The sequence below is a fragment of the Neopsephotus bourkii genome, unplaced genomic scaffold, assembly GCF_033783945.1.
Source record: "Neopsephotus bourkii isolate Nb327-2 ecotype Australia unplaced genomic scaffold, CSIRO-AGI_Nbou_v1 NB_1526, whole genome shotgun sequence".
Lineage (NCBI taxonomy): Eukaryota > Metazoa > Chordata > Aves > Psittaciformes > Psittacidae > Neopsephotus > Neopsephotus bourkii.
In genome coordinates this window covers 390647-1272018 of record NW_026902002.1, presented here as the reverse complement: position 1 = coordinate 1272018, position 881372 = coordinate 390647, and the positions used below count along the sequence as shown (strand labels likewise).

At 42.5% G+C, this 881372-nt stretch overlaps 8 protein-coding genes and 2 long non-coding RNA genes across 38 annotated transcripts; 4 read left to right on the top strand and 6 right to left on the bottom strand.

Moving 5' to 3' along the window:
• Positions 1-3753: 3753 nt before the first annotated feature.
• KALRN (kalirin RhoGEF kinase) lies at positions 3754-517128 on the top strand. Of its 13 annotated transcripts, XM_061370039.1 has the most exons (62): positions 3754-3770; positions 4133-4237; positions 166099-166173; positions 183970-184084; positions 210282-210474; positions 215277-215789; positions 237508-237630; positions 246151-246342; positions 253325-253456; positions 259747-259977; positions 284708-284830; positions 306955-307146; positions 321384-321553; positions 329296-329470; positions 340885-341080; positions 346323-346489; positions 352386-352505; positions 355516-355734; positions 358882-359031; positions 359981-360095; positions 362472-362587; positions 363197-363319; positions 365944-366126; positions 366663-366781; positions 368006-368072; positions 368978-369087; positions 370526-370595; positions 372284-372373; positions 377232-377324; positions 378688-378799; positions 380564-380754; positions 381170-381271; positions 381943-382085; positions 383444-383546; positions 418732-418761; positions 420317-420563; positions 460967-461250; positions 462113-462217; positions 466095-466190; positions 467842-467972; positions 471515-471581; positions 472783-472886; positions 475443-475512; positions 476080-476166; positions 476953-477045; positions 478058-478108; positions 478438-478515; positions 479416-479601; positions 483101-483272; positions 487456-487694; positions 488554-488801; positions 492048-492171; positions 493553-493612; positions 503193-503220; positions 503684-503855; positions 506011-506132; positions 507626-507757; positions 509505-509669; positions 510554-510632; positions 511830-512030; positions 512954-513092; positions 515347-517128. In XM_061370039.1, exons 2-62 carry the CDS (start codon positions 4165-4167, stop codon positions 515890-515892), a joined length of 8952 nt encoding a protein of 2983 aa, XP_061226023.1. In that variant the 5' UTR covers positions 3754-3770; positions 4133-4164; the 3' UTR covers positions 515893-517128. The 13 variants fall into 13 exon arrangements, with proteins under 13 accessions (XP_061226023.1, XP_061226036.1, XP_061226035.1 ...); XM_061370040.1 differs by lacking the exon at positions 3754-3770 and having other exon boundaries at positions 3955-4237; positions 462116-462217; XM_061370041.1 differs by lacking the exon at positions 3754-3770 and having other exon boundaries at positions 3956-4237; positions 355543-355734.
• Positions 517129-521595: 4467 nt separating this feature from the next.
• UMPS (uridine monophosphate synthetase) lies at positions 521596-527302 on the top strand. Its single transcript, XM_061370032.1, has 6 exons — positions 521596-521765; positions 522017-522170; positions 523615-524283; positions 524959-525134; positions 525712-525826; positions 526611-527302. The coding sequence occupies exons 1-6, from the start codon at positions 521622-521624 to the stop codon at positions 526790-526792; spliced, it is 1440 nt and encodes a 479-aa protein (XP_061226016.1). The 5' UTR covers positions 521596-521621; the 3' UTR covers positions 526793-527302.
• Positions 527303-539935: 12633 nt separating this feature from the next.
• Positions 539936-600250, bottom strand: ITGB5 (integrin subunit beta 5). Of its 2 annotated transcripts, XM_061370030.1 has the most exons (15): positions 600103-600250; positions 595908-595993; positions 588048-588252; positions 582837-583086; positions 578609-578777; positions 572454-572615; positions 570999-571094; positions 569841-569930; positions 566793-566927; positions 563148-563577; positions 545355-545577; positions 544545-544648; positions 542382-542498; positions 541067-541233; positions 539936-540519 (listed from the first exon to the last, which is right to left on the bottom strand). In XM_061370030.1, exons 1-15 carry the CDS (start codon positions 600206-600208, stop codon positions 540424-540426), a joined length of 2436 nt encoding a protein of 811 aa, XP_061226014.1. In that variant the 5' UTR covers positions 600209-600250; the 3' UTR covers positions 539936-540423. The 2 variants fall into 2 exon arrangements, with proteins under 2 accessions (XP_061226014.1, XP_061226015.1); XM_061370031.1 differs by lacking the exons at positions 595908-595993; positions 600103-600250 and adding an exon at positions 583545-583587 and having other exon boundaries at positions 588048-588133.
• An 11613-nt stretch (positions 600251-611863) lies between these two features.
• On the bottom strand, positions 611864-626307 carry MUC13 (mucin 13, cell surface associated). The gene is made up of 11 exons (XM_061369958.1): positions 626301-626307; positions 625332-625502; positions 624310-624416; positions 622594-622652; positions 621891-622039; positions 620457-620582; positions 619052-619163; positions 617429-617466; positions 615995-616082; positions 614726-614918; positions 611864-612980 (listed from the first exon to the last, which is right to left on the bottom strand). The coding sequence occupies exons 1-11, from the start codon at positions 626305-626307 to the stop codon at positions 612930-612932; spliced, it is 1101 nt and encodes a 366-aa protein (XP_061225942.1). The 3' UTR covers positions 611864-612929.
• Positions 626308-648611: 22304 nt separating this feature from the next.
• HEG1 (heart development protein with EGF like domains 1) lies at positions 648612-700034 on the bottom strand. Of its 6 annotated transcripts, XM_061370014.1 has the most exons (23): positions 699598-700029; positions 679936-680214; positions 678476-678697; positions 677811-678101; positions 676962-677159; positions 676173-676469; positions 675453-675755; positions 674037-674369; positions 672824-673132; positions 671782-672111; positions 670749-671054; positions 669917-670246; positions 667578-668939; positions 664471-664590; positions 662796-662890; positions 661425-661483; positions 660783-660943; positions 658330-658464; positions 652970-653012; positions 652825-652862; positions 652138-652225; positions 650519-650693; positions 648612-649026 (listed from the first exon to the last, which is right to left on the bottom strand). In XM_061370014.1, exons 1-23 carry the CDS (start codon positions 699761-699763, stop codon positions 648877-648879), a joined length of 5790 nt encoding a protein of 1929 aa, XP_061225998.1. In that variant the 5' UTR covers positions 699764-700029; the 3' UTR covers positions 648612-648876. The 6 variants fall into 6 exon arrangements, 5 of the variants coding, with proteins under 5 accessions (XP_061225998.1, XP_061226000.1, XP_061225999.1 ...); XM_061370016.1 differs by lacking the exon at positions 672824-673132 and having other exon boundaries at positions 699598-700030; XM_061370015.1 differs by lacking the exon at positions 678476-678697 and having other exon boundaries at positions 699598-700028.
• Positions 700035-708989: 8955 nt separating this feature from the next.
• SLC12A8 (solute carrier family 12 member 8) lies at positions 708990-767506 on the bottom strand. Of its 5 annotated transcripts, none has more exons than XM_061370009.1 (14): positions 766712-767506; positions 757665-757883; positions 756734-756880; positions 753724-753915; positions 751265-751496; positions 734713-734826; positions 726794-726881; positions 725253-725340; positions 721997-722143; positions 718577-719252; positions 717531-717628; positions 714785-714902; positions 712547-712607; positions 708990-710394 (listed from the first exon to the last, which is right to left on the bottom strand). In XM_061370009.1, exons 2-14 carry the CDS (start codon positions 757734-757736, stop codon positions 710229-710231), a joined length of 2199 nt encoding a protein of 732 aa, XP_061225993.1. In that variant the 5' UTR covers positions 757737-757883; positions 766712-767506; the 3' UTR covers positions 708990-710228. The 5 variants fall into 5 exon arrangements, with proteins under 5 accessions (XP_061225993.1, XP_061225992.1, XP_061225995.1 ...); XM_061370008.1 differs by lacking the exon at positions 766712-767506 and adding an exon at positions 762237-762334; XM_061370011.1 differs by lacking the exons at positions 721997-722143; positions 766712-767506 and having other exon boundaries at positions 757665-758522.
• A 6799-nt stretch (positions 767507-774305) lies between these two features.
• Positions 774306-812941, bottom strand: ZNF148 (zinc finger protein 148). 6 transcript variants are annotated; one of them, XM_061370002.1, is made up of 7 exons: positions 812622-812941; positions 789704-790046; positions 788352-788477; positions 785204-785327; positions 784457-784540; positions 778406-778524; positions 774306-778059 (listed from the first exon to the last, which is right to left on the bottom strand). In XM_061370002.1, exons 2-7 carry the CDS (start codon positions 790028-790030, stop codon positions 776467-776469), a joined length of 2373 nt encoding a protein of 790 aa, XP_061225986.1. In that variant the 5' UTR covers positions 790031-790046; positions 812622-812941; the 3' UTR covers positions 774306-776466. The 6 variants fall into 6 exon arrangements, with proteins under 6 accessions (XP_061225986.1, XP_061225987.1, XP_061225988.1 ...); XM_061370003.1 differs by lacking the exon at positions 812622-812941 and adding an exon at positions 812050-812188; XM_061370004.1 differs by lacking the exon at positions 812622-812941 and adding an exon at positions 812041-812111.
• A 98-nt stretch (positions 812942-813039) lies between these two features.
• LOC133221279 (uncharacterized) lies at positions 813040-820772 on the top strand. Its single transcript, XR_009727953.1, has 2 exons — positions 813040-813146; positions 820321-820772. It is a non-coding gene; the product is annotated as an uncharacterized LOC133221279 (long non-coding RNA).
• A 15801-nt stretch (positions 820773-836573) lies between these two features.
• On the bottom strand, positions 836574-873071 carry SNX4 (sorting nexin 4). Of its 2 annotated transcripts, XM_061370000.1 has the most exons (14): positions 872880-873071; positions 871741-871856; positions 861228-861366; positions 860998-861147; positions 859866-859913; positions 855680-855735; positions 850897-850969; positions 849309-849370; positions 847742-847807; positions 843448-843537; positions 841401-841500; positions 840441-840586; positions 838919-839033; positions 836574-838506 (listed from the first exon to the last, which is right to left on the bottom strand). In XM_061370000.1, exons 1-14 carry the CDS (start codon positions 872976-872978, stop codon positions 838459-838461), a joined length of 1308 nt encoding a protein of 435 aa, XP_061225984.1. In that variant the 5' UTR covers positions 872979-873071; the 3' UTR covers positions 836574-838458. The 2 variants fall into 2 exon arrangements, with proteins under 2 accessions (XP_061225984.1, XP_061225985.1); XM_061370001.1 differs by lacking the exon at positions 860998-861147.
• Positions 853923-855464, top strand: LOC133221277 (uncharacterized). The gene is made up of 2 exons (XR_009727952.1): positions 853923-854028; positions 855151-855464. It is a non-coding gene; the product is annotated as an uncharacterized LOC133221277 (long non-coding RNA).
• Positions 873072-881372: the final 8301 nt, after the last annotated feature.

Genomic DNA, 881372 nt, shown 5'->3' with positions numbered 1-881372 from the left:
ACATTTCTCCTGACTTGGAAAGATGAATTTTACTGATTTCTTGTTCAAATTCTTCTCACTCCTCCCATCCCATAGTTTGCAAGCTTGTGAGAGCTAGCTAGAAAACGTTTCATCTCAGATGCCACCTATTCCACCCCATTGGAAAACCTGACTGTAGCAGAAGCCTTAAATCAAAAGCCTGTGTGGCAGTTTCTGATCTTTGAGCAACTTTAGGAGCTGTCATAAAGAAAAAATTTTGTACCTAGTTAAACCAAGTTGCTTGGTATGGATTGAGGCATTTGTCAAGGAGAGCCATACAAAAGATGAAAGCAGTGTCTGTCAGTGAAACTAGTGTATTTTGGCTAATGTAATTCTACGGGGGTTTTTTGTGTTTTGTTTTTCAAGGAAGCGGTAGGTGCCTTCAGCATCTTATCTAAAAAGTGAATTATACATTGCAGAAAGCATTTCATTCTAAATTTAACAGCTCTTCTTTGAACAACAGAAAATGTAAACTTGTTGCTGATACTTGAACTGAAGTCATGGTGGTTCCTAGTTGTTACTGATATTTTACAGTGACAGCCCTGTTCTGCTTACAATGTTAATAAAAATAGTAGCTCACTTAACATCTGAGGTTGCACTAAAATTTACTGATATGTAAATGTGCTGCTCCCCATCCTGCATTGCCATGGTGTGTGCATATGAGAGGTGTGTATAAAATGTAATAGCAAGACTGTTACTGCAATGATAATGCCATGCAAACAGTGAATTTATTGTGCAGGGCTTCCCTGGCCAGTGGAGCTGCAAGCACAGAAGAACAAACTTGCTGTGCCTCGCACAGCACAGATGGGCAACAGAAATTGTCTTGATACACTTTAATGAAACTGGATTAAAAAACTCCAAACACTTAAAAAAGTGGAAGCTCCCATTTGTTTCGAAGTATGAGAGACCTGGGACCATTCTTGTTTTAATTAAGTTATTCTGCAAAAAAAAAACACCACCAACCAACAAATAAACAAACAAAAAACACCAAAAAACCAACCTCCCCCCCCCATTTGTTTTCAGAAGATATCAGTGTTTTATATGGTTAAATATAAGTGTCTTAACTGGTTTAATCATTAACTAGGATTCCATGTAGGTATCAGGACGGCAGGTCAGCTACATGAATGTCTTTCCCTCAGCATTTTCTAATGCATTTGCTCACGTGTTACACAGACAAAAATGTCTTCTGTAGCCTATATAATTTCTACAAGTGCTGCTGTAGGCCATGCCAGGGGAATATAAATTTATCTGTCACTGGCAACACTGATTTCCTTCGGATTATATTAAACCTTCCCTGCGTATGGGTAACTCCTGTCTGGCTTGTAAGGATGCTCCTGAAGGAGGAATCCTTTGACTTTAAGAACCACCAGATTATACCAAATCCTGAGTGGATTCAAAGTGCTTCATCAGGAAGCCACATTCTCCCCATCTACCAGGACTTTAGCCCACACTCACAAATCAACCTGTGTGTTAACAGTCTGGGGCTAATGAGGGTTAAGGAGGGAATGTGGATTGTGGGTAGTGAGTATTCAGAGACGATCTTGAGACAGAATCTGAAATGTTGCAGCTTGCTTAAGTCTGTAAGATGGAAGGCTTTTCTACATCGTGGTGTGATGTGGAAAAAGGGATGAATGGTCACTGAAGAAAGTCTGGGGCTTGAAAGACTGTTATCAATCAGGTGCTTGGACTGTGGTAATGCCCCACTGCTGGCTTTCCTGCAGCGATCCTGGCATCCTGGTTGTCCTAAGGAGCTAGGCTCAGAGGCAACACAGAGGTCTACAATGAGCTTCGGCAGCCTGCGCATGGCTTTTGTGTTGGTATTTTCTGCAGACAGTTGTGAAATGACCCTTTTTACCCATAAACATAACAAGCTAAATGGCTTCAGTTAAAGCTGGCATCAGGCTTGGGAAATGGGCATTAGATTGGAGATCAGAAGAGAGGGAATAAGGCAATCAGAGGGAACCTAATGCTAGATAGAGCTCAATCAGGTATTTGCCCTTATTTCTGCAGTCTCCGGGCATGACATACGATTTGCTTCTCAATTCTGTTTCAATTCCAGTAGCAAACAGCAAGGTCAGAGAAGATGTGACTGGGATCTCTGTGCTCACCCTGTCTGGTCAATGCCAGTTTGACAGTTAAGTTTCTGCAGGGAAATTTTCAGCCTTTTTATCAAGTGCAATATATCTAGTCAGTGAGCACATATCCAAATCCAGACTTCCTCTATGCACTCTTGAGAAGAGATCAGATGGAGGAAATCCATGTTCTTCTGTTGTCTAAAATATTCAGGGCTGAAACAGGAAAGGTTCTGCCAGCCTCAGCTGCTAACCTACCTGACAGATTGAGATCTGATCCAAACAGTGACACTTACTACCAGCTGGCTCATAGATTCCTGCTATTAAGAGTTATTTTTTTTTCTGGAGATGCATTGGACTAATACTTAGCTCTTATGAAGTGCTCCAGCCCCTCTGTGGTGACCAGGTTCCCAGAGATGTTTTGTCCTCATCTTCTATAGCTGATTTCCGCCTGTGCATCTATACAGTCCCTTAAGCATAATAGTTTTTTTCAGTGGCTAAGGACTGGTGATTGGGCATTACCCCTACAGGGTAATGGCCCTGAGGGCACGGGAACAAGGTGGCTGAAAGACTTTTCTTCTTGAGAGTGGAAGATATGATTTTGAAGCAAGGATGGATTATCCAACTGTGCTATCCAACCATGCTATCCAACCAGTCAGTGTTATCCAACTTACTGATAATGCAGTCAGAGGGGTGATAATTCCAACAGTTGTTTTTTCTTTCTTACTATAAGGTAGCAAGGACGAGCAATTGTGAGGTGTGAAAATAGCACTCCTGTTTTACAGCAGTGTTTTGAATAGGTGGAACAGCAACATTTCTCCTCAAGTAGGCTGCTAGTTTTAGAGCTGTTACGCGATTATAGAAGAATGAGGAGCTGGTAAGGCTTCAAATAGGTGAACAGAAGAAAAGAAAGTGCCCAAATGGCAAACATCTACCTTTCTGTCTATCTTTGCTTGTCTGTACTTGAAATCCTGATAGCTGGGCTCACAGAGTAATATTTGACTAAGCTGCTAAAAAACTACAAACAAGTACTCACAGGACTCCTTTTGAGACACCAATTATTGTCCCAAATCACAAATATTGGAGCTACAGCAAAGAAATCAAAATCACTGAGCTAGCTGAATCCGTGTCTGAGCCGGGACCAGTGTCTTGGCTTTTCAGACTCCTTTTTGGCTCTCCAGTCGCCTAGGACTGTAGAGAATAAAACATGAAGGCTTACCTGCAACAACACGCAGTTTCACTGATCCTTTCCAAAACAATCGTGCCCCACAGCTCATGAATTAACAGAACCAATCCCCAGACCAGCCCCCCAAGCCCGAACCTATGACCAAACCCCGGAACAAAGCAAAGATTTTTATTTTTTTCGCGTGTAACACACCAGCGTTCAATGTGGGGACCGAGTACCTGCCCAGCTGACAGCCGAGCGCTGCGCCGTGCCCCCGCTGCTGTTCATCAGAGGGGAGACATGGCAGCGGTGCAGGCGGGTGATGCACAGCGATACGGCTGCGGACCGCCCAGGGGTAGGAAATAACACCCCCCGCGCCGGGGCGCCCGTGCTCGCACCTGTGCCCGGCCCGCCCCAGCCGGCAGCGCTGGACCCAGCCCTCGCCCCTCCGAGCGCCTGCCCCAGCGGCGGGGGGCGCGCAGCCGGCTCGGCCCGGCCCGCCTCAGGAAGTGCCGGTAGGGAGGCGGTGGGGGCCGGGCCGGGCCGGGCTGGGCTGTCAGCGCGGCAAGGGGCAGCGGCGGCGGCGGGCGGGGAGCGGAGCGGAGCAGGTCGGAACAATAGCGGGTGGAGGGGAGGGGGCTGGCGGCGGCTGGGCTCGGCACCGGCACCCCGCCCCAGGCCGTGCCGCCCAGCGCAGCCCAGGGTCAACGCAGCCCAGCCCCGGGGCAGCCGCCCCGCAGGCACCGCGGAAGGGATGATCCGGGCGGCGCTCTGTTGGGCTCGCTGCTAAACGCGCCTCCATCCCTCCCTCTCCTCCTCCCTCCCTCTTTTTCTCTCTCTCGGCTTTCCTCCTCCCTAACTCACTGGATATTGCCAGCCGCCGGGCTCGCCACTACCTCTCCCCCAGCCATGAATCCCGCCGAAGGAGCGGCAGAAGAAGGCGCTGTCCCCGACTCTGAGGTGGATGCTTTCTTCCGAACAGGTAGGGGAGCCGCAGGGGAAGGGGTCGGGGCAGCGCCGGGCCCTATCTCCACCGTGGGATGCGGGGCTTGCGGCGACGCGAGCACCGCCGGCAGTGGAGCTGCGGGAAGGGGAGAGGAGAAGGGCACGGAATAGAGGGGTCCCCAAGCCCGCCTCCTTGCTTTGTCCGCCGCAGACCATCGGCGCGTCCGTGTCCCGCTCCCCCTCCCGCCTCCGGGAGGATGCTACCGCAGGGTTACGCGCCTGCCGCCGACCTCTTCGGGAGGGGAGTCACCCCGGACACGCACAAAAGCCTCGCGGGGATGCTCGGGGGAAGCAGCTGCGTTGCCGCTCCCGCGGGAGGCTGCGCCGGCTGGGCCCTATAGGGCCCCCGCCCCGGGCAGCGGCGGCGGCCGCCTGGGTACCGGCCGGTATTTGGAAGCGCAGCCGGCGAAGAGCCGGGAGCTCCTCCTGCCGCCCTCGGGTGGGTAGCGAGGGCAGAGGCACTCTGGGCACTGGTTGCCTGCAGCCCTGCTGCCGGCTGGGGACGCTGACCTCGCGGGGACGGGCTAGCAGAGTGTTTCAGGGCTGCATGAGGAGAGCTCTGTGTTTCGCTCTCCCGTTTCGGAGGATGCTGAAGTGGAGCAGAAGTGTAGCTGGGCTGCAGTAGAACGTGGTGGGGGGCCTTCGCTAATGATACAGTGGTTAATTAAATTCTCTGGGCAGTGGGTACGTGCTGTGGTCCCCACTGCACCACCTGTTTGTGAAGTGGTGGTTGTGTGGGAGCCCCCAGCTCTGAAACGTGGCTTTGCACCGTATCAGCATCTCAACTGAAGCAACTTGTGGTCTGTGTTGTGTCCCTGTGTCGTCGTCTCTTCTCCCTCTCCTCCCCCAACAAGATCTTGAGGAAGTATTATAGGTTTCTTGGTAGATTTTTAATTAAAAAATGTAAAGGATTAAATGCTTATTTCATAAGGGGATTGACCCTTTTAGGCTAGGCTGACACTTATTGCCACAGCTGCTTGTCAACACTTTGCTTTTCAGCTGTTTTCCTCCTTCTACCTGCTCATTAGCTACACACAGTGCTTTGAGCCCCAGCTGCAAGAAACCAATTATGTAATCACCAAAACTTTAAAGTAGTAAAATCCTGAAGGCCTGCAGCAGCTCCCTGCTATGGTAGACTGCACCCCACTTATGTGAAAACCCTTTGATCTAGAGTATAACTATAATAAGGTCTGGCTGTGCATATCTTGTGATCCACAAGCCATTAAGCCATAGGATATTTGCTTGTTGATAGCCTACCTGGTTACAAGCTATTTTCCAAACTCTCAACAATGACAGATGTGTTTAAAAACTAAGAAACACCCCCCCCAACCCAACAAACCAAAACCCGAGGAAAAATAGAAACTCGCCAATTTTCCTTTTAAAAGGACCCTGTTAATTAATGTTCTCTCAATTTTTCCCCCTCTCTCCCCTCCTTCACCCAAAGCTGAATCATTTCTCTGTGACACTGCCTCCTGAACATAAGCACGTTAGCAGAATTGAATTTGGACAGTCAAGTCTGTCAAGCTTACATGAAAAAAGTATTCCTAAATGAGGCAAAAAGCATAGGAACCATGTGACTGGACATTTCTCCCAGTCTGCCTCCTTCACCTGGAATTTCACCTGTAGGTCCAGGAATACATTTGTCACCTAGAGAGCTCTGGAAGTCTTCTAAAATCTCTGCATCTGGAGGAAACAAATTCACAGGAACCTGGGTTTGGAGGAGGTGCCTAGGCCATGTCCTGGCACTGAAGCATAGGCCATCACAGAAGGTTGTCTCATCTACCTTAAGCTTCATGGAAGGAGATGTCAAAATCCTTCTTTCTGTGCTGTTATGGAGCATCCTGTGTCCGAAAAGATGACATGAAGAAAAACCCCAACCTAACCCTATTAGTAATTAATTTTGGTTGTCAACTGTCACACTGGCCAGGCAACATCACTGGGAAATGGGGAAAAGCTTGAGAGCAGGCATGACTCACATGAAATTGCACTGCTGGTTTCCCGTTTGTTTGTGCCCTATTCACTTCTGGGGTGTGTACTGCTGATGTGCCTGGCTGAAGTTGGTTTTACCGAGTGGCAGAGAGGACAGCTGGTGTGGGATTTAGGGAAACAACTGCAGGTAGAACACAACTGACTCTTCCACTCCTGTTTTTGGCTGTCAGTGGTAATCTTGCCTGAGTAAGGACTGTGAGATAGGGTCTGATTTATAAATAGCTGCAGAGGCCTGCATTAACTTAGCACCATTTTCCCCTTGATGTTAGCTTTTTTTTTACTATTCTTTCTGTCCTGACTTGTGTTCTGAATTTGTAAAGCATAACCATTGTCGCTTAAAAGCCCTCATATATTCACATCAAATAAAAAATGAATCTATCTGGTTTATTAGCTGCTCCAATAGCGCAGTTGTACACTAAACTGCCTAAACTCTTCCCAAATTCACAGCTACTACATGGAAAAGCATGAACTTGTTATTCTTGGGAAAAAAAATACAAAAAAATTGAACAACTAGTATCCTCCTGTGAGGCTTTTGGCAACTGGCTGGGCTTTGCACTGTGCTGAGAGGATGCCTAGGCTGCTCCCTGGTATCAGCAGAATAGCCTGATGCTGTGAATGGCGCCATGCGCAGAGTGTTTCCCCCAGCAGCACCCAAACACTTGGGGGTAGTAGTCCCTTATCAGCCATGACAACTGAGATAGTAGCTCTCTGAGCTGGATCTGGAAAGTTAAACTGAAGGAATTAACACAAGGTAATAAAGGATGGTCTGTTCTGGTGCTTACTCTGAGGAAAACTAGGAGTGACTTTTTTAAAAAGGCTGGGTTTAACACCTGTGTGGTTGATGCTGGCAGTCAGTCAAACCTCCCTGGAGACAGGCAGGGCTGGGACTAGTCCGATTTTCACCATCAGATATATGCAGGCAGTAATTTAGCCTTTTAGAGAATCACTCCCATGCAAGTGGGATAAAAATTAACAGGCAGGGGGACCTTAAGGGCAGAAATGACTATTGCAATTTCCAACTCTGATTTCTGGGATAACAGTGGCTGCTGAATTGAGGCAGCAATTTCTGCATGATGTCTATCGCTTCTGTTTGCACTTACATTTCAGTAAGAAACCAAATCTATGTCTAGGTATGCCTTATTAAGTTTCTAACATTTATTTTGGTGACAGATAAAATATGAGCAAGTTCTCTGGAACTCTCAGTCTATATTAAATGTGTACTAAGGCTTTTATATTGCATGGAACTGAATACAACTACTTGTTTCAAAGATAAAGGAAGTCACTTTATAAAGCATACAAATGACAGATATCCTTTGGATAGAGATACAGAAGAAAAGCTTTACCTTCATGCCTAAGCTGCAGGGACTTCTGCAGTGTGTTTTGGAAGCAGGGGCGAAACATACAAGGAAGTCCTTTACAAAAAATATTTATAGAGGTCAGTGGGAACAATTTAGCAAACTACCAATTACTGGCAAGGGTAATCATCAATAAGAAATATCCACTAGAAGGCACAGTTTTATTTTCTAATTTATTTTCCTGGCACTTAAGTTAACATTGATTATATCTGATAGGAAAATGCTGACTTTGTCATCAGTACTTCCTGTGAGTTGAAAATTGATATTGTTCCATCTCCTTTGACTGTGATGAATTATTCTGTTTGCTTTCTGCTTTCCACTAGCTGGTTATACTTCCAATGTTCATTTGTGCATGAGTGACTGGGAGTTCCGCTATTAAATAACTTTACAATGATTGGCAGTGGCCAGGCTGTTTGATCAATAGATATGCTTGAAACGATGTCTGCAGAGAAGTGCTCCTTGAGGTTGATGGAATCAAGTGTCTTCTAAAGCACATAAATTGATTCAGTTAAGTTGTTACTGGGGGTGAGGTGTTCGCATGACTCCTGGCTTCCTCATGTTCAGGCTTTGTAATTTATAAGGCCTGGTATAGGCCTTATAAATTAAGGCCTAAAAATATAAGGCTTAGTAATATGTCCTGTAAAGGAGATTGTTGTAGAAAAGACTGTCAGGTTGTGCCTACCACTTGGAAAGCTCCTGTGTTCTTTAAGGTGATGCTGCTAATTAAAACCTGTACTGTTCTCTGGAGGCTTTGACCTCTGGCCCTGTCAGGAATATGAGTCTTGTTCCTTTCTTTACTTACTGTCTAATATAGGTTTTTTCATATGATTGACATGGGGAGAAGTACAGTTATGTCACTACATGTGGAGACCCAGCTCGTCCCAAGCCTCTGTCACTGGATGCCCATTGCGTAGGGAAGGCTGCATGGCTCTGCTCTGCTGTTGTCCCATCTCTGCCTCCTCCTCAGGACTCTCGGAGGAAGCTTTGCTAGTCTGGAAATTGGCATGTAGATGTGGCAAAAGACATAGAGGTGATTGAGAGGTCTTGGTAGGTATGTGACTAAAGGGACGGATCGCTTTCTATCTTTTCCTGGAAGGAAGCAATTTTAAGTGGTGATTTATGTTTAGAAAAGCATTTCTTTCCTGTACCTCTTCCTTCCTCCACCCTCAGAAGTACATACAGGGCAACAGAGGTAACATCTGATAGTCATCTACAATGTCTGTCTTCTGGATGAGATTGCATTGTGTTATAGGCCAGTAGGAAGACATTTATTCTATTTGATATTAATTCAATTTATATTGAACAGAATTACTTCCAGAGGAAGTGGCCCTTCACACCTAGCTTATGTTTAGAGCTTGTATGTACTGAAGTTCACAATCCTTGATGTCCAAGACAGGGTGCAATCAGGTATAATATGTATAAGCTTACAGCACAGACATTAGTAAACTGTACATGCAATACCGTAAGCTTTATATGGCACCTACAGAAGCTACTGGGGGGAAACATGTAGCCTACACTGCATTTTGGGGTTGAAACTCTGAAAGAAGAAATGTGTTATCCCAAAGGCATCAAAGAGGAGTCCTGTATGACACCCTTAAGTACCTGTATAGACCATTTTGCATGTGGCCTTAGGTGGCTGTGTGTGTCTTGGGATGATGAGCTGCACGGGTACAAGAGAGCATCTGACTTGGCTAGGCAAATGTAACTACTGCTGTTTTCTACCACCTGCCTCCAATAGTGTGATTTATCAAGTCCCATAATAATAGCCTGCTGAGAAAAAAAAAAAAAAAGGATTTAAAAATGGGAGCAACTTTGATGGGTTTGGTGGGGGTTTCTTTTTGGTTTTTATTTTCAAGCACACCCTCATGTTAAGAGCCCACTAGGGAGTCTTCTGGCTGGACAGGTGCTCTGGGCCTCTTGAAGGTTGGGGCATGAAGTATTCTGTTGTTTCAGCTGCTGTGACCTTATGGTCCCTAGGAAGGTTGATTATGGATGTACAGCAACTTTACTGCTCCACGGTGACATGTACCATACAGTACCCAGTGGTATTTTAAGTACTTCATAGTTATATCAAAGAAAATACTTATGGAGTATTAGGCCTTATAAACCCATAGTGCTGTGCATTTTATGGCTGGAACTTAGAGTAAGCCATGAAAAAACTTAGAGGTATTTGTCCTTTTGTTTGATTTGGACTGGTGTCCTGCTTTTAATATTTCTTTGGATAAACAACTCCTGTTTTACAGCCTTGCATGGCACATGCACCCTGTGTTTAACAGAAAGAACTTTGCCACTTGAGGTATTTTGACTAGTGAGTCTAGCAAGAATAACAACAAATATTACAGTATATGTGTTGCAAAAGAAAGCTGGATCCAAAAAAGAAGTCAGATACGATTGTCTGGATAGAGAATCCTGAAGTGTGGAGTGCTGTAGAAGAAAAGTCACAATATTTTTCATTTTTTTTCAATCAGTTCTGGGACAGATTGTGTTACTGTCATGCAGATCCAGAGCACTTAGGAGGAATTGTCTGGGAGTTTTCATGGATGTAACTGAAAATAGACCTTGGCCTAGGCACTGCAATGGCAATCATAAATCTAGTCACCTGTGTGATACGAGGTCTGCAGTGTGTTAAAATGGGATTTACAGCATTTTGTGCTAAGAATAGAGTAATATTTCAGTAAAATATTTGTTTTCATGTTGTAATTCAGATTTGGTTCAGAATAAGTCCACTGTTTGAATCTATGGCAGACGTTATTGTAGTCATTGTGAAAGTTGTTACGTATGGGGTTACTGTGGAATAACATCAGTTTCAGTTGCCTTTTAGTTACATTATGTTGAACTATTTAGTGAAGATTCAAAGTGGTATATTAAAATTATGTATGTTGAGTACTGGAGTGTGAAATATCATGTAAAACATGTATTGAAGTTTAAGTAATCCCTGTATCCTAATCAAGGGCTTAGGAGATAATTCTGTTTCAACTTTAAACTATAAATATTCTTTTTTCTTTTTTGCTCATTTTTTATTAACTAGTGCCTAGAACAAATTGTGGTTTATCAGGGTTCTTTCTCTCTTATCAACACGTGTGGCTTTGTTACTAAAATCTAGGGTTGTTTTCTGTTTCTTCTAAATTATACAATATGATGACTGGGAACATTCAGGTACATAGGCCTAATTTGTCACACTCCCACTTCAAGGCAACAAATTGCCTTTAAAATTAAAAACAAAATTCCTTTTTTTTGTAACCTTAATTGTATGAACCAGCATTTCAGCTTCACTGATGAAACGAAACTACCATAATTAGGCAGACTGTAGTTTTTAGCGTAAGGTCACATCATGCTTTGCTGAGAATAATAAGAGGAAATGATCCTCAATTTAACATCCTGGTGACTGGCAGACAGCTGCTGTGGTCATTTCTCTTAGCGAAGTGGCCTTGGGAAAAAGTGTGTGTTGTTTGTGAGAGAAATTAAATTTACCTTGCTGCATAATTGGTATCCATATAGACTTAGTGGACTTAACTGGTTTTTTTTTAAACTGTTTCGGTATGTGTGTGTGGAGTAAGCGCTGCTGAAGTGGCAGAAGACATGCCTTACCTTTAAATCATTACAAGGAAAGGTTTGACTCCTGGGGATTGTGAGCCTTTCTTTGCAAGGTGAGTGCTTGGTAAAGCACAGTTAAGGCATAGGTCAGGTGTGCTGCTACACAGCCAGGTTATCAACAGTGGTAGTTGGCCCAGGTTGGTTAATTACCTGAAATTAGATTATATATAGTGAAAAGAGCTTTATATAGGCTCCCTGGTAATACTGGCACTGCTGGCATGGTTCCTGACTCCTGGAGTGTACCCTCATGCTCCCGCTGTTTTAATGGCAACTGGCAGCCTACATTGGGAGCAGCATCGTCAGCTGTAAACAATAGTGTCTGATTCTTGTTTGTCAGCTGGGACAATAGCCCTGCTGATGGGCTGTGGTGGAGGAGAGGGGGCTTCCTTTGTATGGCAGTGCAGGCATGGCAGATGGCTAATTGGACATGATAAACCACCGGGGCAATGGGGGAGAAAAAGATCTGCAGGGATTATCAGCTTGTATCCCCCATGTTAGGGGGTGGGAAAAAAAATAGTATTTTAAAGATGTTGTCAACTTTAGTTCTTGCCATGAATATATTATTTAATAACAAAGAAGGGGACACCCTGACTAAGTACTTCCCTTAGCTGATGTGAAGTCCATTTTATTAGCTAATAGCAAATCACATTACTGTATGGGAAGGTAGGTGAATGCATGGCCCCCAGAGATGCTGGCATAGCACTTAGGAAAATTAGCAGTGCATCTTTTTCACCAGTCTTGTAGGTGAATGTCAAACTGTTGTGCTGAGCAGCATCCAAGCTGAAAACAAAAAAGCTTTGGAGCAGTGGTTTTCAGGAGTGGAAAGTTACACTCTGCCATAGTTTGTTTTGTTACAGATAGACATTCATAGGTGTTGGAGCACTAAAAAGCTAAGCTGATTGACAAAGAATTTATTTATTTAAATGTATTTTATTAGACTTAATAGAGTATACATTATGAAGCTGAAACCTGAGGCCCTTGTACAAACTCTTGCTTATTTTAAAACAGGCTGGTGAAAAATGGAATGAGAGCTTCAAGTTTAGGACCACAAAAGTAATCAGGGATGGAATGAACACCTTTCCTATGAGGAAAAGCTGAGAGACTTGGGGTTGTTCAGCCTGGAAAAGAGAAGGCTGTGGGGAAAACTTTCAGTACTTAAAGGGGCATTATAGGAAAGTTCGATAGGGTGTGTAGCAATAGGACAAGAGGTAATGGTTTTAAACTAAAAGAGGTTAGATTCAGCTAAAGATAAGGAAGAAACTTTTTACAGTGAGGGTGCTGAAATGCTGGAACAGGTTGCCCAGAGAGGTGGTGGATGCCCCATCACTGGAAGCATTCAAGGTCAGGGTGGATGGGAATCTGAGAACTTGTTCTATTTGCAGATGTCCCTGCATGGGGTTGAAAAGTCCTTTTCAACCCAAATAATTACGTGATTCTAAGGTATGTGGCAATCCTAGGTAGTTTTCAGTATGAGATGTGCAGGCTTAGCTGGGGGCTTTGGTGACTGCAGGACGTGCGCCCAAGGCTGTGCAGCTGCTGGCAGCAGCAGGCAGAAGTTTGTTCCATTGGATGCATTTTAATCCCAACCCTGTCCCCCCATTTGTGAAACTGAGTAATTACACAATTTTTATTCATCATCCCTCTGTCAACAGAGGATGTATAAGGAGTAAGCTGAAAGGGGGTTATGTATTAGTGGCTGCTGCAGTGATCTGCAGTCATCGCTAGCTTTAATTCCCTGTTCTGTAAAATAGTACCAAACGCCTAGAATACTTTGCTGTTTTAGTGTCTTTCATAATAATAATGTTATGGCATATAGCAGATACATTTAAATTGTAGTAAAAATAAATCTGCAAGAGGTTAAAAATAATAGCTAGAAAGAAATATGCAGTACTCTGTAGAAGCAGATTTACTTTCTGTGGAAATGTCTGGACTGTGTTTCTCTTCCACTGTTTACTACTGTCTTTTCCCATGGGACAAGTTTAGTGGAAACTCCAGCTGAAAAGTTTCAGCACACTGCCTTCGGTTTCAGCAGGCCCTTCAAGTGCTGTACCTGTCATTCTGTGTAGCTTTTAAAGCTATAGGTGCAGGAGGCCATTCCAGGGACTGTGAGGAGATGCAGTATAACTTCCAGCAGGGCTATACTCCTATAGGGCCTGCAATATTCTCTTTATGTTACAGTGGTTCTCTACCACAGCTTATTATTCGTGTTACTGTCTCAGTCACTGATTAGTTCCTTCTGAAGCAGATGCTGCATGAACACTGAACAGAAAGGTGATTCTCTGCCATCAAGTGCTTATGATAACAACCATCAAGTGGATTGTGAATTCACTTAACCAAAGGCTTGTTTTCTCCTTTGGTTTGCCTGTCCTGAAGGACAAGCCGGAGGAGTTACAGAGTCTAGCACTGGGTGTGTTGCAGAGGGTATGGCTGAGAATAAGGTACAAGCAGAAGAATAGGGAAGAAATGAGAAAACTGTAGGGAAACCTAAAAAAACCAACCCAGGGAACAAAGCTATCTGGCAGAGCACTTTAGCGCTGGAGGGCAGTTGGCTGAGAGAGGGATTTCAGCGTGCATGCCTGTGTTCTCTGTGGAAGGGGAATGGGTAATGTCAGAAGCCAAATGAAATGGGAAGGTCAGAAGCAAAATGAAGGGAAATGGGAAGGTCAGAAGCAAAATGAAATCACAGAAACGAGACAAAAAGAGGTTTGATTAGAGTTGGGATGGAAACCCAAAGGTAGGTTTCCTGACACATGAGAGAAAAAAATTGGCAGACTTTGGCTGGGTACATAGTGAAAGGAGGGAACAGGCAAAGCTTATGCATGTACTTGTGCTCAGAATGGGAAAGGCAGCCGCCATAGGAGGTACTGCGAAGCACAGGAAAAATAGCAAGGTTTCGTCTTCTATAGGAGATGCTGCTCATCATCCAAGACCATTATTATCACACTGCAGTCTTTTAATGGTGACTGTACCAAATGCCTGTCTTGCTTTAATGCTGTGGAGAGAAGGCATTTCTCTACGAAGTGAAGACACGGAGCTAAAACTGTTGGGTGTTCTGCTTCACATTTAATGCCTGTTGTTCACAGAAATACGTCGCGAAGAGCCGGCCTCCTTGGATATGACTGCCACTGTGTTCACAGCAATTTTACTTCCCTTGCTCTGCTTTTCTGTACTAAGGCAAAGAGTTCAGGAGTGGTGCTAATAGAGTATGTCTGAAGCATTCAGATAAATTTAGTCTGAAGGTGCAAGTCAGGCCTACCGGGTAAATAGTAATGATCTTGCAAGCTTCAAGGACTTAATATCTACAGTGTGTGAATCTCCTGTTGGCAGCTTCCTCCTGTTCAACTCAATCCTGCTCAAAAGTTAGCTGGAGTGTTAAATAGGTTAGCTATCTATTACAGATTCCCGTTAGTCTGTAATCTGTCTGCTGCTTCAGGTTATTTATCAAATTCCTAATGAGATGGTCTTGAACTCTTTGAGGCCAGGGGAAAGCTGTTAACACTGGATTGGCTTAAAGCACCTCTGCTGATAAAACTGAACTCATCTAACCTTGTTGGTTAGATGAGTTCAGATCAATTAAAACTGATCTGTGTTGTCATGGGAATTTGTAAAAATGACATGTCCCAGCATGTAAGCCCTTATCCTGGGGAAAGATTTATTTATTTTTTATTTAAAGAGCTGCTTGTCTTCATCACTGAGTTGTGTGGTAAGCTGTAACTGGCAGCTTGGGCCTGTTTGCTGTGAGAGAGCTTGATTGCAGTGCTTGATCCAGCTTCAGCTGTCATGATGTTTGTGCTTAGGAGCCTTATGATGCTTGTGTGCAATAGCTCAAAATCAATAGCTGTTAGGTTTTTACTTGGGTAGTCAAAGGACAGGTTTCTGCAACATCCAGCTCTGAAGTCAAGCAGTGCACAAGATGTGCAGGATGAATGATAGTTGCTGTGCCTGGCTCAGCCATCCTCATCCTTGGTGTGCAGTAGTAATGGAGATAATAGTAATTAGAAATAATACACAGAATTAGTACAGCATTTCAGAACACTTATAGAGTCACAGTCTTTGTGTAGAATAGGGAAGTCTCATCAAACCCATTTATAAAAAAAGGGGATAATCAGGCACAAAGCTGTAGTAAGTGGTTTTCTTGAGGTTTTACGGACTTTGTGCATGTGTTCCTCAAAAACCCATGTCACGGTGGAGGAGCAAACCCCGGCAAAGTGCTGCATGGCTTTACCTTTGGTCAGCAGGGCATGGGCCAGGAAAAGCACACCAATCCTTTTTTTACTGTAGGATTCTCAAAAGTCACAGCTGAGGTGACAGGTGAAATCAGAGAGATGTGCAAACACTTGGCTCTTCTTAAACGACTTGATAGGTGTGCCTATATATGGATGCAGGTGACCTACTTCAGACAGGTTGTATGCCTTGGCCTTAGTCATGGAAATGGGATTAACACACCTTGCCTATGTCCACACCAACCAGTCAAATGGTTTTAAGATTTTATTACACTGACCCTATTTTTAATATACGTAGGTCAGAGCCACATCTGGTATGAAAAATGGCCCAATGCCAGTGACAGCAGAGGAGCTACAGTGATTTACGCAGAAATTTTGGCCTCTGTTCACCTGACAGACTTGTGTGGGGATGTGGCCAAAGAGAACTGGTAGCAGAATAAAAGATACTTCTAATTTAATGTGTTAAGACATCCAGATAATTTTGTTCGTCACTGTGCTACCTGAACGCTGACAAAATGAGGCACTTGGGCTCTGAGTCTGTTATGCTCGCTATTTGGTCTGGTCCCCTGTGCCTTTTTGTAATGAGCGTGCTGCTGTGAAAGTTATATCTATTAAACATTAAATGTAAGAGAGATTTAATGACATGCTATTAAAAAGTTCCACCTACCTAAAAATGCTTTGCTTTCCAGCCCAGGTTTGCTAATATATTCCATATTTCACAGAGAACTCCTCATGAAAAGAATGCTGTCAGGAGCCATTTACAGCTCTGATCCTGCTTTTGTTGTCTTTTGCAAGTGCCAGGTTCCCTTTCACTGCAAAGCCAACCACTGCCACAAAGTTTGTGCTGTGGATGTCTCCCGTGGGCACATTAGTTACTTGGGGCATGAGAAGAAACCTCCTGACTGGTTCCATACAGCAGATTTTAACAGAGCTATAACTGTAGTATATGATTTCCTTTTCTTGGTTTCATTTTTCCTTATACTTTTTCCTCTTGGAAATATATCTAGCAACTGTAAAACCTGTGTGTCGCTACTTCAAATTCATCTGTTTGCTTAATGTGTCTTTGTCCAGGGTAGAATAAATACTGACGGCCTTCTGAAGAGCACTGAATTGATTGCACACACCACTTCTATTTACAAGTAACATTCCCCATGTATCCTGTAAATGAGAGAACTGCAGAGAGTTGTAATTAAGTGCTTTTCCAAAGAGTAATACTCACACTGACAAGAAATAGAAAGTCTGTTGCATCTACCTGTGAGAATATATAGGCAAAGGAAAGTTTCCTCTTTGGAAGCTGTCTTTCTGTTTCTTGTCTTTAAAGACAGAAGCTGTGGGAGGTATATCACAGGCAGTGGTCACTGGTCTGTAGACTGCAGAGACTGGTATGGGAACCCTCTTCCCCTGTAAATGCCTGTGGTGGGTTGACTTTGGCTGGACATGAGGTACCCAACAGGCTGCTCTATTGCTCCCCTCCTCAGCAGGTTTGAGGAGAGGGGCTGGAGGGAGGAAGAAAATAAGATGGAAAAAACCCATCGTTGGTCAAGATAAAGGCAGTTTAATAAAGTAAAAGCAAAGATCATGTACAGAAGAAAGGAAAACAAAGGGTTTTATTCTCTACTTTCCGTCAGCAGGCGATGTCCAGCCACTTCTGTGAAGCAGGGCTTCAGTTTGTGTTGTGTAGCTGTTGCTTTGGAAGACAAATGTCATAAATAATGAATGCTTCCCCTTCCTCCTTTCTCTTAGCTTTTATTGCTGAGCAGATGGCACATGGTATGAAATATCCCTTTGGTCAGTTTGGGTCAACTGGTCCTGGCTGTATCTCCTCTCAGGATCTTGCCAACCCCTAGTCTACTGGTGAGGGGGACTGTTGGAGAGACTTGATGCTGAGTAAGCACTGCTCAGCAGTGGCCAAAAACCCTGGTGTGTTATCAACACCTTTCTAGCCACTAATGCAAAGCACAGCACTGAGGGCTGCTATAGGGAAAATTAGCTCCATCTCAGCCAGACCCAATACAATGTCACTGCACCTTCACTGCTCCCCAGTCCAGTGCACAGCCTTTTTTTGCTGGCTACAGCTTCCAAGCAATGGCTTCCTTTGGCGCATTCTATGTATACCTGTAAGATTTAAGGAGGAGCAAACCTGCTCCCTGGCTCTGTTACCCATGTGGCCCCAATCCAAACAGGCCTCTGTCATGTTGAACTGAGCAAGGGAGCTCTGTGGGGGGAGTCCGTGACTCCTTTTCCTCTTGTCCTGCTCCTGGGGTGTGCAGTGACCTCTGTCTGCATGCCAAAAAACTGAATGTCAATTGGGTAAGACAGATAATTTATGCAAATTAAAGAGAAAATCTTGAAACGAGTAGGAGGGTGCAGAAGGCAGACTTCAGGGTGCCTAACAGGCATGCAAAATGCATGGGCAAACAAATTGGGACTAAGTTCCCATCTCCCCCTTTTTTTTTTCCTTTATTGTTTTTTTCTTCATCTGACATGTAGCTACATTAACAGCTTCAGGTAATGACTTCTGAAGGGATCTCCTCTCCTGGCTCGCTCTTTGCTCTTTCAATCTATGTATGTATTTTCTTGAAGAGCTGTTCCAGGAACTGAGTTAAAACCTCTGTAGTCATTACTTTTCCTTTTGGTGTGTGGACACGCTGCAGGCTGTGGGGGGAGCAGCAGCCTGAAGCAGTTCGGAGGAAGCCAACTATAGCAATCTATTTTTAAAAGGTTATTTTCATGAATTGGATGTTATGGCCTGATTTGAACTGGCTTGGGCACCCATGTTTTGCATTGGTGCAGCCTGAGCTCACAGGAGTGTCACTGTTTGCTGTTTTGCCATTGCAATCCTAGTCTGTATCAGACAGCAACACATTACACTCTCTCCATCCTCAATCCTTCCTGTCCAGTGTGTTTATAGTGGAGAGTTACAGGTCTTCTGCTGGGGAAGACAAAGCTATGCTTCACATACTGCAGTTTCTTGAGTGTCCTGTTTCCCTTCAAGTGGTGAGAGTCTGGATTTGGGGCTGTCATCTTCTGTGAAACACTATTACACATGTATTTTGACTATCTGTAAAAAGTTATGTTAAAATTCTCCATGACCAGTGACTTTAAGCAGGAGTTGGCGTAAGTTTCATCTTTAGCTTTGCTGCAGAGTTACAGATATAGGTGCAATGAAAGACCTTAAAACACTGGAGTTAAAAATACCCACACCTCTTGGCTACAGTAAAATAAACTTGAACAACCTTGATTGAGGAAGCCACAGGCTATTGCAGTATCAGTCCCCGATGTCTTGTCTGGACACATCCTTGCACAGTTCCTGATAACATCAGTGGGACAGGAGCTTTACAGTGGGACTTTGGCAAGCACTGGCCTGGGCTTGTACCTCATAGGAGGCATTCAGCATGTAAAATAGTGAATATAAATCTTCTATTCAGTGTCTTGAAACTGTTACAATATTTCTATTGTGTAATCCTACACAATGTTTGTGTTGTGCTGAATTAAGTGGAGTTTATTCTCCATCCAGAAACAAATGGGAAAGCTGTAATAGATGGCTTTGAATTATGCATTGATGCTCTAGAAGGCTGTCTGAGTGTCACACTTTTACACATGGATAAATAAATGAATGTATTAGTTTGGAAGTTTAGAAATTGCCATGGAGGTGTCCATCATACTGTAGTCCTGCTGGGACTTTGTAGATAAATGGGATTTTTAGACAGAAAGCTTCCATGCATGAGTAGATGCAGATGGCTCTACTGTTGGCACCCATCCATTTGAGCCCCTAAATATTAAAACTGCACCTTTTTTTGAAGTTAAGACTTGAGCACCATGGTTTTGAAGCTATTGGTGCAACTAAGGAACCCCCTGAGCAATTTCTGGAAAAGAAGGCTGCATTTCTAATATCCCGGCCAGATTCCTCCTGGGGTTGCTGTATTCTCCTCTTGCTTTTCTGCATTTCAGCTCTGAGGTTATACTTTGCAGTGTCGGTGTGCATGAACAGTTGCTGAATTTGATTCTATCAGTTGCTGCATTTTAGTGTTGAAAGGTAATTTGTATCTGTGACTCTTCCATAGGGCTTCAGGGTAAAGGTCCTGTTATTCTTAGCACCTCCGCAGTCTTTGCATAATCTCTCTCGCTGTAGGCAAGGTAAAACTGTAAACAGAGTCCCTGGCAGCTGTCAGGAACAGCACGTGCAGACACCGCATCCAGGCACCCCATCCTTCCCGGCTGCTACCAGAGCCGTCCGGGAACACACGGGCTTCCCCTGCGTCACGCCTCAGGCTGTGTGCCTGAAGTAAACCAACTCGTATCTTCAGCTCTTCCTGTCTGGCTGCATACGGCTCCAGCACGTCACAGCTCGCTGTTCAAGGTGGCAAAGTGTGTTGCAGTCCTGCAGCATGAGAAGGGATGCAAAATGTGATGTTATTGGTAAAGAAATTTATAAGCTGTTAAAGACCATGTGCTGGTCAGGCAGAGCTTTCCTATTTCTGCTGCTTGGTAAGAGGCTTGTTGAGCCAATGCCTGTTGTACGCACAGAAAGGGAAAGGCAGGCTCTGATTGTCTCCAGTGTCTGAGATCAGTGGGTGCTTTATCTGGTGCTGTCTGCAGCCAAGTTCCCAGCATCTTGTCCCTCTGCTGCTTTTTGGTATGTAACATTCATATAGTGTTAAATGCAGAAACTGAATTGCAAGCTTTTCTGACAGGAGCTCTGGAGCTTCTGCATCCATAATTTACCTGAGGCTGCCGTAGGTAAAGCCTGGCATGCTTTATCTCAGACAGCTCAAATAAGATTTCTAATGGCTTTCTTTGCTGGTGTCGGTGCATCTAGGTGCATCTGGAAACTTTCATTCTAAAGTTGTAGGTATCCCCAAGTTATATTTACAGGCGGCAATGTCGCAGTGTTGCTGCCTTGGCAGCAAGGCTGTATGATACAGGAGTAAGTGTTGCATCCTCATACGATGAAGCAGTTATGCCTTTTTGGGTAGGAGCAATAACTTGGATACATAAATCTTATGTGCTAATATGGTAACTTTTACTGGGCTTTTAATTTTATGCCTCTTTTCTGCTCAAGGTTCCTTAGAACTATTTCTGTTCATCTTAAATACCAATTATCCCCTTGCTGTGAAAACTGATCCAGGGCAGAGCAAGGATTTGGTGGTGTGGTTTGGTTGTTTTTTTTGCATTGGAATAATCCTAAGGGAAGGCTGCTGCTGTGAAAAGCAGTCTTGTTCTGTGCTCCTCTTGTCATCATTACAGCTTCTCATGTAGGACTGTGAGCAGCCCACATCACCAGCTTTTGCTGCTGCTGGAGCCTGCAGTGAGTCCATAATCCTGTGTTTACCATCACAGTGTCTTCCCATACAGTGTGATTCTACAAATCTAACATTGTGGTTTCTCTGCAGGAACAAGAGCAAGAATAGGATAGGCTGCAGATAGCAATATTAGCACAAGTAAGCAGATATCCCATTTTTTGACAGTGCTGGACAACCAGCAAGCAGATTTTCACCTTGTAGTGTCAAGGTTGTAGATAAGTTTGGTGGACAGTGTGAAATTCTGGAGATGCAGGTCCTGTTGCTGGATGGATGATGTTAATGGATGATGTTAAGCAATTACCGTTGCTTTGTACCTCAGTGTCCCTCTAAGAATTTGGTAATTGGCTATGGATGAAAAGACCTATAAAATAATAACACTTAAAGCAGTGCATATAACAGTTACTAACACAGAATGCTGTCATCATCTCCACTTTATAAATGTGAGGAACTGAGGCAGAAAATGGTTTGCCAAAAGCTATTGTAGTCGGGGCAAGAGTCCTCATTAGACCTCTGGGGCTGGCGGCTGCCTGACCAGCCTGCAGGCTTCATGCTGCTCATCACTGTCCTGCCCCTGGCTTTGAGTACCACAGAACTGGTTAAATGTAGAGGACTTTGATGTGGAGAACTGATTTAGGCTCATTCCTTTCACTGTTCCTGTTGAGTGAATTGGAAAAGTAATAAACAAAATGGTTTTTATCTAGGAAAGAGGTTTTAGAGCCCGCAGTTATTAACAAGCATATGTTAATAGTACAAAGTATATGGGACAGCATTGTCCTAATTAGTTTTCTGTTGAAATTAACAACCCTTGTGTTCAATAGGAACAGATTTAGGCCAACACAGTGTCTTTGAAAAATTCACAGGACTTTTTGTCCTGTGGTTTTGAGTGTGAACTGAAGCTTCAGCATCATGGAACCTCCTCTGAGCAGAGCCTTACTCTTCACTTAAAATGTTCTCCCTCTTTAAAAGCCAGGTTCTTGGTGTAATTTGAATCCATCTTATTTTAGGGTATATATTTAGTATCCAGCTGATTCTTTCCCCTAAAGTTCTTGGATAGTAAGCCCATTAAGGAATCTCGGTGTTGCCAAACCAGTTTAAGACATTTGGAACTTCAATTACCTGCTGAACCCTTAAAAAGTAATTTGGTAATGAAAGCAGTGAATGCATTCTGCAGTGTTTAAGGATTGCTTACAGAGATAAAATGGTTTTGGCTGGATATCAGATAAATACTTTTATGCTGAAGCATATGTGCAACCAGTTTTTCTACTATTTTTTTAAAAACGCATCTGAAGAGTCTAATTCTTCAGATTCATTCAGATCTCCCCCAGAATTCTGGTTACTAGAGCCTGTGTTCTTAAATGAAGATGACTGGTTAGGGTTTTGCACCTAAGGAACATCTTTCATCTCTGGATCTTGATGTGTTTTACTAAACCAGATATGTTCAGTCTAACCAAACTTCTGTGAAACAAGAGAATACCATTTCCCACTTTACAGCTATGTTAGTCTGCAGGAGGACATGTTCTGGCTCTCATGTTAGGCTGGTAGCAGAGGTTGCTCGAATGAGATATGGTATGGCATGTCTAGGTAAGAAAGTTGGGGGGCAGATTCTTGGAGTATTGCTATTTTTGACACTGACTTGAATGGGATCTTGGACACGGGTCTGATGCCTCTTTGCAGGTGAATAAAAGAAGGGTGGAAAAAACTGTTTCCCTCTCACTCTGAATTGCAGATTACGTTTGCATGGGTCCCTTGGTGAGCTCTGCTTGTGGCTGGGGAAGCCAAACAAGGGCTCTGGTGTGCAAGACACTGGCTAGCGTAGGGGGAGAGAAAGAGCTGAACTGTGCAGGTAACAGATGTCATATTGCTTATGGGAGAGAAGCTTCTCAGCTCTTCCAGTGTGCTTCCATTTTAAAATTAATCTTTCTTGAGTTAGGTTGGCTAAAACAAATACAAACTTAACTCCAGTTCAGGAGGTGACTGAAGCCATGCCCTGTACTATGAGATGTATATCTCTCTGTGTGGCTGTGTAGTATTAAGAAGCCAATGCTAGTTACCCTAAAATAAAGAATTTAGTGGAAAATGAAAACCATTAGTACCACCATTGTTTGGTGGTTGTTTTTTTTTTTTAATTGCAGTAATGGAATATTTCAGTAGGCTGAAGCTGAGTGGTGTTTCCTGTTAATCATACACTAACATTTTACATGCCATAGTTTGTCTGTGACACTGAATGAAACTTCATATGCCTTTTTTTTTTTCTGAACAGTATCTGCAGCTGTGGCCAGATGTGCTGTTTGGCTTTCAGCTGAGCTGGGTTAAAAGGCTTTAACCTGAACCAGGCTCAAAGTGGCTGGGCACTGTCCCCAGTGCTGCAGGATTGATATCTGCAGGCATAGCTGCACGTGCAGTCGTTCTCTAACCCAAATCAGTCAAAATTATCTGGGTTAAAGAAAACCCTTCATACTTTTAAATAGTAAGCCAACCTGGATCATTTTGACACAACCGGGTTAGGGAGTGACTGTGTACAGATACAGCGACAGATTGGAGGGGGTGGTAACCCAGCTCTGCTGCAGCCAAGCTGAGTTGGACCACAGGCTGAATAGTGCTAATTGTGGTGGTGAGTTCACTAAGCTGCCCAACTTTTGCTCTATACAATAGCTTTGTTTTATAGGAAGTAATGAAATAGTTTAAGGGCTAGGCTAGAGATGCACATGGTGATTTCCAAGTTTGACCTCTGATTTTCTGTCTATAGTCTGATGCTTTCTATAGTAGATGTACATTCTTGTCCAGAGGCCTGGTAGTGGCTGTTTCCCCCCCCCTTACAGGCAACTGAGAACAACTTCAACGTTGCTTTAAACTGCACTTGCTTTCGTGGGCTGTAAGGAAGCTGCTACCCTGGCAGTATTTTCTGGATAACAGCAGTGATTTTCAGATGTTTATGCACGTGACTGACACACATGTAGTGTTGACATGAAAGGTGCTCTGTGGGTTTTCGCAGCCTTTTAACATGCTGATGAGGGGCAGATATAGCAAGACTTTCTGCAAAAACTGAGTGGAAACATTCAAGATTTTAGTTCACAAAAGGTGGTATAAAAACTCCTGTAATGCTTTCTTGGGCAAGTTTGTGTAAGTATGCATGTTTGACACTAGACTTGACAGTGATCTCATTGATTTCTCTGTGCTGAAACTCAATTACCCTGGTTCAGCATTAGCACGCATGAGAGCAGAGTCAGGCCTGTTGAAAGGATGGATACTCTTTCTTTTCCCTTGGGGAACCTGTTGGAAGTGGTTGTGCAAGTCATGTCTACATACTGTGACCTGTCTGCACAAAAAGCCATGACTGTGCCGCTTGCCAGGAGATATTTCCAAGATATCCTCAGCTACAAAAGAGCATCTTCTCACCCCACCTCCCCTCCTCAAGAGATATGATCCTCTTATTCCAATAGCACACACACTGGGTGCTATAATCCAGCACCTCAAAATATTCTTGCCAACATGGGACCTGTTTCAGTTTCTGGTGGAGGTAGTGGTAAGGGAATCCTATTTTAGTGTATATGCTCATTCAGAATAGTTGAGCATCCATATGGAGGAAGCCCTGCTGCAGTGAGGTGTGTGATGCGAGATCATGAGGTGCCTGGGCCATTGGACAGTGTGCTCCCTGAACACTGGGGCCCATCTCATTGCCTTCAGTAGTCCCATCTAGTGCATGTTGCAGGTGTGTTGATGATAGAATCATAGAATAGTTAGGGCTGGAAAGGACCTTAAGATCATCAAGCTCCAACCCCCCTGCCATGGGCAGGGACACCTTGCTCTAAACCATATTACCCAAGGCCTCGTCCAACCTAGCCTTGAACACTGCCAGCGATGGAGCATTCACAACCTCCTTGGGCAACCTATTCCAGTGCCTCACTACCCTAACAGGAAAGAATTTCCTCCTTATATCCAATCTAAACTTCCCCTGTTTAAGTTTTAACCCATTACCCCTTGTCCTACCACTACAGTCCCTAATGAAGAGTCCCTCCCCAGCATCCCTATAGGCCCCCTTCAGATACTGGAAGGTTGCTATGAGGTCTCCACGCAGCTTTCTCTTCTCCAGGCTGAACAGCCCCAACTTTCTCAGCCGATCTTCATATGGGAGGTGCTCCAGTCCCCTGATCATTCTCGTGGCCCTCATGTAACAGCTTCATGTCTTCTAGCCTTCAAGCTGATGACAACCAAAGAGAAATGACTTTCCTCTCTTGGTGTTTATTTCCAAATACATCACTGTGCAACTCGATTCTTCTGGCTGAGGTGAAGACTTGACCTCTCCTTCTTTCAATCCTCTTGACATTTACTTGTGATGAACAGACAGAGACGTTGGAGTATGTTGTTCTGGGTCATCGAATGTGTTATATGTTTGTCCTTCACAGAAGGTTTACAGTATCTTTCATCTCAGGCCATCAGCTTCTTTTCGTTGGTTTTAATTTTGTTGTAGTCATTTAAACCCAGTCATTTTGTCAATAAGCATTATTCACATGGGGAGCAATGCATTGATTCCCATATGCACTCCCTTATGCACACACACAGGGCTGTAACACCAGGCAACATCCACAAGTCCAACTCAGAGGGCTGGCTCTGCTGCTGGGGAATCTGTGGGGTTATTTACGCATGTGGGGCCAGGATGCAGAATCCTATGGCAGTACTCAGACACCAGTGGGGCTGAGCAGTCTCAGAGCAGAGTCTGACCTTAGCTGGTTGCATTTGTCAAATTTACAATTTCTCCTGTGCTACAGGCATGTGTTTCCAGTCCAGGTCCTCCTGCTTGCTGAGCTATATGCAGAAACAAGTCTATACACAGCCTAGAGGCTGTCCTCAACATTTTGGAAGCTTCTGTGCATGAATGGTTTATCTGCATTTCTGGAGATGAGCATGATTGACACAAAAAACACAGGAAAAGCTGCATCCCAGATGCCTTTGGTATGGTTTCATTGTGTTTTCTGTGAATACTTGGCATTTATAGTGCTGTCTGGTCTCCTTCAAATCATATACCTGCCTGGAGGCCAGTACTCTCTGAGCTTGTGGCTTGAGCTGGAATTGCTACCTTTAACCTTAAACACTACTTTTCTGTAACAGCTGTCTCTTGTAGAATTTCAGTCCAATTTCATGGTATTGAGGCCGTTCACTTACCATTTCTCATGCTTTTTTCATGCTATCTCTGCATCCCAGTAGTGCAATTGTCCCCATATGATGTCATCTTGAAAATTTTGGTGGTAGCAATAGAAATGTCCATGTTTATTGACAGTTTCAGGAGAAACCTCTTGGGCTTTCAAATGAAAAGGAAAACAGGTAATTTGGTATGTTTGGACAAAAGCACTAATAACTGAAAAAAAAATTTTTGAAAACTTCCCAGAAAAATAGAATAGAAATTGTTAGTTTGTGAGCAGTTTATATTTTCCAACAAAAATATATTTCAGAGTGAAGAGAAAGTTTTGCTGGAAACTCCTTTTTCAGCCCTGTTCTTCCAACTAGTTGATCGGCATCACCTAAAAAGCCATTCTTCTTGTTTCACCAGTAATCACCAGGCTTTCATATTTATGTTCAAAATGAGACTGTGAATTAATAAAACACTAGAAAACAAACAAGCAACCAAGCCTGTAACCTGCATGTGCTAGGCGTAAATGTCAGTAAATGGAGCTCTCCGCAATGTTTATGCCATAGTGATTGATGGGTGCTCTGATGGAGTGGCCTCTTCTCTCTGTCTCTGTCTTGTCTGCATGTTAATGCCTCCACCCACTGAATAATGATGCACTTTAGTACAGATTTGTCTTATTTTTGTTTCTGATTGCTGGCAGGGCTGGGTCATGTCTGTGTTTCTCTGAAGCACCCAGTGTGCTTCTGGTCAGTTGGAATAATTAATCAGGAAGAGTTTTACCTGAAGATGAATATGGCCGTGCCTTATGGGAGCACCAACCAGTGACACTAGTTGCCATGTTGTGTTTCAGTGAATCTCCAGATTTGGTACTAGGGGTAGATGAGGTCCGTATCTCAGAGCACATGATTGCATGGATGTGTGTGGGTGTGCCTGGGATTTTGGCGTGGTTTCAGTGTGATGAAGGTATAGATTAGAGGGTACGAGGAGCATGCAAAGGGCTGTTGGTGTGCTTCTTGCAGGAGTTTCCCGAGACAGCTCTCAGGGAGCACCATGTAGACAGCAAACACACAGAGCTATGTCTGTGTTGTACTTGTGTCTGCTTTTGAGTGAACTTCTGAGGACTGATGTGGGTACAACCGGTGGAGTTGTAAGTGATTCCCTTGTGAATATGCTGGCAGAGTTATGCCTTACATGTTGGATGCACTTGTGTCTTATGCTTTATGTATGGGCATCTCAAGCTCATGTAAACATTCAGAAGCAAAGTTTCTCACTACGGACATGATTCTGTGTGGAAAGATGTTCATAATGCCTTCAAAAGAACCCAGAGCTTTTCCTTGACACAAAGATGCCCCAGATGGCTATTAATTCACTTACCTATGGGGTATGGGAAGATGGTTTCCCTTATGCAATGTGTCTCCAGTTTGTCTTACTTGATCTGACTGTTTTTAATAGAGTTCTTGATGGTAGGGCCAGCTCAGCACGTTGTTAAATTTACAAGCCCTTGGTCACATAATTAGTAAGAATAGTAGTTTAAAAGGCAGGAGCAGTTTGCAGCTCCTGGGTTAGGAGTAGTAATTTAAGCAGCAAAGGCAACTGGTACTCTGGATAGCAAATACAAAGACTAGAGATGTAACAATGTGGAAAGGGGACTTCAAAGACCTGTGCAACCACTCTGTACAGGATAGTTTCAGAGAGTTCAGAAAGAGTGTAAGATACTTAGATGAACTATTGCCTCTATGATTACAATGTATGAGCAGGGTATATAAGAAGTAGAAGGAAAAGCAAGATTCTTACTAACAAACCATAGTTGGTTCCCTGCATCTTTATTATATTTATTATATAAAATTATTTATATAATTGGGGGGGGGGGGAGTCTGGAGATCCTGGGGCTGCTGTCTGTAGGATACTTGTAAATGAGTAGACCTGAGGATAAGTAATTCTTTCAAGATGGCAGTCCCCTCTCATCCCCAACTTGTTTACTTCAAAGATAAAGTCTTGAAATGAAAGAAAATCTCCTGCTCCCATTGACAAATATTGTAGAATAGAGCATGAATATAAAGTGTGTGTGAGTGGGAAAGTGCCATTTACCACGTAGCTGCAGTCTTTCTTGCTATTTGGAAGCTGTAAAGTATCATGGTTCCAGAAGGACAACAGAAGCTGCAGTTTGCAACTCCACTCTCTCCTGCTCTCCTGCAGTATTTATTCACCAGGCTGTGCCAAGTTAGCCATCAAGGCAGTTTGGGATTTATCTCCCTTGCTTGCTTTGTTTCACTAAGGGGTATGGAGCTTTCATCCCTTCATCAGCCTACTCTGGAGAGTGTTAGTGTTGCAAATATGCCAGTGCATGGTACAGCTGTCATATTCCTGCTGCTCAAGCAGAAATTTATGGCAAGGAAAGACAGATACATGTGGTGTTGGGTTATGAGACTGACAGATTTGCTGTCATGTCTCATAGCAGTTTAGGTACGACAAAGCTGGTTTTTATTTGTTTTATTTTGTCGTGGAGTGCAGAACTTGAGCAGAAATAAAGGATGTTTAACAAGTAAACGGAGCCTGATTTTCCTACGTATTGAAGTAAATTTGGAATTTCTGCACTGGCTACAGATGATTAAAAATTCAAGCGCACCTAAGTGACTCAGAGTAAGGAGGCACAAGGTACTAGGCTGTGATAAGCACAACCTCCAGCATGCTGCGGATGGCATTCCTCCCCTCACCTGGGATGTGAGCAGCACCAATCTGCACTGGGGTTATCACAACTTTATTGAAATTGTTTTCACGTGTGAATTGTTGTCTTTCTTCCGGTAGCTGTCAAAATCCTGCCTTGGGTAACAACTCAGAGCAGTCTGATCCTGCTGCAGGAAGCCGCCTGAGCCTGGTTCCCCCGAGGGTGTGTTACACACGGCTGACCGCATGAAAAGGTGTGCTATGCCACATTGAAATGAAGCAGTTAGGGAAAAACCTGGAAATTGTGTTTTAAGCCAAGATTTGGAACAGTTGTTACCAACTTCTTAAATTTTCTCAGGCCCACTGGTAGTTCGCAGAAGGGCATTTAGAAGCTGGTGCTAGTCCATGCTGTAGGATCATACCATCTTTTGTGGTGATTTTTGGTTAGAATTCATGTTCTCAGGCCTTACATGTGACTGTTCATGTAAGAAGCTCTTGCCTTAAGCAGACCAAATAGTGAAATAAAGGTCAGAACTTCCTTCTCCTCATCTGTACTTTCACAGTAGATTCATATGCCCATAATCTGTCTACTGAATATGATTTAGGATGTCTAAGAGGAAGAGGATATTTTTCCTGTATATATGAGTGATTTTTTTTTTCCTCTGAAGTAAAATGTGAAGAATTAACAGGAAAAAAAATACATTCATTATGCAATTTCCTCTCCCACTTACTGTGTTTGCTTTGAAAAATGTAATCCCTATGGCACTTGGATATTACAGTGAATTTGTTTTAAAAATCTTACAGGTGATTCCAAATACTTACTACTTCCTTAGTGGAAAATCAGTTTCTAGAGACTTCTTGGCAAATGTTGTTTGTTTTTTGGTTTTTTGGTCTTCTGTTGTTTTATTTTTACCCTTTTTTCCCTACATCATGGTCACACTTTCTTGTCTAATCTATTGTCCAGCTCCTCAGAAAAATAAATGAGTCTGGAAAGGCTGGGTTTATTTGCTCTGCACCTGGTTTGGGTATCATTCAGCCTTGCTCCTGTTTGGATAGTTCCAGCTTTTTAACTTGTCTTCACGTCCTGTTTGTTTCTAGGGGTGGATTCTGTTACGCTCCTCAGTGCTGCTTCATGTGTTTCAGTGTTCACACAGCAGGGCTAGTCTGGATAGCACAGCATGAAAGGGTGGACAGTTGCTGCCCTTGTCCTGGGAGGGTGAACAGAAAGAATGAAGAGAAATACTGGAAATTGTGCTCTGGAAAAGCAACAGTCTGGAGTAAGAGAACAGTGATATCTACATTTGTATGCCTTGCAGAAGATGCGGAATAGAAATCTGATTTGTTCTAGGACGTTTAGTTTTTCAGGATTTTTTGGCTTGTCACACTGGCATGACCAGGGCCATAGAGAGAACATTGAAGTGGTTGTGGCTTAAAGCATCAGAAAATGTCCTCCAGCCTTCAGGCTGGGATGATTCCTTTGAGATTACTTAGAAGAGCTGGCCATAGTTACAGCCCCGTCTACCCTGGACATGATTTACATGTGCACATTGGTGTGCCTTGGCATGAGTGGAGATTCTGCATTTATCACATTGCCAGGGAGGCAGGATGTATTGCTATGAGCTGTGTTTTGTAACACTTCACTCTGTAGGACTTCTGCTGAAAGTATTTTTTTTTTTTTCCTTTTGTCTTATATGTGTCTCTGTATCCTAATGGAAAAGCTGTTCTGTGGTTAGATCTTAAATAATAGTGCTTTTCTGATACAGATACTCAGCCCTCTGAAGAGGACATTACTTTCTTTTGGTCCAAGATGTTGTCCTAAAGAGGGGAAAAAATACAACCTTCATGGTTGCTTTGAAAATCATGACATTCATTGCCATTTTTTAGTGAATGGATTTCTTAGATGCCTTTCCCTATAGAGGAATGAGAAATTGAATGTCTGCAGTATTTACTTCTTTTCATTAGGTGTATTCTGGTGTTGGGGAAAAAGAAGTCTGAGACTTTTTTTTTCCTGCTCACCTCTGAAGTTGTCAAGCTTTGTTTAAAACCTGATATTGGAGTATGTTGAAATTTCCTGTGCCTTTGGTTGTGACTTGGCAACAATTTGTACTGTGCCTTGTGTGCAGCGTTTTGTTCTTCCCTTTCTGAAGGTTAATTTCTGCTTTACCTGGAGTATTCCCTCAGCTATTGTAGCAGTTCATGGTTATCTGTCCTTTTTCCTTTAGACCAAAAGGAATTGTTGACATCTGAACATCTTTAAGTAAAATATTAAACCTCATTGCTTCATTCACTAGGCTGCTGAAGTGTACATATGCTAGCAAATTACTGTATTGCTGGGAGCCTTTACTAACATAGTGTGTATCACCACCTCATTGAACAAAACCACAAACAAGCAAGCAAAAACCTCAGACTAGCCCTGTTGAGTACCTGAAGTAACCCAGTTGTTATAAGTACCAAATACTGCAATTTTTAAGCAACACATAAAGGTCTCCTCCCTCACTGTCAAAATGAGTTTTGATACCAGAGACTTATGGATGCTTGGGCTAGAATATTTGGATTGCAGTTCCTAGTATTAGTCATATAAGTGCATTTTGGACTTGTATGTGAGGTGAGACTGCGTTTTGGAAATGAACAGCAACACAGCTCTCTCTGGCTTCTGCAGATGAAGTCACTTGTTCAAGAATGTGAGAGGTGTCCAATGTCAAGTAGCCAAGATACTGGTTGTAGCTTTCAGGGTGTATGAGATGCAGAGTGATGTATACTGGTGGTTAGGTGAAGCATCCCTTCGCCCAGTGTGGAGGCAGGACTTGTGAAGAGCAGTGTGTGGTGGGGGGCTGAGTGCTCATGCAGCACAAATGATGAGGTAGTTTTGTCTGTTCAGAACAAGCCGAGAGACAGAAATACTTCTGGTCTGATTCATTAATAGTGTCATGTTTGAGCTTACACACCAAATAAGGCTGTAGTAGCAACAAAAGGTCAATTTTCTGTGACTTTTGCTATCCATGGTTGCTGTTACTGCTTAGTTTAGTGATCAGGTGCTGTGATAAAGGGGCTCACTTAATGTCTTAGACATGCAGCCTAGAGCCTGGTGCAGAGAAAATTTAAGAAGGAAAAATACGTTTTCTCTAAACAGTGCAATTAGGACCTTTGAATGACAAATGCAGCTCTGACAGGTATTAAACAGTGTGTCTCAGACACTTTTCTGCCCCAGTTTCCTCTTCATGGGGTGATTTCATAACCAGCTAAAATGTCAATGTTGTGGAAGGTTAATACCCTTTAAAGAAGCAAGAATCAAGGCCTTTGTAGGTTATTAAATGTTAGAATCTGGGTTCCTAACACATCTAGTGTAGCTGTTTTCAGTAATCCTCCTTCCAGTGAAGTCAATGAGAGCTTTGCCACTGCCTTCAGTAAGGTTAGATCATTCTGCAGCAGAGAGGCACAGAAAGAGCAGTAATTTACTGAGCCAGCCAGGTTTGCTTCAAACACCAAAAATTCTATTTCCTGTAATTGCCCCATCCTTTCTTTCATTGCTCATCTAGCAGAGATTAAAAGCAGTAGAGTAGCAGTGATATTGGAGGCTTGCTCAAGTTCACATCTGTCTGCTGATGTATCAAAGACTGTCTGCCCTGGTATCTGCAAGCTTTCCCCAAATTATAAAGTGTGCACATACAGAGAGGTTTCCCTTCATCTCTCCCCAGCGCCATCTGGGCTTTGTTTATCTGTGTGTGAAGTGGGATTTTTATGTGGGCTCCTTGTGGGTAGCCTAGTGAAAGAAGTTGCTTTTTCATTCTGTGTTGGAGGTGCTAGAGATCATGATATCTTGCCTTTATTATTATTATTATTTTACTTTATTTTTCCCCTTGAGCTTTCTTTGACTGTGACCCAAGGAAGCATAGCCTCCTGGAGAAGCAAGGCCTTCAGCTGCAGTGGATCAGAATGTAATCTGGGATGAAACCTGAGTGCCCAGGCTCGGTGTCCCTTGTTGCTGGGCCATCCTAGTGCATGTGGACTCAGCTCACTGACACATGAAATAACCTGGGTGTTGTGATCATGTCACAACCCTTCAGCACTGAGGCTTTCACTAGGAAGGTAAGGCTTAGCATGTGCCTGCTGGGTTTGGCTCTGTCCAGGACCAGTACCAGCCTCAGCTGGCACTGAGCCGGCCTCCAGACTTGGATCTTTCCAATCTTGAAGATGCACTATGAATGGTTTGGGGACTGTTGGGAAGGCAGCTGAAATGTTCGAGCATTTGTCTGGCGTTTTGTTTTCTGGTGAGTCTAGGTATGCTCAGCCTTTTTTCCAGATCTGTCCATTGCAGTTTATTGAAGTAGTTGTCCCCCTACAAAATAGCCTATGACAGTTTATACAAGCTGAAGAATTGCTTCTGTCTGTAACTTTGACTTTGCACCGTGTCACGCAGTGCTTTTTAAACCGGTTGAAGACCAAAAAATAGAACAGACTGTTACAAGACGCCATTCTTGTGTGAAAAAAGGGGCTGCCTGTCTAGCCCTCTCATTGTGTCTATAGTGTTGCCCACCCTTCTGAGTGCCAGGGCTGAAAAAGTGTGTTCTTGCTCTGCAGTGGTTACTCTTTCTGTGGCTCTATGCTGCAATGGGAAGCTGCAGTAGGAAAGTTAGAATTGAAACCTTAAATCACATTTCTACAAGGTGATGATACGGAAATATGGAAAGTGAATTGTATTTATGCAGTGATTGTTATTTGTTGACTGTCTCTTCTATGGTTTTTGTTCGTTTGTTTGCAATAAATCCAACTGCAGTTTTTCCAAATTCTTGACTCTCCAGTCACGATTTCTGTGAAGCAGCGTATGACCCAAACTCGACTGCAAAGTCTGTTCTAGCAAAAGCTGCAAGGAAACTACGTGTGGTCACAAACCTGGTCTTACTTGAGATCATTTGAGAGCTCACTTTACCCCACACCATTCTGTCTGTCAGACTTCCATTACAGATGATAAGAGAAATTAATTTCACTTGATTTCCTGCTTTGAAAGGAGCTATGTGTTCTGGTGACATGGTTTGATTTTGTTGAAATGGTGACAGATGCTGGACCTTTCCCAGCGTCCCCAGTGTGGAGCCAGCAAGCTCTGCGAGCCACTGTGGAGCATGCAGTTCCTTCTTGGAGGGTGTGTGGTGCCAGGGCAGCCAGGCATGCAAAACTGCTGTGGGCCTGAGGATCCTGGCATCACAGCATCTGTAGCTCAGGAGCAGGCTGCCAGGCCACTAAGGCCCCATTTTTCTTCTGGAAGAAACCCAGGATTTTAAATACTCAAATCCTGCATTAAGCAGCAGTCTTTCTCTTCCCAGCTCTACTTATTCCTGACCCAGATGAAAGAGGACCATCCAAATCCTGTTCTCTAAAGAGTTAACTATTCCTTTGTTGTTTCCCAGTTATGTATTTGTTTAATGTACTCCTTTAAATCCCAACAGGAGATACATCCCAGACAGTGTGAGAGAAGTCCGTTCAGTCTGAGACAAAGTGTATGAAAACTTCTCTTGGTTATTCCATTAAAAAGTTCCATGAAAGTACTGTTACCGTTTCTTTTTTTTTAGAATATGCTATGGTTATAAAACTGTTGCTGTCTTCTATCTAGGAAGCTGGGTGAAATATACAATATAAACTTGCAGTTTATGTGTGCAGGCTTATCTGGTACAACTGAAGGATGAAGGCTTTGGGCTGGCATAATCATGACTGTTTAATACCAGTCCAACAGGAGACATAACTGGAATCAGCAGTAGGTAGCAATACAGCAACACTCATTAAAACAGGGTGCAAATTTTATATTGATTAGAAGTTTTGCCATATCCAAGAATGTGGCAGATGGTTGATTTATAAGTTGGGAAAGGTTATTTGCTTTATCTATTTCAGCCATTAAAGCACACTCAGTTGCAAGACCTGGAGAATGTGTGGTAATTAATAAGCTGACAAAGAAAAGTGGTGATGTTGTGTATGTCCAGTTAGCTCCTGTCACCAGCAGCAAAACACTGCTGAGCCCTGGTGAGTTAATTCATAGAACAGCTGTGAGATGTGGGGGATTATTAGCATCTCTGGTTTACAGATGGCACTAAAGCATAGAGAGGTGGATGAAATGCTGGGATTTGACAGTGGTGGGGCAGCAGAAATGGATCCGATTTTCTCATGCTTAACTGCAGGACCTCTTTTCTCTCACCACAGCCTCTTGTAATAAAAATTAGAGCCTGGCTCTGACATGGTCCAAATTTTGCTTGAGCATTTTATCTGATGCTGTGAGTTAATAGTAAAGGAGGGCGGGGGAAGGCTTTCATGGAGCTGGAGCTCAAGCCTGAGGGGGACTACTCTCTTGTTAATAGGTTGGATTACAACCAAGAAACCAGTGAGAGACTGGCTGACCTGCCCCTCTTAAACTTCCTCCTCCTCTTGCCCCAAGCAAGCAGAAAGCTGCTGGCTGTGTTAGGTGAAGTAACCACACAGTCACCTATGACAGGCTCTGGTAGAGTAATGGTCAGAAAATCTATATGCATTTGATGAAAGTGAGAGCTGAAGGGAACGTCTATGTCTATTTTGGCAGCCTTACATGCACATTTCCAACAGAATGAGGATTTCTCCTTTGTGATACACTGATGCAGGTCATAATATCCTGAGCCTGTTTTGTTTTATTTCAAGGAGAGGAACAGAAACACTACAGTAATAATAGCTACCTTTATGAGCATCTGCCAGGCTGTCAAGAAAGCCAGCACCAAGCCTTCACACTGCTCCGTTACTCTATGTGCACTGCGTAGACTCCTCCATGAGCTTACTTGTCTCTTTTTCTGTAAAAGAAGGCAGAAGTCCTTGGGAGCTTCACTGATGGTGAAACCATTATGCTTGTGCTTTAATGGCAAGCAACTTGATTTATTTATTTATGGCACATAATTTGGGGCCCCAGTCACCTGTCTTTGTTGGTCATTCAGGTGATATGTGACAGTCTGTGCCAGTAAGTGTTGAGCTCACCAAATGCATGAGATGGGAGAGATGAAGGTGAGCTATTCAGATGAGTATGGAGGGAGGAGAAGTTGGGGGGAACAGTCATGGATCCATGAAATGGTGTACATACTGGTTGTCTACATGAATGACAACTTTTAGGTAACGGTGATTAAAAAATCTCATCATCTCTGGGAATGCATGGTTTATTCCACAAGTTTATGTGACTGCCTGGCATCACTGTGATAAGCTATGCTCTGTGGTTTTGTCTTTTTTTTATGTCACCACTTTTTGGATGGTGCCCATGTTTTCTTAGTGCTGGCATTAGCAAAACATGGTTCTAAACAGTCATTGTGTAAATAGGAGTCAGTGATCTCCAGAGATACTTGCCTTAAGAAATAATAACTTTTATGGAATAACATGTTGGCTGTCCCTCTAAGCTTGTCTGACTGCAGCATTTGGCATGTATGAGTGGAGATCTGAGATTCCACTTAAGTCCATTTTCTTCACCCATTCCTCAAGATTGGGACCCCTGGGATTCTACTCTCTTTCCTTTTCTTCGTTGTTGTGTAGTGAGTTTCTTTGTATACTGGGCGTATCTGGCCTTTCTACCACTGACAGTTTTGGAAGGTGACTTTTGACCGCTGAGGATCATCTTCATGTCTGAGGAGCTGGTGGATTAAGAGTTTTTGACAATCTTTTAAAAGGGCTGTGATTCCCCAACTCTAGTTTCAGATTTCTCTTTTAGACAGTGATGGATGAGATTTCTTGTTCACCATGTGCTGGTGCATAATTCTAAAAACAAGGTGATGGAGGTACGCACTTAGCTGTTTTTCTCTGTGTATGATAAACTTAATCCCCAGTTTGTGAGCTCCCAGCTTCAATTTTACAATTTGGAAATAGTCATAGTGCAGTTTGTTCAGCACCTTCATTAGGTATGTACACTTGTAACTGCTGATTTAAACAGATTCAGCTTGCAAAGGGCCTCAGAAATCTTCAAAGAGTATTTACCAAAGGCCCAAGACAACAAAGTTGTTCTGATTATATCCTAAATTCAGTAGGGATATTATGCTAATGGTTTAATGCTAAAAATATTATTTGTATTCAGCAAGTGAGACACTTCCAATTTGCACATATATTGTTTCTTACAGAGCACAGTTGTTTTCTCAGGGTATTTCTTACCTTCGCACTAATAAATAAATAAATAAACAAGCAAACATATCTTGTAAAACGGGCTGAGAAATAAAATTTCTCTAAAAAATACAGGGAATGCCAAGCCAGCTTGTGTGTGGGCTAGATGCAAATAGTGGGTGGTGTAGAGGACTAAATGGTAGTGTAACAGATCCTTTAAAACAAAACTACTCTTCTGATCATAATTTTGGAGAGATTATACTGCCCAGAGTGTAAATTCTATAGCACTGCTTTAGTGATTGCTTTTGTCTGTCCTTGAATTCATATAAAACAGCTTATTCACCTTGAGGCATTGCTACAAGAAGTACAAAAGCAATTTTGAATGCACGTCTTCATTTGTTTTGTTGGAAAGTATAAAGGTCAAGTTAACCAAGTGATGTCATAAGATGATACAGAAAAGATAAGGTAAGAGAAAAGAATTGAAAGCAAATATCCAATTACTTGTTCCCATCCGCTTCGTAAGTGGTAAGAGAGGGATGAAGTAATGTCATTAGTGCACAGTCACTGTAGCTGTGAATGAGATACTTCCGTATGCTGTTATGTTGAAGTATGCAGGTTAAAAACCAAACCAACAGAAACCCACAAAACACCAACTTTGCAGCTAGGTAAAGCAGATTAATTTGTAGTAAGTGTTTGGGAATTACAGGTTTTAGCAACTGGAAGTCCTTACTGTGCTGCCTTTTCCTTATTTTGGTGTTACAAGTGAAAATAGATGTTACGTAGCCCACAAGAAAGACATAACAGAATCCCCAGGCTGATTTGCAAATGTAGAGCTGCTTATCAAGACTTTCATCTTCTGAGCTGAGTCTTCGTCATGTCCCAGTGAACACCTCGGAGATGCTGGCTTCACCCAGCAGTGATTTAAACCAGAGAGTGGATACTGTGACGAATTATCTTGAACATGAGAATTTTCCCTCTTTTTACTGGGAAAGCTCAGCAAGCACTTACTGACTCTCTAGTGCCATTTGAAGGCAACCATCAGGGTGGTATCTGCCCTGGAAAAAAAACAAGGGGAGTTTCAGGGGGTGGCATGTGTCTTAGGGAAAACAAAGCAGCATCTGAAGTGCATTGCTTGACGAGGTCTTTGGCATACTGCATGCTTGACAGGTCCCAATAGGCATCTTCTGAAAATTGGTCCTTTCAGTAGTTATTTTGTGTAAAGGTATAAACAGGGTTTGCTTGTTGGGCTTTTACATGTGTTTCTCATAAACTCTGCATCCAGGTATCTAAGGAACAGTTTACAACTTAGCAATATGTGAGAATGGAAAATATTATTTTTGTTGTAAGTATTATTGGCTGGGTGACTGAAGTTTCTCATAAAGCATCCAGTGCTTCTGAGGTGCCTGTGTCCCTAAGGAGCCTCCATGCTCGGAAATGGATGTAACTTGTGGCTCAGGACACAGCATCACACATTCGGTAGGAATTTGAAATTTCCATAGGAACTGAAAGACTTTATGTCATTCAAGCTAGACATTTTTTTGCCTTTTGAAAGTTTTCAGTGCACACAAGCTGGGTCTGATCCTGCTCTCATTAAGGCTAATGGGAGCTTTGCCATCAACTTAACAGGAGTAGGAAAGAATCTGTCACAAGCTCTGCCTATCCAAGCCATGGATTATTTTGTAAAAGCCAAGATCTTTGCTTTAGTCGCTCTTTTTCATTGCTAGTTTTATCATTAGTATTTGTATTCCAAGTGTACCTAGAGACCCTGATTGAGCTATGCTGTGCTGTGCACTGTACAAACAGGTACTTGGAGGGGGAACTGCCCCTGAGAGCTTGTAATGTAAATAGGAAGATAAGGGAAAGCTGGGAGGCAGAGGAAGAGGGGGATGTGTTTTGCAGAAGGCACGTAGCTCACTTGGAGTGAGAAGCAAGAATGAGCACTACAGCCAAGTGTCTTCGGACCAGGTTCAGTGCTCCCAAGTACACTGCTCTGTTCTGTGCTGGGCTAGTTTTGGATCTATTTTGATGGAATTGAGGAAGTTTTCAAACTGATTTCAGCTGGAGCACTATCTGGCTTTTACTATCTGAGGGCAGCAGGAGAAGGGGCAGACTCTTGTCGAATGGAGTATTACAGTGCATGTAATCACTGGGAACAGAATCCACTTAGATCTTTTGTCTTTGGCATATCTGGTCCTTTGAGTAACCATTTGCCTTCTCAGGCAAGTTGTCCTGATGCTAAATGGCTCAGTGTGGTGTGGGGGAGAGTGCCAATAAGATCAACGTAAACTGAAGTTTCTTCTATTGGCTTTTCAGAAATGCCAAATAACCTTGTTACAAGAGGAGGGCAGTAGGGCTCCTGGAAACAAAACAGAGCATTAACATTAGTCTTAAATGTTTTGAAGGTGGCTGTGGTTTAGGTTTCTTTATTCTTTATCTTTTGAAGGAGAGAAGGAAATGTATATTTTAGTTTGGTTAGTTATTAGTGAAAGTTCCTAAAATTCATCAACTGCTGTGAAGTTTATTAGTTTTATTCCTGTACTTGCTTTTTGTTTTCTGTTGTTTCACAGGGGCTGGTACATTCTCTGGACTGGTCTTCACTTGTGGGAGAAATGTATTAGGAAAGTTTAACTAATTCTGGGCTTGCCTTGACTAATTCATTTAGTCTCTTCAGGGCAATATCTCAGGTGTTTTCTGGCTGTATGGCAAACCTGGTATCTGTTTAGCACAGGAGAATACAGATTCCAACTGTGAGCATGACTACATTGCCTGCACAGGTATATTTATTTTAGATATGTTGGTACTGAACTTTATGCTGGGATGAAAATCACTTTCTGCTTTTGAAAGTTTAGAAACTGCTGAAAATTCACTGCCCAAGTTGGTATTGGGGTACATTTTTTGGGCTAAATTTTAAATTCATTCTTGCAATAAGAAAGATTACAAACCAGTCTGCTACCTCCCTGTATGTAGCAGAAGTCGCCAACATGTACAACATGACAAATTGGTTATTGCTGTTAGCTTTCTTCTGTATGTGATACTATTTGAGAAATGTAATGCTATGGTGTATTTAAAGGCTGTGTTGTAAAATGCATATGCACAGGGGGTAAAATTAAGGTTGCCTGAGCAACCTTAATTCTGGCATTTCCTGATTTTTTGAATGCTATTTTGTGCAACCTTCTCGTTGCCTCAGAGTGGTTCTTGCACTGTGTTCTATTTACATGCACATGGTATAAACTAAAATAAGTATTTTGTAACGTTAGTGTCGGATTTCAGGTAGTTAATTGTTCTTCGTTTCATGCTGGAATTGTTTTGTCTTTTGGATTTGGTTTGAACGTTTTTAACAGTTAATATTCAAAGGCAAGTGTTATCGATTTTGTCCTTCTTGTACTGAAGATATGTCTTTTCAGTTGAACCTGGCTGTGCAGGGTAAATCAGGAAAGAATTTCGCTCAAGTGATTTCTATTTCCTTTGGTATTTTTCTCCCTGTTTTGCAGTAGTTCTGTATGCAGCAGTGTGAGCAGTATGTTTCTCCTACAGTTTCACTTTACTAGAGAGATCAGGATGGAAAACATAACATCCAATCAGTGATGTAATCTCCTAGGGAAAAGTTTCTTCAGCCTGCTATAAGTAGAAATTACATCTGTTTTTTAGCAGATCTCCTGGATCAGTCTGTTTAGGGCTTCTATAAGGGAGGCAGTGCATCCAAATGGATTTTGTCCAAAGTAAAATGTTCCTTTTTTTTTTTTTGGCTGTGCTTTTAATAGAAGAAGTTATTTTAGCCGTCATTAATTTCTAATAAGTCAGAACAGTGAAGTTCACTGAATCATCTGTAAATGTAGCTGATAAGTAGTCTTAAAAGTCAAATAGAGGAAACAGGGACTGCAGCGTAACCTGTGATGTTTGGGGAACTCATGGAAGCAAAGATGAATGAAATGAATTTTATTGGAGGTGGGAGCAGCAAGGAAGCAGGTGGGTATAGCTAGCTCTAAATCAGATAGTTGTAAATATGGTCCAGCTTATTTTAAATGCTGTGCCACTGTTTCTTCTAATGTTGGGGAAAATATTTTGACTTCCTGAGCCCCAGTGACTGAGCAATGAAACAAATGTTGTTTGCAGCCCTGACTGATGGTGAATTCAGCCTTGCCAGATAACTAAGGGAAGAATCAGGTCATTTATTAATCCATCTTGACTACCAAGTTCAGTAAATCTCATTGCCCTCTTGAACATAAGGTGTGAGGGTGGGTAAAACCTTCCCAAAGGTGTAGAGGTGTGCAGTGTGGGGGTAGCACCACCATCCATGAGTTCATGGCTTTCAGCAGCCCTGTGTCCAACCCACTAGACATGACCTCCTTCTAGAAATGTTTGCTTGTACTGTGATTTAAAATTAGCATTACACCCCAGCACATCATATGATTTTCTAGCAGGGGTAGAGTGAATAAGAGTGTTCAGGACACTCCTAGTATCAGCTGTTTTAATCTAAGTATAACTAAGGAGGGGTTCGATGTTCTTCAGACCTGCTTTCTAGGCTGGAACATTCTGTTCCTTTCTCCCATCCTGGGCTTTACAATATACTTTGGGCCAGTTGAAGTAAACAGCCAGAGTACCATTTGAGTTTACACAATCCCAGACAGGTCTTCCTCCCCATGGGGGCTGGGGGAGGGTAGGGAGTATTGTAACATAACTTCCCCAATTCTAAGCACTGAAAGCACAGGGAGTGTGGAGTTAAGGAGACATTTAAAATAAATCACTATGATATTACCAAAAAAAAAAAAAAAGCACAATTAACTCAGTCAAATAATCTATACTAACGCCCTGAAATAATGCTAAATATGTGATTAAGGCATTTTAGTGATTGTGGTTCTAGAATAGATGCAACTGATTATAAGGCACATTTGAGTTATTTCTTCATCTCCTTGTGGTGTCTTGTAAGGCAGAAACATTTCCTGCACGACAGAGGAATTGAATCCTTGATTCAATTTGCAAGATGAAATTCAGCCTAAATACTGATTTTCTTGGAGTACTGTCATAGTAAGATGGTGCAGTGACTTGCAGCATTTTGTGACAGCTTCTGTTTCCATCAAGATCACTGCGAACTTTGTCACTGACTTTCTTGGGAGCTGCTCTGGGCTGTCTGCATGTACTTGTAGTGCTAGCACTCCTACTTACCAGGGCCTGAAGGCAAGCTGGTCTTGGAGGTTACAGTTCATTGCTTAGAAAGCAAGCAGGAGAGATGCAGATTTTTTGCCATGAGGTTTTCAATCACATCTTGGACCAGTTGTAACCTCAATGCTATGTGGTTGTCACCACTGAGTGAACCTGTGTCCATCACAGCTCTTCTGGCTAAAGCTCCTTGCACAGATGCACCTCTACCAGCACAGCTGCCCTCATCCTGCCCTGAAAACGATTAGAATAAATGTGACAAGTAATTCTACCTTTTTTACTTATAAATGTTGCCCCCACAGCAACATCAGCACAGTTTTCCTGGTTTAATTAAATTGACTTGAAACTTTTGTAGTGGCACAACTCTGTGACATGGAGCAAAGACCTTGGCACATCCCTGACAGACACAGTGTGCAGGCGAAAATATATATTTTGATGACTCCTTTGTGCTGTTCTGCCTGCTCTTTCCTGTTTTATTTTCTCCAGACCATGATATCCTCAGTGATTAAAATACAATTCTTTGCGAAGAAATGGCATAAGCTGGTCTTGTTCTGAAGATTTGCTCACTGTATACAGTGGAACTCAAGTCTTTGTTACCCTGCTCTGCAGACTGACTAGAACTCTGACCTAAAAGCCTGAAACGTTTCCTAGTTTATACACTACCAGAACTAGTTATCTGCATTCATATTGCAAAGCCACCTTTATAAACTCATTGTCTTCAAATTTACAAACTCATTGTCCTCAAATAATGCTCCCAGTGACACGTGTGCAACCCCAAAGAAGGAAATGGAGTTGGCCAGATGACACAGGCGGCATAATTCACGAGTACTGGATTTACGCAGCACTGGACCTGAAGGGATTTGTATGATTACCAATGATGCATGAGCCAGAAAAAATTTAACTTGACTTCCAACTCAAGGTGAAGTTTTCAGCAGTGTTGTTTTACTTTCAATCTCAGCATCTTGCTGTGGTGGCTCTTAATAGCTGTGAATCTGCGTAAACCCATTGTACAGAGTCACAGCACGGGGCTGAATGACACCTCACAGGAAGACAGCAACTCTGAGCTAAAGGAAAGCTCTTCCTAAAGACACAACAGTCCTCTGGTGAGGAAAACAAAACCTCTTTTTTTTTTTTTTTCCCCGACTCCATGGAAATATATGATGGAATCTGAAAGTCAGGAATTCTTTCCATCTCCTAATTCACAACTTTCAGATCAACATCAGGGAATGTCATTGTTTGGAAAATTAATAGCTTCAAGCTGAGTTTTGTCACAACATTCAGAAATTCTCTTTTGCAAAAGCACAGAGTGCTGGTTAAGTTGCTCTCTTAGTCAAGTCTTCTGGTTTATTTACTTCAGCATTGTTCGGTTACTAAATGTGATTTGGGGCCTAAATTTTCACTGTTAACACTTGGGTTTACTCTGTTACAATTCATTTGAAGCCAGTGATGTTATATAGTCATAAGAATGAAGTAAAAGAAATCTCTCACTTCAATCTAAAGTTATCGGGTGCTAGCAGTTATGAGGAGAAAGGACCAATATTTTCAAGGCAGCATCCTAAAAACTGTAGAGATTTAAATCCATAGAGGGACATCCCATTAACACGTCTGCTTTCAGACATATTGAATCTCTGCAGCCCTTGTTGACATAAATGGAAATCAAGAGTTTTGTTGCTTATGCTCATGTAAGGCTTTGGGTCTGCTTTACACATGTGCATGTCTGGTACTTGAGCATCCAGGACTTTGAGGCAGATGTTGAGTTCCCAGCTGGGTGAGCTTGCCATGCTCTCTTCCTTTTTGATGGAATTCCTATACCAGCCCTCAAAATCTGTGAGCAAATAAACCAGCTTGAAAGCACAGAAGTCCATGACAAGGCTTTCTTAAAATCTCGTCAGTGCTTTTCCTTCTCATCTAGTTTCTAGCTCCCAGGCCATAACATTGGGGCCAACGTAGGCTATTGCTGAACAAGATGAGATATACCCTTTTGTGTAATAAGCTGCTTCTATTGCCTTTTGATTGCTCTCAGCCTTGGGAGCAGCAGACAAGGACCATTATTTAGATGTGGCTTTGCACAGGGATGTGGTCACAAAGCTTCCAGGCTGGCTACAAGTTGGTTCAGTTGAGCAATTTTATACAATGCCAATGCAGTTACTCTTTTTCTTTTCTTCTTTTGCTTGTAAGAGAAGAAAAAAATCAGGTTCTTTGAGCTTGAGTGGAAAAAAAAATGATCCTCTACTACTGGCTTTACCAAACTGCTATGTAATCCAAATAAGTCTAGATGTGACTGAATTCCTATAAGAGGCTTAGTGCTATCAGAGCCATTGTTTTAACTTAATGCTGTCTGATGGGTTGATTATACCTAGTGCTGCAATGCTCAGAGGTTTGTTTTGTTTGTTGCATTGTGGATGATGAAGTTCATTTGAAGATGAGGTCCCTTTCGTCTCTTTTAGCAATAGAACAAGTCCAGTAATTGTTCATTTAAGGAGTAACAGCTTGTGGCATGTCTCACTGTATCGGCTTTTCAGTTTGCTTTCCAAATTTGCATTTGTGTCAAGGATCAACCTGTGTGTGTAAGGCATGATGGTCTTTTGATGTTTCAGTTCTTTGTTGCAAATGCCTCTCAATGGGCATCAAATTCCTCACTTCCACTGCTGCAAACTTACTGTAAAAATTATCCAGTATAAAAACTTCCTTACTTTCTTCTTGTAATGGATGAGGTTCACTGGCATAATGTTCTTTGTTTGTGTGTGTTACGTGCTATGATTTGATGAATAATTACCTGTAGCTGCCAGATCTGAATTATGTCTTCTTACACCTTGTGAGGATAAAAACGTGACAAAATATTAATCAGAATGTCGGCTCTGAAGCTGTTGTTAGTAAACTGAAACTGTCAAAGGACATATTACTAAAGGCAGAAGAATAACTCTGTGTAGATCTTCTATCTTACAGTAAAGAAATTTTCCTGAAGAACTTTGCCATCAACTATTGGCAGGTGTCAGGAGAGTATTATAAATTGGCATCATTTTGTTTGATGTAAACAACCAGAGCAAATTCACAGCAGAGTGACAGAATTATTAAACACTGAACCAGATTGTGTCCTAGTTATTGCCATCCTGAACATGTTTTTATGAAGTGGGTATACTAGGACATGCGTCCTTCTGGTTGTGTGGTGGGAAAGGCATGTACCTCATGCCTGTGCTGGGCTCCCAGCATCCTGTCTCCCAATGCCAGGCTTGTCCTTGAAGTGTTGGGTAGGAAAGAGAGAGTTTTGCATTATGAGGGCTTTGAAATCACAGGGTGTTTAATTATAACATCATCTGGCCAATAGGGAGTTGATACCAGTGCGACGCGTGCAACTGAAAACCAGATTGAGCCTGAAGAATGAGGCAAATTGATTCCCCTTCCTGTGCAGGTACCTTGTCTGGTATTTCAGTGACATTTACAGAGATTAAATACATACAGAGGATCTGTAAACCTGTGATCTAAGGTTTTTAAAAAAATATTTTTAAAAAAGGTCATTGGGCATTTGGAAGAAAGTCTTTATGATCTCTTTAGTTATCAGAAGGAGAAGACTTCATACTACACCAGCTTATGAGAGACTGGCCTCATGGCGTCTCTTCCTGAAGAAGTAACTGTTAGCTATCTCAGACATAGTTTGAACTAACCAAAAAAGAACTGCACACTGGGGAACTGCTCTTTCGAGTCTCACTTCTTTCTGTCATTTGTATGAATAATGCCATATTATGTGTTAGCATAATATACTCCCCATGTTCTTGCCATATTTTGAAGCATCAGCGTGATCTTTCTTTCCCCTCTCCTACATGGTTTCAGTGCTGTTGCATTCCTGGTGTTTCAGATAGATCCCATATGAGCTAGTGACAGCAGGCAAAGTTGTAGTTCTGATAATTTTATTTATTTATTATTTGGTGAAACCAAAAGCCTTGTGGAGGGTCTGAGGTCTTTCCCAGGTCCCATACAGGTGCCTGCTGCCTGGCTTCCAGATTTGAAAATGTGTTGAAGCACCTTTTTCTTTAGGCTCCTAGGTCCCTATGGGAATGAGTAAGAATTTAGGGTCCATATTCATCAGACTATGTAAACTTTTATTTTAAACTGATTTCAGCAATTTGAGTCTTTATATGTAAATGCTTACTAAGTCAGGCTGTGAATATGAAGTAGGTTGTATGGATGCAGGTTATGGAGTGAGCAGTATATCCTCATAAGTATTTTGATAACAGTCCATAAGTAAACTCTTAATTAAGGAGTCACATGTCAAAATATCTTTTGAAATCTGTGCTTTGCTTGCATTAACTGCTTCAGCTGAGGCACACGATCCTCTCCATGTGGCCTGGAAGCACAGGGGACAGGACAGCATGCTGAGTTGATTAGGTACCTCCAGAAGTGGCAGGTCTTTCCTTGCCATAGCCTCTACACCTGGACACTAGTGCTGTTATCATTCCAACAGAAACATATGGAGCTAGTTTTCCAATTGGCAACAGCAGCTTATTTTTTATTTGATGGTACTTGAGTCCTAAGCGGGGAATATGCTATTATTAATAACTTACTGAAAATATTTTGTAGCAAATTTATCATTAATGCAAAATGGACTTTTTTTTTTTTTCGAGTAGTTTCTCTGATTGCTTGCTGCATACTGATGAACATGGGGCAATGGCCTATGTAGAAACTTGGATTCATGGTACCAATTTCTTCTCTGTGATTACACTGGAAATGTATTGCTTTCATTTTGTCATTATCATTGATGTAAATCTGATCTGTAGCTTCTAGTTATTCACCAAATGCTTCTCATAAGTAGTGTAGTCAGTATCTAAATTTGGTAGGGAGAGGGTCCTATCGAAGTCCCACAGACAACAGTGAGGTAAAGATCATGTTGTCACACACGTGTATATTGATGGTATTATGATATATATGAGCAGCCACATTCAGAGCCCTGTTACATTAGCGGCTGCTCATTCATGCCTGGGATAAAAGTTGTAACCCTCACCTACTGGGAGGAACTTTATGTCTTAAAAAAAGGCATACAAAGTATAGGGAAGAGGGACTGTATTATAAAGCCCTAAAAGCTGTCAGGTGACACTCCCACTGGCTGTACCTCTCTGAAGCATTTTGTTTAAGACTTAAGTGTGATTTCAGGATACGATCAGGTCCAGCTAATCTTTGAGGGGCAGAAAAAACCCTCGAAGGATAAAGTGCTTATTTCCCATGTGCTGTACATCTGCATGCTGCTTCTCAGCAGGTTTTTAAGAGGGGAACATATGTTATCTCTCTGCCCCTGCCTGAATTGATTCCTTTAAATTTGTCTTGCCACAGTCTTGGAGTTGCTGCCCCAATTTCTGTGACATCAGAGTCAGGGCAGCATAGCATATTGTGCGGATGGGTAACCGTGCCTCACCAGCTGTGGCTGCCCTCGGATGGGCTTCATGAAGGCCCTGTGACCCATGTTATGTGGCACAGATGCTCACCAGGATTTGGAAGACATTTGTTACCCATTTCCCTTTATTTCCAGGAAGCTCTCAATGCTGTTTTACCTTCCCTTGCTCACTTTGCAATTTTGCCAAGTCCTTTCTAAGCTGGATAGAGGAGGTGTGCCCTGCAGACAAAACCAATGTTTCATATTGTCAAGCCCAATATTGTTCATACTGGGCTGAGGTGCAGACTGAAATAAGAAAATGTAACAAAACTCCATTGATGTTTTTTAGTCCTAATAAACACTTTTAATGTTCTCTCAGGCTACTGGAGGAAGGCACTGAGATGATCTAGTGTACAGTCTTACACCTTTGAAGGGAAATAAGTAACTGTGCCCAATGAAGTAGACTGATACCCAAATGCAGTCAGTTCAGCGGTTGAGAAGTGCTGTTTTGTTACATATTGAACCTCTTCTGTGCTCTGAGGTGCAAATTCATCAGCTCTTAATTAGGTTCCTGTGCCATTAGGTGCCTCTCAAAGCCTAGTTTTGATGTCATCACAGCAGAGCAGTGGTAACCACACCAACAGCAGATATCTGGAGCAGCCTCTTCAAAAACAGCCTCAAAACATACAACCCATTCATGCTGGCAAGAGAAAAAAGGACTTAGGTCCTTCATCACTCCTGCAAGCAATAAAATTAGAGGGTCCCTGTGTCATTACAAATAGGTTTGTTGTTTCAGGCAAAAGTCATTCTGGAGACCTCCCCTTTCCACAGACTAACATTTTTCATTAATATCGAAGAGACTGTTTGTGCTTCTCGACCCGAACATGGGGCCAAAGTGATAACTGCTCTTATGCTTACAAAATACTTCAACCAGAAAGAGGAAATGTCTGAATTTGTATAGTCCCGCTTTGAAAAAACATTTTTCTTTATAAGAAGAAAGATTTTGTGTCGAAGGAGAAATGAAAAACATTCCCAGGCCTGGGTAAGGCTCTTACATAAGCCATTCTTCTTTTCAGATGCCCAGCAGTAAATGATGCAGATGAAAAAGATACAGTGTGGGGAGTACTATTTCAGTGTGATCTTCCACCTCAGAACTGATGCCTGAATGGTTTTATTATAAGAACAACACGGTTTGGGACACAGTGTCAGAAAGTCAGCCCTTGCCTGGAGCACACATTTGAATGTCTGTAACCCCTCTTTTGCCAGTTGTCCAGAGAAATCCCATTTCTTTTATCTTTTAAAACTTTTTCTCTCTCTTTTTATGCTGAGATCTACCACTGGATTTCAAACACAAACCCGCTGAAAAGGGAAATGCCCTCCTGTGGACTGGCTTTAAGTGGCATCACTAAACAGGTTGTAACATGCGTGAATTACTTCTTGTTAATGTACAATAGTACTATATGTCAGTGTTTGTAGTGTGACTAGGTCTTACCAGGTTGTGACCAAAAGGTTTTGCCATTGTCACTTGCTTCATAAAAAGCCTGCAGGTTCTCTCTGGGAGGGTGCTATGTTAGGGAGAAGTGGATAAGGTGGGCTAGAACCATGGTTTCTGGCACTGCAGGCGTGAGGTGGCGAAAAGGTACTGCAAAGGTGGCTGGGATTCAGCCTTACCCTAAGAGGGGTTTTTACTTCAGAGAAGTGTGTGCTGTGTCGATACTGCAGGAACAGTTTGCCTACTTCAGGGAGAAAATACAATCCCAGAGATCATGTGGCACGATGAATGAGCAGGTAAATCTCAGTGAGATTTACCTTATCTAAGCATATACAAGGCAAACTGTCATTGTTCTCTAGTTTGTGTTGTCCTGTGGAGGCTATGCCAAAACCTGTTTGTTCTGGGATAAGGACTTCCCATCTTGACCCACATGTGCCAGCCATATTGAGGTATATAATTAATTTTTAGCATGTGGTCAGTCCGTAACATATCTTACCTTGAGGCCAGTGCAGAAGTGCTGTGCTTGTGTTACAGCCTCCTACAGGGAGTTCCAAATGGGTGTAACTCATAGAAATAATAACTTTCCCAGGACAGCATGGGCCTGTTCACCTGCAGCAACTTGGGTTGCCCCATACTGCTCCCTGTTCAGGACATGGAGATGCTGACCTGAATTCTCTCAGTCGTTGCTTGTGATCTTATTTCAGATGTTAAGCTCTCTGGAGCAGAAACTGTCTTTACTGGTTGTACGGTGGCCAGCTCAGTTCTGGTGTTCCTGCTCGTGGCTCTTTGTGCATATTGTCCAAATAGAGCTTTAAAAGACAACATTATTTTCTTAACTCATTATATGGGTATTATTTGGCAAATTGTTTTAAGCAGCAGAACATTTGAGAAAGTTAGCAAGGTTTTGTTTGCGTAATCTGTAAACATAATTAGAGGTTTAACTTGGGAAGCAAATTAGTTGTTCTGTTGCTTTTGCTGATCTCTGATTTTAGACCAGGTAGTACTGTTTTTGTAGCTGATATTGCTAATGTACCTTTTTACATGTCATCATGCCTTATTGAGCCTTATATGTTACCTGTGCTAATGTAAGAAGTCAGTGTGTTTGGGGTTTTTTTGTACCAAGCATGGGAAAATACTGATGTATAAACATCTTGCAATCTTGATTTCCTTTACAGCTTCTTTAAGTGCTTAACAACTGTAAAAACCCAACTTCAAACACTTCCTGCAACTACTTAGGGATTAATTTGAATTAAGATAATTCAAGTGTTGGCATATAAATATGAGTCAGGCTTAAAAAAAAAGATCTTTGCAAAATGAAAGGATTCAATTTTTTGCCTAATAAAAACAAACATCTGTGTCTCCCATATGGTATTCTCTTGTAAAATATTTACATTTGAAAGGCGCCCAGGCTCCTTGCAGTAGAGTACAGTTTAAACAATGAGTAAGTGAAAAAAAAATATCTATTGTGGTCAGCTCTGATCACGAAGGATTTTAGCATGCACCTTCCCCCTTCTGACCCGTCTGCCCTCAGCATTAGTCCGTTGCCTTACTGTTCGAAGATTTTCCTTGTTGAGTAACTCAGTGTTTTTCGTTCTGAAGAAATAATAATTTTCATCAAGTCTTAACCTGGTGTAGGTCAAACAGTGTGTGTGAGAAGAAGGACATTGCAAAAGACCTGGGGGGGAGGAACATGACCAAATAAAAACAATAAAAGATGGGAATGAGCTATTAGTACATCGAGTTTTGTAGTGGTTCCCTACTCTGAACTGCAGAAAAGTTGGCTGTAGGAGAGTCTCTCTGGAAGCACCATCGCCCCTTGGTTAGTGGAAGCAGTTTCCTTGGTTGCGTGGCTGCCAGAGTCTGTCTTTTTTTGCCTACTGCAAGGATGAATGTTAACTTTCCAGCTGGAATTGCTCTGTTTGCTTTCACAGTGAAAACAGAACTAACAATTCTGGTAATGTTATTAAAAAATATTTGTCATGTCAAAAAGTCTTGCTGCCTGTAATTATGTTTAAACATCCCAAACTGAATAGCAACATTCAAACTCATCTACAGTATTTGATTAGGCTCAGTTAATAGTTGCTAATGGGTGTGCAGCTTTTATAACTTGAGGGAGAGAATGGGGAAGTCAATGGCAAGCCTATTTGGAAGGCTGTGAATGACTGGAGAGCTACAAGGTCTTGAACCTCATACTGTCCTGTGCTTGGGGGATTGAGGGAGATTAGCGGCAGGCCTCATTTGTAAAGCAAAGGGTCTGATTTTCCCAGATTAAGGCAAGATCTTAGTAGAAAACAAAACAGTTTTCACATGTGATGAGCGTGAGGGTGATGGGAGCTTTCTTTCTTTTTCTTTTTTTTTTTTTTTCCTCTTTTTTTTAATTTCAAAAAAGTTTCTGTTTCATCTCAAGCCCACAGCAGTCTCTTTGCTGGCTGTGTTTGCTGTTGACGTTATCCTCTGCAGAGCAATGGGGACCTCAGTCTGTAGTATTTCAGCAACAAATTATGATTACAAGCTCTTTCATGGTGTGGGACACATCATCTCCTGAGTTTGCCAGATACCCACAGTGGTTTACTAACGCGTTGTCTCTTGAGGAACTGTATTACTATTAATACCACCAGTGCTACTAAGGTAATACATCATTGCTTAATGTAACCATTTTTGGATAGCTAAAAGTGCTTTTTACAAAAAGGGCTGTTCCCCAGGACAAGTTCTACCTGTATGAACAGAGGTGAGCACTGCAATCATCCAGTGATGCCCGCATCAGAGCTTACACTGGGCCAATGTATCTATTGGTATAAAATCACATCCCTGGTCAGCAGTCACACATGGAGGAAAACTGCGTGCAAACCTGGCTTTGGTAATTAGAGAAAACTGTGTTGTTTTACTTTTCATTTTATGCCATTCTTGTTTACTAAGGCCCCTTGGTGTAAGCTTCAGTAAGCTCCTCTGCAGTCCGTGATGTATAAGTGTATTATGAAGGAAGCTTTTTACCTATGCGATGTCATTATGACATCTCAAAGAATTAGTTTCGAGCACAGCTTTGTCCTTTCTCCTGTTTTTCCTGTTCTTCCCCTTCTGAGTGAATGCTTTCCTAGTTGTAGTAAAAGAGTATATCCCTTTCGAATTATTTATCTGCTCCATCAAGATCATGTTATTCTTCAGGAGTAAATATGAACTCCTGATAGGAAGATAGTTTTATGCTTTTTGGCAATAAGCCACAAGATGGTCCAAAAAAGCTGCATCTTTTATTATACGCAGTGTTTGGACTTTGGGAATAGTTTATATTCGGAAATAATATATTGCTAGTGCTTGGAGAAAAGCCATGAGACTAAAGAATGCTTGGGTTTTTTTGCTCAAAAAAGATTGTAAGGATAATGTTTATAACACATCTGATGTTTGAGATGAATTTGTGTTTGGGGTGTGAAGCAGCATGCTGGTTTACTTGCTGTTTTGAATGGAGGAATTCAAAGTTCTGGGTTTATAAATGCTTGCCTTTTTTTTTTTTTTTTTTCCTTAAATGAAGAAGAGAATATCAAGAAGACAGAGTACACGAGCAGGTAATCTGCATGCTAAACTGATGGTGTCTGAGTAAGTCTGGAATGATGCGTTTCTGACACGAGTGCTAGAAACTAAGTGACCATTTGAAAAGAAACACAGGAAAGGCACAGTTATGTCAACGCTGGAAAGGAAAGCACCTGGCATGTTCTCTTTTATTTCAGAGGCCTACGTCACCCTCTGTGTTTTTGGACGGGTCTGGAGGAGATGGTAGGAAGATAATAGCGAGCTCAAAGAGTGCTGCTTACAGCAAAAAAATCCCAAAGCATCTTTTTTAACCCCTTGCTGGCTGCTGCTTTTCTCTTTTGCCATGTGTTGCCCTGGAACAGCTGTCAGCAGCTCTGAGCACACCAGGCTTAATGCACACAAAGGCTCAACCACACAGAGGTTATGACCTAATGTTAATAGTGCTGCCATTTATTGTGTGGCAGCCATGGGACTTCCCCTTCTTTATCTAAGATCCTGCCTAACCTAATAATTCCCTTTAAAAGGCTTCCTTGCACAAGGAAGAATTATGAAATCAAACTTTCACTTTTATTACAGGAGCTTGTGTTTACTCTTGATGTGCTTGCTCAGAAAAGGTATTTTTGTCACTGCTGGGGAAAGGAGAGTAGGTTCCTGTGCATCCTGTTTAAGCAGAGTTTCAAATGGTTGTTTTCTAGGGGACCAAAAAAAGGAAAAAGGAAGATCAGCAGTCAAGGGATCTTTTTATGTGGCTGTTGATGGTTTTTATTCTGCAGGAGTCATAATCCAGATGAGAGGCAAAAATACTTGGGGAAGGATCTCTGGCTCTGTAGAGTAAAAATGTTAAGCGTTGTTGCAAGGCTGAAAGCCTTTTTCACTTGAGGGCTTCAGTGTATTGTAGTGGTATAATTTTTCACCATAGGTTTTTGCCTTCAAAGTTGCCTGTTGGAATTAGTGTGTAAAGTCTATTTTAGAGCTGGTTGGTTGTTGCTTCCTACCAATCAGATGGTGAGAAGCATATATTTATTACATGCTTGGGAGGTGTGTCTTATATTCCTGTAACAATAATGTGCATAAATACAGCAGATCAGCTATGGTTAATGGTGATGATGATATAGAAATATTAAAAAAAAGGTCCTTACATATCTAGAAGATACCTAACTTCTATGTAAATAAGCCTAATTCCAAAAGAGCACAAGAATGGAGCATTGTTCTGTGGTTCCAAAAGCACAAGCTCTTTGCTAGTAACATCTGTTCAAATTTGTCTGCAATTATTAATTTATAGTTGACCTGTAATACATGTTTGGGCAGTCCTTTTTGATATAGTGAAGGGCAGTAGTGCATATACATGCTGTCCAATTCATTATAATTAGTTTTTCAAATTGGGAAAACTAGAAGAGCAAAGGTTGATTAAACACAGGATAATTGGAGCTGCAGAATTTGGTAAAATACTATTAGGTTTTTATCGTGCCCAAGGGATACCTAGGGAAGCAGATTATAGATACATCATGATAGAGACAATGGGATACAGACCTGTCCAGAATTCTTCCCAATGTTTTTATGCTACTGTGTAGTTAAACTTGGCCTCCTATTAGATTTAATTTGAGATAGAAGTGCTAGAATGAGTAATGCGTATTTCAGGTTCTTGTACCTGTTGTCTCTAGCCGGTGCTTAAAACTGAGTAACTATGTACTTGTTAAAATTTTTGTCAGTGTTTCATTCAGAAAATAAATGGATGGGCTGGAACAGGAAACGTTTAAGTTCTATGAACATGAAAGCCTCATGTGGCAGTAGAAGCAGGATTTTTGCCAGATGCTGAGGACAGATGCGGGGCCCTGCACACCCCCACAAACTTGTGATGCCAGTGCTCAGCCACATGGTGAAATTTTAGCTCTCCAACTTTGTTTCATTACTTGGAGAATATGTTTCAACTTTACTTCTAAAAAAAACCCCAAGCCCCAACATATTAAATATGGCTCATTACCAAGCTTAAAGGGTATCTGTAATGGATATTTCTCAGACTTTCAGGTAATGGAGGCTACCCTTTGGAGAGTTACCTAAAATGACCCTTTGCATGCTTAAACCATTTGCTTACCATCACTGCAAAATGAATTGTAAGGGTATTTTAAAGGAAACATATATTTATTAAAAGACTTCTGGGATGCTTTAGCTGTGGTTCAAGATTTGTCACAACGATGATGCTGTCAGGTGTCTGATGTTTCATAATTGAATGTAGCATAGGGGGACACTCATGTTTGATGTCACCAGAGGTATACGCAAGCCACTGGTGTGGCCTACTGTTCAGCATCAACATATCACCTTTTGAAATAAGAAAACCAAGGATGCTGTGAATGATTGAAGAGCTACAAAGGTCTTGAACCTTGTCCTGACCTATGTATGGTGTGTGTGTGTAATGCAAAAAATACGGACCTCAAGTGATTGTCCAGTCTATTCCCTACTTGATGGTGGGGATAGTGACTCATCTGGCAGCGTCAGCAATGAGATTGCCACAGTCCTTGCAGTGGGGTCTGTTTCAGTACTTAACTATGCTCTGTGATTTCAGATGTTTTCCTAAAACTTTGTCATTTGCAGAAATCTAAACAGGAATTTGAAAGTTTGAAGCTGTCCTTTCATGAATTTGTTTGAAAACCCTTAGTGTGTCTTTTGTAGTCCTCTGTGATGAAGCAACCCCACCTCTTTCAATTTTTCCCAGGAGTTCGTGTGCTTTAGACCGTCACACATATGCACTCTTTTCTTCTGGCCTCTCTCCAATACATCCATATCTCTGTGTGGGGTTTTTTGTTTGTTTTTGAGTTTGGTTATTTTTGTGAGTGGGGAAATTACACATTGTTTGCAAACAGTTGATTGGGTAAAATAGAAGGCAAAACTGAAGAATTAACATTTCATTATTCAGTAAATTCAGCTTGTTCCAAGTGGCCCAGTGCCAATTTAATGAATTTCTTGTAATTCTGAAGCAAGTGATTGGGAATCCCTTCATTTCCTAAATATTGTAATTAATTCTCTTTATTCTCTCCTGCTTCATTCTATAGTATTTACTTGCTGCTAGTTTTCAGTGGGATTTTTGAGTAACTGAGAATGGAACAAAGAAATCCAGCCCAAGAAAGTGGAAATTTACTGCCTGCTGTGTTCCATCCCATCCGCATGTGATTTATCTCTATCTCAATCTGTAAACCAGCTGCCCTCTCTGCTTTCTAACTTTGATTCAGTCATCCTTGCTATTGTCACAGTAGTCTGGGACATAAGAAAACTTCTCTTGTGTTTCCTTGCTGTCCTAAGACTGTTGAGGTTATATCATATCTTTTTCTTTGTGTCCAAAAATAAAAATTTTAGCCACAGAAATAACGTGAACTTCATTTTCCTGTGTTTTGTGAATGTAAACCTTGGATAGCTGTTTGCTGAGACCAGCTATCCTTTTGGCTACAAATGAGAACAGAATATGGTCCTACTTGTTTATAGAAAAAAAGAAAACCCGCATGGTTTGGGCTTTCAGTAATGTTATCTTTTGGTTGCTGATCTGTCCAATAGTTTTCAAATTATAATTTTTAAGAAGTTACTCATAAGGCATCTGCTGAAGGATTTTTGGCCTAAGCAGTCTGTTAAAGTGCTGATTTTATGGGATCTGTATCTACGTTCTTTACTGTTACTGCTTCTACCGGCTTATCATTTCTATACTGATTTGCAGCTCTGAGTTGTGGTTACCTGTGGTAATAACTTTGGCCCTTTCCACTGAACAAATAGACTGGATTCAGAAGTAACGTTTCAGAGAGGCTGCAAATCAGGGCCACATGTATGGACTTAATATTTGCAGGAGTATGGATTATAAGTGCATTTATGTCAGGGGAAACATGCCAAATGGGACAGAATCTCATGGAAGCCAAAAGCTTGGTTCTGCAGTGGAAATGCTTCAGTTGCAATGATGCTGAGGTGACTTGGAAGAATGGCTCTTACATATATTGGCAACAAGATCATGTTAAAAACATCTCAAAGAGTGTAGCCCTTTAGGAGAGGAAGGCAGCAGCTCTTATAGTTGTGCAGGCCTTTGAAACAACCTCCTGTGGTGGCTTCATGTCTTCATCAAGTATTCTTGCTTTTGTAACAAAATGTGAGAAGTTTTCATTAGTACTGTAGAACAAATTGCTGTCATATCTGTGTGCAGAAAAAAAGAACCAAAAGCACTGAACTTCCCCAAAACCTCAGTGTCTTGGAATGATGAAATGGATGATGGAAACCTGTGCAGGACTGTTTCTTCTTCTGCGAGTTTTGTAGCCACAGGGTGCAATGTGGTGGTGACAGGCATTTCCTGGCTGGGCCTGTAATTCTTAGTGTATTTTTGATGGCTAGAATAAGATATGATTTGAATGTCCCCCTTTTATAGCTGAAGAAAACCATCTATCTGACCAATCATTTTGTTCACTTACTAGTTGTGCTCAGCACTTTCCAATCCACTATCAATTAGATGATACAGAATAGATAGATCAGACTTTTAGTCTTGAAAAAGGCAGTTTGTGAAAGGGACCAGATGCTGTTTCTGCTTTTGTTGCTTAGGACACTCAGAAATGGTGAGGAATCCCCAACTGGTACATGCTGCTGCATGTATGGCAGCAAATAGTATGAAAAGGAGTGAATCTGCACTGAGAAGGCTAGCGTGGAGGAGCCAGTGTTTGCACATTGTGGATTTCAGCTCTTGCTTTGGACTAGCTGTATGGTTGCTCAGACCACCCATTTGTGGTGTATGTGCATCAGCCACTTGAGTGTCACCCAAAAGGATGCGCTTTGTGTGCCCATAAGACCCCTTGGCAGCACAAATCAAAAGCACAGTAAGAGGAAGCGGTTGGGAATTTTCTTCAAAAGTGCATTTCGGTCCTGCACTGTGTTGCTAAAGCAGCTGCACCTACTCTCACCCTTATGAAGTGAGGGACCGCTGCCTGCATGGCGAAGTTACCACTTCTGTTCCTTTAGCCATCAATAATTATTACTGTGGCTATGAGGGATGAATGTACTTCCAAAACTCTCTTCCTTTATGTTCCTCTTCCCCAGTGTAACATGTTTGCCTCTGGCATCATCTGTAAAGCTCTACCTTGCAGTGCAGCCCTTGCCATCCACCACATAGGCTGAGCTCTGCCCACTCAGACAAGCAAAGAGCAGTCATCCAGCTTCCCCTGCCCAGCCCCTCCACCTCCATCTCTCCCAGGGACATCCATGCACACATCAGCACAGCTCCCACTCAAGTGGTTGCTATTTTGGAAAAGAGCAGAGAGGATATCAGCCCCTGTGTAGAGCATTTACTGGAAGTGCCTCACTGACTCACAGCAATTACTGGGGTATCTGAGGTTAAGGGAGTGATGAGTAATTGAGGTATTTTTCACTTCAGGGATGCCAGATCTTGTCTCCTCCTGCATCCTATGGACAGATGTAATTTGAAAGCCTTAAGTAAAGGATTTATAATAGGTGAATGTCCTCTCTTCTTTCCTCCCCCTCCCCTCCCAAGACTAGCAGTGTCTTTAAAATGTCCCTTTGCATTGGCTGGAGGTGTTAGCAAGGGCAGTGAGGGTTACACACTGCATCTTCCAGTAGAGGAGTGCAGGGCTGTGGTCTTCACCAGACCTGGAAAAATTGTCCCGAGACCTGACCTTTTCCTGCGTAACATTTTTGAATCACATACAACACAGGGTCATGCCCAAAATTTACCTCTAGATCTGCATCTATGGAGCAAGAGCCCAGTGAAACTAGGGAGGATCAGATTCTTGCTGCTCATCTTCCAAGAGTGCCGTGTGCCTCTTTATCAACTGGTGTGCCACATCCTCAGCAGACTAACAACTGATGCCTGATAGCAGACGTTCCTGGGAATACAAATCCCCATGCTGCTGTGTTATGCATTCATAAGGCAATTATCAAAATGGAGGTGATCTTGCTGAGCGTATAATTTGGATGCTGAATAATCTCACTCAAATGTAGTATCAGTGCAGAGTGAGGGAGGTGGTTTTCATGCCTGAATTTGTATATCTTACAAAATAAAGAGAACGCAGCCTGGCAGATCTGGTAGCTAAAGCTTGTTGGTACTGTGCACACACAGTCAGAATCTGTTGACTGCAATTGTCTCACCCATTCTTCCTGAAGCAGATTCTGTTGTTGTAATGCTTATCAATTTATTTGACACTATATATTCATATGGATTATTGACTCCTGCATGCAGTTCCATCAAACGTACCAGATGGTTGCTTCTCCTTTTCTTTTTAGACTCAACATGGTTTTACTTTGGGCTTTTCTGTGTGTCTAAAATTCAGAGCAAGTTTGGTTGTTATTAGTCTCTTGTCTGTCTTCCGTCACCAGCTTGCCTTCCCTTTGTCGTGATGCCTGCTGTGCCATCTCCTCCTGGAGGATGCCTGCCACAAGGGACTGGAGCTGCAGCCCATACACATTTAATTCTTGAACTAAAAATACATAGATGTCATTCTAGTCACTTTTACCCTGAGGGCAGACAGGCTTGTGGGGGTTTTTATCATGTAATGAAATGCTTCCAGTGACACAGTCTAAATGAAGAATAATATCTTATGCATCTTGCAGAAATAAATTCAAAACTGAAATGTAATTAAGATTGCTTTTAAGGAAGGACAGATCAAGCTGAACAAAAAATATGGAAAACTTCTTTTTAAACACACCCTTTTCTGAAGAATGTTGGGTTTTGGTCTGATTCATTGAAGTAATGAGAGGCTTTCAGTGATCAGTGTTTGTCTAAAAAATACTGACTTCCAGTTACATAGACCACATGCAACTGAGTGGATGAAACCTTTCACTGAAGAACAAGTCTTGGTTTCACTATTTAAAAGTAAGTCAAGCAAAGAAAGCTTTGGTTGAGTATATCCTTCATCCTAAACTCTGGGCAGAGTAGAATTAGGACTGAACAGTGGCTTGTAGGGTTGCAGGTTCATCCTTTCTTCTTCTTGGGATCAAGACACAGTGTGCTGTGGCAGCTCCTGTTTTTTGCTGCTTTACAGAGATGTATATAGTGGGTTCACAAGGCAAACCTCCCCTGGCATCACACTTTCCAAAAGTTTCTGAACTTGGAGAATCACACTTACGAAGTTTGAGATCTAAACCCAGAAATGAGCCAAACCAAAGTATTTTAGTTTTTCTTAGTGCTGCTAAGACCTGGTTATACAGGATTTTCTGGCTCTAATTTTGTGGGCTTAAACCAGGGGCCCACCCTTGGGCTTCCACCATACTGAGCAGGGCTCAGGGGCGCTGACCCTGGGCAGACACAGCTTTCTGCACCACTGCCCATTCAGCCGCAGCCTGGTAATTGTGCAGCCAATTAGTCTTTGTTATGAGCATCTGTGACAAAATACACTTTGTTTTAATAACAATCATTATTTGAAAGCCACTAAAAATTAAACCAGATGCAGCCATTATGTAGCTGCTTACATTTGCGTGGCTCTACCCGCTTGCTTCAGTCAAGAGTGAAATTGTAGCTTGTTCAGGGAATATGACAGACCCTTAAATATGGTGATCAGGCAAAATATTTTCACCCGGCTGCCTTCACACAGAGGAGCTCACACACGCCTGTGCTCCCAGTGGCTCAGGGTGAGACAGTGAGTTGACAGATTTCTGAATTCAAAATAAATTCAAGTCAGCCTCAAAGGCAGTGATGGGAGGGAAGCCTGCCTCTCTCTCTCCCCCTCTTCCTTTGTGTGAGTGTTAGGTCTTGGTAAAGCTCCAAGTTAAAATATGCATGTTATATTTGTGTGAGTATTTTTGTTCTTTTCAGAAATATCCTCTCAGGAGCTCAATTAAAATAAAAGATAATCTTACCTCCACCTGTAATTGTGGGAATGTGCTTTCTGGTAATAACAGCACCAGCATTTATCATTATTACACTGTTCAGAGACCATCTGTTATTTTCAAGGGAAGAATGAGTAAGAAAAAAAAAAAAGCATCAGCTGAACTCTTTCTTATAAAGCAGTATGAGAAATACTGTTTGAAAATGTCTAAGTCATGATTAAGAAGAGAGCAGGGTCAGCTCAAAGCCAGTGATTATATTCTCTCTTAATGTCCTCATTATCAGATAATGCTGCTGTACATCATATAAGGAGCACTTCTATCTGCTATGAGAAGCAATGGGGACTTGACTGCTTTCAGTATATCCTTGTCTGGAGAATATGAGACCAGGAGAGGACTTACATGAGGGAGTTTGTCTTGCTTTAGTATGACCCACACTTGCTTTTTCCATGTTGGCCATTATTTTCCCAAAGTTCTTTTTCTTTTTGCATGCAGTCCATGCTGTGAGCTCCTACAAACAGAAAGGTATAGAGACCTTCATTTGCTAAGCAGAAAAATAATGGTATTCTTTTTCTAACCTTCATCGTTCCTGTCAGATCCTTCTTCAGAAATCTCTCTTCCTTATCCTTGTTGCCTCTCTTTTCCTGACTGTTCCCTGAAGTTACAATTCTCATTAACAACCATTAGTTACAGACACACGGCATCACAGGGAACACCAGGATAGGTAAAGAGAAGCATAGATCATGATCTTTAGTTGTTCCCCTTCATAATTCTTTTCTTGTTATTTCCTGCTGTGTCATGTGCCCAGTAGTGTCCAGTTAAACCAGTACCTGAGCATTACTGTTAAAATCAGTGAGATGGGTGGTATCAGCAAGAACTAGTCACCTAAAGGAGATCTAAAGCATTACACTGGAACTGCAAGTTACATTTCCTTAGACCTATTGTCTTTTATTTCTGTTTCCTTAAATTTGTAAGGTATAATAAATGCTGGTGATATCAGGGAAATGAATTGAGGAGATAAAACTGCTGAGCAAATGTGAGCACAGAATCTGTGATGTCTGACACCAAAAGACAGAGGTGATATGATGGAGTTGGTACTGGGTCTGTGCCACAGTCTGCCTGGACGGGCTGTCAGCCACGAGCCTGTATCTCCTAACGGTGCTGCTCCTGTTCGGGTGTTACCAGTCTTTTGTGCAGAATCTTTGCAGTGGGCAAGAAGCTTCTTCAGTGTTGTTCATCAGGATCATAGAATCACAAAATGATCAGGTTTAGAGGGGGGCCTTAGAGATCATCTAATTCAAGACCTTCTACTGTGGGCAGGGACACCTTCCACTAGACCAGGTTGCTCAAAGCGCTGTCCAACCTGGCCTTGAATGCTTCCAGGTATGGGGCAGCCACAGCTTCTGTGGGCAACCTGTTCCAGTGCCTCACCACCCCCATACTAAATAATTTCTTACTGATATCTAATCTAAATCTACTCGCATGTCAGTGCTTAAAAGGTCTTTATTTTTATTAAACAAAAATCCAATAGAGTAAGCAATGCATACACAGAGAGCATAACTTTGGAAAGTTGATCAGGGACAGTAGAAAATCTGTTATATTAGGAGACCTTAAATCACAAAGACCTTTAAATAAATAATTGGTCTTAACCTTAGTTTTGTAGAGGAAGTTGCTGAGTAGAAACTTTTTTCACATTTTTCATGTGATAATCTGGGATGCAGTCATGTTAATGGACTCGTCCAAAACGCAGCCAGACAGTTTCAGAAGGAGATTAACAGAACAGGAATTCCTGGCTCTTGGCCCTGTGTTCAGACTGCTTGCCCTAACGGAGAAGAGGAAACCACAACACACCAGGCACTTGGAGTATGCTCCATTAAAGTGAATATGAGACTTTAAAATTAGGCCCTATTTCAGCAAGGTGCTTTCAGCGTGCACTTAATGTGTGATTTATTCAATGACTTCAAATGCTTTCCATGGGGTTACTCACACTTAATGTTATTTGTTTGCTAAATCAGGGCCTAAATCAGATCTTTTTTTAAAACTTCCTAGTTAATTAGTGATCTCATATTATCTTGTGCCCAGAGCAGTTTCCAAACTGGCATTTTGGAGCCTGTGGGTAAAGTTAGCTTAAAGTAATCAAGGTAGATGTTAGATTTGAAATGCTAGTCCTATCCATTTTGCATGTTAACTGAAAATACTGTTTGGGTAAGCGCTATTGAATGCAAATAATATTAAAGAACTGAATTGGCCCATGAGTACAATTCAAGAGATGTTAAAAATCTGGAAAAGGAGGGAATAAACAAGAGAGCTATTGACGTATTAAAGAATAAACCACTTATTTCTGTCAGATTTTTGACACAAGGTTTTCTAGTAACTAGGGACCAGTTCTCCAACTGTTGTAACTTGGCTTAAGGTTAATTTGTCAGTTAAAGTAGAGGTGTAAGATGATGAAGGAAGAATGGTAATGTGTTTGTACTATGTGACAGAAAGTCTGGGTTCAGTTGTTCTCCTTGTCATAAAAGTCCTGTTGGACCATGTACAAATCTCTTAAGCTTTACGTGCCTCAGCTCTCTGGCTTCTGCTTCATTTTTTATTTATCCTGTGGTTGCATATCCAGAGTTTGGGCTTTCCAGAAGAGAGCTCAGTGTGTGTATACAATTTTAGCATAATGGGCACTATATCAGGTTAATATATGTAGGTGTTTCTGAAGTAGAAATAATAACATTCAATTTACAGTAGTCAGACCCTAAAATGGTATAAACTACAATGTTCTGCCATTTTTATTTTTTTGGAAAAAATAAACATTACTCTCTCAGCCTCATTGCTTCTGTGATAGTGTTATTCTACAAGAAGCAATGTTGTTTCCCTAAGAGATCTGTTGAAGTTCTCCCAGCCCATCCCTGTTACTACTAAGATGACCTGCTCTATTCAGGGCAGCAGTCTCAGACACAGTGCTCCATTGTTTTACTTCAACATAAGCCTAGATCAGAGCCCAAACTGTATGTTTGGTTTAAAAGTATGTGGTGTAATCAGTACATAATTTTGTCTTGTTCAAAATGCTTTTAAACATTAAGTGCCACTTTTATTTAAGGTGAATATTACATTGTAGAAGTAATTACTATTGTGTGTGAAACTGTGAAACAGATGATTTTTCCTTTGTGTATGCTTTGGACAGCATCTTAACATTCCTAAAAGTTCTGCCTTTAGGGAAGATTTGTTCTTAGGACTCACTGTTATCCATTGCCATAGTTCTTTATGTCTAAAAATAAGCTTGTTTAGATGGAAAATATGTTTAGATCTTGGGATATAGAAATACCAGGAGCAGTGTTAAAACTTTTTCAGCTTCAATAAAACCTACATCTGCAAGAACCAATGGCACTGATTTTCTGTAGGACATTTGACTTAATTCCTCCCAGTCCCTGCATAGCAGGATTGAACCAGTGTACAGTTGTTTGGTCTTACCTTTAAATGGAGAGAAAAATGTCCCCTTGTCATTTGTAAGATTGCCCATCATCTCTATTTTCTTTCAAATTGGTTGCTTGAAGGAGACCTATCCTTTGAAACTAAATAATCCCAATTACACTTCAGAAGCACCACAGAGTAAGTTCAGGTGAAATGGTTAAAGAATGAATGCCATCTTGTCATCATTTTAATATTTTTGATAAAATAATAAGATTGTATTTGCTGCTTGGCATTGGTGCAGACAATACTGTTGTGCATTAACTCTAAAAGCATGAGGATGCATTTAAAGTTCATCTTTATTGCACAGGGTTTCAATTTCAGTGTGATACAGCTTCCAAATCAATTAGGAAGTATGGAAAAATTTACTCACTGAGTTGAATTTGTCTTAATTTGAACTGCAACAGAAGTCTGTGTAGTTGCTTTTAATCTTCATGTTACCAGTGGAGTATGGTGATGTTTTATGATCTGCCAAAGTTGTTTGCATTTTTGACACGGACAGGTAGCATTGCTAAGGTTAAGTGAAATGAACCTGAGGGATTGGAATCTGGAAAAAAAAAGTAAATACAGGAGGCAGAGAGAAAAAATGTTCTTCGTAGATGTAAAATGACAGCCACACATCACTGATAGTCAGAAACTGCAATAGATGGACTTCTTCTTTTTTCCTAGAGTTCTTGCAAAAGAGCCTTGCAACTTTCCCAGACTATTCAGGAAATCTCTTTATGGCAAGAAGTACCAAATGTATTGCTAATCTTGCACCGCTTTTCAAGTTGTCATGTTAAGAATTTCTAAGCTATAGAGAAGGAATTTCCAAATATCCTCATTGTCAGCCTACCTCAGCCTCTCTGACTGTTGGAAGTTTTACCAATTATATCTGTAAGGAAGCCTCACCAACAAAGAGATTCGAATGCTTACTGTTCATCTTATATGTTCAACCTATAGATGATCCCAGTGCTGTTGGGTCATGAATATGTATTCAGACATGGCAATACACACCAAAAAGCATTGCATAATGCATAATGCTCCCAATCAGTAGAACTCTTAAATGCCAGTTTAAGCACCAAATTTCTTTTCTTTTTTTTTTTTTTTTTGGTATATGAATATACATTTACAGGGCTTGCAATATTCAGGCTGTAGTTATTTGGCCAGCAGTTATTAGAGCAGACCTGCTCTAATGCAGAGTCTAAAGCATGATTTGCAGAATTGGAAAAATGAATCTGTGGCTCTTATATCTGTATATTAATCTGAGACATGTAAATACCTCATTTGTAGGTTTGGTACGATCCAAAGACAGCTAAATAATGTTTGCAGGTGTAAAAAGGTACTTAAAGATATTCCAGGAAAATACAGGAATAAAACAGATGACTAACTAATACAGCTTGAAATTGTAAGTCTTCAAGGTTTACTTGACAGTCCATTGAACTTAATGGAGGGATTCGCATTGCATTATCTAAGTCTTGAATTTAAATGTGAGTGTATGCCAGTATTTTAAAAGTGTAAAATACGAATCATTGTCAAAGCAGCACATGCAAATACAGCAAACAGTATAAAAAGCTGGTGAACAAGTAATGATAAGGGGGTCCTCTAAAGATTCTCTGTTTTGTGTTACAGTGTTGGGAGTTTGGAGTTAATAGTAGGTTAGGTATAATTAAAAGGCTTTTCAATTTAATGCTCCATATTTTGAGGTCTGCGTGGTAGATTATCAATCACTTAGCCCAAATTTTACTGCATGCCTTATGTAGCTCAGCAGCTTCTGGGGAATACTAATTTAAATGCTTTAGGGTGTAACAATGCAGTATTGGTTTCATGTATATCCTATCCAGTTTGAAGATGGAGAGCAACCTTAGTGTCTGGTCTTTTTCCAGGGCTCCTGTTGCCAGCACATGAGGCAGTCATTGAAATCAGTGAAGTTTCATGGGCAAAACAAGTGCAGGGTCCGCAGTGCTGCTCCCCAAGGCTCTTTCTGGCTTTCAGCAGACTGATGCTCTGTTCTGCCATTTCATAGAATCATAGAATAGTTAGTGTTGGAAAGGACCTTAAGATCATCAAGTTCCAACCCCCCTGCCAGGGGCAGGGACACCTCACACTAAACCATGCCACCCAAGGCTCTGTCCAACCTGGCCGTGAACACCACCAGGGACGGAGCATTCACAACTTCCCTGGGCAACCCATTCCCGTGCCTCACCACCCTTACAGTAAAGAATTTCTTACTTATATCCAAACTAAACTTCCACTGCTTAAGTTTTAACTCATTACCCTTTGTTCTGTCACTGCAGTCCCTAATGAAGTCCCTTCCCAGCATCCCTATAGCCCCCCTTCAGATACTTGGAAGGCTGCTATGAGGTCTCCACGCAGCCTTCTCTTCTCCAGGCTGAACAGCCCCAACTTTCTCAGCCTGTCTTCATACAGAGGTTCTCCAGTCCCCTGATCATCCTTATGGCCCACCTCTGGACTTGTTCCACCAGTTCCATGTCCTTTTTACGTTGAGGACACCAGAACTGCACACAGTACTCCAAGTGAGGTCTCACAAGAGCAGAGTAGAGGGGCAGGAACACCTCCTTGGACCTGCTGGTCACACTCCTTTTGATGCAGCCCAGGATATGGTTGGCTTTCTGGGCTGTGAGTGCACACTGAAGCTGGCTCATGTTCATTTTCTCATCAGCCAACACCCCCAAGTCCTTCTCCGCAGGGCTGCTCTGAATCTCTTCTCTGCCCAACCTGTAGCTGTGCCTGGGATTTCTCTGACCCAGGTGTAGGACCTTGCACTTGGCATGGTTAAACTTCATAAGGCTGGCATCAGCCCACCTCACAAGCATGTCAAGGTCCCTCTGGATGGCATTCCTTCCCTTCAGCGTCTCAACCGAGTCACACAGCTTGGTATCATCGGCAAACTTGCTGAGGGCGCACTCAATCCCACTGTCCATGTCAGTGACAAAGATGTTGAACAAGACTGGTCCCAACACTGATCCCTGAGGGACACCACTCGTTACTGGTCTCCAGCTGGACATTGAGCCATTGACCACAACTCTGCGTGCGGCCATCCAGCCAGTTCTTTATCCACCGAGTGGTCCATTCATCAAATTGATGTCTCTCCAATTTAGAGACAAGGATGTCGTGTGGGACAGTGTCGAATGCTTTGTACAAGTCCAGGTAGATGGCATCAACTGCTCTAGCCCTGTTCATCAGTTCTGTAGCCCTATCATAGAAGACCACCAAATTGGTCAGGCAGGATTTCCCCTTAGTGAAGCCATGCTGGCTGTCACCAAGCACCTTGTTGTTTTTCATGTGCCTTAGCATGCCTTCCAGGAGAATCTGCTCCAAGATTTTGCCAGGCACAGTGGTGAGACTGACTGGTCTGTAATTCCCTGGGTCATCCATTTACCCCTTCTTGAAAATGGGGGTTATATTTCCCTTTTTCTGGTTGTTGGGAACTTCACCTGACTGCCGTGATTTTTCAAATATGATGGCCAGTGGCTTAGCAACATCATTTGCCAGCTCCTTCAGGACCTGCGGATGGATTTCATCCGGACCCATGGACTTGTGTATTTTAAGGTTTTTAAGACGGTCTTGAACCAGATCCTCTCCTACAGTGGGCCTAGGGTCTTCATTCTCATAGTCCCTGCGAATAGTCCCTTGAATAAAGACATAACAATTGAGGAGAAAACTCTTCTAAGTTTAACATGTGTAAACTAATCGATATCAGTCAGTCTAAGTGAGATTTAACTGCAGGTAGCACTTGTCAAAAATGGGAAAATTACATGGGAAATAATAAGTTTTGAGCTGGGGAATAACTGATCATGCCTTGTGAGTTTTGATTGGTAATTTTCATTAATCAGTCTCCTTTTTCTGCTTTCTAAAGGTTGGTTATGATAACTTGTACATTTCTTGTTATTTTGGTTGGTGCAAAAGATTTCTTCCTTCAACTGTGGGGTTTTTTGTTTGTTTTGATTTTGGGGGTTTTTTTGTTGGTAGTTTTTTGTGTTTCTTGTTCTCTTTTTTTTAAACCACGTTGCAAACGTTCCCTGCAAGGGTAAGTGGTAGTGTCCAAATACACTCAGCATGGATTTTTGGGCAGTCATTGAACTGTGTGTAGTGGGGATGCTCCCTCGTGCAGAGAATGTTCAGAGGCCAGTGCAGTTGTGCAGGTGTGAAAGATATATCTGTGCTATGTAAGTGGCTCAAAACAGCCATTCTTCGATAAAATATTTACAGATCCTTCTTTTGCGTTTAGTGCCATATCGTATCACTAAGGAGATGCAAAAGGTTGTTGCCTGCAGTTACAAGGGCACTAATGCTCATGGGACTGAGATGGTAAGTGTTGACTAAAGTGAGTAAATGGACTAGATAGTGAAGGGCTTCTCTGTATTTCTCTGTGAGGTCTACAATAATAATCTGCATTTTCTTTTTACTTTGAGAGAAACCTCCAGTTCCTGAGCAAGTGCCATTACTGGCATCGGTCTTCTCATGACAGAGTGCGATTTTCAGCATTCCCCTTAAAGAAGAAGGGGTTCGAGAAACTCTAGGTCTTTGCAAGCAGCATTTCATGCTGCCTTGCAGCTTGCATATGAGCGCTCAAAGTAGACTATGGCAAATCAACAGGCTTAGTGTGAAATATTGTTTAATTTGCATGAAATCAGGTACGGGAGGCCTTGAGCAAAGAGTTAGTGTTGAATAACAGAGAAGGCTGTGGGAAATGCAGCCAAACAGCTTTAAGGTGTTTTAGGGGAATGAAGGAGGTTGTCAGTAATTGAAGGAGTTGGGAGGTTTTAATAATTTAGAAATGTGGGTGGGACTGTCATCACCAGCCACCACTGACCATAAAAGCCCATTCCTTCAGCCCTTAGGCGAGGTTTTCCTTGCCTGAAGCAGTTGTATAATCACACCTAAAAGGTCCCATCAGTGTTGATGTCTGGCAGGTCTTTTCACAAAGTAGCTTTTGGTTATTACGTAAGCATCTTTGAGCTGCCAATATCTAAACATTATTATTAGCTGGTGGTTAGGAGCTTATATCTTGTGTTGCCTGTCCACAGACAGACTGAATGTATTTACATTTCAGCGCAGAGTCAAATTATATTGGGGCGCTTTGGTAAGCATTTATACATAGGCTAACAGCTCCCATACCATCAAGAACCACATAAGAAGGCTGTTTTTTTACATGGCCCACACAGTTACATCTGATGAACTAAATTTTTTTTTGTATGGAGAGACCTTGCAATGTTTTGTCTAGTTGTCACAAAATACTGATGGTATATCCAAATTGCTGATGTTTTCCAAAATACAGCAGTAATAACGAAGAAGGAACCAAATTGTTCCAGAATCTTGCAGAATGATGTAATATGTTTAAATATGTAAGCTGTGTTAAGTGGCTCTCTGAATGATTTGAAGGAAGCCTATAAAAAGAAATCTAATGTTACCCTTGTTTTCCCCTCAGCAAGGGTCCTGCTCAGCATTTTGGTATGCTTGGAGTGGTCACCTGTACCCGTGTGATCTCTCTGGCTGGTGCGTAGCGCTCTGCTCTCTGTCTCAGAGGTTACATTGATGCGGAGACCATGCCAGCTGATGTCTTTTCAGTGTCCATCATCCACAGGCTGGCTGAGATGGTGATTTGTGTTGTTAAATGTTAGTGCTGGTGAAAGCTCTGGAGGCTGAAGTAATTTATTTATTCATGAAGCCATCCTGCATATAGTAGTGCTGCATCTGGCCCCCCTTGAGGGAGCACCCAAGGCGGCCTGCATGGGACACAGAAGTCCTAGGTGTCCTGATGACTCTGACGTGGACATGTGCCCAGAGGATCTGGCCAAAGGTGACTACTAGCACTTCTGCCATCCACCTGCGGTTCCCAGGCTGAGCTGGGAGGATGCTTGATGGTGATCCCTTTGGATGGGTGACTCACACAGCCTGGATCCACAAGCATACTTCCAGCTGCTAAAGGGCATGTAGGGTGGCTGCAGAAGCACTGGAGTTTTCCAGTGGCTGGAGTGGGCATGTACATGAATGGCATGGGAGGTGTCCCCAAATAACAGCAAAAAGTAAGGGAATTTGGGAAAGTCTGGAAAACATGGATGTTATAGTACAACCTTAAGGCAGCATAGGGATTTTGCTCCTGAAAGACCTGAGATAGACTTGAACCAGTAGCCTGGAACTGACTGCTCACTGATCCCAATGCCGTGAATTGTCCACTGCACCTGAGGAATTGCTGTAATATATATTGGTATTTGTCATAACTGCTGGTAAACATTTTCCTAAGTCAGGGACAGACAGGAAGTATAGTTAATTCAGGGGTTGCTTTTTTAGTTTGTCCCATCCATATTCCATTTCTCACTGGAAACAAAGATGTTTACAGTCAGGCTGGATTACCAAACTGCCACTGATGTTATCAGGAGTGATGACTTAGCATTTATTTATACCCACCCATTACAAAGAGAGATGGACAGTGATGCTTCTGGCAATCCTCACCCACTATTATTTAAAGGAGCCAGTCACAATTTCATGCAATCGTGGCTTCTTGTTATTGTCTCAAAAAGCAATTAAAGGTTTAATTAAAATCAGCACTGACTTTATTGGCTACAACTGTAAATATCCTAAAATGATCAGACATGTGTCTGCAGCCTTTGGAATTGTGAATAGTGAACAGTTGCCAAACGCTGAAATGAAGGAAAGTGTTGGCATGCATTTAAAACCCATATAAATGCTAAATTAAATCTTTTAGATTGGATAATAATCTCCATATTTTTAAAAAACTATTTTAAGTATATCTGTCTCAAAATAAAGCAAGGAGGCAAAGGGAACAACATATACTTTAGACAGAACAACATTACTCATCAGACTTTTAACTTTAATGATCGCAAGGCTTTTAAAAGAGTCTCTGTGCAATACTGTAATGTAGACCATATTTTCAGCTGAATATTTAGCACAAACAGAGTCAGTTGCTACAAGGCAGAATTAAGCCTCCGAGTATAAGCTTTTTGAGAGGCCCTGGGACGGCACCACAGTGGGGAGAAGCTGGTTACTTCTCATATAAGTTATCTTCTCCACCCCATTACACTGGAATCCTGACTTATCTAGTTCAGTAGATTACAAAGACAATTACTTTTTAAAACTGTTAATAGATCTTGTTGAATTCATATTCTATTTTAATTTATGTCTTTAACTTATGGAGGTTTTGATGTACATCATAGACAAAGTCTTGCTCAGGACAAACATTGGTTTGAGAAGGAAAACTCCACCAGCGTGGCCTGGGTCTAAGTGAGTGCAGATGTATAGATTTAAACTAATGTGGATATACATCAGAAAACTTCGTCTGTCCTGCTCATTCAAGGTTAAATCACAGGTTCAGTAGCTAACCTCTCCTTGATTTGCATTCATGAGGTGCCAGGCTGTTAGCGAAGTGGAGGAAAGAATCAAAACAGTATCAAAACAAAAATTATTTTCTTAATGTCTCTCCTGTTTTGCATCCTTGAGTCTGGCAGTGTCACCAGGCCTGCAGAAGAGGAGTCTCCTCCACTTCAAAACAGCATCTCGGTGTTACACAACCGATCTCACCCAGGATGTTGTAAAAGCCGTTATGGTCCATGTTGTGGGATTTAAAGCTGCAGGATGCTTGAGTGTTTGCCTTGCTTGTTGTGGGTTGTTTTTCTTGTGTTTTTTTTTTTTTTTTCATGCAAAATGGAAACCTCAGAAGTGTGCATAATTACTAATATTAAACAGTCAGTGTGTGGTAAAAATAACATTAGAACTTGGTGGAGTTACAGCCACAGAGCTGTACTTGCTGGTAACAGCCGCATGCTCAGCCGCTCCACCAGATTATGTCTGCCAAGAGCCCAACTATTCTGCAGTCTATATGTACATAGAGACTGTTGCTGTGGACAGAGCTGTTATTAAAAAAGCACAGAAATAATGCTTTCTCTTTTTTTCCATCCTATCCTGAAACTGCCCTCCCAAGTGCCCACTGCAGGAATTGGTTGGTTGAGAAGTCAGAGGCACAGAGGGGAAAGAGTCTGGATTTTCTTTTCTGTACATAGGTGCCCTGCTCAGGCTAGTGGTTGATTGCAGCAAGATAGTGCTGTTTTCTCTATATTAGAAAGTGGTGGGTTGTGGTTTTTTTTCTTTTCATTAAATACATGACTTGCTAACTGAGAAGGTGCCATTGCTGAGGCAAGCATTCTTCAAGTATTAGCCCCATTCTACTGGCCTGATTTTGTTAATCATTGTCATAAAAATTCCTAAATGGGCTCAAAACCTTATCTCTCAGAAATGAGAAATTATCAAGTTCTTTTGGTCAGCGATGCATAGGAAGAAACATGAACAAAAATCTTGAAATTTGGGAAATGTAGAGGTGTGTGTTTTGACACGTGCATATTATATATACAGAGAGCAAAAGAAAAACTGATTTTTAAAGGAATTCAAGATCTAAATATTAGTTTTGCAGTTTGGGCTCTGGGCTAGAGAAGTTTACTCCCAGAGTGGACTTCAGGCAATAAGTTTGGCTTAGCATAAACTTGATAAGCATCAATACTGTCTTGGTACCAGGATAAAAGCAGTAACAGAATAAGATATCCAATAAATGAAACACTTGAAAAATATCTTAAGAGTTCCATGCTTATAGTTATAAACGTATCTAAATTGAACCTCTATTTCTCATCCTCTTATCAGTCAAAAAAGATCAGAGTGCTGTTTAGATGTGTAACGTTTCACCTAGCTTTCTGGCACATGGTAGGGATCATTCAATAATTGTAGTTAGCTGGAAGCCTCATCCAGTATTGTGAACTTCAGGCTTTCAAAATTGTGGGTTGGGTTCACCAATGCCTCAAAAATGAGATTTGCACACAGTATACGTTTTGCTTCATTTTTGTGTATGTATTCTGGACTATAAAGCCTCTAGGATCTATCTTTTTAAAGCTTCCACAGATAACCACGTTTCCAGGAAAGTTTCAGGAGGCTTGTGGTAAAATCAGGAGCAATTAAATCTCTGTTTTATGGTGTGGTAACTCCAGTATGGGTAGTAATACAGAACTAAAGTTTTGAATAATTTTCTCTTTTAAGTAATATATGCACTTCCAGATGAAACACAAGTGGGACTTGTTGGTATTCATCCAACACAATGCATTGATCATAATTTAAACGTATGCAGTAATATTTCACAGATTTTATTGAGATAGAATTTTGGAGTTTGGAAACAAATTAGTCTGGCTTATTTGAACACATTCAGATAGACACTTTGGGAACCTGCAGAGCTCCGGGTGGTTTCCATTTCTTGTAAAATCTCCAAGGCAAATTAGAGCAGAATGCATCATTAGAAGAGCATACAACTGCCCCAACTGTCTCTCACCAACTTGTAATTACAGAGTTTCCACTGATATACTTCACTGACCTCCAGTGAAGACAAATGAGCATTTATTTGGCACTGGGTTGCAAATTGTTCTGTGTGGTTCCTGTTGTACATTTAACTTTTTATTTTTTTTCTGCTTGTTTTATTTTTATTTTTTTGGGGGGTGGGGGTGGGATTTTCATGCTGTGTTTGTCTAAAAGTTTTAAAACCAGAAGAAAGAAAAATACCAAACTGAAGAGGGAATGTGTTGGCAGAAAAAATCCATTTGAAGCCACTGGGAATTCCTACTGTCACTTGAAATGGCTGCTGTGGGGAGAGTAATACAAGGACCTGGGTTTTTAACTGTGATTAAGATAAACATGCAGCGTTTCTTATCCTTGAGCTGGTTACAATCTAAGCCAAGCAGCTCAGTGAAAAAGTGCATTTTTGGCCTTAATTGATATTTTTAATAATAGTGCACAGTCTGGAGCGTTCACATTTTGCTTTGACAGCATGAAGCATTGCGTGAGTTTTTATCCGTACCACTGAACTATAAACATTGCCTTAGCAACCCACCAGAGCTTGAACATTTGAACTGGGAGCCGGCTTGCCGTGAGAGCGTGAAGGGGCTATTTTTCTTGCCGAGAGCAGAGTTGTCAATGGTGGTTTGAGGGAACATCAGTGGGGCTGCTTGCAAGAGTTTTAGATTATATAGGTTTGATTCCATAAACTGCCAGGCTCTGAGCATTCAGGGCAGCAGAATTTAGTTGTGTCTGTGTGAAAGCCAGGTAGGCTTAGGCCCTGAGAGAGTTTAACTGCCTGTTTGTGGTGCAATTTCAGTATTAGCTGTGAAGCAATTCTTTAAGTACCGATGGGTGTTAAAGCTCCTGCCCAATACCTATCACAGTATATCTTCCTTTAAAAGCGTCAAGTCCATCTTAGTTCTTTTTAAGTCTGAGGCTGAGGTTTTGATGGAATCCCCGTATAAGACCATTGCCTCCACTACTGGTGCGTTATTCCTCCTGTCTCTGGGGCATGTTCACCTCCAGGTGACCCAAGCAGGACTCTTGCCAGGGGGTGCTCTTACTCAGGACCACCCTACTCTTTTTTTCTGCAAATGCTGCCAATCAAGGTTTTGTCTTGCTTGTTGCTGTCCCCAGGGTGTAGGGAGCAGAATGCAACAACATCAAAAAAAAACCCAACAAATCAGGAAGGGAAGATAAGGTAATTTTCTGTTTGGTTTTGAATTTAAAAAAAATATCAAAATTTCATAATGCTGCACAACTGTGTCAGTTTTATCTTATTTAACCCAGTTTGGGGTTTTTTGGTAGAAAAAGCTTTCCCTTGTATTCACTTAAACTGACTGTTTTTTAATTATTATTGTTTTGGTGTACTAGTGTTTTTATGGGGCTACAGGATAATGTCTGTGACAGCCAAGCACCATATGCAAACGCTGCAGGCTCCCCACACCAGCATTCAGTCAGGGCCAGGCTCTAACCCATTTAGGACAATTATAACTCCCACTGAAATAATTTATGCCATCCAGTACCTTCCACTTATACTGTTTTTCCTTTAAATCTATTTGCAGCATGCCTGAATTTGTCCTTTTAAAACGAATTTCTTAGTACTTCTCTTTGTTTTCAGAAGCATGAGATCATTGTATTTGATCATTAAGAGTTTCAAAAGAAACAAAGCATGCTAATTTGCTTCATGTAGTTTGTTTAAAGAACTGCTTCATCTGAAATCCGTGTATCTCTTTTACAGACTTTGGTGGCCTAAAATTATAAATCACAATTTGAAGTTATTCTGCCTGTGGGAAAAGAAAGCTTGGGATGAGCTGGGATGAGCTGGCTGTGCAATCTTCAAGCCAAACCTACAGCATCAAGTGACAGGTCTTAGAGCAAACACTGATGAGCAGAAAGGGCACAAATGAGCCACCATTGGGGTGGGAAGGCACGAAGCAGGTTAATCTTTAAAGCTGCTGTTCATGAGAGTAAATGGGAAATAAGATGTGGAAGTGCCATACCTCTGTGTCTGTATGAATGCAAAAGCAGTTTGTCTCAATCCTAACATCTCACATTGACTTAACAACACATCCACACAACATCCAAGGCTGGTCTGTGCAGGGGAGAGCACTGGCCTATTGCCAGCTTTTTTCCTTGCATCCTTTGCTGCTTCCGTGAGAGGAGGGGGGCTGTGTTCCTGGTTAGTCCCATCACAAGAAAACTTGTCTAAGCAGTGCTGAGCTAGCTAGGATCTTAAGAAAAGGAATAGCTTAGATACATGTATTTGCATCAAAGAGCTCATACTGTGCATGTTCCCCTTTTGCCTTCCTCTGTAAAGCACAGGGTGTCTGGGCTTCTTGGTTCATCACTCCCAGTGTACAAGTGTTTTGATTCATTAAAAATAAAAAGTCAGAAATCCCCCTGGATGAGTTCTTCCTTGCTCAGTTATGTATATGGTAAAACAAGGAAAAATGGTACTACCATGTGAAATGCTGCTCACTGTCTCTGTGCTGACTCTGCATCACAGCCAGCTGGCTAGTCAAGAATAATTTTAGTCCCCTTTGAAACCTGTGAAACACTTCACACAGCCTCAGTACCCAGATCTTGCCAAGGTTGGCTGGGATCCATACCACCTTGCACGTGTGTAGTTCAGTGTGCCATACTCCTGAACTGTGTATTTGGAGCTGGTCGATGATTGTGTATTTACCAAACAAGCCTTGTCTGATTATAGTAATCCACATCCTCTTTGTGTGTCACTATCAAATGTCAAATTAACCGCTCCTTAGTTTCCATGACAGCAATCTGCTCTGGGATGGGGAGCGCAGACATCTGTACACAAACTCAAGGTCTGCTGTCCAGCTAAAAACTGTCTCTTACAAAATCTTCCCATGTCTGTCTTGCTTAATTCCATGCTAATGAAAATCCCTTTCTGCTGTCTGGTTAAGTCCGTACTGATCCAGGGGTCAGTGGGAATATGAGCATGATTTTGACTGCACAAGACACCTAATGCATTGTACCAGATCCTGATTTATTTCTTTGAAATTTTCTGATCATCAGTGAGGATTGGTTCCTGCATATACCCTTTACGACATGGCTTTCCAGAGGGCAAAAAAGCCTGGGCAGTCATCTGGGCAGAAGCTACCCCTGTATTCCCCCCAGTTCCTGCTATCAAGACATTGCTGCGCAAATGCAATACCTGTGTACTAGAGAGGAAATAAAAAATACTATTACTTCTCTTCTGGGATAGCTAGGGACAATTTGGGACTCCAAGCTGTGCACAGTATCCCAGCCCAGGGATCTTCAAGAAAATCAGAAAGCTCTAACCAAAATGTAATTCACAGCCCTAACACAGTTATGACATTTTGGCTATTCAACCTCTGGTATTTGCACTCTGCAGTTTCTTGTAGTCATTCTCTTAATCCTGGATTTAATCTCTCAGAGGCAGGGCCAGGCTCTGCACACTTCATCTCACCAAATGGATATTGAATGGCTTTTTTGGAAGTAGGAGTTCACATAAATATTCAAGACATCCTCTCTGGCAGCAGAAAAAGCTCAATTATATATACTTACCTGGCAAGGTAGGAAAGGATTTCAGTTTGGCTCACTGACGTCTTCTGTCTCCAAAGCACAGAGGCAAGGTGTTCTGAATCTGCCAGCATTTAAGAAGTCAGGCCCCCCAACAAGATCACCAGAAGTTCTATTTTAGAAATGGTCTGGTTTTGACTTCTGCAAAGATAAGAGTTTGAAATCATTCAGAAAGAAACATGCATCTTCTTGGGCCCATAACTCAAACTTGATGAGACTTTTGAGATGAATTTTGCAACTGGTGTCCTCATTCTTTCCATTCCACTTACAGGTGAATGGAGCGCTACGAGGTATTAACAGCAGGGCTTCTTTCCAGTCTTTTAAAAACATATATTGCACAGAGGCCTCACAGCTATCTATCAAAAGTGAACTTAGAACTCCATCCAAACTGGCCTATATATCCCTCAGTATTCCTTCCAGAAACTGAACATGGAAACACTAAGCTTACAAGACATTTGGGTACAGTGGACTTTCTACAGACGCGGATTTTAGATCTACTCTGCTTTTTGCACCTTCTGCAAAAATAATAATAATTAAGAAGTGCCTATCTGTATCAGCATAATGTAAACGAAGACCAGCTCAACTTGCATTTTGGAGAAATCCTCTTCACCAGGCAACTTGTGACACATGCAGAGCTCTGCACAGGTTGCTTAGAGGACCAACACTTCCCAGGGTGTGTTCTAATCCAAGGGTGCTCATGACTTGGAAGCCCTTGGTCTGTCTGCAGTGGGTTGTTAGAAATCCCTGAGCTAATGTGGATACCAAAACAGTTACCACTGCAGCAGGCTGGAGTTGCCAACAGGCTCATTTCTCAGAGTGTATTCTGAGTAGTCTCAGCTTTAGTGGTTCTGGTACTCATACTATCTCATTTGCGCTGCAGAAATGTTCTGAGACTTCTTTGGGCTGGATACAAGTTCATAAGAATCAGGCACAGAAGCAAATGCAATCCATGAGCCATAGCGAGTGTGTGGGTAAATAAGTGTTTAGATTTACTTTGGTAAATTATCATTTAGTCATTTTCTGTTTGTGGAGAGCATGAGTCATAACTGAGCTGATCTAAATTATTCACTAGTATGTTGAAATGTCCTTTCTCTGATCTACATATAGATCATGGTACTGAAATTGTCCCAGAATAAAATTTATTTCAAGTTGTTCATTCCTCAGTTGTCCTCTTCTGCTGGCAGCTGCACAGAAAAGAAGACAAGAATTGGTAGAAGTTAAAATACATACTTGTGATGGTTCAAATTGACCCTTAGTTATGAGTTTGTGGGTGGGTTGGGGTAGGTATTTTCTTTTTACTCAAGCAATCTATCATAAAAGCATGCTTGCTTAGTGCATTTCGACTATAATCTGTGATAAAAATGAAGGTTGTTTTCTTGACTCAGGATCAGCTGTGGTAAACTTCAGCAGTGTGTGTGTATGTGCATGAGAAAGTGAAAGAAAAAGGAAATTTTGAGAAAAAGACGTAATGAGTGGAAAGCTGTGAGCTGTTGGTTTCAATACAGTAGCGCTTTCACTTCAGACAGAAGTGATAGAGACTGGTGAAGGGCAGTTGGTTGAAGAAAAAGACCCTGAAGTTATTGAAGACATCCAGCACCAGTGGGTAAGTTCTTTATTCATGGGGATGCATTTCCCTAAACCAGTTTGCTTAGTTGTCTGCTAACAACTTCCTTTGTTGTTTGAATGAGAAATGGGAATATTTAATTTGTGTCATCAGAGGTTAGATAATGCTAAATCAAGGCGACTGTACTGACAGATGGGATGCTTAGTCACAACCAGCTGCTCCTGGAGGCTCTAAGTCTGTGATCTATCAGTACAAGTGCATTTGTTTTCTTACAAATGATAAGGGAACAAGAGACCTCTACAGAAGCATTGATTAGATATTATTTTCTCTCCTAGTGCCTTAAAGTTCATCTGATCCTTTATAAGAATGTGTGTCTACTTATCCTATTTAATTCAATTTAAGCCATTCAAGTTATCCGCAGGTAGTGCAGAAGGACTGATAAAGAGCTGATATAAGTGTCTCTTTTAAGCAGCAGAATTTTTCTATTTTATTGAGGCTTGGAAGAGAAATAGATGCTGACACTGAGAGGAAACCCCGCTGGTATGTTGCATGCATTCATGGCAATTAGTCAAGGAGCTATCAGCAGGAATTCTTACATTTCTTTTGTCTGTGGCATCTTGAGAATATACTTTCTCAAAGTACAATAGAATTCAGGAGGGAAAGAATGCTACAAGGAAATTCTAGATACGAAATATAGTGTTCCTTCAGTGCTATGATTTGGGCTGCTGGAGACTGCAATGCTAGATTAGACCAGTAATCACTTCAGCGCAAATTTCTGTTTCTGGGTTTGGTTGTTGTTTTTTTTTTTTTTTTTTCCTGTGCCTTTATTCTTTTGCTTTTTCTGGGTCTTTTTTATTTATTTCATCCCTGCTTATTAAGGAGGAAGTGCATATAAAACATGCTACTAAAGGAAGTGCTGTTCTATTTCAGGGTGCTTAAATTTGGCATATAATTATCAATCTGTTTGTTGAAACTGCTTCATAGCATGCTTGCTTTGCAGCAGCTATTGAAAAATTGAGGTTTCTGTCAGGTTATGTGTCTACTTCTTTTCCTTAGTGATTGCAGTCTTCTGCCATTAAAATTCATTGTAAAGCTAAGTTAATCTTAGTGGAAGCAGGATTTCACCTAATGTGTGTATGCAGAAAGATCTAATCATCTCCTGATAAGACACACAATAAATACATTGACACAAGGTTAGGATTCATAAGGAAAGTCTCATAAAGGCATTGTCAACTTGGGTCAGAATTCGAACAATTTGAACTTTTTTGAACTGACATCCTCCCTCCCAAAAGCCGCAAGAAAGTTTTCAAGGCCAAATGATTTGTCATGAAAAACTGCATCTGACTGCAGTCTCGGCTTCCATGAGCCAGGACTGCTTAGGTGGCCACAGAAGCAAAAAGATGATCTCCTCCATTGTTGGACATTTTTAGAGGAGCAGGAGTGGAAGGGAATTTGTCTCTGGAGAGGAAGAATTTTCTGGAGAAGAGAGAAAGGGAACAAATGAATTAATTACCAGAGGAAAGAAGGGTTAATCTGTGGGCTTGTGGTCTCCTTTGTTGATGCATTCAGGGGTTTGCTACTGTAAAAGCTGTGATGGGCACCTGAGCGCCCCTTGGCATATATACAGGTTGTGGTTTAGCACTGTATCCAGATGCTCCAAGAGCAAAGAACTTGTCCTTCATTACTGTCCTCTGAAGGCTTTGCTGCTGACTGAAATGGAATTTGGGTTCATTCCTCAGCGTACTCTTTTGCGACCTCAATTAAGAAAAAATTCAAGCAAAAGCTGTGTACGCAACCGCATGAAAAAGCCACTGTGGCCTTGAATCTTCCTTCCCTCTTCAGATGTTGCTAGGGATGCATTCTTTCAAACACTGATATTGTGTTGCTTCCAGACTGAGCCATTTTAGGATTGTGGTTAAATACCATATTGTTGAAATTACTGCTGTTGATATTAAATTGGCTGAATGGTGACTCTTGCTTGGGGTTAGCACAAGAATGAATTCCTTCTCTAGCGATTGCTTTCAGGTTCAGTGCCACTAACATTGTGCAGCAAATCTGTTCTGAATGTGCTTAACTAAACCTCTTGGCATTAACAGATGTGTTGCTTCCACTGGTGTACACAAAACAGATCTCGCAGAATTTCTTTGTTTTGGGAAATCTGGGGTCTTGAAATCAGAGGGCTGAACCGAACGTTTAAAATAGATTTATAGATGTTTTAATTCTTGCCCTGTGGAAATACTGTCTCTTAGATGAGATACTTGCAGATTTACATCCAGTAGTGTTGACAAGATGTCTCTTAAAATTTGACATCTCACTACAGTGCCACATACTATTTCAATGTGAAATATTTTTCACTCATTTTATATTCATTTAAAACTTGCTAGTGCCAGCAAAGAACCCCTAAAAAGTAGTACTCTGCCAAAGTAAGCTTGGAGATACACAGGGGATACAGCATGAGAAATGCAGTGCTCTGTTCTACCATTTCTCATTTGCTTATTAGAAGTATTTCTATCTTCGTTTTTCTGTTTGGGTTGTCTGATGGATGTGGATGTTGCTGTGTATTTATTAAGCACTTGTAATTTTCAGAACATTGTATGAGATGCAAATATCTGAATAATCCCTTCCTCAGGGATTTCACAGCCTAGAAAACAGAAAAACAACATAAGCACCCAAGTCGGTTCATATATAAGTTGCCCAAATCTAACTCAAGGGGAGAGAGCAGTCCTATAGAAAACTTACATGTATAGGTCAAATGAATGTTCTGATCTTGGAAAAGAAACAAGCCTTTTGGAGAGGTCAGTATAAATGGGGAACATGAACTCTCTGTACCAGTGTTTGGGTGAGGGGGGAACTGCTGATTTTTTTTCTTGGTAGTAGCAGAGCATGAGGCAGGGATGCAGACTGGGATAGGAGAGGTGGACCCTGTATGTGCTTCAGTTTCTCAAGCACATGAAGTGAAAGCAAAGATGGTAGGTAGGTAATCAACCCACAGTAGGTGGGCTGTGGGGTTAGCCTCTTGTGATGCACAAGGGTGAGCTGTCCTTGAGATGATGGGTAGTGGGGAGGCCATGACTCAGCATGAGGGCAGGATGACCTTGGTCAGGATTGGATGTCTGCGCTAAGCAGCATCTTAGCCATTATTGTTTATCTCAAAGTTCCCTTGAGGTAATTTGCAGCCTTGTACCTTCTAGCAAGGCTCTGTCTTCTGAACAGAGAAGGGCTGGATGGGAGAGGATCATAAAGCAGACAGTGATTTGTTTTGATGATGACTTTGACTGCTGCTTACACAGTCATAAACTGTGATACATAAACTCTTTCCTATCTTCTCTTTTTTGTACCATCTACAATCTGCAGCATCCAAGTGACACTGGTTATGGCTGTTTAAACAAACTTTTATATTCTGCCCCTCTTACAGCTTGTTTCAAGTCTGTCTTTTCTTATGTGAGATAGTACTAGTCTGACCCCAAAGGGGAAATAATCTCTAGAATTATTCTTGGTGTCTGTAGGGACAATGTTGGAGTCACTGTCTTAAAAGACCCTTCTGGAGACTTAACAAAAAGCAATTGCTTAACTAAGAGGGAATAAACATGTATGCTATGCACAGAGAATGATTTTGGGGTGTTCTCCTAGTAGGAGAGATTGCTTCATGACAAAGGCAGGCTCTGCTATATGAGTTCACTGTGCATTAAAAATGATCAGATTTTTATTTATAATGTGAAACTGAGTAATTTGCTTCTTTTATTTAACCTGTAAAAGTGCAGTTGCCAGAGGTCTAACAAAATCAGCAGAGCTGAGGCCTCCCTAATCATTATAATCAGTTTCAAGCTTTAACTTATAAATAAGAAACGTGATAGTTTTATGTGTAAACCCATTATTAACTGCAAAAATCTTTGTGATTAATTTTCTGCCTTCTCCTAACACTCTCTTTGCCTTGGTCATTTGCATGATAAATCTTTCCTGCTATGCCATGGGTTTAAATCTTTAAAATTGAATGTAATTAACATATACGTAAGTCCTTTTGTGTTGTACACAACGCTGGGAATCCTGACTGAATAACTAAACAGATCTTTTAATTCCTCTGTTGTTACTGGACTACCAAACCCTGTCAAGAATTTTAACACCATCATCCCCAGAGATGGAACTGATGTAAATTGCTAGCCAAAAGTCTCCTTAAAGCCTAAGTTTTCAGTTGTGTATATAGTCCTAGTTAGCTATTCACAAAGCCTAATCAGTTCAGATAAACGTCTGGCATGTTCAGAAGTACCTGGGATGTGCAAACTCTGACATCTCTATACAGAGCAGGAGAAGATGCAGAAAAGGCTATGCAAAATATGTTGATAAGCAACTGAACAAATCCAATTTCTTTCTTAGACCAATTTCTGAAAGACCAATGCCATTGTGGTGGTTGAGATATACTGCCAGTTCTGAATAAAATTTTTTGGGCCCACTGGGAAAAGGCTGGGTATGAATTGAGTTATGTCATTATTAGACTGCAGAGAAGCCCTATTGTAAATGGTGGTTCTGAAAGCCTGAGCTGTAGAGAAGGCATTGGATCAAAATGTGTCTTACACCCCAGGGAAGCCCTCCACAAGACAGAAACCCCTAAGAAATGGGTGTTGTTAATACTAGTGTTGGTTGTATTTAATTAGAACATGAGGCTGGGAAGCAGTACATCTGTTTGTTGGCTTTGTTTTTTCCCTAACTCTGATCTTGACTTTCTTCAACTCTTTCAGAAATTTCTTTTTACCCATTTGGATAATCTTTAAAAGGATTAAAAAGTTTTGCTGTCTGTCCTACTTGTGATAACATCATGCTTTATGCAGAGAAATGGCATTTAGCCTTTGTGTCATCCAGACCCCCTTTTTCAGTACTATGACTGTGATATTCTCATAAATGAGGATGTTCCTGGTTGCTGTCTTGTTTAGCCAAATGAGAAGAGCAGCATTGCTGAACTTGGGTACTTACAACTTATTTCACCCTCCAGAAAGTTTGATCTAGCATTAGGCCCTTTCAGAGGTTGGAAGGGCCAAAAAATGCTCTTTTGTAATATCATATTATTTCTAGGGAAGCACAAACACTAAGTGACTGTTAAGGTTAGGGTGAAACTTCTGAGACAATGGAAGCTTTGCCAATTGCTTTGGTAAACCCAATCTTTTAAGATACTGATTAATTAATGAGACAAAATCCTCACAAGGAAACTCAAGAAGCACATCTGGTACCTTGAAAGATCAAACTCAGTTTACACTTTGATGAAAACCAGAGAATGTTAAAAAAAGTTTGGAAATACCCACTGGAAATCAACAAACCATAAGCTCTTGCTGATTGTGCTTTTCATCTATACATACGGCTGTTAACCTAATAGGAGCTCATTGATAAGAGCATTACAAACCTATTGATAAATTGATGAGAGAAGTTGTGAAAACCAAACAGGCCTGGGAAGTCTCTCTTCCCAGCTGCATATCAATCTGAAGATAGTTTCCAGCCTTCCGAGCAACCAATCTGGAAAGCCATTTACTGTCAGACATTTCAGGATGGAGTTCTAGCAGCTGGAGCTGAGTGAATAATTACTTCAATTAAAATACATTCAGCAAGAGGTCAGTGAGTATTTGGTGTAACAACATATATAGTACTTAGCAGCTCAAATGTGTGCAGATTTTTCAGCTATGTATATATACAAAGTGTCACTTTGGGCCAGTTGTGAGCAGCTCAGGATAGCGGCCAGGAAGTCTGGTTTGTATGGCTGTGCTGGTGGTTGCGGCAGGGGCCAGCAGCCACAGGTGAGGTACTGCACTCCCTGGGACAGGGCTAAGAGAAAACTCAATCGCATGTCTTGGGGTTAGACTGCAGACTTAGTGACACACGAGACATTCTATATGTATACAGAGCACGCAGCTGGGTTGCCCTCTGTTCTTATTATGCAATAACTGCACAAAAATGCTATTAAGCTGCACATGAAATTAATTGAAGATAATATGGAACAGACCTATGAGCTGTTTCCATAGTCTGTCTGAGACACCATGGTCTGGTGTCCACAAATACGGATTTATTTCTAGGTCTTATAACCCATTTTAGTTGTGCCAGATAGTTAAGGCACCTGACAGGGTGCTCAGGGAATAGAATGTCCTACCCTTGGTGGCCCACTTGTCCTATTTGTGAACTGGAGATATCAATAAAGACCATGAATACTTTATTTAGATGGAAAATATTTTTAATTTGAAAGCATTTTCCTTTCCTCTTTTTTTAGCCTTTCACTATGAGTATTCTTGTCCCTCTTTTTGTCTTTCAAATTGAATGGTTCAAATTCAGTGAGTCTGCAGCAACTGAAGGGCAGAAGGGTGGTGCCTAGGTAAGGGGCCCAGACCTGAATTGCAGCAAGTGCACCCAGTTCCCATTAAGTCATTGAGGAGTCAGTCTCTTGTGCGATGAATTGAGGATCCCACCATTATGTGCTGGATTAAGTAGGAGGCTGTGGGTCAGAATGCATCTCTTGACTTTCATGCTGATTGAACAGCTTTTTAAAGGAACAGATTTTGTTCCTCATGGCCCCTCAGTCAGGATCATTAAAGATCGGAGCCTTAGCAATTCACTTGGCTTTTTTTTTTTTTTTTTCCTGGAACACGTTCCCATTTAATATAAAGATAGTGAGAACTCACTGAAGAATTGACTTAGGTCTTCCTGTAGTCAATCCTATGGCAAATCATGCTCCTTCTAATCAGAATTTTTCTTCTAAGGGTGGTAGTTAGACCCTGTAATGCAGTCAGATGTTTTATTGCTGGTAAACTGTAAACTAAGCTTTTCAAAGTCTCAATTGAAGATCTCTTTGTATATGTATGTATATACCTTCTTCTTTTTTTCTTTTTTTTTTTTAACGGCAGTTTTCTGCATCTGCCCCAAAACTGTAATCTCAGTTATCACTGTAGCAATACTGATTATAATCTGCAGTAGTTTTCCAGTTCTTCTTCCAGTTCTCCTTTTGAAGTCCTGTTTGCAGATCCCTTTTGTAGCATCACTGAACAAAGGACTTGGGTGCAGCTGCTGTAGCACATTAACCTAAATTCCTTCAGAGCTGCTGCCTTCCAGGGACAAGTCTCACTTTCCTGCACACATTGTTTCTTGATTAACTTTTCACCTTGCTTTGTAAAAATATATGGGTTTTGGAATGGATTCCCAAGAACCCAGATAGCTGCTGTTGGGTTATTAGACTGTCCTTCTTTCATCACCACTTGCTGCTTTACGAGGCTCTGTATCAAGCAGGTATTAAATCAGCAGCAGAGTTACTTTTACCTCCTGAACACTGATGAAAATGTTCAGTGGCTTTGACAGTAATCATAATTCCTGAGAAACCTCAGCAAACACCCATCCTTCGTGTGATTCCCCACTGATAAATATTTTTGAGATCTGTCAGTTAGCAAGGTCTGAATTCATTTATTGCACACTTTATTCTTACTCTGTCATGCTGACTTTTAATACAAGCGTTGCACCACACTGAATCAAACAGTTAATAAAAAGGTAAGTGCACTATATGAATACAACAACACTAGGGCAACCAAACTTGCAACCTCATTAAAGAATGAAGTCAGGTTTGTTTGACAAGGTATTTTGCTGATTGAAGTATGCTCTGATGTATTGACCATATTCATCTTTATCAATTGTGTTTTGTATTAACTTGTACATTCATCTGCCTGAGGTTGATGTCAGATTCTGTAACTTATATTGCCTGCATTAATTGCCTGCATTAATTCTTTGCTAAAGAGTTTTCCCTAGAGTAATTTATAGAGAGGGCCTACATAATTGCTGGGATTTTAGTTGTGGGGGTTTCTTTTTCTATAGAAATGTATATCAAAATTCAAAGTACAGAAATACAGCTGAGGAAAAATAATTTACCATAGGAAATAGATGAACACTCTGTTATTACAGAGTACTCATATCTAAAATGAAAGTTCAACTTGGCTTCTGGAGCAGCATGCTGAGTAGTTTTTCGTTTAAAGACTTTTCCTTCTTTTGCAGTGAAACCTCTTCATGTAGGGATTTGCTTCCTTGAGAAGGTCTCATGCTGCTTAATGTCAGTAGATACACCCACAACTAGTCAAGAGGTAGATGTCAGAAAGGCATCCTGCCAGGTCTGGATTCCCAAGGCAAGCCTGGTGCCCTGCTCAAGGAAAGGAAAGAACCCGAATTCTGCCTTATGCATCAACCAGTAATTTTCTCTGGTTAAAATGAAGCTTACTGCCTTAACCCTAAGCCTGCTTGAAATACTTCTTTTGTTTAAAAGACATCTATCACTATTGTTTCAACTGCTTGTGCATGGCATAAACTGAAGCAATGCACTTATTCGTTATAAAGACGTACATTATTGTGACTTGTATTTGCTTTTTGCTGTTTGAACTTTTAGTCTTTGATGTTATTATGATCTGTAACAGCATAGCCAGTAATTCATGTTTCCTTCTATCCTATCCAACATTTGTATACTGTGCTCATCATATCCAGAGTTAACTGTCTTCCAAGTGGTGCATTAGGCAATCTGAAGAAGAGCTGAAACACATGAAAGCTTAAGGAATTACTATGGTTTAATGAATAACTGACTACTACAAATACACAGTACTTCCAACCTCAATATAAGATGCTGTCAATGAAATACATGCAGAAGCCTGGACATTTCTATTCAAGAAAGGTGCTAAGAAGGGCTTCTAGGATGATCAGAAAACTGGAGAAGATGCATATGAGAATCTCACTGAAAACGTACTAACGATGTGGCTTGTTTGTTTATGTAGAAAATTGAAGACTGAGGGTAGGTAAGGTTTGTTTTCCTGTAAATACAGGAGGAGATAATCTATTATTCCACCACTAAAAGAAATTGAACTCCATATTTTTATCTAATCCAGATTTTCCCAGGATATTAGGTCAAGTTAGATTGGGTTAGTAGCTGGTCTTTGAACTTTGCTATGAGTTTTCTAGGAAACAGGAAGCTTGAACTTGGTCGTTATTTGTAGGAATGTTGTGAAGCTTTTCAAAGGTCCAGATACATCCTTTCAGATCATATCCAGTGTCTAGTGGGCTCTAATCAGATATCTTGGGGTAACTTCATTTCCTGTGGCTTGCAAGCATTCTTTAAATACTTTTAAAGATAGACAAAAGCAGAAGATGGAGGGTCCTGTGACCTACTAGGTACATGTACTGTATGGCTTAAGTGGTGCATGGACGTGACTTGTTTCAGTCAGCATGTACAGAAAGTGGAGACTATGGAAACCATAGGTGGTTATTACCTAAGAGAGAAGCAAATCTTGGGCTTTGGCCTAGTAACCCTAGACCCAGGAGCTCTTGTCTTCAGAGAGTGTGGCTGTTGTTGCTTGGCAAAGGTTGCAGTTATGGTTGATCCTCCTGTACTCCCTAAACCCCTACACCTCTTCTCACTGCTGGGATCACATAAAAGCCAGCCACAATAGTTTCAGTGAGAGCAGCTTTACAGGGCTTTCAATTGTCATCCAGTTGGTCATCTGCCTTCCCTGTCAATGTTTTCTGACTGATCAGTAATTTGACAGATTCAGGATGATCCTGGAAGTACACTTGGAAGACTTTTCTGCTTTTTGTTTTGTTCGAAGAGAAATAATTAATTTCCCTCCTGCTGAATTAAATTCTGTTGCAACTTAGATTTTATGCCTCATCTTACCACTTGACAGGCAAATATGTTTGTGTAAGAACTACTTATTAAAGTGGGATAGCCCAGTAAACCAGAATTAAAGCCATTGAATCCCAGTAATATCCTTGCCTCACAAAAGCCAAATCCCATGCAAGTGTCGTTTTTTGTTCCAGATTACATAAAAGTTGTGCCAGCCAGTGATGTGAAATAAACTCTTATTTTTCTTCTGATATTTGAGTTTGTGAATAAAGGGAAAGAGGAAATATTCAGCTCTTTGAACAGGAATGCCAACACTGAGGTAGAAGCCAGATGTCTGGATGCTGTCTCTGTGCCTATCCTGGAGGTCTGTGGGAGTGTAATTTCAGGGCAGAGACGATTGAAACCGTTGGGCGCCACATAGCTGGATACTGACCACAAATATTCAGTCACATTTGGATGACCAGTGTTTGTATTATTCCGGAGGAAGGTGTTTCTTTTTGTCCTTTCCTACTGTCAGCGCTTTGCCTTCTTATGAACATCCCCCTATGGTGAGAGGGAGGCAGTTGTTGAATGCATCAGGCCAGCAGCAATGCCATCATTTGGAGTAGTCTCAAGCTGTTTGGAGAGAATAACCTTCCTTTCTCCTTATTAAATGCTAATACTACATTGGCTTTTGAAAACCTTGCTTTGCTTGGGTATTTGGCTGGCATCTGCGAATCCTGGTATTGTATGGAGGCAGACTGAATATTTCAGTAGCTGCAGAGTACTGTGTTCCCATAGCAATGAAAAAACCTTATTACCTTGCACAGGCACTTGGATGATTCATAGTAAGGAAAAGAAATTGAGGGAAAACAGTGGTAAATCCTTCAGAGCCCTAGTTGTTTGGGCCAGTTCATGTATCTGTTCCTTGCTGAGGGGGAAATACTGACGTGGTACTTGATGAGTTGATCAAGTCAAGCTGAAAAGACAGCTGATACGATTTCACATACCGGGGTGACAGTGGTCACCTGGATACATAGTATTGTGGCTGTTCTGTCCACAGGTGACAAAGAGGCAGGGTTGTCCCATTTGTACCTGATCTCCACACCTTGACTGCGAAGGAATTGGGGGGCAGCATTTTCTCCATAGTGCCATTCTCCGTTCAACCTTCCTTTTAATCAATGCAGAATAAATAAACTATGCATTGCAAATACTTACGCATTGAACTGTTAAGCAAGCAGCTGCACAATTACTGTTTTGCCAGTTTACAGCAGCAGCCAAATTTGGGAGAGGGTCTGACAAAATGAATTGAGACAGAGAAGTAGCCAAGTATATTTTCTGTAAAATAATCTATTATTTTTATAGTTTCTTTGCTTTGATAAAACACAGAATCAGAGAAGTAGGGAGAAAGGGAATCTGGATTGTATAGCCAGATCATCTTATGAAAAGTGGATCTTAACAGATAACCCTGAGCAAGCTGGAGAGCCACCAAGGCTTCTCCGTTAATAGACTCTCTCTGTCCTTGGGAATGGAAGTTACAGCTGTATCACCTTGGTAGCAAAAGGGTTTGCTCAAGCAAGGACATCAAGGAGTGGATGCTATCCAGTACTTGAAAGCAGGTTAGGGTAATTTGTGCCCTAAAAGGAATGCAGTGGGGTTGTGCCAGGATGCGTTCCTCTGGCTTGCCAGACAAAAGCAACCAAGGCTTTGCATGTGTGATTGTGCAAGAAGGAGCTTCAACGGTGTCTGGAAGACATGACCCTTGAGACCACTGCTATAGTGACTTTCAAGATCTCTGAAAAGAAGGCTCTGAAATGACCCATGAATACTTAAATTATATGATACTGAAGAGTCGTTTAATTAGCAGGAATGGGCATATTGAGATCCTGTCTCTGGAAGCAGAAGTCAGATAAATTGAAACAGGAAAAGATGGGTAACACTTCAGGAAACAGGGTTATAGTGTCTGCAGTAGCTCATCAGCAGATGTAGGAAGTTCTTAATAACCTGGAATATTTCAATAAAGCTTAAATATCTTTCTGAAGTAAATAATCTAATGTGACCACAGCATGTAGCTTCATTTCTCAAGAACCGCTAGGAAGTTTCTGCAACTTGTTTGAAATGGCAGATCTAAATTCCTGTGCTTGTGATAGTCTCTTCTTGCTTCAGGACATAGCTATCTATGCTTTGATTATTTCTGCAGATATCCAAGTATTAAAATTAAAGGGGTTGATAAGGCAATTGATAGATACCATTTTCTGGACTTCATACTTTCAGACCTAAAGAATTCTCAGGATGAGTTTCAAAACATTTTTTGACTCAGGCATATTTATTATATATGTTTTACTGATGAAAAGAAAACGTGCTGAAATAAGGTGCCTTGCTTAAGGTAACACAAGATCCGTGGCATTACTGAGACTGGAAACCTATCTTGATTTTTTGTATATATTTTTTTTAGCACTGAGGAATGGCTATAGCACTGTACTGCTGCATTCTGTCCAGTTAAATTAGTTCAGTAATACTTGATGTGGTGGTTTAGAGACTGAGAGTCCTCTGCCTACTGCTAAGAAATAATGGAGAAAAAAATCAAGACACATTCATTTAGCAAGTCTGATTCATTTTGCATCCTATTCCTAAGCTGAAAGAAGGGTTAGGTTGTGAATTTAAATCATTCTGACCAATACTCTTAGCTGGCTGGCTCAATGTACCTTAACAGAAGTTGTAGCAAAAGCAGATGAGAGACGTTCAATGTTTTTTGTCTACATATAACTGTTGACCATCTGTGCAGGTTTACGGATAGATTCTGTCAAAGGCAAACCAACAGAATCATCATGTGCTTGAGATTTTTTGTATTTAATAATATGATATTTTCTCTATCAAATCATCAGAGGTGAAGTTTGAAGCTCTTTCACTGGCTGCTGATTGTGTTGCTAAACAAAAACGCACAATCGTTGCTTTTTGCTATGTTAATAAACAGCGACACAATGGGAATACATATAGTGCCTTTTTGAGTTTCAACTTTGCAGTACTTAAAAAAGTAGATAACCTAAATTCATTCAGAGGGAGAAAAATAAAGGTGAGAACCACGAAACTGAGTGAATCAAATACTGCTGCAGATGACAAGAAAGTTCTTCAAGTTCAGCTCTGCTTACAAGTCATTGTCAACTACCAGTAATCAAACCATTCAGTCATTACTGGTAGCTTTTGCTTTATGATGTGATTAATGACAATGGAATGCATGACTTGAGCTTATTTTCAGAGTTTGAGCAATAAACTATTTTAAAAGCAAGTCTTCTTAAATGTCTCTCAACATCACCTCCCATTTTAAAATATTCAGGCCTGTTTTCATGTAAGTGTTGTTGGTCTCTTTGCTTTCTCAGGAAAATAACATGCACGTTGGGGCTGATTTCATTCTGAGAAAAGCCAAGCTATCATAATCATTCTCTCTAGGTGAAAGAACATGTTGTTAACTGAGCTATCACAGGGATGAGGTTTAGGTTTTTAAAGAACTTAATATAAATCTTGAAACATATAAAAGACCACCATGAATTAGCAGTACTTATCTACAGCCTTCTCAAAGTTCCCCTTTAGTGTTCACTCTACTGAACTTCTGCTTCTGAAAGTATTTGAGTAGTCTGAGAAATCACATTCTCTTTTTACAGAAACCTCCCTTGATTTAGCCCATGAGCAACAGCTGTAAAGATCAATAGTCTACTGGTGTCAAGGAATAAATTACACTGGCAGGGTTTTTTTAGCAAGAAGGGAAAAAAAATGGTTTTAGAATGAAACTAGAAGGTTGATAATGCATTTCTGCTGCACTAACAAGATTTCCTAAGAGCTTCTGCATATATATGTACAGATAGATTGGTGTAATTCTTAGCCCAAGTGAATATTAGAATAAATATTTAATCAAACCACTTATAATATGAGTCATAGAGTGAAACATAAATCTCATGTACAAACTTCCTATTTCTTGCTCTGAATTTTGATGCAATATTTATTGACTAGGATCAAGTTAAATCATTTTGGCTAGCATGGCTGGATTTCCAAGACTTACGTGTACTCTGCTTATCATTTACCCAGCAATCCATGTATGGACATAACTTGTTTGGTGTTTTTCCTTCAGGAACAAATGAAATAATAAATCTCCCAGTATTTTTTATTTCTGCATCATGAACTTAACAATGAGTAAAACTAAAAGTAGAGACAGTGTCAATAGGTTGTTTAGTAACAAAAGGGAAAAAATGAAACCCAGCTGTAATTAATTGACATAATATTTGTCTCAAGTATCTCTTCAACAGGTTGATTCTGGTTTTATAGGCTGGTTATGCTACCTGCATTCTTACTAGACCAAAGGGACTTTTAAAATGAGTGTTTCAGGAGACTGGGCTCTCCTTAAGTCATCTGTTAGAGAAGGTAAGACATTTTGAGCATCTGTTGATGTGGTCGACTCTAAACTCTTGGTTTCATAAATCCGTAGGCAAGTGCCTTTTCTTCCTTCTAGCTCTTTGATACCTGAAGATATTTCTGTGGCCTGGTGCCTTAGGTCTCTTTTTGGGCATATAAAGTTCCCAGTCGTCTGCTGGCTTTCTGGCAATATAGCATCATGGGGTTTTGTGTTTGTTTGGGTTCGGGGGTGGTGGGTGGGGTTGATGTTGTTTTTTGTTTGTTTGTTTGTTTTGTATTATTAATGTCTGTCACTTAAGACTTAAGCAATTGTCTGTAGTCAGTTTCTTCTAGAGGTGTTCTGATCTATGTCCAAAGTACTTCTGGTTTGGTCCCTCACTCGTAACAAGGCAGATGGTCCAACTACTGCGAGGATATAGTTACTTTCCTGATGTGCTGTTCACAAATAAACATTTTTTGCTGCTTCTAAATGGAACCCTGAGACTTCCCTGTGCTTCCTGTAGTGCTGTCACCCTACCACTATAGGAGAAAGGGTGAAACTGGATTTTTGGTGTGAGGAACTGAACCTGTGTAGAAGGCTTCTGAGTGATCTGGTGAGTGTGTTTGAGTGTGTTTTTTTCTGTAAGCTGCCCTGGCTCCTTTGCTATTCAGATACTTTATTGATAAGCATAGCATAAGCATTAGGATCAAGAAGTTAGACAGAAAAGAAAAAGAAGCTGAAGAATTAATTTTGACCACTGTGGATAAAGAAAGAGCTTTTAAGTGATTAAAAAAATAATTGGTTTTGAGCATAGGGATCTGTATTGGGTTTGAGTTGCAAGGTTTTGGTAACAGGAAAGGGACCAATACTGGAAGAGGTCGTGAAGAACTGCAGCCTGTGGGAAGGAGCCATGTTGGAGTCCTTTGTGGAGGACTGTATTCTGTGGGAGGGACCCCCCACTGGAGCAGGGGAAGAGTGTGAGGACTTGTCCTCCGAGGAGGAAGGAGCAGCAGAGGCAGCATGTGATGAAGTGATCGCAACCCAATTCCCTGTCCCCTGCACCACTATGGGGGAGGAGGTAAAGAAAATGGGGAGCAAAGTTAAGCCTGGGAAGAAAGGAGGGGTAGGAGGAAGGTGGTTTAAGATTCGGACTTTTGTCATCATCCTACTCTTGATTTTGATTGGTAGTAAATTGAGTCCATTTTGCCAGGGATGGTAATTATTGAGTGATCTCTCCTTGCCTTTTTCTTGATCTCCAAGCCTTTCGTTGAATCCCCCCCCCCCCCCCATCCAGTTGAGGAGGGGAGTGATAGAGTGGCTTTGGTGGGTTCCTGGTGTCCAGCCAGGGTCAACCCACCACAGGGTCTTAGATACCAGATTTTGATTGTCAAAGTAAATCTGCGCTTTATGCAGCGCAAACATACAGAGCAGCAGTGACCAAACGAAAATGAAACCTCTCTCTTGTCATTGAATCATAAATAATCTAACATGTGCATGTAACCACAACCAGGATTACATATGTACAGCAAGCCAAGGGAGAGCTGTAACATCTATGCTTAAAGAACCAGCAACATCTTCTCTGTTCTGTAGGGATAACATAACAGCATGCTCATTTTACAGATATGTTTGTGGTCTTAATATGCCAGTTCCTGTTCCTATTGGTTTACTATTGTCTTACCTCTCTTCTTGACAGATGTTTGACCTGGAGATCCTTAGTTACATTGTCTGCAGGACCTGGAAAACTCAGGATATAGATGAAGGGCTAACATTCAAAGCTATGTTGCCCTCAAATGTCATGTGTGTACTGCTGAACTAAATACTGACTGTGGCAAGGACTGATCAAGTGAAAAATTAGGAGAGAAGGAAACTTGCTGACAATGTAACCAAAATGGTAGCAAGTCTGTGATTAGTTTTGTAAGTGGTTTCTTCACTTGTGACCAAATTACTGCATAGTTCACACAATCATAGGATGGCTTGGGTTGGAAGCTCATCTAATTCCAACACCCCAGCCATTGGCAGGAACACCTTACATTAGACTAGGTTGCTCAGAGTTCCATCCAACCCATCCTATTCACTGTTATTAAAATGGTAACAAGGGTACCACTCTTACATCTCTACTATTGGTGTGTCTGATGTAGTGAAGAAAATCTAGCTGCCCAATGGAGAGACAAGGAATGTCTCATTTAACAGCAACTGAGCTTCTCATTGCACGTATTATTGCTGACACTTATCCCTTAAAAGCCACGTATATATTGCTTGTTTAAGCATGCAGGGAAAGTCTACTGGTTTTCTTTGCTGCCTCTTGGAATAGAAGAATTAATTTAGCACTTAGCTGCTATTAGGAGAGGTGGCCAGCTTGAAACTCTTCCTTATACAAAGGTCCGTCCCTGGACTACTTCATGAGTCCAAATACATCCTGCTGGAGAAGCATCTTGCTCTCCTTGTTGTCCTGCACCACTCGACAACACTCCTGGTGTGAGCTGCTGGTCAAGGAACACAACAGCAGCACAAAGGAGCATGAGAAAGGATGGAGCCTCCTATTCCTGTTGATTTAGAACACTGCTCAGATTCTTGCATAATTTAACTCATGAGTATTTTTGCACCAAACCCACTAATGTTTGCAGTTGTAATTTTTGAATATCAGGTACTTGTTTGCATTTCTGATCATGATCATGCAAAACAGGAAAAAAACCCAATTACCTTAATTTTCCTACCAGGATAAGGTAGGCAGTTTTCCCCTGCAGCTTAGCTGTAACTCCTTAGGGACTAATAAAAATTATAATACTGTATCTTATTTAAATCATTAAGTAACTTTATCCAGTTTTGTAGCAGAAAATATTGTCAGATTATCTGTCTGCTTTGATGTAGAAACTTTTCCTTGGGTAAAGCTTTTTCCATTGAAATCTTATTCATGTAACTTTTATTATTTTATTGTTTTCACATGTGGACCCTGTTATCAGCTTAGGGATGAAATGGTGCTTCTGTATTTCTTTAAATAGAGAGTTCAATGAAAATATTATTAATCTTTCTGAGATATTTACCCGGCATTATGAGTAGCATATCTGTGGCGTCAGTATTAATGATTTTATGTAGGAAGGAATGACATCTCTCTGTTGACCCTAAAGCACTGTGGGTTTGCCAAATACTGTTTTGCAGTGCAGACATCTACTACTGATTACTGTGGTTCCATGAAAGGGTGTATGAGCATTGATTTTTCTTGTGCTTTTACCAGATAGAAAAAAATGTGTTTGCTGCAATTAATTTGAAGGGCTATCAAGTTATTTGCATTCCCCTATACTCAGATGACAGGAAAGTTTGGGTCTTGCCTTCCGAGGTGATACAAAGGTGGTAGCACAAGAAAAGATAGATTTCACTGAGTGAAACTTACTAGGCCTTTGCTGCCTCATTCTATGGGTACTGGGGTGGAAAAGAAAAAGTTGGCCTTCCCCAAGAAAAAGTAAAAGCCAGGATCTGAACTGGAGGGGAGATAGTGTGAGCTGATGTGGCTGCCTGGCCAAGACCTGATCGCTGTCCAGAGTGGAGGATGCCAGAGAAATAATTACAGGTATGCGTGTCCTCTGAGCAGATCAATTCTTGAAGCTGTAGGAGGCATGATGGGCCCCTAGTGCTGCAGTTTGACTCTTTTCATGCCATCAGGCCTGGATCTGTCTCCCAAGTTTATTTTTAGAAGTGATTTGACAGAGAAGTGCAGAGACTTGCCCTTTCTCTGTGGAGTGGATCTCTGATTATCCCTTTAGCTGTGGCATTCTTGTTTGGCTGTCTCTAATCTACCTCTGGAGGCATTCCTATACTGCACTCATTATGGTGGTATGTGAGCACTTTGTGCAGTGAGTTGAAGAGCCAAGTGAAAACCAGAAATGCCCCGGGCAGGATGGGCAGGATCCTGCGCTGTGCTCTGCTTCTCTGTTTTTCAGGAGGTGATATGTGTGGGACTGTTAAGTTTGCCATACACTTTCTGTACCTTCTATATCTGGCCCCAGGGTGGTTATTGCTTGATGTGTTTCCTGTCCCACCACCATGTGCCAGAGGACTTATATGGGGCTTTCCACCAGGACCTATAGGTCTACCATGCCATAATGACATTGACTGATGGGGCTACGACAGCTCTGCCCTAATAGTACCCTTGAGTTGCAAACCAACACTATTCCCCTTTAGCAGCAGCATGTTTACTCCTTTGGACCTTTTCAGAGTGATGTGGTTTTTAGATTCTTTATTTCCTGGGCTTTGAACTGCTGATTCACCCTCCTTCTCCAACTTGGACAGCAGTGTAGCTTCTCGTGACTTGTGACATTTCCCTTACAAACAGGTCTGTATCTCTTCCGCCTTGTGAACCTGTATGATCCTTTAATTATAATGCAGTCTGCCCATGCTAGATTTTAGTCATGAGACTGAGTGTGTATTTGCTTTGTATGTTTAATACCTGGAGGAGAGTGGGTTTTCTGCTATTCCTTGGAGCAGAGGTGAAATGCTGCCAGGTATGAGGAGTGGCGAAGGTCATGCATAGAAAAGTAGAAACACAGCCAGCCACACTTGGTGGCAGGTTGGCATGTTAGGCACACATTATAAAGTGTTAGGGGGGAAAAAAAGAGAGGCTGAATAGCTCCAGTTTGGCTTGGAGCCTAGGTCTCCATAAGATGAAGTTCACTATGGTATCAACCCCTTGTTCTTTCTTGGTGCAGCTGAGGTACCTGTTGTCTTCTCAGCTCCATCTCCTCGTGCAACATTGCAAAGAAAACATACTTGTCTGTGATGGTTCAAATGCTCTGGTAACTGCTGAGGTGTTTATTTTTTATTCCTTTTGGCAAGGGATCCCTTTGAGGTGGAAATCTTCTGTTTTCAGCAGTGATGGAGAGAACAAGAGGTACTCGTTCTCCATCTGCTGAGCTCCACTTAAATTGTTACTCTTTCATGCTTTCTCCACACTTCAAAACGTAAAATTGGCAGAAACAAATGAAGCTGTAAAATAACACCTTTGAATTAATAAAGCTTAATTATGCCAAGTGCTGTTAAAAAGAGCATTGCCCTCAGTATGCTCTTAACACTTCAGCTGTTACAGCTGCTGGGAAGAGAGGAAAGTTGTTCATTTCTACTTGTCAGGATACTGTGGGGTTAATAGACCCCATGCTATGTCTGCCAGCGTTAAAGTTGTTGTCTGGAACAAGTGGAAATCCTGTGGAAGCAGCTATGAATACAGTTGAGCAGCACCAGCTAATAGCCTGGCTGTTAATACCTGGATCTGTGGGACTGCCGGTGGAAATACCCAGAAATGGGTGGGACTGCTTAAATGAAAAACCTAGTAGGAGCATGCACAGTGCTGCTGGGAAAGGGATGGGATTTTTGTTTGAGTCATCAAAGGCTGATGTGTGTGCCATGTCTTTTGGGCGAGACTAACTGAGCAGTGTAATGCTGATCTATTATAAACATTCATTTTAAAGTCTTCCAGGAGACTAACCCAAGGCCAGGCAGGGGTCCCAGTGCTTTAGCAGACTGTCAAGTAAAATTGCTTTGTATTACGAGGCAGGTAGCAGCGTGTCTGAAAATCTGCCAGATTTTCTATTTAATTATCTGTGAGGGCTGTTTCCCCATTAGGGCTGTTTCCTATTTTGCATTCTCTTCGGAAGCACAGGAACAGGCAGTGACAGCGATGCCCATGAAAAGTGGCTTTGCTTGAGCTGCAACTGTTAGGAATAGTCAGAAAAACTGACAAGAGTCCACGTGCTGTGGATTGAAGCTGAAATGTTTTGCAATAACATACTGATCTCATGGATGTTTTCTAAAGGAAGGGTTTGGGAAACAATGTGGACCTTGATTGCTTCTGTAAAGAAGAAGGAAGCTCTCCATTAAACCTCTCACCTTTTCTACCTTGAAACAGGTATTTTGACTGTACTGGTTTTCCTGTAAAATTTAAAAAGGTTTTCAGTCCTGTGATGAACTCAAACAAAAGGAAAGAAATTATCCCCTGTTTGTCTCTAGGTTGTGTTAGGGCAAGGAGATTCACAGGCCAGCACATCTGAGAAGCAAAAGCCCGTCTTTGTTTTTCATCAGTAAGAGAATGCATACACTGTGAAGTACGGGCTGAAAAATCTCGTTGAAGACCCATGCTGATTTTCACTGAGGCTAATGTGGTGGGGTTTTTTTGTTTTCCTTTGCTTGTTAATCATTGGTTTTCTCTGAGGTAAGGGAAACTGGTAAGGGAAACACGGAGCAATAATCTCAAGCCTGTGCCTGTCAGATAAAGTTATGTGATTAATTGGCTGGAACAAGAAGGGTGTCTCATTTAGATTATTAATTTGGTGATACTGTCATGGGGCTACAGGTGACATACCTGACTAGCTAAGTATAGCCACCTAAAGATCCTGTAGCAAGACTGTTGCTTATAGGTAGCAACAGGTCTTAGAGCTGCACTGCGCTTCTCTTTGCCAGTCAGGTCTGTGCACTAAAATTATTTGGAACCTCGTGAAAATATTAGACAATAGAATAAAATGAACAGATCTATTTGCCAATGTTCTGCGTTATTTAAAAATTCAAATTAGAGGTCGTTAGAGTGCAGTGCTCCCAAGAAGCAGTAGCATACAGGGGAATAAATCAAAAAGAGCTGAGCTCAGATTCCTGCTCTACCACTGACAGTGGATAATGGTGGGAAAGTTATTTTCCTTAACATTTTTCAAAGGTGGTTGCTTGCATTGGGTGCAGAAGCTAATGTGCTGTGTGCTTGGTTTTCAATTCCAGAGCCAGAAACTGCAGGAGCCAGGAACCAGGGCAAATGCTTAAGCCTCACCAGTTATTAGAATTTGCCATGGCCATTCTCATATTTGATGAGAGGACATTAGATTGCTCAGAGTCATGGATACCTTATGAAAACTCTGGTGATGGGCATGTGTAGAACTTGGGTGGCAGTACATGCTTCAGCGTCTTTCAATCCCTTATACAAGTACTGAGGAAAATGGCAGATTAAATGGAGAAAATGGCAGAAAGGTTTTTGGTACTGTAAAGCAAGTAGAAAGATGAAATTTGTAGAATTTACAGTGGTTAAGCCTTGAAAGCCTTTGGAAGCAAAGGTAATACAAGCAAAGGAAATACAAAATTTAGTTACTTATTCAGGCAAACCAAGTTCCTGGTGTACTCTTTCCTTCAATAGGATGTTAGTCAGTGAGTCTTGGTTCAAGAAATATATCTTAAGAATGAATTTTTCAAGTCAGAAAGGAAAAAATAAAAAAGGTTTATGGACATTCATGGAAACTTAGGCTGAGAGCAGGTCAAGATACAAAGGAGTCACTACTCCTTCCCTGCAACTTCATACTAATTGTTGGAAAAATACATTAGCAGATTCTGCACTTTTCTAAGGAGAGTGAAAGATTCAATAATTAAGAGAGGGCTGATGTATTATTTAAGAGTAATTTGCAATTAGTGTTCGTAAGTGCTGTGCTATGTTATTAGTTACGTCTCTCTGTCTTGATCAAATGCAGTTGGATAATCTGCGAATTAAAAGTGATGGAAAAATCACTATGAGTACAGCTCTGGTCCTCTGGACTGAAAATTGCTCAAAGAGAAATTGCAGTTTGCTGCTCTGGTTGTAGACACTGGGGCACCATCAACGTGAAGACTCTTAAAAGAAGGTGGTGTCTGGGACTTTTCGGCTAGTCCAGAGGTGGCAGGACTGTGAGGGAGGGGATTTGTGCAAAGCTCCTGTGGGACTGCATTTCTGCAAACACTTCCTAAGGGTATAATCTCTGCACAGCAAAAGCAGCAGAGCTTTGCTGTCCGATCTTCTGGGTGTTTTCTGGAAGAGAAACTCACCTGGCCCCAGGTCTCTCTTCCCTGCCTGTGCATTCTTGCCTGCACCTGACTATCTCCTGCACCTTCTCTCCTGCACCTGACTATCCCTGTGAATTCATTGGAAAAGGTCATGATTATGCTTCAAATGCCCAGTGATAATTAGGCAAATGCCAATGGCTTACTTATTTTCCTTAAGGTTATTGGTGTTGAAAAAAAAGAAGTATCTCTTCCAGTGCCTGTGCTTCTCCACTTACATACTTTAAGACCACAGAAAAGTTTTCTAAAGTCTGTTGGAAGCTCTTTCTCTGTATAGACAGGAGGCAGCACATGTTGCCACTGTCACATAATGCCAAATAAACAAGTCTCTTAAGCTCTTTGTTACCTTCTTGCACTGTTACATTTTCTTTTCCTTTGGCAGATTTATCCTTGCAGTAGCTATGGCTGAGAGTGATCAAATATAATTGATTATTTCAGTCTGTTCCCCACTGTTTGTGGCTTTAATAATGTGATAGGAATATAAAGTGTTCAACCTGGAATGTCAGAGCAAGAAATTAAATATTTATCATATGTATGGTATTCCAGGCAGTGATTCAGAAATTATTAACATGTAGATTTGCATACAGGAGCATTAAGAAACCCCACAAAGTGGACCATTGATTTCTAAGAATGTATGCAGAAATTTGTTGTATTTCCAAATTTTCAGATATTTCTGTTTAAAAGATACCTAAAGAATTGTGATTGACACGATCCTATAATTCTACTGTCTTCAATGTACGATTACGCTGTGTATCCCATAGGGCAGTTTGGGTGTGTCTATGACTGTCAGTCTCGACCATTTCTTTCTGAATTATCAGCAGGTTTAGTTTGAACTGGTGTCACTGTGAGCACCTAGTCTTTCAGCTAACAGAGAAATAGTTAATTTACATGGCTGGAAGCAGTCAAGTAGCTGTGGCTTAACAAATTCTAGTTTATCAGTCAAAATATGCTAATCTACTGTTAATGTGCTCTTAGCTTGCTCCAGTCACTGATGTGGTGGGTTTAAACCTCCATGAAACAGCTGCAGATATCCCCTGAAGTACGTTTTCAGCAAATGTATTTTATTTCAATACTGAGGTGGGCTTAAAGTGCACACACAGTTACTGCAACTCAGTGGATGGGCAGTAAATTGCTGCTCTGTAGCATCTCAGTCATTTTTGGTTATGGGAATGTACCTACACATTTTAGTTTTATTAAGAGTTTGATTTTTTGTTACAGGCCAAATTTGACTTGGCAGTGGCAAGCTGGAAATGCTTCTGATTCTTTTTCAAAATCAAGCAGAACTTCACTAGCAATATTTTAAAGTGTTTTATATTTGTTGTCACTCGTGCTACCTGGCTATATAAGCAGAGCCTTCTAGGAGCTCATTTCTTCCATCTGAGCAAGTGAGCTTACTACCCAAAATAGAAAACCAGGAGGATTTTAAACCCCTTTTCACACGAAGGATATTTCAGTCTCGCTTGTGTTTAGGCTTGCAGTGAGTGAGATACAGACCCAAGAGCTAAAGACCTGTTTTTGTTTTTTTTCTCTAAGCTGGGTCTATTAGTGCATTTGATACTGGCCTTGTAGAGCTTGCTTTGAATCCTGCTGTAAACCTGGCAGTTCTTTTGCAGAGACCATGTCCCACTGTCCTGTTGGAGGTTACAGCCCATGAAACTTGTGTCAGTTCTGTAGCTCTCAATTATCTGTCCCTCTCTGGAAAGATAGGAAGAGCTGTCTTTGATTCCACAAAGCCCTACAGATACTACAGTGAAATACAGAATAGAAATAACTTACAGATATTACAGTATCTACCTTGCCATCAAATTTTAACAGAAAACTGTGGCTTTGAAAAAGCCTTTTACATTTAATGGAAGTGAAGAACTGCAACTGGAGTCCCCCCATCATAGCTTTAATCCTAATAATAACCATTTCCATCGTGTTTGTAACAGTCCGTGTGGTTTGAGACCTTTAAGAATCATAACTAGCCAAAATTGCCATAATCTCTTTTACCTAGTATTCCCTCCATTTCAAGTTTCTCATCTGGGGGAAGAGTGAGTACCTACCAGTGCCCAGAGGCCCAGAGATGCACCTCACATTACCTTATTTCCTGTCTTATGAGCAGTATTGATTCTACACAGTGGCTTCTTTCTTTCTGAAATCTGATTTCCCCAACAGTTATGAGGTTTATTCATTGCAATATGATGATACATAAATGTTTCTGCTTTCTTTTGTCTTCTAAGTGTTCAGAGCACCAAAGTGATATGATGCTGAGAGTTTGGTTATTAATGATATAGTGATGCTATTCTGAGGATTAAATTAGATTCAAGGTAGAGCCAACAATGCCCATTCAGTTTCTGATTTTCTTACAAAAATTCAGACTAATGAGGAATGAACCTGATAGAGAATTATCATCTGTATGTCGTACTTTGAGCATGATGGGGTAGCATGTTGCTGAATCAGCTATTTTTAGAGCTGAAATTCTATTAAAGGAAAAATAAAAGAAATGGAAAAGAATAAAAACATGAACTGAGAGTTGAAATGTTTTATGAAACACATGCTAAATCTCCCTCCTGTAGGACTAGTGGCCTACAATGGAGCAGAGCACTGGGCCAAAAAGAATAAATCTTACTGTAAATGACTGAGACAATTTTACTCACAGCATGAATTTAGAGAGGGGAAGAAGGGAGGAGGCCACAAGACCAAGACAAAGCTTACTAGGAACAGAAAGAGTTAGAATATGTCTGCAAGAGAATTTAGTCATAAAAGGAAAGAAAAATTGACACGATATGAACAAAATAAGATGAACTCACTTTTTTTTTTCTACAGCACTTTGTCTTCCATGTCAAAGCCTATTACACCATTACATCATTCGTGTGCTGAGTACTAAGCTGTGATTTCATTGGGTCATATGTTGTTCCCAGGAACTTTACTACCAATTCAGATCACCTCGAGGCTTGATTTTGCATTATGTTGATGACACTGGGGTTAGTCTTGATTTATATTGCTCTAATCATTAAAAATCCACACTTTATTGGTAACATTTAGCATTTCTTTAGAGGTTATCATTCATTGATCTCAGAGCACTCTGTGGCAGTAAATAATGATCATTTCCAACATGTGGCAGATGATTAAAGAAAAAAAGGAAAGCACAGAGCACTTGCATGTTTTGCCTGTGATCACATGGCATGGCGGGGAACACAACCCAGATCTCCTGATGCCTTGCCTATGAGATCATGCTGCCTCCCTAAATAAATTAAAATGGAGTTCTGCAGTAAAAAGGAATGACTCTGCTCTGATACTAGTCTTAGTGAGATCAACAGTGGGCCTCTAGTTAATAACAGCACATTTCTGCTGGGTTCACCGGCAGCATTATATTAGACTCCCTCAATAACTGGAGAAGAAAGTGCCTGAGCTTTGTTTATCATCGGTACACAAAATGCTGTAACACGCTGCAGGAGGAGCAGTTCAGCAGGTGAAAAAATGTTGGTCACCTCACAGTTTACATGGCAAAACAAGTATTTGCTATAATTCAATTTATATCATAGCCCCCTCCCACCCCCCCCCCCAAAAAAAAAAAATCTACTGATTTTTTGTTTTGGGGTTTTTTTTGGTTTTTTTTTTTTTTTTTTGGTTGGTTGGTTGTTTTTTTTTTTCATTAAGGTGGCAGTGCCCCCATATTTACCTGTGACTTTCTAAGGCTCAGCTGTCTCTAGTGGGATGCATGTGTATCCCACTACCTCTGTCCCTCTCTTTCTACCCCATTCTGCTTGGAAAATGTGTTTTTAATACCATGAAACAGAGGTTGTGCTTCCATGCTACCAGTACCACAGCAAATTTAGCCCTTACTGTTAACAGAAAAAGTGATTTCAGGTGGAAGGAAGTGCAGCGTGCACAGGAGCTGGTGTGGTATCCCACCATGGGGATGCGAGGATGTTGGAGTTGGGCAACAATGGCCATTGGCAAAGGCTTTAGCCATATGGAAAATACACTGTAACAGAGGAAAAAAAAAGCAAGAATCATATAATACCAGGTTGGAAGGGACCTCAAGATTCATCTGGTCCAACCTTTGTTGGCAAAGCATGATCTCGACTACATAGCCCAGCGCCCTGTCCAGCTGGATCTTAAAGGTGTCCAGTGTTGCGGACTCCACCACTCCCCTGGGGAGATTATTCCAACGGCTCACTGTTCTCATTGCGAAAAATTTTCCTCTTGTGTCTAGTCAGAATCTCCCTGGGAGTAACTTGTGCCCCTTACCCCTCCTCTTTTCCATGTGACTCCTTGTAAAAAGGAGTCTCTGCCTTCTTTGTAGCTACCCTTTAAACTCTGGATCATGGTGATAAGAACAGAGATCAGGATGGACGTAGAATCATAGAATAGTTAGGTTTGGATAGGATCTTAAGATCATCTAGTTCCAACCCCCCTGCCATGGGCAGGGACACCTCACACTAAACCATGTCACCCAAGGCTCTGTCCAACCTGGCTTTGAGCACTACCAGGGATGGAGTATTTACCACTTCTTTGGGCAACCCATTCCAGTGCCTCACCACCCTCACAATAAAGAATTTCTTCCTTATATCTAACCTGAATCTCCCCTGTTTAAGTTTTAACCTGTTACCCCTTGTCCTATCATGAGCATCACGGTTCTCATGAAGCAGCTAGGATGGCTGCTTACGCCAGTCCTAGTCAGTCTGCTCAGCTGCCACAATGTTGCTGCTGTATGGTAATGCTTCATGGACAAACAGAGGTGCCAGAGTCATGTTGCTGAAGGACACTGAGTTTGTAAATTGGTTCTTGGCACTCCAGGGTGTGAATGATGCATCCGGTAGACAAGACTATTTATGACAGTGTTTCCCATAGAGAAAAAGAGATTTCCTAGAGAGAGAAAAAGAGGTTACTGTAGGGCTACCATTTCTCTGGTTTTCCCTGCAAATATTCTCTTTTTCCCTCATTTTTTTCCTTTTTTTTTTTTTTTTTTTGGTGGTTTTTTGATGTTGTGGTTTGGTTTTTTGTTGTTTTTTTTGGAGGGTTTTTTTGAGGGTTTTTTTTGTTTGGTTTTTTTTTTTTTTTTCCCAGGAAATGCATTACCTCAAAAGGTCTGGACAAATGGTCCTAGCAGATGTTTAGGCGATCTTGGTGCGCATCTGTTTATTTGTATTGCACCTGTTGGACTCTGTGTGGTGTGTGAGACCATGGATCCTGCTCACCCTAAGCAGAAAAGTTTTACTTACAGAGAGCAGTCTCTGCTCCACAATGCAGGCAGGACTCTGGTTCTGCTCACCTTTTCCGTGTACGTAATCTATGGCTAATTGTAGAGGCTTGAAAGGGCTCGAGGTTTGTGTCAAGCAGCCTGACCCCCAGTTATCTGCTGAGGACTTCTGCAGTAAAGCTGCCTGGTGTCAATGCAAATGGAAGGGTACCCTTAATTAAGATGTAATTTTCTGGGAAATAATAAACTTAGGGGCAGTGGAGCCTATGTACGTGAACTTTGTCTGTGACAGAAGGCAGGGCAAAGGCATAGGGCTGGTCACTGAAATGGACTGTCTCTTTTTATACCTTTAGAAAATACAACAGATTCATCCTTGTGGGTTAAGGTTTGTGATCCAGAGAGGAACATGGAGGAATCTGACCATGAAATATCTTAATATTGCAAAATTGACCTGTAATACTGAATTCCTGTGGTGGCATGAAGTGATCTTTGCACTTGCACATGCTTCTTCATGTGTGTGTTTGGGTCTCTCTTGAGATATCACTTTTGTGATGACCTGTTCAATGTGTGGCAAACTGCATCTGCAGTGGTGCTTTGCAATGACTGACCATGAGGGCTGTGTTTACTTAAAGGGTTGTAAAAAACACATTTAATATGTTTGCTTGATGGCAGCAAAATATTTTAATTGTTTTAAAACATTGTAATAGGTACACAGAGCAACTCTGAAGTTGTTTCCTCTGCAAAGTTTATACAGAAAAGAAATACAGGTTGCCCTGGAAACTGCTTTTTCACAGGTTTGTCCTGTATAACATGCTGTAGATCTTTCTTATGTGTTAGATGGACAAAGAAAAGATGAGGTAAAAATCTGTATTCAGAGTTAAATGGATGGAAAGGTACGTGTCAAGTGTGGGCACCTGGAAGTAATTCAAGCAGTGTGGAGCACACAAACTGCCAATCTATGTGTGTATCTCTTTCTCTACTGTAATTTATATTCCTCTCTTGGGAATACCTGCTTCATCAGGTTGCCTGTATTCGTAGGCCATTCAGTAGAACTGAAATTGTGATGTTATGGCTCTGTTATGTGGCTCATGGTTTTCTTAATAAGCATTGTACCCATCTATTTATTAGTGGGATTTGCACAAAGCAGACTGATAAACAGTGTTTGTGATAACCTCTGTGGGAAATCATTACTGCCTTGCAAGGCAGTTAGTGTCCCATAAATCAGTAAGATTACAACTCCTGTGCTGTCCACAAAATGCAGCTCCTGCTTCCTCTGTTGCCCTGCTAGGCAAAGTAAGAGGCTTCTGAGTGAAAAAATATGAACTAGTTTATTGACATTTGTCCCAGATTTTGATGACATCCTGGGAGCTTACAGAGGAGTATGGAAAAAAGCAGTCCTTGGTCACACACTGTTGTGGTGCTTTTGCAGGCATTTCAGTACCTGACAGTCATGAGTTTCTCTAGCTCACCTCATCTTTTTGCTGTTTTTCCTTTGTGAGAAGTGTATTCATGGTGAAATACAGCATGGGAGACAGTACACTAAAACATGAATAACTGGAAACATAGTGCATTTCTCTGCAACAGGTAGATAAAAAACAACCCAGGACCTCCAATAAAAGCCTGGCTTTATGCTCCTTTTCTATTTTTACTGGTGGCATGAAAGCTTAATGAGTGCCTTGATAGAAAGCAAACACATGTAGCTGTTCAGTTTTGTCTCTTATTTAACAAATACTTAAAGGCACTTTTGCTAGAACTCTGAATTCTTGATCTATGCTTCAGTGGTTTGGTGTAAAGATATCTGACAGCTGAAATACTGATTTCAGAGGGTGTCCCATCTTCCTCTGGTGGTCTGCACAGCACTACAGGACCACAGTAGTTGTCACTAGTGAGATTCTTTTTGCCAGGCAATAAACTGAGCTGAGGAAATTACCCACATATTATAAGTGTTGTAGTGGATTGTAAAGATCGGTATTGTTTTCAGTTATCCTGGACCTAGGGAGCACCTCAGAAGAAAACTAAGTTTCAGACTCATTGAAGGAAAAAAGTTGGACAGTGTCTGATTTTGTTTGCATTGATTTCTTTATCCATTAAGCTTACATACAGGAAAGCTTTTATGAATGATTATCAGGCTGTAGGTAGGCAGCACAAAATCTGCTAGCAGGATGCTTTGCATATTACCAGACATGCTATGGATGGCGGCATCAATTGCCAGGAAAGTATTGAACAGTGAGACAAATGGCTGACCTTGTAATGGGCAGTGTTAGGGACTTGTTATGGACCATTTCCTCCATGAGTCAGGCACTTTGGCACCAGTCTGATCCCCCGCTGACACTGAAACAAAAGTGCCTGAGAACCAGAGCTGACCTTGCTGCTGGGCTCTTCCTGGCATAGGGCAGGGTCACTTGCTGAGATTGTTTGGAAGCTTCTGTGTGTACAAAGCAGTTGTACACACAGACCCCTTCACCAGACCCCAAAAGTTTTATCCTTAAATAAGGGTGATGAATATTAATAATTAAAAAGTAATCATAATGTGCATTATAAAGGATAAGGTTGCCAAATGGTAGAGCAGAGGTGGTTGTGTCATTGAAGACCTTTAAAAAACTTCCTTGGTGCTTCGTTTTTTCAAGTTTCTATGAGTCTGGAGTCCCAAATGATTTAATTGGCACCGAAGCATGCAGGGTGTGCTGCAGTTCTGGTCATTCAGTGTGTTGGAGCATAACTTGGGTTTCCTGAGTTACCAAGGTTTTCCTCCAGTTGAAAATGGGACCTGGAGAGGAGACAGTGGGACTTAGCACTTGCCCTGACATTAAGTTGGGATGTGGCCAGAGTATACATCCAGAGGAGCTGGGAAAATTTCCCAGACACCACAGTTTAGAATTGCCCATGTAAACACTGTCTGCTTTTCCTGATTTATTTGACAGTGTCACCTGGAGAAACTTCTACAACGCTAGGCGGTACCTCTGAAACTCAATCTCAAATAGGGAATACTCACATCCCAATTGTAGGCATTTTATTTGAGTACTTCAATCATCAACTTAGGTGATCTGTATAAACTCACTGGAGTCTCCAGAGGCAATTCCGAACCTCTGAGCATCAAAATAGAAACCACTTCTAAAGGGTAGGGGTTTTGTACGTGCCTGTTTCTAAATCTTAAACAGTGTAATAATGTTCTTTAGCTGAATTGTAGGAGTCTTACAAGAACTCACTCAGTGACAGTTATGAGAGACCTGGGACAAAAATATAAAAACCATCTTCGCTCCTACCACAGCTGACTGTATTGCAGCCAAGTGGAGGATAATTCCAATTAACTATGTCTCAACAAGAAGAGCATTAGGTTCCTAGTTGGTTTGATGTTAGAAGGAGTAAAGCACAAGGTGAAATTAGTATCAGAGATGTTGATGATGTTAACTTTGAACATGTGCAACAGAATAGAGATGGTAATTTTCTTGCAGTTGCATAAAGCTTTGTTAGAAGTGAGACCTTCTGTCTGGTTGACATCACTCAGTTTCTGCATTAAGAGATGAAATCTTATGCAACTTCTGACCAGCTTGAAAGGTTTCTAGAAGCACTGAATATCTTTTCAATCTGGGTCTCATGTGAAATCTTCATCTGGAAAGGCATCTTGTGTTATCACTGCATGCAGTTCATGCGCTTCTTGGCTAAAATGTCGTGGGTTTGTTCACATTTGATTGAACTTCATGTAGAAGTTCCAGATGCATCCATGATTTTGTTAGTAAGGGAACTAAAACCAGTTTATGAACAGAAGGCATCCTCTCCTCCTGTCATGATTATTTTTAATACATCAATAAAAGACGATATAAAGTTTTTCTAGAAAACATGTTTTTCATTCACTGAAGCTCACTCTAAAAGTCATTTCTTCAAAAGAAAAAAAAAGTACTTTGGTTTTGCTGGGTGTAATCATCAAATCATTACCATAAAAAGGATAAAGCAGCAGTGAAATGGAAATCATTTAAATGAAACGTTTAAAGATTTATCTTGTATCTGACTTACGACTGTTTATCTGCCTCTTTCTAACTGAAATCTATTGCAGATTGCAAAAAAATTGAAAGCTATTCTTCTTTCTTCACTTTCTAGAAGTCTGTATGGTAGGCAAAACTTATAGGTGGTACATGCACAAATTGTTAATGATTTAGCATGCTGTTTGATTTTAAACACTCCATCAGGAGACAAACCAGAAATAGTCAATCATGAAATCATGGTTTTATATGTAAATTACCTACCAGATTCCCTCAAAAAAAGGCTTAGTCCCAATGAAAATTACATCCACATATCCTCATATATCCAAAGCACATAACATAACCTTTCCTTTAAAACTTTGTAGTGGTCTAATATTAGGTCATTGTATTTTTTTGAAGCATCTTTAATTGATTGAAATTACGGAAGTATGACAGTGATTCCTCTTTTAGGAAAGTATGTTGTTTTGTGCTAATCATACTTGGTTGCAGGGAGAAGAGTGGGTGTGACTTTTCAAATTAAGCAGCCACAGAGAAAAGCACTTAGTGATTTTCTTCAAGTAAGTTAATGTTTTGAGAATTCTTTTCATTTGAAAGCAAACAGTCTTGAGATCTGGGTTGGAGATGGAGGAGCGATGTTTTATTTTTATTCTCGTTTAGTGTTCCAGCCTCCTCTTTGCCATTTTTGTTTCACTGAAAAAATTAATTAACTTAATTGAGTTCTTTTGGAAATAGTAACAGAAGGATGACAGACGCGTTTGTTGCTCCTCTTCCTAATGAGGAAACATTGTCTCATTCAATGACTGTCCAGTGCTGTGCACAAATGGAAGGAGTACAGTGGTGGTCCCACTCCCTCTGCCTTTTAATGAACAGAAAACATCCCCCCTCTTCATCGACAGTCTGTAAATAAAAGCTGCAAAGATGGTCCTGCTGGTCCCCCACTGGGGGTGGCAAGGACCGTCTCTCTGGTGCCTGTTCTCTACTCGTCCAGATTGAACAACTTTTAATAGGACAACATTCACTGGGAAAAATAACTGAGATGAAAAAATAAAAAGGGGCGAGGGGGATGTTTCCATCTGGAGGCAGGACGTGGATGCCTCAGTCCTCCTGTGCCCCCACCATCTTTGAGCAGCAGGCAGTTGGCGTCACTGCTGCAGGCCCCCTCCAGTCGTGCCTTTTTTAGCTGTGTGTATTTACAGTTGCAAGCTCTTTGTTGGGCTTTTACTGTGTCTTTACACAGTAATGTGCGTGTTGGCTCCTGATTTGTCTGGGCCTCCATGTACAACTGGTCTGTGAATAGTAATTCTGTACACCTGAGTAAAAAGGATCACTTGGAATAGGCGGTTCACTGGAGGGATCCATCCAGTGAGCTTTTACTTTGTGCTCTGACCCCAGACAGAATCTGTCAGGCATTTAGTCTTTTTACTTACATGGAGCATCCTTTTAAAAAAAATAAGTAATTTTTCAGTTAATCTCAAAGCTGAAACCGAGGTCACTTTTTTTGCTCTCCCTGTCTAATCACAGACATTCAAGAAGACAACCCAGAAGTTGAGAATTGGTGCAGGGGAGTTCTTTGTGACACATCACCACCCAGGGGTTCAGGCATACCACTTGTCATCCTCCTTATTCTCCTCCTCCTCCTCCTGATTGCACTTGAATGGTTCAGTTGCCTACATTGGGAGGGCAGTGCAGGCTTGGCCGAAGGAAACTATTCTCCTCCATTAAGCCTCATACGAACCTCCACGGGTTCAAGTTTGTCTCATCATTTATAGTTTCAGCCTGGATGTTGAAAACATCTGTTGACCTGTCCACAGGCATGAAAAAAAGCCCAGAAGGATTTATGTATTTTAGTCAACTTGATTTAAAGGGGTAAGTTATTGTGAGACAAGAAGGCATCAGCTGTTCTTCCTTGCAGAGGGAGAACCACCACATGGCCACAGTAGACTGGTTTTGGCAAGCAGTGCTGAAGTAAAGTAATGTGCGTGTTTTCTATGAAACATGGGGGATCAGCCATGAAAAATGCCAAGCAGCTCTGCAAGGGCAAGACACGCTTGACTTTCCTCACTGCTGAGCCCCATATCCCCAGGGTGCTTCAGCTTCTGAGACTTTGGTTTACCACACCAACCCTGTGCAGCAAAGCACAGACACACATGCTTGATGTTAAACCTACTCCTAAGTCTTATATAACTCATTAAATACAAGCATATGCGTTTAAGTACTCTCCTGAGTGACACCCTCACAGCACATGCCAGCAAGCACGTATTTAATTTCATGCATTTGACGAAATGTTGATTTTGTTTTATTTATTTTTGTGCCTGGTGAGAAGGAAAAGGGGTGGTTTTTTTATTCACATTTTCTGCAACTTTCTGTGTAGGGAGTGTTGAAAAAGGGACTGCACCATCAGTTAGAAGTTTTGCTACTTACTAAATCTAATTACTTCCCCCTGCGGTTTTTGAAAATCAGTGGTGATTTCTAAATGAGCATAGTATGTAATAAATTAGGTTATTTTCATGACAGCTTGTATCTTTAATATCTGGCTACAAAATAAGAGGTGTTAATGACTGGGCATGACATGTAAAAGAAGACGCATCGTTCCCAGTGCCCAGTATACCTTTGGCAATGAGTTACATTTATGCATTAGAGAAGGAACATGTATTCTTGCAAACAAGATGCTACCATACAGTCTCAGCTCAGCAGGAAACATCCTGGCTTTTCTCAAGTGTTGCATGAGCATGGTTTTACTGGAGCAGGGGAGGATTTTGAGATTTCTCACATGCTTTTCTTCCCAGTTAACACCAGCTTCCCCCTTGCACGAGGTGTGTAGTTTCCCTATTTAGATTGGGTTGATCATTACAGGCTTAGTTCAGCAAGGCTTTTAAGCATATTTTTAACTTTAGTGTGAATGTGTTTTGATGCTTGTGGATTCATTGCTGTGCTACCTGCCCCTCTAATTTGAAGCAAGATAAAACTATTGCTGAAGCAGGACAACTACCATGCTTCAGATGTGTCTGGGTCTGACATTCCAGGGAGTGTGTGTGGACCTGCTCAGCATCTGCTGCCCAGTTGTGCTGCATGTGAGTGGTAAATTCGGTATGTTCAAAACACCTCCCGATAGCTTTCTGTCCTGGAAATCCCATGCAGGAGTGTTAGGTGCATGATACTCAGCTGTTGAAATCTCTGATCTGCAAATGAATGGCAGTAGGTGCTGTAAGAGTTGAGTGGAAAGCATGGTGTGTTAGATCTCACTGCTGGTAGGTCCTCTTTCATATTTATATCAGTGGCAGAGGAAGGAAACTTTGGCCTAATTGCTGGATGCTAGGTATGAGCTGGCAGCATGCCTGTCACTGGGAGTAAATGTGTTAAATTTACATCATGAACAGTTTTAACGAGAATCATAGTGTTAGTCATCCGGCAGCTGAAAAAGGCCACTAACCAAAGTCCGTATAGCCTTTAACAAATGTTAGAAACATCACTGTAAAGCATCCAACCCTTCTACTGGGATTCTTGCCTGCAGAGCTGATGGTATTTTATAAAGGGTGTCAGTGTGATATGTGAATGCGTCAGGTCTGGTCCTTTAAATATTCTCTGTAACATACATCTGAGATAGCTTCAAAACAAGTCAGTGCAGGTGAAACTTGTGTGAGGGAAAGATTGGGCCACCAGCGAAGGATTCAGAGGAGCCTGCAAGGGCTTGAGTATATGTGGTTTGGGACCTGTGGGACTCCAATATGCAAGATCACATGAGAGGGTGCCCATTCATCTGGGACACTCAGGGAGAGGTTCGGGTTTATCATGTACCTGAAAATTCTGGGTTTGAGGTCTCTGCCAGAGCTTCGGTGTTAATCTAACATAAAATATTTTCCTTAAAGTAGCATACTGATATCTAGAAAAGATAGGAAGAACAACAAAGGAAAAGCAAGAACTGTTTTTGACAGTATCACAGTGATAAGAGATCTTAAATTAATACAAATGGGCCAGTTTGTATCAGCAGTAGTTTTAGCCTTGGGTCTCCATGGGGAAAGATGAAATGCTTCTACTTCCTAAAAGTTACATTACTGGATTAGTGAGATTGTTGCCTTTATCTTAAATCATGTCTTCCAGATCTGGAAAGGAGCCCCCCTTTCATCGTTTGGTATGAACGTGCAAGGTGCTTGGTGAACCATGATGGGACCTCATTGAAAGTGCTCTTTCTCTAGAAAGGTTTCTGAGGACTGTGGAATACCAGACAACATAATTGTTGCTAATTTTTAAATGGTTAATAGATGAACTGGAAAACTGTAGGCTAGTTTACTTAGCATCTGCTGTTAGGACAGGAAACTTCTTGAAAGCTTTCTCAAATGATGTGGTAAGAAAACACCTGGAAAAGTATAGTTTCATTGTGGACAAGCAGGATGAGTGCTGGCTAGGGGAGGTCAGGCTCAGCCAGCTTTATTGAGACACTAAGATTTAGTGGCCAGAGGAGAGAACATTTTGTAGAAGAGCTGTACATAGGCCTAATGGTGGTGGGGGAAGGAAGAAAGCAGGTTTTGGAAAAAGATCTGCACAGATGAGCAGTAGCAGAGGAGCAGCTGCTGGAAACTGGCCTCACGCCAGTAAAGATCATTGTAGATGGAAAATTCAGATTTGAGAGGGGTCAATGGCATGGAGCCTTATGGAACAGCGCTGCTCATCCTCACCAGCTGGTGAGGCAGCAGGATGTGGTAGGATGTGTAGCAGGGCTACCAGCCCCCCAGACCTCCAGCAGCTATGCCTCTGATGGCCCTACAGCTGGGAGTCCATCATGCACATGGGACTGGCCATGCCTCCCCCGGGCTATGTGATCGGTACTGAAAAGTACACTCGGTGGCAGTATGAGTGAGAAGTTCTCTCCAGGTATCATTGCCTTTATTAAAACAGTGTAAATAGTCAAGATTCTGTTTATTTATTTCTTTAGTTTGTTTTAGGGGCAGGGGGTGCAAAGCTTCAAATCGAAGCAGCGTTAAAAATCTCCTATTTATTTTTGCCATTCCACAATGAGAAATATAAGGTGACTGTGATGTCTTACACTTAAAATCTATACTGGTACAAATGCATGCAATTGCAGATATTCATCTCTTTTGGACACAGGGGGAAACTTGTCTTGCTAATCTTTAAAGGTCATTCTCCATATTCTGACTAATAAGAAAATATTAATTAGGGTAACTCGTATAATCCTCTTTTACCCCTGAGAGTCTTAAGCCTGCAGAACCTTGCAGACTTACTGCCAAATTCTAGTGAGTGCAAAAGATGCCTTGAATCTGTGGTCGTGATCATTTCTTGTGCTGGAAGAGAATGAAATTATCAAAATGCACAAGCAGCATCTGACACTAATTGCCTGAAATACAGTTCTACTGAGAATTAAACAGAAGAGAAATTCACTGCTGGAGACTCCTCGTCTTTAAGATTGATGGTACGTGGGACAACAGTCTTAAAGTTCATTATTTAAAGTTCACTGGAGGCTGCTAACAGGGGAGGCCATCTCGATGAAATGTACTCTTCACGTGGGATTTCCAGGTTTCCCAAATGGGGCTTGGGCTTTATAGAAGAGTGTGTCAATAGAAGGTAGATCTTTTGGGTTTCCTGTATGTTCTCTGTAAAGCCTAGCAAATCTGTGCTGCTGCCTCATGTTCTCAGATTCAGAAATGAGGTCATGCAGGTATAGACAGGTGCTTAATGCACTCTATTTAAAATATGACATTTCCATTCCTGTTTGGAAGCAAAAGCACTGTGAAGCTTATTAGTGCTCAATTAACATAATGTATTGCAGTTGTTATGCTCAGAATATTACCAGACATCCCCCCTTGGAGGGGGTAAATTGGATCCTGATAACTGGCATTTAAACAAAACTGGAAATCAGAACCTAATAATGGGCAGTAAAAATACAGAATATCATTGTTCCTCTTCTGAATTCAGTCAGGTCTGATTGCAAGTGAAGAATAAACCCCAGACTTCCATCTTTTTTTATGAAAAAGTAAAAAAACCCAAAGAAAACCTTAGGATGAAATAACCATTATACTTCTTAATGTGGTTTGCTGTCAGTACGGAGTTTAGAGAGAAGGGGGAAGGTCTTACAGTCCTCAGCTTAGCACTTGATGGACGTTTATGGACTTTATCAGGCATTACTTCCCAGGCCCTGCTTTCGTTTTCTTATAAGACAAGGATAATAATTTTTCAGTCTGCTACAGTCTCCTAGACCTCTTAATATGATCCTTTACTGCTAACACAGGAAAAAAAGGTGTTTGAGCTAAAGCTTAAGGCAGAAACCTCTGTGTCCTCTGCAGCATGATGAGGGAAAAGTCCAGTGTTATATTAGTGCCTCAGAATGCAAAAATCTAATGGCTGCTATATTGTCCACAAGTCATTATGATTTTCAGGCTTCTGGACAGAGCTTGGAAATATTTTGGTCATGTAATGAATAGTTGAAGTAAAGATATTTATTTATTTTTTTTTTTTTAACGTTATCCCCAATCACATTTTTTAAAATCAAATCATTTTTACAAATACAGGAAATTTTAAGGTATTAAAGTGAATTGCATTTAATTGGTTCTTCCTTATACCTAAAAGAGAGGTTGCCATGGCAAGATGCCAAAGCTGTGTATGTAGAATGGTGTGTACTGTAGGCCTAGCTAACTGCAGCAAGAACTCAGGTTGAGAACGACCTGTTGCTTCCATTAGAGAACAGTTTTCTGTTTTCTCCTTGCTTCAGCAGTGCCTCTCAAGTAAGAGTATTAGACATAGAAAATTTTGGAGAACTATCCTAGATTTAAAATTTAGTCCTTTCTAGAAAATGTCAACTGGAAAAACTGTCAGTTGGAAAACTGGAAACTATACAGGGAAAGAAAGCTCAGTTGCAAGACCTGTTAAAGATGTGGGGATTTATGAAACAGGAAAAATCGTAATGGGTCTGAGCGCGTTTAGTTATTTTCATCACACATAAAACACAACTAAAATAACTTTTATTAGGTTATTTCATGTCTAACCTGAAGTAATTATGACAAATAGGAGGCAGGGAGGAGCTGCCTTCACGGGCCAGCAATGACCACACTCTCCTGTGTACCACGCTTTTCGCACATCCTTGCCCACCACACATTCACATTCAGCAAGATGCTTGAGGCCATGCTTATGTCCATTAAATCCCACTTAAGCATATAATTCAGAATTTTATTTAATAGAACCTTTTGCCATATTGAGGCAGTTGGTACCAGTCAGCCTTCAGTCTAATTTGCTGCCGTCCAGCACATCCTCAAGGCTGTGTGCCCTCGGCAGAGCCGATCCCTTTTGCTGTGCAGAAGCATCACAGGGTGTTGAAGGCTTGATTAGTGTTTGTGAAATGGTCTGAAATCTGTGGAAGGAAGTTGTTGCAGGAAGGCAAAATATTACAGAATATGTCTGTTGTGGTGTACTTGTTAATAGGTTCGGGGATCCCTTGGAGATGGAAAGTGTTACATAAATGTGAAATTTTAATTATTTCATGTAGCATTACTCATGCAAAGGTGCTGCAGACCTACTTCTATCCAATTAACATCTGTGCTGTTTAATTTCAAATATGTTTAAATATTGTTATTGGACAAATTGAAACTACAGACAAATCCTAATTTGTTGTTTTATATTGGTGGTAAAACACCGTTTTTATTTTTATGTAACTTAATAAAGATTATGTCTGTGTATTAATTATGAATAAAACTGTACAATAGAGTGGGTCATAAGTGTCCACTATTTCAGCAATTAAAATAACAAAGCGCAGTGGAAAGAAACATAAATAAATTGAGACCCATTTTAATTAATATCAGCCTCTTTTGGAACATGTCAAGCAGGTCTAAGAGTGGTGCTGCTGATGTCCATTGCAGTTTAATAGCCTCCTTTGTGTGGTTCCAATTTGCATGAGATTTACTTGGGAATTGATTCTTCTCCAGCCCTGCTAGCTGCTATTTTGGGAAGACAAAAGGGACCAAGTATGGTGCTATAGCTCAAGCAAAGGGCAGGATTTCAAGAGCTGAACCCCAACAGGCTTTGTATGGCTGTCAGGCTTTGTTTTTCTGAGCTGCTCTGGTCCGAATGCTGAGTTTGTGAGCTTTCTGTCTTACAGAACAGTAATAATAATATTTCAATTAGTATTTCTAAGAAGAGAAGTAAGAGAAAGTCCAATTTTCATTGGATCCCAGGCATTTAATAATCTTTTAATGCTTTCTGCAAGTTCTGAAGGTGGAGAATTGCAGCTTCTTTAGAGCATGTAAAGCACAAATAGGTGTCTATAAGCTCTTTACTCCTGCCCTAGCAGCTCTGTTCCCAGTGCAAGGCAATGGGCAGTGGTTGAACCCTGCTGGGGTGCTTCTTTCCCTACTTGGGAGCCCAGCTGCCTCCTCAGGGTTCTGCAGAAAGGTTTTGAAGTGTGTTGGATAGAAAGCAAGGGCATATAAGGGACATGGATTTAGTAAGGAAGGTGTGACTGTGTATTTGGCATGCCGCAGTGTGACCATAGCCCACAGGGCAGGCTAGAGGAAAGGCTGTAACACTGAGAAATCGACAATGAATTATGCTCATGGCCTTTCCAGCTCCAGGGTTTTGTGATCTGGAGTGAGAAGGAGGGCATTGAGCCACCCAAGGCTCCTCTGCCCCATTGGCTGTTTGCTTTGTGATGCAGGTCCTAGCATTGCCTTATTGAAGGGGTTCTTCATGGGCAGCTCAATGAATTTTATTTCCATGGGAACTGCAGTTTTCTGGGTGTTTAGCATTATCACTGGCTGAAACTAACCTCTTATGTAGGTGTGAACATGGCTGTGTGTGCATGTAACACCAATGTAACATGTCTGCGAAGGGGTGCAGGTACAGTACCAGTAACGTCAGGGGCACCACTGAACAGAAGATCAAAGGTGGGAAATGTAGTTTACACCATAGCCCTTGGCATCTCTGTTGAGATCGGAAAGGTGCCAAGCAGTTTTGATGGTAAAGTGATTTTTGTGATAAAAAAAGTCTATTTAGCAGCATCAGCACAAAAAGATTGCAAATTTGAAATGACTGAAGAGGTAAAATCTAAATAAACAGAAAGAGAACTCAGCTGAAAAATTGAGGGTGCTGTGATAGGGTCTCTCTTCAAATTAGAAACATAACAGGCATCATCTGAGTCTGTAGGAGAGGCCAATCCTGCATGGTCCAGATTCTTGTAGGAAGCAGAGCGTTGGTGGGAACTGAGATGACAGAGCTTCTGGCAGGATGAGACCAGGAGCTGGCATGTTTCACAAGTGGCTCTTTTTGCTGTTAGCAACCAGCTCTTCCTTGATGAGTAGCAAAATGAAATGAGTGATGTGCTTTTTTGGTTCAAAAAATGTAATGGAGGGCTGCCAGGATAGGAGCAGCACTCCTCCCTTGCTTTGCTTTTGATGTGCAGTGAAGGTGAAGGCATTGCCTTCAAATAGTCTCCTGTACTGGGCAAACAGGAGATGAAAGGGAAAAAAAAGTGAGAAAACAGTCCCGGTTTATACCATGGCGAAAGCAGTGTACAGAATAGCCTCTGTAAAATGTGTCATGATAGGAAATCAATTTTGAATTACACTATGTGATGCATACTGTATTTTCCATCCTTCAGTATAATGAGCAAGAACACCCTTACATAATGATGGCTTTTTAAGAGATTGCCTTTGGCTGAATTTATTGCCAGACTGATCTATCCCATGGCATTTAAACTTCATAATGCTACAAAATGTGCAAGCTGGCTGAAGTGGTGGAAGGATGCTTGTAAAACTTCATGCCAGTGAGGCCATCTTTCTTTTGCTCTTGTGACTTATTGATTTCTTGCAATAGGTGAACGCCAGCACAAATTGATGCCACAGATCTCTTGTAGGAGCTCTTCCACCTCTTTTGTACTGCAGCAGCAGCTATGCTGCTGTAACAGGAAAATGGGCTTGAAGTCCAGTGTTCATGTAGCATGTACTGCATGTCTGTAGAAGTGAAGGCTGAATAGCTTGCATGGCTGAACATGCAAAGATGGTGACAACTGTTAAAATAAGTCTTTGCGCAACATTGGTAGTTCATGCTATCTGTGTGGAAATCCTGAATGATTTAGAAATGTCTTACTGAAAGTTGTTGGCATGCAATGCCCGCAATTCTACATTCCTCCTGAAGACATTTGGGCACACCTTCCAGTGTCAACCCTATTTTGAGGCTCGGTAGTGGCTGAGTTGGGAGCAAACAAAGGGGGAGACATGCTCATCTACCAGGTATATATGCTTCCTTAGCTGAGGATGCCAGGGAAGAATCAGATTGTAATAGTGGCTTTTAGCATGTGGACATCTGTCCCTTCCAAAGACATGGATGGATGGACAGAAGAATAAATAGATGGATATAATTTCATGGAAGCCAGATATTGCATGTGGATACTAACTTTCACAGGCTGGATTTGAACTAGGCCACTGAGGAGTGACACGGTAGAGGTGGTTGGTTGCTGCCTTCCAGCAGCCAAGCAAATGTACTTTTTAGTTGAAATTGCACTGAATTGTCCTCATTGTTTTAGCGTGTATTCATAATGGAGAAGACAGAGGAGATTGTCACATTTTCCTTGTGTTTTTTTTACCAACTTTCTGTCTCGAATACTGTAGTGAAATCTCTTCTCTATTCTTTTCTTTCTAGAAACTGAAGTAATATTTAATGAGTACGAGCTCCCATTCAGCTTGAGTGACATTTCAAGCAATGCCCAAAATGAAGCTCAGTGATCTATTTACTTCTGGAAATTTTAGCTGGGAATTGCTAACCATCCAGAATTCACCCTGGAATGTCAGAATACTTCTCACTGAGTTGTTTTATAACCCCACTTGGCTGCATGAGATACTGGTTTCCTAAAAAGAGAAAAACTGAGGACCCAAATCCTGGCTTTATACAGTGAGTTGAAAAGATAAACTAGAAATAGTTTTGAGTTTCCATATTGGAATCTAACCTAGACTGGAATTATTCACTGTTTTTGCAAATTGCTTGACAAATGCTGGTGTTTGTTCTACACTTGTTCATTGAAATGAGGAGGATCTCCTGGGTCTGAGATGGAGGAGAGGTCCCTAGTGTGGAGCCTTGTCCTGAAAGGCATGCAGGAAACCTTCAAGGTAAATATCTTCTGCAGTCCTTCCTCACTGGCTCTTTAAGGGTTACTTCCCTCATGTTGAGAAGGTCAAAACGCCAGAAGGAAATTAAACATAACTTCTTGACATTTGAGATCGTGAATTTTCCTCGTGAATAAGAGCAGTAAATTTGCAAGTTAGTAAGAATAAAACTCCTAAACCCTTCAGATGTTCAGACAGTTTGGGGGGGAGGCTCTAATTAAATCCTCCAGGTTGAACAGTCCTTGCTCATCTGGTTTGATTTTGGTGAGCTGCTTGAGCTGCTGTTTACAGAAGTGTGCCACTGTTCGTTTTGTTTCCCAAAGTACAACTGTTACGAATCCCCCAGCTACAATAGAGGACTTGGACATGCTCAGCTGTGGCAGGTTGATCATCTCAGCTTGTCCATGTGCTACCCTCTGAGTCACTGGCTGTTTGCTTAGCACATAGGGATGGATATGCATCACTCTATCTTTCAGAACTGTGATGAGCTGCAGCTCAGCAGCAGTAGACTCGGGGATGCTGAAGTGCAGATTTGGTTTGCACCTGAACTTTTCATGTCATCCTCCCTGTCCTCTCTGTGCCTTTGCCTTGTCTCAGCTAGTCCAAATGGCTGTGCAGTTTGTGTTTTTGTTAAGTGATGGGGGCAGGACTTTGGCTTACTCAGCAAAATGTTGTGCAGTCTGTGCAAGGCTGCTCTCTCCATCCTAACGTAGACAGGTTTATATGCCTGAACTCTCAATGAGGAAGGAAAGCCACCACCAGAAACCAGTATCCCTCTGTGCATGCTTATATGAGGTGAGGCGGGCAGGGTGACCAGAGCTGTCTGAAGAGAAGCATGAGACCAGGGCTTCCACCAGTCTGACTGGGATCAAAAAGTGCTGTGCCAATGCCGAATAGCTTGGCTATTTTATTAGAATTTTCCCAGGGAAACATGGAGCAATCAGTGAGGGTGTCTGGAAGCAGAAATGGGCTCTGTTTGATCCGCTTGTATAAACAAGTGGTAAATCTAAAGCCAAATTCAGACTTGGTTTGCAACACATAATCCCCTTTGGCTTAACTAATGCTAATGAGGTCTAAACCTGGCCTGGTAAGGGTCTTTGAGAGGTTCCTTCTTGTATCTGTAACAGACCACAGATTCTGCCTTGCTCACTGATAATTATTTTAACGACAGTGCTGGGTCCAGAGCCAGGATATCTGTTTCTTCTACATAATAGAACAACTTCCCAATTTATGTATGCTACTTTTGTTAATACTGGACTTACCCAATCAGTCTCTTACAGTTCCGATTTCTATAGGTATTTGCTGTACAACTGTATTGCAGATACAAATATGGCAACATTTCTCATACGTGTACTGTCTCCTATATGGGGTTTCCTCAGTCTTTTGCGTGAGTTTTGTTATCCCTTCCTATACAGGGTATGTTCTAGCTGACAGTCATCACTTCATCTCCGTAGCTCTTAAAGGATCTTTGGTCTGTATCTAAGCAAAGCAGAGTGTCTTCTTGGCCCGTGGTCCAATGTGGGAGCCTAGGAATATTAGGCACCTAAATGGGACAAATATTAAGTTATATATTTTCTAAGAACTAGTTCTGTCTGCTTTCCTTTATAGTGTCACATCTACCAAGATTTTAACAACTTTTTGTTGGGGTTTTTTTTCAAAGACAAATGTTCCATTTCATTTTACATACTTCATGAAGCTTTTTAGAGACATATAGGTGAGTTTGAGACACCAGCTGTTTCCTTTCAAAATCTCTTTGAAGGTCCCTGGGCTATGTACTTCTTACTCAGCTCCCGCATAGCTGCGGGGTCCACGCTCCAAGGCGACTGCAAGGGAACAGTTTCCAGACTCTGCCTCACCCAAGGGTACCTGCGGCTGCCTTGTCTCTGGCTTGTGACAATGTAGTCATCCTGGTTCCACCGTGGTGGGAGCAAGTAACGTGTATATGGCTGTCATTGATAAAAATTCCTGTTTCTCCTGCCTTGTTAGATGTGTCTTCATGTTTCAGAGCAGCAAGGCAAAACATTTACTGACAGTGAGAAAATGCATTCCCATGCAATTTGCAGTCAGAATTTGGATAAAAATTGTATAGGAAAACTGGATATTATCATGACTGGCCTGTCCTAAAGAATGAAGGGCTACAGCAGATAAAATGTGCTTAGCCTTCAAAAAGTCTAAAGACACCTGCTGAGAGCAGCCATTGAGGAACTACATTGAGGAACTATAGATTTGATAACACCAGACTTGCTCCTGGAAACATCCTTTCACATGGGAAGACTATAAATGGTTGTCAAGATAATGCCCTGACTGGCCTCTGGCATATTTCTGGGCATGCTGTGCATTTGGGGTCATTAGTGGGATGCTGGAGTTTCCCCCATGAGAAGTACTTCCACTCCCATGACAAAGATGTGTCTGATGTCCCCAGTGCATTGGCACTGCCTTTTTGCCTGGACACAGCCCACCATCCTGGGATGATTGTTGCTGTAGGGGTGACCATCTGACCCTACCAGCTCAGTACCAAAATCTTACAGACAAAAGTCTTGAGATGTCTTTGAAGCTGGGAAAAGGCAGACTGCAACTTAGGCTTTTCATGAAAGGGTGGCATTGCATTGGCAGGTCATGGTGTCCCTGGCTATGCTGTGAATATTGGCCTCCACAGTCCCACCTAATTTCTCCCTTGGTCCCACAGAGAAGATTTGAGGTGCTCTGGCTACCTCTGTCCAGATGCAGCTCTGCAACTTAGCCACTAATGCCGTTTTGGCACCTGACCTCTCTCTGAAGTTTGCAGCCACCACAGGGGCATGGGTTGGCTGTGTCCTTGATGGTATACCTGTCACCATGCAGTGCAGGGAGCTGTCCCCTGAATAATGATCATTATTAAGAATATTAGCACCAGGTGTAACTATTAAAGCATAGTTAGGAAATAGTTGTTCTAATGATGAATTTATAGCATTGCTTTTTTTTTTTTTTTGCTCTCAACAATGGTAATGGTTTGGGTTTCTGGAAAGCCCTGCAGCTAAGAGATAACCATGGCCTTTCCACTGCAGATATGCCTATGGGTAACTTTTTATGCATATGCAGCCTCATTAAGCCATCTGTAAAAAATTAGACTGTTTACTGCATAATTGTTTGCAGGAATAGGAACTGGGTTCATCGCCTTTCTAACAAAAAATGTCTATCTGTCTAGAGACTGATGACTTTATTTTAATTTGCATCAAGGCCATGGTAATGAAGTAGGCTTGATGAAAATGAAAAGCAGACTATGAGAACCTGGCATCAGTAGTGAACTACTGATAACATGGTCACATTTTCAGTTCATCTGAGCCTGGGCTGTGCTAGTGGTGGGAAAATGTCAGCTCCTTCCTTGTATCCCAAGAACATTAGTCTTCTAAAGATCTGTATACCAATACTGATACTGAGTTCTCACTACTTATACTCTTTATAGAAGTACTTCCTTTTTAAAGAAAACATTTATTAGAATGTTAGGGTTTTGGTTTTTTTTTTCTTTTGGAAAGACAGTACTTTACTTGAATAGTTGACTGTATTGCATCGAGATGGTTTAATTCCCAGCTTTTAACCTGCCTGATACTGCAGTTTGCTCATGGCATAAATAGGTTTGTGCTTCTTCCATTCTCCTACTCTGTGTGTATTTTCTTTAGAGATTGTCTTGTCCCTGGGAAGTGTTAACTCCTCAGGTTCCCATCTAACACAGGCAGGGGATGCTAAAGGAGGGGCTAGCATGTCCCACATGGCCAGACCCTCATCACAAGTGTAGCATGGCTTTTCTCACCTGCGAACAAACCTCTAGATGTGAGGCTGCTGGAAAGCAGAGCTTGTTGGCGACCACACTGTCAGGCAGTGTGCAGTATGCTTGATTGTCTACTGTGTGGTAGACACCCAAAGTTTTCCCGCTTATGTTAGCCAGAGGAAAGGTTTCAAATATATGGACAGTCATTACACCATCAGCTTTTGCCTAAACTGGTGAAAAATTTTCCTTAATGCCATAAAAACCTGTGCTGTTTTCCAGTCTTCACCTCTAAATCAGCATGTGTTGTGCTATTTGGCCTAAATATGTTGGTTTGCTACTAATAGCCAAACTTTAGGCAGAGGAAACTCAAAGACACCTGAACAGTTCAGCTCTGAAGGTGCTGTAGGTGGGATTGATGGATCCTACTTCAGAAGTTTACAGCATTTACACCTGCATCTGGGCTAATCAGGAATCTCTTTGTTGTTAATTACGAGATGTAGTCACTCTTAGAGAGTGATGCATCCAATTTTTTTAGATGTCATCTTCAAATAAGATGAATTGCCCCCTGTATCACCATATTTCTCTGTTGTCTCTTTTGATTCTGTTGTAAGCCATTGGCAGCTGATGAAGGAAGACCACCCAATGCTGGCCTTTCCAGTTGTCTTTCAACACCCTGCTGCAAAGGGAGAGCTTGCACCTTCCAGGGCCTTATGCAAAGTGAAGACTCAGCAGGAGCTCAGGAGTTAGGAGCACTCCAGAGTGTTCTTAACTGAAAAAACCATGATTGAAACCCACAACTCAAAGCGTTCCCGAGCCTGTGCAGTATCGTAGGGCTTTACTGCTTCTGTGCAGTGCATCTTTGCAACCTACTGTGTTTCCCTCACTTACTTTTCTTCTGATTTACTTGATCAAGGAGCATCTTTAATTTGGAAGGAGGCAGTGAGAGACCACAATCTTCCACTCTATGTGCTATTTGCAGCTGCAAGGGAAAAGAAAGCTTCTTGAGGTGGAAACTTCCTAGCTTGCATTTTACCACAGCACACAGCCATATATTACAGTCAGGAAAGCAGATACTGCAAATGTGGTGCTGATTTATTTTACACCATGCTCTTGTGAGGCAACCGTGGACTGAAGTGGAAGCACACAAATAATCCAGTGCCATTAGAGTGCCTTAATAAATATTAATACAAGCACATACTTTCCTGCTAAGAAAGTGACTGGTGAGCACAGTGCACACTGGCAGCTGTGCAAATAAAGCTTGAGCTTAATTTGCTAATTTGCTGAGCTCATGCGTAGACATAGAATTACACAGGGAGAGGACATGCACCAAAGTGGGCAGAGGAACTCTTAACATCATGACTGAGTGGTGCATCTAGTCTCTATAATTAACAAGAAGTATCTGTGTTTTTCATTTTTTCTTTTTGATCCTTTTATGATTGAGGCTTGGTTTGATATTATTTAGTAAACTTTAGAACATGATGATTTGCCCAAGTACATAGTTTACACCAAATCTGGCAGGTTTTTCCAGCCAAGAGAACACATTATACACAAATGTAAGTAATTATATAGCTTCAAATTTCTTTTTAATGTTTTCAATGTTGAGGCTTTAATTGCTTAGAAAATAATGAGAAACTTTATTTTCGTTTATCAACTTTTCATTCATGATTTCTAACAAACTTGCTAAGGATGCAAACTGGATTTCAGTTAAAATGCAGAAAACCTGCACTGTAAAACTGCTTTAGTATTAGTTAATTAAAACTATTTTACTTGTGCTGGATGAAAGAGTTTGGGTTGTTTGGTTTATATTTTTTTACTAATCTAAGTATACTTGTATTTTAAAACATTTACAAATATTGTTTGCAAGTAATAAACTAGGCTGCTTATTTTTGGTCAGCTGTCCTTCTGAATTATTAGATCCCAGTTTTCCAACCCCCCTTTTTTTTTATGTATCAGATGGGGAAAACCCATCTTCCTGTTGTTTCTAGTACTCAGTACTCAGTCCTTGCCGTAATCTGGGTGAACTGGTTATACTGACCTTATTGAACTAAATTAACCTAAACTAAATGGATCAATTGAGGCAGTAAATTTTTGCAAGGGTGGCAGAATCTGGCCCTAGTGATAGATAAAGCCTTATCGAAAGGAAATAGATTTTAACATTTCCAGCACTTGATGATTATTTTCCAAACCTTGAAATGTTACAGTTTTCTGTAAAATTATTTAACTGAATGCATAACTCAGTCGTTCCTGGGTCCCTAATGATCAATTGTGTGTTATTTGTTATTGATTCCCAGTGCTACTTTTGATCTAAAATGGACAAGAATTCATTTTAGAATGATACGCAGCACTTTTAAATTATGTGAAAGTTTTATTATGTGCAGAAACACTCAGAGATCCAGCCTAAGTGAATAACCGTCATATGATTTCAGACCTGGATGTAAGTATAAACTGAGAGACTTCTTATTGCTCGCAAAGATAGCAGTTGATTTTTAAACAGAATTCCATTTATTTACCTTTAACATTTGTAAAGCTATGAAGTGTTTATACATTGAAAGTCAAATAAGAGATAAGTGTTTTGTATGCAAAAGTAAAGAATACATGTAAATATATTGGATTTAGTTGAGAGAGGTTATTAAATTATTCAGTTCTTCTTGTGATACTTATATAAATAAAGTCTCATTTTCCACTATGCAGCTGATCTCATTAAAGGGGGGAAAAGCGTCTTTAATGTTTAAACCATCCACTAATTCTGAGCAAATCCGTAAGAATGTTCTAAGGAGAGAGAATTCTTAAATCTCTGGATTTTGTATCCTAATTAAATCTCTTGACAACTCTCTGCATTATGTGGCTCAGTGCAATACAGGAGGTGGAGTTCAGCTTTTCATAATTCTCCTTTTTTGCAAAATAAGGCTTATATTTCCTTTTTATTCTCGTACTTAGGAGCCCCATTTCTGAGTGATCCAAATGCAGTTACTCCTTGGAGGTGTATGTCTGCTGATTTTTTTTCTGTCCAAAGGAGGGGTGGATGTTGCTAGTAGCGCAACAAATTAGGAGGAGGAGTGGATCCATTTTTGAAGTTGTCTTAAGAATGAAGTATGGGGTTTGACTGATAGATTTTTAACTATAAATGGATTAATCAGAGTGTGACTAAGGTCATGTATGAAAAAGGAGTAAGCTAATTAAGTCTGAGCAGTACTGCAAATGCCTGTTGTACTGATGACTGGAGATCAAAGGCTAGAGCAAGTTTTTAAAGATTATATTTCTTTAAATGAATAAATGAGCCTTACTAAGAGTGGACAGGGCATTCTTTTCAGAGAAGAACAGACAATCCAGGCATGTTTCTTACCTGGCTGATATGCTTAAAAGGTCTGGTTTTTAATTGATGCTTGGCTATTCAGATATATTATGCTCCCATGTATTACAGCAGAAGAGATTAATATTTTTGCATTTTCATACTTTAATGAAGGGATTTTTCTCCTGTGCCTGGGGCTCAATTGTCAGAGATTCTGGAAATTGTGTTTATAATGGGTAGACTGTGTTTATTATGGTTAGACTCTAGCTGCACCAGACCAGGAGTTGCATATGCCTGCAAGACTCATTCATCCTACCTGCTTTCAAAGGATCCAGTTAGGTATTCGCCTATACTCTGTCCCACTTCTCTGCTGCGTGCTCTTCTTTCTGCTGCTACATGGAAGATGGCTATAGAGACAAACCCAGATTTGAGGTTTGTAGAAGTTTACTGGGGCTGAGTTATAGTCAACTTGTATCTCTTTGTGATGTCATTTAGGAAAAAACTACACCCATGCCTTTTTGTTTTGCACTGGGCCTTTGAAGGCTCATGGATTCAAGGCAATAGTAATGCACAATAAAATGCATCTCCTGTTATGTGCTGAATGCCTGTAATCAGTACTGAAGTCAAGGGAAACTAAAGACACTCAGCTCAATACAAAGAAGCGCTGAATGTTGGTCAGGATTAGGAACCTAAGTGCCACATGTGTGTTTTTTTTTTAAATTCCATTACTGCAGTTTAAATAGAAATGATGATTTCCTTGAGCAGAACAAGCCAAAGCCAGATATAATCTTGTGAAAGTCAAGAGCTGGTAGCAAGGCAGGTTTGGGCAGGGGGTACTTGTATACCTCGCTGAAAACTGCTTCCCTCAGTCAACAGTCACAACAAGCCCATTTATTATAGTTTTCATACATTGTGTTTGGAGATGTTTTTGCACAGTTATTTCTCATATTTTGACCTGATACAGCATGGTACTTACATGTTAACTTTGGCATTTGCACACACACGTGACGTTGATGTAAGTTTTCTGTGAAGCTGAGGGTATTTTTTTCTTCTTGACAAGGAAAAGGAGAGGAGCAGGCTGCAAATTTTTGACAACTCCATTCTGAAATGAGAGCTATTTCCATTTGGATTTTTAAGTGAAAAGAATAGGGGTTTTGCCACTTGTGGGGGTGGCATAGACCAAATGATGTCTTGAGGTTTGATTTTGCTATGTCTTATAAGTGACCTGACCATTCACACTATTAAATTCATGAGATTCATCCTTTTTCTGTCCTGTTGCTCAGTTGCCAAAATTTAAAGGATCATTTAGGACGGTGAGAGTCACTGGCTGATGCCCAGGTGGAAATGCAGTCTCCTGCTGAGGGTGTTGAAAAGCTGGACAGCAGATGAGGTTATAAGATATTGCTCCTGGCAATCTCATCGGTCAGATTTAGTCTGATGTGAATGGGATTGGAGGAGGATTTATTGTCCTCCTGCCCTGGATGGCCTGAGGTGGAGTGCTGTTCTCCAGTCTGCGGATAGTTTGCAACAGCCCTGTTGCTTCCCATACATCAGAGCACAAACTGCATCAGTCTGTAATGCTCTTAGAGAAATATAACCTTATGATGACAGTAAACATCACTTGATGGATACTCCAGAAGAGATTTTATTGACCTTTGTGTCTTTTTATATTTTCTGATTTGTTTCTTTTTTTGGAAAGTCGTGGTTGGGAAAATCCATTGTAGAACTGTATAGTTTCAGAAATGAAAATAGCTGCTAGCTGGAGGCTTGAAAGCATCTCCTATTGCCAGATTTGACCAGCTACACGGGAAAACAGGAAATAGCTGGTTCCTCAGCTTTTTCTTCCTGCGTGCAGAATGAGTTCATGTTTGATGTCTTTCAGTTCTCGGCACTGGTTTAAGCCAAGGAGAGCTTCCATCTCAGTGGAATTTGGACACTGGTGAGCCCATAGCAGAGCCTTTGGGATGGTGTTTGTAAACATGATCAATAGCAGAGAGGCCCTTTTAGTATTCACATCAATAGCAGAAATCCTAGACGTGAAAAAAATCCTAAATACATCTAAGGACTGGTCTGTGTACATAGAAGTGTAAACATTACCTCGTGTGTCTCGCCAAAGCCACTTAAACAGCTTTCCTATATCTGGAAGCAGTTTCTGTTTGGAAGACAGATGAGTATCAGCCAGTGCTCAAGCCATATCTGCCTTTCTCAGAGCCTAATTAAATGAGATGATGCCTCACAAGCATTTTTATTTCCAAATAAAAACTGCTAGAAAGCATATTATGGACAAAGGAAGAATTCTTTGGAGAGGCAGAAGGGGTATTATGCCTGTTCATAGAAATTTAAACTCAGTATTCAGAGGGCCACAGCATGCATACAACTGCCTGTATTATGGAACATTATTACTGTATGTAATAGAAACAAATTCAAGTGCTATTAGGTAAAAACATGATCATATCTGTTATTCTAAGACCAATGGCCATTTTTCCCAGTTCAGGTGCTCTGAAACAGTGCTGGAGCCACTCCAAGTGGCAAAAAGCTATTGCTCAATTGCTTGTCACATACTGAGAAGCAAGTCTACAGTAAGGTCTTATGTTCAGGTACATAGCGTGAGCAAATCTGTTATAAAATTGGGATAGTATTTCCATTCTTTGCAGAGATGTTAAGTGACTTTGAATTCATCAGGAGTTGCAGTGGAAAGGACAAATAATTTCTATGGAAGAATACACTATTACTCAGCCCTTGGAACGAACCATGTCACTCACAAAATCTTAATCAGCTGGCAGCTGAAGAGTCATGCCCTGGATGAAGCCTGCTGCTGGACATACGGCACATGCATCTGGAGAGCCAGAGCAGCTCACAGTGAGTCTATGTCCTGTGGAAAACTAGATAACTCACAGATATGGACGGCAAAGCAAAAGGGGCAGGAGCATGTCCAAAACTTGTCTCAAACAACTCCTAGCAGAGTTGCACTTCTTTTATATAGGCTGGTAATCTGACATGTTTATGCCATGGATACCTATACCTATGTGTGTGTACATATATACACTTACATATAGTTATTCATATTCATGGTTTAAACACACGTATATACACACAGTTTTCTCTGGCTGGCTTTTACAACTCTTGACTTCTGCAAGTGCACTGTTCACTACATTTACAATTCAAGTTACGTTCTTTCATATTTTTTTGTTTTTATCTAGATGAGTTTCTGAGCTGTGCTTTCACTGACTTCTCTGAGCTGTGCCGGTGACTAGGAGTTTGCTTTAAGAAGATACGGGCAGAAACTTGAGTTTGATCTATGTAGCAAATAGTCAAAGCAATTTGAAATTATTGCATGGAAGAGGTGATGTTTAATGGAGAGCACTTTGGAAGCCCTGACCTTTTCTTGTGATTTTGAGCCTCCTAAATGAATTTAGGGTGCAGCATATTCTCTAGGTCTTTGATTTGCAGCCACACAGAAGCAGAAAGAAACACGAATATTCAGCCTGGCTCTTTCTTCTCAAATGCTGGCTTACATATTGGGCTGCCCTAGTTATGCAGGAAGTAATAATACACCTGCAAAAGGCAGTCCTCATTTGAAATCTAGCCCTGTATGAAATGCAAGATGGAAAGGAAATCTGTTTTTTTTTCAGTGAATTTGACAATGTAAAACTTAAGTCAGAGCAACTGCTCTTACGTGTGCTGCTGCTGTTTGTCTTTCACAGGAATAAAATTTAATATGAATATGTTTATTACCACCTCATAAAGCCAAGCATCATTTTAGAGTGGAGTAAGTGAGTACCTTTGATGGATTGCTTTCCCCCATTGGAATGAAATCCCAGTGAAAACAATAACATGTTTAAGGAGTCCTTTGGGAGGCAGAGGATGACAGGGCTGGAAAGCATTCTGCTGTTTCACACCAGCCTGTAAAAAGGGGAAGTTTTCCAGCTAAGAGCTGGAAGCATAGGAAGGTGGCTCTTGCTCTCAAGGCATGCAGGAGGGAGGGAACCTCTCTGCACTTCCACCTCTGTGCTTTGCTCACAGTGAGGTGGTTGTGGGTTTTGTTTTATTTTTCTGATGACAAAACCCCAGTGACGGTACTTCTCTATCTCTCTGCTTGTAAAACTTAAGCATGGATACAGATCACTTTGAAGGTATGAATGGTAACTTCACTGACTTCTAATGGACACTGGCTCTTCACCATTCTTGTTCTCTTCAAAACATTTTGATATCTTCAAATGAAAAGTGCTAAAAAGGTGAACAGAATTTTCTCTCCTGTGCCTACTAGAATGAACTTGGTTTTGTTCGTGATTTGAAGAGTTGTTTCTGTACCATTTGGTAGATTCATCATCACAATCTGTTCCTATCTATACAGAAATATAGGTAATTTGATTAAAACCCCCCAACAAACAAAAATAACCTTCACTGGTAGTCATCAAAGGTGTTAACAAATAGAGCACATAAATACTGCATTAACTGTCTCAAATATTGCAACTCCCACAAGATAAGCTTCATTATAAGAATTGACCTGTCTGGCTGTGTGTTGAAATTTTTATGGAATTATAGCAATGTCCTGATCAAGGATTACATAGGGAAAACAGCTTAAATTACCTGGAGATTTAAAGATCCGCGGGGGGGGGGCCCCAAAAAAAAAAACACAACCAACCAACCAAAACCAACCAACCACCCAAACCCCCCAAACGAAACCAATGAAACAACCCAACCCAAAACTCAACAAAAAAAACCCAACAATCAAACCCCCAAATCGATTGCTGCAAGATTCATGGTGTTGGTAACTTTGTAACAGGAGGAAATTTAATTAAAAGATTGGGCTTGGAGGCAGCAGCTGGATCTGATTTGTAGTCTGAAGATCTAGAACACCCCTGCATCTCTTCAGTCTGGACCTCTTACCTGTTATGTGTTAGGAAAGGGATTTTTGTGCAACAAACAACAATAAACACCAAAGAAATACCCGAAAACCAGTGTAGGGTGGTGAGCTATCTTGCCCTGGCTCTTGCTGACGGTCAGCTTTGGTTATGATGTTTTCATTCATATCTCCTGCATTCCCGCATGAGATCACTTTTCTGTTCAGCCTCTGAGAGATGTCCCTTTCTTCAGCAAATCTCTGTAGTGTAGAAGTTAAAAATGACAATCTAGGTGGTCTTGTCCTCCATCTGTTCCTTGCAGAGGTATAGTTGTAATTTGCTGCTTCATTGTTAAAACTGCAGAAGTGGACACACTGCTGGAGATGAAAGTAATTTGAAAGTGCTGTCATTCAAGGTGTTGAGTCCTTATGGCCGTTAAAGTCAGTGGGAGTTGATAGCACTTAGCACCTCATAGGAGGAATTTAACATCCCTGAGGGTTTGAGTTGTACATTACAAAGCCCCTCAGGGAGGGATTCTGTCATGATTTATTTATCTTTGAATCTCCCAAGTACCCCATGGTGCTATATAAATAACAACATGCTTCTGGAAATGCCATTCACAGCCTTGCTTAGATGACCCACTTATCTTAAACATCTTAAACTTCTTTGCAGCTGTTAGGCTTGAGGGTGCAGTGTTTGTGCTCTCAGGATGCTGAGCAGGGTGGTGCTGCTGGAGATCTGAGGCACCCAGCCCAGCAGCCACTCCTTTAGCATCACCCTACAAAGTGTCATAGGCCCAGGGGCTTCGCCTGCCACAGAGCATGCAAGTGCCTCATTCATCGTTAGAAGTTTAGCTGGAAACTAGTTTATCAAAGAGGTGACCTGCAAACACTGAAGAACAAAGGATTTAGGACAGTGTTTCTTCTGCTTGCAGTCTATGGTGGGGTGTCACTGTCACTAAGTGATTATGTCGGCTTTGCACTGAGAGGTTGGGTAGCCTCTGATGATCTGCACAAGGTGCATCACTGCTCATTTCTGTGAGCCTGAACAAGCAGGCATGTGCCCAGGTGGGAGCACGTGAGACCCACTGTCTAGACTTGGAGGAGGAAAAAAAAAAAAAGACAAATCTGGCATCTATCTGTCCTGTGTCAGATGCCCCCCTTATCCTGCTGCTCAGCACATTGACTGAATTACAGATCTACTGCAGAGAATGCAGGTTCCCTTTAACACAGCTCGATCGAGGCAGATTTAGAGGGCTAATTTGCTAGCTCCTCCAGGCAGAAAGGTCAAATATTCCTTTGTTCATAGCAATTGAGTCCTCAGTGAGCACAGAAACCCTCAGAGCAGCGCTGGTATCACACAGGGTGGTGAGGCAGGACAGTGGCCCTGTAGGAACTGGTGTGTGTCTGTGGAATTGCGTGTGATGCATTTTTAGGTTTTGCGTTTTTGTATTGACTGCAGTTTGTACTGACTGCAGGGGCAGGATTTCAGGCTCAGGTCTCTGCAGGTTGAGGTGACTGTAAGCTTTCAGTTAAGCATGGTAGTTTATGTATTGCAACCCAGGCAGATTTAGTAATGTCATTAGAGTAAACTTGGTTGCTGCTTGCTCACTCTTCAGCTCAAGTCGGGGCTACCTTGTGGCTTGCAGCACAGCAGTGAATGCAGCTGCTCAGGAAGCACTTGTTTTGCACTTTTTTTTTTGACATTTTTCATTCCCCAGTTTGAGATTTCCTGGCCCTTTGTTAATTCAGTTTTTTTTTTTTTTTTATTTTATACTCTGCTGGTTTGTACTCCAGGGCTGTGTGGAGGCTGAGCAGAAGTGCTGTTTTCTCCCAGCCATACCAGCTCCACCATTTCAGCAATGGTGGGAACTCCATAAAAGCTTTTATGTGGAGATTACAGGAGGATTGCTCCATACTAAAGTGCTTTCTGATCAATTACTATCAAGGTCAGCTATTACTCCATAGAAGCTTCAAATCTGCATGTTAAATGAGAAAATATTTTAGGCATGCAACTGTAGAAGTGCTGTGGATCGGGTGTGTACAGTCCTCTGGTGGAAAAAGCTTCCAATCTAATTCAGAAATACATCTGGTTTTCAGTTGTTTTGCAGCTTGTTGTTTTTTTTTTCTTTTTTTTGCATATTCATCGCCATGAGAATCTAAAATCCAAAGGTCACTCCTGTGGTCAAATGATTTTTTTTGTCTCACATGAAACAGTTTTGCTGCTAAATGCGTTATCTGCTGTGGGAGACAGAGCTGACAGGCTCTGGGCTGGGAGTTTGACTGTTAAATCCCACCGACAAGGCTGTTGATGACTTTGACAGATAGCATGGCTTTTATGTTATGGCTCAGCTTCACATTCAGATTTTCTTAACCTCATAATATTGAAATCTTCTCACAAGGAGATGCTTTGACAAGCTGAAATATTATTTCAGTGATTGTCTGTCACACACACCTGCTTATCGATAATAAATCCTTTTGGCTTTCTCTCTAATTATGCAGTTGGACAGGGAGGCCCAAAAGCTGCATGGGACATCAGAAGTTGATGAGCAAGCCTCTTGCTGAGGGGTTTTTTGAGGCTTGACTTTGACGTTATTCTGGGAGGGGAGTCAGGACCACACAGATCCTGTGGGTGATGTGATACCCAATGTGTAAGTGCAGAAAAAGGGCATGGGGTTCACCCATTATGGGTTGTATACCTACCCCTCCATGCTGAAGAGCCCTGAATAGCAAGAACTTTTCATTATGCACAGGGATGGGTTCATCCATGGATTTTGGAGACACTTATCTCCCCAGGCAGCCATCCCTTGCACAACCCTTCTGCTCCTCCAATGGCCATTTCAGTTCCATGGCTGGTGGCTCTCACCCTCAGCCCTGAGCATCCTGCAAATGCCCTCTTTGCTGCAGCATATGCACTGCCACACACAGGGGTAGGTGGTCTTCCAAGGGTCTGAATGGTACATATTGGAAAAGCAACACAATGAGACCCAGGGAAAACCACCAAAGTGTGGGGACTGTTCCATGAAAATATCTGAGAGAGGTGTCATGATGGCTGTCCAGGCCAGTCTTGCACAAAGTACCTTGAAGTTCATCTCTGCCTGTGCCATTACTTCCCAAGTAGCTCACAGCCTCCTCTGGTTATTGCTTTGTGTTGGATTTTGGCAAAAAGTAAAAAGGCTGCTTTTTCTGTTCTTTTTTCTGTGTAGGGGATTCAAGTCTGTAAAACGCTGAGTTTTATTTAGGACTCACTTGTGCCAGCGAATGAATTAGAGAGTGGTGGTAATGAAGTTGATTTATATGCATTGGATGCTGTAATGTAGAAAAATGCATAATATTATTCAGAGCAAAGACTGGTGCTTCAAAGTCTAAAAGGATCCCATGTAGGGGTTTATGTCCTCACCCAAATGCGGTGCAGGGTTGCACAGTCAGGTAGCAGCTCAGTGGTCTTTCCTTCCTTTCCTCCCTCTAAAGTGTCAGCCCCTTGTGCTGCAAAGCCAGATGGCAGACTCTATGGCTCCACAGCCTTGCTCTCCAGTGAAGCTGTTTCCTTTCTGATGTGATCTCTCTTGTACTATGGGCCAGATCCTCAGCTGGGACAAATCATAACAGCTCTCTGGATTTCACTGGAGTGATGTGAAATTGCAGCTGCTGACTCCAGCTGCTAAGGATCCAGCTGATACCAAAGAGCCCAGTGAAAACCTTAGCTCATGGAGATGGCTACAGAAATTCTGATAAATAGCAGTAGCTCCAAAAGCAAATCCGGCTGTGATGTCATTATTCACCATCATACCAGTGCTTTAAAACCTGATGTTGTGATAAATGCAGTGGAAGTGCTGACTATGCCTGTGCAAAAACCTGTCCAAACCCAGGGCCTCACAAGTCTGTACAGACATACGTGGACCCAAAATCTAGCGTTTGGCTTTTCACCTCATGGCTTCCTTTGGCAGGCATCAGCTGGCACTTTGCCTTTTGCCCGAGTTGGTTTTGGTGAGCAACACTTTACCTCCATGCTGTAGGTGGACAGCCGGTTATGATGTGTTTATTCCTGTTGAACGGGTGAAACACTCAATTGGGAGAAAAGTCTGCCAGTCAATTTGGTTGGAATGGCACTGTTTCTCATGTTGTGCCATTCCTGATGTAAAATCCGCGAGTACTCTCACACCTGCAGGAGAGACCCTGGGAAACAGCTTCGTGGAGGTTTTTGGAAGATGCCCACTGAGCTGCAAATGAAGGGCTCCAGTGGATTTTAGCATGACTTTGGTCTCAAAGCATCCAGGGTTTCTGGCAGCAGGCTTCTTCCAGCATCACACTTTATATATATACATAAATATATATATTGGATCTCACTTAGTCGTAAGTGTTTTTCTTTTACAGGAAGGAGGAGATGCACAGAAAGGAAATGTAATGGCTGCACATAGGAAAAATGTTACTTTCTTTGGCTTTAAGAGTTTAGTTCATACTAACCTCAGGAATATTCATCCTCCCACAGGGAGAGTCAGGTTTTGTCTGGGTATCATGTCGTCTGTCCACATTTATTTTGGATCCAGAAGAAATTATTAAAAGTGATTGAAAAATCAGGCTTTTGAAACAGTTGGTATAGAAGTGTAAGGCCTGTCTATCACCTTCCATCAAGGAAGTCTTGGCACCTCTCTCTCCATCTGACAGTTCCCCTCATCCTGCTTCTGTGAAACAGACATGCTGGCTGCTTTGGTTGGGGAGCACAACCTAGTTGATACTGGCAGACATGCCGTGCTCACCATGTGACCTGTTGGCAAGTACCCTCCTTAGAAAGTTAATCCTTTTAAAAGAGAATTACAGAGGCTGGAGGCTACCACTGTGCCCTGCAAAACATATTTGTCTCTGTGTTGTCTGTTCTTCATCACTGGCCTGTTTTTTGGTTGTTTCTGTTTTTTTGGTTTGGTTTGGTTTTGTTTTATTCTTGTTGGGGTTTTTTTGTTGTTGTTGTTGTTGTTTTGGTTTGGTTGGTTTTGGTTGGTTTTGGGGTTTTTTTTGTCACCAGTAATGCTTTCTTGGTCAGAATCCTGCACTGTCATCAAGGTATCTGGGTTTAGCTCTTTCAGCTATTTGTTTTCTGGCATTATCCCCCACACACTTCTGTTCTTAAAAGTGAGCGACTCACCTATTTTCTTGTTTCTTCATGTCTCTGCATCTGGTCTTCCCCTGTGTTGTTATTAGCGTGCTGAAGTGTCACTTGCTAATCTAGGAAAACAGCCCTGTCCCAGAGAGGCATAACCGTATATCTGAGTGTCTTTTCGAGTTTAGACCTGAATCCATGGCCTTCTCCTGCTGTCCCTTGCCAAGAGAGAGCTGTTTCCAAACTAGTACTCCAGTCACAAACCCAGGGCCACTGCAGGATCAGTATGCAGCGAGTTTGGCAGCCTCAAGCTGCGATTAGGTTAGAGACTGGGATTCAAAGCTGTTAACTATGCTGTTAAACAGCTCATAGGCAGCTGAATGGCTGCAACATGGGAGCAAGAACTTGGGCTTGGTGCTGACACAGCCTTTCAATAACCAGATGTCCTGGGCACAGAACACCTCTGTATACAAGAATACATATACAGCTTCATATACGGAGACGAAAATTAGACCACAAAAGTTACTTTCCCCCTACCTGATAAGTTACCATATATCTACACTGTCTGCTTCACTTGCTGTCATTGATTATAAAGATGCCTGCTGAAAACCAAGTCAGCGTGATCGGTTTGTTCATCCTGGGTCTGTCTTCATTGTCACCTCCCTGTAGGATAAAAAGTAAGTCTGTCCACCTTGTCATCCTTCCTGTGCATGTGTGGCGCTCTTTATTCAAGTTAGTGCTGGTAACTTTTCCCAGTGCTAAGGCCAGGCTCAGGGAGCCTGTTGTTTCCCACTCTCTGTCTTAAGCCTGAGCTTGCCTAATCTCTCATCTGTTCTTTATGGGGGTTAAAGTGCTTCCACCATACAAGTCTTCCTCAGACTATTGCTCCTGCCTTGCTGATCCTCCTGACCCTTCCAGAGCATCGTCTGATTTTAATTGTTCACTTGACATACTTGAGTGTTGCCTAGCATTTCGTTAATTTTTCATTTTCTGCCCCCAGGAAATTTCTCTCCATTTTTGGCATGTTTCCCTCATTCTCCCTGCAGAACACTGAGTCAAAGAAATCATTTAGTTTCCTAGCAATATCCGCCTCATCTGTCATCGAGAGATAAAATTACTAAAACAATGAACAAAAGGTTAAAAAAAAATGTTGGATGTCTCCAACTGCCAGATTGTAGGTCCCTGCAGTCAAATACTGGCTCAGTATTTTCCCTGTATGCCTTCACATTTGCCTCCTGCCCGCTCCCTCTCCTGTTCTGAAACAGCTTGGTTTGATCCAGTCCATCTTTCTTGTCTAGAGAACAGGGTGGAAACCTTGCCTGAAAGCGTCATTTAGCTGATGGGACAGCTGGGGGGTTTTGGGAGGATGTCTCTTCGTTGACTGTCATTAAAAGGAAGTATGGAGGGTTTTGCAGCACTAGAAGTTTTATTGGGATGCTTCTGAGTAGGAATGGGCAGCACCTTTGCCTTCTCTAAGCATGCAGGTAATGCTGAAAACGTTGGGCAGATGAAGTCAAAAGTAAGGAGCAACAAGAACTGGGTCTGCTTAGTGGAAAAAGAGGAAGTTCTTACTTTGTTCGTATTCAAACTGTAAAGGAAGGTGTTTTTCTTGGCCAGCAGATTATACACAACATAGTTATTATTGGTGCTGAGTGCAAGGATTTGCAAGTGGATATACCTGCTGTGTGTGGGTACAGAAACTCCTTTGGATGGCAGTGGTTTACACAGGCTTGATGTATGTAGTGAATGATTGATGGCTTCCTCTGGTTTATCTTCTGGATCTTGAGGAAGTAGTTTTTAGATGTGCTGTGGCGCAGGTCCTTGTGGAACTGGGCATGGGATAAGTGCGCCAGGTCTGGGCTCTGTCCTCTGTTAGGTAGGTGCAAACCCACAGGTTTTGGGGCAGTTACACTGGATTGCAAAAGATGTGCTATCTTCTAACTGGGAATCTTTCAATCTTCAGAGATGTTCAGGTCTCTGAAAATGAACTTGCAGGTTTTTCACAAGCAGATGTTGTGTCTTAAGTTAGTAAATTTGAACAAAAAACTTGTCTAAGTCATGTAAAATCTGTGCTGGGGAGACCTTGTTCGAGAGAATGACACTATCCAGTATGTTTCAAACAGCTGCCAAGCCCAGCCTTGCTCTTATCCCAGAAGCGGGAATTTCCAGCAGTATTTTAAACTGGATTGTTCATTTTCAGAGCTGTATGAAATTCTTTCCTGCTACTGCTATTGAAGGAAACAAATAAAGATAAGGCTCGGGGTTGTGTGTGTGTTTGCAGGTCATCTGCTTCCCTAGAGTGATTGTAGAATAAAGCTTCTGACAAAGCCAGACTGTGCAAGTCAGATGATTTTTTTTTTGACTCTGTGCAGTCAGATTTCCTTTATTGTTGCATATGATAAAAGAAATAAAGGGGAAACCCCTCTAATTTTGTGTCAGTTTTGAGAGTTCTGCTTTGAACTTCTGGTAGTTCTGGTGCTTACTTCAAAGTCTGAATCCAAAAACTGTAGAAGTGTGCGATGGCTTTGTGGCATGTTAGTGCCAGCCAAAGCCACCAAGACACCCTATCAAATGGAGAAAGTGTATTTCTCAGGGCTTCACATCAAATGTCTTCGTGGTTTGTGTTTGAGCTGTGGTTCAGTTTGCATTCTTTGAAGATCTTCTCTGTGCTCCTCTGGATTTCTATTTTCTCTTTTTATGTTACCAGGAACTTTTCCTGATTGAGAAAAGGTCACGACGATATCCTTACAGTCCATGCCTTTCTGTATTGTTTAAGCATATTTGTTATTGTTAAGTTAAATAACCTTATGGAGCAGAGAAATATTACTAAATTATGACCTTAATTTACAGACTAAGTAAACATTGGTATCTTGAAGTCAGATAAAAGACTTCTGTCCAGTCACTGATTGTCCAGAAAGCATGTGTGTGGTCTAGCCTTTACAGCTCATGGCTCTACTCTTATGAATTTGCCAGAAGAATCAGTCTTTTTAAAAAAGCATATTTTTCCAAACTGCTATGGGAGCAGTCCTAGACCACTTTCTATCCCATAACTCAGGTTAGTAAAACACTGTGAGTTTGCTTTTCTCATTTTTAGCTTGATGACCTGTGATGAACAAAAATTGAGCAAGATATTCCCGTTTATTTCCCATGTGCATTTTAATTCTGCATCTAATGCAGGTTACTCCATCAAATTATATTTTTATTAAAACAAGAGTTGCTACTTAATTTTTACAGGTATTTCATCTGTTTGAAGTTAGTTCTTTCAAATGCCCACTAAAGCATTAGAATGACAGCTAGTCAACATTTAGAAGCCTGACTTATGGAAAATTCTGACATTACCAAATTTGTTTTCTTTCAAAATTAGAATAAAACAAACCTTGTGTGAATTTCCATTTGGAACAGAATTTGTAAAGCTAGAGGTGAAATACCACTCCTTCCACCAGATTTAAAACTGGCAGAAGGCTGAAAAAGCCTATGGGAATCAAAACCCATTTATTGGCAGCACAGAGGGTACTCTGCTGCATTCTAGGTGAGGGAGGCAGAGGAATTGACCAAGAGGCTTGAATTTTAAATTCATCTCCATGGTATGTGGTCATTATTGCTATTGCTTTGTTGCATTTAGCTTCAGTGTCCATCAAAGCCTACTCCCTGTCCCCCCAGTCATGGCAGATGGGGACAGAGACCTCTTTCTCTCCCCCTCTTTTTATTATGTTTAAAGAGACAACTCCAGTGAGCTGTAGTGTGCATCACCAGAAAAAAAATATATGACTCCTTTTATGTTTTTATTCAAAGGAATTGAGATTCTAAGGTGACATTCCTGGCAGTCTCTAATGAGCAGGTTTATAACATGCAATAGCATATGTATCCTCTAGTATAAAACCTCTACATCATGCTGGGCCCCACATGACTTCACACTGTAAATGTCATTAGTGCCTTTTATGTTAACAACCGTAATTGTTTTCAGTGATGCGTTGTGAACTGTTAACTGAGGACACTAGCTCTTAACGGGAGAAGTTGCATTAATTACCCAGTTTTCTCAGATTGGCTAAAATCTGTTGGCCTTTTGAAGTTTTTGTGTGTGTATATAGTCTTTCGTTAATGGTGTGTAGATCAATAATAGGGCATTCAGCTGTGCTAGCATCCTGTAACAGGGGCTACAGACCTTAGTGGTTACTACCAGTGAGTTCCTGGGAAGAGATAGCCAGATGATAGTGACTCTGGCTACACTCTATGTTCAGAATCTCCAGTAAAAAGATGACACCACAAGATCTCACAGTGTGTGAACCCTTGTTAGCTTTGTATTATTTGGGATCTGATTTCTTGGAATCTGGTATCCCATTATACAAACACACTTCAGCCGTATATAATTTTTGCAGATTTGTAGAAGTGGTTACAAAAACCAGTGCTCTGAAGTGGTGAAAGACCTTCTTTGGTCCTTTAAATGATGTCTCAGTTATCTTCAGCTAGTGAAATCCAGCTATAAAAAGTCTTCTCTTAAGAAAAGCAAATTCTATTGTAAACAATTTTGGCATCTGTAAAGCAATCTAGAATAGCAGACATCTTTAAAGTAATGTGACTCACAAATTTCTGGTTACTTGCAGCTCTTTCTTCTTTTCTTCTCAGAGATACGGCATGCAGAAAGCCAAAATAACTTGCTGCTGATCTGACCCTGCAAGATGCATTTTTGCAGTTTCAGGATGAGGGTCATGACAAAAAAGCTATTTCAGCATGACTCTGAGCTTCACCTCAGTGTTTGCTGGCTGTGGTGGCTTCAAGTTTATGTCATAGTTGGGTGCTATTGTACGTGTGTGTTTGTTTTCACTTATGTCATTGTTCAGGTTATCGCTGTTGCCTTTCACATGTTTTTTGAGGGGGAGGAATTGCATGCTTTGGGGTCTCATATAGCAGAATATGTTGATCCCTCTAAAGAGCGCTCACTATTATCAAACAGTTTCTGAGAGCTGGTGGTAATTAACAAAGCCTCTGTCTATTCATATCAGTTCTTTGAAGTTATTACTGCAGGTTTTAGGTAGGTAGGATTAAAAACCAGATGGAAATGTTTGTGAGATACACTGATGAAGTGTGAACATTTGTCCTTGTATCACAGAATTTCTGCCTAGGAAGATGATCCAGGATGGTAGAGCCATTAACAGGTAAAACATGATGGCCAGTTCTCATTTCTCAAATACAGCTGGTAGGGGATTTTCTAATCTTTGGCTCCATAGGTTGTGCCATTACTCTGGACATGTCAGTGTAAGGTTGCCATAAGAATAAGGGTAATTTTGGCCAGAAGAGCAGGAAAAACAACTTAGGGGACAGTACATATTTCTCTTGTTGAGCACCTCCTAGAGGGAATCCCTCTACTGCCAGGTTCAGCATTTCCCCACCCTATGGTAATTTTGTCCTGCCATATTTAACATGGACATAAGGTCCCCTGAGCCGGGCTTGTAATGATGATTTCACTGTTCTCAGCGTCACTCCATGCTGCTCTGCGGTGACAAATAGCAAAGCTGGCAGGAGATGCCTGGACCCAGGGAGAGCCCTTCTCAAGCAGCCATCCTGGGGTCAAGGGCTGCTGGAGGCTGGGGCAGGATCACAGAAAGATGCCCAGCACACAGGCATGTTCTGCTGGGCAGCAGTCTTCAAACAGCAGCCTGATGGTTGCAGGCAGAAAACAAGCCAGGGTTCAAGGGACTCTTCTGTTTTTAAAGTAATAGGGAAAAACCCAGTTCTTTTTTTGGCAGAAAATTGGGTTATACTCAGTTTCCATCAGCCTGTGTTAAAAGATCAATTGTGACTCCCTCGTACATGTTGCACAGATTTATTTTTTTTTTCCACAGAAGCCAAAACTTAATGGATTCTGAAAGTGTAAAGACTTTGCACTGCTTGTGTTTTGATTTGTGGCTTCTCATGGTGAAGGAAGTAATGCTGCATGTATAGACTTTTTGGAGATCAGAAAAAGTTCTAGGGAAAGGGAAAGTGGGGGAACAGGAGGCCACTAAAGAAATTTGTCTGAAGAGGCACCTGGAATGACTCCTGTTTCCCTGCGGAGGGCTGGGATAAAGTGTGTAGTACTGAAATGCAACAACACAAGTCCCAGATGTGTGTTCAGCAATGCAGAAAGAGGAGGCAGAAATGGAGAGCATAAATGTTGTTAAAGAGGGGGGAAAGGGGGATGTTGGGTTTTCTGGGGAGAGAGGATTTTTTTGGGGGTGTGTGTTATGTTCTGGTGCTCTTTCAGAGGTGGGAATTATGAGGCTGCCTGGTACCACAGCAAGTCTATTGAGGACTCCAGTCTGAACCAGTACTTTAGCATTCATGATACATAGACAGAACTGCTGACAGTCCATTCAGGAGGGCAAGTGAAAAGGACAAAACTGCCCTGTGTTCTGCTCAGCTGCACTGCTCCCTGTTTTGGACTAACAGGAAAATTCCCCTCCAACAATAAAAGGAAACTAACATCACAGTGTAAAGCCTGATTCTCACTAGCAGTGGACTCAGTGAGCCTCTGATATTCCAGCTGCTGAAGTGTGGGATAAGATGCCAGAATGTTATGATTTCAGAATTGCAGGTTGAAAGAGTTTGTCATTCTGTAATACAATCTGGATGATAGTCTTTAATCTCTTTTCCTAGTGGAATCATTAATACACAGGAATGTTTGGCAGAGAAATGATGGATTATGATGTATCTTATTTTGGGAACTGACTTTCCTCTTTAATAACAATTTCCACCCATCACTTTTGTGACTGACACAGAAGATGTAGTAAAACTCCTGTTCAGAAGCATTAGGTCAATGTGCAGCCTTTCGTATGTACACAAACAGGTAACAGCGTTGTCTGGATAAACTCCTCAGATTTACCGCCAAGTGCTTGTCCGAACTTCCTAAGCATGCCGAAAGATTGATTTTAGTGGGAACAGGACCTGCTTGCAGCACTGACAAAAACACCTGTTTGCTTTAGTGGGAGCAGGAGGAGGATGCAAAGGGGATCAGATACAGGAGGCCGTGACTGATGCAACACTGGGAATGAGATTTTACCAGTGGAAGCAGACTTTTTGAGGGTTTATATTTTTAAGTTACCCTACTGGAGCCTCCTAACAAGAGGCTAGGTTTGTTGCTTTTCTTCTTGAAATCTGTACTCTTTAAGAGGTTTCTTGCAGTTGCTAAGAAACTAGGTTCCCCAAATGGACATCCTTTTGAAAATCTTGGGCTATTACCAGAAGCATTCACAGTATTTCAAAACAGCCACAAAATGCTCAGCAGTGCTTTTTGTTATTTTTGGTTTGCTGCTATAGGCAAGAACAAAAAGAACCATCTTTTCTCATCGAGATACCTGACAGATGAGAAAATTGGCAGAGGAAAGGATGCTGAGCTTAGGAGGATGTTGTTTCATAATACAAGTAAATCAGTCCATGTACACAGAGCCAACATAACACAGTCCCACCTCAGGCCTCTTTTCCAAGCCTAATTGGTTAGTACAGCTGAGGTGGGAGTATGGGGACAGAGCAAGGAGCATCTTCATCTTGAAGCTATATCCAGCCATTGCTGCTCAAGCTCTACTTTGTCACTGCCCTGAGTATCTGTTCCAGACCCAAACGCCTACAGCAAACAGGCTCAAGGAATTATTTCTGGATGGTAGAACTGTTCTTGTGGCTACAGTGGCAAAATGAACAAGAGGTTGGCTCAAATGGGGTTAACTTGATCACTAGTGATACAGCAGGCTGGGTCAGTCATTTCCTTTGCCTAGAAGATGGGAAATGAGTCTGCCAAGCTTTTTAATGTGGTAGTCTCTCAAGTGCACTTATAGCTGCTTGATTATCTGCTTGCTGTTTGACGTGAAGACATGCTTATGTGAAGTGTCCCCAAAACTCTTCTCTGCTTCTTCACTCTGCACTCACAGAAGTGGAAAGGCATCACTACCCTTTGCACTAATGTGGTTTTGTGTTCTTCCCTGAGAAAACAGCTGTTGTTTGAGCCTGTCACCAGTCTCTAGCTTGCTCTGTTTTATTTTGTTTAAAGCCATGTTATGTTCAAAGCTACAAATGAAGGGACAACTTCTCTGATTTATACACTCCATGCTACCACCTGGACCTGAATCTATAATCATTCCATGTCAAGACTTCCCATCTCCTTCAGAGGGTGTTTCATGCATGGATTGTATGAATTGAGTTTCCCTTGTAATTATATGTTTGCTTGCAGTATGTTATTTAGCTGCTAGTTATCTTTGCATATTGTAGAGAAATTCAGACAAGATTTGCTACTTGGTAAGCAAGAAGGCAGGGTAGGAACCAAAGCCTTTTCATTAATGTCAAATCCTGTAGGTTTTTTCTTCAATACCTTCTATTTCAAAAAACAGTGTGTGACAGGAGTAAAATGGGAGCAAAGTGATCCTGAATTTTCAGATTGGGCAAAAAATTGCATACTGCTTTTATTCCAGAATCTGGATTTGAATAGTATCTTGTCAGGAAAAGTTTGGTGAGGTTTCACTGCCAAATATCAGCATGTTCTTATCAACCCCACACCCTGTCTTCTGATCACCATGGAAAAATGAATCAGTCAGGCCTGTTTTGTGTCCGAAAAGGCAGTTTATAACTTGAGCAAGTTAGCCTGGAATAAAGAATTACGGCTTGGATGTATGGCTTCGTCATCTGCATGAATTTACAACTTCCATTTGAAGTGGCACTGATTTATAGTCTTTAAAATTGCACAGGGCATTTAACTGAAGAGGACTGACAATATGCAAAGGATAATAGGCTGTGAAAGGAATAATCAGTTATGAGGTTACATTTCTAGAGGTTTTCTTTTTACTCGTAATTTGCCTTTGAGCCTAAGTTAAATTTCCTTTTCTGTTCATGTAAGATAAGCAGTAATTACTGGTCTTATTTGAAATGATTTCTTGATTTCATTAAGGATACAAATCATCATTCCAGAAAAAGAGAGGTACAGGCACTTTGCACAAGTCACACTGTGCCAGGACTATTGAACTGTAACATTCCTTCAGCCCCAGACTCATGGATTCATTCCTTGGTTTTCAGATTTCCTTGCTATACTGGTTCCTTCTCTTAAATTCCCACCCATCCCATCCCTTCCCCAAAGAATACTTTCCACTGTAATATCATCCTAACATGCCCATTGGCTGTTGGGTGTCTCTCATACAAATATGTCATAGGTCCTATCCATGCATCTTGCGAAAGTGAGCTATGAATAGTTTTCAGTGAGTTGGATACTGGGGCAAAGCTGTAGATGGTGACCCAAGTAACCAAGAAATAAGTTACTAGTTGCTCTGTAAGCAGAGAGAAAGGGGAAGAAACTGAAAGGGCAGTTGTGTTTAACAAATTATTTGGAAGTTTTTTTGCATCATCTTAACTGTTGATTCTTTACAATTTCCTTCCATAAGTAATTATGAAGGAGAAAAGTCGTAAATTATAACTTAATTTGCCCCAATTAATGTTGAATGATCTGTGAAGTTTGCAGAATTGAGTGATTCAGCTGCACTAATGGATTGTGGTTCAAATGGGTTTCTGTCACATTATATAATGCCCTGTTATTGTCTTTAGCTCAGCTCATGAGATGCTAGAAAATCTCTTGTTTGTGCTTGCTTGGAAGCTAGAGTCTCTCTAAGTTTGCCAAACAAATTATGTGGGTTTTCTCCTCAATGCTGTTACCAGGAATCCTGACAAAGTCCAAACCAGGAAATGGCTGGATTTCTTATTCAAGGGTTATCTTTATGACAAAAAAACCAGTATGAACTCATTACAGATAAGTGCATTTGCTATATCCTTCTCTAAGATCATGTTCTTACATATTAATTTCCAGGACTCCCAGTTTCCCAACTGTTTGACTGAGATCTGCAAAAGCCATTGATAAGAGTTTATTTCCTGTTATGGGACTAGACTCTGTTTCCAATTATCGTCCTACAGTTTTAAGTGCAGCAGATCACTGACTATTTAGAAGGCAGAAGAATAAAAAATCTGTATAAAAATGTAATTCTTTTAAGTTGTGCCGCACTCACATTTTCTTCTTTTGATTTTTAATTGTGCAGTTATCAGGCTAATATTTTTGTAAAAAAGTGTGAGAGCCTTCCTTTCTCACTTTCTCTTTTCTTGACTCCTTGTCCTTATTTTCACGGATGAACTGTGTGTTTTCACCACATTGCACTTTCAGCTGGAAAGGCCTGGCAGTTCTGAGCTATTACACAATCTTGTTCTTATAGGAAAGTTCTATATATTCCATTAAATTCCTGTAAATTCCAATTGGGTTAAAGGAAGAACATGGGGTAGTTGGATTACTCTGTTTCCAAGCAATAATGTGTATCTGTGGCTTGAATAAAAAAGTATGAAGCCTGAATAAATGATAAGCATTGTCTCCTAGATGACACAAGTTCTCTAACAGGAATCCCCTATAAGCAGACATGGCTCCAGCCTGGAGAGTTTGGAGATGAGCATGTCTCTTTATGACTTGCTGACTGGCTTTCAGTATGAGTCCCCTCACAATAAAATCCAGGTCTTGGCCTAGAAAGCCCTTGGAACAGCCTTGGAATTTGGCCTTCTGTGCCAGAAGAGGATGTTGCTGGGACTCGTTGTGGTGGAGATGCATCTGAGATTTCGGATACTTCTCCTGTCTGGAAAAACAGATTTGACTCACAGCTACAAATCCTGTATGAGACCTGGTTTTCCTCACAGGAAAGACAAAGGTCTAGTATCCTTATATAACATTTCTCTGCTGCCCATTGCCATTTTCCCCCTGCTTTTGGTATAAATTTCTTTTGAATTTCTTCAGCCACATTATGGGTTAGCTGACCCAATTTAAAATCACAGACTCCATCAAGCCCAGTATTTCCGGAGTAGGAAGCTATCGTGCTTGTGATGAGTCTCCTCTTCAGCAATACTGGTTTTGGTCTAGACGTGAAACTCTCAGACTGGAAGAAAAGGAGCAGGGTGAGTCTTTCTTTTCTGAAGCCATCTTTGGTTTTTACCCAGATGCCAAACATTGCTGACTTCCAGCTTCCTCTCCATGCCCTGCTTAGCATCTCGTATGCAGCCATATGGGACAAGCAGTTTAAATGAGAGGTAATTTGGTGTCAGTGCTGTCTCACCTGAGTAGAGATCAACAGCTGATGGCTCCAGATATCACTGTGTAGGTTTTCCTATTGAGGACCAAATCTTCATCCTCATTCCACTGAAAATCCCACAGAAAGTTGTGGCATATGTCTTAAAATATGTCTTGAAATTTATAGTTTTGGTGACTAAATACTCTTGCTTCTGTAGAAAAGATTTTACAAAAGACTTCTGCTTGTTGCCCCACACTGCATCTCTTTTCTGCAACAGTGGTGGCAGCTTTCAGGCTTGTAGGTAAAGAAATTATATGCTCCAGTACTGAGGTGATCAAGTATGTGGTTTTATGTTATGTTTTCAAATCTGCCAACTTTTGGACCTGTTATTGCTCAGAAATTTGGTGCAGTCCTTGTCAGATGTAAGGAAGGCTTCAAGAAGAAGAGATCTGGGCACTGCACTTAAATGCCTTTTCCACCACCCAGACTCCATACCTTCTGAAGATCACTCCTTGCTGTGGTGGGAATTTCAGATCTAATGAAATGTTTGAAAGCTCAGAAGTTTGAGAATGTGTACACAGACTCCTGAGACAAGCACCTCTTTAAAGTGTTTAGTAAAAACGCCAGTACACATCTGGAGTGTGAAGGGTAAGCAACTGACTGATTCAGTCCTGGTCTTTGTCAGGGGCAGCAGTGTGGTGCATGGTACAGGGCTGTTGTGCAAGGGGTGAGGGGCTTATCTTGATAACCCTATGCATGACCTCTGTGAGGGACTTGGCTTTCCCATGCTGTTGTACATTCACCACACAATAGATGCACTTTGTCTCCAAGCACACCCTTCTTCATGGTGGCTGCTCTGGGATACAAGTGAACCTGCTTAAAGATACACATGTTGGAAGCGCAGAGATGACTCAGACAAGCTGGTTTGCTTTCTGAATGCAGTATTCTCCACTTTTATTTCTCATTTACTCCACCAAAATTTGGTAGGTTGCACCTGAAGGTCTTCACTGGGTCAAAACAGTCCAGTGAGGGAACTGAGAATAGCTCTCTGTGCTGGAAATGTCCTGTGGTGTGGACTGATGGTAAATTAGATTACACTCAGTATAGTTCAAGCAATCATCAGACTAATTGCTTAAGGCTGTACTTGGCAGCAGTGCTAAATGTGTAGCACTTGAATACTTTCTCAGTTTTCTATAGATGGGCATGTTTTCTTTCAAGAATAGTATTACATCTTTTCTTTCTGCTTCTTAATTTCCCTTTGAGCAAACCGTACAAAGAAAACACCCACTTACCACTGATGGTAACAAATTTTCTTGGCCAGTGAAAAGAGACGATGCTGCTTCCAGGCTCTGCGGCTGCTGTCAGGAGGTAAGGAAACACACTGTCCCCAGCAGATGGATGAACCGAGATGCAGGAAGAGTGGACGATTTGCGTGCAATCGTACATTATGTCTATGGATAGGATTCAAAAGCAAATGTTTCAGGCTAACCCCAGTAACCATTATTCTTATCTTGGGTCCATCAAGGAAAATGTCAGAACTTCCTGGAGACCAGAGCTGGCACAGGAAGACCCCAGGCAGAGCTGTATGGAGCTGCGGAAGGGTCTCACATGTTGGGCCATCTGCATCTTTTATTATCTTTGCTATGACATGAGTTGCTTCCTTCACAGGCATTCAGAGAGGGTACACCAAGGAAGAGAGGGCTGTTCCCTTTCAAGGAATAAAAAGCAAGTGTTCAGTGTTAATTTCTGGAGAGCTCTCTTAAGCCACAAAAAGGGGTTGGGACCTTCACTGATGTCTGGTTTTTTTCACCGTCTCCTATTTTTGCAGGAAAATAGGTAAATGAAAGGTTAAAAACATCCCGTGTTTATGAGACAGTAACTGCTTCCTGGGCTAAATTAATTTATAAGCAACTTTTGAGTAAGTTATACAACCTGAGGCTTTAAACCAAGAGATTGCCCATGATGGCTTTATTGCCAGATTAATGTGGTATAACTCCATGTTACTCTTAGCAGACAGATATGTGGTCTCCTTTTTCTCATCCTAAAATAATTTAATAAGGGAAAGATAGAAAATGAAATGGGCTTTCAGTGTCAATTTAATCTGCAGCTATCAGTAGTACTGCATACTAGCCATAACTTTGCGCTTGTTCTCTGGCTCTCTGCAATGTTCTTAGTATGCTTTAACACTGATTTCCATACCTTAGCTGTCTTGGTTTGCTTTTAGATTTAACTCGGCTCTGAATTCTCCCACAAAAGGCTACTTTTGCTTTCAGATATCTGAATTTACTCAGCCTAAACTCCAATTTAATTTTATTTTTCTTGGGAATCCAAGTAGTGAGCTTTCAGGGCTGAATCAGTAGTAGTGCAGTGTCCTGTGTTGTAAATGGCAAGGCAAATCTGTTTCTTCTTATAAGGAATTAAAATAATTCACAGAGAGGAAAGTCATACAAAAGCGTGGAACTGAAGGATGGTTTCAGCAGTGTAAATCTACAGTTCTCTGAAAACCGGGTAGAGCTGCTCCTCTCTGCATTGGCATGACTAAGGAGAGGGTTTAATCCAAAGTCTAAAGCTATTAGTATTGATAGGACTGCATTTTCCCTGCAGCACAAAGCATTTAATTACTACCATCCCATCCATACAAAGCCCTTTCCCCCCAACATCGAACAGCCCCTCGCTCTCCAGGACTCTGCTCTGCTTGAAGCATCATGAGGGAAGCAGAGTTCTAAGCCTGCAAACAGAAATGCTATACTACAGGTTGGGAACTGTTTGCATTCTCAGATGAGCATGACTCAAATAGCACGATCTGTGACTACATGTGAGTAAAATACCATCCGGAGGACGGAGTGAGCCACAAATACACCCATTCCTTCTCACAGTGGTTGTTTCAAGAGTCTCCCTGACATCTTACAAAGGCAAGTCAGCAGTGGCTTGTTTGCAGGAGCAGCAATCTTGTGTTGCATGACTAAAATCTCCAGGCAGATTTCATAATCATGGGCAAGACCTTGACTGGGGCTGGAGTGGGAAAGGATTGGCAATTGCCTCGCACTAAATAGCTGTGTGATTGAAGGGGCCCTGGAAGGAGCTCCCTGGGACTGAATATGTCCCAAGCACAGTGATTAGCATTTGAGGCTGCACTTTCCTTCACTTTACACCTGAATACATAAAGAGAGACAGAGAGCAAAAATACATCTCTCGGTGCCGTAACTGCTGTAATTGGCTGATGTTACATTGATCACAGTGCTCCTTAATGATGAAAGCAAGGCACAATGCCTTCCAAATCAACATTTTTACACTTAGCTAAAAATGCTAACATTTGTATTTAATTAAGCATCCTTGCTAGTCCTTGTTGGAGGGGAATAGGAAAGGGAGGAGAGGCACAGCAAAGCTACAAGTATGGCCTGGTGGAACTGACCCTGCAAGCAGGCACTTCCAGCTTGGGAAGCCAGTGTGAAAGGCTGGCTGTGTAAAACTGGCTAATATTTTGGAAAGTTCCTTCAAACTTATTAACTCAGTACATCTGTAAATGCTGGCCATATTCCCAGCCTGTATTTTCAGGCCGCTTATCCTGTAAGCATTAATGTAGTATCTCTTTGGTTGTCATCAGACATTGTCATTAACTCCCTAAGGTGCAAGGCAGGAGGAGGCAAAGCCCAGATCCAGATGGGGTGCTCAGCATTAATATGGCTGTACCATGGGGCATGGAGGAATGCTTTGTGATAATTGGTTAACGAGGCAAACATTCCCTTAGATTACCCTCAATAATCTGTGTTTCTCATACAGCTGTTACCTAAGGGTCCTTCAAATCCCTTGCAAGGCTCAAGACAATCATCATACTGGGGTCCAGAGAGCAGTACTGGTGATATATGTTTGACCAGTGGCATCCAAAACCATTTGGCACAGGAGCACAGAAGGAAAGAGCGGGACACGTTGGGGGCGGGTGGTGAAATGGGGGGAAGCAAAGGTGTGGCTGCATAGTGGAGGTTTTGCTGTAGGGAACTCATACGGGGCATGACAAAGGGTCGGAGGATCTGTGTGTCAACATGGTAGGAAGCTAATCCATAGTAAAAAACAGGTTTCAGGGGTTTCTCTGCCCCTAGAACAGCTTTGTTTCTTTCATGTACATGATAGTGGGGTTCAGAATCTTGTTTGTGACCTATAGGAGCTGCCATGAGGGAAACCCGCTATCCCCTACAGCACTGAGGTTTTACAGGCAGACAGCTGGGGAATGCTTAGGTCACGTGTATGCACGTGTCTGTGTAAGCAAGTTGGTGATGCCTGTGATGCAATAATTTGCAGCTGTCAAAGAGTTAACATAGCTTGTGGACTCATAAATTTTTCTTTAACATGCGATTCTGCTCCAACAAGTGTCTATATAAAAATAGCACCTTCCTACTGAAGTGATCTGCTATCTATGTGTGATCACATGCAAATCTGATTAATTTGCTGACTAAATTAAGGGGAATGGTTTTGAAAAATGGATGCCTTAAGTTAGGTACTTATTATTTAGGTACCTAAATATTCAGTAAGACTTTAAGTGGTACTTAAGTCTTGTCACTTCGAGTTGCCCTTGGAGTAGCTTTTAAAATCAGGTTACCTTTCTGGAGCCCTGAAGCACAGAATTAGATAAGTGGGACTGAAAATATTGTCTTCACTTTTATTGCTTGTTATCTCTGTTGAAGCTGGAAATATGCAGCCACTCCGGGAGTGGGCGAGCAGAATTCTTTTTCGTTCCTTTTGCAGTCATACAAGCCAAAAAGATGACAAATTAACTTCTAGATCACAGCATGAGTTTGTAGACCTGGTAGCTGGAAAAACAAACCAAACATAATTTTTACTTGTAAACTGACTGCGTTTGATCTGGAAATCATTGAGATGCAATAAACATGAACTCCATGATCCTGTTTTTATGGAGTCAATTTTCCGAATAGAACCACACTTAACAAAGCAATCATTATAATTGAGTAGCAGTGCTTGAGAAAAGGGCTGGATTGAAAATACTGACGACAGGAGCCTTCTGTTTATCCCTGGAAGAGCAGTGACAGTGGTAGTGTAAGCTACAACACACTATTCTGCAAACAGTTGACACCCAAGGGACTAACTGGTTACAGCTTCAAGTGCACTCTTTTGACAGATACCTGTTTTCTGGCAGTGGTGAGGGCACCTGAGTTAACAGTAGTGAGTGGTAGCATAGCCATATTGCTGAGCAGGTAGCAGTGACTTAGGGCACTTCACATTACTGGCACTTATGTAGTTCCACGATTGCTAAATAGTGTTTGGAAGCAAAGGGGTGAGGAGGTAGCTCAGTTGCTATTGCTTATGTGGTCTCCACACACAGGCTTACTACTGTCCTATCAATTACTGCTGGCTGTGCAGAGCTTGGGCTTTTTTTTCCTCCTTGATCTTTTTATGCTGACATCTGTCTGTTGGACATCAAAGTGCCGTTTTTCAAAGCCACAAAGTCATATGACTTACTGAACATTTAAGTGATGATCTATACAAATGCAGACAAGCTTGCTCCTGGAAAAGGCATTCTTCTGTCATGATGCGTTAAAACATCTCTTTGTATTTGGGCAATAACAAAGATTCATTTGAAAGTATTAGCTATCATCAGGGCGTGACCTCTTCAGAAAGTATCCTTTGGCAAAGGTTTTACAGTGGATTTGGAAAGACAATTATTCTTGTCCTTGAGTAGAATCCGGGCAATTTATGTGCTCAGCTGACCTGCCATTTTGGCTTCAATGGATATTTATTCCCGTAACGTAGGATTTCTGTGCATGGTTGTGTTGCATTGGCTGAGGATGGTGGTAATGGGCAGATTAAATGTGTGCAGAGAGAGATGATGCTCAGGGTGACACATTCTTAATTGTCAGTAGTCTTACAGCAGGCAGTGTGCTCTGTACTGTAGCTCTTCAGTGAAGGGGAAGAAGAGAGTATTTATCTCTTTGTTTTTCTCTCTGTGTGTAAGTTCACAGAACTTTTCCAAAGAAGCATCTCATGGCCATGAAAAGGTTGTTTGTATCATTTAAGCCAGTATACCACTTGGAAAATTTAATTTTGTACCTGTCCTGCATGGTAACTTTCTTTCCATATTATTTCAGCATGCATTTTTTATTCACAAGCATGTAATTACTGCTTTATCCTTCATTAGTACTCAGCGTCATGTATCTTGACTTTCTGGAATTAATGTACACCTTGCTATAAATGGATATTGCAACATTTGATAGGGCTTCCCAGGAAAGTGGTAGAGAGGGTAGCTGTATTTCCACAGGCTGCTTTTTTATCAGATCACAACATTTAAGCAGGCAATACCAAGGGGATATTTTTCTGGCACTCTCCCTCCCATGTAATTCCCTGAACACTGCTGGTGGTCACTGGGTCAGATCCTGCAGTGGGATCCATTGGATGGGGTATAAAACAGAGATCAGCGGACTGATGAGCATTTCCCCCCCCCGCCCCATATTGGAACTAGACAATCTTTAAGGTCGCTTCCATCCCAAACCATTCTATGAGTCTATGTTTGACAGGAACATTTCTTCTGGCTAGAAAGTCATAGCTGCTTTTTCAGTTTAAGTTTGTAAATGGCAGGTTTATAAATGTCCTGCCTGGCCTTGACACCTGAGCTCCACCATCACTCAGTTGCCATGAAATACAGGAAATGCCATTATGTGTTTGATTGCCTCCAACCATAGTTGTCTCTGGCTATTTTAGACACTTTAAAAAATGCTCTCCCTGATGTGTTTGTTCAGTCCTGTACCAGTGATGCTGACTGGACCCCATAACAAAGCAGGCTGGAGGCAGGCCTGGATGCAGACGGAAGATGGATGGTGAGGGGCATCAGCACAACTACTATGTCTGATGACTGACACATGCATGTTGCACCAGCTGGTAGTGGCAGAGGGGTGGAAACAGATCTTCTTAATGTGCACCTGCTAATATAAATTAATTATTATAATAATGGAACCAGAGTGTGATGAATCTGTTCTTTCCAGCCCGCCTTTCGTTCTGCCTTTGCTTTGGAAGCAGGCAGAAAATTATCACTGCATTTCTTTCTTTTCCTTTGTGCAGTTGATTTGCCATTTTTGTTTTGTCATCGCTCCTAATGGTTCATCGACTTCTGACTGTGACTTGTCATTTATTCAAAGATGTATTAGCATGGTAGTGCCTAAGAGTTATTGACCAACTAACATAATGGGCAAGTCATTCCAGCAGCAGAGCTGGAGATTTCAGAAAAAGGTCATGGAAACCCTGGGCTGAGTTGTAGGCTGGGAACATGGACACATTTTTGTCCTTTCGTCATCAAAGCTAGAACTAGAATACAGGAAGGTGCATGTGGCTGCACTTGTGTTGGAGAGCAGGGATGCCTTGCATGAGATGTGTATGCAGGATGGATTCACGAGTGGGGAAAAAGATTAAAATGGATTATTACAACTGTTGCAGCCAGAAGAGTGAAATCTCATCTGCAGTAGGAGATGTGGAAGAAAGGAGAAGCTGTTTTTTCCCCTCATCTCTAGTTTACTGAAGCTAATAAATGTTTTTTTTGGTCTACTTAGCTGGTTTAGATTAGGGTCTGCTTCACAGTATTATTAAAATGAGGTTCTGCGCTGCCTGTGGCAGCATCCTGGTAAGGCACAACAGGCTGCAATAGGGCACCTGCGATCAAGGTGTAATTTCATTATCTTTCAGAGGCCTTTCTAATGAACTTTTGGACTTTTACTGGCTCTTTGCATGTGACAGCTCCCTCATGCCTGGAGCTGCTGGTTTTTGCAGAGCGTGTGGTCAGTGAAACTGAAATGAGGGAAACCACCAATCAGTAAAATCCCTTCAGAAGAAGGGAAGATGTGATGGGGAAAGGATTTTATAACGCAAGCTGCAAAATTAAAAAAAAAAATCACCAATATATTGTACTTCTGCCACTTTTGTTGAAATAAGAAAATAAGGAGACAAGGTCTGTGGCTTCTGCATTTGCAACCTGGCAGCGGGCTGGAAAGAGGGGCCCCAGACTACATCCCTGTGTTTTAAGGATGAGTTGGATTGTCATTTCACTCCAGCTGTCAGGGATCTATAGAGCAGCAGCTTGCACCCTCTGGAGATCAGTCAGATCTCATTAACCTGTAGCCAGTGACTTGTGCAGCTTTGACCTCCCCCTGAGTAAAAAAGAAGCCAATTCACTGAGTTTAGGTGATAATCTTGTTAGACCTATTTTAGCCCCTTCCATAAAGAAAAGTATGTTTGCGATAAAGAACTTATTTCCGGTAAGTCTGGTGTCCAGTCTCAGTCTAACGGAATATGCAAAATGAAATTAATGTGTATCCTTTGTGTTTGAAGGCTGTCCAGTGACTTTGTGTAACTGCCTTCTGGTGGGTGTCATTTCAGCAAATTTAAGGACTGCTTGTCCAGGAAGAGATCCAGATAGTTACTGAGGCTTTAATCCTAGTTATCTCTTTATATGTGTCCTTAGCTGGAACAAACTAAAGGAAAGCTGCATTTTCAGCCCACTGGTGATCCTTTTCTATTCAATGTTGCAATAATATTGCAGGGTGTTTACCACAAAAATGTCAAGCTTCTTACAGCAGTAAGTCTTAGGGCTATAAACATTTATACTAGCATGCTAAAGAGATTTGGGCATAGGGGCTGTAGGCTAACATTAGATTAAACAGAGGCAATTTAATTGGCATTTATACATTGAGAGAAGAAAAAAATAGCAAATGCAGCCAGGAAGCTTTTAGAAATCAGGGACGTAATTTGCTTTCCAAAATGATTCACAGCATCTCATGTTAGCTAATTAACAAAACAGCAGGTTTCTGCATTTAACAGCAGCAGGGTTAGGACTCGGTGGGGTTGGTTCTCATCTATGTTTTTGTTAGGGTCTGTTCAGCCCCCTCAGTGCTTTTCCTCTGCTCTTTGGCATCAGAGTTACAAGTGGCTGCACTCTGCAATAGGACCCAGATGAGGGTGAAAGTGGCAGGTGGAGAGGCAGGAGATTATGCATTGACTGGCATGATTCAGTCATCCATAAAATGATTTTCATTAATGTTTAATGTGTGTCAAGAATGTCAGCATCCGTACGAGAAGCAGATAAATTATTTAGTCCTATGAGTGTCTTGTCTCCCCCCTCCCGCTGATGTATGTAAAATGTCTGCCCTGGTTTTGTTTAGATTTAGGATGCTGTTGCGGAAGTTAAACCAACCACTGTTACACCCAGGGCATTCCCTTGCGAGACCCTTGGAGGAGCTACTGCTGCTGCTTTCCAGGTCGGCGGTTAGAGAGGTCTGGACAATCTGAAGTCAGCTGCAAGTGGGTTAAGCACAGTCCCTGTTGGTGTGCTGAGGTTCATTTTAGATTGGTTTGCAGAGGAGTAGACCCTGGGAAACTGAAATAAGGACAGAAGAGTAGGGTGTGAAAGGAGGTCCTGCTCTCCTTTGGGGATCTGCTGTCAGAGCAGCCCAGCATCACAGTGTAGGCCATGAGCCTTTCCTGCACCCCTGCAGGGATGTGCTGCACCTGATGTTAACTGGCATGCTTTCTCCTGCCATTCTTGCTACCTTGGTGTTGCTAGTTTTGTCTGGAGGTGCATCACTCAGAGACCTGCGACTACCTAGTTTGGATGAACTGTGTCATCACCCTCAGCGGTGGGCGCAGCCTCTGTGATCTCAGCAGGACTTCATACCCCTCTGCAGGGCTGGTTTCTACTTGCCTGCCCCATTTCAAGAGTTTAGGACATGGACCTTGCTTTATCCCTAAGTGGAGAATTTGTGCTTAGGAAGGGAAAACCCCCTTTGAGTTGCAGGTTTGGGGTTTCACTTTGTTAAATTTTTTAAATTAGCTTCACAGGATGACACAGTAGTTGCAAGCTGAAATCATAAGTCCTAGCAGAAAGAGGGACCAAAGGGGATGAGCAAAGGAATAAATGAATCTGATCAGATGGGTTTTGAGGGGAGGTGAGACATGGAAATATAAGCCTAATTAATAGCGAGGATGTAGTTTCTGAATATTGGATGAACCCCAATCAAAAATTACTAATTTAAAACCCACTCTGACACTCACACTAGACACAACCATCCTTCCTGTGCAGGGATTTTTCTGAAGGCAGTGGGCACTTTGTCAGCCTGTGTGTCTGCTTGGCTGAGGCATGTTGAACCCTGTCAGAAAAATGAAAAAGAGAGCTCTGCATTAAAGAGAAAGCGTACGGATTGTTTTTAAACACAGGGGGAAATGCTATTGCTTTGTTTGATTGGGATTTATTTATTTATTTATTTATTTATTCTTTTAGGGAAGTCACAGGCCTTGGGACAAGGATCTCAATGGGCCTCTAATTAAAGTTGCTTTCTTACTGTCTGGCATGAAATCCCCCTGAGAGGCAGATGTTTGCAAAGCACACTTGAGGCACTGGCATATGGTTCCTTTGTAAGGCTGGCGTTTCAGCAAAGTGCCTCCTGAATGTTGTACATAATTAGATATTTTATTTTATTTCTTTGTCCTGGACACGTTACTGGCGGCTGGGGACCTCCAGGGTCCAGGAGGGAGGCTTTCTGAGAGACACATGGGAAACCCTAAGCACGTCACTGATATGTGACAGGTGCAGGCAGAAGCCCTGGTGCAGCTCTGTGAAAAAAGCCTGTTGACTAAACCATTGCCAGTTAAAGGTAATTATTCAAACCTACAGAATTTAATAAAGGATGAGACCCTGGGTATCCTGTCTCTGGAACCTGACAGAAGGCTTGCATCCTTCTTACAGGAACCCTTTAACAGGTCTAAACGTTTTACAGGATTACAAGCTTTTGAGGAATGTTTCCATAAGGAACCCAATTGTAATTAAGAGGGGACTGAAATTAATAGAAAATATTCTTGCACACTGGGCTTGGGTAGAAACCATGGCCATACTTAGAAAGTGGCCTGTAGCTCTTTATTAACACCATAAAAGACTGTTGCATCTGGACTGTCACTGATGTGTAGTGCAATCTACAAGACACTTAATGACTAAAAGCTCAAGGTGCTGAATACTCATCTCCCTCTGAGGCAGCACATCCATTTAGAAATAAAGCACATCCATTGAGAAATAAAACACCAGATTTTGTCTCAGATGACCTAATTTTCCCAATTCTTTTACCATCTCCTTTTCCTTCCCAAAAAATTCTGTGATCACCAGAGCAAGTCTTTCGTACTGTCGATGCTTCATTTTTGCCTGTCTATAAAAGCACACTGCAACAGTTCCCTGCCTCAGAAAGGCTTTTTGAGACAAAATTAATTCATGTACATAAGGTGCTTTTGAGGTCTGTGGAGCTGACTGTGCTTTACTAATGTGGGCAGTCATTATTTTCATTCTCTAGAGAAGAAAACCAAGATCTAGCACAGTTAAAACAGCTTGTTCAGGATCACAAGGCAATTTAGGAGCTGAACCACAAATAGAGCCAAGTCTTTTGACTAGCAATCAGATGTTCTATCCACAGGGCTACCTATAATGTCTAATTATTTTTCTAAGGGTAAGAACTGAAAGATCTCAGCCTGATTCCAAAGTCCTGATGGAAATAGAAAGCAAATGCATAAAAGATTGACTCACAGTTGTTGCATTCTCTTAGCATCTCTATTAGTGTATGTTTAAAATGGAACAAATAAAATTCCCCATGGATGGAGATGAGGCAGAGCCTTTGCCGCAGATTGTGCATTAATTTGGTATCCTTCTGAGGCTTTGAACGGTTTTATGGCATGTGTAAAAAGGCAAAGCCTGGCTGCTGGCTTAGGTGGGATGCACAGGATGCAGTGTTTTAGGCTTCAGATGCTGAACACAGCTTTTTCGAGGCCACATGTGCACAGAGGCTAATGAATTCTCGTGCTTGCTGCAAGGGGCTGTATCTTTGTTGAAGCCTTGCCTATTTTTTTGGCATGCTTTCAAGTTGAGGCTACTGTTTAAATGTGTGGACATTCAAAGGCTGCGCTGGGAGGCTTGATGCTGCCAAGTACCTCGTGGAAGGAATAACAATCTCAGCAATTAGCAAGCTCCCCCAAAACCCAGCCCTTCCTTTCTGTATTACAGGCAGGAGAGGGAAGTGGGCTGTGCAGGGCTTCAAGCAGTGGGAAATCAGAGGGACCGACCTGTCCATGTAAAATGCAGTTGAAAAGGAGTTGGACCTCTGACTAGCACTGGCAAAAGCTGTAAGTGGAGGTAGCCTGTAGTAATGCCACCCAATAGCTGTGGCCAGAAAGACGTTGCAGCAAGCAGTAGTGGTGTATAATGAATAAAAGGAAGGACAGAATAAGGAAACACAGAGAAAATAGTATTAGTCCTGGACTGACCCTAAGTAGTACACATATAATATTACACATATAATATAATATGTTGCACATATAATACAACAACATTCGTCTTTTCATTTTAGAATAAATGCAGCAATGTAATGAATATAACTTTTGTCTCAGCTGGGATAAAGTGCTAGGCATGTGGTGCTGTGCAGACCATCTATTCAGTGTCCATGATTCTTGCAACTTTTGAGGCCATGGCATGGGTCTGTAATTCATATTAAGAAGAATAATAACCTTTGTTAGTTAAGCATATAGCTCTGGGTTAATCTTCAGTAATAGCTGGTAATGAAATTTACAGATTAATTTTCTATTTTTTTCTGGCAGGTGCTGCCTTTAGATTCAGTTCAATGCAATCCTTCCTTCCTTAGTCTGTGAATTCAGAACTGGCTCTTCTGTTGCCTGCAGCGGGGAAGTGTGACAGGACAGCCTTACAGGCTCCTGGGAGGCTCAGGGCATTAAAGTCTTCTTTGTATCAGGGATCACTCTGTTGTCCGCAGAGGAGCGATCAGCAGATGCAGAGTGTCCAGCCCCATTTATCTCTGCCAGATGGTGCTAAAATACTAGTCCGGAACACATGTTGCTTCTGTTCTACCAAATGCTCATGCCATGCTGTGGCCTCTCTGCCTTTGAATCAATGAGCCTCAGCCAGCAAAATCCCAGCAGCAAAGGCCCCGGCAGCCCTTGGCTAAGCCCCTCTCCATTGCTTGTAGAAAATCAGAGAAATCTATCTAGGAAATCTCACAGCCCTGCAGGGACAGATAGTAGTGTGCAGGAGGGGGAGGAAGGGGTTAAAGAGTGTTCAGCACACACACAGAGTAAATATTTGAGGCAGAAATGCACAAAGAAAGAATAATGGGGAGAGAAGGGCAGGCGGAGGAAGCAAAAAGTGTAAAGAGAAGAAAACAGAGGATTATATTCTGCCAGAAGACAAAGGGATGGTTGTATGTGAGAAGCACTGGGAAAGCATTGGGAAAATGAGGGTCCAGCTCTGCACAAACGTTCTGTCTGACACTGGACAAGTCAATCTTTCTGTGACTCAGTTTGCAAAGGCTACAATGGGAATAATAAAGTTTCCTTTGTTCTGCCTTTCTCTGCTCACATCAGATGTCCCTTCTGTTTGTATGTTGTAGAAGCCAAGATGCACTTGGCTTTCACTGCAAACACAAATAAAATCCACTGAGAATTTGAGAGGAAAAAGAAGAGGTAGGAAGCCAAGAAGGCTATGGTAAACCTAGAAGATAACTGCTCCAAAAACTGGGGAGGCAGAGGAGTACAAGAGAGGCCTTAACTGAGGGAGGAAGAAAGAATATGGACCAGATTAATGCTACTGTTGCCTCCTGGACTCCAGTACAGTTCCTTGAGGAGGGGTAGGTTTAGCCCAAGGAGTTCAGTTTTGTTTGGTTAAAGAAACTTCATGCTGGAGTTCTTAAATAGTCAAAGCTGTTCTGAGAGCTAAGAGAATGTGGGCTGCCTTTCCTGAAACATTGCATGGGACTTGGGATGAACAAATCCTGCTGAAGGCATCAGGAGCCAAGTGATTAAGCCCCATGCAGTGCTCTGACAGGAGGCCTTCTTCTTGCCTACGCATACTTTTTTAAGTATAGAAAGTATTTCCATATTTCCAGCAGCTGATCTTTATTTGAAGCCAAGAGCTGCATTTTTTTGTATTAGAACTGAAGCTTTTCTAGGAAAAGCCACTCTGGAGAAGACCATTGGTTCATCTAGCCTAAGACAGTGTCTCCAACAGAGGCCCCGCTCTCTGCTTAGTGAAAGAAATCCTAAAGCCCACAGGACTCTCTCCAGGGATAATTTCTGTTTCACTCCAAGAGTTATAGTTTGGCTTTCAGTTCAAACTCTGTAGGCTGATATTCTTTCCACAACTCTTGCTTATTTTATTAATCTTTACAGTTCCCCGGAGCTGTTTGCTGTTTGCAGGTCTATAACCTGCTCGGGAAGCCCCTTAAGCTGCTGACCTCCACATCAGCAGCAGTTAGCTCCCTAGGCTACTTGGGGCATTTGTGTGGGGAAAAAGGAATTTTCTCAGCTCCAGGTTTGCTGCATTCAACATGGACACATGCCTTAAGCTTCCCTTTTCACCCAGCTGGCTTCTCATTACAGCATCTCACCTAAAACTGTGAGTTGCTTTTGCCATGCAGGGAATCCCTGCTGGGAGACAGGCTGTGCATGTGTGACACTGCTCTGCCCTGAAACGTGACTCAGCCATGCTGGAGATCCACTGTTTTAATATTTCAGTGCTTCCAAGTTCACAGGAGTACATTATTCTGTCAACTGCTCCAGCAGGCTTGGTGTGTTTTTCTTGTGTCACTGGAGTAATAAGTTTGTGGATAGTCATAGCATTCTGGTAGGTGGATAGCACATTAAGCCAGGGCATGATAAAGGTGTGAGGGGCTGCAGGGTAACTGAGACGTGGAACCACGTCAGCAATTACAGTGCTCAAGCTTCTTTGAAGACCATGGTGAGACTTGCAGGTAGAAGGGCAAGAGGGGCACTGTTGGGTAGTCCCATGCTTCTGACAGTGGTGAGGCAGAAATCAAGTGCATGGACAGTGGGCAGCGTGGCTCAGTGTCCATTCCGCCCTTCCTTCATCCACCTTTTCTGTCTATTCCTACTGCAGAAGGGCTCATGTCTTACAGGGGCAAGAGAGAGGTGTAGGGCAGAATACAAAGCACAGCCTTTGTCATCATCTAGTAACAAACTGGCTAGGTGGTTGTATACCCAGGGCTCTGCAACAAAAATTACATAGTGCTATGCAGACATGGCTTTGGGTCCAGCACACAAACAAGCAAAACAAATGTATTAGAAACAGCTGGGGAATAGGATGAAAATGAGCATTATTGGGATATGCTTATAATAACTTATGAACTGGGGAATGCATCATTGCTGCTCTGTGTCCTCCTGGAGACAGATTTGATGTTGCTTTTGGAGCCCTCATTAAAGCCATTGCTTTTCCATTTACACATCCCTTCCCTGAGCCTTTGCTGGAAAATCTGAGAGCATGCTCTGAGATGTAGCTGCTAGCGTGAAGATTCTATCAGGAGCTGGAGTGACCTCTGAAAGAAGTGGTCATGGCCTCAGCTCTGGGTCGTAAGCTGCTACTTGTGTGAGCACATACATTACCCAGGGCAAGGGTGTCACTTTAAGCACTGACCTACCTTCAGGAGTTTCCTCCCTCATCCTGAGGGAAGTTTTGCATCACTCGTCAATTTTTGTTGATTTCCTGGCCCTGGGATGGCCTCACAACTTTCTGATGTGTTCGTCATTTTGCAGTGTATCTGGCCTGTCCTGGAGGATAATAAGGAAAGCAAAAAAACCTGCTGGCAGCACTGCCCCCATTTGTATCTTCCCTTGCCTTTCCTGTGCAAGCCCTTTGCCTGCATCCTGTCCTGCTGCAGCTCAGGAGGCGACGCTCCTTAAAAGTCATACATTTTTCTCCTGGTCTCCATGCATATTACCTTGGTGAGATGCAGTTCTTCCTTGTGGGAGAGCATCTGAAATTGTCTTTCAGCCCTCAGTACAGTGCTGCTTGCTAAGAAGTCCTTACTGTGTGGTTTACATATACATATACCAAAACCACTAATTTTTTTTGGGTTTTGTTGACTAGACTTCAGTTGTACAATGTCTGCTGCATAGTTAAGTGCCTAAGAATTGACTTTGCTGTTTCCCTGACAAATTTAACAAATATTGGACAAAACTCAGCTTGCACCGACACTGCCAATCTTGCAGCTGGAGAAATTTGGCCCAGTGCTCCACTTCAGTGTCTTGGAGCCATTGTGATGTGTCTAGCACGCTGGCTGTTCTTGTTTGCTTCATGGTTGGATGAGATGCTTATATACAAAGCTTCTTAAATTCCAAACGTTGCCTGTGGCTGAATGGTTCCTCCGTTTGATGTGAAAGCTATCCGCAGCCTGGGATCTGAGACATTATTCTTGTTAAGAGGATAGGTTAATAGCGAAGTCTCATATATTTAATACAGAGTGCCAGAAGTCCTGGTTACTTTAACACAGAAGGGGTTCAGCAACCAGGACTAGTTTCCCTGGTCCTCAAACACTTTACTGACACAAAGCACTCTTTAGGGATCTCTCAGGACTGCGCTCCAGTGCCTGTTCAAATTGTAGTTACATTGGTCTTGGCTTTGAATTGAATTACTTCACTCCTTTCTATGCTGATTTTAATGACTGTAGGCTTAGCTGATGAGTTTGCTCATCTTCTGGAGCTGAGTGTTGCAGAGGTGACACAGGCTCAGTTGCAGGTGAAAATGGCTGTTATGGTCTTCATCCCATCTGCTCCATACGTGTGCATGCATCATAGAATCATAGAATAGTTTGGTTTGGAAGAGACTTTAAAATTCCAACCCCCCTGCCATAGGCAGGGACACCTTCCACTAGACCAGGCGTTCAAAGCCCTGTCCAGCCTGGCTTGAGCAATTCCAGGGATGAGACACCCACAGCTTCTCTGAGCTAACTGTTCCAGAATCTCACAACCCTAATAGTAAAGAATTCCTTCATAATGTCTATCTAAATCTACCCTTTTCAGCATAAAGCCATTCTCCCTTGTCCTATTGCTACGTGCCCTTTTGAAAAGTTCCTCTTCAGCGATCAAATCACTGTGCCTTTAAAGGCTGCATGAGGCAAGAAATATCTGACAATATATAGGTAGTGCTTTTATTTCCATTCCCATTTTCAGACCCAGATGATCAGGTGTCATCTGCTGTGTTCATCAAGAAAGACATGGTGGCCAGAACAACATTGTCGTGTTTCTAGCCAGTCAAGAAAGCTGCTTAGTGAGCAGACTGTCTTGCCCTGGTACCATCCTTGAAGAACGGTGGTTACTGCCTTCCTGTGAAAGGTAGAAAGTAAAAACAAGGGGTTTCAAATATGTTTGATTCTTTGATAAGCTGGAGTAGATGTAAGACCATATTGAAGATCATTTGTCATGATGGGTATTCACTACCCAGTGATGGATGAGTTATTTTTCAGAGCAATTCAAAGATGTTCTTCAAATCCACCTTTTGTTTTGTAATAGTGCTGATGGAATAGCAGTGTCTGGCTTGTTGAGGAGTGATCCGTTACTGCTGGTCTTTTGCAAAGCAGAAAGATGCTGCTGGTGGCTGAAACCACTGGTAGTTCTTTTCCTAAGGCTTCCAGGAGACTAAAAGTCTGGGATTTCTTTGGTGAACTTTCAAGAGACATGAAATAATGTGGCACTGCAGGGAAGGCAAATGGCCTGTGCAGGTATATTTAACATGTAATCGAACAGCATGTATTACATCGTGATGTGCTGTGGCTTCAAAACACCCCTTACCCAGAGGAGAGTGTTGTCCCCACCTTGAGACCTTCGATTTCCTGCTGTGCTGTGTAAAGAGGAAAGGAAGGGGAAAAGCCTTTGTTAAGCCAGCCCCTGTGCAAATCTGCCTCAAGAGCTGATGTTAAATGGGTATGCACGTGCTGTAACATTCCCCGCAATTTTGCCTGGACTGTGTTCAAAACAGTGAAGGGAGAAGGCTCTTGACTGCGTCTGCAGGCTGGGCATCTCCCAGGCTTCATAGTATGGTCTGTGAAACAGGCAGTGGGGCTAAACCTGCTTACTTGGTGGGAAATTTGTTAACCTTTCAGAACTTCTGAAAGATAAAGTGATGAGCTGATTCTCTGTATTTTCTTTCTACAAACATGAATATTTATGCTAATACTGCTTGTGCATCAGACATTGGAGTCTGTTTCTTCGTGCTTTTCTGTCATTTGTAGGCTTCCTCCAGCCTGATTTTGAGAAACATGGAGTGTCCATGAAGCTGGGAACAAGAATATGCTCTCACCTAATGTGGCTTTCCTATTTTCTTGTTTTGTAGGTTCTTTTCGAAATGATGGTTTAAAAGCTGCCGATGTTCTTCCTATACTGAAGGAGAAAGTGGCCTTCGTGTCAGGTGAGGACATCTTTGCTGGATCCCTGCAGCCTAACATGAGCACCATCTACTATGTCCTGGTTCCTACAGTGCTTCAGAGTCACAGGGGAACAGTTTTGTGTTTGGACTTGGTATACTTAAATTAGCTCTTCTGTTAAGAAAAGGGCTGTATGTGGAACAGGGCTATCCAGTAAGACTCACAGTGTTGGAAACTAGCCCATATTGATTTTCTTCAGATTTTGAGAAACAGGTAAATGGGCAGCATGAGTGGGATGAAATGCAGCTTCTTAGCTCCCGCCCAGACCTGTGCTGCCTCAGCTTTCAGAACAGTTCAGGGATCCTGCTTTGGGTTCAAGGTCAGTGAATATCAGTAGTTCCTGTTTGTAGGAAGTGCTCAGACCTGTAAAACACTGGTGTTTCATTTGCAGTCCCAATCAACTTGCAGTTAAAAGTTCCATTCAGTTGCATTTACATAATAACTCAGATGCTCAAAGATCTGCCATCCTGTACAAAGATTTACAGCCTTCATTTAGGAGACAAATCTCAAGGACCTGGGGGTGGATGAGGACTAGACAATATGGAAATGTCTTTGAGAATGGTTTGGATGATATTGTTTCTGGTGTGAATTACAACTTGTCAGGGAGAGGGGGAAGAGAAAGTCTGAAGTGATTCTGATCTTCAATGAAGTCACTCAAATTGACAGCATAAAACCAGGGTATTATAAAACCAGGGCAGCATAAAACTGGGGTATTATAAAACCACAGACACACAGGACCAGTGTTTCTGATGATTGCAAACCATTAAGGCTGCTTTTGGTGATCTTTCCTGTTGCAATGAGAAAATCTGAATCAGTAATAGCTGCCTTTCTTGTTCACAGTCTTTGCTTTTTGTTTCCTTCATCTTCTCAGTAATGCTGACTGCACAGGGGAGTAGCAGTGAGGCTGTTAGGTGCTTGGACTCTTCCTCCCAGATGCTGGCTTGTGAGGATGAGACTTGCTACCCTCCTGAGCCATGGAGATGTCTTGCCAGGCAGGAAAAGCTTTCGCCTTCACTAATGGTTGGTGTGTGATGTCTTCCCATGTAGCAACAGTTAAATGGTCCAGGGATCACGAGTCCTGCAGTGACTTGAGCAAACTATTTGTGGCTCTAATAAACCCTATACTTTCTGACTCATGATGTGAAGATCCAGGACTTTGAGGGAAGTTTGTAAGAGGCCAAAAGCCTAATGTGAAAACCCAAGACTATCCCAACTGTACTTGCATGCAGGACTACTTTATCTCACACTGATTTTTCATTCTGAATGCCCTGAAATGTTTTACATGGTTTTTGGCTTTCAGTGCTCCAAAGATGGGAATGTATTCATAAAAATACAGTGTACCTGCAGAGTAGTTTACAACACAGAGACTGTGCTGAAATTTGGTTCTTGGCTCTTGCTGTCTCCCCATGGCAATGACTGCAGGATCATTTGGTAGTTCATGGAATATTTAATCAGGTCAGCCTGTCTGGATCGTTTACATAGCCCCTTCCACTGATGGTGCCTGCATTCAGCTCTGAGCCAGAGGGTCTCGCACCAAATCATCAGCTCATTAGACGCTGTCCTGGGCCAAGCTTGTGTTGCAGCAGGGGGCCGGGGGTGGTGGTGGTGGTGTGCGTGTGTGTGGGAGGGGGTTGGTGGCATTAAACAGGAAACACCAACATGATCCCCTGGGGTTTCACACCATGAGCAAGGGACAGCTCTCTCCATGTAGACTCACCAGCCTCCAGCCTTGTAACTGCTCAAAATGTGCCTGTAACTGACATAGCTAGCTAGCTAGGCATCATAGGATTTACACCTGCTCTTCGCTGTTGCAACAACTATGGGCAGCAATTGTCAGGAGCCTTTGCAGATAAAATGCTCTGAGCTGCTAGTGTCTTACTGCAATAGCCCAGCATCACCCTCCAGCCCAGAGTTTTAAGTCAGAGTTTACTGCTCAGTCTTCCCCTGGCATGTAGTAAAGCAGACTAAGAAAGGGATTTGAGCACTTCAGCCGATGGCTAGCTTCTTTTTAATTAAAATGGAATAACTTCCTAGAGTATGCTTTGAGCCCAGAAGATAAAATTTTTTGCCAAAATAGAAAAATCAAATAGCTGGACTTTGCAAGATAAAAAAAAAACCTGTTCTGTAGCTAGCACAGGCTGTGGGAGCACATTGTGTTTGTAATCAGGGTCCCTTGAAGAAAGGGAGAGTTTTATTGAGTCCTCTTCAGAGTTTAATACTACAGTTAATTTTAACAATGACAGTACAGTAATGATGTCAAGGGGGGTTCTCCATCATCATGGCTTGACTTCACGAACGAAGATTTGGGAAGGGCTTTTACCCACGCTTACTACAAGCGCGCTGATGACTAAGAAGGCCAATGTGGGATAGGCAAATCCGGCTACAAAAAGCACAGCAGAAGGTCTCCTTGGGTGGAACAGGTGGGACACGATTCTTCCTGTGTTGTCTTTTCTCCTCGAGACTAGTTCTTCGTGAGCTCTCAAAGGAGTCAGCGGCATTATGTATGGTGTGCCTCCAAGTCTCCCGATTGGAGGCCAAGGTGGACCACTGATGGTAGTCAGTATGGCCAAGGCTAAGGTATTGTTTCAGGGAGTCCTTATATCTCTTCTTTGGGGCACCTCTCTTGCGGCTACCGGTGGCAAGTTCACCATAAAACACGATCTTGGGGAGGCGGTGATCCTTCATTCTAGAGACGTGCCCTGCCCAGCGCAGCTGCAGTTTCAGCAATGTGGCCTCGATGCTGGTGACCCCTGCCTGTTCGAGGACAGTGACATTAGACACATAGTCAGTCCAATGGATGTTTAGAATTGTACGGAGGCAGCGCTGATGAAAGCGTTCCAGGAGTCGCAGGTGATGACGGTAGATGACCCATGATTCAGACCCATATAAAAGAGTAGACAATACAATGGCTCTATAGACACTGATCTTTGTACTTTTCTTCAGGTGTTTATTACACCAGACTCTTTTATGGAGTTTTCCAAAGGCTCTATATGCCTTTGCTATTCTGTTGTCTATCTCTTTGTCGATCGTGGCATCCGAGGAAATGATGCTTCCCAGATAGCTGAACTGCTGAACTGTCTTAAGGTCTGACTCGCCGATGGTAATATGGGGATGGCGATGATCTTCTTGGGGTGCAGGTTGGTAGAGGACTACTGTCTTATTCAAGCTGACTTCCAGCCCAAAAACCTCGGCCGCCTCCGCAAAGCAAGATGTTAAACGCTGCAGAGCTGCTTCTGTGTGGGCAACAAGGGCGGCATCATCAGCAAAGAGCAGTTCACGGACAAGATGGTTTAGGGTCTTAGTGTGGACCTTCAGTCGCCTTAGATTGAATAGGCTACCATCGGTACGAAATCGAATATAAATGCTGTCTTGTTCGTCGAGGTCTGCTGTAGCCCTTTGGAGCATCATGCTGAAGAAGATTGTGAATAAGGTCGGTGCGAGAACGCAACCTTGTTTCACACCATTGGTTATTGGGAAAGGCTCAGAGACTGCATCACCATACCTGACTTGGCCTTGCTGATCCTCATGTAACAGAATAATCATTTTGAGGAACTTGGGGGGGACAACCTAATCATTCTAAGATCAGCCACAAGCCTTTCCTGCTCACAGTGTCAAAAGCTTTGGTGAGGTCAACGAAAGTTACGTATAACCCCTGATTCTGTTCTCTACACTTTTCTTGCAATTGTCTGAGAACAAATACCATGTCTGTGGTACTTCTATTAGCCCTGAAACCACACTGACTTTCAGGTAGAAGTTCTTCTGCGATAGCAGGTACTAGTCTGTTCAATAGTATTCTTGCAAGAATTTTACCAGCAATGGAGAGCAGAGTTATACCACGGTAGTTTGAGCAGTCTGACTTGGCACCTTTTTTCTTATACAGAGTGACGATGATTGCGTCACGAAAGTCTGACAGTATTTTGCCTTGTTCCCAACAGCACACAACTAGCTCATGAAATTTAGCGTGAAGTGCTTGGCCTCCATGCTTCCATATTTCAGGTGGGACTCCGTCAACCCCAGCTGCCTTGCCAGTTTTCACGTGCTGTATGGCCTTAAGAGTCTCTCCCATGGTAGGGGCTAAATCCCATTCGTTTTTCACCGGATGTTGCGGAATGTGCTGGATTTCTTCGCCTTGGACTACACGATTAGCACTAAAGAGGGTTTGAAAATGTTCAGACCAACAATTCAGGATGGAGATTTTATCTGTGAGAAGCGTTTGGCCATCTGCACCAAGTAAGGGGCTTTGAACCTGGAATGTGGGTCCATACACTGCCTTCAGAGCCTCATAGAATCTTCTGTGGTCACCCAAATCTGCACATAGTTGAGTCTTTGGTTCTTTGGTTCTCCATACACCAGCAGAATTTATCAGCATGCACAAAATCTCAGCTGAACATCTCATTGTTTGCTTCTTCTCTTATCTGTTGTGGCTCACCAACTTGGTTTTTAGTCCATGATTGTCGTGTATAACACGAATCACTGCTGCTACCACCAATAATAATAATGATAAAGGAAAGAACAAGGGAAGAGAATACAGTACCTCAGCACCAGCGGACCGATAACTCACCCCCCCAGCCCAACCAAGCACCGACCAATACCTCCTCCAACCCTACAGTTCCCTAGCCCTTCCGGGTAACTCCCAGTTACCTCCTGGGCATGACGTGCTGTGGTATGGAATACTTCTTTGGTCACTTCGGGTCAGCTGTCCTGTCTCTGCTGCCTCTCAGCTTCCCCTCCTCCCTGGCAGAGCATGAGGCTCACAAAGTCCTTGGCCAAACCAAAACATCAGTGTTATCAGCTCTATTCCCAGCCTGAAAGTCAAAACACAGCACTGCACCAGCTACCAAGAGAAAAATGACTGCTACTGCTGAACCCAGGACAATGATTCAAGAGGAAAGCTGCAGGGAACAAACAAGCTCCTTCAATCAGGGACTATGCCGTGTATTGTGTTTCAGTGTTGTGGATGTTCCGCACCTGGACCCTTCAGAAGAGCAGGGCAGAAGAGCAGGGAAGTGACACTGCTGCCTGCTCCAGAGCAGGGACAACAGGACCTGCCTGCAGAGCTGTGTGATCTCAGAGGAGCACTCAAGCTTTCAGAAGTGCACTTAATTTCAGAGTTGAAATATAGCTCTAACTAGCTGGGCATGGATTCATCCAGCCTAAATACCGTCTGGGATTCTGTGCCTGGCGCTTCCCCTTGGCTGGCTCAGCTGGCAAGCGAGCAGCAGGCGCAGGGCTCTGCATCCACACTGCGCTGCAGGAGAGTTGAGGAATGGATAATGTTGAGATTTTTTTCCTGGAACTGGTTCTTGATTTCTTCCAGTGATCTCACATACAAGCTAGACTGAACCCGAGCAAAGTTCATGTGTATGTGTGTCTTAAACAGCACCTGAAAATCCCATTCCAGCACTCATAGGCAGAGAGATGGCCTGAGCAGTTGTGTGCACGGTGCATCCTGGCCATCACCATCTGATTGCTTCCATTGCTGACCCTGTGGAGTCAGATTAAGCAGGGAGTTGGCAGGGGGGAGGTTTTGGCCACCTACTTGCTGCCTAAATCCTAATAAAATCTTGGCTTTGCCTGGGTGGTTCACTGTGTTGCTTCCAGCAATGGAATGGCTTTGGGAACCATTAGGTAGTGAGCTACAGGCCAGAGGCTGATTTTTTATATTCTGAGGAGATGAGTGCAGAATAGAGGAAATAAAACAGGTTGTAGATTATTTTAGGTGGAATTTTTTTTTCAGTGAGAGGTGATGAAATATTTTGGAAGCTGGCTTATAGTCTTTCCTAGGAAATACAGATGCTGTTTTAGAAGAGTGGTTTAACTTGGGATGCTGTTAAGCTGCTTGATTATTTTTATAAAGATTTCCTATTGATTTGTGCAATATGGGAGAAAGTATATGAGACTCTCAGGAGAGAGAGAGGATAGTCACTTGGTCCCTTCCCATGCATGGACCTTTTCATTCAGTTAAGCTGTGGAAAGCTTGTTAGTTGACTAATGCAGTGGGTCTCAGTGAAAGCATTTCCCCTTTCCCTGCGTCCCACCCAGAAGAGTTTCCCAGAATCCTTCCCAGTAATTCCCAATCCCTGGTGTGCTCAGACGAGCAGCAGCACATGGGCTCCTGCACTTCTGCCTGTCACCCAGGTAGTGTCTGCTCTCCGCCGAGGCAGGACTACAAAGGAGGAGGCTGAACTGGTTTTTAAGAGTGGTTGAGCATGGAGGAATCTACAGCAAAAGGTTAAGAATTTAGTAAGCTGCTGCAGCCGGAGAGCTCCCAACACACATTCAGCAAAGTGGGAGTTTTTTCTATGGACTTTGGCCAAAAAAAGGCATGGGGCAGAGAGGTGGATGTGGTAACAGTGTGGCCATCTTCATCCTTCAAAAGCCCACCGTCCCCAACCTCCTGTGTCTCAGGAGCAGCCTCGTGAGCTGGGTCACAGCGACATCTGAGCCTGGTTGAGAAGCTGAAGGGAAATCAGACATTTGCCAAAAGGTCTTTTAGAGGAGGCATTTCAGGGTAAGTAGATCAGAAGAAAGGACAACTTTGCAATTAGATTTCATTGCATTTAGGACAGCAGGATGAATCAAAGAGGAATGCTCAGAGGGGGAGACAGTGACCTTCCCAAAGGTCACAGGTCACTCACTGCCACAGGTACATGAGACCACATGTGCAGGGGCATTTTTTATATTTTTTTGGGATGGATGCACTTCACTCTTCAATGAAGGGGTTGAAATGAAACCCCAGGACCCTCTGGGCACTGGAAGAGTTCAGATCCAGGTTACAGGGAGTCTTAAACACTGATTTGTAGACACTGGAATTTGTATTGGGTTGGGAATAGAACTAATAAAAATACTTAATTTTTGAATGATGTAAACGCTTTGTATTTGCACAAAAAGTTTTGATTTAAATTAAAAGTTTCCATTCTCTTTTTCCTCTGAAATGAAAACTTGAAATGAAGCATCAACAATTCTTCAGTATTTTGTTACAGAAAAATGTCTTTCATTTTGTACTATTCCCTGATGTAGTTTGAAATCAGTAGAAATTCCAAAAAGAGGAAATAGGCTATTAGAAAAACACAACATTGCTTGACTATTGAATTTTCCTAGTGCTTTTGAGCGATTATGCTTTCATCTGAAATTTGCTGCTGCATTGATTCGGTTTTTTCTTTGAAGAAGAAAATTAGGAAGTTTAGACTGTGAAGTTTCCAGGTCTTTTGATGGCATCTGGGCCTGCTGGGTTTGTTTTTTCTTTCTTTTCTTTTTTCCTAATTGTTTGTTTTTTTTCCTTTTGTTTTACTCGAGTGTTCTGTTTTTGAGGCCAGAGAAGAGCCTTTACCTATAGGGGTGTTTAGATCCTCACTGGGACTCCAAAGTTAAAGCAGAAATCAAAATTTTTCTTGGGATTTCTGATTTAATTTACTGCAACGTGCAGAACCAGTTGCTGTATTTCTTTCCGTATGTTCGCCTGTAGCCATGGACTAAATTAAACAATTTCAGTGGAGAATGTCTAGTCACTGCCAGCACTTACTGTCCTGGCGCTTGGACACAGCAGCTTGCCAAAATCCACCAATATCTCCTTAGAGCAGGGAGATTTCTCCTTTATGTGCTTCCTTAATTAGCATGTGTGAGTAGTAATGCAACCTGTGCTGCTTTATGGAAAAGCAGAATGGTTCTAGTGCCTAACAAAACTGGGGAAAAAAAATCAACCCAATCAAAATCTCTGTCCAAAAAAAATCCACAAAACTTGTGGGATCACAAGTCATTGATTGTGTTTCATCCAAACACACTGCACTCTGACCGCCTCCTGGTTGATGGGTCCCTACATCCTGTCACATAGGTATAGCTTTTCAATTAAGGATAGGGACTTCCAAGACAACAATAAGAGGAAGGAACTGTGCCTGTGAAGCAAGAAGGTCTACATACATCCTGTCCTGTTCCAGCGGACAGGGTTTTCTCCTCCTTAAAGATACAGTGAGATCCATATGTATCTCAGCAAAAGTCTTGTTTTCATTTATGCAGACAGCAGAAAGTTGTCCATATATAGAAATCAGGGCTGGGAGCTTATAAATGAAGACAAGGACCCAGGTAGGTGACTGTAGCATCTGAGATAATTAATCTGATAAAATCAACCATCTTGGTCATTGTGCAATAAGGTGTGTTCTTTTGTCCCACTAATGAAACTCATCACCTCTGAAAGCTTCTTCATTTCTGTGAAAGCACTTTGGTTCTTTGGCTTATGTTTGGTTGTTTTTGTAAGGAATCAATTTTAAGTGACAAGAAGCACAGAAATTCACAACTGGCCATCCTCTGTATAAGCAATGGTTGGAGTCTTTTAATACTTTTTTTTGGGGGGGGCGGGGAAATATAAGCTATTTGAAATGGAAATACTTTGATGGAATGTGCAATTTCAGGGATATTTTCATCTGCCATTGTTTTCAGTCAGCTGAATTTATTCTTAAAACCAGAGGGGGAAAAGACTTCCTAATAGCAATTATGTAAGTCCAATAGCTTGAACTCTCCTCTGAACTTTCATTAGTTTGAAGGATCATAGAATCATAGAATGGCTTGACTTGGAAAGGACCTTTAGATCATCTGATTTCCAACCCCCCTGCCATGGGAAGGGATGCCTCACGCTACACTATGTGGCCCGAGGCTCTGTCCAGTCTGGCCTTAAATGCTGCCAGGGATGGGGCATTTGCCACTTACTTGGGCAACCTGTTCCAGTGCCTCACCATCCTCTGCTTGGCTGTAGCTGTCAAGCTCTACTTAGCTCAGCTGTAAGTCTACTTGACTTACCTGCTGGAAATGTGGCAAACCTGAACAGCCAGTCATATTAAGTCAGTTTATCACATATTTCACTTGGGTGATGAACATCGGAAACTCTGATGTTGCCATTTTCTCTGTGTTTATCCCAAATGAAGAAGACAAATAATATGTGATCAGGGTGAATATGGCCTCTCTTTGTTTCTCCTTATTCTGTACAGCTTCTAACATTATGCCCAGTGGTATGAGTTTGGAATGCTTGTCAGTGCTGCCATCAGCAGCGTGACTGGCGTCTCCATGTGCTGTTTTGATCCCTTCCCTTCACCATGGGTGTCCTGGTTGCAGAGTGAGCAAGTCCTGTGTGGTACTTAGTTGCCAATTGGGGTTAAACCATGACAAGGAGCAAAAAGGCTTGCAGTGGGGTGTTCTGTTTTAGAAGATTTGGGGTTTATTTTGTTCTGTCTATTGTTTTATAAATATATACAGCTATTCCCATACTTCTGCAATGGAGGAGGTGAGATCAAATCTAAATTGCAGCTGCAGCAAAAGGCAGCAAGGTTTGCATAGATGTGCGTAAGGGTCAGCGTTAAAGAAGAGGGTATTGGTGCTTCCTTGGTATTTCACAGCAAAATGGCTTCTTCCAGAGGAAAAAACAGACAACTGTGGACTCTTGTCTGCAAGTCTTGCTTTCTGCACAAGTAAGCTCTCCCTTCATTTTAATGAGTTTCACTTGTCCTTGGTTTTGCTTTGCTGGGGTAGCGGCAAGTAAACATTCAAAATTAAAGAAGTACCCCAAAATACTTGCATAAATCTGTGAAGATGTATTGCAAGCCACAATAAGTTGTCTCTTCAAATCCATGCAGTGGCTCTGGGTGATTGCAGAACAAATCTACCTGGTGGGAAATGGGATCCTTAGTAGCTATGTTGAGCATCTCCTCTACAGCCTCTGATCTGCTCTGCCAAGGGATCTTCTGATGGGAGCATACAGCCTTGGTTTTGGAGTCATTAACCATAAGTGTAACACTGCAAATGTTGGCCATTCAGATTTGACTCAAGCAGTTGACTATGGGTTGCTGCAAAGAGCTACGCACTGGAGGATCAGGCCTTGGTGCCCACGTTGCAGCTCTGTAACTTGCAGGTGGACTTGTGGGAGCTTAAATTTCCATCACTGTTGCACTGGAATCACCTGCTTTGGAACCAGTTGAATTTGAAGGTGGTCACACAGTCCTATATATGACCCTTGCAACATATTATTTCCTCTTGAAGTTGGAGGATTTTTAGTATAGAGGTCTGTTCACATGAGGTTTGGTAGCCAGCAGACTCTCACACTTCAGCTGTGGAAGAGAAAGGAAGATAATTTTAAGACTCTGGATACCAATTCCTTGATACTTTGCTTTCCTAGGAAGTCTGTCAATTAGATTTAGAAATCCAGAGCATATTGTTTATCAATTTATTGAGGTGCCTGACATCATCTGAGCTCATTCTGTCTCCTAGTTCTCCTCATTATCATTCATTTTTTCACTTTTTTTTGGACTGGAATACCTTTTGAGAAGTATTTCAGTTCCTCTGGAAACTCACTTATGGTCTCAGCACAGTCTGCAGCATCAAGATAGATCAGCTTATGATCTGCAGGGGTCAGATGAAGCAGCATATTCATTTGAACTGCAGTAGACAATCTGAATGGAGGCCAGAGACACTGTGTACTATTCCTGTCTCCACTGCTGATGTGTTGCAGGACCTTAGGCAAGGTATTTGAGAGCCTTTACATGTGTGGATATTTGCCTGTGTCTATGGTTAGTCCTTGTGAATTTATGCTTATAACGTGCAGCAGGAAGCAGGGGGCTTGAATCCCTTAAATACAGATATATGTAAGCAGGCAACTATCATGGTAGAATGGCTGATAGAACTGGAGAGATGCTGCTTGAAAACAGAGCTCAATAAAGTCATTGTTGTATACAAGAAGTATGCTTTAAAGGAAACTCATAATTTCCTGTCCTAAACAGGATGACACAAAGCTGGAATTTCAGCTTTTTGCTTATTATGAGGGATGGATGTGCCTCAGGATTTGAAATTGGGAAAGCCTGTACACACAGCTCACATTAATACTACTCTGGGTTGGCCAACATCTTAATATACTTGTGGGCAGTTGGAGCCATCATTTGCACCCACCACTGGGAGGATTAAGATGCCAGTTCAGGCATCAGATCCCTGTCCCTGCCAGGAGAGGGATCCTGTGGCTAGAATCTCTTTCCTCTTCATTTCAAGCTTGAACAGAAAAGTGGTCATCAGAAGGTCATTGCTGCCTGCTTCCATGCATGCTTTCTGAGGGTTTCTTTAATGTTTTCTTTTAATGTGGTATATGTCATGTTGCCTTGTGCCATCATTGCAGTACCCCCTATATGATTACTGGAAGAAAAATCATAGAATCATAGAATAGTTAGAGGATCATAGAATCATAGAATAGTTAATAGGACCTTAAGATCATCTAGTTCCAACCCCCTGCCATGGGCAGGGACACCTCACACCAAACCATGCCACCTAAGGCTCTGTCCAACCCAGCCTTGAACACCGCCAAGGATGGAGCATTCACAACTTCCTTGGGCAACCCATTCCAGTGCCTCACCACCCTTACAGTAAAGAACTTCTTCCTTATGTCCGATCTAAAGTTCCCCTGTTTAAGTTTTAACCCTTTACCCCTTGTCCTATCACTGCTGTTTCTAATGGTCCCTCCCCAGCATCCCTATAGGCCCCCTTCAGATACTGGAAGGCTGCTATAAGGTCTCTATGCAGCATTCTCTTCTCCAACCTGAACAGCCCCAACTTTCTCAGCCTATCTTCATACAGGAGGTGCTCCAGTCCCCTGATCATTCTTGTGGCCCTCCTCTGGACTTGTTCCAACAGTTCCATGTCCTTTTTATGTTGAGGACATCAGAACTGCACACAATACTCCAGGTGAGGTCTCACAAGAGCAGAGTAGAGGGGCAGGAACACCTCTTTGGACCTGCTGTTCATGCTCCTTTTGATGCAGCCCAGGATACAGTTGGCTTTATGGGCTGCGAGCACACACTGAAGCTGGCTCATGTTCATTTTCTCATCAAGCAACACCTCCAAGTCTTTCTCTGCAGGGCTCCTCTGAATCTCTTCTCTGGCCAGCCTGTAGCTGTGCCTGGGATTGCTCTGACCCAGGTGTAGGACCTTGCACTTGGCATGGTTAAACTTCATGAGGTTGGCATCAGCCCACCTCACGAGCATGTCAAGGTCCCTCTGGATGGCATTCCTTCCCTCCAGCGTATCAACCAAATCACACAGCTTGGTGCCGTCAGCAAACTTTCTAAGGGCGCACTCAATCCCACTGTCCATGTCAAGGACAAAGATGTTGAACAAGACCGGTCCCAACACGAATCCCTGAGGGACACCACTCGTTACTGGTTTCCAGCTGGACATTGAGTCATTGACCACAACTCTTTGTGTGTGGCCATCCAGCCAGTTCTTTATCCACCGAGTGGTCCACCTATCAGATTGATGTCTCTCCAATTCAGACACAAGGATGTTGTGCAGGACAGTGTCAAATGCTTTGCACAAGTCCAGGTAGATGACATCAGCTGCTCTACCCCTGTCCATCAGTTCTGTAGCCCCATCATAGAAGGCCACCAAATTGGTCAGGCAGCATTTCCCCTTACTAAAGCCGTGCTGGCTGTCACCAAGCACCTTGTTGTTTTTCATGTGCCTTAGCATGCCTTCCAGGAGAATCTGCTCCAAGATTTTGCCAGGCACAGAGGTGAGACTCACTGCTCTGTAGTTCAAATAAAATAATGTAATCCTATTTCTGAGAGCAAATGCTGAATTTAGCGATGGTTTCTGTACAGGCTAGAAGAAAAGGAGATGGGAAGAACCACCAAGCAAGCCACTGATAGGAAAGGCCATCAACAAAGGATTTTTGAAGGAGCGATGCAAGACCTATACATCTAAATATTTGTTCTCTGTGCTCTGAAGAACACGTGTTTTTCTGACTCCTTTTTCCAGAGCTCTAATAACTAGACCATCTGCTTGCCTCTCCAAATCAGAGCAAAGCCTATGGAAACCCACCTTGAAAAACAATTAGAAATTATCAGCTGTTTGTTTTAACATTTAATAACTGTAATTAACAAACATAATGACATGTTTGATTATTGCATCCCATGTCTGTGAGCTCAGTGGGAGGCAAGAGATGGGACCTATTGATTAGAGCAATTGAGACTCTTTAATTCCATTTTTTTTAATTTTCTTTCAAAACAATATGCTGGATAGTTCTCTAAAGACACTGCATGTAAAATTGATGTTGAGATCGTGGATGACCTGGGGCTAAATTAGTCTCCTTGAGGTAATTACTAACAACTAGAGGCAGAGTTTCTGTATTCTTTTCAGTTGCTAACTTTTAGCACTATGAAGCTCTAACGCAGTAGACTAAGAGAAAAACTCATTTCTGTTCCTGGGTCTTCAAGTGACTTTCTGTGGGATCTGGGCTGAATTTCTTCCCCTCTCTGTACCTCACTATTCTCCTCAGTAAAAAAGGAGATAATAAAGAGGGGGAGTGGCATAGACTCCCTATACAGCCAATGCCAAAAGATTTTCTTCTTTTTTAGTGGCTGTTTCTACCTGTCTGAAGAAGGGATGAAAGTCCAAATATAGGCATATTAGGTGTCTAAAATTCAGTGGTGATATTATCTCATTTGGTCTGCCTAGAACAGCTGAGATTTTTGGTTAGAAAGTGCAGTGGAAAAGGTACATACTATTAGTATTTAGTTACTGAACTCTGGAAAAGTCTTACGGTGAATTGAACATACCGTGGTTTGTTCTGGAAGAAATTTGATGTTACTCCATATAGGCTCTTCATAAAACTGTAAATTATGCAGGCATTCATAAAAAGCAGGGATCGCTCAGTAATTTGGGTTGAATTTAATAATTTGGAAACAGGCAAAGGATTTTAATTTGTACAATGCACTTGTAATAATAATTTCACCCTATTCCTCACAGCATAGAGCAGTACTTTTATCACAAATGAGAAACATTTGTTTCTAAACCTCATATTTCTTGAGATTTGCCCCATGTCTCCTTGTTCTTCCGTGCGATAGGACTAGAAGGAGTCGGTCCAGGCATTTATTTATCGTTCCATCATCCAGAAACCTCCAACTGGGTCATCCTGTAACCTTCCTCCTTAAACAAGAATTAACCCATTTTCTCTGGTCTGGCCCGGTAACTTCTGACTCTGCACTACAGCCTCATTTATTCTGCTTCCCTGTGGACGTTTTAGATGAATTATTGAGGGATGATTTTTACCCTGAAGGAGAGACAGGACAGGAATGTTCTGGATCCTGTTTCCTTTCCTGTAGCTGAAATCCGAAATCCTTGTGCTATTGTTAGTAATAGGGTCAAGAAATTTCTGATTTAACTTTTTTTAGCCTACCAGAATTTAGTTTGTTTGCGGGAAGGGGGGGGGGAGGGGGGGCGGTGTTGGGGCATTTTGTTGGTGGTGGTGATTTGGGGTTTTTTTGGGGGGTGGTGGTGAGAGGGGGTCCAGAGCTCACTGTGGAACTGTAGGTGGGAAAGGGGTCCCTGGCCAGAAACAGTTTTTGGTTTACTGAGCTGAGGCAAATTGGCAGCATGAGAGTGATCAGGGCTGTGTGAAACTCATGGCCCTTCCCAGGTGTTTCATATACTGGCAGAGGATTTTAACTCTGGGTTTGGATGCCTACTGATCTCATCTCTTAGTGCTTTTCCACCTTGTAGAGATATTTAAATACTTGAGAATGGATGAGGAGAGGAAGCCCGACTGAATAGTGGGTAGCATGTTCTTCTGGGATGCAATTCAAGTTCAGGTCTCTGCGTCAGTGAATATCTGGAAGCTTTTGAAAGCCTTGGTTACATCGTGATATGATGGGAGATTTTTCAAAACCTTGAAAAGCTTTCTGTGTTGAAAAAATATTTCCCTCCAGCTTCATTTGCTACTTCGGTTTGCCATTCTATAGGCTGGCTTGCTTTTCTGTTGGACACATCCCACATGATATAATGGTTTTGGCATTGTTACGGTGCGTGAAATAATCTCAACAAAGGGAGAATGTGCTTAAAATGAGGACTTTTTTTTTTTTATAGGTCTGAAAATAAAAATTAGCCTATTTCCTTGTAAGTTGAATCCTTGTTAAATTACCCTCCCCTCCCCCATTCTCATGCTATGTGGTAGAGGAATAGATCAGCCAAGGTGACACCGAATTCCCATGGACATTCTCACCTTCAAGGTGTGAAGGCAAAGGCAAACATCAGACACAGAGATTTGGGTGGAGATTAGGCAGGACAGGTATTGTACTCGATATGTACCCCTGGCTGTAAGAGGGTTCAGAATAAAGATGACATCTCCTGTTTGCCTCTCTGTTGTTACCCCTGGACAAATCAGACATAACTTGGCTCCAATGAAGAGTTGCCTAGTATTGCCTTTAAGGTATACAGCATCCATTGAAAACTGCAGGAATTTCAGTGTTGATGTACTGAAATGCAGGGTAACACTGGCAGCTCTATCCATATAGATGAAGTTTATGTAATGGACTTTGACCTGTACAGTCTCCAGTGATGTAGAAAGCTCTGTAGAATCACAGAATAGTTAGGGTTGGAAAGGACCTTAAGATCATGTAGTTCCAACCCCCTGGCATAGGCAGGGACACCTCACACTAAACATGTCACCCAAAGCTCTCTGCAACCTGGCCTTGACCACTGCCAGGGATGGAGCATTCACAACTTCCTTGGGCAACCCATTCCAGTCCCTCACCACCCTCACAGTAAAGAACTTCTTCCTTATATCCAATGTAAATTTCCCCTGTTTACGTTTTAACCCATTACCCCTTGTCCTGTCACTACAGTCTCTTCATTAAAGAGTGCCTCCCCAGCGTCCTTGTAGGCCCCCTTCAGATACTGGAAGGCTGCTATGAGGTCTCCACGCAGCCTTCTCTTCTCCAGGCTGAACAGCCCCAACTTTCTCAGCCTGTCCTCATTTGGGAGGTGCTCCCGTCCCCTGATCATCCTCATGGCCCTCCTCTGGACTTGTTCCAACAGTTCCATGTCCTTTTTATGTTGAGGACACCAGAATTGCACACAATACTCCAGGTGAGCAGAGCAGAGGGGCAGGATCACCTACTCTTCACGCTCCTTTTGATGCAGCCCAGGATACAGTTGGCTTTCTGGGCTACGAGCGCACACTGAAGCTGGCTCATGTTCATTTTCTCATCAACCAGCACCCCCAAGTCCTTCTCCACAGGGCTGCTCTGAATTTCTTCTCTGCCCAACCTGTAGCTGTGCCTGGATGTAGACAAGATGTAGAAAAAAAAAAAAAATACATATGGTAATAGCTTTGCTACTTTTAGCTGCTTCTGTGTAAGTCTGGTCCTGCAGAGACACAGACGGTTTGTGCTAGAAGGTGAGCTTCTACCTATCATGGCATCAACTGAATGGACAGTTTCAGGAGAAAATGGACAAAGGGGTATGTTGTCAGATGGGAGCTGAATCTACAAGTGGTGTCTTTGTTCTGCAAGCAGGGGCAGCTGGAAACCTGTGCCTTGGGGTACGTGCTTGTATCTCTTCGCTTTGGTTTCTGGCTTGTCCACCTGCAGGAACTCCTGCCATATGAGCAGTTCCTTGACTCCTGATCTAAATTCTGCCTAGAGCAATTCTTTGTCCTGTGGTGATCCAGGATACTGTTTTTCCAAGTACACTTGTGCTCTCACATTGATCCAGCTGTTACAGCAGAGTCTCTTAGGACTCTTCATACTGAATGAGGCTTTTGCTTTTTAGGACCCCTACAGAAGTCATGCCCCAGAGAGCATGGGCATCCTGTGTTCTGCATGATAAAGTGCAGTATGGATCAGTACTGGAGATGTGTATGTCCCTGTGTAGCTTTTTCTTCTTGTTGGACAGGTTAATTAGTTCAGAGAAGCACACTGTTTTCCATTCTCAGAAGTGATTATTTCTGTTAAAGGAATTATGGTTTCCATTGGAAAACATAAACTCATCCGCATTTTTACACCTAATTTGCAAGGACCTTGCAGTTCTGTGCTAGCTTTTTGAACTGTAGTTTTGCTGTGACTTTTTCCTAGATAACAATACAAACGTGTATCTAACAACACACAGTTCCTGAAAAAATCCTGTGCTAGTATGAGAAGAAAGAACTAAACGTTAAGTGAGGCACTGGATTCCTGTTTCAAGCTTATTAAACTTTATTCATAACCCAGAATAAAATAAGGTGCTGTAGAATAGATTGTATTCATGCCTGTATTTGTGATTGTATAATTGAGGATGGAGTCATTTGTTTATGGTTGAGCCTTTTGCTGTAAAAGATGAAGTGCCAGACACTGGCAGTTTAAAAGGAGTAAATTTTAAGACAGGAAGGCTACAGGGAAAAAAGAACAACAACCCAAACAAACCAAAAGACATTCTAATTGCCAACAACACTCTAAATAGAAAACACAGGGGGCATGAACTCCTAATCAAATTTTCAATTCCTAATGAATTGCCAGATAGATTAGAACATCTTACAGCATCAACATTACCGGGATATATGACTGCTGACTGGCAGGACATTGTAAATTATGTCAATGAGCAATGCAGTATGCTGAGTAACAGTGAAAATACTGTCACTTTCTTGGTGTTGACTAGTTTCAAACTATCCCCACGGTAGGATTTCATTAACATTGCATGCTTGGATTGGCAGTTGTACTGGATTTGATGGGATTAGACAAAAGTCAGAAGAAATGCTACTAGCAATTCTCCTTTTCTATTCTTGGGTCTTTTTTGTTTGCTTTGGTTTTTAATCTTTTAATTTCCCCCCCCTTCTGAGCTCCAGCAAATGCAAGCATGTCTTCCTCAATGAGTCAAGCCTGAAAGCTACAGAGAGTGCATGGGCTCTTGAACGTGCTGTAATTTCTGTTTATCAATTCAGTGCACATAGTTTTTTTGACATGAGCTTCCCGCCTGATTTTCTAACAATCCTTTATTTTCCGCAGGTGGCCGTGATAAACGAGGTGGTCCCGTCTTGACCTTCCCAGCCCGCAGCAATCACGACAGAATAAGGCAGGAAGACCTTCGGAAACTTGTGACTTATTTGGCCAGCGTGCCAAGGTAAAGCTAGAAAGAAAACACTTCAAAGCTTAGGGTGGACCAGTGGGTGGGGAACTTGTTCTTGGCAGTTGCTGATTTCCAAGTATTAACATTTAGTACCTTCAGTTCTTGTGACGGAGGAACAAAAGTGTTCCCTTCCTCCTCCTGTGTATGCTCTCATGCAGCGAGGCAGGAGCCCCAGAGCGGAGGCAGTGTGAGCAAACCCAGGCTTCAGGCTCATGACAGCAAGGAGGAGCAGCTCTCGTTCCCCATGTGGCTGTTCTAAAGGAGTGGAAAGGGAGGAGAGTGCTTAGAGGCCTGCAGTTAAATATAGCTGGAGCTATATTTAAGCTGGAGAAATATTAAGCTATATATTAAGCTAGAGAAAGCGTGCTGTGTGCTGTTGCCTTTTAATGCCTTGTGGGAGGCTCAGGAGAGCTGGGGTAGGGGACTGTAGTGGCTGGCAAGGAGAGCTTGCCCCATGTGAAGAGGACGATCTTCCTGCTCCAGCACTTCCCAGAGCTCTCTCAAGGCTTAGGAAGGAACATGGGTGGATTAAGGGGGAGGATTTCAAAGGAAAGCATTTCAAATTTTTCTCCATGTAAACCAGCACCTTTTCCTGCAGCATTAGTCCCCATGTCACTTATCCCTATCCCTTTCCCAGGGGTGCTGGAGGAGAAGCTAGTTGCCAGTGCACATTTAGCTTTGTGAGGCAGTTGATAGGGCTCAGTGCCCAGGTAGGTATTTCTGTGCCACTGTTTAATGCCTCTGAGAGTACAAGACTGTGTATGTCCACATCCAGCTTCCTTTCCCTGTTTTCAAGCTTGCCAAATATCCTTACACAGTAACCACTGCACCGGTAACTTACCCCAGGTAACTTACCCCAGGGCAAGTGAGGGGCTGCGAAGGGATGTTTGGGGTTGCAATAACATATCCTGCGTCACCCAGGAGTTCCTTATTTTTTAAACCCAGGGTGTTACCAGTTAAACAGTGCTCATATTTTTGCAAAGAGTGTGAAGTTGGCACCTGAAGGGCAAAGGGATTGGCTGCATCTGGAAGTCAGGAGTTAAGGGTCTTGGAACACACTCGATTCCTTAAACATGCACTGTGCAGAGAACACAGGTCTCGTGTTTGGTATGGATGAGGGCTGTTTGAAGACTTATCACTTGGCTGCAGAGAGCAAGGGGCAAACACAGCTGCATGTGCCAAATCTGCCAGTGCTTCTTTCCTGTATGCCACAAGTCCTCTGGCAATGCATTTTTTGCTGTGTTAGACTTTTGCTCATCAAGATTTTACTAATAAGCTGTATTGGTTTGGTTTTCCCATCACTCCCCTTTTTTCCCCTCTAGCCACCTCTATTTTCAACCATATTGTGAGAGAGATTACAGGCATGCTGTGGGGCTGAGAGAGCAGTAGGTCACTCCCTGGGAGTGTATGTCCTAGGGCTTTGCAGTCCCGTCAGGCTGCTGCAGTAATGAAACTGCTCCCTTCTATCTTGTCTTTATTTTGCATGGTGACAAATACAAAGACATACCAGTGGTTGGGGTTGCAAGCAGTTACAAGAATTACCTTCTAACGTGTCAGCCTTTTCTATTAATTGCTCTTCCCTCATGGAGGTGGCAGCAATTGCAAGAAAAAGCCCTTCTGTTCCCCACCTTCACACAAATAAACTGATTAGCTCAATCTTTGATGCTGCTTTTAGTTGCCTCATTCTGAATCAGTCCAGCAATGATTTTCTTTGATGATGCAGAAACTGTGGCACAGAGGAGCATGCTGAAGGAGCTAATGCAAGACCCACTTGCTTGTCTCTCTAGAAACACTAGAAAAAATTCCTCCCCCCTAGTCCCCACTGCAAAGCCTTGTTCTGTCCTGATGTTTGAAGCTTTTGATGGGCATCTCTGGTTATATCAGAGAACATTCCTTCCTCTACAGCACAACCTTCCATCATGAAAATATGCCAAACACTTGAGACTGGGTACTCATGAAGCACTTCCACCAGTTTCTCAAGGCTCCTTGCAGATCGGTTCTGTGGAGACATTAACCAGAGTACTGTCTCCTGTTCGGGATACTACACATGGTGTGTGGAGCAGAAAGCATCAAGAGTGAACAGAAGCCTAGAAAAAGCACCCTATAAAGGAAGGATTAAAAGAGTAGAGGTGTCTCAGCCTAGAGAAGAGAGTGACAAAGGTCTTTGAAAGCATTTTGTGTTGCTGCAAAAAGATTCGTAGAGCTGGGACAAGAAATAAAAATGTTACACCAACGCAAGGGAAGCTTAGGCTGGACATGAGGAAAATATTTCTGATGTACTCATGGTAGTCCTATAGTAAGTCATCCGGTTTCTTCTTAAATTCCTCCGTAACTCTATAGGCAAACCTCTGGCACAGGTATAAATGTTACTGAGAGGGGATAATGAATCAGGAGGTGACCTCTTTAGGTTCCTCCAAGTCCTGCTTTGTGTGGTACCAGAGCTGTGAACCCACTGCTGTAGGAGGGAAACATGACCACAGGCTTTGTGGGTTTGGCATGTGAGATTGTGTGACCTGTGCAGTGTAAGAAAATACTGAGAACTCATTTTCCCTAAACATTTTGTTCGCTTCAACAAGGGCAACTGGCAGCGCTTTCAAACCCATTTACTTTTTGGAAACAAATATATGGAAGGAACGGTTTGAATTCCCCAGTTGGCTCCTCATTCATGCTTGTTCCAAGATGAGTGCTGTGCTGAGTAGCTACATCAGCCATACACCCAAATAAACAGTTTCATTAGCAGAGACTCTGAATAAGTTGTTAGGAGAAACTGCTCTGATGTTCAGAGTGTTGAAAGGGGAGAGTTTTCTGTGCTAGTTAAAAAACTAGAAATTCTTCCTTAGGAAAAAAGGGACTGTAATTTATCATATTGACACCAGTATAGTAATTCTCTCTTTATTCCCAGTGCAATGGTTCCTGAGTGAGACAGATTGCTATCCATACTGATACTATCTATCACTTAACCCTTGTTTTATATCTTAATGGAAGTGGCAGAGGTGGCGTATTGCTGGGGAGCTTTGAGCAGATGCAAGATTGGTGATGAAATATGATGATAGATTAGTGTGAGTGAAACCAGTGTCTTGCTAGCAGTTTTAAAAGTTTCTGATCTGACTTTCTGCAATTCCTTTTCCAAAACTTGAATAATAATGTGGGTTTTCTGAAAGCAGCAATGTGTGTTTGAGTTAGAGCAGAACAGTGAGTGCTTTCATGCAGCTGAGAGTTACGGTCAGGCAGGTGCCTGCAGTCAGTGGGGTTTCCTATATAGCTGAGGATTCCCACCTGGTGGTTAAGATATCAGATCTAGGAATGTGGTTTATTCATATCCCAAAATGGTAACCTTGCAGTCCATACTACCTGAGGTGATGTAGGGCTCCTGGAAGATTGAAAAGCCCGGTCCTGCAGTCCTGGGTTCTAGGGGAAGGTTGCAAGTGGGTGTCTGACAGTGTGGACAAATGTGGTCCTGGTTCAGTGCTGTGCACTGGTTCTTCCAGGCATATCACAGGGTCCTTTTCTTCAAACAGTTCCACTGTAATTAGTTACTAAGAAATGAAGATGCTATTCATTAAAGATAATTGCCACAGATGCCAGGTTCCTACCACTTTGTCATTTTCTGCTTGTTTTACATTTACGCTAATGCTTTCTGGATAGGCGAAGCTGTATTTCTTGTAAATCAGGATAGCTCCTATTTACATGCAAATTTAAATAGGCAGTGATGTTTAGAAATTTGGAGGGCGTAACTGAATCTAGGATAACATGGTGTTTATCATCAAGGAAGCTGAGGGGGAATTTTCTGGCCTCACTAAGGATGTTATTTTTTAACACCAGTGCAGTACCATCTATTCCGATAGACTTGAGTTTTGATTTATATGTGTGTAAATGAAACTAACACCAGGCCTATCTCCTCTGTGAGCCCTTTGCAATTAAGAATTAAGTTATGCGTAGGCTATATGAGGATAAAAAGGAGACAGAATATTATTAGCCTGAGTTATCTCCTTGCATGGTGAAGCGATACAATGAAGGAAATGTTCTCTGTCAGCTATAGTGAATCTTCTGGCTGAATACATCAATCTGTTTTGCAGCCAAGATAAGCAGTCTTCTGTGCTCGCTCCAGAGGCGGAAACCTGAGATGCCTTGGAGGCCTGTATTTTTAAAGACATCTACTTTTTATTTGTCCTCTGTTTAAAAACCTGCCCAAATAATTCCCTGTTCTGGGGAACATCCAGGGCCCATAACAGCAGTAAAATGTTTCCAAGGGACAGCCCTGTTTGTTTGAACAGCTATTCAGAGCTGCCTGATTTCAATGAAAGGTGTAAGGATCTGTAAAACAACTTCAGTGTCTCTCATAATTGCTTCAGTAATTGGAGCTTTATAAAACTAGAAGAACAATACAGGGGATGGCAAAATGTAGCAATACCCACCCACTCTTGGATTTATTTTAAGCTCCTCTCTGATGACCTGTGGTATTGTGTATATTAGCTTCTCTGGACAGGAGTAGTGTGAAACTCATTTTGCTGATTGATAGGAATTAAACCCTAGGGCTCCACCTTCTCTTACATGATCCTAGCACAAAAAGAAAAAAAGCTTTTGAAGATCTTTTTTTTATTTTCCAGAGGCTATTGTAGATCTGCAAAAATAACTATGTGTTTTAAAAAGAACACCAGGGACTTCATACTATTTTTAATAACTAAATATCTAGTGCCATCTATAAGATAATTATTCCATCATACACTTGTATGAAAATGCTGCAGTTAAAATGAAGCGAAGCTGGTGAGGCTAATGGGGGATTAGTATTTTTTTTCAGATATTTCTTTTTTTTAAATGAAAAGTGCCTTTTGGAGGAAACAGCTCAGGAGTATATAACTCACATGAATGCTAGCGAATTTAAGAGCCCTTTACCACTCAATAGACAGTTCAGATCCAGCCACCATTTTACGTGGTATTAGTATATGATGTTATTATCGACAGCTGTTAAGGATTGGGGGAGTTATGTAGAAATAGTTGGTGGTTTCACCTGGTCCTGCTAAAAACTGTCTGACCACATCACATGCTTACTGTGTGTCCCTTTACTGAACACCTCAGGACCAAGTTATGTGTTTACCTCTTGTGGAGATCAGCTCTTCAAAAGAGGGTCTCTGATTTTCCTCCAGCTGTGATAACAATCTGGTAACAATCTGTTGAGGCATTTCATTCCTAGATAAGTGGACAGTAGCTGTTACTGACTTTGAAATTCTGCAGGAAGTGTCTACAGCTGCCAACCCAGCAAGCTCCTGTTTACCAGAAGCTGCTAGAAAATGTGGACTTCCTAGAAGTACAGAGGGAGCAGAGAGAGCCATCAGAGCCTTGGGAGCAGGAGTCATGAGAAAAGATTGATGGTGTTGGGGATGCTTATGTTAAGACAGGAAAAGAAAAAGTTACATGATTACAATCCAGTATCCAAGACTGAGCTGAAGGAAGCAAGTCGGTCTCAGTGTACATGGCAAACGGGACTAAAAGAAAAGGCTTGAAATCATAAAGTGAAAAAATGAAGCAGGTTTCTGTAGCATTTCCATCTTGGAGATGCTGTTAGGAGGTGTATAAGGAATGAGTCAGGTATTGTCGCATTTGTCTTGCAGCAGACGGCTGAAAGCAAGAGTCTCCATCTCTTGCAGCACAGTTTTGTATAAATCTGTGTTTGGTTTGTTTGGGTCTTTTTTTCAATAGGTGCAAGATTTTCATTTCTCATGCTTGTTTATTTTTAATTCCTGGATTTTCATTTTTAATTTTTTTTTTAAATTAGCCCAAACCTGAGGTAAATGGGGGCTTTCCAGTTTCCCAAGTACTTCCTGCTTTCGTTCCCTGTTGCTCTTTTCCTGGATAGTGTATGGACCAATGTTACACAGCTCTGGACCTAAAGCAAATGACCTCTAGTCCTCTCCCCTCCAAAGGAGCTGTGAGCTCTCTCAGACTGGTTCCAGTTGAGTTGGCTGCTGTTCTGCCTTCCAGCTGGATAACAGTACAAGTGTTTTCGACTGGTTTTGTGATGAACAACACAAATAGCATGATACAACTTTGTAGTTAATGGACTGTGAATTGTACAGCTCATGTAGCCTTTTTCTTCTAAAGACTAATAAAAGGCAGGGTAAGCTGGGCTCTGCACATCAACTCTACTAGTGATCATCAATATATTTTACTTGGTCTAGCAGAAGTATCCCTCATCTCTCTATTGTAAAATGGAGGCAAATGAGAGTAACATAATGTCAATATCGAGACAAACTCATACGCAGATTTGATTGTCTTGTTTCAGAACCTGAGTTCAGGGACTCAAATAAACAAATGAAATGAAGGTTGATGTTATTTCAAGGCTGAATTCTTTATTTGAAAGAAATTTCTTAAAGGACATAAAATACTTTGCAGATCCCTTTGTAGGTTGTCTGTCTTATATCAAAAAATATCTGCACCATTTTTGGAAGACCTGAAAATCTGTTACTGGTTGTTGTTTTTTTTTTCACACTGACTTCTTCAATATTTCTATATTCTTAAGTAGCAGCTTGCTCCATTTTATTATCTATTAATTGTATTTCAATAAATAAGTGAAATTACTGATTGCCTCATGCGGAGACACTATGATTTCAACTTGCCATTGTGTTTTTAAGCATTCTATTCAACACTCAATATCTGCTTAATTTTAGAATATAAATCTGCAGTTGAAAATGGTTAATGTGAAGGAATCCCTCATTTATTGTGTCTGAATTGTTTCCAAGGCAATTGTTCCTTTCTACAGAGAAGAGGAGGCAGTCCAGTTTTCTCTTACTGCCAACCATGCAGGCTCATGCTAAGATTTCAAAGTCATATTGGGTTCTTTTTAGTTCATCTAACGTGTTTAATATAAAGATTCTAAAGTGGGTTACTCATTTGAAGATTTAGGATTGCAGAGGTAGCCCTACTGGCCAAGTTTTATGCACAAAGAAAATGCACAGGTCTGGAAGAGAAGCTCCTTTTTCCAGTACTGTGCTGCATTTCCAGCCCAGTGAGAGCTCAGTCATGCCTTCTTCAGTGGAGTCAGCGGAAAGGGCCCAACAGGGAGGACAGATGCCATGAAATAAAAGGTCACTGTTTTACTTTGTGTTCTTCCCACCCAGCAAATCAAGTGTCTGTACCCAGTTCATGTCCAGTGCCTTTTGGTTCTGCTGGTTTGGCCTTTCTTGCTCCAGCCCTGCCCTACCCTACCAGCTGCAGGCTGTTCTTCCTCATCACAGGGAGTGCAGTCAGGCTGCAAGTTCAGAGCAGCCAGAAGGATAGCAGCAAGTGGAGTCTCTCTCCACAGCCCCCATTTTCCTAGGTACACTACACAGAAAATAGACAACAGGCTACTGCTGTTGGGCCATAGTTTCACAGCATCACTGCACTTGACTTCTCTCTTTTTCAGTAAGACAGGAGGGACCAGAGGGCTCCTAAAACCCTCTGAGCAGAGGTAGAGATGCCTGTGTCAGTGCTTCCCAGCAAAGGCATGGTCAAGGGGGCTGACCTGGAAATAGCAACCTCCTTTAGGTATGGTGACCCCATGCAGCGGCATCACCTGAGCCACCTCAAGGTGTCCTGTGGTGTTGATGGCACAGGGGTCTGCTCTTTGCTGAGTCACTGAGAAAAACCCAGCTGTCTTAACGAGGGAGCCTCAGCTGCTGCTTGGCTCCCTGGGACAAGCTAGGTGATGCTGATCCCTGGCTTTCCCACATAGGATGAGTGCTTGTCCTGTGCAGCCACTCCCTGGGTCATTGTATTTCTGTTAGCAACGTTGTGGGTAGTGTCTGACTGCATTTCCAACAGAGGGCTTGGGCTTGGAGAGATTCTGCTCGGATTTCTCCAAATCTGGAGCAAACAGCAAAACATGCCCCCTTCCCATGCACATCACCACTGTGAGAATGCAGGAGCCACTGTGACCAAATGACACCCGATGGCGCCAGCAGGGTCTGGAGCCTGATCCCATCCCCTGACCTGTCTCACGTAGAGCTGCACTGCTGCATTCTGCTTTTTGAGCTCTGTCCAAACCCTCAATCTGGGGATTAGATCAGCATTGTTCCTCCTTGCTAAATAGCTTTTACATGTTGATTGTACCAGCATCTGCTGCCTGGGAGAAGGAGGTGAGGTGATGGAGAAAAGGCAAAAACTTGTAAACTAGGATATATCCTGTACCCGTTCAGTGGTGAGGGAGCTAGTAGGCACCACAGTCTGCTGTAAATTTTATGCAGAGCATCATTTTCTCCATCCTCTTCCTCAGTGGCTCTCTGACAAGTGGTTTGTGAGTCTCTGCAGCACACTTTGCTGTTCTGCCCTCTCAGGCCTTTTCTATGCTTGTGCTGATTAAAGCTGCTGCATGCTCCTCGTGGGCTTTTTAACCATCAGATCTGTCACTCCACAGTACTCCAAGAGGTCCAGCAGTGACTGGAGACTTCCGTGGAGAAGGCAGGTTGGCACTAATGTCAGTGGTAATTCAGAAGAGCTAAAATCAGCAAACAGAGACCTTTTGTGGGAGCAGTGCACTGGCAGCAGAGCTGGCACCAGCCACGTGCGGTTCCCTCCTGAAGCTGTCAGCAGCTGTCAGCAGAGTATGCAGTGGTTCAGCCAATCCTAACTTTTATTTTTGGTGATCTCTTTCCTACAGTTTTTGCAGAGGCTGTAAAATGTTTTTTGTCTCATTCCAGCAAGGGTGCTTGTGTTCCTCATCAGTAACTCCAGTACGTGCTACATCCTTTTCACTCTTAGATATTATTATAATTTGGAAACATCTTATGCCACCATCTTCATGGATGTCATTAGAAGCAGGAAAACAACTGCTGTGCTTTGCAGTCTGCTTTGTAATGGGAATATTGTCAAAGGTATCATAATGGCAGTGGAAAGCTATTTTAAGCTCCCGTGGAGAATGGATGAGACTTTTACTGTGTGGCAGTGTAGAGCAAATAATAGGAGGCACAGAAGTGGAGTCATCTCAGTCTAGACTGCTTGGTCCCTATCCTCACTAGATGCATGCAGGTGTTGTAAATGCTGCTTCAAAGTCTGGATTTGCCAGTGCACAGCTTGGGTAAGACTGAAGATGTGTTTTCGGGAATATAGTTCTAGCCTTGTCTCCAAATGATAAAAATCTTACACAACTGTTCTGTCAGTCACTGTTTAAACCCAATCTGTCAGAGAAGACTCTCAAGAATATTAAAATACTACAAATTTAATGAGAATAGATAGCTGTGTCAAGATGTGTCTGCAGAGAGGGAAAGGTGGTCCTTCTTAGAGACTAGAGGTAGAGGTGATATCTCCAGAGCATATAAGAGGCAATTTCTTTATTAGAGAATCAATGTGCAAACTACTACCAAGGGTTTGGCAGTTCCCATGCTCATAAAAGTGCATGATAGTTTATGGTATTAGAGAATTGGATCATACTAAAATAGAACAATGACCAATTCATGGTAACATATGGTATTGAGAAAGCTGATGCTCTCATAGTATGGAAAGTATGGGTTGAGACTGGCAAGATTTGTCATAGAGGTTGGGATGCTCAATTCTGTGCTGTTTGCAAAGGGGATTGGTATCCAAGTTTGGTAAGCAGTTGTAAATCTCATCAATGATTTCTCCTCATTTTCCACAAGGTGATCCTAACCAAGTCAGTCTGTGGTATTTTATGTTTTCCTTGTGGATCCTGGCACTGCTGCAGAGCCCCTGTGGATCCTGTAACACTGTGCAGCAAAATATAACTGTAACTATGAGGCTGTTGGGCTACTTAGAGTACAGGAGAGAGAGAGAGATACCTTAGCACAAAATAAAATCATAAATAAGAAAAGTATATCTAGAATCTCTCCTTCCCTCCCCCCTCCCCTCCCCTCCAAGAAAAGGCAAAAAAGTGTAACTGAAGCATGCTTTTGGCTCAGCAGATACTGTCTGGTCTGCAACGTGTGCCACAGTGTACTTTTCTACTATTAACAAGAGAGCATTGATTTCCCTGCCTGTGTACACAGGACTTTATGTCTAAGTTTGAAGAGAAACCTTAGTCTCTGAAGAACTTTCCAGTGATGTAATATTTGCGAAAATTCCTTTGTGGTACCTCACCAAAAAGCCAAAGCCCTAAAAGCTTTCCCTTGCCTTGTAACTACATTCCGAGAAATATCCTGCACCTCTTCCACATAGCCCTGCCACAGTGCAAACAAGAGAAAGTAGGAACTTGCTGCAGGCTCACTGCAGTATTTACAATGGACATCTTTGCTGAATGGTCCTTTTGGTTAAAGTCATTGAATAGAAATTGTAGTAAAACATTGGCTTTGTAAAATAATTGCCCCTCTCTCTAAAAACTGTAACAGCAGCAGCAGTTCAGCCAAATTCAGACTGCTTTCATATGCCTTTTCTGTGCACTACTCAGTGGGGGTGTGATGTTCATATGATGTAGCTCTCCTCTATCACCCTGTTTCGCATGGAAAAACAAGAAGAAATGACAATCTCTAATATCTATGCAGTGATATTAGCACTTAGTCTTTCATTAGAGGTATGAGTTAAGTTTGATTGCTTCTTTATTTGAGCATCTGGAAAGCCAGGTGCTTCTGCTATTGATGTTGTCATTGAGTATCAAATAAATATCACTTTTTGAAATTTAGTTTGAAAGAATTATTCATTAAAAAATTTTGGTTGGTAAAATTCAACACTTCTTCCTCCCTCAGTCCTAAACCAGGGTCCAGCATCCAAGCAATTATTAAACATATCTTCTGGGACTCAGCAGTTGACCACCCTAGAGTCCAAAGTCCTCTGTTAAGGCAGCTATGCAAATTTTGCTTTCCATTGTTTTTCTGTTGTGAGTCAGTCCTAATTGAGGACTAAAATTCTGTTTACTTTTTAGCTGCCTCAGCTGCTTGACTTAGACCACCAAATAAGGACTACGTTTATTAGCAGCTCTGTTTGTGTCTTTTCTGATCTCTGTAGATGGAACCTAAAGTTTAATTTAGGTCACATTTGCACTAAGGTAGGTGCCATTCTGGAACATCAGGGAAGACACACAGTCAGAGATTCCTGAATTTTGGTTCTAGACACAACACTGAGTTCTCTTCTCTCTTGGTTTAACTGTATAACCTGAATTTACCAGTCCATACAGAAGACACCTCACAAAGGTTTGGGAAACCAAATTAGCTGATCTTTTTCATTTTGAAGATAGAATACCCTACCTGGTTTTAGTATAGTTATGCTGCATGAAGCTGAAATACAGGCTCCTTTAATTAGGGATTAGATTAGATTAGATTAGATTAGACCTTTTATTTCAGGGAAACAAGGTCCTTAAAGTTGCATTTCCCAATACTGAATTAAGAGCACTGGGTAAGAAATCGGCCATGTGCCACCATGACACTTTCTGTCACCTCTTTAGAAAATGCACTTTACAAAAGTATCTCACCATTTTGCCATGCAGTGAATCTAGGAATGAGAAGAATTTATAGAAGAATTGTAATTCCAAAACACAATCTAAATAAAAAGCAGGTACTCATTAAAATAGTGGGTGATCTTACGCATAGGAAGAATGATTGAAAATGCTGCCTTGTTACTAAACTTAATCTAAGAATCAGATAGGTGATATGTTTGTTTTCCCTTAAACCTCTTTTTCCTCCATTCTCTGGACAGAACTAAACTCTTACAACACTGATTAATCACATCCAATCTTGTGGTTATGTCCCCTTATTTCCCCATTCTTCTATTCCTACAACATTTGTAATTTAGTTCAGAAACTGCATTTGCAGAAGCAAACATCTCTGGGAGCATAGATTAGTTTAGATTTTGCTTCCCACTGGAGATCTGTGGGTAGGAGCTGTGATTCCATTCCAAAATCTAATTAAAAAGCAGGTACATAGCAAAGTAGCAGACAATCTTACCCATAGGAAGAATGTCTGGAAGCTCTGCTTCGTTAATGAACTGTTAGACTAGGAATCAAATATGCAAGCAATATGTGTGGGATTTTTAGGGTTTCTTTCTTCTCCACTAACAAAGCAGAGCTCAACTATTATATCATTCCACACTTACCAGGCTTACTGGAAATCTCCATTTCTCCTTAATTTCCAGAGCAGCCACCCGAGTGATTTTGCAGTGTCAGATGGTATATGGTAGGTGACAGGAAAATAGGGTCAGCTTAAAAGCCTAAACCTTTCTAGGTTTCCTGGGATTTTCATTTAGAAATGAATTCTGTAGAACACTTCATCTCTGTAGTTTTACGGACTGTTAAATTGCATCTGTGGTATATTAGCATCGGCAGCATTTTCCTGGTGACTTGTGGAGCACTATTAATTATATGAAAAAGGCATACAATTTTGTTAGGTAAAATCAGTTCAGTACCTTTGAGAAAGAAGCCACATGAGGGTCTGCCTGCTCTAACTTTGACACTAGGTGAACAAATTTTTGCCTTAGCGAATAAGATGCTAATCGTCCTCATGTTAAAATATATATTTCATACATTCCCAGTGGCACTTGGGAAATTGAAGTAGACATGTTTGAATAAAGCACAGAAAGTGGAGCACTGTAAATCAAATAAATGTATCAGATACAGTACTAGTGCAAAGGTATTTTGATCTCCACTTCTGGGATTTTAAAATTGGTGACAAATCAGTATAACCAGAAGCCAAAGTCCATCTTGTCAATATTGTGCCCACTTTACCCACTTAGAAGTAATTGACTTATAATTGTTTTTACAAATGAAAACACATTTTTGCCTTTTTTTGTGGGAGGACACAAATGCATAGAACTTTAACTGTGTTCGTGCTGCCTTGAAAAGATGCCAAAAATTAGATGTGTAATTAGGGATTCTGTTAAAAGTTTAATTCCTGCACCTGTGAACATTTTTTGGCATGAAGCTTTTTAAGTCCTTGCTTTTCTTCTCATATTTCTCATTTTCTTGTCCAAGAATTTAGTTCCTTTTCAAAGGAAATTGTCAAAGATCTTCTGGGGTGTATTTTGTTCTTTGTCTAAGTCCTATACAAAAAGGCAGATCCCTCTGCTTTTGTTGTTGAGTGAAATACTCTAAAGCATAATATTAAACCTTGTTTTATATAACACCTGGTTATTCATAGCAACGCTCTTTAAGATCCTTCAGGATGAAAGATGATACAACTAGTTATGACAGCATTCTTACAACATAGGATTGTTCTTCCAATGCTAAAATTAATGTAAGACACCCTTTATGTTTTACAGCATATAGGTTAAAATATTGGTCAAATTCTAGTAAAGCTAATGATAAACTATTTTAGTTACATGGGCAGAGAGAAAAACAAAGAAGTCATTATCTCCAGATAATGTAACAGAAATCTTTTTGTTGGATTGTAAAGTAGTTGGAAACAAATGAATATATCTGGTAATTTTATGAGTGGGTCTGGATTGATTTATCAAACCATTGATTCTTCCTGACTTTGACAGGCACCTCCTGTGTAAATCACAGGATTAATCTGTTGGTTCTTCCAGGCTACAGAGTCTGGAACATACTGGAAATAAATATCTGCTCTGCAAACAGAATCAAGCAAGAAATGTATCTCAAATTAACAGGCTACAGAGGATCTGTCTCGGCAGCTATTCACCAAGCCTAGGACTTTTCCACAACTCTCTAACATCTTATGGCACAACAAAGATATTTCATTGTGTGAATTGGGAGGGGTGTAATGAGGAAATCATCAAGGTTGAAACATGCATTCACTAATTATCTGCTCTTACTCGTAAATCAAAGGAGGATATCAATACTTTTTTAGGCTAACACATTAATTTGCTAAAATAAACGTGGAAATTCATGTAAGAAGGCAACTGAAGTAGTAAAAGCCCTGCCTGGCCTGCAGGCTTCTACTTCCCATGTCCTTTTCTTAATTCTTGTTTAAGTACTGTTATCCTCCTCCAGAAAAACAGTCAAGTGCATACATATGTTCATCTATGTCCAGCAAGTGTAAACATGCACCGTCATAATTGCTTAATCAAGCTCCCTATATTGTGAGGCACAGATGGAAGATATTTTTATCAGACAGACATTAGAATTAAAGAAGCATGGTCATTGAATATTGCTGTTCTTTAAAAACCCATCAGGATATGACTGCATCTGCGCAGCATCCCTGCAGTGTGATAATTTGGGCAGCAACTGGTGTCATTAACTCAGACTCAATCTTACCTCTGTTTTCAGATATCAACAGCCTGTGTGAGCTTGCTTGATGGAAACACATTGCTAATGATTTTAGGAGAGGGTTGAAATGGTTTTTCATGTTTGGAATCAGTAGTTACAAAAAATGCAGGAATAGTCAGTTCTTTTTAGCCACTAGTTTTGTGGGTGATTTTAGCATTGAAGTACCATGCATCAGTAAGTACAGCATCATTCTCATCAGAGACCAGTGTAGTACTGTTATTATTTCCAAGAAGTAGGAAACAGTCAAAGACTTATTTAAGCTATGTTTTCTATGCTGGTTATGAAGCATGTCATAGCAACAGAGTTTTTAATCTATTTTCCTTGGTTTCATATTATAAAGCACATAAAATTATGGATTAGGCTAGTGCTCCTGTGGGTTCTGCATCAAATCCAAAATGATTGTGGTTTTACAATCTCTTCCACTATAAGTTTCTAGTACTAGTTGTCTGATTATGCTTTTATCAACGCTTTTACTCCACACATTAAAAAAAAAAAAAGGAGCAAAAGCCATGATTATAATCAAAGGCATATGTATTTGGCCTGGTACTTGCCTGGTCATAACTGACTGCCTGAATAGTACAGCATGATCATCAAAATGGGAAGAGCTTATGTGAATAATTCAGGGCATGACAAACATCTTATCTGCAGGTTTGTTGGCAAAATTAAGAGCAACGAAACAGTTAAGAACTGTGGTATTTAAGCAGTCAGAATTGGCTTTTTAGTTAACACCCCCATAAGATGGAGGGTGCAAGTTCACCATTCTACTGGTCTCATTGTTTCTTTCCACTGGCTGCAGACTCAGCAAGACAAATGTGCATTAGTTTATATTGTCAAGGCTATCTTTGCAAGCAGATGGGCTGGAAATCTAATTAAAGAAAACCAAAAGCTTTGATTCTGGGAAAAAATAGCAAAATCTGTGGGACAACCCTAAATCCTCTGAATAAAGTGGATGTTCTATGTCAATGTGGTTCTATTGTTCCACTTTATAAATAAAATATGAAGGGCTCTACATTCACATGGACCCATAAATGTGCCCATTTATGAGTTTAATAAAGCATGTGTATTCAGTACAATTAGATAAGCATATGTATAGAGCAGTAAATGCTCCCCATATAAAATCAGCGGACGTGTAACAGCGAATATAGCCTAGCATTGATAAATAATCACATGCTTAGATTATTAAGTATTCTCTCTTAAACGTTTGTGAATTAACCATGAAGCAGCTGTGACAATTTGCAGTTTGTAGTTCTCCCACAATTATGTATCCTACCTGTGTCTGAAAATAAGGTAAATATATTTATTGGAGGAATACATTAGCCTCAGTAGGAAAAGTACAGTAACACTCATTTTAAACATGTTAGAAAATGGAGCTGGAGTTGAACTGTAACACAGGAACACAAGAAGAAGGCAAGTGACCCAACTAGGTTCACCTGACTTTCAGTCTCATCCCCTGGACTGCAGTGCTCCAGTCAGATGTACAAAAGGAATACATTGTGAAACTATAATTGAAAGGAAAACACATTTATTTGTGTTATCTCGGTGTCAGGGAGATATACTTAGTAGGCTTTTCTTATGCTGCTGGGTGACGTGTCTTGTGTGAGGCTAGAACTTTACAGAGCGGCTGTGAAATGCTTTCTGTTTCTCACCAGTTGTTGTCTAGGGGTGGGTTGACTGTGCTGGTTCAACCTGTGCCAGAAGCCCACTGCTTTAGGCCCTTTTCTACACAGGATGTGATACTACATTACTTTAACTCACTCCATGAATCTGCTCTGTGATTTTTATTACCATGGGCTGGCTGATATCTACAATAAATTTTAAGAGTTTTCTGACTAGCAGATTCCTGTCACTCCTGTCATACATTAATTTATCAATATAATTTTCAGGTTTGGCAGCAGGAAAAGCACCACCTGGGGTATGCGGTCCCTGAGATGAATAGCATGATGCGTGTTCAGATGTAGCACTTGTAGGTGAACTTGCGTGTGAAGTCTTACTGTGCTTTTGATAGACAAGCAATATAACTAATAGGGGAAAGGTATTGAAACGAGGCAATTATTTTTCAGAGCATTTATCTGAACCTGCAGGTCCTTGATGAAACAGTTGCTCTGGGTTTTTCCTGTTAGTGGTGACTGATGGGAAGAGGTACTGATGGAGAGCTAAAATTACTGGTGGTGAATGAATTGTGATGAAAATTCAGGGTCATAAGAAACCTTAAAACTGTGTTGGCATGACAGCAATATATGAGTTCCTATCAGTATGGGAAAGTGCCTTGGCATGATGGACTTTAAAACTGAGGGGATGGCACACAGGCATCTAACATTCTCAGACTCCTGCAGAAGTACCTCAAGTGCTTTTAGGAAGACAGACTGTTGCATTCATCTGTGTTTTCCAGAAGGTTTTTTGGGTCCAGCTTTCTCACTCTGGGCATCAACAGTGTCTTTTGGGTCTTCTATTCCGTTTGAAATACCAAGTTATTGTCTTGTTTGTGCTCTGTCAGCATCAGTGATTTTGATCTATACAGCTTTATGTCTCCATACAGATATAAGGGATACCTTGTGTGCAGCAGCTTCATTGACAAGGCTAAGTCCCTCTTGCTAGAGAGAGTGGGAGAATCTGAACACAGGAGACAGACTGAAAGAAAATCACACATGAGCTAGATGTTTTGAATATGGATTGTGAATAGCACATCAGTATCCACTGTCTCTTGAGGACTCAGTAAAAAGGACTTTTTCTCCCCTCAGTGGCATCAGGGTAGTTATTTGAAAGAACTAGTAAAGTCTGATGCGTAAAGGAATACAGAAAATTGATTTTAAGATTGTATCTTACAACATAGGTTGATTCTGTAGCTTCAGAGCAATCCCGAATGTAGTGCCACAAGCAGTCTTCACCCATCCTCACATGGGAGGAAGTATCTATCTGATAAGTGAACTATTTTGGGTAGATCATTGTGCCTAAAAAACCCGCTTTGTTTATGTATGGGTGGAGCTCAAAAAAAACCAAGTGCCACTGATTTATTAGTCATGGTCAGCCCTCCTTGCCCAACCTGGGGAATACTAAGGCGTCAGCTTTTAAGTTGTATACTTCTAAAGAGAGCTCAAATTCTCAGTAAAGTCTCATTCTTAGCAAAACAGACTCATTGCAGGGACCACAGAGTGCTTCTGGGATGTAGCACTCAACTTCTCCCCCTAAACAGATGCACGTAAACCCAATGTGTGCTCTTACATAGAATCATAGAATCACAGAATAGTTAGGGTTGGAAAGGACCTTAAGATCATCTAGTTGCAACCCCCCTGCCATGGACAGGGACACCTCACACTAAACCATGTGTGGACTCTGTCCAAAACCTTTAAGCCTCAAATAATGGTTATATCACTTCTGCTTAGGAGATGAGAAGTGCAAAGCAAATCTGATGTTGAACTCTGCACTGCAGATGGGCAGAAGCTAAGTTACTTATTTGTGGAAGAATCTGCTATTTTGAAGTGCAGATTTTTAAATGAGAAAAAAATCCAAAAGCATTAGAAATTTTTCACAAAAAAATACCTCTAAAATATTAGGCCAATCACTATATTTTGTTTTGATGAAATTCAAAGTTTTGGGGGTTTTTATGTTGCTTGGTTAAAAAAAAAAAGAAAAGAACAAAAACCCCAAGAAACAAACAAACCAACAAACAAACAAGAAAAAAAACCCAAAACAAACAAAAAAAACCCCAAAAAAACCCAAGAAGAAATGAAAAAAGACATTTCATCTGAAAAGGCTTAAACGGAATATTTTGCTGCTGTAAAAGCCTTTTCTTTTAAGTTTTAATTCAGTACACACTCTCATGGGAACCTGCACTTATTATGAAACATCTTATTTTGAATTAATACGTAATTTCTCATCTTCTCTCCTTAGTTCCTTATTTTGATAACAGCTTCTCTGTAAATGTATGTACCTTGCTCTTCCCTACTGCCAGTGCTTACTGCAAGCAATGTCAATGCTACTCTGAAAACGTGATTTTAGCATCTTTGAAGACTGTTTTTTCCTATGCTCATCTGTGAGCCAAACAGCCCTGCATCAGATGTGCCAGTCCCAGAGTGCTTATGCCTGCTTACATCAGGACTGGATTTGGCATGGTGTCTGCCTCTGGTCATATATTGGATTTCACCAGGTGCTGCTGTCTACTGTCTAAATTTATATTAATCATTCTTTGCATGAGCTGAACATGTTTGCATGTTTATTTATGCTATAAAATGTCTTTCCACTATGGGTGACTCTGTCTCTCACAACGCATTTCAATGAAATGTATGTATTTGCAGTCTGGAAACTTTCCATTCTGGGGTGACACTGTTTTACTATGATGACTGGAATTCCAGGAACTGTTCACTCTGCTCCACTCCCTCACTTGTTAAGTCACTGATGCCTTGAACTGATAAATCAGGATCCCAGGTCTAAGAGCCCCAGGCAGTCATTGCCCAGTTGAAGTATCCTTTTCCTTATGTGAAAATCTGTCAGTGTTGACTGTAGACTAAACTTTGTAGTGACTGAATGTAAAATGGACTTCATGGTCTCCTTGCTCGAACTACCAAAAAATGCTTAATGTGCAGGCAAAAAGATATCTTTATTTTTTTTGATCCTACTAGTTTGACTGTGCTAAGCACAATGGTCTATATTTTTTCTCACCTGGAATCCAATGGATTTGAATCTCCAAATAAATGCTCAATAACCTCTGCTCATCCAAACTTTTTTCCATAATGGTGTGTTTATATTTCAGCACAACTCTAATATTTATTTTTTCCACCAAATGTCAATAACATATAATTTTCATTTAGTAAAGCCTTTTTGGTTTTGTTTTTGCTAAATCATCTCAAATAGAAGACTTTAAATGCTCAAGAGAGAGTTGAATGGTGCTTACTGTTCAAATGTTTCTTTGTTGTAGTCACAAATTTTTAAATGTAGCCCTGCTCCCACAAAAACAAAGCCCTGATTAGTTTCATATTTATCTCAACAGCTGTGTGAAGAAAGACCTGCCAGATATTGATCCAAATATAGTATACGTGCAACAATAAAAGGGGAAGAGGGCAAATGGGTTTATATGAAGACATCATTTACCAGCAGAAACTTAATAGGAATGTGAAAAATTATAATATTCACTCTGCAGATTGGCTTTAACAGCTGCAATCATGCATTCTTGGACACAGCTGTGTTTTATATCTTTGCTATTTGAATGAAGACAGGAAACTTCTCAAATAGTGTTTATTTGCTCAATTAAATAGGAGAGTGAATGCCTGCAGAGCTTTGGGTCCCATTTCTGGCCTGGAGTGTAATGATGTCGATCAGGATTTTTACCGAGGTACAAGACAGCACAGCACAACTCTGCTCTATCCTGACAGTGATACCATATGGGACTTACACCTCTCACAACTCTCAGGAGTTCACAGGATCACAGTTACATATTAGGAAAAGGTTCTTACACATAGCTGATGTCTGAGTTCTTCCTAGCTTACATCACTTTACAGCAGAATTGCTTTGACTTCAGAGCCATTTTTCTTAGGAGTAAAAATTGAATACCAAAATAGGTTACTTGCTTGAGAACAGCAGAAGCACCAGTTCTGGCACCAGTTAGATTCTGTGAAGATGTTTGGGTTTTTTTCTCTCTTTCTCTTCCCTCCTGTTGACATGGGGCCAGGGGCAGGGTTTGAATGTGGACATTGTGCAGCCCACACATCTGCATTCTTGTGCCATTTGCAATCACACCTCTTGTCCCCTAAGAGCAGTGGCTGGAAACCAGAGACAGGAGGTTTGTCTCTGTCCAGACCTCGCTGGCTCCAAGCCTTTTTACAACGTCACCGAATTTTCTCTATTGCTGCTTTATGTCCAGATCCAGCCAATGTGAAACTGGCTTTGATTTCTTACTTTCTTTTTCTTTCTTAAAAATAGAAGTGAGAATGAGTGATTCATTTTCAGTGCTGAAAGAGAAGAAACAAATTTAGGTCACAGTAAGGAAGACAGGATTAATTGGAAATGGAGGCTGGGTGACTGTTTCTCCTCTAATTACGAAAAAGCATTGTGAAACCAAGTTAGAAAATGTAAGAAGGAAAATTCAGGATGAAGTCTGTCTACTTACAGTCTTTAAGTAGCTGAAGCTTTCTGGTGGGAACTTTCTGTGAATTGCTATTCCAGAGTAATGGTGCTCTCGGGATGTGAATCACTAACTTCATCCTCTGGTCACTGGTATACCAGCGCGTAAGGGAGATATGAGGATGAGCAGTCACAAGTGTCCTAGGATCTTCGAGAAGACAAACTGCCTCCTCATGCTTAACATTCACAGTTGCTAGTGAACGTGGGTGACAACTCAGAGTGACGGTGTCAAAGTTGAGGGACACACCTGGTAACTGATAATAAGCAGAGTACATACTGCTGAGAAGTATTAAATGGAGTAAAATATTTTATCAAATAATGCTGATTGAGGAGGGCTTGACAAGCGTGCTAGAATGGACTTTATCTGGTCCTCTAAATGCATTGGAGTGTATATTAGGAATGTAGATGGCTATTTCTATTGACAAGGTGATCTTCAGGCTCAACATGGGAACCAAAATGTGTCAGTCAGTAAATGCTGATTGTAAATCTCCATGTCTAGCTTCATTTTCAAGCTGAGTAAACAAACCACAGACAAGATAAATAAAAAAATTGCAACTGATCAAAAATATTAACACGGAAGTTACTGAAGTGAGCTTTGGCACACCTTGATATGGAAACTAGGCAGCTGAGTTAGTTTAGTCTCAGTATGAAGTGAAGCCTTTGAGATAAGAGTCTGCGCTTGGAGGCTTTCACATACCCATTTTTCTCCTCTGCCTTTTCCACCATCAGCTTGTGAATCAGCTGGCTGACTCCAGCCACATTTGTCAAAGGAATGGTGATCTCAAAAATAATGAAGTTCCTGCATATTTTGTGCTTAGAGACTGATGGTCGTAGAGCTACTTGTTATGCTGAGTGTGTCTCCTGGCAAGGTTATGCTGACCTGCCATAAATGAGATCTTGCTCTCACTGTTAATAAATCATATTTTAAATGAGATGCTGTACATATCAGATCTGTGATTTTAGTGGTGCAACAGGTATGCTAAACGTGCTTCTTTGTCATTGACTCATGAATACAAAATGGGAGTGGAATTGTGTTATTTAAGCTAATCAAGTGTTAAAGCTTCTAAATGCCAGAAGCTTTGGCCAGACCATAAGGTTGAAAAATACACATAATCAATGATAGGTATTTGAAAGATTAATCAGAAAGCATGAAGTCCTTAAACTCATTTGGTACCCAGCAAGCCAGCCTTTGCCAAAGAAAATACAATTTAGAATGTGCCTGAATTAAAGAGGAAATTTGAGAAAATAAGGCTATGAAAGTATCCTAGAAACCAAAATAGAGGCATTTATTTTGATAAAATTATCACATCTGTTTCTGAGTTTTGATTTTATGCTTCTTTAAAAAAGTCCACATTGTAAGTATTGTTTTCACAAATATTCTCGGTATTTCTATCGAAGTTAGAAGCTGGTCTTTGTCTTTGCTTAAAAGCAGTGTAGCAAGTGAAATGACATACCACCTAAGAAAAATTTTGTGCTCACCATTGCAAATTTAGTCCAGATGAGCACAGCCAAAAGGCTGATGGGTTATCTAAATACCTTGCTCTGAGTGTTTTCTCCAATTTCTGATCAAATATCAATACCGGAAAAAATTAAGTACCGCAATCATCATTAATTGACATTCTAAATGATTACTTTTGTGTAATAGATACTTGGATTGATGTAGGGTCTGGGGAGCCAGGGACAAGGCATGACTTGCCTGGAAAGTGTGGAGGAAGCTTGATTGCTACTGATGCTTTTCCTGATCAGTTGCTAAACTGGGAAGGGTTTGAGTTGTTGCGTTTAAACGGTACATTTAATAAGCGTGGCTAGATTATTCAAAAGGAACCTAGGGTCATTCCTCAGTACATGTTGAGGTAACTGAGGAACAATGACTGACTGTCAAAGATGACAGATCTTCACAGATTGCTCTGACTCACCAGTTTAAGGGTGCTTCATTATGTGTACATACAGCCAACTTTTTTAGGACCCTATCAATAGCTGTGACATTTAGATATTACAACTTAAACTTGCAGCTTTTTTAGTTGTATTTTTGTTTTCTTTGGGTTTTGGGGTTTTTTTGAACTAAATTGCCTGTGAGTTGTCCCCACATTTTTGTAAGCTTTTCATGCTTCCATAGATGTGTTCAGCTTTGCAGACTGTTACTGCTCGTTATTTTAAATTCTTTGGATTTTCACCTATAATTTCCTGAAGAGTATTGTGTGTGTGTGTGTGTGTGTGTGTGTGTTTGTTCTAAAGAGCTGAATACTGTAGTATGAATGTAGGTACCTGGAGACCTCCACCAAGGCAGGCTCCTTAGACAAATGCAGCATGGCAGATGGTCCCTGCCCTGAAGAGCTTAAAATCTAAATAATTGTCTTCTCACTCTCTTCTTTCTCTGAGGTATTAGTACCTGATTAGTATCCAGCTGCCTGCTTGTACAGTATAAGTGCTCTCAAAGTCACTCCACAGCATGCTCAGCAACTGAAAGCAGAAATAATGAGTAGACAGTTTTCTGGCCTGCCACAGTTTAAACACTGTTAAATAGTAGTTTTCAACAGGCAGGTTTAGAAATCAGGTGTTAATTTTCTGCAAAGAGTCAGAGAAGGATGTGTGGAATTACTACTGTGACAGCAAGATCATATTCTGTAGGTGAGACTACAGACCCACAGGTCTTGTTACAGGTTAGTACCATCATCTCATTAAAAACAACAAATTGCAAGCAGAGCCATTTCTGCAAGATTGTGAGCAAGGTTCTTGAAACAGAGCTAGAATTGCTCAAAATGATAAATACCATCCATTTTTACCTTACTGTCACTATAATTGAAAAGGGGTACTCATCAATACACTTGTGTCATACAGAAACTTACATGCCTATGTGACCAGTCAAGTAGGGAAATCTCTGTAATTAAGAGCATTGTATTGAGTTTTGTATTATTAGTGAAATAGTTGTTACTTGTTGATGTGTTTTGAGCCTAAGAAATCTATGATTATTCTCCTTTCTTTTCTCCTCCTCCATCCCTGCATCCTGTCAGTTTCATACTTGAAAGTAATATATTTTTTGAAAATTTGGTCTAGTTACAAGGAGGGTGGATAGTGCTGGTGGGGAATGACTGCTTATTGCCTCTTCCAGGACAAGAATCAGGAAGCATCTTGACCCCTACCCATGGGCTTTTGTCCCAGCCTGGCCTGCAGGGTCAATGGCTGTTCTGTGTCCTCAGAAAAAGCTGAGGAGTCATTACCCTTACTTCTTCCACTGAAAACACACTGTGAAGTCTCCAAAAACCTGAAAGCAGGGTTTAGGGTGTTGTAGAACACTTTTTCACGCAGGCATGCTTAGGCTTGGTGTGCTGATGGGAACAGGCGGCAGTACTGTCTGCTCCCTCCAGTGCTTCTGTGCACCTCCAGGGTCCAGAGAAGCAGATTGGTCCAGTCATGGTGGTATATAATTGTGGGTATCAAAATGATATCCCACTGTCTATACTCCAAAGCTGGGGCTGCAGCAAAGTCTGATTTTGAGACTGTCTGGGTCTAGAACTTTAGTTCAGGTTCATGAATGGAAGACTTCAGTCCATCAGGACATACCTGTTCTGTTTACCGAAGCAGGTTTTTCTGCTATTCATCAGTAACCATTAAACCAACTTGTTGTTTTAGATCAGATTTGGTAAGTTGTCAGGTTGGCAGCAGCTGTGGGGAGTTGGAATAACAGTGATTGGTGACTTGGCAGAAGTTACTGAAGATCCTATAAAGCTCTCAAGGAAAAAAAAAAAAAAAAAAAAACCAAACCACAAATCCCCTTCTTTTCATCCCTTTCTGATTTGATGCTTTGTCTCAGCTCTTATTCCAAATAGCAAGAGGCAGTAGCACCACCAACAAAGTTGTTTTTACAGCCTTTTTTGGCATTAGTTATGGAAGGATCAGATGTCTGACCTTTCAGCAGTAGGTAAAAATTGAATAAGAAGATCTATATTCCTGACAGTGTCTGGAAGTGCCTGGTCTCCTTATTTTTGTTCTGCACTGACTGTTGTATGTAGTGTGCTATAGATGTGCCAATAACGTTAAGGCATAGGACCAAGGTTGTTGGCTTTAACTGCTCCTTCCTGGCACTAAGTTGAGACTGTTCAAGTTAGTGAACTGTCTTCATGTGGCAAAACATGCTTTGCTATGGGGTAGTCTATCTGTGCACAGATCTTTCTAGATACTGCTAAGGTCACCGAGGACTTTAATTTTTAAGTTATGTATGTTAATCCAGTGTGCCTTCTATGAAGGATATTCCTGTCCATGTTCCATCCCAGAAACCTAGTTGTGAGCTTTAATGAGTTGTTTTTAGTGAGAGATGTCGGAGCTGGATCTTATTAGCAAACAAAGTGCTTCAAGATTTTAGAGAGGTAGAGTGTAGTGAAAATCATCTTGTCTTTCTGTGCACTGAGAGTATGTGTGTGACGGCTGAACAGACTCTTACAGTCTCTGCATTATACCCATACATAATTATGTCTGTCCTCAGTGTATTTCAGATTCATTCCAATGATATCAACACTTGCTATTTTAAATAACACTACATATGAGTTTATGTACACATTATTAAACCTATTTATGTGTTGATATGTTGGTCAGTTTTCAGAAAAGTTGAAGGTACTGTATTCATGCATAAGAGTTTCTTGTTCTGTGCCTCAGTGTTACATCTGTTATATTCATTATGCAAACACGCATTCTGCCATGTTTCTCCTCTTTCTGAACTGTTCTGTTTTCATCTTTCTTTCTTCTTTCCTTTCTTCCAACAGCTTCTCCTTCTGTGAAAAAGGCTGTGGCTTCCATTCCACCTTAAAAAAGAATAAAATAAAATAAAATAGATCAGTAGGTAAACCATTCTGATCATTCTGGCATTTTTTGTGCATCACTAAAGAATTTTACTTATTTACCATGCCAGTAATATTACTGGTGATGGCAAATTTCACATTTTGAGCAAGTGCTTGAGGCATAAGCAGGCACCATAGCTCTCAAGACTTCAACGTAGTGCATGGGAGATATATTAGCTGTTCAGTTAGAGGAGCAGACGCTCCCTAAATCTCATCTAATGTTGGATGCTGTAGATGGAGGATGACAGTTCTGAACCATACCTTTTGTTCTGAGGAGACATACTATGTCCCTGTAAAAGCAGTGATGAAAGCTGCCCAGATTTGACTTGTATCACCATGTCATTATGTTCTTTCTTTTCTCTTCCCCTGAGGAAAAAGGGAAGATGGGTTTGCAAGACAAATGCTCTGGTGTTTTGGGGCCCCATGCATTGGCATTGACCAAGCCAGATAACTGTCTTGACCTATTGAGAAGGGAAGAGCACAGGGTAGCACAAAAGTATGACTGCAGATTGAAAAAGATCCTGCAACATTTGGAAGATCAGTCAGGAGGGAAAAGAGCCCCAAATTTAACAGTCCACATACTGAGTCACAAGAGCCTTCCTTGCAGGGAATAATTGCCAGGCACTTTTCTGAAAATTACAGTTTTCAAAAAGCCCTTAAAGGCGCCTCTAAAATGAAGACACACGAACTTACAAGTACCCAGTAACATTAAGGTACAGGACCTTTCTTGATGGCTTGAATTCAATACAGTGAAAGCAGAACCTGCTGCCTGTACACATAAATAGCTTCTATTTATAAGGTATATTTGATTCTGATTTCAATTGTGTGAAATTATGTATGTTTTCCGTGAAAATTTGAATTACATGTATTTGGGAAATTAGAGCTTAAACCGTAATATATACACTTAAATTTCATGTAAATTAGATTATGGTAAACTTAATGTAGCCTTTCAGGTAGCCTTTATGCTGTATCATCTTTTAGCTATTATTTTGAAGTATATCATTCCTTGCTTTGCTCTGAAGCCCTGCAGACTAGCAAAAAAAAATTACATTTCAGACTGACTGTCCACAACATTAATTATCTTAATATGCTTTTATTCTTACAGTGAAGATGTTTGTAAACGAGGATTCACTGTTATTATCGATATGCGGGGATCCAAATGGGATTTGATCAAGCCTCTCCTCAAGACCCTTCAGGAAGCCTTTCCTGCTGAGATTCATGTCGCCCTGATTATAAAACCTGATAATTTCTGGCAGAAGCAGAAAACAAACTTTGGCAGTTCCAAGTTCATCTTTGAGGTGAGAGCCACATGAGAGGTGTATGGTAAGGCATTAGCTCTGTTGAGACTTCTTCTTGAGGGAAAACAAAAAAATTCCTAAGCCCTGTGGCAAAGAGGAAAAAAAAAGACATTTGAGGCCTGTTTGAAGGAGCAGGCTGATGCCCTGGCATCAGGTTGCCTCCTGAGAACACTGGTGGAACAGGATGCATGTTTCATTCCAGAGGCTCACATACAGCAAACTTTGGTGACGGGTTTTTTGTGCCATTTATTGTTGGTAGTGTGGCATTCAGCCTTTCCTTTGTTTCTCTTAGAAAAAGAGCCCGACCAAATCAGTCAATACGCTAAAGATGAAGCTTCCTAGATGTTACAGTGTGTGTTTATTAGTTGACCTCTACCCACTTCAGGAAGTGGCATTTTTTTATAAAAGACAATTATACTAAACTCAACTGTGTATTGTGACTGCTTTAATTGAGATTTACAGTTCAGGGGTGACATTAACAACTTGGGTTAGTGATAAGGTGCCTCAAGCAGGTTCTTTGAGAAGTAACCAATATACAACTGCATAATAAAAGAGAATTTTACTAACTTTGTCATTGGTGAAGACAGTCTGGCTGTGTTTTCTTAGTGCACTTTAGTTTTCTGTAAATTTCACATTCTTATCCAAAGAGAAGCAAAGCTCAGGGCATGAAGTGCTCATACATCAATCCTGCCCAGCCATGAATTAGTCATGTGCTGTTTTTTCTTAATTTGCTGGGAAACAATTCTATCATTGACTGTCTTATTTACCAGTCCGTTAATTCAGAGATTTTTACATCCCTGGAACTCAGAAGAGAATTTGGCTACAGTTCTTATTGTTGACTGCAATGGAAGACTATATTTAATTATGCATTTAAGATATGTTGCAGTCAGTGTGTGATATAAATATGTTATTGTTTTCAATTTCTTCTTAAAAGCACTCTGGAATTGCAGTGGGCAACTAGGTTGGTGTTAAGCATTAACACACTCTTACTTACCACAGTTTAAGTATTTGTGCATTTTTTTCCCTTCTGTCTCACAATAAAACCAATGAATTCATAAATGTTGGTATTTAATAGGGTCTTTACCTTCCTTGGCTACCTATGAGAGCTTAGGCATCAAAATAGCCCCCACTTGCTATCCCTTGTGTGCCTTTAAAAGCAAGGCTGCCTTCAGTATAGCTTTATGTCACCTCCAGAGATTTCTCATGCTTACTAAAATCTCCGGCCCTGGCAGAAGTGGCTGCCATTACAGTGTAATGAGATTGGCAATGCTGCCTGTTTGGAATGAGTGGAATCAGCAGTGGGAAGGAGAAAGGAAATGCACAGGTACAGAACAGAAGAACATGGCAGGGGGGTTGGAACGATCTTAAGGTCCTTTCCAACCCTAACTATTCTATGATTCTATTGTAAGGGTGGTGAGGCACTGGAATGGGTTGCCCAGGGAAGTTGTGAATGCTCCATCCCTGGTGGTGTTCAAGACCAGGTTGGACAGAGCCTTGGGTAACATGGTTTAGTGTGAGGTGTCCCTACCCATGGCAGAGGGTTGGAACTAGATGCTTAAGGTCCTTTCCAACCCTAACTATTCTATGATTCTATGAAGCAGGAGAGAGCCTGTGCATAGACCAGAATAGCATATGGGGATGTGGAGCTTCTATTTAAAATACATACAGGCACTAAGGGGTAGTACCAGGAAAGCCCAAGAAAAGACAGATTATGCTGTCCATCCAACACTGGATTTCAATCCTTCAGAGCTTTAATAAGCATAAGTAATGTCTTCCTAAAGCTTTAAGACCCAGAAGTAAAGTAACAGAGCTCAAATATATATATTTTTAGAACATCTGTTTGTTTTTAAAATTAAATTTTCTGGAGTCTTGGTTTATATCTTTTTATTGTGTGGAGTTGGTGTCATGACAGTGAAGAGTAAACTGTGATCAAGCTATTCTTCATAGTTACTTCTCTGGGTCTGTATTGTGTTAAAAACTCTGGACTCATTTGTTGTACATGCTGGCAGATACTAAGGGTATTTTCAATTTTGTGTGTGCATCTTTGATCCTTGGTCTGTCTTCTGAGCTGTTCACATGGGTGTTTGTGATGGTTCACAAATATTTAGGCCAGAGAAAGAGAGTCAGTGCTTTTGTTGTCTATTCGGCCACTTGCAGACAGCCAGAACTGACGAGTCTTTCAGTTCTATGATTTTAATGGGGTTTATTAAGCTGTCGTCCACTTCACAGTAGATGACTTGCAATATAGACACCACAATCCAGGAACAGAATTTGAAACAGAATTTAAAACAGAATGTTTTAAAGGTTTCTTGTGGATGCTGCTGTGTATCTGCTAAGAAGGCTCAAGCTCTGGGGCAGCTCATGTTCTCTCATACGAATTCTGAATATCAAATAAGCATCGCAGGTCAATATGACTCACATTGATTTGATTTATGTAGGGCAGCACACAGCTACCCTCTCTGCACTGAACTATCACAGTGATTTCCCACAGTTGTGAACAAACACAAGGTTCTTGGCAGGAACAGACTGCAGTGGAAGACAATGGAAGTCTCTGTTGAATTACCCCATCTACAAACTCAGCACTAACCAGCATCAGTTTTAAGGCCAGATTCTGCTTTTAAGCTTAGTGGAAGCATTATGCATGTGCCAGGATAGTGTAGGACTCTTAGTGGAGGCTAATGATCTGGGGTTTGTATTCTGAGACTCTGGAAGAATGATTCTGTGTCACAGTCCAGGGTGAAGCATACCCTCAGATCATCACACAAAGAAAAGAGAAAAAAAAATTGTTTAGTTGACATACGTGGACTCCAAACCTTCCTGTCATTTTGAGGAATGGACCAGGCAGCTTAGTTAGCATTAATTCAGAGGTGCCTTCAAGATTTTCTTTCTTCTGCCAAAAATGTTCAAATAGTGGGCAATGCTTTTCAAAGTGATTTCTAAAAGAAAGATGGGTGATGCCTGACAGGCAGTTACTCTGTTTTACCACCTACCTGCCTAACTATGGTTGTTTTCATGAGTTTCAAGAACTTTGAGAAGGCTCCATAGAGACCTCATAGCAGCCTTCCAGTATCTGAAGCGGGCCTACAAGGATGCTGGGGAGGGTTTCTTCATTAGGGACTGTAGTGTTAGGAGAAGGGTAACGGGTTAAAACTTAAACTGGGGAAGTTTAGGTGAGATATAAGGAAGAAGTTTTTTACTATGAGGGTGGTGAGGCACAGGAATGAGTTGCCCAGGGAAGCTGTGAATGCTCCATTCCTGGCAGTGTTCAAGGCCAGGCTGGACAGAGCCTTGGGTAACATGGTTTAGAGCGAGGTGTCCCTGCCCATGGCAGGGGGGTTGGAAATTGATGATCTTAAGGTCCTTTCCAACCCTAACTATTGGATTATTCTATGATTCTAACTCCTTAAAGAAATAAGTCTGAATAAATAAATTTGCTGCAGAATTCATGAAATTAAAAGCCTTTCTGCTCTACCACATCAAATTCTGTTCTTGATAAGAGGAGTGCTTGCATTAGCTTGACACACTGCAGCGGGCATGCCTAGGTACTAGCTATGAAGAGAAGTCTCTTCCTGCCAGTTTAACTCTAAATTGGATTATCTTCAAGGGGTTAATATCCAATTCAAGAGGTTTAGAAATTTGAAATTACTTTCCTATGTGTTTGTTGTCTCTGTCCTTGCCCTTCCCCAAATCATTGAATGTTCCAGTAAAGTTTTGAAATAATCTTCCCACTGATCATTAGTTCAATCCAGTACCAATTTTCATATGTTGCAGAATTCTTGATATTTTTAGATGGATGCAATTGGAAGAAAAGCCTATTATTAACTTTAAGCCAGTGGACAGCCTGCTATTTTGGGCAAAATTCAGGATAATGGACAGTACTTGAGGTTTCTTTGTAATGACTTTTAAAAGATTGCTGTGATTATTGGGTGTATCCACTTCTGAAAAGCACAAACTGACATTCTTTAGAGGCCTGATCTTTAGGGGATAGATCTGCAGTTGCTAATGAATATCACAAGCCTCTAAGGGCTGCCAACTTGGGTGTTAACGTGACAACACTGACAATCTCTAGTAACTCTAGAAATACGAAACCCTATGCTCATATTTCAGGGAAAAATATTTTTACTAAAATAAATGGGAACAGCCATCAGTCGTTGCATCCTTAAGATATAATCTGCTTTCCAGGCACCCAGTGCATTTCTTGATCACTGATTACTGAGTCTGAATGAATTAAAACCATCTCTCATTGATTGTGTATGATTCATGACCAGTACTTCCTATTAGCAATAAATTCTAATTGTTAATATTCCAATGACATTTCACATTTACATTGATTTTGGCTTAATTACATTAGAAATTACTAATGTGAAAGAGGTCTGCCTGTGGGAAAAGCCAGATAGAATAATCTGGAAGAAAAAAACAGCATATTCTGTGTTTTGGTAGGTCACAATACCTGCTTCAGTTCATATGCCTATAACTTTTGCTGCTCTTTAGCCACTAGCCTGGGTGTAACACAAGTAGTAGGATCCCTGTAATACCATGTACCTGTTTATTGAACAGTCATGTCCAGATATCCAAGAGGTGCACTAAGAAGTCTTCAGTGTCCAACTGGCTTAAAGTAATCTATGACAGAAACATTCTCATCATATGATTTTGATAGTCAGGTCAGTCCTCAGCATCTTTCACAGAATTCATTCAGTTATGTATTGATGAGGAAAATAATCTCTTCATGCTATTTATGGATTGCACTGTTGTTTCTGATTAGAGAGTCACTGATTCAAATTCTGTTATTTTCCCTTCCTTAGACAAGTATGGTATCAGTGGAAGGCCTGGCAAAACTCGTAGATCCTTCTCAACTGACAGATGAATTTGAAGGATCCTTGGATTACAACCACGATGAATGGATAGAGTTGCGTGTCTCCTTGGAAGAGTTTTTCAACAGTGCCGTCCATTTATTATCAAGGCTGGAGGATCTCCAGGAAATGTTGGCTAGGAAGGAGTTTCCAGTTGATGTTGAGGGCTCAAGAAGGCTGATTGATGAGCACACGCAGCTTAAGAAAAAAGTGATTAAAGCTCCTGTAGAAGAACTGGATCGTGAGGGTCAGAGGTTATTACAATGCATAAGATGCAGTGATGGTTTTTCTGGTAGGAACTGCATTCCTGGAAGTGCAGATTTTCAAAGTCTTGTGCCAAAGATCACCAGCCTTTTAGACAAGTTACATTCTACCCGGCAACACTTACATCAGATGTGGCATGTCCGCAAGTTGAAACTGGACCAGTGCTTTCAACTTCGACTTTTTGAGCAAGATGCTGAGAAGGTAGGGAATAATCTGTTGCTTTCATACTTTAACCAAGACTTTATCTAAAGGACACTGTGACCAATTAGCACTATGAGGTATTCATCACAGGTGTCAATCTCATGTTGCTAGCAGATGTACTTATGTGACTCTCAAACCAAATTCAATGATCTAAAATTGTTGGATGTAGCAGGCATAACGATATCCAAGAATAACTTGTCTGTGTCACTTCTGATAAAAGTTAATCTGCATTTTTGTGTCACAATGGGTACGTTTGGTAGACATTAGCACGAGAATCAGCCTTTTTTCTTTTTTCTAAGTTTCTTTTACTAAGCTTATGAATATATTTGTCTACATATCACAGCACTTAAAGAAGAATGATTTTAGGGTTTGATTCACTATATTATTGTTTGCACTTCTTGTGATTATATGGGAAATTTGTAGTTTAAGTCCTACAAATTGTTATCTCAAACAACATTTTCAGTTTCCCTTTCATAGGAAATTGGAACAGGATTTGCAGCTGGTAGAATCTTTGGTAATGGCTTTGTACAAGGACATGGACACTTAGTTCTCACAGTGTGAGATCTGAGGATGTGTTTATATACATATATATAAATATATATGTATATTTATATACATATAAATAGACCAAGAGAAAGTATTCTGAAATGACAGCAGCATGTAAAACCCAGTGTGACTAGTTTGCATTAAACAGCACTTAAGGGTGGCAGTTGAATTCATACCTGACACTGGGTGAGCAGCCAAGATTCCTGTTCACCAGCAAAGACCTTATTTGAGAAATATTTAACATGAAGTTATTCCGTAGAGATTGCATTGCAACTTCTTATTTCTTAGACCTTTGTAATGTGGTGTATCAGCCTGAAAACCAGATAGGGTACTTAGCGTGGTTGAAGCAGGGGTATATAACAGCTTTAGGAAACTGCAGTTTCAAAGGTGTGCAGTACCATTGAAGTGTTACCTTGCCATACCCTCCCTCTTCAGAAGATACTCATTCAGGAACCTGTTGATAAGGAAGTCCCCTGCAAGCAAAGCATAGCAGTTTGTCATATTTGTTGAAAAGACTGGCTAAAAACCCACCTGAGTTCCCTAACCAGGTCTCGCACCCACCACCACTTACAAATTTCAGTCATACACCATAAAGCAGGCTTTGTACTACTTCTAGTATTTGTCTGCTCTTTGCGTCTGGAAGTGTATGAAGGCACTGATTTCGGTGAGTTTATTTTAGAAAACTGTGTTGAGCTAGAGTCTTGGCAGTCTCACTTCCGTAACGCAGAAGTACTTGACATCTTGTTACGTGGTTTTGTGAGAAGTCGTTGCTGCGAATTTTAAATTCGAGGCCACGGAAGTAGGGTATTCTCAGTGGAAGGTAATGAGCTGTCAAACCCATGTTTATCTAGTCTGTATATCCGTCAAAAGTACTGATCTCTGAATCTTCTTCACTTAATGTGTGATGCAGTCGTTTCACTAATGTGTCTGACTGGACCCAGGAGGAATAGTAAAAGAAATGCAGGTGTCATCTGCAGGGGAATCTCACTGAAGATGATTTTTTTAAAATTATTGCAAATTAATATTATTATTAAAACATCAGGGAGAAGCACTTCACTGAAAGAAATATAATCCTCAGTAGCACGGAGCAAGACACAAGACATTGGTTTTCAATACATGTACTAAATATCCCTAAGGGATGCAATGACTAAAAAGTCTTCAAAATTGTATAATCAAGCCTCCTGTTGGGAGAACCTTGAATTCTGATGAGTCTCTCTAAAATGAGAGTCACTGCAGTATCACTCTAGATTGCATAAGAGCAGAGTGTGTCTTCGAAATGCTACAATTTCTTCTTCTTCTCCCTTTCCTTTGTGTGTCACATGCTATAACGAGATCGCTCACTGCTGTCCTGCCCATCGGTGGCTGTATTTCAGTCAGTGCTTTGCTCTGGATCTTCATTTTCTTTAGGATTGTTCAGATGACCAATGCTTACGAACATAAATTTTCCTTTCCTTGACTACTACATTTTCATAAAGAATAGAAAATATTTGGTTGTTTTATACTCTCAAATTAATGGTTTTAACCTTTTCAGTTTGAGAGTCCTTATAATTCTTCCAGGGAAGGTTGCAGACCCTTTTACTTCACTTTTCACACATGTAGAGTGATATAAAAGATTGATGTTCTTACTCTCCTTAGCTGCCTTTTGCAGATCTGTTTGAAACAGTCTGACTACTTCAGTACTGCAGTACTCAGAGTGGAAAGTACTTGTCTCATAAAATGTTCAGAGGTAAATTCAGTCTGAACACTGTCTCCACTGTGTAAATAGCCACCACAGTGTGTCTGTGTATTGAATTTTAAAGTTTCCTGGTACCTCCATTTGCTCAGTTGCACTCTACCCTCTACAATTAGTTATGGTAGCAGAGCCAAAATAGTCTTCATCTCCTGGGGAAAGGCACAACTCTTTCCATATAACCTGGATATGTCATTTAGTGCTAATCAAATGTCAACTCTAATAACCTGTGAAAGCTCAAACTCTAACATAAAATTCTGAATATAAATAAGGTTTTAGGGCCTTTTAAAATATCTCTGTATACTCATTGGGTGATATTTTAGGAAACATGTTCTAATAAGGAGAAAACGGTCAAGGACGTAGATTTTCTGGACATCTCAGATTTTAAAAAAATTCCCGTGTCCTTATTGCATGAAAAGTTCTTAAAGATAGGGTAAAAAAAAAAAAGGGGGGGGGACACGACACAAGAAGGGAAACCTCATAGTATTTTAAAGTAGGTTAATTTTTAAATCCTTGGTATTAAAATACCCTAGATACTCAAAGCAAATCCATTTACTTTTTTCCCTCCTGTAGATCCCTTCTATCAGAACATTTATAAACTACAGTTACTACCTGGACACAGGAATTATTCTTATTTCAGGTATTGCAACTTACAGAAGGTCTCTGTAGTTGTTGCTGAGCAACTCATACTATTGGCAAAATAAAAGGGGGGTGGCAGTCACACTCTGGGCTTCTCCCACTCAAATCAGTGGGAGAGAGCAGAGCTGTCTGTGGAGAAACTTTGTCTCCAGGTCAGGCCTTTAGGGTTTTATTTTCCTGTGTGGAGCCGAGGGAGATGAAAAGTTGGGCTACCACATGGGCAACAAGCAGTGCAGTGAGATTGAATCCCCAGATGGGGACTGGATGCTCCTTGAAGCTCAAGTCAGCAGGCGGGTCAGCCATGTGGGGAGCTTTGGCAGGGTGGTGTGAGGAAGTTCACATGCTGTGCAGTGCTGACTGTAATGATCTGCTGATAAATAACACATTTCAGCTGCTGGTGTAGCCCTGACCCTCACTGTTCAACAAATTTATTCCTTACCAAGTAATATATACGTATGTATGTACATATATATACATAATTTTGAAACTGGAACTGAGGCTTCACTGTGTTTTTGCTGGGTAACAGGGAAGATATTTTTAGCCATCAGTAACATGAAAAAATGCAGTCTAGTCTAAACTGAATATTGTTTAAAACAAAACCCCCACAATCAGCATAGATCCAAATATTAGAACTATCTGAGAAATGTTAATTGGTTGGTTGAAATCTGGATAGGGAGATGAATTCAGGCAAGAGTCCACATGTTTTGCACTTGAATAAATCCCCCAAAAGACAAAAAAAAGTATCCTGATACTCTGCACTTTCCAGCTCTTCTGGAAGTAATTTGTAACTGGCACCCAACTTGACTTTCGTAGGAATTTCCCCATCATTTTGGGCTTGTTACATATCAATTTTACTACCCTGGCATGTGAGTGAATGAAAAACAGCTATCATGATGTAATCAGTGTTGTCCATGTTATGTATAAACAATGTAGTCATCAGCTGGACTGAACTAAGTATCTCTACTGCTAACTTGTAAAAGACAGAGCAAAGAAAAGGACAGGCTGCTGTAATATGATAGGGGTCAGCCTCTAATGGGAAGCAAAGTAGACTTTCCATGTTCTCTTTGTCCTCACTTCCCCTTTTCCATCCTGACTTTTCTGGAGTCCACCACACAAAGGCAAACTCCAGAAGATGGCAATGGTAGTTAGAAAATGCCACGAGTGAATTTCACTGGAAGTTGGTAGTGGGAGAAGGTGGGAGAAGCATTTTATTTGGGTAAGTCCTGCTTTATAGAAAGTCTAGTGGCAAGCCACAGACCACATCTACTCTTTAAGGACCCATGAAGTAGTGGGCTTGCAGTCAAAACTATCTGCTTCATCCATACAAAAGCTTCCCTTTGAAAAACACAGCTCTGCCTGTGATTTTTCCCTGTGGAGCAGGCTATGGGAAGCTGTGCTGTCTGCTGAAGGCTGCCATGGTAGTGCTGTTCTGCAGGGGGCTGCAGCTCCTACCACACAGCAGCTGTTGCTCCTTTTTCTCAGGTGATGTGATCAGCCTGGAATGACAGAAGAATTTCAGTGAGTACAAGAGTGATTGGAATGTGATAATAATACAAAATTCATATGATAGAAGATGAGTTTGGAGAGCCTGGAGTAAGCAAAATGGTTGAGAGGGAATAGGGTGGAATAACAGTTGCTGCAATTCTCCTGTATCCCACTTCCTATGCAAGTGTGGGCAGTGAGACTGTGGTACCAAGAGCACACACTGCATCCCTCCCTCCTCTCACACAGCACTGCTTAGGCCTCTTCCTTGGTCTCCTTAAATAAAGGAACTGATAAGGTTTCTGAAGAGGGAAAATCACAGGTACACCGTCTGTACTAGCCTCCTGTCCTATAAGCCTCCAGTGTCCTATTCCCATTTCTAATGTAAGTATTGGGAAGACTCCTATTGATTTTCAGCAGAAGCACAATATACATTAGTGCTTATTCTGAAGTGCCAGATTAAATTTAGGAGTTCCTGGTTTAGGATCTAACTTAACACCAGACAGAGTCTAGAAAAATACAGAGAAGCTCTAGCTCCACAGCAAAGTCAGTGGGAGACAAGATTATCCAAGAAGTACACAATCTGAGTACCTGAACCATGCTCATGGCATCACTGGAGTATACCTGCTAAAGGTTTATGTTCCTCAAATGCAAGGAATGCTCTGCAAGCTATTTTTTGTCTAAAAAGATGCAAGATTACTTTGATGGGATAATAGAATGCAAAATGTGGAAATATACCCTGTGGTTTAGCCAGAGGGGCAGAAGATGGCTTTAAGAAACATCGATGTCTTGGTGTTTAAGAAAGGGGAAAATATCAGTGAGTTTGTGATTGTATGATGCATATCCACTTCAACGGCTTCAAAATTTACTTCCCCTTGCACTGCACTTAAAAATTCTGATGCTATATGCTCTGTAGTAAAATGCATTACAAATCTGATGATACGCCTCTTGTGCTAATAGGAGGTAGTTTATTTTATTACAGTCCATTAGGTAGAGCAATTGTAGTTGCTTCTTTGGTCAAGTGATGCTGTGTGGGGAAGCATTTCCTAGAAACAGGTGACTTTTTCGAAAAGCAGCTTAAAAAAGGTTAAAAGGATCAGCAACATCTTCAGTTTCTTCTTTGTTTCCCATCACTTCTACGTTTTCTTCTAGCAGTGGCAAAAGACCCTGGACGTTTTACATAAGCAGGTGATAGTTTGCCTATTTAAAACATGTCACATTAACCCTTAAGTTTTTGTGTAATGCCAGAAGACATGGCATCTGGGACAGACAAATGACTGAGATAAAATCCACTTTGTGAAGGACCATTTTCCATCTTCTATCTCATTTGTGCGAGTGCTCAGTTTCTTTGATCTGTTCTGTGTGCCATATATACAATTACCTCCAAGATTTTGTGTGAAATGTAATTTCTAATTTTGGCTTAGAAATTATTGTAAGGAGGATGTGACCCAGGGAATGAGACTGGGAAATGAATGAGGACAATACTGAGAAGCTGATGGAGGGACTTGTGAAATAAATACAAAGCAAATGAGTACTGAGGAGGTGTATAATTAGAACTGGGGAGGAGGCAGGAAGCATATTAAGAAGGGAAAGAACCAGAATCAGGATTAATAAAGAAAGCACATCCTTAGTGTTTTGTACCAATGAGAAATATATATGCCTTCTATGCTCTTCCACTGCAAAAGGATTTGTTACTGAATGAATGGTATTAACAGTTAACAGTAATAATCATACAGGCATAATAAGCATGGATTAGACATGGATTTTTGGATAGGATTTAGATTTCATTTAAGTTACATGGACCCCGCATTGGTGTACAGAACTCAGCATGCCCTGGATTTTTCATCTAAGTACTTACACTATGGATATCACAACAGCACAGTAAGTGAGCATCATGGTAAGGAGCTTTCCTGGAGATTCTGAACACAGGGAGTGTTTTTAGACCTGAGGTAAGCTCCATAAGACTTCTGCAGTAAAAGGAGTCAATGAGCTTAGTGTCTTCTGCAGAGGCATTTGACTGAGTATCTAAGAAAGGCTCATTTAAGCATGTTGCTTTCATCCTTAGCCCATTCCAAATGTCTGTGCAGATAAAGCACAGATGCCTTGGGGTGCAGATACTGACTGGGAAAGGCACTGAACTGGGGGCTGTGTCTGTGAACATGCACGTGTTTGCAGAGAGCTTTATAAGAAGGGTGATCAAGAATGTACTGCTAAGCACGAATGGAAATCCCTTATCCACAGTCCTAGAAAAAAGAGTTCTCAGAGGTCACAAGGGCTCAATTTGCTTTTGGTACCTACGTGTTTCAGCCCAAAGCTACTTCTGTCTTCATAGAGTGAAACAATTTCAGGCTAGTTTTAGCTGCATCCCCTGACCTGATGGCATTTTGGTGCTTGAGGTCCCCTTGAATTTTCTACTAAAAAGACAGAGGCCTGGTCCTGTAAAGCAGGGACAGTTTCAGCTTCTACTGACAACAGTGGAAGACTCATGCCCATTGTAAGAGTTCCCACTGAAAATGTTCAGTGAGCCATAGCTGTTAGAGCCCTACATCCAGAAGCTGTGCATCTACCCTTTCTAGCTACTGTCTTTGGCTCCAGGCTTACTGATGGCAGGGTTAGCAACTTTGCCATCCACTTACAGAAATGGAACTTTATTTCCAGTTGTTTGTGCTGGTGTCTCCCCACAGTATTACAATTATGTCAGTACACATTACAACATTATGGGCAGCCTGATTTGCCAGGGTTTGCAATAGTCCTAATATAAGAAAAACAAGCTTTGAAAAAGTTCCTGACACAATTGGTCCTTATTTTTAAGCTATAGAAGAAATTGACATATCTCTGTATTTATAGATCTGGGATAGACATTGCTCAAGAGCAAAAAGTATTTTAAGTTGACTTAGCATACTTTTCTCTGTCTTTTCTCATGCATAAAGACAGAGTGTCTGTTCTCTCCTGAAACTTTTTTTCCGTATCTGGTGTCTACTCTCTCATACTGCCAGTGAAAAAGTGCTTTCTTTTATCATCTGAAGTTACCCTTAACATATGGTGCCTTCTTTGGTACAGAGATTCTCACTGGATGTCTGTTCTTCCCCATTGATAAAATAAGACTTGGGAAGCAAGTTACCAGTCCAAATAAGCTGCCATGTGAGTAGGAGATCATCACCTTATGCCATCCTTTCTACCCACTCTGAAACTAAAACAACAGAGAGAACAAGCCCTGTGTTCAACATGAAGTTTTTGGTCTGACACAGAATTTCTAATACCAGGCCAAACACAGAAAATAGGTTCCTAAATTGTTGAATTGACAGGAAATATCTTACAAAATTAGATAAACAATTGTTAAGTGCATGTTCATATGGCAGATAGCGCATTAGGGTACTGAATCTGGATTCAGTATTGTCTGTTTCCAGCAAAGAAATGCAGATTTGCATTTGAAAATCCCCGTGGAGATGTAAGGGTTTGGAAACATTCCTACTGCATACTGTGTATCCTCACAGGATTTGGGTCACTTTAGTATAGTACTGGGAATATTCTGCTTCACTTAGGATGTTTTGTGGAAGACCTTTCTAATAGCATCAATTAAGGACAAAGGATCAACATTGGAAATTCATATCAAAGGGAGAAAGTGTATATCCATTTCTTAAAAATCTGTGTATTTCCCTCAATGAACTTATGCAAGCTCTAATCACATTGATTTAATTACTTGACACATCTTAGAACAAAAGAGGCTCTAATAAAGCAGGTGAGAATTGACAGCCTGTAGCAATAACTATTGTAACAGTAGTTTTCAATTAATTTTCAGTGTTTATTCAAATGTGTTCTCTATCATGGTTTTTTTTCATTAGAAGAAAATAATTGAACTCTTGCTACTGAGTACAGCTCCTGCTTTGTCTTGAAGCACAATAGTGCTCTCTGTCATGGATAAACCACTCGGAGGTGTTCTAATGCAGCTGGATAAACAGTGTGATGCTCTGAATGCATCTTTACTGATTTTTTTTTCTGAAGCTCGGTGGTAGCAGACCAGGGATTAGGCTCATGGGTTCTCCAAACCACTGGGTTTACCTGATCTCAGAGTAATTTCTTTCTTTTTTTTTTTCTTTCTTTCTCTCTCTCTTTTTTTCTTTTTTTTTAACAAATAGAAGAGCAAACTTTGCCAAGAAGCCGAAAAGAGAACAAGGGCAGAGGGTAGTTGTGCATACAGTGTGAGTTGACAGTTCCTGTGGTGCTGTAAGCATAGATGTCATGCTAAAGAGACTTAAGAGTGGGATTAGCACCCTCCACTTTGGAAGCTCTGAGAGTGGCAGCTAAACTGAGTCAAATCTGCAATCCCCCCTCACCTAGTCATGGACACAAAAGAATTCTTGGTAAACAGTGGGATAAATCCTCTTCAGCATCTGTAAGGGTAAAGGGCATGCAAAACCCTTCATCTTTAACAGGAAGGTGAATCATGCATTAGCCTGTATCTCTCCCTGCATACTGGGACTCACTGTCTTTGCAATAGCTTTTAAAAAATTAAAGATGCAGCTACCTGACATACACTCTGTTTAATATGAAGTAGGCTTCTGACAGTTGCTAACGCTGTCCACAATTTGTTGTCCCCCAGTCTAAAGTGAAGAGTTGTCAGAGTGGGAAGAAATCATGGGGTGCTCCGGGAGAACTGTTCATTACTTTGACCACTGGTGGTCACACTTAATAAGAACCTGTTCTTGGTATCTATAGGAAAGAACAGATTTTTGCAAGACCAGGAGATCATTATAAAGTTTTTTAACTCAAAGCACAAACAGAGCTCATTTCTACTAATTGGATTGTAAAATAGAAATATCTTCATTATTACTGATAATATGATTATTATTTTCCAAAGGAGCTTGCAGCTTTTACAGTGTCAAGCTCGTATCCTGTTACTTTCTTACCTATCAGTCAAGGCCACAGGGAGTCTTCCCCTATGTGCCAGTAGCTTCGTGAAGATTCACTTTTCTGCCTTTCCATCTACCAGTAGAAAGCTTGGGGACAGATCTAGTAACAACAGGACAAATTAACCAGTACACACCAACTGCTTTATGCTGCCCCTACAACTGAAAGCAGCTACAAACCCAGTTTTGCCATCTGGTTTGAGGAACCGTGGGATTGCCTTGCCTGCTGAGCAGAGCAGTACAGGGAACTGGATAAATATATATAAGAATCCTCTCCCTGGTGGACGATGCTCTAGCAGTGAATGTCACTTACCTTATTGTAAACATCATTTCTTTCCCTGTGGAGGAGGGGGCAGGACTCCTTTTGAAGCCTACCATTGACATTTCCGTTTCCACTGTAATGAGTCTGTTGGTGCTTTGACAGCTCTGAGTGTGCAAACTTTCTCCTGTAACTCTTCTATGACAGGAGTTCAGACTCCACAAGCAAAACACATAAGACTCTTTTGAAGGCATTTGTGGTGCTGATTTTTCCGATATGGACAGCTGTCCCTCAAGAAGGACATTTATCTGCCAGAGGTAATTGCTGTTGAGCTGGATTTGCTTTGAAGCAGTAAAACAAGAGTACGAAGGATGCAAAGTTCAAAGCTAAAAATTGGGAATTAAAAACCACAGGGGTTAACTTCACTGCCTTCTGTCACACAGGAAGCCCGATCTGCAGTGGGAGCCCTGATCTGATGTGTTAAATAGGTATCTCAGTGATTCCCATCTTTCTTTATCATACATTCTGCGCTGTGCTGCCAATCTGCTTTTTTTTATTTATTTAGGCAGTTAAATATGCTGCCTCCACAGCCCTTGGAATTGAACCTGATCTGTTTGATGGGAATGTAAAAAACAATAACAATGCCTCACTCTGCTGCTACGGCTAGGGATGAGGAAGACTTGCGCATTTCCTTTGTGATAAGTGTGCTCTATAGCATAGTTACAGCAGTCTGGGGGCACTTTCTGTCCTGTTTGCATGGGATCATGCAACACGCTTGTGACCTTTCAGTGCAAGAGGGCAGAACATTATGTGAGTGATGGCATGGTTCCTGCTTTATGTTTCCAGACTCTGGCAGCAGTTGGCTTACAGTCCGTCCACTCCTGACTGTACGGAAACTGCTCTGAAGCCTGCTACTGCTGAAACTGGAACATGGTGTGCTGTGCTATTTGTAGTTTCCTGCTGCCGACACTGGATACGCAGTTACTATTCCTCTTGCTTCCTCCATGAACATTAGAATGGATCCAAAAATAATTGAAGGCAGTATGTTCTGATGAAATATTTTTGCATTTGCACAAATTTCCTCCTTATTTTGCTTGCCAATTTTGATAGGGAGCATTTTGAGGCTGTTTCAGCGTCTTCAACTTGGCACTGCTGGGAGGCACAGGAATGCTCCCCTGATCAGTAAGGCAAAAGAAGGTGTTCTGGCATCTGAATCCAGGCTTAAAACACATTTTTAAGAATTAATATAGCATATGATAAATGGGAAGTTCTGCTTTAACTAATGAAGACAAGAAGACCTAAAGGCTCTAATGGACAACAAAGCCCACACATCTAGAAAAGGAGAAGAAAGAGGCCCACACATACATAAAAAGAAAAGAAAGCTGCTTTAAAAAAAAAAAAAATTATTTATTGCTTTGATCCTCAAGAAGGTTAGGTGATAAGAGCCTAGCTGTCAGGAAATAAAGTAATTAAACTGTGCATGAGGTTCACAGACTTACTGTGCAGCATGTTTCAGATGTAGCTATGTGATTATTTCTAAATGAATGTCTACACTTGTCTTGGGGTCTTAAAAGTATATCTTAAATTAACCTTCATATCTATTTATAGGGAACATGTAAGGGTGGGTGTGCAGTTAAGAGGTTGCCTCCTCAGGAGCTGGTGATAGTTTAAAAGGTAAAACAGGGAGCATGGTCTGTGGATAATTTCCAGGAGTATCAGTGTCATTTTAAACTGAGTCACTCTGTCTTTTCTTTTTACATATCATGAACATTCTATAAACTAATTAAGAAATGCTTTCCTGAACTTTTCTGTGTTGCAAAGTCCTTCCATATTACTTGGCATTGATATCCTGGATACCTTACATCCTACACAGTGCTGAAAAGGGTTAAAAAAAAAATCCAGTCTCCAGGTGAGGAATTTTGCTCTATTTATTGCTAATCAACACAAATTTCTGATCTCAGTTTGGGTGTTGAGAGGGAAAAGTTTGCCTTTTTTTTTTTATTTATTGCCATAAACAACTATTCTTCCCAGAATGTGTTTCCCTGATTTTTGTCATGGTTTATACCCAGTCTATCACAACTCATCTGGTGGGGTGAAAGGCAGTGGGGGGTGTCAAGGATAAGGAGTCTCTACAGCTGTTACAGCTGCTCCAGCATGAGACACTTTTCATCTCTTGTGGGGGTGTCCCTGCCCCTTTGCCATGGAGGACCCCACAGAGTGTCTCCAGCCCTCAGCAGCACCGTATTCTTGTATCCAGGCACTTCTCTGGCTGACTGATGTTTTGGTGCCATGACCAGGCCCTAGTGTGTGGGGCCCCCTCAGTGCCAGAGCTGGTAGGAACTGGCTGGGACCAGCTTGGGATGGCTGCCCCACTTCTGCACAACCCATCAGTTGTGCCTGTTGCACAGGGAGATGCACATTCACCCCTACACCCAGCCAAATCAGCTCTTACAATCCTTTAAGCAATGGGGAACCAGAAGGCCCTGTGAGGGGTGAGTTGGATGTTGAGGTTTTTACCAATGAGCCTGTTCACTGAGGGGGGCTTTAAGGCAGTGCCACAGAAAGCAGGGATGCTGGCAAGGAAACGGTGAGGTCCAGTGCCACCTGTGGAGCGTGTGTCCCCAGGTGGAGACAGGAGACCCTGTCGGCCCTCCTAGCTTCCCAGGATTGCCATCATTAAGGGAAAACATTGAACATGTTGATTCATGGGATGAGGAAAGAACCAAGACACAGGGGTATGGGGTGTTGGACACCCCAAAATCCAGCAGAAAGCTGATATCCTTGATTTTGCATCTGTGTAGAGATCCCAGCTCAGGCACCAACATGTCATATCGGGAATTTAAAGCTATAATTACAACAGAGCTGTATCTCTGAGCCTCAGACACGGGTGATTTTGGTAGGGGAAATGCTACGCTTCTGATACAAAGCAGAAAACATCTGTCTGGCTGTTTTGTTTTTAATGGCAGCTATTTGGAGACACAGGAATGTCACACATTAGGCTAGGAATAGAACCAGGGCCTGTAATAATCACCAAACTCATACAGCATTTTCAACTGACTAAAGTTGTATCTGTCTCAGATTCTGCACACTGAAAGGAAGACCCCTCATCTGGGAACCCACTCTGATCTTTTCATAACTTACACTATTTTTTCTATTTGTGAGACTGTTGTCTATATATCTCTTTTAGTATTACCTTCCCTATCCAGCCAATTAATTGATTTGCACTTGGACAGCAAGCAGTTCTCTGTAGATGATCTGTGCCCAGGAAAGGCCATTTCCATTTTAAGGAACAGAAAATCCTTTCCATGAATTCCTGAGTGTTTGGTGTCACTACATTTGGTGGAAAGGTACAATATTTCAAAAAGCAAGCAAAAAATGCAGATGCATAAAATACGCCCAGGTATCATTAGTCATATTTATGTGCTCAGGATCTGTAATTTTCTCCCACTTTCAACAATAAAATTATTGCTTCTCTGTTCGGCATTATAGAAATCACATGCCTTACTTCGTGCGTGGCTGTGGCTTGATATCTGTCAGGAAGAAAACCACAGATCTCTTACTCTGGCATTTAGTAGGAGCATTCAGCATGAGGATGTTGGAAAGGGTGCTCTGATATTAATACAAAGCCATTTGTCACATCACACATCTAGCTAATTTTCTAGTGGGTTGACAGTTGGGCCCATTGTCTGGAATAATTTAATGTACTGTAGCTTAAACTTACTGTACTCTATGAATCATATACACAGATATTTATAATGGAAAATCTGTGTTCATGCAGCACTGAGGTTACACAAATACAGCTGTGGGTCTGAACTTTCAGCTGGTGTAAATTGGCCTCATTGGAACGACACCAGTATATCCTGGCTGTAGATGGTGCTGAACACATGTGAAAGGGAAAGATCTGGCAGAAGTATCGCCTTGTCCGTCATTGTCTGTAAACAAGAGACAAACACAAAACCAAACACAACTTTGTGTTTAGGCTCTGGCTTAGCAAAGCATTTAAATGTACACTGAGTTCTATTTTAAACCTACAAGTACTTTGATTTAATTAAGGCTGTATTTATAGAGTGGTGTAGAGTGGTGATAGGAATTACAGCCAATTGGGATTTTTTTCTGTTGAAGCAGTTTTCATCAAATTTTGTGATTCATGACAAAAATGAAATGTGCTATCAAAGTTTTCTTGAAGTCCAAAATTTATCTTGGGGCCAGTATACTCCTGTCAAGAACAGCCTTTTTCCTAGTGACCCTTCATGTAGCTAGCCCAGCGTCAGGCCCTCATGGGTGCTCATGGTCCTGACCAGCTTCACCTGCAGCTTCCCCATTCCCGCCTATGGGCCAGGAGCCCCATTGCAGCTCCGCTATGTATGTCAGCCTCCAGCCTTGATATGGCGCTGCCCTGGCTATGGGCTCTGATGAGTTGGACACTGATCCACTGACTGATTTTCATGCATTACCTGGGACCTGCCCCGGACCCGTGTTGTGATCATGGGGTTATGTCTGAGCCTAGTTATGTGCACTGGACCTGATGCTGAACAGCTGATTGACTTCATAGCATAATCTTGGACATGTCTTGTCACCCACAACTTGCTGATAGTCTTTTGATTAAGCCTGTTTGCTGTCAGACCTCAGGGGCTGTAGTACAGGCTCTGACTAAGGCCCCTGTCTTGCCTGTTGGGCCTTTGTTTCTGGCTCTTTATTCAATAGGGGGAAGCTAGCCTGAACAGCCAGCTCCAGCCCTCTCACAGGCTTGAGTGGAAGGATTTTTCCATATTCCAGGTAAACGAGTCTTCAGACTGCTGGCTCTTTTCACATATTGCTTTGTGGAGATGTTGCTCTTCTGTCGGCCTTTTCCAGATGCACAGGTGACTTAGATATGGCTGGTTCCAACTAAACTGTAGTTATGACTCTCATCTGGAGGTATGAGGAGATGTTCTTGATAGATTGCCTTTTATAAATGTAGCTCACATGCAAATCTTTCCAGGATCAGGCCCTTGCATATCAGTTAGTACTATGTATGTGACACAAGTCTGTTGCATAGTGTTCTTTTGGAATTTTTTGTTGGTTTTTGGGGTGGTTTTTTTTTTTGTTTTGTTTTGTTTTGTTTTATGTTTTTGTTCAAATACTGGTAAGTTCAACTACAAGAGATTTAAGGAACATGGCTTAATTTATCTTTGAGTTGTTTGGAATAGTTGCACTCAATGAGATAGGTATAGACCTTGTAGCTGGAAACTTAGTAAACCTCAAGAGAGGGACTCTGGCAGGTACTGTTCTGAGTGTATTACAGTAGAATCATAGAATTGTTAGTGTTGGAAAGGACCTTAATAACCATCTCGTTCCAAATCCCTGCCATGGGTAGGGACACTTCACACTAAACCATGTCACCCAAGGCTCTGTCCAACCTGGCCGTGAACACTGCCAGGGATGGAGCATTCACAACTTCCTTGGGCAACCCTGTTCCAATGCCTCACACCCCTCACAGTAAAGAACATCTTCTTTATATCCAATCTAAACTTCCCCTGTTTAAGTTTTAACCCATTACCCCTTGTCCTAACACTACAGTCCCTAATGAAGAGTCCATCCCCAGCATCCTTATAGGCCCCTTCAGATACCGGAAGGCTGCTATGAGGTCTCCATGCAGCCTTCTCCAGGCTGAACAGCCCCAACTTTCTCAGCCTGTCTTCATACAGGAGGTGCTCCAGTCCCCTGATCATCCTCATGGCCCTCCTCTGGACTTTTTCCAACAGATCCATGTCCTTTTTATGTTTAGGACACCAGAACTGCACACAATACTCTAAGTGAGGTCTCATGAGAGAAGAGTAGAGGGGCAGGATCACCTCCTTGGACCTGCTGGTCACGCTCCTTTTGATGCAGCCCAGGATATGGTTGGCTTTCTGGGCTGCAGGTGCACACTGAAGCCAACTCATGTTCATTTTCTCATCGACCAACACCAACACATCGACCTTCTCTGCAGGACTGCTCTGAATCTCTTCTCTGGCCAGCCTGTAGCTGTGCCTGGGATTGCTCTGACCCAGGTGTAGGACCTTGCACTTGGCATGGTTAAACTTCATGAGGTTGGCATCAGCCCACCTCACAAGCGTGTCAGGGTCCCTCTGGATGGCATTCCTTCCCTCCAGCATATCAACCAAACCACACAGCTTGGTGTCATTGGCAAACTTGTTGAGGGCGCACTCAATCCCACTGTCCATGTCAGTGACAAAGATGTTGAACAAGACCGGTTCCAACACTGATCCCTGAGGGACACCACTCGTTACTGGTTTCTAGCCGGACACTGAGCCATTGACCACAACTCTTTGTGTGCGGCCATCAAGCCAGTTCTTTATCCACCAAGTGGTCCATCCATCAAATTGATGTCTCTCTAGTTCAGGGAGACAGTGAACCCTCCCTGACCACAGTGGAAAGGTTTAAATACCTGAGAGGAAAATTTTTTCAACTTAAGGGACAGTGTTGACCTAAAATCAAATATGTATAAGCTGGCTATGAATCTGATTTAGGTCAGAGAGTATGTGAAGTCTTCCTTAACAGGAGTAGAAAGTTTCTGGAACTGCTTCTCATAGGAAGAACTGAATTGTGGCACTTGTTTTCAGGTGGAGCTTCTTCCTTTTATTGAAGGAAGTTTTATACTGTGGTTAGCTGCCAAAAGCAGTGATTGGACTTGACCTGAATGTCTCTTTGTGACCATTATCTTGATATGTATTCTATGTTGTTCTTCAAGACTGTGTGGTTATAATGGTTATCATTCTGACCTTACCCATATGAGCTTGATATTTATGGATCAGAAATTGCAGAAAAGATGATTTGCTACAAGCAGGTTCATAATTAATTTCAGTCCTGATATAATATTAGCTAGATTTGGGTTTTATTATTTTTAGCATGTATAAACAATTTCATTAATGAATATATTCAGTTCACTAGCTGCCAAACCCATGAAGGCTGAAATCTTCTCATCAGTATTGCTTGGTATAGGGTGTACTGCCAGCTGTGTAATGGGAACATCATCCTGTGCTGCTCTCCACCACTGTTTCAGGATCCAGTGCTAATGCTCCTCAGTGAGCTCTGATAAAAGCTGGAGAGCAGAGGTTATTTGAAATGATGTTATAAATCTCATTTTATCTGAGGTGGGGTTGGACTGCCCACAGCCTGCGTACATGCTGTTCCATATCCATGTGTTTCTTCTCTGTTGTCAAACGGCTGTTCTCTCCCTGTACTCACTAGCCTGCCAGATGTTACAAATCCAGGGAAAGTATGGACTCACATTCTTCCGCCTTCGGACTTACTCATGACCAGCTTGAGACCTGCTGTATGGTCTAACACTTAACCTGGATTTTCTAGTAACTCGTCATCTATGCTGACAATGCAAGAGATTAAGAACTCATTGTTGCCAGTACAACTGGTATTTGGGACATGATCTGATGCTCTAACTCTCGAGTAAAGTGGCCTCGAGACAACATGTGTAATAATTACTGGCACATGAACGATCATTAATGTTGTTAGGTTAGATGCTTTAGCAAAGTGTTGGGCAGAGACTCTTTAGATCATTTTCAGTTCTTCTGACTCTTTCATAGGAGACTAATTTTCTTAATTAAATGTAGTACTTACCATTTTTCAGCATATGCATTCACCGTCCTTTATGTTTTCTTAGAAATGGGGACTACAAGAGATAATAGCATTAAAAGTTTGTCTTCTGTTTTAAGTATGTTTAACCCCTTTCCCCAGCTACTCAGCCACTGGAAAACTCTTTAACTACTTAATTGGTCTCCAGTTTATCTACAGCAATGTGGAGAAATGCCAGTCTGGGAGACACTGAGGACAGTCAGTTCATGTGTTTTAAGTACTGTAATAGCCAATCTTAGTTATTCTGCGTTCCAGTTTAGTGTGAATTTGTGACTGCAGGAACGATTAGCAGACTTAAGAGAATTAACTCATTGGCAGTCAGCATGACTCCAGCAAAGAAATAAGTCAAAGGAACAATTAAAGGTCCATTAATTTTATGATAATCACTAGGCTGGGTCTGGTAGGGCAGTCTTTTTCATGAATGGTGCGAGATCAATTCGTGCAGTGCTATATAGCAATGTTGTAATGACAGGGAAAATCTCAGCTGAGACACTGTGGATCTGGTTTAAGCTGATCTCATAGTGCACATTCTCCAGAGTCTGATATTTACTGTATTAAATATTCATTCCCTTTCATAAGTTAGTTTCCCTGTCGGTGATGTTGAGCATTTTTTCCAGGAGCCCAAGTTAGCTTATTGAAACTGGGGAGGCCCTCACAGGATTGAGTAAAATAGCAACTGTTGTTGGGTTATTGCCGTGCTCACATCCTTAATGGTGTGCTTTAATTAAGCCAGCTGGGCAGCACACTCACTTCAGGAACACAGGAAGCATCAACATTTCTCATGTGGAAAACAAACTTGAAAGCTTTCAGGAAATATTACTAGTAATATGGGTCAGGCCAGACAATGTACACAGACCTTCATATTGAACCCTCTGGCCACACAGTGCAGACTCACAGCCTCATCCACCATCTGGTATTTTCAGAGCCTCAACTTCCAATCATCTTATTATGAGAAAATTGTGTCAGTCCGCTTTAGACTTTGTGGTCAAAGGAAAAAGTTTGAAAACACAATCCATTAGATCTCTAAAGCAAATAAGAACTTGCTTGTATGTATTTATATAAATCCCATGACTGTTGAGCAAATCTCATGATCTGTGGAACTGTGCGATAGTTTTCATGCATCCTTGATTAGGAGGGTGAAAATACAAGGTTTTCCATGATTCCAGACCTGTGCAGTAGAGAAAACCCCGTACTCTCTTCTGGGTGCATGGGGAAAATGTCTACAGTTAAGTAAGCATTAAACAGAAATGCTTGAGCAGTTTCTGAAGGAACCAGCTGTGGAAATGAGCCATGTAGACAAATCCAAGCGGTACTGTGCTGTTTTGAGGGTCAGTTAGTACTCCACATAGCACTGGACTGCGCTATGCAGAGGTACCACTTCATCTGGAGCTTATTTAAGTATGCCCCCTGGCAGTGTTCAAGACCAGGTTGGATTTCAACCTCATCTAGTTGAAAGTGTCCCTGCCTGTGGCAGGAGTGCTGGAACTAGGTGATCTCCAAGGAGCTTTTCAGCTTGGAAATCATTCTGTGATTCTGTGATATCAGATACAGTAATGCATTGCATAAAGTAGATGTGTCTGCAGTCTTGCTGAGCCCTGGTCACTGTGTGAAATTAGCGATTATAAATACTTCTTATTATTCATTAAGATTAGAACAGTGAAAGTTTTTATAGAGCAAAGTGCATCATTAACCCTACTTCAGGCCATAGTGAATCTGCATCTTTTGACTGCACTCATTCCTAGGCATCTTGTTTTATTTTCTCCCTGCTCCAAACCATATGAAAGTCAAACATCTTCATTCTCTGGGCATTCAAGTGAGACTTCAGAACATCAGGGATAGACTTCAGACCATAATGATAATTTGCTACAGGTACAGGCCAGCTGAAACCAACGTATTTTTTAATGAAGAGTTATCATAGAGAGATTTAAAGACTAAACTGAAATTGAATCTCTTCTAAAATCTGCTATTGTCTATTAATAGAAGTTTTAAAAACATATTGTTTTGGAAGGTGGTGCAGATCTCATCATTAAGGTCTGTTCAGTATTCCTCATAATTCTTGAAGGTTCAACTGCTATTGTGTATTTCAATTTATTAAAGAAGACAAAAGGCTAATCATATCTTAAATGTCCTTTTTTCTTTCTTTCTTTGATAGTTTATTACTATATTTTAAAAGGCAGAAGCATGGTTTAACTTAACCTAGGTTCTCATCCAATCGTATATGTATAGATTAGATGGAGGAAATGTTCCCTATCCACAGAATAATAGATTACTTCTTAAATTACTTGTCTTAAAAAGATCCTGATTTGGCTTTGCTGAGCATAAAATATTAGATTTACTGTTTATTTTTAGTGGATTGCTGCCAGTTTTCTTCTCCCTGAATGTCTTTACATTGTTTAAAACATTAAAAAATGTTCACAACATGTATCTACTTACAAGAAGTCTGTGTTGCCCTCTCAGCAGAGATGTAAAAGCTTGTTGTTGGGACATGAACTTTGCTGTCATGGAATTTTTCTTTCCCTATTGGCTTTATAGCTTTTTTTGGTTTTTAAGCCCACAACTGTGGCAAATTATTTTGTGCTAATGCTGCTTATTAAATCTTAATAAAGTGAGAAAAGGAAATCCAGTGAGAAAGCTTTAGGTATCTCTTTAGGTTATAGTATGTTGTTTCATTCTGCTTAATTGTCAGTAATATTTGAAACCTCCCATCCTTGCAAAATCTTTTTATTTGTACTTTTGGCAGAAATGGTGGTAGGCCTGATCTTGGTCACCTCTATGAGTACAAATAGAAAGTAACTGTGTCAATGACATTACTTTGGACTCGCATCATTGTAACTTGAACCAAATTTGGCCTTTAAGACTATTCACCAACAAAAAATACAAGCTACTATAGGCTCTGTAGTTGTAAGTGTATTTTCATAAATAAAAGATTAATAAGTCAGGTGTAAGCGACGGATTTTTTGGGGCCTAGGTCAGTGTAGTGTGTCTGGTGACACTGGAGCACTTGCAGTGTTTATTTGATTTTCAGTGAACGGGATACTCAGTGCTATTTCTGCAAATCCCCTGCACAAAGCAGTGCATTCCCATGCTGAATTGAGTGCTTAGCATGAAATGCTGAGTTTATGGAAGGATTCCTAGGTGACCTACACAGGGCCTTTACTGTAAGAGCACTGTCTCTACTGGGAGCAGGTAACTGACCCTGAGAATCTATAGCAACATACAGTGCCTGAGCAGTGAATTCTGAGGATTCTTAAGCTGTCACAAGTCAAAAATTATCATTCATTGCTAAACAACAAAACAGCTCTTGACTGGAGAACGTGTGTTATAACAAAGATCTTGACTGATCCGTTGACTGTAAGGTTGTTGGTTAGAAGCTGCATTTTCACCCTTTTTCTAACACCAGGAGCTGACCTGACCTGACCTCCACTGCCCCTCTACTTAGTTTTTTTGTTTGGTTGGTTTTGGTTTGGTGGTTTTTTTTTTATTATAATGAATTAAGTTAGGTTGAGTTTTTCTGTCTTGAAAGAGTCCTTATTAATGTACCCAGCTTGCTGGGATGGAGATGAGGGAACATGGTTTGAAGGGACTTAGTAGCAGAAATGGCAGTGGAAAAGAAGCAATTGGAGAATGTAACGCCCACAGAGCCGTAGGCAGGAGTAAAGAATGAAAGTTTCTCACTTTGAATGCGTTTAGTCTCTAACATAACATGGAACAAGCCAAAACACACTATCTTCTGAGTTGTGACTGCTTACAATGATTGAATGTGCTGCAGATTGAAATATCACATTAACGTGCTGCAAAATAATGAGTTTCATCAACTTTATTGAATGTATTTCCTTCTGTATCTGAAGCACTGTACTACACCTTTTGCTTGGAAATACACGTGGAAGTGGAAGAAGTTGTAATGTGTACTCTTTATGGTTATTAATAATATTTTATTTTTTTGTCTCCATCCCTAAAAGAAGTGGAAGATAGACTGGGTTCTGGCTTTGGAATTACAAATATCTAGGAAATACAAGTGTAGGAAGTCAACTGGCTACTTGAATGAAACATTTGAAAACTTAACATATAAATGAAAAAGAAAGGGGGAGCGAGAAAACAGCATCAGTAATATTTACAGGGGTTTGGATCCATTTCTGGAAAAGGGCACATTATGAACTGCTAGGTTTTCAGTCAATGAAGCAACCCTTGATTTTTAAGTCCCTTTGCTGCTATATTTCTATGCATGAAATTCCCATTACTGATAGGAAAAGACTATGGGATCAGCTTACTGAGGAGCATGCTTTATGAATTATGTTTCCTGACCTATTATTCTGTTAATAATGAAATATGGTGATAACTTAAATGCTTCCTTTGCTCAACAACATCTTATTTTTATGAGAAAACATAGAGGAGGGTTGTTGGGTTTTTTTGTTCATGTTCCATATACATCTGCCTTGAAACTCTTGAGTTTTTACATTTTGCACTGTCTCTGGGTTTTTTTCATCCCTAACACTTTTTTCCTCTGTCCCGTACAAATACTTCTAGATGTTCGACTGGATCAGCCACAACAAAGAATTGTTCCTGCAGAGTCACACGGAGATTGGTGTGAGCTACCAGCATGCCCTTGACCTACAGACGCAGCACAATCACTTTGCCATGAATTCCATGGTGAGTTGAGGGCAAAATGTGAACAGTGGGTCTGTGTACATGAGTGAGGAAAGGGCTGGCACATGTGGCCACCTCCGATTCAGAGATGCCTATCGATATGTGAGAGGTGAAGTGAGAAGAGTCAGGCTGGGCTGTGAGAGCAGCCCTCTTTCTGGAAAAGTGTTGCTCTGTCCACCCAGACACTGATATATGAATATTTCCTTGAGTTAACAGTAGAGCAGTCCTGTGGAGCTTGTTTACACTTTGGAGAGCAAATACAGTATTTTTAAAAGTTGTTGACATTTCTTTGACTAGGAATTAATGAGAGCTGTAGGTGGTAACTTAATAATTCCTGCTTCTCCCCCCCCCACACCCTGCTAAGGTACTTTTCAAAGTCTTGAAAAAGACAGTACTCAAGTTGTCAGTTGTGACCACAGTGGGATTTTGGCTTTTTCAGTAGTGAATTGGTCAGTCTTTCTGTATGCAACTCATTTACCTTAGTGTTTTTAAAGAGGAAAATAAAAAAAAAAAAAGCATCATTATAATTTATAAGTCTTTTGCTCACTTATTCTTTCCAGGTATAAGGTGTTTGTTCTGGAAACTGCTCTGCTTTCAGCACAGAAATGAGGACAGAATGTATTGATGTTTTAATTATTTCACTGGGTTAGAAAGATGTGTGCATACCCCTGCTGCAACTGCACAGTACAGAGATGACCCCTCTCTGAATGCTCTCTGTCAACTACCCAAAAGCTTACCCTGAGTAAACCAACTCCTATGGGTGTATCTTGTCATGCTGTGCATGGTCAGACTAAAGCTGCACTGGGGCTGAGACCTCAAAAGTGGTGGTTGATGTTTAAGTTGGTGATGTAAGTCACTAGACCCTCACCATACTATGACACTAAAGGACAAGGTACTTGAGAGCAGCACTCTGAAATGTAAAAAAGAAGCCTTGACTACCTGAGGTCGTTAAAGACTGCACACTGCTTTCATAAGATTGCAGGTGTTAACCCTGGTAGTCTGGCCCAATTCCAGACCAAGTAATTAACTTCTCTGACCTAAATTCCACACACTATTTCCACCTACCTAGTTATTCCTCACTTAAGCACTGTGGTTCACTAGGGCATTGCTTAACAGTGGAAGGTGGGAAATGTTTATAATGTCTATTAATGTATCCATTGTGATCATAATTCAGAGGAATACTGAAAAACAGGCTGTAGGCACCTGAATCTTTAAGCTTGCCATTGCAATGCCATCCAACAAAATACAGCATAGCACCGCCTCCATAGAACACTGCTACTTGGAGGAGCAAATAAGCATGTCCTGGAGGTTAGTGCATTAAAATCATTTGGCTTATGAAAGATGCAAAGTTGGTCATAATTCTTCAGAAAACACTATTAGAAGAGGCAGGCTGGAGGACCTCCCCTTACCTTTTTTTTCTGTTGCTGTCTAATATTATTTTCTTAAAATAACTGGGAGCTAAACTTGGAGAGAGAGAATTGTTGTTAATAGAAAATTAAGGAGTGACAGGGAGGGTCTAACTAATGGAAAAATTCTTTTCCTCCATTATTCCTCCCTCTGTCCCTAAGTGAACTTTTTTGGGGGAATTGGAGGAATGCAAGGAAGTGAGACATTTCCAAACATCTTGGAAGAAGTTCTTGCAACAGAGACCTCTTGGTGGCTGCACTGTGGCCTGTAGCTGCGCCATCTCACCATCTCAGTGGTGTCAAGCTTCTCTCTAATAGAGCTGTTCAGGAGAGAGACCTTTTCAGCTGTGGGGAAAGTGCAGCAGATTATGAGCCTCCCTTTTTGTGCTGTCTCCAAGTATAATCCACACATATAGAAGCCCATACAGTCAGCATGAATCAATCTGCAAAGAAGATTGGCTCCTCCATCTCTTTAGCATAGAGGATCTATGTGGAAAGGCATTAATGCTAGTACCTTTAGCTTTCAACCTATAAATACAGTGAGAGATGGTACTCAGTTCTGCTCTAATTGATTGGACTAAAATATATGACTCTGTGTAAGAGTCCTACAATGTAACAAATATGCCAATAACAATATATATGTTCTCAGATTATCCTCCTTACGGGATTATAACTCAAAGAGAGTAGTACATCTGCATGTTATTTTTCGTATTCTACTTTTCTTTAGGCCTTAGTTGAATTTTAGACCTAGAATCACCTCTGATGATGGGGTGATGCCCTCCTTTTGTTTTGGATCAACACTGATTCATGCAGCAAGCAGGCAAAGTTAATTCAGCTTGGATTTCTATTTTAAACAATTCTTGTGATATGCTCTCTCAGTAGGAGCTTTTTAAAAAAACTCTTCAACAGATTTTGGTTGTCAGAGGTTGTGTAAGGAACTGTGGTATTGCTGTCAGCAGTAGGGCAAAGTCAGGCTAAAAAAGACTGGCTTTTGGGGATTGTTTTGTTTTGTTAATACATTAAAATCAGTATTGAGAGAAGATACAGAGAAGGGCAATGTAGCTGAGGATGGCTGCATGTTTTACAGAGAAAACCCTTACAAACTTCAATGGAAACTGGGTCAGATCTTGCATCTCTAAGGTGTTTTGCTTTGATTGTTTCTATTTCTTTTATTTTATTTTTCTTTTTTACCTTTAAGCCAGGCATAACTAATAACAATTAAAATATTTCCTTCAGTTCCTCTAGAAAATACACTCTTCAAATGTTTATTGGGTCATGCCTTTTGCACATGCCCTTCCTATACTTCTCCATAGGCATGCTGTGACCACAGCTCCTTCTTGGGAAAACAATTTATTGCTCTGTTTTTTACAATAATAATTCTTTTTTTAAAATGAACAGTGTGGGATGTGGAGAAGTCATGTGCTTGAGGTAGTAAATTGTAGCAGGGTGTTTTTGTTTCAAATAAAGACCATAGGTTTTTTGAGATTTTTATTTTTTTTTCTGTGACTCAAGGCAGTGCCTGTTTTCACTTCAGTTTCAAAATAAATTATGTTAGTCTTTATCACTGTGTTGTTGTACAGTGTTTATACTGAAACTTCGCACAAAGACAAATCTTCAGCTCCAATGCTTCAAGTAATCTCAATCTAGTAAATTCACTAGAGAAAAAAAACCCTGTTTCAATAGGACACAAAGCATACTGGTAGTTCTGCACTTGGATGCTTGGTATATGTGTCATTTGGTCTGACTGAAATTATTTGTATTTTCTTTCTTGGAATTTTTTATGCCTGGATCCATTAACCTCCTTAAAGAATGAGTTATTACTTTCCGTGGGATGTATCACAGTATCACAGTATCACAGTATGTTAGAGATTGGAAGGGACCTCAAAAGATCATCTAGTCCAATCCCCCTGCCGGAGCAGGAACACCTAGATAAGGTTACACAGGAACGTGTCCAGGTGGGTTTTGAATGTCTCCAGAGAAGGAGACTCCACAACCTCCCTGGGCAGCCTGTTCCAGTGTTCCGTCACCCTCACTGAGAACAAGTTTCTTCTCAAGTTTAAGTGGAACCTCTTGTGTTCCAGTTTGTACCCATTTCCCCTTGTCCTATCATTGTTTGCCACTGAGAAGAGCCTGGCTCCATCCTCGTGACACTCCCCCTTTATATATTTATATACACTAATAAGGTCACCCCTCAATCTTCTCTTCTCCAAACTATAGAGACCCAGCTCCCTCAGTCTTTCCTCATAAGGGAGATGCTCCACTCCCTTAGTCATCTTAGTTGCCCTGCACTGGACTCTCTCCAGCAGGTCCCTGTCCTTCTTAAACTGAGGAGCCCAGAACTGGACACAATATTCCAGATGGGGTCTCACCAGGGCTGAGTAGAGGGGAAGGAGGACCTCTCTCAACCTACTAACCACCCCCCTTCTAATACAACCCAGGATGCCAGTGGCCTTCTTGGCCACAAGGGCACAGTGTCAGCTCATGGTCACCCTGTCGTCCGCCAGGACCCCCGGGTCCCTCTCCCCTACACTGCTCTCTTAACAGGTCGTTCCCCAACCTATACTGGAACCTGGGATTGTTCCTGCCCAGATTCAGGACTCTACACTTTCCCTTGTTATATTCCATCAAGTTATTCCCCGCCCAACTCTCCAGCCTGTCCAGGTCTCTCTGGATGGCAGCACAGCCTTCTGGCGTGTCGGCCACCCCTCCCAGCTTAGTGTCATCAGCAAACTTGCTGATAGTACACTCAATTCCCTCATCTAAATCATTGATGAATATATTAAATAATACTGGTCCCAGTACCACCCTGAGGCACTCCACTAGATACAGGCCTCCAACTAGACTCCGCCCCATAGACTACAACTCTCTGGCTTCTCTCCTTCAGCCAGTTCACAGTCCACCTCACTACCCGATCATCCAGACCACACTTCCTCAATTTAGCTGCAAAACTGTGTGTAAAAATGGCAGTGTTCAGTGGTGGCATTGCTGCCTATCCTATCTGCTGTCCCAGAGTTAGCTGTCTGACACTAGATGGAGGTGCATGTTATCCTAAGAAAGTCATAATAAATTTCAAGAACATTACAATTATTGTGTAAAGGCTAATGATGTCTATTGAAAAGTCCCGACATTTATCTTGTATTAACAGTATTTTTCTGAATGTAGGCTGAGTTAAAATGCCATCCAATATTTTTTGCAACAGGCTATATATAATTGGTCTTCTTATAAAAACTTAAAGGTCTTAAAGATCTCATGAGTTTATTTTGTCACTTAAAACCTTCTGCTTTGGATTTACGCATTAGGTTCATTTCACAGATGGTTTCTAAACTCACAGTAACAGAGTGCAAGCTGGTTATTTTTTATTTTATTTCAAAGAAAAACTCTCCAACAATCAAATTTCACCTTTAATCAATCTGCAAATCCCTTCCTTTGCAGCCCACCTTCACTGCTTGCCATCACAGTATCTCAACTAGTTCTCTAGGAAATTGAATGAACACAAGCGAATTCCTGGTAGTTTCAATGCTTCTCACTGCTCATTTTTCTTTTGTGAGTGTAAGGTATTCTTTTTTATGCATATATCAGAAGGAAATATTGTTCCAGCTACAGTTGGAGAGTTTAATTAAGATGGAAGGTCTTGCAGCATGCCCTCTAGATGATCAGGACTGAATTAGTGTATTTTCCTGTGGGAAATCATTCCACAATTGGAACTCCACAACTGTCAATGCGTATCGCTGAGACTGAGGACTGTTATTAGGGAACTTGGCAGTGACTGCTTACAATAGAAGGAACGCCTGTGTTATAGACACTGATGATCAGAATTAAGGCCTTGTTTAGGTGACAGAGACAGACAAAGAGGGGTATGTGCACTTGCAAGGCGTTACACATCTTTCCTAAACTGTAGAAGAAACTCTTGTGATGCTGATGTACATGTTGGGAATTTTTTCCTTTTTTTCTAGTCAAATGATGTTTAGGAGGCAAAAACCCTGGGTTACGACTCAAGTTGCAAAGTTGAAATAAAGTCAGTGAAAAATTACCTCTAACATGGAAAGTAATTTTGTAAAGTCAGCTAACATATGTAGATGAAAGGTTTATCAATGATAAAGAATATATATTAGCCAAAAATTGGTTGTATCCTAGTGTCACAACAACAGAATGTCGACTGAAATGCTTTTAACTTTGCTTCTAGACATTAATATATTGTTTTCTCATTGTTTGACCTATTGTAGTCCTGTACAGCCATAGATCAGTCCTCTTTGGGGATGCCTCTCAGTTTTGAGAAAAAAAGATGAGGCCTTAGGTTATAGTTAAAGTGAGACTTTCTATGAACCTGCTTGTCTTTTCCATGTGACTCAGTGTAAAAAAGGGAGTCTCCATTTTCTTTTTAGCCACCCTTTATATACTGGAACACGGTGATAAGGTCTCCCCTGAGATGCCTTTTATCAAGGCTGAACAAGCCCAGGTCTCTCAGCCTTTCCTCATACAGTAGGCTTCCCAGTCCTTTGATCATCTTTGTGTGCCTTCTCTAGAGCCCCTCCAGCCTGTATACATCTTTTTGGTATAGCAGGAACCAAAACTAAACACAGTATTTGAGGTGTGGCCTGACAAGCACTGAGTGGGATAACGACTTCATTATTTCTGCTGGTGATGCCCTTGTTAATGCAACCCAGAGACACTGGACAGTCTTATGTGTGGAAGCTCCACTTCACTCTGCTTCGCTGAGGTGGGACAGATAAAGCAGGGGTATAGAGTGCATGTATTGGAAGTAGGCAGTATGTCCACTGCACTACCTGGTGGAGTTATACAGAAGAGCACATCATATGTGATACTGCACTTGAATCCATTTTTTCCTCAGAAGGCAACAGGGGAAGCTCGGGAATCTCCTGAGCCAGTTCCACTTGATGCTGTAAGAATGGATGTGTGAACAGGTAACTCCCAAGCTGATCCTTGCTTTCTGCTGGAAAAGCTATGGAGTTAGTGGGTTGGCTGCAGTGGGTTGGTACTCTTCCATGCGAAATTCTCATCTACAAAGGTGAAATTTCATCCATAAAAATCCTTATCTCTGTATAAGAATATAACAGACAGAACAACATATAAATCTCTTTAGCTTAAAAACCAGAACATCTGCTGCATTTCAATTATTCTTACTTTTACCTTTCTACTAGTTTACACATCTATATACTGTAGCTATAGGGAACTAAGTTGTTTTTCTCCATGCTCATTGTGTTGCAATGGCTGAGATAATTCTGCAGGGGGTGGGGGAATAAATAAATAAAAGCAAGATGAAAGCAATAAATTTTTGCATGCAATTAATACTTCTCCAGCAACTTTTCCTTCAAACACAGCAAAGTTTCAGGTCTTCATTTGGCACAGCTCATCCAAGCTTTAACAACTGTAGTGATGCTGCTACACTACTTTCAGGTCAGAAGAATGGGCCTGAAATGTTGCACGTGATCTTGCCTGAGGCTCAGTCATAAGGATTTTCTGGGAGAAAGGCTTAAATATTTAGTCTAAGTTCTAGTTTCTGACCTAGAGGGACACAAAGAAATGTTTGACTGTGGGTTGTGGTCAAATTTCCAATCCTTAAACTCCACAACAATTTTGGTTAGTTTCTGTAATTGTACTGGAAAAAAGAAATTCTTTAAAATAAATCTGACAATTTAGAGCCAAATCCATTTTTAAGAAAAGGATATGTAATAAGGGGGGAGGGAGGGAGTGGGGAAAGAAACCCAAAACTGAAGACTGGGTATTGCTATAGGTCTGTGTTATTTCTGTGGCATCTGTTGCAGTCATGGTTCTATCAGGGGAGCAGAGTGGCTCTAAGGGCTGTGGCCCCATCTTGTTTTCCTTTAGCATGTACAGATATGATGAGTGTACTTCGTAGTTATGCCACACACTTTGCCTGACACACTTGCCCAACATACTTAGTTTGAACTTGTGCTTGCCTTGGCAGTTCTCTGTTGTGTTTCGTGTTTGGATTGGCAGATACTTTTCCACATTGTGCTCCCACTCGCTATGATGAGATCCTGCTCCAGTGAACATTTCCACCTCTGATTTATTATTTGCCCATGAGTAATACTGTTAAAATCATCAGGGCTGTGTCTGTCCGTGTTCATCAGCATCTTACAGATTCTACTCTCTGAAATTCCTAAAGCCCTTTTGAAATATTTTTGTGAGACAAGAAAGTGGTGAGTCAACATTAATAAAACATCTCAAACAATGGGATGCTCCTTTCCTCTCGCAAGGAGGAAAGAGAAAGAAGAGTTTGCATCAAATGATGTTCCAGATATCTGCAAGACAGCCGTCATCTGTCTTTGATGCTGCATCTTTGTAAGACATTGCCATGATGGCTATTTATGTTTAGGTTTATGTTCCAGTGTGGAATGGGGATATTGTAATACAGTTACATTGCTGTCAACAGTTCAGTTGGAAAAGAAAATCCTATCTTTCCACTACTTTAAGGCTGAATAAAAACCATTGTGGAAAACTCTTATGAAAGAACCTTTTTTCAAAAAGTAGACTTTTTGAATCCTTCTAAATTCAGAATGTAGTTAAATGGTATCTCTGCTGGAGAACAGCTTAGAATAACCTGCAGAAAAGATAACATTTTAACTGAAGAATATAATTTAATAGGCATTTCTGTTGAAAATCTTATGTTTCTATAGAACATCCTTATGAGCTCTTTTAAATTCTATAAGGCTTTTCCATTTGTTGACACTACATGGCTATAAGGGATTGTCAGGTTCTCAAAGGACAGAAAGCAAATATTTCATTTACAAATATGTGGATATAGCATCCAGAAATATGAAGTAATGAAAGAGAAATATCAAGATATAAGCGAGTAGACCTTAACAGGTGAGTAAATAGCAAAAGTATGACAAATTAATTCTACATAAATATATTAAAGGGGAGAGGGGGAGATAACAGTGGTAGATAATGGCATAGACGTGCAAAAAGATTCCCCAGGGGTGTGTTATGCCTGCTATTGACGCATATTTAAGCAGGTATTTGATTGCTCTTGTTGAACTGCTCGCTTCACTCCAGCGGATGGTGTTTGTAATGAAGGCAGAGGGTGGTCACAATTCTTTCCTGTCTTTATTTACGTGTGCTTTTTAATTTTCAGAATGCCTATGTCAACATCAATCGGATCATGTCTGTTGCAACAAGGCTTTCCGAGGCAGGCCATTATGCTTCCCAGCAAATCAAACAAATATCTAGCCAGCTGGATCAAGAGTGGAAGAGTTTTGCTGCAGCTCTGGATGAGCGCAGCACTATCTTAGCCATGTCTGCTGTCTTTCACCAAAAAGCTGAACAGGTGAGCTGCTTTCGTGAGTGACAAAGTGATCCTCTGCTACTTCAGTAATGATGATGCTTCATTTAAAACCTGATGGCTTTTGGCGTATATGCAGTGAGGTTAAGAGCCTTGTTACTAGTGGATCAGTGTCTCGAAAACAAATAGTAATGCTCGCCCTTCTCTCCTGATAATTGTCATATGTTCTACGAGTGGGTAAGAAAATATGTTTATGTTATAATGATGAGAGAGGATAACTGAAGTGCACTAGTAGAGTAACATGCTGCTTTATTTCTGTTGCCTAATATTTCATCAATGCTGTGGTTAAATTCAGGATTACTGTGGTCAGAGAAACAGTGTGCATCTGCACTTACATGTATATGTGGTACGTATGCAGGAATATTCATACATATGACACAGACCCATACAAGCAGACAACTTCTAGGAGTTAGAGCACATTACTGTTAATGAAACTTACAGAATTCATTCCACTATCTACTCCTGCAGCGCTTTCCATAGGCCCAAACTTTGTTAGACCTCACAAAGTATATATTTCAGAGACAGCTAAGAACATCCAAGAAAATTTTCCATGTCCCAGAACTCTGGTTTATGTCTTTAGCAACTACCAGAATGGTTCCATAGTTTCATAGCTACAAAAGATTTAAAGTATGTCAATTAATAAAACTTATGCATTTTTACACCTAATGGTGATTGTTCAACTCTGACTATATGTTGATTAGGCTCGTTTTCCAGTGACAAACACTGCTTTGAGGCTCTCTTCAGTATTGTTATGTTGTTTTTCCAAGTAGTTAATATCACAGATACTAAGCGTGCTTGGTGTTTATAAAATGACCCATACTTCAGGTGACTGAAGACTGAAGAAGTAGTTATAACTAATAAGCCAGAAATTGTGCCTCACAATTCAGAATAGATGTATGGAAAAGTTTAGCTCAAAGAGTAAAGATTTGCATTATTGTTTGTTTCTGACTGTAGAATTGTAGTGGATTTTTCCTTATTTTGTGTTTCCTACTGACAACAGGCCATAGCATAGAGCAATCACTCACCCTACTGGGCACTTACTCACGTAAGCATGCTCAGTGGCTTTGATGGGACTGATACACTAGAATGATGCCCAGTACAAGAACTTTCACTGAGTATGATGGGCACTGTAGTGTTTAGGTATTATCTTAATGTTAATAATTGTCAGTCATCATATGTTCATAAAGAAAAATGAAGAAAAGAACGGCTATACAGTCTGTACTCACAATCAGAATGTTTAAAGTTTATTAATGAATTAAGTCTTGTTTGTTTGGGGTTTGGGGGTTTTTGCCCTTTTTTAATGAGCAATCCCCTATTTTTCTGAAGTGTCAGTCTTGTTTGCAATTTATGAGGAGTTGCTGAGGTATTGTTTAGCATCAAAGTCAATGAAACAGAAAGCTGTATTGAACTGACTGCGAAGCTAGAAGTGAGTATTGTTTTTCCCCTGCCTTCTGAACTGTCAAAGCGGGTATTTTGCCTCAGCCATAACTTCAAAAAAAAAGTTACACTAATGTCACTTTCAACTTTCGGTCTTTTTTCTTCACAATTGTATGCATGGGTCTGAAAAACCCAGTCCTGCTTTGGCATAAGGTCTCCTCTTCATAAGGAACTTAAGAAATTCATACTGTGTGACAGAAGACAGTCTTACATTACTAACAAACAGGAGAATTTGCTAATTATGAACAGCAATTGATCCTCACTTGCAATAAGAAAAAATTCAGTGGAAGATAAGTGCTGATGTGAAAGCTGTAAACTTTGGTGGAAAAAAAAAAAAAAGTAAAAATGTGGGAGCCAGTGTGTATCCAGTAGCCAGAACTAAAATTTCAGCTTTGATTTAGTAACTCTGGCAGGTAAACCAATGACTTGAGTGCTAATAATTTGGTCATTTGACCTCTGTATGGTATAAGGGGACATATTTGGGATTAGGTCTATAACTTATTCTGTTGCCTATCAAGCATTCAGTGTAAATGTGGCTATTTGGCATCACCCAGGGTTTTTTAAAGTCAAATCAGGGCTTCATTATTTTGTAATAAATAAGGCTTAAATTCTCTGAAGCAAAGATGTAGATAAACTCACTATTTCCTCTGTCACAGATCAAATCTCTTTTCACTCCCTTTGTTCTGTCAGTAAAGGTAATCTTGATGTGGATTCAACCATATCTCCCACACTGTACCCCTGCTTCCCTCATACGGATCAGATACACAGATTTTCTTTCCTTCTCCAGAGTGATAAGCTGCTACAGTCTCTTTGTTCATTCCTTCCTATTGATTGAAGCTCTATGTGATGCCAACAGGAAGCAAGTCTTTTAGGACGGTAATCTTTCAGCCTTTGTCACACCCCAGACTGCAAGGAAGTTGTTGGCTTGGGTCAGAGATTTATGAAAAGCTCTATGATCTCTATAATGCACAAGCTGAGCAGGAAGCAACTTGTTTTTCAAGGTCTCTTCCTAAAGACCCCACACAGAAAATTGCACAGAATACAATTTGTCTGGCTTGGAAGGATAAAAGGCTGAGTCAACCCTGCTGAGAATTGAACCTCACATCTGTCTTCATGTGCCTCAGAATCACGTTGCTTTCCTGGCTCTTATTGCAAGATACATGTGGCTTGTTGAATGGGACGTAGCTGAATGAGTTCCTGGATCAAAGCGCTTTTGTTTTGCCTTCTTTTTTTTTTCTTTTTTTTTCTTCTTTTTTTTTTTTTTTGTACACATGTGTGTCTTCCTTGAATTTAAATACAATTTGTATATACTAAACCATCATCAAGAAGAGAAAGGACAAATCTTGCTAACTTAGCTTAAAGCCAGGCTTCCTTCAGCACATGTATTTGATCAAAAGCCAGTAAACTAAACCCCAAACAACGATTATGTCCAGATCAAGGTGCAACTCAGGATATTCAATGGAGGTGCTTTCCAAATATCCCTCAGTTCCACCTGCTACAAATCTATTGGTTGGTTGGTTGTTTTGGTTTTTTTTTTTTTTTTACTTCTTTTTTCTCTTCACTCCCTTACCCACATGCTCACATGGAGATATCCTAGTGCAAAAGACAATCTGCTTCTGTATCTTTAGGTATGTCTGAGGCTATTCAAAGTCGTAAGAGAACGTAGGAGAACATGCCTTATCTCATTGTGAACTCTGCTTATTTACTCCGGGTGAGATTCCAGCCCACTAACTGCCAGATGGGGAAAGCAGACATACCAGGTGTCCTCCCTTTCTTGGATGCAATCTCTGAAAGTGTGCTAAAGTGTTCATAAGATGCTCACTCTACAGATTCTGTCAGAATGAACAAATTAATGTCTTCAAGCAACCAAGAGACCTCAACCAATTAATTCTAGGTCAGGGTCTACTCTCAGACATGCAAGAGCAGTAATACTATTTAAAGTAGTAGGTGATAGGTGCACAGGCTAGACATTTATGCTGATTCTCTGAAAAATGACCCCTGACCATTTGTTTCATATTACCCTACTCCCCAACCAGGAAGACTATGATTCTCATCTCTCATCTCTGCCTGGATTCTCTAAGCACATCCTGAACTCTTGTATTTGAGGAACGGAAATGTGAAAGGCTCGGGGGGAAGAGGGCAAAAGAAGAGGAAGAATTTGAAGAACGGGAGGAAAGGAAAAGTCAGTTGATATCTGGAAGATGCAGGGCTAAGGCCACAATAACTTCTGCATTAAATGGGAAAATTCCAGAAACAACAATAGGAAACATACAGGTGGCCTCATACAAAATATTCAGGGCACAAGATATTATAGTTCACTGAGGGAAGTGGTATCATGGCCTTCCTTCCGTATTTCCCCATAGGCATTCTGGAGCATGAAAGTTTGGTTTTAATTTGTCTGTGGCCTATACTACCCTGCTTATCCTGCAGCTTCCACACAGAGGCCTAGCAAGCAGTAAGCAAAGACTGCAAAAAATGTGGAGAAATGTGGACTATAAAATGTCTGAGCTGTGTTTTGGAGTAACCAGGTAATACAGCATAGCAGTCCCTGAATAAAGTTACTAAGAAGTGCTCTTGAGAATACATTATTACCTGGCCTAATACAGAACTTGCAACTTAGGTGAATAGGTTGTAACTCAGGAGTAAGCATAGTGATTTTGTGATATGAATATGTTTCTAGCATGAATGCTTACATTTAGTCTTTCTCTGTGTTTGCCACAATGTGTGACAAATAATAAAAATTAACATAGAATCATAGAATAGTTCAGGTTAGAAGGGCCCTTAAAGGTCACCCAGTTCCAGCCCCCTGCCGTGGGCAGGGTCACCTTCCAGTAGACCAAGTTGCTCAAAGCCCCATCTGTCCTGGCTTTGAACACTGCCAGGGGTAGGGCAGGCAAAACATCTTGGGGTAACATGTTCCAGTACCTCATCATCCTCACAATAAAGAATTTCGTGCTTATATCTAATCTACCCTCTTTCAGTTTAAAGCCATTCGCCCTTGTCCTGTCCCTCCATATATCTTGTAGGCACCCTTTAGGTACTGGAAGACTGCACTAAGGTCTCCCAGGAGCCTTCTCATCTCCAGGCTGAACAAGTCCAACTTTCTTGGCCTGTCTTTATGGGAGAGGTGCTCCAACCCCATGATCATCTTTGTGGCCCTCCTCTGGACTTGCTCCAACCAGTCCATGTCCTTCTTATGTTGGGCACCCCAGAGCTGAACACAGTCTGCAAGTGGGGTCTCACAGGAGTGGACTAGGAGAGAATCACCTCCCCTGATTTCTGAGCACACTTATTTTTATGCAGCCCTGAATAGGATTGGTTTTCTGGGACATGTAACTGCTTTTTTTCAAAATGCCCTAATCAATAGTCCTATGGTATCAACTAAGACTTTACAAAAATCATTAAAAAACCCCATTTGGTCTTCCTATGTGAATCTATACACACACCACAGACCACTATATGCTGTCTTAGGGTATTGAGTAAAACACTGACAGGTTGCATTTCTTAAACCTTTCAAAACAGATGATGTCAACCGCTCCTGCTAGTGGCAGAAGTGAAATTACCGATGTAACTGTTGATGTGGCATTGTCTATATACAATAGATATACAAAAGAAAGATAGATGTCAGACAACAAGGTGGAAATGTGGTTATGTGCATAGGATCTTCTTGAGACTTCTCTCACCTACTGAGCAAATCACAGCCTGAGCATATGGCAATATATAAGTGAGAAGACTATAAGAGCTTGTACTAAAAATTGGTAGAATTCAGCAGTTTTGATAAGAGCAGTAACAGTGTGATTCCAGCAGCAGGAGCAGTGGTCCATGACCTGTAAAGGTCTTTTGTTCATTCTTTTGACCAAGAGGTTCATATAAAAGTGAGAGAAGGGATTGGTCTCATCTCTATGCTCTTAAAACTGTGTAGGAAATGATGTGAATTCCACTACTTTGGCACAAAATATGATGATTTCAGCTTTATGCAAGGTGTTTGCAGATCTCATCTGAAGACATTCAACAGATCAGGAGTCAAACCAGCACAAGAGAGCTTGCCATCCTTGCTTCTAGTGTTCTAGAAGTCAGTTTTCACTGTTAGATTTGTACTTTGTAGATGTGAAAGTTTAGGAATTCATCTTTGTCACTGAATCTTTGTGCACTGAAAAGCATTTACAATGTAAACACTTTATAGGCTTGATTACACAGCAACATAGTGAATAGCTTTAAACTGCTAATAAAAAAGGATGCTGATGGCAGAGTCAGAGCTGAATTGAAATTCTTTGCTTTGAATCTCGCAGCCCCTCATGCTGCGAGTGCCTTACTAGCAAGCCACAGGTGAACACTTCATGAGTGCATAAAGCTGTGATCCTAGGGGTGGGTTTGTGACATTCTGTGTTCACCCTACAGGGCACTGCATCTGTTGTATAATTGGCTGTTCTTTTTTTATAAATAGCCACAAAGTACAGCAGGCTGGTTTAACAGAAATGTGGAGGAAGAAAAAATATTAATGAGAAGTAATGAGGTGGCATTAGGCAGTTAGTATGGTCAAAATATGAACATATGAGCTGTGTCATTGAACTAAGTCCTGCATAAAAGCAAAGCAGGATGGGAACCTTAGAGACTAAATTCCTCTTTTCTTTTACAGAACAAGCAGCACCCAAGAGAGCTTCCCTAATTTGTTCTGCCAAAGTGCATCAGCACTGCCCTGGAGGCCTTTAAGAGTGGAAAAATATTTTTTTCCATCCCCCTTCTCCCCAAAGCCATTCAGTTTCTGGCTGTCTGTTAAAGCTTCCAACCAAGGTGCTAACCCATATCAATTGCAATGGCAATGAATTTTTTCTCCCTGTTCATGGATGTCTGCCCACCAGGAACTGGACTGAGACCAGCAGCTCATTTGGCATTGGCTGCTTAGCAGCCATCAGATGGTAACGATATCTGATCACTGCTGACCTAGGCCAGAATCAAATGTGTAAGCGAGGGCTTTAAAGCCTTGGTATCCTATTAGCAATCATACTGAACTGGCCCTGGGTTGGAAACTGCTCAAATACAGACTATCTGCCTTTCATGATTGAAATGATGTTAGCATTTATTTTAATGAGAGTTTTTGTTTGCTTAAATTAATAGTGTAAAGGACAGGTAAGCAGCTGAAAGAAGATTGACAGCTGGAGACAATGCCAAATACAGCTGTAACCATGTCTTCTGTGTTTCATGATGGTCTTTTTTTTTTTTTTTCTAAATATGTTGCAGCCTCCCTTTTAGGAATGCAGTGCTGTAGCTTTCTTGTGTGGTAGGCAGAGATTCCTGGAATGAGTGTTTTCTGAGCCTGGCGCATTTGTTTTTAATCCAGAAGAAACAGAAAACGTTCCTTTGGATCTTGGTGTTCTTCAGGTACTGAGGAATACACTGTTCTAGGGTACCCAAAAGGACTCTTTTATAACTTCCTTTCCTTAGCCCTTGTGGCGGTCATGTGTGGCAGTGTATAAACCAATTGTTTCTAATGTTGATGAGATGTTGCTCATTGTTCCTGGAATTTTTCCAGTTCCTTTCAGGTGTGGATGCCTGGTGCAAAATGTGCAGTGAAGGAGGCCTCCCCTCAGAAATGCAAGACCTGGAGCTGGCCATCCATCATCATCAGACCCTGTATGAACAAGTAACACAGGCCTACACAGAGGTATGTGCTTCCCAGAGAAGAATGTGAGTATCTGTTAAGTGATAACAGATATTTGACTGCATTTTGGAGCTTAGCTTTTCTAAATGGGATAGGTTCTGCTTCCCATTTCTGTGATTGTTTCAAGGGAGTCAGATCTAATTTCAGGCTGTAGGAGGTGATTCCCAGCAATGTGCTTGTAAGGGCATGATGGGAGAAATCTGAGGGACAAATCACATACAGAATTAAAATCTAGAGCTAGTGTTGGCACGCCAAAGAAGAGCTGCTTAACTGCCTTTGCTGAACAGGGAATCTTTAAGCCACCAATAGCTTTAGCCCTTTTACTTCTGTGGATGAGTCCTGGCTCTAACACAGGTATGCTAATGGGAACAGAGGGTGCCAAAACCTTTTTCCTTCAGTATACAAAACCACAGAGATGTCAGGTCACCATTACAATAAATGCTGAAAAAAAACTGTGCTTTAGAATCATTTAGGTTGGAAAAGATCACTGAGTCCAACCATTAACCTGACACTACCAAGTCCACAACTAAACCATGTCCCTAAGCAACATCAGCTATATTTGTGTATACTGTTGTCAAATATCTCAGGCTTAAATAGGGTATGTGGTTTTTGTTTTCCTTTGAAAGAGGGTGCCAAGGATGCTAAGACTAAACCATATTCTCCAGCATTTTGTCAAAAAAAAAACATAAAATTCTTCTCTTGCTTTTTCCTCTATTAAGGCTTTAGCATGCAATAAAAGCTACTGAAAAACAGCCAATGTTCAGTACATCTGACTGTACAGAACAGGGTCTGTGTTTAGTCCACTTTATTTTGCAAAGGGGCTGCAGGACCTCTCTGGCATCTGGGAGTACTCTTCTAGGAATAAGTCTAGTCTATCTGTTTACCCTAGGCATGGGCCAACCTGAAAATTACCCTGGATTGGGAAGACATGTATGTTATCTGTTCTATACTGTTATCTGTGTCCCCAGGACTCAAGCTTGTTGGAAAGTAATTTACAGATCACTGAATGCTTGGGTTTAGTTGTTTTTTTCATTTCCCTGCACTGTGATGTGTTTTGACTGTTTTTCTTCATACCAAGCGATTCTGCTCCTTCCAGGATTTTCCAAGCTGGACTGTAGTGCTCACTACACTTAGTAAATTACCAAGTGAAGAGTCCAGAACACAATATAACAACCTCCTCCATGCTCAGATGTTACTCTAGTCAAGATGTTCTTGGAAAAATCTATAATATAAATATAAGAGAAAAGAATTTGCTAACCTAGCCTTGGTGGTAGGCACTCATACATGTTCAGTGAAATTGTGCAGATATCTTGATGATGAATGTAAGGCATCTCAGATAGAAATCTCTATTTTCCAAACACCTGCAAGAATTTGGGAGTTAGTCAATTAGAATGAGCAGGCCCAGGCTGCAGTCACAAAGAGCAATTCCTTATTTGATACTGAAATTTCTCAGGAACAGATTGTGTGAGCAAATACAGAACAGTCCTGTTGACCTCCAGTTGCAACTGAATTTTATACATGTGCCTAGTCAGGTGAATATAAGTTTTTTCATTGCATTTAAAAATTATTTCTGAAAATTGAATGATGATTAAATAAAAAGAAGTTTGAAACTTTTTATCAGTCTTAGTTTTTGTGAAATTAAAATTCTTTTAAAACTCACAGCCAAAAGCAGACACTGACATGGATATTGCTTTTGCTGATGCTCCGTCAGAAAGCTATAACTCATCGCAAACACATCTGCTCAAAACATTTCTATATCATTTTACGAGTAAGTACATTTTTAAATAGTACGTAGAAATGCCAGAAAGGTTATAGTCTGTTATTTTGGAAAGGTTCATTCCTTTTCCCACAGCTACGTGGTGAGCTGAAAGGCCTTAGGAGTCCTGCCTCTTATCCACATGCCTGTTTCTTCAATCTAGATAATGCCCCTTGCCCATAGAAAATAATGTTACTTCCCTCAGAGGTCGCTATGGTGGGATGAAAATTGTAGCTTTTTCTTTCCTTTCTTGTCCTTCTGAGTCTTTGAAAATCTGTTTCTATTTGTATAATTCTAAGAAATTTGCAATAAATGGATAACCATTTCATATGGGTATTTAGTAGGATATTAATTAACATTACTAGGATATATGGGCCTATTGTCTTAGTCACAGAGTATAATAAAGCAGTTCAGATTCACAGCAGGAACCTAAGAGATGCCCAGAGAATCTTAGGGAGACTCTGTTTTTCTACCTTGTCATGGTTGTAGTCATAATTGTCTTGTTTCCTTTATTGCACTTGAGTGAATCTCAGAAATAGCAGATACAGAGACCACAGACCTGATATGCGATCCACAGCTAAGCAATCCTTTTCTGCACTAAGCCAGGCTGCTGGCAGAACAGGCATTCTTCCTTCCAAGAATCAAGTGGTGCTCTTGTTTTCACTTTGGGTAGAACAGTGCTGGAGGGAGGAGATGCACATGAGACCTGTATCTTTGGCAAATTCCTCTCTTACATGAAGAGTTCTAGATGGCTCTATCCAGAGTGTGCTTATAGTGCTCCACCAGTGTTTCTAGTGGACTAACAGCACGAGACAAACTTGGAACACCCTTACTGAGAACTGTACTGATTTGATAAAGGTAAGGAGGGAGGAAGAGAGAGAAAGGTTTTCTCCAGTCAGGCTTGAGCCTGGCTGATTATAACAGCGTCCTGTTCATTGCAGTATGGTTAACCATACTTTATTCTCTGTTCCTAGAGGCATGATATATTTGCTCTGAAGACCAATTTTTTTCCCTAGTGCAAATTGTAACTGTTTCACAGACGGCACTCTTAGTCCAGTCACTTGCAAAGGCTCTGGAGGTCTTTCTGACCCAGTATATAGGGTATCTGCAGATTTTAACTTATTCCCTAAATACATATATGCAGCATCCATGGAGATTATTCCTCTAGCACAACAAAATCTTTATTTTGGTTCACCTAAGATCACATAACTTACAGTAGCATTTGCATGCTGCCCATCATAGCCCTTCTCTTAGCGTGAAAACAAAATGCAGGAATATCACCATATGACTGGAGTGTATGTCTGTTGTGCTAGGTGGCAAGTTAAACCTTCACAGAGAGTCTAGCAACAATTACTTTTCAAAATAAGTGAGAAATGGTCAAATTTGCATTCACAAATGCAGCTCTGGGACTTACACCTTACAGAGACTGCAAGTCATGCTGGGTGCAGGTCTGTTAAATTTAAGAATTTTGCAATACTTCTTAAAAACACAATGTGAGATGTAAGTGAAGTGATGCAGCTAAACCAGGTTGGTGATGCTTGCCTGGTCTTTGAGAAATTCAGATTTGAACAGATTTGGTGATTTACTTTTGCAGTTATAAGGAGAACAGGGGTATTACTGAAAGAGCAAGTAGGTAGGTTCTCGATTTATGAAGCTGTTGCCTTCCTTTCTGAAATCTGTTCATCTATGAACTCTGACAGCACAAACCCACAAACCTGTGCCCATTGATTGGGAATGCAGTAACGTTCAGAACAAAAATACTTTCAGAAAAGAAAACTTTTAAGCCAAAGAACTTCAGAGCTGCAGAAGATACAAAATCCTGGAATATATATGTATGTAATCATTGCAAATACTGAGTACCTCTGGTTACCCATTTGCCACTGTGTTCCTTGCCATATAGTTACTCCAGCATGATGGGACAAGCATGTAATTTGGAAAGCAGTAGAGCACCTCTAACAGCCTCTGATTTGCGTAATTATTATTAGCAGGACAACACAAGCACTTCAGGTCTGGCATTTACCTCTGGCTGTGCAGAGAATAACTGGAAGGCTATGCCCATCAGGGAAAAATCATAACTTCTAATCTCTGAGGCTTTTTAGACAACAGGAACAAATTATAATGCAATAGATGAAAACCTAAATCCTATAGAAGAAAAAGGAGTAAGAGAGAATGCAGAAGTATACTCACTCTTTCCCTTATACTGCAAATATGGGAGAACATTGTCCAGTTTCAGCTTTGGATGAAGTAGGGACATACAAGCTATTGCCTTTGGAACAACCATTTTGTTCTGCACCACTGCTGCCACTGAGAGTTTTCATTGTAAAGGCCTTGCGGTCATATTCACCCACTAGGCAGCTCTGGAAAAGCACTTTTCCATAAGATGAATGAATTTTGCCTGGTGTTTTGATCAGTTATGATTAGTATACCAAAGGATCTGCACCTTTAAAATGGAAGAATTTAAGGTTTATACCTCCAGGAGGCAAAAAACTGACATGCAGGATTTGCACTTGGGAGATGGTGTAGGTATGAGTAGGTCTGTTATCACAGAGGTTCCAGGAAACTAGTCCTGAGTAAAGCATGTCCGTCATATTGTCTGTGCAGTCATGTGTCTTCTACTGATAAACTTTTAAACCTTTATTGTTAGTTGTGATTCTATCAGTGTAAATCAGCAGCGACTATACTAAAAGCATGTAACATAATACATGGACAGGTTCCGACCAACTCTAAGCCCAAAGGCCATTAACAAGAACATACTGAATTCACACAGTGAATTTAAGCCAGTGCAAAGAGTGAGTTTCTGCTTCCAAGTGTGTGCATAGCCTTGGTTTTCTGTTTCCCTGGTTAAAGTGTGGCTGATTATCTTCCCACAGATAAAATAGAGTATAGCATGCCTTGTCTCCTTTCCTGTCTAGAAGCTGCTGTTCGCTGCCCAGCAGCTATTGCCACCTCCATAATGTTGCCAACTTAACACCTGTGCTTCAGAGTTTCTGCCTAAAATCCTCCCTCATATCACCACCATCCACTGCTGTTGACGAGTGCAATCGTTCCCTCTGTGACCCCAGAAGGCTCCAGCATGTGCAAATTGTTCCAGCTGGTCTTCAGCTGCAGCTGAATTTGAGTATGGAAAGCCACTCCCTATGGATTCTCCAGTTATTTCCTGACCTAATTCCAAATTGCCCTGAATATTTAAAAAATCTCCAAGGATCTGCCTAAGCCCACCTAATAGTCAAATGTGATGAGATTTGACTCCTACTTTTTCCAGTATAAATCTCAAAGGCTCTCTTGATTTCTCTGAAAGGGCACCATATATATACTCCTACAGAAGACTTGGACATAGCATGTCTTGGCAAAGGACACAGGTTTGGTTATTAAAGGATTGAACATGCTACATTTGAACGCGCAACTTATAATACAGAATTAAATGAGACTTGCACATCCTTGAGATGTGTTTTAACTTTGACTAATAAAGTTAAAAATTAAAACTGGATGAAAAACATTCATAAAGCCATTCTCTGGCAAGATTTGGGATTGTGATTGCATAGAAATAAAAACACTTTTCAGGAAATCTTGTCATTTTCACTGCATTTTGTTTCAGAGGGAAAAGCGAGTTGGGAAAAGGAGAGGGATTCCAATCATGTTCTCATTTACCATTTCTATTGAAAAAAAATATTTTAACTTTGCAATCTCCAACTGAAAAATAATTCAGAAAGCCATTTTTAGAGAACCAGCGCATGCACACACTTGTTAATAGCAGTTTGGGGTTTATCGTTCCGTTTTTCATTTTCCCCTGCAATATGAAAATGCTCCAGGAATGTTCCAGGAAAAAATCTGGCATTAAAAAATCTGGCGTTCTGTGTTTTTTTTAATGCCCAAATGCCTTTGCATCTGCAAGTGTGTTTCAGTATGCTCAGAAAAGATTGCACATGTGCAGAGGGTTTTGCATCTGTCAGCAAACCTTGTAGCCCATTGACTATGGAGACTGTAAGTCCCTCTGAGCTGTTCCTGGGGAAGAAAAGAATCGCTATCATATATTAATTTATTTTTCACTGCCACTAAATGAAATACAGAATTGGAATGTCACAGGTCCCAATGTATATATATACTTAGTAATCTGATGATGAAAGGACTCTCCCTTATCATACAGAATATGAATGACTCTGCCATCTGTGGTTTTCTAAAAATGCCACCTCCTCAGAAAAATAGGCATGCTATTGCAAATGCTACCTGTCATCAGCTAGTGTATGTTAAGAATTTTCAGTGCCCCAGTGTCAGATTGTAATATAGTCTCGGGTTTTCTGTATTCAGTCTGAGCAGTACAGTGTATGTGCTCCTGCTGAGTTACACAGCAGGCCCACTAGGAAGTGAAGGCAAGTGCTGAATGTGTAAGTACAAGTCAAAAAGAGATATTATGAGGTCTTTCTTCCTTTTTGACTAAAATAAGGAAAACACAAGGGAAAAAAGTCAGCTAGACTATTCTCTGGTAGCTATTGGATGTTTAAGTACCAGTGCAATGAAGTAGACCTATTTCTTCCTTCAGGTGAGCCAGGATGGAAAAGCCTTGCTGGATGTCCTGCAGCGTCCCTTGAGCCCTGGGAATTCTGAATCCCTCACTGCTACTGCAAACTACTCAAAGGCTGTTCACCAGGTGTTGGATGTGGTACATGAAGTCCTGCATCACCAGCGGCGCCTAGAGAGCATCTGGCAACACAGAAAGGTCCGGCTACACCAAAGGCTGCAGCTCTGTGTTTTCCAGCAGGATGTTCAACAGGTAATATCATTACTAAAGGAGATAAAGAATGGTCCTTTCTTTGCGGCCATAAAGATTGTTTGCTGACTCATCTAAAGGATATTGCCATAACCAAGATTTCACGTGCAGCTATATCTACGCTAAAATCCTAATGCACATTTTGGTACCTCTTGGTTTCACGTTGGAAATCATCAGTCAGTCTGTTAATTATTGATCAGTCCATTCTCCCTGAGAATATTGACACTCTTTTCAGTGGTTAATTCTTCACAAGTGAGCAATTAGCAGTAGGTACTCTACTGTTCTTGAGAAAGTGATGTTGAATAGAAAAAAAAATCAAGTGTAAAAAGCAATCAAACTGTGGTATATTTCACCTTCCTAAGTAGAAACAGTACAGATACAGACTTTTTAGTGGTGGTGTTTAGATGATCTTTGCATTATTACCACTTATGGAGTCTATGTACCTGTGCAATGAATGTGCTGGCTCACATGTATCACACACTCCAAAGTGCAGAGCCCACTTCACAGAAATACAGTTTATACAGTACAGGCTCATCTCTGAGAGCTTAGGCTCCAGGTGAATAACTGTTCTCTCCCAAAGGAATCCATTTGAATAGCAGCACGACAGTGTAACTGACAGTAACGTATGAGATGCCCCATTAGTAGCTGCAAAATAATGCAAGCACAATCAACAGATGTTATGGAACTCTGCTCATTCAGGATGGTGTGGTTTGTTTAAGGGCCCCATTATGGCCTGAAGCAGATGTTGGTAGCAATATGGTACATGCTTTAAATAAAGAGGCTGAATGCTCTAATCACGTTTATGGAGCATTCTAATGTCCCTGGGGTTCTCTATGCCATTGCCTTCCTCCAAGTGAAAAATGAGGTGGAGATGGAATGACAAAGCTGTCACATGCAAAATAGATATGAACTAGCAAGGACAGGAGACAGGCAACTTTTATTCAACATGAAAATTTGTGGACCTGTTAGTGCCATAGTTGAAGTACACCAGCAGAACTTCAGCTATAGATATCCTTTGCAAATATGTATGAGCATTTCTTTGTCAGTCTTGAAAAGTTTGCCAGAATTTCTAGCTGCTCAATTTTTCCTGTAAAACCACACAAACATTTATGCCATATATATAACTAAAACTGGGACTTAATGTAACAGATCCTTAATTTAAGCAATTTCACTTATGTGTCAGCAATCATACTGCATGGTAATGAAATTCATAAGCTATATATCAAATAGAGCATGTACTTGGAACTCAGTTAGAATACTCCCTGCAAACTGTATGAAGTTCATACAATTCCGGGATTAAAATCTCAAATATCAAGGATTGTAAATTGTGATGGTGTTGTCCTTTTTCCAGTTGTGGAATATAATGTCAATAGGAATCCATGTTATCCTAGGTATTCTTCAATCTTTTCAACCCAAAACTTTCTCTCTTACATCTTCTGAAGTCAGCAGAATTGTATATGAATTTTCTTTATGAAAACCATTCAGACTTCTACTTCCCATATAAAGGCAATGAGGCTGTGTCACTGGTTTTCAAAAGGAACAGGCCTTTTGCACATACTGTGACTTTTAGTGAGAGAAAAAGAAACAAGCAACGATAGTTATGGAGTACAGTCACTTTAGAGAGCATTACTCTGTGTGAGTTCTGTTGGTAGCAATCTTCCAAATTTTTTCTGTTAATGGGTAGTTATTATCTGGGAAGCAACAACTTAATGACAGACATGATTCTGTCCTAGCACACACTGGAGGCATCTCTTTGTCCTACTTAGCAAGCAGAGAGGAAGAGATGAATCATTCTGTTCACGAAACATCTGTACTATTCAAGATAAATGCTTTGTAAGTCGTAAATGAAATTATCAGCTACATAGAAATATGAAGTGTAGATTCCATGAGGAGGAGGAAGATATCCGAGTATGTTGATGTTGGTTTGGTTTTGGTTTGGTGGTGTTGTTTGGTGTTTTTTTTTAGATAATCACCTCCTATATATCTGTCATGCAATTCCTATTATGCTTATTTTGTTAAATGCCCATCAGTTGGCAGGTGAAGCTGTCTACCTGTATTGTTGTCACTAATCATAAATAACATTTATCTTTAACAATTTGTTGTCTTGTCAAAACTTAATAACCTTTACTGAGTTCTTCCTGGTTTAAGGCTAGAAAATAAAGATGTGGAAGAACAAATCTTGACAGGAGAGCCTTAAGTTTATTAGACTTTGCTGTCTTCTAGATAAGTAATAATACAGTGTAGTTTCTGTAAGGAAGATGCTCCTTTTCCCTTTTCACCAGCTCAAAACTAAGGGTGTTCTCACAGATGCAGTTTTCTTGGTCAGAATGTCCTGTGGCTCACCCTCTGCAGCCAGTGTAGTAGAAATTATGGTGAAACATGAGCTCCATGTCAGAATTTATACTCTCTCACTTGTTCGTCTATACATTTCATGTCAGCTGTTCTGTATCAATCTTGTCTTAAAAGCAGATGTGCATAGGGACAGGTTTTGTTATGCTGCATGTTCTTACTACCGTCTCCAGAAGTATTCTGCATCCTCTCCACCTGCCATTAACGGCATTAATAGCTGCTTGCAGAGACACATTTCCAAGAAGAGATTCTTATGAATCTTGAGAGATCAATAATTCCTCACCTAACTACTCTAGTTAGTCTTGCCAGAGGGATCAAGTATTTAGGCACAGAATATCAAGTGTTCATAAAGAGCTCTTGAAAAACTGGTTAGTGGTTAGCTGGATGAGGGCTCTTCAGTAGGCCAGTTGTATGCCTTATGAGTGGATTTTACGGGTTGAAAAGGGCTAATTCATATAATTCCTGATGTATTTTTCACCATATGCAAGTGCAACTGCATGCTGTATTCATTACTTGCAGGTCAGGGCTGTGTTCTCATACACTTTCACACTGTCAAGGAAATAATTTCTATTCTAGCTGGGTTTGAACTGCACAAAACCTGAAAACATTAAAAATGATGGATTAAAAGAAATAAAAGTATTTTTTATTCTAAGATAGAAAGTCAGTCATCCTTAGTCATGTCATAACCAAACTGCAAGTTGTGCAGTAGGAAAAAAAAAAACAAGTTTAAACACTGTGGATTGCTAAGTTACAATGTCAGTGTAAGAAATGTTCTGCTATAAAACATCATTAAAAGTAATCACTACCTCACACCATTAGACATTTTACAAGATTATTTGCTGTTACATCTATGTATTAATGCAATTATATCAATTTGCACATGTGAACCAAGGTAAATAATGATGTGCTAAGGAAAATGAGTTATGTATATGTAGCATTTTAAAGAAGGAAAGAGAATAAATTGTGTGAAACTGCATTTGCAGCCTTCACAGGAAATGGAGCACCACTCACACAAAAGGAATAGCAGTTAAAACCATTTGTGAGCTGTTACAAGGCTCTATGCAGGCAGGAGCTGATAAGGAACTCTTAACACCAGAAATATTTAGGATCATTATTAAAATGTTGAGTTACCAAGTGTGTACAATACTTCATTGCTTCATTTAGTTTTTAGAAGCTCTCTGTCATTCCAGATAGCGAAGAGGTGCATTGTTAGATCATTTTAGAATACAGCTGAGGGAGGAGATACTGAGATTCTGGCCTGCAGGAGAGGAGAAAAAATCCCTTTGTCATTCATACAGATATTCTGTCATTGCTGCAAATGCTTCAGCCCATTTTTGGTAGCTTTTCCTTTTTGTCCCTCTCTGCTCTGGGTCTTCCCTTTCTGCAGACTATTTAGCAACAAAATAACACCATTTCCATTTCTGGGGAGATTGGAAATTGTTCTCATGTTGTCTCGAATTTCCACTGCTTTCTGCTGTTGCATTCTGCTTTACCATGGCCTTACTCATGCCTCTGCATGCATCTCTCCACCCTGATACGGTTTTTTGCCCCCTTGAACAACAACACTGTGAAACATGAAGGGTAGCATAAGGGTTGTACCATGCACAGATGTTACCAAGCAGCCTTAGAAATAGCTGAAGTTATTTTATAATGCTGTTCTTAACCCCATTGCCTCCCTCATTTCCTTTGTTTCATATAGGCAGGAATTTTGTCTGAATTCTTTCACTTCATAAACGCGTTCAAGTAAAGCTGTAAAGGCCTGAAGTGTACCTATTAAAGCAAAAGGAAAATAGAGACCCATCAATTCATTATTGAAATGGTCTGTACAAGCCTTGAACTCCGTATTCTAAAGCACTTTTGTGGCAGAACAGTCAAACTGCTATTCTTATTCTTCAGGCTTCATTCCTTCTTGCAGGAGTTCTCAGTCATCTCCATACATACACACAAACACTTAGCCAGACACAGGCAACCATTTTCTCCACAGATGCATATGATTCTTTTGAGGTCACTGCTGGTGCTGCTTCCTTCTTGCTTGACTTTGGTTGTGACGGTTGCCTCTAAAGGGAAAGCTTGAAAATAGGTGAATATGGTGGAAGTTTCTTGACTACATACAAAGTCTTGAGTCAGCTGTGATGGTTCTGCGTGGCAAAATGGAACAGGCCCCTCATGTCAGATGAAGACCAGTTGTAAACAGCTAGATGACACTAACAAACGCTTACTGGCAAGAGGGTAAGTATGTACTAAGAAGGCTGGGACTGTTGCCATACCAGCTGTAATGATGCATCAAATCCTCTTGGTTATTGAAAAGGTCAAGCTAGACCAGTGTCAGATTCACCTGGATTTTTCTGAAGTTGTGGATTGTGTTCTGTTGGCTTCATGCCCAGGTACATTAATGGACATAGCTCTGGTTTCCTTGTGCAGTTATCTGCTTCTGGTGATACATTAAAAGGCCATGCAGGCATACCGATATCATTACATTTACCAGCTGCCATTGTTGTGGGAAACTGCAAAGTATTGCAGAGGAAAGGCTGTCTGTTCATAACCAAACACTTTAACTTGTAATGTGTCTGGCTTTTACTGGCAAAAAAAACAGATCAGGGCATCATCCTGACATCGCTTATATGGAAAAATGTCCTGCCAACATCTGTCTGTCTCCATACACTCTCTGAGAATGCTGAACACTTCGTGTGATGCATGTGGTCTACGTAAGTCCATTTGTAGAAAAATGGTAGGATATTTGAGGCAGTTCATGATTCATTTAGCTCTCGCACAAGAGGATTAGGTCTGGACACACACCCCCATATGTATGCATACACTCAGTTCTTTTGATCACTTCAAGCAATGAAGAGTTCTTCAACATTCTGTAGTTTTCCGACTTATCACAGTTTTTTTCAAAGACAGAAGAAACAAGGCTGTATATCACTTTTTATGCTTTGTTTACAATAATACCTTCACTGAGTCTTGTAAAACAAGATATCTATTTGTAAACAATTGCTAAGAAAAAAGAACATCATAATCAAGTCAAGATTATATTTACTACCATATGACTTCAGCCACAGCACCCTGCAAAAGTACGCCACATGGTCTGTGTTACATCTAAGCAGATTTAGCCTATAAATACCTACCACTGGCAAACCATTAATTAAAACATTACAATTCAAAGCATCCTAGAGAATTGTCACAGCCCCTTGGGTAAATTTACCAAGTAATGAGATGCACTTAATGTTTGTCACTTATATGTTTACATTTTCAAAGTATTACTGCTGTACTTTTTCTGAGCTTAGAAGGTATATGTGACCTTAAGCCATATGATTGAAATATTACTAGACAAAGGGTAGAGGTTCTAACTATGGTTGTCTTGACCCTAAATATAATGAAAAAGGAATTCAGGAGTCAATACTCTTAACACTACTTGGCATCCTTCTCCCATTAGGATATAAAAGGAGAGAAAACAACAACCTCTTGTTATCTGTGATTGAAAGACAAATACCTCTATTTTCACTAACCCTTCCCTTCCAATAGCTGTTGAGGCCAGTGTCCCCACCTGGTTTATTATCTAATATAAATATCTCACCACACAGTTCTGGTAGATCACCATACAACTTTTACCTACATAGCTCTAAAGGACTGATTTAATAATATGTACACGTCCGAACCCATGTTATGTCTCTTAACAGCCTCTTATTTAGTGCTTGTCTGCTTTATTATTTATGCAGTAAAGGATCATATGTTTGGAGTAAAAAAAAATAAAAACTGTTTGTTTCCATCCACTCCTCATCACAGACCATGCAATAAAACATCTTGGCAACTGCTTCTTTAGAGCAATTTTAATTCCATTCCTTTTGGTCCTGCCAAAGGAACTGGCATGTTTTCAGGCAATGTGAGTGCAAATCTAAGCAGTGAAAAGATTTGTATCCCCACTCATATTCTGAAGTGGACTAAGAAGTAACTGAACACTGGTTTGAAAGTAAAGTGGTGGTATATATATGCCGATTAGTATCCTGCAGGTATTATGAAATAAGTTAATAATGACATGGCCATTTAAATAACACAGGAGTTGCTGAGCAAGTTAGTTAGTTATTTTGAACTGTTAAATAATGACTGTCATTCCTTAATTTGAATCCACAGGGGCATGGAATTGTGCAGGAGTTGCAGATGATTTCTTCTTTCTACATACGTGTCTCTAAGTGCTGGTGGCAGCAGAGAGGGCAGTACAATAAGAAATAAGAACACTCTGCACAGCTATACAATTCGTATTACTCAATGACCAGATTGTGTTAATTTGCTGCACAAGGCAGCCATACTAGGAAGGAGAATATAGCCCACATATTTTTTCAGTTTCTGGTGATTTCATACGGATGTTTCTGTAGTTTCTTTAGCTTGCAAAGACATGGGGCATTTATAGACAGTGTGCTCAGGGTTGTCCAACCAAAACAGGACAGGGTTCTTGGAAAAAAAATGAAAGAAGAAACACTCATTTTTCGTCTTTACCAGTAATTATGGCATAGAAATCTGTCCTTCAGAGGGCTACAGGAAGATATGTGTCCCAAGTGAGGAGTGCTAACGCTGATACTTCAGCATGTTCAGACAATTGCTGTTGGTGTACAGCTAGGCTCTGTGTTTCTGTCCAGGCAGTCACATTTGCACCCTGTAACCAGTGATCAGTGTATGGTATGGGAACACCTCAGAGATATCTCAGGCTATCAGCCTAAGAAGCTAATTGGTGTAAGTACTTCAAACTCGTCAGAGAGAGAGCTGTGTTCTGAGCGTCTGACAATTCTCTTTAAATATAGATCGATATTAGCTGGTAATTTTTGTGCCAAAACTCTTCACAAAGAACTGTAGGTTTAAATTACTACATTTTCATTTAACGATATTTATTCTGGAAATTCCTTAAGGGTTGCTGATAAACAATACTCTATCCTCATCATAATTCGATTGAATGTGTAAACTGAAGTTGTCTGCAAACCTTTGTGTCTTTCTTCCTTTATATAATTATTAAACCAAGCAGACAATTGTTCTTTGTGCTTTTAATGTCACTGATTAAAAAATAATAATGATCGTGTTTTAATTTAGACACAGATCAGCAGTGCTAGGGATATCAAACTTCAGGGGCCAGCTTCAGTTACCAACTAAAGTTTACTTAGCATTGATGTACAAGCAGTGTGAGAACACTTTGATGAGCTCCACAGCTGTCTTGGGAAATAGGATCTGAAGAAATTTGAATCAGACAGCTTGATCTATGAACCTACTGAAGGGAGAAGAGGAACTGAAAAAAAAAACCCAAAATCCTCTGTGCCCCAGAAAGTGTTTTTCTTGTTTAGAGCACTGTCTGTCCTTCAAGGTTCAAGGCCTGGTCCTTTCAGGTGGTCTGTTTTGCTATGTCTTGAACTGCAAATGTTTGGATTCTTACTGAGAGTTTAGGAATCTTGAAGAAGGCCTTCTGAAAACTTTCTGAAATCTAACTGACTTGATGAGGTTTTGAATCTGCCTCATAGTGGATGAAGAAGACATAATTCAAAGTATGAATAAATAAGGAAATTGATGTAGAGGTGGTTCTGTGTAGGTAGATGCAACTGTGCATGGTCTGGATTTATCCTGCCTGTCTTTAGGAGTGTAACTGAATCATCCAAGTCAGAAGCCTAATGCATAGATTCCTTTTATAGTCAATGAAAAGAAGCTGGCATCTTCAGAGAATGACTCTGTCTAGGATCTCAGTTGTACCCTCGATACTTCCCACTCTTACTGTTGACTGTCAGGGAAATAAAAAGGCAGGCTCTTCAGACAAGACCTTCATTTTATTACCTAATTTTGGGTGAGATGTATTAAGATGCAAGAACCCAATCCTGTGTGGTTCAGAGCACTTCTAGCCGTCATGCAAGGCTGCTCAGTGCCTTTCTGATCCAGGATTTGCTTTGTAGCAAACTGCAAGTCAGTCCTAGGGGGACTGCTAAAATTTGCTGTTACACCGAGGCAGAATCATCCTCCTTGTATATCATATCCTCGTTGCCTATTTCAATCGCAGGATTGTCTGCATGTCAGTGTCCCTGAAAATACGATGTGTAGTTTATTGTTTCTGAAAACGCATCGTTGGCTCTCGTTGTCATAGCAAAGGAGGAGAAAGAATCAGACTTGTCTGTTACTGATTACCCCTACAAAAATAGTAGGGCTGCAGTGGTGCAGGAAGAGAAATAAAGTAGTTTTCTCCAGAAATACGTATACTTTTTGAAAGCAGTTACTAGATTGGGTAGTCATCACCAAGGACATGGAGAAAAATAAGGTCTTTGAATAAATGGACTAGACTGCCAGAAGACTTTCCCCCCTGTATCTTTCAGAAGCAACAATAATAAGTAGTACCTCTTACTTATGGTTACTTTCATCTCAGGATTATGGGTTTTTCTAAAAGGCTGATTTTGAGTGAGTTGCAAAAGGTCACTGAAAGCCTCTTGACTAGAACTCTACATGTCAGGATGTCTGATTCATGAACTCCTGCTTAGTCATTGGACTCCACTTTTACCCCTTATGAAAAAGTGTTACGGCATTTACTGGGACTATCTAAAAATGAAATAAGTCTGTTATGCTGAGAAATAAATATGCTATTTTAGGCATTGGTTTAGGAGTCCAAAACAGTCATTCTTTTCTAATCCATTTGTTTCTCTTGATCTTTCCTGCTAATTATCTTCTCACATGTCCTCCCAGCTTTTTCATGATCCTTCCTGTCACTTGGAGTGCTCAATCCATATTGTGTTTGAATGATGGCAAACAAAAGGTATTTCCATTGAAGTGAGAAAAAACCTAAGCACACAGCAAAGAGGATAATGATAGCTAGTTCCTATAGCATAACTATAGGAATTTCACTGTGTTTTCCTCCACAGAGCAGCTGCTCAGACAGCTGGTCACTTTACCTGTCTGGTAATGAATTGTACTCATGATTTGAGATTATTGTGGCTTGCTGTGTAGCAAGGTCCAAGTTACGTTGAGCTGATCTGGCATCATGACCTGTTTCTTGTAGCTGCTACTCTCCATGCTAGTCATTTACACTAATAAATTTTTCCTCCTTCTAGTAGCTCTACCTTACTCCATGCCACAAACTACTTTTTCTGGCTTTGCCCTGTATGGCTGTGCTCTGCAGCAGTTCTTTGCTCTATTAGCTTCTCCTGTTGGCTGTGCCTTGTTTCAGTAGCTGCCTTACCTAACCAACTAGGATTTCTGTCCTTGGAAGAGAAGCTGCACATTATTTGGGACTAAACACAGTGGTTTAGCTCACAGGAGACTTTTAAGGAACTTCTTTTGTTTCATATTCCTCATAGGGAACTCTTACACAAAGTTTCTTGCTTGCTTTTTAAAGTTGTAATATTTGGATTGTACTTCTGGAAGCTATTGCCTAGGCTGGGGTGACCCTTCAGGCACATTTAGACAGAGCTGGTTGGCTCAAACTCCTGTATACTATTACAGCCATAAACTTTCTTTTATGTTACACTATGGTTTGTTTTAACAAAAATGTCTTTCAAATGTGGAAACATACAAAACAAACATATTTAAAGCCTGCCCATTGGTCTTTTACCTTTCTCCTCCCTTTGTTTTGATAGTTCTTTACTTGTTTCTTTCCTCTTTTGGATGAGATGTGTTGAGAGACGGAGAAAATTATTTTTGGCTTCAGCAATGTACCAAACGCTCTGACCTTGAGACAGTTCCCTTCCCAAATAAGGAGGAAAAGTTGGAGGGGAACCACAAAATAATTTTTTTTTTCTTTCCCCTCCAGCAAAAAGTAACTTTAAATGTTAAACTTTAAATCAGAATGTATTTTGGGGTATTGTTTCTGCTTGCTTACCTACTCAGGTTTTCAATGTGTGTGTGGTGTCAGGAAACCAGAAGAGAAGAAAGTTCAGGAAGAGGGGATGCCATATTCTGGGAGCCACCAAGCTAGGAAAAAAACATAAGAAAGAAAGCATTTTTTCACAGAAAACCTGAGGTTTTGGGAAATGGAAGGTGCTCTCAGGAGAAGTCCAAAATCACTTCTGCCCCTTATTCTGCTCATGACTCTCATACTTGGAGTGTTTTAGGTACCTCTTATCTCTTGAACAGCTCAAGGTTCTTTCTTTCTGAAAGGGCTTTTCTTGTCCTGCTTGCTTGCACATCTGTCCTAGTTTATCACTGCATTACCAGCCTGCCAGGGGACTCGGCATCCGTTTGTTTGCTTCCCCACAAAGAGATTCCCACTGCCATTATACGTGACCTCCTTTGGTGTGTCTGTAAGGCTATTGGCCTTTCACCCTTGAAAACCCCCACAGGATCCATTTCGCTACAACATGCAGAAGAAATCAGCCATACAGATATGGGTAGAGTACAGAGTGATGCAAACATCCTGGGGTTTTTATTTCAGCTCGGCTGCATCTCACTTATTGAGTGCCTAGCTTAGGAGTCTGTGTGCTATATGTGAAGTTTCTCACACACCACGGTAACAGCCCTTTACTCATTTGCAGTCCTGAGATACGACTTCTCTGCCCTCGGACGCCATGTGTCAAACGTGCTGGTTTACTTGAGCAGTGACTGACAGACAGGCAGTGCAAGCAGAAGAGATGTTGCAGTGGCCCTACAGCAAGAGAAATGCTGTGATGCAGCTCTGAATACCTGAGCTGTAACAAGTGGCAGAGGAGCCCTGCCAGGAGATCAAACACAGCTTTGCACCTGCATTCCATTCTCCTTGTTCACAGCCTGACACAGAAGAATATCTTAAACTGGGAGAGAAAATATTGGAGACATCAGGCTATCTATTTAAAAGACAAAGAAGAGATCCTAGAAAAGTCCCTGATGGAGAATAGCCACTCTTGGCATTCTGGGCATTTGTTTCATCCTTGTTTTCATACTTCTCCTTCGCCACATGGTTTGCACTTTCATGTCTTGCCTCTAATCTCAAATTAGATCAGAGGCCCAAGTGTGAGAAAACTTGTTTTCCCAGCTGAGAAAGTTGGGGCTGTTCAGTCTGGAGAAGAGAAGGCTGCGTGGTGACCTCATAGCATCCTTCCACTATCCGAAGGAGGCCTACAAGGATGCTGGAGAGGAACTCTTTTTCAGGACTGTAGTGATAGGACAAGGGGTAATGGGTTCAAACTTAAAAAGGGGAAGCTTAGGGTTAGATAAAAGGAAGAAGTTCTTTACTGTGAGGGGGGTGAGGCACTGGAACAGGCTGCCCAAAGAAGTGGTAAATGCTCCATCTCTGGCACTGTTCACAGCCAGGTTGGACAGAGCCTTGGGTGACATGGTGTCAGGCATCCCTGCCCATGGCAGGGGGGTTGGAACTACATGATCTTAAGGTCCCTTTCAGTCCTATATTCTGCGATTCTGTAGTTCTATGTTGGCATAATGCTCAGCCCCAAAAGGTTCTGACCTGGCAGGAGTGGTTAGGATTACTGCAGCATTGTGCCACCCTGATAAGTTTCCGTATTACTGAAATAAGATTATATACCAAACCCCATTTTTCCCAGATGGAATTTGTTCTCTTATTAAACCTGTCTTTGCTGTGTGCTGTGACTTTAAGCCTTGTTAAACCAAGATGACTAAATCACTGCTCCCACCAGCAACCTAAAGCAGTGCTTTATTTTATATCCTGGTCAATCATCAGTTTTCTCTGTGGTGAAGCGGAGAACTTGAGCTCAGTCAGGAGTGTCTGTAGGGGTCTGGAGCATAGTGCTTGTATTAGAGTACTCTGTTGTAAAGCTCATCCTTGCTTTATCAGCCTTTTCTAACTGTTAATTGCCTTGTTTGAACTAGTTGTTTAAACTAGTACTAGTTTAGGTAGGTTGATACTATCAAATTATAGGTAGTAATGTCTAAATTACGAGTGCAGTACAGTGGCAGCAGTTCCACACAGTGACCCAGAGCACTGAAATTAGGAGCCAGTCAGGTAGTTCTCTTTTCCTACTGAGTAGACAAGAAGTGTATTTCCCAAGGTAGGTGCCTACCTAACTTGCCATTATACTATTATATTTCTGCCTACACTAACACAATTATGCACTAGTTACAGCTGGAGCTGAAAAAAAAAACACCATACAGTAAATGTGTTTAGGGTTTTAATTTGTGGTTTGTTGTGGGTCCCCCCCCCCCCCCCAGAATGTTTAGTGGCTACAACTGAACATTTAGTAGTAGCAGAAGTTATATAATTATCTTAGTCTAACATTATCAGTGGGTTTCTTTCTTTGTTTTACAGACAGGGAAGCTGAGGCACTGAATGGGGCCATAAAGCAGATCAGGGTTAGAATTATGAAGAAGCGTCCTTTTTTTTTCTGAATCTTTATCCACTCTGCATTAGTTTTCTTTTGTTTCTTGAAGCCTGTAGGCACATCTGTCACTTTCAGAGTTAAATCTAATTGCTCTATTTACATATTTGAGGATAATGTACTTTTCTAAAGAGTTCACATAGCTCCTTCTTTTCCTCCTGTGTACTCACTGTATTTCTTGGGGACCTTTTACATTTTGGGCAGTCCACTGAGGAAAAAAAACAAAGCAAACATATTAAAGGAAAATACTTTGCAAGTCACAAAGGGCTCTATAGGATCAGAATTCCTTTCCTCGCAAACATGAAAATCAGGACTGTGCTGGTGTGTTCATGAACATGAAAATTAGCTGTGATGATAGCTGTCGTTAGTAACAACCACTTGGAGATCAACACCTTGGAAGTCTAAATCAGAGCTTTCAATCAGAAATCTAAATCAGCTGGGTCCTGCAGTTGTCTCTACTTACTAATCAGGTCTGCAAATGCTGCTGTTGTGCTGTTGGTGTGATGCCAGAGAAGAAAAACAGTTACTAGAGGTAGGAGGAAACGTAAGATATTAAATAATTATTAGAATTTAGGAATTATTGGAATTTAGGAATTAAAAAATCCCAAACAACTAACTATTATACATGGTCATGGCATAGTCTGAGCATTGTTAACTCAGCATGCAAGAGGTTTCTAATAATTAGGATATTGTTTCACCTGTTGGTACTGAAGAGATATAGAGAACCTCTGCTTCAATGCACAAGAGGAAGAAGCTGTGCTAGACAATGAGTATGTTCAGGCATTTCTTCTCCTAGGAGCTCAAGACCATAAACGGCATGGTGGAAATAACCATAAAGGAAAATGAAAGGGAGGTCTGCTTGAGCAAAAAATTAAGAGCTTTTCAGGTTGCCTTTGGTTCAGTGCCCACTCTGCCTGGAACAGATATTTTTTCCCATTCCCTGGAGCTGTGAGAGATCTGGGATATTCCTCCAGAAAGCTCTGATTATGTGCCAGCAAATCACCCAGACTGTGGGGGACAGTCCTAAGACTAGGACCAGCCTCAGCCCTGACCAGTCCAACAGTTGTGCCATGTAAAGCTGATCTGGAAGGATGAACATGCAACAAGAAGTAGAGACCTGGGGAAGGTATATTAGCCTCAGAAGGAGCAATATCACTATTCTTACTAGTGCTTTGGATAGCAACAACCAGAGTTTTCTATATGGCCTAGGTATTAAAATATTTCTGTATTTATGAATATTACTTTTGGTAAGGGGGTGACAGATCTGATTAGTTTTATTGCTAATACATCACACTACAGTTAGTTGTCAGGTACGATTCCTTAGCATTGGACAACAGACACAAACAGCAACACCAGCAGCATAACTGCAAAAGAAATAATTACCTGCCAGCCTTGAAAAGCCTCATGCAGAGCACAGCAGCATCTTTCTATGCTGATGCAGAGCACATTTTCTGTGTCTTGTACAGAAGGAACATGCACGAATATGGTTATTTATAGCTTCTCCACCCACACAGGGCTTTGAAATTTGGCTCTAAAAGAAGTTCAGCATTTAAAGAATACAACAAGTGTTTAACCTGAAGATATATTTTTTCATTATTTCCTTAAAAACAATATTCTGGGAACATTAGTAACAATCCAGGCATTAAGGAAGAAATATTAGTTCTTCATTTGTCTGTCTATTGTTCTCTTACTTGGAATGTTATTGGAGAGTCAGTTGCCAAATTTTATCAAGTAAAATATGTAATCAAGAATATGAAAGATAAGTGGGACCCATTTGATGAATGGGAACTTTACCAAAGGAAAGCAATGTTTAGTTGAAAGAAATTCTTTCTCAGGCTAAGAGAGGCATGTGTTTTCCTACTCCGTTTGGTGAGCTTGCATCCTAGATGACATTTAGTGAAGGAGCAGGCTGGGGCTGTGTGACCTCAGGCAATGCTCAGAGGAAATGGGCAAGTACTGCTCTCAAAATGCCCAACCTACACCCAGTCAGCTCTGCCAGAACCCTGAATTGAACGTGCTGTTCCCAAGAGAGACATGACTAAATCTTGCATCTCACGAATTACTAGGACTGGGATTAGCTTTTTACATAGAGTGAAGGTGGATGGGGCCAGAACACACCACATTCTCCATTGTAAAATGTTTATAGATGTGAAGAACTGTACAAGTACATAATAGCCATCTGCAGAAAGCAGACTCGGGGTTATTTTTGCCATATAAGCCTGTGAAAAGGTAAGCAGTTAAGCTGAAGCAGCTGTGTGGCAGACTGTGCACACATCATTGCATGGTGTAAGCCTCCAGTCTACAGTAATGTGAAAGCTCTTGGAGTGGGGTGAGGAATGGAAGAGCAACACTACTTCAAGTTAAGGCCTGAATCAGCAAGTCATCATGAACTTCTGAGATTCTGCTAGAAAAGCTGAGAATAGTCTTGTTGGTGCTCAGGCCATTGCTGTGGAAGATATTTAGGATATCTTTGCTTAGTCATACCATTCACTTTAGAGACCTTTCACAACTGGTTTTGCATGCTTCAGCAAAAGAAGCTGCTAAGAATGGGTTAGCCAGGGGGAGCTTTTACTCCATAGTGATTTCCACTGCAGAAGCTGTTGATGAGCAAGGATCCTATTGCAGGGACTGTCTTGCCTGGATGAACTGCTACAGTCCTGTTTCCAGATGGGCTTGTAGGATATCTATGGGTGCTAGAAGCAGGGAGGAGTCTTGAGAAGGCTATGTGCTTTCTGCATATTCAGCACTTTTCTGACACACTTCTAAATTGATAGACCCACATGTCTCAGCAGTTGTGTAATTTACTTGGATGTGTTCGCTATTATCATCTGTGTTTTGCAAGGCTGTCCCCACTGAAAGGAGCAGAACATGGATGTTCTGCTTTTGGCAAATTAGCAGTATTTTTAACAACAGAGGTTAGATTTTTGTTGTTAAAATGAGAAATTGTGCAGAGGTGAAGCTTTCACATAATGTGCAGGAAGCTTATAAAAACACCTAGAATCTGATTTCATGGAGACTTTTTGGTTGAATGTAGATAAGGGAATAAAGAAGGTTTTTTAAATGTTGTAATTGGCTCTGCATTTAATTCCCCTCGTTAATGTAGTTGCACTACACAGCAAAATACTGATAGGTCTGAAAGGTTACTTTTCCCTCCAAGGGCAAACAGGACTGTGTGCTTTTTTTCTTTTGAAAAAAACTCTTTAATTATTTGCTGGTATTTGGAATAACTACAATTAGACAGGAAAAGCAGGGAGTGCTTAAAAAAATCGTATTTAATAGCAGCTGCATTAGTTCTCCGGCTTTTGAAAGAGACCCGGGCACAGTTGGGTACATACATACCACACAAAGGAATTGTGGTGAAAAGGAAAGGCAAAATGGAGGTGGTAAATTTCTGAGTGATGGCAGGAAAGGTTGTCTGTTGTAGCATTTTAAGGAAGATCTTCCATGAGAAAGGATTGAAGTATGAAAACCCACCTTTCTCACCCAGTCCTCAGACTGTTAATGAGTGTAGCTCTGTTCACTCAGTTCCACCTGTTCTTTAAAAAAAAAAAAAAAAAAAAAAACAACAAAAAACCCAGAAATCCATGAAACCTCAGATTGCTTGCCTGGTGATAGTGGGATACACTGATTAGGTCTCAAACCAATTTGAAAGTGACTCTTATGATTGAGTGTTTGAGCTGAATTAAATACAGAAGAACCCACTTGACTGGCTATATTGTTTTCTGAAAATTAATTAGTCTTTGCCACACAGACAGGTCAAGCTATGGAATGTCAGGATTTATAGCTATATCCTCAGAAGTTAGGCATTTTTGCCCTGTGAATTTAGAGCAGCTTCCACCTAATTTTAAAGCCCCACCTTTGAATGGTTTGCCTGCTCACTTTCGTACAGCTGCCATGATGTTTATTATATTAGTATGTGTCTGCATAGGAAAAGATTCCTAGAATCCCAAAATTTGGAGCCACATACTGGTAGAAGCTGCAAAAACTTGAAGGCAGATTTCACTCCAAACACTTTGTCAGCCTTGCTTGTTTTGACTGCAAGTGTGGTTCATGTCATTTTAGAAATGGGAATGGAGGCAGGGAAGTTGAGTCATTTGCTGAACTGCAGTGCTGGGGATTGAACCAAATCACTTGAATTCCAGTCTACTTTTGATATGAAAGCCTTCTTGCTTTTGCTTATTTTTTAGAATGCCTGTATAGTTTGATGTGCTTAACCAAAGAGAGTGAACAGAGTGAGGCACAGTTCCCTTACACTGTTACTGCACTGCATTAACAGAGCTGTATCTGTACATTAGGAGTGCACTTATCTGCATGTACCTATGCAGCTTGTACCATGCTATCATTTGAACTACGTTTGTTCAGAAGTTGCTAAATGACAACTAGAACATGATGTTCAAGCATGTGTCTGGAGGCTCGGATTCTGCTGGATGCATAACTAGGCTGCTTATTACCTTTATACGCACGGGGGGGTTGGTCTATGTTTACTGAAGTCAGTTGAAACTTTGCTGTGGATTTTGGTGAGAACAAGACATGAGTTTTAGAATCAGGCATAGATGTCTCTGAAATTAAAAATAATCTCATGGGAGCCAAAGATGATGTTTGTGCTTTAAACATGAGGTGTGATCCCCTTCTTAAAATGTGGGGTTTTTTTTAAATACTGTGCCACCAACTTTTAAATTTAATGAAGAAAGAAGTGAAAAAGGGAGCTCAGTTTTTATTAGGAGGTAAAAACCACAAATAAGAATGGTTAAGTTTTGTTTTGGTTTCTATTATAAACCATTAATAATAGCAGGAAAAGCCAGAGGATAAGTTCCTTTGTATTTTGGTGTATTTTCTCAGCTAGACCTTTATTTGACATTACCCTGCTGTGACTGGACCAGGGATAGGAGGGAAAAGAAATCTATTTTCAGCAATGATTTCGAATGCAACAAAGAACTACATTTTAATTTAAGTCAGACTTGATGTGCATTTTATTCGTTAGAGAGGATTAGGATTTAGTAAGTCTCTTTGACTTGTGCGTTTGGGGGGCTCTTTAGTTTTGTTTTTATTCTGATTCTCGGTGTTTGTTTTGTCTTCCTTGGTGCTGTTGCTGCCACCAAATTCTCCTGAAGGGCCTGGTAGCTGGCCAGGGCTGAGGCTGGCCGTGGCAGCCTGCACAGAATAATGTGCCCCAGCAGAGGTAATTCCAATGGAGAGAAGTTGCCAATCCCCAACTGGCTGCTGCCTCCGCCCAGAGATTGCTGCCTCTCTGGCAAATGTACTCTCTTCATGGCATAGAGGCCCTTTTACCTCTCAAGAAGGGAGTGCCTACTTTGAGTTATGTTGCTCATAAATGCATGTATGATGTGTAGCTTCTAGTTTGCCTATTGTAAGGAAATGAATTATCTTCTGTTAAAAATTGTGTGTCTTGTACTTGCAAATTTTAGTTCAGCCAGTGTTACCAACTAGGCTTGTACAGTTTTGAAGGGCTTTGACAGAAAAGTTTGGATTTTGTTGCTGTGCAGTATAACAAAACATTTAAAACAAGTTTTGGATGTGAAGTACCTGTGAAAGCATGATCTGAAACATGAACCTTTTAACTACACTTCTTGGTTGCAAAAAGCATCGCTAGCAAATGCAGAGTTTGTGGAATAGAGTTTCAGACATGCAAAGCCTTGGAAATAATGGAAATCTATAATAACAGCTACAGAAAAGGTAGAGATGCGGTTTGATTCTTGTGAAAATGGTGATGAGGCTGCAAGCCCACAAGTTTTAAAGTGTCACATGAATTCCTGGTATCACACCAGAACTCTAGTTAGCCCATAGTATCTCGAGAGCAAGCCATAAAGTGCATATAGTAGCAACTTGATCCTGTTTGGCTTCCTTTCACTGGCGTAAACCTAACGGACTTTGGAGGCTATACCCATGTGTTTGAAGTTAGGCAATGCTTATGCACCTATTTGAAATGGGGCCTCATTTAAAACAGAATAAATTGGGTGTGCTTCACTGGAATTGCTCTGGAATTTATTACAACTCTGCTGGAGTTACCAAAGAGTTAATCTAACCCCTTTGAGTTATGCCAGATTTGTACTATTTTGCGATCAAGATCTGACTCTTAGCTGCTTAAAGTGTAAAACAGTATAATTTATTTTCAGTTTTCAAAGGAACCTAGTTTTAGGAGTCACTATGGCAACAACAGTGGGTCTTAGAGTAACAAAGATTAATGATTCCCTCAGCCAAGGCTCTTCAGTGGGTCATCTCGCTCAGGAGCAATGAAACTGTTCAACATGGGCCTGGGTCAAATGCAAAAGTCAGAGTGCCCTGTCACTGCTAGCACAGCATGTTTCATCAGAGTAATGATGGTTTAATCACCAGCTTACAGTTCTCATCTCCTTCATGTAGGATTCAGTGATTGGTATATTTAGGCAAGCCTCTGTGTTCAGGCTGCCAGTGAAGTGGTGGAGTCACCATACATGGAGGCATTTAAAAGCCACGTAGTGCTTAGTGACCTAGTTTAGTGGTAGACTTAGCAGTCTTGGGTTTATGGTTGCACTAGGTGATCTTAAGGGTCTTTTCCAACCCAAATGATTTTATGATTCTTATCCAAGTCGTTCTCATTTCATCTTCATTCACTGCTGCTATAAGAAATACGACTTAAAAGATGTGAAAATTCAGTTTTTCAAGTAGCATCAACAATGGCTATAGTTCCTTAAAGCAATGTGTTTACTACTACTTTCGTGTTTTGTATTCATGTAAAATTGGACCAGAGCTTGGGGACTTGGTGAGAAAGAGTTGTTTTCCAAGGAGATTTTATTTTAAAGTCAGATAAACTTATGAGGTGCTTCCTAGTTTTCACATTTGCTGATTAGGAAGGGTACTTACAGAAAGAGGCTTCATTTTCAAAGACCCACATTGAAAAAATCTGCCCTTTTAAAATAGTGCCCGTTGCTTTTTTTTTCCCTCTCCCTCATTTAAAAATCAAATTAACTTTTTAAGCTATTAAAAAATTTGACCTTAACTGCACTAATGTAATCATCTTGCCATATTGCCATCATACAAATTAGCCTAGAGGAAGAGCAATTATCATCCCAGAATTTTGCTTAATTATTGTGTGATTGCTTCTTCAACATTTTTCCTTTAAAACTGTTCTTCCACTTCTTTCTTCCTGTGTTTTCCTACCATGTCCCATACAAACTATCACCATTCCCTGCAAATGGAGTATGTTTTTCTCTGACCTTACCTCGGTGGTATTTATTTTGCCTGTTTAGGTGTGCCATAGGTCTTAGGGTTCCCATAGACAAGAGTTCAATCATCAGGAAGATGGAGTGTGGAGTGGCCTTTGGAAGCACCTGTTTCCTGATGCTGTGCTCAGATGAAACCCGTCTGAATTGCCACTATTATTATTTTTGCAGTTGCACAGATCATTCAACAGGGACAGCTATAGCTATTCTTCTTCCAGGTAGCATTTTGAATCCTGTGGTTATCCAGCCATATAATAACTGTAATAGCACAGTCAGCCTGCTGTAATTTTACTGGAGTTTTATTTAATTTTCCTGGTGACCTTGGTTTGATACTTATTTTGCTGGGTGTGTAATTGTGCCCCTGAGGAGATAAGGAAACAGGACATACACATCATGATAGAAAGAAAATAATGCTTCAACTGCTTTTGATCTTAAACTAGGTGAAATAAAAACAAGAGATACTAACATCTTCTTTTTAACACTTACATGCAACTTGCAGCATTACCACCAATAAATGTTGCTGACATCAAATGTGTTTCTTGAGCATTTGGTTTATGTTATCCCACTGTTAACAAGTTACTAGCAGACATTTAATACCTTTGAGCCTGATGCTGTATAAACTTCTACTACCTGGGAATTAAACATAGAGTTATGAATATCCATCCAGAAAAGAAAGGGAGCAGCCTTCTCAGCTCCTAGGCTCACATGCACGCTATCTGGAGTCCCATGCAAGCTACTATTAAATCGAACAGAGCAGCTCATTTATTCCTTCTCATGGACTTCTTATTGGACTGTGAAAAGAAACAGCAGAAATCTACCCAAATCAACCCACCAATAGTTGCTGGGTCAGTGAGGTGTGGGATGGGAATTTGCTGCAGGTAAAGGTAAAATACCAAGACTATTATCCCCCAACCCTTTCAGAAGCTGTGAGTTAGGGAATTTCCTAGGTGACTCCAGGGCAGCTTCACCCGTGCTTGGAGGTGTACCTTGAAGTTCAAACTCTAGTTAGGGTTTTATTATATTGTAGTTTTATATAATGGACAGCAGCCTGGAGTGGCAAATGCTGCCTGCATGAAGAGTGTGTCCACACAGCAGCTGGCCTGTTTTTACACACAGCAGCTGGCCTGTTTTTAAATTGCTGTCAGGAAGGATCAGGCTTTACTTTACAGGAGCTATAGAACAGGAGGGAGGTCCTGGCCCCTCTCCTGAGCAGCTTTCAAACTAGTGGAGCTGCAGTAGTAAATGAGTACTAGAATGAGATTTGTCATATACTGGAGTTGCAAAATATATTTTATGTTTCAAGAAACACCTCAGATGATGAGTCTATCTGTAGCATAGTATTTTCATTCCAAAGAATTCATGACTTACAGCCTTTTTCTAGCTGTTTTAAGAAAAAAATAGCTTGGCAATAAAGGACAGTTAGGAAATTTGAAGATGTAATTTGGAAAACACTCTTAACTGCATTTTAAACAGCATCTTCAAGCTGTTTATGTTTTTAAGGATTAATTAAATTATTTGAACTATGGCACTGTAACTTCAATGGCTAGCTATATCTCAGGATGTTAATTTTCAGCAGTAGAGTAAGTTATACAGTCTGTGCTCTCAATTAAAATGTTAAGTGTTTATCTTGAATTATTACACAGTTACGCTAATTCTAAAGACATTTCCTTTCTTCAGTGTAAGGGAGAATATTTCCAGACATGCTGACAAGTAGATGTTTACAAGTGCTGGTGATTTCAGGTTTAATTGTGACCTTTCAGAGTTGCTCCTGCATTTGCCACAGACTAATTGCTTTACATTTTGCCTTGTTTTCACTGGGGACTAAGTGCTTTGAATCCAGCTATATTTATGTTCTTGCTGTTGCTTTGATCACTCAGTTATTCTCATACCTCTTTTCATTTAGTGCAAACTTTCTGTGCCTTGTATGATAGAAACAAAGGTGTGATATTTCTTTGTGTTTGCAAATTATTAGATGGCATATTAGCTGCTCATATAAATGCCAAGGATTCCTTTGATAGTTAGGACTATCGGATTATCAGTGCCTCATACTAACATTCTTTCTTCTGCCAACTTCCTGGGACACCTCAGCAGTTCACTTAGTCTCTTAATATGCATATACACACATAGTATTTCCCCCCTCTCCCTTCCATGCATAATTAAATTTTAGCACAGTATTTTCAGTCCAACATTTATGGATTTCATAAAATGGTTGTGAAAAAAAATGCATTGAACACTGGAGTGGTCAATTATGTTAACGTGGTTTTCAAAGCCACAGAAAATACTGTTAAAGAACTTACTCTTTAAAAAGTCATGATTGTTTCTTGTGGAAATCATGGCAGAAATAGAGCTTATGGAACAGTTTGAACTGGAACGTTTTAAAGATTAGGTAGGGTCTATGAAATCTGACATGCAGCACTCTAAGCGTAGGAATGACATAGGAAAGTACTCAAATAGGGTGTTATAGCCAGTGTCATTAGTGGATGGTTTATAGATTTATTTTTTTTAATCTTGTCATGTAGTGTTGATTTATTAAGTGGATGTACAAATTTGTCACCTCAAGGGGTATTTTATATCTAACCTTATAAATGAAAGGATATGGTAATTAATCAATACTTGCATAGATTACTTCAGAGGGAAGCTTTCATGTTATAGAAAGGATTTGATGAATCACCACGTAGTGCCCTTCTGTGTCAGGCACTATGGAATAACTGCTTGAATGCAACATGAAACTTTGCTGCAAGAGTTGCAAGCTCTTGGATCAGTCCTGAACGAAGGTTTATTCCCAGTGGATTCATGTTCTAACTCTGGTTGGGGTTTTTTTGGTGTGTTAGGACTTCTAAAATGCAAGAGGCAATCTCTGTCATCATTCATCTAACAGTGACTAAAGCAGCCCGATACGACATTGGTTGGGATAAAATTTTTATTTTTATGTGATTGCTACTTGAAAAAGCATGAAAAAGTTACTAGAATATTTTGCTGTAGCATTACAGTGAGTGGCTATCAAATATTAAAAAATAGAAAGGACATATTGCATACTAACTTCATATGAAACACTGCTCAAATTAAAGCCATTTGCCATTTAAAAATATTTAAAAAATGAGTCCTCATTAGATGAGATGTTTTCAAAATTGAATTTTAATCTGGTTCCATTTTTAATAGATAAATTGAAAACTCCTGACAAGAGTAAGGAGTCTGTTAATGGAATTATTAACAGACTGTTAATAACACAAATTCTAGAAGGCATTTACCAAAGCAGATGGAAGACAAACTGATCAGACAAAGGGAAATGGGAAGTGATGACTGAACTGACAACACACCTGGTTTTGCTTCTTCATCCCCACAGTGATACTTGTGCCTAACATCTGTTGGCCCTGCAGACCATAAAGTGTATTGGTAGCCTATTTTGTGAAATTCTTTGTATTCTGTGACTGAAAAATACCTTGTAAGCATGAACTATTACTTTAAAAATGCTTTTTTCCCCCTGCAAAATAGTAAGATTGGGAAATAAGTCTACGTATAGAAAACTTTGTTTGTACTTAGAGCTTCCTACAAAAATATGCTTGGGATCCAACAGTACAGAAAAGACTCAAAGACCAGGTGGTTTAGATTCTTTGTAACCAAGCCATGCAATAGCTTTATTTGCCTGGGGGGAAAGGGGGGGGGGAACCTTACACACACATCTTCCATTTCTCCAGTCTTAGATTTCTGGGCTTAGTCAATAATATGCTTATTTATCAGTTGCACACAAGACAAGTGGCTGCTTGCACAACAGCTATCTCTTGCCTTGGTTCTATGCCCTGCTATCAGAGCCCCTTTAAGATCAAGCTGTCACCATGTGTCCTGTAGCCCCTGCCCAGCATTCCTGGGGGCCATGCTTGCTGCTTGCACCCCAGTGCTGCACAGAGAGGATGCAGCTCTGAGGCTGTTTGCAGGTGCAGCGCTCTAGTAGTATTGCTATCCCGGGGACTCTTGTGGTGTTTTCTCCCTTCAGTGTGACAGAAATACCAGCTTCTTGTGGAGTGGAGTCCTAGCTCCTTACACGAATACCAGTATTGATCTAGTACTGTTTATTCTCTTAGCCTTTGTGTATTAGCAAAGAGTTGCACAAAGGGTAGAGATCGTATTCTGAAATTTCCCAAGCTTGTATTGTCAAGTTAATTTTTTTCTTCAGCTTATAGTAGACCTTGAACAGAACTAAGTTTTAATGCCAGTGTTATTGTGAGAAGGAGCTCCAAGTGGATGGTGATCATACAGTTTATTTTTAAAGGAAAATCCTCTTTAACTCTCAAAATACCAGACTTGCCACTTTACCCTTCCATAAGGATCAGTTACATTTGGAACTGAAAAACCTAAAGACTTGGAGGGTGCACGCTGTCAACATTTTAAAGCCTGCAGTGAAGTCTTCTTAACCTTTCCATTCTAGGTACTCTGATAATGCTTTCTCCCCACATCAAAATAAACTTCATCATGCTTTTGGACTCATTTAAGATGCTTCCCATTAAGATCTGCTGTTTATGCAAAATCAGTTTTCACTGTTTCCAGTGTACACAAGGAGCTCTCAAGAAGGAAGGGTACTTGCAAAAGACACCAGATTTCTGATTCCTTTCTTCAAAATTCTTTATGTCTGTGTTTGCTATCTGGCAGGCTCAAATAGCTAAGCTACACTTCAAAATAAATTGAATAGTAAAAATCCAATAATTCTAATTTACCAGTAACATCTAGAAATATTTATCTTCTATCCAGATGGAATGGACTTTGACAGATCTGCATATGCTTAGCTGTAGCAAGCACAAAGCAATACCTCTGCAGCTGTTTTATCCTCGTCCTGAGAATTTCTCTGTGCCGCTGAGACAGTAGAGGTAATTGGATGTTCTTCTCTTCTGGCAGGTACTGGACTGGATTGAAAATCACGGGGAAGCCTTTCTGAGTAAACATACAGGAGTGGGGAAATCTCTACACAGAGCACGCGCACTGCAGAAAAGACATGATGATTTTGAAGAGGTAGCACAGGTAAGAGTCTGAATCAGACACTTCTGTTTTCTGTCTTGATTTTTGTTAGTCTTCTTGTATATTGAGAAAAAAAGTATTGCTCTTCTGGGTCACACTGCTTTCTTCAAGTATTTGGAGATGTCTCCCAGGTTTGAAAGGGGACATGCACACTGCAGAACACGGTAACAGCAGGGTTTATAACCAGAAAATCACGAGATTGAGTTGATGGGAGATCTCAAAGCCTGTGGGAAATTGCAAGCAGTTTACAGGACAATAATGCAAAATTTTGGAAAACAGAAGAGCACGGTTATGAGCAAGGATGACAGAAAAATATCAGTTTTAATTCCTAGAGTGGAAATGGAGGACCTTGAGAATGTAGTGGAAAGCAGCAGCTAGTAAAGCAGTAGGGAAAACACTGGAGTGTGTTTACAGTAAGGGCAACTACTCTTCCATTCTTTCCAAGAGTACAGTGTATTATGTGGAATGAGTCTTTATTTCTTGTGGAATAAAGGGCGATCATTTTTTGGTTTTAGACTTTGATACTGTTTTTCTGTAGTACCTTTCACATGTGTTGGCCTATTTTAGTTGAAGATACTTCCAGAAACAGGGACATACCTCTTTCTCTGTGCCCTCAGGGAAACAGTTTCACTGCCTGATGGCAGCTACTGGCTAGATACTTTTTTCCTTTCCCTCATATTCAGTTTATATTTCTCTTAATCTCTCTTCCACAGCCCCCACCCTGTTTGTGTCACTCTAGTCTTATTTATCTCTCTGAAGGAGATAAATTCCAGGAAAAGAGATTAATTAACAACCCTGAACAATCTGTAGAATGTCTTCTTCTATGCGCCTCTTAAACATGTTAAACGTATTTAATGCTGCTAGCATGTTCTTATCAATCCCTTAAATAACTTCTGTTACCTACTACTTTGGATCCATTCAGTTGGCCAACATCCTTTTAATTAGATGTTCAGCTCTTGATGAAATACTCTATTGCTTGGCTTGCTAGTGAACTTTAGGGTTTCCTTTCAGCTGTGACTGCATGTCTTTGCATACCATTGACGAATCACACAGCCTGAAAGTAGCAGTTCTAGATTGGTGGGTCTCTAAAATTTCCTGGGACTTTGTGTGGATTTGAGCCTTCTGGTAATAGGCTTGAATTTCTAGAATTACTTGTTGCAAATTTATTAAAATGAGCTTAGGCTGAAGGTTACAAACCACAGTTCTACAAGGCCTTATCCAAAAGCACAAGTTAGTGTGAGGATTCATGCCGAAATCAACATTAGGTGCCTTTCCAGAAGATGTGCTCGAGTCACCTGTTATTGGATGCAATACTGGAGTAAGGAATGAAAATTAAAACCATGTAATATACAGGAGCTGAAACTAAGTGATTTATGTCCTTTGTGGCGTTAATATTTTATAAATCCCCCTTCCCTAGGATACATTAGCTTCATAACTCTGCTTACATCTAGCATTTTGGATCACAGTTAGCTTTTTATTTTTCTTTTCTACCTCCTCTTTGTGTAGTTCTTCAGTGGAGATCTAGAAAACAAGTTAAGAACAGGAGAGAAGACAGAAAAATAACATGGTCTTGACAATAGAGATGGGAGCAAGCTGTGTAACTGTCTGCACATGGAAACAACAGCTCACTTAAGGCTTGCTCCACTGGATGATGTAATTTAGAGATAGATCCCTTCACTAGGGTTTGAGAACCTTTACAAATGTGTAGCTTGCATGGGCAGGTACTAGGTTAAGTCAGAATGGAATTATTTCACTTAAGGCTTTTCAAACCCCTCTGTTAGTCCTCCTTCTGTATTATTTCAGCATGTCTGTCTGTGTATAACTTCAGATGTGTTTCGTTTCACAAGGCCAAATTCAGAGCAAAGATTGTTCACTGGATGATGACGTGTTCTAATGAAGGTGGGTGTCTGGGAGGAGGATGGAGAGGAAAGGGAAAAGTATAGTTTGCGTGGGTGCAGAATCTTGTACATTTCTCTGAATCAGATTCATTTACATCTTATGGCATCGATAAGTGTCTCGTTGCTCTGCCCAGACAACTGTGAATAGTCACAAACAGTCCTGCATTCTGAGTATGAAGTTTATGGTCCCTCCAAATTAGTAATCACTGACAGAAGTCGAACTTGGTTACTTTCCCCTGGCTTTGACAGAAATAGTTTCCTCTGGTGCATTCACACCAGAATATTGTTGCTAATTTATGAGGCCTCTCTGCAGTGTGACACTGGAATGTGATGCTGGCAAATGGACATGGGGACATGCACTGAGGGGAAGTGAAAGGAAGCTCAGGCTTTATCTGAGGTCAAGGACTTAAGAATATAATACTCTGCTTTGGAAAGAGTAATGGCAAGGGTAGGAGGGGAGGCCATAAATTTATCACACCTGGAGTTCTCCTGCAGAAGCTTCTGGTGAGGTTGATTTTGTGGTCGGAGAATAAATCTCCCTCCTCTAATTATGACCAGTTTTTATTCTTCTTAGCTCCCTTCTTGATGCTTAACTCTTTAGAAGCATTTTTCTCCACTTACTGAATACCTCTGCCATGGTGAGGGTGGGTAACTAGCATTGCTTATTCCCAATATATCCATATAATAAAGCACATGTGCTAAGATCCTGAAACAGACTGGTAAGTTTGACCATTCCCCTCATCAGGATGTTAATTACTGGCATTAACAATAGAGTTGTGTTTGTTTTTCTTAATAAAATAAAAAGTGCAGTACTGATGTAACTGCTGAGATTGACAGTATAAGCAATAGTATTTGCTATTGGCAGTTCCCTGAAAAAAAAAACGCAAACGCTTAGCCTGCCATACATTATAAATTTCATCTCTAAAATCTACTTTCTTTTGGCTCTGATGTATTTGTTTTTATCTCCTACTGGTTCAGGAAGGCGTTTGCAAAGGTCAGACTAGGAGCAATTTTCATGACTTTTCTTGATATTTTCAACATTGGGCAAAACATTAATGTCTCTGAATGCTGCTTAACTGCATGTAAAGAGTAGTAGTGTCTCTGGGATTGGTGTGCTGAGAAATGGTCTGATTGACTGACCTGCCAAGGCACTAGATTGAGAAGCTGAACATGCTCCCTCTATGTCTCATTAGAAACTCACAGATTTATAAATCTAGCTGAAATGATTCAATCAGGCATGTGCAAAATAGTTCACATTCCTGCATACAGCTATGCTTGGAAAATATCAGTGATTTTAAAGTGCTGCATTGTGAGCAATAGGAAATATAATTCGGGGTCCCTTTCTCTCATAACTGCTGTTTAGACAATGCTCTGTCAATTTTTCTGACTGTATGTATTCTATATGGAATGCACAGATGGCAAATGTTTGAATTTGGATTAAAAAGCCTGAGCTCCTGGGAGGGAGGTTGTTATCTTGTACATACCTAAGGATGTTTCTCAGCCAGTGCTGGTGCTGTTCACAGGTGGGCACTCTGAAAATGACAGCTTTAGGCCCAGTGCCTGCCACACAGTGAAATTTAGCAGTCAGGCATTATCAAGATATCACCAAAGAAATACTGCTGCTTATGTAGCTGCACCATTCCTGCAGTGACAGCCTCTTTGCGTGGCTGAAATTATTTTGTGCAAATCAGATAACCATAGTTCAGCCAGTTATGATTTGTAAATCCAAAGATATTTTCAATTTTTCATTAGAAAAGGGCTTTTATCCTGGAAACCAGTGTGCCTTTCAATTGGAAAAGTCGCCCCAGTGCTTCAGTGCAATGGAGTTGAGCGACATGTGTTGAAAATCCTTCTTCTATTCTCTGTATATGAAGAGAGGGGCCTTAGACCATTCTCCTCCCTTCTGTCATTCCTGGCAATTGGAGGTTAAGGTGGCTACCTCGACATCCTCTGCTTACAAAGAGCATCACTGCATTTGTGCTGGTGCAGAATTAGGAAAGATACTGGGGAAACTGCTCTGTTACTCCCTTGAACTCTGCTGGTGCAGGACTTAGTGGTTTTTATGTTTGAATGATCTGAAAGAAACATTTCTGTAGTCTTTCTGCATTTATGAGGTTTTCCATCAGATATGCTGTTAATATTACCCGCCGGGCAGGCTCACCCGCATTTTTGGCATAGCCACCAGTACGTGTTTCCACCTGCAGATGGCACTCGCAACGCGCTGTACAAGCCTCCAGTTCTGCTAAGGGTCAATAGAGCTGCTGGTTGTAATCCAAACTAGCCAGTGTCTAGAAGTGAAATGAAGCAGAAGTGGAAGTTGTTTCACACAGTGTCCCCGTGGTGTTCTCCCACCCCTGCCAAAACCCACGTTGTTCAAGGTCACCCAGAAAAGCAACCCTCCTGTTTTTATTTTGTTTTTATACACAAAGCTGGGCGGTCCATGCTTTGATGCAAGGTGGTGCTTGTCATCTGTATTTATGGGATAAGCTGCTCTTGGATCCGTGGAGCTGCTTTCAAGACTCTTTGGCTACAACACAGTATGCTTGCAGCTACAACTGAGTTTTGTATTTAGTAACTGTGTGTGTATTTGCATGCAGTAGTTGGTATATTTTTCATAGTAATCCAAAAGCACTGACATTTACAAGGTGAACTGTCACAATTTGAGCATGCAACAAAGCACACATTCTGAACAGCCTTGATTCAAAATGTGTGAAATTGTCCCTCATTATCAGACACAATAAGAAAGTTGACTGGAGTCTGAGCTGTGGTCATTGAAGTTCATGAGGTCTGTCTGTATGCCCAGTGCAGCAGCTCTTGGTTCAGGCTGGTGACTACAAGTTTAGATTTAGGTATGTGTCTAGATCCTGTTTTCCTGACTCTGAAAGCTTTACAGGATCCATTTTGCCGAAGTACACATGCAGTGCAGTAGACTATTCTTGAATTATTACAAAGAAGGAGTGCCAGACAAAATGCAAGTAAAAATGCTGACCTTTACAGTACACCATTTGGGAAACTGTTCAGTTTTGCTATTTGGGGATATCTATGTTTGCTTTCCTCCAAGGCAACTTTTAGAAGATGATGGTTAAACACCTGAACACTGGCTTTGGATCATTGAAGTTAACCTAATGTGTATCTATATAGTCCTTTTAAGGTTCAGCTCTTCCTTTTATTCTTCTCAATGAAATAAATGCATTTTCTGCAAGGGACAGCTTTCAGAGGAGACCTTGAAAGCCAAAAGCCTGTATCATCATCTAAAATTAAAGAACAGGTGATATTCTTCATCTGAGAAGCAATTTGTGTTCCTGTCTAGTGGATTCCCTTCCTCCATTTTACTGTTCCTAAAATGCTGTCAGTTCAGAGTTTTCAAAAAAACTCTTATTTAGAGATAAAAAGAACTTTAAATGTAAATATGTTGAAAAATGTGAAATATCCAGGGGACTAAGTAATGGAATCTTGCAGGTGAAAATGGCATTTTGTGATCTCTCAGTCCCACATAATTTCACTTGGACTTCTCTAGAACTAGTGAGGTAATGGAATAGTGAGGCCAAAGCTGAATTGCACACAGCTACTTGTTTGGCCTTCAAGATAAAAACCTAGTGCTTTCCCATACAAATTCCAGCTCTGCTGGATGTCATTGTTCTAGAGTTTGGCATGAAGCTCGGTAGTGATGTAAAACAGCTAGGCATAAATTAGGAACCTGTGTTGATAATGAGCACTTAGGGAGCATTGTCCCAGGGTGATTTTTTTAATTTTTGATTTTTATTACTTTTTAAAATGTTGTGACTTACCTGGTTGTTGAAAGGAATAGCTCACTGGATTTCCTTTTCGGTTGAGTGACTAAAATCCTATGTAAGATGAAATGCTGGGCCAAAATAGAGAGAAAGCAGAGTTAAACCTGGTAAGTGCTGTGCTCGAAGTTAGCAATAACAACTGTGGTTTCAGTAATGCCAAATATTTTTTAAAATACCAAAAAACATGAGAGAGGCAACCAAAAACTCAGCCCAACTCTTGTCATCATCATCCTTTGGATGGTCATTAGCAAGTTTGGAAGCTGTAATCCACAGTTTCTTGTTCACTTTGTTTATGTAGATGTATTCACTTCTACACAAAGAGGACAAAGCGATCACTGGCAGAAGATTACACAGCCTTTTGTACTGTGGTGCAGCAGCTCTAGGCTCCAGAACTCTTGGTTTCTTCTCTCTGGCAGCAGGCTGCATCTGGAAATCACAGGCAGCAGAGAAAAATGAAACTGCCTGTATATGGGTTGTCTGTGAAGGTTATCTTGGGACTTCTGGATCTCAAAACTTCTGACAGCGTAGCTGAAGAACCAGATAGTTTGTCATGGAAGCAGTAGTGTAACTTTGTGCATGAAGTCTAGCAGCTTCTGGGTGATCCAGGACATACCTGCATTGCAGATGCAGAGATACTGAAATTGTTATGCACAGCCTAAGCTAGGACCCAGGAAATCTTGGAAGGGCTGAGCAGTATAGCAGTGTTAGATGTAATGCCATGGGGAATCAGCTGCCAGACCTAAGTCAGGTGTAATTCACGTAAGACATGTTTTACCTGAGAAAGTGTGGTACTCTGAATTTTGAGTACACTGTGGTATCAGTACTGAGCTCCATTGCACGATCTGGACATGCCCATGGAGACTTCATTAGCAGGGGTTGCAAAAAAAAACATCTTGGCTAATGTTCTGGAAGCAATGTAATTCAGTTGCTGGCTGTTGGTACTCCATGATCTAACAGTAATGGGGGACATGTTTTTAGAGAGGCCCTATAGTGGCACAGAAATCTTCCTGGCAATCATGTAAAGAGCTGTGCCTATTGCACCATGTTTCTGAGTTTGCATTTCTCCTCAAGCTAGAGGTGATTTTCTTTCCTATTTCTTCTCTTCCAAAATCACATGACAGCTGGATCTTTTCATTAAGCCGCCTGCAGCACGATTCACAATCTAAATGCTCCCTGTAAAATCTCAAGGCTTAGCAGCACAATACATTTTTGACAACTGCCAGAAGTTAGCTTCCTATCACTGGTTTTATTTGGGTAGGTTTATTTTTGAGCCTTTAAAATATGTTCCTTTAATTTGCCTATAAATGCATAATGTTGTTTCCATGACAGACTGGGAGACAATGAAGCTATTCAGGAAATACATATTTTTGATTCTAGAGGTTCTGTAAAATGAAATTTCCATTGTGTGGGGAATTCCGAGTTTTTTAATTGATTTCTTTTTGAATAATAATTAAAAAAAAAAAAAAAACCAAAACCCAAAATTTCCTAAAAAAGAAGAATCCAGGAATTTGGGTTTTTTTCCCAGCCCATAAATTTCTTACAGAGAACATTAGAAAATTATAACATTGAAGCATTATATAACATGCATACTAAATATATTCAGTATGGTACTGTTGTCTCAGTGACATGAATAAACATGTAGTTGAAACAGAAGATATTTGCCACTGATGGTTTCTGTGAAATATACCCACTTAGATGACCCATTGCTGTTTTGACTGACCTATGTTCGTTGGTAAAACCCGTTGTCATATAAAGGATTTTGATCCCCTCTGATCACTTTTCTTTGTGATTTTCCCATTGGCAGGTCAATGGGTTATCAACTGTACCTATTGATTCAAGAAGATTAATTACAGCAATGTCCAAATCTCTTCAATTCAATTTCTTGTACCTATTGATAGTGGGCAGGCTTGTGGGGGAGAAAAGTGACACTGTGAATCTGATCTGTGTTTTTACTTTCTGATTTTGTCACAGGGCAGTAGAAGGGGCTGCATATGGCTGTGCTGCTTCTCTAGGCCAGTCAGTAGTGCCTTTAGTAGAATGGTGTAACATTAACCACAGCAACTGTATTATGGAATTGCTGCAAGTCACAAATATACTGCTTTGCAGACATTTCTTAAAGGAAATTTTCATGTAGATTAAGCCAATACAAAAGAGAATTGTATTCAGTAACAGAGCAAAATCATTTTCAAGAACAGGTTTCATTATCGTTATGCACATATTCTGGGAATAGACTAACTGGGTCCAGTGCACAAGAGTTAGAACAAAATCACGCTTTCAGTTTTGGAGAAATTACTTACAATTAACTTGTTTTAAGGAGTGGAGAATCCCGTTCAATGGCTCTATTCATACAGCAGGGAAGCTGCTTGGAAGTCTGGTTGTCTTTCTCTTTTTTCCTATTACAAGACCACCATTGGCCAGGATGTTCTCTTTATTTCCACATCAGGCAATTGTCTAAAAACTACACTTGCATTATGAGACTATTGCAAATGTTTTATACTGATTATATATAAATAGAAAGTATTCAACCAACATTTTATTGCATAGAAACTTATTTTTAAAATTTATTTCCCTGGAGTAGAATTCAGATCTCAGTTTCCCCTGTATAGAAAATAGAGTAATGTCAGTGGATTTATAAAGGTCTTTTGGAATTAGATGTGTGAGAACAGGAACAAAAATCCTAATCTGTATATAAATGATTCACTTATTGATTCAGTGCATGTAATCCAGCCATTAATATTGCCCTCCATAACTGTGGTCTGTGAGGCCTGGTTCTGTATAACCAAGCCCCAAGTAAGCACTGGTTTGTGTCACTGTGGAACTGTCATATGGTTTGAGGCATTCAGGCATCTTTGTTTAGTGTCTGGTTCAGAGCACTACCACATGCAAAAGTGCAGGTTCCTCTCCTTTTCTGAGCTAGGGAGAGAAATTCTAAGATTGCCATGAGAAAAGCAGGCAGAATCAGCCTTCTTATGTTACTACACTTTAAAAAAAGCTTGTCTGGGAAGAAAGGAACTGAAGAATTTGCAAGAGATCAGGAACTGAGACAGGAGGCGTTTCTGAACTGTCAGTGAGTATGTGCGCATGTGTTTTCCTAGCATGATTGCCTATATTAGTATGCAGCTAATACGATAGAAACCAATATGTGCTCCAAAACAGTGTGACAACATATTCTTTTAAAGTGCAGCCCTCATTGTTATTAGAGTGTGTTGTTCAGTGCGTAGAGGTTGTTTTTAATGTGCAGTGTAGGTAACCCCTCATGACATGAGTGAGATCCACAGCTATGCAGCAGAGCAGAGACTGCTTTTGCCTCCCCTGGAGTAACATTAGGACTCAAAGCAAAAGTGCACAGCATAAAGTAATGTTTGTGACTCATTAATACTGGGGAATGGAAAGTGCAGACTTCACATTAAATCTGTCAACCTGAGAGCTGAAGTGAATGCATGGAGCGTTCAATGAAATGTAGTGTGTTTCTTCACAGAGAGAGGAGATGCTTAGTGACTGCGTCCTGATTGTTTTGTCTTTGGCCAGGATTTGTATTGACAACCGGAACTTGGGTTTGTCAATACCCACACGTCAAAGTTGAGTGCAAGAAGGACTTGAAACCTGCAGTGCTCCACAGCTGACAAAGAGAGAAATCTAAAATGATTTCAGTGCTACCTTCTGTGGTCTTCTAGGGTTTAAGTTCTAAATGTACCTGGTTGAATCCTTTTTAAAATCTGAATTAGGTGTTTGTTCCCACCACAGAAGTGGCTCAAACAAGTAATGCCCAGCCCACACAATTCCTCCTCTGTAAAAATTAACCATCTTTAACCTGAGGTTTTTTGGGTGGCAAGCTGTCCCTTCCAGTTCCAGACCCTTTTCCAAAGGATTCATAGTTATATCTGTGCCAAAGCATAGTTCCTCCGTGCATAACAAGTGATAGGCTCCATTCCTGCCTTGCTCCTCTGTCATGCATTGAAAACCAGGTGGGAGAGATGTGGCCTTACAGCGCAGCCGGGGCTGCGCAGCCATGCTGAAATATCAGTTGACTCACCAGTGTGTGTGCTCCCCCTTGGGATTGGTAATTGGGTCACTAGGGCATTTAACTATTGTAAATTTCATTTCCAGTATAGGCACGTGTAAATGTGGGACAGGAAAAAGAAAAAAAAAAAAAAGATTCTTCAGAGCATAGAGCAGAATCCGCTTTGTGTGCTAAAATAGGAACACAAAATAAGGAGATTATTTTGGGGTGAGAATGATGAGGGGAGTGTGAATTGCTGCCTGGACCTGCTGGGCATGCCCCCAGGGGTGGGGGCAGGTGCCCAGATCCTACTGCTTGGGGTTTGGCTCAAAACTGGGGCTCTGCGATAGCAGGCGGAGAGAGAGATCAAAAGAAAAGTCAGAGAGAGTTTTTCTGATCTTTGTTTTTTATCTCTTACTATGTCCAGTCTTATCCTTTGGGGGCTGATTTGAGATTTTTGGAGGGGGAAGGATTGGAAAGGATTTGGCAGCATGAAAGAATACATAGAAATAGAAAGATCTCAGGGTTTTTTTTATAGTAAAAAATTTGGCAGACGTTGACTCAAGAGGCAATATCTAATATGCCTGTATTATTCTTGGAGATCTACTGCATGCTAAAGATCAACACATCATATAGCATGAAGATTTCTGGCGAGAATACTGTTCTGTACCAGATCTCTCATGTAAGTCATTATTAACATGTATTTATCTCACATCATGTGTGGCTGCCTAATAAAAGCCGGAAATAATAAAAACAAAACAGCAACCTGTTATCTTTCTAAATCTTTGTTGTGATTATGCATAACCTGAATTGAATTTCACATAGCAGAACACATGTTTAAAATGAGCCCCATATGAATGCTTCCTGACCAACAGGAAAAATATTGGTTCCTGTCTGGAACTTTTCTAAAGATTTTGAATACATCTGGTGTTAAATGAATACGTAAGTAAAATGGTTTATTACCTCCAGGGTACTGAAACCCCTTTTATTTTCCCTCATTATAAATATGCAGTACTTCTCACTAGCTGTTACAGAAGTTCTTTATATTTTTAAGTTTTAGGGAAGACAAAGCCCTTAGTGCATTTTGCTTTGGTGGCACCTGTGAAGAATTAATTTGATGGGTAAGCCATACAGACAGTTCACATGTCAGGGAAATAGCAGTGGTGAAAAACTGGTTTATAAATCTAACAAGACTCAGAGAATGATTTCTGCTCATTTGAAACAAATTCCAGTGTGTAATCCATGGTGGAGAGCTCAATTGATGTTGACTGTGAAGAGATTCTGAATCCAAAGGGACCATGCTGCTGACCTGATCCTAAGGATGCTGAGCTGGAACAAGGAGATGAAGTAAAAAGTTACTTCAAGTTTAACTGAAGCTGGGGAGACTGCTTAATTCTTGTTGAGAGCAGAGAACCATCTGCCACCAAATTAGCTGAGGTCTAGAGGGGAAGGGGAAATGGGGACAGGGTTATCTGACTGGTGGGCAGGTGGTCATTCATGGTGGCAAAGTATAATGAGAAACCTCCTTCTGATGAATGGAAATACCCAAATTGTCAATAAAACAGTTGTTGGTAGGTTTATTTCTTATCACGTGTTTTATCTCTGGCAGGCAGTGTACCAAAGTGTAAGGTTTGCTTTGGACGAAAAGACCAATTTTACAGTGATTCTTTGCTACAAGTTAAACTTACCTGGGCAAGTAGAAGGGATCCAGGGAAACACCAAGGGACTCCCTGCTTCCATAAAGTCTAGAGGGAATATATACAGTGCTAGCACATGGTTCCAGCTCAGCTGCGCCACAAGACATGATGCACGCACTGAGAGTATCTCCTGCACCACTTCACTCTTGGGTTAGTGCGTAGGAACTCATGCAATGCAGTGTGTCAGGGAGGTAATCTTTGTTGCAAAGGAGCAGCAGCAAAAATGTCATTAAATCTCTGCATCCTTCCTGAGATAGCACCAGTGCACTGACTCTGCTAAAAGTCTGTGTCATATCTTCCATATTTTTTTCTGTCAAACATCAGTTCGTTTGTCAGAGGTGGACATTAACTTATGGCAAAATACAGTTCACTGCAAACCTTGAGGTCCTATGATACATTTGTGGTAAACTTACCTCTTTGCAGCAGCCTATGTTGCAATTTTTGTCACATATTACCAGACAGAAAGAAATGGGAGTTGTTATGGGATGTATACCTATGCAGTACTGTGTTATGCTCCAGACTGCCTAGGCCTTACACTTGGCTATATAGGGGTTCTTAAGCTGAAAGCTCTGAAGAACTTAGGTCAAAGTTTTGCTGAATTTACTTCTGCTAAATATCTAATTCTATAAACAGTCCCATGTCATTCAAAACGTGCTTCAGGAAAGGTGTTATAACCTGTCTCAATGGAAGTAAGCACACAGCTGAGGCAGGGTAGTGACTATTGGGGAAAAAGGGAGAGAAAGTGTTTTGCTGTCTTATTTAAAGATGGTTTCTAGGCACTAGAAACAAAGCCAAGCAGTTTATAGAATCCACATCCACATAGGTTTATTTCTGCCTCTTTTCAAGTAAGCAGGGCTGCCGGTTGCATCTGGTACTGACTTTTCCAAGTGATGTTGACAGTCCAAAGCCTTTTAATACTGTCATCACTGTGTCTTTGAAATCTCCAAAATGTGAGCATGATATTAAACCCAGAATGCCTGAAGTTACTTCATTTCAGGAGACCAGCAAGACTTGATAAACCTGTCGTGATTTCACTCATGTCTGCAGGGCTCAGAAAAGATGTGAGCTGAGCCTTTGGGATAGAAAACAATACTCCCAAGTTGCTGTTCACCTCAGACCTGCCACATGTTTCTTTGTTCCTCCACTCTTCACCTTTCCTTTTCCCCCCATCACAGAGAAGTTGTGGAGCTTTGCTGTGAATTGTCTGGGCTTTTTGATGATATTTGTCATTTGAGAAGCTTTCAAAACGCTGCATTTCATTCCGGGCAGTTTGCTGTCTTGTGCTCCCTTGTCACTTCCACAAAAGAAAATGCTTTAGAATTATAGACTCATAGAATAGTTAGGGTTGGAAAGGACCTTAAGATCATCTAGTTCCAACCCCCCTACCATGGGCAGGGACACCTCACACTAAACCATGTCACCCAAGGTTTTGTCCAACCAGGCCTTGAAAACCGCCAGGGATGGAGCATTCACAACTTCCCTGGGCAACCATTCCAGTGCCTCACCAGTAAAGAACTTCTTCCTTATATCCAATCTAAACTTACCCTGTTTAAGTTTTAACCCATTACCCCTTGTCTTGTCGCTACAGTCCCTAATGAATAGTCCATCCCCAGCATCCCTACAGGCCCCCTTCAGATACTGGAAGGCTGCTGTGAGGGCTTTCCTCACGTTTGCTGAGTTTCAAAGGCTCACATATCTTGCAGTTGCTTGAGCAATTCTCATTCATACACTGCTAATTGCCCAATTATGAAATCATTGCACAATGATAATACCGTGTTTCTGGTACACTTACTGTATAACACTAACTAGTATCAGGGGATTTTTGGCCATAAAACCAGTCTGGTTTCATGTTTGCTACCACAACTAATGTATAATGGCATCTCAGTCTGTTGTCTTCATTGCTCTGTTCTTGTTGATGCTTGCTTTCATACGCCTGTTATTGTGCAAAGATCTCAAAAAAAGGATCAAAGTCTTTTCATGGATATTACCAAAGATTAAATACTAGGATAAAATCTGGCTAATAATCATCTGTTTGAAATATTTTCCCTAATTCTTGTAGGTCCTTGTACAATCCATAAAATATTGAAAATATTGAAAGGGCAAGAGGAGTATTTCATCATCTCATTTCAATGTGCTCTTTAGGTATGCTTCTCCCAGAAGAGCATTAGGGTGACAGTTAAAAAAAAACCCAAAACCTATAAGCACAAAATAAGCCTACATATCAAGTAGATACTGTTTTTATTTAGGGTGCCTTAAGGTGACAAAAGTGAGATATGGCTTTGAAAGGGTCATGTGACTACCTCAGTTTAAACTACCAAGTTTTTCAGTGCAGACTTGGTCCACTGATGGCTTTTAGTTTGTAAACACAGTTGTTTGTTTATTAGGCCCAATGAATGAGCCTTCCTGGGCAGTGCTGCTTTCTCAGCCAGCAGTCTCTCTCGGTCTCAGGAAGATGCCATAGATGGACTTTGTGGGACTAAAACCTCATTATTATGCCCAAGGGGTGTTCTTTGAGTTCCTGTTTGGAGCTGTGCTCTAGATCAAAATTTCTTAAATCACATCTTACAAAGTATAAAGGTTCTGATATTTTCAGCAGTTTAAACTGCAGCTTCTTCAAGGCTGTGTATCAGACTCCAGTGTAATCCTGCAATGATATGCCCTCCTTATAACATGAAATGTGCACATTGCTTCCCTGAAAAAGGTGGGATTTACTTACCTCATATTAAGCAAGTATTTAGTGGCTTATTTCATAGCGGAGATTGAACATATATGCTAATTAAACTAGGGAGGAAAGAAATTTGCCAGGCTTTAGATGAAACATGTGGTGGGTGTAATCTTTCTGCCTACAAAAAGAAATAAATCCCTTGTCTTCCCCCTTACAACCAAAATAAATTAATCTTGCAACTTGAAAAAATAAAATAAAATTAAAAACCCAAGCAGAGCTTTGAAAAGTCTAGATCTTTGCCAAACATACTTTTGAGCATCCTGATTTAGAAGAAGTAAATAGCTCTTGCAGCATTTAAAGTGAAGTCCTTACATAAATAGTACTCTTTAGTAATCATAGTGACTACAATTCAGTGATAGTTAAGGTGACCACACTGAGCTAAAATGTTAGCTTATTAGTATTAGATGTGATGTGTGATGTTAGATGGCACTTAAAACATTTCACTATATGTTTTACTGGCATTTCAATGAATAATGGTTATGATCACACAGGAGTTAATTTGCGTGATTATACTTATATGGGTATTCTCTGCTTGATATATGATTACACACCTGATTGAGCTGAACAGTTGTTGTGATAAAATATGTTACAGGCGGGCGTCATTTTTTTACTTAAGGTAAGCATTCAATATGATGTAGCACAGGGAAGAATTCTTCTAGCTAATGTATTTCTAGCTATTCATTCTGATCTTGCTTATTTATTAGTTTGAAGGTCTAAGGTAGCTTTTAAACAGTTTATCTGGGGTTTCAGCATTTGATGTAATGTGTAAGTGTCACTCTTTTAAATTCGATAATAAATTCACCTCAGTTTGTATGTGAACCATGAGGGAAAATCATAAATAAAAGATAATGATATATGGAACAATACATGGTTCTTGGCAATGCTTCAGGGGGATGCTGTGTCATATCCACCTTGTCATTCCTGGAAACTGTTTATTTCTCATTCATGCTGAAAAATCCTTATGTTAATATACTTCACTGAAAAAACAGAATTACTGGAGGTTTAAAGTAGTAATTAGTATCAGCAGGGTATCATATATGGCCTCTTGGACATATGAAATGGGAACAAACTTCAAATTCCCCAGATCTGTGGATGTTTTCGGACTGAGCTAAGTTTCAATCCATAAAATAGTTTGGATTGGAAGGGACCTTTAAAGCTCATAATCACGGACATCTTCAACTAGGTGGGGTTGCTCAGAGCCGTTGTCCAGCCTGAACTTGAATGTTTCCAGGGGTCATCCACACCACCTCTCTGGGCAACCTGTTCCAGTGGTTTACCACCCTCACAATAATGAATTTCTTCTTTAACTCTAGTCTGAATCTATGCTTTCTTTAGTTTCAGACTATTACCCTTTGTCCTATTGCTGCAGATCCTACTGTCCAATCTTTCTTATAAAACCCCTTTAAGTATTGAAAGGCTGTAATAAGGTCAAAAATGTCAGTAAAGAAAGTAGCAATGCATCAGTAAATACAGATACTCAGAAAATGTCTGAAGAAAAATAATTTCAAACATTGTGAATGAGCCATGGTCTCACTATAGTAGATGAGAGGCATAAGGACCTTTAAACCCCATGTACCAGCTGCAAAGATAACTTTTCCAGAAGCTGGAAGAAAGCTTATCTGTGCAGTGCTTCTCTGATAAAGCATAGATGACATTCCAGACACTCTGGTTCCTAGACTGTGTTTGCAAATAGATGCAGTTCTGGTAATAGTAGCAGTTTTGTTGAAATTGTCAAGTGGCTGATACTTGGACATGCACTCACGTGTGCTTGCACTCACAAACTTGTGACCCTCATTTGTTAAACTACTTAAACAGATGTAATTCATTCATTTAAAGGTAGGCATGTTCTTATGTGTTCATCAAAAGTTAAACATAACAGGCCATAGTATTTGAAGACCTCAAACTTCACTAAGGACAGTACAAGGAGAATTAGGGCAAGTTTATGACTAGAAAAAGTTAAGATGAATTGCCATGTTCAAGGGAAGAACTGTCTGCAGAAGAAGGTGTTGGAAATCTGATTAACCTGGATATTTAAAAGGTCTGAAGAAGTTTCCATTCTATTGTACAGTAGGGAACAATACTGATAGACTGAGTGGCTGTGTGATCTTAGCGAGGTGTTCTGCCTTTTACTTCTGTAACTGTAATTTGTAGTAAGTCCGTTTTCAATTAGAGCAATAGAGCACAAGTAAGAATATAGGCCTTGATTTGATTATGTGAAATTCGAACTGAATAAAATCACATCTTACATTAGATCATCATATGTATTTAGCCCTTGCCCTGCTTAAGGGAGGAAGAATTTTGACAATGATGGATGCTTCCTTAAAGTGCAGATTTGTTTATCATAGAAATGCTTCATTGTGGTCACTTATTTTAGCTTTAGAATATCAAGTTACTAAAGATATAATTCTTCACAAAAGCCTGACTGTGAGATCACTTAATCTAAACAAAAAACTGGAGCTAATTTTAACAAAGTGGCTTGAGCAAAGAATCTGATAGCAGTAACTGTGCTTAAAAATTAAGGGTAACAGTTGTTTATAAGGATTGAGAAGAAATGCAGAATCAGCTTCATAATTATAATTTTGCAAATGTGAATCTTGCTGTAGTTTTTGTGAGGACAAATGCTACCCCTTGTCTATGTGCAGAACAACGGTACAGAGCCTCCAGAGTTTTATTTTTAGCCCTTTGCCATTTTTTTGTCTCCTCCTTATATCTGGAGTAAATGTCTAGGAGGCTGACCCAGTTCTCACTGAAGTCACTAAGACTGTTTTTTACTGTTTTCAGCAAGAGATGGATCAGGCTTTGAACTTTGTCTTGACATCCTGTCTCCACTGCAGGAGTAGTAATACTGAGGTTTCATCTTTGATATTGAAGAGTCGAGTCACAGCTCTGAAGAATGTAAAGGAGATATCACATCAGAGAAAGCCTAACAAGTCTCCTAAACTTAAGCTTGCAGGCGTTAAGATGGGATTCACATGACTAGTCTTTCTTCAGGAAGATCAGATCTAATCTAGTCATCTAAGCTCTCTTTCTAGTCAGTACTTAATGGCCTCTGGAGATGCTATCTCTTCTGTGACTTTTACATGGTAAAACCTAGGTGACAAAGTTCTCTGAATCAATACGAGGAACCTTTGCCTGTAACTGCCTTTCACAGCCCCAGAACTTGATTAATACAGAATAAGGCAGATGAGTGCTGCCTCATTCTCCTTCACCATATATGAACATCTGCTTATAAAGTGCAGTGTCTGGGGTATGTAGTATTTAATGTGATAATGCATCTGGTCACCTGCCCTGTTCCCCTACCTCATGCTTCTTCTGAGGTACACAACTGAACATTTTTCTGGCATTTTTCTTGAACAATCTGTCATTTTCTCAAACATTTTTCTTGAACAATCAGCATTGTTCAGAACACATTGGAGATCTCAGTTACAATGAAAATCTCTCAAATATAATAAACAGCTGTCAAGTTCTGTGCAAGGAGAGATATTTCTGGAAAGAAAAAAAAAAAGCCCAGATTTAGGACATGAATTCTGCCCTGGTGTACCATTGGACACAGCTATTTTCAATGTACTTGATCTACAAACATGCAGCAACACACTACTTACAAGTGTAGTTGCTAGGAGTAGAGAGAAAACTATGTGGAATCGTTTGCTGAAAATGCACTTGGTGGTTCAAAACGAAAATGTTGCACGGCATTGATTGGTGCCTTTCACTGGTGTCAATGAAAACACAAATATATGTAATTGGAACATTTGTCTAGTTTAGCGAAAAGAAGGCTGAAGTGTGACCTCATTGCTCTCTACAACTTCCTCAGGAGAGGAAATGGATCAGGAGGTGCTGCTCTCTTACCCCTGGTATCCACTGATAGGATGTGTGGGACTGGTTTAAAGCTGTGCCGGGGGAAGTTTAAACTGGACATTAGAAAGCATTTATTTACTGAGAGAATGGTCAGACACTGGAACAGGCTTCCTGGAGAGGTGTTTGATACCCCAAGCCCATCAGTGTTTAAGACGCGTTTGGGAAATATCCTTAAGGACATGCTTCAACTTTAGGTCAGCTCTGAATTGGTCACGCAACTGGACTATATGATGGTTGTAGGTCCCTTCAAACTGGAATAGTCCATTGCATTCCACTCTAATTTGTTTCTAAGTGACTAATGTATTGGACTTCTTTAGGTTGCAATGTGTATCATAAATAACAAAGGCAAAATATTTCTGTTCTGCTCCCTCCAAGCTTGCAACAATCCAAGAATTAACTGATGCATTATTTGGTATTTTTCATTTAAATAATTTGGTTTCAACTAGGAAAAAAAAAAAGCCGCCAAATACTTGCAAACCAGAATTGGGACCCTTTGTTTGATTTGTACTGACTGCAGTACTATTTTCTGTGCAACAGGTGAGGCCAAGCACAAACTTCACTTAGCCAGTGGTCACTGATGTTTAGAATCCATACAACTCCAGGGTTAAAAAGATTTAAAGAGAACAGTTGATGAAACATTTCTCTGGCACAAAGTTTACGAACAAAATAATGTTTGTTCTGACTTTAAGGAAATCTCTTGAGCAGTTTGCCCGAAGAGCTGTGTTTGGATAGTGAATTACCAATGCGGCGATGGCTTCGTATCTGTTAACCTGGAGGCACAGTGGAATCTCAGCTGAGAACTCCTACCTGAGTCAAAGACAGAAATGGATCCTGATGTTTTGGACACTTTTTGGTCCAAAACTCAAAGGAAAGTGTGATGAAAATAACAAGCAGATTTTTCATAAACCCCTTTTTTTTAACTTGCTCAAATTATTAACAGCTGAGGAATCAAAGGTACAGGGAATTCTGGTAGTATATACTGCCACGGGATAAGACAACAATCACTTTCAGTTCTGAATTGTGAGAGGGATGTTGTATAGGTTTTGTTAGTCTGGTTCTTTTCATAATTGTGGGAGGTTGTTTGGGGGTTTTTGTTATTTGCAAAAAGAAAAGAGAGCTGAAAACCTTCTGGTTCTGTCTAAAATAAAGTTTTTAGCCTTGATGCCAGTTTGGAGTTGTACCTAGACCTTGTGCTCCTGGTAGATCCTGCCAGATCTCAGAAAGGCTGGGAATCTCAGGTAACCTCTTCTGGCTGAGGGCAGCAGGACAAGGATTCGTCCTATACTTCTCTTCATCACGAGACTTAATTTTATTGGATTCCCACCCTACCTGATCCAGGGTTAGGTCATACCAAAACAGTGCGAAGTGCTTCAAAGAAATCAAATGAGGGTCTTTACTCTAAATTGTTTACTAACAAGAGAGCAAGCTCAGGATGAAACTGTTCAGAGCAAGTGAGCAGTACAGCATTATAGTTCCAACCAGAATGAAGCTCTCAGGTTCAACATAGCTTTAGTTCAGCACTTGCAGAGAAATAGATGCACATGAAAATACTTGATTTGTGTAACAACTTCTGATATTATTATGTACACTTTAGGCAAATGAACAGAACAAAAGTAGAGCAGGCCTTCACCCTATAAATAACCTCTACCTTATTTGGCTTGTACTGTGTTTATATCTCATCTGACAGTAGATGACAATCCTTTCATGAATAAGTCAAACTCTGGAGTTCAAGGCAAGTGTGGTTAACTCCCAAATGTGGTTGCTTATCTGAAATGTATCTAAAACTCTTAAATCTCCAGCAGTGAGCTGGAAATCTCTCAGCACCAAGACTTCTAGAATGGCAGGGGTAAAGATGCTAGTGTTTTTCCTAGCATGAACTGTGCCTGTTTTTAAAACCCAGACACTTAGCTGTGAACTTAGTGGGCAAAGACAGGAAGAGAGGTGATCAAAAATTTCACCATACTTGAAATACCTCCAAATCCAGGGCCTAGCCTACACTCTTCTCACCATGCAGTGGTTTTATATCTGATCATCGTATTGGTGAACTCACTTCATCTATATGTCATCAGGTACATCACGTGTTGGAATCAGTAAACTTATAGTGGTTTTCAGCGGAGATGTACAGAAGTATGTTAGGTACAAATGCAGCAAAGCTGTAGTCATACTGTATTCCAGCAAAGGTATTTGTGTCCCAGATGTGTGCCATAAGCAGAGAGTGAATGCATTTAAAAGTATTCTAAATGTTACAAATAAAAGCAGGAATAGCCTTCTCTGCGGGGAGCTGGACTGGTGTTCGAGCCGTTGTAGTGGTAATGTGTGAAAAACCCTTGAGTGGAGTAGGCTTTGAAAAATAGTGCTAGCTTTGGCATTTATTCCAAATACTATTGGAAGAGGATCATTCAGAAAGGATGCTGTTAAGTGAAACTGGACCCTAATTCAGGTCATATTAAATGGAACATTTTTTACAAATTCTCAGCTAAAGAGGTTTCCAAAAAATGATTTTTAAAACATAACATTTTGCTGCTGTTAACAACCTAACCATTATAGCAGTGGCCTGAAAGTGAGGGAATAAAATTTACTGTTGGTAACAAAACTGTCTAGAATATGTTCTTAACAGTCCAAAAAGAGAAATGCAAATACTGTATATTTATAGTCAGCCCTCAGAAACTGGGAAAATGAACCATGAATGAGCTGTTTTCTTTCAGCTTTTTATAACTGGAAATATTTTCTCTCATTAAACACTTGGAGGTCAGTCTTCCGTCTCTGTATTGAATATTTTCTCAAGCAGCAACTATTGATTACGGCAGGATATTATCTAAACAAGAACAACATGAGTGATTCATGGCTTTTGTGTTTGACAGTGTTACTTTAATGTGCAGAAGTATGTGTGTGTGTGCAGTGTTCAAACATATTTTGTGTATAAGCATCAAGTTAATGCATTTTTTAAGCTGTGGAGGATTCTCAGTATGATTTTTGAAAAGGAAGGTGCTACAATTCTGCTTCTCTTAATGGGGAGGTTAAAATTCTCAGTGGGAGCAGTCTTAGGCTGACACTGAGCATTTCTGGAGATCTCACCTGGGACTGGCAACACCATTAAGCTGGTATCTTTGTCCTTATTTTTGTTGTGTTAAACACCACAGAGCATTGGCCGTAAGTGAAGAAAGCTTTTCTATTGCAGCAAGGCCTGGCTATGTTTAGTTGGCTAAACATAGCTGACTAAACATAGCTCCATGGCTATGGAGATGATTGCAGTCCCTTTCCATTTCTGCTGTTACTTATGAGACTCTGATGTATTAGTTTAGTGGTGTTTTCCAGAAACATGAAAAAGGGAGAGAAAGGATGGGCAGGTAGTTTGAAAGCTGAGGCAAGTTTGAGGGAATTCACCGCTGTTCCTCCACAGTCTGGCACAGCCTTGGGTACATTGCTTCACTTCTGTGTTCTTCCATTTCTTCTCTGTAAAGTGGGGATAATACATCACATATTGCAAAAGCCATTTCTATGGGATAAATCTATTCAGGATGGCGAAGTGTTCAAATTCTTATGTAATGGAGGGCAGGCACATGCAACTGGAAATTTACCACTCCAAAGCAACCTCAGCAATACCTACTGGCAGCTGCAAGCTTATCAGATAGACTTATTCCATTTAGAAATACGATGCAGAACACTAGATGAGAGGAAAAAACGTAGAAGGAAACTTGAAAACACAGTCTAACTTATCTCACAAAAGCCAATGAAAGGCAAATGTTTCTTGAGACTGAGACATATCTGGCTAGCATAATTACATGCTGTAATGTGATAGCCATTGCGAGTCCTTTGCAATGAGCTTGTAGCCGAGTATCACGTGGTTAGTCCCACTTGCTTCATTACATTATCTCTGAGAAACTCCAGGGGACATGGAAAAAAGAAGTGGACAGTCCTGTTACTATGCCCGGCAGAATTGGGATGGGGTGGTGTGTTTCAAATAAGAAATTATTTAATATATGTCGCTTTATACATTCTCTTTCCACAGAAGGCAGTGCCAGTAGGAATTACTACTATTGTTTTAAAACTCTGGTAATCACTTGCCTTTCATGCCTTTGAAGGTATAAACAGCCTGTCTCAAGGGTTTACTTGCCACAGTTGTATTGCTCATACTCTGTTTCTTGCTTTGTTTGCTGGTAGAATACATACACCAATGCAGACAAGCTTTTGGAGGCTGCAGAGCAGTTGGCTCAGACTGGAGAATGTGACCCTGAAGAGATCTATAAAGCAGCCCGGCATCTGGAAGTACGAATTCAGGATTTTGTCCGGAGGGTGGAACAGCGGAAACTTCTCTTGGACATGTCAGTCTCCTTCCATACCCACACCAAAGAGGTAAGATGTGCATGAGCAAATTTTTCTGTGTATTGCAAAGTGCTGCAAGAGTCTGACTCTGAAAACTCAGATAACAGAGAAGAGGCGTCTTGACTGCACAGGGCTGATATCCAGTTCATTTGATGCATATGACTAACTGTTGTAAAGAGGAAATAAAATATGAATGAAGCGAATTATATAGTACACTAAAATGCAGGAACAGCATATCTAACATATCAAGCAGTGCTTAATTCTCAACTAGCATGTATTGTTATAAAGCAAGAATTATTTTGTAAAAGCAAGAGTTGATATTACCACATTAGGTATAAACATGCCAGCAGTGTGACGCGTATCCTCAGAGGGCTTCCATTTGAATGTAATGTTAATTAATGTAGCCATTAGTATTAAGTGTTACCGGAAATCTTACATTTTTTAATTAGGTAGACTTCACTTTTTGAAATTATGGTTAAAGAGCAAATAGCCACATATTGATACAGTGAATTAATGAGGACCTGAACAAATTCTGCTTAGTGTAATTGAAAAATACCCAGAGATAAGGCTGTCTTGCCAGAGATACAGTGAACAGGACATCAAATGGGAGGCCACTGGGGATGTAATTAAAGCATACTTCACATTTTTCTGTGGACCAAAGGCCATTCAGTGATGAGTGACTTTTAAAGATGGGGTTTCTGCTAGGAGAGATGGAATTAGAATAGCTGTTTTCATGCTCTGAAGCATCTATTAGCAAAAGCACACTTGATCAGAAAGATTCTCTTAGAAGCTGAAAGCTTTGCCTGTGTTAGTTAATTTGCACATTAGAAACAAATTGTGTATAACAGTCTTCAGCATCTTGGGGAGCCTCCTTAAGTAGAAGGTGTAAGAACATCTACATGTGTGTATATATATATATACATATATGTATGGAAGATGGAAATACATTGTGTCTATTATAGTTACTGATACATAAAAGTTTTCCTTTTACATCCTGCTTTTGCAATATACTAAAATGTAGTTACTAGTTACTGTGAATAGTACTATTGTTTCCAGAGTAGCTCAAATGCCTGCAGCTATGCTGGTTATTCACAGGGGAAATTTGATTGGTTATTTCCTCAGTCAAAATTACTTCACAACAGTTTCCTACTGTGATTAACCTCATTTCACCTATGCAGGTGGTGACTAGTAACACAAAGATAAGCATGACTTCAGGAAGTTATCAGTATGAAGTATTTTCTATAATCGAAATTTCTTCTGATGATTACTGGTACTGTGTAGGCTAATTTGGGTTTGGGAACTAGAGCTTTCCTGTTTGAAGGGGTTTGGATTGCAGTGTACTATACCTGCTTCTACCTTTCTTCAACAAGAAGGGAATTTGCCTGCTCCACTCACCTGGTTTTAATGAGCCCTCTTTCTGTGTGTAGAAATGTAGATGCTTTAAAATGCACTTTTTATTTTTTAAATTATTACAGAAACAGTCTTTTGTGACAGGAGCAATGCTGTTTACTAGATACTGAGAGTAAACCCTAAATCTCTGCCTCATTGGTGTTTACACATGGGACAGATTGGTGCAGTGATGCCTTTTTGGAAAACTCAGTAAGTACTTGCTGTCAATTTTAGGGAGCTCGAGAGTGGACAGACTCCGGTTGTCCCTCTCTGCAGAGGAACATTCAAGGGAGCTGTGGCATAAAACTGAGATATCAGCAAAGTCAGGGTGGACACAGGAATCCCCTTTCATCAGAAAGAATGACAACTGTTGGGTTGGGTGTAAAGAGGCTGCTAAAGTTATTGCAGTCTCCAGCAGTTCCCCAACATCAGAGGATGCACAGGCCCTCTAAGAGAAAGGAAGTTTTCACTTACCCCCATGTTAACTCACTCCTGTGGGGCCAAACACTGCTTTTCTGCAGGTTCACTGAATTTCATTGTGTGTCACTACCTGCCTCCTTCAGTGACACCGAAGGAGAATCACACAGCCCAATACCTGAATTTTTTTGCCACAAATACTAAGTGAGGAAATTGTTGCAGTTTTAGTATTTGTCTCCCAGGCAGACACAGTGAAGTAACCAGTCTGCCAGAGGGGAACTAGTGTAAAAAGCAAAGCGTTAAAACAAGAGAGCCTTAGCATGTGTTTGTATCTGTATTTACCTTTTTATGCTATAAATAGATTGGCTCAAGTAGAAATGACTCATTGCTTGGCCCTGCTTGGCCCTTCATGTGTATTGTAAAATGGCAAGTTAACCATTATAATTGTCATTCTTCAGTATGAATATTGAAACAGCTGGATTCCTCAAAAATCAAGAAATACATTTTTGCCTTTTTTTGCCACCATACCTGTTACAGTATTATGTTCTTTCCCTGTTTCATACCAACTGATCCCCCTGGGCCCTGACTAGAAAATGTGCTCAGCCCAGTGAGACTTCCCAGTCTACAGGGCTTGGCTTGACCAAATGCAGGGTCTTCCCCGCTTACCCACTTGTCCAGGTCAGATCTTCACCATCCAAGCTCATCTGATGAAACTGCTTCAAAATAAATTCACTGTATTTGCAGGGATTTTAGTCCCAAACAACAAAGATAACATTAGATTGCAATTTTAAAGTCAGGATTTATCAAGAAAAAGTCCCTTTGAGTCAGCAGCAGTTTTAATTGAGTTGAAGAGTCCAGTCAGATTTAAATTATAGAAGGTATCAAGGCAAAAAATCCTTTTGCTGCAGCAGTAAAATACAGGGGGCTGGAGATCCACTGCTGCCATTCTAACAGGAAGCATTCCAGTTACAATGCTGACACATGCCTTTCTGATGAACTTTGCCCCTCCTACTTTCTTGATGCTGGACCGTACTGTGCCCATCCAAACCCATCACCTTGGAGTGTCTTGGGATGAGGAGAAAGCAGTTTAGCTTGCATGTTAATGAGTTTAACACCTAACATACGTTGCATGATTCTAGAAGGCATTGTTAGTTGATAATAACCATCATTATTTACTTCATCCTTTGTAGTTCTTAAAACCATTTCTTAAACTATTAACAACTGTTTCTCTTATGTCCTTGAAAACGCATAAACAGTTCCCTTCATGTTTTCTTGGCAATAACGTAGGAAACTTTGGCCTAGATGTATTTTTCATCTAAGTTTCCAAAATTCTCATTATTTCATGATATATTAATCTATTGAGACAGAGCTGGTGAAAGGGAGAATTAAGTACAAAGAATTGGTCTTACTGACATGGTCTGTATGGAAACATTCTAAATGCATTCCTGCAGTGAATGTGTTGCTTCTGACAGTCTTCCTACCACAGATGAATCGCATTTGTGATGCGATAATTCCCAGGCATGGATGAATACACTGTTTGTGAACTCACTGCTTCACCTGTACTCTGCTCTGCCCACCTCTTCATCTCCACATGTGACTGCTCAGATTCCCAGCACCTGGGAGGCTTTTAACAGCTTCCATTTTTAAAAAGTGATCTTGTCAAGGAATGTTTCCTTTTGTAATCTGCCTTGCTAGAATTTCTTGAGGACAATGTATAGTGTTGAATTAGAGAGGTGTTTAAATTCAGATATCCCATCAGCAATGAAAGTTAAGAGTGTCTGCTTAATAGTACTTGGATCATTGCTTATTTAACGTGAATGCGTTATAAAAGGATTATAATGTGTTCACAATTCAGTAATGGGTCAAGCTGAACAATGACTTATGCAGTTGAAGGAATGTGAAAAAGACTGCCAATTAAGCATAACAATAATTGTTATTATTTATTTTAAGTGGCCTTACTTAATGCATGCAATGGTCTGAAACAATGAGTTTCTGGTAGGGTAAAAACATTCTAGGAGCATAGATTTAGAGCAGTTCCTTAAGTGACTGTTAGTGTCAGAATTTGTGAGTAATGTCTATGCCTACAAAAGAGATGTGTTCCCCATTGTCCTACAGTAGTCATAACACCCTCTTTAGTTTATAGTCAATACCTTCATGCCCTTTCAGGCCAAGGCATTCCTGATAGTGTGACCAGAAACCTGGTCCACTGGAAATCAAATCCAATTATCTGTATGGCAGGGTAAAATTACAAATTATTATCAGTGGGATAAATGTATTCAGCAGACTTGTACCTGAGTAATTTCTCTCAGGATTAAGTGTGATTCAGTTCAGGTTCTTACTTCAGATCTGAATGTTATTGGCAAGATTGTCAGATCACAAATCTCATCATAGTTGAGCTTTTCTGTGAGCTTTCAGCTGCAAGGATCAAACAATGACACTGGATTCTTGGATGTCATTTCATTCTGTTTAAAAGAGAATAGTATTTGAGCCTCCTACAGAAGAGGTTACAGATGTGATATAATCACACAGTGAAGACTCAAAAAACTCAAGGAAAATAAAAGCTTTTTTTAGTTCATTGCCTGAATCTTAATATTTTACATTGGTCTCAGAGTTTTAAACTTAGGGTTCTGAAGTTTACTTTACATTTCTAGGCATAAAAATGTAGACACAAAAGAGCACTGCCGCCATTTCAGTATAATTAAAAACATTAAATCCTCTTGCATATTAAATGATGACTTAGCATCTCATAAATGTTTACCATAAAGATTTTCTTTTCTCTTTAGCAGTCATAGTTTTGTTTTACCTGGCTTAAAGTGGCAGGAAACACAGCAGTTTCTGATACAGCTTCAGTGCTGGGGGTTTAATCAACAGTATAGAAATGCCTGGGAATTACTTCTTTCAAGTAAATGTTGAGGTGAGGCTACAAATATATAGCTCATGTAATATCTACATGCAAATAAATTCTTGGCTTCATCAGCAGGATTTCATGCTTTTGGGATTAATGTAGGTGTTTAAGAACAAGTATACATACCTTAGTGTATTCTCTATATTACTGAAGTAAAGATTTGTTGTGTTACTTCTTGTATTGGAAGATAATGCAGTTGCTAAGTTAAGAAGAAGCTTCCCTGAAATTTATAGTATATGGGTCTTTACTGAACTACGAAGGAGTTCTGCAATTGTTTCATAGCTCTTTGGGGCATGAAAAGCATGTTTTACCACCCCGGGGTTTCTCGTTTCTCATCTGAGCCCAACAGGACAACAGCAAAAAGCAGAAGCATTCCTGTGGTTTCAGGTCATATGCCTTTTGCTTTGTTGGCCCTTGGTAGGTCAGAAGAGCAATAGAAGAGGTGTTCAGTGCTTCAGTTCCATGTGGAGCCTGCAGGTCTACCTGGACCAGGGAACACTGGGATATGCTCAGGAGATATTTAATGTTGAGAAAAATGAACTGCCATACTCTTAACAGGTTCTTACTGAACATGTGAACTTGGCAGACATGATCTGAGTGACCAAATTTGAGCTAATTTTCACAGGGATGGCATAATGTGTATTCTTGACATCAAGGCTAAACGCTGCAAAATTTCAAACCCTTGCTAAAAATCATGGACTGTCTGGAGCATCTCATGTGAATGGAAATAAGACTCCTTTTCTAACACAGGCAAAGTAACTCCTTTTTCCCCTTCCTCTCATTCTGAACCTTTTGCCTCAAAATTCATCAAGTAAAGCCTTAGGCAGATACCTGGTATGGAAAGTTTCACCCTAAACAGCTTGTCTGATAAGGCCATGAGAAACTGAGAGCAAAGTTCTGGACCATTAAGTGTGAGGCAACTTACACGACCTAAATTATTTGTGGTCAGCAGGTCACCTTGGTCACCCCATAGATATCAGTGGGATTACTCAAGTGAGTAATGAGAGAGGATTTACCCTGTCAGTCAGGGACAGTACCAGTGTTTTATTGCAGGCATTACTAACTTCATTTTACTTGATAACCAAAACCTGTGAAATTAAATTGTCCCTGCTTCGGTTGAATATCATGATTAGGAGATTATTTCAGTGTAGGTCACTAATTTTGACAGAGCTTGGCCCTCACATTGTGGCAGAGTTGCTAGAAAGAGGGAAGCAGAAAGCTCATGGGGCTAAAGTCAGCTACTGTTGACTCTCATCAGAAGAGCTGACAGAATGTCTCAAAGGTAATCATGGAGCAAACATGACAGTGGTACTGGGATATGCTGTATAACCCTGTCATTCATTGTAAACTGACCCAGGATTCAAAGTTAATGTCACTGAACTTAATAATTTGTTGTTTAACCTTAACTGTTAATATTGACACCTCAGAGCAATCACCCTTTAGGTAATAAAGACTTGTGGTGAAGGGGATAATCACTTTAGTAATTTCACTTGCTGAAAACTTTTAGAAGTCCTGAAAAGGTCTTGTTCTCTGAGCATGTCTACCGCAAAATATTTGTCTTATACACTTATACGCTACTTATACATTGTCCTAGACAGTGTTTTTGTTTGTTTTCTCATATTACAGTCAGACTTAAAAAAACAGCAAAGCATAAAACACTAAAATAACCCAGACTTGCTCTCTGCACATAATATATTCACTGACTGGCCTTGTTACATCCTGGCAGTTTTTTTAGGGTTAGAATGAAGCACCCTGTGCCTTGTTCAAAAGCTAGAAAATATTTTTCCTTCAATGGGATAGGGAGCTGAGATAAGTACAAAGCAGCATACAAAGTTGAACTTTGAAAATATCTGCCTTTCCTCTCACCGCAGGGCTGTGAAACATCAAACCTTAAGTTTATACCTCTTACAAGTACTAACACTGGTTTTGGTGGGAGCTGAATCGGCATAGTTTAAGGGGGAGTATTACAAGCAGAGAAAGCTGAAGACAAAGGGGTGGAAAAAGCAAATGCTTTTATAAGGGATTAAGGAAATGCTGATGTAAAAAAGGAAACAAAAAACAAAAAACAAAAAAGTGCTCAGTTCCTAAACATTCTGATATTCCCATCAGAGTGGGATTTGCAGGCAGAGAGCAGAGGATGTGGGAAAAGTAAACTACCAGAGCTGTACATGTAGGTGATGTGTGCAGAGCTTTGCCTGGATGGCAGATTCTTTGGAGAAGGCAGGTACTTGCCAGTTTACTGTTATCATTCTGATAACTGGGACTGTAGAGAGGGTTCTGCTGTTATAACAAGTGTTATCCTTCTGTGATGTGATGTAAAAGTTCGCTCTCAGTTATCAGTAATTACCATGAAGCAGCAAAATAAGAAGAAATCCCCCTCCAACTCCAGGACACAGACTGTGGCTTTGACCAAAATGCAAGCATTCACCAGTCATTCACATTGGTGGTTTCTTTGCAGAGTTAAATCTTGACTGTAAAGCTACCAAGGATCTGGGACGGAGGAACCAAGACAGCTGGGGTGGTGCAGGGTGCCCCTCTGTCCTGTCTATTTGTTGTCTAGAAGGAAGGCTTTTTCATGAAGGATTAAGAAGCTGGGAATGAAGAGAGCTGTGGTATCCTGGCAGCACATCCCGCTCTTGAGCAGGGGAGTTTGAAGCACAGCCAGGCTGCTAGTGAATAAAATTCTGCCATCTGTGATGGCAAAAATTTGTGAGACAGAATCAAGGTAATAAGAATTAAATGCTTTTAAATGCAGCTGCATAAACCAAATGTCAGGAAGTCAAACCTACAGCAGAGCAAGGGAGGCACACATAAGAGAAGTTCTTAATCATCATTCTGCCAAGAATTCCTACAGACTACATTTGAGTTAACACTTGTCTATCCATATTTTATCCATCCAAGCCTATTTTTCAGGCCATTCACTGGGATTTTGACTGACTGCTTGGTTTCACTCAAATATTGTCATTGGCTTTCCAGGGCCCTGGCATGTAGTTCGTGTGTTACAGAGATGGGTTTCCAGCCTGTATGCCTTGGTCTCTGTATAACAGAGGTTCATTCTGCAGCTAGAAGGCTATTTTATGAGCACCTTTAAATAGGGTGTGCCAACTCACATAAAGTACCCTTTTATTAGTCATATTACAGCCCATTTTCCTGATTTCCTGAAGCTGAGGAAGATGAGCTTCTTCCAGTACCTGTGTGTGGGCCTGCAGCTTTTACTGCTGTGTACAAAGGCAACAGATTGGGCAGCCAGTGATGATTTGCATACTGAGTAAATCTTCATCAAAGCTATACAGGGACACTCCTATGCTTCTTGCCTCACTCAAAAGCCACATGCTGTTGCACCTTAAATACACATATTCAACAGAGTCTATGCAACTAGTTTAAAATGGTTAGTGTCAATGTAGTGGTTCAAGTTGATGAATCCAATAAGACACTTTGGTTAGAGAAAGGTCCCACAGTCTGTTTACTCTTTAGCAAGTTTAAGAATGATTCAGAATTGTCACAAGTGATTCATTACTGTGATTCTAGGACATAGTGCACAAAGTTGCAGAAACAACTCAAAGCAGCAGATCAGGGTAAGTCTGCTAATAATATGACCAATCACTGGAAAAAGCACAGAGGGAAGAAGTAGTGCAACTCCCATTTTAGAAGTAATGAAGTGTTTAGAACCAGTGAACAATTCAGAGTAAAATGGAAAAGTACCTGCATTTATTTAAGTAAATTGCTGAATTTGTAGTGTATGTTAATACTATGGAAAACTCCTCCTACACTGTGTACTGTGTTATGCTGGTGTAAATCTGAGTGAATTTTCTGATGCAGGAAGAACTTCTCCAAGCCTATTATCAGTATGATCAAGTGCAGAACTTGATTTGCTTAGTACAATTACTGCAGTTAGTTACATCCAGATTCATGATTACAAATAACTCATATTAAAATTATATTAGAAGAGGAATGTGTTTTTGCAATTCATGATGGTAAGAAGCACAGAACATCTGATTCTTCAGTTACAAGCCAACTTTTTCTCCTCAAGCAAATAGTCCCTGAATTACATTTACATGACCTTGGGCCGGGGATCTGCACACTCCCTCGTGTAAGCCCAGCTACCCAAATCGTGTTTCCCTTGAGAGGAGATTATTTTGTGCTATATCAATCTGGTCTTTGCAGGTCTTGGAAAAAGCATCAGATGTTTAGGCATTGCAAATCCTTTTGCCATAAGCAAGGTTACTAATTAAAAAACGTCAGCATACAGAAGTACCAGATGCAGCCCAATGAAGGATGAATGTCAAGAAATTGGCGAGGAACAGGGAAAAAGCAAGAAAGAGGTTAGGAAGAGATCAGATGGGATTTTTTTACAGAATGTTCCCTTTCTTTGCACTCGTCATTTCTTCCCAATCAGTTTGGTGGTATCTGACAACATTTTTTCTTGCAGCAGGCTGTCTCATCATCTGTACCTTACGGTGGAAGTCACATATTGTGGCATTTCATATTCAATGTCTGGTCATAACCCGTCTTGTCACATTTTATTAGGTATGCTGTCGTTGTGTGGCTCTTCGTTGGTAGCATGCATTGTCACATTGCAGCTCATCATTACATACGTTGTTTTCTAAGTTTCTGTTGACATTTACACGAGACCTTGAATTTGACTTTGGAAAATGTTGTGAAATATGCTTCCAATTTACAACAACCATCAGTTCTTTCAACTGAAACAGCAATAGATGCATTCTAGGTGTGAATAAACATCAGCTGATGAAGGCTGATTGTGCCAGAAAGTTTTATTATCTGCACCGTGTTGCTGTGAGAAATCAAGGTAGAAAAGGCAGTTTCCTAAAGGGTGTGCAGTGAAGCCAGATTCACAGCAGCACTTGAACAGGCACTTAAAGATAGGCATGGGCTGAAGTCCTGCCATAAATTAACCTCAGCTTGGGGCTATGTGACTTGCTAATGCATACTATGGAAAAGGTAGGTGTTACTGTTCAGAGTAGGTTTGTGTAAACCTGGCATAATAGCAGAGGAAGACAGGGTTAATGGGCATCTGCCTCTGGAGCAGTTCTGTTTGTGATGTTCTTTTATTATTTTTCTTCTCAACCTGATCTTGGTTCTCTGCACAGTTATGTTACAACTCGTGGAGTGGGAGCAGTGCTAACTAGGTGGGAAAAAAAGGTCCCCATATTTCACTGACTTCTGCATTCTGCTCTGGCCTTCATTGCTGTGATAGATGTTCACTTTACTAAGTTGTCATGAGCTTCCTTTTAGGGCTGGCTCTGCAACACATGATGCTTCTCTGACATAGTAAAGGGGTAGAACATATACCCTGAAAAGTTGCTTGTTTCCATTGACAACCATGTTTTGAACAAGAAGCAAAAATGTTGTACAATGGTAATTCTTATGGATTGAACTGACTGCTTCTTTACTTTTCACTGATTTCATTACTCAGTGTTTTTAAACTGGTTTTGAGAGGATTAAAACTAATTTCTGGCATTTGCAAATAGCAGCATATAAACATTGGGTGTCCAGTAGTTATTCCAAACATGCAGGCATGATTTTCTTAGCAATCTCTTTAGGTTTTAGATTTTGTTTAAAGTGGTCCCTTATTCTAAGTCAGAAGCATTAATTTCTAGATAACAGGCACAGATGTCCTTCAAACCACCAGCAAGTGGTCCCATTAAGTACTTGAGTAAAATGAAGGGTATTGCATCAGATAAAATAGCTGGGGAAAAGAGCTGTATTGTCTCTTGGATGGAGAGAAACTGCCTGTGTTTTACATCCAAGAAAGATACTGAAGTTGTTACAATGCATAAGAAGTGCCAGAAGCTCCCCCAAAAGAAGAGGGGGTGGAGTGGTGTCATTCTTCTTTTCCTCTGGTCTAGTAAATCAGAAAAGATTTTTTTTTCTTGTTTAAAGCCATGGTTACCTTGACAAATAAAACCTCAGTTCTGAAGCTTCCATGGACCTTCAGTGTGGATGTTTTAAGGCTCAGTATTTGCTTCAGACTTCTGTGTAGCTGACAACTATAACGTTTTTGGACATAGTTTGCATCAGTCAGCTGTGTGGCTAGATCTCTTTGGTAGACTTAAATCAGGTTTTACCACTAATGCCCTAGTATTTCCTTCTCCAGTTAATCATACCAAGGCAGAGATCAATTTAAAGGAAGCACAAAAATTATGTTTGTGTTACTTCTTCATTGTTTTCAAGGTTTTGTACATATTAAATAATACAACGCAGAGATTATCTCCTTTTCTGGACATGTACATCACTGGCAAGCTTAATAAAAGTCACCACAGCTGGATGTGGAAATACTGCGTTAGTATTTGAAATGTCTGCGTACATCTGCATATGTCCCCTGTGCTGGATCAAGTGGTACACTAGCAGTAGTTTAGCGTATGTATGAGAATGGGACAGGTGCTCACAAATTTTGCTTCTAAGAATTAAAGAAGAAAGTCAGTTTGTGCAAATGCGGTACAGAAGTTGTCCTGGGTAATATGTCAAATATTGGTGAAAAAATTGAAATGGGTCACTCAGTCTAACCTACTCTTTAGAGTAGGTCACAGTACAAACTAGGAAATGCACAAGTTGTGTGGTGAGGTGGGGCTTTAATAGGATTTTTTTAAATCAGTTGAATAGTTGCATAGGAGCTAAACATCCAGCCCTAAGAGGGACTGATTTTCCTGAGCTGTGACAAAAAGGATGTGTGATTTCTATTTTATGATTAACAGTTCTTCTGCCTCTGGTGTTACAGTGACATGGAGTTCATCTTTTCATTGCTGTGGCATTCACAAGTGGGACTTGGTAGTGATTTATTTCAGGTGCTGTGAGTTGTAGCATATAACCCAGGAGGTTTTTTAATTGGGTTCCTATTATAAATAGTTCCTCAAAGATCTTCTTAATCTTATTAATATTGACTGATTCTTTGTATTAGGATTCCCAGGGATTGGTGGAGTATAAAGGATTAAAAAGGATGACCTAGATTCTGATAGATTTTTTTTTTATGCAAATCCTTACAATCAGAGGTCATTAATGGAAACATCTGAAGCTAATGTAAGTTACTTGAGTGCTCTCTAAAATTAATGAGTGTTTTGGTTCCAGGTGAGTACAATACAGTTTGTTTAAGTATTTCAAAACTGCTTTAATTTATACATGTACACAGAAAATTACTTAGGATCTTAAATGTCAAAATCCTTTTAGCTGCTGAAAGTTGTGTTCTGGAGACACTTTTGAAAATAGGGTTTCCTCTAAAGTCACAGTGGGGGGAGATCAGAAACTTTCTTCTCTGCCCTTTCTAGCATGATAATTTCAAGAAAACAGCAGACTCCTAACAATGAAGCAAATTCTCGATTTAATTTTCCTTTTTATAAAGGAAATTCCCTGAGCTTTTTAGTTATCTTCAGTGGAAAAATGAAATATGACAAAGGACATTGAGAAATTAAAATACTACTGGCTTTCCTAGCTCAAAACAGAAGGATGATTTATGCACATAGCCATTTTTCTCTTCTGTGTTTACAATGTGCTCTATTACTTGAAGATCTGATAAGCAGAGAAAGTAATTCTGGCCAAATCGGTCCTGCCTGTTATAGTCCAGCTGTCCCTGCTGTTTGAGTGTGTGCAGGGACCAGATCAAAAACAGGAAGATTCTGAGTGTAATTTGTACATAGAGGTATTAATGCATTTTCCTGTATGGTGGCTTCCCAAAGTTCAGCATGTAGACCTCAGGCCACATATGAAAAAGCTCTCTATTTGATTTTTTAAATATGTGGTAATTCTTTCATCTATGTCTCAAGCCTGACTACTTAATAATATTTGTTTCTTTTATTAATAGTTGCAGTTTTAGCCACACCTTTCTCCTGAGAATATGGAAATACATAAATAACCTGAGCAAAGACATCCTACTTGAGGCCAGTAGTAGGATAGACCCTTATGATGATGCTATTTATGAATAAACAGAGGCGTTTACCCAAAATATTCAAAGCTGACTCTAACTGAAAAACCTTCAAATTAAGCATACGTTTTAAAACTTGTTTGTGTAAGTCTGTTAAACAAGAAGTCAGTGGCAGAGGTGGAAACAGAGCACAGGGAGCTGCATTCTCCCTGTTCTGATACCATGAGCAGTGCTGGGAATAAGTTCTGATGTTTGATTATTTCAGTTTAGATCAGGGTGATACCGTTGAAGTCAGTACCATGTGATAGTGTAATATTCAGTGACCGGCCTTAGGTTTGGACTCTTAATTGTGAGAGAAGCTTTGTCAGCTGGTGCTCTAAAACATCACTCTCCTTCTCTCATTTTATGTGGACATGCAGAATTTGCAGTCTCAAAACAAATCTTGTAAGATGGCGACCCAGTGCATCTCATTTTGAACAGGAGTGTTTTTAACAGCTCTTTTGCCACCCCCACACAGCATCTGTTATCTTCTTTATGTGTACCTCTAGGTCCCTTTCAGACAAGCTGCTCTGCAGCTCCCTGGGACAGCAGGCAGAAGTGCAGCCCTGCTGCCAACAGCACTGCATCCGTTAACGTTTCCCAGTGCAACGGGTTGTTTCCCACTCCTGTACTTCTCTGCAGCCTAGCAGAGTTTACCAGCAGAATGTGGGTTAATGGGCCAGGCATGGCACAGAAAATAGTCTCTCTGGTGGAGCTGTTAGGATTTGCTGGCAGATTGCCAGCTCATTTGGTGCAATTACACACTCACTTTTCAGAGCAAGCTTAAAGGGAAAACCTCTGTTTGCTCTAAGCCTTTACAGCCAAGGAGAGGCTGCTGGGGCTTGCCTGCCGCTGTCCAGATCTCCGATGAACAGCTGGCTGGAGATTCTCATCTAAGCACCTAGTCAAATGATTTGTTGCTGTTGTTTGGAAATTGGTAGTCAAGACTATTTAAAATTTATGGGATTGATTGGTGATATTTCTGTCTTCTGTGTTTGGATTTTCCCTAAGTTGAAAAGCAGACTCTGAGGTGTACTTGAGAAGGGGATTAAGTGGCAGAAACCCCCAAAAAGCTCAAACCAAGAAAACCCCAAAACAAAACAAAACCCCTTCAAACCAAAACAAAAGCCCTTCAAAAACAAACCCTAAACCCTCCACAAAACCTTCTGCCTGGGAAAGCATAACTGAGCAGACATAGCTAGATTTCAGCCAGTACCATACATACATACCAAAGATTTTTAGGTCTATTCTGCAACAGGCTTCAGCTGCATGTGAAATTAATAGCAGCTGATAGTACACAGCTCTGGAAAGGGTTAGCTTATCACAGCTGTAGGGCATTGTAATTTGTTACTTGTGTAAAGAGTTAATCAGAATAATATAATTTGTTATTGTTACATAATAAACTGAAATGCAGATTAATTTGGGGGGAAAAAAAAGATACTAAATTTATTTTACTTCATTGCTTAAGATGGAATTGCATCAACCAGAATTAATAACCAATGTGTCTTTTTGGTTTTAGAAATTTTAAGTCAGTTTTCATGTGAAACATGCAGCCCCAGTTAATGCTTACTGATGAGGAATTAGAGAGCAAAAGGGTTAAATCTCAATCCTCTCTGATTTATATTTCCCTCCCCTCCTTCCCAGCTGTGGACATGGATGGAAGATCTGCAGAAGGAGCTCTTAGAGGATGTCTGTGCTGACTCTGTGGATGCAGTTCAGGAGCTTATCAAGCAGTTTCAGCAGCAACAAACAGCTACCTTGGATGCTACACTCAATGTTATTAAAGAAGGGGAAGATCTAATCCAACAGCTCAGGTAAGCATCCACCTGGAGGACAGGTGTTAACAAATCTGATGTGTGCTGTGGTTTAGGCATGAATAAATAGGGAACTGTGAGTTAGGATTAATTGGAAGAGTTATCAGTCCTTTGCTTATTTATGATTCTTCAAATTCTGTGAGTATTTTATTGAAATTGCAGGGAGTGATTTGTGTGGAGTGATTAGAATAGTCTGTGGATCAGCACTAGTTCCTGTTTGACAGAGAGGTTATTTATAAGCACAGTGAAGTGAATTGAAACAAATGTATTTCAGGTGAATATTTTTGTTGGTGTTTACAGAAAGCTGTTAAATGGTTGTAGCTGAGGCCTTGTGATTTATATGGTTACTCCTGATGTAGGAGAAATGTATTCCTCTTAATAAAATATACATGTGTCTAACAATCTTCACTCTTTCATTTTGCATGCAGCACGCTTCTATTTATCTTTGTCCATCTGGGGTTTATTCATAGTATCAAAGAGGGTCCTATATTGCCAGTTCTACTCACACTGCGAATTAAAAAGCTCATTCTACCCAATTTAAAATACTTGAAGAGACTGGCTGCACAAAGTTGGGGGGTGTTTTTTTTTCTTTCTCAATCTGTAAGCATAGTAGGCTGAATGTTTGCAGAGTAAGCTTACACAAAACTTGTAGTTCTGAGATCTCTCTCATTTGTTCTTATTTTTCTGTGGTTTTCTGTGGCTTTAGCTTTGACAGCAGTGGAGTTTTCCTGCCTTTTAGTGATGTTACTGAGCTCAAAACCAAGTCCAGTACATCTGTAGATGTTTGTGTCATTACAGATTTCCCTTACCTACATGTACATAGTGTATATGTTCTGCATACATATGTAACATGTAAATCTGCCAAGTGTTATGCACTTTAATAGAGATTGTATCAGACAGTTATGTTATCTTCCTCACCCTAAGATTTCCTAATCTGATGCCTTCAGTTGTCACATGCAGAAAACCATGAGCTATGATAGGGAAAGCCTAAGGTGCTATAGATTATCTCTAAGGTCCCTTCCAACCCTAACTATTCTATGACTCTGTGAAGGGCCATGGTGGAGCTATGCCCTTAAAGGCCCTCCTGGAGTCCCTGAGGCTTCTACTACAGCCGTGTGCTGAGTTTTTCTCTATACCTTTTCCTATTGCCCTGGATGCAGAGTCTTCTCACTTACTTTGGAGCAGGGAGAGAAAACAAAAGAGAGAGATTAGAAAGGGCTCCTCTAGGTTCTGATTGTCACTGAACCCTAGGCCCTAAGCAGCCACCAAAGAGAGCCTGTGTAAATTCCTAGTCTTGCTGTATGTGGCTTGCCTGTATCACAGAGGGGGAGAGCAACAGACTTGAGCTGTGGTATTGCTTGCCGAGGTCAGAGTTGGAAAGGCAGGATTAGGAGCTATGCTTCATCCATCCATTCATTCATCTTTGCTGATGAGATAAGTAGGAAGGAAACCTTCTGTGTTTGGGAAGTGAGCTGGAGAAGGACCAGGGTTTAGATAAGAAAAGTATGTATGACAGATCAGTCAGAGGTCTGCATGGTCTTTTCCCTTTATGCAGAAAAACTTTTTGCAACGTTTAGTGCATTTCTATGAGATAACAAAAATGGCAGTGAAATTCTGGACTAACGATTTCTTTGTTCATCCCTCCTATTGGCATAACAACATTTCAGTGTGAACGCCCATGGAGAAGAGCCTAAAAGGGATTCCGTATAAGCCCCTTAAGTGGAGTGTGGGGTGGTTTGTGGAGCTGCAGAGTGTCTGTATTGAAAGAATCCTGATGCTGGCTGTGGGATTGGCCTAAAGGTGTTTTGCCTGCACCCAAGTCACTTGGAAAGTGTCACGCAGAGTTAGAGAGTGGCCAGGGCATTAGGAGCATCAGTATGAATGTCAGTGGAGCATCAGTATGAATAGTAGTTCTTAGAGAAAGGCTGGTGTAGTGCCTGCAAGATCATGAAGAAGAAGAGGTGAACTGGGAAATAACTTGTGGAACTTCAGCTTTTTTTAATGTAAACTTAGTCAATTCTTAGTTTCAGTCTTTGAAAAGAAAAGGTGGTCTCAGGTTTGAGACCTTTTTGGAGCTTTTTAGAACCGTTTTGGAACATTACTGAAATGTCAAGACAGATTTTGTGGAAGCTGTTTGACAAAGAAATGTTGTGTTTGGGGTGTGGCTTGCATTCTGGAAAGTGAGCAAGATGAATCAGGGTAAACGTATTTGTGCAAAGTGATCCCCTGCTTCTGATAAAGCTAAAATCAAACACAGAGAGAAGAGTCATCTGAAGGACAGAAGAACTGAACACACGCAAAGATTTGTAGAGCTGAACTGTCGAGACCATCTCTGATTCAAGTGTTGGTTTTGACCACTCTTAAGTGTGAAGCCTGTAATGTGATCCTGGACTCTTTCAAAAAATGAAGCAAAACTGTGTAAGCAAACCATACAACACCTCTGTGTGTGCCCACTCCAACAGGTTTTGTGGCTGCTGGCAAAAGTAAACACTCAGATAAAGGAAAGGAGGGAAAATAAGAATTGCTGCAATCTTTCCTTAACACAACATTGCATTTCACAGTGTGGATCACTTTGTAGCTGCCATGAAGAACAGCTGAAGACTGCAAACACTACAACAATGAAGGAAATGAAGTACAACTGCTCTTATCAAATGTGTCATAGCACACATTAAAACCAGTGAAACGAATGGGGCTTTGAAAAATCTTGTGTTTCTTTATCTTTGAAAGAAGAGATATTGGTTTAGGGAAGACCATCTGTGTAATAGGATTTTGTGTCTCCTCCAGATCACTTAGGAGAAGCTCAGCTCCCTGAACTAGTTAAATATAATACCTAGGATTGCTTTTCATAGAAGGTCTTCAAGGCCTTCAGTGACTCTTCATCAGGAGACCATACCTGCCAGGAATAAAACAGGCCTGGATAGCCACACTTTACGTGTCACAGTTAGCATTGGAAACACTTTCTTCACTCTTCCTTACCAGTGTTTTACTGAGGTAATCATCGTTCTCTGCAGTCAACTTGGAGCAAATCTTTTGAACTTCATTTTTGCGAGTGCTACTGGGGATAATCATTCTGCACATCTGTGAAAGGCAAAACAATAACTTGCTCCAGTGAGGTGTGAAAGAACAGGGATGTTATGGGCAAATGTATCTTGCCTTCTTTACAGTAGCTCAGTATATAAGCTGTTGGTAATGAGTATATGTCACCAAGCTTTCTCCCAGTTAGTGCAATGAAAGTGGTTTCAGAAGCACTGTGTTACTTCAGACCAAACTCAGCAGTGGGGCACTAAGACCAATTTTATATTTCCCAAAGTTTATTTTGTATTTGTTTTGCCAATAATTTCCCTGCATTTTATAACTCTAATCCATGACCAGAGGCATAAAAGGCTAGCAAGGATCTTTTATGAATTCTTTCCCAGAACTTCTCATCACCAGACAGAGCAAGAAATCTTGCGGAAAAAAATCCAAACTCAGAAATGTCTCGTTCTGGAAGAGGATCTTTCTCAAGCCAGACTATATAGGGATTGTCAAAGCCTTATGTGAGAAGATTGTGGAAAAAATACCAGATTATTACACTTGAATTCTTGTATTGCATCAGCCACTGAAATACAAGTGTGGCTTGATTTGAAGAGTGAAATGTTTAATGAAAGCATATTTCTAAACCCAAGTCTGGATCTAGATCCCATGAGAGATTATTCAACACCAGTCTTGAATAATTCAGTGAGTCATTTAGATAATATATGAATAGTAATAATCCTGCATTTGAATGAAGACATATTTCATGTCACAGAATCATAGAATAGTTAGGGTTGGAGAGGACCTTAACATCTAGTTCCAACCCCCCCCACCATGGGCAGGGACACCTCAGACTAAACCATGTCAACCAAGGCTCTGTCCAACGCAGCCTTGAACACTGCCAGGGATGGAGCATTCACAACTTCTTTGGGCAACCCATTCCACTGCCTCACCACCCTAACAGGAAAGAACTTCCTCCCTATATCCAATCTAAACTTCCTCTGTTTAAGTTTGAACCCATTACCCCTTGTCCTATCACTACAGTCCCTAGTGAAGAGTCCCTCCCCAGTATCCCTATAGCCCCCCTTCAGGTACTGGAAGGCTGCTATGAGGTCTCCATGCAGCCTTCTCTTCTCCACGCTGAACAGTCCCAACTTTCTCAGCCTATCTTCATATGGGAGGTGCTCCAGTCCCCTGATCATCCTCATGGCCCTCCTCTGGACTTGTTCCAACAGTTCCATGTCCGTTTTTATGTTGAGGGCACCAGAACTGCACACAATACTCCAAGTGAGGTCTCATGAGAGGAGGGTAGAGGGGCAGGATCACCTCCTTCAACCTGCTGGTCACACTCCTTTTGATGCAGCCCAGGATACAGTTGGCTTTCTGGGCTGCAAGCACACACTGCTGGCTCATGTTCATTTTCTCATTGACCAACACCCCCAAGTCCTTCTCCGCAGGGCTGCTGTGAATCTCTTCTTTGCCCAACCTATAGCTGTGCCTGGGATTGCTCCGACCCAGGTGTAGGACCTTGCACTTGTCATGGTTAAACTTCATAAGGTTGGCATCAGTCCACCTCACAATCATGTCAAGGTCCCTCTGGATGGCATTCCTTCCCTCCAGCTTATCAACTGAACCACACAGTTTGGTGTCATCAGCAAACTTTCTGAGGGCGCACTCAATCCCACTGTCCATGTCACCGCCATAGATGTTGAACAAGACCAGTCCCAACACCGATCCCTGAGGGATACCACTCGTTACTGGTCTCCAGCTGGACATTGAGCCATTGACCACAACTCTTTGTGTGCGGCCATCCAGCCAGTTCTTTATCCACTGAGTGGTCCATTCATCAAATTGATGTCTCTCCAATTTAGAGACAAGGATGTTGTGTGGGACAGCGTCAAACGCTTTGCACAAGTCCAGGTAGATGACATCATCTGCTCTACCCTTGTCCATCAGTTCTGTAGCCCCATTATAGAAGGCCATCAAATTGGTCAGGCAGGATTTCCCCTTAGTGAAGCCATGCTGGCTGTCACCAAGCACCTTGTTGTTTTTCATGTGCCTTAGCATGCCTTCCAGGAGAATCTGCTCCAAGATTTTGCCAGGCACAGAGATGAGACTGACTGGTCTGTAGTTCCCTGGGTCATCCATTTTCCCCTTCTTGAAAATGGGGGTTACATTTCCCTTTTTCCAGTCATTAGGAACTTCACCTGACTGCCAAGGTTTTTCAGATATGATGGACAGTGGCTTAGCAACATCATTTGCCAGCTAATGTCCTTTTATAGAAGACAGGTGCTGACTGAAGGAAACAGAACTTGATTTAATGTGGCCTCATTAAACTGCAGTCTCAATATCTCACCTTATTATCTACATTCATCCGTCCTCTGTACAGATCCAATGTGAAGGCAGAGAAAGAACTTGGGGTCACCAAGAAGGTGAAAACACAATACTGAGAGAGTGGGGCAGAAACAACACCACCTGGAGAGAGTAATACTGATGTAATATTCCGTAATAAGCAAGGGAATTTGCTAGTACTTGCTTTCAGAATAACGTTGAGCCATCTGAAATTCAGTATATCAAACATAAAGCATTTGAGGAAAAAGAGGGGAAGTGCTTCCAAAGAGCAAACTACTATGTGTTTAATAGTATTCTTTACTTCTAATTTTATTCTTAGGTTTCAGATGTTCAGACAAATGCTTGTTCTGTTCCTTCAAGACACATAATGAAAACAGAGTAAAAGATGTGTTTTGTTGCCTTAGAACCGAAAAGGTGTGTTTTAAACTATCTAGGGCAACTAAGATGATTAAGGGAGTGGAGCATCTCCCTTATGAGGAAAGACTGAGGGAGCTGGGTCTCTATAGTTTGGAGAAAAGGAGATTGAGGGGTGACCTTATTAGTGTATATAAATATATAAAGGGGGAGTGTCACGAGGATGGAGCCAGGCTCTTCTCAGTGGCAAACAATGATAGGACAAGGGGCAATGGGTACAAATTGGAACACAAGAGGTTCCACTTAAACTTGAGAAGAAACTTGTTCTCAGTGAGGGTGACGGAACACTGGAACAGGCTGCCCAGGGAGGTTGTGGAGTCTCCTTCTCTGGAGACATTCAAAACCCGCCTGGACACGTTCCTGTGTAACCTTATCCAGGTGTTCCTGCTCCGGCAGGGGGATTGGACTAGATGATCTTTTGAGGTCCCTTCCAATCTCTAACATACTGTGATACTGTGTGATCTAAAATGGCGCTGTGTGTCAGTGCCTAGTTTCAATTGAAAGCATTTGCAGAAGGTTATACTTTTTTCTCAATTATGTTCACTGACAGTGTTCAATTAACATTTAAGTTGACAGTACATTGTTTTGATATGACCCTGCGTGATGATAATTTGCAAAGAGCAAAGCACAAGCATTTCAGTCAAGTTCTGTAGAAAACTATGAATGCTTTGCCAGATGTTTATGGAGAGAAAATTCAACCCAGGAAAGGGAAATAAAAACATAAAGATTTGGAACATCCCAGCATTTTTCCACAGTGGGGTGACTCTATGAGCACCTGTATACAGCAGCCCAGGTTAGTTGGCCAGAAGAATGGCTCCCAGCCACATTTGGTCCCTGTGGGACAGCGCAGTGACCTGGTAGCGTTACCTGACATTTCACTTGTCTTTCAATATTGTCAGGTGGTTCACTGAACACATGGGAGTTTGTTGTTGCGCCAGTAGTCCAGTATGTACTTTTGGATTTGTATTTCAACCCTCTACCTTCTCTAACACAGAACTGGAGGCTGACATGATGATGTTAAGACCTGCTGGTTTACTCACTTCATCATCTTATCCTACCAGTGCACAGCTCTTTCCAAAGTGTATTTCACAGGGTTTTCAGTTGCTGTGGTTTAAGTATGTCAAATAATGCAGCTGCTATCACGCACCTTTGAGAGAGATAGAGAAAACCATTGCATCTAAATCTTGTTTTAGCTGAAGTACCAATGCCAAGATTAAATAACGGTTTCAGATTGCTTCCTGCTGCCTCTATATGGAAGGTGTATATGGATCAGTATTTGACCTGTCACAGTCACATCTCATTTCACTTACCCTAGTGAAAAGACAAGTCAGTCTGTCTTACAGTGGTTGAAAGGTGTTTTATTCAGTGGGATTTTTTGCACTGTATGTTGCATCTATTGCTGTACTGAGTAATCGAGAGGAAATCAATGCATTCCTACCTCTTGGTCTAAAATGATGGTAATTCTGACTTCCATTAGCCTGTCAGTAATAAAGCAAATGCACAAAATTAACTTGTAAAGGTCCACATGGCTAAATAGCACCTTTGAGCTTGTTGAGTGTAGGCTGTAGCAGGTCACTCTGTAGGATTAAAGGAGATTGCCAGCCAGTCTCCTCAAAAGAGCCGTTGAGACTGATGTGTCATTCTCCTCCTCTGCCCCTCCCAAGTGTGTAAAGTCTCAGAGTCACAGCACAAGAAAGGATGATCTCCTTGTTCAAACTTTATGGAGAGCTCAGGAGCTGCAAGATTTCAGCTCTTGCAGGGGGGTTGGACTAGATTATCTTTTGAGGTCCCTTCCAACCCTTGGGATTCTGTGATTCTGAGTAGAAGAGTGTTGCACACACCTTCCCTCAACCCTTTGTGTTTGGGTTTGCTTCTCAGCAGCATGCAGAATCACAAATGTGTAGTTCTTGCTCTTTTGCCTGCCCTAGAGCTCAGCTTTAACCATGCTCTCTGCCTTGCTACAGGGACTCCGCTGTTTCCAACAATAAGACTCCACATAATAGCTCCATCAGCCACATTGAATCTGTCCTTCAGCAGCTCGACGAGGCCCAGGTACAGATGGAAGAGCTCTTCCACGAGAGGAAGATTAAGCTAGACATTTTCCTTCAGCTCCGAATTTTTGAGCAGTACACCATTGAGGTAAGAGCTGGATGCATGATCTGAGAAAGTTAGACCTGTGGAGAAGGAGTATGTGTAAACATACTCCCTTAGGACACATCTGGAGCTATTAGGTTGTGCTCAGCTGTCCAGTGAGCAAAACAGTTACAACCAGGTTTTAAATTTGCCATTTTGAAGCTAAAAATACGCATTAGAAGCTAAAAATATGCTAAAAATACTGCTAGAATGCACTGAAACAGATCTGTGTCTGCTTAGCTGGCTGTACTGAGAATCTGCCTGTTTTGCAGAGAAGCTTTGTAAGATGCTCCTGTTATAACTCTTTATTGACAGTAGTCACTCAGGGATTTGAAAGTTCTGTATCATTTATTAGTGAGATTCATCTCTTTAGAAACAAACATAGAAGCATCCAAACAAATACATGCTTGGTTTTAAACTATTGAGTGAAAAAAACTTGTTATGCATGAAAGGAAGGTATATTTAAAAGATGGTCTTTTTAAGCATCAGAGTGGATTTCTTTAAAAGGGAAAGGAAAAAAATAAACAGGGGAAAGTTAAAATATATTTTTATGTCCTCATGCGAAGTCAATCAGTTCTGTTTTGTACTTCTGTTTTGAAATCAAAAGCACTGGATGGAAAAATCATCAAAACGTTATTAATTGAGGTATTATTTGACAAAGAAATTTTAAAGAGACTCCAGCCAATCTCATTAAATACTTGCTGTAATTCTGATAGCACTTGATGCAAAAAGAGCAGCGTGTAACTTGTGCACAATATCCATGAAAGCCATGTGTTCCTTCTTATGTCCCTTCTGGGTTGTGTTCCACCTACTGCGTCCCACTGGTGCTTTTTCAGTTCATGGAGCACTTTCAAGTGTTTTACGATGTATATTCCTGAAGGTATTGTTTGTAAATCAATACAATATTGTTTGTATTGTAGGTAATCTCAAGGTGAGTACTGGTAATTAATGGGAGCGTTAGAATGCTGTGTTGTATTTTGTGTTTATTTTAAGACATGGCATGATGAACTGTAGTGGAATAAAAGGCTGGAAACAAAGGTTTTTAGGTGTCTTGATCTGTAATTGGATACCAGAGATAGAAATCAGTGAGGAGTATCTGATCTTTCCTGTTGTGACTGCATAGCTGGGTATTGTACTATAGTCTGTCCTACAGTGCTTGATATTTATGTAAATTAGAGTAGTTTCATTTTACAGTTATATACAGCCTCTTTGATATTGGAAGACAGTATTTTTTGCGAGTGTAGGTATAAATGTATGTATGTATTTCGTGTCAGATAACATACTTCGCCCTAAGAATGTTACCTTCAAAATCCAGGAGCCTGCAGTAGCTGTGGTATCTCCTGTATTTAAAAAGAAGATACTTTGATGCGTATACTTTTACATACCTATAAATGGCACCTGTGTTTTCAAAAAAGAAGAAAGAAAAAAACACACCCCCCCCCCCCACCCCCCAGTGTTTGCTTCTGGAGCACCCAGCCACGTCTGTAGGCAGAATATGGTGAACCCATGTGAGTCATTCATCAAGATCGCATCCTGTTCCTAGGTCTGAACCTAGAATTATGATGATCTAAGTACAGATCTGAAGGAAAAAAAAAAAAAAAAATAACAACAAAAAACCCCCAAACAAACCAACCAATGCTGTTTTCAAATTCTTTTTCTTTGTACATAGTCTTTCAATCAAAGATCTCAAAGGCATCACAACATAATGTGACTTACCCAGTCCCCTCCATATGTTGTGCCAGAGATGGAAATACTATGTGGATCCCTCTGTTTTGTTTCTGCATGAATCCTCCTTCTGTGTATTCACAGACACATTTGGAGTGGCTGTGATACATTAAGATATTTAAAATTGGAAATGTGCTTCAGAGTCTTCTAAAATCAGATTAGCTAGAAGGGATTTTAAAGAAAATAACTACTTAGTTGTCACTGTAGATTTGCTATTTTTTATCATAAGAACTTCTGAATTCCCTTTGCAAGATTAATATTACAAGGAAATCTGAGAACATGTTTCACAGGGAGTCTGTGGGAAGATGATTGTATTTAGAAAGCTTCTTGTTGAAAAACATTTTTTTTGAAGTAATTATGATATTTAATTTATAACTGAACACAATGAAAAATATATCCAGGTCATTGTCCTAAATTTTGTAAGTATGTTTAGTGCTCAAACAAGAAAAACAGTTTTATGGTTAATAAAAAGAAAAGCAAGTTGAAATAAATATTGAATGACACATGTATGCTATGCATTTCAAACAACAGCTGAATTGGCTCAAATTGACACAATAATGATCTTAAGAAAGTAGATTGCAGTCAGTTGCTTCAGCTGTATAATAAATATTCCAAGTCAGTAGGAAACTATTATCAGAATTAGCAGAATTACCTCATGCCATGTCGAAAAGCAATATTTTTTTGTCACTATAATTGAAAAGCATTTGGTGTTTCTGAAGGTTGACTATTCCAACCTTTTAAGGGAAAAAGACAATGGGATGTAAAACACAAAATTAAGTTGGTTTGGGTTTTTCTTTTTCTACTAAAGGCAAGTAGTTTGAGCTATGACTGGAAATGTTTTAGGTTTTAATTTGCCGTAATATCCTAGATCCTGCATAGATTAAGAGTAGTGAAATAATGTGTTCCGGTGTGATTGTCAAATGAATTTCTCCTTTTCTATGCTAGATAAGCCCCCTTCCATCTGTCCAAAGGACAGTGCCATATTGAACACATCCCTAATGAAACCATTCTACCTGCTGTAGCCCTGTTAATCTCTCTTCTTCCCACACTCACACAAACCACCTGTAAAAAGTGGGCCCTCCACCTCCCAGATTTGAGCACCTTTGTCCTCTTTGCTGCTTCTGTCTTGTCAAGCATTGAGTTTCCCGTTTTTTTCCCCTCAGGTCTGTATTCTCACCCTTGGTTCACAGGTTCTTGTGCTCCAGGGGATCCCATACAATGAGAATCATTCCCTGGGAACTCTGGTGAGAGGAAAAACTTGCATCTCTCTAGTGAAAGCAAGGAGGGTGCAGCTGTGTGAGCCCACCTGCTTCCAATAGCTTTAGGGAAGGCTGTGCATTAGAGCTCTGTCTAGAGAACAGTTACATCTTGTGTTGTCCCTCTCCACCCAGTTTTGATACTAAACATATTTGGTTCTGTTAATTTTCCCTACTATGTTCTCTCTCTCCCATTTCTAATTAATAATGCAAACAAAAAGCATGAGGAATTTTTCAAACTCACAAATGGTAATGGGGTGATTGGCCTCTAGTTTTATTTAGAAAGTGTCTTAACTGCCATTTGTTTCTTGGAAACTTTACAGCTTTTACTGTTCTCCCCAGATGTTGAAATCCATGCTATAGATCACATAACCCTTTCCTTTGGCACTCCTTCCTAAATTTGCACTGTACTCGTCCGCTTGGTAGCCCTCCTGGTTTTTGAACTTTCGTATAATCTTCTCTTCTCGACAGAGCTCTGGAGTCCAGACAAACTTCTGAATTAATGATTACTGCACGAGCAACACTTCCATCTATTTAGGCATCATTGGACCTTTTGTTGTACTTCAGTGAAATCATCCAACTATTGTTGCATTTTGTCTTCAGGAAAAGTATTTTACATAAAGAGAAGCCACCTGCCTATTTCTTTTGCAGGACAGACCAGCTGCATTCATTTAGGTCTTCTAAGGACTTCTAAGCTGCACAGGCAGCTTTTGTGTTGTGCTTGAGTAAAGGCAGGTTTGGCAGATATGAATTCAGATACGAACCCACAGGCATGTAGCATGTGCTGCCTGTTCTTTCTTGTCTTAATCTCATTATATCAACTGATATTTACACTTTGGGTTCTTCAGGTAAATTATGAAATCCAAACTACGACAACACCTGGAAACAGACATAACAGAAACATGATAGCACCTAGCTATCCCTGTGGGAGGCTGTTCTGTGTTAGGTTCTAACACCATAAAATGACAACCTTTTTTTTTTTTAGGAAACATATCTAGCTTTGATGCCTGATATGTTTTATTCTTTTACCAATTCATTGTGGATTTCAAGGCAAGATGGGATCATTAGTATTATATGGTTGGTCTTTCTGTATGGTACAGACTTCAGCTGAGTTTGTGCAGCCAACCAAATAACTCTGGAGATTTCACGCCATGTGAATGTGGTAGCTGATCCACTACAAGGAAATAGGGAATAAGACTCAAGAGACAATAGCTGGCACACATTAGTGGCCGTGCCGGTACCACACTGAGCACATTAAACATATGAAGTACAGCCTTATTCCAGTTACATCCTCAGTAAAATCAGTCAAGTAGATGTTGTCCCTTGCTTCAGAAATAGTCATTTAAAGGCTTATTAACCATTAGGAATAGTTAGTAAAAGTGATGAGTAAATGTGTATGAAATGAGAGGTAAAATGTACTTTGTTTGCAACCCCTAACAAGATTACAGCCATCTTGAGTCTTTCTGCATGTTTTTTCTTTATACCTTTTGTAGAGAGATGACCAAATTCACCTGTAGGCCTCTCTGAAACCCTGTGACGGAGAAGAGGAATGATCTTGGCCAGTACGTGTTTGGCAACAGTTGTTGGTTACCTCCAAAGAAACTTCCCTTTCCCAGGGCTGCCCAACTCCTTCGCTTCTGTGTGTTGTTTTGTTTTCTGCCATGAGTATGGGTCCGTGCAATGCTGGATTGAGCCTGTGCACTGATGTCTTAGGGCAACGTGGTTTATAGGCCAAGATATAGTCGAGGAAGGGTATAGGAGTGTTCCTACTGTACAATATAAATTTGATCTTGTATGCTGTTTATCTTTTATAAAGCTCCATGCTCACTAAAATCTTCACCTGATGGATATCTATTTTCCACCATTCAGTCTCATTGACTCCATCTCACATGCTAATTTAATTTTTCAGCCTTGGTTTCACTTGCTGGCTCTTCTGGCTGCTCTCATCCATCCCTGAGCATGAGTTTAGAAAGGAACAGGAGCCAGCTTTCGAAGTAGTTTACTTCACTGTTATTTACAAGTCACTTGAGCTTCCCATTCCAGGTTTATAACATTAGCAAAATCTTTCAAGTGAGTTAGCTGCCAGAGTGATCGTACAAGATGTTTCATAGCCTCTCACTGACTTATAGCTGATACTCAGATATGAGCTTCTTCATTAGAAATAAGAGCTACAGAGAGCTTGAGATGCATTTTAAAGAAAGGGAATGGTAAGAAAAATCACAGCTTCTTCTGTTCATAAACTGGAATACTATCATGTCTCATGCTTAGTGAGCTTTTGTGTTTCTTTTCCTTATATACCTCGTTTTCAAACTACACATAATTTTAAGAAAAGGCAAGGACTAAGCTGTCCTGGTCAGCCTCTTTTGGAGCTGAAATTCCGTTGTTTCTCTTGATATTTTGGAGATTCAGGAGCCAAAAGCACTGGAGCAGAATCATCACCATGACAGCGTTTTCACACTTCAGTGGCCCAGATCCCCACTAAGCAGTGTGGCATCTCTGCCTGTTGTCAAAAAATGGGTGACAGTATTGTCATACTGCACAGCATCAGCCCAAACTGAGGTCTGTGAAGGAGGGACAGCAAACTTTCTGCTTATGTGATCTGTAGAAGTGACAGTTTCATTCACCCTTTCCTACCTACTCCTCCTCTACCATATATCTTCAGTATTAGTCTGCTCGTAGATCCACTTATACTGTCACATCCAGTCCTCTGTTCTTCCAGCTTGCTCTGAATGCCAAAGCAGAACCAAGTGCTGTTGCCCCTGGCATCCCTGGTGCCCTGTGTCTAGTGTGTGACTTAAAGATCTGATCTCCTTGCTCCATTACCCCTTTCTTTCTGCACTCGCAGACTCTTCCCTCAGCATCCAGGAGCCAGAATTATTTTTATTTCCTTCCTGGGATATAGCTGACCTCTTACCCATTCTCACTCTCTGTTCATCTCGGCTATATGGTTGCCACTTTCTTTTCTCTTGAACTGAGGTAGATATTCTCTTTTCTTGATTCTGAGCTCTGTACAGATCTCCCCTGTGCCTATGTGACTGTTCTTCCTGTCCTGCCTCATCCCCATTCTCTACCCACTCTTCTCACCTTTACTCCTCCTCCTACTTGCACCATCATTTCTCTTGCAACCTGCTTCCTACATTTGCTTGTTCTTCCCAAGAGCCTTCACTCTTTTTCAGATGTCTCTATGAGCCCACTCTCTTTGTGTTGATAGCTTCTACTCTCAGGATAGAACTTTCTTTCCCTCCTCCTCATATGCCCTTCCTCAGCCCATACTTCAAAATATCATCTCCTGTGTGATTCATTCACCATATAACATTTCTTTTCTTTTGCGTGATTCCTCATTTTTCCTCTCCATCTCCTTCAACTGGCAAACAAAATTTTCTGGTTGGCATTAAGCAAGATGACTTGAGGTATCAAACACTGAATTAAGGCCAAGCAAGCAGCATTCAAGGCTCAGAAGCACCATTTTGTAGAAAATCTCATCAGCATCAAAAAAAGGATACTTAGGATTTAGATATGAAATTATTGCAGATGTACCGTTGCCTGCACGACAGCTGCTACGGCTCAGGTGGCACTTTGGCCTAAATCACAAGCAGGCTGCAATGTGAGCATGAGATAGCTGAATTGCTACAGTTGTTACTCTTACTGCTATTATTTTTCACCTCTGTACCTCTTCTGTATACATCCTCGCTTTCTCCAGGATTGAAGATGAACATGTCTCTCTCCCTTTGGTCATGTTATCTGCTGAGGTTGCAATGTGATAAATCCAGGAAGCAGCACATGCAGCAGCATTGCAGCAGTGGGAATTTGGGTATATTAAGTTGCTGCTTTAGGAGGATTCCTGCCCAAAGAATATGTGGTCTAGACTGTGGTTGCTGTGTCTGCATGGAAAAACAGACCTGGCTGTATATCTATTACAGCCTTGTGATAGTAGCATGGAGCTCAGCACAAACTCAGTATTTATACCTACGTGTTCTTGCTGAAGTTAACCCTTATATTGCCTTCACTGCTCTGGTGATGATGTCTCAGGTATCTCATTTAATACTAGATTGGGTTCACTACTAGCATTAGTCCTCTTCTGTTGCAATGGTAGTAGGAGCATCTCTTTCAGATAGAGTGGGGAAATGTGCTTTCTAGGCTCATTGTCAATCAGTAGCTTTCTCATCTTTCATTAGCACTTTGGGTCACTTGACCTTCCTTTAGTAATAGGGACCTGTTTCTGGGCCACCAACCTTATATGACCTGCAAGAAAGGAGCATGGCTGTTTCTAAGGAGTCACTTGGTATGTGGCTGACAATGAGGTATGTGTGTAGCTTTCTTTGGAACAGTGTGGGCACCTGGGGATAAGTCTGCTGCTTTTGCTAATGTAGACCTGTGCACTGCTGCTGTTACTGTTCTCATGACCCTTCTGCTTTGGTACAATTTCATTCTCTTGCCACAGCAGAACAGAACAAAGCTCAGGGCTTCTCCTGCAGCAAGGTTTCTCTTCTCTCAGGGCATGTGAGGGATGCTAAGTCTCTTTAGAATCACAACGTGAATAAACATAAGGAAAGCTGTCAGTTCTTCCCACCAAAAATCTAGCAGATGAAACTTGGTAAACTCTCATCAGTCATTCTTCTGAGTCAAAAGGGAATTAAACAAGTTCATGGCCAAGTGATCCTCATTTATGAGGCAATTCCTGACGTGGGCTCAGTGCAATTGACTCTCACCGCAGCTTAGGAGACAGGGCACTGTTTCCCAAGTTTCACCATAAATATCAATGCCTGACCAATCTGTGAAACCATCCAAATTTCTTTTTTAGACTGGAAACATATACCTCTGTACTTAACAGACCTGCCTAATTACAGCTTTTTCCTGAAGAAAAATAAATCATTTTCCTTATACCCAAGTCAAACCAGTTAGGGACTCAAATTCAGACTCTGGGACCATTTCCAAATGGTCCAGTTTGAAGTACAGAAGATGCTGGGATTTTGAGGCATTGGCTGTACAGGCAGTAAAGGAAATGTCTTAATGAGATGTGCAAAGCGGCATTGTCACTGGGATAGGGCACCAGATTGGGATTCAGGAAACCTGGGGGTTTATCACAGCTCTGCTATTGCTTTGTTGCCTTAGTGTGGTTTGGAGTCCCTTCTAGCCATCTGCTTGTCTGTTACTCAGAGCAATGTACCCAACCTTCCTGCACACTTTGCCTGAGAGATTTGGTGAAGTTCCACCTCTCGCTGTGTCTGACTCCTCTTCCCCTAACCCAGCACATGAAATGATTGTTACACCTTCATCAGCCCTCACTCAGAGACAACTTCCTTTCTTCCTTCTCCCCTTTGCTGATGGCTGCGCTCATGGCCCCATCAGAGCTGGCACTGTGCTAACAAGGTCCACTGGACCTGTTCAACCATCCAGAGCCACTCAGGTGCAGTCTTAGCCCCTGTTCTCAGTCCTGGCAACGTGATGTGGAACACCACAGGCTGGCCTTGCTTCCTGTGTTGTTTATCAGCTCCTGTCCCATCTGCATGTACTGTCCTTTCCTCTTTAACTGGAACTACTGATTTCAACTAGTGAGTGTCAATAATGGAGCATAAACCCTTCAGTGCCTTGCAGTGGGCTAATAGGACAGGTAGATATTAAGGTGTAGCTCATCCTGTGTGGTGATCCTGGTGAAAGTTGGTTGCTAACACAAGCATGAAGAGCACTGGTTGCCTGGGAGGCAGTCCTTCTCTTGAGTATTTGTAGATGCCTCTCTGGCCTAAGGAGCAAAAAGCAGCACAGTCAAGAGCAACCATTTCTCTGTGCTCAATGGAAATGGATGTAGATTTAACTATAAAAGCAATGCTGACCAGTGTCCTTTCCGCAGCCAAGTGGAAAATTTACTGAGAGAAACAGCACCACAGCAGAGAGATTTATGCACACGGTTTGTAGAAGTGCTAGATCTCAGCACACTTCTGAGAACGTTTGTTGATTCCTTCATATGTCCGTTGACTCCCCTGAAAGTTCAACACTCCAAAAGACTTGTGTTTTCCTGTCCTGGAGTTGATGTCCATAGATGCAAACAGGATGGAGAGTTTTTGTTTTGATCAGAAACCTCCAATTTTAGCATCATGGCTGTCAGAGCAAACCAATGGAGCACATTCTTTGTTTTAATATTTTCTATTTGTGTCACTTACAAATGCTTTTAGACATCTTCCTGAATTCACATGCATGGAAATGTTCACAGGAAATCTAGAAGTTCTTTCTGAACCCTTGCAAAATTTCAAATAGGTATGTTTAGCAGGCTTGCAGTCACTGCAATGAAATCAAACAGGCAGTATTCTTAATAACTCATAAGAACTAAAATTTTCTGGTTCAGTTACATCACATGCCTTCCCAAGAGCAGAAGGTGCTTTGCACTGAACTTTAAGTATTATTGTTATGCCTGTAGGAACCTGCACTTAATCTAAAATCATTCCATTGTTTGTAGTTTGATACAAGGTCAAGATTACCTCAGTTCTGATTACCGTTAGCTGAGGATCTGTCTGTAAATGTAAATGTGTCTAGTAAAACCCTTCTCCAGCATCTACTTTAACCACTTCTCCATAACTGTTAAATCTGTCAGTAAGTCTCCACAGTCCAGGGACTCCAGCTATAATGTGTGAATGAATCAGAGGCTGCTGGAATCAGGAACGGGGCCAAAGAGACTGTAGAGATAGCTATTATTTAAAGGTAATTGAGTGGAATGGGCAGTGGAACAAGCTGAAGAAAAATAGAAGCCCCCCAGGATATCCACGCTCTGCCTTTCACCCTGCAGCTGAGGTCCCAGGTTCTTGGTCGAGTAAATCTGCTTTTCTGTTTTTCTCTCAATAAAGATACTAGAAACTGGTGTAGTTTTTTCCCCTTCTAATGAAAAACTGCACATTACCATCTATTCTAATGTCAAGCCAGGGCAGAAGGGCTTAGAGCCAGTCCATTTGAGTTGCTTTCCTGTGCCTGCATTGGATATAATGTGTGTTTTCTGGAAAGCAAAACTGAACTGAAAATTTTGAATCTTGGCTGCTTCAGAAGTTAAGCATCTCACTGCACACAGGCCCTGAAGAACACTTTTAGTGAGAAACAGATCTTTTCACTAATTTATAGCATGCACAAGTGGGAATTTAGGTACCTAATTTTAGCTCTCCTGAATCTAGCTATGAGGAATTGACCTATAATGATTTATAATTCTGATGAATTAAGGCATTTAATAATTTTTAAATACATAAGAAAAATATGTTCTCCACAGTACTCGTCCCCTCACCTTCATCCATTGTCACTAGCACATTCCCTTTTTATTGTCTGCAGTAGCAGAATCTAGGTTAAGGTGAGACTGTGCTGTTTGGGTGGAGGCTAGGTCTTGCTTTAATCAAACAGGCAAAACCAGAGAAGGACTTTGATACACGTTGGCTACTCGTGGGCTAAAATGTAAGATACAGAAGGTAGCATAAATGGGCTGCTGGTATCATTAGACTATGCGTTAATTAATTAAGAAGGAAGTAGAGAAAGCAACAGAAGATTTTGCCTGTTTCCAGGAATTATTGGCAGGTTGTATCGGTCTTTGGTTAGAACCAGGTACCATTTGTGATTCTGCTGGTGATTCACCTAGCCCTTGAGTATGATGTTTCTGTGCTGTAGAAGTCAATTATTTATATTCATTGCACAGTGTAAAAGCTTTCAGGTCAACAGGAGAAAAAAGTTACACAGGGCCTGCTCTCAAGTCCACTGAAACTAGCAGAAAGACCCTTATAAAAGACTGTAAGTCCCAGAAGTATGGCATAACACGCATTGTACAACTGCAGTCAAGGCTGTGGGGATTAATTCACAAATTCAAAACAAAATATTTAGCCTCATGATGCATTCTCCAAGAACAATGGGTAGATACTGTTCACAATGCATTATATCAATAATGATTTTGAAAATGTATTACTTATCTTTGGCTTAAGGTTTACTGGAAGCACCTTATAATTTCAGTTCTATGAAGCTAGAATAAATAGTATTTCCATCTTTAATATGTAATGTACAGTGTGTTGCAAAATGTTTTTGGAAGCAGGTCATTTTGGGCTTATGTGGCCACAGGTGATACAAATTGTTTTTCAATTCTGTAAGCATTACTTCATTTAAATTTGAATTTATCCAGAAACACTATCTCTACCATCCATGTAAATATAGTGGGTCTTCTCTTCCAGTGCCTTTTGGAATATGTAAGGGAAAAAGAAGCTGTCAGATTTTTGTTGTAAAGCTTTTCATGGATTATTTTTCAGGCAGTATCTTAAGCATGACCATTAAATGAGCAGGATCGAGAGAATAGTGAGACTGTGGTTTGGATGTTTCTGGATCAGAGTCAAAATATGAAGTACTTTTGTGATCCAAACACAGTTTGAAAGTAAGATTTTTTCATTAATCTTGAATAAATATAGTGTCTGTCTTCTGCCTATGAAGGTTACAGCAGAGTTAGATGCCTGGAATGAAGATCTGCTGAGACAAATGAATGATTTCAATACCGAAGACCTCACTCTGGCTGAGCAGCGTTTGCAGCGTCACACTGAGCGGAAGTTGGCCATGAACAACATGACCTTTGAAGTCATTCAGCAAGGGCAAGATCTACACCAGTACATCATGGAGGTCCAGGCTTCAGGTGAGCAGAACAATTTTATCTCTATTTTGCATAAGAAAAAACATAAAACCCAAGAAAACCACAAAACACATATCAAGTGTTCCAATATATACCAAATACATTGGCTTTTAACATAAGTACCAGTAATACCTATCTCTCCACTCCCAACTCCCAGAATTGTTCTACAACTTTTGTAATTCTTTGATCCACGATTATGTGCCAAAAGTTGCTGTTTCTTTGACACTGAAATTCACTGAGGAAATAAAACTGACTTTCAAGTGTCACTCACAAAGTTTCACAACAGCAGGATGGAGTTTGTGATCGTTTCTACAGTGCATGGAGAGCGGAGGGCAAGACAAGTTACACTGGTAGGTCCTTGTCCTTGCACAGCTCAGAAACAAGCACTGCAGAAAATCATGAGTTACAGGTACATAAGCTGGCCAGTTAGATCTCCAGTCTGGGTAAAGTCTAGTCATTCTAGACTCTTAAGCTTTATGCAAATAGATACTGCCAAGAGGCAAACGGACCAGATGTCCTGAGTTCATTCTCCGCAGACTTGAATACCTTTTCCCTTAGCCACATTTCAGGGTGCAGACATGCCCAAGGGGAAGAGAGGAGAGTGAGGGGAGAAAGAAGCTAGTTATCCAAGAGCCCTTTGGGGAGGAATCCAAATACGAGAGCCTTGAAACCAGTCATGAAATGGAACTCTTTTTTCCAGCGAGGTCTAATTGGAATTATTTTATATAAAGAGGCAATATGATAAACTGTACTGGAATTTTCCTTTCTGTGTGAACTTTCTGTGAAAATTGAAGGTAGCAACTTGGATGTAAAAAAACCTTTGGCACGTGCTCTTAAATGACAGTCTTGATTCATGTTGATAGGGAGTCTGATACTTTTACTTTGCTTCTCAGCAGTAGGATCCTATTTCTAAGACATCCTATGAATCAGGATTTTTGTATCCTTGCATTTTGCATTTGGAAAAGGAATATCATAATTCAGTTTAATCACTTCATAAAGTCCAGAAGTGAATGTTACTTGTGTTTTAACCTTCTTAAATGTCTGGAAAGAGAGCAAAGTGAGAGCAATTCCTGTTCTTTCCCTCCCAAATTTTACTTTCAAAATAGAAGAGGATTTTTATGGTTTTATTTTTTGGCAAATATTTTACCTCCAGGGCACCCACCTTTAAAAAAAAGTCTGGCAGTATTCAGCCTATCTGGCAAGCTGAACTCAACAGAGGCTTAAGGACTGCTACAAGAGTATGTCGTGAACTAGACAATCTGGTGCACCGTGTGAACCATGTGTGCAAGCTTCTCTGAAATCTCCCCACACTGCGCCTGGTCCTATGCTTCTGATCCCTTGTTTTCTGGGATAGAAAAATTGTCCTAATATGTCAGATAAAATTCTTCCTGGTTTTTCTTCCCCCGCCCTCCATCCTGAAAGAATCTTAGTATCAGTAGGAATTCATGGCAGGTAAAGAATGTGATCCAGAGCAGAGCACAGCCAGGAGTCTTATTGACTGATTTTTTAGGGCAGGGAGGGAAGCGGGGGGAAATCTGTGTTTGTCAGGAAGTTAAAAACAACAACTTTTGGATTGCAGACAAAAAATTAGCAACTAAATGAAATTACTTTTAAAATGTTTTTATAAGATTATCTAAGATCACTTTCTATGAAGCCTACCCAATAAAAACCTATTGTTCCCAAAGGAAAGGAAGCAGAAGCCTCATGGGGATGTAGAGTAGCTGCAGTTAATCAAAGGTAATGGTCATGTCTGCCATGCATGGAATGCTAAATGCTGGGAAAATGGCAAAATAAGGGAGATTGCTCTTGGGAGCTTACTGTTTCTTATTTCAATAAAGGACAGTTATACTTCATAAAAAATTCATTTAATTTTATTCCCTCTTCCTGAATCCTATATCATAGTTGTTCAGTGCATAAGTTAAGGAATGGTTGTTCTTGCTGCCAGAGCTGCAACCTTGCAGAGGTTCTGGGAAATCGGCTGCTATTGCTGCTTCTATTATACAATGGCACCACTGCTGCAATCAAAACTCGGCTGTAGTCACAGAAGGAAAAATGTGTTTTTTCAGGGACATTCTACCTAAACAGCCACTCTTAACTGACCAAGTTTTTTCCCTCTATAATTCTCTTTGAGCTTTATTCCTTTCATCATGTCATACAGGAAGCTGGTGTGATTTGATCACTCTTGCATTTGGCTTGGAGATCTTTAAGCTAGTTAAGTCTATCAGAGAAAATTACATCCAGGTTTTTCCATGCATGATACTTTTTTCACTTGGAAATCTTGTGCAGGTAGAAAAATTCACCCATGATTTTTGCATGTCCCATGCAGATTTGGAGCAGTGATTCTTACCAGGCTGGAAATCCCTGTGGATATTGTAATGTTGGTATAATAAATCCAGTGGTCCTGTGACGCACCGTATCAAACTCTGTGCCATTATCTGGGGCATCTGTGCATGTCCAGTATTTCCAAAGCTCCATACAACTCAGAGTTACATCCCCATGATTTCTTCCACTACTCTTAGCACATGTGGGTGACCCTGCTTTGGATTGGCTTGATTTCACCATCAGAATAATTATTCTTTAAAGAAATACTTGGTTTTAGTAGGAGATATGTAAGATCTGGAAGTCAGGGTTTTTTTAAAAAAAGTATTTTTTTTAAATATCTTCAATTCATTATCCTTCACTTGGTGTTTGCTCTCTGGTTGAGACATTAGAATAAAATGGCAACCAATTTCAGTTTATCAGAAAATCAATCAGCTGCACTTTTCTGTCTATCAAAACACAATGATTATATGTATGAAATTGTTCTGAAAACAAGGCTTTCTACTTTGCAAACCAATCTTTGAGAAGAATAAGTGCTCTCACCACATGCACTGGCACCGCAGAATAAATCTGCGTGACATATGACAAGCAAGAAAGGGCAGCTCATTCATCATAGGGAGTGCAGGCTGCCCTTGGATAGCATCCCAGGCAGTTCACTGGTTGCTGCTGATGAGCTAGCGCAATCAAAACCATACCAGCTGAGTGTGCATGAAGGAAAACTGTGCATTTAATATCAGATAGGTGTGGTGAAGTCAAGCATACAAAAAGCCATCATGTCCTGAGGATACAGAGCCATATGCAGACTAATTGTAGCAACAGGGCCTGGTGTCTGGCAATTGAAAGGAACTTCACTCCCAAGAATATAAACGTATATTAAATTTCCAGTTATAAATGGGAAGCCAGGGGCCTTTCCACTTTATTTGGTAATGAAGGAACTGTTTTGTTTTGGCTGGGAAAGGAAATAAGTCTGTCACTTGCATTCACGTGTGTTTTTTCTGATAAAACCAGAAACGAGGAAAAAGGGGATAGGATTGGTCATAAGGTCTTATTTATTTTGTGTACTGTTCTCTGTATAGAATCACAGAATAGTTAGGGTTGGAAAGGACCTTAAGATCATCTAGTTCCAACACCCCCCACCATGGGCAGGGACACCTCAGACTAAACCATGTCAACCAAGGCTCTGTCCAACGCAGCCTTGAACACTGCCAGGGATGGAGCATTCACAACTTCTTTGGGCAACCCATTCCAGTGCCTCACCACCCTCACAGTAAAGAACTTCTTCCTTATTGCCAATCTAAACTTTCCCTGTTTAAGTTTGAACCCATTACCCCTTGTCCTATCACTACAGTCCCTAGTGAAGAGTCCCTCCCCAGCATCCCTATAGCCCCACTTCAGATACTGGAAGGCTGCTATGAGGTCTCCACGCAGCCTTCTCTTCTCCAGGCTGAACAGTCCCAACTTTCTCAGCCGATCTTCATATGGGAGGTGCTCCAGTCCCCTCATCATCCTCATGGCCCTCCTCTGGACTTGTTCCAAAAGTTCCATGTCCTTTTTATGTTGAGGACACCAGAACTGCACACAATACTCCAAGTGAGGTCTCATGAGAGCAGATTATTGATATCACTGTGAGAGAGAATGGAAGTCACAAGTCTGTAAGGAGGATAAAGGGGGACAAAAAGACATCTTTCTAAATGGGTTTTAAAAGCAGTGTCCAAACCTTTTGTACAGTAGCTTCTAATTAACACATTTCTTTTTTTAATGTCCTATTATTCCATCAAATCAAATGGCTTTGGGGAAAAGTGTAGTGTTTTCTCAGCACTGCTGAAATCTGATTATATTAGGTTCCTGATCCTCCCTGTATTGAGGCCAATGGCAAAATTCCAGTAGACGTCAATAAGGGAAGAAACAGGTCTTTATTAGTTTATAATCACAGGGATTATAGGAACATGGGATGACATCATATTTCCTCCAGGCCAAAGTTTCACAATTACATGGTAATGTACTAGCAATGCTATCATACCAATGTAATAAGGAAAGAAGATCATGGGTGACATGGTTTAGTGTGAGGTTTCCCTGCCCATGGCAGGGGGTTGGAACTAGATGAACTTAAGGTCCTTCCCAACCCTAACTATTCTATGATTCTATGTGAAGCTCGGCATTGTATTTCATGTAACCACTACACACAAGGCTTGTAGGGTCATAAGAACATTCAGGAGCTAGGAAGGGGTTCGAGACGTTTCTATTTCAACCTCCTGATCAAGTCAGGATCTGCTATGAAATCCGGCCGGGTCATTCAGGGGTTTATCAATTCTGTGCAGAATGCAAGAGGGGGAATGTGGTACTAAGCCACTTTTACTCTCTGGTATGTGAGGATTGAGTGAAAGTCAGTCTGTGTAATAATTCAAAAAGAACTAGAGGCTGGTTTTAAACTAGATTGTTGTTAGTGATTCTTTAAAGTGCACAGATGTTAAAAAAGGTTGCACTGTAGAGCTCCATGCACTTGTATCACTCTGGTGACTAGAGTTTACTTCCTATATTTCACTTTTCTGTTTTCTTCCCCATCTTTTTTCTCTTACAAGTTCTTTTCAACATGCCTTTCTGAAGTATAAGTTAATTACTGTAAGAAAGTGAGGTTTTTCTTTTTTTTTTTTTTTTTAATTCAATGTTCTTACAAAGTCAAATCATGTCCTACTAGTGAGGTGCTGATGAGTGAGCAGTGATCACCGGAAAAACACCACCTTGTAGAGAAATGTAGTGATGCAGAACTGGGAAAGCCAAATATTACATGTGAGACAGTTCAGTGAGGAAGAAGTTCTCAGAGAATTGCAAATCACTGTGTTAGGTGGCAAAAATCTTCGAAGTTTACATTTATGCGACAATTGGAATTTGAAATAAGTGCTATGATCTCTCTCTCTGCATGTTGCAGGCATCGAGCTGATCTGTGAAAAAGACATTGATCTTGCAACTCAAGTTCAAGAACTGCTGGAATTCCTTCATGAGAAACAACATGAGCTGGAGCTTAATGCTGACCAAACTCACAAGAGGTTAGAACAGTGCCTACAGCTCCGGCACTTACAAGCTGAAGTCAAGCAGGTGAGAGTTTTTAAACACCCATAAGGGTCTGAAATGTGTTTTCAGCCACTACATACATGCAAGCTGTTAAACCAGCTTCTGCCAAATCACATGTATTTAGGTGAACAGTCTGAATCCCCCTTTCCTTAACGGCACTTGATTTGCTGACAGATTGCAGCATGACCCTTTACAAATAATGAAGGGCTCTGTTCCCTCTAGTGTGCATATATTTGTCTTCATGAATAGTTATGAGAAGTTTGCGCAGAACTGACCCCATAATTTCTTAACTGGAGAAGCTGCCTCAAACCCCATGTGTTCTGGTAATATAATGATTTGATTTGGAATACTGTTATAATATTGTTTGGAATACTGTTTTAAGCTGTTGTGAAGAACTGGGCCAAAGCAAAGGATAACTGAGCTGTGAGGCCTAAGTATGGTATTACAGTAGTTTCACTTTTTCATTTATTGCTGTACATCTCTTGACCTGCAGAAATCGGTAACATCTTCTGGGTGAGATGATAAGTTCTGTCTGTGGTCTCTAGATGCTAGGGCTTGTTTAGCCATCTTAGTATTGTTATATTTCTTCCAGATTTCATCCTAGCGTAGGCATTTGTGTTCTGACTCCCTAAGGTACCCCTGATACTTAATTTGGATGCCTCACATTTCTTTGGTTTCCCTTGCTACACAGGATAATCCTACGCTTCCATCTTCCTAATCCATAGGTGGCTTCACACTTCAATGCATGTCTGGATTTCAATGGAATTGGCTTGGTTTCATTAGAAAAACCGGAAACACTTTTCCAGACACCAGGTTTCCATTTTACCAGTACTGGGGCAAGGGGGTAGTTCACGCCAAGGTGTTCATGAAAAAGATTTGCTTCTTTGTTTACTATATATGTATATGTATATATGTATGTATGTATAAAGATATATATGTATAAATATATATATTCTGAGTGTTCAGTACGCATGATCATAGTTATTCTGTCTTCAAAAGTGAATATTTGAGTGACAATTTGAATTCTTTTTATCATCTCCGGGAGAAAATCCTTCATTCTCAGACAACTCTCAACCTAGAAACTGGCAGCACCAACACCACTGCATGCATTTTCTTTCAAAGTCCACTTTGATGTAAAAATTTTGCAACCCTAAATGAAAGTACCATAGAACTCACCTAAATTTTTATTTTGAAAATGTAGTCATTTTGCATTTCTGATATTTGAAAGCCACCTGCTCATGAAGCTCCACAGCTCTATAGACTGGTTTGCCTGTAAGTATCACAGACTCTGTGATATAGTCACTACCTTACTATGATTATGACGTATATTCTTTTTCCCATAGGTTCACAAAGTTTTTCCCACACAACTTAGCTAAACTTGGAGTTTTATGTTATAGATTTATGATGAAGTAGAGGCATTTTAACTTATGATAGAAAATATAGAGGAGTAACATGTGTAGCAGAAATGATAAAAATGCAGGTTACCGCTATCTGGCCAAGTGTCACTAGCCCACTCAACCAGGATGTCTGTGTGCCAGTTGGTCAGCCTGTGGCTGCTTCTGGAGCCATACAGTGGTAGTGCAGCACTCTCTACAGGTACCTGATGTTACTTGCTTCATTATCAAGTATCAGCTGGGCTGTAATTATTTTACAAACCAAAATCTAGCCGAAAGAAATAGTTACTATGTACTGAGTTATATAATACTGTGGGAGAAGAAGGGTGCCTTGAAGTAGTATTTCCTTAATGGAGCTTAGGACCATCAGAGCTTTCATTACTATGTGGACCCTCAGCAAACCAGTAATGAAGACTAATTTTATTTGTTTAGCTGAGTACTAAGGACTCCTTTGCTTATTAACGTATAAATTACCACAGCTAGAGTTTCCCTTAGAAAGAGGCAGATTAAAAGGTATCTGCCATATCTATTTGGTTTCCTTTAGATGAGTCATATTCCCAATCATTTGGTGAATTTGGTAAGTATATTGATTTTGGCTTTTAGTTCATCTCCACTCCAATCCAGATTTCCTTCACGTTGATTTCAGTGCATCTGAGACGATGGATGATCTCATTACCAAATTGCTCTCACTCTTGTGAAGCAGATGATATGTGGTTGCCTTAAGACACCTACTGTAGTTCTGCTGACATAGTAAAATTGGTCAAGGCTGCTACGTGTACATATGTTTGCATTTTGATATAATGGCTCATGGAAATACAAAGTCTTTTAACTGTCTCTATCTATTTAAGTCTCATTTACCAGGGATTTCTGCTTTATGTCATATGCACCAAAGCTTTGAATGCCAAGACAATGAATGTAAGTTTGTGGCCATTATAGCAGAACAATTCCAAATGAGATGTTCTGTGAAATGCTTTAGAGTGGAAAGAGTATAGATCACTGATTCACATACGCTTTGTTATTAAGAAAGATCCTGGCCAAGACTGATTTCCCCTCATTTGGACCCCACTCATTTTTGACAGAAACTACAGAGCTTGGATTGTTTACATAAAAGTAATAGGAGAACAGATTTGAGGAGATCGGTTTAAAAAACAAACTCTCTAATGCTGTCTTGGCAGCTGTTTGGCTTTCCTATCCCCTTATTGTACCTTTGTATGTTTTATTTCTGGTTTTCATAAGTGTTGAACTTGCCCCTAATTTACTCCCAGATATCCTCACAGTGTCCCACTACCCTTGCTTTCCAGGTTGAAGTGCATTTATTCCTTTTTGTGTGCCTGTTATCCATCCAGTTTTGCTGTTTGGCATTAGATTTCCTTCCAGGTGAATGTGCCCAAAGGATGATGGGAAGTAGTCATTTTAGAGACACTGAATATATTTAGTTTTTTCCCAGTCTAGCATCACAGAGCTGCTGGAAACTTGATGCGGTTTTGAACATGGCTAAAATTGCCAGAAGGTGTCCTTGCTGGTGGTTGTGTCTGTGGTAGTAAGAGCCTCTCAAAAAAGCTGCTAAGGGTCCAGAGACACAAAAGATTCACTAACATCATTTTGCCTTTAAAACTTAATAATCTTCTACCATTGTAAGGGGTGCCTTACTTTTTATTTTTCCTGTAGCATCTGATTCTATGCTCGGTGAAGATAGCAAAGTTTCAGGGTATGAATTTTAAAAGAATTTGGTACTATTATTTAATTACAGAGAAGCAGTATACAAAATTATAGCCTGATATAAGCAAATTGGAGTCAAAGGTAAGAGTTGTCTCAGATCTGACAACCCAGGCCTTGAAGTGAAATCGTTCTCCAGCATCAAGTGACTTTTATCTAAGATGCTGTCAGTGTGTTTCTGCTTCTCCATTATTAAAAAAAAAACAGTAGGCTTTTTACAAGTCTTTGGAGATTTATTTATCTCTAGAATTATTTAATCACCACTTCTACAAAGTTGATAAAATCTGTAATTTGAAGTAAATGACTGTTTAAAGACATCTCTTGCTATTGGCCTGTATGCACATTGCCAGATAATGGTGAATCTATTAATACAGGAAATTATTGGAGAAGTGTCTTGGTGCTTAATTAGCTCCTATGCATATTTCAATGAAAAGGTATTAAGCCCCATGTAAGTAGGAGTCAATTTATGTGCAGGTCTTGTAAACCAGATACAAATGTGTAAATGCTCTCTTCCAACCATTTTACAATCTCCTTCCAAAACAGTGACACAATGAAAGGCTGTGTAGGTGACTGGTTTTTGCACTTAGACTTAAAAAGCTTTGGGTATGCAACTGAATTTTTCTCATTCTGAAAGACATGCACAAAAGAAGAGGAGGAAAACAAACTAAGAGAAAAACATGACTATGGAAAAAGCTGGTGCAATCCCTGATGAGGTTCTGACATTTAAGCATTAGGCTTTTGGAAGTGGAATGGGGTAATTATTTAGGTTCTTCCAAACAAAATTTGCTAGTGCTTGGGTGCTCACTGGGCCTGGAAGGGGAGTGTGGGAGCTCCACAGTGAGCATCTGAACCCACATTTTGGGGAAAGGAGAGAGGGGAACAACTCAGTAATGGCAGCAGCCTTAGTCAAGAAGAGTGCTGTAACCTTTGCTGACAAGATGTAGCCTGTAAGAGCCTGACCTGAACTGCTTTACCCTGGATATTTTTTTGAGTCAACAAAACAGCTGTACAGAGGAATTAACACTAGAGGAAACCTAGCTGTTTGGTTTTCAACCATAATCAGTTGTATGGTCTCTTCCTCCTTGTTCAAACTTATTACCTATTGGCTTTTTACTTATCAGATTGCTTTAAGACTTGAGTTTTTAGGTGTGTTTCTTTTTGTTGTTGTTTCAGTTGTTTAGATATTTGTGTAAAATCTGTGTTAAAACCTCTGTGCCAGCTTTTGAAAATTTCAGCTCAGAAAAGAAAAAAAAAAAAAAGAGAAAAGAAAAAAAAAAAAGCTTCTGCATTTTTAGCTTACCTACTCAGTGTTTTCTGCACTCTAAATAGCCCAAGCAAGGGTATACCATGGTATCTAAAAAATGAAAGCATGTCTTGATTTATCATGTTCTCACTTCAAGTCTTTCCCAAACACTGTGATCCTTCGGTTAACTTCAGATTTTGGTACCTCGTAGTTGGTAACAATGTATTTTTCTTGTCTGATGGATTATAGAAGATGCCAGCCAAAAAGATTGCCATATGATAACCTGATTTCTTTTCCTTTAAACCTTTGTTGCATTTCCCACAGGAACAATAACACCTGCTGATGAAAGAGAGAAAGCTGACAAATGAAATTTTCCACACTGTTGTACTGAGCAGAATGTAATTTTCAGCAAATTAGGGTCAGCTACGTGTATAGATGGCTTCCCTTTCTTTTCTCCTAGGAAAAACTCATTTTCCTACCCTACAGGGAACTGAATGGCTATAATGAGGGTGATACATGATGTAGGGATAAAATCCAAAACAACAGAAAATCCCTATTTATTTCAGGCAATTTAATGTATTGCTTGGTGAAAATGATGTGCAAAAGGGAAATTATTATGTAGAATACTGCATCAAAGTCAATTTGGGAGCTTTGTAAGTCACAAGCTATATTTAGGGCAGTGATTGGGCAGTAAGGATTTCCTGTGCATCTGTGAATTGAATTCAGCAACTTACTGCTTTATTGGAATAATTTCACACCTACACAGGTAGAAAATAGGCTTTGAGACAACACAGCAAAGAACTTGCATGTGTTTTCTGGTTGCTAATTTTCCAAACGTGTCCTAAAATAGCAGAAAATGTTACTGCTTAAATGAATAAGTACAAGCTTGGTAGATTAATTATGTACATTTAGGTTTTGATTCTGTAGTCATTACAGCATTTTTCGCATGTCTACAAATAATCTGAATATCCCTGAAGTGAAGCCTCTTGACTAAATATAAAATTCAAGACCTGGGATTTCTTCCTAGCTGTATGTGCAGGTGGAAGCTCCAACTGCATCTTAACTCTGTATTGGCCGAAACCAACTGTGTCTTCTCCCTCCTTACTGCTAAGCTCTGACTTTTGTGTGGAAGAAAGTCAGGGACATGGTGCAGAAAGGAGTTGCACGGTCCATGATGCGATTTGGAAATTTGAAAGAAAGATCTTTATGTTTAATTTCAAATTTCCCTTATTGTACTTTCTGCTTTTGCCCTGAATATTTGTGTAGGGAAATATTCATTTTTGTAATCAAAACTTGGAAATGAAAGCTCTTTGCTTTTTGAATGTCCATGTAAATACTTTCGGAGCTTAATTCTTAAAGCAATGACTTCTTTAATGCATCTTTGCCATCTAAAAATGTATGTTATCAAGTCCTTACCTAGGCTTTTCTTTCTGCTCACTGATTCAGCCTGAGATCACACTGAGCAAAGCACCTTTTCGTTAGCCAGATCTGAAGCATTTTCTGATCAGTGACTACATAAACCTTTGTACTGAAGCAACCTTTCCATAAGCACATCCTTTCTTTACAGGTGCTTGGCTGGATCAGGAATGGTGAATCAATGCTGAATGCAAGTCTTGTCAATGCAAGCTCCCTCTCTGAAGCTGAGCAGCTCCAGCGTGAGCATGAGCAGTTTCAGCTGGCCATAGAGGTAATTGATAAGTTAACTTTGTTTCTCCTTCCCAGGTGAATACCATGCAAAAGGTTATCTATTGAGCGCCAATTGTTGCTTGCTTGGAGGAAGGGAAGGAATAAAAACTTTAGAAAATCATTTTGTCATTAAACTTGTAAAGCAGCTGGAATAGTGAAATAAATAATTTCCCATTTGCAGCTTCCACTGTCAGATATCAGCCTTTCCATTCATAAAAATGGCACTCATACATCTTCTGATAATTTCTTTGGTTAAAAAAAAAAAAAAAAAAGAGAGAGATTAAACTTCACAGTGTTCTGAAAATAAGAAAACTTTGTGAAGTCAGTTTCTTCCCATGTCCATGATCCACAGATTATTTCTAAGTGTTCATATATGAATATCTTTGTTACTGCCACATGAAATCTTTGTTTCATTTAACTCTCCTTTTGTGGGCAGCAGAAGAGACATTCAAACCCATGTAATGTTGAAGAAGAGGCAAGAGGGTCAATTTTTAAAAGTTGCCTGCTGAACTTAGCTTTTGCCCCTTCTTGCCCTGGAGTAACATCTTCGACATGGCCCTCAAAAACTAGTTGTGAGTCAACACATTTGCCTCACTCACAGGGCCAGGACATGGCAGGAGGAATGACACCTGCTTCAGGCTGCTTTGCTTTTAAATGAGAAGGTAGTGGAGGGCTCTGGACTCCCCTAATTAGAGCACAAGAATATTCGTAATTAGGCTCATTACTTTATATATCTTTGTCATTATGAACAAACCCTACACTTACAGGGTATGCTCACTCCAGTTGCTAGAAAGGGGGTTCACTGCTTTCTCCTGTTCCTGCTCAACAGGGTGTATATGCTTCCCAGATTATGTTAATCGTTAGCTTTTTACAGACCAGACAAGTTGGAAAATCCCTTTCTGTGGTTTATATAAGGGTGACCTTATTAGTGTATGGTGACCTTATTAGTGTATATAAATATATAAAGGGGGAGTGTCACGAGGATGGAGCCAGGCTCTTCTCAGTGGCAAACAATGAAAGGACAAGGGGTAATGGATACAAATTGGAGCAAAGAGGTTCCACTTAAACCTGGAAGAAACTTCTTCTCAGTGAGGGTACGGACACGGAACAGGCTGCCCAGGGAGGTTGTGGAATCTCCTTCTTGGAGACATTCAAGACCCGCCTGGACACGTTCCTGTGTAACCTTATCTAGGTGTTCCTGCTCCGGCAGGGGGATTGGACTAGATGATCTTTTGAGGTCCCTTCCAATCTCTAACCTACTGTGATACTGTGATATATATTTGAAAATAACCAAAACTAAGCCAAACTTTAAACTTTGAAAATAATAGTTCCATAATGGATTTTTGGGGGATGGGGTGTCTTTATGTCTCTGCTGAACTTTTAAGTAAGGCAATATATATTATAGTGTTCCTAGTAAGTGTAGAGTTTAAAACTCAGCTGATGGCCTGTTTTGGTCCAGCTCCACTCACACTAAGGAAGGAGCAGCTATTGCTGCTCCTAAGGGAAAGGAAGAAGTTTTCTATCAAGTCTGAATGAGCTGACTGGTACCAAGCTGTGCTGACCACATCTTGGCAGCCATCACCAAACGACAGTGGGGAGTAAGACACCCACTGGCTGTGTTATTACAGCTTGCTGCCATTGGGGAAGTGCTTGTATTTGGTGGTAAATGCAAATCACAGATAGAGAAGAGGGTTATGCCACAGTAAGGAAAAAAAAAGTTTTAAAAGGAAGAAATCACAAGATTAAATATTTAAATTGGTTAAAGCTCAATATGGGAAAGAGATCAGTAAAGCACACAGGGCAGACCGTTCTCTAAAGGCATTCTAGATGTGGGATTGATTTTCAGTTGAAATCCTTTAAAGTCTATTTCAAACAAGCATTACAATTGTAACATCAGTAAAGCAGCTGGATATTAAATTTAACCGGTCGTTCTTGAGCATCTTCCTAGATGTTTCTGCCAAGTATTAATCCTTTCTTTACTAATAGCTTTCTCTGCATTACATTATTCATCAGTGTATTACCAGATGATTTCAAGCTTCTTTCCAGGTTCAAGGATTAGATCATGAAAGTATCACATGAGAATTTGTCAGCAGCAGTTACAAATGGGATGCTGAACAGAGGAGTCTTTGGGAGATTTTAGGGCTTCTGTTCAGAAGATTAAAATCAAATATTGGACTAAACCATGCCTGAACACAGTTACTCAGGAGGCTGTGAAGGGCCAGGGGCTATTTTCCTCTCAGCAGCTCAAACAGGAAGGTGTAACCATCAGGAGCTGGTGTAGGCTGGGGAATGAAGCGGATAATTCAGTCCTGTCTGTAAAGTGGCTACTGAGTAAACTGGGGAACAGTGGAGAAAAAACAGTTTGACTCCCCACAGATCTGCCCTTAAAGGTAGCATGGAGTAGCTCCAGTATGAGTGACCTGACTTTCAGAAATATACCTTGTAGGGGCTGATATTTGCAATACAGTTCGTGCCTTTTAGCAAGACATTTTCATATCTTTTGGGGTTGATGTTTCGTGTCCTGCAGACAGGACAATTCATGCTTAAGTAAAGCTCCTGATGCCATCAAACTGTCTGGCAAGAGTCAAATTAGGGTGATTAGGCCCATAGTTTGCACACTCCTTAGTGTCTGCTTTTTTATCTGCAGCTTGTGTGGGATGCAGTGAGCACTGAGTACAGGCTGGGTGGGAGCTCAGCACAGCAGCTCCCTGCATTGGGGTTATCCAAATGGATCCACCAGAAACCCCACCCCAGGCTGCTGCACAAGGGGCAATAGCTGATCAGTGAGCTAACCCATTTTAGACAGTGTTTGCTTGTCCCAAGCTTTAATAACATGTTGCAAATGTGTGTGAATAATTGAAACTAAAATGCTTTGCAGAAAGTAACTGCTAATTGAAGATAACTCTCTGAAAATCTTTCACTCTCTCGCATCTCCATGCTCACCTCGCTTCACCTTTCTACCATACATCTGGCGCATCTATACAACCCCTCTTTCCTCCCCTCATACACAGTCCCTCTTTCATGCCACTTCCTTACAGAAGACACACCAGAGTGCCCTGCAAGTCCAGCAGAAAGCTGAAGTGTTGCTACAGGCTGGGCATTATGATGCTGATGCTATCAGAGAATGTGCCGAAAAGGTGGCCCTGCACTGGCAGCAGCTGATGCTGAAGATGGAAGACAGGCTCAAACTTGTCAATGCTTCGGTGGCCTTCTATAAAACATCTGAACAGGTGAGCTGAACAGTGTCATATCTGTGCCACAGCATGTCACAAGAGCCTGGGATTTAACTCCCTATACATAGTGAGAAGGTATTGCCCCTCACCAAGATCAGCAGAGTGTTAAACTGTTCCAAATACCTCCTCTGATAATACCACTAAGGAGCAGTACGTATTCTTCTCCCTTTTCCATGAGTAATCCTAAAAGTAGGAAGAGTGTGGCTTCAGTCAGCCCTGCTTACCCCTAAAAGCTGCAGTTTGTACTTTTACATATGTTCACGTGTCTTCATCCACATATTAGTGGATATAAACCTTTCTGTCACCTGAAAAGGGCCACTGTTGAGCCCTCAGGTGATTCCCAGCTCGTCAGCACTAATGTGGGTGCACTCCACAGTGCAGCAGTGCTGGTAGGTGTGGGTTTTCTACTGACCCTGAGCACAGGGGGTCTTCTGCCAGTAAGTGATCTCACAGCATTGGCAAAATTAAGTGACAGGACATTTGTTCCACTGGCATAGCAATGCTAAGCCACATATGGAAAATAGTTTGAACTCGTCAAAACTGTTTCTTTGACAAGTATTGTAACAAAAAGAAAAATGCAAACCCCACCAAACAAAAGAGAGCAGCAATTTGCAGTGACTTTCATCTTAAGGATTTCCATGAAAAAATCTAAGTCTTGAAGGTTTTTTTAATTGTCCCCCTTCCAAAGAGGCAACATTTCTGAAATGCCACCATTTTTGCTACAAGTTCTCAGGATATCAGAGTTAATTTTGAGGAATATAAATCTGCTTTTTCTTGAGAACTGCGTGCAATTACTTACTTGTTACATTGTGAGCAGTACTAGACAGAGTTTTCACTAGTTTTTCACCACCGTGCCAAAAAAAAGATGCCAAGATATGAAGGGATCTTTCTTAAATCTGTCTGCAACACAGACAATTACAGCAGTATCCATTATATGTTGACACAACTTTACTTCATTCCAGGTGTCCATGAACTGCAAAACACATTCCAGTTGGTTGCTGGTATAGTGCAACTATTCATCCCTTGTGCAGACAGGTGCCATTAATACTGTAGTCAGTGAAAATTACTATAACAGTGTGGGTACTCGAATACTAAATATATTATTAGGGTAAGAGATTATTTTTTCCTTAGCATCAAGGCTGTAGATGACCTTTGGGCCACTTCTTGGTGTCATTTGTTTAATTCAGTTTTAAGATTGTTTAAGAATTAATGTCTTTCACTGTGAAGAGTTTCAAATAGATTTACATTCCCTGATGCATTCAAGATTGAAATGAATTACTGCTAGTGGAGGATTGTGAGAAATGAAAGCCATTAACGGATTCATTAGTGCTTTAGACAGTCAAATGTGCTGATCAGAATATTCATAGCCAGCAATTTATCAATACAGTCTCTCTTCATGTTTCCAAGTCCTAGACAAGCATCCTGCAGTGCCCACCAGTTCATTTATTAGTTGTGTCTATTCAGCAAATGTTTAGGGCAAAGATTATTCAGTTTTCAAATGCTCATAAACTCACTGCTGCAAGTAGTCAGTCATCATCTCTTGAGCTGCACAGCTGATCTATGGTCCTTAACAGTCTGCTCCCTGATGGGATGACAGTGGATTGAGTAATTTACTAGATCCTGAATTCTCTGAGAGTCTACAAAAAACATCTAAAAGGGTGACTGACACAACCAGCCAAACTTTTTCATGCCTGTCTTCCTCAAGTATGCTACGGTTTTGATATAACTGATGGAGCCCTGGATTTCAAATAGTCTGGTTTCGCTTTGACTTCATTGACAGCCTGCTTTACATTAGTTTCTGTCATCGTCTTCACAGAGAAATGGTACTTGCATGTGCAGGGACCATCCTTTCCAGAAAGATGTGGATCCCAGGCAGTCCATATACTTACATATTTTATGTCACTAAAGCCCAATAGAGTGCCAAAGTTTTTAAGAATTAAAATTGAAATGCCTTTCTGTGCCTAAATAAGATATGGGGCACTTGCTCTCCCTTATTGTATGAGGGTGAATGCTGGATTTCATTAAAACAAGAAGATGATTTCAGATGGTTAAATGCGTAAGGTTCTTGAACAGCCTGGCAGCAGGGTAAGTTGATCAGTTCACAGCAGCTCACTGGTTTAAAACCAGAATTTGATATGTTAATGAATGGAGTTATATGAAAATGTGCCTGCAATAGTGGGGTGGATGATGCTAGAGTCTCTTCCAGGCTATGCTCTTGTTCATGTGGGAACCTCTGAGTTATAACTGTGTTCATATAAAAGTTGCAGGAGTGAGCAAGAAAAGGGTGAACATGGTTAGCTGGGCCCCTAGCAAAAACTGACTGGATCTTGAGTAATCTCAGCAGTGGAGTGTGTAGGGAGAACTAACTGGGAAACAAGAGGAAAGTTCCGAATGTTCTCAAACACTTGCATTTTTTTCAGTGTCTCCACAGGCCGCTGCTGTTCTCAGGATCTGTAATGTATAAAACTCAGCCTTGTCTGAGGCCACTGCACACACAATTTTCAGACTGTGTTGGTTTATTTATGTCATGCCCATTTTTCTACCAAGATAGAAAATACGTGTGTAAACCCTGTACAGTGGAACACCTGCATCCACCTAGGTTGTGACACTGATTTAATGTGTATTGGTTTCCATCAGTCTTTAGAAAAGCTGCATGGGGAGCAACTAACATGCAGCTGAAAAGAATTAGTTCCAGCTTCAGACTTTGTTTCAGGAAAGTATTTAAGCATGTGTTTTTCTTTAAGTATTGTGCTAAGTTCCTTGACTTCAGTAGGATTTAAACACATCTAAAGCACCCTTCCAGAATGGGTATTGTTTCCTGAATGATCCGCTGGGGCCAGACTGACCTCTACCTTAATGCAGAGTTTTGAGTTTCTTCCCCCTCATTATCCATTGGAAGAGAAGAAGAATTCACCACCCTTAAACCAGATAAATTGTATTCCAAACAGCAGAGGTCCCTGCGGGTAAGAAAAACTGCTAGATCATTCTGTCCAGGGCTTGTTTCGTACCCAGTTATCCCCATGCCATGGCCCACAGTCAAAACATTTAGATTTAAAATGTCATTGGTCATAGACTTTTACTGAACATCTTTCTCCTGATGATGACTGTAGATAACTGAATTATTGTGCTATGGGCATGTTTCAGGTGTGCAGCGTATTAGAGAGTCTAGAACAAGAATACAGACGGGATGAAGACTGGTGTGGAGGTCGAGATAAACTTGGACCAGCATCTGAGATAGACCACGTCATCCCTCTGATCAGCAAACACCTGGAACAGAAGGAAGCTTTTCTCAAGGTCTCATTTTAGTTCTCTAGTAAATCAGAATAATGCCTCATTAAGTACTCAATTTAGAGCAGTGTTAGTGAGTTTGAGAGGAGGCCCTGAGGTATAATTTTGCTTTGGCTACTGGCTGGATGTATAAATTCTAAACCAGCTTCCCACTTTTGTAGTAGGGGTAATAAGCATTATCTTTAATGCATATCTCAGATGTCATCAGGACTAATTAGATGGCATTTGCGTTGCAGTTGGAGGATGTTAGTTGTTGTGTTAGTTCAAAGTTCAAATTCCCCAAATTGCATATGATGAGCATGATAAATGACAGGTATTACACGTCTTTTTGGTGTTGGCTTATACAAACCATCCGGCATTTCAGATTTTGTCCTTAAAGCCAATAACTGAATTAACTGCTAACCACTGAAGTAATTGTGTGTCTGCAGGGCAGGACCAGGGTGGAGACAGATTTCCTACTGCTTTCCAGGTGCTGCTTTGTAAGAGCTGTGGAGCTGACAGGCTGACAAGTCAACTGATAATCAGCCTCCCACCTTCCACTGAAACTGATACACAATATGAAACTGTGCTTGCAAGCCTAGCTTAAGAAACTATGGCTTTGGATTGTACATTTTATTGAAACAAGTACTTTTCCTGAGAGACAGGGTTAGCTTTGATTAGATTGAAAATGTGTTTTGTACTAGCTCTTTATGACCAGTTGGTTTGTTATTGCCATTAATTTGCCTAATAAAACCATCAGCCATTATATTCAAAATTACTCATGTTTCAATACATATACAAGTCTGTTCATTTATTGGCTGAGTTTACTGACTGTTAGCCTCTTAGCTGAAGCTCTCATGTTCCCAGACAAAAGAGAACTTCTCCCTGCAAAATGATCAGAGAACTCCCTTGGGTCCCCTTTGCTTTCTTTGCTCATCTTTACTGATTCTTTTTGGCTGGGGGCTGTTTTTCTTAGGCATGTACACTGGCACGAAGGAATGCAGAAGTATTCCTCAAGTACATCCACAGGAATAATGTCAGCATGCCTGGAGTAGCAAGCCATACAAGGGGGCCTGAGCAGCAAGTGAAAGGTTAGTGCACCGGTCCAGTGACAGCATTGAAGGTTTTTGTTGCTTCTCCTTCTGTTGTGAGTTCATCCTAAAGTTTTTGAGCATACTGAGAAGGCACCTTAAGTTTTTCTATCCATTGTGATTGAAATGATACATATGCCTGACACATTTAGCAATGGTAATGAGGCATCTCAGAAAGTGATCCTTCTCTGCTAGGCACACAGAACTCTGCTGCTGCAAGTGGTAGTGGACTGGGGAAGGAAAAGAATTTGAAACATGGGTGCTTTCTGGCTTCTCTTGTCAGAAGAGTCCCAAAGTTGTTTGTCCCTAAAATGGATCTGCTATTTTTTTGTCCCTGGAATTCCATTGAATGTCATACCACATCAAACAATCACCAGCAAAAGTATTTGACTCTACTTACTTTTCTTTTCAATTCTCTGCTTAATTAAACAATTAATCTCCGCCTAGAAATGGTGCAAATGAGCTGAGTGATTCTGCAAAAGTAAAACATTTTTGTTATTATCGCTTTCTTACAAGCTGCATAAAGATACAGGTTAAAAGCAGTGTGATCTTTATGTATGGGAGGGATGGGAGCTTGGGTTTTACTCAGAAGATGAAAAAGGTGCTACTGAAGAGATTATTTTCCTTCCTTTCAACGCCAGCTCTTCAGTGTTAACATGACTTTGCTCAAATTTCCCACGCTACTATGTCAAGTGCTTGTTGTTGTGAACTTCTGTTCCCTATAGTTGAAAATCATGAGAAAATTAATTAACCCCTGAATCAGTAAGCCCTGAAATATGCACCTGATAGAAGCTTGTGAGTGTTCCTCAGTGAGCTTATTTGAAATTACTCACCTATATAAAAATCAACTTCTACATTAATCTTTTTCTAAGCCAAATATGTAATTCTTGTGATTGGTGACGCTCTCCGAAGAAAATCTTTGAGTGTGCACTTTAGTTTGGAATAAACCAACCATATAGTAGGATACTTACTATGCTTCCAAAGCAAAGTCATTAATGCAGAACAAAATTAGGGTTTTTTTGGCATAAGACTGGACTGTTTATGCAGAGACCTGATCTACAGCACCCATGACAAGGTTTGAGTTACTCAAAGTTCCTGTTGTCCTCAGCAGGGACTAGGCTACATTTTGCAGTTAACTTAAGTATTACAGATTTTTTGCCCTAAATCAGTGTTACACTTGTAAATAGGGAGGGATACATCCAAATCTGTTTGCTACCACCAGTGTTGGTAACATAAGCAATGAATAGCAGTATATTCGAGAACCACTTAGGATGAGAAAGATTGTTAACAGGTGCTGTAAATGATTATAAGTCACTGTAAATGGTTGAGAAACTACACTCAATGTTCTATAGAAGAGTGTAGCTGCTGCCCCGGCTGCTTGTGCCTAAGCCCCCTCTAGTGGATGCTGCCTTGGCGGTTAGGGCAGGAGGGCTGCCGTGCCTTACCTGCCAAGGCAGTGACCTGAGCTCCATACCTGGAGCTGGGTGAGCCACACTGCACATGGCTTACCTCAATTTAAATAAAAAAAATCAGGTTTAACTAAGGTGTATGTTAGTAACATAGTGTAAATCTCTTGCACTCTCTCTGCATGTCATCTTTCAAGTTAAACACATGGTACTTTTTAAAGAATCAAATCACACCCTTGTATCAAGTTGATAAAGTCTGACTGAGCATTTCGGTTTTGAAGGAGAACATGTATGTCCTAGACTCCAGGGAGTAGCAGGTCTCCTGCCAGTCCTTTCCTCGGTGTCTGTCATCCCTGTCACAAAGAAGACATTTTAGAGGACCAGTAGCAGACCTCAACTTAAAATCCTAGCTCAGCAATACCTTCACAAGGAGCACATAATGGGCCATCAGTCAGAGCAGCTGTACAAGAAACCTTATCAGGTATTTCAAACTGAGAGGTCAGGTCTGAATTAAATTCAGTCATGACCAGAGCTCTGCATGGGACAGTAGGCTTTGGTGCCAAGTACTACCTGTGGGCAGAGCAACAGATAAGGCAGTAAAAAGACAATTTTTCCTATGTCAACCCATAGCAGGAAGGACTAGAAATTGTGTACCCCAGTGCAGCTACTGGTGTAAATCCCAAACACTGTTCTAGCATCTTCTCCTTTACCAGATAACCACGCAACTGCACTTTTTTGTGTGTTGGTGTTTGGTTTGGTTTGTTTTTTTAAGCAGCCCCTTTGTAAGCCTGAAAAAAAAGAAAAAAAAAAAGAAAAGAAAAGAAAAGAAAAAAAGCATGGATTCAGTCTCAGGGGCTCTGCTCTTGGGAATGTGTTCCAGGCAGAGTGAGTAAATTCAGCTTTTTATGGCTTATTTCTGTAAGCACTCAGAGAATAACTAATCATGCAGACATTTTCCTTTGCCCTACAGCCATTCTGAGTGAGCTGCTGCAGAGGGAGAACCGGGTCCTTCACTTCTGGACCCTCAAAAAACGAAGATTAGATCAGTGCCAGCAATATGTTGTCTTTGAGCGCAGTGCCAAGCAGGTAGTGTAAAAACCCCACTTTGTCTTTCAGTCCTGACTGTGTGTATTTCCTGTATCTGCTTAATTAATGCCTCTGTGTGAGGTTCCTGTTCCAGCCTCAAGCTATATTTAAAAACTGTAACTTTTGAAAACATGGCAAAGCTTTTTAGAACAATTCAATAAAATTCCAAAATCCAACAACAAAACTCAGTATTTTTTGCCAGGCCAGATTATTTTCTGTGGGTTTTTGGTTGTTGTTTTTTTTTTCATTTGTTCAAAAATAAATACAAGAGCAAACTTGTTTTATTGAGCTACTACTGAATGAGAAAACTGCTTTCCCTGCATGCATATTTATCTGCATATAAGTAGAATTCCGTATACTCCTTTTTCTTCTAGGAAACATACACTACCTTTTGTATCCTCTCCCACCTGCTTTGATTACTATATTCTTCTTGTGTGTTCCTAGAAGTTGTTCTAGTATACACAGTATTAAGTCCCAATAGATTTACTATCCTCTCTTCGGCAGATTTGCTTTTGTCAGATGATTAATTCTTGAAATACAAAGACCGTTTGTTTTGGTTTTCCTTTCTTTTTGCCTTTTTTTTTTTTTTTTTCTTTTTGACATTCACAGGCCTTAGACTGGATCCAAGAAACAGGCGAGTATTACCTCTCTACTCACAACTCCACAGGGGAATCAGCAGAAGAAACTCAGGAACTCCTGAAGGAATATGGGGAATTCAGAGTACCTGCCAAGGTAAACAGTGATTTTAATCTAATTACGGCATCTGCTTTAGTCTATGTTTATGATCCTATTTCAATGCCTTAAATCTCTGTAATAATATTGTCTTGATTTTGTTCTTTCCTCCTGACATTCCTAGCCCAGAAGATAAATGTCTTTTGAGAGCTGTGATCTTTCATTTTTCGCAAGACATAGGCACAAAAAGATTTTCTACCCTTGGTCTACACTGATCATAAAGCATTTTTGTTCTGATCAGAAGGAAAAGCTCCTTTGCATACAGAATTCACAGTAATCTACTGAGACATGCCCTAATTCCATCCTCAATCAATCATATAAGAATGGAATAACTAATTAATCTAAACATATCCAAGTTCATCTTGGATTCCTTCTTTCTTCTGTCATTACAACCACAATTTGTTTCATTAATTCCAGCTGGGTTGATCACAGATGATAATTTATTTCATTACAAATAATCTGCTGATCCCAATGAAATACTTCAAATAAACGGGTGCGTTAACTCTGGGGTGAACTGGTTTTAATAAAAAACTTCATTACCAAGGATCTATTAATTTCTGTGGAACAATTCTTAGAAATCTGGTGGGGTTTACAGGGGAATGGTGATTGGATCTGCTTCAGACAAATTAATTCAAACCATAGGTAATTCACAGACAGTAAATCCACAGTGGTATTAAAAGTCACTGATAAGGATCTAAATTGCAGAGTCAGACTGCAGCAAGACTGTGGCTTTGTTACTATGTAGCTTCATTTCACTGTGTCCTGAAATTGATCTTCTAGAATCCTTAAATTCTTCATTAGGTTATCCATACTTGCATGGGTTTGATTCACAGGCTTTGTGGTGTTCTTGTCCGCTTCCTTTTTGCTTAGCTTGCATGTTTGTGAAAATGGGAGATAACTAGCAATGTATGGAAGCTAATTTCATCAGACAGGACCTGTGCAAAATTCCTTTAACGGTACTTCTGGACTCTAACCGTCTGTAGTCAGTCCTCCTGAAATCATGTTTCAGTTTATAAATTAGAATCGTAGAATAGTTAGGATTGGAAAGTACCTTAAGATCATCTAGTTCCACCCCCCTTGCCATGGGCAGGGACACCTCACACTAAACCATACCACCCAAAATTTAATAATCCCAATTCATCTTGATGTTTCCAAAATATTTCTCACCCTTAGCCTAGGACTGAGTTTTATACCTTGTTCCTTATTGACTGTTACTGACTTTTTGTTACACTGACACATCTAGTCTTGCTCCCTAGGGCTCTTCCTCGTAAATCACTTTCCTACTGCTGACCTAGAATGTTTTCACTGCCATGTGCAATCTGGTAAATGCATGTCACTTCCAGACTGATGTTATTCTCAAATTAAGCTGTAACTGAAAGCCTTCCTCAATCCCAATAACTTTCTGACTTAAACAACTGTTTGAAAAGCAAAAACGCCAGTAGCTTTTGGGAATGAAATGTCCTTTAAATATTAGAGGAAGTATGATTTTTACTTCTCCATATCTAGCCTTGCTTACATACCCAAATACTTTGCTAAGATGACCTCTGATTCAGCTGTTATTTTGATGGTGAAATTTTTTAAATTCAGTTCTGTGTTTGAAATCTGCTGGATGTTTTCTGGTCTGATATTGTTTGTCTATTTGTGCCAAATTGCTGATAATGTCAAGTACCTGACAGCATGTCTTGCTTCAGGCAGCATGGAAAATTCTCCCCATCTCTGAAAAGCACCTTGCTGGTAACTCTGGGGATACAACTGATTGATTCCCCTTTTGCTTTTGAGGATTAACATGTGCATTACAGCTGGATGCAGTCTATACAGTTGATATCTAAGGGTTTTATAACATTTTGTACTAGAGCTGCCTTAAACATATTGTCCAGGCACCTGCAGTTCCTGGGATAGATTTGGAATCTAAGATAAAATTTATAACTAGCTCCTTTGTGCCAGATGTGCATGAAGTTCTTCAACATGGAAAACCATAGTAGCTAAGGGGCTGTAAGACTACAAGTGGAAAAGACTTCTGGAAGGTTTGGGGGTTCAGTGGATGTTTTGGAGTTCAGGCATCTTATAATTTGTAATGCTGTAACTGGAACTAAAATACCAATGAAGGATTTTATAATAGACCTGGAATTCAGATTTAAATTCTGTTTGTTTCTGAAACAGAGTAGCAGTGACTCAAACTCACTTCCTGGACTGATATGTGGTATATTAATGACCTGCCTACGTAGATCTGCAGAATCACCTATGTATAGATTCAGACTAACTTCATCTATTTTATGAGCTGTGATTTTTAAATCCTGTCTTCCACTCCAAGGCTCACAACAAATAAGGTTTTGGTTGTGGGAAGGAGGCATGTCTAACTTCCAACATGTTTTCCTTGTGTGTTTGTGTGTGTGTGGTTTCAAAATTTGACTTTTTTAATCTCATGCAGCTTCATAAGTGTCCTTATAAAAATGTAATTCCTTTCATGTTTTAGTGGGCAAAGTTTGAAGCGTTTGATTCTGTATAAGATGAAGTACAGACACTCTTTAATGATGTATAAAAAATTGTGAGCTGCTTCTGACTGCTGTGTGAATTACAAGCAAATAATAATAATGCAACATAACAGATGACCATATTTTGGGCAGCAAACAAAGGAGAAAGTGAAGCTCCTCATCCAGCTGGCTGACAGCTTTGTAGAGAAAGGACATATACACGCCACCGAAATTAGGAAGTGGGTCACCACCGTTGACAAACGCTACCGCGACTTCTCTCTCAGGATGGGGAAATACCGCTACTCCCTGGAAAAAGCCCTTGGAATCAATACAGAGGTACCGTAAGTCCATGTTCTGCTGGGGTTTCATACCAAAGCTGAAGATCACAGAGGGAAGTGAGGGATATGGTATGAATGCTGCAGGTTATCATGTGTACACTAGAAACTCTTAAAATCCAACCAACTCAGAACTCAGCTCCAATCCAAGTTCAGAACTGTTTCTGTAGAGAAAAGGTTCTTTTCTGGCAGATCAGTGATATGGAAGGAGACAGATGAAGATCAAAAGGACTTTCTAAACAAATGTTTGCACCATTCTCCATCAGATTATACAGCTACTGGGACAGAGGGGGAAACACATTATCTGAATAAAAGTCTGTATAATTTTAGCATAAACCATAAATGCTGTTCCCATGCTGTTATCTTGACCTCAAACTCAGGCTTTGACTGAAAGTTTCCATTCTCTGGTCCTTTAGCTAATAAAAAAAAAAAAAAGATCCCTGACCTCATCTCTGAGCTCTTTTAGGTGAAATAAAAAATTTTGTACAACAGTAGGATTACAATGAATTTAAAATCTGTACTGTCTTTTTTTTGTAGGATAACAAGGACCTAGAACTAGATATTATTCCAGCAAGTCTTTCTGACCGGGAAGTAAAACTGCGAGATGCAGGTCATGAAGTCAATGAAGAAAAAAGAAAGTCGGCCAGAAAGAAAGAGTATGTCCCCAGACCCTCACAGTCTGCCATGATGCATTATCTAAGAATGATGCTATTATATTTGTGTGACCAGAACTAACTGACAGCCCTATAATTCCTTCCAGCTGTGAAGTTATTGAGATAAGTCTACAGGTGTAGGGCAGACTTTGTAGGCTAGAGAAATTCAGAACATACAGGTTGAATTTATTTTGGTTTTAAGCAGAAGCTAATTTTTGGAAATCGAAAGGAATAAGTCAAGCATTTCAATTAGAGTCTGATGTAATGGGGATACTCACTGCCATTATTTCTTTTTGGCTGTATGTCAAAAGTAAAATGATCAGGAAAAACATTGAAGGCATCTTTATGCATCTAGGTATTATCTAAACTTCAGTGACATCCCAAGGAGCAAACTGGCTTTCAGTGACACACAAGTTTACTTGAAGTTAAGGTTCAAATTTTGGTGGGTGGAGAACCAGAAATATTTCATACTAGAGGAAATATTTTGAGAGTGCTTGTTGCATGTAAATCTAGAAAGAGTCTAATTTCACAGTATTTTGTCTTAATTTTTGTGTGAGAATATTCTGTAAATCCTTCTCAGCTCTCTGAAATTGTTACTAAAGGCATAACCTTGATAAGAAACTTTCTGCTTTAGGAAACACCAGTTTTACTTGATCTGTCTGTAGCACAGGCACAAAACATCAGGCATTCCAGCTTTGAGATGCCCAGCCTAAGGCAGTACAGGTGTAGTTCTTGGGCTTCCCAGTAGTCTGGATTCTTTCTTTGGATACCAAGCTGTTGAAGCCTCTTCAAAGTCATGGTGTCTCCCAAATCTCTCTGTATTGCCACTGAAGGTCAAGTTTCAGGGTCCCTTACCACTGACTGTTAGGGAAGATGCAAGTGGTGTTGGTGAATCTCAAGTCTTTCCTCCTGGGGAAAAAAATTCTGAGAATCAGTTGACTGTTAAGGATAGGCATATAGATAGTAAATCACAGCTCAGGATTGCAAAAATGCAACTTAATAGGCTTTAATTAAAAAAAAAAATATTTAAAAAATAGCCCTAAAATGGACTAGAGTATGAAGTGACTTTTCATTCATGGACCTGAAAGGTGCCAAGTAAGGTAGCTGAAAGTTTAGAGTGCAAGTGCTCTAATTAAGACAACAGAAGGATATTTTGGTTTCTGTTCATTGGACATTGTAGGCATTTGTACAAAACATCTGAAATACTGTTTCCCCCCCCACACACAGATTTATTATGGCTGAGCTGCTTCAGACAGAAAAAGCTTATGTCAGGGATTTACATGAATGCTTAGAGGTAAGTTACAACGTGGTAAGTCTCCAGTATTTTCAGGAAGGACACGGTACCCTTTGTGGATATTCACTGTACTAACTCTTGAAGGTACCACCACTGATGACTAGCCTCAGAGCTGTGTCCTGGTGGTGGAGGGAACTGGGTGGGCAGCAGGGAAGTTTGTCTCCCACTGGCTTGAGCCATGCCCTATGTTCCCTACGTTTGGCTGTAAATGTCTGCACTTCCAGGGACACCTGAGTGTGCGTTTATTTACAAAGCTGCACTCACCCCTGCAGAGTCAGAGCAATGTCCTAGAGCTCAGTAAAAAGCAATATATTTGGATGTTGACTCGAAATTTGTTGGTTTATATGTTGGTTCTGGGTTTTGTTTCTTTTTTTAATCATGGAGCATTTTCTTAAGAATTCAACTCTATTCCTTTGGATCAATTAATTTCATTTGGATCAATTTAAAAGACATGAATTTGCACAGTCAAATACATTATCTAGCTCTGCAGCAGGGTATTTCTGAAGGAGACTCATATTCAAGGTAAAGAGCAGTGAAACCTGTCAGCTTTCACATTCCTGAAGTTTGAAAGATTTTCATGTGTCTAATGCTACTGAAGTGGCAAGTACAGCTTATCTTGCCACTGTTTCTGCCTGCAGTTTTTGGATACCATCAGTTGGACAGCAAAGACAGGTGTTGTTGGCATGTTTTTCCTTAGACAGCTTCTAAGTGTCATCACTTTGGATTTCTCTAGAGAGCCTTCTGTGACAGTGGAACATTTAATTTTATTTTTTTTTTTGGCTTGTTTGTTTCATCTCAAAGTACCTGTTTCCCTTGTCAGCCTGTGCCTTTGGCAATAGAACAGGGAGATCTATTCTTCTTCATTGCATTTATTCACAAAGTTAAGAATTGCTGATGTCTTCCAGACTTACCTTTGGGAAATGACAAGTGGAGTGGAAGAAATACCTGCTGGGATCCTTAATAAAGAACACATCATCTTTGGCAATATTCAGGAGATATATGACTTTCATAACAAGTAGGTTTTCCTGACAGTTCTGTTAATGTTTACTAAGGAAACCAAAGGCATGTGTATACCTGTACAACCATATGGTGTCTGCGGTGAACATCTACAGAACTATGCACACAGGAGTGTAAAGTAATTGATCCAGATTTGCAAAATAATGTTTGATTTTCTTTTACAAAAATGAATTGCAACTTACTTAAAATGTTTTCTGCAGCTGATTAACAATGTTAAAGTCCTGTTATACTGATGTTTTGTAGTCCTGTACATGCTTTCCATCTCACAGCACTAAATCTAGTCTGGAAGCTTGCCTGTTAAAAATATGTACTCTTGAAAAACACGGGGGTGGGGGGGAGCAATGGTTGACATGAGCCGGGTTAATAAGTAGCTTTTCTGCAACCTGGAGACTCTCTATATTTAATCTGTAACTAACCGTACTCCATTTTATCAAGATAAGACAGCTTAGAGGGCATTTTTTCCCAGCTATAATGTGAATGCAATAGCAGTTATAAACTTAACATTTAGGGGTGATGAATTCCACAAGTTCAGTCTGAATTTTAGTCTGTCTTCAAGTTACATGTCAAAACCAAAGCAGTTTGAAAAAAACAAACCAGAAAACTCTTCTTTGTTGAAGTTCTGGGAGGCTTTGAGTGTTTTAGCCAGATAAATGCACAATCCAAAACATGGTCCAGGAGAGGCTGCTATATGCATGCTTTTGTGCAAGCAGCTTCAAAGAGTTATCAGGATAATATGTTCAAATTACATACTACATTAAAAAGGCTTTTAAGTTACAGATGAATGAACTACCAGACCACAAGAATTGCCCTCTCTTCACTTCCACCAGCATCCTCCACAATCTTCTCCTTTGGCTGGTGATGTTAACCCATACCCCAGCCTGATTTGGTGCTGGAGGATGCAGTTGCTTTTCCTTCAGCAACTTCTGTTTCATGCTCCTTTTTCACCCAGGCATTGTATAGGGCTCCTGCTGCAAACAGCGATGTCACTCATTGTACAAGGTGTTAGGAGAGAGTTGATTACAAAATCTGTATTTTGGGAGTTTACTACTCACCTAAGAAGTGTCAGTCTTGTTTGTTATCCTTTGTCCAGTGTGCCGAGTTTGGTGATGGAAAGCTGACACCTTTGGGCTTTAATTTTTGCTCTTCCTCTGAACCACTGAACAACATCTGTTTAAAGATTGATGATCTGGTCACTGAATACACTGACCTGCTACTAGGGATTGTTACCTTTTCCTTTCTGGTGGAGTTGGGCATGACTGCGCTCAAAAATCCAAGCATACCTTTGCAAGGAGACACTTTTTCCACAGGCAGGATACTTGATTAGTCTTGTAATCAAGGTACAAGTATTGATCATTAGCACTGGTTAACTCACTGGTCATTCTGCTTCTCCTGGGTATTTGATGTAACTAATTACTTTGGTGTCTTCTTTTTTTCAGCATTTTTCTAAAAGAACTAGAAAAATACGAACAACTGCCTGAGGATGTGGGCCACTGCTTCGTCACCTGGGTAATGAGGCTTCTTTTCATCATTTATTCAAATTAATTCCTCCATCACAGAGGAAAACAAGCTAGGAATTGGAGCAAGGGTTAGATCCTTAGTGATAAGGGAGGTTAGGAGCTAATCTGGAATGACTGCTTTGTCCCTCACCTCTCAGCATGAAAGGTCCCCTCCCTTAACTCTGTTCCTAAGCAGTGAAGTGAATGCTTTCTAGAGCCTCTCTCCTTGTCCTGCACTGACTAGCACAGCTTTTACCTCTGCTAATTCCTGTTTAATAGTATATTGTTAAACCAAACCTGTATTTAGGTATGATCTTCTTTGTGAAGGGCCCTGAGGGAACAGACCTTTCAAATTTTAATATGCCTTCCTTGCAGAATTATAGTCATGTCATGAGGACAGAGGTGTGAACAACATATTTTATCAACATTTTCCATCATAAATTGCTGTCAAATGCTGAGCCACTGTGCTCTCTCATTCTATTACCCAATGCCAGAGTGATTTCCAGCAGGACTTTGAAATGTTGATGCTAAGAGTCTTCATGGGTGTAGAAGGCTCTGGGAATTGGCTACACTAATTTATCTGTATGAAAGCTGGTCTCTGTTGAAAATATTTACCAGGCAAGTCAGCTACCTTCATGTTTTCTCCTCTGGTTTTACTCATATTTCAAAGCTGGGAATTAGTATTTTAAAAGCCATTACAGAAAATCATCACTTATCAAAAAACATGAGCATGTTTGGGTGATTTCAAAATGGGCTTTTAATTTAAAAACGTGACACAAATATTGATGAAATGGATTCAGAAGTGTTTTTTACAAGGAAGACATTAAATATTTATGAAAGATGAACACGTTTTATGTATCATTCTGTGCAAAATCTTCATGGTACTTTTAAGACACTACCACAACATCTAACTAACCCTAACAGTTCATGTCCAGACCTGTGTGTATGGTTACAGATATACATAAAAAGCTGCCTGCCCAATTGTCCTGTTATTTAGATACCTGGTATAAAAAATGCAATAGTAATAAAAGAAAGCTATCCTCCTCTTCTGTTTCCCTGCTTCTTTTGAGACCAAAGTTCAATAATGCAAAACTGCAGTAAGGCAGGAGTGCACAGATGCTCTTAATTTCCCTTTAAAAATAAATAAATTAGGAAATTAAATGCAAAACACTCCTAGCACAACATAAGGTTTGTGCCATTAAAGTCTGAACCAAGGTAGGGAAGGCAAGTCTGGGCCAGGCGTCACAAATCTGAGCCAGTCTTAAGCCAAAAATGTTGACTCAGTCCAATTTAAGCTCATCGAGTCTTTTGCCCAGTTTTTACACCGGCTTTATCGTCAAGCAAGTGATAGAGCCAACACTCATGACTGGATTTTGAGACCTGCAAACTTCTGGATACAGTCCGTGTAATTAGAGCTCTTAGAAATGATTTTATATCTGGTTTAACTTTTTTGACCTTCCCTTTGTATCATTTGTAAAGAAAGCCTCCCATAGGTGTTACATGGTGCACCTCATTCTCCTCAGAACTGCTCAGGTAAGGTAAGAACTGTCTGTAAGTCATCTGTTCTTAATTTACAAATCTTATGTCTCTTTGAGGGTAAGGTTTATCACCTGTATTTGTCCTGGTGAGCCTTAATAAAAGACTGTGGGAGCAGAAAAATAGCTTATCTTTCTTTCCCCTTGATGTTTGTTTTCACAGGCAGATAAATTTCAGATGTATGTCACCTACTGCAAAAACAAGCCTGACTCCAACCAGCTCATCCTGGAACATGCAGGGACTTTCTTTGATGTAAGCAGCCACTGCCATTTTCATTCAGTGTGCACAGGGCAGCTGAAAGACTTACTCTTTACATCTGAGCAATGGGTTCCTTTTTCTGCTTTGGGGTTTGGGTATTTCATTCCACTGCAGATATTGGATGCTGTGAAAACTGATAGGCTGTGGTATGATGTGTGATCTTCATCAGCGTGGCAAGTCATTTTTAATAGAGATACGCATTCTTATGGGAACCCTTGTGCTTTTTTTAGACCAAATCCTTTCTAAAAATCTGGTTTAGATGTACCCTCTGCTTTGGGGTTTAGTGGTAGAATGAAAAGCAGATCCTATTATATTTTCTCACTTCAAATCCCTTAGCCCAAAACAAGATCCTTCCCTCCTGTTCTGCAGATTTTACCCACCCTATTTACTTCCTCATGTTAGTAAGGAGCTTCACTGACTGCAGTTAGACTATTTCCCTTACAAGCACTACACCAGGTGATAAACATTTGCAGGCTCCAACCCCAGTTTTGTAGGCTGAAAAAAATCTTTAAAGTTTTTGAGTACTTTTCAACTAAGCTTTCCCTCTGATTTTTGGAACTTTATCCATTTTCCCATGCTTGACTGCTACCATGTAGCTTTAATTGGTTGCCTTTATGAAAAAATAAAAAAAAAAAGCCAAGACCTCTTTTCCAAAGTACTGAAAATCTCCTTGCAAATGTAACCACTCAGCAGGATTCAACCTGTGATGTGGTTGGCAGCTGACATAAATCACCTCCTCTGGGTTTCCTATGTGGCAATAGTTATCACATTTCAATTAAACTCAACACTGAAAGATCTCGCATGAGCCAGAGGAAAAACGATGAACTTTTGTTTTGCTTTGTTACTATATGGTCTGAAAGTGGAATTGAATTGAATTGAAGGGATTTTCCAGTAGGTGGCGCTTGAGCCTGTTGATTGGTTTGTACTGGTTGGTTACTCTGAAGGGTTTGAGCCGCCTTAGGTGTCTATGAGCTGCCTTAGGTGTCTGTCAGTGTTGTTTGCAAAGGTTAAAAGTGTTTCCTAAGCTTTTCCACTCCAGGTCTAGATGTGGGATGGAAACCTGCTGGGAACCTGTTGCTTAATAGTAAATATTCAAGTTTTAGTATCTGGCATCTGTTTTGCAAGAGGAGATGTTTTCCTTCCATTAGGAGGAATTGTGCTGTGCTATCCAGTGATGCCTGTGCAAAAAGAAAGCTGTGTATCCTCCCCCCAGAAAAATCTTCTAAGGTAGTGCAAAGTACCTGTAGATCCTTCTTATCTAGATCTTGGGCCGGCAGTGGTTCAGTGGCAGGACAGGGAACAGTCTGGCCCAAGGAACACAGAGAAATAGCTGGTTCTTTCCTTCCAGGCAGAACACGGAATTTCGTGAAACACCCTAATGGTGACAGTGAGTTATCTAGAATAACACCCCTTGGTAAGAAGCCTGCTTGAAGATCAGAAGTTTACAACTCCTCAAATTGCATAAACCGTAGAAAGCCATCTTTCGGATGAAAACAGGAAGTCCCAAGTCCCACTAATCTGTCTGAACCCTTCCAATCCATGGAGATTTTGCAGCTTCAGGGCTCATTGAAAGGGTTAGCTGATTAGGAGAAGCAAAGATAAGGACATATGTTGTATGAAACTATGAAAAGAATTAGTAACAACGCTATCATTGCTGGGATGTTCTAAGAGCAGAAGTGAAGCCATATATGTGGAGAAAAGCAGTTTCTCTTCTTAGACCAGTTAATACAGATGCACAAACTCTCAATTATGAAAACTGTCTGGGTGATCCTATAGCATTAGTCTTATGAAGGATAAAGAGTATCATCTTCCCTCCCTACAGATCTTGCTTTGTTTACAAAATTCATCAGTTATTGGTATGGTTATATTAGCTGGAACTTGCATAGGGAATGAAACTAGTATGCATACTCTTACCTGCCTGCAGTAGACTTACAAATCTAGTTCTTTTACTTTGTATATTTTTCTTGTTCAGCATCTGAGAGTATTACTATGTTTTAAAGATAAATGATGCCTACCATATTTAACAGTCTTTAATATTTGTAATATCATATACTTCAGGCTAGTAAGATATATTTTTGATTACCAACATGTGTTGGCCCTCAGCTTCAGCTGGTGGAAATCAGCATATTACTGAGGTGATCATATTGATTTTATTGTCTGTTATTTAAATGAGCTTTTCTCCTCAGGACAAAGGCAAGGTTTGCTTCAGTTATCTACATGCTGCTTCTATTTTGAATATTTATTTTCTGTAATTCTTGAAGAAGATCAGTTGTTATATTCAGGAAGCCTCAGGGCACCTTTAACTTGCACAACCAGCATGGAATATGGTAAAAGCTCATTGACTTTTGTAGCACTGAAGATTATTGTTTTTCTGCATGGATGATGGTTCTTGGACATCTTCTCCCCTGAGCTGGAGTGTCCCTTAGGAAATAGGCAGAGGCACAAACAGAAATCTTTTTATGAAATTGCTCACCAACCCTTCATGTCATACATCATGAAACCTAAATGTTTTGTGAGAGCTTTAGTGCTGAATCAGACTACTCAGCAAGCCACTGGTCTGTATACCCAGTTCAGGATGCAGTTTGTTCTCCAACTAAACAATTGTACATTATTAGAAGACTTACCTTAATCTGTGAAACTCTTTAGACATTTAATACAAAATCTGGGCACTTTATCATTGTTTCATGGTAAATTCAGCAATTCTTATGGTATGAAATTGTATTTAAGTGTTCCTGTCTCCATGCTGTCCATTCAACAGCCTCTGAGGGTCCTGTGCTGCCCTGTGCAGAGGACATTCTTGGTGTTCGGGATTCTGTCATTGCGTGTAAGATTACACATTGATCCTGTTCTGCAGCTCATCTAGTTTGCAATACACAACTGCCAGCACATGTTGCCTTGTCAGATATCTGCATTTCTTCCAGGCCTTGGGACACTTTTCCACCCAAGAAATAACTTGGGTCTAACGAAGAGCCGTGGTGCAACTATAATATGAATGAAGCTTGCTTTAAACAAGAAGCAGGGCAAAATAGAAAGTACAGAGCCCTGTGGCTAGCCTGCTTCTGAAATCTGCAAGCTGCTTCAAAGATAGCTCAGATATATCTGTGCTTCATGTTACTTAGAGGTGTGTGAGAAATGTCTGCACTACTGTGCTCTGCCCTGCACAGACCTCTCCAGTTTCCATCTCCACCCACATTACATCCAGACATCTCCAGCTGTTACAAAGGCAATCCAAGACACCCTCCAGCAGGCTGCCATCTTACTCTAACACTTGAGGGACCAGAGGCAGAAGCTGCAGGGAGAATGTCGCTTTCCAACAATGTACTTGCTTATTGCCTTCCTGCTGCAGGTCACTCTGCCAGCCCACTGTCTCTGCACAGTGTGACCAGGGAGCATCCTGGCAGAGCAAAGAATGCCTGAAGGGGTGGTATTTTGCTGGGAGCATGTCTTGCTATTGAGAGAGCCGCAAGGAAGGAGTAGAGCTAAATTCATTATTTGGATCCTGCAAAAACAATTGTACTTAGCTCCAGGAAGTTCACAGACATGGCCGAGGTCTTGCTGGCTCCTGCAGTTACTAATAAGAGTTCCAAGCCATGCTCTGTAGACAGTGTCCCTGTTTGGTGCCAGCCATGACTCAGCTTCATGCAAATTCCATTAATCCACACATGGAGCCACTTCTCTTTTGGGTCTTTTTTGTGGCACCAGTATTATTTTTTTTCTAAGACAAACTTACCTAGTACAAAAAAGTATATATTTGTTGGCACACTGTGTGAAAAGTGGCTATTTTTATATCCAAGCATAAACACTGGAGCTAAAAAAACCCCAGTAACCTCCACAGTGCTCAGCAGAAAATCAGACTGTATACAAAAAGAGAATCTCCATTCTTGGCAGCTCTTCGACCTTCGTCTTCTGTGACTTCTTTACAGCTCCAAATTTACCCTCCAGTAGCTGGAGATAAGTCCCATTGCTCTTCCCCATCTACTCTGGTAGGAACCAAGAATTTCCTGATGCCCAGGAGCAAGGGTAGGCATCCCTGGTGGATACAGAAGGAATTACTACATCTTCTATTTCAGCAGAGAATCTGCCCCTGTAGGGGTTAAGTTTGAAGCCTTTTAGAATGCTAAATATGCAGTTTAGGATCCTGTAGGATTTTCAGGAGCTCCTGACTCCCACTGGAACCAGCAGGAGGGAGACAGCAGGGCCCTCTGCAGATCTCACCATGTGCCTATCTGCACTGTCTGCAGAAGTTCATGAACACACCGCACTGATCAGCACAGACATTTTGGTTGAGATTCAGGTGACAAAACAGAAGCATTCAGCGCTGTAAAAGGTGTCAGAAGGGTATCTCTCCTGGCCCCCAGGTGCCACCTCGGAATACCATAGGTCTGTCATCGCTGTGTCAGACCTGTTACTTGCATCTGGATATTTCAGCTACCCCAGGGTTCTCAAATGGTATTAGACACTGTTTAGACAGCTAAATTACACCCTACGCGTGCAATTTAATTTAATGTCATTCCATTTTAATTGGATGTTAAGACTCTGCTTTCAGCCTTCACAGCTAAGAGAAACCAGTTGACATGAAAGAGAAGTCATATTTAAATTGAAGTCTGTGTAGTTTACTCAACATAGCCTTACCTTGACTTGCACAAGGCCCCTGCAGTTTAAGCAGCCTTAGGGGGACTCTGCAGTTTATTGCCAGCCTCTCTTGAAACCACAGGTATTTGCATCTGAGCTTAAAGAGAGTTAAAAATCTAAACAAAGCCAGAGATCCAGAGCTAAAATTAGTTACGGGTGGTTCTGTCTGGCAGAAATTTAATAGTTTTCCATGACTGACTGCTGTTTTTATCTCTTCTAGGAAATTCAGCAAAGACATGGTCTGGCCAACTCTATCTCTTCTTACTTAATCAAACCTGTCCAGAGGATCACAAAATATCAACTCCTACTGAAGGTACCATAGTGAGCTGCCCAAAGCAGCTCATGCTCTGCATGAACATGCGCAGCAGTTCATGGGTGTAATGAATTAACCTATTCTTAAGGGAGCTGTTTCATCACCTGTTCATGAGCTGTTAGCAGCTGCTGCTTAGCTGCTGTTCCTACTTTCCACACCTGAGCATAGCAACAAAGTGTGAAATCAGGTTGGGTATCTGGGTATTTTAAAGGAAAAGTCTCACAGAAAGAAAAAAACAAACAGTAAAAAACTGATCACCTGATTCAAGTGTTTGGCGGGGGGGGGGGGTTGTGTTCAGGATTTTTTTTGTTTGGTTTGGTTTTTTTAATACAAGTGGACTTAAACCTGAAAAGTGAGAACCAAGAAAGGGAAATTTGAAGGGAAGACAGGACTGTTTACCTTCCTTCCTGCTAAAGTTTATGGTATGTAATGTTTTGATTAAATGCTTCAGTGATAGAACTTTGGGAAACTTCAATGAAATGTGACTGAGACTCCGCTTGCATTAGATTCTATTTGGGAGCTAAAATGCTTGTGTTTGAAAAACAGGGAAAAGCTTCATATACAAAGCAAGGACTTCTAAGTAAAACATTAACATTTTACATCTTTGTTGGTTTGTTGTGAGTTGGTTAAAGGTTTTTGCAATATTTGAGAGTAGGTGAATTTTAGATCTAACTTAGAAGAAAAAGCATCTGGGAGGTAAGGGAAGAGATAGAATCTGACTTCGAAAAGCTAGGACAAGATAGTACTCTTGCATCTTTTTAAATCTGCCTGTGTATACACCAAAGGACAGATGTATTGTACTAGGAAAGTACTTTACTGAGTACATTTAATGTGTTAACAAATTTGTGCTTTGTACCAGTTTACTGAAACAGCACACAGGTATGTCATAGTCTAGAGACCACTGCGGAACAGCAAAGCCTGCAACTGCAGAAACCATCTGCTAATGGGAAAGCTAAACCACCCATTCAATTATCACCCCTTTGGTTTCATCCTTAGGTGAATCTTTCCTGAAGGGATCTCCCTGCCCTGAGCACAGCACACTGCCAGCCGTGCAGTACTGCAAGGATCAGGCAGGGGTCCTGCAAGCTGGCTGGCACAGCTGTACTGACTGATGACTGCAGCATAGACATAAATCCCCAGGAATCTGAGTGCACATTCTCACTTGAGAGCACCTTGTTTTGTCAGGTTTTATAGTCATTCCCATTTAATCCCCACTATCTGTGAGTATCCACAGTGGATTTTGATGCAGTTCAGCTTTCTCCTGTCACTGTTAGCAAAGCAGTTGCATGTACCAAGTAACACATTCCGGTATCAAGCCGGTATGTTGATCAAAGTTTGTTTATAGGTGTTCATTGCTTCTTAGGAACTGCTGACCTGCTGCGAGGAGGGCAAAGGGGAACTCAAAGATGGTCTGGAGGTGATGCTCAGTGTCCCAAAGAAGGCCAACGACGCAATGCACGTCAGCATGCTGGAAGGTAGCAGATGGTCAGGTGGCCAGGGCAGGGGAGGGACCGCCAGTAAATGAAGCCTCTTGTGTAGAAAGTTAGTACAGGCTGACTGTAGCAATACTGTTGTTTGATCATAATTCTCAGGTACTTCCTAGCTCGTTTCTGATATTTCTCCAAAAGTCTGGGAAGAGTAAAGCTGGCTAGGAAATCTTGTGTATTTATTTATATCTTGTGTACATGTATATATGTATTTATATGTGTGTATGTATATGTGCATTCATATGTGAGTATGTGTACATATACAGTGTATGTATATATTTGGTGAAGACATTCTTACTTAATGAAACAAAAAAAAAAACCCTCATGAAACAGTATCAGTTTAGCTGCTGGCAGCTGTAACGATTATTGGATAAAAACACTTCCAAATACTGTCTCAATATTTCAAAGGGAAAAGTTCTGATTTTCTGAGTCAAAACAACTTGTGTTTGAAAATGTTGTTATAATTATTCCAAAGAGTTTTTTTAAAAAGGCAAAAAGTATGATTAAAAAGTATTTCAAAATGATAGAAAATATTTTGATTGCTTCAAAATTAAGTCTTTTATTGGCTTTTAGATGTGTGGAGTATTTCTAAAATTTAAAAATTTTATTACAGGCAGAGATGCTTTATTGCCTCGCAAGCATTTTCTTGGCCTGGGAGAATCATTTCCATCCTGGCTTGAGTCAGAACCAGGAAACAAGCAGAATATTAAAATAGTCAAGAAAAAGGAAATGGTGGCAGTAGCTAAGCAGCATTTTAAGACCAAGTGGTTAAAATTTCAGGGGCAAACTGACCCAGCATAGGTAGGAACACTATAAAGATGTTTTTAACTGTGGTGTCTGGTGAAGACCCAGGTTTCCCATAGTAATGCCTAGATAATCTGTCGCCATAAGAAGACCAGCACCATGCAATAATGAAGATGCAGGGATGACTTCATTAGGGTAGACAAGCACTTGGACAGTTCTCTTCTGAATAAAACATTATTCCTGAATATTTGGAGCAGGGACCAGGGCTGTTTGCTGATTTCAGGGTGTTTGGCATGAGCAACAGTGGGCTGTACTGGTAAAGGAGCAGTGCCCACCTCTGGAGAGAAGTGTGACCCCACAAGCAGCTGAGACAGTAGCTTGGAGGGCACCTTGCACTAGCGACTTCCTTTTCCCTCAAGCATCCCAGTTATGTGGAGGTAGTCCTGTGATCCTCAGCCATGTGAAGGTTTTCGACATGCAGCTTGGAAAATGAGTAACTCCTAGAAAGCTTGTTTCAGACACCATACCAATTTGCTCTCAGATGTAGCTCCCCCAGGCCACTGCTGTGGACTCACAGCCCCCTGAAGTTTGGGTTAGCATGCTTGAAGGCATCATGGTATGATGGGGCACTTTCAGCCACTGCATGTTGCATTTCTCTGAATTTGTATTAACATGCAGAAGATCTTTTGCATTGCAGTTCTGTGTACAGTAGCCAGCACTGAAATCCTTAGAATATTTATCTTTAAGTAATTACTACTACACTTTAGCTGCAGTCTCATTTAGCACATATAATTTATTTGCCTTTAGTGAAATAAATACATCACTGCAGCAGGGAAAAGAAGAAAAATATTTTCATTGGGGTAATGGATGCCCATTAATATCCTTTCAGAATATGCATTAAAAAAAAAAAGAGAAAGACTCTTTTATTTCAAATCCTTACTGCTCTGATGTTTCTGGGCATTACTAATCCCAAGAACAAATACAAGCTAATGTGTTTTATGTTTTCAGGGTTTGATGAGAACCTGGATGTCCAGGGAGAGCTGATTCTTCAGGATTCCTTCCAAGTATGGGATCCCAAGTCTCTCATTCGGAAGGGCCGTGAGAGGCATTTGTTTCTCTTTGAAATCTCTTTGGTGTTTAGCAAAGAGATCAAAGATTCTTCAGGACACACAAAATATGTTTACAAGAACAAGTTACTGGTAGGTGTGGCTGCAAAGAAAATGTTCTGGGTGTTGGGTTTCTTGTAGGTAGAGGTGGAGTTTGGGGGATGGCTCATATGTCCCCATGCTGGGTTGGGGATACCCATACCACCTGTAAGGCTCTGGACTCTGTGGGGCGCACCTGGAAGCTAAGCTTGCAGTGAGTCTGGAGAGATTTAAGGCAGTGAGATGTAAAGGGTCAGTGGGAAATACAAGGACAATCACTCAACCCATTCACTTCCCTGCCATCCCCTGGTGGTTTTCTGGTTCTTTTTTCTGTGTGTAGCAAATCAGAGACAAGATCTCACTTCCCTGTCCACCTCTGCCTCTCCACTTCTCACTACAAATGTAAACTTTTCTAGACTCATGAGACTTCATATGCATGTAATCTCTCATCATCTCTCCTCCATACTAGACCTCAGAACTGGGAGTGACTGAACATGTTGAAGGAGATCCCTGTAAATTTGCTTTGTGGTCTGGACGAACACCATCCTCAGACAATAAAACAGTGCTGAAAGTAAGTCTTCTGTCCTTGTTTTCTTTGACTGCAGAGCTTCCTGTTGAGGCCCTGGGAGCACTAAATTAAATGTCAGTTTCTTCCCTCGCAGTATTCATATATCTTCCATGTCTGTCAGTAGGGTCATGCCTGCATCAGGAGCAATTCAGCTCTAAGGCCTCAATATGAATCAGGATAGTGCAGTTGTGCAGCCTTGCTGAAATTACTTTCTTCTTACAGCCTGGGTTGAGCAGCTGCACACTGACACAGGGCATGTCTCAGGGTGTCTGTTTGGAAGGTGTAATTCTCTTAGTCCTTTGCTACTAGGCTTATTGATGGTCAGACCTCCAGAGCTGACAGCCATTTCTGTCAAGTGAGTTTCTAATGAAGAATTTGTGTTATAGTTATGTTGTCTGATAACCTATTTCTCCTCTACAGAGTGTGCTGTATTGCTGGTATTAAATGTATTTATCCAGAGCTTAGCTGCTTTGCTGCTGCTAGCCAAGTAGGTCTGGTAAAAATACCCTCAATTCTCAAGGGGTTATCACGTACTTCAGCAGCTAAAACTGTGCAGCAGAGAGGAGAAAGAGTTAATTGTGCATTTTCAACAGCCAGCCATGATTCTTCTACATAGGAGGTGACATCCTGGGAATATTATAAAGTCTCCATCTTTCTGCGTTGTGGAATTTTAGGCATCCAGTATTGAAACAAAACAGGAATGGATCAAAAACATCCGGGAAGTCATTCAAGAAAGGATTATCCATCTGAAAGGGGCTCTGAAAGAGCCAATTCAGCTCCCCAAGACACCAGCGAAGCAGCGGAACAACAGTAGAAGGTAATCTCAGTCATTCTGTACCACATGAAATCACGAGTTTTTTCTCAGCCAACAGCAGTATAGTGTCTGTGGGCTTTTTAATGGATTCACTTACTATTGTCAAAAGCAGTTTTCATCACGTTTGCTTTTTTGCATGTTGTCTTGGTAAAAGTAGCTAGAAGGTTTTTTCTATGATATACATACAATGGTGTTTTATTTTAGTAATTCAAAGTGTTAGAGAGACATGAATGATAAAAATTCCTCGGACTCCAAGGTTATGTTTCTTTCCCAAAGTAGAATTTACTTCTTCATACTTGAGTGTTAGGAGATTCTTATTATTATTTTTTTTCTTGTTTGGCATTTTGAATTGTTTGACAATGAAAATCACAGCTGGTCATAGCAATATATCGCTTCAGTGGAGAACTGATGTTTTATCATCAAACGCAAATTCATTTCAGCCTGTGGGGTAATAGTAATTTTTTTGCCAACTCTTTTGAATCCTGAATTAAATAAGAATTGTATAAAATTAATTGTTCTTTTGCTGTTATGCTGGTATTCCCAAAAGCCACCTACAACTTGAACATCTCCTTTTCCTCATCAGGTTTTATCTCTCTTGCTTCAGGCTGTATTATAGAGGCATCCAAAGCATGAGTCACCAAGGTCACCCAGGAGACTTGTAGCAAGGCAGAGATCCAAACATTTCTTCCTGGAGACACACACCAATACAAGAGTTTTCTAGTAGAGAATGGAGATATTACTTATTTTTTCTTTTTCTTAAATATGGATTTTATATTATTTAAAAGTTTCTTTTGAAAGATCAGTAAAAATTTAGGAGGACTGTATCTATACAGCAAAAAGGAAGAAAATACACTCTGTTAGCAGACTCACGGAGTTAGGGTTGTGAATTCTATACTGTCTTTATTTATGTTTATTTGGATATAATTTTTATGGCTCAGTATTAAATTCCTGAAGATGTTCCTGTGACACAAGAGAAATATCCCTTTCTTCAGTGCCATGTGTAGTCTGGGCTGAATAGTTTAGGTTAAGGCAGAAATCTAATTGAAGGAAAATTTTTGTCTGACACCCTCATTACAGAGCTATTTATGAACACCACGGTTGTCTTTGCTGTAAACATGCAGGCAATGGCTATCCTGTTTTCAGCAGCAAACGTTGTTATTATGTGCTAATCCAAACCCTACAGCTGAGGTTGACATCATTTTAAATTGCAAGCTACATAGCAGCATGGGCTAGGTAATTTTAGCACAAAGCCATCTCTGGCACACTGACTTGGCACTTCTCAAATCCACCTATAAAGTTGTGCATATTCCAGGGTGGTGTGTTAAGTAAGCATCATTGTTTCCCTATTATGTCTTGTGCAGAGATGGAGTAGATGATGTAGACAGCCAAGGAGATGGCAGCAGTCAACCTGACACCATTTCCATTGCATCCAGGACATCACAGAACACAGTGGACAGTGATAAGGTATGACTAAAATGTGAAAATAGACTGCAGCTAGTCACCCCCAGAAAAATGTAAGTGAAGAGCAGACTAGAAGGCAAAGCAACCTATCTAGGTGCTCCTTAGTATTGCTGTTTTACATGGTAACATCTTTGTTGCTGCAGCTTCTTTGTGGTTAATGTGCAGAGGTTGAATTGGCTCTGAAGAAACACAGCCCAGAGCAGCCTTTTCTTCCCTAGTAGAACTTGCCCTGTGGGAGTCAGGTTCTGAATCAGCAAACGGTTATGTTCCATATTTTCCCTCTGAGCTAAAATCAGTAGTCTGTTGGAGAGAATACAGGTGCTTACACACCAATTAATACAGCAAAATTGGGATCCTGGCTGGTATCTTGAGAGCCAACCCTTTTCAGAGAGTGATTCTGGACCTCTCTTGTCATGGACATATGGTGGAGCATATGGATGGCCCCAAGATGCACTAGATTCTGTTGGAATGCTGCGCGCTGTTGGCACGTACGTATTTGCTGTTTTACTTATCAGATGATTTGAGTCCAGATTCCCAGCTCCACTAAAATGTCTGACTTGAATTTGTCACCCTGGTACCTCCAACTGTGGTCTTCAGCTGAATTAGCAGTTGGTGGTAGGAGTAAATGGGCTGTTAGTAATAATTTGTCTTAGCTACACTGATGGGGTTTGTCATATCCACTGAATGTCCATAGTCTCTTCATGTGTTGTTTTGAAATCATTTGTATCTTACTGCAGAATTCATCCTTTTGCACCATTATGGATTTATGTGTTTGTCAGGTCTTTAATTATGCTGCCACTTACACAAGGTAGAAGGGTGTCTTCACAAAATCAGAGTTCAAGTCTGTTGTTCGTAAGTAGGGTTCAGCACAGACATTATTTTGAAAGCTGGACTCAGAAATAGGAATTAATTGCAAATAAGTTAACCTTTATAAGACCACATGTTGTATTTATCTTAAAGGCATGTTCCTATGCATTTGCTTTTTTGACCACTAACATGCGTTAGAAAAGTATTAATCCTCACAATCCAAAGGCCACTGTAATGTATGCAAATACTTTGCACGAAGTTCAAGAAGTATTTTCTTATGTCTTCAATCCACAAGGAGTTGCCTTCGTTTTCCATGTTTCTCACATTTATCATTCCTGAAAAAGTCCCTGACTTAGTAGAGTACTTGACCTCATGCTTTATTTGAAGTATTTGCATAAGCTTTGCTTGTTTGCTCCAAGCCCATGGACTCAGTTGCATGAATTATGGTAGACAGGCAATGTATAGGTAAGGTGGTCCATATTGCATGCTGTAGCTGCATACAAGATATATAGTGGCAACAGCACAGGAAACTGTGTCTAACCTGAAAGACAGCCCATCATAGCAACAGTTGGTTTAAGGATGCAAAACCTGAAAAGGTTATAGGAAAACCTATGCAAAACCTTGTTTGAACTTAATACTGAATGTGTATGAGATAAATTAAGCACCAGATCATATAGGGAAAAAATTCTTACCACTAGGGAAAAGCCAAATCAGTTCTAGGGCTCTGCTATGTTTTTTACTTTTTAGGTGGGTAAGTTCACTTGCTGATTTGAGGCTATCTGTGTGTTCATGTGTCCTTATATACATTTAATAAATAGAAACAAATTCCAGTGTACATCTAAGCTTAAATATACTTGCATGTGCTTTGTGAAATCTGAGCAACTATCATCACTGGATAGAGAGGAAGTTCTTGCTGAGCAGTTTCAGTGTGTTGTTGAGCTTATCTTCTAGGGTGGTCTGAGTGAATCTTGTTGGACTGGTAGTGTTAGACTGGCACTGGAAGACTGTACCAGATCATGCTCTCTAGTTAAGGTTTCTTGGCTGAGTTGGTAGTGCTTGGTAAACACCGTAAGCTATGTGCTATAGTTAACTCACATGGTACTGATAAAAGCGCTGATAGGTAATGTATTCAGCAAACAGTGGTTTCCCTGCTTACTTAACTCCAGCATAGTCAGCAGTTATTCCCAGGAGTTCAGAATCAGGCACTGTTTTTTCTTGAAGTTGTAGCCCCCGGGGCTGACCTCTGTGTGTGCCCGGTGAGATCTCCATCCAGAGGAGCCAGGAGAAAGAGCTCCTGCTTTTAAAAACTCTGGCTGCTCGCAACAGCTTCATTTAGAAACACACCCAAATAGCTCTGAAGTGCTAGCAGTGTGCCAGGAGAGCAGCAGATTAATCCTGAACTGTGACCATCTTCATGTTAACTCAGTACCAGAAGCAATTCTCAAATAATATTTAAGGGTTGATATTACTCTCTGAAGGCAAAAGAATTCAAACATTTAGTTAACATACTTTTTGTCCTTTCCCTAAATCTTGCTATTACACCCAAGGATTACCTAACACAATAGTTGAATCTTCAGACAAGAATGCCAAACAGCATTTTAGACAAAGCACACCACAATCTCTCTAAAATTCACAGCTTCAGGTAGCACTGCTGCTTAATAACAGTCCTTGTGCCTCAAGTCATATGTATTTCTTTCGATCTATTTGTGAGCCATCTCCTTCTGGGTTCCGAGCAGTGATTTCTGTCTCCTCTCTCATCATGTTGCAGCCCTAGAGCAAAGGTTTACCTTTGCATTTGAAACTTCTAAAAAAACAAACGGGTTTTGTTGTTAGGTGGGAATGAGATAACATCACTATAAATACACCAATAATTTTGCTTTCTCTCAAGATAGCTGAACCTAGCCATAACATTATCATTTGAGGGATCATTTGGTGCAGAGGATAGAGCACTTGACTGGGGGCCAGAAGAGCTGATTCCTAGTTCCACTCTGCCACTCACATATTGGATGCTATCACAAACTGCATCTAATGGCACATTGCACTTGTCTTTATTTTTGTTTGTTTGGATTAGGAATATGGGGGAGAGACAGGAACTCTTGCAAACATTGTATTTGTACATTAATTGTAGCATTAGCCTGTGTTGTCCCAACACCGGGTACTGACCCGAATTCAGAGCCATTTTTATGTATTGAAGGAAATTCACTGCAATCTTTATGGTAGCAGGTTCTGCTTTGAAAATATTCTGAATTATATGCCTGACTTCAGAGGTGTTCCTAAGTCTTTAAATATTCATGCTGTCCTGGCTGCAGGCCCTGTTCAGATGATTGTATGAGACTCTTCAGACTGGGAAAAAAAAAGGTCCAAATATATTAAGGAAGAAATGAAAAAAAAAAAAAAAAAAAGAGAGAGAGAGAGAAAAAGAGAGGATTACTGCTGTCTTTTACATTAAATAGCTGTTTAAGTAGCTTCTTAAATCTCAGTCTTAGCCCTTAACATCTTAAATTTTCCTGGCTTTTTCTCTCTCAAAAATACATAAAGTAATTTTCCCTGGGCTCAAAAATCTCATTTTCATTAAATAATATATAGTAGAAATGCAGACTTTAAGCAAGGTCTGTAGATCTGCTCCCTTGTAAAAAGAAAGACAAAGAGAACATACAGAATGTTTCTTTCTCCATTTGCAATGTATGACTTTTTCATATGCAACCTATAATCTAAAAAATTTCATACACAGAAAAAGGATTATTTGGATTCTCTTTTGGTATTATACAGAGGGGGAAAAGTGGGTTCATGAACTGAACTCAGTGCTGAAGAATCAATAGATAATGAATGCAATTACAGTAAATGTAATTCCCATTGAACATCCAAGTCAGGTCCTAGGTAGCCTACTATGCAAAATTTCTTCATCCTTTTCCAAAAGGCAAACTATACAGCTTTTGTTCTGTACAGTAAGCCCTCTTCAGCATGCTATCTAAAAACCTCTCCTTAGGGACAAATCCTTGCCCTATTCAATTCACCACAGACAGGATTTCAGTCTTTATATTTGGATTCAAAGCAGTGGGGGATTGCATAAAGAAAATGCCAGCATGCAGGGCATTCTCATTTGTTAAGCCCATTGATCTTTTGGCTTGCAAAACAGCTGTTTCTGGCGATACTGGTCCATCTTCTAATGGCTGTTATTTTGTTGGCTTTTGCAGAATGCTGAGGAGAGCAGTTCTCATTTCCTCCTGTTGTTTTTGGATGAGGAAAAAAGCTCTGAAATGTGAACTGAAAAGTTTTTACTCTCTAAAAATAAATATACATGGTATACTTTTCTTTTTTCCATTAGATACTGAACTCAGCTCATCTTTCTGAAGTCATGAGATCGAGATCTTGACCTTTTCCATATTGGTGATATTGTATAAAATCTGGAAATAATAATTTTTCTAATTGAAGGTAACTGGTGTTAGAAGGGAAATTTTAGAATTAGGGCTTGTTGGGAGAAGTCAGGGGTAAATTCTCCTTTCTTGAAAGGCTTCCAATCAAAGTGAAATATTGTGATATTGTTACTGAAGCAGAAATTAGGATCTGAAGCAGGAAGTACTGCTTCAGATTCTTCCTTGGGAAGTATTATCAGTTCTTTGGAAGTATCTTTTCCAAGTAACGCAGAGATGTGCCTTGATCCTTCACTTTTTACTTTGTGACTACTAATCATTTTGAGTTTGAACTCCAGAAAGTTGTGCTCCACGGTGCTAAATGTTTTTCTAAATAGGTTGTATTTCCATTAACTATTGTCTAGTGTTAACATGTGCTGATTTAAATAACCAAAATCACCGAATGGTAATGCCCACTAATTCAGTAGTAAAGGAAACTTGTTCTGTTACATACCTAACAAGGAGGACATAAGGAAAATCACTATGTTTATTAGTTGCCACTATCAGCATATACAGTTCAAAGTGGTCAGTCATTGCTTCACAGCATAAATTAATCTGGAGATTAATTATTGAAATTTAAGCACCTAAAACCAAAATGGAAAAGCCAAAGATCCCACTCTGGGCAGATTACAAAGAAATGGAGTACATTAAGGTGAGCAGGAAGTTTTAAATACTTCCTTCTCTGAAACTGTTGATCCCAACAGCTGGAGTTGAGCCACTTGCTTCCAGCAGTGGGAGTGGGAAGCCTGACTACAGCAAGTAGAGCTCCTGGTTGCTGAGGGCTGGCACCATTCCCTAAATGTTATTGAGGGAAGTCTCCTCCCTCACTCTAGCATGAAGCTGACCTAACAGCCCAGCACAGTGCGTACCCTGCTCTCCCCTTCACAGCACATGGATCCTGCAAGAGGTGGGTTCCCATGTGGTTTATATTGACATGAAGGCATAGGCAATTCTATTTGCAAATGTGTATTTACACGCAAGCTCAGCTGCCTACTCACTCGAAAGGGGAACTAGCCCCTCGGAGCACACTAGCACTGCTATGATCCTTGCCACTACCAGAACTGCCCACCAGGCCTTCCTGATCATAAAGCTGATCTCACCAGAGATTTCTCTGGTTCTGGTACTAATAACACTCCTTTCTTCTGTGTTCCCAGACTGGCCTGGAATCAGCAACAAGCCTAAGGCTTCTCTCAAAGGTGGAATGACTTGGAAAAGCTCAGTTAAAGAAATGAAAGTATTTGATATAAAATAAAGAAATAATAATAATCATTCAATGAAAATACCCTTGACATAAGAACCTTAACATAAGGAAAAAAATTGTAAAATTTTGATGTCAATATAGAATCATAGAATAGTTAGATATAGAATAGTGAGATATCTCCCTTTTCAGAGAGGGAGCTAGAGGCATAGAGAAAATAAAACAATACCATAAGGCAAATGTATACGTTAATTTTGTTAACAAGAGCGCTCTTGCTGACTGAGCTGACAGCTTAATTTCTACTTAGTTTCTCAGCAAGGGAAATTATATACCAAGCAGAACTAAACTATAGATCAGATACCTGTCTCTCTCAAATGCTTTTGTCTCTCTTCAGTATTCTAAAGTATTTGGTAGCTTTCAGTTATATGCTTTATTTTCCTGAAACATTTTTTTTTCCTTTGGACCACTGGTACTAGGCTTTTTAAAATAATCTCTAGGCTCTTATGAAGTATTTACACAGTTAGTGATCCAAACCCCCCTATCCCTCCATCATTAATATGGCACAGTGTGTGCATCTCATGGTCCAAGTTCTGCCCATCTTTGACAGTGCATTGTGTATTGAGTTATACACAAGAGACACATTTCTACTCCAGCAGTAGAGGAATTTCAAGGGACAAGAGCTGTTGAGCCCCAGCAGTGGTTGTGTGTGGTCAAAGCATGTATCACTATGGTGTGAAGTCTGTGCAGTACTTGACCAGTGGGACTGAACTGAACACAAAACAGATCTGTGGGAAATAACTCTGTTAATGGCAGCTATAGATTGTAGCTGGTGTGAAGAAATTTGTAAAGGTATGACATAAATGCTGACTATGGTAGAACTAAAGGAGAGCGTGATGATGGAACTGTGGAGCGAGTGGTAAAGCAGGTAGTCACTTAAATACAGAATCTGCAGTATTTCTTTAGAAATCTTCCTGTTTCCTGGAGCCCTGTGAAAGATGATACATATAGAGTTAGTTGTCTGCCAGGTGAGGCTAGGCATTGACTAGAAGCTATTTCTTCCTCCAACTGTGTATTTCACTCTCGGTAAATTAGATTATATTTAACCACCGTGAGTTTCTGAAGGGCAGAGGAAGGGATTGACTTGGTCTCATTTATGTAAGTGTTGCTGTGGTTATTCTGCACTGATCATGTTCAGGCAAGCAATGTGCCAGAATTCAGTAGTGTACTGTCTAGAGTGCTGCTCCCTTATAGTAACTGATGATGAATTATGGTACCACAGGTAAAATTAAATTTATAAAACAGAAAATGGTTGCTGACTGTTAAGTGATTTTTTTTCTTGTAAAAATACGCTAAAGAGGAGTGAATTATGACTCCAGAAGATATATTTCTATTACTTGGACGCTGTCTAGCATTAGTGCAGTTGTCACACTGAGTTCTTACTGCCCTCACCTGTGGAAAAGGGAGAACATGATATCTATCAAAAGAAAACCTGACATAAAACATTCTGGCACTTTAATTAGCCTTCTTGAGTGCTCACATAGGTTGTTAACTCTTTTTGAGATACTTTTATGTAGTAGTAAAATGCTTGGCTTATCAAGGAAATCAGTTGTTCAGCCAGGAGCTGACATCTCTCTCTGTAATCTTAGTTTCTCAAAATTTCCTTAGGCTTTGAGAGACCTCTCTATTCTTGCTCTGAATCTTGGCTAGGACCCCTGCAAGTTCAGCTCTTTCCTGTATAAAATATACAAATATATGTGTATCTTTTTTCTGTGACTGGTTCCCTGAAACTGAGGACATTGAAATGACACTTAGAGCTAATAAAACTGCTTTATCTCTGCTGGCAATGCCTTCTTAGAAGTAAAGTTGCCTTTCTAATCATTCATGTTCAGTAATATTACTACGGATTTTGGTTTGTTGTTGTTGTTCCCTGTCTTTCCTGAGTATTTCCTTTTGCTTCCTGTATTTCTTATCAGGAATGCAGCACTGCCAGCATCATGAAATGTTCCAGCTTTTGAGTTGCAGGGCTGTACTTGCCTGTCTCCGTTTGAGATATTTCAGTCTTTTTAAAAAATATCTTGATGCTTCTGGAATGAATGGTAACACACTCAGACTTCCAAATGAGGTCCACCCAGGACTGATGTGCTACACACACCCTGTTTTACTCACTGTGCAAAGTTGCATAGACACCCACAGAAAACGCTGAACCCCAGAGGTGATCCAAATAGTTTAAAGTGTCACTAGCTCAGAGAGTCAGTGATAAGCCTATGCTCTGCCTTGACATAACTTAATCTCTGTTTCAGGGACTTGGATGATAGGTCTTACATTGGCTTTTTTTTTGTTTCTGTACACTGGTCACTATGACTTGTAGCTTTACAGGAATTTACCCACCTGTCATCTACAAGTGGAGTCAGTCAGCAGCTCTCTTTTTGCAGGTATAATGCATGTTACACATGATCTCCAGCTCCTCAGCACAGGTATTAATACTGGCACTGCGTACAACATCAACCTCCCAGAACAATTCTGCGGCCTTTGGCTCTTTTTCTCTCTGAGAACCTTAAAAAAATGGACTATGGACTTTGGACTTCACTGGGTTGTAACCATATTTCAAAACGAGGGAAAAGCTAATTATTACCAATCTTGGTTTTCAGCCAGGTTTAATCCTGTCTTGAATTACATGTTCTCTGTCTTTTCCGGGACCCATTTCTAAATATAACAAATAGATGATCAAACAGTTTACCTCTGAGAAGTGACCTGTCAAGGGTGCAAGTGCTGCTGAGAGTAGGGACATTTGCTTTCTCTTGTTGCCAGTAAGCATTTGTTGCAGCTGTGGGTTGGAGGTACTGCTGAAGACAGGCCGTCTCGTTTCAAAGGGCTTTCTCAGAAAAGGTGTATGTGTTCTTTTGAAAAACGAAACAGGAGCAGCTGCTTTTAAAATATGACATTTGCTGGAAACACTTGCAAACTTTGTAGTAATTGCTTACGGAACTTTCTCTAAAGTCCTAACCATGTAGCGGATCCTTATCTATTTCTTACTGTACTGCATGGCTGGACAACTTCTCCCACAACTACCTAAGAGATGATGGCAGTGGTTGAATTTCACCAAAAACTCCCTTTCTTTATCTGGTACTTGAATTTTAGCAAGAAATTTCCCAGAGATTTGTGTGTTTTGCATAACCTGGCTTATTCACTGTGAAAATACAGCAAAGCCAAAACAAAGGAAAGAAGGTAGTACAAGATTTGCAAAATGTTCTTTGTTTTTCAAAGGATATTTAAAGTAATATGAACAGTGTCAGATTTCTAATTATATGATATGAAAAAAGGTTGCGTTGTTTCAAATTTTGCTAATTTACTCTGAAAGAGGAAAATAAAAACCAACACAAACAAACACCAAAACCATGCTGCCTGTGGGGAGTTCCTGCCTACAGAGTTTGCTGACTGTGGAGCAGCCTGTAGTTTCATTTTATGGGCTAAAATAAATGACTATCTGGAAACACGGAACAACTGTAAAGTCCATGGATGTAGAAATCATATTGTTTCAGTGGGAAATTTATATCAGACACCATGAAATTTGCCATGCATCTTAAATACCTCAGCTGGGAATTCTGAAAGCACTTTGGAACTTAAGTTGGACCTCTGCTCTTGGACTGCTCGGACACAATTCTGTTCCCAAAAGAAAAGTGAGGGTCCTGTGAGGGACTGTGAAGGGTAACTGGTCAGCAATCACAGATTTATTTCCAGGCCAGTGCAGAAGCAGCAGGTATTTCTTTCACACATCTCCCAGGTTTTTATTTGCAGCTATAAATAACTGCAGGTATGAATCTAGATTCACCTGGGTATAAGAAGCTGAAAACACATCCAGCTAGAAGTCCCCGAAAGTGCAGTCCTGGGGAAAGAGATTATTAGAAGATTTCTTTTCAGCCTTTTCCTCCATGCATTCCTCCATGCAGTTGCACCTAGGGCAGCTGAAGTATGGTCCGCTTTATGAAGTGCATTCTTTTGTCAGTTTTCATTTCTGTTGCTGTCCATTTCATGAAGAGCATTTGTTATTTTCATAGATTTTTCAATTAGGAAATAAGGATCAGTGTTCGTTATACTTTCAGTCTTATATCAGTTCAATCTTATGTGTCTTTTGGTGAAAAAAAAAGTAAATCAGTAACATTTGAAAATATAAGTCAAGTCTCTCTATGATAAAACAAGTGTATGGGCCTCTTTTCAGGCTGAAGCTCTCCTAAGAACATTGTAGAAGGGGTAACACATTCATGTGAGGGTATTTAGATATAATATCTGTGGCAGCCCACTCAATATCTCCTTTCTGTTCCTGCAAGCAGTGTGAAAATCAGATTCTGTACTAAGGTTTTGATGAACACATTCTTTGTACAGGTTCAAGGCATTCAGCTAGGGGTTGTGTTAGTTGATATGAGTATCCTAAATCCATGCAAACGTGGTATCTCTCAGTCACAAGACATTTCTGAAGAACTTGTGTTCCTGGTTACATGGGGTGGCTGGAATTTTAAACTATATGGGAAAAAGGTACAGAATTGTAAATATTATTGAAACTCTACTGTGGGCTTCATGATAGTGTTAAATGACAGGAAATCAATCCTGCCCAGTATCAATAAATCTGTATTACCAAATAAACAACAAAAAAAGATGTTCTGATGCCTGCTGTGAAGAAAGAGAATGTTTAAGTTGTAAGGATGTCTAAGTGAATCAGTTTGATGCAATCAAAGCAGAATAAGAAGGAAGTGCAGTAAAATCCCAGTCTTTCTTTCAAAGACATCACCAACCCGACTGATTTTAAAATAGAAGGGTTCAAATAAATTACTGATTTTCACAGAAGAATTAAAGGATGTTCTGTTTTTCAGCTCCAAAGAGAGACCAGCTGTTCTTTGACTTTTATAAATGTGCTGATTTTCAAAGAATCAGATGTTAAAGATTTGTTGCCATTTATGTTACATCAGAAACTGAGTTGGACTTAGATGCCAGAGGAGCTTCTAAACCTGAATTGATCTTTGCCTGAGGGGGAAATAGTTAAAACTGATTCCTGTTAGTCAAAAATAGTATTATTTTCAAGCAGAATTCCATCTGTAATGGTTAAACAAATATACATATATTAAGAGTTGAAGTGGCTGAATTCCTTTTTCCTCCTACTATGAGGAAAATGAGAGCCAGCTAAATTGGAAGCCATTAAAGGCCATGTCCTCATTAGTGCTTGTCAAAATTAGCATTCAGTGGTGTATAAATTATTTGCTAATTCCTTCTCTTTCTTCTCATGAACAGTTCCTTTTCACTTCTGTTCTTGCACTTACTGCATAGCATAGAATGACAGTCCTGGGCTATGATACCAGTGAGGTGATTCCTCAGTCTGCCCTGAGACTTGTTTGCTTTGTAACATCTGATGAGAGTACACTGCAAGAGTACTCTGCCAAGACCTGTGGTCTGAAGGGTCAGAGACCTACTTTGTAAACAAGACTGCTCATGACATGAAATAGGTACTTCTGGCTCAACATCATACTGTTTTTCAAATTCTTCTGTTCATGGAAGGGACAAAAGGGTTAATTAAAAGTGGATATATTGTACGTTCCCCTCCAAAAATGAGGACATAAATAGAACAGGAAGCGTCCGTCAGTATTCTGAGGTCGTCTTTGTAGCATTCTTTGGGCCAGGCACTAAATCATCTGAAGTGCTAAGCTTAGAAAGGAGCAAGCAGGATTCAGAACTTGTTTTAAAGCAGAGTATATTTTTTCTTATTATTTCCTCTGAAGTTCTACCTTCCATGTTGTCATTAAGTAAGAAGCTGTTCCTCACCTAAATTTGACCATTCTCCTCGCGTTCTTCAGAGAACTTGAGTTCATATTTATTTATTCTGTGCTATTGTTTTGAGCTGTTTCTGAGGTTTTGTTCTGGTGATTACAGCGTGTTTGTTTGATTTGGCTGTACAATATTAAATATATCCCTCTGGAGGAACAATATGTTTTCTTGTTGGCATAGTTAGTTTTTTTCCTTTTAGAATTCATTGGTTTTGTGTGGTTAGTGTTTATTAGCTGAAAAGTGCCAGGTTTGTTCAAGAAACTTAGAAAACCTTAGAACGGCATGGTTCCAGCTAGAAAGGGCAAATAGGGATAACACACAATAATTGTCTAGAAATGAAGAAAGGTTCAAGTGAGATCAAAAATTAGTGTTAAGAATGGGTCTTTGAGCAGCACCGTTAAGTTCATTGATCAAGGACAAAAGAGGACATTGGAGATCATCCAAGCTCAAAGTTAATATTAGCAAAGAGGTTTGATATTGGAAACAAAACTGTGTGAAGGAAGGGGTCAAAGAGAAACAGTTTCAAATTCCTTTTTTCTTCATAAAGGGGATCAAGTCAGAAAAATACAGATCACAAACAGTATTTATAAGAACACCTTTAATTCAGAAGTGGAGAGCTGTACTGGTGTGCAGTAGCTCTTAGGTAGGTTCAGAAATTCTGTTGAAGGGTTCTTTCTTTTTAGAGCGAGGTGTCCCTGCCCATGGCAGGGGGGTTGGAACTTGATGATCTTAAGGTCCTTTCCAACCCTAACTATTCTATGATTCTATGATTCTGTGATTCTTTAATCAAGTGCATATGTATATTTGCATGCAGCAGTCACTGCGTTCTTGGGTCTAGTCCGAGTCAGACAACCAGTTGTTGATGCTAGTGTGTACTGGTGGCCTTGTCCGGATCTGGCTGACTCTTGGTGTGCTGTATTTAACAGTTCTGGGAATTCAGCAAGTTTGCTTGTCTCTCGAGCTGATCAGTTCTTGGGAAAATTTCACCACCTACAGTCTCAGCTCATACTTTTCTTCCCTTCAGCTTCCTGTCTTCTGATAACCATTTTTCCATCCAAACCTTTGTGTGTAAATATACAAAACTTATAGAATAGTCATTCACACATTCTCATGTGGAAGAGGCCTTCAAGACATGGCCTCATAAAAAGTGCAATGCCTGATTATGGGCAACAGGGAGCAGATCAACAGTGAATTAATTGATCTTAACTCTCTGAGCAAGGCCACACCTACTTCAGTCTTTGTGCGTTGCCTGGTCAAGTACAGCTGTGAGCATGGAGGACCAGAGAGCATCGCAAGAACATAGATACTGGAGTGGTAGGCAATAGAAGGACGCAATGTATCGTTTTGTATTCTTTCCTGTTAGATCCCAGTAAGGGTTACCTCTTCTCACCCTTAGGTTTAGTAGGGAAGTAAAGGCTTTAAGTTATGGGAAGGGCGATTTTGGTTGCTTCTGCTAATCCACACACATTCTTTTCAGTGATCTGAGGCAGTATTTATTCTGGAGCCAAGTATGGTTACTACAGGGTGCTCCAGGAGGCACTTCCCTGCCTTGAAGTCAGCATTCTCCCCACCTTGTAAACCACATGCATGCCTTGCTACTGGCAACTTACAGCTGAGAGACATCCAAAGCTTCCCGCAAGCCTTGGTTTCCAGAACCACAGTGCTGCTTCTATCCAGACCAACTTTATTTTTCTGCTTGGAACTTGAATTAATTCAAAATCCATCAACAATCAAACTCAAACTCACCCTCCTTAAATGTGTGTGGGCGAGAAACAGAGGGTGTGAAACATATGGCGCAACTCCACAGCCTCTTTTCTCCGTGGGTTCATTTTCCTGACACTACAGCATCACTTCCTGACTGTACTTGCAAATAAACAATTATTGAAAGAATATGGCTGGACCACACATGCGTATTTTCCACTGTCATGGAGAAGAGCTCTGTGTTGGCTGGTGGTTATTTATTTTCACAGGAGGCCGTTGGGTTTGTTGTCGTGTCTTTAGGGCACCATCTCTAGAGGTGCTGAGCCTTCTCAGCTTGCAGAGGCTGCAGGAAGAATGGAGGGTGGGAACCAGCTGTGCCCCACAGGTCTCAGGCCTTGATTGATGTATTACTTCTAAAAGTTTTCCAGTGTTGATATTTACTGCATGATCTTGAGGAAGCAGTAGAAAAGGACAGGAGGGGGTCTACCAGGGAAAAGGAACATTTCCCTTAACCAAAGAATGTGATGTTCCTTTAAAATTGGAGATGGCATTTTTGAACCAACAGTTAGAAGTGTGGCATTTATATATAGAGAAAAAGGCAAATTGAAACACGCACAAAGAAACTTCAGCTTTCTGGCTTGCTGCAGATAATGCAGCAAGAGCTGGTTTTTCATTTGAATTTAACTGATTCTCCTTAGAAATGTAAGAGCTCATTCTGTATCTGTTGCTACACAGAAGATGTGAAAAGGGGCGCTCAGCAAGCTGGTCTTTGTCTTCACAGCTAGGCAGTGAGCATCACAAAGGATCTTCCACTGTGCAGCCTGCCAGTATGTGCTGGCACAGTTGAAAGGGTGACAACACCCCATCTCTGCTGTCCCCATATGACCCCAGCAGCAGACCCAGCCAGGTTCACAACCTTTCCCCAGCTTTATACTGGCTTAAACAGCTGCTGACCGCAGGGTACATCTTAGGGTCTGAGGGCTGTGGGTCATGAATCACCTTCTGAGTTTTGTTGCACTGGCTGAGCAGACTGCAGCTACATTCCCTCTCTGTCTGCATCTGAAACTTAACAGAGGTGTAAACCAAATCTTCAGGGGTTGTTTTTTAGGGGTTGTCTTTTGAAATCTCGGAGGTTTCACATTCTGTCAGAGGTTCTGGTCTCAGTGCATTCTGAGAAAGTAACATGCAGTTACTTTCCAGAAACTCTCTTCCAACCCTGAAGTTCTGCTGCCTCCCCTGAAAACTGGAACTTTGGTACCTTTTGCCTCTATGAAACCTCTGCCCTTCAAGCTTGCTAGGAGAGAAATTTGAGGACTGAGAAAGGACTATAAAAATCAGCCCTTTCCCAAGCTTACCGAGTTGCTCCTTTATGACCTTCTTGTGTGATACCTATGTGTTATTTATGAGCACTTGGCTGCTCATTTCCACGTAAAAGATAACGCTGTTGAAGCCGAAATGCAGTTAGTTATGAGGTACTGCAAAGAGGGAGAAAGGGGAGGAAAAGAGCTATTGCACTGGGTTAGGCAGCTGCTAGGGGTCAGAGGTGCAAGGCAGAAAAGATTAATCACTTGAAGAAATGGAAAGAAAGCAGGATGAAATGTAAGTCAGTTTTGTTTCATGAGGTCAAGGAAACCATCTTACTGTGCACTAGGTGAATATCTGTCACAGAGCGTCTCGTAGCTCCACACCACATCCAGCCCTTCAGGAATCCATTGGCTGCTCAGGGTTTTGTTTCAGCAGTAGCAAGATTTGCCTCCAGCCTTTGAACAAAACACTCTCCCTGCGAGGGGGAACAGAAATGAATAAAAATAGTTCAGTATGAGCTGGGCTAAAGCAGATGTCTTCTAAGCAAATATACAACTTACTTTCCATCTGCTGACTCCCAGTCCTTGGTTGCTCTGAAAGACCAGCACTGCTGCATTTCAGGAGAACCAGGATGTGCCTCCCAGGGTGCAAATCTGAATGGTTGCCACTTGCATCCGTGAACCTGGTGTTTTTTGTTGATAGGAGTAATATAGCAACTGCTAAGATTGATCTCAATAAACGAGGGCTTTCCGTTGCATTTCTTAATGTTAGAACTGATAAATTCCCCAAAGAATTCTTCTGGGCATCCCATCCCTATCCAAAGACTACAGCTAAGTGGCTTAATAGGATAAGTGCTTTATAAAGCAGCTGTCTAATATTTCAGTCGTCTTATTTAATTTCAGTAGCAAGCATAAGGTGGATTTGCAGTCACCATTAATGGAGATAATTCCCCTCATGGGAAACAATATAAAATACCATTGCAAGAGCTAGAACACTTTTCTAGCTTTTCTTTTTAATCACAACAGATTTTGTGTCTCTTGCTAGATCTCTTTGTGCTGCAGAGGAGAAAATAAATCTAGCAAAGAAAAGTGATTTTAAATCCTTAAGTTAAACTCTTGATGGGGGACAATAAATGAGAGATTTTGAGTGTCCCAAGACAGCATATATATGATTGAGGAAAATTAAATACAACCATGGCAGTTATTAGCAGTTTAGTGAGTTTTAAATTAGTCCCGAATGATGGCAGAATTAGGAAGAATTTCTACCTTTTCAGAAGAATTGCTACATTTTCCACATTATCATCACTAACAGAAGAGGTCTCACTTGCGCTTTGTTCTATTTTGACGGTAAATTCTGTTTTGATGCATATGCAGACAAGCTGCAAAACAGCAACTGACTTCAATTGCATGCATGCCTATCTTACACTTTCAAATATATTCATAGATCTCAGTCTACTGCAAAGCATTCAGAGTCATTTTATGACTGAGAAATCCAGGTCCCAGAGCTGTGATGTGGCTTGCCAGAGCTCACACTGCTGCCCCAGCATCAAGAAAAGTTCTGTTTCAGTCCCACTTCATGGGCACCCATTCGTATGGGAGATCAATGGGCAGTACTTGGTCAGAGATTTTCCTGACATCTTTATGGTGGTACAGTTCAAAATGTCATTTGCAGGCATCTTGTCTTCCCTGCCCTTCAGCTTGGTCTGAAGGCAGGGAAGACAAGTCTGAATTTGCTTATTTTCTTCGTTCAAGTTCTAGTTAGGTTTTGCATTTCTGTTTTGAGAGAGAAATCTGGCTCATTTCAGGAAGGAGTAGGTAGTTGCCCCATTTGGAACCAAATTATCTGCACAAGGATTGTTAGGGTCCATGTAGTTAGGAACCATTAAAAGCTAAAGGTAAGCCATGAAATTATTTCTGGATCCAAGTGCTTATTTTCCCAAGATCATAGTCATTCTAGGCTGGAATTTCAACTCAGCAAATAAGATTAATTTAGTTTAAAGCCTGACTTTACTAAGGAGTGATAAGGAGTGATTTAACTTTCTGTAACTGGGCCTGAGCAGCTATGGGAGCATCTAACAGCAAGGTTTACAAGCTAGGAGAAGGGTGTTCTCCGTCAGTCCTAAGCAACTGATGGGAGCCTTGGTATCCCATGCCAGTGACACAACATGTGACCCATACAGCAAAAATTAGAAATAGATTTCCTATTTTACTTTGTTGGAGGAAGGGCAATGAAAAGTGAATTAGACAATTGTTTTTTTTTGTTTAAATCCACTTTGAAGTTTTTCACCAAGATAGAATTTCATGTGAAATTCCTTGCCTTATGCTTAAGACAGAGCTGAAGCTGTGCATTTACCTGTATGAAGGGCAAATCACTTCAGCCGTCAGGTTTGTAGAGGCTGTTGGCCGCCATCACTCCACCATGGGATCTGAGGGAGAATCACTTGCATGTCCTACTTTTTCTTTTTTCCAGGTACTTTAAGTTTTTAAAAAAGCTCTGTGCAAGTCTTGGTTTGACCCTTCAGATTCAACCAGAAGTCTCTAAGTATAGTAAGAATCTTGTTCCTGAGAGCATTTTTGAGCTGGGGGAAAAAACCATCTCCGGGGCTGAACACCAGGTTATAAATGACATGTGTGTGAGAATGAGAACATACAAAGGAAGGAGAAGCCTTTAACAAGCTGACTTAATGTTATTTCTTCTTTCTTTTCAAAATGCAGAAGCAGCTTGCGGTGCTCAGAAGCTCACAGAATCTGTTTTTCATGTCTAAAAAATACAGCTGTGCAGATTAATATATTGGTTTGTTTTTAATGAAGTGAATCTTAGTACTGGATTTGAACATTTGCTGCAAACTCTTCTATTTAAATGCTTTTCTTATTTATGGTGCCATGCTTGGACTGCTATAGGTAGCATTATCTGACTATTAACTCTTACAGCAAGACAGATTTCAGTATTAAATACATTGTGAGCGTTCCACATTCCTTTTAAGTTGCTGGAGCCCAAAAGGGTAGGAGTGTTAGATTATCCAGCTGCAGCCATTCCTTCTGCAGAGACCAGTGGCACGTTATAGGGGCTGTGGTGGCTGAGCAGGAGAGAAGTCGTCACTGGAAGCAGCAACTGGATGTGGAGCTTGAATTGCACATCCTTTACTCACCACATAGGGTAGGGGACCAAACTGTTTCACATGCAGAGAGAGGAAATGGTGGCCTTGATTCAGCACAGTGTAAGTAAGGTCCCTGCTGGGCATATATTTATTGTCCTTTGAAGTCAGTCAGATTTGAAAGTTTTGTGTTTTGTTTGCTAGGTTATGGTCAGTATGCCCAATTACTTTTCTGCATTGCCAGCTTAGAGGCAGCATTATGAGCTATTGTAATGTTCAGGTGATTATCCCATGAGTTGTTTCCATTATGTGACTGATCACAATTGTCTTTCTGGTGCAGAAAAAGAAATGTTTTGTCTCATTGACAGCAATATGGCAAATACAGAACTCACTCATGTGAAAGTGTTGTGTAAAGTGCACATATGAGCTGCTCATCACACCTGTGTGTTCCTACCTCCACTTTTGGAAACCAGTTATGAATCCAGGCCAAACCCTGTCTCTTTTATGTGTGTGGGGACTGACATTAGTGGGACCTGAATTTGTCTCCCCTCTCAACCAGGTTGTTGTTTTGAATCTTTACGCTTGAAACTGGAGAGTCTTGTGAGACTGATACTGGCTTTGAGCCAACACTGACCTTTAGGCAAGCAAAGAAGAGTCATGTTTTTAGATCCAAAGATTAAACATTTCTTTCCTTCCATCACACCTGTTTGCATTGAAGAGTGTTGGTTGCATGAAGAGTTTCTGCCATTTAAAGTCATCTGATCCTTAGAATAACTCATCTTCTGTACACTTCTCTTCAGCTTCTTCTGAAGTGTGTTCTTGGGTGAATAAGTGTATGGAACCAAACTCCTAACTGGGTGATAATTTCCTTACCTGATCTCCAATATTCATGTATTATTCTTCTGTCTACTGCATAGTGTGCAGTGGTTTACTCCATCTTCATTTTTTCTAAGAAAAAATTGTAATTTCTCCATACATCTAGGATGTAAGATTCAACATCTTTGTTGCCTAGCAACTTAGATCACTGATGCTGATTAGTCAATGAAGTGCTTTAGTCACATCATCAAGTTTTAATTGCATCAGTGATTTGGCTGGGTGAAATGACTGGCACAGTTACTTAGGTCAGTACAGCTCTATTGCAGCTGCAGGCAGGTATTATTTTTTTGTCACAAAGTGTAATCAGGAAAAAATATATGGTTTATCTTATTACTTCAAATACAGCAGAAATCAGCATCAAGTTAAATGTCATTATTGAGTAAGGCTTTTGTATTAATGGGAAAGGAAAAAGAACAGGAAGAAGGAGCTCAGTTACACAGAAATGACAAGAAGACATGAATTTTAAGTAAGGGATAACTAGCAGAAGGAGGAGAAGGTATCAGGTCAGTCTGTTATTAGTGGATAAATTCGGCATGTTTCAGCAAAATGGGCAATGGGAAGAAGCGATACTGTGACTTTCTGGTCGGTTCTGTAGACTTGAACAGTAACATTACTTTTTCGTCTGAGATTACCTGTAAAATGGAAAGCGCAGGGTATTCGTGACAGCCCTTTGGGCTGACCACCATGGTTGGTATTTTGCAGAGATCAGAAATACTCTCAGGCAGTGTGACTGATTAGCAAGAAGTGTAAATGAGGAATCATGCCTAGACAACAACAGGTGAGGAAAGACATGCCTGCACAACAGGTGAGGAAAAGGAGAATGGGAATAAAGCCTAGAGGCTGAGATGGGGAAAAGAGCAGGGAGTGGAACAGCCCCAGGCAGTGTATGGGAGTCCCTCATAAAGCAGAGGGGTGGGCAAAGCCCCACCATGTCCACAGTCCTCTGGGAACTGGCTGTGCCAAGGTGGCCAAATGGGTCTTGTTTGTCTGAGGGGAGCCCAGTGAGAGCAACCCATGGCATGGGATCCATTGTGACTTGATTGGCTGGCTGCAGCTGAAAAGGAATTTGACACCATCCAAAGGTGCTGGGAAGCCTGTTGGCTGTTTCCTTCTCTAGAAATGAGATGGTATCATTTAAAGATACCTGTAGTGCTGTTGTGCTAATGTCTCTCACAGAAGAGTAGGAGAAATGCTGGAATACTATCTTTTGGAGTAGGCTTATTGCAAGTAAATTACAGACCATGACTAATGAATGCACTTGACAGCAGAGCTTTTGATTTTACAACACATTCATAACACCTTGGAGCACTTAGTACCTTGTTAACCCAATTAGCATATGCTAAAACTGCCAAAGCAATCTGAACAGCTATTAATCACATGCCAAACTGTCCAAGATCATGCTTTTGTTATTACTGCAGAGGCAGCTAAGAGTAGATTGGGAAAGAAGCATCTTTAAATGCACAGACAAGTGATTACAGTAAAGCCAAAGAACACTAAATCAGAAACTGATACAATAAAGCAAACCATCATACCATAGACTCTCTTGCCTCTATAGTAGTGTGGGAGTGGCTATAGTAGCGTGGGAGTGGAAGTACCTTATCCTGAAGCTGTAAGAGTCCTACCCTATTTGTGCTGAGCAATCACTGATAGTACTGTTCAATCCTGAGGGCTGTGCAGGTTGTTTCTAGCATGTTGCAGAAAAAGGAAGCATTAGCGAAACATGACTGCAATGTGCAAGCAAACAGACGTGGACTTAAGTACTTGTATTGAGCAACTTCAGATTGTACCCATGGTGAGTCATTTTCAGTCTCTAGGGTTCAGGGCTAACACTGAAGTACAGTTCAGCTGTCAGGCACAGGTGATCCTTGACCTCTGTTGCAAGACAGCTTTTAAAGGCGTTAGTGTGATGGGATCATTTGCTCCTGTTCAGCAGGAATGGGACAAGGGATCTGTGTCACAAACATGCTGCATTAGCATGTCCATTAGGGAGTTGCTTTCCAGTTTCTGTTCCAGTTCCGATAGCAGAGTCTCATCTGCTAGAAGAGTTGTCTCACCTGCAGTAGTCAGAACTGCTGTGGTTTCTAGTGACATAGTGATGGGTATCTATGTTCCTGCATGAGATATAAATAATACAAAGAATCCTGAGAAAGCTTCAGAAATTGCGTTTGACCTAAAAACTGAAAAACAGCAAGAGGATTCATGAATGTCAGGTCATTCTGTTTTGTCTGTGAACTGATGGAGAGATTGCTGTTCTCAAAATCTGCTGTGTCTTGTTTTTAGTTACTACAGCTGGATTACAAACCTGATATATATAATGGAATAACAATGAAACTACAAATAAAGAGCATGAGTTAACGATGGATTAAATCCAGCTCATGTAAGCAATGCCAGTTAGCACCTGTTTATAGATAATAAAATTAAACTAGCTTGGTATTTTTTAATGAGCTTATAATTCAGCTAATAGAGGAAATATTGTCTCAGTGATAGACTTTTGTGGGCAGTTGATTTGGACCACATGATATTTTTACTAACAAAGCAGAACAATAGAAAATAAACATGGCATGTATTAAACGGATCAAAACCTGGCTAGTTGACAGATACAGATATAAATAGAATTATTATAGGGCAGGCAGGTTTGTAGAGAGATCCTGAAGGGATTTGTCCTTACCCATGTGATAGGAGAAAGTTTTAAACTTAATTTTCTAAGGAAATCAGGTTTTCTTTTATGGTTTCCACATCTGTTTATGCTTTGCTCTCTAATAACTTTTGTACCCATTGGACAAATTTCCAGCAAATTGACAGAAGCTTCTGATCTTAAACATAATTTCTATGGAGATCAGCATAAATGTAGGGAGAGAGACACAGAAGCTGATCTAATTAGGAGAAATGCAGTATGAGCACATGTATTTATGGACACACACATTACTACAGAATCCACATGTATAGATGCTTGACCCTCAAGAAAAGCTGAGAGACTGACTACACAGCCCAGATCTGCGGGGAGCTGGCCTACACGGGTTCTGCTGCATGAGGACTGCTAGTTATCTGTGAGAAGCTGGAAAAGATGAAAATGTGCCAGTAATGCCTGCAGCTGGGTGAGGGGTCAGGAGCAAAACAAACAGCCTGCTGATCCAGATAGCTTGGTAAGCTTGGTGTAGGCAAACCGGACCAGCCCTAATACATGAAGATCTTCTAGAGGGAAGATCAGCCACTCTCTTAAGCACAGGGGTTAACAATGGGAGACTTGTGATTTTACAAAGCTGTGGTGGTGTTTGCCATGCTAGAAATGTGCTAATCCAAACTGCACGTTTGTTGTAAAAAAAAACCCCACAAAAAAACATTAGTTCAAATGCAAGCCTGTACTCTATGTCATGAAAAGATGACTGACACTATCCCTGTTTCGTAGATACAGAAGGGAAATAAGGGAGTGAAGGGGTCCAAGGTAAACACAGGACAAAAAATAGAGTTGGAGTTCAAACCAAGAACATCTATGTCCCAAGCAGTGGCCTTCTGTTAGGTTATATTAGCTTCCATATCTGTATAGTCCCATCTTTAAGCAGCAAAACAAACCATGTGAGCATAAAACAAAGCACCTTCCTTATATGAAAGTTCAGAACAGTTTGGGGGCACTCAGCACTCTTGAGACACAATTATGCACTGCTCTGTTGCTAACTCTTTAAGATTTTAATCATTTTGAGAGCACAACTTTAACAGCATATACAAGAGCAACAGGATAACAATAACAATAAAGTTGTGCTGGATTCTTGGTATAAACTTTTTGGTTTGGGGTTTATAATTTATGTGCTCTGGAACTGGATTATTGCCTCATAAAACAATGCAGCAGCCTTTTCTCATTTAGTTAGCCATCCATTTTTATTAGGGTGCTCTATAGAATGCCTGCAATAATATTGTAAAGGTGCAGAAGTTTCATTATTTCACAACAAGCAGCTAGCCAAGACCATTATTATTTTTACAACAGCTGGGCTTGCTGTTGAAATATAGTTTTGATTATAACCTTTTTTTCCTCCTCCCTCTTTACCAAAAGCAGAGATGTGCAGTTGTTGCTTTTCAGACTGCTTTTCCACTGCCCCACAAACATATCACTTTCAGTGAAATGGATGGATTATAATGGGGGGGTATAATGGGAACAGATCAGTGATAATGCATTACTGGAATACAGCCATCCTTGAGAGATCTTATAAAAGTATCCAGTCTTCCTAAGCTTTGAAATCTGCAGTTTGGACAGCCTATAGCTCTACTATGGAATCTAGTTCTGAATTTTCCCCTCACAGTTCTTTGATGCTCAATTATTGTTTGGGTTCTGCCCTCCCCGTCACATTGCCATGACAACTCCTTGCATAAAATGCAGGGTTCAGGCAATAACAGCCGCTGCTTTGGAGCATGCTCCAGGCTCGTAAAACTTGAAATTGTTGCTCAGAGAGATTACTGAAGATGAATGACTGTGCTCCGAGCACCACGGAGCACATTTCTGAAAATCATGGTAATTAAATAAAAAATACATGCAGGCGATGTGTTCTCTGAGTCAGGACTGTTAACAACACCTGCTGGGAGTGTTGGAGTTGCTGTAACTCAGTAGTAAAACATTGGTGGATATTATATAGTTTCTTTATGCTAAATAGCTACAGTGTTTAATTAGCTGTGATGATTTCCCTTTGCCTGTTCTCTGGTTCTAAATGGAACATATTGACCTGGGCTTGCCACTGGGGCTGGAGCAGGTTGTCTTCTCCTGGGCTGGTGCTGTGTGCCATGCTCATTCAGCCTAACGGCCCCGCTGATGAGACCAGTCCTCTGTTTCCTGCCACAAGCCTGTCATAATTTCATGGGTGCATTACTGGTCATAAGGAAGATGAATACAGAGCTGCAAATTGCTTGAGCTGAATCATAAAACAGGACTTGTTTCATGAGCCCATTGAGCACATGCCCCTGATGTTAAGCATATGCTCTGCTCTACTCAATAGGAATAGAGTTAGCACTGCCTTGAGGTTAAGTGTACGTTTTTAAGTCCTGCAGTAGTTTGAAGGTCTTCGAAGTTGTGAACCTCACTGGGACAATGAATTAAACACACTGATTATATTTGCAAAAGTGTTAGCTATTTTCATATTCAGTAATAACATCTTTACTATTACATGCCACATTAGGTGTAACCAGCTGTCACGCAGCAGGATTTAAAATGATCGTAACAGGAGTCAAAGAAAGGTGTTTTATCTTCCCCAAAGACAGCAGTACGCAGTTGGCTTAGAGTTTGCCTCTCTGAAGGTGAGCAGCATTCCTCAGGGTAGGTTCCAAAATTACATCTGTTCAAGAGCAGTATGTTACAATCTTACGTTACTAAAATCAGAAGAAACGTGTACTAGGAAAAGCCTAGCTTAGCAAAAGAAATCTCCCATATTCTAAGGGGATAAAAATATTAACTCAAACCAGATGCATAAAAGCTAGGGGCATCTTTGTTCACTACAGCAGACCTTTCAAAATCTGCTTCATATCGGGGCTGTCTGCCACATCAGAACTCTGCTTGAGCCCATCAAGAAACCTGTAAGTACGAAGAATTCACAAAAAACTCAGAAAGTGTCCATGATGCCAAGCAAAGAAGAAATATATGTCACTGAAAGGGAACAATAATTCATTTTGAGATCTAAACCTGTTTTTAAGTTAGCTATTTGTATGCTAACTTCCTCAAATCAGAAGCGTAGCCATCTGTTTCAGTTAATTGGTTAGCCTTTGGCTGAAGTTTAATCATTGTAGGAGCAAGAGGTAGTGGAATCAGTAGTCCTGAAGGGTTTTCAGGAACTAATCCCACGAGACTGAATTTAGCGTCAAGCCTTGGTCCTTAAATAAAGGGTGAATTTGCATTACTGTGCAGGGTAAAATCCCTGCCGGGACCAGGATGGCAGTAAGTCTGTAGGAAAACATACTTTGTTGCTCCTTGAAGACTCTTTGGTTTTGTTTCCATATCCAGGACATGATCCTCTTTGAGGACTGCTAGGTTCCAGTGAGAATAGTAATGATAATAATAACTAAATTTGGACCTGCAAATTTGCCAGCCTGGTGTTCATGGCTGACCTAGTCTGGTCTCCTGCTTGTGGTGAGCTGTAGGCCTGGGGTAAATAGTAATAAAAACCTCAGCAGCGTTCGGGCAGCTGGGTCAGCCTTTTCCTTTGGGGTTATTTCATGTCAATCGCTGCAGATTAGATTTGTAGTGTGTGGGTGTTTTAGCTTCCTCAATATTTATAGAATATAAAGCAGTCCTCCCAGTATAAGGCTAGGATGAATGTTTCTGTCACATTAGGAAGGCAATCCTATTTTATTCTGCAGCTGCTATTTAAACATGACGAGATCTCTTCTAATCTTAGACAAAGTTCAAAATGAGATGTTTCAAACATCTGCAAACTATTATTGGCCTTGCCTGCTTGTGGAGGTAGTAAATCATAGCCAAGAAGAGAATCAAATGTCTTAATGGTGTTTTTGTTCATTGCTTCAAAGTTTGTCCTCTTTCAGTGTTATCTGTTCTCTTTTTTAGTGCGATAGTCATCGTGCCTGCAAAGAAGAACGTGTTGTGGGTGAGGTGGGTGGGATCGCAGTGGGATGAGTGTGACACACTATTTTAAGTTAGGGCAAAACCAGCAAACACCATGGCTTCCCTTTTCCAGAGCAGGGGGAAATCTAAATCAATCACAAAAGCACACCCTCTGTGCTATGTGCCAAAAACAAGATGGGTGGTTCTAGCAGAATATGGGTGAGAGGGCATTTCATTTTCCTCCAAAGGGGAGATAACAGATCAGCTTTCTCGTTTGTCATGGAAACCTTTTGTCAACCCAGTAACAATGACGTCAAGGTGGCAGTGGCACAGTGACAGGGTTAGTTAATGTAGCACACACCTGTTGAACTGCCAGAGGGGAAGGTATGTTGGCTTTTACATTTTCCATCCCTGATTCTCAACAGCTTTGGGTGAAGGTTTAGAAAGTGTTATTCAAGTCCCACGGCAGTTCTCCTGAGCTGTAGCAGATTCATACTGTGAGCAGGTGGTGCTGGAGCTTTCACTTGCAAAGAAATCCAGCTAAGGGGCACTAGTGCGTGAAATGCCATTCTATAAACCATCCTATTTGGGGTATTCTTTTGGAGGGTGGTGAAAGCAGACTTGTGCCTCAAAAGAAGGGTGCCAAATTCCTTCAGTGTATTTGCTTTGCTTGAGATTATAGGTTTTGCTAGGGATTACCTAAGGGACGTTTTAGAAACACTTCTGTAAAAAGGGAAAATCAAACCTATATGTAGATATGCAGCAATAAGCTGTAGCCCATTTTGGGAATGACTATTTTCCCACCATTTTTTTACTGTTATGCTTTTGTGTTTAGTGTTGTTGACTGGCTACTTTTTATTTTTGCAAAATTACATTAGATCACCCTTTCGCTTCATTCAGTGCTGCTTTTGTGACTGCCTTCCCATTTTTAATAATTAAAAAATACTTTAAGAATTCCTTTAAATATAACCTTACTTTTTTTCACAAGAAAAAATGTGTTAGCAGGGGAAGCAGTTAATTCTTGTTGGAATGTTCATGGTTACTAGCAAAATCATAGATGATGTGTTTGCAGAAGACTGAATCATTTAAAGAATTGCACTGTGTCAATAGCCGATTCAGTTTCTGTTACCATGGCTAAAACATGAATTTACATTAGTTGTATTTCTTGTCTATGATAATTCATTAATGCAAATAAATTAAAGTGATCCCTTGTTACTGCTAAACAGTATGCAGAAAACCTAATATTTCCTATCATACAGTTTATAAAAGCAGAAGAAAAGCCTATGATGTGGATGATGATGCCAATTATATTGGGTTGCAAAGTGGAATTAAAACTGAGAAAAGAATGGCATAAAATGACATACGGTGATCAGAAAAGGAAAATGGAGTCAGGCTATGTAAATGACATTACTACACAAATACAAACCAAATGTATGTAGTGGAGCAAGTGAGTTGTAGAATTCTTTGCAAGAGAGAACTATCTGGGAATGTAATTTTCCAAATAGCCAATGAATTAAGATAACTGGTCAGCTCATAATCCAGAGCATCCTAATAGGGACAGATGATGTTAAATAACTGCCAGGTTTCAAGGAGGTAGAAAAAGTAAAATTAGGTGATAAACATTTTGTATTCCATAGAAGATGAAATTGTCCTTAATGCGAAAGAAATAAGGTTTAGCTACTTCAGTACTGTTCTGACCCACATCCCTCTTGCTAGAAATAAAATAGCATCCCACCATGTAAGATACTGCAGAATCATGTGATCAAATGATTTCACTGAATACTTAAATGTTTCTTCATTTTTATGGACTGCTGCTTGTTTTGTCCTGATTGCAAGTATTCACATCAGTCCTGACTCACAAAAGAGCACAATTTAAGTCCTATTGATTTTTACGGTGCTTGTGCATACGTGTGGGTGTTCTCCTGAATTAGACCTATAGTTTGTGCCTCTTGCATCAAATTCTTTAAATTCAGGGGAGAGCATGAAAGAGACATTTGTCAGAATAATGAAATCTCCATTTGCCCCTCTAATTTTCTTTAAAGGTTTTTGTGCCAAACTATCTCTTTAAATTCTTCAATCTGGGGGTTTTTCTGAAACGGAGAAAAACTTTGGCAAAAAAAAGCACCCCATATTTTCCTGAGGTTTTTTTTCTCAGTCACTGCCTTTTCTTTAAAGCCCTTTTAGCTAGAAAGTGGATGGAGAAGTTGAATTAGTGCAACAGAATTTATTAAGGGAACATAATCTGACTGAAAAATGAGAGATTCAGCCAAACAAGTGTCCTGTTGGATATTCAGTTTAAGTAGGTGTGATAATATGATGTTAATAGCATGCAAACACAAGGATGGCAGGCAGGTTGTGGATGTTACAAGTAATAATAAATGGAGTTTAAGGAAATGCAGCAAAGTTTAATAATTTCTACTTTCATTTTAGATTTCTCCGTTATGCAGTTTGAGAAATTAATTTACTCAAAATGAATTAGGTTTTTTATTGGAATTGTTCTGTTTTGTTACAAGTGCTGATGAACAGTAGGGGCTGTTAGTTAATGTGGCTAGTTGCGACTGCTGGTAAACACCATCATATTTTGTTCAACCCCAGGCCCCTGTTTTGTCATGTGTCCTGCCCCAGTTCTGACAAAGCCCTATACTTTTCCAGTGCCTGTTCCTCCATGCATTGGCTCCCATTGTCCCTCATCTGCAGGGATGGCACAAAATCCTTTGCTATTCCGGCTGAAACAAAGCAAGTCAGATTAATTGTCAGATCCACTGGATTCACTGTCCTTCTGTAAAATCATTTCTTACACAATTTATTTCCCAGTTACTAGCAAAGGAACCAGATGTAGCTCCCCTGAGCACAGATCTTTGTGTTTACCAATTAAGCATAAGATAGAGATTTTGCCCAGGATTTTCAAAAGAAACCCAAAGGAAGTAAATGCTTAATTCACACTGAACTTTACTGTCTTCAGGCTCTATCCCTTCTCTGTGACTCTGAAATTCAGCAATAGCTCTCTAATTGAGCTGCCCTGAACATGACCTCCACATGGTTTTAGAGACACATTGGGTATGGTAATGTCAAACATTAAGTGTACTTGGGAGCTCATGCTGAAAATTTTACACTCAGCTACCAAAATATGTTGTTTATCGTGGACACTGTTGCGTTTCATGTTGTCAAATACCCTGAGGATGTCTTAACCTTAGTTCATATCTCCCTTGTCTGCATGTGTTGTGTGTAAAAGAGAAACGTGGTTTTGGGGAACAGAAGGACACGCGCATAAGTGTTGTGGATAAACATAGGCGTCTATGAAAATTGAGGCCTCTATTAAACGAACTGAGTCTAGCAAGAACAAAAATGGGCATATTTGTTCAGGATCTTTTTGCATGTAATAGTGATTGCATAGGCCAGACTGTTCTATCTGAAGTGCCTCCAGTAAAAAAAAGAACTAAGCAGGAGCTGGGAGTGTGCTTATCAATAGACCTTATTATTCTGCTCATCCTTTGGTAAATGAACACAGAAAGGTCTTACAGGCTTCTCTCAATCTTCTGTTTGTTTCTGCTGGACTTCATTGATCCATATTTAGCTATACCTGATAATGTGACGTGACAGCAAATGTAAATGGTAAAGTCAATGAGCATTGAAACAAAGCAAGTCAGATTAACTATCAAACTCTTTGGATTTATATTCTTGTTTGAAATAGAATTCATTACCTTGTTAGAAACTAAACCAAAACACACACACAAAGCGCGTGCAACCATTTTTTGTTATAGTAGTTAAAGAAGTAAATTTTATGGGAGGAGGGTCCTCTGGACATGCTCCAGCCAACTCTATCAAACAGAGAGGCCAAGAATGATAAAATTCAAAACCTGCAGCTGCTGGTTCCTTTGGGAGTCCCATTACAGTAGTACAAGCAACAGTCTTTCATTTTAAAAAGGGAAGCATGCAACTGCAGCCAAAGGCCTTTCGATGCTATTTTAGGTAAGCTGATCTGCATAGGCCATTGTAATCTCTTGTGCTGCTCAGGTTTTAGGCGATATTTCCATTTCATAATGCCGTTTCTGTGAAAACATCTGCTTAGACGTGCCAGGCTTGATCGGGCACCCTGTTACATCACTTGGCAAATGAGGTCACCTCAAGTAAATAGCGGTATTATGGAGAGGAGAAAGAAAGCCCCAGGGTTTAACTGCTAGGACTTAAGCTGTGACTCATAGTGATGGATGAAGACCATGCAGCAATGCTGAAAAGGATCAGTGGGTGCAGTGGACAAGGCGAACAATAGGTAATCATCTCCCTCAAGTTCCCTTTTCCACAGGGCCACACTGACAGAGGGTATGGGCATGCAACAATTCTGCACTTTCCTGCTCAAGGTGGGCATTGCTTCAAGTAGAGTTTACCCATGCAGCCTATCTGCAGCAGCAGTGGATGGTTTTTATATGGTGATTAATGGGAACACTGAGCAGGAGATTTATATATCACAGTCCGTAAACTGCAGGCCTTAGAGAAAGCAGCTTGGGGGGGAGAGAGACCGGTCTGTGGGGTTGCCTGGCTTCTTCCAACTGCTATCATGCTAACTGCAATCACCTCATCCAAACAGCGTCTGGAGTTTATGTTGCAGCCCAAGCCTCTTAAAAGTGTGCTCTAAATTTACCAGAAACTTTATCATTCTCAGCTGGTGAAAAATCATGAACAACACTGGGTGCAATAGAAATAGGCACTAGGCACCCAGGCTGTGCTGAGCCCAGCCATGTGCCCAGTGCAGTACTGGTGCAGGGCAGTGCCCTCAACCATCACACGTTCTTTCAGCCTGAAACCTGCCTGGCAAGCAGTGCTGTCTAGCAGTCATGTCAGTAACGTGCCCGGGTTTTTCTAATATGCACTAAATCCCCCTGAAAATTAATGTTTGAGGGATCATCTGTTGACTGAAACCCTTGACTGTCTGCTTTGCTCAGACTGTGCTGAATGTATGAAAGAAAGCAACTAGTCAGTACTCTCTGATTTCAATCTATTCTTGTGCTTTTATTAACCCTGGGTAAGTTTGGAACACCTCGTGGCTCTGAAAGGCAGCAGGTAGAGGTTTACATTGGAGAGTTTCATCCGTCTGCCTTTCTCACCCTCTGCAACAGTGTCAGCAAACGGTTTTGGAGCCAGTTGTGCTGGCTCTGTGTTGCTGAGGAAACACAGATGATATCTGCTCCATTTTTGTGGTTCTCCAGGGAAGAGAAAGGAATGGAATTTGGGCAGCAGCTCTCTGACACAAGTGTCATGAGGAAACCTTCAATCTTACAGGATCAGAAACTGACTGATGCTCTGATTCAATTTGTTGGGTGAAACAAAGTGAGTCTGGTCATCTTCATCTTCAAAAGCATTTTTTATGGTTGGGTGTGCTGTTTAATTTGGGTCGACTTTAGTCTTACTTCCTGGATAAAAGGCTCCAGAAACATTCAGACAGCTCTGTTCAAGCTGTTCTGCAGATGTCAGCGGATGCCGGAATCCAAAATCCAGCAGAGTTGGGATGTGGTTGTGTAGCAGGGACTCCAGCAAGAGATGCTGGATGGGAAAGGTATGTGCTATTTGAGACCGTAACACCAGATTTCTTTTCCATTAGCATATTTCTATGTCCGACGTGCCATCTCTGCCTCTACTTCCTGCTGTGGAATAACTTACTGTGTCTTGATTTATAGAATGCTGAACGTCCAGATGCCTCTCTTATCTCCTTGCTGAGAAGAGCAAAGATGGTACATTTGGGCTACAGCATGTCACCATTATCCTAGCCATGTGTCTGACTAATTGCTTAAATACAAAGAGACCTTCCAGTGAAGCTCAAGCAGTGATCCCCTCTGGTCTGTCACACAAAACAGGAAGAGTGGGAAGCACCAATTCCATCTTAATGGAAGATGGGTAGAGGGATCTGAGGACTAAAAAAGGCTCAGAGATGAGTTAGGTATTTACCAAATTCGTGATTCTCAACTCAGTTTGGAGCAATTCTGCTGACCATAATACGATATTAATGGTTTACCTGAAATAGTCTGTCCCCATAGAAACACCTCCATACTGATGCAATGAAGCATCCACCAGAATTTCCAGAGCTCTCAGCTCAGCATCCTTTAGAGCTGCAGAGGCATTAGAGGGAAGCACATGAGTGACTCAGTGTTTGCACTCCAAACAGAGCCTGTTGCAAAGTAAGAAAACTAAAGCAATTCTCTAGTACTGAAATTCCTCAAAGGCTTCTTCTGAATTTGATACCTCTCTCAAAACTCCCAGTAAAAAGAAAACCTCTATAAAATTACAGGAATTTTCAGAAAGAACTCTTCAGGAGATGAGATTTCTCATGCCTGTCCCCCAGCTAGAGTGACAGCTCCTGGATCTACTTCAGCACAGACGAAAATCAACATCTAAGCAGTTTTATTCACTTTGTTGAATATCTTGATAAGAATGCAAATCCCATTCTTGCTCCTGCTGCCTCTCTCACCCACTTGAAATAGGCTGTTTGTGGTGACTAAATGCTTCTGTCCAAAACTGGCTGTCATCCAAAACCAGATGGGCAGAAAGCCTAAGAGCAACAGAAAGCTAGCAATTTGTATTAGAGACACAGTGCCACACCACACAGAATGCTTTGTTTAAAGTAGCAGAGCTCTGTGTCCTAATGAATATATGCAACTAAGCAGCTAGTGTGGATTTCCACAACAATGTTGGCATATTTCAAAATACTTAAATACACTGAGAAGTTCTTTTGACCCTGATAGATTCATTTTCCATTGCTGATTCTTTGACTGCAAATCATATGTTGTCTTGAGATTTGTACTGCAGAATAAACAACTTCTTACCTTTCTGAAATATATTGGTTTCTACCTACATCTGTGGATGCTGTGCACTGCTGGTTCAGCTTCTGAACATGATTTTATGATTGAAAAATATAATGAAGGGGAAATTGGCAGCAGGCTCAAGACCTTAATTATGAAAGGACTAAAACCTTAATTATGGTGCTGTGCCATAGGAGGGAGGACCAAGCACACCGATATTTTGCATCCTTGTAAAAACAGAAAATTGAAATGCCTGCTGCATTTGCCAGGGCAGTTGGCATTTATTCAGTTATGCTGACACAACCACCACAGTGTTGCTATTACCATTTCTTTGCCTCTCAGATCTTGGGTTCATGATTTAGAACCACTGTGAAAGCCATTGCGATTTGCAGTATATACCATTAATTACCCATTTAAGAAGTGGCAGAGGAGTCTTTCTTCAGCACCCATCTCCCAAATCCCTGCTCACCCTGTTAGAGAACTATTCATTCCCCCTTTCCTTTCAACTAGAGTAGATTTAGTACTACTGAAGATCTATTTTAGAGGAAAGGAAGGCCAGCTTGTGACCTGATAGGTGTTTTTCATCTGCACTATAATGATCAGTATGCCTCTGGTCTTCAGCCTTGCCTCCTCTGGCTTCTGCTTTGTGGCTGAAAACTAAACAGATACAGCAGTGGCCATGCATGCATACTGTGATACAGGAAAGACCATCTCATCATAATCCTGCACTAACTGATATCTGCTGGTTCCTGGAGCTGAGCTGGCTCCTGCACTTGGAGCAGCGTGGGTGCCCATGCAGCAGGATGTGACCATGCCTGGGGTCATTTTGGCTGCTTGCACTTCACCTTCCCACAGCTGACAAGCACTCAGTTGGGTGTCCCCAGAAGCAAAAAGGCTCATGTAAGTCATGACAAAACTCATGCACCAGAGTCCATGGCATAACTGACATGAACTGCTCTGATCAATGCTCAGAGGTTTGTGAGCAATGTCCTGTGTTAGAGACGGGAGTTTTCAATGACTGCATGGTTGGGTCCCTGCCTGCACTGGTGGCATAGGGCAGGGCTCCATTCTAGCTCAGATTTGATATGTTTAGAACATCCTGATGAAAACACATACACGCTGAATGCACAGTGATGCTTTCTAGCCCGGGAACAAGTGAACACAGATGATGAGAGATGGTTTGCTGAAGGCAGGCACTGTGGAGAGAGGCTGGAGCTCCTGCTAGCTTCTCTCAGGACGTATGGCACATTCACTCCAGACTGCTTGGGGCCTTCCTGCTTCCTCATTACATTTTGCTATTTGCTTCTATTTCCTTTTCTTCCTGATTTGAAGGCTGTTACTTGCTGTGTAATTCATTAGACTTGTCCCTGTGTCAGGTCTTTCGTTTATGCCTTGTGCTCTGCAGGCATGTTGCATTGTTACTTTTATTTTTATGTCTCTCCATGATCTTCTCGTGCCATACACAGCTTAGACTGCTGTCTGGGTTTTAAGTGTATCCAGTCAGTGGCTTTAACACGGTGGGTTTTATCACAGGAATAATAAAAGTGAACGTTACATGTTAAAACATGAAGCCATTTACCTGTGAAGTTCAACTTTAAGGGCATTCTCTATTTTCTTTCTCTTTCCAAACCAAATGCAATATGTGTGAGAAATCAGCAGCCCATCAGTATTCCAATTTGCATGCTCCAATGTAGAGAGAAGCATAATGCACTTCTCTGAGACTGGAAAATGACTCTTTAAGAACAAATGAAGTAACTAATAGCTTGAGGGATCACTTCATAGGTGAAACAATTTCTGTCGTCAGGAATCAGATGTATTTGCATTATTCTTCAGTGGCTTATAAATTGTATGTGTATTAGTATTATATAGCTTTCTAGAGGGTTTATTTTGCTGTGGGTTAATTTATTAAGTAAATGTTCTTTGTGGTGTGGTGATATGTAAGACACAGAAGAGGCATGGCAAATACTTGGAAGTTCTTGGGCAAAAGGAAAGAACTCCTTTTCTGTTCTTTGTGGCTGGCCACCTAAAAATGATCTGTGGCCCCCTGCCTGAGCAATCAGTTTGCACCTACTACCTGCACCTGTAAAAGGGAACCTGCTTAATTCCTCCTGCCAAAGAGAGGCTCTTTCCCTGAAAATGCATGATTTTAGCACTGCCTCCAACCAGCAAGTTGGAGCCTCGGGAAGCCGCGATCCGTGTGTTCCATCCTGAGGATGTTGGAGGATCAGGTGATAGAAATTCACGTGGCTTCTAGGAGGCTGAGAGAGGTTATCTCCCTCACTCTGTCTCCCTCACTCGCACATCAAAGGTAGGCTTCAAAGCCAGCGTGTGCGTGCATCTCCCCTGCTGAGGAAGAGCTCGATCACACTGGGTGCCAAGCAGTTCCTAGAGGGGTTGATTGCTTCCAGTTCTCATTATATTAAATCACTATTTTCAATGAATTGGAGAAAACATGAGCTCAGGGATAGATGGTACCTGAGGGTCACGGAGCACACCTGCTTCCTCTGGGATAATGCTTATAGGTGTTGCCCCAATTGCAGCATCTGTTTGTTCCACAGATGTTATTTGAGAGGGGATTGACAAAGGTCTGCAATAAACCAATTTGAGGTCAGCTACACCTCAGCCCACAGTGAGGAGGGCAGCATTGCAGACAGGGAGCAGAATTCCTAGGCTGATGCTCCCTGGGAAGTGCCTTATTAGTTTGAAATTGAAAAGCTGCCTTCACTAGGCCTTTTTTCCTGGAATATTTCAGGGCTCTTTCACCTTTCCTCCTTACGCAATAAAAATCAGTTATTTTTCAAAAAGCAACACAAACCATCTGAAGATTTTTTTTTATTTTTTTTTTATGTTCCTGAACATCCTCTGCCTGTATCATTGGAGGCGGTGGGTCTTGGAATCCTGTCTGAACCAGCTTCTTCATGCCCAGACCCCACACATCATCCTTAGTTAAGCACTTCGAAGGCAAGAGAGTTAATTCTTTACAGCAAATTAGCTTGCTGTGTGATGGCAAACACGGACACCTAGTGGTACTGAAGTGCAGGACATGTAGATGCTTAAAATACACCTCTGGGAGAGTAGGTACAGAGGGTATTTTGTTCACGTTTTCTCCTAAAAGAACAAGAGATAATTATTTTCAGAGAAAATATATATAGCATAATTTGGTGGATAGAAATATTACCTAGCATGGACTAGAGAAAGAATTAGGGGAAATTCATCACATTTGGTAAGATTTGTCCGTATATTTACCAAGACGCAATCAGTTTTATTCTTGTGTCTTAAATATCTCATACCACACTAAATCAAATACCATATTGGATCACAAAGATTTCCTACTCCTCAAATCAGTCCATAGCAAAAAACCCTCAGCAAATATTATAGCAATAACTTATTCTTAGCATACATGTGAATGTTTGTATTCCAGTTATGGGGAGAGTATGTTAGTGTGATGAATGGGGGGTTTGCTGATAAACTGCATAGCTAGGTGATAAACTGATCTCTTGTGCACTTTCATCAATTCACTGAGCTCTTTCTGCCAGGATTAATGCCAGCACTTTGTCTGAATGGCCTGGAACAGCTGCCATGATTTGTTTTGCTTGTGTGTTCTATTTATTTACAAATAATCTTTCAGAGAAATATTTCCTTCTTCTTCCCCAAATCTAGCATTTCGTCTACGGCAGAGACACAGGACAGGTGAGAACCAGTCCTTGTCCACTGACCCCTTTCTGTAATTGTAAATGTCACCCCTGTGAATGGAATTTCTTTCTCCCCTGCACTGGACACACAAACCCCTATGCCACTGAGTGGGGAGGCAGGCTGTTTCCACAGGAGTGTGCATTCAGGGCTGTTTGGGCTCAGATAAGGGTTTCTGTGACTGTACCAGCTGAAGAGTGAAGTCTGTAGAGATGAGAGTGCTGTCCTCAAGGTTTCCCCCATTCAAGCTGATAAATAGATCCCAGTTTCCACAGAGATACTCAGCATCTTACAAAATCTTTCCCAATTGATTTGGATTTACAAGTTGTTCCTTTCAAAACATTTTATAATATGCTTGGGTTTAGCCTCATATCCTACGAAAATGAGATGTATGGTATTACACTGTTTTGAAGCAGCTCCTTTACTATTCTCATGTTAATAACTTTTGCATTAGTGAAATAACTTCTATCAAACTTGACACTGGAATAAGAACCTCAAAGATTCCTGCATGCTTCAGGGATGCAGGCAGCACATACAGGAGAAATACTGAAAAGAGGGTCCCTAGTGACAGGCAGACACCAAGAAATCCACATTGCAGTGGAACATTAAGAAAGAGTCCTCACACCAGAAAAAACTTGGATTTGTGCTCGCACCTTTTTAGACGCCCAAGAATCCAGCTCTGAGATCCAAAGCCTGTAAAAAACAAAGCTTTGTTACCTCTGCTGCTTATGCAATCACCGCTTGTGTTTTGTTCTGCTATATGCACAAGTGCTTATATATCCAGTCTCTGGTTCTATAGAGGCTATGATTAAACAGAGACCAGAATTGTTCATCAAGAGTCAGAGCAGGGTGTGGGCTGAAGAAAAGCAGCAGGTTGCCAGAGCTCAGTACGGAAGTAAGACGATACATTTATTCTTAGATACAAATCCTGGAAGTCAGCACATAATCAGTCACTCTGCGTTTATGTATTTACACCTCTGCTTTCCATCAGAGAGAAGCTTTTCTGATCTGCCCCTTCAGTATTCTCTAGTCTCCCAAGAGGTCCCTAAAGCAAGTTTGGGAAGATGAGAGTGTGTTTCTTGCCTTGCAAAAGAAAAATAAAGTGTAGCTGTGCCCTCACTAAGGTGGTAGCATGGGGGATGAGTACCTCAAGCTGTAGAGAGGTGAGCTGGGATTTGTCCTGCCACGAGGGACAGCATAGAGGCAGCCTGGGCTATTGCCAGTCTAAGAAGTCACCCCAGAAACTAAAGCAATAAAAAAACCCCAAGGTTTCTGATGGGCACTCACAGCTAGAAAACTGACCCGCAGCTAGCATTCAGTACGTTACTGGGTGGGTAACTTTGATATCTCGCTTCAGCCCAGCAGAATCAATAAGGAGTAAAGGAAACCAGGGCCACAACATGTTGAACTTTGACAAAAGAAATGATTAACTTGGCTTCTAAGGAACACAAATCCTGTCTTTGCCAGTGTAAATATGATGCAAAGATGATTGCCTTCATCCTACCCTCCCTAACTTCTATTCCTGTTCTTTTTTTTCCCTGTTGAACCTGGGCAGTTGTCTGGAGGGTGTGAACTAACGGTGGTGCTCCAGGACTTCACCGCAGGCCACAGCAGCGAGCTCAGCATTCAGGTGGGGCAGACGGTGGAGCTTCTGGAGAGGCCAAGCGAACGGCCAGGCTGGTGTTTGGTCCGGACCACGGAACGGAGCCCACCTCAGGAGGGTCTGGTCCCCAGCAGCTCTCTCTGCATTTCCCATTCCCGCAGCAGTGTGGAGATGGATTGCTTCTTCCCTTCAGGAAAAGGTAGGACCCAGTCTGGAGGGTTTAAAACCGTTTTGGATTTCCCCTTTTGTATCATGTAAGTGCAAAGCTGCTTGGGCTGCTCTTGCAGTCAGTGTGGGTAAAAAGCTGTTTAGTCATTAGTGAGTTTTGTTACTGGATCTCTGTGAATGGGCACAGTGCTAGCCTAACTCCATTTCCATGAATCAATGTTTGTACATGTGTGTCTTTTGCTGTGTGGTGGTCATTATTGTCTGGAGAATCTGGATAAAAATAAGACCTTTAAACAACAAAGGGCTGTCTTCAGTGCCTAAAAATCTACAGGGAGGGAAAGTCATGTTGTATACGCCCCAAATTGTGGGCATGTTATTTTATGACTGCCACAATGCACGCTAGAGCATGGTCTTTTAGTATATCCCTGCTGCCTGTCTATTGTTGCAAAGGAGTGCAAAGAAGCCACCAGTGAGTACTGGTACACTATTGACATGTGAACTGGAGACATTGTGTGTAATGGCACAGTACAATGGGGAAAGACTCCTTTAAAACTATCAACAAAACATATCCCTGCTATTATCCTGAGAGCGTGGGCTTCACCCACAATGAATGGTGAAATATTGTTTGTCTCTTTGGTGTCTGTAGCCTATTCAGTTGATGTTCTGTTCTGAGCAGTGTGTGTCCTGCATATAGCATCCACGCAACCAGGCACAGGAGACACTTCAGACTGGTAGACCAGAACCAGTCCAGTTCAGGGAATCCAGAGCAGGTTTCCTTTTGGTTGTGCCCTCATTTCTGGCCATGTACACCACAAGTAAGGTCTAGGGAGGAAAGGCTCCAGTTATCTCATTCCCGACTTCAAGCCCCCAGAATGAACTGGCTTTTAAAATTATTTTTGCCTCTATATTAAGGGAAATAGAATTCAATCTATTCTTGTTTGAGCAAGTTAAGCTTGGTGGTTTTCTTTATTTTGAGAAAAAGCACTGAAACTGGGCTGTAGTCCATTCTTGCTCCTTGCCTGCACTCCCACTCTGGAGGCTGGGAGTGGGGCTCATCCCCAGGACAGAGCACTGTGGTAGGGCCAGGGTCTGCAATCAGAGTTTCCCTTAGAGAGCCATCTGATTTAAACCTTGGGGAGGACAGCTCAGCTTTTGCTCATGGATTTGACCCTCTCAGCAGGCCTCATTCGGTTAGATGCTTCCCTTTGCCCTGTTTTGCAAGAGGGAGGAGGCAAAGTCAGTGCTGGCCATCAGCTCTGTCTGTGGTGCAAACTCCAAACTCATCATGCACTTCTTAGACCCACTTCTGTGTCTCCTTCCTGCTGCATGCCAGAGCCCTGCCCTGCTTCTGGTGCCACAGGAGCCTATCCTGGTCCTCAGCTGTCTTTTGAGAAGCACTGCAGTTGCTTACATGCAAATTAAATCTGTGAATAAACAGAAGGGTTGGGTAAAACCGAAAATCAGCCTGGTCTGCGTAACAGTAGTCACTGCCTGGCATGACTCACAGGAAGCCAGAGACGTGTCTGCTGGGTGCATGGTCCTGCAGTCGGACCTGTGTCCTCTCTGAAGGACGCTGTGCGACACCACTCAAACTTCATTTCAGTGCGTGAGGTTGTAGAGCTTTTCCTAAATTGAAATAAAACTGCAAATTACAGGAGTGGGCTGTGGAAAGGGATGCAGGAAATGATGAGGAGGATGGAGACAGTGCTGCAGGGGGATGCAGACTGGTAAGAGACATGGGGACTCTGCTTCTGGCACAATTGCATGAGCGTCAGGGCACAACTGCAACACAGGTATGGTGTGACAGGCACAGTGACAGGCTGTGGCTGGGGGACCACAGCCAACTGATGCCTGGAAGTCACCAGGCTGTGTCAGCACAGCACTGCATCTGCGCTAGCACACTGTGCCTGTCTGTGGGACAGGTTATCTCACATAACATGCAGTGACTGCTTCCAGGTTGGAGCTGGCTCTTGTCCCATCATCTCAAAGCAGGTGCAGAGTCAGCCTGGGGCTGGCTGGCTCCAGCCATGTTTACATGTTACTTCCTTACATCTGCTTCCCACCCAGCCTCAGTTTTCTTCCTGCGCATACCAAAGCTGTATCAGGGAGCCTCAGTATTAATGGGATCTCCAGAAGTGCTGCTAGAAATAATAAAAATAACCACTCAATCCACAATTTGGCCAGAGTACAGCAAATAGGTTCTGTGTCTAATCAGTTCTATTAGGAAAACAGGAAATGGTTTAAACTGAATGAACAGATGCTGGGAAAAAAAAGGAGTGGTAAGTTTAAAGGGGAACATTCAGTAGCCACTGGAAGAGCCTGCTGGTATCCTGAGATGCTGGAAGGATTAGCATGATAAATGGCTTCTGACTATTGATTATTTGTGTCCTTTAGTACTTTCAGTAGCCTTAGGCACGTGTTGGACTTAGAATCCCACCCTTGAAAAATTTCTGGCCTTTCTCTACAACCCAAAACAAAGGCTGGCTCATAACAACATCAAATGGTGTCCCCTGTCTGTTTCAAGTATACATACACAGTTGCAGAAAAGAGGTTAATTTTGCTTGCAATTACCAAGAGACATAATTCTTTGCTTTTACAAGCACTACAATTTCTAGACCAGAAAGTATTTATTCACAAAGCTTAACAATTCTAACAGCAGAGTTTGCCATCTATGATAGAAACATGCAGAGGTTTTGACAAGTGTTAAAACATAGTTGCATCTGCTTAGTGGGAAATTACAAATCACTGTGTCCTATTATAAGTTATGGTGGGCTATAAATCTAAATTATGTGGCTCGCAGAAGCTATCTACCATCCTTAAAATGAAAGAATAAAGAAGCTAATAGTAGCCAACACCTGAACAGAGGAAGGCTTGAAAGATTTGGTGGTATCACCAGAGCATTTTGTAGAGCCTCAGTGCAAGTCCTCATCAAACAATAAAAAAATCCCTTTTAAACAGCCTTACTGAAAGCCACTGGAAATGCAAACCCAACCTTCACAACTGAACTTGTGCTCTGTCACTTCCTCACTTTTTTACTCTATTCATTTGAAATTAGGTAATGAGTTAACATAAAATATTGCAAAAGGAAAAATGTGGTGCGGATGTAAGAGAACAAACCTGAAAGAGAACACTTCCTACCTTTTCTAATGAAATATCTTTACAGATTTCTCTCGAGGATGAAAACAGTAAAAGTGCAGAGACTTTAAGGACTGCTCTCACAGCCTTCTGTCTGACTGCTGGCTGTGTTCCTTTGGAGGATACACGTTGGATTTTTTCATGACTTGGCTACAGCTCAGAGCCCAAGTATAGTTCTGCCTGTCCTTCCTTTCAGAGAGTCACATAATGGTTAGGGTTGGAAAGGACCTTAAGATCATCTAGTTCCAACCCCCCTGCCATGGGCACGGACACCTCACACTAAACCATGTCAACCAAGGCTCTGTCCAACGCAGCCTTGAGCACTGCCAGGGATGGAGCATTCACAACTTCCTTGGGCAACCCATTCCAGTGCCTCACCACCCTCACAGTAAAGAGCTTCTTCCTTATTGCCAATCTAAACTTCCCCTGTTTAAGTTTGAACCCATTACCCCTTGTCCTATCACTACAGTCCCTAATGAAGAGTCCATCCCCAGCACCCTTATAGGCCCCCTTCAGATACTGGAAGGCTGCTATGAGGTCTCCACGTAGCCTTCTCCAGGCTGAACAGCCCCAACTTTCTCAGCCTGTCTTCATACGGGAGGTGCTCCAGTCCCCTGAGCATCCTCATGGCCCTCCTCTGGACTTGTTCCAACAGATCCATGTCCTTTTTATGTTAAGGACACCAGAACTGCACACAATACTCCAAGTGAGGTCTCACGAGAGCAGAATAAAGGGGCAGGATCACCTCCTTGGACCTGCTGGTCACACTCCTTTTGATGCAGCCCAGGATACGGTTGGCTTTCTGGGCTGCAAGCGCACACTGAAGCCAGCTCATGTTCATTTTCTCATTCACCAGCACCCCCAAGTCCTTCTCCGCAAGGCTGCTCTGAATCTCTTCTCTGCCCAGCCTGTAGCTGTGCCTGGGATTGCTCCAACCCAGGTGTAGGACCTTGCACTTGGTTCCTGATCGGTTTCTGGTGACCTGAGTGTGTTTGCAGTTACCCTCTGAAAAAACATGAACAGGTTTCTGGGATTCACCTTTTGTAAGCGATTTACAGACGATTGTGCAAAAGAAACTCGTCTGCAGTCTCTATTACTGTACTCGAGAATTTATGGGATGAGGTTTTTTCTGAGTAGCATTCCAAGGAAGAAAGAAGAAAGACCTGTGACACTAGGAATGTAGCTCTGATTGAGCTATCCCACGTGGCTGATTACAGGAAAGCTGTGATTTTTATTCTTCTCTCTTTTACCCTATAATTGATCTCTGAGGTATTCAGTTATCAATTTCAAAGAGAAATCCACAAGGACAGAAAGGAACTTAATGACTTAGCCAATATTCATTAAGCTCACTGCGACAAGCATATCCCTGGTGTCAGCCTGTTAGCTTTGACTGAGTGATTCCAAATTTGAATTTGACCCACAAAACTTTTAGATGAAATCTTAATCTCAAAATTCTTGTTTTATGAGCCCTCACCCAGCATTTTTCTTGTATCATCAAAGTCACAGTGTAATTCAAAGAGTAACCGAGAGTAGTTACTGCAGTAACCTCCATCACTAAAGGAAAAAGAGAGTTAAAACAGAATAGGTTTTTATGGCACTTGTTTTGGACTGATGTTATGCAAAGGGATCCTGTTCAGGGCCCCAAACCAGACCCTGCCTGCAGGATACTTGTGTCTGGTACATATCTCTGGAGGAGGGGAGGAATATATTTTTTTAAGATGCTATGTAAACATCCTGCTGTGCAGGCAGATGGCCACTTAACAGCAGGGCTTTGGTGGCAGTGGTGGGTCCTTGTAACAGAGCAAACTGAGAAGCAGTTGGTTCTTTTCCAACTGAAAAGGGAACATAGGTTTCACAGGGTATATGTTAGTGGGGTGAGCATCTCACCTGCACTTCCTAGATGGGCCCCCGTGGGAGAGCACCTGGTCAGGAGGGCCAGGAGTTTTGGTGCTGCCTAGGTGATAACCTGTACTCTTAGGGGGTTGTCTTCCTGATCCTACAGCCAGAGAGAGCCTGAGACTGGTAGGTGTGATGGCAGTCTGGGCTGTGAAAGAAGGAAAAAGAATAAGGATTTAACAAGTCTGGTGAGCAGAGTGGCATTGATGAAAAAGAGATCATGCAGAGACCTGTGGATTTATAACCACTCCTTGTGGGAAGAAGCAGATCATTTAATGTATTAGTGTGCAAAGCTGGTGAGGCTAGTCTAGCTCTTGTTGGGGTTGGAAATCTCTTTCCTCCAGTTCTGATCTCAGAAGAGTGATCTGTTTAGGGAAAAGCATAATTGTTTCTTCCCATGTCTCTGTTTTTAAGAACATCTTGTATTTTAGTGGGGGAAAAGAGTCTAGGCTGCTTTTATTGTATCCCTGTTCCTGTTGAGTATTAAATTGTGATCTGCATTGGCTCACGCACTTTCTCTGTTGTGTTTTAAACAGTCTCTGGTGTGAAACATGTTAGATGGCAATGATTCCTGATGTCCCCGGGGGAGCTGTGTGAGGACAATTCAGAAGTCTTAGTGCGCCACATTTAACCTGCAGTCGTTCTCCTAGAGGCTGAGAAATTGGTTTTGTTTTTGAAAGTCTTAATTAAGAGCAGTGGATTAAAACGTTTGTAAGGCTCTGAACTAAAGGAAACATTTCATTAGGTAACACAGTCGATTCAACTGGCACATAAACAGGTCATGGGGTTTCTATCAAGCAAACGATGTTCAGGCTCCCATTGTCAATATAAATATGAAGCATTTAAATAAAAAAAAAACAAACCCTCACCTCTGTTCCTAACACTATTCCAACAAGGGTCTTCACAGTCAAAATTTCATTGTATAGACTGCGTTTCAAGAGAGATCACGTGGACCCCTCCTACCAGCATTTAACGCCTCATGGCATCCTTGTTACAAGCTCAGGGCATGGCTTATGCAGAAAAATCACATCAGGAAAGTTTTTGCTGTGTTCTACTCCTTTTCAACTATGATGGAGCAGCTGGAAACAGGCTAGCTAACCAGCGTGGTGTAACACAGCAGCTCTCTGTGGGCTGGCATGAAGGGCTGCTGGGGCCCAGCTTGGGACTACTGCTCTACCTCATTATACAAATGTGGCTCTATGCAGCCGTGAAAGGAATGGGAATAGAAAGATGAAATAACTCAAAATCACTTTGCTATTTCAATCAGGTCACCCTTTCCCTTGTTTTTTTCTCCACTGTGTCTCCCTCCTCTCTCTCACCAAACAGTGGCTCTTTGTCTTCATTTCCATGGGCTTCGCCTCTTCTCCCCACTGTATCATAGAATCATAGAGCCATAGAATGGTTTGGGCTGGAAGGATCCTTAAAGATCATGTAGTTCCAGCCCCCCTGCCATGGGCAGGGACACCTTCCACTAGATCAGGTTGCTCAAAGCCCCATCCAACCTGGCCTCGAACACTGCCAGGGATGGGGGATCAAAACTTCTCTGGGCAATGTCTGCCCCAGTGACAGAGGTCTGGTGATGCCTCACTCCTGTACCTGCTAGTATTTTGATCCCAGACCTCTGTGCTTTCTCCTGATTCGTTGTCGCCCTGTAGAAAAACTCATGCCCATAAAGTGGTGCTGTCCATACTTGCATCTCCTCATGAACTCTGCTATCTCCAAAATAATAAAAAGGTAAAAAATATCTAGCAGCATTTGGCAATATGGGTGGTGAGATCTGATTTTGCTGTTTCTAAGAGGATGGCCAATTCAAGCCTGAGAGGATGAGCCATACTGGTGTATGGGTATTCATGACTGCAGCTGTACTACAGATTATACCTGTTGGGTACATCATTATATCAAGAAGATAAAACTATAGTCAAGTCCTTGCACAGTCAAGCCCTAAAGGCAGTGTCAGTCCAAGCACCCCCAGAGGAACTAGATGAGATAGGCAGCCTGACCAAACATGGCAAATACTTGTCTTCCATGGCAAGCTGCTGCAGCTACAAGTCATGGGTCACAGATTGTATGCAGGCTGTTGGGGCCATGTTCTGATGGCTTGTGAATACCTGTATTTCTCTGACATGGCATTTCTATCTCATTATCTTTTCTTATTTTCAATATGGCATCATTAGATATTCCAGGCTAGTTTCAGCCATGTGGACTTGTTTAGGACATATCAGTAAAGTCAATTATACTTATTGCATCAGCTGCTTTGTTATCTAATCAAAGTAAAAGGCCTCCAGTGCTCTACCTGGAACTTTATTTTTGTGCAGAAATACAATTTTGATGAATGTTTTGATAAAACAGGAAAAGCTATTTTGGGGGAAGTTGCTTCGCTTTTGTACAGTGGATTTTTATTATATTAAACACAGGAGCCTTTGTTTAAAAGACAGAAAGCCTGCAAATTTTCTTGTTTACTTTGCCTTTGCTTTCCCTTCTGACAGGGGGTAAAACTTTATCAACCTACTCCCCTGTGAGCTTAACCCCAAATTTCACTGTGTGATGTCTGCGCTGTTCTTTTCACTGAAAAAAAAGAGAGAAAAAAAAAAAGGGGGGGAGGGTGGGATGTGGGGAGGGATTTAAAATGCTGTGGCCAACTGAGCTTATCAAGGATAACAAAGGGTTCAGCACTTGGTCTGGCTTGGAAACTTGGGGGAAACTCAGCAGTGATACCAAGGGCAGCGGAAGACAGATCATAGCTCTAAAAAGGCTTTTTCTTGTGGGCTCTCTGGACCTGTTTCCTCTCTTGACTTGTCTTATTTCTGTCTGCCTAAGGGGTTCAGAGCAAAGCTCAGGCTGATGTGGCTAAGCATTTTAAGATGAGGCAGAGAAGGCAATTCAAGTCATTGAGACATAGCCATGCATTCTCCCAACTCTTTGATGTTTCTCTGAGGCTCTCATGTCCTGCTGAAGTTTGCTTGTAAAGTCATTGTTAGAAGGCATTTTCATGCTTCCCCAAAGGAACAAAATAATGTAACACAGAGTCACTCTCTGCATTAATCTCAGCACCTCACTTCCTCCCACAGCTTCTGTGGAAGACCAAGGTCATAAATTCTCCATGCCCTCCTGGCTTTCCAGCCCTTGCTTTCCAGGACCAGGTTAAGCCCCAGATATCCAGGGCTTTGTGCAATGGGAATAGGGTTGTAGCCCTCGGTGCAGGTGTTGAGAAGACCCAGAGCACCCCTTTCCCTATCCTGCAGAGAAGAAAGAACCTCCCTCCTTGGCTGCAGCTCACTCACAGGTGAAGGGAAGGTCCCAGCCAGTCCCTGCTGCCAGGACCTATATGCTTAGGTGATGGGTGGGTGGCCACAGCCCTCTCCTGGCCCCTTCTGAGAGAGGACAGTCTGAGAGCACTTCACCTATGCACACCTGGACAAACAAGACTGCATCGGTCTTTTCTCCCAGCTTGTCTTCAAAGGCATGCTGGAAAAGGAGTCTTTAGTTTTTATTGTTCACATATTGATGTCCCAACTGTTGGGACATCACAAAGGCCAAAGGCAGTTCTACTGAATAAAGGAATGGGTGAGTGGTTTGAATGTGACGCCTGTTTCTTTTTATTAAGTGGACAGGAACCTTACAGATGTTTTCTGTTTCTTCTCCTCCTTGGAGCTGTGGTCCCTCAGTGCATTGCAGACACCAGAGCGAGCAGGTGGAGTAGAGTTCAGTTTGTAGGATGAGGTTTTATACTAGCCCTGACCTGAAGCCAGCAACTATAACATCTCCAAGCCTCTGCCCCACTAGTGAGAAACAAGAAGCCTGGAGGAAGGGTATAAAAATAGCTCCTTGAGTAAAATCTATTTCCTCTGTATTTAGTAGTGTGTCTTGAAATACATGTAGTATGGTGGGAAGGGGGGAGTTGTTCTGTAGTGCTTGGCCCATCAAGCTAACAGGAAGGTCATCCTGAAAGAGCAATGGGAGCATGTGGATAGCTTGTGTCTTGTGTTTCCTCTGGGGGCAGTCTAAATTTAGCAGCTTCACAGATGGACATCGGACTGTAATCCATCTGGGACTATGGGGGAAAGAGTAGGATCTGGGTTGTGTGCCTAGGCTTTTTTGCTTTATAACCAGCTTCAGTGAGCCACCATTCATTGTTATGTTGCTCATGGTTTTCTGCTTTGCTCAATACGCTGCAACTTACTGCCTGATCATTTTCCCTGAAATGCTTAAAGTTTAAGCATGAAGGAAAAATAAACTGCTAATTCAGGGTTCATGCCTGAAATTCCTTCTAACTTTACGTCAATCTGTGGATGTACATTTTAATAGCATCCTGACAAAGGCTGCAGTAACACAAGTACTTGATGATTTCAGCTTCCCCAAAATGTTGCCACTATTTCAGCTTACAGACAGTTAAAGGGACTAATCCTCTATGCAGTACTTGCATCCTGAAAAGTCTGTTCACTGCTGGGCTGGCCCTTCCATTGCTAATCTTGAACAAATATTTTATGAGTATGTTTTGAAGTGAACTAGCTCTGCTAAAAATCCCATTTCCCTGACCAGTCTGAGCCGGAAATACGCACACTGCAGTACAAAGCACATGTGTATTAAATAATGTATTTCAAGTAATTGAAATTATGTTTATGTATATTTGCTTCAGCACACTGCCCAGATTTGATATATTGATCCTGACACAAGAAGCCTGATTTTCCTGTTATTTACGCAAGCATTTTGTCAGAGCAGTTATTCCCACGTTACGCATTTTGCAAAAGAGCCTTAACCAATGTAAACTTTACTTAGTTCAGATTAATCCCAAATTATAAAAAGTAGAGTTAATGTTACTGTCACATGATGGTCTAGAAGTCTATGGCAGGAGATTATTTACATAAACGCCAATGTACTTTTTCTGTTCCTATTAACTGGTCTCACAAAATATATTATCTCTTCTTACAAATGTTGCCTTTAACTCCAGAATTGTATTTTTTGAAGGTTTTTTTTGGTTGAGTGGGTGGGTGGGGTTTTTAAGGCAGCGTCCATACTTGACTATATTTTCCTTAAATCTGTTTAAGTAAGTCTCTCACAGTTCAGAACAGGTTAATGGAGGTTAAACCATTCTTGCCTTTGGATATCCTGAACATTTATTAAAAGGTGCTGTTCTACATACGTATCATGTATTCTGCATAAATGCACTAAATAATTATTGATTCTGCAGAATTGTGATGCAATGAAATAAGTACTTTTTTCCTTTCTAGAGTTTGCAAAATATAGATTAAATTTTCCACAATGTAAAAATAGCAAGAGGTAATTGTTTGCATGTTGCAGGAAAGGCTGAGATGGCCTCCAGTCTCTCTAAAGGTGTGCCTCCCAACAGAAACAATAGTAATGGACTCTCCAACACTTCATGGGATAGAGCAGCCCTGTCTTCTTATCTTAAGCAAGACAATTTACAGCTCACCTGTGTTGATGACTCCTGCTTTCACGAAGTGAACCTAAGGTTCCATTATTCTTGCCAATAATACTAAACTGCCTGATTCCAAACTATAATTTTTATTGCCCTTTGCTTTTGTAAACCAAAGGGATTATAAATTTAAAAGGAGCACACTGTTTAAAAGGAGCACACAGTGTTCATATTCCAAGGACATTTTTCTATTTTCTAGATGAGGGAGGAACACTGAAATCTTTCAACTCAAGATACACTTTAAATAAGTATTTTTAGGTCTTCATACATTTCAGTTTTACTCCTTCCAGACTGCACCTAGCTCTTTATTTTCTCTGTAGATTTCATATATCTTCAGAATTTTAAGTTAATAGCTGCATTTTGCCAAGGAATATGTACCCAGTTTCCTTGGAAATCTATGGGAATTTCACTTAGGCATCACACAACAGATTCTGGCCTTAAAAGCCAAATGGCATTCTTGAAGAATTAACTCTGCAGGACTTATACTCATTGAAATAAAAACATCTTTCCTTCCACTGACTGCAAAAGTCAGATTAAGTTTCATGCAGTGTGAAGCACTCAGGGTGCTCTTGATGCAAAGGAAGGCCATTCAAACCCATGAAAAAGCTTAGTAAAAAAGTTTTGTGCATGGATGGCAGGGGAAGGTAGTTCAGGCTTTACACCCAGTAGTCTTCATGGTCATTGCACATCTGTTCAGACAAATCTGCTATAGTTGTGCTATGCATACACAGTGCTATTCCACAGGAGAACTGCTTTGTACGTAGTCTTCACCTAGGAGCTATATACATATATACTGCAATGTTCAATCTGCTACAGCCTTTCCTTATTTTGAAGATGGGTCTTTCTTCACGTAAAGATGCAAAAATGCACATTCCACTCCTCATCAGCTTGCTGATTGCCATCATAAAACATGCTACAGGACATGCAGGCACAGCCTGATCTCAGCAGCACTGAGGCCTAGCGCTTCTCTCAGCTGAGCAAAAGATAGTTAGACAGATGGAAGTGCTGATTTTGTCTCATTAAAGGGAGGCTGAACGTCTTTGAGCATCAGGTATGTGTTCTCTGCCTACCCAAGCAGCCAGGATGTACCATAGTGAGTAGCATTGCTGAAAACCAGGAGATAGTACAACAGTACAGGTGACGCATATGTCATGCGCCTTGAGGCTTTTACAGTAAAATCTGAACAGGAGAACCAAGGCAGATCATGGAACCCATCTGGGATAAAATGAATTTTTTTTCCACCCTAGGTTAATTTTAACCTGGATCAGTTTGCAGATCAGATTCACTGTGAGGCTGCACAAACATTTCTGTTGGCACAGGGGAAGCAGCAGGAAGGAGCAGGCACCTGGGAGAGACAGACAGGCAACAAAGGGTTTTGGCAGGGCTGTTGGCTCTTGACAATTCAAAGTGCTCATGGAACTATCATGTAATGTGGAGCTGCTGCATACCAAGAGATTGGCTGAACATAGGAATTAAAAAATACTCCATGACATCATGTACTTGTCCCTCTCACAGAAAGACAACAGGTTCTTCTGTCTGTGAGGGCTGGAAATGCCATTGTGTAGAAGTCCATCTTTTGGCAATGTCTGATGGTATCCAGCAGAAGGGGGATTTCTAGAGTACTTGGTCTAGCCAGCAATTGCTCACTGATGTTCCCAGGAGCAGCATTTCTGTACTGGACATCAGCAGACATCCTGTCTGGCAGAGAGCTAGCATCCTAATAATGCCATTATTGCTAGTGTGTGGCACCAAAGAATGAAAGCAGGCAGAGGTGCTCCACACTGATAAAAGCAGAGGGGTTGTTTTCTAGCCACTCATTCCACTAGCTAAAAAAAATAGTTTTTTTCTTTAGTTCTCTGCACTAAGGCTGCCTGTTTTGTGTGCCCTTGTTATTTATACCCACTGTTAAGTGTCAGTAACAGCTTTACAGATTCTTTTATGCTTGTCTTAAATCTGGTACTGTAAATCAGAAGGCTTTGCCATCCTGAATATTGCCTGGTAAGAACTTCTCTACGTTTTTACCCTAGAAAAAAAGGGAAGTGGCTAATGCAGTTAATGCAGTAATTTTGGCTGTAATAAAGAAAAACTTCTATAATATTGACATTGAATTTTATTTTAATTCCAGTCCAATTCCTGTCGACTGGCCAAACAAATTTCCCCTTTAACTCACAAATGGTTTGTGCCACTTTTGTAATTTTAGTTTTAATTTGCCTTGAATCATAATTGTGTTGGATACTAGGTAAGGAGTTAGGTGATGAACAGAGCTTGCACCTTCTGCAAAACAACTCAGGAAAATAGTCTGAATGCTCTTCCTTTAGAAAAAAACAACCAATGAACCAACAAAAAAAAAAACCCACAAAAAAACCCCAACAAAAATGCTCAAAACCTCAACCAAACAAGAAAAAATCGCCACCAAACACCAAAAAACAACCAAAACCAACCAAAAAAAACCCAACCAAAACAGGTAACAACTTACTCTAAGGGAGAAGAAATGCCATTTAGAGAGAAAATTAGCTGTGGTTTCTGCCTTCTAAATAGGACAGCCTCAGGCAAGTTGAGACAGGAAAGTGCAGAATACTTTTGTTATACTGTTAGTCTGTAGTTGCTAAAACAACAACTCACCTTTGTCATGCACAAGCCGGTGAGGCTCCTGTTTGTCTTGGAAAGCAGACCCTGATGGGCTGAGATAGACTCCTGATTTCTCTGCTGAGGCCCAACACAGTAAGACAGGAGCCGGAACATGTCCAAAAGGCAGTGCTTTAATGCTTTGTGTCTCCCATCACTGGGTATTGCAGGAACTACCGAAGATATGTCTCTGCTCTAATGGAGATAAGTGCTTCAGGAAATTAACACAAAACCTGCTTTAAAGTTTTATTTCACTTTTTTCTGCTGAAGGGTTGGGTTTTTATTCTGACCAGCTTGTTCGGGATGCATCCACCATCCAGCATAGCTCTGCAGCTATGTACAGTACTAACATAACGTGGCACGTAGTTTCACTTACTGGATCTCTCACATTTAACTGGTTTGTGAGGTCAGCCTCACTTGAGTGTAACTCATCTGGTGGTACTGCTGGGCAGTCAGAAAAGTCCACTCTTGCTGAAGCAGTATAGCCTGTCCAGGGCAGGTGAACTTACACTGAGACCTTGGAAGATGGCAGCAGGGTAGGACTGTATGCCAGCTTCTGTTTTCTTAAGCAACTTGCTGTCAGAGAATGGTTACTGCTTAGGAAGAAGGTGTATATATAGTGAAATTGGTCCTGTGCCCAGGAAACCAGAGGACATAGACAATGTAGGAATCTGTTCTACTATATCTGAGAGCAAAATTAGGCTGGAGGTTGAAGGGGAATGTGTTCCACAGGTCTGTTCTACTCCTGAGAGTGAATGAATCTCTTGCAGATTATACTTACGTGAATATTTTGGGGGCAACTCTAAGTTCCCTTGAGACAGACTGAACCACATGAAAGCGGGTTTATGTATCTTATTCTGCAGTCTGCTCTATATCCATCTACCTCGTGCTGTTTATGTGATGATCTTTTTAAGATACTTTTGGGGGTAAGTCTGCAAGTAACTTGGTTTTTTGATTTGGGGTTTTTTGGGGGGGTTGTTTTTTTTTTAGGCGACAGTTTTTGTTTGTTTTTTTTAGGCTCTTCCTTCTTTATAGGATGGAGAGAAATATAAAAGATGGGTTGTAGATTAGGAAAGAAAGGTTAGGCTAGTGTTGGTAGGGAAGTTCTGATGTTTGGAGGAGATGGGTTGTGCAGCATAATGGTGAGGTCCATCTCAGCAGAGCAAAGAGGTCTGGCTATGGCTTTTAAGGCTCTACAGTAGAGTTGGTGGGCCAGGATGCTGTTTGTTTGCATATACCCATCCCATGCTAATGTTTACAGCAGAGGGATCAGGAAAGAGATACTCCAACATTTGGTGAACATATGCCTACATCACAGTTCAGCGTGGAGTTTGTGCTGGACTGTCTATATTTCTTCTTAATTTGTTTGTTTTAGCTAGTTGAGAATGTTCTTTTTTTACCTACCACTGTGCTGAAGTGAGAAGCCAAAAACCTCTGTTTGGAGTTGTGCTCCCTTGCACCGGGAGGGAATATGACTCTTATTTCTTTTATTTTTTCATTTTATTTTTTTTTATTTTCTTTTAAATTATTTTCAATTTATTTGATCTCGTTTAGTACCCAAGAAAGTTGTTGTTTTTTCCAACTGGCACGACAAGGCCCTGGCTATTTTTAAAGAATGTGGTTCATTTGATTTAATCTAATGAATGTTTAGTGCTGTTGAAAATAGCTGGAGCCAGAGCCAAAAATAATGTACTGAAATGTGCTGGTTGAGCAAGGACTGCTTCACTCTGCCAATCTGCTTTCCCCTCAGTTGTTCAGATTTACCTGGTTTTGCGAGTAGCATTTGCAGGCAAGACACATTGATCGAGGTGCCTTTTAATACTGAATCTAAAGGCCAGTAATGTCAGAGACATATTTTGCCACACTCATTTCAAGACATATCAAAAAATAACAGCTCTTCTTGTTCAGTGTAGGGTGTCTAATCTCTGTTTCTGACCACTCTGAAGGGAATGTGAAATGCTAATATCCTTTTATTGTGCACAGGAAAGTTGAGGCATGAAATGGTGATTTTTTTTCCTAAAGTCACCCAGAAAGCAAGTGAGAGAATCAGTAATGAACTAGTCAGCTAGTGGGTTCCTTAAGCTGCTCTGTAACTCTTGATTTCTCCATGAACTGACACAAGACCATAATCAGAAAACAAGTCCTGTATTTAAGTCCTTGCTCCTGGTGTTTCTCATTGACTGGTTCTTGGCACATCCATGTTTACTGTCCTGCCTGAATCTTCTGAATTGCTCTGCTACCTGACTCTCCCTATTAACAAAGCTTAAATTTCATATATTTCTTTGCACTATTTGAATATCATAAAATCATAGAATAGTTTGGGTCAGAAGAGACCTTCAAAGGCCATCTAGTCCAACCCCCCTGCAATGAGCAGGGACATCTCCAACTAGATTTAGGTTGCCCAAAGCCACATCCAGCCTGACCTTGAATGTCTCCAGGGATGGGGCAGCCACCACCTCTTTGGGCAACCCGTGCCAGTGTTTTACCATCCTCATTGTAAAAACCTTTTTCCTCACATCCAGCCTGAACCTCCCCTCTTTCAGTTTAAAACCATCACCCCTTGCCCTGTCACAACAGGCCCCGCTGAAAAATCTCTCCCCATCTTTCTTATAGGCCCCTACTAAGAACTGAAAAGTTACAGTAAGGTCTCCCCAGAGTCTCCTCCTCTCCAAGCTGAACAACCCCATTGAATATGTCTCTGGAAATCATAATGCATATTTAAATGATGTATTTGAAATGTACAAATCTCTCTTCCTTTGCCATCCATGGGTTATTTCTGATAGATAGTTTCCTATTCCTTCCTAAGAAATGAGTAGCTAATACTTAAGCTTAGTCGGATTAAAAAAATAAATCAGCCATAAAACATCTTACTCTGATAGTAGTGCCCGTAGGGATGGATTTTCTGCACAGATCACTTTACGCCCTAAAGCACAATGTATGATTGACTCGCATAAGTAACGAACAGATGTTCCTGACAGTTACTACATTATTCATCTCTCTGTATATGTGATGGGGGAAGGAAACAGCACCTGTTACTATGGGAGAAATGTTGTTGCTGCTGTTCTGCATTAGAGAGCCCCAGGGAAATCTGGGCTGGGTGTATTTCACTGCATTTGTGTTGACCCAAATGAAGCCATGCCAATTTACATCCACTAGTTATTTTGTGCCGTGTTTCCCTCAGATAGGTCCCTCAGTTTATAACCTAAGAAAATTAAATAGCTGAGGCAGGTATGAGGAGACATTGCACTGGAGACAGTATAAAAATTTCTGCGTTCCATCTTTCACCTCAAATTTTGCACAAGAGGACTGGGTAAAAGTATTAGAATTTATTTCCCCTCTACAGGAAAAATAATTTCTACAGACTCTCACAGATTTCATATGAAAGCAGCTCTTAACAGCTGGGGACTTTGTAAAGTTGTATGTAAAAGAAGACAGGACTAATTTCCTTATCATCCTGACAGAGATGACTTCGCTTCCATCAGCTGCATTGCACAGGGCAGCAAACTTGGCCTGTGGCACAGGCACACTGCTAATAGCCTTAGCTTCAGATGCAGCAAGTCAGGACCCTAAAATTTTCTCAGCCACTCCACTGCCGATAACAGCAGTTGTGTTCAGAGTGTGGTGCCAGGAGATGTTTCCTTGAAGAATACCTGTAAGTAAGGCACAGCGCAAGGGGAGGAATGTTCTCTTTGCCAGGGGACATGCAGGTTATTCGTAGACTGCAGAGTCACACATTAATGTGCCCTCTCCAGTAATGACATAAAAAATATAATGTGAACATAGAAGGTGATGTTAAGGATCCTTGCTAGTCCCAGCAAGAGCCTTCTCATCCATCACCCAGAGCAAGTGGGCTGTGCAGGTTTTAACCCACCCCATGTAATCTCTGCAACACTGCTACTTCCCAAAGGCCAGGCTTCCTGCTTGAAGCTAAAGGCTCAATGCAGTTGGCAGTGCAGCTCCCCTGGTGATGATGACAGAAGTCTTCCTCAGCCAGGGCTGAAGCTGAGCTAGACAGTGCCCCTGCATGTCTTCTCTTCTGCTTTATTAGGAGCCGATAGGATGTGATTATTAAGAATATGTCTTTTGGTCTTATTTTGTGAAATATTTATTGCATGTAAGAGTTTACCAGTAAGTAGGCATAGATATATGTGGTTTTAAATAATGACTTTTTAGGTATAACCTTCACAGTAGCACTAGAACTGTAGACTGGGGGGAGACGGGAAAAAGGGAAGAAGCCTACTTCCCCCCAGAATGATGACTTCAATTCAGGTTTAATTAAGCAATTCAGGTTTAATTAAGGTTTCAGAGCCGAGATGGGACCTTAATTCTGTTTCAAAGCTTGGCTGTAATTATAACACTGTTTTACTGAAACTTCACCCCCAAGTAGTGCTCTACTGCTGTGTGTTTGACGTAACATACACCACGTTTCCCAGATGCTCTCCCTCGGCCCGATGGCCCAGGCACTCCTTGAGTGACATCGGCCAAGCCCCTCCCTGCTCCCAGCAACGCAGCCTGCTTCATCTACCCTGGCAGGCTTCGCGCTTCATGATGGCGGGTTTCGCCCCCTACCATAGCAGGCTGAGATGCCATGCCTGGCCGCTAGATGTCCCCGCCCGCCGTCCCATCCGCCCGCTCCGCGGCCGGCGCAGGCGGGGGCTGGACCGGCGGCGGTATCTCCCCGCAAAGGCCGGGCTGCTGCCCCCAAGGTGGGCGCTCGCAGCGGGCAGCTCTGCCGAGAGCCACGGGAGCTTAGGGGTGAAACGCTACTTTTAGGGTGTTTCCTGGTTCCCTCAATAAGGAGTCTCACAGATTTCCCTATGATGAGTTTTAAAGCCCACCACAAGCAGGGCGCTGGCATACCGTGCACTGCACAGGGACTGCTCAGAGCCCATACTGCCGGGCAGGGCAGATGCCCCAGGAACAGCGAAATGCCAGTGAAGACCATGTTCATCTCACCCCTTTTTTCTGTTTGCATGAATCAGTCTGAGTTTAGGTGGGAGGCAGCCAGCCCCTAGGGCAGATGGTGGTCATAGTGTGAGGGAGGGTATCACGGAAGAGAGAGGTGCTCTATGAAGCAGGAAGCAGTGGAGAAGCGAAGAGCTGCCTTCTCAAAAAAGCTCTGCTACGAGTTTCCTGAATCGCTTGGAGGCCCTAAGCTGGTGCTTTCTCACTGCCTGGCACCTGAAGAGTGGCTGCCTGGGGCACTGTGGCAGAGACAAATGGTCTAGGGGAAAGGGAGAGGTGCAGAAGGGTGGGGGTGCCCTAGCTGGTTCCCAGCCCACCTCTTCCTTCTCCAGCAGCAGCTGCGGTTTCTGCTCCCAGTGAAAAGTATTATCACCCTGCTACAGGCACAAGACTGCACCCCTGAGACTTTCCCTTGCATCTCCCAGATAGGCAAAGACCCAAGTCAAAGAAAACACGCAGCAAAGAGGAAACAGAGTTAAGGTTCCTTTCTTTCTTGAGCATTGAAAAGCACCTTGGTGCTCAAGGGCATTGGCAGGAAAACTTTGTGTGCTCCAGGCTTGTTACGAGATGGCCAGTCTTTGTAGTGTGGCTGTAGTCAAAGAACAGTTCCTACAGCGCAGCCAGAAGTGAAGCAGGAAGGTTTTATTTGCTGTTATGGTGGAGGGAGTCTCTCGGGGAGGGTCTCTGGCATGCTCTTACCAGGTAATGGGGTCCTTGTGCCAGGGTGGCTCTAGGGTCCACACGGTGCTGCCTGGCAGCTACATGAAATCATCCACCACAGGCCACCCTGGGCAGCAGCACCCACTACATAGGTGGGACCCAGGGTGGGTTTGTGAACGTTGTGCTGGAGTCGCAGCCCTCATCTTCTGTCCAGACATGGCCCTTGGCCCCATGGCACTATCGCTCCAAAAAACATTCTGCAGAAAACTGAAAGACTTAGTCCAGATCACCAGTCTGCAGCATTGGTACAGCCATGCCTGCTCAGGCCGAAGCCTTCGGACACAGAGGCACACAGCACAGCACATCTCCCTTCTGCTATTCCCTCTCAGCATGGATTTCTGCCTGGGAGAAGCAGCTCATTGGGTTTATATAGTTTTAGTGCAAGAGTGCAAAACTATGATGCTGCTGCTCTGGAATCCTGCCCAACCTCTCCTACCAGCTGCCTCCAGCAAGGTTCCAGAGGGTTTTGGCATATCTAGTTTTCCATGCTTTAGGTGGGAAATCCTAACGCAACAGGCTGGAACCTTTCAAAGCAAGCTGTACTTCTGGATCTTAGGTATCTTGGTCCGTGTGTCAGAAGAGTAAGCATTTACCGTGCAGTGCCTCCAGGCAAGTCTACTGGAGAACGCAGGCAGAGCCACTGGGATCCCAGCAGGCTGGTTAGTATTCTAGTTATTTTTTTTCAACTAGTTGTAGAAAGTTTTAGCTGTCAGAGCCTTACGCGAAGGAACGGGAAAGTGGGGGGGGGGGGGAGGAAGAAAGAAAAAAGTTGTGAACTAAATAAAAAAAACCCATGGCAATGCAAGTTTTGCCTTTTAAAGACTTCGGAGGAGCCCCCTCCACGACCTATCAGAGCTGTAGCAGACTTCCTCCCAGGCAGTTTTTATGTCTCTCCCGCGACGTCGGATGTTGCCCGCCGGGGCGCAGCTGCAGCCGCTTTCCGCTGTACACCCGTCCTCCTTCCACACAGCGGCGGCAGCCCCGGCCGTCCCGGTCCCCGCGGCCGTGCAGCGCGCCCCGCCCGCCGCCGCCCCGCTGCAGGAGGCGGTGCGGGGTCCGCGGGCCGCCCCGCCCCCGAGGTGCGGCGGGCACGGCGGGGACAGCGGCTGCGGGCGGCGCGGCCGCTTATCGCGGCTATTTTTAAATGGTTTTTTGGCCTTAGGGCTTTTTTCCCTTTTTTTTTTTTTTTTTTTTTTTCTCTTTAATTCCTCCGTGCTCTGTTGTTTTCCCTAAGCGGACCGGTGGCTCCTTGCCATGAGCAGCCCGAAGGCAGCATGAAAGCGGGCAGGCGCGGCTATCCCGCCCGCTCCGGTGTAGGATGGCTCTTGGCGAAGTGCTGCTGCTGCTCCTCCTGCAAAGGTCGGTGGGGGCCGGGGTGCGGGGAGCTCTCCCCCAGGAGTGTGGGGCAGGCGCTGGGGGGCCGGGAGCTCGGCGGTGCCCCGCCGCCAGCCCGCCCTGTCCGGGGACGCCGGGGGAAGGGGCAGGTGAAGGCGGGGAGCAGCTGGGATCATCGTCCCGCAGCCCAGTGGCCCCGCAGCCGGGATCCGCCGAGGCGGCCGCAGCCCCCTCAGCAGCAAGCCGCGGGGGGGCCGGCCACGGGCACCGGGAGGGAGAGGTCTGAAGTTGACAGGACACTTTTCTGTCGTTGCTGGTAGGAAGCACCTTGGGACTGCAAGGTCAATAGGGCAGGGAGAAATATTTGCTTAAATCCGAGTTCTGTTTTTTTTCTTTCCAGTCTTTCGTGGTCTTGGATAGGAGCAAAATGCTTTGAGAACATCTGTTTCTCACAGTTCGCAAATCTGTGAATGGTGATGTGGGAAGGTCTGGGGAAGCTGGCGGGGCTGAAACGCTCGGAGAGATGTTGGAAAGCCGCGGCAGCTAGAGCGGCTTGTAAAAATAAAATAGAAATCTGGCGTTTACAAGGAGCAGGGCAGCTCAGATGCTTTGACTGGAGATTTCCCAGCCTGCAGCCTTTATGCTGTGATACAGCTCTTTGAACTTGTTCTGGATAATGGGAATTTGTTGAAGATCTGTGTGCGGTATTTCAGTGTTTCCCTTTCTCTGAATGGCCAAGCAAAAATGTCCCAAAGAAAAAAAAAACCTTGCCTTTTGTTGTGGGTCATTTTTTATTTTTTTTTTAAATGAAAGCTTTTAAATACATTTTTTTTGTACTTGTGGAACCCATTTGTACATCACCAGACAAAGATGACTTTGAGGATGGGTGGGTTTACTGATTTCTCAAGGCACACATTTGCAGTGTAGGAGCTCTGTTTGCCCAGTTATTGAACTAAAGTCACAGTTAACGTGGTGACAGCAGCAAACTAGGTGGTGATGGAGTTTGCTATGATTTCATAAGACATTGATCTTTTGCAGCGTGGGGAGGACAGTGTACAAAACCTTGATGTCTTGAAGGCTCTAAGAAGGACCATGTAACCTGGTTGTAGGGGTAGGGCTGCTAAGAGAAGGGTTGTGGTGCGAAATTATTACCGTGAAAAAAAGCGTGTGCTTTATTGGCTCTGGTCTTTAAAATGTTGATTCTAACAGATTAAAATCTCTCTGCTGCCTGTCCTGCCTGCAGGCGTGTCTAGAAGGGGGAAGGGAAAACAGCTGGCTCTTCTCTCTCCTTCTGAAATGTTAACTCTGCAGTTCTAATTTGCCAGGATGGTGACAAAAAGTGTTTTCAGATATCAATTGCTTTACTTCTTTCTTGTCTTCAGTAGTAAACTTCAGGCAAAAAGTTGTAAAAGGCTAGCTGTTATGCTGTTAAGTATTAAAATCAGAGGTAGTCAGATGTGGAAATACTACTCTCTGAACATAAGCAGGTACGAAACCTGACATTTGACGAGGGATTTGGGTGCTCCAAACTACAGCATCACTGTGCTCATGTTGGCAGCTTCTGCCATTAAGCTTGGAGATGCTTTAATGTGTCAGCTAAACCTTTGAGGCTCTAACTTGATATATTCTGCATTATCAGTGATCATCTTTGCTTCTGGGAGACATTTAATCCCAGGGCTTCTCAGTAATCTCAGACATGCAGTGCAAATAGGTGGGTGTTGTTTGTGTTTAAAATGGATGTGAAGCACCTTGGAGCTGTTCTCACTGCTGCCCCATATATGACCTTCCATTTGCCTTTGGACACGTGGCTCTGCCTTTACCTGGTGACAGATGCCTGATGTATCTTGATCTTTTGGATCAAATGAGAAGGGTTTTTTTGTGCCAATATGAACTGTTCAGTGAGAGAAATTTGAGAAGATGAGCATGCAGTCTATGCCCAAACACAGGTTGTGTCAGCACAAGCTGTGTCAGTGCTTTTCATGCTGTGGAGCTTGATGGTGATGTGGATGCTTGATCTCCTAAATAGCAATAATAATAAAGAGCTGGAAAAAAACGAAACTCTGGGTCATAAAATGTGAATTTGGTGTAACTAGGCATTTCCCTGAAGGATTTTGACTGAGAACTCAAACTACTCTTTTTCATCAATCTTATTCTGGCTGTTGCAGCAGTAGAGACCTTGATACTGTTATTTTGCTTGTTTCTCTTGGTGATTTTCAGTTCTTGTCAGCTTTGCCCGTGTACAAAGCTACTGGGATCTATCCAGAGAAAGCAACTGACGCTTAGTACCATTTGCAGTTTTGCTCTGACCCTGATAGTCTCCTGTATGAACTAAATAAGGACTACTTGTCTGTTGTGAAGTATGGAGAGATATGAATCCTAATATAGGAGTGCCTCAGAGCAAGAGTCTGTCACTTGCTTCCAGCCATAAAAAGGGATATTTAAGAGCCTAGACTTGCACAGCCTTTAGGCCAATGGCCTTAATCAGTCAAGAGTGGGCAAGAAAGGCTTTTTGCTGTACCTCCTAAATGCACAAGTGCTAAGTGACCTTGTGTAATGGGATGCTTCTTAGTGCTGCAGAATTGGCCCTGAAAGCAGACTGATAGAAGGGTTTGAATTCAGATGGTCTTCTGATAACTAGAAAGTTGTTGAACTCTTCTTAGAAATCAGTCAGCTGCATGCCTTGAGTGGGACAAGGCCAACAATTTGTTGCCTTTAAACACAAAGCAAAGTCCAGCGGGTGAGTGCTATTACTCTGCACTACCTACTGCACAGAGCTCTGAAGGTCAGCAGTGGGTGCATGGAGCTTGGGTCAGGTGGAGACTGAACTCCAGGCTCTGATGTACAGTAGGCCTGTAAAGGCTACTCAGTGACTCAGATTTAACCTAGATTTTGTGTGCTGGATGGTACCCATGCCCTTATTTAGAGGACATTTCTTTGCAGTACCTGAGCTCATCCAGTTCTATCTCAACCTAAGGCACACTGGGGTTTTGTTGCCCTAAGGGGCCTCTGGGGGTGGAAAGCACTAGCAAGGTGTCAGGAATGCTTTTCTTTGAGCACAAGGAGGGAGATGTTCTCCTCTACTGGATTTGAGAAGCTAGCTGTGGGTGCATCTGGTACAACCCAAAGATGATTAAGAGTAGTCTATTATCAGCATGAGTTTACGGTGCAACAACTTACACCCTATTCTAGGTAATATTGCATGGCTTCGGAGTGGCTTCAGATGAGAATATCAAACACTTTTTACTCGAGGGTAGCCAGTAACAGGGAAGGATTTAAATGGATGCACCAATTCAGCTTCAGTAAAGAAACGTACCTCTGCCTCCTTCAACAGTTGCCGTTCATGAGCAGGCTGTTGGTCATATGATAACTTTTAATTTCAGAACAAAAGAAACTTAATCAGAATGTCAAATCTTTAGTCGCATTATGTTAAAAATGAGAGTGGGTTTGTGTCTGTACTAAATTCGTATTTAAACTCGGTAAAGCTCTTATTTAAATTTCCTGTGGCTTCTCCTATCTCCTATAGTTTTGTTCTTCCTTCTGCATTTTTTTTACTGTCCTTGGTTTTGTTCTTTCCTTTGTTTTCCTCTTCCTACTATCCTTCCCTGAGTCTTTGTTGATACTGGCTCAGTCTGGTGAACCTCTTTGCTGTAAGATTAAGAGAGTAAGCTTCTCTTGTGACAGAGTGATGGTGATACAATGACCTCGCATATCTTTGCTAGCTGGTCAGAAACAAAGCCTTAACTGGAAGTTAGGCAAACCAGCATCATTACAAGGGTTGTCAACAGCATGTTAATAAAAGTTATTTCTTCGTTAGGTAAAAAGTGAGATCTGATGGTGCTTTTTATAGAAGGTGCTGACAGTGTTACAGTGAGCTGCAGAGCTTTGCTAAGGAAACTGGTACCTTTGTGCTGAGTAGTAGCAAGAGAGTGATCTGCAGTTATATATTCAAGCCCATAACATTTCCTAATTTGAACATATTTTATTTAGTGTTTCAGGCTGAGCCATGGTTACACTGTGTAAAGCATAATGGAATGCATGGCCAAAGCAGTTCCGTCAAACTGAGGCAGAGGAGAAAACAATAGTAAAATTAAGGGTGTCAACCAAAGCTCACTTAGTTTCCTGGTCCTTCCTGAATGAGAAATATGAGGAAACTCTTACCTTCCCCAAACTTCCCTTGGGTGAAGTCCCTCTGTTGCTCGTTAGTTGCATCTCAGTGAAGTCAAGAGGATCAAGTGTACTTACTAGTCTTCTGTGGGCAGTCTCCCATGCCAGAGTTGTGCTCAGCTCTTTCTCCTGGCAGGTTCACAAGCAAATGGCTGTGGTGAGTCTTGGGAGAGTTGTTGTTATTTTCTTCTAGAGTTATTAAGAGAAAACTGGTAAGCCCATGGCAGGAACATCTCTTCCAAGTCTTGTGTTTTCCCACTTCTGCAGGCTGAGTCAGGAGTCAGAGTAGGTCATGGCAGATAGTTATTGGAAGGGACAAAAAAGCTGATGAAAACACTGCTCAGTTGAGCAGGCAGGATTAACACACAAGGCAGATACTGTCTGCAAAAAAGCACCCTGCTCTTTCTGTTAGTGTGGAAATGTGCTTTCCCACACCTGCTTTACACCCTTCTGACAGATAGTCCAATGTTAAGCATGTCCCAGAAGCATGCCTGAGTCCCCTTGCCAGTCTTCTGCAGTAAATACTCACTGCTCTGAACCTGTTAGTATTTGAGTATGTGGCATGTCATCCCTTGAACATAGCAATGAGATGTAGGAGGATTTCAGCAGAAGTCATGAGGCTTATAAGCAGCCTCTGAATTTGGACAATTGAGGGAGAAGTATGGTCATGGCTCTGTTGGCAGGCTGGGGGAACAGTGAGCTCTTTTTAGGGTTATTTAGTTCTATGTGGTTTTATATCTTACTTGTTTGCAGCAGGGTTTTTTTGAGGGTAGAAACCTTGTTCAGGGATACAAAAGGTCAAGTTTTCAGTAGGTTCATGATACTACAAAATACAAAGTGTCCAAGACCACAAAGGTTTGAGGCTTCTCAAAGAGCTGGTTGCTGCACATGACTTTCTGGTCACCACTGTCATCTTCCACCGGCCAAATCTGATGTTTACCATATCGGTGCCAGTGTTCGGGATGCTTTAGCAACTTTTTCTTGGTTCCCAAGATACAAATAATATTAGTGTTATTTTTTTCTTTTTTGAAAGTTACATGCACACTGCTAGACAATTCTAGCTCTCTCAATGCAAGCTAGCCCCTCATCCTCCAGCTTTGTGTCTCTCTTTTGTGACTGATCTTTCAGCTTTATCTTTTCAGATGTAGTTTTATACAGGATATGATGAAAGTACAGAAAAACTTTCAGATCTTGTTTCATATGTGTAAAATGGATAGCAAGAACTTCTGTAAAGATCAGTTTTCACTTACTAGTCTGGGGGTGAATGCATGGTGGGGATCCTTATTATTTGGATTGCTGCATTGTTTTCAGCTTTCATAAATTCATCCAGCTTTAAAGAGACATGGGGTTTGCTTTTATGCATGCAAAGCTCCTAAACTTCCCATTCACTCCAAGGAGCATATAAGAATTCACAGGGCTTTATTTGTCTTGTCAACAGCCTGAAGGGAGACTTTATTCTAAGGGAAATAGAAGAGATAATTGTGAAAAATATAGCTTGGATAACTCCCTGTCTGCTTCAAGGAGCACAGGGTAACTGAACATGCTGCTTTCCTATAAAGTAAGTGCCAAACAGATGTATTCTTTAGGAACTCAATGTGCAGATGCTGAAATAAAATCTATCCATTTTGAAGTGAAGCAAAGGGGGCTTTTACATGATCCCAGGATTTTGTTGGTTGGTTGTTTTTTTCCCCAAACTGTTACGATTGAACATATGCCTTGTTAAAACTCGTGTATGTATTAGGAAAACTAATCTATGATTTTAAAGTTAAAAAAACCCAAACCTCAAAGTGTTTCTGTCTGAAAAATAACATCAAGATACTTTGCGAACACACCAGAACACTGTTACGTTTCAGTGTAATTTTTGTCTGTTAACAGGCTTTATGAAAACATTTTTATCTTTGGCAAAAGTTGCAGTTTCTTTTCAAAAGAGAAGAATTGGTTGGTCAGTAATTACAGCAGGGATCTACAAATGTGATTTTCAATTCAGAAAGGAAATCCAGTTCTTTGACAGTATAGTCACTGTGTATCAGTTGCTATTGCAGAGCAGTTCAATTGCTAATACTGCATCTCACAGTTCAATGTCATGTGAAGGTACTTTTAAAACAAGTACAGAAGCACACCTGGCTGTTTCCTAGAAAAAGATCTATAGAATCATAGAATAGTTAGGGTTGGAAAGGACCTTAAGATCATCAATTTTCAACCCCCCTGCCATGGGCAGGGACACCTCACTCTAAACCATATCACCCAAGGCCTCGTCCGACCTGGCCTTGAACACTGCCAGGGATGGAGCATTCACAACCTCCTTGGGCAACCTATTCCAGTGCCTCACCACCCTAACAGGAAAGAATTTCCTCCTTATATCCAAGCTAAACTTCTCCTGTTTAAGTTTGAACCCATTACCCCTTGTCCTATCACTACAGTCCCTAATGAAGAGTCCCTCCCCAGCATCCCTATAGGCCCCCTTCAGATACTGGAAGGCTGCTATGAGGTCTCCATGCAGCCTTCTCTTCTCCAGGCTGAACAGCCCCAACTTTCTCAGCCTGTCTTCATACGGGAGGTGCTCCAGTCCCCTGCTCATCCTCGTGGCCCTCCTCCGGACTTGTTCCAACAGTTCCATGTCCTTTTTATGTTGTGAACACCAGAACTGCACACAATACTCCAGGTGAGGTCTCACGAGAGCATAATAAAGGGGCAGGATCACCTCCTTCGACCTCCTTCGACCTTCGGTCACACTCCTTTTGATGCAGCCCAGGATACATAGGACTGCAGCAATTGTAAAGAATTGTTAGAAAATACCTAATGAGATATGCTCAAAAACTTCTCCCTTGGCTAATGTTCTTTGGCATTAGAAAACCACAAACCAAACATTAACCTGTTTGCTTTCAGTTTGTAATGTTTGATGTGGCTGATTGTCCTGAAATGCAAACCATTCTTTGGATTACAGGTATTTAGTGCAGCCCATTGGGTCTCCTGTTGAGTTTGACATGTCTCTCTGTCCATCTTGGTCCTCTGTCCTGGACCAGCCCTGGCAGATGGAGAACATGGAAATAACACACATCACCTGGACTTCTTTCAAATAATTAGGACAAAATATGAACATTTCACCAGAGAAGTCCAAACGAGATGAGAAGTAGAACTTGCAAACTGAGTTGCAGCAGTTTATAGTAGAACAGCCCTTGGGGTTTCTTCTGTTTGATGGGGAGAGAGACCAATTTTATGTACTTGTTGTTTGCTTTTCTCTGATGTAGCATGCATAACACCATGTTGCAGGAAGCCCACCATAGCTCTGACTGGTTTCTTACCTCCCAGCACTTCCCAGTGCTTACAGGTTCTCCTCAACTGTACAGTGGTTGCTTAGTACCGTTGGAAAATGGCAAAAATACTTCTCCTGTTTTGTTGCCATATGTTGGCACATGAGGAGTTACTAATTCCTATTCTGTTGGCCCTATTGCACCTGAATGCACTTGGTTATTCCATGTGTTACAGCCATTGCTAGTCCTGGTACAGCTCAAAAACTTTGAAATCTTGGATCCCTGCAAATATCTTCCGAGTTATGCAAGACTCTGAAGTTGCATAAAGGGGTAAAGCTTGGGAGCCAGACCCGCTGGGAACCCGTTAGAGAATGTGATCCTGAGGAACCAGTAGGTGGTTTCTGGTGGAGACAGTTATCTTTTGTATTGGGGGGTTGCAAATTAAACATGGAAATTTACTGTTGCTGTGTACCAGAAAGCACGAGTCCAGTTTGTGTGTCAGGTTTGAGCAAATAACCCTTGTTCACTAGCACAAGACAGCACTTAATTAAACACTTAGGAAACACTCTTACCTAGGATAAGGAGGGGCTGGATTCAGTGACTCTTTAGGTGTCTCAACTGTTACTGTTTTTCAGGCATTTTGCCATGTTCAGATTTCACATGGAGCAAGCAGCCCTGAGCACACAAGGAGAGCTGGGAATGGTACATCACTAGTTACAGCTAAATCCACTGAGGACACTTTTTCATGCAGTTTAGGCTTGCTGGCAATTACAGCTGCAGAGTAGCAGCCAAGGATGTACCCTGTTACACTGTGTTGGTTTGGGGTTTTTTTCCCCTCTTCCCTTCATAATGCATGTGCAGCTTTAATGAAAAGAGGTTTCTTACAGCCCCAAGACATGCAGTCTTAACCTGTCTCAAAACCCATTATAACATATCTCAAAAGACATTACAGTTCAGTGAGTGCTCCAAATTCTCTTGAAGTCATGCAGAAAATTGTTGACAAAATGAGTATCAAGTAGTCAGTAGTTATAGCTTCCAGATTTATATCTACCAGTTGATTTCAGCCTTTTTATAGTCCTGCATGTCCTAGGAAGCACATCACACACGTACACTCACATCAACTCATTCAGTGGCGCCAGTTAACTGTGGCCAAGCCAACACCTGCTGCGCAGTGGGGAACAGCAGGATTGCATTAGGGGTGAAGGCAGCATCTAGGTGGTTGTGAGGCAGAGAGCATGACCCAGCATGTGTGTTCCTTCTCATCGGGGCTCACTGCGGTCCCGAATCAGCTTTGCCTGTGTTGAGCACTCCTGACGAACAAGGCCTCAGCTGTCTGCTGCTGCTTTTACAGTGCCAAGGCAGGCTATGAAAAGTGCTGCACAACCCAGTATAATTTAACCACATGCTGAATAAATACACTTTTGAGAACTCTTTTGAAGAGATGTTGCTTAATTAATCCTGCAGGGGGTATAATATGTGTATTTTTGAAATCCAGTTTTAGCATCATGCAATTAGCTTTTATGGGCTGAGGATTCTGATTTAAGACGTTCTTAGTCACTAATGGTAATCTGTTTTAATTAGAAATGCAAGTGTATTTTAGATCCAAATGTATCTGAGTGGTACAATGTAAAAAGATGGTTCACAGCTAATACTAGTGAAGTGCCTAAAGTCTGGCATTGTTTGTATGTTCTGTAGTTTGAACCCTGAGGATCAACAAGATATTCAAACACTGTGCTTAGCTGAAGCATGTGGAGACTGAATAGATTCCTTTAGGAAACAGAAGTATTAATCAACAGGGAACCTTTCTAGGGCAGCAGGAGGAAAATCGTAGCTTTAGGCAAGAAGGAAGCAAACACTTTGAATGTTACAGTAGTAACTTAAGCTCTGCAATAGCAAAGCACAGCTCCTGCCAGGGCGCAGGTGCTGAGCTGACAGCAGCATCTTAGTTGAATTTGTCTTAGTATCAGGGAGATTACTCAGACTTGAACCTCCTGGGCTGCTCAAGGAGGGCTGTAGCTGCTCAAAGCTGTGCTGCTGTAAAATTGATCTGGTGGTGTGTCTAAGAAATGCCTCAAGGCCATCTAAAGGCTAATGCTTGCTGAACTTTCACTGCAGTCACTTGTCCTGGAGCTACTAAACTGTCAGGCATTTGGGTGTCTGTGATCTGACATCTTACACTGCAGTAAGAGATCACACATATTTGACAAAATCCAGAATCAAAGAGCCTCTGCTGCTAGACTAGTCCAGCCCTTACTGTTGTGTTCAAGTGTTTCTTTCTCTTAATTACCTTGAAAGATGGGGCCAAAAGAAAGCAGCTACTAAGCAATAGTGAAGATGGCTTTTGTAATGATAATCACTTATTAGACATGTTGTTTGGTAGAGTGTTTTTACAGCTATTTGTGATTAGACACAGAGATGCAGCTGGGAATGAAGGAGTGCAGTTCATAATCAATGAGTTTCTCAGGGCTAGCCTTGTTGGGAAGGCTGATGGCTGAGTCAAGGCACTTGCACAGCTTCAGAAGGCTGAGACCTCGACAGGGTGCTGCAGAGAGCTCTTCTGTTCCTATACAACAGATGCTCTCTGAGATTTCAAGTTCCTGTCCCATCTTTCTTGCTGACGCAGATAGAGTGCAGTAGTGATTTGATCACATGAAATTTGATAAACTTGTCGACTGGCACCATGGGGAAGATTCCTCACAGAACTGCTCCCTACCATGGAGAGCTGTCAAGTGAAAACTCAAGACATAGATCACAGGAGCCTGTTATGTGAGATTGAGAGCAATGTTCTGATTTTCCTACTTAAGCTGAGTAAATTAAAGCTTCCCACAAGTCTAACTGATGGTCTTAAGTGTGCAGTTAAAAGTCTCCAAGCTGCTTAGCCATTTCCCTGTGCTGTGTTCAAAGAGCAAAACATCACAAGCACCAGCAGTTCTTATCTGTGTGTTTTATTTCCAAACCGCTGTTTGCATTTATTTCATTCATTACTTCTTTTATTTCATCCCAACCAGTACCTTTGCTGTGAGCTTGTATTTCCCGCTGGTATTTCTGGAGGATGAGCGCATGGAGGAAGCTGCTTTGGGCACTAGCCCTGGAAGCTCCAGCTGCAGTGTGTCTGTCGTCAAACACCCCAGCCTTGTTGTTCTTGGTGGTTACGTGGTGTCCACTCTTGCCTGCACCACTTGCAACTTATTCTTATTCCATTCTTTTCTTTTCAGGGGCTGTCAGAGCCTGAATAATTTAAGAGTGAACAAATGAGAGACGTTCATGGAGGACTCTGTTCTTACCTAGGCACAATTTGTCAAGCATGTAGATTGCCTTGGGTTTCCACTGCACCTACCACAACTTTACTAAGAGAAAAGCCCCCTTTCCTAGACATCTGTGTCACTCTTGCTTAGTAAAGTTATTCAAGATCAGCGCCTTTGGAATTGGTTGGTAAATGGACAAAGACTTTCTCTTTGCCCGGAGCTCCTGACAGCCTCCAAGTACCAAAGAGAACTCCACAGCACTAGAAAGCAAGAGACAGCTGCTGAATGTTGGAAGCTACTGCATTTGGCAAAAGAAGCTGACGCTAAGATGCACACAGTTGTGTTTGTTTGTTCTGCTTGTTTTCTGTGCTTTCTGAGCCCTGTGTGTGCCTGGAAAGTTTAATGACCAATCTCTTCTTTCTCAACATGCAGTTTTCCTTCCTATCCCCAAAAGCTTTTGGGTTCTGTTCTTGCTTTTTTTCCCCCAATTTCAAGTTATTTTGTCACTGATAGTCTTGTGTTGTTCCCATGAGGAGCTGTTTGGGTACATAGCCACAGTTTCCTTTGAAGTAGGGGACAAAATACGATACTCAAATGTCATCTTCCTCCCTCCTTTCCCCTCATTCAGAGTGGTCCACCTTGTCATAGAGGTTGCTCGCTTCAAGCATACGGCAGAGTTGACCTTAGCAATGAAGTCATTTAACTGACAAATGACTTCAAAATTCTTGCAGTAGCTCAATTTGGGAGCTGCTGAATGAAGCTGACCCTTGACACTTTGCAAAAGAATAAGGCTTGTGTTATACTAACAGCTGCTTGGAAACCACATGTAATGAAGTTTGGTTTTATGCCCATTACCAAGATAAAAGATGGCATTCACCTACTCTGGTACCCTTACACTCCCAACAGAGCAAAGCTGCTTAGATTGAAGTTTAAAAGTCTGCTTCTATGTGGGTGTCTTAAGCATTTCACAGTTCCTTATGCTAAAAGTAATAGTATACTTGCAAAGGCCAGCAAATGCTGCTGCTCTTGTTCAGCTTCAAACATGACATTTTCCCTGTCATCATCCCATATAGGTGTCCATAAGGTTCAGGGTTAGAACTTCCTTATGGAACATGCATAAGTCTCCTATCAAAATATATTGAGGGGCTTTGTGTTTGGGGCTTTGTTCTTTTTGCTCTAGTGCCACTTATTCTGGAAACTTCAGGGTTGGGAATTCATTTATTTTTGTCACAGAACGAGGACAGTGTAAATACAAAATGTAAAGTAGAACTTAGAGAAATGCTTCAAGGATTTGTTTGACTAAATCGAAATAAATGTTGATTTGTTCAAAAAAAAAAAAAGCATGCCCTTTCTGGATCTTATTAGTTGTGACTTTTTATTTCCTTTCTTTGCTGAAGCAACGTGCATGTCTCTGGACTTCAGAAATCTGCTCTCCAGGCTGTGACGCATTACAGGAAGGCTGCTTCAGTGTGTGCATCCAGCAGATGTATGGGGCTTGCTCTCGCTGTGCTCTGGGCTGGTTTAGCATGTGTGCTGGGCACAAACCTGAGGCACGAGAATGGGTGAATGAAACCGAGTGCATAGAAATACTGTGTCTGGCCTCAAACACTACTGTGTGGAGCAGCTGCTCTTTTTCTGAGCATTTTCACATCTTTTTATTCAGTAAAAACCTATTCTAAAAAGTTACTGCTTTGCTGGGAAGATAAGCAAGGTTCCCTTGAAGGACTTCCGTCAGGCCAATAACATACCTATTTCATAGTATTTTGGGATAGGATCTGGCTAGGAGTATCTCACCAATGGTTAGTGGATTCACTCTGTGGATGTTTGTTCTCTTATTTTTCTTCTCATGAACTCACAGCAGCTTATGCAAGGGATCAGATGGGACTCTGGAGCAGGATGGATTTTTCAAGATCATAAATGGAGAGAAAAAGGCTCAAAACCTCCCTTCAGAGAAATCGTAGATACCCATTACAGTTGTAAGCTTATATGGAAACCCATTTCTGAGCGAGATGCCTGGAGAAGAGGACTGCAGGTGTTCCAGCTGCTGTTCAAGGGCTTGGGGCCGTGGAGTTGAGTCGCACACTTTTCCTGAGAGCCTCTTCAGAGGCACAAAGACACATTCTGCCTTTATGTGCAGCAGCTCCTCAGTTAAATGCACACCTCTAGGAGACGAGACCCTGCCCTGTATTCATCTGAGGACTTGCCTTCCTCTTTTTCCTGTGTCCTCCTTACAGTCACCTTTGACAGTAACACAAAGTCCACATGAAACAGCAGATACAATAGAGATGACTTCTGTAGCTCTTCCTCTTACAAGGAACTCATGAAACAGTAACAAAGTCATGTTTTATTTCAGCAGGCTGTCTCTCCGTGCATTCTGCTTCTGCTGTTTTTCTCCCTGGAGACCCCAGCTCGCTCATTCAACATGCTCTCAGGATTTCAGTAACTTCTCTTGCAAGGTCTCTAGAGACCATGCGCCTCTGTGCTGTTTCTCCAGGCTTTTGGTTTTATCTCACTCTTTGAAACTTTCCCAGAACTGCAGTGACTTTTCTCTGACCTCCAGGAACTAGAGCTCTCGAGCCCTCACACTCCGACTGGCACAACCAAGACCTGGAGACTACTTTTGGATGTCAGTTTCCCAGCGCATGCTGGATGAAAGCTGCATCTGAGCAACACCAACTAAAAATAAAAGCTATTCAACTGAAACTAATGGCAGGTTGCCATGAGTTATTGCTCATTAAAGTGAATTGTCAGATGCTTAACTTCTGCTAATCATTTCCTGCTGTGAGATCGGCCTGGTATGAAACATACTTAAATGTGGGAAGGGGATTCACAATACACTAAATTTAGCTAAGGGTGTAATTTTCTCGGACTCCCTCTGTAGTTAATGGAAAGAGAGAGGCTCCTACAGGGTTCTTGCTCTGCATCACCCTAGGGCACCAGTGTGCACAGCTCCTTGACTGCTGAGAGCATGAGGTGAGATGCTGCCAGCAGCAAAAGTGAGCTTCTCCAAGTGACAGTGTTTGCCCACCTCAGCTAGTCAAATGCTGTTTTTCCCCAGCTTAGGTTTTTACCTGGAAGTAATGATCAGGAAGCTGAATATTAAAACCATTTTCCAATGGCAAAACCTACATGCAAAATCCTCCAGGAGCATCCTCTGCTCTGCAGTGTAATTAAAGGGAACTCTGCAGATCATTCTCTAACTCAAAGCAGCTCTTCTTTCCTGTTTCTAAGAAATACCAGCTATTAAAAAAGAAGCAGTGAGTTCTGAGTGTTGTGTGATTAATCTAGTTTTCAGTCCTTCTTTTTTCCCCTGTTCCCTTTGGAAGTTAGTCTTGTTTGCATGTTGACAGAAAGTCAAATGTTGAGTTTTTACATTACAGCAATTTCCAAGTATGTCTGCTTTTAGCAGTGCAGGCTACTTTCTCTATTGGACTAGAAACCTTTGCATAAAATATTTAACTCCAGACCACTCTTCTTGAGTTTGGAAAGAAGTAATTTCATCCACGTAAATGGAATTGTGAGAATTCTGCCGGACTGATTTGTGCCTTTTGATGTTACATGCAGCTTGAAGCTTCAAATGATACTCCAAGACACAAACAGAAAATTCAGTTGAACTTTCTCAGTTCTGCTTATTTCCAGGAGATTATAAAGTTAGGGAGAACATTTGAACCTCAGAGCAGAATTTGCATTTGGATTTCAGTCATGTAGTTCGACTGTGTCTTTACCCTCTGGTGTGAAACTGGGTCCTGGGTGGTCTCTTCTCATTTTTCGCTCATGGCAAAGTATGGGGCAGGTCTGTGGTGGGACACACATACAGCGGCTGAGCAGAGATGGGAGCAAGTGGAGAGCGATGGAGGATTCCAGGGCAAGTTTTGCAATTCAATTTTGAAAAGAAACGAGCTTCCAATATAAAGGGTTTTTCAAGGAAGTTGTCCTCTCTCTTTGTCTGACATGGGCACTGAAAATTTCCTCATGTTCACTTACATTCTTCTCTGGAACCATATTTGGAGGCAGTGGCTGAGGAGGCAGTTTATCTGTTGACATTAGAAGTTGCCAGATTCATTATTTATGTTCTTGTGCAGTAGTGTTTTCACTTGAGGAATAGCTGTACTTTGTGTTATCCAGATGTTGTCACCTCCCATATTTTTGCAAATCCATGCCAGGTTTTACAGGCAGAGTAGTCTCTAACACTAAACCCAGGATCGGCACTGTCATCTGCCTAAGCCACAAGGTTTTGTAATCCTGACTAGTGCCAATAAAAATGTTTCACTAAGCGTGGTTTGGACATTTAATATAAAAGCACAAAATAGACCAAATATGCAGTTTTCGTACCTCGTTCTGCCATCTTTGCATCTGTCAAGTAGAACTTCATCCCTGAAGCCCTTGAGCAGATCCAAGATGACTCTCCTAGCAGCATTTCCCAAAGGAGAATATAAAGCCTCGAGGAGCTGAGAGCTGGGAGCTGGAACCTACAGTCTGCATGATAAAAGAGATGCTCTTGGAAAAGGCAGGAGGGGGTGCATTTTGATGGTTTACATAATTCCTGTTGGTTTACTGTGAAATAAGGTAATAGAGGCTTTGTTTTGTCATAGGATGGGTCTAGATGACACCTGCTTTCCAAGATTTCCTGGTACAGAGATTACCATTCTCCAAGCAGTAATAGCTCGACTAAAGGCCAAGTTAGTCTTTCACCCACATCTAATTCAATTCCATCTTTGTCAGAAATGTTATTTTACAGGAATCACTAAATATGGAAAATGGGCTCTGTCGAGCACAGCAGAGCTGATTTATGTGCTCATCGGTCAGCTTGTCATTATTGGCTTTCATTCATGAATGGAATTATTTCTACGAAAAATGTTGATTTAAATGCACATGCTAATGGGATTACAGAGTTCCCATTCTGGCTCATCATATTTGACTTCTGTGGAAAAATCTTCTTCTCTCAGGCTGTTTTTCTGGGATAAGAAATGGAGCCATACGTAAATCAAAAGATTTGCCTCACCTAAAGCAAGATCGTGCCCTGCCATGGTCACTTGTCTTCATAGCCTCATTTTGTATTAACTTCTGGTTATGGAAGCATATTTCCTTCCTGTCAGATACAATCTGTGATTCATATGGGTCAAAAAAGAAAAGCCTGATATTTTCTTCTGAGTTGCTCTGTAAGAAGACTCCCTGTTAGAGAGCTGAGTCCTGTAGATGAGTCCACTGCTGCATGAGCCTGATCAGAAAGACCTCCCCTCCATGCATGCTCTGGGGAACAGGGAGGTAAAAATAAAATGCCTGGTATTTGTGTTCCAGCAGTAATTCCTACTGACTCAAATGGGAATATAACTGTGCCTCTAAAAGGGACTGGTGAGATTTTTGGTTTTGCCTTTACCTAAAGTTTCACAGAACTGCAGCCTGCCATTTTTCAAGTAAAAGAGCTGTGTTTTTATAGATGTCTGTTCATTTGAGCAACAACAAATATTTCATGCCTCCAGCAGTGCAAAAGCTCTGAATGTTAAAGCTCTTCCGTCTGGCTGAGTATCTGTCACAGACCTATTGCCAGAAGTTTCTTGGAGGTTTGCTCAGGGGTGTTTTGGAAACCATCATTTCTTCTGTCTGAATGAATGGTTTGGCCAGGAAGTCAATCTAGCCACACTAGTCTGCTGACCTCCCTACACCCACTTTGCTTCACCAGATACCTTTTTTTAGATACGTGTGTCCTAGGACACTGGTGGCAGGACAGCTGCTCTCTGCAGCTTTGCTGAACTCTGAGGTTTCTGCAGACCCACTGCAGTGAGAGTACAGCCACTGCTTTCCTGGTTCCTGTGGGCAGTGGTGGCTGCCTGAGTTACCATGCAATGTGCCGCTGCATCTTTTCCACAGTGCTCTCTGGCTTTTCTTAAGCAAACTTTCCGAACTGCTAAACCAACACAGTTTGCAAAGTACATATGTGCTAGTGCTTTGCAAGAAGAACACAGTAACATGTCTTCATCTTCCGCTTGATCCACCTGGTGTCTGGATCTTAGGCTAATATCAAGTGTCATGATTAATGTGTTTGTAGCCGTACGTGCTGCGGAAGCAGTGCAGCACACACAAGCACGCCTTAGGAGGTTGCCTCCAAAGTCTCTCCTGGCAGATTTTTTGTGTTGCAAGTTTCTGTCTCTCATTTCATGAGCTCTGTTTGTCTTTGAGCTCTGGTCCTGTCTCTACAGCCATGTCAGGGTGACCTGCTCTATAGGAAAAGGAAAGCGTTCTAGCAGGACAGGCAAACAGCAAGTGTGTCTTGGTCACAAATGTGCTTATATTTGCAGTTCCTTTAAAAAGAAAAGGAGAAAAAGTTATGAATACTGGGAGTGGGGGTGTTATTGGATAGTGCATGTTTGGCAATGGTGGGAAGCAGGACAGTGGAGTGGTTTGTACATGCATAGGGTCCTGGATAGAGCAAACTCACCCCACCTTAAGGTGCTGTTAATGGTAGGTGAGGAGCTGGGAGATTTATACCAAACATTCTCTATGCCTCCCTGCCTATCCTTTAGCCAGCAGAGACTACATTAAAATGCAAGGGCAAGATAAAGCCATGTTTCCAGTCTTGGGCTGCATGGGCCAAGCGAAGCCCGGGCTGTCTCCCAGATGCCCTAGAGCGGTCAGCCAGGACAGTTCAGCAGGCAAGGAGAAAGAAAGAGACTTCGTATCTGCCAGGGCTATGTACAGCATGGCATGACTGAGATTTTGTAATGCCTTGGTAAATATGCTTTTTCATCACTAAAGGCATGACCTTGAATGGGAAAATTCCAGAGACTTATTCAAGTGAAATCATTGCATAGGGTAACATGCTTCCCTCTGGAAACGTTCATGTTGGCTTTCATCATGGCCTGATGACTTTGGAGGCCTGATGTTTGGTCTGATGATGATTCCCTGGCTCTAGATTAAACTTTGAACAATATCCCTGTAAGCCAGCAAGGTGGGCTGTGGGCCAGCTCAGAACTTGGCTTGTTTCTGCCCATCTGCTGCCTTCCTAGGGAGGACAGGGACAATGACTGACCATCACTTCCCTGGGACAGGCTTGAGCAGAGTGCTGCAGTGGGAGGTGCTGTGTGTCTGTCTGTGCCCCAGCCCAGGCTGTGCTGCCTGGGGAAAGGGGAGGGAGGCAGCAAGGCCAGGACCTGGCCCTGCTCGTAAAACCAGGAGCATTTCCTGGTGGAAAGGGAGGTTCTTGACCCTTCCATCATGCACTTTTGAGTTTGGCTCTGCACTGAGCCTGCCAGGCTGAGGTAGGATTCTGTGTCTCAGTAACAAGTCCTGAGGTTGTCCCAGGCTCCATTAAGCCTCCTATCAGCTCCCTTCCCTTACTAAAAGTTAAATTGGCAAGGTGCCACTGACTGAAGGTAGTGGTTTGGACTGTGTTACTTCGAAGCTGTAGTAAAAACCTCTCTGTACTTTAATCCACCGAGATGTGGGAAGATCAGCTTGTCCTCAGTTCTCTGCAACCTCGCCCCCAAGCCCAGTCCCAAGCAAAGACAGTGAGTCCATGGTACAGCTGCTTGCCCCAAATCATCCCTGACAGTAGCAGCCTCCACAGAGTGATCGCTTCCAGCATTTCTCCTTCCATGACTTTAACCTAACTCCCTTTGCACCAGTAATTCCCCATATTAATCCTCTTGCAGTGGCAGTGGGAGCACAGGTACCTGAGGGCACCCTGCTTGGTGGAGCCCCTTGGCAATGAGCCCTCAGGCGTCCCTGGTCACCTGTGGGACTTTTGGTGCTGCTGGGGGGTTGGAAGGGTGAGGGCACTTGCAAAATCAAAATCTCTGTCACAAAACCTTGAATTTTTGCTGACACAAGGAGTGCCAATAAACTAGAGCATCACGTGGAGCCTATGAGGGGACACTATCTAAAGCCTATCTAGTGGAAGATAAGCTGGCCACTGACAAATATTATCTTGCACTGGTTGATTTAAAACCACTTCGTGTGCATGAAATAACGTCAACAAGAGCTAGCTAAACCCAGGCCTTTTTTTGAGATAAGACTGCTACTATGCCCTCATGGAGGAATGTCAGAAAAAAGCTAGGAGCTCCACCTGGGATCCATCCGTGTCCCAGACCCTCTCACACTCGCTCCTCATGTCATCAGAAGACAAATGGTTTGGATTTTCTTCCTGTCTGGGAAATGAACTTTGACTTCCTTTAGCCTGTTACAATTATTTCTGTATGTTCTAAAAATCTAACTTTTGACCTCAGGTATGTAATAAATTATTGGTTCCACTTCTGACTGAGGCTGTCTATGGTTATAAAATATTATAAAATATTGTAACTCTCATGGTCTGCAGTTTGCAAGCTGCGGACTGAAATCTTTGCTCAGTGCATAGCCCGCAAGGCAGGCTGCAATCTCTGCTCTGTGAGCAGCAGCTCTGCCCAGTGGGGTAGGAGCTCTGCATGCGGTTAGCAGAAACTGGCTTCTAAAACAATGTATGTGATGATTCTCTGGGAGAGTGGCTCTCCCTCAGCATGTGTACTAGCCAGTATCTCTGACAAAATTTATTGCTGAACTGAGAATGTCTAGATGCACCAGGCTATTTTCATGTGTTGTAACTTAGGGTTTTGTTTTCTGCTGGGGCAGGTAAAAGATTTGGAGATAGCCATCCAAAAATGTTTAATAACCTCAGCTGACCGCTTTCTGATGCACAGTCTGAGATATATCTTACAGAAGGGTGACAATTTCTTAATTCTGTTAAAAAAAAACCTTGTGGGTTCAACATCTCAGTCCCTGATTGCTCCTGGGGAGGGAGGGAGTTGCCTTGCCCTGGTTTCAGAAAGGTGAAAGCAGGGCACTTGTTCCTAAAGGACAGCTGAGAAATCTGTGACCGTGACTTGTTTGTTTTGGTTTTAAAGAGTTCTTGACATTGGCACATCTTTGGTCTGTTGCTTTTGTGGGGAGTAAGGGAGGTTGCATTTTTAAGGAGCTAGTCTGAGCATGCATATCAATAATTGGCATTGGATACAGTTCAGCAGAGCCTCCTGCTTGGATATAATGGAAATCTTTTTTAATTTTAAGCCTCCCTTGTATCTCCTTCTTTGGAGTTTCTTTCAGTTTGAACAATTTGTCACTTTTGTAAGTGTTCATTCCAGTTTCTCAGTTCTAGGGAAGGTGTGAAGTCTTCTGACAAATTGCTTTCAGGGGCAAAGGAGGTGTTTTTAAGGTGCTTCAAATGACCTTGAAAAGTTAATAAGTAGTCTAACTAGCAGTCATGTCATTGGGTCTGGCAACAGCTGAGAAATACTTAAGGACTTGGAACCTGACAAAGTGTTGGGGACTGTCAGGTTTCCTTTAATAATCTTTTTGTGCTTATTTTCTTCCTGGCAATTCATGATGAAATCTGTGGGAAGAAGATGAAAAGTTCAGCACATTGCATGAAATTCAAGCTTTCATCAGAAACCAGATAACTTTGCTGTCTGTGATCTTTATAAGGACTTGATAGTGTGGTGGGAAATGAGAAGAGTGTATAAGATTGTGAAAAATGCCTGTTACAGGGCATATTTCTCTCTCTGGTGCACAATGAAGTCACAAAACCTTTCATCAAGGTAGCTTGTATTTTCATGCTTAGGGTTGCTAAGTGCTTGATATGCACTAGGAAATAGAGGAGGTACTGGTGTGGACTCTCACATGCATTGTTCTCTTCCAGATGCATATTCAGTCTCTTCCAATGACAATGGGGGCAAGTCTGATTCAGTGGCCAATTTGCAACCTCAGCCGTCCCTCAACTCCATCCAGAGTTCTCCTGGCCCCAAACGCTCAACGAACACCCTGAAGAAATGGTTGACTAGCCCCGTGCGCCGGCTGAACAGCGGGAAGACCGAGAGCAACATCAAGAAACAAAAGAAGGTGCGAGATGGTAGGAAGAGCTTTGACCTCGGCTCACCAAAGACTGGAGATGAAACCACTCCTCAAGGAGACAGCGCAGATGAGGTGTGTATTGGTGTTTGTTGAAGGAAAGATCATATCTCTGCTAGCCTCTTCTGTGGTGTGTGAGTCATGCTTGAGTAATCGGTTAGTTCCTTTAGTGTCTAGAGAGAACAGCATATCATGTAAAATTGCATGGATTGAACCTGTGTTGCAAATAGCATTGTTATCCAATGAGCAATGGAATATATAGGAACAGCATTTCAAAATCTACATATATTATTGTCATTTGACTAATTTTTTTTAATAGCCTATTAGAAAGCTGCCAAGGATAGGAAGGAAGTTATTCTTCAGCAGCTGTTATTACTTTTCATGATCTCTGAGGTTCATATCACCTTTATCCTACCATAGTGTAATTCCTTATTGAAAGGAAACACTCAGACAAATAGTCACATTTCTGTTAAATCTGCTATGTATTTGTAGCCACAGTTTCTCTGCAGGCGTATTCTTTGCCAGAATGGCTCTTTCTTGGTACAGCGAATAAAGAATTACAAACCAAAAATGGAGAAGATACCAACTGAAGACAAATAGAGGAGCACATTTAAAACTGTACATTGAGCTGTTCTCATTTACATAAAAATATACTTTTCCATCACCACACAGACAGCTGTAACTGCCTTGGCTGCTTGAGTTACCTGTAAATGGTATTTCTGTAACTCTTAGAATGCACCAGGGTTAACCAGCAAAACCTTATGTCTTTATTGCTTCTCTTCTGTGATGCTTAGCATTACCTGCGATTCTCTCCACCCAATGCAATAGTGAGCCAGTATTAGTATTAACAGACTCAAAGCCTGGTGGTAGGGCTGGGATATCTAAAATGATAGAAGAAACGTGTCACTGCTCCTAATGATATTTAACTTTTCTTCAGAAGAGCAAGAAGGGTTGGGGAGAAGATGAACCAGATGAAGAGTCTCACACACCTCTTCCTCCTCCTATGAAGATCTTTGATAATGATCCAACACAAGATGAGATGGTAAGGCCTCCCCTGCTATATTAATTTGCTGTTTAGATGTGTTTCTTGCATAGCTGTCTCACAGTGGTTTTGCAGTGGTCTTCCAGTATCCAAGGCCTAGACTTGTGATTTTAAGAGACTCCTATGAGCAAATCATAATCTACTACCTTTCACCAATTGGATTTAGAAATAGTGCTGGATAAGCAATTTAGCCCTGGCATCCTGTTTCATGACAGCTCAGTCATGTGCTTGTGTTGTCTATGGTCAGAAGTTTCATTCAGGCTAATAACTCATGTTCTCTTCTGTTTTAAAATTGCTGTTGGTGTTTGGCAGTAGCAGCAGAAACGGTATTTGGTGGCAGGCTGGGCCTGAGGAGTAGGACAGATACTGGAGTTGGCTTGAATCCAGAAATACCACCTTTACCAAGTGTTAGATAGCTTGGACTCTCTACTCAGGCTTTGTGTATGATTGGGGTCCAGGAACAGTGGCAGTTTATGCCCCATGATAGATCCTACATTCTGAAGTGATTTAAAATCTGCAGATGGAAAATCCTACCGAGTGCTATCATTTGGCATTTTCAGCATACGTGACTGATCATCATTGAATGTTCCATAAGCTCCAGTTAGTTCAGAAGCCCACAGAGTGTCTGAAGTCCCTCTTGGGACTATGGTCTGGCCATATTTGTGCACCATGCTGATGGCGGTAGTTCTCTGCTGTTAGCTAGGGTGTCTTGAACATTGAGTTGGAATTTGCTGTGGTAGATATGCAGTGGCTTGCAGAATCCTTCAACTGGTCTTTTGGCCTTGGGGTGAGAATCTGTGAATATGGCTGCATATTCACGTAAACAGTGGTTTGCATTCACAGACAGTGTGGTCCTTCCCCACCCTTTCCTGGTGCTGTTGTCTCCCTTGTAGAAATCCATCCTCCTGTTTCCTGCTGACATCTGTTTTTAGCACTGCCACTTCTGTATCTCTATCCTCTGATTGCAATTACTGCATGGAAAGAAGGAAGGGTAGGGGAGATAGGGTAATAATTGTCAGGAAAGAAAAACAACCCAGAATGCTCTTAGGGAGGGTTCAGGCAGGAGTTTAGAAATACAGAGAGAAGGGTGCAAATATTTCTAGGATTCAAAGAGCAAGAGTGGTGGAGGAAATGGGCTTGGGGGCTTGCTGCTAATCTGTCAGGAAATATTATGACATTGTGGTGGCAGCAAGACCAGAAGGAAGCAGCTGGAGTTGTGGACTCCTGCCCTTTGAGTGCTATGTGTGCTGCTCTCTGTCTGATGAGGGGCAGAGGCGGAAGGCTGGGGAAGCAGAGCCGTGGTGGATCTATGCAATAGCAGTTGCTCCTGGCTTCTTCCCGGTGCTGTTTAGCTAAATGTTTTGGAGATAGTTTGCTTAGAGAAGCAAAATTGCTTTAGCTTGAGTCACTGTTTTTGATTTTTAACAGGTCATGTGATTTCAGTGTTTCTTAAATACATTTATGACAGCATCAGTGTTGTGGAACTAAATAGCTTTCCTCTCCAGATGTCTGAGCTTTATAGAGTGTTTCAGCATCCTGATTCTTCACCCCCTCCTAAACCAGGAGATTAAATAGAGCAAGATGGAAGCCTTTTTCTATCTCCTTTTCTTCCCCTACTCACTTTTCTTCATGGGGGGGGGGGGGGAAATTAAGGTCACAAACATGGCTTCATAATTCCCTGCACAGGAATACCATGTTAGCAATGTTTGAGCCTTGCTGGAGCCAGAAGCTGTTTGATGGTATTAACTTGGGCCCAGCTCTCTGCTCGTGCCCTACTGCTTACAGGCATAGGCTTAGGTTGGACCAGCAGCAGCGTGGAGAACTAGCAGTGATAGGCATGAGATGTCTGCATGGTGCAGGAGGTGGCACCTTTCTCTGAGCCCACTGGCAGAACAGCAATAATCATGCTTTGCTGCTCCGGGAGCCTCTTAGAAAGGCAAATTGAAAGATCTGTTCATATTAGAAAGTCAAAATTTGCTTCCTGGGAAGCAGAAATACAATTTTTTTATTTGCCCCAGAAAAGCCCAGACTCTCGTCAGTCACAGAAGAGTTTTATTTAACCCAGAAAGACTTGTATGCATACAAGCATTTGCTGCAGCAAATGTTTCCATGCTTCCTTCAAAATCCTGCAGTTATTTGCTGTTCAGAGACATTGAGCAATTTCAGTTAAAAGAAGTGAGAGCAGCAGCCGTTTAGTGCCTCCAAAACTGGGACTCCTTTTGCTGGAATGGTTACGTTTGAGAGTTGTTGTCTATGTATTTGTCCAGTATCTCGTCAAAGTCCCTATTTTCAGTCTTTTTTTCCTAGACACGTCTATCTGCATTGCAGGTGAAACAGGCTGTCTGAATTTTTACATTTGTATGAGATACCTACATTACCAGCTTAATTCCTCAATTACCAGCTTGCTTACCTGTAGTTTTTGTTGTTGTAATTAGAACTGCTAATTAGATGCATTATTAGTGAAAGATGACTTGATGAGTGGCAGCCTGTTCATGCTTCTCATCTGTCACAAGGCTTGTGGTTGGGATTGGGGTCCTTTGCCTTTTTTTTCCCCTCCTGGGGCTGTGTCACTCAACGCGAGCAACCTCCCCAAGGGGCCACTTGAAGAGGTGGCCAGCTGCCTAATTCCTGCCATCACATTTCCACATCTCACTCCCCAGCACTATTTAATCTCAGTTGCACTTTCGTTGGCACCTGCACAGTGACTTTGCTGAAATAGCTGCTCTCCAGAAGATTTTTATTAAGCAGCTGAGAGATGAATAAGCTTTTAAATAATTTTAATGCCGAATTTAGCCACGCTTTAGTCTGTCAGCCTGCCAAAAGCAGGTTATCAAAGGGCTCACAGTTTTAGTCAGTGCTTGTATTTCATTCAAAAGAAATGTATATACAGGTGAGCTAATGAATAGCAATTACCATAGCTATCGGGTGAGTTTGGGTTTTCAAAGTGAGATTTCTTAGGACAAAGACCAAGGAGCAAAAAAGTTAAAACTAGAATTGAATAGTTCACACAGAGGCCGATCTTCGCAGCACCATGGGGGATGCTGGGGTACCACACTGAAGAGTCTTGGTGTTTCTGGAGATGTGTAACAACCAACAGCTATTAGCTGTGTCTGCCTGGATGTGGAGATACCCAAAAACATTACATGATGCCAGGCACTGAAAATGGAACACCTGCAGCCAACAGACAGGCATAGAGAAGTGAGACTGAAAATACTCTACCTACAGTCAATAGGGAAAACTAAGCATTTCCAAGGAGCGTTTCTGCCCTCCTGTGCCAGGTAGCTAAGATAGATGAGATATGTAGGGGTATTTTCTCTCCACTGATTGCAGAGCAGGGAGAGGAAAGATATGCATTTTAGATGGCTAAAGTTGCATGAATGGGAGGTGTCATCTGAGTTCACTTGGAGTTGCAATTGATCTGTTCCCCCTGCTTCCCTCCTCTATTGCCTGTAGCTCCATGTGTACCTTGTACTTAACTGCATTTATTAAATATGTATGTGTGGGGGAGGGGTAATTTCTTACATCCAGAGTAAGAAGATCAATTTTCTGGAGCCTGTGAGACCATAGATGACTTAGAAGGAGGAACCAACAGACATTAAGAGTATTGTGGCCTTTTGCAAATTAATTTCAGTTCTTTGACACTCTTCCCAGCCTTGGAATTGCTGCAGGGAGATGTGCAGCCAGAAGTGGGTGGCAGTTGTGTGCTTGCCTGATACAGCAACATCCCCTCACCTGACCATGCATGTGGTCCTCTAACCCTCCTGCCCCCCTTCCACATTTGTTCTCCTGTCTCAGAAGCTGCTTCACTGACTGCTGGCTTCCTCCTCCCTTCTCATCCTGCTAACTTGCTTTTCCTTTGCAACCTGGTGTCTTGCAGTCCTCTTCTTTGCTAGCTGCTCGACAGAGCTCCTCCGATGTCCCAACTGCTGCGGATCTTGTCAGTGCAATAGAAAAGTTGGTCAAAAGTAAGCTGGTAAGTTTAGTGTTGTGAAAACTGTGGGCACAACAGGCCTAATATGACTTCAGGGAAGGGCTTTAAAGTCTGCCTCTTGTTTCTGGTTTCCTTGCTTTCTGCCTTCACCTGCTATGCTTTTATTAACCCTACGTGCTCTACTTCTCTGTAGAGTGTCTAGTGTTTTAACTCCTCATGTGAGATGAAGCCTATATCTTACACTGCCATGTGGGCTCTGAACTGCATAGTCAAAATGCACTTCTGGAGCGGGCTTTGCAGAACATGAGGTACTGTACAGTACTCTTTCTGGGGTCTTGTTGGTACTCAAATTTTACACAATGGAAGGCTTTGTTTGTTTTGTTCTAACGCTTGTTCTGAGGCACAGGAGTTCTACTACCCAACATGTGAGTTTGTTTGGTATTCTGGCTTCCCTGAAAAGACTCTCTAAAGAGTAGAACTGCTTGAAGTATCACAGCTGTGCTTTCATTTTACAAAGATTCTTACGTCGCTTTTAATCTGCCTTGTCAGCTCTTTCTGACAGGGAGTGGAGTAAGCAATAAGAGCTCTCTGGGTTTAATTTGTTAAAAAAATTCAGTATTGTGCACTCTTCGTGTCTGGTTCAGCATCTGTTGGACAAGGAGTAAATCCTGTTTCTGTCTTGGCTTCTGTTAAGTTTTCCCTGAAACAGTTCAAAATGCTAATATCAAAGGTAAACATTTTTTGTACATGTCCCAGGAACCCTAAAACTAGATAAATGCTTGCTTTGAGCAAGTTTAACTTAATTAACCAGTCAGGACTAAAGCAGGGTTATGATGAGCCTGCAAAGGTTCATTTCCTTACACATACTGGAAGGATGAAGAGTGTAAAAATGGAAGAAAAAGCCTCACGCTGATCATTAAATTACTGTAACTCTTTGCACGTAGCTTTATCTAGCAGATCATTTCAGAGGGTTTTGGTATTTTCTTGGTTCAAGATGTCGAGATGACATGAAGATGGTAAGCATTCATAGGGTGCTTGATAAGGAGTAAGTGGTGAAGAGACTCTTTGAGACATAGGAAACTGAGAGGGACATTCCCAGAATATTTACTCAAAATAGTTTTATTCCATCGAGGAGCTAACAAATTGAAACGTATTTCATTAATCCAGTTAGATGTATTTTTAGAAAATATTTTATTTTCTCTCCCCTGCATGCAGGCTGTTAGATCACTTCCAATTACTTTCCAGGGATTTGGTGGAAACTAATTATTTTGGAATGTTACTATGCATCCATCTGTTTCTGTTTCATGTTTTACTTTACTGTTGAAAAGTCCTCATCTACTCTTTGGCAGAGAAATGCTGACCACGTGTAGCCTAATACTGGTTCTGACTGAGACACCGTGATATTTTCAGGTTGTTTTGAAACTGGAAGAGTTTTCTCCCTGTGGCTATTGGAACATCTTTTTCGACCTTCTACTAGAGAGCATCTTCTGTTTTAATGCTTTGGGAGTGGTGTCTTACATCAACTTAAAACTAGTTTTGTTGTATTTTGCCAAGTCCTGCAGGAAAGTTGCTGAATACTCTGCTTGGTTTTAGACTACAGTGTTGATTGCAGAACTGACTTGAAACAGAAGATAACAGTGATGCTGGAGTTCAAGGATAATGTTTATTCTCTTGTTCTTTGGGGCTTTTTTAGACCCTTGAAGGAGGATCTTATCGAGGAAGCTTAAAAGATGCCACTGGCTGCTTAAGTGAAGGAATGGTACCTTCAACTCCCTCACGAAACCTTGAAGAGGAGCAAAAAGCCAAAGCAATGAGAGGCAGGATGTAAGTTGTCTTGCTCGTTCGTCTTTCTGAAATACACACCCAAGGAGGACACATAGCTGCACTGAAAAAATACCTTGTAGTCAGTGAATGAGCATGGAACTGAGAGTAAAACTGTGTTCTGCTTGCTTTTGCTTTCTTAATCTGTAAAAATAGTTTTAAAAAGCCCTTTCACACCCAGGAAAGGAAGTTAATCATCACGCTTTAAAATGTACAGCTTTTATCCCAGGTAGCAAATACCTGTTCCTATAAAAGCCTCTGAACAGTTAGACAGGTATTACTGGGATGTTTACTTTGGTAATTACTGCACTGCCAGAGGTTAAATCAACTCTTAAATGAGGATATGTGGTTAACCTTGCTAGCTACCCTCAAGGAAAAGAACAGAGAATCCCACCAGGATTTTTTCAATGAGAGAATAATTTTTTACCTTAGTTATTAGCAAAGGTGGGGCAGAATTCAAATGCATTTGTAGTGGAAACACACCACTGAAGAGGAAGTTTCATTTGGGAAACCCTCACATTCATTCTAATTGGAGGGGAAAGGAATGGTGACAGCTCCTGGAAGTTTTTTGGTTATTTTTTTACGTTACCAATGCACTCCCTTAAATGTAACAAAAATAACACTTGTGCCTTCAAAGCTTATCGTGATCAAAGCATTTCTTAAATGCATAGTTCAGCTGAAAGATATTGGAGAAGTAAAATCAAGAATTATATGAAGGAGAGCTGAGGTAGCTGTTTTCTTTGTACTGCCTCTTACATTAACAATGGCAGATTGAAGGGAAAAGTAGTGGTCCATGCAGGTCTCACTGGAGTGTGGGAAGGTGAGAGGTGGAAGAGCAGCAGCCCATCTGGGAAAGATGCCAAGCGGGGAAGGAAACCAAATCAGGGGAGAACAAGGAGGTTGTTAAAACTAGAAGAGGAAGTAGGAGCAGTGTCAGAGGACTGTGAAAGCCATCATTTGCTCCCGCAGTTTGCTGTAGGAAGCCAGAGAAGCAATACAATGAGTGACTGGGTCAACTCCCAGCAACAGGCAGGGACATGGCACTCCTAGGTGCATTTCAGAATGGGAGAAGTTTTCTACTAGGGAGCCATCAGCCTTCCTGCAGGGACCACATCTGTGCACACCTGTGTCCTAAAAGCCTCTCAGTATTGCAAGTTCTTGGGTTTCTCTGGTACCAATTCATTAATTAGATAACTGGCAACTAACTCCAGGTCGCAGAGGCCTTTGCCGCTCTAGGCATAGATAGAGTAAGGCTTTCTAGCATGACATGCTTCTGGTGAGGGGCCTGGCAGCATGTTAGGTATAATTAGTGGCTGCCTACATCCAGATTTCCGAAACACTAGGATGCTTAGGAACACCTGCTAGTGGCTTTCAGCACAAGACATCTGTCTCCCTTTTACCTCCTATGTGTCTGTGTTCTGTACCTCGCTGGGTTTAATTTCATAGCCATATGAGGCAGCTTAGCTCCAATTCAAGCTCTGAGCCCCCACTGCCCACAAAACAGCAGCTGAATCCTTGTACAGGCATGGGAAGCATGCGCATGCCAGCAGTTAGCCCTGGTGTTCAGAAAGCCCAATTCCATCAGGCTTGAGTACTGCATTTCTATGAGCAATAAGGCAAGAGTCTCATTGAATAGTGTTTTTCAGAAGTGAGGAGGCTCTACCATTGTTCCAGTTCATGCCATTTTAAATACAGCTGTGTAGTTAATACATGCTGGTGACCAGGACAGGCACTTCCCAAGTAACTGCATGCCCTTGCTTCATGTTATCAGATGAGGAGATGAGTGAACTTAAAATTTTGCCATCATGCATCTTAGAAACCTTAAGTTTGGGAGAACCTCTAAGGTACTGTGTCAGGTAGGCTGCAGAGAACTCATAGAGATGGTCAAGGTTGATATTTCTGCTGTTAGAAGAGGGAAGCTGGGGAAATACTGGTGCTGAGTTTAAGGTAAGCAGTGGATGTGGAGACCCTGGTTTCTATGCAGGGTTTGATCTGTTCACCTGGTAGACAGACACCTGGTCACTGCACTGATGTGTAATTCACACCCACCTGTCCGCATGTCCTGCAGCATTATGTACTACAGGTACCCGCTGCTTCATTTTTAGAGCAGGATTTTGCCTGTACATCAGACCAAAGGAGGGTCGGTGGGCAGGTGGGAGAGGTGGGGAGTGATACAGACTGAGGTGGTTCGAGCCAGAAAGCAACCTCCCAGCATGCCTCCCTGGGCAGAGAAGACATGGCAAGCCTTTTGCAAAGGCACGGTAGGTCAGCCAGCTAGAGGGACTGTACAGCATACACTTGCTCAGGCCACATGCTGCTGCTTTGTAAAAGAGCAGCCTTTTGCCCCATGCATGTTTACTACCCAGGCATAGAACTTGGCAGGGCACTTTGGTTAGCACAAGCATCTGGCATAGCTGCTGCCAGCCCTGCCTTCTGCCAAGGGGGCTGGATTTCACTCTCAAATGAACAAGAAGCTGTTTGACCTCTTCCTGCCACATGTCTTACAAATCTCCTCTGCTCTGTCCGAGCAAGGGACACGTTGGGAGCACAGCGGGAACAGGTTTTATCTTCTTGGTAACCTCCTGTAACTGATTCTCTCATTGCAAGGCCACTCTACTTCCCTCTTCATTCGTCCCAGTATTTTTGACCAGGTTTTTATCTTAGCACTGTTTGCCCTCAGCCTTATCATTTCAGTCTGCTGACTGATGTGAATGGAGTGATACTAGACAAGAAAGTATCCCTCTAACTTGTTAGCCTTGTAACTGCTGCAGTGAACTTGAGCACAGATGAAGTTTGTCACGTGCCAAATCTATGTATTGGCATAGTTGAGAGGCAGACTGTCTGCAGCAGGCTGTAACTTTTTTAAATTGTCCTCGAAAGAACATTATGTGATTAGTCGGTTTGACTTACAAAGGAGGAGCTTTTTTTAGCTTGCTGTTGTTTACATGCATGAGGCCTTCATTAGATTACTCTCCTACACACGGGTTGTTAGCCGTCAAATCGACATGAAGCATTTGACACCCACATGTAGATTACCTGGTGTGAAAGATTAAGCTCTTGGTTATGACGGGAGAGGGGACTTGTTTTCCAAGTGTTTCAGACTGCTAAATTAAAACTTAATTGCTGAAACTTGGGCAAAGCCAGAGGGACTGGGGCAAGAAATCCTCTCCTGTTTGATGCAGAATGAGTCAGGACAGGTTTCTGTCACTGTCAGGGACACTGTATGGGGGGTGGAGGAAAGGAGAGTAGGGAGAGGTAGTTCAAAGTACAGGCAGCTGGTTGTGCTGCTGCTCTTGCAACATCCTGGGATGTGGAGGGGAAGGGGGATAGGAGGAAAGAGTGGTTAAGACAATTGGAACTACTCTGACCTGAAATGTGTTGTTTTTGTCATTTCCATTCCACTGAGCTGTATGTGAGAGAAGAGTGATTTGTGTTACGTGATCTGGATGACAATAGAGTTTCATGAGAGGTAATATGTGATAAGAGGAGCAAACAGTAACATCAAGGAATAGGGCCAAATATGTGTGTTTTCTGTTTTAATTTAGGTTTGTCTTAAATGAGCTGGTACAGACTGAAAAAGACTACGTCAAAGACTTGGGAACTGTTGTGGAGGTGAGCTGAAGCAAGCCCTTCTGTGCAAAATGTTTTCCCACTAAAAAGCACCATGCTGACAAGTGACAACAACAAAAAGTACTGCATGAGAAACAAACTGCTTTATTTTGCAGTCTGCTTCCATGGTCCCCTTCTCATGTTGACAGAAACAAGAAGAAATGCTTTTGGAAACTGTTTTCGTTTCCATCTAACAAATGTTGTATTTTAGGTTTCAACTCCAGAGTGCAAAGGTTTTTCTTGGCTACCCTGCTTGTGACAAACTCTTTCTGCCATAATGCAGCCTGGATGGCAGTGGTGGAGAATAACTTATGCTCCTACCACTTACTGTGTGCCATTTCTTGCTGTCACGTTGAGTAGCAGTAGCATGTACTTTACTTGAGTTTGCATCCGGACTGAAGTCCTGTGTCTGAGTACCTTTGCAGAAGCTGGGTTTGTATCTGTGCTGAAGTGCAACTGTGGATTATTGTTTTGCAAAAATAAAACCAAACCCAAAACCAACTTGAGATAAAATAGTTTGGGTTTGGGGTTCTTTTTCTGTTGAAAAAAAACAGTCTTTTAAGCTTCAATTTGTAAAGACCCGGCTGGTCAGTAGCAATCATCTGTCAGAGCCAACTCATATGCAGGGTCCAGGTTTTTTTCCCAGCAGGGACTCAGGACTGGAGGCACATGATTAAAGTGGGCTTTCAGCTATGATTTTGGCATTCACTAGTCCAGGGAGAATTATCAGCCCATCTAACAGTGATTTTCAACAGCTTCCAAACTTGAAGACCACTGGCAAACCTGGGCTCCAGTACTCTAAAGGCATATTAAAGAAACTCTGAGGAGGTGGGACAAATCCTGTTCACATGGCTCTTTAAACTTTCTGTTTGGCTTTGTGCTCCCACAAAATACTCCTGGTGATAAATAGAAGAAATCTGTACAGTCTGTCTTCTAATTGCACTTGTCACTTCAATGACATCTAGTAACAGTTCATATAAGTATTGTAGATATTCAGAATAAATCCTTTAAAGTTCCATTTTAAGCAAACTGTGTAATTTAAAGTATGTAGATGGGTTTCTGGTTTTATATTATACAAAAGGTATTTTAAGTGTTTTCAGTTTAAAAAATCCTGACCTTAAACTTTTGCTTCTTTGAAAAGAGTGTAATTATGCTCCCCCCTTTATACAAACCCTTTACTAATCACTGGTCATTAATCCTAAAGGGCTTCATGAAGAGGATAGAAGAAAAAGGAGTTTCTGAGGATATGAAGGGGAAAGACAAGATTGTATTTGGCAATATTCACCAGATCTATGACTGGCACAAAGAGTAAGTTTTTTGTTTAGTTCCTTTTTAGAGCACCTTTCAAGCCACTCATCCATAAAGCACTGGGGTATGTGATGTCTGTATGTCTAAGCTGCTTTTAATTGGACATCAGCAGCTCATTCAGGGCTGAACTTCCAAAGGACGTTGCATCACTTTAAATGATCTCTGTTGGTTTGTAAGTGCTGCTTAATAGCTTCACAAATCACGGCTAACTTGACTCCTAAGAACATGTTATAATTCATGTTCTTTTAGCCACAGATTCACAACACACTGGATCCCAGTATAGGGCTTTGTCTACCCAATCAAAACTGGCACAACTGCATGGTGCAAAGCATTGGTCCTACATATAATCATTTCTCCCAGTGAAAAAAACTGATGGGCTATAGCTTTGCACTGCCTGGCTTCATGAGAGTGTTTTTCATGCTGTCTTTGATCACAGATACAGCTTTATTCTGGCTGAAACACCATGCCAGTAGTGCTGGTTAGTGTGACAAAAATGTTATGCACAAGAGAGTCTGCTCTGTGTCAGTGCTGTGCTGCCAGCGGCTCTGCCATTCCTTGCTAGGGAGCCACAAGAGGCTCAAGGGAGATATCACTGTGGTCCATCCATAGCTCCTGAGCTACTGCTCATAAGCAGTCCCAACATGACTCCCAGAGAGTTGCTGAATCCTCAGAAAAGCTACTGAGGCTGCCGTAATTGTGTTTCTTGGGTCACAGATGTAGATTCAATTCATCCCACTGATGAGCAGTAGCAATGCTGGAAAGACATTGTTTATTTCCTCTGTCTTGTAGTTCTCAGCAGTATGAACATCTTCACTTGTGGCTGATAGGATCATGAAGGGAGACCATACCAGGAGTATTTGGCTAGTGTGGTGATAAAATATAAATCACAGAATCATAGAGTGGTTTGGGTTGGAAGAGACCTTAAAGATCATCTAGTTCCACCCCTCCTGCCACAGACAGGGACACCTTCCACTAGACCAGGTTGCTCAAAGCCCTTTCTAGCCTGTCCTTGAATACCTTCAAGATACTTCTCACATGAAAACCCTGAGATGCTTTGTCCTAGTTGACGCATTTGAGTCTGAGTTAGGAATTCTGTTCCTTACTCATAAAAATAGCTTTCAGAAAGCTGCGGGAAACACAAGGCTTATTTCAAACCCTGGACCATTTTCCCTGTAACCTTAAGAACAGCAATGTTGCTTATGGGCAATATGATTGTCATTTCAACTCTGACACTAAGAAATACTCTACAGCTCCAGCTAACTAGAATTTGAGCAGGCATGTGAAGACTTGAGCAATGACACCAGGCTGGATCTTCAGCTCTGGACATTTCTCTTATGCAGGAAACACAGTATCCTTCCCATCACGTGTCTCATAGGTGTTTATCTCATGGCTTGGGCCTCTCCTTATGTTCTGACAAATGCCCTGTGAGCACAAAACAAAAAATGTCAGAAAAAGCTTCACCATATATCAGGTTGATACCACCAACAGAGTGATTTCACCAGTGCCACTCATTGTTTAAGTGTGATGATAGGAGTTTTCTGTAACACATAAGGAGTGATTCCCTATTTTTAGTTCTGCATATCTAGGTCAAAAAGTCTGCTTAAATGCAGATGAATTTAATATTTATGGAGGATTGAGTTATGGAAGCAGATGTATCTGATGGTAGCAATAGAGATGTTTAGCTGGCACAGCTGTCCAATATACACCTTTTTTGGGGGGTTCTGGCATTTCTTGGGACCAGACCATTGAAGGCATGTCCTCTCACCAAGTCTGGCTATTGTAGCAAATCCATGGAGGCATTTGTGACAGAAATCCTGCAGTGAAAAAGGAGGATAATCATGGAAAGGGAGGTTGTCAAGATTTGCCTGCCAGTTAGAAAAACCTACAGGTATCTCTGATGTTCAGTTTAGCTGCTTTTACCTCACTTTTAGGCATCGCAGTATATTCTTGGTAAGGAATGACATTCAAGCTAGAATGAATTATATCCCCAAAGGGCAGGTCAAGATAGAGATGGTATTTATGAATTACTGTTATGAATTACAGTATATTACTGTTAGTAATATGCTAAAAAACACGAAAACCAGAACATACCAAAACTCTACCAGCAAAAACATGTGATGTGTTTATTCAAGAAGAAACTTCTTCATCTCTTTCACGTTGACCAGTACTCCAAATATGCTCATGCAACTGAGAACTCCCAGTAAAGCTTCAGCTGAGTTTTCACAAACATTTTGGAAAAGTTTTACTTTGGGAGTTGTCAGTAAATGGAAGCAACTAGATCGTAATTGGCACTTCTTGAAAATCGAAACTACTGTAACAGTAAAGACTCTTCTTTACTATTATCTTTACAGATAGCTTTGCAAGGCAAGACCTCCACATTTCACAGCTCTCATCTAATGTTTTAGAAATCTCACCATTAAGGGCTGAAGCCAAGCTTATCTTCTCATTTATTATTGAATACTCTAGCTAGAATTGCACCAATATGTCTGAAGGACAGCTAGCTTGGTGCTGGGATGACCTAAAGAAGTATCCTTAAACGTTGATATTTTTTTTCAGCTTTTTCCTGGCTGAACTAGAAAAATGTCTTCAAGAACCTGACCATTTAGCACAGCTTTTTATTAAGCATGTAAGTTTCATTTTGTTACCTATCACTAGTATAATTGTCACCTAGAGTGGGATGACATTTCCAAAAACATCTGTTTGTGTTGACTTGATACTTTTACATGTCTAAACTTAAGTATCCCTATAGTTATGCATCTTCAGTGAGCAGCTGGATTGAACTAAAGCATTAATCATTGCCTTCTTGCAGACTTCTTATTTGGGGGAAAAATTGATGTGGCCACAGACATCTGCCAAAATACAATTATAGCAGGTACTTGCCAAATGCTATGATTGACGTGTTCATGTGATATTAGCTAGAGCACAACTCTGTAGGAAATTTCAGACCTACCAGTGTGGGGATGACATCTCTAACTGGCTACACCCCTGGAAACCTTGCCTTGCCTAAGGTGCAGAAGTAGAGAATGGAACCACTTACCAATTTACCTTTCCTACTTAAGCAAACTAAATCTTTGATTAAACAAAAAATAACGAAGATCAAGCAGAAGATGATAGCAACTTTCTGCCAGCTTTTAATAGCAGAACAGACGATAGCCAATATCTCACCAGGCTGCTGTGCCTCTTGCTTTCATAGGAGCGGCGATTACACATGTATGTGGTATATTGCCAAAACAAGCCACGATCTGAATATATAGTAGCTGAGTATGAGGCATACTTTGAGGTAAGCATGGCTCATTACACGTTACTGCTACTTACAGCTGGGAGTCCTAGTCAAGTAGACTGTTCTGTAACCTGTGGGGCTTGCTGAAAACAAGCTGTAGAAGATTTTGATACTGCATGTGCTGCTAAAGTCTCTGCTATGGAGAAAAAATGTTATTGTTTAATCTACTTCAAATTTTCATATTGTTAATTAATAATAAATATTTAATCCAGTACTAACTGTCTGTGGCCCTCAGAGTGCCACAACTGCCTTGATATCTCTTCAAAATAAAACAAGACTTTTTAATCTGTAGTCTATAAACAGGGAGGAGGTAGAAGTTGTTGGAGCTAGATGGTGCCTCTCTTAAATTCCCAATAACCTTGTCTGTTTCAAGAAATCTTTGGACTAGGCACATTTAGATATTAATGTGAAAGAAGTTAGTTTAACAAGGGAAAGATGTTTCATTTCACCCAAGGGCATGAGGCCAGCTCTGCAGGACTTGTCTGTGAGCTTATCCCCCCTGCAATAGAAAAAGTAGTCTCCAGACCTTGCAGTCCTGCTCAGTCAGCTCAAAGTGGGAAGGGGCCTTGTGCTTTCCAATGCCTTCCAGCTTGGTCATGACTTTTGCCCAGTCCTTGCTTAAATAGGATATGCCAGATTTTTAAATCCTCTAAAATTCCCTTTTGCAAACAAAAGATTAAGAACAGACCAACTTGCTGTGGAAATAAGTCTCTGCAAAGATACTTTATCATATTCTCTGTCTCACTCTGTGGTTGTTTGCAATTGTTTTTAATCCTTAATTTTTAGGAGGTTCAACAGGAAATTAGCCAACGGCTAACCATCAGTGACTTTCTCATCAAACCCATTCAAAGAATAACTAAATATCAGCTTCTTCTCAAGGTGAGTGGAAAGATACAGTTTAGACTAAACTGTAGTCTGTATTTTGAATTAAATCCTGTTATTTTATATTAGCCTTGGTTTTAAATGAGGAGTAAATCAAATTAAGAGAAAAAAGGAGTCTGCTTAAACATGGGCGTACAATGACACAGTCCCATGGAAAATGTCCAGGGAGCAGGAGGGCCACATCTGTGGAGCAGTTTACAATGTAGGATGATAAAAACATTATTTTTTCTTCTACTGGATTTTCTTTTCTAGAAGAATGAACTTCAAATAGGAATTTTCTTACTGTAAAGTTTCAGAGCAAACTAGGACTTTTTTAATTGCAGTAAAGATGTGTCAATAAAGCCTGTCTTTGGTGCTGAATGGTATGCTTCTAATAAATGCTATAGCCTCCATTTCTAAATAGCTCTCTTATTTCCAGAATATTCTGCTGTCTGAAAACCTGAGGTGCTCACTGCAATTTTCTCCCAAGGAGTGTGACCACTCTGGCCTCTGCTGACTTATCCACAGTGCCAGTTATTCAGCATTTCTGAAAATTCGTCCCTAAGGGTCTCAAGCTAATATTTAAGTGTCTGAACCCTCCCCTGTAACCTCCAGCTGTATCAGGGTGCTGAGCTGGTTTCTTCTCCTTTTTGAGCTAGTCTCAAGCAAGATACCATCAGCCCCCAGTTTGGTAATTACACACTAGGAAAAGAGACAGCAGCATGTTCCCTGAAATGCCAAAAGGAAAAGAAAAAAGTGTGTGTGTGGTCTTGTGGCTTTAGACAGGGACCAAGTAAGCATTCCCAAGGGCTAATCCCAGCTTTGTCTTTTTATTATGATGTTTTCAGTAACCTTCCATACCCCTCTTCCATATCTACAAAAGTGGTTATAACGTTCAGCAACCTCTGAAGATGAATTTATTAATATTAGCAGTTCCTTCTCAGAAAACCTCATGCTGAATGTGCTTTTACAGCATCTTTTGTCTTCTCTTTCTGAAGTGCCTTAATGCAAACCTTTCTTCTTTCTCCAGGACTTCCTGAGGTACAGTGAAAAAGCTGGTCTGGAGTGCTCCGATATAGAGGTACATTTTCATGTCCTGGACAATAAGGCTATGTTATCTAATGGCACTTTATATGCAGGAAAGAAAACTCCAGTATTTGACAATAGCTGAAGATCCTGCTGGTTTTCTAAATGTGTTATTTCTCTTAGCTTGTCAGAAGTAAAAGATGAAGATGCAGTCCTGCACTGTAGGTGCACCATCCCCTTTTAGACACTACTGTACATCTTCAGTGCATGAGGGCCTCACCATGAATAACTGCTACCACACTGTTGAAGTTAATTATTTGACGCTTTGCTTTTAGAAACCCTCTGATCCTCTTGTAATAGTGCAACATCCTTTTTCCTTAACAGAAAGCAGTTGAATTAATGTGCCTTGTACCGAAACGTTGCAATGATATGATGAACCTGGGCCGCCTCCAAGGCTTTGAGGTATGAATTTGCATTCTGCTTATAATAACAACTAGGGAAGAAAAGGTATTTTATCTTTCTATGATTGTCTCTACAATCTGACCTACACCAGGCTGTTTATCTAGTGCTTGTTTTTCTCCAGTGCTGAGCTGCATCCTTTGGTGAGGTTTTAAAGGTGGGGGTGATACACCTCTCACTCTAAACTTGTGACATTATGTCTGTTGTTTAGTCAAAATGTGAGGTCTGTAACAGCTTCAGCAAGCTTGTATTAAACTTCTTGTGTCTATTGCCAGAGAAAAATAACTGGTGACCCAGACTGCACTGACTATTAGTAAGGTAACCTAGCATTAACATGTTAACAGCTCCCTCTGATTTGGCAACATCCAGGAGGGGACTTGTGAGTTATAATCTCACAGGTTATGGCTTGTGGTTTGTAACTAAGCCAGAATAGACTTTGGCAGTGTTTGTGAGATGTCTTATCTCCAAAATAAAGTCAAGTTTGTCTTACCATCTTACACATTGTAGCGTTCCTGCAAACAGGTAGGTCCTGTTTCTCTGTACCTTAGGTGTTGTGTCATTGACTACTGTCTTAGGGAGTGATGGAGAGCTCATGACTAGAGGGAATCCAAGACACTACAATAACAAACTACACAATGGGAATGGTGCTTGAAATGAAGTATACAAAACAGTCTACTTGAGATCTCTTGCTTTTGGTTTTATATGCACAATCAATAGCAATGAGAACAAAGAAAACCTGTTATTTTCAAGATTTATAAGATTGCTGCTTTGATAACTTACAGGAAATATGTCTCACGTATATTCAGTATTGCCTGGAAAACTTGGACTGCATGCAACATAGATTGTCTTGCAGGATCATAGTGGGTCAAGGTTTGTAATGTTGGTGCCATGTCTTCTTCTCAGGGAAAGCTGACAGCTCAAGGAAAGCTGCTGCAGCAGGACACCTTCTACGTGGCAGAGCAGGATTCTGGAGTTCAGTCTCGACCAAAGGAGCGTAGGGTGTTTCTCTTCGAGCAAATAGTTATCTTCAGTGAACTCCTTAGAAAAGGATCTTTAACTCCAGGCTACATGTTCAAGAAAAGCATAAAGGTAAGATAGATATAGGAAGGGAGAAGCATGTTCTGTTTGATGGTCATGTAAGTTTGCCACTTTTCTATGCTGAGATTGGTCCGTCCTGTCATAGGTGGATAACGATTTGCAGAAAACATTTGCATTTACATTTCAGTGGATCAGAAGCTGTTTAAGACCATCTTCAAATAAAACACTGGGTGTCTAAATTTACTGCATGATTTTTACAAGGAACAGTCAGGGCAGGTCCTCTGTCATTCGTAGCTCTGAGTTAGCAGATATTACTACAAAAGCCTGTAGTAGTCAAAGGAAGTATACAGATGTTGATTTAAGCGTGATCATAAAAGGTAGGAGGTGTAACATCCAAAACAGTCATCTTAGGCCAAACTGTAAGTAAATACTAAGCCTCTGTGAGACATTACAGGAAATACTCTCCCATATTGGGGAAGGGCTCTTAGTACAGATGTGAATGTTGCAAGAAGACAGAACTATTTCAAAACCAAACAAAGCCACACATAGTTCTAAAAATGCAGCTGTGAGGAACCATAAAACCAGCTCAACTATAAAGAAAGTTTTAAGACATTAATTTTAGTTTTAAATAATCTTTCCACATTATGGGGCTGGGGCTAAAAGTAAAAACTGAAAGTAGCCTGGGAAAATACTTATTTGTTTATTTAAGGGGTTTTATTCTTGTTTGACAAATGCAAAGTTAACCTCTGAAATGGTAAGTGAAGGTAAGTGAATGCTGCATTTCTGATAGAACAGCCTTTGCTGTGCCTGCAGAAAGAGCAAAGCCACTGTTTCATTTGAATGTCTTGATTGTTCAAAGCTGAGAAAGCAGTCTGGGATTGATTTTAACCACCAAATTTGCTAAAAAAAAAGATGTGGGAGAATGCATTGTGTTTGCTCTAAGTTTTAAATGGTGCATTAATATGAGAGAGAAGAGAACATTATCAGGTGAAATAATGCATATTAGCCATGTATAACTAAATAAATCTGAGATAAACAGCGTATTTACTGAAATGAGGACATCTTGGTTGACAGAAATGGCAGCATTTACTGAAAAGCCTATATCCATTTGCAAGTCAGTGTATTTCAGAGTTTCCAACCAAATAATAAGCTATAAAGGAAAAACCTAAAGTGTACAAATAAAAAATCATCTTGATGTAGATGATTAGCTTTGATTTTATCTTACTGCTGATTTAAATCATTATTAAAGTTGGAGATGGAAATAATATTAATAATTTTTTCTTCAGTTTATTGTATGTATAACAATGAGGCTTTTATCTGCAGGAAACAATCCCTGAATTGTATATTGTAGATAAAGAGAGAAAAATTTCTCCTAATGTCAATAAAATGAGCTTGCCTCAAGGGTATGAGTTGCTTTTCTACTTAAACAGCCTATGAAGGTAATGTTCTCACTGCCTGAGCTTCAAATTTTTTGTGTGATAGTTTTCCAGCTCCTCTTTTCTTCCATTTGGCAAACAGCTTGTTCTCCTGTTGAGTGCCTGCGGCTGCCCTGTGGCTCCATGTGCATCTGCCCCACTGCAGCGTGGAGTCTGTATGCTGGCAGCTCTCACACCCTGCCTCCCAGCCCCTACTTCAGCTTCTGGCTGCTTTTGCATTTCTCCCATGCTTTCCCACAGAGATGAGCTGTGGCTTGCAGTGGAGCAGGACCATTCCCTACAGCAGGACCATTCCCTTCCTCTCTGTGCCCTGGGCATCTTCATCTTACAGTGGAGCCTCAACCTCAGCTGGGTGATTCTCTGGCAAGAAGCAGTTTGTCCAAAGGTGTCACATAAACCAGCTTCCTCATCACCTGTCTTTCATAATCCTGCCCTAGAAGTAGTCATCCAGAAATTGTATGTGGTCTGAGTTCATGGGACAGAATTTGAGGAGGTTTTTTATACGTCAGCTAGGACCAAGTTTCTTTGACCTTGGTTCAAGTGCTGACAAGATCCTGCTGGGCAGGTTGAATGCCTCTTTATGGTAGTTATCAGTACTGACTAGCCATCTCTAGCTAGCTGGGATACCATCTGCAGTCATGGTTGTCCAGTTCTCTTGGAGACACTTCCTTAGAGAAGGAGGCTGTTTCCCTACTGCTCGCGTTCCTCCGACACAGCAGAAGGACCTAGCCAGCACAAGATATACCATTTCTTTCCTTTGTGTCGCAGCCACTGCTAAGCACTGAGGTATCTCTGTTAGAGTAAGAAATACATATGACTTCAGATGCAGCCATTCTGGTCAGGGAGATGAGGCTTCTAAATACTGCTCTCCAAAGTCTGTCACACTCAACTATGACAGAAGCTTTAGCATGATGTCCTACATTAGCGCACTGAGGTAGTCAGCATTCAGAAATTGCACATCCCTTCTTGGATGCTTCTCACTTGGATACTCAGACTCTGTAAACACCTAAGTGGGTAAGCTTGGCAAATGCACCTCCCTGAGACACAAATGGGTTAGGGACTGTGACCTACAAGTCATCTTTTCCCTGGAGTCATACCAGGATTGACTTGCTTGCTTTGGCTATCAATCGAAGGAGCAAAAGCTCAGAACAAGAGGAAGGGCATTGGCCGGGCTCACTGTCTGTCTCTTTCCTTGACCTCATGTCAGAGGAGTTCCTGCATGTCCTTCTGACTTCACAGAGACCCTCAGGAGAGAAGGAAGATGTTTCTTCCATCTTGCAGTTTGAATCTGGGGCAGTGTTCAGATGTGGAGTGAATCTCTCCATACCTTGACAGATATTTAGAGCAACTGAAGATAGACTTCTAGAGGGATGTTGTTGCCTTAGTCTTTGGAGCTGTCTACTTTTGATATGAAGTCTTTTTTTGAAAGGCTGCAGCAGCCTATTCATGTTTACTATCATAAGATACAAGTAGCTTAGGAAAAGTTAAAGTTATGGGTGCACTTAAACAGAGGGCTCACAAGGGCAGGACATCAGCTGAAATTGCCATCAATGAGATTTCCGGAAAGGGTATCTGTGACTGCGGTCAAGTGAAGTGATTGTGCACGGATGACTAATCTGCTACAAAGAAGGTCTTTTCAAGCATCGAGGGAGAATTGCTGGTTTTGTTTTTTTCTTGGTATATCCCTGTGCCCAGCCCATTCCATTTTTAAAATACTCTGATGACTGAGACTTTCATTCCCATGGAGGATAAGAAATGTAAACAGTTACTTAAATTGGAGAAATGTTAGACTTTATGAACATCTTAATATGAACATTTTAACTGCATTTATGGGTTACAGTATATTTTTAGCACATCAGTCAGGTCTGTTACCTTAAAATAGAAGTTGTAATTCAAGACAAGGCAGTCGCATGTCTAGTACCTCTGTCATATTAAGCATCATATTTAAGATCTATCTACCTAAATCTAAATGAGGCAAATTCTGATGATGATGATCTGGCAGTCTGTTACTGGACTCAGTTTTCTTCAGGAGCTTTTCACAACAGTTTTATTCTGATTCTTGAGTGATGTTAAGTCATGCTCCATTGTAACATGCTTACCTTGGCTTGTTTCAGATGAACTACCTTATCATTGAAGAAAATGTGGACAATGATCCCTGCAAGTTTGCTCTCATGAGCCGGGAAACATCAGACAGAGTCATTTTACAGGCAGCTAATCCAGAAATTCAGCAAGCTTGGGTACAGGACATCAACCAGGTTCTGGACACACAAAGAGATTTTCTAAATGGTATGTACATTTTGCTCTTTTTCCCGATTTTGCTCTGTTTCCCCAACTGTGATGCTGAGTAGGGTATGGAATCTTTGTGTCTTTCTTTGCTCTATGAGAAAAATATTCAGCAATTTTTCATGAAGGGGAAAACTAGAGCCCAGTGTGCCTGTCACTAAGCACTGAGTCAAGTGGTATCCACAGTATACATGGGAAAGCATAGTAATTTACAGCTGGTCTTTGGAAAGAGACTACCTCACTGCTGCTGTGCAGAGGTCCCGCATGCCTGGTTTGCCTGTTGAGAAGGTGAATCGTGGGAGGAGGGCTGGGCAAGCCTAACCTGAACTGCTGTGTAGTCGTGGAGCCCACCCTGAGAAGCTGCTGGACCTCATCTTGCATTAAAGACTACAGGTCACTCTGGCCTGGTTTCTTTAGCAGCATCTCATGGACTGTTTTTGCCAGCCTATCTGCTGCCTGCTTAAAAAGATTGTGGTTCCCTGTGCAGTTGCTGCTCATGTTATCGGTCCGGTTCATGTTCATGTCTCAAGTTCCTCCATCAGTGATGTGCCTTTGGAAGTACTTTTGTGCAAGACTCTTCAAAAATGCTGGGGTTTGCAGGGCTGTATCACCTGGTGCTTTCCATTCTACAGGGAGATTTTAAATCTAATCCTTTCCCAAGGCCATATCAAAGGCACGTTGCAATTGTACCTACACAGTGTCTGCCACTTACTCAGAGCAGGGCTTATCCCCAGGAGCAGATAAACAAGCACACATGATCTACAGAAGTGTGTATTTTGAAAATGCAAAGGACTCAAATTCAGGTAACAGTTTTAGTTTGTTCTTGCTCATGACTGGAAGAGGGAAAGAGGAGGAACCAAAACTAGAGAAAAAAAATCTAAGAATAGTATCTCTTTTGTTTAAGTGGGAGTAATTACTTTGGATGGTTCCAAAGTTGTTTTGCACTATTAATTTCAAAACAGCTTTTTTTTACAGATCTTATATTAGAAAAGAGTCCTATATTTAAAAGCTTAATATATATTCAATAATGAAGCTTTATTTTTTTCTTTTAATCAGAAAGTTTGGGCTTGGCACAATCTGGTAGCTTTTTTTGAATTTTGGCTTTTGGTGTTCAGTTTTGTGGATTTTTCTCTTGCAAAGTCTGCAGATGCTCTTTCAGTTCACATCAAAACAAAGGTCCCGTTTTCTTCACCATGGAGATTTCTTAAATTTTAATTCAGCTTAGTTTTACTTTTCAGAAGTTAACTGGGAAAGGGTTGCATACAAAAGCTGTTTGTGACAGCTAAAAAAACTGTGGCTGAGCTGAGAAGGGGAACAGTTTCACCCATGATTCCAAGACTTGATATTGGGGTTTTGTGACTTGCAATAGAAAGGTCCTCATACAGCCACTTGTAAAATGATTAATTAAATGCTTTGTTAAGATGAGCAGTCTCAAATTCTCCAGTTTGACCATTTGATACCAAAACTTGCTGGTTTTGTGTCAGTGCACTTGGCTTTAAATGAAGGATTGTTGGAATAAAAATAAGATCCACCAATGGTTACCTACAGAAATTTTTTTAGACACTGTGAGAACTCCACAGACACCACTGCAGGAGTTTTCTGTCCCTTCCACATCTTTCTTACTCATTATTTTTATCCTACCAGAAATTGCTTCCCTGTGAACCCCTTTTTCTACTGAAGCATCTTCATAACCCCTATTTAGCCTATCTTCTGTGAGGCTGGCAAAGAATTTGATGGGTTAGGAACATAATCGTCAGTATCTCTAAAGCTAGAAGTAAAAATAGATTTTTATTAAAACAAAGGCTTAAGGACTCACTTTTAAACCTATAAATAAGATCCAAGAAAATGATACTGCATCCAGTAGAGCCTTTCCAGTCCAGAACAATTTAAGTGGCTTTTAGGATGTAATCTTATTGAGGCTGACTAATCTTTAAGTACGTTCTTTAGCTTTCATTTCATTAAAGCAGATGTTTTCTGCCTTTAAAATCATATTAAATCCACACTGAGCCGATGCTGCATAAACTTAATAACAAATATTCCCTGTGTGCTCTTGCCCAAGCTGTCTCTGATTTTCTCTCTTCAACAGGGAAGCCCTGTAGAGTATGGCACCATGTACAGAGCATAGTATTTGCATCCACAATTCATGAATGTGTAAAACCTGGTGCAATTCCACTGTAGTATTCAAAACTTTCATATTTTTCGTTGGACAAGCTAAAGCTGCTGAGCTTGAGAAACAAACTGTGCCAAATGATTGACTGTAGGGACTGCTCTTCCATTTTGCTCTAAGAAGCAAGCTGTAAAGAGAATACGTCACTGATGGTTGTATTTCATAAGGAAAACGCCATTGAACTGTACCTTTTTAAAAATCATGTTTTGTGGGAACTTTTGAGAGAGAAAGAGAGCATGCAAGTATGTGGACACTGATTTTTGCTAGAAGCTTGTAAGAATACTTACAGATGTTGAACAGGAGGCTGGAAGCCAGGCCTCGCTGTGATAGTTTATGGTGGAATTAGTAGTTAAAGTGAACACTTGCCTAAATACCCTTTAAAAGCACTGAGTAGGATAGATTGTTTGAAGATAAATCAGTAAGTATTCATTAAGATCTTACTGCTAAAGATCTTGCATCTTAATCTACTGTATATACTAGAAGATTGTCACCATCATTGTCAATATCATCATCAGAGTTCTCCCCAACCTTCCTTTTTCTCTGTGCCTGATCAGCAGCAGGACCAAACCATTCTCAGCTGCAGCTGAGGTGGCTGAGTTACAGTGGTAGCCACTGTGGGATAAATACAAAGCACTTTTGTGTCAAGAGTCACTGTAGATTTTGGAGCCAAGTAATCTTCTGGATTGCTACAGGTCTATGTTTGTGTCCTTTTGAAGATAGTGCTAATATGGCACCCTCCTTGATTTCTTCTTTTTTTTTTTTTGTCTCTGTTCTTTAGTATTGAGAGATTCCTTGTTGGGGTAGTCCTGCCTTTCCCTGGAAGGGGAATGCTAGAGAGTATGCTGTGTGGTATTGAGCCTTTCTGTTTTTCTTTCCTTTTCATCTTGTTGTGAAAGACATTCCTTCTGTTGTGGTTCCCTGGTTAGGCTGATGCTGTGACATTATGTCCTCTGTCTGCCTCTTGCTAGACTAGTCTCTCTGCATTCCAGTAGATTCAGTCTGGCGCACATACACAGTATTAACTGACTATATATCATCCATTAAAGCCACATAACATACAAAAAAAACAAACCAATAGGTCTGGGGATGGTAGTCTGGATGTAGCAAATCTGCCCATTTTCCCATTCACTGTGAGTCCCATCCCTGATCCCTTCACCTTCAAACATAAAAGTATTTTCTGTCTTTACCATCTGCATTTCTATCCTTCTCCCATCATAAGCTCTTTGCATGGCTATGAAAAGCACACCCTCACAAGCAGATTTTTTTTGTAAAGGCTGATGAAGTTGTTTAGTGTTGCTTATGGGTGTTTTCTGGAGAGGTTTGTACTGCTAGGATTAATGTCTTTATACCATCTATACTTTCTCACTTACTGGTAATTTCCAGCAGTTTCCTTGAACCAAAGTAGTTAATATAGAAAGTACATAGAGAGCCAAGTTGCAGTGCCTTATGTCTGAAGAGTACTTAGTAGTTACACTGTCTTGGGAATATGCAACTGGAACTTAACAGTCCTGACCTGTGTTTTCTGATGATAGCAAAATTCACTGTAAATGAGCATCTTTTATCCAGGCTTTCATTTATTTTGACTACAGGATGTGAGTTATTTGTTATTTCAAAGAAAATTAATGCAATTACGCTCCATCCCTGGTAGTGTTCAAGGCCAGGTTGTGCAGAGCCTTAGGTGACGTGGTCTAGTGTAAAGCGTCCATACCCATGGCAGGGGGGGTGGAATTAAATGATTTTACAGTCTTTTCCAACCCTAACTATTTTATGATTCTATGTATGCTCTAATGGCAAATATTTTAGCCCACTGTGCTGGTTACAGAAGTTGTTCATTGCAGTGGCATGGAGTGTTCAGGTCACATGCAGTACAGTGTAACATGCTTACATCCTGTCTAGCCATGAACACACCAAATGCTTCCATGGTGGCATCTCCTGTTACTGTTTGTTTTGCAGTTCATGTGTCTGTTCTGCAGCCCTTTGCATTGAAAGCATACAGCTAATTCTTGTCCTCTTTTGCAGCGCTACAGTCTCCCATAGAGTACCAACGCAAAGAAAGTAGCACAGCAGTGCTGAGGCCCCAGACTGGTAGGGTCTCTCAGCCCAACAGCAGACCCTATTCTTCTGTTCCAGTAGGGTCAGAGAAATCTTTGAAGGCTACAAGCCGTAACCCATCTCTTCCACCCCTGAAGATATCTACCTCCAACGGCAGCACAGGGTATGAACACTCACAACCAGGAGACAACTATGAACAAAGCAAGGTACTGAGCTCATCTGATAAAACATGATCTTATAGCCCATTTCTTATATCATAGACTATCTGTAAAGTTAGCTTTAATTATCAGCTAACCAGGTCAACAGGAATCACCATACTGAAGCAATGGTGTAAAATGTGATTTGGAATTAAACAGACTGCAAAAGCTCTGGCATTCAGATGGGTGGTACTTCACCTGGGAAGTGGAGACAGAGCCACTGTGTTTGCAGACCTGGTGGACTCAATATCCATTTGCAGTACTCGCAGCAGCAACATTCAGACTTCTCTAATATCCATTAACCACCCATTCCTGAAGAGGTCTACTCTGGTGGTGTAGAAGAGGTTAGACCTTTTCCCATCTAACAGTTTGTAGGGTGCCATTTGAAGGTTATAATTTGAATGCCTGTGCACTGCACACAAACTGCCAGAGTCAGTAGCCATCAGCAGTGTCTGGACCCTGCTGCTGCTTGCGGTTAACCAAAGCTGTGTTCCAATATGACCTATATTTAAGATCATGAGATGTGTGATTATTCATTCGGCTTCTAACAGTGAGCCTTCGTTTGTCTTTCCCTCCATTTGCCTCAGCACAGATGACTCATCTGTAACACCATACAAATGAGAACACGGCTGGGGCATCATCACTCGCAGCTGTGCAGTCTAATATGAAATAGGAGTCTGCTTTGTATCAGATTACTGCCGCCTTTCAGATCTTCAGAATCCCTTTCTACCAATGTGATCTGTAAAGTGTTTTGTATTTTTAACCCTGGTACAGTTAGGCTGGAAATGAAGTAGAGGGATTGCTGCTGGAAAAGTCAGGTTCCTCAGCACCACTTGCTCACCAGTTTCTGTTGTGTCCATTTTCACAGACTGATTTGGGAGGGTGCAATGGGACCTCTTCCATGGTGGTGATTAAAGATTACTATGCACTGAAAGAGGATGAGATCTGTGTGAATCAAGGAGAGGTGGTTCAGATCCTTGCTATCAACCAGCAGAACATGTTCCTGGTGTACCAGCCTGCAAGCGATCACTCTCCAGCTGCTGAAGGATGGATCCCTGGCAATATCTTGGCTCCCCTCACTAAATCCACTACAGATAATAGCGACGGAAGCATCAAGTAAGTGCTTGTTGGCTTCGCTGGGAGCACTATGTGGATATTTGAGGAAAGAGAAATAATAAATCAAAATAAACAAACCCAAATGGTAGGGAATCCCTGCTGATTTTTATCAACAGTGCCATTGGAACAAGCTGAGTGGTCAATCCGCAGCATCGGGCAGCCATGGTGGATAGCTCGGGTTTTGCTTATTTTCATTTTGTGGGGTTTCGTTTATACTTTGGAGAGAAATAAAACCATAGATGGTTAAAGATGTGTTTTACATTACAACATTTTACACCAACATGGACCTGCTTGGACTGGACTTATATTTATGTTGTATTAAGTTACTAATCTATATATTGGTTATAACAGCATCTAGCAAAAAAAGAAACAGAAAATAAATCCAGGCCCTGTGTTGGACTGAGGTTCGCTTCTCAAGGAGGAGAGATTTTGTTGTCTATGGCAATTTCCTTGTACAGCTTGTATCTTTTTTTTTTATTCTTCTTATTATTATTTTGGTTTGGTTTGTTTTTTTTTCTGTTTGCAGTAACTTTTGTAATATATTTTTTGTTTGCAAGACCCCCAAACAAGTACATTCCTGTATAAAGTATTTTGCACTATTTAAAAAAGAAAAAAAAGAAAGAAAAGAAACAAAGTCAAATTGATGAAGTCAGGTTGTGCAATATAATGGATAGTCGCAATGTTCATCATTGTACCTGTAATGTAACTAATTTTAAATGTACTATTTTAAATATGTAAAATAAATTTTCACCATGAGCATGTTTTAATGAGGTAAAAGAGCTAGTTTGACCCTTTTTTGGTTTGGTTTTGTTATTTCTTTTTTTTGTTGTTGTTGTTTATAACATTTTGTTGTTTATTTAACAAATGTGTGGATATATATTTTTCTTTTCTGATTTTTAGAAATTTGTCAGTCTGAAATGACTAATGCAAGAAAGTGGGTTTTTGGTATTAAACACAGAAGGTACAACCCTCTTTTCAGTAATACCTGTTGATTTCTTTTAACTTCTAAAATGACTAGATGGTAATGCATGATGTATGCTACAAATTTTGTTACCTTACACTATTACCATGAGGTGCAGAACTGAACACAAGGAAAGATTTTCTGACAGATTCACTAAAAACAGTAACTTGATCTCTGCAGCATTTCAGATAAGAGAAATTATGATTTTACCAGTCATTCAGTAATGAATGCTACAATGAATTGCATGTTAAGGCAAAGGAATTGCTTAGCACGTCTCTTGCACACCCGCCACGGCCATTTCCAGGTTCCTCTCTAACCACAATACGCAGCTATGCACCTTTAGATTCCCCCACGGCACCAGGCTCCTGGTGAAGACACTGATTTCATGGCAGCTGTACAGTCAAATTCTTTGTCAAATTATGTAGTTGGTTGAATTGTGGCCAGGAAGGCATAACAAAATTGAAAGACACATGCATTGCCCTTCCCTCTTTCTTACTGCAGTGAGATTTAAAGTCTTAAATCACGTTTTCAGACTCAAACAGCTAGAACAATCCTGAAACCAAAAAGATGCTTGAATAATAGAAGTCCTATGGGTACAAACAACCTGGAGCTGGTGTTACCCTCAGCCCTGTCTAGTCTGCCAGATCATATTCACTAATTAGTATGAATAATAAAACTATTTCTTCTGTTGACAAATACTGTACACAAAGTATGTGGTCAATTCAGTAGTGCTGGCACAATGTATTATTCACCAATAGGTCAGGGAGGCAACCAGCCACATCTTTGAGTCTTACCGTATCTTAAAGGAAAACGTAACAGTCCTGCACTGCTGGATAACTTCCGCTGCTCTGCGCATCTAATTTGGACCTCTTTCAGTAACACCCAAATATCACAGAGCACTTCCCTATCTGGCTGAGATGTGCAGGGTGCTCTGGTGCACCTTGTGCCTCGAACATGACTTCCCATGCCAGCTTTTTGAGTGGAGGCACTAATCCTGGTTGCAAAAGCAGTCTGTATGACCCAGTTCAGTCTTGTGTCAGTGGCAGCCAGTTCTACTAGTTTACTTTTTTGTTCTGGTTTGGGGTTTTTTTTGTTTAATTTGAGCTCCCACCAGGTGCTGAAGTATAACCAAAAACCTCTTAGGAATCAGATGCAGTATTCATGGGGGAGCATCGGCTGTGTGGGGCATCCTTTGAGTCCTACCTTGCTAACATACTGCGTTTTATTGGCATCGCAGGTGATCGTTGGATTACATGCAACTTGCTATGTAAAATGTATCAAGGTACTGTAGACATGACGTGCCAAACATTGGGCTTAAACATGCAAATCAAATTTGCATGACTTAAAGGTGGGCAGATGCTTTGAACCTGGATCATTGCACTGCTGTTTTGAGAGCTTTCTGCTTGGACAACATACCCCTTTCCCAAATCTCTCCCAACCTGTCCACTATTTAAACCAATTGAAATCCATATTGAGAACTGTTTTGGTTTTTTCTTGATTTTTTTTATGTCTGCTTGATATGCAATTTCTGTTGTCAACACAGCATTGCTCTTACAAAGGGCGACATGGTCTATTACTGTTTTTTTCCAAGAGTAAGGTCGTGAGAGCAGCAATGAGGGCAGAAAAATGTACTGGAATTCATGCCTGCTGTGATGCTATCCAAAACCCATGAACTGACTGATGTCCTCTCTAACTGAATTGGCAAAATTGAATGGGAAGTTATTGGTCTTGAGAGGCACAGCACAGTTTGTCGTTCTAGGAAATTACTTATCTCTTGGAAATTTAATCATGTAGCTCCTATTTGTTGAGTTATTCATGTTCTAAGCAACAATAGAGAGCAAAGCCTTGAATTTCTAATTTTTTTTATTTGCTCTACCAAGTAACCTATTAAGACCATTCTCCTGTATTTACATTTACTGCTTTTAACCAGCAACATCGAGGACCAAATTGGCCTTTTAACTGTAGCAAAAATAAAATCAATTTCTATTTGTGGCCATGCAAGACAACAAATGACCAAATTCTAGTTGCCTGCTTCCATCATGGACATTTTTTTCCTTCTCCATACATCTAAACAGCAAGCGTGGCACAACATCTGCTTCGCAGAACTGTATGGTTTGGTTTTAAACTTCAACTCTCATTGCTCAGATTGAGATAGGTGTGTTGCCGGTGGCTTTCACCTCCTGGGGAATTGCAGTAATCGCAAATGTGGATGCTGGTTCCCTTTTCCAAATACTTCCTTCCTGCTATGATTTGCTGTTTGATTGCTGCGTTTTTTGGTACAACAGGAAGTCATGTTCATGGCATACCCTGCGCATGAGAAAGCGGGCGGAAAAGGAGAGCAGTGGCAAAAATGAAGCCAATGGGCCACGTAAATCCAAGGATATTCTGGGGAACAAAGTCTCAGTTAAAGTGAGTAAGGCCATCTGAAAGATGTGTGCTGCTCTCCTGCTTCCCATCCTTTTCACCCTCTGTAGCATCCTCTCCTGAGAGAGGAGAGGGGACAGTGATTTTTGAGTTTGGTTTTTGTTTTGTTTTTTTTTTTTTTTTGTTTGGGTATTTTTTTCCACTCTAGGTTTTTTTTGGGGTTTTTTGAGTTTTTTTTATTTTTTGTAGTATCTACTTTAGCAGGATTTTTGCATGCAAGATAAAATGCAACCTTTGTTTTTCTTTTTTTTTTTCCTGGCATCCCACATGCAAGTAAGTAATCTTCATTAAAAAACAACAGTACATACCATTAAATAACTGTTCTTAAATTTGGAACAATAGTGATTTACTGACCTCTGATCTAGCCCAATTTACAGCTCCATCAGAGCAGCTGCAGGGATGGGAAAGCCACTGGGTAGACCAGTGGCCTTACTGAAGCTGATGAATTTTCTTTAGGCCAGTATTTCACCACATGTGAAGATAAGAGGTTCTCAGCCTCAAGATGCTGAAGATTTTTGGTCTGGGGAGATGGTCTCTGACCTTTTCTTTCCATATTATTAGACAGTGCAGAGATGGTGAATCTGTCTTGCCAAGAGAGGGTCTTGTGTGTGTCTGTGTGTGTGCGTGTGTGTCTGTCTGTCTTTCTCTGAGATCTCCCAGTATGGAAAAGTTTGAGAACTGTGGGGTTAATCTCCATCTTCTGCTCTGGGTGCCTGACTACTGTGCTCCAATTCAGAGGATCCATCCCTGTAAGGCGACCATGAGGCCTGTTCAGGACAAATCTGGGGCTTTCCCTCCCAGCAGAGGCAAGCAAACACTTGTTGTGATTTTGACACAATCAAAGTCCAGCCTTGATTCAGGAAAGCACTTGAGCATGTCCTTTGGATCCACCCCTCCCCAGGACAGCCCATGATTAAGTGTTTTCCTTTGCAGAGGCTTTCCAGTCTTGTAAGCCTAGTGAAATAGTCATGGCATGTGCAAAGGGAGGAACCCTGCCACCGCAATCCAGGTGCCCTGGCACCCACTGCACAGCCACCCTGCAGCCCTGCTGCCAGCCAGGGAAGGACTGGGCCTGAGGGAAGCAGCTGCTCCAGCATGGCGGCCAGTTCTTCCTCCCATTGCTTCCTTGCTGTTTTTACTACCTGAACGACCTGCAGACTCCCTGCTGCTTTTCTGGCAAAAGCATGTCTTTGCCTTTGCTTCCCTTGTTTTGTTGTCAGTTTGGGGTTTGTTTGATTTTATGAGAGCATTTTCTGCACTGTTACCCATTTCCGTGCTGCTCACAACTCCTGTGATGCTCTGCCCTGTCTAACCAATTTCTCTTCTAATCTCGTTCTCTTTCTTCCTCTTCATGCTGCCAAACAAGGAGACAAACAGCTCAGAGGAATCAGAGTGTGATGACCTTGACCCCAATACTAGCATGGAGGTAGAGACAATCATCCTTGTAATATGTTTTTTTTCCAAGAACATGTACCCATTTTGAAATGCCTTTGTTGAAAGGGGAGCTGGTGGCTCTGTTTCACTCGTGGACATAGGTGGCAATTAAGTGTGAGTCACACAAAGCACCAGTTCTGGTTGTGCCAGGAATCTGGGCTGCCTTTGTGGTGGGAGCAGTGGAGGAGCAACCTCCTTCTGAGCTGGAGGCTTATATAACCACCCTCAGTCTCCGTTTCCCACCTGGGACCTCATTCAGTGAAACAAGAGTGCATGCATGTCAAATGCTGATAAACGGAGCAGCTTTCTAAACACCCCTTGCCCTGGCAATACGTGCTGAGCTGCTAGTCAGGCTTCTGTTATAAATCGCTGGATCAAATGTCACTGAACCCAACTAATAATATAAATTATCTGGAAGACCAGAAAAGACATCTCTTTTCTCTCCTAGCGGGGTGGGAAATTGTAGTTCTGTAAAGGTACAGAAAGAGAACGGTGAAACTGGTTGCTTGAGTGTACCTGTGTCACAAACAAGACTGATGCAGATAGGTGGACCCAAATTATGATATATTGCACTGCTCTTTTTTTCTGGTGTGTGAAACCACCAGTTCTAGTGGAGTGACTGAGACATGCCTTGTTGAGAGAGCCTAAAGGATCTTAAAATCATCAAAAGTTATATATCTGGTTCTTCTCACTTACCGTGTTGCATGATCCCCTTTTTTCTGCATATAGTGACCACACACCAAGCATTTGTGTACACTGTACCAAGGCTGAAAGAGCTTCTTACTGAAAGAGGCAAGGGCAAGGTTCAGAGAGACCTGAATCAAAGTGATTTTGTAGAAGTGACAGGGCAGGTCATTGGAGAACAGGGATCTGTGTCCTGAGATGTCCCCGGGATGCTGTTAGCCAGGCTGCACTATAAACATACTGCAAAAGAAAGATGATGTTCCTCCAGGAGGGGTTAAAAAAGAAAGAGGGAGAAATGTATTGAGATGCACCACCTCAGCTGCTAATTTGAAGGCTCTCTTTTATTCTGTGTTGGTGCAAATAAACACATCTCTGAGAAGGGGATGTGTACTAAAGGAAAGCTTTTGACCCAGCTGGCATCCTAGATATTGGATGATCCTTACCACTGAAGCTGAATATTCTCAGGAATGTGTTTGCATTTTCAGAGTATTTTGCCCATCACAGATGCCAACTAGAAGTGCATATATTTGTTGCAAGGCAGTGCCCAGTTATTGCATGTGAGTCTATGTAAGCTTTAGATCACTGGAAATTGCTCTGTGGATTAAAAGGTGCTGAGATACAGATATATTGTACAGAACTCAGTGAGAATCATGTTTGGGTTTTTTTTTTTTCAGAAGATTTCAGTGTTTTGACTTTGCTCAATAGGAGGAAAACCAAATGTTTTTAAATTGTCAGTGGAAGGTATCTGGGTCCTTAAACATGTCAGAATTTCTAGCTAGCTCTAGCATACTCCACATGGGACTTTTTGTTTGTTTGATTTGAGGTTTTTAACATGGTACAGTCATTGTTCTTGCATACCTCTCTGAAGTTCCAGAGTTAAGAGCCTTTCTGTTTAAACCCAAAGACTAGTGAAGTCTTAGCTGTGGTATAATCTGCTATCAGGGGTGTAACTGTGTGTCTGGTATGTGACTTCATTTGCACTCAGAAACCCCATCCTGCATCTCCCAAGTCACTTAATGGAGGTGACACCGTCACTCATGGCACTGCCTTGCATTCCCCAGGAGCCACCATGTTCCTTACGACTTGGAAAGCTCAATTCTGCTTCTGAGCAAAACTGTTTGTTGCTCAGAAAGTATTTTAAATGTCAGAAGGAGAGAAAATAAGAGTGCAGTTGTGGGTTGACCTGCTAAGGTCACACTGCCCTGCAAGGAGCAGCACGGCCCTTACTTTGTGCTGGTTTTATTACATGGGCAGTTGGAGACAGGGTGACTGGCTGTCCAAGGGGAGAGAATGCCTCGTCCTGGCACCTGGGTCAGCTCTTGATGGACTTTATAGAAACTGGGAGTGCTGATAGGAGAGCTGTTTGCTGGCCATCAACATTCAGAGGTACATGAGGCCCTGCCTGTGTCATTAAGGTGGAGTCATCTGTAGCTATTATTATAGACAGGTAATAATAGAGCAAGTCACCCGGCCTCCCCTGTTGGACTGTCACCCCTGACATCTCTCTTCCTCCCATCATGCATGAGAATGTGCACCCACTGCTGGAAGAGAGGGAGCAGTCTCTAAACGCAAAGCAGGCACATTAATTACTTGGAAATGTTGGTGCAATTTGCCTCCAGCATAGTCACTGTGCAAAAAGTCAGTAAGCTGGTAGTAACATCCATGGAGTCCCACAGCTGCTGTGATCCTTCAGATGTCGCTTTGCTTGCTATTTATAAAATAGCACATATCTGTTCAGTAGATCCAGATTTCTGAAGCACTTTGCCTTTGTTTCAACAGGGAACATAGAAAGAAATGCAGGAAACATATATAGTGAGAGCAGGAAACTGAAAATCTGGGTGATTGTTTAAAAAAAAGCTAAAATGCCATTACTGTCCTTTTGCCCACACAGGGACTTGCCAGCCCTGAAGAACTCTCCATTCACTGTAACTCTGACTAGAAATAGTGTCCCCTGATGGCTGTTTCTTTTACCTTTGTTTATTAATATGTACTGAAAGTGCATAAGGATGGAAATGAAATTTGGGGGTCCTGCTTTGCCCTGTTGTACCACAAAACAGAAGGTGCAAACTCATCTGTTTGTTAGGCATGGGAGTGTAGGAGCAGGCACTTAAGGAACATACGTAGCCATGTGAGGTATAGAAGTAACCTGTATTTAAGAAAGATCGGAGACTCCCTTTCCACGTGTCTGTAGCTAATTGCACAGGGACAGGCAACTCCATTTCTGGAAAGAAGGTGTATGCCCTTGTGAATCAGTAAATATCCACACCCAAGTCTGGGGTCCTGGACAGTGACACAACTAGTTGTCCTACAGTTCTGTGTTGTAACATCTCATGCGGTTTCGATATCACTAAAGAGGTCATAAGTCAACTGTGCAGATCCCATTGAGCTACCGCTCTTGCTAAATGAATGTCCTTCCAACAGTCAGAAGACCTGACTGAGCTAAACCTCACTAAGTTCCGCAGCAGCTCTTCTGGGCTTTGAAGTGGACCCCACATGTTAAGGATCTGACATGTCTCCAGATGTCTTGTTTTGCACAGTGTGATTCCAACTGCAGAGCGTTACAAGTAATCCTGACCAACACACAACTGTCACTGAGTGTCTAGTGTTTACTCCAGTTTCTTAGCTGTGCAAAGGCGAGATGAAGTCCAGGCCCACCCCGAGTCAGTGGAAGTGCCATCATTAGATTAGTGAGCTGGGCTATTGCCAAGGTACGTAAGTTGGGCTTCATAATCTATTTTTTTTTTTTCAGTTATGACATTTTAGCATGTTAAGAACTACTCAGAGACACTTAGAGCAAGATAAGCAATAGGAAACATCCTGTAGGGAGGAATATTGTGTTAGCAACCCCATAGTCCCAAGTGGTTGAGTAAGTAATGGTTTGGTGGATACAGCATTGGCTCCAAGACAACACTCAGCTCAGGCCAAGAATTCCCAAGTGCTTTAGGCAGAATGCCTTCACCCCTGCCTTGAGTTGTCCATCTCCAGAGCAGTTCTAACGTACTGTTGGTGAGATCTTGTACAGTACTGGTAAGAAAGTCTTTCCTGGCCTGTTACAACAGTATAAACTGGTGCAATCCTGAGAACCTTCTGTGTTTCCCTGGGGTGGCCTCCACGGGCAACACTGCTGTCCTGCCGCCCTAAGTGGCCAGGGGTTGCTGGGACTGACCAGGAAGGTGGCTCATCAGGTGTGACATAGCCCGAGCTGGCAATGCAGACACCAGGGGTTTAGCTTTTGTAAAAGGAAGAAGTGACCTACTTCATCTGCAGGAAGGGGGTGGAGTGCTACAACACAGTACCTGGGGTACCAGAGACATCCCACCTGCTACAGGCATGGAAGCACACAGCTATTAGGGCATGAAAGCAGGAGCATGGTGAGGGCAAGAGGACTTCTGCTTTGCACAGGTGCATGTGGAACAGTCAGCACCCCTTGTGGCTTCTCCATCAGTCTCAAAGGCAGCAGAGCCCCTCCGTGCTGGGTGCCAAAAGGCATTCCCCATCCCCACCAAAAGGCTGCTGCTGTGGGGTATTTCATCCAATAGGATTCTCCCATTTAAAATTATATTTTCTCTTTGGTGGCATCTGTCCATATGCAGTGGGATCTTTACTTGCTCCTTTTATCAAGAAATTCCTTGTTTCTTTTTTTGAGGGAGGTGACACTGTGAGCTTGTGACCCCCAAAAGTCTCAAAGTAGAAGGTGACCTAGTCAGACATGGCTTGATGGATCTTTTCTTACAAATCGGAGTTGGCTTAATTCCTGCGTAACTCATTTCATTTTTCTCTGAGGATCTTTTCAGTGTTTTTGCATGAGGGAGCCAGGAGCATGCTGCTGACTCTGCTGCCAGCATGTGCAAATGCGTCAATATTTTATTTTAACTCGGTGACCAAGAGGTGCCATGAAGTATTTACAGAATGCTGAGCTGCTTGTCTTGGAGTAAACATGCCCTCTGCTGTTTAGATAAAGCATGGATCTTATTACAGAGGGCTTGGTTTGCAGCCTAGCTTTATGATCTGGGGGAAAAAGTATTCTCAATCCTGGTTTTGATGCATTCCCTTAAAATGGGACTGAAATGTGGAACTGGAAAAATCTGGGCATTGACTGAGCTTTTCTGTGCATTGCATGTGTCTGGGCTGGGCTCAAGCCTCTTTCAAGGAGGTGGGTTAGACATGGCGAGGACATCTGCAATGGAGAAGCAAACCCTGGCCAAGGCAAGGAGCACTCGCAGGCAGCTGGGCTGCACTTGCAGAGTGTTTCAGACTGGACACTGGCATTGCAGGATGGTTTCTCGCTCCACACAAGATACACCACGTGTGCACAAATGAAAGATAAACTCTTGCTAAGAATTAGGGCAGTCTGAGTCACTTTGCAAGCGGACTTTGCTGCTACTGCTGCAGATGCCTTTCTATCTTTATAACATGAGTTTAACAGACCAGGAAGAAAGTGGCCCAGTACTGCAAAATACTGAGCACGTATGCTGCTTTTCTAAAGTCTGATTCATAGAATCACAGAATCATAGAATAGTTAGGGTTGGAAAGGACCTTAAGATCATCAAGTTCCAACCCCCCTGCCATGGGCACGGACACCTCACACTAAAACCATCTCACCAAGGCTTCGTCCAACTTGGCCTTGAACACTGCCTGGGATGGAGCATTCACAACCTCCCTGGGCAACCCATTCCAGTGCGTCACCACCCTAACAGGAAAGAATTTCTTCCTTATATCCAATCTAAACTTTCCCTGTTTAAGTTTGAATCCATTACTCCCTGTCCTATCACTGCAGTCCCTAATGAAGAGTCCCTCTCCAGCATCCCTATAGGCCCCTTCAGATACTGGAAGGCTGCTATGAGGTCTCCACGTAGCCTTCTCTTCTCCAGGCTGAACAGCCCCAACTTTCTCAGCCTGTCTTCACACGGGAGGTGCTGTATGTATACAGGATTGCTGCACTAAGTTGCACTTCAGTCATTTAGATCTAAGTCACTTAGATCCCTGCAGGTGCCCAAAGGTATTCAGGTATGCACCTTGTGCCTTTCTTGGTTTGAGCCCTGGAACAGCACAGGCTGAGGGAGGGAGAAGCAAGGTCTGTTTCTGGATTTTTTTGCTGAATAACCTGACCCGTCCTCCCATTTCCTCATCGCACCCAACTCTCCCTCTAGCTCCCTGTCTTTCCCTGTTCAGTGTTAGACCACAAATCACTTGCGTAGAGGCCATTTCGTGGTTTACTTCTGCCACCTTGTGTGGGGTTTTCATTTTCAGCTCTCATTGTATGTGAAAAGGAAACTGGCCAAGGAGGCAGCATTACAAGTTTCCACCTATCCTGGACAAGGCTTCGGGCATTTAATCCAGTGGAAAAAATAAATCCATCTCATTTCATCCAAATTTATGTTCCTAGAGAAAAGAGCCAGCTGTGTTTCTTACCTTAGGAGTGACTGCATTGCTGACTGAGCTTCACCCTGTAGGGTTTGTGTTTGCCTGCTGTGGACTGACACTGAATATCATGTGAGAAGTTTTTGCATTGAGTAGTTCCATCCCACGAGTTTATTCACTCTCAGACCAGATCAGGAGCCACAGTGGTGCAATTGGTGTTTGCTGGGACTTCTTCAAGGAGCCCTTGTCAGTGTGAGACCCAGGCTGCCTTCCCTGCTCGTGGCCACCATGGCCAGGAATGCTGGGCTGAGGGCTGGTCTGGGAGGTCCTTGTTCAAACTGCTTCTGATTGAATGGGGTTTCAGGGCTGAACCTTATGTTGCTTTTCAGAGAGAAGAAAAGCAAAACCCCACAAAAGCCATATGACCAGCAGGGTTTTTTTCGCACATGGTAATCTCAAAGTAGCACAGAGCATTCCCTGAGGGAGTGATGTGCAGAATCTGGGACTCCTGCATCACCCCCATAAACACCACTGCTGCTCTTCAGCTTGTGTGGGAAAAACCAGGGGCAAGCAGGGGCTTTAAAAAGGGGGAAAACTTGCTGGAGAGGTTGGTCTTTTACCCTCTTTTCTCTGAGGGAAAAGTCCCTTGGAGTTGGATGCTCGCATTGCCCATGTGAGCATCTTTGGCAGCATTACATGCTATGGGTGCAGCATGCTGGCCCCTGAGCCTCCGTGGCTGGGGGAGAAGGAGAGCGGGTGTGCTGTCCACATCCATGCATAATACCTCACCCTGCTTGCCAGCAGCCTGCCCCTTGCTGGCAGAGATTTCTGCTCTTCAGAGCAACACAGCCTGGCTTTCATCTCTAAAAGCCCTGAAAAAGAGAATTGGGAAGAGTTACTTGCATGAATTTTGACAGCTTTTCCAATTTTTTTTCACACACAATCATTTTGAAGAGGCTGTGGGAGGTGCTTGGCAAATCGATCCATTAGGGAAACCAGCCCTGGCATTGGCAGGAGGCTGTGCGGACAAGCGGTACGTGAGTTCCTGTCCTCCGAGGGAAGCAGGGCCATGCTCTGGAGTCCTTCTCTCCACCCATGAGGATAAAAAAACCTATATAGCAAAAGAAGAAGTAATCTCCAAAGGTCTTGCATTTAATGTAGAAGGACTCTGTGGAGTCTGTCATCTCCTGCCAGCCACCCATAGCCTGGAAAGCCAGATGGACTGCAGGGAGAAGCAGTAAGCCCCCAGGGTCTGGAAGCAGATGTGTGAGCCAGTGGAGCTCACTTCTGGCTGCAGATCTGGCTGTGAACCTTTGCTTTGCTATTTCTGCCCTCTCACCCTGACATTTGACCCCTTCCTTCAAAGTAGACCAAACCTTGTTCCCTAGTTGAGTAATGTATTGAATCACTTTGGTAGTACTTAAACATCCTTGTGCAAACAGGCTTTTATTTTTGTCTAAGCTTACAGCAGGCAAAAGCTGTGATGCGGCTGTGGGGATTTGTTAGGTAACATGCTATTAATTAACATACTAAGTTTCAACAAGGAAATGTAAATTTTACCCAGAGTCTCATTCAATATTACCTAGCAGCAGTAATTTTCTTTCTGATATTCCCATGGTGAGGCAAGAGGAAAAAAATGCTGGTAAGGCAATTATTATAAATGATTGTGCCTTGGAAGTCATTAGAAATGTAGCATTATTTATTTATAGATATATCCATTACATTTATCATTGTAGCTGCATCTTCTAATGAATCCTTTAAAGTTATAAAATTAATATGAAGTGTTAGGAGTGTTTCTTTCTCCTGATCTTTAATCTTACAATGATGGAAATAAGTGAATAATAATGGAATTTAGTGCATGCTGCAGGGAAGGAAGGGGAAAGCTTTGGAAGACAAATGTATATTTTACTTTAGCCAAAAACTACAAGAATGAAGATGTATGTGCAAATGAGCTGATGCCTGGGGTTACTCAACTGATAAGTAGATGGTCTCATTGATTAAAAAGTGGCAAGCAGTGGTTATCCACAGGACAGCTTTGCCTTCCTTTGCTGTGTTGTGGGAGTGATACAACTTAGTCACAAAGATCCATCTCTCCTTTCCCACAGGCACAGATGGGAGAGATGTTTTTCTTCGTCAGTGCCCTGTTGTGTCCTGATTTTTTTCCTGCCCACAGGATCCAGGGGGCTGTCTGTGGCTCCTGGACCCTGTGGAGCAGCAGTCGCTGTCTCTGAGCCCCTCACACTCTCATTTGGGCTTTCCAGTAGTGATAAGGGAAAGCAGACCCTGAGGTCTCAGTGCTGGTACCAGAGTTTTGCCTGGGCATGAAAAAGGGCTATGAAACCAAAATGAACCTGAATATGCTCAAGTGCCTCCTTGAACAGCACCCTGAGCCATTCACCTTGGAAAACTATTTATGAAGCCAAAATATAAATATAAATCTGGAAGATGCATCTATGTTGTTTTGAAGGGTTATTGCTTCTGTGTTACAGCCTGTTTCCTCAATCTCTAAAAAACTCCCACCAGCTTTGGCAGCCACAAATTAGGTCACTGCTTCATTGGCATCTTCCAAAATAGCTCTGAAATAGATAGCAACAAAGATATTTAAAGCAAGATAAATCACAATGGTGCTTATGGTGCTTGATATCAAATCATGAGTTTGGTTTTTGATAACAAGGCCTTATGAGATTATTAAAAGAGTTAATGAGGCTAAAACCCCTATACTACTGTACATCCCTATGTAGTTAGGGTAGCTTCTGTCTGTGTAAGAGCTTAGTGGCATTGGTTTTGCTCTTCCCAGGTTTGTTTCCAGGGTTACATGAGGTAATTGGCATATATAGGGCACAGAGAAACAGTAGCTTTTCAGGTCTCTGCTAACTTGATCAATAACTAGGTAGCTAAAATAACTCTCAGTTATCCAAACCTAGTTGCTAGTTGCAAGGTTTCCAGCAGTACAATGAAGTTAGTGAAATTTTACTCTTTGTGATAGACCAATATTGTTGCAGGACTGGTACTTGCCAGGAGGCAAAAAGAAGGCAATATTTCTGGTTTAGTGCTTTACTTTTCTTTCCTGAAGCTGAGCAGACGTTGAAAGATGTGTCCCCAAAACTGGTTAGTGGCTGGTGAGATGCCTCAGGTGTGTGATGACTGCAGGTGCTGTGTGGGTGGGTATGGAGCCCGGCACAGCAGAGCACAAACCACCTCCAGAAGAGAAGTTAATGGCTTGAGCATTATCACCCAAGCAAAGAGGAAGCACTTCCACCCTCCTCAGCCTTAGTGCTGTGCCTGTTACCTGTGATGCTTTATCAGAGTTCAAGAAACCATAGCTTTGTTTTGCTTTCCCAGCTGTGCATGGGCTTGTTCTGTGGTCACTACAGCTTGCTGCACCTGCCAGCTGTTACAGAGGTTGTTTGTAGCCACTGGTCAGTGCTTCTGCAGTTCTGGTCAGGGTCACCATGGTACCTTGTGGAAACAGATGTCTCTGTCACTGTCCAGAAAAATAAATGCTTTTATTTCTTTGTATTTTACAGATAATCAACCCCAATTTCATTCAAGAAGGTAAGTTAAGGACAGCTGTGCACTGACTGGCACGGAGGGGCAAGTCAGCAGCTGTGATTTACTCTGGTGCAACAGCATGCTCTGCACCCACCCATGTTTACAGCAAAGGCAGCTCTCCACTGCTCAGTCCCCAGGGAAAGTAGTCTTCCTGCTGGCTGCTCAGCTGAGACAGCCTGAGGCCACTTGTGAGGCTGGACCCCAAACCTGCCTTTACACAGTCTCACCCTCCTGCCAGAGCACAGGGCTGGGGGATGGATAGTCCCTGCTGCCTCCTTCTCTGAGCTGCCAAAAGCTGGCTTTTAGTGAAGGGGGAGTTTTGGTAACATAATACCAGGACCACCAGCTGTTTGGGATACACATCCCATCACTGGTCCTATAATGTATTCTGTGGACTTGTATGGGGAATATCCTCATCTGTAGATTAAAACAAGGTGTCATGTGTGTGTCCCATGTTTTTTTCCAGTGGCTCCAGAGTTTCTTGTGCCATTAGTGGACATTACCTGCCTGCTTGGTGACACAGTGATGCTGCAGTGCAAAGTCTGTGGGCGGCCCAAACCAACTATCACTTGGAAAGGACCAGATCAAAACATTCTTGACAATGACAACAGCACAGCCACTTACACAGTGTCATCCTGGTAAGGACCTGTCTGTGGATCCCAACACAGGTAGTCATGAGGGTCGTGTTGTCCTCAAATCTGTAGCACCAGCCAGGCTACAAGACTCATTAGAAATGTAGTTCATCAAGCCTGGCATGGCATATCAGCGTATCATTGCACTACATATCAGCTAGAAAGGGTCAAACTTTGGGGTTCGGGTAGCTCTATCATTTCCTGAGCTGTCACAGGGTATATCCACAAAGTGTGTTGCTGACAGATGTGTGCTTACTCCTATTGACCTGAGCCAGCTGCAAGCCAGAATGTTTCCAACATACTAACTTGGCTAATACTGCCTCTGTGTTGCTGGGGCTTCTCTGCTCAAATTTGATGCCATGCTCACCTTTGGAAGCAGCAGGAGTCCAGCAAAGCAAGACTTCACCAACTTGCAATACCCATATCATGGGGCATTTTCTCATCTCATGGGCAGAGGTGGTAACTCCTGTAGTTTTCCTGAGCCTTTCCTCAGCTGTTTCTAAAGGAGCCTATGTGTGTTACTGGGAAGGCTACATCTGACTGTCCTTGGACAGAAAGATTTTTGTCATAATATTCCAGCTGCAGGAGGAAGAAAACCATCATTACAACAAGCACTGGGAAGATCCAAAAGATCTGGAGTTGAATTCAGGTCAGGTAGCAGCTTGCTGCTGGATGCTGATCTGCAGCTTATATAAGCAATTTGGGCCAAACTGTAGTGGAAATCTCCAAGAGGCAGTCTTTCATACAAATTTTTCATCACTTCTGTCCAGGGAGCACAAAGTCACTGCAAGTGAAAAATGAACACTAAGAGAGAAGGGATTTCACATGTTCAATAAAAAATAAATACATCTGTTCAAAAGCTTCCTTCGGAGAGCACTGGCTTGTGCAGCCACCCCAGAGCACCCAAAATCACCTCTTAGCCATTACTCAGTAGATCTCTACTGCCTTATCTTCAGGCTTTGGCTGGGGTTGAGATTGGGAGATATTTCTGTACAGGGTTCTGTTTTCCATAACAGATTTTTGCCTGTGCATTAGCTCCCTGCACACTATCAGCACTTGTACTGTCTTGATACTTGTATTTGGCTTTCAGTGGAGACACTGCCTGTGAAGGAGAGGCCCAGCAGATCAGTGGCTGTCTTAGAAATCTTGCTGGCTTGAGTGTCTGGATTGCAGGGGAAGGGGATATTTCTGTCCTCTTTTAAGCCAGCATAGTTAGACTAGCAAAAGCCACAGCATCCAGGCAGTTATACCATCAACCATATACTTCTGGAGTTGCTGATAGATTACACATTCAAGAAGTAGGCTACTTTTGCCATCAAGGAAATTTATTGTTGGCTCTAAGCTGGGTCTCCAGTACAGCTAAAGCACTTACACAAGCAAAATCCTTTAATTCAGGCCAACTTCCTGAAACTGCATATTGAAGACTGCAATGTGCAAACAAAAGTGACTATGTAATACATAAATTCTGCTATAAAATTCACTAGTCTGCTATAAATTCACCTGCTATACATTTATCAGTCTCTGTAGAGCTGTTCATTTTCTCACATAGGCCCAGAGACCGAGTGTCTCTCATGAACCTGGTACTGGTGCTCTTTATCCCTAGTTGTTGTGAGATGTCCAGCCTTCTGACTTCCTAGCAGCCACGTTAGATCAATGGCACATGCTCCAGGGGTCTGAAGCTCCCCAGAAATGTCAGATACCCTGAGCTGTGTGACTGCCAATTTGTCCAGCATACGTTGGACTTAACTCAGAGGCACAGCAGCTCAGCACTTCCCAAGATAAAAAAAAGTGCCTGGAGATATATTTCCAGGTATAGGAAGTCTAAGCATCCAGCTCTGGACAGGCACAATAAATGCTCAGCTCCTGGACTTTGCTGGTTTCTTAAGTGATCCTTCCCCATTTCCTGTATGGCCACAGCAGACAAATAGATTTGCCTAACTGGCAATTTGGATCATTCTGCTCAAAGGATTCATTAACGGCCTAATCCTGACATATAGAGATGTGGTATTTAGGTACCAGATTGCTGGAGGGATGTGCCTTCAAATGAGTTAACATAATTTGTGTGCACATGTGTTTGTAATGATGCGGGACAGGAACTGGTATAAAAAATATTAGCAAATGAAGTAGCACTTTATAACTGGGGCTTCCTTGCAATCCACAGTGACTCTGGGGAGCTCACCTTGAAGATCTGCAACCTGATGCCTCAGGACAGCGGCATTTACACCTGTGTGGCAACCAATGAACATGGAACCGCATCAACCTCTGCAACCATCAAAGTTCAAGGTAGTGCATCTGACCTTAACACACAGGATTCTTCCTGTATGGGGTCCCTTGGTGGGGGCTGGGAGCACACAGGAATAGCCAGTGCAAAGGCAGCTGAATGTGGAGTTGTGCCAGGGGAAATGAGACATTAAAATCATAAAAGCATTCCTCAGCCAGGACTCCCACTGATGGCTGAAGGCACCGCAGACTCTTTGTGCTTGATTAAGCCGCCTGATCATAAGTATCACATCTGGGAAATGAAAATACACTGGCACTGGTTCAGCTCCTGCATCCTGCTTGCAGTGCTGCTCCCCAGGGGCTTGGTAAGGTCAGAGTGGAAAGTGGAGCTCCCTTAGGTTGCCAAGCCCTTGGAGGGTGACACCCCAGCTCCCCATAGGGAGCTCAGGCCTTTAGAGCCTGCCTGGAGCAGAGGACCTGGGATACAGTGACCTGAACTTTCAGCCTCCCCTGAAAGGAGGAAGCGAGAGTAAGATTTGGCTTGGGTGAACTGTTCTGCAGGGATTCAACTCAGAGGCACATCTCTGAGCCTGAATTCTCGGCACTGTAATTAGTGACCCATCTAGTTGTAATGAATATGAAATAGTCAGTTGATGCTTATGACCTCCAGCTCTAGGAAGGGATCTGTTATCATGAGAGATGGAGGGTGTCTGCTCTTTTGAAGGGACTGGCACAAAGACGGATGCGTAACTGGTGACTTACAGATGAAGGAGTGTCACAAGCATTTAGAAGTCAATTTGTTTGGTCTTGCAAAGTGCCCTAGAGATATAATTTCCCCAATTTATCCAAGCAAGTTAGTGGCTGCATTAATTACTCCCGTGCTGAAGGGAGCCCTGAGCAAAGCACAGGAGAATTACTTGTCATTTGTCAATCTGTTGCCAACATACCAAGTGCCATACACACAGAAGCCCTCTGAATGCCTTGCTTGTGTCATTCTTGGACACTTCAACAGTAACTACCTCCTCACCTGCAGAGCCTCCTTTGCTGCTTGGTGAAGTCCACATGGATATTTGTTTTCCTCAGTTCTATATGGTTTGCATCAGGAGCAAAACATAGCAGCAGAAGGTGGCAGGTGAAGATGCTCTGCCTTTACAGCAGCTGAGCTCAGACAGATCCTGGACACCCAAGGAGTGAATCACCCAGCCAGTCTTGCAGGGAACTCTATGGGGCCTCGCACTGCAGCTGGCCACCTCCTGTGAGGAAAAAGAAATTCCCCCTGTACTGTAGTACTGTGAGATCGTGTTGAGGCAGTGAGACTTGCACGTAGCATGGGTCTCTCAAAACTGCTAGTATGGAAGTATCAGACCCATGGGGATAGGTGAATGGGACCATGACGTTGCCTTTCCTCTGGCTGTACTGGTAACCCAGTGTATACAAGAATGCTCCCTCTGCAAGCAACAGCTGACCTGATGTACCTGATACACCTGATCTTCAGAATAAAGCACTAGCACCTGTTGATGCTATGCTGTATTTGGTTCTTGTTTTCTCTTCCCAAGGTGTCCCAGCTGCCCCAAATCGCCCCATTGCTCAGGAGAGAAGCTGTACCTCTGTGATCCTACGCTGGCTACCGCCATCCAGTACAGGCAATTGCACCATTTCAGGCTACACTGTGGAGTACAGAGAAGAAGGTAAGTGGTTTCATATGTGCTCACTGGCTGGGAGAGTAAGAACAAAACAAGTCTCCTTTATGGCACAACAGGTTCCAAAACCATCCTTACCACCACTGGGGTGCCGTTAGCTGTTGTTCACAAAGCCCAAAGTCTAAGGCCAACAGGCGGCCTTCTATCACCCAGTCCAAATTCTCATATATTGCAGACCTTTCTAGTTCCTCTGGTCATATATGGCAAGTAAAGTCTGCTAAGATAAAACGTATCAACCACTAAGGCATCACTTCATCATTTGCATTCTGCCACCATGGTATCTGTCCTTCCTGGTGGATGTTTCCTGGGCATGCAAAATCAAAGCAGTCTCTTTCCTTTTTTTTCTTTTTAACCTGAATAGAGCTGCAGATTCCTGCATACTTTTCAAGCTGAGCTCTGAAATCTATTTGTTCTTAAATCCAGTCATCCTTTTCCCCTGAAGAATTAAAAAGACATTAAATGCATTGTTTTCCCAATACAGGCATGTGCTCTTGAAAAGGGCATGTGAAATGATTTACATCTCTTTTTGCATTCTTCCTGCAAAGCTGAGAGGGTCTCTGGGCAGTAAAGCTTTCCTTAGGTTTGTGGTCTGGTTTTATCCCTTCATCCTTCAAAAAATCCTACCTCATGTTAGTAAATGTGCAAACTTAATCACTCCATATTAATACTTTTTTAGCAAATAGTCTGCCTTGACCCGCACTGTGCCATCAGTGTGACTGGCTTTTTTGTGAAAGAATAAAAGCTCTTCTATTAACAACAGACACCAAAACAAACAGAAAAAAAAGACAGCAGTGTTTTCAGTTTTCAGTATTACACCTACTCCAAAGGAATCACTGACTCTTCCGTGTAAAACCAACTTCAACCTTGTGAGACCTGGCAGTCAGAATTTGCCCACAGTCAACACAAAATAAATGGGTTATGGTAAATACTATAAAGGTAAAAAGCCCTGAACTTATGAAAATAAGATAAAATTTTATATATTCTATAACGAAATAACAGGCTGTGACAGGCCTTAATGTACCAGGGGTCCTCTTCTCTTCTGTGACCCTGTGCAGATGAATAAAGTATTGCTGGCACAGATTAGGCAATAGCTGGGTTTACTTCTGTTAGGAGCAGAAACACATGATGAAGTAACACATTTCTTTGCTGCAGTGCTGCTCATCTGCAAAAATCCCACAGTGAACCTCTGACTGCTGGTTCTCCTCCTGCAGCTCCTGATTTCACTGTAGCCACCACATCTTCTGAAAAAGATTTCATCTGCAAAAGTACTTGGATTGTACTGTCTCAGCTTCATATGCAACTCCCTTGTCCTTACTGTTTTTGCAGTATTTCTGCTACCGTTTCTCTCACAGCAGAGCTGTCACCAAATCAGCCCTCCATTCCTGTCTTATCACACTGCCCTGAGACATTGCTTGTAGCACACAGCCACAGCTAGGCTGCCAGAGAGATCAACTTCTGCTTGGGCTGTGTTTTTTCCTTTGCTATCGGTCAAGTGAGGGGCATTTCCTTCTTCCCTCAGTTAGCCAGACTGGAAAGTGGCTGCAATACCAAAGAGCTTCCTGTGGTCTGGTTCAGTTTAACAAAAATACATCAGTCTACTGTAACACTGGCTTTTAAAAATCTGTGGATTTTAACCTCCTACGGTAGTGCATGAGTTGGGCAGAGAAAACTGCTGCTCTGAGTTAATGTATTGAGACTTCCCTTTAACTCTCCTCCTCTCTCCCTACAAACGCAGGCTCACAAGTCTGGCAGCAGTCGGTAGCCTCCACATTGGACACATACCTCGTCATTGAGGACCTGGCCCCAGGCTGCCAGTATCAGTTTCGAGTGAGTGCCAGCAACCCCTGGGGGATCAGCTTGCCCAGTGACCCATCTGAATTTGTGAGACTCCCGGAGTACGGTGAGTGGGCACAGCAAGGAGGGGTTGATGCATGGTCTGCAATGGTGTGCTTTGATGGATCCCAATAAAAACGCTTATCCTGGACCTAGCAGGAATACAAGAAACAGCCTAGGAGATGCTGAGAGCCAGCTCCTGCCATTAGAAAGGTTTTTCGTTTCTGCTCCTCTCACAGGGCTCACAGCCTCCCACTGTCACAGAACCTACTGCAGTTTCCTAGCAGATCCCTGCTCTCTATCCCAATACTACTTCTTGTCTTTACCTCTGGGCAACAGGCTCCATGTTCCGGCTGGTGTTCCCCCTGCCTTTCCAGCAGTGCCAGCAGCACCATAGCTTCTGCTGGGCAGCCCTGCTGGGGTCTTTGAGTCAGTTTGCAAAATGTAGCCCCCAAGCAATGCAGCCAGCATAAGAAGGCTGTGATGGAGGCAAGCCCCCAACACATAGTACTGCAGGAATGTGGGTAATTCCTCATGATGGTGCTGTAAGCAGAGCTCACATTTCCCCATCTTTTAGCAGCTCTAATGCATGACTAGGTATGCAACTGCTTGGATAGCCTGTGCCAGATGAAAGGAGAGCTCATACAGCATAGCTCTACCTGCCAGTTACACATAGATGTGCCCTTAGACTGTCTGTGTGGCCTTTTTCAGTGCAAAATTGCAAGGACAGGTTTGAATCCACTTTATTCATACCTTCCTCTAGGGAGCTCTGGCTTTTAGTGGTCCAACACATTGGAGCTGTGCCTGAGCAGTATGAAACTGGACCCCAAGTGATAATGTTTGCTGCTTTAAGTAATGCAGTCTCACATAATTCTAAAATATGCTGTTTATAGTCCACAGGAAACTGTCTTTAACTTTATGCTTTCCTGAATGTACTTTGTTCTCTCAAAGACTCTGCTGCTGACGGTGCCACTATTTCATGGAAGGAAAACTTTGACCTCGCTTATGCAGAGCTGCATGAGATTGGGAGGTAATATTAACCCTGCTTATCACTGCAATAAAACACTGAAACAATGGCTTGAAGCTTTTTCTTTGGATTAAAGTTTAAGTTGCCCCTTTTAGTTAGCGTGAACAAGGCTGCTACTTTCAAAGAGCATTGCCCATTAAATACTGATTAAAGTACTGACTGGTTAAAATACTGACTGAATTTTGTTTTTTGAGATCAGTTGTGATTTGAGGATTGCAACTTGGCAAACTTGTGAACAATTAGGTAGCCAAATCTCTGACAACCATTGGTAGTTCTCACTGGTATCTCTTCTGTCATCTCTGATTTGATGCAAACTTTTGAAGTCATGACGATTTGCTGGTTCTGGATAAGCTTAACCTCAAAGACTGAGTTCGCTGAAGCACTTAGGCATGTGACCGACTTAAATCACATGCCAAAGGACTTTGCCAATTGGGACGGCCAGCTGACAGGAGCCTAAATAGAAGCTGCATATGTTATCAGCCCTCAGTGCTCTGCAGAGACAGCAGATAAGGGGCATAGCAAACAATTCAGGTTAATGCAGTTAGATTTTCAGCTCAGAGATCAGAGGTAGGTAATAGTGGGACTGAAAGACAGGAGTCTCTGGTTCTGCAGAAATAAGGGTGATGTATTAATAAGAGGCCAAGTTCAGCACACAGTTTCACTGAGTAGTTTTACTTTCAAGATCGGTACTAGGCAGTAGTCTGTAAGAGTTTTCATAAATGCTCTCCTGCCAGCTCTTTCTTAATTTCTTACTGTGCCTGAAACATTGAGACAAAATGATAGGTAAGTGATTATTTAACAAGGCTTTTCTTTTAGTTGTCTGAGAAAGTTTGGGCTCTCTATTAAAGCAACTGGAGAAGGGAGACCCACAGCTGAAAAAAAAACCAGGTAGAACTTGTAGAAGTGGCAGCAAATTTAACCCAGGGGATATTGTTAAAGGACATCAGTATGACTGCACAAAGCAAAGTGATACCATTTGCTCTCAGTGTTTGCTAATCCCCAAAGAATCTCGACATCCAGGGTAAGACAGAGGCTCTTTGTTGGAAAAAGCTATGAACAACTTGTTAGATCTGATTCCTTGTGAAATATCAGTGTGCTGAATCAAACAACACTTTGAAAATGAGTGCGTTATTGCATTTAAAATTAGATGTTTTTTATTCATGAGGCCCCTTCATTATTCTGTGGGTTTTGTTGTTTCAGGGGCCGATTCTCCATAGTAAAGAAATGCGTTCACAAAGCCACACGGAAAGATGTTGCTGTAAAATTCATTAGTAAAAAAATGAAAAAGAAAGAGCAGGCAGCACATGAAGCAGCTTTGTTACAGCACTTGCAGCATCCTCAGTACATCACTATCCATGATACCTACGAGTCTCCTACTTCTTACATCTTAGTTTTGGAACTGTAAGTATGTCGAGCCTGAATTCAAGTGTATGGGTAGGAATCACGATTCTATTGAGCCCAGGATAAAATTCCCCCTGACTTCATCAGGGGGAAGATGTCGTCATGTGTTTTTTATTGATTGTGATATCAAATGAAGCAGTCATTTTCTGCAGAGCTTCCACTGCCTTTTCTTTACAGTAAATATGATTCAGAGGAACAAATGAAACTGCTTTCTATTCTGGTGAAGCTTGGGTAATTGTATCAGCAGTTAGTTTGTCTCACTGAATAGTATCAGATTTACTTGGGCAGTTTCGTCCACTTTTTACATTCAAGTAAATGTATTACAGCTAGATTGAAGCCTACATTGTGAAGCTTTTTGGTGAAAAGATCTGTGCAGCAGCCATGCTTGCCCCTGTAAGGAAAAATAGCAACCAAAATCCAGAATGCTTCTGTGTTACAGTATATCTAACAAAGTATATTTGAGCTATTTTATTGTTTATTTATTCAGATAAATAAAACTAGGTGGAAAACTTTTATGGGGTTAGTGTTCCCACAGAACATATTGCCAGCTGAAAAGGTCAGTGATTTTTTTTTCTGCATTATGCAACCAGCTCTATAAATAAATAGATGAATACAAATAATTAAGAGGATCTGTTTTCAAAGGAATCGCTGCTCTCCATTGAATCCATCCTTAAGCAAATGAGTTTACTTTGAGACTGTTGCTAAATTTTTCAAGGTCCAGAGATAACAATTCAGAATTAATCATTCTACCACTTCCATGGCCTGCAGTATCTTGAGATATCATTAAATACTCATCAGATCTTGCATTTAAATTTCCTCCATTTTTAGGTCATGAAGTTTCCATTGCAATTTTGTTTTTAAATATTAACTGTTCCTAGAGATACCATGTGATCTTTCATGTGCAGGGTTTGATTTGTTTACAGGATGGATGATGGTCGTCTCTTAGATTATCTAATGAACCATGATGAACTTATGGAGGAAAAGGTTGCTTTCTACATAAGAGACACAATGGAAGCCCTGCAGTATCTTCACAATTGCAGAGTGGCTCACTTAGACATAAAGGTAAGAAGAAAAGAGAATGCTGCTGTTATTCATTGCCCTGGTACAGGAAGCTTCCAGCTGCTCAGATAGGGAAGAGGTGCAGTCTGTACCCTAAAGAGATGATCACTAAATGGAGAAGCACTACCTTTCAGACCTATTGACTACAGAAGAGACTTGCTGACCTACAGTGCAAGGTCTTTTTCTTCCTTCAGACAAGAAATGTACCTATTTCCTTGATTCACTGGTTTGTTCTGAAGGATTTTCTGGATTTAATGAAGGAATAGGAGGATGTCTGAGGCAAGAGTAAGATGTCACTAGCACGTGACTGAAGGGGAATTACAAGATAAATACATGGGGTATTTATTTGGGCTCAAACCTGTACCAACTTAGCTACCAAGCTTCCTGAGCAGAGCTGGCTTGTGCCCATGCAGCTCAAGGCAGGCCAAAAGGAGCATCTGCAGCAGCGCCCTTGAGAGACCAAAGCAGGGGGAGAGGAGAGTGCAGGGGATCAGGAGGGGGGGTGGGGGAGGGGCTGTCAGGGACAAAGGAAAACAGTGTGCTGTTCTCAGCAGAGCCTGAGAGGAGAACTGGGTGGGAAATACACCCAGGGAGAAGATCAGAAGATGAACAAGCTGCACTGTGAAGAAATTCAGGCATTCTCCAACGTCATGCTCAGCTTGTACCAATTTTTGTTAGCAAAGGGAGGTACTGTACTGTCCTGGATTCATCATTGTACTCTTGTCCTCGCCAACATCAAAGTTGTCTTGGATGACGGAGAATTAGTGACTGAAGTTATGATCAAATGTTTTGAGTTTCGTGATCTGCAACACTGATTCCAGTTGCCAGGGATATCAGATTATCCATAATTTTGTTTCAGATTTAAATGTCAATTAAAAATGGAGAATGAGAGGTGAATCTAACTTTCTTGTATGGTGGACAATCCAGCTACAAGGAGATCTCTTCTCAACTCTCCAACCCCCAGGCATGTCAGATGAAATGATGCTTTCATTCTTCTGCTGCCTACTACCACTACCAAAAGAAAAGATTCCTTTGTGCAGTACCTTATGTAAGCACTAGTCCCAGAAGGCTATATCATCCTGGTTTCTTTCAGCAAGATTGTTTGTATTTTCTGCTGTATTTATAGGACCTGTCAAAAAAGTAGGTATCACTTGGAGGCAAGAAACTGCACTGAATTCTCTGTTTGATCATAAGATACTTCCCAGAAACAAGGTGGGAAGCAAATTTTCTGTGACCTATTTACAGTCCTCCCAAATGAAGGATGCTAAATAAAGCACCTTCTGTTGCTAAGCAGGAAGCAGGAGATGCATTGGTAGTGACAGCAGACCTAGCCATGGACTGTCTTGTACCAGGATCCTGCTCAAGAACATGTTGATTTTGTCGATGCAGACTGTGCAAGAGAAGAGCAAGCAGAGAGTTTTGAACAGCAGTTCAGTGAACTTTGCTTTATATAGAAACCCATGAGGCAGCAGTAAAATATTCATGAGAATTAGGTCTTATGGGACAGAAAAGTGAGTCCAGAGAGGGTGTAAGAAGTAAATTCCGAAATCATCTCAGAGCCAACAAAAGAAGCAAAATCCACATTAAGTTCCCAGAGCAGAGTGTGTAGGCAATGCTCAGTATGTCCCACAGAAAGGAGGGAGATCTTAAATACTGAAAGAGTTGATAAAAGAGAGGGAAAACCAATTGGGATGAAATACAATTGCAGTCTGGGTTGGAAGGCATGACCGTGTGATGGTTACCTTATAAAAGGGAACACTGGCATGTTAACTGACAGAAACAGTAATGGCACATACCAGAGTCCCTCACAGGATACCTGGTAGTATTTACTTCATGAAGAACATTTCAGCCACAAGTTACGTAAATCTATGTAGCCACTTGCCATATAAATAAATGAAATAAATAAACTGATCAAAGATATACAGGTCGTATAAAAATTTAAAAATCTGTCAGTGCTTCTCATCTGTAGAGATTAGTTTGGGAAAAGAAACTGTAAGCATTTGGGAGAAAGTGCAAAATCCCAGTGTGTTGCCCTAATGCAAAAGAGGATGTTGTCACTGCAGCTTCAGCATTGATCTGAATTTACAGCACTGTAAGCAACAGCTGAGCTGGTTCCTTGTCATTCACTCTCCTCATCTGTACCTTGCACATCTGACTAAATGCAAGTTTTGATAGGCTATTAAACCTAAATAAAATCTACATATTTTATTTGCAAAAATATAATGTAGCTAAGTTTTCGTTATTCTTTTTTCAACAGCCAGAAAATCTGCTCATTGATTTAAGAATCCCGGTACCTCGTGTCAAGATCATTGATTTGGAAGATGCAGTTCAGATCACAGGTCATTACCATATACACCACCTCCTTGGAAACCCAGAGTTTGCAGCTCCTGAAGTTATCCAAGGCCTTCCTGTCTCTCTAAGCACGGATATCTGGAGCATTGGAGTCCTCACCTACGTTATGTTAAGTGGTGTCTCTCCATTCCTGGATGAAAGCAAAGAGGAGACTTGCATCAATGTGTGCAGGGTAGATTTCAGCTTCCCGCTGGAGTACTTCTCCAATGTGAGTCATGCCGCCAGGGATTTCATCAATGTTATCCTCCAGGAAGACTTCAGGAGGAGGCCAACGGCAGCCACTTGCTTGCAGCACCCCTGGCTGCAATCACACAATGGCAGCTATTCCAAGATCCCACTGGATACCTCCCGCTTGGCTTCCTTCATCGAACGCCGCAAGCATCAGTATGATGTGCACCCGGTCCCCAGCGTTAAGAGTTTCTTGATGAGCAGGATGAACCCAGGCACATAATGCCTCTGTGCCTGGGGTCCTATACTCCTGGTCCTGAGGCGAGATGCAGTGAGCAAGCAGGCACAAAGCAGATCTGTCTGTACATAGTCCCAAATTCAGCATTTGCATTTCATGTGGCTTCCCTAACTGCAGGGTACAAATCATTGTGGAGGTGGCAGTACCTGCCCAATTCCTCAGGACCAGAGCAAAGAGGGTAATGGTGGCAGGTGCCTGCTCCCTCCCCTTGAGGGGCTCCTTCTGGAACACCTGGTATTGTTGCATCCACCACCAAAAAAGGACTGGGGGAAACAAATACCAACTGGAGGCGCGAGCCAAAATTGCAGTTGCCTTAATCTTTGTGAGGCAGCCTTACATGAAACTCTCTTGATCTTGCAAATGGAATTCAAAATGTACAAGAGATTAGGATAGCTGGGGGAGTGAGACTAGGCTGACCTTGGCATGTTCTGTAGAACTGGACTGAAGTCGTTTTTGCTGAAATCATCGCAAGCCTGCTCCAGGTTAACAGACAGATTCTGCACGCCCCATATGCCTGGGTCTGCCATGATTTCAGTGGGGGCTTTGTCTGCATAGGACATGCAAGATCAGGCACTAGTCACTGCTGGATCAGCTTATGTGGTGGCATGGCTTAGATGCGCTCTTGTTGCATTGTAGTGCTCAGACCAAAATCCCGTTAATCCTTGGGCTTTCTGCTGTGTCAAGTCAACGTCCTTTTGGAGCTATGATTAAGGCAAGGAATTCATTGGAATATACGGCTGGTTTTGACTAAGCACAAAGGGACCATGATGGGTTTTTTTAAATGCATTTTATACACACTGTACAGAAATCTTTTGCAAAACCTGTGCATTGAGAAAAGGCTGTGACCAATTTTTGCAGTATCTGTAAACTAGATGATGAAGACAATTTTTTCTATCACAGGTTTTCAGTATACATATATTGTATCATATATATAAATATATATATATATATATATAAAGGATCCTGTTCCATTTCTAGCTTCAGAATTGCTTGGCCCAAAGTCCATCTAAGCCTTTCAGAGTGCAGTAGGAGTGGTGAGTTCAGCCTTGTGCTTACAGCTTGAAAATAGTTTTCAGTGTTTAAAGTATATCATTTGTTTCATTTCCAAACTTGTAACTATCTCTCAGCCACCATTAGCACCTCATCACCAAAGCATTTGTGAGGATATTTTTATGTCCAAAGCCTAATTTGTAATAAAATAAAAAATATTCACAATTAAAACATTTCTCTCTTGCAAGCCAAGTTCCAACATCATCACATTGATGTTACAGTGATGGAGCCAGCCTTAAGTATAACCAAGGCAGGGAGCGTGCAGTGACAAATCAGCAGTTCGTAGGCTGGCCAAATCTTCCTCTCTAGGAGTGGGCTGGGAGAGAAAACACCTCCCTGGCTGGGGCTTTCCCATCTGGCTGCCATAAACTCTATCACCTTGTAGGGTGATGATCAAAGAGGTTAGTTTTTTTCCCCCTGGCATGTCTCAGTGCTGAGTGCTGTTCCTGTGCCTGTAATGAGAAATGTCAATTGTTACCAAAGGTTTTCCTAAGGAAAAGGGCTCGATCTGACCATGTGTGCTCAGTTTAGACTCTCTTGTAAGGGCAAGAGTCAAATTTAATTTACCATCCAAGTAACTCAACTGTGAACCTACAGTAATATATCTCTAGGAGCAAAAGCTGTCTCTGCCAGCAGGTCATAGAGATACTCTGCAGGTACTGTTAAATTCTCAGGGCTCTCCTAGCCCATACGTTTTGACCCACTTCCAAGCTCAGTTTCATGGCAGGTAGGAGACCTGGCCCTTCTCTTTGGCTTGCTCCATCAGTGTGCTGGAGTGGTCAGTATTTGGTAGTGGAGAAGAAAGGAGGCACATTAAAAGACAAACATTCAGCACCGCCTGCATGCCATACAAGAACAGACCTTGAGTTCAGGGAGCTACAGTTAGAAAGGTGAGTCTGGGTGCCCAAGCAGAGTCAGAAGCAGTGTGCAAGGCCATGTGACTGATGGAGAGAGATCTAATACAGGGATAGGTTTGGGAAAAGCTTGAAAGAGATGGTGTTCATGGAAGGCTAAACCTTCTGCTTGAGGTAGAATCTATCTCAGTCGCCCTCTGTAGCGCAGCAGCTATTGTTCTAAGCAATCCAGCAGCACCTCTTAGACAAAGACCAGACTCTCATCCTGAGCAAGAGTGTGAAGTATGCAATTTCTTAGCAACCAAAACTTCTTCAGACAGAAGTCATCAAGGGGTGTCTTTAATTAGCATCAGCCTCAGGTACTTTATCACTTCAGGACTGTTTATACTTCTTCCAATTTGTCAAAGCTGGATCTTTGTGCTGTAATTGTGCTGCTCTTAAGAAAATGCTTATGGAAGTGTGGTTTAGAAAACCCACAGCTTTTATTAGACCTGTGGGTACAGTTGAGGCCACAGGCTTTCTGCTTGGCATTAATACAAACAAATTCTCATGTATCACGTGAAATCTGGAGTTATTTAGCATTCTATTTTCCTCCTTCCTGCATTCACATCTCAAACTGCAACAGCAGACACTTTGGACGCACATGGGGGTGGGTGGGAAAGCTGGATTGTTTAAGGGAGTATTTAAGCCTCTCATTGCTGTCGAGTAACAGAAAAAATCCCCTAAAGGCTTAAAGAGGATACATGTGCTCAGATTCAAAAGAGATTCCTCATCAAGGGAGAGAGCTGGAGGTGTTGAACTCTGAAGATTTTGAATGATTTCCTTTATGGTTCTGCTTCTTCCTTATTCATGTTAGAAAACTCTTCCTGAGCATTGCTCTTCCTACGGCACATTCAGGAAAACCTGAAAATGTTAGTACTTGCAAATACATTTGTGGTTATCAACCCTTTTTCCATTTTATCTCGAAGATTTCTTTTGCTTGAATAATAGCAAGTTGAAATGAAATGCTGCTCTACAGAGGAAGTACACTTACCATGCTCACTTGAGGTCTTTTTCAGACCTCAAGAGACCTGTGGCCTCGCTGCCAATCCAGCAGGTCCCGTAACTGTGCTGTAAACTGCAACTCCATTTTAATAAAGAGATTACAGAAGTAGGCCTGGAGTAAACCCACTAGGTGAGAAGCACAACAGCCATCCCCCTTTGCAGCACTCTCCAACTATGGGGGGTTTTGTGCGTGAAATACTTTCTGTAACAAACACAGTGAAACAGTTTCTCATAAAGCTCTGTTGGGCCTTTATAAACCTCCCAAAAGAGCAGCTGTGTCTGAGGGGAAGATTTCCACCTTCAGCTTTACCACCCAGGGTGTTCCAAGACCACCAAGTGAAGGTATGATGGTAGCTGCACCTCTAGCTTCTGCAGAAGCTTCAGACCAGCTAGAATGACCAGCCGTAATATTACCAACAGAGCACCACAAGTTCGGTGCAGACTGGCACTTTACACACCGCCACCACCTTCAGACATCTTCACCATGCTCTTCCCCAGCACCGACATCAAAGTACACTTGTCCGCAGTGTCCCCGGTGCTGAGCACCAATGGAACAGCACATGGAGAGCATGGTGATGTGCAGCAGTTGTTATTTAAGATGGCTACATTTAATAAACACATGTGGTGATGAGTAATTCGCCTCTTTCTGCTCCACTTGGAGCAGCCAGGCCGGGCCGTTTCACTCTTGGCCATCAAACAGGAAATCGGATTGCCCACATTAACACTGTCAGCTCCCACCAGGTGTCTGGAGCACTTGTTGCCATGTAGGAGATCCCCACCAAGCTGCCAGGCCCCCTGTGCATGTTACTACAGGGGTGACACACAGCCAGTCCAGGGTTTTACATTTCAGTATTTTAAAGTAATCCAGGCTTTAAAATTTATAAAATTTCTTTCTTCCTACTTGTACCGGCAAGTTTTGTTTAGTCTTGCTGTCCTTTTATTTTAAATTAACTCCTTTCTTTCTTTTCCTGGTAACATTAATCTGTAAAAGTGTTTTACTTGTAAACTACATTAATGCTGAGACAAAGTCTGTGCCCTCAACTGACCTGTACAAGTGCTGCGGCTTCAATGGAGTTCATTAGCATTTCTGACAATGCTATTATGCCTTTGTTATGAATACCATGACTAAAGGCTAAATGCAGACCCACACATTATGACCTGACTATATATAACCATCCTTTAATACCCTTGCAATGAGGGGACTGCATCAAGTGACCTGGGATAATATAAACTTCAGAGACAGATGTAAAGGCTAGTCTGTGCATACAAAGGTCTAACAGATAATTAACACGCACAGGGGATAACCACCCAGTTTTGTTTCTGTTCCTTTCATTGCAGAGGTGGTCTCTTCTATAACATAGGGCATGGGTTTATATTCCAGCTCATTCTTTCATGTCCCATAAGAAAATGGTGCTTTCCCAAGGAAACAAAATCAAATCCCATTATACTAGGCTGACTGCACACTGCCATCAAGTGATGAATTCTTGTTCTGGGATCTTCATAGTGGTGAGTGTTACCATAGTGTCAGGATGCTGAATGTTCGCTGTAACCGTAGTCTTTATTATAAAGCTCGTGAAAAAAAAACATCTCTGCACAAGCCATATTTCACCTTCACGCCCAACTTCTGATGCCGGTGCTTTTACTTCTCTTTCTAACAAACTGTTCAGCATTGCTCTGCCACTGTGGCCAATTTGCCTATATTTGATAACTTTCAGAAAGCAAATGCAATAGAAAGTGAAAACAAAAGAAAAAAAACAATGAAAAAAAACCCCAACCCACAAATTAAGTCTCAGAGTTACTGAGATAAGAGCAAGCAGCTGGAATATACTGATGCTTTTCAATCTTTGCAACGATCAACTGAAGGAGAAAAAAAGGAACAGTATTGCTAACAGCTCAGCATTTTCAAGGTGCAAAGTAATTCCACAGCCTTAATTATTTCAGTGTATTGCTGGTCTGCCTTAAATGTATTTTCAGTTTTATTGCGGATTTCATTTTGTATGCACACAATGTTGTTTTGTAAAGGTAAGTTTGTAAATATTTCCTTTGTAAGTCTAATCACTCGTGTACTGTTGTGAGTACCTGCTGTCCCCTGTTGTTGTTACTATACCGCAGTATGTATGATCACCTACAGATGTAGTTTCCAGCTGTACATCTTCTGTCCTTGCATTCCTATAAATAGAGTATACTAATAATTCAGTTTCTGGGCTTTTTTGATTAAATACAGTTGTTCAGAGAAGACCGGGTCAGTCTTATTTCACACATACGGCAACCTGTCTGAGGCCTTGGGGACTTGGAGCTTCCCGATCACTTTGCACAGCTCATCTGTTTCAGAGGGATCTGGGGAAACTAGAGCGAGGACTCTTGCTCCAGCCAGCTCTAAGCCTTGCGGACACCAACCCGGGAACCACGCAGCCGTTTGGGCAGTCACACCGAGCGCCGCGGGACAGCGAGGCCCTCGGCTCACACCGAACCCACCCTGCAGCAGCGGTTTCTGCTTCCCACTGGGAGGCGCTGGTGCTGCCCGGGACCGGCACACTGCGAGCGCGCCTCCCGCGCGGAGGCCGAGCACCGAGTGGGAGCTGCGCCCTCTGCCGGACGGGCTGGGCTCTGTGGCGCAGGAAGGGGCCGAACCGCGGCATGCTGGGGCAGGCCGGGCCCGGCGCGGCGGGGATCAGTGCCGCGCTCCCCTCCTGCGCATGCGCGCAGTTCTCTCTTCCCGTTTCCCCCCTTCCGTCATCACCCGGCGCCGGTTCGGCCCGCAGCGGGATGGCGGCGGCGGGGCGTGTGGCGGGGGCGCTGCGCGAGGCGGGCTCGCTGCGGTTCGGTGACTTCGTGCTGAAGAGCGGCCGCGCCTCCCCCGTGTACATCGACCTGCGCTGCCTCGTGTCGCACCCGCGCCTCCTCCGGCAGGTGCCCCCCGTGTGCCCCCGCCTCTGGCCGGGCGGAGAGCCTCGTTTAGCTCAGGGAAGGCGGGAGGCACGGGGCTGGGCCCGCTGGGTGCAGGCGTTGTCTGTCCGCTCGCTGTAGGGACAGCGGCTGCCCCTGGTCCTGTGGAGGGAAGAGTTTCTCATGTGTTTGCATTGCTCCCCTCGCAGTGCGTTCGTTTAATCACGGTCACACCGGTCTGATTCCTTAAAGGAGTGTTTGGGTTTCTTTTTCAGGTTGCAGATCTTCTGTTCCAAGCAGCCAAAGATGCCGGTGTGCAGTATGACTGCGTGTGTGGTGTTCCTTACACTGCGCTGCCGTTGGCCACAATTATCTGCTCAGAAAAGCAGGTTCCGATGCTTATACGGAGGAAGGAAGCAAAAGACTATGGTAAAACCTTCAAATAGAGACTTTGTCTGCTTGTCTAGTTTGGGTAGTCTGTGGATCTTTTGTAAAATTTGCAGAATCTGCATCCCAATTTACGCTTACTGCTCTAGTTCAAAACAGAGTTCCTATTCCCCCTCAAACATGCCTCCCACAGCACCCCAGCCTGATAAGGCTCTCCCAACTGGTTGCTGATGAGGCTGCAGCTTTAATCCTTGCTGTAGTGTGTTTGGAAGCTCTTGAGGAGGGCGATTTTTGTCTATTGGGGTAGGTTTTGTTTGTGTCTCCGCTTCAGCAGCATCTTTTTTCCCCTTAGCACAACTAGCATGCTTTTGGGTTACTGGCCTCTTCTAGAGACCAAGATATGTAACTCAGTTTCTCTGATATGCAGAGAACAGTGACACATCTCATCCCCAGACAGATTTTGAGTACTGACCAGATCAACCTCTCTAGTCTCTTCAGAAGCCATTTATGAAGGAAGAGGGAGAAAAGGCTGAAGTGTTAACCTGCTGTAGCAACTGGATTTCTACATGTGACAAGACCTATACTCTTCCTATAGTATTTAATTAGGAAGTATGCTTGTCAAAACAAATGTAATTCCTGTGTTCATGTGCCAGGCATGTAAACATCTGCTGTTCCTTCTTGTGAATGGAAAGTCAATTGTGACAACCTTAACTGCCTGGCACAAGGTTTCTGGTGTCACGTGTTGCAAAGCTGTAACACACTTGTTTTCTATGCTGTCATGGGCTAAGCACCACACTGCCTGCATAATGTTCTCCTGCTGCTTGCTGCTTCCTGAGAAAGCGTACATCCTTTGTTGTTGCCCCCCAGGAGGTCTTTCATGGATGTGTGCCTGTTGTTGGTTGAGGCAGAGGCATTTGGGGCTCTACTTGTAATTGTTCTAACAGGCATATTAAGCACAGAATGCTGCCTGTGGAAAATAGGGAATATGCTGAAAAGCACCAGTAACTAACTTGGCAACTTTAAAGACTTGCTAAATAACTGGAGAGAACAGTTTTGTAATTTGGAGCATTCTGTTCATGGCAATACTAGATTGCTGTAGGCATCTTATCCAGAGATTTAAATTTGTGCAGTTAACCATATGCCAGTTTTGTTAATGCAACCTAACTTCTGGAACCCAAAGAAATACTTTATTAACTTGGAGAAGTAACATCTTGATAAATTGAATTACAGATCAGTGACTGAGCTGTGATAAGACCTGAGATAAATGGTATCAGGTAATAACTAAACAAATTACATTGCCTTATTTACAGTGAATGTGAAATTCCTATTTTCTTGAAATCCAGTTCCATTGGACACTCAGGATATGCTGCAGTGTATTTTGAATAAGTTGATGTCAACATTAGCATAACAAGTTAAAATTTAGATACTTTTGGGGGGTCTTTTAAAGTTTCTTCATTTAGTGGAGTGTTTGCTTTTTATTCTTAAGGTACTAAGCGGCTGGTAGAAGGCACGATTAATCCAGGAGAAACATGCTTGATCATTGAAGATGTGGTAACAAGTGGATCTAGTGTACTCGAAACTGCAGAAGTTCTTCAGAAAGAAGGATTAAAAGTCACAGATGCCGTAGTGCTGTTGGACAGGGAGCAGGGTGGGAAGGCCAGGTTAGAGGAATGTGGAATTCGCCTGCACTCTGTGTGCACATTGTCCGGGGTGTTGGAGGTCCTCCAGCAGCAAGGAGAAGTGTCTGTTGAAATGGTTGAAAAGGTGAAGAATTTCATTGAGGGAAATGTGTTTGCGCCAGTGGCTCAGAATGGCCCTGCTCCTTTGAAGAGGCTATGCAAAGAGCTGAGCTTCAGTGCTCGTGCCAAGCTGCCGGGGGTACATCCTGTTGCAGCCAGGCTTCTTGCGCTCATGGGAAAGAAGCAAACAAATTTGTGCCTTTCTGCTGATGTCACTAGCTCCAAAGAGCTGCTGCAGTTAGCTGCCACCCTGGGCCCCAGCATTTGTATCCTGAAGACTCATATAGACATCCTGAATGATTACACACAAGAAGTAGTAAAGGAGTTAAGAACACTCGCAGATCGACACGAGTTCTTGATTTTTGAAGACAGGAAATTCGCAGACATTGGAAACACAGTGAAACATCAGTATGAAGGTGATTGTCATCAGCCTTGATTTACTGTAACTTCACTGTTTGTGTAACTGCAGTGCTATCATGGGTTGCCAGGACATTGTGGAATCTCCAACCTTGGAGAAGACTCAAGGCTGAGCAACCAGATCTAGCTTTGAAGTTAACCCTGCTCTAAGGGCATGACCTCCAAGCGTTCCTTCCCTCCTAAACCTTTTTATGAATCTATGGCTGTGCTCAGTAAGTACTTCTGACTAGTTGTTTGCTGTGAGAAAACACAGTGTGGCTTCTTGAGGCAGCCTGCTATTTTATGTTTGTGTGGTTGTTATGGCTGTCATTTGATTCTGCATTTGCAACTGTAGAAGTGTTTTTTTCTGTTCCGTATCTCCTGAATGATCTTCATACTGTATTGAAGGGTAGCACCTGTGATGGTGTATTTCTAGGTTTCCATAAACATCTTGGTGAGCATGAAAGATGAGATGCTGAGAAGCATTTGTGAAAAGTAAAACAGAGATTACACTTTGTGATTAGGCAGCTGTCAGAACTGTCTGAGACTGAACTCGTAACAGTCAAGCTTGAGTAGTAAAACTGTCTTCTAAAATGTGAGTGATTAAGCATGCAGCTTGTTTTTGTTTAACTTGTGTTTCCTGTTTAAAACATTTCTAATGAGGCTTTGCCTATGTCTTTTATCCATGTTCTTAGGTGGTGTGTTTAGAATTGCATCCTGGTCAGACATCATTAATGCCCATGTGGTTCCAGGCTCTGGAGTTGTTAAAGGTCTGAAGGAAGTAGGTCTTCCTCTCCAGCGTGGCTGTCTTCTGATCGCTGAGATGAGTTCCCAAGGGTCACTTATAACTGCCGAATACACAAAAGCTGCAGTAAGTAGGCAGTCTTTTTTGGGGTTAAAAGCTTGTAAAGTGTTGTGACATGGAGGTTTTATGGGCTTCTAATATTTGTACTTCCAAAATTCTCTCCAGCTCTAACAGTTACAGTTGTGTTTGTTTTTTCTCCTTGGAGACTCAGAAATCTGACTGTGGTGGTTAAAGGTTGCAGCTGTAAGCTGGTCTGGGGAGGTGGTCACAGTTCATTCTCTGAATTCTGTTAGACGCGCCAAGTTTGCTATTAACACCAACCCCCAGACCTCTCCCCCGGCCCGCCCCCCCCCCTTTTTTCATGAAGTGATATATTTCTAATTAGTTTTAATTATTCATTCACTGTAGTATTTATAACATAGAAAAAAAACTAGTAACACTCATATTCCTGGCTGCAGGTGCAGCAAGATCAGTGGGGGGTGAGTCAGCTCTGGGTGACTTTGTATTGGTAAAGTAAGAGCAGGTGTTTGATGCTGCTGCCTTGCACAGCTTAATAATGCGTCAAAGGGTGAATGAGAAACACATTGCTAGTCAAGGTTAATTTTATGTATATCACTTGTAACTGTTTGCTGATCTGTTTCAGGTACAGATGGCTGAAGACAACTCTGATTTTGTTTTTGGATTCATATCTACATCTAGAGTTAGTAATAAACCAGAATTTCTTCACTTAACTCCAGGGGTGCAGCTGCAAACTGGAGGTAATGTCTTCTGAAATGTTTATGGTCTGTCTGTAAATACAGTAAGTGATTTAGCCTTCAGTGAAGAAGTGACTTCTGAAGAAAGTTTGATTGCTGATTCTCTGGTGGGAAGAGTCTCTGCCACCATTATGGGTTGCCTTCTGCATTTCTGGTATGCTGATATGAAGGGCAGCCAGCAGACTACACAGCTTTGTCTGTGTGCTGAGGTCTGTGCATACTATAAAGCACAGTCCTTGAAACATGTGAAATGTCTTCAGATAGGTTACATATTCACATGCTCAGTAGGAGTAGAAGAAAAGGTTTTTGACAACTACAGAAGTTTGTTGATGCTGATGTAGATGCAGCATGAATGAATTGGAAGTGTTACATTGATGTGACAGGTTATCACTGAACCAGGTAGAGGAGATGTGTTTCTCTGCAATACTTAACTCTTGCAAACCCCGAATTGAAATTAACAGGCTTTTATGTGAATGTTTTGGGGCTTTGCCTGTTTTAAGCAAAGTGAGGGTTCATTTCAGTAATCCTGGTAGGTGCTTCTTTGCATACCAGTCACAACAGATGGAACAGTTAAATCATGAAAAAGGAGGGTGCCATCTGTTAAATTGTGCCTGTGTAACAGGGGGTTCACTAGTTGGAGTCACAGTTCTAGTTACTTGTTTGGATTGTTAGGGGGTGAGAGCTGGAACAGCATAACTGTTCTCTGTTCCAGCACCTCTTTGAAGGTTTCTAGTAGATAAAGCTTTCATAAAACTAAAAAAAAAAAAAAAAGGTGTTTCTATTTCAGGTGATAACCTTGGACAGAAGTACCTAAGCCCCAAGGAAGTTATTGGCGAAAAAGGTTCGGATATCGTTATTGTGGGACGTGGCATCTTGTCAGCTTCAGACCGTCTTCAAGAAGCAGAGAAGTACAGAAAAGCAGCTTGGGAGAGCTACTTAAACAGACTTGGTATTCATGCAGAAGATTGAAAGTAGGCTGCTTTGCTGGTCCATAAGCAAAGCTGGTGGAGCTTCAATCATCGTGAGACTTCCAGTTAAATATATAGACACTTCAGCCAGTAGAAAACTGCCCTTTTGGAGAACTGTTACTGACTAAATTATTTTCAGTTGTTATCACACAGATTAAGTTGTACACACCATGGTTCTGTTTTTTAATAGTAAGAATGTATGAAATCAAAACTTTATGCTCAGTCTTAAAAAAGCTTTTCTCTGTTGAAAAACATTGCATGAAACACTCCAAGGGTATTTGGTTGGCTGTTGTTGCTTTTCTTTCTTTTCCTCACCCTCAAATTCCTTATGGCTATGGGAACAGTATTTTAGTGTTCTTAATAAACTTCCGTTGCAGACCTGACCTGCTGCCCCACTCTCACAGGATTACTCAGCTCTGCTATTTCCAAGGAGCAAGTATGTATGGGCCTTAATCCGACACTGTGAAATTGAATAATGTGGTGTTTAATAAATACTTTTGCTACTGTTTTCTTTTCATTGGGTCTGTAAGTCTTTGTTCTGTGGCAGTGTTACATACCATTTTCAGAACCCCAGTATTACAAAAATCACTCTAATATGTTTGTGATTGCAGGAATTGCTCCTGCTTCTGTTTACAGGATTTACAAAGAATTTTTCAGAGCAACTAGTTGTGTGCTTAATTACAGTTAGAGCTGTTGATTCCTTTAATGAGAGGAAACTGTAGACTAGGAACAACTGTATATAGTGAGAAGTGGTTTTTTGGCATTAGTACTCGCTTTTAACTAAGCCTTTTGAAATAAATTGAGTTATGCTGAAGTTCGCAAAGTTTTTTTGAGTGTTGGTTGGATTTGATCTATACAGAGTGTGTAAGAAAGGGATAAAGACTTGGTCTTAGACTTGGCCTCAGGATTCTTGTATTTTTGACATTATGGTCTGTAGCCAGTCAGGCTTCAGAAACAAACAACGGGATGACTTCCTGGCTGGCTGTGTTGGAGGTGATGACTTTACCCTTACGTATTTCATATGCCCTGGAGGTGTGCTTCCACTCATTTTGATGATAGGGCTGCTTATATGGCCTAGGAGTTGGTTAGTGTGGAGAGAATATTAAAACTTACTCTGTGTGTGTGATTTGTTTTCCCTTCAAATTACCATTTGGTTCAATAGTTGTCTTATGTATCATAGTTTACATCTGGAGAACTCCATCCAGGGAAGATAGAGGCTAGAAAATGATGAAGGTGTTGTATCTTCTGCACCCACCCTGCAACAGTTGCGAGTCTTGGTACTTTACATCAACTTCTGAGAAGTTCCAGCCCTTCAAAGTGAATGGAGGAATTGGAATTCGTTTACTGTCTTGTCTTAATTATATAGCCGCCTTGAGGCCTGTAGCAGAAACAAAACTTTCTCAAAACTGTTTTGCAGAAAATCACTTGTTCCACCAGAGGGAGCTGAGATCCTATTTTTGTCAGTGCAATCGACATCCTAGTTCTTTTACACCTAATTTCCAGTGGTGATGGTACCAACTCTAGGTATGCTTAGGATGAAAATTTGCCTGGTTTTCAACAAATCACACCCATTTAAAACAGTAGAGTTTACCAGAATGCTCCCTTGGGCTGGAGTTCAGCACTGTTTGTTGTTGTAGGCTCACTGTTAACAGTGTAAGCAGATTTTTGTGAGTTTGGTATTTTCCACTAATTGTGCTGGATCCACATGTTAAGCAGCTGACATCCATGCAGCCAAATCCCTGAGCAGACTCTTTAGAGAGCTAGTTTATCAGGCCTTTACCTGGAAGAATAGCCACTGTATTTGGAGAGATAGATGTGATTTAATATCCACTCACTTAGAGGATACGTGCTACTCATTTTCTTAACAAAACAAGTTCTGAGGAACACATCAATTGGAAAACGTAATCTCACAGTCGTTCATGGTGCACTCGGTAAATCATCCAGAAAGAGCTGTATTCTGGTGCTTCATCTGACACCAATGTTGCAAACGTTTCAATTAGTGAAACAAAAACATGTTACCTCCTATATGCATTCTTCTGTCAGAATGATTATAGAAAACAAGTGTGTGCACTTCCTTTGAGGCACCTGAAAGTGATTAAAAATCCATTTCAAATTAAGAACAAATGTTAATTTCCTTTCTTGCCCCTGCTGCTCGCATTCATCACATGGTTCCTGCTGTTGGTCCCAACTGTTCCTAACATGGGAACTAGGTCACAATTTACAAAGCTCATTTGCATCATAATATATGAATCTGAAAGTCTTGCAGTACATTCTCTGATCTGATAGAGTCGGGGGTAGAGGCATAAGGCTATATTTAAATTACTGGGTTATCACATGATTTATATTATCTGCCGAGTAGGCATTTATATGAAATTGTGATCCTTAATCCACCCTGGAGTATGGTTGCAACAAAATGAAAGGATATCATGCATTTCATAGTGAAATAAGACTGATCAAGTGTTGTCAGTGCTGGCAGCAGGAGGAAGGCTGACTTACTGCTTTTTCAAAGCAGCATAGCAGGGACTGTGTGAGACACCAGCACAAGCTGGAACCATTAAGGAATTGTTATGTAGTTTTTGATATTTGTATGTAAAATTCACTCTATCTCTCTGAGATTGTGGGTATCTGTCTAGCACAAGGAGTACTGTGCCAAGGGAACCCAGCCTGGACACTTCAGTCAATGTAACTGCGTAAGTACAATGCTTTACTCAGGCTTAAAATTCTTGCAAAATCTTGATAAACCCAGCACTGAATTAAATATAACAGCATTAACTTTTTTGTGCTTAAAAGCATTTGTATGTCACAGTATCAACATTGCAATAATTGACAGGTCATACTATAGTTTCATTAGCCTTTTCTATGGAAAGTTTATTCAAGACTTAATCCCAGAAAAATAACTGAATCACTTCCCTTTATGTGGGAAGCCTGTTGCTGTGGATTTTTTTAGCAAGTGACACAAACATTGCATTTAGGGAACAGGACCAAAGAATGTGAAACACCCAGAGGAAGTTTCTTTCCAGATCTGAGTTTTGGAGGTCACTGTCTCAGGGAAATGCTCTGTTTTGGAACACTTGTAACTGGACTGTGGGCTAGACAGGCTGGATGTTTTGTTTGTTTGGAATCACTCTGTTGGTTCTTGGTCAGCCTGTACCACAGTGACAAGTACAGCTTCATGTTTGAATGATGCAGCAAATTAAAACTCAGCCTGCTCCAGCTTCAGGTTTTCCTCTACCTCTTTTGGCAGGCTTTTTCAGGCTGGGAGCTGTGACCATGCCTGCATGTCTGGGTTAACTTTGTCCTCAGTCTTGGTTCTCTGTTTCTATATGATCCATGTTCTGTTCTGAACATTTTCTCATAAGCTGATGCTATCCACAGTCAGGCTGTGAAAATGCAGGGTTGTAGATGGAGGCTGGAATGTACAGAGAACAGGAGAAAGCCTGAGCAAGGCTCTAGCTATGAAGTTCTTGCTTACAGCATGGCCTCCTGAGCAGAAGTGCGATGATATGCCATAGGTTGCGTTTACCCAAATAGGTATTGCAGAAGGAGAAGCAAAACTAGTGCAGTCACTTTTGATCTGTTCCTGAACAACTAATAGTAGCTATACAAAAGACAGTTTACAGACAAGACTATTTAGATGGGGAAGTTCTGCCGTGTTCCCTGTAGCTGATGATTTCTGCTTTGCTGAGAGGTGTAATTTTAGGCTGATGATGGGAGCAGCCATAAAGGCAACCTGATTACAAGGGGGAAAATATTGGATAGAAGAAGAATTCTGCTCAAAAAAATGAGGAAAGAAAATGCCTGCCAGCCTGGGAACCAGAAGTGTCCTTGAGGAGTGCAGCTGACAGGTTTGAAGTGCAGCTGAATACCAAGAAACCAGAGCTATCCTGAGATACCATTGATGCAAAACACAAAAACAAGGAACCGTAACAACAGCTTATCATCTGGGAAAGTGAAAAAAGCCAGTCTGGAAAAGGAGGAAAACATCCTGAGAAAGGAAGAATCAGTAACTGCTATTGATTGTCCTAACTCGCAGAACAGAAAAACAGTCTGATAAAACAAAAATTGGTCTGAGAGAATAGAAAACATCACCAGTTAGTGGCTGTGCCAGGTGAAAAATAGAAAGTAGCAGCATCTATTGGCTGCTCTGGGAGGTGGTGTCCTACTCCCCTTTATGTCTCTGTAGCATAAAAAGGACTTACTTTTCACCTAAAATGGAGGCTCTTTCCTCAGCAGAGCAGACCCTCGCTGGGGACACCAGGCTGACTCTGGGCTTCATCATGTGGATCACTGTCCAAGTGAGACTTCTTATTTTGTCGACTGGCCTCACTGCTTGGATGAGTTTGATGAGCACTCGGTACTGGTAACGTTTTTAAATACATTTATATATATGCGTATAGAAAGTCTGCATGTTAGTAATTACTGATAAGTATATTTTGTGCTTTACTAGTCTTAATTCTGCAGTAATCTGTAATATTGAAACAGACTTGCTGCTAATATTGATTGCTGCTGCTGTGCACATATATATTTGCTTTTTGGTAGTTAGTGGTAGTATAGGTGTACTTGTTTGCCAATTGCAGCTATACTTGCCTTGATAGTAGTAAACTGTAATGAAGTAAAGAACATAGGTAGTAAATCCTCTGTGTCTTTGTGCATGACAGAGTCCAGCAGGGCAGCTAACAGAACTGGGTTGTGGTATTAATTGGTGTCAGGAGTGGAGTTCTGTGGCAGACAGGTCATAGATGCTCAGGAGGAGGTGGTAGAACAGTGAAAAAGGCAAGAGGCTAAGGGGTAGAAAACCCTTTGGGGACAGGGATTTGGCATCTGAGAAATGTTTGAATTGGGAATTGCTGTGAGCAGAGTTTCAGAAGTGTCTCAGGATGCTCATAAATGCAGGGCAGAAGATGGCCAGGGGGCCTTAATCAGGCTTCTCATGGAGGCATTGGCAACCGTAGGTGCTTTGTTTAACACTGTTCAGCAGGAACTGGAAGCTTTTACAGCGAGCTAAGGATGCAGAAGCATGAGCAGTTGCCTTTCAATCCTATAGCTTTGTTGCAAACCAATGAGACAAATACAAATAAGCCTCAGACCTCTGGCTGTACGACAACCAGAGCAAGAGCCTACGTGCCTGCTCTCAGAGAGCGGATCAGTGAAAGTGGATAATGAGGAGGAGGACTTTAATTCTGGTGGCGGGTCTCCCACCCCCACTTCGTTACCCAAGCCTCGTCCAGATACTGCAGGCTTCTTGTACCCCAGTATTAAAACTTTGCTGGTACAACCCCGGCTCTCGATGGAGAGAAGGGAACCCCCTGCTGCCTGGGTCGTGGTGACCGCTACAGGTGTTAGTGCTGAACAGCTAAGGCAGCTGTCCTTGCCGCACAGCACAAAGGCCCATGAGGACCAGGTGGGATGGGTGGTGTGGCGCTAGCAGCTGGGGGCTGGAACTGTGATCCTTAGTCAGCCTGAAACCAGACAAATAGCCCTGGAAGGAAGATTATTTCTCTTAAGTCCTGATGCAGGGGCTGGAGTGAATGTTTTCCCTGTTATCTGTGATAATACATACTACTAGAAAGACACTGGGATCAAGGGGCTATCTCCCACCTCCTCCCTTCAGTAATCCTGATGTAGTACTCTTGCAAAGTGCAGCAGGAGGAGGGGGGGGTGGGATGGAACACTGACGGACACAAAAGTCTTGGCCTTAATGTTATGCCATGAAACCTGGGACTGGAACACCATGATAGCCCAAAGGCTGCAAAATTGGACAGCCCATATAGAGAGGCAATAAGGACAGGGAAGCACCCCAAAGCAATAATCTGTAAAAGGCAGGGTCATGTCAGGATTGCCCAGACGTTAAAAGAAGGTCAGAGTAATAAGAATAAGGGATAAAATGCTTGTAATACAGAAATTAATCTGATATTAATAATTTGATTAATAAAAATTAGTAATTTGACACAGAGTGACTTCTTCCACCCCATCCTACCCCACCCCTGCAAACAGGAACATGATCTGGAATGGAGACTCTCATGGGATCTCCTGTGCAGAGCAGGATTCACAGCAGGTCAGTTAGAGGGGGTGCCCATGTTCATCTTGCACAGACAGACCATGGGAGAGCCACGATGGGGGCAGCACCAGCAGTCCATGGGCTCCGGGTGGCGTTATCCCTTCAGCTTCCCCCCTCCCAAACAACCTTGTTCTGTCCAGTCTCCCAAACCCACTACCTGAAAGCAAGTAGAGGAGCTCCTATCATCACCCAGGGAGTCCCAGTGACACCTCCCAGGTGTCCACAAGTTTTGGAATTATTAACAATACCCTTGTATACCATTAATAGTGAACGGCAAATACAGGCTCTTTTCTTATGGGTGGAGGAGTCCCAATATCAGCTTATTAAAGATGCGGATGCCCCTGGTTAATTCAGAAATCTCAAGCAAGGGTTTCTACAGCAGTGATTACTCAGAAAAGATGAGAACTCCCCAGGGCCAGGATAAAATTGGCTCTGCCTGGTGGAATGATACTGAGACCCATGGTAGCAGTAGAGCTCTTAAGTATTTGGGGCATGGATATATTAAAATCCCAGACTTTTAACACTTCATATGACTCCCAGGTACCAAACCCTCAGACCCAGAACTCAGTAATTTCTATTGATAAAATACCTTTTGTGAAGGCTATTGCTTATCTGTTACAGACAACCCCCAAGTTACCTAAAAATTCCTTCACCCATGTATAACAGTATGATTGCTCATCTCACAGTTGGACAGCTTTCCCAGAAGGATGCTTTGAGGGACAGTATCAAAAGCCCTACTAAAATCCAGAAAAGCTACATCTACTGCCTTCCCTTCATCCACTAGCTTGGTGACCTTATCAAATTAGTTAAACAGGGCTTCCTCATCATAGACCATGTGCCTGTACCTGATGATTGCATTGTTCTTTAAATGCCTTTCAGTAGTACCCAGTATAATTTTCTCCATGATTTTTCCAGGAGCTAAGGTTAGACTAATACATCTATAGTTCCCTGGATCTTCCCTCTTGCCCTTTTTATAGAGTGGAATAATATTCACGAGCTTCCAGTCAGCAAGGACCTGTCCAGACTCCCAAGATCTTTGGTAGCTGATCAAAAGGAGTCCTGTCATAACATCCACTAGCTCCTTCAGTGCTGTGGGATGAATCCCATGAGGCCCCATGGACTTGTGAACATCCAGCTGATTGCAGCATTCCTGGCAATTTCAGTGTCCACGAATGGAAAGTCACTGTTCCTGCACTTGTGGTCCTCCAGGCCAAGGTCTATCAATATTACTGAAGACTGGGGAGGGGACAAGAGGGGGAGAAGCATTGTATGCCTCCATTTTTAGTTCATTCCTATTAGTCAGATGGCCATCTTCAATAAGTATTGGTCCAATGTTTTCTTTAGGCCTACTCTTGCTATTAATGTTCATAAAAAAGCCCTTCTTGTTGTCTGACAGTTCACAGCTCTAACTGAGCTTGGCATTTTGCATCTTCTCCCTTCACACACTAACCATGTCTGTGTAATCTTCCTGCAGGTCTGACCTTGCTTGACCTTGGCTAGAGGCCAGGTGCCTACCAGATTGCTCTATTACTCCCCTTGGCAGGACAGGGAGCAGAAGGAGAAACTAAGGTGGAAAAACCCTCATGGGTCAAGATAAAGACAGTTCAATAAAGCAAAAACCAAACTTGCATGAAAAAGCAAAGGAAGACAAATTATTTTATTCCCATCAGCAGGTGATGCCCAGCCACTTCCCAGGAAGGAGAGCTTCAGTACGCATAGCAGCAGCTCTGGAAGACAAATACAAGTAACACACACTCCCTCTTCCTCTTAGCTTTTATTGCTGAGCAGATGGCACATGGTATGAAATATCCCTTTGGTCAGTTTGAGTCAGCTGGTCCTGGCTGTGTCTCCTCTCAGGATCTTGCCAAGCCCTAATCTACTGGTGAGGGGGAATGTTGGAGAGAGACTTGATGCTGTGTAAGCACTGCTCAGCAGTGGCCAAAAACCCTGGTGTGTTATCAACACCTTTCTAGCCACTAATGCAAAGCACAGCACTATGAGGGCTGCTATGGAGAAAATTAACTCCATCTCAGCCAGACCCAATACAATTTCCACCCCTTATTCCATACATTCATGTTATGCTTAGGTCACACGTAATATCTTCTAACCGCTCCATAGTATTTAATTCTCACTACTGAAATCCCTTCTTGCCAAGACTTACAAATTAAACTACATAGAATCATAGAATGGTTTGGTTTGGAAAGGACCTTAAGGTCACCCAGTTCCAACCCCTGCCATGGGCAGGGACACTTTCCACTAGACCAGGTTGCTACAAGCCCCATCCAACCTGGCCTTGAACACTGCCAGGGATGGGGCAGCCACAGCTTCTCTGGGCAACCTGTTCCAGTGCCTCACTGCCCTCACAGTGAAGAACTTGCTTCCCGATATCTAACCTGAATTTCCCGTTTTAAGTTTTATCCTATAACCTCTTGTCCTATAGTTACAGTCCCTGATGAAGAATTGCTCTCCAACATCCCTGTGGGCCCCCTTCAGATACTGGAAGGCTGCTATGAGGTCTCCACACAGCCTTCTCTTCTCCAGGCTGAGAAGCCCCAACTTTCTCAGCCTATCTTCATACGGGAGGTGCTCCAGTCCCCTGATCATTCTCATGGCCCTCCTCCGGACTTGTTCCAACAGTTCCATGTCCTTTTTATGTTGAGGACACCAGAACTGCACACAACACTCCAAGTGAGGTCTCACAAGAGCAGAGCAGAGGGGCAGGATCACCTCCTTCAACCTGCTGGTCACACTCCTTTTGGTGCAGCCCAGGATACGGTTGGCTTTATGGGCTGCGAGTGCACACTGAAGCCGGCTCATGTTCATTTTCTTAGCGACCAGAACCCCCAAGTCCTTCTCCGCAGGGCTGCTCTGAATCTCTTCTTTGCCCAGCCTGTAGCTGTGCCTGGGATTGCCCCAACACAGGTGTAGGACTTGGCTTTGTTGAACTTCATGAGGTTGGCATTGGCCTACATCTCGAGAGAGTCGAGATCAGTCAGTTCTTTATCCACCGTGTGGTCCATCTATCCAACTGATGTCTCTCCAATTTAGAGACAAGGATGTAATGCAGGACAGTGTTGGATGCTTTGCGCAAGTCCAGGTAGATGATGTCAACTCCTCTGCCCCTGCCCATCAGTTCTGTAGCCCTATCATAAAAGGACACCAGATTGGTCAGGGAGGATTTACCCTTAGTGAAGCCATGCTGGCTGTCACCAAGCACCTTGTTGTTTTTCATGAATAATCTTTTCGATGATTCTGACAGTTACAAAGGTGACACTGACTGTTCTGTAGCCCTGGGAAAGGCAATAAGGGACTCTGGGGCTCAGATAATCTTTTCATCAATCCTCCAGGTCTAGAGGGAAAGCCTTGAAATGGGTAGGCAAATCTGGCAGGTTTAACAGATGATTAAAGGGGTGATGCCATAGTCAGGGTTTCCTGATAATATCCTTCCGCGGGTCCTGAAGGAGCTGGCAAATGAAGTTGCTAAGCTGCTGGACATCATATTTGAAAAAACATGGCAGTCAGGTGAAGTTCCCAACAACTGGAAAAAGGGAAATATAACCCCCATTTTCAAGAAGGGGAAGTCCACTGCTAAGCCATGAACCCAAGTGCCACATCTACACATAAGTTCCTCCAGGGATTGTGACTCCACCACTTCCTTGGACATCCTGTTCCAATGCTTGATAACCCTTTTGGTGAAAAAGTTTTTCCTAATATTCGATCAAAACCTCCCTTGCTGCAGCTTGAGGCTATTTCTGAAATAATAATGACTGATAAGTGTACTCACTGCTTTACTAGTGGTAATTCTGTAATAACTTGTAAAATTGAAATATACACTTGCTACTGATATTCATCGCTGCTAATATTGATTTCTGCTGCTGTCAACATATATATTTGCTTGTGCTGGTTTTGGCTGGAATAGAGTTAATTTTCTTCTTAGTAGCTAGTATGGAACTTTTGCTTTACCTATTAACTTGTCTTTATCTCAACACACGGGTTTTCTCACTTTTACCCTTCTGATTCTCTCCCCCATCCCACTGAGGGGGAGTGAGAGAGTGGCTGAGTGGGGCTTAGTTGCCAGCTGGGGTTAAACCATGACACCTTTTTGGTAGTAGTTTGCAGTATACTTGTTTTGTTAATCGTAAGTATGCTTGTCTTGATAGAGGTCACCTGTAGTAAAATGCAATGGATTAATTTAGGAAATAAAGCCTCCATGTCCTTGTGTATACCAGAGTTCTGCGAACTCATGCTTGCAGTCTTTGTCCACCCCCCAGGCTGGGTAACCCTTCTGGGTCATGAGAACCAACTGGAGACGTTTGTGTTGGGCAGAGTCCAGTGGACACCAGCACTAAATAGTGGGCATGGAGAAAGGGACAGGAAGAAATAAAGCCCCATGTCTGCTGTATTGTTTTGTTTGGCTTTTGGTAGGCTGGCAGTGAATACTAGGTGGAGGAACAAAAGTCAGTTCCAGTTCAACATGTGTTCTGATATGGAGATGATATTGGGATATAAGGGCCAGGAGATGCTGCTGGGCTGCAGATGGAGTCAGTTACCTCTGGTATTTCCTGCCAGGCATCTTGGTGACCCTTACTCAAAACACTACGTCATTTACTTTCCACGTGGCTGGAGAAACACCAGGTTAAACAGGCTCAAGAGTGTGGGGCATTCATGTTCAAGAGCTTGGTCTTTGCCTTCAGCTATTGAGCACCTTCTCACTCCACTATAAAGGGCAAATGGGATGCAAAGAGGGCATGCCTCACTCTGGTTTGTATTATAGCAAAGGGTTATAGTGAACCTCCACAACCGACAGAGCAAATAATGCTGCCATTGGTCTCGACTTTTTTCAAGGCACGATATGATGCTTTCTCCCCCAGAAACACCAGCAGCATAGGGAAAACGTGCTGGCAAGCCCCACTCCCAGTGGCCATGCTGCAGCAGCAGCCGCCAGCTGTGGCTGGGGAAACAGGAGGAGTTGATGTTGCAATGGCATCCGGATTCAGCTTGGCCAGACAAAGCACTGACATTTTTCCATCACATGTGACCCACTGATGCCTTTTGATGGAGTTTTCATTCAGGAATGCTAGCTGTGGTCAAGCTGCCTCTATTTAGCGACAGATGAACTGCTGCTGACTGAAATACACCATTCCCATGACTGTGCTTGAGGGTAAACACAGATCTGCTTACACAGTAAAGCAAAGCCTTCTTGCTCTTAGCATCACTTCCTCTTTTTTTCTTTAGAGGCAACTTGTAAAGCTTCCTGGCCCACCACCACATGCAGCAGGATGCTCTCCACTGACAGCATCAACCCTATTCCCGTCTTTTTGCACACTGGCTTGGGTGCCTGGCCTGTGATTGACCTGGTCTCTCAGCACTAACCCAGGGTGCTGGGAAATGCCATAGCAGAATGGTAATCTGTAAGGGAAAGGGTGACAGGGAGGCATTGCCTGTCCTTTTCAGAATGCAAGGAAATAAAGCAAAGGAGTGGTGTTGTTTTCAAACTGCTTGGTCCCTTATGAATTAAGAGCAGCAAAGCTGTGTTCAGAGGTTGCTGCTTTGGGTGGCAAAGCTGGTTTGAAACATTCCTGGCTTTCTTTTCCCCCCACTTTCCTTCCTGCTTGCCCTTTCCAGGCTGGGGCAGTACAGCTTGTGTGAAGCAGTCACTTCTACCAAGTCAAACTTGCTCTGTTTACTTGTGCTTATGCTTTGACTGTTTACTATTATTTCTTTTGTGATAGTAATGAAATCTACCTTGCCAGCATGGCACTAGGCAGTGGGATGGTCACAAACACTGAATGTGCTCCATGGATGCTCTTTCTCAGGTGGCAGCGTTAGTCCACAGGTATTCGATACACAACATTTCAGACTGCAGACTTTAGCCTGTACTTCAGTATTGTGTAGGAAATACACCCTCCTCCCCTGCTAGGGCAGATGTAGTGGAATCAAGTGGGAAGACCAAGTACAGGCTTCATTTGGTCTGGGTTTTGGGGTTTTTACCCCAACCTCATCAGCACTGATGTTGCTGATGTACCACTTGCTGTGCTCCTAAAGTTCTCCAGTTTGAGCTATTTTCAGTGTGGGCTGCTGCATTTCTTCAGTGCTGCTGGTAGGAGGAGGGGGGACCATAAAGTTCTTGAAGGAGAGCTGTTTATACTGAGCAAATAAGAGCTTCTGTTTATAGAGGCAAAACCAAATAAAGTGAAAAAAAAACCCGGAAGGATGGGCCCATGGCCCTTTTCCAATGAGAAGAGCAAGTCAAAACAATGAACACCATTTGTTTTTGCTTTTTCTCTGGCAAGCTTCCTTCTGCTGAGCATTGCATGATCTGTTCAGGGCTAAGAGACAAGAATAAAACCAAAATAAAGGGAAAAAAATAAAGAGCAGCAGTAGCAATTACTCCAGATTCTCTATCCTGCTGGCAGCTGCAGCCTCACTGCAGACTGTGTAGGTCTAAAACTGCAGCTGCCAGCCAGGGTAACCCAAACCTCAGCTTCAGAGGAAAACAGATGTGGCTGGGGGAACAGATTTGGTGGGGGGGGGGAAACCCAACAAACCAAAGCAGAATGTATGTTGTGAAGCAACAACACTGGGTTTTGTCCAGCTCCCGTTCTAGCCAAAATCTCAGGGCTTTCCTGCTTTTCCAGCTGGGCTCCACTAGACCCCACAGCAGTAGTCTTCTGCTAAAATGTCAGAGGTCTGGATGAGGTGCTGTGTGCTCCCAGGTGCCCTCCTGCAGGCACCCAGCCCAGGCGCTTCCTTGCCCACCCCAAGGAATGGTGTTTAATTTAGCTTCCTCAGCCTAAACTCCAATTTCCCTTGGGCTCGCACAGCTTCCTGTCTGTTCAACACCTCCAGCACAGAGCAGGAGCTCCTTCTGGCACTCCCAGCCCTGGGTCAACACCAGGGTATTAAATCAACATACCTTCTGCAGTAGTCATTGCGGCTCCATCTCCTCTTTTTATAGCCATGCTTTGACTGATAAGGCTCTATTAATAAAACAGTCAGGCAGCACCACTGTTGCTTGCAGGAGCAAGCCTCAGTTTTGGTGGGAAGCTTAGGAAGGAAACAACGAATTCTACTTACAGCATCATATATGCACAATAGTTTTATTTTGTTTTTTATATAAAAAAATTCCTAAAGACTGCAGAATTCCTGCATCCTACTTTCTTACACAAATGCTTCCAAAACCCTCTTCTTTTTAAGCTAATTTTCCCCTAACAACTTGCAATGGCATGGGTTCCCCTGATTTTTGACCTAGTCACCCTTTCTAAAGGGATATGTCTAAAGCTGCAATATGGCACTTGGTTGACTTAGTTGGCAGGTTTAATATATCCAGAAAGCTGGGGTATGGAGTCGTACACGGCTCAGAGTCCATCAGCACAGGTGGGGAGCCTGCCTTTGCGTCCGTGCCTCCAGAATGAACCAGACTTTTCTCCTTACTGTGCAAATAACAGGCTCTGGTCATCGACCAGTCCTGTCGTAAGGGATTCTCCACCCTGAAGAGGATCCCATCTTCAAGTGGGGAAGCAGCACGTACAGTGAAGCAATTGTCCTCAGCAGTCTCAGGCACCAAGACCCCATCAGTCAACTGTACCGTTGTAAGACTTGTTGAGCTTGTTGAACGTGAACTCGACATTATGTGTGGAAATAGGCTTTCGGTAGAGAGGATTGGATGCCTTTGGAGAAATAAGCAGACAGAAAGAACAAAGATGAGTAACAAATTCCATATCTGGTTAGAATGTATCTAATCCCCCTTTCATTTGCCAGTTAGTTTGATTGAAACGTGTATTCAGATCCAAAACCAGTACTGTTTTTCCATAGTTTGCCTACCAGACCTGCCTTCTGTCCTGTCTGCAGGTATAGGTAATATCCGCACATGCTGCAAACCCCATCTCAAGCCTCCCAGGAAGGCTCCATCATAGACCAGACCAACTTGGCTGTCACCAGTTGGAGCCTAGTCCCCGCTCCCCTACCTCCTTCAGCCCTTCAGTACTGCTGGGGAATACAAGATGAAACCAAAGGCTGAGTATAATTTTGCGGAGCATTTGTCACTTTCCAAGGGGAAGGGCAGTGCAACATGCCAGGCCCTGAAGCCCTGCTGCAGGGTATGAGCACCCACATTCCCCACACCTGCCACCATTCTCCATCACTGCAGAGCTGTTTGCTGCTGGTGCACCCCAGTAGCCCTCTGATACACCAGCAGCATCCCTACCCTGGGCTCACCATTTCGTATCTGGCCCGGGAACGTTCACTCTGGAATCGGTCGAACTCCCTCCTGTCGTGAATGGTGACGAGCAGCTTCCAGAGCCCCAGCAGGATGATGCCAACCAGGACCACACTGCCGATCACTGCCAGCACAATCGTCACGGCGCTGGGGGCTGAGCTGCATGCTGGTAACAAGGGGGAGGAGGTAAATAGCCCTGGTGCAAGTGTATTCTGGATCAGAATGCCAGGATGTAAGGACCTGGGTGGCAGCCACTGAGCAAATGGCCTCAGGGCAGCCCTAGCAGCAGTGACTAGATCAAAAGAAGCAACAGCCCTCTCTGAAACCAAGAGGATGGTTTTTAATTAAAAACTTCTTGGCTAGAGGGAGGTCAAGGCACAGCTCTCATGGACATCACTGGGATGTCACACAGTGCTTCGGGGAAGAGCAGTGCTGCAGTGCCACTGTCCAACAGTGACGCCTGGTTTTAATGCCAGGTGACCCATGCGGGACACAGAGGATTAGGGTGCCTCTGGCAAAAGCCAGCTCATCTTCTGGCCCACATGGACAGAGGTGATCTCTAGGCACTTTAAATAAGTACATCACTGTCAGCTAATCAACTGGTCTTTCAATTAAGTGCAAGCTACAGCACCAGTTAAATAAAACATGTGGTATCTCAGTCTTTCCTGTACTGGCCTGTGCCTCTGAGGACCAGAGGAGATCGCAAGAAGCTGCTGCTGGGTGCTTGCTGGTTTGTCCTGCAACACCACGTGTGGTTTGCTTTGGGAAACCGCATTGCACGTGACAAAAATAACACTTGAAAACACAGCTGTCTGCAGTAGCCAGGGCACAGGGGCAGGAACACAGCCCTTACACTGCCTGAACCAGAACTAGCACTTTGACAATGCAAAAGTCCATAGGCACTTTCCTAACATCCTGACTTAACCAGAATCATCAGGTTCTCCCTTCAGATATTTTTCTCCCAGTGGCTGTACCACCAAACCAGTACATGGCATGCTTTTTGCTATAAAAATAGGCTGGGTTTAATTTCAGCATCCCAGGCTGGCAGAAAGCCCTTCAGCCAATTGCTAGCAATGCTGGCAGCTCAGCTGTATGTTTCACTCCGAGAGTCCTTTTTTCACTAAGTTGGGATCATTTGGATCTGGGCTTTAGCACTGTAAACCATGTTACTTTAAATCATCCCAGTTCATCTGCTCATGCGTGCCTTCATGCAGCCAGTGAAAACTTTCCTGCAAACCTCCAGGCTCCCCACCAGCCCACCACCTCTCCCAGAGCACCCTGTGCTATTAAAAGCAAACCCAAGGGAGAACCAACCTGGCTCTTTGAGAACGGTGAGGTTGGATTTCCCACTGGCAAGCTCCAAGTAGGTGAACTTCATAACGCAGTTATTCACTGGGTAGGCGCAGAGAATTGCATTCGGGTCATCTGTTTCTGGAATGAGAAGCAGAGTTGCAGAATTGTATTTTGTTTTAAATAATAAAAAAAAAAAAAAGTCCTAAAGACTGCAGAAGTCTTGTCTCCTAATTTCTTCTTTTTAAGCTAAATTCCCCATAAGAACTTGCAATGGCATGGGTTTCCCTGATTTTTGACCTAGTCACCCTTCCTAATGGATATGTCTAAAGCTGCAGTACGGCACTTAGGTTGACCTAGTTGGCAGGTTTAATATTAAGAATCAGCACAATTCTCCCCTACAAGCTGAGCAGGGCTTTCCATGAGCCTGGGAGAGGAGGAACAGGGAGGAAGCCTGGAAAGCAGAACTGTTTGATCACGATTTGTGCAAACTCTGAGCGGTGTCCAGACTTACTGCTGGAGGAAATGTGGCACTCAGCAAACACTGCATGGCAAGCAGATGCAACTTCATGCACTCACACCACCCGCTTCCTTTCCACAAGTCTGCTTTGGCTATTAATGACATCTTCTTAATTTGCTACATTTCTTGAAGAGCAGAAGCTGAAGAGAAAGCAAGGGGCTCAGGCTCAGCCTGCAAGACCACAGACAGGGCCAGCGGCAGCAGCAGCCCACAGCTGGCTCGTGCTTCAGCTGTGCTGAACGGCTCCAGCTGCAGAAACAGCTGAGAAGTTTGTTTTTAAAGAGTGAGATGGAAGAGGAAAATGGGGAGAGGAGGAGGGAGGGAAGGGGAAGGAAGGAGTTGGTTGGAGGGGAGGATGTGGACATGCGGGAGTTGCAAGAAAGAAGACTGATTCCCATGGCCATATGGGCACTGTATGTTTGCCTGTTTAACATACCAGACAGACCAGGCATACCATCCTGTGGCCAGAGCCTGTCACTGCTCTGGTCACTGTAAGATGCTTCCTGAGGAGGTCTGCTTCACAAAAGCTGTTAAAAAGTTTTATCAAAGCCATCATCTGAGGTTTGCACCTCTAGCTCTAGGGATGACTTCAGCAGATCTACTGCCCTGCATGGCTACACTCATGGAGTCTCCTCATTGTAGTGACAGTGCCTGGAGGGAGACGGGGCAACTCCTCCAGCCATGCCAGGTATCTCTGCAGGGGCACATGTCTATAGGCCTGCTTGGGCTGCGAGTTTCAAGGCAAAGGAAGGGATTTGAGCATTCAGTCTATCTGTCCAGTGAGGATGGATAGAACAGCAGCAAATCTCCCAAAGGGAAAGGTAGGAAACCCTACTGGTTACAACCAGTAATTCAAAACCTAGACGCTGGATGTAAGAGGAGTTGATGGGAGAAACATTGCCTGCAGGCAGCTTGGGAGAAAAGGAGAGAAAGGACAAGTAAGGTAGAACACTCCTACCTCTAAAAACTATGGGAAGAGGGGGAAATGTCAGATGCGGACAGTAATTTATCCCTGCATGATTTCCATCCCTCTCTCCAAGGGGTATCGCTAAGGCCAGGGTCAGGATTGCAATTAAAGCTGTCACAAGTTTGGATCCTCTCTATTCCCCTAAATAACAACTAGGGCCTCCCAGAATGGAGCTTGAAAAGAAGAGGTGAAAGTCATCTGCTGAGGGATGCACATTTGGGGTGACCTCTAGAAGAGAACACAAAGGGCAGGAGAGGAGCTTGCCAAAGAGGCTTTTAGCAGTCAGTTCCACCAAAGCAGAAATCATTGTCTCCAAAACAGCTTTGCTTTCTTACAAGTTCACTTCTTCCAAGACAAATTCTCAGAAGATTAGAGAACGTCTTTTTGGAGTGATACTTTGCTCTTTTGCAGTTTCCCATGGCTCATCTAATCTTCTCTCATCTGATCTCCATCCCACTGTCTTTGCTCCTTGTACTGCCATCAATGTTTAGATATGGTAAGATGTTATTTGGAATCAAAAGGGTTTGACCTCAATGTATATTGCAGTCCATAGGGAAGGTCACAAATACCACATATACATCCTATATACATATACATTTTAAAACCCTGAGGTTCCAGATGGGTCTTAGTCTGGTTAAGAGGACCTAAATGGCACAGCTGCTGGCTCTCACCGCCTGCAGTTCTGCTGCTGCCTACTTACCAAGAACATCCACAGTGGTGATGATCTCATCCTTACAGTGCTTTTGGCAGGTTTGGTTATCAGCCAGTCTTCCTGAGTTAAACAACTTGCATTCAATGCAATCCCTGCAAAAAGACACATGGAGAGGAAGATGAAGCACCCATAGGAAACCACATAAACACAGCGATTCACCCCTGGGAAAATGACTTCCTGGGTGTTGGTCTGGAGAATGCACATCTGCACTACAAAAAGCAAAAGCAACTTCAGGGCCAAGCATCTCCATCTCAAGATTCTAGGAACAGAATCAATGAGGTACAAAGCAGCTGGTAGGTTTGGGGTCTCTTTGCCCTTTGGATGTCAGGAGCTTCACACCAGCTATGGCAAAATCCATCCTGCCTGACATCAAGGCATACAGTATTGCTGCTCTGCACCAGACTGAAGCTGATGCCCAAGGCACCTCTGCTTGCTATGAGGCAGGCAGTCATACCCATCCTCCCCTCCTCTGCAGCTTGCAGCTCTCTGGACCCATACGTTTGCAGATGAGGGTACAGCAAAACCGGGGTTGCCAGCCTTTCCTGCAGAGTGGGACAGCACTGGAAACAAACAGGGACATGAACCTCCATGAGGACTTTGCAACAACACTTGTTGCTTCTCTACCTGGGATACTCTCAGGTTGCTTACTGTGGGCTTTGAGCTGCAGCAGGCTTACCTGGGACTCATCACCCCTCTTTAATGAAGCAGGAGTAACCCCTTAGCTGCAAAGTCTCCCAGGAACCAAAGTGCTACCCTTCCTACCAGCAAGACGTCCCTTCTGAACTCCACCATGAGTACCTTTTAGTGCTGCAGACACCTGGGCAGGTGGGACACTTCTCACATGTCTCTCCAAAAGCCCCTGGCTCGGTGCATTGGCACTTCCCACAGATGCAGCTGCCCCTGCCGCTGCACATCTGCCCATCGCTGGACACACAGCCATCTGTCTCAGTGGAGCAGTTGCAGTTGTCCCCGATGTAACCCGCATGGCACTTGCATTCCCCGCAGTGACACTCTCCATGGCCTGAAGGCAAGAGCAGAGGGTAGGTGTCACCAGCATCCCAGGCAGGAAAAGCTGGTATAGAGACCTTGCATGGCATAGCAACAAAGAGATGGTGATGGTAAACACCTAGAAATCAAACTATTATCTACATTTAGCAGCAAAATATACCTATTTACCAGCTTCTCCAGCTTTCTTCTATAGTAACCCAAGACAAATAGGCATCTCTCCCTTCCTGGGAACAGGAGGCCAGAACAGGGAGGTACTAACAGTGATGGTGACCATGGGGAGAACAGAGCAGCTCCCTTTCCAGCAGACAGCCCTCAGCTCGGTGAGATGACTTCCACTCCAAGTCCACACAAGGAACAACCACCTACTATTGCAGACCTCAAACACAATTAGGTAGAGACTGCATGCCCTGGCCAGGTGTCAAACTTGCTACCTTATTTTCCTCTCTCCAGATGAGGACCCCCAAGTATCCCCCTCTTTTCAAGGTGCCATTTTACACCCTCCTGGTTTGTCCCCAGGCAGTGCTTGGCACCATGAAGCAAACATTAGCACCTGGAAGCACGTTTTGGCAGCATATTGTCATGAGCTTTTCTTACCCACAGAGTGAATATTCCCCACCTCTGTCCCCTGGTGCCCAGCACCTCATAACTGGGCTTTGCAGAGCACTACACCATCCACCTCTGCAGAAGGCTAGCAGAAACTCTATCACTTGGTCCCTAGTGAGTGACTGTTAAGCATCGCATTACTTCACTCATGCGCCCACGCGGCTACACTAGGAAGGTTATGTGCGGCACCATGATTTCCACAGCCACTGGAGTAACAAAAGTATCCAGGATGATGAAGGGGATCTGCCAACAGCTTTTGAAATACTGATTCTCAAAGCAGGTATGTCCATCTCAGAGGCATGACACTGGGCAGATGAATACTTCGGGGCAGAAGAGGATGTGGCAGGGTCAATGCAGTCTCACGGCTCAGCGCATGAGGTGAACAGGAGGTGGCATAGCCAGACTGCAGCCAGTGTTCTGCTCAGTCTTGTGACAGGTTTTGCTAGCAGAGCCACTGTGATACTAAGTAGGGCCCCAAGCCCTGCTTCCAGCCTAGGCCTCTCCAGGCCACACCACTCAACATGAAGTTTTCTCCTCCTCCACACTTCCCTGCCATCTGTGGATTCTGAGCTCTGAAGATCAGTATTACTGCTGAGCCTCCAAACTAGTGTAAAAGAGGGAGCTCCTGCAAGGGCTTCCATGTTTACTGAGCTGGATGGTGTTTTCTATGAATTAATCTACCCTTTTCTCTGTTACATCAAGAGATAAGAAAATGCGAATGGAGCTGTGCTTCCTTGGAGGTCTTGAGCCCAGGGTGCAGCAGCAAAAAGCCTAACAAGTTGGTCACTTCATAAGGTCTTTCCTACCCTTCTTTCCTAATGGGTTTACTTAAGAAGTACTCCCCCAAACCTTAAAATACCTTTAAAAAAATTAAATCAACAAGCAATGTCTCCTGTGTCCAAGCAAGACCTCTGTGTCCTAGGCGTACCATCAAGGTTTCTAGTACCAGCTGAACCTAGAGTAGCTTAGGGCAGCTCACAGCAGAGATGGATGAAGAAACAGATCCACTCCCCTACTGAAGTATCCCCTTGCAGCTATGGGTTTAGCGACTGGCTGAGAGAGTCAACAGGCTTCAAGGCTTTCAGTGATGGGAAGTGGAGTGGCTGGCTGCCGAGCATCTGGTTTCAGAAAGGCATACATCAGCTCGTTGGAAACACTGGTTGAATTCCTCCTTGGTCAGTCGCTAGGAGCAGGGATGCCTTTGAAGGCACAGTTTATAGAGCCGAAGGGTTTGTATACAATGCTCATCAGCAACCTAATTACAGCTCAGCTTTCCCACTGGAAACAGCCTCAAGTGCCTCAGACAGGATAAATTATATGCATGCTCCTTTCATCGGCACAAACCCACTGATCTTTCTGCCTCTCCCATTACTCCAAGATCGGCTGTGGACTGTCAAGCTATATCCCTTGCCAAAAGTCATTGGAGCACCTTCTGTTTTACTAGGCATCTTATATGTTCCAGCGCATCACAAGTTGCCTTCCTACAACCTCTTTTGCACTCCCACCATTTGCTTTGGATTCAGCCTGCAAACTCAAACATTACCAGACAGAGATTATGTTTACATGATCTCTAGAGGTGACCTCTTTCCTTGCCTACATCTGATGGAGATTAGAAGTCTTTCCCTCTGTTTGCCTTCACAACGACAGCCTTGCTCTTTCCCCAGACATCTGTACAAGCAGGTTTGGTTTGCCCTTTCCCTACAAAGCTCCTTTTTTGAGCCTGTGGATACAGCTACAGCCACCACCGCTGATGCTCAGGGTGCAGCTGCAGAGCAGGGATCCCTGTGCCCTCCGCTTCACAAGCAAACCAGATGGGGTGGCTGGCTTTTATTCGCAATTAATTTAGGCAATCAGGCTCTCACGCACAGAATTTTGTGCCTCCATGGCAATTAATGTGTCCAAATTAGCTATAAATCATGATTTTCTTAAATGGGCACTATTTCAAGGAATCCAAAGCAGCTGGCCTTGGGAATCCATGTATATAGCTTCTAGTAAATATGCTCACACTCGAATTTGAGCTGAGAGAGCCAAGAGAAGCGAGCTGATTGCATTCACACTGCCCCATGGTCTCAATTTGGGTGGCAGCCACCCTCTACTCTTGGGCAGAATCCCTGTATCATCAGCTTTAGTTCAGTCCTTCGAGAACACCACAGAGCCTAGAACAAGATGTGAATCTGTTAGAAATATGCCTCTGGACCATAAAATGATTTAGTTGTTAAAGCGGCCAGTGCCTGCCCAGTATAGGAGGCCATAAAAAGGAGGCCCATCCCTTCAGTTCCCTGGCAGGCTGGGTATGGAGCCTGGAACAACTGTCCTGGGGAAGGGAAACAGCCATTTCCAAATAATGCATCCTATTAAACCACTGCTACTGGAAAAGGAAAAAGAAACATAATCTTAAAGCAAGTGTTTTCGTTTACTGAAAGGGATGAAGAAAAAGCCCTCTATATGAGGGTGACTAAGTGTGGGGTGTGAGCTTAAAATTTAAAAACATGCTGAAATGTGTTTTCTGCCTTGGCCACACTGGCTCAACGGGCAAGAAGTCACTGGCTGAAGCTCATCATGGGGCATGTGCCAAGAGTGGGAATTTCCATGTTGACCTTTAATGGCAAAGATGTTACAATCTTCACCGCATCAGCATGAAAGATTACCTACTCCTGCAAGTGCCATGATCTCCACTTCTGGTGCTCTCCATCCACCTCCCACACAGCTTGAAGACTGGAAATACATGGTTAATGGGACACATTTATGCCTCATATGGCTGTGGCAAAAGTCATCCTACTTCTCAATGCCCATCTCAGGCATGAGAGATGAGACTCCACTCCATCGTCTTCCTCAGGACACAGGCCAAGAGGATCCTCAAGGCAGTGTGGCAGCGAGCCTTTGGGGGATGGTGACCCAGAGCTGAGGTTTACAGCATGCATAGTGCTACCTGGTACTCATATTTTGCATAAAAATGTGCTGCATGTTTGCAGTCTCAGCTATCCTATGGTCATGGTTTGTGCTGATGTGGTTAAGCAGTCTGTATGCCATGTAAGATCATGCCTGCTGGAAGCCTTCCATCACTATGCCGATGGTGAATCTAGTTTCACTTCCTAGTTTCATTTCCAACATGAAAATGAGTCTTCAAGGAGGGTGTGTTTCAACACACCTCTGCACCAGAAGTCTTATGGTGCAGGACAATACCCTGGACTTTAACCCCCTTCAACCCTTTGTGTTTGCATGTTCTCTATTAAAGCTGCTTTGTGAAGCCAAAAGACATCAATTATGTTCTCCAAACATAACAAGAGGTATTTTCTTCTGTTCCCATCCTTGAAATGAGACAAGCATAGATGTTTAAAAGATCCAGATCTAACTGGGAAATGAAATGCTCCCTCTGAATTTGATAACATACTTTCCAGGCAGCTCTTGATTTCTGGGGGGGGCTAACAGGAAACACATGTTAGGGAGGCTGCAGAAACACGCTGGGAGGGTGTAGCAGAAGAAAGCAATGCTTCTGAAGGGGGAGAGCAGAAACAGACAGAGTAAGTTTGGACTAGTCTGGGATCCACAGGGGAGCCAAGGGGTGCACCCCTGCTTGGAGGCACCCTCTTCCCAAGGGGGCCACAAAGGTGGACCTAGACCTGCAGCCCAGGTGGTCCCTCTGCCTCTCTCTGAAATACATCCCCATCCCACTGCCACGTTCCGGCTCCCCAGCACATCTCACTGTCACTCAGGCACCTTCTGTCAGGATGTCCAGCTGTCCTCATTTCACCCCAGCTGTCTGCCTCTCCCCCTCAGCTGCCCTATGGGATGACAGCTGCAAATCATCTCTGCCTTCACCCCGGCACCGCGTGAAGCTGGCTTGGCAGCCCAACACCAGCACTGTGTGCTGTGGCCGCAGTCCCCAGGCAGCGTTGCTGCCGGAGAGTGGGAATTAGGGCAGCAGCTTTGGGCAGAAACTTCCAGCCTCTGACCCTGATTTCATCCCAGGCTTCCTGAGAGCAGGCTGCAGAGTGTGAGCCCACAGTGGCCGAGTGCTTGGCGGGACAGACTGTCTGTCCTCCACGATAACTGTTTGCCTTTTAGGAACTGCACAGACTACTGCTGCACCAAGAGGTCTGAAATTCAAAGCACTAAAAGCCTTGTCACTAGGCCTTTGGATAGGAAGTGGTTTACCTAAAGCCTCTTACTTCTGGGGACCATAAAACTGTGCAAAAATACCAGTTTTCTTTTGAATGAAATAATAAAAATAAAAGGTACCAGCTCTTATGGAGGGGGAGAAAGGGTTTGAAAACAAGCGCCTCCGACAGTCCTTTTTTACATACCTTCTAGAAAAATAAATTGATGTGCCTATCACACAAGAAAAATATAATCCTCAGTATTTTTCAGCCAATTTCTTGGTTTCTGAGCACTTGGGAGGGAAAGATCATAGTGCATTTTGCTCCTATTAATTCAAGGCAGTAATTTTTGTGCCTCTGTGCTCACATACAGGCTTTGGGTCAGGACCTTTGAAATGCTATGCTTTTGTCATTTTTGGTTACTTGAACAACTCCTTTGAAAGAAAAACTCAACAAACTCAAACCGAAAGCAAAAAACCACAAAATACCCACAGGAAAACCAATTAAGAGAAATGAGTTATGGCAAGCAATTTCCAGACTCCCAGCTACCACTCCTTTAATGAGACCTGGCCACCGTAGCCATCACCCAGAGAGCCCCAGCAGAGAAGCCACACGTCATACTCCCCAGGGACGGATGCACCCAAAAGGTCTGCTTGTGAGAAAGTGGTCAAACCCTACTGACACAGGGCATGGCCTGAATATCAGTTTAGTACCAGAGCAGTCTCTCAGCAAAAAGTGCTTGACGTCTGCAGTGGAGACTCCATGAATGGCACATTTTGACTGGGAGGAGGGAGGGCAGCGGAAGGCTCCGAACACTTGGAAAACATAGACCTTGCCGTTTGGGAAAAGGCTATGGCAAGACAGAGTGCCTGCTTAGGCAAATTAATCATCGACTTTCCCACTAATCTCTTTCCATGACTCAAAGCAGCCAGAGCTGCACTTCCAGAGGCCAGGCAAGGTGAGGCAGCCTGCCCACAGCACAGCTCTGGTTCATGGCACAGTTCTGCTGCCAGATGGTTGTCACCATTAGAAGTCATGGAGAGCTCAGGAAATTTTAAATACTGGGGCATGAGTTAGGATTCACTCGCCAGGTCACACCAGTCTGACAGGGAAAACAGGGATGGCAGGTTGGCAGGAGCATCCCCAAGTCCTGGAGCCTACAAACATAACAACCTCTTGTGAAAAGGAGGTTGCTATATAAACAAAGACAGCCAAATGTCAAGGGTCTAAGGTTTCTGTGTAAACTGAAATGCATCCACCAACTGCCTTCATTCACACCAGAAAAGAGCTCGCCAGTGCTCGTTTATCCACAATGCAATACTGAAACAACAAAACCAACACTAAGAGGCTAGTAATAATAGTTCTTTTCTGTGTGTTTTTTACACCAGATGCCATGGATCTGTGTGCGTCTTTCCATTGTATTAATTTCAACAGACATTTATATCTTGAAGCATATGCGTTTGTCCAAGAATTGACAAGGCTTTAAATTAAGTCTTGACTTCAATGCTAGTGCTGGTTGAGCTCACCAATCATCAAAAATAGCACCTGAGTAGCAGCCTAATGAAACCAAATGTGAAGGAATAAATACATGCTTGAGCTGCTTGGGTACCACAAGCCCAGCACCAGCTCCACATTACTGCCAGCATCCCCCATGTTGGAGCACTGCCATTACAGAAAAAGCCTTCAGCCCCCTAGTTTCTCACTAACTTGGGAACTTCTGGATTAAAGGAGAACTGGGCAGGGAAAACAGGGTTTTGTAAACTGCTGTCTCATGAAGGTAGCTGAAAGTGATCAGGGGCACGCGGATTTCCTGTGGCAGCCCTGGCCAGCCTTTCCTCATTTTCCTTCTCTCTGCTGCAGAAGGGAAGCTGAAACGCAATCACGAGATACGGCTGATGATCCACCAGAAAGCCAAAACTGGCAGCACGGAGTCATTTCCTGAAGGAGACCTAAAGCTGCATTGCTTAAAATAAGCCTTCCTTTTTTCTTTTTTCTTTTTTTTTTTTTTTAGGTAAGCTCAGCACTCCACAGATCTCTTGACTTTCGCTTACGTTAGCTCCTCAGCTGAGTCTGCCACACGTGGCCTTTTGGACAGAGACCCAGAGCTGTTAGGTGCTGCTGCCAACACTACTCCCAATGCAGGGAGTGATACAGGGTGAGAACTGCTGCCAGATCCTCCCAGATACACAGCTCTTCTTCCCAAGCAGGGGCAATCAGGATAGGTGCACTGATCCCTTTTGAGCTGTGGGTCCAAATACCGTTCCACCAAATTGGGCACATGCTCATCCTTGGTTTTGTAACCCTTTAAGAACCTGACATGGAAGATACTGCAAAACCTGCTAACAATTCATATTATTCCTTAAGCCAGATAAGGTGTGTGTGAATCCTGTTTTTACCCCTCCTTTAGCCTTCCAATTCTCTAACTGAAAAAGGGCTCTGTGCCACTGTCCTATCAACCTCCATCCCTTCTCCTGCAGGAGTTTATTTGGCCTCCCATAGGATGTACCAATGCCTTTCCCACTGCAGCGCTCCTCTCCCCAGTCAACTCCTCGGACCCCTTACACATGATACAGGTGAGACCTGCTTGCAAAACACCCTCAGGGCAGCTCCCCGCATTCATTTATTTTCTCCCCAAAAAGCCTGACAAAGCAAACTGTTTGACAAAGAGCAGTTTCCACTTGGCTCTCTCAACCCTTCCAAGATACCACCATCACCCATGGGTTCAGAACCAGAAGCTTCTCCCCTAGTTATATACTTTATTGGCCCATCTCTTTGCCCAGGTCTGCTTATACAACTCTATATTAAGCCTTCAGCTTTTGACACCATGAAGGCTCTGGAAGATTTAGAAACATGAGGGGACATACAGTGAGCACACAGTTAGATGAAATGCAGATAAAGGTCTTGAGAAAAGCTGTAGTGCCACAACCCTTCCACCAAAGTGTGGTGCCTCCAGGAAGGATGAGCTTCATCCTCCCGCCCCAGTGCCTGAGCAGGCTCCTATAAGCTCAAACCCAAAAAAGCCTCCAGATTTGTTCTTAAAATAAAATGTGGCTTCAAAACAAAGCTGCACAATCACAAATGCCTGGAGTCCAGGGCCAAATTCTATGGTTCAGGTCCACCCTTCAAATGAAAAGCAGGCTAATTCCCACCCTGCCAAAGCCCAAGTGGGCTGAATGCCCTTTCAGCTGGACCTTGTTGAGAGGAGTGGGCTCCAAAGCAGAGAGAGAGTCTTTCTGTGCAAAATCCAGTGCCATGGGAGCCTTGCCCAGTTCTGTATTTGGATGCAAACACATAATCTGGTTCAAGTTCACCAAAGGTCCATGGTTTTGGAACAGATTGCTTCCTTTCCAAAGAAGCTGGAAGAAGGCAGAATATAATTCAAAATACAACAAAAAAAAAAAAAAAAAAAGAAAGAGAAAGAATGAACCTTCCGCCTGTGCTGCACTTCTCTTTCAGGTCAATTATTTTAATTCAATTTTTTAAACCAAACTAAGCAAAATTCACAGGTTGTCAGTGCATGTCAACAAGAAATGCAGAGGCCCAGAATTTCACTCACGTGCTGCTCTGAGGCTTTCATCTGCCTCTAAACCCCAAATACAGCATTCATTTCCAAATGTTTATTTCTGTTAATTACTGTCATCAGAAGGACCATATGCAAACGACAAACTCAGTGAGCTGCTGACCACAGAGGCAGGGCATTTAAGCGAGTTTGTTCTAAGACAGCTCTCTGGGGAGCAAGGTGATGAGCCCTGTTTTCAAAGTTCATCTTGGTTTTACTTTGGAGCTTTCTGCTTTCTGAGATATGTGGTTCCTGGCTGTGGGAGGGGGCAGCTGCAGCAGAATGGGGTGGGTTGGGTATATCTCATGCATGCACAATCAGGTGACACCTCTAGTTGTGACCCACATGCTGTACCTCTTTAAGAGCAGAGACCCACAGACAGAGCTCTGGCTCCTGTAAAGATGTCAAAGACGTCACTTCTTTATTCCTTAATTCTGCCCTGGTGTTTAATGCCTCATTAGCATGCATTAATGCTTGCAAAAGGTCTGCTCAGGGACAAGGAGAAACCCCAGTGAAAAGAGGCAGGAACAGCAGCACTGTGTGCTGGTTGGTCCTCAAAGGAGCTGCTGCCAGATTTGGGGAGAGCTGCAAGTCTTTGACAGCAATGAGGGTCAGGGCAGAGGGAAGAGAGGGGTAAGAAAAGGCGGCTTTGCCCTTTCATGCCAGTAATGGAATGGAAACTCTGCCAAAGCAATATGCAGTATGCTGGGAAAAGAAAGTTTGACTCAGTTGCTGTTTCAGTGTGAACAACCAATACAGACAGTTGAGGTAAGCAAGGTAGGGCAGGCAGGGTATACCTGCTGCCAGAAACAGAAAAGGAGATGAAGAATAAACACATCACTGAAAAAAACATTTGTGTTCCCATGAGAAATCAATGCAAAGATCATACAATATCTTGAGTTGGAAGGGACCTGTAAGGATCATCATGTCCAAATCCCAAATAATCATAGAATCATAGAATGGTTTGGGTTGGAAAGGACCTTAAGATCATCAAGTTCCAACCCCCCTGCCATGGGCAGGGACACCTCCCGCTAAACCAGGTCACCCAAGTCTCTGTCCAACCTGGCCTTGAGCATTGCCAAGGATGGACCATTCACAACTTCCCTGGGCAACCCATTCCAGTGCCTCACCACCCTCACAGTAAAGAAATTCTTCCTTATATCCAATCTAAACTTAATCAGTAATATTTAACAGGCAACGATGTAACTGTAATACCTGGTGGTATAATACCTAATATTGCATTTATTTATTGGGAAAGAAATCCAGAGGAGCGTATACATGAAGCATTCTAGCTAAGAACCATCCACCTGCTCTGAAATGCAGCCTTCTCTAACCTGAAACATTCAGGAGATCATTAGCAGAGCAACCAGAGTGGGAACTAAGCATTTTTATATGCCACAGTTACAAGAACTGGCCATGCTTTCACAGGTCATGGCCAGAGGGCAAGGGTCATCCCATGCCATTTGCCCTAGCACAGCGGCCATTTGAACCCCTTCAGATCTTCAGCCTTCTCAATAGGCACAGAGCGGGACGGGGAGGTGCACGTTCTTGGAGGAGAGCAGCACATGTCTCAGGATTACATCGGAAGGAGAACAGAAACCAGGACAAAGGGGAAAAAATAAATCTGGAGAGGAAGTAGAAGAGAGAGACTGGGGAAGGATGGAAATGATGCCCTGGGGGGGAAGCAGCAGGGAGGTTTCAGGAGCCTCCCAAGGACTGGAGATGTGAGGAAACACATGCACTTAGTCACCCCCATGCACCTCCAAAAGGCCACCAAGGATCTGTGTGCAAGGGAAATAGAGGCTTCATAAAGATGAAATTTGGGGTGCAAACACCTGTCACCCATCTCTCAGCCCCTCTCTGCACTAGGGCTATAAGCCGCAGATCCTGGAGATAAGCACACCCAGAAACACATGGGACATGCTGCTGAATTTGGTAGCTTAAGGCAGAGAGACCTCAAAATCACCTGCAAAGAGTGAAGGAGCTCTAAAGACTGAGAGGCTGGCTGCAGAGACACCAGCATGACAGCATTAAAGACAGGCCCCTTCTGAGATGGTGGTTTGTAGGGTGCTCACGGATTGCCAAGAGGAAGAAGCTAGTGCCTGAGCCAAAGGCCATCCACGTGACCCAGAAAGCCTGCATTAGTAGAGGATGTGTTTCAAATGAAAATCCTCCCTATCTTCTGTTACATATAACAAACAATTCATTGACACATGGTGACAGGTATCAATAATTAGCAGTAACACACCAAGGTGTGAGTTCCCCCATTTTCCTGCCTTCCTCCAGCTCTCTAAAACAATAATGGTTGATGCTCAGGAGCCCTTTGCTTGCAAGGAAAAAATCAAACACTGCTAAAGAGGGGTGATGTAGCCAGCCAGCCACTCACACAGCTCCTCTTTCCACCCTTTCAAATTATCTGGGAGCCCGGGGCTGGGCACCAATGCTTCCCATCACAGAAGGTGCCACCCCAGCACAGGGTACAATGCAAACACAGAGCACTACGCGCTGCCCGCAGTGGATAAGCATGTCCCATACGCATTCCTGTGATTTCTCATCCTCTTCACACTGTGTAAAGAGCGGTGAGATTCTCAGTGACATTCCCCATTAAAGGTTGAGAGGTTTTGAGTGTTGCTCTCAGAACTCACAGTCTCCAGGTCAAGCATGGCCAAACTTGGCCTTTCAGGAAGACACCGTGGGAAGCAGCCTGGGATGACCCCAAGGCCTGTCCACCAGCTCCTGTTGCCAGAACCCTAAAAGCCAACATCCCACATGTGACAGCAGCAGCAGGCTCCTCCACAGTTCCTTCCCTGCATGTGGAAATGTTTTCCAAATCACTGCTTGAGCAATCACACCCTGCCTCCCCAAAATGTTGCAATGGCAGGGGAGCCCCCACCCTCTGCAGGAGGTCAAGCAGGAATGAAGGAATATCAACAACTGACATCAGAAAAATCTGGTTTATACAAACACACTTTGAAAAAAAAAAGCAATAAGGAGTTTTCTAGAGCTAAGATGCAGGCAAATTACATTGGACACAAGGCCAAACAGCATCTGCAGTGAGCATGTGTGCAGGGTGAGAGTGGTGTTGGTCAGAGAGGGATGCAGGTGAATTCAGCTGACTGTTCTTCCAATTAATCCTCATCTCAGCCCTGCTGGCTGACTTGGACCTTACATTTCTTTAGGTTGACCCACAGGATGTGAGCAAACAGAACTGACCTAAACCTTACATTTCTTCACACTAATCCATGTGGTAAGAGAAAGTGGGACACATAAGCTTTGCAGTTTAACCCTGACAAAAGGACAGCGGAGGTCCCCCATTCGATTTGTTTTTTGTTCAATGTTTGCAGTCTATTCTTGTTGAAACAAAATGTTTCACAGGTGGTGGGGGGATGTCAGCTGGCAAGGGATGCCCACCCAGCAGGGACACCAGGCACAATCACTCCTGTTCTTGACCACCTCTTAAGAGAGCTGTTACTGCAGTGCCACCTCCTTTGTATTCTGGCCATAAGGTCCCCCAGGCTGTGCAGCAGCTCTGTAGGCAGGAGACCTCAAGATGCCTGGAACCAGGTTTGTTGGCTGCTAGGAAGGAGCGATGGGTACCTAGTGATGCACACAGCGTAATGACGCTTACATACCTCTCCGTTTTCGAGCCCATCCTCAGATGGTTTTCAGCTCCCTGTCCTCTACCCTGCTGTTTGCTGGAGAAAAGAGACACTCATAGTCCTATAATCCTAATGGAAAAGGGTTTGGGCTCAGAGACTTTACCAGGTTCAGCTAACCCCAAACCACCCTCCCATGCTCTGCAGTCCTGACAGCGCATACAGCCCCTGCCTCTCATGAGCATCCCACCTGCTGCTAATAACTGGGACCACTAATGAAGCAACTGGCAATGCAAGGCTGCACCACAGTGACCTGAGCTTACACTGCACCCTTTATCACCAAAATAAGCCTTAAAATGCTGGTAGAGGTATGATCCCAATCCTCCTCCAGCTTGGGGACCAGAGCAGGATTGACCTGTGGGGCAGTTGTCCCAGAGACAGCTCTCTGCTGCTGCATGGCTCACAGCCACACAAGCAGTTAGCATCAAACAAAGGATTATTTTTAACCTCCACATCTTATATGGTCCTTGTGCCTCTCCCCTTCAGGTCCTTTTTTACTGGACAGTGCTCAGATTCCAACTTTTTACACAATCTAAATTAAAAAGAAAAAACTAAATTCCCGAAATCAAAAACATAAAGATGACAAGACTTGACATGACTTAAAAGAAAACATTGCAGATGTGGCTTAGGCTGTTCCCTATTCTCTTGCTGCCACAAGCCACTCTCTTCCCTTCTGGCAGGGGCTAAATTTACTTAATGACATCCCCCACTCCTTGGCATCACCACAGGCAGTGGACACAGGCAAGTTCCCCTTCCTCCCCAAACCACACTCCGCCCATAACCTGCACGTCAAAGGTTAATAAATCAAGTATTACCCATTTCTTTCTTAACAGCAGCTTCTGGTAAAAACTTTCACACTAGGAATGAAGAGAATTAGGACAATAAGTGTTAAAGCTGGATCACCTTTATCCTCACACCTGAGTCTTCAACTGCGCACCAGCATCCTCCATTCAGGCACTGCCACTGGCTAGTTGAATAACAGCTACAAAGATAAGTATGGAAAAAAGTCTATTTCATAAGATGTGTTCATGGGCCCAGTGACTTGTATGGTAACAGAACCCACTAGAAACATAAGGGTACAAATACCAGCAGTGCCATCAAACCTGAGCACTGCTCTCAAAGAGCAGGAACCTATTGCACAACCAGAAACTGCCGTGCCAGCACCGAAGTCATCACAGTCCCACATCATCCCACAGACCTCCTGCAAACACAGCGGTGCTAAACACTGCTACAGTGCCTGGGACAGGGAATGCCAGAAACAAACTGCAGAAGCAGGAGAGAGATTTCTAGTTTGAGGCTGTGTTAAAACAGACAGAAAAGCCTCATCTCACTGGACCTTAGCACAGGCTAAAACCTCACAGCACTTCCCCATTTTATAAAACCAAGAAAGGGAAGCATTCAGAACAAGTACTGAAGACTTGTACATCCTCAGCAGTTTTTGAAGTGGTTTCTGCAGGGCAGCTGGAGCCGCATTGCACGTCAGTTTGGCTATTCTCTGTGAAATAAACCACGGATTATCAGTGAGCTGTCACTTCCTAAATCCCATTTCAGAAGTGATTCTGGCACTTGCGGGTATTTGCAAATTTGACACCTGATGCTTTATTGCTGACCCAAGCTTTTTGTGTCTCTGAAAGCCCTATGCCAGCAAACAAGGCCAGACTCCCAGTTTCTGTGCTCTGAGGCATGTCCATCTCACTGTGCTTTCGCCAGCTACAATCTTTAGTCACCTTAACCAGTTAAGATGTTAACAGATGCTTAAGAGCTAGAGAGAAGTTGCAGGGTTTGATATACAATTGTGGAACATTTATAAATCTAATTTATTGCCTAATTGTAAAAAAAATGGAGAAGCCACAAAAGACCTGACCTGACAAAGCTGCACCAACATCAGCAGTCGCTGTGTTACTTGGACAGTATGGATTTTTGGGACGAGACCCTTTGTATTTAGGGGGAAACATTCCGCCGCATGGTGAGTGCTCTTTACTTACACCTCAGTAGCAATGTTCCTGTGCACAACTACAGTCCTGGGCTGAAGAGTGCTCAGATGACATCCACAGAGGGAGCCAGGTAACGGTGTCGATGGTTAAGGGGAAATTTCTCCAGAAGCACCAAAGACTATGCTGTTCTATACTGCATAGCCCCCTTAGAGAAAACATAGGTCTGCAGCGCTGAAGCTAATGAAGCTTGTCCTCCAGTGAGCCAGTCTCTCTTCATTAGAGGCAAACAAGTGATGCCCTCACTGGGGCCTCTTCTCCCTCTTTGTCCTCTTTTTATGGGACCTTCAGGAATGCAATTAGCACTGAGATGTTTCCTCCTTTGTCAAACTGCCTGGCAGGCAGCCAAGGGGTTAAAAAAGCCGCCGGGCCACAAAGCCAGCTGCCCCTTCCTGAGCCTGGCTACCGCAGGATGCTTCTCTTCTCCTGTCCCACAGACACCCATATTTCAGAGAGAGGCCAGAGCGATGTACCAAAGGTCTCGGTGCATGAGGACAACCTCTGTGTCCAGAGAAAAACTCGGAGTGAAGCATTTAATAGTTTGGAAAGTAACTGCCTGCTTTCTTAGAGTATGGTACAGTGAATAACCTGGTTACATCTTTTGGAGGAACAGAGCGCTGCTGCAAGCCATCCCCAGTGACCCAAAGTTAGATTAGTGGTTTGAAATAGATACTCTGGAGCTGTTAACTGGACTCAGGGAGCAGCAGAACAAATGCCACTTATTAGTGACCAAGTAGCACTGACTAAGAGTTGGATGCAACTTGAATCAGCATTTACGAGGTGTAATAAATGATTCCTTTTCCCAATCGCCTCACAGATGCAGGAGGCACGTTAAACCTCCCACTGACAGGAATTAAATGCTTGCTTCTCCTTTAGATTATCTCCTACCAAAAATCTGCTTCTCCACTTCATGGAGGGCTACAAAAGGAGAGGAGCCATATGCAGCAGTGTCTGCAGTCATAGCTTCTCTCAAACACTGACGAAATGAGGCACCAATATTTACAAATGGACCCAGGAATGAAAATACTTTTGCTGACCAAAGGACTAAGCACCAAGAGACGAGAAACTCACAGTTCATCTGAAACTATTTCAACCCACTGAGGCTTTCACTAGGAATGCAGGATGCCTGACTGCAATCTGCCAGCCAGCCCTGTGTCATGGCAGGGACTCAGTGGGAATAGTGTCACTTTGGATCATAAAAAGAAGAAATACCCAGGCTGTTTGGTGATGGGCTCATGAGGTTCATGATGATCCTCATGATGTGCATGAAAAAAGCACAGCCATGTACATGCAAAGCAGTTTGTATGTATGGATTTTTACTCTTCAGCTTCAAAAACTGTGCTTTCCTCCTGGTGCTCCCTAGATGTCGGGTCAGACTGGACCAGCTGCTTTCCGCCTGCTCTGTTCAGGATGATCACTCAGGGTTCATGACACTACCATCTTATTCAAAAGCTTAAGCAGGTGTAAATGCGTTTAACCAGGGACACCACAGCTCGTGCTAAAACTGAGGCTGGGTTCCCCTGGGGTGAAACCACTGTTCAAAAAACAGTCATCAGAAATGCACCAAGAAGCATTAAGTTCCTTCTACGCTACCAAAAGACTAATGCAGTATAAATAAAGCCCTTGACAGGAGTGATGCGTTCCCCCCACGGGTCCAAGCCAGGCAACTCCCAGGCAAGGACAGAGACAACAACGATCTGCAGCAAAATGACAGCTCCTACATGCTGCTTTTTTGGTTTCTGCACTTGCTAAAAGCTGTTGGTCTCCCCTCGTGGTGAGATTGAGCCTGCAAGAATGGTGGGCACTGGGATGCCAGGGCTTTTAAGGGGCAAACACTGTGTCCAGGAGAAGACATAGGGAGGGCAGGGTGTCATTTCTCCCCCCTGCAGGAACAAAAGCAGCAGCTGGACCCCACATGATCGCCCTGGAGGTTACCCTGAACCCAAGGCCCTGCATCCAAACTCGCCTGGCTGCCAAGTCTACCTGTGCTGCCAGAGGTTCAGTGCGGAGCTAAACACATGGTCTTTTTCAGGAAGACCTCATCTGCAGGGATGAGAGAGCATGGATCTGATGAAAGCCACCAGAGGTGCTTGTGTGGCAGAGGGCTGTTTGTTAAGGGCAGCTGTCGGCACAGCCCTGCTGTGAAAGCTCAGACATTTCTGTTGGGCTGGTGAAGCCCCAAGCCTCTTGGGCTGACAAAACCACCTCAAAATGTTATGCCATTGGCACAGCGCTTGTTACAGCTCAGATTTAGCAGCAGAACAACTGGAATTTCTTAAAAAATAAATAAATAAAATAATAGCCAACAAACCAACAGCAATAGAAATGCCAAAGGCACGGGGAGATCCAACCCACACAGTCATGCCAGATTCCATCCCAACTTCATCCCACCCCTGGAGCAAAGAGGCCACTTGGCTTCAGCCTACCCTTTGTTTTCTTTCATAGCTATAAAAAGGACTTTTAAATGACTTTAAACAACTCTGGCAAATCCCAAACCAGCTATGCTGCCCTTCCCAGCACCAGAAACCCTGCACAGGGACAGAAGAAAGCAGGTGGAACACAACTTGCTTTCCTGTGGCACATCAGAGCTCTGGCTCTCCTAATGAAAAGGAAATATGAGCAAAGGGGTGTCCTTCTCTTGCAGTACCAACAGCTATACCAGTAACTTCCAACCTCTCTTTACAGCACCGCTACCCTGCTTGCTATTAAATATACTCCTTTGGGGTGGAATGATGCTATTAAAACAATTTGGTCATATGGAGTCAGGCAGTACTTCACCTAATTAGTTCACAGTTTAGGTTATTTCCCCCGCCCCCCCCCCACTTTCAAATATCTTCTTCCTACTTGTTCACCCCTCTTTCTGCTCCTGCATCATCAGCAGGGACTCTCCCAGCCCTCCCAGCCCTGGGCAGGACATGTTCACTGTGGAAGGTGGTACCCCTCTGCAGTGGGGAGCCCCAGAGCAATGCCAAAGGCGGGTTATCATCTGCCCCATCTTCAGCAGTGCCAAAGCATCACTGGCCAGGCTACAGGAAAAGGAGCATGAACATTCTCTCCTAACCTAATGATATGACCATCTTAAACATCCAGAAATCTGCAACCAAAAGGTGCCCAATCACTTATTGCCCATCTCAGAAACATGCATAGCGAAATAAACAGCAGGGATCAAAAAATGCCACTTCCCTGGAGAAAACATTAAAAATAGCTATTTCTGAGCTTACAACCAAGATTTTCAGTTATGGAAATATTTTACTTGCTTGAAAGCAGGACAATTTCAAAGGATAACTTTTTACCCAGCTGCAACTGAGGGAATTATGTCTGAGGGCTAATCCAGCCAATTACATGCAAGGTAAATTATGTGACCTTGGACTGAGAGGGAATTAAAGCCATTTTAGCAAACACAGCTAAATAACTCCTCTACCTCTGCTTAAGCAAAGCTGACTGGATACATCTTTCCCAATGAATGACTTGTTTTCGCAGTGCACAGAAAAGTCTATACATGAAACACCTCTAGGAATCTTTAATACAGATTTTCTCTAGTAAGTAATAGACTGAAGCATAACCTTTCTTTCACTGCATTGCACACTCTTCATGCACCAGCCCAGCAGCCTTCCCCATGCTGGGGTGGTTCCCCCATCCCCACTAAGCAGAGAGCATGACGAAGGAAAGGCTCCTACCTGAGCAGAGGACTCCCTTGTACCTGGCGCAGGAGAAGTCATCACACTCACAGAAGGGCCCATAGATGTTCCCAAACTCGCTCTCGTAGCAGAGGCACTGGTTGCAGCTGCACTCCCCTCTCCCGCTGCAGAGGGGCTTGCCCTCCGCCTCCCGGCACATGGCCTGGTGCATGTCCCCGTTGGCACCCTCCTCACACTCACACCTTGCCCCCAGGTAGCCAGCGTCGCACTCGCACAGCCCGCAGGTGTAGGTCCCGTTGCCACTGCACTTGCCGCTGGCCGGCGCGGCATGGCTGGTGCAGCCACAGAGGCAGCTGTAGGTCACTGCCACCTCCAGCGTGTCCCGAAAGCCGGCGGGCTTGATGGTGAAGGTGTGGGAAGTGTCCTCAGCAGGGCAGCTCCGTGCCTCCACTGCCACCTCAAAGGAAACCTGAAGGTGCAGGTTGAGATGTAAGTTAACACATACAGACACAAAATGCCCCTCAAGATTGCCCTGGGGAGAAAGGCAGGAAGGAAGGGCAAATGTCCCCAGGAAAAGCCACAGAGCATTCCCTGGAGCATGGCTGTGCTCAACACGTTGAACTTCACTCCCAGGTGTGCAAAACCCCCAAAACAATTCTGCTCCATAGCTCCATCCCTGGGAGTGTTCAAGGCCAGGTTAGATGGGGCCTTGAGCATCCTTGTCTAGTGGGAGGTGTCCCTGCCCATGGCAGGGGGTTGGAACTAGATGATCTTAAGGTCCTTTCCAACCCAATCCAGTTTATTATTCTCTGATACTGTAATTGCGTATCTAAAGATGGCATCTGCAGCTCAATACACTGACACTTGCCACTCCCGCGAGGGATATGGCAACCTTAACATTTAAAAACTCTTCACTGTCAGCCATTAGCAGTAATTTTGCCTATCAGAGACTCTTGGTTTCTGTGAAGCAGGAAGGTACCTGCCTATTCCCATGAAACAAACACTGCAAAACTCTGGCAAATAACCCAGTTTTATGCTACTGAAATAATAAACTCTGTTGGAACCAAGCACTACCAAGGACACAGCACAAAGGCCCAAGGTGCCTGAAGATCACAGGTTTAGGAGATTTTATGGGAATCCTGACCTGCACATGGAGATGTGCAGCAGTTACAGTTTCAAGCTTTTAGCATGCTGCTAACAGGCCAGTTTTGACTGATGTTTCTATTGAGACTGGCTTCAGAAGGGTTATACTTAATTATATGGTTATACACACCCCTACTCATCTTCTGTTGCTACAATTCAGTATCAGAGATTTTCTCCTTGGGAAAACCAAGGGCATCCTATGGCCACTTGCTTGGCCTATGATATAATCCTGCTGTTTTGCGGGGTGGGGATTGGGTCTGGGGCCAGCCAGTGCTGCCTAGACCTGCTGGTTAGCAAAGAGGATTAATCTTACTCCAAGGAAACAGGGCCTTTTCCTTGGGATCAGGAGTGAATGATTTTTCTCTTGAGACATTTGGGGTAACACGAAGCTCTGGCTGCCTGTGCCATCCCACCATGCGGCACCACAGCCAGCCCCAGCCAGGGGACCTACACCCCCAGGAAACCTCCCTGACCTCCTCCCATTCCTAAAACCTGAAGCAATTAGCCAAAGAGCTCAATTTACAGACATCAGAAAGCAAGCTAAAGGAATCAGGATAATCTTGCTCCCTTTCACCATTGCCCCAGGACTAAACCCCGGGAAATCAGGACTCGGTGAAAGCATTATTCTCTTTGCGGAAACTTTCTTAGCAGGAGTCAAATCTTGATCCATGTGGAAGCAATGGGGCAGACAGCAGCTGAACAAGAGAGGATGGAGGAACAGGACCCCCATGATCCTATGGCACATCAGCCTGTGCAGACACCTTGATACTGAAGTGCACCTAAAATGGGAGAGGTAGCAGTGCCAGCTCCTTGCTGCACCCGGCGCCAAACCCCTTTATGGATGAGCTGCAGTGGCTGGAGCGACCACCCGGCTTGTGCCAAAGCCAGGAGCCCAGGATTAAACACCAGATTAACTCTGCTACCTTGGGGACTCGCTATGCTGTGGGCACAAGGAGATACAGGGATTGTTTTTACCTGCCTATCACCCACTGGAGATCCAGGAAAGTCAGCTAAAAAAGCAGAGGCAGCCTCCCTTTTTAACACTTCGCTTGATCCTTATTTGGCAGGGGAAAAGTCCAGTTACTGCTGACTCTTTCAAACTATTTTTATACGTCTCAGGGCTTAGAGCTCTGGTATGTTTGCAGTCACTCTTCTCAAATAAGGCAATCAGGCTGCTAACAAACTTGCACCCGCATCCTCACACACAGAAAAAGACTGGAGAAGGGGAGAAGGCTCCCCACTATCTGAGCCTTCCTACTCCATTCTGCAGTCCAACAAGTCATTTATCTATATTTCTATACCAAGCAAACAAAACAATCAAAGGTTAGCTTCTCTGATTTCTCATAAAAACGATCATAGGATGGATTATGCTGTGTATACAGTTAAATTTAAGGGCCAAACTGTATTTTTATCTGTGTTACTATCCAGCAACCCTAGGAATGGAACATATAAGAGGAGGGTTGCTGCCTTTCTGAGTACCCTGTCTTTTTTTGCAATACCTCTAAAGATAACCATGACCTCTTCACACCAGGAAAGACAAGTTTAGATTAGAATCACAGAATCATAGAATCATTTAGGTGGGAAAAAGCCCTTAGGATCATGGAGTCTAACCATTAACATATCGCTGTCAAGTCCACCACTAAACTCTGTCTTAAAAGTGCCACATCTTTCAAATATCTCCAGGGATGGTGACTCAACCCCTTCCCTGGGCAGCCTGCTCAGATTCTTCGTAACCCTTTCAGTGAAGAAATTGTTCCTAATATTCAATCTAAACCTGCCCTGTTTCAGCTTGAGACTCTTTCCGCTTGCCACCAGAGACCAGTCACCTCTCTCTATCTTCCTTTCAGGTAGTTGTAGAGAGCAATAAGGTCCCCCCTGAGACTCCTTTTCTCCAGACTAAACACCCCAGGTCACCTCATCAGACTTGTGCTCCAGACCCTTCACCAGCTCCATTGCCTTTCTGTGGATCCATTCAGCAGCTCAACATCCCTCTTGCAGTGAGGGGCCCGGAACTGAACACAGTATTTGAGGTGCAGCCTCACAAGTGCCAAGTACAGGAAGACAATCACTTCCCTAGTCCTGCTGGCCATGCTATTTCTGACAGAAGCCAGGATTCTCAAACAATAACAAAAAAAAACCTTGAATATTTAATGGCTCAGGAAAAGACCAGCAGACCATGGCAATAAAGATGTCACAGATGGCAGTGTGATGTGAATACATGGGATTAAAAGAAAAAAAAAGCACCCTTTCTTGACTATTTTGTCCTGCTGCCTGACCAAGACCCTTTGGCTCAGGGTGCTATAGACAAGACACGCATGCTCCCTCTTTCCTCACAGCTGACCTTGGGCTGATCTATACCACCCAGAACCACTTCTAGCAGAGCCACTCTCCATGGGTTTCTCTATTAACATGGCACAAGGAGAGCAGAGGAAGATGAGCAAAGCTGCATTTCACCGCCCAGGACCGCTCATCAGGAGAGGTAAGCATCTGTACAGAGGGTGAAACAGTCCCTCCAGGGCGCAGACCGACAGGCACACTCACCGTATCTCCTATTTTGAGATCCCCACACTTCCTGAGCCCAGGATAGGATAATCCATCCTGGCACGTGGCAGTGAAGGTCAAGCCAATGTCCTCAGGGCTGTCCCAGACTGTGAGCTCCACCTTGGACCGAATACTCTAGAAACACAACAGGAAAGCACACTGTCAGGTTCCCAAAGCCAGCGGGTTTCTTCTGCTTCAATCTCTTCTCCTGATGTTTCCAGACAGTGGCTAGGACCTCTCTGCACCTATATGAAAAAAAAATCACCCCTGCACATACACTGACATTTGGGTTGGGCATAAATGGAGCATCTCTGAGCTAACGGTCAGAGTCTCATGCCCACATCTGCATGTCCTCCTCCCCATAAACCAGCCCCTTAGTAAAGTGCAAAGCCTGATTCTCCACTGGCAGTCTTCCTGTGACACATAACATATAGCACAAAGAAGCTGTAAAACTGCACTGACTCTGTCCTGCTTTCTAGATTTCACCCAACTGGTCAGAAAAATGTATTTTCCCTCTCAGGAGACAATGCCAAACAAAAAGTGCCCTTTCAGGTGCATCAGCTGAAAACACCCCCATGGTGGGGAGGGTGAGGAGTCTCTTCTTTTTTTGCAAAACTTTTCAAAATGAAAAGTCTTTTCCATCAGAGAGGTTTTGGTATGTTCCTACCCCATTTCTTCTGCTTCTCATTTCTCCACCCTGCTGCACACACAGATTTTTAAGGTCAAACCAAAATGGAGTTTATGAGTATTAATTCAGAACGACATTGTTTTGCTTAACTCTTCCAACGGCTGGAACTGATTTTTTTAAGAGTGGTGTCCAAAAACGACAAAGGTTTGCAAAATGGAGCTTTTTGTACAAACATTTATTTTCCAAAGCCAGCCTGCAGCTCCATCCTTCTCCTCCTTGTCCTCAGGCCTCAATAAAGTGTCCAGATTAAGGAAAAGTGCTAGTTCAGACCTTTTGCCAGTCCATGTGACAACAAACCCAGGGTTCACATGCCAGCAAAGAGCTGATGCTGTTGGAAAGAGAAAGGAAATAGATGAGTTTTTGCTAGGTGAATCTAAACAGCCCTTGAGGAAAGCAAGGAATAATTTCCCATCTCTCTGCTGTAAATGGAGGAGCCACCATAGGGTGGCAATTTGGACCACACAGAACATTCATTGCCCATGGACTGAATGCTGTGCATGCCAGTAAAGGCATATTGCTCTGCCCAAAATTATCCCATAGAAATCAGCTGTCACACTGATGCACTCTCCCAACTTCTTGCCCAAAGCATCTAATCTAGGCAGAAGACAGGACACCAGGCCAAGGTTTTTTTTCCTAAGTGAGGGCAGAGAAAAAAGCAGTCCCTGTTTTCTGGAAGATGAGGGAGAGGTGACATGAAGAAAAGATGGGGGAAAGGGATCTCAGGGGTAACATAAGCCCTGAGCAAGTCAGATGTATACATTGGTGGAGGGAAACAGATGAGACTGGACCAGAGATGGCCAAAGTACTAAAGTGGAGAGGCTGAGCCCAGGAGAGGAGAGCCTGAGCCCCGGCCCAGAGCACCAGCCACTGCCACCCCACAGGGGAATCACAGAATCACTGAATGGTTTCGGTTGAGAATGATAGACTGATTTTTGGTTGAAAAGAAGATGGTCCCCATCACATACAGAAGTTTCTCCAGGCTGTTCCCTTTCCGTAAGGAATATAAAAAGGTTCACTCCCACTTGAGAAACAGAGCTTTTAACCTTCTCCCTCAGTGAGAATTCCTCCTTCACTCCAGGAAGAAAACAAAGCTACCAATAGGAAACAGGCTCGGCGGTACCAGGTTTCATGCAGCGCCAGGCTGCCCACAGCACAGACAGGAGCTGCCAGCTACCAGCAGCATGCCCAGGGGTCCAACCCATACCCACCCAGCAAAGCCAATGTGGAGTGAATGTTCATTTCTTTCTCCCTAGCAAAGCATCTTAGTCACAAAAATCCTCCTTCCTCAAGGGAACAAACTGGGACAACTGGGCTTTTGTTTTGCAGGATCTCCAAGGCCTCATTAGCAGTGTTAGCTGCTTATTGCCTTTCCTCAGAGGGTGCAGCTTTGGGAAGCATTCTTCCTAAGGGCACAAACAAATGCTGCTTTAACTGCAGGGAGATGTAGGGGAAGGAAAGATGAATGTTACAGGTCACACAAAGCACAGCACAATCCTACATCACCTCTGGAGGTGTAAACTCCTCCAAAGAAGTACTTCCTCACTCTTGTTAATGAACATAGTACCAAGAAGAAGAGCTTGCAGCCATCAAAAACTGAAGAACTTTACCTGAAGGCTGATACATTATGGGGTCAGATCTCCATGCCCAGCACCAAAACAGCAATATCCTCCCACAAGCATGAAGAGCTGACCCATAAGAATTAAGGGAGAAGTCAACAGAAATGTCAACAATTAACTACCCCAAAAATGTGCAATTTAGCTGCTTCCAAATGAGTTACTCCTCTAATTTCCATGGAGATGGACAACATCAGGTCAGCAGTACAACTGCAGGTCCTTTGCTGTCTTCCATAGGACCCATTGCAGCATGCCAGGCTGCACTGGCAATGCCACACAGGCAGGGCTTGTTTAGGACCCAAGAGAGATGGTGATGCTCATGGGGTGCTGAGAACCAATTTGTGCTGCATGGAGACCAGCAAAAGGATATGACTTCAGTTGAAGCCTGGTCACACAACCTCAGGAGGCCTCTGAACATCAGATAGCAAAGAAACAATCTATTTTACCTATTGTTAGGGTGTTTAGAGAGAATTGTTTTAAATCAGGACTGTATTTTGAAGGTAATTCTTCTCACAAGAGATGTGGGGTGAAATCTCTGCTGTGCTGCAGGGTCCCTTGGGTATGCCTTGCTCCTTCTCCACCTCACACACCTTGTTTCCATCCCAAAGGTGGATACCCCAGCTCCAGCAGTGTGCGAAGGACTGTGGAGGGAGGTGGCCAAGCTGGGTGGAACACGCTGGGGAGAGGCAAGCCAGCAGAGCTCTTGGCACTTCACATAGCAGCAGCTGTGGTATTAAATGCACTTACGTTGTAGGCCTTGACAATCAGCTCGATGATGTTCTTGGAGTCTTTGTGCAAGATCTCCACTGTTGTCCCAGGAATCAAGGCAGTGAAGTTCTTGGGGGAAAAAAAATAAATAATTAAAGAAAATGCAGAGAGTAAAGCAGAGGGTGAGAAGGGAACAACCCCATGTCAGGAACACCGGCCACACACCCTGCCCCATTGTCTGGTGGTGTACACAGTATGGGTTGGCTCCCATTAACGTGGAGCTTTTGAAAGCAAAGCATAGCTAATGCCACACGTCAGACACTGAACGAAGCTCACAGCCACGGGACAGGGACTAACAGACGTGCAACTGCTGCCGGAGGAGGCAAGACCCAGCAGCTGTGCTCCCTGGAGAGCCGGCACCACAGGCAGGGAGGTGCGGCTGTCCCGTCTCGCCTCAGACCTCAAGCATCCCTGGAGAGGGGGTGGAGAATGAGCTCAGCCCTCCTGCTCTCCGCCGGCGAACAGCAGCGTCTCGACCTTAGCAACGCGGCTGCTTGTTGATTTAGCTCAAGCCTTGAGAGCCGAAGCAGAGGTTTCCGAAAACAACCCCGCCTCAAACACCTCCCCTGCACCCGTTAGAAAGAAAGCCCATAGGGCAGTGCTAGACACAGGCTCACATCACCTCCTCCTTTCAGAGGGAAGAGCAGGCATGGTGAGAGAAGTTCAAGTTGTATGTGGCACATAAGGGCCCTGGACTCTGTGATGGAAAAACACAGCTGGGCAGAAACTCTGCACGCGATTAGGTAATGGGATTAAGTCACTGCAGAATGGGCTGAACAGGTCTCTGCTCTCTCGCACGCTGCATGGCTGGCAGCCATCCGAACATCAGGATTAAGCTGGAGTCTATTTTAGGTTTTCACATGCTCACTAACATATATATCTGTTTGCTCTAAGAAGCTTTAGTGCTTTCTGCTGAAAGGACTGTGGGGATGGACAGAGGGCTGAGCCTCGCCTGCCTGCATCTGCCTGCATCTGCCAGCCCTGCGGGCAGCATGTGGCCATGCACACATGTATTTGCAGCTGCACACATCTGTGCTTGTGGCTGCACACACATATGCTTGCGGCTGCCAGGCAGGAAGATGCTTCCAAGTGGCTTTTAAATCCCCCCCTCAGCCCTGGCAGCTCGGTAGCACTTACCTTGTACAGGATGTAATGACTTTTTGTAACAGCGAAAATCAGGTGGATGTTGTTTTCAGCAAGTTTCTCCCCAAGAAGTGCCAGGGAAGGATAATCCTAGGTGCAAAAAAAGGGCAGGAAAACTGATGGGTAACACAGAAACAAAGACTAATTTCATTGCTCTTCAACAGGAAAATTCATTCCAGACACATGGCATGTTTCACTGTAGAATTAAGTCCCTGATGTATCACCATGATTCCAAGTAAAATAGCAGAAATTCTGTCATCTTTTTGATATTTCTGCTTCACCCTTCAGTAGAATATATGACTGACAACACCATCAGCTGGTTTTCTTTCCTTCCTCTTTCTGCTTTGCCATCGGCAGACTCACATGTGTAATAAACTGGCTACTATCTTCATCAAGGGATGCTATCTTGCATCAAGGGATGCAAGGCAGGGACATAGGACTGAATGTATGATTTTTCTGTTGAAGTGGAAACATCCATTGCTTGTTCTTTCTGCACACTGGAACCATAAAGAGATTACAATAAGCTCTTTAATTCTTCAGACTTTCGTGACAGAGAGGGTGGCAGGAAGATAGGTGCTCTAGCTATGCACAAGCAACAAAACAATGAACCAGAACTCAGTTTCAAGTGACCAGCTTGAGTTTAAAACCCCCAGCTGCTTCTCGAGTGCCTTCCTCAGGGAAAAACACCTCATTTCCTTGCAGACTAGAGGGCTGATTGGAAGCCTCCAAGACTCAAACACGGACAACACTAAGGCAGCATCCACACGCCAGCCTGGCAATGTCAACTGCATGTCAGTTTGGCAGCTGTGCTCCCTTGTGTATATGCTTGCTAGGATTGCACAGGTGGGTGCAAAGGGGTTTCTCATGGAGCCTAGCCTCTGCCCATAATACAGGCATTCAGAACACACCTCCCCTTAGAGGGTGACAGCCATCCAGGAACAAAAATCATAATTAGTACTTGTGATCTGCTGAGTAAAGGGCCATTCTGAAGAAGGATGTAATAATAAGGCAGCAAGCAATTACTTATTCATCCTGGAAGCGTTCTCCACTGAGTTTAAATGAAAACCAAGAAAGGCAACCTTGCCTGTTTGTTACCAAGACCTATGTTAGGGAGAAGCTGAGAGTCCACTGGACATTTTAGAAAAGGGATAATTTTTTTGTTTCCTCTATGCTTTGCAGGCAAAATCTGATGCTCTTCTGAGTTACTTTTCCCTCCCTTGCAATAAGCCCTGGAGGAACTCGGTAAAGTCTTAACTCACAGGAGCATTCACTGCAGGGGATGCCCAAGGGGAACAGCAAATTTTATCTGCAAATTGCAGAACCAGGTGAAACCATGCTGGTCAGGCACTGTATTTGCCAGAAGCTGCAGGAGTCAGGAATGGCTGGTCTCTAGAGAGGTCCACCAACTCCCCAAGGTCTCCAAGGGCTGGACCACATGTCTCTCCTCACCAGCTGGCTGGATGCACTGTACTCGTTGGCTTCATTCAGGTGGCACTGGCCATCATGGGGCTGCACCAGCCCCCCCAGCTTCCCATCCAGGGCTATGTGAGGCACATCATCCGTTGTGAAGACCAGCAGGTGAGATGCCTCCTTACGCCAGCCGATTTTCTCCTGGGGGAAAACAAAGCCATGAGACAGCCGGTCTGCCCCTGCCAACCCCATATCTCACCTCTCGCCCCACACATGGTCCCAGACAACATGCCCAGCCAGCAGCAGACCCATTAGCACTAATTAGAGGAGTACCATGCTCCTGTCCTCCCAGCCCTGATAAGAAAACAAAATATCAGGGGCCCAGTGAGCACTTCCCAGCATCTCCTTCCAGGACACTTACTTAAAAAGGCATGAGGAGGTATGTGAACTGTCCACCAGACCTTCTCTACCCAGCTCCAAGAATAAGAATTTCAGCTGCTTTTACAGCCAAAGGAGACCTGCCAGCTTCCTCCACACACATTTAATCTGACCTTTTTTCCTCGGTTCTGTGGAGCAGCCAAGGCAACAGCAACAACTGCAATACCCTCACTCAGCATTTTCATTACCACCTGCTCTTAAAGGCAGTTTCTGAGCTGTGATGCACAAAGTAGGTTCCTGCCTAAGGGGACTGGCTTTTGTGCAACAACACACATGCACAGGCACTTTGCTCTGGTCCCTTTCTGCTCACATCTTCTGGAAGCCATGGTGTCTCCAAACCTCCTGCTTTTGTTGTGCACTACTTCACTTGCCCCAAACAGCTCCATCTCCCCTGCACCACAGCCCAAAAGAGCAGGGACACCCACAGCTGGAGCACAGTGCAGCAGCAGGACCTTTGGCAGAGGCTGACTGCACTAATCCAAGCACAACTGCCTCCCACAGTTCTGCTGTGAGCAACTTCTGCCTATTTAAAAACATGTTAATTCTAGCGGTCCCTATGCAAGCACTGAAATGTTAAAGACAGCACAAGGACCAGACATTACCACCATTTTTGCAATAGAAAGAGATGCAGGGACAGATTTTTTCCAAGTAAAGGAATAAGATTTAGTTATTAAACATTTCTTTCCCATGGAGCTTCCCCAGGTTTCCAGCTTTGCATTGGCCTGAGAAGCAGGTCTGTACCTACAACAGCAAGCTGAAGCAGTTTGTTGTGATGGAATTGAAGGAAACAGAGAAGCGCAAAGGAAATTTTTGGAAACCATAGCACTGCAGTACACTCCCCTGTGTTCTCTGGCTGCTCCTGCTGCCAGGTCCTTGCCAAGCCAGGCAGGCCAAGGTTGGCTCCTGCCATGGCAGAGACCAGAGCCAGAGAGCCCAGTCTCCCACAGCTTCCCCTTGGGCTGAGTACCCTACCTATCTGCTGGCAAAGATGCAGCTCCAGATCTTCCCTCCCCACACACATCCAGCATCCCCCTCCCTCCAGCCCCCAACTCAAAGCAACACAGCACAAATCCCTTGCAAAGGGATGGGGAAAAGCTGGTAAAAGCTTACTGATGGGAATCCAGCACAGATGAATATAACTGACTCCTTGAGAGCTTATTGCTCAGCTTATTCAGCAGAATCTGAACTCTGCCTTGTTTTACATTAAGATACTAGCCTATGGGCTGCCATAGCCCAGTTGTAAAGATACTTCCTACAGAAAGAGTTGGCATGGGCATGGCAAGAGGGCAGAACAGGCAGAAGGGTGTGGAATCACAGCCGCCAGTACAATTTTCGCCTGCAAATGTGACTCATAGCCCAAAGCCTGTTGATCTTTCCAACAAATATAAAACTCTTACTTCAAGGACACTATTCCAGAGTAGATTTATTTTTCCTCTCTAATGCAGAAGGTATTTTTATTTTAATGGCATTTTAAAGACCCACACAACACACATAGCCCATAGGAAGAAATCTTTGGCAACTCACATTCTTTGACATATACCAGCACATTACAGTCCAGCTCAGTGTGGAATGAGGGCTTTTTTGCTCTGGGAAGCAGAAGTCATTCTACTGAAGTGACCCCACTAGATAAAAGGCAAAATCTTCATCCCCAAATGTAATTTCTTAAGAATTCACCCAAAAATGATTACAATGTTTGCAATGCAAGAGGCAGCTCTTGGTCTACTCAGCCACCAGCATATCGAAAGCTGGTTTGTTTCTTTTTTTAATGATTTAGGCCAAGAAACTCCCAAAGAGATTAAAAGGATTAATCTGAGTTTCATTTCCTTAGAAATGCACTATGCACAAAGAAAACGAGCTGCACTGAAGCAGCAGCTATGAAGCCACCTCAAGTGTGATGCTGCTGTTCGCCTGCTTGCTAAGCCCACCTTGCAATCACAGACAGACAAACTCTCTGTGCCTCCAACTCACTGTTTCATATGTAAACAACATCAAAATAACTTTGGTTGCTCAGTTCAGCAACTCAGCTTCCAAAAAGCAACAAGCACCCACAGTTCCAGTGCCAGTATCTGGGCACTGAGAACATTTGATGGCTTGGAGCATCAGACTGGGTTGTCTCAGGTGGGGTGGCCAAGTTAGTGTCAATGCCACGCTGAAAGAGCTGAAGACCTATGGAAAACGTGCCCGGAGAAGCTAGCACACCAAGGAGCTGCCACATCTCACTCTGCCTCCATCAGCAGCTTCCAGGTGTTGGAAAATACAGCTCTTCAGCATGCAGTTTCCACTGTGAAATCCAGAGCAGCACTCTGCTCTGCTTAAAACAAATAACCAAAGAGACTTCCATTTATTTTTACTGGACTGGGACTGTTGAACAAAAACCCCTGCATTGACATCTGCCCCTCATCTGGTTTTTGATCCTCGTGGGATACAAAGGATTTTGAAAGCAGGGGTGGGACCTGACCCAAAGCAGGGTGAGGTGAGAAGACATGTCACTACAGGGCTGGGCATGCTACTTATTCTGCCCCTACTCCTACAACCAGCTGCAGTTGCCTCCCGTACCCCAAAAGAACAGCTTCTCACTTAGAGCCAAGAGTGACTGGCAAAACTGGCACAGCTGTCTCAGCTCAGCCCTCTAAATCATTTTGAAAAGGCTGCAAAACCCAGCACCAGTATTTCCAAGCCTGGCATAAATATCTAAATTTAGGCATTGGGTGCTGAGTGAAAACAGCTCAATTGCCAAGAGATCAACTGCCAGAAGAACCCCCTGGATTCATCAGTATGTGTAAAACCCCAACCCTTTCCCAGGTGCGACCTTTTTGGAAGGAAGAAACAGATAGAGGTACAAGACAAGTATTCCTTAGAGATTAAAAGCCAAAACCTTCATTTGGCATAGCTCTGAAAGACACCTCTGTGTCACCCAGATGTCTTGGCCATCTCCATGTACCAGTCTAGCAAGCATCAATCAAATCTATTTCAAAAGACACTTTATTTTCTAATACAGCATTATCTCCTTGCTGCATCTTACTATGTAAGGTCTGGAATTTATACATACCACTGAGCCATGTGATGCTTGCACTTTAAAAATGGCAGAAGACCGAAATACCAGAGATAGAAAATGTAATTACAGAAGGTTGATTAATATTCCTGGCTTACCATTTTAGCATCAGGATAAAGGCTTATTGTCTCTGGCTCTTCATTGCCTCCAGAATAACATTTACCATATCTTCATCTTTCAGAAACAAGCCAAGCCCTGAGCTTGCTTGTTAGTCTGTATTAGCTGTACAAACTTTCCCCACTCCTTGGGTGGAAAACCAGGCCAAAAAAATTATTTGATCATTACAGAGCTCTTAGACAGCTCATGCAGAAGAAATGCTTTATATGAATTACAGTATGTAAATACCTAGTCAACAGAGTAGGTATTGTTTCTGACATCTCACTGCCTGAAGAGGAGGAGAAGACCACACTTGGACACTGTGGCTTGGAAACAGCAAGAGTCTGGAATGCCTTGGCCAGCTTTCTCTGGGATGTCCCCCTTGATGCCATGTACTCTGCTGCTGAACACAAACTACTTCATGGTCAGCATCCTCCTTCACCCTGAAGGTAGGGCACTTCCTAAGGTCATAACTGCCCTAAATCTTGGGTCATGAATATGATAGAGAGGGTTAAAGCTGGAAGAAGCTTGAACATGCCAGTGAGATGCAATGGGGTGCCACAGTAGTGATGAAGAAACTCACCCCAGAAGTCACCAAGATATCTCTATGCTGCTCTCCCTGCATCAGGGGAAAATAGTTCCTGACTTACTAGAAACTACTGTCTGTGCAGGGTTTAGTCACTATGATGCTTCCTTAATCACCACTGGATGCAAAGATCATCCTCATCAGGAAGCAACATTTCACTGCCATCCCAGATGTCTGCCACCTTCATCTCCTTGACGTTGCTGCGCCCCACCACAACCCACATCTGCAGACCAGCCTGGGCCATTTTGAGGGAAATAAACCACTAAGTCCCCATTTTGGCTATGGAGCTTAGGAGGTCAATCAGCTGACCTGAAATTTTGGCTGTTCTAAGTCTGGATGGACAGAGCGTTTGCTGCTCACACCTGTGATTAACAGGCAGCTGCTCCACCCGCAGCAAGGGGCTGCCAAGGCAGCACAAGTCATGATGCAGCCGTTTCTCCTGCCTCACACACCGGTCCCATGGACTTTCTTTCCCACACCCAAGCTCCAATAATTAATTAACTCCCACGGCTGCAGAAATTCCTCTGTCATCACCTGCCAAATCATGCCAAGAGCCATGGAAGCGCACACACTCACCTCTGCTCACCCTTCCTAGAGGGCATCCAGAATTTAGATGGTACGTGCATCTAAACTTATATTATAAATTTAGTAGGGACCAGGCTGTGCGCTCAGAAATGACAGTAGAAGATTTTGGTCCTTACCGATAGTTTAAGACGGCACAAATGTGCAGAAATCGTCTTGCAAGTCTCCTGTCTTCTACCACCACCTCCAAAATGAGCCCTCATGACAGACATCACAGTATTTTTGTACCATAGGACAATGTTGTCCCATTTTTGCAATAACATGGAGGGAGGGACCACAGAATCTACACGGTGGGTGGCACAACTGAGTCACCATCCTGGTATGTCTCTATAACCATGAGAGCCGTCTCTGCAAAACTGAGAAGCACATTATGCCCAGAGTATTGGGAGAAGTGCTGCAGTTGTGCCAGCAATACCTGTGCCAGGCTCAGAGAGGGAAGTTGACTGTTGCGTGGCATCAGATCCAGTGGAGCAGGTTAAGTCCTGCCGAAAGCATGAAACATAAATGAAGCCAACCAAGGTAAGGGAAAATCTGTTTTCCCACAAGCCTGCATCCTATCACTCCCGCAGACGATGCTTATCTCCTGGCTCCCAAAATCCAGACCCAGAAGAAAACACAGCTAATGAAAGGACTACGCAAGCCTGGATCAAACAAAACCCAAACTTGACTGTAGTCAAGAAGGAAAAGAAGCAACCAGAGCCATCCCTGGCAGGCAGGGATATTCAGCCACACAGTGAAGGGGAGCAAACTCTTCCATTCCTGATGCACAAAGGGATGGAGAACAACCCACCTCCTTGTTCCAGAAAGATCTTCAAGTAAACATTTTAAAAAATCCTAAGGATGTGGCTACCATGGCACCAAGCTGATGAACTCTATCTTCAATCACTGCTAATAGCTCCAGTTTTGCTGACAAAGAGGGAGAACAGGCTATCAGCGCCTGAAGGTGGGATCATCCTGCCCCACACACAAAAGGGGCAGGTACAAGCAGCAGGAACCAGCTCCAACCCTCAATATGAGTCAACCACTGCAAGATCTGATTGACATGTGGTTCAGAAACGCATTAAGCTGACACACAGTGCTGCTGCACACAAGTATACATGAACCTTAAAGGATTTCAGCCAGAGTGCTCAGGGATCAGTGCCCACAAGTCTAACCATGTGGTGAAATCTCAGCCCTGAATTTGCATTTGCAAAAGCTCCATTTTTACCCACTTTAAAGAAGAAAAAAATCAACCTTTTTTTCTTTGCCTGTTCATGTACAAAAGAGCATGAAAACAATAGCCTCTACTTTTCAACGCATTTTACTGGGTATTGTAAGAAAAAATTAGTAGTTACTTCCAAGAAATGTCATACTGAAGCTCCATCCTGGTAAAAGAACAGAGCAGAAGAAATTCCCTCCTCTTTTGCCTTGCTTAAACCCACAGAAATCAGAGCGACTCACCTTGCACACAGCAGCCTGCAAAATTGCATCGAAACCACCCTCTGGAGCATCTCGGTTGCGAGAAACCTTCTGTTTCTGAACTTCTTCATTGAAACGGTCGACTTTATCCGTTAGGGACAGGAGGTGGCGGAAGCCAAAGGATGGGACACAACTAGGGAACAGCTTGTAACTGCAGGAGCAACAGAAGAGTGGTCAACTGGGAGGAACCACACCAGCAGCCAAGAGCTGCAGAAGCTCTCAGCTCTACCAGGCTGGTCACCTGTTCAGAGGGATGAAGTGGCTCCCAAGGCTCCATGTTTTGGACACTTTTATTTCTGGTTATTTATCCACATACCTCCACAGTAGAGACCCTTTTGTTTGTTTCTCCCAGGATCTTTGAGCAGCTGAAGTTCTCAAAGATCTCACCAAGACCAAACATTTCTCTCTATGTAAGGTGTGAGCGGAGACACCAGGCACCAGCCTGCCCTGGGCCATGTGGCTCTGCTTTTTCAGCACCCATAAGGCAGTTTTCACATTGGGAATTCACAGAGCAGGATACAGAGGGTGTGTTTTGGCAAAATCACCCTCCCCTGTAGCCTGGGAGGGTGGTGTGAGCTGTGCCTCACACCAGCAGAAAGGGTGGGCTGGTGTCAAAGGGCACCACAGAAGCACATTACTGCCAAGAGCTACTTTTCCCCTATTTTTCAATGTGCATTTCACTTTGTTATCCAGTTTTCTTGGCAATACATGCCACTCACTGCACATCACCAGTGACCTGGCAATTGCCCAACATGAGTTGCATTAATAACTAGCATGCGCCTTCCCACTCTCACTGTGAGCCGATGAGCAAACACCATCTCCACTTTCCAGAGTGCTGCTGAAGCAGAAAGGTTGGAGGGGCACCCTAAGGCAAAGAAATGCCTTAGCAGCTTACCAGGAAAACTTCTTTTTTCCGTACAGAACTATCAGGAGGCAGCTTTGGTGCTCGCCACATGGTCGGGAGAGCACAGCAGAGCAGCTCCCGTGGTGTGGGAAATTAGTGGAGGGAAGAGGGAAGACAAGGGTTAAGAAGAAAATGTGTTTAAAAAGGAGTTGGGCTGGCACTAATTCACTCTTATCTTCAAAGATAAAGCCTGGAGAACAATTAAAGGCCTCTGCTGACACATGACCCACTATGGGTAAGTTGTAAGAGGCGTTTTACACAAAGAAGTATTTACAATTTACCACCACTGGGAACTCAAATCCTGGGACCCTGCACAGCTATGCACACACCTAGCCATTGGGCAGGTCCCATTGCCCTGGGCCCAGTTGGCAATTACAGCCATCCCTTGTGATCAGCACCTTGTTCAAACTTGTATCCTGCTCGCATCTAGGGCCAAGACAAGGAGTTTGCAATGTCTGAAACCTCTACACTGCAGAGTCTCAGCAAGCAGTCCTTAACCCACATGATACATCTGGGTGCACACTTTGCCAGATCCCTTGTGCAGAAAGAAAACACTGACACACTACAGGGTTCCATCTCCCGTGAAGATGTATAACTTAATCCTTTTTCGTTTGTTTTGCGCTTCAGGTCTGCTGGCAGAAGCTGCTGGCAGCAGCAGGACAGGCAATGAATATCCAAGTGACTATGCAAGGGGATGCAGAAGTGTGGGTGGGTTATCTCAGGCTGTAACCTTCACAGGGTGTACACAGATAGATGGGCAATTAGGTCTTCAGTCTAACACTGCGCTGTCCTTATCTTTTTTTAATTTAGTGTTTGTTTCCTTTGTATTATCTCTTCTCAGTGATATTGTGGCTGCAAGTGGCCACATCCTAGCTCCCTGGGAGGTCCCAGTTGGGATGCTGAGCTAGCAGCAGGGGCAAGCAGCAAGCTGGGGTAGATGGAGGAAGCACAAGGGATCTCAGCCAGACCTGCAGGAGAGCCATTACTGTAAGGAGGAGGACAGAGCCTGGACAGGGGGCAAAAACACCCACTGCAGCTCATGTTTATTTGCAGCTTTTCTTAGGTTTGAGCAGGCCACTGGACAAAGTCTGCTTTGATACTAGAGACAGCTGCAAACAAACCACACCTGACAACTCACCTCACCACCACATCAGCAAGTCACCCGGCAGTAGTGACAGCCTGCTCCCAAGGCAGGCATGGGATGGTGAGGCCACCAGAGAACAATGGGTAGTCAGCATAGAATCATAGAATCATGGACTAGTTAGGGTTGGAAAGGACCTTAAGATCATCAAGTTCCAACCCCCCTGCCATGGGCAGGGACACCTCACACCAAACCATGCCACCCAAGGCTTCGTCCAGCCTGGCCTTGAACACTGCCAGGGACGGAGCATTCACAACCTCCCTGGGCAACCCATTCCAGTGCCTCACCACCCTAACAGTAAAGAACTTCTTCCTTATGTCCAATGTAAACTTCCCCTGCTTAAGTTTGAACCCATTACCCCTTGTCCTATCACTACAGTCCCTAATGAAGAGTCCCTCCCCAGCATCCCTATAGGTCCCCTGGATTGGGTGACAAGGAGACAGATGGCAATGGGAATGGAAGACCCATCAGGAAAGCTTCACTGGGCAATCCTGTCTAAATGGTTTGCCAATATCAGGTTGGCTCAGTGTAACCCATGAACAGAAAAGCAACCAACTGGGTAAAACAAAACCAACATGCAACTAGTCTGATCACAGTGGGAAAAGCTCAGGCAACAGCTCTGGATGCCCTTGATAAGAAGGCATTGTCAGTTTCAGGCAGGCCTTGCTGCAGAGTTATCTAGCTCCATTCTCTCCTCCTCTCTCACCTCTCCCCTCTTCCATGTGTCGCTGTTTCGCCCAGCAAAAGCCATGCCACTTAAATTAAATCAAACCAGCAAAACACAGTGAAACCCAGCCCTCAGCCCCTGAGCAGCATTAATGGTTGATGGAGACTGATGATGATAGAGACGACTGAGAACATCCCTCTAAAGCCATGCCAAATCTATGGGGGAAAGAGCTATGAAGAGCATGATGTACAGCGCCATGGTGGCTCAGTCAACAGCCACTTTTATCTACGCTTCATGGCCAAAGCACGAGTTTTCAGTGTTAAAAATCAATTTGACTCTCCTCTCTCAACAGAACTGGTAAAAAGAGAATACAGATAATTTTGTCTGGTCAATAGTCAATGTGCAATGAGATGCCAAATGCTTGGTCAATGCTTGGTTAGCCCAAAAACTCATAGCTGCTGCAAGCTCTCTTTATCTGCCTCTCATACAGAAAACTCACAGGATGCATGTTCACGGAACTGGGCACTGATTCCTGTAGTGATCAGACAAGGTAAGTATCCATGAATGGCTCAAATAAAAGTGCTAACTTTACTGTCCTTACATGACTAGAAAGCACCCCAGTGGTGAATGAAGCATAGATAGGGACCACAAAGGCAAATGCCAACAGTGACATTCTGCCAGGAGGGCACTTGCTGGTATATCCATCCTTTCATGCCAACTTCTAAATCCGTCTGAGCCTGGACACCCTCCACTACACCCAGTTTCACTCTACCATAATCCCCAATTCAATGGGCTTGAACCTGATTCTGGTGGTTAAAAGGCAAACAAAAAGTCTCTTGAAAAGACACTAAAAAGCAGAAAAAAAAAAGGGGTGGGGGGGAAGACACTGATATCATGCAAAGCAAACCACATCATTTGTGTCTTTTGCAACTGCCAGTCTGCTTTCCTTCCACAGCAATAAAGATGAAAAAGACTGCCTGACATCTTCAAAACGCTTTACAAGAACCCATTTATCAGTACTACAGTCACAAATCTCAGTTCTTCCAAACACTTCTGTTGGGAAAAACATACATTGCTTTAGTCTGCTTATCTGTAAAATGGAGACAAAGAGCATAATTGATTTACTCAGGGCCAAACTGTGACTCAGAGCTAGGACCAGAAATCAAGAATTTCTGTCTCTTCCTCCTGTTTCTTAAAGCCTGTAAAAAAGCCTGCCATGACTACATCCTCTTCAGGTACGTAAAATTGCTTCAGGCTCCTCACACAACAGTTTCCCATCTCTACATGCAGAGACCTCCCAACAGCCACTGCAAAACTGTAAGTTGTCCCATTCTGAATCACTCTGGACCATCACAATGTCAGTCACAGCTAATCATCATTCCCAAAGCTGGGGCTTAAGTGTGGCTCATTATTTAAAGCAAGAATGGGAATAGAAGGCTGCAGCCAGGCTCTGTGCAAACACAGGGCTTGTCCCTTCAAGGGTACACCTACCACTTACCCAATGCAGGGATTGTTTTGGTATCTTGGTGCTGTGTAGGAGAAAGGAGAAATATTTTTGTCCACAAAAGATCCAAACCCCAGCCGAAAATTGCTAGTGAGCTTTCGCATCTCTTCAGCCAGCTTTGTCCCCAGATTGCGAATATTATCTAGGTCATCGTTCATTGACAGGGAAAGATCCATCAGGTAGTAGAGGTCCACGGGATAGTCCTCAACTTGCCGAACCTGAACGCGGAAGGAGGTCTTGTCACCTGCATATACACAAGAGTTGAGTGCAGTGAAAAGGAAACTCCTAGCACACATATAAAACAGACCACATGCTTTCTCCCTGTCCCGCTGCAGAGCAGGTAGATTACTTGCAAAAGAAGAAGCTGAGGGGAATAAGGTTTTCCAAATCCATCCTTTGGAAGACTATCAGGAAAGCAGGTAATGACTATGGGTCCTCTTAAGCTATGTAGTGTGCTGGCTGGCAAGGAAAAGACACATTTATGAAGTGTGTGTCTCTATTTTACTTTGGAGATATAGGAAAGGGCCTTTCCATCCCAGTTGAGAGAACACCTAAGGTGGGGGACACATGAAAAATGCTGCTGCCCCTGACTGTACACAGGCCAGAGGAGTTTTCGTATAAAACTGGAAAGAAAAGCAAGCAATGTGAACCTCAAATGGATGTTTCAGGGACTACTGGAAGAGGGACGCTGCACATGCTTACTTGGTTATGTCCTCAAAGCAAACCAGGAGCAGTCCAAGCAGTCCTGCACAAAAGAGAGAACGAGGTGGAGCAGGAGAAGGAAAAGGGTTGGGAGAAGACAGCCAGCATGAGATGAATACGAGATGTCACCTAAGCAGGAAAGTTAAAACAGACACAGAAGAAACAGCTTTGAAAAGGACCCTTCCCAAAAAAATGGCCTGTGCCACCACAATTCTACAGAAAGCAGGGCAAAAGCAAACCGGAAAAAGAAGGCTGTTAGCATCACCCGATGAAGCACTGAGGCAGACATGAAGCTTTCTGAAGTAATGAACACAGGGGAAGGAGCAGACAAGGCTGAGTCACAGGCTGCTCAAATGTGGAGAAGAGCAGAAGGGAGCCTTTCCCCCAGCTTTCCCCTGTGCCAAACTGCTTTCATCAGAGATGCCCTCCAGAAGAGGTACTGTGAGGGGAGGACCCTGCTGGCACTGCCCACATCTCAAGAAAGGTGAAGTGGCTTCAGAGTGAACTCAGCTTCCCGTCAGATGGGCCCTAGTGGAGCCAGAGAGGAGGTGGCAAATGTTTGCCTTATGCTTTGATGAGAGAGAGGTCTTAATGGAAACTCCAGACACAGCACCCTCAACCCCCAGGCTGATTTGGAGACCCCATGACCCCGGGTGCCACCACAAATTGTTTTCCACCTAAGTGGGGTCTCAGATCCAGAGATTTGGATCCTCTCAAGACCAAGCTCCCACTCCTGCCCATCCCTCCCAGATCTTCGCGGCCAAGGCTGAACTTAAGGCATTGGCAGGTTCTGTAAAACACTTGTGACTTCCCCTCTTCTTACCCAGAAATTAAATGCACATATTTTAGTATTGTGAAAGCATTTCCCTAGCCATTTTATTGTTCTCCTCACTGTGTGCAGCAGCACAGCTGCTTCCACTTACTTCCAGCCCAATGACATGCAACAGCATCAGCATCCCAAAACTGCTGTGTTGGCAAGACATGGTGTGAGGGGCTTTTCAGTCTTTCAGACTGGAGCCCTGGCACCTGAGCTGCATGCAGAGCCAATGCATGCCCAGCACACCCGCTCGGTGAAGGAGCCAGGGTCCCGGCACCCTGGGGCATGTGTCAGAGCTTGCCTCTTTTGCAGAGCTGTGAAGTGTTTAGGTACGGATGTGCTCTTTGTTCCACCACTTCTCTGTGTATCTCAGCCAGCTCAGTGCTGGGTACCAGAGGAGTCAGCTGCAGCACCTAAACCAAGACCTCTCTTCTAATGATTTCCCAGCACATTTAGATCAAGGATACTTCCAAGCCAGGTCTTCTTTTCTTACAGATAATTGCTCCCTTCTGAAGCCTGATCCAATACCAGCCTACAAAGGCAAGGCTCTTGAGAGGCACCATGTGCATACGTGCACACATAGGTATTGTCCAAAAATCAGCTGTAGGAAGCAGGAAACTCTTGCCATCAATATTGCTCCTTATTCTCCCTGGCTTTCTTTTCTGACAGGAGCAGGACTTTCCTGGCATAGCACTGAGGCGTGGTATGCAACAGGATGCAACTCAGCACTGGCTCAACAGTAAGCAAAGTTATAGAGGAGGCTCAACCAAATCAGGTGGGCCTGATGCTGTACCTGGCATGCATTTGTAGGGGAGCAAAGAAGATCATAATTTATATAGTGCCAAACCTGTTAGCACTGAGTGCAGGGTAACAAACAGTGATTGCTAGCATGACCTTAATTCAGTTCTGCAAAGAATGTGTTTAACTCTGGGAAAATCCATTATTATTTCCTATACCTACTCTTTTCATTCCTACTTATTGTTCCCACTGGAATACCCAACCCTTCCAGAAAAAGAAGAGGTATCCTTCTGCACTTCCCAACAGTTCTGTTTCCAAAACACTGCCCTTCATGAGCAGGTCCTAAGATGGAAATTCCTGTGGCAGAAAAGGTACTTGGGAAGCTCTGATCAAACTTCTTAACAGTTACGAATTCATTAGTCCCTGAGAAGCACCAAAACTAACAGGACCCTGGGCCTGGTTCTTCTTTCATTCCTATCTGCACAAACCAATTAACTCACAGGAAATATCGCTAAGGTATGTAGATGTAAGTGCAAAAGAATTTATTATTCTCTGTGCACAGTATTACTCTCACACTTCTAGGGATAATCCAGCCCTCTCCTTCCCCACATACTGTTACCACTATCCTCTCCTTAGGGCCTTACTTAAAAGTTTTAATGTCAAAACTGAATTCAGAAATATTTCTTGGATATTCTCACAGAGGAAATGCAGAAACTGGAAAAACTGCTTTTGGCCAATTTAAGAGCACAAACTCGACAATCATGCTTATCCAAGAAAAGCTGCCTTTTGTGCTTGGTGAGGCTTACAGCTTGATGGGCAACACAACTTCCATCTATTCAATTTTTTAATTCCTTTTACATTACTCATAATTTTCATTTAACCAGGACACAGTGCTTTACAGCTGGACCCAAGATTAAAAAGCAGTATCATAAAATCTAAATGCTCGATCTGAAAGCTACCCTGTGAGGACATCAATTTAAGACCCCTGGAAATTAGCTGTGGGCACAGAGATTTGGGGATGTGACTTCTGCCACAGGATGATGAGATCAAACTGCCTGGGTGGGAACACAAACAATTGACAATGCGTTCCCTTCTGCTTCTGCTTAGCGGTCTCAGTATAAAAGATCAGCATTGCCACAGACTGCCGTGTCAATTCATCTTTGAAATTGTACACCCTTCATGCTCAAAATTAAATCAACATTGTCTCCTTTTTGTCTTGGGTTCACAGGGTGAAACCCATTCTCAGGCTCAAGGTTTAACGGATAATTTAAACTGGGGATGGTAATACAAGGGTTTAGGAAGTCATCAGCCCTAAGATGGAGTGCTGCCTAAGGTCAAAAAGAGAGCAAAAAAGGAAGATGCTATTGCAAGCGTCCAGGTATATCACTCTGCAATGACTCTGGTGTTCTGCAAGAGGAGCATGGGGAAGAGAGTTCACGGGCTCACCATGAGTATCACTGTGGACATTTTTGGGGTGATTCCTGCAACTCAGCCTAGACGTGAAGGGCTTTTCTGCTGTCCAAGGAGAATCAAAGACAGACACAAGCGTAGTCCCTGCGAGGGCTGGCAGGACCAGCACACCAGCCCTATGCAGCCCAAAGCATTCAACAGCATGGGCCCCAGGAAGCCACAGGGACATGGATCCCCCCACCCTGCTGCAGACTGGAGTGGTGAGCATCCACACCTCTGCCTGGGTGAAACAGTCCAGGACTGGGAAAGGAGAATTTGCTAAGCACCAGTCAACACACGTGAAGGAGGATCTCAGGAGATGATATGTGGAAGCTGAGCCAGCCCTTTCTGTCAGGAATTCCCACAAGAAACAGGAGTAATAACAACTCCCTTTTTTTTATGGGAGCAAACCTGTTTCATCAGCAGCATTCAGTTACAGAAGGCATGCATCCAGTGGTGACTACCATCAGGTATCTGTTATTAAGGCTGAGGCAAAATTTCTTTACATTTGATGATCTGACTGATGACAGCAAGCGTACTGCTGAGGAAGCATGTGTAAGAGACATGATGACTACCCAACCCATAGAATTTAGCCAAAAAATCCTGCAGCAACTGGTAGGCTCTGAGAGCACCAATAGCATGAGCACCAGAACAAACTCCTGTTTTTCTTGGGCAAAAATCACATTTCATTTTTCTGTATGCTCATGAGAACCATCACAAAACTGTAAGCCTTAGAAACCCACTCCAATTGCTTATAATGAATTGGGCTTTTATATTTTGCTTAACTTTGCAATAAAGAGCTTTTTTTCCCCCCTTCAGAAATATCAGCTGCCAAAATTTCCCCAAAATTCTGAACCCACATTAAAACCTCCCCCACCATGCAAACACTTTTGATAACAAGCATGCCCACATGGCTCAGTCCAGCCATTCCCTTCTATTTTTTAATTAAAAGGAAGAGATTGAAGAAAAATGATGGCTCAGGGGAATGGAACAAGAATCTGGATACCGTCCAAGGCCTGAGTCACAAGTTCAAATCTCCGTCTTCTGCCTTGATCCCATGGCTGTTTTGCATACCGACAGAAAACAGATACATATTTTTGTTTCCAATTTATAGAAGGAGCTGTCTTCAGTTTAGAGTCAAACACTGTCAGTTTGGTGGGGATACAAAGCTATTTTAACTCCTTCCATCCAGTGACTACACATTTAAGCTGAGCAGGTTCCTCTCAAACGCATGCAAGGGTGAAGATTAATATTGGTAACAGTTATGGGTGGCTTTGATTGACTTCGTGTGACAGCAGTGTCCTCACAAAAGGCATATGCCTCAGTACCAAACCCGTTTCTGATGCACCATCAAAATTCATGGGTCGTGGAAGGTACCAGCAGCCACTTGCTTTAGTGGGCTACAAGGATACGAGATGTAGCATACTCTCGGCATGTCCTGGGCACCTTTTCTCACCCGCACACCCCCCAGCAGTCACTCAAAGCCACTTGGGACTCACCAGGACGAAGATTCAAGGCAACTTTCTGAGGTGTGATCTGTGTGACATCCAGGTGAGTTTGGCCCGAGCCCTTGATGCTCAGAGGGACGTTCTTCACCACACTGATGCTGCTGCTGGGGTTTTCAATGGCTCCAGCACAACCGTTTGCAATCAGGTTCTGCAGGAAGTCACACCGTGATGTGATGGACTTCGTGCTGCCAAATTCCTGGGGGTGAAGAATGGACAAAAGGAAAAGGGAGGGAGCAACATCAATGCCACAGCAAGTGCTTTGTTTTGATGTGCTGGTATCTGTAACAAATAGGAGATAACAAGGAGAAGCTGTTGTGGTGGCTGAACTCAAAAGCAACCTGCACTGAACCTTTCAAATGCATCTACCAAAAAAGAAATCCTGCACGGATTCAAAAATGAATTTGCTCACAAACCACTGCAGCAGAAAAGTAAGCCTGACTTAAATCACTCCAGCTACAGTTCCCAGCCCTGTCTTGAACCATGTGAAAGCAAAGCAAAAATGTTTGTTTTGCTGCCTGGACAGCCAATTGCTGTATCTCCAAGGGTAAAACTGAGAAGCTGTTATCTTCTGCACATGCGTCGACTTACAGAAGCTTTGCAAAAAAGAGAAGAGAGGACAAAGAGATGGTACCAAGGGAAGTAGAACAATCTCACCAACCCAGAGAGCCAAATCAAGATGTGAAGCTGAAGACTGAGGTAGGGTAGCTCCAGGGACCTGCGCCCTCTTCCCTGGGTTAGACCACTGCACAAGCACCATGTGTCCCCCCAACCTCACACCTCTGCACTGCACCATTGCGTGGGGACAAAAGTGACAGCAAGTGGTCCCTGAGGTGGAGCACAGCTAGAGCCGCCTGATGTGGGCAGGTTGTCCTGGGCAGCTTTGCCAGACAATAAGGGAGGTGGGAAAGCTTTCACAGGAGGTGGTCAGAAGGCAGACTATGCCTGCTGCTGGTAGAGAGGCGCAGACAATAGCTGCCATGGCAGAGAGTGTCCCAGCACCCATCCCCAGAGCTCCAGCCCTCCCTGCAAGCCCCATGTGTGGTACACAATGCAGCCTTGTGTGGGACGGCACTCAGGAACAACTGGCTGCACAATGCAGCCTTTTGCAAGGAGCCCATTTCTTAGAATGCCTTTTTAGATTTTTTTCCCCCAAAGTGCTGAAGGGAGCAAGTCACATGCCCCAAATTTAATGGATTTCCAACAGTCGATTCCTACTTATTTCTGCACTACAACAATAGAGACAAGCATGTTCTGCTCCAGGGCTGATGGACTAAAGTGACATGAAATAATGCCAAGAAGATGCTCACAGCGACGCCAGCCCCTCCTTCAGCTGTACAGCCAAAATACCAGTGCAGGTCTGAATAAACCTCACATTTTGCTGAAGCTCTGGCATGGCAGAGGATGGGGGACACATTGAGGAACAAGAGGTCATCTGACAGATCTTGCTTTTATGCTCCCCGAGGTGCCCTTGTGGAACCCGAGGAGAGCCTCAGATGCAGGGCCCCGGAACACAGGCAGAGTCTGTCTGCTGCATTTTCTCACCATGAGGTCCCAACGCTATTTGAAAAATGCGAGATTTGCATTCCAGCATCCAGCATCAGGATCCAGCCAAGGAGATGGCACGTCGGAGGGATACCAACAGAAATTTCCTGGAACACATCGTGTAAACAGATGAACTTCCAGAAAGGGGGGCTGGGGCTATCGGAATCATCACCAGCATGATGAAATAAAAATCAGAATCCCTCACAAAACCAAAGCCAACAACCAGCCTTGCAGAACAGCATGTTTAAGGGCAGTCTTGGAGAAAAGTGTATCTCGGATGTGCTTTGATCTAAAAGTCAGTGAAAAGCCTGTGGGGTCGAGGCACACTCCTGGGCTGGTCCCCCCAGCAGCAAGGCACCTGTGAGGAGATGCTCTCCTGCTCTCCTAGTGCCTAGACCATGGCTCCAAATGAGTACCTCTGCCAGACCATTTCTGCTGCCATCTATTAGAAAGGACATGCTGGTTGTGCAAAAAAATCCCCACAAACAGCACCAGGAATGCCACTGGGAACCTTTAGTTCCTCAGGAATTAACGCTGGAGAGAAGCACTCAAACAGGATAGGATTTCGGGCTGCCTGTGACTTTATCCCGTATTTCCAATTTTCCCCGGTGTCGGCTCCAAAGCCTCTTGATGTGAACAGAAAGACTCGCCTTCAAAGGACTTTGAATTAGGGTTTAATTTTCCGGCTGGGGTAGCAGAAGAAGAGCCAGGAGGGGTGGGCAGCCCAGGGAGAAGAAGGTGGTGGCTTCCTTCCCCAGCTACTACTCTTTAGCAGTCGAGTTCATAACACCACAAGAAACAGCTCTGGGTATGGTACTGTTTATACTGATGTTCATCATCCCAGCAAGGGGTGTACACAAGAGCGGTATCTGCATGCTGAGAAGACAGTGCCGGCACACAGGGAAAGGAACACACCCGTGGGACCTGATGGGGGCTTTTTGGTGGCAGGGTGCCTGTGCAAGGGCAAGCCTATCCTTTTGCATGGCGTCAAGAAACCTTCAGTTGCTGTAATGTGGTTTTCTGCAGCCTTCGTTACAAAACTTCTCCAAAGGAAGCCCAGGGGATTGGAGAAAAGCCCCTACACACCCCCTGACAGGTGCTGCACAAAGCTTAGGTCAGCAGCACCTCTGCACACCTCCAGTTCTTAGGTTCCCCTCACTTGACCAAGCTATTTTCTCTCAACTTTCTTCTAAAATGTGCCCAGAGCACTTGCCACAGGGCAGCAATTGCTAAGCTGCAGCTCAAATCAAACCCAGGTCTTTGCTTGTTTGGTAAAATGGAAAAAACACCCTGTCAGGGGTGAAAACACCCCAGGGAAAGGGGTGCAGCTGAGCACCCAGGGGTGCAGGTCTGACCCCATACTGCTTCTGTTTCTAATCCAGGAAGAGTGACACCAAGCAGGACAGTGACAGTGGCCTTGGGAAAGCCCCAGCAATCACCACAGCATCCTGCAAACACCCCTCAGGTACACCTGGAGGTCAAAACCCAAAGCCCAAACTATGGCTACCAGGGACAATCCAACTCAAGTGCAAAGTTTTCTGCGACAGAGAATACTGAGGCTCCTGGAGGCTGAATTAAAGGAAAAAAGCATGAACGGTTTTGAGGGGTAAAAAGTATCATGCAGATCCAAGTAATTCACAAGCAACCACACTGAAATGCAGCCCCACACTAGCTCAGATGTGGCACACTCGTTCAAACCCCAAATCCCCCTGAGCAGAGGACACCTCACAGTCAGCTAAGCAATTTGGTGTGCCCAAATACCCACCATCTGGATACTAGCTTCAGTGAGATATGCAGCAGGTACCCCATGGCAAGCAAGAACCACCCCAAGCCCTGCCTTGTGCCCCAGAAAAGCCCTAATTCAAGAAGATCCCACCTAGACCTTGTTAGTAACATTAGTTGTTCACAGCCCAGTGGGCACTGTGCAATCCAGCCTCTGCGCTAACAAGCTCACAAAAGCAAATGCACACAAGCAGACAGACTGAATGGAGACAACAGTGTGACAATTACATGCTCATCAGTTTGACAGTTTTAAGACAAATTGCTTGGTTCATGCTAAAAAAAATGGATAATAGCAGTGACTGTATCTAATGGACTATATCTAACACCTGACTAGAGACATCCTTATCATTTTTTGCTTTAATCAGTCCAGTTCTGCACTTAATTCAGCCTGAAATATGCTTACTTTCTCCATTAAAAAGATAATAATAAATTGACATGTTCCCTCTGGGAGCATCCTTGATTTTCCTTCCTTATTCTCCAGGCACACATTATAGAGGTGGGGTAAAAGCAACCTGATAGAAGAGAGAGGGTGCCACTGGGGAAATTTCAGTTCTATTTATCAAAAAGGAAATTTCAGTTTAATTAACTTGCATCTCTATTTCACATGTACACATATAAATGCAGCCACATAGGTAATGCAAAGATGAGAACACGGTGTACACTCTTAGAAACACGAGGAGCCTCTGCACATTGGTATGCTGCTCCCCAGAGCAGCAAACGAAGGTAACAGGAATGTAATGACATAATTTCCCTCCTTGTACTGGTACTCCCAAATCCTTTTCTGGAGAGCATTCCCCCTGCAATCATCTCAGGTGAGTTTACCATGAGCAAATCCCCCGTCTGCTTATCACACCCCCAACTGGCAGCTCGAAGGACAGCACTGAAACCGCATCCAGAGCCCCCTGCTCTCTCCAGCAAGCCCAGTAAGCTCTGCTGAGCCTGGGCAACCTGATGCCACTGCAAAAAAAGCAACAAGCATCCTCCTCTCCCACCACAAAAAACAGGCTGCCACAGAGCAACCCCATGTTGAGGTTGTGCTTTTTCTAGCCAGAGTCTTTCACCAGCAGTGTGCCAGCAATTTCTAGTCATTTCCAGCTTCTTCTGTAGCTTGTAGGAGAAGCTGAGGAACCTTCCCAGGTTCCAGCACAGATGGAAAGGCTGCAGCAGTCTCCATTGTCCAAGAGTTGTGTATTTTCCCCAGACAGCCCTGTGCTCAAGGCAAGCTCAGGCGATGTTAAGGCCACACATACATACCTCCTCTTTTGAGTACCATTTACGCAGATCACCTCATTTAAGTCCTGCCTTTCAAGGTATTCTTCCACAGGACAACAGATTCGATGTCTGCTTCCAAATTTCCGACAGCCCAAAGACTTGTGGTTAGCTCAGCAGCCCCTCGGGGCTCCAGGGCTGCCGCATACCAGAAGCTGCTATCATCAACTCATCCATCATCATGCTCTTGGATGGGAGCAGAGGTGCCAAACACAACCAGAAGTGAACAGAAGCTGATTCAAGCCAACAGAGCATGATGCACGCTGTACTAACAGGTTAGTAGGTGGTAGTCATAAATTTATGGCATCTTGACCATTCTGCTGTAAGCATTTATCTATACACATTCTCTTACCCACAATTCAAAGTAATGTAAATACAAGTAACCTTATCCCACTTGGAAAACTATTGGGATAGGGCTCCCTGCATCCACAGAATTGTTTTCATGCCCTCCTAACCCCTAATTGCAGTCCACGAGTGCTTGAGACTTTCTGCTCCTTTGTGGTAACATGGAGCTTGGATCTGGGAGTGCAAAGGGTGATGGAAAAGGATACAATCTTACAGGAGGTTGCATGAAGCATGACCATCTCTGGGAAGCAGCATAGCTTTTCTGCTCAAATTGCTCCTCTCCCACAGCTGAGGGGTCCCTCACAGCACTGGTATTGCTGGGCACCCAGGGAGACAAAGAATAAATAGGTATGATGGCACCCCAAAGTGATGTTATTCCCCAAAGGAAGGAATATTATATATGAGAAGGTATATATACACAGGAAGATATATGTAAATGTGTTTTGTTTCTAGATACTATAAACATATTTACACTTCCTGTACATGTAATATATACTCACATATTATAATATATATAAAATTACATTGTATATACTTAGACTTCTACTATATATACTTCCTGACAAAATTATTAATTGTTGCCTACAAAGATGACAACAACTGGCCCAATTTGCTCCCAAACCCATTAAGTAAATGCAAAGGGAGCAGACTTATCAGCTGATCACGTTTCTAAACCAACGTAACTAGCATCTGTGGAAATCTCTCCAGTGTCTTAGCTCTGGTACTTACACAGCAGCAGAGCTATAGAATTTGACTGGGATAAATGATTCCAGGCAGCATACATAGCAAATGACAGCTAATGGAAATAGCTAAGGCAAACAGTCTAAAGGCAATTTAATAAGCATACCTGACGGAGCTGCAGCAGAGGGATGGGAAATAAGGTTGCGAAATTAAGAGTTTATACTGTCACTTTAAAACTTTTGAAGTGGAAAACCTCTCAATATCTTTCACAATCCCATTACCTCACCTGATGATCTCAGTTAAAGAGAAATAATTGGTTTCAAACAATAAATTCTAAAAAAAAATATTAAATACAGAATTAGAGTGAGAACTTGCTAAATTTTAGCATGCAGCATGTAATGGGGACAGCAGCTTCTAAACACGGAGCTCTTGGCACAAAACACCTTGAAATGTATTTTTAAACTGCTACTGCAGGCTAAAGGTCAGGAAGTATTACAGCACTTCCCTGTAAACACCCATCTTCCTTCTTGGCCCCTCTGTTCCATTTAGAAATATATTCTTTTTTTTTGGTAATTCTCCTGTTTGCAAGATAAGAGCCAGGCTGCCAGTCCCATGAGCTGCCATACAATTAGTGGTCACAGTGACCACCAGATAAACATTTCCACTGGCAGCATTTTGCTAAAAGTTGTCTTTTGATGCCAAGAAGAAAAAAAATGCCAATAAAATAAACAAAAAGGCAAGCTATTGGGTACCCATAGCTTAATAGCCAGCGTTCCTGGATCCAATCTCACCACCGCAGATGAGCTGGCTGCAAGAGGAGCTCTTACAGCTGTTTACAAGATGTCTCAAAAGCAGGATCTATTGCTTTACTCTTTCCCTTCTCCACAGCATTCGCCTTGCTGTGAAATCCCCCATGAAAGCCATTATGCTGTCAGGTAGCATGGTGCTAGCAGCATTAAGAGGGTTTCCTTGGAGAGCTGCAGCTGTGCTTACAAGTTAAGTGAAAATCCAGTAAAACAGACCTGGAGGATCAGAGGCTGGGGTACCTCCTGGAATGAATCCAAACCACAGGGCTGGGGACGCCCCTGGCCTTATGTCCATCTCCATCCCCATCCTCCACCCTGAGGGGATGCAGCCATCCCAGGCAGAGCTGGCAGGAGGAAGGATGGCAGCATCAGAAGGGCACATGGACGTCACCTACATCCTCAGCTCAGCATCACCAGCTATAGCTGGAAGGTTCAGTGTGTGCTGAACCCCACAGCTTACCTCCCCCAAGAACAACACTGGGACAGCCACACTAGAGGAAAAAGGGTCAGCAGGAAATAGAAGAGCTATGCTTGTCTAGAGGTTCAGTATCATTCACTACTCTGGTGTTTCTCACAGCCCAAAGCTGGTTCCTGGCACAGCACCTGTCCCTGCAAGTAGGCAGGGTCTTTCCCTACCTCTGTAAGCATCCACATTTCTCTCTTAAATACTTAGGACAGACACAGGCACTGTGCAGACAACATCTATCTATGCACCAGACATTATCAGGTCTTTCACGCACCTTGTTCTCCAAAAATCATTACATGGTAAGATGTGTATTTGGTAAGATATATATGTATACCTAAACTCGTAAGCAGTCCTTGGGAATAAGGGAAAGATATTTGCAACTTATCACAAACCAAGGAAACCAAATTAAATTACAGGTGAGCAGCTTCAGCACCAATGTAAGGATGCATTTTAACTCTGAAGCATGCAGTTAAACTGTGTAACTCATTGCCAGACCATGGTGCGGATGCCAGAAGCATGGTCAGCCCCCAGAATGACACAACAGATTCAGAAGGGAGCATTATCTTCGTTACAGAGAACCTGTGCCATGCCAGGCCACACGCAAGGGACTCGTAGCATGACATCAGCTGGGGGCTTAGGGCTTTTTAGGGAGAGAGTTTTCAAGCAAGGCTCCCTGCAACATGCAGGGACCCAGCACCCACCAAAAACAAGAAGGTAATTGAAGGGACAGAAGGATCCAAGGAACAGTGCTGCTCTGTTGAGGATGCGAAGGGGCCAGCAGGGTCAGAGACTTAATTCCTGTGCTGTCAGAGAGCTGAGTAGCCACATGTACCCAAAATATGCTCAGCATGGAGCACCAACTGCCCTCACCCACCCCTTCTCGCATGGAACAGTCAGGTGGAATAGCTCCCTTCCTGTGTTGCAGAGAGTATGCAAGACAAGCGAAGTCTGCTCACTTACCTCCTTGGAGCACCAGGCACACTTGGGATGGATGAGGAGACACTCTTCGCAGGATGTGGCACTTCCGCTGGTACACAGATTGAGACCTTCAGCAAGAGAGAACAACAGAGAACAGAGTGGGCTGAACTGCACTGCAAAACAGTGTTCAAGGGGTTTCTGAGATATTCTCAACATTAAACATACTGTAAGTTCAGACAAGAGCAAAGGATATCCAGGAGTTAAAAGGCAGGAGAAGGCATAAATCTCTCTTCACCTGCAAGGAGGTCTTGCTTTCTTTTCCTTTCCTAAGAAAAATGAAAAGGACAGAAACCTGTGTTGGGGGGCTGAGAACCTCTAAAATATTACTCTGGTATTTTTTCTTCCTTCTTTCTTTCAACGATTTCTGGTTAATAAACGAGTTCAACCACTCATCTTCCTAACAAAATACTTCAACCACTGTGGACAGAAGGCAATAGGTGTTTGACCAGCCTGAAATATGGAGGTGGCTGTCCAAAATCATTCCAAGATACCAACTTTCAAAGTCACACTGGGAACATCTTCTCAATTTTTCCATCTGAATATATGAGGCACCCCTCCTCACAATTTTCATCTTAAAGCAGCTTTGGAAGATACTCATCTCCCTCTTCCACACGGGTGATTTCCATAGTGGACTTGTTACAGTAAATTACTTTTAATTTATTATAAGTGTCATTTCCACAGGATACCCAGGTTAAGCAGGGCAGCATGTTTGCACTGGAGCACATCCAAGGCTGGCTGGGGTGGAAGACACCACGCTGCAGCTGAGGGCTCTCCCTGCCTGTGATGCTGGCAGGGGCTCTGCACCAGAGAAGGCAGCAGTAATCAGGGCAGTGGTGATGCTCTTCACTCCTGGATTGCTGGTGCCCAGCAACACAAGAGGTAACAAACAAGTTTCTCTTGTAAAATCCACAATTTTAAAGTTTGGGCTTTAAAAATGAAGCGGAACCACACAAGTTAAGCCCAAGCAAACATCAATGGTATCGGCTTTGAATGCAGCAGTTTGTTTAAGCATGCCTGCGGCTATGAATGTGCCCTTCGATACCACCAGTGCCTCAGCTCTCCCGGGTGCAGCTATTAACTTCTACTGTCAATAACTGATTAAACAAATCTTCAACCGAGGATTCAGCACAGAGGCTGCACACTCCCAATGAAACGCCTCTGGCTTCAGCTCCCTGTCTGCTATTTTTTCCAAGCCAAATGTCAATAAAAGCATTGTCAGGCCTCTATTTTCAGCCAGTTGCATCTGCGGATACCAAAGCACCATGCTGCTGCTGGGTGTAACTTGCAGATTGCGCAGATTTGCCAATGGCTGCTGAAGAGCCACATGGAGTTTTCTCCTGTCCAAGGACTTTCTGTCCCAAGACCTTTGGATAAAGGATTTTTGCTGTATCCCATGTGATTATTACACCAAAAAATGAAAAGTGGTGGCTGCTTGGGTCGGTCCCATATGGGGCCGGGCTGTGAGCACAGGAAGCAGTGAATCAGGCTGGACAGCTGGAGGAAAACTTAGCGTGCCTTAGGCTAAAAGCAAAAAGAGGATAAGTAGGTCCTGTCAGTAATTCTCAGTCATCGCCAAGGCATGACCGTGTCAGAGCCCTGTACTGATGGGTCTCTGCTGCCCGCAAGGTGGTTAACTCTAACCCGGGAGCACGGCACCCTGGACTTTCTCTATGGCTCTCATTCAGATGGGCTGCTTGGGCCCATTCATAGTGAACAAGAGCCTTCTTAGGGCTTTTATTTTTTTGCTGGCTGTTACCATGTAGCAAGGCATTTCATTCCTTGTTCACATTCAGAAGTTATATTCCAGCCCCTGGATGTTGCAAGAGCTCAAAACATGAATAGGTAATATAAAACAAAACATAACTTGTTTGACTGAGTTATAATTTGCACAGAGATTAACACTAGCACACATTACAACACGGCCAAAACCCTATCCTCAAGAGCTGCTGCTCTGGCCATGGTGCACAGGGTAACACAGCAAAAATAATGGGCTTTATAAAGCAAACACTTGTGTTCATAGCCTGGCTACCCAGACCTGGCTCTCCCACAGTTCCACTTGCCCATCTGCATGGAAATAGCATAATATTTACCTCTATTCATGACTGCTGGATTTTTGAGAGTTTACTTAGTAACAGTAATATCTGAATGAAACCCAAAGTCTCCTCTTTCCACCCGCTACCATGACCAAAGCAGCCCACGCTCCTGTGGCCAGTCATGGGGTGACATTCCTCTCGGTGGCAGCTTTTGAAGTTTCCAAGTATGCTTTTCTTTCCACTTTGGAGCAATACCAAACCGTTTCCCGCATTGTTGTGAAAACAGAATTTTGTGAAGCCCTCTGATTTTGAACTGAAATCTGAGCTTTTTGGGTTGGAGTTAAAACACACAGGATTTTCCATATGCGAGTCTTTGCTGTGCTTGATTCAGTATGGTCTTTTCTGAACTGAGCAAAGGAAGGACCTGAAGATGCTCATGCTAGTCCAGATCCTTCCAGATGCTGGGGCAAGTTACCTGGTAAGACTGGAAGAAGCTCAGTCTGCTCCTTGATTCTGATACATTCAATGAAACCACCCCTGAACATCAACTAAACTTGTTATAAGGGGGAAAATTCCATCCAGGATTTAGTTTGGATTACTCTGGAGGAAAATAACCCACCCCTCCTGGACTGCTGAGCTCAGTACCCGAGATCTGTCACACTGATGCCACTGCGTCCCAAGCTCTGCACCCTGTTTAATTCTGCAGAGCAGTATCTACCACAAAACTGAGACAAAAGGAGTCTCCAGACAGCACCTCTCACTTGGGTTGAGCCGCAAGAGAGCCCAGCAAAGAAGAGGAATACATTGCATCCTACTATACAGCTGAGATTTTGATACATGAAAATACTGATGCAGAGCAAGATAGGAAACTTCATGAAACGTACTTAATAAATTTACTTATAAAGATGCTCGAGGCATCTTTATGAGTAAATCAGACCTCATTTTAAACCTGTTCTGCAGGAAATCCTAGTTTGAGCAGCTCCTCAATAGGAGATAAATGTACTGGCTTGCTTGTGGGGAAAAGAAAAGAAAAAAAGTGATGTACTTTGTTCTTTCTACAGCTAAGTGTGAAAAAAACCCTCATTTTTATTTATATAATAAGCAATGCAATAAGCATTCAAAAGCCTCATCCTTGGGACGATCTGATGCACTCTTAAACCATCAATTCTAAAGATCAGAGTTACAAAAGAAATAAATCAAAAAAGCCAAGAAAGCCTGTTCTGAGCTTTTTGCAGTCACATGTCACAGCAGTCTGCAATATGAGCCTCTCCTTAAGATAACTCATGAGAACATTAAGCACTGAGAGCAAGTACCAGAATGGAGGACTTAGGCATTTGGTGGGCATCCTTCATATAAAAAAGTTTCCCCAAGTGTTCAGAGAGGAGAGGAAACGCATTTCCTGTGCTACTTAAGCAGAGGCACAAACCACACTGTGTCCAGGAGCGGTGCGAGCATCCCCCCGGGGGACAAGGATCGCTCCCCGGGAGCGATGGACACTGCGGGAAACAGTGTAAGATGAGAGCGAGGGAACGATAAGGTGAAAGCGAGGAGATCGGTCCCTGGCAGAGCAAAGGCTTTCTGCTGCTGTTCCTCATCTAATTAATTAATACACACTGCTCAGACAAACATCCCAAGGAAGTGCTTTTCCCCGAATAGAAGTGGTTATAGCCAGTTCCATTAAACTATCTACAGAGACAGAAGTGTGTATATAGCTGCCCCACGCTTTTTAACACGAAGGTGTCAGATCCCGCCCCGCAACACCCAAGGATGAGGTCCATGCGCTGCTGCTGAGCGGGTCCCCCCGCCCCACAACAGGAGGCACGGCTGGCGGGGGTCTGCGAGGTGCAGCCCGCCGGCGCGGCCCGGGCCCAGAGGGGAAGCGCAGAGACCCGGCACCGGCCGGCCTTGGGGCGGGGGGCAGCGAGCTGCGTCCCGCCGGCACCGGGGCTGGAGGGGGAACGAACGGGCGCACACGCGAAGCAGAGCGCGGGGCGCCGCGAGCGGGACTGGGGTAGGCGAAGACGGGGAAAGAGAGAAGGAAAACCTACAACCCGCAACAAAAGTGCACCGGAGCGGGTCTGGGGGATAATCCGCCTTCCGGGGAGGCGTTTGCAGGGCCCGGAGCGGAGCGGAGCGGCCCTTACCTCTGCCGGGCTGCAGCGGAGCGGCCAGGAGGAGGAGGCGGACGAGGAGGAGCGGGGGGGGCCGGCGGGAGGCGGCGGGGGCCGGCAGCCCCCCTTGGCGGGGCATAGTCCGGGCGGCCGGGGCGGCCGGGCAGCCCTTCCCGGCCGGGCCCTCCCCGCCGCCTTTTGTGCAGCCGCGGCGGCGGCGGAGGAGGCGGGGGCGGCGCCGCGGAGCTGCCCCGGGGGCGGCGGGACGGGATGGGACGGGACGGGACGGGACGGACGCGACGCGTGTCCTTGTGTGTCCGTGCGCCGGTCCCGCTCCCGGGGGTGCGCTGCCACCTCCCCGCCCCGCCGCGCTGCGCCGGGAGGCGGAACCCCGTCCCGCGGAGCGGGCACAGGCCGGCACGGCCTGGCCCACGCACAAGTGTGGATGTGTGTGCACAGCGACGGGTACACACGCAAGCTACATAGGCACACACATTCGCACGCGTACGTGCGTGCCTGCATCACATACATACATGCATGCACATTCCATGCACGCAGATGCATACACCCGCCTGCAGACACACATATGCGTGCGTGGACCTGCCCACAGATGCCTGCACATGTGCACACACACGTGCATACCTTTCACAGACATACACGCAGAGGCGCACAAACAGGGGACACCCCAACATGCATCTACAGGCAGACGTGCACAGTGTGTACAGACACATGGATACACAGATGACACACATGCGTAGGTATCCAGAGGCACACCAATAATGTGAGTCCTCCTCTCCTGGCTCACAGCAGGGCTTGCACCCTTTTCCCCACGGGTCAGTGGCTGCTCTTACATGGCATTTTCCTGCTTCAGGGATTTTCTCTGTGCAAACAAGCTATGGCCATCTGTTAAAGGGCTCTCTAAGCAAGGGCATCCAGGCAGTGCTGCCCTGCCTGCCAGCTTTTTGGCATTTCCCACTCACCCACTGCTTGTCCCTGGTGGGATCGGACGTCAACACTGCAGATCTAAAGGAAATGGCAGATTTATGGCTGTGTTTGGGTTGGTAGGGAGCTTTCCATTCTTTTTTAAAAAGAAATCATAAATCAACCATACAGCTGATCACTGATTTTAAAGGCAATTTATAGTAACAGTTAACTACCTGTGGCCTGCAGCCCTTCATGCCACTTTAGCATAATGTCTACTAGATCTCACTGTTAGACATTGCTTAAAGCACATGCCCTCAGTCCAATACGTTGATTTGCTGTTGTCAGAAAGAAATGATAAACTGTAATACCACCTGCCAAAATTTCCCCTTATTTGCACTACTTCCAACACTGCTTTCATAAACCTCACTGATTTCTTCAGCCTCTCCATACCCCTGGGAGATACCGATTTGGATTTGAAGTGACTATTTGCTGTCTTAGGAAATACCCGCTACAAAAGTTGTAACATTTTAACTGACCTGGTGCTGCTAGATCAGAGTGACTCCTCCTGTGCCTGTAGGAGCATTGCAACACGGTTTGCAGGCAGAGCAAAAATACCACTAAATGCCTCATCAAAACTGCTGCTGTGGTAGCAATGTGGTGCGTGGGCCAGGCTGTGACCTACACGCTGCTCTCAAGCTGACGGCTGTGTGTGGGGAAAGGAACAGCATCAGCTCTCCCTCCTATCCCAAGAGCACAGTAAGGTGCATCCCATCACCCTTTATTAATAAAAAAACTAATACCGCTCAGGCTGTGACTGACCGGGAAATGCAAGATGTGGTGTGCAGGGACTTCAAAGTGGGATCTTCCTCTGTGGTCTATTTCTAGTATTTCTGTGAAAAGAAAGAAAACGGAGTGCATATCCTGCATTTGAATGAGATAAAGTACCTGATGTAAGCCTTAATGATCCCAGAGTACCCTCATGTAGACATAGAAATCCCTTCTCAGCTCTTCTGGCCATGATCAAGTACCCTGAGACACAACATGTACAAACATACCTAGACAGACTTGTGTGTGAGAGCTTTAATCACCCTGGTCTTAGGAACAGGGAGACCCCCATCCCTTGTCCCACCTGTCTCATTCCTCATCCTTCATCCTTGTGTCCTGCCATGCTGTCTGGAGAGTGCTGGGGGAAGGAGCAGACGCATAGGAGCAAGTGATGAGTGCACGTGAGGGAGAAAGGAAAAGCAGGGGAGGAAGAAACTACTTGGAGGGAAGGAAAGCACCTTGCAAAACTTGACTATGGCATCTCAGCTAGAGTAGCAGGGAAGAGGATTTGAGGAAGAGGAGGACAACTTTCAGAAGGAATGTTCTGCAGAAGGACTAGAGCCAGGAGAGGCATAGGAGCTCACCAGTCACCGGTTATATTTAGCTAGGCTCAGAAGAGGTTGAGCACCTGCCCTTGCTTTCTGTGGGTGCCCGTGGCACTGCTGCAAGTACCAAATACACAGGCTGACCTCACCCTGCAGCCCTCATGAGAAACCCCTGAGTGAAGGCAGAAGGTCAGGAGCTGCTACTACACAGTCTTGAATCACAAGCTGTTGTCAGTGCTCCAGCATTTGCTATCAGTCATGTACTCTTATTATCGTATTTTTCAAGCCAAACCCTTGTGAAGGTCCCACAGATACACATCTGTGAGACATCACATATGTCTCATCCCAGTAGACCACTGCTGACCAACAGACCACAGTGTGGGCTAGGGCTTTACAGGGAAAGACTCCTCAGAGCTTCAGGGGAGGAAGTACTGTGGCTTGCCCAATAAGGACAATGTTAATACCCTTTTCTGAAGCCAGCAGTGCACTCTTGCCCCCACATGCAGCAGCAAAAGGGGATGCAATTGCAATGATGACCAAGTAAGCAGCTATAAGCTCAAGAGGGAGATTCTGTGGTGGTTGAGCATGGGGAATGCCCACCATGGGGTGGGCAGCTCAGCTCCAGAGAAGCAGGCAGTCTTGTGTCCCTGACGTTAGCCAGGGACCAAGAAATAAAGCACTACCAGAGGTACTGTACAGCCTGAAATGAGGTCCCCAGAGAAGCTTTTTGTGTAAATCCTTCCTGCTTGCTGGTGATGAGGGCTCTGGAATGACATGTACTGGCTAGTTATTTGGAGTCAGGGATGAGGTGGCAGTAGATGCTCAAAAAGAAGATTGCCTCCATGCATGAAATCAGATAAACTCTTCATCTTCCTCCTGAGATTCCCTTGTGCTGAATAAGGGACTGAGAAAAAAAACTCTTATTGCCTGTGTGTTAACAAGATTATTAAAGACAAAGGGATCATAGAAACCAGCAGAAGAGTTTGAGGCAGCAGCACGATTTTGGGATGGTAACCTAATGAAGATCTCTATCTCCTGGGGATTGTGAAAGGATGAACTAAAACAAAGTCATTCTTGATCTCCAGGAACAGCCGTCAGCACTACCCTTGTCTTTTCTCTCTCAACTGTCATTTCTCCTGTCTACAGAATGCCATTCTGGATGGGACTAAGATCTCTCAGATTCCTGTAAGTATTTTGGTGCCACAGAGACCCTTGAACTTGGGTTTGAGTATCTCTGCACTGTTCTACTGGAACAGGGATAGGAAAACCCCTGGGCTGGAAAGGCCTGATCTTTGTGCTTGCGTTCTTATCACTTGCATTTTAAAGCTATGGTCAAAGCAGGACATAAACCCAGCGTGCCTGACCTAGGCATGCATTTGCAAGTGGTGCAATTATAAGATAGCTCTTTGGCTTTTTTATCATCAGTCAAAACAAATAAAATGCTTTATCAGTGATACTTCAGGTTGTTTAAAAATAGGTTTTCATTATCATATCTTTCTCGTGGCAGGAAGGGTGGATAAAAGCATCTGAGTCATGTCTAGATGACTGTCATGGCACTGAAGAGGTTCAGTCTTCAATGATGACTCCTTTTTCTGCACCAATCTGACCAAAATGCTGGTCCCAGGGCTCCAGCCCATGGCCACAGCCTATTTCAGGGTGACACACCATCTCTGCCTTAATGTTTCACAAAATATTGACTCGATCCTGCAGTAAAATCCTGGGGCATCTCCAGCTTTCTCCCAGTTCTAGACTGTCACATTAGGATTGCTACTTACTAGCATCTCCATCTGGGAGAGACATCTCCTGACTGGTTATAGCTCATTATAACTTCATTATTGGATATAACTCATTCAATCACCATATCTGCAGTAAGTTCAGAAGCCAAAGGATCTCAGGCACAGCTCTCTACTGTGCCAGAAAGACCAGCTAAGATTACCTGTTTCCAGAAGTCACACTGAAGCCGGTCATGGCTGGATGAGTAATCCATATGCAGCCTGGCCTTGGGCATCGCCAGCATGCAGCATATTGTGAATGCCCTCAGTCTTTTGGTCCAAGCAGCTCTCCATACAACGAAAGATGGGCAAAACTGGAACCTATATGATGATGATGAAGCTGGGCTGATTTAAGGTTTTAATAAAAAGGAGTTTAGGGAGAGCTAGGGTCAAACTGGGGCATAAGATCAGAGATATGAAAAAAACCACAAACTTTTTTTAACCTTGGGAGCCTTCACCATGTTACAGTTTATAAACTAGGAAAACACTTTGTCTTCCTTTCCAGTTCCTTACCATGCTGTTTGCCAGACCCTTTTGGCTGCACTGCGATGGCAAGTGAGAGCACAGAGAGACACAGGCACTGTGCAGTTTTGGCATCTTTATGCTGCCTTCCCCCCATACCAGCCCAAAGACCTGGCAGCTGGGGTTTTCACAACCATGGCAAAACTTTGTCTCTTGATTTTTCCATGAAAACTACAAAAAATTCGAATCCACAAAAGATTCTTGTCAGTAAGAGACAAGGATCACATGCCAAAAACTGGCAATCATGAATATCATCCTTTCTTATGTGCTATCCTCCTGCTAAAGAGGTAGTGCATGTTGTGGCTGCCTGCTACAAAAAGAGATATAAAAATATCTGAGGGCCAGTCTCTCAGCTACTCAAGAACAATGCTCTGACTCTTGATCTGCTGGGAAGCAGAGAATGGCACCTAAAGTTGTCTTGCCAAGTTTTGTCCCTCTCCTACGTGAAAAAAGGAAGGACTCGGTATAAATCTTTGTGCAAGTCCATGTCTGGAGCTGCTGAGCTGGAAAGCGAGGAAGGTACATGGGGAGATTTTCCTCACGCCTCTAAGGTGCATAAACTTGAGTCTTTCAAACAGTGATGGTGGAGCAAGCCCAAACTTCACAAGTTTTGTTGTTTCTACAGCTCCTGGCACAGGCTGGGGCCACTAGGCTGCCTGAATGGCTGTTTTCAGGAGGGGCTTACTGACATACTGCAGTGAAATGGGTGATGAATGTCTCCAGCCATAACCACCTCTAAAAATATGCTGCAATCTCTGGAGTTAAGAGGCATGCCATCAAACAGGCATGAGGGTGGCCAAGGCTTCGATACAGGAGAGGGTTAAAAATTAGCAGCTCACTGGACAGCTGACTGTGGTCTCTGTTAATGGTTAGCCCCATTTAAAGTGTGCTCATTAAAGCGTTTTGCCTTTCGTGTGCCTTTTCCTGCAAAAGCAAAGAGCCAGCTCCATCTTGTGGCCAGGAACTTTGCCAAGTCGCAGAGAAGAGGGAGCGGGAGGAGGGTTTGACAGCCTAAAGGTCCGTCCCTACCTCCTTGCACGTTGTATTAAATATTCTCTCTTCCTGCACATCTGGGGAGAGACTTTTTAGCAGTGCCTGTTGCGATAGGACGAGGAGGGGTGGGGTTAAACAAATGAGGGGAAATTCAGGATGGATGTGGAAAAATAAAAATTACAAGGGTGGTAAAACACTGGTAAAAACCTGATCTAGATAAAACACTGGCACGGGTTGCCTGGAGAGGCGGTGAATACACCATCCCTGGAGACATTCAAGGCCAGGCTGGATGTGATTCTGAGCAACTTGATCTAGTTGGAGATGTCCCTGCTTATTGCAGGGGGGTCGGACTAGATGGCATTTGAAGCTCCCTTCCAACCCAAACTATTCTATGATTCTATGACCTTGCCTCAAATAAACTGGACCCATTTTGATTAGTACTCAGGGAGAGCCACAAAAGGCAGCAGTATTTACTGGGTGCGCTTAGCAGGTTTCTCATAAATGGAAAGCCCAAAGAGATTCCCTTTGTGTGCATGCATGTGGGGTAACATCATTAAACACAATTTAATATGTTAGCAGGTAGAGCCAGCTAGGCTTGGCTTCACTCAGATCTCTGGCAAAATTCCCCCTGAACAGAGGTCCCAGGTGCCTGAGTGAGCAGAGAGCTCTGGAGGTATGAATGGTTTTCCGAGAATTTCACCCTAGATCTATGCGGTGTGAGCCTCCAATGCCCCATGCAGCTTTTTCAAACCTCAGCTGACACTTGGCTGTTTAATCACTACTTGAAATAAATCACTGCACTCTGGTTTTTTGCTTTTTTTTCTGGTAAATGGTTTCTGCCCAGCATGAGATGGCTGCAGAGCCTGTTCACACCAGCCTTGGAAGGACAAAGCAGTTGAGAAATGATGAAAAGTCTACAAGGAAAGACCTTGCTTTGAGAATAACATACTGTTACATATGTGCAACACAAGCCTTGTTTCATTTCTAGGAATGATATATAGGCACAGGTCCACAATTCCTCCCCAAGGACCCCTATTCCCATTAATATCAGTACAAGTTAGACACCAAAATACCTGCCTGGACTTGACCCCTCATTCCCACCAATTTAAACATTCCTCTACTTGAGAGGGAATTAGGTACCTTAGCACTATAATAACCTCTTGAATTCCTTGGTTGTCCCAGGTATGAAACATTTTTTATAATTTTTGGCTGATTTATCCCACTAAAGGCTCTGTATGGATAAGAGACCTTGGAGAAAGCCACTTTTCCAAAGTCTCATTTAAGCAGCAGACTTTCTTTCCCCAGCTACATCAGGATATCCATGATGAAAAGAGAGGCAGAAATTCCCCAATGTTTAACCAGGCTTTTCAGCGGGCATGGGGCAGGCAACAAGGACACCCACGAGGGTCTAGGGGAGCCATCTCAGGAGGGCTGAGAGTTTTCCTCACTGTCCCCACCCCACCAAGACATGACAGATATTACTCTGGGAAGCTGTTAATATCACTTTAGAAAACGTACTGCCAAAGCAATAACCAAACTGGGAACCCAGCTGGGAAGAATGTCCCTCAGGGTGCTACCAGATGCATTAGTGTTTCAGAACAGGCTAGGTAAAAAAAAAAAAAGAAGAAAATGCCTGGTTGCCATAGGTACCCCTCAGAAGCAATGTTGGTCCCTCCACAGCTGTCTCTGGAGTCATGGGCAAAACTGCTTATTCCTGTCAGTGCCCTATTTTCCCCCTTTCTGGCCTTGCAAGTCTTTCAGCTCCCCTGTGGAAATCTGCAATGTTTGAGCCACAACTGGGCAGAGATTTTCTCTCTTCTCCCCTTAGTGTTGCCTATCTTGGAAGGTGCCGTAGGGGTCACCCCAGGGGCCTGGGGACACTGCCAGGGGCCTGGGACAGAGAGAAGCGAGGCACAGCTCCTTTGCAAACTGTTCTGCTTCCACCAGGAGGGGGAGGGTGGGAGCTGTCGTTCTGGGTTTACTTTTCATGGAGACAGGAATAGTTCTTGCTCTCCAGAGGTTGCTTTTTGGAGCTTGCATGTGAAGGCAGCACCTTCCCAGCTAAAAAGCCGGAAGCATTTTGCATTTTTTTTAGTTACCTGCTTGCGAAATTTTCCCCTTGTTTCTTTTATGAGGCTGTTTTTATATAAACAGTAAGAAGCCCCGTGTACAGCACCTTACCCTGATCTCCATGGTTTATGAACAGCCAGGGCATAATTAGGGCGCACAAAACATACTATGTACTCACACCGCAGGCATCACCGTTCAGGCTGTGCTGCCGTTGAACAAGGCAAGTCATGAGCTCAGAAAGTGACAAATGATCCCCTGGCCCAAGCTGTCCCTCCAGCCCCAGGTTGTGCTCCAGGGCCTGCAACAGGAGGGTCTATCCTGGGGGCCTGGCTCCTTCTACAGCACCTTCCTCCAGCATCCCCACTTTCTCATCCTATTGTTAGAGGGCGCACCTCTGTCATGCGTTTGCATCCTTGAATTTGCCTAACCTCTTTCTGAACATGCAGATACAGCATCCGTAACCCCTGTGGCACAATGTTCACCACCTGTACCTGCATTGTTTTTTAGTGTTTGCTTTACACTGACCTCCTTTAGCTTTGCATACACCAGACCGGTGAGTGTTTGGTTGCCACCCTGAGTCAAAGGCTAAAAGACCCATCAATGATGTCTCAGCACATTGCAGTGATGGGCTGGCTGCGTCTGGGAGCACAGGTGGGTACCGCAGCCCCCCGTGTCACTGGGCTGTGCTGCTCCTCTGGGTTTCCAGGGTCAGTGCCACCTGGTCCTGGTCACTTATTAACAGCCACTTTATCTATTTGACCTTATATTACCTGTTACCTAGTTACTCCACTTACTTTCCTTTACTCCTGCTACCCCTTTGCTCCATGGTAACTTTTTACTTCAGATTTCTCTGGCTCCTCCAGCTGACCTGCTGCAGTGTCACAGATGTGGGAAGCTCCCCAACAGCTTCAGCTGCAAAAAGAGCCACAGGCAAATCACTGAGCTTTTCTGCTACATCTTCATCATCCCCATCTGCTCTTTTTATACCCTGGTCATCAGCATTCCCACCAATTTCCTAAGCTGCCTTTGTGGCTTTGATATATTTAAAGAGCCTTTCATCAGCAGTTAGAGCATCCTTTTCAAGGCAATTTACTGCTTATTTTTAGCTCTATTTATTTCCTGTTGCATTGTGACCTGACATGTTTTATGGGTTTCCCTGTTCTTATACCACTTTAGGCTTTTAGGGTTGGGTTTAGGTTTTTTTTTCTAGTTTATGCAAAAAAAATCAGTATCTTCAGCTCCCACTCCAAAACCTGAGAGAAATCAATTCAATACTCCTGGGAACCCTTGAGAAGCAAAAGCTGCTTCATCTGCAAACACCAGACACAAGGCTTCAAAACAGAGAGCATTACTGGGCTAAAAAAAAAAGGATGAAGGCTGGGAAACTGGGAAATAATAATACTGACTAATTAAAAAAAAATGATGACCTTGCAGCTGTCAAACTTGACAAGTGTCAGTCCTCCACTACAGGTTAGCAGATAAAAGAGGCAGTGCTAGATATGCCTTGCTTGCCTTTCTGTGTTTGTTGGCCCTGGGCTAACAAACCCTGAGTTTCAAGCAGGATCCTCTGTCTCAGGGTTGTGCTAGAGACCAGTCACCCTCCTGAGCCTGGGATGAAGCCAAGGTGGTTCCCCCCAAAACAGCTAAGGACAGTGATGTTCACTGAGGCATCTGCGTGAATCCCTTCAGCCCTCACCTGAGATTCCCTAAAAGCTCTCTGTACCCATGGTTTCTGTTGGGGAAGCCATTCCTAGAGAGCAGGGGAGCACTTCTTGCTAGAGGAGAGGCTTCTTTTCCCTTACCCATGTTCCTTGATTGGAAGGAGTGCTCTCATTCACCTTGAAAACAGTATCTTACCTTCATTGCTCTTACTTGTTTATGCCTCCAGCCTGGCATGTCACATGCAGGATCTATGTATAAACAGTCTCATAAAGGAAACAAGGTGTGGTTTTCACCAGCAGGCAATCAGAAAAGTGCAAAATGCTTCCTACTTTCAGGCCTGAAGGGTGCTGCCTTTCACATGCAAGTTTGGATGCTGGGTTTTGTTGAGGGGTGTGTGGTTGCAGAGTTTTACATCTTATTTTTGAGCTGGTTTCAGGCATAAGCAGTGCAAATGGCACAGGAGCCAGCAGGTCTGATTAAGCCCATCTTTACCCGACCATCCTGTCATGTTACTGTGGCACAGCTCCTCTGAGATAGCTGCCCAGGCCCAAGCTCTTATCCCACCACTGTCTACAGCACCATACCTCTCCACTGCCACCCCACATCACTTGAGTATGCTCAGGTGTATTCAGTGGCATGGGACTTAAGTAATCCCAATGTATCCATACACGTATGTGCTATAATTACACAAGCTCTGTCCCAGCGCTGTTAATGCTATTTAGTACATCTCCATGCATATGTGCAAAGCAATTACACTCTCCAGTGTAGTTTTTGGACTAGGATAAAAATAAGTGGCAGACTAGAGTGGCACCATCTTCCACCATCCTCTGTGGGTCACAGGCCAGCAGGACATTCTGTGTCTGTGGGGAAAAGATGGATGAGAGACCCCAGGACATGAAATGCGTTTTGACAGTTCTCTGAAGCCTCTTGGCCTAGATGTGGGCATCTTGTCTCTCACACTGACAGATGAGGATAGCATTCAGCTCCTCTTTCTCTGGATTTTGAAGGATGGGCAGCTTGAAACAAAGCATGAGCCAAATGGTGGCAGTTGTAAAACACCACAAAGACTTATTTTCCATGATCACATTTCCAGCAGAATTACGTGTTGCTAATAGCCAAACAGAAGAGAAATATCTGAAAGTTTGTCTTCTCAGTACAGAATTCCAGTCCAGATAAAATAGCTGTAACTGCCTTTGAAATGCCAGAGTAGTATGGTTACATCAGGATCTGATAGCCCCTCCCCACCACAGGCTAAATGAGACCCGATTGCAGTTGCAGAAGTTAGCTTTGAGCTAAAGCAATGAAAATTCCTATGCGGTTAAATGACACAAGCACCTAACCCTTTTTGCTCCTTTTATTACCAGTGATAGCAAATAATCTAAGTATCACATCCTCAATAAAGTTTTGCTGCATTAAAGTTTCGCTGCATTAAAGTTTCATTTACTGTTGAGCTTTCAGCTGCACTTCCAACTGCTATTGGTTGGTTTGCGGAAGAATAAGAGATAACACGTAATAGTCTTTCCATGGGCCTCTGCAGCAGGCTACTGTTACATGTATTTTGAGGATCCTCTGCACTAAGCTGATAGAACCTGGCAATTAACTTCAATGAAAGACCATGACGTATGGGCTTTTTATTGATAAAGAAAAAATCTATTAGAATCCATGTAACCCTGAGTTTCAGTCTGCTGTATTAAGTAGGGTAGGAGCAGGTATCTAAGCAATAGCAGCTGGCTGAACCAAGTAAATCTACACTGAGCTTTGTGACTCTTTTTTTGCCATTTGTTCTGCCTGTATCCTACCCATTTTTCAACTGGAAGAAAGAAACAGTGAAAACCCAGGAAAACAACAGAACTAAAGTTACACCTTTTCTCACCAGGCTACTTCTGAGCTACTGTCCATTGCAGGCAGTTCAGAGAGAGTGGGGTCTATCTTCCTTTGCTAGAGAAGCCACATGAGAAAGATCAGGATTGGTTAGTTCTTATTTTTCAACTGCATAGCTGGTGAGTGGGAACCCTGGTTTTGATCACCAAGAACACTGGAATAACCCATCTGCATGCACATCCTGGTAACTTCTTCAGCCGCACACAGTGTTTTCTACCACTGGCCCCAGATTTGTCATTTAAGATGAAAGACACTTCCTTTTTAGCTGTGTGACATTAACAGACCCATACACACAAAGCTGCCATCACAGAGAGCAGCTTGGCCAGCATTTTCAAAGCTGACCAAGTTGCACTAAGTACCCAGTTCCAATCAAAAAATAATTACAGAAAAATGGTGCCAGCCTTAAAACACTGAACACTTTAACTTCGTTAATATCTAACATTATTTCTGATCAGAAGCTCTGACTGAAAGCTGGGTGCTGATGAAACCAGTCTGTGCACACTTGCATCTAAACCCTGCACAAGTTGTAACATAAAACAGTCTCTGGAATTATAAAATACCCCACTTACACCACAGGGAAGCAATATAAAAAAGCCTTGGTACTGTGAAACTATAATGTTTAATAAGAAAAATTTTAATAGGAAAAGTTAAAAACCAAACCACAAAATATAACATGGAATTAAGTGATGCTGTAAATGGGTTTAACCTTTAAATATATGTAGATATTTGTGCATGTATATATTATGTATATATTCACAGAAATGTTAATGCTAGTCAGTGGATAATTCATACTCAGTGAAGTATGATAAAATGCAGATTCTTTTACAGATTTATTGAGTGTGACTAAGAAATTAAAAAAAAAAAAAAGAAAAAAAAGCCCCTCAAACAAAATCATTTAATGAAAACACAAAAAGTCTAAGCAAAAAAATGCTAACACTTTCCACAGGAACTGAGAATGTAAAATCAATGTGGTTGTGCAAGACGAAGAACAATAGTGTTTGTTTGAAGATATTGTTTCTTGTCATTGTATTGGGAAGAATGGCTGTGTAAAAGACCAGACAAGTACCATTGTTTCTCACAACACATGTCAGCAGAGATCTGAACAGAATGCTTTCAGGTAGGAAATTTTAGGGGGTTGAGGAGGGGGAAAAGACTGTATCTGATGTAGTATAAAGAAAAAGGTTAGGTTCTCATGAAGAACAGTTTTGATCTTCCCAAAGCCATGCAGGCTGCCTCTAGCTGAAATGAGTGAGCACAAATGCAGGCAAAGATCAGGGTGATGACATTTTCAATACCACACACATATTGCCTGGACCATCTTCCAGGAGAACTGAAAAACAGCAGGTTAAACCCCTGGTATCTTGTCTACCCTCACTTCCCTGCCATTGCACTGGCCTGAAAGAATTTTGGTGTTCACTGGAGCCCCCTAATTCTTGTGAAAGTCATTGTCTTCCTCCTACCCTCTGCTTCGTTTTTCTGTTATTTCAGAGAGTTGTCCATGATCCCTTTCAAGGAGGGGTTTTCCTTTAGAAAATCTTCAGAGAAGCTGGGGCTGTAGATTTTGTTGTCTCTTGTGCTGAAGTATCTGCATTGGTGAGAGGCTGTGAAACGATTTGGTCTGCCCCATTGCTGTGGTGGTCATCCATCTTTATACCGATCTTGTCACTTAATATTTGCTCTGCATCCTAAAGCCCTCATGCTCCCGTGATATTTCATACTGAAAAGAATTTGGACAAGAAAAGAAAGAAATAAAGAGTAACTCTGGGTCAGAAAGCTCCTTTCTCAGAATAGCTCAGCATGTAGCTCACTGCACATGATAGCCCTCTCTCTGTGACGCACCAGCTCTCAAGGACTACCAAAGAGGCAGATTTTCGTCAGTGAAAAGTTGACATCTTTGGAAAGCTAGAAATGCTAAAATTCATGTGAATCTGATCAATCAACTAACTAAATAGATGTTTTTCTTCTCTTAATTGGCAGCTTTTTAAAAGGTGGGTTGGTTTTTTTTTAACATCAGGTTTCCCTTGGAGTACTGTGTACAGTTCTGGTGTCCTCAACATAAAAAGGACATGGAACTGTTGGAACAAGTCCAGAGGAGGGCCATGAGGGTGGTTCGGGGGCTGGAGCACCTCCCGTATGAAGACAGGCTGAGAAAGTTGGGGCTGTTCAGCCTGGAGAAGAAAAGGCTGCGTGGAGACCTCATAGCAGCCTTCCAGTATCTGAAGGGGGCCTATAGGTATGCTGGGGAGGGACTCTTCACTAGGGACTGTAGTGACAGGACAAGGGATAATGGGCTCAAAATTAAGCAGGGGAAGTTTAGATTGGATGTAAGGAAGAAGTTCTTTACTGTGAGGGTGGTGAGGCACTGGAATGGGTTGCCCAGGGAGGTTGTGAATGCTCCATCCCTGGCGGTTTTCCAGGCCGGGTTGGACAAAGCCTTGGGTGGTATGGTTTAGTGTGAGGTGTCCCTGCTCATGGCAGGGGGGTTGGAACTAGATGATTTTAAGGTCCTTTCCAACCCTAACTATTCTATGATCCTATGATTCTATGATGGTTTAGGCCTCAATTCTACAAATTGAATTTAAAACAATTTAAAACAATTAAACAGTTTTTCTTCTCTAAACAGGAGTAGATTTTTGCACCATAGAGGTGGAGTTAAAATGTCATTTAAAATGGGACAATGTTTTTCCCATTTACTTGACACATGTAGAATCCAGCAAATCAATCATATCGCAGCATAGCACTTCTCAAGACCCTGCTCCTTCAGCAGCAACCTTGCAGAGTTCAAAGATAAAACAGGCAGGTTTTGTTCAGAACATATGGTCCAGCTAATGACACACCTCTGCTGAACAGACTGCCCTGGGCTGTATCAGTGCAACAGCTGTGCTAGCTTTTTCATGGCACTTCAGCCCTTTGCAATGCTGCAGCAACCGTAGAGGTTCTTGCTGTAAAATAGGCAGCAGCAGAGTGGGTGGGAGAACACCCAACCTCTGGGCAGCTCTGCCAACTTAAGCTGACTCTAAATCTTGCATGAGATTGCAACCAGGAAGTGCCACTGCAGCACCTATTGACGCTACAACTGGCTTAAAAGAAGCACAGGTTGAAACAGCCTGTGATGCTTGCATGTGCACCTGTGCTGAAGAATGTGTTCAGTCAATGCAGAGGGACGGTTTAGAACACAGCAGACCATTTGGTAGCCAAACTGTTGCTTTAACCCTTGCTTTTCACGTATTCCTCCTGAGACTCAAGGATGACTATTGGGGCTCTAGAAAGATCTTCATAAAATGAGTGCAGATCTCTGTATTAAGGGATTTATTTTTCAGCTTCAGCTGGGTCCTTCATACCACTTTGGCCTTCTAGATCAAGGGAGGATGGACAGAGTGGGTTTAGGTTCCAATAATGTCTGTAGCCCACAGTGTTACAGTTCAGGAGCACAATTCCTGTAGGCCTGTGCGAAACACTTACCAAATCATCATGTTGACCTCTGTTTGTTGAACGCATCTCATACGGGTTGTTTGGCTGATACCCTGGGTTCACATGGCCAGAAGTGGTCTGGACTCGGGGGAACATCCTGGTCTGTCCATCAGCATAGGTATTTGAGTTGGAATATCCTGACTTTATCAGTCTTTTCTGCTCTGGATCTTGCCTGTGTTTGTTTCTTCAGAGGAAACAAAAGAACAAGGGAGGTTTTAAGACCTTTTAGTATGCCTCACTTATTGAGTAAGTCTAACTTCTTGAATTTTCCACTCCCACCTTAATTTGAATGTCCAGTCCTGTTCTGAAACCTGAAACATTTTTCTAGCATACCTATTGCAAAACCCTTGTTATCAATGGCAGAGTACAAAGTTTGGCATCTCTTATCACAGATGGGGCTAATCTACCAGGAGGGACAGAGGGGTACTTTGACCTCTTTCATCTGGTTCCGAGGGTGAAGAGGTTTCCTTCACCACCCCTAGCTCTAACTGACAATTCAGAGAAAGAAATGAGGCATTCCTTAGGCCGAGTTAAAAAAAAGTTGCCCTCATGCCTGCAGCCAACACTGGACACTCAAATGATACATTTGAATTGTCTATGATCACAAATCCATACATTGCACACAGTCTTGTAGGCACGTTTATGTGGGCAGCACTGAGGAACTGCTTGAGTATTTCTGTATTTATGGTATGCAACATAGTATTTCTATATTTATCATATGCAACATAGTATTTCTATATTTATTGTATGGAGGGAAATGAAGAAGTGCAACTGCAATTGGGAATTTGCCAGTACACCAGGAATAGCAAGCTTTAAAGAGATTCTTGACTGGAAATGTCACCTGTATTGAACTGAACAGGGCATGCCAGGCCTTGAGCTGCAGTGCTAGCTAGCAGGGAAAGCTACAGAGGGTCTGAATTTGGGCCCCACGGCTTTCTGGTATCAACATCTTTCTTCAGTCTTATCTAGATGCCATATCAATACTGGCTAGGGCAGGATTGGGATTAATGTGTTAAGGCGTATATTTTGAAGACTTCGCTGAAGCTTTTATAGTTGATTTCACAGCAAGAAAATAAATAAATACTTCTGGGAAGATCACACAGGCAAAACCAAATTCTAATGGCTACATGACTTAAATGAACTTGTCTGCCCAACTACGCATGCAACCACATTCACAGCCACGGCCCTCTAAATTTTTCCTTAGTTCTCTACAAACATGCAGCAATGCATCTTCTATTCAACTGTAAGAAATACTCTTACCTTGCTGAAATAATAGAGACTGCTATCAGCAAAATCAGGATTATGGCTCCAAGCACTGTACCCACTATTATAAGGATGAGTTCTGTACCTGGGAAGAGAAAAACAAACCACCAAACCAAACAAGAAACATTAACTGAAATCTCACGGTAAATATTGAAAATTACGTCTTTGCCCTGTCATCTTACTACGAGGTGGAGTGGTAGAGGAAAGAAAGGGGGGCAGGGGGAGGAAAGGAGGGTGAGAGGAATGAAGAGAGGAAGTGAGAGAGAGAGGGGGAAGGATGGAAAGGAGAGAGGGAAGCAGGCAGGCAGGCAGGAAGTTTATTATTAGCGTGTCCAAAATTTGTGTTTAAATTCACAGTGTGTTGATTTTGTGCTGATTAGCTTTTTCATTTGCTTTATAAAAAAGGCCTTAAAATTCCCCAAATTTCACTAGAAAGGGATGTTCTATGTGACAAAAAAGTGTCTTTCCTTCCAAACATTTACACCTGGTAAGATTCACCGTGCTGCACTAAAACTTCCATTCACCAATCTCCAACCTCTCAAGCAAAACCAGAAGAAAACCCTTGAAAATCTCATAGCCATGGAAACAGGCATGTTAAACATGGATAATTTAAGATTGGAACAGTGTGAGACTCCAAAGGGCCACATAGGTAAACCGTCTGCTCAAATAAAGCCAAAGGAAGTGTGAGAAGTGAAGAACCATAATTACTTGTTTTTTAACCTTCCTTCAACTGTATTAGATGTTCTGAGTTTAGGCACATGCCAACAATAGAAGACATGAATAATGTCCTCATCTAAACTATATGATGGTGGAAACTGGCAAAGTTGAAGCAATCACCTGCAAAACTAACTCAGAAAAGGGAGAAAGTTTTGGAAGGTCCATCTGATTAGCTTTTTCAGATGGCTACAATTATGAGATAACAGAGAGTCATCATCTCTTCACTGGTATAAAGTACTAGATACTATGCAGTGCTTGCAAGGTAAAGAACAAGCAAGAACCAGTGGCTAGATATTAAAGCAGAAATATTTCAAATAAGAGTAATCCACTGACTTTTTAGTAAAGACGGCAATTAACTACACGACAAACAAATCTATTGGTGCTGAGTTCAGCATTGCATGTCTTTAGATGAGGACTAAATGTTTTTCTGTTAAATAACCTGTGTTTGTTAGACTTAAAACTACTGGGCTTAATGCAGAGGTCTTAGAGAAAATGCTACTGTCTGCTTGAACATGAGTTTCAAGAGGATTTTTACTTCCAGGCAACAGTGGAATTTCACTCATTTTTTCTAACATTTTCCAGCTATCAATACAGCATGGTGGCAACCTTAATAGGGGATAGTGGCACATTCATTGCAGGCACATCTCAGGCAGATTAAACACTACCAGGTTTTATTCCATGCTATAACTTAAAATCAGACATTCTTGTACTTACTGTCCTTGCAGTCCTCCCCAGAGTAGCCCACTGGACAGCTACATGAGAGCAAAAAGAAAAAAGGGGAAAGAAAAGAAAGTTAACATCATCAAGCAGATGGTCTTTAAGGTCCTTTCTAATACAAACCATTCTATAATCACAAAACAATAGCGTAATTCCACATTTTATAAGCAATTTCTCCACAAGGTGTGTTTGTTACAGTTTCCTTTTTAATGCTATCTTTATATTGAATTCTTTAGTTTCATTGTTAGAGTAAAACAGCCTGATATTTTCAGAATGACTGGTGAGCTGCATACTCAAAGTTTTGGGTTCTTAGCCTGAAAAATGTCAAAAGGGCCTAATTTTTCCTGAGAACTAACCACTACATCTCTGAGTCACTTGGAATTCCTACTCACAGTCTTTAACAAAAGTGTCAATACAAGGTTTATAAGGACTGGCAGGTCTTAACCTTCCTCCCTTACTAGTTTCTCAGATTTAAAATACATTGACTTTACAGTAAGAAGCGTTCAGTGTGTAGCAGCAATAACTACAGAAAGAGCTGAATTAATGGATATGGGGAGTAAGGTCCATCTGCTTATCCACGAGAGCAGAGCACAACCAGTCACTTATTCAGCTTCACCAGCAAACAATAATGCTCTGTTCTGATCCTGAGCTAACAGAAATTCCTACAGAGAGAAAACCAAACCAAAATAACATAGGTCTGAAAGTTACTGGGAAAGAGAGTCCCCTCTGATATCAGTGGAAACTGCCCAGGGATTTGGAGTAAGTCTTGCTTAATGCCTGTTGCTTACTAAATGTTTCAACATACCAGTTCCTATGGCTCAGTTACTCTGAAGGAGTATATCTCGGTTTCAGCTGGGATAGTGTTAATTTTCTTCCTAGTAGTTGCTGCAGTGCTATGTTTTGGCTTTAGCCTGAGAATAATGTTGATAACACGCTGATGGTTTAGTTGTTGCTAAACAGTGCTGACCCTAAGTTAAGGACTTTTCAATCTCTCGTGTTCTTCCATTGAGGAATTGCACAAGAAGCCAGGAGGGAACACAGCCAGGACACCTGATCCAAACTAGCACAAGGGGTATTCCATACCACAGCACATCATGCTCAGTGTATAAACTGGGGGGCAGTTGGCTGGAGGCACTGATCGTTGCTCACAGGCAGGCTGAGCATGGTCCAGTGGGTGGTGACCAATTGTATCCTGTATCACTGTTGTTTTGGGGGGTTTATTTCTTTCTCTTCTTGTTGTCTCACTTTTTGTTACTTTTTTTTTTTTAATTATTAAACATTTTCCAGCTGGGGTTAAACCACAACAGAATAATTCATGTTTATGTGGGCAACCCTCAAAATAAGCATAAAGTAGCTTATCCTCTTCACTGGCTCACAGATGACCTTGAATTTCCTTGAATTTCCCCTGAAGTATTATGAATGCACACCAACAGCTAATGCTGAGCAGTTAAAATGACCTATCTTGTGACATTATGGGCATTTGTCCACCTGCTAAGGCACCTCTCTGATTCACATAGCTGCAGCCTGTTTTTCAAGATTGAGGGTGAGCCCATGTTAGATGTTCTTTTTGCCTATCTTTGCCTAAAACAGAGGAACACAAGAAAAAAACTGACTACTCACGGTACACAGCTATCATTCTTCTTTTTAAAGTTAGCCATGCATTTGCATGTTGGAACCGCTCCTACTCTTTCACAGTACTTGTTTTGTTCTGAAGAACAGCTTTCACTGCAGTCTGTATTTTCAGAGGGAAAAAATACCAAGTGAATTGAAGGTAGCCCTCCCAAAAATGAACATTGGAGATCTCTCCCCTTCCACCTTTTTTTTTTTTTAGTTGTACTGTAAACACACACAACTTTATTGCACTTCAAAGCACCAAAATGGCTTTTTTTAGGGCTATACCTGTGTAGAACAGAAAATGAAATACAAAAGCACAAAATTAGAAGCAAACGGTCTCTGTTTAAAACCGTAACTCCATCCACAGGCAACAATGACCTGCAATTTGATGTCACAGCAGATGAGTTGTATTGCAATTGATCTAAAACTGGATGAGATTCAGACAGGTTAGGGTCCGCAAGGGCCTACAATGGGCCACACTTACGCTGGGTCACATCTCACTGGACTTTACTGTAGTCAACTTTCATGATTTAATCATGAGTGTTTGCGACATTTGTTGTTTTCCCCAAAATCTCATATCTCACACTTTTTTTCTGTAGTGTTATAATTTTAGTTTTCATGAGAAGAAAATAAGGTACATCTCAGGTCTGTAGAAATATAACCACAGTACTCATTAAAAGATTCAAAAAAGCAAGTAAATAAAATCCCCAAAACTAACAGTTCCTAAAAATCACATAAACCATTCTTCCCACAAAAACCCAGATAAATACAGATAATGCCATTTTATAACTACAAAAAAGGGACAGAGCTTTAAGAGATCATGTAGTCAATTGTGAGACTTCCAGTTCTGTCAGAGTCCCCACAGCTGCCTCCGTGTAACACCTAGAATTTATTCCCAAAATGTGTCCTGGCAGAGAAGGCTGTAAATATTGGATTCAATTTAAATAATTCAATTTTAGATGATAAAGTGGTTTGGGTTGAAAGGGACCTTAAAGATCATCTAGTACCAACCCCCCTGCCACGGGCTGGGACACCTTTCACTAGATGAGGTTGCTCAAAGCTCCATTCAACTTCACCTTGAACACTACCAGGGATGTGGCATTTTTCCATCCTTTACCTACTTAACTTTTGGTTCCTACCAAGAGTTTAAGAATGCATTTAATGAGTTGCCTACTCCCTGGTTTCAATGATAATTTTATCAGGCTTTAGTACTTTATTCTACTAGAACAGAATTATGGGTGTGTTTAAAGTGAAACATGAGAATGTGTTTCTATGATTTTTCTCAAAAAGACAAACATTCTCTAATTTTTAGAGGTTAGCACATTTGCAGAGCACCCTTTTCAAAAAGGGACTGAGACAGGGAATAACAAGGTCAGCCTTCCAGGAATAGATAAAGTAGCCAGGTTCTTACCTGAACAAGAACGTTCATCCCATTCTGTCTTTGCAAAATCATCCTGACATAAGCATTCTGGATACATAGCGTCTTTGCAGTATGTGGTTTGAGTATCACATTTAAAAGCATCACAGTATGATGCACCTTTAAAAGAGAAACAGTCAGGAAGCAAACCTGAGTACTATTAGTGTGATTTCACAGAAGGGAGTGCACTTGCTCAGTAAATCATAAACCAATTATTTAGTAAGTTAAAAAAAAACACCCAACTGCAAGTCCTTTTTTTGGGAACATCAGTATCACAGGTATTTGGAGCAGTCTTTTCCCTAGCTCTTTACAAGTTAATGTCCTATTTCCATCACATCTTCTGACGTTCTGTTTGCCAGCATTCTACAACTGCCTCCAAACCTTCAGATCTCCCAGTCCACCACACAGGAAATTCTACCTATAAGTTCATATTCTGAACTCTGACTTTCTGACTTACCTTAAATCAACTGTAGAAAAAACCCAGCACTTATCTTTCTGTGACTGAACTGTGAGTCCATACCCCGTGCAGTTCTACATAGATATGAGTATTTACAGGCATGCAGCTCATTTCATTACCCATATTAGTATGCTGTTTGACCAACATGTGGCTATTTAGATCCATGTCCCAGTGGTGGGAATGGTTTACAAACCTCAGTGGGTGGAATACAGTGGAGGGAATACAGTGGACAGATGTGATTGTCTTGGTGCTTTTTTTTTTTTTTTCTATTTCCCTCTCAAGTTTAGGATCAACACATAGGAAATGTCATGGTTGAAGTGGATGCAGTCACTTTTAGAGACCAAACTCAGGCTATAAGCCAGGAAATGGACTCCTTTAATCATTAGCTGCGCCTTTCACAAAAGCTGATTTCAAAATACGAATATATTTAAAAAAAAATTAAAAAAATCAGTATTTCATTTAGAAAATCGTTCTCCAAGTATTACACTTTTAGTGATGTAAGACTTCACAGGTTTAGAGCAATGAATCACTTAGTTCTGTAGCTAATCAGTGAGGCCTCGCTTCAATTACTATAGTTAATTATGGAAGAAGTAATCCAAAGAGAGTTTCATCCTATTTTGCCAGTAAAATACTGGCTTATTCTCAGAAGCACAATACATGTATATATTTAGTCCTGATTTTTCCAGCCGCTTAACACTCAGCAGGTTAAAATCAACATGCAACTTGGGAATGAGTATTTTCTTTTTTTTTTCTTCATACAGGAAGTAGAAAGCCTTAACAAGCAAAAAAAAGCCCAGCATTGAATGGTTGAGCCTTCAAAATTCCCTAAGATTGAACATTCAGCTCCTTAAAATCAACAAGGCTTGTGCCCTGATGAGCTTTGATGAGCACACTGAAATGTTCTAACCAGCTTTAAAGACAGGAATCTCTGTTTCTGCCAATTATTTACTTCACAGTAAAGAATTACATACCTCTGTATGCAGAGACGTAGTTCGATTCATTTATTTCAGCATATATTGCATTAGTAACTGTTACATTGGTTACATTTGAGTTGTCCTTAAACAGGTTTGTCACTGTTACACTCACTTGAGAAGCAGCTCTGCTTTCTGTCTGAATCTGTCTGAAAAGTACAGGTAACACAATTTTAAAGTCTTACCTATAGGGACAGCAAGCTACATGCAAACACAACAGAAGACTTCCGCCAAGCCTTCTTTTCTCCCCTAGCTTCTTTCATCCCAAAATGTAGGTAGATGCTAGCTGGATTGGGTTCAGCCGGAGAACATCAAATGCACAATGAGATGCAATGGTCTTCTATAATGAGGATATTTCTTCAATTAAATTGGGACTCCAAGTTGGGCCTGTTCACTTAACTGTCACAATTGCAGAGCCATGTTAGATATCACAGGGAATGCTAGTTATAGCACAGTGCAATATTCAGTGTGCTAAAAGTGGAACATCCACTGCTGAGCTGTTTCAGCCAGCACACTTCACAGATGTATGGGAAATCCATGGGGTAAAAATAGGGCCAGCATCCCAGGAACTTTAAAACTACGAAAAGAACAGGAGGCATACTGAACTGAACTCATCCCATATTCTTTCTTGAACTAGGTACTCTGTGGAAAACAGATTAAAATAGGGTGTGTAGGAAGCTAAGTGTGCTAAAAGCTAACTTACTGAATTTCCACGATGACAGTCTCTGCAAAGCCATCTAAATCTTTGAAGGCAGCCTTAAACTGTAAGTAAGAACAGTAAATGTACTGGAGTTAAAGGCAAGCAGAAACATAGACCAAAATCATATAAAACACTTAGGCTTCAGCTGTAAAGTTTTAATCCAGAGCATGATACTATCATTACAAATAAAGCAAGCTGGTCTGTAACATCCACTGTGCAAGGTATAGCAGAAAAGGCGCAGTGGGGTGGTGATGCAGAACAGGAAATACAGGAGAGCAGTTGAGGGATGAAGAGACATGAGTTGGATGGATGTCAGGCAGTGCACTAGAGTTGACTGGCTGGTTAGCTACAGATACTCCCTTGCAGAGCCATTACTTAGAAGGTTATCTCTGTGATACCAACCTATGAATAAGTAAAGGGAAGAGGGAGAAGTAGACATCCTTACAGATGCTGTGTGTCCCTTAGATGTAGTGAAGTGGGATCATGAGGGGTTGATCTTGATCAGGGGAGAAGCACAGCACTGATGAAATCACTGGGGGTTGGATAGGGTCAGGAGAAAAGTCACTCTTCTACCCCATCCCTTGTGAAGCAGGGAACAACTGGTCCAACAACTTTTGTGGCAGCTGCCTCCAACTGCCACACAAGCAGAAGGCACAGTGAGAAAATTATAAGATATCTAAGACAACTGAAATGAAAGATAAATTATCCTTCTTTTTAATAAAATAAAAACTCTTTCCTATGCTATTTTCACTTTTGCATACTATTACATATCTGTTCTAGTGCTGCAGATAGTGCACTTCTGTAGACATGTCATGAAAAAATGTTGGACAAAAAGGCTGATGAAAATCTTCTTTTAACATTCTGGAGGGACAATTTTTGATTGCTTCCTGATAAAACATTCATAGCAAGCAACAGAATATCATGAAGAATTTGATAATCATTTTTTATGAATTGTGATTAATATTTGGTGAATATTTTTTGAGCAGCTGTCTGGTAGAGACATACCTCTTCTTTCTTACTTCCATAAATGAATACACTTGTTTCAATGTGGCAATATAAATTTATCCAGGAAATCACAGAATCACAGAATCCCAAGGGTTGGAAGGGACCTCAAGAGATCATCTAGTCCAACCCCCCTGCAAGAGCAGGGTAACCAGACTTTATCCATGATAATAGAATGCTCAAAATTTGTAATATCCGTTTCACTAATAGCATTAAAATTATAATACTGGTATGCTTATGGAAAAGGTTTATTATTTAGGTATTTAGACACAGCTGGACAGCCATTCTGAAAAGTCTGTGCTATGTGGAAACAATTGTTGGGTTTTTTTTAAAGAGGTTCATTTTTACTCATACCACTGAGTATTACTGAGCCCTCAACAAGCAGCTGAGATCAGAAACTAAATGCACAGCAAAGTTTTGCTCAGCCCCATGGTTTCTGGAGCAGGAATGGTGAAAGATACAGAGCAATTTATGTGAGAACTTCCCAGAATAGAAGTGGCACTTAAAATGCAGATCTTACTTATTTCAGGTATGTATCTTCATTTCATCAAGAGCCATGCATGTACTAATCTGAGGGCAAAATTCAAGTCTTTTATGAATAGCTCAGGTAAGAAATTCTAGGCTCCACACTACAGGCAGAGTGTATTCCCTCTGTATGCATGACATTCAGGGTGGATTACATACACAGAAAAAAAATCCCCAAACATTGTTACTCACCAACATTGTTATATTTTTGAACACCTCTTCATATTCCAGAGAATTTACAGTTTGAACACTGCTACTGTAAGATCCTGTCAGTGTAATGACACCTGGGAATACTTTTCCTGGAATGAGAACAGAGACTATTAATTAATTGCAAGGCATTCAAGCAAGTTCGGTTCACCTTAGAGTTCTCCAATCTTCAGAGATTGGGAAATACAATGCAGAAATCAATCAGTGTTATTTTTCATATGCTGCAGGAATCAGTAGCAGACAAATGTTTGCTCAATCAATTCAGCCACAATGGGCGACATACTCTGACTACCTGGGAAGCGGGGAGGATACTGTTCTCAGCCAGACTGGCCGGGGCTATGAATAATGTTAAACTGTAAGCATGACCTGGAGTTAACAAAAGGTGTTATAGCATTCAGTGAGAAAATACCCATATTAAAAACTCCAAATTTGCAGCCACTAAGCAGCTAATGTGTTCACCATGTCTGAGAAAGCAATACAGTGTCTAAGTGCTTCTCTAGGCTCACAAGTCACCCTGACAATTCTGCTTGTTGGCACTTAAATAAGCCCTATTTGCTCACACACTTGGCCTTCAGCAGCATCTCAGAGCAGAGATGCCTTTCAACAAAACTGTGATGAATGTTTAGCAATAGAGAAAATCAAGCCGGTTATTCAGAAGTCTTCATGGGTTTGGGTATTTTTAAACCCTAACCATTAATATTTGATGTCAGGTTTATACTTTCATTTTCCCCTGCTTTTCACTCATTTTAATCTCCAGCTCCCCCAACAGAGAACTTGCCTCTTTTCTTAGCACATTAACCTCTTTGTCTCTTACTGTTTTGTGAGATAATGATCTAGGTCATTGTAGCAGTGGCTGTCTGCAAAGCAAGGCATCATTCAGCAGTCACTTTCCCAGAGTGATTATGTTTTCAATTACAACATGAGAACAAAGGATATGGGAAATAAAATTCACCTGAGCAGTTATCTGTGAAGTAAATAAAAATATAGATTGCCTTTCTGCAACTCACCTGCATGACAATTCCTATTGCTATAGTAGAATCCATATTGGCACTGGCAGGTATAATTGCTATGTAAAGCAACACAACTAGCCAATTTTTCTCCACAAGGGTATGAGCTGCAGAAGTCCGTTGCTACAAAGATGAAAAATATCAGGATTTCTATGAAATTGCAATAGCCAGCTCATATACAAAGTAGATCATACATGAAAGGGTTCATATCTACTTCTACTAAAGCAAACTACCAAGAATATTTTTATAGAGTATAGGTGCAATTAAAGAGCACATGGCTATGTTTTGCGTGCTTGGTGTCTTAGAGTAAGCATTTTCTATACACAATCCATCAGGATACCACCGTGAGGACAGAGAGTAAGGCTGAAATTCATTATCTCTCATACTAAGCATTCACCATTTAACTCTACTTAATACTAAGCCCAAAAAAAATGTATATCAAGGGTTGCCAAAATAAGTAACTAAGAGAAAAAGTTGGACTACAATGGCGTGTCTTTAATCGTGCACTGGTATGCATTTGCCTTGTTAAAATAAAGTGTCATTGTAGTGTCCTTCAGACACATTAATAAAATGAAAGCTCCTAAGTTAATCATCATAGTATGCATACCTAAATAGATACCAGAGTATGCTGCTATGACATTTGTTGCAGGGCTTACAACTGTCATCTTATAACTAATTATATTAACTGGCCACTATACCATACTTCTTCGGCAGTTAAACTTCACAGATTTGTGCTGATTGCTGCCTTTTACTTACTTGCTGGCGTTGCTATTGAAGACGATGTTGGGCTTGTGCCTGGAAAGGGGAAAATAGTATGTCAGCCGTGTTAGTGTCTTGTTACACTGAGGCCATTGAACACAGCATGGTATGATGCCTCTAAACCTTTCCTGGATCCACTTCCACCTTGCCCTGCACTCTAGTCAGCGCCTTGCCCTCATTTCCTGCAACCTGTTGCTCAGTGTGATTTACCCTGCATGTCTGCCTGTGATATCTTTTCCCTGGCAACCTCTCTCTTCACTTAATTTGCCCTCTCCCGGCAAATTTTCTTTGTCTGAAAGTTCTGCAGGCTCTGCATATCTCTCCTTCTCCCCTAGAGCCAGGTTATCCATTGCTACCCAAGGCTAGGGCAAGGTTCTTTTTTCCACCATCACAGCATCTTAACTGTACCTGGAGTATCCTGTAGCTCATGACTCTGTCCTGAGATAACCTAGGTCCTCTTAAAGACTTAGAAGATCAGTAACACTACAGGAAAAGGTCTAGTTAAACCTTCCTTGAAAATCAACCTGAGAGAGCCCAGCCTAGAAACATGCACAGCAGTAAGAAACAGAAAACTCATAGAAATATGAGATAAGCAAATACACCAGAAGAGAGATTTAGCAAGCAAAGGGACACTGAAATAATGACAAATATTTAAATTTATTTTTCATACCATAGAGTCTTTGCCTAAAATACAATCACACAATTTCTAAGTAATTACATACTATGTAAGGATTTTAAACTATGTATTTCAGCAGTATACATAGTTTATTAGTTTAAAAATAATTGAAATTTATCCAAATCCTGTGGAGACTGCAGTCCTCCCTGGGACTGGGTCACTGCAATCCTGACCTCAGAAGGGGCTGACTGGTCATTTTGGCTCCTTACCTTCACTTCCTGGGTTGTCAATGTTGTTGTCTCAGCAATTGTATCGTTATATCCTCATAAAAAGGAGATGGGAGCACTGGCTAGTGTTTTGTGTTAGGAAAATCTGGGGTGACTTTGCAGACAGCAGGCAGGCACGATGGAGCAAGAAGGCACTAGCAGGAGGGACATGGTCATCCGAGCCCACCACAGAGGCCAAGCTGAGGGGAGCTGTGAGAAGGCTTCCCCTCCTGACAGTGACCCAACAGGATGTATGACTCACCTACATAAGGCACCCAGAACAACATTGGCACAGGCAGCTTAGCAAGTAATATCCCCCGACATAGCCACTCACACTCAGCCTCATGCTGGTGTTTTCCTCCATTTCCATGCTCCAAAAACCCCAGGAGCAATTCCCTGCAAGGACCAGTCTCAGCCTTGCTCTGCGCACCTCCTCTGCAGGAGCCTCCTGCACACAGGACTGGTGCATGAAGAAAAAGCACAAGGCAGGAAAGGAGCAGCTACTTCAAATCAAAGACTGATGTGCCTGTAGTCCCTTCTCCCCCAGATCGCAGGGTTTGAGCACGTCCCAACACAGGCACTGTATTGTGCCAGCTCAACTGCACTCGCTGGACACAGCTGTCTCAGCCATTGGCACGTGTGTGACTCCATGCAGTAAACCTATGTCCACCTGCCCAGGTTGCAGCCCAGAGCCAGGACCAACTGCCAGAGCAGGCTGAGTGGTGCCATTAGGCTGCAGATACCCAGCAGAGCCTCTGCTCCCATTGGTGTTCTTATCCCCAGGATCATTTGGGTGAAAAGAGGAAGCTGTTCTGTGGGAGCAGCATTCAGGCACAATGGGAAACAGGAGCTAGCAGGAGGGATGTGCTAGTCCAAGGCCACTGCGGAGGACAGGGTGAGAGCAGCTGTGAGAAGGCTTCCTCTCCTCACAGTGACCCAACAGGAGGTATGACCCACCTGCAAGACTCACTCAGAACCATGCTGGCATAGGCAGCCTGGCCAGGTAAGGAGCATCCCTCGACACAACTCCTCACGCTCAGCCTCATGCCACTGTTTTCCCAAGTTTCCTCCACACCCATGTTCAAGAAAGCCCCAGGAGCAACTCAATGCAAGGACCAGTCTCAGCCTTCCCCTGCACACCTCATCTGCAGGAGCATCATGCACCCAGGACTGGTGCATGAAGCAAAGGCACAAGGCAGGAAAGGAGCAGCCACTTCAAATCTTCTGCAACACTTTGACCTGGCAGCAAAGGTCGGCAGGGAAAGAGGAACAGCTGAGTGACCCCAGTCGGGTCACTCCAATCCTGCCCTCGGAAGGGGTTCACTGAGCAGTTTTGCTCCTTACCTTCACTTCCTTCTGTTGTTGATGGTGTTGTCTCAGGAGTTGTGTCCTTGTTTGCTGATGAAGTGAAAAAGAGGTGGGAGCACGGATTAGTGTTTTGTGTTGGGAAGCTCAGGTACCTCTGGGGTCAGCAGGCAGGCGTGATAGGAAACTGGTGTGCTAGCAGGAGGGATGCACCTGTCCAAGTCCAGTGTGGAGCACAAGCTGAGGGTAGCCATGGAAAGGATTCCCCTCCTCACGGTGACCCAACAGCATGTATGACCCACCTGCAAGGGTCACTCAGAACCATGCTGGCACAGGCAGCCTGGCCAGGTAGGGAGAATCACTAGGAGGGGATGTTCCATCATCCCCTGACATGGCCGTTCACGCAAGCTTCATACTGGTGTTTTCCTCCATTTCCATGCTCTGTAAAGCCCCAGGAGCAACTCCCTTCAAGGACCAGTCTTGGCCTTGCTCTGCACACCTTGTCTGCAGGTGCCTCTTTGTCCTGGGTTTAGCAGTAGCAGTCATTTTTCTCTTTCTTGGTAGCTGGTGCAGTGCTGTGTTTTGACTTTCGGGCAGGGAACAGAGCTAATAAAAATTATGTTTTATTTTGGACAAGGACTTGGTGAGCCTCATGCTCTGCCAGGGAGGAGGGGAAGCCAGGAGGAAGCAGAGGCAGGACACCTGACCCAAGCTGACCAAAGAGGTATTCCATACCACAGCACATCATACCCAGGATGTAATGGAGAGGGACCCGGAAGGGCTAGGAGACTGCGGGGTTCGAGGAGGTATCGTTCGGTGCTTGCTCAGGCTGGGAGGGGGGTGAGTTATCGGTTGGCTGGTGCTGAGGTGTTGTATTCTCTTCCCTTGTTATTTCCTTTATCATTATTATCATTGGTGGCAGCAGTAGTGATTTGTGTTATACCTTAGTTACTAAACTGCTCTTATCTCAACCCGTGGAAGTTGCGTTCTTTTCGATTCTCCTCTCCGTCCCCCCAGCAGTAGGGGGAAGGCAAGAAGGGGGGGAGTGAGTGAAAAGCTGTCTGGCTGGGTTTAAACCAAGACAATCTTGCACCCGGGACTGGTGCATGAAGCAAAGGCATAAGGCAGGAAAGGAGCAGTCACTTCAAATCTTCTGCAGCACTTTGACCTGGCAGCAAAGGTCAGCAGGGAAAGAAGAACAGCTGGGGAGGATTCGCAGCATTGACCCAGGCACCTTTGTCTCCCCTGGGAGAATAACCTGGGTAAACCCAGACAGGGAAATGTGTTCCTGTCTGTGTGGACTCTATTGATCCCTTGGACTCGCTCACTCCAATCCTGCCCTCGGAAGGGGTTCACTGAGCAGTTTTGCTCCTTACCTTCACTTTCTTCTGTTGTCGATGGTGTTGTCTCAGGAGCTGTAACGCTTCCTGATGAAGAGAAAATGTGATGGAGCGCAGATCAGTGTTTTGTATTGGAAAACTCGGGGGTCACTGTGTGTGCAGCATAAACTCTGAGCTGGGAAGTGGGGAACCTGAACGGGGCTGAGATGCCAATACCCTGGGTAGCCTTGTCCTGCCTTTGGCCTCTCAGTGACTGTGATGCCCACGTAGACTGATGTGTCTCTGGTGCCATCAAAAGCACTGTATTACCCCAGCTCAGCTGCACTTGCTGGACACAGCTGTCTCAGCCATCGGCACATGTGTGTCTCCATGCAGGAAAGCTCCCTTTGCCTGGCCTGCATTGCAGCCTGGAGCCGAGACCAACTGCCAGAGCAGGTTGAGTGGTGCCATCAGGCTGCGGGTATCCAGCAGAGCCTCTCTTCCCCCATGATGTCCTTCTCCCCAGGACCATTTCGGTGAAAGAACAGGAAGCTGTTGCTTACACTCAGCCTCATGCTGGTGTTTTCCTCCATTTCCATGCTCCAAAAAGCCCCAGGAGCAACTCAATGCAAGGACCAGTCTCAGCCTTCCCCTGCGCACTTCATCTGCAGGAGCCTCTTGCACCCAGGACTGGTGCATGAAGCAAAGGCACAAGGCAGGAAAGGAGCAGCCACTTCAAATCTTCTGCAACACTTTGACCTGGCAGCAAAGGTCAGTAGGGAAAGAGGAACAGCTGGGGAGGATTCGCAGCATTGACCCAGGCACCTTTGTCTCCCCTGGGAGAATAACCTGGTTAAACACAGTCAGGGGAATGTGTTCCTGTCTGTGTGGACTCTATTGATCCCTTGGACTCGCTCACTCCAATTGTGCCATAGAAGAGGCTGACAGAGGGTTTTTGCTCCTTACCTTCACTTCCTTCTGTTGTTGATGGTGTCTCAGGAGTTGTGTTGTTGATTCCTGATGAAGTGAAAAAGAGGTGGGAGCACGGATTAGTGTTTTGTGTTGGGAAGCTCAGGTACCTCTGGGGTCAGCAGGCAGGCGTGATAGGAAACTGGTGTGCTAGCAGGAGGGATGCACCTATCTGAGTCCAGTGTGGAGTATAAGCAGAGGGCAGCCATGGAAAGGATTCCCCTCCTCACGGTGACCCAACAGCATGTATGACCAACCTGCAGGGGTCACTCAGAACCATGCTGGCACAGGCAGCCTGGCCAGGTAGGGAGAATCACTAGGAGGGGATGTTCCATCATCCCCTGACATGGCCATTCACGCAAGCTTCATACTGGTGTTTTCCTCCATTTCCATGCTCTGTAAAGCCCCAGGAGCAACTCCCGGCAAGGACCAGTCTCAGCCTTGCTCTGCACACCTCGTCTGCAGGTGCCTCTTGCACCCGGGACTGGTGCATGAAGCAAAGGCACAAGGCAGGAAAGGAGCAGCCACTTCAAAGCTTCTGCAACACTTTGACCTGGCAGCAAAGGTCAGTAGGGAAAGAGGAACAGCTGGGAAGGATTCGCAGCATTGACCCAGGCACCTTTGTCTCCTCTGGGCGAATAACCTGGTTAAACACAGTCAGGGGAATGTGTTCCTGTCTGTGTGGACTCTATTGATCCCTTGGACTGGGTCACTCCAATCCTGCCCTTGGAAGGGGTTCACTGAGCAGTTTTGCTCCTTACCTTCACTTCCTTCTGTTGTTGATGGTGTCTCAGGAGTTGTGTTGTTGATTCCTGATGAAGTTAAAAAGAGGTGGGAGCACGGATTAGTGTTTTGTGTTGGGAAGCTCAGGTACCTCTGGGGTCAGCAGGCAGGCATGACAGGAAACTGGTGTGCTAGCAGGAGGGATGCACCTGTCCAAGTCCAGTGTGGAGTATAAGCAGAGGGCAGCCATGGAAAGGATTCCCCTCCTCACGGTGACCCAACAGCATGTATGACCAACCTGCAAGGGTCACTCAGAACCATGCTGGCACAGGCAGCCTGGCCAGGTAGGGAGAATTACTAGGAGGGGATGTTCCATCATCCCCTGACATGGCCGTTCACGCAAGCTTCATACTGGTGTTTTCCTCCATTTCCATGCTCCGTAAAGCCCCAGGAGCAACTCCCTGCAAGGACCAGTCTCAGCCTTGCTCTGCACACCTCGTCTGCAGGTGCCTCTTGCACCCAGGACTGGTGCATGAAGCAAAGGCACAAGGCAGGAAAGGAGCAGCCACTTCAAATCTTCTGCAACACTTTGACCTGGCAGCAAAGGTCAGTAGGGAAAGAGGAACAGCTGGGGAGGATTCGCAGCATTGACCCAGGCACCTTTGTCTCCCCTGGGAGAATAACCTGGTTAAACACAGTCAGGGGAATGTGTTCCTGTCTGTGTGGACTCTATTGATCCCTTGGACTGGGTCACTCCAATCCTACCCTTGGAAGGGGTTCACTGAGCAGTTTTGCTCCTTACCTTCACTTCCTTCTGTTGTTGATGGTGTCTCAGGAGTTGTGTTGTTGATTCCTGATGAAGTTAAAAAGAGGTGGGAGCACGGATTAGTGTTTTGTGTTGGGAAGCTCAGGTACCTCTGGGGTCAGCAGGCAGGCGTGATAGGAAACTGGTGTGCTAGCAGGAGGAATGCACCTATCCGAGTCCAGTGTGGAGTATAAGCAGAGGGCAGCCATAGAAAGGATTCCCCTCCTCACGGTGACCCAACAGCATGTATGACCCACCTGCAAGGGTCACTCAGAACCATGCTGGCACAGGCAGCCTGGCCAGGTAGGGAGAATCCCTAGTAGGGGATGCTCCATCATCCCCTGACATGGCCGTTCACGCAAGCTTCATACTGGTGTTTTCCTCCATTTCCATGCTCTGTAAAGCCCCAGGAGCAACTCCCTGCAAGGATCAGTCTCAGCCTTGCTCTGCACACCTCGTCTGCAGGTGCCTCTTGCACCCGGGACTGGTGCATGAAGCAAGGCACAAGGCAGGAAAGGAGCAGCCACTTCAAATCTTCTGCAACACTTTGACTTGGCAGCAAAGGTCAGCAGGGAAAGATGAACAGCTGGGGAGGATTCGCAGCATTGACCCAGGCACCTTTGTCTCCTCTGGGCGAATAACCTGGGTAAACACAGTCAGGGGAATGTGTTCCTGTCTGTGTGGACTCTATTGATCCCTTGGACTGGGTCACTCCAATCCTGCCCTCAGAAGTGGCTCACTGAGCAGTTTTACTCCTTACCTTCACTTCCTTCTTTTGTTGATGGCGTTGTCTCAGGAGAGGGATCGTTGTTTCCTGATGAACAGAAAAGGAGGTGGAGCACTGATTATTGTTCTTTTTTTTGGGAAATTCTGGGGTAACCGCGTGTGCAGCATAATCTCTGAGTTGGGTTGTACTGGGTTTAACTGCCAAATCCCTGGGATGGCTTTGGTCGCTGCCTAGGCTCCATACCTCTTTGGTTTCATTTTGTTAACTTGAAGCCTTCCTTCCATATCCTGGCATTTGTTTCCTTCCTAGTTATTCCATTTTTTTACTCTTTCTGCCTTTCTCACCTCTGTGATTTTGTCCTGCTTCCTTACAGTTATATGCATATCTCCATGCAGGGATGCTCCCGTTGCTTTCGACATGCCTTACCATGCATTCATTGCTGGATGTCAGAGCATTTTCAGGTGATCCCTCTCACAGTGCATATCATCCAACCTGAGAGCATAAGCAGCTGTGCTCTGACCTTGTGCCAGTGTTGGCACTTTCTCCCGCTATATCAATTTGCGTTTATCATCCTTACAACAGCCAGTTATTTTACCATCATGCATCTTCATTGCTTGCTCTGCCTTTCATTAGATTTACATGATACTGTACTCCACTGTTAACATGTTCACAGTGAGTTTTCAGATTTTGCTCTGGACCTCAGATTAGTCCCCAAAAAATACTTTTACTGCAATACACATATATAGCTTTTTTGCAGCTTGGAAGATGTTCTCAGTAGAAACAGCCTTAAAAATGATATATGGACTCTTTCAGAGCAGTAGTAGAGTAATGATCACCTTTTCTATCGCCCTCTCCTATGGTGTAACAATAGAAGTGGACATTGAAAGCAGAATATTTTTATTCAGATAATGCATATGTTGCTAAAATATCATCTGTGGTATCAAACCCTCTTCCCAGGACTACATTTCCATGCCACTACAGCAGTTACATACATTATTTTTCATCATTCTTTCAATCCTTGTTATAATTCTTTCTGCATAAAGAGAAACCTGGCTGATACCAGACAACCGTTGAAGAAAATTTTCCTCACATTACGGTTTCAGCTTTACCTATTACTATGTTTACTTTTCCAAAGTGTCTGCTTATTGTAGGTTGTTTATTTTATATTCAAACTGTGTCACACTTAACTCTTGATACAAGGAATGTTTTCTGTGCTTTTGTTTTTTTTCTTTTTGTCTAGAAATAAGGAGAACAACTACTAAACCAGCCTTGCAAATAAAGGATGACAAATGGCCGGTTTGTATCATATTTACTCTGAATTAGTTAATACATGAGTTAGGAATAAACATATTTACTCTGAGCTAATGCCACTCCAATCATAATTTAATCTGAGTCATTAACAGCATGCAGCTGGAAGATTAATGTATTTGTGGCTAAAATCCTTGGCACTAATTCAGTCTTATAGCCGGTATATTAAAAAAGCATTGAAATCTTAATAGACATTTGAAAACTAGACTCCACTTTTCAAGAGCTTTGTAGGGCTTTGAAAATCCAAAGTGAGGCAAATTTTATAAACTTCTTTCTTCTGATCAATAAAGCTGACATAGAAAAGACACATCAGAAAGACAAAGCCTGAAGTAAGCAAGCCACTTATCTCCTCTAGGTGAAGGAGAAACACCAGTGCCAGTTTTTTGACAAGTTTTCTGCCTCCACTGGTCACTGAGTGAGGACACTCCTAGCTGAACCCAGGACAGTCCTATAGGCAGCATTATTTGTTCCTCAGTCAATGAAAATAAACATACTTTTTTCCTACAGCGAGGATAATATGAATCTATGCTGTCCACAGACCATGGTTTTGGAGCATTGTTTATAGACTGCCTTCTCAGTCTAGATCTCAAGATCCTGTTTCAGGATCTTGGGGCAGTAAGCTTTTACAGATCTAATTCTTAGTCTAGAACTATTGGCCTTGTAGAGGCTCTGGCTAAGTTATCCATGAGTATCATTTGGACTTGAGAAGAATCACATCTGTGGTGATCACAGAGCTCATGAGCTGCAACTGAACCTCGCTGACCAGCTTGTCAAAGGTAACCTGAGCAAAGGTGGCTATTTTATGGCTCTGTCTGCTTATACCCAACCTTGTGTGTTAAGAGATTTATGCTTTTACTATGGAGATAAAGAAACGGAGATCATGGAATAAGAGAGACATCTGGCTGCAGAAAAGGGCAGGGTCTTTGCCAGTACTATTCAAACAGATACATCCTGCAAAGCTTTTACAATGTTTGCTTAGAATGAAAAATGGTTTTGGGCAGACCCATCCTGATGCAAAGTCTGTTCAAGTAAGTGAAGGACTCACATGGCTTTCACTCGCTCTCGGGTCAAGATGTTTCACATCATGATGTTACCCACAATCCTCGAATCAGAAAAATAACTGACAGTCTTGAAGACTTATATGCTTATAATTTATAGGTAAAAATTGGTCTGTAGCATGTTGTAGTTCTTATACATATGTTCAAATACATATATTCACTCACAGTAGTCAACAAAGACCCACAACCATCTGTCACCTGTTGCAAGCTTAGCAGCATCAGTGAAGGTCTTAATTTGGCTCATATTTCTGTAGCTTTAGTTTTGTATGAGCTGAGAGTTCCTGACATCCCACAGCTTCAAGTCACCACAAAACTTTTCATATAAAAGCCTTAACCCTACTTCTGCTAATGCCTTCGCTCCCTGGTATCTGTCACTGAATATTGGAGACGGGCAAGTTTGTGCTCTGGTCCACAATGACCAAGTTTGTCTCAATGCTAGGAAAAATAGCTTAAGAAATAACACCTGCCCTTCAGTTCAAATGGACCACGGTGCAACCCTCTGCCACCCCAGTTGGTGGTGACGATTAATTTCAATAGGAGGCGGTGAAAGGTAGTAGTGCTGTTTTCCAGGCTGATTGCTTTAGGAGCCCTTGGCCAGAAGGCCAGTGGCAGCACTCCTTTCCCTGGGTACTGGGGTGGAACAGTTGCACCTTTTGTTGTGACGGTAATAGAGCTTGAATTACCTGGGTTTAGTGTGCAGGTCCTGAAAACTGCTCTTAGAATGGGCTGAATTAGGTTAATCACAAGCACCACTGATTTGGCATTCTTTGTGATCAAGGAAAGCTGTTGGCTTGCAGTGAAATTTTTTGTTGCAAACTAATCAAAATCTAGGCATGCTGAATTTTGTAGCGCCACTGACCTCCAGGTCCTCAGCAGCTGCTGAAAGTACTAAGCAACCCATTCACTGCCACAGAATAGCTGAACCCAGGACACTGCCCTGATAAATCCCAAAAGAGAAGATAGTGTTTCTTACCTTTTGAAAAGAACACCAGGCTGAGCAACACAGCAAGGACTACACAGCACCTCATTGCGACTTCTGTTGCTGCTGCTACTTGCCGCTAAACTCAAGAGAAAGTGCTTTTCTCTTCTGGCGTCAGCTCACTTAAGGTCCGAGCAACAGGTGGAGGGTTCAGCCCCAAGCCGACGTCATGGTGGCAAGCAGCAAATGATAGATCCAAGCTGTGTTTTATTTCTTCCTCAGGCTGGGAGGAGATTCCTGGACCTGCAAGGCTTTTTCTTCCTTTAAGTGATAAATGCTCAAGACCTGTTAACACAAGGAAGTTACTGCTAAATAAGCTGACGTGGAAACTGACAACACACAAGCGGTCTTTTGCCAGGTCTCCATACTGACACCTTCAGTGCAAAGTAAATAGAGGGTGTTTTATAATCTGTTCTTAAAGTGGAAGAAGCTATCCCATCCCAAGGCATGCTAATTATGCACTTGGAGCAGAGTACCTGGGACTGACATGCTCACTTCCCTTGCAGTAAAGTATCAGTTCAGAAGAGCTCTATGCCTCAGACTCCAATTGTTCCTTCCTTATAAGCAAAATTGTATTCCAAAGTACTTCTTGCTGCCCAGCAGAGTAAAAAACAACAGACAACACCTGCATTTTTGACATCAAAGAAACAGTATTGACCTTGGCCTTTCCAGCAGCAATTATGGATGTTTTATTTGCTGCCATCTTACATGTGTTATGAGCTCACTAAAGTGGTGTGGCAGGAGAAAGGGGAGCAGGCAGGACAGGCAGATGCTGTTTGACTTTATCTGTGGGTGGCAGTGTTTCTTTCTTGAAAGGAAGCTGGGGGGACATTTGGAAGCAGGTATGGTCAGGCTGAAGCAGGCAGCCTGCAGCAGATCTAGAAGTAAGAAGTAGCCCAGAAGGCCATAAAGCTGGTAACACAGCTGTGACACAGGCAAAACAAGTGGGAGACAGAGACGTTCTGATATTGCATCCCAGGAAGCTTCTGAAAATTGCTAGAGACCAAAATCAGAAAAGTCTCTTCAGGAAGGATCTGGTTTTCACAAAACGTCTTATTTTATGTGCCTTACTTGCCCCAGTTCTCTAGCTGAACAGTGTGCTTGTTCTGCTCTGTGCTCCAGTAAAATGTGCTGCTTGAGGCCATTTGAAGTCGGATGGCCCATGGTGATTTCCAGTTCCTCCTCTTCAGGCAAAGGTGTCATTTCGCTTACTCTGAAGGCCTGGGTTAGCCTAGATCCTGCCACAACTGCCAGTAAAGTCCTTCAATGAAATAACACAGCCTATCCTGCTGTTATCAGATATGGACAAGAAGGATAAGCAACGCACTGGTGTACCCCCCAACAAAGCCACCTCTAATGGTTGTGCAGCTGGTCTCCTATGGCACACTCCACTGCCAGCAACACTGGCAGGTTATGAACACGTTTCTGAATGCAAAGTAATAGCTCTGCATGTTAAATGCCTCACGTTCTTTTGTTTCACCTGCTGTTTTAAGAACAGCAGTTGTGTGTATTAATCTTGTATATTCAGAGAGTGGCTCTCCTTGTATGGAGGGTGCGAATGACCAGAAGAATTGCTCAAGTCATTCCTGAGCTGAGGGCTGTCCTAAACTTTTAACTTGTACTGAACCAGGAAACATCAGTGACTTGCAGACAGCAAAAATGGATGGATGCCTGACAGTACGTGGAATGAGTGGCCTCATCCCTCTGCACCGTGCCATGTGGTCCTGATCAGGATGCTGAGTCCAAACCATGGGGTGTTTTGTCGGCATCTTCCTTTGCTCCTCCAGCCCTGAAGCCCCTCCAGTGCAGCCTGCTCTCCACACCTACCCCCAGTCCCCACAGTGACCCCTGGGCAGCATCTGCATTGCCCTTTGGCAGACTGAGACTGGCCCACAGACGTGGAGGGAGCCCCATGACAGACACCCTTGTGGTCTCCAGGGTAGTTATGTGGGGTGGCAGAAATCCCAAGCTCTGAAGGGAGACGAGGATGGGGTCTCAATATGCCCTCCCTTTCCCACCCTGAGAGTTCAGTGCTAGGCCCAGGTCCAGTCATGAGGACTGTCCCTGGCCTTCCCTATGGCAATAGGAGCCATGTGGGGGATCAGGACAGGCTTAGGGAGTCCCTTAGGAGCTAGAGCTAGGGTGGCGAGAGCCTGGGCTCGATGCAGTTCATGCTTGCTGTCAGGGAGCTGCGTGGCTGAGGGTGGTGGGGGACCAGGAGCAGCCAGAGCCTGCCCCACTGCCCCTGCCCAGGGAGCAGGGTTGGCCTGCGAGGCCGGCCAGGGTCAGAGCCAGCCCCAGGACTGCAGGGAGTGTGCTCAGGCCCTCCACAGACCCCTCTCACTCCAGCTGCCCTCTGAGCCATGCTGAATCCAGCTCCTGCCCCTGTGGTGGCTCACTCTTGTGCCAATTGCCCATTCCAACCCATTTGATTCCTCTGGACTCCTCCTTAAAACACTCCTTTGCCAAGGAGCTGGCAGAAAAAGGGAAAGAAATGCCTGTGGAGTGTTTGTCACCAGAACACTGTGCCGCCCTGCTTGGGCAGTATCTGACGTCTGCCCCAGGCCGCCACTGCCCTCCCAGCTTCACCTCATGGAGAGCAGGGGCCACCCAAAAACTGAACCCAAAGTCTGGTTAGAATAAAGCATTTCAGTCCTGAGCAGACTGTGCTGCGGGACCTCAGCAAGACCCAACCCCCCAGATACCAGCCATTTGGGCAGCCACAGCATGTGCTTCAGCTGGAAATCGGTGTGCAGAGGGGAGGGAGGCTGTCAGGGTGTTTGGCAGAGCTGTATGCCAGTGGTCCTCTGTCAATATCCTCCCATATTGTCAGGACTCTTCAATCCTGACAATATGCCCTGATTTTCCAGTGCTGCCTCAAGGTGCAATCAGATTAACCCAGGTCTTAAAATCTCACTGTGTTGGCTATGAAGCAAGAGTATAGGACCAAGAGAACTTCCCAGATGATTATTGAAAATGAGGGTCAGGTCTTCAGCAGGTGTAAGCGGTGTAGCTTTGCTGGCTACACTGGTATCTACTGGTTGGGTGTGTAGTCCCCACATTAAAACTATTCTCTACAGTGAATGCACATCAGGGGCTGGCATGTTATGTTTTTAGAGTTCACTTCCACTCTTACCTGGTTGTTCTTGTTTATCATGATCACAGTTTGGGAGGTGTGAATTATTTGCAATGCAAAAGGCAGCAGTTCCCCCAGGAAATAATGAGCTGAACAGACATGCCCCTGCACATATCAGATCTTTTTGTCTCTGCTTGCCCTTCCCTGTCCATTTTGTGATGCACCAGTAGTCACAACAGGCTCTTCCCAGGAAGAAGAGGGGTGACAAGCTGTATGTGACACATTGCTTGACAGTTTGTAGGGGAATTAGTAACAGAGTCTTGATGGTTAAGGAGAACATACACAGAGAATTACCTAAACAGGAGAACTGATGTCGGTGAAACATCAGCAGCTCTAATGCAATTATGAACGAAATTATTAAGCACATATTTAAATGATAGTTGACCGTTAATCCAGACTTGCATAGCCACAGCAGTTGTGAAGTCCTGTAAGGAATTACAGAGAAAACTCCCTTGCAGGTATAACTAAGTAACTCTCCAGAAGCTATAAAGCCAGAGCTGTGCATCAAGGCTCAAACATGGCAACCAAGAGCATAGACATGTGATTGTTATGGAATAAAGTATGCTGTACTTAGTAACAAACATGGAATTTTTTCTCTTGATCGTTGTTGATGGCAAGAAAATGGAATATCAAAGGTACAAGGCCTCATTTATCTACTAGGAGGTGCATAGTCCTGTGCAGCCTCATTATTCAACTGTAATTTGCATGTAATTAAGGGGCAATCACGCTGCCAGAAGACATACATTCAAGTAGGAGCAAGTGTCTTCTATAGACACATGCATCAGATGGATACTTTATTCCTCTGTATTTTTTTCAATCCTATTCCTTACTAAATTCCTATACATTTTACTACTACATATGTAATTTGGTTCATCCACTGCACATTACATACGCAAGTAGAAATATACGTTTCAATTAACTGTAAGTTTAAAAAAAAAACCTCCAGAAAGTCTAAATGAAAGTGCTATACGTGCAGATTCACCCATGATCAGGGGAAACAGATACACTTCAACTTCTTTTCAAGTGATCCACAAGATGGTTGAGTGCACACACTGGTGGTCTTAGAAGCATTGGTATGCAAATCTGAAGTGGGCAGAACTGTTAAATCATGTTCTTGTCTGTATTTGCAAGGGTCTTTTCCCTAGTTTTATGGCAATGTTGTGACCAATTCTTTTGCACTGCCTATTTGCTTAAAAGATACGGATGTCACACATAAAATAGAACAACTTGCAATAGTATTGGTAACAAAACTGAGACACTGCTAGCAGTCCTTCTCTTGCAAATGAACAGAACCTCAGGATTTAATCAGGTTACTTTCTCCATTATTTTCCCACTGGAGTCTTACAGGACAAGGAGCAGGCATGTAACACAATTCTGTACTATATCCAAGTAGAAAATAGACTATAAGTTTCAGAATGTAGCAAGATTACCTGGACTTTTGCAAAGTATTTGACACTGTCGTGCACAACATCCTTGTCTTTAAGCTGTAGAGACATGGATTTGACAGATGGACCACTTGGTGGATAAAGAATTGGCTGGCTGGCCGCCCCTCAAAAAGTTGTGGTCAACAATTCAATGCCCAAACAGAGACCAGTGACAAGCGGCATTCCTCAGGGGCTGGTATTGGCACTGGAGCTGTTTAACAACTTTGTCAGCCACACGGACAGTGGGATTGAGTGAACCCTCAGCAAGTCTGCTGAGAACACCAAGCTGTGCTCTTATAAGAACAAGTAGCAGCAGGACAAGGGGGAATGGCTTTAAACTGAAAGAGGGTAGACTTAGGTTTGATATTAGAAAGAAATTCTTCACTATGAGGGAGGTGAGGCACTAGAACACGTTGCCAGAAAAGCTATGGCTGCCTCATCCCTGAAAGTATTCAAGGGCAGGTTGGATGGGGCTTTGAGCAACCTGGTCTAGTGGAAGGTGTCCCTGCCCATGGCAGGGTGTTGGAACTAGATAATATTTAAAGTCCCTTCCAACCCAAACCATTCTGATTTTATTATTCTATGAAGATATTTTAGACTCACCATTTCTCTTCAAGTGGCATTTACTTCATCTAAGACAGCTGTCTAGTCTGGGGTCTTGTGACACTGCTGTCAAGGGTGAAGGTTATCTTAACATGGGGGTAGCTACTCTCTGCGAAAGCTTGTATATTTTCATGGTTACTAGAGGAGCCAAATGGTTGGTTCAAACAGCTTCAATCTGCCACCTAAGTTTTGATAAAGCAGATGAATCCCACCTTAGTGCCAGATGAACATACCTGCTATTATTCCAGATGCTCTTCCACATCACACCTCTTCCCATCAGGCTAGGCTGGACGTTGTGCTCATTTGGATTCAGGGTATCCTCTTCTTTCTTCCTCTAAGAGACACTCAGATGTATATTCTTCACAGTCCCCTGTGGAACTCACTGAGGTAGGAGTGTTCTTACTGGGGTCAGGTCCAACCCCTTGCCCTTTCAAACAGCTATGCTGCACCGACCTCTCCTGAGGTTTTCCAACTCTCCAACATGTACATACACACAAAAAAACACAACCTCACTAATTCTCTTGCAATTCCAGTAAGATGAAAAATTAAATTGATGAAAAAAATAAATTGAGCTGCTTAATGCTACTTAATTAGCTTCTTAATGCTAAATGTATCAGAACACAACTTGTATTTCAGCTGAGTAGAAGCTCATTTAGCACAACTAACAGAACATAGCCATTTCTTCTTTGCTTTTCATTTTAGGTATTCAATCACCACGCACCACAAGAAGAACAAAAGAACTATAGAATTTCTTGTTTTCTAGATTATATTTCTAATTATAGTTGTGTATGAACCTCTTTACAGGGAAAGCTAAAGACAATGAAAAAGCTGAGCCATTGTAATATTCATAGCTTTATTGTATCCTTTTGTAATACTGACTAGAACGCCAGATTTAACAATATTGGATGAAGGTATAAAAATAATCCAATCCTTAAAAATTATATTTTGCTACTACAGTACTGTATAATTAGTGGAGTCTGAAAATATGATAAAACTTTAAATAATACTGGTTTGGAAAATGTCCTCCGGACCCCAACAACTTGGAAGCAAACATTTAAAGATAAAGAGAAAGTAACAGGGCAATAGCATGAAGATAAAGCAAGTTTACACTCAGGTTGTTAAAAGAAGCACAAACAAATGCCAAAAATTTACCTTTTGAAATAGAGCTTACAAAAGGTGAGCTTTACTACTGCAATTTTGAAAGCTGTTCAAATAAACCATTATGATTTTACACACAGAGGTTGACCTTCTGGTAGGAGGAAGTCCTGTAGAATTTAACAGGGCTTAAAACAAGTGACCGAGTTTAACAGAATTTCCTTCAAAAAAGGAAACTATTGAGTATTTATTCTGTTTTTTTTTTTTGTTTGTCTGTTTTGTCTTTAAACTAAACCTATACTAGCTGATTTTATTTGAGACCTTTTATGTGAGGTGAATTCTATGGCACTGTTCAACAGAAGTGATCAGATTTTACTGTATTCCATGGGACTTTTCCATATAGGATTCTGCAGATCTGGGAGCTGCCTGCTGCAGTCATTAACCCAAACAAGACTCTCATTCCTTCTAGCATTTTACCAGAATAAAGACCAAGGGACTTAGCACTTACATCCCACTTCTGAGGAACATCAGGCACCCTTTTTATGTTTTTCCTCAACAAGGATATTATGCACATGCACAACAAAGCAGACACAGAAGAGGTGTTATCCCACATACGGACCTTACACTACAGGAGCCACACTCACTTCAGATGTTTACTTCTGCAAAACACATAGGCATATTCCTTGCTTTGCTTCTTTTTTCTTTTTTTTTTCTTTGTTATTTTTTTTACCCTTGATTTTAATTTCAGTAGTACAAGGGAATGAAGAATTAAATACACTTAAATACACATTGCAAAGTTCCTGAAATCTTAGAAGTACACAGTGAATGCCCCTTTCAAAACTGAGAGATCTTGCTTCATTTCTTAAGAGACAAGTAAGAGTGAACTGAATAGCTGTTTTTATCTCTGACTGAAGAGGAAGCACCTCTACATTCCTAGAAGATCTTACACACAAGGCAACAGGTTGGCTGATCAGTAAAACAACTACACAAAATTCACATCCACTCTCTTCTCAGGAAGGTGTTGCAATCTGTTTTGGACAATCTCACATAATACAGGTCCTGCTACAGTAATAAGTATACTTTAAAAAATAAATAAAACATGGAAAGGCAGCAACAGTATCACAGAAATAGGCAGAACATGGACCTATGGGAAAGCACATACAACACACAGGTGGAATAATTTAGGCCTAAAAAATATCCATTACAGTCCATGTGAGAGTTACCCCAGCCACTATAATGAATGCTGGATTAGGTCCTTTGTGTGTAAAGAGGAAAAAACATCGGTCAGCATAGGAAGAGCATATAAGTAAAATGCATCCTTTCTTGTTAATTTAAGGAAGAAAACTGAAGATTAAACATCACTATGAGGGAACGAGAAGTCCAGCTGGATTTGGAACGGATATGGCCATTGACCAGCATTAGAGACAAGTCCTAGGGAAGTGCTTGGTGTCTGCAGCAATGTCAAGACCTGCCCTGCTGCTCACTCAGTTCCCAGCAAACACCCTTTAAAAGTACTGGCACAAACAATTACACAATGACAAGCACCTCCCTCTAACTAAAATTTATTGCTGTTTTTTAAAGCTTTTTACTACCATGTAGTGTGGAGGCAAACACCTTTTAGAAGGCTGGTCACAAGGTGTGACTCAGTACATGACCGTGACAGTGAGACCTACGGGAAATGCTGCAATAACGAGATTCATTGCTGCTGTGTTACATAAATGCTGTAAATGTGGAAAGAAAAGGGCGTCAAAATCCTTTCTTCATGTAGCCCAATTCAGCACTGTGAGGTTTCAACAGTACGCAAAAGGCCTCTCATTTTTCCAGTGCATCTGGCAAGGCTGGCCAGAGACAGCAGCAGTGTATGGCTGACACAGGAAGGCTGCATGTACGAGCGTCCCTTTTGAATGGTCCCTCAAATCTACATGTTGGTGCTCTGTTCACTGGGACTAACTCTCCTAGGCTTACTACCAGAGGTATTTCTGTGGGCGAAGGGCTTTTGTTACCACAACTGGCAGAGCACCATAGTAGCAAACACGTGCCTTCCACATCTTCTCCTGTCAAGCAACAGAATTAGCATTTTTTCCAAAGGTAATCAAAAATACACCCACAAAACTGCCTACGGGCCCTTGCTTACTTCTCCCCCAGCTTTCCACAGCTGCCAGGAGCAACAGAAAATTTCTGTGCAGTGTTGGTGTAGTTTTTCTTCCTTTCCTCACATCTGGCTGAACAACTTGCATCCTCCTTAGAAGAAACATACCACTTCTATCTTGTCCTCTTGGATAGTGGTTTAAAAACTTCCCTTGGCAAAAACATCCAGTGTGCTCGAAATTTGAAATCTGGGGTAGCTAGAAGTAGTCTAAATAGTCTAAGATGCATTTATTTGGGTATCCTATGGGAACTAAGATACTGAACAGACAGGCATCTGCACTTAAAAATAGTCTTGAGGGCACGAGGCCCTTCTCACATCTGACAAGAGCCATAAGCCCCACTCCACTGCCAGAAGGTGTTTAGTTTACAGAAGACAAAGAGGAAGCAGGCAAAGAGGATCCTGGTGGCAGCTTTAACAGAGGTAAGCTGTACAGAAACAGGTCACATACCTGCTGTGGTTGGATGAGCCCATTGCTGCTGGAATGTGTTAGTAAACAACTGCAGTAAAATAATTACCATAAACTAGCAAAGCACACTGCAGTGTACCCCACCCCTTCCACCCAGAAACGCTGCAGTGTGGGACGTGGCAGGGCTGGTGGAAACCTGAGGATCTGAATCACCTAGAGCTGCATCTGCTGGCTCCACGAGGATTTCCTGGTTCACATGTGGGAAAGCACCCGCACTCACCCTGGTGGTGACTTTTGCCTAAATCGTTTCCTGTTTGCTGAGCGGGACCTCCTACAACACCCAGAGAAGGTACTGCGAGTCAGAAGAGACCTTTTTCCACCTCCTATGGACTATGTACTGGCACCATGACTCCTGTCTTATCAAAGCTAAAAAGAAAGTCAGCCTGCAATGGATAAATTCTCATAAGAAATTTTCCAACATTTACCTGCTTTGGCAGAGAGAAAATTTCAGTGCAGTAAAAGTCTCTGCTTTGGAAAAGGCCAAGTTTTGCAGTCCTCAGTCAGAAAATCCTGCTGGGTTTATTGAGACTTTCATTCCAGATACAGCATTAAGAAGAATTCAAAGATCGTTGAGAAATTGAAAGTAATTGCTTGCAAACTTTTGTGTGATCTCAATAAGGAATAGTACTCTCTCATTTCCACTCAAATCCCTTGAAATTTGCTGTGAGATACAGACCAGGAGTTTTGTTCATATAGTCCATGTTACTCTTTAAATGGAGGGATTGACCTGCAGTGTGAGTTGGTATTTCCTACTTTGTACTTGGCACACACAGCCACGTTTCCCAGTCTTCAAAATAACCAAGCAGTTAAACATATCTGCCTATAAGCATGTGTATAAATTCTTCAGTAGCTGAGAAAATGCTGGTATGTGGTTAAATCCTACCATCATTGCTGGGACACTCTTCCTTTTTACTCAGCTGCTTTAGTAAAGAGGGACGGATCCCAGTGCTCACCTATATGCCTTGGATTTAGACTTAACATGAATCCCAGCTTCCCCTTTGCTTCTGTAATACAGACAAAACCCTCCTCCATACCATGGGAAAGGCAGTCTTTTCTGTCCCAGGCACTCTCAAAAACAGGCAACTGACTGGCACAGAAAGACCCTGCCAATGTCCTCTCTGAAGGATCCTATAGCACAGCAGAGTCAAACCCTGAGATCACATCATACAATGGATCCTGTGCAGCTAAGATATCAGCTGCTAATGAAAGGAAGAACATCATTTATGGACTGGAAACACAAATCAGTATGGAAAGGAACAGCTAGTTCTTCTGCCTTACCTGTTACACTATTTTGGCTACTTAACTAGAGTTTTCCTTAAATACAGCTCCTTAGGCAGCTGCAGTTCCCATGAGCATCCATTCATTTCTTCCCTAAAGTTCAGATGAACAGGTGTACTAACACCTGCAAGGTTGATTATGGATCAGACAAGCATGAAGCTGCATGTGCGGTCACCAAAAGATCATGTAAGTGCAAAGGGTAAGGATACTGCCCTAGGCATCCATGAAGATTTTTTAATTTTTTTGCAAGCTCACACTACTGTTTCTACATAGTAGATAAGGGGTGAGGTATAAAAAGACACTGTGCTTGTATGCTATGGCTGGTGCACCTAACTGTGTCTTCAAAGCACATTTGTGGTGTCTCTCCTGTCTTGCAGTTTTGAGGAAACAGAAACCTCTTAGCCTTCACAGCTAATAGATGCCTAGTGCTAGCTCCCCTTCCACTGGGTAGCTGTTGCTCACTTTTGATAAAGAGCACAACAGCCAGAAAGGATCTGAAAACTCACACCATCTGTATAACACAAGTACCTGCTCCCTGGTGGAGGGCTCCTAATCACCTCAGGTTTGCCTCTGGCGAGCGACCACACAACATATCTGAACTGCTGTTCGTACTTGAGGTTAGGCACTTTGGAGGATGCATCCCATGGTCCTTAGTGCTTCAGTGAGTTGAGCTACATTCTGAACTTGTAGGCACTATTTTTCAAGCATGGTGGGGAGAAGAGAATATCAGTGGGTATTTGCTCTTCAGTGAAACTAACTTATGTACTCACTAGAGAGATGGTGGGTTAGTGGCTAAGGAATTGTGCTATTTGTTATTCTCATACAAGCACAGTCACATTAAGGGGAAGGATCTGTATCTGGATGGGTTTGGATGTCAGGTTAACACTGCATTACAGATAAGCAGTGCATATACTTCATTATACTTCCTTACACTTCCTGCAACCCCACGAACAAATCCAGCCTCAGCAGAGAATGAATTCAGGGAAGGACTTGGGGGTGTTGATCAACAAGAAGCTCAACATGACCCAGCAATGTGCACTTGCAGCCCAGAAAGCCAACCACAACCTGGGCTTCATCAAAAGCAAGTCAAGGGAGGTGATTCTCCCCCTCTGCTCTCAGGAGACCTCACCTGCAGCACTGTGAGGGTTCAGCTGCAGGGTCCTATAGAGAGATGATCTTTAATGTCCCTTCCAACCCAAATTATACGATTCTGTGATTAGTAAGATCTCTTTCAACACCTAGCTCAGAATACAGCCCATTACTGTTGAATTTTATCTTTGGTGAGAAATATAATAACTCACATTCTTCAGCTTTTGCCAAAACGAGTAATATGAATTAACATGCCTAGGTGAGGAAATCTGCCTGGTATGAATCATTCAAAACTATGATGAAAGCAAGCAGAACACTTCAATATAAGCGATATTTGTTCCACTAGGATCGAAAACATACTATTTTTCTCTCCCTTGAATACAACTGATTGCAGCGAGCCTTATTTTCCACAGTACTGAAAGCCTCCACAACTCCTACAGAAGTCAAGATGGGCTGGTGAGGTTTGAAAACTATGTCCCGCCTGTAGTGCCCAGAATTCAGGTTCCACTGCCAACTAGGGCTATAGCATTATTGCTACTTCCCAGATTCTAAGGAGCATGCTGAATTCACAGCCCTGTGAGCAATTATTTAACATTATATTGCTGTTTCTAAATCCCTGCAGAGAAACAGAGCCCCATAAGTTCCTATACAGAAGCGCTATGATGATGTACAGTGGCATCACTTCTGAGCTATGCTGGTTGGCAAAACAGCATACTCGTACTCTTTCTTATATATGGAAAGTTTTCAAAGCAGCGCATAAGATCAACTTTGTCTTTTTTCAGTTAAAATTGTAGTGGTATGACTAACTTTCCCATACTCCTTGGAATCAATCAGCTCATGAATTCAGTTTACATTGACAGGCACCAGACTTCACCAAGGACCCAGCATTTTAAACAATTTCTACCAGTAAGAAGGTTAGGGCCAGAGGACAAGCCAGCTTCCCTGTTGTATATGAAGCAGAAAGCAATGCAGCAATGTAAAAGGGAGTGGACAAACTTGCCCTACCAAGAGCAGTTGCACTTTGCAAAGTAAATCTTTGCCTAAAGGTTGGCTAAGAAGACAAGCACAGTCAACAGAAAACAAGATCTGTAAACAAAATGCTCTTTAGTGGTATTCAGTGAAGAGTGCTAGGCACAGTTCATCTGCCTATACTGATCCATGCTTGCCATGTAGCGTAAAGTGAGTGAAGAAGCAGCACAGAACCAATCTGGAGTACATGTATTAACTTCCACCTGGGTCTTTCAGTGATGTGCACCTTGAGCCATTCCCTCTTCCTCCTCCTCCTTCCTTCTGCTGCTTAGGGAGTGCAACGATTCCTCAGGGCAGCAATGCTTGGCATGAAGTTCAAAGTCCTTCCTGTTAAATGGGAAGAGTAAGACTGATATGGGCTGAACTGCCCAGGAGACAGATTGTACCTGGGGATCAAGGGCCACAGAATTGTGTCAATCTTCCACTCCCTTTCCACTCCCTGCTAAAAATAGTCTCTTCTTCTGGTTTCATCACTAATGAAGGATGGATTGTATTGTCCAGGGTAGATGCATGAATGTCGAGATCCAGGCAAACCAGTGTAGGGAGGATAAAGTCCATTTCTTTCCAGTTCAGGATTTCTCAGTCCAGTTGGCTGGATTAGCAAAAAAATGAAATAAGAAGGGTCTTATTTGCACACTCAAATCCTCCTTCAGACACAGCCTTACCAAGTTTCCCAGCAGTTATTTGAGTAGCTAGAAGGAACAACACGATTACTAATGACCTCTATAACCTGGAATGATTTTTAATGTGGGAGCTATGCATTGCCCGAAGGAGTTTTTCTGATGCAATCTAGATTCAACACCTTGCCAATTAGCAGATTTGAAGTTTACCTTACTCCATCAAATGCAGTCTAAGTGCACAGTTAATTTTTAATCCAAGGATTGTGCTGATGAGATCAGGTATGGAAACAACTCATCAAAAGGATATTGTCCCAAGGGCCATCCTTGAGGTAAACACTTCTAGAAAATCAAAGTTAGTCATCTGTTTTGAGTATTACCTGGGAGCACTTCTCTCCCCAGTAACCATAGGTACCTACTCTCCCAACACAGGGGCTTGGATTGTATGTCAAAGTGATCTGACCTCCCTTTCTCTTCCCTTCTCTTACTTAAGTAAATCTCCTGGGGACACATGGTTAAGGAACTTTGATGTCTAAGACCAAGACTGTACAATTCTTTCACCTAGTAAGTAACATCAAGCCACCTGGCTTGATCTGGTATGGAGAAGATCCATACAAAACCCTGATCACCTACCACTTTCTGAAAAGCTCCCCTTTCTAGTCACCAGCAGAAAAAAAAGTCTTTAAAAATGTTTAAGAAATGTGTTTTTATTTCCAAATCTCCCATTCTTACTGGAAGCAAGAAGGAGAAATATTTCCATTCAGGCTGTGAAATCCAGTAAACTTGCTTACTGGAAAACTTAAAATACAAGCCAGAAAAAAGGTATTGATTGCTGCTTTCTGCTCTGGAAAGCCAAAGTCCAGAATGTGTGAGTTGTGTGAAATCCTGCAACCTTCACTCACATGAGTAACCCACACACACCTTAAGTACTTCCAGTATGTTGCTGCAGATTAGTGACAGATGATATAAAAGCATCACAGCTCTGAATACAGACATTAGCAGATGGTACCAACTATGACAGCAGGTGTTATGCTTGTGATTTTCTGTGTCCTACACAGCCTATTACTCCTCCACTACTTCTTTCCTGCCACTTCAGAGCTTGAAGGGATGCTCCTTAAACACCCTTTCTGCTGCAGGAAATTGCCTGCACACTGGAGAAAGGAAAAGTGGAAAAAAAAGAGGGGTCCTCAGTGACCAGGATCTTCCCATATTGGGATGAAGTCCCAGAGGCAGAGGTCACAACTTTTCAGCATCATCAGTGAGGGTAGACGTGAAAAAAATACCCACAAGGATACCTAGCAGTCTGCCCAAAACCTTTAACTGTCTTTCTCTAGTATTGGGCTTTTGGGGCATCTACCAAAATGCTCCTAGACATTTCCCTAGCACTCTTCCTAATGACATCTCATCAGGAATGTGTCTTTGCTGTGTCAGGCACAAAGGGTTAATAGTTAAGCTATGGTGTGATACCGAATAATATACATCTGTCATCTGCAACAGGTTCTTGGTGCTCCCATTCTCCTGCATCTCGATCGTCTCTCTGCCCCACTCCTGTGCCCGGGGATTCTTCGGATATTCAGCATACGGTGACATCTGGAAATCCCCACTCTTGAAAATGAGTTTACTTATGTCATTTTTATTCTTCCTGTTTATAAAAGAATGAAGGAAAATGAAAACATACAACTTATCCTGCTATCTTGCATGCTTTTCTGACATGATCTCAGAAGATTTACTTCTGTAATGAACCTTGACTGGGAACAAAGATCACTTCAGAAGGGCTGTAGTCCAATCTTCTATTCCAAGGCAAAATTAGATAGGAGGTCAGATTGTGCTACTCAGGGCATTAGCAGGTGGGATTTGAAATTTCCAAGGATATAGATGGCATATCCTCTCTGAGCAAGTTGTTCCACTGCTTCACTGTCCTCCTGGTGAAAAAGGTTTTTCCTACATCCAGTCTGAACCTCTCCTGCTCCCACTCATGCCTGTTGTCTATTATAAATGTGTGTGTCCACCTGGGTCAATTAAAAAGTAATGGAAATCTAGGAAGAAAGAAAAACATATGGAAGCCCCCATGGCGTTCAAGTCTCCAAGTGCTCAAGTATAGCACTTCTAGGCACTATGTCACTGTCAGTTCCTCAGAAGGAAAACCTAAATGGGGCTGGACTGAATGACACCAAATGTTCCTAACATGACTATCATGTATGAGTGGACTTTGGCGACACTTCCAGTTCAAATCAGAGTACCCTCCAGGAAGTCACATAACCTGCCGAAGGCCAGGACTCATGAGATCAATCCATCCCTGCAGGGATCTGGCCATCACACCCTCCTGGCTGAGGCTTGCTGATCACCCTAGCTCAAAACATGAGGGAACAAGCATATACCACTGTGCCAACCAATTTACTGCCACATCTGTGTTACTGATAAACCCAGTTGACAACTTTAATCAGAGAGCTTTGAAATCCTAGATTTGGGAGCTGGAATGAAAGGGAGAGGGTGTTACTTCAAGGAAGCCCTTTTCATGATATATAAATCATGAAGCAGAGCTTCCTTGGCAGGCTTCTAGTCTGAATCTTGCTTCTAGTCCGAATCTACCTGCTGCTATGGGAGCTACATGTGTACACACATGTGTGTGTTTGAGAGGGAGACACACAGAGTAAGAGCACATGCAGGACTTGTCCATAAAGGAAAATGAAAATAGTTTTAAATACACTCAAATACCACTTCAGCAATGGCCAGTAACCCCTCCTGTTGACTAAACTTCTCTTTTCTAGTTAGCTTGCATTTTTGGAGACTTATAGCTGCCTTACAGCTCTGACAGGGAAGGACTCTTTTGAATCTCTATCCTTAGACAATGTGACTGTCAGGCACATCCTCAAGAGACACACAGTTCAATTTTTTTAGCCTGGTTGGTGGAAAGCAGAAATATACGTCCCAAATGAAAGCACAGTGCGATACTTCAGTATCTGATTAATCCACTTGCTTAGCTATCCTGTGTTTTGGTCCATCAGGGTTCATGTGTAGAGCATTAAGTGTGATGTAACCCACTGAGAAGATGCCACGGATGAGCCGGGGCTTCTGGTCATACCTACCGGCAGCAGGTGATGATAAGTGCTATGCCCATGATAAGCAGAAGTCCGCCTCCTGCAGCTGCAATCACCACGGTGATAAGCTGATATGCTACAGACAAGAAAGACAGAGACTCACTTAGAAACAGCAATGTAGCTGTAAATTCTACTGTAAACATATCCAAGGTCCTCATGCAAAGGACCTGTTTATTTCCCATCTTTCCTCCCTCTGTAAGCAATATTGCCTTAAATTTCTGAGTGAAATGGATGGAGTTGGGATCTCCTGCTAAAGGGAAAACAAGGTCATGTTTCCCTAGAGGACAGATTGCCTTTACTAATAGATCAGAATAATTTAAACGATATTTCATGGATTAACCTCTGAATACCTTGTTTCAAGAGGGGGGCTGGACCAGATGACCACTGAAGGTCTCTTCCAACCCAGACTATCCTACAATACTAAGAGTGTCTTCTATACATGCTATCATGACAGAGTATCCAGAGAAAAGGACATCTTCCCTTAGAAGATAACACTGACAACTTTGACAAAGAAGGTCAACAAAATAATTCTCAGCAGAAAATGAAGAAACCAAAAAACCTGACAAGAGTATCATGTACCTACTGCATTTTGGACACAGTCACCTGCAATTACTTGCTTCAAATCTCCCATTTCTGACACTGTAGAAATTCAAAGAAACAAAATTTGGTACTTACGGTTTCCACAGTTGAATCCACCTAAGCCAAATGGGCAGCTGGTAACAGAACACAACATGGAGTTTCAGTGGCTTAGTTGTGACAACAGGTCACCAAAACAATATTCAAAAGGACGTGGACTAGGAGGAGGGAACAGTCATCATACCTCACGCAGGTCTCATTTTCCAGCTTATATCCATCTTCACAAGCTAAAAACACAGAAAAGGGCCATGAGCACCACATAGTGGTGCAGGGAAGGCATTTCCCACCGCCGCTTCCCACGGCAGCCTCATCCCGATCAACCCTGGGGCTGACATGCCGGTCTGCGCTGCTGGCACAGAAGGACGTGATGCAGTATCTGCTCTGGTTTAGGCAAAACACCGTGCACTTAAATTCACCTCACGCTGGCTTTGACAGGACCATTTCAGGACTTCCTGGCAGAGCTAGCCCAGAGCCTGGCTCAGGGTAGGCGGCAGGTAACCTAATGCCGAGCACAACACAACCCCTTCTTGCCCAAATGGAAACCCATGCACACTTGTACTGTTTCCCACAAAAGAGCAGTGTAAAATATCTGCAAGTTCCTCCAGTTTTTGTTTTGAAACTTAGTTTGAACAGTGCTATTTTGGAACTGATGTGTGTTATTAATTAAAGTTAAATGTTAGTATTGCAAAAAATGTTATGCAAACACAGTTAGGGTAACCTGAAGTGTTATGTTTTGCCTCATGCCACCTTTTTTCCTGTTGTTCAAATTTGCAGCTAAATCAAATTTTGAAATGTAATATTTTACTATAGAAGGGAAATAATAGGTACTATGCCTAAATAAGCCAGAAAACTGCTATGTACAAAATGCTAGCAAAAACCTAAAACCATCATTTCAAAATAAAATCATTTCTGTGCTTACAGAGAGCTATCTCATCACCTGAATTACGTGAGAAAATTATGCTACCCTTCTGATGAACACTAAAAGTGATGATAATGTTGGACATACATTTATAAGGACTCCTGCAGATCTGCTGCCTTTCACAGAGGCAGTGGTCACTCAAAGACCTGAGTAGGAATCACACAGACAGGGTCACTTTGGGTAGAGGGACAAGCCAGGGCTAGCACATGCAGCAGCCCTTGGGGTCTGCAAGACATCACCCAAGCATCTGGGGAAGCCCTGCAGCACACTCCACAGGGAATAAAACCAGATTGCTAACTGAAAACAAAAAGGCTCCTGGACTTTCTGCCTCCCCCCCCCCCCCCCAAAAAAACTTAAAACTGAAGAGGTGGCAGCTCTCAACACTGCCTGCCTTGCTCTCTAACTGTAGGGAAAACCCAAAGCCAAAATCTCAGGCACCCCAGCAAGTGTGAGGAAATCTGTGGGGAGAAGAGGGGGCTTCCAGGAGAGGTCTCAGCTAAGCAGCAAAGCCCTCACCTCCTCCTCTGCTGCTCCCGAATACACACCAAATGCCTTTTCACCTCTGTCACAGACAGCAGCTGTATTTTCAGAAACACTTGACACAGACGGGGAGGAGGAAGAAAAGAAGGACAAACGTGCAACACTGTCCATTAGGATGGGCTGGCAATATCATAGTAAACCAAGAGAGAGCACTCGTATACTGGCTGGATTCAGAAGTTTATGGTTCTTCCAGCACCAATAACAAGTGATACTGATGCCAGCAGGGAGCAATGTGACTGTGAACTCCCCTCATAATACAGGTCACAGAACTTCCCTAAATTTAATTCCAGTTTCAAATCAAATAGTTGAGCTACATTTTAGAGAACCATCCAAGATTGATTCTAATATTTTCAGTTACAGACAACCACAACCCTGGGTCAGATGCTCATGAAGTTAATTTCCCCAGTCATTAAAAACATTCACCTTCTTTCTGGTCTGAATTATACCAGTGTCAAATTCCAGCTTTTGGATGTTTATTTGCTAGACTGGAAAAGGTTACATGATCACATTTCTCCTCCTCACCGTCAAATCACGCCTTTAATACAGCCAAGTACACAGAGATCTCTGACTCTCTCTAGTTATTGCAGCTTTTCTCTGAATGCTCCCAGGTTTTCTTGGACCCTTTTGATCACTGATTCCCAGAAACAGATGTTGCAAGCCCAGGGATAACAGAACTTCCACTCTTCTGCCTGTCTGTGCCCCCTAAATGCACCCAGAGACCATATTAGCCTTACAAGCCAGAACTGGGGACCTCTTCTTTACCCACCAGGCCTCCTTCACAGCTTTGCCCCAGTCTCTACTTTCCAGGAGACACAACCCACAGTGTACCTGGCACTCTGCTCTTGATTGCCTTACCTTGCTTGAAGTCATGCTGAAATACTCTTTGCCTACACACCATCAAAGTGTCTCGCATCACTCCTGGTGTGTAGACTCAGATGAGCGATGAATTCGCATCAAGAATATTACTGCTCAAGGCCCAGACTTTGCATGGCAACTGGCACCAACAACGAGGGACTGACATCAATGGCAGCTGGTCTTGCAATCCTTTCTCTGCCCTATATATCCCCAATACTCTTCCACTAACTCTTGCACTCCATATATTCCCCCAGAGCTGGGGATGGGGAGGGTAAGGCTCTTTGTATAGCCCCCTTCTGCATCTCATCATGATACTTTTTGCACTGGATTTATTTTTCTCTCTTTAAGATAGTTTCTTTGAAGTCAAGGAAGAGTTAAGAGCCTCAGCCAGCAGACAACCAGGACAAAGGTAGTAAATCCCAAAGGATCTTTGCCTATCTCATTCATAATATGGAGGTATTAGCAAAATGAGACTGGAAGTGTTGCTCCTTTCACTTGCTAACAAAAGAAGACCAAAACCGTTATGGATCAAATGTTTTACCAAAGCAAGCCACAAGATCAGGCAATAATGAAATCTACACTGAAGGGGAGAGAGGAATCACCTCAACAGCTCAGTGGAGTTTTCTTCCCCAGTGAGTGCAGCAATTGCATGTTCCCCAGCCCCAGCCTGTTGTTTACCCATTGGGAAGGCCTGGAGGAGCCTGCAGGTGGGTGATGGAGCCCAACCTAATCTCTCCCACTCAGTAACATGTGTAGGACGCATACAACTCAAGCGACCTCAAAGCTGGAGTTGTCCCTTGGGCAAGCACAGCCCTGGGACCCCATGGGCACACAGCTCCAGACCAGGAGGCTACAGAGGCAGTAAAGAGGAAAAGCAAGATCCTGAACATGCATATCTCTGTCTTACTTAAATGCTTAGTGCTTATATCTCTTCCTGTCCTCAACCCTGCCTTTTCCTGACACTTTGCTTTCTCCTCTGGCATCTTTCCTGCTCCTTTGAACATGCTCCCAGGAGAGCTCACACTGTCATGCTCGCTCAGCAAGCTTTTAAACATGAGCAGGGAATGGAGGAAAGGTTTAAGTGTCAGGGGCCAAGCAAAGCTATTGGGCTGTGCTTTTTTTTTCTGGATTCCTTTGCCCTTGCCTTCCTGAAAGAGACTCAGGGGTCTCTTTGGAAACCTGCTTTGCTGCTCCTTGCTTCACTTCAGTAACACTCATGCTATTAAAAATAGCATGCTGTTGAAAAGGTGGCACACTGGGTTTGTTGCTCGATTTCTAAAACAGCCCTGAAGATACCAGGAAGGCTGAAAATCATCAATGACCCAGAGGCAGGCGAACTGCACACCAAGAGGTACCACGGCCAACGTGTAGCTCAGAGACACAACTTTTCCCTGGTGGCTTTTCAAGCATGCCCCAGGGGACAGCCACTGCAAGGCAGAGCAGAACAATCCCCGAAGGTCAAGGCGGCTGATCCTCCATGTCCCAGCGCCTCTCCCAGCCACACTCGCCTTCCCACGGGGGAGACCGGACAGGGCAGCACAATAGCCATTTCCCTCTTTGCAAATACTATAATTGGAGTTACTGTGCCACATTTTCATGACCCACAATGAGGGTCGGATGCTCAGGAGACCTCAGTTCCTGTTTAGTCACTAAGAGGGCAGAGATTTTCAAAGAAGCCTGCATATTGTATGCTATGTTTATCAGAAAACAGACCTAAATACCAAACAAGTGCCATAGCTTGGCTTTTGAAAAAGCCTTTAAAAATCCCAAACCACCTGGTTTACCCAGATAGGAACAAAGTGATGCTGTAAATCTGGTAACTTGCCAGAGCATGGCATGATGCAGTTGGTGCTACCCTCACACTGCTGCAGCCTAAATTCCGCATCAACCCTGTCCCTCAGACACTCTCAAGCTAGTCAATAAGATGCTTCCTACTGACAGCACCGAGCTGAAGGTGGAACTGAGGCCTCACTATGTGCAGGTAGAGCTTTTTTTATATTTAGCACAACAAAAAATACCTGTAAGTAGGAAGTAACCACATTTTATAAGACGTTAGATCTCTTACCCCTCTGCAACCATCGCATCTGAGTGCCTCACAGCCTTTCAGATATTTATCTTCACAACACTCCTTGACAAGAGACATGGACAAGAAAAATGGAGTAATTTGCCCTTGGGTTCCCACCGTAAATGATGGAGCTAGAATTGAGCAAAGCCTCCCAGATTTCAGCTCAGCTCCCCACTCACTAAGTAAGCCCTTCTCTGCCTTTCAGGGTTCAATGGATATGGTCAGTGTTTCCTAATAGAAATCCTTCTCCCAACATACAAGGAAGGGAGGGAATTAAAACACGAAAGAGAAAGATTTTAGCTAGAGCCATAGGGCAAAGGAAGGTCACCATGGCCTGGAACCCATCTCCATGATGTCCATACCAGAGCCTGCAGTCCATGAATTATTTCCAGGCACATTTTTCTCACTATCTGATCAGATTTGGAATCAGTAAAGCACCTCCTTCCATTTCAACAGCAACCCAGCAGAAACTGCCAGAAGCAATGTATAATCACTACTGCAACCCTTATTGATATGTCATCAGAAAACTGCATTTCTTAAGAAGACCTGCAATAACTGCTGGAACTAGGGATGGACACCCTGATCCTACAGAAGTCATTTTGACCATCAGCACATAGACAAAGACCTTGTTTAAAATATAGCAAAACTAGATTTCATTATCTGAAGAGCAGCTAAAAAATAATATAGTACTTAAGCTTAAAAATTCTATTAGGAACCCACCTGAAAAATAAATTAATAATTTTCAGGTACTTATTTTAAAAATATGGATGATGTCTTAATATAGGCTTTTGAGTTCAAAGCACTTCTACTGAGTTCGCTGAGAGTTCAGACAAAATCAAAACAACCAGAGGCACACGTCATCTCTGCTCTGTGCCACTGAACTGAAGCCCAAAGCAGTCAGGCCCCTTTCTTCCTCTTCAGAATCACTGTGATTCACAGCATGCTCTAGAAAGAGATAATATTATTCCTAGAGAGAGACTGTATCTTCAGTGCCTGCTGAAAAGTCCCCTAACTAAATAAAAGAAACTTGAGCTGCTAATATTTACTCACAATATTGAGCTTCTTGCCTTCATAGTGATACATACACACACAAATGCACTCATTTCTACTGGAATGAAAAGTTTAAGCAAAATTCAGGCAAAACGCACTACAGAAAGAGCCATACCTCTGCAGGAGTGGTCCATCTTGTTGTATTTGAAGTACCCACTTTTGCAGTGGCAGAGAGCAACTCCATCAAAGTCAGTGCATTCAGAAGTTTCCTTGTCACATTCAGGGTCTTTCTGCTTGCACAAGCTGCCAACTGTCAGGAGGAGGCAGCCAACATCAGTGCAGTTCTCTCTAAACCCATCATTACATGCACGTGCTTTCCTGGCATCACATTCAGCTCATGTGTTGCTTTAATCTCCTTTCTTTTTTTTTCTTTTAAATAGTATTTTTTACACCAGGAGACAGTCAACATGACTCTATGCCACCTTTTCTTGCACATCTACCATCATTTGTATGGGCCAATAGAAAGAGAGAATAATAAATGTTTCAGCTTGGAGGCAGAAGGGGAAATGAAAAAGAAAAATTTGGTTTGGCTCAAGCTGGAACACATTCACTCCTGAGATAGTTCAACAAATCAGTTTTTAAGCTTATAGCAAGCAAAACATTTTGCTAAGCCCAAAGCAATTTTTTTTTTCCATTTCAATATTAAGCACTGGATTTTTTTCATTTTTCAAACAAAGAATTTGTCCTTTCATTTACATTACTTCAAAGCAGAGTTTTACTTTAGAAAGTCAGATTTGTTACAACAAGCATTCAGCAAAACTGTGGGTAAACGATGGAAACTGTCACCGAATTTACATTTTTACTGGGAGGTCAGACTAGATGGAATGAAGAAACAAAAAAATATCCATGAGAAATAGGATTTTATGGAATGCACGTCACTCATTTGGCACTCACCTTTTATAAACCTCTCCCTGCTAGATACATCATATTTTTTTTATCTGATGTCTTTTCTTATAAGCACTTACACAAGTACATAATTCGTTCCTTATTCTGCTTATTTCAAGTTAAAAGTAGACTTTAGCAGAAGCATTGTAATCAGAGGTAATGGCTAGATACAGTCTGAGAGGATCTACCAAAATAATTCAGGCAATTCAGTCCTTGGTGGAGTGTGGCTTTAAATCACAGCATGTTAAAAGCACATGCTAAATTTCTCATCTTCATGTTTATTTTGCCAAAACACTCTGTGGGGTTTCCCACTACACCCAGGCTAACTGGTGCTGCTCTTTATCCTCAAAGCCTCAAACCCTGAAGTCAGAGTTCCATGAACAGAAGTTTTGTTGCAGTAGCCTATCTTTAAAGGGTGCTCATTCCTTGCATCCTGATGGTACCTCTCGCAGCTAAATCTCCTCTATCGCTCCCTCAGAAAGCAAGGACCAGGAGGTACAGGGCACAGGGCCAGCACCAACAATGGGGTCCACCTAGAGAAGGTCCTGCACAACACTCACAGAATCATAGAATTAACTGCGTTGGAAAAGACCTTTAAGATCAAGTTCAACTGTTACCCTCGGACTACCAAGTCCACCACTAAACTGTGTCACTGAGGGCCTCATCTACATGTTATTTGAACACTTCCATGGATGGTGATTCCCTGGGCAGCCTGTTCCAATGCCTGAGCACCCTTTCTATAAAGAAATTTTTCCTAATATCCAATTTAAACCTCCCCTGAAACAGCTTGAAGCTGTTACCTCTTGTTACTTGGGAGAAGACCAGCCACCTCCTTTCTCCATCCTCCTTTCACGTAGCTGTGGAGAGTGACAAGGTTCTCCCTGAGCCTTCTCTTCTCGAGTCTAAATGACCCCAGTTCCCTCAGCAATTCCTCTTAAGACTTGGGCTCCAGACCCTTCATCTAATTTGTTTCCCTTCTCTGGACCCTCTCCAGCAACTCAGTATCAATCCTGTAGTGTGGGGCCCAGAACTGAACACAGTATTCGAGATGCAGCCCCACCAGTCCTGAGTACAGGGGGATTATGACTTCCCTAGTCCTGTTGGCCACACTGTTTGTGACAACACTGACGTGTTTCTCAAGTTCTCTGTGCTACACCCACATTCCTCTTTGGCAGGTAAAGGATTTGGTAACAGAAATCAAAAGCTCTTAACTGTGAGTCATCTTTAGACAGGGCATCACTGAAATTGGGTAGGCAGGAGAGCAGAGCTCCCCATACAGCCTCCAGTGGTTTCAATCAACTTCACTGAGAGGGTTTGTCTCTTGGCTTTCACAGTTTCCCTGGCTCCCAGCTGCACAGGTGGAATTAAGACTTACGGTTTTTTGATCTGGCTGGGGCCCAGTGTCACATGCCAAAGATGAAAGGCTGCCCTACAATGCCTTCTGATCCTGTGCTGTGTGATGTTTTCACAGAGAAACAGATTTCTCACACATGTGGCAAAGATAAGGCTCAATATCTGCATCCCTTTCATACCAAGAGGCTCTTAAGATGACTCCCTTTTAAATAAGATAAAAAAGATTCAGAGCGCTTTTTCCAAATGCCAAAATCTTTCTCTTTGTTATAGAAGAAGCCAAATAAAACATCCCTTTCCCTTCCCACCACAGTCCCTCCAGACGCTATTTACCTCTGTGGAGCGGCTTCAGGCTGGAGATGAACTGGCAGGCTTCGGTGGGGGATTTGCAAGCTCGAATGTAGCTTTTCACGCTGCTAACAACGTCATAAAGAGTCACATTGGATGATAAAGAGAATGTGGATTGCACTGAAACATGCACAAAATTCGTCTCCCTAACAGAAAACAAAACAAAACAGCCCTGAGTACCACAGGTCAGTCTGATGTCATTGTTAGCACCTTATACATAGGACTCTTATTAATGCATATTATACATAGGCATAAGCAAGTGATGCTTATCACAGACACAATACTGCATACATACTGGAACAGTCATTCATTGTAACAGACCTTAGAAACAGGACAAACTCACATACAGAGAAGTTAATTTGGGGCTGGAAGGGGTGCTGGTAGCTGATTTTGAAACCACCCATAAATCCCTCCTGGGCAGCTCACAGGCCCATCCCCAGGCCACTCAGTCCAGGAGGGGATACCAGCAGAGCCACGCAAGATGATCAAGCATTCCCCATGCCCTGACTACTGCGAGGTCAGATTGCATCAAGCCCAACACCCACTCAGAATGGGGAATGTGGATCTCAAGTTGAATATCTTGAATGCTTAGGTTTCTCATTCTTCCCCCAGTAGCCTTAGCCTTACCTGGTTGCTTTAACTGTGGAGTGGTGGTACCCTGGTAAGCTGGACAGTGATGCATCAAGCTGCAAGGAAGGAGAGAGCAGATGTTAGCAGCCATGGGAATGAGGAGGGATTCAGCCCCATGGGACACAACACAGGATAGTCCTTCTGCGTCACCAATACCACCCCCTGCATTCACCAGAGCTGTCTGCTGGGGCCAAGGGGGCTCTGAGCATCCCAGCACTTCACCTGCTGGTGATTTTCATAAGAAAAATGTGTCATCCTGTTGCCAGCAAGGGATGGCTGAAGTCACTATTATGCAGTCTTGGACAGGAACAAAGGATTGGGGATTTCAACATGAGCATCTGCCTGGAGCCCTACTATGCAATGACCACGAAGTGGGGCTTCTGAGGATGAGCCAGAAGCTAGTGGGAAGAGAGCCTTGTGCAAGGCCAAGCTCCAAGTGGCACCATCAGAGACTGCACATCTTCCAAGGAGCCTGCTTCCCCCTGGATCCATGTGGCCATTTATTTTCACTCCCCAGCACAAGCCAGGCAGGCAGGCAGCATCAAGGCAACTCACCCCATCTCCCCCCTACTTTGGTGGGATCTCCAAATCACCTACTCCAAAAAAAGTTGGGATGAATTGCAGCCAACCCAGCAACTGCTAACAGGACAAATCCATGCATGCAATGATCTGGCGAAAAAAATGCACAGAGATGTACCTATCCCTAGCCCAGGGTTCTTTTTGGAGCAACTGATGGCATATGGGGAACTAATAGCTCACCCACCACTTGCTCTTAACTGACTGAAAGCCACATGGTTGCGATAGCATGGCTGGGAACTCCACAAAGAGGAAGGTGTATTTGGGTGGGTGCTGCTGTTGAGCTTCATCTCACAGGGTTTGGCTAAAAGCAAGGTGCCACCAGATGCAGTCCAACCTGCCCCAGTACCTGTAAGATACACTGATGACCAATGAAGCCCAGAGTTACTGTTTTAATAATTGATCTTAGAAGAGCACTAATGCCCTTTCAGGGTTTGGAGAAGGCAATGCAGCCAGCGGGCACTAAGAGAGAATGTAGGCTACAGAAGCATGAACCCAGCCACACCACAAAAAGGGCTTCAGGATTTTCTGGGCAGATATGTTGTCTTAAGCCCCATAGCAGTCAGATCTCTCTGCTGCTGCCTTGACAACTAGGGCAGAGAAGGGGAGAGAAGCATGATGGGTTTAAAAGCATGCATCTTGCCAATCCTACTAGCTCCAGACCAGGATGGTTCAATGATTAAAAAGGCTAAATCCACACTACAGAGTCTCATGGCTACCCATGACAAATGTAAAAGGAGCAAAGGGCACCTGTCTCATCAGCATTGCCAAAGTCCTGACAATGACACTCACCATCGTCAGGATCTCATCTTCAACGTGGAGGAGCTCTGCATACTTCCCATGGGTAATATTAACTTTCAGGGGAACCTGGCCAATAAATATTCTTACTAAAAAGAAGAATAAGGCAAGTTAGTCAGAACACACATCTCCATACCATGTGTAACTGTGGTTCATCCACATCTCACATTTACATGACAGCCTGTCTGCATGGAAAAACCCCTCACACAGTGGACAGAAAACTCACGGCTTATAGTCACTGCCCCAGTAAAGCAAATTCCCAGCCTTGGAATTTTTCCCAAGGTTTACTGCAGTGTTCCCACATCCCAAGTCAAACTCCAGAGCTCAGTGCTGTTCAGACAGCATTTCACTGCAGCATTCCTACATTTCATATAGAAACACAGACTAATTTAAAAGGACCCCTGAGCACAGACAGAACTAGGTAAATTTAGCAACAAGACAGCTTTAGGTACCAAAGCTATTTATAATAATTTTGGGTAAACATGTCAAATATCTCACCCATCCCTCCAATGGAAAGAAAGCAAATCAACAAGTCAAAATAAAGCACTGGAAAAAGGGCATTTTCATTTTTCAAATTGTTGGACAGAATGAGCAATGATGTTTGAAAAGAGGTCCAAAAGATGCATTTTTCCATTCTTAGACTGATATTTGATTCATGGCAGCAGAATTCAATAATCCGAGTTGTCCAGACTTGGAGAGATAATACCCCTAAATCTTGTATGAAGTGTCATGAGATACTCAGTGGAAATGAGAACTCAGAGCTCAGAAAAACAGAATACCATTGCAGATAACATTAGAAAGCCTCCAATTCTTTCCCATTTTGACTCATACACAAAGCCTATCTTCAGCACAGATTTTATATCAGACAGCTATAATGTAACAATTCTCGGTAAAAAGAGATGAGAATCACCCTCACAGTGTTTATATAATCTACTCATATCCCAGTTCAAGGCATAACAAAGCAACTCTCTAAATTAGAAGCTGACACATTCCAGCTCAAAGAAATGTTTCAAAACACACTTAAGGGACACCTCACCCATGTTTCCTTAAGCAAAATTTCCATTCCTCTAATCCTTGCTGATTAAGGGTTAGAAGAAACTCCAGCAAAACAAATTCCACTTTACAATGAGACATTGTAAATCCTTGAGATTTAGAGTCCTCTAATAGAAAGGAGGGGGTCAGAACCTGAGTTCCAACTAATAATTGTGTTGCATGAAAAATGCTAAAGGTGCAAAACAAGACCTTGATCTTACAAAGACTTTTCATGGCTGCTTAACTTTCCACACATGGCTGATCCCACTGAAGCCAGGTTACACAATAGCCCATCTCACTTCTCTCAAGCCAAGTGCCATCCCCACTGTTTGCAGGACTTCAAGCTATGAGAAGTTGCTGAACGATTTCTGGGTGGGGGTTGTAAAACACATGAGGAACAGAAGGGGCACATCTGTCCTTAGTAACAAGCCTGTTTTTAAGAAACTCTGAGCCATCACTGTGCCTGCTCCACAACACGACAGCCATTAGACACTGCAAAAAGCTCTTGTTAAACCTGGTGGCTGGGAGCAACATTATGCTCCTGAACTAGTGTGAGCTTCAGTTAATTTATTTTAGAAGATTACAGATAATTACTTCCATCTTTTTCTTCACTGGTTTTTCACTTTTGTTTTCTTACCTAAATTGCACTTTCCTTTTTCCAGCTCATAGCCAAGAGGACACTGACAGATATAAGAGCCATGGGTGTTGTTGCAGGTGGCCAGTGCAGGACAAGGGTTGGAAAGACATTTATCCACGTCTACAAAAGCAGAAAAAAAAACCCAGGTTATGGTTACAGAATCACAAAAATCGACAGCTCAGTTAAAAAAGATCAAGTTGGCTCCTCTTCTGTGACCCCCTGAGCATTATCAGATTCTACATTGCATCATTTGCGCTTACTATTTATCCTGATGGAGATTAATTATTCTGTTGGAGCTGAAAGAATAAACATGAACCACTTTCTCTTGAATATTCATTCAAAAGCCCTTGGGATCCAGTGTTGATCCATGTTAATATGAACACCCAGCTTGTCTACAGCACTGCTCATCTGCAGATCTTGGAGTATTTTCCAAAGACAAACAATTTTACAATTAAGGATGGAGAGACAGTCAGAGACAGACTTTGGACCATGGACTCCTTTTACCAGAGTCCTGCCCTTTTCATCTAAGCCCTGTTTCCATGATCCAAAGCTAGTGCGTGAACACTGATGCAGTTTGTAGGCTACCCAGTAATGGTGGAAGCAGCCTTAGCTGCTGTCACCATCTCTACCAGGGCTGCAGCTTCCTCCATGCCAGGCTGGGGTGGCCACAGCAGCAATACCTGCCTGTGCCATCACTTGTAATGCACTTCCTTCTGAGTGAGCAAGGACTTGGGGAGCACACACCAATTGACAAATAAGGAATATATTCAGCCTGGAAAAGAGAAGGCTGCATGGAGACCTCATAGCAGCCTTCCAGTATCTGAAGGGGGCCTATAGGGATGCTGGGGATGGACTCTTCATTAGGGACTGTAGTGATAGGACAAGGGGTAATGGGTTCAAACTTAAACAGGGGAAGTTTAGTTTGGATATAAGGAAGAAAGTCTTTCCTGTTAGGGTGGTGAGGCACTGGAATAGGTTGCCCAAGGAGGTTGTGAATTCTCCATCCCTGGCAGTGTTCAAGTCCAGGTTGGAAGAGGCCTTGGGTGATATGGTTTAGAGCGAGGTGTCCCTGCCCATGGCAGGGGGGTTGGAACTTGATGATCTTAAGGTCCTTTCCAACCCTAACCATTCTATGATTCTATGATTCTATAATATCAGGGGATTAATGAGTATAGTCTCAGATGCTTCATAGGTGAATCAACTTAAACGCAAATTGGAGAAGACAGCTAATACTTCCCTTTGAAAAAAGCCCACGTCCTGGTCAAAAATGCTCCTCTTGCTGTGCCTGTGACTCACACAAGCACAAACACATCACACACACATGGAAGGGCAGACCATAGGCAGGACTGTGGACTTGCTGGCAACAACGCAGCACAAGACAAGCAAGACAGCTTACACCCCAATTGTAACTATTTTGCGGTTGCTAATGAGGACTGCAGCAGAGGCAAGAAGGATGGGCTTTGCAGTTAAAGCACAAAGCATGAGAGCCAAACCCATGTGTGTATATCTGACAGCACTGTGATCCCCATGGCATCACAGAGGCCCTGCAGACCAGAGTCCTGAGTCAGCCCCTGTGTCAGGACACGCTGTTGGACACAATTTACATGTCTCAACTAGCCTGGCATGGCTACTCCAGCATCAGCAAGGAGAAGATTTGCCTGCTTCTGATCTAAGCAGCCAGAAATGAGTGGACATATTTTAAAATACTGACTTTTCACTTTGCTGTCCTTCAGTTTGTGCTTTGTACCATGCGGACCAAGGCAGCTTCTTCTCTCACAATGGTGAGTACCCATATACAAAGCACTATGTCCAAGGTAGCAGAAGACTCTTTTGCATTCTGGTAAGTGGCAAACCTCAGTACTTAAAGAAAAGAGCAACTTACCTAAAGTGTAAATCTGCTGGTATAAAGGATATGCTACCTTAAATTTTGATTAAAAAAATCCATTCCTCTACAGTTTTTTGGGTTTTTGTTTTGTTTTTTTTTTTTTTTTTGGGGTGGGGGGGGGTGTTTGGTTTTTTTTTTGTTGTTGTTGTTTTTGTTTTTTGGAGGTTTTTTGTTTTTTTTTTGTTTGCATGGAGCTGTAGCTATAATTAAAACCAATTAGCCTGATAAGTAACCTTTAAATACTTAATTATTGGCTGGATTATATACCATTGCCAGTATTTCACTGAGATTAATGCAATTAGCACACACAATATCCTACAGTGGCATAAGGGCCAGGCTTCTGAACTTCAGACACACAGTTGGTTTCTACTCATATAAAACTTTGGTCAATGTATTTACTTGGGAAGATAAGGAGCCTGGCAGCAGTTATAAGTGATTGTAACGATACACTCAGCAAGATGTACACCAAAGGGTAACAGGTTAAAACTTAAACAGGGGAAGTTTAGATTGGATATAAGGAAGAAGTTCTTTCCTGTTAGGGTGGTGAGGCACTGGAATGGGTTGCCCAAGGAAGTTGTGAATGCTCCATCTCTGGCGGTGTTCAAGGCCAGGTTGGACAGAGCCTTGGGTGACCTGGGTTAGTGTGAGGTGTCCCTGCCCATGGCAGGGGGGTTGGAACCAGATGATCTTAAGGTCCTTTCCAACTCTAACTACTCTATGATTCAATGATTCTATGTAGCCTACCAGGAGAAGCAACAGGCCCTTGAGTAGGAGATGATTTAGTGATGTGGGGAGAAAACTATCATAGATCGTAGTAACAGAAGTTCCAACACAAATACCAGGTGCTGGCCAATTGCCTTTTCTCATGAATAAACTAAATATTGATTGATATCAAGCAACATTGCCAACTGATCAACAAATATAAAACGCATCCTACTCTTACCTAAAAGGCCAGTCAGCTTTATTTTCTTAAAATTTTCAAATTTCAGCTTACCATTTATAACAGAAATGTTCACCAGAATGCTCACCCTCTTCCAACAGTTCAGGTTGATTGCTAAACACTTAGTTTAAAAATACCAACATGGAGACTGAGTTCTTACCATCAAACTCTGCTGACAACAGGCTTGTCATACATACATACATAACCCTTTGGAGACCCTTAAAGGGGGACTCAGGTGTTCCTGGTGTCCCCACCACTGATGAGCATCACTAGGCACATTACCTGTTGCTGGAGATGACATCCTTGGCCTGGGTGTGCTACCTGATGGAGGAACAGTGGTTGCTTTGGTAGCAGCCAAAGTAGTTGCAAGGCTCACAGTGGTCTTGCTGGTTGGAGAAGCTTCAGAAGGACTCGTAACAAGGATGTTTTCCTCAGTGACTTCACCAGGCCTTGCAGTGGTGAGGTCCACAGCTTCTCTGCTTTCACTAGTGGTATATACACGCTTAGTGGCAGCCAGCGTTTGAGCTCTATGGTCTTTCATAGTGCTGGCATCACCTGGGGTTGGTGGGTGACTGGCCGATGTTGTCAGCACAGGTTTCACCGTGGTCCGTACAACCACAGGGATGATGATGCTGTGGTTTGTAGCACTCAGTGAGGGGGTATGGGGTGCCTCTGTTGGCCCAGGCTGTGGGGCATCACTGGCTGTGGTAAGCAGCGGCGTTGCCTTCCCAGAGCTGCCCCCCTGGGCGGTGGTGACTTCGGGTGAGGTGGTCTCTGTTACTGTCACGGGAGCAGAAACAGACACGATGTGTCCACCAAGCTGCTCCATAGGTGCTGTAGGAAGAAGAGACCCGGTGGAGGTGAAGGTGGAGCTGTCTTGGGGTTGGTGCGTGACAATGTGCATTTTGGTCTCTCTGTGTGAGCTCCCAGCCACGGCAGCTGTGGAGGGCACCCGCCTGACCACAGTCGTAGCTACAGAGGTGCTTGTTTGATTGCTATCATTGGACTGTGAGACCGATGATGACGATGAAAACAGAGGCAATAAAGATGCTAATGAATAAGATGGGGAAAGCAATGAGGAAGTGGGCAAGGAGGATGACAAAGCCTGCACAGGGGGTGAAGATGCCATTACAGAGGACAAGAGTGGCTCAGATGACTCTGATGATGTAAACAGATAATTTGGTGCTGGTGTTGATGACAGTGAGTGATGCAGAGATGACAGTGAGGAAGAGACTGGAAATGGTGATGAAGATATAGATGACCTGCCAGTGGTCAACAAGCCAGAGTCAGTGTTGAAGAGAGTTGTATGTTGTACACTGCCTGCAGAAGCATAAGTCAACTCTTTGGAAGAGTGTACCAGCAACGGCTCTGTAGATGGTTCAACAAAACTGCCTTCACTGGATACATTGCTCCTCCTGTCCTGTGCCACAGAAGATTTTGATGGATCAGAAGGGTTGGAAATTTCAGGAAAAAAAGTGGAACTTTCTGAGGAGTCAGCAGAGGTGCTGCTATTTGAGATAGACAGGAGGGTCCTTTCTCCTCCTCTGGTATATGTGGTTGAAATGTATGTGCCATCCGTATGAGAAACCGAGGTCCTTTTCTCAGCATCGATGCTATTGACTGGCTGATGGCTACTTGAAAAGCCTGGAGTAAAAGAACAAAATATATTAGAAAGGTGGAGTAGTATGAAAGTATTTTGATGTAATATTAAAATAATTTGCTAATTACATAAAATGTTCTTGTCTGTGAACTGGCCCATGCTCTTCAAAAAATTTAGAGGGCCATCCAAACATAGGTATTGAATTACGAGCCTGCATTTAATTGATTCTAAAATGGTGAACTCAGACAGCCACAAGGCTCCTTCGAAATGCAGGTTTCTAAAACACTGTCCTTCCAGTACTGATTTTCTAATGTGATTGAGCGTTTATCATTCCATGATATTTTGTGGCAAGCTAAGCAGGAAAACATATCTGTTCTCTTTATCACTTGAAATTTATGAAACTCATATTCTCTCCTTCTTATCCTCAACTCCCAGCTAAAGAATGTCCATCTTCTTCTGCTGATTTGTTTTGAGATACAGTGATCTTCTTGCCTCTGCAAATGAATTTATTACATTATGTTACTTTGCAGCTTATCATGAACTCACTGATTGAAAACTCCAGTCAGGAAATCCTAAATTATTACCACATTGGTCTGCAAAAAATTCAGATTATCTACTATAAAAGGTGCAGTCCATTTCAGGATGTACAGCTAAGTTCAGCAATCCCTAAAAATAAAAAATAGGGTATTGAAAATTTGATTTAATTCTACAATTAATTTAGGCCATCATGAAACACTTGAAAGTATCACCCAAAAGAAACCAGTTAGGATGCAAAAAAATAATGAGGACATCAAAACAGGAGAGTTTCCCTGCTCAGGTTCATGGCTTCACTTCTGGAATGATTCCTAGCTAGAGAGGTCTGGTTTTGAGTCCTTTGGTAAAAGCTTTCCCCTGAGTGAACCATCAGGTGGCATTGCATGTACTGATGAATGACAATTTTGCATACAACATAGATAAATGCAGGGCAACATGAACATCCCCCCACCTCAAATGTACACTGGGTGTACACTCACTAACTTACTTGTGAGATCGCTTTGGACAGAAGAGTAAGTGGGTATCTTGGAAGAACGTGTGAAGAGCGTCTCCGTCGCAAACCCCCTGCTGGTGGAGGCATTGACTGTTCCACTCTGCTCCGCTGACACCGTCTGAGCCGGCGCTGGAGAGCTGTCAGTTTCGGCATAGGAAGCAGAGCTCCCCGTGCCACCAGCCAACACATCATCCGTCACTGAGTGCAGTGTCCTCTCTCCATCCCCAGCAGACCTGGATGAACTGTACACAGGATCAGTGATGGGGCTGGGCATCCTTTCCTCGGCACTCAAGCTGCTTAGGGAGTGATGGCTGCTGGCCATGGCTGGAATAGGATCAAAAAGCAGGCATCTGATTTTTATCATCTCAGAGTAGATAGCACTTGTGAGTTCTACAATAATTCTGCTTGGAAACACAGATTAATAAAATTGCACAGATCAAGATTAAATACAGATTAAGAAGATCTCACATATATATCACCTTAAATGTGGATTTCATACAAAAAGCTTACTCTAAAGAAAGAGAGAGACAATCGGTACCATTAGAGTCATAATGGCATATAATTATCACTACAACCCAGGCAGGTAGTGGATGTGTCCTGCAGGAGGTAGTTACACATCTCAATCCTGAGATGTTTTCGTTAAGCATCAACAGCTGCAGATATACAATACCAAGCAGCAGAATCACCACTGCTTATAAATCCTCATCACGATACCCACAAAACTCTGACATGTTTGTGGTCGTATCAACCCCATGGAAGAGGGGAGTGGAGGGGCAGTACTGTGTTTTCTATTTCAAACTCCCTCCCAGAGTTCAATAAAACTCACCTGAAGGTACACGGGTAGCTGAGAAGTAGGTGGAGACCCTGGATGAAAGGGTGACCTTGGCCTCTGGATAGCCTGCTTGGCTGGATGTGAAGTGTCCTGCTCCAGGCCACACTGTGGAAGATGGGAGGAAGCTAGTACGGGGCTCCCTGGCCATGTCTGCATGAGACATGGGGCTTTCTGCTGCTGTGCTCCACCTGCCACGGTTAGCTACAGCCTGAGATGTCCCCTCCTTGTGGCTGGAGAGTGTGGTTGAGACATATACAGTCTCAGTAGGAGCACCAGAAACTCTTCTCCCTCCCTCTGGAACTGCAAATCAGATATACACATAGATTTATATTAAAACGCTTATTTTGCATATTAATAATACCTTTGAGCACTCTACAGGGACTAAAATCTGAATATGTCGATCCCCACAGTGGAGGTGTTACTTGGTGACCAGCATGACTTATTTGCTAAGTGGGGTTTTCAGGCAGTCTGTACTTTCCCCCTTTACTTTTCTGGTATTTTTATACCAGCAAAATGAAACAGATTGGGGTGCATGGTGTTTCTGGAGGAGAATGGTGGCAGGAATGTAGGAACTAGTCTTAAAGGTTGTGCAGAAAATTCCCTTGGGCAGATCAGTAGCTTTCATACCTGCTCTGGTGGGACAGAGCAGAGCTGAGCTGAACAGAACAGAGCTGAGGCTGAAACACACGATAACTGGGATATGAGGAATGGCAAAAGGTCCACCAATTCATTGCCATGTCTCATGCCAGGCTTCTCTGGTTTGAGTGCTCAGGTCAAGGCTACATGACAGCTTTCAAATATGGCCCAGAAGAGCTGCCTGGTTGTCTAGTTCCCAGCATAAGGAACACTGCCCCAAATGTCATGAGGCAAATAACTCACCAGCTATGCAATGCTCAAATGCCATTCACTATAAACCAGACTTACTAAAAAGGCAAATCTAGCTTAAAGCTAGACAACTCGGAAGCTCAGGAGGGTGGCAAGGAGCAGGGATGTCCTCAACAGCAAACCTGGAAATCACAAGACCCACCTGAAACACTTGGTGGAGGCAATGGCACTGAAGTGCTGGGAGAAAATGCAGGCAGTGGCTTTGTTGGAAGTTCAGCAAGTCCAGCACCACTCTGTGAAACACTGCTTTGCCTCCCAGGCTCTGTTGCTGATGAGGATGGTAGAAGAACCACACTGAAGGAGCTGGTGTGGGACGAAGCAGAAGCAGAGCTCCCTGCCATTTTGGATGTTGCATGGGTGTCTGACACAGGCACTGTGCTCCTCTCCCCACCGTTGGTGGGTGTCACTGAGCTAGGTGTACTGGTGAGAGGAGCATTGGGCAGGCGTCCTCCCGTTGCTAAGGTCCCTTCAGCTGAGAAAGAGCAAAGCAAAATAGAATTATACACCCTAAGCTATAAACAGGTGGGTGTGCTCTCTTCCACCACCACCCTTAGGCTGATGGCAGAGATGTAGCCTAACGGAGGAGCCAAACCTGGAGAAAACACTGTGAAGACATAACCCTTTCCTGTGCAAGAAGCTGCTGCTCATAGGAGAACAACTTGAAAAGGGCACCAGGAACAAGCTGCAGGAGCTCTATTGGCTTTGCTACCCTTCAGTGCTGCTCCAGCACTACAGTCCAGCCATGGGAACAGTACAGCTGCAGTGCCACTGTGGTGGGTGATGGGGGGTTACAGCAGCACCAAACTCCCTCGTACTCAAAACAAAGCATGGCAGGCTTGTATGGGATCAATAAATACTGTATCTGCATCGAGGCTGAGAGTCTGGAATGACTAGTGTTATGTCCTGCTTGTATACACACAGCCCACAGGGCAGTCTTGAAATTGTGCTGTCTCAGAAAGCACATCAAATCTCAAGGCCAGACTGCTCTTGCAGTAAGGCTGGTTGTTTTTTTCTGGTGACTAAATGTGAAAAGCAGCTAATGCACTTTTCTCTGGAAGTCAAAATTTTCTTCCATGATGACCAACACCACTGCCCAGCACTTTTTAGCGTGCCCCCACTCCTCCATTCAGAGCAGTCTTTAGAGGTCTATAGGAAGAAGCCCCATGGGTACAGTCAGAGCTCACCTGGGGAAATGCTTTCTGAAGCAGGTGGTGAGCCTGCGAGAAATGGGTCTGTGGATGACACAGTGGCACTTCTGCTACCACCACCCTGGGCTCCCAAAGCGGGCTGAGTATGGTCTGGAGAGCTGACGGTTCTGATATCAGTGGTGGAAATCTCTGTTGTTCGGGCCAGTCTGGTGCTGGATGGCAGAGACCTTAATGTTCTCCCTCCACCTTCGGCAGCTGTTGTGGAAGCAGAGGTACTGGTGGTAAGGAAATTGGTTCTTCTGTCTGTTGCCAGGATGCTGAATGATACATGGCTGCTTCCAGTAGCTAAGACGTGATAAAGAAATTATTTACGTTTTTACACATACAAAACTATAAATAAACAGATGAGCTTTCTTCCAGTAAAACCCAGAGGCAGCAAGTACATACACAAGTAGTAAATATGAAATCCAGAGAATCATCCAGAGAAAATAGGAAATTTCCAAAGACATTAATCCTTCCTACAGAAATTTGCCTTCTAAAATCATGGTTTGATGCTGAGAAAACTGCTATTATATAAAAACTGTTGAGCTATTAACACTGTGCACTTGATTTCACCATTATGTGCCTGAGTGCACTCCATGCTGCTAGAACAAATACTGTAACAACACAGAAAAGCCTGGAAATCAGTTCAGACAAGGCAGTACACTGAGCAGTGTGAAGGTCTTCAAGAAGGACTCTAAAGAAATGGGACTGGGGAATCAAACCCCTTCAGCACCCCAGTAGGCTCTTGAAATGAACAGTGACATGAAGGACCTCAGAGACTACATTGAAAAGTTGCCTCAAATTCATTGAGCTGGTGCAATTTCTGTGAAGCAGCATGGTCCAAGGGGTAGGACAGAAGGCAGCACTGAGGTCTGTCGCTGGGACTGCAGGGCATGATCTAATCCTTAGCTCTTTTGCCTGTTAAATGGAGATAGCAACTGAAGATAGCAAAAGAAGAATCATAATTTGAAAGTTAATTTTTCTTCTTGGCATAATGAACCTTTCCACATATGGGTGCTTTCTGTAAAAAACCCAAACTACATTATTTGGTCAAGCAAGAGCTGAAAAGGTTCAGACACAAAATTACACCATATCCTTTCAAACAACATATTCTGCACAGATTAAGAGTCAGGCAAGTGTGAGATACAGTAACAGTCCTCCTTTTAGTTACAAGTAAAATGGTATTTCACTTCTAACTTGAGCTCACCTAAGGAAGGACCTTCTGAAGGAGAGCGAGAGCGTGTTAGCACAGAGTCTGCCACCCGTTCGGTGAAATCTGTGATTTCTCTGGACCCATGCAATCCATAGGTCTCTTTCACAGAAGACGTGGACAAGGATCGGATCGTGCCCAAGGTCCTGTACATGCCACTAGTGGCTGTGGAGACTTCTGCTGTCCATCGGCTACTGCTGGTGGCAGATCTTGGGGACCTCCCACTGCTGCCTGTGGCCATGGCTGAAAAGAAAGTGCCAGTGGGAGAGGAAGCACGGGGGTTTTTGTTTGTTGTTGAGCTGTCAACTGGTTGGTGGCTGCTTCTGACACCTAAGATACAATAAAAGCAGTTTGATTTATGCATCTAGAACTAGACATCTGAGGGATTGTTTGTAAAGTGCACATTTCTATACTGTTTGTTGAGAAATTGAAATGACCAAGTTCTCAAGCTGGAAAAGGCACAGCTCTGGGAAGAGTTGAACCCTTCACATCCAAGCATATGTGGCTTAAAAAAAACCCCATGAAAATCTCAACTTGAAATCAGGTTTTTGAAGTGCAGGCTGAGCATAATACCCAGTTTATACATTTAAGCTGCCTTTGAGCCTGTTTAAAAGTTCAAGCTAAATCTAAAGGATGAGCTAAAACAGTCCTGACTTAGGTTTTCTAGTGACAGTCCAGAGAGCCAAGCTGCCATCTCAGTGGCGGGCTGACAGCACAGCTGTGGGGCCACTCAGGTCCGTGCAGGACAGGCCACAGCCTCACCCACAAGGTACTCAGAAAGACGCCTATGCCCTAGCCTCATGTTCAGTGCCGCCTGATTTATCCCATGTTTAGTAGGCATGCTGCCCAGGGCTCTCCCACACTGCAGCACTTGGGATGCTGGTATTTCACCAGCTCACCAGGAAGCAGGAGCTGCACTACAACTCACAGAGTGATGGGCTGAATTATGAATTAATAGTGAATCGTGGGGCAGAAATCATCTGGGACCACTCCAAGGGCATGGGGCAAGTCAGCACAGTTGTGGCTGTGGGGACTCTCAGAACACTGCCTCTCTTACAGATCAGCATGGCAGATGCAGTGCCAGATGATGGCTGCAAATCCCCAGCAAAAGTGTCTCTTGGTAGGGAGAATGTGCATGCACATATTTCTGACCGATGACTGCTTTTCCCAGCACAGGAGTTGCATTAGCAATGAGGACATTGATGGTTTTCCCTTTTTCACCCAAAAGCTGAGATGCACTCCCACCCTTCCCACCAGCCCCACTGTCAGCCCGACACAGCCAGTAATGAAAATATCCATGTATCCAATAACAACTGATGGACATATGTAAGAGAAAACAACACAGGTATATGAACTCTTGTCCAGCCCCAAAGCAGCCAGCTTTCAGACTAACAAATTTACCTCTGAAAGTACTTTCGGAGGCAGAGAAGGAGCTTGTGAGTGAAGACTCCCTGGGAGGCACCCGGAGATCAGAGGTTTCCTGTGAGCCACTAGGATGGTGTGTCCTGGCCCCTGAGGAGGAGAATGTCTCCCCTGAAGAGCTGGTGGGGTTGGTGGTATTGGCAGATCCCTCTGTCGTGCCAGCTGTGTGGCCATTTGTGGGGTACCCTGGTGAGCCTGCTGCCATGCTTGGCATGTCAGCATCATGGGTGTCCGAGCGCAGCATTGCCTCTTCTGCAGCTGGGATGCTCTTGGGTTCATAATTGTTGCTAAAGGCTAAAAAATCGAAGAAAAGAACTATAAAGCTGCATGCACATAAATGAGAACAGCTGGGTAGGTTTCATCCTGCTACGATGTAGACAGTAGATGTAGCTAATGTATGTGTGAATATTCTATATGGAAATATTTCATACTGGGAAATCATTAAGACAGGGAAAAAATTGTCTCTATATAGGAACTGCTGAAATTATTGCTTGCAAAATTCAACTGAAAGTTTTCAAGGAAAATCTATCCTTTTCTTCCAAAAAGAATAATATTTATCCATACTTTCATTTCTGTGAAATGTTTTAAAATGTACAGAATGTGCCAAATACAATATTATTCCTCCTTTCTTTAAAATAAAAAGGATGTATTTTGTTTATAAAGGATCCTTAAATAATGTTCTGAGTTATATGGCTAGCTATCAAAACTCACCTGAAGAAGTGCTTTCCAAAGCAGACGGTGAGCCCATGAGTGACAAGCCTGTGGCCCCTCTGCCACCACCACCCTGGCCTCCCAGAGACTGGCTCTGAGCTGAAGAGCTGGTCATTTCAGTACCAGAGGTGGAAATCTCTGCTGCATCAGCCAGCCTGGTGCTGGCTGGCAGAGACCTTAACATCCTCCATCCACCCTTGGTGTCTGTTGTGGAAATGGAGGTGCTGGTGGTGAGGAAGTCTGAAATTCTCCTCTCCGTGGCTGAGCTATTGGATAGCTGGTAGCTGCTTCCAATGGCTACAATACAATAATAAAAAAAGATTCATATCATACATGTGAAATTATAAACAGATGGATGCATTATCTTCCCAGATGCTTAGAGCGCACATACAGATATTAAAACATAGGAAGTTTTCAATCTGGACAAAGTACTCTTCTGGAAAACCATGAATCCCCTCACTGCAGGAAGACCTTGCATAAAACCCAGGGCTTGCTGCCAGGACAGCACAGCTTCATGAGAGGTGGCGTAGCTCGGCCAGCGGGAAACCCCATGGGATAAGGACTGCAGGGACTTGACTTTAAATCCCACCTGGTGGAAATCAGTCCAGGCACTCTTAATGTCTTTTTGTAGCTTGAACACAGCATCAAACAGCAAAGGGGAGAAATCTGAGCATGACCACATTCCTGCATGAGCCTGCAGCTCAATTCACATCCCAGGGCTTAACAGGACACAGGGAAAAATGTTTAAGGAAGCACAAAATAGGGTAAAACAACAAACCATAGACTAACCAAGCTCATCCACATCAGTGCTTTCCAAAGCCGGGTGAGAAGGGGCAAACCCATGCTCTGTGGAGGGCCTGGGGAAATGTTCTTGTGCCAGGGCCAGCAAAGAGTTTGCCAAGGTCAAGGGCTGAGCTGCTGAGCCAGGTGCTAGCCTTTGGGTACTGGACCTCAGGTTTTCTGCAGCCCTGATGCTGCTCCCAGCAGCTGTGACAGAGGAAGACATGTCAGGGTGAGAACGCTGGAGTTGTGTTTGCTCCTGGCAAGCCCCACACATGGAATAAGGAGCTGGCAACACTTGAGGTTTTCAATCAGTTCATGTGGAGTGGGGTAAAGCCTCCAGTTTTGAGAGCTCCAGGAACTAGTTGCAAGCAAAGCAAGCAAGGGGAAGCCACGAAGACCAGGGATCTCATGTTTGCTGTCCTGTATGGGTTGTTGAAACAGAGGCATCTCTTCCTGTCTAGCCGAGAGCAAATTCCCCCAGCATGGTCATGAGTATGGGTTACCAACTTCATGCAGCACTCAGGTGGAACACACAGCTCAGGTGGGGCTGGGACCTCAGTTTTGCTCTGCAGCTGACACTGAACCAGCTGAGATATTTCACAGTTGCAGATGCCCACCCTGCAGAAAACACAATAATAAGGTCCAAAGGCCTTTTTTATGCTTAATAGAAGTTTTGGACCAAATTATGTTTTCTGTTGTTTTTTCCTGCTTTCAGCAGGAAATTTCAGCTAACCATCCAAATAATAACAAACAGAATATAATCAAAACTCAGCATCTTCTCTGTTTCAAGAAAATAAAAGCTATATAAAGGCTTTTTAAAGGTATAAACAAAGTCTGTGGGCCAGCAAAGCTCACCTCTGAAAGTGCTGTCCATGGCAGGCAATGCTGTGCGTGAGGGACTTGTGGAGTTTCCCATGATATTCCTGGGGTGTAGCATGACATTGTTTGCAACAGCCTGGCTACTGGCTTCTGGGGAGGACTGGGGCTGTCCTGGAGAGTCAGGGAAGGGAGTGCTTGGGACGGGCAGCAGTGTCCCTCCACTGTTCCCCAAGGGGCTTGGTGAAGTGGCTGCGGTGCCTACAGGAGGGCTACCAGATGGCTCCTTGCCTATCCAGCTGCTCAGCAGTTGCAAGGCATCACTGGTGCCTGCAAGACAATGGGGGAAAGCAAATGAGTGCATAGAGAAAGGCTGAACTGCCCACCCAGCATCCTGCATTGCCATTCTCTGCCTACCCCCCCCAGTCAGGGGTCCCCTTGCCCGTACTCTCCTACAACTTTATTTTTGGGAGCTGCACCAAGTAATTCACAATTTTCAAGACTAAGAGAAGCCACACAGATCTTTCTCTCCACTCTCATTCATGAAGCAAGCCAGAAAACTGCCCTGAGCACATGGTGAGGATGGAGGGACAGATCCAGTGCACAATGCTCTAGCAATGCAAGGGGAGCCAGGCTTAACCGATGCCCAGTTTCTCCAGGTAAAAGCATCCACCTTGTTCCCAGGCTGAACTGGGATGGCTCACCTGAGTGATGAGTCTCTGCAGATGAAGGCAGCATTGCTGTCATGGTATGGTCAAACCCCGCCACATGCCAGGCCCCACGGGGCTCATCCAGCATCCTCTCAACTGAATCAGTGCTGATGGCTGCCAAAACTGTACTCTCAGCAGCTGCTGGGGTGCTGGCAGAACCCAGAGCCCTCCTGTCTCTCTCCAGGCTGCCCACAGCATGACGATGGCTTCCAGCAGCTGGAAAGCAATGCAGAGAGGGTCATGCTCTTTACTGTGAGAGTGATAAGGCACTGGAAGAGGTTGCCCAGAGAAGCTGTGTCTGCCCCATCCCTGGAAGTGTTCCAGGCCAGGTTGAACAGGGCTTTGAGCAACCTGGTCAGTGGAAATGGGGTTGGGACTGGATAAGCTTTGAGGCCCCTTCCAACCCAAACCATTCCATGATTTCCCCTGGAAAACTTATTTTGTCTCTGCTGATGTGGCAGCAACATCACTCACAGTGGTACCCACCCCTACCATACACAATAGATAGAGTCATAGTTGCATCCCCTGTGTTTCCCCTGTTTAACACTGAGCACACTGCAGCAGGGACTGCTAGGAACAGAGGCTTTCTGTCACAAACAAATACCAGTATTTCAAAATTCGTCTTCGTTTGTGCGTGGCAAAAGAAACCCAGATTTAAAACACAAATAAAAAAACCCAAAACAAATAAAAAACAAAACAAACAAATAAAAAAAAACCCCAAAATATTAAAAATGCAGAAGGCAATAAGGAGTTCATGGCAGGACAACCAGCAGCTGGCACCCTGGGCACCTCCACACTTTTGTCCCTAAGCAGGAAAAAAAAAGAGGAATTATGAAATTAAATAAAACCTCTGTGCTCCTATCTCAGCAAGACACATTTCATCCAGGGATATTGAGAAAAGAAATGAAGTGGGAACAGGGGAATTAGCACAGCCTTGCTGTCCTGGTGTGGGAAAAAGGTTTTGATTTAGTGCATGCTTAAAAAAGTACATTGGTTTATTCATGACCCCAGTCCCACCAATGTGGTGAAGATTATGAACAAGTCCAAAGGTAAGTGTTCACTTGCAGGATTTGCACACGAGGACCTCAGCTACAAATCATGATGCAGCTGGTCAGATATTTTTAACCCAGGCACTTATAAGCTAGGTTGGGTTCACGATGGGATTCAGCTCCTCCTGGAAAGAGGCATGGGGAGCTGGGGGTCTCCACTCTGCATGCAGCCTTCGACCTCCGTGGATGGGCAGGACTTCTGAGGGTGCTGCTGGGTGTTGAATAATGACAGCAGCATCTCCCAAGAATCGCTTTCATCATAACATTCAAAAAAATCAGTTTTGAATTTCTTCCAGAAATCTGAATTCCTAGCACTGGGGATGGGAATATTTCCTAACCCCATGGCTATGCTCGGACCATGGGCTGAGTATGGCAAACAGGGACTCTGGCATCAATAAAACTTACCACAACGATGGCTGTAGGCAGGCAGGTGTGTTGCTGTCCCAGCAGATGGACTCTCTGGGGTTCCTGCTCCCAGTGGGGTGATATCCCCACTTCTGGTGTGGGGACCAATATGCCCCATGACCCTATTCACTGCTGGCACCATATTGTGCCTGGCAGGCAGTGATGCATGCTCCCTGCTCCCAGCCAGCGTTGTCATCAGCTCCACGTTGTCCATGAGGGCACCAGAAGTCCCTATCTCTGTATATGAGCTTCTGCTTGCCTGATGGCTACTGTCAATGACTGAAAGGAAAAACAAGAAAAAAATCAAAATCCCATCACCAGTGCTGGACTTGTAGGCACGGCGAGCTGCAGTAACACTACGGCCAAGCCCTGATCTCATTTACACTAGAGAAAATTCTGCATAATCAAAACACAGACATGAAATTTATTTTGGATTCACACCAGTGGAAATCTGTTTGGCCTGTGGGGACAAATGCTGAAACCTACCTTTGTGCATAAGATTAATTCAGTTCACACCCCCATGCTTTCTGTGTGTTACGAGAAATAAATCTTTAAAGGAGCAAAAAGAAGGTCTTAAATCTTTTAGGGAGATAGGTACAATGTAGAGTTGTCCAGGTTTCAGCTGGGACAGAGTTAATTTTCTTCGTAATAGCTAGTGCAGTGCTGTGTTTTGGCTTTAGTCAGAGGACAACGCTGATAACATACCAATGTTTTAGCTATTGCTCAGTAGCATTTACCCTTGTCAAGGACTTTTCAGTCTTTCATGCTTTGCCAGTGAGAAGGAGCACAAGAAGCTGGGAGGAAGCAGGACACCTGACCCAAACTAGCCAAAGGGGTATTCCATACCACAGCACATCATGTCTGGTATATAAACTGTTGAGAGTAACCCAGAAGGGACTGATCGATGCTCAGATTGGGCTGGGTATCAGTCAATGGGTGATGAGCAATTTGTGCATCACTTGCTTTTTTAATTATTTTTCTTAGGGCTTATTCTTCTCTCATGCTTGCTCCTTTTCCTTACTATTATTATTTCTTGTTATTATATTTTACTTTATTTCACCTATTAAACTGTTCTTATCTCAGCCTACAGGCTTTACTTTTTTTTTTCCAGTTCTCCTCCCCATCCCACTTGGGGTGGATGGAAGGAGTGGGTGGCTGCATGACACTTGGTTGCCCAGCTGGGGTTAAACCACGACAGGAGACAATGGGAAGAGTGTGTATGTCTCCAAAGCTAATGGCTGGCTGGAGCCCAGCACAGCTCGTGTGCCCCATCCCAAGGGCGTAATGGGAGTGGGGAGGGCCCCACAGCTCTTCCGCTCTCTCTTTCAGCCAGCACTTGTGGGATGCCTAACTTTAAATCCCATGACCGCCAGTTAGGTAGCATGAAGCTGGCAAAGAACTGCAGGGCAAACAGGACTGTTAGCATAACCCATCCAGCCACCACCAGGCATCAGGACAGGAGGGATCAATGTATGAAGTGGATTACACTGGCCATCCAGGTGCTGAAACATCCCAAAGTGATGGACATTTTGGCATATTTGGCATTATGACATTAAGATAAGACATTTTAGAACATGAGAAACTAGATAGAGAAGAATTTTGTACATCTGCAGGTCCATTTTCTGGGAGCAAACATGGCCAGAGCACCTGTTCCATTCTAAAAGTGTTTGGGTCTCCTCTCGTGCTCCTGCTACAAGGCTGCTCCAAGCTCCCATCTCTCCCATCATCCAGAATAATTTTCTCATTTCATTAGAAAATGCATGAACACACTTACGGAATAAATGTTGGTTGCTAAGCCAGCATTACCCTTTAGTTTAGCTATTCTCCTCCCTGTGCTTCATCCCCACCATGCCGATGACTAACAATAGCAATCTCATCCCCTCTTTGCACAAGGTTCTTCTGCATTTCTACCATCTGCTGTATCTCATGGACCCAAAAATTACTTCTTCCAGGGATGCCAATAGGCGTTACATGCTTTATAGGATCCCCAAAAGTGCACAGATGGCTGTGTGCATCTCTAGAATAGAAACATATTCCCAAATAGAGCCCTAAGCAAGGACTGAAAACATTACTCAGTAGACAGCTTCTTGGCTTGCTCATTAACGCTGACCACTGGCAGCAGCAGTGGGACTCAGTGAGATAGTTGTGGCTTTAGATTTGGGCCTGCCTGGAGCAGAGCATCTAGTGACAGCTGCTCTGAGTGGTTCCACTGAGATTTGCTGCGGGAGTTGGGTTTTCCAGCCCACAGTATCAGGCAGGGCTGCACCAGGATTTCCCTGCACGTCAGTCATGAAAACAAGGAACAGCCATCCCCGCCCAACATTACAGCCCCCAGGCGTGGCTGGCACTGAAGCCTCAGATGCTCTTCAAAGCCCACAAGTCAAAGCAAGTCCAAATCACAGTGGAATCACCTGAAACAGCAAAATCCCAGTTTTGCCCAAGTTTCATATAACCAAAACACAATCTCCAGGCTGGAATAGCCCTGGGACCACTCCACTTGTTGAGCAGGCAGAATGGGAGCCTGGCTAGGGAAACTGAAAAAGGTCTGAAGCCTCTCAGGAAACTGAGAAAAGTCATATATTTTGGGAGGCGAACTTGCCCCACTTTGCAACTTTGAGATCCAACAGGCTATGTGGAGCCTGTCACACACATGGCAACTCTGAACAGGGCTGCTGACGGTACACAAGCAGCATCTAAAGGCACCACTCAGACTGACCAAAACTCCAGTGTTGAAGGTTAAGCCTTGCATGCCTGTCTTTGGCCTCCAAGCACTTTCTGTAAGAAAGCTGTGCCTCAGAGAAACATCCATGGGACACCTACTCCTCCTTGCCTTGCATGTCTCCTTTGGGGTTGCTGTACCTGCCATGCCAGAGGTGGCAGCTTCAGGTGTGGTCTCCTCTATCCATACAAAATAGCTTCAAAGGGAACTCAGCAAGAAAAAAGATACATACAGATGGGGCAGATTGCACTTCATCCTGGGACTCTGAGCATCAGGAGGCCTAAGGAGACAAGAGCTTCAGTGGAGCAGGGCCCCTTGGGTGCTTTTATTGACAGCCCTAGCCAAGGCTGTGATGCCAGCCTCACCAAGCACACCAAGCAGACGCTGCCATCTGGAGCCTGCTGTGCGCCACCTCCTGTCCCATCTAACAAGCTGCTTGTCACCATTTGGATGAGGGGATGTGAAGTTGCAGGGGACGCTTACCACACTCATTTCCAAGCCAATATCCAGCCTGTAATTGTAGCCCACAAGTCCATTTATAGCAGCCCCAAAAAATTCGGGGGTGCTGGAGGGTGGCGCATTGAATTTCTCTCCTTTCCTCTCTTGCTAAAAGCTTTCAGCTGTGCAACCCATGCTTACTGTGCCTCAGCAGCCAGAAGAAAGAAGGCAAAGCAGCAGATGCTCAAAGAAATGCTTAGGGGATGAGTATAGACAGAGGAAAATTTGCTTTCTTGTGTTTCCAAGTCATTTGTCAACAAGGGTTCCAGCAAGGCACACTAAAATATATAGCGGGGCACCACAGCAAGGCATTTAATTGCCACTTCTTAAAAATAACCCTGGAAATGCCAGGAGGCAGTGCCTTCAGCTATGAACCTTGATTGAATGCAACCAATTCAAAAGCAAAGTGATGCTGGTTGCTTATCTGGTTGTTGTTCACCCTACAAATCCACCTTGAAGTTTTCTCTATCCTCTTTCGGCTTTGCAGAGCTTTTGGGAATAAACCAAAAGAAAAACCCTTCCCCTTATCATGGGCACCAGCAAACCTGGCTTCGAGTGCAGCCAGAAAGTGGATGGGCTGAATAAGAAGGTATTATTTACACAGGCTTGTTAGAGTCATCTGGCGTATTTAACTCTGCCGTGCAAGGTATTCCAGGTCCTAAGGCAGGGAGGAAAGCCTTGTGTTAGCACAGGCTCAAGTCCCCTTTTCGGTAAGCGCAGAGCAGGAGCTGTGCTCAACAATCAAACCCACAGCGTGTAGTAAGGAAACCTGAAAACAATCAGGCTGCTCAACAAAATAGACATGAAACCTCAGCTCATCACACCACCATCAAGCCTGCCAGAAGTGCAAGACAACTGCAGTCTCCTCTGACCTGCCTACAGAAATAAGGCTTCAAAGAAAACCCTGTTGGAGCAGATGGATCAGATGCAAACATCGTGCAAAAAAAAAATACATGTGGGACCATCTGGCCTCCCCTGATGCATTAAAGGTTTAAAGCAGAGTGGCCCTTTAGCTCAGGTACTGATTTGTCACTAATAACTTTGCCACAGCCTAAGCTGGCAACTGCTTTCTACGGTTTAACTCCATGCAGCCGCAGCCATTGAGAAACATTTGACTTCTAGCACAAAACTCTCCTGCCACCCACCGCACCGGTGTTTTTCTTCTCAGTTAAAACTAGCAGCAATGCTCACCAGATAGGTCGAGGCTTGGACTTACTTTTTCCCTCACAAGCATAACAAGCCCGCGGCTTGCAGGGAGCTGAGTTATAATGCAGCCAGGACAAACAGATCAAGTTCCAGCTGATTTCTCGAGGTATTGGGCTTGCTCCTGGCAGCCCAGCTGGATGTCTACCTTGTGAGACTCCTGAAAAATCCCCTTTGGACCAGCCATTTTCTGTCTCCATCCCTGGGTACAACACTGGCATTGCCTTGGCCAGGAGGAGGCTGCTGCTGGGGCAATGTCACGGTGATGCTCAAGGCTCAACCGTGGGACAGCACAACACCCCAACACAATACTGCTAGTTTGCAGCAGCAGCTGTGGTCGCTCGTGGACGTTTCAGGACAGGGAGTGAGAAGGAATGTATCTCGCTAATGCCAGGGGAGAAGGATCTCTGCAGACAGCATTTGGCAGGAGTAGTGCAGCGAGCCCGGGCTCCCCATGAGCCATCCCAGCACCACTGCTTTCCTGCAGAAGGTATTTTTCTCCTCAATGGGCAGAAAAATACTCTCCTGACTGGGGAACACAAATTTAATCTGTGTTTGCACACCAGCAAAACCAAGAGTGGTTGCTTGGCTGCCCAGAGCAGCCCTTCACACCACAGCAGTCCCTCCTGAGGAGAGCAGCCATTCCCTGGAGACCATTCCTCCTACAGCTGCCCATGCAGCGGCTGCTTTGCCAGGGCTACAGCCATCCCGGGAGCATCCCATGCTGAGCGGAGCACGAGTGAAGAGAAAGCAGGCTCCTCCCGAGGACAGGCAGCTGTAATTATAAAGCCCACATCTGTTAACGTTGCATAATCTTAACATCATCCAAGGCTCACGGAGGGAAAAATCTCATCTCAACTTTGAAAACTCCTTGCGGGCTGCAGGGAAGGGTTAGGAAGAAAGGCATGCTGTGAGGGAGAAGGAGCGGGGAGCAAGGCCAGGGCTGCCGGCCCCACAGCGGGTGGCACAGGTGGCTGCCGATCCCCGCCAGGGCCGGGGCCAGGCTCTGCGCCGTGTTTTGAACGGCTGCTGCGGATGTCGGAATCATGGGTGGAGACCGGTTAGGAGCCAAGTGAGTTTGTGCGAACAAAAGCTACAGCCCTAAATCTGGACCGTCCAGGGCTCTCTGGGATTTTCAGTTTCCTTCCTTGTTCTTGCCCTGAAAGAAGCAGTTCGAGGAGGGAGGGGATGCGGGGGGGGGGCTGAAATGGAGCTTGAAAAAAGGTTTCGTACTTGAGACGAGTCAGTTGAGTGTAAACACACTGATAATATTGCTTGGGGAAGGTCCCTCATGTGCACGAAGCACGGGAAGAATGCAAGAGGTTTTTAAACACATGTGGTCAACCCTCTTCTGCTAATTCTTTTTATATTAATAAAAGAGATTATTCAGGCTGGACAAAGAAAGGGGACATGAGAGGGTGGATGGGGAAGAGGTACAAGAGTCCTGCCATTGCCTTCTGCTCTGCTGTGGGGCTCAGTTTGCATGGGGTACCCTATAGACACATTCACCACCAGTGCCTTGCTCTGATCTCCGTGCTCCTTGCTCTCTCCCCACTGAGTCCCACACAGAGCAGGACTTTAAATCATTTTAACCATAATACAAAGAGTTTATACAGCCACCAAAGGTGACTGGAGCTTTACTATGCCAGCTCAAGAAAGACGATGAGGGCTTATTGCCAGCTAGCAGACCCTGCAAGCTCTGAGTGCCAATGTCCAGGTTAATGTCTACTTGGCCATTATGGATAATGGATGCCCACGGCACTGGGGACATTACCATGTACTCGCACAGGGACATGCGTCAACGCTGCTTATGCCAGGCCATGGCACTTCACTTGCAGTGTTGCTTTATGAGACAAAAACCACACTTCACTTCTGCACCACCTCGCCTCTGGGATCTGTAAAACCATGAATGATGTTAAAGGCCATTTTTGCTTCATACCCTTTTATTCATGATCCCAGAGCCTGATGCTCAGAGATGCCATAAGAAAACAGAAAGGATCGAATTATTGTTCTTAAGAGCATTACCCTTAAGCAGGAAAACAAGCACTCCAAAATAGAGTACACAGAAACCTGTGGTTGTTTCCAAAATCATGGGATGCATGCACACAGCCCACCTGCAACTAGGGATAAAACCTGCACAGTGCAGGGACAGGATATTGTCCTACTTAACCAGTCGTTTCCAGCCTCTTAATTTTGGTGTCTTAAACATTTCCCTGGAGACATGTAGGCTTTCAGATCACCAGTCAAGCTTGTGAAACCCTTACTAATCTTTCTTGGATAGTTCAGGTTCAATACAGAGATCCCTGGGACCTCATGGAGCCATGCTGCCTGAAAGCCACCAGCCCAGGGCTCAGAGCAGCACCCTAAACCTCTTCTCATGAGCTGTTTTTAAACAGTTTTTGGCAATTGAATTTTAAAAAGACCTCCTGTTGTATTGTCAAGCCTTTGGAAAACACATACAACTGTAAGTCCACGTCCAACAAGGACAAACTGTTTCATGACTACTGATACTCCTAAAAAACCTCACTAAAATCCCAATCCATCCATTTATACAGCCAGTGCAGAGGGGAACAAGCCTCTAGCCCCAGAGAGGCCCCACAGGGCCTTAGGATCAGTGTCCCTGTTGCCTTTCCTGAGCAGAAAGCCCAAATTAGCTGTATTTGCTTGCTTGCCCGCTCATTGCCTCAGAAGTGTCCCCTCTGGCATTGTCTCCCAGTGTTAATGTGGGAAAAGCCCCTGCACCCCAGGGGATGTGAAAGCAGTCCTGGCCAGCACCAACTGATGGGCCCCGAGGCACTTACCAAAGGGATTTCTTTCTCACAGTTTCCACTAAATATTAATAAAAATAAGCCAAAAGAAATCTCCTGAATGGCACAGCAATCTGAGCACTCAGCCCTCCTCTCCTTCCCTTCTCCTACCACCCTGCAATGCTGAAATGTCTCCAACCACCCTAACTGCACCACAGATTCCAAATGCTAAATCCCAGCACCAGGCTTTTCTGTAATGGCCTGCAGAAATGTTACAGAAAGTATGACCACCATGCAGCACCTCTCCTTCGTTTGCCCAGGTTTGTAAAGTCCCTTGGAAGCTTTGTCTGGTGGGAAGCCAATGGTACCCTCGCTGGCACCGGTGAAGCCAGAGCAAAAGCCATTCAGGGACCCAGCCCGGTGTCATTTTAACTTCTGCTCCCTTGCGAGGGCAGTGCTGCTGGAGACTGTCAGACGGCTCGGGGAGGAAGTCTCCTGGCAGGGCTCCACCAAAGTGGAGTTGCTAGGTCACTGGAACAATAAAAAGGCAAGAAAAAACATCCTGGCTGCAAAAAAGAAAGGGGGGGGGGAAAGGAAAAAAGCCACGGCAGTGTGTGCAGTGCTGGTTAAGTGGAATGAAACAGGGCTGGAGAGAGCAGGATGCTGCTGCTGCTGGCTTTGTAAGCACACATCAGACTTAATTTCTAACACGGACTTTTCTCCAGAGCTCTCGCATAAATAATTCCAGAAACCTGGAATTTTTCTGCAAGGTTTGCAATTGGTAAAAATCACACATGGGACAATATTTCCAGGGAAGCTAGCTCGCTGCTGCTATGGAGAGATTAATCACCATTTGCATGTTAACCGGGGCATCACAATCCATGGTGTGACTTTCTGGTGCCATCACATGCCCCCAGCAGCTGCCCGCGTTCATTTAAACTGATAATATAAGGAAACTGCCTCCAAGCAGGGCTGTATCTTGGTGATAAGGGGCTGAGCAGCCCCAGAAGGTGCAGAGAACTGTGCAGCTCCTCTGTAACGAAAGGTGTCAGAAGCTTAGAAGCTGCTCAATGAAATTTTGCTTTCTGAAAAGTTTAATTTCAATTCCAGAAGGGAGCATTAGCTCACTCTGCCTGACCTCATGTATAACCAAAGTCATTCTGTAGCTTATTTACTACAACATAAGCTCAGTGACTTATATTTGACTTAAATGGATACTGCAGACAAAAAAAAAACCAAAGCACACCACCCAGAAAAACTATTGTTATTTGTGGTTCTTTGGGATTGTGCTTAAACCCACAAGAGCTATGGGCTGAAATACAGATTCTTCTGCATAAAACCTCAATATGCACCAAAAAGTGATGCCCGACAGTGTGAAGCATATGTATGGCAGGAGCCATCCTCTCCAGAAGCTGAAGATTCTGGCCCTTTGGAAACCCAGAAGAAAACAAGGCTGTATTTTCATGTCAGACTCTGGAAACAAAACTACAGGTCCCTGCTTCAAAGTGGTCTGAGCCCAGGGGCTGCTTACCACAGCCAGGAGGGGAAAGTAAATACTGGAAGGATGGAGGAGAGAGTAGGAAAAGGGGTGCTGCCACACTGAAAGGCCACAGCCAGAGCAGCTGGGGATTGCCATGTGTCCCTTGGTGCAGAGATGCTGCCCATCACCACACAGTGGGCTTTGGTCCAAGTATCTTGATCACAGCTCCAGCAACGCTCTTAAGAAGAGCTTCCTGGGGAACAATTCTCTGTGCTTAACGCTAAGCACATGCCAAAGAGCTTTGCTGACCAGTGGCTGCACCAGAAATTATGACCAACCTGTGAACTGAGCAACTTCTCAGGAACACAATGGGGATGAGAGGGGCGAAGGGCCCTCTCAGATGCAGGAAGATCACAAGGCTGACAACGAATGGATGCAGTTTGGTGACACACAGATACAAGGCTCACTGCATTCTTCCTTCCTTGTAGCCTAGCAAAATCCAAGCCCATCCCAGAGGAAAACTGACAGCAACCCAGCTGAAGGTGGGATGCAAGGCATGGTGTCATGGCAGTGGAAACCATGGATGTTCTTGTGGCTCTTACTCTTCCAGCAAGAGATGGTGAGACTTGCGAGGGAATGGAGAAAAAACCAAACTGGCAAAAAAAATTAAAACAGCTTAAAGAGAAATTAATCCCCAGAAAAGATAAGGGCCCCCACCTCCCTTCCCCCATCCGCTGCAAAAGGATGATGATCTAAATCGCATTTCCTAGATGACACCACACCGATCTGCCGCCGGAAGTGGTGGTGGCAGTGCTCAGGATGGAGCTGGACCTCCTTCTTCCAGGGGACAAGCCAGGTCCTTCCCTGATGGCACCCACCAGCTGGCCACAACTGTCACCGCAGAGGAGCAGCATGCCCTGGGGCAGCTGGAGCAGGCATCTCTCCCGCTGCCCCATCACCGCTCTCCCACTGCCTCTGCAGTCAGGCATTTCCTTTCTGAGAACCAGGGAGGAAGAGATTTACCACTTCCAGTGCCTTTCTGCAACCTTCTTCAGGCTGCGTGCAGGTCTCTGCTCTGCAGCAGGCATCCTGCACCAGAGCCCTGCAGCCAGCAGTGAAAATGGGCGATGCCGAAGGGCAGGGTTGGGCTGTCACCCTCCAAGCTGTCACTGAGAACTCATAGGGAGCTAAGGGTCAGGTCAATAGCCTACCTTGATGCATACAGGTACTGTGTGATAAGCAAGGTAGGGCACTAGATTAAGAGGCCAGAAATCTCCAACCAAGCCCCATCTGCCCACACACTGACCCATATTACCCAGCGCAGAGCCATCTCACACCGACTGTCTTGGCACGTTCTTGCCATCAAGTGACCATCAACTTTGGTCTTAACCTAGCATGTGATGTGGCTTACCCAGCACCATGCAATCCCCAAGCATACCAGCAATTTGCAGGACAGGATTATAAGGACCTCTATCTGCACAATATGGACTGTTTTCAGAAGCCACAAAATTGCTGGTACCCTCATTCTCCAGGTCAGAAACCTTCTGGTCATCATTTGGCTTTCCTCATGCTTCATATTTGCTCTATTCCCTCAGAAAAGACCATCTTCATAATTATTCTGCACTCTCTGATCAAGTTTCCTTCCTAAGAAACATCCTTTAAAAGGGTTTTTAATTTACAGGGCTGGCCACAAGTCTGATACTGCAGCCCCATTCTCTATTTGTTGAAAGAGCTGATAATGTCCTAAAAAGAATTAACATTTATATGTTAGCCCTGTAACTGAAGCTGAATCAAACAATGATGACTGTTCAAATGCCTAAAGCTACTCAGGGGTATTTTCCTTTAAGCTCTTCCAAGCTTGTACCATGGGTAAGGAGCTTTCTAAAGATGCCTTTGTGAGCACCAGCTACTGAAACCCTTCTCCTTGTCTCTCCAGACACAGATACAATTATACCCTGCTCCAGCACAAAGATAAAGGCTGAGTTACAAGGGCAGTATTATGCTCCACAATCAGGGTCCTTGATTCCAATTGACAAGGAAGGCAAATCATGCGCAGTTGGTTTGCTGATGTTTCCACTCCTGCAAATTCATTCCCATCACAGGGGTAGAACGAGTTCAATACACAGCATTACCTTTTGTGTTACCTCTCCAGATTGCTGAATTTCCTTGTCAGTTTGTGAGATCTTACGAGTTATGCAGGGTCAAACCTGGCCACCACTTGTATGGGACCTTTCTTTGCAGAAGATTTAACTTCCAGCTACTATAGTTTCCCAGATAACAAAGTGTTTCCTTACCTATAATGGCATGGACGTAGCAAGTCAGCTATTTGGAGGTGCTGTGAAACCCTTCTCTGGAGTAAATTTTTAAAAATGTGTTAGATAAACATCTTCTGGGGTGATCCTGTAAGGGGAGATATCTTGAAATCCCTTGGGAGAGATCTTGAGATCCCTTCCAGACTGCCTTTTGCTTTTATAGAGTGCTCAAAACCAAAGCCAAATGAAAAACCTCCCGAATACCTAAACTTCAGCCTCTACCTCCCCAACTTACGCATACTCCAAAAGGTGCTGTCCTCCCCCCAGAACACATCCTGTCATACTGGCTGGGCAGAAGTACCATCCTGCTGGACCACCACAGAAGGTATTCTTCTGATACTATATTGAAGCCAAATCTTCAACTTGGTGTGATTCATCCCGCTTCAGCGAAGTTCAACAGAACGTGATGTTTCATGCCGGCCCTCAGGGCTTGAGAGATTTTCCACAAGAGGAAGGGTGTTAACGCCAGCATCCTAACAAGCAGTGGCATGGATGATTGTGCTCTATTGAACCAAATTCCTCTTGTCACTGCAGATGCAGAAGAACCTTTTAGCATGTTCTTCAAGAAAGAGAGAGCCCTCTTTTGGTCCCAGCAACCCAAAGGAGCTTGCCCATCAGCCCAAAAACTCCTGTTCAGGGTTTCTTTCATGGTCTGGATATCCCTAAGGGAATCTGGGGTGGTTCTGGTGGTGGAAATGACAATGATATCTGCTTGGCTATAGAGGAAAGAGGTCAGACTGATTCCTGTAAAGGCCTTTAAAACCTCTGCCATCACAGCATGCTGAAAAATGCTGAGAAAAATGCCCTGAACATACATGTACAATATGAAGTCCTCAGGGAAATGCAGCCTGGGCTGCACCCTTGGGACAACAGTTAACCCTGCCCAGTTAACCATTCAGGCACACTTTGCACAACTTTCTACCAGACCACTTAAAAATCCTCCTCACTCCTTTCCCAGCTGATTTAATCTCAGAGCTAACTTAGCCCAGGGTTAAAAAAGGGTATTTTTTTCCAAACTTCAGCTGCAAGATCCTTCTTGCTGTCTATTCACTGTGCAAAAGGTCCCTCAAACATCTCTGTGCTTGCCTTGGTGAAAGGAACACAAAGGTCATGGCATTTCCAGAAGACTTTTTGCAAGGACTGACTTGGGAGCACAAGACAGGTTGCACAAGCAGATGAGCAAGGGGAAGGACCTCCAGCATTTGGTCACATTGACGGTGACAGAGTCACCCTCAAACAGCTTAAACAGGCCAGACCACAGTCAGGACACTCCAAAAGCAGTTCTAAAAGTCCTTGTAGATTCACATCCTTACCAAGAATGAAAAGGCAGATGGAGCTTGCTTCTCCCAGTGGAGAGTAAATCTGCTAAGGTCAAGGCGCTTGCACAAGGTATTCAGACAGCTGGACACAAAACAATTGGATTTGTACCCAATTCCCCCGCTGCATTGTCCTGCACTTCTTTGCACACCCTCTTTTCTCCTAGTAAAGCAAGCCGATTAAGATGGTTGCACTTCTCCTGCAGACACACAGGCAGAGCCCTCCCAAGCAGGACTGTGTGGAACAGCCTCTTTGCCCAGACTCAAAAGCCTCTGGATCAGCTTTGAACTAGTGGTATTGTTAAATATAGCCAACCTGGACTTCTTGAGTGTCTCCTGGATTTGCAGTTCACATTTTCAAGGGGTTTTTATCTACCACATCAGTAGCCAGCTGCTCTTCTTCTCACCCTCTAAGCGATTCTCCTGTAATGGCAACTCTAGGAGCTGGGGTTTTAAGGAAAGACAGCCAAATCCTAGGAGGCTCTCAACACAGATCCTGACTTTTGGCAGCAGCGCTCCCTCGCCCACAGCCGAGATGCTGACTGCAGCTCAGGATATGCTTAAGTAACCAACTGCAAAACTATTTATTAAATTACTCCAAGTCAAGGGCACAGCAGATGCAGAAACAGATATAACCCTCCCCAACAGCCCTGCCTGTGCAGAGGACAGGCAACGGGAAATACCTTCATCCAAAGCCATGCGAGGGACTGCAGGCAGCAGCAAGAGAGCAGAGACGGCTTGTAGGATGTTTCCTACATAGGAAATAGGTTTGAGGTTGCATTTCAGGCACTTTATAAATGTTGTATCTTTTGCATTTTATACTGGTTTCTGAAGAGGTAAAGCTTCTGAAACAGCTTAATTTCTCCTCCTATATTGAAACAATTTAGCCTGGAAAGAAGAGAGCTCCAAGACAGCAGGTTCCTACAGGTTTTATGAAGACCAGAACTTAAGGCTGTAGTGGGTGCCTGACTTGGGAGCTGCTGCACCCAAACCAAGAAGGGTCCCTGCGGTTCATTCCATGCCCTGGCCACGGGATCTGTACTCACTCAGTGTTCATGGAGCCTAAAATAAACCATGGCACACTCCAATGCCACCCACCATGGTGAGCAGAAGACAGCAAACCAAAGATACTGCTCACAGAATAACTTTACCATGTGTCCCTCCCTTGCATGGGTTTGCCCAAACACTGGCAACTCTAAAAATGAGCCTCTTTATCCCCTGGTTTTACATAGCCAGCCTTTTGACCCCAGCATCACAGTGAGTGAAAACCTCACATCATTATACCTTCCTCCAGTTGATTCCTCTGCTCACACTGGCTCTGCCTACCTGTTCTCCAAGCTCTTCAGCACCAAGGGTGACCATCACTCATCCTGCACCCAGCTGAGATAAAAACCAAATTAACAGCAAAGAAATTATGTGACCCAGGATCCTAAAGTCTGTGTAACATAAACCTCACAGTACTCAGATCCTACTGGAGGTCATCATTTTAGGTAGGAACTGGTTCTGAATCCCTTTTTCCCCTGTTCTCTCCTGAGCACTTCAGTACACTGGGTCTGACAGCAGCGTTACTATAACACAGGCAACAGCTACGCTAACAGCTTGGAGGAGCTGAAGTTTACAGAGCTTCCTTTACTCAAGGGAATTGCATTTTTCTGGGATTATATTATTACTTGGGCTGGTTGCTCAGCAATGCAACATCATTTCCCTTTTGGGTGGGAAAGTTCTCTCCTTGTCCTCGGACACAAATGATTTCAGCCTGAAAGGATGAATGCAAATTCTGCATAATCGAAGAGCCATGAAATAACCATGCCCTTGCTGAAGCAGCAGGATGTTATGGTATAACACCTGGGCATTAAAAATATATGGTGATGGGTGTACATGCATCAACTGTATATATAGAATCACAGAATCAACTAGATTGGAAAAGACCTGTAATATCATCAAGCCCAACCTTTACCCCAGGACTGCAGAGACCACCATTAAACCATATCACTGAGGGCAAACTGATACCCCTCGCGGCTGCCCCTCATGATTTCCAGTCACAGCCACTCCTCATCTGCCCCTTCATAGTGTCCCACACTGTACAGCTGCCGCCCTCACCTTTCATGGCCATCCCTCACAGCCCATGGCCACCCCTCATGGCCGATGGCTGCCCCTGCTCTCACCTCACAATCTCCCCTTGTCCCTCATGACCACTCCTCCTGTCCCCTCACAATCTCCCCCCACAGTTGCCCCACCACTGCCTCCATGATCTTCCCTCATGGCCATCCCTGCTCTCCCCTCACAATCTCCCCTCACCCATCATAGCTGCCCCTCCTTTCCCCTCATGATTGCCCCACCTCTCCCTCATGATCTTCCCTCATGGCTGCCGCTGCAGAAAAGGGTGTCAGGGAAGCGTGGCCAGATACGACAAAGCCATTTTCCCTGGATAGGCACTCACAGACTACGTTCTTTCACAAAGCCTGTGCTTGTGGCCTTCTTGCATCTGCTCTGGGTGAATATCCCAGCAAATGAGCCTCTAATGTTTATGGGAACACCAGGTTACAATGCAAATGTCGCAAAACTGCTCAGAGAAATAAAAATTTGAATTTGTAATCGGTTCTGCTGCCACTGAAAATTGGATTCTGCCTTTTACGCTCAGCTGATCAGGAAAGAGAAAAAACATATTGTACGACCTACATCTTCAAGTGAATGTAAATAGCAGGGCCTGTGGTTGGGGTATTAAGGCCTCGTGAGGAGCTTGCTCATAAGCTACAGACTACGGATCTTGTTGCAGACATTATCATGGGAATACTGCAATCAAACAACCTTTAATTCGCCTGGAGCACCTTCTGACCCTCTGGCTGGTCAAACTGCCCAGAAAGCTTCTTTGCACCATTGCAACAGCAGGAAGACGCCCCAGCAGGTGCCAGGATCTGGCCATGCCTCTTTCCAGAGGAGCTCCATGCATGTCCAAGTGGACCAGCCCAAGCATGAGCAGTGCTGTTCATCTGCATAGAGACCCTGACCAATCCCAACCCTCCTCACTCCCAAACCTGAGAAACAATCTTGAAACTGATCCTCACTGAAAGCAAAACCAGAATCCAGAGAGTTTACAGTGGCTGTCTATGATCCATCCAGCCCCAGACCACTCACCCAGAGTATTGAGGATGCTGCAGTCCTGCCCTGAGCACCCCACACATGGCAGGGGCAGCTGGACTGGGTACAGCATGCTATGCCTGGTGCTGCTAAAAGGCAGCAGGCTCAGCCATAGCTGAGCCCTACCGCTCTGTACCTATCCGTATTTTGGAAATGGCATGTAGCTACCAGCGATGGGGAACCCACAGTGCCAGCTAACTGGTCCAAACAGCTTGGAAGCTCAACCACTGTTTCTCACAGCCAGCCCCCCAACTGGGATCTATAAGAGCAGGTAAAGGAAGCACGTTGTCCCAGAAAACCCATGTTTCTCTAAACTCTCAGTACCTGCAACTTTCAATACTGAAAATAACATTCCCTAAGGAAGGCACCTCTGCACCAGCAAAGGCTAGTACTGGCTCCCACAGACACAGCAGCAACCGCCCTTGTCTCCCTTCTCCTCCCAGCCACAAGAGAAAACTAAAGCAAATTAAATTATCCCTCTGAAGTGGTGACGGCAGCCAGAGCAGAGTGCTCTGTGAATGCCTGTGGAGTGGGCACGGGCTGGCTCTCATGGTTTGCTACTGGGAAATTACATTTTGCAGAGAGCCTGATAACAGGCTTTAGCTACAGCAGCTATCCCCTTACCCACTGCGCCCCGGTCACAGCTTTGAGCTCGCGTTCACTGCGTATGGAGGCGTAAATCAATACACATCACTATGTGCTCCCTGCCAGCCAGGTTACACAATTATCTCTCAGACCATATTCATTTACCACTTAAATATCACACAGAGTGCTTTTACAGACTGGTGCAAAACCAGCTGGTCAGCGCAAGACCCTTGCTGCCTTCAGGGGCTTGGAATGGGGAACAGGCAGGAAATCTGATCTCTTATCTCCCTCCTTTTCTGAAAGGCTTTTTTCCTCCCTTTTATTTTTTTTCCCCTTTTAATTACATATCCCAAAGGAGCACAGCTAAATCTATAGAACTCCAGGGACTTGGTGTTCACAGCACACCAACCAAATCCACTTACAGCTCACAGAGAGGAGCAATGAAGATGCCCAAGACAGGAAAACCCTGCAGCCTATCAGTCTTTTGATAGCAGTGTGGAGGTACTGGAGGTAATCTTCCTTGTCCCTGTGCTGCAAGGGCAGGAAGCATCCTTCCTGCACCACCCACAGCCACCTGTAATCATATCAAAGGTAAACAGCAGCATCTTACACCTCTCTGCATTGGCATGACTGCACAGAGAGCTGGGCTTCTGCCCCCCAGGAGCCACAAATAGGTACTGTGAAATTTGAGGCAGGTTTGCAAGCAACATCATACTTTTGTGCAAATAACCATCCTCAGCATCTTTTTCCCTCGCTCCTAAATTTGCTTCTTTCTCATACAGAAATTTTCAAAAATAAAGTTATAAAAATACATAAATAAACACAGATGATTCTGCCCTTTCATGGGGGCTGAAAAGTTCCTTCTAGCAGCCAGCCTAAACCCCTGTTGCAAGCTAAGCTGATTTCTTCTCAGGTGATTTCACACCTTGTTCCCAGGGCTCCCACCAGGGAAGCTGAAAAGAAAGGCAGCTGGCGCAAGAGAGAGAGAGAGGACAGAAGGACAGACACAGATGACAGAAAAGCAGATCAGCTTCTCAGGGCAAGCTCACTGCTGGTGGCCCCATGGTGTGCTGGGCAGCATGGCAGGGCACCAGTGCTGGTCAGAAGTAAAGAGAAAAAAGACACTTCAGGAAGAGGGGGAGAACCCAGCCCAAGTGCCTTCATCAGGGGTTTGGTGCCACTTCCATACCACCGTGGAGTCACTGGAATTATTCCCATGTTACAGATGGGAAATCTGAAGTAAGGAGACCTGCAGGAGGACAAAGCTAGTAACCAAACCCCCACCCAACCCAGGCTGGCAGCAGACGATGCCCTTCAGCTTGCCCAGTGCCCATGTAAAATAGCTGCCAGGAGGGATTCCATGGAGAGGTTTGATGATGCTTTAACTTTACTGTCACCATTCTTGCTTTCTACTTCACCTATTTTTTTTCCCCTCTATTCCTCTCCCCGGGTTCAGCCTGTACTTTAAGGAACATGCGAGAGCCATCTGTCCTCCTTTCTTCACCAGACAAGCCCACAGTGGCTTTGGCAGGGAGGGGCAGCAGATGTGGTTTGAGGAGCAGGCAGGCCGGGAAGGCAATGAGGCTCCTCAGGGCAGCCCGCCTTCCGCCCCGCTCCCTCACCCCATGCTTTGTGAGAGACTCAAATGTCCCATTTCTATACCCCCTGCCTCACCATCTGCTCACTAAGCCTGCCTGAGAAAGGGCTTTTGTTGTCTAACCCCAGACTAATTTCAAACAGAGGTATAATCTTCATTTCCACGTAGTGCTGGGGCAATGGGCTCACAAGAAATGCTTCCTTCCCCCACCTCTTCCCACCCTGCTTCAAGCAAGTGCTTTCAAAGGTGAAAAGCATCTCAGAGGGGCAGGAGTGGTGATGAGACAAATGGATTTCTCGAGCGTCTGCAGCTCAACCTGAGACGGATTCAGGAGATCCCATCAGCCTGCTCCCCTAACGCTAAACAATTCCCTTGACTGACAAGCATAGAGCTGTAGCTAACAGCCAGTGAATTGCGGCTGTCAGGACCCAGTGTAATTCATGATGCTGTTTGCCAGGGAGCGAGCTACTGCTGGGCTATTTATCACTCCATGATGCATCCCCCATTCCTTCTGGATAGGGCTGACATAATTCACGAGCACCTGTAGCTGCTGAGCACAGGCTGCACTGAGCAAAGCCTCCTCCACTGAACTGGTTGTCCAGGCACTGGTAGCCAGACAAATGGCTTTTCCAGCATGTGGACAGATAGTTCTAGCTTTTCAGACTCTTAACAAAGGAAATGCATTCCTCCGCTGACTCTCAGGAGTCATCAAGGTCACAGGAAAAGATGCCAGATCGAAAGCTGAGATGAAATTAAATAGTTTTTTTTGTCCACTGAGGAATTTGCACAGCTCTCAACAAGTAATAGGCAAGCACTTTGGTGGCAAGTTGCAGATTTTATCTTCACAAGGTTGATAGCAGGTAAAACAGCATTATTCTCTCCCGGTTTGGAGGGCAAACTGACACTTGGAGTGGCACAATGAAATGTCTGAGCTGGGAACAGACCCAAAGCTCCTTCATTTTGGTGCAGTATCCTAGTCGCCAGGTTGCTCTCACACAAACACTGTTCATTAGGAGCTTTCTAGTCCACTGCAGGGTACATTCCAGTTGACATCCTCAGCTATACTTCTGGTCCAGTGTGGATACATCTTACAAAGGCACATCCTGGGTTTCTGAAGAAAACTAAAATGTTATAAATGTAGTTTTGTCATGTTTCCTGAAACCGTACAGTTCCATGAAAGTAAACTTAACCCAGAGTACCAAAGCATGATATTCTTTCCACATCAGAAATTAAAAGACAAAATTTGACAGTCAAGCCCAGGCAAGCAAACAAATCCTAAAACTTATTTAAAACCTACACAGGACTAATTTGGTGTATTGGATTTCCTTATACCACCTGCAGACACCCAGTGTTTTCCAAACTCATTGAGAATTCACCATCCTTAGAGCTATGTGTCTTCTTTGGCGAGCAAGTGAACCAGTTTACTGGCTGACACTTGAAATGAGCCCTGCTTATTCTGGGAAAAAAACATGGTTTGTCCTGTGCTGAAACCAAATTCAGCATCATTCATAAAGCACCAAACTACTCATCGCTCCTGATAACGACACTGTAAATGTGGCATGCAAGGAAAAATGTTACTTCACACATGACTAATCTGATAATCTGTAGACGATGCAGAGACAAAGAGTATTTATAGAGAGATGATGGTATCTGTCCTCACACCTGCATATGGGACAGCATCTAAGGTGAGATGAGGGCATGTCTGTAGATGAGCAGTAGACAACTCAGGAAGATCACCTACAAAAGCCAGCAGTTTCCCACCTGGAAAGCATTTTGGTGGGTGACCGCATGTTGGCTGTACTCTGGTACCCACCAGCACCTTCCTCATGCTCTTCTATGAAGTTTCCACTGCTGACCTTCGAATCAGTTTCCCACCCACGATTACCATTCCAAACCTTCACCCAGCAAAGTGTCTGCCTATACCATGATGGGCTGGGCAAGGTTTAAAATGGAGAGGGATGCTCAGCAAACCTTGGTCGTGAGGCAGTGGAGAGTGAGTGGGATACCACTCACCCTTCACCGCCGGGACCAAATCCCATCCCATCCCTATCCCTATGAGCCACTCACCCGGGCTGCCGGCGTGTCCCGCGGCGGGAGGCGAGGAAGAGCTGCCGAGGCGGCTTCGGGACGGAGGAGGAGGTGGAAGACGCCGTGGGGAAGCGAGGGGCAGCGACCCGGTCGGCAGGACCGGCCCCAGCCCCAGCAGCAGCAGCAGGGTGCAGGCTGCCGGCATGGCGCTGGGGGTGGATTGGAGGGGAAAGGGGGGTGGTTGTTCACATGCCCGGACCGGGGCAATGAATAACCACGTAAATAGGGATTTTTAACTAATTCACCGTGCCCCCCCCGCCCCGGGGCGGCGCAGAGGGCAGCCGCCCCGGCCTTAAAAGTGTGGGGTGCCCATAACGGAGGGGGCAAGGGGGGGCCCGGCCAGCAGCGGCGGCAGCCTGCAGCCAAGTGCCGGCGCCCGAAAGTAAAAGGGCAGGCGGCGGAGGCTCCTCCTCGAGCCTGACATCACCCAGCCGCGGCTCGGCTCGGCACGGCACGGCCCGGCTCCGTACGGCCCCCCCCCGTCGGCCCCCCCTTCCCGCCCCGCGCAGCCGTCGGGCCGCCCGCTCCCTCACCCTGCTGCGCGCAGCAGCAGCATCGTTACCGTTAGTTAAATTATTTTTACTTTTACTTTATTTTTCCCGGTCCTCCCCCGCCGCCCCTACCCGCAAACCGCCGAGGAGCTGCCCTAGCGCACAGCGTTATCGCTACCGAACTTAAATGCCGACAGCGCGGAAATCCTGCGCCCCGCGCAGCGGCCCAGCCGGACTGCGGCCCCCCGCTCCCGCACGGCCGCTCCCCGCGCATCGCCCCGCGGCAGCAGCTGCTGCACTAAGGCGTTTCGCTCTCCAGGGCACCGCTCCCCTGTTCTTTTTCCAGGCCCCAGGGGCGCTGGAGGTCAGGGGGTGCCGACGGAAACAACCCAGCCCGGCTGCAAGAAGGGCGTCCCAAACACTGCCTGGCCGGGTCCCGCACAGGGCTGCGGGGAAACGGGCTCTGTTACGCTCCCGCAATCGTTTTAGAGCTTTGGGGAACGAAACCCGTGATCGATCGATTGCATCTTGTGTCACGTCTCTCTCTGCTACCAATACAGTTTCTAAAGCAGATGAAAACCTGACTGGGTGTGCAGTGCTCCACACAACTGAGAAGTTTCTTTCCAGATGAGTGTGGTGAGCATTGGATAGCCCCAAACTGAATTCCCATCGATACCGAGTCCTTGCCAGATTCCTTAAAATCTCTCGTTGGTTACAAAGCTAACCTGCTCTCTTTTAAATGCCAGCAGCTGAGTTTGAGGCTGCAGCTTCTTGTCGTGGTGAATTTCCCAGGCTGGGCTGTATCCCAGGCAAAGGATTTCCCTTCATTGTTCTGAAATTCCCTCTCATAATTTCATGCTCCTGATTCTGCAAGAGACCACACCACGGAGCAGCAGGTTGGGCCTCACTGAGGCTGCTGGCATCACAATATGCCAGGTTTAGGGTCCCGGCCGAGCAAACCCTCCTCAGGGAACATAAACCCATCCTCTCCTGAGGCTCTCCTGGGCCCTTTGCTTCTCCTTTGAGCTGTTTCAGACTTAGGCTTCACTTCCACAAGCAAAGAAGAATCTGACCTTTCAGAGGGGTGTGACAAGTGATGCTACACTACATCCAGATAGCTGCGCCAAGGGCAAAAGCTGGTCTGCAGACCCACTCCCCGTTTTTCCCTTCAAACACAATGTCCATGGCCGATAAACACACTCGCCTGAAAGCCTCTTTCCACCCAAAAGGTGGCACTGTTGAGCCCACACCAGCATATTAATGACCTCGGCTTTACCCAGACACAAGACCTGGTATCCCCTGGACCATATGAAATGGCTCCATATCCCCTTTCTCTCAACATGCAGGTACTTTCTGCACCATCCCACACAGCTTTGCCATGACGCACACTTGGAGAGCTTCACTCTGATGCTTTCATAAACATAGATAAAAGCCCTGGAAAAGGGCTTTCCTCCCGTCGAGGCATTCCTCTATCCACCCATTCTCTGCCCTACTTCCTGTAACCTTTTGGCATCTTCTTGCTTCAGATTTGCTTAAACTCAAGGAACAAGTCAAGCTAGTGTCAGCTTGGGACATGAAGCACCAACAGAGCCCAATGACACGTTTACTGTGCAAGTAAGCATCCCAGTCCTGACAAAGGGGGTGACCTGAGTGGCCCAGAAGGCACAAGCAGTTACCACCAAGATGCGTGATCCATGCAGGGCATCTTTAGGCTCCTTCAGCCTATGTCAATGTACTTATCCATTCTGTACGGAATAGGTTGTGTGAAAAAAAAAGCTTCCTCAATGATAAAATGGTGAGACCAATACACAACCAAGTAGCATGCCACAGGACTGAGTTGAAGCTCAGGTGAAGAGCTGTGAAGTATTTTGATACTTTAGGAGATGGCACAGGATGTGTAGAGCAGCAGTTTGGGGATGTCATTATATGTGAAATGCAGGACTCTATGTTACTGATTCCTAATAATAAGTTTTGCCAGTAAAAACAATGATTCTTCAAAAGTTTTGTTAGCCCTTAGAACAAAAGCCTTGCCAGCAAGCAAACCCAACTCCTTCCTACACTCTTTGAGACAGGCGAGGCAGCAGGGGCAGAGAAACCCCAGCAGGGCTGCATGGGACAAATCAAAACCAAACCCAGCCCTGACATTGAATGGGTGCTCTCGTGTCCACTCACTCTCAAGCCTGAGAGTCTAACACCAAGCCTAAAGGTCTCATCCCTCCCTGTTCCCCTTTCCCGAGAGATTCCCCCAACACCTAAGCCACATAGAAGCTCCCCACTCTTACTGCATCCTCCTAAACTGTAAATCCAACCAGAATGAAGCACAGTATTGAATGCTTTTCAAAAAAAAAAGTGACAACAAATTATTTCTACTGTTTTACTCAACAGGTGCATTGAGAGCAATACCAGAAGCAGGCAAGTACAAAACAAACACTGCTGAAAGAACAATCAGTGTCCATATTCATAGAATCATAGAATAGTTAGGGTTGGAAAGGACCTTAAGATCATCAAGTTCCAACCCCCCTGCCATGGGCAGGGACAACTCACACTAAACCATCTCACCCAAGGCCTTGTCCAACCTGGCCTTGAACATTGCCAGGAATGGAGCATTCACAACCTCCCTTGGCAACCCATTCCAGTGCCTCACCACCCTAACAGGAAAGAATTTTCTCCTTACATCCAATTTAAACTTCCCCTGTTTAAGTTTTAACCCATTACCCCTTGTCCTATCACTACAGTCCTTAATGAAGAGTCCATCCCCAGCATCCCTATAGGCCCCCTTCAGATACTGGAAGGCTGCTATGAAGTCTCCACACAGCCTTCTCCAGGCTCAACAGCCCGAACCTTCTCAGCCTGTCTTCATATGGAAGGTGCTCCAGTCCCCTGATCATCTTTGTGGCCCTCCTCTGGACTTGCTCCAACAGATCCATGTCCTTTTTATGTTGAGGACACCAGAACTGCACACAATACTCCAAGTGAGGTCTCACAGGAGCAGAGCAGGGCAGGATCACCTCCTTCGACCTGCTGGTCACACTCCTTTTGATGCAGCCCAGGATATGGTTGGCTTTCTGGGCTGCAAGCACATACTCCCGGCTCATTGACCAACACCCCCAACTCCTTCTCCACAGGGCTGCTCTGAATCTCTTCTTTGCCCAACCTGTAGCTGTGCCTGGGATTGCTTCGACCTTATTAAATGGCTCCATATCTCCATGCCCCTATGGTGCACCTGCTGCATGACCCACCATACCGTGCCGCTGGCTATAAGAGTGGTGAAGACCCAGATTAACCCCCTCTGGGTAAAGAGGAACTAACACCTTCTCCCAGATTGCCATTAAACCTGCCAGAGCAGCTGTAACACTGCATTTCTGAATCAAACAAGGCATTTGGTGACCACAACAGGGGTGACCACAAGGAGCAAATGCCCATACACACAGCCAGCACTGGGAAATACTGATCAAAGGGCCCTGTGCTGCCCTTGAACCAGATGCATCCCACCATAATACAGGTGGGAAGACACCACCGGGCTGGCCGGTGGGGCTGGGGACTGCCCATTGCAGCCTGTGACACACATGCCTTTGTCAGCCTCAGCAAAAGCCCCACAGTGTGAACCTATGCACTTAGACCAGTATTTATCATCAGACAAAAAAAATCTCTCACCTCTCCATCATGATTCCATTAACGAGAAACACATTATTCACAAACACCTTGAAAGGAAACACCAACAATCAGCCAGTTTTGGACTTCCCAAATGCAATTCCTTCTCCACCAAGGTGCCTAATTTGCCAAGGTTTAGTGCCTGTGAATGTAAAGGTACTGTGTTTTTTTCCTGCCATGTTATTTTATTCCTACCTTCACCACTTCATAATGAATATCTCTGCACTGAAGAAGTCAATTTACAACCGGTACATTTGAGCTCCAGCAGCCACATGAAAATGCGGGGAAAACCATCACAGGATGAAGGTGGCTATGGGGAGCACAAGCACTCAGCGAAGCCCACCGGCACTTGGCTTTTCCCCATGTGGTGCTGGAGTTGTTTATCCCTGTGGCATGACTTCACGCTTCACTGCCACATCCTACTAATACTGGTTACAGGGCAGGTCTGGGAAGAGGGCTGCTCCCCTCCCTCTCTGAGAGCACGAAACTAATGGGAGATTTAAATGCATGAAACTGTGCCTGAGGAGTCGGATGGGCCAGGCAAAGCCTGATATAAAATAATGCCACAGCATCCTCCTGATAGAGGCTGTGACCTCGAATGTCTCCCTGAATTATATACAAAGTGCATTTAACTCTTCCACCTGAAAGCAACCAGCACATTTCACACACAAAGGAGTTAAAAGCGAGCAAACAAACAAAACCCTCATCAGCATAGGAAGCCTCTAACATAACTATATAAAACAAGATTGATATTGCACACTGATTAATTGAAACCCAACCTTGTTTGGGGGGAGGAAAAACAGTGGGTTTTTTATTTCATTCGATTTTCCACATTGAGGGGCTAGAAATGTGAATAAGTTTGCCCAGCTCTGCATTGTTTTGGGCTGAAATCACCAAACCCACAGGAGTCTGTACAGAAGAGGCATCTCTACAGCACTTTGTCAGGATTACATTGACCGGTCCCTTCCCTCTGGTTCTATAGGAGCCTTTCGCTGCCCTGGCCAATGTCGCTAAACTCCTGCAGCTCCCTTGAAACTCAGCCCAGATCTGTCCAAAACTTGGATTCGGCTCATAAACTTCAGACAAGTTTTAAGCTGATGATGAATTAAGGTACAAAGTGAATATTTTCTGCTCCTGGAATTTGTTATTAAAAGTCCTGAGTTTCCGAAGTGGACAGATCGTTCCCAAGTAATTAATTACCTTCCCCATCTCCTCTCGATGCTGTAAGCCATCCACTAATGGATCCCAATCATCCAAAAGACACTTAGCACCTGACCATTTTTCTTGATTTTTTTTTGGGGGGGTGTTTTTCTATTGATTTATCTTTACAAGAACTGCTTGCCTTGTTGGGAGCAGTTTGTTCCAGATACTTGACATTTGGAGATCAGAATGGATATAGGTCTTGTGATCTCATCACTCATAGCAAAATGCGCAACAAATTAAAATTATGTCGTGTTTTGAATCCTGTCACTGGAAATAAATCCTGTATTTTCTGGGACAAAATAAATCAATCAGCCATCTAAATCTAGTTGGGAAAAAGCTATTCTAAATTTGAGATTTATTTTTTTTAGGACTCTTTTCCAGCCAGTTGTGGTTTGGAGCAAATCAAGAAAAACCAGACCATTTTAGAGCTAAGCAAAATACTGCACAGCAGCGCCCTTAAAATCCAGAAAAAGCCCCTGCCAAAGTTTACAAGTAACATTTGGATCAGATAAAGTTACAATTTCACTCCTTGACCGCTGTTTCTGTGAGTGCACCCATGCTTCCATTCACTCTTGCATGAGGGGGGAAAATCCCAGGTGTTGGGGGGCTTGTGCAAGAGAATTACATGAAAAGAAAGCCATGAAGAGAAGCCAGAAAGGGAACGAGCCCCTCTTGTGCCATACGGGTTTTAAAGCTATTTATTTCTAGCCTGCAGTTTGCTGCTATTGCCTCTCATCCAGACCTTTTAGGGCTATTACTGCTGAGGTTTCACCTCAACTGAGGTTTAAATGATGCTACACCAAATTTAGGTCTCAGCAACCCACTACTGCAGAATGTAAATAAGTCCATTATATACCACTTTTGTATGAACTTACCAAATTTAGAGGTCGCCTACAAAGTTTTCTCTCTTTTATCCCAGTAATTGCTTTTTCTAAAGCTCGCCATGCAATGGCAATAATTCAAACAACCTCTATTTCCCACTAACCTAAATGTCAATCCTAGGCTGGCTCCTGTGATTCAGAAAATCTCTTCTAGCCTTGCAAGTGTAAGTATGATGCAGTTTAAGAACCTCTGTTTGTCTGAACCAGAGGTGTGTGGGTGAGAGCATACCAACTCATGCGGCACAGAGAGCCTTGTGTCTGAATTCAGCCATGAACAGAAGCATAATTTCATATTTTGTCAGCACTCTTTGCCACTTCAGCGCTGTGGTCATGACTATCTGCTGTGAATAAATGATCATGGCAGGTGTGTGATTTTTTTGGCCAGTGTACACAACAAAGATCATCCAAGGAAACTCAGAGATTAAGAAAAAGCCAAGAGGGAAGAAATAAAAGATGGGTTTGAGCTAGGTTATAGAGCTTGGTTCTCCCATGTAGAGTCCTAATGGGACACACAGGCAGACCTAGGGGAATGATGACAACTTATACCAACTGAGGAGCTGTCTCACAGCCTATATCACAATAATACTTCACTTTCCTCGTGCTCATCCTTAGCTTTGACTATTGCCCTGGGCTTAAACCACAACAACTATTTGTGCTGCAAGTTTCTGAGGCAGAAGATTCTGATTTCTGGACCTGTTTGTGCTGCGGGATCACAAACACAGCATGAGCTTTCAGGCAATACTGCAAGGCATATAACAAAATATTAATCCTTCCCTGCCTTCTGTGCTTGTGTGCTCTGCAAAGGAAGCCAACACAACTAGAGCCACTGATCTACAGCAGTGTTAACGCAGAAAAGGAACAAAACCGAGGTGTTACGTCCACATCTCTCTCAAAAACGAATGTTTTCATACCCTGAACCATTGCAAAACTTTTTCATTTCTCACATAATAACAAAAAAAAATAAATCAAATTTCCAACTGAAAGGAAAATAATTACAGATGATAACAAAAGCTACATGGCTTAGGAGATAAGGGGGCCTTTTCATAATGACATCAACCAAACTGCAACCTATACTTGACACACAACGCTCAAAGCTAGGTCCCAAACCTACCTTCGGGGAACCTGAAGCTTCACAAAAGCCTCAGCATCTGCCAGCATCAGCCTGGCTCACAGAGGGGTGAAAGCAGCATGTTCCCACTCACAATAGCAATCCCCACTTATATTTCTTCCCTTCAATCGCTAAGTGTGAAGCTGATAGATTCCTACCCCCAATTTCACTCATTTATTTACAGTGCTAAAGAAACAACCGACATTTTTGACATGACACCCCAATCTTTGGCAATGCAACTGTTTTTTTCTTGCTGGAAAGGCTTGATGTGCAAAGCCACGCATAGCCATATTGGCTTTAGCTTATCAAGTCTCCAATGTTGCTCAGTCTGTGGAGTTACTGGTGCTAAAACAAGGCTTCCCTTCCCTCTTGCCGTTAACTACACCAGAGCTAACACTTCAGGAAGGATCAGCATGTTCCTTTCCAAGCATTAAACAGGAAAACTGCTCTACTCATAACCTGTAACAGCAGAGGGAAACCAGCCCTATGCAATGCATTCCTCCCTTGCCGACAGAAGGGGAGGAAAGGGCCAGGTGCCCATACATACCAGGTGGTGAAGGGAGCTGGTTCCTGCTGTCTTGGTGATGCCAGTAGAGGAGGTGGCAGTCTCTCCAGCAGCAGCACACAAAGCACAAACACCAGAACTCCCCAGAACTGACCTCTGCAGAGCATCTCCTCCGCTGCCAGGTCCCTATAGCAGCTATTGCCACCCCACACTGCCAGCCCTCTGACTGCCTTTTTGCAGAAATATGGAGGCATGGAGCATCCTGCACCCCAGAACCCTCTGGACAGCCTCTCACTGGGCCCCTGAACAGCATGGTGCCTTCCTCCAGCAGCCAGCAGAGATTTCACAACCAAAATCATTCCAGAGGATGTTCAGATGCAAAGGGCTGCTGGAGCTAAGGGGTCAGGACCGTGGTGGCAGGGGAAGGGGACAGCTGCTGCAGACTTAGTTGACGGAAAGCAAAGCTGCAGAGCACCTTCCCAATACTTCTAGACCAGGAGAGAAGCTACTTGTATTTCTGGCCCATCACATCCCAGTTTTGGGAATGATCAGGGACCATGACATCAGAGAGACAAACACTCTCACACTCCCTACCATCAAGTCATCTGGCTTCAACCAGCACAACTCCCCTGGCAGCTACATGGCCAAAGGAATCTTCCCCATCCTCCTTCTCTACATCTCTTGTTTGCTGCCTTACTTTAAGAAGGGAACTAAATCATTTAGGAGCTAACAAAGAAGTTAACCCAGGAATTTCTGCCCATTAATCACTCCATGCCATGCTCTGGGGCTTTCTTTTGTCCAAGCTATACAGAAATGTAAGGTTGGGCAATCCCAGCCTTAGGAGGGAAGGCACCCCACAATATTTTAATGTGACAGGACTTTATGAAATACCAGATTTTACAGTAATGGCATTATGGTTGTGTATCACACTGTAACAGGGGATAACACAGCACAGTGAAGCTTGCCAGCAGTGGATCAGCACCAAGGCATGTTTGAAGTTTGCACAACAGCAGTAGCTGCCAAGGTTGAGGATGCTACAAACACAGGGAGGACGATGGAGCCACTGGTCCCAGGGAAGCCAGGGGAAGCTTTAGCAAGAAGCCACATCCCCACAAGAGATCCAGATTCTTTGGAAACCAAAGGCAGTAGAAAGAAAGAACCCTGGAAGAAGTGTTCCCAACACAGAATGACTGACTTGAAATGGCTCAGCTGGACACGCAGCAAAACTTCCCTCTTGCCTCTACCGAGATAATTAAGGTTAGAAACACCTAGTAAAAGACCTGCAACCTTAAAAAGAAATCAGTCCACTTTCTGCAGTGCACCAGGATTGCTCTCTTCTTCATCCCAGCAGAAAGTCTCCTTTGTCTCCCTCTATAAGAAAACTGGAAGAGCCAAAGCTGCAACTGGTCAGACCACAGGATGGGAAGGAGAGGGCCCCCCATGGCTGATAACACCAGGGCACTGAGTGCTGGCAAGTGGAATGGTGCTCAAAGGCATCGAGTGCAACCACAGCAAGCACAAACAGAAGTTCCTCATGTCTCAAGCTTTTATTGCACAGAAGGAGAAATAAATAAACTAATAATCAAAATAATCTAAAGGTTGAAACAATTAGAGATGAAACGAAGGGAAAGGCAGCGATTTCCCCCTCCTGGAAGCATCAGAACTGATCTGTGGTGCTGCGTCTTGCCTCAACCCAGACCCCTCTCTCGCACCTCTGTAAGTCTCTGCCAAGACTGCTGCCTGTAGGCAGGACAGCTCACAACAGAGGGGGTTTTCCCTGGGAAGCAGAAGCGACAGTGATGGGGGTGTCCATATTAGACCTTGTCCCACAGCAACTGCTCACACACTCTAAGGTCTGCACAGGAAATCCTGCAGCATCCCAGTGTGAATCTCTGCAAATCCCAAATCACGTCAGCAGGAGGAATGGCTCCTGTAGGAGCTCATTACAGGATAGGCTTTAAGCAAAGATGAGGCTAAACATATTTTGTTAAGGCACTTCTGAACCATCTATTGCTTCAGCCAGGAGGTACTCTATTTGGACCCAGCTATGTTGTCAGGTCCCAGGTATCACATCCGAAAGGATGTAGGAAATCACTATGAACAGCTGCTAAGACATCATTTCACAGTTTTACAGTAGAGGTCATTATACTGCATTACTGCATTTAAATGTGCAATTCCAGTTGTGAATATATTTCATAATCACTTGCCACTGATTCTGGACTATTGTCTAATGCCTTAAAGTAATTTCTAAGACCTTTGTTACTGAAATGCTGAGGTAGAAAATTACTATATTAGAAGCAGGCAAATTCATGCCGAGAGGAGAAGTGAATTGACCTGGAAGGTTGCATCCATCCATGGCACACAGTTGGATATGGGGCTCTGGCTCCTGCTGGTGAGGTCACCACTCTCAGGCATAAAGCGTCCTTGGTCACCCAGAGGACATTTGAAATGGGGTGTTGCACGCTTTTATAGCGGCAATGATCTTTCGAGCTCAATAGCACTTATAATTGAATTCTTTAACAGGATTATATTGTCCTCAGTAACTCATCACTTCCCTGGACTGGCTCTTTCATTTGCATTTTTTTCCCCATTTTGGATAAGATTTGAAACTCAGCAAGGTTGTAGTATGCATAAACAAACAAGCCTCGAATATATAAATAACTATTCACATCCTTTTCATATATATTCGAGAATTTCACATGGCACTGTGGCAGCCATTAGCATTTCTAAATGCTTTTTGAAGTGACAGCTTGATTTCTTTTCTGTGTCCTTTAATGGAAATGATTCCCAAACTCCTCTCTGCTGATAAGTGAGGACTGGTGATAGCGGCCCCGTGAGGCGAAGTCTGCATTCTCCTCGGTGAGCTGTGTGGTCTCCATGCCAACTGTTGCAAAGGATGGTGTCACCACGATCTGCTCCTTGGGAGATGGCCTTCTCCTGCAAACAGAGAAGCAGAAGCGTCTACATCATCCCTTGTTTGACATCCATTAGCTGTCGTACTCTCCACTGTGCAAACAAGGCAGGGCACTTCAAGAAGAGGCTAAGTCCTTCCCAATGCCCTTGGGAGGCAAAGAGCTACTCTGAAAACATTTTTCTTAGAGGGCACACAAAAAATATACTCCCTTCCCCCAGCAAGCTCTGGAAAACAGATATTTTTCTTAACAAGTAAGTTTCCTCTTTGGATGCTGGCTAAGGCAAACACTTTCCACACTGCGTAGAAGAAGGAACATGAAATATTTCTCATCATAGAAACATAGGATCAATGAAAAAGACCCTTCTTAGAGCTTCCTAAGCTTTAATGTACAATTATTTTTGTAACTCTTTTAAATGAAAGAGGAGGTCTTCCTGCAATTTCTTTGTCCCAGAGGCTGATTTTCAGAAAACCTTATTCCACATCTGCAAATCAAAACTAGAACTGCTAACACCAATTCAGACCTCATTGAGCACCTAAGAGCCTTAGAGGTGTCAAGGATCTTTGGTTGCCTCCAACTCTCTTGCAATCTAATGGGATTCCTTTACCTCCAATTCATTAAAATACTTTGCCTGGATTTCAAGAAAAAAGATCAGAAGAAAAACCTGTAAATCACTTCAATGCACTTGCTTGCAGTGTAGCAAAGGTGGGCTTCAAAATGACCCACCTGAGCCCCAAGCAGAGCCAAAATTGTCTTTGTACCAGCATGAGCAGGAGCATTAAGATAAGGCAAACAAGCTGGCTGGATGACCCAGAGATTGCACTTGAGGCGAGACAAATAGGGTCTGTTTCTGCCTTGGGCACTCACCAGCTCCCCACTCAGCCCTCCTTGCCAGGATCGTTCCTCATTGACTGCACTGAGCGAAGCTCTGAGGACTGTGTCAGTCTGGTAACCCGTAAGATAAATCCCCCTGCGACAACAGCACCTCTACCCACAAGAAACAGGGCTGCCTCTCCAAAAGGAATAATTTGCCTTTTCCATAGACAGTTAATTGTCCATGAAGCCTCACATCTCAACCAGCCTTCTGTGGGGAACCTTTGACAATGGGCAGGAGACAGGGCTGAGGCATACCAACAGACAACCAGGAGCTGCACCAAGCTAAAATGACCTGCCATAGAGACCTAAGAGAGGTCCCATCAGCCTCAGCTTTTCTCCCAAACCACCTCTGCTTCCAAAGGCATGTGACCATGTTATAGGGACTGTGGGCAGAGGCAGAAGCTGGCAAGACAAGTATGTGCCAATGTGCATATGCCAATGTGCTTAAGTGCCTGGACTTTCATTTATTTTAAAGGAGCCACCAGATTTGCACATATAATGACTGGCAGCTCACCTTCTGCAGTCCTTATTACAGTGATCACACACTGCAACAAAAAAACCAACCCAACACATTGAGAACCTCAAACCCCATTGCACTGCAGAGGCAGAGATGGTCATGCCCTGCTATGGGAAACACAAACATAATGGAATAAATAATAAATAACATCAAAACAGATTAAGAAATCTAGTTAATATCCAACCAAACAAAACTCTTAAGGTTCTGGGAAGTAAAACCCCAAGACAATGCTACTGCAGTCCCATGCAAACTCAATACTGAATGGCTCCCTCACTGAAGACTTTGTTTACTGATTTTGCCCCACAGCTATTGCAGCTTCCTCCCAAATTTCCTCTCTGAAACTTGAGCACAGCTGCCATGAGTGCATGTTTCACCACTACTACAGTAATTTACTTTCAATAAATGGTGGTGGAAGAGATGGAATCTCCCATTTCTCATTTCCTACCAGATTTTCCTGTTCAATCTGAGCCGTAGAGGTTGAGCACAGACCTTTTGGGGTAAGGTAAAGCTTCAGGCACCAAGTTATCTGACATCAGCTGCATGTCCACACACAAAACAGAGGAGACTCTTTGCAGTCACTTACATGGCCAGCCATATGCAAGGCTTATGAAAGCAAGGAGTAATTTTTACCATTAAGTGAGAAGAACTTTGAGTATGCAAGGAGAGACAGACAGACTGGTTAAGGTAATAGGCAAGTCAATTCTTCTACCCCTCTCTGTGTACATTAGTGGGCCACAGGAACAACAATCACCACCTTTCTCACTGCCAAGTGACCGGTACCAACCTGCACAAGGTGATCAAAACTGACTTAATCCAGCCAAAGAAGCTGAAATTTGCTGCTGCTCCTACAGAGAAAAGGCACAAGAAGTCAGTACAATGATAATTCTCTCATAATAGCATTATACCACTGAATTTTTTTGCATAAAATCTCAAACCAACATGCTTGTTATAAGACTTCAGTACCCAAAGATTTCATGATGGTGAGAACACTCTTGCAGTCTTCCCACATAGTGTGGCTTTTAAGCCATTGTCAAGAAATGAACTCAAATTCCGCAGAGAGAACAGCTATCCCTCCCCAGACCAATGGGTTCTTAAACTCCCATAAAGCCATGAGCATAGCACAGACACCCACTGCAGTACCTTTTCCTCCCCAGACTGCAAATATCATTCACACTGCAGGGATAGGTGGAAGAGAGGAGCCATTCAGATGATCTCAGCCAGAGTGGCTGTGGTCTCACCATGCATTCCTTCTTGTCTGACCCCATGGAGAGCTGTCTTAACTTATTATACCAACGCTGATTTTTTCTGATCTCACTGTAGCTAGTTTCCTGCATTGGCAGTGAGCAGGGAAGTGCCAGAGCTGGCAGCAAAAGCAGCAGAAGTTTGTGCTGAGGGACAGGGAGGAGACTAGAGATCCAGCAGCTCCTGCTGGCTTAGACTGCTGAGGAGAAAAAGAGAGGAGAAAAAGTATTTTTGCTTCGGAGGTCTACATCTAGTCCTTAATCCAAAGCATCTCTCATCTAGTGTCTCCCACCCTTTATAGACAGAAAGGTCATTCAGTCCTTTGGAGAACATGCTCACAGACTGTTGGATGCCATGTGACCACAAAACAACATTCACTCACAGCCAAATAAAAATCAGGCTGAACTTTGAGGGTTCATTTCTACTTTTTCTTTGCTGTGCATTGTTTTACTGTATGCATGGGAATGCATGTACAAAACAAACCAAGAAAAAATATCTAATCACGTTGCTATTTCTCAGATCACCTTCCAAAATCCTCTACATACTGACTGAGAAATTCTTTTTAAGTCATTTTTGGTACATATTTCAAAAGCAGATAACAGAGATATAACACTATGAGCACAGAAAGGCAAAGTCCAAAGCCTGAAAACATAATTTGTGTTTTGTTTAATATGAGGGCCTGTAAAACATTTTGTTAAAACTTAGATATATCTCAAAAGATACAAATGAACAAGAACTATCCACAGTCTCAGCTCTTTTCTACTATTCCACACAAATACACAGAAAAGAAGTCACATAAGAGTAGAAGGAGAAGAATGGTTGAGCTGTGTTTTGATGGTTCCTGAGTGACAACTATTTTTTTGTTTCTCATCGTCTGGGTTTTTGAAATCTAGTGCCTACTTACCTGGTGCCTAATAATGTTTCACCTAAAGAAACCTGGGCAGCTATTTCTGCATTGCCTAAAAGGCACACGGACTCAGGCTCTTTTGACTTTTCTCATCTTGGACAAAAAGTTGTACATCCACACATGCAGGTACTTACAGATGCATGCACCTACATATGTATGTGTGTACCTACATATGTATGTATGCATAAGTACATGAGTATGTGCACACTGTGTGCATATCACCTTCTCCCTTCAGAGACACAGACAAACACAAACCCCTCCCATGGCTGTGCTAAGGAGCTGTGGGCTCTCATGAGCTTCTTTCTGAATGTGCTTCACTGTTTAATTTTGAACTTGTTTAAGCCGATCACATGAACAGACCTTTTTAATACCCTCTGCCTTAAAGTATTTTCCAAGATTACATTCCCAACATAGTCAACCTGTTTAGTTCTGGAATCAAAGGCTCTCTTGTTCTGCAGTTAGGAATGTTGAGATTTAATGAGATATTTGTCATAATTACCATTTTTTTCTCAGGTGGGTTTAGATTAAGTTTATTAAAATGCATTTACAGCAGATTTTTCTCATTGCTGTGACACATTCACAATCTGCCACCCTTGTTAAGTCTTAGTATTAGTATCTTGTTTTGCCATTTCAAGTACATTATAATGAAGCAATAAGCACAATGTTCAAACTGTCAAACCAATGTCAGTTACAGTTAGAATCCAATATAAAAGTGGAGAGAAAATTTATTAAAACCAGCAACGAAACAAAATTGCATCATTCACTGTGTCACCTGCATATTAAACACCAGAGTCTCAATCCCTCATTAAGTTAAATTAAGGCTTAATGAATTTTTAAGCAGATTTAATAATACAGGAAAAAAATAATACTCACCAAGGGGGAGTCCTGGGCTCACTTGGCCAATGTAGAAATACACAATAACTGCCGCACCCAGGCTGACAAGGGTGTAGATCCACTGAATCACAAACATTATGATGAGGGACACGATCACCTATGGGGAAGACATGCTTTGGGGTTACCCCAGAGTCTGTAAGCTCACGTGGCGATGACAGCCTGACAGTTCTTTTCCTGCACAGCCCAGTGGCTCCACTGACCTCCTGCTCTGGCCCTGCAGGAGAGCTGGCAGCGCAGGTGCCTGGGGATGACTGTGCACCTTCAGACACAGCCTGACACTGGGTCAACAGTTTCACAGAATCATAGAACAGTTATGGCTGGAGAGGACCTTAAGATCATCTAGTTCCAAGCCCCCTGCCATGGGGGCATTTTTTTCCTTAACCTGGCAAGAGGAGTTTGCATTGCCACTCTAGCAGAAATTCTTTAAGAACTGAGGCAGTGCTGGATCTTTCAAGTTCTCATGAGACCACCAATAAATGCTGGGTTTGTTATGGTTTGGTTTGTTTTTCCAGAAATGCTGAATCTTGGTTTTAAATGCATATAAAACCAGTGCTTCAATGGCATCTCTGCCCCTCCATCTTTCTCAGGGTCTTCTTGGCAGTGGTGCGTAAGAGACACAGACATTCAGGACCCAGGACACTGCCACTTGGAATTATCCTTATGAGCGTTTCCTTTTAGGCATCTTCCTCGTAATGTCCCAGGATGGGACGCAACAGAGACTCTCCTTACACAATGATGCCAACTGCAACTATGTGGGTAGTTGGATATTCTTCGGTATTGGTGGCTGAGGCTGGTGATGCAGCAGGACCCCTGGGGAACTAAGTCAACTCCTGCCTGCAAAACACTCCACAGTGTGTGGCTTTTGGCCACATGCAGAGCATTTCTATCCAGTGTTATCTGAAAAGACTTGATATGGCACGGCTGAGGTTTCTTGGTAATGAGGTTCTTGTGTGATAAGAAGCCTCATTTGGGCTCACTGTTAAAAGGAGAGACAGCGCAGGTTTACAGTGTCATCTTCAGCAGCATGGAGGTAGCTTTCACTGAGCTACCCTGAGTCCTAGAGGCAGCATGGGTCTCTGCTTGGAATATTCTAAGAGGAGTACCCAGAGACTTACCAGCTCAGGTGGTAGGTTTGGCTGAAGGGGCATAATAATGGGAGCAGGGTTAACGTCTTCATTGGCAAGCTTAGAAAGAGGAAGGGGCAGCATGCAAAGAACGAGCTCAAAAAGCTCTGAGCCCTGCAGAGAAGGACTCGGGGGTGTTGGTCTATGAGAAACTGAACATGAGCCAGCAGCGTGCACAGGTTAGACAAAAGGAAGAAGTTCTTTACTGTGAGGGTGGTGAGGCACTGAACAGGTTGCCCAAAGAAGGGGTAAATGCTCCATCCCTGGCGGTGTTCAAGGCCAGGTTGGACAGAGCCTTTGGCGACATGGTCCAGGGTGAGGTGTCCCTCCCTGCCCATGGCAGGGGGTTGGAACTAAATGATCTTAAGGTTCTTTCCAACCTTGACTATTCTATGATTCTGTGATTGTAAATGAGTCCAGACTGACACAACTGGTGAAACTTCAAGAGAGACAGCAGAGGGAAAAAGAGCCAGGATGAGTAAATGTATCTGATTTTTGCTTCTTTGATTTCATTTTGCACCTTTGATCCTTCCTCAGCTGTGCTGCAACCTCCTCCCAGTTGAAAGGAAATCAAATCTGCTTTAGTGAACATGTCAGTCATCTCCATAAGCAAGTTCCCCTGCGAAGGCAGAGAGCTGACCGCTGCCCAATGACATGTGCCTGGGAACCCCTTAGTTACCAAGCCCAGAGGCAGCATCCATGTGCAGCCTTCTAAAGATGTCATCACTAGAGAGGAGCCTCCACATCCACCCTACCCCAGTGCTGCAGTCCAGTGGGACCCCTCAGCAGGAGCTGCCTGCTGGCAGCAGCAGCAAATCTGAAAAGTAAGTGTCAAACTCCATCTGAGGATTAAACTTAAAGGGTTCAGTGTGTTGTTTGAGTGGGTTTGTTATATTTTACACACTGTCATCAAATCCCCATTCATGCAGTAAGGCCACATGGTTCATTCATCATGAATATCTGACCCTTTTCCTTTCATCTGCCCAATAATCCATCTTTCCAAGATAAATTTAAATGTCTTAAACTCCACAGCAGCTTCAGACAGAAGTTATTTAGAAGTTATTTATTCTTTAAAGCAACATGCTGGCAAAATGCTACACTTTCCTCCCTCAAAAGATGGAATTTCACAGCTGGGCTGCTGGTATCAGGAGGTCAGCACCAATGAAACCCCACCCTGAGCCTGCAGAAACTGGCTCATAAATGAGAGCAACATAGTACTGAAGCTGATGTCTCACTCCATCCCACAGCAAGTAAAAGCAGGCTGGCACACAGTGATAAAAGGGACACTGTTTTTTTTCCCAGCCAGCCACGCATCTCTGAAGTCCTAGTATGGCAGTCTTGGAATGTGGGTCTTTTTGGGTCGGGTGGGTTGGGATTTTTTACTGTTGTTGCAGTGGTTTTAATTAATACACCATCTCGCTTTCTCTGAATTTGAACTGCTGGATGCATGGTACCTTGAGTACTTAATTCAAGTGACCTGGGATATTAGAATCAAAAGCCATTTTAAAGTACTAGAGTGTATTACACTGCAGTAAGTGATGAATTTCCTTCTGTTTTCTACAATCACAAATCAGTGCTCAAAATAAAAGACAACTACTTACACCAGCAAAGGAAACCCAGTGATTGCAGAATCTGGAGTACAAGGATTCTGGTAACTGCTGAATTCCCAGCTCTGGATTTTGTTGCTTTATAGATGATTCTACAGAAAAGAAAAAAAACCAACAAAACAAAACAAAACAAACAAACAAAAAAAAAACCCAAAACCAAAACCACAGGAGAAAAAAAGATTAAAAAAAAAAAAAAAAGAAAAAAAGGCATTAAACTGGAGCTATAATGTGGTGTTTTTTCTCTGACTTTCATTACCAGATTCCAGATAAACAGAGGACAGCTGGCTATGGCAGAGTTGGATTGAAACCTCTAAAACGAAATAAGAAATGCTAGGAAATAAAAAGCATAAAACAGGAAAGAAAACTTGCCAGCTCTGGTATTGAGTCCATTTGAAGGCCAAACCTGCCTGTCTCTGCCTTGGTTTCCCTAATTTCATGGGGATTAAAAAAAAAAAAAACAAACAAAAAAAGAAATACGACTTTTCTCCTCAGGCTGACTAATGCTGACAAACCTCTACAGCACTGAGATGACAAACTCCAAGCAAATGCACAGTTATCAAATACCCACATCACCAACAAAAGAAATTCAGACTCTTAGCTGTGGATGTTGAATTACAGGCTCCTCCTGTGGACTGGGGTCCACCACACTTTAATAGCCTCAATTTTAGACTCACACAGCTCCCTCCTACCCCCCCACCAGGATGAAGTAAATCCCAAGATATACTCAAAACCTTTTAATGTGCAGTGTTAAGCATGCATGTGTATAATAATGAGCACAGAGTAAACAACCCTACAGTAAATATAGTCCTGCCTGCTTTCCTGTGATGAATCTTCCGTAGGAAATTGCGTTGGAACTTCTCCTGTGATGCACTGTGATGAACTCTACCCTCACCTGGAATAAATATTACTGCTACAAATCACTGAATGACAGCCCTGCATAAAGCTAGTTTCACACCTGCCTTCAGGAAAGCATCAGGAGGACTAAGGTTATAAACCATTCTCCTGTGAACAGAGGGATGCCTGTCTCCTACAGCCCTTACCTGCTCCTCTCTGGCTAGAGAGCGCTGGCACTTCACTGCAGAGCTGCTCTCCCTGCCCCAGCAGCCTGGTTTTCCGCTGGGCATCTGCAGGGGATGATGAGCATGGACCTGCATCACACCAACAGTCCTGCTTAGCCGGGTCCTCACAGGTGTCATTACGAGGCTCTGTGGTCTCATCCCAGCTGTACTGAGCTGAGGGAGTATCACGATGGAGATCCAGCAGAAAGCTGTCTTGTAATGTCTGCTTAGCTGGCTTCTTTGCCTTCTTTTGTTTGACCTTTTGGGTTGAATTCTTGGCTTCTTCATTTTTGCAAACACCTGGCTCACTATGAAATGGTTTAAAAAGCTGGTCCATGTCTTTTGAGAATTCCAGCAAGGTGCCATTTGATCTGCTTTGAATTATTCCATCTGCTGCACGGCTGGAGGGCTTGTTGAAAATTAAAGGCTGGGAAGAGTGAGCAGGTCTAGCATTTTCCATTTGAGTCTTGTCAGGTTTCTGTTGAATGTTGTAGCTCAAGGAGACTGAGAAATAGGAATAGTCTACAGCAATATATGTCAACATGAAGTTGATGGTGACTATGGGAGCAAGAATGTTCACTTGCCCGATGAAGACAAAAGCCATGGTGATGAGACTCGTCAAGCAAATTGCAGCCACTGGAGTCTTGTTGGGTCCTTTCTAGTTCATAAGGAAAACAAACTTTCATTTAAAGCTAATAACCATTAACCTTGCTTTGAGGATTTCCCACTTGCTTAGATGCCATGGGTGGTTACCCCGGTAGTCTGCAGCACTCCCTTAGTCATGAAATTCATGCATGCATGTGTAAGCAGAGGCTCACCAGCTTAATAAATTAAAGAACAGAGTGGAAGCCAAAAGCTGCTGAGCTCCCACCTCACCTCTGAGCCTTAGTCAAGCTTTGTCTTTGGAAAATTCATCCACTCTCACTCCCTATCTCCATGGTAAAACAATGTCATTAAAGCAGCAATAAACCTTCAGAAAGATTTGTGAGGCTTATGGGACATCTGGCAATAAAACGCATTAATGAGAGTTAACTGCTTGTCTCTAATTTCTCTTCAGGACTCTGTATCACTGCCTACCTACAAGGCTCCCTTATGCTGCCTTTGGAAAGGCTTTCACTTCCAGACACAGTCAAAGAAGCTCTGCCTCTATGGAGCACTGCCGCCTTCACATCAGCAGCTTCTGGCCCTGCCCTGACATGGGGCTGAGCTAATGGTCTGCTGAGCCTCTGCACTTCGGGTTTTCCTCTTTTCATTACCCGAGTTGCATTCAGCCCAGTGGCAGGAGGAAAGCAGTAGAGAGGTTTGGCAGCTGAGGGTGCTGGAAGGCAGGAGTCAGTCCCCAGTAATGCTGGGAATGCATCAGAAGGCAGGTAGCCAGGAGAAACACTGCCTGCTCTCCTCTTTGGGGTAGGGTGAAGGCAGGGAAAGCAGGAGAAAAAGAGAAACAAAGCAAAGGGCATCAGGGGTGAAAAGACTTGAACCTTCAGCTCATGAACTTTAATCCCAAGTCTAACATGCCCTACCTTGGGCTAAGGACTCTCTTGACATTTCAGTACCCAAGAAGCTTGTGCATAAAGACCTTGCTGAAAACATCTTACAAGGGACCTTACAAAACATCTTAGGTTTTCTCTTACTTCATGTGCTTCTTTAATAAACACAAAGTTCAAATGGAAATTACTCCTTTTTCTTCTGCTCTAAGTTAAGCTCAGGTTTAACTACGCAGAAAACACTCTTGTCCTTCCCATCAGCTGGTGTTATGGTGATTTTCTTTCTTGAACCACAGAAAAGAACTGATGTGGACCAGATAGGTAAAGGCAAACTTAACTATCCATAAGCCAACCTAGACAACCTTCAAGGTGGCAGAGAGAAGGAAGGAGAAAGAGTGATCTGCCTTTGATTTCTCACCTCTTTTTGAGCCCTGTCCACCACAGCCCTCTGCCTGTACGAAGTTCAGAGCAGATAATTTGACATAGAAAGACAGGGAATCAACTTTGCAGTCAGGTTTCCTACATCCCTGAGAATTTCATGAGGGTTGCCAAGTGGAGAACAGCCTGTTCTGGGATCACCTGACAACTGCCTTCAGGAGCTGGAAGTTTTTGCTGTCGTTACTGCTTCTCCTATAATTTTTTCTATTTATTGTTATTATTATTGCTACTATTATGACTTTAATTTTAGAAAATTACTTTGAGAAACATTAAAAAAAGATAGAAAATCATTATAAAACATTTAACTGTTTCAAAACATTCAGAAATTCCAATATAGTAAAATATTTTATTGCTGGTTTGCAAGCTGCTCTGAAGGAGTAAAACACTGTAAGGTTTCCCAGCCATTGAGAGACAGCAGCAAGGTACTGCAGGCTATTGAGAGTGATGGAATTACTTTCTTTGTAGAAGGAAAGAACATAAAAAGTAGTTTGTGCTGAATGTATAGTCCAAGACCACAGAGTCCTTAGTGACTGGTACGTTGGTTGATCTCAGTAAAACATCTCATGTGAATAAGGATTATTTGTGAGGACAAGGAAAACCTCTTGTCATATTCAAAACAAGACTGTTTCAAAGCATATCTCAAGCTTAGCAGCCCCCTAACTTAACTTTTCAAATCTATTGTTTGGTTTTATTTTATAGTGTTCAAAAGGCACTTTGTCTTACAAAGAAGTGTCCCCTTCTCCACTACACACAGGCTGAATCCACAGCACCACAACTAGTCACATACTCAGCTATGAGCTTACCAAAGAGGAAACAGCTCAAGGAAAATGTGCATGGAAGAAGAAAAAGAGAAAAAAAAATATAGAGGTAGTTACCATCCATTTCATTACATGCTTGGACAAAATCTTCAGGCTTCTTCCCTGGACAGGAGGGCAGAGAAAAGCTAGGAACCTCCCTCAGTCATGGTTAGGGTCAACAGCAGCATAAATAACGCATTGGCAAAAATCCCCATGGGCAAAGCTGTTTCATGAGTAGTTGTTTTACTGGGGACATCTCAAAGAAGTGGGCCTGAGGGAGGGAGGGGACTGACAGCAGCCCAGGAAGTGCTGTCCATGCACAGAGGTAGGACAGACAGCCTGGGGCTGGAGCACAGAGGTGGGTGAATGAGATGCTGAAAGTGAAGCAGGGCTGCTCCTGCATGGGAACCCCATGGGAGAGCTTGGGACAGAGGCAGTGCAGCACAGGGGACAGGCAGAGAAAGGACTGCAGGCAGCTGGCCTCTTGGTTTTATAATAAAACCATCCATTCCCTGGCTTTTCTGCACATGCATAAGGTACCAGGACCTAAGCCTTCCCCTCCCTGCATTTCATGCATCCCCCATCTCACCCTATAAACACATAGCCATTCTGGCTTCTCAAATCATCACTTTTCCTTCAGGTGAAGGTTTGACAGCAATATCAGAGAAAGGTTGACTAACCCCATGTCCAAGGAAAGCAAGCCTGGGGATTACATTCTCCTGAGCAATGCACTGCAGGATCCTGGGTGCTCCATATAGCCCTCCCATGCAGGAGGCCAGGGACGAGATGTACAGCCCTAGCAGAAACAAGAAACCCACCAAGGATACCTAGAGGAAGCAGACAGAATGAGAAGTTGATAATATTGTTCTTTAAAGACCCCCGAGCAGTCTTAAACGCATGTGTTTTAAGAGATCACATGTATTTCATAACACCGCTAAATTAACAGAGTGAGTCTTAGGAAAGCAGCAATTTATCTGGTCTGTGGTATAAAGTGCAAGCAATTAATACAGGAAAATTATCCCATAAAAATAATTTAATACTGAACATCCTGTACCGACAGAGCCATTTGACAAGCTCATATCCAAGAAATTCTTTGCCACTTAGAGCAATTGCACCAAAGCAGCAGCTATTAGATTCCCCTTAAGTAACTGGAAGTGAGTTTATTTCAGGAGAGATCACTTATATACAGTGCTCATCATACAGGAAAAGCTGCCCAGGCTTCCAACCATCCAAAACAGGAAGACAAACCCCTGGGTCCCAGAGGGGAAAACCAATCCTGAAAGAAACCCACAGTAAAACCAAATCAAAATTGCCGCTTAAACAAATGGCATCTCAAAAAATACGCTCTGAAGGATATAATACAATGACCTTATTTTCCTGTCTTCGACGAGAAAAGAATTTCCTTTGGCCAACACAAAACTTAAATCTTTAAAACCACATTGCTAAAAAGGCTGATTTTATTACTGGTTTCTATTGAGCACCCTTTCAAATCTGGAGCATCTCCTATATGCATGGAGGGAAAGCTGGGTAGCTCATGGACTGTCACACAGAATGAGGACTGGGGTCCCTCTGCACAGGTCCTCAGTGCTGCAAACACAGACAGCACATCTAAAAAACCCCCACCCAAATACACAAAACCCCACAACATGAACACTGATCAAGAAAGCCCTGAAATGGAAGTGCTCCTGGTGCCATGGTGTAAGGACGTGAGCAGATACAGCCAAGCAGACTAAGGTCTGGGGTCGCCTGAGCCATCCCCCAGTCCTGCAAGACCATACATGTCTGACAACCAGCAGCCAGCCACAGAGAAAGGCAAGGCTGGGGGGAGTAACACCAGCAGAAACACCAGGCAGGGATAATACCCCCAAATTTCAGTCCAGACCCATCCTGCCCATACTCCACTGCAGCAGATCCAGACAGACATCTGTGGCAGAGGATGTCACTGAATGCAGGTCCCCTGCATCACACATGTCCTTTGCTCCCAGCCCTCCTCTCATGGAAAATGAGGTCTAAACAAACATGGCCCCTCCCAGCTTCTGCCCCTGTTGAAGTCAGGCGGCACATGCTTTATTAGAAAGAATTACAAAAACGTACATGGCTAAAGATGATTCAAGCTATATTTGCCTTTTCCTCATGTATAAAACCTGCACACAGCAAAGAGGAGACTGGATAGAAAGCCATAAAATGCTTGTTCTTCGGTAAAGGCGTGTAAAATTAACGTTGGGGTCCAGAATCGCACAAAACTTCCTACCACAACATTTATTTTCCCCATGAAGTCCACTTGGCCTTGTGAATTTTATCTTGTGGGACAGAAGAAACTTGAGGCAAAGATAAGCAATTATCAGTTTCCACTAGACCAACAGACAGAGACTTAATGGGGAATCTTCCCTTCCCTCTCCTCTAATCATGCCCTGCCTTGAGAAATACTTGGAAGACACAAACAGTTGTGCTAGATACCACATATTATTTTAGCTGCCAAAAGTGCTTGCATTTAAATGTACTACTTGGCATTCAAATCAGGGGAAGAGGGGAGAGTCCTTTTCACCGAGGCTGATGAAAGGATTTGCTGGGGGGTTTGAGCATGGGGAGTGTGAATACTTTGTAAGAAATTGGCACTTGGAGCTCATTAGAAGTGAAATTACTGAATCTCATTTTTATGTTTCAAAAGCCAAACAAGTATTGTAAGGGAGAAAAGCAGCCAACCACTCGCTCACCTGTGAGTGACAGAAAGGGAGCATTTGGATGTGTAATAATCTCTCCCCGCCTCTCTCTCTTCAAACAAAGTCATTAAAATCTAAAGCAGCTTGGAATAACTCAAAGAAGCAACATGAATATTGGGATTGCACCACTGTTTTGTTCCATTCTAGGGAAAAGGAAACTGAATTTGCTCTCTGGGGGCTTGGGTTGGTTGGTTTTTATATTTAACATTATTTAATATCTTCACATTCTTTACTGTGAGATTTTTCATCCATTCCACAACCCCATGGGTTTTGAAGTTAAACCACAGCTTTAACAGTCTCTTCAGTGGATTCATTTAAAACTGATTCTTTTAGTTACTGTACTTTTCACCTACTAGGTCATTAACATACAAAGACATTGCCTTAGAGAAGGTAGGCTCATTCTTTTTTTCCCTGAAACAGAGATGATTTTTTACTTTAGCAGAAGCCACACCAATAATATGGAGCTTATTGGGGGGGGCTGGAGGACTTCTAGAGCTACAATTACTTAGAAAGAAAACAAAGCCAGATTTTCAATTTTACATTTTAGCTACAAATTAAATAAATGGCAAACATCTCCATTTTAAATTAATCACAAGAAATAGTGTCAAATATGGTGAACCTATGATTCCTGATAATGCTGAATAACAGAAACATAGCCCTTCTGTATCCCATCTAAAGTAAGGTAACAGCACACAGCAAAATCTTTTGCTGTCTTTTTCAAGGCCTGAAACCTGGTAAGGTTCATTGCCTGTAACACTGCAAACCTCCCTCACGTATATACACCCATGTGCAATGTCTCAAGTTTAATAATCCTATTGTTGGCCCTGCAATTATAGCCCACTAGATGTGGAAATGTAAGCTTCGCTTGACTTAGTAAAGATAGGCAGCAGGGCTCTTTAGAGATTTCAATCTGATCGAAGCTTTCACCAAAGAGAAAGGAAACACTGAATAAAATACAGCATTTATCATTAGACCATATTAGCATATTTTAGCTCTTAAAGCTATTGCTGGGTGATTAGGCCAAGATTCAGCATTACTGGACATGCTGGTGAATGCAAAATTATACAAATAATTTTGCACTGAGATTTGCAACGGGAAAATCCCCCTGAATTTCTATGATTCCTTAGGCTTTGGAAAGTTCAATCATTCAGTGAGGCAGATGGCCACTTGAAAGCACCATTATATAAAACTACACTGGGTTATTCAAACAAGTTACCTTCTCTGCTATCATGAAGTCATAGCGGAGCGACTGACGGGTACAAATGGCTCCCAGCAAAAAAACAAAGACCATGTACAGAAACCACCTGCAAACAATAAGAACACAGTGTTTTTTTTTCCAGTAAGACAAGACCATTGGTATTTCTGCTCATCAGCAGAGACAGGAGACAGTCAAGTACCAGCAGGTTGTGTCTTCAATCACTCTGCATGGGCTGTTCCTGCACTATTTAGCCTCAGGGATTAATTTAACACCAGTCCATGTTTCTTACCCACTACAATGTACCAGGAACAGCTGCAGCATGACCTTACAGTACCCCTGAGGGGAAGCTACCTGCACTATCGATGTGTGCGGGGGAGAATAACCCAGTCCTGGGGACAGACTTTTTTGATAGGGCCTATAGGAGTAATGTTTTTAAACTGTAAGAGGGTAGATTCAGACTAGACATAAGAAAGACATTTTTTATGATGGGATGGTGAAACACTGGCACAGGTTGCCCAGAGAGGCAAGGGATGTCCCATCCCTGGAGACATTCAAGGTCAGGCTGGACAGGGCTCTGAGCAATCTGATCTAGTTGAAGATGTCCCTGCTCATTGCAGGGGGGGTTGGACTAGATGACCTTGAAAGCTCCTTTCCAACCCAAACCATTCTATGACTGTGCAGGTACAGAGGTCCCCTCATCTGGCAGTAACATTAAACACCACAGCCAGCCTGCTCTACAGCCGCAGCCATGATCATCTTCTGGTGTCCCTGGCCTTTCCAGTACTCAGTGGAAGGGATAATTCAGTCTGTCTGCAAAGCCCAGACAGCAGAGATGTAAATGGCCACAGTCCATCCATCTGTGATACTTCTGTGTCCTACAGAATCCCCTCACTTCAAACAAGCACCGACTTTGGCAGGAATCCCTCTAAATTGTAAAGATCCTTTCTGTCTAAACCTTGGTACACAATTAAAAGTAATAATTTCAAAAGCAATTTAGGTGACAATGAAAAAGTCAGGAAAACCTACTGAGATCTGTGGGGTTTTTAATATGTAACAGTATTTTACTCCTGGAAAGCAGAATTTCCTGGGGAGTGAACTCTTGGGATGAAGGGCTCCTGCATTCCTCTGGCCTTGTAGGGTCATTTCACCTGTCTTAGCCCCATTTTCCCATAAAAATTGTATTTTGATTTTTTTATTATTTTCTATTTATACAGAAAAATAAAGCACTTCAAAATCAACAGTAGTAAGTGACAAAATCACACACCCCAGGCCTTTAAGAACTTTGATCCTGTTCTGGGACAGCCAGGCTGCAGCAGCACAACTGCTCTAGCACCAACACAGCTCCCACCCAGCAAAGGAAAGACTGATTACATCGGCATTAACGAACCTATTCTCTAACCCACCCAGAGTTGGTGGTTGTAATGGATAATGGTTTGAATGACAGCCAGCCTTTAATTTTCCAGATGGCTTAGTAATAATAGGCTGATGGGAATGTGAAATAGATTGGTCACATCCAGGGCAGTCTCCAAAGAGTAAATTTTTCCCAATTCATGACTTACGAGGTGCCAATAGCAGCCAGAGACCCCAGGGGGATGTTGGTAGCAGGCTTCTGGAGATCTCCGCTCATATTGAACCCAGCCATCACACCTGTATAGATGCAATTTAATCTAAGTTATAGCATATATAATAGGTATTACAATATGTTATATAATTTAATCAATCAGTTAACTGATTAACCAGTAACAATATCACTTCATTGCACTGCCATACACACAAATATTGGTTTCCATTGATGCTTGGTAAGAAACTGTTCATGTCTTTGAAGCAAGCCACCAATATCACATCTGCAAAGAACCCTTTGTCCAGTTTGAACAATGCTGGGGGGGGAAGCAGAACAAAACCCATCTTATCTTAGTGCAAACCTCACAGAAGACAGTGCTGCCCAGTTGTTGAAAAGATAAATGCTACTGTTCATCACAGCAGTGCATTCAGCAGGTGGTACCACCCCCCTCCAGACCAGATCCATTACAGTTCCCTGCATTCATGGGGGACAACCACCATTACAAAATGGCCTGGCCTGTCTGTGCTTAATGACGATCACATGTGCATTTAGCAGAGGGAATAACAGTGCTCAGCAAGTAGCTGGCACCTTCCAGCCAAGGGATCCGCTTTGGAAGCGGGCATTATCTCTACTTTGCAGATAGGAAAAGAAGCGCTGAGAGGGGAGTGATTGTCCCAGCAGCATGTAGAAAATGTGGTAGGACTAAGAATAAAGTACTGAACTGTTATTTTAGGCCAGAGTACAGGGTACTGTACAATCAGGAATGGTCCTTAACCTAAAAAACTGGCATCTAAGATGCAAGAAAGGGAAACAGGATGAAGCAATGGATTACAGTCTCCATGTTGAGGCTAGGAACCCAAGGTACAAACTGGTTGTGAGGCTTTGCCTATACTTAAAGGAGGAGTCATACTAGATTTACCAAGAAAACACAACTTTTCTTGTCACATTATCTGAAAACTTTTCCTAGAAGACTTCAGATATCTGCTATAAATAAGCAATAAAATAAAAAAAAAATCTGTGATTTGGAATCTTGATAATTCAGACAACTTGAAGTCAGGACAGAAGAGTCTTTTTAAGACATTAACTCCTGTCCATTGCTATCTTGCCCCTCAGATGTCAGACTAACGTCTTCATAAAGGCATATGGGCCAGATGCCAGCCAGCAGCGCTCATGGGATGGTCCCTGGGAGCCGGGGTGAGATCACCACAGAACAACAATGAGAAAAAGGATGCCAGCGCCACGGCACTCACAGCATCTGCCAGCCATGGCAGCAGGGAACCAACCGCACGTCGTTCTGCCACTCAGCTGCCAAGTCCAGCAGTCATCCCTTATTTTCAGAGGGCACAAGACTGATGAAGGCTTCCAGGCAGCACATCGGAGTGATAACATCTCTAAAGCAGCAACACCCCGTTGCATTTTAAAGCTCATTGATTGCTGCTTGGAAGAGTTTTCTCCCTTGACAAAGGGTAGAAGGGAACCATGGGATAAATCCCAGAAGAAAGGGGACAAACCCAGACCAGCCAGATGGATCCTTCCCTACAGACCATGGCTACTGATAGACTGACAACAAGGAGCAACAGCTGGTTGCTAATGGAGGAACAGCGGCTCATCTCCCTGCTCTGTCCCAGGTGTTGCTGCACATCTTTACAGCTCCATCTCCTTGTTTGATGATGGGAATTTTAACACTTCCTCTCCTCACTGTGTTGCCATGAGAAGAGCCAGTTAATGAGCACAAGGCACCCACATGTTGCCAAACACATTGGCTAAGCATCCAAGTCTTTATTTATTCATTATTAATATTTTTTCCTTGATCTTCTTTTCTTTCCCCCTTTGATCATTCCATTCAGCAAACATCTTTTTCTGTCCTCCCCTCCACCACAGAGCCAGAGCCCCAACAGCTACTCGCCAGTCCCCATGGCCCCTGGCATTCCTCAGCTCCTGGAAGAGCTGTCTTCCAGATTCAGAGCAGATTTAAATCCTTGACACCATGCCGAAAACATTACAAATCAAAATGAGTCCAAATTTTCTCCTGGAAGACTATTGTATGGATGTACTTCTGAACAGCCCTGCTAAAAGCCTGTCAATTGGTGTGCTTTTCCACAGATAAAGCTTCCAAGCACTGCTTCTTTTAAGCAGCCACACAATAGGCTTAGCTGGAGGTGAGAAAAGTCAAGAAGGCAGAAGCTGGTGGAAATGATCACAAACATCATGTGGCATGAAGTCTCCAAGAAGCACTCTGGGCACGCTACTTTGCAACTCAGAGGCAAAGCAGAAAGCTAAGAATACTCTGAATTTTTCTTTCAAAGGGTGCAAACTATTGTCAGGACTGCTATTAATCTCATGTGCCTCTTGGCCAAGTTTCCCAAACATCTAGCACCACCTCTGAATCTTGCAGCTTGAGCTTGACTCACCTCTCCCTCATCCAAACTCCTGCCTCAGCAAAGCACTGGGGAAACGCCAAAATGGGGTTTGCTGGACTGGGTATGAAAAAAGCTAAAGACATGTGAGTCATCAGCACAGCGATGACTGCACAGCCCAGGCCTCCTCACTGCTCCCTCCACAGACCCACACGTATTCAGGAGCAGCCAGGAGATCACCTGCCAGAGCCCACATAAACAGGATCTGGACACGGGTGCCTGACCTCCTGCCTGGCAGCAGCTAGGGGTCAGACCCAGGCCAGTGCACACCATTAGCTTCTGTCAGCATCTCCAGATCACCAGAGTCTCATGGCTTCCACTGCCAAAGGCCACGGCCACCACAGAGGGAACCAACACAGATTTCTCAGCCACTCAGGCCAAAGCCATCTTCTCTGTGTTGCAAGTTCATCTCTAACCCGATCAGTCCGTAGGTATGGACAATCTCATAGTACAGATTCATGGACAATGCCAAAGCTACCTGTCCACCACCTCCCAAAAGGTAATTCTCCAGACAAGATGAGAGCTGCCAAAGAGCAGTACTGACAAGGTCTTTTGTGAGCAGCACACCGTCCACCCCACTTTTCAATGAAACCTGGTTAGTTTTCAAACAAAACAAAGCAATCTTCACCATCCATATTCTCTGCCACTGACTGCCAAATAACAGATCTGGCTTGTGAGTAGCCTCAAACAGCCTTTCCAGAGACTCTAGCTACTCAACAGAAGAAAAACCCTACACTTGCATATAAAATTCAATGACACAGAGAAGTTCGGACGTTCCTTCCTCCAGACACAAACCTGTCCCTAGGGAAATGGCCAATCTATTCTGAGCTCAGCAGTCATATCTGCAGGTTGTCCACAGAGAAAATTATCCACCTCTCTGTTTCAATGAGATAGCAGGCTGGATTTTCCACACTGTCTATTATCTCAGACAGCAGCAGATAATGACAAAGCTTCTGGACAAGGAAGCATGACAAAACGGTCAACTCAGCCAGGAAATTATAGCTGAGACAGTCTCTACATTGCTGCTATTCCCAACATAACCCAGTCCTCGGCATCATCCAAGAGCTGAATACATGCACAAGCGGACCACCTACACTGCACATTAGGCACAATCATCACCACCAGCTCTGGCTTCTAACTCCACCAGCCATGGTTTATAACTGTAGATATGACTACTTACAAACACCCAATGCATTTTCCAGTGAACTTGTTATAAAACGTAAAAGTTTTGGGTTTGTTTTCTTTTTTTAATTCATCCAAGACATGAAGAATGGAAAATCTTAGATAAGAATTGTAGCTAATTTTTTTTAAAGGGCCACATTCTCCACTGATGTAAACTGGCAGCTTTCCATTGACTTCAATGGAGTTGTGCCAGTTTACATCATCGAATAGCTTAGCCCAAAACTTCTAAATCCATTTGCTGTCATTTTGCAAATGCAAAATACAATTTATTTCAGAACTGGTTTCAGTATACTGATATTTGTGATCCTGCCCCTTTATTCTGCTCTCGTGAGACCTCACTTGGAGTATCGTGTGCAGTTCTGGTGTCCTCAACATAAAAAGGACATGGATCTCTTGGAACAAGTCCAGAGGAGGGCCACGAGAATGATCAGGGGACTGGAGCACCTCCCATATAAAGACAGGCTGAGAAAGTTGGGGCTGTTCAGCCTGGAGAAGAGAAGGCTGCATGGAGACCTCATAGCAGCCTTCCAGTATCTGAAGGGCGCCTATAGGGATGCTGAGGATGGACTCTTCATTAAGGACTGTAGTGATAGGACAAGGGGCAACGGGTTAAAACTTAAACAGGGGAAGTTTAGATTGGATATAAGGAGGAAATTCTTTCCTGTTAGGGTGGTGAGGCACTGGCATGGGTTGCCCAAGGAGGTTGTGAATGCTCCATCCCTGGCAGTGTTCAAGTCCAGGTTGGACGAGGCCTTGGGTGATATGGTTTAGAGCGAGGTGTCCCTGCCCATGGCAGGGGGGTTGGAACTTAATGATCTTAAGGTCCTTTCCAACCCTAACCATTCTATGATCCTATGATTCTGTATTTTCCACTAACACCACTTCAAACATCATCTTACTTTCTTGTATCACATGACAACACACTCCTTTCATTAGACAGGAAACCTCAGGGGTTTAGTAGAAAAACATTCTCTGCACAACAGAAACAGCGTGTAACTTCATTTTAAAAGTGCAATGACAGTCGCATGGCTGCTGCTAGGAGGTGAACATGGGCAGGCAGCTCCCAAGACTCCTTCCCCATGCAAAGCCCTGGTTAGATGGGCAGCTGGCTGTTTGCATATCACAGCACAGCAGCAAAGCATGTGCATCAAGAAGGTGTTTACAAACACAAAGGAAAACATCTGGTTAATGCACGGAATCTCTATAGGGGTTATGTTCACATCAAAAAGTTAGTCTTTTTGATAGAAGACAGCAAATACAACTCTTCCATGCCCATTCACTCCCATTTAAACCAGCTCTAAAGCTATGTTTTGGAATGAGCTACTTCTTGATTATTAAATTACAAACTTGAAGGAGTAAACCAGCTACACTGCATATCCAGCTGAAATGGCTTAAACAGCTATTACCCAGGAAGTAAACAGATCAGCCTCTGCTTACTACTGCTCAACCATAAAACTGGGATAACTTCACTTGTGTTGCTGGAGTTGTACCAATAAAATACAGAGAAACAGAGAAAGCAACCCAACCTGGAGTGAAGCAATCCAAGGAGGATGCTCATAAGAGGCAGCATGTTGCTACCGGTCTTTGAAAGGCTGGCACGACCATCCCATTCCCTGCAGCTGAAGCACACTCAGCTGCTCCTCCTGCCCATTCAGTCTGTCAAGGGTCTCCCCTCAGGTCCTGCTCCCTTTTCCTGAAGTGGCTGCCCCTCTTTGCTTTTACAGCTACTAGCCAGTATTTCCGTAGTTTCCCTTTCACTGCTATTTCTGGTGGAAAAGGGCAACTTAAAGCCACTTTTCAATATATCCCAGAGACCAAACTTAGCTCAATTGCATTCAGATAACCATTTCAGAGGGAGAAGAAAGAGCTTACCCCAAAGAGATCAAAACCGTTTCACTTCAAAGAGGAACATTTCATACCAAAAAGGCCCAAACATCTTGTTTCACAATTTCCTAAACATTTTTTAAAAAAACCTTTGTTCTCAAAACAGCATCTTAGACTGTAAACTAGCATATGCTAAAAATTAAGAAGAGTAAACAGAACATTTATTTATTAAAGATAAACAGAATGTTTTTTGGGGTCAAAGAAATGTTTCAAACTGGCTCAAAGTAACCCCTCAAAACTAAACAACATTGTTTTGCTGAAACTCTCCCCTGATTTCTGTTAACACAAAGGATTTCACTTCCAGCACTCCAGCTGGGTCACTGCAGGGGTTCCAGCAGAGATAGGTACCACTTGGAGATGGTGCTGGGCAGGAGCAGGAGCACAGGCTGGAGGTGATAACCTGGGAGTGATGCTCCCATGTCCCTGCCACTCCCTTTCATGTGGAGTTGCTGGAGTCTGACACAGCCACTTGCTCACAATCTGCATCACGCTGCCTGCCCTCCACCAGAGGCACTGGCAATCCTACCACATCTCTCCAGCCTGATATTAATTCCACTGCCAAACCCATCCCTGAAGTGTCATCTTCAATCTCGTGGACCGCCTGTCCTGCTGGCGGGCTCGGGCTGCATCCAGGCAGCACCTGCAATGCAGTGGGAAGCAGCTCTGCTCCAGCATGTGGAACACTGAGAAATCAAGGGTCCCGTCTTCAGCCCTAGCATCACACCCCCATCGTAGAGAAGAAGGCAAGCTAAGCCAGCCTGGGTCAGGTGGGACATGGGGGAACCAGCCCCCACCCATTGCCCCAGCCCTGGGAGTTGTCAGCTTTATTCCCAGAGCTGCTGCAATTGCACTGGGCTCCCCAGTTGTGATCTGCAGCACAGAAGTCTTGATGCCCATCATAAATGTTTCTTAAGCACATCACATGTTCTTCCAGATAGAGCACTGAACACAACCCTGTGTTTTATGAGGCTCTTGAACTCCACAGTGCTACAAACAGCAGTAATGAGAGCAATAGCAATGTTATATAGTACCACTGGCACTGCTATTCCAAAGGAATAACTTAAATCCTGTAAATAACCAAGCAATTAAAAAGTACACATGAAAAAGCTGTGCAGCAACCAAAGTAATTATACATCACCCCAAACTTTATTTTCAGAGAATGTTTAACATTACTACTGGTATTACTACTGCTAACTAACAAAGCAACAGCCTGCCAGGGCTTTAAATAAATTATATCTATTAGCTTTGGCATTCTTCCTAGCAGCCAAGCATTGGCAGTGATGAAGAACCATTTAACATGGCTAATCATTGCAATTTTCTGCACAGCTTTTCATAACTATGCCTCTTCTATAACCAGGGAGCTGGAAAAAACTGCTTTCCTGCACCACAGGCAGGGCTCATGAGAAAGGTCTCTTTCTTTGGCTGGGGGACTCGCTTGGGCCAGGTAGAAAGAACAAAGCAACTTCTCCATGGTGCCAATAGTTCAAGCAGGTGAGTTTTCCAGGAGGATGTCTACAGCGAGGCAATAGCCAGCCTCATACGCTGGGAGAGGATTTCAAAGGAAAAGTTGAAGTCCTGCACTGTATACACCTGACGACGACTTCTGCCATCAGTCCGTTCCTCCAGTCCCATCTGTTTCACAAAACCCTTTATTTTGTCTCTCTGTACCACAATTCTATGAACAACTTCCACTGAGCTGCTTAGAGCTAATCCTCTGAAAATTCATTCTGTAATCCAATGATTCATTGCTATGGAAACTACTTATAATTGGTACTTTTTATAGCTTAAAAACAGCATCAACAAAAGGTATTAACTTCAGTTAATAGTTATTTTATTCCCACTGGAGATTGCCAGCTTTGGAAAGTGGACATGAATCTTCCCAGTAATTTAAGGGAATGAATAATATGAAAGTATTCAATTAAGATGATAAACGTGAGCTCTGTTACCATGCAAAGATGCATCTGTGACACCGTGCAGAGTGGTGGGTGAGTACCATAAGCAATGGCATCAGCCCAGCCTGGCCATCTGCCTATGGTAAGGAAAGCCCTCCCGTGCTCTTCCTACCCTTCCCGTGCAATCAAGTCATAAGGCTTATCTTAAAAGATAAATCAGTCTTTTTACAAAGGCTTGACATCTTGTGGGCTGATAGCATTGGCTCAGACCAGTGCCTGAGCCTTTTCCTTGGCAGGGAAGGATTTATACCACTCCATCAACCCATAGCGTTGTCCAGCACTTTCTGACCACAGAGAGACAGAAGAGCACATTCAAGTAAACAGGACTGGGTAAAACTTGAGGTGCTGGAGGAAAGTCTGAGCATTTTTTGCCAACCATATGAGTCCGCTATGGCCAAGTACCATCCCGCTCACCTTGCTTCTGCTCATCTCCAAGGTGTGACAGTGGAGGGAAAGAGAGGGAGGATAAAACTTAACTGTACCTGTGGCAGCTGGGAAAAACACTCCAAAAACAGTGAAGAATGACTCCCCCTGGCTGTAGTCTGGCAGCGTGTTGTTGAACATAAGCTCTTCAGAGTAGCCAACAAAGCCATGTTCTGCAAAGACACACAGGGTGAGAGGAGAAACCACAGGGAGTGCAGGAGATCCTCCAGCCTGCTCTTGGCAACCACCCACCCCCTACACATATGCAACACCAGTGGCTGTTCCCTGGGACAGACTGGGATGATGAATGTCGTCAACTTATTTGGTGGAGGGAGAAGGCAGACAAAAGGTCAGTGTGGTTACAAGGGTGCAAATGCCACGGAAAGGTGTCACAATGCAGGCCAAGCACTTCAAGAGGCACCACCAGGCTGGGCAACTCTCACCAATCTGGAATATGGATCACACCCAGTTCTGGCTGCAAGCAAGCAGGACAGCTTCTTGTAAAACCTGTCCATTGCGGTGATCAGCTAGTATTTATACGCACTTATCCATGCCACTTTAATCCTCTTTCCAAACAGAGCAAAATTATGCAGCCATAAGACAGCTGCATCCCTGGGCAAGCCCTCACACCATATCCCAATCCTGTGTTTCTGCCAGTCAAGCTCCTGTACAGACAAGACGTGAGATGGGCCCATGCTGTGAAGCTGCTACCAACATACCCACCTTATAACATTGGTTGTCAATGCGGCCAGAGCCAGTAACACCAGCTTGTTGCAGGGCAGGCTCTCCCTAACAAGATGGGTTTCCCAATGAAGAAGGAATAAGGTGCTCTAAAACTTCCCACTGCCACTTGTTGCTGCATTATTATCCCCAAACCAGGACTCAACATGGGGCTGTGCATCACGACCAGCTGCCCGCCTCCTAAATCTTTGGCAAACATTTGTCATGGCGCAACAAGGAGTAAATACCAAGACCTTGACCAGCTTCTGCCAGGTGTTTCCAAGGTCACATACACACACAAGCTTTACTTTCCGAATAAAAAGTTTTACAGAAGATGAGGAAAGCAATGCGTAGGCTATCAACATCTTGAAACTGATTTACTGGGTATGTAATGGAGGATCCTGATCCCTCACTTCATGCTAGAAATACAAGCCAAATTCTTCCACAAACCTCAATTTGTTAGGAGTAGCTGAGCCCAACACCTGACATGCTAACTGGGCATTAATCAGGAAGGGGTATAGATGCTTATAGGCAGAAAAGGTAACTCATAAAAGCAGGAATTAAGGAATTCATGATACATCTATGAAAATAATTATTTCATTTTCACCAGATGACCCTGCTTTTTAATGGTGTATCTCAATCTGTGGAAACATCTCCTGACTGTCAGTAATCCAAATGCTCGTGCCAGCTGCGGGTGGAAAGTGAGCAAAGTCAGTTCATTTTTCTCTCCTTCCACTCCAGTCTATTTCCACAAGACATGTGACTGCAATAACTTGAATTTTCTCATTAGCAAGCAGGATGTTGTTTATGGCTGCACAGGGTGATGGCCAGAAATGAAAAAAATACTCCATCAAAGCTGTCCCATGCCTCAAAGACAACATTAATGATGTTTGGACAATAGATTAAACCGGAAAACTAAATCAGAGCTCTGAACGCAAGACATATCCATTTAAAGTCTCAGAATGTAACTAACCACAGAGCTTTGAAGTTGCCACAGAAAAAAACCCTATAGATAATCAAAAGTTTCCTACTACATCTGCATTCATTGTGTTGCCCAAACATGGATGGAAACAAACTGATAGAAGAGGTCTCCTGCTGCTAGGCTTTTTAAAAGCACCAGCTATCTGCATTGGGAACAAGTCCTACATGAGATTTAAAGGGAATAAGCTCAGCACAACACACTGATCTCTGGTCCTCACAGGTGTCCACAGAAAGCACAGCTTCCAGAGAAATAAAGGGGAGATTTGTGTAGGCTGTATGGTCCCATTAGACCAGACCTGAGCTCCTTCAACTGGAATTCACACACACAATAGCATGGCACATGGGCTGCCTGCAAAGCTCCCATCAAGCTGCTTGAGGAGAAATTTGGTCCCTGGCCAAAAGTTTTTTCAGATAGTATGTGCTCCTTATAGAAATGTGAATGTTTCATTAATGAAACAAAAGGAGTGGGCAAAATACTCATCTCACCCCAAGGAGATCTGCGGACCTTCTCCAACCTGTGCTTTGTAGCAGCCGGAACAAATATATCTGTGTCACCCTTGATGAACGCTTGCCCCACCAATTCTTAAGTCTCCTGTGAAGTGGACTCTAGCCTCTCTTGATGGTTTACTCTCATATTTTCCCCATCTCTATCATTTCAGTTTACCCTACTGTCTAACCCAAATCACCCTGTCTGAAGTTCATGATGGTATTTCTTGCCTGATCCATAAGCTACTTGCATTTTCTGACACCATCTTTTCACCTAATGGAAACAGTCCCATCCTGCGCTGGCATTGCTGATAGTTTCTGTCAGGCTGTAGGACTTTGTCTTCATCAGCCCACAAATCACCCTTTTCACACCACCTTCCCCAGCTTGTGTGAGGTCATCTGGAAGTCTGACCTCCTCAGTGAGGCTGTTGGGAGCCCTTCCCAGCTGGGGGTCACCTGCAAATTGAATCTGCAAATCCTCTTTTCCATCACCTCAGCAGTTAAAGGAAGTACCAAATAACCATACCAGACCCTTGCAGAACCTCATCAGGAACACTACCTTGCTTCACGAGTGAACCATCTTCAACTCTGGCCTTCCAACTGGCTTTTGGAACTATATAAATTCAACAGTGGGCTGACCTAGGCACTTTGGGTACCTAAAGTCTCCTTTCTTATACAAAAGGCCAAGTATACAACCAGACTACATTTTCTGCGATATCATTTTGGCCATACCATGGCCAAAGAGAGAACGTGAGACCCAAGAGTCCAACATCTAACCTGCACCTCCATGTATCTATCCCCTATTAATTTAAGAAGCCAGATGATCCCTTGTCCTCCATCCATTTGTCTGCTGCTGCCTTTCCCACTTTAGTCCTCCAAATGTAAATTGTGGGTAGAAGAAATAAAGCCCAAAACAATGGCAGATATCACGGGAACCACAGAACACAACAGTGTGGATCTGTTGAAAGAGCCACAGGATGTACCTACGACTCTATCCCACTTCTGCTTCCTTTCCTTGCTGCTCTGGTGTGTGAGAGGAAGCCCAGGCACTCCACATTTCCCTTTATACAGAAACAGGAGCTTTCTCGTCTCATTAAAGAAAAATTCATCCAAAAGTTACTTGCAACCATCCAAAAGCTGTTGCAAACTTATTCCTCAGTCAGTCACCCTACCTGTGTGAGCAGCAAATCACACATCCCTTTTGATCCGTTTTACACCAGGATTTGCAACTGCCATTGATTTAAGCAAGCTATCGGCACACGACCATGAAGCTGAGAACACCACGCTGTGAGTACCTCCTGGCTGCCCCCATGCCTGTGACCAGAGCGACTCATCTGTGACCTTCCAGCTGTCATATTAGTGGGACTAATTGTAGCTGACGGGGCAATTGAGCTGAAAATCATCCAAAACAAAACAGGAATCAGCAACTGAGACCAATCAGTTAAACCAACAGAGCAGTCGGCCAGTTGTTCACAGAGTCAATTATCCACATCCCATTGAAAGTGCACTTCAAAAGGATGAACTTCGGAAGGAGGAGGGAAGGAAATGTGATAGGCTCTATATTTGGCACTCTGATCTCCAAACAAGGCAAGATCATTTTATTATTTTTTTTAATTCTTATTTTTTGCAAGGGGATTTTTTCCTCCAGCTTGCTGCTGGGTACCTGAGATCCAGCCCAGATGCTTTCCTCCTCACTCATTACAAAGTGTCTGACAAACTTTGCTCCCAATTAATATATATGCAAGCCCACAGCCTCTAAATCCTGCCTTTAATGATCCTGCTCTCGGCTGCTTGCAGAGGGCTGGAGCTGAAGGGCTATAAAACAGTCTTCCCCGGTTCAAGCTAGAAGGAAACTAAACCAGTTCCTTCTCTGTGCCATACCAACCTTATGGGAAATGCACAGTAAAGGTGGTATCAATTTATTTTCATCATTGGATACTCAATAAAGAGCAGGCAAATAATGGGTTTCTCAAGTGGTGGAGCTGAAGTAAATAAAGAAGAGGGAAAAAAATTGACTTAGAGCAACATCTGAATTATTCCTGTGATTTCGACAAAATAAGTCCTTCCAGTTGCCCTTATTAAAATGATGAAATTAACAATAAAAAACACATTGTTTCAAATGGAAGAGCTTCCAGGATGAGCATCCTCCATTCGTAAGCACAGGGGTCACCAACAGGCTGCAGATCAGCCTGATGCAGGTGGAGGGAGAGGAGGAGAAGGAGGGTGGCCAGGATTCTCACATTCCCCAGCCACCACAGGTGCTTGGGAGGAGGTACTGGCCTTCACCTGGTTGCCACCACTGCATCCCCCATTCACCCCAGATGGTTTCCATCTTTGAGGCTTTCTTGCACTTTCTGTCACCTCTCACCCCATGGAAAAGGATGAAAGCAGCTGAGGAGGTTTTCAGCACTCAGGACACCCCTTAGCAGAGTGGCCTCTCCATAGAGCCCAAGGTTTCAGAGTAGGCTCAAGGAGGTTGAAGAAGGGGCATGAGGCGAAGCCGTGGTTATGCGGGGTCAGGCCATTATGCAACGGCACAGAGGATGATGGTGCTGCCAAGTTCCAGGCAACCTGGAGCTCATTACAGATTAGTCAAGTCTTGGCCAAATTCAATAAGCCTGTTCACAAGCTTAAGGTTAAATAAACCCTGGCACCGAGGCAGGGGCTAAATAGTGCAAAAATGGAAAACCACCTTAAGAAACAGCTCCCTGAAGACGGTCACGTATTGCACTCTGCTTGTGATTAGAGATTTTAATTACGAAGGTGAATGCTGAAGGCTTAAAATGGTGAGATTTTTCCCTTTTCCTAAATAAGTAAAGCCACACATTCCTGCCTAGGAGGTACTTGCTGAGACTTGATTTCAGAGGAACAGCTGGAAGTGTTTGTCCTGCAGCACATTTCCCAGGTCTGACCCCAGGATTTTCAGGATCCTGTGTGATGTAAGACACGGAGAGCCAAAGAGCAATTATATATTGCTGGTATAATTATCTCTCTCTTTACCATTCCTTTTTCCACCTCTAACCCCCCCTGGCATAAGCTCCAAAATCCAGTCATCCCATTTGGACACCAGTCCAAGAGCATACTCAAAGTGGGGTCCTGGTGCAGGTGCTAGAGATATCTGGACACACCAGTGTCGAGGAAACTGGAAAGGCCCTCACAGCCTGGTCCCACAGCTGCTATCTCACCTGAACACACACCTCTACAGTAAGATAAAGTTTCACTTCCTCCTATGAAGATCTGGAGGCAAAGCCATGAATGTTGTACAAACCCCACAATCCTTTTATCTTTGTGTTCCCCACACACTACGCAAATACTGAAATCTAATTTGAGGTGACAAGCAGCACAGGGGCCTCTGACCTAACAGCTCTGAACACTGCTCTGAACTGACACAGCTATGCTCCAGATGCCTCTGCAGAACAGGTACTCACACATGCTAGAGAACGATGTGGGTCCAGCTGACCACAACCACAGCCCAGCAATACCATGCAACACAGTCAGCTAAAGTCACCAAAACCAGTGCACCTCTCCAGCGAACTGGCATCATCAAAGAGGTGTGAAAAGGGCACCAGGGTCATGAATAACCCTTGAATCACCCTTCCCAACAGAATAAAAAAAAATCAATCAAAGCAGCACAGTCACAAGCCCCGTGCCTCTGCATCCCTCCATGCACACACTTGGCTTCCTGTGTTGGGCTTGTTTAACACTGACATTAACAATCACACTTCCAATGTGCTTCCAAGGCCAGGACACTTCTGCAGCCAGGCCTTTACACCTTCCCAGATCCAGCTCCTGAGATCCTACCTGCATTTTTTCCCAGGCAAGTCCAACACTACCACTGCTATTCCCAGGTGCTGCCCCACTGCTGCCAGGCTGGTATAGCGCAGGTGGAGGCAGAGATCTAGGAGAAAAACATAGAAAGGTTGCGAAGGAAAAGAGTGAAGAGAAGCAGGGCTGGAGGTGGGCAGAAGACAGTATGGTGGGTTTTCTGTGCCACCAGTCCACTGCTCAACTTGTTGTGAGATGAATGAACAGGCTTTCACCAGAAAGTCCTAGTCTTCTCAGGGACAGGGAACTGGTGAGTCATGAAAACAAAGCGTGTTAAGAGGCAGAGCTGCACTGGCAGGCACAGACAATAAACATGACCTTTGCCGAACCTGTATGGAGATACAAAAATGCTTTAACTTTTTCCAGGACACCTCCTGTTTCACCTTTGGATATACAAGTTTTGGCTGGAAGACTGGGAAGAAACAGAAGGAAAAGAGAAGAGCTACAGGGGAGCAGGGGAGCAGAGATGGAGGAGAATGGAGGAGACTGGAGAGATCAATGTCTGTTTCATGACACCACCGGATTCATCTACCAAGCGGACCACATTCACCAAACCTGGCTGTCCTTTTCTGCAGCTCCCATGCAATATGTGTGCCATGTAAGTCAGCACGGATAAGCACACATTTCCTACGAGCCAGGAGCCCATCTGCTCCATGCTGGACTTGTGGGCAGCAGCACAACTCTCTAGCTGGAGATGGGGTATGTGCAGCCTAGCCCAGACAGAGAAGAGCAAAAACAAGACTTCTGATACCTGACCTTACAGATTCACCCTCTGTATGTCACAAATGACTTTACTCCTTGGGTTTGCCTCAGTCCTCCAGGCCACATCCTACCTACTAACAGCTCCCACAGCCTCAGTATTTCTGCCCTGGGAGTCTTAAAGTAGGCAAAGGAAAACTCAGAGAGGAGTGTCTGTGTTAAATGCATGCAGGTCAATGATTATGCAGTGACAAAAGGGCAATTACAGTGATAGAACATGGCTACACTGATGGATCAGTGCAGAAAGATGGCAGAGCATCTGCTTAAGCTGGCAGGGCACTGACAGATGGGTAATGCAGGAGCTTCCCACACCAACCCATGCCACCGCAGGCAGCCCTAAACACAAAGTACTGGGAAGAAGAGGAGGTGAGAACAGGAAGGGACTAAAATCCCTCTGTAATTTCATCCCTAAATCCCAGTTAAACACAATCAAAACAGCTCAGAGCAATCACAGACCCTAAGCCACAAGCAGCAGGAGTGAAAGCAGCAGTTCAGCTGCTGCTGTTTCCCCACATTGGCAGGATGGTGCCAGCTGAATATTAAGCGTTGGGTGCCTTGGTCAGCACCTCACCATGCCTTGCTGGCCACAGCAAGTGGTATCCTCAGAAATGCCAAACCAAAGCTGAGCAGCAACAGGCAGCCTGGGGCAGGGAGAGAAGACCATTGCTCTTTTCCACTTATGGCAAACAAATAAGCTCCTATTGTATCACTGACCCTAGTGAGATGGTTTCATAAATTAGGACAAACAGCACACATTTCAAATTCATCAGAGATGCAAGTAGCAAAAAATAGACAGGTTTTAGTGGGGAAAAAAATGGTAAGGGGGTAGGGAGAAAGGGATCAGAGCAATTTTAAAGAAAGAAGGAAAGAAGTTCCCTTGCCCAAGACATTCTCTGCACCCATAATAAGCCTGGCAAACCCAAAATGAGAGATTATGTAAAGTCTGTAATTGAAGGAGTGAAAGCCACAGTTAAAACAATCTAAAAAGGCCAAGCCCTATGAAAGGCAACTCGAATCCCTTATCTTTTGATGGAAAAGAATGTGCTCCCTGAGATTAATGACCTGTTTACCCAAAAGGAAATCGCCGCCCTTCTGAAGCAGCGAGTGTTTGTTCCTCCCAGGTCCCTGTTTTCTGCTCCAGAGCTGATCTCCCAAGCCTCCTGTTTAAAGTCAACACACAATACAGCTTCCTGCTGCCATGGGCTCTGAGGGATCCCACCATTAACCCTCTCCCAAAAAACCACCCTCCACCGCGCCTGCCAGTCCCAGCCACCAGCGGTGCAGAAGAAAACAGGGTATTTAGATCACATTTAGAGCACCGGCAGGGACACAGGCATTGCACCAGTGGCTGCCAGCAACCTTGCTGTAGGGCAGGGAATCACCTCATGCATAAATATTTCTCAGCTGAGCTGACACATTATCAAGTGTGTCACACTGACAGCGCTGTTGAGGGGAAGGACTCACTGCTTTCCGGTCTCGCTCTTCTCCAAAGTCTCTGAAGGCAGCCAGCAACCTCTCCTCCAGTTGCTCAGGGTTTTGGCAGTGCACCCTGCAGACTGACTTGGGAAGAGGTTTAACACCAGCCAGTGCAATGGTCTGTCATGTTTCGGAAGGCATGGAGGAGCATGGGATTTGTGCACTGAAAACCTCAACTGAGTAGGAAAGCCTAGAGGAGAAGTGCTGGGGGGTGATCTGTTTGAAGAAACCTGCAGAAACCCCACTCAGCGACCATCAGTCCTTTGTGTATGTGACAAACCCAAGTATTCACATCCGCCCTGTCTGGTAAATGCACCCTCAGTAAATGCACTCACAGTCCATCCCTGATTGTCCTCATGAAGCACTCCAACCACAAGAGCCATCAGGTCACAAGCATCCTCCTCTTCCTAAAGCCAATAGACCTGCAATAAAGGATGCTGGCCAACAGCTAAAAATAGCACAAAAGGCAGAATAAACAAAGGGAGCTGCTTATATGAACGTCTCTGACATTCGTATTTAGCTAAAGGGCCAATTTTCACTCGCAGGATACCATCACCTCTCTCAGATCATGAAGCAGCCTATGCTCACCCCGAGCTCTCTGCAGCTACATCACATCTCCTGTGGGATCAGACTTGCTGGGAGGAAACACTAATTTCTGCCAATCTCCACATGTGCATGTGTTATCTCCACCTCAGCTTCTCAACAGGATGGAGAAGTGGAAAACCAACGGGTGTACGCAGAGCCCGAAAGTGCTGACACAGGCAGCTCCTCATCATGGAAGCCCAGTGCCTCAGCACTGCTTAAGTAAAGGAAAACTTGGGAATGTGCCTGTGGAATTAGCTCATGGAGCTGTTTGGCACTTATTCTGTCTCTTACAGGTTGGTGGGGTTTAATTATTCTTGGAGAAACAAAAAAAAAGCGCCAAAAAAATGATATTTTCTGCAGGTGGAAAAGCTGAGATTTTGGTTAGGAGAAAAAAAGGAAGAGATTTTAACATGGGTATTTCAACTTTACAAAGTCTACTTATGGTTTATATTATCTAAGTACCAGAATTGCCATAATATATAAAATCCTTCCATTACTCTTTCATTTTTTTATGTCGTATCCACTACCTGGTTTGTTCAGCAGTATTCAAACCAGCCAGCAGAAACGGTTTATTCATTACAAAGAGGATGAGAAGTAAAACGTCCCTTGCTTCATCCTTTTATAGGAATACAGTTTGCATCAATGGGATATTATTATTAATTACAGAGTGGTATTTCTTGGAAGTCATGCCCAGAGTCCCTGGTTGTGGGAGGCTCTGCAGAACTTCTCTGATGAAAACCCCAGCCCTGATTAACCAGAATTCAGGCTGAGTCGAGTCACAACAATTGGAGGAAAATGAATGGCAGTTAAATGGCAGCAGCAGTGACACACATCCTTTGGACACGTTGGGGTGACCTCCTTTCTAACTCAGGCTACACCGTGTACTGCTTGGGACAAAGTCCAGTCCATGTGGATCAAATCCCATCTTTCAAAAGAAATCAGTTAACCAAAATGCAACATAATGCATCAGACCCGACTATGGTCTACAGAGTCTTCTGCCATATGTGACTAGAGCATCCCGTACTTCCGAGTTACGGATATATTATCCAGATGACAATGGTATTTCAAAAGAAAACTATTCCATGTGTTAATCTTTTAATTCTGTGTCCAAAGCAATAGTTTGATTTTACTTTTGGGAGGTTTTCATTATCCTCTATATAACACATAAAGCTACAACTTTAAGTCTAGTTTCAGACTGCATATCAAACTGAAAATCAGTGTTCGATTTTGGAAAGGTTGAGCAAAATGTTGTGACTTGAAAAGATTCTTTTGTTGTTTGAAACTATCACTTGAATTCAGTTGAAATCAGAGAACACATTTTCCCTACCAAAACCCCATTTTTCAGTGAATGCATTTCCCTTGGAGTAGAAAAGAAAACCAGCAAGAACCACTGGGCCATCATTCAGGCCAATGAAGGTATGATGAGGCCAAAAATATCTTACCCACAGCCAAAAAAGGCCAAAAATTGTTAACACAAGTCAGCAGAGAAGAGGATGAGCTTTAGATAAGGATCCATGTCCCACACGAAGTTTTTAGCCTAGGAGAGGAATGCAAACTAGAAGCAAATTGGCCGGAGAAAGAACCTAATATCTAGAAATTATCTTCATAAACTAAATCCCTAAATAAGGAAAGATGATTCAGGGCACAGCTGAACTGTAACTAGAATTAAACACTGGTGGAATGAAAAAAAGAGGAGGTAAAACATCGCCATCATTTGAAAAGACTTATGTAGTGGCACCAAAACAAAAGAGAGAAAAACAATCAATGCAATTAAATAAGGCTGTCCCATTTAAACACAGCAACGGGGAGAAACTGAGAGATTATGGGATTATATATATCTTCTTCAAGCCAGATGGTTTTATTAGGTTTCTAGCATTAAACAAGTTGCTGCTGAACAGAGGGCCTACACAGGAGGTTTTAAGGGTGGAGCAGGTGGGGAAAGCCCATGTGAAGGCAGCATCTAGCAGGGGACGAAGTGAGTAAGGAATTTCAGTGTTTATTTACAAGCTCTAGGAAGAGGAGTTTAGCATTGCCTCACAGGGAAACAGCAAAGAAATTAAAGGTACAAAATCTTCTGTATCAATGAGGAGCAGTGTCACCTACTGAGCAAGTTGAAACCTGTGACAACCTCAGCAAACCCTCTCCTGCTCCAGGGATGGACGCAGCCCGGTCCAGTCCTGACAGCACTGTGCAGTAGCATGCTTCAGGGTGTCACATGAGGGCCAGGACCCTCCTCATCCTCAGCAGCATGTGGCCAAGGGCAGCTCGCTCCTGTGCCCCATGTGGCTGGTGAGACAGCACAGCCTGGAGAAGACTGAGGAAGAGCACAAGAAGTCTTCCAAGCAAAGTGGTTTAATGCAGAAAGATATCAGCTGGTCCCCAAGTGTTCAAGGGATGCAAAGGCTTTGGCTGCAGGAAGGAGGGGTTAGACTGAGATAGAGCAACTAGAGCAGAATCCCCAAGGACATAGTGGAGAATCTACCACTGCACGTTTTTAAGAGCAGGTTAAATGCAAACGGCATCCACAGCACAGCCCAGAAACTGCAGGCCCTGAGCTCTCCTCCCCTCCTCCTTACCTCCTGGGAGATGCTTCAGGGCAGTGCGCTCAGACATCCTGCCTGGCCTCAGTGGAGCTGGGCACAGGGATGCCAGCCCCAGGCCCTGACAAGCAGCAGTTGTACTCACACACTGAGCATCTGCCAACAGCAAGACCACTGCTCCTCAACAAAGGCCTACTACCAGCTGTCCTCCAAAGAGAAAACACCATGAAAACCTACCTATAAACAGGGCGGCAGACTGGAACCACACGGGAAAGTTATAGCTCAACCTAATTATTATTTATTTTTTAATAAACCACTTTAAATGCCTACTTCAGAGCGCCTGGGCAGAGTGGTGCAGCTTTCCTCTCACTATCTAAATAAGGCCCCTAACAATGTTATCACTTTTCAAAACACATCTGTCCCGCAGCTCCTAGCCCAGACAATTGGCAGGTAACCAGTTAATAAATGTCTTCGCCAGACTGTTGAATAGGCTGGCCCTGGCTCAAGAGTGATGTCAGGGCCATTCAATGCACTATAATTGGAAAAACCTGGGGAAAGCAATCCTGTGTTTTTTAATAAATAAAGACCGCATTAGCAGCCCTCTGCTTTTATTCAGCACGGTGTCTACCTTGCTCAGTAGCAAAGTGGGATTTTTTTATACTGCCGCTCGCTCAGTGATTTCTACTTGGAATTTAATGCCAGTTTCCAGATGTGTCTCAGGCCAGGAAGCCAGCAATCAGCTTGGATAAAGCCTCTGGGATTAGCTACAGATCATCTTCTGACACACACATCCTTCCTGCACCCTCTCCTATGAAATTGGGGCACACCCCTTGTGCCCAAAAATAAAATAAAACAACCCAGAGCCAAGCAAAAGCCCCTGATTAGGATGCTTTGATTAGTTTCACGTTAAATGTGTGGGAATACATTTAATTAATTCAGTCCATCAAAGCCTCCAAGGCACTGTTGGAGGGATCTTTACACCACCAGTGTTCATATGCATATATCACTTTACCAGCTGCAGGTTCCCTGTCTGCAGGAGGAGCGCCAGGTGAAGCCCATCTCCCACAGCTCCTCACCAGGGGTACCTACAGGAGAGCATCAGCTCCCCTGGCTTGCCAGGATTCACCCTCAGAGGAAGAAGCGAGGATGATAAATTGATAAATGAGTTTTCTGGGCTCTGTGTGAGCATCCTTGGGAAGCTAAACCCCAAGCTGGTGACATGAAGGATGTGGTTTGCATGGAAAATAATCCCAAGCAGAAGCATCCTGACAGCAACGTGCCTTTCAAACCTCCCTGCATCCCTGAGAAACAAATTACCCAATTTTCCCAGCCTGGAGGAAAGAGGCTCAGCCCCATGCAGCCAGGCTCCACGCTTGCCCCAGCCACACGGTATGTGCTGCAGGACCAAGGGGGGTCCCAGCCCAAGGGGACCCAATTATTGAATTCCCAACAAAATAATTTATCTCTTTTTCCTACCAGGCATTTAAGAGGCTGTTGATGGGCCCCTTCTGCTCATGTGGCGATTCCTTTCATCTCTCCAACAAAGCACCACCAAATTAACACCAGCCCTCCTCCCAGCATTCACCCCCCTCCATGCACTCCTGCAGCCGCTCTGCTGTAACAGGGCACCTGAGAGCCACTGCCAAACAGGAAAGCAGGCGCCTAATTGAAAGGGAGTATTTGGGAGTCACCCTACACAAAAATTAGCAGAGATATGCTAGGAAAATACAAGAGTGGGCATTAACAGTGGGCTTATCTTCTTTTTCCGTGATTCTAATGTTCAGGATGTGAAGAGGCCAAAAAGTTTCACATACTGTTCCGAGGAGCTGGTCACAGAGAGGAGCATCCTCTCCTTCATGTTCACTGCTCCCACCAAAATAACTCGGGCTGATTTTTTGGTACGGATGTCCAGAATTAAAATGCAAATGCACGCAAGCCAAGAAAACCCTGCACTGCTACTGTGCAATTTTAGAGCAAGTGCTGGGCCTTGGTTATGGGCTAGGAAGTCAAGTGCTGCCTGATTCCAAGTCACCTGTGTTAGATTTGGTAAAATCAGGAAGCTGTGCCTAGGGAGAAAGAGAATATGGATGTTTTATGGCCCATGGAAGGAGCACAGGGGCTCCATTTCTGGAGGTGGGACTGAATTTTAAGGTGAGTAGCCAAAGATGGCTCAAGGAGGCTGGTTTCCAGGCAGCACAGGGAGCGCCTCTCCCTGATACCCACCCCTAGCCAAGATCCCAGCTGGGGACCATGACTTGCCCTGAGGGAAAGCGCTGGCCGGGGCCAAGAGGAGGATTTAGGATTAACTCCATGAAATCAGCCAGTCCCACCCCACCCTGCAGGCTGCCTGCAGAAAGGAGCAAAAGCCCTCAGAGCCAGGCAGAGGGACTCTATGGCAGGGAGCAGGCAGACCTGCCTGCAGTCTCACTGGGGTCGACAGCACCAGAGCACTCCTGCAGCTCCAGTGTAGCTGGAGCCGTTCAGCAACTCCAGCCCCAGCTCTGGGCTCCAGAAGCCCGGCCAGTTCTCAGAGCAGGAGCAAGCCACAGCAATAGAGAGAAAGAAAATTAAAACACGGAGAGAAAGCAGCGGGAAGCCCTGCTGAGAAGCCCCCTTTTGTGTAAACATGCTCTGTCCTCAGACTAAAAATAAAGGCAAACCACAGGAAGGGAGTGAGTGCTTGGACAATATCCGATTTGGTGTGTGCCTGGGTGTGAGCTGAGGGAATGGGGAGAAGAGCAGGGAACTCCACCCAGTGCAACCACACAAAGGCAGCCGTTTAAGACCTTCAAGATGGACAGGCATTCCTAGAGATTACTTAAATCCAAATAACTGCTGCTTGGCAGATGCTCAGTCCTTTGGTATGTGCACAGCACTTGGAAATGTAAGTGAGGGAAAAGGCTGCCATGGCAGGAGAAGGAAAGGCAGGATGACGGTACAAGGGCTGGTTTACAGGTTCAGAGACGAAGACCTGAGGCTGTGAACTGAAACCCCATGAACCTGTCATAAAACACAGAGGCAACCCAGATAAGATGTCAGCTGAAATCTTTCCAGCTCACAGGTCTGTCCTCAGAACTGACCTCTCCCTGCACACTGCCCTTCACATCTCAGTCACTGCTGCAGCTGAAGAACCAAACCCAAAACAACTGCACACACATGTGGGCTATAGAGAGCTGATCAGTCAATTGCCCACGCCACAGGGGTCTCAAATAATCCCCAGGAGCTGGGCTCAGACGCAGTGCACCCCAACGTTACCATCAGCCGACTCTCGAGGGTGGAGCTTCACCGACACCTACCGCAGGCTCCTTGCAGGAGGGATGCTCTGCTGACGAGCACAATCACACCCAAGAGACAAGCGTCCATCCATGCCCTGCAGAAAGCATGCAAGGCAGAACAAGGAGGCTTCCTGGAGCCCAGTGCTCACCGTTGATGCTGACACACCACTCAGAGGCCTTCTGGGGAAATGCAGGACTTGGGAGTAACCAACTCGGAACAGTTCTTTCACTCAGAAGCGGTTTGTACAAACAGAAACCTACAGCTCTACCCAGCCAGCCTTATGGCTGCAGGTTCCACCATACGGCAGGGCTGCTCCAGGGTTCTGCTGTTTGGGGCTACGATCTGGCCACCAGCAGCCCGATGTTGTTCCATGCACTGGAAACCCTCCTCTCTAAGCAGCCACGGCTAAGCTGCAGCATCTGCAATGCTCATCCACCTTGTGTCCCGTCTTTTCTCTGTTTTCTCTCAGAAGAAAATGGCATGGTGCTCAGTAGTGGAGGAAATCAAAGATGACTACATCGACCTCAACTTGGGCATGTTTCCTGATGACATCTGTACTCTAATTCTCTCCTCCTGATCCCATATTCACCCTCCTACCATCAAGTCTCACGCCAAGTATTCATTTTCTCTCTACTAACAGAAAGGTCTCTAGGTCCACATTAAAGGTCTCCTCTGAGCACAACTGAAATGCAGACTCCCCAGTTTCCTTTAGAAAACAACTTCCTATAAACACAGCTGTTAGGAGCAGGTCAGTGGCTCTCCCTGCAGAACACACCACACTGAGCTCAACCATCCTCCCTTCATTCTCCTTTGCAAGTGTCTGCTGAGACTTGCACCAGCTTCCATTTCTTACATGCTAAGTGTAAAATGCAAACACCTTTCCACAAGGCTCTCTCCAAGAGGAATGCAGCAGCTTCTGTCGAGGACCCCACTGGCCTCGCACCCTGGACCGGCAGCACAAAGTAACACAGGAGCATAAGACAGCTGAGCCATTGCTGCTGTGAACACCTACATGACCCCCCTCCTGCCACCAGCTCAGCACATGAATCCCAACTGTAATTCCCAGCTGAAGATCTTTCCCTTAAACCAACTTTAGCAAGCTGCTCGCAACCCCCCAAGGTGGTGATGGACGCAGGGGAAGCCAAGAAAAAGGTGACACCTTCCGTTTACTCAGCTAATTGCACTTTGTTGCTGCTGGAGTGGCCACTGTGGGCTCTCACGGGCCCTTTTACTGCAACTCACCACGCCTGGAGATGTGTTTTGCAGTGAACACCTCTCGGGGATGAGAATGGAGGGAGGGGAAGTGGGCTCGGGGTGCAAGCAGGGCTGCAGGTGGGAGCCTTGAATCTTCACCTTGCCCAAGCTGAAGCTGCCACTGCAGGCTGAAGTCGGCCTGGGGAATGTTAAAGGGGGGAGACCTGTAGCCGCAGCTCCTTGAAACCCCACGAGTCACCTGCCCAGCCCAACTAGCTCCCTCCTCTGCTCCCCAGCATGGTCCTGGGCAGTGAATGCAGCGGTGTGCAGCCCAGCACAGTTTAAGTAACCTCAAGGATCTCTGGGGAGGAGATCTCCTTAATGCAAAGTCACAATCCTCTGTTTTCATGAGCACTATGCTTAACGCAGAGTTAGCAGAAGGCTACAAAGGGTGACTGCAAACACATTCAGTCTCCATTGTTAGCAAACCTCTGAGTGCAATACAAGCGTAACAACAGCACTCATTGAGAGTCAATTCTTGAGGTTAAACACCCAAATGAATAAAGCATCATCAGTCATGCCCTGGAAATACTTACTCCTTGCAAAGTTACAAGTTGCCTCTAAAAGTTCAGTACCAAAGGACAGGGGGCAAATCCGGAATCACTGAACTCTACCTCTGCCCAGATGTGTAATTTCACAAAGACACCAAAGGAGAAAACCTGGGGGACTAACACCCCTTGATCCCAGTGTGATGAACCCTCAGTTTTACCTGGATCAAGGTGTGTAAAGGACCCAATGACAAAGTCCAGTGTTGAGACAGCCAGTAAGAAGAGCAGCAGCAGCTGGAGCCTGATGATCCACTTCACCCCAGCCAGGTTGATGCCCAGCAGGCCGAGCAGGACAGCCAGGGAGATCCCACGCACTGCCCAGATGTTGCTGAGGCTCAGAACATCTGCAATGGACTCTGCAAAGCCAGTGATGTACATGGCACCTGCAACACACTGAGGAACAGAGCTCTGTGAGTGCACCGCGGCAGAACAAGGGAACCCCATCCACAGCTTCCATGCTGGGCTGAGGGGTCTCTGTTCAGACAGATAGACATGTGCTGTCACAATACAATCTTCAGTGTTACTCTGGTCTACAGGGACTGAACCTTACTGCAGTAAGACAGAACACTGCTAGAGCAGCATACCTGCTGCCCAGATAAACAGAGAAGGCTAGACACTAGGGCCGGCAGCACACCAACTTCCCACTGGCTTTATAATTTACCCCCCATTAATGTTCCAGGAGAAACCACACTGGATTCTTCAAGGCAGAAAAGGATGAGTCAACCTCTATGTCTCTTCCCTTCTTCTGTTTCCCTGAAGGAAAGGGTCCCAGTCCAACACCTGCCTGAAGAACGGCAGTTTGCTTCTCCCTTCATCGTCTCCCAGGGTTATTTTTAACTTGGTGTTTAGTTTGGATGTAAGTCTGATGTTTCGCCGGCTCCCCATCTCACTGCTGGAATGGAGCCTGCACTTTTGAGGATGGTGCATTATGCAAGCCATGCCCCCTGAGCTCCAGGGAAAGCTGATTGTTTGTCTTGCTTCAGGACGGGACATGCGCAGCTCAGAGTCAGGCCTCAAACCCCACTGCAGGGCAGCGGTCCAAAATACCAGGACATTTCCCTCCAGAGGTTCCCATTAGCTGACATTTCAGCAACAACCCTTTCTAGTGCATGGCATCCCTGGCAAACCAGCTCGGGGTACACAGCTGCACGCTGGCATGGGTGGTGTGACCTTGGGTACTGCAACCCCATTATCCCTGTCCACAGATGAGGGGTATGCAGCACAGCTCCACATCCCAGGAGGACAGCAAAGCCCAGCCAGGTCTCAGCTCACCTTGGCTGTTGCAGCAGAAGCTCATCTCTGCAGGAGCCCCAGGGCACTGAGCCACCACTTACCTCCCAGGGAATGTGGCCAGTCATTCCCCACTTGCCTCAGCCAGATCAGGGAATGGGGAATATCCCCATTTCTGCCTGGACTCGCCTTGTGTCTGAGGTTACAGTGCTCCACGAGCATCTTGTAGTGGGGAAGCAGCCTGCAGCTGGTGCAAAGCACTTTGGGCAGAAAGCAAGGCCAAAGAGAAGGGAAAGGCATCAGCTTTCAGGAGCAGGCGAAGTGTTCCAAGCAAGCTGCCAGCTCCCACCCCGCAGCCCCCAGTCCGCACAGGGTGCCTAGGCAGGGGCCGGGACTGCCGCAGCACAGCTTTTACAACCCTCAGGACAGGCTGCAACCTGATTGCTTTCCCAGACAGGGTCCGCTCGGAGAGCAAGAGCGGAAAATATGACAGGAAGGATTCTCATGTGTGGCCCATTTCCATATCTTGGCTTGTAACTGTGTTCAGTTTGTGCTTTATGGACACTTGCTGTTAACATGGAGCAAAAGGAGAAGAGGGGATTGGTTTTGGCTTGGGAGTTGTTACGGGGTTTTGGAGATTGTTGTAAGCCAGTCACTTAAAAACAAACCTCAATAAAAATGCTTCTCTGCTCACCACATTTTATACCGTTCATAACATCTTTATGGGGGGAGGGTGTTAAGTTACTGCAGGTTTAAGAGATTACGTTCCATTCTTTATGTTTACTACTTGTGTATTTCAGTGCTTCACCACCATGACAGCTCCTTGGGGCCTTTCAGGAAAGTCAGAACTGTGACGTTTGGACCTCAAGAGGTCAATTAGCTGTGGCCCTTGCCACTGCCCTGACCTCCTCCCATAGCAGCTCCACTGCTCCTGACTGCCACAGAGAAACAGCCAAAGTGTACTGGTCCTTAAGGGCATGGGGAGCATGCCAAGGCCAACCTGCCAGCCCACAGCTGCTCACTGTGCTTTAGGTGACCACCCTGGCCTCTCCCACACCAGCTTCATTTCAGTCTCCCACCAGCAAGGGCATGTCCTGGCAATGGGGGTAATTTGGGATGGGAGGGCATATTTCACACAGTTTGCTTGCTCAGGCAGCCAGTTCCTCCACTGCTGTGACCCATGCCAGGCAGCGTACTGCCATGTGCAGGCTTGCTCTTGGGGAGCACAGTGGGGCTGAATGCACCCTAAGGTGCTCTCATATGCTGTCCAGCATGATGGAGCATTACTCAGATTTTACTTGGAGCATTGCTTCCTGCAGCGGGAGAGCACATGATCAATATCTGCAGTGCAAAGTTTGCAAATCTTCTTTAAATAATTTATTGTAATTACCTGTCCGAAAATATAAAGGAGGCCAACGGTGCCCCCTACTTGACCTCCAAGGACAGCAGAAATCATGGAGTAGACCCCTCCACTTCCAACGCTGCACTTCTCACATACCCCAATTCCAGATAAGACCGTCACCAGGGCAACCAGGATGACAAAGGACACCAGAAACATGCCCATTACAATGCCAGTGTTTCCCTGGAATGGGGGGGAAAAAATCAAATGAAGATCAACTTACACCAACTCTGTTCAGGCAGAAAGAGGACCTGCCTGCTTCTAGTCTTTGACTCTGGAGTCATTACAGAGTAAAAGAAACACAAACACACACACACACACACACACACACTCCTGCTTATCTAAAGAATGCCAAATTCACAGTTCCTATTGGCACTCTTTTGAAGACCTGTCTTGTCCTGGGGCTGCCTGACCTTTGCCTAAGCTCCTGCTCCGTGACCAGGCTCCTGCATGAATCACTGGATTTGTGCTCTGGTCTAAAAAGAGCAGGTCAAACAATTCAGCCACCATGGGCAGGGGATCACCACCTATTTGCATGCTTTAGAATGACATGCTTGAAAAAATCAGAACACTTTCATGACAAAAAGTAGTTTCAAAATTGAACCCCCGTGGTTTGTGAAGCTGATTTATTAACAGCACCAAGCTCGCATTTTAATTTTTCTGAACACTTACCTTCAAAAGCTCTGATCCTCCCAAACAAAGAGATACCAGAGAACAACACCCCAGAGGCAACACAGCGTGGAAGATAAATAACCCTCTCCCAAACCAGCACACGCTGGCCCTTGCCTACAGGACATATACCGAGTGGTAGGTGGCTCTTGCTCACCCTGTACTTGGGGCAGTTTCTTGCAGAGGATCCAGCCCCACCGAATAAAACCCCAATGCTTCCTGCTTGGGCAAAGGGAGGGTCCCAGGAGGAGCTGCTGCACCAGCCGCAGGCTCACCATGGGGTGAACAGCAAAAGCCTCTGAACAAACCCAGCCACAGGTCCCTGTTGGCAGCGTTAAGCACCAGCATAGCGCTTATTCTGGGGGTTCAGTTTGCCATTTAGGTCAGATTTTCAGGAAGAGAAGGCATTCAGTACCTCCTAAAGCACTTAAGCGCCTCTTTGGAGCTCGGGACCTTCCATCCCTCTGGCACATGGCTGTAATTTATTTTCCAGAGTCAGAGGTTTTCCGTCCCTCGCACGGCAGCCCACCTTCCCCTGCTGACAAACCGCTCAGCCCAGCGCAGTGATTCCAACTGTACGATCACAAATCTCCTCCAGTGCCCAGCGCTTCATTAACGCCTGGCCTCCCCTCCCCTGCCTTTACTCGTATTACAGGCCATGTCCTCATGCTCCTTTCCAACCTTGCTCCAGCAGTGCTCGTTTCTGAGGTCGTGCTAGCCTTGGCAGGGTTTGTTTATCACCAGCACTAAAAGGCTGCTTCCCAGCTTTGGGGTGGGTTGAAATCCCAGTGTTTTTTCTCTTTTCTCTTTTTTGTGAAACAATAGAAAACATATCCAGGATGTTGCTATCATCAGAAGATCCTATTTTGGTTCAGCATCCCGCTGCCTTTGACAGGGGCGTTATCTGGTCAGTAGGGAACAGAGCCAAGGTTTGCTATAAAAGCAGCTGCTGGCTGGGTCAGCACCACAGCCTGCTACATCCCAATACTACTCTTTGAAAGAACAGTTGTTCTTTTTCTTCAACAGCTTACCCTCTGGTTAAAAGGGTTGATAAAGCTGGCATGCGTCAGAAAAAGAAATGAAAAAGCAAAGCACACATACACAAACATACACATAGCCTTGGGCTCTTCCCAGATCTGCTAGTGGCACCAGGCTATGGCAGCAGCTAGGTAATGGGCAATTCCATGGTTTCCACAGAAGAAAGGGTTAACACAAAAACCAGGGAGGAAAGCTGGACTCACAGCAACAATAGCAAAAAGAAAGTGGGAAGAAAGAGTCCCCATTAAACACCAATGCTTACTTATGCATGCATGGTGGAAGGGGTTAGTGCAGAGTCACAATAGTTGCTGAACATTTTAGCCAGATTAGGGTGCTCTGGAATTGCAAAGCTTCACCAGCCCTAGTCTGGAAATTTATAGCAAAAGCCTGACTCTGTGAATGGCTTCACTTATGCCTGTCCTCTGCCAGGGGAGCCCTCTGCCAACCCCAACTTCTCCTCCCTTCCTTTTATGCTGTCTTCCAGCTGTTTCAGTTTTTCTTTTATTTACTGGCTTTATTTGTATTTGTGTTTGCTCCAGCAGTAACTTGCTTTCAAAGGGAACATGGAGGAAGTAAGATCAGGAAGAAAAGGGAGCTAGGAAAATCACCCCCATTTCACCACCACCATGACTGCAGCTCCTCTCAAAGCTATTTTCAATACAGAGTGCAAGTGTCTTCCTGCTCCTTTTGTCACCACATCTGTGACATGAACTCATGCCTGTGACATGAACTCTGCCTGGAACTCAAATCCCACATGTCCCTAGGGGAGCTTTCAACGTTTTGCCTCAGGAGTTGGAGCAGAGACACTCTTCCAGGCTCTGACCCTCAGTGAGATGATATTCTGGATGCATAAATGGAAATCCCTTCCATAGCGATGTCAGTTCCACCCGACTGAGGAGTCTCCACATCAGGGACTCCAACAATGACACACTTGGAAAAGACCTGCTTCAGTGGTGTTGGGAAGAGACTGAGTAGCTGTAACTACAGCACTACACTTCACCTGAAAAGCAGCTGTTTTGTCTCAGCAATACAACACAAGGATGTCCCTGTTCATTGTCAAAGTTGCTAGTTGTGCTTTTCTTCTTTCCTAAAGCTAAAACAGGAAAACACTTACAAAGACCACTTCAGCTTTACATTTTAGTGGAACTTTCTGAAACACTACAAAACACCAGAGGATGTAAGCAATGTCTACAGTGAACAGCACAGAATCCAAAGGACTTGGGCGGTGATGGAGATACAAGATTAGGTGGGGAGGAAAACGCTTATTCATACATTCAGCCAAGTCAGCACTCACCACAAGCCATCCTGTCCTCAGGAAAAGAACCACTCCAAAAATGTTGATCATGCAGGAAGTGAAGACGCCATCCCATGTTCCAAAAAGCACTGGCTCCCACATAAAGAGCTGGATCTTCCACCAGGGCTTGGTCTGTGTTTGACATACCTAGAGAAAAGCAAAGCCTTTGGGTTTCCCTCTTGTGTTTTGTAGACAGGCTGCAGAAGAGGTGCAGACACCAGCAGTGGGATGGCCACCAACAGCTGTTAAGGCACTACTTTGCTGCAAGTTGTCTCTAAGGTGAAGGGGCAGCAGAGCTGCTGGGAAACCTGGAAGAGAGGGTTCCCTGTAATACCCTATTTATACTCTTGTAGGATAAGCAGCAACAGAATCCTACTCAGCCTCAGCAAATTTAACCCCACTGATGGTATTATATGAACCAAAAAGACCATTCAAGAGGTCCTTTACAGAGCCTACAGCTATACATGGTGCTTCTCCTTATGTCCCTGCCAAGCACCCCACCAAGACAAATGGGGTCCTCAGTTCACTAGAGAAGTCTCTTAGATGAGATGACAAATGAGGCTGATTCAACTGGGACTGACAGAGTAGGTTAAGGTGGTCTTCCCATCACATAGAGTCATCTCTGATCAGAACATGACATTCCTGGAGGAGACATGGTACACTAGGGGCACCCAGTGAATTTCAGAGCTGCTGGAACCGAGACCTGAAACTCCAGCAAAACTACAATTATCCCATTGCAACCGCTCCCTCCTGCCTTCTGGAAACCAAGTCTCCTCTTTCCCTTTCTCAATAATACACCTCTGGTTTACACAGCAAACAGAAGGGCAGTTTTCTTACTTTTGGTAAACACCAGCCACAAAGGTGACCAAGAGGTGCAGAGACCATGGAGATGGAAACATGGGCTATGAAAGGAAACGGTTCTCCAACATACCTGCTGTGCTTCCTCATGGAACAACTCTTGGACATATCCCTCACTTCTGGCACCATTCAGGCTGAACATCATATCCTTTGCTTTGCCTCGGCCTGCCCGACTCACAGCTCTGAGACTAAGAGAATTTGGTCCAAGGAGAAGGTCAGCTGTTCTCCTCAGGCAAATTCCTGCAGTGCTGGATCCGCCACTGTAGAAGATTCATGGTTTTATTGCACTTTACTGTGGAAGCAGGAAAGACAGAAAACACAACTGTTGCTTTCTTAGTCTGCAGAAGCATGAGGCAATTACCCAGACAGAGCCAAGAGCAGCTTGTAGCAAATGCTGAACGGCAGAGTGACACCCCAGCAAGCAGAAAGCAATAGTCCCCCAGCACCCTTCCAGGGACTGCCTGCAGCACAGGCTCCATCATCACCCCTACATTTAACAGCCCTTGGTGGCCTCTTCTGAATTCATCCACACCACTGGTGTCCCCAGCATCCTGCAGCACTAGCTCCACAGCTCCATGGTGTGCCGTCTGGGAAATGCATTTCCTTTTCACTAGTTTTAAATCTGGTGCCTGGTAATTTCATTGCATGCCCCTGTGCTCCAGTGACACAGGACACATGGACTATTTACTTCCCAGCACCAATAATCACTCTGCAGCCTTGATCACATCCCCTTCAGCTGTACCTTTACAGGCTAAAATCCTGCCAATGTAACCTCTACCAACAAGCAACTTACTCACCCCACTCTGCACCACTCAGCATGATGCAGAGATGGAACTGGAGCAACTATAGGTCTCCACCACCACAGACCCACACTCTGCGTTCCTGATGCTCTCAGCTACATCCCCTGCACCAATGTACAGGAGGAGCCTTTCCTCACGTCATACCCATCCTTGGAGATACAATTCTCCTCTGCAGTGGCCCAACTTCAGATTCATACCTGCCACAGGAAGTCTCCAGCAGTGGGTCAGGCTGAATTCAACACCATGTAAGTACCAAGAAACCAACATCAGGCTAGATTTCAAAGATAAACTAGCACACCATCACAGAAAGGGAAAGCTTGCACAGGCATTTCGTTGCCCAAAACTGATGGTTTCTCTTCCTATTGGGGTGTTTTTCGTATGAAGTTCTCCCACTAATTGCAGAGAATTGCTTTTTTACACCCCCTCAGCTAGGTGCAGGTCTTAACTTCCCCCAGCTGTTCTTGTGATGGCCACCAACCAGTTACCCGCACTCTCTCACACCAATTGCCAACAGAGCTTTTCTGGCCATCCCTAGGCTACACCATGCCTAGGTAAGACAAAGAGGCTGCAGCCAGCAGGGTACAAGGCACACTCCATGGATGTGGAGAGGGCAGACTGTCTGGACCGTTGGTTCTCCTGGAGCTGGTAGTTTCCTGGCAGTGGAGCCCTACATGCTTAACAGAACCAACCATGATTACACAAGGCTTGTACCAATGGCTGGACACCTTACCTGAGACCAGACATTCAATTTACCATGGGCATAATGTAGGAATCTCTGACTCCTCAAGCCTGCAAGCTACAGAGACAAGATAACCAACAGAAACGTGCTTTTTTCTATCGCTCAGGGACAGAGACATATAGAAATCACTTTGGGTCCTGAGGACTTCTGCATCAGGGTCTGAATCGCAGCTCCAAGATCAGCACTTTCATCATCCCACTTCTATAAATCTACTTAGAAACACTCAATAATAAACAACCAGTGCTGCCACTGTGGTGTTTCAGCTACAGAAGGTCTCCTGCAGCTGGGGTACAACAGACAGAACAGGAGGTTTTTTTCTTCACCCTGTCCACATGGCTGGTTAGGTAGCACCAAAGCCCTTAGAGTTCATTGATTCCCCACTGTTCCCTCCCCCTTCTCTGGAGCAAATAACCCTTCACAATATCATAAATGGCTGCTGTTACAGGGACACTGCGGCTTCAAGCAGGGCAGAAGCAGCAGGAGTGGATAAACTCTAAAGAAACGAAGCTCATGTTTTTATGCAAATAGCCACAGTAATAAAACGAGGGAGAAAATGCACATGAAACAAGATTACAGTTGAACAGCCGTATTTTCCTACTACTTCCTAATGCAGCCCTTCCTTGCCAGAGATGCCACTCAGTAAAGGATCCACTACGACCATTCAAACTCCTGTCATGCACACCAGTTTCATCTGGGTATAGAAAGAACATGGAGCCTGAAGCCCTTGTGGGCCATGGCTCTCCTAAACCATACCACGATGGAAGCCCAGGAGATGGCCCCGACCCTTTGCAGCAGCTGAAGCCGCTCACTCAATGTGCCTGGTATGCAACCACAGGTAGGTTGAAACTTGCAAGGTACAGAAAGAAGGGCTCCAAGCATGTATTTCAGACCTGGCACTCCCCTTGCAGGAAACATCACCCTCCTAGGGATTTAAACCCCCTTATCTCAAAAGTTACTTCCTTTTCCTCAGGGTTAAACCCCTCCTCCTGCCCTTTCCACTCAGCCCTGCTCCGGCTCATCTTGGTGTAAGAGCTTTCCCTTCCACAAATGCAGGAAATTGCCTCTCCACTACTGCTCCTCTGGGGTGTTTCCAATCGCCTAGAATGTTTCTACCCAGTTCTGCCGCTGTTTACATCCCTCCTCGACCTATGGATCCATTCAGCCCTACAAGTCAACCACAGCAAACACAGGGGAGGGTATAAAGCACAGAAGCTGGAGCTGAGCAAACATGCCAGGACAGCTGCTGTACACACAGCCACATCCCGATCCATGCGACATGCGTAGATTTTTCCTATTTCAGGTCTGAAAGCGGCGAGTCCTTGGGTCAGGAGCCTTCCTCTTGTCCCATGCCACATGCTACCAGCACACTGTGGTTTCAGAGTTGCTGCACAGCACAGGGATGCTTTCAGGCAGTATTACCTACCCAGGTCACCAACCCAGCGGAAGCTTTTTCTGCTCTACACACCCGTCTGCCAAGGAAAACCAAACAGGTACAACTTCCCTCTGATATAAGTGAGCCTCTAACTCGGAAGTTAATTGATAATCACTTTTCCTAAAGTTCCTGCCAAATACACTAAGCAGTCTATAAATTAAAGAATGCCTGTTTTAATCTTTCCACACCATTTAGCGCTCAAGGGAGCAGAAGAGCATTAGCAAACCTCCTCGCAGAAACGTGACAAAGGCTCGCCCCCTTTTCCTGCAACACTTCTATATTTAATTACAAACCCAGATTCCTATGGATGAAATATCCATGCCCTCCGCATCCTTCCAAAGCAGTAACATTCTATTAATGGTCACGTTAAAGCCATTCCTGAGCTAAGTGTCACTGCTCCGAGGTGCTCATCAGCTGCCTGACTTTAAAGAGGAAAGGTTAACGGCTTCCCGCGCACCACTGCGTGTGGTCCCACGACCTCCGAAGCCTCCGTCCCAGCCAAAGGAGGTAATTCCAAGCCTCCCTCCCTCAGGGGACACAGCAGCCAACAGCACTTTAGTTTTAATAAATCCCCCCAACTCCTCTCCAGCTCAAGTTTTTAAGAACACCTAATTTGGGGGCCTCTGAGGAAGGCAGGAAATAAAGGGGAACAAGGCAGCCGTCAGTGCAACAAAGGTAACGCCACGCATAGGAGCACTTGCTTCTCCCCAGCTACTCCCGGTTACTCATTCACTGCAACAGCCAGGACAATTACCCAGCTCTTTAGGGTTTTACGTACCCCTGCGGCGTAACTAACGCTGTGGAACACGAGAGGCGGGACACACGCCCGGGCTCACCCCGGCAGCTTCAACTTCCCGGTGCGCCCGGAATGCTTCAGCTTTGCAGAGGCCACGGCAGGGCCAGCACCGCTCCCCAGCACCGCTCAGCCCCTCGCCGCATGGGGGCTGTGGCCAGCCCTACCCGGGAAGTGCCGCCAGCACCTGCTCGTGCCTCCTTCCTTCCCTTGCTGCTGCTTTCCTTACCTTCTGGCGCTTTTTCCCCCCCTTTTTACCTTTTGGTATTTCTTGCACTTTTTTGCCTCTTTTAATTTACTTTTAATTTTCCCATTGGCTTTTTTCTGTCTCTTCTTTTTTTCTGCCTTTTTTTTTTTTTCCCTTATTCACCCCCCCCTTTTTTTTTTCCTTTTCTTCCTGTGGTTGTTTCCCCCCTTTTTCTGTTTTTTTTTTTCTTTCCCCCTTTTTTTTCCAATTTTGCCTTTTTCTTGCCTTTTTATTTGCCGCCTTTTGCCTTTTATTGCGTTATTGCCTTCTTTTTGTCTTTCTTGGGTTTTGCCTTTTCTTCGTCTTTTTTGCCCTCCTTTTTCTTTTTCTCCTTATTTTTTTTTTGCCCTTTCCCCCCTCTTTTTATATGCCTTTTTCTTTTGCCTCCCCTTTCCACCTCTCCTCCCCGTTATTTGTCTTTTAGCTCTTATTTCCCCCGTTTCGCTCCCCCGCCCCCGAGGGAGCTACTTCAACGCCGCAGCGGCAGCCGCCGCGGGCACAGCCACGCAAAGCCGCGCCACCTCCACCTGGGCTGCCCCTCCGCTGCTGCCCGTCCCACCGCCCCGGCTCGGCTCGGCTCGGCTCAGCCCCGCGGTGGGGTCGCGGGTGCTGCCGTCGCCCCTGCCCCACTCACCTGGCGGCGCCCGGGCCCTCCCGCTCCGCCACCGCCCCCGGCCCGCTCCCCGCAGCGCCGCCTCCGTCCGCTGCCACGTCTGCCCGGGCAGCGCTGCCCCCTCGTCCCGTCCCGCCCCGCCGCGCCCCGCCCCGGGGAGCCAATACCCCCCCCACTCGGGTCCGGCGGACACGCGGGTGCCAAAGCGAGCGGTGCTGTGTGTGGGAAACCGAGCCGTGTCGGGTTAGGAGCGGACTGCTTCCGCCACATCGAACCGCCGGGCGCAGAGCTACACACACATAACATAACTTGTGTAAGTCGCGCCTGCCGGGTTTCAGTGGCAGGGCAGGCTGCCGATCGCGGCGAAACGGCGCTCCGGTTCCGCACAGGAGCGGCTGCAACCTGGTTTCAATAAGAGCTCAGTTCAGCGTAACTTCCCTGTTCAGGGCTGGCAAGAAACCCCGTGAGCAGGTGTAGACAAAGCTCCAGCTGAGCTGAAGGCACGAATCTTGCATAGTCTCAGTCTAAACAGGATCAAATCTGAAGCTAGACAACCATTCTTAGGGCTGAAAAGCGTTCACTGACTTCATGTACTTCCAAAATGAAGTAAGCCAAAATGCTGTCGGGCTGTTTTAATTCTCAATAAAGTACCCGTACAAGACATCCATATAACTTAGTGAACCTGCTTTCTAGAGTGTCCTGCCAAGTGTAAACAAGCCTTTACTCATGGACATAAACAGGATAAGTGAGAGGCAAAAAAGAAAAGCAAGAGCTCAGAGAAGACAGGCAGGCAGAAAAACGCAAGGGTTCAGTGAAGACGGAAGACTACTCAAAGGGGATGATGTCTGAGGAAATGAGCAGCTATCTCCCCACAAGATATCCCATTCCTGGAATATTTCAGAAGTTCTCCTCCAGCTCCCTTCTCTTTACACACTTTACAGCTACCAGGGAGCAGGTTTAGCCAGATTCCCTCATCTTGAGGGCATGTGCAAAGTCTGTAAGTGAAGTCACCAGTTCTTGAAAGCCAGAGTCCTGCAGGCACCTCTGCCCCCACAGACACATCTAAACAACAGCAGTTTCCTGGGGCACACAGCCCACCCAAACACTGCCTCCCCACAGGAAAGGATAACTCTGTAAAAGGTGTTTTCACAGGGATCACACTGAGATACTAAGATCACTGAGCACTGCTGTTGAAAAAGCACTTTGAGGAGTGTTCAGTGTAGGTTCCTGTCTGCTCTGATTGCAGTCACGGCAATCTTCAACACCTTCCTTCTTGGCAAGATAATTCAGTCAGCAGCACATCTCCAGCGGAGCTGCATGCATTTCTGAGGAGCACACTGCTTTTCCATACTCTGTACATGAGCAAAACCACAGACTGACATACAACCATCACCACCTCCAACAGCGATCAACAAGCAGCAAAGTAGTTTGCTTCCTTTAAAGCACAGGCTTTGAAAATGAAGAGGTAACCCAAATACAAGAGAAGCAGCTCTTACACATATCAAATCTGGGATGATGTGGAATGTTGTATGTTCCCCCATATTCCCCCAATGCTGGCTGTGTGACTTCCAGCATGTCTTCACATGACCCTTCCTCTGCACCACTCGGAGGTCTGCACCATCTTCCAGGAAAACCACTGCAAACCATTTGAGTCCTAATTAAAAGTGCTCTCCTCATGCTGAGCACCTTAGCTCTACTGCGGAAAAAGCAGGGGGAGGACACAACTGGAAGCTAAAATTGTTTTACCAAAGTCCAATCCCTTGGTGGCTTCAGGGCTAGCAATGAACGCTGTGAGATCCACAGACAGCAGGAATCCTTTCCCTCTGGTTATATAGATCCTGGCACTAATAGATGGAGCATCCAAAACCCGGCAGACCCAAGCACCAGATAGCCTGGACTGTAATCTGAGAAGACATTTGATAGTCTATGGTATTCAGTGGAAACTGGTCTAGGGAGCAGATTTAAGAAAGAAGGGAAAAAATGTTATATGGGATAAAACAAGTAAGGGACAATACAGAGTTGTCAAATACACAAATGTGGAGCCCAGAAATGGAAAATACCAGCTCTTAGGCCAGTCAGCAAGAGAAGTGAACTTGAAACATCCACAGGTCTGAACCATCCTGTGAAATGTGGAGAGGATTGATTCTTAGGAGGATGGATGTTAATTATCACATACCTCATCACCACTGTCTTCAGTTCCCAGAGATAGAATCATAGAATGGTTTGGATGGGAAGGGACTTTAAAGATCATCTAGTTCCAATTCCCTGCCATAGGCAGGGACACCTTTCACTAGACCAGGTTGCTCAAAGCCCCATCCACTTCCAGGAATGGGATGCCCAAAACTCCCCTGGGCAACCTGTGACTTTCTCACCACCCTCACAATAAAGAACTTCTTCCTAATGGCTAATCTAAATTGCCCCTGTTAGTTTAAAGCCATTCCCCCTTGTCCTGTCACTACAGACCTTGTAAAATGTCCCTTCCAGGTTTCTTGTAGCACCCCTTTAGGGAAGGGTGCTCTGAGGTCTCCTCAGAGCTTTCTGTTTTCCAGGCTGAACAAGCCGAACTCTCTCAGCCTGTCTCCATAGGAGAGGTGCTTCAGGCCTCTGAGCATCTTTGTGGCCCTCCTCTGGATTCGCTCTTGTGTTGGGGGCCCCAGAGCTGAACACAGTGCTCCAGGTGGGCTCTCACAAACACAGCAACATGCAAACTGATTTCCATGTCCACACACAGCACGAACTGTGAACAAACTACACCATTTAGCTAATCACATCACTTAATAATCAACAGATGAACCCTAGATCAACAATAAAATAGACTGTTACACATAAGGAGTATATTCCTAGACTAAATGAAGAGCCAGCCTTTTTCTATTCATGCATGCTCATAGTTGTAAACTGTAAAATGCTCTCTTTTAAAATGCATTTTTACTTGATTTTGTTCAGTGCATGGGAACATTACTGGTATACTACCTGAGCATCACCACAAACAACAGTCTTGCTTCAATGCCTTAAAATGGACTTACAGGCAACAAGAACACCCTGTTCGGGAGCCAATGCTGCCAAAGCACATTCCCATACCCAGCGTGGGTAAACCTTATACTGTAAGGTCTGATATGGGATGTTATACTATCCTTGTGGTGCATTTCCAAGTGGGTGCAACACCCAAAACTCTAGCTACACGTTCAGCTAGGGGACCAGTCATCCCATTCACTTGGATTTGATGATTTCCTTTAAGCTAACAAATGCTGTCTTAATCCTCCTTTCTAGTTCCAGTTTGGAGAAAAAGATTGCTGTAGCACACCAGTATCTTTGCACTTGCCTATCCGTCCTTCCAAGCTGCAACTTTCTTCAGCTGTTCCAAGCTGTCTGTAATTAGCTTTATAACAAAGATGATTTTAGGAACTGGCAAGACAAACTGAACTAAATAAGAGAGAAAACAAAGAAGTCATCCTTTTAGCTTCTGATTACATCATCTGCTTAGTTCTTACACATCACTGCATGGTCAAGATTACTTTGCAATTGCCCTGGGAGTACTCCCAACACCTGTACTCATTGCTTTATCATGTCTTGTGACTCTATTTATCTTGTGACAGGACAGGCTGATTAAGGAAGGGCTGCTCCTCAAGAGCGTTCAGAGTATAAAAATTACACATTCTGAACAGGCATTATTCATATTAAAACACGTAATTCTTTTTCATACATTACACTGCTAAAATAATGGTATCCCCTTGGTTTCACTTAGGCCAGGCTAGTGCTTTAGATTTAACAGCAGTTATGAGCTCTGCTACTTCTGCCTCTCTGAAATGGCACTAATGATCACATCTGACAATGAGGCTATTGTATGTAAATAAAAGTGAAAACTAACGTGTTCAGTGACAAAGCTTACATTTCCATAGCTAAGCCCGCTTAGCTATATTACCCCTCTAGGCAGCTATGGACAAGCTACTGCCAATGCACTGACCTCTGTCAAAAGATACCAGCACAAAGCTTGGTTTGGGACTAGGCACTCACATTCCTAGCCGAGAGGCTTGATAGGTGCAACCACTGGCCAAAGAAAAGCCAAGCCACTTTGCCACCAGAAGGCAGCAGCATACAATGATCAGGCAGCAGCATGGCTCTCCTGTGTAAGACAGGTAGAGCTGCCCAGGGAGATGGACTCCAAGTTGAAAAACCACGAGTTACTTGTACACCCAGCAAACATCCAGAAGCAAGTACAAATAAGGAGGAACTGGATCCCATGCTTCTTGCATGATGTGCACAGCTGCTGACTCTGCAAAAAGTGATATAGTTGACTGGACTGCATGATGCACACACACACACACATTTTACCACGGAACCTCACCAAATCCAATTACTTGTACGTACATGCTTTTGACTTCCTTTGAAATTCAAAAGCTAGGGCAGATGCTGGAGCAGATGCTGGAGCAGGGATGTTATGAACCTGAAGACCAGCCCTGACATAAAAGAGGAAGAATGCTGCTGTGGAGACAACTTACCTGAATGACTAGGGCAGGGCTGCTGGCTTCTGACAGGACACATGGACCCCATTTTAAGCCCCTGTTCCATTGGTAAGGCTCTCTTCTTTAAACGCCGTATCTTGAAAACTAGAGCAGACAAAAAAGCAAACAATACTTGATAGGAAACTCTCTTCCATTGATTCGGCAAGTACTGTGCAGAAGATAAACAACAAATTGGACACTCTTCCAGACTACCTCCCTAAACCAACCCACCCCAAATCTCTCCCTACTTACACACACAGCTGCCTGTCCTGGCGCTACAAAATAGTTTCTCCTGTGCAGTGTAAGAAAAATACTAATTTCAGAGAAAAAGAGTGAGGAGAGAATTTTTTTTTTTGCCCTCTAAATAATGAGTCATTTTTACAGAAACAGTTTGCTTCTCCCAGCACAGAAATAAAGCCAAGCTCATGGACTGTTTTTCTCACTCAACACAAAATGTAGGTTCTGGCAATTTTTTTTTAACATCAAAATATTGAATTATTTTCATTATCACCTTACTATTTGACAATCTTAATCATGAAAGTCAATAAGCAGAAACTGTCAGTTTTGATTTCCTATTTCTACTGCATAATTAAAACAAATAAATATCAGAATAACTAACGTAAATGGATGTAACAAAGGTAAAGACAGACAGGATGGCCAAGTACACAGACACTGCTTACTTAGGCATATTGCAAAATTCTCCCACAATTTAATAAAACTATTAAACATGAAACCATTAAAAGTAGTTACACTACCAGCTGCATGTTAACATACCATCCCACATTCCTGCCACTCTATATTAAATGCACACTGGAGTAATATTGAAACAAAGTCATACCAAGTCATGTTACTGTGTTCACACTTCAGAATTATGTGAAAGCCTTATGAAACAGCAACACCCGTGGCCTCGCACAGCTGAGAGGGACTGGGTAAGGACAGCATTCCTAAGGCAAATTTCAGACCGTCTGTGCTAATTTAATCAGTTGTGGCCATCCCACAGCTAGCGCTGCTGTCCCTGGGCAAGGCAGTAGAGCAAATCTCTTGAATGGCCTTTCTCTGCTACCGTGCAACTCCAATCAACTGGGTTAAACAGCCTCAGGAGGGGTTAGGCTGAGGCCAGATGTAAAGCTCCTCTCATGTAGCCACTGCTGCCCAGAGGAGGGCTGGTAAAGAATGCATAGGTAGTGACTCTGTGGGCTCCAGGACTGAGGTTGTACTCACCAGGTGGGCAGACACTGGCATCTAGACCCACAGTGCTCTTTCTACAGTGCTCATGTGATCATGGCTCAAGTCTTAACACAGACGTCACTAGATTCTTTTCTCTTTAAAAGCTACTGTGCAACTTTTTTACATTTTTGTAGAATCACAGAATGGTTTGGGTTGGAAGGGACCTTAAAGATCATCCAGATCCAATCCCCCTGCCATAAGCAGGAACACCTTCCTCTAGACCAGGTTGCTCAAAGAGCCGTCCAGCCTGGCCTTGAACACTGCCAGGGATGGGGCAGCCACAGCTTCTCTGGGCAACATTTTCCAGTGTCTCACCACCCTCACAGTGAACAACTTCTTCCTTATATCTAATCTGAATCTACCCTCTCTGTTTAAAGCCATTGTTCTTATACAAAGTAAAATCAACAGAGCAACGCATTTTACAAAAGTCAAGTCTTTCTCAGTAGGGACTCTACCCGAAGATTCAGGAAAGAAATGCCTTTAACACATGAATGAAGGTGAGAAAATTAATGCACATTTCTGGTTTTGTAAGTGCATGCATGCTGTGATCTTCATTATCTTTTAAATATTTGTTGCAATGATAGAAAAATCTAAGTAACAAATACTCTGTATACAACACACACTACAAACTGATGTAGTACACACATGGCATATTGCTACCCAACAGTCTTGAAAACCTGAATAATCAAGTTCACCTTTCTCACAACTGAGATTACAACGAAGTCCTGATTCTCATTTACATGAAGAATTGCTGGCACTGAATAAATTCTCTCTAGTGCGAACAAGAATCACAAGAAGAAAGCTGGTCTAATACTAGGTGTTTCTATTAAAGTGATTCCAGGGCAATCTTCTTAAATGACCCAGATTAAAATTAAAGTCTTCCATTAGGAAAGGAGGCCAGGAGATCCAAAAGGGCAAGAAAATCCAGTCAGTTTTGTATGTCTCGAATCAAGTATTTAAATATCTCATTTAATCAGTTCTTGCACAATGATACGTATCTTTACATGCCTTCATCTTTCTCCTTGAGAAAGCAGATTTGAAATGATCTAACATGAAAAATACTGCTAAGTCTATTCATAAAACAGTATTCTATATTTTTATTTTTCAAACAGCAAGTGACCACATTTAAAATGCATCATTTGCAAATATAAATTATCAAACTATTAGTTTAATTAAAAATAAAGCAAAACCATAACTTCCCTTAGTATCACAATACAGAGAAAGGTATTATAAACCCCAAAAATCTAAGTTAACCATAAGAAAACAATAATGTCAAAAGTGATGAAACTCATTAAGACACTTAATGAATAAATCAGTCCTAAGAATACAATACCATTCACCATGATTATGTTAAAAAAAAAAAAAAGGAAAAAGCAATCTTTCATTGCATTATACAGATAAAACAATCCAATCCTTCATGCCACATTTTGTAAACCATGATATAAATTACACTCACAGTCAAATGAACAGGAAGAGTAACTCCCAAAATATTTTAAGTTGCTTTTAGGGCAGAAATAAAGGCAGAAATAGAATCATTTAAAATATATCAAGTTTAACCAAAATTCATTTGGTCAAGCCTGCTATCCAAATAGTTTTGTTTCCCGCAAAACTATTTTTGTCTTTTTTGAATTATGAAATCTAAATGTTTCTTTTAAAATTAAATGCAAGTCACGTTGAGCTACATTAAATCCTTTTATACTTGGATCATTTTTGCCTTGAGACCCAAACATCTTTTATTTATCTACACACACATACACACTCAAACAAACACACACACACACTCTCTCTCTCCACCAGGAAATTCCTCATTTCACAGGAATAAAGAAACACTCACATACTGATTTCTGTCAGGAACATAAGAAATATACAAACTCATACTTTTCAGGGTCCTACAAAACCATCTCTCACCTATATACAAACTTTTACTGATGGAATTGAGGCTATGGTCTTTGATAATAAAGGGACGGAAAAGATGTAGGATAAAGAAATACTGTATAATCATTGAAATAAACCTATTATCCTAATTTTATCTGTATGCTTTTTTTTTTTTTAATTGAAATACAAAGAAGGCATATGGACTTCTGGAAAATAACACTATATAGGAAATGCACTGTAATAGTGTTCCACTATATATATCACCAGGTTTTCATAATACAATTTCTTCTGTACACTAGATTTTATACTAATTTCTCTGTCTTCAAATTCATCAATTTCCAGATCCAATTCAGCACTACATAGTATGCCTCCAAAATAAAACGAGGTCACTTGCTTTACTGAATACCATGTTCCTTGCCAGACAGCATTAAAAAAAAGACAAGACTACACAAAGTCCAGTATAATTCATTTCTGACAATGCAAATTTCAACCCCTTATACTGTTGTAAAATTCCTCCTACTGAAATGCTTTACTACAATAATAATAATAAAAAGCATACATTACATATAAAAGATACCAGTGTACTAAAAGTGACAGAAGTGGACTAGCAAATCCTTCAAAGCACGTATTATATAAATGACTAGCATTTAAAAACATTTTTTTTCTATAAAATGTAGGTCATGTACATTTATAAATTGGGGGTAGGGGGTTCCAAAGCAGTGATGACTGTTCAGATAGTTATGCTGCTCTGTACATTCTGTTATCTATTCAATTCAAACTATAAGTTTGAGATATAGATTATTTATTGGAATATACCCATCTCATAGCTCATAATTTGAAAAATACGCAACTCAAATGAAGAGGTGACTTGTAAGTTGACTGTTTATCTGCATATCAAATAAGAAGAGAACTACTCCTTTCTACTGGAGGCCAAAGTCTCATCAGTTCAGTATCGGGACTTAAAGACTCCAGGTTTAAGCGGAGGAATTGTCAGGAATCGGCACAGAAGCAGAATAGTATCTCTCATCCTTTAGAGACACAGCTATTCAACTTTTGCAGTCTTCCTCAACTTGCAGAAGTGCAGACAAGCCATTCATTTCTTACTCAGTGTGTACGGATGAAGCCACAGACTGTCCCCTATGTGACTGAAATTGTGCTGTGTAAACAATGTTATATACTCCAGCAGGAGGACATCTGAATTTATTTATTAAAAAATGATTAAGAATATTCATTAATTCAAACAAGGCTATTAACTCCCAAAGGTATTTTTGGAACTTATCCTTATGCTACTTGTAAAGTTAGCACTGTTGTGTATTATTGCTTACAATCAGTACATCATCATATGCCTTCTAACAGAGCGGTACTGTGATCAGTTCATAGGTATTTACAAGCTTTTTTGTTTTGTTTTTAAACAAGCGATAAAAACATTACATACTTTACAGACAATACAAATACTCAAGTCAAACAAATGGAATGCATAACAATAAGAAACGTCAAAAAGGAAGACTGACATAAGTCCTTGATTGTCAAGACACATTTATATTTATATATAAACTCTAGCTGTGCAGAATCAAAGATTCAATCATAGGTACATCCTTATTTGATAAATCATATTTACAGCATGATATTGCATAAAAAAATAAAATAATGTTGTTTACACAATATTACCTTTCCATCCATTGGATTAAGGAAAGCAAGAAACAACTCTTAGAAATGTTTTCTTGCCTCAGTTTGTGTTTCCTACCAGAAGATGTAATTTTATAAAGGAAACAAGGTTTTATATGCCAAGTAGAGCAAAAGCTAATATAAATTTATTTCCCTGACACAAAGCAAATTAAAACTGGACAAAAATTTGAATTTTAACCTAAAGACATCTTTCCATTAGCAGTAATACTTTCTTAGTACTTGTCCTTTGCAAAGTGAGTTTTAGCTAAATGCATTACATGCCTAACATAAACATGCATTATCGTAAGTTGAATGAACTTTCAAAGTTACAAGGCTTCATTTTAGTAAAAAATAACACTAGGAAACTGTAACGTTATTCATTTGCTTCAGTACCGACCATGTAATTTGAAAGTTCACATGTGGACTGGTACCGACTTGCATAAACATATTTCTGCTCGTTAAAATTTTCAAACGGATTCCCAGGAGTATTAGGTTTTTCCCTCTGAGTTGTAATGGTATTAAAACAAGCAAACACAGAATAAAAATAAAAATAAAAAAACAAAACAAAGCTCTCAAAGCCAAGAAAATTTAGTTAGCAAATATACATACATAAAGTAGTCCAATGCTGCAAAATTCAGAGTGAATTCATCCAAATATTCTGATTCATTTCAAATAGTTACTACATATGATACAAATACTATAAAAATATTCTGAACAAGCATGTTATATAATGTATCTGTCCAGGTGGAAATTTTTCATAGGAGAACATGTATACTTTAGGATAAACTCCAAAAGTTACAGCAGAACCCCAATAATTTGCAGCAATGGCTTAGAAACCCTTTACAAATGATAATTCTGAAAACAGTGAAGAAGCAGGCAATGAAAGCAAGGATGTCACATCATAAAATGTACTTTGTTCATTTATTTTGACAACTGTAATTTAGGTTTCAATACTTCTTCTACCTCCCAGTATACTTGTATAAATTCTGTAGTATACTTGGGTGAAGTCATACAGTATTTCTAATAGCAGACCTCGCTACAGTACTTTTTAGACTATTGCAGAGAGGTGGGGAAGAGACCATTGGGGATGTATAAACCTACTGGATGCTCTGATTAGCAGTCAGCGAATTAGCAAGATTTTACTGTACGTCTCAATTAACAATGAAAAGCTCCCGTCATCCAAAAAATTGACAAGTATAATCTAAAAATAATACAAGTGCCATTTCACATGAATACTTTCTTGTCCTATTTTCTTCTTGAAACACCATTTTCCTAAAGACAACACTAGGAGACACAAGATCATAAACATAGTTCTTTTATCATCCAATTTAAATTGTTTAGGTTGATATTCGTAAACCAACATACAGTAACACACATGGTTAATCCTTCTCCCCAAACCTTGTCATTTATGATTAATTCATTCTCAAATCAAATGAAGAAAATGTAAATGCCTATTAGTATACCATTACGATTCCTTCATTGTCTGTTATATTAATGGTAAAACATATCAAAGGGCTCATGCTAAAAGGGACACTGTCAAGTAATTTAGGACCAAAATATGGTCTATTAATATATGTGTGTATATATATATATGTACTGCACATATAGTTTGGTAATAAATGTAATCAATTTCCTCCTTTCTAAAATCATCATTGCTCTATCACTAGGAGATATCCCCAAAAAATTCCACCTTACACACACACAAACACACACACACTCTCAGTGCTTGCATGACCTTTACGTAGGAGCGTTTGTTGTTAGATCTGTGGAATATAAATGCTCACCCCAGCTTTACGTGGACTGACTGAACAGTATCAGTCTATGAAAAGAACAGAAAAAGCTGCTTTTTCCCAGATACACACAGAAAACTAACAAAAATGAGCACAGACCAGATCAAAATGAAGAGTGTGACTTTGTAGCAGATCAAAAGCAGCAAAACATCAGCAGTGGAAAATGTTACTCAATAATGTAATTATTAACAAGCAAAAACTTCCTACATAGTTAAACCTCCCAAAACTACATACACACTTCATAATAAGAGGGCATATGCTTGGGAAATCATTGCTGTATACAGTTGGTTATCTCCTGCAGTACAGAAAGCTTCAAGTATCAGTGGATTAACTACTCGCACCACTGCTTTAATTGTACACGTGGAAGAATCCTGTAAGACAGTCCCTGTGGGCTAGACAGGGACTGCAACATCTATCCTAAGGCACGGAGTAGGGCTGTAATGGCTCAGCAGCAGGCTAGAGAATAAGCTGCAACATAAAGAATAACAGTTCCCCAGGTGAGTGCCACTTTGTTCTGAGCAAGTTCCTTCAACTCTTGGAAGCCAAGAGCGCTTGTTCCCTCACACACCCCAGAAGTAATTCCCAAGTGTGAAGATGGCACGGAGTGAGAACTACTCCTTCCTACTCCTCAGTCACTTTCCCACAGCATACTATCAATGTAGTAACTTCTGAAAATAAAGCTGAGTAGATCTCCTCAGGGAGAAGGAGGTTTTGTTCTGTGACCTTCCTATGGGGCCAAAGAAGTGCAGTAATCATCTAGCTTTTTTTTTTTCTAGCTTTTGCTACTTGTTGTATTTCACAAATTAATGTCCATCATCTACTTGCAACAGGTCATTAGAACAATGATGCCAACACAGTATTATTCAGGCAGCACAAGATAGGATGTCATGTAAATGAAACACTGAAAACGAAACACGCATTACAAGAGGTGGCTTCCAGCGATACTGGGGCCAGATGTATTGTGTTTGTGCAACACAGAATGGAAAGTCAAAAAACCAAACTGACCATAAAGGAAGAAAAACAGAGACATGAACCAGTTTTAAAATATCCTTTAAAGAAATTTCTTTACACATATCATTAATAATCCATGAGAAATTTACTTTTCTCCCTTGATGCTCATTCTTCATGAATCAGGGCCAAATACTCAGACAAAATTACTGGCAAGTCATAGCATGCTGAAACACCTTCCTATATTATACACAGGATCAATGAATCAAAACAGAACCTATTTTGTTATACAAAAGTATTAAGTTTACATAAATTGTATTTCTTGTCAGTATAAGAAGCAAACTATGGATAATAAACATACTTTCTCCCTCAACTGTACCAGGTGAAGGAAGCGCTGAAACAGGGCTACCATTAGGGAAAAGAGACGGATGAGCTTCCTAGTAATGAAAATTAAAAATACTGCTACTGCTTTGGGAAGAGGTGGGAACTGCTGTATGATCTTCTAAAGTCCTTTCTTAAAAGGATGTATTTTAGCCCCTTGAGACGCAGTCTTTTCTCCTAGCTGATGGTTTCATTTGAGAGATACCACCTAGCAATACGGCTATAAAAGGATGTATGCAATCCTATTTAAAAAAGAAACACAACCACCATATACATACATACCTATATATATATATACATACGTGTGTGTGTGTGTTTTTACCTGGTTAATCAGCCTAAATTAGGCTTAAACTGCCTTAAACTACCAGACAGTGTCCCTTTAGGGAAGGTGCAAAAAAACGAACATACAGTTCAAAATCTGTAACTTGTTAAACTATACAATAGTTATGCTACTCAAATATTACCACCTTAAAAATGCACACGTAACTACTTATCGTACCATACTGTATACTTCAAGACAAAGTACTTTTCAAAAAAACATATTCATGGTACAGGGATAAACTTGGTAGTTTATTTATATGGTGAAATGCAATGAAAAGTTCTGATCACTTGCCTATGCTGGAAAAATAAATCCTGTTCACTAGCATTATTCAGCAGTTCTGGTTGGTAAAATTGTAATGACTTCCACTAAGCAAGCACTAAAAAGGTAGGGAATTTGAATTGAATGCCCACTTCTTCAGCTTTCAGGGGGTACTTCAATAAATTTAATTATCTGAATTGTCAAAGTTCTAGAAAGAGAATTAAAATGTTTTTTTATGGAAGCAAAGTGTACCCAATCTCAGGTATACTGAAAAGAATTACTGTATGAGAAGAAAATGATGCAACCATATCAAACCTAAAAATGGTTTTATTTTTTGAGAAATCAAAACTATGAAGTTGACTAAGTGCTCTATGCTAATCATTATGAGTATGTAGGGTAAGATACAATTAAGCTTTTAAACCTGGAATACATAAATTGTGTAAGCATTACGCAACTGGGAATGTCAGCTACAGAGTATTTTAACTAAAACTTCAGAATCTTGGTATCTGTGTATGAAAAAGTCATTAAAAAGTTACATCTAGATTCAGCTGTACAAAGAAATACACATTACTTCAGGAATGAAGTAAAGGCTTTAGCAGTTAGGCATTTTGCTTTAAAAAAAGTGTTTAAAATATGTTAAATTAATCAGACTTTTAAATAGTAGTCTACCAGAAATCAATTTTTCCTCCAAACGCAACTCAAGGTAATGTAAAGTATAAATAAAAGGGCACATGGTCTACAATTATTTTTGAGAGAGATGGGCAAACGATTCTTTCTTTAGAAAATGCCATCTTTTAAAGCCGTATTTGCCTTTGAACCTTATCATTTATTCTGTGTGTTCAGTACATGTTGATTCCCTGCTGAAGAGCAATGACTATGCTGACAAGCTTAGAAATGACAATATGAATAGTGTCAGACAATAAACTGTCCTCCCAAAGCACAGAAGGAAACCAGTAAGGAAACAATCATGGGGGAAAGTCTTACCTGGGGATTTCGTTTATTTAAAATTTCATAGAAGGTAAAATATTTTCTGGATTCAAACAAGTGAATAACAAACTGCTTTTGATAAGGGCACCAACATCAGGCAGTTCAACAACTGCTAACAAAATAAAGAAAATAAAGAAAAAAAAAAAGAAAAAAAGGAAGCAGTTATTGGTCTTGCTAATATCAGCTTAGTTTTGTTTTAACATAGCGCTCTTAAAAGCTGTACAGAACTCCATCTTATACAGAGCAACCCCCTTTTGATAAATGTGTTCTAAAGTGCCAGTATTATTTACAAAGGTTTCTCAGCCAAAAGTCTGGCCTGTTGTGGCATCAGGTGAAGAAGTCATCCCAGCTCTGCTATCGTTTACATTCACCAAGGGAAATTCTGGGAAATCAGCACTCGTCCCTGGTCCCCGAAGGTTCACCTGTCCATTGGCAGTGCTAAACTGAGATGATATTCCAGCTCTTGCCCCATGGTACTGAGCTCTAAAGGGCTGCTCAAACGAGCTAATCTGATATGCTTGATGAACAGGCTGTGCCTCTGCTTTCTTCTGAGAAGTTACTTGATCCAAGAAGTCCTGTGTAGAGGAGGAAGAAGAATGATTTGCCTCATCACCTGAAAAGGGAAAAGGGTGCTGCGAATCACCAACAATTAGTCCAAAATGAGACTTGTCTGGAGTTGTTCTTAATGGAGAGTTCATTCCCGATCGAAAGCTATTGACGGGTATAGATGTGTAGACCTTCTCCATGGAAGGAAATGCTGGCTGAGTTGTAAGAGTCTGGTTATCAGTCACAAAATTAAGGCTTGGGTTGTTCAAATAGGCATCATTTTGGCTAGTTCTGTCCAAAGCTTGTTGTAAAAACTTTGAATATTCTTGTAACATACTAGCTTTATCTGATGAGGAAGCTTGAGAGCTTGTTCCAACAGTCTCAGATTGGGTGACCTCAGATACTTCAGAAGAATTGATTGATATACTGGAAGTCACCTCAGTGTCAGCCACACTGAAAGATATCTCATGCTGTCCATTAGCCTTGTGTGAATAATGATCTAGCAGAGTCTGCAGTACCTCATCTGGAATGACATTTTTGTCATGGTTACCTTTAATTTCAACATTCAGTGCCTGTGTGTCTAATATTGAGGCTGTAGCAGTTTCATCAATGACGCTGGCCACAGCCGCCTGCGTTACTGAAGGCTGAGATGCTATGGTACTTACATTCAAGGCATATTCTCTACTGTTATTACTAGCTGCTTGTAGATATCGCTTTTTCTTTAAAAACTGCATTGCATCATCATAATTAGTGCTGCTGTGTACAGGCTTACTGGGTCCTTCCTGTAATGTGTCAACTTGATCAATGTCAGCATTACCTTCAGAGTCCAGTAAACTTTGCTTATCCACAAGATCAAAGGCATACTTTGAAACCTTGTTGTCTTCATATGTAGATAAGGGTGAAATGGTTTGACTTTGCTCAAGTGGCTGTTTCAGACTCCTCTTGCTGTTAACCTTTTTGAGAACAAGTTTAGGTGGGTGTATTTCTCCAGAGTTTGCTTCTTCTAAGTGCGTTCCACTGACCGAAGAATGTGGCATCTCAACAGCATATTCCGCTACCATATATTCATCTTTTACTTTAGTACTAGAAGAGTACAATGGCAAATAGTCATTTTTGTCCTTCTTCTGTTCCAATTTATCTGCACTTTCCTTATCCCCAGATTTTGTCTTCTCTGTTTTCTGCCTTTTCTTCTTTGGCAAGGAGCTGTCTTTCATAGGCGTAGAGAAACCAGAATCTTCCTCTGATGGCAAGAAGCCAACTTTGGTGGCACTTCTGTTTGGTTTCTTGTCGCGGTTTTCATGGCACATACGTTTATGTTTCAGCACACGATCAGTCCTGGAGAAATACTGCAAAAGATTATATTATTTTGTTATTTATAATTATTATAATTCTTGGAAAATATATTGCTGAAAAGAAACCTTTCATTCTAACTAATTTACTTGATAATTCACCCACTTTCCTGATTTCTAATAAAGTGTCAAAAAATGGTATGTAATCAATAAAATTAAGCAGACAGTTGGGACTGCTCCAGCTGTGCCTCAAGACCAAATACCTCAACAGAAAAAAACATTTGTTATACATTTCTTTGCATGCACATGACTGCAAGACCTGGTGAAAATCCTATCTGTACTGCTTGGCAATTCGCTGGTGTTTTGTTTTGCAACTGCGAAAGATTTTACTAAGTCATCTTACCTGCAAACAATATTCACACTGGTAAGGCTTCTCTCCACTGTGCGTTCTTTTGTGCCTTTCCATGTGATACTTCTGAATAAACCTCATACCACATTCATCACAACGAAATGGCTTTTCACCTAATAAAAACCACATAGCAATGTTAATCTAAAAAAACCCAAAACCCCCTATCTTCTTCCATACAATTACCGGCTCAAATATTACATTCTCTATCAGAAATAATAAAGAGGATTTAGCCTGTTGCTATGAAAAACAGCATAAGGCTTGCTCACATCACTATTTTCCCACCACTCTGTAGTCAATGCCTCTAACTTACTTTAAGCTTTTACACTGAAAAAAACCACCCCAAGCCAGCCACCACTTTCAAATCTAAATTCTTGCACCCTCTTTTTAATGTAGGTGCAGGTATCTGTCTTAAACCTAATAAATGAAGAACTGCAAGGACAGCTTTCCTGAACTGCTGCTGCTGCATAATAATTTTTTTTTAGGGCAGCCGACTGTATAAATAGACCTCACTTCTCTCACCAGCTCATTAACTCAAACCCACCCCTTCTAGAAGAGAATTATGCATTTCCAAGCTTTTAATTTAACATTTCAGTATGGTGCTCTGTACTTTCCATATTTTTCCTTTACCTGTATGCAGCATTGAAATAACTGCTGTAATAACAGCTATTTTGGTTGGAAAGGAAATTTATTTATTTATTATGAATTAAAATATTTTAAAAATTAAGCTGAAAACAAGGCACCTCTGTAGCTGGACAGACATTTGCATACTTACAGGCTTTTCTGTTTGGTTGGGATGTTTTGCTTTTTTTTTATTTTTATGAAATATTTGTTCAGACAATATTCATTGCCCTGAATTCATCTTCAGTTTCCCCCTTATTTTTCCTCTCAAAGAAGCTCTGCAGTGATCCCTAATGACCCTTTCAGAACCTGGAGTAACTTTTTCTTAAAAAACAACCTTTTGTCTTACATCTTCCCTCCAGTATTTTTATTTTCTAGGTTTCTCTAAGAAAAAGACCAAGTGAATTGAAAAGCTAGGTTTGCTTTTACAAAAGTTCACTATTATTTAATAGAGCTCATCTTGAACAACATTAATATTTACTACGAAATAGTTTTGAACTGGATTGTCTTGGCAGCATCTATCAACATCCTCTTTGTTCTGATACTGTACTGTACTGTACTGGGTTTGGGGATATACATAATCTATCTTCTGTCTCCAGAAATATGCAGTTTCTATTTTTCTGAGGAAGTTTTATTATTAAAAAATATTTTATGAGATAATTTATTACATTTTTAATAATAAATACAAAATGTTAATAAATTTTATTATTTACAATGTTATTAAAGTGCATATTTTCCATTTAGAGATATTTAGCCATCCTTCCACAAAAGGAAATATGGTACCTCAAAATAAAATATGGGTATTTATAGAAACTAGAATGGAAGATATCTGTATCACTCACACATTTGCTTCTATTCAAATCATTAATGCCCAGTTTCAACCTTCTTAATTCCAAACTATTTCTATATCTCTGCCTTTTAAGCCTATGCCCTATTTCCAATTATTCTTAACTCTCCATGTGGCTTTTCAGCAAGTCCCTTTCTTGGATTAAATTATTCCAAATTATTCTCTCCTAAATCAAATTATTTGCTCTCCTAAGATCTCTCAGCTTCTATCAGTTTTTCCTATAGGCTCACAACTCAGCATCCTAAGCCTTCTTTCACATTTAGTCAGAGACTAATTTTTACCATTTCTTGCTTATTAATAATTACTGTAAAAATCCAGGGTTTTTTCAGCACCCTTCATAAATTATAGGGCCTACCATATAATCCTCTCATGTACTGTCTATAAACACATCTTCCTCTCTGGCTTATTTCTTAACATTCAAACTCCAGTTTCATTCTTCATGTTCTCTTTATTTGCTGTGCACCTTTACTACTTCAGTGCTTTACTTCAGTGCTTTACCACCAGCCCTGTTGAGACTTCCTCAGTTTTTTCAAAGTCCAGTCCTTGTCTTCATTTTTAAAGAAGATGAGCCAAGACGTTTAGTTCTCATTGTTCTTGTTTAATACACAGCAACTCTTCCATTCTCAAAGATGACTACTTAATCCTTGTTACTTACTGTTTTCTTTCCCTTTGGCCCATTATTCTACTTTGTGTTTCTTTTAAATTGCCCCTGCAAGCCCCTACAAACAACCCTCCTTACACGGCCTGGAAGTTTGGTTTCATGCTAAAATCTTAGATTTTAGGTTGGGATTTGTTTTGTTTTCTTTTCTTTTTTTAGAGAAAGGATCAGTTGTTTGAAATGAAAACTCTCCTGAGCCTTAGGGAAGCCAAAACACGACAAAGAAGCAAGACAGCTCAGCTTTGTTCAAGCTTTGAACTGCCCCCTAAGGAGTTACCCTGTTATCCAAGAAAACGCAGAGCACTTCATTAATGCACTTACCTTCAGCCTTATACCCATTTCTGCAAATGAACAGTCACAGAATTCTGTAACATTTCTCTGCTCAAGCTAGCTATTTGCTGGCAGAAGACTCTCCCAGCTACCTATTCCCATTTCAAGGCTTAAGCAGGGCCAAACAGGGGTTCTGAGTTTTTTCATTGTAGTACATTACCAACAACAACTATTTTGGAGTCTGGTACCACTGCTGGCCACGCCTTAACAGGAAGAGAAGTCTGGGGACACTGTCCTTTAATTTAAGCCCTTGAATTTCAGCACAACACAGAAAATAGTATTTTTCAGTAGAATTCCAGAATGCTCTGGAAGTAAGATTAAGAACACTTTGTGAAACTGATACCATACTTAATTGTTGCTTTAATCTTCACAAGGAAGATAATATTAGGAAAAGATTAAAAATTAATACGCAGATATGCTTCATATAATAATTTCTCTCTAGCAGAAGCTGGAAGCTTAAGATGCCTTTTGCAACTTTGCTGTACTTTTCAAAGAGGATCTACTGCAGATGGAAAAGATCATTAGTAACAACCTTTTTCTAATGTAGGAAGAACCTAGGAGATATCTTTCTGAAATGTGTTGGTGAGTGGGAAAGAATCAGGTATAGAAAGAAGGTCAAAATTTAAAAGTACAAAGCAATAATTATATGCATTATTCTCAAAACCAGCCTATGTTTTGTGTCTTCATTGGAAAGCTGTTAAAACCGAGCAACAGAACTATTTATAAAATTTAGTACAAATACCGTATGTATGAAGGCTATAACAAATATAAACCCCCAGGCATTTTAAGTATCTAAACAGAGAAAATAAAAATTATAAAATACCAAAGAAGGCAACGAAAAAGCAGCATGACTGAATAATGAGGCACTTGAATCGTTAACCCCAGTGTTGCTTTATTCTTTTTTTAATGTAATCTCATTTTTTGTGTTTAAAATGGGAAGTAGGGTGGGTTACAGAATCAGGACACATGAATGCATGAGTGGGTAAGGTGTATAGACACATCCCCAAGCAAAAAGAAAGCAGACATCTTTGAAGAAAAAAACCAAAACCATTCAGCATCTGTGAGCCTAATAAACTCAAAATATGAAAATATTTGTGTACCAGCAACTCTCCTCTCTCTTGCAACTGACATGGCAATTTTCTGTATCATTAGCGACAAGTTTAGCAGCAGGGTTCTAGCACTGCTGCCCTCCTCAACAGACAATTATTTCTAGTAAGTGAATTTTGGCTTAATGCAATGTCTGCTTTTAGATGCAACTATTTAATTATTTACACAGAATAAGGCTGTTCATTGATTGCTTCCTAACTCCCTCATAACATTTCCTTTGAAGGAGTAGTTCAGAGAATCGAATTCAAATCACACGGGAACTAGCTGGAGCACCTGTAAATTCAGGGCTTGTAAACAGGCATAAAATGGGGCTTCTAAGCGTTACCACTGTCTCCAGTGGGGTTAAAACAAACTAGAAAATTTGATAAACATCTTTAAAAGAGTAAGAATCAACCTGTTTTTTATCAGGGTTTTGTAGACTCTGCAAAAGTTGGTATTAAAAGTGGTTACACAGAGAGACAAAAATGCTAAATAAAAAGAAAAAAAAAACAGTATTGAATTTATAAGGAATATTTCTTTAAAAGTACAAATAATACAAAGAGAGCTTCATTTTATTTCCATCAAAGTGAAACACAGACCCACTGCTCACCCTCTGGTGAGAGAAACAAGCTGAAAATTCAGCTGTTCTGGATGGGCTAAATTATGCAGTCCTAAACAACAGAGTAATGCTACAAAAACAGCTAAAGCCCAAAAGTGGATATTGTCACATAGAAGTGAAAGCACAGACAGGTATGTAGAATGCCGATTAGCTACACTGTAACTAGGCAAAACCCAAAATTAAGCAGTAGTTAAATACTTGCTAGCTAAATAGACTTCAAAAACATTTTATCCACTTGTGGAAGCTGGGTCTTACATTTTCTCCTAACCACCTACTAGTTGTCACCTAAGAAAACACCTGTAATTCAGCAATTTAAAACACAAGCACAATCTTCAGTTTCCTGAGAAACAACCAAATATATCTCAGGATGCTGAGGAAAGGAGGAAAACATAGTTATCTAATACAGTCAGATAACAATATAGTTAATTTGTTAAATGGCACCTTTTTCCCTGCTAAACAGAGACTAGTATGTTTAAGAGCTAGGAAAAAACCCTGAAATCCCACCACCCCCTCCCTCCAAAGCTTACAATCAACACAAAATTCTCATTAAAGCTAGAAGTTGAATTAAAAAAAGTAATTAAATGTGTTTATAAAATATTTGCAGTCAAGTGTTAATTAACTGAATCACCCAGACTCTCATTTTCAAAGCCACGTACAGGGAATAATCCTCATTAAAAAAAAAAAATCATCTGAAAAACATGGAGACTGTACTTAAATTTTTGCCTTTTTTTGGAGGGTAAAGGGGAGAGGGCTGGCCAGATAGATGGAAGAGAGTGAATGAGCATTCTTTTCAAGAATAGTATCTACACAAAGTGGAGGCAGCATGGTTCACCAATTCAGAGCCAGAGGAAAGACTAGGAGCAGAACAAAGACACTGGACAGAAGAATGGAGGACTCTTCTGTGGCTGACTGGCTGAAGGAAACCTACTTAGTCTGGACTCATGGCAACCTAGGATACAAAAATCCCATAAACAACAGGGCATTTGTGCATGTAACTCCCTGTACACTGCTCTGAAAATTCATCTCACAGAGTTTTTTCTCCCTCTCAACTCTTACACATGCACACACTGCACTGCGTGTTAGTAGCTTTCATATCCATTTAAATAAATGCTACAGCCAAGAAACACTGTGCACATTCACCAGCTCTGCTTTTCTGAAAAAGAGGCTGAGAAACTGGCATCTAGTCCAAAGGGACCATATCACAAAATATTTAAAGAGGGATTGAAAGGCCATGCACCAAAATGCCAAAAACCCAATGAAGACAAACCTGTCCAAGAATGTGGTTTCGTGCAGTGCAAGAAGATAAAAAAATAAACATGTATAAACTATTACTCTTTTTGGCTTAAAACTTTGGGCCTTATTTGACCTATACTACCTATTTTTAAACTAAGGCTCTTAGAACAGTTGTGAATTAAACCTTTAAAAAAAAAAAAAAAAAAAAGGCGAGAAGTAAATCTGATACCAACACCTCTGGGGTTAGGCATTTTGGCCATTTTAGTCCTGGCACTTTTCCATCAAATTCCAAAATAAAGAAATAAATTACTGAAATGCAATTTGGAAGTCCCCATTATCTGAATTAACTTGGTACAACAAAGAACTGCTTAACAAACTTTGACTTCTGTGAACATACAAACTTCATGGTTTGTTACTCCATGATTCTTTATAGAATACTACTTTCAGATTTGCCTACTGGAGTTTACAGCCAAAGAAAAGTGGAGCAAGTTGAAAGCACAACACTAATTTATTTTTTAAAGTTTTATAACATCTGTTAAGTTAAAACAAACTACAACAGGGTTTTAGGCTGCATACTTATTACCAGAAACCTTGCCTGAGTGGGGAAACAGTTTTTAAGCACGCCAGTAAAGATACTCAAGGCACTATACTCACCAGTATGAATCTTCTCATGCCTCTGTAGCAGGTACTTCTGTATGAAACGCATGTCGCACTGACTGCACTGAAATGGTTTTTCACCTTGAACAATATAATGCCACATCCATAAGTTAATAACTACACACTGTTGTTTCTGATAACTACTTTTGAGGAATATTAAAAAGTCTGTTAAAAAAAACAGCATCTGAGCAAGTTCCAAAAATACTCTAGTACCAAAAACATTAGTCTTACTAAGTATAAGAACTGCAGAATTCCTTCCATGATTCTAAGAGTCACATTAAGACTAGCACGGAAGTGTGATCTGAAATGGCTGTAATTTCCTTATGAACAATATCAATTAGGATGCTGGCATAAGACTGTATTCAAGATACTGGCAAGCTGTTAGAATGGTAAGTACCTTTTTCACTTCTCCAAACCAGAGAGATACCTCATCAGGCAAATAAGCAGCCGGAACACATTTTACAAAGGGGTCAATTTTGGCACTTAGGCTACAAGTCAACCCTTTACTTTCTGATAAAGAAAGAAAAGAAACCTTGTAAACAGTTAGGTCCTCAGTTTTTTAAACATATGTTGATTTTTTGTTTCTGGTATTCTTTTGACACTTTGGTGCATGGAATCTCTAAGCTTAGATGCCAAGTTAGCTACACTCTTAAAACTGAAAATTGCATAGAGCTGAAAACATTGTTAACATAAGTAAACAACTCTTTATATAGTAGAAAAGACAAATTTGAAGTCAAGCAGTACCTGTATGAATGAAGACATGTCTCTGTAAATGGTAGTTGGTTCTAAAGGCAGCATTGCAATGCTCACAAACATGAGATTTGTGGGTTTTCAGACCAAGTGATCCATCCTCATTTATTGTAAGGATCTATTTTAAAAAGAGTAAAATTTGTTCTCACACTACCCTCTAAAGATGTCTTATTAACTACAAAAAAAAAAAAAACACATTAATTTTTTCGATGCAGAAAATTAAAGTATTTCAGGTAAAACAATTCTAATTTCTACAAAGCTATGTGTTAGGATTTTAGCATACATTTCCAATTGCAGTCCAATCCAACCTGCACCTCATTTTGTATTAAAGAGATATTTCAACAAGACGGAGACAAAAGCAGCTCAGGAAAATCAACTTAAGAGCTCCCCTATTCACAGCTGGGTTACTTTATATGCTACTGTTTACTTTGTCCATCTGTTGGAATGGACATAGAGTAACCAAATCACCTCTGGGCACTGAACCACGGATGGTCATATTTTAAAGGAAAAGTAAAACATTATATTTTTTTTTTTTTCAAATTACAACTGTAAATGTTTGCTATAAGGCATTAAAACTTATCCAGGAGAGTCATACAAATTATGTTCATCTACATAATACCAGCAGTCCCAGAGGCAAAATTGTATTCTAAAAAGCAAAACCTCAAAGCCAAACAACCAAGACAATAGTATTATTCTTCTCCCCTTTCAGGTTTTTCACTCAATAAAATATTGCTCACTCAACACACATACTGAAGCATCTCCTTGACAAATTTAATTTGCCACCCCGCACTGCTCTGCTGTCAGACAAAGCTTCTATTATCATATCTAATTAAAAACTTAAACGAAAAATTTGCACCATATCTACCTTATTCAACAAAGCTCATCACAAAAATCACAAAATTTTGTCAAAAAATCCAAACCCCAAACTCTCTACTAACTCTGGCAAGAGAATAAGAAAACCAGCAAACAAATTACAGTTCCAAAAGTCTTACTTAACTGGAAGCAAAACTATAAAGAGCTTAAGTAACCTTAAATGAAACAGTTTAGTCCCTTGTTATTAACAAAAAAAATAAAAGTCTGCGGGGCAAACACATTTTCAGTTTGATTAGCTATGATGGTTTAGGTTTTATGATAATGACAGTGATGAGAAGGAGAGTCAATAACTGAAACAGTATTTCTGCAATAGTAGCAAATACTATAGGATCTACTTAAAATTTTAATTCTACTGCATCAAAACGTAGCAAGAGCAAAAGTCTCAAGCTAACAAATTCTTGTGCATTCACTCTGAAGGACAAGCACATTCATACGTTTGTAAGACTGGTATGTTACAGCTCCAATAAGTCACAGATACAGGCAATTACAAAAACTCTGTTCTGTAACAATGTACAGCTTATGAAACACTGACTGGTTATGTAAAATCAATTTAAACACGTTATGAAATGCTTCTTGTATATTGAAATTTTTAAATAATTGTGCAGAAAATACACTTAATTTCACAGTTATCCTAACCCTGGGCTCTTCTACTGCATCCATTCATTGTACTGCCTCTTAAACGAAGTAAGATAACTTTGTCAGTGCAGTTTTCCTAGTAAAAGCAACAAAAAAGCTTTTATGTATGTATGTGGTGTGTAGGTGTGTGCGCATGCATGTTGTGTATGTGTGTAAGCATGTGTTTGGGTGCATGGAAAACTACATAGGATAAAAGCTGATGAGTTTTTTATATGATGACTCCATTAATAGAAAATTTAAGATGTTTCAGTATTTTAATTGACTTCCATTTGTAAAAGCCCCAGCTGCTCTTTGGATGGAAAACCAACCCCATCACTCTGGGAATGCTAACTTAAACTGCAGTAGAGTCTCACCTACATCATCCCTTCAGCTTCCTTCTGGCCTTTTTACTCTGCTAATTTTGAAAAAAAGGGGAAGAGAGGCTGAAAAAGAACCTGTTTAATGATTCGCCTGATTATTTTTCAATCTTTTTGTCATCTCAGAAGACTAGCACTGACAGACTGGGAGGTAAAAAGGAAGCATGCAAGTACGCATCTGCAGAAAGAGAAACACATGCCTCTCCTACCTTGCCATGTTTCCATGGAAGTGATCTGTGGACATACTCAACCTACATCTCCTTCTTCTACCAAAGCCATGCATGGGATTTGGAACCTGCTTCCACACCCAATCTGAAACAAGGTCTCAACTTTCCAAGAATACTACAGATGCAACCTCATTTGACAATGCTTTGAGGAGGACTGAGGGGTCCCACTCCTAGGCCAACAAAAAGGAGGTTGGGGTGTTTTCCTGGCATTCAGGTGAGTTTTCCTTCAATGTATACACAGTCTGGATTGATTTCAGAGTTAAATTTCTTTTAATGCTGCTGCATGATAACATATAACTGATTTTTGCCTACCAGAGCAGCCTGTATATGCTCTATTTTAAGCCTGAAGATTAATACTGATTTGGGGAATTACTAGAAGATATAACACTGCTACCTCATGAGGTGAAAAGATTCTGGGTTTATCTGAAGTGCATCTCAATAGAAGAAAATTGTTTTCAGACATACTGGGATACATACTCTTCATGAATGGATCTACAAAAGAAATTTTGAAGTAACAAACCAGCAGCTATGGTAAGAATCTTTTGATATAAAGAAATACATATATGAGGATGATTATGACCACAGGAATAATCCCTACTGGTAAATTATTTTTTATATATTATTAAACTTTTTAGAATTTTCAAAACTACCATTTTAGATTTCTTTTTAAAATCTTTTCAGTACTATGCATGAAGCATATAAAATTATCAGGCTCACAGAAAAGCACAACTATTATTAGATAGATACAGAGTAATGATTTATAAACTGTATACAAAGCTACTCATAATTTAAAAAAAAAAATTATTTGGAGAGAGAACTGCCTGGAGAGACAGATGTTAAAATATGGCAAGGGTTCATGTTGCTAAAAAGAGTTCAAAGAAAAACACTGTTATATCAGGTTTTGGTTTGGGTCTCTGGTGAACTTCAGAGCTGCATCTTTACTGAGCAAACAAACAATTTCCAGCCTAACTACTTCAGTAATGAAATTAGTCATAGTCAACCAAATCTTCAGGTTCTTTTAATCTTGGTTTTGCCAAATCAATGTCTTACTTTTGCTGGTGAACGCTGTTTTCTTTTCTTCTTTTTCTGCAAATCTACTGGCTCTCGTATTTGTTTTTTGTCTCGTTTCTGTTGTTCAGATGCATCAGTAAAGGTAATTTCTTGCTTTACACTGATCTGTTAAGATACCAAGTGCCAGTTTCAGGTAAGGTTCTCACTACAGAAAAGCAATTTTTCAATTTTAGAAGATGACAAACTGCTGAAACAGAAAACCTTTTTTCTAAGGGAATTAATCTCGTGGCTTCATTCTTTCAGATATTTAAGTGAAAGGAATAAGAAGTGCCTTAAATAAAAAAAGGGCATAGTTAATTTCTACAGTGACATTTTGATGTATCCCTTCATTCATCTCCCAAGGTCTTTTTTCCTCCTGACCTGTGGTGATTTTGAGATCAGTTCTCATATTAAAATCACTTCCATCTGTAAAACCATCCAGGTTTTCACACCTATTTTACTTTAGTCCGTGCTGTTGTCAATGCAAGATTTAAAGGAATAGTTTATTACATATTTAAGACAAAAGTTGGTTTCTTTTAAGGAAAAAAAAACCAAACAAATAGTACTAATGAAGTTTTTGGGGGAAAGAAAAAAAATCTTGACCTAATGTAGACTTTAATAAAGAGCATGATACTCTTACATTTTTTTCTAACACCTCAACCACCTGATATAAGAGAGTAGTGTTTTAACAATGCTACCTTTCTGAGGATTGTTCTTCGTGTGTATGGCTATCTAATATTAAAGTCCTGGTAACTCTCCTTTATGTTTGAAGGGTAACAGTGATGATGTGCTACATTACATCAGATGCTGTTTTCAGAAGGAAGTCATTACATTCTCTCTGGGAAAGCTGAGGTATACCTTCTATCAGGTATTGAGGAAGGGAATATTTATGGTCATGTATGAAGTGTCACAGTCCAACCTGCAGTGTGAATGCAATTGCTAAGCGTCCACATACTTTGAAAACATGCAAGATGCTTCCTATAGCAAAAGAAACTAAACAGTACTATGAACAGCATAAACAGTATTCACCTTTTAATAATGCTATTTATTCTGGTTTGTAGTTACCCTTGAACATTAAATATATTTAAAGGAGCACATTTTAATGCATTTATTCTATGGTTAACAGCCTGCTCATAAAATATTTATAAAACAGATACTGAAAGATTATGCTTAATTGGCAAATTTATCCACGGCCAGAAGCAAATGATATTTTCATAAATAGCATTCATTCATAAATATTTTGATAATCAAAATCCGAACAAGCAATTAATAGATTCTTGCCAGAGTAGGATTAGACTACCAGATCAAGCTTCCTAGTAATTTCTCCAATATTTCACAAAGAAATTGCTTACAGGGACATTAACAGCATACTGCAGCCCTTGAGGAAGTCTATCTTGCGCATCGATGTCATCATCATTTTTTACCGTCTCCTCATGGACCATGAGTTCATCATGTGAAATCATCTCTTGCTGTCGAAGTTCACTCTCCTGTAACACTTCATCTGCAGCAAGAATTTCTTGGTGCGCCATAGTCCGATCTTGAAGCACTGCCTCTTGCCGTTCCGACACTCCAGACTGGTCAGATACTGCACCCATCCCTACCATAGCCCTGGATGATTGCATCTGGTCTATGCCACCACATTTAAGAAATAATCCTCCCAGCTTGTCTTCAATGTTCATTCTTAAGTGCAATAACCTACAAAGAAAGTTTTGATAGTAAACATCTACAATTGGTGCTCTTGCTTTAAATTTTTTACTTAAAAACATTTTATAAAAACTCAGTCAGCATCCAACATACACACATGCACTCCTAAAACTGACAGCTGACTAAAAGCAAAAAGTTGGACATCTTAGTTCAACATGGAAAGATTCTCCCTTCACATGCATGCATGTGTACACAATTGAACACTTTCAAACAAAAAGTTCAAAATCAAAGTGCCTTTTGATTACTGGCAAAATTCTGGTAATTAAGCAATAGATAATTCTTCCTTCTCATTCCTCAAAAATCTGTTGGGTTTTTTTTCCTGTGTGCCCTTTTTACTCTGCTCCCTTTTTCCATTTTGACTGTCTTTTACAAATGCTTCTTTCATATTGGTCATGTTCTTCCTACTTCCTTGTCCTTTAAGTGCCCTTTCACTGCTGCTACCCCAGGGCATACTATAGCTGCTGGAACATCTTTATATCCACTACAAGTGAGGGAAAATTGGCTGCATCAAAAGAAGCGTGGCCAGCAGGTCAAGGGAGAGCACTCTCCCCCTCTACTCCATTCTGGTGAGAGCCCACCTGCAGTGCCACATTCAGCCCTGGGGTCCCCAGCATAGGAAAGACATGGACCTGTTAGAGCAAGTGCAGAAGATGGCCATTAAAATGACCAGAGAGTTGAAGCACCTCTTCAACTGAAGACAGGCTGAGAGGGTTGGGGTTGTTCAGCCTGAAGAAGAGAAGGCTCTGGGGAAATCTTAGAGCAGCCTTTCAATACCTGAAGGGGTCTTACAGGAAAGATGGGAACAAACATTTTAGAAGGGTGACAGGACAAGGAGTAATGGTTTTAGACTAAAGGAGCTACTGTAGATTCAAACTAGGAGTAAGGAAGAAATTCTCTACTGTGAGTGTGGTGAGGCACTGGAACAGGTTGCCCAGAGAGGTGGTGGATGCCCCATCCACAGAAACATCCAAGGTCAGGCTGGAAAGGGCTCTGAGCCACCTGATCCAGTTGAAGACATCCCTGCTATTTTTTTGGTGGGGGGGACATGACATGACAATAGACGACCTTGAAAGGTCCCTTCCAACCCAAAGCACTCTACAATTCCATGAAAACACAGCTTTCTGGCTTAATGTATATGTCAAATAAAGATTACAGAGAGGTCAAGTGTGTTAAGTGTGTTTATAAAAATGGCATTTACTTTCACACCCACTAAGCAGGAGCATTAGTCAGGAAATACGAATTCCAGTCATGAATAGCAATACCATTGCATTGACTTCTGGCATACAGATATAAGATCATAATATTCCAACAAATGGCATGACATTAATTGCTTTTTAACACACGGTGGCAGGCTTTTGTGAAGCTGGAATTGGCAGCATCTTCTTGTTCTACTTATATATGCAAGACAGTCTTAAGGCCCTCCTCCTTGGCAGGAAGCTGTCCTATTGCTCCTAGTGGCTGTCCAGTCACAGCAGTCAGCCTTCTTCACCTTACTGCCCAGGCCAGTTACACCTAACCATTCCACAGTGCTCTGGTCTACTGACAGACAGACGGACAGACAGACATCCTCCCTCCATCCCTCTATCTTCCCACAGCTGGAGAGTAAAAATTACACAAAGGCTACAGCAGACACAAGGATGAGAGCAGAGGCACAGTGGAGTTGGACAACACACAGCAGGGCTAGCCAAAGCATTAGATACGTCTCTTTGGGAGTGTTACGATTTTGATGCACTCAGAATTATGACAGTGATCTTAGTATGCTGTTATTCATCAGCTTCAAATTCTGTCCCCCTCAGAGTGCAGCACAGTGAAAGACTCCATCCACTCAAGTTTTAAGCCAGAGGCTATGCTGCTTTTCCTGCAGCTCTCGATGATGACTCATAACCAAAGAAATCAAGTCTCTCTGCCTAGAACTGGCAGGGCCATCACCATGCAGGACTGCAATATCATAGCCTCCTGCCAGTTGCAAAAGGCAACACGCAAAAAGACTGGATCAAACAAATGGGTAAATTTCAATTTTCGGTATTCTTCATCACGAAAGTCTTCTGAAAATTCTCAATGATCTTAAACATCTGTGAAGACTTTCATATATATATATATATATACACACACACACACACACACACACATATATATATATATATACAAAGCTACACTAAGTTTAGAAAATAAACAGCAGTCTTGTCAGGTGAGACCCTAGAGTACTTAGCAGGAATGCAAGCCACCAGCAGAAACAGCTGAAAGATCCCAAAGTTCTCCTTAATTATACTTTTGTTTCAAATACTACTATTAGTTCTTAACCTTCCAAAAGTAAAATTCACTGAATTTCTTAAAAACAACAAAGAAAGGAATAAACCAACCCACCACACTCCCCAACAAATAATCAAAACCAAAAAAACCCGACCATTAACACCTTCCGGTAGCAACTCCTGTCATACAGCTTGAAAGTGAGAGAACATTTGTCCCTGTTCTCTATTGTGACTGGTTCTAAATTTCTGGATATATCATAGAAAGGCTGACAGACAATGTTCTGACTTCTCAGAGTTTCAAATACTTAAGAGGCACACTGAAGAAAAGCTTTTCAGATGACTGGTATCTTTCCAGTAAGCCTTCCCCAGCTGGAAGTCAGGAGGTCAGAGTCACCAGGCTAAATCTCTTTATATGTGTCATTGTCATAGAAAACTTTAATATTCTTACTTTCTAGGTAAAAAGCACATTCTAGGGAGCAAACATGCCTGTGGCATGAGGACAACATGGGGAAAATTCCTGTTCAGAGTATTTATGCTTGCAATTTGTCCTTTTCTGTTCTTCTGCAGTTCTAATGTAAAGAAGTTTGAAATCTTGCTCTTGCTTTTCACAACATCTGACTTCAAATACAACAATTCCTTAATGCCTTGAATGAACTCAGGTAGTGCTAGGTAACAATCCACTTTATAGTAAGAGAACGAGACTTCACATGCCTTCAAGGGAAAATGCATGTCCAGTATGCCACACAGCCACATGCAGACATTATATAATCCACGAAGTATTTTTTTGAGGTAACTGGGAAACTGTACTGATAGTTTCTCAGCAATATCACAAACAAACAAACAAAAGAAAAACCCTGGCACAGCGCTAACGCTGTATTTTTTCCACCAATGCAGATCTCCCAGAGAGACCTTGCAACAACATCCTAAAAGAAGAAAATGAGGATGAATATATCGCCTTATCAATGTGGAATATCCTGTGCCAAGTAAGAAATGCGAGAAGGAACTGATGTTCTTAATCTGTCTCCCATGGAGCCATTATTTGCTGAGAGATGGTGCAAACTATCTAAGGTTGAGACTGGTTTCTTAGGTAGGGAATTTTAAATATGTGGCTTGAAAGAAAGATAGGCTCCAAGGGAAACATGCAGATACATTTACTTATTTCAACCTTTATCCCAAATTAACCCACAGTCAGGATACATCTCAGATTGTCATCACTATGCTTTTGCTGCACACTACAGGAATATGACAGCGTAAGCTCACTGCAGATTCTTTAGAGGAATGACGTAGACAGGTACTAGAATACAAGAACTCAAGATGCTGAAACACATTCAAGGGAGAACAAACAGTATAAAGTGTGAGAACATGGTGGCCCTAATCTGTCTGCTCAAGCCACAGCACAGAAGGTTGTTCCACATGGAGAATACCACCATATCATTCTGAAATTAGGTATAGATTGTGGGAATCATAGAAGAATCATAGAATAGTTAGGGTTGGAAAGGACCTTAAGATCATCAAGTTCCAACCCCCCTGCCATGGGCAGGGACACCTCGCTCTAAACCATATCACCAAAGGCCTTGTCCAACCCAGCCTTGAACACTGCCAGGGATGGAGCATTCACAGACTCCCTGGGCAACCTATTCCAGTGCCTCACCACCCTAACAGGAAAGAATTTCTTCCTTATATCCAATCTAAACTTTCCCTGTTTAAGTTTTAACCCATTACCCCTTGGTCCTATCACTACAGTCCCCAGTGAAAAGTCCCTCCCCAGCATCCCTATAGGCCCACTTCAGATACTGGAAGGCTGCTATGAGGTCTAATCCTGAGCAGACAAAGCAGATAGAGAAACCGAGTGTTTAATAGTGCTACTCTCATCAACACAGGCAGGAAGACTCACAACATGCAGAATCTTAGGGCAGCTGGCAAGATACAGCAGCTGCCCAGAAGACAGGCTAGTAACGTACTGGTATTTACTGGTCCTGTTAGTTTTCTCAGTTGCAAGGGATATGGAAACTTTTTTGTACTCATTCTGACTAGTTAGCTTAGCAGAGTCATGCAAATGAAAGCATTAAAGTTGTTTTCCAGTTATGATCTTGAGTCATATCAGAAGCTGGTACAGTAAGTGTACTGCTTATTAAATCAGGCTTTTCGTAGAAAAATGAGAACTCAGCATCAGGCTGCATATTCTAAGTGATGAAACACAATGTAAGCTATGTGACACGCAGGTACTGTTTTAAAATGAAAAACCACCAACAAAAGTAAGCTATTAATCCAACAAGAAGCATCCCAATTGCAATCAATTCACTAAAACACATGTAATTTGTCAAGTGACACCTTCTGGCTCACATAAAAGGATTGCTATCATTTAAATTGAATATGAGGAGAAGTGTTCTTGGAAGAATGACAGTGTGATAAAGAAAATGTAAGTTAAAAGCATTCAAACAAGCTCGCTTTACCAAGCCTGCAAAGATTAGACAAATACTTTAAGTGCAAGATGAATCTGCGAAATAAAGATCAACTTATTTTGATATTAACTTGAAGGAAGCTACAATAATACAAACCATGTATACATAAGCACATTTCTTGGCATAAGACATTGCAATCCTTATTGCAGAGATGAATTCCATGGAATTTCAGAATTTCTATTAAGCTTCACAAAATGATCATATTATTTTTCTTTGAATTTCTAATTCCTCTATACACTGACAGAAAAAGAGCTGTCAACAAAAACTTTAAAGTATCCTTTTTGCTTGGCAGAGGTTCTCCAAGCCTTTATTTCTACATAAAACATTTCACACGAGACATCTACAGGCAGAGCCTCGTGGGCAGGCACACAGTTTGGGGGAGAAAAGGGGAAACTGTAGACGCTGCATAGAAAAGGTCTCCTGGGATTACCCCAGCACCTTTTCTCTTCACCCAGTGCTCTGCAGCTGCTTACAGAACATCAACAACCAGTGAACCATGCTGCTTCGTTTCAAAAACTGCTAAGCCAAACCTTATGTCAGTACCTCAAAACTATTCATTTCAGTAACCCTGACATCAGTTTTTCCAAAGATTTCTGGTGCAGTAAGTTGAGTGCTAAAGACAATATTCCTATTAAAGAATTAGCCATTTAAACAAGAACATACTAAATGAAAAGCATGATATGCTTCCCAAGTCAGAATTAAAAATTAAAATACAATCAAAAGAAGACATTAATGGATTTTAAAACATCTGCTGGGATGGTGGATACTATGAAGTAAAGCTGAATATAGACCCTGATGGGAGGTGGCAAACTTGTTAGCTACCGGAGTACAACACATGGTCCATCTCTTTTCCTTCGCTTCAACTGATAGTGGGAAACAGGTTTTTGTCTTCTCCTTTCTTTTCTTAAATGAATAGTAAAGGCTTATTTAATTTAATGAGCAAGCACCCAGAGATACTAACTGGGCTCACTTTAAAAATAAAATTCACATGTACAGCACTAAGTTTCTGTAGTTTGGATTTAAAAGATTATTTCTGGAGAATTGAAAAAAGAAAATATGCTTAAGGATTATTAACAAAGAAACAAAATATGAAAATTATCGGCATTTTAATATCTATTTGTAGAACAGAATTCATTTCATGTTTTTTCTTGGTCTGGGTTTAGTTTTTGTTGGATTTTTTTAAGATGGGCTTTTTCTACTTGTAAACAATTTCCTGCAAGTGCTTGTTAGCTCAAGACTTCAACTTTTAAGTTTTAAAAAGCAGGATTTGCTACTTTCTGTGCCTGTATCCCACTCCTCTTCTTTCCTGTATTAACTTCTCACTGTTTTTCCAAAGCAAAGCAAATTAAGGGAAGGTTGAATGAAATAGGAAAGTTTGTTAAAATTTTATTTTCCTGGCTTAAATCTTAGATCCTTCTGAAGGATTCTAACACAGACTTGAGATAGAAATACTGCTTCCATATATAACCATAACTCCCTTTGACCGTATTTTCTAAGATTTAACAACCCGAACACAAGAGCCAGGATGCACAACAGCAATTCTAACATGCCTTTAGCAACTCGATACTGTCCTGAGGAAGACATCTGCCTTCAAGATTCCCATCACAAAAGCCAACACAGAGCTCAACTGAAGCTGTTAAACGGCTCCAGGGTAACATCACATTGGAAGTAGCCCAATCACATTATTTTAGCTCCACATTTTGGGAAGTATGTTTTCATTTAAGGCAAGACAAGACAAACTTCCTCATGAACAAATACCTGAAGCTACAGAATATGTACCTGAGCACATTCCTACCACATCCTTGCTTCCACAACAGCCGTTGAAAGAACAAGTGCATGCAGAGCCTAAACAACAAACTGTATAAAGGCTACTAGTACAAAATTAATATACAATAAATTTTAAAAAGGCAATCTCTGGAAACCTCTAAGCATATTTTGCTTCTTAAGGCTCAACCCTACGGTCATACTACAATGATCTGTGCTCAACTGTAAACTTAAATGCATATAGCATATATAAATCTACAAGACTTGCCATGTGAGCATTCTTATTCTAGTGCAGAATAGATTCTTTCTCCCCTCCTTCCCCCCCCCCCTTAGTGTAATGCACCATTGAAAGGTTTATTCAAAATTTTAAAAAGCCAATCACTACACAGTCAGAGCAGTTTTACAGGCGTGACTACTAAAACCTTTCTAAGTAGACAAACTGCTATAAAATCAACTACAAATAATAGCTACCATGACAAGAGAGGTTCACATTCTTCTATCAGAAAGTGAAGATTCAAATAAACAAAGAGCCAAATGGCCTTTGCACTGGGACATTTATTGCATTCTCTTATTTAGAAAGAGGCAACCTAACTCTCTACAGTACAGCTGCAAGAAATAATCTGACATATGGTCTACCTGCCCAAAGGTGTAATACCCTGCACCACTCCCGCAGTTAAGCCTTCTTGTTGCTTTCGCTGGGTTAAGCATGGCATTGTGCAACTAAGGGAATGGGACAAAAACGTACCCACCAGAAAAGCCATTAGTTTTCCTCTGGATGAGTAGGTCTGTGTAAGCAGGGTCTACAGGACATGGACAAGTGAAGAAGCAGAAAGGAGGGAAAAGGACCACTTGCTTTCAGAAGCAGTCAGCTGTTATGTTAAAGTATATAGGGAAACCGCTCCACAAATGCAGTGTACACACACAAATAAACAAGTTACAGCTGTCACACAGACACACCTATAACAGCTATGCCAAATTTAGATCAGGGGAAAAATGTGTATCTGAATTCTCAAATGCTTTTTTCCTAAAACAAAGTATAAAAGTCACAAATAATTCTGCAATTCCTAGTGCTAATGAAGAAAGAGGTGGCAACATGGCTTAATAGCATCTTCAAAACTATTTATGTTTCATCATTACCATGAATAAAACTGCCATCAACGCAATCCTCTCCAGAAGAAACACTAACCGCTTAAAAACCCTATCAGACCATGAAACACATTGAGTATTTTCACATCAGAAAACATATTTATTTGCACTATTAAAATATGGATATAGTCCAATATATGAACTAGCTTTCACAATGTCAAAAGTTCAGTTTTTAACATATTGCAAAAGCCTGGGAAGTAAAAAAATAACACTCTACTAATGTTTCTTAATAAAGAATATTAAATAGCATTACCTATTCTCCCTACTCAGAAAAATAAGACACGGCTAAAAGAAAGATTTTGAAATTAACCCAAAAGTAATTGTAAAAATGATTTAAAATGTGTTGACTTGTAAAAAGAAAGCAATCAAACAGAAATCACTGTGAAAAAGTTCACAGATCATAAAATTAACACATTTTAAAATGTAATATATGATACAAACACCCTTAAGGCTTGTGTATAGTTATTTCTGTATGCCCCATGTTGTGGAATGCATGCCAATACAGGACCTGATCCCACAAAGATCTACGCTCATACTGAGCTGTGAATAGTCCTATTAACAATCAATAGGATTACTCATAGAAAATCTACTTATCTTGCATAAAATTATCCATGAGTGAAAAACTTGCCATCTTGCTTATCCTAAAATCAGTCTCCCTAAAAGAGTGTAAAAGTCACAAATCAGTCTGCAATTCCTAATGCTAATGAAGAAAGATAACAACATGGCTTAAATATGCTATGTAGTAAAATCACTCCTAGACCATCACCAGCATAACCATAATCTAATATCAAACATGGGTATTGGAAAGCTTTCAATAACAAAACCATAGTTACATGTCAAACTCCACAGGGGTGCCACCAGTGTAGCAAACACACTTTAATATTCTAAAGATCATAGACAATGTTACTTAAACAACACTGATTTTGTGGCACTACATTATAAACTACTACATAATAGTTAACTTTGAGAATTTATATGGGAATATCTACCACTGTACAGTCAATGTCAGAAGGACAATGCAGAATTTATGCCCTTACACTATGGAATTGAGGCATTTGGAAGTGCTAACTCTGGCGCACATTATAAACATCATATGTTTGCGATGAATTTCATATGCAGGAAAGCAAGCACTGCACATAACTAAGGGTACCCAGGATCGGAATCTTTGTGAAAATACTTCAGATAATACATCAAATGTTTTTTTATTCGGTTTTGGTAACAATGCAGTTATATGACAAAGCTGAGCCAATCTAACACCTAACTGTCATTGAAAGGGGAAATCCTGCTCCCTCCTCCTAACTGTGAGAGTCCACCCTACATTTTGTGTCTCCTCTGATGCTTATATAAAGACATAGTGGTTTATACACTTCACCAGCCTCGCAATTCCCCCTCACCCACCAGTTACTAACGTTCTGCCAGGTTAACTCACTGACTGGATTTACCATAAAGTGTGTACAAAGCAGCTCAAAACAGGGTGCATGGGTGGGCCCTCTGCTGTTCAGCATTCACAGCCCATCTCATATAATTACCCCTTGAAAAGAAATGGAAAAGAAAAATATGCTGCTTTTTAAGAACTGTGGTGGTTTTTGTTTTTGTTTTTTTAATCAAGCCCTTCAATTCCTTGGGTCTCAGTACTCCTCTACCATCTGCAAATATCTGTGAAGCATCTCCTCATCACTAACAGTACACTAGTGTTATTCCACAGATGATGTCAACCTGCTGCTCCTATCAGTTACCCTACTGTCCCAAATGGCAAAGGTCTGTATATATGTACATATAACAGAATTTCTGGTGTTCCTTTCCAGACCGCTTTTAAGAAAAATCCTTACAATAATATATGCTAAAACCCCTGGGAGAACACAAGAAGTTGCTTGCAAACATACTGAAGTTTGCAAGCATACTGAAGGGACTAAGGTACTTTGGTTCATCACAATTCATCTCTCTAGCTTGCTGAAACTGATAACTATAAAAGGATCATAGATATACATGATCACAGATATATATGAGATCTGTATGTATATCTTTTTCTACAAAGTGTCTTTTCCTTCAGCACACTCAATGGAATGCTCCATAGAAATAAATGAAACTAGTAAGACAGTTTATGATATTCATGCTCCATTTAATGCACATGCTAAAACATTTGTAAATGGGACAGAGGGAGCAGGAAAAGGAACTCAAGACCATTTAAGCAGCTGAATGCTATCTTGCAAAATAGGATCCTATCCTTGGTCCTGTCAGAGATCTTGCACAAGTGTGCACAAGTCATTTCTACTAATTATTTTTTTTAATTTAGAAATACGTGATCAATAATTATACTTTACTGATTTTCTGAGTCTTAGCCTGACATATTTGGGTCTTATTTACCGTAAATGCCGAGTACTCAAGGCTGCAAGTAAATCAATGACAACAATACTCCAAAAATACAAAGATGAATGCAATGCTGTATGTTTGGTTAGTTTGCTGTTTTGGTCTTTTTTTTTTTTTTTAATAAAAAAAAGTTCTTAAAGACCTCAGCTGACATCCACACCAAACTCAAAATTTCACCTTACTCCCTGGCATCAATTCTCCAGCCGCAAAATAAGAAATATCCATCTCTTTTCCCTGAGGCATAGTGAAATACTCGTAATAACAAGCAACATTCAATATAGGTCACAAGGGTGAACTAATCAGTTAACAGTACTCTTGTTCCTGCAGCCAGCACAGCTCCTAGGAGGAGAAGGCAGCACACCTAAGATGGAAAGGAAAGCCCGAATCAGCTACTTAGGTAACTTCTGTGAGAAGGTGGACAAGAGGGGTCTGGCCTCTCCTGGGACCTAACCACTGATCAGAAAGTGCAATCAACTAGTAGGTTTCCAGCTAACATAGAGTAGCCATTTCAGCAGAGAATGACTAGAGGAATGGGGTCACACATGTAGGACTGTCATCAAGAAAAGGTAAGCAAGACAGTAAGACTGAAGAGAAGCACTGGTTACCACCACGATTTTTTAACAGAACTGTAAGAGATTTGGCTTGTTTCTCAGTTCTGCTACTGCTGTTGGGCAAATCTGTTATCTTGGCAAGTCATTCCCCACCCTGTATTTCCACTTCTTTGCCTCGAAAACAAGGGCAATGACCCACCCAGGATTTAGGTGCAAAGAGAGCAGTAGGAATTATCTATAAGGGCCTCACAAGCCTACTCATTACTGTTACAGAATTTCACAAAGAAATACATTCATTCTGCCTTTAGAAGAGGATTAAGCAGAGCACAGTAAGAGAACACGTTATGCAATGAGAAGTAGCAAATTACCAAGCAGCTGCTTATTCAGTGAGCAGCATGTATCCTGTACATTCAAGGTAGGGGCTTCCGGGGATGGGGTAGGGGGAATACTGTGTTCATGTATCACAAAAGACTACAATGCAATATTAAGGTGCTATATATCAGTAATATTGTGAGGATGGTAAAATTAAAGTGGCATAGGTAAAGCTGCAACTTTAACATTTGCATGCTTGACCTAAAGCTGTTCTTCTAAGAACATTCTCTTCTTGCCTGTAATATCTTTAATTCAGCTTTATTGTTTTCTAAAAGGCCATCTACATTCATTAATGAAAAGTAGCAATTACTGAAAAATTCAAGCTAATAATTAATACATCTGTGCAGACTAAGTAACATTGGACAATAAGTTAATGAAAGTGTGATCAAGACAGCTTTGATCAAAAAACCTTGAAGTGAGCAGTGAAAGCAGTCACAGATTCTGGAAGGCATCCCTCATTTACATACATGACAGAATGAAAACTTTCAGGAAAATACCAACACTAATTTAAACCATAGGTGAGGAGGACATGAATCACAATACAAAACAGATCTTACAAAGCACAGGCAGTATTTCTTATTTCAGTATTTGAATGCATTATTTCAACACAGACCCTTGGGTTGCAAGAGCTATGCAAGTGGTTTAGAAGTAGGAAACCATTCTCCTAAACTGCAATTTTGATTTTAGGACACCACCATGCACTAGGTACAGACTTTTTCCCTAAACTTATTCAGGGTAAGATTCCATTCTGTGCAACACCTAGAAAAAAAATTCTACAAAATATTGTTAGCTCTCTGTAGACTAACTTTTCACATGGTGATACCGGCATGGAACACTTTCTCATTTAAATCTGCTGAGGAAGCAGTGTCATACCCCAGCGTAACTTCATTTTTTATGGATATTTATTTCATTTCACCTGGCTTTCAAATATATTTTTCATCTACACATGGAACAGTAACCTCAAAAAATTCGATTAGTCTGAAACGTGATTGAATGAATACCTCTTTAGCAAAAGATGCACTGCAGACACACCAAGGAAATTCTATGCTTTCTATATTGTTTTTGAAGCATCACAGTGTTACCTTCAGTGGCCATCTTTCAGAGCCACAAGTGGTCTGGGCCATAAGATCTGCAAGAGCCCTTCCTAAAACTTAAAGACATAGATCTCCGTGAATTGCTCCACTCCTCAAACACCATAGGTCCACCTTACCCACAAAAAAAAAAAATAAAGGCCTTTTAGGAACCAGTTCCACAAGACTAACACCCCTATCAACTAAAAATTACAAAACTAAACATGAAACATAGAAAATAAACTACTTCACATAAATACCTACCTCACTTTTGGGACTATAAACACAAGGCAACACACACATAACCATCAATGGAAAAAATAAACCCTTATAATAATCCCCTGAGGCAAGAAAAAGAATCACAGGTGACAGTTATTAATCATAAGGCACAAGACATTTCCATAAGGTGCTTGGACCATTCAGAGATGACAGCTGCATGATAATATATGAAAATAAGCGAAGTAACAATGATTCAGGTATCATTAGAATCAGCATCTCGGGCAGTATGTTCTGGTGGTGGCCCTTTCAGGGAGCAGAGGATCTTGTGATTCTCTATCAGGGAGACCACTGACCAGCAATAAACAAAAAACAAAAAACAAAACCAAAAAAAGGGTAAAAAATCTATCACTGTTCTTCAAAGTATTCAAGCAGTTATGAACTGGGCCCCAAGGAGCAATTTTGATGAGCAGAACCAGGGATTGTTGTGGCCTAAACAGCATTCTGTTACAACAGAAACATTCCAGTTGTCAGCTGATACCCCTTTCCATACCAGCCCTGAGTTCTGTGAGCTGCACATGGGGACAGAAAGACGATGATGATCTCTGTCCTCTTCTGTAATAAAGAGTCATACTTGAAATGAGAGGGCAAATGCAGGCTTTCTCTAGAACATGACAGCAATGTCTCCAAATAAATTAAAAATGTCATTTTTTTAGTAAGCTACAGAGCTTTAACACCACACACCAGCAGAGCTATAGTAGAGATACATTTGAGGATATTGGTCTATGGCAAATAATAATGCGACTTCCTTCTCATCATCCCTGGGGGTATTTAAAAGATGTGTAGATGTGGCACTTAGGGACATGGTTTAGTGGTGGAATTGGCAATGTTATATTTACAGTTGAACTCAATCATCTTAGAGGTCTTTTCAATGGTTCTATAGTATTAAACATCTTCATCAAGAATAAGCCAGCACATAAACACACACGTTAGTATTTAAGGACAGTATGAAATCAGCCAAAGGGGGAAGGGGTAGAAATAAACTCTAAATTCATAGAAGTGAGCAACTAGGTAACTTTCTTAAAACCCCCTCTTGGAACACAAACATGTCACAGGCCACATAGATTTGCCAAGACAACAAAGAAGTTCTAAAGAGAACTCTTCTGTACAGTTAGGATTTTTTTCCCACATTGTTGCAACAAATATCCACCACCTCCCTACTGACAACCAACATTTGTGGTTTGATTAAATCAACAAGAACTACTCCTATCCTGCTTACATAAAATTCCAGAACTGTAAGTCAGCCTCTTTTAAGCTAGCTAATCCTCACTGCAAAGGAAAAAAAGTCAAATCAAGTAACTGCTAAATCCAGTGTGCTTCTGCAGTGTATCATCTTCAAAAGACTATCTACAACCCCAACAAGAACTTCCAGGTAACTCTTCAGCTTGACACCCTGAGAACCATATAAACAAAGAATCCCAGTGACTTCTATTACATACCCCAAGGTGATTACCCCTCATTAAAGTTTTACAATTTTCAAACAATTTTAAACTACTTAAGCCCATTTTCAGATCAAGGCAAGCCAACACATGAGATGTCTAGAAACCATTTTATAAGAGCAATAATAACACAGGTATCCCAGTCCATTAACTAACATGGAAAATCATCAAAAAAAAGAAAGCACAAAAAAACCTCAGACTTTTCAGGATTATACCCTTCTGAATAAAACAGTTGTGGCAATTTGATTCTACCTCGATGACTTTTGTACCCAGCAGCTAATCCTCATTAATTATCTGCTAGAATACACTAAAACAGAAATTTAGATTGATCAAAAGATATTATTCATGTTTATAATAACTCCTATAACCTTTAGGAATGAAAATCTTTTAAGGTTTTTGATGCCATTAACTCATAGGCCAACAATTAAGAGCTACCATCCCAAACAGATCTGAAATTCCTGAGAACCCATAGTGACATATCTTTATGACAAAGCTTAGTCTTAGTGAAATACATTTAATACAACCTCTATTAGTAAGCAAGCAGGAAACCAATCCATTAAGAAAATCTTCTTACTTTAGGATTCTGGTAGAAGAAAATCCCAGCATGTCCTATGCTTATGGACTGCTTTCCAGATACTATTTTCTCATCCAACTGTATTCAGAGTCTCAGATCCTCAAGCCCTCAACCTGCTGATTCAGCTGAATTCACCCAGGTTCCCTCAATGTACGGATGCGTCGCATAGGTAACAGGGCAATTAACTTCAGGCACCCAGGATACAAGCAGCAGAGCTGAGACCACTTTGCTGAACTTGTATCCAACCAAAGATGGGAAATGAAGAGTTGCCCAATGTTCCAGCAAATTTTAGGTCTGTAACACATAACTACAACAGATCCTGTGCTTTCTGGGTAGGCAGCCATACTGTCATCACCACCACAACTGTGAAAAGCCTCACACCTGTCCTGTGACCTATATGGAATGTAAACTAGGAACAACATAAAGACTCATTAGACAGGATACTGCAAGGTCATGCAAAGAATTGAGAGACAAGGACTTCTGTCAGTTTGTCCATTTACCTTGCTGTTCCTTGAAAAGTGACAGTAAACTCATACTTAAAGGTGCCTTATATACAGTGTATATAATGCTGAAGACAGGCTCCTGATAGGGGCCAGAAAAGCCTGAACATGCCTGGTTTGCATGATCTACTTTTAACAGCAACAAGCCCACCGGCGTTGTCTACGAATTGCCACCTATTCTACATGTTCAAGCCGTTTACTCTGACAACTGGATGATCATCCTCTGTATACTCCCTTTCTGTAAATTCGATTTTATTATCCCCCTTCCCAATCCCTTAATTTCATGTCAAAGTATTTGGTGACCATAAAAAATACATTTTAAATACATAAAAATTATTTTCTATGAGTCACTTAAAAAGTTCACAATTTCCACCAGAAAAAAACAACATTAAAGCCAAGTAGCTTTCCCTTACCTCCTTACACCCCTTAACAATACAAGCTTTTCCTATTCCCAGAACACAATCACTTAACTTTCACATCTCTTTCTTTGCTGACTCGGATGAAAATTCATCACAGAGCATAACTGTCAGGTTCACTAGTGATAGAGGAAGCTCCTGAGAACAGCAGCCTAATAAAGCTTTCCTCCTTGAGGTACGACGGCAGTCTTTTTAATGTACGAAACGATTTATTTTTGTTTGGTATGTTAAAGCAGTATTCATGCAGGGTATCTTCACACTAGATTTTACTCCCAAAACCAGTTATAAGGTTAGAACTAAGTTGAAAGCCAATATTCCATGGACATGTCTAGAAAATCTGCAAGCGTTCAACACTGCCTCACATGACATCCTTGTGTCTAAATTGGAGAGACATCAATTTGATAGGTGGACCACTTGGTGGATAAAGAACTGGCTGGATGGCCACACATAGAGAGTTGTGGTCAATGACTCAATATCCAGCTGGAGACCAGTAACGAGCGATGTCCCTCAGGGATCGGTGTTGGGAGTTGCCAAGTGCAAGGTCCTACCCCTGGGTTGGAGCAATCCCAGGCACTGCTACAGGCTGGGCAGAGAAGAGATTCAGAGCAGCCCTGCAGAGAAAGCTTGGGGGTGATGGTTGATGAGAAAATGAACATGAGCCGGCTTCAGTGTGCACTTGAAGCCCAGAAAGCCAACCGTATCCTGGGCTGCATCAAAAGGAGAGTGACCAGCAGGTCAAAGGAGGTGATCCTGCCCCTCTACTCTGCTCTTGTGAGACCTCACCTGGTGTATTGTGTGCTGTTCTGGTGTCCTCAACATAAAAAGGACATGGAACTGTTGGAACAAGTCCAGAGGAGGGCCACAAGGATGACCAGGGGACTGGAGCACCTCCCAAATGAAGACAGGCTGAGAAAGTTGGGGCTGTTGAGCCTGGAGAAGAGAAGGCTGAGTGGAGACCTCATAGCAGCCTTCCAGTATCTGAAAGGGGGCCTATAAGGATGGTGGGGAGGGACTCTTCATTAGGGACTGCAGTGATAGGACAAGGGGTAATGGGTTCAAACTTAAACAGGGGAAGTTTAGATTGGATATAAGGAAGAAGTTCTTTACTCTAAGGGTGGTGAGGCACTGGAATGGGTTGCCCAAGGAAGTTGTGAATGCTCCATCCCCGGCAGTGTTCAAGGCTGGGTTGGACAAAGCCTTGGGTGAGATGGCTTACTGTGAGGTGTCCCTGCCCATGGTAGAGGGGTTGGAACCTAAGGTCCTTTCCAAACCTAACTATTCTATGATTCTGTGATTAGCGACTGTGGTCTAAAATAACTGTATCACATCTTGGTACCCCAAGGACTGACCACCTCCCTCTGCAGTTGATCTACTGTGGTCATTACAGAAATTTCCTTCAATGTAAGATGTGTACGATTACTCTAGCAAAAAGGGAGTTGGCAGTTCATGAATCTTTCATCAAGAACTTATTTGTTTAAAGAAACTTTAAGCACACAAAAATAGAAGAATTCTTACATTTATTTATATTGTTACTGTTCTATCTAGAAATGCTTAGTGCTATAAATGACCCAACCTAAAAGCCTGACAATTTTCATTCATATCAAATGTGAGTCTCTGTCAGACTAAATATATGTAACAGTGACCTATGTTAGGAACCACGGTTTCTGTGGTCAGTAAGAGGAGAATCTTACTTCAGGAGGTCAGCAACAAAGATGATAATTTGCTTCAGAGTACTTTTATCTAAGAAACTCTGAAATCATCTACTGCATCTGGAAATACTGACTGTTACAATGTGCACAGACTAAAAAATCATCTATGGATCCTGTGAAATGTACTAATTTCTTGGCTTTAATACTCATTTTGCTGCCTCTCCCCTCCCTTTACAAAACTGAAGAATGTTTGCAATGCAACAGTAGTTTCACTTGTTGAAAGGAAGACTAAATATTTTTCACAACCACAGAAAGCCTGCAGAAAGCCAGTGAATTTCGAAGTTGCTTACTTGCTTTGCCCCTTCCCAGTAAACTACAGATCCCAGCTACACCCCAGGCAGCTAGCCCACATAATATGGTGCTTATCATTTGGCAAAATAAACCCTGATTTATGCTGAACATTTCTCATACTCAGTGACTAGAGCTTTAGGACAGACATCAGCATGAATACATGCTACAAGTGGTTTATATATACACAGATGTATATGTACACATCTTAGGAGCATATCACCATTTTCTTATTTCAAATCTAATCCCAACAACAGAAAAGCAATTCAGCAAATTTTCAGGGCAATCACATAGCAGTTAAAATTCAGAGAGTGTAAAAAGACATTTGCTTCCCCTTCCTTAAGCACTGCTCGTGAACACGTGACTACATTAAATTAGCCCAGCATCAATATTTCTCACTTCAACTGTTGCACTAAGGTAACATGACCTGGTCATGATGTTACTGGCATTGTAAAACTTTCTAATGATGTCTTTTAGATCCATGTTGGAGTACATAAGTAGCAAAATTTATGGGAAATTATTACAAAGGCGTTAAGATACATCTTTCTACCTTATAGATGTAGCTGGCATTTGAAAAAATTTTAGAGAAGGCGGCTCATCAGCATCATATCCAAGCTCACTTACACACCTATTCCAGCAGCCTTATGCATTAGTAATATCAGGTGTTATATCAAGAAATTATCTTGGTTTACAGACATTTTATAGGCACCTTGATTTTTTGTTTGTTTTTTTTTGGTGGTGGCTTTTTTTTTTTTCCTAGTGCAAGAAATCTCAACAGTTCATACTTGATAGGCTGTTCATAAATTATACCCTACTGCTGTTTGCAGGTTGGAACTTCTTCCCACACCAATTTCATTTTATCATCAGACTGTTTAATTCTGCACTTATAGAAATGTCATCCTAGTCATAAGTGAAGAATTAGACAGTATTGTCTTAAGGCTTTCTGCACAAACTGTGACAAGATGCAAATACTGTGATACTAATATGCCAGTAGAGTACATGAATTGAAGGATCAGGCCAACACATATACTCCATAAAGAGCTACGTCTTGCTGTTTTCCAAATGCAATAAAATCATGAAGTGATATAAATTAGTAATACATTACCTATACTATATTACAGTATTCACACTGTTACCTCTTGATAACACAGCCTTGAATATATTAACATATTGATAATATGAGTACACTAAAAATTATTTTTGAGCAAAAGCAGTATTAGTCTCTATATCATCGCCCAAAATAAAATTCTGACAATATGGAAGAAGCTATCAGGAGATTCTAACCCCTCTGCATGTTGTCCTTTACACAGTCTTTCTAAAAGGCACTGAATTTCCCCCTAGGACACACAATAAAGTTCTGTGAGAAGCTCTTACAAATATCCCCAGATATTTTATCCCACATACTGAATGATACATGAAAAATATCTCCATATGGAATCAGAGGAACACAGTTTAATCACAGACAACACTGGAATACTCATACTGGTTATTGTACCTTAATTTGTACAATAATTTGTAAGTTAAATACGTTAAGCCTATGTCACTTGTATAGTTCATGGCATTACTGCTGATGTATAAAATATTCTGTTCTATATAGATGATAAAAAATGTGTATTTAAAACGTATATAGAATACTAACACGCTAAACAGATGGAATTGTGTTTTTAACTTCTCTAGAAAGTACAGAAATGCAGTAACTAACAGCATTTGTGTAAATGAAAATAAATCTCATGAAAATCTGAATGGATTTTCTTTTGTTAGACAGAAGTTTGTGCTTGGCATACAGCCATACATTATAGCCAATGGCTGTGTTTTGCTGACATAGCCTGTCAATAGCTATGTCTCAGCTGTTAAAAAACACTAAGTCAAATGTATAAACTCAATACTAGTTCAAGGGTTTCTACATAGATTCCAATAAATAGGAGTGACAAAAAGAAAAGAAATTGATGAATATCAGTACAAGAAACACTATTTCCCCAGAAGTATTTCTGTCAAAAAAACAAACAAACAAATTAAAGTGCAAGTTAATTGTAGTACTGATCCTTCATGTAAGGCCTGCAAACTGACAGAATCAGACACCTATGGCTGCTTACGTCCAAAGAGACTCTGTGGGACTTCATTTGTCTTTAAACACTCAGCTGTGTAGATTAGACTGCAAACTGGAGGTTTGAATCTGTTTCACCATAAATGATGCTGGTCTGAAAGGCACCTCTCATTAAAATGCCAGGTAAAGGCAAAAAAAAGTACTTATTTTAAATAAAACACATTTATTTCTGTTAGATCCACTTAAGAGTCTTCAAAATAAAATATATTCCCAATAGCATTTACTTTTTGATACTTGTCCCATTCATTTAATGTACAGGACATTATTAAGTTTGGACAAGAAAGTTGGACACTTTGGTTTCAAGTTCAGGGTAACAGCAGTATGTTTATTTATCAAAGTCATTACATTAACAACACTACTTCTTATTTAAGTTTTATTACTTCACAAAGAAAAATGTATCTTAGAGCCAAAAGTAAATCAAACTTCAACCTAAGTTACGCTAAACCTTTAAAAAGGTTTGGATAGATTAAGGCCCACTCTATCAAGCTACTCCATACAGACAGGTCTCCATTTGTAGTATTTACAACAGGACACATAGCGGTCCTCACAAGAGAACGACTCTACAAAGATCCTAGTCACAAAAAGCATCACAGATCTCTAGCAGCAGATATGGAAGCCAATCCCACTCTGCTTTTCCCCTAAATACTAAAATGCAACAAACCCTTCCTTCCCCATGAGTAGATCCGAAAATATTTTACCTAAATCCATACACTAACAACCCATATCCTAAACGTCACTATTTGCAAATTTACTTTATCAAGCCTGTGGTGCAAAGAACCCATCTAGAAGTGAGATATACCCTTTCAGATGTACCATCACCATTATTTCACTGCAGTAATATATTCTTAGTATTCTTAAAGTTCAACTCTAGCATTACTTCCAACCTCAATGGTTTTACAATGCCAAATGTCTCCAGGACATGCTCCACAGACCTTTAAATCCTCATACAAATAAACTTGTATAAACTGAACTGAGACAGAAAACAATCTTTTGAGAATCTACATAGTATTACAGAAGTATGTGTTCCTTCAAATGAACAAATTAGCCTGCAATATAACTTCTTGAATTTTGAGTAATTTTTCTTCCATTTTTTTAACCATTGTGGTTCTTCAAGTAGCTACTTAACTACTTATGCTTTGAATTCTTAATCTCTTTTACTGGGGATTCTCCATAAATATAGTATGCTTGCAGTACAGTAGAAATTAAACACATTTGAACAAGGACAGTAACAGAAACACAGATTACATATATATCTGTTCTCTCAGGCTTTACCCCAAGGAGTAAAGGCAGAAAAAGCATATGTGCACATGACAGCCTAAATGCAAGAGGTCAGCCTCATCTTTTTTAGCTTTATTCATTACATGAGCCCACTGACAAACTACATATTTGGGAAAGAGGGATATGCAGATATCCAGAAACAACTACAAAGAAAACACTTTTGGAAACTGAATAAACATGTATGTTCAGCTCAGTATTCATCAAGAAAGGCCATGACAACAGTTTTTAGGAAACTGTGCAGTTGAAAAATTAATTTTGTGGAGTTTTCCTTAATTACTGCAACAAAAGCAGGATTTGAACGCCTCTCCTATGAATCTGTCTGTACCCTGTACCAGGAGCTGTAGATCCCATGAGATCCACAGGAAAGCAGGCCTCGTGAGCTCTAGAGTTCCCAGCACAATCAAAGCTTCTACAGATGACAGCTGTCACTGGACACATGCACAAATCCCAAACACTGCAAGTGGAACACTGAAAAGCTGCCTGAAGGTATGCAAACTTTTTACATAGCAGAATGCATTTTAAATCCTGATCAGACCATTCGTTTACTTAGTCCAGTGCTTACACAGTAAGAACTCCATCAAAAATTGATTAGCACTCCTTTTCCACCTCTTTCCTTTAGAAGGCATGTTTCATCAAACTCAAGGGGAATGACTGCAGCTGTACCACTTACAAGGATGAAATCTGATATGGACCCTCCAAAGTGTTTAGGTGTGACAGGCCCAAGTACGTATCTTTAGCAAGCTCATAAAGCATTACCGATAACCTGTGAGTAAGTACAGCAAATAAACAAAGCAACTGAGATCCTATCAGAAGGAAAAACATAGTCCTCACAGTCATTTTTCTTGTACCAATGGCAAAGATGCTGCTCATCAGGAATAAGACATCTCTCTCATCTGAAACTTCTTGGACCAGAATGCCACATGGACGCAAACAGAGAGATAGGTCATGGTCCAAAAAGACTTTCAAAGCAAGACTAAAGCTGTGATTACTGGATTCCACATATTTACTTCTTTTATGATTGTGCAGAAGCCCTTACAGCTGTTCTGTACAGTTTATGAAAACAAAGTAATCAGAGAGATTATTTACATTTGCAACATAAATGTCTTCCTTTTTTTATGAGCCAGCTTAATACAGACATTGCTACATTCATCCCAACTGAGGCTTGGCAGGAGTTAGGAGAGGAAAGATGATGAAGAGTGAAAGTGTTTAAAGCCCAACTAATTTCTCCTCAACTCCTACTGGTTCCCCCTGCCCTCCCAGCCACTTCCAGCCCGGCACTTGTTCTCATCTCCCGACACTGCAGAGAGCTCCCTTGCAAAAGCTTCCTCAGAACAGCTGAGAGAAGATTCGGAAAAGGTTATTAAAAAAAAAACAAACAAAAATTAAGCTAAATGAACGTTCACAAGTCGGCACACTTCACTCAGCTTACACCAGGAACAATGGAGACGCGGGCAGCGGGAGGATACGGTCGCTCGGGAAGACGGGGCCGACGGGACACGGTGCCAGCCCGCCTGTCCGTCAGTCTGCAGCTCCCCGGTTCTTTGTCTGTCCGTCTGTCAGACGGTCCCACTGGCAGAGCCGGCCCCATACCGACCTCCCCGGCGAGGCCTGCTTGGCCCGGCCGCGGCCCCGCGGCTCCCGGCCCGCCGCGTTGGGGGCCGTCTCCGCCGGGGAAGCCCCGCCACCGGCCGGCAGGAGAGGAAGGGAGCTCTCGGCGCCCACCCCGCTGCGAGGAGAGGGGCGAGAGGGCGCCCGCCGCCTCTCTCCTCATTCCCCACTCCTCGGCCTCTCCGCCAGCGGGGCCAAGCGCGGCCCATGCGGGCGGGCCGCGTCGGGCCGCTCCGAGCTGAGCCGCGGCTCCCCCCTCTTTTCCTCCCCTCTCCTCTCCTCCTCCCTCCCTCCCTCTGTCTCGCTCTCCGTGCACCTCCCGCCGCCGCGGCGGGCAGGCACGAGGGCCCAGCCGAACCCGGCCACCTCCCGCTCCCGCCCGCCGGCACTTACCGGCCGCACAGCTGCGAAGAGAAGGCGGGCCGGGCCGGGGCGCGGCGACGGCGGCTCAGAGTGCCCGTGCCGCGGCCCCCGGCATGGCGGGGCGGCGGCAGGGCGCGGGGGGGAGGAAGCGGCGGCAGCGGGGGAGGGGAGGCCGAGGGGAAGTTGGCGACGGTGGCTCCTTCCTGCTCCGGCGGGGCGAGCGGCGCCTTCCCTCAGCCTCCTCCTGGCGGTGACAGCGACAGGCTGGCCAGAGCGCCGCCGCGCCGCGATGCACCATGGGAAACACGCCCGGAGGACCGGCGGGTGCTCGGGTGCGGCGGGCCGGCTGCGCGGCGAGGACAAGAGGGGAGGGAAGACGAGAGGAAAAGGGGAGTCGGGCAGCGCCGCACCGGGCCGGACCTCCCGCTAGGCCGGGACCGAGGCGGGGGGTGCCGGCGGCCCGGGTTATGCGTGGGTCAGGAGGCTGGCGCGGCCGTGGGAAGCCCCGCCGGGCGGGCCTGGGCGAGCGCTGCCCCGTGCGCGCCCTAAAGGAAGGTGGGGCGCGAAAGGCCCGCAGGCCGCGCGAGGTAGGTGGCCAGGCCTCAGGGAAGGGATGGAGCTGCCAGAGAGGCTGGGGGTGCGCCCCCCACTCCCGGTATTGTTCCAGCAGCTTCATTTCTGAGAGGTCAGGGGAACAGAACGGTCCGGTGGTGCCAGGGAGGAGGCTGAAGTAACCCCTGCCCCTTCGCATCCCGCTACTTTCGGGTGAGGCCGGGGCATTCTGAGGCAGAGGGGCGCGGGCCAGGTGGGGGCGGCACTGGGCCACAGGTGTGCTTATGGAGGGGGTGGCTGTGGAACGCCTGGGGCTTCCAGAGCCATCAGGAAGTCCCGAGATGAGTTTTCTGCGCTGTAACCTCCATAATCGTGTTCTCCATGACCCCGCACAGTAAACTCTGTACAGAATTGCCAGAGGCCAATCTTGAATCCCGTGAATTCTGTGGAGTAGCTGTCCACGCCTTTACAGCTCTTGACTGTGCATTGGTCTCTCTTGCATCTCTCAACTTCGTCGTTTCTGAAGGTTACCAACTCTTCCACGTTTCTCTAAATAAAGTCTTTAGGCCAACAACGCACTTAAACACATTCTTAACTAAATTGCTTTATGGCACTTGCTCATAATTAAGCATGTGCTTAAACTCTGTGTCGGATTAAAGCCAAAATCTTCATAAGTTCTATTGGGTAAAATTTACCAGCTTCATCAGGCTTGGCTTTATGAGTCATTCAATCAGCAGCAGCCCAAAGCTTTTTGCTACAAGCTTAGTTATTCCCAGGTTGTCCTACAGGATCACCCTGTCTCCATGACAAAGCTTGTGCCCTTCGTTCAGGTCCTGTTAGAAGTAAGATGCATCTGCTTGGTGATTCAGCTTCATGTACGGTTTCCATATCCTTTAATGAGGTGCATTAATAAGATTGTGTATCCTTATGCAAGCTATAGGTTGTGCCACCCAGTTACAGTGTAATGAGCTGTATTAAGAAGAAAATAGTAGTGACATTAGGGCCCAGTTTGAAGGTCTGCCCTGACTTTATGCAGTACATGTATTTCAAGATGATTGCATCAAGTATTCATTCTGCATAAGCAGAGGAAGGAGTTAATAAAATGTGGCTACATTTCATGCAGTCATCTACAATTTTACATAAATACAAGAAACGCTATCAACCTGCATGCCGAATAAAATGGAAAACTATTCAATTTCCAAAAATAGAGTTTTAGAAACTGAGCGAAGATGTACATTTGTGCAGCTTTGATTTTCTTTTTCTTCAAAGGCACTTAATTTGGTGACTCTATTCATTTTTACCTGTCAAAAAAAAAAAATCCTTTGCATTTCATTAAGTCTGAGTCAGGAAGCTCAGCATTAAGGCCTTATTTTAAGATATGCTGTGGAATTAAAGCTTTCTGCAGGGTGAGCACAAGTCTTTCTCCGAGGATGCATGAATTGCAACCTGCTTTTCAGAAAAATTTGTTTGGCAATTAACAGTAATATGGAGAAGAGTGTCTTGTACTTAATGCAGAAAAGTAAGACTCAGCATATTTGCATCCTCTTATTACTCTCCTACCATTCTTTTATGACCTTCATTAAGACATACTCCAATTTTCAAATGTCAGTTTGGGTTAGGGTGGAGTTTTCTGTTGTTGTTTTAAGAGGAACTGTGTGCCTACAAATTGTGTTGTTGAGCGAGAAGCCTACAGTGCTTTGTTCATCTGGAAGTCCCCCCAAGCAAGGCAGATAGTGAAGAAACACGTCAGACCTTGGACCTTTGCCACCCGGATTTTCAAATGATGACAGTTGCTCACCAGCCACAGAGCTGTGTCACTGATGTTTGTATTGGTGTTTTGACACACCTTAAGTACTGTGGTGTTTATTAATGGTTTGACATAACAAAATAGAAAAGGAATATATAAAGCCAATAGCTTGAAGAGCTTAGAAGAGCACTTGCATTTTGACCTTTTTGTTTGCTTATTTGTTTTCCTTATGCCACTCTAGGAATAGCAGACAAACGCTGATTTTCCCTAGGGAAAAAATTAAGAGTCTTTAATGTAGTCTTCCCTATCCCTTCTGAATTGTGGGAGTTACCCAGAGAAACCCTCTAAAAGGCAGTGTGTGTGGAGCATGGAGCACAGTATGGTTCAGTTTACCTTTTTTTTTTTTTTTTCTTCCTCCTAGGAGGGCTAAATAATGGAAAGTGAAAGGCATTTCTCCCTCCTCCCTCCCTTTTGTTAATTCCTTTTTCTGTATAAATCAAAAACCCAAGAAACCAGGAACACAAGTAAGCTTTATATTTTAAAAGTGTGGCTTTTGGGAAGCATTGGAGAATATATGTGTGTTTTAAAATGTCTTAAACAGGAAGTGGCTTCAGAAGTAACTGTAGAATAAGCAGAACCATCTTCATTTGACTTCCTGCGTGACAAACTGATTTGTTTCATTCATTGAGTTTATGCATCAAGCCAGTAACTTCTAGTGAAGCAGCAGCTGATCTGGAAAGATCCAGTCTGGGAATTTGAGCAAGAAAGCCACTGTTTAGGTAGGTTATTGAGATGGCCACTTAGCCCATCTCTTAAAATTATGACTTTGTATTTGTCTGAGTTCATCTAGCTTGAGCTTCTAATCATCAGTTTAACCCCAATAGCTAAAAGACTGTGTATCAGAATTTTTAAATCGGTTTTCCAGGTCTGGCTTTATCCTTTTAACTCCTTTTAAATCCTCTTCCAGCTTTTCAAAAGGTATTTTTTGCTTCCTTGAAAACAGTGTTAGTGTGGCCCAAGGTGAATCCAAGAGGAAGCATGGGGCATTACAGTGTGGAAATACACAGTTCATCTTCCCCAGCCACACTAAACCAGCCTTTTCTGTGCTTGTGGAATCATCAAACAAGTGAAGTTAGTAATGTCAGTGGAGGATGAGAGTAACTTGACTTTCAGAGTTAACAGATGTTTTCTCCCTCACCCACTCGAATTATTCTTGTAGTGGGTAAGTTAGTTTAAGCTTAAGTGTCAGCGTGTCTCACCAGCCTACAGGCTGGGCATGACCTGAAATATGGCCTGGAAACCCTTTGAGAAAAATCGTAACTACATAAAGGAACAGTAATCATCATTAGGACTAAACCCAGGATGAAGAGCAAGAAGTAAATATAAATGGCTTGTTGTCACAAAAGTGAAGGTAAACACCACTTAGTCCTCATCACAGATTTAGGTCTTGTTCCCTGTTCAGCAACACAGCCAAGCACACGTCTAACTTAAAAAATGCAAATATCTCATTAAATTAAATGGAGCTATCAGATACCGAATCAGAAGGAAAACTGAATGCCTTCTCCAATTTCTCCCCTTCATCCTTGGACCACTAAGATCACTGTAGGCCTGGTTAATACTAGTATGTGCCAGTGATAAAATGAATGGTGCTTCAGAAATGCCTTGATGAATGCCTGACATTTCAACAGTGGATGCAGTTAGGGAATGATTACTACTGAAAGCTAAAAGAAAATCCATCTTTTTTTTTTTTTTTTCATTCAAGTATTTCATCAAGGCTTTAACTAGCACAAGTATTCAATGCAGAAAATTAAATTAGTCCATTGTCTGAGCATCTACTCACTTTGTCTGTAAATTGTTCCTCTTCATTTCAGCATCCCTGATTGAATTTTTATTTTAATTGTATTTTTTATAGCAGACTTTCAATTCATGATCCCACATAAGCCTGACTCAATTGAGTCTGCGTTGCCCTATGTTGCTAGCAGATCAGGAATCAATGGTAATGCTGTCAGTAGTTGTACGCTATGCATGTCCTAACATTAACTAATGCAGAGAAATGTGATGGTACTGTAGGTCTCAAAATACCTGTACATGTGATGTTTGTAAACAAAAATAATTAATTATGAAAAATATTGGTCAGAATGAGAGTGGGCATGCACCTGGCTCTTTAACTTGTTCCTGAAATCTTTCTGTTCCCAAATCTGTTTAGAGGAAAAATCTGTTCCCCTTCCACCTGAGCCCTGAAGAAGTCTTCACATCAGTTTTTAATGCCACAAACACACCTGACTTGACTTGTTCATTTATTTGACAATAATACAGAAGCTTAAAATGCTTTAAAACTTAAGATGAAGACATCACAGAAATACCAGAGAAAATGAAAAGTAATGGTTTGATGAGAGATACTCCTGTCTGAAAAACAAAGAAAGGTAGCAAGCCAACATCAGTCAAGATGGTTTCATGTAGACACAAGACATTCAGGTAATCTCTAATATGTTTGACTTGGCTGCACATGGCATTCCTGTAAAATTAGCATTATAAATCTCAAGGTTAAAAGAAAAGAGGATGTTTAATATTCCATGCTGAGATGCCTAATAGGCACAAAAAGCAACAAAAATGATGATAATGTAGTACTTTGCCTAACATAAATTGTCAAATGTCACAATAAGGTACAATTTAGAGAACCAATTTCTCTGCCTTAAAACACAAGTTATAAACAGAGCAGAAAACTGTCTACTCTTAACTTATATTAGCTGTCTACATAAGACATTTAAGTCAAATTAACTTCAGATGGGAAAGTAAGAGGGCCTTAAACTCCAGTATGAACATTTTAGGATTAAACCGTTCAGAATTAACTGTAAAGGAAACTGGGGATATTTTATCTGTAAAAGAGCATCCACACAGAGATTTGGTGGACTTTAATTAATGGAATTTAATGTCACACCTTTACTTAATTTATCTTAATCTTTCCCAGGTGCCCCACTGCAGACAAGTTCTTTAGTTTGAAGTATTATGGTGGATCTAATTTGAAAGATAGCAGTAGCTGAAGCGTTAGCTAAAGGCTTGCCCATATGGGAAAGTTAGTCAGTGCAGAGGAACCCAGCTACTTAGTATCTGCTTTGTGTCAATAGCCTTTAGTTTACATTAAAGTGTTGTAGGCTGCATCACACCACCTGACATGCACTGAGAGTTTACGCAGAGCAACTACTCTTTTAAATTCAGATTCACACCTCTTCACAAGTCTAAGATTTACCCAGTTAAAGCAAGACTCAAGATTCAAAGAGCAGGTAGGAGACCAGATTGTGATAATGATGGGAGATTGATACTTATTAACCCAAAGTTCAAAGTTGAAACAGGAAAACAAAACAAGCCAAGCCTGTTGGAGATAACATGGAAACTCCTGAAAACAATGAAACCCAAGAGGTTGTACCTTCCCAGGGTGACAAGGATGAAGCTGTTATTCTAAAAGGCATGTTTCCATGCATTATTTGAGCCAGCAGGAAAGCCAACGGAGTATAGAAATCTAAATCTATGAAAACCAGTAAAAAGAAAAATCTCAAATTTCAGTTGGCAGTGATGAAAGGGAAAATGAGAAGGGCACAAATGGACCTTGAATATGAAAATGGGAATGATTCTCAAAATGAAGAAGTAAAAAAGCCAAAAAAGGTTGAATTAGAACTTACAAATTGCTCAACACAGCAAAAAAGGAAGAGTATAGGGTTTTGCAGTCTCATAATAAAAAACACCATATAGTTTCTCTCCCTTTACTGGTCTCTGGTAGTACTCTCAAAAATAGCATCAGAACAATAAGGAAATGCTGGAACAAGGAGGCTATTAACCATTCTCCAAATCACATAGAGCATATCCATGACTGTCAGAAGCTGGAACAATAGGACTGCCAGCAAAGCTATGGAGCCATACATCTTGACCTGAAAATCAGTCAGAATGGTCTTTCAAAGCATTTGAAAGATTGTGTTATGGCAAGGTTTTGTAAATGAAAAATCAGATCTCACTAATCTCTTAGAATTATTGATTGTATCAGTAAAGTAAGAATATAGAAAAAAAACTAAGCTTATTTTGTCTTCCAGAATATATTTGACAATTTACAGTGTCAGAATTTGTCCAGGAGAGAGAAGGCAGAGAGAAGAGTTAGGTGGTCACTTTTCATCAGGGCATCAAGTTAACAACAAAGGCCTCGGCCTTCCCTCCTAAACCAATTTGTTGTTACAGTACAGATTGGGAAAAGACAAATGCTGAACTGGGATATGATAGATACAAAACATAGGTATGAATTTATGAAATTAACCAGGCCCCAGAGGGGACAAAAGGAAACTTCAGAGACCTTTAAAAAGCTAGATGAATGAACAATGTAATTGCCAAAGAACTTCATTATATCTGCATTAAATTATGCATTTAGGAGAACAGGCAAACTGCTAAGATACCCTACAAGTGAAAAATGGCTAAGGAACAGCTTCAGATGGGAGGTTCTTGTCAGGGAAAATCAAGAAGGTAGAGCTGCTGATAAGTAATTTTCTCAGGTGCCTTTCTCATATAACGAGAAATGGACTAGAAATTTCTCTAAGGCCAATGCCAGCTAATTATTAAAACCTCCTTGGAAGTAGTTATGACTTGACTTTTCTTTCAGAATACAAGGATGCACTGAATGGAATTGCTTAGGACTTGCACCAGACTGTTCAATGGTTTAACTGGAGAATGACGACTGGTAAATTTTCAGATTGCACCAATCTGGAGATGGCTGCAAGATCTGCCAGGGTCCAGGTTTAGATTCAGCCTCTTCCTGATAGTATAGGAGTAAGGTGGAGAAGATGGAGCTCAGCTCAGTAAGGACAGAGAAAAGGAGCTGCCCTTAATCTACAGCAGAGCTACAGGACAGCAGTATTTCAGAAGATGGTTTAGTAGGGGAGTATGGCTGTTCATGAGCTATACATGAACTTACCTGCACACCATCCTGTTACGTATGAACTGGCTTATACCTCTTAAGACACAAAGGGATCATTTCCATTCAGCCTATACAGTGTTGTTTTCAGCTAGAGGCATTATGTCTGGTTTGGGGCATGAAACTCAGGAAAGACATGGCCCAGTCAGAAAGGACAGTAAGAATGATAAGAGATCTAGAACACATGACCAAAACACCTAGGTGAACTGCAGTTGTTCCGAAGGAGAATGCTAAAGGGGAAACGTGAGAAGAGTCTTCTAATATGTAACAGGCCATTGCAGAGACAAGTGGAAAAAGCTTCCCCTATCCATGGGAGCTACATAAATTGCAAATTGCAGCAAGGAAGCTTCAGGTTAGGTATTTTTCTAATAGCAAAGGTCACAAAACACTGTAATGGCCTATAGGTCTTTAGGAACAGATTGGACAAATATATAGGGAATGCTTTAGGAAGTAACCTAGATCATTGTCTTTGCCCCCAGGTGCCACCCAGCCTTGTTTGCTGTTGTGCAACAGAAAACTTAACAACTCCATCCTTTCAGTGTGCAGATAAAATAGGATGAAGAAAACAAAAAGACAGACTATCTTGACACAGATCTGTGGTACAACCTCAAGCAGACTGCTGTGGTAGAGCCATCTACAGCCATCTCAAAGAGACTGGGAACTTCAGAGAATTCAAAGAAAAGCAACAAGTAGGATCAAGAGCATGGCAATTCATGAAAGATTGAAAAGATTTGGATTATTATCTTCAGAGAAAAACAGTGGAGAGACAATAAAAGTACATGAAGTCATGTCTGGTACAGACTGATCAGGAGGTTCTCTTTTTCCTGTCTCGTACTGTAGAATAAAGGGACTTTCTGTGAACTATCAAACTAAAGGTAGGATATTTAAAACTGAAAAATAAAAACTAATAAAAAAAAAAAGAAAACCACAACACCAAAGGAAGTACACAACAAGAGACTGAAGTGGAGAACTTCTCTCCTATGGTACAGTCATAGCATTGATACTAAACCCAAAAGGATTCAGAAAGAAAATGTCTTACCAACATAGGTTCATGAAACACCATCAACTCTGTGAAAAAAGTCTGGGTCAACTTGAGTGACATCAGCACTTTGCACCACCCTCTGCTCTCCCCCATGGGCCCTTCATGGTTGCACTCCATCCCTCTACAGCTGTTCCAGAGAGAAGCAACATGAGTCCCTGAAGGAGGATACTCAGCCTTCTGCCACCACCTGCAGTGCTCCTGCCAGTGTGAAGACCAAGGCAAGAGCCACCAAACCCATCTCGGCCAGCAGCCCTCTAAACTACAGGGAAGTCCCACCACAAACCCAGCTTAGCTGCTTGCTGTCGCAGAACAGGCATGCAATAGGGGAAAGCGGACAAAAAGCCAAAGTTTCAGATTATTGCTGTTTTAAAAGACAGCAAAGGATACAAAAAGAAGGACTGCTTGTTTCTGAAGAGGCCACTGTGCATCCAAGTAGGCTGGGGACTGGCTCATTTGCACATTGCTGAAAGAACAGGATAGGTCTGATCCAAGTCCTTTCTGTCTTGGATATCTGGCAGTATCCTGAGCCAAAAAAATCGCTTTGCCCCAAACAGGCTTCATAAAATCATGCCCTTGTCATCCTACAAAAACTGATCTGCTGCACCAGGGAGGTGCATCAAGCTGTTTCTGTATGTCTGGTTTATCCAGTAACAAACAGTGACAAACATTGTACCTATAAGCAGAACAGCAAAGGTCTTCATTGCAAAGTCTTACCCAAAGTTATCTTAAATATATTTAGTACTGAATAACCATTAGATTTTCAATTATTTATGCATTTCAGCTAGTGCATATGAAGAACTGAACTTGAAAGGTAATCAGTTTAAGGATGCATGCCAGACACATGCCAGAAATTTGGCCAGAAATTTGTTTAAAACACAAAGCAAACATCAAGAGATCATTTTCTGGGGAAGAATGTGGTGCTGTGTGCAGGGATTAAGAAAAATGTGGCCTTTGTAATGCTGATACTTCACAGTATTTGACATGAGGACAAGCATCCTTCCTCAGCTTCTCTCAATGGGTCCAGTTTGGTGAGGAAGAGATGCTTCGTGTGGTATGATCTCTCCATAGATGACCTGGTTATCAGCAGCAGGGTTTTTTTGACATGAGAGCTAGCCATGTAACACCACCAGGCTACTTTCAGCTAACAGCACTGATGTGATTTTCAAATTGTACATGACTTCCAAGTAGCTTGACAGAAGAGCACCATTTCTCCTGGTCTAGAGCTTACAGGCTGTAGAGCATCACAGCTGGCATGGCATTTGTGAAGTCCCTTTCACACTGACATAAGCCTCCAGAAGACTTCATTGAGGAATAAGGAGAACTAACCGTGTCGTGCAGGCAAGACCCTGAAGGAAGACAGCACATCCTCACATTTTGTGCCCCAGCAGATTCAGAAAGCCTGGGAGGTTGGTCAGGAAGCAGACCCATACAACACCAACTCAGAAAGCCTCCAGAACAGCAATTACTGCCTGCTTGGGAAATCCAGGGAGCTTGGCTAAGCCTTAAGGACAACCTAAAATGAAAGTGATCAGAACAACATCAGAACGGTTGACTGTGGGCTGGGGACATCCCAGGCGATAAAGGCTGTTTGGCAGTTGCTGCTTTCCATCTGCAAAGCAGATGAGACTTCAATGCTAAGGATAATTTAAAAGTCAAATAAATGATTTAAAATGGCTTGTAATAAATAAAACCATGTTTCTTTTAAAGTAAACTGCCCTTGTTTGCTGGCTGGATGCTTGCACACCAAGCCAGACAAGCAGATGAAGAAAAACTGGTCCCTGGGAGCAAGAGGAGGCTCTTATCCAGCCTGAGAGGAGCTGCAGTAAATGATGGAAGAAACATCCCATCAGTGCTTCAAAGGATGAGTGGGAAAGGAGCTGGTGAGTGAATGAAAGCATGTAACTGGAGAGGACTGGATCTCTCTGTGGGTCAAAGCAGTGGGGGAAGGCTTGTCCAAGACCAGAAGCAGCTTGCCTTTCCTGCAGCCCCTCCAATGAGCTGATGAGCATTGTGGAGCTTCAGGTGGTTGTGCAGTTGGTCCTAACTGCTGGACAAAATTAACTCTCAGTTTTCAGAAGCCAGAGGCACAGAGGAAATCGACCCTGATAAAATACCTAGCAGATAAGCTTGTCAAAAATAAATAAATAGGGGCAGGAGATTCTGGGTCACTCATTGACTACGAAAGGGAAAACCCAGCAAGGTGACCCAAAATCCATACATCTCCAGGGGAAAAAATTAGCTTTTTTTTAGGAAAGAGAAAAATCAACATATTATCAAAGACTCCTTATCAACACCAGTAGATGCAAGCTGACAAGGTGAAATCAATACCACCTATTGGAATAGTTAGGCATGAAAAAAAGCTACGGCTTCCTTTGAAAAATATGTATTTAGATGTTGATCAAGGATACTTTCATTTTGTCAGCTTGGCCATTTTTGATCACCTCACTTAGCATACTGAAGTAAAGACATGATAGTCGATATCATTCCTAATTGCATGTGAGGTGGCAATATTTTGCAGATTGGTTCCTGCTTGGGAAATGTGTCTGTTTGTAGTACAGCCCACTTATGTGCTAAAATGGCCGCTTTTTCCTCACAGTTTACAGAGACGTTTACAAAGCTGGAGCTGTCAAAAAAGAAAACATCTTGTGCTATAGCTGTGCATACTGATGAGTAGTCTTAATGGTGGTGAATTTTTCATGTAAAAATCAGTAAGTCAGTGTCCTTAGGAAGGAAGAAAACCACGTCGTATTTAGTGCCAAAGTAGAGAATTGAAACCATTTGGGAGAGATGGTGAAAAAAAACCACCACAAAACAGATTAAAAACAACCCCAAAAATCCACACAAAGCAAGTTCAAATAATCACTTTTCTCTTAGCTAGAATGTGTTATTGATGTAAGTTATGTTGGTAATCCAAGTTATCTGAATCACAAGTAAAGAACTAGAAGAGTAGGGTATAGCACTGAGTGAGGCAGCATGAAAATATTAAATGCTAAAATAGCAAACGGACTGGGTCAAAACAGAAAGAGGATGTCACTGTGTCTTGACCACAGAAACATTGACCATAGACATGTAAAATGGTCAATATTGCAGCTTCAAATTTTAGTCCAGAGAAAGATGATTTTCATAACAACTTGGAGCTATAAGCACACGTCGTTTGAAACTAAAATAGAAGGCAGAAAAGGCTCAATAATTGCACTTGACCTTGCAGGAGCTGTATCCTGAAGCCAGTGATGAACACCAGCCACCCACAGTTACATCAGGTCAAAATTCCTACAAGGGGGCAGCTCAAGGTCATACAGCCCTTTAAAACACAACAGAGAGCAAAAAACCCCAACACAGAGTTGTCTGTCCATCCTCAAGTCTGTTGTTAGATGTAACAACACAACCACCAACAGGAATATGATGTTCCTGATCTCTGATGCTGAACTTGCACATCCTCTTGCCATTCCATGTAATTTGTCTGGTATTTTAGGTACAGCTAAATTGACAAATGAAGGAACATTAACCTGAAATCAGGCACTGCAGCCAGGGAACCTGGGGATGAAAGAGGGAGAGCAGGGAGCTGCTGTGATCCTTCCCTGTGGTGTGCCTGACCCTGACAAGGAGCTGCTAGTAAAAGCACCACTTTGCACGGTCAGGCTGTCCCTTTGTGTTTGCATAGTCTCCAGTGAGGATCGTGGTTTCGGTGTCCAGAAAGAGAAACCAACTTCTTTGTACAGTGCAAGTTTTTTTCACATGTATAGTAAAGCCTGTAGTAGCAAAACATCCACAACACAGAGCACACACCTAAATGAATTAGCAAGTTTTTGTGATTCGTCTTAAATCAGTTGTTCCCTTTTCCTCTTAGTAGGTCTTAAGTTTAAAGAAATTTGCATCAGAGTGTGAAAAAGAAATCTCAATCACCTGCTAGAAAATGAGATGCTGGTCATTAAACATTGCACTTAATTTAATTGTCATCACGTTGGGGTAAGAGCAGTGATGCTGGTGCAAATTGCAGTTGACTTGTTCACAGAGTACTCAAACTACACAAAATGTCCCCATTTGATCCCAGAGCCACTGATGCAGCAGCCAAGCCTTGAAACCTACTCACAAGCCCTGTCTGAGGAGCAGCATCCCTGGCACCAACTTCAGAACACCACAGCAGCTGCTGTCTCCTGTATGTTGCCTGACTGCACTGTGCCCTGCAACCCCCTGTGTCATGCTGCCTCCCCACCTCCATGGGTATCCAGCAGTCTCACCAAGATCCCCTACAAGGCATCATTCCTATAGCCTCCACACAGACTGGCACTCCCTTGTGCTGATAGCTGTGGGTCCTGGCTACCCCTAGCCTCTACCCAATACCCTAAAACCCTTAAATGACTCTTTAAACTGCTTCCTCCCAGAGGCCACATCACAGCCCAGAAGAAGCTACCAGTAACCCAGGTTTATTCCCCAGGGACCTTTTCCAACTTGGGAAAGGTAGGATAAAATACTGCCCACTGTCACATCACTAACCACACTAAATTGTACCTAAGTTTTATTCTAGGTCCTTTATAAGACTCACTGTGTTTGCAATTAACAAAAAATACGAATAGCCAGGGTACAGCAAACCTGGCACCAGGAAAACAGGACCATGCTGGCTGCAGCACCCCCTCTGTGGTATGAAATAAAGGGTTACTGAGGGTGAGGATGAAGAGGAAGCTGCAGCCAGGAGCTGGAGGAGTAAATCTGGCATCATCTGGCAAGTAATAAGAAGAGGCAGTAAGAAAAGCAGAGGAGGTGAGGGAGAGCAAAGTGGGAGCCAACCCACAGGCACCTTTTGGAGACGTCACACGTCTGTCAAGCAGCTGCCCTCCAGCCCCTGCTGGACACAGTATTCTCCCAGCCAGCAACAGTGGCGGTCCCCGTTCCCCAGCAGCTCCAGAAGGAAGGAGAAGTCGCCGGGGCCATGGGCTGTCCCAGACCATGCTCACAGAAAGGAGGCTCCCATGACAGCTGGCATGTTTTCTGAACCAGTCGCACATCCCGCGAGTTACCACATCTGTGGTTGGAGAGCACTGGTTAAACTGCCAGAGGAAGGGACTATGAGTAGCTGCCATCTGCAGCAAGGCAGTCACAGAGCAGGGCAATCCAGACAATGAACAAAATACAGGTGATTTCAGCCCAGAAGGGCCTTACCCGACATCTCATTAATTACAGGCTAGTCACGTGCTTCGTTGCACAACCTGAAGTAGAATCCCACAGCAGGTTTTCTCCTCCAGATGCACAGCACCAGGCACTGAGCTGGTACGAAATGCAAAGTTAGAGAACCATGGTGTGAAGAGAGAACTTACCTTCAGCTTATTTCCTAAAGTGGTGAGGCTGTGGGAGCCACAGCACTGGGCACTTCATCGCTCCATTTCCCCTTCCTCCCCCCATAACTTCTGCAGCTGCCAGGCAAAGTCAGGCAGGTTTGCACCTCCCTGGCCTTGGGGGATGCTCCAGTGCATTCCATTCTACATGGGAAGGTGTCTAAAGAGCAGCCACTACAACCTTAGGGGACAGTCCTTAACCTGTGAAGGACTCTCCTCAAGGGGTGGAAAAAGTCAATTGTGTTTGCAGCACAGTGGGACACAAGTCTAAGCCCCTCCTATTTAAGGATGCCAGCCAGTCCCAGTGCATCTCATAATGGCACCAACTTGCAACAAGAAATAACTCAGACATGACAAAAAGACTGTGGACATTGCCAGTGTCCCACCCAGGCAGTGAGCAGAGGAGACACAGTCCTGGGTGCACACAGGGAAAATATGCAACATGTGCAGCTCCACAGGCAGCACAGCCCAGATTGGTACTGCTCGTCTCCATCTCCTCCCTGCTGAGCACAGAGGCACCCAGGAACCAAGGACAGCCTCTGCTGCAGCCCCACCAGTGTTGCATTAAATGAACTACTAGCAACTGAACCCATTCCTCTCCTTTTCCTGCTTTGTGCTGTAGACACCCGAAGTGGAGGATGGAGGTGGCTAACTAGCACATACTCATCCTTCTGCAGTTATTTCTGATTCACCTGCCCCTACCCTCAATTTAGCAGCCCAGCCTAAAGACACATCACAGATTATTTGCATTGAGCAGACCCATGCATGTGTGGCAGTCACTGGATGAGCTCCTGAATCTCAGGATTTATGGTCACTTCCACAACACCAGTGCCATGACCTAATGACTAACACCAGTGGCATGGACTAATTCTGCAGCTTAGCTCCTTCAGGTGATCTGAAAAACGGCAGAAATAGCAAGGATGAGGCAAAGAGCATGTCACAGAGAGATACATTATCAAACAATTGGAGGGGAAAAAATGCAAACCCGAAGAAAAACGAGGGCTTGACTGTACCTGGGATTATGCAAGAGGAGGGAAGAGGCATCTCCTACTCAGGTGGCAGAAGTCAGCACAGCAGAGGGCTGCAGAAGAGATGAGTACCTTGGCTGCACGCTCTCTGCCCTGGGGCGTTTTGTTTTTTTCTAAGCAGAAGGTACAAGTTCAGGCTCTGCTCCCAAAGCTCCTGTCGGAGATGGTCCCCAGCCAAGCAGGAGATCCAAAAAGCCTCTCAGAGCAGCTGGAACAAAGCTTTGCATCTGGAGCCACGTTTGACTGAAAAGCTCAAATCTGTGCACTCCAAACGCTGAGGAAGTTTGGATGAGAGTGGAAATGCAATGGCCAACATCTGCCTCTCCTCTGACAGGTTAGCTGTAAGCAGAGAAGTTATTTTACTCATTTTAACTCTCTAGGCCCACAAATGGAAACAATTTCTCTCACAGACACTGTCCAGTAGGAAAAACTTGAGCTGAAGGATTTGCTTCGTGGCTGTAGCAAAAACAATATATCAGCCTGCAAGGCAAGGCCAGCAGTGTGTATTAGATGGCTTTTCTGAGGTTTAGATGACTTTTGGGTATGTTGTTGTTGGTTTACATTTCTTTCAGAAATGAGCTTGCCTTGCAAGCATTACTTCCCTGTGAGTGCTAGCAAGTGGCAGAGGTGGCTTCTCCTCCCCTGCATTCCCCAGCACACCAATTACAAGGAAACAGCTGCCATTTGCAAATGCTTATCCCATAACAGCGACTGCTGCACAAAAGGTTCCAGATCTATTTCAATTCCCCAAATTCATGGCAAGCAGCCTGATTTTCAGAGAAAAGCTAAAGGCTAGCTAAGGAAGCCAAAGGAGAAGAAACCCAGAAATAACCATTCACCTTGCGAAAAGCACACCTTAAATCCTTCTCTTTTTCTTTTTCTGTTTAGCTTTGCTTAGTCTCTGATGAGGCTTGCTGGATCGAAAGGCACTTGCTCAAACAAGTTTTGCTTCACGGTCCCACACGCATGGTCACCGAAGCCATTCCAGGGGCTCACCCACCATGGGAGCAGCATGGAGGTGTGACAGTGACACCCATGAGCATTTGTGCTGAAATGCTGGGATTTGAGATAATTCATAAGTATGACTGCAGTCACCTGGAAGACAAACAAACAGCATGTGTGTAAGGAGAGCTGAAGAGCCGTGATGAGCAAACAGCGCTGCGGATGGGACGGGGCAGGTAAGCATGGGGGCAGAGAGCGATCACACTGCAAACCCACATGTGGGATGTCACTGTGTCCTGCTGCCTTTGCACGCACATACTGACTCCCCCGCTACTCTCCACTTGCACAAGATCCTCCGACCCAATGATGTTGACTTGGAGCCAGGCGAGAAGTGTGGCTGATGGTGCTGGAGCCCATGAGCCGGCCCCGGGCCAGGCTGACAGGCAGCGCTGCAATTTGGTTCCAGCAAGAGCAAACAAGCACAGGTACGGACAGGATTTATTCTTCCTGTTGGAACACATTCATCTGCAGATTAGTGGTTGTTCTATGCACACGGAGCCTAGATACCAGCAGTTAACTCTTCTCTGCCAGCCTGCAGCCACCCTGCTAGGCACAACACCTATACAGAAACAGCACCCAGCATCTGGCTCCTCTGGGATTAGTGCCCAGAGCATCAAGCACATAAACTCAGGTGCCAGAGGCACACTGACCTGCATTTATCCATTTATTTTAAATTTTGAGGAAAAGAGAAAGAAACTTCTATAAGACAGGGGTTCCCTTTCCTGGAGGACAGCAAAGCCTGGTGTTTCTTGACCAAATCCAAGAAGGCACTGTAAAATTCAGAGTTTCTAGTTTTTACAGGCAAAAAGAGGCTAAAATCTTCAAAAGCAAAAGCACAGCAATCCACTACTCCTTCTGTTCCTTACTTAGGGTAGACTACATCTGAAATCTAATTATCTCTCTGCAACTCCCTGTGCAGTTGAGGCAGACAAAGAGGGTTCTCCAGGGAGCAATTTCTTCAATCTCCTTTAAACACCTACCTTGGGATGCAACCGACTCCCTCTCATGTCTAGTGCCCAACGATGCCACACAGAAATAACTTCAGAGCCTGTCTTCTGGGATATGCAAGTCCAAATGCACTTTTACACTTGGCAGAGCAGCTTGTCCTTCCAAATATTAGATTCTTCAAACACTTGGAGGTGAAGAAACATCTCTGGTGTATGTTGACCCAAAGGACTAGCAGCAATAGTAAGACCAGTCAGCAAGAGGACGCAATTTCATAGTTTCTGCTTTGTTTTCCTTTCTTTCCCCAGATTATGGCAATCTAATAACTGACCTCATCAGTGATTACAAATATGTAACAGGTGGGTGTCAGGATGATGGAGCTAGGCTTTTTTCAGTGATACCCAGTGATAGGACAAGGGGCAATGGGTATAAACTGGAGCATAGAAGGTTCCACGTTAACATCAGGAAGAACTTCTTTACTGTGAGAGTGACAGAGCACTGGAACAGGTTGCCCAGGGGGGTTGTGGTCTCCCACATTGGACATATTCAAGGCCCACCTGGACAAGTTCCTGTGTGATGTACTCTAGGTTACCCTGCTCTTGCAGGGGGGTTAGACCAGATGATCTCTTGAGGTCTCTTCCAACCCTTGGGATTCCTGTGATTCTGTATTCAGAGTTCCCATACAGCCATGCAAGTCTGCTGTTCCATTCCCTGGATCCAGAAATGTCTCTTGTTTAGGGGCAGCTGCTGAGACACGAACAGAATATGACACACTCTCATGGCCAGTTGGGGAAGCACACTTCTTGCCTGCTGCAGCATGCCACATCTCTGACCTGCAGCAGGAGAGGTTCCAGAGGAGCAAACGAACGCTGGTCACTGTGCTACAAGAACATTAGTGGTTTGGAAGACAAGTGTTGATACAGCAGTTGAAGAACTCTTGGATAACTGCCCCGGACAGGGCTTGCCCCTCACTCTGTAAGGAAGATGAGGCAAAAAGAAGTGTCTCCTAGGGACATGGTTGATATCAAAGGTAAGCAGGAGTCTCTGAAGTTTTTAAACATGACACAAAAGGACAAAGTACTGTTGGCAGGACACAGAAAAGGAAAGGGCAGAAAGGCAAAAGGCGAGAGAACCATTGCTGAATATGGTTGCCCAGCCAAACCTGAAAGGCACTCAATGCTGCCTAGAGAGCTCTTCAGTCACTGCAAAACCCCCTCTTCTCTCTGGGTAACAGAATATCATTCTTCAAGGGACTCCTTTCCTACTTTAGAACCCACACACAAAATGTAATTGAGCCAGCTCAGCTCCTGAGTAGAGCCATCTCCTAACCACTGCAGCTTCATGTGAAAGGCAGTCCTGAAGCCAAATAAACTTTTCCACCAGCTGAGCCTGTGTTTGCCAAACCCAAACCTCCAGCTGGGCTTGCAGAGCTCTGTGGTTTCTTTCTCTGTGCTTATCTCCAAACCAGCTCTTATTAACAGCTAATTTCCCTCTATATCCTTATCTGCCTACTGAAAGTGGGATTTTGCAATGCAGAGGTTATTAGCTGCCAAAGGCAGGCCCCTAGGGCAGCTTACCACCCAGACAAATACTGCCAAAACCCCCAAACCGGGAACCTGCTGCCCTGTGACCCTCCAAGAGCACCTTGGTTAGACCCAGCTCCCTGATCCCTGCATGTTTGCAGGGGATCTCCAGTACTGCAGTGTAAAAGACATCCCACTCCAGGAATGGGTTGTAGGGAGGAAGAAGAAACTTCACCTGAATTAAGTCCAGAATTCTTCAGGACCAGCAGCTGAGGACTCTGTCCTGCTGCTCACATGCTGCATGGCATTACAGCACCACTCCTTTGGCTTACCATCTCTTTCACTGAACTCCAGCCCAGGAAGCTCCACAGTGGACATCAACATGAGAGAGAAAAAGATGTTTTCCAGTTTAAAGTAACATGAAACCAAGCAACCCCTAAATTGCCTTGTAATCGCAATCATTATATCTGTTGGAAGGAAGCAGAAAAAGACCCAGCTAAGCACTATGTATTTAGCATTTTAAAGCTAAAAATAGCAGTAACTGCATCGGCAGGAAGGAGTTTGAACAGAAAGTGAATGATCACCAGCAATTATTTCTGAATATTTTAAGTAAATGCCCCAAAATTGGAGAAGGCAACACATGTTCAAATCCCTGTCCTGGCTTAGAGGAGAAATAGAAACAGGTAAAGTATTATGGAGAGGGGAGCAATTGTAAAGCCAACCAGAAAGACAAGTTAGAGGTTAGCAAAGGTCAATTATCTATAAGGACTAGATGTACTTAGGGAAGATTTAACACTGAGAGCTTTTAGATTTTGAAGGAAGGATTTCTCTTGTCCTCTAACAGTTTGGCTTCACAGACCAAGTGGTGTGTCCTCATCCACAAAGGAACCCCCTCTGCCACTGCATATTGCTGACACTTTACATGGTTCAAAGGTTAATTCAGCACTTCAGTTGTGAGATTCAGAGCCTGGTTACAATGTAATAACATGTTAAACACCTAAGAGCATGCTTCTCACTTCATTTAGGAGGATGCTAAAACCAAGTTATGATTTCTCCCAACTCACAGCTAAAGTGCAGTGCTAGACATTTGCTTCTTATATTAACATTTGTATCTGCAGATTCATAGATCTTCTTCTCAAGCTTACAAAGTCCCAACATAAGGGATCTCTGAACCATGGGTGCTGATTTTCAACAAGTCTTGAATTCCAAGAGAAATTCCACAAGGCTGGAAGAAGGCCAATATTTTGTTTGTATATAAAAATGTATAGTTAGACAGACCAGATTATTATAGGCCTGTCAGTCTGAAAGTAATCTCAGAGAAAGCAATACTTGATACCGAGTTAAAAGAGATTAATGCTGATCAGCATGTTCATGGGCGACAGATCTTACAAAATTGTTCTCATTTTAATAATTACAGTTTCCTTGATAGAGCAATAGTATTAATGCAGCAACCCACTATACCACAGCTTTCCTTACTCAGGCTGGGCCAGTCCTGCTCTGAATAAGAAAGTAAAGCCAGCCCGGCATTACTTAAAATCTGTCTAAAGGCTTGTAACTGGATGTAACTGGAAACAGGAACCCTCTGGGGTAGCAGAGTCCTGCTGGGATCTGGCACTGACTCTGCGCTAGTTACCACCTTACTAACAGCCTGGGCAGCAAAAGCATTACTGAGACCATGGGTGATGGAGATGAAAGGATTAAGGAGACACTAGAGGAAGAGGAAGCTGAGCTTCTAAGAAACGGTGACAAGCATCATCTGATGGAAGCAAACAAGCAGCAGCTTGGTGCCAGACCTGGCACAGCCCCATGCATCCCCAGCACGCTCAGGCTGTGTGGAGAGCTGCTCTGAAAGTGGGAGCATCAGACATGGCTTGAAATGAGTAGTGATGGCCTCAGGGGCTGACATACTCCATAGAGGAGAGCAGGGAACATCACACAGGAGTGGGAATGCCTCTGTGACTGTTGCAATGCCCGCTTCCAATCTGGCAAATGCAGGATGAGAGGGATGTTTGGCTCTGCCTCATTGCCCAGGAGGGATCTTCCTGCAGCACGATGAGCCCTCAGCTGTTCCCTGCTGTGCCCTGAGCATCCAGTGCCCACAGAGCCATTAGAGGCAAGCTGGCAGGAGCCTACCAACACTTCCCTTAGAAGATAAAGCAAATGAGACTTCATTTCCAGTCTATGCTCTCAGCCCCTGGAACAGGCATCATGAGATTTGGCCTCTCTGGTTCCAGAGGAGTTAAAAGCTGCAGTCAGAGAGCACATGCTTCAGAAAAATCTAATTCAAAGCAGCAATGGGCAGGAGTGACTTTGCCATCTCTTGTACGGGACTGAAGTTTCAGGTCATTCTTTCCGACTATGGGCACCACTTCCAAGCAGTTATTAAATATATTTATTTATAATTAATAAATATATATTTATAATATATATATAAATACTGCTATCTCAGGAGCCTGTGCTTTAAGCCCAACTCATGGCAGAGTTTACCCACTTGAAAGGCACCTAAGGAACCTACACACAGGCTACAAATCACAGTGTAATACATGGTATTATCAATAGCCATTTACAGCAAGACATGAATTCATTACTAAATCCTGCATGGAAATCTCTGCCAGTATAACCATTCCTTTGTATGTAGGCATCCATTATGCTATGGCTGTTTTGATGGCTCTCTTACCTCAGAGCAACAGGAAGGGAGTAGGTGGCATTTGCCTCCCTCCAGATGGAGTTTTATTCCAGCTCGTGCTGGAGACCCACAAGAGGGCGGTCGGGGTTGTGTTTTCCCTTTGACTACATCATTTTCCACCTTAGTATCCTGGGGAGGCTCACCACAGAGCCACTTTTCACCTTCTGTGGTCACTTACAGCTACTTTCCGAAGAGAATGTAATCGGTGTTATCATATGCCATGATAAGTACAGATAACAGAAAATGCTTACTGCAGATGAAGAAACTATCTATTTATTCATCACAGTCCCTGCAATGTTTGTGGTACATGTTTTAGCCTGTTTTACGGCTGCATGAGCCAGCAGGCACCCAGATCACGTAACTGATCATGCTGGTGTTTGTAGGATCAGGGTGTTCACAAAGTTTATGCTGGGTTTTCAAAGAGGGAAGCTGCTTCTCCCATCTCTTCAGAAAATTCAAAGCAATCATGATAAAAATAAATACAAAATATTCGACAAAATTAAATCTCTCCTTCTGAGCTCAAGAGAAATGTTACACCATTACCAGTATTGAACTCAGCTTTAAAACCATGGTCAGCACCACAAATTTCACTCAGATGTAGATAGTATCATACTGTCATTAGTATTATATAGGTGTGCCTTTGACAGCTCTTGACGTTTGCTTACCCCTGGATTCCACCTCCCTTACTTTATTTTACCCCTCCAAAACAAGGGCTGCACAGCGCTGCTTTCCCCTCCTGCCCAGCCCAGCGCACAGGTACAGCAGCTTGCCATCTGTTCTCCTCTCCAGTGCTTCCACCCATCCCACCTCGGCTCTCCCTTCTGTCTCTTCACTTTTTCTTGTCTCCTCCTCACCTCTCGACCATCTCTCCTCAAAAACCCTGTCTGCCCTCACACGCAGATTAACCCCCTCCTTGCCTCACCCAGCGTGATGCCCTCTCCCCTTACCTCCAAACACTCCGTACTTCTATTGTCTGGAGTTGTTTTCCTCCAAATCCACCCAAGATCCTTTCCAATTCAGCTTTGATTTGTGTTTTAGATACCTTCTGTAACCAGTCAAAGCAAAAACATACTAAAAAAAAAAAAAAAAGTAAATACAAAATTCAGCACTGGGAAGGCCAGTCAATGTAAGCCATTCAAAAGCAACTAAAAGGCAGAAAGACAGATGCTTCCCCTCTGCACTTGACCCTACAGAAGTCACAATTGCAAAACACTTTTGATAACACTGTGTTGTACCAAGAAGCTTCAGAAATCGGCAGCCAAAGAGTCACAATCTTTTTTTTTTATGCAGGAACTTGTGGCTCTCCAGACTGCCCAAGGCAGAAGGAGGTGCTCACTGCAATTGTACTGCAGAGGACGTAGGAAAAGCTTCTCTGGTTCAGCTTGCATGACAATGAAGCCTCTGCCATTTAAAGAGAGCCATTCCTGTGCCCACCGCCCCTGTCTTCCCCGGTGGCCACCCACTAGAGGGAAGCAGCTCACACAAGTTACTCTCCCAGAGTCCCAAGGAGCTGGACCGAGAGGTCACATCCTTGGTGAGATGCCGCTGCCCCTAGAAATCCAAGCTCTGCTGTGGCAGCAGAAGGGAACCCGCGAGGCAGGAGTGCTCAAACCACAAGGCTTAGAGCAGACCTTGAGTTTGCGGCAGCAGCAAAGTGACTGCTTACACAGGCAACTGCTTTCATTGGTGATATGCAAGTTTTCTGTACTTGGATTTGGCACCAAAACCTGTGCTCCCATTTCACTAGCTCTCATTTCACTTCTTTGCACTATTTCTGCTGCAGCCCTGTATGAGGGTTTTCATTACCCAGACTGCGCTCCCCCACAGAGCTCTAGGAGCAAATACAAGACATAGGCACCACAGATATGCAGAACAGGGGGATAAGGAAACATGAATTAGAGCCCTGCCAGGCCATTTCATGACAAGTGTGGGGAATTAAGACAAATTCCTTCCCTGTAACCCTTTAGGGGATATTAGAAAGCTTTTCTCATTTCTTCAACTAAAATGCACAAGAGAATTTAAGTGGTAGGGAGAATCATGCACAAAAATAGAGGGTCTCATCCCAGGATACAGTGCTTACAGCACAATCAGGTGTTTCAGGACTTCAGCCTTGCTCCACTGCTCTGCCGTGCTTTTGGCAGCAGCTGCCACATCCCTCTGGCTCACCTGCAGGAGGAGGCAAGCTCCTCAGGCAGAACTCCAGCTCCGAGATCTGCTCTGTGCTTGCCAAGGCATTCCCTGCACACCGCTGGTGGGTTATCTCTGCTTTGGCTGAGATGCCAGATACTGAAATAATATAACATTTAAAAAAGGAGTTCATAAAAATACTTTATCATTCCATTTCAGCTGGCTCCCTTGCCCTAGCTACATTTCAGGAGCAAACAGTAGCAACTAAAATATATTGACACATCAAAGTCAGGGATACCATGAGCAGTGATAAACCACCAAACAAAGCTTCCTGGGACAGAAGCAACAGCTCCATCTGCAAATCACATCATTCATGTAGGTGAACTCCTTCATATAATCACAGAGATTAAAGTTAAAATGTCTACCTACCTGCTATTATTCTCGAGGCCTTCCACCAATGTTTACTGAAGAACTGAAGGAAGCTTGTTGAGGCAAAACGTATTGAGTTACAGAAGTTAAATACAAACTGTAACTGGGAAAATGCACACTTCACAAGTGTGCATGTGTCATGTGGACTCTATTAAGCACATGGAAATAGCCATTAATTAGATTATTTCCCCTTAAGAAGTTAAAAAGCTAAAAGAGGGGGAGAAACCGTAACTGTTTGCCAAGATTCACAAGTACACAGACCACACACAATGCTTTCCTGGAAACAGCAGAAATAAAAGAAGTTATTGGACATTATCCTTAAATCACCTTTCACCCAATTTCTGTCAAACAATGCAAACCCTGTTCAAATGTATCTTCTCCTACCTCGATGAAGACACAAGAAATTCAGAAAGCTAGTTTTGTCTGGGAAAAAACAAAGCGGGGATCAAAGCTGCTTGTAAAAAGCATCTAATTTTGACCTTAGCACTATGTTCTTCACCTAAAAGGCAAATCAGCCAGCTGAAAGCCAAGATGGACAGGAACTCACTTTGAGAAACTGGAGAGCAATTGTCAGATTGGGAAGACAGCATGTTGTCAAAAAAACCAACATAACAAAAATATCAAAGAGCAATTTTATTTAGCTTATTTGGCACAAAACTTACAAGAACCGTTTTGTTCCCTTTTTAGATTTAGTACAACTAGCAAGGAAAAAAAGGCATACTAATACATTGAATAAGCTATACAGGCAAGTGAAATGTGGAAAGAGGCACCAGAAAGTTCTACCAAAAATCAAAGTGCATGAAAAATACCTACTCTGAGCGCCTCATGGTATTGTATTAAGGCACCAGTCCTTCCGAAGGTTTACTGAATACATCAAGCGTGCAACTTCTTGGTTTGGAATGTAAGAGTCCTTTAGCCTGTATCAGAGCTGGATATGCAACCTTTGAACGAAACAATGCTTCTCCTTGTAAGTGTTAAACGGCAAGACTTCTTTCTGCCCAACATTGTCTCTCGGCCAGAAGTGTCACTGTCACATGCTTTGATAAAGCCAACACAGGTTACCAGGGTGACCAGCATTTTACCTCAGAGTTTTAAGCTGTAGTGTACACACACGAGGCCTATGAATTCTTTACAATGATTTTATAGAAAAGAAATGCTGCAGAGTAACATGGGACATACCAGTAACTACATAACTACATTTAGATAACTTCTTAAAGAACAGTTAAGGACTTCCTGGAGTATCTCAAAAAAAAAAAAAAAAAAAAAAGAAAAAAAAAAGTGTTATAATCCAGAATAAGTACAGACTTTTCAACAGAATTTTACAAAGCTTCCTTCAGTACTAGCGATCAAGTCAGACAAATTCCACAAGACCTCAGAAACTTTAAGTAAGTACACAGAAAAAGACCAGTATCAGACAATGGTAGGCATTTTTCATAACTGGAAACATTCAACAGAAGTACCTATAACTGCTAAGCATGTTATACTGGTGTGCATATATATATATACACACACATACACACTGAAACAACATTATAAGCGCCAGACACCTTATCTCACTGTGGATTCTGCACATCACTGCTCTTGAGTACTACAGAAGTTGCACCAGGATTTTTATTTCAGCATCTTCATTATAACTATTCCTTTAAGAACCAAACCACTTCAGTTACAAGAAGAGGTACCACAGCCCAGATTCACGTCTAGTGTAAACAGGTTCCAAACAACCAAACAGAAGTTGCATCTGCTCCTTACCAGCTTTGACTTTGGTTTTGCTGCTCAGCTGGAATACCAGTCTCCTTTACTTGCAGGAAGAAGTTTGATAAGAAACCAATGCCCATATCAAAACTTAAGTGGGAATGAAAAAATGCAGAATATTGTATCAAACCATTGTACAACACCTCTACTGTAGAGAGTTTCAAAGATCTCAGGAGTTTGAGACTGCTTAACCTGAACTCTGGAAAAGCACATTTCTTTATGGACATGCAAAGGCATTTATATATGCACCCTATGCATTATAGGATTTCACTTTTTGTCCTCTTTATGGTGTAGACCTCAAGAACACAACTGTGTGTCCCGATATAAAACCAAAGCACCCTTGAGCATTAAAAATTCTAAAGAGCAAGGGCTAAAAAAAAAGTCATCTGGAAGTGATCTACACATTAGAGAGCACGGTGTTTCACAAGTCTCAGAACAGTTCAGTTCATACTTTCTGGGATAGCTTTCCCTATACCTCTGCCTCAGTACAGAGCTGTAGTTTTCAGTAACTCTCTAACCCCTGAATTATTTGCTACCGCACATAAAACATGCCACAGAAGTGGCAATCAGGGCTAAACATTTAATGACATGTCCTTTTTGTCCTTGTGTAACAATTACAATCAGCAGAAAGAAAAACTATTCACTCAACTCATTTATTTCATGATTTGTAAGTCACGTAGCAACTTAACATTGGTGTTATACATTTGTGCTTCTGTTCTCTGGCACTTGGAGGAGGAATTCATTTCCAGATAATTACATCTTGCTGAAGCATTCCTTTGCATTTGTCCAAACTTGAATTCCCTTAAAAAAAAAATTTAAAAAATTAAACATCTAGAGGTGGAAATACACTTTGTTTGCAAACCTCATCAACAGACTTCCTTCTACAGAAGACTCTATAAAAAAGTTGCAAAAAACTTCATGCAAGAATAAGGCAGAGACCACACTGGAACTGGACCACACTGCCTATCAGATACATATGTATGTCTCTTTGTGTGTGTATACATATATATATATATATGTGTGTGTGTGTGTATATACACATATCAACATTAACATGTCACTGAATTACAGTAGGATGGAATACATGGGAGGTTTTACACTAGTGACTTCCAACCTTCTGTGACTGCAATGTTCCTAGTTATTGAAAGTTTTCATCTGATCCCCTGCTGATATGATAAATACACCCGCCTGGCCTTTCACAAACTAAACATACCTTTTTGCACATGCTAATCTGCATAACAGCATAGCTTATAAGCGCCTCCTTCAAATCATGATTCTTTTGCTCTTTAAACCGTTCAATGTCAGCCCAGGCACTTTTCACAAAGTCTCTGGAATTAAAAGCAATTATTTCTGTTAGCAAGTGTTTTACATGTTCCATCCTCTGCTCATCTCCCTTCCTTTGGACCCTCAACAGACAAGCCATATATGACAACCCATCTTCCAGCCAGTAAACCAGGTCCTGTAGTTACTATGCATGCCACAAAAAGGACATGCTTCATTTTATAACTGGCTCTACTACCTAATTCTACATCTTCTTAAGGTTTTGAAAACAGAGAATCAGTTTCACAGGATGAGTTCGGACTGGTTGGTTGGTCTGTCAAGATTTTTTTCCCCAGTAAGAATCACTGACACAGAATCAGCATAATCCAGAATACACTTTTTCCCTCAGATTCTGTTGGGGTAACCACGTATCCATGCTAACATTCAGCACATACAACATTGCATGTTTCTTTTTCAATAGTCAAGTCAAAATCTTAAGTCTTTCCAATGTGAAAACTTGCCTGTCATCAGGATGCGAGACATTTAAGTACAACAAACACAATGAAAATTTGACTTAATTCACTTCAGGAATTTTGTTGGTTTGGGGAATATGTCTTTAGATCTCCTTAACTAAAATGGAAGTAGATTTCTGTAATTCATAGCTTTCATTTTTGCTGGACTATAGGTACAATTATTCACTTGAAAATTGCTTCCAGAGCTACAAAAGCACATCTCCAGTACTTCTGTCAAAATGATTAAGAAATTGCATTTACTGAAAGTCTTCATGAACTACTATTATCTTTCCAGCTCTAATCCTAACATATTAGGAGATCCCATCTTTACCCCTTGTGCTACACAATGAACGTGTGCTGACACAATCACATTGCTTTAGGAATGTTAGCTCCTGTTTTACATGTAAGGTCCTTTCCAACCCTAACCGTTCTATGATTCTATGTTTGCATTCCTGAAGAATATTTCATTAGAGTACCAAGAAGCAGCTACTCAAACACAACTTGTGAGAACTTCCAGTCTCTTTGAAACAGGAGTTTGTCGTCCTCCATATAAGAAGTTGCAGAATATGAGCTCAGGCCCCATCCACATAAACCAAATTAAATACTGTATTTGCAGCAAATCAGCTTTTGAGTCTTAGGCTATTCAGTTGCAGACCTACAAGCCCACCTGCTAAACAAATTACTAGCTGAACATAAAAGCATGCAAGTCAGTCATTAGAGTAGGCTCAGTAACTGGGAAAGTCATCAGGTTTTACATAACCCATACACTCAGACCAGAAGCTAACTACATGTACTGTACTTTATTTCACAACTTGCAGCTGACAGGAGCTTTTATAGACAGCTCATAAACACCAAGAATATATTAAAAACACTTATAAAATGCAAACACCTTCAAATGCACCAGTCAAGGACTTTTGCTAAGACAAGCCTTGTGTTTTCTTTGAAAAAGGAAAGCCCATTTACCTGCCCTCCAAATTTTTAGACTTCAGTTGTTCTTCTCCTTCCTGTATCTGCTCTTCTAGAACCTTTAACTTGGCTTCCCTCTGCTCAGGGGTTTCCTGCCCAAAGAGCTTGCTGGTCATCCCTTTCAGGGAGAACGTTCTCACAGTCTACAAAAAGCAGAGACACTCTAGGTTTGGGATTCCTGAGCACAGCCACAAGACATTATGTGATTTTTAACAGCATTTGGGCTTATTATTCAGCTGACTTTTTTGCTTTTACTTCCAATTCATGAATGAAATTTTCATTAATAGGTAACTTATGAGACGTGTGGTGGCTCATATTAGCTCGAGCGAAGTGGGAAGGCAGTAATTTGATGTTCAAACTCTTCAAGGCTGATCCGTGGATGGGACCATAAATGAGTTATTCTACTGATACAGGCAGCCTTTCAGAGCAGTTTTCCTACAGAAGTAGGAAGGAAACTATGCCTTGCGTTCTGTATGAGAAAGAAAAGCCATAAAGTAGTCCATCAATAGATTCAACAGCAATATTAAGAAGTCTGAGCACTTTTTTAAAATTACCACTTTCAGATGATGTTTTCTGTAACATTATCTTCCATATAAAAGGGACTAACAGCATATATGAGTAACATCCACCTCTCAAAAGGCAGAGGAATCCTTTCATAATTCCCAATGTTTTGACCTTTAAGATAGAGTTGTTCACGTTATTCTGCTCAGGTCATATTTCCTGTAACCCTTTACTTGCTCAGAATTCAATAAAAGAAGTTTGGTACAAACAGCTTACGTCACCAAGAACCAAGTCAGTTTAAAACCTTAGATGCTTACAGCTCATATGATACCACTTCTTCTTAGCAGCAGCCAGCATGTTAGTGCCATTTAAATGTCATTCTAAGTAACTTGGCTCAAAGAAAAAATAAATTTAAAAAACGAGGCATCTTGGAGAAGAAAGTGGAAAAAGACTCACTCCTGTTGCCAGCTCCTCACACTGCTGCTTCTTTGATGTTAGGTCCTGTGCAGCCATTTCCAAGTCATACTGCATCAGTTCGTGTTTCCTGCAAACTGCCCTGAAAAGTAAGAAATGAAAGCTCTGTCACATAATACTTGTTTTGCTACGTCTCCCTAAATTCAAACTTCACAAATCATAGAATCATAGAATAGTTAGGGTTGGAAAGGACCTTAATATCACCTAGTTCCAACCCCCCTGCCATGGGCAGGGACACCTCACACTGAACCATATCACCCTAGGCCTTGTCCAACCTGGCCTTGAACACTGCCAGGGATGGAGCATTCACAGCTTCCCCGGGCAACCCATTCCAGTGCCTCACCACCCTCACAGGAAAGAATTTCCTCCTTATATCCAATCTAAACTTCCCCTGTTTCAGTTTTAACCCATTACCCCTTGTCCTAACACTACAGTCCCTAATGAAGAGTCCCTCCCCAGCATCCCTACAGGCCCCCTTCAGATACTGGAAGGCTGCTATGAGGTCTCCACGCAGCCTTCTCTTCTCCAGGCTGAACAGCCCCAACTTTCTCAGCCTATCTTCATATGGGAGGTGCTTCAGCCCCCTGATCATCCTCATGGCCCTCCTCTAGACTTGTTCCAACAGTTCCATTCCTTTTTATGTTGAGGACACCAGAACTGCACATAATACTCCGGCATCATGCTTTTTTTTTTTTTCCCCCCTTTTTTTTTTCTTTTTTTTTTGGCAGGCAGCACATTCTGCTATTTATCTAGCTCAAATTCAGCATCCTTATCACAGAAAGCATAACGCTGCAAATGCTGTAGTTAGGCAAGGTTGGATCCAAGTATAAAGAAAGTCCTTAGTACAGCAGCATTCTGTTCCTCTTTTCAGACTCATTCCAGGACACACTCAGCAATGCAAGCCCTACCACCTACTTGAGGACACCACTGCAAAATAGCTTTATTCAAAATACATTACAGAAAAATCACAACTATGACAAAAGGTACCTGGAGATGGTACCTGTCACAGCAGCAATGTATCATTAGATCACAAATTCTTCACAGTTTAAACAATGAAATAAGAAATTGTGCTCCTAGATTCATATAGTGCCTTTCATCTGGAAAAGAGGAGAATTTTCTCTGGCCACCTGCAGCAAGTCCCAGTCCTGTGTGGGCTGACAACACTACATCCGTACTCCACAGCCAGATGCACATTCGTCTCCCAGGAGAGGCTACTAGCGCACTCAGTTCCCACACAGCAGCCATCACACTCACCAACCCAATTCTCTACAGCATCACTGGACCTTTCCAAGAGCTGTTCTCCATGGGCTGGCGCTGAACAATAACTTCAGGCTTACAGCATAAAGCAATTTGCTTTACTCTCCACACTTGTAAAGGACAACTGCTCTCTAAAGGCTAACTTAAAAAATTAAGCTGATAAATCACTATTTAGATCCACAATATTGTACAGCAAATTAAAGTTACATAGGACACTCTGAAACTTGCTGGAGTTTGTAATGGTTGTAGCAGCTTTGTTTAACCTATCTTGTTTGAAAACTGACGCTTTTAGTGTATTGTGGCACTATTATATGAGAAGCCAAGGGAATCATAGAATGGTTAGGGTTGGAAAGAACCTTAAGATCATCTAGTTCCAACCTCCCTGCCATGGGCTGGAATGGCTCACACTAAATCATGTCACCCAAGGCTCTGTCCAACGTGGCCTTGAACACTACCATGGATGAAGCCTTTACCACTTCTTCAGGCAATCTGTTCTAGTGCCTCAAGAGAGGAATAAACAGCATTACCTTTCACAGTATACTGATTGTAGCCTTTCTGTTATTTCACTAGTTATCAGCTCAGTTCTAGTTTATATTGCCACCTGCATGGCAATCGAATATGAGTAAGCAAACTAAAAGGCGAGAACATGCAGACTCCACAACATTGAATTTTACCCTTCTTAGAGAACAGTGTATCAAACTCAATTCATACCAACACAATGTTAGAGAAAAAGACTACAGCTTCCATTTGAGCTATACACGGATGTACATACCGTAGTGCTTCTGCATAGAAGAGATATTCTTTCAGCTGATCCGCATAATGTTCCTCTTCTTCCAGTATGTCATCAATAGAAGCTGCATACCTGGTGAAAAACAGGCATGGTTAAATATAAAGTCCCTTAATTTAACCTTTAAGGACTACACATACAGTAACAACAGAAGACACCTGTCTGACAGAAACACTAGTCACAGAGTAAAACAGTGAAAGGCACTTCCAAAAAGGGTTGCTTGCTTTTAATTAAGCTCTGAATCAGCTAATGCAAACATTCCTGCAGGACCATTTCTTTGGTTGTTAACTACAATGAATCTTTTGACAAGTACAAAATCAATCGTAAGTTTCCTGCTGAAGATGAGGCAGTTTTTGTTAAAGGAGAGAAAAACAATTTATTCCTTCAGTGGACTGTCAATAGGCAGCACCAAGGCAAGAAAGACATGGTGCAGAAGAAATCCTGCAAGGCTTAAAGCATTAAGGTACAGGAACTTGAACGATGTGCTTTCTGAAAAGCAAAGAGGCTGCTTTCATTGTTCATTATTCAGCTCGAGTATGACAGAACTCACAGGGGTGCTCTGAACACCGCAACTTTACGTCCTTCAGCTCCTTGAAAGTCTGTTGCTTTGTCTGCTGTGTAAGTCAGGCATATCAATTCCAAGCAACAAGAAATTTAAACCTTCCTTTTAGGAAGAAACCTAAAGTACAAGGGCTCGGGCCAACTTCACAGGTCTTGTATTCAGTAAGAGGTTTGTTGTTTAGGTTGATGTCTCCTAAAAATGGCAAAAAGCACTTTCTTTTTCTAGTTTATATTGCTTATTGGACTGCACTTAACTAGTTCACACTCACCAAGATGACTCTGCCTGACACAATTGCAGGAACAGGCCTACAGCTAACAGGTAACTGCACATCTCACTTGGCACTGTGACAGAAACAGGATGCTACTTTAGCCCACAGTACAGAACATGTGTCACTGGAGATAAACAGAATGACTGAAATCTCATCACAAATGCCTTCGTTTATACTGCTAACTCAGTCTGGATTCTCAAGTATGTGGCAATCCCCTACACAGCTGCAGGCTCCTTGAAGTGAGCATGTGCCCATACTTGTCTAGTGACCAGCACAATGGGACCCTAATGTGAATTACAGCACCTCTTGGCTTTAAATCTTTTGAGGTTTTTCCCTTTCTTCCTGTGCCTCTCCAGTAACTGGCTCTATGAAAAAAGTGGCAGTTTCAAGCTGAACAGTAACTGGTAATGTGACTTGGGAGAGAACACAAAATCCTGCAAGCTCTAAAAGGAACAAAAAGGTTACTTAAAACCCTGGGAATCTAAGGGAGGTATCTGAGGGAAAACCCTCTTGCTGGAAGTTGTCATCCTCAGGCATGCTTGATAGAGCATAGGCAGTAAGGTTCTTCAAAGAGCTACGTGCAGAATAGCTGGAAAAATGGGAATACTGAGAAAAAGCTGTAGACATGCCCACCTGTTCATTAATTCTGTAAGTTTGCAAGAAAGCTGAGTTGGTTTGATGCTCTGCAAAATAAAAGAGACTGCACACCCAGCAAAAGTCCTACCAAGGCTATTAGTGGTAAATAAGTATAACATGAAGTGACCAGCAACAGCAGATCAGTTTAAGCAGAAGGGAAAAAGAACAGGCAGAACAAGAATTCACATTATGAATCAAAGTAAGGAAGATGCTCAACTGCTGAAAAATATACTTGTTCTGAAAACATCCTACAGCTACACAGGTCATAAGTGGCTTACCCTCTCTATTTTTAAGTTCTTAAGTCCAATAGTTAGATTTTTCAGGGCAGCAGACGGACCACATTTCATTCACAAGTAAGTTCTAAGTTTAAAGCAGTGCTAGAGTTCATCTATGGCAGAGCCCATCTGTGGCAGAGCTCCTCTGCCAAAATCAAACAAAAAAAAACAGCAAAGCAAAACCCACCTTACCTGGACATGGTTTTCATAGTGACATGGAAGTCTGAGTTGAGAAACAAAATAAGAAAACCAACAAAACCAAACCAACCAACCAGAAAAAAAAAAAACAAAACCCCCCAAAAAAAACCAAAACCAACCCCCCCCCAAAAAAAACCAAACCCCAAAAGTAATAAGACAAGCTATATTTCTGACTGCCTAAGCTGAAGTGAAATATGGGGTTGTCCTAAGTAGGTAGGCAAACCAGAGAAAATCGTATGAAGAGACACTGCAGTAAGTTGCAAAGGTACCTAACATGTTCCCACTCTTCATGGGAATCATCAGCTAAACCCTGGGTTTAGACTGGTTCAGCCTGCAATGACAGTCTAGTTGATACAAAGATAAAGAATCTCTCATTAAGAGACTAAAGGACAGAAGCCAAAGGTCCAGCATTTTTTTCTTTCATCTTTTAAATGCCAGAATTACAGCCATTCATTCAAGCTTTCTCAGCATACTCTGTTTTCTATCACTTCAGCAAACTTCATCCTGTTATATACAGCACACACCCAGAGAAGCTTTGGGATGTCTTCTCCAAATATTAAGCAGTTTTAGATCATACTAAACAATAACAACTTGAAAGTTTAAACAAACATCTAGTAAAGACTACAACATATGGGCTAGATAGAGGATAATTAAATTAGTCTTGAAGTTTAACATCTATATTAGGCAAACTTCTTGAAGTAGCTTTCTGTCACAGTAAAATCCTGTCTAATGTTATGGGAATGGTAACTGGACTGGTAAGTTATACTTTCAAGAGATCATAGATATAAACTTCACTAGTAGGAGACCACATGGGTCACTGAACTGAGTTCCTCAATCTCACAGCTGCTACTTCTTGCTTGTCACCAAGAGATTATTGTTGTATGAGAGTGCAAGAGCAGAAATGATGACAATGAAAGCTACCTCAGACTTCATGCAGCGATTAAAGTTACACAGAAACTAGCTGCCATTACCTTAGATCTTTAACCCTAACTGTGTTACAGTCAGAAATAGTAAACATCTCAGATATGTGGAGAGGGTTCAGCCTCCTGACTGAGAAGTATGACCCACTTCTTTTAGTTGGTTACACATTTCTAACCAACGCACACTAAAATTACGCATCTTAGTGTGGTGTATCCAAAACCTGTTCTGTGCCTCCTTAACTCCCCTATATTATACTGTGTTTTCATTAGCTCTTCAATTTGTGCATACTGCAGAAGGTGCTTAACATTGTATTCCATCTCTACTTCCATTATTTGCCTCTGAAAGCAGAATGCGTTCTCCATTTCTTCTCACCAGAGCCCTCCACCTAAAAAAACACTATAGCTTTTTTGGTTTGCAAACCATGATGTTAGCCAAAATACAGAAGTGTGAATAAATTGTTCAGAGGGTTTCAAATTCTTAAAAATCTGATAAAAACAAATTTTTCTGAAGAACCTGAGGGCAGTTTGGGACAGCACTTCAAATCCTTTCACCTAATAAGGCATAGCACCAATAACAACCAGGCAGTAGTACATACATAAATGTGCACTGCAAACTAAAACTGGGAACTTGAGTTCCACACAAATTCTACTTTATCAGTAAAAAATACTGTATGAAGTGTCAAGCAGCTTCCATCTCTTGCTGGAGTCGTTACTTATCTGTACTGAGCAATTATAGAAGAGGAATCAGCGTGATGAAAAATTATACTGTTTCACTTACTGTATATGACTACCTGAAAAGCAGAGAGCAGTAGCCTAGAATACCACTTCTGCGAGCACTCTGAAGTGCTAGACTCTTATTTTGAAGGCTGTGCTTTGCATACTCTGCCAACTGACTCTAAAGATGCAAAGAGGGAGGATTCTCTACTTTATTATTTTCAGTCAGTATTTGTTTCAAGAATACACTGGAGTTTTGATGCTGATTAATTAAATTTCTTAATTCTCTGTAATTAAGTCCAAATCTGTGTACCATCTACTGCATGGTACAAAATGCTGCTATCAAAACCAAACGGATCTCATCAGGGCTGCAGTACATTAAAGTTGTATTCCACCAGTTTCTGGCATAGTAGCTTAAAAGAAAAACTGGAAGGATTCCAAACACTTCTACAATTTCAAAATAATAATAAAAAAAGAAAACCCTCTGGTTCTCCTGAGACCTTTTGAGCTACTTAATACAGTACATGGATGCTAAAATTGTGCCTGCATCCAAATCACAGAAACACTGTATACCTAAAAATAATGCACCCCCAACTTTCTCTGTACTCTACCTGTATGTACTTTGGGGTTGAGGGAAAAGAGAGGAAAGAGGGAGAGTTCCACATCTGGCTTACATCAAACTATCAGATATTCAGTCAGTACTTACACATCCATGTGGTGGCCAGCACTCTGCAACCCATCCCCCATCTCCTTTTCTATTGCACTCCACTCACTGTAGGAAAAACAAACGAGAAACAACATCACACATGAAGGGTAAGGGAAGTTAATAAGCTACATCCTGTATATAGTTTCTTTCCAGGTGACACCTGAATGGAAACTGCCTCAAAGCTAAACCTGGCCAAACTACTTTTTTCCTCTAAGGAGGAACACGGACTATGTGGCAAGTTTATTTACGACAGTCTGTTAAACAACTGTCCCTGACACCTAAACTCATCCTTACAAGCATACTTAGGTTTGAGATTATTATTGATTAGAATGTCTCAGTTAAATACCTACAACTCAATTAAAACCAAACAAACAAAAACCCCACAAACACACACCCACACCATGCCCCCCAAACACCACTACCTTGCACTTAAAAAGGGGAGGGACAGAACTTTCTAAGCCAGAATTTAGTCTAACATGCTCATTGAGAAGAAGCTAAGCCTTCCAGACTTGCTACACATCAGATGGAAGCCCGTCATTCCAGAAAAGAGAAGGTGGGATTTGACATTTGCAAGCATTTTACTGATCTTGAAACCATTTGCTGTATGCTGTTTTCTATTTTCCCAGCAGACTCCTGTTTAGTTCTATTAATTAAAAAAATAACAGTTTACAAACCACTTCATTACTGCAACTATCTATTCACATTAGGAAGATCATTTAGATATAGAAGGAAACAGAGCTACAATAAAGATAGCAAGACTGGTTCCAGACATCTAAGTATGTACACTGCAATTTTGTGTTTTCAGCTTTGTGAAGCCTTACAAGATTTCTTAGTTACAAGAATTACACCCACAATTCTTTACAACAAAAAAAGGAGGGGGTCCCCTTATATTTAACACAATTTATGTCTAACGCATCTATTCTGCCCTTCAGTTTTTCATAAACATTCCACTCAGCTGATGTTGACATTTGTTTGTCTTTGTGTTATTACAGAACTACACCTAATTTCATTTTAAAACCCCCAATGAGAAAGACATCTGCAATCCATTAACCCAGAGAATTAAATTTAGCACTTGAACAGTGTGTAGAAGCAGGAGGTTTCCCTTAACCAGAAGTTTAGATTCTTTAATTCTCCAGTGAGATGGAAAACTTGAGCATGCAATACACTCATATAAATCAAAAAAACGACTGGCAAATTTGCTTTAAGAACTCCATAGATACAGTTGTTGATTTTTAACTGCTAAAAGGACCTAGAAGCTTTTCAGAGACAACTGCATGAAAATAGGTACTAAATTATTTTTTGAAGAAACAGAATGCCAACACAACAGCAAAAGCCCCACAGGTCTGGAATACAAAACAAAAAGCTGAAGTCTCCCACTAGAGACTCAGCTCAGGCAATCCAGGGAGCACTATATCCAACACAGAAATATCATTAGGACTGCAGTATGAAGTTTTCCAAGGTAGACACTGAAATGTTTTGGATGTACTTTTCAAAAGCATAGTAACATAACGAACAAATTCCCTTCTATCTCTCTATGTATGTATTTAAAATCTGGATGAACTCTTACCTGAATACTCTTCCATAGTTGCCATGGACTTTATAGACACCATACAGCCGATCTGCTACTCTCTGAAACATTTTAGAGTTAGGTTTTGGTCATCAAGTGCAGTTACTTTGTGAAAACCTATATATATACTTCAAGCTACAGCCTTAATGTTTTACACAGGTAAAACAGCCTAAATCTAATCTAATCCCCTACTGAAGAAAAAATCAACAGCACTAAGTCTTTGAAGACTGAAGTCACAATCAAGGCTATATGGAAAACTAGTGTTTCATGTATTGCTTTGGAATCACTTATTTATAGGATATGCCTATGGAGACCACAAATAAATTACTTTCAGTTTTTGATAACAAGATATAAGGCATCCTTTAACAAAAAAAAAAACAAAAAAAAAAACAAAAAAAAACAGATTTATACACACAATTGCTTATTTAACATAAAGACGGCAAGACAAAAGTCTATCCTGACATCAAGATCGTAGGGAAATCTTCCGTAAAATTCTATGTGACTTGATTTTTCCACCCAGCTCAGTGAAACGAAGGAAAAGAAATGAGCTATCCATTCCAGAACTTACTGCTCTAGCTGGATATGTTGTTTCAGCTGGTGGGAGAGTCGGTACCTGTTGCAGCCAGCATTAAAGTGTTGGCAAGAACCTCAGAAGGAAAGACCACATGTACACCCTGAAGTGTGAACTGTAGTCTAGATAATGCCCTTGCAATTGTGATGTACCAATGAATGAGGCTGAAGTTCTGTAAGAGTTACTGAATTGCTCTGTCACACCAGTAAAAAGAAAACATAAGCAAATTGCCCATCAGATCTCATACACGTAGCCCTGAGGAAAAAAAGGCACTGTCAGTAGAACACCAGTGATTAAATCTCTCAAGGACCTCAGCTCAACAGGGCAATCCATTACTGTCCTTTCTGCCAGTTTCCATTAAAAGTTAAATCTCTGTTGAAGATACTAAAAACCAGTATCATGCTCATTACTGGAATTTCCTATTTCCTTTTTGTGACTTGAGGAGAAAAAAAAAATTCTCAATCCATTCTCAACCCACGGAGTACTTTGATGCATGACACAATTGTTCTCATCATTAGAAAGAACATTATTCATTACAGATTGAAGAACAAGCCAAAAAAAGAAAGTGTTCTGTGAAGCATACAGGATTCATACTACGAGCTGGAAAACAAAGGATTATATGTCTGACCAGAAAACCATCTTTTGAGGCCCTTCACAGCCCAGACATCCAGCAAAAGCAACTTGTCTCCTAAATAGAGAGAAGCAGACATCTCAATTTTCTTCAAAACCATCTATCCATCTGATACACGGCCATCATGGGAAGGGCAAATTAGCAACATGGATGCGTTTACTCCTCCAATGACTGTCAAACTCAACCATATTTGGAACTCCTTTCCCTCAAATATGTACAAAGCAGCACCCCTTTGCCACCTCCTGCTCCACACTCCAGAGCTGGACTCCCTCAGGCGAAACTGCCCTTGTTCTAGAACACATACTCCTGTTCTCCCGACTAAACAAGAAATACTGCCTTATAAATAAATTATACTATTTGTCACGACACACATGGGAAATACTTACAGCTCTGACTCGCAGAAGGTGTGATATGACAGACTGCAGTTCATCGCTATAGTGTTTTAGCTCAGTAAATCTCCTGGGAGCAGGAAACAGATAGTACATCATTAGCCATCATGAAAGCAAGCTTTCACAGAATGCAAGATAGAGCCACAACACTACAGCCAGCAAGACAGAGCCTGGATTATGTTGAAGTGAAATTAGCTGAAGACTCCTAAAAGAGGTGACTGCAGAGTTTAGTTTCCCTAAAGCGAACCATCCAACACTGGCATGACTGCTATTTTCTTTATATGCAATCAGTGAAGGTTCAGAGCAATTCAAGAGATAAAAATTTTGTGAAATAAAAAGTAGTTAACTTAAATTACTACATCTATATTAGTGGGGTGGGGTTTTTTTCTTCTATTTAAACAGGATTTATAAAAGCAAGCACTAGTTAACAGGAAAGTTTCAAATAAGTACAAAGCCAAAATCTGCTGAAGCATACTTCTTAATAATAACTTGCTCACATTTCTGACCTGACAAAGAAACTTTACTTTCAAGCTGCCATCTAGCCAGTTATAAGCACAGCTTTTCAGGAGCCCGAGGAAAAATTCACAATTATCACAATTCCTCTAAGGCTAATCCATTCAGTAACTCTAAGCAGTTACAGGTGAAACCCTATTGAGACTTGTACCTGCGCAGGAGTCACACACGGCTAACAGCCATCAAATCACTACAATCTTAATAGGGTACCAGTCAGATAACCCACTGCAAGTGATCATATACACACTGCTGGTCTGCCACTACTGAAGGAAAGAACCACCCCAGTTAGGCCCTGGTGGTAGTTTAAGTTGATACATTTAGCTTATGCTAATGACAAAGATGAATCAGTTGTCACAGCTTTTCTTTTGACTGGTAACCAATCAATCCACGCAACAGCCACTTCTGTCTATGTGAACCCTCCCTACTATGCACAAGTCTAACTCATGACCTACTCTGGTACCCGAAAATGCGTTTCACCCAAATGGGAAGCCAAGAACGGCATTACCTAAATTACTAAACAATGATCTGAAAATAAACATGCAAGAAAACAACCAGAATCAAGGAATAAGAGATGAAGGTTTTTCAGGTTTGATATTTAAGCCTCAAAAATATCAACCTTTCCAGGTTGATATTTAAGCCTCAAAAGCTACATCCCTCTTCCCACTACAGGCACACAGTCAGGCTTTTTATTCCAGAATAGCTTGTACCCAAGAGGTCTTACTGAAGTAAGCCAGGTCACTTGTTTTGGGTGGCAAAGTATGAAATTCAGGGTTTTTTCATTTAACACTTCTCCTTCCCCTGTAAGGAAGTCTTCCCCTACAATATTCTCATCCTTAAATTCAGGAAGCAAAAGCTTTATTGCCATTTCTAGTATTTTTGCTCTCAAAGAAGCATCGTTATAAGATCATGACACACACAGGGTTAAAGTACATAAAAAGATTTAAGAGGCAGCAGAGAAACTGTATGGGAAAAATAAATGTAGTCATTGATCTGCACAGTGGGGTTTAGAGAGCAATCTCTTCAGTTTACACTTTATAAAATATGCACCAGGGCTGTGTGTCGGACAGCTGCAGACACGTACAGTGAAGATACTTGAAATAATTGAACTGAAAATAAAAGATTAAAAAGCATGCCTTCAGCTCCGGAAGACTCCCTTTTCCACTCCAGAAATTTATAATGAAAAGTTTTATTTATCCTGTTTTGTGGCAAGAAAGCTTTAAGGAATGCTGTACTCCCTGAAGGCCGGAGTCAGGAAACCTAAGAGGATTTTCAGTATCCTGGACTCTGGCAGCAATATAGCTTCTCCTGTGCCAGTTCCCCCTCCATTAAAAGATAAAATAATAATAATAATTAAAAAATTACTACTGCAGAATCAAGCTGCCTTCTTTTTACTGTCTCAGAAAAGCATAAACCAAAGCAATGTTACTTTTGCCAACCTTCTGTGAAGACTAAAATTTTTACGAACATAATTTTTCAGGAAAAACTGTTCCTAAGAACCTGGTGGTGTGGCCAGTCAAAGGTTTAATTCTCAAGTAGGTGCTCAAGTCCTACTTGCTGGGGTTTTTTAATAATAAAAAAACAAAAAAACCAAAAACAAAAAACACACAAACCAAACCAACCAACCCCCCACCCCAAAATAAAAACAAATACCCCCCCCCCCCCAAACATTATAAAGCAATTTCCAAACTGAGTTTGGTGCGGCACACAAAAGGGACATTTACCTTCCAGTGCATAACAGTAGGAGTGTGAAAAAAGACACAGTTTTGACACTCAGTAACTGAGGCTTTTTTAACTAGCACTTTTCATTTGGTTTTACTGGTTCTGCAACATTACCAACAGTCAAGATATTTAACTGAGCTATTAAGTAGAGCTTCAGACACAAATGAAAAACAGATCAGGTCACATTTCTGTAGAAACACCACCAGGCTTCTTCTCAAAAATATCTTTCTTGGTAATGGCAAAGAAGATAATTTCATTTACAGCAGACAGCATTTGAATGTAAGTTACTTTATGCATTTTGCTCAGCAGTACTAGTACTCCTCCTTACATCAGGGAGGGCAATGCCATTTTCCTGTTTTGTGAAGGAAGGCATTATAAGAACAGAACTGTTCACTAAAGAACAAGTCACTCGTCTGAGTAACCAGACAGAAAAAAAGAAGACCTACTTTAAAAAAAAAAAAAAATCTCCCTTAGGAAAGGATTTAGGGCTCTGTAAAGAAATCTTTCACCAAAAAGAAACCTATTGTTTTGATTAAAGCACATAAAGAGAACAAGACGATAGGTGCCATGAAGCCAAATCATAGTTCTGCAGTAAATACGAATTTATCTCTAAATACCAGAATACCATATTTTTATCACCAATAAAATGTCACAACTGAAGATATTAATTGCTCCCCACAGGAAGAGGTTTAGTTTCCAGTCTACATTTGACCTCATAGAGTAGCACTGTTTCAGCTGTTTAAGCTCCTCACGCTGCCCTAGGCTGAACGGTGAGGCTCCACAGCACTGTGAGGCAACCCAGACTGGGAGCTGCAGCTATTCTTCACCTGAACCCTTCATGGTCCAGGATCCTGAAAGCCTACACTCCACACGGCAGTCAGATCTCGTTTCAGCAAGGTGAGCTTGATAAACCCATTTTAGCACCCAGTCACACAAGCACCAAAGATAACACAGGAGGTCAAGGTGACAGATTCCAGACAGCTCAAGCATCAGTGTACTAGGCAGAGCAAGGCACTATTCCTCCCATTAGAGCTGCACACTGTATACTAAAAAGCTCCCCCAGAATTAAACCAAACCAAAACAAGACCCCCACAGAAGTTATGCTCTCAGTTATTTATTAAACAACGTGTATCCAAAAGTTCAATTTGGAAGCTATGCAGCTGGCACAATACAATAGAAAGCATGTGTCATATCTCTTCAGTGCTGTAAGAGGTCTCTGCTGAGAGACAGACACTCTAGGACTGTTTCTGTTACAAGCCCTTTCTCATGTTTTCCTTGTATTAACTCTTTTCCTGCCTTTTACCAAGTCACTTCTTACAATAGCTTTCCTTTCCTGAAACATTAAGTTACCTCAAAATGTAACAGTACATTCTTCATCTCAGCCTTAACCAGTCTTGTCCCCTTATGCCTACATTCAGACTACTGGCAAAGTTTCCCTGCCATGAAAACAGGAAAAGCTAACTCCCACTATCCACAGATGAAAATGACTGAGGATGAAGCATTCAAACAAGGGTCCAATTATACCTGCAGATAATGAGAGAATCACTGTCATTTGATCTCATATGTAAATGTTGTCTTTTATATTAAATGCTAGCTAGAAGCTTCCTTGCTGCCACAGAAGGCTGTACAAACAAGCACAATAAAAAGGAAGGACTGGACCAAGTCACAGATAAGTCTATAGAGAGGTTCAGAAATGCATGTACCCTCTAACATCCTTCATACAATACCCATAGATGCTAGGGAAGTACAAAGTAAACAGACAACAGAAAGCAGTCAGGCACATGCATCTTCTATTGCCACTACTGGATAGCAGAGGAACCCAGCAAAGCAGTTTGTATAGGTCTCCATTGCTTACAGATGCAAAGATGCTGCAAAGAGCAACATCTCTTGACCCTACCGCTGCATACTTTCTAACTACTGCAGAAGTAGAAACTTTCGCTTTACCCTTCCCACATCACCTAGGGTGTGATCAACCTCCCACTACATATCCTGACATTTCTAACCAGTATTTTCATCCAGCAGATTGCTCTAGTGCCTGTCCCAGAGCTTCCTAACCTGCAACAGAGCTGAACTGACCTCGGAACTTCCAAAAGCATCTGTGAAAATTGGCATACTGAAGAAAACTATGAACTGTAACACCAGGGTGCATGCATCCAGAATTGTACACTAGCAGATTTTTGGAAAGACCTACTATCAATCTGTGTTCTGTTCACGCTTGGAAAGATCCCTTTGCAAACAAATATTAAGAGGTTCTTTTTCTGGGCCTGGGTTGTTGGGTTTTTTTGTCTCTTTCTTTTAATCTAACTAAAATGAAAGACTCATTTTGCATAAAGCGATGGCATCTTTCCGAGTATTTCCTGCTCCTAGAAACAGGATTTATCAAACCTTTTCACACTGCCTCCTTACTGGGCTTCTGTTAAGATTTGAAGTGCTGAAAGATAAGTTTTCTTTTCTGAATGTATACTAAGGAGGTAGAGTATTCTGTCATCTGAAGTTACAGTTGTAACTGGAAAAGGGAGAGTGAGGGAAGAAGGATGTGGAATCTTACTTGTCTGGGTTTTTCACTCTGAATGTTGCATTAAGAGCTTTTAATCTGGAATCTGCCTGAAAAAGGGGAAAAAAAGCTTTGTTAATTTAATGCAATTAAATTCCAGTGACAAAAAAAAAAACAAAAACTCAGCCTTCTGGCAGCACCAATAGAAAAAAAAATCCTGCTATCTTCACATATTTAAATTTTCAAACATGGAACAAGTTAACACTGACTACCCTGCATGTCAGATCCTTTATTAAAAAGTCAGAAAAAATAAGCTGTTTTTGTAAACTAGGATGTAACTGGTATCCACTAAAATTAAGCCAGTAAAATCCAAATCCCACAAAAAGAGTCCCTTCTTAAAATGTTACACAAATCATGGAGTTAAGATACACAACCCTACATTCTTTTTAGATGAAGCAATTAGGTAACATAAGACCATATGGACAAACTATTTTATATTTTTCAAACCAAATAAACCCGGTGGTAGAGTGACCTCTATATGCTCTTTATTACTAGGAACAGTTCCCCAGTGAAATCAAAATCTTATATATGGTGTTCTCTTGTTTTATGACTTGCTTTACAGAAAATATGTAATTTGTATATCAGAATAGAGCTATTTTAATGCAATGTTCTCTTCTATAAGACAACATGTATAAACCTCTACAGAAATACCTAATTAAAAAGGTAATTGGCTACCTTACTTTTTGAGATGTTGCTTTACCAATGACTGCAACAGCAGTATGGAACCTCTCTAAGCAGGTCGGTTTAACTGAACTTTAAGTTGTGCAGTGGTTATTTACACTTAATAAGACACCAACACAGGTGAGATACCCCAGCCTCATCTGCAGAGGTCCCACATCACCACTTTACATTTCCATGTGGCATCTCACAGAGAGCTCACTCAGGGGTCATCTGTACTGCATGAAATCTCCAACGCCAGGAAATGGCTTTTGATCAAAATATCTCTCTTTTCAGTGAAACAAAAATAAAGAAACACACCTTGCGAGGTGTATAGATTTCCAACAGCGTACTCTTTTAGCTAACAGACTGTGCCACAACTGCTAGCAGTAACTTACTCCAGCAGTATGTGTTAGGACTGGTATATGACACAGGGATATTTTGTGCAATGTTAGAGCCAACTCAGAACTTGAAGAGCTATTTTGAATTTGACAGTGAAGGGAACACCGTGTTTTCCCAAAGAAGAAAGTCCTTTCTTTAGGGCTTTGGATACATATTTTAGAGCTTCCTTACAGTAACTTCTACAGATGAGACAGGCATGGTTTGAGACTGTTTCACCTCCTACTGCATTGGGGCTGAGCAGAAGATACCCCTATTTGAATATTACTGCAAATTGCTTTCATCTGGAATCACCTCCATACCTGGAGGACATTCAGGAGAGCATCCAAGCTGATGGAAAAGCAGCTTCTTTCTTGCAACTAGGATGAGAGGTGCTGACGGAAATCTTGCTAACTGTAGCTGTCCTCCTTTCAATTATGTAACCACCAATACAAAACAATCTACAAACTGAAAGGTAAGTGAACGAAACCTGCAAGACTAAGACTGACTGATACCAGAAGAAACAGGTGCACTATCACCACTATGTGCAGTTCCCCTCTAAGAATATCTTGCAAAAGGAAGATAAAGGAGGCATCATGGCAAAGCATACCCAAGATAGCACAAGGAACATAAAACACTGCAGTAACTCCAAGTCCTAGCCTTTATGTTTATTCAGAGTCCTCCATGGGATTGTATGGGCTTGGATCCCCACCGCTGTATCCCAACAAGCTATTACACAAGCCAGATTTCAGATCATTCAGATACAACTCCATGTACTCTCACACATTCTCTCCAAGTAAAACCATCACCTAAGTACACTGATGTTAAACCAGTCCTTCTCTCTAATTAACTATTTCTCAAAATACCGTATTTATGTTCAAATAGCAGGCACCAAAGCCATTTCAGTTTGTTGGAACAGCACACACATTCAACAAGTTTACGCTTGATCACTTCCAACATTACAGTTACAAGGCAAGTTTTTGCCTTTCCCTTATCCCAGTCACAACCCATGGGTCATCTTCAGTCCCTGCTCTCCCACCCTTCAGCTCACTCAGGACAAGCCCTGAACTTCTCAAGAACCTTACGGTGGTGACATAAAACACACACTGCCAGGGCAACAATGGCAGAGTAAAGACCAGGACCTAATTTTCCCCCAGTAAATTGGGAACCCTTCTATTCGCTGTAGTTTTGGAAAGCGTTAAAAGCAAGGGCAAAAGGCAACCCTGCATCTAGGGACACAGACACACGTAGTTACAGACACATGTAGTGTTCTGAATAAGAGTTCAATAAGTATACATACAAGCACTGTCAGGCAGAAACCAAGGTCCTGCCAACGCTCAACCCCATAAGTAGGGTTATTTCCTTCTTCCTGTTAACAGCACAGTAACTCCCACACACCGCTTTTGAGATTTGACCTGCACAGAGTTATGCTTTTAGAAAAACATCTGTCCAGTCTTGAACTTAATTTAAGACTAAAGCACACAAGCATTTGAGAGATGAACTGCCCATCAAACGAAGTACTGTCAAGGAGTTTTCAGACAGTTAATTCCTACTATGATCCCATAATCATTTAAGAAAACTAAAGAGAGGGGAACTTTCTCCTTCCTAAAGGAAGGGTTGAAATCCCAAGTGACAAATCCCTCAAAGAATAAAATTAATTGCTGGGGGTGGGAGGGAGGAAAGGCATGATTTACTGACACAGTTGGCAGTGTAAACAAAGTCTCCAACATCAATATTCAACTATAACATGCCACATTGCATTAATGCCTAATTTAAAGTTTAGTAGCCTGGTTCAAACCCTCTGGGACAAAATACACATCCTGCTTTAACACACCAGCAGCAGAGACAGCAGCAGCATGTAAACCAGTGATCTGATTCTAGTCTATGACATGTAGTAAAGAGAGGTTTGTCCTTCAGTGCAGTGCTAAATAACATCTAATCTTGAGGTTTTATACTTCAGATGTTGAATTAAGAAAAGATACTTTTTCCCAGGTTTTTGCAAAAAGATATCTTCCTTTTCCAGGGAAACAGGAACTGCAAAGTGGAAACTATACACGCAATCAAATCTAGAAAGAAAACAGCACTTGCTCATCTCTCAATCTGCAACACACTTTCATGTATGGAAATATTCTCAGCATTCTGCTACGAGTTCTCTTTCATATACACACCAGTGTGCACACTCCTGAACATGCTGCCAGTAAAAACTTTCTGAACTCCTATGAGCATAAGCTGAAAAAAAGATGTGTTGACCAGGAAAACACAACTTGAGAGCTTGAAATTTTTTCCATTATCAATATTACCAATATGCAAGCCTTGCCATGACAGAAGAGAATTACTGTCAACTTAAGTTATTAACATTAAGTGCCAGCATCAAAGCCCCTTGGGACACTGAAGACAAGAGCACCAGTGATTTTCTTTAGCTGTCACTATCCAGAATAATTCTTCATAATCCACCTAGTGTTCAGTTATGATTTCATGAGAGTTGATCACATTACAATGAAACAAAAGCTCAGTATTTGTCCCCATACAGTAACTTTTCCAGACACAGTCAAGCAATCTATCAGCTTCTCACAGGTTCTTATCCTGCACAGACACACAACCTTTGATCATTTATTCCTGAAAGCTTTCCACCCACCACTTTACCTAGCCATGAACTCACTGATGTCAGTGGGGATAGTACTACTTCAAGACACATTCTGTTAAACAGTTAAGTGGCACCAAATCCATCTCTCCTAGTCCTTTTCAGCAACTTATCCTTGCAGAAAAGTCCTAAAATTCAGACCCCTTTGCTTACCCTATTTTTTTTTTTTTTGACACCTTGCAACTCTGACCAGGTTAAATCTGACACGATGCTAAACTGAACTGATACCATACAAAAAGACTGCTATGAGCTCAAGTTCATTAGTTTTAAGGCTTTTGAGGATCATAATTCTACATTACTAGCAGAATTACAAGGCTGAGCATCACTGGCACATATTAACAAGCCTTCAAGAGAATGCTAAGAACATGCTAACAACAACACTGTTTTTTGTAGTTACATAAAACAATGCGTTTAATTCATTGTAACAGCAAACAGCCTTTCATAAATAACCTAAAACAGGTTTGCTGGAGTATTCTTGTATCATAGCAGTCATGAGACAATTACCTTTAACTGAAATCCAGTCTCATTCACCATTTCTTTCCATCCACCTTCCTAAAAAATACACGAGAAGAATGTTTAGTGAGATTTGAAAGTGCCACAGCTTTTGAAAATCCCTATATCATAAGATCTTCTCCAGCAAGCTGTTTCAGCTACCCTCTCCATGTCTTTTCAAGAATCTGGGTTAAGAATAACATGCCATTCTTCTATGCTTACATACTAACTTCCCCCAAGAAACTCCTCTTCACTCAATTACCTCATTCTACCAACCAGGGGCAGGAACCACCCAGCTTTGACTAAAGTAGCTCAGCTTTTAGAAAAAAAGGTAGCTATCATCTACTGCCTGTTAGATTATGAGCAGCTTCGATGACCTTTGCAGCTTGAAGCAGAGAGTATAAAAAGAATGCAGAGGTGACAACTGTTTACACTGCACATTCAGTCACCTTGCTCAGGTGTAGTGGTTGGTTGTCCATTGCTCTCAGTTCCCATACACTGGTTTATCTATATACTATACTGTGCTGTGGTAAATGTATCTGCTCAGTCTGCTGTTTGGGAATCTCTCATCAAAGCACAGGAAAAAAAAGAGAAATATACAACTCCTCCTAAACTTGAAAACTACAAAATGCAATGCTTTAGCTGATAATTGGATCACAACTTTTGTGATAACATATTGTACTGGTTTTGGACCACAACACATATGAACAGATCACAGTTCAAACTCAAAGCTGAAGAAACCATGGATATCCAAAAAGAGAACTGGAAGCCAATACTCTCTCTGCAGCCAGCAGTATAGAATGCTAACTATTTCTGCTTTAGTGCTAGGGAAGCTTTTTCAGCCAACAGACATTAAGTTCCCAATATGCCACTCCAAAGAGGTAGAAATTCCATCTTAGAAGCCTTAGAACTAGACTGGAAAGAAGTCATAAGGTACATAAGAAGACTGACTACAACTGCAGTGGGCTGTTAAGAAGCCTTTTAGATAGGTAAGTCTTTCCTATCTTAACTTTGTTCACATTGTCTATCCTTGTAGACAAAGAACAAGCTATAGGTAAATAGAAGGGAAGAAGAGCAAAAGGACATTATCTTAAATAAATAATCACTAAAGAGTGTAATTAGAAAGCACATTGCTTTACTATACCTGTGTTAAAAATGAATAAAAGATTTTCTCCTGACAAAGAACAGGATGTGAAGCCACGCGTAACAAGAAGTTTTCCAAACCAATTCTTCTTCTTTCCACAAAATCTGGATCCATATTATCTGCTGATAGCTTATGCCAAACAAAGTCAGCCTATTTAAACAGAAGAGTGTTATCAGTAAGTAAATAACAAACAAACAACACAAAACAAGTTGCAGCCACAGCCTCCTTACCCTTTTTTCTGGCAAAGGTGGAACAACAATATGTGGATAGGTAACTGACAAATAGTTCCTCAACAACTCAAATTCACTGTAACGTCGCCACAGGGAGTCCACTGGAGCGCACTGTCCCTCGCTCTGGGACTCAACAGCTCTGAAAGACAAAATAGCAAATTTGAGTATTTGTAAGCTATTGCCTTTTCCCTCTTACCATCAGTACACTTATAGCAAAGGCCCTAAAAACAGTTAACCCAGTAAAGATTACTGCACAGCTTGCCCATAATCTGAGTAGCCTTAATGAATTTCATGTCTGCAAACTTCATTTAAAAATATTTATAACTCCTACCTGATAGCACTCAGATTTTTTAGAAACACATTTTCATCACACCCAAACAGACAGGTATGCCACAATCACGTTACCAGTCACACAAGTGACTTAGTTCATGTCACTATAGAATTAAACATATTTCTCTTGAAACAGCGCTGCACTCCAAGCCAGCACAATTTCATGAGCAGCTGAAGGATGCAGAGTAGTAGAAGAAGGAATTTACTACTTAACAAGAAAGTCTTTACTTCAGAGGAGAAAAACTGTCCTGCCTGCAGTAGCTAGAATAGTTAAAAATGCAACTTCAAAAATATTAAGACATTTTAAAGGGCATTTTTAGAAAAACGTAGCAAATTTCAAAGCACTTCCAAAGTGCTACTGTTTTATATTTAAGGACTAAGTAGCAGTCTAACAAACAAGCTGAAGAGAGAATAAGCAGGTATAAAATTGATGCATCTGAAAAACCTGTTGAAAACTTAAAGCCAACATCACCTAGCAAGGTATTAAAGAATCTTACGGTATTATAAAAAGAGAAATCATGGAATATTATAGGATTGAAAAGTAATAAAAATGCTTGGGAAAAAATCATTATTCATATAAGACATTTAAAGCAACAGAAATACCTCATATTATCATAAAATAAGCATTCGGTCAGTAACACTTCTTGCCAGTTAGCATGTCAGAATAAACAGATACAATTCAAACAAGGATTTAACAGAAACCAGTGATGTCTATGTCTACCTTAGTTCTTATATTAAGCAACTTATTAGTGTACAAAGCACTAGCATAAACCTACATGAAACAGTATTAACTATGTCATGAGATTAACACAGGTTAATTGAGGTCGGAAGGGTCCTCTGCATGTCTGTAGACCAACTCCCTTATTCAAAGCAGGTGGCTCAGAGCCACATTCAGTTGGGTTTTGAGTTTCTCCAAGGACACAGACTCTACCACCACACTGGAGAACCCACTCCCACATTTGGCCACCCTTGCAGTAAAAAAGTTTTCTTACATTTAAGTGGAATTTCCCAAATTTAAATTCATGGCCATTGCCTCTTGCCTCTGTTCATCACAGAAAGAGCCTGATTTCATCTCTACCTACACCACCAGGTACTGATACACATTGCTAATATCCCATAAGCTATATTTTCCAGAGGTTGGACAACCCCATCTCTCTAAGCCTCTCACTGTATGTCAGATGCTCCAAGTCCATAATCATCTTCATGGCCCTTCACTGGACTTGATTCAGTATGTCTACATATTGTACTGGGGAGTCCAGAACTGGGAACAGTAAGTTATAAACTACAAGTACTTAGTCCAATGGTACTCAGCAGAATAGGGTACTACATTATTTCTTCCAGCAGAATTCAGGCTATACAGTTCCTGAATTCCTGAGCACTTTCTAGACTAAAATTCTGAAATTATCTAAATAGCAAAAAAAGTACTGTTTTTTTTTAAGCTATTCTTAACCTACAAGTTTAGATTTTTAATGACCTTACTGAAAAACAATCCCACTCCCACTCCAGCATGGTCCCAATTATTTGATATGCTTCAAATACAAAAAGCCTTTGTCATCCATTTCTGAAATCTCATTAGAGAGGAACAGCCTTGTTTTACCCTTTTTTAAGCATAGCTACTTCTTGAGGTTGATGTCATACAGAATTATGCAAAAGGAATTTTCTTTAAATAAAGCAGGGCAGAACATTTTCTGTACATCCATCCTTGCCTTGCAGAAAGGACATCTATTCCAGGTGTCTGATTTTGTAGAAAAAAGAAATCACAAGGAAGAAAAAGGATGGCATTCATAAGCACTCAACACAAACTGATGCAGTTTAAAACTGCTTGAGACTGACTTATGAATAAAAAAGAAAAAAAAGTGAGCATACTACTGACAGCCATTAATTCGCACTGCCATCATCCCACAGAATTCTTCCCTGTTAGAGTATTTCAATCCAACACAGTTGCAACTGCAATCACAGAGTTTTGAAGCGGGTAAGCTCACCTTAGTGCTGGGATGACAGGCTGTGCAGCACTCCTCCCTACACAAATACTGCACAATTTAAACATTTCAAGAACGCTTCAGCTAAAAGCGGGTATCTAGTGGCTATACTACTGCTGATTTGGAGATAATACATAGCGAATTAAGCTACTCTGCCCTAGAAGATCAGTTGATTAGTTGAAAGCTGAAGGGTTTGGTAAACAAACTGCCCTTCCAAGCCCTTCCTTTTATGTATTTGAAATACAGAAAAGTGTATGTATGTATGTATTTGAAATACATAAAAGTATTTCAAAATTAGGGAACCTTTTAAACCTCAGCTTCAGCAGCTGTCAACCAGTTGCACTAACTTACACCATGGATTTCAAGAGAACTACTTCTGCATGGGTTATCATCAACCCTTAAGAAACATAGCCACCATCAATACACCACAGGATTACATGGACCCCTGCCTGAAAACATACTGCACAAGCAAACATGAGGAGAGAGACAAGAAAAAACACAGGCCAGGACTGCCTGGAGACCCATCCATACTGCAGGTAGAGATGGTGCTGCAGCAGCAGGAAGACACCAGAGACTCAGAGCTAGGCAGACACACTGCATAGAGTTAAGCAGACAGCAGCCACCCTTACTCTAAAAGCAGGAAGATTACAGATCCAGATCCCAAGATCTGGAACAAGGAGTTGTCTGTAATATAATGGATGTTCCATCAGACAAGAAAGAGAGTAAGAAAGTAAAACAAAAACAAACAAACAAAAAACCCTGCAGGGTGCATCTGGTCTATTGCTATTAAATGTCTCGGTCACTCCTACTCATAACCATTTCTTGGCCATGGCAAATGCCACCCTGGGACTGGCACAGGAGTTGTGTTTAACTAGCTCTTCATTCCAATTTTTATTTTTCTGTAATAGGAGAGTTTCATTATTCATCTTTTTTTAAAATTCAACTGAAGTTTTAAGACTGACTGTATCACCTCGTAACTAGAGGCGGGCTTGGCCTGCACATACTACTGACACTTTATGTCAGCCTAACACATTTCAGACATACAGTAGAGTTACAGCAGCTTACGAAGTTACCACCAAAGGCAAACTGCAAGAAGAATAGGTCAGTTTATTTTTTTTAATATTATTCTTATTTTTCTTGTCAATATGAGCCCCTAAGGAAAAGTACTGCTGGCTGCAATTATTTTTCATCTCCACTTAACTTGTTCTACGGGCTTACACTGCCATGAACAACTTCAAATATAAAAGTTTTCCACCTCCTTAATACAGAGTACTTAGAAAAGTTTGGCTGTTTCCTTTCAACACAGTGCATACTGAAGTGTTGTCTTCTGCCTCTAACCCAATCAATTCCCAATGCAGTGGAAGTCCAATCTTAAATTTATCACTTTCTGAATAACCTACAAAATCAATGAGGTCAGCCCAGAGAAGAATGAAAAGAAGTTTCTGTGTCAAGTAAGTTTCCAACCCAGACATTCCTACTCTATATTCAGGTGCACTTCTACAGACATAAAGCTTCACAAGACAACAGAAAAGAACTATCCCAATTTTTGGTATTATGCATTTGTAAGTGGCCTCTCTATAGCACTCAAATACAGTTATGATAATAAACATTAGCAGTATAGTTAGGCACCTTAACTTCCATAGTTGATCTGCCATAACTCATCCTGCTCTGGCATGCCACTCCTCTAAACACCCATTTTTGTCAAGTCAGCTTTATCATGTAAAAGTTAATGTGTATTTTTCTTAGAACTCTTAATTCCTGCAGTCAAGAGAGTCCCATTATCATTTAAATTTCAACTAAGTGCTCTGATACAAACTAACAGGAGAAAAAGAAATTAAAACAAAAAGAATGTCTTTAGAATTTAAAAGTGACTTCACAGATTCAAATCCGTTTGTGGAACTACACATACTCTACTTCCGTAGTACCGGTTACAGGTTAGAAGAGAAAGCACTTATATTTCACATCCCAATTCTACAAATATTGAAGGAAGGCAAATACACCAATAGGATCCTCACATATTTTAGTAGTGTAGCAGTCTGTTTACCGTTTGTAAGGGTTCAGGTCAACACACCATCAGTAAGCTGTCATTGGACAAGACCACAAGAGAACCTTCCAGTGTAAATTACTCTCTTAATGCTTCATGACTGTTTTGAAAAGTTAATTATAAACTAGAAGCCGTGAAGACTGTGTTGAGCCTTAACTGTACAAAAACATTTCCCAACACACCTGCTGTATCAGCTTTGTATTTCTCAGAATGAACAACACCACATTAGTTATTAACAAACAGAAAAAACTCAAACCCACACAACAAACAAAAAAATGAAAACACAATAATCACAGTAGTAACATCTCAGCCCACACATGCACACAAATATCAAGCAGAAAATTAAACAGTAACAAAAATTTTTTAAAGGTCATCTAGAAGTGTAGCACTTTAGCAGGGAAGGACCACAGCTTTATAGAGAAGCTTCGTCCTACGGGAGAACAAACCACTACTACCGCCACACAATGGAGATGCAGGTACCCTGTCACTTGAAGTTTTACATCCACAAGGAGCCTCAAGAACTCAAGGATGAAGGAAGCAGACTGCCAGAAGCAAATTGTGCCACCCACCACACTTTCCCTGCCCACACTGAAGAAACTATGGAAGTTTACTAGATCTAAAGCCTACTGTCATTTCTTTCTGACAAAGTCAATCTGTGGACAACAGGCTAGGCTTCCCTAAGCCTAAGTTGATCAAGCTTTTACAACACTCATGAGGGGCATGCAAGCCCTACGTTATACCCTGAAGAAAAAGGCTAAATTACTACTAGAGAACCTTGAATGTCAAACCTGCCTGTATAGTTTGCTCTTTTTTAAACAGACAGCATCTGATAAAACCTCCTAAACATGGTCTGTTTTAAGCAGCCTGACGTTATTTCTCTTACCAGATCATACTTGCTTCCTTTATTCTAGCATGCATTTATTCTCACTGTGTTAGAAGTGTGAATGCTGCCTTTTCTGGTTGCAGTTGTTGCTTTTCTCTTTATATAACACAGTTCTTGTCTCTTAACTGCTTTTCACCCAAAATAACAGGTAAAGGAAGCAAATGCAACATCAAAACAGGCAGACAGACACTTGTCCAAAGAAACGTCTGGATGTTCTTTGCCACTGCAAAAAGTTGCAATCTAACAGCTGCACCTCAGCAAGAGCCTGCCACCACACTCTACAGGGTAGACATCCCTGCTGCCTCTGTAACCAGCAGCACCTGCCCCAGTCTTTTTCCAGGGGCAGTGAAACTTCAGTTTAGTGACTTCCAGTAATTGAAGAGGCAAGACAACATTTCAGGAGGGCAGCTGTGCAGCCCCCAAACAAAGCAGCTAAATTTTAGAAATTAACCCACTTGAATAAATGTAGCTCACATTTGAAATTCTTAATACTAGTTAAGATTCCGCCTTACACCCAGGTCTGGATACAGCAAAAGCAGTCCTATTCTGCTCTCACAGCACTGCAGTGGGTTGGGTAAAGGAATGGAGCAGCAAAGTTCTTTGGAAACTGTGGTGGGAAAATACTGTACAGCCCTCAATTATGAGCTTGAGTTCACACCACTGCCTTTTAAATGAGGTAATAAGAGTCTGGAACTGCATGCATGGATTTGGGACAGGCAAGCAAGATGATAGAAATCATTTTTTTTTAATCACACCAAAAATGTCTCCACCTGGTTACATATGAGACCGTAAAATATCACCAATTACAACAGTATTTCTCCCCAGGAACCCCGTTCCAGAAAGGAAGTAGAAATCCACAAAGGTACTCATTACATTTAATACCTTCATTACCATCTAATTTTTTAGACCACATTACGAACTCCACCATTAAATGCAAGTACTGCAGAGCAGTTTCAATTAAGATTATAATCACTTGTTGACATTCAGTCGAACTTCTCAATTCGTTTTGGTTTTAAAAATACAATATAATACTTGTACAGTCTTCAGGCAGGAAAACCATATGTTTTCCCTCTAATACAGTTATAACAATGTGAGTTATTCATTGACTGAATTACCTGCCTGAAAAAAAGACAAAATTGAAACCTTCAGCTTTTACATTCACAACTGATGTTATCGTAACTGATTAGAAGATTACATTTGTCCAAAAGTCATGTTCATTGACCTTAATTCAAAGTGCCAATGTGAAAACTTTAGTCGATCTAATTAACTCTTCCCATTTCCCATTTAAAACTAATTACCTGAAATGAACCATTAAACAATTCTGAATGCAATAAAAAGAGGAATGGCTGCAAAGTATTAAATCAGACAAGAAGGAAATACATATGTTTACTTCCTCATAAAAGCAATCACCTCTTCAACTGCAGAAGCAGTAACTTTGCTTTCAGCCTTTGACCTTCCAGTGTACGATAAACTTCCACTCACAGCAGGCAAGGTTTGCTCTCTTTGTAGAGGAATACCATCTTAAGAGGGCTGGGCAACCTTTTCCATTAGCTTTTAGAAATGGTCTCTGTATTTAGGCTTCTCAACAGACAGAAGAGCAATCATCATACAGATCACCTAAGTGATTTGTAAAACACTAGAAGTCACCTAGCAAGCTGTATGATGAAGAAGCAGCTCTCCTGCCAGAAGATGTATCACAGCCAGCTGATACTTTTTTTTCCCCTGTCACCCAGTTTGCTGTATTTAATTAAAATACACATCTACTGGGCATGTTAATGAGTCACAAGATCAATTAAGTAAAAATCAGCAGTCAATTAAATTTTCAACTCTTCCATCTTCTTTCACTTCCTGACTCTTCCCTGTTTAAAGCTCATACTGAATTCAGACTTTCCTCCTCTTTTCCTAATGCCTCCTTTGGAGGGAGTAGACATGCCTTCCTGACTCTGAATGACCAAAATCTGCACTGTTGTTTTATCAGAAGACTATTTCTCTGAGGGCATTTGTTTTGTACCACCACCCTGGAAATGCATGCCTGGGCTCTTTACCTAGCCCAGTATGGAACAGAAGACTTTGGGCAAGGAACTCAAACAGATCGTAACAAAGGAAAAACTCTTCAAGTCCCATGGTGCAGCACTGCTGCTACTGAACTGTGACCTGGCTGGCTACTGATTTCCACGTTCATTTCTCTTACTGAAACTTCTTTAAAATTCCTTACACTTTGCATGGGCAATCCAAGGTCTTAAGAGAGAAGCAGGTATCATTGTCACAATTCAAAAACTTTCCAAACACTGAAAGCAGAACTAAGATGAGTAACTTCCCAGCCATGCTGGGGGAGTAACAAGGAACTATAGTGACCGACCCCTTCAAATCGCTTCAAAAGGAAGTAAAGACTAGTAGGGCTAGAAACCAGGTATCTGGCTATTAAGCAGTCAGCTACCAGGCTGCATGAAGTTGTGTTACTTTTTCCTAAAGCCATATTAAAAAATAAAACAAAACAAAAACCAACAAAACACACTGCAGTCATCATATTGTGACAAGGAAGACCAGGCAGGAGATGTGCTAGTCAGCAGGGGTGAAAGCAAAGTTAACTAAATGGAAGTATCTTACTACCACAGAAGAAATTGTTTACTTTAAAGGAGAACAGGAAAAAAGGCACTAAAGGTACTAAAAGTCCATCAGCACAGAGGTGATTAACTTTCAGCTCTGTAATGAAGAAAAAAGGGCACAAAACCTTGAGTCAAATTCTGGGGTTTATACTACCTCCATTCTTGTAGTTTAATGAAGACTCTGATACAAGACACAGCTGTCTAAATCTCCAACAAGCAACCTAGTCTGAGTTTAAGTGAGATCCTGAATAGTTGCAATTTCTGTTAGAGAAAGCAAGTGATATGCTGAGCACCTGCATCTCAAGAAGGAATACTTAGCTGTACATATTCATTATAAAAATTTGTACTTGCCTTACTGCCATTTCCACAAAGAGGCAGAAGTGTCCTCTGTTCTCACAGGGATAATATAAAACCTAAGTTATTTTTAAATAACTGTATAGTTTAACAGAAGCTGTAAAGCAAACTGACTTGAAGACTAATTGAACGGAAACAGCTCACCACAAAAATCTAGTTAGCTAATGCAGAAAGGTGTAAAGTAAGAATAAAGGGGATGCTTTCAGGAAGCATGACCTTTGGAATTTGCTGAGACTCTGCAGTCTCCAGCAGTAGACTCAACAAAACAGAACTACACTGAGGTATAATAGCACTTAAAAAAAAATAAAAGTCAACAGAAGTCACATGAAAATGTGAGAACAGTAATAAATCTTTTCATATCGAAAAGGAAAAGGAAACCACACCATCATTTGCATTTTGAAAAGAGGTTCATCACCACTAGCAAAATTAACGCTCAGCTCCTGTTCTGTAACAAATATACCGTGGTTGCAACTGCACCCATCTTGTGTCTCTTACTCACCAGATGCAACTCCTCAGTTCAAACTGAAATTAAATCCTAGACAGCAGTAATGGCAGAACTCTAGTTCACACAAACATAATGCAACTAGTATTAAGTGGTCTTCCTTTTATATTACTATAAACTGAGTTTATTCTTCAGCTACAAAATATCCTATTACCCACAGACAAATTGCTGTGAAGCCCAGCTACAGCTACATGCTCAGCAGGAAGCACATTTAATAGCGTCAACTATATTTATGCAAGAAATTTTGCCTTCTCAGCAAAAGGAAGAGAGAACCTATTTTATTAGAGATGTGACAAACCCACATTTTCAGTAATTCTGTGACAAACATGTAATTGGTCTTGGTATCTGCTGACCACAGAATAAAATAAATTTTAATGAATTAAAGAAATCTGGGCAGCAAAATACAGTCTTGCCACTACAAAAGAGCTACTGGGAAAGACCAGCAGGAGTGAGTGAGTGAGTGAGTGAGTGAGTGAGTGAGTGAGTCTAAAGTAATGGAAGAGAGACTGGGAAAGGAAATGCAGTCAGCATATTCTGGGGCTGCATAAAGTCACCTCCACAGCACACTTCCCATCACAGTCAGACACCAAAGATACCAATTTTCTTCTCTCTTCCTTCAGAATTATCATTAAAAGAAAAATAACATTACTTATGTGAGAAGATGTTATCTTTGATACCAATACATTGTAGAAGTATTTTCTTTTTTTTAACATCTGAGCAACTGACAAAGAGCCACAATATCTGAAAAATATAATATCCTTCTATTTTGGATTTTATCCTTAAATGTTATAAAAAATATAGTAAACGTATCCCACTAGGCCTGCAGTCAGTGTGACTGGTGTGTTCCTTCATCAATTAAACAAGCAAAGTAACTTTTACCAGTAACTAGAGACTTATGTGATAGTATTACAGTTTGAACTTCCAGAGCCTTTGTAAAATGCAACTGCTTTATTTCAGAAGGTTTTATCTGTACAGCAGATCATTCTCGAGGCAAGACCCAAAGGTTAAAACTGTTATTATAAAAAAGAGGGAGATAAAACTCCTAATAAAGTCTGATTTTGAAATTCTTCCTTTAGCTGAGTAACACAATCCTGCGTAACAGGAGTTACCTGTAACTGTTTGGAAAGTAACAACTTGTAAGATATTTTAAAGCTTTTTTTCACTACTCAAGACTTAAAGTTGCAAGTTGTCTTTGTAGTACTGTTTACCATAGCTGTATTATTCATCTTGTTAACACAAGAAGCGAAATAGCAAGCAGTAAGTTCTCCAGTGAAAGCTCAAGCTAGTATGAAGGAAAGTTAATTAACCTCAACCTTTTGAGGATCTACAAGGAGTATGTAGTGATCAGATCAAGCAAACCACTTGAAATATTAGTGGGGCAGTAAATTTTGACCACATGACATAAGTCATGAGTTTTCTTTATTTTCTTGTGATCTCAGCCAAGCCTAACCATCACTTTAGACCTCAATGCACAACCTTTCTCACATGCAATCTCATACGTACATATATAAGTTTATCCAACCCATATCTAAGAAACAACCAAACAGTTGTTAACACCATATTAAAGCAACATCTTTCAAGCACTCATTTTTCCATATACACAGTTACACAACATCAGCATTAGTACTGCTGCAGATCTGATGCTGAGTTTTCCCAGGAAAAGATCCCCTAGAGTAGGTTGATAATTGCATAACAAGTCATAAACCAGCTAGATCCTTTCATCAGCTGTACCTGAATATTTTCAGGGGTGGATGGAGGAAGAGTATGTTTAGAATGACACATCCACACACTGGAGAGTGAGCTCTCATCACCCACCTTGTCTCAATGAGGTAAGCAGTATATGTTTCTTGCATGTTCATGGCATTCCTCCCAGTCCGTTTTTCAGCTTCTGAAACAGTGATTTCCATTTTTTTTGCCAAACAGTCTTCCATCTTTTTACAAGAGGAAAATAAAGATTCATGTAACATCAGCCACACAAGGCAAAGGCCACTAACCCTGCCTCCCCTTCTTCCACACCACATTCATTTAAATAAGACAGGTCTCTATAGGATAAAGGCTTTGGCAGGGCTTCGTTTTATACCTGTGCTCTGTATCACATTTGCAACAGAAAACAAAAACCTGCTTCTGGGAAAAAAGAAAACCAACAAAATCTACAAATAGACAAAAACCATCATGAGCCAGGAGGCCAGGAAGGAAAAATATATTTTCTCACAGGTAACAAAGTAACCATTCCCGGAAAAGAAAAACAACAAACAAACACCAACAAACAAGTCAACTCCAGTATTTTCTACCCAAACACTTCCCAACTCCCGGTGAATTCCTCCTCAGGGCACCTGGGACACACCTCTCCCCTTTCACAGGAAACAGAATATATCCGGATTGAGATGTTTTCTATTTAATCTCTCTGAGGAGGATCGTTCTCTTTTACACATTGGTGAGCAGAAACCAGTCAAGAACACACACCCACCCTAGAAAGGCAATGCTGAATTGAAAGGGAGGTGGGCTTATTTGTGAAATTTAAGGGGGAGGAGAAAGACAAATTGAGAAGATACTTAATAGTAATAAATAGCAACAGAGATCTGGCACCAGGGATGAGGACTGATCGCGCACAAAGCCCTCTGACCCCGTCCACAATGGGGCTGGAAAGAGAATCCCCCAGCTCAGAGAGTCGGGGTGCACAGCTCTGCCCCTAGCCCCCCCAGCCAGGGGCTCGGCTCTAGGCAGGCAGCGGGAGGGCCCATCCCCACCTGTAGCCCCTTCCCGCCGCGGCGGGCAGCGCTGGGCTGCCGTCCCAACCCCTCACCCCTCCGCGCCCGCCCAGAGCCAGCGGCGCGGCGGCCGGGCAGCATACTCAGGAAAGCCCGGTGCTCAGCCCCGGAGGAGTAGGCCGTGCCGAGGCCGGCAGCCCGCGGGAGGGATACCGCCCCGCTACCGCCAACCCTCCGCACCCTCACCGTGGCTGCGGACTGCTCCGGAGGAGGGAAGCCGCTGCAGGGTGCGGCGCCGTCCTCCTCCGAGCGGCTATCACTCGGCTCGGCCTCTGCGCTCTCCATGGGGATACCGGGCTTGGCCGCCTCCCTCCGCGCAGGCGCTGAGGCCGACTTCGGCGGGCAAACTCATCGCAGATCCTAGAGAGAGCGGCGGGGCGGGGGTGGGTCCTCCCGGAGGCTGGGGTGCTGGGTGAGGCGGTCCGGCCCGTCTCGGACGGTGCTCATGGATTGACTCGATCCGAGGCCATTGCAGGCGGTTGACGTCCTGCACGCCTTTCTGCCCAGATCTGCCCCGTTAGGTACCCGGCTGTGGGCACCGCCTCAAGAACACGGGGTAAAAGCCACCCCTCGTTGTCATACTGCTCCGCTCGCCCAAAGCCAGGCAGCGTGAGCCTCCAGCCCAGGAGAGGGACAGACCTTCTGCCGTGCCCCGGGCGCTTACCCTCGTTCGTAGAGTTGTGAATGTTTATTTCTAACGTTTATTTTTGTTGTTCTTTCTCTCGTAGTTCGCTGGTCACTGAAGACTTCCTGATGCACCCATACCGTGTCTTATCTTTCGTCCGTAGCAGGACGACTTGCCATTTTGCTTTATAGAGCCTCTTTCAGCAGCTGCTAACTTTCCCACAGGACGTTGGTTAACATCAGGCAGCTCGGGTTATTTTTTAAAGCCCATCAGCCCTTACTTCCCCGCTCTCACTCCTTTACAAGCACCAAAGGACTCAATCATGCTGTTTGCTTTCACTTACCCTCCCGTCTGCCCTGCTTTCTCCATCGGCTCCCTCCTAGCAGCGGTACAACATCCAGAAGGGTGTTCTCTGCCCACCATACCTGCCAGCTAATACCAGGGTGTACCATCCTGCCACACTTCATCGAGAGGTACCTGAGTAATTAAAATCACTGGAGTTCAGCCCTGTCATTTATGTAATAAAAGCCTCAACTGTCTTGTGTCTTATCGTCGAGCAGGAACAATCCTTACTGTGCATTTCTGCCTGACAGCTCCTACTGAGCAGCAGTTAATATATCAATACATGTATATATAAATATATATATATGCAAGGCCCTACCCCTGGGTCGGAGCAATCCCAGGCACAGCTACATGTTGGGCAGAGAAGAGATTCTGAGCTCCCCTGTGGAGAAGGACTTGGGGATGTTGGTCGATGAGAAAATGAGCATGAGCCGGCTTCAGTGTGCGCTTGCAGCCCAGAAAGCCAACTGTATCCTGGGCTGCATCAAAAGGAGTGTGACCAGCAGGTCAAAGGAGGTGATCCTGCCCCTCTGCTCTGCGCCTGTGAGACCTCACCTGGGTATTGTGTGCAGTTCTGGTGTCCTCAACATAAAAAGGACATGGAACTGTTGGAACAAGTCCAGAGGAGGGCCATGAGGATGACCAGGGGACTGGAGCACCTCCCAAATGAAGACAGGCTGAGAAGGTTCAGGCTGGAGAAGAGAAGGCTGCGTGGAGACCTCATAGCAGCCTTCCAGTATCTGAAGGGGGCCTATAGGGATGCTGGGGAGGGACTCCTCATTAGGAGCTATAGTGATAGGAGTGATAGGACAAGGGGTAATGAGTTAAAACTTAAACAGGGGAAGTTTAGATTGGATATAAGGAAGAAGTTCTTTACTGTAAGGGTGGTGAGGCACTGGAATGGGTTTCCAAAGGAAGTTGTGAATGCTGCATTCCTGGTGGTGTTCAAGGCTAGGCTGGACAGAGCCTTGGGTGACACGGTTTAGTGTGAGGTGTCCCTGCCCATGGCAGGGGGGTTGGAACTAGATGATCTTAAGGTCCTTTCCAACCCTGACTATTCTATCATTCTATGATTCTATGATCCTATATATATATTCATTACTGTAGCCTTTGGATTTACTCCATCACAACCCATGTTGCCCACATGGAGTTCATGGAGCCAGCAAACAGGACAGAGGAGTTCTTTGTATTACTATTTGTACGCCAAACATCATTTTGGACACTCATTCAGCACCACCATTCTCTGGTCTACCTATTACAACGTTTCCCTAAGATTTCCCATTTTTGCACCAGATTCCTGTCCTTTGATTCAGACACTATGTCTTTTATTATTCTCACATAGCTTTTTTTCTTTTCCTGCCCTTTTCAAACCCAGGTTAAAGGCTACCTCAGGGAATTAAAGAGTTGATATTACAGGTTTTTTTGCTTTGCCTTTTTTCTGCTCTGAGGAGGAAATGTTTTTTTTAGTGTTGACTAGAGCTGAATTTGCATAGATTTTTCATCCAAAAATTAATCTTTTTCTTTCAACAACAACTAAAATAAATCCCCAAGTCCCCTTTGAAGACCCCCATGAATTAATATTTGGCGTCTGGTTTCTATTCTGTTGTCTTTAATGTTTATTCAACTTTTTCCTCAGATTGTTTGAACTGATACCTCAATCCCTTCTTTCCCACCCCTCCACTAGTGTAGCTGGATGGAGTTTCACAAGCTTTTCCACAAAAGGCTTTCCTAGAACAAAAGTTTTTAACAAGTATGTGAACTGTGATTTGTCCTCTGAATAGGACTGATTTAAGATTTGTTTTCTAAACCCAAAGTCCAGTTTAGATGTAAAAGCATGATTGCACATCGTAAGACAAAGTCTGTTTTCCATTAGGGCATGGTTTTCTTATGTTTACTCAAGATGTACATTAAGATACATACGTTGTATCAATTACACTTGCATTTGCAGGATGTGTATACTGAAATTTTTCTGATCTGTATCAGTGATATAATGGAAATATTTATGTGAAGCTCATGCAGGATATCAGACTTTGTATTAAATAATTTTATTATGGAAACAACATTATCAATAATGTCATATTTTCAGGTCTAAAATCAGTCGTTTCAAAAGCTAGTTTCAGCTTTGAGTTTTCTTCATGCTACTAAGAGATATGGAGAAGAGTTAAAACACTATGTATGGAGGAGGAGGGTAATGACAGAAGCGCCTAAATCAAGACGCCCAACAGCCTGGGTAGCTCTCACATGCGTTATAGTGTGGGGAGCTTTAGAGGAGAATGTGAGATGTCCTGTGCAATGAAGAGGTCTTCAGTGAGCACCAAAGCCTCCGATGAAGTGCTCTTCCTGGGCCACATTTCACCACTTCAGCCTGCAAAGGAGGCTAGCAGTATTTCCTCCCAGAGGAAGGGTCCCAGCATGGTACTGCTTTCAGGAGGACCTCCATAAGCTGTGCTACTTTGTCAAAAAAGCTGTAGTGTTCTTCCCCTAGCTAGGGACAAGCTGTAGCGCAGTCAGGCTCCCTTCAAACCCCCTCTTCTCAGGATGTGAGTTCGATTTCCTGCATGTTACTGAAACCAGGACACTCTCCTGCTCTTCACTAGGTGGCATGTCCCTTGTTTATCTGCCATAAGAAGCCAAGCTCATATCAGCTTCCTACCTACAAGTCCCTTTAGTCTCTGAAGCTGTCATCGGAGAGGTAAATTTTCTCAGAAGCAACCTTTTCACATGAAAGCACTATTGACTTCCTTACCAGAGAGTTACATATCTTACAGGAGAGAAGGCAATACTCCAAACACAGATGCTCCTTTTTGCAAGTTTTAGTACACTTTCTCCAAGCCATGACTCCATGCAGAAGCAGAAGACTGCCCCATTGCCCTCCTCCCAGGTGCCTTTCTCTCAGCTCTTCCTGACTTCCAGCACAGTCTCTGGCAAACAGGGACCCCATCTTTAAGTCCATTCTTTGTAATTCTACTGTTACTCTGGATAAACTGCTTTTTTACTCAAGAAAGCTAAGCATTTACACTTACCTCGTAACTAGCTTCCTGATGCTTTGTGTAAGGTTATGTGTGTTACCTTTCTTGCTTGAATCTATTGACAGCCTGGCTTGTTCTAGCAAATAACATACCCTAAACAAAAAATAAATGCCATAGTAATGGGAATTTTTTTCAGACAATTCCCCTTCATTACAACACTAATTTTCAGTAACTTCATTTAGAGTTCCTTATCCCTTCAACTTCTTAGAAGCAGTTAGAATTAAATGAAATCACAGACATCACCCACAATCATCTCTTTGCTACTGAGAACTTAAATGAAAACACCTAAAGCAGTGGCTATGCTTTGCTTCTGCTCCACAACAACCATGGCCTTTCAATAACCTCAGGAAGAGTGAGCTAACCGGCCAATATTCCTGCTGATGAGAGGCATGCATCTACGAGCTGGTGCAGTGTCTGGCAGTACCAGTGCTTGCAAGCAGTGAGGTACAGTACAAGTAGATTCATGGAGCAATACAGCTGGAGCTACAGACTACCATCACACCACACATATTTTAGGGGATTTTCTTTAGGGTGCCTCTTGCCCGTTCCGAGGGACCGGCCACCCATCGCACCTTCCAGCTTAGCCGCTACTAAAAGAGAATTCATCATCTGTGTGTCCTAAGACTGCCTTGTAGCGCAAGCCAAAGCAGGATGGCTGTGTGTTTCCCTTCAAAAGCACATTCCTGATCCTTGGTTCAGGCTCCCAGATCCTACCATAATTTCACTACCAGTAATAATAAAGATCAAGAGTCAGGTTGTCAGACTGCTCATGCCTCCCTCTACAGGTTAATTCCTTCAGACCCGAAGGCGCTTGCTAACTGGAGGCATCCAAAAGCTGAAGCGATGCCATCTTGTGCTTTGGTCTTCAAAGGCTGATCTTCACTGAAGGTCCTGGCGTCTGTCTGCATGTGACATCATTTGTATGGTGGAACAAAGAACAGTGCTTGCTTAGGCTCCCTAAGAAAACAACACAGAGGAATGAACATCAAGGAACTGTCAGTAAAATGTGCAAGTAGCTGCTTCAGTGTGGAAGAGTGCAGGAGGAAAAGTAAGTTCAGAAAGAATACATGGGAAATTCTCTCTTCACATGAGTTCAGGCTCCTTAGAGACATAAATGTCTGTATGAAATTGCCCTAAACAGCAAGAAAAGTAACAAAAAAAAATTTGTTAATTATTCAGAGAAAGAAAAAGTCATGGAAGGATAAGTGGAGAGTGGAAAAGAAATATGGATGTCTTTGGCGTGAGGGAGATCACCTGATCCCACTCAGTCTGAAACTGGTAGCAGGGGTCTCCATCCATTTCAGCAATGGCAGATCTGGATCCATGAATACAAACAAGAAAACTAAAACTAATCACATTTTTTAAAGGATCTGTACAAACAGATCAATAGTATGAACAAAAATTTACTAAAAATGGCTTCAAAAGCAGCACAAAACAAGCCATGAGAAAAATTCAAAACTTCATGGGAAGAAAACAGTAAGACTTCAGGCAGAATTGAACAAAAACCCCCACCAACTCTTAACACTTTATATAGATGGCCAAATGAGACCTTTACTTGATGCAGCTTTGGTCAAGGAGCCTGTTGCATGCAGTCTAAAAGAAGTTAGAAGTCAGTCCTTTGTTTCTGGACCACAGAACAACTGCAATAAAAGTTAGGCATCACTTCTAAAATGAATTTATCCTGCGTGGCTCCCAAAACAAGTTTTAGCTGAGAGGCAGCAGGATGGGGAAGTTAGCAGGGCTATGGAGGTATGGTTGTGTCAATGCAGACAGAGCCACTGTGTCCAAAGGAGGTATAGCTGTGTCCCTCAGGAGGCATTGCCAGCTTCGATTGTACTCCTTGTGCTACCTGATCATGAAAGGTTACCACACTATTGCTGGGACAAGGTGCAGCAAGAGAATGGAAAATGACAGAGGTGAAGTCATTCCCTTAAGTCATAGAGAGCACAAACTGTCATACCATGTACGTGACCTCAGACACCAGATCTCTATGAAACAGTCAGTGGAAACATAATGAGAACTTTTCCCAGAGAGGTATAGGAACCTCTAGTGCCCACCAGGCAATGGTGTTTGAATTTATTCAACCCTCCCAGGACTGGAGCCAGTGTCCTTGTGAATGCAGGATGTAGGCAGCTGTTGCTGATGGCACAGTGAAACCAAGGTCATGCTAATAAGATGCAGAAGTGATACCACTGAAATTCTTGGGGTTTAATTAACTGCCAGGACAACATGGGAGTAGTTCTATACAACTGCACAATATACGCACATAAATTAAGAGTACAGATTTGTACTTACTAGTAGAAGCTGAGTCCTGATCCTATCAGGTAACCACTTTCCTTAGACCTGCCTTTTAAAACTTCAACATATAAAGCATATCCTCTTCACAACAAAAACACTCATGGACTTTATCTGAAGCCCAGCATTGATACTGATAGTAACAGACTGAAAAAGAACAAAGCAAACTCAACAGGTATTAGTTATGTAACATGAAAGAAATCAAGAGGGTCAAGGGAACATCTGATTGCAGAAGTAAATCCAGCACCTTTTGTTGTGGTCAGTCATTTTAAACCCAATGCCCCTGCTATCATCTCTGGGGTCTAGCAAGCATGGAGGAGGTTCAGGGAAGCTCAGGAGCATTGGCCCTTGCATTAGAGCTGTCCAGGGCATGGCTATGTGGTTACCTTCTTCCCCTTCCCTCTCTTCATGTTCCTCTCACATGAAGGTGATCTTTGCCCCTGGGAAGAGTAAGAGGTTTGACTCACCTGGGTCTGGCACTTGTACATCATGATGGTACCCTGCACAAGTGTGTTTAGTGCCTAACTTAGGAGCTTCAAATATATTGATTGATTACAGAGCCTTACCTCCCACAGTGGAACCCCAGGCTGTTTGAAACTTTCATTTAAATATACGCTATATTGTTTCAGGTGTCCAAAGTTTTATTTTACTTCTCTAGTAAATATCTTCCATCTCCCAAATGAGAACTTTGGGAAAATTGCTCCCACAACTCAACTTAAAAATCACCCTGCAGAGACCTTACGTTCCTCAGCCTAAATCCAGCCTTCAGTGTGTCTTGAGTTATGAGGTTGTCCAGACCACTAATAGAGGAGCAGGGGAATTTACACCAAAAGGAATAAACAAGCCAACAATAAAAATAACCATTTATCTCTTCTTCCTCCCCAGTGTCTCACTCCAGAGGTCACCATGTTCTCTCATGAAAGCAAAGCTCTATAATGTGAGTTTAGGCACTTTAGGCTAAGTGAATACTTGCTCGCTTTCCCCTGAGTATATTTGGTGGATTTTTAGTTTGCATTTTTTCCTTGAATAAGTCTGAGAAATAAGCAGGGGCCCCAGAACAGACCTGTTGGTCAGAAAAAAGTCCAGGCCAGTGGGGCACGTGCTTCATGGCTCCCTACTCAGCCCAGGGTTACTCAGCCATTGTGGTAGGAAAGAAACAACCTCCCATCCTCGTGTTCTTCCTATTTTGCATGAGGTTTGCTTACAATAGCCTCAGCTCAGTGGACTGAAAATGCAGGTTACAAGAGGGTACATCTAGCCCTGTGCAATCTTACATGCATCAAAGGCTCAACAGGCAGGTTCTGTCCATGCAGAAAACAGCCTGCAGAGCCCAGCGGCTAGTTTATGAAAGGAAACCCCTGCCCAAGTCACTACAACACCGTGTTTTTCCAAGCAGCAGGTCCAACACCTGAAGTAAGAAGTAAGTACAGCAGTTTAGGAAGAACGGGACAAACATCACTCCCCAAAAGCTTCCCCTTGCTGAGCTTCCTGTGGAAACCCAATTGCCTTGTAAAGATGCTGTTGCATGGGACAGCTACTGCCTTTCCTCTCATTTTGGTGAGCTCCAGCTCCAAATCTCTCCCTAAGATTATTCTGCAGACAGGATGAAGCATTCAACAGGGTTCGGTTTGGCTCAGAAGTAGTTTGGGATTGCCTGGGTTTTTAAAACACAGCTCCCGCAACTCAGGGTCTGTGGCTGCAGGGACATTGTGCAGGCTTCCTGCTGCCTTCCCAAGTTCTGCTGCTAAAAAAATAATATCCCTTGCACTTCCAAATCATACGGCATGTTTTGTCAATGTCCACCGTTGTTTAAAGCCCCTCTGGGTTCCTGCTGGGGACATTATTTCTCTCTGAGTTTCATAGGCAGCAGGGGATTCTTCCTGATTTTAAAGAGGGTTCCCACGGACCATGAATAATCTGTGACGTTTCTAACACAGACCTTATCCAGTTGTCTTGTAACACACAGAAGGGCTCACATGTGAAAGTCCAACCGGTAGTCTGAGCGACCTGTGAGCATTTTTAAATGCTCTGAATCAGAAAGAGGAGATTTGGGAGGTCACCCAAAGATACCACTGTGCACATAGCAGTTTCAATACACCTATTGCAAAATAATGTCTTTCTAAAAGTTTGCCAAACATTTGATCGTGTCCTTAGCCCTCAAAGACCATACCTCAGCTGTTGTAACTCAGGCCAACCCATTTCTTCTTGATTAATACTACATAGCACACAGAAAGATGCCCAGTTTGATGTAAAGACAACCAAGTGAAGGACAGCACTGCAGCAGCTTGCTTAGGAATCAAGTCAATGTCCTCCAGTGCTGTGAGCAAGAGGCAGCTCCCCTGGTCAGGCAGACCTTCCTTAGGTACCTTCTCTGTGTACTCCAGGCAG

Coding starts and splice junctions, on each gene's coding strand:
- KALRN (XM_061370039.1), top strand. CDS start 4,165: ATGAATCCCGCCGAAGGAGCGGCAGAAGAAGGCGCTGTCCCCGACTCT. Junction 359,032..359,980: donor AGAAGGAAGCTTTTCTCAAG/GTCTCATTTTAG, acceptor TGTTTTTCTTAG/GCATGTACACTGGCACGAAG. Junction 493,613..503,192: donor ACCCCAATACTAGCATGGAG/GTAGAGACAATC, acceptor TGTATTTTACAG/ATAATCAACCCCAATTTCAT.
- UMPS (XM_061370032.1), top strand. CDS start 521,622: ATGGCGGCGGCGGGGCGTGTGGCGGGGGCGCTGCGCGAGGCGGGCTCG. Junction 521,766..522,016: donor ACCCGCGCCTCCTCCGGCAG/GTGCCCCCCGTG, acceptor TTTCTTTTTCAG/GTTGCAGATCTTCTGTTCCA. Junction 525,827..526,610: donor GGTGCAGCTGCAAACTGGAG/GTAATGTCTTCT, acceptor TTTCTATTTCAG/GTGATAACCTTGGACAGAAG.
- ITGB5 (XM_061370030.1), bottom strand. CDS start 600,208: ATGCCCCGCCAAGGGGGGCTGCCGGCCCCCGCCGCCTCCCGCCGGCCC. Junction 595,994..600,102: donor TCCGCTGCAGCCCGGCAGAG/GTAAGGGCCGCT, acceptor CTCTTGCTGAAG/GTCTCAATCTGTGTACCAGC. Junction 544,649..545,354: donor GGTGTCTGCAGCACTAAAAG/GTACTCATGGTG, acceptor GTCTTTTTGCAG/GGATTGCATTGAATGCAAGT.
- MUC13 (XM_061369958.1), bottom strand. Junction 624,417..625,331: donor CAATAGGAATTGTCATGCAG/GTGAGTTGCAGA, acceptor TTCTCATTCCAG/GAAAAGTATTCCCAGGTGTC. Junction 614,919..615,994: donor GTCTCTATTATTTCAGCAAG/GTAAGAGTATTT, acceptor TTTCCTCTGAAG/AAACAAACACAGGCAAGATC.
- HEG1 (XM_061370014.1), bottom strand. CDS start 699,763: ATGCCGGCAGCCTGCACCCTGCTGCTGCTGCTGGGGCTGGGGCCGGTC. Junction 674,370..675,452: donor CTCCTTCTCTGCCTCCGAAA/GTACTTTCAGAG, acceptor ATTGTATCTTAG/GTGTCAGAAGCAGCCACCAA. Junction 673,133..674,036: donor TTCAGAAGGTCCTTCCTTAG/GTGAGCTCAAGT, acceptor ATCACGTCTTAG/CTACTGGAAGCAGCCATGTA.
- SLC12A8 (XM_061370009.1), bottom strand. CDS start 757,736: ATGATGTTCAGCCTGAATGGTGCCAGAAGTGAGGGATATGTCCAAGAG. Junction 726,882..734,712: donor GTTTTTCCCAGCTGCCACAG/GTACAGTTAAGT, acceptor GCATCTATACAG/GTGTGATGGCTGGGTTCAAT. Junction 719,253..721,996: donor TTGCTTTCCTTGGACATGGG/GTTAGTCAACCT, acceptor CTTATGAACTAG/AAAGGACCCAACAAGACTCC.
- ZNF148 (XM_061370002.1), bottom strand. CDS start 790,030: ATGAACATTGAAGACAAGCTGGGAGGATTATTTCTTAAATGTGGTGGC. Junction 785,328..788,351: donor AACAGCGTTCACCAGCAAAA/GTAAGACATTGA, acceptor TTTTTAAAATAG/ATCCTTACAATAAATGAGGA. Junction 784,541..785,203: donor ACATGTCTTCATTCATACAG/GTACTGCTTGAC, acceptor ATATTGTTCAAG/GTGAAAAACCATTTCAGTGC.
- SNX4 (XM_061370000.1), bottom strand. CDS start 872,978: ATGGAGAGCGCAGAGGCCGAGCCGAGTGATAGCCGCTCGGAGGAGGAC. Junction 861,148..861,227: donor CACCTTTGCCAGAAAAAAGG/GTAAGGAGGCTG, acceptor CTGTTTAAATAG/GCTGACTTTGTTTGGCATAA. Junction 849,371..850,896: donor ACCTTCTGCGAGTCAGAGCT/GTAAGTATTTCC, acceptor AAAATGTTTCAG/AGAGTAGCAGATCGGCTGTA.